General features: G+C 44.6%; 8 protein-coding genes, 5 long non-coding RNA genes and 3 other non-coding genes across 72 annotated transcripts in view; 8 read left to right on the top strand and 8 right to left on the bottom strand.

The window, feature by feature from the left end:
- Positions 1–4,580: 4,580 nt before the first annotated feature.
- On the bottom strand, positions 4,581–8,582 carry SS18L2 (SS18 like 2). Its single transcript, NM_001145186.2, is given in 3 exon segments — positions 4,581–5,128; positions 8,126–8,202; positions 8,460–8,582. Coding segments are annotated over 3 exon segments (234 nt in total). The 5' UTR covers positions 8,529–8,582; the 3' UTR covers positions 4,581–5,040.
- Positions 8,583–13,775: 5,193 nt separating this feature from the next.
- SEC22C (SEC22 homolog C, vesicle trafficking protein) lies at positions 13,776–39,337 on the top strand. 9 transcript variants are annotated; one of them, XR_009597353.1, is made up of 8 exons: positions 13,776–13,882; positions 20,628–20,836; positions 22,695–22,858; positions 25,195–25,374; positions 28,799–28,917; positions 30,336–30,401; positions 32,307–32,935; positions 37,917–39,337. XR_009597353.1 is itself a non-coding variant. In XM_042235888.1 (8 exons), exons 3-8 carry the CDS (start codon positions 20,655–20,657, stop codon positions 32,505–32,507), a joined length of 912 nt encoding a protein of 303 aa, XP_042091822.1. In that variant the 5' UTR covers positions 14,100–14,229; positions 14,702–14,755; positions 20,628–20,654; the 3' UTR covers positions 32,508–37,541. The 9 variants fall into 9 exon arrangements, 5 of the variants coding, with proteins under 5 accessions (XP_042091820.1, XP_042091821.1, XP_042091822.1 ...); XR_009597354.1 differs by having other exon boundaries at positions 13,776–14,018; XR_009597351.1 differs by lacking the exon at positions 13,776–13,882 and adding an exon at positions 14,100–14,229.
- An 8,298-nt stretch (positions 39,338–47,635) lies between these two features.
- Positions 47,636–78,913, bottom strand: VIPR1 (vasoactive intestinal peptide receptor 1). Of its 6 annotated transcripts, none has more exons than XM_042235879.1 (14): positions 78,743–78,913; positions 67,078–67,186; positions 66,892–66,993; positions 62,921–63,028; positions 58,960–59,066; positions 57,296–57,402; positions 56,752–56,884; positions 54,234–54,387; positions 53,635–53,695; positions 53,361–53,427; positions 52,899–52,990; positions 50,011–50,140; positions 49,740–49,781; positions 47,636–49,061 (listed from the first exon to the last, which is right to left on the bottom strand). In XM_042235879.1, the coding sequence occupies exons 1-14, from the start codon at positions 78,818–78,820 to the stop codon at positions 48,870–48,872; spliced, it is 1,482 nt and encodes a 493-aa protein (XP_042091813.1). In that variant the 5' UTR covers positions 78,821–78,913; the 3' UTR covers positions 47,636–48,869. The 6 variants fall into 6 exon arrangements, with proteins under 6 accessions (XP_042091813.1, XP_042091814.1, XP_042091815.1 ...); XM_042235880.1 differs by having other exon boundaries at positions 57,296–57,399; XM_042235881.1 differs by lacking the exon at positions 53,635–53,695 and having other exon boundaries at positions 54,254–54,387.
- A 23,675-nt stretch (positions 78,914–102,588) lies between these two features.
- TRNAG-CCC (transfer RNA glycine (anticodon CCC)) lies at positions 102,589–102,661 on the bottom strand. The gene has a single exon. It is a non-coding gene; the product is annotated as a tRNA-Gly (tRNA).
- Positions 102,662–108,889: 6,228 nt separating this feature from the next.
- On the top strand, positions 108,890–113,509 carry LYZL4 (lysozyme like 4). Its single transcript, NM_001246007.1, is given in 5 exon segments — positions 108,890–108,961; positions 109,950–110,106; positions 110,211–110,360; positions 111,022–111,100; positions 113,440–113,509. Coding segments are annotated over 4 exon segments (438 nt in total). The 5' UTR covers positions 108,890–108,961; positions 109,950–109,967.
- Positions 113,510–159,728: 46,219 nt separating this feature from the next.
- CCK (cholecystokinin) lies at positions 159,729–165,652 on the top strand. Its single transcript, XM_042235876.1, has 3 exons — positions 159,729–159,793; positions 160,847–161,062; positions 165,248–165,652. Exons 2-3 carry the CDS (start codon positions 160,849–160,851, stop codon positions 165,379–165,381), a joined length of 348 nt encoding a protein of 115 aa, XP_042091810.1. The 5' UTR covers positions 159,729–159,793; positions 160,847–160,848; the 3' UTR covers positions 165,382–165,652.
- Positions 165,653–176,581: 10,929 nt separating this feature from the next.
- TRAK1 (trafficking kinesin protein 1) lies at positions 176,582–331,619 on the bottom strand. 22 transcript variants are annotated; one of them, XM_060402105.1, is made up of 18 exons: positions 330,584–331,041; positions 326,314–326,393; positions 276,986–277,282; positions 249,703–249,897; positions 216,617–216,693; positions 210,217–210,333; positions 207,412–207,512; positions 206,484–206,592; positions 204,487–204,565; positions 203,381–203,511; positions 202,433–202,507; positions 201,746–201,883; positions 199,201–199,277; positions 197,455–197,691; positions 195,625–195,941; positions 189,845–190,189; positions 182,460–182,562; positions 176,582–179,441 (listed from the first exon to the last, which is right to left on the bottom strand). In XM_060402105.1, exons 5-18 carry the CDS (start codon positions 216,665–216,667, stop codon positions 178,643–178,645), a joined length of 2,679 nt encoding a protein of 892 aa, XP_060258088.1. In that variant the 5' UTR covers positions 216,668–216,693; positions 249,703–249,897; positions 276,986–277,282; positions 326,314–326,393; positions 330,584–331,041; the 3' UTR covers positions 176,582–178,642. The 22 variants fall into 22 exon arrangements, with proteins under 22 accessions (XP_060258088.1, XP_060258089.1, XP_060258090.1 ...); XM_060402106.1 differs by lacking the exon at positions 326,314–326,393 and adding an exon at positions 284,612–284,697; XM_060402107.1 differs by lacking the exons at positions 326,314–326,393; positions 330,584–331,041 and adding an exon at positions 331,308–331,619.
- On the top strand, positions 329,693–857,935 carry ULK4 (unc-51 like kinase 4). Of its 9 annotated transcripts, XM_060402096.1 has the most exons (38): positions 329,693–329,744; positions 330,113–330,266; positions 373,703–373,896; positions 377,738–377,837; positions 379,429–379,568; positions 382,199–382,358; positions 385,488–385,589; positions 386,144–386,227; positions 387,805–387,880; positions 390,120–390,212; positions 392,493–392,608; positions 392,758–392,827; positions 394,162–394,258; positions 398,752–398,856; positions 400,620–400,680; positions 402,023–402,204; positions 403,063–403,109; positions 410,457–410,535; positions 446,016–446,123; positions 454,707–454,790; positions 465,090–465,251; positions 474,372–474,554; positions 486,569–486,696; positions 513,022–513,155; positions 514,551–514,672; positions 514,792–514,848; positions 520,242–520,293; positions 520,395–520,489; positions 528,351–528,402; positions 528,500–528,644; positions 544,349–544,441; positions 577,859–577,907; positions 624,448–624,553; positions 687,826–687,992; positions 701,209–701,307; positions 739,493–739,678; positions 856,314–856,399; positions 857,765–857,935. In XM_060402096.1, exons 3-38 carry the CDS (start codon positions 373,759–373,761, stop codon positions 857,826–857,828), a joined length of 3,822 nt encoding a protein of 1,273 aa, XP_060258079.1. In that variant the 5' UTR covers positions 329,693–329,744; positions 330,113–330,266; positions 373,703–373,758; the 3' UTR covers positions 857,829–857,935. The 9 variants fall into 9 exon arrangements, with proteins under 9 accessions (XP_060258079.1, XP_060258078.1, XP_060258080.1 ...); XM_060402095.1 differs by lacking the exons at positions 329,693–329,744; positions 330,113–330,266 and adding an exon at positions 365,446–365,902 and having other exon boundaries at positions 373,740–373,896; XM_060402097.1 differs by lacking the exons at positions 329,693–329,744; positions 330,113–330,266 and adding an exon at positions 365,446–365,902 and having other exon boundaries at positions 392,493–392,551.
- Positions 793,326–803,400, bottom strand: LOC132658169 (uncharacterized). Its single transcript, XR_009597350.1, has 2 exons — positions 799,269–803,400; positions 793,326–798,225 (listed from the first exon to the last, which is right to left on the bottom strand). It is a non-coding gene; the product is annotated as an uncharacterized LOC132658169 (long non-coding RNA).
- Positions 857,936–861,022: 3,087 nt separating the features above from the next.
- CTNNB1 (catenin beta 1) lies at positions 861,023–909,587 on the bottom strand. Of its 13 annotated transcripts, none has more exons than XM_060402021.1 (17): positions 909,422–909,587; positions 891,558–891,673; positions 876,986–877,046; positions 876,319–876,546; positions 875,873–876,126; positions 875,503–875,741; positions 875,212–875,413; positions 873,935–874,079; positions 870,892–870,995; positions 870,439–870,777; positions 870,024–870,182; positions 867,716–867,835; positions 866,943–867,093; positions 866,735–866,856; positions 865,740–865,800; positions 864,645–864,865; positions 861,023–863,060 (listed from the first exon to the last, which is right to left on the bottom strand). In XM_060402021.1, the coding sequence occupies exons 3-16, from the start codon at positions 876,996–876,998 to the stop codon at positions 864,657–864,659; spliced, it is 2,346 nt and encodes a 781-aa protein (XP_060258004.1). In that variant the 5' UTR covers positions 876,999–877,046; positions 891,558–891,673; positions 909,422–909,587; the 3' UTR covers positions 861,023–863,060; positions 864,645–864,656.
- A 2,220-nt stretch (positions 909,588–911,807) lies between these two features.
- On the bottom strand, positions 911,808–938,070 carry LOC132658167 (uncharacterized). 2 transcript variants are annotated; one of them, XR_009597348.1, is made up of 4 exons: positions 937,939–938,070; positions 929,570–929,638; positions 929,235–929,399; positions 911,808–913,545 (listed from the first exon to the last, which is right to left on the bottom strand). It is a non-coding gene; the product is annotated as an uncharacterized LOC132658167 (long non-coding RNA). The 2 variants fall into 2 exon arrangements; XR_009597347.1 differs by having other exon boundaries at positions 911,808–913,542.
- Positions 938,071–942,633: 4,563 nt separating this feature from the next.
- LOC121817211 (uncharacterized) lies at positions 942,634–954,145 on the top strand. Of its 2 annotated transcripts, XR_006057003.2 has the most exons (3): positions 942,634–942,689; positions 951,785–952,855; positions 953,198–954,145. It is a non-coding gene; the product is annotated as an uncharacterized LOC121817211 (long non-coding RNA). The 2 variants fall into 2 exon arrangements; XR_009597346.1 differs by lacking the exon at positions 942,634–942,689 and having other exon boundaries at positions 946,045–952,855.
- Positions 954,146–963,084: 8,939 nt separating this feature from the next.
- On the top strand, positions 963,085–963,191 carry LOC114109463 (U6 spliceosomal RNA). Its single transcript, XR_003586149.1, has one exon. It is a non-coding gene; the product is annotated as a U6 spliceosomal RNA (small nuclear RNA).
- Positions 963,192–994,967: 31,776 nt separating this feature from the next.
- Positions 994,968–1,000,190, top strand: LOC105603386 (uncharacterized). Its single transcript, XR_003586007.3, has 5 exons — positions 994,968–995,079; positions 995,208–995,364; positions 995,883–996,319; positions 997,681–998,338; positions 998,844–1,000,190. It is a non-coding gene; the product is annotated as an uncharacterized LOC105603386 (long non-coding RNA).
- A 49,333-nt stretch (positions 1,000,191–1,049,523) lies between these two features.
- Positions 1,049,524–1,049,653, bottom strand: LOC114109446 (small nucleolar RNA SNORA11). The gene has a single exon (XR_003586135.1). It is a non-coding gene; the product is annotated as a small nucleolar RNA SNORA11 (small nucleolar RNA).
- Positions 1,049,654–1,078,288: 28,635 nt separating this feature from the next.
- LOC121817210 (uncharacterized) overlaps positions 1,078,289–1,083,923 on the top strand; it is a 13,562-nt gene continuing 7,927 nt past the window's right edge. The window contains exons 1-2 of the long non-coding RNA XR_006057002.2: positions 1,078,289–1,078,537; positions 1,078,775–1,078,945. This is a non-coding gene — a long non-coding RNA (uncharacterized LOC121817210). The remainder of the gene's footprint in view (positions 1,078,538–1,078,774; positions 1,078,946–1,083,923) is intronic.

Genomic DNA, 1,083,923 nt, shown 5'->3' with positions numbered 1-1,083,923 from the left:
CTGAATACAAATCCCTTGCTGCTGCTGCTGCTGCTAAGTCGTTTCAGTCGTGTCCGACTCTGTGCGACCCCATAGAGGGCAGCCCACTAGGCTCCCCTGTCTCTGGGATTCTCCAGGCAAGAATACTGGAGTGGGTTGCCATTTCCTTCTCCAATGCATGAAAGTGAAACGCGAAAGTGAAGTCGCTCAGTCGTGCCCGACTCTTAGCGACCCCATGGACTGCAGCCTACCAGGCTCCTCCGTCCGTGGGATTCTCCAGGCAAGTTGTGAATATTTTCTCCCAGTCTGTCTTGCCTTTTCATTGTTTTGATAGTGGCTTGTGGAAAGCAGTTTTTTAATTTTTTATGAAGTCATTTGATCAACTTTTTCTTTAATGGTTTGTGCTTCTCTGTGTAAGAAATCTCTGCCTACAGCAAGCTCATGATTTTCTCCTATGTTTCCTTTTAGAAATTTTATAACCCCGCCTTTTTGGTGTAAGTCTATAATGTCAGCATTTGTGGATATGGTGCCAGGTAGAAGCTGAAGTTCTTTTTTTTCTCGTAGGGATATACCGTAGTTCCACCACCATTTGTTGAAAAGACTGTCTTTTATACATTCAATTACCTTGGCTTTGTGACCACATGTGTGCCATTCTATTTCTGGGCTCAATTTACTACATTGATTTATCTTTACCATGGGGCCACACTGGTGGGTGGTTGTTGTTTTCCGTTATTTTCTTAAAATTGTAATATATACATTTAACTTTACATAAACTGGTCTTTTAACTTTTTTTAAGCTTACTGTTCAGAGGCACCAAGTAGATTTGCATTGCTGTGCCACCATCACTACCATCTAGCCACAGGACAATCTTCATCTTGTAAAACTAAAATTTTCTACCAATTAAACAATGACTTCTCCTTCTCCCCTCTATCCAGGATCTGGCAAGCACTCTGTTTTCTTTTTTACTTTATTGTGGTAGAAACACTTAACGTGAGATTACCCTCTTGACAGATTTTTAAGTGTTCAATTTGTCAATAATGTGAGTGGGGGGCAGCTGCCATCACACTCCAGCTGATGGTTTTCACTGTAGACCTGTAATCCAGCGTTGCTAGAAATCCAGGCTTTCATGGGAAATTCTCTTACCTTTAAATGTTAGCAACTAGTTCACAACTAAACACATTACACAGCACCTACCATATTTGCTGATCAGATCAGGCCCTTCAGCAGCCTACCTGGCATAGAGTACAAGCACAAACCACATGAATAGTTGAGGACAGAGAAGACCAATGATGGGATAGAACCCTACAGATGACAGAATGGGTGGGGGCCTCTGACAAGGGCCAGAGCCTTCAGCTAACACACTTGAATATTTACCATCCCCAGCTCCCAACCACGTAATCACCTCATAACCTCAAGAGGCAGATATTACTTTTACTATCTCCATTTTAGAGCTGAGGAAACAGAGCTTACAGAGGTTATGACAGATTTGGGATTCAAAATGAGGTTTCTCTTCACTGTTTACATATTACAGCCTTCCTGGGTTGAAACCCTTGACTCCCAACAAAAGGAGGTTTTAATTTGGGGTTCACTTAAGAAGCTCTTTGCCCCATTTAACAGATAAGTCTCAAAGGAAAGTTCTGACAGAACAAAGATAATAGAAGCAGAAAGAATGATAACATAGAAAAATCACCATTAGGTAATCCCTAATGAAGAAGAGGCGAAAAGCAAAGGAGAAACGGAAAGATATAAGCATCTGAATGCAGAGTTCCAAAGAATAGCAAGGAGAGATAAGAAAGTCTTCCTCAGTGATCAATGCAAAGAAATAGAGGAAAACAAGAGAATGGGAAAGACTAGAGATCTCTTCAAGAAAATTAGAGATACCAAGGGAACATTTCATGCAAAGATGGGCTTGATAAAGGACAGAAATGGTATGGACCTAACAGAAGCAGAAGATATTAAGAAGTGGCAAGAATACACAGAAGAACTGTACAAAAAAGAGCTTCACGACCCAGATAATCACGATGGTGTGATCACTCACCTAGAGCCAGACATCCTGGAATATGAAGTCAAGTGGGCCTTAGAAAGCATCACTATGAACAAAGCTAGTGGAGGTGATGGAATTCCAGTTGAGCTATTTCAAATCCTGAAAGATGATGCTGTGAAAGTGCTGCACTCAATATGCCAGCAAATTTGGAACACTCAGCAGTGGCCACAGGACTGGAAAAGGTCAGTTTTCATTCCAATACCAAAGAATGCTCATAAACTACTGTACAATTGCACTCATCTCACATGCTAGTAATGTAATGCTCAAAATTCTCTAAGCCAGGCTTCAGCAATATGTGAACCATGAACTTCCAGATGTTCAAACTGGTTTTAGAAAAGGCAGAACCACCAGAGATCAAATTGCCAACATCTGCTGGATCATTGAAAAAGCAAGAGTTCCAGAAAAACATCTATTTCTGCTTTATTGACTATGCCAAAGCCTTTGACTGTGTGGATCACAATAAACTGTAGAAAATTCTGAGAGAGATGGGAATACCAGACCACCTGACCTGCCTCTTGAGAAATCCGTATGCAGGTCAGGAAGCAACAGTTAGGACTGGAAAATGGAACAACAGACTGGTTCCAAATAGAAAAAGGAGTACGTCAAGGCTGTATGTCACCCTGCTTATTTAACTTCTATGCAGACTACATCATGAGAAACACTGGGCTGGAAGAAGCACAAGCTGGAATCAAGATTGCCAGGAGAAATATCAATCACCTCAGATATGCAGATGACACCACCCTTATGGCAGAAAGTGAAGAGGAACTAAAAAGCCTCTTGATGAAAGTGAGAGTGAAAAAGTTGGCTTAAATCTCAACATTCAGAAAACTAAGATCCTGGCATCTGGTCCCATCACTCCATGGGAAATGGGGAAACAGTGGGAACAGTGTCAGACTTTTATTTTTTGGGCTCCAAAATCACTGCAGATGATGACTGCAGCCATGAAATTAAAAGACATTTACTCCTTGGAAGGAAAGTTATGACCAACTTAGATAGCATATTAAAAAGCAGAGACATTATCTGCCAACAAAGGTCGGTTTAGTCAAGGCTATGGTTTTTCCAGTGGTCATGTATGGATGTGAGAGTTGGACTGTGAAGAAAGCTGAGTGCAGAACTGATGCTTTTGAACTGTGGTGTTGGAGAAGACTCTTGAGAGTCCCTTGGACTCCAACAAGGTCCAACCAGTCCATCCTAAAGGAGAACAGTCCTGCGTGTTCACTGGAAGGACTGATGCTAAAGCTGAAACTCCAGTACTCTGGCCACCTCATGCGAAGAGTTGACTCATTGGAAAAGACCCTGATGCTGGGAGGGATTGGGGGCAGGAGGAGAAGAGGACGACAGAAGATGAGATGGCTGGATGGCATCACCAACTCAATGGACATGAGTCTGAGTGAACTCCAGGAGTTGGTGATGGACAGGGAGGCCCAGCGTGCTGCGATTCATGGGGTCGCAGAGTTGGACATGACTGAGCAAACAAACTGAACTGAACTGGATGAAGTAACCTATCAAAGCTGGTTAGATCATAATTTAAGTGAAAGGCTATCAGGAGCTTGATAATAAGTCATTTTGGGTTATTTCCTGATATAATGGAAAAGCAAGCACCTATCACTTCCTATGATATATTCTTGCCAGATACTAGAGTCAGTCTGAACGAGTACCTAGATCTGCTAGTTTATAAGAAAAGTGGGCCAATAGTGGGACATATAATGACACCGCACCACAGGGATACAACAGAAATGTGAAAAATTTTAGAGCAAATGACGTAGTTTTTTTCAACAAATGGTAAAGAAAACAAAAAGGGAATTGTTAAGTATTTTTACAGACATAGCGATGTCAACAAAATGCACGGTGTGAATTTTGTTTGGATCCTGTTTCAGACACATCAACAAAATCACATTTTGTGGGAAGAGAAGAAAATTGAACATCACAGAATTCAGGACATGCCACTCCAAAATACGGCTCCTTGGCATATTAAATATTTTAAGGAAGGAATTTGAGAAATGGCAGATCCTAGAGGGACTCTCAGACCTTCTCCCATAAAGCAGGTCATGTGACTCTCAGATGAGAGGTGCCCTCCCACACGCAGAGGGACAGAGATTTTGAACCAAAAGGCCTTGCTAAGTTTCCCCCAGTTTCCTACACTTAGCTCATACCCTTATGTCCAATCACATTTTTCTACAACTTCATACTTTTCATCGAACTTCATATATAAAAATACTCAGGTTTAACTGTTTCTTTGGGTCTTTTGTTTCCTTATGAAGGCTCCCATGTCACGTAAAACTTATATTAAATAAATGCATATGCTTTTCTTCTGTTAATTTGTCTTTTGTTATAGAGGCCTGGCCAATAACCTTAAAAGGATACAAAAGAAAAAGATACTCTTCCTTCGGCATCACATCTTCTATTAGTAGATGATGTTAGATGATACTTAAGAATTACTATTAACTTTGTTAGCAATGACAGTGGTGGTGTTACATGTATTTTTAACTCCTTACACTTTTCCTCAAAAACCAAGTGGAAGACATTACATGAAAATTTCTATACCTTAATATCAGGCTTTTGTGGAAAGGCAAGCTTTATTTCAAAGCAACGTGAAAAGAGCAGTCAGGGGTCCACCACCACAAACTGGTAGGAGGGAGAAACAGTCACACGTCCATTTGGCAGTGTCTCAGTGGAAAGTCTCACAAATTCGTGCTGATCGCCCAATACCTGCTCAAGTTTCCTCTTCAGGGTGAAACTAAAAAGATTGACTTGAAGATGCCCATTATATCTCTGTTATCCAAACACACTTATTTCAGGATGGAAGACACTTGCAGTCAACTTAATTGAGGGAATCCACTTAATTATTAAATATTTATACTGAGAATATGGTTAAGTTAGTAGCTTTCTTCACATGTTCACATTTTTAGAAGAGCCACAGAGGTTCCATTCACATTTTAAGCAGTTGAGTTGGCAAAAATCCATTTCATAGGAAATAGATCACATTCAATTACTCCTCACAACAGCCAACTGGAAGACTATTCCATTGCTTTTGAAGCACTGGTTGGGTTGGCATCTGCGATGGTAGCCAAATAAATGAGATTTCTGTGTAACACATGCTGGTACCTATGGGTGAAAAACAGATAAAAATTAGAGGTGTGTTTTTATTGAACAAAAAACTGGAAAAGAATATCTAATGAATGGCTCATTTACTGACTAGATCACTCAGTTTTGTCTATGTATCTGTTAAACATATCAGAGGAAAACACATCCAGAATCTTACCTGTTCTCACTTCTCACTACATAGCTACATTTCTCGGCCAAGCCACTATCACTTCTTGCTTGGACTACTGTACTGGACCACTCTCCTAACCTGTCTCCCTGTTCTACCTCTGTACCCCTACTGCAATTATACTCATAGCAGCCTGAGTGATTTTACAGTTTAGGTTAAGATCATGTAATACCTCTGTTCAAAACTCTTCAGAGGTCCCCATCGCATTATGAGTAAAGCTCAGCTCTTCTCGTGGCCTTTAAGGACCTACATGATCAGGGCCTCTAGTCTCCCTCTCTGATCTCATCTGACACTTTCCCTTTACTCACTGAGTTCTGGCCAGGGTGGACTCCTTGCAGAGACTTGAAGATATCCAGCAAGCTCTAGCCTGGGGGACTTCACCCCATGCTCACTTTGATTCACACATCTGCATAGCTGCCTCCCTCACCAAAGGTGTCTACCCAAATGTCACATCAAAGATAACCTGTATAAACTAGCACTTCCTCCCATTTACTGTGCTTTATGCCTATTCAAAGCGCTTATTATTATGTGGCTAATTATATGATTCTACAGTCTAGAATGTAAGCACCATGAAAGCAGAGCTAGTATCTCTTGGTACTCATTCCCCAGTAGCTGAAGTAGTGCCTGGTACTCAGTATTACTTATAAAAATCTTGAACAGGGAATTCCCTGGAGGTCCAGGGTTAGGACTCCATACTTCCACTGCAGGGTCACAGGTCAGATCCCTAGTCAGGGAACTAAGGGTTTCCTTGGTGGCTCTGCAGTTAAAAGAATCCGCTTGCAATGTAGGAGACACAGGTTCAATCCCTGGGTTGGGAAGATCCCTTGGAGGAGGGCATGGCAACCCTCTCCAGTATTCTTGCCTGGAGAATCCCATAGACAGAGGAGCCTGGTCGGCTACAGTCTATAGGGTCACACAGCACAAGTGAGGTGATTAAGCACGCACAGAGGCAGGGAACTAAGATCCCATGTGGTACAAGGCCAAAAAAAAAGTCTTGAACAAAGTTAAAGAAGGGACGAGGCACTTCCATGATAAACGCACACTTACTATGATCACATTTCTCAGTCAAGGGGTCAAGCCCCAAATCAGACTAGGGGGCAGGAATCATGCACCATGCAATGTAAAAATGTCCATGAGGAGATTTTGGTAACTTGCTCATAATTTGAGAATCACTGCACCAAATAAGAGTGTTTTGCAACAGTTTTCCATATAGAAAAATGAGATGTTTACTATAAACTGTAAAAAAGCAAATCACCAAATGCCAGTGTCCAATGTAAAGACTTACCCAAGATGGATTTCTCCACTGAGCTGTTCAGTGAGCAATTGAGGATTACTTTTTTAGGGGGTGGGGAAAGCATGGCTTCAGTCACAATGAAATAAAACCTTTTTTGTTTCTGTAATAAATGGGGCATAACTCCTGGAACTACACTTAGAAAAGAGAGTGTTTTCTCTCATCTTGCATATGGCTAGAGAGCACCTTAAATTACTGTGCCAAATTTACCTCTGTCTTAACTGGGAACTTTTATTGGTCTTTGTATGTGCTACAAAAAAGTATGAGCCAGGGATCCACGACCAGAAGACAGCCACTGCTCTCATCATTTCGTGAGACATTTTCTGAATGCTAGAACTGGACATGGAACAACCAACTGGTTCCAAATAGGAAAAGGAGTATGTCAAGGCTGTATATTGTCACCCTGCTTATTAACTTCTATGCAGAGTACATCATGAGAAACTCTGGGCTGGAAGAAGCACAAGCTGGAATCAAGATTGCCGGGAGAAATATCAATAACCTCAGATATGCAGATGACACCACCCTTATGGCAGAAAGTGAAGAAGAACTAAAGAGCCTCTCGATGAAAACAAAAAATGAGAGTATAAAAGTTGGCTTAAAGCTCAACATTCAGAAAATGAAGATCATGGCATCCGGTCCCATCACTTCATGGCAAATAGATGGGGAAACAATGGAAACAGTGGCTGACTATTTTTTTGGGCCCCCAAATCACTGCAGATAGTGACTGCAGCCATGAAATTAAAAGATGCTTGCTCCTTGGAAGAAAGCTATGACATACCTAGACAGCATATTAAAAAGCAGAGATATTACTCTGCCAACAAAGGTCAGTCTAGTCAAGGCTATGGTTTTTCCAGTAGTCATGTATGGATGTGAGAGTTGGACTATAAAGAAACCTGAGCACAGAAGAATTGACACTTTTGAACTGTGGTGTTGGAGAAGACTCTTGAGAGTCCCTTGGACTGCAAGGAGATCCAACCAGTCCATCCTAAAGGAAATCAGTCCTGGGTGTTCATTGGCAGTACTGATGTTGAAGCTGAAACGCCAATTCTTTGGCTACCTCATGCGAAGAGTTGACTCATTTGAAAAACCCTGATGCTGGCAAAGATTGGGGGCAGGAGGAGAAGGGGACAACAGAGGATGAGATGGTTGGATGGCATCACCAACTCAATGGACATGAGTTTGGGTAGACTTCGGGAGTTGGTGATGGACAGAGAGGCCTAGCATACTGCGTTCATGGGGTCGCAAAGAGTCGGAAACGACTGAGCGACTGAACTGAACTGAACCGTCCCCATCCCTGTTGTCATCGGCCGGTATGGCTTTTCAAGGAATCTTTTCAATGAGCACAATTCTGGTTTTGAAGAGGAAGCCACGTCTGACTCCAGGCTTCACAATGTACTGTCCCTATTATCTTGGGCAGGTAAGTAATTCCTCAGATCCTTATCTGTGATCACTCAAGACTCCTAGTTCAGGTCAGCTGATGGATTCCAATACTAGCTTCCCCTTCACACTCACAAATTAAGGGAATAAAGAGGGGACTCACTGGACGCACTCATTCGCCCGGCCTTTGTTCTGATATTCCACGATACAGCGGATCAGCTGGTCATTCTCCTCCAGGAGCTGAAAGATCAGACAAAGGGTCAGTGCAGCGCGAAGTCAGGGCGGCGAGGACCACTGCCTCCTCTGCCTCCCCCGCCCCTCCACCTGCCCCCCAAGGCCGGGCTTTCCAGCCCCAGCACCTCTGCTGACTTCATTCTCATCTCACAGCAAGTCACCTACGCACATCACCAGGCTCAGCTGCTCACTCCAGGAAGCTTCCAGCACCCGCAGCGATTTAGGATCTCTACTAAGATCTCTCTGCTCGTGCTGGCGCTTACCCGCTGGATGGTCTCCTGATTGACTTCTGCCTTCCCTCTCAGCCAGTCCGGTACGAAAGCCACCGACATCCCGGGAAGCCAGGGTGGAACTCGGCCTCAGGCCCCGCAGATCCCCTCTGATCTAGACCGGAGAAGACCTGCAGCTCCAGACGCACTACGGCCGCAGCAGGAAACAAGATAGGTTGGCCTACACTCTCGACGTTGATTGGGTCCTCTCATCTAGGGGGCGGGGAACAGGCGGAACGTCATTTGTGATTGGGCGCGCTCTTAATAAGAGAGAATCTTGACGTCCTCCTCTGGCCCCACCCCTGAGAATCTTGAGCTGTTTGTGGATCTTCTACGTTTGCGCAAGCTAGCCTTGGGGGCGGGAACCGTGTTAGCGTCTCGGCTTTTAGGCTTTGGGTACTGCCAGTCTGTGGGAGGAGCTTGCCCACCCGGGTCCACATTCATGCCTCTTTAAACACCGCTCTGGTGCCTACAGGCTTGCATCTGGAGCCTGAACTTTGGGCATTGCCTCCTTTCAAGCCAAACCCTGCAAGGCCAAGGAAAACACCGGTGTCGGCTTTTGCTGAGGGAGAAACTCGCACATAGCCCTCTTTTTCCTTTGGGCCCTTAAAAAAAAATCAGATTTTCTACCCTAAAAAGCATTATTATTTTCTCCATTTTACAGATGAGAAAACAGAGATTAGGTAACTTGCCCAAGATCTAGCTACTAAGGGCAAAACCAGCATATGAACAGAAGCAGTCTGGCTTTCACTCGCTAAGTCGCTAAGTCGCTTCAGTCGTATGCGACTCTGTGCGACCCCATAGACGGCAGCCCACCAGGCTCTGCCGTCCCTGGGATTCTCCAGGCAAGAACACTGGAGAGTCTGGCTTTAGAATTCTTGTTTTTAACCACCTCCCTGTGCTGCCAGAAAAACATCGATTTCTGCTTTATTGACTATGCCAAAGCCTTTGACTGTGTGGATCACGATAAACTGTGGAAAATTCTTCAAGAGATGGGAATACCAGACCACCTGACCTGCTTCTTGAGAAACCTATATGCAGGTCAGGAAGCAACAGTTAGAACTGGACATGGAACAACAGACTGGTTCCAAATAGAAAAAGGAGTACGTCAAGGCTGTATATTGTCACCCTGCTTATTTAACTTCTATGCAGAGTACCTCATGAGAAACGCTGGGCTGGAAGAAGCACAAGCTGGAATCAAGATTGCCAGGAGAAATATCAGTCACCTCAGATATGCAGATGACACCACCCTTATGGCAGAAAGTGAAGAAGAACTAAAGAGCCTCTCGATGAAAATAAAAAATGAGAGTAAAAACGTTGGCTTAAATCTCAACATTCAGAAAACGAAGATCATGGCATCCGGTCCCATCACTTCATGGCAAATAGATGGAGAAACAGTGGAAACAGTGGCAGACTTTATTTGGGGCGGCTCCAAAATCACTGTAGATGGTGGTTGCAGCCATGAAATTAAAAGACGCTTACTCCTTGGAAGGAAATTTATGACCAACCTAGATAGCATATTCAAAAGCAGGGACATTGCTAACAAAGGTCCGTCTAGTCAAGGCTATGGTTTTTCCTGTGGTCATGTATGGATGTGAGAGTTGGGCTGTGAAGAAAGCTGAGCACCAAAGAATTGATGCTTTTGAACTGTGGTGTTGGAGAAGACGCTTGAGAGTCCCTTGGACTGCAAGGAGGTCCAACCAGTCCATTCTAAAGGAGATCAGTCCTGGGTGTTCTTTGGAAGGACTGATGCTGAAGCTGAAACTCCAATACTTGGGCTACCTCATGCGAAGAGTTGACTCATTGGAAAAGACCCTGATGCTGGGGAGGGATTAGGGGCAGGAGGAGAAGGGGACGAGAGGATGAGATGGCTGGATGGCATCACCGACTTGATGGACATGAGTTTGAGTGAACTCTGGGAGTTGGTGATGGACAGGGAGGCCTGGCGTGCTGTGATTCATGGGGTCACAGAGAGTCGGACATGATTGAGTGACTGAACTGAACTGAACTGAACTGTGCTGCCTATGCACCATAGTGCAGAGGTGGTTTGCTGCAACATACAGAGAGGAAGCTGGACCAACCTCTTGGGCCACACTTTTACCACTGTTCAGTTCCGTTCAGTCGCTCAGTCGTTTCCGACTCTTTGCGACCCCATGAACCGCAGTATGCTAGGCCTCCCTGTCCATCACCAACTCCCGAAGCCTACCCAAACTCATGTCCATTGAGTTGGTGATGCCATCCAGCCATCTCATCCTCTGTTGTCCCCTTCTCCTCCTGCCCCCAATCTTTGCCAGCATCAGGGTTTTTCAAATGAGTCAGCTCTTCGCATGAGGTAGCCAAAGTATTGGCGTTTCAGCTTCAACATCAGTACTGCCAATGAACACCCAGGACTGATTTCCTTTAGGATGGACTGGTTGGATCTCCTTGCAGTCCAAGGGACTCTCAAGAGTCTTCTCCAACACCACAGTTCAAAAGCGTCGATTCTTCTGTGCTCAGGTTTCTTTATAGTCCAACTCTCACATCCATACATGACTACTGGAAAAACCATAGCCTTGACTAGACTGACCTTTGTTGGCAGAGTAATGTCCCTACTTTTGAATATGCTATCTAGGTTGGTCATAACTTTCCTTCCAAGGAGTAAGCATCTTTTAATTTCATGGCTGCAGTCATCATCTACAATGATTCGGGAGCCCCCCAAAATTAAGTCTGACACTGTTTGCCCATCTATTTGCCATGAAGTGATAGGACTGGTTGCCATGATCTTAGTTTTCTGAATGTTGAGATTTAAGCCAACTTTTTCATTCCTCTTTCACTTTCATCAAGAGGCTCTTTAGTTCTTCACTTTCTGCCATAAGGGTGGTGTCATCTGCATATCTGAGGTGACTGATATTTCTCCTGGCAATCTTGATTCCAGCTTGTGCTTCTTCCAGCCCAGCGTTTCTCATGAGGTACTCTGCATAGAAGTTAAATAAGCAGGGTGACAATATACAGCCTTGACGTACTCCCTTTTCTATTTGGAACCAGTCTGTTGTTCCATTTTCCAGTTCTAACTGTTGCTTCCTGACCTGCATATAGGTTTCTCAAGAAGCAGGTCAGGTGGTCTGGTATTCCCATTTCTTTCAGAATTTTCCACAGTTTATTGTGATCCACACAGTTAAAGGCTTTGGCATAGTCAATAAAGCAGAAATAGATGTTTTTCTGGAACTCTCTTGCTTTTTCGGTGATCCAGCAGATGTTGGCAATTTGATCTTTAGTTCCCCCGCCTTTTCTAAAACCAGTTTGAACATCTGGAAGTTCACAGTTCACAGACTGTTGAAGCCTGGCTTGGAGAATTTTGAGCATTACTTTAATAGCATATGAGATGAGTGCAATTGTGTGGTAGTTTGAGCATTCTTTGGCATTGCCTTTCTTTGGGATTGGAATGAAAAGTGACCTTTTCCAGTCCTGTGGCCACTGCTGAGTGTTCCAAATTTGCTGGCATATTGAGTGCAGCACTTTCACAGCATCATCTTTTAGGATTTGAAATAGCTCAACTGGAATTCCATCGCCTCCACTAGCTTTGTTCATAGTGATGCTTCCTAAGGCCCACTTGACTTCACATTCCAGGATGTCTGGCCTAGGTGAGTTATCACACCATCGTGATTGTCTGGGTCACTGGCAAGCACTAAAACTCTGAAAAAAGGCCACTAAAACTGAAAAAAACCACTAAAACTCTGGCTGTCTTCTCTCTTGTGTAGTCCGTCCATGATGAACATGGGAGCAAGATTGGTTTTCTCTGCAGCACAGAGAAGCAGCCACTTCAGTGAGGATGCAGATCTTGGAAAGTTTTACTCCTCAAAAAGGGTATCTGGGCAATTCTGCCTTCTAGAGCTTCATTTCCCTGAGTGGTGGCCCTGATCCAGAGCAGGCTCATTTACTTTGCTGGGCTCTCTCTCCACAATTCCTTTATTCATCCCGTGGAGGAGGTTTTATCCCATTTCACAGAGGGCTAAGGGTAAGTGATAAATCAGCTCTGGATGTGTGCAGTTTGAGATGACCTCTAATGGAGATGTTGAAGTTTGTGGCTGGCTATTTGGTTGGAAATCAGGGCCAAGGGCTGGCAAGATAAACTTCACAAAGCATCACTTGTGGAAAATGGCATTATCCTTGAAGCTACTTTGTCACCTTTTCACATCCAATTCATCACCAAGTCCTATTGATTTTGCTTCTACATTTCTTTGCAGACTGCCCGGTTCTCTTCTGCTTCACACTGTTCCAGCCTAAAGTCTAGCTTCATCTTCTCTTGTCCAGACAACTGCATTGGCTTCCCAACTGGCCCTACCACAGTTTCCAAGAGCCTTCTCCATTTTGACCTTAATGTCAGCAGCCAAAGTGGTTTTTACAAAATATAAATCCCATCAGTTTTCACCTGTCCCAAATTCTACTATGGCCTCCAATATCTTACATGATCTTACCTCTGCTATTCTCTAGTGGCTTTCACTCTACTTGTTTACTCTCTAAACTCTGAGTTTATTTTCCTTTTTGGTGGCAAAATGTACATAACATAAAACTTACCATTTTCACCATTTTTAACTGTACAGTTCTGTGATATATAGTGCATTACTTTGTTGTGCAAACATCACCACTATCCATTTCCAGAACTTTTTCATTTTCCCCAAGTGAAAGGCTGTGCCTATTAAACAACTCCCCACCCACCTCCCCTCACCACTCCCCAACCCAGCGTTGGTTTTCATCTTTCAAGGAGCCCTGCTATAGTCCACACAGAGTTCTTTATACATCTCTCTGTCTGAAGCCCTCTTCCTCCCTTTGCCTAGTTAGCTACTACTCATCCAGTGTCAAGGAAGCCCCCCTAAACCATCAAATCCAGGCCAGAAGCCCCAGTAAATCCTTTCAAAATCCGTGCTCCTCTCCGATGAGTACATAGCTCAGTTTATACTTAAACATGTGTTGTATATTGCAGTACGGGTGCTGTCAGTCTTCTCTCCCCTCTTAATATAAGTTTTAGTGTTAGGAGTTACTCGTTTTGTCTGCAGTTGCTGGCACAGTGTCTGGTTCGCAGCAGGTGCTTACAATTCGTTAAATGAATAAATGGGTGAATAGTCGTTCCCCATCTCCCTTCAGTTGATCAATCACCAGTCTGTGAGTACGTCTGCCCCCCAGACTGGAGTGTGTCCCTTGGGGCCGGACTTTGGCACCTCATCCAGGCTGGCAGCAGGCTGTGATCTTTGGTTTGACTATATCGGGCCTCTCGCCCAGCACATACCCACGCCCCGGGCGTGTCGCGTCGTCACGCGGAACCTCCCTACTTCCACACATCAGAACCTTTCGCTACCCCGGCAGAAACTAAGCTTAAACTGAGAAGCCTCTTCGCACCTCCGGACGTGGGAATTACATACTTGGACCTCAGACCCACGCGGGTGAGAACCGGGAGACGCGAGGAAAGTTGGAAGGCGCGCCCCAGCCATGCCCAATCTACGTTTGGGTCGCAGCCCTTTAAGAAGTCCTTCATTCAAGACTCCTCCGGGACCCGGCAGTGGAGGCGCGCCAGGATTGGTCAGCTTGGGTGTGGGTGTTGCTCGGCACCAGCGAATAAGCGGGGGCAGGGGTATGTTGTGGTTCAAGACTCGCGCATGCGCAGGGTCATCTACCTGTGCCTGGGCTGCCTGTGACCCGGGACAGGTCTGCCGGGTGGGCTGATTGCAGAGGAGGCAGAGGGTGGCGCGGCGGGAGGCCGCCGACTCCCGGAGGCCGCTGTCGGGGCGAGGTGAGGGCTGGCGGGCTGAGGCGGGCGCTGCGGTCCGTTAGCCGAGAGCAGGCGGGGTCGGGTGTGGCGCAGGGCGGGCCTGGAAGTGGAGCCCCCTCCACCCCGGCCCGTCCGGCCCTCTGGCCGGGTTTAGCTCTCCAGGGCTTCTTGGGGCTTCCCGAAGTCTCGGCTCCCCTTTCTGCCGCCAGCTGCTCTCCTGACTCCAGGACGACCCAAGGTGCGAGCCTGTGGGAACCCTCAGTTGCCAGATGCCAGTGGAGCGCTGCCCATAGTGGGAGGAGACGGGGTGTGTCCGAATGGTGGGATGATTGTTTACTTAATTATCCACGAACCTCACGTCAGAGTATTTTAATAACAAACTTCCCTTAGTGTGCCGATCTTGTAAGACTTGGTTTACCAGATACTGGGTTTAGTAGACCAGCTTTTGTGAACACCAGATGTCGGAGGTGATGAGCATATGTGCCCGTTATAGGATTACGTCTCGATTCCAGTGCCAGAAGGATTAAGCGCTCCAGTGCTTAATTAGGTTTGTAGACATCAAAGCCACAAAAGAATATTCCCAATGGTGAAAAGTAATTGGTGAAATTTGTGACATGGTCAGAAAAGAAATAAAATTCAGACGGTGGATAGGGTCAATTTTCATTAAATGTACAAAGAAAGGAATTGATTCTGATAGAGATAATTTTAGTAAAATTAAAATGTAAATAATTGAATCCTTTGTTATTGCTAAATAGAATTAAATTGACATAATGGTTTGCCCTGGAAAGCACATTTTAGGCAATGTTGCTACAGCTCTAAGAGTTTGTGTTTACAACACAGATAACATTTTGGGGGGTCCCAAAGCTTTTTATCCTTAGAAAGAGCCTCAGAGATCAAAGGCATCCAAAGATGACTGCTGATCAGAGAGGAAAAGTGACTTATCCAAAGGAATACAATGAGTGAGGAGCAGTTGTAACTAGTGTAACCCTAGGTCTTGGCTTCTTTCATTAACAGATCCCTGATTCGTTCTAAGTATGAATGTTCCAGGGGAAGGAACTGTCTTAGCAAGATAGAGTTGCTGTAATCCCAAAGATTGGGTTTAGAGACACAGAGTGTACTGGAAAGATCACAGGCCTTCCAGTATTTCTGAGTAAGGAAATTTGGGATGGAATACTAGCTCTACCGCTTGAGCTTTAGAACTACCATTTCCCCATCTGTCCAGTATGGATTATGCCCGCCTCATAGATAATTATGAGCATTAAACATCAACAGTGTAAAAATTCATAGCATAGTGCCTGGCGTATAATATTGTGTGTGTGTGTGTGTGTGTGTGTGTGTGTGTGTGTGTGTGTGTGTGTATGCCCAACTCTTTACGACCCCATGGACTATAGCCCACCAGGCTCCCCTGTCCATGGGATTTCTCAAGTAAGAATACTGGAGTAGGTTGCTATTTTCTTCTCCAGGGGATCTCCCTGATCCAGGGATCGAACAGCAGATGTCTCCTGTGTTTCCAGCGTTGTCATGTGGATTCTTTACCACTGAGCCACCTGGGAAACCTGGCATATAATATTAGTTGGTATCAAATTCCATCCCCTACTCTTCTTAGCTCCTAAGGAATGGCAAACTTGACCTGTAACCTTCCTCCCTACCTCATCCCCAAGCAATGCAGAACCAAAGCACTCTCTTGAACTACAAATGAGGTATGCCCAGTTCTCAAGTCCTGTGGCTGAAAGTGATTTCAGTAAAGGAAACGTAATTTTCTCTATTTTGTCCTATGTATTGTGGTTTTGAGATGTGAGCAATGCCTTATGGTGAACCCTTGTGTTTGGATATATGTGTGCCAAGTCAAACTTGTTTTTCTTATTTAATTTCTGTTTGGTAAGGGCTGGTTGTTAAGTGCTGTTTGTCTTTTCCCCTTTCTCTCTTTGGAAAGAGGAGGAGAAGTGTAGTAGAGGTTTGGAAGAGGGTTAAGGATACAGAGATGCAAAGAAACCAGTGGGAACCAGGCTGCCCTCCAGCTAAGCACAGCCTTTTACCAGTAGAATAGGGACAGTTGATGACATGATCAGTTTATAAGTAGATGCTGAGAAAAGGATTTAGGAAATGGCAGAGGCAGATTAAAATATAATTTTTATAAACCCTAATAGTAACTAGGGTGCTATATTTGATTACTACTTCAGTTTCTTTTAAAATTTTTCGTTTATGTAAACCTCGTTCTCTTTTCCAAGTGGAGATTTATTGTAGGAAAGCTTTTTTATTAGTTCTGAAACTTAGTTTTTAGATAAGTTTTATTAGTTTAAAAGTTATATTGAGAGCTTCCTAATATGTGCCAGGCATGGTGCTAGGTTATAGGGTCCCTTGGCCTGTAGAAGGAGCTAGTAAGACGGATTTGTGTGTCTGTGTGAGCACTCTTCAGCTGCCTTTGTCCTTGTATAACTTTTTCTGTAACTGAGGCATGATTTTCCAGATTCATGCCACTGCTTTCCTTTTATAAACTGAATTCTGATTATCTGCAAGCAGCTTTTATTTTAATGAATTCAGAAATTATAGTACCTTCCAGTTTGGAAATGTTATTTAGTTGCAGAGCTGCTCCATATAAAACATACCCTTCAATATTCATGCATAAATCAGCAGAATTACATTTAATTAGCATAAAAGAATATTGTTCTACTAGAAGAGACATTTTTAAATGACATTTAAACATAAAAAACAAGTATGAGCTGAATTTAAGTAAGGGATATAAAAACTTTAAGTTAATACTTATTTCCATTTTTATGTTAAAGTAATTATACTGACTGATTCAGTGGACATGAACTTGGGCAAACTCCGGGAGACAGTGAGGGACGGGGAGGCCTGGCTGCAGTCCGTGGGGTCACAAGGAGTCGGACACGACTGTGCAACTGAACAACAGCAGTTATCCTGACAGGAATTTGCAGAGATAGCACAGAGTATGACTGATAGATTGTATGATAATCGCATGGTTAGTTTAAAAACACAACTGCCAAACTTATATTCCTTGCCAAACTTATTTTCCAGAGTGACTGTACTATGTTAAAGTCCTCTCAGCAGTGTGTGAGAGATCCTATTCTGTGCACGTTTGCCACTTAAAAATTGTCACTTAAAATTGTTTTATCTGTTCTAATCAATATGTAATATTATCTCACTGTGATCTTAAGTTGCATTTCCCTTAATAGCTAGAGATGCTAGATATCTTTTCACATTCCTTTTTGTCATCTCTGTATCCTCTGGTGAAATGTCTGTTCATGTGCTTTGTCCATTTTCTAACTGGATCTTTTGTTTTATCACTGTTGACTTTTGAGGGTGCTTTAAAAAAATTCTAAATATCTAGAGTCCTTTAGGAGGTGTGTGGTTTAAAAATATTGTCCCCACTCTCTTGCTTTTCTTTTCATCCTCTTCACATGGATTTTGGCAGTGCAAAAGTTTTAAACTTTGATGAAATCCAATTTATTAGAGTTTCTTTTATGGATTGTGCTGTTGGTCTCATACATGAGAAGCCTTCCACAAGTTCTCTTTGTTTTCTTCTTCTTTTATACTTTAAGTTTTTACATTTAAATTTATGATCTATTTTGATTTCCTTTTTATGTAAGGTGTGAGACTAGGTCAAGATTCTCTTTTTTTGTTTTCCTTCTGTCCATTCACACCTCCCTTTCCCCCTCTTTCTTTCCCTATAGATATTCATTGCTCCAGCACCATTTGTTAAAAAATCTGTCCTTCTTCCATTTAATTGCTTTTGTACCATTGCCAAAATCATTTGACTGTTCTTGTGTAGGTCTAATTTGTGGGTTCTGTATTCTGTTTCACTGATCTGTGCGCCTATCCCTCTGCTAATAACACACAGTCTTGATTACTGTAGCTATAAAACAAGTCTTGAAATAGGATAGTGAGGTATGGTCCCCTTTATTCTTTTTCAAAATTGTTTTAGCTATTTTAGCTTCCTTGCCTTTCCATATAAATTTTAGAATATTCTTATTTATATCTATAAACTATCTTGCTGATATTTTTATAGGAATTATATTGAACCTGTATATCACTTTGGGGGGAGATCTTTACTGTGTTGAGTCTTCTAGTTCATAACATGGTATATCTCCTCACTTACTTAGGACCTCTTTGATTTCTTTCAGCAGTGTTTTGTAGTTTTCAGCATACAAGTCCCATACATGTTTTGTCAGATTTGCACCTAAGTATTGCATTAAAAATGGGCTTCCATGGTGGCTCAGATGGTATAGAATCTGGTATAGAATCGGCCTGCAGTGCAGGAGACCTGGATTCGATCCCTGGGTCAGGAAGATTCCCTGCAGAAGAGAATGGCAACCCACTCCAGTATTCTTGCCTGGGAAATCCCATGGATAGTGGAGCCTGCTGGGCTACAGTCCATGGGATCACAAACAGTCAGACACATCTGAGCAACTAACATTGCATTAAAAAAAGTATAGCTTTATTGAGATCATTTTGGGGATGATGATAAATGGTATTTTTAATTTTTGTTTCTATGCATCCATTGCTGGTACATAGAAAAAGAATTGATTTTTGTATGTTGATCTTATATTCTGAAACCTTGTTGAACTCCTCCTTCATTTTAGGAGGTTTTTTTGTTTTTGTTTTTTTGTAGGTTCTCAGGGATCTTCCATGTAGACAATTATGTCATCTGCAGATAGGAGTCATTTTTATTTCTTGCTTATTTCTTCCTTTCCTAGTTCCTTAGATTTTTTACATTTTTACCCCTCAATGGAAAGTCTGAGGAGATAGGAGAAATGGGCTATGTATGGTCTGTTGCCTGGTAGACTAATTTTTATTTTGTAGTTGTTGTTGATTAGTTGGTAACTCATGTCTGACTCTTTTGTGTCCCCACAGACTGTAACCCACCAGACTCCTCTGTCCATGGGATTTCCCAGGCAAGAATACTCTTGGAGTGGGTTGCCATTCACTTCTCTAGGGGATTTTCCCGGCCTGGGGATTGAACCCCTGTCTCCTGCATTGCAGGCATATTCTTTACCATCTGAGGCACTGGGGAAGCCTTTAGCCTTCTCTTATTTTTATACTACTGCAGTTTCTTCCTGTTTAAACTGGGATTAATTATCCATTCATCCATTACAGAGATGGCCTTTATTCTTAGAACTTACCATTGGTAGTAGAAATGGTAAGTCAGTAACATAGGAAACAAAGACGTAGTTTTCTCTGCGAATGTAGAGAGAGGTAAAAGTACTTCTAGGAGGGTGTATTGGAGACAGTCCTTGGTGTGGATTTGAATGTGGGGAGATCTGAGGAGTGTGAACTCAGGTGAAGAATGCACGGAGCCACAGAGGTGAAAAGAGTAGCGTGTATCCTGGGGCTCCCGTTTCCTACTGCTCATGGGAATTGAGGTGCCAGATTACATCCCCAGTGTTCTTTAGCAGTGCACACACCTGCTAATATCCTATCCAGGTAGAGGACCTGACAACAGGGTCTGTGAAACAGGATGTGTGGAGGCATGGAAAGATGCATGAAAGCTGATAGAGCCAGCCCCCTAATCCCTGGTTGCAGCCGCATGCAGGTGTGAGCTGACGCCCCGTGCGAGTACAGAAGTCCGCAGAAGTCGCAGATGGGGGCTGGAACCCCTGCCAGGCTCTGCCTGCAGAACTAGTCCAGGGCTGTTTCCACCCTGAGAAGCACCTGGTTCCAGTTTGCCTCAGGCACCGCGAGGCCTCCAAATCTGTTTCCTAGTGTTTCTTAATGGTGCTCACCTATCATGGCTAAATATTTAGTATCTTACTGTAGTACCATTTGCTAAATGACTTACTTTAGCCATCTGGAGGAACTGTCATCATTCTGAAGATTGGCTCAGTGTCAGACGTGCAGAAATTCAGGAGGACACGCTATCCTCTCTGTTTTCTTTTCGCCTTCTGCCTTCCTTGCCACCAGCTTTAGGTTAAATGCGCAGAACCCCTCCACTGCAGGTGAGGCTATGGCAAGTGAACCACTCAGCACTTACCTCCATGGAGGACCTGAAATGCGCAGCTCCCTGGACCCCGTCCCTGCTGCATCAGTGTCAGGCTTTTCCTGTCCCTTTGGGGCCGGCTTGCGGCCTGTGTCCTGTTCCTCACTGTCCCTGCTGTGGCTCTCTTTTGGCCTGCTTCCTCACATCTCCATTCCCTCATCCCAGTTGGTTTAACTCTGGAAATGGAGACATTCATTAGAGAGAAGGAGAAGGAGGATTTCAAGTGAAGATGAGACAGGGAGGCTAATGGAGGGACGACAGTTGGGAGTGATCTAGCAACAGAGGGCAGGGAAATTATAATAAAAGCCACATTTGCGTTTATGGTAGAAGTGAGGGTGAGACAACCCAGAGTGAACATTTCCAGGGCGGGGTGCTGGCAGCTCATTGCCGGGCCCTCAGTAACAAGATGACCTTCCTTCCTCAGGTGTCCTCATGACTTCTCTTGCGGACCATGTCCTTGATCCTTTTTGCCTGCGTGGTAAGGGTGAGGGATGGACTGCCCCTCTCGGCCTCCACTGATTTCTACCACAGCCAAGACTTCCTGGAATGCAGGAGACGCCTCAAGACTTTAGCCTTGCGACTGGCCCAGTATCCAGGTCGAGGTTCCGCAGAAGGATGTGACTTCAGCATCCAGTAAGCAAGCCTGTTCCCTGTTCCAGAATATCAGCCCAATTTGGGTCACTCTGAACCATGTGCAGAGGTGGCCTTATGCTAATCACACCATATGAAGAGGAGGTCTCACGTCAGACAGCGGTTCGAGGTCGTGTGTATCCACAGTAGAATCAAAGGCGGTCGAGCTTTGCTGCCTCACTCCCACCTCACTGTGAGCGGAGAGGCCATGAGCACTGCGAGCACCAGGTCACCCGGTCTTCACGCTTTTAGTTTGGTAGTTTTTTCTGCATTAGGGTGCAGGCGTGGAGAAAAGGCAAGTCGGGAGGAAATACTGGATTAAATGTCAGGACAAGAAAAGGATGAGAGTGAGGACGCCAAGAAAATAAGGCTTGGCTTGGAGTTTTAGCCCTCAGTTTTTGCTTTTTAAATTTTTTTCACCTTTAAAACAAATTTCAAAGTAAAAAAAAAAATTTATGTGACAGGAGCAGGGAGTGAAAATGAGCATCGGTAGGTCCGTCTTCTCAAGGAACTCCAAGTCAAGTGAGAGGACACTGAGCATGATACAGTGAGGCCAGTGCTCCAGTGGAAGCAGGAATCAGGTGGTTACAGTAATCATGGTCATAAGAACTAATACTGTTTTCTGCGGTCTAGGCCCTATTCTAAGTGCTGTAGGTGGCTTATGAGGTAGATAATGGTATTAGACCTATTTTACAGGGAAGGAAACTGAGGTTAAACAACTTTTTAACCTAAGGTGGTAGAGCCAGGATTTGAGTGCAGCCCAACTAGGAGCCAGGTTCTGCTCCTTGTGTGTCATTTCTTATTTTAGGGCTTAGAGACGAAAGATGTCCTGTGGATGGATCAGGGGCAAGGCAGGTTTTGAAATCTCAAAATGGCCTGTTACAGATTTTACATCTCTCTTTTCCAGAATTTAGGTTTTCACTTCCCAGGTCCTTTTTTGCTCCCTTTAATAGTAAAATTTTGATTCACCCGATGAGGTGGGATCCATTAGAGTAGTCCAGTCTCAGAATCAGGAAAACGAAAGGGAAAGTCTAGGCCTGCCTCCAGACTAGGTGGTGCTGTCAGGCAAGAAGAGTTGTGGCTTGAAGAGGGACCCAGATGGCAGGCATGTGAAGCTGTCACCTGTTGGCCGAGCTCAGGTGCTCAGGAGCCAACGCTAAGCTGCATCTGCCAGTATCTGCAGCTCCCTTCTCTGGGTATCTGAAACCCCCTTCCTTGGGGGTCCCGTCCTCGTTAGGCTGGAATAATCTCACATTCTATCCACATTTTGTGCTGTACCTCAAAGAGGAAACCTTTTCTCAGTTAAAAAAGCAAAAACCTATGACTTCAAATGAAATTCTGGGCGATTCAGTCATTATTTGAAAAGTAGAATATGCAGTGTTTACTCCTTTGTCTTTTAAGTATTCACCATTATTTTCACAGAGGAAACTGAGACATTTTTTTCTTATAGGTGAGCAGTCCCATAGCTTGTTTAATGATCACTAAGTTAAAGTGATCCCTGGAGGAGGGCACGGCAATGCACTCTAGCATTCTTGCCTGGAGAATCCCATGGACGGAGGAGCCTGACAGTCTAGAGTCTAAGGGGTCACAAAAAGTCGGACATGACTGAGCAACTTAGCCTGGACGCAGGCAAGTTAGAGTAATCACACCTTGTCAGTGGCAAATGCTGCTATACATTTTCGAGGAAGTGTAAGAAAGGCACAGTCCCAGGCAGGTCCACCTAAAGAGACGATATGTATGCAACAGACAGCTCCAGACTGTTCAAGGCCCAGCAAATCCAGAGTGGAGGCAAGGTGATGGCTGGGTGCAGGATGTGAATATGTGGGTCCGTTCCCTGGTGACCTAGTCCCTTTCGTTCCAGCTTCTCTTCTTCGAGGGACGTGGCCTGCATGGCTATCTGCTCCCTCCAGTGTCCAGCAGCCATGGCCTTCTGCTTCCTGGAGACGCTGTGGTGGGAATTCACAGCTTCCTATGACACCACCTGCGTGGGCCTCGCCTCCAGGCCGTATGCCTTTCTTGAATTTGGTTTGTAATGCACTTTCTTAGCTGTTGTTCTCTCTTGCAGCATTGTATGTGTAGAATTTCCAGTTTGAGTTTTGCTTTGACCATCAGGGAAAACCACTGGAGGTTCAGGACCATGTCAATGAAGAATAGCCCCATGCCATGAAATTTCAGGGGGCTTCCCTGGTGGCTCAGAGGGTAAAGTGCCTGCCGTGCAAGAGACCTGGGTTTGATCCCTGGGTCAGGAAGATCCCCTGGAGAAGGAAATGGCAACCCACTCCAGTATTCTTGCCTGGAAAATCCCGTGGACAGAGAAGCCTGGTAGACTACAGTTCATGGGATCGCAAAGAGTCGGACACGACTGAGCGACTTCACTTCACTTTCATGAAATTTCACAGCAATGAAAGGGGCCTGCAAACTTGGAGCCAGGTCCAACACTCTGGCTTTTTACCTCTCCAGAGCCTGGAGCAGGGTGGAAGAGAGTGAATCCTGTATCTTATTCTGGAGCAGGGGGTCAGCAAACGGCGGGCCGAGAGTCTATTTTTGTAAATAAAGGGGAACATAGCCACGCTTTCTCTATTACAATAGGTTGTCTGTGGCTGCTTTTGCCCTTCCCTGGCAGAGGTAAGCTATTGTGACGGGCCATCTGGGGCTTGTGAGCTTAAAACATTGTCTGTCTGGCACTCTGGGAACACTGTGCTGACCCCTGCTCTAGAGCAGCACTGCTCAAGGGTGGTCGGGGACCTGTGCTTCCAGCGCGAGGCACATACAGGGAGTGCCAAGAAAAGGTTAGACATTCTTATGGTACTTGGACATTCCTGTGACATTTTCAATTGTATTTTATCCAAGTGTCTGTATGCAACCATTTGGAAATAAGGAAACACTGGTCCTCATGCAGAGGTTCGAGAAGCACAGCTCTGGAAGACAAGACTACTTTTCTAGGCTCTGCCAGAGAGGCCCTGTGGAGGCTCAAGGGTCTGGAACACAGCATTTGTGATAGCATAGGCCCTGTTTCTGTCAGGTGTGATTCAGGTCATTTTTGAGGGGGAGAAGAGGAGTGGAGGTGGGAGTTGGGGGGTTCTCCAGTCTCAGTGTAACCTGCCATGGTCCCCGTGATGCTCTTGAATGAGGGGCTGACCGCATTTGGTCCTCAGGGTCAGGTGCAGGGCTGGCACCTGGAAGTGTGGCCACTTAGGCTTTCTGGCAGCTACTGCTCACACCCCCTCATGTGGCCTGTGGCCAGTCCATCAGTAATAGGGCCAGCACTGTCTTTTGGTGTCACCCAGAGGTGCTAGGAACCTGCCTGGTACTCCAGCCTGCACCTGGTAGGCCTGTGACTTAGACCACAGTTCCTCTTGAGTCTCCCTGTGAGGACCGCCACTGTCAGCCCCACTTCTTCTGTGTCCCCAAGTAGCCCACAGCTGCAGCATCCCTTGGCTACCATTTGATTGGGAGCTGGCAGACCTGTGTTCTCCTCCGCCCTCTCATCTCTGCATGCCTCTTCCTTTGAAAGTGGTGGGCTTTGTCTCACAAGACCCCCTTCCTGGCATCACATTTGCTCATTATTGAGTGAGAGTAGGATGAAAGTAAAAGTACGTGGATATTAGAGCTTCCCAGGTAGCTCAGTGGTAAAGAATCCACCTGCCAATGCAGGAGATGCAAGAAACCTAGGTTCACTCCCTGAGTTGAGAAGATCCCCTGGAGGCAGCACACTCCAGTGTTCGTGCCTGGAGAATCTCATGGACAGAGGAGCCTGGCGGGCTGTAGTCCATGGGGTCACAAACAGTCAGATATGACTGAGCACGTGCACACACACCCCACACAGATATTAGAATTATACATGATTTTGTTTTGTCAATATATTTGAAACTTCACCTCAAGTACTTATTAAAAGTTGGTGATGGATTAATACTAAATGTAAATAAAATAATTAAAACCAATACCTTCCATCCTGGTTTGCACAACATATTCACATTCATTTGTAGTTTTTTTTCACATGCCTTTTCTTGAGATAATCAGGTCAAGAATGACTGTCCCCATTTTGCAATCTTAGAAATCCTTTGGGAATGGCCCAGGTTTGTACTATGAGTTGTGCTTGAGCTAAGACTCAAGCCTGTCCCCTGATTCCCTTGCCACTGAGGTCCTAATGGACAGACTGTCATATTTTAATTATTCTCCTTTGAGAGAATGATGAGACCAGTCCTGATATCTACAAATCATTCGACCCTCATGTGTAGTTGACACTCTTCAAAGTCTGGCTAACTTGTTAGCTTGCTTAGAAATGCAAATTTCATTGTGTACCTATTGTCTGATAACATCCATTGTGATGACATTCAGTTTGGACTGCTCTCCTTTCACAGACAATGTCATTCAGAAAGTGAAGTGGCATTTTAACTATGTAAGTTCCACCCAGATGGACAGCAGCTTCGGAAAAATTCAGGAGGAACTCAAGTTCCAGCCGCCAGTGGTTCTCACCCTGGAAGACACAGATGTGGCTAACGGGGTGATGAACGGACACACACTGATGCACCTGGAGCCAGGTAGGTGGCCTGCTTCTCTCTGGTATTGATGAAAATGAGGTGAGAGTGTGTATTTCAAATGGACATTGATTGTTCGACTAGGAAGGTGTTTGGGTGGGGGGCAGTATATAAAATATGTGGGGGAAAAGACATGGGCTGATATTGTTTCCAGGTGGCTTTTATTAAAAAAAAAGAAAGAAACTTGACCATTGTGACAAGTAAGTTGATCTGAAGGGAGGCAACTCCTCTGATGAAATTTAGAAGAGTGACTTAGCAGGTTGTTTTCTTAAGCAGGGTGAACCCTGCACATATAAACGGTTTTGTTGGGTCACACAAAAAGCAAGAGAATTCCAGAAAAACATCTGCTTCATTGACTATGCTAAAGCCTTTGACTGTGTGGATCACAACAACTGTGGAAAATTCTTAAAGAGATGGAAATAACAGACCGCCTTACCTGCCTCCTGAGAAATCTGTATGCAAGTCAAGAAGCAGCAGTTAGAAGCTGACGTGGAACAACAGACTGGTTCAAAATTGAGAAAGAAGTACGTCAAGGCTGTATATTGTCACCCTGCTTATTTAACTTCTATGCAGAGTACATCATATACAATGCTGGACTGGATGAAGCACAAGCCAGAGTCAAGATTTCGGGGAGAAATATCAATAACCTCAGATATGCAGATAATACCATCCTTATAGCAGAAAGCAAAGAGGAACTAAAGAGCCTCTTGAAAATGAAAGAGGAGAGTGAAAAAGCTGGCTTAAAACTCAACATTCAAAAAATGAAGATCATGGCATCTGGTCCCATCACTTCATGGAAAATAGATGGGGAAACAATGGAAACAGTGACAGACTTTATTTTCTTGGGCTCCAAAATCACTGCAGAAGGTGACTGCATCCATGAAATTAAAAGCTGCATGCTCCTTGGAAGAAAAGCTATGACCAACCTAGACAGCATATTTAAAAGCAGAGACATTACTTTACTGACAAAGGTCCGTTATAGTCAAAACTATGGTTTTTCCAGTGGTCATGTATGGATGTGAGAGACCATACATATGATGTGAGAGGACCATAAAGAAAGCTGAGCACCAAAGAATTGATGCTTTTGAACTGTGGTGTTAGAGAAGACTCTTGAGAGTCCACTGGACAGCAAGGAGATCAAGCCAGTCCATCCTAAAGGAAATTAGTCCTGAGTATTCATTGGAAGGACTGATGCTGAAGCTGAAGCTCCAATACTTTGGTCACCTGATGTGAAGAGCTGACTCATTAGAAAAGACCCTGATGCTGGGAAAGATGAAGGCAGGAGGAGAAGGGGACGACAGAGGATGAGATGGTTGGATGGCATCACTGTCTTAATGGACATGAGTTGGTGGACATGAGCAAGCTCCGGGAGTTGGTGATGGACAAGGAAGCCTGTGTGCTGTAGTTCGTGGGGTTAGAGTCAGACATGACTGAGCAACTGAACTGAACTGAAGGAGATGTTCATTCTCTTTTGCTGGAAGTCACTTGTTGAATAGTACAGATTTGTACATTCTCTCTCTCTTTGCTTTTTTCCTTTAACAGTGAGTCCTTATCTCATCACTACAATGGTGAAACATTGCAAATCTCCACCAAGAAACCCCCACTCCTTGATGGAGGGAGTGGAGAGCTGTGGGGATGAGAGTGGGCAGGGGTCAGGACCAGGCCTACTGGACCTCTCGCTTTTGGGTTCTCTGTGGGACCCAGAGACATCTCTCTATCCCTTCGGATTTCTGAGTCCTTGTCTGAGGAATGAAGTGTTGATGAACATATTCGCAGTGCCCTGGCATCCGTGACTTAGTCTGCCGCTAACAACATGAAGCATTCAATACCTGGCACATAGCAAAGCATGCTTTTTTGTATTGTTTGTTTACAGTTATATCCAGTTAAACCAACTTGGATATTTGCATTCTAAGAACTCTGTAATAGTATAATCCTTCCCTGGAAGATAGAACCATCTATGCTATAACAGTCTAGTCACTTTGTTAACAGTTTTATGCTAAACTCATTGCTTGAATTTTGAAAGTGGTGTTTTTAAAATGTTTGCATTTTTTGGCTTAACTTTGGTTTTTGATTTGAACTATTTCAACCAGTGAGTTCCTGGATTGACTCTTATGCCCTTCAGTCAGTTGTTGTAATTTACACTGGGATTGGACTTCACATTCATGGAAGGACGACTGGGGCATCAGACCCCAGGCTTCTCCTTTGCTGTACCTGAAGGCAGGGTCACTTTGTGATGTATGTTTTGTTTTTTAACCACGTAGACAAGAGGAGCAAATGCGGAAGGTGACAACTTGCCTATCTTTCTATGACGTTTTACTGTGGTTTGACTCCCCCACTATTGTCCCAAGTCTAGAGTCTTAACAGGTAGCTCTGTTCTGAGAGGAATTTTGATAGTTTAAACTAACACACTAACAGTAGGCTTCAGTTGGGTTGTTATTGTTGTTGTTGTGTATGTGTGTGTGTGTGTATGCATATGCGGGAAATGGGAGGACAAAAAAGGATGATTTAAAAGGAGGATAGCAAGGACTTCCCTTGTGGTCCAGTGGCTAAGACTCCACAGTTCCAATGCTGGGGACTGGAGGTTCACCCCTAGCCGGGGAACTAGGATCCCACGTGCCGAGTGGCACAGTGAAAAAATAAAATTAATAAAAGGAGCACAGCAAGAGAATGGGTGGGACCCTGCTTAATGGTGTGAACCAGAATCAGTTTCAGCAGTTATCTTTAAAGAGGGAATGATCATATTGTCTTGATTAGAGTTCTGGAAATAGCTTGTAGCTGAAGTAATACATGTGTCCCTCCTCTTCCCAATAACTTTGAAATTTTAAAAATCACATTTGCTATGAATTGCTCCAGAAGCACACAGGACATTGAATATTGTCCCTACCAGAAAAAGAATGGAACATTTTACATGCTGATGGTTGAAGTGTGTAATAGAAAAGCTTTAGGGTTTGACAGCCAATTTACAACTAAAGCCATAAATAGTTTTAAATCTGGATTTCTCAACCTAAGCCCTACTGACATTTTGTACTGGAAATTCTTTGTTATGGAAGCTGTCCTGTACATTGTAGCAACCTGTTCCCAGGGAGGACAACCCAAAATGTCCCTAGACATTGATTGAAGAGCCTTATCATCTCTGGCTGAGAACTGCTGGTTTAAATAGAAAGGAAATGAAGCAGTTAAGAAAATCTATCCTTGCTTAGAGAAGGGGCTCTTTCTCGAAGAAATTCACCTTGAATTCCCAGATCCTTTCTGTCCTTCATCCCTTGCCTTTTCCCACTCTAACTACAGCTGCTTTTTAAATTAATAGGTTTGCAATTGTGTGTTTAATTGAACTTTTTCATTAGCAGAGATCTAGTTCATGTTTTTACTTTTTTTTTTTCATATAGAAATTGTTTTCACTAAACACTTCCTTTTCTTCCTTATGAAGCTCCTAGTTTCCGAATGGAACCAGTGACAGCCCTGGGCATCCTCTCCCTTATTCTCAACATCATGTGCGCTGCCCTGAACCTCATTCGCGGAATTCACCTCGCAGAACATTCTTTACAGGTAACCTTTTCTGTACAGTTTAAATAGAAAGACACGCAATGGAAGGAGCAGATGTGGGTGCATATTATTTATAAGGTTATTATTCACTATGTTTTAAAAATTGAAGTAAAATTCTTACTTCTTGTTTTATTCTTCATAGTGAGTTGAGCAAATAAGAAACTTGCTCTTTTGTATTTGTTTTGCTGAGAAGCCAAAGGGGCTGCTGGAATACTGGTGAGAAATGGACAACTTGCTACAAGGACAGCCGGCCACCCTGTGGCCCTGGGGACACCGAGAGTCCCTGCAGGGGCTGGATTGTTCATCCCAGGCAAAGTTTGACTCTCAGAGTTTAAGATTCAGGCCCTTTTTCCCCTGGTAGAGTTGTCTCATAATCTGATTTATATCATTCAGATGGATACCAGCCTTCCCGTGTCTTTGTCAAAAGAACTGTATCACTATGAAGTTGATTTGCCAGCCTGCTCATCTCAAAGCAGCTTTTTATTCTAATGCTTTTTACTTATTATTTTTAAATTTTGAAGTATTTCAAGCACTTAAAAACAAGCATGGAACCATTATGAGCATGAACAGATAGATGTTAACTTTAAAAACAGAATTGGGGATAAGTAGATGCTAACTATTACATTTAGAATGGATAGACAAGATCCTACTGTTTAGCACGGGGAACTGTATCCAATCTCCCGAGATAAACCATAATGGAAAAGAAGATAAAAAAGAATATATGTGTGTGTGTAACTGAGTCACTTTGCTGTATAGCAGAAATTAACACAACACTGTAAATCAACTATCCTTCAATTTGAAAAAAAGCCAGAGTCACACCCAAGCCCATGGTAGCTAAAATCTGAAGTGCAGCTGAGGTTGAATCTCAGGGGCCTTACAGAGACCAAGGTGTTTGGGGAATGGCAGCATCCTGGGCCCTGAGTGGTGGCTGGCTATTTCCACACCCCATCTTTGGCCAACATGTGCTATGGTTCCCACTCTTATTGTTTATGATAACTCATAAGCAGATACTTACCAAATGTCTGTATGCACTGGAACAGGGGTTCGTTGCTCAAGACGTAGTGCCTCAGGGCACATAGCAGAGTATGGTGACATCACTAGGAGGTGGGAGGACCTGGGGAAAGTTAGTACTGACAGATGAGTTGGATTTTGAGAGGTTGGCGGGGCTGGGGGTGGGGACATTCCAGGTTGCGGGCTCAGCACACATGCATGGGAACTGGACGTGCTTGGTGTGTCCAGGCCATTCAGAAGGATTTTATGTCACCCCCTGGTCTGATACGTGAACAGGGGCTGGTTTCTCACCCAGGCGGGGATTTTGTACTGTTGGTTATACCAGACCCAATGCAGAGTAATGCACTTCATGTCACAGTGTTCATCCCCTCTAACTATTCCTTTTCTTGTGTTCCTCTTATTTGTCTTAGGTTGCACATGAAGAAATTGGAAATATTCTGGCTTTTCTGATTCCTTTTGTAGCCTGCATTTTCCAGGTAGGTGAAATGTTGATGTTTTAGTGAGTGGGTTAAACCCATTACCTTATTTTGCTCTGTTGGAACGATCAGTGAATTTCCAGATCCTGCTTTTGTTCCACCAAGACATTGGTTCACATCATGGACAGTCCCAGCCCTTAGCAGAACAACTTTCCACCCATCCTGTCCACTCCTCTCATTGTACAGAGAGAAGACTTTTGGGCCCAGACAGGGAAAGTCATTTGCCCTAGGTCTCAGGGACTTTGACAGTGCAGGACAGAAACTAGAAACTGGGACTGGGCTCCCAAGAAGTGAGGGATGAGACTGCAGTGGGGATTGGGTTGGGCCTGACCAGTGTGAGGCAGAGCCCTGCCTTGTGCTTATTGCTGGGCATCCAAGTCCAGAAATGTCTTTCTGCAGAACTGATGCCTAGGTATATATGTTTTTTTTTCAGTCACAGGACTGGGAAAAAAATTGTTGTTTCTAATAGAAATACCATCTGGGTCAAATCTGTCCTTAGGAAATGAAACAAAAATTATAATACTAACTAGAGTGCTTTGATTATTAGTTATTTTTGGGTAAGCTGTGTACTTAAGGGCTGGAGTAGGAAGGAGGTTTTGAATCCCCTATGAAAACGTAGCAGTGACAGTGTTAGTTGCTTGCTCGTGTCTGACTCTTTGTAACCCCATGGATTGTAGCCCACCAGGCTCCTCTGTCCATGGAATTCTCCAGGCAAGGATACTGGAGTTATCCATTCCCTTCTACAGGTGATCTTCTCAACCCAGGGATCGAACCTGGGTCTCCTGCATTGCACGCAGATTCTTTACCATCTGAGCCACCAGGCAAGACTTAAATCCCCTTTAAGCAGAGTTAATTCTAATAAAAAACCTGACTCTCTTTCCCCAACCTCTACAAAGTCTAGGATTTTAGTACCTTTCCTGCATATTTAAGCCTCTTCTTCTTTTAATTAAAAGTTCTTTTCTCAGGGCACTTCCTCTCTCTTCAGCGTACATCCTAGATGGCCTATTTTTATGAATTATCTGATTGTGCAAAGAGAATTTCAACCTAAGATTGAAAATACACTCATTCTTTGGAAAATCAAGTCTCCAAGATCACGGGTGTTGCCGAGAATAGTTTCCTGGACCTGCGTTTCAGGGCTGCAGGGATCTTACAGTTCCACCTTCATCCCCTCATCTGTGGTCTTACTCGATTAGCTCTTTCGATGGGGAACTCTCCCTCCCACTTCACTGTGAGCTTTTGTTAGACTGCCCTGTGGTTTCAGAATGTGCCATTTTTTTTTGAAACATTGAAACAAAAAATGGTTTCCACCTTTTGCAGAACAAGAGTGTCCTCTTTCTGTGTGATAGCCCTACAGGAAGCATCATTCTGGAAGACCTTTCCCTGAGTCAGAGATGCTTCTGAAGATGTAATAGGGAGGCTGTCTAGGGAACAGTGGTCCCCTATGTAGTTGTAACTCAGGAAAAACTAATATAGTAAAAGCACAGCTTCTCTCACCAACTTTCTCACCTGTCATGACTCCCCTGAAGGAAAAGTTCCTTTGGAGGCCAGTTGCACTTGTTAGGGTATCCCCGCCTGGCTGTCTGCCCCGACCCACATCTCTTCTTTCTGTATAGCACAGCCTGGACGTGTCTGTCTGTATTTCTTAAATTCTTTCAAGAGGGCTATGTTCTCATTCCTCCTGTGACCTTCTATTTCACTTTTCGTATCTCTTCCAAATCCCCACTTTCATCCACCAATTGACAACAACTGCTGTGGTGAGTCCAAGCTCCACTGTAACAAATTTCAGTTTACTAAGCCAACGTGTATGAAATGACATTGCAGGGCGGGTACTATCAATGGACCTGGCGTCTGTCCTTGGCCAACTTGTTATCTCTGATGGGCCTCCCTCTTCTGGTGTCATTTCAGTGTTATCTGTACCTGTTCTATAGTCCAGCCAGGACTATGAAGGTGGTGCTGATGCTGCTCTTCATTTGCCTGGGCAACGTGTACCTGCATGGGCTGAGGAACCTCTGGCAAATCCTCTTTCACATAGGAGTGGCTTTCCTGTCTTCGCATCAGATACTGACGAGGCAGCTTCAGGACAAGCAGTCTGACTGCGGAGTGTGAGGCTGAGGCCATGGGATGGACGGATCCTTTGATTTTCCTCCGAGGGTCATCGGCATTTCCCCTTTTACTTCTTGGCTTCACCTCAAGTTTCCATCCTCAAAGTTCCTTTCAACCAAAGCAGACTGATCCTGAGAACCAAGATTTTTTTCACCGGTGCAGTGGGAAGCATGAAGTTGCTGGACACCTGGTCTCAGTTTTGTGTGAGAGTTACTGCAGAATCTCCAGTTCAGCACTTTGGACAGCAGAATCTGGGAGCCCAGTCAGAAAGCGCATTACTGGAAGACCAACATGGAATGATTTTGGTCTTTTACGTTGAGTGATGCAATTAAACCACTAGATTCAGTATCAGTAGTTTTAAGTAATTGGCAGTTGTCTCCAAGGAACCGCTTAAACATCTGTATCAGCTTTTCAGTCTAAATGTGACTTTGGTGAGTTTTTTTTTAAAGAGGGTCAGCACAGGGTGAATTAACTTAAAAAGTGGTTTATAGGTATAACATAGAGAAATTTTGTTTACATTTTTGATAACTTAGGTCTGATATGATACCTTTAGAATATTTAAATATATTTTGGATATAAATTGAACTTCACTTAGGATTAAGAACAAACTGCAGCTGAGATAATGGTTGAGAAAAATGAATTTATTTAATTTATATATAACCTTTCATGGTAGTGGGACTGTAGGGATACAGAAGTGTTTTGTATTTATTTGCAGGGTATATCTGAATATTTTTAAAATTGAGTAACCAGTGCTGCTGGATCATAAACTTGTAAGCACGAGCAGAAATGAGAGTATCAGGACTCCTTGCAGCTGACCACAAACCAGAGTAGGTGGGTCACACACTCACACGGTGGCACTTTGCAGTTACAGGTGGGAGAGGCAGCTGTCATCAGCTTTGTATGCGGCAGCCGAGTGCCGGGCATTTTAATCACATCATTTAATACTTGACCCTGAGTACTTGTTCTCACAAATTAATTACTCCTCTACACCTTTTGTAATCATCTTAATTAGATTCAGTTCAGTTCAGTTGCTCAGTCGTGTCCGACTCTTTGTGACTCCATGGACTGCAGCATACCAGGCTTCGCTGTCTATCACCAGCTCCCTCATTTTTGTATGAACAAAGGTTATGTGTATGTTAACTTTTTTAGAGCTTTATAGCTTATAAAGCTTTATAATTAACCCTGTGCTCAGTTCCTGGGTTGGGAAGATCCCCTGGAGAAGGAAATGGCAACCCACTCTAGTATTCTTGCCTGGAGAAGCCCCATGGACAAAGGAGCCTGGTGGGCTACAGTCCATGGGGTCACAGAGTCGGACACGACTGAAGCAACTTAGCGCACATGCAGGTGCTCTGAAAAGTCACTTTTCTTTCTCTCATTGTCAAAATATTGACTGATCATAGTTTTCCAAAATTTAGATCTGAATATGATCCCTGAGGCCTCTAGAAACTTCAGCCTGGGTTGTCCAGTACTGCTCAGGAGGCCATTTGGGAAGTTTGGCTTTTGGATTGTTCTTTGTAGAAGTCTGGAATATGAATAGCTCCACCATATTGCATAGAATACTCTGGGTTGTATTGTGTGATATTGATAAATTACAGATTCCTATTTTGGTAGTTTTTAAGAGTTGAAAACTATCACAAGAGTTAACAAGCAGGTAAGGAAAGCAAGGATGTCATTTTAGGGAATTCAGTTGACCTTGGTCATTTCATTACTGGTGGTGTATTGTTACTGAGCCACCTTAGTGTCACTTAAAAGAAAAGTTCATGTGACTAGGAACTGTAATGGGAAAATGTTGCCATGGTAACTTTATTTTCTTATAATAGAATTTCCTATTTTTAATCAAAGTCTTTGGACATGAAAGTTACATTGGCAGCACCCTCAGATGTTAAACCTCAGAGTCATCTCCCCAGTGATTTCTCAATCTGCATAATTTTCTGCGGGGGCGTCCCTGGTGGCTCAGATGATAAGAGAATCTGCCTGCAGTGCAGGAGATATGGGTTAGATCCCTGGGTTGGGAAGATCCCCTGGAGAAGGGAATGGAAACTCACCCCAGTATTCTTGCCTGGAGAATCCCATGATAGAGGAGCCTAGAGGGCTACAGTCCATGGGGTTGCAAAGAGTCAGACACAACTGAGAGACTAACACTTTAATTTTCTGCATCCCTAGCAGATAAATTTTCAGGCTTTCTGGGACGTAACTTTGAAGAGATGGTGAAATAGAATGGGAAGCTAAGGAGGAGAGACAATTTTTTCATATTAGCAGCACACACAGAGCTTTAAAAGTTGATTAGAACAGCTTACCAATATATTGTTTTCATCTTGAGCTCGTGTTATTGGTGTTGCCATGTAGCCTGGTACCCAGATGCCCTGGGGGTCTGTGATCCACATTCAGCAAGCAGTGAAGGACAGTCCTTGCAGAGGAGACCCTCCTGGCCTAATGGAGCGGTGATCCACGAGCTGGTCGAATGTGGTCTGAATCTGTCAACACCTACATGGGGTTTGAGATTTACTTTTGCAAACCAAAGGGAAAAGATGCAGTTGGCAAACAGTACAGAGTAATGACCGCATAAACATTACGTAACTGAAATCCAGCTAAGAGCAGCCTCAGCTCAACTGGAGGAAGAGGCTGATGATAGGAAAGGCGTTCTGAAGATTTTGTCCAAGGGAAATCGCAGGCTCGGCGTTGACTTGGGTCAGGCGTAGAGTTTTTTAGCCCTGTGTCATCCTTGATGCCAGAAAGTTGACCCCACATGGCCCTCACTCCGCCATGGGCCTTTGTTTTGGTTGCTCTAGCATCTTTGGTTTCTCAGCCGTTAACTGATCTCACGGGGCTACTAATGTTGGAAAACCCTTAAAAGTGCCTTCTGGTGTCAGATGTGGCAAGATTTGACCATCACTGTGTGCAGTGTCCTGTCTGCTATGTGTGGGCGGGGGTGTGGCTCAGTGCTGTCTGGCAGGGGCTGAGCCCAAGGCTCCCCCGCGCGCAGGTGTGCTAGTGAGGGGACCACGTGGGCTCTGCTTTTCTTTCCCCAGGCCAGCTTGACTGTGACAGGGCCGTGCTTGGGTTTCCTGTCCTGGGCAGGGACACTTGGAGGTATGTTTGAGTGGGGTTTCCTCTCGGTACTAGAGGCCTCACTGCCCGCAGTGGGAGGATGACCATAGGCTCCCGGCTTTGCTTCTGCAGTTGGTATCCCTTTAATCTGTGAGTCAGTTTTAAATCTTCAAAGGGTAAGAAAAAGGATATTGGAAGGAAATGAGATTCCTATCACCCCCACCTTGAGTTCCCTGTTCTTTTCCTAGGTGCCCCCATTCAGGTCTCCTCTCCCTCTTTGCACCTCTGCCGCCTACATTCCAGTAGCGACAGAGGCTGAAATCAGAGGCTCTGGAGGGAGGGGGAAGCCACCTTTCACTGTAATCGACAGGGTGGGTCCAGGAGCTTCAGAGAGGGAGCAGATGACACTGAGGCCCAGCCCACTCCCCTGAGCACCCCAGGCGCACAGCAAGGCTGGCTCTTTGGGGTGCAGGAAGCAGGAGGCAGGTGAAGAGTGGAGCTGGGGCCTGGCTGGTTGCTGAAAGACAGCAGCTGTCCCCTTGGCATATTGGGGTTGCATGCCATACCTTCAACCAGGGCTGCTGTTCACTGTTCTTTGATGGAATCAGGCACTCGTCACACCGGGATGGGTGACCCTCAGAGAACAGCTCAGTGCAAGTGAGGACTGGCCAGGAGGGAGGGTTTATGGAGGCCAGATGAGCACACAGACACCTGCCCCGATGTTGCTCACATTCCAAGCGATTCTACACAGAATCCTGGTCAAATGCAGGGAAGCCTTACCTGTGCGCTCTGAGCATTAATACAGATGGAAGAAGGGAGAGTAGCTGTGCCCTGGAGAGGTAACGCGGGATGGAGCGCCCTGTCAGGCGGCCCAGGCCTGGAGGTTGGCACGGCTCTTCCACTTGGTCCCACCCCACAGTGGGCGAGTTGTGGCCCATGGGCTGGGGTCCTCTGGGAAATGGTGGTAATATCAGCCTGCTCCCCAGCGAGCTGTCGGCCGGGGAAAAGCAGTCATGGAGGGGATGGTGGGTGAATCCATCGTTCATGTGCAGGAGGAGAAAGGCTTTGCATTTGGTTCACTCAACATGCAGAGGTTCTGTATGCTTCAGGCAGCGCAGCTCAACACAGCCGTGTCTTCCGACCTTTACAAAAAAACGCCTCATGCTTTCACTGCAGAAAGGTAGTGGCCTCTCTTGCTGCCCCTGGACCTGCCTCCTGCCTTCCAGGCACAGCACCTTTAGTACCAGTGATGTTTGATCCTCCGGGATCCAGGGAGGCCAGGTCTGCTGGTTAGACCAGATCTCATGGCCTGTTTCTGACCCAGAAGAGGAGAGCTCTGGTTCTGCCACCTGGTTGCAGTAATGTCAAACTTGTATTGCTGGGGAAACGTGATTGGTAGAGAACCTGTGAAAAAAGACTGGTTGGTAAAATCTGGGAATGGAAGGGTGTAGGAACACCTGCCCGTATGTACTGTTGGCAAGGCTGTTGCCCTCAAGCATCTTTATATACTGTAAAATGATCAAATCCATTCTGCTCCTTTACCCTGTGCTGGGTACATATGACCTTCTTTAACCCTCACACTTAAGCGATTCTGGGTTGTTCTACAAGTATTATCCAATGAGTCATTCATACGATGTGGCCCCCAGGATTCCATTTTGTTTAACGGAGTTTTCTACTCCTTTGAAGATTGAGGGCAATAAAGATTGAGGCTTGTTTAGCCAGGGAAAACCATTTATTTCACATATTAATTCTGAATGCTTGCTACCCTTGTTATATGAGCTTATTACTGTTTTCATGTAATAACGAAGATCTATTTTGAGTAAATGATGAGTGCATTTTAACAAACTTTCACACAGTCATAAAGTCTGAACTTGTGTTGATATAGGTAAAGAATGTTGTATAACCGTTTATATACTATGTATATATATATATAAAATAAACGAGGTGGCTCCGGAAGTGGGAAGAGAATAAATCCAAGGTGCTCATTAACTTGTGTGTTTGTGTGAAAAATTCTGAGTTGTGGGTCTGTTTTCCTAGAGGGGGTGATGTGGGCCTGGCATAATGGAGGGGGTTGTGTTGAGAGAAATGAAATTCAAGTCCTCTTGTCTAGTGAGGTCTAGACAGGTGCACAGGCTCAAATAGTCTTCAGCACTAATCCCTAGAGTCTGGAATGCAATCATGGGTCCAGGAAGAACCTTGGAAAAACCAAAATAGCAATTGTGGCCCTGCCCTGGGGGCTGGGAGGGCTGCCTTCTATGCAGCCTCTGCTTCTGCCTGGCTGTGTGCCCCCAGCCAGTTAGTTACCTTTCCCTGCTCTGGGCTCTGAGCTCCTGTCATATCGTTTTTTCTTTTTTCATTTCCCAGGACCAGCCCTGTCAGGAAACGGCCACCAGAGGGCACACCACCAGGTTCCCAGCCCAGGGACGGGTGCTGTTTTGCAGGGTGATTCCTTCAGCAGCTGATAAAATTCCCAGAAAGAAAACAAATGTACCCAGCTTTCCTGACCATGCTTTAACCACATCGGGGGACGCGTGCTCCAAGTTTCTCGTCACCGTCAGTCCTGAGTGAAGATTTTCAGAGGAGGACAAAGACTTCCAAAATAAGTATCTGGATTATTGAGTTCTGGGATTTGGGAGTTGACAGAACCTTTAGGTAGCATCAGGTGCAACCCTATTGCTGCTCAGATGTAGGAGTTGAGGCCTGTCCTAGGTAGCCGGTGACAGTGTAGCCCAGAGCTCTGTCCTCTGGGCTGAGAACAAGGTGCATTTGGAATAAAAAGTGCCACAGAAAATAAAAAGGGATCTTGACCCATAAAGGGCACCCTTTCTGTGCCAGGAGGGCTATGTGCTAGTGTAGGCTGATGAAGTGCCTGCCTTTTTCTGGGACTCTAACACTGACTTAATGGACATGAGTTTGGGTGGACTCCGAGAGTTGGTGATGGACAAGGAGGCCTAGCGTGCTACGGTTCGTGGGGTTGCAGAGTCGGACATGACTGAGCAATTGAACTGAACTGAAACCTCTGTGGGGCCAGGTAGCAGGGCTGCTGCCTGACAGCATCCTTGGGCAGGGCCAGCAGAGGAGTGAGGCTCAGGAAGGGGCCCACCTGAGTGCTCCTGGCTCTGCTAAAGCAGCTCTAAGACATCCCCGGTTGAATGTACAGGATGAAAAACTATTATGTTCATTGAAGAACACCAGGGAGTGTTGTATTTGACCTGGGATGAAAGAGTGCTTCTTAAACAAAAGGCATCACAAGCACAACCCTCAAGGTGAAATGATCAGTGAATCTGATGACATACAAATAATGATTTCATGTGTAAAGTTTAAAGAATGAGAGAAGATATTTACAATGTCTGAAATCAGCAAGGGATTAATATACAAGCAAGTCCTGAAATCATTAATAAAGATAAGGGACTTGAACAGAAAAATGAGCAATTTGCCTAAGAGAAAACCCAGGAAGCTAATAAGCATATGAAGATGCTTAAAATCATTAGAAATACAGAGAAATACCTATTTAAACCATTGTAAGGTATCACCTTATGCCTATGACTTTGGCAAAACTCGGAAAGCTGGGTGGCAGCAAGTATTGGAGCAAGTTGAGGGGATATGGGACTCCATGTATGACCAGTCTGAAGAGCTGTGCTATTGGTATGGGCTGGACTGTGTTTTCCTCAAATTCAGTGTCAAAGTCCTAACCTCCAGTGCCTCAAAATGTGGCTGTATTTGGTGATATAGGGTCTTTTAAAAAATATGGATCATTTAAAAAATCTTTATTGAATTTGTTATAATATTGCTTCTGTTTTGTTTTGTTTTGTTTTTGGTCGGGGGGGAGAATCTTAGCTCCCTCACCAGTGATTGAACCCACACACCCTGCGTTGGAAAGGGAAGCCTTAACTACTGGACCACCAGGGAAGTGATATGGTCTTTACAAAGGTAATTAAGGTTAAAAAAAAAATACCATACGAAGAGGGCTCAAATCCTTAAGAGTAGAGATTAGGACACAAGAGATGTACAGAGGGGAGACCTCAGGAGAGCGCAGGGAGGAGGTGCTCGTCTGTAGGCCAAGAAGGAACCAGTCCTATGGATCACCTTGATCTCCAACTATTAGCCTTCACAAATGTGAAAAAATAAATTTCTGTCCTTTCATCCACCCAGCCTGTGGCACTTTGTTCTGGCAGTGCTAGAAAACTGATACAGCTGCCTCCCCAAATTTAGCCTACCTGCACCTGATGCTGTGGGAACTTCAATTCTAGTTCTGTGTCCCTGGGAAATTCTTACACAGATTCTTAAGGGGACACGTATGAGGAGAAATGTTTACTGAAGCATTACTTTTGTTGGCAGAAAGCAACCAGTATGTCTACTGTGACGGATAAATCATGCAGGCTTACTGTGGGGCAGTGAGCAGGAGGCAGAAGAGCCAGATTTAGATGGAGCCGCATGGATACATCTTCAGAATGTAGCACACAGCAAAAAAATGACATTTATACAAATTAGAAACATATGTGCACAAAATGATGACATATTTCCTAAGAATATACTCCGAAAGATACATGTCAATTTCATCTGAATGGTTGCCTATAGGGAGTCAGAAGTTTGGGAGTTAGGTAAATACAGAAAACGTAAGAGACACGGGTTCGATCCCTGGGTTGGGAAAATCCCTTGGAGGAGGGCACGGCAACCCACTCCAGTATTCTTGCCTGGAGAATCTCCATGGACAGAGGAGCCTGTCCCCTGACAGGAGGACTATAAAGGGCTATAGTCCCTGGGGTCGCAAAGAGTTGGACACAACTGAAGCGACTTAGCACGCATAGAGAAAATAAGGAATTAAAAAAAACCACCAACCAAACAACAACGGAAAAAAAGAGGACTGGCTAGAGTCAGCAGTTAGGTCTGAGAGCCCTGGAAGAACCAGGGGGACTGTGTTGCCCCTGGAGATCTTTCCAGGGTGCCCTGGCCTGACTGGACTTCACAGGTTGACAGGGCCTGCCTCTGGGTTCTCCGAAGGCCCATGTGCTCCTGGAGTGTTTCAGCCTCCTGGGCTCCACTGGGGAGCTTGAGCCAAGCCCAGGGGTTGTAATGGGTGGGGATGGTTTCTGGGACCCATGGGGGCAGGGGGAGGGGAGAGAACAGAGAGGAGGGGCTGGCAGAGAGGGAACGTAGGTGGGTGGGAGCTGACTCTGGCCACCAGGGACCCTCTCCTTCTTAGATTCAGGCCGTCTGACCAAGAGTTTCCTGGCGGAGGTTCTTTCCCACAGGAGGCACTCGCTAAAGGGCTCTCACGGGGACAGAGAGCACACAGCTGCAGGGAACAGAGGTGTGCCCCAGGCAAGTCTCCCTCCCACCCCATAAATAGCCTGTCCCGGCTCCAGGGCCAGCAGAGTGAGCCCTGGGGAAGCGAAACTGGAGGGGGCTGGAGCTGGGAGGCAAGAAGGGGACCAGGACCATGCCTGCCCTGAGGGGTTGTTCCAGGCACATTTTCTGAGGCCCCAGGGATGAGAGCGAGGGCTGAAAGTGAGGAACACAGGGCCAGAACAAGGATGCACTTTCTCACAGGGCTGTCCAACAGTGCCCAGGGAGGTCGTGAGCACCCCACCATGAAGGTGCGTAAGCAGAGGTGAGATGACAAGATGGGACTGTGGAACGTGCCGTCCCCATCTCAAAGACACTGTCTCGTTCGGGGCAGCTGGTGTCCGCGGAGACATCAGCCTGTCTCCCGGAACGCCTCTTGTCGTGTCCAGCCCATGGGGTGAGCCCGTCGCCAGTTGCAGGAAATAGCCTGTGCCAGCGCCCATTTGAAGAGTAAATATTAGTCTTTTCAAGAGCGATCTGTTCTCTGTCACTTGGCACAGAGGACACTGAACTGGTGTTGGGTGTTGGTGGGGGGGTTGCCTCTCGGCCCCCACACCCAGATGGAATCTCTGGACCGGGTTACTGCCACAGTGTAGCTCCAAGGAACAACTCTCCCCGTGTCCAAGCAGGTATCCCCTCCCAGTGACCATGCGAGCTGTGGGCACTGGAGCCCCTGCTTAGGGGAGGTTCCGATGGCATTGAGGCCCCAAGGCCAGGATGTAGCTCTCACATACTGTCAGGGCTGCTGCTGCACAGGCAGGGGACTGGATCTTTTGACCTGGACCTCAAAGTCTCCGGGCCCCAGCTCTGACATATATCATTTAAAATCCTCTGATGACCAGGAAAGGGAAACAGCCTGTCACTGTGCCACCCTTTGGGGTGACCTTGTCCAACCACCCCAACCAACGGAGCACCCCTTCCCCAAGCCCTTCTTGCCTTCTTTATTCGATAATTTTCCTCTCTTATTTATTGACTCCTCCATCGGAGGCTCAGCTCTATGAGCACAGGACCTCTGCCTTGGTCTCTGTTTAGAACAGTGCACACAGCAAGAGCTCAGTCACTATTTGCTGAGTGAACAGAATGACGTTAATACTGTGAAAATAATAAACCGGTATCATTCTCATGCCCTAAGCCTTGAAATCCCACTCCTTTGAAGCCCTTCTACCATGACAACCAGGGAAGGGGTGGGGAGGGGTGAAGCCATCTCTGGGAGCAGGGAGGATGTGGGGAGGGGAGGATGGAAGGAAGGAGGATGAGGGGCTGAGGATCAGGGGAGGACAGGGGGAGAATGGGGGCAGGATGGAGGTGGGGAGGAAAACCCAGCTTCGGTGAGTGATGGGAAGGGGAGGGGACACATCTCTCAGATCCTGGTTTAGGTTTCATTCTCTGGGACAAAACCTTGAAGGGAAAGGAATTGAAAACCGAAGCTAGAGGCGGGTGTGTCCCCCTCTGCGTTGGAAGACAGCCTCCCCTGCCCCGCACCAGGCAGCCTGTGGCTCTCAGGGGGCCCTGCTGGGTAAAAACAGTGGAGCTACAGATTTGAAGGCAAGAAGGTCAGAGTAGGCACCTTCTCCCAAACCTCCTTCCACTCCCAGAGGCCTGGAAGCTTCCAGAAGTTCCTCTGCTCCATGGGGCACGGGGAAGGTGGCTGAGTGGGGACCTGTGGACCTGTCTCAGCACTGCTGGGCCCAGTGCGGAGGTAAGAGCAGCTCATCCCCAGGGTGGGAATGGAGAGATGGCTGGGGCTGGAGGGGTCTGAGGAGCCAGAGTGAATTGAGATGGGGCCTAGAGCAGAGAGAACAGGCTGGGAGCCCGTGAGTACCTGGCCACCGTGAATGTCCACTGAGACCTGAGAAGACTCTAGCCTAGCTTTGTGCCAGGCTTCTTTCTCTCCTGCCACAAGGCCACCTGTATTGGGCTCTGCCTCGTGTCTTCTTCACCTACCTCTGCCGCTCCTGCAGAAAAGACGGGACTGACCCCACCTCAGCTGTCCCACACAGCTCTTGCTTTCTGCCCCAGGGCCTCCAGAGTCAGTGCGGGACAACGGCAGGCATCTGCTTACACTCGGTCCTGCCCTGCCCAGCAGTGTGAGGCACTCCTTGGAGGGTCCCCATGGACACGAGTTCCCACTGGCAGAGCGGCGACCAGCTCGATAACCCACCTGGAGCTTTGGTGCTCTAGGTTTCCCTGTGTCATATTTCTCTGTTCCCTGTTCCTGGTTCCTGGTCATGGGCTCTGATTTCTGGGGACTCAGGCAAAGTCACCTGAGCCTCTGTGCTAGAAACGGCCCAGTGGCCCTTGGTGTCCCCTCCCTGGCCCCCTCCATATTTCCCTGGGTTGCAGAAGCTAGAAGGCCCAGACACCCTGATGGCTGAGAATTCAGATGCAACTTAGAGGGAAGCTCTTTGGGAGAAAGTGGAAGGCAGAAGGGGAGTGGGGGCCTCTCTTCCTGTGGCGTGGCAGCTGCTGGGTGGGATCTGGCAGATGTGTCTTTTTGCCACAGCAGCACGCTACGCTCCTCTTCCTTGTCACCAGTTTAATGGATGTGCAACTCGGACACTGACAATAATTTCCTTCAAGGTAGCAGCTGGGGTGGTGTGCCCATGAAGCCAGGTTTCCATTCTTCCAGACTTTCATACACGTTTACTTTCCTACTTTCAATCTCTGTCTGGGACTTCCCTTGTGGTCAGGTGGCTAAGACTGTGCTCCTAATGCAGGGGAATCTGGGTTCAGTCCCAGGGAACAAGATCCCAAATGCTGCAACCTGGTACAACCAAGTATATAAATAAATGATAAATGTCTAAAATCTCTTTTTGCACAGAGACTTGGAATGTTCTATAGGTCTGACCACTGACCCGTCACTGGTTTGGCTTCCTCTCCTCTGCCATCTACCACACCCCCAGGCTCAGATGGAGGGAATACAGAGGGCCATACACTTACCCAAAGAGGCATCGCAAAGAAGACTGAGAGTCAGACTCTGTTGGTTGCCTACTCAATAGCTATCTTCCTCTATCAGATTCATCCTTCTTCCTTATTAGATGAACTTGCCTCTGGAAGCCTGGTCTCTCTTACAGCCAGGGCTTGCGTGTGTGACCTAGTCCTAGCCAAGGAGCCTGAAGAGAGTATATAGAAAGTAGGTTCTGGGATACCTTATTTTCCTGACAGAAAGAGACACACAGGAAGCACTCTCCTCCCTGCCAGTGAATGAGGTCCTGTGAGAATGTGATGCTTGGAGCAACAGCAACCATCTTGCAATCAAGAGACAATAAATCTGAGGACAAAAGTCAACACATTGAGGATGGTAGAGTGGACAGGTAGGAAACACCCAGGTCTAAATTGACATTTATCGAGCTTCTGAATTAATCTTGGAGCTCCCTACTTCTAGTGGGCATCACCCTGGCAGGACCCCTTCCCTCTAGGCCACATAGGGGCTGGCTCAGAACCCTTCAAAGTTTTTTCCATGTCAATATGCTGAGCTCAGAGACACTGGGACCTCTGGGAATTGGGCTGGGTGAAGCAAGTGAGGCACTGTTTTTGGATGCAAAACTTAAGGGGGTTGCAAAAAACTCAGTGGTAATCAGGATAAGTATTTTAATGTAATATTTTTTAAAAATCAAAACTAATGTCAAAGCACAAAATGAACAAAAAAATCAATCAAGATTTTGAAATAAAGACAATAAAGATTCAGGCTCACCAATTAGGTCTGCGTTTAGGTTTCTGTACAGGGCAGCCACATGAATCTGACCTATGACAGTTCATATAATCAGGCAGGGTTCTGGGGCTGTGAGAACTGAGTTCAAGGCTGGGCTGCACTGATGACTTACTGGCGATCCCAAGTCCCTTCCCTCCTCTCTGGATTTCATCTGTCCTGCCTGGGGTCTGGGGCATTGCCTGGATGGCCTCCTAACCCATCTTCCTCATCCCCCCATGGCCTGCAGAGGGTTCTGTCCCTTTTTCTGGGAGGCTGCGTCTCCCAGGCCATCGACTCCTGGCTATTAATATCTCAGCCATCCCTGGCCTGATCAGGGTGTTTAATGACTGCCAGCTGTGGCTCCGGCCCCCTCCCCCGGGAGAGATAAGAGCAGTTCCTGTTCCCACATGGAGGGAACAGCAAGGAGCGGGGGGTGGGGTGGGGTGTCATTGCCTAAAACAGGCCCTGGGCAAGTGATGGGAACTGAGGCACTGATACCAGCTCTTCACTCCAACCACCCCTGCCTGCCCCCCAGGCGGAGGTGCCTGGGGATATAAATTCCCTGAGCCCACCCCCGGGGGCTGCTCTGCTCTCCCTGCCTCCTGCCTGGGCTCTGGCCCCTTAGATCGGGTTCCAGCAGTCTTGGGTCTTCTCCCAGGTACCCCACAGACCTTACTTCAGCATGTTCCAAACCAGGTCCTCCCCATCTGGATGATGGACTGGCAGCTTTTCCTTGGCCCGCCCCTGGGGTTCTTCTCAGCAGCCAGAGTGGTCTGCCCCAACCCACCCTCATCCCTTTGGCTTCATTTAAGAAGCCCCCACTGAATTCCTGCTGCCAAGAGCCCTCTGTCCTTGCTTGCTTGGATTCAGGTGATTCTGGCACCTCTTCTGCTCCCTTGGGATCTGGCGACTCCTCCCTAGTTCTCAGGAAGTACCCCTCACCTGGAAGATGCTCCTTATCCATTCTACTGGCAGACTGGTCACCCTCCTTGGGCATCCTGCCCCCTGGAGTGGCAGGAGTCGTCCACATGATGGCAGTCTGTGCCAGGATGGTGGGGGGGGTGCGGCGCTACTTGTCTTTGTCTTCCCAGAATGAGTCCACCTGAGTTAACTGGGCTTTGCCCTTAGGGTCTGGGGTCAGATGTGGTCAAGGGCCAGGGCCTCGCCTGCAGGCTACCAGAGGTCTGGTTCTACCTGGGGTCACAGCTGGGTCTGGGGCTGGAAACACTGTCACAAGGGCTTGGTTGGAGGGCCCATCCTGGGTCTCCTTCATCCCAAGCTGTCTCTGGGATCATCAGCCCTGTGTCCTCACCACCTCCTCTCTCTCTTGAATCTCATTCTGAAATGGATCTGAGGAGTGAGGCCTGACCTCTCTGTCACCTGGCCTTCTGGGGAGGGCCCTCCACTCAGGTATTTGGGTCCCTAAGGCCAAAATTACTGCAGATGGTGACTGCAGCCATGAAATTAAAAGACGCTTACTCTTTGGAAGAAAACTTATGACCAACCTAGATAGCATATTCAAAAGCAGAGACAGTACTTTGCCGACTAAGGTCCGTCTAGTCAAGGCTATGGTTTTTCCTGTGGTCATGTATGGATGTGAGAGTTGGACTGTGAAGAAGGCTGAGCACCGAAGAATTGATGTGTTTGAACTGTGGTGTTGGAGAAGACTCCTGAGAGTCCCTTGGACTCCAAGGAGATCCAACCAGTCCATTCTGAAGGAGATCAGCCCTGGGGTTTCTTTGGAAGGAATGATGCTAAAGCTGAAACTCCAATACTTTGGCCACCTCATGCGAAGAGTTGACTCACTGGAAAAGACTCTGATGCTGGGAGGGATTGGGGGCAGGAGGAGAAGGGGACGACAGAGGATGAGATGGCTGGATGGCATCACTGACTCGATGGACGTGAGTCTGAGTGAACTCCGGGGGTTGGTGATGGACAGGGAGGCCTGGCGTGCTGCGATTCATGGATTCATGGGGTCGCAAAGAGTCTGACAGGACTGAGCCACTGAACTGACCTGAACTGAACTGAAGGCCAACCTTGGTGAAGTCCTCGAGGCACCCACCAGGTGGCGATAGAGATGAGCTGGTCTGGTCTGACAGTGCCCAGAAAGGCAGGAAAGGTACTGGCGAGCTGGAGGAAAGAGGGGGTGCAGGAGAAATTCTGCTCGTGGTCACCCCTATTCTACTCCCAGTTCATACACAAACTAGGATGTCTGCTCATGACCTCTGCTGGCCAGGAACTCAACTTCTTGAGAGAAGTGTCTCAACTTCTCTCCATTCCTGGATGCCCCTCAACCCCTGGCAGGAGGGGGGAGTTGTGGGTGTGGCAGGGCCCCACCTCTGTCCTTTTTTATTTGTCCCTGTCTTGGGTCTCTCTCTCTCTTTCCATCCTCCTGGATGATAACTCTGCTTCTCTTCCCAGATATGACTCACTAATGGAGGGATTTTAGGCAGAGTGGTGACTGGGCCAGGACCAGGCAGAAAGTTTGCAGGAAGAGGAACACAAGGAGGTCAACTGGAGCAATGGCTTTGAATCCATCCCTTTCTGACCAGCATCATCTTCTTCACCCTGCAGCCTCTGTGTTTAAACCTATTAGAGGTATTGTCTGTTTTTGGTGACATTTATTCTGTCCTCTGCCACCTGGACAACGGCAACATGGTCATCTCATGACCTGTGTGCTCCTTGGGCGTTGGTGCCCAGACGTAACCATTTCTGGGACTGCGGACAGCTCTGTCAGCTGTTTTGTATAGTTCCAAGAATAGAACTGTCTCTTCTTGGTTGGATTTAGGGGGCAGGGGGACACAACAAGGACGGGATATAACGTCACCACCCTCAGAGGAGAGAGGGTACCCTGAGCAATATGTGAGTTGAAAGCCCTTAGAACTGTGTGTTCCTCACATGGAAGCCAGAGGGGTGGTGGCGTCTGACTTTGGTGACGATTTTGACCAGCCCTCCTTGGAATGGGGGGTGTGGGGGTTGGCCACGAGTTGGAAGCTGGTCCCCATTTTATCCCACATGGGAACACCAACCACCAGGAAAACCAGGATAATCCAACCCGGTGTTTATTGTTGCACAAGCCTGTTTGCAGTCCCGAGGGGATCTTCTGGCTGGGGCGTGGGTAGCAAGCCGTGTGGCCACAGGGGTGCAGGGAAGATACAGGCTGTGACAACCCCCAGGCTCTTGTTCAGAGGATACACGGGCCAGAGGACTCCTCAGCCACACTCTGGGGAGAATGGGAATGGGGTTTGGGGATGGTGCTAATAATAATATCAATGGTGATACAAATAAGCAAGAGGATCCAGCTGGTTACAATATATAAAAGGCAGCATAAAAGTCGGTGCTTTCACTTTCCCATCAGCAAGATCTGAGTTCAAATCCTGTCTGTGTGACAAGGTGAGGTACCTGCTCTGTGTGAGGCTCACTGTGATCTAGTGCCCACCTTGCTGGGTTGCTGTGAGGATGAAGGGGCCTGTGAGCGTCCATCATCTCTGAGCCTGGTGCTAATAGTTGGCACATTGGTGGGCAGCTCTCAAAGCCCATGAGGATCGGTAGGGCTGGAGGTAATCTTCTGGAACTGGTCCAGCCACCCCGGGGCAACTCCACCTTAGCAGGGACTATGGAGACAGCTGCCCTCCCCAAACTAAAAACTCCTTGTTTACAACCGCACCTGCTGGAGGCAGAAAAACTCATTCACTGCGAAGAGCTGGCAGCTATGAGGAGGCACTGAGGGAGGGGACTGCATGTTTGGAGAGATGCCTGAATGGTGTTGCTTAACCCAAAAGAACCTGATGTCAGCGGTGGCACTGTTCAGGCACTGTCTAGGTGGTGGTGGCAGGTGGCCTTTCAGGGCTGTACCCTTGTCGCCTGAGATAACAGCACACTCCCAAATGCACTGTCTGGGGATAGGCGGTGGCCTTTCTCCGATGGGTCGGATGGGTCGCGAGAGCTACCGGGGGTGGAATCAGGAGAGAGTAGGCAGATTTCTTGCCCTCAATTGGCGGAGGGAGTCTTTGGGGGCGGAGTCTGAAGACTGAGCTTCACCCCACGTCTTCCAGGTAGGAGCTTCCAGCGTTCCTCCACCTATGTACCCTCGTCTCTCCAGGCAGGCGCAAAGGCAGCGTTCTCCAGGGGCTTCCGGACAGTGATCTGGGGGCCCTGGGAAGCCTCCTGAGCTCAGGGCTGGGGCTGACCTCGCCCGAGAGGTCTCTGCCCTCGGTGCCACGCGGGGTGGCGGGCGGTGCCGGCGAGAGGGGCCGCCCACCCGCCTGGGCACCTGGCGGTCAGACCAGGGAGACTTCGGCCTGGAAGCTGGAGGAGCGGCCCGCACCGGGGCTGACGCGGGTCAGCATGGAGACCTGCGTGCTGCACGTGGCCCCGTTGCTGCCTGCGGACGGGTGCTGGTATTTGGGGTCCCAACCCAAGACGCCCTGCAGGTGCCAGCGCCGCCACTTCCGCCGCAGCTCTGCCTGCACCTGGGAGAAGGGAGAGTGGTCAGGCCCGCCCCAAGGAAGCCTCCTGCCATGCTGACTGGGCTATACTCCATCTAGGATGCGGAGCCAGTCAGTCATATCCTCTTGAGGAGTCTAATGTGAGGGGCCAGATGCTGCTTTGGGCGCTGCAGAGATGGGACCTCCTTGGTGAAGCCAGGTCAAATCAAGCGATTGGAGTTGAGGGAGGTAGGAGCCAGAGAGGATCAGAGAACGCAGTCTAGGGAGGGAGGGGGATGCTGCTCGGGGTGGCTGTACGCTAGTCTCCTGATCCTTGCCTTCTAAATCACTTGAACTCATCCAAGTGGATTTTTTGCTTTGTAACCAGGCTCCACAGTGACTCAACCTTCTCTTGCTGCCTCCAACCATCCTCGCTCACACTGCACATAGCCACCCAACACAGCACTTCTCACACTCTTCTCTCACGAATCACATGAATCCCCGGAGATTTTCTTAAAAGCAGATTCAAAGTCAGCAAGTCCGGGGTCGTCCCAGAAATCAGCATTTTAAGCAAGGTCCTAGGTGCCATCACTGACGTACTAGTCGGAGGACCACCTTTGGCATAGCAAGGTTTGACCCTTCTCTGCTCTGCACATCAGGGTTTTTGGACCCTGGGGCTACAAGACTCTGTTCCCTGGCCCCCAAGGTCTGAGAGGGGCTTACCTCGCCATTCAGGAAGCAGTAGAGGATGGCCACCACGAAACCCTGGGGAGGAAGGGAGCAGGAGAAGTGAGGTAGACAGACTCGGAGAGCCCCAAGCCCTGCCCCACCTGTGTTCCCTTGGTTAATCAAAGGGCTAAACATAGAGTAGGTGCTTAATAGATACTTATTACAATGGAAAGACTGGCACCTAGGGGCAAGAGGCTAAGGCCCCAGGAGAATCCCCTCCCTTAAAGCCCAGAGAAGAATGCAGCCTTACGTCCACAGTTCCTACCTGGAAAGACCCCACGACGAGCTCAAAGACCATTTTCACTTCAGCCTTAAAGTTGTCGGGGAAGAAGGCGAACATGATGTAGTGCACGCCAAACAGGGGGATCAGCAGAAGGGTGGACTTGGCCAATCTCCTGGGGACAGGGGAGGGGCAGGAGTGGGCACGCATGTCCACACACGAGGGCACAGAAGACAGGGACACGGAGCGGGATGTGTGAGGATGGGCTGTGGGTTCTCACCAGCCCTACGTCCACAGGTTTCTGTTCCGTATCTGCAGTGCCTATATCCTCATGCCCCCTGGCCCTCCTCTCCTGAACAGGCTCATGAGAGAGAGAGCGTAACCCCTCTATTTCACTTCCTGGAGGAGAGCACAGAAAGGAAGGCCACTGCTGAAAAACCCGAGGATGATGATAATAGTGGTTATTTCAGGCTCCATGGCCACTAATAGGGACATTAAGCAACGGGACATCGTGGTTTCTCTTTCCCTGGTCTCAATTTCTCCAATCTGTATAATGGGGTGAGTGTATGTCAACATGGTCAAATAAGAGAAGTGGTTTTTCAGTCTCTACGTTGTGTCCAACTCTTTGGGATCCCATGGACTGCAGCACACCAGGCTTCCCTGTCCTTCACTATCTCCTGGAGTTTGCTCAAACTCATCTCCATTGAGTTGGTGATGCCATCCAACCACTGTAAACTCAGAAGTGCTTTGGGTGCTACGAAGTACAATGTTTTCATGAGAGCCCAATGTTTTACTGGAATTTGAGGGCCTTTGGGAAGAAGGCTTTGTCATTGCGTTGCTGAGCACATCTGTCCAAGGTCACTTGGGAGGATGGTGGGTGCTCAAGTTTATGCTTGGTCACCAGGGGTGACTTGGGGTCAACTAGCAAAGGCCTGTCTTTGGCTTTTGTGCTGTGTCCACTTCCCCAGGAGTTGCTACCCTTTCTGGGATCACACCCCTCCCCCCCACCTCTCCCTGACCAATACACGCAACCCCAGCATTCTCTGAAAGACCAGCTCTTCCTTTACCACCCTTGCGTGCTCAGCAGGGTCCACAGTCACTTGAAATGACTCGCTGCTTTCTGTGGAACAGGGCTCATCCTGGTTCAGGCCTCCCAGCCCCCTGACCTCATAGTTGGTCCAGGCAGCATGAACCCACAGTCCTCTGGCTGCGAGAGGTCTGAGGGGTGGATATGTCTCTGCCTTTATCTCTCCTGCCCTGGCAGTCAGTCCAGGGGAGCCTAGCCCTGAGCCTAAGGACCCACAGCAAACTGTGGGCAGAAGAGCTGGCCTGGCCCTACCCACTCCTTCCTGGACCTGGCTCCCCACCACACACCAATATCCCCAGCCCTGCCCACCACTCTGGCTGCAAACCTATCCCACGCACCCGCGACTGACAGATGGAGGCTTCCTTTAAATTGAAGGCTTGTGGGGAGGTGGAGAGTGGGAGCTGACAGTCCCTCCACAGGGAGCTCCATCTTCCACTCCCCCCACCTCTTCTGCCTGCCGACAGCTGTTCAGTTTCCACCTCGCCCACGTGGACCTGGCGATGACCGGCTCGCTCTGCCTCAGATCCAAGCCCTTTTGAGCAGTTGTATGTTTGGGGGAAACAAGGCCCCGCAGGCAAAGTAGAGGAAGAGGGGGCACAGGCCTGCCATGCTAGCCCTCCGGCCCGCTGAGCCCCTGCAGGGCCTTCCTTTCTCAAACTGGAAGGGAAGCCCCGCCTCCACACCCGGCAGGAGGGAGAGCTGTCACACCAGGAACCCAAGTCGTCTTAGTCTCATCAGAGAGAATCGCAGGATTCCAGAATAGAATCCTAAATCCAGCAGCTCGTGACATTTTTTCTAGCCAGATTAGAACCACAGCACAGATTCCCCAGAGAGAAGCCGGGCCCAGGAGAACATTCTAGAATCCCAGGACTGAAAGGCCCTGGTGGCACGCCCCAGGTTTGCCTTGTCTGTGCGGTACAGATAATCAATCTCCTGTTCCCATCTGTGGGTGTATAGACTGACTCACCTTCCCACAGCCACCCGCTTTGTGTTTCTCTAGTTCTGTCTTCCAGCCTAGTTGTTCTCATGAAACCTGCAGGTTCTCTCATCCCCACAAGCACAGGAATGCCCCTCACACCTTTCAAGCAAAGCTATGACCTCTGTCTCCACGGGCACTGTGCCCTCCCCCCACCATGAGGATGTGCTCCCAAACCTTTGAGGAGGAGGAGGGAGTATGGGTCAGTTTCCTCATCTGTGAAATGGGTACAATTTGGAGGAGACTTGGAGAAGGAAGTGGCAACCCACTACAGTATTCTTGCCTGGAGAATCCCATGGACAGAGGAGCCTGGCAGGCTACAGTCCATGGGGTCACAGAGAGTCACACATGACTGAGCGACTAACACTTGGAGGAGACAATATGGATGGAATGAGATGGAGCCTGGAAACCCCACTGCACACGCCCGGCGTGTATCCTGCGGGTGCTGTTACTACTCTCAGGGGCTACTGAGTCCCGAATATGGCTGTCTCCTTGGTAGACCTGGGGCTTCTCCTAGGCATCCAGCTACCACATCCCATTTTTGTGCCAGGCATGAGTCAGGCCCTGGGTGCATGGTGTGAACAGGACACAGGTTATCCACTATCTTCTCGAGCTCCCTAGTTTAGCAGCAGATACACAGCAGGGCAGATCCCCTTCTAGGCAAGTCGTGAAGAGAAGTAGGCCTGGGACTCATGGGCCAGGTGAGTGTGGGGGTGGGGATGTGTGGACTGAGCCAGGCCATGGGGTGGAGCTGGGCAGAGCATGCTGGCTATTTGGTGACTTTGGAGGGGAGCTTCTAGGGAATGGGGAATGATCTAAGGACTGGAGCTGGGGATATTGGGAGGGCCAGGGCCCTGGGCCCGTACTCACGAGTACGGGCTGCTGTCACTCTTCCCGACATCTGGGGGCCGCAGTTTCTGAACCAGGATTCCAATGATGCGAATGAACAGGATGAAATTCACCTGGTGGGTGGGGGTCCAAGGTTAGGTGGGAGAGGGGAGGCAGGGTGTCTAGTCCCCTGGACTGATGGCCTTTTCCCCCAGGGCCCAGTTACCTGTCTATTGTACCTTTTCCCCAGCTCTTCCCTCTTCGGGAGAGTCGTCCAGGAACCCTCTTTCACACCCTCAAGGGCTGGACCTCCCCATTTGCTTTCTCTACTCTAGAGGAAGAACTTCTGGGGAAAGAGTTGGGGACAGTCCTGCCTCAGGCATCGATCAGGAAGTCTAGATTTCAGTTCTGACCTAGACGTGAATGTCCAGTGGGGCCTTGGTCAATTGCCTACCCTCTCTGGGCCCAGTCTCCCCATCCCTAAGTGGTGGGAGGAGGCCTTACCAAGATGGAGGCGAGGATGGGGGCCTTTATGATCCACCACAGTGAGGAGTTGATTGTGTCCCAGCATCTGGGGCAGGGGACGGTGGGAGAGAATGAGGGAGCTTGTACTCAGCCCGAGAGAGTCAGTCCTCCTCCCACCATCCCCAGCTCTGCCCCGGAGCCCTTTAAAAACCACTGGCCCCGAGGCTGTTACTCCCCAGCCCCTCCTGATCCCACCCAGGGGATCTGCCCTGAGTGTCGGGAGCCAGGAGGAGGGGGCCGGCTGACAGCTCACCCATAATCCTCCAAGTGGATCCTGATGATGGTCCACGCCAGGGTGAATGTGCTGGGCACCCCTGTCAGGACCGAAGGAGAGAGAAAGAGGAGAGGGCATGGGAGAAAGAGGGAGAGATCAGGAGGAAGGACCAAGGAGGGACAAGGAGAGAAAAGGGAGCGTTTCCAATGCGGTCACTCATAGTGGCATACATAGACAGTTCACTCTGCAGAGATACTCTGCTGAGGGGGCGAAGCTTTAAGACTGAGGGACTGTGCCTGTCTACATAAAGGGGGAGTCTTTCTCTCCTTTTGGCAGAGGTGCTTTATAGATTAGCAGCATCCCTGTGTGTTTCGCGGGGTGAAGGGGAAGTAGAAGGATGTTCAGAGAGCCTGTCTGTCCCACAGGTCAGCCTGAGGTGCAGCTGGAGCCAGAGGGCGCCTGTTCAGGGGTCAGACAATTGGAGGACTTTTCTCGATCCTTGGCCGAGTGTCCTGCAGGCAGGACTTGCAGCCCAGCAAGACCTAAGGGTGCAGGCTGGGTTGGTACCCGCCCCTCTAAAGAACTCCCTGAGCTTTGTCCCCTTGTTCCCATCCTGGCAGCCCTCCCTGGTACCATACCCCAGCCGATGAATATGTACCCCCAGAAGTACTTCCGCTCGGAGAAGAAGGAGACGGCGAGCAGGGTGTGCAGGTAGAGGCCCTCCACCAGCAGCCAGAAGAAGTTGGCCATGACACAGTACTGGAACAAGACCACGGCCGCCTTGCAGCCCACCTGCAGGGGAGGAGCAGGGGGCGGGCTCACCGGAGCAAGCAGGGGTCCCTGCCTGCCCACATTTCTGTCAGGTGAAGAACTGCAGTACAGCCAACTTCCCCGTTAGCTCTAATTTTAGACCATCAGATGCTTTGGAATAAGCTCACAATTTTAATTATCCACCCATGAATTTATTATCTATTTATCTTCCTATTATATATCTATTAACTCATCTACCCACCCAGTCATCCATCTACCTGCCTATCCACTTATCCATACCCTTACCCACCTACCCCCAGCATCCACTGTCTAGTCACCCATCTTTCTACCTACCATCCATGCATCTACACATCATCTATCGGCAACCAGCATCTTCCATCTGCCAAGCCATCGACACACTCACCCAGCAATCTCTCCATTCATCTATTATCTACGTACCAGACATCCACTACAGACTCAGACCCCTGGGCATCTCTTCATCCATTCATTTATCTGCTTGTCCATCCCCCCACCAATATACCCCACCCCGCTACCCATCATCTATCCAATTTTTCTTACTTCATCCTTCCATCCTTCCACCTACTCAAGTCATCCACACATTATTTACTCAGCCATCCAGCTACCAGTCCATCCACTTACCACCTCTGCTACTCAATCACCTTATTCCAGTTACTATGGAAAGTAGCTGGAAGAGGTATAAGGGAGAATTCTTGCTTTTATTAGCAAGAGTCCCTTGAGCGTGTAGGGAGAGGAGCTGTGGACTGTCTCAGGAGCCTCAAGGCCAGGGGAGGGGAGGGGAGACAGACTGCCTATAGCAGGGGGGTGCTGTGAGCTGTAAAGCAAATGGGGGCGGTGAGATGGAATTGTTGGGGAAAGAGAAGGGACAGAGAAGAAGAGAAGGAAGATGAAGAAATTAGGAAAAAGAGGAGATGGGAGGGGTGCTCATTCCTCTTGGGGGCTGAAGAAGATAGGTGAAGAATGGGTTCCCTAGACAGGTGGGTGAGGATGAGGGAGAAGTCAGGGACACCCCTGGGGAGGGCAATCAGGGGCTCTGGGAGGCCCAGCTGGCATGATCAGAAGGTCTTCTGGACCCTCTGTCCTCTCCCAGAAACAATCTTCCATTTCAAAGTGAGCCCAGATACATGTAAGCCAGAGCTTAGAGACACCGTCCTCCAGATGTCTTCTGTTTTCACTCCTCCCTGTACCGACCTCAGGTTCCCACCATTCTCTCCTGTGCTCTTGGCTTTGAAGCGTCCTCAGAGAGCAGACTTCACTCCTCTCCTGGCTGGAAAGTCCTTCCTCAGGTCCCTCCTGCTATAGGTAGTCTGTTTCCCCTGCCCTCCCCCATTTGCTTGACAGCAAGAATAACTCAGATCTTTAACAGGACAACTATCTGTGCTGCTTCTTGCCTTAGAAAAGCTTCACAGAGCTGCTAATGAATAGGGAAGCCACAGTTATTCTCAGCAAGTGTGCTGGAGGCTGCAGGCTGCTCCCTAGGCTCTGGGGCTCATGTCCCACGGGTCTGAGCCCAGCTCCTAGGCAGGGTCATCTGAGGCACTCTGGGAATGGCCAGGGGGTTCCTCTTGGTGTTCCCTCCCCCTGAGACACTGAGATTCTACCATCACTCTCTGCAGAGATTCACTTTCAATCTCACTCTTTGGGGAGAAGGTACTGCTGACCCCTGAAGTAACACACTACCTCTGAGGTCACTCATGAGGCAGTGAGTCACTGACCACAAGGGGTAGACGGGAGCCAGGACTGGTCTCAAGCTCTCTGTCTCTGCTCAGGGCTGCAGGGCACTCAGGGAGGCGCTCAGAATCACCTGGAGATGGACTCCTTAGTGATGGGCAATAACTTCTTTAAATGCTCTCGATCTCCCTTCCCTAGGCAGGTCCAGAGTGACTGACGGCAGGGGAAGAAACGAAGAAAAGCAGGGCAGTGTGGGGTGGGACTGGCTCCAGGTGGCCGTGGGGGGAGGAGAAAGGGGGGCACAGTGAGCAGAGCGCTGGGGATGCAGATGGCAGGGAGGAGCGTTGGAAGGAAGCTCAAATGTCCTTGCATGATGGGGAAACTGAGGCAGGGAGTTCCCTAAGGTCTCACCATGGGAAGTTAGCAGCAGAGGCGGGAAGGGGGTTATGGGCTGTGGCACCGAGTGTCCCCTTTCCCACCTAGGAGAGGTGTTTCTCATCGGCAGGAGGAGGTGTGTGAACCCCCAGATAGCCAAGCACCCCCGCCTGCTGTGGGAGGGAGGGTCAGACAGGAGTTTGGCCGTCTTTGGAGAGAGAGAAAAAGAGAGAGGGAGAGAGAGGGGAAGGAGAAGACGGGAGGGAGGAGAGAGAGAAGAGGAGAGAGGGCAGAGGGCGGCAGGCCTGGACGGGTCCTCACCGAGCCCTTGGAGCAATGGTCCGTCTCCCCACTGCTGAAGAGGGCCAAGTCTTTGGTGAAGACGGCGGCGGCCCTCAGGATGAAGGATATGAAGAGGTTCATGTGGATGTAGTTCCGTGTGCAGCGGAGCTTCCTGTGGGAGGCGGCCAGATCCGGGAGGCCGAAGAGGGCCTCAGACCCCCACCCCATCCAACACATCCAGCTGAGAGAGGCGAGGACTCGAAGCCTCTGAATGCGGACCCTACCCTCAAGGGGGACCCTGTCCCCCGGCATCCTATCCACATGTGCAGCCTGGCTTGCCATACCTCCTTCCAGGGCACAAGCCCCTGGTGACCTATCCCCCGGTGACTGGCACCCTCTGAGGGGCGAGGCTGACGCAGGGGAACACTCTGAGTGACCTGCTGTCTCGGGGGGCGGGTGCTGGCCTGGCAGGGGAGCTGGGGCAGGACTGACTGGGGGCTGACCGTGGAGCGAGGAACAGCATGCCTGGGTGCGGGGTGGCCTGGCCGGTGCTCTGAGGCCTGTGGCTCGGGCTGGTCCTCACCTGAACAGGCTCAGGATGGCCGTGGCGACCAGGAGAGTGGCGAGGGACAGGCTGTAGCCGACGGTGTAGCCGGTCTTCACGGAGCTGTAGAACACTGTCTGCTGCTGCTGGGGGGAGGGCCGTGAGGAGCTTGGGTGGGGTGAGGGGCGCTCACCTAGGGGCGGGGTGCCCTGTATATCCTGCCTCCCTCCCCTGCCCTGGCAGACGAGGAGGCTGAGGCCTGGGGCTCCCAGTCCCCAGACCCCCTGACTCCCTGGTTTCCACAGACGAGTCAGGGCTGCTTCCCAGGGTGGGGGTGGGGATTGATCTCAACTCTGCTCTGCTCCCTCACAGGAGAAATGTCAGTGGAGGGAGGAGGAAAAATGCCACACGTTCCACTGGCCCACCCATTCATCCTTCAGTCACGTGTCCAGCAGAACTTCTGGGCCAACTCTGGGCTTGGTATCCTCGGGCATAAGACTGCTCACCCTTCAGACCCTCACACGAAGCCCTCCGTCCCCAATGAAGACAATGGTAAAGAAGACACTGTTGCTGTTTAGTCACTAAGTCTTTTCTGACTCTTTGTGACCCCATGGACTGTAGCCCTCCAGGCTCCTCTGTCCATGGGATTTCCCAGGCAAGAGTACTGGAGTGGGTTGCCATTTCCTTCTCCAGGGGATCCTCCCGACCCAGGGATCAAACCCAAGTCTCCTTCACTGACAGGCAGATTCTTTACCACTGAGCCTCCAGGGAAGCCCAAAGAAGACACTAGGGGTGGGCAGTGTCACAAATGTGTGATTTGTCGGGGCTGGGGTTAGCAGGAGGAGGGCATTCTGGCCTTTCTGGGGAGGTGGGACAAAGCTGGATGCTGAGGGCTTCCTGCTGCCCCCTCCCCTAGGATGCACACACAAAGCCATGGTCACTTCCTTCCTCCCCACTTCCCACTCCCTGCTGGAATAGAGGCCAGTGGTTAGAAAGGATTTAGTGGATTTAGATCCTGCCTGAGGATCTGGTGGGCTTTGAAGGCCTCTGAGAAAATTGCTGCCCTCTTGGGAGGAGTAAAAGTCCCTATCTGTGAAGGGCATCGGGACTGGGACAGAAGTCATCTCAGACAGCCAGACTGTTCACACATCAAAGCTGTGAGGGGCTCCTAGCTCGGGACTTCAGTCATATTCCAGCCTCCTCATCAGTATCTCTCCCTGGCTTCTGGCTCCACATCCTTAGATAGACCACTGACGGTCTGCTCCAGGGCAGCTCCCTGCCCTGGCACTGAGGACAATGGCCCTGGCCCTGTCTCTGACTGGCTGCTGGGTATCTGAGGCCAGTTCCTTCCAGGATCCGTACCTCGGTTTCCCCTCTGTGTGAGACAGAGGGAGGGGTTCTGTAGGCCCTGCCATGTCCAGGGCTGGAGCAAGGTTCTTGTGAGGGAATGGGGTGGGCTGGCCTCAGGGTGATGCTTCAGCTTTGCTGCTGTGTGTCATCCTCCTGGACCCTTCAGGGGAGCCAGGGGAATGTGTGCCTGGAGAGGGAGGAAGCTTGGGGAGGGCAGATGCCAGGAGTCCTGGCTCCTACACAGAGGGCAACCATGCCCCTTGGTGGGAGAGAGTGGAAGGAGGCAGCAGGCCCGGGCACTCGTGTGTGTGTGTGTGTGTGTGTGTGTGTGTGTGTGGTGCATGGAGGCCCACCTCATCCACACTCGATGAATTGTCATCCAAGCCACAGGCAACAGGGTAGGGGCCAGGCTCCAGGGGCGTCCAGCCCGCTTCAGTGCAGCTGCGGCTCACGTTGCGGCCTGGGTGGAGGGTGGGGCGGAGAGGAGAGAGGTTGAGGTGGGAGCTGGCAGGTTGGAGGAGCAGGCATGGAGGCTGTCTATCTGTGGGCTCAGCCCTACTCTTACCACCCGCTGCAGCATCAGGTGCCAGCTGTGCTGACCTAGATGCCCAGGACATCACGGGGCAGCCTGGGGCAGGGAGAAGCCCCTCCAGGGCCACCAGCGGACCCTCCCACACAGATGACAGGGCAGACATTCCCGCCCCTTGCTGTGTATAAACCTGACCTCAGGGCGATTTAAACCCTGATCCTCATCACAGGCAGCCTGGATCCTTGGCACAGACTGACCCCTGACCCTTGGCATGAGCTGAATGCTGACCCTGTCACAGGGCCATGGATGCTACTGTGTCGTTTGGTTTCTTGGTCCCGTGTGTACAGACAGCAGCCTTCTGGCTGGGGTAAGGGGCCCAGGCCTGCCCAGTTGTCCTGCGTCAGTCTGCCTGGGCCTATGGGTCTGGGTTTCCTCCCACACCCTGGGGCCAGGGTTCAGATGTGCTGCTGGGGAGGGACCAGAGTAAGGCAGGAGGTGGGTGAGAGCTGGAGGACATCTTGTAAAGGCACAGATGTGAAGTCCTGACACATGGAGAAGTGGGAGTTCCTGGCAGGAGCACCTGCCCAGGCAGAAGCAAGCATGAGAAGAATTGAGCCGCACAGGATTGCAGAATCTCGGGGCGGAAGCGCTGAGGCTGGGTTCCAGGGCAGTGCACTGTCCTCTGTCCCTGGAGGCCCGGTGCTGCAGCCAGGGGACAGGACCATTAATGGGCCATGTGAGGCGAGGGGTACCCCCTAGGGTCCCCCTCTTCAGGGCAGGGAGGGGCTGGATAGGAAATGAGCGAGACAAAGAGAAGCCCCCTCGCCTCTATCCCAGGACTCCTTACAGAGACACCGAGTCCAGGAGAGAGCCCGAGAGCCTGCCTGCCAGGCTTGTTGTGGGGAAGGGAGGGAGAAGGAGGAGGGAGACGAGGAGGAGGAGGGAGAAAGGAGAGGCAGAGAGGATGAGAGGAGAGAGAACAGGTAGGAGGAGGAGGTAAGAAGTTGAGTAAGAAGGTGGGAGGAGAAAAGATTAGGGAAAGAGATGAAGCGAGTTGATGAGGAGGAACTGAGAAAGAAGATGGCTCCTGACATCCTTGCCCTCTAGCTGCTTCCTCACCTGAACCACCACCGTCAGCACCACCGTCAACATCATCGCCATCACCATCATCACAACGGATGTTTTGAGAACTTTCCCCAGGTATACTGGATAGAGCACTTTAGGCACATTATCTTTCTGGAGCCCCTCAATTATCACAGTTGGGAAGACCAAGAGGCTGGTCACTTTTCCAAAACCACATAGGAGATACAGGGTAGAGCAGGTGTGGTCCCCACAGTCTTCCCAGGTAACTTTGACCCTCATCTGCACTGAGGCGACTGAGGACTTAGTTCAGGTGTCCAGGTGCAGAGCTGTAGGAGGCGGGAGGCGTCAAGCTTTCCTGAGCTCGGGGAGGGTCACTGCACATGTCTAATGTTTCGAAACTTTGCTGTGTGCTCAGAGCATCCCAGGTAACTCCCTATTCACTATTTCCGTGAATCCTCCTGGCTGCCATTTGAAGGAGGTGCTTGTCACCCTACTTTCTGGATAGGGAACTGAGGGATGGCTATGGGTGGGGGGATCTCCAGGAAGGAGCGGTCGGCTGGGTCTCTTTCCACTGTGAGGTTCCTTCCTGCCACTGCGGCAGAAAGGACTTTGCAGAGGAAGGGGCACTGGGCTAGGCCAGTTTCCTGGCTTACACTTTTTTCATCTAGTTGCCCAGGAAAACACACCCTCTTTCCCCTACAGATTCAGCCCCTAACCCAGTCTCCTATTCCTCACCATCATTTTCAGAGACTCAGGCCACCAAGGATAGCTGTGCAGATTGCTCACTGCACAAGGGCATCTGGCTGATGGACACGGAGGGGTAAAGTGTACTTCCTATTCAGCTTGTCACAAGGTGGGCTCAGTGAGCAGTTGACTCCACCTGAGGAAGAGCTGCCTTCTCTCATCAGCCTGAGGGCTCGGTGGGGGCCCCAGTGAGGCTGGTGGCCTCCGCGTTAGCCAGATGGTGGGCTAGAGTTCCGGTTCTCAAGTGAAGGAGCTGCCTTCTCAATTCCAGCAGGGACAGAAGGAGGAGCCTCAGGAGGGTTGCAATTAGCATAGTGTCAGAGTGGAATGCAATTAGCAGGCGCTTCCAGGGATCTGAAGGAAGGCTGGTTGCCAGGCTCTGCTGAAGGGAGCATGATGAGAGCTGCCCCAGGGAGCTCAGTTCCTACTTGCCCAGGTGCTGGGTGCCCCTGGAAGAGGGCTGGGCTAGGTGGGTGCTGACCTGGACTGTGACATGCCTGTGGCTGAGGCATGTCACAGAGGCCACCCTCAAGGACAGCACCCAGATCTGCTTGACTGCTGAGCACGCATCCCTGAGCACTGGGGAGCAAAACATGACTGCCTCACAGAGACCATTAGATCCCCCTCCCATTCTCACTTTACAAATAGGGAAATAGGCCCAGAGGGGGAAAGGTCACCTGGAGAGAGAGACTTTTTGCTCATCCTCTCAATTCTTATCTAGGTCCTGTCCATCACCACCCCTTCCCACCCCAGCCCTGCTCCTCCTGTCCTCCCCCAGCTCATCAAACCCATACCTGAGCGGGGCACGCTTGATCTCTCCCTCCCTCTTCCCCCACCTTCCTGCTTCCCTCCCCTGACTTGCCCTCCACCCAGGTCCAAACCGTCATCATCTCTCCTCTGCCCTGGGGTTGGGTTTTCCCATTTGTACTCCCAGAATCCTCTCTTCTCACAGAAACCAGTTACCAGTTAAAAATCCCCACCTGGACTGTGTCCATCTCCTGCGTAACCTCCGTCATGGCTTCTGAGTGAACTCAGGAGAGCCCACATCCTGTCAGTCCTCCAGGCCTCTGCCCGCCTGCTCCCTGTTCCCTCCTCCCTCTCCCGAGCTCTCGTGGCCTCCACTGAGTTTCCTCAGGGCTCATACCACAGGCTGTGGATCCTCTCAGCGACCCCCCGGCCAGGATCTTTGAGACTCTTTCCCAGCCCAGGTCTTCAGACAGTAGTCCCAGTATCATCTCCTTGTGGAGGCCACCAGGACAGCTGCCTTAGGTTGCTTCTGCCTCTTCTCTCTCCCAGCACTGCTTACTACTTATATTTGCATATGTTTTCTTGCTAAATGTCTCTCCAACTAGAACATGAGCTCCCTGAACACAGAGCATTTTATCCTTCTGACCCATGCTGCGTTTGTCCAGCCCAGTGCCAGTCAAGCTAGTAGGTGTTTAATAAACATTCTCTGAATGAAAACATGACTGACTATGTGCCCTAAGCCCCTTTAATTATTCAGTAGCAAGACCGCCCATTTCCTGAAGAGGTTCCCCCTTTTCTTTTCTGCCTTATATGCGCACATTCACTTAAGCAGGACCTGACAAGTTGTGTAAGAAAGGCCAGTTTCGCAGAGTCTGAAAGGTCACTGCCTCCAGGTAGTGAAAGAATGAACCAAGACCAGCCCCCTAAAATGGGAACATGGGAGCCATAACTGTCTATCAGTTATCAATCGCTAAACAAATATTTAGTGAGCCCTTCCCACATGCTTATCTTTCTGGGAAGAGCTAATCAGATCCCATGAGCCCTTCAGAGAACTAATAGTGCAGCCTCTTCCAGGAAATACCCCCACACCCCGACTGCTCTAGCCCCTTGAGCACCCCCTTTGCCTTCTCACTTCCTTGAGAGGTGATTCCTCATTCCAGCCACCTCTACTCCTGCCACCCAGCTCCCGCCCTTCAACCTGAGGTTCTTACCTTGAATGGGGGAGAAGAGCTTAAAGATGAGGGGACAGGCCAAGACAACCACCTGGCCCCTAGGGGTGGCTGGCCAGCAGGTGAGGTTGTCCCACATCTTGCCGCAGCCTGTGGGGTGAAGGCAGAGGACACACGGGTCAGCGTAGTCACCAGGGGCCTCCAGCCTTGGTCCTGAGCCCACAGGCACCCACTCTTTTCCTCCTTGTCTAGGCTCCCACCTTGAGGAGAGGGGAGACAGGGAGGGAGGGGAAGGAAGCATAACTATAAGTCCACGGTTTTTGGTGAGAGACAGAGCTCCCCTTGTGTGTTTCGAACAGTGGAGGGGGTTTGTTCGTTGCAGAGATTGTGAGGAAGAGCTTCCCCAGCATTCGACGCACAGGCGACAGGGATACCAGGCCAGCATTTTGCGCAGTCCTGCACAACGGTGAGTTGTGTAGCATCTGGGACTCTCAAATGAGTTGCTGGGCGTTTGCACAGACGAAAACATTTTGTAATGACAAGAGGCTAGACTCTTACTCCATCTTACAGATAAACACAAGGCGCTTATTGTACGGGTTTGACAGTACAAGTTTTCCAGGAAAGAAGCAGCCAAGTAAAGAGAGAGAAGGCTGGGCTTTGCTGTGCTCTGAACTTTACTAAGAGTTGTTCAGTGTTTTGGAAAATCACGTTACTTATGGCAATGCTGCCCATGAACCTGGGTCAGTGATGCAACCAGCATATATATCAATCTACATTTAAAGCTCTCACATTCCCAGAATTTATATTTATAGGTACAACCTTTAGACTCTGTCTTCTTATCTTTTGGTGTGATTGTGCTGGAATGTGTACACAGTATTTTATTATACATGTCTTTATTCTATTTTTGTTTTACGTTATAATTAGGACATCATTAAAAAAAAAAAAAAGGTGCATGTCCTAAGTTTCATTTTAGAATAGTAAAGGAGGCAGTAGAAAACAGTTGTTATAAAAAGGAGCTGTTGTGTACGATAGGATGATGAATATACTGGGGTTTATCTAGTTCTTGAGGAGCCTTCATAAAACTCATAAAACAACACCAAATTACCATATGGACTGTAGCCCACCAGGCTCTTCTATCCATGGGATTCTCCAGGCAAGAATACTGGCTGGAGTGGATAGCCCTTTCCTTCTCCACGGGATCTTCCCGACTCAGGGATCAAAGCCAGGGCTCCTGCATTGCAGGCATATTACTTACCATCTGAGCCACCAGAGAAGCTCACCATAAAACAAATGCCTCCAACCCAATAAAATTGTGAACCGTGACAGGGGCTGGTGATTAGGGAGTGAATTCGGATAAAACCCTGTATCACAGGCTGTGTTCTCCACTGCGCACCTGTTCACCTCGGCTGATGAAGCCTGCACAGTGGGGTCTCTAGGGGTCCACTTGAATAGGCAGATGCCAGTGCTGTGGTCTTGCCTGTTCAGGGCCTGGGTGCCCCTGAGGAACAAGGACTCCTCTGGATGCCCTCCCCCGAGGGAGGTTTAATTGTCTCTTTGCAACACTGCCAGTCCCATAGATTTACTCAGGAAACCCAACCCCTGAGCCAAAGTCAACGCCAGCTGGGCCAAACCCAGCCCAGCCCAGGTCCGAAGGTTCATGAGTTCCCAAGAACAGGGCCTGGGAAGAGGAGGCGGAAGGACATCCCCACTCGGGGAAGAGCCTTGAGCCTCTGGATACTAAGGTGGGCCAGCAGTGGGAGGGTAGGGGTACCTTCTGGGGCTGCGGGAGCCAGGGGGCACCTGCAGCTGAAGGCTGAGAACACCTGGACCTCCGGAGCCTGGCCAGAGAGCATAGGCTCCCTGCCTCGGGGACCCCATCTGCTACCACCCGTCCTATCCCGAGTGGCCTCACTAGGGCTCCCGTCTCTCTTCCATCCCTGTGCCCACATCTCTGGAGGCCATGTAGCTGCCAGCCAAATCTTGCTAGATGCTGTTAATGGTATCATCAGCAAACACTTATGCAGCCTTTATATGTGGGAGACATTGTTCTACCCTCTTTACGCTAAGAACTTATCTAACCCTCCCATTCTACAGACAAGCAGCTGAGGGACAGAGCCATTGCACAGCTAGCTCCAGGTCTCCAGCAAACTGCCCGCCCTCTGCCTGGTCTGAAGGCCTCGAGACCCTCTCTCTGGGAGCTCTGCTTGGCTGGTCTGTGGACAGCCCTAACAATGCTGGGCATGCCCTGGTTTGCAGGCCAGCTATTGTGTCTGGGTTCTTGCCAGGCTTCGGGCTCTCTAGATTTCCAGTGGCCACCCGGATCAGGAGTGGATTCAGAACTGGGTGTCCTGAGCTCAACTTCACCGGAAGCGGCACAGAAAGGAGGGAGCCTGGGCTCTGTGCCCCCGGGGCGGCCACACTTGGCCTCAAGGGATCTCAGTACCACCGGGGCTGGGCTGTGAACTGCTGGGGCACAGGCTGGTGGACAGGGTGGGGCTGGGGGGAGCCAAGGAAGAGGGGCCGGTACCTAGTCATAGAGGCTTACTGCAGGGTCGGGAAGCTGAGAGGGGTTGACAGCCAAGAAAATGCTGGGCATCGGGAGCACCTGTGGTTGTGAGCTGGGTCCGGGAGTACTCTCTGTGTGTCTGCCCCAGGGAGGCCACACAGGTCCCACCGCACATGTCACCAGGCCCACAGAGACCCAGGGCCCAGGCTGGCTATGCGTGTCCACAGTGGGGCTGCAACCTCAATGGGAAAGAAAGCTCAGCCTGGGTGGGGGATGGCAAGGCAGGGTGGGGGCCTCTGCTGTGTCATTTTATAGATGTGTGTGCACAGACACACACACTGACAAGCATTCCCTGGCACATAGAATCACAGACGCACATGTAAACATGCATACAGGCAGGCTTACTTGAACATGGAAGAACCAGACATAAGCAAACAGAGGCACAGAGAGACACACACAACTCATGGACACACATGTGTAGACACGACTGAGCATACCACAGACATTCACACACACACACAGCACACACCAGGCAGACATATCCAGGCAGGTCCCGGCTTACACAGACATATGCCTCAAACATACAAAGACACTCAGAGTCAAACACAGGCTCCAGAGGCACAGAGGCAGCCCTAGACAGACATGGGCCAGGAGTGCACAGCCAGATGTGCACATACACACAGAGTCCTGCACAAGATCATGGGCAGACTCACCGCCCACAGACCCTTCATGGCCTCCTCTGCATCTCAGGCCTACTGCCTGGTGACAGAGTGTTGGCTTCCTACAGGCACCTTGCGCCAGCAATGACCTCATTCGGATCACAAGGGTGGCCTGCCCTCAGGGCCTGGGAGGTGCTCTAGTGGGGCCTAGAGTCTGGTGTCTGGGCCTCTCCGGGCTGCCCATGATCCTGGATCTCACTGTTGAGACTTTCCAAGGCTGTGTGCAGCCTGGTCTTGACTTCCTGCTGCAGAGGCAGGGGCGGAGGGGCGTACAAAGTGTAGGCAGGTCTGGCTGACCCTCCCCCAGGCCATAGTTTCAGGGGCCTGGGAGACAGAGGGCCATCCTTCCTTGAGAGCTGGGAGAGGCAAAGGCCATCTGTGATGCTGCACACACTCAGTGCTGCAGGAGGTGGGAATCAGAGCCCAGAAGGAGGGACTTAGGCTGGAGTTCATGACTGTCAGCCTCAGTGAGATGGGGGGACAGGGGAGCCAGGAGGAACAAATGCTCCCTGCTCTTGAGCCAGGCTGCTATGTAGCTGTAATCCCAGCTTCAGGGAGGTGACCTCTGGGAGAGAGGCCCAGAGCTGGCCCAGGCACCCCACTGCTTCAGCCCTTCCCCCTCCCAGAGAGGCATGAACTCTACACCCACTCCCCACCCGCCAAAGGCAGTCGGCCTTGGCACCTTCTGACTTCCCAGACTCTCTGCTTCTCCACATCCTGCCCTCCCTTGTGAGTCTGGCTCCAGCAACAGCTCTTAAAGGAAGCCCTCTATTTCCTTCCATTCTCACCCAACAGTTGCTGAGCCAAACGTGGGGAGCACAAGATTGGGGAGTGAAGATCAGAGGGTGATACCAGGTGATCCGATGGCCCTGTCGCCAGGCAGCCTCGACCTGAGGGTGGAGCAGGGCTCACAGTGAGAGGGAGGTGGGCTATGTGGAGGGAGGAGGGTTCTCTCTTGCCACCAGGGGCCTCACCTGCTGTTTCATTCTCCAGCTGCGCCTCCTCCAGGCACTGCTCGTGCTGTACCGCGATCATCCGCAGATAGTCACACTCTTCCTGCTGCAGCCCCACCGCCCAGCCGCCCTGGGGGAGCGAGACAGGGAGGGGGACCCATCAGCCTCATTCATCCACAGCCTACCTGTCCGTCCGGGGCTCCAGGAGCACGGGGCTAAGCAAGGCCCAGTCACCGGACTGATCCAAGTTCCAGACTGAACCCCAGCCCCAGTCCGAACTCGACCTTAGACTGAAGTCTGCCCTTGACCTAGATCTGACCCCAAACTCTTATCCAGTGTCCCCCGCAAAGCCCTCTGCTGTGACAGCCCTGTCATGGCTTCCTGCTGGTTCCAGCAGTACTGTGGCTGTAATAACACCGTCTCTGTGGGTGGCACAACTCTGGACAGAGGTCAGAGGGCCTCTCCTTGGAGCCCAGAGCCGGCCCACTGGATCCTCCAGCGTAGGCTGGGAGCCCTGGGTCCCTGTTTCAGTCTCTGTGGATGAGTGGGGCCCGGCAGGTGCTACTTTGTTTTGAGTTGGACCCTGGCTTCTGGTTCTCGGAGCCAGGTCTGGGAGGAGTCCAGGAGTCTGGCTCCATCTTTCATCCTCTGTCCCCATTCCTGGAGCCTGTGCTTCTTCCCCTGGGTCACCAGTCTGGGAAGGGAATGCTGGTCCTCCTTGACCAGACCCTCCACCCTGCTTCTTAGCCTCTGAATAATTCAAGCTCTAGCAGATCTAGTGAGGGTGAGGGAAGTCTCAAGAAGTAAGAGAGGACCCTCTAGAATGGCTCATGATCCAACCAGGCCTCCTCTCGCAGGGGTCACTGAGAAGCCCAGGCTTTTCCCCTCCCTCCGCTGTGCCCTGGCCAGGGATTAAGGGTAAAACTTGTGTGCCAGGGAGATATTGGCATTGGGGCGGACATGTGAGTAGGGATGACAGCTGCCCAAGTATAGCCGGAAAAAACAGGTCTTGGGAGTCAGGTCTTGTGGAGAAAGGTGTGGTAAAGGCCTCAGTAAAGGAACCACTGGGCTGGTGGCAGTTTCTGCCAGTCTCTTTGGCATTAGGGAAGTGGCTACCACCCCACTTCCTCATCTCTGCCCAGGGAGAAGAATGTCACAGTCCCCAACAGGGCTGTGGGGAGAGTCCCGCAAGATTGCTCCAGAATCAGAATTTCTTAGTGTCTCTTCCAGCTTGTCCCCCTCACCCTGGGACAAGGTCTTGGCCCTCAGTTTCCCTATGGGCCAAATGGACTTTGGCCCCCTCCCCTGATGACTGTAAGGTTTCTTGCAATAGGGTTTTGGGGAGACCACAAATGTGTTGGGGGGTTCCCCTTATTTCCTTCTTTTAAGGAGATTCCTGTCTGGCCCCTAGGCACCAAGGGTGTGACTTTAAACATTGCTCTAGACAAGTCAATCCCACTGTAAGCACGTGACTCCAAAGAGGGACCACAATCTTAAATCTCATACCTTTTCTTTTAAACAGTTATATGAACAACTGTATCATGCTCCATAATAGATCTGTGTTACTTTCCATATGTCAGCTTTTAAATGACTTGTGCTTAGTCACTCAGTTGTGCCTGACTCTTTGTGACCCCATGGACTATAGCCTGCCAGGCTCCTCTGTCCATGGGGATTTTCCAGGCAAAAATACTGGAGTGAGTTGCCATGCCCTCCTCTAAGGGATCTTCCCATCCGAAGGATGAAACTTGGGTCTCCTGCATTGCAGGTGGATTCTTCACCATCCGTGCCACAAGGGAAGCCCAAGAATACTGGAGTGGCTAGCCTATCCCTTCTCCAGGGGATCTTTCTGAACCAGGAACTGAACTGAGGTCTCCTGCATTGCAGGCGGATTATTTACCAGCTGAGATACCAGAGAAGTCCTTTAAATGACTTACCAGCTCATATTTTTTACCCTAGCTGACTGGTAGAGTTAACATTCCAAGATGGAACCCACATTTCTCTGTGTGGCCTTCATGCTAATGGCTCATGGGTGAGTGAGGTCTGGGTGCTGGGTCACATGCTTCCCCTCTTGCCCCAAAGTGTCAAAAATTCTCATGGTGCTTTGTCTTAAGGGATTTGTGTTTGTTTCATCCTGCTGGGGCATAGGAACAAGGGTGGCCAGAGGGATCCCGCAGGTGGACTCTGGAAGAGGAATCCGGGGTTTGGCCACCCAGCTTGTGCCCCACCGCTGGTCTTTCTTGCTTTGTTGGAGCACACTAGTCCCAAGAGGACCTTCCCAGCTTGTTGTCCTCAGTCACAGGGTGTGTTCTGCCTTCTGGTGCTTCCCCAGCCTTGCCTGCCTCTTCTGCCCATTTTCAGCTGCCATCACCCCCTCAACCAATTTTAGTTAAACCCAATGGCTCAGCAAGTAAAGAATCTGCCTGCAAAGCAGGAGACGCAGGAGACGCGGGTTCAACTCCAGGGTTTGGAAGATCCCCTGGAGAAGGGCATGGCAACCCACTTCAGTTTTCTTGCCAGGAAAATCTCATGGACAGAGGAGCCTGGCAGGCTAAGGCCACAGGGTTGCAAAGAGTCGGACATGACTGAGGCGAATGAGCATGCACTCCTCAATGTGAAAGCAGAGTGGATAGTGAGTAGTAGACATCAGAGTTACTGCCTTCTATCATTCTTTACAACTCCTCCGGTGGCATATCCTCGTCCTGTCTGGGAAATCATGTCCTTCCCCACTCCTAGTCCATAGGTTCTGATGAACCTTCTCTCAGGGGATCAACATGTAACCAGACTTAAGCCAGTTAGAGTGTTCCTGGCCATAGTGCCTGGCACATGGTCCAATTCACACTCCTCAGAGCCAGGAAGCTCATTCCTGGGACCTCGGATTAAGCAATTAGGTAAGTGGATTTGTCTTGCCCACTGGACTGGAAACCTCAGAGGATGCAGGGGCTAGAACTACCTGGTTGCCAAGTAGAACCCAGTGATGACAGCTGCATGTTAAGGCAGGAAAAAGAGATGGAGAAAAATGGGATCTTCTTGACATTATCTGAGCCCTTGAATGTAGCCATGCCTGAAACCAACCCTGCTTCCAGCTACATGACTCAATACCCTTCTGTATGGCTGAAGCCAGTTGAGTTTTCTGTCCCTGTAACCAAGAGTCCAGACTTGTGCTCTGAGACTAGGACCAAGGATGCCCTCATTTGCTGAGCCTTCTTCTTCTTCTTCTTCTTTTTTTTTAAAATAATATTTATTTACTTAGTTGGTTGCACTGGGTCTTAGTTCCGGCACACAGGATCTTTATCTGCAGCATGTGAACTCTTAGTTGCAGCATGTGGGATCTAGTTCCCTGAGCAGGGATCAATCGCAGGCCCCCTCCATTGGGAATGGAGTCTTAACCACTGGACCACTAGGGAAGTCCCTGCTGAGCCCTCATAAGCCTGGGCTATGGCCTTGCTGTTTGCCAGGACACCTTTGTTTTCCGATCACTGAGGGCATCCCTGGGCTCCTGGCAGTTTCCGCTTGCTACTCTCTGAGGGTGCAGACTGCGGGGTTAACTTCTCTAGGCAACTCTGCTCCCCCAGAAGCACAGTAACAGAGTCTCTCCTCAGAGCACTATGTGGAAGCAGGGCAGGAGCCCTTGGGGTCGCCTGGGATATCTCTGAGTAAAGTGGAGGTGGTCTAGAAGAGGAGTTCTGCTTTCACCACGGCCAAGTACTGGGCCCCATCTGGAGAATGGCAGAGGAAATAGAGACCCAGAGAGGGACCAGAGGTCAGTCAGCAACGCACATTCCCCAAGGGACCCAAGTCTCCGGCCACTGGTCTGGACAGCATCAATCCCTCTCTGTGGCCTTGCCTCGGGCCATCTGGTCAACCATCGCCCTTTGGAGGACAGGGCCAGGGCAGCTCCCTCTAGTCTTATCACTGAGGAATTCGGGCAGACTTTGAACTTCCTCTTCTATATACTTCCCTATTCTAAACATCCTCATTATCCCGCTGGACTCCAGACACACAAAATTAGAAAATTCCCAGCCAGATACAGCCAAGTCTACTGGCCCCAGGGAAGGGATATAGCCAGTGTGTGGGATTCACAGAGAATGGACAGTAGTGGTGGGCCTTTGAGGTTGTGTAAGAGTCTGATAATTAGAGGTGGAGTAAGGACATTCCAGGAAGTAGGAACAGTGTGTGCAGAAGCACAGATGCAGGAAAATGCCTAACACAGTCAACTTTGCAAGAAGTCTGATGTGGCTTCAGTAAGGGGTGCTGGAAGCATCAGGAAATGAGTTTGGAGATGTGGACAGGGGCCAGGCCTCATCAGTTCCTGCTTGGACTAGTGCAGAAGCTTTCAGCCCCACCACCTACAACCTGAGGGATCTTTGTAAACCATGTGTCTTCATTCTCATTCTCCTGCATCAAATCTCTGATGGTCCTAGGAGTCAAAGCCCATACATCAAAATGGCATCCCAACCCTCCCAAACCCCACCACTGCCTACGTCTCCTAACTTGTCTCCTCTACTTCACGTGGAGTGGAGAAAGTGGGGCTCAAAGGCAGTCCTACCTTGTTGTTTAGTTGTTCAGTCATGTCCGACTCTTTTGCAACCCCATGGACTGTAGCCCACCAGGCTCTTCTGTCCATGGAATTCTCTAGGCAAGAATACTGGAGTGAGTTGCCATTTCCTTCTCCAGAGGATCTTCCTAGACTAAGAATCAAACCTGTATCTCCTGCTTGGAAGGTGGATTCTTTATCAGTGAGCCACCTGGGAAGCCTTCACTTTGCAGTTGGGTTAAGATGAGAGTTTCAGGCCAGTCTAGTTCCCCAATACCTTCTCTGTGACAGGCATTCCTGAGCCCAGAAGAAGGGACTCAGGCAAGAATGGAGCAGTCCCTAGCATCCTTTCAGTTCTGATCCTGTGTCTCCTGCCATCTTGCTGGCTGCATGTGGGAGGTAACTGCCTGGGGATTTGCAGTATAGTCCTGAGTGTCTGGCTGGGGGTCTGGATTAGCCATGTTTTGTTAATTCCACCTGCTCAGGATGCCCCTTCCTATCTATTCCCACTGTAAGGGGCTTGGGAGAGAGCCTTGCTTTCTCCTCCTAATGGGGGCCCCCTGAGATCTGGGGTAAAGGCTGAGATGGTGGGGCAAAGGGTGAAGATGCTGGGAGTTCTAGCTGTTAGGTGCTGGGGGCTCAGCAAGAGAGGGGTGAGCCCACCTCAGGTGTTGGGGGCCATACCCAACTCCCCTCAAGGGAAGCTTGAGACCACAGTCACTGGCCTGGATGAGAAGAAGCCCCCGCTTCACCCAGGGCCAGAAAACTATGGCAGAAGAAGCCAAGGGAGGCAGAAGCAGGGTGGTGGGGGCACGTGAGTCCCTCCGAGGAGCAGCTAGTCTCCGAGAGCATCTAAAATGCAACAGGCTGGAATCAATGACACAAGAGAAAGAAATTCCTGCCTCTAAGGTACCGAGCACTGGGGGCCACCGTGGATGATCTGCGTTTCTGAGGTTTGTCAAAGGAGGGCTCTCTCTCTCTCTCTCTCTCTCTCTCTTTTTTTTTCCTGCTAGGGATAGTTGGAAAAAGCCATGGAAAGGGAGCAGAGAGAGCAGGGGCTCCCATTATCATGTTACATCCCATGATTTACTTAAGCCCCTCCCTACTGCCACTGAAATAACGGAGCATCAAAGGGTCATGAGGGGAAACTGAGGACTCAGAGAGAAAGCAGTGTGATCAAAGGTACATAAGACCACAAACCAGCTTCCCGGATGTCCCCTTCATTTTGGTTTCTGTGTTTGAATTGGTGAGGAGTTGCAGATCTTGTAGTCAAGGAAGAAGTGAGGGTGGAGAGGAGAGGAGGAGGAGGAGGAAAGAGTCGGGATGGGCACAGGAAGTGAGGTAAACCATGGGATCCAGAGGTCACAGAAAAGAGGAGAAATAGGCTCCCACTTTTTCAGAGGGCACTAAAGGAAGTAGAGATGATTCTCTTAGTGGGAAGAGAAACAGGGGCATCTGCTGGGCTGATGGGAAGGTATAATAGCTTGATCTGGGTGGTGTCTACACAGGTGCACATGTGTGAGACAGTTCCCTGATATCACTTCTGATGTGTATATCTCATGAATTAAAACCTGTCTCTAAAGTCCCAGGGCAGCGTGCGGCATGCCATAGCCACTTTGGAAGAAGGAGTTACTCTTATAAGATGGCATAGCCTAGATAAGTCCACGAGTTCTGGAAGCAGACTCTTGGCCAATTCCTGGCTGGGCAAACTTGGGCAAGTCACCTCAGTTCACCTGTAGAATTGGCAACCATGACAGCACCACTTACATCAAGGTTGTGTTGAGAGTTACATGCAAAGGACACAGGGGGATTGACAAGGGTTACCAGTTGTTGCCAAAGCCCCAGCCCAGCCCCACATGCCCAGACGCCAGCCTAGTTCCAGCATGATAGGCCTGCAGAATCCCAGGCAGCCTGAATGTCCTTCCCACTCACAAGTGGCAGCAGTGTCCACCAGAGGAGAGGTCTCAAGCCTGGTTCTCCTTTGCCCCCTATTGCTGTCTGATTTCTCTTACCCTACCTGTATTTTCACGTTCTTTGGCCAATAGTCCAAAGCCTCCCATCTCTGCAAGTCCTGGGAAGACTGGACATTTCTGATGGTCCAGTGCTTAAGACTCTGTGCTTCCAATCCAAGGGGCAAAGGTTTGACCCCTAGTCCGGAAACTAAGATCCCACATGCCACATTTTTGGCGGCACAGCCAAAAAATAAATAAAAATCCTGGGGAAGGTTGAACTCTAGGGAGTAGTAGGAGGATGGAGTGAGAAATTGTGTTGGGGGGTTGAAGGTAAGAAAAAGAGGGAGACATAGGGACACAGGCTTGGGTCTCAGGCAAGAAAGAACTTTCCGCAGTTCAAGGTGATACCAGGATAAGGGCTCTCATTATTAGGAGAATGCAAAGGGGTTCAGCTTGGTGTTAAGCCTGGACCCATTAAAAGGCCCTTCTTGTGAGGCTTACTGAGGGCCACGAAGCCTTTCAGGTTTTTTTGCAGAGGATCACCATGAAGAGGGCCTTTACTACCTTTGTTACCATGAGGTCACTTTGCTAAGCAGGGGCAGTAGGGACTCAGGCTTCAATCCTCTGTCTTTCGAAAGTCATCCTGGTTACCACTGCAGAAATAACACTCAGCTTCAAATATGGTGTCTGTAGGTGATGTTGGTGTCTGATCAACCGCAGAAAGCAGGGCACCAGCACCTGGAGCCGTGAGTCCTTGACATGTTGGCTGGTGACCTCTTCCTCTCCCCTCACCCCTCCTACCCTCCCCTGGGCAGGAAGAACTTGTTTTCAAGATGGCCGGAGGCACTTCCTGGGCGACACAGACCTTCACATCATGAACCACATGAGAGGGGGTGCAGATAAGATTGAGCCCTGTCTGGTGAAATCTAGCCTGCTGCCCACCCACCTGCTCAAGGCCCCCTGCTCTTCCTGTCACCCGCCTGCCAGCTCGCTGTTCAGTCCCATCATGGCAAGGCAGGAAAGTTCCTTGCAGTAAATGCAGCACCCCTCCTCCCCCTGACAATATCACCACACATCTTGTGATGCTTGATTAAATGCTATTAGGGGACATCAGCTATTGAATATCAGCTATTAAGGAATCCCTGTTAATTTTGTTAGGAGTGATGATGGCATACAGGAAAACACCCTTGATTTTAGAGATGCATCTTAAAATAACTTGCTCTATGATATCTATAACATAATTTCAAATACTTCAACCAAGAGAGCAAATGGTGCAAATATTAATGGTTAATGACTTTCAAATCTAGAAATTTGGAGTGGACAAACACTGGAAATTCCTATACTGCTGTTTTGGTGACATCGCTCCCGGAAATGGGCATTTCCATGTTCATGATACTACTTGCTCTATGTGTTTTTATATGCTTGAAAATGTTCACAATAAAAGTTTTAAAAAACCCATAATGTGGCAGAGAGATTAGATTGTATTTCTTTTTCTTCTGAAATACATCTAAGGCATGTGAGAGAGTTCACACACACTGCATTTTCCTTGGTACAGTGAGAACAGCTTTGTGTTGGGGAGATCAGACAGGAAAGGGAGGAGTCTAGGAGGTTGAGAAGATGGAGCAAGGAGGAAGGGATGAGGCTTTGTCTAGTCCCCAGACCCCATTCCTGCATCCACAGCCAGAGGGGCACAGTGAGGAGCCCCTGTAAGTGGCTCCTCAGGCTGGATTGCCATGAGGCTGCCACCATGCAGAAGGGCCCATCATCCAATCCTCCCTAAGAGGATCTGTCACATGCCTGGGCCTGGAACCTCATGCCCCATATTGTCTGGCCACCCAAGAGGACATACCACCCCCTGTGCCCAGGATTCCTGCCTTCGCTGGAAACCCCTGGGCAAGGGGGACAGAAAGAGCTGAAGAAGGGTCCACAAGGCTCCCAGGCTGGGGATCCAGAGGAAGAACAATCTGCCACACAGTTCACACAGCACTTTCATATCCTTCAACCACAGAAGTCCTGACTGGAAGGCCAAGCCCTTTTCATAGTCAGTTGTGAGGCTGGGGTGAGATGGGGTGGGGTGGGGAAGACGTGGCTCCAGCCAAGGTGGAGCTGGCCTCTTTTCCCATTTCTCCTGCATGTTGGGCCAAGGGTTCTCACTCTCCTTTTTTTGATGAGGAAACAGAGCCCATTCCACAGAGAGGAAACATGTTCTCCACGTCAACTGGCCATAGAGTGCGCTGAGGACACAGCTCAGGCTACTCATGTTGGAAGCTCTAGAAATGTCTGGAAAGACAGATGTCAGGGCAGCATGGGATGGTGGAAACTTCAGAAGGGAGCTCAATCTTCCAGCACAGCCCTGCCCACCCCTCACCCCTGGGAGCCTTGGGCAGGCCTAACTGACACGCTCACTTGACTTGAGGAGACTTGACCCCTCTGTAGCTGTGTTTCCTAAACACTACAGGTGGCCGGCTAGGGGCCAGGACTGCTGGGTAGCCATGGAAGCTCCTGGAGAAGCTGGAAGCAGATGGCTGGGGCAGGATGCCTATGGCAAGGTAAAGCTTTCAGGAGATGGCCAGTAAGGCTCACAGTGAAGTCAGAGGAACCAGGCCTCTCTGAATCCCTGGGCCAACCCAGCCTCTGGGAGATGGGGTAGGGGGAGCTGAGGGCTTCCTCCTCCTTCTGGGGACAGGCCCATTTGTCCTGCCAATAGAGGCTGTCTCATAGGCTCAGGTGGAAGACTGGATCATTTGGCCAAACTCTTTAGGGACTGCCCTGTCTCCTCCAGGGAGCTTTCCCTGACTGCTCCTGTGAGTGACCATTGCCCCAGTTCTGGAAGGCTGCAGCCCACATCTGGCTGGGCTGGTTCTCCTGGGTCACTGGCTCTGCTCTCTGCTACCAGCTGGAGAATCTTCCCAGGGCAGGGCATGGGTCTGCCCCTTCTCTATGACACCTCTTGTCTCCGCCCTTGGGCTGGGCACTGGCCTGAGCAGTTCTGCTACCAATGAGGAGCTCCTGTGCCTACTCTCCAGGGGGTAGGGGCAGTGGAAAGCTTGAAAGGTGGCCTTGGAGAAGACTTCCTCTTCTGAGACACTGGAGGTTTTCTTTCCTTTTTTTGCTTCCCTGTTCAGAAATTTCCTCTTCCCAGGCTGAGGTCAGGGCTCCATAAACAGGAGTGATACGGCCTTGGGTCTTCAAACTGAACTTTGCAGCTGCCATTTTATGACTCTGATAACACACTACCCCCCTTCCCCGAGTCTGGCTGAAGCAGGATTGCCTGGTGTCTATTTGGTGTGGGAGCAAGTGGTGGCTTGTGTGGAGAAGGGAGAAGTAGAGAGGGAAATAGGGGCCCCTCACTCCAGCCTGCTCTCACCGACTCCTGGGTGAGTCCCTTCTCCTCCCTCTGCAGGCCCAGCCCTGCACTGGGCTGCAGGGGACATGGGAGGGTGAGAGACCTTAGGCCTTGATCCCATGGGGTGGTCAAAAGGGCCCAGGCTAGGGTTGAAGAGTGAGGTCAGAGTGGGAAGGGCTCAGTGGGTTGGAACAATCAGGGAAGGCTGTCTGGAGGAGGAGCTGGAGTTGGGAACTAACCAAATAAGATGTGGAAAGACAGGGGAGGGTAGGCATGGCAAGGGCCAGGCTTGAACTGTCTCAGGAGGTGGGGGGCAGATGTTGCTGGAAACGGGACCCCACTGAAACCAGCCTGCCCCTAGACTGAGAAGCCTCCAGCAATGGGAGAATGTGGTGCCAGTGGTGGTCCCAAGATCCCTGGTTCATCCATGGAAAATTTGAGTGGTCAGAGCTCAGGGGTGGGAGAGCCAGAGGGTTGCTGGTGAGGCCTGGAAGCTCTGTTACCTTGAGAGGCTGTGTTTCCAGAGTGTGCCTTCAGGGCCAGAACTTGGTGGGGCTTTGAGAGCTCAGGAGGTGGGTCTCACCATAGCTATCAGTGAGAGAAGAATTATGCCAATTGTCATAATGTCTGCTCCCAGGACAAGCAATGAGCATTCCAGCCCATGTGTGCAGCACGTTAGCGAGATGGAAACAGAGATTCCTGCCCTGGTGGAGGTGATCGTCAGGGAGATACTCATGGGACAGAAGAGACTATAGATGACCCATATACTCCATCCACCCACCAGCCAACCTGGAGCTGGTGCCAGACCTGGAACCCACAGGTTTAGGCTCTGCCCAAGCAACAACCACAGATTCCTCAAGTTCCAGGGGAGGGATAGAAAGAAATCAGCTTCAGTCCAGGTCTGATGGGTGGGGGACAGGTGTGGCTCTGATATCTTTGGGCCTCACTTTGCCCATCTGTAAAACGGGCTTGGGTAGTCTTCAGGTCTTCCCTGATCTTACAGGAAGTTGACCCATGCATCTCCTGCCTCAGCCAGAATCTGCCCTGCAACCCAAGTGAGTGTCCCCCACTCCACTAGGCACACACATGGGCACATCCACACATGGGGCACATGGGTACCAGGGGCACACACACACATACCCATGCGGAGATGAAGCAGAAGTGCAAGGAAGAGGGTGGCCTCTGCTTCTTGGTTGTTTGCTCCCTTCCCATGCACATGTCTGGCCTTCTCCAATAAACACCACCCCAACTCCTCATTGCCCACCACCTTCCACCTTGGGCTCCATATCTTTCAACTCTGCTCAGTGGGAGGGCACAGGAAGGGTCTGCCTGCCAGTCACTTGATCCCCAAGGCCCCTTCCGGGGTGGGGGGCGGGTGCTCAGTGCTTGGTCTGCTGCTGAATGTCACTCTTACAAGTAACTTAATGCCCCACAGACACCTCCCGGCGGGCAGAGCACACAACGACGGCCCTCACAGCCTCCCCCTAACCTACTGTCTACCAGACCTTTCATTTCAGTTGGCCCGCAGTCCGCGACCCTGCATTCACTGACTTCGCCAACCCACAGCCGTTACACGCAAGGCAAGTTTGGAGCTAGCTCTTTCCCGCCGCCCCTCAACGAGTGTCCCAGATTCTGACGCAGAACGGGCTCCAGGCTGCGCGGGAAGGGACTAGGCGCGAGGGAGACCCTACGCCGCCCTCGGGTCTTAGATCCAGTCTCAGGCGCAGCGAAGACGAGACCGCATGCTCCGCGCCCCTTATCCCCTCCACACAGACGTGAGCACACGGCCGGGCTCCCGTCACCCCAGCTCCACCCCCAGCTGCCGGGACTCCGGGCTGCCCGGCGGACACTCACCGCGGGGCCGAGGACGCAGACGAGGGCGCCGGTCAGCACGCAGAACCAGCGGGCGGGCGGCGGGCTTGTCGGGCGCATGGTCCGCCCCGAGCCGGCGGCGGGCGGCCCCGCGCCGGTAACTGACAGGCGGGCGGCGCACCACGCGGCCGACGGCGGGGAGCCTGACACAGTGGCGCTGCCTAGGTGGTCCTGGCGCTATGAGGCGCCGCTCTGGGCGGGGGCGTGGGCGGGCCCTGGGGGCTCGTCTGACGGGCGGCGGGTCTAGCCAATGGCTCGGCAGAGGCGGGGCGGCCGCGCAGGTGTGGGGCGGGGCTGGGGGGCGCCCTGGCTAGTAGGGAGTCTGCGCGCTCCCCCCACCAGTCTCACACTTCAATCCTCAACCGCGAGGTGTGGGTAGACTTTCGTCCCTTGGGACCGCATCTCCGGGAATCCCGAGAGCCCAACTGCCCCATTTTTCTGTGCGTGGCTCACGACGTTTCCAAGAGCCTGACTGCGATCTCCCATTCCCGCACGCCCCTTGAGCCCCACCCCAGGGCGCTCTGCTGTTTCACCTTTAGAGCCACCTGCTCTAGGAGGCCTCCCAATCTCCCCATTTTTCACTTCTGCACCTCGGAGGGTAGGTGCAGGCGGGCCGGACTACAAGACAAATCGTGACTTCTAATCCCTCAGGCTGAAGGCCGAGACTTTCTTAAGGTTCTGGGCTGCAAGTGCCCCAGAAAAGTGGGGCTCACTGTTTGATCCATTTCCAATCTCCCCAACTCATCCCTCGCGCGGGAGAGGCCACACGAAGGGAAGTTACGGTGCAAGTGAGGCCCGATTATTTGATCCCTGGTGCCTTCCTCGAGCCCTGGCGACCTAGTAGGGCGCGCTAGATACCGGCTGTGCTCTCGGATCATTCATGACCAGTCGAGGGTAGTGCTTCAGGAAGGATGGCATGTCCGCGCCCTCGCGCATCTCGGGCCGGAGCACCTCCGAAAGAAGGCAGAACCTAAGTTCTAGCGCCATCGCGCGGAAAAGGAAGGTCTGTTTCCCAGCGCGCGAGTCCAGAACCCGCGCATCCGACCTGAAACAACCGGAGTCCTCCTCTTCCCGCCTTCCCTATATTACAGCTTGGGAAACCGAGGTACAGAGAAACCCCCGGACCTGGGCCGCCTGCCTCCGATGCCTCGCTTCCAAGGTTCAGCGGCTGACATCGGACCATCCAGTCTCCACCGTTCATCCTCAGGGCTTGGTTTATTCGTCCTTAGAATGAGGCGCAGGTTCTTGGCGCGGCGCCCTGAAAGGTCTCCTTCTTGTGGACCAAATGCAGGTGGCTGCCTTGCCCTCTTTCCAAGGGTTCTAGAAGGTGAGATCGAGGCTGGAGGTGGCGGTGGTGGCAGTGGGATAGGGTGTCTGGTGAGTGACTGTGATAGGAGTTAGGGGAGGGCGGTTTTTTCTGGAGAGGCGGAGAGGGCTGCGCATCCCTGGGCGCTTGCGGGATATGCTGCAGCTTGAAGGAGATGCTATTCCAGGCGCTGGGTGACCCGCAGGTGCGACGGAATTCCCTGCGGACCCACTGGGGTTTTCCTCCCTACAGCGCGGGGAACTCTGGCCACTGATGGAGCAGGATATAGTTATAGAGAGACAAGGGAAAGCCAGGAAAGGATGAGCGTCCAGCCCCTTCTTGATTTGGGCTTATTTGGATACTAGCATTTGCTTTCTCTCTCCCGTCCTCCCTTTCCTTCTTCCCTTCCATGTCTACTCATCTTCTACTCTCTCTTCTCCCTCTCTCTCTACACTTCTTCCTTCCCATCCTCCCTTCGTCTCACATTCATTAATAGTTTGCTATGTGCCAGACTCTGTGCTGTGCAGCAGGGCACAGAGATGAAGTCAGCAGCATCTCTTGCCTGGGAAGGACCTGGGGAGCTATTATACTCCCCCTAGATTTCCACCTCCTTCCAGTGGAAATATAATCAGTTATATTTAATATAACTATTAAACATAAACCATTATAAATATATAAACTATTAAACTATGGAAATATAATCAGTTAGCCTGGACAGAAGCGCTTCCCCAGACTAGAGAACTGTGGAGATGCCTTTGCCCTGGCCATTCTGAGGCTTGGACTCAATTCCTCCAGGGAGGAAGTGTTTGAAGAGTGAGTCACCAACCATCTCCTCAGCCATTCTCACTTCTGGAGGCCAGATTAGGCTCAGGGGTCAGAGGTCCTTGCCACTCCTTGTGCCCAGCCAGCACCCCCACTGAGGCCTCAGTTCTCTAGCAAGGCAGTGGAATTGTGTCCTCATTCTGGAGTGTCACCTCTGCTGGCACAGTGCCCCAGGAGTCCTAGATGGGAACGGCAAATCCATGAGCTTTGGCTCTCATAAACCCTTTCCCATTCTACACACACACACACACACACACACACACACACACACACACCTGATCACCTGCAGAATAATGCTGATGAGGTCCCACAGTTAAGGCATGTCCTTTGGCCTGCTGAAGTTCTGCTCTCTCTGAGGACAGATGGCTTGGGTACTTGAGAATGCATTTGAGGAGGCTGAGCATTGGGGAATACGAGGGAGTCAGCCAGACCCCACTTGGGGCTTCCCTGGTGGCTCAGTGGTAAAGAATCCACCTGCAATGCAGGAGACAGCTTCAGGAGACGTGGATTTGATTCCTGGGTTGGGAAGATCCTCAGGAGAAGGAAATGGCAAACCATTCCAGTATTCTTGCCTGGAAAATCCCATGGACAGAGGAGCCTGGTGGGCTACACAGTCCATGGGGTGGCAGAAGAGTCACATGTGACTTAGCAACTAAACAATAACAACAAAAAACAAAGACCCCACTTAGCCAAGTGACTCTTGGTGAGGCCCAGAATGGGGGCAGAAGTGGGAGGGGGGAAATGGAAGTGAAAGTGAAGTCACTCAGTCGTGTCCGACTCTTTGCGACCCTGTGGACTATAGCCTACCACTCTCCTCCATCCATGGGATTTTCCAGGCAAGAGTACTAGAGTAGGTTGCCATTTGCTTCTCCAGAGGGTCTTCCCAACCCAGGGATCAAACCCAGGTCTCCCGCATTGTAAGCAGATGCTTTACCATCAGAGCCACCAGGGAAGTCCTGGGAAAATGGAGGAAGGGTGGAAATCTGACGGCTCCCAGTTGGGGGTGGCTGCTCTCCTCTCTCCTGGAGGGTGTCCACACCACACCCCCTCCTTAGCTGGAGGGCTATGTGGGCAGGCTGGTGGCAGTAAGAGTGACTGGCAGGGCCCCTGGATGCCCTTGCAGTCCTCAAACTCCCAGGAAGGAAGCGGGTGACTAAGGAATAATAGTTCTTGTGTAGATTCTTTACAATGAAAATTACTTCTTTGTTTTTTCAGAATTGTTCTCCTGGGAGACCCACCCTTCCTTACCTAGCAAAAGGCACAAAACAACTTCAGAAGTGAAAGAAGGCGCAGGAAAAGGAAAATAGCAAAACCAAACAAAACCCTGAAAAATTCAACCACGAGTCAGTTTGACCTTGTTTTGATCAGTTATGTTCCTGCATGTCCAGTTCTATGTCCTGAGGCACTGAGAGGTCTCCCAGGGGCCTACTCCTGGGGAGTCCTTGGGATCTGATGAAACCATCCTTTCACCTGCCTAATGGTCTGGGGAAGCTTCTTGGGCTGGGGAGGGATATCAGAACTGAGCAGGGAGACAGACTACTTGAGGGTGTGGGAAGGAGAGACTCGAATCTCCACTCCCCATCCCCCACCCTATCTGAAGCCCAAGTGCCTCTGGAGTTGGCCTTTGCCAGGTTTGGGAAGGGGGCTGCAGCCACCTCCTGCCCTTTGCTCCCTCCTGTCCTCTTGAATGGATTTCTCCAGGAGTATTCTGTTCTGAGGTTTCTCCTCCTGGATCCCTGGAACCAGTCTCCAGTCTCTGGCCCAAGCCCCAGCTCCCTTCTGGATGCAGGAATCCAAGGAGTGCAAGGGTGTAGGGGGAAAGAGAGAGAGAGTCACTTGCCTTTCCCTGTGATGACAGGCAAGGCAGGAAAGAATCTGCAGTTACTCATTTGGAGCCTGCCTGGCTTCCTGGCTGCCTGCCACATCCTAGCAGCGGGTGCCACTCTTGCCTCCCCCAGTCTTCTCCCACCTCCTGGAGTCGAGTCGTGCATGCACTACTTGAAGGCTCCCTGCTCAGGCACTCACAGCACTGTCTGGCCTTCATGGTAGGAACCAGGAACTGGCCTGGGGAGTCACTGCTCAGGATGCCCCTTCCAGAGCCGTTCACATTGTTGGGTGGATGCAAGCAAGCTTTGCCCTTTCTGAGTTTCTGAGTTGAAGACACCTCCATCGAGAGGGACTGCCCACCACTTCCCCAGCAGATACTTATTAACTCCAAGCTGTGCTTTGGTGGAAGGCAGGAGAGGCCCGTTGCTTAAAGAAGCAATAATCCCTTCATCTTGTCTGTAACAGCTTGCAGGGAATAGTATTCCTTCATCCCTCTTGTATCACCACCTCCACTGACCTGGCCCTGTGATAAGTACTGGGGATGTCACAGTGACTTAAGACACTGGCGACCCCTCTAGGGCAAACTAGCCTTGCTTGAGTGGGAGACTGGAGGGACGTTCTCATGATGCTGCAGCTGCACTAGGAAAATAAACAAAGTCCATAGAGTATAGATGATGGAGACAGAGCTGTCCTGACTTCTGAGATCGGGAAATGAAAAAGACCAGGGACAGCTTCTGAAATGGACTATACCATCCCTTGATCCTGGAGTCTGGGGTTTAGAGCTCAGAAATGGTTGGGGGCCGAGAGGAGGTGATGTTGCCAACTCTAGGTGCGTGAGTTCAGGCCCTCCAGTGATCAGATGCTGGATGGATTCAGGATTATTGGATGTTAGGAGATGACAAAGGAGGAGATCCCTGTGAATGGCAAGGCAGGAACCAGCAGGGAGAACCGCAAATTGAGATGCAGTTCTGACAGAGCCTCTGCCAGCCTGACCATGAACTGCAGAGCTAAGGTGGCACACAGATGCCTTAGTAACCCTACTGTGTGCACTCAGTGTCTGGGGGCCATCTGGGAAGAGCAGGCCTTCACCTCAAATGCTGTGGTGGATCCAGAAGGCACTATTCCTAGAGGCTGTCAGCTCACTGAATTCAGCTGAAATGGCAAGTTCTTTCTTGACAGGAGATCCAGGTGATGCATGTCTGCAGCTACCACAGAGGGGAGGCTGAGTCATGGAAAATGAAGGCAGGGGAGAGCTCCTGCTTCAGGAGACAGAGGAAGCAGAGACCATGGTCCTATCCTTAGGGAATGCCTATTCTGGGCACAGACAAGGATGACTCCAGAAGGAACTCCTCTGTGACCTCACCCCAACCATGATTATTTTAAATCATCATCGATCTATCATTTTATCTGTAAATATCTTAGTAAAAGTGTAAGTGAAGTTGTGTCCAACTCTTTGCAACTTCATGGACTGTATAGTCCATGGAATTCTCCAGGCCAGAATACTGGGGTGGGTAGCCTTTCCCTTTTCCAGGGGATCTTCCCAATCCAGGGATCGAACCCAGGTCTCCTGCATTGCAGGCAGATTCTTTACCAGCTGAGACACAAGGCAAGCCCAAGAATACTGGAGTGGGTAGCCTCTCCCTTCTCCAGCGGATCTTTCTGACCCAGGAACCGAACCAGGGTCTCCTGCATTGCAGGTGGATTCTTTACCAACTCAGCTATCATGGAAGCCCAAATATCTCCGTAGGTAGATATTCTAAAGAATAAGAACTAAAGAAAAAAAAGACCCACAAAACCATTGTCACACAATACCATTTTTATGCTAACCACCCCAACCTACCCAAATTCCTAAACAGCATTAAATAGTCATTATTTAATTTTCCCTCTTTGCCTCACAAATGCCTTTATTTTCTACCAGTTCTTTGTTTAAATAAGGCTCACACGTTATAATTCAAGACAGTCTCCCTCCATCTCTCTGCCTCTCTTCCTTGCAAGTTCTCCTTGGAAGAAATTGGGATGGGGTCCTGTCTACTGGCTTTCCACAGTCGGAGTTCTGGTGACTGCATTCTGTGGTGTTATTTAACTATTTCGCTAAGACGGATTACTTTAAAACAGATCTTAAAAACATAAGTACGGTGATTTGCTCATGAGTTCAAATTGCCCACAGATCCTGAGTGAGATCCCTCTTTACCTTTCCTTTACCTCTACTTCTCCCACTCTTGTCTCCAGCCATAATGGTCTCCCTGCTAGTTCAAAAACTCCTTCTTGGTCCACTCTTTTTTTTTTTTTTAATTGAAGTGTAGTTGATTTACAATATTGTGTTAGTTTCTGCTATAAAGCAAAGTGATACATGTACATATATTCTATTTCATATTCCTTTCTACTATAGGTTATACAAGATGGAGAAATAGTGAAAATAGTGAGAGACTCTATTTTTGGGGGCTCCAAAATCACTCCAGATGGTGACTGCAGCCATGAAATTAAAAGATGCTTGCTCCTTGGAAGAAAAGTTATGACCAACCTAGACAGCATATTAAAAAGCAGAGACATCACTTTGCCAACAAAGGTCTGTCTCATCAGAGCTACGGTTTTTCCAGTGGTCATGTATGGATGTAAGAGTTGGACTATAAAGAAAGCTGAGTGCTAAAGAATTGATGCTTTTGAACTGTGGTGTTGGAGAAGACTCTTGAGAGTCCCTTGGACTGCAAGGAGATCCAACCAGTCCATCCTAAGGGAAATCAGTCATGAATATTCATTGGAAGGACTGACACTGAACCTGAAACTCCAATACTTTGGCCCCCTGATGTGAAAGAACTGACTCATTAGAAAAGACCCTGTTGCTGGGAAAGATTGAAGGCAAGAGGCGAAGGGGATGACAGAGGATGAGATGGTTGGATGGCATCACCAACTCAATGGACATGGGTTTGAGTAAACTCCAGGAGTTGGTGATGGACAGGGAGGCCAGGTGTGCTGCAGTCCATGGGGTTGCAAATAGGTGGACACGACTGAGCGACTGAACTGAACTAAACTGATACAAGATGTAGTTCCTGGGCTATATAGTAGGTCCTTGTTGGTTATCTATTTTATATATAGTAGGTGTATATGTTAACCACAAGCTCTTATTTCATCCCCCTTTCCTTCCCCCTTAGTAACCGTAAGTTGGTTTTCAGTTTCCTAGCCTACTCTTGCTCTTAGGTGTTAGATGCTTCTGCTTGGAATGCTCTTGCCCAGGTATCACTATGGCTCCTGACCTTTCTCTTTAAGGCTGATTCCCCTACTTCATACTGTAAACTGCTTCCCCCCAGGTTGGGGCCCCTCACTTTCTGTAGACTTTTTCCCCACTGTGCTTATCACCTCCTAAGGCACAATGTCCTTTCAGTTCAGTTCAGTTCAGTTCAGTTCAGTTGCTCAGTCGTGTCCGACTCTTTGCGACCCCATGAATCGCAGCACACCAGGCCTCCCTGTCCATCATCAACTCCCGGAGTTCACCCAAACTCATGTGTATCGAGTCGGTGATGCCATCCAGCCATCTCATCCTCTGTCGTCCCCTTCTCCTCCTGCCCCCCATCCCTCCCGGCATCAGGGTTTTTTCCAATGAGTCAACTCTTCGCGTGAGGCGGCCAAAGTATTGGAGTTTCAACCTCAGCATCAGTCTTTCCAATGAACACTCAGGACTGATCTCCTTTAGGATGGACTGGTTGGATCTCCTTGCAGTCCAAGGGACTCACAGAGTATTCTCCAACACCACAGTTCAAAAGCATCAATTCTTTGGCGCTCAGCTTTCTTCTCAGTCCAGCTCTCACATCCATACACAACCACTGGAAAAACCACAGCCTTGACTAGACTATCTGTTAATTCACTTTATTACACTTATTGTCTTTTTCTCCCTGCTAGCAGAGAAGTTCCACGAGGGAAGGGATTTTCAGGTATTTTGCTCCCAAATGTATGTCAAGTCCTTGGAATGGTGCCTGGCAAGCAGCCTTCTATCATGTTTATTGAATGAACAAATAAGTGAATGATTCTTCCTAAAATCCATAGCTGATGCCGCCTTCCCTCTGTCCCAGGATTCTAACCCTGCTCTCAGGCTCTGAGGGAACCTCCTCCCTGCCCCTCTTTAGTCTGGCTTCAGCTGTTCTTCCCTGCCCCAGCCCAAGCCTGGGCTCTGCCATGTAGAACACCAAGCTCTTTCATGCCTCCGTGGCATTGCCTAGGCTGTTCCTTCTGCCAGGAATGCCTTTCTCCACACATCTCTTAAGGAAGATTTTGTCATGCTTTAGGGCCTTAGTCCCTGTCAGTCACCCCCTCTGGGAAGACTTCTGGGGTCTCTCCTGGGATGACAGGCCCAGCGTGGTGATGACTGGATAAGCAAGAGAGATGGAGGTCCTCCAGCAAGCCTACTCTGCTTAGACCTGTCTTAGACTCTAGTCCAAATCTGACCCTTGATCACAGGTTGCTCCCTAACCATGATCTAAGGCCTCCACCCCGAGTTACATGTGACCCTAGACTTATTCCTGACTCTAGCCTGACTGTTAACCCTTATCATGGGTCTCAAATAAGACTAACCTTTGATCCTGATCATGGGCCCCAATCCAGGGTGACCCATGACCCCAGAATGATACCTATCTTCTTAATATGGGCATCAGCCTAGTGTGACTTCTGACACCAATCCACATTGCCTGTCATCGGGAGTGACAATGTGTGACTGGCTCCTGGAGGCACTCCCTGAGTCTCCTGAGTCCACAGTCCCTAGAGAGGAGCCACAGTCTCTAGAGAGGGGCCAGGACGTCAAGGCTGGGAGTCTCCAGGGAACTTGGGGGAAGTTCTCGCATCTGCCCATCAGCTACCCAAACCTCCCTCTGGCCCTCAATCCAGTGGATTCTGCACCAGTCTGAGGGGAGACACAGCTCTTCCTCAGAAAGTCCTATTCTGAGGAGAAACAAAGCCATGTCCTTGAGGAGACACAGGAGGGGAGATACAGTGCTCTCTTGGGGACCCAGAATCTGAGGGGAGACAGAGCCCTGCCTTAGGGAGGGTGAATCTGAGGGTCCAAACAGCATTGTCTTCAGGGAGCCCTAGTCTGAGGGGAGATACTTTCTTACCTCAGGGAGCACCATTATGAGGAAACACAGCCCTGCTTCCTAAGAACCACAGTCTGAGGGAGAGATACAGTCCTTGCTCAGGGAGCCCCACACTGAGGAGAAACACAATCCTGATTTCAGGGAGCCCAAATCTGAGGGCAGACACATCCCTGACCTCAGGGAGTCCCACTGTGAGAAAACACAGGCCTGATTGCAAGAAGCCCAAGTCTGATGGGAGATACTTCCCTACTTCAGGGAGCCCTACTATAAGAAAACACAGCCCAGCTCTTGAAGAACCATAGTGTGAGGGGGAGATACAGCCCTGGGCAAAGGGAGGCCCCTCTGAGGGGAAACACAGCACCAACATCAGGGAGCGCCAGTCTGTGGAGAGTCACTCTGAGGAAACACAGACCTGCCCTTGAGGACCAACAGTGAAGGGGAGACACAGAGCTCCCGCAAGGACCTGGAATCTGAGGTGAGACACAGCCCTGTCCTCAAAGAACTCCAGTCAGAGGGGACCTTGCAGTCCTGACAGGGAAGCCCAGTCTGAGGGGAAAACAGCCTTGTCTTCAGGAAGGCCCATTCTGAGGGGAGACACTGCTCTATATTAGGAAGCCACACTGTGAGATAACACAGCCCTGCTCTTGAAGAACTACAGCCCGAGGGAGAGATATAGCCCTCATTCAGGGAGCCCCAGTCTGTATAGACACAACTCTTCCCTTGAGGGTCACAGTGAGGGAGAGATACAGTGCTCCCTCAGGGACCCAAAATCTGAGGGGAGACACAGCCCTGCCTCAGAGAGGGTAAATCTGAGGGAAAACCAGACTTGTCTTTAGGGAGCCCCAGTCTGAGGGGAGACACCTTCCTACCTTGGGGAGCCCCACTATGAGAAAACACAGCCCTGTTCTCAAAAGAACCACAGTCTGGGGGGAAGATAAAACCCTCCCTCAGGGAACAGGAATCTGAGGTGAGACATCACCCTGTCTTCAAAGAGCTGCAGTTAAAGGGTAGACACAGCTCTGCCTTCAGGGACCCCAAGCCTGAGGGGATGCACAAATCTGCCTGAGGGAACTAGAATCTGAGGGGAGATATAGCCTTACCTTCAGGAAACCCCATTCTGAAGGGAGATACAGCACTTCCTCAGAGAGTCTGAATCTGAGGGCAACACAACTCTTCCCTCAGGAAGCCACGAACTGAGAGGAGAGACCACTTTGACTCAGGGAGCTTCACTGTGAGGAAAACTCAGCCCTGTTCTCCAAGAACCATAGTCTGAAGGGAGATACAGTTCTGCCTCAGGGACCCCCAATCTGAGGGCAGCACAGCCCTGACTTCAGGGAGCCCAAGTCTCAGGGGAGACATAGACCTGCCTCAGGGAGCCCACTCTGAAGAAACCTAGTCCTGCCCTTGAGGATCCACAGTGAGGGGGAGATACAGAGCTCCTTCAGGGAACCTGAATCTGAGGGGAGACACAGTCCTGTTCTCAAGGGGCTTCAGTTAGAGAGGGACACAGCCCTCCCTTAGGGAGCCCCGTTCTGAGGGAGAACACTGCCCCAAATCAGGGAGCCCTGAGAAAACACAGCCCTTCCCTCAAAGAGCCCCAGTCTGAGGAGGAGAGAAGCCTGGCCTCATGGAGCCTTATAATAAGATCTGAAACTGTCCTGCCTCAGAGAGCCCCACTGAGGGGAGATACAGCCTTGCCTTCAGGTCACTTGACTTTGTGGCCAGGTACCAGAGGATGGGATGCGCTGGCCAGACCAGCCCATGCCTCTTTTTGCTCAGATCTGGGTAAAAATAACCTCAGCTACACATGCCTCCCATTCCCCCTTTATCCTGGACCCTGCTCAGACCCAAGTCACTTGTCAGCTCTTCCTACTTCTCAGCCTCTTCTTGCTTGGGATAGGATATGGCCCAGAAAGATGGGGCTAGAGGCTCAGGCAAGTTTTGCAGCTTTGCTGCAGCCCAAGTGAATCCTGACACATGTTGCCGCTTTCAGGTAGCCACCCTGGATTGGCTGTTGGCTCTCTTGCCTTGTGATATGAAATAACTTGCTCCAATTTGTCCTTCCTTGAGGTGTGTAGACATTTCTGTCCTCTGCCTTGAAGATGGTGATGAGGTAAGGAGGCCACTGCTCCTGTCCTGGGAGCCGTCAGGGTTGTTGGAAGACCAGAATCCTCTGGAAGGATGAGTTAGGGTATGAGTGGGGGCTACTGGCTGGGCTTGGCCTCTCTGGGTGGTATAGCCCACAGGAGGGGCTCAGTGGGAAACATACTCTGGAGAGGATGGAGCGTCAGGGAAGGGAGGTCTTGAACTGGTGGTGGCAGTGGAGTATGTGTGTAGAGAGCCTATAACTGAAGAGCAGGAAGGGAGTACTACTCAGCTGAGGGTAGAGGACTTGTAGGCAGAGGGCCTTTAGGGGCAATTGGGTATCAGCCAGACGACCAGGAGAAGAGGTCCTCCCCAGGAAGTATGCAGCTATGTGCATTAAAGAAATATCCCATCCCTCATCTTGGAGAAGCACCAATTCATGGGAAAACTTGGGCCCGAGGATCCCTTAATCTGCAGCCAGAGTAGGGTTGGGGTTGTAGCCTTCCCTCCAGGGGCTGGATGCATTTTATTATGGCAAGGCTGCTCTAGCCTGGCACATGCTGGCCTTTCAGCAACTGGAGTCTTTTCCTTAGTCCTCCTGATGTCACTGTGAAAAATACATCCATGCAGAACTTGTGCCTTCTGGTAACACATTGCTGATTATTGGGTGGAAATCACTGCTCCCCTACTCTTCGTCCATGTGGTTCAGTGGTTGAATCAGGTTCAGCCTTCCTCTGGCTTCGGTAGTAGGTATGTGCTCTAAGTCTGACCAGTGAGAGCCTTGCTGATGGTCACATGTCTCAAGCTGAGCCAGTGAACATCAGCCCTGGAACTTTCGCTGGAACTCTGAGAAACAAGTGTTTCTCTGCTAGTAAGCCAGGAAAAGATAAGCCTGCTGCTGTTGTGGCCATATTGGCCTGCCTGAGATTTGAGCCAATACACAGGAAATCAGACTCAAGAGATGGTGAGAGACATATCTGATGACATTTATTAGAGTCCCTGGATTCAGCTGTACTAAAACTAGTTTACTCATGGACTTTTCAGTTTTGAGATATAACTCCCCTTTTTGCTTAAGCTAGTGTATGCTGGCCTTCTGTCACATCAAACAGAAGGAGGTCTCATACTACTAGAGCTCAAGCTGTTCAGGGAGGCCACCCTCAGATCGTCCTAGGCACCTCCATTGTGAATATATAGAAACCCAAATCTGACCTTGTTATATAAGTCCTGTGCTTTAACTCTTTCTGAATTACATCTTCTCCATCAAAATTTACCTGTCCCATGTCCCACCCTCTTGACTTTTCTCCTGCCTAAGAGTTGGCTAATCTGATAAACAACTAACACATTAAAGTGTTAATTGCACATGCATTAATTAACACATTAATTCCATGGACAAAGGAGTCTGGCAGGCTACAGTCCATGGGGTTGCAGAGTCAGATATGACTGAGCGACTTAGCACACAGTGCACACACATGTAAACCTTGGCAAGCATTTGTCTCAAAGAACCTTTTCCAGAAGGAGAGATTCTAATCTTGATAATCTTGAGCCCTCTGTGTACAAGGTTTTCAGAGAGGCTTTGGGGACCTGTCTCATTTCACTAGTCACGTAGCCCGGTGGGAGTTTTTAGTTCTGAGGGCTGAATAGCTTCACCTCTGGTTGCCTTCAGTGAGTCCTAGCCACATGCCATGTGGCAGCATCACCACCAGATGGCAGTGGCGCCAAGTTCCTATGGCCTCAGACGCCTGCTCAGCCCTGCCATTAATCTGGGAGAAATAGCTTCCACCACCCCTGCACATTCTCTGCCTCAGATCAGAGAGGTCTCTGTGTCCTGGCTTAGAGAATATGGGGATTTGTGTGGGAGACATTGCTGGTTCTCTTCTGGGGCCATCACTCCTTTTCTGTGCCCAATTCTCAGAGTTTAAAACTCATCTCTTAATTGTCCTTTCTCTATCCTGGAATATCTCTGCATTCCCAGCATGCCAGGGCTGACAGGAGGGATGGCTAGAGACCATGAGCATCTTCTGGGCAGGGCCAGCCCTCTCCATGGTCCTGGGAGTGTCATTGCCCCATTCTGCCCTCAGTCATAGGCTTGCGACAGTGACCTCTCACTCCAGAATTCCTTAGCCCAAGCCCATGGAGGATAAGAGTACAAGTTCTGGAACCAAATAGCCAGCCTCACAGCTCGGTTCTGCCCTCCGCCAGCAAGGTGACTCTGGGATACTCAGCTCACTTCTTTGCCTATACTGCCTCCTCAGGAAAATGGAAATAAAAATACCCACTTTATAGGGTTTTTGCAAGGGCAGAGGAGCTGACAAAGAAAAGACTAATGCATTTAGAGAGTATTAAGCATAAAAGTATGCAAACAATCACTGGCACATTTCTCCATCGGTGTGGGTTTTTACTGTTTTTGCACAGAGACACATGTACTCTGTGTGTGTGTGTGTTTGTGTGTGTGAACATCTGCTGAGTGACACTATCAATCGCTATGTAAAGGGAGTGTACCTTGCAGGTGGCAGCTGTGTCCTCCTCATCTGACTTTGGAAACCATACCTCAGGCTGGCTCTGGGGCTCCCTGGAAGCAGAGCAAACATTTTCCTTCCCCTGCTGGCCTCAGAGTGGTGATACAACCCAGGTCACTATGTCCTGTGGCCCTTCCTTGCCTCTCTCTCCCTCTTCAAGCTTGAAGTGAGGGGTCTTTCAGATTCCCCTAGGAAGTGAGGTGCAGAAATGGGGCTGCAAGATTTAGCAAGTAAAAATACAGGTCACCCAGTAAAATCCGAGTTTCAGGTAAACATGAAGTGATCTTTTGCTCTGTCCCCAGTATTGTATTTTATCTGCAACCTTAGGCATGGGCCCTCTCTGTTGGGACCCCCTCCCCCAGCACACACACCTGTCTGAGGTCCCTGTCCTATTCTCCATCCTCTGCAGGGTCCATCTGGTGGGTGGTGGAGGAGCAGGGCTGTTTCCAGGGACGCCCCCAGGGTCCACCTCCCTTGCTGCCCATGTGACTCCTCTCGAAGTGCTCCCTTCCTTGATCTTGGCACCCTCCTCTCCTCTGAAGCAGGGAAAACTAGGCCTGCCCTATCACAGGTCTTCAAAGTTTTTAGACTGTCTGTAAATTTCATACCAAGTCCTTCAGTTTCCTATGACTCAGAGTTGACTTCGGACATTTAAAAGGCAAGCTAAGGTTTTGACTCTCTGGTTCTCCTGTCCTGCCCCTCAGGAGGTCTTAGGTATTGGGCTGAAGAAGAACCAGGATACATGATGAAGTGCAGATAATATTTCCATGTGTTCCCCAGCAACACACAGAGGCTCTCATTGAAATCTCCCCATAGTCTCATCGTGATTCCCATTCCAACCCTGTTCGTTGTTTCCATGGTCCCTGGGGTGCTGGTTGTTACCGGTGTCAGGCTATTAAAGGACAGGTGTACCTGGTTCATTCACATCCTCCTCCCTTGTCACCTGTCAGAGCGGATGGCAGTTGACTCTTGGAGCTGCTTCCCAGAGGGGACTATCATTGCGTCTGTTCTGTCAGCCAGATGCATCACATCAGAGAATCTTTCTGCCGTGCGCTCAAGAGGGAGAGAAGACAGAGGAGGCGGCAGAGACTTCTGCAACTGTGAAGGGCTTTATCACAGCCAAGGACACCCTCCAGCAGATACTGTCTCAATGTCCCCTTGTCATTCGAGCGTCACTGCCGAATGCACTGGGAACCCGCACAATCAGGCTCAGGAGACTGAGGGGACCCGGGCATGACATCCCCACATGGCACAGTGAAACTGCAAGACAAAGGGAAATGGGAATTCAGCTCTGGAAAGAATTCTTCCTCAGCCATCAGGCTAAAAATGCACCCATTTGTGTAAGACACAGGACTTAGTCACTGAAGCAAGTGAATGTGTGACCAAAGGAAGCGTCCCACACTTGGCAAACTTGTTGAGAATTCACACTTCCTGAGTCAAAGCCACTGACATTTCAGAAGAGCCAAATTTAATCAAGGCGTTTTTGAAAGATCCAAACTGAATCAGAGAGACATGAGGCCCTATTATCAGCATGAATCTCGATGACTATGCGGAATTGCATTTGCTGGGAAGCACAGCTTTCTCTGAAAGTGATGGGAAAATCAGTTTTGCAAGACTTGGGAAGAGGGCTTGTTTTAAGTCAGGATATTAGGATCAAGGGGGAAGCCCGGTGGCTCAGCGGTAAAGAATCTGCCTGCAATTCAGGAGACGTGGGTTTGATCCCTGGGTCAGGAAGATCCCCTGGAGGAGGAAAGGGCAACCTACTTCAGTATTCTTGCCTGGGAAATCCCATGGACAGAGGAGCCTGGAGGGCTACAGTCCATGGGGTCGCAAAACATTTGGATGCTATTGAGTAAATAAACAACAACATCAGGATCAACTATGGAAAGAACTGTAATTGCTGTTTCCCCTCAGATGCTCTATTTCCCCTGGAATGCAACTCAGAATGTCTTGGGCATACAGTGTGCAGTTTTGCAGACTTGAGGATGGTAGCCTTGAGGATTAGGGGTTAAAGGGAAGCCTCATTTAAAGGCTAAAATGCAAAACCTGAAAGGGAGCTGCTCTGAGGAGAACACTTGGCAGCCTCTGTCCGTCCCTGTCTGATATTTGCCACATCTGGCTATCTGTCTGTGTATAGTATTTCTCCCCGTACTAGAATGTAAGCACTACGAGAGCAGGATTAAAATTTTTTTCCCTCTGTTTATTATTTTATCTCTGGTTAGTAGTCATTTTATTTATTTTAAAAAATTTTAATTGAACTATAGTTGAATTACAATGCTGTGTTAATTACTGTTTTACAGTAAAGTGACTTAGTTATTCACATATATACATTCTTTTTCATATTTTTTTCCAATATGGTTTATCACAGAATATTGAATATAGTTCCTTGTGCTATACAATAAGAACTTGTTGTTTATCCATTCCATATATACCAGTTTGCATCAAGAACAGGATTTTTAAAAATATAATTCTTAAAGTTTACACTCCATTTACAGTTATTACGGAATATTGGCTGTATTCCCTGGGTTGTATAAATACATCCTTGTACTTATCTTACACCCAGTTGTTGGTACCTCCCACTCCTTCCCCCTATATTGCCCCTCCTTTCTTCCCTCTCTTCACTGATAACCACCAGCTTATTCTCTATATCACTGAGTCTGCTCTTTTTTGTTAAATGAATTAGCTTGTTGTATTTTTAGAGTCCTCATATAACTGATGCCAAGTGGCATTTGTCTTTCTTTCTTTGACTTATTTCATTTTGAATAATGCCCTCCAAGTCCATCCATGTTGCTGTAAATGGCAAAATTTCGTTCTTTTTAATGGCTGAATAGTATTTCATTTTTCCACCCTGATTTGTTCACTACCATATCACGAGTGCGGTGAACACTGTCAGGTACAAGGTAGACCTTAGTACGTATTCATTCAATGAATGAATGAATGGATAAATGAATGAGTGAATGAATGAATGAAAAGAACTCTGAGGCCATGCACATCACATCCTATATACTATTGGTAGTATTTATTAGCATCCACTTACATCTTGTGTCCTAATGGCGTATTAAGCAGCTCATACATCTGATGCTGGCTTCCTTGGTGGCTCAGTGGTAAAGAATCCACCCGTCAATGCAGGAGACACAGATTTGATCCCTGGGTCAGGAAGATCCCCTGGAGGAGGAAATGGCAACCCACTCCAGTATTCTTGCCCAGGAAATCCCATGGACAGAGGAGCCTGGCGGGCTATAGTCCATGGGGTTGCAAAGAGCTGGACACAGCTAAGCAACTAAACAATAAAGAATTACAAGTAGCAAGATGCTGTTTTCCTTGAACCTATGGAGAGATATTATTTTCAGTTCCTGTTAACATTTATGTCTTCCCAGAGCTAACTGATAGTCAACAAAAGAGTCTGAAATGCAGTACTTGGATGCAATCTCAAAAACGACAGAATGATCTCTGTTTGTTTCCAAGGCAAACCATTCAATATCACAGTAATCCAAGTCTATGCCCTGACAAGTAACACTGAAGAAGGTGAAGTTGAATGGTTCTATAAAGACCTTTAAGACCTTTAAGAACTAACATCCAAAAAAGATGTCTTTTTCATTATAGGGGACTGGAATGCAAAAGCAGGAAGTCAAGAAACACCTGGAGTAATGGGCAAATTTGGCTTTGAAGTAAGAAATGAAACAGGGCAAAGGCTAATAGAGTTTTGCCAAGAGAACGCACTGGTCATAGCAAACATCCTCTTCCAACAACACAAGAGAAGACTCTACACATGGACATCACCAGATGGCCAACACTGAAATCAGATTTATTATATTCTTTGCAGCCAAAGATGGAGAAGCTCTATAGAGTCAGCAAAAACAAGACTGGGAGCTGACTGGCTCAGATCATGAACTCCTTATTGCCAAATTCAGACTTAAATTGAAGAAAGTGGGGAAAACCAATAGATCATTCAGGTATGACCTAAATCAAATCCCTTATGATTATACAGTGGAAGTGAGAAATAGATTTAAGGGACTAGATCTGATAGACAGAGTGCCTGATGAACTATGGACAGAGGTTCATGACATTGTATAGGAGACAAGGATCAAGAACATCCCCAAGAAAAAGAAATGCAAAAATCCAAAATGGCTGTCTGAGGAGGCTTTACAAATAGCTGTGAAAAGAAGAGATGCGAGAAGCAAAGAAGAAAAGGAAAGCTATACCCATTTGAATGCAGAGTTCCAAAGAACAGCAAGGAGAGATAAGAAAGCCTTCCTCAGTGATCAATGCAAAGAAATAGAGGAAAATAATAGACTGGGAAAGACTATAGATCTCTTCAAGAAAATTAGAGATACCAAGGGAACATTTCATGCAAAGATGGGCTCAATATAGGACAGATATGATATGGACCTAACAGAAGCAGAAGATATTAAGAGGAGTGGCAAGAAGACACAGAAAAACTGTACAAAAAAGATCTTTATGACCCAGATAATCACGATGGTGTGATCACTCACCTAGAGCCAGACATCCTGGAATGTGAAGTCAAGTGGGCCTTAGAAAGCATCACTACAAACAAAGCTAGTGGAGGTGATGGAATTCCAGTTAACCTATTTCAAATCCTAAAAGATGATGCTGTGAAAGTGCTGCACTCGATATGCCAGCAAATTTGAAAAACTCAGCAGTGGCCACAGGACTGGAAAAGGTCAGTTTTCATTCCAATCCCAAAGAAAGGCAATGCCAAAAAATGCTCAAACTACTGCACAATTGCACTCATCTCACATGCTAGTAAAGTAATTCTCAAAATTCTCCAAGCCAGGCTTCAGTAACACATGAACCGTGAACTTCCACATGTTCAAGCTGGTTTTAGAAGAGGCAGAGGAACCAGAGATCAAATTGCCAACATCAGCTGGATCATCGAAAAAGCAAGAGAATTCCGGAAAAACATCTACTTCTGCTTTATTGACTATGCCAAAGCCTTTGACTGTGTGGATCACAAGTGTGGAAAATTCTGAAATAAATGGGAATACCAGACCACCTGACCTGCCTCTTGAAAAATCTGTATGCAGGTCAGGAAGCAACAAGAAGAACTGGACATGGAACAACAGACTGGTTCCAAATTGGGAAGGGAGTACGTCAAGGCTGTATATTGTCACCCTGCTTATTTAACTTCTATGCAGAGTACATCATGAGAAATGCTAGACTGGAAGAAACACAAGCTGGAATCAAGATTGCTGGGAGACATATCAATAACCTCAGATATGCAGATGACACCACCCTTATGGCAGAAAGCGAAGAAGAACTAAAGAGCCTGTTGATAAAAGTGAAAGAGGAGAGTGAAAAAGTTGGCTTAAAGCTCACCATTCAGAAAACTAAGGTCATGGCGTTTGGTCCCATCACTTCATGGCAAATAGATGGGGAAACAGTGGCTGACTTTATTGTTTTGGGCTCCAAAATTGCTGCAGATGGTGATTGTAGCCATGAAATTAAAAGATACTTACTCCTTGGAAGGAAAGTTATGACCAATCTAGACAGAATATTAAAAAGCAGACATTGCTTTTCCAACAAAGGTCCATCTAGTCAAAGCTATGGTTTTTCCAGTGGTCATATATGGATGTGAGAATTGGACTATAAAGAAAGCTGAGTGCTGAAGAATTGACGCTTTTCAACTGTAGTTTTGGAGGAGACTCTTGAGAGTCCCTTGGACTGCAAGAAGATCCAATCAGTCCTTCCTAAAGGAGATCAGTCCTGAGTGTTCATTGGAAGGACTGATGCTGAAGCTGAAGCTCCAATACTTTGGTCGCCTGATGTGAAGAGCTGACTCATTTGAAAAGACCCTGATGCTAGGAAAGATTAAGGGCAGGAGGAGAAGGGGACAACAGAGGATGAGATGGCTGGATGGCATCACCGAGTCAATGGACATGAGTTTGGGTAGACTCTGGGAGTTGGTGATGGACAGGGAGGCCTGGCATGCTGCACTCCATGGGGTTGCAAAGAGTTGGACACAACTGAGCGACTGAACTGAACTGAGAGCTAACTGAAGAGGATCCACAGATGCTCAGATGATTATCCCCTCCACTTGACTTTCTTATTCCTCTTCCCTCAACTTATTTATTGAAAATACTTCCTACATTGAAGGAAAGATTGGAAGTGGTGACAACCGGTAGCTGGTAGATGGTGGGAGACATCTCTGGAATCATGAATCTTGGGTGGAACTGAGGGTTTTACTCAGAGATTTCATCTCTTATCCTTAAGAATCACTAATGTTCACTTGATTTCTAGATTGGAAGCCTGTATTTAAATTCACAAAAGCAGGTCTTCTGTGTCTTTCTACCCAGGAGTTATATGGAGGGAAAATGAGTGGGGATTTGGAGTAGATATTTCAAAGACTTGCAGTCCCTGATGAGATATATTTTCAAATAGTTCTCTAGTTTTCCAAAGCTTTTATGACTATTCTTATCTACACACACACAGACACACACACACACACACACTTTCCGGCATTTGATGTTTCTGAAACTCAGCCTGAGGCAGAACCTTAAACACATCTCGAGTTGTGATCACAGAAGCAACTGGCTCCCACTGGGTCTGAGGTTCTGTAGAGCATTTTATGATAAATTTATCAAAGCTACAGGAGCCAGATCTTTATAAATAATTCTGACATCCTTCATTACTCTCTTTTTTTTTGCTGCTAGCCCGTGGGGGGCAATTAATCTTCATAGGAAAGAGAAGCTTCTTGTTTACACATTTGCATTCACAGCACTTTCGTTTTTATGAACACCTCATTTCCTCAGTCTCCAGATTTTTTGCAATATTGGAAATTTTTGATTTATGAAAACCCTGTAAAACTGCGGTGCTTCAGTTGAACCTAAGGTTGTCTATCCATTTGGAGGTCATGTCCTGACAAACTGCTGACCCTCTGTTTGCTGGGCAATATTGGAAGGGGAGGTAAAACCTTGCAGATGTATCTCTGGACATGAGCTGGACACATTCACAGAGTCAGAAACAGACAGAGTTCAGTGGGAAGAATTCCCAGAGGCCATGCATGGGAAGCAGATAAAGGGAAGGGGGAGGATACCAAGGAGAATGGTTAGGTTTTCGAAGGATGTAGGGAAGTCAGACAGATGAAAAAAGAAGGAAGGGTTTTCCAGGCACAGGGAACAGCATGTGTGAAGGCACAGAGGTCTGAGATAAGAGATCACTTCCGGTGCATCCAGGAAGGGAGGCAAGGTATCAGAAGGAGGAAGGTTATGCTGTGTGCTTGGGCAGAATGAACTTGATCCCTGGCATTTTAAGACTAGTACTCTATGACTCCTGATGAGTCAGCTGTTTAGAAAATATTTAAAGCTTAAAATATGCTTTTGCCAACCATAGAGTAACATGGTAAAATCCCTGATTTAAAGATAAGAAAAGGAGACTGATTTTGAGGAAAACAAAAGTTTAAACTGTGCCAGGAGTAAAAGAAAAGTAGTCAAAAGAAAAACTCCTTGATTAGATTTAGAAATGATAACATATATGAATCTATAATATATACATTTGTAAAATACACACACATGCATAAATATTATATATGATGCATGCATATATATTATATATGTGTGTGTATATAGTGTGCATAGGGTAAGTGCATACTGCTGCTGCTGCTAAGTCACTTCAGTCATGTCGACTCTGTGCAACCCCATAGACGGCAGCCTACCAGGCTCCCCCGTCCCTGGGATTCTCCAGGCAAGAACACTGGAGTGGGTTGCCATTTCCTTCTCCAATGCATGAAAGTGAAAAGTGAAAGGGAAGTCGCTCAGTCATGTCTGACTCTTAGCAACCCCATGGACTGCAGCCTACCAGGCTCCTCCATCCATGGGATTTTCCAGGCAAGAGTACTGGAGTGGGGTGCCGTACATATGCATGTATATACCTACATATATGTATATATCAGTCCATGTTTTAAAAAATTGAGGTATAAGTTACCACAGTGCAATTTTAAAATCTTAAGCTTGAGGGATAATTTTTTAAATTGAAGTATGATTGATTTACAATTTTTTAAAATTTTATTTATTTATTTTTGGCTACACCCCAAGGCATGCAAAACTTCCCCAACCAGGGATCTAACTTGCACCCCTTGCATTGGAAGGTGGAGTCTTAACCACTGGACCACAATGTTGTATTAGTTTCAGATGTATATTAAAGTGATTCAGTTACACATATACACATATATTGATTCTTTTTCATATTTCTTTCCATTATCAATTAAAGAGAGATATTGAATTTAGTTTTCTGTGCTATACAGTAGGTCCTTGTTCCTTATCTATTTTATATATAGTACTAAATACATTCATTTTTATATGGGGAACTGGAGACTCAGAGGTGACATGAGTTGGTAATTAGAGGAGCCAAATTTTATCTCAAGTCTGCCTGGCTTTATCACATGTCACAACCTTTTCACAGGACTGTAGAGAATTCACTGAAATCCAGAATCTGGCTGGCTGAAGCCTCTTCCCACCCTTGCTGGCTAGAAATCAACACTCTGTAGTCTGAAAAAATGGCATGTGTATCATTGAGATCTAAGAATAATCTTACTTAAAGTTATGTTTAATGACAATTACAGCATTGAATTGATTTCAGAATATTTGTGTTCTTAAGTATTGAGATCTAAAATTTGGAACTCAGCCACTAGGCTGCTTTAATCAGATTTATATAATTCACCTATTGCAATAAGATATAATACGACAATTTGGAATTCTGTGGTACATGATAAATATCATGGTACAGGTAAGTGAAGGAAACTTGTAACAGAAGAGCTTTATTTATAAAGGTGTTTGGGATAAGCAGAGGATTAACTCTAGGGATGAAGAGATTTAGTGAAATTGAAAAGCCAAAACAGGTCATAAAGAACACTTGTAGAGTGACATTATTTGTTTAATTGGTAGCTGCGTGAAGGGCCATAAGACTAGCCAATGAATTAATAAAGATTATCCATCTGAGCACTTTCTGTTACATGTGATTCAAACTACTTAATGCATGGACTTGTGGTTTTATTTACTAAACCATCCAAAGATAGATCTGACAGGACTTCAAGGCTCAAAGGCTGTGTTCAGGACATGGTTTCTCTCTTCATTTCTGGGCTCTGCTTACTTTGTGTTGAGTCCATTAATACAAAGACTCTTCCGTGTGATCCCAAGATGGCAACTTCCAGCTTCTCACTGCTGTGGCCACAGCCTTCAGGTTTGACATCAACAGAAAAGAGTCAAGGACCTTCCTTTAATTTTCACTGAGCCTTCAGATCCCCATGCTACAACTAAGACCCAGAGCAGCCAAATAAATAAATAAAAATTTTAAAAAAATTATAATAATTTTCACTGAGCCTTATGGGTCCTGAATGGGTCCACGTATCTATCCCTGAACCAGTGGGGTATGGGATGCACTGCGTGGCTCAGCCTCGGGTCACATGCTCCAAACTTGAGTATTGACACTGAAAGTAGGTAGACCCTGAAAGAAATGTGTGGCATTATCAGAAGTGCTAATGGATGGTGGGAAGCAAGCAAACAGAATTTTATTTTAGTCTGCTTCAGTTCAGTTCAGTCGTTCAGTCGTGTCCAACTCTTTGTGACCCCAAGAATCGCAGCACGCCAGGCCTCCCGGCCCATCACCAACTCTCAGAGTTCACCCAGACTCATGTCCATCAAGTCAGTGATGCCATCCAGCCATCTCATCCTCGGTCATCCCCTTCGCCTCCTGCCCCCAATCCCTCCCAGCATCAAAGTCTTTTCCAATGAGTCAACTCTGCATGAGGTGGCCAAAGTACTGGAGTTTCAGCTTTAGCATCATTCCTTCCAAAGAAATCCCAGGGCTGATCTCCCTCAGAATGGACTGGTTGGATCTCTTTGCAGACCAAGGGACTCTCAAGTCAAGGGACTTCTCCAACACCACAGTTCAAAAGCATCAATTCTTCGGCGCTCAGCCTTCTTCACAGTCCAACTCTCACATCTATACATGACTACTGGAAAAACCATAGCCTTGAGTAGACGGACCTTAGTCAGCAAAGTAATGTCTCTGCTTTTGAATACGCTATCTAGGTTACTCTAAAACAGATTCAAGGAAGTGATTCAGGTGACTGCTCAGGGGTTCCCCGAAGTTGTCTGTACTTGTGTGTGTGTGTGTTTTAATATTTATTTTTATTTATTTGGCTACATTGGGTCTTAGTTGCAGCATGTGGGATCTAAGGTCCTTGACCAGGGATCGAACCTGGGCCCCCTGCATTGGGAATGCAGAGTCTTAGCCACTGGACCACCAGGGAAGTCCTGGTAGTGTGCATTTATGTTCATTTTATAGGGGCAGGGTCCATAGCTTTGATAAGATTATCAAGGCAAACCCAAAGAGTTGGCTCTGCTAAGATAATGGTAAATATTGAGCCAGACAGAAGTGCTTTGTAAAAACTGAGCCTTTGTGCTTGTACTGTCTTCTTGAGTGCTTTCGATTTAAGATGTAGAATCTGCTTTCCAGCTGCCTGTTATGACATGATGATGAACCTATTGGGATTATCAGAGATAGTAAACACTGATTAAAATATCATTTCTTCAGGTTCCAGAAGTTGGGGACCCTCTTTCTCTCCCAAGAAAGTCCTGTTTCTGGGGCCACAACAGAGGGTCCCTCACACTCTGTCACAGACACTGAGCTCACAGCCCAGCTGGGAACCCAGCCACCACCTGCTTCCCTTAGAACTGGCCTCAGCAGCCCGCTTGCCCAGGGATGGAGAGCTGCTCATTCTGGGTGAGGAAAAGGCCCTTTGGGAATTACTTCCCTGTCATAATCCCAAGGCCTCATGCAGGCTGATATTCTCCTGCTAATCCCAGGCCAGGTGCATTTTTGACACCAGATAATGTTAGTCTTCTGACTGATACAGTAGCAGGTGGGCAAACACTGGGCGGCCGGCAGAATCCCAGACTTCCTGAGCATCCGCGATCTGGATTCATTGAAGTTTAAACATATAGAGACCTGCCACACCCTTGCCCTTTGCATTTGCCAGATTAGGTTATCCATGAGTGACTGCTGTAAACAGCTGCCCCTCATTTCCCCCTCTCACTTGTACTTTGGCTTTTAAACGGGTTCAAAGCCTGGCATTTTGCTGATTTTTTCCCCATCTATGACCCACAGACTAGCCCAGGGATGCTTAGAGTTTAACGTACACATGAGAATTCCCTGGTGATCCAGCGGTTAGGACTCCATGCTTCCACTGCAGGAGGCTTGGGTTTGATCCCTGGTTGGAGAGCTAACATGCTGCTTGCCCTGTGGCACAACCCAATACGGCAATTTAATGTTAATTAAATTAATTAATTAAATTTAAAAAATAATGTGCACAGGAATCACCCAGGGATCTTGCTCAAATGCAGATCCGACTCAGCAGATCTGAGGTGGGCCTGAGATTCTGTATTTCTAACATGCTTCCAATGACACTCCTGTTTCTCCAAGGGCCTCATGTTTAAGAGCAAAGGTCTAGGCCAAAGGCTTTCAACTCTGGCACCACACCGGTGTCTCCTGGGGAGTTGTAGAAATACCAGTGCTTGGGTCCTACTTTCAGATTATAGGACCCAAGCACTGGTCCTACTCCATAGTTTGAAGTGTGACACCCCAGATGCTTCTGATGTGCAGCCAGGGTAGACGTCCACTGGTCTCACCCCTCAGCCTACAGCCTCGCCGGCCAGCTCTCCTCACTGCCAATCTGGCTCACTCATACTACCTTTGCACTCCCCTCCTGGAGTCCCTTCTCCTTCATCCTTGGAACTCATAGAGGGCTTATTATGGACTAGAACTTGCCACACAACCTGATCTGATGAAATCAGCACTACTTCTATCCCCATCTTGCAGATAGAGAAACTGAGGTTTGGAGAGCGAAACATCTTGTTTTAGGTCAGACAGCTATTAAGCAGCAATGTCAGGACTCACCCAGGGCTTCTATTCCTGGAGCACAGCAGCAGCAGAGTGAGTGTTTAAGAGGATGCTGGCCTTGGGAGTCAGACAGACCTGGGGTCCACCACTCACTGTTGGTGGGACCTTGGGCAGGCTACGCAGATCCTGAAGCGTTGGGTCCTCCTCTGTAAAATGGAGCCATTTCTCAGGGCTGTCGGGAACATAAAATGACGTGACCTGAATAAGCCATGCCCCAAGGGCTTCCCAGGTGGCCCTAGTGGTAAAGAACCTGCCTGTCAATGCAGGAGACATAAGAGACGAGAGTTTGATTCCTGGGTCAGGATAATCCCCTGGAGGAGGAAGTGGCAACCCACTCCAGCACTCTTGCCTGGGAAATCCCATGGACAGAGAAGCCTGGTGGGCTACAGTCCATAGGGTTACAAAGAGTTGGACATGACTGAAGCGACTTAGCACGCCTGCACAGCACACACCAGAGCCTGGGCTGCAGGAGAGGTTCTGGCCGTCTCTACATTGCAGTACTTCCCGTGGGCCCATCTTCTTTGGCACTGGGCGCAGATGTCTAGATTGTAAGTCATCTTTTCTGTGCTCTCGTCAACTCTTCAAATGGAAAGCAATTTCCTCCAAGGCAGAAAAATGCAAGTATGAGTATGAAATGTCTGTGGATGTGATTTTTTGGATTCGTGGCTTCAAATTGGTTTTCTTTGCTCCAAGAGGCCTTGCTGTAAGAGGCAGTGGATTCACTAGTGCTTGTCAATGGATGGAATTATGTGTCAATCAATGGAAAATGATAGTGCTCAAAGCATGAATAAGTAGTTACCCCACTGAAGTCATTCATTCATTCACCTACTCATTCATTCACCTACTCATTCATTCATTCACTGCCTCTGTTCCCTCTGACCTTATGGGATTACTGAAGACAACTCAGCCTGAACCCCCCAACAACAGGCCAGGCTGTCTCTGTGGCTTATTTCCCATCATGCTTGGGGCTAGAGAGACGAGAAGGTCGGGGCTTAATCTCATGTGTATCTCATGTACACAAGGAACTCCTTTTTAGAAGCTCCACACCCAGGACTTTCCAATTTTAACTCTAAAAGTCCCACATCCCTAGAAATCCCTGCATCCCAGACAAATGGGGACAGTTGGTCACCCTACCCCAACCACATGGGTCTGGGGGATGTCCTTTCTTTTACAACCTGGCAGCTCTGTGCCTTTCTGCCTCTCTTTTCCACGGAGGACCCTTAAGTGTGAGGTGGTTCCTGCTGGTTTTTCTCATCTTCTTTGTGTCCCAAGCCTCTGGGATGGGAACGGTGGCTGCCTCCCCCTCATGCCAAGACGCAAGGTCATGATGGGTCTCCTGCTGGCTCCCTGCTCAACGTCTCTCTTGGCTCACCATGAGGTCTTTCTCCTTCCATTTCAGTAGCTGAGGGAGGCTTTGTCCTCCGGGCGAAACTAGAAGACTGTTCATAAAAGAGAACACCTCCTCTTCCTTCCCCCTTTCTGCAAACACACTGCCTCAGACAAGCACTCAGTGAGTAGACAAAAGTGGGGCTGTTTTCTTTCTGATGCCATTTCAGATAAAGTTTTAAAATATTCTTTGAAACTAGGCAAGCAACACCACAGCTAAAAATGCTTGGCTTTGAAAATAAACCTGTGGCAGATTTACACAGATCCTTTGAATCTGTCAGAGATGCTTTCAGCAGCAAGTACAAGTGTGACGAAGTGGGGGCTCACGCCGCACAGCTTTGTTTTTCTTGCATAAGAAGTCTAGAGATGGGCGGCTGCTGATAGTGATTCAGGAATCAGGGGTGTCAGGCTGTGATTTGGTATCTGTGTCATTTTCTATGTTTTCTCATGTCAAATAACAGCATCATGCCTTGGGTGGCTAAGTTCAAGAGGGAAGCAGGGTGGCCTTGAATGGGACACTCTCTTTCCTTGTCTCTGTTGCCAAAGGGAAATCATTGCCAGAAGCTCTCTCCCCAGTGGGTTTCCCCTTACATCCTACTGATCAGAACTGGGTCATACATCTGTCTGTAGGCCAGGGACAGGGGCCACCTCCTTTGCAGTTCAGGGGTCTCTGCCAGTGCGTAAACACTACTGAGGTTCTTTTAGGGAGGAATGGTTTTGGCTGGATGACCAAAAATGGATTCCCAGACTTCTTTAGGCTCATAAGCCCTGAGTTCTAGTCCTGGTCCTATTTGTCTTGCTCAGATATGAATAACGTGGTGAACTGGATGCTCGTTCCCCAAGCCCTGATATGGCCTCTATGGGCCACTTGCAAAGACAGCAAGGAAGGTGAGCAGGCAGCGAAGGTTTCTGCATGAGATTGGCTCCAAGGCAAGAAACACTTGTGAAAATAGGTAAACTAGATCATTCCAAAGTGAACTTCTACCTGGAATGTTCTTCAGTGTTTATAGGATTGACTGGCCAGCATCTGTTCTTATCTCCAGGCATTTTGTATGTTTGTGTGCAGACACTGTATAGATATAGATGCAGATACTGACACAGATACAAGGGTAATTTTAGATTGTGTTATTGGGTGATGTCTGAAGAGCAGATGGATCTCCATCTGCTGGGGAAAGCTCAGGAGAAGTTCAGCTCGGGCCCAGGGCTGGGGAAAACTCAGAGACCACAGCCCTGTGAGAGCAGGTGAGACTCAGGGACTCAGGGCTGAGTCAGGCTGAAGAGGCTGAGCCTGGCCCCATTTCAGGGACCCTGGCTCCTGTAAGGGACTTGGAACTTGAGGCCGCCAGATCTATCTTACTGTTGGATTATAGGTGACAAATGATTTTTACAGAAACCAAAGCTGTGATGGAACAGCTGGCATGATCCCACTTACGTGCACACCTCTGTATTTTGGAGCTAAAGGTGGCCTTCCCGTACACACAGGTATTCTCCACTTGTCGGAGGAGGGATTTCAGCAGATTTGCTGGAAGACTTGGGACCAAAAACCAATGACTGATGCCTGGGTCACCAAGCCTGGGGAAAAGAAGATGAGCGGCCAGTGTGCTGGTGTGTAGCTTTCCCTGTAGGGCATGAGTGGCGTATAAGATCATGCCATCTCACTGCTGTCAGGGCTGAGCCTAATGCCTTGGTTAGAGTGCTACCATCCAGATTTCTCCACATTAAATAAAGCACATTCTCTGCGCCCCCTCCCCTCACCACCTTTATAATGAATACAAACCAAGGAGGGAAGGAAACCACATCCAGTTCCAGGACTGCAGAAGAGGATGGTCTCACAGTGCACCTTCCTCAAAGCAAGCACATCTCTGTCCACTCCCAGAACCCAGAGAGTGTCTGGATAACAATAAGCTCATATAATATCCACTCCCAAGGCTACAACTTTCTCCCCTGATACAAATTCCGTTCAGGTCATGGCTACTGAAGAATGAGTGATGATGCATTATCCCTTGGAGAGGGATTATAGCATCAGAGCTTCCAGGGATCCCAGGGACCAGCTAGGGCTGCTTCCTTGGAAACACTCCCAGAAGCAGAGTGTGGATGTCTCATAGTAGAAATGACCATAACCCTCATGCCTCCAGTCCAGGCCCCCTGGCAGAAGTTTGTTTGTGGGTAACTCCAAATGATGTAAATGGAGAGATTATCCTGAAGAGTCTGGGTGAATCAATGCAATCACATGTAGCCTTAAAAGTGGACGCAGCAGGGGAAGGACAGGCTAAAAGAAATTGAGAAACTAGCATTGACATTTACCTGCATCTCCAACGTCACCTACACTGGCAGGCAGATTCTTTACCACTGCGCTATCTAGGAAGCCCTTAAGAGTATATCTACACACACTAGCACATATAGAATGGATAGCTAGTGGGAAGCTGCTGTACAACTCAGGGAGCCCAGCCTGCTACTCTGTGATGACCTAGAGGGGTGGGGGATCTCAAGAGGGAGGGGATATATATAAATAATTATGACTGATTCATGTTGATGGACAGCAGAGACCATCACAGCATTGTAAAGGAAGTATCCTCACAAAAAAAAAAAAAAAAAAAAGTGGGAGAGGAAGCAGAAAGTGGTCCATGAGATTCAACAGTGGAAGGGGAGATAAGTGAGACTCAACGTGAAAGAGGGTTTTTAAGCACCCTTGCCATCTTTGAAGATAGAAGAAAGAGGTAGAGCCTAGAAAGGCAGATGGCCCCTAGCAGCTGGAAATGACCCTCAGCTGATAGCCAGCAAGGAAACAGAGATCTCAGTGCTACGGCTACAGGGACTGTAGTCTGCCAACCACCCAAATGACCCCTTTAGGTCCCCTAGGAAGGAGAACAATGCTGCCAACACTTTGCTTTTAGCCTGGTGAGCCCTGTTAGATTTCTGACCTATAGAACTTCAAGATGATACATTTGTGTTATTTAAGCTGCTCAGCTGAAGGTAACTTGTTATAGCAGCAACAGAAAACTAATACAAATGCGTTGGTGACCAACTGATCCCTGTGTCGGAATATTCTGGTGCATAGCAACTGATGTCATAGAAAAGATTCCAGAAAAGCAGGTCAGGAAGAAGGACTTACAGTTTGGAAGCTCTTGAGTGAAGGCAAATGGGTTATCAAGACAGTGAAATGTCCAGAGTGTAGATAGAGCAACTTTCCTGCAATAAAGGAAAGGCTGCCAGAGTGGCTGCTCTCCCTTTCCTCTGAGGAGGCACCAAGGGCCTCGGAAGAAGGGTGAGTGGGTGTATCCTGGGCAGGAACTGGGACAGGCAGGATGATCCCTGGCTGCAGGAGACGCTTATCAGCAAATTCGCTTACTGCTCATCCGATGACAGTTCTGTTGGGAAGAGGAGGTTTTGTTTATTCATTCATTTATTCACTCATCAAAGATTCACTGAGGACCTACTGTGTCCCAAGGTCTGTTCTGAGTTCTGAGGATGAAGCAGAGAACAAGGCAGGCCAAGTTCCTGCATGCCTGCTGCTTACACTCTGACAGGGGAGGTAGACAAATGAATGAAAAATGAACAAGGACCTTTCTGAAATTTACATGTATTATGAAGAAAACAAAAGCTATTTTCTGTGATAGGGCAGTGGGAAAGTGATCCTATTTGAGTTGGTGAGCTTGTTAGCTGAGACTGTGAACAGGAAAGGGCAGGCTCTATGGTGGTTGGAGAAAATCATGTTCTAGGCAGAAGGAAGAGCAGGTGCAAAGGACCTGTGGTAGAGATGAGATGCGCATGTACAAAGAAAGGAAACGTGCAAGGTGAATGTGACGGCGTGAAGGTGAACGAAGGGAAAATAGGTGTGAAAGGAGAGGCTCTGTGAGGCGAAGGGACTGCTCTGCCATTTCCAATGAGTCAGTGGCACATCTGGACTGGACCAGGTCTCCCTGTGAGGACAAGAGACAAGGTCCCTGGAGTCTCGTTTGTAGAAAATCTGGGGTCAAGACAGCGTAAAGGTTAAGGCCACAGCTCAGAATGTGTATTCCAGGAGAAAAAGCAGTGGTGGAATAATCCAATATGACAGTGGCCGTTGTGTTAGTCGTGGCAGGACTCTGATGAACTAAGCATTGTGGTTAAGTCAGGAAGGCCTCTCCGTTTTCTGAACATACCGAGTCGTATACCCACAGACCCACAGACCCACAGCACCCTTCTCTTCTGCCAGGGTCCCTGTGATCTCAGTGGGGATTGCTTGTGACTCCATCCTCTCCCCTACCAGCCAGCACCCTGAGCTCAGGAGGATGAAGGCATCCATGGTGCTGTCTCTCATTGGGTACCTGGTGGTTCCAAGTGACACTGCGGTTCTGGGGCGCTGCGTGGTGGCTAAGAAGCTCCATGAAGGAGGCCTGAGTGATTTTGAGGGCTACAGCCTTGAAAACTGTGAGTGGCCCCTCTCAACCCTCCTCCTCACCTCTTTAACCACTAGCTCCTTTCCAGGCTTCCCCAGTGCTCCTCTGAGCCATACCCTGTCTGTTCCGTCTTAGGGGTGTGCCTGGCTTATTTTGAGAGCAAGTTCAACCCTATGGCTGTCTATGAAAACTCGCGCGGTGACTTCATCGGCTATGGCCTCTTTCAGATCCGCAACCACGACTGGTGTGACCACGGCAGGAACCGCTGCCACATGTCTTGCTCTGGTAGGTCCCTCCTTCCATGCTGGGGGCTGTGGAGGGTGGAGGGCAGCCACGTTGAGCTCAGGGGGCTGCTTTCCCAGTGACCAGAGTTTATAAGTTTGGAGCTGAGAGGAGGAGGGCCTGGCGGAGGCTGGGCTGAGCCAAATCCAGAATGGGGTCACAGGAGGCTATGCCGCACTGTCCAGAGTCCACAGGGAGAGAGAGCTGTGGGCTTGGTGGCCTGGGATGCAGCGAGGGAGACTCATGTCCAGATGGGCAGAGGAGGAGGCAAGGAAGAGCATGAGGGGTGAGACCAGGCAGCTCTGGTTAGGCCTAGTATAACTGATACTCTTCCTCAAGGGGAGCAGAGGCTGCTACTTTGACAGGTGGAAGTGATCACTGGGAGAAGACAGGCCTGTACCGTATACCTCATAAGAAGATGATGTGTATTTATCTCCAGAATCCAATGGGAGAAATATGCAACTATCTGTAGTAGAGGTGGTATGGGGTGTTGTGATGAAACTATAGTAGAACAAATACCCTGAAAAAACCCTCCTACTAGATAAAACGTAAAAAAAGGAATTAAAACCCTCTCTAACGTGAGCTCCTGGTAGCTCCCTTGACATCACTCTGACTTAGCTGCTGAGTGGTGACATGGTATCATTCCACTTCGTTTTCTTCACAGCTTTACTGAATCCAGATTTAAAGAGGACAATCGAATGTGCCAAGATAATTGTAAAAGGAAAAAGAGGGATGGGAGCATGGTAAGTAGCCTGTGTTCCTGACTTTCACCCACACGTCAGGTCCCATTAGTGTGTGACTTTAGATGGGTGGTGGTGGTGGTAGTGGTTTAGTTGCTAAGTTGTGTCCAGCTCTTTGTGGCACCATGGACCGTAGCCCACTAGGTTCCTCTGTCCATGGGATTTCCCATGTGAGAATACTGGAGTGGGTTGCCATTTCCTTCTTCAGGGGAATCTTCCCAACCCAGGTATCGAACCCACATATCCAGCAGTGCAGGTGGTCTCCTGCATTGCAGGCGGATTCTTTACCACTGAGCCACCAGGGAAACTCATCATGTTGCTTATGTCCTAGAGAACGCATGGAGAAGGAAATGGCAATCCACTCCAGTGTTCTTGCCTGGAGAATCCTAGGGACAGAGCAGCCTGGTAGGCTGCCATCTATGGGGTCACACAGAGTCAGACACGACTGAAGTGGCTTAGCAGCAGCAGCATCCTATGCAGGAGAAAGGCAATGGCACCCCACTCCAGTACTCTTGCCTGGAAAATCCCATGGACGGAGAAGCCCGGTAGGCTACAGTCCATGGGGTCGCTAAGAGTTGGACACGACTGAGCGACTTCACTTTCACTTTTCACTTTCCTGCATTAGAGAAGGAAATGGCAGCCCACTCCAGTGTTCTTGCCTGGAGAATCCCAGTGATGGGGGAGCCTGGTGGGCTGCCATCTATGGGGTCCCACAGAGTCGGACACGACTGAAGCAACTTAGCAGCAGCAGCAGCAGCAGCAGCAGCATCCCATGCAAAGCACTAAGCCAGCTTGTAGGTTATACCTGAGCAAATAAAACCCAGTCCCCACCTTTACAGGGTTTATAGGGCAGTGTTGCTTTTACGTGTCTCATACATCTCCTAGTTAGATGTGTAGCAACCAAGATGGAGCCAAGATTAAGATGAAAGATTGTAAAGAAATCAAACCATGTTTCTCTCTCTGCTGGAACAGTGCCCGGCACAAAATAACCTATATTAAGTTTTTGTTAAATAAATCATAAAATAGAGTTGTCATTTTAAATATACTTAACTGTTAGTCCTTCTTGAAACTTACGTTGATATGAAAAGTGAGATAGGGAATCCAGCTTCGTATTTTTCAAATGCTAGTCGGTAGTCTTGACATCACTTATGCCTTAACCCATTTTCTCACTAATAGATTGCATTTTAAAGAGGGAATCCTCTTGTTAATGTTAACTGTCTTCTGAGTGTTTGAAATATCTTTCATACATAGTCTTGACTTTCCAGTTAATTTGGAAGCTTGGCTGGCCCCTAGGGTAAGCACTAATGAGATAAAATCATCTTTGTTGTGTGGCACTAAGTAGAAATGTGTTGGGCCAGGCTGATCAAGGCTTCTCACTTCCTCAGAATTCCCAGTGGAGTGAGCTCTTATTAAGTTAATAAGCTGCAGTGGCTTTTCCAAAGCTCAGATCAGGCTGCTCTGTGAAGCTGGTGTGGACAGGATGGGAGAAGACCCAGGCCACCCCTCCTTCCTCCTCGACGTCCTCAGGAGTCCCATCTGCAATGCCTGCTCAGGGCTAAGGAGGGTGCTGTGATTTCCGCAAATATGTCTCTGCATGCTCTCCCTGCTGCTTTGCAGCCATGAGGGGCCAGGGGACCCCAGCCCCTGTTTCAACTGTGGGACGACCTCACATGGAACCTCATACCTGACCAAGGGATGAGATGAACTAACAGGATGTCTAATGGTCTGCAGCTGGCCTGGTGATTCCAACAGCTTCTGGGATAAGAGAGGAGGACGTGGGGTCTGGAAGCTGGCCAAGGGGCTGGGAATAGGCAGGGTCATGTTTACAGGCATCAGGAGGAAAGGGTAGAGAAACTCAGTCCAGCTGAACTAGGGTTGAGGATTGAGGAGCTGGAAGGAATTTTGGAAGGTGAAGGGTGAAACAGGTGCATGGAAGGGGCCCTGGCTCAGGGACAGGGGTTCCCATTTCAGAACTAGAGTCTGCCGAGTACTCATCACATATGTCACAGAACTTCTCCGATGCTCCCTTCAGGGAGGTTAAAAATGCCTTGCAGGACTGGAGAAGGATTTCACAGTTCACAGCTCAGCCTCCCCATCTCCCAGTGTGGGGTTTATGAGAAAGGGGGTGTTGTATAGCAGATGGAGGGAGCACTCTTGCTCACGCCTGCGAGGGTTGGAGGAACCATGGAGAGAGACGTACTTGGGATGCACAAAAGCCTTCAGAACTGTGCCCACTCAAATGCTCCAGGCATCAGGCAAGGGGTGTAAATGGGCCAGTGAGGGTTGAGCTGCAATATAGGGAGCCCTCTCTGGTTCACACTCCCCGGCCTTCTTCCCTGTAGGCCCTCTTGGACTCTCAACTGCCAGCACTCTGACACTCTGGCACGGTGGCTGGATGGATGCAAGCTGTAGCTGCTGGGAAAGCCCTCGCCATACTTGCTGCTGGCATCTTCCTAGTGGAGATGCTTTCCTGCTTCACTGCCTGTACTTATCCTGTTGATTATCCCACTGCTGGATGCTCTAGAGGGAAGACGGCAAAAGTTTGTTTCATTTGGGGATGCAGGATGCAGAATAAACTGCTAGTTATTCAACCTGGCCCAAAGGGCTCTGCTTGTCCTATTGTACTGTGATTGTTATGGTGGACACTATTATTCACCATTATCATGCTTCCTTATTGTTCCTTATTCCTTAATTTCAGGTGAAGGACTTCCCCCCCCTCCCGCCCCCAAACACTAACTGCTGCTTCCCAAGTAGGGAGATGATGGTACAATTTTTTATTTAAAACAAGTTTTATTAATTTTGACCACACCCTGTGGCATGTGGGATCTTAGTTTCCTGACCGGGGATCGAATTTGGCCCCCGGTATGGGAAGCGTGGACTCTTAGCCACAGGGAAGTCCCTTCTTGCACTTTTAAAATTAAACAATATACATTTAATAGGTAAAACTTGGAGAGTACAAAGTCATAAAGAAGGAAATTTAAAACGCTCGTCATCCCCCCACTGGAAGCAGAAGTTTTCATTACTATTATGCAGACACAGTTGAGGGTACCGTGCAATAGGGATGGTTAGTGTTAGTCCGTTCATATCCCTTTCCTGCTTCAGGGTGGGTGTGGACATATTTTTCTTCCAAAAAGCTTGAACTCCTACTGTGTACACAGTTCTGTATCTTGCTTTTTTTTTTTTCACTTCATATTTTATGGTCTAACATTTCCAAAATTGAAGGCAGGAAGATAAGGGAATGACAGAGGATAGTTGGATGACGTCACCAACTCAACGAACATGAGTTTGAGCAAACTCCAGGAGCTGGTGAAGGACAGGCAAGCCTGGCGTGCTGCAGTTCATGGAGTAGCAAAGAGTTGGACACGACTGAGTGACTGAACAACTACAACATTTCCATGACTTAGACGGGGATCCCAGCACCGTTTTTAACAACCACATGATCTCCATTTAGTGGACAAACTATAACGTAGTTTACACACAACTGTTTATACCCGCTCTTGCTACTCCATTTGATCTCTACAAGGACAAAACAAAATGATGTGACGAAATGAATCACAGCTGCCTGACAGTCAGGCAGCACTGAGAGCAAGTCAGCCCTGGGTTTCGTGTGCATCCCGGTCTCTTTCAGAAAGCCGAAGAAAGAGCTGCAAGTGAGAATTTCAGAGGCAGAACTTCTCCTCACTCTCAGCTCTGACTGATCAGCTTAATCAGTTGGTTTTATATGGCTTCCCCACCTCCAGGGAAAAGGGTGTTTGATAGCTCCTGCCCACACAGCACGAATCATACAGTGAAATTCCTGCTGGCAGCCTCCCTTGCTGCTGAGGTCACTGAGACACTTTGGAGACCGTGAGAGCTCCTCATTGAGCTGGGGACACACACCATCTCCAAGGGTGGGGCTGCATGCGATAATGCACCTGATTTCAACCCAACTTTATCCCAGACATTAATGACCACCTACAATTGATTAAAACTATCTCCTCAAGAGCCACATCCATTGGGCTGCCACCTCCTTCCAGCCCATTACTTCTGCCACGGCTCGTCATGATCCTCTAATGGCCACTTGTGTCAACATGGGCGTGAGGCTTGAGGACAAAGCAAATGTTAATGTATTGATCAGACTGCCCTCTCTAGGGTTTCCCAGCGCCGTCTCCTGGTGTGATGCTCTCAAAGCCACTGATAACGGGCATTACAATGAGCTCTCATCCTGGGGCCAGATCTCGCTGTCTGGTTTATTTATTTATTTATGGTTGTGCTGGGTCTTCATTGCTGCACAGGTTTTTCTCTAGTTGTGGCGAGCCAGGGCTACTCTTCATTGCAGTGCACAGGCTTCTCATAGCCGTGGCTTCTCTTGTGGAGCACAGGCTGAGCACAGGCTGCAGGGCATGGGGGCTTCAGAAGCTGTGGCTCCCAGGTCCTAGAGAACCGGCTCAATAGTTGTGGTACACAGGCTTAGCTGCTCTGCGGCATGTGGGATCTTTCCAGAGCAGGGATTGAACCCATATCTCCTGCATTGGCAGGTGGATTCTACACCACTGAGCCAACCAGGAAAGCCGCCCTCCCTGTCTGGTTGATCAAAAGCTAGATTTTAAAAATCTCGTGAACAATGACTCCTGGGGTCTCCCTGCTGTGGTCAGTGGCTAAGACTCTGCACTTCCAATGTAAGGGGGCCTGGGTTCCATTCCTGATCAGGGAACTAGATTCTGCTGCAACTAAGACCCAGCATGGCCAAATAAATAAATAAAAATAAATACTAACCAAACAAAAAAAAATGACTCCTGTTACTGTTACTTCTATCACTAGCAGCTACCATATTAACTCCAGTTTTACAAAATAATATACTGAGGCCTTTACTTGCAATATTTTCAAACCTTGCAAAACCTTACAAGGCAAATATGAATCATAACTATATCACAAGTGGGGAAATTGGGGTTTGGAGGGGCTAAAAAACTTGACTTTACTCCAGCCTGGTAGGTGATGGGGATGTAATGGGTATCCTCTCAAAACCTATCACTTTCTCACACAGCCCCTCCAAACTCTGGTACTGTATCAGTGTTAATTTTCCATCCCATTAATTAGCTGGAAAATCAAGTCTCCAGTTTTTGAATGAAAGACTTGGTACTGAAGAAGCTTTCGGCAACTGACACAAAACAATGGGTCACTGTCAGAGTGCTCAGAGGCTTGAAATCGAGGCCCCAGGAGATGAAGTAACTTTCTCAACTACAGAAAAATCAGTAAAGAAGGCAGTGTGGTGACTTGTAATGTTTCCACACTTGTGTCACCATGAAGATCACCTGCACTGGCTGTTAAAATGCTGATTCCCGGGCCATGCCCTTTCTGGCCTGTGAAGTATCGATGTGCACCAGTTATGAGATGGGGAATGTCTATTACCTCCATTCTGCCTTCTAAATGTCTGCAAATGTAGCTCAGTGGAGAAGCCAAACCTGCATCTGAAACCCTATTGGTACAGGTACCTCCCAGGCCCCCAGCTCCTCCAACTTCAGGAAGAACGAAGAAGCAGGGGTGTTGCTCATGATGCCTCAATGGGAGATTTATTTACTACAACAAGGGGGAAGTGGGAGGGTGGGATGGATTGGGAGATTGGGACTGACATATATACACTGTTATGTGTAAAGCAGATAACTAATGAGAACCTACTATATAGCACAGGGAACTACTCAATGCTCTGCGGTGACCCACACGGGAAGGAAACCCAAAAAAGACGGGATATGTGTATACAGATGACTGATTCACTTTGCTGTACGGTAGAAACCAACACAGCATTGTAAAGCAACTATACTCCAATAAAAGTTAATAAGAAAAGAGACAAAAAGGACTGTACAAGTCCTCAGAGGTCTGATTTAATTTGGTTAATTTGTTAAGTACTTATTGTAGCAAAAAATTTTAATGTACTTTGTTTCTTCTATTTATTTATTTATTTTTGGCTGTACTGCATCTTTGTTTTTTTTTTATTTATTTGTTTTTAAATGAAGGATAATTGCTTTACAGAATTGTGTTCGTGTGTCTTTGTTGCTTTGCGCAGACTTTCTCTAGTTGCAGCGAGTGGGGCTACTCTCTAGTTGTGGTGTGCAGGCTTCTCATTGCAGTGGCTTCTTGATGTGGAACACAGGCTCTAGGCACGCAGGTTCAAAAGTTGTGGTGCATGGGCTTAGCTGTTTTGTGATACGTGGGTTCATCCCAGACCAGGGATTGAACCCATGTCGGCTGAATTGGCAGGCAAATTCTTATCCACTGCGCCATCAGGGAAGTCCACTTTGTTTCTTTTGATTATTTTTACATCGCTCTGTAAGCTCATAATATAAAGAGCAAAATAGAAATTACTGTGAAAGAGATGACTCCTCGTTGTCAGTGGCTTTGAGAGCACCATGCCAGGAGCTGGTGTTGGGAGACCTTGCACTACTGCATCTCCGGGAACAACAGCTCACAAAGCTGGCACAGATGAGCCTTCATAGGTTCTGTCTACACCACATGTCCTCATCCTCTTCGCCATCCCTGAGAGATATAGGGGAGAGTCCAATTTTGACTACGTCCATCACATTCTCTGTCCTTGAACTGAGGGGCTGGACCTTGGGTTGCTGAGTCATGGACAAGTCAGTTCACTAAAGAGGTCATCAGCAAACCTACTGCTGAGTCCACACACCTGCCCCTGGCTCCTGTCCATCTCCAGCCTTTGGTTGGCTGTTCCTTTTTACTCTGTGGGATCCAGCAGTACTTACACAGTATGTACTCCATCACTCAATTGTGTTCAACTCTTCGTGACCCTTTGGTCTGTAGCCCACCAGGCTCCTCTATCCACAGGTTTTTTCAGGCAAGAATACTGGAGTGGGTGGCCATTTCCTCCTCCAGGGGATCTTCCTGACCCAGGGATCGAATCAATCTTTTGTGTCTCCTGCACTGCAGGCAGATTCTTTACCACACTGGGGAAGCATTTATATAGTACGTACTGCTTTTTGTTTAAGATAGCCAGAATAGGCTTGTCTCACATGCCATCCTAAGAAACTTAATCCAGTGGAGAATTAAGAAAAAAAAAAACAAACCAAAAACAAAAACCAAGAAACAAAACAGCAGATGATTTACACCAGTGAAGGTTCTAAGAGATGCTATTATATAATCAAGGTTCCCAGCTCTGTGTCTGCACAAAGTAGGTCATCAATAAACGCGATACGTACCTCATCTCCCTTCCTGGTTTCCTTCTCTTGGGTGGCTACTCAAGAGATATACTTATTACCTCAAGAGGCCAGAAGGCTCTGGAGTGTTGTCCTACTGTTCCAGGAGCCCACAGTCCTCTGCCCATCTCATCTCCATACTAATGCAATTTCTGAGCATGATATATTGTAATTGTGGCAAAAAATTCTGGAAGATTTATTAAGTTCCCTAGTTCTTATAGGTCAGGGACAATTTCTTATAAATTCTTGCTTTTGCTAAACACTTTAATATGCCATTGTCTAGGCAACAGAATTTTCCTCAATTAGATTTTAAGGCTAATAGGGGGAAGAACTTTCCCCCTTCCTCTCCAACACTAACAGGAAAGGCCATAAGTCCTGATCAAGAGCAAAATTTGCTGGTGCCTTGTAGGGGAACTTCAAACGTGATTCTGTTTTGCAGCAGAACTGAGTCCTACCTCCTGCCCCAGACCTGATGTCTTGCTGAGGCAGTGGGGGCTGCCAGTGGGAAGAGCCCTCAGTCACAGTGGACCCCACAGTGGAGTCCCAGTACTGCCCAAACAGAGAGTCTCCCACCAGGGCACACTGACCCCTGAGAATGAGGCACTCATCCGGTTCTGATCATCAGCCCCATAAGCTCAGAAATTCCATCTTTTAAGTCCCAGAAGTTACTATTGCTTGAATAAACATGACCAGTGAGGAAGCTGAGAACAAACCAGAAAGAAATTTACTAGTTTCAAGCAGCCTAGAGGTTGACAGCCGTGAGGGGAAACGTTCTCTGGAGGCATTGCTCCTCAGGAAGCCAGTTTATTCACTGGTGCCTGGGTGAACATGAACTCAGAAAGTGAGATATTAATGGTTCCAGTGTCTTTCTTGGGCAGAGGTTGGGCAGGCCCCACGAACATGCAACTTCTGCCTCTCCTTCAGGCTTCCCTGGTCTATCAACCTTCACTGAGGGACCCACTGTCCCCACAAAGGGGTGACGCTGCTGTGGGCCTGGGGCCTCTGCACTTCTGTTTACCGCGTCTCGAGCTGATTTTCTGGCGTAACTCTCAGGACATCCTTAATTCCTTCCTTTCTACACCCTCGGGTCTCTCTCTCTTTTTTTTGGCTGCACTATGAAGCATGTGGGGTCAGTAAAGAATCTGCCTGCAGTGCAGGAGACCTGGGTTCAGTCCCTGGGTGGGGAAGATCCCCTGGAGAAGAAAAAGGCAACACACTCCAGTATCCTTACCTGGAAAATCCCATGGGCAGAGGAGCTTTGTGGGCTTCAGCTCATGGGGTCGCAAAGAGTCAGGCGCAGCTGAGCAACTAACACTTGCTGAGGCATGTGGGAACTTCGTTCCCTGACCAGGGATTGAAACGCGTGCCCCACTGCAGTGGAAGCCTGCAGTCTAAGCCACTGGACCCCCAGGGAGGTCCCTAGGGGGTCTCTTTTAGTCATCTGCAGATAGAAGTTGGTTTGGATGGGACTTGAGAATGGGCAGGAGGGAGGAATTAAGGTTGACTCAGGTTAGAGATTTGGTGGCAGGCTGGGCAGTGGCACCATTCTGAGTAGCGTGACAACAGTCCCCGTGTATGGAGGCCTGTGCTATGGACCTCAGAATCCTCACCTCATTTAATTTCCCAGTGTTCCTATGAGGAAAGTACCAGTATATTTCCCAATAGGCTGAATGGCAACTTTGATAAATTTGCTTGTTTTGTTTAATCATTTCATTTTAATTGAAGTTTTCATTTTGTCTTTGTAGCAGCATTTAAAAGGAGCATGCAGCGCGTCCTTGCTCCCATTTCCTGCTGCTGCTGCTGTGGGAGCCTAAGGGTGGAGAGAGAGAAGATGGAGGGAAGGGAGAGTAATACATTCTTTAATAAGGAGAATTCTTATGAGCATATTCTTCATTCATGCTTTCTTATTCATACGGATAACGTATTTATGAGAGTCTTCATAATAAAGAGCACAGTCTCATAAACGTATTCTCCTTATGTATCCCCCAGCCCTCACCCCAGCCTGCCTCTCTTTACTCCTCTTTCTCCCCTTAATCTCCTCCCCCCTTGGTGCTTCAATCTCCAGTTGCAGCAGCAGAGAGCCTGGAAGACAAGAGCTAAATATCCCATAAAATCCTGTTATGGGGACCAGATGAGAGTTGATCAACAAAAACAGGATCCTTCAAAGAATCAAGTGATTTGGTGAATCACTTATTTGGCAGACCAGCTCTTAGTATTTTGCACAAACTGAACATTTTGCTTGGGTTTTGGCAAACTGCCCAGGTTAAGTGACCTGAAGTCCTTTTCCAGATAAGGAAGCAGAGGCTGGGGAAGTCGAGGAAGTTGTCTGAGGTCACAGTAACAAATGTGAGATTCACAACATTAAAAAGGCTGGTTAGAGCATAAATTGGTGTCTTTGTGTTATTCGGCAGGATAAGACCACAGGGGAGAGGACAGTAAACCCAAGGAGGGTTTCCAGAACTGAACTGGGGAAATTGATTTTCTTCTTTTTAAGAACAGTTAAAGATAAATTTGTATTTTAATTTTTAAATGGATAAGTGAAGTGAAGTGAAAGTGAAGTTGCTCAGTCGTGTCCGACTCTTTGTGACCCGTGGACTGTAGCCCACCAAACTCCTCCGTCCATGGGATTCTCCAGGCAAGAATACTGGAGTGGGTTGCCATTTACTTCTCCAGGGAAATGGATAAGAGACAGTATCAAATAACAATTCCATTGAATTCATCTAAAAAAGGTGATTTTTAAATGTCAAAACCTGAAATGCCTACAAAGACTGGGAAGGTGAGAAAACAATTGAGGGGGTAAAGGGATTCAAAAAATCTAACTTACTCTAAGAAAAAACAGTGCAAAGTGTGTTGCTGCCTGGCTCCTGTCACTTGGCATCAAGGACAGGAAGGCATTAGAGATGGGGGAGGTACTGCGGTAAATAGAAAGGGGAGCTGCCATCAGTACTGTAGATCCTCTGATTATTCAGAAGGAGCTGGAAACCTTGATTTTGATATCAAATCTCCCTAGCATAAGTGTAATTTCAAATTACTTTTAAATACCATGTAGAGCAATGTAAGGCTTTCCTGGTGGCTTAGATGGTAAAGAATCTGCCTGCAGTGCAGGAGACCCAGGTTCGATCCCTGGGTAGGGAAGATCTCCTGGAAAAGGGAATGGCAACCCACTCCAGTATTCTTGCCTGGAGAATTCCATAGACAGAGGAGCCTGGTGGGTTATAATCCATAGGGTCGCAAAAAGTCAGACGTGACTGACTAACACACACGCACACACCACACACACACACACACACACACACGTGTGCACCAGTGTAAGCAAACCTGCATGGTGGATCTAGTCTCTAAACTTGTAGTCTTATCAGTTAGTGGGCATGGAACCATCACCACGTCTGGAATTGGAGTCAAAACAATGGTTTCCATGTGGCTGTGGGGATTCTGCAAATTCTGATTATTCTGAAGAGTAGATAAAGAGGTCAAGAAATGACCTCAATTGTCACAAGAACATAATTTTACTACTAAAAGGAAATCCATTTCAAATATACCACCTTGTACATGGAGTGAAGAATTTAAAGGCTTTGGAACCTGAGAAATCAGGTGCTGAATCCCAGACCTCTCTCTTAATGCTCTGTGCAGCCTTGAGCAAGTCAATTAACGTCTTGGTGTCTTTACTTCCTTATATCTGAATTCTTATGAGGCTTCATTCAACACAATAGAATACAAAAATCAAGGTAACTGGCACATGGGAGATTCTCAAGAAATGATGCTTGCTAAAATAGCAATAGAGATCATTATCACTGATGATAATGATCATGATTATTATCAGTACATATATTTATAAACTCTGAGGAAAGTTCTAATTAAACTTGTGTTCTAAAAGCTCTTTTCCTGGGTGATTTTCCCATGATACTGGAGAGCCATTTTAATGTTACTTTCTCATTTCATTATACGTATATATGGAAGTCACAAAGCCTAGCACTTTTTGGTAATTCTATCTGCAAGGCACTCAGGGAACTCAAGTAATCCATTCAAATCCAAGCTCAGTGGGAATTTCTGACATTTGACTTATACGGCATAAGACATCTCCAAATACTGATATCCACTGGCCTTTCAGCAAGGCTGTTCCTTGGGAGGATTTACACAGAATTCAGCCCCTTTCTCAGGCATCAGTTCAGTTCAGTTCAGTTCAGTCGCTCAGTCGTGTCCGACTCTTTGCGACTGCATGAATCACAGCACAGGCCTCCCTGTCCATCACCAACTCCTGGAGTTCACTCAGACTCACATCCATCGAGTCAGTGATGCCATCCAGCCATCTTATCTTCTGTCGTCCCCTTCTCCTCCTGCCCCCAACCCCTCCCAGCATCAAAGTCTTTTCCAATGAGTCAACTCTTCGCATGAGATGGCCAAGGTACTGGAATTTCAGCTTTAGCATCAGTCCTTCCAAAGAAATCCCAGGGTTGATCTCCTTCAGAATGGACTGGTTGGATCTCCTTGCAGTCCAAGGGACTCTCAAGAGTCTTCTCCAACACCACAGTTCAAAAGCATCAATTCTTTGGCTCTCAGCTTTCTTCACAGTCCAACTCTCACATCCATACATGACCACTGGAGAAACCATAGCCTTGACTAGATGGACCTTTGTTGGCAAAGTAATGTCTCTGCTTTTGAATGTGCTATCTAGGTTGGTCATAAGTTTTCTTCCAAGGAGTAAGCGTCTTTTAATTTCATGGCTGCAGGCATAGGGCTCCTTAAATCTGTTATCCACCCCTCCCATGTTGCCCATCTCTTATTGTGCTATTCAGCTCAGCTCAGTCTGCAATCACTGCATATTATAAGTGGTAATCTTTCAGGCAGTCCTCCCAGGACCTGCGCGTGCACACTCACACATGTATGTGCGCTATCTCCCGCTTCCACGCTTGGGGTGGATCTAAAGAGCTGGTACTGAGTGCTGAATGAGGGCATGTGTGGGAAACAGGGACCCTTATGTTTTGAAAAGAGTGAGGAAATCACCATAGTCCCAAGTCATTCCTGCAGAGAGAAAGCTGACCTGCCTCACACCCTGGCCAGTGCCCAGGAACACAAGACTTGGGGCTCCAGAACACTTGATGACAAGTGTCCACGATCTATCACCTCACTCCTGACTCATTCCTCACCTCCCAGGGCCATCTGTACCAGTTTCTGCTTTTTAAGTTAAAAAAAAAAAATTCTTTTTGGCTGCACTGTGCGGCATGTGGGATCTCAGTTTCCCGAACAGGAATCAAACCCTCGCCCCCTGCGCTGAAAGCATGGGGCCTTACCCGCTTGACTGCCAGGGGAGTGCTGACTTTTAGGTTTTGCACCCTAATTCTAGACCAAGCTCAGACCGGGTATGCTGACTTCTCCTGATGAGTTGTGTGCCCTTAATGCAGATACTGTGGGTGTCTTGCCTTAACCATTCCCATCCATGATGTCCCCAGCAGCTGCAACGTGCTGCTTTAAGAAGCCTTTTTCTGACTGCTTAAACCTACTTGACACAAGGAGCAAGTAATGCTGGGAAATTAAGCCCTGCTCCCCAGCAGCCCTCAGCGAGTGGTGGATGGTCACCTGGGTAGATGACTACTCCATCTTGCCAAGGTGTGTTCCACCTGCTTTCCAGAGGTCCCAAAGGGGCTGAACTCTAATTGCTCACAGGGGTAGCCCACACATTAAACACTCCCTTTTCTGATTCACTTCCCCACTCTCACACTGATGTTTCCCAAGACCACCTCACAAATAGTCTCCTTGGCTCTGAAGGAGCCCAGCCTGAGACAGCCCTCTGTCTCAGGATGATACAGAGAAACATCATCCTCACTGACCACCTTTATGTGTCAGACACAAAATTCACCTCATGTCAGCTCCCTGGGGTGGATGCTGTTAAAACTCCCACTTTACAAGTGAGAAAATGAGGCCACAGGGTCAGTAAGTGGCAGAGCTGCGATTTGAACTCACATCTTTCTGGCTCCAAAAGTCCCGTGGGTCCCATCACAAGACACTCACCTGATTCCTTCTGTCTCTCCTGCCTATTTAAACCTCGCTATCAGGACAGAAGTGGGCATGGTTGACCAGTTACTGTGAGACCAATTATCACCACAAATAAAGAGCAGGGAATTATAAATTGGGAACCAAGTGTACCAAGACAGCTGGCTCCAGCCCACAGAGGCAGGCAGGCAGCACCATTATTTTGAGAATCCTCCTGGGCACAGAAAAACAGCCTTCGTGTCTGTGGAGGTTGGCACAGGGATGCTGATGTCTTCCCCAGCAACAGGCTGTGTAGGAAGACCCAGTGGAAAAACCCAGCCTGGACCCTCTCTGGTCTGTCACTTCTTATAAGAAACAGGGGACTAACAATTTGGAGTCTGGGCTTCTAATTCCCACCCTTCCCTTAATCGTCTGTGTGAATTTTGGCTTCTTGCTTCTCCACTCGGGACCTTGGTTCATGGGTTACATGTCCTGAAGCTACAAGCACAGACCAACACAGTCCCCTCAACTGCTGCAGGAAGGGTTGAGTGAATTTTAAGAGTGGTGCTTCATTTGAAATGTTTCTCCCATAATGCTTAGCCCGTGGCTGACCCCAGACCCAATTTCATCCTTGGACAGGGTAAATAAACTGGTGTCCCACTTAGGCTCTCTCTGCTCCCCCTTGAGTGATGGCCTCAATGAGGGCCCCCTGGTAGGGGAATAAGTCATAGCAGCTCATAGAAAAAGGTAAATCTCCTCCAGACTAGAGGCAACTGCTTCCAGTATTGCAGAGGGGAAGGGCATGCCCAGAGAACCAAGAAGGGCTTTATAGAAAGACATGCTGCTTGGCTGAAGTCCTGAAAGGTATATAAGACTTTTTTTTTTTTTTTTAAGCCAAACCACAGAAGGACATTTAAGACCTCTGCTCCTGTCGTGTTCAGGAATACTCCATTGGCCAAAGCAAGTCCCGTGGAGAAAGAGAAGGAAAAATAAGAAGGTGGAAATTCATGAGGGATATGGGTACGTATGTGTGGGAGAAGAGGGTGGTTTTTCAAGGAAAGATACTATAACTACTAAATAAGAGCAATTTGTCAGCAGAATTACAACATGGGGAAGGACAGCCAGGCAGAGCCCCCCACTCTCCTCAGAACCTCAGTGACCCCAGCTTTTTCCAACTTCCTGGGGAATGCCCTGAAAGTGTTAATATCCCCTAAGCCTCACGGTATGGGAGACCCTCTGGTGGTTTTACATTTTCCTGCTCAGACCCAAGTGAAAAGGCTGAACCCCCAGGAAGCAGCCTTCATGTTCAAATTCTTGAGTGAAGTATTGAGTCCCATGGCTTCCCAGTATTGATCACTGGGGAGCACCAGGAGTTGTCTCAGATCATTCAGGGGTTGTGGCACCCAAGTTGAAAGCACTGAGCTTCTAGTCACTCATCAGGATGGGGAGCAAAGCTCCCCGAGGTTGTCCCTGAAGCCATTCCCCCACCCCAGCTCTGCATCAGGACTCTGCGAATCTGAGGTTCTCCTGGGAAAACAACCTTGGCTCTTCTTTCTCACTCAGTGCTGTGCCTCTGGCTGCTCTCAAGCTCAAAGCTAAAACTTTTCATTCCCCTGGGTGATTTTCCTCTCTCGGCCAGGCCACAACTTAGGTTTCTAAAAGCAGAGCGCTGGTTGCTAGGTGACAGCCTCGCTCTGGGTTCCAGAGGCAGCCATAGCAGATAGGGACTTAAGAATCTGAAGCCTCCTCTTTCAAGACAAAATATGAAGGTTAAAAAAGGAAATAAGACCCTAAATTAATTGGAGGGTTATATAACAACCAGACACAGTCCACATGCCCTTCCCACCACCCTGCCAAGACCAACGGGATATATTTAAATGTATTTTTCAAAATAGGGGGGAAAAGTAGGAAGTTGAATTGATAAATATAGTTGGCTCTTTTGACTGGAAGAGGAAACTTCTAATTACATCGCTTTTCTAAGCTCTGTCAATCAGATCTACACCTTCATTAGCCTCTGAGTCATTAGTGGGACTTATTAAAACAATTAGAGCCGCAGAGAACTGCAGCCATAAGCAGTTCTGACAGCTGTGTTGGAGATTTAAACTTTTCATTAAAACTGGATCGAGGTTCTTACAAATCAATACAGAATAGGCAAGCATTCCAAGTGATAAATGAGCAAAGAACATGAATAGGCAATTCATAAAAGAACCACAAATGGCCAATAAACAAATGAAAAAAGTTTCAATTCATTGGCAGCTAAGGAAAATATATTAACTATAATGAGAAAGTATTTCTCAAATTTATTAAATGACAAAGCATTTTTAAAATGATAGTATACAGGATGGGCAAATATACAGAATATCTGCTAATTTTGACACATTGTTGGAATATGGATAGAGCAGATCTTTCTGGAAAGTAATTTGGCCACATACTGAAAGTGGTAAACACATAAGCATCTTTTGAATGAGCAATGTGGCATCCTTATTTACAAAGATGTTCACACTGCAATGTTTATAAAAAGGGAAATTTTGAAAAAATATCTAACAGTGGGATGATAGTTAAGTCAAAAGAAAGCATTTAATCCTACAAACCTTCTTCCTCTGGAAGTGGTAGGAAAGTGGGCAGGGAAGAGGAGCTAGTTCTCATGAGTTGAGCACACATTCTCATGAGTTGAGCACACATTCTCATGAGTTGAGCACCAGGTAGATTCCATGCAGAATCAGGGCGGGGCTTCTTGCCCCCTGGGTGATGGCTGCTTTAGCAGTTGCTTTTCTCTTTTGCTAAGAAACCCAGGGGATTGTAGAATGCGAGGTGATAACCCAGGGTGGAGTTCCTACCTTCAGCCTCACCCTTGGACCTAAAGCCCTGAAGATAAGGCTGCCTCTTATCACGGATTCATTTTTACTGTCTTTCAAGCCCTGGACAACAGGTGTTTATAGGTGGTGGTGGAGCTGAGTGCTGGTTTTGCTTTGGAGGAGTCACATCCGTGCAGCCTGCACATTGACAGCCTTCATCTATAATGCATGAGGCTGGAGACCCAAACAAAGAGCACATTCATGCGATGGCCTGTGGGAGTTGATTATCCATACAGAAAAATGAGGAACATTTTCTCCTGGAAGAGTTAGCATTTATCATCACTCTGTTTTTGTCATCATCCTAGGCTTTTATTCTTGTGCAATTTTGTACCTTTCAGCGCTTCATGGTTAGAAATGAATCAAACTCAACTCACCACATCAACCAGGAACAGCGCAACCCAAGGACACAGAGGATGGGCCTGTGGTGTGGTGGGGAGAGCACTGATCAGGAAACCGGAAGATGAGAACTGCCTCCAGTTTTCTGTTCCTTACTAGCTTTGGGTCTCAGCTTGCTTTTGTTTGTAATCTATAAAATAAGACATCTGAATGATATTATAATAATCAAGTGTAGTGTCTGGTATATAATTTGTGTCAAATGTAGCTGCACCAATATTTACCCACCAAAACTCAGATAGGCATGAAATGTAATTTTCTTTGTGTATGCTTATTTCTCTATGTGAATGTATGTTGTATATGGGATATATGACCATATATAATGACCACACACACACATACACACACATACATATGACCATATCTTGCTTTAAAGTCAGTTCCCTCTGAGGGCAGAAAACATCTACATCTATCAGTGAAAGGTAAAACTCTCTCCTGATTTCAGTGCCCCTTTTGTGTAAATATTTAGTTAATTCTAAGTTCAAACTTCACGTCTGGAATGACAATGCTCATCTGTCATGGAGTCTCCTTAACGCCTTTCTTTTCCAAGGAAAATGCAAATCAAAACTATAATAAGATATCAATTCACACTCACTAGTGAGGCTGTAACCAAAATGCCAAATATCAAGTGTTGGTGAGTATGTAAAGAAGTAAACCCTCAAGCAATGCTGGCGGGAATGTAGAACTATTGCAGCCACTTAGGAAAACAGTCTAGCAGTTCCTCAGAAGGAATTAATATGACCCAGTAATTCCGCTGTTGGGTATATACCCAAGAGAAATGAGAGCATGTGTCCACACAAACACTTGTGCATAAATGGTCATAACATCATTGCTAATAATAGCTCCAAAGTAGAAACAACTCAAATGCTCATTGACTAATGAATGGATACATTAAATGTATATCCATACAGTGGACTATTTAACAAGAAAAGGGATATAATACTGATATATGCTACAATGTGGATGAGCCTTGAAAGCCTTATGCTAAGGGAAATAAAACATCACAAAGGACACAGATCATATGATTTCATTTATATGAACTGTTCCAAACAGGCAAGCAGTAGAAATAGAAAGTAGATTGATTGTTGTCTAGGGTTGAAGGTGATGGTTAGGGGACATGGAGAATGACTGCTAAAGGATATACAGCTTTGTTTCGGGATGATGAAATGCTCCTAACTGATTGTGATGGTTGCATAATTCTGTGAATAAATATCCTAAAACCCATTGATTTATCAAGAGTGTGAACTTAAAGCGGATAACCTGTTTAATACATGAATTCTATCTCAAGAAAACTCTTACAAAGAGTGAAGAGATGGTCTCTTTCCTGTGATGTTAAACTGGTAGAATAAAAACTTGAAACCACAAATGACCGTTTTTGCCCATTTCTGAAGGAAGCCAACACAAAAGAAGGCAAAGACAAGGGTCGAGAAAATCTCCTGTTGGTATTATCTGGGTCCCTGATTCAGCCATGCCTGAAGCCATATTCTCTGGTGACTTCTTTGGTTATGCGAATCAGTTAATTCTTTCGTTTTAAAACATTTTGTTTTGAGTGTCTCTATCTTATAATTGAAAATATCCTCACTTGTATAGCAAGATAGGCAATCTGGCTTTGTAGCATTTACCTTGGTTACAATTCCAACTCTAATTTGGAACAAAACATCCAGAACTTTCTCAGCTACATAAATCTCAGTGTGGGTAAGAGGTGCCAGACTCTGCACACAGGTGTACCGGGCTCTGAGAAACACCTGCCCTGAGCCCACTCCTCACCAGGGATGAGCATGGCTGGGACCCAATGACCTGAGGCCCATAGCCACAGGCCAGCCTGTAACATGAGGCTGATTTTGCTGCAGGGGTAACTATTTCAATCGCTATAGCTTCTTACTTGAAAATATCTCAGATGCTCAGACATAAAGTACGTAAACTCATTAAAGCCACGGAACACTTGAACCGGAGATAAAAAGTTACACAAACCTCAGTTTGTTTCTAAAAAGCCATGTGAAATATATTCAAGTTATTCAATTTAGCAAAAGCAAGACCTTAAAAACAGATGTTTAAGCTGGAAGAAATCTAAGGCATTATCTGGCTCAGAGGTTTCTGTTTTCCAAACTGAGTTAATGAAAAAAGAAAAAGAAAAGTACTTTCCTTCCTGTACATTTGAAGTAACAGTCTTAAACTCAGATTTCACTCCGAAGAAGCATAGGGTGGCTTCCTTGTGGTTCCAAAAGTGTTGGCCATGCAGGGACCACTCAATAAACCCATTTTCTTACTCAGACCAAACACCGTCATCTTATTAAAATTCATTTTAAGAGCAGATTTCATGTTAAAATTTAATTGCACAGTTTGAGTTCATCAGGAAGTGAGAATGAAGTAGATGTAGGGCTAGAGACTGATGGGCAGCAGTCAGGCTCACGGTGGGTGGTGGGGGAAATGGAGAGAAAAGGCAATGTGTCCGAAGCTCAGGAGGCAAGAGAAGGAGTTTAAATCAGTCAAAGATGGAGAAGAGAAAAAAAAAAAAAAAGAGGGAGGAGAGGGAAGATCCAAATCAATCAGGTCTCCATCCAGGGCTCCAGTGAGAGCTGGGACCAGATGGGTTAGATGGGAGACTGGAGAGCAAGAACCTAGGAGTTTGGACAAAGATCTGGGTCAGCAGAAGTCAGAGAAGGGACGAGTCTGGGAACCCAGTGGAGCTCAAGGCCAGCAGGAAGGGCTCGCAAAGCCCCAACTCTGGGCTGAGGGCCACCTGTTGGGACAGATGGCTGGGTGGGAAGTCAGGGGCCACTTCTTCCTGCCCCTGAAACTGGCTTTACCAAGGGCTCTCTTCCCACCTTGACCCAGCCCCCTGACTCCTAGTGCCCGGCTGTGCATGCTGAGGATTTGGACCTGGCTCCCGTGTTCAGAAGTTGGCATCTGATTTCCAGATAGTCACCCTGCCTGCCAGAGGTCTGGTCTCCACCATAACTCACCCCACAGCTTGGAGCCTGAAACCTTCCACTCACTCCCAGTCTCATGGTCACTGTCCTGTGGTGTCCATTATCCTTTCCCTCCCCCCATGTCACCTCTGCTCCCACCAGACTGTCCCAGTCTTCTGGGCACAATTCCCTCCTCCATAAACCTGCCCTGTCCCCTGCAGCTTGAGGGAACAACACACAGACCATGATCTGAGCTGCGCCTTTGGCCCTTACATTGCCCGTGGGTGTCAGTCATCTGATTTGTGAGCCGTCTTAACCTCTCAGCTAGAGTGGCAAGTCACAGAAAACACTTTCCTTGCAGCCTTTATATCACTGACACCCAATAAAAGTTTCAGTTGAGTGAACGAGGCCATTGCGTAGAGTTTTCTTTTCCAGCTGGCTTCTCAGCCTGATTGCAGGAGACTTTCGTTAACAAGCTGTTCTAAATAACATTGGTTTGGTATTTCAGCATTTGGAACTGCTTATTGGGCTATCGGGAGAAACCGAACCCAAGGGTGCCTTTCAAGTAAAGGACCCAATGTTTAAAGCTCACAGTGAAAATAAAATAATGAATACCCAGGAGGAATCTTGAAGTCAGGGCTGGAAAATCAAATTCGTTATAATTAATTTTTGTCCAGTTTGAGAGCTATGAAAGCAACTCGGAATTTCCCTCAAATCTAATCAACAACCTCCAGGAAAGGAATAAAAAACTGTCCCTGGACCAGAGTCATTTGGGGAGGGATGTCAATGAAGACATCCAGGCTGGCTGGGTCAGGTGATTTACCTGAGCATCAGGGGGCTGTTCCTGGGGCAGGAGAGGAAAGAGAAAGGTGGAAATGCAATGCTTGTTTTCATAGAAAAATGCCAGTGAGTAAAATAAACATAAATAAAATGTGATGATATTAGATCATTATTGAGCATCTTTTTGGTGTTGATAATGGTATTGTGGTTATGCTTCTAATAAGAGACTCTTTGTATTTTAGAGATAGCTTCTAAATGATTTACTAATGAAGTGATAAGTGCCCTGGGATTTGCCTAAAAATAAAAGACATGCAAGTCATGGGTAAGTGAAAATTTGTTATATTGTTTACTCTACTTTTATATGTGTTTGAAATTTTCCATGATTTGTTGTTGTTGTTTAGTAGCTAAGTCGTGTCCGACTCTGTGTGACCCCATGGACTGTAGCCTGACAGGCTCCTCTGTCCATAGGACTTCCCAGGCAAGAATACTGGAATGGGTTGCCATTTCCTCCTTCAGAGGATCTTTCCCACCCAGGGATGGAATCCAAGTCTCCTGTGTCTCCTCTGGAGCCACCAGGGAAGTCCCTACCTTAATATAAAGTGAAAATGAGTAAAACACTCCTGAGCCATCCCTGCTGTCTGATTCTTGCCATTCCTGGCTATGGCTTCAGAATATCTTCACAAGCTGACTGACAGTGGTTGGGGGTGGGAGGATCAGCTAAGGAAATTCTATGAAGTATATTTGCATAACAAGGGCATTCCTTTCACGCAGATGGTTTATTTGGAATGATCTGGTCATTCCAAGGTCCTGTGGCAGTTATGGGGGAGGGGATGGTAAAGCAACCCAAAGACTGGCTAATCCTGGGGAACTCCTGGTGAGTTTTTCTTCAAGTCAGACTCCTTCTGGAACATTTGACCTGTTCCTGCAGTTTTGGGGACTTAGAGGAGGAAGAGAATCAGCCAAGCCACAACTACTGCTTTATCTGGCTATAAAGGGACTTGGTCTACTCCTGTGACCTAGGCTGGCCTTGCTCTTATGGCCAAGCACTGGACTCAAAGTTCAAAGAGTATTTGCAAGTTGATTAATTGACCCATCAATTGATGATTCCCCATAGTCAGGTTGTTGAGAGCATGCACTTGGCCCAAACCTAGGCACACTCCACAAGCAGTCATCCCCTCCCTCGGATCCCACATATTATCTACCCTTTGCATATATCAAGGCTGCGTAGAACAGGTAAGCAGTTAGCTCAGGGTCCTGAAGGTACAGAGTGAGCATTATTCACTTACAATGAATATGGGAAATGCACACGAAAAAGCCCACCAAGTCATTTACTTATCCACGAGAGGACCTGTAATTTTAACTTGCATGTGCTTATGATTCTCGAATCTGTTGTGGTCAGGGTGCGGGTTGGAAAAGAATTTCCAGACATGAGACAGAATGAGAGGGAAATAAAGTACTAGAGTGGGAGACTGTTAGAACAGCAGGCCAGCTCAAGGGAGAACCAACACTGAACAGGAGTCCTTCGTCCACTTTTATACCCAGGGTACAAGGAGTGGGAGAGGGGTCTTGTGGGTCATTTGCTGACTGGATGAGGCATGATTACTGAGTCGGGGAAGAGTAGGACAAATACCTTATCTCTATGGAGTAGGAGGAGAGACAGGTTATACTGTTCCATTAATAGCTACAACATGGGGGAGGGAAGGACCATAAGGGTCTGGTTTTTCCATTCCAAGACCTTCCTTGGTTTTATCTGCTCTTTCGTCCTTGGGTCACCACAGAATCCACTTCCCAAGAACAAGTAACTTCCCCAAATTCTGGGGACTTACACTAGGGAGATTTGATATCAAAATCAAGATTTCCAGCTCCTTTTGAATAATCAGAGGATCTGCAGTACTGATAGCGGCTCCCTCTTCCATTCACCAGTCTTCACCCATCTCTAATGCCTCCCTGTCCTTGGTCCCAAGTGACAGGAGCCAGATAGCAGCACACTTTGCACTGTGTTTTTTCTTAGAGTAAGTTAGATTTTTCTAATTCCTTTACCCACTCAAATGTTTTCTTATCTTCCCAGTCTCTGTAGGCATTTCAGGTTTTGACATTTAAAAATCAACTTCTTTCGATGAATTCAATGGAATTTTTATTTGATACTCTTATCCAGTTCAAAATTAAAATACAAATTTCTCTTTAACTGTTTTTAAAAAGAAGAATATCAATTTCCCCAGTTCGGTTCTGGAAACCCTCCTTGGGTCTGCTGTCCTCTCTCCTGTGGTCTTATCCTGCAATAGATATGAGGTCCTTAGCCAAGAGAAGGGCACCGTGGCACTGTCCTAGACATCATAGACAAATTGCCTTGGTCCTTGGTTTCAGACAGTCTCAAATGGATACATTAGCTGCACACATCTTAGGAACTCTTACTAGAAAGGAGTCTGGGAAATGTAGTTTTTAGTTTTCTAGAGGCTGCAGAGTACATCATGAGAAATGCTGGGCTGGAAGAATCACAAGCTGGGATCAAGATTGCCGGGAGAAATATCAATCACCTCAGATATGCAGATGACACCACCCTTATAGCAGAAAGTGAAGAGGAACTAAAAGCCTCTTGATGAAAGTAAACGAGGAGAGTGAAAAAGTTGGCTTAAAGCTCAACATTCAGAAAACAAAGATCATGGCATCTGGTCCCGTCACTTCATGGGAAATAGATGGGGAAACAGTAAAAACAGTGTCAGATTTTATTTTTGGGGGCTCCAAAATCACTGCAGATGGGGAATGCAGCCATGATATTAAAAGACGCTTACTCCTTGGAAGAAAAGTTATGACCAACCTAGATAGCATATTGAAAAGCAGAGATATTACTTTGCCAACAAAGGTCCACCTAATCAAGGCTATGGTTTTTCAAGTCATGTATGGATGTGAGAGTTGGACTGTGAAGAAAGCTGAGGGCCGAAGAATTGGTGCTTTTGAACTGTGGTGTTGGAGAAGACTCTTGAGAGTCCCTTGGACTGCAAGGAGATCCAACCAGTCCATTCTAAAGGAGATCAACCCTGGGTGTTCTTTGGAAGGAATGGTGCTAAAACTGAAACTCCAGTACTTTGGCCACCTCATGCGCAGAGTTGACTCATTGGAAAAGACTCCGATGCTGGGAGGGATTGGGGGCAGGAGGAGAAGGGGACGACAGAGGATGAGATGGCTGGATGGCATCACAGACTCGATGGACGTGAGTCTGAGTGAACTCCGGGAGTTGGTGATGGACAGGGAGGCCTGGCGTGCTGTGATTCATGGGGTCACAAAGAGTCAGACACGACTGAGTGACTGAACTGAACTGAGAGGCTGCAGGACCAGAAGGCAAGCAGAAGAGGAAAGTGTGTGGTGGGTATTGAGAGAGTCTGTCTACAGTATTTGCCCCAGTGACTCCCCAAACTCTTCCAGTGAAAGTTTCAAGTAAGAAGGTAAGAAGAGAATCAAATAAATACTATGAAAGCCGTGAAGACAAAGAGCCTACACCCAGACTCCACAGTTCTAACATTTCTTTGTATCTCATATTTTATCTTAAAAATTATTAGTGAAATTGCCTTCTATTCCATCATATGCCTATATTTGGTTGTTTAAATACAATAATGATTTTCCACAGAAGCTTTCTGGAAAAATTGATGTTCTAGGTAAAAGCAACACTTTTATGAAACAACTGTTCATACTCCTGGGATGCTGAGAAGCTCTACTGGGGTAGGTCCATCTGCCCTGGCCTGACAGGTTTGGGATGAAGCCAGTGTGATAACATTTAGATACATGCGGATCCCCGGGCCTCACCCAGGCCCCAGTACCACCAGAAGACAAAGTCAAGAATTCCTCAGTGTTGAGGTTTGGACTTTTAACTGTAGGGTCAGGAACCAGGCAAGAGAAGCCCATGGAGGGTGGGGGATGCTGTTCTTGTTCCTTCTCAGAGGAGCTGGGGAAGATGGAATAATGTGAGTATTCTTACTACCTCTATTGCTCTCATGGGCAATTTCTCCTGTATCACACAACTCCCTATCAGTTTGCAAATAAATTCAACCTCTTTCCGCCATGATGACTGCTTCCCATTTGTAATTCTCAAGCTCTTAACTGCAAAACCTTTAACATTCTTATTAAAGCCTGTTTAAAGATGTCTTCCTTTGATAAAGTGGCAATTACCGGGTATATGGGTTGTACCCCGGGATCTTTTATCATCTGGCGATCAATGGGATTGATTTAGCTTCTGAGCAGTATGGATCTGAATGTTTTCCAGCCAACAGTAGCACAACCAAATGGTAATCAGGTCATCGTTATTACAATGGATAATAGATAAATCCCTGACAGGAATGGGATTCGAGAATACCATGATTCCCTCGGGTCCTTTCTTTGCAGTCTTAGGATCATTAATGGGAAATAGTCCAGATTCTAATTTTGCTGTTTCCATTCTGGCTCTGAGGACCCAAGGACATTCTTGTCAATGCTGCCTAATTGCCTGGTTATACTTTTTAAAAAGTACACCTCTTGGATAAATAAAATTATGTGTGTTCATTGCAGTCTCATTTAAATCCCTAGAAATTTGAGAAAATGTGTTTTTAACAATTTATAACTATTTTGGAAAACAAGAGATGGTACTATTAGTGGAAATTGTAAAGTTTGCCAGAAAGTCAGAAGGCAAATGAAATTGATTTGAAGCAGGAAAGCTAATTCCAAAATATGAGAAGGAGAAGGAAAGGACTCTGAAAAAGCAGAAAGGGATTCTAGGGGGAGCTCAGAGCTGGAAGAGGTGGGTACAGAGATCTGAAGGGGTGCTGGTATGAGAGTAGAAGCAGACAGGTGGTGCTAAACCTCTCCGCCCTCCCACTGCTTATGCCGGTATTAGGTGACAGGAGTGTCAGTGTTCAGGTGGGAGCAGTGAGTGTAGATGCTTAGGTCACCAAGTAGGCAGGATCTTTCATGCCCAGTGACTCGAAAAGAAACCAGTGGTCCCCACGTCCAGAAAGCTGGACTCTTCCCGGGCAGCTGCATGTGACCCGTTGCCTGCGTCCATGATGATGCGTGTGTGCGTGCTGAGTCACTCTGAAGTGAAGTCGCTCAGTCGTGTCCAACTCTTTGTGACCCCATGGACTGTAGCCTTCCAGGCTCCTCTGTCCATGGGATTTTCCAGGCAATATACTGGAGTGGATTGCCATTTCCTTCTCCAGGGGATGGCGGGTCCAATTCTTTGCAACCCCTTGGACTGTAGCCTTCCAGGCTCCTCAGTCCATGGGATTTCCCAGGCAAGAGTACTGGAGTGGGTTGAGATTTCCTCTTCCAGAGGACCTTCCTGAATCAGGTATCAAACCACCAGTGATGATAAACTGGTAAATGATAGTACACACACAGTCTTTCAGGACAACTCCATCGCAAAGTTGAACCCACAGCCAAAAGTTATTAAATACCTGAAGAAAATCAAAATCACACAAGAGAGGCACTAACGAAGCAGACAGAAGCATGAGCGCCTGAGGAGGCATAGTTAATCAAGAGAATAAAATCTCAGAAGCATGAGAGAGAATCTTACACTAAGCAAGAATAAGTTAGCTTAAAAACCAGCTTCAGGTTTTTTTTTTTTCTTTTAAGAAATCTGTTCCTATTTTCTTTTAGTTTTAATACTTATGATTTCATTTTTTACATGTAGATCTCTGATCTATCTTAAGTTTACCCTACTGTATATGTAAAGTATTGGTCCAGTGTGGTCTTTTCCCAAGTGACTGGCCAGTTATCTGAAACCAGTGATTACCCATCCCATTTTCCCCAGTAATCTGAGATACTGTCTTTATCGAATACTGGATTGATATATATTCTTTGGTCCTGCTTCAGGTCTTTCTATGGTGCTCCATTGATCTGTCTGTCTCTTCAGCCACCAATTAGTTTAAATATTGAGGATTTCTAGAATGTTTTAATATATGATAAGGCTATACCCTATTCTCCACTATTTTTCTCTTTTTTTGTGGTTTTCCTGGCCAATTTTGTCTTTTTATTTCTCTATAGGAACTTCATATTTATCTTTGCAAGTTCCAAGGTGGTGGTGGTGGTGGGGGGAGGCTTTTTGTTTCTGTAGAGATCACAAATTCTTTAAATAATATGAGCAAGATCAAAATCTTTATGATGTTGTCCTTCTACACAACAATACGTTTTATCTTTCATTGATCAAGATCTGCCTTTTTTACTTTCAGGAGTATTTTAGAGTTTTGCATAAAAGGTTTATACATTTCCCATTCAATTTATTTCTACATATTTTATCTTTCTGATGCTAAAGGGTAGTGACAATAGGTTCTGTTTTGCCTTGTTCTTAACTTTAACAGGAATGTCTTTGGTAGTTCTCCATTAAATAAGAAGCTGGCCTTTGAGTTGAAACATATTTATTTTGCCAAAACTCAACCTAATTTTTAAAGTATTCTTTGGCCAGCTGGAGAATTTAGGGGAAATTGTGTTCCAGGATTGGTAAGAGAAAGGCACATTTAGAGAACAGTAAGTCATTTAAAATAACTGCAAGTGGCAGGAGGCTAGGTTGCCTGTTGTGGGAAAGGCAGGAAATGAGGATGAAGACCGTAACAGGAAGATCATGAAGACCTCACAGCCTGGACTTTCTTCCATAGTATTAAAAACCACCAACAGTTTTAAAGCAGGGGAATGGCATGATTAGTTGTATTTTAGTAAGATTCTTCTGGAGGCCATGGCTGTTTGGTTCCACTGGCAAAACATTTCCAACATGACTGCAAGTCAGACCAGCTACGATTCCACTGACTAAGCAAGGATGAAGAGTAAGCGCTGAATAAGCCAGAAGATGAACAAGTTAGGTCCAGAAAAATCACTGCAGCTATCTCACTTTTTTTTCTTTCATGACTTAAAAATTACAGAGTAAGTAAATCTATTCAGAGCTACACTGAAGGATATTTTCTCTTTTTTCTATAGTTTCAGGACATTTTCAGGTTTTTCCCTTCAAATCTGAAAGTCTAGCTAAGGAGATTCAGTTCCAGGAGACTGCCAAGTCTTCACTCACCTCGGTGTGAGCTCGAGTGGGCAGACCTAGTCAGGAAGTGGCCCCCAGAAATGGGGCAGGGCCTGAGGGACACTTAACAGATAGTCCCAGATGTACTTCCTTTGGCTGAGGACATGACTTTCTTCTCTCCCTCTCTGTTATCCTGAATGGAGGTGCTGGATATAATCAAGCACAAAGCACAGCACAGTGGACAAAGAATATGATGTTTGTATTCATGAAAAATTCAACCCTAATTACACCTCTGGGAGCCAGTGGGAGTTATTGAAACAGTGTGTCCAGAGTGTCCATCTTGTTAATAGATGCTGGCCCTGTGGGTGCTTATTTTCCATGCCATTTATAAAGCCTTTGATGGCAGAAAGAAGCTACTTGTGTCAGTCCATAAAATAATAAGATATGAAGGAGATTATGATAACTCTTTGGGATGGTTCTCATTTAGTGTCTGGTCTAGGAGAATGTCTTTCCCCCCTTTAGTGCAATATTCCAATAACTGCAATAGTCAGCTTAGCAGGAGTTCTGAAAAGCAGACATACTAACTTTGGCTCAGACACCAGGGAGGCATTTTGCTGCCATTAAAAAGAAATTATTTTCAGTATGTCTGTGAAAGAAATAGTCTTTCAATTTTATCTCTGACTCTCAGTTTAGTAGTGATAGCTCCTAGGTTTCAATCACATGGACTGACATATAGAAACCATTTACTCAAATGGTTTTTGACCCAACTGAGATGGGGAAAACTCAAAGAAAGTTTTCTAAGGACTAAGGCAGACCAGACATGACACTTATTCCAGCATGCCAGCCAGCTTTCTGAAAACTAATGAGCAGTCAGTTAAGGTAAACACAAAAAACTGTAAAGGGAAATCGAGCTGGTCCTTTTGTTAGAAGACAGAGACTCTAATAACAGAAACAGAGGTCTTCAACCTGAAACTCTAGTGACTTCCACCAAGCTTGTGTAGGTTAAACCATATGAAACTTCTGATATTCTACTGCTTTTGACCTACAAACCCAGTCATTTCATATAGTTCAATCTATGCTTTAGGAATAACATTGTGTTCACCATCCTAGAACTTGGCACAAACTGCCATTTCTTTAACTCTAAAGCCTCAAGCTCCCTGAATGTAGCCTCCTTTCCTAAACCTCTCAGGTCCTCTCTTCCATCACAAACGCATGTCTGTAGCCCAGACCAGTCTGCTAGTCTTCATGCCCATGGAACCAAAAGTCCCTGGGTGTCTCCACAAGGAACTCAGTTTGATAGTTTAAGAAATATGTCCACAAACTCTTTGAAATGCTTCCCTTTAAGAGGTGGAGTCCAATTCCTCTCCTCTTGGATGTGGACTGAATTTGGTGACTTGCTGTTAATGAACAGAATGAAGGAGATATGTGTAGCTTCTGAGACTGGACCATGAAAAGCACTGCAGCTCCGGCCTTGGTCCCTTCCTTTCATCACTCACTCTGGAAGATTCCACAGTGCTGTGAGCAGCCCTATGGAGAGGTCCACATGGTAACAAACTGATTCCCTCAGCCAAAAGGCATGTGAGAGAACTATTTTGAAAGCGAAAAGCGGATCCTTTAGTTTCAGTCAAGCTTTCAAAACCCTGCATCTCTGGCCAACATCTTGACTGCAGTCTCATCAGAGACTCTAGACAGAATCACCCAGCTAAGAATGTCTCCAATTCCTCACCCACAGAGACTGTGAGATAATAAATATTTGTTGCTGTAATCCAGTAAGTTCACTGTAATTTGTTACACAGCAATAGATAATGAATACATCCAAGAATAAGAAGCCCAACTCTTCATTCACTGTTGTATTAGTTTCCCAGGATTACTGTACAAAATTACCACAAATTTGTTGGTAAAGAATCTGCCTGCAATTCAGGAGACCCTGGTTCGATTTCTAGGTTGGGAAGATCCGCTGGAGAAGGGATAGGATATCCACTCCAGTATTGTTGGGTTTTCCTTGTGGCTCAGCTGGTAAAGAATCCTATTGCAATGTGGAAGACCTGGGTTTGATCCCTGGGTTGGGAAGATTCCCCTGGAAAAAGGAAAGGCTACCCACTCCAGTATTCTGGCCTAGAGAATTCCATGGACTATACAGTCCATGGAGTCACAAAGAGTTGGACACGACTAAGCAACTTTCACTTTCACCTTTCAACTCAGCCAGTCATTCCAGGAATCCAGAAACATTTTAGACTCTTCTATTTCACTCATCCTGAACATCAACTGATCACTGAGTTTTATAGCCTCTACTTGTTAGACACCTCGGATCTGTCCCATTCCATCCAGCCCCACCATCACTGCCTCAGTTGGCTTCCTCATTTCCTTGTAGCCAGATGGCTCGAATTGCTTCCTGAGTGGTCTCCTTCACTTCCAACTACTCCTCATTTCTTTGCAACCAGAGAGGTTTTTCTAATGTTCACCATGTCACTCTTCTGCCTGCAAGCCTTTAATAACTGCTTGTTCCCTAAGGAGTCTTTGGGTTAACCCCCAAATTCCCATGATCTAGATTCCCCTCCCTCACCTCCTGCCATTTTGCACAAGCATCTTTGGCTTTAGTAATACCAAATATCACAATAAACTGTGGAAAATTCTGAAAGAGATGGGAATACCAGACCACCTAACCTGCCTCTTGAGAAATCTGTATGCAGGTCAGGAAGCAACAGTTAGAACTGAACATGGAACAACAGACTGGTTCCAAATAGGAAAAGGAGTACGTCAAGGCTGTATATTGTCACCCTGCTTATTAAACTTATATGCAGAGTACATGATGAGAAATGCTAGACTGGAAGAAACACAAGCTGGAATCAAGATTGCTGGGAGAAATATCAATAACCATAGATATGCAGATGACACCACCCTTATGGCAGAAAGTGAAGAGGAACTAAAAAGCCTTTTGATGAAAGTGAAAGAGGAGAGTGAAAAAATTGGCTTAAAGCTCAACATTCAGAAAATGAAGATCATCGCATCCAGTCCCATCACTTCATGGGAAATAGTTGGGGAAACAGTGGAAACCGTGTCAGACTTTATTTTTCTGGGCTCCAAAATCACTGCAGATGGTGACTGCAGCCATGAAATTAAAAGATGCTTACTCCTTGGAAAAAAAGTTATGACCAACCTAGATAGTATATTCAAAAGCAGAGACATTACTTTGCCGACTAAGGTTCGTCTAGTCAAGGCTATGGTTTTTCCTGTGGTCTTGCATGGATGTAAGAGTTGGACTGTGAAGAAGGCTGAGCACTGAAGAATTGATGCTTTTGAACTGTGGTGTTGGAGAAGACTCTTGAGAGTCCCTTGGACTGCAAGGAGATCCAACCAGTCCATTCTGAAGGAGATCAGTCCTGGGATTTCTTTGGAAGGAATGATGCTAAAGCTGAAACTCCAGTACTTTGGCCACCTCATGCGAAGAGTTGACTCACTGGTAAAGACTTTGATGCTGGGAGGGATTAGGGGCAGGAGGAGAAGGGGACGACAGAGGATGAGATGGCTGGATGGCATCACGAACTCAATGGATGTGAGTCTGAGTGAACTCCGGGAGTTGTTGATGGACAGGGAGGCCTGGCGTGCTGCGATTGATGGGGTCGCAAAGAGTCAGACATGACTGAGCAACTGAACTGAACTGAATACCAAATTTGCCTTCGGACATGACATTAGGAAAGCCAAGTCGTTTCATGCAGGTGCTGGTTATTCTCTCCATCTGAAATGCCCGTAACTTTTTCTTTTCCCACCTTTATCTAGGTATATTCAAATGTGTTTAAAATTCAGCTTACATTTCATATCTTCCTAGAAGCCTTCTCCAAGTCCCCAGAGGGATTCCACTGCTTTGCCTACAGCCTCCCCATGCAGTAGGATAATTCTGAAACCATCTTTCACTTAAAAAATGTGCTTCTGTGAAATCTCATGCCCATTCACCTTTTATCCCTAACGCCTGGCACAATTGTTGCATGTGGTAAGTAACCAGCAAAAGTTTGCTGCCTAATAAACAAGTGAATAAAAGAGTCAGGAAAAGCAGCATTTATGGCATGATTACTGAACCTTGATTGAAAAAAAATCTTTTTCTTGATAGTGTCGCTTTGCCCCTTTATTTATTTCACAATATCCAGAATTCTAGATTAACATGGTGATGCCTTCTAAAAATTCACCAGCATGGTAACTGGGACCTGCTCACACACCTCTGACCACGGAGGAAAGGGACAAAACAACAGGGGAAAGTCACAGTCATCATCACCTCCATGCCTGTCATCCAGGAAGGATGGGGTTAAGCTTCCTCATTCATGAAACAACCTAGGGTAAACAGACTGAGCTTGAAGGAGTCCAAAAATCATCCTTTTCTTCCAAAAGACACGCCAGTCAAATTAAATGGAGGCCTGAAGAGTGTTGACAGATCTCTGTTTTGGAAAAGGAGGCGGCAGCTCCTCTTCCAGCAGATGGAAGGCCTCCGTGGCCTGAGGGGGAGGGAGTATTTCTAGTATTTGGGCTTCCCCCAGGTGCGTCTCCATGGCTACCTTTTCAATATCTCTAGAAACAAGGGCCAAGCTGATGGAGACATCTGCCAGAGGGCAACTTGGATTTTCCACATGGAGCCACGACAGCCTTGATGGAGAATGCCCAGGAAGAGAGGAAAGGGGGACAGGGCTAGTTGAAGAGGCAACCTAAGGGCTTCATGGAACAGCAGAGGGAACCCACCAACTAGCTTGAGTGAATGGTCCGGGACACCAGCCCTGGGGAAACCCTGGAGAAATGGGAAGACGGCTTGAGTAACAGGAGAGGTCGGCAAGGCTCATGCAGCAGGCTCAGCAGTGGCCTAACACATCAGGAAGAGAGGCCAAGAAGGCGACAAGAGGCTGTCAGGGAAAGGCTGGGCAAGGCAGGGCTGCATGCTCCCAGGATCTTTGTACCTGTCCCTGGGCCTCACAGAGGTGAACACTGTCTGTTGGTCCTGATAAAGATGGTCACAAAGAATGCCCCTAAGTCTGAGCAGAGAGATAGGGATATTTCCTGAGTAGATGGAGCAGAAGTTAGAGCCTACAGGAAGGTCTGCCGGGATGACCTCCAAGAATGGAGGTGGAAGAACCCTGAAGGTCAAGGGCATTTGCCAGTTTCCTAAGTGTTCTTGCCTGCCTACTCTCATGTGTGGTGCAGTATGTGATTCTTGAGTGAAAGAACTAAAACCTGCATGACAGGGATCCCAAATTTCCTCTTGCCTTCTAATTTTGTCCCTTATTCTTATTTCTTTGCTATAGAGCTCCCTCACGTTGGAATCCTTGACTCAAAGATAAGCCACAGGGCTTACAAAAATGCATCTTGGAATATACTATGCTGACAATGGTGTTGGGATTGTATCAACGACCTGAGCAAAAGGCAGAAAACCGGGAAAGTGAAAGTGAAAGTCACTCAGTCCCGTCCGACTCTTTGAGACCCCACGGACTGTATAGTCCATGGAATTCTCTAGGCCAGAATACTGGAGTGGGTAGATGTTCCCTTCTCCAGGGGATCTTCCCAACCCAGGGATCAAACCCAGGTGTCCTGCATTGCAAGCAGATGCTTTACCAGCTGAGCCACCAGGGAAGCCCAAAGTGTGAAAATGTTAGTCATTCAGTCATGTCTGAATCTGTGACCCCATGGACTGTAACCTTACCTTCTTTAAGAAAAAAGCTAGAAATACGAATGTTTAACAGTAGTAACTCTGGTTCATTCATTCCTTCATTTCATAGACGTTTACTATGTGCTAACCATTAGGTTAGGAAAAAAACAAATTTGGCATTTGTTTAGGGATCTGCTGGAGGGAATGTGCAAACACATTTAGTTCACAATGTGAGAAGAAACACAATGAGGATGATTTCCCATCTTTAAATGATTTCAGTGTACTTTCCCCGGTGCCCCACCACCTCCCCAGATGAATTGATTTCCAATTCATTTGACATTAATTTCTAATGTAATTGCAATGTGCTCTTATAAAAGATAAACAAAATGACTTTTCAGGTAGCACATATTGATCACCCATAGCACTGAAATATTGAAGAGTTGCAAGATAGGGGAGATGATATTTGTTCAACAATAGAATTGTATCCATCAAGTTTTAATGGCCTGAGAGAAGATACGTGGGGGGAAATGAGCATGATTCATTTGTAAGTGCAAATCTTATCAGTTTTTAATGATGACTTTTTACTCTCTCTGAGCCTAAAATGATACACCAAAGGTAGCTTACTTCAGGATAGTAGGAGATCATGTTACTTACTTACTTACTCTCTTGCCGGGCCCAAGTTAGCAGCCAGGTAGGCACATGGGAACAGGTGTGTAAAAAGACCTAAGTTTACATCAGAGGATCGGCCTAAGTCTACATCAGAGGATCAGCCTAAGTCTACATCAGAGGATAGGCCTAAGTCTACATCAGAGAATCAGCTTGTTGCTGATCTTTCTTAACACAAAGGCTTTCTGTTCATAATCTCAAAGAGGAGCTTAGGCTCAGATATTTAAATGTTCACTTGATAAGCTACTCTTCAAAGTATGTTTATGTAAAACACTAAATTTTTTTTAATATAAATTTATTTATTTTAATTGGAGGTTAATTACTTTACAATATCAGACCTGGATGACAATTTAGGATGTCTGTAGTCCATTTCTCTGCCTTTAAATGGGACCATGGCTACTTCGACTTTGAGAGATGAGAATGTATCTTTTAAAAAAAGCTTGCTAAAATGCATGTTTTCTAAATCCAACAAGATACATAATTCAGTATCTCTGGAACTTGGACATATGCATTTATTATTTGACCCCAGGTGATTGTGGGAAGCAGATGAATTTCTAATCAGATTTTAAGGAAAATAGTTCTATAGGAAATGATTTAAGAAATATTAGTTCATCAGCTCTCTATAGAATTTAAAAGTATAAAGAATAGCAATAATCATTTGATGTTTTTCAACATTCTATATAGCATTTATTAAAATTATAAATATTTTAAAATTATTTTAAAATTTCAAATAAATAATCAGTGATAATGATTTATTATCAGAGCTAGTTAGCCATTTCTGCTAGTTTGCTCCATTGTTTTGAGATATTAGCATTTCTTATGCTTCAGTATAAACTTAGTTACCAGGATCATAAACTTTTTTACCTTGGCCATCCCACACCCTTCCCCCTGCCCCCATTCTCCTCTCCACCTACTCAATACCCCTGGCTCTACTTGGATACTCTTATTATTAATAGCAAGTCTAGAAAACGGAAACAAATCTATAGTGACAAGAAGAGATCACTGGTTTCCTGGGGATTGGGAGGGAAGCTGAGAAGAGATATCAGGAAACTCTGGCCCGGGGGGAAGGGATAGAAATATTTGTTATCTTGATTGTCATGATGGCTTCAAGTGTGTAAACACATGTCAAAAGTGACCAAATGGTACGCTCCATGTTCTTAGCGATCTGAACTTCTTTCAGATCCAGCCTAATTTAAAAGCTTTGGTTTGCTCATTTGCAAAGCCAGACCCCTCAGTCAATAGCTTGTCTCCCTAGTCCCCAGATCTGGAAACCACAGCAGTAACATAATCAAGCTCCACTTCATAAGGCAGCCTTAGTTTCCTGTAATGATGTAACCACTTCACTATCAATGAAGCTCAGAGAAATTAAATCAGTTGCAATTTGTTCTTGTCAGAGAGCCCTACATTTGCAGTTCTGCTGGTTGTGGGCGACTCTGTGACATTGAAGAGGCAGTACAGTGGACATTTCATAGATGAATATTCTGAGGAGGACATTCAACTTCACGTATATGGACCACCACCTCCACCAAGATCTCCCCGAGGCCGTGTCTAAATGTCTCTCTTTCTGAGTGTGCTTGTTGAGGTGGACTGGGGTCCACCCAGTGGCTCCTTCCCAGCAGCAGCCCAGTGGTGTTATGGGGAAGAGAATCTAGGGCTTCTTCCCCATCAGTCCCCATCAGTCCCTTATCTCCATTCCCTTCCTGAGGGAGCAGTGAAGAGCGAACATGAGAACACTGAGCGTCTTAGAACCTCCAGAGCCCTCCAGAGTAAAGGCTCCAATTGCATTTCACTCCAAGGCAGAGGCAGAGGGGATTGATGATGAAGACATGTACCTATATCTTAGCTGCCTGTTTTCCAGGCGTGGTGTGAGTCTGTGATTCTAAGCACAAATACCCTTCCTTCCCCAAGGAAAAAAAAATGTTTCTTCCTCCATTCACAAGGTGGGACAGAGTTGATAGAAGCCAAGCTTCAGATTGAGTTGAATGTGACAAAAGCCTGGCTCAAACAAAATGACACAGAATTGGAATGTGTCGACTATTATACTAGGAAATCCAGGTGTAGGTGTTCTGAGGCACAGATGGATACAGGTGTTAAAAGGCTTCGTCCTACCTCTGTCTCTCTCTTTCCCAGCTCTCTTGCCCTCAGTCCTCTGTACAGGCTGAATTCTCAATCAGATTCTTGCATTTTTGTGACCACCCATGGCTCTTGATTACAAAGATCCTGCTGCATCCTAGATAAAAATAGGCCGGCTCCCTTAAAGTAATATATCTATGTTTTGTAAGATTTTTTTGATGTGGGTCATTTTTAAAATCTTTATTGAGTTTGTTACAATATTGATTCTGTTTTATGTTTTGTTTTTTCTTGGCCACGAGGCATGTGGGATTCTAGCTCCCAGACCACGGACCTAACTTGACCCCATATATTGGAAAGTGAAGTCTTAACCACTGGACCACCAGGGAAGTCCTCAATCAAGTCTCATAGAGGAACTCTGATTAGCTCTGCTTGGGTTAAGTGCTGATTTGGGGACCAATCACTGCAGCCAAGAGAATGGCCATACCTACTGCCAAGCCCTGCCCATGAGGGAAAATAGGTGAGAAGGGGAATTATAGACCCATCCAAACCACATGGGTTGGCTTCCTGCAGTAAAGAGGAGCTCTGCCTGCAGAATAGGAGAGGACATGGCATTATGGGAAGCTATCACAGTCCCTTAGAAGGAGGAAGAGAAATTGCTGACATCCCAACCAGAAAGGCTGTTGCCTAAAGGGAAAAACTCTCTATACTTGCCACCTCCTGGCGAGTCATAGAACTCATCATCTCTCTTGTGAACCTCCATGGCTCTCAGTCATCTGGGGGAACAGGAGACTCTTCAGCTTTGCTAGAAAGGCAAGGGCCCTGCCTCCGCCTGTGCTATCTTGCTGCTGCAGCAGGAGGAAAGGCTATTGGGCTGCCTTCTCCATTCACAGGAAAATAAGGATGCCAGCTTGTGATTTATTCAGAGCAGAGAGAAACTTGACCTTCACAGAGAAGAAAATAGCTCAGAGGAGCAGAAGTGTTGATGAATAAAATGTCACCATTCTTGGCCTTGACCTGGAAGACTTAGGCATATGGTGATGACATTCAGGGAGGAAAGGGGTATCTGTAATCATCTTCTATTATGTGCCTGAGGTTTCGGTTCTCAGAAAGTCTAGCATTTAAGATTCTTTCTCTCCTGCCCTTGTTCAGTGTTATTCCACATAAGAGAAAGGAAATTTTAGCTGATATTCCTGTGATTCAAAGCCAAGCTTAGCTTGCGTTAAAGCTTCTACTTTTACACTGAGCCTCCCCTCGCCAGTTCCCTGATCCCTGCTTTGCCATTTGTTGGCTACATGGCCCCAGTCTCTCCAAGCCTATTCCCTAAAGGGCAGGTAGAAATAATCAGACCATTTCAGTAGGAAGACACACCAGAAAATGTTCCCAAACTTGCTTTCCCCAAAACCTAGGACAGCTTGTTAGAACCACATTTTAAAATAGATCACACTAGTATTATGGCATGTGTGCTATGTACCAACGGAAGTTATTATCCAAACCTCCTGAAATGTGAATTTATACACATTTTCTCTTTGTTCCATGCTAAGAATTGTGTTTTTATCAAACGCTTTTCTTAAATCCATCCACAATTGCATCCCCTTTCCCCTGATTCTGAAGTATGAGCCTACTTTCTCATCAGCACAAGTAGGACAACAACAGGGGAAGGGAAAGAGAAAGAAAAGAAAAGAGAGAGTGTGTGTATGCGTTTGTGTATCCCCATGTGTGCATACACAACTATGTGATGAGGTGGGCACCTTGATTATCTGACCTGTGCATTCCTGCTTAGGAAGGAAGTATTCCCACATGGATCCTTTGTGAGAACCCAGTGTCTTCATGATGTGAGAGGGCATTCAACCAGCCCCAACCTCATACCTAATGGAAGGGACATGCTTTCTGCAAAGTTATTCCACTCAGGAAAGAACAGAAAAGAAAAAACCCTCCATTCCTGTATTCTTCCCTTGCCTTTTTTGTATACTAATTGCCAAGTACAGAAAAAAATAATAGCTCAGGCTTGCTTAGAGTAATGTATGAGGGCAGGGATTTCAGGATGACTTTAACTATTTGACTATTGTCTGCTGAGAAAATATGGAATTGCAATCATTTCTCCAACCATGAATATTTGCTTCACTGATGATATCTCTATGTTTTACTGCTGTTTCTGTGTCCTTCCATGCACAGAACAACCTTTTATTTTGATGCCAAATTGTAGTGCAATGTTTTAAAAGACATTTAAAATAGTGTTTAAACTCACCATATAACAATGCCATTACTTAGGTGAAGCCTTATCAATAAGAGCAACCAGGGTCATCTACTCTTGAGCAAATTGTAAAACGCCTGATTTCAAATGCTAAAATGTAAAAAAATGTCTATATCTTAGAATTGATAAAATATAGTAAATATAAATGATTTATGCACACAGACACTTCCATGACATAAAACCATGTTCAATAGGAAATAATTTGCTCACAAAGGGTCTTCTAATTGCTGTTTTCATTTTGACATCTTCAAGTGCTCTTCAAAGTTGTATCACTATTGACCCATTAGTTAGCCTAGTTTTGCAAACTGGATTACAATGTAAGCACACTTCCCATAAAATAAAACTAATTACAGTGTGGGCATTCTGAAGGACATCCCTTGTTCTCACCACACACCCAGCTGGGAGACTGTAAACCATCCTTTGCTGCATGAACTGACTTTAGATGAGGCTTAACAGGAGCAAAGCAGGGATTCAAACTCAAGATCATCTGACACTGAAGTCTAACGACTCAAAGAATGTCCTCCCCAAACTCCCCAGCCTCTCCATTCAAACCCCTTCTGAGAATAGCCTGCCATCTCAATGAAATACTTTGCTCCCTCCAAGGGCCTGTCTGAGAAGGTGAGGGATTAATGCTAAACTCATACCTCTGATTGCACAGCAATCCTACAGCTGGCAGTAAGCGTCCTATTCCAGAGGACGGGGAGAAGCCCAGCTCGTAACCCATTTCCCAAATACAACAGGCTTGGTCCATACCTAGTTTGCCACCATCCCCTAGAGTGAAGATGGCCCGCTTTCCAGTACTCATAAGGCCTTACACTTACATTAGCCTTAAAGAGGGTATGAGAATATGCCCCCAGGTATTCTTGGGCCACATTTGGCTCCAAGTGGGAAAGGCATTTGAAAATTTCAGTTAACCAAGGAGAGAATTCAGGCTTAAAATGGGGGACTCCTGGCCAGACAAATATTTTTCTTTAGATGCCCTTATTCTGGTTTGACCTCAGATCTTATCCAGACAGAGGATAGATGCAGGTGGGGAAACTGTGGAGTTAAGGGGATGGGGAGGTCATTGTCAGAAAAAGCTAGTTTGGGGTGATTTGTTATGTAGCAATTGACTTCAGAAGGAAGGGAAGGAGTAGGGAGGAGGGTTAGACTCAGAGGCTATGAGAATGGCCCAGGTATAAGCCCATGAGAACCTGAGAGAGAAAAACAATCACCTTTGATTTGACCCAGAAAGCTCAGAGCCTCTAAATTACCCTGACAGACATGCAAATAATCCAGCAGCCAGAAATTCTACCACCAAAATCTTCCAGATTCGGAACTTCCCCCGTGCTCCCAGTGCAGGTGACCTGGATTCGATCCCTGACCAGGGAACTAGATCCCACATGTTGCAACTAAGAGTTCTCAGGCTGCAACTAAAGACCCCCATTGTGGTTGTTTAGTCATGTCCATCTCTTTGCAACCCATCTATAGCCCTCCAGACTCCTCTGTCCATGGGATTTCCCAGGCAAGAATATTGGAATGGGTTGTCATTTCCTTCTCCAGGGGCTCTTCCCCACCTAGGGATCAAACTAGCATCTCCTGAGGCTCCTATATTGGCAGGTGGGTTCTTTACTGCTACGCCACCTGGGAAACCCTACAGATGTAGTCCCAAAGCAAAGGTTTTGAGGGCCAGTAGTTAATTTTGGGAGATGACCCCACGAATCACAAGGATGGAAATAAGGAAGTGAGACAGGGCAGGGAAGACACCCAGTAAAGGTTGCATTACTGAGCATGACACCACCAAAGGCCATTACGACTGAACTGTGCTGGGAACCTATGAAGCCGGCGTGAAACACGGCTCAGTATCAGAGAGCTGGGGAATATGGTCACCACTTCCTGCCAGTCGCTGGTTGAGGGCTGTTCCTCCGGGCAGTCATTCCTCAGCCCTTGAAGCAGGCTCCCCTCAATCAGAGAGGACATTCTGGCAAAAAGTCACAAGGGCTGGGAGCTGGAAGTCAGAACAACCCACATAGGAAAAGTAAGTGCTAAACAGACTCGGGCAAGGCACCCTTGGCATCTGATAAAGTAGCTACAGTAACACGTGAGAGCCTGGTCCATGAAGGCAAGTTCTTTCCAATCACAGTGCCGATCGCCTGGGCCTTTTTAAAGCAAGAAAGCAAATTTTTATGGGCAGAAGAAAAAAAAAACACTACCATTGCCAAGAAACCAGCAGCATTTCTCTAGGCAAATCCTTGAGACCCATCTGTACCTTTCCAAGGAGAGCAGATTGCTTTGTGAGTTCTAGGGTTTTGGCTGGTAACAAACCCAGCTCCTCGCCTCTGATTTCCCAGCTGTGTGTACAGCACGGGCGAATGCCTTTAGCAGCCTGGCAACGCTTGTAGCAATTAGGATCGCCAAGAAATAGCTACACGCTCACTCCTGCTCTCTGAATCCATGATTTTCCAGTAAAATTAGCATATTGTTATGCAAGGGGTCGTCCCCAGGGAGCCCCAAACAAGCCTCCTAAAACTTGAAGGTTTCAGTGGACTTGAGCCTTGAATGCTGTTCTCTGTCTGCTTTGACATCAGTGGAGCCACTGTTCTCAGAAAAGAGAGTGAGTGATAAAACTCCAGAGCCTTGGATCTGGAAAAACCCCAAGAAATCTTTCACCTCTGCTCTCTCCATCCCCAAAGGCTATCTCCTCCCCAGTTTCCCATTCTGAGATCAATATTTTTGTTCCAAGAATTGCTGATTGTGGAAAAGGGCTGGAGATGCCAGTCTTCTCATCCCCAAGCCCTCACCTCACACAACTAAGGTTTATCCCATTGAGGGTTTACATCCTTCTAAGAAGTGGTTCTTGGCCAACTTGGATGGTTGTGCAAATGTGGGGTCATGAGACTGAAGTGGCTTGCTTTGCACGATACAAACAGTGGGTATGAGACCTGAGACTGAGATCTAATATTATTTTCACTACAAAGTTCCCAGGGTCAGAGAAGAAAGGAAAAAGTGCCTGCCATGACAAAGAGGACAGGTTGCTTGAACATTTCTCCAGGTCAAAGTATTTGTACCTATAGGTGCCTATGTTCCCCAAAGAACAAGAACAAAATAGGGAGATTTGTGTGTCTTTACAGTTTGAAAAGGTAACAGGGTCTTTCCTGAGATTTCCACTTAGGGGCTGCAAGAGCTGCTGTTAATGCTTCACCTGATATAGCCTCCACTCCCCCAACCCCCGAAATTCACCTGCAGCTACGGGGGGCATTTCCTGTATCCACTGATGGCTTCTCAGGCTGAATACCTGCATCTCTCTTCTCTGCCTGTTAGGGCCTCCTCTTTCCCACCTGCCAGAGTAACCCTCAAACAGGATATGGGAGTCATGGATAAATGGTCCAGTGGAAAATTCTGAAGTGTTTCTGGTACAGTTCTCTGAACCCCAGCTGCCTGCCCCCAGCAGTAGCCTGTTCTTTAACCCACCTTGTAATCAGCTACTCTCTCTTTCTCCTCTTCTCAGTTTGGTTGCCTGGAATGGTCCAGCCCAAACACACCACCTGCATCTGGATTTGGTCCCAGGGTCTGTTCGGGGGGAGACCCAAACTAAAGGACCCCAAATATAAGGCAACATTCTTGACTGAAGATTGAGCTTCATTTCCCTCCCCGCTCCAAGCTCTGGAAACTTACATAAGAAACCCAACCTGGCAGCTACCGTCATATTCTCACTCCTCTGTACGTCCTCAGTGCCCCTGGGCCCAGCACCCTGATGCTCCCCACTCAGCTGGAGGCCTGTCTGTTGCCAGCATCTCTGGGGAAGTCTCAGAATCTGGTAAACAAACTCCTTCCTTCACTCGACATCATGGGTGCTAGGAAAATCTAGGCATGAATCCTTCATTTCCGGGCTGCCAATTTCTGCATATGCTGCAGCTTTGTGTCATTCCTTAAGGACTGGATGTTGTGAAAAATCTAAGCAGAAATTTTACTTTCATGGTGAAAAAAAAAAACCTGCTGCTTTTTAGCACACAATGATTTTCTCTCTTCTTTTTGGCTCCCTTTCTTATCAACATGTCCTTCACACATTGCTCAGCATCATCCCTAGGCAAAGTAGCCCCAAACTTGCTGTTCCCAAAACCCTGAACCTCAAGAGCACCTCAGCTGGCTCTGCCCACCTCTGTACTGAAACTTGGCAGCTCCCTTTCCACCCTCAGGTCTCAGGCTTGTCAGAGAGAAGCTAGTGCAGATGCAATGGTATCGTCAGGCCCCAGGGTCAGCAGCATGGTGAGATGGAAGCAGAACTGTGTATTCAGTGCTGTTCGTGCATCATCTCTTTTTTTGGCAACCATATCCTCACTCTCTGCCCTCTACACAGTCCACCCCATCTTTCTGGAGTCCCTGCCTTCAATCCCTGCTCCCAGTGTTTCCCCAGATTCAGTTAGGAGAGTAAGAAACAAGTGGAGCAGGATTAAGCCTGAAACATCCATGTTCTGAAGACTTGGATTCCCAACCCCATCTGACCTGCTCTGAAATCATAGATATTTCACATTCTCCCTTTATTGGCCTAATATACTATGAATAGGGCTTCCCTGTGGCTCAGATGGTACAGCGTCTACCTGCAATGCAGGAGACCCAGGTTCGATTCCTGGGTTGGGAATATTCCCTGGAGAAGGAAATGGCAACCCACTCCAGTACTCTTGCCTGAAAAACCCCATGGACTGTCGCCTGAGGAGCCTGGTAGGAGCCTGCAAAGAGTCGGACATGACTGAGAGACTTCACTTCACCATGTATAACTCTTATAATATACCTCTATGTGTATGCATGCATGCTCAGGTGCTTAGTCGGCTCTTTGGGACCCCATAGACTGTAGCCCATCAGGTTCCTCTGTCCATGGGATTCCCCCAGCAAGAATACTGGAATGTGTTGCCGTGTCCTCCTCTAGGGGATCTTCCCGACCCAGGGATCGAACCTGCTTTGACAGGTGAATTCTTTACCACTAAGCCACCTGGGAATTCCATAATACACTTCTACACACAATATTTTTAAATCAATATAATGTTCTGTATATAAGATAATATAAAGTATATTTTCTAATATAAAAAGAAAGCCATTTAGAATACAATGATATGTATCTCAATATGTAAACAGTTAGGCACAGCTAACTAGAAGACAGTTGTCAGATGTTTATGCTTACTTAGAATGAATAAGTGCGGATTTAAAATAAGCAACCCAGGATGCAACTGAATTTTACATTTTCCCTTTACATTTGATAACTTGAAATAAAATTTAAATAATATAAACATAGGATTTTGTGGGCCAATAGAGGTGTGAACTCAAACATCACAAGCAACACTGGGGCTGGCAACATGAGTTTTCAGAATGGTGGCCATTTACTCTTAAAATCACATCAAAACAAAGTATGATCCTTAGTGGATTTAACATTCTTGGAAAGTTAAGTTATGTTAAAACTGTCCCAAAATGCTCCCTACTTAAGTTACATGAAATTAGCTTCTAGTCTTGAATAACTAGAGACGATCTTTTCACACATGTGAATACCCAGGGGGTCATCCAACATTATGTACTTATCCGTCTAGCAGGTGGCCAGACACTCTGCCTTCTGGCACCCTCCCACCAAATGCCAGCAGGCATCACTTGTTATTTTGCTCACCCCCAAATTCTTCATAAATGTCCAAAATGTCACCTAGAGAGCAGTGTCAGTCACACTGAGAAGGATCTCCCACCCTTTGCCCTCTACACACACAGGCCACAGATTTAATCTTTGGTGACCCAAAGATTAAACTCAGTGGTTTAGTAGGGTCAGCTCTCTACCACCTGAGAACTAATGTTCTCTGGTAGTGAGCTTAGCTGGGGAGCTGGCCAAGCATCTAGAGTCAAAGCATTAATAAACAAGAAAAGATATATACGCTGTCTTTGACAGCTTGGAACAATTGCCTGAAGGGTAACTTGGCAATATTTACCAAAATTTTAAGTGTACATACTCTTTCAGCAACTCCACTTCTAGGAACCTGTGCATGAGCAGTATGATATATATTCAAGGAGCCTCAGTTATAATTAGAACATATTGGAAACTATTTAACTTTTTATCAGTAGGGCACTGGCTAGATGAATTAAGGCACATCCATCCATTGGAGTGTTCTATAGACACTGAGGTAGAATTATGCCAATAGTACAAAGTGACCTCTAATACAAATCTTAAATGAAAAAAGCAAAGCAGAGAACATTGTATATTATGTGCTTCCAAGTGGAAATGATTTGTGTGTGTGTGTGACACATTTGATTTGCTTGTATGTTCATGGATTCTCTATGGAAGAATTCGCTAGAAACTAGAAGCACTCCTTGCCTCTGGGGAAGAACAGGGGTGAACAGGAGACTTCATTTTAACGACATACCCTTTTCTATCTTTAAATTAATAAAATTTTGAATTATGTGTACTTAGGCCTATTATTGAATTTAATAACCACTTGAGTTGGCAAAACTAAGAACCTTTCCTGATGAGGCTGACCAGCGACAGCCGTGTCCTCTGGCATTAATTTAGAGGAGGGGAAGTGCAGCAACCATGGTGGTAGGCAGGACATGTCTCCGCTGGAGGCTGGGATGTTGCAGGGACGTGTGCTTGTCCCTTGCTGTGAGAGGCCCCTCTTCAGAGGGAATCTGTATCAGCAGGACCACAAAAACTTCAGACTTCCCCTGAAAGAATTTAAGTCTCCCTGTTTGTTAACTTTTCCCGGTTATAGACAATAGAGGCTGCTCTTACTACTCCTACAAAGGAACATGACACTAAAGACAAACCTGAAGACACTGGTGGATGGTCTCCCTGACAACTGCCATTCCTGCTGGCTTTTCAGGATTGGTTTGAAAAGCACAGGCTCATTCTGCCTGTGAGGATCAGTGGGCTGGCCGCGGACCTCTCCTCTTTCCCACCACTTATTCAGGAGATGACCTTTCATTTCTGGTGGCTCTTACTGCTGCTGCTGCTAAGTCACTTCAGTCATGTCTGACTCTGTGCTACCCCATAGACGGCAGCCCACCAGGCTCCCCCGTCCCTGGGATTCTCCAGGCAAGAACACTGGAGTGGGTTGCCATTTCTTTCTCCAATGTATGAAAGTGAAAACTGAAAGTGAAGTCACTGAGCCGTGTCCAACTCTCAGCGACCCCATGGACTGCAGCCCACCAGGCTCCTCTGTCCATGGGATTTTCCAGGCAAGAGTACCAGAGTGGGGTGGTGGCTTTTACATCCCTGGCTAAAAGAGATTGTGTTAAAAACAATTCCTGTGGTTATTTGGGAGCCCAAAACCCAGGCAGAGGCCAACAAATGGGTTTTTCACTTACTACTATACACCTAGTCAATCCAGTCAACTGAACTAAAAGTTGTTTCCTTGGTGGACATGTATTGATCACTTAGCATGTGTCCAGGATAATCCTTGTATTGGATGAGTAAATCATGGTTCCTATCCTCTGGCATGTTAGCAGATAAGATGTTCAGAGAGATAAAAAGTTCAGTCAACAAATATTTATTCAAGAGCTGTTGTCCTTCTAGGTTTGGGGGTGCTGGTTATGAGATGTGTCCCTTGGGTTATCTCAGAGAGACCTCAGTGGGATTGAGTCCACAACAGTATCCCCCTCGTTAACATGCACTTGATTTCCTTCTCTCTCTTCCCTGCTCCCTTACTCCTACTTCCTTGAGATCACTCCCAAGTAATCTCCCTGCACCCAGGTTGTCTCAGCCTTGCTTTTGTGAGCACCTCATCTTAAGAGATTCTGAGGGAACTCATCATTAGTAAGAGGAAATAGTTCACCACCGCAGCTCCTTCTTTCTTTTCTGCTAAATTGCTCCATATAATGGCAGATGACATTGGCTATGTGGGCCTCTGGAAAATTACAAGACAAATAATGGCATTTCCAATACAAGTTCAAGAGAAAAAAAAAAAAATTCAAGATCCCAAACATAAGACTTCAAGCACATTTCTAATCACAGTAAACAATCTCCTAACGAAGATCATGGCATCCGGTCCTATCACTTCATGGGAAATAGATGGGGAAACAGTGGAAACAGTGTCAGACTTTATTTTTGGGGGGCTCCAAAATCACTGCAGATGGGGAAAGCAGCCATGATATTAAAAGACGCTTACTCCTTGGAAGAAAAGTTATGACCAACCTAGGTAGCATATTCAAAAGCAGAGACATCACTTTGCTGACTAAGGTCTATCTAGTCAAGGCTATGGTTTCTCCAGTGGTCATGTATGGATGTGAGAGTTGGACTGTGAAGAAGGCTGAGCGACAAAGGATTGATGCTTTTGAACTGCGGTGTTGGAGAAGACTCTTTGAGAGTCCCATGGACTGCAAGGAGATCCAACCAGTCCATTCTGAAGGAGATCAACCCTGGGATTTCTTTGGAAGGAATGATGCTAAAGCTGAAACTCCAGTACTTTGGCCACCTCATGCGAAGTGTTGACTCCTTGGAAAAGACTCTGATGCTGGGAGGGATTGGGGGCAGGAGGAGAAGGGGACGACAGAGGATGAGATGGCTGGATGGCATCACTGACTCAATGGGCGTGAGTCTGAGTGAACTCCGGGAGTTGGTGATGGACAGGGAGGCCTGGTGTTCTGCAATTCATGGGGTCGCAAAGAGTCGGACACGACTAAGCGACTGAACTGAACTGAACTGAACCTCCTTTAAACGGAGATCACTGTAACAAGTTTAAATTCCGTGAAAAATAAAGTAGGAGGCTCTAGTGTGTCCCTGGAAATTCCACTCAGTTTTCTACAAAAGAGAAATGGACATATGTCTTTGAGATACTTCCCATGGCTTAAAAAAAATCCTGCATGGAAACTATCACATCCCTGATTTCAAGGGCTGAGTTGGGGATGCCTCTCCAACTCTGAATGGGATCTCAGCTAAATTATTTTCAGCACAGTTAGATGGAAATTTCTAGATTCCAAATCAGAAAACAGTTACAAGTTTTCACTCACCTCTGCTGTCCACAGTGACACATCTGAATGTGGTTCCCACCCTTTCCATTTCTTGGATGAAAGCAGAGACCTTTCACATCACGTGGCATTTATTTTCTGTCTCCCTGGCTAGAATGGAAGCACCACGAACACAGGCATTTTGCCTGTTTTGCTCCCTATTGTGTCCCAACAGTGTCTGATAGACAGTTGATGTCCTCAGGAGGATTATGCTGAAATTAGACAAAACCTTGGGGGCACATGATTTATTAGGGAGATGATCCTAGATACCAGGCATGAGAAAATGAGAATACAGGAGGAAACATGTTCAATAAATATTAACTAAATGGATGGAGGGGAGGGAGTTCAGTAACTGGCTTACCCTAAGGAAATTCTGTAGCTGTGGTTCTCAAAGTGTGGTCAGGGGACCATCACCACCAGCAGTAGCCTTAGGGAAATCGTTAGAAAGGCAAGTTTCTGGGCCCCACCTCAGACCTACTGAATCAGAAACTCTGGGAGGTGTTTGAGCAAGCCCCTTAGGTGATTATGCTCCATAACAACTTCATGTTCTCAGACATGCCTTGACCACAGTCACAAATAAAACTAGTTTCACCAAGTGAACTTACACAGTAGCCTCCTTGGGAAAACCACTGGGAAGCATCTAATCTGCAACTCTGTTTCAAAAATGTTGCCTTTAGATTGCAGAAATGCAGCAGCCTCTAGAGTTTAAAAAGGGGGACAGCAACCACAGGCATCTCCCCACCAAGTGTCAGGCTCCCCACCCACTTCAACACCACAGTCTCACCATCCCAGGAGCTGAGTACAGATTCTGATTTGAAAGAATCAGGTCCAAATCTTTCTCCAGGAAGGGAAAAGGCGGGAGGGGCGGGTGGCTACCCTCAAGTCTCAGCCTGCTGAGACTCCAGGAAACTGTGGAGAAGCCTTGGCCAGTTGCTGCTTCTGTTGGCTCCCCGGTTGCTGAAATGGGGTTGTCAGTAATTTTGCAGCACCGGGAGAACTGGAGCACTAACTAGATGACTCTAACCCAAAGGGCTTCAGGGCGGAGGTGAGTGTAGACCCCTATGGCGCACTGGCCGGGGGCGCGACCCCGCAGGGAAGGGCGCACAGCTGCCGCGGCGCCTCCCTTGTCCCCACTAGGGGGGTGAGTGACAAGAGCGAGGTCTTTATTTCAAAGACGGCGGGGACCGGCCCAAGTGTAAAAGCTGGGAAAGATGGAACTGGCGGATGCCGATGCCAGAGGGGAACGGCGATTGAGCGGCTTTTGAGGACACTCTCTGGTGCCGCTTGGCGACAGGAGCTGCGGGCGCCGCGGGCAGGAGGTAGCTCCGCTTGGAAGAAAACACAGCCCTTTCCCAAACTCCGGGCAAAGCCCAATAGCCTCATCCTCGTTTCACAGCTACGTAAAGCAGAGTCCGCGACACCCGCAGCCAGCCGTGGAGGAGCCCTTTCGCTGACCCAGGGACCCTTGCCCTCGGGATCCTGGGATCAAGGGGCTGAGAACAAAGTTTAAAAACCAGAGCAGCCTGGGATGCTCCAAGAGGGGCCGACATTTCCACCATCTCAGAATTACACTTTGCTGACACCCAGCGCTGTCTAGTGCCACCCCATCCTATCCCGGGTTTCCTTTCCCGCGCCTCTGGTCCCCAAAGCGAACTGTAGGCGCGCGGCGGCTTCTCCATCCCGCAGGAGAGTCCCATTCCTAGGTCTCCCACCCTGAAGACGGGGAGCTTCGCGCTGGAATGGGCAAGGCAGAGGGGGTGCACGGAGCTGGGGGAGGAAGTCCCCCCGACCGAGACGCGGCTGACGCCACCCACCCCGCCACCCACCCGGCTCCACAGGGCCATTGCCCCCCCCCCCCCCCCCCCCAGGCAGCCACCTCAATCTATTGTCGCCCCGGCGGCCGCCCTCGGAGCACGTGCCGCTACCCTCTGCGTCAGTACTGGGTAAACAGATGACTGGCCAACGACTCAGGCGGGGCTATTTAAGAGGCAGCCTCCTGCCCGCCTACCTTGAACTTGGCTCAGCTCCCCCGCTGCTCTGGCTGGACCGCGAAGCCGGCTGCGTCCTATTCCGAAGGTAGGTTCCCGGCTCTCGGGGATCCAAGTGTCCTCGAAGAATGATTCTTCACTTCTGTTCCCCTTCCATTTCATTTTACTGTTTACGGTGTCTTCTTTCCGACAGCTCGAAAGACATTTCTCCAAGTCACAAAGGACAGTGCGGGCTGGGTGGATAGAGCTGGTTTACAGACTTCTACTCGCTTGATTTGTTCTCCAGCGCAGGCAACGCTGGAGCATCTATTTGCTCGGGTTAGCCGGCAAATTGCGATTCGCTAGGTGTTACACAGCGGTCCAGTGTACTTTGCAATCTTTTCAAATATACTACCGAGAGGTTTTAAATTTAAATTCATTTTCTGAATGCTGCGGGAAAACTCAAGGTTTGAGGGATAGAACTATCCCAGTGTTTCATCTGCGCGGATCTAAAACGCAGCGGTGCTTGGCGGACGCCGGAGGACTGAGCGCAGATTTCTGATTTTTTTAAAAGCCTGCCTGTGTTTCACATAGTTGTTCTTGCCAATTCCCATTTGCACCTTGAGGAAACTTGAAAAATACGGCTTTTATGTATTGGTCTCATATTTCAAGCCGTGCTTCTCAGTGTTTCACCATTTATTTCCCTGGTTGAAGCGTCTTAGCTCTCTGGTAAGGTGCCTCTTTTCTAAAACCAAGGCTCTTATTTTTCCTACAGAGTCGTCCCTTTCGGATAATTTTCACCTGTCTTTAATCTCTTGTTTTTCCAGTTAGGAGAAGAGAGACGACGCTGTAACACTTCCTCAAACTAAAGGAAAACCGAAGACATTCCTTCTGCTAAACAGGGCAGAGGACAGGGTCTCTCTCCGTCCCCCACACCACTCCCGGGCCCCGGATTGCGGTTCACCCCAAAGAGGAACGCGGTGCGCCCGGACGCGCATGCTGGGGTCACCGGCTCCCTAGTGCTGGCACCTGCCTGGCGGATCCGGAGCCCCGCGCCTTTGGGCTGAGCCCCCTTCTCTGTACCTTGGGTGTCCGACCCTCCTCAAGAGCCCGCGGATGCCCCACCTTTTCGTTCACGTCCCCTTCCCTCTGCTCCCCGCAGCCATGAACCGCGGCGCGCGCCTGTGCTTGCTGATGGCGGTCCTGGCGGCGGGCGCCCTGGCGCAGCCGATGCCTCACGCGGACCCCACGGGCCCTCCGGCGCAGCAGGAGGAGGAGGCGCCCCGGAGGCAGCTGAGGGCGGTGCCGAGGGTGGACGACGAGTCCAGAGCACACCTGGGCGCGCTGCTGGCCAGGTACATCCAGCAGGCTCGGAAAGGTACGCAGGCCGCCTCTCTGTCCCTCCCTTCTGCCTCCAGGCCTGACCCTCTTCTCTGCCATCGGGCTGGTGAAGGTGGGTGACTCCTGGGGAGTGAAGGGTTACTTGGGCAACACGATAAGGTGAAAGGTCTTTAACTTTCTTTTCTCTGATTCTGCTTGCCCCAGACAGTGCAGTTTTCTGTACCTCCTTTGTAGCAAGCTGAGAGGGAAGGGGGCAGGACTTAACTTATTAAGAGAAGGCTTTCTTTAAACTTTTTGGCACTGTGTTGCTGTTTAGGTTCAACATATTGTAAAGATATTAAAAGATGATTACTGAGCGAATTACTAACTCAGAAAGAGTTTGCAGATCCAATAAACACCCTCTGCTGTAAATATAAAGGACCCAGGAGCTGCCCAGCTACTGCATTTGGAAACCCTCTAGCAGGCAATGGTCAGTTGCAAGAATACTTGAGAGCTGACAGCAACAGTCCAAGAAGTGACTGTGTGTTAATTTTCATGGAAGTATGTAGCAGGAAGAAAGAATCAGGAGCAGTTTTGAGTCCTCTTTGAGCAGCGGCTTAAGATGATGACCCAGCAAGAGATGTGTTTATTTTTACTTTGCTGTTGGAGACACAGACCCAAATGCGGCAAGAGCTAAACAAGTCACACTTTCCTCAGCATCAAAATCTTTCTCTAGGAATAAAGTAATTCAGCAACTCAGTAGCTGAGTGGCATACAGACAGCCCTGTCCCTGTCCTGGGCCTGACTGTCTCATCTGTAAAGAGGGTATGAGGTGGGGTTCCCCTTGGCTCCTTCTAGCTCTTCATGAGACTCAGGGGGAGGCTCATTCAACTCTGGGGTCCTTAGAAATCATGATTTGAACTGGGACAGATTTTTTTTTTCCTATCAACTTTATCTAAAGTGACACTAATGGTGAAGCTGTGTTTTAAATTGGACCAATATGGCTGGATGATAAACCAGCAAATACTGCTGGGAGAGGTGGGAGGTGGGCTCCTTTCCCACAAGGCTCTCTTAACATTAATTGCTGGGGTTCTGGGGCCTGGATTTGAACTTTAACTTGTGGCTTGATGAAATGGGGAGAAAATAGAGGGTTTGGCTCTCCAGAGTCTCCTACAATTCCATAGGAAAGTGAGAAGGGACATTTTTGACCAGGACAATTCAGAAGGGAAAAAAATAGAAGACGATGCATTACATTTCATCCTCTTATTGGGGGATTGTCCCAACTACCATCTTCTATTTTGCTTTCCTCCTAATTATATTGAAAGATGTGGAAATATTAGACAGACGACAGAGAATGTCTGAAAATTTGGAGGTTCCTGCTGACTGTCTGTGTGAAAGTAGTTTAAAATCTGTCCTTGGATATGGGTTGAATATCCTAGGTTTTTCATTGACCATAATCTGGAAGCCCCTTCCTACCTTCAGGAAAGATCCTCCAGAAACTGTTCTGGGAAAGAAGCCAGTTACCAAATGATTTCCCCAGAACTGACACTTCACAGTGACTTCATACCACAACTCTTAGCTGGAAGGGCCTTCCTGCTGTCTTTTCTCAGCCCTTTGCCTTCAGCCTGCAGTGACAAACAAACCCATATGGGAAGAATCATCACTTGAAACTTTAGCTGCCAACACCAAGGATCAGTGCTAGCTGGAAAAAAAAAATAATTCTCTTCTATTTGACAAATATGAACTAGAAATAAGTATCTCCATCTATACAGTTTCTTTGTTTTATACATTTTGAGATCACAGTGAATATTTAATCAACTGTAGTATATGCCGTGCTTAAAGATTCTAAACAAGATAGTGCACCCTTTGGGGAGAGCTCAAGAGTTTATCATTAAGAACTGTCTATGGAGATGTCAGTGATCTGAAGAGAAGGAATTCTATTAGTGTACACCTGCCCCAAGCCCAGCGCAGTCCGGTGCTCCATCTGTGTTTTCTCTCTTTGTCCTCACACCAACCCTGTGCAGTAGGGTCTATTACCTCATTGTGTCAGTGTGGAAGCTGGGATTCTGGAAGACTGAGTCCCCAGATGGGTAGCACATCTCGGCAGCATAAGGGCTGGGAATTTACTCAAGTCCTGCCCTCCCCAAAGGGTCTGGAAGCCATTCAGCTTCCCAGCTGTACTGCTCATTACAAGTTTTAAAGTTTCAAGGAGCCAGGCCCTTCAGTTGTGTGAGTTGGTTGTAAGTGCCTGCTCTGTGTACGCAGTGGGGAAGTGAGTGAGGACTCTGGTAAATACACAGAACCATGTGTGGAATGGGGAAATTCTGGGTGATACAGGCACAGCTTCCATACTGTACACGATGCCCCCGACCGCAACCACGGAGGCTGCTGCTCACACTGAAGCTGCTATGTTGCTTCCATTAGATGGCATTTCCAGTGGTGCTCATCCCTTGGAGGGGGCATTCAGCAGCAACAAGCAGGAGGATGAGGCATATTTTGGTGTGACTGTGTACAGATAACTGGGTCTGAGAGTTTTGCTGAATGCAGGGACTAATAGTTCATCTGAAATGTGTTGAACAAATAAACAGCAAAGGCTGATTTCCTCTGCATAGACTGGCAACCCCTGCAAAAGAGCTGGAATGTGCTGGGGTGATGCTTAGTCCCAAGGCTGAGAAGTAATGGGGAGGGGAAAGAGAGGGCACAGGAAGAAAGGGTGGGGACATTGCTCCATAGGGTTGTTTCTGATTTTTAATTTAGCTAGCTTTATTTGATTATCAGGATACCTACTTCTGCAGTGTCATCAATAAATAAGCTGTGGTTCAACTTGATGCAGCTTGGGCAGCAGTTGGCAAGGTCAGCCTTGTACAGAAGGGCTCAATGCCAGCATTGTGAGCAGTGGGGACACAGTGGCCCCCAATAAAATAAGAACCATCGAGTGAGCCTCTGCTCTTGAAGCCACTTGGGCTTTGCCCAGTGAGATCCCTGAGGGACTGTTCTTGCCCCTTGGTTTGTACAACAGAAGGTATGATACTGATTTTATCCCCAGGATGCCAGGGCCTATGATCTGTGGGCCAGAACAGTCACATGCCCTCATCATGGCACTGCCCACTCAACATGAATCATACCCGGACTCATCCTGTTCCAAAGGACTCAACTCCTATCCCTGTGGGCCCATTTCAGGTTCAATGATTGCATGTTGGTCAAAATGGCTGAACTAAACTACCTCTGTTCTGCCCACCCTTCTTTGAGTGCTGCTGCTGCTAAGTTGCTTCAGTCCTGCCCGACTCTGTGCAACCCCATAGATGGCAGCCCACTAGGCTCCTCTGTCTCTGGGATTCTCCAGGCAAGAATACTAGGGTGGGTTGCCACTTCCTTCTCCAATGCATGAAAGTGAAGAGCGAAAGTGAAGTTGCTCAGTCGTGCCCAACTCTTAGCGACCCCATGGACTGCAGCCTACCAGGCTCCTCCATCCATGGGATTTTCCAGGCAAGAGTACTGGAGTGGGGTGCCATTGCCTTCTCCTCTTTGAGTGTTACTGAGATGCTAAGATTTTAATCTGCCAGTGTGCCTTTTTCTCAATATCATTTTTCCTTTTTTTTTTTTTTTAGAAAAAGAAGGTAGCTTTCAAATTAATAATTTTAAAACAGCATTTATCTAGCAGTGAGATTGGATTCCATTTTAGAAAAGCCATTCTAACATCAAAATATTGTCATCACATTACCTTGACAAGAGTTAGGTAGGCTCAGGGATATTAAGGGGTAAATTTTATTTTTTTACCATGTAGGATCTTAGTTCCCCAACCAGAGAATGAACCATGCCCCCTACCTTGAGGGCATGGAGCCTGAACCACTTGACCACCAGGAAAGGCTCTTAAGGGGTAAACTTTAGAGATGGGTTCTACTGAGGAAATCCTGCTATATAAGGGAAAACACCCTGAGCAGTAGGAAAACTTAGGCAGGTCTCAGCTATGAAAGGCGAGAATAAATTAATTTACCTAAATTCTTACAGATTGCAAACTACACCCACAGGTAGAAAATACTACCCTCTCTCCATTTACACAGACATGGGTCTTTCTTTTCTCTTAGGTTTTGGCCCAGCAATCTCACTCTTTTGATACCTCTTTTATACCTTTAAGAGGGTGTATGTTACATATTGCCTGGTCTTTTCTATTATTTGCCTTTACAATAGGAACTAGTGATGCTCTTAGATATAATTATCCTGTTTCCTTCCTCTCTGCCCCTAGCTCCTTCTGGCCGAATGTCTGTGATCAAGAACCTGCAGAGCCTGGACCCCAGCCACAGGATAAGTGACCGGGACTACATGGGCTGGATGGATTTTGGCCGGCGCAGCGCTGAGGAGTTTGAATACACCTCCTAGAAGACCTGGCCTTCAGCAGTGTGATAGGAAGCAACCTCCTGACTCAAAGGAGGCAGAATAAGAAAACAATCACACTCATAACTCACCTCTGATGTCTGACATTTAAAGTATCTATTTATTAAGTTTTCAATGTGAAAAATATGTCTGTATCATTGTCCAACACAACCTCACACCTTGGCAGAAATGTACAATAGGACGACAAAATGTTTTCCTTATCTGTGATCCCCAGTCCTAATGTGTTACAATGCTATTAAAGTGATTTTCTTCTGTTCCTCGTTCTCTGTGTCTACAAATGGCAAAAGGTCCTTTAGTCTTCAGAAAGTTCAAGGAGAGATTCCTGATGTATGGGACCGAAGGATGAATCCCTGCAGTCGATGATCAGAGAAAAGGGACCTGGGTGGCCTGATGCAATAGGACATGAAGCCCCAAAGGAGACAGACACTGAAAAGAAAGTGGTTAATTCACTTTACAAGGAGCACTGCATTTTGGTTCCATATCAGTTGGACACTGCCCAGTGACGGTCTGGGGAGTAGATGGTAGTCTACGTGTTACTTTAGTTCTCAGTCTTTGATATGCCAATTAGGACCAGATCCAAGCATGCATGGCTTGGGGTCGAGGCCTGTAGTTCATGAAGGAACAACTATATGGGGTTGCCTTCCTGAGCTATTCTCTCCCTCTCTACAATCTCCCCAGAACTTTCCAGTTTCCTGGGACTCTCCTTTTTGGTCCTCCACCCAAAAACTTGGCTCTGGTTATACTGTTCTGCCACACACTCTCATATTTGGGCCCATGTTCAAGTCTGAGTAACAGAAGAACGGTGAGTGAAAAAAAGCAATAGGGGTTGATGAGACCCTCTTGAGATCATAACTACTCCTATCCAAGAGCCAGTTGCCTCTTCCTCAGTTTTGGCCGTGGCCAGGCTCATGACTGACTGTTACCACTGTGCCTATGTGTTTGCCAGGGGGCTGTGGCATGAAAGAGAAGAAAAGAAGAACAAGAAATATTTATACTCTCTGGCCATTAGGAATTCCCTTTTTTATTCCTTGAGCCAGAACTAAGGGATATCTCCTGGAGATGGGTTTGCTGTGCCCCAGACTGCACTTTTAGTCCTAGGTTATGTTAAGTTCAAGAAAAGTCCCCCACACAGTCTTCCAGGCCTGCTCCTGCATCCTCTTTGACCACCAGGATCTGGTAGTTTCTAATGGAACTCTAGGAGCTTGATGAAATATTGTCTCAAGATGTGATGAAATTGAAAAACCCAGTCACTCATGCCATCAGGGTATTCTCTAAGATTGGGTGGCTTATTTTATTTTATTATCTTAATTCTGAATACTTTACTATAACTCCTAAGAGCCTTCTGGTTTGGAAAAATCTCAAGACAGCACAAGAAGTTTCTGACAAGTGGAATATTATATCTAATCAAGCTCCAAGACTAGCAACTTTTCTACCTTTTCATTCCCATGGCTCACATGCTGATCTGGGCACATAGAAACAGGCAGAATTGGCAAGAGTTCAAGCCTTTCCTGCCCTAACACTTTGGGACTGTAGCCAGAGTGACTCACATTGTTTGATCTTTTTCCAAGTTCCATTCTGAAAAGGATTCAACTGCTCTCTTTATCACCTTGTGTGTACTGTTATAAGCCCTTCGCTGGCCCAACAATATGTATGGAAGCACACTTTTGTGTCAGGCACTATGCTGATGTGGCAGGTACAGCAACCAAGAGCTCCAGTGGGAGATTCACAAAATCACAGTACAGTGCTTCAGGAATTATGGCAGATACTAATAATAATCAAAGGATGGGATAGAACAGAGCAGCAGAGCTGGCTGAATTAAGGCGCAGGACAGCTGGGCAGCTGCCCTTGGAGCCAGTCTCAAAGGGACATCTAATCACCACAGCAGCAAATCAGGTATCAGTGAATTTCTTTATACTTAGTAACTTAGTGAACTGAAGAACTGGGCATCCATTCCTCCCCTACAGAAGATTACAATGCCCTCAAGTGGACAGTTTTTTTTTTAAAAAACCACTCCTGCGGTTGCCAGCTCCTCTCTGTAGAAAGTCACACTGAAATCTGCAGAATTCAGGCCCATTTCTTTGCCAACCTGCTAGTTAACCCTCCCAGTCAGCTGAAGTTTCAAAACTAGATAATTCAGGGCCCCGGACTGTTTATTCTAAGAATGGGTGATTTTTTAAAAATCTTAATATTGGAACTTTTAATATGACTGCCAAAAGGCTCAAGGGTTTGGAAAATCACTCAATGAAACTGAAAAGGGAACAAGAGCCACTGACAAATTATTTTTGTAGAATTAAACTCAAGGAAAAAAAGGAACTCTTAAATGTATTTTGAAGACAAGTTGGTAACCATGGTTACCTCTAATTAGTGAGCAGCTCATGCTTTCCAGATTTGAGTGGAGGAAAACTGAAATGAAAAACAATTCCAAATTAGTAAAAATGCTAAGTTCCATTGAGTGCATGTAATGTACTTTAGAAATGTAATTTAATGTCTGTTGAGTCTAGTAATTAAGAAGTTGGTCTTGCATTTTGGGTTATTTAATTTTATTTTTTTCTGTAACTTATCATTGTTGCACGTTACAAAAATACTGGCCCATGACAGATCAATTTGAAAAATAAAAGCAACCAACTGATCCTTCACCATTAAGTGTTGAGAAGTACCACAATACATGTTCTTAAAGTCCCAGGGATTTGACACCTGGGTAAGCCCCTTGTCTTCACCCCTGTGTAATGTGCTGGTCAGAACTCTGGCCTTGACAGCAGCCTCAGAGGGGGGCCAGAGATTGGGCATCAGCTGATGCAAATGAAAGGATCTTCCAACCCAGTTCCCGAGCCAAACAACCATTTCTGTGGTGGGTCAGCCACTCATACAGCTGAGCACACAAGGCAATAGCTTCTCACAGACTAGGGACCCAAGGGTGATGAACACCACCGGTGGCTGGAAGTTAGGTAACCGGGAGAGTGAGGAGTCACGTGCATGCTGTTGCTGTTATTCTGCTAGTCTACTTGGTGTCACAGGTGACAAACAGAAGTCCCTGGGAAGACCAAGGATTTATGTACTGGGGGGCTTGGGAGAAAATACCTCTCTGGCTTTTCTCTTCTGAATAAGGTCGTTAGACATTGGCCTGCACTTGTGGGTCTCTGCTACCAATGGCCCCCAGTACTGCAGTTGCCTGCCCCTAGAAAACCCTGTTGAATTCTGCCTTGCCCTGTGCCTTCCCTCAGACTGGGGCTCCCTAAGGAGGGCTGTGTCTCCCTTTATTTTCTGGTTTTGTGAAGGAAGGCTGTTATCTCCTGCCTACTGTGGTTCTCAAGGACAGGGTTGTGTTTCTTCAGTGTGAGCTCTCTGAGGCAGGGCTGTATCTTGCCCTCAGACAGTGGCTCTTCAAGAACAGGGCTGGGTTTCTGTTCTCCTCATAGGAAGCACCCTGAAACAAGGCTGTGTCTCTCCTCAGACTGTGCTGGGTTTTTTTCTTCTTTTTTTTTAAAAATAACTAATCTATTTATTATTATTATGTTGGCTGCACTGGGTCTTTGTTGCCGGGGCTTTCTCTAGCTGCAGAGAGCGGGGGTGCTACTCACTGTTGCGGACATGAGGCTTCCCATAGCCGCGCCGTGATTCTGGGGTAGGGAGGGGGCTGATGCTCAGTACTTGTGGCACCTGACAGTGAGATGTTCCTGTGTCTCCTGAATTGGCAGGTGGATTCTTAACCATTGGACCATCAGGAAGTCCAAGAGCTGTGTGACTGAGAGTGGTTTCCAGAGGCAGGGCTGTTTCTGTTATCACACTGGGATCCCAGCAGTCTTGGCGTTTTTTTTTTTTTTTTTTTCTTTTGACCATGCCCCTCGCATCTTGCGGGATCTTAGTTCCAGCACTACCGGTTGAACACCTGTGAGGGCACTGAAAGAGTGAAAGCAGCGAGCGACCCTGAGGGAATGCTGTATCTCCCCCCTTCCTATGTCTCCTCAAGGGCAGAGCTGTGTTTCCTCAGACTGAAGCTTTCTAAGGCAGGGCTGTATCTTCCCTCAGACCGGGGCTTCCTGACAAACAGCTGCTCCCCTCAGACTTGGAGTTTCTGAGGCAGGGCTGTATCTCTTCAGACTGGCTCTTCAAAAGTGGGGCTGTTTTTCCTCATAGTGAGGCACCCTGAAACAGGGTTATGTCTCTCCCTCAGACTGTCCTGTGTTCTTGTCTTAATTAACTAATTTATTTATTATTACTATTTTGGCTGTGTTAGGTCTTCGTTGCTGCGCTCAGGCTTTCTCTAGCTGCAGAGAGCCGACCTGCTACTCTCCCTTGAGGAGCACCTGGCTTCTCATCACCGAGCGGCGGCTCTAGTGGGAGGCACCCTGGCCGGGGCGCTCAGTACCTGTACACTGGCACAGGAGATCTTCCCGTGTCCCATGCACTGGCAGGTGGATTCTTAACCACTGGACCACCAGGGAAGTCCAAGTGCTGTGTGACTGAGAGTGGTTTCCTGAGGCAGGGCTCTTTCTGTGATCACACTGGGCTGGAAGAAGTCTTGGTGGTATTTTCTCTTGGCCAAGTGCCTCGCGACTGGCGTGATGAGTTCCCGTACTGATGGTTGAACCCCTGTGAAGGCAGTGAGAGAATGAAACCAGCAAGTGACCCCTGTGGGGGAACGCTGTATCTCCCCCTCCCTGTGTCTCCTCAAGGGCAGAGCTGTGTTTCCTCAGACTGAAGCTCCCCGAGGCACTATTGCATCTTCCCTCAGACTGGGGCTTCCTGAAGAAGAGCCTCTTCCCTCAGACTTAAGATTTTGGAAGCAGGGCTGTATCTCCCTGTAAGACTGTGGCTCCTTGAAAGCAGGGCTGTGTTTCCTCAGCTTGGGGATCCCTGAGGGTAGGTGTGTGTTTCCCTCAATTTTGGGCTCTCTGAGGAAGAGCTGTATCTCCACTCAGAATGGGGCGCCCTGAAGGCAAGGCTGTTTTAACCCTCAGATTTGCCCTCCCTGAGGCAGAGCTATATATTCCACTAGACTGTGACTCTTGGAAAGCAGGGCTGAGTTTACCTCACAGTGAAGCTCCCTGAGGTATAGCGGTCTCTCCTCTCAGCTTGGGGCTCCCTGAAGGAAGAGCTGTATTTCCCTCAGATTTGGGCTCTTTGAGGAAGAGTTTTATCTCCCTTCAGAATAGGGATTTCTGAAGGCAAGACTGTATCTCCCCTCAGATTCAAGTTCCCTCATGCAGAGCTGTGTCTCCCCTCAGACTGCGTGTCCCTGAAGGCACACTCACTCCTCTTACTCCTCAAGCTCAGGGCTGTGTTTGGTCAGAGTGGGCTCCCTGAGGCAGGGCTGTTTCTGATCTCAGTATTGAGGTGTGTGGCAGGTCTGTGTCTCCCTCCCAGATTTGCGTCTCTTTGAAAGCAGGACTATCTTTCACAACGGTTAGGCTCCTTGAGGTATGGCAGTATCTCCCTTTCCAGTTTGCTGAAGGATCATTATATCTTCCCTCACTGTAGCTTCTCAAGGGCAGGGCTGAGTTTCCTCAGAGTGAGCTCCCTGAAGCAGGACTGTATCTCACTCAGACTCTGTCTCTTGGAGAGGAGGGTGGAGATTTCCTCACAGTGAAACTCCCTGAGGTAAAGCAGTCTCTCCTCTCAGCGCTTGGAACTCCCTGAAGGAAGAGCTGTGTTTCTCTCAGATTTGGGCTCTCTGAGGAAGGGCTTGAATTCCCTTCAGAATGGGGCTCCCTGAAGACAGGATGTATCTCCCCTCAGATTCGAGTTCCCACAGGCAGATCTGTTTCTCCTCTCAGACTGGGGCTCCCTGAAGTCAAGGCTGTGTTTCCCTTAGATTCATCCTCCCTGAGGCGGGGCTGTATTTCCCCTCAGATTCCAGGTCCCTGAGGGAATTCTATTTTCCCCCCTCACTGTGGCTCCTCAAGCTCAGGGCTCGGAGTGGGCTCCCTGGGGCAGGGCTGTTTCTGATCTCAGTATTGGGCTGTGTGTGGCCTATCTGTCTCTCTCCCAGACTGGGTCTCTTTGAGAGCAGGACTATCTTTTCTGCTCATCAGTGGGGCTCCCTGAGGTAGGGCATGTATTCCCTTCCAGTTTCCTGAAGGATTGCTATATCTCCCCTCACTGTGGCTTCTCAAGGATTGAGTTCTCCCCTCAGATGAGAACTCCCTGAGGGTAGGGCTGTTTCACTTAGATTCCAATTGTGGAAGGGCTATATCCCCCCTCTTAATGGTGCTCCCTGAAAGCAAGGCTGTGTCTCCCCTCATTCTGGGGCTCCTTGAAGACAAGGTTGTGTCTCCCCTCATATTTGCGTTCCCTGATGGAGCTCAGTATCTCCTCCTCACTGTGATCCTTAAGGGCAGAGCTGTATCTCTCCACGGATTGGAGCTCCTTGAAATCAGTGCTGTTTCCCCTTAGAGTGGGGCACCCTGAGGGAGGGCCGTATCTTCCTCTCAGGCTGTGGTTCTTCCAAGAGCAGGGCTGTGTTTCCCCATAGTGAGGATCCCTGGGTAGGGAGGTGTCTCCCTTTGGACTGGGACTCCCTGAAGACAGAAATGTCTCCCTTCTCAGACTCGGGTTCTCTAAAGGAGCTCTGTGTCTCCCCTTCTTTGTGGATTCTCAAGGGCAGGGTCTCCATCTCTCTTGAGGCTTGTGCTCCCTAAAGTCAGGGCTGTATTTTCCTTAAGACTGGGGCTCCCTGAGGCAGAGCTCTATCTCACTGAGGCTGTAACTTTTGGAGAGCAAGGCTGAGTTTTCCTCACAGTGAAGCTCCCTGAGGTAAAGCTGTCTCTCCTCTCAGCTTGGGGCTCCCTGAGAAAGGGCTGTATCTCCCTTCAGAATGGGGGTCCCTAAAGGTAAAGCTGTACTCCCCTTAGATTCAAGTTCACTCAGGCAGGGCTGTGTCTCCCCTCAGACTAGGGGGTCCCTGAAGGCAGAGCTGTGTCTACACTCTAACTGCAGCTCCTTGAAGACAGGGTGATGTCTCACCTCAGAATCCTATTCACAGAGGGAGGACTGTGTCTCCCCCTCACTAAGGGCAGGGCTGTGTTTCCTCAGAGTGGGATCCCTGAGGCAGAACTGTTTCTAACCTCAGTATTAGGCTCTGCGTCTCCCTCTCAGACTGGGTTTCTTTGAGGTCAAGACTGCTTTTTCAGGGTGGGGCTCCTGAGGGCTGTATCTCCCCCCGGACTATGGCCCTTTGAGAGCAGGACTGTATTTCAAAACAGTGGGGTTCCCTGAGGTAGGGCATGCATTCCCTTCCAGTTTCCTGAAGGATTGCTAGATTTCCCCTTACTGTGGCTTCTCAAGGACAGAGTTGTCTCCCCTCAGATGTGGACTTCCTGAGGGTAGGGGTGTTTCACTCAGATTCTGGCTGTGGAAGGGCTATATCCCCTCCTCTTAATGGGGCTCCCTGAAGGCAAGGCTGTGTCTCCCCTCAGATTTGAATTCCCTGATGGAAATCTATATCTTCCCCTCACTGTGATCCTCAAGGGCAGGGCTGTATCTCTCCACAGACTGGGTCTCCCTGAAGTTGGTGTTGTGTTTTCCCTCAGAGTGGGGCTCCCTGAGCCAGACTCTCCTCAGACTATGGTTCTTTGAGAGCAGGGCTGTGTTTCCTTATAGTAGTGCTCCCTGCAGGTAGGACTGTGTCTGCCCTCAGATTTAGGCTCCCTGAAATCAGGATTGCATTTCCCCTTAGTATGGAGCTCCCTGAGCAAGACTGTATCTCCTCCTCGGACTGTGGTTCTTAGAGAGCAGGACTGTGTTTCCCCTCAGATTCTGGGTCCCTGAGGGAGTGCCGTGTCTCCCACTCACTGTAGATTCTCAAGGGCAGGATGTATTTCCTTGTGGTGGGGCTCCCTGAGGAACAACTGCATCTTAGAATGGGGCTCCATTCTTAGAATGGGACTTCCTGAAGGCAAGACTATTTTCCCCCTGCTTCACACTCCTTGCTGCAGGGCTGTCTCCCCTCAGATTTGGGTTCCCTGAAGGAGCTCTCTATCTCCCCCTCTCTGTGGGTCCTCAAGGGCAAGGCTGGGTTTCCTCAATGTGGTCTCCTTGAGGCAGATCTGTGTCTCCCCTCAAACTTAGGCTCTTCGATTCAGGGTTGTGTCTCCTTTCATTTTCGGTCTCCTCGAAGGAGTACTGTACTCCCCCTCACTGAGGTTCCTCAAGGGCAGGGCTCTGTTTCCTCAGTTTGGGGTTCCTACGTGTGGGTTCAGTTGCTCAGTTGTGTCCAGCTCTTTGTGACACCAGCAGGCTCCTCTGTTCTTGGAATTTTCCAGGCAAGAATACTGGTGTGGGTTACCATCATCCACTCCACAGGATCTTCCCGACCCAGAGATTAATCCTGTGTCTCCCTCATTAGCAGGTGGATTCTTCACCACTATGCCACCCGGGAAGCCCCTGATGAAGGTATATCCTCCTATCAGACTTGACCTCCTGAAGTCAGGGCTGCCTTTTCCCTCAGAGTGGGTCTCCCTGAGGTGGGGCTGTGTCTCATCTCAAATTCAGGCTCCTTAAGGTAGCACAGTGTGTCCTCTCAGACTAGGCTTTCTCAGGTAATCATCTTGCTTTCTTTCCCGAGATCTTTCACGTCTGCTCAAGGCACTGCTGAGTCTCCATGTTGCTGGTTTAAGCTGAAGGCCCTGCTTTCCCTCTCTGGTTTTCAGTTCTTTGGAACTTCAGAGTTTGCTCAGCCTGAACCTTGGGATTTCATGTGGTGAGATCCTAAGTACCACTGAACAAGTACTTACCCCAACCCTGGATTCAGTAACAAAGAATAAAAAATTATTTTAAAAGAAAGATATATTAAAAGGGGGTGGGTTCATTTCAAAAGATGGAAATATCCTAATATAGAATAGTTTTTTGTAAACTGCTTTTTAAAAAATGCGTTCCTGTGTCTCCTGGGAGTGGCAAGAGGCTATTTGGGGTGGTTTCTTCCTCATCCTGTGCTCAATTTTTTCACTAATACCCTAAACCTGTGTGTATGCCATCCCCTGGTTTATGAATGCCTCCCTTCAGTTCACCTGGCCTCATGACTTTCGTCAATATTTCTACTAGGACAGTTGCCTGCCTTGAATTATCGATACTTTTCAGGGAAACGCAGACCCATCTGGTTTTAGGATTGGACCATCAGGGCAGGTTCCTTCAGGTTCTGCTGTCTCCAAGTGCCCTCTACAGGCCAAAGAAAAGAAATCCTCCTAGGATATACTGTTTTCCAGCCAGGAGCCCAAATGTGCAAAAATTTAATTAAAAAAAAATTTTTTTTTTAACTTAATCCCTATTATGATCTCCCAGTCAGTTCAGGTAATTCATAACTTTCTACCTCCACCAACTTCTCCTCAGAAAGCATCTAAGTTCTGTGACCAGCTTTCATTCCAGCTTGTGGGAGGCATATACCCACTTTATTTATCCTGTCTTACCCAATGGTTTTAACATCCACTGTTGTCTAAATAAATTAGTTTCACAAAATAGTGGTTTCTCTAACTCTATTGTCCTTCTATTCACCTTTCTACTTAGAAGTATGCATTCTAGGTTCCTTTTCCCATCCCTCCTCCATACCTTTACTCTCTGTTTGGAATGCCTTCCCCACTTGGCAAATCCTACTCATCCTGGAAACCCAGATGCAGGGTCACCTTGTCTCAGAGGCTTCCTGCACCAGTCGGTAGATTAACTCATTCCCTCTCTCTCCCCTTCAAGCATGGTGGCTATAGCTACAGCTGCCTGGCCTCCCTGGGCCTCTGAGACAGAGGCCCCTTCATGGCAGGACACCCAATCAAACTCTGCCTGATCTGGCACAGTGGTTCTCAGAGCTTAGTGAGCCCCAGGATCACCTGGAGGGCTTAGTGAAACATACCTGGGCCCTAGCTCCAAGGTTTCTGATGAAGCACCTTAAAACCTCACTGGCTTGACAACGAAAGTTGGTTTCTCCTTCAGAGCATATGTCAAACGTGGGAGGGCAGGTCTCATGGGTCCTTGGAGACCCAGGATGATGATAGCTCCACCAACTTGTGACACTACCATTTCAATGCTTGAATTTAGAGCAAGAGAGGAAAAATCATGAGTGGCCTTTTCTCTGCTCACAGCCCACTGGCCAGAAATAATCCGGTGCCCTGACCACTGCAAAGTGGCTGGGAAACATTGGCATCACATGGGACAATTTGATGAACACTGGTTTCTCTATCATAACCACTCACCCCTTATTTACTGGCACACAGACACACAGATCCACTCTCTAATCCTCAAACACACCAAGTGCATTCCTACCTTTGAGCCTTTGTAGCAGCTGTTCTCTCTGCACTAATGCTCCTGTGCCAGAGCTCACATGGTCAATTCAAATACCACCTCCTTGGACAGGCCTTACCCGACTGCCCAAAGCAGCCACCTAGTCCCTCAGATCAGCCTATTTCAGTTCTCTCTACAGCCCTTATTATGCCATGTTTGGTCATCTCTTTGCTGTTAAAAGATTGTATGTATGCTCCATGAGAGAGGTCGACCACTTATCACCATGTCCCCACTACCTTGAACAGTGTCTGGTCCATCATAGATGTTCAAAATATATTTCCTCAGCTCAGTAACCTAAGGGATTTCCCATTTACAGGTTAAAAAAATGGAGGACCCAAACAGAAGTGGCTTACCAAGTTCACAGGACTACTAAATGGCAGCACTTGATTGAAATCCATGCCACTGAAACCACCAACACTATGCTTGCTTGGGTTACTTCACTGCTTCCACACATTAAAATGACAGTAAGTTTTTTGACATTTTCTTCTCCGTCTAGTGATCCTCCACTGTCCTTGGTTTTTAAATCCCAACCAAGTCCTATGGAAGGCAATTTGACAACATCTATTTGGGAATTTATCCTATAGGTAAGTTCATGCATGTGGAAAATTACATATATGCAATATTTTTTCATTTCAGTGTTGTGATAGTGAAAGTTTAGAATTAACTTAAAGGTTCATGGGGGTGTGTATGTATTCACAGTGGGCACGGACCCACGGTAGAGTAGTATACAGCCCTGAAAAGTGAGAGAGCGCTTCCAGCTCTGACTAGAAGTTTATCTAGTGGAAAGTATTACATTAAAAGAAAGGTGGGATACAACAGAAGTATATGTCTTTCATTTAAGTTCCCCCAAGAGCTGAATCCCTCCCGTCTTTCAGATATCAACTCCTTGATGAAAAGAACAAAATACAAATCAATAACAGTGTGGTTTCCATCATTTGAACTTATTTTATTGGTATTCATCAGCAAATAAAATTTTATTGTTGATTTTGGATGCATTACGATACACTTTTTGGTAGTGGTTGCACAATGTTGATCATTTATTAACTATACTAAATACTGCAACCTCTGAATTGCTGAATTTTACACGGGTATTTCCTTTGTGATGATGAGTAGCTCCTCTCTCTGAATACATAAAATGGTCCATTCCGTCCATGGTTTTCATATTCCTTTGTTATTCTACCTACCGCTTTAAAATACATTCAAATAAAAAGATATAAGTTCCGTGCAGTGAGTGCACACATACCACAGAGAGGAGAGTTGAAAACATAATTAACAAACACCCTCGTGGTCAGAGAATAAATAGTCTGAAATCATGGGACTGAAGCTTGCTCCTGGGAACTTTCTCAAAGTATCTTCTGTGGACAAAAGTTCACACTCACTCAGTTGAAGGATACATCTTTGCCAAGGAGGTGGGAGAAAAAGGGAATGGGGGCTGCAAAATGATGATTTTACTTGCATAAGATGTTATCCTTCCATAAACATCTGGAACAAATGGCCACAGAGCACCATGATGTACAGTCCCCAGCTGAGAATAAATAAATGATCTGCTTGGACTGGAAAGCCACAGACACACTGTGACCAAGCTGGATAGGACAGAGAACGTTTGTTTAAAATATAGCACACACAAATAATAAATAAAAGTTTGAAACTTAGTGGATGACAGGGATGGGACCAGGCTCCCTGTTTGTTCATGGTTCTTCTCACAACACCTCTACCTTTTCCTAAGGATGGAAAGTGGCACAAGGACATGAAGGGCTTTTCTAGGACCACTCTTCTGAAACAAGAGGGCGAAACACATGGGTATCGAATGGCTGCAGCAGAAGACCACAGGTGGGAGAATATGCTCAAGGGTGTCGGGTCTAGAGTAAAGACCAGAACCAACGGACCACCAAAGCCTTGTTTCACCGTGAACTGGTTTGGTGTTACCTTTGGCTGTGTTTCTACTCTTTCACTGTTGACAAGGTTCATTTACCACCTCTCTCCCGATCCCTTTTCCTTAAGGTCCTATTGTTAAAGTCACATTGGGTCTGGTCTTAATCAACTGGTTGTGACACTGGGTCCCAGAAATAAGCTGCTATCTCACTAGCTGCTTGGTGTGTCTGAAACTTGTATTTTGGTGTCACAGAACCATAGAGAGAACATTTTACTGCGACTTCCCATCTAGTACCATTACTCCCCTGCATATATTAAAAAAAAAAAAAAAAACGGAAAAAGTAAATCACACAGAACACACAGGGGCTGCCAAATGGTGCAGGAGTGTAAATACATTCTCTTTCAGGTCAGACATCTGGCCTGACAGTGGATTACAAAACATGGAAGGATGACTTCGCATTGAAGGCATAAGAAGAAAAAGTCACAGGTCAAAAAAAAGAAGCAACCGTCCGTTGGGGCCGAGCAGTGAAGGTCTTAAAGAAGCTGGGACCCCAGAAAGAAAGAACAACTAACTCTTCCATCGTGAAAGCTACGGCAACTGCACGTGGCTGCGGACGGAGGCCCCTTACGCTCTTACGGGGCGGGAGAGGTGAGGTGCCCAGTGACGCCGGCGTGGCAGAACCACTGTGCCACCTGACAGCTCACGATGTGTGGCTCTGGCAGGCAGCCACAAATTCACTGGTTTCCTATCCATGGGATAAGAAAGAACACACTTGGGGGTTTCAGTGCTTCTCAAAGGAAAGAAGAAGGAAAGACACCCGGCTGCTCCTGCCCTCGCCCACCAGCATAGGCTAGGTCCTCAAGAGAGTGATGTCCCTGCTGGGGCGTTTCCTGCAGGATCTGAAGAAAGGGCAGGGCGGATACAGGTCTCCAAGTCCTATGTACACATTTTACAGAGTCTCCACTCTGCCCCCATTAGGCACGAGGTTGATTTGTCTAGCTCAGGAGGGGATGGACAGAGGAGGGCAGAGGGAGTGTGCTCAGGGCACGGGGAGGAGAGGGAGGCGGGAGCCAGCCTGGTCTCCTCTAGGGGAAGGGCCTCTTCCCAGCCTCACCGTAAGCTAGTTTGTTTGGGGAGCTTAGCACCCATCAAGATGCCCGAGGTGAGCGTCACAGGGGCTTTCATCTGCATGCTGGACCCCACCATGGTGGGGAAGCTGCGGTTCCGTCGGATGCCGCTGTTGAGCTGGAGCCCACCGATGGCACTGGTGACGGTGGGGCATCCGAGGGGCAGGCCTTCGGGTACCAGGCCTCTTGGGACAAGGGCCTGCGCAGGGCCTGGGGGCCCACAGAGGAGAGGTCCTTGGTCCTCAGTCAAGGTGGGGACGTGGGCTCGCCCTGAGTTCACCACTTTGGCCACGCCAAACCTCCTGACTTTGTCCACAAGGTTGAGGTTGGAGACAGACACGTCGGTCTGGCTTTCACTGCTCCGGACCGCCTTCTTCTCCCTCACCTCCCTCAGGATGGAGCTGGCTGGCTTGGAAGCCAGGAAGTTGTCGTAGGGAGGGCTTGTGCACTTGAACTCAAAGGAAGGTGGAGAAGATGTGGGCGTCTGCATAGGTGAGTTTGGTGGTGTGGAGGGGATCACGGCCATCCTGGGGGTATAGGAGTGCAGGAGGGTGCCCCGACCGGCCCTGTCCCAGCTCTGGGGGTCATACACAGCCGCAGAAATGCCCCGCTCCTTCAGCAGCCACACCAGCCCCAGGGACGTGCTCATGGTGGTCGTGGACTCACGGACATTAGTGAAGGATTCGGCCAGGCTCAGTCTCCGGGGAGTGCATGGCGTGGCCACTGGTGTGGATTTCAAGTGGCTGGCGCTGCCACAAGCCGGAGTTGGGGCCGAGTTAAGGCTGATAAGAAAACACAACAGGTCGTTGATCAGAAAATGCCCAGGAGAACCAAGGAAAGGGTCTGGGCCAGCCTCCTGAAGGGACGAAGGGCAGGCCTGGGACATACTGAGGGGACTCCTCCAACCCAGGCTCCCTGGATGCCTCTTTTCATGTCTGATCCTCCCTCTCATCTGTAGAGGCCGTGGAGTCTCTGAATCAGGGTGGTTGGGCGGGGGAGGTTTACATCAACAAGAAGCTACACGTGATTCCCTTCTCTCAGCCCTAGAGGGTGAATACAACTGTTGCCTTTGCAAGTGAGGAAATTAGGCTCAGATTAGGTGATTTACTCAACGTCACACTCAGCTACTCAGTGGAAGATCCTGGATTTGAACCCAAGTCTGAATGACCCCAAAGATAAGACAGAAAGCCCTGCAGCAGAGAGGCGCTCTGTCTCTACCAATTCCCTCAAATTCCTGCACTCCTTCCAGGTACCCATGTTAACCAGGGCTCTGGGGTATGAGAGTTGATTCTGGGTGTGGCTGAAGCAAGTGGGACACGTTGGTAGAGGGCCCCTGGGTAATGGGGAGACTGAGGCTGGAAGGTGCACATCAAGTCAGCAGCAGATCCCAGGCTCCTAACTCCCACTACAGGACTGTTTCCTCTGCTCCCTGCTGCCCTTCAGTACTCTTCCCATGGGTGCTACGTCCACCTTGATGAGTGGAGACAGGGGAACAGATGGAGCCATGTCATGTATCATCAGACCTTCATCTAAAGAGCCACCTAGAAAAAGGCCCACTGGGTGGTGCAACCTAGTTACTATAGGAAAGTAGAGAGATTCCTCTGTCCACTTATATATGACTGAGGGCCCACTATATTGTAGAAGCTGGGATTCAGCAGTCAGGAGAGTCAGGGCAGAAAGTATAAAAAAAGGGCAGCTGTGGGAAATGCATTGCTGTCTGCCTGGAAACCAGAAGAGTCCCTCTTCACACAACTGCTACAGGGATGGAGTGAGGCACCCCCCGACCCCAGGCACGGAGGCCCTAAGCTGTTGCTGGATGAGCAGCTGAGGGGCACAGAAACATCCCTCCTGACAGTCTCATAAGATCTGCCCTGGCACCTACCTAAGGATACAGCAGGGGCTTCGAGTGCCCCTGGGAACAGGCAGCTGGGTGGTCCCCAGGAACAGGGGGATAGAGCCCTCTCTCCCCAGCCGGGCAAGGGACGGGCCACATACCTTGGACAAAGCACCAACTTAGGGAAAGGGGAGGAAGGGGACAGGCTCTGGGGCAGATCCCCAGAATGAGTGGAGCAGGGACCCCTCCTGTGGGAGGACAGGTCAAAAGCCAAGTACAAGCTGCGGCGCCACTTGGCTCCACACTCAGGTGACCTCACCGCTGGTCGGTCTATACATGGTGAGGAACCCAGAATAGGCCCGTCTCACACAAGCTCGGGAGAGGGGATGCTGGTGGGTGGGGACCACTCAGAGGAACACAGGATTAGAAACCACAGCAGATCCTGAAGCCTAAAAAGTGGGTCTTCAAAAGGCACAGGCGGATTTCTACAAAACTGATCTACAAGCAATCGAGGGCAAAAAAAAAAAAAAAAAAAAAATCTGTACTTGGTCACAGAATCACTTCTAGAGAGATTTTCCATTTTTGTTTCAGGCTGCCATTCTTTCAAACTCAGGCAAAAAGCCTTCTCCTGCTACTTACTTCTCAGGCTTTTTCATCCCTGATGAGGCCGTAAGGACTTAGAGAAGAAGGCCGGGGTGCAGTGTTGAGTCCTACAGCTACCATCAGAAGAGTGCCAGGGCACCAGCCTCTCCCAAGGGGAAGCTCTGTCCATTGCTTTTCAACACAATCTCTTCAAACATAAAGCTGGGGGATGGGGAAGCCAGGTTCTCCAGAGACAGGAAGGGAGATGGAGACAAGCTAAAATTTAGAGATCCCCTTCCGGTAAGAACTTTGGTTAGACCTGTATTAGTGTTGGCACTTGGCTTGACTGGGGTGTTTAGACAGGTTAGGGGTATCTGCTGTCAAGGCCGAATTAGCCAGGCACAACCACAGAGAGACGTCCACACCCACGTCACGGGTTAGCGGCGGCCACACGTGCACACACAGCTCCTGCACAGGGCCCTGCCAGGCAGGCCCTGCTGGCGGCGTGCTCACCCCCTGCCTTGCCCGTGGGCTCACTCTCTGCCCTACATCTGCTCTCAGCTCAACAGGGCCTGGGGCTGCCTCGTCGTCCTCCTCACATGACCTGTGGAGAATTATTCATAGTTGAAGGTGCTCCTTGGGGTGGCTGCTCCCTCTGAGCTGGCCCAATTCGCCTCCCTCTTGTGAGATACTTTCCACTCACCCTGGCACCTCGCACCACAGAGAAAATGGCTGAGGGGGGTCATACCACCATGTTGCGGGAGACCGTTTTCCCTTTCACCAGAAGCTCTGGGAGGCCTGAAATCCAGTCAAGCAGACCCTTCCCCCGACCCTGCCAAGGCCATACAAGTCCTCTCGTCAGATGGTGCCAACTTCTTGGAGGCACCCAAGGGAAATGGACCACACCAAGCATGTGACTCTGTTCAAGTTTCATCATTTCAGTTGTTACAGTGTGGCTGTGATGCATGCATGGTTCCTGGGGCCATTTCCAGAGGCATAAGGGCTACCACAGGGTTCAGTAACTCCATTCTGTGAAAGAACGTGTTCTACTGGCAAATTTGGGGGCAAAAAGCCAACAGACTTGGCCTTAGAGCCTGCGGTAGTGCCCTGAACTTCAGCTGGTTGAGGCAGGGCCTAAGAATCTTTCATGGCCAAGAAGGCAACTTAAAGTGGGTCCAGGTCTCTCTATTCTGTGCTGGATATGAATCAATAGGGGTCTTGATTTGAAAAAAGAGATGGGACTTGAACAGGTGAGAGATGCTTCCACTGGCTGGAGTTGGTTTTGAACAACCCTCTTTCTGCTTCAGCTTTCCTTGACATTAAGTCTGGCAGGGAGTGTTCCCATCTCACCCCACCCTGCCCACCCCGCAGCTGGGTCCCTTACCTTGGTGTGACCCGCGTGAGCTCGTCTGAAGGATGCAGGATGCGGCAGGTGGTGAAGGTGAAGGTGGAGTTGGTCTGTGACATGCACTTCCCAGGGTGGTGGGCTAAAGGGGAGGGGAGGAACAAAATATAGTCCTTGCATCCAAGTACTCCCACGAGAAAAGTCAGAGTCCCGCATGGCCCTCGACAGATGCAAGAAGCGATGAGCTACCTTGTAAACTGGATCTGGGCGAGGAAGGTGAAACGTGAATGTTCTGGGTCGAAGGTGGTCCCTCAAAAACAACCACACTTTTGAGCACTGGCATGCAGAGCATCGAATTCCAGCTTCCAACCCAATCCAGACAGGGTTTCCCATCAGCGTTCTTTGGCCAGTAGTGGATCCAGTTTGCAGGGCCAAAGAGCCTTTGGGGGTAAATTTGGGTTCCCTCCTCAGAGATTTGAACCGGCTTCCTTCTTTTGTTGCTTTACTTTTTTCATTGGCAGATAGGTGCCAAGCTCTGCCAAGGGGAGGGGAGAGGTGCAGAGCAGGGAGGGGCACTTGCACCTAGAAACAGGGCAAGGCTCATGGGCTCCCTTTTCAGTTTACACAAAAAGGGGCTGGAGGAAGCTGGCTCCACTACTGCCTATCTGTGGTCGGCAGGGAGGGAGATGGGGCCTCAGCTGCCTCAGCAACAACGTTGCTGGCAAGAGTCCCAGGGCCCAGACTCTCTGCCAGGGCTGGGCTGGCACACAGCACTATAAGCAGCATCAGTGCCCCTGAGCTGCTTTCTTGCCATTTCTAGGATGGCTGGTTTATGATGAAAATGAGTAAGTTGTCCTCAACTTATTTCCTTTGAAAGCTCCAAAGAGTTGTTAAGGCAGCTGAAGACCAGGATCCGGAGCAAAGTAAATCACAGAAGCTTTAGGACCATGCATCAGAAAACCGCAGGTGAGAAGTAGGAATAGAGTCTACAGGAGACATCATGATTGTAGAGGTCATCCTCATTCATAACTCAAATGTAAAAGGAAAAAATGAAAGGAAAAAAAAGATGCTGCTCCCAATAGCATGCATGGTGAGGTCTACGATCATCCCCCCTCCTCCCCACCAGCTCTACCCCTGCAGCCTCTCAGCCCCCAGAGACCTCCTGGGAGAAAAATGATAGGGTATTGGAGGCCATGAGCACGCTGAAGATTCAAAAGTCTGGAACAAGAATCTTCTAGCTCTTTATGGCAAGTTTTCTCTTGGATTTGACAAAAAGGAAATCAAACCAGAATAGATCGGTGCCCCAAACCTACAGATCCACACACAGGTGACTGTGTCTTTAAAAAAGAAAAAAGAAAAACAAGAAACTAGATGAAATTAAAAAAAATATTGGAGACACACAAATTGAAGGCAGGCAGGACAAAGCCAAAGCACAAAAATGGTGGCAGTGACTCAGGAGCTGTGCAAGACTGGTTTGCCCTGATGGCTGTGGTCCAAGTCGTCTCTGTGTGTCAAGGAAGGCTCCGGTAGCCCCTGGCATGGCAGCCAGCTCCACAGCCACAAGAGCAAACTCTCAGCCTCAAGGAGCTCCAGGCAAAGCAGGAGGGGTGTGGGAAACACATGTAAAAATAGCCTTTATGCATCTTTGCTTCTCAATCAAAAAAGTAATGGTTTAGGAACTCAGATAACTGAGAAATGACTGTGAGCAAAACAAAAACGGAAGAAGCTATGAAGAAAAGGCAACCAAACAATCACGATTCTCTAACTGCAATAAAGTCTAGAAACAAAAGCAACAGAAAACCTGAGAAAAGCATCCCAAATATCAGGCATGATGGGTTATTTGGGAGGGAGGGAAAAAAATGCAGTAAGTAGAAGTAATTAGGACAGAACAGTTATAAGAGAGAGAACATCTTTAAAAAAAAATTAAACAAAAGCGAGGCTGGATTTAAACTTAGAAGCATACTCCATTTAAAAGCATGGCCAGAGTATCAAATCAAAAGGTCACACACATTCACCTCCTCCTCCACCCCATTACGTATTGGATCTTCAATCGCAACAGCTAGTGTGAGATGGATATTTTAGACACCGTTGCATCAGCGGAAGCAAAACCCATCTTATGCAAATGGGTTTTGGGAATAGGAAAAGGCTGCTAAAATTCAGAGGTCATCATTCCCCCGAAGCGATGGACAGCTTGAGAAGACTGAGGTAAATCAATAAGAATCAAAAGTGCCAAAGCCAGAGGTTCAGCCCCTCTGCAATACCACTGGGACGCCTGGACCCGCCAGCTCTCTGAGTCACCACTGCCCGCCGGGCCGCTGCAGCATCTCCCTTCCTTGGGACACAACACAGAGAGAGTGAGTCGCCACAGAGCCGTTAGGGGCTGATTCCTACAGTTCTGTGTACGGGATAGAGCATATTCCCAAAGCAGGAGGCGCTAACAGAGTCTTCAGGGCAGGGAGCAGGGGCTCAGGGAGAGGGCCCAGGCCCTATTGCACCCCAAAGCCCTGCCTTAGGTGCTGTGAGTTCACCTTGTGCTGTTCACATGAGGCCTCCAAGGACAGGGTTTCCTGGATTTAATGCTCTGACTTCCTACTTAAATCCTCCTTCTTTTTCTCAGTCTGATTGGAGGACCGCAGTGTTGTGAGCTAGAAGTACAAACACTGACAAATACTTTCATCAAGTATTTTATTTAGGAATGAACTTGCATTTCTCCCCCTCTCCTCCCCCAAGCCCCTAATCCTTTATTATTTTTATTTGTTCTTCCTCCTCCAGGTTCTGAAACTGGTACAAAATCCTAATCTATCAAAGGGAACTTTTACACTTAGTTAACCCTTGATTATTCAAGATTGTCTCTGCATGAATTTTTCTGGGGGAAAAGAATCCTGTGATGAGTCCATGTGGGAAAAACTCCATAAACTTTTGTTTGCCCTGTGTTTCATCATGAACATAAACGCTGTTTGGGACTAACGTAGCTTTAACTGGTGTTTTTCTCTGAGGAGTAGGGAAACAAAGGCAGTTTTAAATAGAGCAGAACCGCTTTTTATCTTTTCCTTTTTTAAAAAAAAGATAAAAGTGATTTAAAACCACACAGTGTTACAAGATGGTATTTGAAAGCCGTTAGTACCAGGCTTAACATGGGCCTGTAACTCTTTTTCTCTGCTTCTTATGCATTTCTTCTACACAGCCCCCATCTACAGTTTGAAAGACCCAGGAGTCCCCAGTGGAGACATTCAGCCCATCGGTTCCGGGAAGGTTTCTAGCACAGAGACTGAAAACCACATCACAAGATCTTATTCTGGCTTCTGTACAACTTTTGGTTCCTGCAAAACTTAAACAAATGAAAAGTTTAGTTGACCCGCCGTACCACATTGTCTACTCTGTTTTATCTAAAGAGTGACTTAACAGAGGAATAATCTCATGGCGCGGCAGACAGAACCAGAAATTCTTTCAAGTGGCTTCTGGGCTATCTTCAGAAGATAAAGTGACTTTTTGGAAAAAAAGTCAAAAGTGCAAATGTAAAAATCTCTTTGGAGTCTTAAGATGCCAGCAGAGCTGGATCCTGTGCCCTCTTGCCTTCTTGTTTGTCCTGTGGCAACCACCGACATGTGTGGGGAGCTGGCCTGGCTAAGTTGGCCCCAGTTCATCCAGCTGGTGCTCCTGGAGCCAGTCCAAAGGTGCACTTCTCCAGGGCATCGCTAGGTGGTACAACTGGACAGCAAACCTGAAACTCGGTTCCCAACTCCCTCAAGGCCCCTTCACTTTAGAAAAGGCTGAGTGCAAATACCCACTCAGCAGGCCACGTGGGTGCCCTTCCCAGCACTAGAGCACTCTCCTGTGGTTTTCAGAGATGAGGTTCCTAGAGAAAGCGCTTCCAGAAAGCAGGCTTATTCTGGAAATTTTAAGTAGGGTTGACTCCATGCTGTTTGAGACAAGTCAATAAAGCAGTTCTTCATTCATTTTTCCACTTCAGGCTGCACTGGCCTGTTTTGCTGTGGTGTAGTATACACTTTGATGCAAGAGCACAGGACTTCCTTAACATCTCCTAACACAGGGGTGCGAGCAGATCCTGGTTCTGTCCACCGTGACCAAGCTCCTCTAACTGCTACACACCAGGGCAAGGTTGGAAAGGCTGGCCATCTGAGTGGGAACTCCCTCAGCTCTCTAGGCAGAGACAAGAAGGAACATTCCCAGACCCAGTGGTCTGTGAATTGAATGTACCAGACTTTTCCTTCCAGATTCTCCAGGTCCCCATGGCCAGCGTTCCCTCACAAGCCCCTTTGGGTCCTGCTTCCCCAGTGGGACTGACAAGTGTGACAGAATGCCCACTGGAGGCTTTGTTCACACCAGCCCGGCCCCAGAGGAGGCTGGAGTGACACCCAGTTCCTTAACCGTCTGCTTCTTTCAGCTGTTCCCTTCCCTTCCAGGAACTCGCCTGAGCAGAGCGCATGCCTGTGTGACAAATAAGAAAGCTACAAAGGAAGCTAGTTCTTGGCTTTTGCTTCTGAGGGGCTGAAGACCTGCACCTTCAGGGATTTCCAAGGGTACTTTTGACCAAATGAGCTGTTTACTTTCAACACTAACTTTAGGACCTCAGCCCCAAAGATAATACAGCTCTACTGCAGAACCACTGCCAAGTAGGCTGCCATGATGTGTAGGAGTCTGTTTTAGGACATTTCTCCCACTGGAAATGGTCTCCATGTGTATGAGTATTAAGTAAGCTGACCTTTACTTTCTTCCATGTTGCTTTAATTCCTCCTCTGTCTTCCCTTTAAGAATCAAGGCATCCAGGTAATTCAATTGGACTGTCCATCCAAACTACCATCTGCTGACCTAACTGTGTGATTTTATCCTCTAATCTTTAACCTTTACCACATGCAGGCTCTTCGCTACACATAAATACCTAAAATTCGAAACACTGACAGTATGAGATTATTTCTGATAAAAGTACACTTTATGAATTAAAACAAAATATGTTACTGAAATAAAGTAAAACTAATAATCTAAAAGTTGTTTATCATAATCCATTTTAATCATCTAAATTATTTACAAATATAACAAGGATTCATCCTTTTTAAAGACATGAGATTATAAAAATCAAATAATGATACAATAATACATTAAAATATATTAATAAATATTTTTCAGCACTCAAAATGTTTTCTCCATGAGAGAGCAGGCTCTAGACAAAACTGCCTAATATACAAGTTTTCCCAATTTCCTCCCATAATACCAGTTGTTAGAAAAGAAAGGTTAATCACCTTCTGTCTTCAAAGGTTCTCCCTACTAAGTCTTCCCAGGGAGATGGCAGCTCCTGGAATTGTGCTGTTTGGCAACAGCAAAGGGGAGACCAAGGCAGAGAGCAGGCCAGCCTGAGGACAAATCTCAAGACAGAGGATGCCCCAGGCCTCCCCATTGAAGCTTATCTGTCTGCCCATGACTCCACGATTATGTGCATAATGTCACTCAGGGCCCCTGGGATGATTTACATTGAGTGATGTGCTTCTTACATTCCAAGAATCAAAATGGTCCCATAATTCCCCACCAAGGAAAAAGAGCCAAATTATTAGCCATGCCTTTCCCTCCTGCACAGAACTTTTGACACACCTTACTCAGAAAACAATCTCATGAGAACGCTTGTCTAGATGATCAGACCTTCTCTAAATTCCCTGCAGCAATCTAACTCATTTTGGCCGCACACTTCCAATGTGACCCCTCTACAGTTTCCACTGGAGGTTTGTGTGGTCTTCTCAAGAGTTGTTGGGTTGGATTTGTTCCAGGTTTGAGGAAGGAGGGAAGAAGCAACAGATATGCCTTTGTGTGTGGTGAGGAAAGTGGTCAGGACTTAGCTCCTCACACCTGGTCCCCTTGCCCTTGCTATCTTCAGAGGGATATTCTTAGCTGACTTGGTAAGCTTTATTCCTTCTCTACAATTTTTCAAAGATGAACCTAATGGTGCTTCTTTAAACTCACAGCATTCACTTCTACTTCACCTGTCAGGCTGCAGGGAAGGGTCACCACATTTGACATAATGCCTGCTGCTTCAGTCACAAAATCAGCAGACACAGTGTCTCCTGCCCCACTGTCTGCCTTCCAGAAGGGCACCAATGCTGATGACAAAAGGAGGTAACAATACCTAAGCTGGTTTCCTCTTTGTGAGAAGATCCTAAATTTTTATTCCATTGCAAGTTTAATCTGGTAACCTAATGGCTAAAAAATAAAAATAAACCTAGGTGTTAAACAATCTTTTTTACTTGATGATACCTAGTTTATGTCAAAGGAAAAAAAATTAAAAACATTTTTGGCCACAGGGGTGTGAACTCACCCAGGGGATGGGAGACACTACCATGAACCTCAGCTCTCACCTGCTCTGTACTATATGTGGAGTGTTGTACCGTCCATGAATGAAAATTGTCAGTCACAAAGATGAATGTGCTCTTCTGAAACCTGGTGACTTGGAAATGTCATTAGGATGATGACATTGGGTTAATTCCTCTTTGTCTGGGTCTCTCCCCCTCAGCCCAAGAAATGAGGAAGTCCAGGAAGTCTTGGTAAATAGTAACCCATGTGATCCTGTGATCCCAGGGCCCCGAGCACAAAGCTTTGCATCCCAGTGACACCTAGGATATGTAATTCTGCAAACTCATGGTCATAACTTTAATACTGGGGGAGGGGGAGTGGGCGGGGAGGACACAGAGATCAGGCAGGGCTCTTTTCCAGATTCATCTAGAATTCTCTCTCTAAAAAAGCTTACTAACATCCTCTTAGGGTTTGCTGGATTAAGAAGAATTGCTAAAGCACTTTTAAAAAATCCACTTTGAACACATGTATAAATTGGAACGAAAACACACATATCTTCACTACAGTTAGGAAATGAACAGGCTGATCTCTGAAGTGCTGTCTGAAATCCTGAACACTTTCTGGGCTTCTTCCAATTTTAATGTATCATGCAGGTAACACATTCTCTCATTAACCTTCTGAACATTCCAGCACTCAAAATTTCCCCTAAAATTGCCCAGCTCAGCTCAGTTTGGAGGTCATCAGGGAACTTGAGAAGCTGCCCCTTAGATGTGGGAAGCAACCCAGAACAGAAATGGGGAGCTGATGCTCAGGATTAGGCGGGAATGACGGGGCAATAATCCACTTCTTTTTTAGCAGCCTTTCCTGCTCCCCTTCAAGAGCCTGCTGGGCCATGCACCTCCAAGATGGGCAAGGAGCCGCACCCATTTGTTACAAAAGGAGGCATCAGACTCTATTAAAAAACGGAACCCCATGATGGGAATGCTTTCATCATCACCCACACAGACGAGCAGAAGCTACAGACAGAGAGCCACTACGGATGGTGCTCGGAACGGAAGTGAGAATGGCCTGGAACTCTGCCTCTGGTAGAGGTGCCAGGTTTACAGGACTGATGGCGGTGCCCTCACCAGACCCCTCCTCCTCCTCCTCCTCCTCGGCCGCTGGCGGCTCCTGCATCTCCTCTGGGAAAGCCTGAGGCCGGCTTGGGTAACTTCTGCTGCCTGAGACAGTCACACGTGCTCGGGACCTCTCACCTGAGGTCTCTGGGTGCTGAACTGGCGTGGAGGTAGCTAGGCCTGGGAGGGAAATGTGGTCACCTGTGTCGTCTTCTTCAAAGTCGTTAAGGCAGTATACTTCGTCCAGGTCAACATCCAGTGTCCTGAAGCCCTTGGTGACCACACCAGGCCGGGGGTCCAGAATGCCCCCAAGGTGAGGCTGGGCCAACTGCTGCCAGTGGTGAAGGGTGGCAGAACCTTGCAAGGAGAAAGGGCGGGGGGGAAGGGGGTGACAGGGAGAAGAGAGGGTTAGGACGGGAGTCTAAGCTGATGGCTCTTCACCACCCTCCAGCGCGGAGTGCGAACCCCGCGGGCCCTGGGCGCCACAGGTGGACTCAGGGAGGGACACCCACGGAATTGCCTTGCCCCCCTCCTGCTGTATGTCAGGCACCAACCCCCTTCCATGCCCAGAAGGAGCACCAATCTCAGGGCAAAAATCCATTTTTTTAACAAAATAAAATCAACATCATACTATGTGTCAAGGATGTTGGGTGACAAACTCTTTATTTTAAGCAACTGATGTCAACCCCCAAATTCAACACAGAATCACTTTAGACATAGAAGAGGAAAAAATAAGCACGACAAGCACAGAAAGAGGGGTAGGGAGCAGGGGTGGATATGTGGATTCTATGCCAAGCACATAATGCTGGGAATAGGGAAGACAGCAGAAACAGAATCAGATGATGTCAAACCAATCCTAGGCACCCACAACAAGAGAAAGGCAAAAACATATGATCATAGCACACGGATAAATGGTGGGCATGGCCGTTACCTCCTTTACCTAAGTTTCCTGTATGCTGGCAGCAACCTTGACAGGCTGCAGGTTTGGGGAGTGGGAACTGGCTTAAAGAGATGTGATTTAAGAACATGTAAGTCCACCCAGAGGTCTGAAGCAGAGGAGCTGATCTCCTCAATGACACCAGACCCCGGGACTCAGATGACATGGTGTAAGGTCTGTAATAACACCAGAGCGTGTCTCTGAGGACCTGGAGGGTGTACCAGGTACTCACAGAGAGAGGTATTCCAAGACCAAGCCTTCTTAGGAAGCCTGGGCTAAGAAGCGTATGTACTGAAGAACAACATCTCAGATCCTTTAGCACGTTGCTCTGTGCCAGGATTCTGCCCAACCCATCTGCCAGAGCAACTCTTTCCCCCTTAGGACATTATTACCCCTCACATGGCTCTGGTATTGGGGGTGTGCGGCCCGTGAGGCTGGGCATTCTATACCCATTCCACAGATGAAGAAGCTGGCTACACTGAAAACATGCCAAACTCAACAGAGAGACTTTGAAAGTGGTTCTCAAGCATGAAAATGCAAGAGCCTTCCTGCACAAATAACTCTCAGACTGTCACTGCTGGCTTGCTGAGGGCATCCTCTGTGAGGAGAGCCGGGATCCCTCCAGGCTGCCCTGGGGGAACGTCAGAAAGGGGAACTAGGGAAGCCAGGAGCCAGCAGCTCAGGAGTCCAGATAAAAGAAAAGGGAAAGGGAGGCAGGCAGTGGGGCCAGGAAGTGGTCCAGGAATGTAACTGAGCCCCCAGTCCTCTGCCGTGTGCAGTTGAGTGCACTGCCTCCAAAACACTGCTGGAAAATAATTTCTCATCGGATAGTCTCAGCCAAAGAGTCTTAAAAGGGTTTTATAGATGGACGATTTCAAATCCACTTAAAACAGAAAAAAGTCATACACACTTTGGAGTTTATCCGGGCATTAAGTGTCACAAGTACAATAGCAACCTACTTAACTGGAATGTACTGAATAAAAATAGAAAATAGTCTAAATGCAACAAGAAAAGAAAAAAGACCAAAGATGCATATAATGAAACAAACCTGTCCATGGGATCCTAAGTCCTAGGTTCCATGGCACTATTTCTTAAAAAGCTACCCTGTACAGAGACATGTCATCAGGGCAGCTTGTTTTATATGTATCACCTCAACTCATTCCTCAAAACCATCCGTCATGGTTAAGTATTATGACACGCACTTTCACAGACAGAGGTTTACTGAAGTTACCTAACTTCCAAAGTCACTGAGTTAGTTGTAGCACAGCCAATGTTCAGTGCCAAAGGCCTAGTTCTTTCCATAAACTCACCCCACTTCCCTCCCCAAACCACAGATCTGAAAACAAGCAAGGCCATCAGCATTCCAGCCAGGAACCTGGGCTCAATGAGAATCTGGAGGAATACCCAGCAGGCAGTGGAACTTCCTCATGGGTGTCCAGGGCCTGCCAGGGGATGCAATGGGGTTTCCGGCCACTGGGGTTCTCCTGCCACTCCTGGGGACCTCCATGCATAGTAATCCAAAATGGGCACACTGTTTGTGTTCACTATTCACACACCCACATCCCTGGTAACAAAACTGTACTGGGGAGAAATTTTAAAGAATTTTGATACCCAGCTTGGAGCAGCACAACCAGGGCTTAGAAGGAAGATGAGAAATCCCCAGGTGCAATGTGGCCACATCACCTCTACCTTTGGAAGGGGACTAAAGCCAAAGCAAACACACTGGAAAGTGAAGAACTGTGTCAAGGAAGTGCCAGGTCTCCCCATCCATCTGAAGGGGGTTCTAGACATTTACAATGCACCAGGAGGCTGGAGGCCTAGGCCCAGAAAAGAGTCCGGTGGGCCTCCGTCTTCCATCTGTTTAACAGGCTGCCCCATTTTCCCCACCCTATGCATGAGTCCAAGACACAAATGAGGCTACAGAGAGTTGCTATTTGGAGTTAAATAGCCTACAAAGTACACCAAGTTATTTGCATTCCCTGAAAATGCAGAGCAAGGAAATCTAGTGAGACTACAATGGAAAGATTATGCTGAAAGATGCATAATACTTGGCTTTTTACCCCACCTCCCGTCAACATCACCTTCTCCCGCCCACATGTGAATGACGCTGGGGTCAGGCAGGCAAAGAGAGGAAATGTTGTGTTCCCAGTCAGCACCAAGATGAAGGCCTATGGAGCAGGGTGTGGATAGGGCAAAAACATAATTACAGTCACTACCCTTTTCCTTCTGTTTGTTTTCTTTCCACACCCCACTGTTTTAACTAAAAGGTTTTCATGTCACCAAAAGAGAAGAAGACTCAATCCATTTATGTCAGCAGGGCACCTGAGACTTAAAAGTTAGAACTAAACTTGCTGGATAATGGACAGCTTGGAAGTGTGTGCTTTTCCCTAATTACATATTAACTTGTTTATTTGGAAATACTATCTGGTTATAATTAGAAAGGAAGAGCAAAATAGAGGGAAAAAAATACTGTCTGATTCATCTTTTTAATGCAGATATATCTCTTTCTAGTTTGAATGTTTTGTTTGTTCTTCACCTACTTAAAACGTGTAAGGTAAGGTGAAGAGACAAAACACCTAGCCCATCTATTTTGGCTGGCACCAATGAGCAGACAGCAAGATTAATTAAACAGGTAAGGAAGACAGATGGAAGGCATAGATTGGCTATCTGCTATGATCCCAGCCAACATTCTCCAGGGGCCTCACCCCAGGTACATTTACCTGGGTCACTGGAGAACACGGGAATCCTATCAGCTTCTTGGCGGTCCATTGAAAAAGGAGGTAAGAACATGGCACCACCACAATGCTGGTCCAGGTCTCAACACTGGTGAGGCTAGCCTTTTTACCTGAGTTACCGGAACAGGAATAAGTTCAAGGAGCCTACAAGTTAATAAGTACCTAATAGATGCTGAGCATAATACAAAACACATCACATTTATTCCTTGCCACAATCTTGTGTGGCAGATGTGAGCCCTATTTTACAATATGGGAAACAGGGCTCAAAAAGGTGAAGTAACTTAGCCAGCATCACAGTTAGAGCTATAATGAACACAGCATCAGGCATACTTCTATGTCAGCACTCTATCATATCAAATTAAACACAGTAACACAAAAAGGTAATTGCAGAGGAAGAAAAAAAGTTGATTGTATTTTAAACTGTTAAGAAGTCAAAGGACTATAAAATGGAGCCAGAAGGCTAGATTCTATCGTGAGAATACCTTATAGCCCATATTGATAAGACATGACTTTTTAATGGTAGTGTAAAGGTTCCTGGTGAACAGAGTTCTATAGATGAAGTTTATCTTGCAAATCTAATGGGATTTGTTCTTATTCTATTAAATTATCACAGAAATACTGCTATCTATGTCACAAGATTAAAAGAGAAAAAGATGACTTGGTCAAAATAATTTCTTTAAAAAAATCTCTTCTAAAATATGCTTGGAAAACCAGTCAAAAATATATCCTTAGATGATCAATGAAACACAAAGTAAAATGTAGAAAGCAGACAAGATAGAGATGATAAATTCCAATGACCTTTGAGAGACAAAGGAGAAAAAAGAAAAGAAAGGCAAAAAGTAAAATTGCAGAAATGAAAAATTTTATTGAAAGAAAAACAGACATAATAGTGAATCAGAAAACAATCACCAAGCTTACAACTGAATAAATTAAAAAAAGGATGAGCTATCCCTCTTCTGAAATCTAAGGACTACATTATACAATTTAGAAGTAATCATGAAAAAGAATGTTTGTCCACCCTCTTCCTTCCCAAGCTCATCTTACAGCATGCATCCTAACAGAGGTGATACTCCAGCCCCCACTCCAGGGCCGAAAACTGGTTCTTTTGGGGTGAATAACTGTACTCTTTTTAGGCACAGATACACATGTAATACGTAAACAGTATATCTATCACATTACATTTTCTGAGGGGATAGATTAGGAATTAATGTCTAAAATGGGTTCTTAAAGAAGTTGAGAAATACTGCCTCTACAGAAATTCTGATTTGGCTTTGCATTAGATGTATAATATAGAATTAAAATATCTTCTAAAACTCTCATGGGTTTTCAAACTAAAGAAGGTGAAAAAAATGCATATTACAAACACCTGATGGTTCTTAGCAGGGCAGTGATAAGTAAAGGGAACATACTTTATAATGCTGAAAGCAGAAAGAGAGAAAGAAAAGTGTTTCCATGAGTTTAATCATCTAGGGTGTTCCTGATACCTAAACCTGAATGGCCCCTGGAAAAGGTAGGCTTAAGGAGGTACAGAGCTCACTCTCCTTCACAGCCACCCTCTTCCCGGCCCCCCAACTGTGGAGCACACTGCATCTGAAGAAAGCCACACCCTTTTTGTTTGAAGATCAAAGTAGAACATGTGAGTCAACAAACAGGAAACTGCTTTCTCATGGTTACTGAATAAACAACTTAAAACAAGGTTTGCTTTGCAGCCCCTCCCTGACACCAAATTTTCTGAAAAGTCAAAGCATCAATTCTCTGCACTCCTCAGAGCCCTCTGACCTGACCTAATTGACTCCTGAGGATGTCAGGAGCGCCTCTGCCTTCCCTAACCATTTGTATTTAAAAGATTCTGAATGCAAGAGAATTAGGAAACCAGCGCCAAACACGTTTTCTTTTCTTTGGCTTAGCTGATGGAGGTTAGTCTGGGCTGTATTTCCAAACCTGCACCGGGAGAGGTGGAGGTTGGGGCACTCAGAGGAACTCAAACCAGCAGCGGGGGTGGCTATCCCGGAAGAAAAAGGAGTAGGCGTTACAGAGGTTGCCCGCTTTCCGGTGGTGGATCAGGGACCACAGGGAGTCGCTGAGGAGGGCAGAGAGGGGCCGAGGCCCCTTGTGATCACCTTCCAGCGGCTTGACGATCTGAAGCTTCTCCGGCAGGTAGGAGCGGCTGCTGAACGACATGCCGGAGAAGCCGGTGAACTCGGAGAAGCGCGAGTGCGTGCCCAGGGACATGATGCTCTCAGTGGGCGTCAGGGAGCCGCTGAGCAGCTCGCCCTTCTCCGCCAGCTCCCTGAGCTTCCGCTCCTGCTCCTCCTCGAAGAACCTCCTCTCCGAGAGGTAGTTCTCCCGGCGGAGGGACAGCCGCCGCAGCGCCGTCTCCAGGTCGTGGGAGCCCGGGGTGCCTGGCGTGCCAGGCTTCTTACTCCGCTCCTCGTTTCTAGAAGGAGGGGAAACGGGGGGTGAGCGCGGAGCAGCCAGCAGGGGGCGCTGGACAGCACTGTCCTTACTACTAGTTTCCGGGTGGCAGCTGGAACTTCTAAGGAAACCAAGGCAAGCGGCGGCTGCTGCTGCTGCTAAGTCGCTTCAGTTGTGTCTGACTCTGTGCGACCCCATAGACGGCAGCCCACCAGGCTCCTCCATCCCTGGGATTCTCCAGGCAAGAACACTGGAGTGGGTCGCCATTTCCTTCAATGCATGAAAGTGAAAAGTGAAAGTGAAGTCGCTTAGTCGTGTCCAACTCCTAGCGACGCCATGGACTGCAGCCTACCAGGTTCTTCCGTCCATGGGATTTTCCGGGCAAGAGTACTGGAGTGGGTTGCCAATGCCTTCTCCAAGGCAAACGGCTAAATGTAGGCAAAAATGGGGAAACGAATGCCTGTCCAGAAGAACAATTCCCTCTGTTGGTTTTTTCTTCCTCAGGCAGGTGAGGAGGGGGCTACTAAAGTGAAAGGAAAACTTGCAAACACGACATAATAAACCCAGCCCCTACAAATATCTCCCTCGTGACACCTAGGGAAGAAACCTTGTTCAGGCTGCAAGTCCTGGTCTCCAACAGGACAGTTGGCTCCAGGGATGCACCTTTTTCCTCTTGAATTTAGGGAACTGAGATCTCTAAGAGAGTTCTGATACAAGCTAGTGGTTATCAGCGGCAGGGGATTAAGAGGTACAAGTACTTCGTATAAAATAAATAAGCTACAAGGATATACTATACAATACAGGGAATATAGCCAATATTTTATAGTAACTATTAATGGATTATAGTCTTTACAATTGTGAATCACTATATCGTACACCTATAACTTACATAACATTGTTCTGCAACTATACTTCAGTAAGAAAAATAATAATAATTAAGTCCAAAAAACCCTCAGAGTTCTGATTAAGCATTTTCCAACTATCTGACTCATCGGTCAGAAAAACTAATTTTGTTAAGTCATAGGAAAAGGATGGACAATGAGGGTGGAGGTGGGGTTCCTGCAGGGCTTCAGGAGGAGAGGGAGAGACCACTAACAAGGAGGACCCACCCCAGGCATGCAGAGTGTGGTGGGCACTTGCCAGACATGCTGCACCCCAATTTCTGAAGCAAACCAGATTCTGGTCATGAGACAGAGCCTGAGTCCTCCTCAGCCTTTCAGAATCCAAGCTACAAAGGGATTCATGAAATAAATGCCTAACAGATAGAGATTAACAGAAAAAAAAATATTCATTTATCCTCCCCTCCAACATTTTACAGAAAAGCTGACTTCTGGTGTGTCCTGTTACACCCCTTTAAACTGGTTAACATACCAGCATCAAGATAAGCATTAGCTCAGCCGTTTGGCACAACAAATTTGAGAACTGAAAGGTAAGTCTACACTTTTCAGGCCTCCCTCTTCTGATGACTGGACCTGTGTTCACTCACCCCCTACCTATCCCCCAAACAGAAAGATAAAAGTCCCCGGCTGGCTCACCCCAGCTCGGCTGACTCTGTTTCCAGGATGATGCTGTTGGTCTTGTTGTCCAGGACCACGTTGCTGACGTCGCTGCCGTAGAAGCTGGACCGGGGGGTGCTGACGCAGCTGGAGAGGAGGGAGTTCATGGCTGAGGACTGGTTGGAGCCAGGGATGTTCATGGGGGACGGGGTCAGAGACCTCTGCTTGACGACCTGGTTGATGTTTCTCACGGTCTCAAAGACTCGTTTCTGGTGACTGGGGAGAATGCACAACATCATCCAAGACTAAGCAGATGCAGGAATGACCCTGGAATTCAACCCTCCCAACACTATTCACTGAGGACCCAACAGGCAGCAGGTCCACTGTGACCCCCAAGCAACCCGCCACCCTGTACCTTCCATGTTTCTTAGGGGGTTGGTTGGAATTCAAGAGATTCAACGCCCACAGAATTCAAGGCTCCACTACATGGTTGTGTCCTAAAGGTGATGCTAGCTAGAGTGATACTGCTTCCTACTTCCCCTAAGCTTGACCTATAAACGTATTTAATACTAACTTTTGTCTCCCACCTACTATTCTTCTCGATAGTCTCTAGAATGCAAACTTCAGGAGGGCAGTGTTTACTGCTAAGCATATAGCAGGGCTCAAAATATTTTCATAGAATGAGTCTATGTCAACCATTCATATTTTTTTAAAAAGTAAGATTTCAAGTTAGTCTTAAACATCTATAATGAGATGATAAACACCGGCCCCCTCACCCCCGCCACCGGAAACTGCCATCTTTAAGAGCAGAACTGCACTGATGTTCATTTGTTCCCTTCTAAGGAGAAAATGGTAGGTGTGTTTCTGTAATGGCTGCTTCTTTCTGGGTTGCAAACGGCTTCACACGTGCACTGAGGTTTAGGGACACTGGTCGATCCCGGGGTTCCAAGTTCTGTCTATGGCATTTGGATACAGAGAAAACTTGATTAAATCAAACTCCAGGTTTATTACGCCTCTAAGCAGGTCAAGCGCAAGGTTTCAAGTTAGCAAGAGAGATGATAAAGGCTGACACCCCTAAATGTATGCAGAAGGGAAGTGGAAGCCTTGCTCACACCTTCCCAAAGAGCCCTCTGAACCTCACACATACATGTGTGCTCAGTTGTGCCTGACTCTTTGTGACCCCACGGACTGTAACCCACCAGACTCCTCTGTCCATGGGATCTTCCAGGCAAGAACACTGGAGTGGGTTGTCATTCCCTTTTCCAAGAGATCTTCCTGACCCAGGGATCAAATCCGAGTTTCCTGCATCTCCTGCCTTGGCAGGTGAATTCTTTACCACTGAGCCACCTGGGAAGCCCTTCTCTGTATCTCATACTGCATCCTATTTTTCTTTCCTTAACAGATGTTAAAAATACTTTATTTATTTAATTTTTATTTTTACTTTATTTTGCTTTACAATACTGTATTGGTTTTGCCATACATTGACATGAATCCGCCACGGTAAAAATACTCTAATGTTTTCCATCAAAAAGAAAGATAAAAGTGAGTGGGGGGTGTCAAGACAGAGCTTGTGTGACAAGAGATGGGAAATACATCTGTCCTTCCCCAACTTTCCACAAGTTCACAATATGTATTTAAAACCCAACCAGAGGAGCCATTTGGAAGGAGGATGTTGTTGTTGGCTTCATTCTCTAATTTCCCTTAATCTGGATCATCTGTGGAAGGACCACAGTGCACTTTGGTGCCCACCCCACAGCCCCTGGGAGCTGAGAACCAAGGCCTTACGCGATGTCTGGCGACTCCGACTCTTCCAGCTGCAGCTCCTTGCGCATGGTTCCCTCGATCTCCGCCGCCAGGGAGTCCTGGGAAAAGCCAGGAGACACACAGCGAGTGAGCAATTCAATTGCTCTATCTCTGGAGTAGAATATGAGTGTGTGGCCCCTGCGAGGGTGGCCAGAGAAGAGACAGGAGCCAGGTGCTCCAGGGGAAGGGAGACGAGAGCAGGTAAGCACATGGGGAGCTCCATCCAGTGGGCAGCCCTTCAAAAATGGACTTCAGAGTATAGATTCAGGAGATGAAGGAGGAAAAAAAAGACAAGCTAGTGGGAAGTAAGGTCCGAGGGTGGAGACAAGGAGGGGAGTGCTGGACCCTATGGATTAGGTGATGAAGCATCAGAATGATGTTTATAAATGAATGACATAATTAGGATTAAAGAGGAAGCCAGATATATCGAGTTAATTACTAAAATGTTAATAACAGCAAGTGTGATAGAGTAACTGGTAACAACTGTCACTCTGAGCAGGAGATTAGCACAGGTGGTATTTTGGGACATCTGTGGCAACTGACAAGTGCTATTATGATAGGACCTGTGATTTTGATGGATGACAAAGTCCCAGAGATGACTGTGCTGCTGTGCTTGTTACCGCAGCTGCTGTGGTTTGTTACCTACCTTCACAAGGGAAGGAAACACCAAGTGCAATTAGGGATTATTGAAGATAAAAGATAAAATCTTCCTCTGAAGTTCACGGGCCCCCTAAATCCTGTCTGTAGATCCCAGATTAAGAACTATTGCCATAAGATGAGAGAACTGGGAACATACTTGAGAAAAACTGCTACTCACTGTTTTATTCAGCAGTTAGAAGGGGCTGGGAGCAAGGGAAGCAGATCCGGGCGTTCTGCTCCAGAAGCATGGGCATGATGCAAGCTTTAGATTGCCTTAAATACCTTTCATGCATAATGCACTTTATAAATAGCCATCTTCAAAAACTGAGCTCTGCCAACAGCAGAAAAAGGCAAACAAAAGCTCCACCTCAGCAAATAATAAAAGCTGAAACTCAATCTCTCAAAAAGAAATTCATGTAGACCTTCAATTCAGCTTTTCTTTTGGCATGGTTTAGTTTTAAAAAACGTCTGTCCTTGAGAGCGGGGAACGCAGGAAACAAGATGGCCCCAGGAGACGAGAAGCCGGGAAGAAGGGGAAGCGAGGCAGGGGATGTGCAAAGCTGCACGGGTCGCCTGTGGGCCGAGCGTAGTGAGCTCGAGATCAGTGAATTCGGGGGCCAGAATGTCCTTGTCTGCCTTCATTGGGATCACTGAATCACCCACGTGCTCCTGGGAAAGTTGACTGTTGATGTTGTGTCTTTCTTTTTGGTTTTCCTTAGATTTCAGTCAGGCTGAGAGAGAGTTCCAGCCTGACTTTATATGTGAAATCAAAGGAGAAAAGGAGACTATGATTTAGGAAAAGTGGGCCAGACAGCAAGGGGTTGGGGTAACAACGTAAGCAATGAGGTGGAGGCTAGGGAGGAATAAGAGCCCCGAGTAAAGGCCAATTCTAAAGGGACCAAGTTTCACAAATATTTATACAGCCCTCCATGCCTATCTCATTTAGGGGGCTTTTCCTCAAGAGTTATTCTCTTCTCAGAGAGAACTGGTATTTCATCAAACCATTGAAACAGAGCCTGAAAACTCCTTGGTGGTTGGTTTTTCAGTCTGTTGATTCAGCCACCCGGATCTAATGTCTAGTGAGGACCTGTGACTCTACCACATGCCAAGCACTGCACCGGTGCAGAGTATCAGGGAAGGAGGAAATAGCAAGTAAGACATGGGCCCCCACCTTCAAGGGGCCCTAGTTTGACAGAAGAAGATAAAATGAGAAAGTTCCCCAACCAAATATTACTGGGAAATGACCAGCAGAGGGGCTCCACCCTATGCCACCCAACCACCCCGACCCTGGGAGAGGTCAGCCTCCTGGAAAGCCCTCTTCTCAACCACATTCCCCTAAGGTATAAACACGAAACAGATTAGGCCAGAGCTAAAAAAATAAGACTGTGGGGGAAATAATACAACAAATATAAAAATACAGCACAAAGCACAAAGGGAAATGTTTTTTCATATTACAGATACCAGAACCAGTGGGGAAGTTGTTAATAAGCATATAAAGAACTAATAGAACCATAAGGCAACTTAAGAATTCTGGAATGCACTTGTGAGGCCCAAATAGCACATACTCTACAGAAAAAAATAACATAGAAATAGCATCTTCCAAATATCTGAGGTGCCTACAAAATCCAGTTCCTACTACATTTATCTTCTAAGGGCAGGGGTAAAAAAGATAGATTCAGAGGGATGGAAAATAAAGAACCAACTTGTCTCGTGTGGTTAAGAAGCTACTGGCTGGGCTCACAAGCCCTCAGTTTGGATCCAGATCCAAGCTGTTAAAGGGAGAAGCCAGCCACCCATAGAGACTCAGCTCCAGACCTGCCCTCCTCCCAGGAGCACCTGCTAGCCTGAGGGTGGGAGGCGGGTGGCCAGGCGGCAGGCGGGCACTCACCATGGGAAATAGGCCCAGCGAGTGGTAGCGCCGAGACGTGGTGTTGGGCATGGTCTTGTTCCGGAGGTTCTTGAGCTCCTCCTGTGCCTCGTGGAGCATCTCCATGCACTCCGCGTACTTGTCCTCCAGCTCGCGTAGCTGCGGGAGACCAGGAAAGAGCAGAGAGGGCTCAGATGGTGAGACCAGGCACTTCCCAAGAGCCTGGAAGACCCAGGATTACTAACAGATGTCCTGGCCCCCCACCAGGACCAGCTGTCCTGTGTCCTGAGGCCAAACAGTCCTCAAGGCATGGTTTCTCTAGAACTTGGGGGAAGCTCGCAGACTCAGAAATCTCCTAAAAGACTAACAACTGAGACAAAACAAATGAGAGGGCAAATCATCACTCCCTCATTTCCTGCCACATCTTTGAATGGGGTTCCTTCTGCACACCATGTTGGGTGTCCTCTCCCTTATTGGAATATTTGTCAGGAGCCCGTGCACGCCAGGCTCCAGGCTGGTGAAGAGCCCAGCCTCCCAGGTGCTCAGGACCAGCGTCAGTGGAACTGGGAGCTGCCTTAGGAGTAAGAATGACATTCAATTCATAATCAAAACGGTTGCTAAGAAGGATGGGACCCACAGCCTGTCAGAGGGAGGCTGATGTGCCCCAGCTGGGAAGGGGGCCTTATGAAATGAGGGAGAGCCACTTACCTCGGCCGTGAGCTGCCGCTGAGCATCCTTGGCCGCCCCCAGGTGTTGGACGAGTTCTTCATTTTCCACTGCACACTAGAGCGTGGGAAAGGGAAGTCAGCTTCTCTTTTACGACACTTAGCAAAGTCTAACATTTTCCCTCTTATTAACCGATCCATTATGATCTTATCACACACCCACAAGGAGATTTTCATCTTATCCTGGAGTAAAAGTCTGTCCTTTAGTTTTGAAGGCAAAGTCCTTCCTGTGTCTGCATTCATTCCCTATTGCCCACCTCCACATCCATAGTTGGGCTTCCCTTGTGGCCCTGGGAAGAATTCTGTAAAGAGTTGGCCTGCCAAGCAGGAGATGCGGGTTTGATCCCTGGGTCGGGAAGATCCTCTGGAGAAGGTATGGCAACCCACTCCAGTATTCCTGCCTGGGAAATCCCCTGGATAGAGGCGCCTTGGTGAGCTACAATCCCTGGGGTTGCAAAGAGTCAGAGACGACTTAGCGACTAAGCAAGAACTTCCATAATCACAGCTGCTTTCTGGAAGTCTTTCACCTTGGGCTTCTAGCAAAGGCCTGACATGGGAAACAACTGGTTTTTTGCTGCTTCATCTTAAGGGGACATTGTTCTGTGCACAACCTACACGTGCCCTGTGTAAGGAGAAATGCTAACCTAGATGATTTATACCTTAAATTCCCAAACTCTCTATTTATAGCACCTTTACGTGTCTTAATGAATTCCATTCATTTGCAGATTTTTCTTAGGAAAATAGATAGTGATAAATATGATCCCCTTGCCAATTCAGGGTAACCAGTTTTATGCTATTGAATCTGCTAAGCTTTAGCAAAAGTTCTCAATGGACAGCACAATTTCCTAAAATATGAATCCAAAGGGCACTGTCTTTGGGGTAAATGGCCCCCTTCTTGATCTCAGAACTGTCAGAGAAACAGAAGCCTTACAGCTTTCGCCTTCTTCTGCAAATCAACTATTTGGGAGAGGAGGTGTGTGATCTCTTCCTGCTGGCGAGCAGCATCCTCTGTCTTCTTGGCCAGTTCCTCAGAGATGCTGGCAATCTGCACGTTGGCGTCCCCTTTGACCAAGAAACAACAATTACAAGAACCAGAGACAATGGTTTCTTTGTGGTTTGTACAAGGAAAAAAAAAAAAAGTCGTTATTACAAGACAGGGGAAGAAGTGGAGAGGGCACATGACGATGAGCTTGGGGGGAGAGTCCCCATCTTCCTCTATGGGCTTGGTCTGTCCTGAGGAGGAACCAACCCCTAGCTGTGGCTCCCAGGGTCAGTATGGGAGCCTCACCTCACTGCCTAGAGTCGCCTCCCCAGAAATGAGGCAGGCTTTGGCGGTCAGCCAGGAGGCACCACACCAAACAGAAGGCGACTCTCACCAGTTCCACATGTTCCATACAAACACATCACCAGTGACAGGAACTCCTGCTGCACTCTGTTCTAGAAGGGAACTATTGCGTGCACAACACAACTCCCCTGGGTGTTTGCAGCCCATATTCAGAGCCATAACTCATTCTACTAGATTTAAACATAGGGTGTGTTTCACTGATATTTTGCTGACACTCAAAATATTCTGTTTGCCCTTTTGTCTGATCTTAATGTGTAAACTTCTCATGGAGAGGGTGGGGGAAGGCACATAATATTTGCAAAGCTGAGAACTCTGGCCTCAAGGTTCACACATCAAATGACTAGAAAGTTATTTTTCCACACCTTCAGTTCAGGACTCTAAAGCTGGACCTAATTTAGCCATTAGATAACCAATATTCCTGCAGAAAGCCAAAATGAAAATTAAATAGCCATTTTGGTGAGAGACTGAGAATGTATGGCTGACAACCTCCCACCTAGTTTGTCATAAATGAGGGTGAGGGGTGTCACACAAGATCAGGGGAGGCCTCTAGTGTTCAGGAAAAAAATGCTAATGAGCCCAGGCTGGCAGGAAGACCACATTCTATCAAGTGATGCAAATCCATCCAGTCTTAAGGATGGCCAATGAGAAAAGTAAAAGGTGGGAGGACAGGAGTGGCAGGGGGCGGGCCATACTCAGCTCCTTCACACAGTCGTTGACCAGCTGCTGCTCTTTTTCTTCGTAGGTGATGGTCTCCGTCTTTAGCTGGCAGGCCTGTGGACAGGGCTCAGGTCAGAGGCCCCACAGCCACACCTGGTCAGGCCAGGTGATGCAGCAAGGGCTAACCTGGGTCTGGAATGCTGCCCTTCAGCATCTCCCCAGCTGTCACCCATTGCGCCCTCAGATACAGAAAGTCAATCCCAACCACTAGAGGGCATCATGCAAAGCAGTTGCTGAAACTGCGAGCCCCTCTATTAGTCCGCCTGTCTGTCCATGTGTGTCTGTCCGGGCTCACAGTCACGGATCCCTTTGTGACCCAAAACAGCCTATGACACATCCTTGCCTACAGTGGGCATTCTAAGGATAAGCCCCACAATAAGAAGAGTTAACAATTACCACACTTGCTATGTGCTAGGTATGGTCCTCTGAGGTTCACAAGTGGGAATCTGTCCTGCTGTTTTCAGGTGAGCCAAAACAAGATACAATATGAAAGCATTGAGGTTCAGAGACCTAGGAGCTATGCTTGGACTCTGGATGGCTTTGCTCTGGGTGTAAAGGTGGGAAGACAGAGATCTGAAGGCTCCAAGAAAATGCCCCAGGTAGAGAGGTATCTCTGAGCTCTCAGGTCCCGGCCCCAGACATATCACCGTACTGAAAGCTAGGTGGAGGAGTCAGAATCTATGGCTGGGATCAGATTCCCTCTGCTTGCTTCATGTGATGACTCCAACAGAGGGACCGGTCACCATGTGCCTGGGGCCAGAGCATTTACTTAGGGTGGCTGCTGGAACTCAGAATGGGGAAAACTGGGCTAGACTCTTTGTTCGGCTCTTCGCTGGCAGAGAAAGCTTGGGTAACCCTCTTGATCACTCTGGGTTTATGTCTCTTATGAGGGGCTGAAAGAGGTGAGGGCTAAGAGACATGACCGTTTTCTTTTTTTTTTTTTAGTTTTTTATTTTTTAAATTTTAAAATCTTTAATTCTTACATGCGTTCCCAAACATGACCGTTTTCTCAGGCATAGGAGCATCTTGCTAAGCCCAGACATGAGGCTCTTTGCAACAAGGGAGGCAAGTTCAAGGTGACAGATGGTCTGCCATATTGAGGGACTTTGGGGAGCCCTGGGCCTGCCCAGGTGAGCTTGCAGCTCAAACTTGACAATCCAAGGGCCTGATAAACAGGGCTGAACCAAACCTCTGGCTGGAGAGCAAAAGCTCACTGATAAATAAACAAAAAACACTAAATCCCTATGTATCTGTGTTTCTGGATAGGGGCAGTGGGTAAAGGGAAATTATGTGGGTTTGGAGTCACAGAGACTTATAAACCCTGGCTTTGTTGTTCACTAATTTGGAAAATCTTGGGCAATCAAAATACCTAGCAGCCTGGGTCCTGGTTTTCCCAGGGTTTTTCCACCCTTGTTATCAAGACTTTTTTTTTTTTTTTTTTAAAGAAAGCAGGCAAAGTACCCACCACAGTGACTAGCCAACCAGAAATACTCAAAAGCATGAGTTCCCAAGTTGCTTCAGCTCAACCTTTTAAAGTTAGTTGTCTAAGAAATATGTCTCCAAGTACTATTTCCTTTGAGCACATCTGACCTGCAGTAGCATGAGAACAAGGCTCTCACACCCGGCCTCCGAGCTGTTTCTACATCCGAGCTGGAGACCACCAGAGTAAGGCCCCACCTTCCAGAAGCTTTTGCCCTAACCGTGAAGGAGGAGGGTCTGCCACTGTTACCCATCCTCACACTGCACAATTCACCTGTCCATCTGCTGCAACCAAGATGGTGTGTGCTGCCTGGCTTATAAATGAGGCATGCCCGCTGGGCACTTAGTGTGGCCGTGACCCAGGGCCAGGTGGCCCTTCCGCAGACCGCCACCCTTGAGAACGGCAGGGCTGTAATCACGGCTGTACTCGCCAGATAAGCACGCTGGGCCACCACCCTTGCAGAGAGGGGACAGGGCAGGGACTGCACTTCACCTCGGATCGAAGTACAACGTTCTCCTCTTCAAGGTCCTTCAGCTTCTTCTGCAGAGAATCCAGATGGAAGTAATTCTGGACGGAGGAGGACGACTCATTCCTCTTCAACCTGGGGGAGAAAGTCCGCTTCCTAGGGAGGGAGACACTTCCTCCCACCACTTGGCAAACCACACTGCGGCACACAGATGGGGCTTTCAAGGAAAGCTCGCGAGGGTGAGGGTGTGACAATGATCCATCAGGCCTCTCCCCCGCCCCCAGGAAAACAGCACAGGCTCGCATCCCTTCAGTCCCGCATCCCAACCCTTGGCTGCCACTTTGCCTCAGATTTCTGGGGAACCAACTCTATTTCAAGCCTGCACAACTCTGGGATGCCTTCTATCTGTCAGGAACTATTTTAAGTACTCTATATGTATGAACTCATTCAGTGCTCACAGCCCTAAGAACTAAGTTACTATTATTACCCCCATTTTACCAATGAGGGAACAAGCACAGAAAGGTTAAGTAACTTGGCCATGAGCACACAGCAGTGAGCCCCAGAGCCAAGATCTGAACTCGGGTCACTGGGCTCTAGAGTTCACGTTCCTTATAGGAGACTCTGCTGACAGAGAAGAGGACCCCAAGAAGCCCCCACAGATCTGCTGGCTCCTGTATTCCCTCCAACAGCAGAGCCAGCTGTTACTCATTCACAACCAGGCCTGATCAATCTACACTGACAACTAAGCTGTGAAAGACCCAGGAAGAGGCTAACTAAAATCCCATCAGAAAAGCAAGATCAATCTGTCTGAGGCACTCAGATGCTTGGCCTGGAGAAGGCCGAGGGCAGCTGGCTTGTGCTGCCAGTGAAGGTGACCGTGTCTGGGCAACTCCAAGGTCATGGACCACAGCCAGCGGTGCTCTGGCCTCTGGAGACAGGCCCTCGGTGACTTACGGGGTGGAGCACACAGATTCCGGCTCGCTCTCCTCCGCGGCGCTGGTGTAGAACTGAAGCAACTCATCCTTCATGGACAGTTCATGCCGGAGCTGTGACACCTGCGCAGACCCAGTTGAGGCCCATCACGCACTCTCCAAACAAGACATCATCCCCATTCATGCTTAAACACTGCCTGCCCAGGGACAATATTTTAAAATTCCTCATTCAAAGTGAAGGCACATCACTGATTTTGTGCTATTCAAGGAAAACAAAGGGTTGCGTTTGATCCTATCTAAGAAACATACGATCAATTACTTTGTGGCAAAGAAACCCTCCACTTAAATTTGTAGTTTTTACTCTAGTATGGAGAAGAAGTGAGAGGGGACAAGCAGATGATAGAATGATGGATGGGGTGGGGGTGGGGGGACAAGACAGCATATGGGCTTTGCCAGTAAACAGATGACAACTGGGAAGACACCCGGAGAGGTGGACCATGTTGTCAAATGAAGGAAGTCATTTACTCCTCCCCAAACCAAATTCCACCTCAGATCAGGAACCTGGCGAGGCCAGCTCTAGGTGGGCAGCAAGCTGGTCAGCCCTTGTTCTTCCACCTGGAAAATCTCACAGCCCCATGTTGTGACCGCTACACCCTCATGGGAATTCTGGCCACACATGGCCAGATCTTGCTTTGCGCTCAAGGCTTACAAGATAGGAATTCTAGATACAGGGATAAAAGAGGCAACCATCAGGAGCTGGCCATACCAACTACTGCAGGCACGGTTCTACAAATCACTTATTTACACTTCAGGTTTAAAGTAAACAAACCTGAGTCATAAAACTGTTCGCCTGCCCTTTCACTATTCCGCACTGATGAACAGGCAACCAGCAGGAGAACTGTAACTGTTTTCATTCTCTCTTGTTTCAAATTTGATTTGGGTTCTCTAGTTTATTCCAACTTTTCCTACATAACACAAGTAAATATATTTTATCTTCTGTGGTAAAGCCAGTTTTAGGTGCTTAAAGGCTTCGGCTTCAACACCTCGGCATCATTTAATGATGTGCCAAAGGAAATCAGTTTTCAAAGTCCAGGGTTCCCCAAAGGAAAGAAAGGCACTTCCACCCTCATAGGGCAGGATGTACTCTGTGGAAGGTGAGGGAGCCCCAAGCAAGGGCAGCAAAGTGGAGAAACAGCACGTGAGGGCAATGGGGAACCATTTCCTAGTTCCTGATGGCATGTCTCTCTGCTCAGAAGGGGCCAAGGAGGGGGGCAGGCTAACCTTCTCTCACACGTGGAAGAAGGGGGATTCAGATCAAGATGCTAGAGGCCGGGAAAGCAAGGGTTAACTTTATTTCTTATACCTTATCAGTATCCTACCTCACCATCTTTTTTTTCCATTTGTTCTATTTTTAAGAAAATTTTCATTGGGGGATAATTGCTTTCCAACGTGGTGTTGGTCTCTGCCGTACAACAACATGAACCAGCTATGTGTTTACATATATCCCCTCCCTCCTGAGCCTTCCTTCCACCCCACTCCCCACCCCACCCCTTTAGGTCACCACAGAGCACTGAACTGAGCTCCCTGTGCCACACAGCAGCTTCTCACTAGCTATCTGGTTTACACACGGTAGTGGATACATTTCAGTGCGACTCTCTCAGTTCATCCCAGCCTCTCCTTCCCCCACTGTGTCCGCAAGTTCAGTTTCTAAGTCTGCGTCTCTATTCCTACCCTGCAAATAACCTACTTCATCATCTTTTAAAGAGAACCCAGGATTAAAACTTGTCTTTATACAATGCTGTATGTCAACTGTATCTCAATAAAACTGGAAGAAGAAAGATCAATAAAAATGACAGTAAACCCTTAAAAAACTTTTTCTTACCTAGTGGCTACTCTATTTCATCATATGAAATGATGATTAAACCGAGGCAATAGCTGGGAACAGCTTTAATGAGCAATAGGTCTCAGTACATCTTAGGGACATGCATGAGGGCATCCCCTCCCACTAAGAAAGTTTCTGATAGAAAATAAGGGAAAATAAATGAGAAGAAGGAAAGCAAAGAGTCCTCACAGTTCAAATGCCCTGTTCAAAGGATAGTCAAGACGATGGCAAAGATGCTACCAAGTGGGACCTGGTTCTAAGTTTCTAACTCTTGCTGCAGCAACCCCACCTGACCCTGCAGCCTTCCTCCTCCATCGACACCACATTCCTGCTGGAAAACCAGGGCTGCTCTGCTGTGACCTCAGCCCCCAAGTTCCACATAAACTGTTCACAATGATGGGGGCTGACGACAACAGCCGAGATTTGTATCATTGAAATGGTAGGGTTTCTACCATGAAAACGATGGGCTACTTTTGGTTTTGTTTTACAAACACAAAATTATATGACTGTACTGACTAAAGGCCATCACTGCCTCGCTCTGCAGCATGGCTGGCCTCCGGCTGTGGTTCCTTCTCCACCCATCCACACCCACCCACCCAGGCTCAGGGAGCCCCACGCCTTGCTGGAGTAGCCTGTGTACACTTTCACCGAAGCTCTGAGTGCCTTTCTCAGCCCACAGGGTGATCTGGACTCTTGGAGGATGGGGACTGTGACTGGTCCAGACTGTGGGCCTACTGACCACACAAGGGCAGGTCCAACTTGGGCCATCCCGTCCTCATTGTCAAAAGGGGTAAATGATCAGAAGAGGTGGCAGAAAGTCAGCCCTCTGTGTCTGGGCTGGGCTTTTCCCAACAGGACCCTGTTCCATCATCACTTTCTTCGGCTGTACCCACGGCACCCAAGACCCTGCAGACGGCTGTCCTGCAGAGGCTGCCAGCACCTCACCTCCTCCCTGATATGCTCCACCTGCTCCTCCAGCAGCTCGTTCCTCTCGGTTAGTGTCTTGTTCTTCTTCAACAACGACTGGCCAATCCGAGCAGCCAACTCTAGATCCCGCTCTTTCTGTGAGAGACAGAAGTGAGAACAGACATTGAGAAAACCCATGCATCCAGCAGGAGCCCATAGGACTCCGTGTCAATGAAAGAAAACAAGGGCGTTTAGCAATAACAATGGATTACTGAGTCACCATCCATGCATTGGCCTCTGATACATGTTCAAAGAGCAGCTTACTCAGTGACACGGACCCCAAACAATGAAAAGGAACCTTCCATCTGATGAAAACAAGTCTCTCCCTGCAGGTAAAAAACATGCTTTCCAAAACCTTTCTATGCAACTGCTTTTGGTCTTTGTGTAGTCATTTGATAACCTGTCTTCCTACCTGTGGGCTGGGCTCTAGTCACCATGAGTGCCCAGCAGAAGGAAACACTCAGAAACTGTTTACAGGATGAAGGAGTGAATCCAGAAATTCCAAGTGTGCTAAAATAGCCAAGGCAGCCTCTTTGGCATACTTCAATTAAGATGGGATTTACTGAGTTCCTTAGATTCACTGCGTATGCAACAAAAATATTTAAAGTGACTCTAAAATAGAATACAGTTTTTTTTTTTTTCAACTTACGGTTACTTAGACTTTATTTTTTAAAGAAACAGTTCTAAGAATGGAGAAATAATGCATAAAATCACCCTACTTCAGAAACAAAGACTGTTGCAGACACAGAATTTTCTGTTAGCTCAGCAGCTGACATTTAGGGCACAGCAAGGTACAGAGGAAAATCTTTAGCGGCATATAAAGGTCCAGCTGGGTTTATGGGAGGAAAGCTGGACCCTGACAGTGGAGACAGTGGGGTGGATGCCATCACCAAATGCAGACTTACTGATCCTTGCTGATGAAGCCACTGGCCACCAAGTGTACATTCACATGCTCACTTATAGGTTGGCATGGGGAGGAGAACTCTGGAAAGTGAAATCCTCTTAGACGTCTATGCTAATTATTCTGCTCATTTGGTGTAAAAAAGCAGAAGACCAGGGACATGCAGTTTGAGCAGAAGAAAGCTGGGGAGGGGTCCCACCTTCCGATAACCAAGTGACCTTATGGTTTACACTTAACAAGGACCCTCTAGATCCATTCTTTCCAAACACAGATTATAAATCATCAGTAGGTTGAGACTCATTCTAGTCATGGCAACTGACATTTTGTTTTAAACGACATTCAACAGCACAGAACTGACATACCAAGGTGCATTCCACGAAGGAAGGTTATTATCTCATGTTTAAATTTCATTTGTCACATATTTACCTACAACCTAAGAGGCATTTCTTAGAGTAGGTACCTGTCCAAAGTTTAACTGCTTCATGTGAACTGTTCCACCCTATAATTTGAGAGTGTGGGTTCTGGTTGAACAATCCCTGGGGCCTGGTTCCCTTGTCTGTGAGAAGAGGTAGGGTCAAAGAATCTTCCAGCTTTACAATTCATTGAGTTGTAAGACTTTTCAAAGAGCAGCTTTTATTTCCAACTTTTTTCATACCCACCAAATGATTTCATGCAACGGAATAGGAACACACCTTCCTTCGCTCATCATGGGAGTTTCAATGAATTATGACCAAAGCATAGGGTGGGGGGACTGGATCCAATCGTGATTTAACTCTCTGGAGCTCTTACATGAACGATGGTCTCTCCCCCCTAAGTCTTCCATGGTCCTGAAGCCTGTAACTGCTGCCACTACTGTCCCAGAAGACAGCTGGGGGTCATGTCAAGTGAGCCATAAATTCTTCCAACTCCTTCCCCATCTGTGCCTCCCCGTCATTCCCTCCCAGGGAACAAAGGGGACCACTGAGTTTGCCCAACCAACCGAGACGCCCCTCTCTGTGCATTCATCTGCACTGGCTTCCACGTCAAAGCAGAGTCCTTATCTCAGTGGCCCTTTATCATTTCTCAGACGCCAACAGTTGTGCATAGTTGGTACTGGGAGGAAATGACCCACAGGGATTGTGTGAGGGAGCCCACTTCTCCAGAGGCTGTCCCCAAATTACCAACCAGTGCAAGTGGTTTCCACTGGCTGCTATTGTTTAGATGCCAAGTCACATCTGACTCTTTTGCGACCCCATGGACTGTAGCATGACAGGCTCCTCTGTCCATGAGATTTCCCAGGCAAGAATACTGGAGTGGGTTCCCATTTCCTTCTCCAGATAATCTTCCTGATCCAGGGATCAAACCCGTGTCTCCTGCTTGGCAGATGGATTCTTTACTGCTGAGCCACCTGGGAAGCCCTTTAGCTGGCTACGTCTCAGTGAAAACTGCAGCCCCACTGTCCAAAAAAGCATGGTCTCCATAACTCTCACTCCAGCCTATTAAATCTCTCTACTAGAACACGCCCTCAGACTGAATGCCCAGCAGGTGTTTTATGCTCTTCGGCTCACTGACTACTGTTCTGTGTTGTTGCCATCATGCATACATGCTGCTAAGATCCTGTGCACAAAGATGTTTCATACACAGATTTCAGTGCGAACAAATCAAGCCAAAATCATAATGGATAAAGACAAGCTCAGCAAGGCACTGCTGAGCAAATGAAGGATGCTGAAGGCTTCCCATGGCACACAGGAGCCAGAACCCAAGAGGAATGGGGAGCAGGCAGGGGAAGGAAATAAGTGGCGGTGGGCTCAACCACAAAGCCCTCCAGCCCTCCCAACCTATGCTGATACACCCCAAACCTCAGACCCAAGGCCTCCTTGCTCTACTAAAGGGACGACTCTCACCTTGTCTACACCCCAAATCTAATCTTCATAGTAACATACATAAAATGCTCTGCTGGGGAAAAAAAGGAAGTTACAACAAAAATATTCAGAGATGAAACAAAAACCTTAAACAAAAAGGTTGTGAGAAGGTCTCTGGTTTTTCTCAGGCAAAAGGCTGGCTGGGTTTCTCCTTAAGAATTTCAGGAACGAAAAGAGTCTTATTTCTTACAACCAGCCAAAACATGATAAATATTTACTTCTAAAACCAGGAAAATGGGTAGGAAATGACCACTGTCCAAACTTCAGTGAGAAAAATGGGACCGTAACACATTGTGACCTTGGAAACAAGATATTAAAACAACTGGTTCTTTGATTCCCCAGGAGATGGCAGCCAGGTGGGGCTCAATCTGGCTCTCCCTACTCCCTATCTACATCAAAGTTTTCCTGAAAATTTAAAAGACTGTGACTTGCGTCTCGGCCTCTTTTACCAATGAGCACTCGAGCTGCCTGGCATGGCCTCGGAGATGGAGAACAGCCTGCCTCCCACACTGAGCAGTTGACTCATCTCATTCACCCATTTAAGGATGAAAAGCATGACTAAGAGGCCCCCAGAATAACCCTCTCCGTAACTGGGGAGGAGGTAGCTTTGCCCAAAGGTAAATTCCTAGCAGCAGCAAGCCAGGGCAAGCCACAGAATCCTCTTCCCCTTCAATGAGAAGCAAACTCTTCGGGCCAGCTGAGGGCTGTGCGTGGCATCCGTGCAGATCCTGCTGGTACCCCATCTGCACGTGGCAGGCATGCAAAACCAAAAGAAACAGAACCAAAGCCAGGAAGAGTACAGCATGGGACAGCTGTCACGTGCCTGGGACAATCAGACTTTAACCAGGAAACCCTGCCCAGTTCCAAAGAAAGGCGGCAACTCAGACATGATTCTTATCAAGAGGGAGAGGAATGCCGTATATAGTGTATACAATGCTGTTATATACAAAACACACAGATGCACCTAGACCGTGGCCATGGGGAACTGCTAAAAATAAAACAAAGAGGGCAGAGCAAAGAGTCACCTGAAGAAACTGCCCCACAAATACTCTTTTCAACAATCCAAACAATTTTTTCAAAAACACAACAACATACTTTTTATAAATGAGTGACACTCATTTAGGAAATTAGCTGTGAATTGTTGATGACCAGAATCTAAATACTGGGCTGGAGTCCCAGTCTCCTCTGAACACGATCCTCAAACATCCAAGAAGAGATGGGTCTGGTCCTGTGAAAGCCTCGCCCAGCCCTGCCAGCTCACACTCACCAGCCGCCAGGACCCATGGGCCCTGGACACTCACTGAAGCAGCATCCCGTTAAAAACAAAAGTCAGCCAGTTCATGTTTTTAAAGTAAGAATGTCTCATTGACAATCAACTAATCATACTCTCCAGAACTAAATAAACAGGGCAATAAACAACTACAGTCAAAAGCAACAGGGCCACAGTGGTTAAGGGCCCGGGCTAGAAAACAGCTGTACTACGTGGGCATCCTCTGTTCTCTCAAGAGTAGGTCCCTTCTCTGTAGGATGGAGCAGCAATGGCATCTACGTCTGAGAACTAGCATAGAATTAATGAGATGATGCACGACAGCAGCTAATTCTCAGTCAAAGTTTACCCTTATGAATCAGCATGACCACAGAGGCAGGCATTTATCTAAGGCCTGTCATTTCCAAGATTAAAATGGAGAAGGAAATCATCCAACAGGGTTCCCGCCTTGGAGAAACTTCTAACAACCCAGCTGGAAGAACAAAGCTAACAGAACAATAGGATGGCCGCCGGGGGCACGGACTACCTGTGGCTGGGGGTGTGTGGCAGCTGCAGAGGTCCCCAGTGAGCCCTGCAGTACGACATCCAGAGGCAGGAAGAGACAGAGGGGCCAAACGGTGCAAAAGGTCCCATGTAGGAGAGCAGGAGGAAGGCACCAGGGAAGGGTAAAGAAGAGGATTTAGGAATGTGGTTAAGTGGATGGCCTTGAATGCCATGCCAAGGAGTGCTGAGTCTCGGGTTTGGGGGTGGGCCAGGTGATTACAGAGGGTTTGGGAGGGTGGCAGTTGCAGAGAAGAAAGGGAGAAAACTCAAAATCTCATGCCAGGGCTCCAGGAGCCGTGACAGTAGTCTTGGGAAAAAAATAATAAAGGCACAGACACAGGACCACCTTCAGAAGACTAACTGGGTATGGGGTGAGGAGTGGATTCAGAAACAGGGCACTGTTGGGGGAAATGGACACAGCAGAAAGGGGTCTGTAAAAACCATTTTCGAAAGTTGGTGATGTTAGCCGAGCTAGCCTACGAGGTGGCTAATGCCAGCTGCCCAGACGGATGCAACTGGAGAACCACCCAGAGGCCAGTGCTCCTAAAATGCCTCAGCAAGGGCCCTGTCACACAGCCAGAAAATCTAATCTCACTTATTTGGGGCTGAGGAATTTGGGACTTTCCTGACATGCAGATGGTTAAGTGGGTCTCAGCTCCTGCCCTGTGTCTGCTCCAGTGGACCTGCCAGGGGGTGGCCTTCAGGAGAATGAGAGGGAAGCGGGTAGCCGGGGAGGTGAGCCCTCAGGAATGGGGCATGGGGGTGGATCAGAGGGGTCCTGTCCTCAGAACAGGTAGGAGAAGACTGGGTGTACAGAAGGGAGAGCACAGGCAAAGAGAGACATGAAAATGGGCTGAAGACCCTCCCCAACCCAAGAACAAAACCTCGGGTCCCACACTTCTGCTTTGTCCTGCCACTGGCTGAAAATGAGGATTTCTGTGTCCCTCGTATCTTTCTACTCTGTTCCTCAAGAAGGGCTACTGAATAGTCACATGACTCATATCGTGCTAGATTCTAGAGCACAAACCTGGATCTAAAAGTTAACACCTCTGCATTTGAGGCCTGATTTTGTGGGGAGAGTGGAAGAAGTTTTAAAGACGGGCATTTATTCAGCAAATGCTGAGAACCTACCATGTTCTGGCCTGTTCTAGGCATGGGGATACACACAGTATACTCATCTGCTTCTAGAGACCATCAGAACACCTTAATTCTCAAATGTCAATAGGATGCTGAGAAGAAATTGAGAAAACCATAGTCTCTAGAATGCCTGCAGCTGTTCCTAAGCAAGTTTCCTAAATTTTTCTTGCCTCGCTTGTTTTGGTTATTTCCATGCTGACACTGCATAGTAACATTCTCTTAACCTGACTAAGTAAAAACATAACACAACAAAACAAAAACATTACAAAGATATGGATAATGATGTCTTTTTTCTGACATTTTTCTATACATTTAATATATATCAGTAGTATATATTTTAAGAGTTTATAAAGCTTCAACTGGCTATTCTATAGCAAGTATTTAAATGTTACCCTATTCTGTTATTAATAGATTCCTTTTAAAACCCAAAATTTCTTGTACAAAATTACAGCAACTAAAGCCAACATAGCTACCAGCTCAAAAAATAAATAAAAAGCCACTGAATAATACTCTGAGAGGGCTCAATTTCTGACATTCTTCACCAAGAAAAATAGTAATGTCTGCTTTAATCGATATAAATTATAATCAGTCAATTATAAACGACTCTTTGCCTTTCCCCGAATCACTTACCTCCTCAAGAAGCCGAGTTACAGCATCTATGTCATTATATGTTTTAGTCATCTGGCCAACTCGTTCAGCACATAAAACTGCAAGAAATAAAAATGACCATGTAACTACCGATGCTACAAGTCTGCCAAACAAAGTCTGGCCAGGTTCAGCGTTACTGGGTTTGATTCCAGAGAAAAGCCCCAAGCTGTGTGGGGTAAGGGGACAGGGGTCGACTAATCACTGCAAAGTCTTGACACTGCATATGTGTGTGTGTGCGTGTGTGCGTGCACATCCGCACGTGCACACTCGGGGGTGTTGCTGAGGGCAAGGCGCTGGAGTGGAAAGGGGTCTGGCCTCATATCCGGTCATCAAACCAAAGTGGGTCAGCAGCACAGTGAGTGATATATAAACCGCCAGAAGGAGCCCTAGGATCTAGACCCCACTTTCTGTACAGACCCAGTGGGTCCTTTCCAAAGCAGTTCTTGGTATTAATTATTAAACAATCTTAACTGATAATTCCATAATGGCCCAGCCTCCTCTTCCCCAAATGGCCTAAAACCTAAGTCTCTGCAACTAGTTTCCAAACCATGAAAACTGGGGTGATAGATCTTTTTTTTATTTAATCCACACACACACAGTCATACACATGGTATTTCATAACATACGCCATTTGCTTAAGAGGTCTTAAGAGGATGCCTCCAGGCCACTTCAGGACTATGTCTTTGTTTTTCCATTGGAGAAAAAGGGTGTGCACCGAAAGAAGGCTTTCATCTCCAGAAAAATCTCAGGGTTGTTTTATTTTAAATCAGTGGCAAGGAAATGATTTGTAGTCCAAACACCGTGAAGGTAGCTTGGGTTTTATTCTGAGAAGGAAGGAGTGAAAGCAAATGGATTTAGAGCCAAAGCATAAAATTTTTTGACACCAGCCACTTAGGGGCCAAATAATAACTTGTTATTAATTCCTCATAACTAAGACTCTAACAAACAATTCTTTTAAGAGTAAAAGACTTAGTTCAGCTTTCGCAACAACCCACTTGCAGTCACAGCCCAGGCAAGGCCTTTGGGAATTGAAGTGTATTTCTAACCAAACTCAGTAGCATCACTAATGGCTAATTGCAGCTGGAAAGCAATAGGTCGCTAAATATTTTATAAATGCAAGCAGAGATCATCCTAGTGGGTGAGCTCAGAGAAATTGGATCTGTTGGAATGATTTTCTCGTTTAAGGAAGAGACCTGAAATCTGGTTCCAAATCTGAAACCCTCCCAAAACAGGGCCCTCTGAGCCAGGATGGGGGATGGTTCTTCTGCTGGCCTCTCCGCCCAGAGCTTTACGGCAGAAACCCTCTGGCCGCTGGCTGGAGAAAAAGCAAGGGAAATGTACAGGGTTGGTGAAAACCAGAATTTAACTTGATGGAGATGGAGTCCAGCTCAAATTGCTCTAAGCAGTTCACCAGCTTGAGGTCACAAGAAACCTTAAGTGCAGAGTCCAAGGGTGCAGACAGGAGTTGGTTTTCCTGCTGCACGGCTGTGATGCTCTGCAACGGTGCACACAAGACCCAGAGGCCTCCAGCCAGCTCCCTCTAGAAGAGTATGGCGAGCCGGGGCATCAACGGGCAAAAGGCCGCTATGCTGAAACCTGTGCCATGCTGCCTCCAGAGCCTCTAACGCCCACCCTAGCTCTCCTCAAAGGACCGGGTCCTTGGCTTTCCTGGAGAGAAAGACAACCAGGCTACATTTTAAACTCATCTTGGCTCTGTGCTACCCTAACGTAAGAGAATAAGACTCAGAGCACCTTTTTTGCTCTGGGATTGAATTAATTGAAAATTATATTTACATTTTAAAGCTGTATTTTTGAATTGAGATCACTGTAGTTAATTGTGTAGATAATCATATGCAGACGTAAGAAATAACACAGAGATTCCATATACCCTTTACCAAAGTTTTACCCGATAGTAACATTTTGTAAAATAATATCACAACCAGGGTACTGACATTGCTACAATCTAGGAATCTTACTCAGATTTCTCCGTTTTACTTGAACTTGTGTGTGTGTGTGTGTGTGCACGCGCACGTGCAGGTGCGTGAGCGTGTGCACCTGCACATGTGAATATTAAGCTTTATATGATTTTATCACTGGTGTAGATTCATTATCTACCATCACAAGGACCTGTTGTATTGCCCTTTTATAAAGCTATTTTTTTTAAAGATTTAACATGCCTTAACAACTGAACCCAATAAAACCTACACCTGGACCAGGGTTTTTTCCAGCATGAACCAGTCAGGCATATGTCATCACCATACATGGTGACAGGAGGCGAGGGGTACGGAACGATGCAGAGACTTCAGGAGGCTCTGAGGTCCCTGACAGCCCAGCCACAGAAGTCAGAGGCAGAAATGAAAAACTACTATGGAAGTATGTGCTCTGTTATTCCAGCTAAGTTTTCAAAAACACATATAATCCCAATGGTGATGGGGTAAGGGAGTAGATTTATAATAAACGGAAAAAAATAGAATAGCCAATCAGTTCAGTTCAGTCGCTCAGTCGTGTCCGACTCTTTGCGATCCCATGAACCGCAGCATGCCAGGCATCCCTGTCTATCACCAACTCCTACAGTCCACCCAAACCCATGTCCATCGAGTTGGTGATGCCATCCAACCGTCTCATCCTCTGTCGTCCCCTTCTCCTCCTGCCCCCAATCCCTCCCAGCATCAGGGTCTTTTCAAATGAGTCAGCTCTTCACATGAGGTGGCCAAAGTATTGGAGTTCCAGCTTCAGCATCAGTCCTTCCAATGAACACCCAGGACTGATCTCCTTTAGGATGGACTGATTGGATCTCCTTGCAGTCCAAGGGACTCTCAAGAGTCTTCTCCAACATCACAGTTCAAAAGCATCAATTCTTCAGCACTCAGCTTTCTTTATATTCCAACTCTCACATCCATACGTGACTATTGGAAAAACCATAGCCTTGACTAGACAGACCTTTGTTGACAAAGTAATGTCTCTGCTTTTTAATATGCTGTCTAGGTTGGTCATAGCTTTTCTTCCAAGGAGTAAGCGTCTTTTAATTTCATGGCTGCAATCATTATCTGCAGCGATTTTGGAGCCCCCCAAAATAAAGTCAGTCACTATTTCCACTGTTTCCCCATCTACTTGCTGTGAAGTGATGGGACTGGATGCCATGATCTTCATTTTCTGAATGTTGAGCTTTAAGCCAACTTTTTCACTCTCCTCTTTCACTTTCATCAAGAGGCTGTTTATTTCTTCTTCACTTTCTGCCATTTGGAGAGAACTGCAATTTTTAATTTTCTTTTTTTGTATTTTATTTTTTTGTAATGACCATGCCCTGATGAGAAAAACATTACTTAAAATATTTTCCAGGAAATATTTGACTACAATATAGGGTACTCCCTGAGGTAACTTTTAAGAGTAATTCATAATAGCACCATCTTACATTTACCAAGCACGCTAACTACAGCCTGGCCTTGTTCCTAGCCCTCTAGATGGATTATCTCATTTACTCCTCAGAGTAAAAACTACTATAGGGTAGCTGCTAAGTCGCTTCAGTCGTGTCCAACTCTGTGCGACCCCATAGATGGCAGCCCACAGGCTCCCCCGTCCCTGAGATTCTCCAGGCAAGAACACTGGAGTGGGTTGCCATTTCCTTCTCCAATGCAGGAAAGTGAAAAGTGAAAGTGAAGTCGCTCAGTCATGTCCGACTCTTCGCGACCCCATGGACTGCAGCCTACCAGGCTCCTCCATCCATGGGATTTTCCAGGCAAGAGTACTGGAGTGGGGTGCCATTGCCTTCTCCACTACAGGGTAGGTACTCACCTTAACCCCATTTTACCAAAGAGAAACTGAGGCCTAGAGAGGTTAACTAACTCACCCAATGTCACACAGCTAGCAAATGGTGAACTTCAAAGTAAGAGGAGGCTCCTAGCAGAGGCAGCAGCTAACACTTAAGGAGTCCCTGCTATATCCAGGAATTTAATCTGCTTTTCTTGTTTACCTCTCAGAACAATCTTGCAGGGTAGGCACTATTTTGATGAGTATTCTATGGATGAGGAAACTGAGGCTCAGAGAAGTTAAGGACCCGACCCAAGGTCACAGCAAACGAAGCTGCATGTGCTGGGGACTGAGCAAAGGCCAGCCTGGCTCCTGTACCGAACTAGGGAACCAGAGAAGATTCCAGGGCACGGCTGAGGTCAGCACAGATCAACAATGTTTAAGAAGCATAAAGAAAGCAAAAAGCGCCCGTACTTTAGGTCAGATCTGTGACACTGGTGCCATGAGGCTCAGGTTTTCATAGGAGAATCTACCACGGCCATGAGGCCCTGGGCAAACCCCGTAATTACGTCTTGGGCTTCCTCTTCCAAGAAATGAGGACTAACAAATGACGCTTTAAACAGTACGACAAGCACAGTCTGCACCTTTCAAGCACCAATTTTCCAGATACTCAATCTACAATAAACCATCTCAAGTTTCTCTCTCCATGAGAACAGTATTTCAAACAGAAGTTCCACTTCTGAACAAGGAAGCTCTACCAAATAAATCTACTTCCACCTGAAAGGTACTGAAAACAAATGAGAACTTTATGCTCAGTAGGAGCCAGACATAAAAGACCATATATTGTATGACTCCATTCATACTAAGTATCCAGTATAGGCAACTTATAGAGACAGGCAGCAGATCCGTGGTTCCCTGGGATGAGGAGTGGTGATGCTTTAGTCAATGAGTCATGTCTAACTGTTTGTGACCCCATGGATAGTAGCCAGGCTACAGTCTGAGTCATGGGATTCTCTAGGCAAGAATACTGGAGTGAGTTGCCATTTCCTTTTCCAGGGGATCTTCCCGACCGAGGGATTAAACCAGGGTCTTCTGCAATACAGGCAAATTCTTTGCCAGCTGAGCCACCAGGGAAATCCAAGATGAGAAGTAGAGAAATGGAATTAATTGTAAATAGACATGAAGGATCTTACGAGGAGAGATGGGGGAGGGCAAGATGTGAATGTTCTAAAACTGAATTATGGTGACTGTTGCCAACTCTGGAAATTTACTAAAACACACTATAAATTCTTCACTTAAAATGGGTGAATTTTACAGTATGTAAATTATACCTCAATATTTTATCATCAAATTATATGCAAACAAGCATCCCCAGGCTACATATGTCACAGCCAGTCATTTCAACAGAATATGACAAACGCATTCTTTCTTGATCTCATGATGGAGCCTTTCTCCAGCCACAAGAATGTTCTCAGACAGCAAAAGTGTTTAGGAGTAGCAAATCGGTGATTAGAAAATCAGCACTGATAAATGGCACATAAATGAACTAATCCACATGGACTAGACTATTTTCAATTAGATAATTGTCATAGCATTTGCTTAGATGGCAGAAGTTCATGATACATCCATAACGCCGGCTCTTTCCAATTTTCACTTTTATACTTTCCTCAAGTTACAGCCACTTCTTGGAGATTCAGCCATGCCCTTCCCTTGGCTGTTGCCCTTTATTATCTATTTTCAAAATAATTTAGACTTGGCCCAAAAGCCCAAGTGTATTAACTACTAAGACCTATAAGACACAGATGATTTGGCTTTAAAAAAAACACACAAAACCTAACTATTTTCATGCAGCCCTTGATGTATGTATAGGAATAGAATGAGGTCCACAGTACTATAGTATCTGGTAATAAAAAACAATGCTCATTTGTCCACAGTTAGCATTGGAGAAGGAAATGGCAACCCACTCCAGTGTTCTTGCCTGGAGAATCTCAGGGACGGGGGAGCCTGGTGGGCTGCCGTCTATGCGGTCACACAGAGTCAGACACGACTCAAGTGACTTAGCAGCAGCAGCAGCAGCAGAACAAAATGAAAAAAGAACAAATTGCTTGTTATTTCTGTTTAAATGGCTCCATGTCCAAAATGACAGAAGCAAAATGAACCTAATTCTTACAAACGTCCTATGTCCCTTCCCACCTATAGAAGTCACATGATAGCCCGACACATAGTTGATGCTCAAAAAAATGGAAGAGTTTGTTTTACTCCCAGACGAGTGTTTGCAAACAAAGGCTCATTTCTAACCAACCAGAGGGCCCAGAGAGGGATGAAAACATAAAAGCTTGGTGTATATCTCATCACCTCCAGATGAACATGTATCTTCGGAAGAAATCCCCTCTCTGCCAGGCTTCCTACATAAAAAAAGACGTCTGGAAACAGGCCAAGTTCAAGTCCAGTGTGATATGATGAGGCACAAAGCTGCTAAGAAAGAAGCTGCATTAACAGAAAGGCATCAACTTATAAGCAGTTGTGGTCCTAAGCCAGAAGCAAACGGGCAGACGGCCAGCCACGAGTCCTCACAGGTGAAAGGTGCTGGCTGATCACGAGAGCTTTAGGGACAGTCTCCGAGATGGCGTGGTGGCAGAGGCCAACCCAGAGCCCAGTTCATTGCTAACGGCTGTGTGTTTGGTCATGACCAGAGACTGCACGGTGCTGGGCCTATGCACTGGGAGGTGGGAGCGGGGTGTCACTTGCCAAGAGTAGAGACCTGACAGGGAAGCTCTGGCTACATTTGCCTGCTCATCAGCATCACTGTCAGTTGCGATTAGGGTGTGATGATTGTACTGTTTGTTTGATAGTATCTATGATACTATCCTTTGCCAGGGTTGTTTGAGAGCAGGGCACCAGAGCAACTTACTGAAGAGACTGGGAAGAAAAAAGAAAATTACTATCAAGTATTTACAACAGGCTAACAGCTACCAGGCGGAGAAGGCAATGGTACCTCACTCCAGTACTCTTGCCTGGAGAATCCCAGGGACGGGGGAGCCTGGTGGGCTGCCATCTATGTGGTTGCACAGGGTCGGGCACAACTGAGGCGAATTAGCAGCAGCAGCAACAGCTACCAGGAACAGTTTACAAATACTATTTCACTTAAAACCAGTACAACACAGTGACACAGATATAACCTCCATGAGACACTGTGAGGCAGAGAGGGGGCCAAGTGACTTGTCCAAAGTCAGACAGGACATAACTATGGACTTGAACCCGGTATGTTGGACATTACAATCATCCACCCCACCCTAGACTGAAACACTCAGAGTTGACCTATGGGGGCCATTCATCACCAGGGTATTTAATGAAGGCCTCCTTGGTGATAACCAAATGGCTCACTCATCGACTGCTCACCACGTGCCCAGCAGTCTGCTAAAGTGCTGGATGTCTACCACCTCCTTCAGTGTCTACATTTATCCTAGGAGGGAAGTACTACCACAGCCCACATTTTAGACATGAAATTACACAAGGTCACAAAGCTATGAGAGGGTCTGATTCTATTTGACACCCAAACTGGGCCTCTTGGCAATGGCACCCCACTCCAGTACTCTTGCCTGGAAAATCCCATGGACGGAGGAGCCTGGTAGGCTGCAGCCCATGGGGTCACGAAGAGTTGGACACGACTGAGCGACTTCACTTTCACTTTTCACTTGGAAAAGGGAATGGCAACCCACTCCAGTATTCTTGCCTGGAGAATCCCAGGGAAGGGAGAGCCTGGTGGGCTGCCATCTATGGGGTCGCACAGAGTGGGACACGACTGAAGTGACTTAGCAGCAAGCACAGCTGAGTAAACAAAATAAATCCTACCCTTGGGGAATTTAAGACCTAATTGAGAAGGTAAGACAAATTAGCATAATACAGAGGAATCAGCAGGAAGCGCCAAGGGAGAAAAGCTCTTAGGGAGTTCAGATGGCTAGAGACTTCGGAACAGGTACCACAAAATGCACAGCTTTGCCCATTGCCAGCCCTGGGGTGCTGCTGGTACCGCCACCCTAGAAAGAGCCCTGAGCAAGGGACATGCGTGGTGTCGCCATGGATACTATCAAACAAACCCAGGCTGAAACCAAGGTGACGAAACCAATGGGCAGAGAGACCTTTGTAACAGAGGTGAGGTCAGTGCTGATAAGCTAGGCCAGCTCCTTTCTCTAATGTGACCCTACAGGGCAGAGGCCTACAAGGCACCCTGTATCAGCACAGACCCCAGGGCCAAGGCCTGATGGCGCTTTCTCCCTGGGGTGGACATTCCCACCCCACAAGACATCACAACCACCAGCAGGCCACAGCACCATCCCCCACGTGGCCCAGCCCTCCTCCTCTAGCCCCAGAGATCCCTGGGGCTCTGAGAAATGAGGAATCCCTCTCAGACTGGGGGAATGAGCTCCACTGGTGCTGCTCCTCTGCTTCACCTTGGAATTCTTCACTAAAGAATCTGGACACCTGCCCGAGGCACTCCATCAAGCGCTGGGTTCCCACTGTCTAACAGCATCATTTGCCTCTCAGCTTTTTGCAGATGATAATTACTGGGTAGTGCTCAGCCCCTGAAAACTGGCCTGTGTCCAAAAGACTGCCTACTGACTGGCAGGAGCCACCTCTGATGAGGGGACGTGCACTCTCTCACAGTCTCAGGGCTCAGTAAACCCCAGACCACGCCACATGCTCTTTTCAAATCCTGCTAAACGAAGGCCATCCTGAAGATACCTGCCAGGAAATCAGTGACCGATCTGGCAATCAGGTGACAGCCTCAGAAACGTCCAGGTGAGAAAACATGACAAAGACCCCTCCTCAAGAAAGCGGGAGGAAACTGCCCCACAACAAACCACAAGGATGTGATGAGAAAACTCCACTGTTCACCAGTATCCTCCTGGAGCTGGTATCACAGCTCGGGGACAGAGGGGTGTAACCACTGCACGATCGCTCAGCAGCACTGTGACTCCCCCTGCTCCATCTCAGGGATGGGGGGAAACAAGAAAGCCCACCTCAGAATACCACTCAGCAAGAAATCGCTTGAGATCAACTCAGTTTCTGCACCACACAAGCCTCCAGGGACCAGAAGGACACAGAATCTAGACACTTTCTCTCCTGAAGACAAAAAGAGGCATGCTGCCTCTGACAGCTGTGTGATCCAAGCAAGCTGCTTCTCTGGGTGCCTCGTGGGTTAGGAAGATGATGTGAGATAATGCAAGGCACTACAGCTCTACTAGCTGAGAGCCCAGGTGTGGTGGAGGGCAGACCCCACAGCAGGGTGAGGGCCCTGTTCTGTGCTTACAGTCCTGGGACTCTGGATAACCTATCTGCGTCTCAGTTGCTTTGAATACAAAATGGAAATAATGCTTATTTTAAAGGCCGCTTTGAAGATGAAATGGGTGACATCAGGAAGTGCCTATCACTCCCACAAGGCGACCTGGGAGGGACCAACATATGTCTCCTGTATCCTTGGCTACCAATATTAGTGTTGCTGTTCAGTCACTAAATCGTGTCCGACTTCTTGTGACCCCCTGGATTGCAGCATGCCAAGCTTCCCTGAGCTTCTCTATCTCCTGGAGTTGCTCAAACTCATGTCCATTGAGACAGTGATGCCATCAACCATCTCATCCTCTGTCGCCCCTTCTCCTCCCGCCTTCAATCTTTCTCAGCATCACGGTCTTCTCCAATGGGCTGGCTCTTTGCATCAGGTGCCCAAAGCACTGGAGCTTCAGCTTCAGCATCGGTCCTTCCAATGAATATTCAGGGTTGATTTTACTTTAGGATTGACTGGTTTGATCTGTTACCCCAAACTAATTTTATCTTTCAGTTTTCAATCAAAAGCACCTCTTTAGGAACTCTTAACAGTGTAGGAAACCACCTCAGAATCCAGGGAACACAGTTACATCTACATCAAGCCCGTATTTTCACTATTCACAGAGACTTCTCTTGCACATGTGGTAGTGTGGCAGGATCAGAAGAAAACAGAGTCCTGCCCAGTGAACTCCTTGCTTCCAGCAAAAGTGGACACAGAGACCAAGCATTCCAAACCAAATCCCTGTCATCTTGATCTACACCACAGACTTCTTTCAGGCTGGGAGCAAGTCTTGTGAAATTTATTTTCCAAAGAAAACTGGGCGCATTGATAATGAAGTGTGCCTTCCATATCCATGGGCTCTACATATGCAGATTCAACTAACCCCAGACTGAAAATATTCAGAAACAAAGAAAATTCCAAAAAGTTACAAAAAGCAAAACTTGAATTTGCCACCGCTGGCACCTATTTGCATAGCATTTACAAAGTATTAGTCATTGTATCAATAAGCAACCCAGAGATTTAATATATACGGAAGGATATGTGTAGGTTCTATGCAAATATTGTGCCGTTTTATATGAGGGACTTTAGTATCCATGGGTTTTGGTATCTACAGTGGTCCTGGAACCAATCCCCTGTGGATACCGAGGATCAACTGTATCTTTCTTTTGCAGTTACTTTCTTTTGCATATTATTTTCACCTTCTAGACAGCTTTTTTATTAGAGAAAGGAGGGAAATTGGATGGGAACAAATAAGAGCAGGAAGAGAACTGTAACAGACTACCTTAAGAGGGCAAATACAGAGCAGGTCCCCAATCCTCCCCTCCGTCAAAGATGATCATGAAGTAGAGACCCTGGCATCTGTGAGGCATGGACCAGCACAGGGCAAGCTGCACCAGAATCATGCAGAGGGTGCGTTAGAACCCAGACGCTGGGCCCCAGCCCAGCATGTCTGATTCAGCAGGTCTGGGGCTGGGCCCAAGAATGTGCATTTGTAACACGTTCCTGGGTGACACTGATGCTGCTAGATGGGACCCCACCTTGAGAACTGCGAGCGCAGTATTTAAAACCAGCCTATGTAGGGTCCTAGAGCCAGTTTACATAGGTTGAAATCACCTACGAGCTGTGTTACTTCAGATGAGTTGCTTACGTTTCTTCTTAGAAACCTATGAAATGGAAAATCATAACAGTCTTTAAACTCCTATGCTTATTTTAAAGATTAAATGCATGAATCTACTTAAAAGTACTTGGAATAGCGCCTGGAACACAGTAAGTACATGATAAACAGAGGCTATCATCATCATTATCATCTGGCTGTCAGTTTTTTTTAAGGTTCAAAATATATAGATAGATATATGAAATATATAGAAAATACGTGCAATATATTTTTACTTCTCTTGACAAGGATATACGCTACTTTTCTAAAACCTACTATAACCTCCCATTCAGAACCATATGGCTCAATAATTGATTTGAAAAATTATCTTACTATGGTGTAAAACAGCAGCTCATCTCATACTTTAATGTGCACAGGAATTTCCTGAAGGTATTGCTAAAATGTTGATCCTGACCCAGCAGGTCTGCGGTGCTGCCTGAGAGTGTGCATTTCTAACAAGCTCCCAGTCCACATGCCGAGTGGCCTGGCTTTGAGGGACACAAGCTGATCTAGTGAGGTCTGGGCCAGCCCTGGTTGTGCTAGAACAGAGAGATGCCTTTCTCCTGATCACCTCCAGGAACCCAATAAATGCACAGTCCCCCCTGGGCTGTCACTCCTCTCTCCTTTCACCTCCATCATCTCCTTCAGGGAAGGACTGGGTGGGGCTCCGGGCTTCAGCCCTGCTCCCACCTAGTAGTAGTACTGAAAGCCGCTCAGTCGTGTCTGACACTTTGCGACCACGTGGACTTTACAGTCCATGGAATTCTCCAGGCCAGAATACTGGAGTGGGTAGCCGTTCCCTTCTCCAGGGGATCTTACCAACCCAAGGATCGAACCCAGGTCTCCCACACTGCAGGTGGATTCTTTACCAGCTGAGCCACAAGGGAAGCCCCTGCTCCCTGCTCCCCTTTGCCAGTTAAACACTTTTAACTGTCCTATAGGTGAAGTGTTAACATTTTCAGGGTAGTAACCTCAAAAGATAAACACGTTCAGTATTCAGCCAATTATAAACCGTTTAAAAAACAAAAGTCATTTTAAGACATGGAAACAGGCCATCAGAGAGCAGAATTTTGAAAAAAAATCTTTTGATTGCTTTTACTCAAAACCTAAAGAACTTCCCACAGTCGCTCTTTAAACATTCTGTTTTACCCCATTTCCCCCCTCCCCTGCAAAATCTCTTTTTCTAGGCTCTGAGTAAAAACCCCAAAAGCCCAACTAAGAAGCTCACACTCAGCATTTGGGTATATCCTTATTTAATACTCTCCCTCTTCTCAAAAAGCAGCACCTCTTTGATATAGCTTGGTGGTAGGTTCCCAGGTAATTCCAATGTCAGCTCATATTTTTTTGTTAGAAATATTTCTCTCTCTATATATATTTTTAAAACCCCTATTTCAAATTGGTGATTAATAATTTTTTAAAATAAACAATTTCCTAAAATAAAAACATTTAATAATGACTTAAGTTTCTATTAACCCACCAAAACTCGTTCTGTCAAAAGAAAACAATGAAAACTCTTAAAACAGAGTGCTAAGATGCCACAAAGAGGGAAGGCACTACTGATATTTGCAACAGGTATGAATTTCAAAGATATTAGTTAAGCAACAGAAGCTAGACAAAATAATACACACTGTTGATTCCATTTACATAGTCGAGAACAGGCAAAACAAATCAAAGGGGATACAAGTTAAGACGGTGAGCAGTCTTCCAGGAGGGAGGTATAAACTACAAACAAAAAAGGGGACAAGGGGACGTCCCAGGATGCTGGAAACACAGCTTCTCTCCTGGTGGCTTTACAGTCACCATGTAAGACGTGTACTTGACCTTATACTCCACTGAGGAAATAAAAGACTGCTGTGAGACCAGTAAAACAGCCAGTTCTATATAGATGCTAACAGGGAAAGGATCAGACTGGAGCAAAGAGCAGAATTTACCCTCCTCCGAGAGGTCCAGGGTTTCCTGCTGCTCCCGGGTGGGCTTCCTCTCTTCCTTCTGGCAGTCATACTCAAAACATTCTTCTTCTCCCACATCTCTTAGGGACATTGCTGAAGTCACCCCAAAGCCAAAACATCACCCTAAGGAGCTGTCCTTGAGGGAGCTCCTGGCTGCCTTCCTGGAGGAGGCATTGGGGCCGGAGCCCCTGGGGCGCACGCAGGGGCCCGGTGGGGGCCACAGACATGCCCGGGCTCAGCTGAAATGGAGGGTGTGCACAGGGCCACTGGCCCATCGTCACCCAGGTGGACCCGGAAAGGGGTGGCTCCCAGAGCCAGGAGGCGGGGCGGAGGGGGTGAAGCACCTATCAGGAGCGGGAAAGCCCCGCCCAGTCCTGGGGAGAGGCTAGACGGAGGTAGGGGGCGGGGTGGTTCTGACAGGTGCTATGGAGTCAGACCGGAGGGGAGTAGGCAGGTGCATGGTGTCAAGCCAGCTATCTGCATCCAGATTCTTCTCCCACTTTCCTCCCCCAGAAGCAATGAGGATTGGTGACTTCCTGGAAGTTTGACGGAGAGACTGCAAAGGGTAATTTGCCAATTATGCCTCAAGCAGATACATACACCTGTCTGAAGTTCGGGCTCTGGCAGAGGAGGTGCCCTGGTGACTGACTGCCCAATACTCTCCATGAGAGAGTTTCTGTGGGTGTGCCTCAAAAGGGAGACAAATCTTGAGTGTGACAACAGTATGACATGGTGCTGAACAGGGAAGGAAAAGACCATTTGGGTTTCCAGCAAGAGGAAAAGGGAAAATTGCAGGAAACATTACTCGTGTTAAGCCTAATTCATCCCAGTCTTTCTTTGGCAATAATATATTACATTTGCTCTTTTTAAACTGCATTTTATAAATTCCACTCTTATTCTACATCCACGGTTTCACAGCCAAATTTATAAATATTCTTTTTCTAATTGCAGGATAAGGAGGGTAAAATCTATTGCCTAAAAGTTTGCAAAGTTGCCTGAAAAAAAGAATCCAGTTTTATTGCGTATCTCATGATCAATTCCTTTGCACTGTTTGATTTTGCCTGTAATGGTGAAATGGCAGGTCCTTCCATCAAATCCTCTGAAAGGTAGCCTGAAGCACTGGTGTCTCAGAGAATCACAGGATAGTCTACAATTCCTGGGCTTTAGCCACCTCCCCGCTACACTGGCAGTTCTCTCTGCTCCTAAAAGCTATAGCAGGAGGCCTAAGATACCTCTCTGCCCAGTCACCTCCCTCAAGTAACCAAGAAGGCCTTGAGCAGAGGCAAGATGCTCAGCAAGAATTCTCTGCACAAGTTCAGGAACTTGGTCTTGTCCATCTTTGAATCTTTAAGGCTGCAGATCCTTCTTAGGCAGCTAAAAATGTACTCTACACTGAATCACTACCTCCATAAAAATGAATAGAAGACCATAGACCAGTGCCTATAGACAGAAAATGAAATAGAATAAAGACTTTATTAAAATTAGTACCTAAAGACATATGCCTTGACAGGTTAATTTTCTGGAACCTGAAAAGAACTGCTACATTTTACAATGGTAAAAATGTGTTGTTTATAAAAAGTCAGGTCAGTAGGAATTCAGTGGCAGGAAGCACAAAATCACATTTGAAAATCTTCATAAGTTAAATATAATGTTTATAAAGGCATACACTCTGGGAGCAGGGATACATTCTTTAATCTCATTGATGTTATCAAATTGGGGCTTGTTAATTCAACTCAAAGGACAGTGAGTCTTAAGGCCTGGGAAGGGAGGGAGGGAGAAATCTCCACTTTGTACATAATTAATTCATGAGTATCAGATGGACTATGAGATGTGCAGGTTACTGGGCGGGGCTGCAGTATATACAAATGAAAACAAGAGCTGATTTCATATATTTGAAAATACTATTAAGTGATTTTACTCATTACCAGTTGGTTATACTCAGCTCTTAACTCAATCCTAGGCTACCCTTAGTAAATGATGTCCAAGTCTCTTTGTATTATATAATTTAAAATATATACATGCAAATTAAAAATAAATTTAGGACATGGTGTCATGAACATAAGACCACTCTAGCCTGCCCATGTCAGCCCTATTCTCTCAGTTCCCTCATTCTTCAGGGTCCTCCCCACCCCCACCTCAAACCCCTTCCCCTTCCTTTGCCCCACTTCCTCTGCAGGAATGTGAGGGAATTCTCCAACCTCATCCACCTCTGCATTCGCTTCAGGGTTAAAGGCAGAGATGGGCCAAAGTGCATCTCCTCTGAGAGAACAGTTTTTCCAAAAGTCAAAGCAGAATATGACACTTAAAGGCCAGCAAGAAGGCCTGGCCGTCCTTACGCCAGGTGACAGATGGACCATGGGACATGGACGTGGGGTGTGGAGCTGAGGGTGGCCCGGCCCTCCCTCGAGAAGCTGCTCACCCCAACAGTCAAGCAGCTACAGTGTGTGCTGTCCAGCAGAGGGGACCAATGGAATGCAAGGGCTCGGAGCAAGAAGGAAGGGAGTAGGTTCTGACCCAGGTCCAGGGAAGTTCAAGGCTATGGGAGGGAAGTGTCACTTGCCTCCCAGTGGGCAGAGGGACCTCTTCCTGTGAGGGTCCTCTCCAGCTCTGTTTCACATAACCTCCCACGGACGCATCTCCCCGAAGCTCCATCCTCCTCTGTCCAAAGAGTGGTTGCAAGCCACTAGAGCTACCTACTTACATTGAAATCTCAACTGATTAAAATGAAATGAAATCCAAAATTCAGTGACAGTAGCCACATTCCAGACACTCCACAGCCACAAGGGGCTAGTCACTACCAAACTAGACAGCACAGAATGCTTCCATCATCACAAAAAGTCCCACAGCACAGGCACGCCCGAGGCTGCCCCTCGTCTTTAGACAGGAGTTGGGCACTCCTAGACCTGCAACTCCCATGTAGCCTGCTCCTGCTATACCTCCTCCACAGTCAAGAGTCTCCTGCCCCTCTATATGCCATGCACTTTGCTCCACTTTCATGAGCCTCGCTGTCCTTTTACTTCCCTGACCATACAGAGCAAGGTGGCCCGTCGCTGAAGGTCACTTCCCCAAGGCCCTTGCTTATGCTATTTAAAACACAGAGACAGAAACACAAAGCTCTAAAAACTTGGTCTCTATGCTCCCTCTGGCCCTCTCTCAGCTCTTGAGCCCTTTGCTTCTACCTCTGCTTTACCAAAGTTGCTGATAAAAATGTACAGCTACATCATATATTTACATTTAACTCTTAAAAAAAAAAATATCCTCTTAGCAGTCATTCAGAAGAGTGCTATGTCTGGAAAGGGAAGGTCAGTGTCTACCTCCAGGGGCACATTCCACAAGAAACATGATGGGGCCTGCTTACCTACGTTTGACACAGTGCAGGAAAGTCAGAAAACCATCTCAAAAGCCTAGTAACAGTTTCCCAGTGAATGCTTAAAATATCTGACAAAACTTCACTCACAAACCAGTCACCCTGACCCTGGGCGACATTTTAGAGGTCACTGCAAATCAGGGAACAGCGTGTGTGCCACCTAAATGTAACACCGTGGATTTCCATCATGGCTAAGAAGTTGTAAGAATAATCACTGTGTAATCTGCCTGAGTGTTTCCATTTATAAAATCAATATGAACTACCCCATCTCCCACCCTGACATTCAAATCTGTAACGCTGCAAAAGGGGACATAAGGGTGGATGATTACAAAAGAGATTACAGCAAGAAACAGGGTAGATACAGCAAGATACTATACTTTGCTCAACAAACCAGTTACCTTTTCAGAGGAATTTTTTAAAAGAACTTAGTAACTAGTACTGTTTCTGAAAAGATAATATTAAGTACTGGCCTAGCACTTCGCTGATCACAAAGAGCTTTTACTTTATTTACATGCTTTTACCTTCCTACGAGATGGTTCTGCCCAGTGGGGTTGTCCCCATTTACCAGATGGGAGAGTTGGGTTTGCTGGAGGCTTATGGGGTCCCAGGATGTGCCTAACTGCTGGTAAACAGAGACAACAGGCCTCCAATGGAGTCGCTTGTGCTAAGCCCCGGGGGCAGTCAACCAAGACTTAATACCTGACCTAATTGCAGCTTCAGCCTCTCCTAGGAATGAGGTCTTAGCCAGACAGTCTGGAATTTCCTGGTCAGCAGTAATGAGGTAATCGGCCTGAGAGACCCCACTCGTCCCCCAAAGAAAGATGAGATAATCCTTTTTCTTGTCCCTGCTGCCTTCTGTCTACAAAAGCCTTCCATTTCATACAACTCCTCCGAGTTGCTTTCTACTTGCTAGATGGGATGAGGCTCAAATCCTGAAATGGTGAAGAACACCAGTTTTATCTTTATCAGTTGAGTTTTGTTTTTAAATACCACACAGCCACAGAGAATGCAAAATGGGCCTCAAAGGCAGACTCCGGGCCCATGCTTTTCCGGCCATTCTGCCTATTTCTAGAATAATTATGAAAGTGCACTCCGTTTCTTTAACTCAGGGACATATACTTGAACCCAAACCTTTCTGAAAATTAAAAAGGCCTCACACTCTTTCTAAGCATATTTTTCTTAAGTGACCAGTGGAGCCAAGAAACAACCTAAGATTTCATGACAGACAGAAAGAATCATCTTCCAGAGCCCTGGGCCCCGGGATGGTCTCCATGGCACTGTTCTCCAAGCATACCTGCTGCAAAGAATCACCTACAGCAGGCACTAAAGACTCCGATTTCTCAGGGCCTCTCCTGGTCTGCAGTTAGTCTGGGAATATGCTTTTTAAATAATGGGGTGACTCATGATTTGCCAGGTTTTAGAAGTTCCTGCAGTTAAGAGATGGGACACAGTTAATGTGGGTAACCAGGAACCTGTTTGATGCTAGAATTTTAAGCTATAAACGCTGAGTGCACGTGTGCAAATTCTGCACAGGCCACTGCTGTACTACTGGGTTGATCACTGGCTATTTCAAACCTCTAAAAATCACTTGAAGGTACTGGGCAATCAGCCTCTCCAACTGCTTCCTATTCTAAGCGTCTGCTCCATGCCCCTGTTATACCCTCTGGAGTCTGATTGTGTTTGGGGGGCTGAGGGGTTGAGACAGAGTATTAAGACTCCACAAGTAAAACTCATTACGGGGGAAGGATACAGTCAGTAGACTAAATAAACCTCAAAAGAGAACAGCAGCCATTTCTTAAGTCCACATTTAACAGAGCGATCCCTAATTGTCCTGCAGTCTATATTTCCACCCTTATGTACTACTTTTTCGGTGCTAACCTTGCAACTTAAGTGCCAGTCAGTAACTATGACATAAATGATGATTTTGCATCTTTTAAAAAAACATTTGACTCATCTTTTGTTATTACTATGGAAAGCTCCCTGGAAGTTTCCCACATTAAAGATTCCAATGACAAATAAATAAGAGAGACAAAGCAACACTCTGTGTGTCTAACTCCTACCTGGCCTCCTCACCAGGAAGTTCAGAACCAGGAGATGAAAGGGCTATTCAAAGACTGCTTTGCAGTTTTAAAGCTGCATAAAAACAAAGGCACACTGCCTCCATTTCCAGACTAACCTGGCGAGTTCAGGAAAGAACCCAACTAGTCAGACGTGTATAAACAAGCACTGTCAATATTAGCATATTCCTGAATTCCCCAATCCCTTTTGTGGGCTTTCCTAAACCACATTAGTTCTGAGCTTCCATTCCTTTGATTCCCTGTTTTGCTAATTATCTTTAAAATGGGATTATGAAAATGTCAGTTGTCCCAGCAAATTCTGTCCCAGTGGCCTTTCTACTTCACCCAAATTGGTTTGGAGGAGAAAAGCAACTATTTCACTCAGCATACACTCAGACAGTAACTGCTATCAACATTTATTTACCCTTGGACAGAGGAGCTGCCTCTTTTTCTGCTTTCCTTTTCTGCTGGAAGAAGAAAGATCTGGCTGCTTGGGGCCAAAAGACTCAACCAAGAAAGGGCTGGGTAAGAAAATCCTTCTGAGAGACACCCAGACAAGAGCAGGCCTCTTCTCACCCTTCAGATTAAGCACTGCGAGTGACTGCCTTCATTTCCTCAGACAAGGGTGTAAATAAAGCTGGACGGTGTCACAATCAGGGCAAGATAGTAAGAAACCTTCCCCCGCCACTTCCGTCCCTTCTGGGCACACCCAACACCTCCACTGGGCGGTGGAGGTGGGACAGGCCCTCTGCCGTAACCAATGTGCCGTGCTCCAGTGGTCCACCCTCTAAAAAGTCATGGAGGGTTCAGCGAGTCACAAATCACCAAGGAAAATTCAAGAGGTCAATGATGAAATCTGAAAAGAAGCACCCTTATAATTGCCGCCTAGAATAGGACAGGAACTTGCTTTAAGAATAATATACCCCAAAGAAAACAACTGAGTCATCTTTCCCCCTCACGACCCTGGGAACTGCCCACCATCATCATCACTCACGACGTTTACAGATGCACAGGGACTCGACACGGCAGTGTCTGCACCTAACGCTCGGGGAAGGTGGGGCTCAGCTGGGGAAGTTTCTCAGCACGTTTAAATACCCACCCACCCCCTCCAACAAAGGCTCTTGGCCTTTCTTCTGTGGCTCACAGTCAAGGCCGAAATTAGCAAATACAGAGATAATTATGCAGTTCTTCAGCTTATTAATGAGGCCAGGTCCCAGCCAGTTGCATCATTCAGGTTAATCAAATGTAGTAATGTTAGAGTGATCTGAAACTCCCGATTCAATTAAAAAGCAGTTACTTTACCTATTACTGGCTCGTGTGGGCTGAGAACATTATGATCACCAGGGAATGGACCCTTCAAGTATATAGATATTGGGTCCTCCTGTGTGCGTGGGTTTATGTAAAGGCATGTGATAGAGGGTCACTTTAAAGAAGAAATTAAAGACGACAGGTTAACTGTGTCATATACAATTTGATGCCACCCCCACAGGCGCCCGAGGCCCCTCCCCTGTGGCCTGAGAATGCACCTGAGAGCCATTTCCTGGTGTCTGGAACCTCCCGAGGCTGCTCCACCAGCCACAGAAACTCCGCCTAGTCTCCTCTGGAATGCACCACACCCTCCCTGCCCAAATGGGAAGGATACAGACTCTTACAGCCCCTCCCAACATCTCCCACCTCCATCTCTGTGGGATCCCGCAAGATAATTCGTTTGACTTGACTGCCAGGTGGGAAGCTGCTTCTGCCTTTTTTTCCAGCCTCCCCTGGGCTCCCAGGTCTGGGCCCAGGAAAGCTGGATTCGCCAAGGCCAGAGGACCACTTCCTGAAGACACTAGTCCCTGGACCATAGATGATGACATCTCCACTTGCACACACAAATGCACACACACACGCATCACCCCAGAGAGAATTCAGTCTCACTGAAGTGCAATGCTCACAAGCCCAGCATGCCAACACCATCTCCAGACTGCCAAGGAGCCTCCCCCCACCACGAGCCCTGCCCACCTGCTGTCCCCCCTTCACCACGCCTTCGCAACCGTCATAGCCATGTGGTGCTGCTCCCGTGCCCCTCCCTCCTCCTGTCTCCCCAGGAAGGTTCCAGGACACCCCCTCCCCCGCAGGGAGACAATGGCCCTACACATCCCCGCTCTGTTTTATAGGAGCCATAATTACCGTCTGAGCATTCTTCATAATACCAGTCTAGTTCATAGTAATCCGCTTCGATAAATTTCTGCATAGTCAGTATTCTGGCAGAGGAAAGAATGGACTTCACGGCACCATCGACGTCAGGTGAAACGCTGCCATGCCCCCCTGCCCTTCCAGAATGCTGGGCAGAACAGCATCCCCAAACACGCCAGAATTAAGCTGAGCATCCTTAATGACAGTCTGGAGCCAGGACGGAAAAGGGGCAGTGAAAAGGAAAACCATGGAGGGGGAAGAGGAGGAGCACAGCTATCAGAGACCCTGGCAGTCCTGCTAATAAAGCGGCAGTGGCCAGCAGCCCTGAATGGGAGTAGCCAGAGCCGTCCTATCCGCGAGCACAGAGGGTGACGTCAGGGACACACACCACCACCCCGAGGTCTCACTCCAGCCTCGCTGCCCCACTCCCGCTCATCTTTCAATCTAACGGTTGTCATAGAAACAGGCCAGCTCAGAAAAAAAAATGATGCAGAGATGGAGGAAATGTCTTCCAAGGATGCTGGGAGCAGGGGCTGAGAGGTGCCACGCTGGGAGAAAGGAGGGCGTGCAGGCAGGGAAGGGGGTGGCGCCAGGAACATTATCACCATCATCTCTTCCAATAAATGTCAGGACAAGTTTATCTATCTGCTTAATTCTGGGTCACTATGGACTCTGCATTTGAAAAACAACCTCTTTAAAAATCTGCAACTTCTTTCCTCAACCTGATTTTAAACATTAAACATCTTTCCTTTAAAATTTCGACTGCTGCCTAAAGGAAATGTAAATTTCTCAGAAAAGGGAACCATTTTCATACAGATACAGTCCTGTTCTCTGTTCATGCCTTGGCTGAAACTCCTGGAAAAACAGCCTGCAGCATACAAATAGAGGAGAAAGCCATCACAGAGGGGCTTGTGCAATAAGATAGACTGCTTTCATGGACACTAAAATGTGTTATCAAAGTACAAAAATATATACCAGAAGGAAACAGTCCACCTTCAGGAAGGTGGTTCCCTCCAGGAAAGGAGTGAGGGGATAGGACTTTGAAACTGTCCTTATAAATGCATTGTGAACGTTTTTCTTGGGCTGCCCTGGTGGCTCAGTGGTAAAGAATCCGTCTGTCAAGCAGGAGACAAGGGTTCTATCTCTGGGTTGGGAAGATCCCCTGGAGGAGGAAATGGCAACCCACTTCAGTATTCTTACCTGGAGAATCCCATGGATAGAGGAGCCTGGTTGGGCTACAGTCCATGGAGTAGCAGAGTCAGATACAACTCAGCGACTAAACAACAACATTTTATTTCTTACAAAAAAAAAAAAAAAGGAAAGTGAAGCTAACATTTATTAGTCCTAATTATTTAGCATGTTTGAAATGTTTCATTTAAATGGGTAATGGATAATTAAATAGATTTTAGACTTGCTATATGTTAAACTCATCTGCTAAACAGGGTTGCTCAACCTCAGCACTACAAACACACAATTAGGATCAGATTGTTCTCTGTTGCAGGCGCTGTCCTGGGCATGGCCTCCACCCATTTAGGTGCTAGAAGAACTGCCCTGTCTCTCTGTTGATGTGACATCCAAAAGCGTCTCCAGATGGTGCCAAATGACCCGTGGGAGCAAAATCTCCCTTGAAAACTGCTGCCCTCGAGCAAAACTACCTATGGAACCTCACCAGCCTGTTAGCCGGGTACTGTAACCATCTGTTGGCGTCAATGGCAACAAATGTGCCAGCTTGGTCCAGCTTTCCTCTTAATTTTCTACTCAAGACTGTATAATGTGGGAATGAGTAATAGTAAAAGGACTTTTTTCCACTACTGGGAGGGCAAGCTTCTTTCCTTCCACAGTGATCAAACAGGGAGGCTTTCCCTCTTTCCTTCCACAGGCACATGATGCCCTAGTTAATGAACTTGGAGGCAAAGGCATCCCTCTAGGGCAGGGCTGCCCAGGCTTTAATGTGCATGTGAATTATTCGGAGCAGATTCTAATGCCTCAAGTCTGCAACTGCACACAATCTTCTGCATTTCGAACAAGCTCTCCCATGCTCACGAGGCTGCTGGCCCCCAGACGGCACTTCATGGCAAGGCTCTTCAGTAGGAAAAAAAGACTTGGGGGTAGACTTTATAGTGTGTGTGTATGTATGTATATGCGTGTATCTGCCTAACTGTATGTATGAGTAGTAGGTAATTCAGAGGAAAACTATTTGCGTGTGTATGTTGAGGGGGCGGTGGTTTATATATGCCCTTCCCTCTCCCTGACCCCAACTTGGATACACATTTAAAATTTTCTAGGACATTCACCTATTTAAAGTCAGCAGCCAACAGTTTTAATTCCTGCTGTAATTGCTCCCATTATCTGAACACATCTCTCCCTTTGGTCCTTATCCTGTCTCTCTGCCATCGATGGCAGCTCTCAAGAACACCACAGCAAACCACCAGGCAGCGTCTCGGATGTCACTCCTCATGACAGATGAGCTGAGGCTGGTGTCCTAAGGTTTTCTGAGGTTTCTGTTTGTTTAAAGTTCCCTAAGGTGGTTCTGAAAGATGATTACAGGGCTCATAAATAAACTGATGGACAGTTAACAGTTTCCTCAAAATCAGCATGTTTAACAGGTTCAATCCAGTACAGGGGGTGAGGTCTAGTATGAACTTTCAAAATGAAGACAGGATAAAGGTGCAAAGAATGGAAACTCCACAAAGCATCACAGAAAAGTCAGGTGCAGTTAGAAACCTCTTCAACAAAGGCTTAAGCAGGAGACTTGGGTTTGATCCCTGGGTTGTAAAGATCCTCTGGAGAAGGGAATGGCAATCCACTCCAGTATTCTTGCCTGGAAAATTCCACGGACAGAGGAACCTGGAGGGCTACAGTCTATGGGGTCGCAAACAGTTGCACGTGACTGAGCGACTAACACTCTTCAACAAAGGCTTGGCACAGTTACCTCACAGTGCTATGAATTTTTAAAATATTTTATTTATATACCATATCACCACAGAAACAAAAAATAATGGATAGATAGATGGATGGATACATAGATGGATAGACTACTAATGGCAGGCAGTTTAATATCATAGCTCAGAACAAGGGCTTTTGGAGTTGGACGGCCTGAAGTTTGGTTCAGGCTCCTCATTTGCCATCTGTGACCTTCTTAGACACCTGAGTCTTACCTGCTAAATGGCGTGACTATAATATCTGTCGCACAGACAGGGTGAGGCATTAATTAATGCACGGGAGACCACTCAGCAGTGCCTGGGACAAAGTGAGTCTGCAACCAATGTTAGTTGCAATCATCTTCATCACTCTAATTCTTTAAAAAAGGAAACAAGCCAGTACGAGCAATTAAAAAGATAGCACAATTTTCTAAGCTATAATTAGGGAAATGAGGTAGAAATGTCATTTATTAGCTTTGTTCTAGCATAATAAAAGGTCTGGAGTTCACAGTAATGAGCAGGATTGGTAATCTAGGGGTGGGAAGGTGCCATTTCTAAATAGCAACATATCACTGAACGTGACTTTTATCAAATCCAAAGATTGTATACATCTAATTTACTTTTTAAGAAAATGCAAAAGAAAGAAATGAGTAAAGAAACAGTATCATTTATGGGTGAATTTTATGGGCCTTGAGCAAGTTTTTTTTTGTTTTGAACAAGTTTTAAATTGAACATCTATATCAAAATTGCCGTGTGATAGGCTCCAAAGGATAAAGTAATTCATTCACAACTCTGCAGAGATGGTCCCAAGATTAAAATCCAGGTGTGCGTGCATGCTCAGTGGCGTCCGACTCTTTGTGACTCTGGACTGTAGACTGGCAGGCACCTCTGTCCATGGGATTTCTCATGCACTAACACTGGAGTGGGTTGTCATTTCCTTCTCCAGGGATCTTCCTGACCCACCCCCGGATCAGGAATCGGGACAGGTCCCAGAAGCAGCCTGAGAGAAGCCCCTGTCCACTCACTCAACACTATTTAAGGAGTGCTGACTGCACATCAGGCCTCAGGCCCTCACCGCTCACTCACTTAAGACCCCCCTCGCTGGGCAGACGAGGGAAGGGGGCTCAGAGAGCTGAAGTCATTTGACCAGGATCACTCAGCAAAAACCAAGAACAACTGAATACAAACCAGGCACCAACCACCTCCAAAACTTTTTCTGTCAATAACTGAGAAAACACTGAAGGAGTATTTACAAATAAAATTTGAAAGAAAAAAGGGGGTTGGAATTAAAGGGATATTTCTCTACCCATCCTCAGCAGAGCAGCCTTCTGATGCCAACTTTAACAGGGCTTCTTGGAGAGTTGTTGATCCCATGTCTTGGAGCAGGAAAAATCAAGATAGGCCCGCAATAGCATGTTGCACAAAAGTAAACAACCGCTCCAAAAGGTCTGGGGTAGGAGTGATCAGGCGTCAGAGCCCACTTGAAAGGACATCACATTGCCAGCTTGTGATAATTCTAACATCAAAAAGAAAATACAATCAATAACAGTTAAAGGTTGTCAAGACCATGAATATCAATGAACATGAAAACAAAAAGGGCAACCAAGTGAATCAGGCAACTGACATAAAAAGGAAAGTGGAATATAATAGGGAGGTTTTTTTAATTTATCTTGAGCAAGGGAGGGTAGGTGTGTGTGACTGTTCTATTTCTGTCACTAATATTTTTCATAAAGCACTGCATGAACATCATTCCAAGTAGGGTGGCTATGAATAAGCCAACCGGATATGGAATGAGGAGGCAGGTAACAGAATAGGAAAACTTGATGCTGTGGCCATGACTACCCCCAGGTAGGAGGAGGATCAGCTCCTGAGCTGCAAAGTTAGTTATGTATCCTCTTTCGTAAGCATTTAGGAGAATCTAATGGACTAGGCACGCCAAATTAAGAAGACTCTAATTATGAGAGAAGTCCTAATCGAACAAATGTTTGCTGTTCAGTTGCAAAGTCTAGTCTGACTCTTTGTGACCCCGTGGACTGTAGCATGCCAGGCTTCCATGCCCTTCACCATCTCCTGGAATTTGCTCAAATTCATATCCACTGAGTCAGTGATGCTATCCAACCATCTCATCCTTTGTTGCCCCCTTCTCCTCCTGGCCTCAATCCTTCCCAGCATCTGGGTCTTTTCCAATGAGTTGACTCTTCCTATCAGGCGGCCAACTTAAATGATTAAAAGAATATAATAAAATTTCTGAGTTTTAAACTATTAGCTGTGTAGTAATTCACATACACATACATAATTTTATATACTCATATGCATACATATGTATGCAATAAGAATTGAAAATAAATTATTCACACATTTAAAAAATGAATACGTGCTAACAATTTTGGATTAAATTACAACTGATGCAGTTATGAGTTTGCTTTGAAGTGTCTCAGATGTTACATGCCACATGCCACCTTCCTCCACACCCCAGATGATGAGCACAGGCCACACCAGGGCCCCCGAATGGCCAGCCGGACAAGCAGGTGGGAGAAGGGTGGCTCCCTGTGCTCCTCCCTCTGGCTGGAAGCAGAACCACTCAGGGCCCCAATCCTCCTCTGCAACATGCCCCTGGTCTCCAGAGCTTTCCTCCCTTCAGGAAGTACTACAAGCCTTCTACCTGCATCCCAGGGCAGCCAGGACAAAAGAGGGGAGGGCTTCCTAATCCTCCATTCTTGACGGCGTCAGGGGCACTCGCATGAAATACAGGCTGACAAGCAGGCCTTCCCTCCACCGGCTGCGGAAAATTAACTAACAGGATGCTTTTGCAGAGTTTTCTTTCTGATCTTTATTTTTTTAAAACACTGCCATTGCCAGTCACCGAGCTCCCACGGCAGAAGGCAGGCTGCTAACGAACAGCTTGCTGTCAACTACCCCCTCCCAAACCATCTCCACCTCATTTCAGACACAGGAAAAGCAGGCACCCATGCCACCTCCACGGAGAAGATGGGGACAGAACAGAGGCGGCAGACAGCACCCAACAAAGCTCTACAGAGACAAAGAGTACCCCAGCTTGGAAGCCCTCATTAAAATCACTCACGCACCTGAGGAGGGCACAGAGAAGAAACAGAGTTCTGATGTGTTGCTGGGGTTCCCAGTTTGCTTCCTGCACCCTGGGAGGGCTGCATGGAGCATCTCATTCCTGGACCAGCAGGTCACGTCGCAGATGTTCCAGGGTTCAAAACATAAATCAGAAGCGCAGAACACAAACCATAACCCAGAATCACTAGGCCTGAGCCCATCACTGGTGGGGAGGGGGGTGCAGATGGGCTAACAAGCTGAGCTGTCATGTCAATTTCCCACCTGAGTCTGTTCCAGCTTTGTGTTAGACATGCTGGATTCCCTTGCAAAGGAAAACAGTCAATCCGTACAGGATTGCTTGCCAACCATTTTTGTTCTTAAAAAAAAAAAAGCAAAGACCCACCAACACTGGAATCTGGATTGGTGAGAAAGAGTGGAAGCTGGCAGTTGCCAGGTGACAAAGCAGGCCTAAGGTCACAGTCATCTGTCTCCTGGTATGAGCACCCAGCTGCCTTGCTCGCCAGATCCTGGGGTTCCTGGTACCGTCGGCACCTGGTGTGGTATGGGTGTGGCTGCTCTGGACCTTCAGAGATAAGCATTTTCTATTCCCCCTCTGCACCAATGCCTGACACCCTGGCCCACACCTGGGGATGAGGATGGCAGGGGGTGGTGGGGGGCCTTGACTGTGTGTCGCTGACACATGGGAAGTGACTGTGCAGCCAGAGCTTCTCTGTCTGCAGAAGTCCACCTGCAGACTTCTGCGAAAAAGCGATGAAAATGGGCCCAAGGAAGAACCTGCCTCACATGAGGAGTGAGCGTAAGAGGGGAGAAGGCACAATTCCAGGGCTCCCTCAGGTCCTCACCTGCAAACAAAATGGCCTGAGGTCTTGAGAATGACAGAAAGGACACAACTAGTATGATAGCATTTACATGAGAAAACTCAAGGCAAGTGTTTATAAGTATACTATAACGTATACATTTTAGTGTTATTTGTTAGCAAAGGATAATGAAACGTTTCCCCAGCCATTAGATCCCTTCTGCATCCTCTGTACAGCCTTCCCCGACACCCATCATTCATCTTTCCTTCCTTCTCTCAACCCCACCCACCACAAGGTCAGTGCTCCCCACGCACCCCTCCTACACACACAAACACAAACGCACCATGTTGTCTCTTAGGCCACACCTCATATAACTTGTGATCCCTGCCTTTAGAAGGTCAGCATTGTGTGTAATCTAATTCAGTTTGCACAGGCTCAGTGCATACTGTAGAGTCTTTTCTTTTGCTTCACTGATCATTTTGGGCTTCCCTGGTGGCTCAGATGGTAAAGAATCCACCTGCAATGTGGGAGACCTGGGTTCGATCCCTAGGTTGGGAAGATCCCTGGGTTGAGAAGGGAATGGCTACTCACTCCAGTATTCTTGCCTGGAGAATCCCACAGACAGAGGAGCCTGGTGGGCTACAGTCCATGGAGTCGCAAAGAGTCGTATAGGACTGAGCAACTTTCCTGTCTTTCACTTCACTTCATTTAGGATTTGAGTTAGATGAAGGCAGTCTCTGGAAAGTGGCAACAAAGTGATCTTGCTATACTATACATTGTTTGTAATTTTGCTTTGTCTTTGCAAAAAAAAAAAGAGGGAGAAAAACTTGTTTTTTAACTTAAAAGATACTTTTGCATGTTCTTATTTAATTAGCACTTGTTAAGTACCTATAGCATGCAAGGTGCTAGGCGGACTTCAGCCTTTTTAAACATGAAGCAAACAAAAAAAAAAGCAAAAAAATAAATAAATAAATAAACGTGAAGCAGACATGGCTGTACAGTAACAGCTGGTCTAGACGAATGGCCTTTGATTCTTTGTTGTTGTTGTTTAAATTAAATTTTACAAAATTAAAATGGGATGGGGAGCTGGATTAACTGCAGTTGCCCAGATCCCATCCACTCCTTCCACACAAGCAAGGTAGACAACTCAGTACAGGATGCCAGCCAAGGGCCTTGAGAGCATCCTGTGTCGGCCCCACCCGGTGCAAAGTCCTAGGTTAGGCAGTGAAAGAAAATCAGTAATCAGATGTTTTCACTTCCCTAGCCAGAAAACATCAACTTGAACTCAAACAAAGTCAAGCTCACAAAAGATTATAGGTATATACTAGTCATTCAATAAATACTTGTTGACTGATTCATTAATAGTACTTTATGGCAAAAGCATAAAATGAGGTGATGTCTTGAAACTCTCATCTGCTTTACAACCTCTTCTTGGCACTTCCCTGGTTGCTCAGATGGTAAAGAATCTGCCTGAAATGCAGGAGACCTGGGATCAATCCCTGGATCAAGAAAATCCCCTGGAAAAGGGAATGGCTACCCACTCCAGTGTTCTTGTCTGGAGAATCCCATGGACAGAGGAACTTGGTGGGCTACAGTCCATGGGGTTGCCAAGAGTTGGACACGACCGAGCTACTAACAATACTTCTCTTCTTAGGGAAAGGACTGTTCTGTTGAAGTCGTCAGCAGATCATTTGCACTTGAGACACAGACAGATTTCGTTTCTGACAAATGCTCTTTAACCAAAAAGTTACCAAAAACATGGACCTAGGGAAAGGAAGCAGAAGGAGCCACAGCTATCCACACACCAACACAGCAGTCCTCATGGCGGGTGTCCACTGATTACTTTGTGACTAGAAAAATCTATAGCACACAGTCATTTCCACCTGAATTCAGGAAGCATGACCTACAGACCACAGGATGCAGGGGAGAAAACTGCAGGCAAGTAGGAAACCTCATCTTGAAACTAAGCTACATCAGGCTAAGTGTCACTTGGGACAATGACCTTTTGAAAAAAAAAATCAATTTTGAATATATCAGACACATTTTTATGAACAAAATAAGCTACTGACATATTCTAAAACAGGGTTCGCATTTTTCATGTTTACTAAATGAACTTTATTCTTAAACTGAATTTTTTTCTTACTTAGCTTCTCTGAGAGAATCATTAATTAAGACATAAAGTTAGACCAGACAATCCAGGTTGGAAACTCAGAATCCCATCATGACACATGTATACCTGTGACTGATTCCTGTTGATATTTGACAGAAAACAACAAAATTCTGTAAAGCAATTATCCTTTGATTAAAAAATAAATAAAATGGGGGAAAAAGGACCCCACCTTACTAGCTATGTGATTTGGAGCAAACTTAACTTCCCTGAGCCTCAGTGTCCTCATCAGTAGCATGAGGGACAGCGGGAGTTTTTTATTGTGGTCACTGTGGGAAGTAACTGAGATATCTGTAAAGCATTAAAAAACTGTGCGTGGCACACTAGTAAGACTATCCTTTCTTCTTGCTGGACCATCAAATCTTAACTGTCCCACATTTATGGGTTCATTTGCTATGTAGGTCGTTTTCACTTTGTGTGTCTCTCAGACTCTGCACGGGTAAACATCCAATGGACTGTTGAAATCTATCTGAAAAGATCATTCTACCACCAGGTAAAGGTGGATACCCAAAGCCTTCTTGCCCCTCCTTAACAAGCCAGGCAAGGGCCAGATTTAAAACATGAAGCACTGCTTGTCTCCTTTGAGGGATGACATGTGGGCAAAGGAGATCAGTGTTAGCCCACCTTCAGACACCCAAGGTGTCCACTCTGATCTCTGAAGCAGTGGTGTAGGTGAGCCTATTACCCAGGGAGTCTCACCTGGGGAGTGTATCAGAACCCCCTGGAGAACCCCTTACCCCGATTCCCACCCACTGCCCTGACTGATGCAGAAAATAAATCTAAAATGACAGGACATCTCTACTTTCAAAAAAATTTAAAAAAAAAATAAAATGAAGGGATGGTTTATGTTGTCTTTCCACACACCTCACAGTTGATTTCACACACTGGTGATGGTAGAAACCATCACAATATTGTAAAGTAATTATCCTCCAATTAAAAATAAAATAAAATTAAAAAAAAAAAAACAAAACAAAGAAAAACACATGGGTGAGTCACAGTGGTGTGAACCATGGCATCTCCTGGGTTACACATGTAAACACACAGATGAAATCCAGAAAGGACGCCAAGTACAGAGCAGGGCTCTTAACCTGTGCTTCCACGGACCTCTGGCTCAGCAAGGCTCACAGACCCCTCCTCAGCAGAAAGATTTGAAGACAAAAGATACAAAGGACTATAAAGAAGCGACTGTATTATAATGCAGTTATTAAAACTTCAAGAAAAGGTCTGTGATGAAAGTGCTTCTTTATCAATGCACATTAAATAACAAGATCAGCACATCTAATAACGAAAGTAATTTCAAAGCAGAGATGAGTAAAGATCTTATCTCTTCCATATCTGCTTCTTCTGTAGCATGACATGAAAATATCCGTGATTTCTACTGGTGACTAAGTCACAGGTCTTAGTAATACCACTGTGCTTTGTTTTCCATGTTTATAATGAAAGTAAATGCTGCATTTCAGTTAGACGTTTACGAAATTAAGGATGCAATTTTTTTTTCCCTTTACAAGTGAAAAGAATCCCCAATTTCTCTCTATAGATCCCTTGGAGGGTAGTTCTAGGACCTTGGGCTTCCCTGGTGGCTCAGACAGTAAAGAATCTGCCAGCAATGCAAGAGACCTGGGTTCGATCCCTGGGTTGGGAAGATCTAGGACCTCAGTTTGAAAGCCCTGCTCTATTGGCGCTGTATTTAAAAGTTAATGCTTTTTGGGAATGCATGTAAGAATTAAAGATTTTAAAATTAAAAATAAATAAAAAATAAAAAAATAAAAGTTAATGCTTGATCATTCAATTAACTGATATTTAGCAAAGACCCACTTTACCCTCATCACATGTACCACAGAAGAAAATGTAGAGTTAAAGTAAGACTTAGATGCAACCATGCTCTAAAAATTTTCAGAATATCTGGTTAACATATATTTTCAGTTCTTGTAGTTTTATTATAATTTGTGTTATGTACTGCCAGACTCCACCAGGATGCTTTTTCCTCTCTCTCCTTTACATATATCACTAGAAGTAAAACAAATAATAACAAGTCACAATGTCTGTTCAAGTCTACTGAAAAGAATTTTAGAAGCTATAGATCAGTGCTATTGAATAAATACAATGAGCCTTTCACACTTGAATTTCCTTGATAATAAAATCAGCCTGGCCCAAACAAACTATAGCCATTTTACAGGGATGAGAAGAGGCCATTCCTATGAAAGGTCTCTGACAACAGTGAAGTGTTACCCTTGGGTGGTGTTCCAACCACACTGTGATTGTAAGTGATTAATCAGTGTGTATGTGAGGGACCTAGGAGCCTCCCTCAGCAGAAATGGCCAAGTAGGATCCTAGAAAATCATAGGAGAGTCTGTTAAAGAACAGTAAGTAACAAGCAGGGATTTCTAGAAAAATAATTCTACTGTGAAGCAGAATGAAGGAAACAAATACGAAACCTACCTGAGAGGTCACCCAGGACAAGGTTTTCCATACAATACCACGTCTCCTTGGGTGTACACGTACTATGAGTAAACAAAAGTGACTTGTAACGGGCCTCCTCTAGGCTACAAGATATACTAGAAGTTCTAAAGCATCAACTTGGACATTAGTTCAAGTCTAATGTACTTCATACTGCCCTGGTGTGGATTATTCTATTTTTACTCCTATCGAAACTGATTATCTGCAGTGCTCACAAAGAGACTGCAGGATTTACACTAAGTATTAAAACACAGGCCAATTTAAACAAAATTCCTTTCTTATTAATATCTAATAGATAAACATGAAAACAGCCCAGATACATGCTAAAGGAGAAACTTACAAGTTCTCACTTGTTAATTATTAATGACTTCAGGAGTTCAAGAACATTGGAAATTGGTTTGTATTAGAGAAAATAATTACAGAAAACTTTACAGAAGCACAATAAGCTGCTTGTGAACCTAGTTATTGCTAAATAGAAACAGGATTGTTGTATGTGTGTGTTTTTTTTTTTAAAGGTGATATGATGATACATGGATACGTAAGTAATGTCACACTAATTTAGACTAGGTTCAAATCAACTTGAGTTTTAAGTCAAGAGTGTCAAAACAAAAGAGAACTGGTCTTACCAATCTTACAAAGCTGCCATGAATTTCTAAAGAGAAAAATTACATCAAAACTACCTCTTGAATGAACACTAGAAATATTACTGGTACATTGTAAATCAACTATACATCAGTTTAAAAAGAAAAAAAATATCATTGGTGTGAATTTTTTAAATCACTGTATATTCTTCAAGTCTGCAAAATCAGGTTTCACGCCCTTGTTATCACAAACACACCGAAAGAAGTCCCACCTAGTATACTGCTCACCCTACCAGGTGTCAGCTCTGTAGCCCCCGCAGGACCAGTCTGCTGCTGCAGCAACATCTTGCCTCTCCCAACTAACCAGCTGAGTGGACTTTCACGCGCAAATCAGGAGCCTTGGCATGTCGTGTTATATCTTATAAACACTGAGCAGTCTTGAGGTTTCCAATACTTTGGGGTTTAAGTGCAGATAAACTCCTCCCCAATACAAGCTGCTAAGGACTCACATGGTACTTCTGGAGGGAAATGGGAGCATCTTCTAACCTTCTGCATGGTTAAGAGAAAGCTGGTTCAAATGAAAACTCATACTTGTTCCCACTACTCCTTTCTCTCCAGAAGACTCAACGTCAAGTGAGGCCTTTTATGGGGCTAAATCCCACAGCCACATTTCTTCACGTACTTTCCACATAGAGCAGGCTAGAAGACACAGCAGCCGGGACACGCACACGTGTGCGCCCGTGGCTAAGCGCGGAGGACAGGGCCTTCCAGGAAAGGGGAGTCACTCACGGAAGTACTTCAGCGTCTCCTCAATCTGCTCGGTCGTGAGGTCAATGTTGACATCTGGAGAAATGAGGGGGGTGTGAAGCCAGTCGTCGTGGTCATAACCGTAGATGGTGTCGGCTCTTAGCTTGTAATGGGGCAGCTGCTCCTCCAGCAGGCTGATGATCTCGACTTCCGGAAGGTCGGTGCTGTTGCACACGTCTGGAGGGAAGAAGATGGACAGATGAGAGCCAGGATCTGGTGGTGGCCTTGCTGCCGCTAGTGACCTAACCCTGGCACTTGTAGCCAGAGTCTTGCGCTACTTACGGGCAGCATGGAGAGGCCAGATCGGGCCATGTCAGAGACCTTTTTCCAATTTAAATGCTACTCTTGAAACTTAGAGTAAGGCATGTTTGTTGCCAGACCTACCTGAAATAGCTCCTGCTGTTTAGCTGCCCACTTTCTGTGAAGTAAAGCCAAAATTCTCGTGCCTTCGTCATTTGGGCTTTCTTCCCAACCCTTTCTCTGGTCATTCTCTCTCAATCACCCTATACTTAGGTCAAACCAGTTATAAGTTCAGGAACATGCCAGATTCCCTCCTGCCACTATTTTACCATTCAAGCCATGTTCCCACATAGGTAAGATTTTGGCCTTCATTTAATTCATTCATTCACCTGTTTATCCTCCGACATTTCCTTCCTTCCATCCATCCATCATCATCCAACTATATCCTGAGTCCCACAGTCACAGGAGACACGACATAAACACAACATCCACAGTCTTGCCTCTGTAATTCTTATATTCTCATGGGGATTCCAGCCACTAAACCAACAGGCACCCCTCCGTCAAGGCCCAGTTTGAATACCACCTCCTCCTCGACAGGATGGTGTTTTGAGCTCACCAAGCTGAATTAATCTGTCTTCTTCAGGAAGAATGTGGACACCTGTGCCCAGAAGAAAGGTTACACCACAGACATAGCATCTTCTTGTTTAACAGGAAGGCCACGTAAGAAAAAAGGCATAGGTAAACAAAGAGTGTTCAGTGGGCAACTTCACCCCTTCTTGGGCAGAATCCCATGGAAGGCGCTTGCTAGCCCCTCAAATCTCCCACCGTCCCCTGCTTACCCCTTCTTACTAAAGTCAACATGCAAAGCTTCACTGTAGAAGGACATTATGACTCGAAAAGTCAGCATGGTGTTTCAAGTGCTGAGGAAAGAGTTATAAGTGGAAAGTAAAGACATTTCGAATTTCACTTGGAGCTCTGGGGACTGGAGAGGGAACACTTGAATGTTCTGGATTCTCTGCCTCATGTGGGAAATGTCACGGCTAGCACACTTGGCATTTCAGCCAGCCCCCAACCAGGCCGGAGCTGCTCCGCCACCCTGCAAAGGTCTGCGGAGAACTGAGTGATGTTCCTTCCCTTCCCCCCACAGTCAACAGCCCACCCTCAAGGCAGATGTCTCATATTTCTTTACCATCTCCCACTAGTGACAAAACACCCTCTAAAAGCCCCAGATGGGCTCCTAACTAAGGAAATACTTCTCTGTCTTGCAATCAAGTGGGGATTAAGTTCCCACCAACCTCATCTCCAGGGGAGGCCTCAGAACCATAAAATGACCACCATCTAGCTGAGGGGATTCAGGGTCAAGGAGGGCTGACACCTGACCGATGGCAGCTCTTGACTAAACACAGACCTGCTGCACAAATGTTGAGCCAGCCTGGCCGCAGGAGGATGGGCAAGGTACCAACACATTCCTGCACGATGTCCCCACACAAGGGGCTAGAATCTTCTGGTGTCACTGCCACTTGGTGGTGGGCAAGGCAACGGACTCCAAGAAATAAAAATAAAATCCCTTCTAAGAATGCGGGGTCACTTGTGAGCACACTGGCAGCTGCTCGGACACTGAGACTCCCCTGTCCTTCCACGTTCTCAGGGCTGAAGGTCAACATATTTACAGTGTGGGTCCTCATGCCCAAGAGGTATCATTTTCCTTAAAGCATATGATGACCAGGAGATAAAGTATCAGAGGTGAGGCTGTGCCAAAAAGCCTTTTGAAAAACATTCTGTATATTTGACTTTTCCGTAATGTGACTTGCCACATAAACTTCAGCAAGTCTCATAGCTGCCCGGCAGGCCCAGAGAATTAGGAAGGGATGATAAAGACCACCCAGGGAGATCTCTATGACCTTGGGTGCAGGGCCAGGTGCCCCAAGAACCTCCCAAGAAGGGAGACACCACCTCTGCCACGTGGAAAAGACACATCTGAGGCCCCAGGTTGTGTAAACATGAGAGCCTTCGAGAATTCCCCAGGAATGCTTTCACAGTGCCAAGCACCCAGCCAGGAGCCTTCAGCGCGTCCTCCCAGCAACCTGAGATGTAGGTAATACTGCTTTGACTTATATGTGAGAAAGCAGATTCACAGACGCTGTGGAGTACCTTGTAGGTCAAGGTCGCACAGTTAAATAAGCAGCAGATCGTGTGTGAGAAGCCTCAGCCATCTGACTGTAAACTATATCCTTCCCTCTCCCATCTGCCTCCCCTCTCCCAGCAGGTGCACTACAAATGCTGGAGGGTTCCCAGGCTCTTCTCAACAGGAAGTTTTTGTTCTAAACAGGTAAAGATTTCACAAGCATGTTAGGTAGAGGTGTTCAGCTCGACACACTGACAAATCAGGGAAGTGTCAGGATGATTTTCCCGAACACAGTGCAGGAAGGAGAGCCAGGAATTGAAGCAGCTTGTCAACAGGACTGCCCTCTCTCTTGGTGCTGGTGTGACTGTGTGCTTAGTCACACAGTCGTGTACAGTTCTTCAAGACCCTTTGGGTTGCAGCCCACCAGGCTCCTCTGTCCAAGGGATTTTTCAGGCAAGGATACTGGAGCGGGTTGCCATTTCCTCCTCCAGGGGATCTTCCCGGCCCAGGGATTGAGCCCGCATCTCCTGAACTGAAGGCAGATTCTTTATCATTGAGCTACCAGGGGAGCCCCATGAGGAAGCCCCGTGGTGCTGACTAAAGGTCAATGTGCGAAAGGGTGCTGCTGGCCCCGCCTGGAGGAAAGGAAACATCAAGCTCTCTACAGTCCTCATTTCTCCGCAGCTCCAACCACACTATTAACCAGCGATAAGAAGGGTGGGAGGGACACTCAGCAGGGAGGGGATATACATATACACATGTCTGATTCACGCTGTTGTAGAGCAGAAACGAACACGACATTGTAAAGCAATTATACTCCAATTAAAAATAAATGATAAAAAAACGAGCTACAATATGCAGTCCTGGGGAAGTCTCAGATGGAGGACATCCACTTCCTGATTGAATCCAGACCCTGGCAGGTCCATCTGTGGATTCTGGAAGATCTACAGGAACAGCAGCCTGGCAGCCACTGACCCTCAGCTGGTCAAACCATCCAAAGGCCAGGTTTATCCAGGCAGTCGAGTGGACTCACCCTCAACATCCTTCCCTTCATCAGTCACAGCAGCCCTATGCTTGCTGGCCCCATCTGTGACAGACACATTTTCTCTTTTTTTTTTTTTTGGCCATGTCGTGTGGCAGGTGGGATCTAGTTCCCTGACCAGGGATCGAACCTGCGTCCCCTGCATTGGAAGTGTGGACTCTTAACTACTGGACCGACAGGGAAGTCCTATGAAAGATACTTTTTAAATCACAGTACTGCTCTGCTTTAAAAACCTCCCCCCTCCCTACAAAGTACTGCATGATTCAGCCCATACCTTCCGAGGGCAGAGGCTACTGACTCCTTCCCAGTATCAGATTTCTGCTTTTTTCTTGCAGGAATGTAACCTCCAAGGTATGGATGGGCACACAGCCACACAGCTAAAAACTACAGTTTCCAGCTTTCCTTTCAGTGCTGCTGCTGCTGCTGCTAAGTCGCTTCAGTCGTGTCCGACTCTGTGCGACCCCAGAGACAGCAGCCCACCAGGCTCTCCTGTCCCTGGGATTCTCCAGGCAAGAACACTGGAGTGGGTTGCCATTGCCTTTTCCAATGCATGAAAGTGAAAAGTGAAAGTGAATTTACTCAGTTGTGTCCGACTCTTCCCAACCCCATAGACTGCAGCCTATCAGGTTCCTCCGCCCATGGGATTTTCCATGCAAGAGTACTGGAGTGGGTTGCCATTGCCTTCTCCTCCTTGCAGTGAGGTCTGCCTATATGCCTGGTTAACAGAATGTAAACAGCACTTCCAAGTCAGACCCTATCCAACTGCCCAAATGCAGAGATGGGGCCGGTACTGGAGTCACCTTCAACTGTGAAAGTAAAGGCAGAACCTAGGGGGTCACCAGGGCAACCCTGGGCGCCAGGGACAAGCTGGAGGGGAGCACTCCTGGGCCATCTTCCATCTGGATTTTCAAGAGAGAAAGAAACACACATCTACCTTATTAATGTCACTTCTCCAGTATCCCTTGTGAAGCCACATTGACTTTTCACCATTCTCCAAACACATTTTTACACAAATATTGGTTTTGACACCAGCTGCTCTAGCTATCTGGAAGGCCCGTCCCTGCCAGCAAACTCCATCCCAAAATATCACTCAAATGTCACCTCATATCAGGCTTCCCTTGACCTCTCGCCTCTGGCTATGTATTTAGATTATTTCAGGACAATGTTACACGCATTTTCTAAGTCTCTCCTCGACTATCAGTGAGGCCCTCAGGAGGAGCTCTGAATTACCCCCTTAACATCCAATCCAACCCTCAGCATCAGCATCGCAGTTGGCAACAGGAAGTACTCAGGAAGCGCTGCATGAATCATGGAACAAAGGGAGGAGAATCGGCAATGGGTGGCATGTCTAGCCTTCAGCATGGGGGAGGTGGAGCCCTGTAGCGCCAAGGTCTTTTTAAGCTCACTCTGTATCACCCAAGGTCTTAATCAGCAAGGAGTAAAGTCCCATGGGGAAACGAATGTCCCCTCAACCACTCAGCAGACACTGATCTGATCTAACGCCCACCATTCTTAGAGCACCACCTGCCTGGTGCGCTACACTCCAAGGGGTCCTAAAGAGTCAGACCCGACTGAGTGACTAACTCTTTTTCTGGGAGCAGAACGTGAGAGTGCTCTTCACCTCTTCAGAACTATGACCCTTCCTAGGTTTCTCCACAGCATAAGGTTTGAAGTGGATCCTCCTGCCCAAGGATGAGGGCTGTGGAAGGTGGGAGAGGGTCCTGACGGCAGGGGCTACACGTTCAGCTGTGTCCACTCTACACCTGGCTTGGGTTAGATCCATACCCTCAGAGAGGGGCTAGAAGGAGGCACCTCCTTCTAAGCACTTGTACTGATGCAAAGCTTCCCTGGTGGCTCATGGCAACAAATCCGCCTGCCAATGCTGGAGGTGCAGAGGACATGGGTTTGATCCCTGGGTTGGGAAGATCCCCTGGATGAGGAAATGGCAACCCACTCCAGTATCCTTGTGTGGAAAATCCCATGGACAGAGAAGCCTGGTGGGCTACAGTTCACAGGGTCTCAAAGAATCAGACACAACTTAGCGACTAAGCCACCATCACCATGGGTCACATGCCAAGTTCATGAAACCCACTAGGGACCCCAGGGGATGCCAATATTTTACAGGACAGATTGTGGCTCTAAATTAGTGTCCAATGTTTAAAAATCAGAGAATCTCATGCAAAAATACAGATCTCTGGCCTGAGAAAAAGTCAGCATGTCTAAAAGCACACCAGCTATAGACTCTGAGTGGTGGCTGCCCCCAAATGGGAGGGGAAGGGAAGGTCCAGAGGGGTTTCTGGGCCTTCTGCCCATACCCTGGAGCAGAAGGCATTGGGGCCAGAACAGAAAGCTGCAAGGAAGTGGAAGACAGCCTCCTAAACACTCCCCCAGGCTCCAGAGAGCCTAAAGAAAACAGCGGTGTGCGGGAGAGGCAAGGATAAAATGGGGCAGAGAGGACAGTGCTGGACAAAGAGGAAAGGCCTGGCCGGAGAAAAGTCTGGCAAAATCAAAGCAAGAGAGGAACAGAAGGGCACAGGATGGGAGGAAGGAGGAAAGCCAGGACCCGAGGCAGGCCAGCCAGCAGGCCCACGGCTGCCACCTGCTGGCCGCACCGGAGGCCCCGGGTGCAGCAGGCGCTGCTCCAAGAGTGTGGAAACCAGGCTCCCGGCCACGGCCCTGTCCCCAGCTGCGCCATGACACCCAAAAGTCACCTCGTGGTTTATCTGGGTCTTTGTCCCTCCATCTGCAGAACAAAGGCATCAGGTCTCACAAAAGCTCTCTTTCTACCCAAAAGGTCTCTGGGCCACCACACCCAGCGCATCCCTCCTCCACGGTGGAGGCCTCTTAGCACCTGGAAATGCCAAGTTCTTCTGAGAGGCCAGGGATCTGCTTTTTCACATGAGATGCCCTGATTACCAAATGTGGGACGATAGTTTAGAATTCTGTAAGCTGCCTGAGAGTCAGACCAAACGTGTGAGTGCCTCCAGTTTGCATGCAGGTACTTCCCATCCTGGTGCCTCACGATGGGCCTCGGGAGAAAGTTCTAGGCTACGCTAAAGGTGACAGTCAAAAAACATGACCCCAGGTTGTGTTTGAGGAGGTTCTGGAAGGGGCAGTAAGCCCCTCTCATCACCCATTAATCTCAGCAGTGATGGCAAACCCACAGCCGTGTTTTAAAGTTTTCCCGAGACCGCTGACCCAGTGAGCTGCTCACAAGTCATTCTGTACAGACTTGGAAACAAAGCCTTCTCCTTGAGTTATTGGGAATAAAGGGCATGGGCTCAGAGACTCACACACAGGCCATACTGGTGTTGGGGACATACGTGACACTTTGCAACTGGTACCTGTCATATATCCTTCTGGAAAGTTCTTCTCTATCGTGGGGTCACATAGTTTAGAGCCTTACCTAAGGAACTCAGTGTTAGTAATTACTCCCTAGACTGCCATGAAAGATGTGGTTTCACTAACTACAGAGGGACCTTTAGAACTAAAAATTACTGGCTCAACCACTTCATTTAATAGAAGAGGACGCTGCACACAGGGAGGCTGAGGAGGCGGCTGAACATCCTAGAGCTGCCTGTAACAGACGTGAGACCCGGTGTGCATGGCCCCCACACCAGGAGCCACCCCGGGGGCTGACATGCTCCACTGTTGACCCAGAACCCTGCCTGGTAACCAGCAAGGGCTCAGAAAACATTTTGCTGAACGATGCAAACCACTGGTATCTAATCCTACATTTCACTTACTTTCAGAAACCAGCGGGCAGTGCAGGGTAAAGATCAGGAACACATTTGCAAACCAGGAAACCAGGGTCCGAAGGTTGTAAGAGGAATTCAAGAGGCTAGGAAGGGGCCGAGCCCACTGCACACGGCATCAGCTGGTCCCTCCAACTCTAATCCACACGCGACTCGCTGCCGCTCTCTGTGGCCCCCTGAGAGGATCCCCTAAGGAAGGAACCTGCACGGGAGCATTTCTCCTGCCTTCCCTTATTTGTGGGCATTCCGGCAGAACTGGGGGACCCTCCTGAGAACTGAGCCCGGGGTGCCCTGGGGCAGGCAGTGGCACACTGCACACCCTGCGCTTCTGTACTGGGCTCTGTAGATGCTTCTGTGGCTCCACCTCAGACTCCTGCGCCAGGAGCTACAAGGCTGGGACCCAGGAGCTGGCTTCCACAGCAAGTCCTTCAAGAGGGTCTTGCCCATCAACATTTGAGGTTGACAGTCCCTTGTGATTATAGTTAACTAAATTTGCTTTCTTAAAAAAACATGGATAAATGTGGCTCAACATTCAAACAGTCCAAAAGGGCAAGGTTCTTCCCCTGCCCTAGTCCCTCGCACACACCTGCCCTCTCCCTGCTTTCACCAGACACATCTCAGACTCCGCCCCGGAGCTGATCCAGCTGCTGCCATCTTTTCTGCTTATAGAAGGGGACATTGAGGCCCTGCCGGAAGTGCGGGAAACGGGGCGAGGTCTCGTGGCTGAGCAGTATTGGGACTGGATGCCAGGACCCCCGATCCTCTCCTGGGCCCCCATCCTGCGTTCACCTCCTGAGACACACCCCTGCTCACATTCCAGCCCACAGGGACAGGGACAAGTGCCAGACTTCTCTTCTCATCCTTGCTGCCTCTCTGTGGGCAGTAACCTGGGTCTCCAGGAGTGGGGAAGGACAAGCAGAGACACCCGCACAGGAGCAGAAAGAAACGGGCAAAGAAACCAGGACTTGGAGACTGAAACACCTCCTGACACTGGAAGGCCCATGGCCTTACCTGCCACCAGAAGCAGCTCTTTCTGAGAAAAGGGATAAACAATGACCCCGGCTCAGTTCCGTGCAGATGGGGTTTTAGGTTCTGAGCTGTTGCCTGATCACACAGGACACCAGCTCCTGTGAGAAGAGCACAGCAGAGATGGCTGAGCAGCCCGGCGGCCGCCTTGACAGGCAGGGTCTCCGATTCGAGGTTAAAGTGCCGCCTTGCGCAACTGAATGTGGCCCCGTCCACTCAGACACGCCAGAGCCTTGTGCAAGCAGAGGGCGGGAAGAGGCGGGACAGCGCGAAGCCAGAAGCACCCTGCTATGGAGGCCCCAGGACGTCAAAACTAACTGCAGTGTGCTGCAGAAATAGTGACTCCGACGGGCTTGGCATAGAAATCCACAAAAACAGACGACAGCACATCCCAGGTTAGACTAATTCTAACACAAAGACATATAGCTAGAACTGCACAGAAATTTTATCTTACAAGAAAAAATTAATTTTAAGAGATAAACCTCCAGGAAAATGCTCAAAAAATAGGAAGGGGTTAGGGGGGATGGATTACTATTCATTTGAATTTGTTTTCACTAGGTTTCCCAGGTGGCACCAGTGGTAAAGAATCTGCTGTCAATGCAGGAGACCCAAGAGACACAGGTTCAGTCCCTGGTTGGGAAGATTCCCTGGAGCAGGAAATGGCAACTACTCCAGCATACTGTGCCTGGAAAATTTCCACGGACAGAGGAGCCTGGCAGGCTACAGTCCACGGGGCTGCAAAGAGTCGAACACAACTGAGTGACTGAGCACGTATTAAGAAATTAAAAAAAAAAAAACTTTGGTATTCCAATTTTCCAGATATTTCCTCTTAAAAGTGTATATATTACATATAATTATTAAATCGTGAGAGGAAAATTTTTTACATGAAAATAGCCAGTGTCACTGTGATTGTAATTAATGTGCTCACAGCTGAATTAGTATTTAGACAGATGGAGCTGGTGGAAATTGGAACAACACTTGGAGTAAATAGTTTGACAGCATGCTTGGAGAAGCAAAATTCTGTCATGACCCTCAAACCAGTAACCTCCCACAGGGGATTAAATATGAGAGGAATCCAAAAAATCTGGAATGCAAAATACATAAGCGTGTTTATAGTACATATCTGATAAAGCTAAAAACATGCATAGCCAGGTTCTTTGAAAAGTTAAACAAAATGACTACGTGTGTGTTAGTTGCTCAGTCGTGTTCAACTCTTTGGGATTCCATGGACTGTAGCCCACCAGGTTCCTCTACCCATGGAATTTTCCAGGCAAGAAAACTGGAGTGGGTTGCCATTTCCTCCTCCAGGGGGTCTTCCTGACCCAGGGATCGAACCAGGTCTCCTGAATTGCAGGCAGATTCTTTACCACCTGAGCTACCAGGGAAACTGGATCAAATTACCATATGATCCAGCAATTCCATTTCTGGGTATATACCCAAAAGAAGCGAAAGCAGGGACTTGACCAGATATTTGTACATCATGTTCACAGTGGCATTATTAAAACAGCCAGAAAGTAGAAGCGGCCCAAGTGTCCACCAGCGGATAAACAGGTAACAAAACGCGGAGTTCCAATAACACTGGAATATTATTCAGCCTTAAAAACAAGAAGAAAATTCTGACATGCATTAGAGTATGGATGATATGCCAACCAAAATAAGCCAGTCACAAAAGAGCTGAAACTATGAATCCTGTTATGTGGCTGTTAGATTCAGATTCACAGAGACAGACTGTAGTAAGCTAATTGGCAGGGGATGGAGGGAGCAGGGAACAGGGAATGGGTGTTTAATGGGTGTTTAATGGGTACAGACTTCCCTGGTGGCTCAGATGGTAAAGTGTCTGTCTACAGTGCGAGAGACCCAGGTTCAATCCCTGGGTTGGGAAGATCCCCTGGAAAAGGAAATGTCAATTCACTCCTGTATATTGCCTGGAAAATCCCATGGACAGAGGAGCCTAGAAGGCTACAGTCCATGGGTTCGCAAAGAATCGGACACAACTGAGTGACTTCACTTTACTTTCATTTGCAGAAGATGATAAAGTTGAGGTAATTTATGGAGGTGATGTGTGTGCAACAAAGTAAACATACCTAACACCAAAGAACTGTACACTTAATGATGGCTAAAATGGTAAACTTTATGTTATGCGTATTTCACTCTTTTTTTTTTTTTTTTTTTTTTGGCTACATGGCATGTGGGATCTTAGTTCCCCAACCAGGAATCAAACCTGCATCCCCTGCAGTGAAATCACGAAGTCCTAACCACTGGACTGCCAGGGAGCGCTTACCTTTTTTTTTTTAATAAAAAGATGACCACCCTACCATTGTTATCTCCCAATGCATGGCTTTCATTAGTGTTCCGGTACAAAGCGGCATAACTCCTGTTATTTTTAGTGTCCAATTTTGCAGAACAGGAAGTTTTTTAGAGGCAAGTATTTTCGTGTTATAGCAAGAATGCCTATATAAAGTTTAATTTTTGGGTAGTCAAGTTTTTTTCCACCAGGATTGCTGCTGCTAAGTCACTTCAGTCGTGTCCGACTCTGTGTGACCCCACAGACGGCAGCCCACCAGGCTCCCCTGTCCCTGGGATTCTCCAGGCAAGAACACTGGAGTGGGTTGCCGTTTCCTTCTCCAATGCATTAAAGTGAAAAGTGAAAGTGAAGTCGCTCAGTCATGTCTGACTCTTAGCGACCCCATGGACTGCAGCCTACCAGGCTCCTCCGTCCATGGGATTTTCCAGGCAGGAGTACTGGAGTGGGGTGCCATTGCCTTCTCCACCAGGATTACTAAGATATAACTGACTTATAGCACTGTATGCATTTAAAGTGTACAGCATATTGATTTGACCTACATACACCACTGAAATGATGATCACAATAAGTGTAGTGAACACTCATCATCTCACATTGACAAAAAATTAAAGAAAGAGAAAAATTGTTTTCATGTGATGAAAACTCTTAGGACTTGCTCTCTTAACAACTTCCATATATAACACACAGCAGGGTTAATTATATTCACCATGTTGTACAACATTTATGTATTTATACACATCATTCATGTTGTACATAAATAAGTACAGTACTTATTTATAACTGGAAGGCAGTTTTAACAGCCTTCATCCAGCTCCCTGCTCCCTTGACCCCCACCCCCACCTTTAGTAACCACAAATCTGATCTCTTGTTCTATGCGTTTGTTTTTTAAATATAACTGAACTGTGACACTATGTTAGTTCCTGTTACACAACAGAGTAATTCAATATTTCTATATATTTCAAAATGACCACCAGGATAGATCTAGTTAGAATCTGTAACCAACCAAAGAAACTACGTAATTATTTACTATACTGCCCACATCGTACATTTCATACCGTGACTCATTTGTTTTGCAACTAGAAGTCTGTACCACTTACTCTCCCCCTTGATAATTTTCTTTATAATCTTAAGTCTTTGTGTCATGCTTAGGATGGCCTTCCCATCTCAAGATTATTAATATAACCAGCAAAATTTACTTCCAGCACTTTATGGCTTCATTCTTAACATTCTGTCTTTGAACCACCTGGATTTTATTGGGTTTGAAGGAGCTGCTTCCCTGGTGGATCAGATGGTAAAGAATCTGCCTGCAACATAGGAAATGCAGGTTCAGTTCCTGGGTTGGGAAGATCCTCTGGAAAAAGGAAGGGCTACCCACTCCAGTATTCTTGCCTGGAGAATTCCATGGACAGAGGAGCCTGGCGGGCTATAGTCCATAGGGTTGCAAAGAGTCGGACATGATTGAGTGACTAACACATACACACTTTTTATAATGTATCCAGCTGTACTTTTTATAATGATAAGAAACAGAAGCGATAATAATGGCAAATATTTACACATGCTACCATCTTCAGTATTTATTTCCACTGATGCATTTAAACCTCCCAACAGCCCTAAGAGTAGAAATTATTATCATCCCCATTTTACAGAAGGGGAAACCTAAGGCACAGAGAGGTTAAATAACTGAACCTACATCACACAGTAAGTATTAGACCTGGTTTTCTAACACAGAGTCTGGACCCAGCGGCCACAGCCACCACCCATGCTGCCTCTGCCCCTCTGGTCTCACTGATTAAATAATTCCTCTGTATAACTCTCTTTTCTCTAAATTGTCCTCCTCTTCCCAACTTCCACTCCCTTGAGTACTTTGCTTTGAAACTTCCTGAGACAGAGAACATCACTAAAGCTTTACTTCTGACCCATTCAGAGACTTTGTCTTCAAACAGGAGCACGTCAGACATGACTGATCTTACTTTTGTCCTGCCTCCTGGTGGTTCTACTCTCTTGAGGTTTCATTACTTATCTGTCTTTTGTTTTATAGACTATGTGCCTCCAGACTCTTTTTTTTTTTTTTGTAATGATTTAGGGCAGAATTTTCTTCAAGTGTTGGAAATAGATGGTGCCAAGCAACGTGAAGGGTAGCCTCCAACTCTGAGTTACCATCTCCATTCATCCTTTGAGCTACGCAAACACTATGATTTTCTTGTGGGGGTTCATGATGTGAAAGAGAAGGAAACACTGATTTGAAAGGTTCACATTCTATCGCTAAAATATGGCATCTTATGATGCTAGTGGCTTCCCAGACATCCACAATCTCCCGCTCTCCTTAGTATCGAAGACCTGGGAAGGCTCATTTCTTAGCCTCCCTTATAGCAAGGTGTGACCAAGAGTGTTAAGTTCTGGTCACTGAGATTTAAGTAGTGGTGTGGTGAGGCTTTTCTAAAGGTGTCTTTCTAGAGCCTGGAATTTGGACGTGACAGCTGGAACTTCAGTAGCCTTCTGAGAACATGAGGTGACTTTGAGGATTAAAAGCATGAGTATGGTGGAACTGAAGGACAGGAGAAGCCTGGACCTTTGAGGACAGAAGGGTTATACCAGCACTGCAGAGCCTCCCTCTGAACTGCTTTTACGTGAAAGAAAAATAAATCCTGTGAAGTGAAGGCACTGTTCTCTACAGCAAAGCCTAAGCCTTACTGATGAAGGTAGTTTCCATTAAATTATTAATACTAGGAGATAAATGTGTATTTCTCTCATTATCTGTAGCAAAAATAGAATAATTTGCTTGTACTTCATCTCACTATTCTCGCTCCTACCTCGGGTTTTGTTGCTCTAATCTGGGGGTTCAGATCCAATTTCCTGTTTTCAGATTAACTCTTTACACTTACATTTGCTTTCTGATTTCCAAATATGTTTACAAACCTGGTATTTATGGTTAGACTCTCCCAGACCCTCACCCTGAGCAGCTGCCAGAGTTCACAGCCCAGTCCTCTGTCTCTCTTCTCCCTCCCAAAGTCAGCCCTTTACCAGGCGACAATGGAAGTCAGTTAGCATAGGCGATAAACTTTGAGAGAAAGAATTCTGTGCCAGATCACAGAGACTTTATTAATAGAACAAATTTTGTGATCCCAAAATACCTACGGTGCCTCTACCATTCAATGCAGTCAACTGTTTTATTGTTAATCTAAATTAACTTCCTGAACAGGAAATTCTGTTTATAAATGAACAATGGTTAGTTTTTCAAAACACCACATGAGATCATGTGGATATTAAAAGACTTCAAACTCATCCCTAAACAGTTCACTACAGCCTGATAATAAACAGTTAAAACAGATAAAACAATAAAACCTGGGCATGAAACAATTCTGTGTTACTTGAACCAGGGTTCAAACCAACACAAACATAAATCCAAAATGTATTAATAGAAAATTACAAAAGATAACTTTTTACAAAGCAGAATACAAATAAAGAAATATAAAGCTTTATTAAATATAATAAAGGAAAAAAATCTTAAGTTATCAGGTGACGTTGGTACGATACACAGGTGTCACGAGCAGTTAAAAGTTTCTGTTAAGTGTGCACTTGAATAGCACAGACGACTACTCAAGAAGATCTCTTGCTCTGCTCTCCAAAGCCAGGGATGAGCAAAGAAAAACAAGGACAGCAGAAACCAAGAAGTGACCTCCTGAAAGCTCATTAGAAACGCAGCCCCACTGGGGGCACGTGAGTGCATTGGGGGGAGGACAGCTGTAGGGCATGGACTGTTTTTCAGGGTGATGAAAATGTTCCAAAATTGACTGTGGTGATGACTGCACAACCCTGTGAACATACTAGAAACCATCAAATTATATGCTATAAATGGGTGAATTATATGGTATGTGAATTCTATCTCAATGAAGCGGTTACTCACACAAAAAATGTAACCACAAAGAATGTTTAAAAAGGTCACTAGGCACACCTAGCATCTTTGGACACATCTCCAAATCTCCCACCAAACACTGTTCATAAAAGATGCATCTGAATCTCCCTAAAAGGTTAATCACCTTTCCCACCATTCTAGGAAAGTCCAAGGGATTTCTAACACCCTTCTAGCCATTTCTACTGAAAATGGGTCAAGTGAAATAAGAGCTCATGCTTAAAAACAATAATCTCTGGCTGCCCAGAGAATCCAACAATATGGACCAACTCTTCATGGCTTAACAATGCTGAGTGGGTGGGCTATTACTGGACCCACCAGAAGCCCTTTGAATTTATTTATTTATTTGGCTTCTCAACTAAAAAGGGATATTTCTCTCTTGTTAAGTTGGCATCCTGATACAGATCAGGGCATGAAGGTGTAGACCAGAAGTCCACCAACTACAGTCCACTACAAAATTCAGTCCCCTGTCTGTTTTTATAAATAAAACTTCCATTGGAACAGAGCTACACCCATTCCTTAAGGTACTGTCTGTGGCTGCTGTCAACTACAACAGCAGAGACCACAGAATCAACAAGCCTGAAACATTTACCCTCTGGCCCTTCAGGGAGAAGCATGCCAACCCCTGGCTCTAGGCCATCGGAGTCTACCGCCTTCCCCTACCCACACCCACCCAGTTCCCTAGCCCAGTGGAGACTACGCCAAGAGCTTGAAGGTCACTGATACCATGGGGTGTTCCTGAAGACCACCTACAAGTCTCTGACATTCAAGGCCACTCTAGCTACCTGAGGATCTCCTAAAATCCAGGCTGATCTCCCCTCACTTCCCACCCTTGCTGTGGCTCATTGTGAATAAAGTATCATTTCACAACTCTGTGACCTTGAGCTGGGCCATGGAACTCCCCTTGGCCAGTGGAATGTGAGTGGACATCACTTATATCATATCCAACCAGAGGCTCTGAATATCCCTGTGTAGTTATATTTGTCCCCTTGAGCTCCTGTCCTCTGCCAGGAGAAGAACATGGCCCTAGACAGCTGCCGCCCTAGGGCCAGACACGTGGAACAGCCCTGAACTGAAGCCCAGGCGTGGAAACTTAAGACCAGGAGCAAGGAATAAGTGTTGCAGGAGCCACTGTAGAATCGGGAGTTGTTTGTTACCTAGCATTTCTACAGCAAAACCTAACTAATACATACCCAATTTAAAATCATGTAAAGTATGGCCACTGATAACTAGGAGGATGACGTTTACTGCATAGGGCTGAAATTCCATCACCATCAAGATTTCCTACCAAGAAGTCTAAGCAAGAAAGATGTGGCCATATTTGGCTTTTATAATACCCTCTTGTACAAAAACGACTTCTGGAACTAACTCAAGCAAAGAGCAGATGGGAAGAGAATAAAGGTGGGACAGACCAAGGCAGGAGAAGGGATGGGGCAGATTTCTTCTGTTCTACACATCTAAAGTTGCCAGCCCTAGCTGTCAGACGCTCGAGACAATTAACTCCTCTTTCTTCCGATCCCTTTCAAAAGTTGCAAACCCCGGGCTGCTGCAGGTGGCTGGTCTCAAGATTAAGGCCGCCACTCCTGCAGCCAGTGCTTCCCTGGCCCACTAGGTGGCGCTGCATCCGCTCCCAGGCAGGCCTGCACCCTCCCTCAGGTCCCAGACGAAGGAAGGAGAGACCAGAATACTCTCAGGCTTTCTTCAAACTCAGACTTGACCCTCCCCGCTTTTACTCACCACAAACCCCTACTTAAACAGAAATGAAATAGCATTGAGCAATGGAGTTCAAACCTGAAGTTATGACAACCTGAATTGTCTGTTGTGAGCTTTCTTTAATACAGGGAAAAAAAAATGGAGTAATATTTATCAGATACACTGAAATCTAACACATCGGATTGGGCGTGAGAACAGAATTTCTACCAAAAGAGAAGGGAGGTCAGGGTCCTCCTACCCATTGGCTTTGCCTCCTCCTCATCTTTCTAACCATTAATCCGCAAGAACTTCCCTCTCTCCCACCAAGAACATGACCCAGGTGCATGGTCCACCACACAGATTAAAATCCAGCCAGGGCTGAGAACCGCCTGGAAGACGACCATTTGAGTCTCACCCTGAGCTGACTCTCCGGGGGCCTGGGCTTTGTGTCGGCAACCTCTGGCTGCTCTAGCCACACTAGTTCATTTCCTTCCATCTGCCTTTCAAAGCCCTTGCTCATTTGCGACTCACACTACGCCTGGCGTGTGCTCACTTGTCTACTGTCCAGCCCCTCCACCCGTGGCATCAGGTCCGCAGTCACCTTCCCCACCGTGCCCATCACCTCCCAGTCAGTCAGACACCATCCAACTCCCCGCCTCTCCACTCCTGGACCATCGCCCTCCTGGATCACACCCCGGTCCTCCCAGCTCTCAAGCCCTCCACTCTGACCCCTCCACCACACTACCTCCATCGCCTCTGCCCATCAGCTTGACTCTCACAGCCCTTCCTCCCTCTGTGCTAAGTTCATGGCATCCACAGGACAAAACCCAATTCTGCACAAAAACAAATGGTCCACCTTACTCTGCCCTGCAGCTGGGCTGGGCGGGCCGGGGGGAGGAATCACAAAGCATGCTGGACAGACAGAGAGCCCTAGAATGCCGTGGGCCCCCAGGCTCACCACCCCGTGTCCCCCTCCAGCATGGTGCCCACAGAGGCCTTCGGGCACCAGGGACAGAAGTGAGATGGGCTGGATAGGGTCTGAACAGCCTCTCCCTGGACAGCGAACTAGGGTAATAGCCTCTGCACAGCTTCCAGGTGCCCAGCGCAGGAGCTGGCTGGTCCTCTCTCTCTCCTCCTCTCCCAGAGGTTGGTCGTTCCCTCCTGAGGACACCCCGAACTCCCAGTTCACAGGCCTCTTCTTCACTCCATTTCCCTCTCTACCCAATTTACCTCCATCCAAGAATTCAGAAGGCTTCCTTGGTAGCTCAGCTGGTAAAGAATTCTCCTGCAATGCAGCAGACCCTGGTTCGATTCCCGGGTCAGGAAGATCCCCTGGGGAAGGGATAGGCTACCCATTCCAGTATTCTTGGGCTTCCTTTGTGGCTCAGATGGTAAAGAATCCTCCTGCAATGCAGGAGACCTGGGTTTGGTCCTTGGGTTGGGAAGATCCCCTGGAGGAGGGCACAGCAACCCACTCTGGAGAATCCCCAAGGATAGAGAAGCCTGGTGGGCTACGGTCCATGGGGTCACAAACAGTCAGATATAACCCAGCAACTAAGCACAGCACAGCACAAGAATTCAGAAAATGCCCTGCACCGGCACTGCAGGCAGGGTGAACGGAGGCCCTCTCTGCTCCATCTTCACCTCCAAGGTGCTTCTAGCTAAATCTCGGCGTTTCCCAATGAGCAGTCCAAAGCCCCTCATTATCACAGGAAGTGTGTTGCCCGACACAATAGGGAAAGGGGCCAGCTTTACAACAGGCCAACTTCACCCCCTCCACATGCTGGAAAATACCAAAGAACATTAACCCAGCATGGCCTATAACCTGTTGTCTCTACCTAAGAGGTCCTGAGTCTTGGCCGACCTAGATCTATCTTGGTTGTAAAAACTTTCTACAAAGGGGGAAAAAAAAAGAACTGTGTTTCTTTTTATGAAGTGGAGGATGGGAAGAACTGGGAAAGGAGAGGAAAGGAGAGGACGAGAAGGGAGGAGAAACAGGTGGCAAGGAGGAGAGAAGAGGGGTTGGAGGAAAAAGAGATGGAGGGAGGGAAGGGGACAAAGTGGAGAGAGGAAGAGAGAAGAAAAGGGAGTAGAAAAAGAAAACGGAAAATGAAAGTTCTCCAAGAGCACCGTCTGGAACCAGAGAGCCCACTGGCCCCAGTCTCTATGGCGGTCCCTGTTCTGCAGATGAGACCTTTTCTATCCGGCTTCTTTCACCTCGCACGCTGCTTCCAAGTGCTATCCATGCTATATAGCATATATCAGTATTTCATCCCTTTTTATCCCTGAATCATATCCCATGGTATGAATATACTGCATTTTGTTTATCCAATCATCAACTGATAGACATCTGGGTCTCCTTTCTGGCTATTGTGAATAATGCTGCTTGGAACACACATATAAAGTTTTGTGCGGAATTATGTTTTCATTTCTGTTGGGTACATAACTTGGAGAAAAACTGTTAAGTCATACAGCAGCTACTATGTTTAACCTGAAGAACCACCAGACTGCTTTCCATGGTGCAAGCTTTGGGGAAGTTTGTTACACAGTGACAGAAGACTAATACAAGAGAATTAAACAAGAGGCACTGAGGACAGCATGAAGCACACAGCACTCTGTCGGTGTCAGCTACTATCATCAGAGCACCTTCCCACCACAGGGCCTTTGCTCACGCTATCGTCAATGTGTGGATCGCTCCTTCCCTCTCTCCCTCTCTGCTGACACCTACACAGCCTTCAGATTTCTGCCTAAATATGGCTTTCCTACAGGAGCCTTCTTAGAAATGCTACTTCAGAAATCCCCTTTACATAATCTCTAAGCACCCTGTACTTCTGTGAATTGTGGACATAGTCATAGTTTTGTGTAACTATTTTCAAGACATTTTTTCCTCTTCTGAAATATAAAAGAATCTCACCCTGGCACACCACCCTACCCTCTGTATACACAACAGAATCTCCAGAATACCTCTTAAAGGCCAACAACCCACTAGAAAAATGAGCAAAGACAAAAAGCAGGCTGTTTGCAGAAAATGAGACAAAAGAGAAAGGAGGAACAGACTTGTTCATAATTAAGAAGAAACAAAATGAGATGAAATACCATTTTGTATGACTATCTGATTAACCATGATGAAAATGGTCAATTAAGCCCAAAGACCCCTGCCTCCCCACATGGACGCTGGGCATTTAACAGGTGCAGGCTCTTTGGAGGGCTGTGCTGCGATGCACAGCAAATCCTAAATGCATATTCCCTGGTAGCCCACAGACATGTGAAACAAGTGACCCAAAAGACATACATGCAAGAATGTTGTTCCTTGGGGCACTGTTAAAAAGCAAACACTGGAGACAAAGCATCTGTCAAGAGGGGACTCACAAAAACAGTGGCTCATTCTTGGCCGCTGAGAGGCCAGTATGGTTAACTGCCCTTAGAGCTAATACCTGCACAGCAACCCTATCCACAGGGGCAGCGCCCGCCTGCTCACTATACACTCTAAGGAGGCCAGGTCCGTGAAGCTACAACCAGAACTCAGGCTCCATCATTCCACTTTAGTTTCTCCTTTACATTACTATAAGGCATTCCATCGTTATTTCTAAGATGATGTATTTAGAAGGATTCATTACCTATTAACCTGGTTAATAAAGGAGGAAGTGCACAATGCTTGTTACAAAAAAAAAACCATAATGTCTGAGAACATAAGCAAATGGAAGATGATAATGATAAAGCCAAACCATGAACAACTATGAAGCCATTTCAAAGCATAAGGCACCATAATGTACTGCAATGACGCAATCATAATATTGTTAATGTTTAAAATGCAGATTTGGGTATACGGTATGGTCCCATTAGTGTATTTTCAGAAAAAAAGAATTAGTTGCATAAAAACTTACTGGAACGATTTTTTAATGGTTAAACTGTACCGATGGAAGGGTGATTGCTACTCTACATTGACTACGCTTTGGTACAATTTTGAGTTTTACTATCTGCATCTGTAATTTTTATCATTAAAAGTCTACTTCAATGAACTTAATAGAAGAGAAAAACACACAATGAAGGAGGTTAAATAGGGTCAGAAAGCAACACTGTTGGGTCCAAACCCCAAGGATGCCTGGTCTACAGGAGAGGACAGGTCTCCCCACTCTGCACCTCCTTAAAGATGAGGGGGTATCAGTCCCTACCCAGCAGGGTTGTGCTGAGAACCAAGTGAGTTTCCAGAGCAATGCCTGGAAGCCCGCCAGGCACAGAGCAACTACCCAGTAAGTGTCAGCCTTTGTTAGGATCTGTGATGGCTAATTGTCAACCAGACTGAGCCGGGGGGTACCCAGATATTTGGCCGAACATTATTCTGGGTTGTTTCTGTGAGGGTGTTTTTGGATAAGATTAAGATTTAAATCAGTAGACCGAGTGGAGCAGATTCCCCCTCCATGATGTGGGCGGGCCTCATCTAATCCACAGCAAGGTCTGAATAGAACAAAAAGGCTGACTCTCCCTAGGGTAAGACAGAATTCCTCCTGCCTGACTGCCCTCCAGCTGACATCAGCTTTTTCCTACCTTTGGACTCAAACTGAAACACTGGCTCTTTCTAGGCTGTTAGTGTTCATTGCTCAGTCATATCTGACTTTTTGTGACCCCCACAGACTGTAGCCCACCAGGCTCCTTTGTTCATGGAATTCTCCAGGCAAGAATACTTGAGTGGGTACCATTCCCTTCTCCAGGGGATCTCCCTAACCCAGGGATCGAACCCAGGTCTGCTGCTTTGCAGGCAGATTCTTACGTCTGAGCCACTGAGCCTGCTCATCTCCAGACTGGAATTACACCACTGCCTCTCCTGGGTCTCCAGCTTGCCAACTATATATCTTGGGACGTGTCAGCTTCCATAATTGCATAAGGCAATTCCTTAGAATATGATATGTAAACATATATAATATAATATAATAAAAATAGCCTGTTGGTTCTGTTTCTCAGAAAAGCCCTAACACAAGATCTATGAAATCTGATTTGTTCCAAGTCCAATTACAGCCATAAAGTTCCTGCTCATGATAGTTTCTGCTTGATTTGCTCAAGTTTGTCTGAGGTCAAGAGAAGAAAGTCAAGGTTCTCGGGGCCATGAGTCCCAGAATCACCAGTGAACTGTGTGGCTGGGAGAACATTCAAACCCACCTGCAAGCCACACCCAGCACTCTCTCTTACTGAATCACTTTCAAGTCCCTACAACAAACCTCAGCAGAGGGGGCACAAAAGGATGCTGAGGACAGAGGTGCACGTCTGGCCCTTCCAGTCCCCCTAAAGAGCAGCTTGAACACAGCGTGTGTGAAGCGACAACTGCTCTGATACTTGCAAAGCAAATCAAAGCAAATCCATTATGAAAACCCGGTGCCTAAAGGAACACCCTTAGGAATGCTATTTACAGCTGGGGGACTCAATGTACTGAAGCCCTTGCAAAGCACCCCTGATCAAATCTTTAATGACACTACTCTTTATTTTTTATTTTATTTTTTAATTTGGCCATGCCACGCAGCATGTGGGATCTTCATTACACCACAACTAGGGGTCAGACCCGTGGGCCCTGCATTGGAAGTGCAGAGTCTTACCCAGGGGAATGCCAGGGAAGTCCCTTTATTTTTTTATTTTAATTTATTATTTGCCAGTTTCCTAAAACAGTTTGAAAGAGGCAAAGACTAACACCAATACATCAGATACATTAAAACTTGTCTCAAATTCAGAACAAAAATAAATTATGAAGATAAGAATATATCAGGCATCCGTAACTATAGCCTGTCAATCATATGTCAGGACTCTTACTAATAATTGTAACTAAAATTTACAGTACCTGTCAAAACCCTGTCTAATAAATATTCTACCCACTCACCTAAGGATGAGGAGTGGAGGAGAAGCAAGGTCAGCATGTTTAAAAGACAAAAGTGAGTGTTTTTGTGTTTTGCTGAAGATTAAGTGTTAGCTCTAAAACCAGCATAACAGGGCCCTCCTCCTGCACTGCATTTGCAAAAACAGACCAATTGCTAAACCGGGGCCATTCAACTGAGAGAAGCAAAGATCATTTCTAAGTTATAAATTCAGCAAAGCATGTGCAGTTCCCTAGACTCTAATTCACATTTTCTCACTCTGTAAAAGAAGGGGTGTTTCATCGTCCATTTTTTTCTGTTTCATTTAGCTAAGTAAGGACCATTAACATCATACATTTTCAATGGAAAACACAATAAAAATTTTATACTAGACAGGAATTGATAAGCAAGACTTCACATTTAATTCATAAAAGATGTCCATAATATTTTATTTGAGCATGTTTTCAGAGGATAAGTCACCAAGTCTGATGGCTTAAATTGGTGACAGAAAAGGAACAAATCTGAAATGGTGGCCCTACAATGACAAGGACACCCAGATAGGACAGTTCACATGAGCATGGGGGGAGCAATCCTGGCCGGTTCACAGTGAGTCACTTCCACCTCTGCCCACCTCCAGGGCTCTGAGGGGGAGACCAGATCTCACCTGTGGACACCATCAAAAAGCTGGCCTCAGATAGATGCTAGTTGAACAGAATTACTGACCAAGCCTGAAGATATTTTAAATACACACACACCACAGCATCTCTATAATCTCCCATCCAGAGTTCTCACATGTCTTGAAACCTACAACTGAATGGAATAAGAAGAGCTCAGGCTTCCGAGAAACTCACGGGTGTGTGGTCCCAGACAGACCATGAGTAACAGCATACAGACAAGACAGAAACTAGATGCACCAACTGTCGGACTCTGATCAGCTTAGAGGAAGTGAGCAGAAACATTAGCCCCACAACATGAGACAAGCCAGAGCAGAACCGATTAGCAAGCTCACCATCACCGGGGTGTGGACGGGAGGGACAGGACCAAGCACATTTAATACCGAGGGAAAAAAGAGAAAACTGAGGGTAGAAAAAGAGGAAAGGATGGGGGGAGACACTGTCTGACTGTGTTCCTCACCTTCTGAAAAATCCCTTGCTGACCCAGACACCAGATGAGGCTTTAAAAAACCAGGATAAGACACAGGATCAGGAAAATCATAGAGGAGGAGAGGTCAGAGGTGACCTTGGAGACCTTGCTCAGCCGCTTCAGAGAATTTTGGAGGGCAAGGTGGTGGGCGTCCTGAAGCCTGGTCCCAACTCAGACACGCTGCTCACGGCCCAGCGGGGGTCACCCACCCCTCCTGAGCCTGGATGAGGGACTAAGAGGGGGGTGAGCGGCTTCCAAGGTCCCTCCACTCTGCATGTCAGCAAGTCAATACTGCAGTTTCCCATCCCAGGTCCAAGGACAACCTGCCAAGCTGAACAGAACAGGAGAGAAACGACTTCTCCTGCGGCCTTTCGCCTCTCTGGCCCCAGTCTTCCCAAAGGAAAGCACAGTGGACATGCCGGGCAAACACACTCACCATCTGGCCCCAATCTTCACAAAGGAAAGCACAGTGGACATGCTGGGCAAACACACTCACCACATGAGCTTGTCCGAACGAGCCTGCCTGGGCAGAGTCCTGGCAGAGGCTGGGCCCTCACGGGCTGCCCGAACTGAAACACCAAGGCCATGTGCAGAAAGAGACTCCAGCGGCAGCTCAGAGCGAAGAGCGATCCTCCATTAGCACCCAGCCTGGGCAGCACCTCGGCCCAGCCACCTTCTGCACCTACTCAGCATTTCTCTGAGTTTGCTTGTTGGGGCAAATCCTAAGACTGTGCACTGCCCTGGAAGCACAATGGGTTACGTAACTCCAGGCAGCCTGGGCACCCTATCAGCTCATCTCGTTAAACCACCCCAAACCAAAAAATGACGCACCCCAAAATGTGATATCCCTGGGGAGGAGGAAGGGGAGGGGGAGCGGGGCTTTGTGCTGGGCAATTTGGCTTTGCCTAAAAATTAGAGGGGAACAAAAAGCCTGTTGTTCATCTCAGCGCTCCCTGGGAACCGGGGGTGGCATGGATTTATCTGAGGCTGGATGCCAAGCGGTCTCCCAGGACTGCGCTTGGCAAAGCCCTTGGAGTCCACATACATGTTGTTGGGGATACTCAAGAGGGTTTTCTGGTTTGTGTCTTCCTCCCAAAGACCAACATATAAAGCTTTAACCTGAGTGTGTTCTGCACTGTCTGGCTGCCTTAAGCACGTAACAGTGGCTGTGTTTACACTCTTGCTTACCAAGCCACTGCCAAACGTGACAGCGCTGAGCTGTTTCTCAGCTGTCCCATGGTGCCTGCTTCGGGTGTTCCAGCAGAGAACCGCCAGCTACCACGCCCCATAGGGCTTGACGTCTCAGCACTGCCATTCTGCCATTACTCTGCCCTCGTTTGTCACGTTCTAACTGAAACTACTTTAACAAGTGAAACACTTCCTGGATTTCACTGGCAAAATGCCACTAGAATCCCAGCGGTGAGCTTATGTGTTCAGACAAATGAAAATGCAGTTGGGACACTGCCTCCTCTGGGAAGGCCCCCTGGTCTCCCCCATCCTTTCCTCTTCAAGGCTCAGCCAGGTCCCCTCCTTGGTGTTCTTCCATGTGCCTAACCATTGGTCTAACCATGCTGCATAGCCTATTTCTACTCACTTATTTGTCTCCCCACCTGGACTGTATTCCTGGCGGAGGTGGGGCGGGAACATGTATCTTAGGGTCAGGATCTACATCAAGCCCCACACCTTAGAGCTCAGGGATCTGAAGGCAGGATGCTGAGCTTTTCCTGATTTAATCAACATTCCCCACTTCATGGGAATGCAGTAATAATTAATCGACACATTTCATTCACTCAGCAAATAGTTACTGAGTAACGGCCACATGCAGGTGCTCTTACAGTCACGAGACTCAAGGGTGCACAAAATCCGCGCCCTTGCCTTTGTGATTGCCCTAGCAGCAGCTTTTATTTACCTGCAAGTTTGGTCAACAGAATGCCACCATGGTAGTGCATGGCTAAATCTGGGGAAGAAGCTAAAGCAGGTAAGGGAGATGGGGAAAGGGGTAGACCATTCTCTCTGCAGGGGACTCACTAAAGGCCTCCAAGGAAATGCCATCTGGAGAAAGTACAGTAGGAATCAGGAGGCCACCTGCGGTTAAGGCCACCCAGGAGCTGGGCAGCAGCGAGAACAAAGGCCCTGAGGTGGGATGTTCTGGGTCTGTCCAAAAATTAGTGAGGAGGCCAGTGTATCTGGAATGGAGTGAGCTGAAGAGGAGATGGGTCAAAGGGGCACAGGAAGCTCTATCACTTAAGCCATGGACAGAAGGGAGCCTAGGGGAGGTGTGGAGCAGAAGAGTTAAGCCATCCAACTTTGTATTTAGAAAGTCACTCCTTTAGATAGGCAGAGACTGGACTGCACAGAGGCAAGCAAGGAAGCAGGAAGCCCAGTCAGGAGGCCACTGCAACAATCTGAGCATGAGATGAAGGTGGCTTCAACCAGTTACTGTTGGGGCTGGCGAGAACCAGTCAAACTCTGGACACAGTGTGAACCATGAGTCACTAGACTTCCTAGAGAACCAAGATAGGAAAGAGATACAGAGGTCACGAGTGCCTCCAAGGCTTCTGGCCTGGGCAGCTGAAAGGGCAAAAGGACCATTTAGAAAGACTGCAAAGAAAGCAGGTGGAGGAGGAAACCAGGAGTTCAGGGAAGGCCAGGGTGGTGAGAGAAACCGGTCAGGCATCCACGTCAAATGCTGTGCTGTGGAGCCAGACCCTCACATCTGGCCTTCAGGGAGAAAGTCCAGCATGAGGGCAGGCGCTGGTAGCAGTCAGCACAGAGGCAGGTTCCAACTCCTGGAGCCTGGGGGAGACCACTTAGGGAGTCGCAGACCCAGGAGAGAGAAGAGCTGAGCCCCGGGGCCTCCCAGTTCCTGGAGAGGAGCAGCCAGCCAGGTCAAGACCCAAAGCCAAGGGAGGACCACATTTTCAGGAGAAGGGGGTGGCTGGAAGTGTCAACTCCTGCCGAGAAGGCTGAGGATGGACAGCCGAACTGCACGAGGCCATCAGTACTGGGGGTACGGTGAGGTCTAAGCCTGTGTGTAGTAGACACACGAGAGAACAGGAGAAAAACCAGAATCGGCAAACCAAAGAGCAGAGACAGGGATGCTGGCTGTGGGGAAAAGAGCAAAGAAGCATTCCTTTTAAGCAGGAGGGTGTGGTTACCTGTTTTTGTGCTAATAGGAGAGACACAGGAGCAAGGAGAAACGGATGGTATGGTAGAGACAGGACAGGTGCTGGACGCGTGTCCTTAGGGGGCCAGGCAAGTAGCAGGAGGATTCAGCACACAAGTGGAGGAAGTGCTCAGCACCCAGGGGTTCGGCTGGGATCCCCGGCATCTCCATGCCCCTCCTGGCCAGGAAGCTTTTGACATGGGGTGGGGTAGGGTGGGGTCCTCTATGCTTAACTGGTGAGAAAACGGTGAAAACCAACTGGAAGCAAATCTGCATATCCGAAACTGTCAACAAACATAATTTCCAACAAGAGTGTGAAAGCAAGCAGTGCAGACAAAGTGAGACCTGGGCAGAAACTTCGATAAAAACGCAACTGGATGTATCACAATGATCCTCACGGCTGTTCCGCACACCAGCCCTCATTGTTCCCACTCACAGCCCCTCCGGTGCTGGCTCCAAACACTTGTCACAAGGATCCCTCAGGGAGAGAAACAAGCCAGAGCTCCATTACAATGTGCCTGAATAGCAGGTGCTGCCAGTGCACTGGGTGGGTGGGGGGTGGATCCCCCTGTTCCCAGGACACTGGGAAGGTGCGACTGACACAGGCGTCCATGAGAACTTGAACTTGACAGTGTGCACAGGGCCCTGTGGGGAGTTCCCCGCTGCTGCAGCCCACAGCACCATGGCGTGTTATTTTCATTACACCTGTTTTATGTCGGAAGAAACAGAGCCTCAGGGAGAGGGGCAAGGGACCAAACCACCCTGAGCACCGCTACGGGCCGGGCGCACTGCTCAAGACTCAGTGCTCCCATCTTTAACCTTCAGGACAATTCTATTACACAGTGTCTTCATCTCAGACAGTTCAGTTCTGGACAGCAGGTCCCACGATCCCAAAGCTGTGACTCCTTGCCCTTTGGTGGTCTCTCCTCAACCTCCAGGTCCCTTCTCAGACCCCCTCCTGCGGCCCCACCATTACCCAGTCCTCACTGACTCCCCCATCCCTGCCAGGGAGAGGCCCCCTTACCGGTGATGGTGCAGGCATCTCGGTACCCTCTACAGCTGGGCGCATCTTCCACGGCCTCGCTCACATAGTGCTCCTCGGGGATGCCCAGGCCACAGGCTAGGACTGCATGGTTACACGCCTCCGAAGGGGGCACAGAGTTGGCCAAAGTGTCGTCGTGCAGAGCTGTGGCGTCCAGCTTGGCAGGCTTCACAGGGAGGTGCCTACTGCCATCGGTGGCCCCGCTGCTGGAGTCTGGGGCAGTCGGGCAGACAGCCCCCAGGAGGTCTGGCACACTGGCAGCGGCTCCTCACGGGGAACCTAAGGGACAAGTCAGAGACAGGAGCACAGTGACTTAGAATCTCTGAAAAAAATGAACAAAATCTTCAGAAAATAAGAGCCCTCAGATGATGAGTGATCACGTTGCAAATTTTGTTTCCTTTGAGCCAAGGTATTTCAACTGAATTCTTCAGTTTCAATAAAGAATTGCAGGTGAAGTTCTATTCAACCACTCAGGGACCAGTACAGACTGAAATACAGGGCATGTGACTTCATTTACTAACTGAAACCTGTCTGAAAGAAGCTCTAAGCAAATAGACAGACTGGACCACAGCTAAGATGAGGGCACCTACCCTGATATGGGGCTCTCCAGGTTGCTCAGCTGTAGAGAAATGCCTGGCAGTGCAGGAGACGTGGGTTTATCCCTGGGTCAGGAAGATCCCCTGGAGAAGGAAATGGCAACCCACTCCAGTATTCTTGCCTGGAAAAGCCCATGGGGAGAGGGGCCTGGTGGGCTACAGTCCATGGGGTCACAAAAGAGTTGAACACGACTTCGCAGCTACACAACAACAACCCTGAAATGACCATACCCAGGCCACTTAGCAGCCACACAGAGTGTGGGAAGCGCGGTGTGTGAGCATTCTGTACAAGACACAGACCCATCTATCTGTTTGCTCAGTCACCCAGTGAGTGTCTGACTCTTAGTCCAGCTCTTACCAGTCTGATTTTTACAGCTGAAGGACAGGGGTCCTCAGAGAGGTTCAGAAGTTTCCAAAGGTCACAGAGCCAGGTGTGAACTAAGAAAAGGGATAGGAACTCCGTGGGGAAATGATCCTAGGCACCTGGCCACTGCCCCTCACTCTAGTGTATGCAGACATTTCCAAGACTTCACACGGGGTTCAGGAACAAAGCAGGCGCAGCCCTGGACGCTCTCTGGCTCCGGCCAACCCTGGCACACCAAGCAAAAGACTTCTTTCAGGCAAAGGAAACAAACGAGGCTTAAGGAAAGTGAGGGTGGACGGCCCTGAGAGATGAAAGCGCCTCTGTCTTACTCAGTTCTACTTGGGGAGCTTGCGGGAAGGAGAGATTTTTCTTAGCAGAGGAGTGAGAAATCCTGCATCCGGGTCAAGCTGTCAGCAAAAGAGGGGCCAGGAAAGGAAGCAGGAAAAAAGAACACAAGCAGACCAGTGGTTTTGCATTTGAGCTGAGGGGATTATCTTGCCTCTCGCTGGGGTCCTTGGCCCAGGTGCCCTGCCTCACTCTTCTCCTCCACTCGTGGTCCACGATTCCAGCCCCCAGGCTATCAAGCCTAATCCAGTTTGCTGCCAACAGAAAACATGTATGCATGCTCCTACAATTTCCTTCTTCTCCAGCATGGGATTGTTTTTGCAGCTCAGAACTTGAGCTAAAACCCCCCAGAGCTGTGTGACACTGGGGGGACAGTGTTGCTCCCCCAGGCCTCAGCCACACCATCATGAACAAAGAAGGGACTGAATGAGCATCAGAAAACCAGTCGCCTTGCAGCTGAGCCACGCCAGGAACCCCAAATGCAGGTAGGCGGAGCTGCAGGAGGGCGTCTGTGTCCTCCTCAGCCCTTCCCCCACTCCCCCAGTGATATTAGCATGAACCCTCTGCCACCCATGTGGAGGTGACCTCTGGCAGGAGAGTCAAGTGACACTGTGCAGACAGAGCTGCCCTCTGTGAACACGAATCACTCATTTCCCAAGAGATAAAGGAAGAGGTTCCTCGAGGACAAACTTCCTCCAGGCTGTCAGAAGGAAACCAGAACAGAACTTTGGGGCTGGAGGTCCAAAAGGTGACAAGGAGAAACCCATGCTGGGGGATGGGGGAACCTCTCTAGGATCAGCCAGGTGCCTGAGCTTTCAAGGTTTATGTTCTGGGGGGGCAGAGGCAGCCAATATATCCAGGGACTAACTTACAGTCACAGTTCAGCAATTCTGAACCAACAGGTCCCAGAACAGCAAAAGTTTTCATCAAGGGACAAATTGTTTACCAGGACCATATAGCCCTCTACTTCTACTGTGACAAACTGCCACAAATTTAGTGTTCTGAAATAGTCATTCGTCAAGGCAAGACTGCTATAGGTTATAGCAGTCCAACAGGAGCCTTGCCAGGTGGGCTCCAGCCAAGGCATCAGCAAGGCTGAGCTCCTTCCTGGAGCTACAGGGAAGAACTCATATCCAGGCTTATTCAGAGTTGTTGGCAAAAATCAGCTACCTGTGGCTGCAGGACTGATGACCGTACTTCCATGTTGGCTGTCAGCCTGGGGCTGGTCTTTGTTGCTCGGGACTGCCCGTGTTCCTTCTCATGCTTTTCATGGGCTCCGAAAGGCTTCTCTCCAGTTCCTGCACGTGACCCCTAGGTCTCAGAGCCAGCAAAGGCATGTGGAGTCCACATGCTCTATCTGCTTCTGCTGCATCTTTCTCGCCTCCTCTCCTGTTCTTTTCTGTTTTCAAAGGCTCATAATCCAGGACAATCTCCCTGTCTTAAAGTCATGTGATCAATAACCTATTTCCATCTGCAAAGTCCTCTCTTAGCAGTACCTAGATCACTGCTTGACTGATTAACCAGGGGATAGGAATCTTGATAGAACAACTTGAGATTTTGCCTCCCTCAAGGGCCTTTGGTTCTAAAAGAAACAGGATGCATTAGAAGGCCCCACATTTCCCCAAGCCTAGTGAGAAGGCAAACCAGTCAGCCCACAGCCATCCAGACCCTTTTGGTTCTACAGGAAGATTTAGATCCAACGATGGGTATCACACAGGACTGGGTTTAGTCCCAGCTCAACCATTCCCTACAGACTGCAGGGGTCAGGTCCCAGATAGACTCATCTATAAAACATGGGTACCACCAACCAGTTGTCAAGTTGCTGGAAGAAGATAGTCTGCCAGGCCTAGGACAGCAGGCCTGAAACTGAATTAAAAGTTAGGAGACCTGCCCTAAGGATCATAAGCATTTAAGTACCTGAATGTGCAGTGAGGGATTTTTTCAATACTTATTTTTATCTTAGGAACAATAACATTAGGCCAGGGAACTTGCAGGCTGTGGATGGTCCTAAAGGAAAAGGACCATTTGAAATCAGGGTGAACACTCCAGAACCTTGACACCTGCTTCAGGATGACTTGCTTACAACCTATTAATATCTTGACTATGGCATGACTGGCACCAGAGCTCCCCCGTCTCTGGCCAGGGCCATGTGCTTTGTTGCCATCTTCAACTACTTCTCTGAGCAAACTGCTGCCTGCTTAACAGGTGGTAAGATGAACATGTGCTTTTTGAAAGTGCAGAGAGCCCCAGCATTCCTTGCAAAATGAGCTGCAGGTCTGGCACTGGGCTTGGTCTTTTAAATACATGACCTTGTTCAAGGTTCACAACCTATAAAGTAATATCAGTAGCTGCTTTTTACAGGAGAGAAAACGGGCTCAGAGAGATTAAATAACTTATCCAGGATTTGAACCTAGATTTTTTTTTCCCTTTATCATATTTTTTCATTGAAGTTTAGTTGATTTACAATGTTGTATTAATTTCTGCTATACAGCAAAGTGATTCAGTTATACATATATCCATTCTTTTTCATATTCTTCTCCCATATCTCCAAAGGATATTGAATATAGTTCCCCGTGCTACACAGTAGGACCCTGTTGTTTATCCACTCTAAATATAAACGCTTATATCTGCTAACCCCAATGTCCCACTCCATTCCTCCCCCAACACCTTCCCCCCTTCGGCAACCATAAGTCTGTCCTCTATGTCTGTGAGTCCGTTTCGCAGACATTTGTGTCACATTTGAGAGTCCACATGTATGAACCTAGATTTAAATGGCTCCAAAGATGCTGCACTATCAGAGTTGTGAATATACTGTGCTTATGTGTTTAAAGTTGTTCTATGTCCAATGGAGAATCAGACGTTTCATGGGATCTTGACCAATGATCATTCTCCTGCATCTGTCCACTGTCTTTTCTTTCTAGTTCTACCAGTTTATTGCTACCAACCCGTCACACTCCACCCTCATGCGCACGTGCTCAGTCATGTGACCCCATGGACTGCAGCCCGCCAGGCTCCTCTGTCCACGGACTTTCCCAGGCAAGAATACTGGAGTGGGTTGCCATGTCCACTGTCTTTGAAAACAAGGCTCTTGCCATAACAGAGGCAAAGGAACTCAAAACCCCATTGAGACCACTCAATTCCTTGCAAGAAATATACCTCAGATAGCCCAGAGATGGGGTCTGGCCTCCAGGGCCATGCCGAGCTGGCTCACAGCTGATGGGCGACCGTACTGGTTTGCTCCTCTTCTACCACCTCAACTGACCTTTCTGGCCAGCTCCTTAAATAACAGGACAAGGGGCTAAAGAGCGGAAAATATGATGTAAGAGCTGAACAGCTGGAGAGGGAGGAGATGAGCTGCAGTTTTGCAGCAATAGTGCAGAACTGCCAAAAGCAGCCACTGGTCGTACAGGAGGATACTGCTCACTGAGGGCTTTCACATGGGCGTAATGCCCTTTGTCCTGTAAAATAAATCTACAGCACAGCTTGGTAGATCTCCTTATTTTGTGAGGTAGCGGGTAGGGAATTTAAGCGACTTGCTCAAAGTTTTCTTCATACAACTGGCAAGAAGCAGGACTGGAAGTATTTCTTATTTACTCAAAAATTTCAGCTACTGCTACACCACAACACTGCACAAGGAGGGAGCAGTTTGGGAGAGGGCATATGTGGCTACCCACAGAACAAGTAAGAAGACTTGGAACAGCTAATATCAGCAACTATAGCTTCCCTGGTGGCTCAGACAGTAAAGCGTCTGTCTGCAACGCAGGAGACCTGGGTTCAATCCCTGGGGTTGGGATGATCCCCTGGAGAAGGAAATGGTAGCCCACTCCCGTACTCTTGCCTGGAAAATCCCATGGACGGAGGAGCCTGGTAGGCTACAGTCCATGGGGTCGCAAAGAGTCGGACACGCCTGAGCGACTTCACTTTCACAGCCAGAAAGTCAGAGCCATGCTGGGAACCAAGGCCACAGGAAAGGCGATGCCCTATGGTCTCCAGGAGGGCTATCATGGCCTTCTGTGAAGTCCTATGAGACCCCTGAGGGTCCCTGGCGAACGAGAGGCTGGGACACCTGGGGACTAATACTGGGGTGACTGAAGGAAGAACTTGAGCATGGGATGGGGGCTGCACACTTGTGCCCATCACGCGTGACCAACACCTGTGCCGTCACACGCATACAGCACTTGCACCTCACGCATGAACCCGACAGGCGTGCCTGACACGTGGGCAGCTGCCGTCACGTGCCCTTGTCATGTGTCCCCGCCACGTGTCGCTGACCCATGCAGCAGAGATGTGCGCCCGTCACATGCCCCTGACCCGTGCACCGGAGAGGTGCACCCATCACATGAGTGGCTCCTATACATGCACCTAGTATGTGTGGGACGCCTCTGTGTCTTTCCTCCCTTGCTCTGTCTCTCTCTTCCACACGTTCTCATGCCTAGGCACCCACATACACATGTGAAATAAATTTCATTCTTCAGGCTATACTCTTCTCCAGCTCTGAAGGTGAATCTCACCCCACCCCAACCACCCCACTATTTTTTTAAAATCAAGAATCACTCAAAGAAAACTTCCATCACTCAAGGCAATGACTCTGACCAAGCTTAGTCCCATAACTCAACCTTCTCTTTCTAAACTGTGCTAAGGACAGAAACAAATCCACCAACAAAGCCACTGTCCCCTACAGATCCCTAAGAAGTAAGGAGAAATCTATTTCATCCATCAGGTCTCACTGAATGAAAACTGTCATGTGACCAAATTCCTTGGTTTCCAAAAATAATTCTGCTGCAACCCACAGAACAGAAGTGCCCAGCTACCCTGCCTTCTGCAAGCCCTGCCGCATCTCCTGAAAGAAGGAGAATAAAAAGGCAGCACGCTCTAACAGTCTTACGTAACAGTCCCGGTCTATCCGGCTGGCGGCAGCAGATTTATAACGCACCATAAATAGCTCCCTCTCTGGGGAAAAGAGACCGAGTAGGGAGGCTGTGCTGGGGAGCCTCTCCTCTTTCGTCCCCAACAGAACCTTCATGTGTCTTCCAGCACAAAGCAAGTTCAGGGAGACCAGCTGGCCCACGTCCAGGGTAGATATGTTACCTAAGAGACCCTAAAAGCTGAGCAAGGTGTTAAGGGAGCACTGTCTCCCAAGTTAGCATAGGAACCACATGCTCCCCTGCAGACAGGCTCCCCAGTATGCCTACAGGGCTGCTCTGTGCTTCCAAGCCAAACTGGGGGGAAGCAGTGTTCTCTGGACATTTCATTCTGCCAGCCAGGGAATGTAAGGCCAGCCTGATGGGTGGCAGGTAGGCTGGAGATGGTTCTTGGTGGAGCATCCCCGCCTGTATGCTCCCTGCCCCAATTCTAACCCCCTATCAGAAAATTCAGATCTGCAGTGGAGTCCCCTCCATATCTCCAAGTCCAGGGAGGAGTCCAGCCTTTGACTAGAAGCTGGTCAAAGTCAGACAGGGTGGCAAGAACAAGAACTTCATCCCAAGCGCCTGTGGGGTGGCTTGCTGGAAATCTCTGTGATTCCAGAATAGAAAGATGTTGCTATGAAGAAAGAAAACGTCCCCTGAGAAAACCTACATGTCCCAAACAAGGAAGCCCTGCCGTCCACATTGTGTGCGCTGCCACTTCGAAGGGGTGTGGGATGTCTGGGGAGCAAGAAATGGGGAGAGAGAGAGTTGTGATCCACGGGCAAGGCAAGTGCACGAGGCCAGAGTCAGTAATAAACCATGTACAGCCAGAACAGCAGCTGCAGTGCTGTCACGCTTGAGGATAAAGTTAATATAATAACCAGAGTGAGAAAGAGGCCCAGGAGTGTGGCGCCAGGGTGGGAGAGGAAGAGGGAAGAGAACAGGTCTCTGTACATGACCCCTTCTTGGGTCCTGGCTCTCACTGCACTCACTCCCCAGGTGGAGTCTGGAGTTTAAAAACTCATAATAACTCCAGCAAGGAAAAGAGCACGAACGGTTCCCATTTATCGCAGTGACTGTGACTGTGAGCCCGGCCAGGCCTGGGTGCATTACCCCAGGGAATGCTGATCTAAAACTCATAAGACCTGTAGGCCGGCATCATGCCCCTCCTCTAGTTGTTGGCAGGGAAACTGGGGCTGGAGGTTTCTCCCCACAGTCCCAAGAACCCAGAGGTGGGGCTGGTGTTGAACCCAAGAGTGTTTATGTTTAATGCCTTAGCACATGCAAACATACCAATAAATGCAAACATCAGTTTAGTTCATGGTATCCTTCTCTTGGGCTTCCATGGTGGCGCTAGTGGTAAAAAAAAAAAAAAAAAAAAAAAAAAAAAACCCACCTGCCAATGCAGGAGACAGGGGTTCAATCCCTGGGTCGGGAAGATCCCTTGGAGGAGGGCATGGCAATCCCTTCCAGTTTTCTTGCCTGGAAAATACCGCGGACAGAGGAGCCTAGTGGGCCATGGTCCACAGGGTCACAAAGAGTCAGACACGACTAAAGCAACAGCACACACAGCACATCCTCTCTTACCACTTATGTAGATCTGAAATATTTCAAAAACCAGGTGGGATATAAAAAAGCAATCCTACATGAAAAAGAAAAATTCAAGATTATAAGAGAATGTCCATTATAAGACAAACGCTTTCAAAGAAAGTATGAAAATTATTTTATACTGAAAAAAATGTTAACTTCTCCAATAAAAAGGCGCATGTAGGGAATCATTATGAGAAAAAATTCAAATAGTAGTTTTCAGGAGAAAAATCACAAGTAATCAGAGAAACAAAAATGAAAACAAGTATGGGACACTCTTTTGCCATCTATCCCACTTCACACTTTTTCCCCTACTTATAATCTGTGCTGCTGATCATGCAGGTTATGAGGTGGTTCATGCTCAGAAGCGTGCATCAAAAGCAGTTCCAAATGCCTTCTTTTTAATGGCTGAGTAATACTCCATTGTGTATATGTACCACAGCTTTCTTATCCATTCGTCTGCTGATGGACATCTAAGTTGCTTCCATGTCCTGGCTATTATAAACAGTGCTGCGATGATCATTGGGGTTCACGTGTCTCTTTCAATTCTGGTTTCCTCAGTGTGTATGCCCAGCAATGGGACTGCTGGTTCGTACAGCAGTTCTATTTTCCAGTTTTTTAAGGAATCCCCACATTGTTCTCCATAATGGCTGGACTAGTTTGCATTTCCACCAACAGTGTAAGAGGGTTCCCTTTTCTCCACACCCTCTCCAGCATTTATTGTTTCTGACTGGCATGAGATGGTACCTCATTGTGGTTTTGATTTGCATTTCTCTGATAATGAGTAACGTTGAGCATCTTTTCATGTGTTTGTTACCCATCTGTATGTCTTCTTAGGAGAAATGTCTGTTTAGTTCTTTGGTCCATTTTTTGATTGGGTCATTTATTTTTCTGGTATTGAGCTGCATGAGCCGCTTGTATATTTTTGAGATTAATTCTTTGTATACCCATGGATGATTCATGTGAATGTATAGCAAAAACCACTATAATATTATAAGGTAATTAGCCTCCAATTAAAATGAATAAATTAATTTACAAAAAAAAAGCAATTCCACTTCTGCAATAATTTCCTAAGGAAAAACTATAAGTGTGTGCAGAGACTGACCTTTCCCCCTTCAGCACTAAGTCACAATAAGAAACCAGAAAACAAAGTTGTCTAATAATACAGATTTCAATAAAAATAAAGCATGGTCCAACCATATAAGAGGCCTGCACATGTCCCATTTCTAATGATACTGCAGAGAAACCCATGCAAGCCAAGAAGAGAGGCTCGGGATAAAATGAATGGGGAAAAAGGCAAGTCACAAAACAGTGTTTAGAATATAGTGTCTCTGTCTTAATAAAAACAAGATGCATAAAATATAATTGAAGAGTACTTCCAGTAGAATTTCATCTCTGCAAGCATCCTTTCCCCATCCACAGAACTACACCCAAACAGTCTTGTTACCCCTCCTTATTAGGTCCTTGGCTGTCCTCCAGCACGACAGTCCAGCCCCGACCTCTCCATGCTTCAGCACTGACTGCGGCATCATCTGACCAGCCCACACATTTAAACAGCCTGGATATGAGCACATTTCCTCACCCCGGCCACACAGGCGCAATGACATTTCCTAAAGCACACCCACTATAAGCTCAACCCCTCTGGGGACAGAAAGACACAGTCGCCATGAGTCACCATGGGATGCTGGGAAAGTGAAAGTCAATTAAGCCTCAGTTTTCTCATCTACAAAATGGGAAGTAATATTAATACCTAACAGTGCAAGGCTCTCATGGGGATGAAAGGAGCTAATACACTACAGTCAAAATGTCCTCTAGTGAAAGTGCAAGTTGCTCAGTCGTGTGCAACTGTTTGCAACCCCATGAACTATACAGTCCATGGAACTCTCCAGGCCAGAATACTGGAGTGGGTAGCCGTTCCCTTCTCCAGGGGATCTTCTCAACCCAGGGATCGAACCCAGGTAGCCCTTAATAAATGTTCAATAAATAATAGCTCTGCTCAGAAACCCTCTGAAAGTAGGGGTGAACCTGTTGAGGAAATGGGGGCTCTATGTCAATAGGCATTTTCCACAATCAGGCTTTTTATAAAAAGTCCAAGGACACACAATTTGTATTCCATGCCTTGTATGGTTTGGGAAGAAATGAGTAAAATAAAGACTTATTTCTGATTTTCCACTGTTGTGTCCCCAATGCCTGGGAAACATAGTAAAAGCTGGGGTGTGGACTTAATTAAATGATGTGGCCGTTATGCTCAAACCTACTGAACATAACCAACCCAACTGTTCTGTCTTAGCCACAATTACACGACCGGCTACTCACAATGGTGGTGACCAAAAGTATAATGGCTTTCCACTGAGTCAGCCATTATATCAGGAAATGAGAAGGAAATGTTTGAGGGGCTTCCTGAGTGACAGAAGTACCATCAACCAGGACTATCTCACAGTCAACCTCTGAAATTAACCCGTAAAACTTAAAGGGGGAAATTGCATCTAAACATCAGAGGAAGACAGGAAGTTTTTGTTTTAAATTGTGTCTCGAAGAAAGATTCTTTCCATTTCCATATCGGCTTCTCCATGTGTGCTGACCTACAGTGAAATCACAGCCTTCTGTTTTTGAAAACAGATTCCGCAGCTATGGAAACAGAAGTTGTCGCTTACGCTGACTTCACTGTAGGATCAAGTAAGAAGAAACATCTCAGCTTGGACACGGCTACTTAGCTACAAATATTGTTCTTTGCAATAAAATGTGCTTAACTGTAATCAATAAATAAAGCCCTTAAATTCCTAATCCTCTAAATAAACTGTACCACATAAAAGTTCATTTGGCTAACAATTCAGGCACATGTGTAGTCAAAAGGTGTCCCATTTCTGATTTTATTAATTCTAAATAATCCCCAAGAGGCAATTGGGCCCCACTTGGTCCACACTCAAAGTCAGATTCTAGACTCAAACCAGCTTGATGGCAAAGAACAAATTCTCCACATAGCACTGATGCAGGCATGTGGAAATGGCAAGAGAGGAATGGGGCATCTTAGCTCAATTTTCACCATCTTAGCTCAATTTTTATCATCCACTTTCAGTAAGTAACCCAAGCAGACCTTGCTATTACTCATGAAGTAGCAAAAATAATTAGGAATGCATGGTATTGGGAGCAGAAGCCAAAAGTCTCTATATAAGAACATCCCAGGAAGCAATGAGGTCAGAGATCAGAGCCACCAAGGGGCTGAATCAGGAAGCACACTCTCCCCTCCCAGAAAAAGGCACCCAATTAAGTCTTTCTGACTGAAATTAACAAGGCTGTTACTAGGAAACTGGTCAAAACAGCCAAGCACTCACTGAGTGAATTTGACAGTTGCGCCTTCAGTCACAGAGCTTCGTGGGATGGCGGGAGGTCCCTAGGGTGAGGGACCATGATAAGCACAACGTATAAGTGCAGCAGCAAGACAGGAAGTGAAAGGAGGAAAGGGATGGTGGGGGGTGGGGGGATGGGGCAGGAGGTGGGAGGGGAGTGGGAGGGGCGGGAGCAGGGAGAACTGAGTCATCCCTAAGCAGAAGAGGGCTGGCGCCTCACTAGTCCCCACCAGACACCACCTTCCAAGGGTGCCAACTGCAGGAGGCCGCACAGAGGCACCGCTTCTGCCTGCCCGTGACCTTGCTCAGAGGGACCAATACCCACCATGCAACTTTATTTATCAAGTCGGGTTCTCTCTCTCTCCCCATCACCTTTCCAACACAGAGCACACAGCACCTCTCGATAGCTGTGGCGGGTCTAACACAGCTTCTTCACAAGTCAAAGTTGAACAGCAGACCCAGCTAAGATGTTTGATGCTCAACATCAAAACGACACTGCCTGCATGACCTCAGAAGAACTGATAAGGTCACACTTTTACAACTGTGTTATGTTTTGCCTACACTGTGCTTTCAATTTTTGAACTAATTGCCAAATCTTAAAACTCATTAAGTGTTAACAGCAAAAAACAGTCTGGATTTCTCAGCTCCTCTTGATAAATCTGGAGAGCTGGCAACTTCAGGCTCACGTTCTTGAGATTTTACTGAGAAGTAACACTTGGTTAGGAGCTGCTGCTGCTGCTGCTGCTGCTGCTAAGTCGCTTCAGTCGTGTCCGACTCTGTGCGACCCCATGGACTGCAGCCCACCAGGTTCCTCCGTCCACGGGATTTTCCAGGCAAGAGTACTGGAGTGGGGTGCCATTAAGTACCATGTACTGCTCCCTAGTACTTGGTACCCAGTTGGTCTCATTCCTTTGTGTTATCTACCTGGCCTGTATTAGCATGTTCTATAGAAAAAAAGAGGGGCAGTGTCCTGGAATCTTTGCTTCCACTAAGACAGAATGATTTCCCTCTTTTATACATAATTTTGCAAAATTCCAGGTATCTCTGGAATATAGATAGGTTTTAGATAAAGTTGCAATTAGCTTATTGTTTATACTTACAATTGTGACATACAACCCAACATATAAGATTTTTTTAAAGAAATCCTTAAGCTTCACATAATGAGCCTTTTCTCCAACTAATTTTACTGTTCAATTTACAGTCAGAGTTTTACAGGAGAATTGTGTTAGACCTTCAAAGACTAGATAATCCCAATTATAGTTAAATTGTTTCAGAGTATAGGAAATGAAAAAAAAATCAATTTCTTATTAAGCAAATATAACACTGACATCTAAGCCAGATAAATATAGCACAAAACAGTGTTGCTATGGAACATGGGGCATGTGTCCGTTTCAATTATGGTTTTATCTGGGTATATGCACAGTAGTGGGATTGCTGGATCATGGTAATTTTATTCCTAGTTTTCTAACAAATCTCCATACTGTCTCAATAGTGGCTCTGTCAATTTACATTCCCATCAACAGGGCAAGAAAGTCCCTTTTCTCCACGCCCTTTCCAGCACTTATTGTTTGTAGATTTTTTGAGGATGGCCATTCTGACCGGTGCCAAGAGATACCTCATTGTTGTTTTGATCTGTATTTCTCTAATAATGAGCGACGTTGAGCATCTTCTATGTTTGTTGGCCATCTGTATATCTTCTCTGGAGAAATGTTTGTTTAGACCTTCCTCCCACTTTTAGAAGATGCAATGGAAGATAAAATGCCAAGTAAGACAGAAAAGTATAATACTCGAAAGTAAATGGAGCAAGGTATAGGCAAAACATAGGGAAACATTTTAAAAATAACACAGTTATTCATTATGACACAAATTAATTATAAGAGTCAAACACTGGAAGTAATCTCAGTGTTTCTATATAGGAGTTTGTTTGACCAAACAATGGAATACCACGCAGCAGGAAGTAAAGAAAAAATATAGCGGGAAAGTAGAAGTGAAGTCGCTCAGTTGTGTCCAACTCTTTGGGATCCCAGGCTTCTCCGTCCATGGGATTGTCCAGGCAAGAGTACTGAAGTGGGTTGCCATTTCCTTCTCCTGGGGATCTTCCTGACCTAAGGATCAAACCCAGGTCTCCTGCATTGCAGGCAGACGATTTACCCTCTGAGCCGCCAGGGAAGCCCAGAAAAAATATAGCAGGAAGAGCTCCATAAACACATTCTAGAACAGTCTCTGGAATATACTGTTAAGTGAAAAAGAAAAACATGAAAACATTATTACTTTTCTCTACATGGAAAAAGGGAAACAAAATATTCACACATAAGTAGCTATTTATTTTTACAAAAAGAAACACGGGATAAACTAACAACTGGAAATGGATTCCCTTTGGGAGTGGGTAGGAATACGGTCAAAGAATTAAGAATGTAATGAGCCACCTTTGGGTATAGCTTTTCCTATACTTTGGACTTTGGAGCATGTTAATGTTTTACATAATCTAAAATTTTAATTAAGTCAGTGAAGATGGAGGGTCTAATATCGCATGCAAACAGAAAGAGGTAAACAACCATAGAGGAAACAGTAACAACCTTAGCAACCTTAGCACACAGAAGAAAAGAAAGCATCAATCAAAAAAAAAAAATCAGAAAAAAAAGTGTCAATGGCACTCTTGCACACAATCCTCTATGCTGGCCTGATGAGATACATTGTTTATGGGTAACAAAGAACGGCAAGTAGTAAAATTTGAATTTGATTTAGTAGGTGTGGTGACGGTAGTGGTACCGTTGTTCTGTTTCGCTCAGTTATCTCCAACCCCATGGACGGTAGCACACCAGGCCTCCCTGTCCTTCACTGTCTCCCACAGTTTGCTCAACCTCATGTCCACTGACTCAATGAAGCCATTCAACCATCTCATCCTCTATCTCCCCCTTCTCCTCCTGCCTTCAATCTTTCCCAGCATCAGGGTCTTTTCCAATGATTCTGCTCTTTGCATCAGGTGGCCACTGTATTGGAGCTTCAGCATCAGTCCTTCCAATAAATATTCATATAGTAGTATGAGGACAGCCAATTTTTATATTATTTGGGAGTACAATGTGCAAATATATTGGTGTTGTTTAGAACAAGATTTGAGGGTTGTTAGTTTAGTTGGAAGGGCAGGGAAGGCATTTTTGGCAGAAGTCACAAGAAAACCCTAAAAAAGTTCAACATGGGTGGAACTTAAGATTCAGGGGGAGGAGGGGGCAGACGCAGGCTACTTGAGCATACAGCTCCACACTGTTACTATTCACACTGTAATCTATGTAATTGGACACTAAGGTGGCCCTGGGCTCATACCTCGTGCTAAAAAGAGCTCGGCCTTCATCCACGAGGCAAATAATCCAGCATGGCAGACGTTGTTGTCTCAGCTGCAAAGTCCACCCTGAGATACTCAATGAGTTAAAGGAAACCATGGGCTCTGATATGAGCGCTTCATGGCCCGGAGGCCAGGAATTCTCAGTATAAACCAGCACCACCAATTGAGATCTGCAGAAAGGCATGTGTTTTAAAATCTACTCCAGAACTTCCATAGTTCTGTGACCTCTGATTAGAATCAAACAGCGGTAAAATAAACAGCCTTTACCCAAAAGAACTACTGAAAAAAAATGTGGCTACTTAACCCACTGAAAATGTACCCTTGGGGACTTCCCTGGTGGTCCAGTGGCTAAGACGCCATGCTCCCAATGAAGGGGGCCTGAGTTCGATCCCCGGTCTGGGAACTAGACCCCACATGCCTCAACTAAGACATGGTGCAGCCAAATAAATAAATAAAAATAAACAGGCATTTAAAAAAAAAAAAGAAAAGGTACCCTTAATATTCTAAGGTAAAATCAATTCATAGATCATTTTCAGAACAGCATTTTCATTTCTAAGCAGTCTAGCACAAATATTTTAATTTCAGTATTTTAGGAAACATTCTGAAAGCTTAAACTGTTTATTTTTTGCTTTTGCATGATGAGTCCGTAATAAAGCAAGATACATCCTGCCCTTATTAGTCTAGAATCACATGGTAGCTTCCCAGATTCCAGTTGACAACATCCTAAGAGTTCTTAGGAACTACATTCGAGTAATTCAGCAAGTTCAGTGTTACAACTAAAAGTCTTCCTGCACTGACTTGGGTCTGACTGTGAGAGAATTCATTTTTTTCTGATGTTTCACTACCCAGTCCAGAAGGGTTCTGTGACATGTCCCCCAGGTCCTATCTCACCTTGGTCTTGGGGTATTTCCGTTATCTATCATCAAACAGCAAACCAGTGCCAAACGTAGGTGCTAAACAAACAAACAGTGGCTCTCACATTTCTGTGGGTGTGGCAGAGGCTCAACTGGACGGTCCTTCTGCTGGTCTCACTCGGGGTCCCTCATGAAGTCGATCAGGTGATAACAAGGGTCAGAACATTTTAAATGAGTTCCCTCACGTGTCCAGTAATGTGGCAGGGATGCCTACAAGACTGGGACCTCTCTCAGGTGGAAACGTGTCATTTCCATCACTGGGCTTCTCAAGTGGAGGCGGGAGTGTTCAAAGCATGAGGCAGAATTTGCAGATCTCTTTAAACTTGGTCTTGAGAGTTATACTGTGTCACTTCTGCTACAATCTATTGGTAACAGTAAGTCCCAAAGCCATCCCATATTCAAAGGGAAAAGATACAGACTCCACTTCACCACCAGAGAACAATCTGTAGCCCAGCAAGACACCAACCTTCCCCTTAGACAATAAGGCACAGCTGTGCGGCTCCTGTCTGCCTTCTCTGTGTTCACCACATGGCTCACACTCTTTCCAAAGAGCAAGAACTCACATCATCACAAAGGCTTTCCTAGAAGAAAAATCTGATAGCACAGAGAATGTGAATGCTTCTTCAGCTCACGGTTAAGGACAAGGGTTGACAAACACTTTTTTGTAAAAGGAAAGGAAGTGAGTATCTCAGATTTTGAAAGCAGTACAATCTCTGCACAACTACTCAACTCTGTCACAGCAGCAGAAAAGAGGCCAGCTGCTGCTGCTGCTAAGTCACTTCAGTTGTGTCTGACTCTGTGCAACCCCATCGATGGCAGCCCACCAGGCTCCTTTGACCCTGGGATTCTCAAGGCAAGAATACTGGAGTGGGTTGCCATTTCTTTCTCCAATGCATGCACGCATGTTAAATTGCTTCAGTCATGTCCAACTCTGTGCGACCCCATGGACAGCAGCCCACCAGGCTCCTCTGTCCACAGGATTCTCTAGGCAAGAATACTGGAGAGGGTTGCCATTTCCTTCTCCAAAAGAAGCCAGAGATAATATGCAAACAAATGGGTATGGCTGTGTTCCAATAAAACTTTATTTACAACAGCAGATCAGAGGGATGGAGTTGGCTTACGGAACGTGATTTGTTGAGCCCTGGTCTAAGAGAATGAGTGCTGGATGTGAAATTGGAAAATCAGGCCTGGAATTCTGACTTCACTACTCACTACCCATGTGACCTCAGTTGAGTTTCTTCAACTTTCTGAGGTTACATTCTACATCTAAAATGTAGAGATAATGCCATTTATCTTTCCAAGGTGTTTGTAGGCAGGGATACACAAGAAAGTGCAGAGCCCCCTCCCTCAGTAAGACAACTATGCCTTAGTTCTAGCCCACAGAGCCTGGAGAACAATTCCTTTGGAGCGGGTGGGTCCCAGGGAAACCTAGCTAGCAGGACAGAATGACCATCCACCACTATTCTCCAACGAAATGGAACCTTCACTGATGAAAATTATATTTCACGGAAGACTGAACAGTCTTTGTTAGAGACCTGGCCCTGTTCTGCCCTTTCTCAATAGCAAACTCTCTTTTTTTGAGGCATACAGACAGTATGCACACAAATGGTTTTTCAGAAACAAGGAGCATACGTGGTCAGTGAAAAAAACCCAAAAACAAAATAAACAAGCCTCAAAATGTGATGACTCAAACAGAAAGTTTGTTCAGTGGCACAGCAGTAAAATCGTACTATATTTAAGCTGGTTTTGTAGCTTCCAAAAGCTTAGACAAAAAACAGTCTCTGAGACAAGTGTATATATATATATATATATACACACACACACACACACACATATTTTTTTAATGCTAAAGGTATAACTGGAATTTTTTTTAACATGGGAATGCATGTTTACCTTTTTAAAATTGACCCTGATGGGGGGAAATATATTCAAAAATTCAAAAAAAAAAACAAACAAACAAATCTATCCTTAGCCCAAAGGAATTTAAAGCATTAAAGTATTTTGTTTGCATCTCCCCTAATGGGGCAGCACTTTGTAATACCCATAGTCCTATAAGAAAGTAAGAGATTTCTACATCAATAGCTGGCAGCGGTCTACTCCCACTTTTGGGAAATTCCATTCACCCAGAGGAAAGTGGATATATCAGAAGGCAGGTGATTTCATCCACTGTCAAAACCTTGTCTGCCGTAGGGTTCTCCTGCAGCACCCACGTGAGCAGGATCCTGGCCACAGCTCCTCTTGCAACTTCAACGCCCTCTTCTCCCACAGCAGGGTGGCCCTCACCAGGAGCAGCTGTCCCTAGTCTCCAGGAGAGACAGCTGCGCCCTGGAGGGATGGTGTTAGAAGGGTGTGGGTTCCCTCCTAAGCCCCAGAGTGAGTGCCAACGGCTGTCATCATCTGGATTGAATGTCCCCTTCCAAAGCAGCCTGGACCACTTCCAGAGCGAAATGAATAAAGCTAAAATCCAGGCAAACGGATGGAAGGGTGGTGGATTGACGGATCGATGAACATGTTGCTTCTGATTCATAAATCAATAAATGGATACAGACTGTGGGTCTCCTAACTCAGATATCAGAAGGGAAAGGAATAAGATGACTTAGCCTGAGACAAGCAGAAGCAAACATTCCCAAATTCCCTTGTACTTGTACTAGAGCAGATTGGAATTCTCACATGATAGCTGGGATGTCTATATTAAGGATCTCAGGCCAGGCCTCTACTAAATAAAGTTCAAGTGGCGCTGAGTTCACATGCTACCCAGAGCGCTCCAGACAGCTGATTGTTCTCCCCGTATCTCCTGCTTTGGAACTTGAGCTTCAAAGTAGCTCCTCGCCTGCTCTTGCCATGGCCAGAGTCCACAATGTACCCGGGAGGTGTGACTGTGATGAGCTATCAAAGGACCAACAGATAACAGAGCTGCCTCCCTCATACCCCATATGTGTACGTGTGCAGGCGTCTCTCTCTGCCTGCATATGTACACATAAACCCATCACTGGAGGTCAATGGTTATGTAAGATGCTATCATCAGCGGAGGCTGGATCAAGGGTGTGTGGGAACTCTCTGAACTCTCTTTGCAATTTTTTTGTAAATCTAAAATTAAAGAGATTTTAAAAAATAAATAAATAAACTTTAGGTCAACTTGAAGGCCTGAAGCATATCATTCTAGCTTCCAAAGTCGCCTCCTGCATAAGCCATCAACTCCTTCAGAGAGTCAGTGTATTTAGCCCTGAAATGAAGCTAATCAGGTTCCCAAAGGACTGCAAGACATACTCGACATTCTGTGACTATTTAACATCAAGGTGCTTTCTCCTTCCAGGGTGCACACTGGTGAGACTGTGAAGTGGAGCCAGGCAGGACAGGCAGGCAGCTGCTGATTCTGCTCCGAAGCCTTCCCACATTGCCACTGCGTCCCTGCCTCCACGCTCCCAATGCAATGGGACAACAAACAGAGAGACGTGACAGTGCCCGGGGGAAGGAGAGGGGCAGTCTCCACAAGTCTCCTTCTTACCCACAAGAGAAGAACCTTCCTCAGGAGACAGCAGCAGACTGGTCCTACCTGCAACAGCAGTGTCAAAATCAAGGCCCAGGTGGTAGGGAGTGAGTGGGGGGATGGGAAGTGGGAGGGTGATGGTCAGTGGGGATGGTGGGGAGAGGGTGTGGGGGGGGTGATGATCATTGGGGGTGGGAGATGAGATAAAGAGGTAGGGCTGGGGGGCTGGGGTGGGGTGAAGAGGTGGGGGATAGGGGTGGGGTGGTGATGGTCAATGGGCGTGGGAGATGGGATGAAGAAGCAGGGCTGGGGGCTGTGGGTGAAGAGGTGGGGGATAGGGGTGGGGTGGTGATGGTCAATGGGCGTGGGAGATGGGATGAAGAGGTAGGGATGGAGAGTCAGGGTGGGGTGAAGAGGTGGGGGGTTGGGGTGGGAGATGGGGGAATGGCAGTGAAGAGGTGAGGAGTGGGGTAGGGGGAGCAGGGTGAAGAGGTAGGGAGGGATGGGACCATAGTGATGGTCCTGGACCAACCAATGCCAGCCCATGACTTCCCCTCCCATAGCCCCACACGTGGCTAAAGAGGAAGCTGAAGAGTGGAACAAAATCCGGATTCCATTAGGAAAAGGTAGAAGATGCATATGTGAGTCGGCAATCAGCTTTTGCTACTCCCATTCACTCATTCATTTGTTCATTCACTCACATTCATCCAAGTAGTGAGTCTGCTGACAGTCCCTGTACAGAAAACCCTTGCCCAGAACTGGATTCTAGCCGTCTTGGAACTTAGGGTACAGCCATATTTACAGAAGAATATTCCATTTCCCTGATACTTCAAAGTAGCACCGGATATCCCAGTCTAAATACCAGAGAGTAAATTACAGTTTCAGAGTGATTTCAAAGTGCACCAGTACCCCAGTTCCCTGGTCACTGCTGACAAGGAAGCTGCTCCATCTGAATGGGTTGAGGCAGCAGAAGGTGCCCTTCACCAGCCCGGTCCTAATAATAGCAGCTGTGCGTGACTCAGGCTACAGGTTGGTTCAAATCCATATAAAACTTGCTCCTCTGACTGCATCCTAAGCAATTTTGGTACTTAACTTTGTCTCTTACATGAGATACTTATTTTTAAAACCTGAGTAGGGGAACAGAAAAGTCGATGTTGAAGTATGTTAGAAGGGATACAAAGCAGTCTATTATTATAATCAATGCCAGAAAAGATTAAGGACTTGTGATTTTTGGAAAAAAGAAATCCCAGGTACTCAATGTCATATCCTCACGTGGCACACATTTAAAGCTTAAGGTAATAGTGTGAAAAACGCATACACTATTATGTTGCAACTGGAACATTAAAAAGCAGGATTTCTTACCTCGTTTCTAGACGATTTCTGAGTGAATAGAACAAAAAAGAATGCTTTTGACTTTACAACTTCTAATACTCACCTGGGTGAAATACTCTATTTAATGTCAGTAATGAGTATACTAACTTTTAAAATCAATAATATGAGATACAAGGGTATATTTCTACTTATCTTGAAATACTGTAAGCATGGATTACAGAATACTTAGCCCAAGATATATTTCAATTAAATAAAATAATTTCAGAAGTTTGCGTGACACAAATGGCCAAGAGGTGCATGGAAAAATGTCCAACATCAGCAGTCATCAGGGAAAGCAAATCAAACCGATAGTGAGACACCAATTCACACCCACTATGATAATGTAGATAAACATAATAACAAGTGTTGGTAAGGACATGGACAGATTGAAACCCTCATACAGTGCTTGTTGAAAAAAGTAAATGGGGACTGCCCTGGTGGTCCAGTGGCTAAGACTTCACACTCCCAATGCAGGGTGGCCAGGTTCAATCCCTGGTCAGGGAACTAGACTCCACATACTCCAACTAAAGATTCCACATGCTGCAACTGAAGGACCCACACACTGCAGTGAAGATCAAAGACCCTGCATGCTGCAGCTAAGATGCAGCACAGCCAGAAAAATACATATGAAAAAAAAAAAAAAAGGAGTGCAGCCACTTTGGAAAGCAGTGCGGCATTTCCTCAAAAGGTCATCATGTTATCTAGCAAATCCAGTCCTTCCAATCTAACCAAGAGAAATGAAAACCTATGTTTACTCAAAACCTTGTCTATGAACGGTCACAGCAGCATTATTTATAGGAGCCCCAAAGTGGAAACTATCCAAACGTTCATTAGCTTATAAATGGACAAACTGTGGTGTACATCCACAGGTGGAATATGATATGGCAATAGAAAAGGAATGAAGTGCTGATCCAGGCTAGGACACGGACGAACTCTGAAAATGTCATGCCACGTGAAAGGAGCCAGACACAAAGGACCATCTGTTCTACCATGCCATCTACATAAAAATGTCCAGAACAGGCAAACCCAAGGAAACAAAGTAGATCACTGGTTGCCTGGGGCTGGGGGGTCTGGAGGAAATGTAGAGGTATGGGGTTTCTTTTGGGGGTGATGAAAGCCGTTCAAAATTGATTATGGTGATGGCCACACAACTCTACAAATACACTAAAACCCAGTGAATTCTATACTTTAAAGGGGTGAATTGTATGGCATATGAGTGACTTCTATACTTTAAAGGCGAGAATTGTATGGTATATGAGTTATATCTCAATAGAACCCTTTTTAAAAAGCTTTTTAAACAGTCTATGGGAGGGACTTCCCTGGTGATCCAGTGGTTAAGATTTCAAGTTTCAATGCAGGGGGTGTACATTCGATCCCTGGTCAGGAAGATCCACATGCCTTCTGGCCAAACCCCCCCAACCCCCCAAACATAAAACAGAAACGATACTGTAACAAATTCAATAAAGATTTTTTTTTAATCTATGTGAAGGGGGTAACAGTAAAGAGACAGGCACAAGGATGTTTCTTAGGAGTGACAGAACTATTATATTGGTGGTGGTCACACAACTCTATACATAAATGGATGCCAAAAAAAAAAATAGCCTGCTACTCTGTATGAAAATATGAAAAATAAACATTTTCCCATAAGTCTATGGCTTTGGGTATCCGCAGCTGACGTGTGATGGATGAATGTTCAAAGATAATCACATCAACGATTAATCTATGAGACAGGGAACAACTGACCTCTTGCTGACTTGGCTGTATTTGCTTCAGTAAATAAAATAACCACGTCACCTCCACCTAGCACCATGCACAAACTGTAACATCCTTTCAAATATTTTACCCATGCCAGGAACAGGTATGATGGTGATAAAGCAGCAGAAGGCCATTTTGATGGGGGGTAATGGAGTCCTCCGGATAACGATGCTCTTCTCCCAGCCACTAGCTGAGTAGTGGGACTTGCTAATACGACTGGTGAGCAGGTGACCCGGGGCGAGTTATTTCAGACCCTCCTGCTGAAATCTTCCCACAGCTCCCCATCATTGCTAAAATAAAACCCAGACTCCTGATTCTGTCCTGCAAGGCTCTCCCTTGTGAGCATGTATGTTATCTGGCTGTACCAGGCTGGGGACCAGGACACAGCAGGGTGGGCTATGAAACCAGCAGGCCTGCCACTTCAGACAAAAGGCCAAGGAGGCCATTCACTCCAAGGGATTCACTGATGACACTGCCTTGGTACTCAGGACAGTAACTGGCACATACAAGCCCTCGATAAACAGCAGCTACTGCTACTGTTACAGACACACAAGTTCTATACACACACACAGACATGCACACACACGTCAATGTCAGCTTCCTAAGGACAGGTCGTGGCTGCCGCTGTGTCCTCAACACCCACAAAACCAGTCTTAGAGGACAGAGGGAAGATTCAGGAAGAGCCTGAGTGTTCCGAGAAAATTCTAAGGAAATGGAAAGCAGACCTTTCTGTGTCCCAGTAACTTTCATCACATCTTACCTAAGTGTCAGGGGAGGGCAGGCTGTCTGCAGGGAGAGAGATTTTGGTTCCTGCCTAGAGTGAGATGAGCGGTAAGTCCATCACTGGTCCTTAAAAAAGCAAAGGGGACCCTCAGCAGAGTTTCATTTCACTCAGGGAAGACAATGAGGGAGGGAAGGCAGTGTCCTTCTCTGCTCGGGCTCGTTCAGGCCTGCTTACCTGACCAGCCGGATCAAGCCTGGTCAGTGTGAACCTGGCTCAGAGCAGGCCCTTGGCAGGGGCTCGTCTGGGCCTGGATCCTGGGGGTGGTGGTAGGGAGGCAGCGGCTCCTCTGACAAGGATTTCTTCAGTTTTCCCCTGGGCCCAGGAAGAAAGGAGACTATACCACAGAATGGGAGCCTAAGCACCGTACACCCAGCTCCCTCACGAAGAGGAGAAACTCCCTAGCTCCTCCCAAAGCAGCCAGTAGCCTCAAGGGTCCTCTTTTACCCTCTTCCTTTGCCACCAACAGAGTGATCCCTAGTTCTGAATGGAACTGTGATATTTCCTGTCTCACAGAGTGTTTGGAGTTTTCTGGGTTTTTTTTCCCCGGGAATGGTGAGCAGGGGGGGTCATCAACCACTCTTTCTTTCTCTACATGCAAAGGATGAGTTCAGTTATCACACTACACGAACTGTAAACATTCACTAAAAGTCAATCAGACAGGGTCCATAAGGTCCACCAGCTTAAACAAATGGAAAAGAAAAGACTTCATTGTGTGGGGCATTGCCTGGGAGAAGCAAGAACTCATAAAAACTGCCATTGTTGGGGAGGAAAGAATCTGACAGCTTTATTCCAGGCAGCACAAGAAAAAGCAACATTCAGCCCGGCTTGCAGAGTCAGGGAATCTAAATGGCAGTGGAGTGGCCGGTCAGCCGGCTCCCCCTGCCTTTCCCGGTTCACAGAAGGCTTGAAGGGAGCCAGGCCCACCGACAACTCCAAATGCCAAGGGAAAATGACTCCTTGAGGGCCAAGGAGTGCACCCAGCCCCCAATTTTCTCACGGCGCAGGGATTTCTGATAACTGGAACTTAAATCCTGGGCTTCTGGCCACCCCAGTCCTTAGCACACTGGTGTCTGGGGCTCTTTTGTGATGGGGGGAGGGTCGGAGGAAGACAATGGAGAACAATGCATACAGTGTGAACTCAGCTAGGTTAAACACACATCCCGTACCCGTATGCACACGGAATAAAGACTGGAAGGAACCCCCAGAATGCCAGCTGCTGTTATCGCTAGTATCCACACGCACAGGCCTTGTTAGTTCTTCACATAATGTACAATAAGACAAGTTATTTTTTCCTTCAAGATTTAATCATGCTTTGGGTCCACTTGGCTCCTTTCCTAAATCAGAGGCTGAAGTTGCTCAACAATGGCATAAGAAGCCTTGGGCAGTGATGTTCCAGGGCCATTTCCCTCATGAGTCCTCAGATGAGATTATGGCTTCCTGGGGGGACAGCTTGACAGGTTTTCTGGGACTAAACCCCAAACCAACAACAGCTGACTTCTCCGTGTGTCTACAAGATCATCTGAACCAGTTAGCATGCATTAGAAGCTTCTGGGGCGTGCGTGTGTGTGTGTGCGCAAACTCAGTCATGTCCGACTCTTTACAACCCTGCGGACTGAAGCCTGCCGTGTGTGTGTGTGTGTGTGTGTGTGTGTGTGTGTGTGTGTGTGTGTGTGTGAAACTGTGTCTCTTGTGTCTCCTGCATCAGCAGCCAGGTTCTTTACTATTAGTGCCACGTGGGAAGCCCAAGAAGCTTCTGAAGGGCGTGTGAAAATACAGTCTGCTGGGCCCCAAGCCTGAGCTTCTGTGGTCTGGAGTAAGGCCCAAGAAAGTACATTTTAGACAAGCTCCCAGGGGAGGCTGCTGCTGCTAGTTAGGGACCATAATGAAGCCATCGTGCGAAACCAACAGGTCATTTCAGGCCTGAACTCCAGCACATGGCTGATGCCATGCCCCCTGGAGCCCTACCTGAGATAGGTGCTTTTGATTTGGAGCCTCCTTTTAATTCTTGTGAGTCTGGACGTCACTGATTATTCATTGCTTCTGATGGAACCTACAGATTTAATCGTTCAAAAACTGGGCACATCCTAAGTGGGCTATCATAACAGAGGCCACAGGGCAGCTGCAAATCACAAAAGGCTTCCAAATGAGCCACCGGGGTGTCACCAGGCAGTAGAGAACACAGGATTAGAAGGGGAAAAGGCAATCCTAATGAGCAAGAAACACTTATTTTAAGGTCCTCGGAAAATACCAGAATTGATCACCAAAAAGCATACATTTACTGGAAAGGAGGAAAAAAATGAATCAATTAGTGCTAGAAATATGACTTAGTGTTTTATGGATTTATGATGGGAAGTTAGTCTTTGGGCAATACATTTTTATTTCTTCTTCCTGAAACAAGTACTGAAATTACAGCAGACACTGTACCTTTTAGCCTAAATCCAAAGGTAACAAGTCTGAACACATTGCTCCATCTTCCCCCGTCAGACGGGCTCCAAGCATGCAGCAGACATCCCCTGAAGTCCATCTTCCTAGGAGTGGGAACTCCAGCAAGAGCTGGTTTATCCTCTGGGCCTGTTAGATGAGCCACAAACTCCTCTAAAGGAGGAAAGTCTTGTACAAGCAGCCGGACAAGGTAGCAGAGAGGGCACCGACCAGAACCTGCATCAGCTGGTGGAGCTGGCTCACTCCACCCTGCCTTCCCAAGTTACAGCCTTCTGAGGGGCTCTCTCAGGAGTTCTGGATTGGTGCAAAATTATGTGTGTTTTTCTCTTTTTTTCCAAATGTGCTCTATGGCAGATCTGAATCTATAAAAAGAAACACAACTGTAATAGTTGCTCAATCAAACCACAATGCTTCCCTTGTCAAATCTGGCATCTGCTACCCAACTGAGGCCCCAGTTTTTTACCTGTTTGCCATTCAGTTTGGAGACCGCTGCCCCAGAACACACATTACTGGCTTAGGTACTGGCCTGGCACAGAAGGGAGGTTGGCAGGGAAAGGGGACTAGTCTCTGCAGGCTCGGAGATGGGGAAGCACAGCGCTCCACTTACAGGATACACTAAACTGTTCAATTACCTGAAGTTCACACAACTGAAAAGCTCCAATGAACAGATTTTTAAAAATTACCTTTCTACGTAATGGGCAATGACAACAATGGCCCTGGAACATGGGGCTGATTCTGAAGAATGTCTGAATAAAGAGTATACTATGCAGTGTTTCAATTTATTAAACACAAAGGCCTGGAAATTCCCTGGAGGCCCAGTGGATAGGATTCAGCGCTTTCACTGCAGTGGACCAGGGTTCAAACCCCAGTCAGGGAAACTAAGATCCCGCAAGTCGAGTGGTGCAGCCAAACAATAAAAATAAAAAAACATAATGGCCTGATTTCTAACCCTCCCAGGTGAAGGAGTCTTGACTAAGGGTGGAAGACCCATGCCAAGGCCTTAGGATCACAAGACAACCATAGGCTGGGCTGAGATGTGGGGCCTAGTGGGGCACTGAACCAACCAAGGCAGTGAACTGAGAGTTCCAGGGGCCTCGGAGGCCATCTCCACTTTAAGCAATAACATTAGGCAAAGGGTGTCTGGTGTCCCTTATCCCAGATTAGGCCCACGGCTATCCTTAACCTCACAGAGAACCTTCAGATTTTGTTGAAATGAATTAAATGTGATTCCACCTTTAAAACTTCTACCCTGGAACAGTTTCCATGGTGGGTTTCCTGTAAACAAGCATGAGTCTGGCTTCCAAATAAGGTTATAAAATGAAAAGGTATACATTTAGAGAGAGAAAATATACTATAAAATGTGTCCTCATAAGCAGAGGGTTTATGGTAGCAATAGGTTTCTGCTTCGAGAAATTCAATCATCCTATTTCAAAACTGCTACCTCTTACAAGATTTTTTTTTTTTTTAACAGAAATACACAGGTATCAGCTGGTAAAGATTTTATTTTCTCCATGGAAAGTGGCTTTAGAACTCTTAATTTCTTAAACTAGACCAACTTAAAAATCCAGAGAAACCACGTTATTCAAGTGAAAAAACAGAGGCCCCAAAACACTGGCAGCAGGCTCGTAGCTGCTTCGCTGGCTGACCTTCGCTACTAAGTATGTTTAATAGCCAATAAATAATATTTATTAATAAACACTTGGGCTTCCCAGGTGGCAGCAGTGATACACAACCGCCTGCCAATGCAGGAGACCTAAGAGATGCGGGTTTGATTCTTGGGTCACGAAGATCCCCTGGAGGAAGGCATGGCAACCCATACTGGTATTCTTGCCTGGAGAATCTCATGGACAGAGGAGCCTGGCAGGCTAGAGTCCGCAGGGTCATAAAGACTGAAGCGATTTAGCATGTGGCATGTCCCCTCACCCTCACCACCTGATGAAGGCAGCACCCCATCTCACTCCTACCAAGGAGGAGCCTGCAACTTTAGAAGCTTAGGAAATGGCTGCACAGCTGGCAAGGGGCACAGAGGGGCAAGAATCTGGGCGGTCTGGCTGCAAAGCCCGAGCTCTTGGCATCACAAGACCAAATCTGTACTGGCAAATCCAATTTATTGACTCCACTTTCTAGGAAAGCTGCCCTCTTACACAGAGAAAACTCCTTCCACATAACACAAATGATATCCAAAGAGCTTTAAAAAAACAAACAAAAAAACCTGAAGAGATGAGAATGAGGTAGGAATATACTGTAGTACTGAAAAAACCAGTACTTTAAAATACCAACATCAGTTTTATTATAGTCCCCAACCTAAGACAATCCAGCATGCGGGGTCACCTAAAAAGTGGGTTTGTACTTAGGCCAGGGGACAGGGGCATCTGGGCTCCAGCAAGTGAAGAGAACTAGCTGATCACGGGCCACTCTTTCCATCCCAAAGCAATCCACTTGTGGAGATCAGGACAAGGAACCACAATCGGAGGGCAATGAACATTCAAAATTCCATTTTCAAAATATTGAACTATGATCACAATCATCCTTTTGCTTTATTTAAACTATACTGCCTCCTGCTAACCAAAGATATTTTAAAGGGCCAGGAAGAAGGCTGTCCATCAGGAGCCCTAAGAGGTCAAAGCATTGTCCTCTTCCACATCCCAGTCCGCTGGGGACAGAGGGGGCAGGGCTCCTTCTCCCTAAAAAGGCCACCGTGAGAACCGGGGACAGCAAGGAGCAAAGCCAGGGACTAACTCAGAAATGGCCACATCCTGCAGACACAGCCTATCTGAGCTTATGAATGCTGGGATCCCCTTAACTCCCCACCTCCACGGAGAAAATAGGACACGGGGTCTCGAGTTGGAGAAATCTACAGGCAAAAAGCCAAAGACAACATCCCCCTAAAGCTGGATTCGCTCACAGGGCTGGGGGCTTGGGGCAGACGAGGGGGGCTGGGTCCCTGGAGGACAGAGGATTTTCAAGCCAAGGGGGAAGGGGGAGGGCAGGGGTCGGGAGGAAAGGACTAGGGAGAGAAAAGAAGGGGCCAGGAGAGAAGTGGGGAGGGAAGGGGGGATGAGGGAGGGACCCACCGGAGAGGCCATGGGGACGGGACAAGAGAGAGAGAAATCGGAGGAAAACAGGAGAGGGGCGAGGCGGAAGATGGGGGATGGGGTACGGGAGAGAGAAGACAGGCCGGAGGAGCACCAGGAGATAAGAGCAAACAAGACAGCCGAGAGACATGAAACGGTTGCTAAGCTGCTGCCCATAAACCCAAAAATAATGGTCACGGATACACTAATCCTTGCCCCAAAAGGGGGAGGAAAGGTCAGAAAGAACTCTAAAGCAGGGTTCCCAGGATCAAATTCCACCTAAGCATCCTTCCTAACATATTCTTCACAAAGGAGACCACATCCTCTGGTAACAAGAACCCAGGATCATCATTCTTTTTAAAAGATGAGACAAAGAGATCAGTATAATGAGCAGCACTTCCAGAACATGACAGGTCAGGGTCTACTTCAGTATCACAGATAGTCATCACAGCAGTAGCAATGATACATACTCAGCCCTAGAGAGTGGAACAGCCCTTTCGCCAGCAAAATTAAGAATTGTATTCCTTGTCTGGGATGTATTCGGTGAAGCGATCACTTTCATGGGTTCACTTTCCAAAAGAAAAAAAAAAAGTCAAAGGGCTGTAGTTCAATGAAAACCAATTTGCAAGCACAAGCAATTGTTACTAAGTCTGCTTCACTGAAAAGAAAAGGTGTTTTTACTTCATGGCAGTTCTGAAAAGTATGAGAAAGTAATGAAGTAATTTCTGAAAATCATGTATTATAATATATCATATTAATCAAATAAAGGACTTAAGACTAGCTGATCAGCTCAAGAGATGCACAAAATTCGTCTCACAGGATTTCAACCAACTTTCATGACAAAACTTTCAACAAATGAGAAATAAAAAGAAACTTCCTCAAGCTGATAAATAGCACCTATGAAAAACTTACAGACTTAATTGGGAAAGTGACTGTTTTCCCATATGATCAGGAACAAGACAAGGGACATCCACTCTAGCTACCTCCACTGAACATTATCCTGCAGGTTCTAGTCAAAGAAAGTAGGCAAGAAACCTACTTGCCAGCTGGGCAACCTCTAACTGGTTTCCATAGTATACCTCCGCTGGTATACTATATACTAGACTAGACTAGACTATACACCTCCTGCAGGTATACCCATCACTGGGAGGATAAAATGCAAAAATCCACATAAACGCTTGATAAATATTATCCACTGTTATCATTAAGATAGAAGAGAAAGGTTAGTCCAGATCAGTTCAGTGGCTCAGTTGTGTCTGACTCTTTGGGACCCCGTGGACTGCAGCAGGCCAGGATTCCCCGTCCATCACCAACACCCGGAGCTTGCTCAAACTCACGTCCATTGAGACAGTGATGCCATCCAACCATCTCATTCTCTGTCATCGCCTTCTCCTCCTGCCTTCAATCTTTCCCAGCATCAGGATCTTTTCTAATGAGTCAGCTCTCCACATCAGGTGGCCAAAGTATTGGAGTTTCAGCTTCAGCAACAGTCCTTTCAGTGAATATTCAGAATTGATTTCCTTTAGGATTGACTGGTTTGATCTCCTTGGTGTCCAAGGGACTCTCAAATGTCTTCTCCACCACAGTTCAAAGGCATCAATTCTTCTGTGCTCAGTTTTTTTTTATTGTCCAGCTCTCACATCCATACATGACTACTGGAAAAAACACAGCTTTGACTATAGAGACCTTTGTAGGCAAAGTAATGTCTCTGCTTTTTAATATGCTATCTAGGTTTGTCATAACTTTTCTTCCAAAGAGCAAGTATCTTTTAATTTCATGGCTGCAGTCACCATCTGCAGTGATTTTAGAGCCCAAGAAAATAAATTCTGTCACTGCTAGAGCCCAATTTTGGAGACTGAGAGATTATCTAGATCTTGCTTGGGTTGGTTCCTCTTGGACACTCTCCCAACACAGATCATGCTTCCTCCGCCTGAAGGGCCTTGCCCCCTCCATTTGGCTGGGTACTTCTCTTTTAGCCTTCCCAAACTCCCTAAGTCAAAAGATCGTACGACAGCCTTCCAAGCACAGTGGCCTCTAGGTCACAGTTACATCTTTACATTTGTTTGTGAAATTGTATTATGTTCATCCACAAAACCATACTATAAATTCCAGGGGGCAGGACTATGTGCCCACTCACTGCCCCCAGCAATCTGCCTGCCATTCACTCAACAAAAGCACTGTGCCAGTTATCTAGAATAAAATTTACTTAAAACCAACTGAGTATGGAATTTAATCACATTTACAAAACACCTTCAGAATAACAGCTAGATGACTGATTGCATAACTGAGGACTACAGCCTGGCCAAGTTGACACATTGAACTGTCTGTGTTACTGGAAAAATAGTCACAACCTAAAAGTTCATTTGGTGGGAATTTTTAGGACTTCAAGCCCAGGAGACCGCATTTCAAGTGATGCTTCAAGAACTGCTCTGAGGAGGCAAGGGGAGGAGTCAGGTTGCATAGAAGTTTGTAACAAAGGGCAGGTAGTCTGAACATCCAAAGTATTTTTGTGAATTAAAGAAAACAAGATAGCTCAAGTTACGAAATTTGGTGCCTTTCTATGTATGGGAAGATGCAAGAGTCTGGGGTCACTGAAATCAGTTCTTTAATAAGCATCTGAGCTCTCTGGGGCTGGTTATCCCGTGTTGTCCGTCAATGCTCACTGAAGGGAGTGGCTGCAGCCTAATGGCTGCTGGATTGCAGGTGTTCGTCTCCTTCCTGGTTGCCCTGGAGGGCTGGAATTGGTGATGACATTGACATCTTTGTTTATTTATATTGCAGGAAATACTCCATTTCTCAGAACTAACTATCACATCCCCTAAGATCAGAAACAAGGCAAGTAAGTCCCATTGAACAGTGCTGGAAATTCTAGCCAGGGCAATAAGGCAAGAAATGGAAATGAAAGGCCTATGGATAGAAAAGGAAAAATAAAACTGTCTCTATTTGAAAAAATAAACACAAAACACTGTGCCAGGCACTCTGCTAGGCAGGTCCTCAGCATTCCCAGCGCACATCATATATGATGTCCCTGACTTCCAGCAGCTTCCATTCTATTTAGGGGAAAGGCTGAAAACAGAACCCATAAACCAGTAAGACTGTAAAAGAGAATCAGCCCCCAAAATGGGCAAGCTGTAAGTATTTGTTCAACAAAAGAAAGACAAAGAACCTTCTTTAATTAGTTACTTGACTCTGAAAACTATCAAAGCAGCCTCCACTCGTATCAGAGCACAACAGCAGAGCTCTGCTCCACAGTTCCGCAGGGCTATCAACTGTGCTCTGCCAGGCTCACTTCAAAGGCGCTTAAACTCCCCGGGAAGGTTAAAAGTCACTTCAATAGCCAGAGATAGATCTGGTCTGAAAGTGAGGAGACACTGCTTCTAATTCTCAGAACCAGAAACACATCCATTTTTCCCAGTGGTGCCATGAGTCAGAGCAGCCTCAGCTATCTCATGACCCAGGAATTCTGTTACACAGCTCAGGTGATTACAACTTGTGATTTTAAAAGGTTCATGAATGTGCAATAAAAGAAAGCACAGGGAGGCTCTTTGGCTCCTTTAAGGAGTTGGCTCCTTTAAGGCTGGCTCCTATTTCCAAGCCCACGCCCTTCTATCACCTGGCAGAGGGGCAGAGCACCCTGAAAACTGACCAAGCTAAGACTGAAAAGCCCACTTTTGCTCTGCAGGCATTCAGTAATATTTACTGAGCACTTATTTTCTGCCAGGCTCCTGTGTGCTCACTCAGTCATGTCCAACTCTTTGGGACCCCATGGACTGTAGCCCACCAGGCTCCTCTGTCCATGGGATTTCCCAGCCAAGAATACTGGAGTGGGTTGCCAATTCCTTCTCCAAGGGATCTTCCCGACCCAGGGATTGAACCCAAGTCTCCTGCATTGGCAGGCAGATTCTTTACCACTGTGTCACCCGGAAGCCCCTCTATGCCTCCCTAGTACCAGGAATATAGCAGAAAATGAATCCAACAAAAAGCCCTGCCCTCATGGAACTGGCGATCTGTGGGGAGTAATTATCTCAACAAGCTCTCTCCCCTACACTACACAGACAAGAACGGCCCTTTGGGTCAAGAGCTGAATGCCAAGTTAGATGTCTGTATGCCCTCCACTGTCCAAGTGAAGCCTCTCAACAATCCTCTTTACCCTCACAGGGCCACAGACAAAAATATCAGCAGTGAGAGGCCACTAGGGGAAAAAAACACTGCTGATACAGATGGGTAACGTGGTGTCAAGAAAGGTTTCCGAGGCCAACCTCAGGCCAGAATGAAAAGGTGAGTGGAATCAGCCAGGCTGCCAGATCAGGGTGTGTAGGGATGGGGGAGGGGTGCTCTACAGGGGGTGTAACAAGGGAGGCAAAGTCTTGGAGGAGAAAGAAAGCAGAGCTCAATTAGGGAGCTGAAAAAGCTCTGAGTGGCTTCAGCAAGGGAAGGAGGGGCAGCAGTCGCTTTGGCCCCATGGGGAGTTCCTGAATGGTTGTAAGCAGGGGAATGATGGTATTCGATTTGCACTTTGGAAAGGTCACTTTAGCAGCAGAAAATATTGGAGCAGTGGAGCCCAGCAGGGTGTTCAGGGAAATCTGGGAGGCGACTGCCTGGAAGGGGGGGAATGACAGAAATGGTGAGTCAGGAAAAGGTCCAAGTTCCTGCCAGAGTAGCTGGAAACAGCAGCCCATATGACTAGTAAGACCCTTTCTTTGCTGGGAGGAGGAGAGGGCGAGGGGGAGTATGTCGTGGTGTTCATGCATCTTGAAACGGAGGTGTGCAGGGGGCAAGCAGGTAGGTAAAAGGGCACAGAACTCAGGAGAAAAGATTTGGGCAGTGGCAGCAACCAAGGCCATAGGCATGGTGGCGTTCGGGGCAGAGCATAAGGCAAGGTGCTCACCTGAGGTGACACCCCACCACTCAAAGGCTACTCAGGGACAGAGGCTGCAGGCTGCCAAGGCGGGGTGGTGGAAGGAGGAGGAGGGAGGCCACGCGGGTGTAGCCTTCCAGAAGACAAGGGGAAAGAGAATTTCAGATGCAGGTAATTTTAGTCTGTGCTGTCAAAGGTCAAGGACGCCAGGACTGGAAGGTGTGCGCTGGACTTGGCACCAAATTCACTGTGCTGGGGGTGGAATCACGGGCTTGGGTGCCCGAGAGCAGTAGGGCCAGGGACGGGGGAAAGGACAGTTCAGTGAGGCTGGCAGCAAAGGAGAGGAAAGAACTAAGGCTGGAGGGAGAAGCGGGCTTTAGAAAGAGAGCAGAGAAGCGAGTATGGTACAGGATAGTGGGTGGGGTCCACAGAGAAGATTAAGCTCTCCAAGAAACAGAAAGGAGGGCCAATCATCAAGAACCAGCCCTGAGTAGGCGGGAGAGGATGGGGTCCAACAATAGGGTACAGATCAGCCTCGGGGATAAAGAGGGTCCTTCCCTCACTTGACAGAACAGAGGACAAGATGGGCACTCCCACAGCTGGGCATGTGAAGGCTGGGAGGCAGTCAGTCTGCCGGCTTCAGCTCACTCTATTAAGAGGACCTACTAAAAGCAAGCAGTCAGGTGTTTGAGAAAGACATGGGAAGTCCAGAATAGTCACTGCGGCAAAAGACAGAGCAAGAAGCCCAAGGAAACACAAGGGAACCACTGAGCAGAGCCCATGCCCCATCTGAAGGTGCTTTACAGAGTGGCAGGTGGTTATATAATTTCTCCAGCCATCCCCAAAAGAGACGGGCAGAGTTCTGCCAGGCGACACCAAGGAAGGGCAGCAGGTACTCAGTGATGACGAGCTGGGGTGGAAGAGGAGAGGCCAGGACCATGGACGGGGCAAGGAATGCAGGCAAAAGACTGGAAGGGCTGAAGTTCAGAGAGCAGAGAGGTCACACTTAGGATATCAGAGGTGGAACACGTCACCCCAGGAGATGCCATAGCCTAGCTGTGACCGGGAAAGTGGGTGAAGCAGGGTGGAGAAGCCACTGCTGGAGGGGAGATGGGCCAGGTGCTAGGTGAGTCATCAGAACCCAGAATGATTCAGAAGTCAGCCAGGCCAAGGTGCGTGTGTGCGTGCGTGAGTGTGTGCGTGAGTGTGTGCATGCTCATTCGCCAACTACAGCCCGCCAGGCTGGTCTGTCCATGGGATTTCCCAGACAAGAATACTGGAGTGGGTTGCCATTTCCTCCTCCAGGGGATCTTCCCAACCTAGGGATCGAACCCATGTCCCTGGTGTCTCCTGCACTGCAGGAGGATTCTTTACCTCTGAGCCACCTGTTCACCACTGGGGGAAAATGACCTTATGTCAAATGCTTAAGTCTTCCCGGGTAGGGGCAGAGAGGCTTGGAGCAGAAGGAGGAAAAGGGGATAATACACTGAAATTCAGCAGCCCCAAAGGAACAGGCTCAGGGCTCCTTCACTAAACGCCTACCACATGCTGCTAAACCAGCAAGAATAAGGCAAACAAACCTTTCTAGGCATCACCTTCTTTACCCCACAATCACACTACACAGTCTTATTCTACAGATGGAAAAATAGAGGCTCACAGGCTAAGAATTTGCCTAAGGTCACAGAGCCTGAACATGCTGGATCCAGAATATGAGGTTCTGACTTCTGAACATCAAATCAGCTAGGCTTCATCACATTCACAGACAGACAGGGTAGATTGCATTATTTATGCCCCAGCAACCACTTATGCCCCTTCCAGGGCTCTCTAATTGTGCCTCACACCATCTTCAAGGAGGAGGGGTCAGGGGCCACCCGCTGGTGGCTAATAAGCGACCAGCTGTCTTCCTCAACGGCTCAGTGTACTGGCTGAGATGGGAGGCCCCAGTAATTACCCAGAGCCCATTAAAAAGAGCCCAGAATGGGATGTGCTAACAGTTCCAGTATAAATACATCAAAATATCAGTTTTTAAGGAAACACTAGTCTGGAATTTATATTCCTAAAAGAGCTAACTTGATCCTACTCAACAAGAAAAATCCCTTCCTTCTCACATTTCCAAACAAAGCAGCGAGTGTTTTAATTCCATGACAGTGGAGTTTCATTTTTAGGACAGCAGCCTACTACACTTGGTTTAGGGAGGTAAAAAATATTGGTGTCATAGTCTCAGAGTGATTTAAAACAAAAAACTCTTCCAGAAGGCAGCATGCCTTTCTGTCCTCAAATACTTCAGATTCTAAGAGAATGCGCCCTCCAAATTCTTTACCCATAACCTCAGCCTCTGACCCACTTGAAGTGTCAGCACCTGCTCTACAAGGGAACCTAAGTATTCTTAGCTCAGACCCGGCAAGGCTGCACGTGGACTAGCCAAGTCCCCTCGCTTCTCAGGAGCTACGGTCGGGTTTGGTTACTCTCCCACGCCACGCCTGAAGGCCAGTCTTGTGGGGGGGGAAATAATCTCAGACTGCTGAGGCGACCGACAGTGATAATGATAAGCCCTGGATCAGCTGTTTAACCTTTTTAATCTCCCTGGTCCCTGAAATCCTGATCCTCCCTGGGGGGAAAGTGCCATCATCCACATCCATCATAAGGAAATTGGAAAGGCACCTCAGCCATCTTCACTCTAATAATGTATGAGAGAAACATTTCCAGAGCCAATGGCAGCAACATGTCTGGACCTAGAGATTAGCATACTAAGTGAAGTAAGTCAGACAGACAAAGATGAATGCCAGAGGTATCACTTATCTGCAGAATCTAAAAATGACCCAAACTTATTTTAAAAAACAGAAACAGACTCATAGACACAGGGAGCAAACTTAAGGTTACCCCAGAGGAAAGGGTCGGGGAAGGGATAAATTAGTTTGGGATTAGCAGATACATACTACTAGATAGAAAATGTATAAATAGCAAGGCCCTACTGCATAGCAGAGGGAGCTGTATTCAGTATCTTGATAAAGACTGAAATGGAAAAGAATTTGAAAAAGAATCTATATATTACATATATATATAATTGAGTCACTTTGTTGGACTTCAGAAACTAACACAACATTATAAATCAACTACACGTCAATTAAAAAAAAACATGAAAAATAAAATAGCAATTTCCAGGAGGGCACAGCTTCGAGACACAGGTTAAACAAAGGTGCATAGTGTACTGAGACAAAACTATCAAACCTTTAAAGAATCGTTGGAACCTTTTCGATCTTGAAAATCCGAACTCCTAAGGTTAACTGTCATCAGCTGTTACTGATACTGTGCTCTGAGGGAAATTGCTCCTCTTTCTCTGTCATCTGTTCATGTGGTTTCTTCACGCTCAGTGGTCTGGGATGAAGTTTGAGATGTACCTTCTGACTCCTGCCACGAAAACTCATTTCCCAGCCAGAAAAGAAAACAGCACTCTGGTCCTTCTCCCTCTTCAGCTCACACTTGCGATGAGGACGCCTCTGCTCACTTCTGTGGTGTTGGGAAAGCTTATACCCTGGTGTCCCTACCAAATACTTGACTAACAAATTACATACAACGATTTTCAACACCAGGATTTTTCAATTGTGTAAATGCTTTAAGACGTTAAAAAATCCCACTTAGAATACATGTAAGATGGAAGGCATCACACTAAGACCTTCCTCGCTCACGGCTCCCCTCACCCATGGCCCACTATCCCAAACTGCCAGCCCCAGCGCCACATCACATCTCTCCACTTCTCCGGAGCTGCCACCTCTCTCCCTGGGCCTGTACCAACCTCTCCCCTCTCCCTGCTGTCACTCCTGCCCCCAAGCCCTGGCTCTCTACACAACAGCTGGGGGATCCGTGAAAGAAGTCCATCAATTCATGCGTGCATGCTAAGTTGCTTCAGCTGTGTCCAACTCTTTGTGACCCTATGGACTGTAGCCCATCAGGCTCCTCTGTCCATGGGATTCTCCAGGCAAGAATACTGGAGTGGGCTGCCATGCCCTCCTCCAGAGGATCTTCCCCACCCAGGGATTGAACCCGTGTCTCCTTTGTCTCCTGCATCAGCAGGCAGGTTCTTTACCACTAGCGCCACCCCAGCAGCTCCTTCCAATCAAATTCGGATTAAAATTTCAATTCCTGACCAGGGACCAGAAGGGCAATGGAATGCAGGCCTGCCCTGACCATCCTCTTATCTGTGTCCACTCGCCCCAAGGAGCCCCTACCCTCCAGTCACACTGGCCTTTTTGCAGAGGCCTGAGCAGTTGCATTCTGCCCTGCCTGGGACTGACTCTGTGTCTCTGTATTTTCCCATGGTTCAACCCCCTCCCTGCACTCTTCCTGGGTCTCTGCTCATCACCTCTACTCCCTACCTGGCATTATATCATGCATCTGTTTCTCCTTTATGTCTCTCTCCTCTCTCATCTGCCCCCAGGCGTACAGTGTCTCATTTACTGTCAAATCTCAATTCCTGGTCCAGGGAAACCAGTCAACACACACTTACCAATCATTGTTCTAAGTAGACCACCAGCTCCCTACTCTGCCAAGAATGCCCTCATTCCAACCGAAGGTGATGTTTACCTGCTAAAGACGGATGAAATCGCAACCAACCACCTTCCTGGAATAACCATAAACCGCTCAGCAAAGACATGGGATGCAGGCACGCACACATCTCTGCCCACAGTCCAGAGCTCCAGCACCTGTACCCACCAGTCTGTAAGATTCCTCTTCTCCAGATAAGGTTAGGAAAATGAAATAAGGCTGCTCCTGTTTTTCTTTCCCAATCTCTCAATTAGCAGAGAAAACAATATGAATAATTACTCACCCAGTTCAGTACCACTTTTCTTGTGATCTCACTCTATAGTTTGGGTTTGGGGTGGGGGTTTTAAAACTTCTTTTTATAACTAAGTAATTTTTTAAATTAAAAAGAAGTACTTTTTCCAAAATAGTTATACTTATTTTCACTCAAAGAAAAATGCCCAGGTTACAGAAGGTTTTTCTTAAGATATACTTCTGAAAGTTACAGCCGTCATGAGAGTAAGAAATGATGCTCATGTATGTATGTATTATCTCATTATTTTTGAAATAAGAATATGATATTGTGCCATAGCTACAAAATTAATGTAAATATTTCAAAATATCAGCATACAAACAGGAAGAAGCTTCTGTAATGAAGCTTGCATGACTCTGAGCTTTAAAGAATATGCACTGAAGTCATATCATACAACAGCACGTTTCCTATTGGAAATTCAGGTTCCTAGAATAATAATTCAACTCAATTTGATATTGATTCTACCTTGTGATTCCAAGCTGAGATGTAGGTTACTCTAAAGAGAAGGGGAGAGGGGAGGACCACATGGAAGCCGACCGATAAAAGTTGGTCAGTGAGAGGCATGAGAGGTCCATCAGCAGAGCCAACAAGGCACAAACTGTGTGCCAAAGAAAACAAAAGCTACCAGTGCTCCGGGCTGGCTGATCGATCTGTTCGGGTTTAGAGCGGCCCTGCAGCTACCACTGTGCCACAGGAGTGAAGATGGCATTAAGCCAAACAAGTTCCAATGGAACATCACCCTTGGCCTCAACTATACTTTCTAGAAATGCCAAGGTTCACTTTAAACCTAAAACGGGCAAATTTTCTTCCTATCCTACTGTGTCTTTTTAAAGTCCACACAGGGTTAAATAAAAGGGCCTAGAAGGAGCAAAGAAGGAAGTATGGGAGGGAGGGACGGAGGGAGCACCAGGGAAAACAACACAGAAATACAAAGAGAGAGACAGGGGGAGGGGAGAAGACACAGAGAGGGAACACACAGAGAAAACAGAGACCGGAGGAGTAACAGAGAAAATGACACCGAGAGGGTAACAGAGAGAAAAGGAAAAGGTTCATGGGAAAAGGGAGTAATGTGTTTCATGGAAAAGTTATTTCTTTCCAAGTCGCTCTTTTTCCATGTACTGTATTATGCCATATGTGGGAAGTGAGGGCGGCTGGAACTCGGCCCAAGAACATCTGCCACAGACCTTAAAAGCCCTAATAATAGCACAGCTGGTGTCCCCAGCCTAATGAGCTCATTGCCCACGTGACCCTCCCTCCTCCCAGCTACCTCCAGGGAAACGAGGGGCCAAGGGCAGGCCCAGGCACGCCCCCTACCCTCCCCCACGTCCAGGCTCTCCTACCTCCTCTGCCTCTGTCCTCCCTTTCCTGAAACCACTCCCACCCATTTTCCTGAGCTAACTTACTCTGATCCAGCAGTTCCTCAGGACAAGACACGTTCTCAACATGAAAGGAAGGTATCAGAAATAGACGATGGGGACATCGCTACAGATCTTCTGGACGCTGAGTGGGCAACGGTTATGCCAAGAAATAATTCAACAGCTTAAATGAAATGGACACACTCTCTGAAATATGCAACTTGTCAAAACTAACACCAGAGGAAAATAAAAAGATCTGAAAAGCCTACTAAAGAAATGGAACTCCTAAAAACCATTCCACATCCAAGGAACAACCAGGATGCCACCAAGTGGGCTTTCCTGCCAGGGTACAGGCCCCTTAAGGAGCCCTGGCAAGTCACTCTCTGGGACAGGGAGACTCTAAGCCAGCTTGACTTTCCCGCTGAGCACTGCCTGTTACCAGGAGGAAACCATGAACAGCAAAATCAGAAAGGGGGGTGCTGGGGGTGAGCAAAGAAGTGAGGCTTTACAAGTTCAGCAAGTTTTAACCCTCTCTGGTATAATTTTTTGAAACTACTTTTCATCACGGTACACTTTCAAAAGCCCTCTCGCACTTGAACAAAAGGCCCCTTAATATCAGGATGGACGTGGATTTCAGCGTCCAAGGGGAAGCCTGTCTGAAACTGACAAGAGGGACCCCAACAGCACTGACATGGTATCCATAGCAATTGGAAGAGAAGCTGAAAAATCTGGTATCTCTCTCAGTCCAAGCAACACATCCTGACCGTAACAAAGAGCCAAGTGAACATGATACATGGGGCTTCTTCAGCAGAAAAAGACAAAGAGGGCCACATTTCAGAAACCTCGCTCGGTGACACACAACAGCACAAACGTTTGTAAGCATGCAGCACCAGGCTAGTAAATTACATGATTCTATCCCTGCCTACCAGGTAATTATATCAACAGCAATCGCATGATTAGCTGAAAGGTGGGCAATCATTAACTTTTCCTACTGTTCAACACTGTTACACACCAAATTATACCTTGTAAATGCCATGAATAAGTTCTCTAAGCCTTGACAGCTTCCTGTTTCGATTTAAAACACCAACACCACGCCTGCTGTAAGTTAATACGGCAAAATTCACGAAACTTTAAATAATAATTGTGGTATTTTAAGGACTATCATAAGTACTTTTATACATGATTCCCTTTCGTTGAAATGTTTAATATACTGAGGATCCTTTCCAAAAATAAAGAGTTCTTTCCATTCACAAAGCACTAAAAGCATTAACAGAATCAATTTACTCTTTATCAGCCTTGTTCTTTCACTTTCATACTTTTTATGTCATACAGCCAAGGTCAAGCCTATGGTTCTCAAGTCTTAAGAGACTCCCCCGGCTCATCTTCAGGCCCACAACGGTACACCTGGCCAAACCATATTGGGGCGTCAGGCAAAACAAAACTCAGTAATACCAATTCCGTCTTTATTTAAATTTTTGATTTTTTAAAAAGATTTCTTTGCAGTATTTTACCTTTTTTTTTTTTTTAAGAAATACTCCACTAAAATACTATTGATCTTGATTACTTAGATTCTTGGCAACTGCCTCATCCTTAAATGTGCTACCTGAGGCAAGCATCTCAGTGACCTCCCCTTAGCCCAGGTCCAAGCCCACAAGAATAATAATATACCCTGGGTGTACCAACGAAGAAGAATAAACACTCAGGTTTCCCAACTACCTCACAGACTGGACAACAGCTGCCTGATGGTCCACCTACTAGGGTATGTGTGTATATGTTCTTCAAGGTGGTGGGGACGGGTGGTGGGTAGAATGGGGAATGGTATAAAACCCACAAGTTTGAGCACAGTTAAATTCTATGGAGCAAATATTTTATATCATGTTGCATTAAAATCTAACAGTTGCCAAATCACCTAGAACCTTTAATTATCTTATACATTTGCCTCCATTAATTTTTACTCATATATATTTTATACAGTCAATACCTCCTCAAAAGTAACCACCACTATTCAGATCCCTGTTACAGGATACTCAGAGGTTAAAGCGTCTGCCTGAAATGCGGGACACCTGGGTTTGATTCCTGGGTCAGGAAGATCCCCTGGAGAAGGGAATGGCAACCCACTCCAGTACTCTTGCCTGGAAAATCCCATGGAGGGAGCAGCCTGGTAGGCTACAGTCCATGGGGTCACTAAGAGTCGGACACGACTGAGCGACTTCACTTCACTTCACTTTTGAAAATGGAATCCTACAGTGTACACTTTTGTGTCTGGTCTCTTTGACTCCACTGTGTTGTTTTCTTTTGTGTTTTTTGGCCTCACCAAGTGGCATGTGTGATCTCAGGTCCCCAACCAGGGAAAGAATCGGTACCCCTGCAGCAGAAGTGTGTGGTCTTAACCACTGGACCGCCAGAAAGTCTCTCTTTGGCTCAACATTTGCCTGTAACTTTCATCCATTTGTTGCATGGATTAGTATTTCATTCCTTCGTATTGCTGAGTAGCATGCAGTTACATGGACATACCAATCTGTGTATACAGTCAATGGACATTTGGGAGTTTTTCTACTTTGGAGCTATTGTTAACAAAGCTGCTATGAACTAAGTCAAGAATATTGGTTTCTGTTGCGCACATATGGAGAAGTGAATCACTGGGTTGCAATGGATATGCTCAGCTTTAGTAAATATTGCCAGGGTTCCCAGTGTTTGTTCTTCTTCAAATGTGATGCATGAGGCTTCCAGCTCGTCCATGTTTTCACCAGTGGTTGATATTGTCAAATTTCTTATTTTGTCCATTCTGATGGGGCTGCAGAAACATCTCTGCTAAAACAAGCAATTTCTAATTCCTTCCAATTGTATCACAATCCTATAGCTCCAATATCACAAACTGTAAAATTTCAAATAAGGTGTACGAAGATCACAAAGTACAGAAAAATCTCTGAACTCAGAGCTTACTGTTTCAGGAATTCATAAAAATACAGACACAAACAATATGTGACACAAACCCACACGATGTCTGGCAAGGAAACCTGCAAATGTTCACAAATACCAGAAGAATTCTTACAGTCGATGTGTCACTATAAGAGTACAAGGCTAAGCCAGCATCTCTTCTGAACCATAGAGTGATACAACTCTACAAATAAATGCACACCTATTATGTCTAAACAAACACAAAGAACATTTTAGCCCTTAGCCTACTTGGCCTCTCACAGAAGGACTCATGAACCCCACCTATTGCCACAAGAACACTTTTGCCCAGCACTTCCGGTCTCCTGGCCAACCTGTGTGAGTGCTTCCACACTTGGTATCATCACTGTCCACACAGGGATGGCCACCAGACCCTTTGCTCATACTCAGATGTCTCTTCCAAGCATCAGCCCCAGATGTCCCCCATCCCAAAAGCTTCCCTCGTAGCTCAGGGGGTAAAGACTCTGCCTGCAATACAGGAGACCTGGGTTCATTCCCCAGGTCGGGAAGATCCCCTGGAGAAGGAAATGGCAACCCACTCCAGTATTCCTGCCTGGAGGATCCCATGGACAGAGGAGCCTGGTGGGCTACAGTCCACAGGGTCGCAAGAGTCAGACCCGACTTGATAACTAAACCACCAATCTCACAAGCACATCACACACAGCACCTTCACAATAGCATCCTCCAGGTCTTCACCCCTGCATAACTGAGAGATGTTAATACAATTTGGAAATCTCAGCCCCATCCTTGACTCTGCCCCCTCCAACCCTACCGCCATCTCCTCAAAGTGAGAACAGGGCTCATCCTCCCAACATCACTCAAAGGAATCCACTTCTTTCCACCCACAATATCATTTACAACCCCAGGTGAAGTCCCCTCTCTCTCTCCTTGCGTAAAGCCAGAGTTTCACAGGTCTCAGTCAACCCAGAGGTGGATGGGGCCTTGGACCACAGACTGCCCTGGGCACGTTCACCAAGGGAAAGCCAGTCGCCTCCCCCTAACTCACCCCTGCCCTGCCACAGCCTTCTCTTAGGAGAGTCTACAAACTGCATCCCCTTGCCGTTCTTGTGAACAAATGTTGCTGCAACTTCTGAGTTTGTGAGACTTGAATTTCTGAGACTTGATTATCCTGACCATTCTCTATCACGCTGTCTTTTGCCAAACAGAGAATTCAGTATGTCATAAATGATAAAGGTCTGACTAATAAAAAGACCAAACTCCCAGGAATATTGACTTTATTCCCTTCCACATGAGTATCGTTTCTCTTTTAGTATCAAGAGATTTAGCCCATCTAAAATTCTTTCATGATAACATTTAATAGCTGCTATGACATTCCTCTTGTACCTCATAAAAAGTAGATCCTTCATCTAATAATATGATCTATTTCCCTACCTTGCAAGTACAGTATAGCTACATCCACTGCATTAGTCCACACTTCAGTCTACTTTGCCAATGATGCGCTTGTCATTCTTTATCTACTATGGTAGTAGAAACAATATTCTGCTTATTTTCTCAAATAGAAAGCTATTTCCTCAGAATTTTAACACCAAACTACACTTCTCCCTTTAAGAGACCTTTGAAATGTCTTGATATTTGTTTCCAAATATCACGTCCAAAGGGATTTCTCTGCGATCCTTGCAAAGTTAACCCCTCCTCCTCAAAGCCAAAGGAGGGAAGACAAGCTGTCATTTGAACAAAATCCATAGCCTCATCACTGCCTTAGGTCACCGGGGCCATTCCTTTTAGTATCACAGAAATGAAGGCCAGCATATCCCCCTAGGGCATGGTACAGACATGTGTTCCAGAAGTATCTGTGGATGAATGGATCACGAGGAGTTCGATAACAGCAACAATAATAATGGCTAACACAGAACGCTTACTGAGTCAGGCATACATATTAATCTATGTGATCTTCTTAATAACTATATGAGATTGTCACATAAGGTAATGATTCAGGAACCAGCTGTCACAAACAAGAGTTCTCTGCTGGGTTTAACATATCTGTCCCTGACAAAGCACCAACCTGAAAGGATGCGGGGAGGGGACATGGCTTCAAACACATTAACAGTACTCTAGGGAGTTCCTTGGTGGTGCGGTGGTTAGGACTCCCCTTTCCAATGCAGGGGGCACAGGTCTGATTCCCGGTCAGGGAACTGAGATCTTGCATGCTGCATGGCGTGGCAAAAAAAGAAAAGGAAAAAAAAAAGAGCGCTGGATGCCTATCTAGTGTTCATAAAAATAGACAAACAACATAGCATGCTAGTTTATCCAGACAGATTGTTACATCTGGACGTTTTTATTTTTTAACAAGTGAAAAAAACAAGGCGACGTCCTACTTAGGTCCATAAAGCAGAACTGTATAATCCCCATAGCGCTCAGCATTTTATTTAAAACATTCTAGATTTAAAGGTTGGAATGAAATACTCGTCTGGATAGGACTCTTCTCCACAATGAAAGCCTGCATCCGGATGTACCACTCACAGAGCGCCAGTGAGTCATACATGTAACAAATTGCTCATTTTCCTGCTCCCCATCTTTCCTCTAAATCATTATGCTGCTATTCCAGAATCATAGGTTTGGATTTCTATTTGTTTGTTGATGTTTTTAATCCCCCAGCATAAAGCTTACCAACTCCAACTTTGGTCCAACATTATAACTTGACAAGAATCTGCCTGTCCCTTTAAGTAAACCTCCAATTTTCTTCCCAGGCTTGAAATTCTCCCATGTAAGCAAGGCAGACGTCTTTGGACTCTTGTTTTAACTAGGGAAAAAAATGCCCTTAACATTCTAACTGTGTTGCCAGACCACCAACCCCCACCCCCACCCCCCACCACCACTCAAAGTCAAACCAAATTAACTGTTGGAACCCTGTATTCAGAATCACAAAATGTAACAGCCTGTCTTACTGAGCTACCCTTCTATTTTCATCCTCTTTGGTCCCCAGCTCACACACTTCAATTTCCATTCAAAATAAAAAAACGTGAGGGAGGGATAGAAACAAAGATCATGAAGACCCAGATGCTAAAGACTAACAGCTTCTAGAAACCTTATTAACCTGAATCCCTCTACACTCACTAAGTAAATTAAATGTGATGCCCCTCGAGTTAAACAGCAACTAGCAGCAAGGGTTGAAGCAAGAGCTCCTATTATCAACCACTTTTCAGGAATTCCCTGATCAAAGCAAGGCAAAGACCCTGGTTAGTGCTGGGAGGATAACAGAATGCAGGAAGAGCGACTTGAAATCACCATGTTGTGCCCAGTAAGATAGCGAATATTTAAAAAAAAAAAAAAAAAACAGAAAACTGGACTTCCCTGGTGGTTCAGCGGTTAAGACTCTGCGCTTTCAATGCAGGGGTCTCAGGTTCAATCTCTGGTTGGGGAACTAAGATCCCACATGCTATGTGGCCAAAAATAATAATAATTAATTTAATTAAATACACAGAGCATAAAACTGTAAGAAACACAGAAAATCACAAGTGTTGGTGCGGATGCTGAAAAATTGGAACCCTTGTGCATTGCTGATGGGAATACAAGATGCTGTACTCACTGAGAATAATGGTATGGTGATTCCTCAGAAATTAAACACAGAACTACCACCGGATCCAGCAACTCCCCCTCTGGATACATACTCAAAAAGAAATCAAACCAGGGGCTCAAACAGTTGTTTATACGCCCACATTCATAGTGGCCTTATTCACAACAGTCAAAAGATGCAAGCAACGTGAGTGTCCAAAGAGAGACGAATGGATAAACAAAATATTTACGTACATAGCAATGGAATAATATTCAGTTTCAAAAAGGAATGAAATTCTGGTATGTGATGTAACATACCAAACCTTGAAGATATCAGGCCAAGTGAAACAAGCCAGATACAAAAAGATAAATACTGTATGAGTCCATTCATATGAGATTCTTAGATATTCAAACCGATAAGAGACAGAAAGTAGAACGGTGTTTGCCACCAGCTGAGAGGAGTGGGAGGGTGGGGAGTTAGTGTTTACTCAATACAGGGCTTCTCCGGGGTAATATATGAAAGTTCTGGAGATAGACGATCATGATATTTGCACAACAATATGAATGTACTTAACGCTACTGAACTGTGCATTTTCAAATGGCTAAAATGGTCAATTTTATGCGACATTTACTTTACCAAAGTTTTTTTAAAGAACTAAAAATGGTCATTGCATTAGGGATTTCCCTTCATCTCTCAGACTGGGGGACTTGGGCACCTCTGGGGAAAAAACAGAATTTGGCAAAGATAGGTAACTCGCTCCCATCCCCGAAGGAGGTTATGAAAGGAGCATGGCAGCCCTACAGCCCTGTACCTGCTGGGGAAGCAGCAGGGAAGAAGGGAGGGTGGAGAAAGTTATACTTCCTGGGGTCAGATCCATTTACCTTCCATCTGGCTCCCACTCTGTCATTTTTGAAGTCTCCCGTGCACATGACCCAACACTGAAGACTTACTCTTCACGGGGTAGGTGTATGATAGATGGATGGGTACCTGGACCTTCTACTACTTGGCTAGTTTTGGGGAGAAGACCCAATTGACCACTCTGGCATATTTTTAAGAGCTCAAAACACCTCTCAATGTGAGGGTAGGGAGGGTAAATCATTGGCTAGGTTTTGGGCTGCTTTTCCTCACCTCTGATTAGAATGCTAGTTTGTCCCTTTCCTCTTGGGTCCTCCAAGTTGAGGGCTCCCTGCATACAAATGAAGGAAGGGGAGAGGAGGGCACTGGGAAGGGAATGGGTTCAGCAGTCTTCCGGCTTGGAGCACCAATCCTCCCCAGCAACACAGGGAGCAAGGCTGTGCTGGCCACTTACTCTTCCCAACATACTTGAAATCTGGCCTTGTGCTTCTAAAAAGAACACTCTGTGTAACCATGAAAGAATGTCTGACAAGTAACACCATCTCGGGATGTGTTTACGAAGCAAATTCGGATTTAGCAGGTCTGGGCAGGGTCTCCCACTTTGAGGGTTTCACAAGCTCCCAGGTAATGCAGATGCTGCAGGCTGGCCCACCACATGTTGAATAATAAGGCTTTACACTCCTGCAAGTACATCATGAGTGGTTCATATGAAATGCCAGGATGGATGAAACACAAGCTGGAATCAAGATTGCCGGGAGAAATATCAATAACCTCAGATGTGCAGATGACACCACCCTTATGGCAGAAAGTGAAGAGGAACTGAAGAGTCTCTTGATGAAAGTGAAAGAGGAGAGTGAAAAAGCTTAAAACTCAACATTCAAAAAACTAAAATCATGGCATCCGGTCCAATCACCTCACGGCAAATAGATGGGGAAACAATGGAAACAGTAACAGACTTTATTTTCTTGGGCTCCAAAATCACTGCAGATGGTGACTGCAGCCATGAAATTAAAAGATGCTTGCTCCTTGGAAGAAAAGCTATGACCAACCTAGACAGGAGAAGGCAATGGCACCCCACTCCAGTACTCTTGCCTGGAAAATCCCATGGACGGAGGAGCCTGGTAGGCTGCAGTCCATGGGGTCACGAAGAGTAAGACATGACTGAGCGACTTCACTTTCACTTTTCACTTTCATGCATAGGAGAAGAAAATGGCAACCCACTCCAGTATTCTTGCCTAGAGAATCCCAGGGATGGGGGAGCCTGGTGGGCTGCCGTCTATGGGGTTGCACAGAGTTGGACACGACTGAAGCAACTTAGCAGTAGCAGCAGCAACATAGACGGCATATTAAAAAGCAGAGACATTACTTTGCCAACAAAGGTCCATCTAGTCAAAGCTATGGTCTTTCCAGTGGTCATGTATGGATGTGAGAGTTGGACCATAAAGAAAGCTGAGCACCAAAGAATTGATGCTTTTGAACTGTGGCGTTGGAGAAGACTCTTGAGAGTCCTCTGCACTGCAAGGAGACCAAACCAGTCAACTATATAGGAAATCAGTCCTGAATACTCACTGGAAGGACTGATGCTGAAGCTCCAATACTCTGGCCAATTGATGCAAAGAACTGACTCATTAGAAAAGACCCTGATGCTGGGCAAGACTGAAGGCAGAAGGGGATGACAGAGGATGAGATGTTTGGATGGCGTCACCAACTCGATGGACATGAGTCTGAGCAAGCTCTGGGAGTTGGTGAAGGACAGGGAAGCCTGGCATGCTGCAGTCCATGGGGTTGCAAAGAGTCAGACACGACTGAGCGACTGAACTGAACACAACACTCCTGCAGTCAGCTGGGGTCATGACAGCAGTGACCAAGATCGGGCAGAAACAACAGCAGTCAAGATCGCCCTCCCATGAGCATCCCTCTCCTCCCACTGCCGTTCTCCTTCCAAGCCACAACCACTCTGCTCCACCATGAATCTGGACCCTTAGCCACTTCGGCATAATTAGCCAAGGCATCTACGGTGACTCACTCCCAGCTGTTCTCATTACACTGACGACAATCAATGCTCCTGAAAGTCAAAGAAATTTGTCCTCCCCAAGAAAAGTGCGCCTGTGGTCCTCAAACAGTAACTTGGAGACAGTCTCTGCACTCATCGCTCACCTGCTTCTCCTAGTTAAAATGCATGATTCAGTGCTACAAGTGAAGCCAAACCATTTCCAGCACCCTCGAGAGGCATTTTAGCTTTGGCCACATCTCAAACTGGAAACTATTTGTTAAGGACCATAATGAAAGGGCTTCCCTTGTGGCTCAGCTGGTAAAGAATCCGCCGGCAAGGCGGGAGACCTGTTGGGAAGATCCCCTTGAGAAGGGAAAGGCTACCCACTCCAGTATTCTGGTCTGGAGAATTCTGTACAGTCCATGGGGCCGCAGAGACGGAGGGGCTGAGTGACTTTCACTTTCACTTCCATAATAAAAGGAGGTGAGCCGACACTCCACTAGATCACGCCTCCTCTACTTTTTGTGAAACTGACAGCTTGCAGAACACTACTATCAAAAAAAAAAAAAAATCCAGGCCCACCCAGAGCATATGCTGCTGATAATAAAGAACTGCCTGGAAGGACTTTGATTTTACCAGAACATCAGAGGAACTGATGGAGATCTTATCTAAGTCCTTCAGTTCTCCAAATGCATGGATGTTTCTTCTCTGCAAACCTGGAGAGAGAAAAATAAAATCTCATACCCTATTCTAATTAGTATCTATTTTAAGAGCTGCAAATACACCTGCATCTATGTTATCAAATGTAGAATTTACCAATAGCTAATCTGTGTAAACACAAGTCAGGAGACAGCGGCATTTTTTTCACTCAACATATTCACTCTATCTACTAACTAAGCCCAGGCATTAGGAGGAGCACAATGAAGAGGGGAGAGCTCTGAATGGTATGCTGAGGATGGGACGTCCCTGGTGGCTCAGTCGGTATAAAGGATCAGCCTGCAATGCAGGAGACCACCTGTAACACTCATCAGAAAGACAAACAACTTACTCCACGTGTTTGAAGTGATTTTCAACTAATTATTTTAAAAACATTTTTTTTCAAAGTCCTCTGAACACCCAGAGCAGCGTCTTCTTTAACATTCAAATGCAGATAATTCATATTCTAGCGGTTCTTTAATTTACTCATGTACCTATTTCCCCCCCAAAATGGAGCATCCTTTTCAGATATCAGTACAAAATCCATTTCCTCTAGGAAGATTACCTTCTGCTTTTAAATGTCCTGGCATAACATAAAACCTACAACTTGAAAAGAGCCTAGAAATAATTCAGCTCCAAGACTGCCACACTGGGGACTTCTCTTGTGGTCCAGCAGTTAGGATTACTTACTTCCACTGAAAGGGGCACAGATTTGATCTGGTGGGGGAAATAAGTCCCACAAACCATGCAGCAGGCCCAAGGGGAAAGAAACCATCAAACTGGGGTACAAATGCTTACCCTGCAGGGAGCCCCCAAAACCCCAAGGAAAATAAGGTGCATCTTTTTGAGCACTTTTTGACTCCAGGAAGCAATTTAAAGTCTTTTTATACTAAAACAAATAGGATGAATTCTGCATTCTATTCTTCATCAAAGGAATAATGGAAGTAACACTGAAAATTCACTGGGAAGTGCTGGAAGCCTCAGGCTGAGCCCCCCAATTCCCCTTCCAGGGTTCCTTCAGCCCTGAGGGCTATGAGGGTAAGTTTCAGACTCTTTGGGACTCTATGGACTGTAGCCTACCAAGTTCCTCTGTCCATGGGATTCTGCGGGCAAGAATACTGGATGAAGGTTGCCATTTCCTTCTCAGGGGACCTTCCTGACCCAGACAGTGAACCCATGTCTCCTCTGTCAGCAGTTAGATGCTCTACCACTGAGCCACCTGGCAAAGTCCGGCTTCAGAAGTATCAGTAGAATCCTTTTCCTATTGAGACCCAGAAGCCATAAGACATTCCCAAGGCTGTGAGTGGCTGCCTGAGAGGTCACTGCCCCTGTTAGTCTTCAAGGAGATTTACAGTGCTTCTCACCATCACCCAGGCGAGGCTGGGAGCAGCCTTTCCTAGAGCACTGGACCAGAAGCCCACACAGAGATTTTAAGAGCTCACCTTCCACCGTGTTCCACCCTCTTCTATTTCAGGTGCACTATTAACAAATACATAATTAAAAATGCTTCTCCATGAATAATGAAGCCACACAGTCCTTCATAAAATCCATGTCAAATCCTTTAACCAGCTGCACATCATTTGGTATTGTATGTAGTTCAGAAGCACCCAGATTGACACATATGTGATTACTTTCTGTCTCTTCACTAAAACTTTGAACTTTTCAACAGAGCAGGTGGCCTCCATTTGGATACACCTAATAAAAAGGCAAGTCAAACTAGGGAATATTTATTCAAATAGAAGGGAAAAGAGCAGGGGAGGAACCAGAAGACCCATTCAACAGTGTTTTTGTATACAACAGACACTCACCCAGGTTAAAAATTTAAGAACCCACAGGAGCCCTGGCGTTGGTGGAAATAGTTGTCCCCTAACATCTTAATCTCCTAAAAGGACCATCCCTTTGTCCTCTCACAGAAATCCAAATACATACCAAATAGAGGTGAATTAAATAGATCAGGGTTCATTGTCAAAACCAAAGGTCATGTGATCATATATTTGAAGAGGCTGGCTGTTGTAACATTATCCTCAAGTTTACTAAACTGAAAGACAGGTGAAAGACTTGATTTAATATCAGCAACCCTCAGTAAGTTTAAATGAACTCTTCACCCTCCAATGTCTTTCCTACTGGAGCCCTACAAGAGAAAAGAAGAGCCTCTTTTGGAAAAGCAGCCACCTGCCTGCCTGCCTTTCTCAGCTGTTTTCTAGGCTATATGGTATAACAGAATAATCAAGTCTAGGAAAACACCAACAGCTGCTGGGCAGAGAAAGCCCAAGGTCGGCTCTCCACCTTGGGAGCAGACGGTCACGAGGGGAACCCAGAGGGTTAATTCCAGCCTCATCAAACAATTACAGAGACCTACTATGTGCAAGGTCAGGGATAGGAGCTCAGAAGAAAGTCCATATCACATGGCAAACGGTAAAATGCTGCTAAGTCTGGAAACAAAGTTTAGAAACTCCTCTCAGTGTGAGCAATGCTGTTTCATTTTCAAAGTCCTTTTACAAAATCTGATTCAACCCTCCCAATAAACCTATAAGAAGGAAAATAACTTCTATTATGTTTGCTATCTCATACCCATTAGGGCTCAAAAACGGTCTTACCAAGTCACAAATCTAGTCATGTGGGAAGAAGACCTGAAAACCCTCCCAGGTCACTCAAACTTTTACAGACACTTTCATTCACAGCACTCTTTAATCTTTACAACAGTCCAGGGAAGTTTGTTTGTTTTGCAGGGGGTGGGGGGCTCACAATCCTGAAGAGGGGAAAGAGCCTGGTCAAAGAGGTTAAATAAGCACCCAAGGTCACATAGCCAGCAAAGAGAGGAGCTGTAATCTGAATCCAGGTTCCCCTCTTCAAGTCCTTCTCTAACACGCCAGAGAGAAGGATTACGAGCAACACAGCTAGTGTGGAGACACCCTCCACCGAGAGCTGGGGGTGAGAAACCAAATCCCACAGGTCCCTGGGGCATCGAACAGGAAACAGTTGGTGCTGGGACCAAGCTGAAACCCAGCTACGCTCTAACCTGCTGCCCATGGACATGCACTTTCTACCCAGCTCAGCATCGTCCCCAAGCCTGGGTCAGCGTGCCAGGTGGCTCGGTGCACAACTGTCTGCGCACCTCTGTGATAAAGATGGGGCCAGAGATCGAAGGGCACACACACGTGATCTTTCCAAACCAAGAGGCAGGAGCCATCTGTCACTCCAGGTCCAACTCCGAACCTGCCAGCGGACCTATCATCGTCCATCGGAACTTTGGACACCCTCCCTGGTGCAGACAGCCCAGAGCCCCCACGGCTCAGTCTGGCGCCCTCCCTCTCTGCTTCTCTTGCAGTTGGGAACCGGAAAGGACACTGTTCCTAGCTTGTTTGCCTGGGGTGTGTATCTCCACCCTACCCCATAACCAAAAGATGCTCCACTGGAAAGGGTACCCATCCTGCCTACCCAACCGCAGACACTGACAACATTCACCAATTTGCTTGAAACAAAGTCCTAGTGAGGCATATGGGGGAAAAATATTTTTTAATCAGAGGCCTAGACATACTTAGAAAGGGCCCAAAGTGGACGGCCGATTTGAGTTTCTGAACAGGCGCAGCGAAGGGGTCTAAACACGTAGACTTAAAGGGTAGGGGGTACCCAGGGACAACCCGGGAAGCAGGGAAGCGGCCTTTAGATTTGTGTTTTCCTGAACACAACTTTACAAAAGAGGAAGCAATATATTTTATGAAGTTTCTTTTAACTGCAGGAGGCTGACCTTGGAGATTCGAAAAGAACTGAAAAACTCGGGTCCAAAAAGTGACAAAGTGAACTTGTTAACTCTCGGGATGGAAAGGGGGCCTAAAAGCCATTTGCCCCGTGCCAAACACTCTGAGAAGATGGAGTTTACATTCGTTTGGCGGGTAAGTAGGAATGGGGCGCCGCTCGCGCTCCGGCCTGGCTCAGCTCGGGGCTCTTTGAAGGTCGCCTCATTGTCACTTCGAAGCGCCGGAGCCGGGAAGCCAGGCCACGCGGCGTGACCGACACGATGCACTGTGGGCACCTTTCTGTGCCCCATGGCCCTCCCGCAGGTGCGGCCGATGCCGGAGGGGGCCGCCCCCGCAGGGTCCCGGCCTCTCACCTTTATCACAGCATGCACCCACACTCCCGAAACACCTTCCCCACCCATCCCCGAGGGCCAGATGCGCTGAAGTCACCGGTCAGCGGTCCCCGGGCTTACCCTCGAGAGGCGCACCGAGCGCGGCCCCGGAGCAGGCGCGATCCCGGGGGCCTCCGGCGCCGGGCTGCCCAAGCGATCGGCTCTCCTGGCCGCCTCCTCCTCGTTGTCCTCGGCCCAGTCCCTGCCGCCCGGCGGCTCCGGTTCCCTCCACAGCAGCCTGCCGGGCGGCACCGGGGCGCACGCGGCAGTCTCGGCTGGGGCGCCTCCTCCTCTTTCGGCTGCCCTCCCACTGACTCGGCGCTCCCGGGCTCCGGGTCCGGGGTTCTGGGACGCGGGGTTAGTCGGGGCGCTCCGGCTCCCCCGCGCTCCTTCCTGCGCCGCCCTCCCGCGCGCGGCCCCTCTCCCGGGGCGCCTTACTCGTAGCGCGCGTCCGTCAGAGGCTCGGGGCACGCGGAGGCGGCGGCCTGGTGGGCCCCGGGGCGGCGGGCGGGGGCGCTGCTGCGGACCGGGGCACTGATGCGGGCGCCGCGGCGCGGCCTCTCGCCATGGCTCTCGGCGGGCGGGCGCTTCGCACCTCCCCTCCGCGCTGCCGTCACTGCCCGACGCGCGCCGAGCCCTCCCCTTCCCCCGCCCCGCCTGCAGGCCCGCGCCGCCACCTCCAGGACGCCCGCCGGGCGGAGCGCGCCGCTGCTGCGCGGTGCCGCGCCCCTCTAACCTCTCCGGCAGGTGGCCGGCTCCTGCGCCTATGCCGGCGTCTGGCCTGGAGAAGTCCCGGCGAAAATACCTGGATCGGGAAAGGTATCCCACGCTCCTAGTACCACCGCCTCTGCCCCGAGCACTTCTAGCACTTCTCGATGTCAGTCCGACCAGTCTATGGGGAGGATGAAACTCACCCTGACTGCCGTGAACGCAGGGGAAATCCAGACGCTCGGTTCGTGAAGGCCAAGCCGTCCCCTAGGACAGCAATCCTTAGGCTTAAATGGGGGTGGGACAGAGCCAGGAGGTGGGGGAAATATGAATGAACAAAATGCCATCAAAGGGTAAGGGAGGGAGACAGGGGTGTGGAGAATCAGGAAACCATCCAGGAAGTAAGTGCACACAGGCTACTCTATTATGCAAATCACCAGTGGACAGTTTAACGGGAACGACACGCATGACCTCATTTCCAGTTGAGGCTGCTGAGTCTACAGCAGCGGCCTCATCCCTGCCCAAAGGTCATGGAGGACACTGGGAGGACATGGAGAAGACTCAGACCAGATCCGAAGACCCAAGGAAACTAAACCAGAGAAAAACCTGGTTTCCATTACTGGAAGGGGACTTGAAGAGATGGTGCATAGTAAACACTGGTTCAAGCAGGAATCATCCAGGAATGCTGGCTCTAGGGGGTTGTGGTGTTTTGTGGGGCAGATATTTGCCTGGGTCAGTGTGTCTCCCCCATAGGTGGTTTAGGCTTATTAGTAGCAAGAGAAAAGTATTCAGTATAAAAAGGGGCAGGGAGACAGCACCTTTACCAGGATCAAAACTGACATCACCGATGAAAGCAGACGGATAACATTTCTTCAGAACACATCACGTAGACAGTATTTCCAGAGAGAATGCAGAGCCTGAATCTAATGATGATGAAACCCCAGACAAACCAAAATGAGGAATATCTATTTTAAAAGGAGGTAGGGACTGTATTCTTCAAACATGTCAATGTCTCAAAGGAAAGCTTGGGGAATGTTCTAGATTAAAGAGTGCTAAAAAGTTTTGACAACTAAATGTGATGCCTGGTCCTAGACTGGATGTTTGGGGGAGGGGAGATGCTATAAAGAGCATTCCAATGGACAAAATTGGAATCCTGATAGTAAGTAGTGGCTCAATGTTAAATGTGCTGCTGTTGATACTTGTATTGTGGTCATGTACAAGGATATCCCTCTTCTTAGAAATACACTCTGAAGTATTGCGTAGAGGTAAAGAGGCACTATGTATGAAATTTATCTTCAAATGATTCACACACACACACAAAAAACTGTTGATAGAAAAAAATGCTAAAGTAAACGGGCAAAAAATTAACCATCAGTGAATCTGGGTTCAGGGTGTATTGGAACGTTTCTGTAAGTTTGAAATTATTTTCAAATAAAAAGATTTTGAAAAGCCATCACGTGGGGGATGAGGTGAGATGGGAAGAAGGCAAGAAGTGGTCATAAAAAGACAACCCAAGGGATCCTGGTGGTTTTAGGACTTGTGGCTTTAGAATAGGTGATAAAATTTGTGTAGAACTCACACACACATACATAAGTACAAGTAAAACTAGGGAAATTGAGGAAGACAGGTGGACTGTATGAATGTCAATATCATAGTTGTGATACTATATTAAAGTTTTCCAAATGTTATCATTGGGGAAATTAGGCAAAGGGTATTATTTCTTATGACTGAACGTGACTCTACAATTATCTCATTAAAAATTTCAATTACAAGGAGTTCCCTGTTGGCCTCGTGGTTAGGATTGCGGGCTTTCATTGCCATGGCCTGGGTTCAGTCACTGGTTGGGGAACTGAGATCCCCACAAGCCACCCAGCACAGCCGAAAAAAGAATTTTTTTTAGTTACCCCCCTCCCAAAAGAAAAACGATCATGTATGTGCCAGGTTATGGCTGCCTGGGAGTTCAAAGAGCAAATGTGCGGAGCTCCTAGTGGGTTTAGAGCCGACATGGAGCTGTTACCAATAGCGAGGGGTTTTTTTTAAGGACGAAAAGAATATGTGAAGTATAACTGACAGATCAGGTTCCTTCCAGTTCTGTAATTTAAGAATCCAAGAGCTGGGGGATCTTTGAGATCATCTAGTCCAACCTTCTCATTTTCAGGAAACTGCGGGCAGAAAAGTGGTACAAGAGCAGAGGAGCATCAAATTAGTGGTAGACCCGTAACTACAACTCTTGTCTGCTGAAATATGGCCAGTGCTCTTTGCACCTTTACCAGCTGCCTGTCACTCTCCATATCCATGAGAGAGAGACAAGGTTGGTACAGAATTTTGAAGTCGTTCATTCAGCCATTTTGAGCCCTTGCCTGTGGCCTTGTGGGAGCAGGGTCCTGACGGTTGGTTCCCGGCACCAGATAACAGACGTGTGGATTCCGCTCCTGAGGAGGAGGGGCCAGTCTCCCTCTTACACTCACAGCTTGGAGGAAGCAGGTGGCAGATGGAACCCCTGGAGGGAGTCAGCCCCGCACGCCCACTGTCCCCAGCTAAGGGCCCTGAGCTACTTGAAGCTGCTGGTAGCCTGCTGCTGCTGCAAGTCAAGAGTGCAGGGCCCTGGGAAGGAGGCAGGATGGATACATGGAAGAGAAAGCAGTCATTGCCCTGGCAGGTCCCAGCCTCAATATCAGGCAGAGGTGTCTGCACCAGAAGTGACTCTGGCCTCCCTTGGGTCATGGAAAGTCACTATTCTTTCCTTTCGTCAAATCGAATCAAAAGCAAAATCAACACATGTTTATAGATATTTGTCGGGCTCTGAATTAGTTACTGTGGTAAAATGCATACAAACAAACAAACAAAAAAAATCTGATCCTTGGCCTTTAGGAACCCAAAATATAACAAGGGACCCAGGATGGAAATGTAGGAAATGACCTGACCAAAGAATTAAGATGCTAGCTTTGTTGGGTCAGGTTCTCCTCAAAAGCAGTGTTAGAGAAGGGCTTGAGGGGAGTGATCCCATGGAATAGAGGTGGGAAAAGGAATCAGGACCACACAGAAGAGGGAAGGAGAGAAAGCCCATCCAAGAGTGCTTGGTCTAGCTGGTAACCACTATGATCAACTGAGCTCAGTCCCACTGTGGTGGCCCTCTGAGGAACTGCAAAGAATGCAAGACAAAAGGAGGGTGCATCTATCCACCAGTTCCTGCCTCCCATTGGTCAAGTGGATGCTGAGCAAAAAAGTAAACCAAGCAGGTATGACCCAGGACGTACATACGTAAAATGATGCCTGACATACCAGCAAAAAAGCAGCCTGAGGGCAGGGATTTTTGTCTGCTTTTATCACAGTGTTGCTTTCCCAGCACCCAAACCAGTGCCTAATTCATAATAGATGTCTAATCAATAGATACAGAATGGATGAAATACTAGCTTAGGTTGAGGATAGAAGGAATTATAGAAAATAGATGCATAAGTCATTTTTCAACAATTTGTATTTGTATGTGCCTATTTGTGCCAGGTATTGGATGGATAGTCCAGGTATTGGATATGGTGACAGTATAGTGAATAAATCAGGTATCAGTTCAGTTCAGTTCAGTTGCTCAGTGTCCGACTCTTTGCGACCCCATGAACTGCAGCATGCCAGGCCTCCCTGTCCATCACTAACTCCCAGAGTTCACTCAAACTCATTGAGTTGGTGATGCCATCCAGCCATCTCATCCTCTGTGTCCCCTTCTCCTCCTGCCCCCAATCCCTCCCAGCATCAGGGTCTTTTCCAATGAGTCAACTCTTCGCATGAGGTGGCCAAAGTACTGGAGTTTCAGCTTCAGCATCAGTCCTTCCAATGATTCTGGCCTTATTGGACATTGCAGTGTAGGAGATGAATCAGGTAATATGATACATGAACACATATTCAGTTAGCTTGTGACAAAGAGAAGGATGCAGGCACTAGAAGTAGGTAATATACACATTTATGATAGTTGGTCTGGGAGGACCTGTCTAAGGAGATGACCCTTAAGGTGAGATCCAGAGGGAGAATAGGAGCCAACCAAGCAAAGGGGAAGGGGACAGCATGAGATAAACAGAGGCAGCAAAGACCCTCTATGGCTGGAGTCGTGGGGAAGAGCCAGACCATGGGTTTGTGATGGTTTTGATAAGAAGAAGAGAATTTTAGGTAAGAGAGTGATGTCATCAAGTGTAGATTTTTAAAAAGTTCCCTTCCCCCAGCTGCTGTATGGAAGATGGACTCAAGTGGACAACCATGAAGGTCTCATGGCTTTGGAAGGTGTAGAGAGGACCAGATCACTTCAGGGCCAGCCTGGGAGGCATGGCTTCCACGGCATCTGTCTCCACCGTCTCTGCTGCCTGCCAGTCACACTTCAGTGATGTGCCAACACCCCACTGTAACATATGTGGGCACCCCCCCTAAATTGAACTAGTAGAGTGTAGGTTTGCATAACTGAAGTTCCATTAAAATCAGTATTTCTCAGACAATCTTACAGTTACTTTTTTTTAAAAAAAAGGAAAAAATGTTTTCTCTTCATTTCATAGATACATAGGAAGTAGGTCAATTATTACAAATAAAGCTTAAACTGACATGGAGCACCCTAAATGATTGTGGGGGGTACTCATCTATAACCACCTCCCACACATACATCTTCCAAGAAAAGAACTTGAACCTGCCACCATTCTAGACCAAGAGCAAAAGTCCAACTACATTATACCCACTCTCACGTTATCACTGACTGTCTTATCCTAAGGTTTTAATCTAACATTTATTGAGCACATATATGTGCCAAGCACAGTACTAAGTACTTTAATTATAATAGCTCAGTGAATCCTCCCAGCAACTCTGTAGGATAGCTATTAATATCTATAGTTTATAGATAAGAAAACTGAGCATCAGATAAGTTAATTAACTTACCCAAAGTCACATACTATGGACAAGGTCAGAATCCAATCCAGGCTTCTAGCCTCATATGACTAATTAAGTACATTGCTTTCATTCTCCTGCAAATAAAGTAGAATCACTCAGTCTTGGAAGATGGGAAGGATAGACAGGTGAGGATTGGGGTGGGAAAGTAATCTTATCATTAAGACATGTAGCCTTTATGTTTATAATGCTGACCCATTGCTCACAGATTCCTCAGAAGGGAAAAAACATGGATTAATACCCAAAATCTCTTTATTGCATCTGATATTAATCTTGAGATGTTAAGCACCATCTTTGCATGGATAACTTCCAAATTTCTACTTTTGGCCTTGACTTTCCCTCCTGAACTCCAGACTCATCAACAAACTTCCTACTTGATGCTGCCATTTGGATGTCTAATAGACATTTCTACCTTCTATGTCCTAACCTGAACTGCTGGTATTTCCCCAGTTTCTACTCTTCCAGGCACCCAGATTTCAGAGGCTCAGGCCAAAAACCTTATAATTGTTTTTCTCTTTTCTCTATTTTTTTTGCAATGATGATATTTATATTTTAAATTAATTTTTATTGAAGTACACTTGCTTTATAATGTTGTGTTAGTTTCTACCACACAGCAAAGTGAATCAGTTATATGTATACATATATCCCCTCATTTTGGGATTTCCTTCCCATTTAGGCTACCACAGAGCACTGAGAACAGTCTCCTGTGCTATACAGTAGGCTCTAGTTAGTTGTCTATTTTATACATAGTATCAATAATGTACATAGCCAATCCCAGTCTCCCAACTCAGCAACCCTCCCCTGTCCCCCTTGGGGTCGACACGTTTGCTCTCTTTGTCTGTGTCTCTATTTCTGTTTTGCAAATAACATCATCTATACCACTTTTCTCAATGCCACATACGCACACTGATATATGACGTTTATTTTTCTCTTTCTGATTTACTTCACTCTGCATGAAAATCTCTAGGTCCATCCACGCTTCTACAAATGTCCCAATTCATTCCTTTTTATGACTGAGTAATATTCTGTTGTGGGCGTCCGTGGTAGTTCAGTGGTAAAGAATCTGCCTGCCAGTGCAGGAGACCCAGGTTCAGTCATTGGGTTGGGAAAATCCCCTGGAGAAGGAAATGGCAACTGACTCCAATATTCTTGTCTGTGAAATCCCATGGACAGAGGAGCCTGGTGGGCTACAGTCATGGGATTTCAAAAGAGTTAGACACCACTTAGAGACTAAATAACAACACCATTCCATTATATATACGCACCCTCTTTATTCACTCTTCTGTTGGTGGACGTTTAGGGGCTTTCATGTCTTGGCTATTGTAAGCAGTGCTGCGGTGAACATCAGGTTGCATGTGTCTTTCTGAATTATGGTTTTCTCTGGGTATATGCCCAAGACTGGGATTTTTCTCAACCCCACATCCAATCTGTCAGCAAGCCTGCTGCTTCTACCTTCAGAATAAAGCCAGAATCTACTTACCACTGTCACTATCTACAACTTGCTCCAAACCACCATCATTTCTTCCAGATTCCTATGAGAACCTCCTAATTTTCTGACTGCTCCCCTGGCCCCCATCTCCCCTATAGTCCATTGTCAGCACAGGAGCCAATGTCCTGGAAAATGGGAGTCACATCATGGCCTTCCTCTCTTAAAGCTCTCTAATGTCTCCCCAGGTCTCCCAGAATATAAGCAAGAGTCTCCCCAGTGGCCTACTGGACCTACACTATCTGCCCCCGACCTTCTTTTCCTCTTTTCGCCAACTCCCTCACTCACCGCACAGGCACGACGGTCTCCTTGCTGTTCCTAGAACATGCCGGGGGCACTCTCACCTCAGCACGCTTGCTCTGTTTCCCTTTGCCTGGAATGTCCTTCCCCTCACCTTCTCAGTGAGGCCTCCTTGAACCATCTCATTCAATGATGCCACTGCTTTCCCCCTGGCGTCCCAGTCTCCTTGCCTGCTCTATTTTTTCCTTATATAGCACATTTTAAAATATTACAAAATGTATTTATTATTGTTGATTTTCATTTCCTGTTTCTGGACTCATGAGAGAGACATGCCCAGATTTATGTTCAGCACAATGTCTAGAACATAATAATTGCTCAATAAATATATGTTGAATGATCAAGCCTTCAGAATCTAACCAAAGATCAACATTTTATTGTTTAGGGTCTAAAAAAGGTAGTAATTATTGTTTTTTATAGCAAAGTTAAAAGATCTTGAGAATATGACCTGAACATTCTAATCTGCCTTTTCACAGCCCATTGTAAAGTGAACATCTATCAAAAACCTGCTGGATCCTGTTTGTTTTCACAGTCTACCTTATTATCCTTGGGGTAATGAGTATTCCATATTACTTTCTGATTATGGTATGAAAAGACTTCTTATCTCCAAGTTCTACACTTGGATGACTCTAAAGTGGACTCCAGCTAAACCTCAGGCATGGACTTTGAGTTCATCTAATCCTCTTTCTCGGAGAAGGCAATGGCACCCCACTCCAGTACTCTTTCCTGGAAAATCCCACGGATGGAGGAGCCTGGTGGACTGCAGTCCATGGGGTCGCTAAGAGTCAGACACGACTGAGCGACTTCACTTTCACTTTTTATTTTCCTGCACAGGAGAAGGAAATGGCAACCCACTCCAGTGTTCTTGCCTGGAGAATCCCAGGGACGGGGGAGCCTGGTGGGCTGCACAGAGTCGGACACAACTGAAGGGACTGACTTAGCAGCAGCAGCAGCAGCAGCAGTCCTCTTTCTAATCTAAAGATTCCTTATCGCAGTTTAACCTGATAGAGAACTACCTCTGCTATTTTCATTCCCTAGTTGCTCCTATCTAAATCTTTTCAAATTTATATGCCTTTCTGAGTTTCTGGTGCATATTTTAAGTGTGGTTAATATTATCCTGGGCTTCCCTGGTGGCTCAGAGGTTAAAGCGTCTGCCTGCAATGCGGGAGACCCGTGTTCAAACCCTGGGTCGGAAGATCCCCTGGAGAAGGAAATGGCAACTCACTCCAGTATTCTTGCCTGGAGAATCCCATGGAGGGAGGAGCCTGGTGGGCTGCAGTCCATGGGGTCGCGAAGAGTCGGACACGACTGAGTGACTGTCAAAACATTATCCTGGAGAAGAAAATGGCAACCCATTCCAGTACTCTTGCCTGGGAAATCCCATGGACAGAGGAGCCTGGAGGGCTACAGTCCCTGGGTGGCAACAGTCGGACATGACTGAGTGACTGTCACAATATTGTCCTAGCCGCCTGTTTCCTGGTGTTGTCTGTACATGGTTTTTTTTTTTTTACTTTCCCCTCAGCAAGGGATTCTTCATCCAGGGTCCATGGGAGTCCCAGGATAGGTGTCGGGGTTTATTAATAAGAGTGGACTAAAGTGATGTAAGGGCTTCCCTGGTGGCTCACGTGGTAATGCAGGAGACCTGAGTTCGATCCCTGGGTCAGAAAGATCCCTGGAGAAGGAAATGGAAATCCCACTCCAGCATTCTTGCCTGGAGAATCCCATGAACAGAGGAGCCTGGCGGGCTACAGTCCATGAGGTGGCAAGAGTTGGACACGACTTAATGACTAAACCACCACCAACAAAGTGATGTAAACAGCAACTCTAAGATATAATGGCTGAATACAATGGCTTTTTGTTTGCTCAAGTAACAGCCTAGAGTAATTCCAAATTGTTTCACCCACTTACAAAAGAACTTGAGCTAATTTTGACTCTGCCATCTTAGGTCACCCTGGGCCTGGCCATCTCAATTAGGGGCTGCGGTAAACAGCATGGAAGAGGTTTTATGAATCAGGCCTGGCGGGAACACACATATCACTTCCGCTCAAATTTTACTGACCAGAGGTCCTAGTGACATGACCACACTTAACTGCAAGGGAGGCTGGGAAATATAGGCTAGCTGGACAACCAAGAACGGCAAAACAGATTTTTGTGCTCAGCTAGCATTTTCTGCCTAAAAGGGTCTGGGAAACAGACACAAGAAAATGTGCTTCATCAGTAAAAACTATACACTTACGGCTTTACTATATTTTATTATTCGCCAGCATGTATGACGTTATATGATTGGCTCAGTTGGGTCACATGACTGTAAGGACTTAGGGTTACAGTCTGTTACTAATGAAAGATACCAGTACATACGGTCTGGTAGGGTGCAAGGCATTGTCATGCCATCGTACCAGGTTCTGACATGTGTTAGTAAGCGTTGAGCAAAACCTATTGTGAGGGGTACTCCATCCACATCCCCCATGTAGTTGAATGCAGCCCGTGCCAGCTGCCAGCCCTGCGTCACTCTCACTGACAGCCTCTCCTGGTCACTGAAGGCTGTTCTGCTTACTGCAGTGGCCTGAAATTCCTGGGGAATCGATGGCTTTGTACCAGAAGTTCCTGTGTCCCTTAGGGCGATGTTATGTTTTATGCTGGCTGCCAGACTCCCTTCATGTGACTGTGAAAGTGAAAGTCGTTCAGTTGTGTCCAGCTCTTTGCGACTCCATGCATTATACAGTCCATGGAATTCTCTAGGCCAGAATACTAGAATGGGGAGCCTTTCCCTTCTCCAGGGTATCTTCCCAACCCAAGGATCAAACCCAGGTCTCCTGCATTGCAGGCAGATTCTTTACCAGCTGAGCCACAGGGGAAGACCTCGTGATTAAGTTCCAGTTATTTTTGCTTGATTAAACATTCGTCACTGGCCATCTTCCTTCCTGTCTCACTTCTCTGCTCTTCTGCCTGTGTTTCCTTGTTGTTGTTTAGTCACTAAGTCGGGTCCATCTCTTTGTGACCCCATGGAGTATAGCCTGCTAAGCTCCTCTGTCCATAGACTTTTCCCAGGTAAGAATACCAGAGTGGGTTGCCATTTGCCACTCCAGGGGATCTTCCTGCTCAGGGATCAAACCCGGGTCTTCTGCGTTGCAGGTGGATTCTTTACCGCTGAGCCACCGGGGAAGCCCTCTGTTTCCTGGGATCACCAAATAAATTGCTTGCATAGTTATGGTCTTCTTTTGGAGGAATCCAAACGAAGACACCTATCCTCCCATGAGTATTACACTTATTAGTCAGTGTTTATGCTCAGTACAGACTCTACTGGAAGCCATCAAGGCAAAGAACCGCAGAGAAAAATTCTCTAGACATCCTGTGATTATGTCACAATAGGAGAGCGGTAAGGAGACATAGGGTCAGCTGTTTCTGAACTACAAGGACTCTGAGAACAAAAGTAACTATCTGGCCCTGCTCAGCTCCAGCAAGTAGAACGTTCTTCTCCTGGTGTTACTAAATTTATCGCCTTTAGCAGAATAAAGCAGTTGACCAGTATGAATAGATTCCTGTTTCTTTGACTGGAGCCCAGGGATAAAAAAAAAAACCAATAAGAAACAAACTCCATGTAGGGTATAATAACTTGGTAAACACGAAGCTGTTTTAGTTGACGGAATAAGGTGAGGAGACACAGCATACATTATTCCTCCCAAGCCCACCCCACGTGAACCAATTAAATGGAGGATGTACCAGCGGCCTCTTAAAGGAAGATGCTAAGCCTATCTGTTAGCTGAGTAGACAAAGAAGGACTTTCAGGAATGGGAACAAAGTGCTCATTCCTTCCATTTTACTTAAATCACCCCATGGGACAGGACACAAAAGCCACCTCATCCCACGTGAGATGACCTTATTGCCAACAAAATCACAAAGCACAGGGCAAAGCGCCAGAGCACCTATGTCTGACCATCTTGGGCATTCTGAAAAAAGGGTGGATCTTCTTCCTGAAAAGAATTCCAATGTGAGTCAGCTGCCACTCAGAAGCCTTATCTGAAGCAGGCTTCAAGGTCATACATTCCAGTGCCAAGCAGGAAAAAAAGGACACACACTACAAGAAATGTAAGTCATTGTCTTCCTTCTCCCCTCGATTTCAAAAGTTTGTTGAGCAGAACACATCTTATTGCTTCTTTTCCTCCCCATCTCAATTAATTGGAAAGATTGGCACACTGTTTCTGTTCCTTTAATATTTACCCTTAAAGTTCTAACAAATTTCTATTTCTTTAAGCAAAAGACATTGATCTTACTTGAGGATGTATTCTAGGAAAACAAGAATAAACTCACATAAAGAACATAATCCCTCACATGCAAAACATAATGGTAAAATACAATATGTGCCTGGAGCATCTGAGAGTACTAGGCAGTAAGAAGTGCTCAAAACACAAAAGCAAACCCAACCCCAAATGATGGGGTATGTCATAGGGCACAGGAAAGAGTTGCCGACTGCCAAAGCTGAGAGAGCTTCCAATGGTCAAAGAGGTTCCAATGATCAAAGCTCAAATAATTTGAACAACAAAATAAAGCTGTACTGGATTTTAATGCCAAATTCAAAATAAATAGCCATGAATCCACACTGATATAAATCACTGATTGAATGAATAAATACATGGTGGACTTTCCTGACGGTCCAGTGGCTAAGACTCCACTCTCTCAATACAGGGGCCCTGGGTTCAATCTCTGGTCAGGGAATTAGATCCCAAATGCCACAAGTATAAGATCATGCAAGCAGCAACTAAGACCCAGTACAGCCAAAGAGATAGATAAAATATGGACTTCCTTGGTGGTTCAGTGGCTAGGAATCCACCTGCAAATGCAGGGGACATGGTTCGATCCCTGTTTGGGGAAGATTCCGCATGCCACACAGCATCTAAGCCCAGGCACTGCAACTACTGAAGTTCATGCGCCTAGAGCTCATGCTCTGCAACAAGAGAAGACACTGCAGTGAGAAGCCCGCACACCGCAACTTAGACCCTGCTTGCCACAACTAGAGAAAGCCCGCGCAGAGCAAAGAAGACCCGGTGCTGTCAAAAGCAAAGAAAGAAATATAAAAAAGTCACCATGTAAATAAATGAATACATGGGGAAGCAGAGACGAATCTCTCATATAGAGGAATTTCAATTAAAATGTGTAGATCTCTACGCTCAAGTGGGTAGAGAATAACTCTGTACTCCACAAGTGTGGACTGCACCTAGTCACTTTATTCCAAACAGTATAGTACAGAAAGGGAGAAGAAATCACTTGACAGTGGAGAAATGTGCTAAACACCAGTTCAGCAAGGCAATCAAGGTTTTCAGTAGTGACAAGTCAGGTTGATGGTATGTACTTTCGAAATGATATGATGAGGATAGCAGTTTGCCACTGTGGGCAACCTCTCCCAAACCCACAACCCCAATCTCATCATGAGAAATATATCAGGAAAATCTCAGTTGAGGGACATTCTAAAAATATCTGACCGGTACTCTTCAAAACTATCACGTTCATCAAAAACAAGGAAAATCTGAGAAACTATCACAAGCCAGAAGAGCCTTAAGGAGACACACTTAAGTGTCATGCGGTATTCTAGATGAGATTCTGGAACGAAAAAAGAGCATTCAGAAACTTAGGATATCTGAATGAAATATGGACTTTAGTTAATAAGGTATCAATATTTTTTCATCATCAATATTTGCAACAAATGTACCACATTAATGTAAGATATTAATAATAGAGGAAATTGAGCATTGGGCATATGGGAACTCTTCTACTATCTTTGCAATTTCTCAATAAATCTAAAACTATTCTAAGAAAGTTTATTTCAAAAATAGTGGTGAACATTGAAATTGGTATAATTTAAGGTCTAAATAACTTTCAATAATATGATAAGAATGTTTAATGCATTGGTTATTAAAGAAAGTGAAAGTGTTAGTCAAGCTCCTCTGTCCATGAAATTCACCATACTGGGGTGGGTTGCCATTCCCTTCTCCAAGGGATCTTCCCGACCGAGGATCGAACCCAGGTCTCCTGCATTTCAGGAGAGCCACCGTCTGAGCCACCAGGAAAGCCCTGCTAAAGTAAAGTACTGTTTAAATGTTAACAAAATGAATGACTTGAAATTAAAACATAATTTCTACTAAATCTGGACTGTTACGGGAGAGGGAAGAAGATGCAGAAAGGAGATCAGGCTAATGGCTTCATCCTGTGTAGTGTATGATGTTGATGAAGAAATTTTTTTTTCTTTTAGATATTAGGGGTTATTGCTAGAGAAACTGAATAAGCTGTTGAACATCCAAATCAATGGAGCGGAACACTGATAAAGTATAATAACGTCAAAACAAAATATGGTAAGAATAAGGGTCAGAGGAAACACTGAGAGGTAAATTTTCCTTTAGAAAGAAAAGACTCAGGGTGAAAAAACGAAGTCTAGCTTTCTGGTGTTTGCAAAAGACAATGATTTCTTTTTAAAAGTTGGAAGTAATGGGAAGGGCAAGAATACAATAAAACAATGCACAATAAGTTAAAAGAAAAAGTAAAAAGAAAGCATAATAAGGCAGCAATGTCCTCAACTTCTGTACACCTGCCTTTCCTCAGTCAGCTCACATACAGCCTGAGTCCATAACACGCAGGGAGTTCTGCCCTTTTCCCCAGTAAACCTGGGGATCCTAAGAAATATTTACATGTTGCAAAAATTCCTCCTATTATTCTTGTCACTTCTGTGCTTGCCTCCAAATGACTATGGCAGACCCCTCACCTCTGCAGAGCTCATCAGCCAATACCACTCAGAGGTCCTCCAGCTGTCCGCCTGAGCACAGCTAATATAAGGCTGTCATGTTTAATTAGATAGGACTAAAACCTATGGATAGTAATTACACGTTAGCCCAGTTAATCAGATGGAAAGACTTGATGTTGTGATATGTCATTTATCCCCAAATGAATCTGTGAATTTTATGTAATTCCAATCAAATACCAAAGACATACATATGACAATATATCCTAAAGTTCACATGGGAGAAAAATACATAAGAAAATATAAGACAATTTAAAAAAAATCAAGGGGTATTAATTTTGACCACAAAGTGACATATAACATAAAGTGACAGTAATTAAGGGGTTATTACTGTCATAGGAATTGCACAGAACTGAGAGTTGAAAAGCAGAATTATGTATCTGTGAGATTTTAATTTCATGGCTGCTGCTGCTGCTGCTGCTGCTAAGTCACTTCAGTCGTGTCCGACTCTGTGCGACCCCACAGACGGCAGCCCACTAGGCTCCCCTGTCCCTGGGATTCTCCAGGCAAGAACACTGGAGTGGGTTGCCATTTCCTTCTCCAATGCATGAAAGTGAAAAGTGAAAGTGAAGTCGCTTAGTCGTGTCCAACTCTTCACCACCCCATGGACTGCAGCCTTCCAGGCTCCTCCGTCCATGGGATTTTCCAGGCAAGAGTACTGGAGTGGGGTGCCATCACCTCCAAATTTTATGGCTAACAACACACTATTTTCCTCTTGTTATAATAACCTAGATTCTTCCCTTGGGCTTCCCTTGTGGCTCAGCTGGTAAAGAATCCGCCTGCAATGCAGGAGACCTAGTTCACTCTCTGGGTTGGGAAGATCCCCTGGAGAAGGGAAAGGCTACCCACTCCAGTATTCTGGCCTGGAGAATTCCATGGACTATAGAGTCCATGAGCTTGCAAAGAGTCAGACACGACTGAGTGACTTTCACATTTCAGATTCTTTGTTGTTGTTCAATCACTAAGCCGTGTCTGACTCTGGAACCCCATGGACTGCAGCACATCAGGCTTCCTTGTCCTTCTCTGTCTCCTGCAGGTTGCTCAAACTCATGTCCATTGATTTAGTGATGCCATCCAACCATCTCATCCTCTCTTGGCTCCTTCTCTTCCTGCCCTCAATCTTTCCCAGTATCAGGGTCCTTTTTGGCTCTTCTCATCATGTGGCCAAAGTATTGGATCTTCGGCTTCAGCATCAGTCTTTCCAATGAATATTCAGGGTTGATTTCCTTTGGGATTGACTGGTTTGATCTCCTTGCTGTCTAAGAGACTCTCAAGAGTCTTCTCTCCAGCACTACAGTTTGAAAGCTTCAGTTCTTCAGGACTCTGCCTTCTTTATGGTTCATCTCTCACACACGGGTATGATTACTGAAAAAACCATAGGTTGACTACTGGAAAAACCATAGGTTTGATGATACAGACCTTTGTTAGCAAAGTGATGTCTCTGCTTTTAAACACAGTGTCTAGGTTTGTCATAGCTTTCCTTCCAAGGAGCAAGTGTCTTTTAATTTCATGGCTGCAGTCACCATCTGCAGTGATTTTGGAGCCCAAGAAAATAAAATCTGCTACTGTTTCCACTTTTTCCTAATCTATTTGCCATGAAGTGATGGGACCAGAAGCCATGATCCTAGTTTTTGAATGTTGAGTTTTAAGCCAGCTTTTCACTCTTCTCTTTTCATCCTGGATAATCAAATAGAAATTGGGTTAGTGGAAGAAAACTGTAATAAGTTTTATTAACTCTATGTTGTCCATTGTGACACGGGTTTTAGGCAAAATCCTGGGACAAATCAGAGAAAGCACTTTTCAAAAAATCACTTTTCTCTAAGGGTTCCAGTCACTCTTCTCTAATTTCTTTTTAGTTCTCCATTTTTAAAGAGATGGTCCTGATAATATATCCTTATGGGCCTTCCCTCATCCCTAGAAATTTCAAAATTCACAGCTACCACTAAAACATTCAGCAGGTTTTTTTTAAGTTATGAAAAATTTAAAATGTAAAAATAGAATTGTATGATGAGCTCTGTGTATTCACTGCCAGCTTCAACAGTTATCAATGCAGAACCAGTTCATCTCTAGACTCACCCAATCCCCTCTTCTCTTGAATAACTTTGAAGCAAATCCCAATGCCAAACATCATATGATTTCAACCATAAACATCAGGGTTACAACTGGGACTAAGATTAGAGTCAGGGCTAAGGTTAGGTCTAGGGTTGCAACAGAGTGAGTTTTAGGGTTATGGCTTGGGCTTGGTTCAGGGCATTTGTTAACCTTAGGACAAAGAGAGCCCTAGGGCAGAGTTGGCTACATCCACATCCATGGTTATAATGAGGATTAGGGTTAAGGCCAGTGGAATTCTCATATGATGAATGTAGCACGTGTTCTTGATTTCACATTCAGGTTTTCTTTATCTGGCTATAGCTCATCCTCCATTCACTTCCTTCTCCTGAAATTTACTCTTAGCTGTTATAACCCTAGTGCTGGAAATCAGGTTGCCCATCCCTTGTAGCCTGCAGTCACAGTTTGACTGCTGTAGGCATTCTCAAGTGACACCTTGCCTCGAAGTGGGACCAAAATCTGTGTGCAAGTTATGATTCCAGCTCCCAGCACGTACAGGCCAAACATAGTCTCCACTGCCTTGCCCTTCCCATGTCCTGTGCCGTTGCCTTCAGTGCCCTTGCCTACAAGCACTTTCCCAATAAATCACATGCACAGAAATTCCCTTCTCAGCTTCATTTTCTAGGCAACGCAACCTAAGGCAGTGATCAACAACCCAAACATGGGAAGAAAGGAGATGAATGTTCTGAGCTGTCAAAAATTGACTATCACCTGCTTATCTTAATAAGAAAAGGAAACAAGACGCATAACTTCCACTGACTACATTTTCCTACTCCAGGGACAGTCTTTTTTTGTCTCTTCTTCCAGTAAGCTCAAGAAGTCAGAATCCTATTCTTTTGTTCACTGCTTTAGCCTCAGGAGCTAATGTAGTGCCTACCATATGGGGGCTCTCAATATACATCTGTTGGTGTGTGGACAGATGATATGCACGATTCCTGTGTCTTGCTCATAGATTACTGCCCACTCCAGACAGTCATAATGCCAGACTTTTTTCTCATCATTTGAGGGTCTACAGTGCAGAGAGTTGGACATGACTTAGTGAACAACAGCAGCAACAAGCCACAGCCAGACCACGAGAGAGTTCAGTATCTTGATTCTGAGTGACTCACAGTAACACACTGTCCTGTCTTAACCATTTCCCCTATCTTTTCGTTGTCATCCCTGCCCCTTCGTTCTCAGCCTATAATTTTTCTTTCTTCTGTATTAGAAAAATTTAATACCCAAATGATTAAGAACCATCTTTAACTTGTTCAAAACATGGAGAACTCAATGGAGCAACATTAATAAGCTAGCAACAAACCTCTATGTGCATATTAAAAAACTGGTCTGTATTGAAGGAGGCACCTCAAATTCATGAGGAAATGGAGAATTTTAGTGCTAGGATAATTGGTTAATTATTCTGAAGAATAAGAAAATTATAACCTAGTTTACCAATATTCAGCAAAACAGATTACTGATGGACTAAGTAATCTGATACTGAAAACTGGGACAACTAGAAAGATACGTGAATAGCTAATCTCCCTGTGGGAAATGCTTAAGATTGAAAATATTTTCTTTTTAATCACAAAAGAAGTGTTAAGCCTTTGACACTACCCTCCCACATATAAAATTTATCCTCAGGCAAAAAACCAGAGATACTCGCCAAGATGGGTGTATAAGAATGTTCATTTCATTGTTAACTGTATCATGAAAGAGGAAAAGAAGGACTTCCCTCGTGGCCCAGTGGTTAAGACTCAGTTCTCCCAATGCAGGGGGCATAGGTTTGATACTGGGTCGGGGAACTAAGATCCAGCATGGTGTAGTGGGAAAAGAAAATAAGAGGAAAAGAAACTGACTTTTACTCTGGACAAGGAGAATTTGCTTCTCCTCTCCCCTGTCACAGACTCTTAGGGAGGCTGACTTAATCTGAGAAAATCTGAATAAAGAGAAATATCTGAATTCAAATAATCTGCAGATTCTTTGCACTGCTAAAGGTAAAAGCCAGGAGTGGGTGATATTTGTCTAGGCAAGCTCCTTAATGAATTTGCTGATGATGAAAGGTTAGATTAGATAAGTTCTGTCTAGAGGTGAGTAATGGCTACAGAGTTCTGATGCTCCATCAGATCACATGCTAAGACTTACAGTTTTCCCCAGAGGACAAGGAAGAATGGAGGGTAAAGTCCTGAATGAATAGAAGAGGTAATAAGAGAAAACAGGCAGAGTCCAGGGAGGAGGGTGGTGCATGGTGTGTGGTTACTGGTGGGAGGACTTGCAGGCTATCACTGGGCCACATTCCATTTTGTCTACTTAAATTATAGACATATAAATAAAGTATACATGTATATAACATATAAACGTATTCATTTAAATTACACAAAGTACAAATAGAATACGTGGAACAGTTACAAGCTTCCACATTTGAACTGTACAAAATGCGTCTCTCATACCCAGTCCTGCACCCACCTACCCACTTCCCCTCCACCCAGTCAGTAGTTACCCATTTCCTCTCCATCATTCAGGAGATGCTGAATCTGTTTATTTTTTACATATGAGCAAATAGTGACATATATTCTTGCCCCTCTTTTTTTCTGTCCACAAATGGTAGTCTACTATGCTCAGTGTTATACACCTTGCTTTTTCCCTTTACTCATTAATCTTGGAGACATTTTCATATCTATACACAAAGAACATGCTATAACATCCATAACATCTCATGTGCTAGTAAAGTAATGCTCAAAATTCTCTAAGCCAGGCTTCAGCAATACATGAACCATGAATTCTCTGATGTTCAAGCTGGTTTTAGAAAAGGCAGAGGAACCAGAGATCAAATTGCCAACATCCGCTGGATCATGGAAAAGCAAGAGAGTCCCAGAAAAACATCTCTTTCTGCTTTATTGACTATGCCAAAGCCTTTGACTGTGTGGATCACAATGAACTGTGGAAAATTCTGAAAGAGATGGGAATCCCAGACCACTTGACCTGCCTCTTGAGAAATCTGTATGCAGGTCAGGAGGCAACAGTTAGAACTGGACATGGAACAACAGACTGGTTCCAAATAGGAAAAGGAGTACATCAAGGCTGTATATTGTCAGCCTGCTTGTTTAACTTCTATGTAGAGTACATCATGTGAAATGCTGGACTGGAAGAAACACAAGCTGGAATCAAGATTTCTGGGAGAAAAATCAATAACCTCAGATATGCAGATGACACCACCCTTATGGCAGACAGTGAAGAGGACCTAAAAAGCCTCTTGATGAAAGTGAAAGAGGAGAGCAAAAAAGTTGGCTTAAAGCTCAACATTCAGAAAACGAAGATCATGGCATCTGGTCCCATCAGTTCATGGGAAATAGATGGGGAAACAGTGGAAACAGTGTCAGACTTTATTTTTTGGGGCTCCAAAATCACTGTAGATGGTGATTGCAGCCATGAAATTAAAAGATGCTTACTCCTTGGAAGAAAAGTTATGACCAACCTAGATAGCATATGCAAAAGAAGAGACATTCCTTTGCCGACTAAGGTCCGTCTAATCAAGGCTATGGTTTTTCCTGTGGTCACGTATGGATGTGAGAGTTGGACTGTGAAGAAGGCTAAGAGCCAAAGAATTGATGCTTTTGAACTGTGGTGTCGGAGAAGGCTCTTGAGAGTCCCTTGGACTCCAAGGAGATCCAACCAGTCCATTCTGAAGGAGCTCGACCCTGGGATTTCTTTGGAAGGAATGATGCTAAAGCTGAAACTCCAGTACTTTGGCCACCTCATGAGAAGAGATGACTCATTGGAAAAGACTCTGATGCTGGGAGGGATTGAGGGCAGGAGGAGAAGGGATGACAGAGGATGAGATGGCTGGACGGCATCACGGACTCGATGGACGTGAGTCTGAGTGAACTCCGGGAGATGGTGATGAACAGGAAGGCCTGGCGTGCTGCAATTCATGGGATCGCAGAGAGTCAGACACGACTGAGCGACTGAACTGAACTGAACTGAACTGAACACAAAGAACAAAGTCATTTCTAATTTAATCAGTCTTCTGTTGATAGAAATTTGAGCTGATATCAATTTTCAAAAAATTACAAAGGCTGTAACGAACACTTTTGTGCATATGTCATCTTGCAAGTGTAAAGAATATATCTACTAGATAAATTTTTAGAATTAGAATTTCTGGGTCAATGGGGATGTGCATTTATTATTTTCACAGTTATTGACAAATAAGTGACCCACCCATCATCAATGTGAAAGTGCCTGCTTTCTAACACTCTTACCAGCATTACATCTAACACTCACTTAAAATTTTTTTTATTAAGATTAGTTGATTTACAATGTTAGTTAGTATTAATTTCAGGTGTACAGCAAAGCGGTTCAGTGATTCACACATATATTGTTTTTTAGGTTCTTTTCCGTTATAGTTTGTTTCAAGGTGTTGAGCGTAGTTACCTCTGCTATTATGGTAGGTCCTTGTAGGTTTTCTCTTTTATTTATACTAGTGTATATATATATAAATATCAGACTCCTCATTTATCCCTCTCCCACTCTCCCCTTTGGTTATCAGAAGTTTGTTTTCTATATCTGTGTCTAACACTCAGTTTTCGGTTGTGTTGTAACCTTTCTCTGCTATTGCCACACCTTCAGTAAAATTTGTTTCACACAGTAAAATGAGCTTTGAGGAAAGAAGAAGAAGATAGCAGCGTCAGGTAAAGCGGAGTGAGGGCCAGAGGTAAAGAGGATCTGGAAAGGGAGCAACGGTTAAGAAATGTGTCACACAAAGTAGCCGAAAAACATACCTATTTTCACTGGAAATCTAGTTCATCCTGGAGTTGCCACAGTACGTGTGATGCATGTTAGAAGGAATAATTTTGTTATTAAAGGAGGAAGGCCAGAAATTTTATGGGCTATGAGTTATTAATAATATTATAAGGTTGAAAATCCCCCATCTAAGAGGGAGGTGGTGTCTGGTTCTTCATTAATGAGTTGGTGCTGGAAGAATGATCATGCTTTCTCCCAGGCCTTCCAGAGTGACGAGGTGCAGCAATCCTGGCCTCCAGCGTCCAGCTTCCGTCTCCAGCAGGGTCTGTCCCCTGAGCTGGCCACCTGAGTGCAGAGCATGTCTCATCTTAGGGAGGGCTAGAGACCCCGTGACACCATGGCCAACCTCCTTGTCCAGTTCTCTGGGGAAATGACAACCCGGAAGAGCGTCGTGGAAACCATCTCCTGCCCTCTCAAGTTCACACCCCCGTTGAGAGGATTCCTACCCACTCTCCCTTCTGTTTCATTCATTTCTGTGTTTATCTTTACTTAAAGCCTTTCATTTCCATCAGCACATTTTGTTGTTATTTTCCTAAGCTTGAACTAAATCTAATGACAAAGAATCAGCAAATCCACAACCTTAATGAGTAACTTCCAAAAACAGTTCTCAGGAACTGGCAGAGCAAGCAGGATAAAGCACCAGAAAAAGAGGATTTAAAAGATTTGAACATGTCAGTTACTAAGCTTGAAAATATGCATATGAAATTTTGAACCCAACAAATAAAACTATATCTTCTTTCCAAACACCCATGCAACATTTAACAACATTAACCACTTATTAGAGCACAAAGGAAATTTCCAAAAACCCCTCAAATCAAGTAGCTCTACAAGCCAACAACAACAGCAAAAATCTATCCAGTTGTTAATTAAAAATGAACAGAACCTAATTCTTAAATATCTCTTAAAGAGAAAATAAAGTGGAAACTATGGATGCCAGAGATCAAATTTCCAACATCCACTGGATCATGGAAAAGCAAGAGAGTTCCAGAAAACATCTCTTTCTGCTTTATTGACTTTGCCAAAGCCTTTGACTGTGTGGATCACAATAAACTGTGGACAATTCTGAAAGAGATGGGAATCCCAGACCACTTGACCTGCCTCTTGAGAAATCTGTATGCAGGCCAGGAAGCAACAGTTAGATCTGTACATGGAACAACAGACTGGTTCCAAATAGGAAAAGGAGTACATCAAGGCTGTATATTGTCAGCCTGCTTGTTTAACTTCTATGTAGAGTACATCATGTGAAATGCTGGACTGGAAGAAACACAAGCTGGAATCAAGATTTCTGGGAGAAAAATCAATAACCTCAGATATGCAGATGACACCACCCTTATGGCAGACAGTGAAGAGGAGCTAAAAGCCTCTTGATGAAAGTAAAAGAGAAGAATGAAAAAGTTGGCTTAAAGCTCAACATTCAGAAAACGAAGATCATGGCATCCGGTCCCATCACTTCATGGGAAATAGATGGGGAAACAGTGGAAACAGTGTCAGACTTTATTTTTTTGGGCTCCAAAATCACTGTAGATGGTGATTGCAGCCATGAAATTAAAAGACGCTTACTCCTTGGAAGAAAAGCCATGAGCAACCTAGATAGTCTATTCAAAAGAAGAGACATTACTTTGCCGACTAAGGTCCGTCTAGTCAAGGCTATGGTTTTTCCTGCGGTCGTGTATGGATGTGAGAGTGGGACTGTAAAGAAGGCTGAGCACCGAAGAATTGATGCTTTTGAACTGAGGTGTCGGAGAAGACTCTTGAGAGTCCCTTGGACTGCAAGGAGATCCAACCAGTCCATTCTGAAGGAGCTCGACCCTGGGATTTCTTTGGAAGGAATGACGCTAAAGCTGAAACTCCAGTGCTTTGGCCACCTCATGTGAAGAGTTGACTCATTGGAAAAAACTCTGATGCTGGGAGGGACTAGGTGGGGGCAGGAGGAGAAAGGGACGACAGAGGATGAGATGGCTGGATGGCATCACTGACTCGATGGACATGAGTCTGAGTGAACTCCGGGAGTTGGTGATGGACAGGGAGGCCTGGCGTGCTGCGATTCATGGGGTCACAAAGAGTTGGACACGACTGAGCGACTGAACTGAACTGAACTGATGGATGCTATAAAGCTTTATTTATAAAACTTTATAGCATTTGTAAAGATACTAAATATAGTTTTGAAATTTCAGTTTTCTGCATTGTCTTTGTTTCCTCTGTTACTTTTATTCATTTGCTTAATTTAATCTTTGTCTTTAATGATAGAGTCTTTTCTTGTTTATCTTGATATTTCTATGTGTTCACATACAAGTTAAGTGAAAGTCGCTCAGTCATGTCTGACTTTTTGTGACCCCATGGACTATACAGTCCATGGAATTCTCCAGGCCAGAATACTGGAGCGGGTAGCCTTTCCCTTCTCCAGGGGATCTTCCCAAACCAGGGATCAAACCCAGGTCTCCCACATTGCAGGTAGATTCTTTACCAGCTGAGCCACAAGGGAAGCCCTCACATGCAAGAGTAAGACACTAAAAGGCTCATTCAGTGTTTATTGCATATTTTGAAGGTTTATTGATTAATAAACTTCATTTTGGGTCAAGGCACTGAGATAGGCTCTTTCACTGGGAGACCTTCCCTAAGCTAGATGTCAATATTTTCTCTTGGGCCAATCTCTTTCCCCAACAAGGAAACTTCCAATCTTTGCATCAAATATAAAAACACTAGCCATGCCATCTTTCTGGGCAGGAAGGGACACAAGGTTCAGAAGGCATTCCCCATCCTCAGTGCTCCAGGTCCTTTGCTCATGTCACTAACAAAGCGATTCAAAGTTTTCATCTTGGAAGCAAAAGCCAGGGCAGACAGATGCTGCCCAGAGTGTCAAGCCAGCTGGTAGGGGAGGTAGAATTCCTTTCATCTATTACCAAGATGAGGATTACATGCCTGGAGACTCAAATGCTAGTGGCTGAGTTGGGGTTACTTCTGCTGTAGAGCCTCTGCTTTTCCGAGTGTTTTCTGTGTTCCAGACGGAAAGGCCTTAGATTTTCCATCTGATGATGCTTTCCTTCCTTGTTCTTTTTAAATTAATTTTTATTGAAGTATAGTTGCTTTACAAAGTTTTGTTACTTTCTGCTGTACAGCAAAAACTGAATCAACCGCACGTATACATATATCTTCTCTTTTTTGGGTTTCCCTCCCATTTAAATCACTACAGGGCATTGTGGAGAGTTCCCTGTGCTATACAGTAGGTTATCACTAGTTATCTATTTTATATATAGTAGTCTATCTATGGAGAAGGCAATGGCACCCCACTGCAGTACTCTTGCCTGGAAAATCCCATGGACGGAGGGGCTTGGTGGGCTGCAGTCCAGGGGGTCGTGAAGTCAGACGACTGAGCAGCGACTTCATTTTAACTTTCATGCATTGGAAAAGGAAATGGCAACCCCCTCCAGTATTCTTGCCTGGAGAATCCCAGGGATAGAGAAGCCTGGTGGGCTGCGGTCTCTGTGGTCGCACAGAGTCAGACACGACTAATGCGACTTAGCAGCAGCAGCAACAGCAGTGTATCTATGTTAGTCCCAACCTCCACTTCACATCACCCTCCCCTTTCCTTCTTGGTATCCTTAAGTTTGCTCTTTATATCCGTGTCTTGATTTCTGTTTTGCAAATAAGTCCATCTGTACTACTTTTTCAGGCTTTCCTGATAGCTCAGTTGGTAATGAATCTGCCTGCAATATAGGAGACTCTGGTTTGATTCCTGGTCGGGAAGATCTGCTGGAGAAGGGATAGGCTACCCACTCCAGAATTTTTGGGCTTCCCTTGTGGCTCAGATGGTAAAGACTCTGCCTGCAATGTGACCTGAGTTTGATCCCTGGGTTGGGAAGATCCGCTGGAGAAGGGAAAGGCTATCCACTCCAGTACTCTGGCCTAGAGAATTCCATGGACAGAGGAGCCTGGCGGGGTTCCATGGGGTCACAAAGAGTCAGACACGACTGAGCGAATTTCACTTCTCACTATTTTTTCTAGATTCCACATATAAGAGGTGTTATATGATATTTTTCTCCTTCTGACTTCACTGTATATGACAATCTCTAGATGTATCTACATCTCAGCAAATGGAACTATTTTCTTTCCTTTTATGACGAATAGTCCATTTTACATATGTGCCACATCTTTATTCATTTCTCTGTTGATGGACATTTAGGTTGTTCCCCACATCCTGGCTATTGTAAATAGTGCTGCAACAAACACTGGGTTGCTTGTATCTTTTTAAATTAGTATGGTTTTCTCTAGATATATTATGCACAGGAGTGGGATTGCTAGGTCATATGGCAGTTCTATTTTTAGTTTTTTGAGGATTCTCCATACTGTTCTTCACAGTGGCTGTACCAATTTACATTTCCACCAACAGTGTAGGAGGGTTCCCTTTTCTGCATATCCTGCTGCAGCTGCTGAATCCCTTCAGTCATGTCTGACTCTGTGCGACCCCATAGACGGCAGCCCAACAGGCTTCCCCGTCCCTGGGATTCTCCAGGCAAGAACATTGGAGTGGGTTGCCATTTCCTTCTCCAAAGCATGAAAGGGAAAAGTGAAAGTGAAGTCGCTCAGTCGTGTCTGACTCTTCTAGCCAGTATTTATTGTTTGTAGCTATTTTGATGATGGCCATTCTGACTGGTGTGAGGTGATAACTCAATGAAGTTTTGATTTACATTTCTCTGTAAGTAGTGATGTTGAGTAGCTTTTCATGTGCTTTTTGGCCATCTTTATGTCTTCTTTGGAGAAATGTCTACTTAGATCTTTAGCTCATATTTTGATTTGCTTGATACTGAGCTGCATGAGCTGTTTATATATTTTGGAGATTGCTTGTGGGTTGCCTCATTTGCAAATATTTTCTCCCATTCCGAGGGTTATCTTTTCATTTTGTTTATGGTTTACTTTGATATGCAAAAGTTTTTAAGGTTAGTTGGGTCCCATTTATTTTTGTTTTTATTTTCATTACTCTAGGTCGTGGGTCAAAAAAGATCTTGCTGAGATTTATGCCAAAGAATGTTCTGCCTATGTTTTCCTCTCAGGGTTTTATAGTGTCTAGCTTTACATTTGGAGAAGGCAATGGCACCCCACTCCAGTACTCTTGCCTGGAAAACCCCATGGATGGAGGAGCCTGGTGGGCTGCAGTCCATGGGATCACTGAGGGTCAGACATGACTGAGCGACTTCCCTTTCACTTTTCACTTTCATGCCTTGGAGAAGGACATGGCAACCCACTCCAGTGTTCTTGCCTCGAGAATCCCAGGACGGGGGAGCCTGGTGGACTGCCGTCTATGGGGTTGCACAGAGTCGGACACGACTGAAGTGACTTAGCAGCAGCAGCTTTACATTTAGGTCTTAAATCCATTTTATTTTTTTGTGTATGGAATTAGGGTGGAGAAGGAAATGGCAACCTACTCCAGTATCCTTGCCTGGAGAATCCCCATGGACAGGGAACCTTGGGGCTACCGTCCATGGGGTTGCAAAAGAGTTGGACAGGACTGAGTGACTCAACAACAAATGGTATTAGGGAGTGCTCTAATTTCATTCTTCCTTCCTCGTTGTTAAGTGCCATTAGGGTTTAAGTCTTAGAATTTGGGAGGCTTTTTGGTAAATTGATGTGTTCAGGTCCTCGAATCATGAATCCAGATATTTTGTGAGGACAGTTATAGACTTTCCCAAATGACCTGGTTTGGTTCCTAAGTAGAAGTGGAACATCTTTCTTAGGTTCCCTAGTTGTTCCAAGAATATGGGAACTTCTTCAACACAGGTGATGTGTATTTAACCAGTTTTAAGGAATAACTACATTCCAGATACTTATTTCTGACATTAAGGATGAGGCTGTCAAAACTCAGAATAAATTAGCTGATATTTCATTGTATGTCTTGAGTAATTAGGAAGTGATATATAAGGAATTTTTTTTCCACATCAAATCTCCTAAATACAAAAAACTGACAATCAAGGCTAATTTAAGACTCTTGGGAAGGCAAGAAGGGTTAGAGGTCAAAGAACAGGAGACACGATTAACCTGAGATGAGAGACAGACACAGTTCCTACCCGTAAAGGTTTGCAAAGCGTGGTCCGTTATTCGCAACATTCACATCACCTTAATAGATATGAGAACTTTGGGGGCTCACCAGATTTACAGAATCAGAAATTCTGTGGGTGGGCGGGCCCTGTTTTAACCAGAGCTTCAGATAATTCTGATGCCAAAGGTACTTATCTGTGAGCTAACTCCGTGTGGAAGAGAGAAGCTTGTGCTTACGTTTCTGGTGGTTGGAATTTGAGAGTTTGGAGCTTCGAAAGTCATAATTGTTAAGAAACGCCGCGGGAAGAAAGAGCCACCTCTATGGACCGCTGATGAAGGCCTTTATTGGGCGGTCGCTCTCGGGCAGAACTCCCGGGGGCGGGTGAGCAAGGAGACAAAGGGAGTCTGCGAAGTATGAAGGGTGGGGAAAGGTTTTATAGCCAGGGCCGGTGTCCAAGCCAGGCTCTTCCATATAAGGTAGAAAGCACGGGCTACAGCGGCGGTTGGTGTCCAAGGGCTCCGTGTCAGCACCTGATTGGACCAGGCTGCAGGGGTCCACTCCTGGTGCCTGCTTGGTTGTTGGCCAGCCTCCGGGACTCATCTGCGGCACTTTTCCGGGGCATTCCTCAACATGCCTGACCTTTTTGATATAGGACAAGGGGCGCCGGTCCTCTCTGGCTACTTCCTGCTGAACGGGGGCGGCGAGGGGTAGGGTGCGGCCGGGATGACAGGGGGCATCTGCCGTTAATTTTGTCACGGAGTGTTTGTTGGAAGCTCTTGGTACTGCTGTTGCAGCACCATCAGCTGGACCGTGTTGAGCCGTTGTTTGATAAAGGCCAAAAGCTAATTTAGGATACAGGGCCTGAAAGTCAGGAGCAGCAGGAGAATGATGAGTGGTCCCATTAGGGAGGATAGCAAAGTTGTCAGCCAAGGGGAGCTCTGGAACCAGGACTCAAATCAGCCCTGCTGGGCCTCCCTCTCTCTCTTCCTGCATTCTAATCCCTCTTACTTTAGCCATGGACTCTCGAACCACTCCAGTATGATCAGCGTAGAAACAGCATTCTTTGAGGGCTGCACAGAGGCCCCCCTGCTGCAAAAAGACCAGGTCTAGTCCTCTGCGGTTTTGTAATACCACTTCGGAAAGGGAAGTCAGGGACTTTTCTAGGGCCATCATGGACTTCTCTATGCAGGCGATGTCAATTGCGGCCCTCAGGCTGATCAGGCCCTGATGTTGTGTGGTCAGGGAAGCAATGCCCGTGCCCGTTCCAGCTGCCCCCAGGGCGAACAGCGTTGCCAGAGTAATAGCTGTAACGGGCTCCCTCTTATGTCTAGGAGCTGGGGTGTCTCGGTCCCAAAAGTTGTAGAGGACCTCTTCTGGATGGTATGTAATCTTGGGCACTACCGCTACCATGACACAGAATTCCCTGCTCTGGTTGAAGACAGCCAAGTGGAGACAGTGCGTTAGCCCAGTCTGTGAGCATACCCACCACCCGGTTTCGGGTATGACGTAGGTCTTATTGGTGAAGTTGGTATCACCGCCAGTCTGGGCGCACAAGGTTTGTTTATCTATAGGAACTGTGCCTAAGCAGGTCCCCAAACCCCACACTTCTTTGAAGGCCCACCTTGCAGTCTCCCCAAGAGCACTGCAGTGGGTTGGAGAGAATGGATAAGTTGTAGGTAGCATTTAAGCCCACGGCCTTGTAGTAAGGTGGATGTAGGGTGTAGCAAAGCCAGCAGGATTGGGTCGGATTAGGATTGGAGTGGTTGAGGGCCCCGTAGGTTTCTTTGACCAAGGCCCACAGGGGTTCTTGGGTCTCTGGTGGGTCAATCTGGGTCAGCTGAAGAGGGGGTGAGGGTAGGCGAGGTCACAACATTTGTGGCGTTTGTCCCCCGTGGTGAGGGGCGGGGAGGTGCAGTAACCTGGTTGGGCCCCACAGCATGGGTCTGAGCGGGTTGCAGGACTTGCTGGACATATAGCGTTGCGCTTGGGGCCCCCCAGCCATCATAGACCTGTATTCCCCAGGCTAGCCCGGAGATCCATCTGTTTTCAGTCCGTCCTTGCTGTGTGAATGATAGTCTGACTAAGTCACAGTCGGGGCAGTACTTTGTGAATCTGTGGTTCCACATGTCCTGGGTGATGGGATTTACGAAGGACATATTGATCAGGTCTGGCTTGGTCACCGACCATTTCCAGTACCCATCGTTGGAAGTGACACAGTCCCAGGATTTACAGTAGCGGCTCACCATTCCCCCACAGGTCTTTATGTTTTCCCGCTGATGTCCCGGGCAGGCATAAAACCCGACCTTTCTGAGATATGCCCGGGCCCATGAGGTCTTGGTTAGCTGTTGGAGGTGAAAGTATAGGTCAGGCCACCACTTATCTTTCGGTTGGGTGGCTGTGGTCCGGTTTAGCTCTTCGTAGGTCTCTCCATTTTTTAAGATCCAGGTGACCTGAAAGGGCTGGTGGGGGTTTTGGTTGGTGTGCCCCCCTTTTTCTAGGACCCCCAGTACCCCCAGAGTAACCCAGAGTAGAGAGCCCCGCATTGTTCTGAGGTTGGGGTGAAAGGGGTGCGGCGGACAACCAGCCTCGGGGGTCCCGTAAGGATGGAGCTTACGGTAACCAGGTCAGGGTGTCCCAAGGGAATAGCACCCCAGGAGTAGGAAGCAGGTGGCTAGGTATGTGAGGGCCAGGGACCGTCGAAGAGTGAGGGACCAATCGCGAGGGCCGCGGCCACTAATCCAATGGCAAAAAGTATGGCCAGAGCTGTAATTGTCAGCAGCCACAGCGGGTGATGCCAGGCCAGCATCGGATCAAATTGGACTGTGGTCTCTCAGTCATTCAGGAATCGACGACAGAGGGGTTTGGGTGATGGTCAGTTTGGTCGGCCCCGTGAGGGTGGAGCGGTAGGAGTGATCGGGAGAAGGGGTCGGGGCCGGGGCCACCCCTGTCTCTGAGAGACCCGGGGGAGCTCGTTTGAGTCGGGCCAGGTGGTACCAGGGCTCGTGTCCCAGGAGTTTGGCTGCTGTAGGAGTGGTGAGGATTACAGTATGGGGTCGCGTCCAGCGAGGCTGTAGTGGGTGGGGACTCAGGGTTTTTAGCAGTACCTGATCTCCTGGTGCTAGAGGCCGGGTGGGCCCCTCGTCGTCTGTCGGTTGTGGCAGGACCCGGTCTGCGTGTTCCCTCAGCAAGGATCGCAGGAGGGAGAAGAGGGGGAGGTACCCCGCGAGTCGGGGAGCCTCTCCCTCGGGGAGGTGAGTCAGGAGATAGGGCCTGCCGTAGAGCAGTTCAAAAGGGGTCAAACCTGTTTTGGAGTGTGGTGTGGTGCGAATGCGAGTGAGAGCCAGAGGAAGGAGGTCGACCCAAGACAGCCGCAGTTCTGAGGCAAGCTTGGTCAGATGCGTCTTGATGATGCTGTTCACCCGCTCTACCTTGCCTGACGATTGGGGCCGATAGGGGATGTGGAGATGCCAGTCGATACCCAGGGCTGCAGCCACCTGCTGAGAGATCTGCGAGATAAATGCAGGCCCATTGTCAGACTGGAGAGAGTTTGGCAACCCAAATCTGGGAATGAGATGGGCCGTCAAGACCTCCACCACCGCCGCTGCCGTCTCTCGGGCGGTGGGGAAGGCCTCGACCCATCCTGAAAAGGTGTCCACCAAGACCAGCAGATAGTGGTAGGTTTGATGTCTGGGCATGTGGGTGAAGTCTATCTGCCAATCCTGCCCGGGCATATGTCCCCTCAACTGGTGAGTCTCTCTGTGGGGGTCCTTGAGGAGAGGTGGAGGCACATGTTAGGCAGGAGCGGTGGACGGCATATATGGTCTATCTGAGATGTAGGGGAGAAAAGACAGGGCTGAGAAAGGAAAAGAGAGCCCTTGGTCCGATGTGGAGGGTATTGTTGATTTGGGATATTATGGCCTTAGCCTGGCGCTCAGGAAGCACTGGTTTATTATGGAGTAGTATCCATCCCGATGGGTGCCTCTGAGCCCCTTCTTGCGCCAGCAAGGCTCTGGCTTCCTCGCTGGAATAATCTGGGTTGAGGGTGGATCTCAAAGTCAGCAGGGGCTCGGGGTCTTGTTGTAAGGTAATTTGTCAAGCCACTTGATCTGCCGTATTATTACCCAGAGCGACAATGTCATGGGTATTTTGGTGTCCCTTGCAGTGTATGATAGCGACCTCTTTGGGCAGGGATAAGGCATCCAACAGTCAAGTAATGTGGGGGGCATTACAGATGGGGGATCCTTTAGTGGTCAGGAAGCCCCATTCTTTCCAGATTGCCGCGTGAGAATGGGCAATCAAGAAGGCATACTTGGAGTTTGTGTAAATATTGGCCCTCTTTCCTTCTGCTAGGTGTAAGGCTCTAGTTAGGGCTGTTAGTTCAGCCTTCTGAGAAGTCGTCCCGGGTGGCAAGGGCTGAGCTTCTAGGACTTCCCAGGTGGTTACCACAGCATAAGCCGCCCTTCGGTTTCCATTGGGGTCTCGCTTTGAGCTCCCATCGACGCGAACAAAGTTAGCTCTGTGTTTGGTAGAGGTTTGGAGAACAGGCTGTGGGGTGGTTGCATAAGGGACTCAAGGATCTCTGAGCATGAGTGGGCTGGGGGTTCTGAGGAGAGAGGGAGTGAGGGTAGTGAGGAAAGCGGGTTTAATTGTGGGGAGCGGCCCACGGAAACCTGAGGATTGTCCAGAAATATCAGGTGAAATTGTTGGAGCCTGGACTCGCTGAGTTCAGAAAGAAATCTAGAGGCTAAAAGGTCACCAAGACGGTGAGGCGAGAAGATGGTCAGGGGTTGGCCATGAATCAGCTTTTTAGTATCGGCGTACAACGTTGTCGCTGCCGCTAGTGCCCGCAGGCAGGGGAACCATCCCCTGGCTGTGGGGTCAAGTTGTTTGGATATGTAAGCAATAGGCAGCAATTCGGGGCCAATTGGTTGCACCAAGGCTCCAAAGGCTATCCCTCCCTTTTCATCAGAGTATAGATGGTGCGGATAGTTGGGATTTGGGAGAAAGTGAGGGGGTGCAGCCAATAGGGTTGAGCGTAAAGCGTGGAAGGCCTGAGTCACTTCGGTGGGGGAAGACAGCGGCCCTGTGGGAGTCTCTTTAGCTGCCGCATATAGAGGTTTGGGCAGGGTAGCATAATTTGGGACCCAGTGTCGGAAGAATCCCGTCAGGCCTAAGAAGGACAATATCTGGTCTCCATCGGCCAGAGGGCAGATGGACCGGAGGAGGCTACACCGGTCTGCTGTCAGGGCTTTAGTGGTCGGAGTGATTTGGAGGCCCAGATAGACGACAGAAGTCTGAGTCAGTTGGGCTTTGGATTGTGAGGCTCTGTAACCCTAGGAACCAAGGAAATTGAGGAGAGTTGTAGTATGTTGTTGGGAGGTCTCTTCTGAGGGGCTGCAAAGGAGCAAGTCGTCTACGTATTGGAGGAGGGTGCTAGGGCAAAGCGGGCATCTGGCCAGGTCCCGGGACAGAGCCTGCCCGAAGTAGTGGGGACTGTTTCTGAACCCCTGAGGGAGTACGGTCCACGTGAGTTGTGTGGTCAGCTGGGTGTCAGGGTCAGTCCAGGTGAAGGCAAAGAGGAATTGGCAGTCAGGGTGGAGTGGGATGGTAAAAAAGGCGTCCTTGAGGTCAATAACGGTGAAATGAGAGGTCTGAGGAGGTATGGAAGAAAGGAGGGTGTAGGGGTTAGGGACAAGTGGATGGGCAGGGATCACCGCTGCGTTGATCAGGCGGAGATCCTGCACTAGCCGTAGTCTCCTGAAGCCTTTCGAACAGGGAGGATGGGCGTGTTACAGGGGGAGGTCGTGGGGATCAGGAGACCCTGTCCCATGAGACGGTCGATGATGGGCTTTAGCCCCCTGAGGTTGGGAGTAGACAAAGGAAACTGGGGCTGGGCTGGGAAACAGGTGGGGTCCCTTAGCCGGATGAGGACTGGAGGGTGGTGACGAGCCACCACCGGGACTCGGGTGTCCCAGACCTCACGATTAACAGAAGAGGTTGGGGGGTCAACAAGTAGCATTAGGAAGGCCCCTGACGTGGGAGCCGATCCTGGAGTTAGCTGAAGAGTGGCCTTCAGCTTAGCAAGTATATCTCTTCCCAAGAGAGGAGTAGGGCAGGAGGGGATGACCAAAAAGGAGTGGGTAAATAGACAAGAATCTAATTGACAGGATAGTGGTTGGGTTTGGAGCGGACACGAGGGTCGGCCGTCAATGCCCATACCCGAAACCTGGTAAGGATGTAGAGTGCCTCGGAAAGAGGGAAGGACCGAATAGGTAGCCCCCGTATCAACCAGAAAATTGATGGACTTACCCGCTACCTGGAGTGTTACCCTGGGCTCGGCTTGGGTTATTGGGGTCCCCGAGTCTGGGCGGCGTCAGTCACCGTCGAAGCTCGGCAGCTCCAAAGCCGGAGGAGGGCAGGAGGTCTCCCTGGGGCGCTCTGGTCCCCGGCCCCTAGAGGTCGAGGCCCGAGAGGCCTGGGGACAGTCACTAGCCCAGTGTCCTCGTCGTTTGCACAACGGGCACGGCTTGGAAGGAGGCCACGGATTGGGGCACATCTTGGCCCAGTGCCCTTCTTGCCTGCACTTGAAGCAGGCCCCCGGAGAGGGGTTTTGGGGCCCCGAGCCCGCCGCCGGCCGCTACCAAGACCTGGGTTTGCTGGTTTAGGAGGCTTGCCTGAAATTCGGCCTTTTGCTTGAGCCTTGCCTTTCGGCTGGCCTCAGCAGTTTCTTCGCGGGCGTTGTAGACCTTAAAAGCCATTTTTACCAGGTCTCGGATAGGGGTCTGAGGGCCGTCCTCAGCCTTGGCCAACTTTTTTCGGATATCGGGGGCAGACTGGGAGATAAAACGATTGGCCAACGTGGCTGCCCTGATGGGGGACTCAGGGGACAGCCTGGTGTATTGGATGAGGGCCTCGGTCAGCCGATTAAGGAACATGGCTGGGTTTTCGTCGGGCCCCTGGGTCACCTCATCTAGTTTGAGGAGGTTTACAACCTTATGAGAGGACGTTTCCATCCCATCGAGGATACACTCTATCATATAGCGTACTCGCAGCTGGCCGCCACCCCCTTCCTGGTAGTTCCAATCAGGGTCAGTGTCAGGAACCGCCTGAGCCCCCGGGGGGCGCTCGGGGGAGGGGTTGGCATAGTGCCTCTGGTCGGCCTGAGCCTTGGCTGCCGGCCTGAGCCTTGGCTGCCGTCCAGATGGCCTGCCTCTCTTCGGGGGTGGTGGTAGACCCCAGGATGACATATATGTCCTGCCATGTCAAGGCGTAGGCGCGGGTCAGACCAGTAAACTGCTTAATGTACTGAGTGGGGTTGGAGGAGAAGGAACGCAGTTTGGCCTCAATCTGTGCTAAGTCTTGGAGGGAGAAAGGGACATGGACTTGGGCTAGACCCTCAGCTCCGGCTACTTGTCGAAGAGGGAGTAGCGGGGCTGGGGGAGGGGGAGGGGAGGCTCCCAGAGGGTTGCTGTGGGAGCAAGTGTGGGAGCTAACTGGAGAAGGGGAGGGAGTGATGGGGGGAAGAGAAGGATACAAGATAGGGTTAAGGGCCGGAGGATCCCGGGCCGGTGGTGGAGTCTCAGGGGCGGGAGCGAAGGTAGGAGGGGCTGGAGTGGAGAGGGAGGGGGCAGGAACCGGAGTGGAAGGGGTGGGGGCTGTGGGAGAGGTATAGGGAGGAGGGGCTCCCAGATCTCCCGGGGGAACAGAGAAAGCAGAGGACTCAGAGAGGGGAGGAGCTGGCTTGGCCCGGGAGGGTGGAGTCGGGGGAGCCATGGTGAGTAGGATTTGGCTGGGAGTGCACGTGGTGCACAGGGCAGGCCGAGAGCGCAACGCCCAAAAGGCCTGAACGTAGGGGACCTCAGACCATGTTCCCGTTCTCCGGCAGTAATTATCTCAATCACGGAGGACGTCAAAGTCTAATGTCCCTGTGGTTGGCCACTGTGAGCCATTATCTAGGGGATACTGAGGCCAGGCCTGTGAACACAGAAAAGTGAGCTGCTTGGGGCGGATATATCCCTTTAGTCTTAGAGTCCGCAGGTTAGCCAGCAGGCACTCTAAGGGGGGTGGAGTATTGGGGATCGGGTTTGGAGGCTGTCAATCCCTTGGCGACCACAAAGCGTGGAGGCAACCCCCGCTGCCGGAACGTCTTCGGACGTGTCAAGGGAAGCCGGAGGTCCGTGCAGCCGTTCGGAACGTCTTCCTCACGAGCTGGGGACCGGGAAAGGCCGAAGCCGGAGGTCTACTCAGCCGCTGGGGATGTCTCCCCCACAAGCTGGTGACCGGGAGGGCCCAGTAAGTGCGCACCCGTTACCGGGCCCTAGGAGGTGGTCGCCAGGGAGGGCAGGCCCCAAAGCCAAAGGGACTTACCCCGTATCCTGCCGTCCGGGGGGTTGGTCAGCCGCCTGGGTCCGGGGCTACTGCGGTGGTGGAGCTCGAGGGGGGCCTCAACGGCGAGTGCCGGGGGCCCTCACCTTGAGCCCCATGTTGGGCGCCAGATGTAAGAAACGCCGCGGGAAGAAAGAGCCACCTCTATGGACCGCTGATGAAGGCCTTTATTGGGCGGTAGCTCTCGGGCAGAACTCCTGGGGGCGGGTGAGCAAGGAGTCTGCGAGGTACGAGGGGTGGGGAAAGGTTTTATAGCCAGGGCCAGCGTCCAAGCCAGGCTCTCCCATATAAGGTAGAAAGCGCGGGCTACAGCGGTGGTTGGTGTCCAAGGGCTCCGTGATGGCACCTGATTGGACCAGGGGGTCGGTCCCCGGAAGTTTGGTCCGCTCCCGGTGCCTGCTTGGTTGTTGGCCAGCCTCCAGGACTCGTCTGCGGCACTTTTCCGGGGCATGCCTCAACATGCCCGACCTTTCAGATACAGGACAAGGGGCACCAGTCCTCTCTGGCTACTTCCTGCTGAACGGGGGTGGCGAGGGGTAGGGTGTGGCCGGAGTGGAGGGGGAGCGGGCAGGAACCGGAGTGGAAACCAACTCGAGATTAGGTTTCTGGTCTTTTCTCATGTACAAAAGGGAGATAATCCGTAACCTTTTCTAAAGGGGAGGGAAACTGAGGAGCGATTGTTACAGATTAAATTGCCCCTTCCACCAAGGATTGAAGAAAACTGGACAGTGGAGGAAGGAAGAAACGATGAGGGCACAAGGCTGCACTGCCACCAGCTGTTCAATTACTACCCAGGAAGGGCCCCGACGACCAGCCCCGAGCCCCGACTCCCCCACCCACTGTTAGGATGGATCAACGCCGTAATACGGGCACCCCACTTCCAGACCCCAGCCAATAGCAACACAACTTCTCAGCCAATCAGAGCCCTGCGCTTTTTCCGGCGTTCTGCGTGCTGCCCTGGAGACGGGTTGGACCGATCCAAACGCGGAGCGGTGCGGAATTCGCAAGGCCGGTCACTGACGCTCTGAGCCTCGCCAAGCACGTTCTACCCCGGTTTGGGATCGATCGGTGGTCTCGTCCTAACGCTAGGCGCGGGGCCATTGAAGTTGACGCGGGGCTATTGAAGTTGACCCTAGCGGCTCCACTTCCCGGCCCCAGCCAATGGGAACCGAAACTGCTCAGCCAATCAGCGCGGGGCGCTCAAAGCGGCGTTCTGCGTGCTGCCTTGGAGACCGGCTGGCCGAATCCAAACCCGGAGGGGTGCTTCACCTACACGCCCTCACTGTGTTCCTTTTGCGTCCCGCCTTGCTCCATTGCTTCGCCCCTGGCCTTTAGCCAGTGGACTCGTCTTCAGGCGTGGGGGCCGAGACGCGAGCACTCCCGCTAGGTATCCCATGGACCTGCGGATTCTCAACAGCGAGCGAGCAGGTGAGCGGCAGTGGCGGTTTTAGGGGCCAGGAATTTGTGTCCCTGTCTCTCTCAGCGTTCGCCGGTCTGCAGGGGGGCCGCCCACCACTCTCTCTCCCTCCGCGAACCCTTTGCCCCCAGCGCCCCCTCTCTCTCCGGGCTCCGTTTTTTTGTGCTTGTGTTCAACTCTACAGAACTTTTGATTTAGGGTACACGAAGCACCTCTTCTGGGACCTGGGTTCTGGAGATGCGCTTTATAGACACCTCATATTCGGAGTTTTATTTCTTAAAACTCTGGTTGAGCTTCCTGGGTTCTAAGCTGGCCTCGCTGACTGATGTCGTTGGACGTGGGGAGGCAGTGAAAGCCTCCAGTTTGGGGCGGGTGGCGTGCGGGAAGAGAGGGTGTTAACGTAGCGGCTTAGAGCCTATGCTTTCGAGGTCATTCGAAGCTCAAAGCCTGCAATTGATTTGGTCCGAAAAGTGCAGCGAGGAGGAGCAGCAGTTTAGGGCTCAGTGTAGTGCCCGACGTCTCTTGTGCTATCGGGAATGGTTAACTTGGTTTCTAAGGTAGCGTGCCACCGGAGGGCTAGTTAAAACGCAAATTGCTGGATCCCGCTTCCAGAGTTTTTGATTCAGTACCGTCTGGGCCCCATGTTGGGGAATTTGCACTTCTCAGTTCCCGGGTGTTGCTAATGCTGCTGGAGAGCGAGTTTAAAGATTTGAAGGTGTGGATGATTAAGAGGAGGTTCTTGCCTTCACCTGCGTGCCCCTGCTGCCTGCTCTTGTTTCAGAGTTTGAGTATAGGCCCAGCCCGCTGAAATCATAAAAGCTTCAACTGCTGATAGGTGTGAGTTGCTCTGATGATACCTGGGTGAACTTACAGATTAAAAGAGACTTAAAAGACGCACAGTGCTTTTTAGAAAATGTGCATGACTAAACTGAGGTGTCTGGGAATGCGCACTTGAATGAGAAAACTATAAAGAAACGCATGGGAGTCAGGAGAGTGATGACTTTTGGGGGGAGTATTGAGGAGTTGTGATTGTTGGAGGCTCAGGGAAGGACTTCTTGGCAAAGTGCTGTGGCTGGTCTGGGTGGTGATTACAAGGATGGCCTTCTTGTAATAATTCTTCAAGCTATACGTTTATTTTGTGGGTTTTTCTGTATTTGTGCTTTGTTTTACAATTTAAGAAATTACAACATTTAAAAAATGTGCATTAGGAAGTCTGAGGTGAGGAACATCCTTGGACTGAGTAAAAAAAGAATCTTAAAGACAGTGGTTTTCAAATCTGAAAGATAACTTATAAAATAGTCTGATTGAATTCTTATTTTGCTCTAAGGAAGTTGAGCCCATAGAGAGAGGAAATACCGCAGGTAATAAACCACCCTTGTCTAAGCCTATGCTGTAACTGATATGTTTTGTTAATTTCAGGCTGAGTGCCCTGCTCAGATGCCTCTATTCAGTGAAAGATTGAGGAAATGAACTTGGCCCGACTCAAATTCAAAATTTTAGGATTTTTTTTTTCTTGTGGACTAAAAACTTGTTCTGAAGGAATCACTCATCTTATAATAACTTATTTTAACATCTTATGCTGATGTATCATAATATAACCAGTTTGTGAACATTTAAGATCTCAGGTTATTATTTTTTCTTTTTGACACATAATTTTTCCTGTTAAGGCTGCATTTTGGTGGCTTACGAGTCAGGACTGGTTCTCTTTACCATAACCAAAAGACTGCCAGATATTTCTCCAGGAAAGATGGCCTTATTTGACATCAGCAGGGAATTCCAATTTGGCGTGTGTAACCACGACAAGACATGGTGCAGTTCCCCAGCTTGGCAGGGAAGGAGAAAGATTTTATAAAGGGGAAGAGTAAGTTGGGAAGGCTGTGGTAAACAAAGACTCCATTGACGGAGTCCTTGCCAGGAAAGAAGAGGATTCTTCTTCCAGTTGAGCTCGGCTATCATCACAGGGTTATGAGAGCACCCCACTTCTTGTCTCCCAACTCTATTTAATCGAAATTTTTGTTTAATATGTATATACATATTTTACGTTTCTCTCTTTTGATCAAGATCTTTCTCTGAAAGCATCGCTGATCAAGAGTCAGGTTTTGTAGTTTGCAGAGGCTTTTTGTCCCTCTATGTCGGAAAGTATCTTTCCTGGGTGTAGTGTCTCCGGTGGGGGGGAAGTGCAAAGTGGAAACCTATTAAGGTAACAGTTACAAAGGAGGGGTAGGAGAGAGATCTTCCAGGCACTTTTAATCTAAAATCTATATGTTATCAAGATCATAGACATTGGTGATCATCTGAAGTCTTAGGCCATAATCTAAGGTTTGGCGTTGGCGACCGAATGGTTAGCCCATTCAGGATGGCTGTTTTCTTGGTTTCTGTACATGCCTTGCTTGACCTCGCCCTACTTCACTCACAGGACTATCCAGTCCTCCTCATTAGTCTCTGGTTCCTGATGAGCCCACCTGGCATCAGTTCCCCTGTAAATGGTAGACCCCTCCTCCCTCAAGTAGTGCAGATTGCTGCCATGTCTTGTTCTGCCTGCTGTCTGCCACGCACAGTGGGTTGTCTCTCCAGCACCTTGCTTCAGGCATTTAAGACCCCTGTCCAGTAAGTCATTTACGTCTCTGTCGCTGACTCCAGGCTCTCTCTCTGAGACTGAGCAGTTACAAGGCTCGTGGGCCTGCAGGGTGCAGCCCCTCAGTGACAACCTTCCAGCAGGCCAGACCTGCATACCTTGGGAAAGCTGTCTCATTGGCTGTTGTCTGCTTTAATTCGAAGAATCTTTACTTTCAGATCACCAGTTGCTGTGCAGGTCCAGTCAGAGTTCTCCATTTTCTTTAGATGTGGCACATGAATCCAAAAGTTGTGTTCCTTGGAGTTCGGTGGCACAAGGGTTGGTTAGTAATTACTCAGTAGGGACCTGTCTAGTGATGCTGAAGATGGTTCTTCCAGAAGTGTCTTTTCCAGCAAACGACCTCTCCAGATTGCAAGGTATGATGCTGGAGGTCTTTGTTTCCTGAGGGTGCCCTATAAGAAGACTGCCCTGCCAAAACATGCTTATTTTTCATAGAAGGAATTAGGCCTTTCAATACTGGAGTAACCCTCCATTTATTAGTTGTGGATTGTGAGAAGCAGGAGCCCAGTGCATTGGATGTCCTGTGACTATCTCAAGAGGTTGAGAGTTTCTGAATTACAGAAGGGGTGGATCTGAGATTTAGAAGGACCAACAGCAATGCTTTTGGTTGAGATATTTGGAGGGCTTCTGTATTTTGCCAGTTGAATCTTAAAAATGCTGGTCCTTTAGCCCCATAAGAGGCAGTAGACTGTCTGCAAGCAAAGGTTCAGTCCAGTGTGACAACACACAGGTCATGACTAAATCATACTTTATCTGTTAGATGGGACAGTATGTAACTCATTTGCCACTAGGTGATGTTTCCCCAGCGGTATTGATTCATGAAGGCCGTCATTTTGTTAGTAGACTGACAAAATGCATGTACAGGGATAAGGAGTGGGGATTTTAGTCTCTCATAGGGCAGGGCTGTTTCTTAGTCCAAACTAAAGCTTCTTCTTTTATCAAACCAACAGTTGTTGAATTTCTAATCTTGTTTTTCTTTTTCTGAGGCCAACTGTTGGCCCTTTGTGCCAGTTTTTCTAAATTATCATTTTGGGAAATAGCTTTTTGGACCATGACAGAGGTTTGGTTGCTGTTGGTCCCTTTAAGGGCAGCATTTCTTGCAGCAGTATTAATAGCAGCCAGGTGATTTTGTTCTGCTTCTGCAGAGTCAAGCTTTGAATGCCCCAGAAACTTAATAATAGCTCATCTGGCAGGTAAAAGTATTGCTTGTAATAATTTCTGAACATAGGAGCCAGTTACAATTTTATTTCTCTTGGAAGTAAGGAAACCACGTTACTGAAAGCACATCATGAGAAAAAATTGACTTAAAGATCAACATTCAGAAAACGAAGATCATGGCATCTGGTCCCATCACTTCATGGCAGATAGATGGGAGAACAGTGGAAACAGTGGCTGACTTTATTTTTCTGGGCTCCAAAATCACTGCAGATGGTGATTGCAGCCATGAAATTAAAAGATGCTTACTCCTTGGAAGGAAAGTTATGACCAACCTAGATAGTATATTCAAAAGCAGAGACATTACTTTGCCGACAAAGGTCCATCTAGTCAGGCTATGGTTTTTCCAGTCGTCATGTATGGATGTGAGAGTTGGACTCTAAAGAAAGCTGAACACCGAAGAATTGATGCTTTTGAACGGTGGTGTTGGAGAAGACTCTTGGGAGTCCCTTGGACTGCAAGGAAATCCAACCAGTCCATCCTAAAGGAGATCAGTCCTGGGTGTTCATTGGAAGGACTGATGTTGAGGCTGAAACTCCAGTACTTTGGCCACCTGATGTGAAGAGCTGACTCATTGGAAAAGACCCTGATGCTGGGAAGGATTGAGGGCAGGAAGAGAAGGGATGACAGAGGATGAGATTGTTGGATGGTATCATTGACTCGATGGACATGGGTTTGAGTGGACTCCGGCAGTTGGTGATGGACAGGGAGGCCTGGCATGCTGCAATTCATGGGATCGCAAAGAGTCTGACATGGCTGAGCAACTGAACTGAAAGCATATCTACTATCAGTATAAATATTGACACTTCTGTTCTTGGTTGAAGTATAAGCCCCTGTTGTTTCGTTGCTAAGTTGTGTCTGACTCTTTGCAACTGCATGGCCTTGTAAAAGACTACATCAGATTGTTATTCACTCATGAATATAAGATGAATTTGTTGGCCAAGAAAATGAAGTTGTTATAATGGGTGGTTAAAAAAAAAATGATTTGAAAGAGTTGGCCAACTTTCTCCAGTAAAAGGCCAGATAGTAAATATTTTAGAGGGTGTGCAGGTCATAGGGTCACTCTTACTACTACTCAACATTGCTGTCATAGCTGGAAAGCATCCTTAGACAGCATATAAGTGACTGGACATGGCAGTGTTCCACTTATTTACAAAGGAGTCAGCAGGCTGGATATGGCCCAGGAACCAGTAGTTTGCTGACCACTGACTTCGAATAATATTTGAATTGACTCTTAAAATCTCTTTGGATTAGATAGAAATACTGTCATTCTATATTTATTTACATAGTGTTTTCACATGCATTGTCTCATTTCAGTCACTCAGTCATGTCTGACTCTTTGCGACCCCATGAATTGCAGCACGCCAGGCCTCCCTGTCCATCACCAACTCCCAGAGTTCACTCAGATTCACATCCATCAAGTCAGTGATGCCATCCAGCCATCTCATCCTCTGTCGTCCCCTTCTCCTCCTGCTCCCAATCCCTCCCAGCATCAAAGTCTTTTCCAATGAGTCAACTCTTCGCATGAGGTGGCCAAAGTACTGGAGTTTCAGCTTTAGCATCATTCCTTCCAAAGGAGTCCCAGGGCTGATCTCCTTCAGAATGGACTGGTTGGATTTCCTTGCAGTCCAAGGGACTCTCAAGAGTCTTCTCCAACACCACAGTTCAAAAGCATCAATTCTTCGGTGTTCAGCCTTCTTCACAGTCCAACTCTCACATCCATACATGACTACTGGAAAAACCATAGCCTGACTGGATGGACCTTGGTCGGCAAAGTAATGTCTCTGCTTTTGAATATGCTATCTAGGTTGGTCATAACTTTTCTTCTAAGGAGTAAGCGTCTTTTAATTTCATGGCTACAATCGCTATCTGCAGTGATTTTGGAGCCCCCCAAAATAAAGTCTGACACTGTTTCCACTGTTTCCGCATCTATTTACCATGAAGTGATGGGACCAGATGCCATGATCTTCGTTTTCTGTATGTTGAGCTCTAAGCCAACATTTTCACTCTCCTCTTTCACTTTCATCAAGAGGCTTTTTAGTTCCTCTTCACTTAGATGGGGCTTATTACCCCATTCATTACACAGTTACTGACACAAAGTGCTTTCCCGTGTAACAGAGTAAGAGCTGTATCAAGATACATTGACTGAAATCTCATTCATTCCCTGGTTTTGTTCCATGTGTTCAAAATAGCTGTCATTTTCATTATGTTTGTTATGGTCTTGTCGCTAGGGAGTTGAATATTGGTTTGTGAATTGTGTTATTTTTTTCTTAGTTTTTTTTTTTAATTTTACGAAAACAAAGACACTTGTATCAACATTTATAGGTGGAATTTGAATTTATAGAATTATTAGATTTATTGATTACATATTAAATAGCATAGGCTAATCAATCATCCAGCTAGTTTGGGGTTTGAAGTGTCATATTTGTTTACTTTTTAGGGGTTAGAGATGCTATTAGACTGTCATTTTATCGAAGGTGAGAAGTCAACCCAGAGATGGAAAACTTCATCCTGTATGAGGAGATTGGCCGAGGAAGCAAGACTGTGGTCTACAAAGGGCGACGGAAGGGGACCATCAGTTTTGTAGCTGTTCTTTGTAGTGATAAGTGCAGGAGGCCTGAAATAACCAACTGGGTAAGTCAAGTATGTTTCTCTCTCTTTGGGAAAAGATGATCAGATGGAGTAAGTAGTATGTAAACAGAAGTCACTGAACTCACGGTAGCAGACAGTCCATTTTCAGACTGGAATGGGTGACCTTCTCTCTTTAGTGCCAATAGTCCTGAATAATGGCTCCTAAACATACTCAAGTATCAATAACTAGCAACTTAGATTTCTGTTTTTTTTTTTTTTTTATGAGTCAGGGAATATACAGTCTATATCTGATCACTTAAAAATAAATTTATTTGACTGTGACAGGACTTAGTTGCAGTGGGTGGGATCCAATTCCCTGACCAGGGATCAAACCCTGGCTCTCTGCATTGGGAGCTAGGAGTCTTAGCTACTGGACCATCAGGGAAGTCCCCAGATCATTTACTTTCACATTTACTACATGATTATGAAGCTTTCCAAAGGAAGAATATTAGGTGAGAGTAACTTGGGTTTAATATAGTTGTACCACTTTGCAGCCCAGACTCCTTGGACCAAACCTAGCTATTTTTTTTAATTGTGGAAAAAATACACATAACAATGGAGAAGGCAGTGGTACCCCACTTCAGTACTCTTGCCTGGAAAATCCCATGGATGGAGGAGCCTGGTGGGGTGCAGTCCATGGGGTCGCTAAGAGTCGGAGATGACTGAGCGACTTCACTTTCACTTTTCACTTTCATGCATTGGAGAAGGACATGGCAACCCACTCCAGTGTTCTTGCCTGGAGGATCCCAGGGATGGCGGAGCCTGGTGGGCTGCCGTCTATGGGGTCGCACAGAGTCGGACATGACTGAAGTGACGCAGCAGCAGCAGCAGCACACGTAACAGTTTATCATCTTAACCATTTTTAAGTGTGTAGTTTGACATTGTCAGTAAGTATATGCCTATTCCTGTGCAGCCATCACCATCTTATATGAGGTACCTTTCAGAAACAAAGTACAATACAATGGTGATTACCAGGGAAAGGGGAAACGGGGAGTTATTGTTTAATGTGTAGAAATTTTCATTCTTGCATGATGAAAAGAGTTCTGAGTGAATAATCACACTCTTGGTACTTAGCCAAAAGAGTTGAAAACTTAGGTCCACACAAAAACCTGCACACAGATGTTTACAGCAGCTCTATTTGTAATCAAAACAATCAGGATGCCCTGCAGTGAGTAAATAAACAAACTGGAACATATATACACTGGAATACTGTTCATTAATAAAAGGAAATGGGCAGTCAAGCCACAAGTAGACAGAGGAACCTTAAATGGACATTGTTTGGTAAGAGAAGCCAGTCTGAAAAGGCTGTATAGTGTATGATTCCAACCATGTGACATTCTGGAAAAGGCAAAACTATGGAAACAGTAAAATGATCAGTAGTTGCCAGAGTTTGGGGGGTGGTGGGAGAGTGGGAGGGATGAATAGGCAGAGCACAGAGGATTTTAGGGCAGTGAAACTCTTGTATATGGTAGATGCTATAATAATACAAGTCATTACAGATTTGTCCAAACCCATGAAATATTTGGTTTTCCCCAGAGGCTCTACTATTATACATTCCCACAACAGTGTGCAAGGGATCTCATTTCTCCACACTGTGGCCAACACTTGTTATTTTTGTCATTGTTGTTATTTATTATTATTTTAAACAGCCATCCTCACCTTCGTGAGGAGGTGTTGGCTTTTGAAAGGCGTGTGGACAGTTGAAGGAAGACAGATGTATGGGACAAGATGCTCTCTAGCTGGTTGATTTGGAACTGGGAACAGGAGGAATTTCTCTTCTGATTACCTTTTCACTGAGGTGAGAATCTTAAGTCTTCAGTTATGGGAGACCGGCAGGCAGTGTTCTAGAGAAGAGGAAAGAAAGGGTGTGAGTAGGTCACCTGGAGGGCAGACTGGCTGGGGCCCTTTAGAGTGGGGGTCGTCAGTGGAAGGCAGAGCAGTCAGCGTGGTTTGTGTCGGCTTCAGTGCCTTAGATGTGTGCAGACTGTGGGGAGGGTTAGATTGAACCAGAATTGCAGTCCTGGAGCGAGTGAGCTGGAAAGTGAGTGAGTGGTGGACATGGATTAGGATGTGTGGAAGAGATTTGGGAGAGAATAATGTTACCAGTTTAAAAAAAAATCTGGCAATGCTGTCCAACAGACATATAATGGGGGTTATAAATCTAACTGTAAAGTTCGTAGTATCTACATTGTAAAAGGATAATAAATAGGTGAAATTCATCTTATTAATATATATTAATCTCTGCTGCTGCTAAGTCGCTTCAGTCGTGTCCGACTCTGTGTTACCCCATAGACGGCAACCCACCAGGCTCCCCCGTCACTGGAGTGGGTTGCCATGTCCTTCTCCAATGCATGAAAATGAAAAGTGAAAGGGAAGTCGCTCAGTTGTGTCCGACTCTTCGCGACCCCATGGACCGCAGACTACCAGGCTCCTCCGTCCATGGGATCCTCCAGGCAAGAGTACTGGAGTGGGGTGCCATTGCCTTCTCCATATTAATCTCATATGAGATTAATAATACCATGTGTTATTTTTTCAGTGTGCAACCAGCGAGATATTTTTCTAATTTTGATGTTGATTGTTGGGTGTCTGGTGTGTGTTTTACACTTGAAGCTCATCCCGGCTGCTGCTCCAGAGCACAGTAGCCCTCTGTGGCGAGTACTGGCCACAGAATCTCCTGCACTGGCCAGTGGAGGCTGCACATGGGTGATGGAGGTCCAGGTGGAGGCTGAGATGGGCAGAGCGGTGTGTGGAAGAGTGGGTCCTTGGCAAGTATTGAGTGATGGGGAGGGTCAGGAGGAGTGTGCTGTGGCTTGATTTCTTTTGGGATTTCTGTATCTCCTTTATTTTTTCACTAGGACCTCCCCTTCCCGAGTCAGAATTAGCGAGGATCCCTTTAAACTTATTTGCCCAGGGTTCTCCCCGTTCTCTAGTGGCCTTATATTGGGGATTTATTACAAGATGCTTCTCAAATTCTCCCTTGGACACTCTGGTCTTCTAAGTCATGTAGATTAGTTTTCCTTTATTTTTGTTACAATATGAGCCGACCAAGTTGTTCCTGGAGCATGCCAAATTCTGTTTCTTAAACAGGGAGCTCTGTATTTCTACAAATTATGGGCTCATTAGCCTGTGTTGAGTGACAGTAGATTTTCTGGGTTTTTTTGGTTAATTTTTTTTATTTTTAAGAAAATCAGAAAACAAGGATCCAGTGCACCTTGATAGTCAGTCATCAGCAATTCTGAGTCTTGATGTTCTATACACATTTTTGTAGTTTTAGTTCCTATATTTAATGGGATTTTTAAAGGGGGAAAGCCAAAAATCCCCAAAGCAACTTAATATTTTTTAATGGACATGCTTTTGCATCTTTATTACTGAGTTTTTGAATTCACTCTTGTTTTTGGTATATAAATATTCTTATAATCCATTGGAAATGTACATTTTAAGATCAGCATGTTCACAATAGGGCTTCCCTGGAGGCTCAGATGATAAAGAATCCACCTGCAATGCAGAAGATATGAGTTTGATCACTGGGTCAGGAAGATCCCCTGGGGAAGGAAATGGCAACCCACTCCAGTATTCTTGTCTGGAGAATTCCATGGACAGAGAAGCTTGACAGGCTGTACAGTCCATGGGTTTGCAAAGAGTCAGACACGACTGAGTAAGCACATAACCATCATTCTTAATGTCTATATTTTAAATTATTTATTATTTTATTCCACTGAATAAGTTCCATTGTTTTCTTATCTATTTCCCAGGTCTTGATGTGTGTGATATTTAGGTGTTTCTTAATAGATTCAAAGGTTTTAAGAACTTTTTTTCTTAGTGTGAATGCTGTGTGTTTTTATAGGTCCGTCTCACCCATGAAATTAAACACAAGAACATTGTAACTTTTCATGAATGGTATGAAACCAGCAATCATCTCTGGCTAGTTGTGGAACTCTGCACAGGTAGGAGTAAAGAGGTGCTACGATTATAGTCACTGTATATTGCTTTGAAAAAACATGATGTAGATTTTGTTATTTTTCACTTTTTCTTCTATTATGAATATAAGCATACTGTTGACTACATTAACTTGAACATCTGTTGTTTGATATATTAGGGACAGGAAAAAAGCAAAGCTGTTTGGTAAGAGGAAGAGATGCAGTTTAGGGTTAACTTTGCTTTGGTATAAAATACTAAATCATCTTCATAAATTTAGAGATAATTTTTAGTGACTGATCAAACAAGTTTTTCCATTCAATAAAAATAAAAGATTTGAGGTAAACTACCTATTACCTAATTAGTTCTTATTTTTTAATTCTTATGCAAAGGATACTTGCATTAGTAAAACTTAAGCAATATAGAAAAATAGATGAATCAACAGATTCCACCACCTGGCAATAATTAGAGATAATATAGCTCTTGCTTAATAAAATTTTCCAAGACTGTATATAGAGAGCAAGGTGACTAAATACATAGGTATTGTCTGGACTTTTAGTTTCAGTGTCTTTAGGAAAAAATGTAAGAAGAACCATAGTTATACATTGAGTAATAATAAAGAATTATTAAATATGAAGATGAAATGTAATAATTTCTAGCTATATGAGTCTCTTACCTATTGACCCTTATAATTTATAAAGCAATTATCAAAGAGCTTATTTGGAATAGTAAATTATTTGCATTTTGCATTTTATTTTTTGAATCAATGGGAGGAGACGGTGGTTTAGTTTCTTTCATAAGATGTACACGCTGCTGAGGTGATCAGGGGACTCCACCTGTGTTACTTTTTGATTCAGCAGTTATTTCTGACCCCTGGCTGTTGTGACAACCTAACTCATTTATACCTGTGTTTGGAATGGTTCCTCACCCACCAAACAAAATGAACAGAATGCCTCCTACCTTCATCACAGGAATTCTGATTGAACTTTCAGCTGCCAGCTAAGACTTCTTTTTCTGTGAACTTGACTTCTAATTATAATCTTGATCCTAAAAAAAAAAAAAGTTTGTTTCTGACACTTAGGTGGTAGAGTTATGACAGGGACCTTGGAAGGATATAGACGTGGAATTCACAGTGTGTGTGCCACTAACCTATTATTTCATCAGTGGTGTACATCAGAGTTTGTAATTTTCTAACACTTAAGGAAGAGCACCTTTTTGTGTCAGGCAGTACTTGCGGAATGTGACCTAACTTTGCATGGGGGTAAAGATGACTATCCTCTGCGCAGCGTGATTAAAGTGTACCATTCTGTAGCTGTTTCTTTCCCTAGGGGTCTGGAGTGAGAGATCACAGTGCCAGAGTGATTCTTCCTTCACCCCACTGGCATATTTATAGACTATCCTTCCAGGCCGAGCAGCTATTCGCCCTTAGCTGGCTCTGGAGTGTGGAGCTTCCTGTTGGGGTTCCTGGACTGGTGTTGATTCACGAATATGTTTCCCCGTCAGATGGTCCAGATGGACTGATTTGATCGTGTTTTAATGCTCAGGTCCCAGCATGGAACCTTTCTAGAGGCATTGTGTAATGCTGGTGGGTTAAAGTGGGTGATTTTAATCAACTTGCAGGTGGTTCTTTAGAAATGGTTATTGCTCAAGATGAAAATCTCCCAGAAGATGTAGTGAGAGAGTTTGGGATTGACCTGCTGACTGGATTACATCATCTTCATCAACTTGGCATTCTCTTCTGTGACATTTCTCCTGGGAAGGTAATTCATGAAAGTTTTGATTCCCTGACTGTTTGTGTCTCAATCTATAATGCTTCCTCAAAGATGTTTTTATTTTTAGATACAACTTTGATATATTTAGAGCATCTTGAAATTTGTTAGTCAACATTTTTTTTTTTTTAACAAAAGGGAGTACATAGTATTATATTTTAGGTTCCTATTTAGCAGCCTGTTGAAGTACCTTTTAGAAAGTGAAATCTCCCCTCCTTTCAGGATTCTCAGAGTAAGTATCATTGCTCTTGAGGTACGTTGTGAATGATGAGCTCAATAGACCTATAGAATAAGACTCTTCGTTCCTAAATTATAGTTCACACTTATGAGACATTATTATAGTTTGATAATGACATTCTTGACAATGTGTGTTTGATTCCTGCTATTTTATATCAAACATTTTTCTTTTCTGGTAGAACTAATTACGCATTGCTAAATGTGTTTCACTGTTGCAGAGTCACAAACCTGCTTAGTGTCTGAGTCACATCAACACTGATACTGAGATGCTGTGTGTCCTGGACCAGTTACCCTTTCTCTTTGTACCTTAGGTTTCTTGCCTGTGATGGGGCGGGGGCGGGGCGGGGTGGGGGGGATGCCGGTAGATATTTCAAGGAGATAGTGAGAATTACATATTATGTTTAAGTGAAATTCATAGGACGTTTTCTGGTAGATAGTGTGCTTGCAGCCAGTGGCACCTGTTGCCTTTATAAGTTCATGCTCTTAGGGATTGTATGTGTTACTGGTCCTAGTTGCTACTTCTTTTCCTTTGTTAATGAAATGAAAAGTTGAATATGTTCTTGTTAAATGTTACTTTAGGCCATCTGTAGAAGAACATAATGAAACCTACAAAAAGCAAAAACAAAAACAAAACCCCTTAAAAACTCTCTGTAACAGCCATTCTCATTTGAAATATTCATATCCTTGTTTGAAGACTGTAGCCGCTTAATTGTGTTACAGCTCTGAAAGCAGCTGTGGACAATATATAAATGGATGGGTGTAACTTTGTTTCCAAAAAACCTCTATTTGTGGACATGGAAATGTCAGTTTCATGTAATTTTCACCTGTCAAGAAGTAATATTTTCATTTTTTTCAACCATTTAGAACCATAAAAACTGTGCTTAGCTCATGCTTGTACAAACATAGGCAGTAGCAATATATGGCCCAGAGGCTATAATGTGCCTGCCAGCTCCTATATGTGAGCTCTTTTATGAGGTCTCATATCAGCTGTTCATAATCTTGGAGCTTCAGGCTGATTTATAAGTTAACTTTTATTCTAGAGCTGGGTTTGGAGGAGTTCCAGCAGGATGCCTATTTCTGTGAATGGAGTTCTGTTGAAACAGCCACACCCTTTCATTTATATATTGTCAGTGGTTGCAGACTTGAGAAGTCAGGGCAGAAACCGTATGTATGGCTTACAAAGTCTAAAATATTTACTAACTTAAAAAATTATCTGCCGCCTGCTGTTGGTTCTGCAAGTGTGTTCCCTGGACCAGCAGCATCAACATTACTTGGGACTTGTTACAAATGCAGGTTCTTGGGCCTCACCCCAGACCTGTTGAATCAGAAACTCTCAGGGTAGGGACTAGTTGTCGTCTTAACAAGGCCTTCAGGTGCTCAAAAAAAAAAAAAAGTTTAAAGTCACTGTGGTAGACTAACTGACATCCTTAGTATCTGTGACTAGAAGTAAAGAGTAAACTTTAAACTGCTTTTGAGGATCAAAAAGCCCCTTGCAAGGGAGGGAAAAGATAAAGGTAAGAGAACGCTGGTTCCTGGTATAGTTTCAATAATCAACAGATAACTTATCATCACAAATTATATTAGCAGACTTGAGCACTTTTCGTATGGCAGTCACGGTCAGAAGCCCTTGGCATCATGTATAACCTCAGTCCTTAAAACTATCTGAAGTATCACTTTCCCCATTTTATAGGTGAAGAGACTGAGATTTACAAAGGGTAAGTAATTTCTGTAGGTTAGACTGCCAGTAAGTGGTGAACCTAGGGGTCAAATCTGGGTCTCTAACTTCAGAACCCTTAGTCTGAACCCTGCAACCCCTAGGACTGGTGGCTTTCCAAATCCTCTTTCAGCTGTTACTGAGGGTTCGTGAGTAGATTGTTTTATGTACATTCTTCATCTTTCCCAAAAGACTGCTGTTTCCCTCTGTGGTTTTATGGCACATTTTTCATCTGCATCTGAGAAGGGAGAATTTAATATTTGATTCTGTTAGTGTTGGAGTTAACATTTCCTAAGCTTCTTTTTGGGGCTTCCCCAGTGGCTCAGCAGTAAAGAATCCTGCAGTGCAGAAGACCTGGGTTGGATCCTTGGGTCGGGAAGATCCCTTGGAGGAGGGCATGGCAACCCACTCCAGTAATTCTTGCCTGGGGAATCCCATGGACAGAGGAGCCTGGCGGGCTACAGTCCATAGGATTGCAAAGAGTTGGACACGACTGAAGCGACTGAGCATAGCATTTTCTTTAAAAAAAAATTCTGTTTAATTTTCTGAGTTGTGATGAAGTAAGAAAGCCAATACTCAGGGTTCTGTAGTGAGATTATAAGAGGTACGGATGGAAATGCAAATAACACTGAATTTGTGTTTGAACCCATTTGTTTCTTCACCTTTATAGATACTCTTGGAAGGGCCTGGAACACTGAAGTTTAGTAATTTTTCCTTGGCCAAAGTGGAAGGTGAAAATTTGGAAGAGTTCTTCACCCTGGTGGCAGCAGAAGAAGGAGGAGGTGACAGCGGGGAAAGTGTGAAGAAAACCATGAAAAGTAGAGTGAAAGGTATGAGGCGAGCTTCGAGGTCAGAAGTCTAGTGGTGGGCCACCCAAGTCCCGTGGGGAGAAAATGTCCGCCTTGCATGTTGCCAGCCAAATGATGTATTGAAAATAAATGATAAGGACCCAGGAGAAGCCTGGATTTATGGATGGCTTTGTCTAGGACCTAAGGTTTTCCATGTGGATCTAATGCCGTTTAAAGCACAGGGAACCTCTGCCAAAGCCTTCTCCTTCACTTCATCACTGACCGCTCGTTAGAACGTAAGGAAGGGGATTTTGTCTCCCTTCCTGCTGTATCCTCAGCACTTATCCCCGGTGTCTGGCACACACCAGCAGCTCGGTACATATTCAGCATTGTTAAGTAGCTAATATTCTGCAACAGTGGAAGATTTTTAGGGGTACATCCTTGGGAGGTGGTTTTGACAGTGAGATGGGGCCTAGGCTGTTAGCTCGCTGTGCTTGAGGGGAGAGTGTGAAGTCAAATTTCTTTTTTCTTTCCTACTTTTCTTTTTCCCTTTTGACCGTGCCTTGTGGAATGCGGGATCCTAGTTCCCTGACCAGGAAGTCATATTTCTTATATGAGAACTTTTGATAGAAGTGATAAAGATCTTTTTTCCTAAGTTCCTGGTGCAGTACTTGAGACTTTGGACCAGTGAGACTCACCAGGAAGCAAAAGGCACTGGGGGAGAGGGCGGCATCCGTGGGCCTGGTGGTCACATGGCCTTGATGAGAATGAGATAACGTGATAGGGAGCAGCAGGTTAACCAGAGGCCCATAAATATGAGGAAAGAAATTTAACTTTCAGAGTTAGTGTTGAAGTAAAATTTCATGCCCAGGAAGAAGGCTCTTTAAATCCCCAAATATTCCATGGGATGACTGGCATCCTGTGAAAATGAGTATTGTATACTATGCTTTTATTATAGAAAACAAGGAATGTACCTTTTGAAATAGTCCCTTCAAAAGGGGAAGAGGGCTGTGTTATAGAGAAATGTCAGTTTTTAGCAGTGATGCCTGGTCACTTCTGAGCTTAATCCAAGAACAATCCCTTGGGGGGGCCACGTTAACCTCTTTTCTAGTGACTGGTGATTACTCACATGTGGGAAGGACATCTTCATTGGAAGATGGGAAACCCTGGGTTTTGGCAACTCTGTGGCTTAGAGGATGTGAGGATACTTTCCAGGCCTCAGCTGTTCATGTCCGTAAGCAGGGGTGCTTTCTAACTCTGGAATTTGGTATTTCTGGGTAATACTAAACCCTGTCCCGTGTACATGGTAAACACTAGTACTGTTAACCAGTGGCTGCCCGTTCCTTTTCTGGATGCGTGGTAGATTTGCATCGTCCCTGCCACAGCTCACCAGGTGTGGACAGAGGTCTCTTCGAGTTGGGAGTTTTAAGAGCCGGTGTTAAGTTAACCACATTCTTTGCCCCCACCTTGCTGACTGAGGAAGCATGTACTGAAATGTAGCCTGGGTCTTGGATGGACTGACTGTGAGGGTTGAAGCCTATTGGCTGACCTGTAGGGGATGTGTAGTTTCATGACGAAGAAACTTGTGTAGTTAAGCCAGTGAGAATTTGGAGTGCTGACTTCTATATAACTTAATCTATCCTAATCAAGATATTGTTGATAACAATCAAAGGTTCTTTTCTTACAACTATTTGAATTGTTAATTTAAAAGAATATACACTTCAGTGTGCCACACCTCTTACTCAGGTGATTATTCAAAAGCTTTATATTTCAATACATTCTCACATATGCAGATGATACCACTTTAATGGTAGAAAGTGAAGAGAAAATAAAGAGCCTCTTAGTGAGGTGAAAGAGGAGAGTGAAAAAGCTGGCATAAAACTCAGCATTCAAAAAACTAGGATCGTGGCATCCAGTCCCATCAATTCATGGCAAATAGAAGAGGAAAGAATGGAAGCAGGGACAGATTTTATTTTCTTAGGCTCCAAAGTCATGGCGGATGATGACTGCAGCCATGGAATTAAAAGATGCTTACTTCTTGGAAGGAAAGCTATGATAAACTTAGGCAGCATGTTAAAAAGCAGAGACATCACTTTGCCTACAAAGGTCTGTCTAGTCAAAGCTACGGTTTTTCCAGTAGTTGTGTATGGATGTGAGAGTTGGACCATAAAGAAGGCTGAGCGCCAAAGAATTGATGCTTTTGAACTGTAGTGCTGGAGAAGACTCTTGAGAGTCCCTTGGACAGCAAGGAGATCAAACCAGTCAATCCTAAAGGGAAATCAGTTCTGAATATTCATTGGAAGGACTGTTGCTGAAGGTGAAACTCTAATACTTTGGACTCTTATGTAAAGAGCCGATTTGTTGGAAAAAACCCTGATGCTGGGAAAGATTGAAGGTGAAAGGAGAAGGGGGCAGCAGAGGATGAGATGGTTAGGTAGTATCACTGACTCAGTGGACTTGAATTTGAGCAAACTCTGGGAGATTGTGGAGGACAGAGGAGCCTGGTGTGCTGCAGTCTGTGGGGTTTCAGAGTCAGACACGACTTAGGGACTGAAAGCACATGTTCTCAGCAAGTGCTATACTTAGTCGCTCAGTTGTGTCTGCCTCTTTGCAATCCTGTGGACTGCAGCCTGTTAGGCTCCTCTGTCTATGGAGATTCTCTAGGCAAAAGTACTGGGGTGGGTTGCCAAGATCTTCTCCAAGGGATCTTCCCAACCCAGGGATGGAACCCAGGTCTCCTGCATTGCAGGTGAATTCTTTATCGACTGAGCCAAGGGAAGCCCTCTTGGCAAGTGGGACGTTAAAATTAGAAAACATGTAAAAATGTGAAATATGCATGAAGACCTGTTCATGTGCATGTTCTCCGATGTCTTTTCACTTCACCTAGTTGGGCTTCCCTGGTGGCTCAAACGGTAGAGAGTCTGCCCACAGTGCAGGCGACCTGAGTTCGATCCCTGGGTTGGGAAGATCCCCCGGAGAAGGAAATGGCAGCCCACTCCAGTGTTCTTGCCTGGGAAATCCCATGGACAGAGGAGCCTGGCGGGCTACAGTCCATGGGGTCACAAAGAGTTGGACACGGCTGAGAGACTACCACGCAGTCTTTCCTAGGTGTATTTGTGTTGGCAGTGGTATGAATGCCTAACAAAACTGTCCTTTCACCTTTATTTTTAGGATCTCTTATCTATACAGCTCCAGAAATTGTGAGGGGTACCGACTTCTCCATCACCAGTGACCTCTGGTCCTTGGGCTGCCTGCTCTATGAAATGTTTTCAGGTGATTACATTCTGGTTCAGTTTAAAATCAGAGCTGGACACATATACATAATGGTTACCTATGTAGTTTGAGAAGAGTTTGCCTGTAAGAGGTGAAAAAGCTGATTTTTCTAGATTTTTGTATATACTAATTTTTGCTGGCTTGCTTGGTTGTCTCAGGACGTGCAGGTTTTTAGGAACTTTTGACAAGGAGGTATTTTTCATGGTAATCGTTTGGAATGTTGAAATATGCCTAGCTGTTGAAAACTGATTATTAGTAGAACATCTTGGAAAGGTACCTTTGACTATGAATTTTCAGATGTGTCCAGTGGCCCGTGCAACTCTTGGAGTATGGTTATCCATAAGTGAATTTTGTATTTTTAGGATGATAAATTTTCAATTGCAGAAATATAGACAGTGTGCCTGGTGTGTACTCAGCATTCAGTAATCAATTATGCTATATATGTATATTTTTTCTATAAATTATGTAGTCTTGAACTGTCTGTAGTTGAGATTCATTAAGAATTATTGGTGGTAGCAAACTGTTTAATTTTGCAAGTTTTCGTTTGATTTAAGGAAAGCCTCCGTTCTTCTCAGAATGTGTCTCAGAACTAATTGAGAAGATTTGTTATGAAGATCCTTTGCCACCTATTCCAAAAGGTAGGATTTCTTTTTTGCTATAAATGTAGTCGATTTACTACACGGACCAACGGTGCACTTTTATCCCAAAGTGTTTCTGTTGATTCATAACCCCTCAAATTTGTGTTTACTGAATGATCACAAATTGGTATTTTTAGAAGTGTTAGTATTCCCTTTGCCATTTTAAAAAAGATGCTGAAATAGAAAGCAGAGTACTATTAAGTTCCCTCATTTAAAAATACAGATTATTTTGTCCTCCTGTATCAAAAGAAGTCTGGTTTAAAGATTTAAAACTCAAACTTTTGTGTCGTTTTGGTGTGTTCATATGTCTATACCATTTACTTAATATGTACTCATGTCCCATGTAGTGTTTGAATAGGAACAAATCAAGTGTTTCTCAGTCTCGTATCTTGAGAAATCAGAATGCTACCCTGATAAGTTCAAGCGTTTAAGCTCGATTTGGTTGCAGTATTTTAAAAGTATTGAAAATTTAATCATACAAATTGTAATTAATGTGTTTACCGTTAACAATCTTAAGGAAAGAAAAAGAAGGTACAAACATAATAAGACACTTTGCTACATTCCTCAAAAGATGTGACTCTTAAGACCCCAAAATGAATATAAGACTTTATGAAAAATAAGGTTGTGAGTTTTAAAAGAAAAAAGAATCCTCAGCAATTGATGGGAGAAATAGGAATGCAGAATATTTTCAGTATCCTAGGTGAAAAAACCCCCCAAATCTTGATATTTTGAAAGGGGTCTATATTTCTTAAAAAGTATTTCTTTCTTTTTTTAAATTCAATTTTCATAGAAATCAGTCATTCCTATTTCTTATAATGATGACTTCTGATTTTTTACTTGTTTAAGTACTCACAGCTTTGAGTATTATTTTCTTGTATAAGTTAAAGATGTTTATGCAGGGTAAAGTAATCTGAGAATGAAGGTATCAAAGGTCTCGTCAAGAAAACCACTGGCGGCCCGAGGGTGATTATCTCACAGGAATCTTGTTCAGACTGTGGCCACAGTGCCTAATAGCACCATCTGTTTTGATGGGTTTGGTCATCATCTTCTGGGCCACTTCTTTTAATTATAGACTGATAATTTGAACAAGGTGTGCATCTGGCCAATATAAAAAGATAGAACACTTGGAGATGAATGGAATTTGACAGTATCATAATATTGTGATGTGTATTCTTTTCCTGTTAAAAATCTTTGAAATAAAGTGAGATTACAACTACTGTAGTCACAGTACATTATCAAGCAAAGCTGGTTAAGAATGCCTCAGAAAATGAAACATAATTAATAGTTGAAGACAAGGGTGTGAGCTCATGATCCTTACTGGGATTGTAAAGAGAAAGTTTAGAGGTTAGTTAGGACTTAGTTTTTGAGATACATGTCTTATCGTGGTACAGGGACAAAGTTTAAAATTTTTGCTCCCCCCCTCCATTAAGTGGAGGCTTTATTGTTACTCATGTATTCCGTGTTCTCTTAAAAATAATTAATGTGCTTAAAATGCTATTATTATAATGTTGATGCAGGGTGTGTTTTCAGTTACTTAACCACTTTTCTTTCTTTTTTGGGTATTATTTTGTGTCTAGATTCTTCTTGTCCTAAAGCTTCTTCCGATTTTATTAATTTGCTTGATGGTTTGCTTCAAAAAGACCCTCAGAAAAGGTATGTATGGGTAATATTTTAACATGATTGAGCAGTGGAATCTTTTTTTTTCCTTTAGTGTACTTGTAAAATTGTACTGTTTATTATAGAAAGAACTGTTCAAATGATCTCTCTTTTTTTTGGGGAAAAAAAAAATCTGAGTCTGCATTGAGTGGCTGCTCTGTTTCTAGGTGTTTTTAATCAGACATTTAAAAGTCCGTTTTTCTTCTAGTGTAGCACGTAGTTGCCTCATAGGTTGACAGATTTTCTTGTAACTCCCCAAATCCAAGGAGTACACTTTTTTGTTTCCATTGTGAATTTCAGGCTAAAGCTGTCTTAGACTACCCCACTGTGGATGTGCTGTCAAGATACTTAATGTAATAATGACTAACAGAGCCCTGTTTTAATGTGATGTGATTTAGCAATATGATATTCCTGTCATACTGGGAATGTCAAGTGACAGGTCACAGGCACAGTGTGAATCTTCTGTGTGGCAGGGATGGCAGAAAGTTAGAAATCCTTATGATACAGAGTAGGGGAGGGCAGAAGGGAGTAGGGAATGAAGGTGGGGGGTCTCCCTGGCCTGGAAGACAAGGGAAACTAGATTCTGGTTCTCCCACTAGTTCTCTTGAGGTTTTTGACAAATGTTTGGGGTCTCTACTTCAGGGTGTAAAATGAATAAATTTAGTAAAGCATGTAGTGTATCAGCATTAAGTATGAGAGAAAGTATACAGAAGAAAATGTTTATACTTGGATAAGTTGTAAGACACTGCTGTACTTGCAATAGAATGCTTTTAGGATAAGTGTTACTTTGGATAATCGCCCAGATTTTTTGGGTAAGATATAAATATGCTTAATTTTAAGACCTTATTTAGGATACATTTTTATGTATTTATATTCCATATGAAATACTTTTTTGCATAAATGGGACCACCCCATAACCTAGTTTCTTTATATATCTGCTTGGTCATTTTATTTTTTCACTTGGTCATTTTAAGTGGCTGTTGAATGTACATGCAATAATGTATGACAACAACATTCAGAGTGCCTTTTTTTTTTTTTTTTTTTTTTGAGAGTGCTCCTTGATTTAGGGTATCATATATACTGACTGCTTTAGTAAATATATATGTATATATATATATATATTTTTTTTTTTTTTAGTAAATATGTTTTTGTCTCTCTTTGTTTTTGTTCACTTAAGTAAGAAGTTATCTCCTTTGAATAAGTTTCTCAAGATGGGGTTGCTGGCCAAAGAGTAATAAGAACATTAAAAATGTGGACACATTTGCTGATCCCAGGAACATGGGAAGGTTTATACTTCCAGCAATTTTAGAAAGCTCCTTCCCTCCTATTGTTAAATACGGTGGGCTTTGTTGATCTTATACATTTTTTGCTACTTTGGTAGATGAAAAAGAAATTCCATTTTATTGGCAATTTTAATGGTTAGTGAATTTTAGGAGCCGTTTGTATAAAAGGGATATATACTTGCGGCTGCCAATTCTTTATCGCTTGTATTTTAATTTCAGCCAAAGTAGTTTGAATTTCATTTCCTAAATTTTGAATAATTAGATATAAATTAGTTTCTTTTTTGAATTTTAGGCTTAATCATTTTGAGTCTGAGTATACCGCAGGTATAATTGATCAGTAGTAAAACTTAATGCTTTGAAAGTGAGTCTAATTTTCAGATATAGCCTGAAGTCATCTTAATGTGGGTGATCTAGTTAAATAATGTTTTGACTCCTAAACAGAAGAGTGACTGTGTGTAGTCATGAGGTTGATAATCTTGTTTGTTTCTGAATGAACTTCTAAAAGTGAAGTTACGAAATTGGCAGGGCAGGAATAGAGATGCAGATATAGAGAACAGACTTTGGATCCAGCTAGGGAAGGAGAGGGTGGATGCATTGAGTAGCACTGAAACGTGTGCATTACCATGTGTATAATAGATGGCTAATGGGAAGCTGCTGTATAACACAGGGAGTTCAATGGAGTACTCTCTGACAGCCTATAGGGGTGGGTTAGGGGATAGGGATTTCAGGAGGGAGGGGACGTGTGTACTTACGACTGATTCACATTGTTACATGGCAGAAGCCATCACAATATTATAAAGCAGTTATCCTCCAGCTAAAAATTAAGAATAAAAAAACAGATAATAAAAAGGAATATGTGAAACAGATCTGATATGTGTAACTAGGACATGTCCTGGGAATTCTCCATGGTAAATCATATTAAAGCAGATTTGAAACATTTCTGTTTTATAAAGACTGACTTGGGCAGACCTGCTGCAGCATTCGTTTTGGAAGGATGCTTTTGCTAGAAATGATCAGGACTCAAGCACTGAGGATTCCAGCGTCAGGTAAGTACAAGCTGATCTTTGTGTGTGGGGCATGGTTACTAAACGCTTGGCCCATTACTATGATTGCAGCCTCAGTGATGTGAATGTCTGTGCTTTTCATAATAGAAACTCAGGCATTTGGTTAATTAAGGGTTGCTTAAAGAGTTTAGTCATGACGTTTGTGTGCTTGACTTTGCTCATTTTCTGGTCAGTTGTTTATTCTGCAGACAGGGTTTTAGTCCTCTAGTCGTTAGCTCGGTTCACCTGGACGCCCACCTGGTCAGCACATGGTAGGATATCGTCTCCCTCTTTGAAATCAGGTGCAGTCCTGAGACTTGCTGTGGCTAATGAAACATGAGCAGAAGTGATGTGTTATTTCTGGGTAGAAACTCAAAGAGCCAGTGTGTGATCTGCTACCTTTCTTTCTCCTGATGAGGTGATCAGGAAGAAAATGTCCAGATGGAGTTGCCTTCAGGCTGGGTCTTTAGTGACCACGATGAGCATAGCTTTCCTGCCTGCCTGTGGTGGCTGTGTGCACGAGTGAGACGTAAAGCTAGGAGATTCTAAGTCACCAGCATTTGTGAATCATGTTACCACAGCATAACCTAGCTCATCCTGATTAATACACTTCATTTTTATTATTAAGTCTTCTTAGCCCAGGACGCTTACAAAAGTGATGGGGTTTTGAAAAGAACAAGGTTAAAAGTAGATGGGGCAAAGTCCAGATAATCAACTCCTGCTGTCTCCTCTTCATTCAGTGATAATGGTTGTTTGATTCTTAATTTTAATCTTGTCAGTTTAGTGTACTGGATAGAGAAATCTGAATTCTATATAAGGTCTCTCTCAAACTTTGGTTTCTGTGATCCACTGAGCTTCAGCTGTTTTCACACTTCAGGCTCTATGAAGAGTACAGAAACAGGGCTTGGGTCCTTGTCTATCAGTGTCAGCAAGTCCTAGGATACCTTGCACCTTAGTATGCCATCTTCCTTTTGATCTGTATGCCTTTTATTTCTTATTGGCCTTGCAAGGACTCTTTTTTAAGCATGGTAATGAATGAGGTAGTGAAAGAATGGGACACGACTGAGCAACTGAACTGAGTGTATGAGGGGTGATGAGATGAACACCGTTGCCTGGTTTCTGATTTTGGAATGCATTCAGCCTTTCTGCATTAAGTACGATGGGCTTCCCTGATGGTGCTAGTGGTAAAGAACCTGCCTGCCAGTGCAGGAGATGCAAGAGCCACGGGTTTGATCCCTGGATCAGGAAGATCCCTTGGAGAAGGAAAATGGCAACCCACTCCAGTATTCTTGGCTGGAGAATCCCCATGGACAGAGTAGCCTGGTGGGCTACAGATCTCAGGGTCGCAAGAGTTGGGTACAACAGAGCATGCACACACACACACACACACTCACACACACTCACACACACACTCACACTCACACTCTGAGCTGGAGGGTTTTGTAACTTCCCCTTTTCAGTTGGAAACGAATGTTATTAATAAATGTCAAATGCCTTTTTGTATCAATAGATACGATCATGTGGTTTCTCTCCTTTAGATTCTCTTTATGGACTCTTAACATAAATTGGTTTTCAAATATTGAGGCAACCTTGCCTTCCCCCTGTGAACCACACTTACTCATGGTGCATGCTTCTATGTCTTGATGGATGTCTTTGGGACCAAGTGACAGGAGGATGATGAGAGAGGAGAAGTAAGAGAACAGAGAGATCTGCCTCACCTTCTTGGGATCATAGCTCTCTGCGTAGAAAAGAGGATGTTCCTCCCGCAGGATTTTAGGCGTGGGCCAGAAGTGTGTGCTGCAAGGTTACCTGGAGGCTGGGGCAGGACAAAAGGGAATAAGAAAAACCAAAAACCAAACAAAAAACTAGGGTATTTTCCCTGCTCTGACCCTTAGGGATTCCCTTTCCTGCTCCTTGGAACAGAAATAGAGGACTTCTTGTGGTGCTTCTTTGAGCCCAGGGCTGGCAACACCGGAAGGGCAGAAATGAAAGGGAAGCTCATTACTGGCTCACTGATCCTTCAAGTGCTGGTTTACTTCTCCTGTTGGCCTGCTGCTATTTATTTTTCAGGGGTAAATTTTATAGGCTTCTTAGTACAGTGCCTTGCACACAGTGAGTGCTCATTTTAGTTACTCAATGAAAAATACTACCTTTCTAATTCCATAGTTTGGCCAAATGTCCTGTGCAACTTAAGTATCTTTGCCAGCCTCTTGTTCGACATAGAAAACTAGAGAAAGCTCAGTAGTAAGCTTGATTGAGTTGAGTTTCTCTTGTTAAAAACAGCAGAAACATGGAATATTCTGGGTCCCAAGATGCCGCGGAACTTCTGAAGAGCCCTCAAGGTGAACAAGCAAAGGGGGAGAAGAGTGGGCAGCGACTCAGTCACCCCTTCAGGCTGGGTGAGCTTGCGTTTGACCGTGTTCCTGCTCCGAACGCTGTTTCTGACAGTCTCTAATTTGTGTTGTCTGTCTCTTCAAATCTCTGTCTACGTCATGCCCTGCTCATATTTTTGTTCACTTGTGGATATTGTTTTACCTTCCTGCCACAGAAAACCCATCTGACTTGCGGCCTAAGAGTACTCTTGGGGGTCAGTTGAATGAGTGCATGTTTCTTCTCAGGTATGTAAAATACCAGACTGTAAGGACTCTGTGGGGGATGAAAGCTAAATCTTCTTAAAGTGTCTTGTCCTGGTGGCGTACCATGTTGCACAGAAATAAAGGGCAGGGATAAATGCCACATTCCCATTTTGCTCTCCTTGCAAGTTCCTATTCAGTGTTGGCCAGTGGAATGTAGACTTCCCTTTGTATTTTTAAAATTTCTAACCAAGCCACGTTATCTTTTCTGTTTATAAGGGTTAAAACTTCTTTATTTTGTACTTCTACTACAGTAAAATTGAATTTAAAATTTCAGAAGCCTGGCTCCTTTATTTGGATAAAGACTTACAGGAAAAAACAGGTTGTGTTTTTCTTTAAATGTAGTTTTATCTGAGAGGGAGGCTTAAACAATATTTGCAGTCATTGAAATAATAAAATCAGAATGGTATTTAAAGTGATTAGGCCAATGTATTTAAAATTTTAATAATGTATAAATATTAAGTGTTTATAGGTTCAGCCTCATAGTTTAATTTCATGACATAGGAGTTATAGTAATAAACTAAAATTTCCTGATTTGTTTTACCCATATTTAAATATAAAGTATGTTAAATTTGTCTATACATCTTAGGCCTTTTAAGTTCAGTTAAAAAAAAATTTGTATAATCTCTGGTAAATTTTGTGACCTAAGTAAATATTTGTTTAATGAATGAATACAAAGGCAGGTAAGTGGAGGAGAGGTGATATTTGGAAATTTGAAGGAATTCGTCACCAAAATACCATAATGATTTAAATGGAAGAATTTCTTAAAATGCCAAAAAACTCAAACTCAGAGACCCGGATGTAATGGAGTGGCCCCCAGAGTATGGCATCCATTGATAAGTGTGGGAGGAAAATAATTAAAAACAGATGAGGATTATAACTTGTTGCTTAAGTAGGTACCCAAGTAATTTACCAGTTCAAACATTTTATGAAATAAAGTTATAAACATTTTCCATGCTCTGTAGAATATCTGAGCTATTTTATTAATGTAAATCCTGCCTAGATCAGCAGACATTAAAGAAATATTTTTTAAGCTTCTAGTTAAAATACTGTATATAGCATGCCATGCCATGCCCAGCTGATCAGCTGTGTCCAGCTCTTTGTGTCCCCATGAACTATAGCCCACCAGGCTCCTCTGTCCTTGGGATTTCCCAGGCAAGAATACTGGAGCAGGTTGCCATTTCCTACTCCAGAGGATCTTCCCAACCCAGGGGTCGAGCCAGGGTCTCTTGTGTCTCCTGCATCGGCAGGCGGACTCTTTACCGCTGGTGCCACCTGGGAAGCCCCTTGAATAACGTTAACTGGTGTGCATTTTTCAGTTCCCGTCCCACTCCAAGAACCAGCACCGCAGTGGCGTTAAGTCCTGGTGATGCTGTGACTCAGAGTTCACCACAGAAGACTTCTCCCGTGACCAAAGTAAGCAAAGATAGAATGTTTACTTGTTTTCCTTATGCAAGATAACAGAGACTCACAAGAATAGTTGCAAGTTAATCTGTGAACTATGTTTGTAATTGCAAGACTTACACTTAAGTCATCTTCCTTGATTATCACTGGTTTTTCTAGTAAGTACTCTTAAGAGAGAGGTGTTTCATAGGTGTTTTCTTGATAGCAGCTTTATTGAGATGTAATTGACACACCATGCAATTCACCCATTTAAAGTGTATAATTCAGAGGCTTTTAGCATACTCACAGAGTTATGCAGTCATCACCACAGTTAATCTCATCATCCCGCGGAGAAGCCCTGTGTAGCCATTAGCAGTCACTGCTGTTTTCTTCCAGTTTCTCTAACATTTTGCTCTAGGCAACCACTAATCTGCTTTCTGTCTTTATAAGTATGCCTGTCCTGGATATTTCCTTTAAATGGATCATGCAATTTGGGATCGTTTGTGACTGTCTTTTTTTACTGAATGAAGTGTTTTTTAAGATTCATCCAAGTTGTAGCATGTTATCAGTACTGTATTCCTTGTTATTGCCTGATAATATTCTGTCATATATACCACATTTTATGTTTCCATTCATCAGTCTGTGGACATGTGGGTGGTTTTCTTTTGGCTCTTCTGGGCGACGCTGCTGTGAACAGTTGTGTACATTTTTGTGTGGGTATGTATTCTATGCTACATCACATGGTAACTCTTTTTAACCTTTTGAAGAACCACTGAATTGTTTTCCAAAGCAGCTGCACCATTTTACATTTTCAGCACCAGTGTGTGAGTGGTTCCAGTTTTCACATACTTACCAAAACTTGTTACTGCCTGCGAGTCAGTAGATTTTAAAATTGTGGTAAAAAAAATACATTACATAAAATTGACCGTTTTAACCACTTTTTAGTGTGAGTTCAGTGGCGGATAGTGTTGATACAGTCACATTGTTGTGTAACTGTCAGTACTACGAATTCCCCACATTCCCCCAGACCCTGACAACAACTCTTCTACTTTCTGCCTCTGTGAATTTGCCTAGTAAACTTACATTAAGTGGAATCACACAATATTTGTCCTTTAGTATCTGGACTGTTTCATTTAGCATAATGTCTTCATGGTCCATCTATCTTGTAGCATGTATCAGAATTTCATTCCTTTTTCAGGCTGAGAAATATTCCATTGTGTGTTTGTACCAGTTTATTCATTCATCCTTCAATAGACACTTGGGTTGCTTCAACCTTTTGGCTATTGTAAACAGTGCTACAATTGTCTCTCTTTTATTATAGCCACTCTATCGGGTATCAAATTAGATCTCATTGTAGTTTTGATTTCATTTCTTCATTGGCTAATAATACTGAGCATCTGTTTGAGTGCTTATTGGGAATTTATGTCTTCTTTGGAAGAATGTTTATGTAATCTTTTTGCCCATTATTGAGTTGTAGGAATTCTTTGTATATTTTAGATATATGATTATAAACATTTTCTTCCATTCTGTGAATTGTTCTTTCACTTTCTTGATGGTGTCCTTTGAACCACAAATGTTTTTAATTTTGCTATAGACCAAATTATCTTTTTTTGTGTCTGTTGTGGCCTGTACCCTTGGTGTCGTAACTAAGAAACAGTTACCAGCTCTCAGGTCATGAAGGTTTATTTCTGTGCTTGTCAGTCTGCAATCCATTTTGAGTTAGTTTTTGTATATGGCATGAAGTAAGGCGGTCCATCCAACTTTGATTTACATGTGGATATCCAGTTGCCTCAGCACCATTTGTTTAGAAGGCTCTTCCTTCCCCATTTAAATGTCTTGGAATTCTTGTTGAATATTGTGCTTAGTCACTCAGTCGTATCCGACTCTTTCCAACCCCATGGATTGCAGCTTACCATATTCTTCTGTCCAAGGAATTCTCCAGGCAAGAATACTGGAGTGGGTAGTCATTCCCTTCTCCAGGGGAACTTCTGACCCAGGAATAGAACCAAGATCTCGTGAATTGCAGGCAGATTCTTTACCAGCTGAGCTACCAGGAAAGCCCAAGAATACTAGTGTGGGTAGCCTATCCCTTCTCCAGGGGACCTTCGTGACCCAGGAACTGAACCGGAGTCTCCTGCATTGTAGGAGGATTGTTCACCAGCTGATCTATCAGGGAAGCCCTGTTGAATATTAATTAACTTAAAGGTTTATTTTTGGACTCTCAGTTCTATTCCACCGACTCTTTCCTCTTGCTAGTAGCACAGTGTCTTGGGCACTGTGACTTTTTAGTAAGTTTGGAAATTAGGAAGTATGATTCTTGACTTTGTTCTTTTTCAAGGTTTTTTTTTTTTTTTTTTCCCTTGGTCTATTCTGGGTCTCCTAAATTTCCATCGGAATTTTAGGATCAGTTCACCAGGTTTTGAAAAGAAGCCATCTGGGATTGTGAGAACAATTGTGTTGAATGTCTAGGTCAGTTTGGGGAGGATTGCCATGTTAGCAGTATGAAGTTCACTTCCACGGATACGGGATCTCTTTCTACTTATTCAGGCCTTCTTTAGTTTCTTTCCATAGTTGTTTTGAATGCAGACATATTCTGAATTAACTATTTTTCCATGTTATCTCTTATTGTACTTTTTGCTTGGTAGATATAACTGCTTTTAATTCTTACCGTAATTTTTATGTAATGGGAAATGCATTTGAACCGTGTGAACCTTAATTTTGCATTGAAATGAAAAGGTAAAAGGTTATAATAGAATCTCCCTGGGCTAATACGTGTTCTGTTAAATGTGAGCTATGGAATCAGTGTAAAAGTAAAAGATGCACTCTGAAATGTGATAAATGTTGAATTTCTTTTGCCAGATGTTTCTTGTAGAGGAGTGTATGTAATCATCTTATTGAGACTAGTCAAGCACTGATTATAGAATTACTATAAGGGAGCTTAGATTTTTTTAATTCTTTAAATGCTACCTGATGCTTTTTATTCAATTACAAAAATTTTAGAAACCTTGGAAAATGTAGAAGAGGACAAAGAGAATAAAAAACTGCTTGTAATTTAATTACTACCTAGAGTAACCAATGATTACATTTTGATATACTACTTTTGATTCTGTACATGTATGTTCATTTTTAAACAAAGGGACATAATTTTATAAAAGATTTTTGCATTTAATAAGTAAGACCTGATTGTACCTTTTGATTAATTTAGTCCTGAGCATTTTATTTAAGTTTATTTTTTGCTACTGTCATTGATATATGGTATTTTTATAACCTGTTTTTGTACATACATTCACTGTATATGTATGAAATTAATTTTTACATATATAGTTCTCTAATTGGTCTACTTTACTAATTCTTAGATTATTTTAAAAGTTTTTCAGTTGATTTCATCTTGGGTTTTCCTTTGAGTTTTTCTGTTTTGAAAGTCTGTGTTCTTAGATTTTTTTTAAACATTTTTTATAATAGTTCCTTCAAATTCGTTATGAGTCTCTAATGTACTGTCTTCTCAGTTGCAAAGTGGTGGTTGTGGTTTCCAGGAACTTTATTAGCTAATTATTCTGTCCTTTACCTTAGTTTTGAATAGTTTATTTTTCTTCTTATTTTTCACTTTACTGATTTGATTTCCTGGTTATCAGTTTGTTGGTCAGAGTTTCAGTGGACATTCTTAATACATAAATCCAATTTTTTTTTTTTTCTGATGTGAAATACTTAAGGGAAAAGCACTAGGAATAAAAATTGAATTTAAGAAGAGCACAAAGAAGCATCTCGAATAACTGAAGGGGAACATCTGGTTATTCGTTTCTATTACGTATCCATTCCACTTTGGGATTTATAAAGATACAAGCGTTTAAAACCTACTTCAGCCTGGAATTTTTTTACACTGTAATTTAAGCTTTATATTGACTATTTGGTAAAGCAGAAATAAATTAATTTTTGGTGGGTGAAAGATAAAAAACATGCTGATAATTGTAAGATCAGTTTGCCTCTTCATAGTTGAGCACATCAGACTATAGAAGAGCTGTTTCGTAGTTCTAACCAACCTTTGTGGTGAACACAAGCAAGTCAGCTACTTGCTCTGAGCTTTGTTTTTTTACCTGTAAAAACAGGAGTAATAATACAGTAGATATAGGGTTTTTGTGAAGATCAGATGAGACTGTGGAAGTGTTTTGAAGAGCAGTGGAGATCCATCAATACAAGTGACCTTTTTCAGTGGAGTCTACTTAGCATGTTACCGACTGCCTCTTAAAGCTCTTCACTAGTCACAGAAATATGGGCTTCCCAGGTGGCGCTAGTGGGAAGGAATCTGCTTGCCAGTGTAGGAGATGCAAGAGAGGGGGGTTCAATCCTTGGGTTGGGAAGATTGCTTGGAGGGGAGGGCACAGCAACCCACTCCAGTGTTCTTGTCTCAGAAATCCCATGGACAGAGGAGCCTGGCAGGCTGCAGTGCATAGGGTTGCAGAGTCAGACACGACAGAAGCGACTGAGCACGCACAGTCACAGAAACAGCCTAATTCTTGCTACTCTTCCAGATTGCAAGTGGCCACCTGAGTCAGCAGGATCTGGAGTCCCGGATGAGAGAGCTTATCTACACAGACTCAGATCTCGTCATCACCCCGATCATTGACAATCCGAAGGTGTGGAAAGACCCCAAAGGCACCCAAACACCCTGGGGCTGGAATCTGGGTGACGTTTTCATTCCCCAGTCTTATCTTCTCCCCTGATTCTTGTGGTTGTCTGCTTTTCTTTCTGTCTTGCCACGTGCCCGTGCTTAGATGAACGACTGCAGACCTTCTCCCTGACGGTGTGTGGTGAAGGCACGTGTCAATGAGCAGCGCTCCCCGGCTGGGGTGACGGGCTGATCACAGAGAGACCATAGCTCTCATAGGTGGTCAGGATTGCAGGGCAGGTGATGGCGAGAGACGGGGAGCTGTGTGCAGCTTCTCTTAGTGTTAATATTGTACAGGAACACGGCATGGCTAGTAGAGCTAGGGGCCGGCATTCATACAGTGCTAGTAACTGCTGAACTTACTCGAATTTTATCACTTGTACCACTGGTGTCCCTTTTCTGTGCTGGGATCCCACATTACATTCGGGATCTTTTGCCTCCAGTTGGTCCCTGGACCACATGGTCTGGGGTAATTGCTCACTCTTTCCTTGTCTGGTATGATCTTGGGCTTCTCTGGTGGCTCAGATGGTAGAGCATCTGTCTGTAGTGCGGGAGATCTGGCTTCCATCCCTGGGTCAGGAAGATCCCCTGGAGGAGGAAATGGCAACCCACTCCAGTACTCTTGCCTGGAAAATCCCATGGATGGAGGAGCCTGGTGGGCTACAGTCCATGGGGCCTCAAAGAGTCGGATACAACTGGGCGACTTCACTTACGATCTTGATACTTTGAAGAGTACTGGGTAGGTATTTTGTAGAATGTCCCTCAGTTTGGGTTTGCCTAAGCATTTCTCATGATTGGAAATGATGTTATGCATTTTTTGGTGAGAATACTACCAGCAAAAGTTTTAAAAATGCTCCCTAGGGAGTTTTTGGAAAAGTTAGACATAGAAACGAGGGTTGAATTTTTAAATTAAAAGTGTCACAATGAAGTCCCCCAGCTAACCCAAACTCATGGATCCAACTGCTACATGTGGTCTTCATTTTGCTTGAGAAAACTATATGGTCTTCTGTTCAAGACCTTAGCCCACCTTCCAGCTCTTCCGTAAATCCTGACCTCATCAAACCTGAAGTCCTTATTGATTCTCTAGTTTCTTAGAAACATTTCCCTGAAGTCTGTAATTGTGTCCTGCCATTTTTGCATTCTAAGATAAATATCTCCTGATTTTTCTGCTGTTTAACAGAGGTTTGTCTTATCTTTCCAAGCACAGTGCCAGCTCTCTGGCAGTTGGCTCAAGGCTTCTGTGTGTTTCTCTCCCACTTCGCACTTAGCACAGTGCTTTGCTTTGACAGGTAGCCGGTAAATAGTTATTGAATAATTAAATTTCTAACCTAGAAGTAAATTAGCTTAAGAGTAAGCCAAGATAGGGTGGACTGACTCTCTGCCATGAAGTTTTATTTTATTGCAGACGTCAATTGAAATGATTTTATTTTATGCCTTATCACTTGTTATTTGTGTATTAATCTGAAAGGGCTCTGTTGAATGCTTGTTCTTTTTGGTGTTGCGTTTTATGTTATTCTTCTCTGTCCTCATTGATTTGTAATGGCGTCACCGACTCGATGGACAAGAGTTTGAGTAAGCTCCGGGAGTTGGTGATGGACAGGGAAGCCTGGCGTGCCGCAGTCCATGGGGTCACAAAGGTTGGACACGACTGAGAGACTGAATGGGACTGAATAGGAGATACATCGGGAGACAGATACCCATCTCAAAAGTTTTTTTTTGTTTTAACCACAGATCATGAAACAACCACCAATTAAATATGATCCAAAAATATTGCATCTACCAGCACATTCAGGTAGGATCCTGAAGGGCTTATCAAACACACAGATTCATGGCAGGCAGATACAAGTATAAAATTTAATTGTAGATGGAATATTTTATTTATGAATAGCTAAATTTTTATTTTCCTGCCAACTGGCTATTTTCTTGAGGCATTGTTGTATAAACCAGCTATAATCCTCTTGTGCCAGCGTTTGCCTTACTCAGCTGGGTCCAGGCTGCCATGGATTCTTCTGGGCAGGAAAGTTTCTGTAAAGCTGGATGGGTTTCCCTGTTGTGTGTGTGGGCCCTTCTCCCGCCCTGGAGCTTAAAAGCCCGTTGAATTTCCAACTTTAACCGTGCTGTTGTGGGTACAGAGAGTTGGAAACCGTAAGGAAGAATCGAGATTTCTACTTGAAGGAGTGAGGCAGTTGAGATTGGAGTCAGATGGCTCATTTTTGTGGGGATGATGTAGGCCTGGAGAGACTTGAAGGGTGATTGTTACTTTTCTTTTTTTCCTAATGGAAAGTCTTATTTAGGGTGAGTTTAAGAATTTTTCTAATACCTTGAATTGATGTATTTTGTTTGATAAATTATATTTTAAACTAGACCTGGAAAGATTCTTCATCATAGCTGGAGTAGAATCTAAAAATTGAAATCAAAGTAAATGTAAAATAAAATATGTTCACGTTTTAAGTATTCCAAGTAGAAGCACAATTTATGAAAACTTAAGAGGGGTTTATCTCGAAATATTCCTTCCCTTTTCCACTTTAGTTTGAATTATTTTAAGAAATTATTGTTAAAGCTTATTTGTTTAAATATAGAGATTAGGTGAAATTAATTTTAGCTGGCGTTTCATTTCCCAGTTTTTGCCTTTTGTTTGTAGGCATTTAGAGGTGGTACTCCCAGATGGTTTCAGCTCTGTATTAACCTAGTTACATTTACTAGTCATTTCAGTGGGACTTCATAACAACTATAGAAATTTTGGCTTTCCCGATGTTTTAAGGCTAGGTTGCTTTATTTATGCAAAGGCCATCTTGTGTTTTTTTTTCATAGTACAGTTTTATTAACTTTGCATTTTGTTATGCTCTTGGTTGCAAGAAAATTCTACTAAATGTAGGCATCTGCCTTGTTTTTTTAAGCATAGTTTTCCATTGACATGGTTTAAAACATCTCCATGGGTAGAAAAATAGAAGACTGTAGAAGAGTAACTGAAAGCAGTGGCCTCTTTAGAGTGTTTTTGGTTTTGATAGTGTAAAGTTAGGGTTTTCTTTGCCCTCACTTTCGCTATTGAATTCTGTGTTCTTCTTTCTCTTGCAACATTTTTAGCAATCTTTTTTCACGTAATCCCCACTTTTACTATTTTCTTTCTTCTGCAGTGGATAAATTAGTATTTCTAGAAGACCAGGACTGGAATGATTTTCTGCAACAAGTGTGCTCGCAGATCGACTCCGCTGAGAAGAGTACGGGGGCCTCGCGAGCCAAGCTGAATCTCCTCTGCTACCTGTGTGTGGTAGCTGGGCACAGGGAGGTGGCCACCAGGCTCCTCCACTCCCCCTTGGTGGGTTCCTAAATATTGGGAAGCAAATAACTCCTTTCACGTCCTTGCAGCCTGCCTTCTGCGCTTAACTTTTTTATTTCTATAGAGAGAAAAGCAAGCACTGAAATACTAATTCAATGTAATTAAAATGAAAAAAGTGATTTATTAGGATGACAGGTTTGCCAGTATTGTCCTCTGTTTAATGCTTGCATCTAAAAGCATTTGAATCGACATTGACTTTGAAGAGCTTCTTTGGTAACATTCTGCTTGCATTTTATGTTAACTTGTAGTAATTGTAAGATTTATTTCATCCATGAAATCATAAGAGAGTGATCTTTTCATCAGCTGCTGGAGTGAGCTGCCCGTGTGGAATAGGGGCTCTTTTCTTGGGTCTTCCTGGTGAATTCCAAGGTTTCTGATGTGACACTGAATGGGGAATCGAGTCTCTAAGCATTTTTCCTTCTTCCTCTGATAATATTGTTTCTTGGGCTATCTTGGCTCATCAATGAAACCGTGGGAATTTGGCAGAGCTTTTGAAGTCATCCTCAGAAAGGAGCATTTTCCTTTCTGGGCCTTCACTGGGGAACTACCTTGAAAAAATTCAAGTCCATTTTCTTGCAGAGTAGTGTTACAGTTCCTTATTTGGTACTTATGTTTGTGGGGTGAGGGGCAGTGGCATGTTTAGAGAATAGAATTGAGGTGGAGAAACTGGACGTACTTGTTTCTTAGTTTTTATCCAGTGCTTTTGCATCTTTGTAAGTAATTACTTCGTTGGTGCGGAATTTGCATTTCATTTGTACATAGGTTTGATTTGTTAATTTAGTGGTCAACTGCTGTCTCATTTCATGATTGAAATACATTTTAATTTTTGTATTCTAGTTCCAGTTGCTAATCCAGCATTTGCGAATAGCTCCAAATTGGGATATGTAAGTAATATTTATATTTTAATAAATTATTCTTATTTTATTAAGTAGTTAAAACATGCATATTTATTAAAAGCACATACTCTTAAATACTTATTACAAAATATTCTAAAGTAATGATAACTCTGAATCATAGTCCTTTCTGTACCATTCCAATTGTAAGTTTAAAAATGAAAGTGAAATTGAAAGTCGTTTGGTCGTGTCTCACTCTTTGGGACCCCATGGACTATGCAGTCCATGGAATTCTCCAGGCCAGAATACTGGAGTGGGTAGCCTTTCCCTTCTCCAGGAGATCTTCCAAACCCAGGGATCAAACCCAGGTCTCCTGCATTACAGCGGATGCTTTACCAGCTGAGCCACAAGGAAAGCCCAAGAATACTGGAGTGGGTAGCCTATCCTTTCTTCAGGGAATCTTCCCTGACCCAGGAATTGAACCAGGGTTTCCTGCATTGCAGGTGGATTCTTTACCAACTGAGCTATCCTTATCCTAATATTATAAATACAATTCTAAGGTTATATAAACTACTTTAAAACTTTATTCATGTTACTTTTTAGAATATTCTTTTAAAAATAATTTTAATTACTATATGTACTTTTGGCTGTGCTGGATCCTGATTGTGGCGGGCGGGCTTCTCATTGCAGAGGGTCTTGTTGCAGAGCGTAGGCTCTAGGCCCGTGGGCTTCAGTAGTTGCCCACATGGTATCAGTAGTTGAGGCTCTGAGGTTTTAGAGCACAGCCTCAACAGTTGTGGTGCACAGGCTTAGTTGCTCTGAAGTATGTGGGATCTTCCCTGATAAGGGATCAAACCTGTGTCTCCTGCATTGGCAGGCCACAAGGGAAGCCCTTGAACATTCTGAATCAAATACTTGACACCTATCCCTGTGTTTTAATTTAGTTACACTAAGGTGTTTTCCTTTGCCACTTTATCTTGCCTTAAGGTGGTTCACAAAATCTAATGAGATTATGGTCTGTAAACTCGTGATGGAAGGATGTGTACTTGATTATATGGAGGCAGCATACTTGGTGAAAAGCACATTAGATACAGTGTTAGCAGGCTTTGTGCTCTGGTCAAACAGTGAGACTCGATCAGATGATTGGCTATTTCTTTCAGAGACTCTCAGCTTCTGAGGGAATCTGTGAGGGATGATGAAAGTGCTTTGGATTCAGACAGATGTGGGAGTGGATCACAGGTCTGCCCCTGGGCAAATTATGACAACAGCTGAGTGTCAGTTTCCTTATCTATAAAATGAGGATAGTGTACCAAGTTCATAGATTTTTGGTAACAATTACAATTTAAAAAAAATTGAAGTCTGGTTGATTTGCAATGTTGTATTGGTTTCAGGTGTACAGCAAAGTCATTCATTTATACACGTATAAATTCTTTACAATTAAATATTGAATGAAGTAGGTGTATGAAATATCTTGGACGGTGCCTGTTCTTAGTGGGTGCTTAGTATATTTTGGGGGTGTGGAAGCTGTAGTTGGTGCTATCAAGCTTAGTTTACTGTTGCGAAGCACATGAAAACACGAAGGTGAAGCCGTTTTGTAAAATGGGCCAGTGGTAGGAGAGGAGTTCTTCCAGGCTGGTGAAATACGGGGGAAGCAACAGGTGTCCACAGAATGCTTTCTTGAATAATTACTCTTACATATCTTCTAATATTACTCTCCCAAGGTAAATTCTGGCATTACAAAATAGGATTTTTATGTCATTTTTGAGCCTGCTAAACTTTGAGAAGGATTGTGGTATGCTCAGTGAAAAGAAAACAACATCTAACCCTTTAGCTGAGACTCAAATTACAGCTTTGAATGGGGTGCCCCCTGCTGACTTTTAAAAACAGACACTCTTAATCCTTTCCAGGTACTATTGGTTTTTTTCTGTTTTTTTAGATTGAAGTTTACTTGTAAAATGGGCTTCCCTGATAGCTCAGTTGGTCAAGAATCCTGCAATGCAGGAGACCCCAGTTCGATCTCTGGGTGGGGAAGATCTGCTGGAAAAGGGAAAGGCTACCCACTCCAGTATTCTTGGGCTTCCCTTGTGGCTCAGCTGGTAAAGCATCCACCTATAATGCGGGAGACCTGGGTTTGATCTGTGGGTTGGGAAGATCTCCTGGAGAAGGGAAAGGCTACCCACTCCAGTATTCTGGCCTAGAGAATTCCATGGACTGTACAGTCCATGGAGTTGCAAAGAGCCGGACATAACTGAGCGACTTTCAGTTACTTGTAAAACAGTTTTAATTTGAGGAAAATGATGGCTAGATGAGCCCTCTGCTCGGAGTCTTATTTTACTCTCATTGTCCATTCAAATACTACTTCTTCCAGTGAGGCTTTTTCTGATCCAGGTCTTATCACCTTGACAGCATATGATCAGGGTCTTTAACTCAGCTAGGGGATAATCACTGTTGAAGTAGGTATACTTGCTCCTTGGTGGTGTTCTGCGTATAGGAAAACAAAGTGAAAAATAGTGTGGTGTAATTTTGTAAGTTTCTCTTCCCTTTATATAACATATTATATGTTTTTCATGTCATTAATTTTTTTGCCCAGGATTTTTTTTTTTTTTTGTGGTATGCCTCTTGTTATAGGCTATGAATATTTGATCATTTTATTTACCCTACCCCTATTTTTGGATAGTATTATAATATTGTAAATAATACATTGGTGAACATTTTTGTGCTTAAATCTTTGTGCCTGTCTGTTTTTTCTTTTTGCTTTCAGGGCAGATTTGTAGAATTAGAATGAACGGGTAGAGAGCAATAGATAATTTTTGTGACTTCTGATAAATTGCTGAAATGCTCTGTAGAAACATACCAGCCTGCGTTCCCAGTCACTTTGTATAAAAATGCCCTTTTGTTAGAACTCATAATAGTGAACATTTATAAAATCTTATTGTTTGTTGTTCAGTTGCTAAGTCATGTTCCACTCTTTATGACCAGGTGAACTGCAGCATGCCAGGCTTCCTTGCCTTTCACTGTCTCCCTAAGTTTGTTCAAAGTCTGGTCTGTTGAGTCGATAATGCCATCCAGTTGTCTCATCCTCTGTTGCCCCCTTCTCCTCCTGCTCTCAGTCTTTCCCAGCATAACCTTTGTCAATCAACTTTACGGAGGTATACTTCACAGATAGTGCATAATATTGTAAGAAATTTTATTTATAAAACAGAATTTATCATTTAGCCATTTTAAGTGTGTAACTCAATGGCATTACATATATTATAGTACTGATGTTATGCAACCATAATCACTGTCGATTTCCAGAACTTTTTCAGTTCCAAACAGAAGCTCTTATCCAGTAACCATTAAATCCTGATCCCTCCTCTTCCAAGACCCTGATAATCTCAGTTCTTTTGTTTCTATGAATTTCCATCTTCTTGGTACTTAATAGAAGTGAGATCATACATTTGTGCTTTGGTGTCTGCATTATTTCACTTACCTTAATGCTTTCAAAGTTCATCTGTCTTGCAGCATGGATCAGAAAGTCTTTTTAAGGGCTGAATAATATTCCACGTATGTGTATGCCACAGTTGATCTTTTCGTCTGTTGATGGACACTGGGGTTGCTTCTAATTTTGACTATTGCAGATAGTGTGGCTGTGAGCCCTGGTGTGCAGATACCTGTCTGAGTCCCTGCTTTCAGTTCTTTTGGGTAATATACCTGGGAGTAGAATTGCTGGATTATTGGGTAATGTTTTGTTCAGTTTCTTGAGACTGCCGTCATTATCTTACACAATGTCTGCACTATTTTGCATTCCCACCACCAGTGCGTGAGGGTTCTAGTTTGTCCTCATCCTCTTCAACCCTTAGTTTTTCCCGTTTTTCTTTTCTTTTTGGTAGTAGCTCTTCTAATGGGTATGAAGTTACATACAGTGTGGATTTGATTTGCATTCCACTCATAACTAGTAATGTCAAGCATCTTTTCATGTCCTTCTTGGTCAGTTGTTTATCTTCTTTGGAGAGATGTCTTTTCAGGTCCTTTGCCCACTTTTGGTTGCCTTATGTTTATTTATTAAGACTTCTGTGTGTATTCTGGACATTAACCCTGTGTTAGGGACATGACTTAACATGCACTTTCTCCCATTCTATGAGTTGCCTTTTTGTTCTGTTGTTAGTCTTCTTTGATGCATACATTTAAAAATTTTGATGCAACCAGGTTTTTCATTTTTTTCTTTTGTTGTCTGTGATTTTAGTGTCATAGTCGAGAAATCATTGCCAGATCCAATGCATAAAGATTTTACATTCATGTTTTTTTCTACACTGCACTCTTTACTGGAATGTTTGTAAGTCTGAACAGGACTACCAGCCTCCATATTTGGTGGGAAACCCCATTTCAAATTCCTCTGACCTCAGGGGTCACCACTGCCCAAAGTCACCCCCCTGTTTCAGAGACAAGCCCCCCAGGACTCTGGTCTTCTCCAGGACAGGCTTCTGTTCTGCCTGTACAGTGTGCATCAGTAGTGTGAGTATTTAAAAGATTTTTATATAAAAGGTCCATACCCAGACACAAACTCATTTGCAAGCGTACCAGAACCTTTATTCCACTCCAGTCAGAATGTCTTCATTTGCTAAGAAAAATATGATGCAGGGCTTGAAAATCATGACCATAAAAATTGAAGGCAGGAGGAGAAGGGGACGACAGAGGACGAGATGGCTGGATGGCATTACCGCCTGAATGGATGTGAGTTTGAGCAAACTCCAGGAGATGGTGAAGGACAGGGAAGCCTGGCGTGCTCTAGTCCATGGGGTCACAAGGAGTTGGACATGACTGAGCGACTGAACTGAATTACGAGTTTTATAGTTTTAGCTCTTACATTTAGGTTTTTGATCTATTTTGAGTTTTTTGTTTTTTAACACAGTGTTAGGTAAGGTCCAGGTTTTTTTTTTTTTTTCAATTGTTTACTTTTGGCTGTTGCCACCTGGGCGTTGTCTGGTTGCAGCGAGCGGGGGCTCCTGTCTAGTTGTGCACAAGCTCCTCACTGCGGTGGCGTCTCTCGCTGCAGAGCATGGGCTCCAGGCTGTGAGGGCTTCCATAGTTGCAGCTGGCAGGCTCTAGAGCTCAGGAGTGGTAGTTGTGGCGCACAGGCTTAGTTGCCCTGAGGCATGTGGGATCTTCCCGAAAGCAGGGATCAAACTCCTGTCATCTGCATTGGCAGGTGGATTCTTTACCAGGGAAGCCCCAGGTTCATTCTTTTGTATATGTTTCTCCAGTTTCGCCAGCACTATCTTTTGAAAGGACTGTCCTCTCCCCATTAAATGGTGTTGGCAGCCTTGTTGATGGTTGTGTTGACCGCATACGGTGAGGGGTTGTTTCTGGGCTCTCTGTTGTTTCATGGGTCTATAAATCTATCTTCCTGTGAGTATTGCAGTGTCTCAATTACCATAGTTTTGTAGTAAGTTTTGAAATCACAAAATGTGACTTCAGCTTTGTTCTTGTTTTTCAAGATTGTTTTCGGTTCCCTTGATATTCATATTCTAGGAAGAAGTTTTCTAGTTTTTGATACAGTTTGACACTTTAATGAAGTAAATGCTCATTGTCAGTTTTTTTTTTTTTTTTAATGCAGTTTCTCCATTTGTGAGTTACTTCACTTCTTGATGGATTGGATTTCACTTGGTCGGTTTCTTTCAGAATTAAAAAAAATTTTTTTTTAAGAAGAGTCTCAAAAAAACAAACAAACAAACAAAAACAAAAACAAAAACAAAACAAAACAAAACAAAACAACAAAAAAAGAAGAGTCTCTCTCAGAGGCTGTGGTTCTGGAGTTACTCCTTCCTTTGAAACTTTCTGGCTGCGGTTTTGGGGCTCAGGCCCAGCAGGCTGAATGAGGCCTCCCAGGACCTTCAGCCCACACCCATCCTTGGGCCCTGGCGCGTGTGTTCTCATGCTCTCATGCGCTGACTGCAGTTTCGGAAGACTCAGGGCCCAGCCCGCTCTTTTTTCTTCCTCTTACATGTGACCAGTTTAATTCTGTTTTTCAGTGAAAAAAAGAAGTTTTCTGTATATTGCAGGGCTGCAACATTTTGCTAGGATATATCTTTTTACAAATTTCCCTTGCCAGTTGGTCTCTTAAAGGCTTTAGCCTTTCTTTTGCTTTTCTCTGTCCTTATGATTTCTTCATCTCTGTTTCATCCCGTTTCTGCTCCTGAAACTCCTGTAGGATGGATGTGGGATTTTGTATCTCTTGACTCTGCATTTTCTTGTGCTTTCTTACTCGTTTATTGAGATAAAATCCACTCCTTCTTGGTTTTTTTATCGAATCTATTTTTTAGAGCAGTCGTGGGCTCACTGCAAATTGAGGGTGCGGTAAAGAGATTTCCCACATGCCTCTGCTCCCCATGCGTGTTGCCTCTCCAGTTATCAGTATCTCCCACCTGAACGGCACATTTGTTGCAAATGAGGCTCCTACGCTGACATGTCAAAATCATCCGAACTCTGTACTTTGACAGTACAATTCACTCTTGGTGTTGCACAGTCTGTGGGTTTGGATACTATTTAATGATGTGTTGTATCATTATGGTATCATACAGTATTTATTGGATAATAAGCAAATCTGTGTTCTGCCTGTTCATACCTCTGACTTTTATTTAACTGCTGAACTTTTTATTGCCTCCATAGTTTTGCCTTTTCCAGGGTGTTGTGTAGCTGGGATCATAAAGTATGTAGTTCTTCCCGATTGGCTTTTTTTTCCCTTAGTAACACACATTTAAGGTTCCTCCATGTCTTTTCATGGCTGATAGCTCATCCTTTTTATTCCATTGTCAACTATTCCAGATATTCCATTGTCTGCATGTATGACAGTTTATTTAACCATTCACATACTGAAAGGGATAATTACTATTTCTTTCCTCTCTCTGGCGAAGACCTTTGAAAAATTTTTACTTTCCATTTCACTATTAAAGCACAACTTCAGTTTTTGTCACCATTACAAATGGACTTTCCAGGTAGCTCAGTGGTAAAGAATCCACTGCCAGTGCAGGAGACGCCAGATATGCAGGTTTGATCTGTGTGTTGGGAAGGTCCCCTCGAGGTGGACATGGCAACCCACTGCAGTTTTCTTGCCTGGAGAATCCCACGGACAGAGGAGCCTGGTGGGCTACAGTCCCTGGGGTCGCACAGAGTCGGACGCGGCTGAGCGACGGAGCGTGCGTGCACAGAGATGGTGCTGCAGGGGGCGTGTGCTCATGTCTCCTTGTGTACACAAGGGAACGTTCCTGTGGGTCATACGCGTGGGGGAATGTACGCTCACCCCATCCCATTCCACTTCTCTCTCATGCTGATGCTTACAGTTGTGTAATATAACTAAATGGGGTTGATTTCCTTGATCCTAACTCTCCACTGCAGAACCCATTTTCTGTCTGTTTACAGAAGGGCCAAGGTCGCTCGGGTGATTGGTTTACTGGCCTCGCACACAACTGAGCTCCAGGAAAACGCGCCTGTTATTGAGGTAATTTGTTTCATTACTGAAATGTTACGAATGGCAGAGAATGTTCTCAATTTTAGAACATACAGCTGTCGTGGGTTTTCACTTAAGTGTTTTTCGTGGAATGAGGTAGCTGCTATAAAGTAACCTCAGTAGACCTTCACACTTCAGCAGCCTCTCATTTTCAGCACTGGCAGCTATTGAGGGTGGTGTGGTGGAGTTCATCGTGATTTCAACAATTTTTGGATAAAGCTTGTTTCATTAACTAGATTTCTTGGATGTCTGCCGATGTTACTTTGAAAAAGTAGTAGTGTGTATTTAGCTATCTAGGAAATTTTTGAATTAAGATATACTATATTGTGAATTGTTTTCTGTTGGATAAGGAGGGATTTTGAAAATAACTTGAAATTGTGTCAGGTGCTCCTTTGTAATGCCATCTTTTTAAAAATTCTGTTATTGCTTACAAGATTTTTGTGTTGTGTTGTCCAGTCACTGAGTCGTGTCCGACTCTTTGAAATCCCTTGGACTGCAGCTCCCCAAGCCTCCCTGCCTCTCAGTATCTCCTGAAATTTGCCCAAGTTCATGTCCATGGAATCCAACAAAATTTTTAGTTCTGTAACAATTGAAAACAACCACTAGATGGCACTCAAACACAGGAAAGAAAGTTTTACAAGGTACACCACCATTAAAACCACTTGACTGTAGCAATTGAGACAACCCCTAGAGGACGCTCAAACACTGGAAGCAAAGTTTTACAAGATAGACCTTCAGGAAGAAATAAGCTTGGCAGGTACGTGGCACTTTGTTCATCGTTTCCCTGTTGTTTTGGTTTCTGCTGCATGAGATGTGATTCCAGTTCATTTTAGATTAAGGAAAGCCATAACAGCCTCTTGAGAACAGTGCAGTCATTTCAGGAGATGCGGATTCCTGTGAGGCCCATCTATGAGCCTTAGGTTCAGAACTCTTGAGACGAGGTTTCTGTAGCACAGTTGTGTGTTCATATGTAGTTTTTCAGTAAATCATTAATAAAATTTCAAGGGTGAGATGTGCCCTGATTTCTCCAGGACGTTTCAGTAAAACTCGTGGTTGAAGATCCTGTAGGCTTTCATGCATTGGAGAAAGAAATGGCAGCCCACTCCAGTGTTCTTGCCTGGAGAATCCCAGGGACGGCGGAGCCTGATGGGCTGCCGTCTGTGTGGTCGCACAGAGTCGGACACGACTGAAGTGACTTAGCAGCAGCAGCGGCAGGCATTTTAAAGGCATAGACCTCATTTTATTTTATTAATTAAAAGAATTTTTTATTGGAATATAATTGGTTTTCAGTGTGTCACTCTCAGATGTCCAGCAAAGTGATTCAGTTATGTGTGTATCTGCTTATGTCTCTTCTTTTTTCAGACTCTTTTCCCTTATTAGTTATTATGAAATACTAGGTATGGTGTTCTGTGCTATACAAGTAGGCCCGTGTTTGTTACCTATTTTATATATATTAGTATGTATATTGGAGAAGGCGATGGCACCCCACTCCAGTACTCTTGCCTGGAAAATCTCATGGATGGAGGAGCCTGGAAGGCTGCAGTCCATGGGGTCGCTGAGGGTTGGACACAGCTGAGCGACTTGACTTTCACTTTTCACTTTAATGCATTGGAGAAGGCAATGGCAACCCACTCCAGTGTTCTTGCCTGGAGAATCCCAGGGAGCGGGGAGCCTGGTAGGCTGCCGTCTATGGGGTCGCACAGAGTCGGACATGACTGAAGTGACTTAGCAGCAGTGTATATATGTTAATCCAAAACTCTTAATTTATCCTCCTCCCCTTTCCCCTTTGGTAGCTATAAGGTTTTTTTTTTTTTCTTTGTCTGTTGTCTGTTTCTGTTTTGTATATAGGTGGTGTGTATTATCTTTCTTTTTAAAAGATTCCAGCTATAAGTGATATCATATGATGCTTGTCTTTCTCTGTCTTACTTCACTTAGTACCATAATCTCTGTCTATCCATGTTGCTGCAAATGGCACCATTTCATTCTCTTTTTATAGAACCTCATTATTCATCACTGTAATCCATGGTGCCTAGCCAGGCAAGTAACGTGTGTACATCTGGTATTCAGTCCATGTTAAAAGATTTAATAAACGATTACAAGAATGGCAGGAAAGTGTGGCAGTATAATTTGTTACAAGGAGACTGAAGAGATGGATGGAGAAAAGTCTATTTTACTTTTCTTATGATACAGTTTAAGTCCCTTCCATCTTATTCTGCCATCACTGGCTACAGAAAAGAGCTAGTTGTGGTCTCTGGTATATATTTAGAAGCATCTATTAAATTCTTCCTTATGTTTTCTACAGAAAAATATAGCCAGCTTCTTATACTTTTCCTCCTAGGCAACACATTTATCACCCTGAGTTTGTTGTGGTTCTTATGTGTAGTAATACAAATACATATTATATTATGTTACGTATATTTAAGTCTTAAACATGCGGTGGATATATTTTAGGAAATGGAATATAAAACCTTAAGATTCAGAACTGGAAGGAATATTTACAGTACTCTAGTTTGATCTCTTCATTAAATATTTTCATTATGGAAAATCTCAATATACATACAAGTAGAGAGACTGAAATACTGAGATCACTTCCAACAGTTACTGAGATTTTATGAATACCGTCTGTCTGTCGTCTTACCCTCTCACTCCCCCTCCCTGTTTCCTCCCTCTGTCTTCCCCCTCCGCTGTTACAGTTGGTTTTTTTTTTTGTTTCCTTTTTTGCGGTGCTATGTGGCCTGCTTGCAGGATCTTAGTTTCCTGACCAGGGATTGAACTCCAGCCCCCAGGAGAAAGTGTGGAATCCTAACCACTGGACTGCCAGGGAAATTCCCACGCCCTAACCCCCGATATAGTATTAAAAAAAAAAAAAATCCTAGACCTCATAGTGTGCTCATAAATGCTCTGGTATATATATCTAACAGAAAAGGCTTTAAGAAAATACAAGCACCATGCTGTTACCACAGCTAACACAATCGACAGTGGTTGCCTAATATTTAGTACCAGTCAGTGTTCAGATTTCCCTGATGTCTCACACATGTCATTGTGTATTTTTTCATTGAACCAGGACTGAAACAAGGCAGTACTACATTTAGAGAACATTGACTATTAAGTCCCTGAATTTCAAACCTTTTCCTGTTATCTTTTAGTGCCATTTATTTATCAAAGACAAATTGGCACTTGTTTTAACCAGAGCTGAATTTCATTAAGTTTTATTCTGTCCTTTGTGGTCTTCTCTCACCCGTGTTTCCCATGAACTGCTTGTTAGATCCGTAGACTTGCTGAGATTCAAGTTGTTTTATGGAGAAAGGGTTGGAATCCTTCCTAGTTGGTGCTCTGTGTTTCCTGAAGGAAAATGCATATAATATGCATTATAAGCATCACAGGAAGATGCATATAATAATGTCTGGTTGGTGATAGTGTGATTGGTCACTAGCTTCGAGTGCTGTCAACGCTATGATTTTGAACTTCTCCATCACTCTTAAGAGTTCTAGCCTCTATCGATGATCGGTGCCTAGTGGCATAGTCCTTTAGTGTTCCCAAAATGATACTTTTCTTTCTATAATTCCTTTCTCATTTACAGCTGGTATTAGAACTTTCCCATCTCAGCTAATTGGTTATCCAAAAATACAGAGTGTTTAGCAAAGGCAGGATGAATGATTATCCACCTTTGTAGACCAATATTCAGAGTAACACATTGTGCATTAGTAGTCCTAATTCTGTCCAGTGAGATTTTTTTTTTTTTTTGTATGAAGAAATTACGGATCTACATATGTATGTTTGGATATTTCAGGCTTCTGTAGGCATTAGTCTTTCGGACTGAGATGGAACTCAAGAGCCCGTTCGAGTTTGCTCCTTTCTCCACTCTGCGTGAGCCGATTATTGTCTCTGATAACTTAGTTGCTTTCTGTCAATAAGATTTCACTATTCTTGGGAATAGTCAGCCTTTAGTTCTGAAGTCAGTTCTACAGGAAACCGTATTTAGTTTTAGCTGACCGTGGTGCTTAGAGAGCACAGTCCGGGTCTGGGTGTCACTGATGTTGGGATTGTCATTTTTTCTAGCTAGGAATTGTTCGTAAAGAGAAAAATCGCAAGTTCACTCGTACCTGTACTTTCAGTTCACAACTTTTCTGTTTAAAAATTCCAGTGCTCTTGTTAGAGGCTGAAAACCTTAATTGCTCATGACATCAATACACTTATCTTCTTTAACGGATAGTTGAGAATAAATGGTTTAAAAGTAATAACCATATTATTACTAACAGTAAAATTAAAAAGTGCTGTTTAAGTTACTATTATTTTTTGGTCCATGGGATACAATCTACAGACAGAAACTATGTTTTCAGATCAATTCAAATAATCTTATCACCAATTTGATATATAATTATATATTTTTTCCTTTTGTGTTACATATTTTGGGATTATAGACTCAGGGATTGCTTTGTGCGTGCTTTTTGGATTAAAGATGGTAATACTCTTTTTACTGAAGTGTTACAAATATACAGAAATGTGCACAAAACATACATTTCACGCTCAGTGAATTGTTCCAAAGCGGAAACCCAGGAAACGGCCCCTGGTTCAAGAAACAGAACCTTGCCAGCGTGCCAGGAGGTCCTTCGGGCCTGATCTTGATCACTAATCTCTCCCTTGGCTCTGAAGGTACTGCTGCCGTACCTTCTGATGCTGTGATTACGTTGCCTGTTACTGAGTTATATTCAAATCGAATCACACGGCACGTGGCCTCTGGCTTCTTCTGTTTCATGTCATGTTTGTGAGATTCACCCTCCTTTTGGGTGTCTGTGATTCCCTTCCATTACACCGTCACACCACTGGTGATGGACATTCGGGTTGTTTGCCATGTTTGGCTATTACAGGTAAATCTTGTAAAAACATTCTAAGGCACTTATGTGAGCCTTCTGTTGCATAAACCTAGGCGTTAGAATTGCTAGGTCATAGGATATGTGTATGGTCAACTTCACAGGGTCATCTAAACTGGTTTCCGAAACAGTTGTACAGCCTTAAAATCCTTCCACCAGTGAGAGAGGCTTTTCAGTGCTCTGTGTTCTCAGTAATACTTGGCTGTGGTATAAAATCATGGTAAATTAGCATCTAACAAGTTCTTTATTTTTAGCATATTTTTTAACACGAATGAGTGTTGAATTTGATTCTGTGATGTCTATAGAGGTGATTGTATGGGTTTTATTCCTATCTCTATTAATAGGTAGGTTATGTCAATGGCAGTCCTAAAATTAAACCCCCCTAGCATCTTTAGAAGGCCTTCCACTTGCGATGTATTAACATCTTTATAATGCTCTGTTGCATTCTTCTTGCTCGTAGTTTTTCTGGATTTCTCTCCCCATGGTTCCCCCCCACCATGACACTAAGTTCTTGAAAAGTCTCATAAGTGAGTTGCCTTGTGCAGTATTCAAATTTGTCTATTTGCTTTCTCGTGTTCTCACTAAATTTGATTCTCTAGTCCCAACGTTTCCTATAAATTTTAAGTTAGGTCTAGAGACTTGATGGATTCCAGTTAAATTCTTTTTAGAAATACTAGATCATAGATGATGTTGGGTCCTTCGTAGTTCATCGTGTCAGGAAACATATGGTGTTTGAACTTACTAGGATCATTTGATTAAAGAGGTGATGCCAGACATCTCCTTTGCAGGGTCACTTTCACTGCCAAGTTGAGTGTACAGTAAGAAAATAACTTAGAGACTCACATGAATTGTAACTCTCTTGTGTTAACCTTTTTCTAACTTAAAACTCATGATTTTAGTTCATGACATGCTAATCAATGTATTAACTGTCACTGATTCCCATTGTGTTTTTCTCTCATTTTCAACAGACTCATTCACTTAATTCATTGTGTATGCAACTGTATTATTGCTGTTACTGTTTGAAAATTCATCCAGTTTTCAAATTTATTTTACTTATTATGTCCTAATTTTTTTTGGTAGGATAATCACTATCTTATGAATTCTTAACTTGAGGGTATTGATTCTCTGTTATACGGCCTTCTATTGAATTGGTTTTAGACTTTTTTTTTTAAGCTTTTTGTTTTGTATTAGAGTATAGCTAATTAACAATGTTGTGATATCTTGAGGCGGACAGCAGAGGGACTCAGCCAGACATATACATGTATCCATTCTCCCCCAAAATGCTCTCCCATGCAGGCTGCCACATAACATAGAGCCGAATTCCCTGTGGTTTTAGATTTGAATTTTATGTGAAGCGGTAGATACACAGTGCTATGAAGCATTATCCAGCTTCGTTCTCTCTGAACGTTGTGTGCCTGTGGGACTCTAAACGCAGGACATGATGAACTGTATTTACGGACAGTTGACTGTTCCGGCACCTATCTTGCAGGTTGTGGTACACTGTGTCTGCTTGAGGCTCTTGCTCTCTGTTACGCTGCACAGTTGCCCCGCTCCCCTGGTGCCTTGCATGCTGTAGCTTTTCATCACTGAAACAGCTGCGCACAGTGAGCTCTGTCATGGTCCTTATTTCCCACAATCCTCATTTCCAACGTATCACTTTTTGGAAGAACAAATGATACTTGTTCCACTGTGCAGGCTGTTCATGTTTCATGTTACATAAATGAAGTTATTTTTACCTAGAGTTTTCCCCGTGTACTGTCTATTATACTTTTTTTTTCTACTTATAAAATAACATGTTTTTCGAACTATAACAACTTAGCTACTTAGATTACTTGGAAATCCTCCCACAGCAGCAAAACAAAAAAAAATCTAGAAATCCAGGATAAAATGTAACAAAGACTTTTAAAATACTTAGTTGGATGTCTGGGAAAGTAAGGGAAATTCACACAAGTCAGAAACAGGGAGCTGAAATGTGAAATGGTAAGACTGAGGCTCTCCGAGGCAGGGTTGGGTGGCGGTTACTGTTGTTGAGTTTTGAGATCTGTGGAACTTGATAATAGAAGTTGAGGCCGTAGGTTGCCCAGCAGCAGTTAGTTGGAACTAAGGCTCTTGAAGAGCTACACCTTTAGGAAGAAGGGGAATTTGCAGGAAGAATAAGAAAAGGAGATATCTCCCGGGAGATATCTACACTGGGAGATATCAGGGAAGCTTGTTGATTTTATCTTTAGCTCTAGAAAAGTTTAAAGTTTTTATATAAGTTTGTAACCAGAGTTTTTTTGGTTTTATTACTGTTCGGAGTATGCATTTACACTTCTTCCCAGGTGAGAAACTGACATAAAAATCAGACCTGGGTTGGGGTTGTGGTTCTGGTAATGGATGAGAAGCTTCTGCCAATAATGATAAGGAATCTAGACAGAATATAAAACAGAAGTAGGTAAAAGGTGGAGGGGACGCCCAGCTTGGAAGAAAGGAAGCTGACTGTGTGACCTATGTTTTCAACTGGCTTATCCTCGGGCCTTTGCTCCAAGGAGAACCCAGCAGTCTTCCTAGGTCAAGGGACTGAACCCCAGTTCCTAACTTGGTGGGACTTGATCGCCAAACTGTTATATCCCCAGCTCTGGGCAAGTGTTGAAATTTCTGACCTCTCACCCTACTGCTTTCTGCTGGGCTCTAGGGAGTGTAACTCAAAACACAAACACACAGTCTCCAAGTTAGCTGGAGACTTCAGAAAATTTTGGAAAATTTCCAACAATTATCTCATCAAACATTTCTTTCTAGCTCATTCTATAGTTTATGTATATATTATGTTGTATGTATACATTGTATGTGTTTTGTATGTGAAATAGGGTAATGCTGATGTAAGGTGAAATGTGATTACTTAACAGATGCTATCATAATCTCAAGAGTATCTAGTAAAAAAGTAAGCAAACAGCTATAGCTAATTTGGTCAGTAGAAGAAATGCAATGCAGTTCTGAACTCAGTCACAAGTAAGTTGGGAAAGGAGGATTAAAGGGAGAAAGATCAAATGGGACAAATAGAAGGTGAATGGCAAGATGATAGACTTAAACCACATCACATTAACAATCACATTAAAGTTCAGTGGCCTAGATACTTCATTTAAAAGGCACAAGTTGTCATACTGGATTAAAAGGAGAAACCTAGCTATATGAAGCTTACATAAGACATACTTTAAATATGAAGATAGACTAAAACATGGGAAAAGATATACCATAGAAACACTACCAATAAGAAAGCTGCATGGCTATGTTAATAAAAAGATAGATACTGAGGGAGTAACACTAGAGATAGAGATAGGTGTTTCATAATTAAAGTTTCAATGCGTTTTGTTGTTGTTTGAGTTGCAAAGTCGTGTCCCACTCTTTTGAGACGCCATGGACTGTAGCCTGCCAGGCTCCTCTGTCCATGGCATTTTCCTGGCAAAAATACTGGAGTAGGTTGCCATTTCCTTCTCCAGAGGATCTTCCTGACTCAGGGATTGAACCTGTGTCTCCTACATTGGCAGGCAGATTCTTTTTTTAAAAAAAATTTTAGAAATTTTGAATCGGAGGATAGTTACTTGACAATATTGTGATGGTTTCTGCCATACAGCAGCATGAATCAGCCATAGGTATGCATCTGTCCCCTCCTTCTTAAACCTCCTTCCCCACCCCATCCCTCTTGGTTGTCGCAGAGCACTAACTTTGGGTTCCCTCTGTCATACAGAAAATCCCCACTGTCTGTGTACTTTACGCATGGTAATGTGTATGATTCAGGGCTGCTCTCTCAAATCATCCCACCTTCTCTCCCCCTCACTGTGTCCATGAGTCTGTTCTCGGTGTCTGCATCTCCACTGCTGCCCTGTAGATGGGTTCATCAGTACTATCTTTCTAGACTCCATATATATCTGTTAATATACAATCTTTGTCTTTCTCTTTCTGACTTACTGCACTTTGTATAATAGGCTCTAGGTTTGTCCACTTCATTAGAACCGACTCAAATGCATTCCTTTTTATACCTGAGTAATATTCCGTGGTGTATGTGACTGCAACTTCTTTACCCATTCATCTGTTGATGGACGTCTAGGTTGCTTCTGTGTCCCAGCTATTGTAAAGAGTGCTGCAGTGAACACTGGAGTACGTTTCTTTTTCAGTTATGATTTCCTCAGGGTGTATGCCTAGTACTGGGATTGCTGGGTCATATGGTAAGTTTTATTCCTAGGTTTCTAAGGAACCTCCATACTGTTCTCCATAGTGGCTGTATCAATTTACATCCCCACCAACAGTGTAAGAGGGTTCTGTCTTCTCCACATCCTCTCCAACATTTACTGTTTGTAGATTTTTTGATGATGGCCATTCTGATCCATGTGAGGTGATATCTCATTGTCGTTTTGATTTGCATTTCTCTAATAACACAACAGAGGATGAGATGGCTGGATGGCATCACCAACTCGATGGACGTGAGTTTGAGTGAACTCCGGGAGTTGGTGATGGACAGGGAGGCCTGGCGTGCTGCAGTCCGTGGGGTCGCAAAGAGTCGGACACGACTGAGCAACTGAACTGAATAACAAGCGATGTTGGTTGTCTTTTCATGTGTTTATTAGCCATCCATATGTCTTCTTTGGAGAAATGTCTGTTTAAGTCTTCTGCCCAGTTTCTGATTGGGTGGTTTGTTTTTCTGGTATTGACCTTGTGTATTTTGGAGATTAGTTCTTTGTCAGTTGTTTCATTTGCCATTTTGCCTCTTATTCTGAGGGTTGTCTTTTCACTTTGCTTATGGTTTCCTTAGTTGTGCAAAAGCTTTTAATTAGGTCCCATTTGTTTGTTTTTGTTTTTATTTCCATTACTCTAGGAGGTGGGTCATAGAGGATCTTGTTGTGGTTTATGACAAAGAGGGTTCTGCCTATGTTTTCCTGTTAAGTTTTATAGTTTCTGATCTTACATTTAGGTCTTTAATCCATTTTGAGGGTTGTGTGTGTGTGTGTGTGTGTGTGTGTGTGGTGTTAGGAAGTGTTCTAATTTTATTCTTTCACACGTAGTTGCCCAGTTTTCCCAGCATCACTTATTGAAGAGATTGTCTTTTCTCCGTTGTGTATCTTTGCCTCCTTTGTCAAAGGCAAGGTGACCATAAGTGCGTGGATTTATCTCCAGGCTTGCTCTCTTGTTCCATTGGTCTATATTTCTGTTTTTGTGCAAGTACCATACTGTCTTAATAACTGTAGCTTTGTAATAAAGTCTGAAGTCAGAAAGGTTGATTCCTCCAGCTCCATTCTTTCTCAGAATTGCTTTGGCTATTTGGGGTCTTTTGTGTTTCTATACAAATTGTGAAATTATTTGTTCTAGGTCTGTGAAAAATACCGTTGGTAGTTTGATGGGGATTGCATTGAATCTACTGATTGCTTTGGATAGTGTAGTCATTTTCATAGTATTCATTCTTCCAATCCAAGAACATGGTATATCTCTTCATCTATTTGTGTCATCTCTAATTTCTTTCATCAGTGTCTTATAAAAATCCTCAACAAAATCTAGCAAACAGAATCCAACAACACATTAAAAAGATCATACATCATGATCAACCGGGCTTTATCTCAGGGATGCAAGGATTCTTCAATACATGCAAATCAGTCAGTGTGACATACCATATCAACAAACTGAAAAATAAAGACTATATGGTCACCTTTATAATAAAAAGTTTGTCCAGAAAGTAGGCATAGAAGGAACATGTGTCAACATAATAGAGGCCGTATATGACAAAGCCATTTCAAACATTATTCTTAATCGTGAAAAATTGAAAGCATTTCCTCTAAAATCAGGGCCAAGACAAGGGTGCCTACTCTCGCCACTGTTATTCAGCATAGTTTTCGAAGTTCTAGCCACAGCAATCAGATAAGAAAAAGAAAGAAATGGAATCCAGTTTGGAAAAGAAGTAAAACTCTCACAGTTTGAAGATGACATGATTCTTTACATAGAAAACCCTAAAGATGCCACCAGAAAATTATTAGAGCTAATCAGTGAATATAGTAAAATTGCAGGATATAAAATTTAATACACAGAAATCCCTTGCATTCCTATACATTAACAGTGAAAAGTCAGAGAAACTAAGGAAACAGTTCCTTTCACCACTGCAACAAAATTGAATACTCAGGAATGAACTAACCTATGGAGACAAAGGACCTCTGTGGGAGCTGCATTCTTTACCACTGAGCCACCAGGGAGGATCCTTCAGTGCATTAGGAATTTATATGTACAACCCTGAATTTGTATGTACCAACTGTGAGCACTTTGAAATAAAGGGAAAATTGACAGAACTAAGAGGAGAAGTAGACAAATATGTTACTAAATATGTTAAAAATTGAATATTTTTTAAACAGGCAAGAAAAAAAGAACATATTGATAGAAGATTTGAATGATATGAATGAAATTGAATTAACTGACATTTATAGAATACTAATTCAAACAACTGTAAAATACAGTTATTTAAAATGCACACTGAATATTCACTAAGACAGTATTGTCAGCCATAAAACATATCTTAACAAAAGATTAACATCACTTAGGATATATTCTCTTACAGTGATGGGATGAAATTAGAAGTTAATAAGAGGAAATCTAGAAAATTTCTCAAATGTTTAGAAATTAAGCAAATTACTTTTAAGTATCTGATGTTTGTTTTCTTTATTCATCAGTTTCATGAATTATTTAATTGAAGTATTGTTGGCTCAAAATGTTGTGCTAGTTTCAGATGTTCAGGGCAGTGATTTAGTTACACGAGATAATGATGCTGAAGCTGAAACTCCAGTACTTTGGCCACCTCATGCGAAGAGTTGACTCATTGGAAAAAACTGTGATGCTGGGAGGGACTGGGGGCAGGAGGAGAAGGGGATGACCGAGGATGAGATGGCTGGATGGCATCACTGACTCGATGGATGTGAGTCTGAGTGAACTCCGGGAGTTGGTGATGGACAGGGAGGCCTGGCGTGCTGCGATTCATGGGGTCACGAAGAGTTGGGCACAACTAAGTGACTGAACTGATATAGATCTATTCTTTGTCACATTCTTTTCTCTTATACAAGATATTGAGTATAGCTTCCTATGCTGTATACTAGGTCTTTGTTGCTTATCTATTTTTATAGGAGTGTATATATGCTAGTCCCAGATTCCTAAATTATCCCCTGCTCCTTTCCCCTTTGGTAACCATAAGTTTGTTTTCTATTTCTGTGGATCTATTTCTGTTTTGCAAGTAAGTTCATTTGTATCTTCTTTAAAAAAGTTCCACACAGAAGTGGTATCGTATTTGTCTTTGTCTGGCTTACTTCATGTAGTATGATATTCTCTAGGTTCATCCATGTTGCTGCAAATGCCATTATTTCATTCTTTTTTTATGGCTGAGTAGGTTCCATTGCGTATATATTTAACCTACTGCATTTTCTTTATCCATTCATCTGTCGATGGGCGTTTAGATTGTCTTCATGTCTTGACTATTGTAAATAGTGTTGCAGTGAACACTATCGGTGTATGTCTTCTCAAATTAGACTTTTCTCCAGATACATGCCCAGGAGTGGATCTTACTGGTGACTCTAATTTTAGTTTTTTAAGGAACCTTCGTACTGTTCTTCATAGCGCCTGTACCAGTTTACATTCCCACCAACAGTAACTCATGTGTTAAGGAAGATCTCCCAAGAGGATTTATGTAACATTCAAACTTAATGATGAAGGACACCTAACACATCGAGGTTTCTGTGATGCTGTTCAGGTGGTACTAACAGGGGAGTAATCCACAGCTTTTAAGTGCTTGTATGGCGAACATTAGCTGTGAACAGCCTCATGCATATCAGAATCACTGGGAAGGTTTGTTAAAATGTGGATTGTTGGACCTCCCCTCCAGCGTTTCTCATTCAGTAGGTCTGGAGGAGGGCATGAGCATTTGTGTCTCAGTAAGTTCCCAGATGACTTTTTAATGTTGTTGGTTCTGGGACTATAGTTTGAAAACCACTATATTGTAAATCAAAAATGTTTTAAGTTCCATTTTAAGAAACTTAGAGGAAATTCAACCCAACTCTATTAAAGGAAATAATAAAAAGTAAGAGCTGAAATCAATGAACTGGAAAAATAAGTATATAAAACCCAGTAAAAACCAATAGTTCATATTTTGTCAACTTAAAATTATTAAAACTTATAGCCAAAGGAAAATAAAGAGAAAATGCAAATAAACAATATCAGGACTGAAAGGAAGACAGCAGGGAGAAAACCAAACATTCAAGGGACTGAGTAACTTCATGCCTGCTTACCTGATGACTTAAATGGTCAGGTTGCCCGAATAACACAACTTTCTGGAACTGATGGAAGAAGACACAAATTTGGAAAACTCTGTGTCTGTGAATACATTAGTAAAAAGCCTTCTGCCCAAAACAGCTCTGGGCTTGTATGAGTTCACTGGTGAATTCAACCCACACCCCCCCATACAGTGTAATGTCCACACACACACATATGTGTATAAGAGTACATACATCGATATTTGTTTGTTTATATTTATACAACATCAGGTTCATGTAGCTTTATGAAAAGGTGCAGGGCAGGCAACACAGCATGAATGATAACAGGCTGATTGCCTTAAAGGAGAGAATGGATACAGTTCACTGTCACAGCAAGAAAGGATTAATCAATGTAGATGGAGTGGGGGTAAGATTTGGTGGTGGAGAATGAGGGATCTTGTATCCAATGGCTTCTGATGATGGAGTACATCAAGGTCACCACTGCAGAAAGGCAGAGAAGATTCGGAGCTGTCATCTCAGAATGGTAAGAAAAGAGGGCTCCATAGAAACCAAGTTTGATTTATTTCACCTTAAATTCTTCATCACAGTCTGCCTAGTGGTTGTGTGATGTTCTGTGGAAGACAGTTGGGTTTTAATCAAGGGAAGGGTTGAGTCTGTTGAGGGGAGGGAGTAGTCACTCCCAAGCCCTCTTGCCTGAGGCCTTGCTCTTTTGTCTTTCTCCCCAGAACCCCGTCTGTAAAGCATGTAAAGACTGTGAGAAGGTGGTGGGCTCATGGGCTTGGCTGTTTAAAGAAATATTGCTGAAGGGCTTTGGATAAGGAAGCTTGAGAGAAGCTCTGAGTGGCGGTGAGGGAGCGTTTGAATTGGAGAAGTATTGGGGATACGATGAGGGCTCCAGGTGTGATGGTGGGTCAGCGGCTGATTCAGGGTAGAGGTTCAGGAAGTGAGTGATGAGCTCAAGCGACTGTTGTATGGTCAGGGTTCCGGTGTGCCCTTCACGGAGATGGCCACTTGGCTGAAGATGGGGGCAGGAGTACAGGTGGAGAGGACGGTGGTGAGCCAGGAGCCCGTGGCCTCAGTGGACAGGAAGTGTGAGCCAGGGGTCAGTAGCTGAGGGTGCTGAGCTCAAGTCATCATCATGACAGCGTGACGTCATGATGCAAGACTCAGAACCACAGGTCCTTGGTCAAGACCAAGGGTTTGAGATGGTCAGCCAGAGTGAGGAGGACACCAGCCTCACCTCGCCTCAAAGGACACACTTCGATTCCGGCTCAAGATGCTTGCTGCTCAGCAGGGCCACGTGAAGCACAGAGACATCGATTTTCCACCAAAATCTCAGGGAGAATGATCTCTGTCTCAATAAAGTGCTATTGAAAGCTGTCCCACAGGAAGGACTCCCTTAAGATCAGTGCTGTGTACGTGAGGGTTTGTGTTACAGCCCAGGACAGAGCCCTCAACAAAGTATTGCCCGTGGGGAGAACTCTTGATACATTAACCATGTTTTTGTGAACTTTTTTCTCTCTAAAAGCTGCATTGGAGCAGGATTTTCTTGGTGATGGCCATCTGTAGAAATGGTGCTGTGTGTTTCCCTGAGAAACTACCCCTGCCTTGTAGAGTCCGTTCCCCTTCTTGTCAGAGTTACTCAGTGGCCCCGCAGGGCTGTGTCCCTCACTTCGGCCTCCTCGGTGGTTCCTGTGCTGGAGGGCTGGAGGACACCATCTTTCACACCAGACACTGTGTGACCACTTCTGGCTTGTGCAAGGCCCTGAGCTGGGACTGGTGTCATGTATAACCCTTCCCCTTATGAGTTTCAGTGAATTTGCCCTTACACCTCCCTGCTAAACAAACTTCTTCTCTTACCTTTTGGACATCATGAGAGATAAAATGTGTTGAAATTCACACAGCAGGAGTTGAATCATGTTCATGCCTTTGTGTAGAATGATGTGAAATGTTCTGGGTTTGTTGTATTAAGCCATGATGTTGAAGTTCGTATCATTTGGGGAATTGGCATATTTGAATCAACTTCTGCATACAAATTAAACATCTTACATCAAAGCATATTTAAAAGGCGTGTTTCCTAATTTCTTATAATGATAGAATTCATTTATAATTTCTTACCTGACATCTTGTAGAATGATTTTTAGCTTCTGTGTTTTCTGTCTGACTAATTTTTATGCTCATTTTACCTGGGCTTAATATTTTTAGAGCAGCCATTGTGAGGCTTATATATTTGAATGTGATGTAATTTAGTAATCCTTGGGAACTAGCAAACCATCACATTTAATTTTCTGTTAGATGAAAGAAACATGGGAAGAGAATTGGTGATGGAAAGAATTGTCGAGAATACAACTCATCAGAGCTGATCCCTGAAGCAGAGAAATGCAATTTAAAAATGAGCTTCTGTTGTATTTCTATCTGAGGAGTGTTGGAAAGATGATGTTAAGAATATAGTAACAAATAATACTAGTTGTGTGTATATATATATATATATAGATGTGAGCTTGTTTTATATATATATATATATGTATATATATATATATAAACTATATGTAGCCAGCTCCAAACTACGGTATTGGAGTTATGTCTCTGTGCCATAGCTTTTAAATTATTATATATCAAAAAGATTCAATTTTATTATCAGATAATGGTAACTTGAGTTCTTAGGAAAACATTTATATAGTGAGCATGCATAATTGTGTTCTGCTGTTCCCCAGAAGAAAACAGTCATTTTAACCCTCAACACATGTATATTTGCCAGTTGCACCACAGAAGATGCTTGCATCAGGTGCAGAAGAGGGGACCTGCCACGGTGTGGCTGTGCCTGTGATAGACATCTGGCTTGGTTTCCTCTGCCTGGAGTGGCCCCTTCCCCCATCTGTGGCAGGATTAGTCTGTGGTCACCAGAGGAAGGTGAAGAAGAGTGGAAAGGAGGAGTATGCATCTTTTTCTGTTGTGATTGCTAGGAGTCGTGACAATACCCCACACTGGTAAAAAGACATGTCTTGGGACAGCATTCCTGTTCTTGTCATGGTGGGCAGGTTCTCGGTGTGGACTTGGCGCCGCCCCCCTTAGCTGCTGCCACATCGTTGCCATCTGTGTATGTCATTGCTTGAGCGAGAAAGTAGGCTGCAGGGGCCCTGATGCTGAGATGACATATGGATCCAATGTCCCTGGTGACTCAAATAGTTTTTCCTTTTTTAAAAAAATGAGTATAACTAACTGAAAATTATAACCAGTAGTTTGTGAAGACCTAAAAGGCTGTTGCTCAAAGTGAAACCTGACAACCTATTCATTGGTCTAAGTGTACAATATTGCTGTTCTGGTGTTCTTTTCCAAGGAGGAGAGGATGAATCCAGCTGTTGGGGTGGACCTGTCACTTTTTCAAAAATTATTTATTTGGCTTCTGGGTCTTGGTTGCGTCCTGTGGGATCTACTTCCCTGACCAGAGATCAAGCCCAGGCCCCCTGCATTGGGAGCATAGAGCCTTAGCTGCTGGACCACCAGGGAAGTCTCTGATGTTTTCCATATTAATTGGTTTCACAAAGCAGTATAAAAAACTAGGAAGCAAAGATTTTCAAAGGTAACTGCCACTCATTCTCTAACTGGTGGCTCACTCAAATTGGGATAATTCAATCATGGTTTATTTACAAAAGGATGATGAGTACAATGGATGACACCATTTCCAGGGTTGATAATAGAATTGTCCTCACCTTTTGGCCCTGAAGCTGGATTTAGAAAAGGCAGAGGAACCAGAGATCAAATTGCCAACATCCATTGGATCATCAAAAAAGCAAGAGAGTTCCAGAAAAACATCTACTTCTGCTTTATTGACTATGCCAAAGCCTTTGACTGTGTGGATCACAACAGACTGTGGAAAATTCTGAAAGAGATAGGAATACCAGACCACCTGACCTACCTCTTGAGAAACCTGTATGCAGGTCAGGAAGCAACAGTTAGAACTGGACATGGAACAACAGACTGGTTCCAAATAGGAAAAGGAGTACATCAAGGCTGTATATTGTCACCCTGCTTATTTAACTTATATGCAGAGTACATCATGTGAAATACCGGGTTGGATGAAACAAGCTGGAATCAAGATTGCCAGGAGAAATATCAATAACCTCAGATATGCAGATGACACCACCCTTATAGCAGAAAGTGAAGAACTAAAGAGCCTCTTGATGAAAGTGAGAGGAGAGTGAAAAAGTTGGCTTAAAACCCAACATTCAGAAAACTAAGGTCATGACATCCGGCGTCCCATCACTTCATGGCAAATAGATGGAGAAACAATGAAAACAGTGAGAGACTTTATTTTTTTGGGCTCCAGAATCACTGCAGATGGTGACTGCAGCCATGAAATTAAAAGACACTTGCTTCTTGGAAGAAAAGCTATGCCCAGCCTAGATAGCATATTAAAAAGCAGAGATGTTTCTTTGCCAACAAAGGTCCATCTAGTCAAGGCTATGGTTTTTCCTGTGGTCATGTATGGATGTGAGAGTTGGACCATAAAGAAAGCTGAGTGCTGAAGAATTAATGCTTTTGAACTGTGGTGTTGGAGAAGACTTGAGAGTCCCTTGGACTGCAAGGAGATCCAACCAGTCCATTCTAAAGGAAATCAGTCCTGAATATTCATTGGAAGGATTGATGCTGAAGCTGAAATTCCAATGCTTTGGCCACCTGATGTGAAGAACTGACTTATTGGAAAAGACCCTGATGCTGGGAAAGACCGAAAAGCAGGAGGAGAAGGGGACAACAGAGGATGAGATGGTTGGATGGCATCACCGACTCAATGGACATGAGTTTGAGTAAGCTCTGTGAGAAGGTGCTATACAGGAAGCCTGGCATGCTGCTGTCCATGGGGTTGCAAAGAGGCGGACGTGACTGAGCAACTGAACTGAACTTTGGCCCCCAGAATAAAAAAAAAAAAAAAAAAAGAGTAAGTGGGTTGGGATGGATGTGGTTCCTGGAACCCTGAAGGAGCTGTGATTGGGAGACTGGTGGAAAGGGGCAGGACCATCGACAGTAGAGTGGGCGCAAGTGCTGGGGTGGGAATGACTCACCCCTCCCTGCAGGGGCCTCTCTCCCAGTGAGGGCGCAGTGTGGTCCCTCCATGGTCAGAGGCTCCCAGTGTAATCAGTCTGCTGCTGGCTTGCAGGCTGGGCCCTCCAGGGACCAGAGCTTTCTCATGGCTGTGTTGGCCTCTGTTCATGGCAAATGGCCCCTCAACCATGGCAGCAGTCAAGTTAGCCTTGGTGAGCGAAAGTCCGTGCTGTTGAGCCCCTGTGCTGCCTCCATCCTTGCCTCCATGTTCTTTGTACACAGCCTTGTTGAGTGAGGACCCGTGCTAGTGAAGGATGCTGCCTGGCGTCCCCAGGATAGGTCTGATCCTCCAGCTGTTGGGTAAGGCCCTCTTGCGGCCATTTATGTGAATGGGTCATGAATGTCTCCACTCTGTTCCCATTCCAGGAGCCTGTCTGTACCTGTTTCTCCTCCAGACTTTTTTTTAAAATTTATTTTTGGTACAGTGGTTTTCTTTTCAAGTTTTTGACCCCCTGGCAAGCCTGTTGAAAGTTGCTCAGTTGTGTCTGACTCTGTGAGACCCCATAAACCATAGTCCATGGAATTCTCCAGGCCAGAAAACTGGAATGGGTAGCGTTTCCCTTCTCCAGTGGATCTTCCCAACCTAGGGATCAAACCCAGGTCTCCCACATTGCGGGTGGATTCTTTACTAGCTGAGCCACAAGGGAAGCCCAGGAATACTGGAGTAGGTAGCCTGTCCCTTCTGTGGATCTTTCCGACCCAGGAATCGAACCAGGGTCTCTTGCATTACAGGTGAATTTGTTACCAGCTGAGCTATCAGGCAAGCCCTGATAGCTCAGCTGCTCCTGGGTCCGTGTCGATGCATCGCTGCGTCTCTCTCCTGGCAGTGCATGTGGATTTACCATAAACAGTCCTGCCCACTGTGGGTGGGGTTGCAGCGAAGTGGCCTTCTGCTCTCTGCTGGTGCTGGCGGGCCATGGAGACCCATGTGTGCACCAGGTCTGTCTGTGCTTCTCCTCCTGGAAAGAAGGAGACATAAAGCTTGATAGGGAGTCATGGGGGCGGGCTGAGGGAGGGAGAGGCGCTGAGTGGTGACAGCAGGTACTAGGGAGTCGGAGCCGCCTGCATATCGAACGTGAGTAAGGGAGTCTGCATGGGTTTGAGTCATGCATACCATTTCAGTTTTAAAACGCTATTGTGCATAACCAATTTTATGGTGGCCTCTGATTCATGATGGCCGGCTCAGGTACCATAGTCTTCCAGAGATGGGCGTTAAGTCTCAGCCAGGGCCCAGTAAGGAGCCAGATGCTGCTTTTCAAATGGAGATTGGCAGAGGGTAGGGTAAGACAGTATTCCAAAATCTGAGGGGTCTGGGTTCTGACTCTGCCACAGGCTTTTTGTAGTGTTCCTTTCTGCCACAGACTGTTCTGACAGCCTGTGCTGCATCTGGCAGACCAGCTTGGACCTGCTGCAGAATTCTTTCTTGGGCCCCTCTCAAAACTGGCAGCCTTGTCAGTGATCACTAAATGGGTTGGCACCCCTAAATCCAGGCAGGCCCACTAGTCGTGGGACCTCGTAATCTTGGTGGGTAGTGCCAGGGACAGCAAATTCCCTCTCACTTTAGAAGGAACGTGATCATATGCTCCAGGAGGGCTCCTGGGAACTTGAGCGGTGTTAATAGACCGTGAACTTTTTGAAGGCTTTATCTCCTACCCTCTGGCATGCAAATTCAGAGTGCTGCTCACCAGATCCAGTTAGCATCAGGTCCTTAGTGTAACAGAGCAGCATGGTATCCTGCAGAGTATCAAGATGGTCAGAGTCTGTATTGTGACAGAAGGGGTGACTTGACTTATGCAGGGGCAATTCAGCAAGTAGCAACTACTTCTGATTTTTTTTTTTAAACTGATTGGAATAAAAAAGAGAGCCATACAAGGTGCCGGGAACTGTGTTGATTTGCTTCTATAAAGATGCCACATTTGAAACCGACTCTGCAGCTACAATTGGCATCATCATCTGATTAAATCTGTAAAACCAGTAGTCACTGTCCACGATCCATGTGGCTTCTGCACTGGCCCGACAGGCAAGTTCAGTGGGCACGTTGGTAGAAATCCCTGCCTCGGCTCCTTCCTTGCCTTCTGTGGCAGTGATCCCTAATCGCCAATCTCCATGGACATGATTTGCTTTGGGTTTACTGTCATTGAGTGGACAGGCGGTGTAGGTGTTCTTCTGCTTTGATCCTGCCTACTCTAAATAGGGATCTGCTGTGAGCATCCTACTAATTACTTGGTATCTGTGGTCACTGTATGTTCCCGGGCTGGGAAGGTAACCAGAGCTGGGTGTCTGGGATCACGGGACAGATGTAAGGTGGATTTGGCTAAGACTCCATGTTAGCCCCTGACCCTTAATGAGCTCTTGCTCTGACTCCTGGACTGTGGTGGCAGCTTAGGTGTCCGGAGATCAGCCCTCATTCAGAAACAGTACCTAGTGCTTTCAGAGAGTCTGGGTGTTTTCCTTTCTCCAGTGCTCGGTCACATGGTCAAGGGCTGTGGACCCTCTCGGGGATGAAAGTGTTGGGACAGGTTGACATCATTTACCTGTGGCCAGTTTGTAGGGGTCTCTTTCAAGGGGACCTTCAGCTTAGTCAAGGAGCTCTGGGTCTGTGACCCAGCTTGGCTGTGGGATCTGTATAAGAGGCTGTGAGTCCTTGATACGGGGACTTCTGTTGGGTCTCTGCCCAGTAGGCCTAGAAATGTTCTTATTCTGTGTCAGGCATCAGTTTTTGTTGTTCACTTGCTAAGTTGTGCCTGACTCTTGTGCAACCCCATGGACTGTAGCCCACCAGGGATTCCCCAGGCAAGAAAACTGGAGGAGGTTGCCATTTCCTCAAGGGGATCTTCCTGACTCGGGGATTGAACCTGTGTCTCCTGCATTGGCAGGCAGTTTTTTTTTTTTTTTTTTTTTTTTTTTTTTAACTGCTGGGCCGCCTGGGAAGCCCTAGCTTAGTAGGCTGATTTGATGGTCAGTTTACCACTGTTCTTAGACTCTAGTGGGTCAGAATACTCTGATCACCAAAATGCCATGACTCGCTGGCATTTGTGTAGTTAAGAGCTGCCATTGGTCTTTGCTGTCCCTAAATCCCGTTGCTCCCTCTGTGATCAGAGAACTGAGCTCCACGGTCAGTGTTTCTCACTGTCGGCTCTGACCTGTCAAGAGTTCCACTGCAAGGCTGCTCAGGGGTGCTGGTGCAACAAACCAAGGCTTGTTTCTCGGATCCTCCCTGGAGGGGTGGTTTAGCGGGTGGCTGGGCAGGTTAGGTTGCCCTTTGCAGAACCACTCCAGCATTTCCAGTTCCCTGCGCTTCTCCTGACCCCGTCCTCTGCAGCAGTGGTTCTCAGCTTGGGTAGCACGTTAGAATTCCAAGGGGCTTTAAAAATTCTGATGTCCAGGCCATGCCCCAGACCAGTTAAACCAGAATCTCTGGAGTTGGATGCAGAAAGCTGTAGTTTTTAAAGCTTCACAGGTGATTTCAGTGTGCAGGCACTAGAGTTCCACAGTAGTCATTCTCAAAGCATGGTTTAGCCATCAGCATCTCTTGGCAACTTGTTGGAGCTGCAGATTCTTAGGGTATGGCCCAGCATTCTGTGTTTTTATAGACTCTTAGTGATTCTGATGCACACTCAAATTTGAGAGCCACCACTCTGGTGGTGAAGAAAACGCCTGCCATGCAGGAGGCCTGGGTCTGATTCCTGGGTCAGGAAGATCCCCTGGAGAAGGGTTAGGCTACCCACTCCAGTATTCTTGGGCTTCCCTGGTAGCTCAGATGGTAAAGAATCCACCTGCAGTGTGGGAAACCTGGGTTTGATCCCTGGGTTGGGAATATCCCCTGGAGAAGGGAATGGCAACCCACTCCAGTCTTCTTGCCTGAAGAATTCCATGGACAGAGAAGGCTGGTGGGCTATAGTCCATGGGGTTGCAAAGAGTCAGACATGACTGAGCAAATTTACTTGCTGTATGCTGGCAAAATCCTAGTATTTTGACCTCATTAATTACAGGCCATCGTTAAGGCCATGTTTTAATTGTCAGGCTAGCAAACTCCTAAGTGTTTGAATCTCTGGACTCCCTGGCAAGAAGCATTGTCAATGTGACCTGGATATCTGCTTTCGAGGCCTGGTTTGATTCTCAGGGAAGATTATTTTTTCCCTTTGCTTCATTCAGTGCCAAGGTCTCAAGGTTCCTTACTGCCCTCTCTTGCAGGTTGGTTCATTTCTCACTCATACATCATTGGGATCCCAACTTAATGTGAATGGTCTCCTAAGTGATACCACACTCTGGGCAAGCCCTGGAGTTTGTCACTTGTTCCATTTCATAAGGTCATTTCAAGGTCACAATGATTGATCGCATGCCTGCAGGGTTAAAGTATCTTGAATGCTTACCTGTTTTCTTATTTTCCTGTTTTCTCTCTGCTGGCATATTTTCCAAGTTTCAGTCTTTGACATTCCCATAGCTGCCAGTTCAGCTGTGCAGTTTATAAAGACATTAAAAAATATTTTATCTAGCATTTTAAAATTATTTTCAGTGGGAGGAATATTTAGGACATCTTGTCTGCCATCTGCCAGAGACGGGCAAAAGAATTTTAATGATTAATCTGGTTTCAAACTGCAGATTTATTACAGATTTATGGCAATTTGACACCCAATTTCCTAACCTGCAGGGCAGGATTTATCAGTATACTTTCATTCACAGCTTTTCGGGTGATTGGTGCTTCACAACTCTGGTGTCAGATCCATGATACGAGTGTTGATGGCAGATCTTAGCTGCGACACAGATGATCTTCTTCTCCCTAAGATATGGGTGCAGTTGTTTACTGACTGTCTTGTTCTGTCAGTAATTATTTTAAGGTACAAAAACTTTGTCATTACTAGGTATGACTAAAGTGGTCTGTCTGAATTGGATGATAAGAATTCTGCCTTAGTTGGGGTGTGACTAGCTGATACTGTTGGTAATGGCAACCATCAAAACCTCCGAGGCTTTATTTTTTTTATTTTTGTTTTGTTTTGTTTTTATTTTTTTTTATTTTTTTATTTTTTAAATTTTAAAATCTTTAATTCTTACATGCGTTCCCAAACATGAAACCCCTCCCACCTCCCTCCCCATAACATCTCTCTGGGTCATCCCCATGCACCAGCCCCAAGCATGCTGTATCCTGCGTCAGACATAGACTGGCGATTCAATTCTTACATGATAGTATACATGTTAGAATGCCATTCTCCCAAATCATCCCACCCTCTTCCTCTCCCTCTGAGTCCAAAAGTCCGTTATACACATCTGTGTCTTTTTTCCTGTCTTGCATACAGGGTCGTCCTTGCCATCTTCCTAAATTCCATATATATGTGTTAGTATACTGTATTGGTGTTTTTCTTTCTGGCTTGCTTCACTCTGTATAATCGGCTCCAGTTTCATCCATCTCATCAGAACTGATTCAAATGAATTCTTTTTAACAGCTGAGTAATACTCCATTGTGTATATGTACCACAGCTTTCTTATCCATTCATCTGCTGATGGACATCCGAGGCTTTAGAACTCTCTTGCTGTTGGCCTGGGTGCCCTGAGGGCAGCTGACTTCGGAGCCCCAGCTGCTTGCAGTTCATCTCCATCCAGCAGGTGTGCTCACGTTTCCTGGGACATGGGAATAGAGTAGAGGAAGTTGCCTATGGATTCCTGGGTCGGAAAGATCCCCTGGAGGAGGGCATGGCAACCCACTCCAGTATTCTTGCCTAGAGAATTCCATGGACCGAGGATCCTGGCAGGCTACAGTCCCCAGGGTCGCAAAAAGTTGGACACAACTGAAACGATTTAGTACACAAACGTACACACCTCATTTCTACTTACAGCCAATTGGTTAGAGTTAGTCACATGGTCCCATCCAACTTCAGGGCAGCTGGGAAATATTTTCATGTGTCCAGGAAGGGAGAGGAACTGTACGGCACAAGTGCTGTTTACCGCTTCTGCAGATTGACTGCCTAACTTGATCATAAAGGGTATTGATTAGGGGAAACGAGCAAGGTCAGAGACTCCAAGAGAAGGATTAGAGCAGTCAGTTCCTAGTCAGGGCCTTTGGAGCAGGGCCCTCTTGGAGTCTTGCTTGGAGCCACTGCTAGTAACCTTCAGCTCTTGGTGTATTCTGTGTCACTCCACTCAAGGTTCAGGTTTCTGAGCAGGAGCCTTGCTGGCTGTTTAGGTTGTGGCCTCGTCTTTTTTTTTTTTTTTTTTGAATAAAACTCTGATTTATTTTTTTATTTTTAAAAGACCTCTGATTTTGAGGTAATTAACACAAAATTTTATTCTCTGATAAGATATAAAGAACAAAAAGAAATCCGCTAGTGATGTAGTTTATTTTTTAAACATTTTTATTGGAGTATAGTTGATTTACAGTGTTGTGTTTTCAGGTGTATAGCAAAGTGAATCAGTTACACGTATATCCACTTTTTTAAAGATTCTTTTTCCATACGGGTCATTACAGAGTATTGAGTAGAGTTTCTTGTGCTATACAATAGTTTCTTATTAGTTATCGGTTTTATGTATCAGTTCAGTTCAGTCGCTCAGTCGTGTCTGACTCTTTGCGACCCCATGAATCGCTGCACGCCAGGCCTCCCTGTCCATCACCATCTCCCGGAGTTCACTCAGACTCACGTCCATCGAGTCGGTGATGCCATCCAGCCATCTCATCCTCTGTCGTACCCTTCTCCTCCTGCCCCCAATCCCTCCCAGCATCAGAGTCTTTTCCAATGAGTCAACTCTTCGCATGAGGTGGCCACAGTACTGGAGCTTCAGCTTCAGCATCATTCCTTCCAAAGAACAGCCAGGACCTATCTTCTTTAGAATGGACTGGTTGGATCTCCTTGCAGTCCAAGGGACTCTCAAGAGTCTTCTCCAGCACCACAGTTCAAAAGCATCAATTCTTCGGCACTCAGCCTTCTTCACAGTCCAACTTTCACATCCACACACAACCACTGGAAAAACCATAGCCTTGACTAGACGGACCTTAGTCGGCAAAGTAATGTCACTGCTTTTGAGTTTGCTATCTAGGTAGGTCATAACTTTCCTTCCAAGGAGTAAGCGTCTTTTAATTTCATGACTGCAGTCACCATCTGCAATGATTTTGGAGCCCCCCAAAATAAAGTCAGCCACTGTTTCCACTGTTTCGCCATCTATTTGCCATGAAGTGATGGGACCAGATGCCATGATCTTCGTTTTCTGAATGTTGAGCTTTAAGCCAACTTTTTCACTCTCCACTTTCACTTTCATCAAGAGACTCTCTAGCTCCTCTTCACTTTCTGCCATAAGGGTGGTGTAGTGTGTATATGTCAATCCCAGTCTGCCAATTTATAACTTTCCCTACCCCTGATCCCCTGGTAACCATAAGCTTGTTTCCTACATCCGTGTCTGTATTTCTGATTTAGCTTTAATGGAACCAGACTAGGAGGGAAGATGTTTCTGAAGGGAGCCAGGGCCCTTGCAGTTTCCATGTTCGGAGGGCCTGCTTTGTCATCGCACAGACAAGCACAGTACAGGAGTGGTATTTTCTTCAAAAGGAACTTGCGTGGTGTTAGGAAGAGGGATTGGATGACTGGTGGCCAAAAAGTGACACATTCTTTTGCAGTTTTGAAGTTTGTTGACATCTAATTAAAAAAAAAAAATCAGGGAACTTGATAAAGTTTGTGTACCAGGTGCTTCTAAACTTTTTTGATGGCTGTTAAAGAAATCTACTTATGCATTTATTTGCTTTTCCTGACAGTGCGTAATCTTTAAGAGAAAAAATTCCACCAGTTCCAGGTTGTTTATTTACATTTCGGCCTCCGCAGGGTAGTGAGAAGATAGCAGTACTGACTTTTTCTCCCTGATTATTTACTTTTAGAAGTTGGATGCCAATTTGAAAGCAGTAACCCAATTACCAATAATATGCAGAGTATTAGAGATTAAAGATTGTATCCACTTAGATATCCAGAAGTCACGAAGGAGAACTTCTTACAGTGTTGCAACATTGCAGTAATATTTCCAGTCATTAGATACAGCACAGATTTTTTTTCTTTTCAAATAACTTTACCGTCTTTCTGTTTCTGCCTCTTCAGCCTTCTCTTATCTGTTTCTAGTGTGTTTTCTCTCTCTCACACTTTTTAAACCAACACTTTTGAAAATGAGAACTTGGTTTCAAGTCTACAGATCGGAAATGCAGTTCCCAGCGGAGTCTGAGATTTAACACAAATAAAATTAAAGACAGGATTATGAGGTTCATGTTTTATGTGAGCAAGCTGTGTTTGGGACATTGAAAATGGTGTTCTAAGAAAGGAAAAGTTTGGGCAGAGTGGTATCCATTGGAATTCTGTTCCTTTGAGATTGTGAAATGCTCTTGCTTGAGAGGCTGGGACTTCCGCAGGGAAGAATACTGAACAGTATCTAATTTAAAAGGTTATGTTGTTGTGATGTCTGCTGCTGGTATCTCCCATTGGGAACAGGTATACAGGGCTTAAAAAAATGTCCCTTTGGCCTAATAAAGCACTCTAGTCTCTTTGGTCTGGAGTTTATTTCAATTTCTATTTGTAGCTGTTAATTGTATACCTGTTAACATGGACATTTAAAAACTATGTTTTGAGAGTCAGGAGCAAGCAAACTCTGCGAGTTCAGAATATTAGTTTTATAACTACAGAACTTCTTCATCTGTCTCTCTGCCTAAGAGACTCAGTTCGGGTATGTGAAATTGAAGCACATCCGACCTAATGTCAATCTGATAGTTTCGGATAAAGCTGAAAGAGGCCTGGCTTTCCCTTGTCAAAGTTGTTGTAAAATGAGTTTTGAGTTTAAGACCTCACAGTAGTTTAAGATAAAGGATTTTGTTGTTCGGTTGCTCAGTTGTATCCTACTCTTTGCAACCCCATGGACTGCAGCATGCAAGACTTCCCTGTCCTTCCCCATCTCCTGGAGCTTGCCAAACTCATGTGCATTGAGTCAGCGATGCCATCCAACCGTCTCATCCTCTGTCTTCTCTTTCTCCTCCTACTGTCAATCTTACCCAGCTTCAGGGTCTTTTCCAGTGAGCAAGCTCTTCGAATCAGGTGGCCAAAGTATTGGAACTTCAGCTACAGCATCAGTCCTTCCAATGAATATTCAGGACTGTTTTCTTTTAGGATTGACTGGTTGGATCTCCTTGGCAGTCCAAGGGACTCTCAAGAGTCTTCTCCAGCACCATAGTTCAACAATTCTTTGGCACTTAGCCTGTTTTTATTGTCCAGCTCTCACATTTATACAGTTTCATACCACATACATGACTACTGGAAAAACCATAGCTTTGACTATACAGGCCTAAGAAATAGGATTACAATCCTATTATTGTATTTGGTTGTTGTTATAATAATTATTATTATTTATAATTATAAATGATTATTGTTATTGGAAGCAATCAAGCAGCCAGTCATGCCTATGGTTGCAGAAGCGTAGTTTCTTTTAGGGTCATAGAATCAGTGATTGTGTAGATATGCCTTAAAGCGTAATAATTCTAGAAGTAAGACACCCTCCATTCTCCTCATTTTCCTTAGATATTCCAAAAAATACACACCCTAGTAGCATAATACATGAATATCCATCCCATTAAAAAAAATTTATTTTAGTTTCATTGTTAAAAGGCCAGGTAAATTTTTATACACCATAGGAGAAACATGCCTAAGAACAATATCCACCTATTACTTGGATTTCTGAGTTGGAAGAAGAACTATACAATCTCGTTTACGGTTCTTGTTCTGTTTAGTATTGGCATATTTTAGTGTCATACTTACGTCAATAAAGTTATTTTTTCCCGCTTGGTGTTTGTCATTTATGTGGTTATTCTTATAGTTTTCCTTTTTAATATTAATGTTTCTTGAAATTTTTACAGAATGAGGGGAAAATCTGCACGTTAATATTGCAGGGAAACTTATCTGTTGTGCATTGTAAAATGCTATCCAAAGTTAAGTTTTGCAAGTGAGATGATGGCCAGCTGTGACTTTTCTCGCATAGATCATATGATGTTTGTCTGTCTACAAGGCACCTAGTTTCAAAGCAGTTTCTGTTATGCTGGAGGCAGTTCAGACAGTTTTATATCTTTAAGGGTCTGCAGCATTAAAATGTTTTAATTTCCTGTGATGTTTACTGATACCAAATGGCCAGTGGATGATAAAATGGAACAGCTATATGTCCCTGCTATGAATTTTGTGAAACAGAAAGTTGGATCTGGGTTTTGAATTTAGAATGAGGTTAACTTGAAAAAATTAAGATTTTATTTTGGGGTAATTGTAGATTCACATGCAGTTGTAAGAAATAGTGCAGAGAGGTGCTGGGTATATATATGGTACTTCATCTAATTTTCCCTGATGGTGACATCTTGGAGAACTATCAGGCAATATGACAGTCAGAATGTCAATGTTGAGATAGTTAATGAACAGAACAGTTTCATCACAAGGATCACCCTTATTGCCCTTTATAGCCGTACCCACTTCCCTCTATCTCATGCTCTTCCTTCCCACCCCTGGCGACTGACTAATCTGTTCTCCATTTCTGTACTTCTTTCATTTTGAAGATGTATATAACCTTTCAGAGCTGGCTTTTTCGTTTAACTTAATTCTCTGACTCTTCATTCTGGTTGTTAACGTGTGTTCACATTTTGTTACTTTTTATTGCTTAATAGTATTCTGTATTCATTTACCTGCTGAAAGATAACCTGGATCGTTTCCAGTTTTGACAGTTACAAATAAAGCTGCTGTAAAATTGAATAACAGGTTTTGTGTGGATGGAGGTGCTCATTTCTCTGGGTTAAATGCTGATGAGTGCAGTTTCTAGGTCCTGTGGCAGCTGCGTGTTTAGTGGTTCATTTGTTGTGTTTTTATTGAGAAACGGCCAAACTATTTTCCAGCATGGCTGTACCATTTTACATTCCCACCAGAGATGGTGTGAGCCATCCGGTTTCTCTCCATCCTTAGCAGCAATTGCCGTTGTCGCTCTGTTTTTGATAGAGGTGTAGTGATAGCTCATTGTGGTTTTAATTTGCTTTTTCCTAATCGTCAGTATTGGTGAACATCTTTTCATATGCTTATTTGCCAGTTGTATAGCTTCTCTGCTACAATGTCTCTGTGCTTTTGGTATCAGATCTATTCTTTACCTAGTTTCTGAAGACTATCATATATATATATATGTATATTTCTTTTTTTAAATTTCTGTTTTTCTGTTTTACGTTTAAGTCCATGATCCATTTTGAGTTAATACTTCATATAAAGCGTCAGACTTAGGCTGAGGTTTGCTTGTTTCTCCAGTGGAAAGCCAGTTGCTCCAGCAACCTTTGTTGAAAAGATGGACTTTCCTCCATTATACTGCCTTTGCACATTTGTCAAAAATCTACTAGTGTGGCGCTAGTTCTGAATTCTGTGTTCTGGTTCCTTGACCTGAGAGCCTGTCTCTCTGACGTTGACTCACAGTCTTGATTACTGTAACTGTATACTGTCTTGAAACCAGATAGAACAGTTTTCAACCACTTTATTCTTCTTTTTCAAAATCGTTTTGGCAATTCTGATACTTCTGTTTTTCCGCATGAATTGTAGGATAATCTTGTCAATATCTATAAAAAAGTCTTGGTAGGATTTTGATAGGAATTTCGGTAAGCCAGGCTATCAGTTAGGGGGAAATTGACATCTTCACTGTGAGTCTTACTATCTGTGAACCTAGTGTATCTCCTTTTCATATTGATTTATGAGATGGTCAGTCAGGATTGGCCACACGAGGAGAAAGAGCAGAGGTTCAGGAAAGTAGAGTTTTTTATGCTTTGTGCTTCTCGAGACAGGTGGTGTACACAGCGACGTGGAAAACACCAAGGTGGTCAGGAGGCGAAGATCAGGAGTGCTTAGGCTGTGGCCTTTGTTGGGGTTTCCGCGGGAAAGGCAGGGCAGGATAAATAGCTTAGAATTGGTTGGTCTGAATACTTTCAGCAGCCTGTGGGAATAATGACAGTCTCTAGTTGCCTGGTACCTGGCCTAGGATGATGAAGATGGAAGAGTCTTGCCTTCTGAGGTATAAGGACCAGATAGAGGAGGTATGGTTCTGGGTTTGCTGGTTAGCATTTTGAAGAAATGCTTCCCTGGGGACTCACACTGTAAAGTATCTGCCTGCAATGTGGGAGACCCATGTTCGATCCCTGGGTCAGGAAGGTCCCCTGGAAAAGGGAATGGCTACCCACTCCAGTATTCTTGTCTGGAGAATTCCACGGACAGGGGAGCCTATGGGCTATAGTCCATGGGGTTGCAAAGAGTTGGACGTGACAGAGTGACCAACAGTTTCATTTTTCACTTTCCTGGGCCTTAGCTACCTCTAAGAATTGGCTGGCCCTAGGAAGGACATTCTCTCCCGGGCCAGAATGGTTTGTTTAAGATGTCAAAACATCATATTGTATAGAAAATAAAATACACACACACATACATAAAAATACACCTCTTCTTTTATTTAGATCATCTTTGGGTTTTTTAAAGAACATTGTTTATGTTTATATTATATATAATTTAATCACAGTCTAGTGGTATCATCATTTCTCCCGTTCAAGTGAAGTATAGAAAACCTCCTTTTTCAACCATTTAACCTCCCTCGGTTTTATGTAGTTAGCATGTTATTGACCAGAGATGTATTGATATGTCTTTTCTTACCTTAGCGTTATTGACCAGAGATGTCTCTGTGTTCACTTACATAGCACATTACTGGCCATAGGGATTAGTTTATGCAAAAATCCCCTGGTCAGTAATGAGTGAAATATATCCTCTAAATACATTTAGAACCAAATCAAGCATTTTTATAATGTTTGCTTCAAACATCAAAGATAATTTAGAAGACTTAATAGGAGAAGCAAAGACTATTGAATTCACCTGTATTTTTGCCTATCATGCTCTTGTTTCTTTCCTCATATTCCAAGGTTCCTTTAAAAAAATCGCTTCCTTTCTTTTTAGAAAACTTGCCTTTATCCACTCTTTTATGGTAAGAGTGTGGTTTTCATAGGGTAAAAAAATGGCTGAGCATTGTTAATTTCAGATGGTTCAACGTAATATTAACGAATGATCAATGGATGATCAATACAGGATAAAGGAAAAGACATGCTGTGTGTGGAAATGACCTGCAAAGGCTAATGTGTTGTATATGATTGCTTTTTCCTCCTCAACCATTCTATATAGGGGACTCACTGTGTGTAAGGCCGTAAGTGGTGGGGTTACTTAAGATGTTATGTCTATATGGAGGAAGAGTACTCAGCAATAAAAAAGAGTGCATTGTATGTAAATAAAATAGCATGCTTTAATCTCAAATGCATTATGCTAAGTGAAAGAAGCCAGATAAATAAGAATACATGATACGTGATCCAACTGATATAAATTGTAGAAAATGCAAACTAATGACAGAAAGTAAATTGGTAGGAGAAAAAGGTAGTGGGATGGGGGGATATACCAAGGGAACTTGGGGAAACACTTGAGGCTGTTGTTCTCTCGATTGTGGTGGTGATTTCACATGGGATGTGTGTATGTCAAATGTATCTAATTATACACTTTAAACATATACAACTGGGGGAATCCCATGGCGGTCCAGTGGTTACAACTTGGAGCTTTCACTGCAGTGGCCCCAGGATCAATCCCTGTTTGGGGAACTAAGATCCTGCAAGCCACACGGCACGGCCGAAAAGCAGCAACAAGAAAATGTAGCTCACTGTAGGGCAGTTATGACTCAAAACTGTCCCCACCTCAAGTGTTCCTCCCGTGCATGACTGTCGTGCAGCTGCTTGATGTCCAGCTCCAGCCTGTCCACACTCTTGTTTACAAAGTGGAACCGGTGATCACATGCTGGGATGTTGTATCATTACACTGTGAAATTGTTCTGAAAATTTTAAATTGCTCACTTTCAGTTTTTAAACTTTTAGATGAATAAAGCGAGATGTAATCGACATACAACACTGTACTAGTTTTAGGTGTGCGACGTAGTGTTCCGATGTATGTTCAGTTTAAAAACCTAGGTCTTAATCACCATGGGAAACAGTCTTGTTTGTGCCCCGTGTTTTCAGTTGCACTGTTTCACAGCAATGTTTCCATACTCCTTACGTACATCTCCTCCCCATCTCATTCTATATGTATCATTCTGAAACCATTCAACCCTAGTTTATGGTCACAGTGTGATTTGATTAACCTTGTGTTCTGGGGTATAAATTCTGGCATGGAACATGGGATTTTCTCTGCATGAGTCCTAGGAAATTAACTAGATCTGATAAAAATATGCTGCAGAATTTCAAAGTGAATTATACTGAAATGTTGTTATAATATTGCCCCTCTCATATTTTTGAAGGAATCACTTAAAAGTTTAATGCAGTATAAGAATTGAATGCAGTATTTAATGCAATATAAGCCTCCAAGTGGCATGGATGGTGTGTGGAGCAAGTTGCTTCCACTCTCTCTGCCTAGGTTTTCTGGCTTTGAAGACAGAGCCACAGTTGCCTGGCAGAAGATTATCGATATAGTGAAAGTGCTTGGTAACTGATAAATGCTGTAACTGTTGTTTCTGTTCAGTTGCTCAGCTGTGTCTGACTCTTTGCAACCTCGTGGACTGCAGCATGCCAGGCTTCCCTGTCCTTCACCATCTCCTGGAGCTTGCTCAAGTTCATGTCCATTGAATTAGTGATTCCATCCAACTATCTCGGCCTCTGTAATCCCTTTCTCTTCCTGCCTTCAATCTTTTAAAGCATCCGGGTCTATTCCAGTGAGCCAGTTCTTGGCATCAGGTGGCCAAAGTATTAGAGCTTCAGCTTCAGCATCAGTCCTTCCAATGAATGTTCAGGGTTGATTTCCTTTAGGATTGACTGGTTTGATATCCTTGGTGTCCAAGGGACTGTCAAGGGTCTTCTCCAACAGTTCGAAGGTGTCAATTCTTCCACACTAAGCCTTCTTTGTCCAGCTCTCACATCCATACATGACTACTGGAAAAATCATACCTTTGACTATACGGACCTTTGAAGACAAAGTAATGTCTCTGCTTTTTAATATGCTGTCTAGGTTGGGCATAGCTTTTCTTTCAAGCAGCAAGCGTCTTTTAATTTCATGGCTGTAGTCACCAACTGCAGTGATTTTAGAGCCCCCCAAAATAAAGTCTGTGACTGTTTCCATTGTTTCCCCATCTATTTGCCATGAAGTGATGGGACTGGATGCCATGATCTTTGTTTTTTGAATGTTGAATTTTAAACCAGCTTTTTCACTCTACTCTTTTTTCTTCATCAAATGGTCCTTTAGTTTTTCGCTATCTGCCATAAGGGTGGTATCATCTGCATACCTGAGGTTATTCATATTTCTCCCGGCAATCTTGATTCCAGCTTGTGCTTCCTCCAGCCCAGTATTTCTCATGATATACTCTGCATAAAAGTTAAACAAGCAGGGTGACAATATACAGACTTGACGTACTCCTTTCCCAATTTGGGACCATTCTGTTGTTCCATGTCCAGTTCTAACTGTTGCTTCCTGACCTGCATACAGTTTTCTTAGGAAGCAGATAAGGTGGTCTGGTATTCCCATCTCTTTCAGAATTTTCCACAGTTTGTTGTGATCCACACAGTCAAAGGTTTTAGTATAGTCAGTGAAGCAGAAGTAGATGTTTTTCTGGAATTCTCCTGTATTTTCTATGATCCAACAGATGTTGGCAATTTGATCTCTGGTTCCTCTGCCTTTTGTAGATCCAGCTTTTACATCTGGAAGTTCTCAGTTCACATACTGCTGAAGCCTAGCTTGAAGGATTTTGAGCATTACTTTGCTAGCGTGTGAGATGAGTACAATTGTGTGGTAGTTTGAACATTCTTTGGCATTGCCCATCTTTGGGATTGAAATGAAAACTGACCTTTTCCAGTCCTGTGGCCATTGCTGAGTTTTCCAAATTTGCTGGCATATTGAGTGTAGCACTTTCACAGCATCATCTTTTAGGATTTGAAATAGCTCAGCTGAAATTCCATCACCTCCACTAGCTTTGTTTGTAGTGATGCTTTCTAAGGCCCACTTGACTTCACATTCCAGGATGTCTGGCTCTAGGTGAGTGATCACACAATCATGGTTATCTGGGTCATTAAGATCTTTTTTGTATAGTTCTTCCGTGTATTCTTGCCACCTCTTCTTAATATCTTTTGCTTCTGTTAGGTCCATCCCATTTCTGTCCTTTATTCTTCCCATCTTTGCATGAAATGTTGCCCTGGTATCTCTAATTTTCTTGAAGACATCTCTAGTCTTTCCCATTCTATTGTTTTCCTCTACTTCTTTGCACTGGTCACTGAGGAAGGCTTTCTTATCTCTCCTTGCTATTCTTTGGAACTCTGCATTCAAATGGGTATATCTTTCCTTTTCTCCTTTGCCTTTTGCTTCTCTTCTTTTCTCAGCTATTTGTAAGGCCTCCTCAGACAACCATTTGCCTTTTTGCATTTCTTTTCCATGGGGATGGTCTTGATCCCTGCCGCCTGTACAGTGTCAAAAACGTCTGTCCATAGTTCTTCAGGCACTCTGTCTATCAGATCTAATCCCTTGAAACTATTTGTTACTTCCAGTGTATAATCATAAGAGATTTGATTCACATCATACCTGAATGGCCTCATGGTTTTCCCTATGTTCTTCAGTTTAAGTCTGAATTTTGCAATAAGGAGTTCATGATCTGAGCCACAGTCAGCTCCCAGTCTTGTTTTTGCTGACTGTATAGAGCTTTTCCATCTTTGGCTGCAAAGAGTATAATCAGTCTGATTTCAGTACTGACCAGCTGGTGACACCCTGTTTAGGGTCGTCTCTTGTGTTGTTGGAAGAGGGTGTTTGTTATGACCAGTGCATTCTCTTTGCAAAACTCTGTTAGCCTTTGCCCTGCTTCATTTTGTACTCCAAGGCCAAACTTGGTGCTGTAAGTAGGTAAGTTTATGTCACTGGGTATGTTTGTATCTGCTTTGGCAAACTCCAGGAGATGGTGAGGGACAGGGAAGCCTGGCATGCTACAGTCCATAGGATTGTGAAGAGTCGGACGTGACTTGGTGCCTGAACAACAAAAACAAATTTACATCCTCATCTAGGAGAGTTCCTATTTTTTCTTCAGGAATAAGGCCCATATATTGAAAATCATTTGTAGACCAGTTGTTAAAAATGTCAGATGAATTTTGTGGAATGTCTTTCCTGTTACATATAGGGTAAGGAACTGAGAGGTATGCATGAAATAATATACATTTTTCCCTTCTTTTCAGGCAATCAGTCTTTTAACTGAATTAATCAGGGAAAATTTCAGGAACAGCAAATTAAAACAGTGCCTTTTACCAACCCTGGGAGAGCTGATCTACCTTATAGCCACTGAGGTAAGACTATCTGGTTAACTCTCTTGCTCTCTGATGTGTTCAGACATTTGCTGGCTGATAAGTGTTAACATCAAAGTGTTTTGATTTTGCCTCTTTGGGCATATGTAAGGAAATCAGTGAACATTTTGCCTGTGGAGGGGAGACGCTCTTGGTGTCTTTCTGACTCTTCTCTCTCTCCTGGTCAGTCTTCCCTCTTTCCCAGTGCCTCTTTCTCTTTAAAGTGTAGGAGAGTCTAGCTGTATTTTAAAGCCAATGGACCAGAGCCCCTCCCGCACCCTTCCCCGCAACATTGTCTCCAGGTTGCTGCCATCTTTGACTCCTTTAGGCAAGAAGATTTCATTGATTCTTCCAGTGTAAAAACACCATCGATATTTTAAACACTCTGTGTAAATATACACACAGTAGGGTGTGTGTTTAGCATGCCAGGCTTCCCTGTTCCTCACCATCTCCTGGAGTTTGCCAAAGCAGATACAAACATACCCAGTGACATAAACTTACCTATTTATAGCACCAAGTTTGGCCTTGGAGTACAAAATGAAGCAGGTCAAAGGCTCACAGAGTTTAGCAAAGAAAACGCGCTGGTCATAGCAAACACCCTCTTCCAACAAGACAAGAGATGACCTTTTAACATGTGCGTGCATGCGTGCTAAGTTGCTTCAGTCGTGTCTGACTCTTTACGATCCTGTGGACCATAGTCCACCAGACTCCTCTGTCCATGGGATTCTCCAGGCAAGAATACTGGAGTGGGCTGCCATACGCCCCTCCAGGGACTCTTCCCAACCCAGAGATCGAACCTGAGTCTCTTCCTTCCACCTGCACTGACAGGCGAGTTCTTTACCACTAGTGCCACCTGGAAGCGTCCCTGATGGCTCACATGGTAAAGACTGTGAAATGCAGGAGACCCGGGTTCAGTCCCTGGGTCAGGAAGATCCCCTGGAGAAGGAAATGGCAAGCCACTCCAGAATTCTTGCCTGGAGAATACCATGGACAGAGGAGCCATGGAGTCGCGAAGAGTTGGACACAACTGAGTGACTAACACACATGCTGCTATTAACAACGTGATGGTGAGAGTGTGTGACTGCGATTTCGACCGCTTTTTGGGGGAATATCTTAAATAGATATAGATTCATTATGAGTCATTCATCTCATGTGATGCTCCGTTTCAAATGAGTGCCAGTACATTATAAATTAATCATAACTTCTTTGTTTCTACTTGTTTTGTTTCTAGAAGTTGCTTAAATGTTGTATAACCTAAGTATCCTTAGTATCTAAGTTGACTCTCTGGATAATCATCATTTTAAGGCAATTAGAGTAATTGTTAGAAAACATCAGTATTTAAAATCACTTAGTTCCATATTTACTATTGATAGCTGGTACAGCAAATCTCTCCTCCTTATTCCTCCTTTTCGTAAATGTCTTGGCTCTTCCTGGTCACTTGCATGTCAGAATAAATTTTAGAATCAGATTGTCCAGTTATGAAATCATCTTCTGAAACAGCATCGACTATGCAGAAGTCCTGATATCTTAATGATTTTGAGTCTTCCAATACGTGTTTGGAATTGTGCTGAGTCTATTAGAGTATTAGTACATTTATGCTATGTTTCCCTTTGATGCACAAAAACATGATGTTTCTGTATATTTATATTACAAGTTTTTTTTTCATGTAAGTTATTTAACTCATAAAGCTTTTTCTGTATTTCACTTAGTTGAGTTTATTCTCAGATAATTTTATATTTTGAAGAGATATCACATTCATAAAACTACAGACCTTGGAAGTATAGAAAGGTACACAGCCTGTGGGCTCTTTTCCTTTTCTGTCCCCTTCTGTGTAGTTCCCCAGTAAATAACCATTGCAGTTGCTTTCTTACTTATACTTACAGAGTTATTTTTGCCCAAATGAGAAAGTAGACATGTAGATTTTTTTGGTCTCATTTTATAAAGCAAGTAGAACAACAATTTTCATTTAATAGTTACACAGTATTAAAAAGTATATGGAGGTATATACACTGGAGCTAATTCTTAATAATTAATATGGATATCTTCTTCAATTAGTATTTAGAGCTCCCTCCCTCCCTCTTCTTGAACTGGAACATTCTCTTGTGTGCTAAGTTTTGGGAAAGACAGCTCTCCTTGTGGTTCTTTGGGGGTGGGACTGGAGAGTTTATAGCAACTTTACTCTTACCTTGGGCCCCTGAGGCCTTGACATCAAAGCTCGAAGTTACCAAGTTCTGCAGGCTTGGAGAATGAAAGCAAACTTCAGTACTCTGTTTATCCCTTCATCTTGCAGCTGATTTTTGGCTTGATTTTTATTTGTTTTTTTTTGGCTTAAAGCTCTCTGAGTCATTTTAAGGATGTAGAGTAAAACTGCTTTCCTTGGAAGAGTGATCAGGTATCTTGTCTGCCATCTGATCAGGGATGGGAGTCTCGTCCAGTTCTTTTTGTGTGTGTGTCTTTTTTTTTAACCTTTTCTCTCTTGAGGTATAGTTGGCATACCATAATTGCACATGTTTAAAACTGGCAATTTGGTCAGTGCTAATAGAAAATATTAAGAAGAGGTGGCAAGAATACACAGAAGAACTGTACAAAAAGATCTTCACCACCAAGATAATCATGATGGTGTGATCACTCACGCTCAACTAGAGCCAGACATCCTGGAATGTGAAGTCAAGTGGGCTTTATTTAGGAAGCATCACTACGAACAAAGCTAGTGGAGGTGATGGAATTCCAGTTGAGCTATTTCAGATCCTGAAAGATGATGCTGTGAAAGTGTTGCACTCAGTATGTCAGCAAATTTGGAAAACTCAGCAGTGGCCATAGGACTGGAAAAGGTCAGTTTTCATTCCAATCCCAAAGAAAGGCAATGCCAAAGAATGCTCAAACTACCGCACAGTTGCACTCATTTCACATGCTAGTAAGTAATGCTCAAAATTCTCCAAGCCAGGCTTCAGCAACACGTGAACCGTGAACTTCCAAAAGCTCAAGCTGGTTTTAGAAAAGGCAGAGGAACCAGAGATCAAATTGCCAACATCCGCTGGATCATCAAAAAAGCAAGAGAGTTCCAGCAGGGAATTCCCTGGTGGTCCAGTGGCTAAGCCTCTGTGCTCCCGATACAGGGGGGCTGGGTTCGATCCCTGGTCAGGGAACTAGTTCCCACGTGCCACAACTACAACTAAGACTTTATGCAGCCACATAAATAAAAATAAATATTTAAAAAAAAAAGAGAGTTCCAGCAAAACATCTCTTTCTGCTTTATTGACTATGCCAAAACCTTTGACTGTGTGGATCACAATAAACTGTGGAAAATTCTGAGAGAAATGGGAATACCAGACCACCTGACCTGCCTCTTGAGAAACCTCTATGCAGATCAGGAAGCAACAGTTAGAACTGGACATGAAACAATAGACTGGTTCCAAATAGGAAAAGGAGTACGTCAAGGCTGTATATTGTCACCCTGCTTATTTAACTTCTATGCAGAGTACATCATGAGGAACGCTGGACTGGAAGAAACACAGGCTGGAATAAAGATTGCTAGGAGAAATATCAATAACCTCAGATATGCAGATGATACCACCCTATGGCAGAAAGTGAAGAAGAACTAAAGAGCCTCTTGATGAAAGTGAAAGAGGAGAGTGAAAAAGTTGGCTTAAAGCTCAACATTCAGAAAACGAAGATCATGGCATCTGGTCCCATGACTTCATGGGAAATAGATGGGGAAACAGTGTCAGACTTTATTTTTTTGGGCTCCAAAATCACTGCAGATGGTGACTGCAGCCATGAAATTAAAAGATGCTTACTCCTTGGAAGGAAAGTTATGACCAACCTAGACAGCATATTAAAAAGCAGACACATTACTTTGCCAACAAAGGTCCGTGTAGTCAAGGCTATGGTTTCTCCAGTAGTCATGTATGGATGTGAGAGTTGGACTCTAAAGAAGGCTGAGTGCCGAAGAATTGATGCTTTTGAAGTGTGGTGTTGGAGAAGACTCTTGAGAGTCCCTTGGACTGCACGGAGATCCAACCAGTCCATCCTAAAGAAGATCAGTCCTGGGTGTTCATTGGAAGGACTGATGTTGAAGCTGAAACTCTAATACTTTGGCCATCTGATGCGAAGAGCTGACTCATTTGAGGAAACTCTGATATTGGGAAAGATTGAGGGCACGAGGAGAATGGATGACAGGATGAAATGGTTGAATGGCACCACCGACTCAATGAACATGGGTTTGGGTAGACTCTGGGAGTTGGTGATGGACAGGGAGGCCTGGTGTGCTGCTGTTCATGGGGTCGCAAAGACTCAGACGTGACTGAGCAACTGAACTGAATATATGTATACATCTGTGTAACCATTACCACAGTTAAGATAATGAAAATCTCCATCACCTCCAAAAGGTTTCCTAGCACCCTTGGTAATCCCTTCATCCTTCCCCTCTCCCTATCCCAAGGCAACCACTTATTTGCCTTCTGTCACAAAGACTAGTTTGCGCTTTTTAGTCTTCTATAAAGGGAATGATACAGAATCACATTTTTATTTATTTCTGAGAGTAGTTCTGAAGAATCATTTATCTTGCTACTTACTTTAATTTGATATAAGCTAGGTTATTTTATTATAAGGATGATTCTGTGGCCATGACATTTGACCACATCTTAATGATATGGCAGAAAGCAAAGAAGAACTAAAGACCCTCTTGATAAAAGTGAATGAGGAGGGTCAAAAAGTTGGCTTAAAATTCAACATTCAGAAAACTAAGATCATGGCATCCACTCCCATCACTTCATGGCAAATAGATGGGGAAACAGTGGAAACAGTGACAGACTTTATTTTTCTGGGCTCCAAAATCATTGCAGATGGTGACTGCAGCCATGAAATTAAAAGACACTTGCTCCTTGGAAGCAAAGCTACGATCAATCTAGGCAGCATATTAAAAAGCAGAGACATTACTTTGCCAACAAAGGTCCATCTCTCCAAAGCTATGGTTTTTCCAGTAGTCATGTATGGATGTGAGAGTTGGACCATAAAGAAAGCTGAGCACCGAAGAATTGATGCTTTTGAACTGTGGTGTTGGAGAAGACTCTTGAGAGTCCCTTGGACTGCAAGGAGATCCAACCAGTCCATTCTGAAGGAAATCAGTCTTGAATACTCATTGCAGGGACTGATGGTGAAGCTGAAATTCCAATACTTTGACTACCTGATGTGAAGAACTAATTCACTGGAAAAGACCCTGATGCTGAGAAAAATTGAAGGTGGGAGGAGAAGGGGATGATAGAGGATGAGATGGTTGGATGACATCACTGACTCAATGGACATGAGTTTGAGTGAGCTCCGGGAATTGGTAATGGTAGGGAAGCCTGGTGTGCTGCAGTCCATGGGGTTGTAAAGAGTTGGACATGACTGAGCAACTGAACTGAACTAATGAGAGGAAGTTATATCCACAAAAATCTCTAATGTTTCATGAGATGAGGGTGTTTTGTGGCCTTATAACTTTGAATGTAGATAAACCTTAACATCTCAGGGCAGCGAGGACCTACTGGGACTGACCTCAGGTGATCAATAGCTGTACACACACACACACAAACACATACACGTACATAAATACATATGTGCATACATGCATATCGTGTATAACATAGGGACTGGCATCCTGACCTTTTGGCTCTCTGGAAGCACCCCAAGGTTCCAAGCTTGAGGACAGCAGTCCCGACTGCGATTCTGTAGAGGAATGTGTGAGACAGCACATTTTGGTTTGTATCTTTTTCTTCCTTTTGTCAAGGATGCATAATGAGCTAGAGTCAGGTGTCCCCCTGTTCTGTCTGTTGCGGTCCAGCACATCACCATCTGTCACCTGGCCTGTTGTAAGAACTCCCAGATGGTCTCCTTGCGTCACGCTGGCGTGCACCGCAGTCTTTCCGCAGAGCTAAGCTGGAGAGAGCCTGTGGAAACACAGGCGACGCCACCGTTATAACTCCTGGGGCTCTCCCTGCTCCCTGTCTTCTTCTTGTCACGTCTAAAGCCCTCCAGTCACCCCTGGGCCTTGGGGTCTCAGCCGCTTCCTCCTTCCAGCCTCGCTGGCCTCCCCGTGGGGCCTCGAACCCCCCACACCCTGATCCTGGTGCCACACTTGTGCATTCGCTGTCCTTCCTGCTCACAGTGTTCACCTGCACATGTCTGCCGTTCATCTTCTCTTGCATGGATTTCTGCAGAGAGCCGCCTCCTGAACCTGAGAACTGTGAGATGAAGCTCTCTGTGTACAGACTTCCTCTAGCCCCTTGGCCATCTGTGCTTTTCTTTATAGCTTGCATGACTGTCTTGCTTTGTTTATTTTGTTTGAGTAAAAAAAAAACCTTTTTTGTGCCCCCCCGCCCCCTCCCGCCCCACTGAACACCATTGAGACAGAACATTTGTCTGTCCTGCTCATCGCTGCATGACTGTTGTTTAGAAGAGGTCTTGGCACACAGTAGGTGCTCGTTTCCAGTCATGAGCTGCAGCATGACCAGTGGGACAGGAGGGAAGTGAGCAGGAGGCAGGGCTGCAGGAGACAGGGATGTGACCGTGGAAGGCTCCTCAGCCAAGTTGGGGGCCTGGGTTTTGATCCTAAGAGCAAGAGGAAGCTGGTTAAGAGTTATAAGAAAGGTACGGATGTCATCTGACTTAAGTGCCACACGAGTGATTCTGGTTTCAATGTGGAGAATAGATGGGAGGATTGTAAGAGAAGCTTCTGGACCCTAACTGCAGGTAAGTGAAGGAGGAGCAAAATCAGGAGAGGAGTGGGTATTTCAGAAAAGAGTTTATAGGGCTGAATGTGGAAGTTAAGGTCTAAGAAAAAGGGCTACAAAGAGTCCCCTGAGTTGAGTGGGTACAAAAGTCAACCAGGAACCCAACAAGAGCTGTTTTGTGTATTTATTTAACATGGAGTGGGAGGCAGAAGTCAGACTGCTGTGTGTTGAGGATTTAGAGGGATGTGGGATCCTGAGGAAGTCAGCGTAAAGTGAGCATCACCCTGGGAAAGAGCAGAGGGGTGTGGGGGCGGAGGGCAGTTTTGAAAATGGGAGATGGCAGTGAGTCTGGTGGAAATAGGAAGGATCCCATGGAGACACGATGGTGAACACTTAGGAGCAGTACGGGGTGGTCCAGGAGCTGGTGACCCTGAAGGGAGAAGAGTGGGCGGGGACTTGTGCGCCGCATGGAAGGGGGGGAGGAGCCTGTCCTGCTGTGACCCAGGGTGTGAGCAGCTGCAGGTGGAGGTGAGCGCATGGTTCCTCTCTCGTGACTTTCATGATCTTTGTGAAGAAGAAAAGCGAAGTTTTGGGAGGCGGTGGTTGAAATGCTGTAGTTTTTCAGGAGAGGGACTCGATCAGAGAGAGAAGCAGGCCTGGTGAGTGACATGGAAGGTCCCTGGGCTTCCCCATCCTTCGGCACTCTGGAGTCTGTGTTTTTGGTGTCCCCTCCTCCCAGATCCCAGCTGTCTGACCACAGGCCTAGAGAAAACAAGCTACTGCCTTCAGGTAAGGCTGCGTTTCCCCAGACCTGAGACAGTGGAACTCCAAAGGATGAGGTCCTTCAGGCCTTTGTCAGGAGTGATTAAATTGTAGGCCAGAAATCTCAGTGATAGATGTGGGTAAAGAAAAAGGGCGAGGAACATGGGGCGTAGGGTCCAGGGATGTTCAGAAAAGCCTGTGGTGAATGTCATGAATAAATGAGCTGAAAGGAGGCACATTGTGTTTGAAAGTTAAATTTGGTGCTGGACTAGGGATTTTTGAGCTGAAGCAGCTCTGGTTGATAACGGCTAGATTATGACCATGTGTGGCATTTCATGATTAAGGGTACAGTGTTAACGAGTCACAATTCTCATCATGGGTATTAAGTACTTTTGGATCAGTAAGGTACCACTTCTAACATTTGGACAATCTTAAAACAGAAATATTCTGTCTAAGCAGAGCCTACTCTCTTCTGCTATAACCAGTGGTTTTTTTCCCACCTTTCTCTGTGGCCCCTGATTGATTCTGTGACTTTATTTGTTAGGTTCCAGGAGAGTTCTTGTGGTTATTTTTTTAACTTAGTTCTGTGAAAGAATCATCCCTGATATCCCCCCAGTCCGTGTACTCGCTGATCCTAGTTGCGTGCTTTTGTTAAGCTGCCTCTTGCTAGGCAGCATACTGTGCTTTCCTTGTTCCTGTGGATTATCCAGAGATACTGCTCCAAACTGCAGGTCCTGTGCTTTCAAGTCATTCCAGATGACGTCATACCGTTACGTAGAAGTATGTGTATGGTAATCTGTGGTTATCAGTGGAGTGGTTTCTCTATCAGCCAGAGCATGCTGTCATCCCTTGGTTCTTTCCATCTAGCTGTTGCTGAGGGGAGCTTATCAGCATCATATATGACATAGTGGGAAACGGAAGAAGTGCTTTGTATGTACACTGCAGTAAAGGACCCCTCATCAGGTCATAATTGGCAGGTTGTAAGTAGTACTTGCGGTAGGATGTTAAGAAGTTCTACGTCATTTGTCTGTGTGAAACTGGGCCTTTTCTCTTGAAAGGGTTAACACCTTCTGTGCCGTTAGCCTCACTGCCTTTCCTTTTGCTTCATTTTTAGGAAGAAAAAAAAAAGCACCCCCGAGAATGCTGGGCTGTTCCCTTGGCTGCATACACGGTGCTAATGAGGTGCCTCCGGGAAGGGGTAAGGCTGCTTTGTTGTCCTCTGTAGACGCCTGCAATTGTAATAACCCTTCAGGCACTGTGTGAGGATTGTAGCCTGCAGCGGTGCATGGGCCTGTCAGCCAAGTGCTATACCGCTCCTGAATTTAAATAATCCCGACAAGCCACTGTGAGCCCGTGACCTACAGTGGAGCAAGTGAAAAAACCAACTCACATTCACTTGTTTAAATGTCTTGCTTTTTAAGAGACGATAGCAAATAATAAACAACCTAAGTAGCTCTCAGTGACATATCCTTAATCCCCCGCTTCCAGTTACCAGTAACTCAGTTTAGTAAGACCGGTGTATGCAGGGAATTTTCTGCCAGCCTCGGTAGCCCAGTGATTATCTTGTCATATTGCCATTTTGTGGTTCAGAAACAAGGAAACTGCCACCAGCATCCACTGATTTTAATATTAAGTAGTCGTTATTATCTGATGTGGTTTCTTCAGCTTATGCACATCCCTTCTCTTGCTACTGTTAATGGCTGAAAACCAGCCAGCTGGCCAACCAGCCAACTTGCATAAGTAGCTCCTGTGTGTGACCATGAGGAGGATTTATAGCTGACCTCAAAGGCTGGCATTTTTGTTTGCTTTAAACCTTGACATTGTTTCACCCAAGGCAAAGCCATAGGCTAAAAGCATTCCTTAAGGAATGAAAAAAAAAAATGTCAAAACAAACATCTTCCTTTTGAGTTCATTACTTCATGCATGTTATGGTAATGGCGTGATGTTCCAAGTACAGAAAAATCTCTGCAGTTTTCCCCTAATGATCCAGAAAGGCATCGAGAGCACGTCTCAGCCTGTAGGGTGAATGTGTAGCCAGTTGTCCCTGTGGGGTGTGCATGAAGCCAGTGAACTGCGCTGTATCAACAATATGAGAATTAAGTTATCTTTATCTGTAGTCAAAAGACATGTTTGGGTTTATCATTCAAGGCCTCAAGCTAGGCACACCCAGGGGGCACACGGATGAAGAAGGCGGGCTTTATGTTCGTGCACACATCTACCTGTTGTGGGAGATGAGATAAAACTATAAAGTGGAATCTGTCGAGTGCTTTCACGCCGAAGAACAAAATACAGGAGCTCAAAGGAGACAGGAGTCTTCCAGGGATTTTTTAAACGGTGTAAAGAAAGTTTTAAAACTTTGTATCTTTAATTTATAAAACTTAGACGAACGCTGAGTAAAAGGTGGTCGGTTCTAACCCATGAGGTGGTGTCCTTTATTAGACATGTCCTGCCCACCCGCTCCTGTATTTCTCAGTGAGTGCATACTGTGAAGAGTGTTTGCTATGCATGTGTGTTGTTAACGGTAACATGATGATACAGCTAATGATGTAATGACAGAGTTCACAGTGAACAGACACACTTGTCTTTTATTCTCTCTTGGTATGTGTGTCAGGTCTTGTATATTTTTCACGAAGAGGGAAGAAAGTCTAGAACTCTCTAATTTGTGAAAATTTTATATATTTGGAAGACGTTTTAGTGTATGCTTTGGCAGCACGTACACCAACACTGTCCGTATAAAGTGACAAATTCAGAGGTGAACATTCCCCCTAAAAAAGGACTGTCTTTTCAAAAATAATTCGATTGTAGCAGTTCTTGAGCAAATTTGTCTATTGTAGTCAGGACATAGTTGAAGGTAAAATAATTTTTAAGCCACTTGTCTTTGATGATTTAATTTTTTTAATGTAGAAAACTGTTTTCCCAGCTCCTACGGGTATTTCTGAGTGTAGGTTCTTTTCTTACAGAAGAGTATATGAATTGTGCGGATATGGTTAAAAGCGCATACTCTGACTCACTCTGTTAAAAAGCAAAAGACTGGTTGCTTAGAGACTTCTGTCTCTTCTGGATTGAAATTTGTACTTTCTTTCAAGGAGTATTCTAACTTTGGTGATAAACTTCACCAGGGTTTTCTTGTTTTGCTTAAATTTTTTTTTCTTTTCACAGATTTTTGTTTCCCTTTTTGAGTGTATTGCTAAATACTAGATTGATTCTAAATGTTGAACTCTGTATAAATGGATTGGCACCATGTTCTTTTGAGACTTAGTTTTTTTTTCTTTTGCTTAAAGTTAGGTTGAGGTTGATACATGTTGATTGTGTAAAGTGCAGCTCATCAGTACCACTGACTAGTGTGTTGGTGTATGCCTCAATACAGAAACACAGGCACACGTGTATCAGTTTATATAGGAGTATCCACTGACCCACATCTTCTTGAACATTTGATAGAGTCACAGTTTAAATTTTTGACAATCTCATGAGCATTAAATTGTTTCCTCAGTGTCTTTTTAATATGCATTTTCTTGATTACTAATGAGGATGACCATCTTTTTCTGTTTATCTTGGTTTTTGGAATTTCCTGTTTTGAAAATGATTATCAAGTCTTAAGCCAGTTTCTTCTGTTGCTTTGTAGAAATTCTGCATACCATCATCCCCCTGCCCTGCCTCTACCAGCTTTTGCTATAAAATGTTTCAAGTATTAGAAAAGGAAAACTAATGGCCTTTATTTCCATCAGCTGTTAATATATTTGCCTTTTTTGCTTTGTTGTAATATGTGTGTATGTATATATATCCATATATGTGTATTTACTATTTATTCACTTGTTTATTTTCTGAGATGTCTGAAAAAATTCAGATGTCATGGTACTCTACCCACAGGAATTTCTTTTATGTGTTCTGGATATGATATTAATCTTTTGTTGTTTACACGAGTCCCAGATACTTTTCTATTTTGTGTTTGATCTTTTCGTTTCCTTTACAGTGTCTGTTGCTAAGCAGAAGTTCTTAATTTTAATAGATACTTATCAATCTATAAGATGTTTGGTCTTTTCATTTTGTTTATAGTATCTGTGGCTAAGCAGAAGTTCTTAACTTTAATAGAAATTTATCAATCCATAAGATGTTTGGTCTTCTCATTTATAGTATCTGTGGCTAAGCAGAAGTTAACTTTAATAGAAATTTATCAATCCATGTTAATCTAACACTAAGATGTGCTGTTACATATTCTTTTTTGTGTGTATCCGTTTAGTTCAGTCGGTCAGTCGTGTCCGACTCTTTGCGACCCTACAAACCACAGCACGCCAGGCCTCCCTGTCCATCACCAACTCCCGGAGTCCACCCAAATCCATGTCTGTTGAGTCAGTGATGCTATCAGTGAAGCCCCAAAAATAAATAAAAGTTTTTGTGTATACTTTTATTTATTTTGGGGCTTCTCTGATAGCTCAGTTGATAAAGAATCTGCCTGCAATGCAGGAGACCCCGGTTTGATTCCTGGGTCAGGAGGATCCGCTGGAGAAGGGAAAGGCTACCCACTGTAGTATTCTTGGGCTGCCCTTGTGGCTCAGCTGGTGAAGAATCTGCCTGCAATGCAGGAGACCTGGGTTTGATCCCTGGGTTGGGAAGATGCCCTGGAGAAGGGAAAGGCTACCCACTGTAGTATTCTGGCCTGGAGAATTTGCAGAGTCGGACATGACTGAGCGACTTTCACTTAAACTTCATAAATTTTTGGCTGTGCTGGCTCTTCACTGCTGCACAGGCTTTCTCCAGCTGTAGCGAGCGGGGCCGACTCTCTAGCTGCGGTGTGCAGGCTTCTCACTGTGCGGGCTTCTCTTGTTGTGGAGCACGGGCTCTCGAGCATGTGGGCTCAGTTGTTGCGGCTCCTGGGCTTAGAGAACAGGCTCGGTAGTTGTGGCGCGTGGTCTTAGTTGCTCTGAGGCATGTGGGTGGGATCTTCCCTGGTCAGGGATCCAACCTGTGTCTCCTGCATTGGCAGACGGATTCTTTACCATTGAGCCACGAGGAACGCCCATGTTACATGTTCTTCTAAAAGTTACTTTTTATTTTTTCCTTTTTTCTGTTAAGAAGTTTAATTTGTTTGTAATTGTTTTGTGTGTCTGTGTGTGGTGATACGTGTGGGTCCAGTTCTGTTTTTGAAATAAATGTAATCAGTTATTCCAGCATCATTTAATGAAAAGTCTTCTTCCCACGACTCTTTGGTGTCACCTCTGTCATTTCTGTGTGCATGTCTCTTCCTGGGCTCTAATTAGTTCTGTTGGGCTGTTATCTGTGCTGTGCTATTTAAATTAATAGTCCTTATTTTTTAATAATCTTGAAAATATACAGTGACATTTTTTTGTTACCATTGTAATCTTTTTCCTGAGTTTCTGAGCTCCTTTTAAATTTTCTTTTTACTTGAAAAGTTGATTCTAAAAATTACATGCAAGTTCACCTGTTGGTACTTTGATTGAGAGTATACGTCTATGAATAAATTTAAGGAGGATTGATAGTAGTGATAATGGAAGGCATACTCAGTGAGAAGACTAACGAGAGAATGTCATATTTGGTTTAAAAAACACTGAAATAAGATGATTGTAGTTCCTTTGAATTCTCCATGACATTCCGCTAATGTATTTAATTCACTGCTTAAGTCAACTCTCTCAGATACAGCTCCCATTCTTTAGAGGTAGCATTTATGAAACACATTATGTACCAGCTGGATACAGGAGAGGCAAAGATGATTAAGATACTGCCCTATCTTCATTTATTAGGGAAGTGATTAAAAAAAAAATTTCTGGTTTAGTATGCCATTTCTTGCTGTTTTGTAACTATATTTGCATTTTCTTCCCTTCTCTCATGTAGTGACTAAGACACTTAAGACTGTCAACTTTTGTCTCAACCTAGTGTTAGCTGTGTCCCATTATTTTGACATGTAGTGTTTCCATTATTGTTCTTTTATAGATAATCCCTAGTTTAAATTTTTTTCTGGGTCCGGGGTTTTTTTATGGGATGGTTTAAACTTTTTCAGGTGGGTGGAATTTTATTGCCTCTTTTTTCTTTTGTTACAATAACAAAGTTGCATTACTGTATAGATTAAGACTGTCTATTCTATTTCTCTTGTATGTTTTTAAATTGTGGTAAAATATATATATTATTTGTGCTGTTTCTGTTGTTCTTAAATATATTGATATTTTCTGCCTAACTTATTGACCTTTTTATACTTTCAAAACTTAGTAATGTGCCTTATTGAAAATGGGCCATCGATTCTGATTTTTACCCCTTATCTTTCTAATCTGTGCATTGAAAAAAATGTGGTATGGGAATTGTACTTTTTTGTTTTAACTCATATGTAAATTTCTTAGAAGACAATTTTAGTTTTAAATTATAAATTTTGTTCATGTTTCTGATGCATATAGATAACTAACTTTGCCAAGGGATTTTCCTACGTATTCTATGATAAGGGTTTTCTAGTCAGATACATTGGGACATATCGGGTTAAACAAAGTTGAATGGTTTCGTTTGTATTTAGTACTTTTCAGAACTTGTAATTATGAATCCACATGGGAGCATATTGTATATGATGTTTGCAAATTTATTTGCCCACAGACATATCTCATCCTGTGGCAAATTGTAGGATGCACTTTGAGAGAGAAATGTAGTCTTATTCTGGGACTGTTATGAGTTTATTTAAATAGTGTTCAGTAAACTTTCTCTTCTTCAAAAGATCACCTAAGAGATTATGACCTCATTTTCCAAGCAGGTCAACCTGTTATGACTTCTGTAATTTTAACAATGATAGTAGAAATGTGAGTCAAGTGGTTTTGATCTTGTTACAGACGTAAATGCTCAGGTGGAAAGAGGGAAATATTTAGAGTGAGAGACTTAGCGTGGAACATGCCAAAAAAAAAAAATCTGGTATAACATTCTATTTTCGAAAAATTTTGTTTTTATTTTGGCTGTGCCGGACCTAGGTTGCGGCACTTGGACTTGGTTGCCCCCTGGGACGTGAGATCTTAGTTCCATAACCATGGATCGAATCCTTGTTCTCTGCATTGGAAGGCGGATTGTTTGTTAAGAATCCTGGACCACCAAGGAAGTCTGGTATAACTGTTTTAAAGAGAGTGTGGCAGTGTAGAAGAAAAGGTGTCCATGATGACGCTGAGTCGTCGTTTCGACTTGGCGTTGGCGTTTTGGAGACTTTGAGCTGGGAGTCAGAGGATGTGGATTTGAGTCCCGGGTGTGCCACTCTAGAGTAGTTTGATAGTTGGAGCCCCACCTGATGTTTTGTATGAAGAAAGGTACCTTGCTGGTTGATCCTCCACGTGCTTCTGACTTGGGCTCTCTTTGACAGCTTCCCATTCCATTGCCTTGACTCTTATGTTTGTTGTTTTACAGTTGCTAAGTTGTGTCCAGCTCTTTGCAACCCCATGAACTGCAGCACGCCAGGCTTCCCTGTCCTTCACTGTCTCCCTGAATTTGCTCAGACTCATTGTCCATTGAATCAGTGATGCCATCCAACCATCTCATCCTCTGTCTTCCCTTCTCCTCTTGCAATCAGTCTTTTCCAGCATCAGGGTCTTCTCGAGTGAAGGCCACCAGCTCTTCATATCAGGTGGCCAAGGTATTGGAGCTTTAGCATCAGTCCTTCCAATGATTATGCTAGCAAAGACAGATTATGTACTTGGTATCATCACTGTACTGATCCTGGGAACATTTGGCATTGAACTTACATGGCATGTGTTCAATATGTGCATGAAATAGGGAGGCTGAGGAAGCTGACTTTCCTTGAAGGCAGTGATTTTTATCTGGGTAGGTAGCAACCTATTCTACAGTGCACACAGAAGCTGAAAATAGCACCTAGAGTCTTTCCACATGTTTAGAGGAGATTCATTTTATGCATTTGTATCTAATCAACCTCCTCTTTTTAAAATAACTTGCATAATAGTCTGTAAGTCTGTATATAATTATGGGTGCTGAACTGAACACCTGCCATATGTTAAAATGTGAGGCTCAAATAATAAATCCTTGGCCTAATTATTCATTTCTGAACAATAGCTTATTAGACAATTTTGATGTAACAAATTTCTTTTAAGAGGAAATTGAATTTCCAATTTATAATTGGTGCTTTAAAAAAAGAAAGCTAGTGGTAAATTGCTTATGTATTTAATTAGAAAAAGATAGGACTTGAATTAGAAAGTATAGAGGTATTAGTCATTATGTGTATTATCTTTGAAGTGTTTTTGGACACTAGTTATGTAGAATGAGGACGGAGAAGTTAAATTCTCTTGATATTGGATAAAAGTGAAAATGTACAGCTACGTTTTCTGTTTTTGTTACTGTCACAGTTTTAAGTTTAATTTTCCTGATAAAGAACGCGTGTGCCATTAACATCGGGTTCTCCTTGCCTTTATATAGTGAAAGTGGGCAGTGTGTATGGGGAATAGGAATGGTGCAGCCTTTTTGTGTGTGGTTTTCTTTTTAATATCACTGTTCATAATATTTGGAATGCTAATGTTAGTAGAAGGCAGTAGGGCTTACCAAGTATGGAGTTGCCTACTGTGTCTTAAAGCGAACCTTTGAGAATGGCATAAGGAAGCAGTCCTGAGTGTTTTTCTGAGCACGGGGCGTAGATGAGTTTCCTGACTCTTGGTGAGGTCAGAGGCACGAAGTGTGGTGTGCTCACTGCCAGAGGGAGGTTTGCACCTCCTCTTCTCCTGTGGCAGATAATCTTGGGGGGAAGCTCCACAGGGCTGTACAGTTTACACTGGTTGGACTTCTGTGTAAATTTTCATGTTCCTTTAACTGTTTTATCCCATTATATGCTTTGTAGACTGAACAAATTCTATAGCTCTTCTGTGTCTTTCTCATTTAAGACCTATCTTAAAAAAAATCTTTTTATTATTATGTTTAACTTCATGGTATTGTGGATAGAGGGAATGGTGTGTGTATGATTTGAAGTCTTTGGAATTTGTTGAGGCTTCTCTCATGACTCAGTATGTGTGTATAATTAGGGGGAAAATGTTCAGTTCTGCCATTGTTGGGTGATGTGCTTTTTTTCTCGAAGTATGTCAGGCTTGTTAATCTGATCGATACATACAGATATAAATCTATGTTCATGCTGATTGTTTTTTGTCTGTTTTATCAGAGATAGATATTTAAATTGTTTTCAGTTTTACTGCAGTGTAGTTGACATGAAATTGTAAGATATTTAAAGTGTACAATTGGCAAAACCAATACAGTATTGTAAAGTAAAATAAAGGGAAAAAAAATAAAGTGTACAAAGTGATTTGATACGTGCATACACTGTGATAGATGCATACATTCCCCTATCGAGTTAACACATCAATCATCTCATATTTTATCCTGCTACCTTTTTTGGGTGGTAGAAGTGAGAACATTTAAATTCTCCTCTTTTAGCAAATTTCAATTATACAGTATAGTGTTATCAACTAGAGTCACATTGTTTTACATTAGACCTCCAGACCTTATTCACTTATAGGTGAAAGTTTGTACCTTTTACCAACCTGTTTTGAAGGGTGTTATTGTTGGGTACACATTTATAGGTTGACAGTTACTTCTTTTTCTTTTGGTGCTTTAAAGGCATTGTTCCTCTGTGTTCTGGTTTGCGTGGTTTCTGATGAGAAGTCTCCCATCAGCCTTATCTTTGTTAGGTAGTGTGTTAGACAGTCTCCATATGTCCTTTTACTGTCACTGTTTCTACAAGTTTCTCTTTATTATTGCTTTTTAGCAGTCTGATTATGACGTTCAGTTCAGTCGCTCAGTCGTGTCGGACTCTCTGACCCTGTGGACTGCACGCCAGGCTTCCCTGTCGATCACCAACTCCCAGAGCTTACTCAAACTCATGTCCATCGAGTCGGTGATGCCATCCAACTGTCTCATCCTCTGTTGTCCCCTTCTCCTCCCGCCTTCAGTCTTTTCCAGAATCAGGGTCTTTTCCAATGAGTCAGTTCTTTGCATCAGGTGGCCAAAGTATTGGAGCCTCAGCATCAGTCCTTCCAATGAATATTCAGGACTGATTTCCTTTAGGATTGACTGGTTTGATCTCCTTATAGTCCAAGGGACTCTCAAATCTTCTCCAACAACCACAGTTTAAAAGCATCAGTTCTTCGGCGTTCAGCTTTCTTATTATGATGTACCTTGATGTTATTCTTCTTTCTTCCTCTTGAGGTTCATTGAGTTTCTTAGATTGGGCTTCCTAGGTGGCACCAAGGGGTAAAGCACCTGTCTGCTAATGCAGGGGGCCATAGGAGACACGGTTTTGATCTTTGGGTTGGGAAGATGGGCTGGAGGAGGGCGTGGCAACCCACTCCTGTATTCTAGCTTTTTCTTTTTTCTTTTTTTGCTAATTGCTATGTCTTCACTAATCTTCTCTAGTCATTGAGTCTGCAGAGTCTGATGTTATTCCAATTCAGTGTATTTTTCATATTAAACATTATAATCTCTACTCTTCTGACTTGGGTCATTTTTAAATCTATTTCTTTCATTCTTAACGTGCTTCTTTCTTCTTCAGTATATGGACTGTATTTATAATAGCCATTTAAATGCTTTTTTCTTATTCTATCACTGAATTTTATCTTATGAGTCATATTTTCCTGCTCTGTGTGTATGAATTTAATCAGATGTCAAATATTGTGATTTTTATGTTGTTGGGCATTTTAAGTCTTTTAAGTGCTTTTGTACTTTTTTTTTTTTTTTTAGTCTTTTAAGTGCTTTTGTGCTTTTTCTTGGATTCATTTAAGTTACCTGGAAATAGCTTGATCCTTTTTGAGACTTTTAAGCATTATTAGGACAATATAGTACAGCCTTTAGTTGAGGTGAATTTGGTCACACCACTGGAGCAATTTCTTTCTTAGGACTTTCCTTGATGCCCTGAATATAGGTGGTCTTTAGCTAATTATTTCCAGCCCAGAGTAACTTCTGATGATTGTTCTGCATACTCCTTATAATTTTGAAATCGTCAAGTTTTTGTTATACTATAAGTTATTACGTGTATTTTCTAGATTATTTCAGCCTTTTTATGGAAATATGTGGAAAATTAGGGTCTTCACTAGTGGCTCAGCAGTAAAGAATCTACCTGCAATGTAGGAGGTGTGGGTTCGATCCCTGGGTCAGGAATATCCCCTGGGGAAGAAAATGGCAAGCCACTCCAGTATTCTTGCCTGGGAAATCCCATGGACAGACAGGGGAACCTGGCAAGCTACAGTCTGTGGGGTCACAAAAGAGTCGGACACAACTTAGCAACTAAACAACAGCAGCAACAACAATATATGTAGAATTATTTTTAAGTATGTTTAACGCTCAACCAAATGTAATGGTTCTATAGTAGCCTGAAAAAATGACCGCACCTCCAGAAACACCTAAAGGTGATGGTCTTGGTGTCAGGTCTTTATTTATAGAGCAATGGTTATGAAGAAATGATGTGTATATGTTTGTCATCCTAAATATTAATAATATCTATTTAATTTTCTCCTTGTGTTCTCTCTGTCTATAGGAGGAACGTGTTGTGAATCACATGGCAGCAAAGATTATTGAAAATGTCTGCACTACGTTTTCTGCTCAGGCCCAGGGCTTTATTACTGGGGAAATTGGGCCTGTTTTATGGTACCTATTCAAACATTCCACAGTTGATTCTCTTAGGATAACCGCAATATCGGTAAGATGGAGCGTCTTTGGGGGATATATTTGCATGTATTTAAATACCAAATTTGAAGAACTGTGCTAGACATAGAGTGAATTTAATTGAATAGGTGGAAATCTCAAGAGTGGCAGTTGGTGAGAACAGTAATTTGATTTTTCTCCTGAGGCAAGAGGACTGTGGGGACATTCCGAAAGGGTCTTGTATGATCCTGACATTAGGATTCCAAAAACTATTTGGAGGTGATAGTGGAAAGCTGCAGTACTGGGTTGGGTATAGCCTTTGGTCTGGCATATTTTTAGTGTTCCTTGACTGTTTTTGTTAGCTCCCTCTTTCAGATTTTATGTACAGTGGGTTTGTCATATGGTTCAAATGAATTCATGTTAAAGCTCAGGCATCTATGATTTTGTAGTTTTTGTATCCTGATTGTCTATTACTTCACTTCCATGGTTATAACGACTTGGTGTAAAAGGTAATTATGTATGCAGATGTGTTAACCTGGTTGTATCAATATAAGGGTCAGTGAAAATACTTCGAGCCTTTCTCAGGATTTATTTAAATGCTCTTTTTGATCACTAGTCTTATCTGGGCTCTCAGTGTTATCTGGTACCCTCCCTCTATTTCTCAAGCTGACTCATCCTTGTGCTTCTTGCTGTGCCAAGTTTCAGACCTCATCTTTATTCCTTAAGCCTCCATTTAGACATTTTTCCCTCCATTCTCAGTAAGTGACTTCCCCCATACTTCCCAGATAACCACAGAGACGTCCAATGGGAATTATCCCTGGGTCCGTCTTCCGCGTCTGTGGACCTGATTGCCTCCATCCCTGTCCTGCCTCAATTCTTCCCTTCCTACTACAACTGATGAGCTGCCCCTTCTCCTCTCAGAGAAACTTCGCCATGATTCTTCTATCTTTTCTTGAGAATCTTCAGTCAAATGGTTATTTTTGCTCTTTCCTAAATCTTTAACCTCTCCTTGTCTACTAAATCTTATTAATTAGCGCTCATGTATTCTTTACCCCAATTAAACAAAAAATCCCACATAAAAACATATCCAAAGTTTTCTAGGGTGTACCTCCATCTGTTCCCCTATCACCCCAGCCATACTTCTTGGAAAGGTTTTTTTTTTGCCACAAATGCTCCTTTTGGGCCTGCTTTATCTGTCCTGAAAATGTGAATGAACCTAGTCTTGCTGACATCTTGAATGACTTGCATATCGCTAAATCCTGTGGCTATTGATGGCCAAATGTATTTTTATAATTGTATTTCTTTTTGGCTGTTGTCCAGGCTGGCTTTCCCTCACTGCGGTGAGCAGGGGCTCCTCTCTAGTTGTGGTGCCCAGGCTTCTCACTGCAGCAGTTTCTCTTGCTGTGCAGCACAGGCTCTGGGGCGTGGGCTCCAGGAGCTGCAGTTCTTGGGCTCAGTGGTTGCAGCACACGGGCTTAGTTGCTCCATGGGATGTGGGATCGCCCCGGATCAGGGATCGCACCCTTGTCTCCTGCGTGGGCAAGCGAACTCTTTACCACTGAGCCATCAGCGCAGCCTCTGATGGATATTTTTGAGTTCTTTTATTTACCATGTTATTTTGAAGATCAAGGGCTAACAATTCTGCTTGCTGAATGTCTTTAAACAAAGGACACCTGCTTCACGAGCTTCACATTGTTAGAATCCCCTCCCCAAGTTGTGATATTAGTAATTACGAAGAAACTGTCAGAGTTACAGAGTATACCAGTGAACTTTCTCAAGGCATCTTTGAGTCATATCTTACTTAAGGCCTTCATTTTAATCCTGGACTCAAAAAAAAAAACCCACCAACCTGTCTTGCTTTAATTGGGTTTATGTTATCATTTTTATCTTTATGCTCAGCATGGTTTCTTTTCTTGGCAAAGTTCTTTGCAGTTGTTTCCACCAAAGTCCCACACCTTCTAGCACTTTCTTCATCTGACACGGTAAGCTTCACTCTTTCATCTTGGGCTTCTTATATTTTGTTGTCAACATTCATCTAAATTATTAATTTTTCACTGAAATTTTTCCGGTTTCCCCCGAAATGTTTCTTTCTTCTTTTGTGCCCCAGGATCATATTCAGTAATGTGTTAATATATTGTTTTCATATTTCTTTAGTCTCCTTTAATTTGAAACAGTTTCTCAGCCTTTCTGGGAACTTCTTGTCATTTATGAGTTTAAAGGGTGTGGGGCTTGTATTTTTTTAGGGTAAGGCTCAACCTGGGTCTGTCTAGTGTTCTCCCATTGAACCTCCTTAGCACCGTTGAGGATCCCTACCTGGACCGGATGCCTCTGTGACGGTTGCCATATGATGGTTATCTAGTTGTTTCATTCCTTGTATATTAGAAGTTGGCGAATATTTTCTATAACGGGCCAGATAGTATGTACCTTGGGTTTTGGTGGCCACATACAGTCTCTGTTCCATATTCTTTCTTTTTTTAACTTTGTTATTATTGGAGTATAATTGCTTTATAATGTTGTGTTAGTTTCTGATGTATGACAAACTGAGCTGTATGTATACATATATCCTCTCCCTCCTGGGCCTCCTTTCTACCCAACCCGATCCCACCTCCCTAGGTCCCATATTCTGTTTTATTTTTCTGTTTGTTTTCTATAACCCGTTAAAAATGTAAAAACTGTTGCACATTGTACTTAAGAGCAGTGCAAAAATAGGCCTTTGGTATTGGTTGGAATTCTATCGTAAGGATGCGCTGTCCCTTCTCTCTCATATATGCATGTATTTGTATCATTATGGTCAGGGATGCCCGTTTTATTTGATGAAGTGCAATGTCATATTACTGTTACCACTGTTACTATGTGTTGTTTGAATGCTCGGATCATGCTAGAAGCCCTCCAAGCTGGCTTTTGTGTCCTGTTGATCTATTTGTCATTGTTTGATCACTTAATTCCTTTCTGAAACCATGCAGTTTTTGGACTACTGTTGTATTTTCACTTTGCCAACCCTGGAACCAATCATTTCTCCAAGGAAGCTTTGATGTTTAGAACCCACAGTCTGGGTGATGTGCTTACTGCTTTGGGGTTTTATTGTTTTCAGGCCTTCTAAGTATTCAGAGATAGAAAAAAAGTGTATGTACCCATATATACATATGGAGCTTCCCAAGTGGCGCAGTAGTAAAGAACCTGCCTGCCGATGCAGGAGACATGGGCTTGATCCCTGGGTCAGGAAGATCCCCTGGAGAAGGCAATGGCTACCCACTCCAGTATTCTAGCCTGGAAAGTTCCATGGACAGAGGAGGCTGGCGGACTACAATCCATGGGGTCTCCAAGAGTCAGACACAACTGAGCGACTAAACACACGCGCGTGCACATATTCACACATACATAGAATTATTCCTACACTTATCATTGTAGGTATTTGGAACAAAACTCGTGCATTCATGCTGATGCTTCCAATTTTAATCCAACATATTAGAATTCTTTCTGGACCTCCCATTTTCTGTATCTGTAAATCCCTTCTTGAACAGAAACCTGGTTCCCATTATTCTCAGTGTATTTATTGACCTGTTCAGCTCATTTATTCAGCGTAGCAGACTCCATCCCCTCTGGCCTCCTCCTCTGTATCGTCATCCTCCTGCCTTGCCACTGCCGCTCCACTTCCTGGGCTCCGTGAGCGGATGCCCCCATTCCCCTGTCTGCCCCCTTTCCTCAGAATCTGATGTATTGTCTTTGGGAAGGGAAGGAAAGGGAAGATAGATGAAGGAAAACAAAGGGCTAGATGTCATTTTTGCTGCTTCGTCTTCCTTATTTCCTTCCCCTTTGCTGTTTACATCCAGCTAGTCAACCTGTCCTTTGACTGTGATTCACAAATACAGCCCAGGACTGTGTGCCTCTCTCTGCAGCTCTGTGGTTACCCCTGAAATCCAGGCCACCACCGTCTTTCACCCAGACTGACCTATCATCTCTTGGCCCCATAGAGTCCCCTGTGCCAGTGTGGTCCTCAGATGAGCAGCATTAAATAACCTAGAAATTTGTAAGAAACATGGGTTTCTGGACCCTGACCCAGAGCTGCTGTCTCAGAGTCTCTGAAGGAAGAGGCCCAGTAATCTGCATTCTAACAAACACTTCTAATGCCTATTGAAGTTTGAGAACCGCTGCCCTAGGCCTCGAAGCTCTTGGAAAACACTGCCCTGGGTGTAGCGTGAAAGATGGCTAATTAATCCTTTCCCCCTCAGGAATGGCATCCATTGCTTAGGGATTGGTGGTTGAAGGGAGTGGGCCTGACTTGGGAAATGTGTTGAATGGATAAGAGGATTTCTGGATTTATTAAGTTTGTAGGGAATCTCTATATGAACCACAGTGGGAACCAGAGAAACCTTTAGAGTTAGATTGAATAGAATGGCTCCAGTGAGGGAGGTGATTGGGCTATTTATAATTCCTGGCATGCTGAGAGGAAGAGTGACAAAGCAGAGTGTTTCAGGGTGGTGGTTCAGGAGAACTTTCCAACAACATAGACTGCTTCCTCCTCTCTCTCCACCCGCTGCCCGTTTCCCATGTAGTTTAAGGTCTCAGAGGTCAGATGAGAGTGTGTAGAGTTTGAAGAGGTCCCCAAGGTAATTTTGATATGACATAGAAAAAAATCATTCACGAGACAGAAAAGAAATGGTTCTTAAACTTATTCCACAGGGATTCTGTTCATGTTTCTAATAGGTATGCAGCCTGCACTTCCAAATTAGTCTCTTTCTTAGACATTGCTTTAATAAATAGATGGTTAAAAATTCTGGAAAACATGGGTAAATCTGTGGCTGATTTGTGTTGATGTTTGGTAGAAACCAATGCAATACTATAAAGCAATTATCCTTAAATTAAAAAAAAGTTAATGAAAAAACTGGAGATAACATAATGTCCTTTTTGAGGTAAATTTTGTAGTGAATTTTGAACTGAAAATGTTCTTTACAGCTATAAAATGTAATTTCAAACTCTGTTTCAATAAGCAAAGATTTTAAACAACAGATTACTGAAAATCAAAACTGAGATTTAATTTTTTTTAATTTGAGGAATACAAGTACTTATATGATCTTAAGCCTCTGTGAACTCTCAACTGTGTTTTATATCCAGAAGTGACAAATTAAAGGTTATTTCTTGCATGAGTTTTTCCATATGGGAGATAAGTTAGGCATTTGAGTGGCTTTCTGAAGACAGGACCTTACAGTCGCCCTCATATTACTTTGAATACACGTAGGAGTAATTTGGACAAATCTTGCATCAAGAAATAACCCATATTGTTGGGTAGATATTTTATATCAATAACAAGTCAGTATTAGTTTGAAAGCCTCTCCCAGGAATTGTTACAGTGCTAATGATAATTACTGTTCACTGTCTTTAAGTCACTTTAAGGGAGATCTCTAAATTTCCTTAAAAAATTCAAATTGTAGCATGATCTTTAGGGACTCCATTTAGAATGCTTTTTTTTTTAAAATCCAAGAATTAAATAATATTTGAGATGATACTGAAGTAATGGAACAATTCTGTTTTCTTAATTGAAGTATAGTTGATTTACAATGTTATATCAGTTTTATGCGTACAGCATAGTGGGGCTTCCCAGGTGGCGCTAGTGGTTAAGAATCTGCCTGTCAGTACAGGAAGTGTAAGAGATATGAGTTCCATCCCTGGGTTGGGAAGGTTCCCTGGAGGAGGGCATGGCAACCCACTCCAGTATTCTTGCCTGGAGAATCCCATGGACAAAAGAACCGGGCGGGCTGTAATCCATAGGGTTGCAAAGAGTTGGACACAACAGAAGCGATTTACCATGCAGACATGCACATATAGCATAGTGATTCAGTACTTTTACACATTCAGTTCAGTTCAGTTCAGTCGCTCAGTTGTGTCCGACTCTTTGCGACCCCGCGAATCGCAGCATACTTCATTAAATGCTATTACAAGATAATGGCTATCATTTCCTGTGCTCTAAGTGTGTCCTTATTGCTTATCTGTTTTATACGTGACTTTGTGTCTCTTAATCTCATACCCCTAACTTACCCCTCACTTCTCTGTCCTCTCTGGTAACCAGTAGTTTGTTTTCAATATCTGTGAGTCTGTTTCTATTTTCCTGTACACAGTTGTTCGTATTACTGTAAAAAATTCTACATATAAGTGGTATCATACAGTATTTGTCAAATATATTTCACTAGGCGTAATATTCTCTAGATCCATCTACATTGCTGCAAATGTCAGAATTTCCTCCTTTTGTATGGCTGAGTAATACTCCATCCTTGTGTGTGTGTGTGTGTGTGTGTGTGTGTGTGTGTGTGTGTGTGTGTACACTACATCTTCTTTATCCACTTATCTTTTTGGGAGGTTGCTTGCATATCTTTGGTGTTTTAAATAGTGCTGTTACAAACACTGGGGCTCATCTGTCTTTTCAAATTAATGTACTTATTTTTTTTTCTAGATATATACCCAGGAGTGGAATTGCAGGGCCAAATAGTAGTTCTGTTTTTAGAATTTTGAGGAACTTCCATACTGTTTTCCATAGTGAATGCCCCAATTTACATTTATACCACCAGTGTACAAGGGTTCCTTTTTCGCCACATTTTCTCCAGCACTTATTATTTGTAGACTTTTTGATGATAGACATTCTGATAGGTGTGAGGTGATACCTCATTCTACAAGTCCACTTAAGCCTGATTCCAAAACCAGTCAAAGACACTACAGAAATAAAAATGCCAGGTCAATACCTTTGATGAACCATTGATGCAGAAATTTTCAACACAATATTTGCAAAACAAATTCAACAATATATAAAAAGGATCACACACCATAATCAAGTTAGATTTATTCTAGGGATCCAAGGATGGTTCAACATTTGCAAATCAGTCAGTCAGGTACATCATATTAACAAAAGGAATAATAAAAATCATGTGATTATCTCAATAGATGCAGAAAAAGCACTTGACAAAATTTAGCATCCATTCATGCTAAAAGCTTTCATTAAAGTGGTTATAGGGGGTACATATCTCAACATTATAAAGGCTATTTTTGACATATCCACACTAACATACTCAGTGGTGAAAAGCTGAAAGCTTTTCCTTTAAATTCAGAAACCAGACAAGGATGCTCACTCTCATCACTTCTACTTAACATTGTATTGGAAGTCCTAGCCACAGCAGTCGGACAAGGAAAATAAAAGGCATCCAAACTGGAAAGGAAAAAGTAAACTGTCACTATTTGCAGATGACACGATGCTTCATATAGAAAAACCTAAAGTCTCCGCACACACACACAAAACAAAACATTAGAACTGATAAATGAATTCAGCAAAGATGCAGGATGCAAGATTAATAGGCAGAACTTTGTTGCTTTTCTATACACTAATGGTGAACTGTCAGAAACAGAAATTTTAAAAAATCCTGTTTTAAATCACATCAAAAAGACTAAAATACCTTGGAATAAATTTAATTATAGAGGTGAAAGACCTCCACTCTGAAAACTATAAAACACTGGTGAAGGAAATTGAAGAGGATTGGAAGACATGGAAAAGCTATCCCATGCTCTTGGATTAGAAGAATTAATATTGTTAAAATGGCCATACTGCTCAAAGCAATCCATAAATCTAATGTAATTCCTATCAAAATACCCATGACATTTTTCATAGAAGTTGAACAAATAATCCTAAAATTTGTGTGGAACTACAGAAGAGCCCTCATTGCCAAAGCAATCTTGAGAAAAAAATAATGAAGCTGGAGGTATCACCCTCCTAGGCTTCAGACTGTATTAGAGAGCTACATTAATCAAAACAGTGTGGTATTGGCACAAAAACAAGACATACAGATCAAGTGGAACACAGAGCCTGAAATTAAACCTATGCATCTGTGGTCAGTTAATCTTCAGCAAAGGAGGCAAGAATGGGAAAAGATAATCTCTTCAGCATGTGAGTCGTCATTTTTCCCTCTTTCCCGCTCTCTCTGTCTCTTCTTCCCCTGAAAGTTGCATCAGACAGCTTGCCCTTCCTAGAACCTGCTCTGCGTCTTCATGTCTCCATGTGAATACTTGTTCTCTTCTCTCTGGCTAGAATTTTCTCATCTACTTTTCCACCTGTCCATTTCCCACTGACCTTCAAAAACTGACTCAGTTATCATCCTCCTCCTGTAGCTTTTTTTGACTTAACTTTTCGTGCTTTTCCAAGCGTAATTGAGCCCACTTCCATTACAATACTTATTAAATTCTTCCAGTTTGTTAATTGTAAATTTCATCTTTAATAGTCTATGAGAACTTGAGAACTAGCTCAAGGGTCTTGATTACTTTGGTTTGACTTCTGCCTTTGCCACTTGCTAGCAAATTATGCCTTTGAGCAAATTGCTTAAATACTCTGTCCCTTAGTTTTATGATCTATAAAATGGGGCTAATAATAATACCTTTAAAATGTTATTTGGGAGAATTAAGTGAAATAGTCTTTAAATATTCTCAGATTGTGTTCTTCACTTACTAAACAATAAATGTTAAATATTTACTTTTATGACAATTTCTTCAGCCTTTAATTTAGTGTCTACATATGGAAAGCTTATCTTAATGTTTTCATTGCTTAAAATAATTTATGAGTCTATACAGAAAAACCTTTATCATTTTAGTTAACTTATAATGTACATAGGAGAAGGAAATGGGAGCCCACTCCAGTATTCTTGCCTGGAGAATCCCAGGGATGGGGGAGCCTGAAGGGCTGCCATCTGTGGGGTTACACAGAGTCAGACATGACTGAAGTGACTTAGCAGCAGCAGCAGCATAACGTACATGATACTTGTAAGATCTTCTAATGTTTTATAACTTAAATTTTAAAATTTATTAATTTTCTATTTTAATTGAAAGATAAGTACCTTTCAATTGTGATGGTTTTTGCCATGCATCAGTATGAATCAGCCATAGGTATACACATGTCCTCTCCATCCTAAACCCCCTTCCCACTTCCCTCTCTGCTCTGTTTCCCAACTTAAATTTTTATTGGAAGTTGGATTATTGTTTTAATTTCAAGTGTGTCTAAATTGTTCAGATTACTTATGCCAAGATAAGTGATGAAGGAGCAAGTTGAGCACCTTTTTCTCCTTTTCACAGAAGTATTTGCTCTCTTTCTGGGGGTTGGTTCGTGCCCTTGGAGTCTCCTAACGTGTCTGTTCTCCTCTCTCTGCAGGCCTTGTGTAGAATCACTCGCCATTCTCCTACTGCCTTCCAGAATGTGATTGAGAAGGTGGGACTGACCTCGGTAATAAACTCCCTGGCCTCTGCCATCTGCAAAGTCCAGCAGTACATGCTGACCTTATTCAGTGCAATGCTGTCCTGTGGGATTCATCTTCAGAGGCTAATCCAAGAAAAGGTTTGACCTGTGATTCCACTTAAAAAATGGGTGTTTTCTTCTGCGATTTTAGTGGCCCCATAAGCAATATATCTCTGTGGAATTTATTTTTCATCTCGAGGGGGCCCTTTTGAATTTGCCAAACCTCTGTACCACAGGCCATTCATCTGAAGATGTTATAAAAGTCTTTTAGTGATTAAAATAGAAATCCGGTAAATGGCTGTGCCGACTTGTCCCATTTTAGTAATGAAAAGTTAGAAAATTTATGGATCCTTCCCCCATGCTAATATTTCTCATGGTTCTTTGTCCTCAGCCCCCGTCTCTCTTCCCATGTCCTTTGCCTGCCTTTTGGAGGGGTCCCTTTATATTCTCTGCTCACCCTGACTCATTTTTTATTCCTTTCCTTGTCCTGATGCTCCGCCAGCACACTGAACCTTCAGAGCACCCCTTCTCTTGTTTTTAACTTTGTCTCCTTCTAATCCTTTGATATACCTGTATTTTATGCACTGTAGAGTCTGTAAGTGTTCAGTTCACATCACAAAACCACACAGCTACAAAGAACTCTCTGCTGTAACTGTCCTCAGTGTCTTCTCTAGCCGCCTACTCAGGAGCGATCCCTGAGCCAGAAACGTTGGCATCACCTGTGAGCGTTTCGGAACCGCAGACCCTCAGGCCGAATCAGAGCCGAATCAGGCGGAATCAGACCCTGACCTGCCGAATCAGAGCTGACATTTTAATGAGGTCTCTAGAGGATTGGATGGAAGGTTATGGTTGGAGAAGTCCTGCCCTTGAACATTAGTGTCCAGTGAGGTGTTAGTGGATGAAAATTGTGGACCATGGCTACATACACACATTTGGAAAGCAGTGAGTCAGAGAGAGTTTCACTTGTACAACCTTTCCCAGTTTTTCAGTTGCTCATGTGTGTTATGAATCTTCCTAAGGGTGATGTAGTATGCAATGTTCTTTGCACTTATTGGACCAATTATCTAACTTTTTCTGAGGGATAATAGCTGTCAAATTAGAGTGTTCTGAAACATTCTCAGCAGGTAACACGGCTAAGAAGTGTGGAATGGGGCCACTTAAATATAGTGTTTGCCATGGTTCTTCTGCATGAAATGCAATGTGTTAAATTTGATTTTTTATAAAGCTAAAAATTTCTATGATTAATAATTGTCATGTTTACATAGTAAACTTGATCTTAAAAGTCAAAATAGAGAGCAAACCAGTTCTTGGCTTTTATTAGTCTGATTTCGATTCTGCTAAGAAATTTGAGCCTCACAGAAAGTATAGTTTGTGTATCTAATTTTTTGGTATTTAATTTACCAAGTCATTGAAGGTTGTTATCATTGTATTAGAGAGAGTACCATTTGAGTAGTTTTGCTGTGTAAATTGTGTTAAGAGAGGCTGAGTGTTTTGTAGTTTATTTTTCTTCACACAGGCATGGGTTGATTGAGTTTAAAATACGGTATTTCACAAAGGTAGTGAAATAATACGCATTAATTAAATGATTTTATATTTATTTTATAATGTTTAACTAATATTCCATGTATCTTAATGATTGAATAATAACCTGTGTTAATTGAGAAACAATCTTTTGAATTTAATTAGTATTGTTACTTAAATTTTTAAAATTGCGGTAAAAAACAAAATTTACTCTCTTAACTATTCTTAGGTGTAGTTGGTAGTGTTAAGTATATTTGCATTGTTGTGAAACAGAGCTCCAGAACTCTGTCATCTTGTTAAATGGAAGCTCTGTATCAACTGTACATTTTGGCTGTTGGGTTTTATTGAAATCTCTGCTTCGGTGGGTCTCCTCTGACACTGAACTGGCAGAGGAAGGGTGGCGTTGCTTTGTTCCTCCCCTGTTGGTGTGGAAGCCCAGATTACCCTGTGGGCTTCTGCTGACACCCCAGTGACGTGGCAGAGCTCCTCCTTCCTGATGGGCAGGGGTGGGAACCCAGGCTTCCCACCGCCTTCTCTGATGCCTTCCTGGCTGGTGGGGGGAAGAGCTCCTCATTGCTCTTCCACTGACACTGGTTGGGTACAGGTGGGCGCCCCATTCCTAGCAGAAGGTGGCAAAGGCGGAGGCCTCTCACCAGCCTCTCATGATGCCATCTCAGCAGGAGTGGGGAGAGGAACATGGGTGTGAATATGGGTGGAGGTCTGGGCATCCCATCAGTATCTCTGCTGATACCATGGTTGGGGCCAGGGGGGCTTGTTATTGCTGGCTTGGGATGAAAGTCCCAGCTCTCCTTGTTGTCCTTTCTGTTTCCCTGGCAGGGAGGAGTGTTGGATGCCTTGTTAGAGTCACGTGAGGGTGGGAGCCTAGGCTCCCCTCTTGCCCTTTGCTGAAAGGGCCGTGGTTTTGTCATGGTGCTTGGCTGAAGTAAAGTAGCTCTTGTCTGGGTGCTGTTGGGCTTTCCAGGCTGTCCCTCTCCCGGTCTTCCGGCTTGAGAGAGCCGATGTTTCCCGTGCGTGTGTGTGTGTGCGCGTGTGCATGTGCGGTTGAGAGAGCTGATGTTTCCCCTGTATTTGTGTGTGTGTCTGTCTGTCTGGTTGAGAGAGCTGAGTGTGTGTGTGTGTGCGCGCACGCTGATGTTTCCCCTGTATTTGTGTGTGTGTCTGTCTGTCTGGTATTTGTGTGTGTGTCTGTCTGTCTGGTCGAGAGAGCTGATGTTTCCCCTGTATTTGTGTCTGTGTGTGTCTCTGTGTGTGTGTTTGGTTGAGAGAGCTGATGTTTCCCCTGTATTTGTGTGTGTGTGTGTGTGTTCACACCTGCACATGCGCTAGTGGTGTTTCTGGACTGCTGCGTTATCCAGCACCCAGTATGGGATGTATGAGGTGGAGTAAAACCCCAGCAAACTCATTGACATACTCATCTTCAGGTGCCGAGGCCTCTAACCGTTGTATATGTTGTCTGTCTTGTCCTGTAGTCTTTAAAATGTATCTGTGTCCATTTAAATACGGTGAATTGTCATTTAAAAGATAAGGTTCTATTTTTCATTAATTAAAACAATCTACCATTATATTGAACATTTATCACAGACTAGACACTTAATGACTTGTAACTCTGGGTTATTCTCAACTGAGACTTAGCGCCTTGAGTGATTTTTGTCAAGTTGATGGAGGTTATAAATGCTAAAGCTGATGCTCAGGCCAGACAGTAAGCCAAGAAACAGAATAATTTCGGATAGTGTTAGTGCCCTGAAGAACATTGAACAGGATGATGTTGATAAGGTGTCTTGCAGGGGGTGGAGCCAGACACCATTTGCTGGGGGAGGGCAGGGGGAAGTCATGGAGAACCTCTCTGAGGAGGTGATGTTCCAGCTGAGCCCTCAATGACAAGAAAGAGTGTGCTGTGTGAACATGTGCAGGAAGGACTCTGTACTTAGTTCAGCCTCCCTGAAATGTGAAAATTCCTGGAGAAACCCTGGAAGAGAAGGAGGAGCAGCAGTGCTATCCGCAGTGAGCAGTGGGGAAGGGATGCAGAAAGAGGCAGGGAAGTAGGAAGAAGATCCAGCTCATGTAGGGCTGTGATGCTGGCTTCCCTTAGGGGTTTGACACAGTGGCCATAGTTTCATTTTTACTTAAAAAAGAAAAATACAAATACTTGCATGTAGGTGTGTGTTTTAGGGGTTATTATTGGTAATTGTGTTTTTTCCAGGCGTTGCTTGTTAATAGGCTAGAATGAGTGGAAGAGGAAGAGGCCCAGGAACAGATACCAGGCTTACCACTTCCAGCTGGATATGGGAAGAAAGAACCACACCTGTCTATTTGGGGGACTGTTGCCTATGTATTGTGGTAGATTTTTGTGTTGAAATTCAGCCCCAAAAGAGGCCCCTGCCATTCTTTTTAAGTGAGAGAAATTACTGTTTACTGCAGAAAATTTAGAAGAACCAAAAGAAGAAAACAAAATAGACTATAATCTCACTGCCCAGAGCTAATTACTGTTGCCATGTAGGTTTATCTCTTTTAGTCTTCGGTTCATATGTCTATGTATTTTATGCACACATTTATAAAATTATGATTGAAGTGTGTTGATTTATCATAGTTAGGCATCTGTCTTTAAATACACCCTAAGAACATTTTAAAAATAAGTTTTCATTTTGTGGTGTATGGTAATTGAACCCTTCTCCCGCTGTTGAGCTATGTGCCTCTGACTTTGTGGTTTGTACTCAGGCTGATGCCGTGAGCATCCTATTTCCATGCATCTTTGTGTCCACTGCTAATCAGTTACCACAGGTGTTACGCATACTTCGAAGCCTGTGCATAAATAATGCTAAATTATTCTCTAGAAAGGTAGACGATGACAGTACTGTTTACTTGTAATTTAACCAGCAGTCATTAAGACACATGCTATATTTATCATACAATAAAACCTAGCATTTAGGATTGCTTGATTAGCAGCATAATTTATGATTTATAGTTACTTGCAGTTTGTCGGGATTCCCAGGTGGCTCAGTGGTAAAGAATCTGCCTGCCAGTGCAGGAGATGCAGGTTTGATCCCTGGGTCGGGAAGATCCCCTGAAGGAGGAAATGGCTACCCACTCCAGTATTCTTGCCTGGAAAGGAGGAGGAGCCTGGCAGGCTACAGTCCATGGGGTCACAAAGAGTTGGACATGACCGAACACGCACATGTATGGTTTGTAATTAATCTCTCTGATTCTCCATTTGAAATATGTAATTGTAGCCATGTTTTCATGTTACAGTAGATTCATTAGGTCGTATAATTATTACCTTCTGAATAATGTTTATGTTCTTGAATGGACATTGGTGTGTTGAAAGAATTTAACTTTACAGTATCACCTGCATTAGCTACCTGGATATCATTGTCCTTAAACGATTGTTATTCAGCAGCCATGTGCATCACAGAGCTTGATTTATTTTGTCGTCATCTTCAAAAGGATCTGCTTGCCAATAATGTGCTAAATGCAGAAGATTCCTTTATCGAAATGAGTGTTAGTTCTAGACTCTGTGGTGTGAAAGTGAGTGTTCACAGCCATGGTACGAGGGGGCTCTCTCTGTTACAAATCATGCATTCCGCATATTCTAGTAATTAGAAAAATTGGGCAAAACAAAAAATGAAAACTGTTTTTCTGCCCTGTTTCCAAAAAAAGAGAAAAAGGACAGATTAAACTCTTCATAGGATACTTTCAGAATCCTTGGTAGACAGTATTTTATATGTAATTCTTGAATCATCACTAGATGTAGGGAACTGATAACCTTTTCACAGTTCATTTGAACTGCTTGAGTGACTCTGGAAGAGTACCTTCCAGAAGGCATGCCCAGGCATAAGAGAAAACCTTGAGAGTTATGTGTGAGGTTGTTTACCAGTCTTGTGCCATATAAACTGATTTTTTAAATACCTGGTATATTTTCTGGTTTTATTTTTTGGTCTCTTCCAAGCTCTTATGGCGTACAAATGTTTGATCTTAAAGATCTGGGGCTGGAGGAGTTTGAGGGTGCTGTAAACACGTTTCCTGATGTTTTACCAGGGAGAGAGATACTGGATGAGGGCATTGCGATTCTCCTTAATCATAGTATCTAGAAACTAAAAGTAGCTAATGTCACTTAGATTTATTTGTATTCAGTTCAGTTCAGTCGCTCAGTCGTGTCCGACTCTTTGCGCCCCCATGAATCGCAGCACGCCAGGCCTCCCTGTCCATCACCAGCTCCTGGAGTTCACTCGGAATCAAGTCCATCGAGTCCGTGATGCCATCCAGCCATCTCATCCTCTGTCATCCCCTTCTCCTCCTGCCCCCAATCCCTCCCAGCATCAAAGTCTTTTCCAATGAGTTAACTCTTTGCATGAGGTGGCCAAAGTACTGGAGTTTCAGCTTTAGCATCATTCCTTCCAAAGAAATCCTAGGGTTTATCTCCTTCAGAATGGACTGGTTGGATCTGCTTGCAGTCCAAGGGACTCTCAACAGTCTTCTCCAACACCACAGTTCAAAAGCATCAATTGTTCGGCACTCAGCCTTCTTCACAGTCCAACTCTCACATCCATACATGACCACAGGAAAAACCATAGCCTTGACTAGACGGACCTTAGTCATGTTTATAACTCTTACGAATTTTAGGATTTAGTATTGAAAATCCAGAATATATGGAATATAGAGTACAGAAGAGTAAAATGCTTAATATTCCCAAAATAATCTCATCAAAATTTTTGTACTTTTCAAATTGATATTGTGTGTTTGTATGTATATTAATACATTAACATATTTCCTTTTCCCTGCTGCCACATGCACGTGCTATTTTATTATCTTTTTACAGAAATTAGATCAATCTATTGAAATTAGATCGATTGTTTGTTCATACTTTTCTCTTTAGTGATGTGAGGAATGTGTGTGTAGCTCAGTGTAACTCTTCAGTATTGTTTCTAAAGAGTTCTGGTGGTCCATGATGTGAAGGTGCCCCAGTGCTTTCCCACAGTTAACTACTGCACATTTTAGAATCCTCCCCCTGCTTTTATTTTGGCAAGAGAGAGCATTCTTATGGCTCAGCTCTTTTGTGTGGACTTCTGTAATTATTGCTCTAGGAGAAACTCTTCAGTAAAATTAAGCACTGTCTTAGCTGCTCCTCTGAGAGTCTGTCACCACGGATTTTATATTCAGTATCTTGGGTGTTCTGTTACAGGGACCACAGGTAGAGGTATGAGCATGGAAGGGGTCAGTTCCCATGAGCTCTTCCTGAAGAATCTGTTGGAGAATGAGCTTCAGACAACTGAGCAATGTTTGAATCAGCCAAGAAGACCAAGCAATGTGAATCAGGATGATTGTTTGATGCTAGATGTCATTGCAGGTTTAGAATGGCAGACTGCTTTCTTTCCCTCCTTTCCTCTTTCCTTCTTCCCTCCTTCCCCCTCTGCTTTCATGTGCTTATCTATGTATATACACATATATGCATACATACATACATATGCATGTCTATAAATGCATACAGGGAGAAGGGGGAAAGCATATGAAAATTGTAGTAAACTGGTGTACTGCTTTGTAAAAAACAAAGTCACCCATGTGACTTAAAAAAAAAAAAAGCGGATGTTAAAAATCCAGTGCCTCATTCTTGATGTTAGAAAACTGAAAGTATATAAAACTCTGGGAACCCTGCTCTCCTCTATTTCAATTAATTGAGCTTAGTACACTCACATCAACTTGTTTACACGTTATGTGGATCCAAACATCTGCCTCAGTGATGTGTTTTTTTCCCGTGAGGTGTGTGACCTTGAATGTGCTTCTTAGCTGCACGATCAGTGATGCATACTTTGGCACTTCATATGCTTTGGGGTCACTTAGCAATTTAAACATTACTTTTTAAGAGTCATACCATGTTTCAAGGTGCATTTGTTCATGCTCATTGGTAAGATGATTTCCTTTTGGGTGTTACTGCCTACGGATACCTTTGTAATTTGTGCCTGATTTGTTAATTTTAACAGGAGCTGCTGTCCATTTTTATTTCAGCAATCCAGTTTGACTGAAGCTGTTTCAGGTTTCATATTTTGACCAAGTAGTCCAACAGTGATTAATAATAAACCAGAAGGTGCTTATGATGTTTGGAGGTCCTATGGAAGATCACTATGAAATTTCGATGCTTATAAAACTTTGAAAAATCTGAAAGCCAGTCAGCTCCGGTTTTTTTTTTTTTTTTTTTTGTTTTGTTTGTTTGTTTGTTCTCACAAAGACGCTAAGCATCCTGACTCAAAGGTTGCACATTTAAAATATGGTAATTAGTTAATGCATATTAATAACATGAGTTTGTATTCACATTTTTCATCTGTCTACGTTAATAAATGTGTTGTATAAGAGACATTTTACTTAGATACTTGGTCAAACTTCAAGGAAAGTGTAATCCAAAAACAATTCTAGTATATTTTTCACTTCCATCAACATTAAATGGGAAAACTATGTCAGTGTAGTTATTCACACACATGATTTCTCTCTCTCTCTTTTTTTTTTTTTTTGAGGCTACTGTCATTTGATGGCCAGGCTGTACTAAATGATTTTTACCTATGACAGTTGATTGAAACAAATCGATTTTACCTTTGGAGATTTGCAGGAAATAAATAACTTTGATGTTCTCTACATCAGTGTTATTTTTTTATATTCATCTCATAATTTTGTCTTTATGATATGTACTGGAGGAATTTTTATCCTTTTGCTTAATTTTGATCAAGATACCACTTTGTGATGTAAACTTCATATCTTTCAACCAATTCCTCACATGGTGAACATTTCATAACATCATCTTTATGTTATGTAGATATGTCTGTTCTGAAATCACTGCCAAGAACCATTTGACTGTTGGACAGAAGCTCTTCAATCTGTGATTTGGGCTATAGACCTCAACAGCTTCTGCTTTTTTTCCTCCATGTGTAAAATTTAGTTGTGTTGAGCCAAATGGTGAGATGAATTTAAATCAAAGATGAATACATAGTGGATTGCAACCTACAGTGACCCGGGGTTATTTTGACTCTCTGAAGGTGGTTTTGATTATTCATCCTTGGCACTAGTCTTCGCCTGCAGCCTGTAATCTTGTTGTAAGATTAATACTGTTCTAGGAGTCTGGTGCACGTTGCTTAAGATTAACTATGGTGCCCTGGGCAGTTAGTTTTAGGGAGTCAGTCAGTACTGTTCATTTAGTTTTTCTGAAATGACAAGATGAGAATTTATTTGGGGCATAATGTGCTTTTAGGTATATATCCAAAATTAGAGCCTGTAATATATTGCATCTTGTAAGGGACTGGGAGTTATGGTGTTACAAACAAATCTGGTATGCAATTTTTTATCTTTGTTACTTGCCATAGTTTTTCTAGTTTGTTTCACTCAAAATCATAAGCATTATTTTAGTTTTCCAAGATTGTTAGTAATGGCTGCCCAACAGTCCATCAATAAGACATAGAGTAGACCTTATCATGACTTCTTAGTGACATTTCTGTGTTTTAAAATTATAACTGTTGCTGTACAAAACTTTCATTGCACCTGGAAAAATTTCCTCTTTCACTGTATACTTAAGCTATATTTCACTTATCTCTTGCTGTGTAACTACTCAAAATGTAGTGGCTTAAACAAGACCAGTAATTTATTTATCTCACCAATCGGTAATTTAGGCAAAGCTGGGAAAGACTGAGAATAAACTTTCCAGAAGGCTCACTCAGACGACTGGCAAGCTGGTGCTTGCCATTCCCTGGGAACCCAACTGGGCTGTGCCTTGGGATCCTCAGTCGCTTTCCGCATAGGGCCCTTGAGGGCTAGTAGGGCTTCCTCACAGCATAGCAGCTGGGTTCCAAGAAAGAGAATGTCTCAATACAACCAGACAGGAGCTGCATGGCCTTTGCAAACCTGGCTTTGGAAATCATGCAATGTCTCTTCTGTGATGTCTCTTTCCTACTCCACCTGCCCTCCTCAGATGATCATTACTTGATATTATGTTGCTATTCAATCGCCCAACTCTTTGTGACCCCATGGACTGCAGCAGGCCAAGTTTTACTATCCTTCACTGTCTCCTGGAGTTTGTTCAAATTCATGTCCGTTGAGTTGGTGATGCTATCCAACCATCTCATCTTCTGCTGCCCTCTTCTCCTTTTGCCTTCCATCTTTCCCAGAATCTTATGATTTAACAAATTCCCTATTTTGGGATGTTAAGTTTGTTTCCTATTTTTGTCTATCTTGTGAACTCTACATGAGCATTCTTGTACTTAAAGCTCTTTTGATTATCACTTTGTTACACTAAAATTCTTGAGATACAACAACTGGGTCAGAAGAAAATAACATTTTTTTAAGGCTTTGGAGAAATGACAGCTCACTTTCCTACCAGCTAGAGGAAAGATTAAACACTTAAACTTTCGTGTTTTTCTTAACTATGTATTAATTTGTCAGTCAGTCTGTCTAACTGTTCACCTGCCTGCCTGTGCCAGGTCTTACTTGTGGCACATGGGATCTTCACTTGTGGCCTTCTTAGCTGGGGCATGTGGGAGCTAGTTCCTTGACCAGGGATCGAACCCAGACCCCCTGCATTGGGAGTGTGCTGTCCTATCCACTGAACCACCAGGGAAGTCCCACAAAGCTGACATTTATTTAACGCAGCTAATTTAGACCTTTGCAGATTTTGCAGTTGTCCCTGTAATGTTCTTTGCTGTGAAGCAGAACTTCCAGATGCTGAATTGGCAGTCAGGCATCGTGTCTCTCTCGTCTCCAGTAATCGGAATCGTTTTTCAGTGTATGGCTAGTGGATGTTTTCATGGTCCTGCAGTTATGCACGGGTATGTGTGAGAGTGGTGTCAGTGTGGGCAACAGTTGGTTGTTTTGATCTATGGACTTCACTGTATAAATCAGAACTGAGAGTTGACTGTGGGGAAATGGGCTTTCTATTGTCAACTGGAAAGGTGAAAACCGGTCCATTACTCAAGGCCACCTTGGTGTTGATTCTGTTTTTCACCCCAGTTGATGAATCAGTTGGATTATTCGGTCCAGGATCTAGGTGGGACTGATGGACTTGTTGTTGTTCAGTCGCTCAGTTGTTTCTGACTGTTTGCAGCCCTATGGCAGCAGGCCAGGTTTCCCTGTTCTTCACCGTCTTGAGTTTCAGCAAGCTCAAACTCTGGTCCATTGAGTCAGTGATGCCATCCAATCACCTCGTCCTCTGTCACCCGCTTTTCCTCCTGCCTTCAATCTTTCCCAGAATGGGGGTCTTTTCCAATGAGTCAGCTCTTTGCATCAGGTGGCCAAAGTATTGGAGCATCAGCATCAGTCCTCCTAATGACTATTGAGAGTTTATTTCCTTTAGGATTGACTGGTTTGATCTCCTTGCAGTTCAAGGGACTGCCATGCCCTGTAGGCATGCTTTGTAGGGCCACTCAAGATGGATGGGTCTTAGTGGAGAGTTCTGACGAAATGTGGTCCACTGGAGAAGGGGATGGCAAACTACTTCAGCATTCTTGCCTTCAGAACCCCATGAACAGTATGAAAAGGCAAAAAGACTGATGTATAGATATAGATATATCTCCATTTAAAATAGAAGCCTGTACATGGCTGTGTAAGCACTTCCTGTCTTCCAGTATAGCACCCAAAGTAAAAGCACTTTGGCAAAAAAAAAAAAAAAAAAATTGAGCTGCTTACATCTGCCTGGACACATAATGTCACTCCTAGGTGCTTGCCTCTGCCCAGGACTCTCAGGAACTTAAAGTCCTGCTCTCTGTTACCATCTTTGTAACAATCCAATTCCATATTTCTGCCTATTTATATCCATTAACCCTGTGTGTATGTGTATTCCATTTTTTTTGCATATCCATAGGCTCCCAGAGTGATGCAGTCTTTTTGCTATAAGAGAATATGACACTAACACTTGTCAACACTTATTCCTCTGTGTTGTGTTAAACCTTTAAAGAATGTTATAGAAATAGTAGAGTAGGAAGTGGCAACCCACTCCAGTATTCTTGCCGGGAAATCCCATGGACAGAGGAGCCTGATGAACTGCAGTCCATGGGATTGCAGATGTGACTGAGCATGTGTATATATGCCCACATATATGTAGAAATTGAGGTTTTTCCCTGTGTCCCATATTGGCTGCTGTTTTTACTTTATGTCTGTAGGACCTCAGTTGTGTAGGCTAGAGGTGTGACCTTTGTGTGTGCAGGTTTGCTCAGAAGTTCATGCGGACGTGCAGTCGTGACTTTGAGTTCTAGTTATTGCCTCACTCCCAGTCATGTGATGGGTGGTTAAGAATCAGGCTTTGTTGTCTGTCTGACCTGGATTTGAATCCAGTTTTGCGGTTTGGGGCAAAGTGCTTAACGTTTTGAGATTTCCTTTTTTAAAACAGAGATAATATTGGTACCCTTTCCAGCTACTTTTCAGGTTTGAATGAGATCATACATTTTAATAACTTGGTATAGGGTATAGCACTAAAATAGAATTTCAAAACTGACAGGTGATGTTGTTTTATTTTCTATTTGGTTATTGTAATCTATTGACCTTCAGAGTTGCCTATTCTGTTTATTTGTTTCATGCTTTCTCAAAAAATATTTTCATGTCTCACACAGGACTTTGTCTCTACAATTATCCGTTTACTGGACAGCCCCTCCACTTCCATCAGAGCCAAAGCCTTTCTGGTTGTTTTATATATTTTGATTCATAACCATGAGATGCTGCTGCTCAGCTGCCAAGCAAGGTAAGATTTTTTCTGATTTTGCCAATGACTCAGTTTGGTGCCTGTTTGATTAGTAGTGTTTCTTGGCCCCTATGTACCTGATTATTGAAAATTATTTTCCTAGATTTTTCCAAGGGTTTAGTTTTTCACTTATCACCCTTGCTTAGAAACACTGACGTCGGCTGGTGGTTAAGTATTAGGAATTTCCTAGGTCTGAGTACAGTGTGTTAAGGTGTTAAAGGTAGGGTGTTAAAGGTGGTTCTGGTTTGCATCTTTGTAAGTGAAGAGGAACTAAAAAGCCTCTTGGTGAAAGTAAAAGAGGAGAGTGGAAAAGTTGGCTTAAAGCTCAACATTCAGAAAATGAAGATCTTGGCATCCGGTCCCATCACTCCATGGGAAATAGATGGAGAAACAGTGGAAACAGTGTCAGACTTTATTTTTTGGGGCTCCAAAATCACTGCAGATGGTGAGTGCAGCCATGAAATTAAAAGATGCTTACGCATTGGAAGAAAAGTTATGACCAACCTATATAGCATATTCTTTTTTTTTAATTTTTATTTTTACTTTATTTTACTTTATAATACTGTATTGGTTTTGCCATACATTGATATGAATCCACCACGAGTGTACATGAGTTCCCAAACATGAACCCCCCTCCCACCTCCCCTCCATATCATCTCTCTGGGTCATCCCAGTGCACCAGCCCCAAGCATCCTGTATCCTGCATCGAACATAGACTGGCGATTTGTTTCTTACATGATAGTATACATGTTTCAATGTCATTCTCCCAAATCATCCCACCCTCTCCCTCTGCCTCAGAGTCCAAAAGTCCGCTCTACACATCTGTGTCTCTTTTGCTGTCTCGCATACAGGGTCATCATTGCCATCTTTCTAAATTCCATATATGTGTGTTAGTATACTGTATTGGTGTTTTTCTTTCTGGCTTACTTCACTCTGTATAATATATTCAAAAGCAGAGACATTACTTTGCCGACTAAGGTCCATCTAGTCAAGGCTATGGTTTTTCCTGTGGTCATGTATGGATGCGAGAGTTGGACTGTGAAGAAGGCTGAGCGCCGAAGAATTGATGCTTTTGAACTGTGGTGTTGGAGAAGACTGTTGAGAGTCCCTTGGACTGCAAAGAGATCCAACCAGTCCATTCTGAAGGAGATCAGCCCTGGGATTTCTTTGGAAGGAATGATGCTAAAGCTGAAACTCCAGTACTTTGGCCACCTCATGCGAAGAGTTGTCTCATTGGAAAAGACTTTGATGCTGGGAGGGATTGAGGGCAGGAGGAGAAGGGGACGACAGAGGATGAGATGGCTGGATGGCATCACCGACTCGATGGATGTGAGTCTGAGTGAACTGCGGGAGTTGGTGATGGACAGGAGGCCTGGCATGCTGCGATTCATGGGGTCGCAAAGAGTCGGACACGACTGAGCAACTGAACTGAACTGAAGGCCTTGTTGATGGGTGGTTTGGTCATAGTTCTCATTACTGTGAGGTTCTGGACCGAGTCGCTGAAAGCCCAGAGGACCAGTGTACTGCAGCAGGGGAGGAGGGGCATCTGGGGTATGTGGACTGGTCATCCACTGGGCGGATCTCTCGTGGTTACTGAGTCTCACCTCTTCTCTCCAAAAAGAGAAGCGTCTGATGCTTCTCAATTAATGTCTTTGAAACTGTCTGGCCATTTGTTACATCCCAGAGGAACCTTGAACACATGGTTTACTGTCTATTTCTTGACCTGGCTTTTTACTTAAGGTAGAGTACTGGGAAGATTCTAGAATTGCTGAGATGGATGTTGATTAGGGATTGGAACATTTTATCCTGCAAACAAAGAGTACATGTTTTAGGATTTACAAATCAAGAAGCAAAATTGTGAATATTATGCATGTACTTCTATTACAAGAGAGAAGACAAATTGTCACAAATTTTTTGTTGACATAATTAAAAATACACTACTCGCAATCTGTCCCTGGGGTGGATTGGCAGATGCAAACTATGATATATAGAATGGATAAACAGGGTCCTACTCTATGGCACAGAGAGCTGTGTTCAGTAACCTGTGATAAACTGCAATGGAAAGAATATGAAAAATAATGTGTGAATCACTTTGCTGTACAGCACAAATTAACACAATATTGTAAATCAACTATTTCACTGAAGTTAAAGAAAAAATATATACTGCTAATAATTGAGTACATACTTTTTGTAACATAGGTCTAATAATGGGAAAGATAGATTTCTTTTGGGGAGAAGAGTTAACATTTTGCTTAATTAGGGGTCAAAGTGAGAGCCCTTATTATCAAATCTGATTGCCAATGTTCCTGTTGGTGCTGACCCCTAATGCAGTTTTATGTTTCTTATCTTTGAAAATGTCTTTTCACACAGATGGGTTCTACCACATGTCAATATCAGTTCATGGGCACATGACTTTCATTGAGCATATTCATCACTTCGAAGGCATTCGTAGTTTTCTGTTAGATTCTTCCTTATATCTGTCTTTAGCCTGTCGTCACATCGCAGGTGAACCACTTCTTGGTGTGGGTCTTATGCAGGATGCTAAGAAATTTCCATTGATTCTTATCTCTCGGGGATCAACCCTTTGGTGTCTTATGTCCAGTTGAGGACTGACGTCTCATATGTTTTGTCTGTTTGTTAGTGGTTATAGACGAGAGGATGTGCCCTGATCCTGTGAGCCCATCACGGCTGGAAGCAGTAGTTGCTCTTACCTGTCAGAAAAGACCTCATCACTGTCTTTGCTGCCTCTCCTCTCTCCTTGTATCTACCATCATTTTCCTCCAGGACAGGTAATACAGTTCTCAACAGGTGTTCTTCATCATTTCTTAGACTCGTAGTCTGGTCTCAGGGTCTCTTACACAGTGTGAATCAGCTTTTGTTTCTTGCCTGTTCACATTCTCCTCATAACATCCTGTTGAGCTGAAATAACACCCCCGACTCTGTGGGCTGCTCTGTCTGAGTTCATCTCACGCCCGCCCGCCTCTCAGCCCTTGTGTTCCACGGCTCCTTCTCGCGCCCCCTCCAGCCAGCCAGCTGCACAGTTCTTGCTGCTTCCTGTGCACACTTGCTCGTTACACTCCCCTCTGGTGTTCCCTATGCCCATCGTGCTCTCCCTGCAGCTGGGTGCTTGGCTGATTTCCTCAGCTCATTCAGGTTTCTGTTCAATCTAGTGGTTACTGCTTCTGAGAGCCACTCTAATCATCCTATCTCAAATTCCGCTCCTCACCCCAACTCAGAGACTCTCTAACTGGAAAGAACTGTGAGAGCCTGAGTGGGACAGGCTTGGTCCTCCTAGAAGTGACTGTGATTTCTGTGCCCCTGAGTGAATATTTAGGAACTTTGGCCATGGTGGACAGATGGTGGCCTGAATGCACACCCTAACCCTGACCCCTGCTCTGCCCTCTCTGGAGAGAGAAGGGGCAGGGTGCCTGGAGGGTGAGGCTTAGCCTTGCGGGAGAGGTAAGTGTGAGCCCCGTTCTTCCTGTGCTGTGGGCAGAGACATGAACACTCTGTCCTCTAGGCCTGGGGGAATAGCAGACCTCAGGTCTTCTGTTGGGTGCAGAATGCAGGTGCTATTGGTGTCCTGTCCCCAGGGGATCCACAGTGGAGCTGCCTTGGGGGCCAGTCTGCCCCTGACTGAGGCTGCAGGGGGGTGATTTCATTTTCCAGCACTGGGAGAGAACACGTCCCCTCCCCACCTGTATCTTTGCCACAACCTGGCCTGATCAGGTGCCGAGCCGGGGGAGGAAGTCTTGAGCAAGCAGAGCTTGGTCACAGTCGGCTGACGGAGATGCTGGAAGTACTTCAAGGAGGAAGAACAAGGGCAGGCAGCCCTCACAGAGGCAGAACTAATGGAAACGACAGAATGTTAACAAACAAGGAATGAGGACTCCGTGGAGAAGCAGTTTCCTGAAATTCAGCAGAAGAACCAAAAGCAAACGGCCTCTGCTGGGGACAGCATTACTTTGAAAGGACACATTGACCCACGCAGAGCCAATGACAAAGACATGGAGATTCATGTGGAAACATCAGGAAAGTTGGAGTGTTGGTCCAGGAGACCTCACATGCAGAGCATGGGGAATGCCAGGAGGAGGGAGGGAACAGATGCAGGAGGGTTTCTAATGGAAATCTTCTTTGAGCAGTCATCTTCTGCTCAAACGTGCTGTCTCCTGATGCGGTATTAAACTGAGGGTAAAGGAATCAAAAAGTCACAAAACCGCTAAGGGAAAGGTGACTGAGGCAGAGGGATGCTGTCACCTGTCCTGGTTTTTTGGAAGCTGGAAGGGTGAGAGATGAATGTTCACTGAGATCCATAAATGTCTGCAGAGGGAGAAGCTGGGAGGAGACCTGATCATCACCTGGCAGAACTCAGGACAGGTTGGGAAAGGCAGGTGTAGTAGAGGTACCTTTGAAGTCCGTGGTGAGAGGGAGGTGAGACTCAGCATAGGAGGATTGATGGCAATTTGCATGCGGACTTGATTCCCAGGCCTGAGCATCCGGCACGCTCCGCCTCTTCTGTTGTACCAGGAGACTTGAGATATATTCTGGGTGGTTTGAACTGGTAAGGCTTCAAATGTGGGGTTTGAGACATATCAGAGGGCGATGAGGTGCTTTGTGAGACCTTATAATGAGGATCGTAGAACAGCTGCTTACTCTCAAAGGTGAGGACATCTGCCTTCTACCCATCCTTGACTTGCAGGCTGTTGGCAGCCTGATTTCCATGCTCTTGACCAGAGTTTGGAGATTAACCTCGGGGAAGCTGATCCTATCCCCACAGGGGCTGGCCATTTGCCTGTCTCCTACTGTAGCTCAAGAAACCTTGCCCCATATTCCTGTATTGGAGCCCATCCATCATGAGCCCCGCTCCTGCATGCAGACCTTCCAACAACACTTCATTGCATCCTCTTAAAATATAAATGGAGAACCAAGAATCACCAGATACATAAGGAAACATAGAACTCAGAAGTCAAGACTCGCCAAGAGACAAGAGACCGCTCAGCAGACACAGAGACTTAATTAGAAACAGACAGTTCATGGAAAAAGGAGTGAGGATGACTCCTCAACCTGTGAGTAAATGCCGAATCTTCCTTATTATTAGAGGAGAGCACCACATACTCCTTTTTACAAGAGAAACTACACTGAGTGTTCTTTCTCACTCAGCACACTGACAGGATCTGAAATATGTTCTGTGGGTGAGGCTGTGGGGCAGCTGGCACTGTCCTGTGCTGCTGGTGGGAATGGCAGAGTGCTGTGACTGCTATAAAGAAGAATTTGGCTGTATCTAGAGAAATTCCGTGTTTTTACCCTTTGTCCCAGCCATCTCAATTCTTGGATACACTGTTCAAAGATCTGTTATTGGTAAAGACGTGAGATGACACGTGCGTGAGACATCATTTGTTGACGGTAAACTATATACAGCAGACTAGCTGGAGAATTGTGGTCACCCTTGTGTTTTTCCTTCCTGCCGTAACATTACAGCAAACTCAGTGGTTTAGGACAACACGCATGTATTCATCTGACAGGTCATATGGGTCAGGAGGTCAGGCTCTTCGTAGCTGGAGCCCCTGCTCATGTCTAACAGGGTCGAAGTGCAGTTACTGGCTGGTGCTGCAGTCCTTGTCTGAGGCTGAGGTCGTCTCCAAGAGCGCTGATTGTTGGTAGAGTTCATTTCCTTGCAGCTGTAAGACTGAGGTCCCCACTTTGTTGCTGGTTTATGGCTGGGGCTTGCTTTTGGCTTCTAGGGGTTGTCCTTCCTCTCCATTGGCAATTCACAGCAGAGCCATTTGCTTTTTTCCTGGAGGCAGGTAGTTGCCCTTTTTATACCTTGAATCCCCTCCACCCTCTCAAATGTCTTTGGCCTCACCCTTCTGCCTCCAGGAGTAGAAAGCCCCATTTTTAAAGGTTTCAGCTGATTGGGTTGGGCTCATGCAGATAACCTACATAGTTTAAGGATGATCGAATTGGGACTTTATTTTTTAAAATTTTTTATTGGAGTATAGTTGCTTTACAATAATTGTGTTAGTTTCTGCTGTACAGCAAAATGAATCAGCCGTACATGTACACATATTCCCTCCTTTTTGCATTTCCTTCCCGTTTAGACCACCGTAGAGCACCGAGTAGAGCTCCCTATGCTCTACAGCAGGCTCTCATTAGTTACCTGTTTGACTCGTAGTGGCGGATATATGTCAACCCCAGTCTCCCAGTTCGTTCCCACTGCTTTCCCCCCTTAGTGTTTATATGTTTGTTCTCTACATCTGTGTCTCTTTCTGCTTTGCAGATAGGTTCACCTCCATTATTTTTCTAGATTTCACATATGCGGGCTAATTTATGATCCTTGTTTTTCTCTGTCTGACTTGCTTCATTCTGTCTTTCAGTCTCTAAGCTCATCCGCGTCTCTGCAAATGAAATAATTTTGTTCCTTTTTATCTTGAAAGTCCCTTTACTGTTGTACTCAGATTAGTGTTTTGAATAGTCAAGGGGTAGGAATGATGGGAGAGACGTTTTTAGAATTCTTCGTAGCCATGGTCCCCATGATGGAGGACTCTGCAGCTGTGAGAACGGACAAGTGGGATCTCCGTACACGGCCATGGACTGATCACAGGACATATTATCCTGAGAGAAGCAAGGTGCAGAAGGGTACTTATTATATACTCACTTCTGTGTAAGAACGAGGGAGAAAACAGGAAAGGCATATGCACTTAGTACTATTTTCAAAAAGAACAGAAGGATAAATTAAGAATGAACCAAATGGCATTTTATATGGAGCGAAAGGCAGTGGGGGACAGGGGTAGGGGTGGCAGCTCTACTTTGCATATACCTGCTTTATGATTTGGATTTAAGTGTCAGGTGGATGTTTAATTAAAAATGAAATGAAATAAAGCAGTCTCTAAAACTTGAAAAATGATTTGGCAGTGTGTGATGTAACTCCAAAGAAGAGATATTGAAGTGTATAGAGAACACCAATTGTTTGGCAGTGCAGTTGATTCTTGAACAACACAGGACTGAACTTGGCAGGTTTACGTACGTGCAGGTATTTTCCCGATAAATATAGACAGAACTGCAATCTGTGGTTGGTTGACTCCTCAGACGTGAAACTATGTGAACACTGAGAGCAGACTAGAGCATCCACGGATTTTGGTATCAGCAGTGGGTCCTGGAACCAAACTGGTGGTTCCATATGAGACATCTTTCCTTTCAGTTGCTGTTCCTCCAGTAGCCATGGATCATTTTTCTCTGTTGTCTTAAAGGCATTTTCTTTGGCTTTAGGATTTAAAAAAGTTTAATTGTTATGTATCTTTAGTGTGAATTTCTTTGGGTTTCTCCTGTTTTGAGTTTGTTCATTTAAGTCTTCTGCTAAATTTGGGTATTTTTCAGGCATTATTTCTTCAGAGACTTTTTCAGTCCCATTGTTTCTCTCCTCCCTTTCTGGATCCTGATGGTGCAAATAGAAGGCATTTTGTTATTGTCTGGTAGATCCCTGAGATGCTTTCTTTAATACGCCTCTTTGTATCTGCTTTTCAGATATTGTGAATTCAGTTAATCTGTCCTTAAGTTTGCTGATCATGTTTTCTGTTACCTGTGCTCTATTCTTGAGCTGGTCCATTGACTGTTCAGTTTTGGTTTTTGTAGTTTTCAAAAGTTCTGTAGCTTACATTGGTTATTTTAAAAACTTTTTTCTCCTGAAATTTTCAGTTCTTTCATCAGTCTTTCAGATCATTTGAAACATTTTTATGATGCCTGCTTAGAAATTCTTATTAGATCCTTCTCGCACCTGGTTCATATTGGTGTTAGCATCTGTTGACTGTGGTTTTTGATTCGTATTGTGATTTTCCTGGTTCTTGCTATGGTTTGTGATTTTTAAGATTATATCCTGGACATTTTGCCTGTTACCTTGTGTAATAGGATGTATCTTCATCTTGCTTGGTGTTAAGTCTTGTCACTGCCAGGGGAGGGACGAAAGTCCCGCTCATCACTGGGCCCCATTGATAACTAACCTGCTGGGGAAATCAGATTGCTGTTTGCTTCTCCTGGCTGGGGAAGGGAAGATCAGCTTCTTGCTCAGACACGCTGTCACTGCCCCTGCAGGGAGACTGGAGAGCGGCTTGCTTGGCTGGGCAGGGAATGGAGGGCCCACTGCCTGCTGTCTTATAGGTATTATTCCTACAGGGGAATCAGGTCACTGTTGCCTGCTTCCACCAGGCAGAGGATGGAAGGTTAGCGCCCTGTTTGGCCTTGCCTACACCTCCCAGCTGGGAGGTTGGTATGTGTCCCTTTTTGCTTTGATGCCCAGGAATTACACCAGTGTGCATATGAAATGCAACGTTGAATATAAATGTTTGCAAAAGGGAGGCAGGCTTCAGGTTAGAGAGATGTTAAAATTCTCTGTGATGAGTTCATAGAGAAAATTGTTCTGTCTTCCATACCTGTGCCTTGGAATTCTGTTAGCAGCTGGATGTTTGAGCTAACGGCAATGCTACCCGTCTGCCTGAGAACTGAAACCTCACATCAAGAGCCCACGATAACCTTTGCTACATTAGGTAGATATTTTTCCTGCTTACCATCATCACCGTCAGCCTTTTATGGATTAAATTTCAGGACATTTTCTATGATGTCAGCTCTCAAATCTATCTTGCATGACAGGTAGTGAAATTGAGCTGTCAGGATTAGATAAAAAGGATATGATAGCCCCCAGATGTCCACCTATTTCTCCAAATGGCTTCATACTCATATTGAAAATGACGGGAGATAAAATAGGGTCTTATGTTTCTCTAGAAATGATAACCCTTTTAGGGGATGAAGAGCCTTGTAAGTTCATTGTGTAGTTTGTTATGAGCCTGAAATGTCAATGCCTCCTGATGGATCAGGTTTTCCTAGACTCTTTTTTCCCCCTTCCCCATAGCATTGCTATTAATATGGTAATCAGTGGGGGAAAAATCTGCTTTGATCTTAAAAGGAAGATTTAAAAAAAAATTTTAGTCTGTATAATTGGTTAACTGTGTGGGAAAAATTATTTTCTCAGCCTTACACCATACAAAAGTCAATTCCAGATGGATTAAAGAATTATATATGAGAAAGAAACTCTAAACAGCTGGAAGAAAATATGTTTAAATATGGGCAAGGAAAGCTTTTCTGAGCAGAAAAGCAATGAAATAAACCATAAAAGGAAATAATGATAGTTTGGCTATATATAGTTTAGAAACTTTTATATGCCCCACAAATCAGAAGTAAAATTTCATGCTAAGAAATTCTGTGAAGTTTTGCATCGTATGTAATAGAGTTAATCTATGTAAAGAGATTCATAAAGATAGTCTCGAGTAATAAGTGCAAATTAAAATGATAAATACTTTTTCTATCCATTATAATGTCAAATTGAGGAAAAAAACACCTACCACTATCTTATATCCTAAGTACAGTTAGAGGGGCAACTTTTGACTAGTTGGTGAAATTACCTTTTTGAGGGCATCTGAGCACGATGACAAATGTGTATCATGAATCCTGATGATTCAGAAGTTCCATCATTATAAATAAACTTGAATCACAGAATTGTACTTTTGTCAAGTACTTGAAGGATATGACCCAGGTTTTTGTTGGCTGCTTAGAGTTTCCTTAACTTTAGCTATTAGATACAGAAGTATCTGGGCTTCCCAAGCAGTGCTAGTGGTAGAGAGTACGCCTGCCAATGCAGGAAGAGACAGAGATGCGAATTTGATCCTTGGGTTAGGAAGATCACCTGGAGAAGGAAATGGTAACTCACACCAGTATTCTTGCCTTGGGAAATCCCATAGACAGAGGAGCTTGCGGGGCTATGGTCCGTGGAGTCTCAAAGAGTCGGACACGACTGAGCGGCTGTGCATGTGGAAATCCTGCAGGTTCTTCAGAGACTCTCCAAGGTCCTTGTTGACCCTGTCCACACTGCAACGTAATATTTCCTTGGTGATTGTGATCACTCACTCTTCATCAGTAGAGTGATCCTCTCCATCCCCCAGATGGAACTATCTTGTCCTCTGGTGGAAACCATTCTTGCTCGGAACCATTCCAGCAGAGCTCAGCGTCGTGGAAACTGTAGGTAAAAAAAGCAGTGAGTGGGCTGTTAGGTGTAACAGTGAGAGGTAGTCAGTCCCACTTCTGCCTCTCAGTTACCACCAGACCCGTGTGTTTTGCTGATGGGGAATGCTAAAGCCTGTGTTTTGTTTGCTGATTGAAGACATTGCTCCTCATTGTTACAAGACCCGGTGTTGCGTTGTGTTGTTTCCCAGCTGGCAGCACCACTGAGCTTGCAGTGGCCATTCTTCTCAGTCACGCCAGATGTCTCTGGCTGATGGGCTGCTGCTGAGTAGTGAATTCAGTGGACCTGAGCCTGTTCCCACACTTCTTTTGCTGTTAATAAGCTTCTTGATCAGATAGAGTGTTACTTTGATTATCATGATGATAAATAAGGCATTTCTTTGTCTGTGCTTAAAGGAGAGTTTACCGCCCCTTTCATGCACCATTCTGTTGCTAGCTGACTGGCTGGTCTCCCCAGGTTATGTCCTAGACTGAGGGCACAGTGTTGGTTCCTCGTGTTGGCTGGATGGTCAGGATCTCGGTCATAATTGAAGAGGAGCATTCTTTTTGCTGAGCGCATATATGTCCTCTAATACTGCCACCAAGGCCCCTCTGGATGAGGGCCCATGAGCAAGCCCTGGGGTGACTAGAGAAATAGTGTTGACTGACATTTGCAGGTTGTGTCATCTTCTCTACCTGAGTGTAGAGAGGCTTCTCTAAAGTAGTTGTCCTTTAGTGGGCATCCATGTGGTGCACAAATGTCATTATGCTTTGTGCCCATTCTGAGATGTCCACTCACATAGACTTTACCCAGAACTTCTGGTCACCAGTTTTTAACTCTTTTTATATTTTTTTAAGTCCCTGGCCATTAATAGAAGATTCAAGCTGATAGCCAGTGCCCATGAATCAGCAGGCATCAGTACCTTTAGCCGTGTCTCAGTTTGAACATAAAGTAAAACAAAATGTGTTGGGTTTCCTTTTCAGGGACTCATTTGATTTCTTTTGTCCTGCTGGCAGCAGTCTACCTTGATTGGCTGCGAGCGTATTGTAGTGAACCATTCACTAACCAGGCTCAGTGATTTTCTTGTTGGGTCAACTGCTTATAAATAAATCTTTATCAGGATCGAGAGAGGAGAGACAGTGCTAAAGAGAATGTGTCAAAGGACTCTGCCCCACCTGCTCATTCAGCTTAGTAGTTCTTACTGGACCTGTTCAAGCTTCGCTCTTATATCAGTGCACTTGATGATGGGTCACTGCTGTGTGTGCCCAGCCGTAGTGGCTTGGTGTGTCCGGTTAATGATACAGCTAGTGATGGGTTACTCATATCATGTGATCGTTTGATGTCACTCATCATGTTCATCCTCTATCAGGGGCTGTTTCTCAAAAGAACAGTGATCTGCAGATGAGAATATGACTTAACTCTAAAACTTGGCAGCTAAAACTGTTAGCTGCTCTAACAAAATATCAAAGATTGGTGGCTTATAAAGGGGCTTCCTTGGTGGCTCAGATGAGTGGCTTATAAATGGCATATATTTCTCATAGTTCCAGAGGCTGGAAGTCTGAGATTAGGATGCCGTTGTGGATTGGATGAAGGCCGTCCTCTAGGTTGCAGGCTTATCCTTGTGTCTATACATGGAGGAAGGGACTAGGGCCCTCTGCGGGCTCTCGTTTATAAAGGCAATGATTCCTTCATGACCACTCTACCCCCATGACCTAATCACCTCCTAACATCATAACACTGGGCATTAGGATTCTAGTTAAATTTGGGGGTGAACACAAACCTTCAGACGATAGCAACCCAAAGACCTGTGTTGTGATTCATTTATTGGTGTTTTCCTGGGGCCCCATGTAAATATCACGTGAATATTCCTACAGGATAACCCACAAGACACTGCGAGTATCAGTAGATGAGCTGGGTCCTATGGCCCCCGTGGCAGAACTGCTTACACTGCGGATGGGGATTGCAACAGAGCCTTCATTCATTTCAGCTGCATTAAAAGCTAGGAGGTGTATGGGTCTCTCAGAAAAGGAGTCAGAGGGACACAGTCTGCTGTGGTGTATGTTGCCGCCTAGGTTCACAAAGCCCGCTTTTCGGTCATAATCTGTAGAAGATGCAATAACTTGTCTTTGCTCTGGAGGGATAGCTCAACATGTTCTAGATTGTCGAGCCCTAGAAACTTCACTGGGGCCTAGTAGACAATGGATTTTTATGGAGTTTATCTCTGTCTTAAATGTCTTACTAAGCCAACTGAAGTTGCTCAGGTCCAATAGCCTAATGTCTTAACGTCATCAAAGTGCTAGTGTACAAGGGTGATGTTGGTGGGACATCAAGACAGTGCAGATCTTTGCTGACTGATAACCAAGAGCAGGCTTATTGGCAGAGCTCAAAGGCAAGGCCCTGAACATTTGCTGTTTGCCGTGATGAGTAACAAGCAAACATGTGCTGATGGTTCTTCCATATTTACATGTAGAGAAAAGCCTTAGCCAGGTCAATAGCAACTATAAGATCCCGGGGCAGTGCTAATTTGCTGCAATAGAGGTACCAAGCTGAAATCACAGCTGTATTTGGAGTCACGACCTGTTTCTATTTCGGGTAATCCACAGTCAAAGTCCATCATAGTCTTTTTCTGAAATTCTGCACAGACCAAATAGACAAATGGACATATAATAGATTTTTATCATCCCTGTGCCTCTCAGTTTTTTTTTTTGTTGTTGTTGTTGCTATCAATTTCTGTGATTTGGTTTTCTATGGATATGAGTTAATATCTTTTTAGAGAGGGGACATGTCAGGAACTGCTGTTTGTCCCTTTTTTTTTTTTTTTTTAAATCATAGTGGCCCTGGCTGCAGAGATCGTGTAGCCCGTGTGTGGATTCTGCTGATTGCTAAGTATGTCTTTTCCTAAATGTCTGTTACATTTTGAAACTGAAGAAATAAACACAGAATATATCTGTATATATGGTGTGTCCCTGTAATTTAAATTTAGATCAAACCTATCACCTGAGCATCATAGCCCAAGAGGCAGCAGCTTTCATTACAAAGAAAAGTATTGGATGATGAGCTTGCTGAAGATCCCTTATTTTTCCTAATATATATATTTTATTGAAGTATAGTTGACTTGCAGTGTTTCAGATGTGAAGCAAGGTGATTCAGTTCTACATATAAATGTATATTATTTTTGAAACTATTTTCCATTATAGGTTATTACAAGATATTGACTGTAGTCCCTGTGCTATACCTTTGTTGCTTGTTGCATATCTGTTTTTTAATAATTAGAAATCTAGCATTTTATTCATACTAAGTCAAACAAGTGGAATCAAAATGTCATAAATTTTTTTGTTAGGCAAAAATTCACAAGTTTTCTAAAAGGATCCCTTATTTATTTATTGAAGCATAGTTGATTTACAGTGTTTCAGGTGTACAACAAGTAATTCAGGGATATATATACACATGTCTTTTTTTCAGGTTCTTTTCCATTATAGGTTTTTATAAGATATTGAATATACTCATGTGCTATATAATAGGTCATTGTTGTTTATTTTATACATAGTAATCTGTATCTGTTAATTTTAAATTCCAAATTTATTCCTCCCCCCAAAATTCCATATTTAAAATACACATTTTCTCTGAAGGGAGAAAAGTCAGTTATAAAAAATGTGCAGTAGATAGATACTGATGGGTTTAGATTGAAGTGAAGCAAGGAAAAGTGTGGTGGTTTGATTTTCTGGAAGAGTATATGGTCTCAACAAGGAACCATTTGTGAGGTGGTCCAAGGCGAATCCAAATGGGATGGGGTAGCCACAGTTTGCATCGTGCACAGCATCCAGCTGCACACGGGAAGATCTGCAGCAGAAGTCAACAGTGGAGTGGTCTGTTGGTGGGCACAGTGGGTCCAGGAGGACCGGAACGGGGTAGGAATGGGGGTGGGGCAGGGGTGATGGCATCCTGGAGGATCCCGGACTAGGTTAAAGGAGCATGACTTCTCTGTTTAAAAAATCCGTATGATTGATTTCTCAGAACGTGGATGTGCCATCTCTCTGAAAAAGACTATTGGCGTCTCATCTCCTGTTCACACCATTTCCAGGCAGTTTGTTCTTGTCTCTCCAGTTCCTTCCTGTTTCTCCTCTTCACCTGCACACTCTTAACTGCTAAAGGCCTATCTGGCTTCCTTCCTCTCTCATCATTTATCTGTGCCATACCAGATTCATGTTCTTCAAATGCCACTTGCATCAAGTCATTGCTTTGCTTTAAAAATTTTCCCTCCTGCAGTCTTCCTGGGATCCCTCTCCTTGTAGTTACCATGGTCTTTGTGCCGGGTTTGCTGGCACTAGTTTCTTCAAAAACTGTCCTTAGGTTTGAGGAACTCGCCTCTTATCAGTTCCAGCGCCTAAGCTTGTCTCCCTGCCGTTTGGAGCTGAGGGTGCTGCTGGGGTTCTCCTTGCTTCCCGGGCAGGTTTCTCCTTCATATGTGCTTGCTTCTCTCCCCTTACATCTGCACCGTCATCTTGACAAAATTCTTGGAAGGTTCTCGCTGTGAATGGTGTAGCTTCCTCTTTTTAGGGATAATGTGGATTTCCTAAGGGGATGTGGAAAAAAGAGAAGTAAAATGCTTGGGTTCAGCTGGTCAGCTTGAACCAGAATTTTCCTTTGCAGTGAAAGGGCTCATGGTAGGAGTTAACATGCATTCTTTGCTTTCTTCCCACCTCAGTCTTTGCTTCGTTGGTTCTCCCTCTTCATCTTCCTGGGCCCTCTTTGTTTCTCTTTCACCACTCTCTTAGGGTGATTTCGTCCAATCCAGTGGCTTCAAATAGGTTGGTATGCATCTGTGTGACCTCTCCAAACTCCAGGTTTGTATCATCTTTACATATTCAGTGGCATGCCCAAGATGAATCTTCAAGTTGCCCCAAAGGAACCCAGTCCACTGCCTATGTCTATCTCCACTCCCAGGCTTCCTCATCTCAGTAACACTTGGATTATTGTTCAGCTTGTCGATCTTTTTAGCTTGATACCCTTGTAGACCACTAAGAAATAACATTTGCAGTTTGGTTGTAGAGAAATTGTAAAGTGTTTATGGATACTATACTCGGACGTCTCCACATTTTATTTCCTTCATAGGATGTGAGTTCTTTTAGTAGCTCATGTTCCCTTGTCTGTGGAGTCAATTTATTCTCCTGTAGCCTGTGTAAACACATCCTCAATGGGAAGGCATTGGAGAGGGCATGAAGAAATGGAGCATCATTCTAGAGTGAGTTTTATATTGTTATGGATCCCATCAGTCTTTTATTTCTCCCAGCAGAGGTAATGGATATTTTCTTATGTTTTAACAGTCTATACTAGTGGCTGAAAGTGAATAGTTTTTCCCTTTAAGAAAGGGTATGTCATACTATGGTAATTAAGGAGCACAGTATTAAATTTTGTAATAGATAATGTAGATTTTAGAAAAAATTGACTCCTCAGACACAAGAATAAATTTACTTTTTCTACTCTATAAATTTTGATGGGAGTTCTTTTGCATTCTTCAATGTCCAAAAGATAAACATTTCCATTTGCTCTGCCCCTTGTTTCTGTTATTTATCTGGAGGATTTATTTATATGGATCCCTGTTACTTATTTGGAGGATTTCCTGGAACAGGGAAAGAAGCCCACTTTTGAATCATCATCATCTCTGGGTGGATTAAGGTGGTCCAGAGTTACATGTAAATCCAGTCTGGAGGAGTTTAACCCTCGGTCTCAAAGTAATCCTTCCACTTCTTACAGACTGTATATATAGAGTCTAACGCTCATCAGAAAGCAATTGGGCCTGTAAGAGGATAAGATGATATGATACAAAGAACAAGCGAGATAAATTACAATATCCACAGAGGTTCCAGAGAATGGAATTAATCACAAAGTTACCTTAAAATAACCATGATCAGTATATTCAGGAATTTGGAAAATGGAGAATTTCAGTAGAGAACTAGAACTATAAAAACAGGGTGGATATTCTATAACTGAAATGCAGAACTTGCAGGATTGGGTTAACTGCATATTAGAGCTGAATAATTAATATACTGTTATATTGATAGCAGTATTAATAACAATATTAATAAGTAATGACAATTAATATATGGTTCTGAATTCCTCTGGGACCAATGAGGAGAGAGAGAAGGATGGAAAATATGGAGAAGAGCAGAGGAGACATAGGAGAAAACAGTGAGGAAGTGATGGTTTTTACAGTAAGTGGTAAATGGGTCATTTTGATATCAGTATAAGGAAAAAAGCTCTAAATTACTCTGTGCATAGAAGTTAATTCATGTCAATTTACTTCATGTAAAAAGAGAAAACAAGTTTCCAGTAGCTAACACATGAAAATGTCTTTATTACCTTGGGATAGACCAAGTTGTTTTTTTTTTTTTTTTTAAGCAGGACACAACAGCACTGTCATAAAATATTGATAAACTGGATTACTTTAAAAGTAAGATCTTCGGTTCACCACAGGGATCACTGAGAAAGTAACAAGTCCATAGCATAGTGGAAAGTATTTGCTACACATCTAATTGATGTGGTCCCTTAGCTAAAATGTATAAAGCACCGAAGAGCAGATAATACAAGAGAAAAATGAGCATAGACTTGAACAGGAAGTTTACAAAACCGGTTATCTTCAAATGGCCAATTAACACATGAAAAAATTGTGGCAAGAATGCAGAGCAATTGAAATTCTTACACCTACCTGTTGGAATGTAAATTTTCATCACTTTGGAAAACTGAACATCAGCAGTGCCTATTAATCTAAAGCCACACATACCTTATGATCCAGCGGTCTCACTTCCAAGTATATATCCAACAGAAATGTTTCCATGGATCCAGCCTAAGTTATGCTTGGTAGTATGCATGAGCTGAAACAGCCTCAATGTCCATCAACACTGAAACGAATAAATTGTGGTATATTTACACCCTTGAATACTACTCAACATTGGGCATTTGGACATGAACTTTAGCATCACTATCTCTAGGATGTTTCTCTTAAGCCAGTTAGTTTCACCAAAGAGCATTCCTGCTGTCCGCCTGGGACGCAGGGACCTGGCTGCCTGGGTGTGGGGAACCCCCTGGGGAAGGGGACTAGAAGTCCTGGTATTTGTTCAGAAATTCACCTGGACTCCCTGTTTTGTTTGGTGGCCCCTGCTTTGACTTGGTTTGCTTTCGCTTAGTCTACAACCTTTCTGCTTTACTTCCTATAGAGAATAAACCTTCAAACTTCTGCCTGTGTACAAGTCTGATACCCATCACTTAGATTCATTGGGTAGAAAAGGTAATCTACAAATGAAACTGCTTTTTAGTCGGACTTTTCCAAAAATTTGTACTTTTGCTCCTTTTCTTCCACCCTTAGTTTTAGAAGTACCTTTTCAATGCATAGTACCAGGGCAAGTATGTCTGCCTGGAAAGGCAATGGGATTCGATTCCTTTTAAAATCCTTAGGATAAAGCAGTTTCCAGTGGATTGAAGACTTCATTGTGAAAGACAAAAGGAGAAGAAAGAAGAAGAGGGACAGTTCTAGACCATATAAATAATGCCTGCAAATCGATAACAAAAGACCAGCAACCCATGGGTGAATCAGCAGAAGACCTGAACAGGTATTGCACAAATAAGAAAATATGAACAACAGAGGAATACCAGAATATGCCTACCATGATAATTACTAAAGTTTGCATTAACACCACAAGACAGTTCAGTCAGTCAGTCATGTCCGACTCTGCGACCCCATGAACCGCAGCACACCAGGCCTTCCTGTCCATCACCAACTCTGGGAGTTTACTCAAACTCATGTCCAATGAGTTGGTGATGCCATCCAACCATCTCATCCTCTGTCGTCCCCTTCTCCTCCTGCCTTCGATCTTTCCCAACATCAGGGTCTTTTCAAATGAGTCAGCTCTTCGCATAAGGTGGCCAAAATATTGGAGTTTCAGCTTCAACGTCAGTCCTTCCAATGAACACACAGGACTGATTTCCTTTAGGATGGACTAGTTGAATCTTCTTGCAGTCCAAGGGACTCTCAAGAGTCTTCTCCAAAACCACAGTTCAAAGGCATCAGTTCTTTTGTGCTCAGCTTTCTTTATAGTCCAACTCTCACATCCATACATGACTACTAGAAAAACCACAGCCTTGACTAGATGGACCTTGGTTGGCAAAGTAATGTGTCTGCTTTTTAATATGCTGTCTAGGTTGGTCATAGGTTTTCTTTCAAGGAGTAAGCGTCTTATAATTTCATGGCTGCAATCACCATCTGCAGTGATTTTGGAGCCCAAAAAGATAAAGTCAGCCACTGTTTCCCCATCTATTTCCCATGAAGTGATGGGACTAGATGCCATGATGTTTGTTTTCTGAATGTTGAGCTTTAAGCCAACCTTTTCACTCTCCTCTTTCACTTTCATCAGAGGCTTTTTAGTTCCTCTTCTCCTATCATAAGAGTGGTGTCATCTGCATATCTGAGGTTATTGATATTTCTCCCAGCAATCTTGATTCCAGCTTGTGCTTCCTCCAGCTCAGAATTTCTCATGATGTACTCTGCATAGAAGTTAAATAAGCAGGGTGACAATATACATCCTTGACGTACTCCTTTTCCTATTTGGAACCAGTCTATTGTTCCATGTCCAGGTCTAACAGTTGCTTCCTGACCTGCATACAGGTTTCTCAAGAGGCAGGTCAGGTGGTCAGGTATTCCCATCTCTTTCAGAATTTCCCACAGTTTATTGTGATCCACACAGTCAAAGGTTTTGGCATAGTCAATAAAGCAGAAAGAGATGTTTTTCTGGAACTCTCTTGCTTTTTCCATGATTCAGTGGATGTTGGTAATTTGATCTCTGGTTCCTCTGCCTTTTCTAAAACCAGCTTGAACATCTGGAAGTTCACAGTTCACATATTTCTCAAGCCTGGCTTGGAGAATTTTGAGCATTACTTACTAGCAGGTGAGATGAGTGCAACTGTGCTGTAGTTGAGCATTCTTTGGCATTGCCTTTCTTTGGGATTAGAATGAAAACTGACCTTTCCAGTCCTCTGGCCACTTTTGAGTTTCCAAATTTGCAGCACTTTCACAGCATCATCTTTAGGATTTGAAATAGCTCAACTGGAATTCCATCACCTCCACCAGCTTTGTTCGTAGTGATACTTCCTAAGGCCCACTTGACTTCACATTCCAGGATGTCTGGCTCTAGGTGAGTGATCACACCATCATGATTATCTGGAGAGGTCTGACAGAATGTGGTCCACTGGAGAAGGGAATGGCAAACCACTTCAGTATTTTTGCATTGAGAACTCCATGAACAGTATGAAAAGTCAAAATGATAGAATACTGAAAGAGAAACTCCCCAGGTCGGTAGGTGCCTAATATGCTACTGGAGATCACTGGAGAAATAACTTCAGAAAGAATGAAAGGATGGAACCAAAGCAAAAACAACACCCAGTTGTGGATGTGACTGGTGGTAGAAGCAAGGTCCAATGCTGTAAAAAGCAGTATTGCATAGGAACCTGGAATGTCGGGTCCATGAATCGAGGCAAATTGGAAGTGGTCAGACAGGAGATGGCAAGAGTGAACATTGACATTGTAGCAATCAGCGAACTAAGATGGACTGGAATGGGTGAATTTAACTCAGATGACCATTATATCTACTACTGTGGGCAGGAACCCCTTAGAAGAAATGGAGTAACCATCATAGTCAGCAAAAGAGTCCGAAATGCAGTACTTGGATGCAATCTCAAAATGACAGAATGATCTCTGTTCATTTCCAAGGCAAACCATTCAATATCACAGTAATCCAAGTCTATGCCCCGACAAGTAACGCTGAAGAAGCTGAAGTTGAACAGTTCCATGAAGACCTACAAGACCTTTTAGAAATAACACCCAAAAAAGATGTCCTTTTCATTATAGAGGACTGGAATGCAAAAGTAGGAAGTCAAGAAATACCTGGAGTAACAGGCAGATTTGGCCTTGGAGTACAGAATGAAGTAGGGCAAAGTCTAATAGAGTTTTGCCAAGAGAACACCAGAAGATAGAAATGAGCAAGAATTTGATGCTACTAAATACTGATGAGGTGTAATTCAGGGGGAACTTGTGCGCCACTGGGACAACCATTTTGGGAAACCATTAGGCAGTGCTGTGAGGTGGAACATTTGAGGTTCCATTTCTTTATTTTTGAAAAAAAACTGAACGATAGTTGATTTACTATATTATGTTTCATGTGTACAGCAAAGTGACTTGATTATATACATGAGTATATATGTCTATGTTTTCTAATTCTTTTCCATTATAGATTGTTGTAAGATACTGAATTATGTTTCCTTCTTGTGCTATATGGTAAATCATTGTTGTTGATCTGTTTTGTATATAGTAGTGTGTATCTGTTAATCCTTCCAGTTCAGTTCAGTCACTCAGTCGTGTCTGACTCTTTGCGACCCCATGAACGCCAGGCCTCCCTGTCCATCACCATCTCCCGGAGTTAACTCAGACTCACGTCCATCGAGTCAGTGATGCCATCCAGCCATCTCTTCCTCTGTCGTCCACTTCTCCTCCTGCCCTCAATCCCTCCCAGCATTAGAGTCTTTTCCAATGAGTCAGCTCTTCGCATGAGGTGGCCAAAGTACTAGAGCTTCAGCCTTAGCATCATTCCTTCCAAAGAAATCCCAGGGCTGATCTCCTTCAGAATGGACTAGTTGGATCTCCTTGCAGTCCAAGGGACTCTCAAGAGTCTTCTCCAACACCACAGTTCAAAAGCATCAATTCTTTGGCGCTCAGCTTTCTTCACAGTCCAACTCTCACATCCATACATGACCATAGGAAAAACCATAGCCTTGACTAGACGGACCTTAGTCGGCAAAGTAATGTCTCTGCTTTTGAATATACTATCTAGGTTGGTCATAACTTTTCTTCCAAGGAGTAAGTGTCTTTTAATTTCATGGCTGCAGTCACCATCTGCAGTGATTTTGGAGCCCCCAAAATAAAAGTCTGACACTGTTTCCACTGTTTCCCTATCTATTTGTCATGAAGTGATGGGACCGGATGCCATGATCTTCGTTTTCTGAATGTTGAGCTTTAAGCCAACTTTTTCGCTCTCCTCTTTCACTTTCATCAAGAGGCTTTTTAGTTCCTCTTCACTTTCTGCCGTAAGGATGGTGTAATCCGCATATCTGAGGTTATTGATATTTTCCTGGAAATCTTGATTCCAGCTTGTGTTTCTTCCAGTCCAGCGTTTCTCATGATGTACTCTGCATAGAAGTTAAATAAGCAGGGTGACAATATACAGCCTTGACATACTCCTTTTCCTATTTGGAACCAGTCTATTGTTCCATGTCCGGTTCTAACTGTTGCTTCCTGACCTGCATACAGAATTCTCAAGAGGCAGGTTAGGTGGTCTGGTATTCCCATCACTTTCAGAATTTTCCACAGTTTATTGTGATCCACACAGTCAAAGGTTTTGGCATAGTCAATAAAGCAGAAAGAGATGTTTTTCTGGAACTCTCTTGCTTTTTCCATGATCCAGCGGATGTTGGCAATTTGATCTCTGGTTCCTCTGCCTTTTCTAAAATCAGCTTGAATATCAGGGAGTTCACGGTTCATGTGTTGCTGAAGCCTGGCTTGGAGAATTTTGAGCATTACTTACTAGCATCTGAGATGAGTGCAATTGTGTGGTAGTTTGAACATTCTTTGGCATTGCCTTTCTTTGGGATTGGAGTGAATACTGACCTTTTCCAGTCCTGTGGCCACTGCTGAGTTTTCCAAATTTGCTGGCATATTGAGTGCAGCACTTTCACAGCATCATCTTTCAGGATTTGAAATAGCTCAACTGGAATTCCATCACCTCCACTAGCTTTGTTCATAGTGATGCTTTCTAAGGCCCACTTGACTTCACGTTCCAGGATGTCTAGCTCTGTATAGTGATCACATCATCATGATTACCTGGGTCATGAAGTTCTCTTTTTGTACAGTTCTTCCGTGTATTCTTGCCACCTCTTCTTAATATCTTCTGCTTCTGTTAGGTCCAGACCATTTCTGTCCTTTATCGATCCCATCTTTGCATGAAATGTTCCCTTGATATCTCTAATTTTCTTGAAGAGATCTCTAGTCTTTTCCATTCTGTTGTTTTCTTCTATTTCTTTGCATTGATCGCTGAAGGAGGCTTTCTTATCTCTCCTTGCTATTCTTTGGAACTCTGCATTCAGATGCTTATATCTTTCCTTTTCTCCTTTGCTTTTCGCCTCTCTTCTTTTCACAGCTATTTGTAAGGCCTCCCCAGACAGCCTTGTTGTTTTTTTGCATTTCTTTTCCATGAGGATGGTCTTGATCCCTGTCTCCTATACAGTGTCACGAACCGCATTCCATAGTTCATCAGGCACTCTATCTATCAGATCTAGGCCCTTAAATTTATTTCTCACTTCCACTGTATAATCATAAGGGATTTGATTTAGGTCATACCTGAATGGTCTAGTGGTTTTCCCTACTTTCTTCAATTTGAGTCTGAATTTGGTAATAAGGAGTTCATGATCTGAGCCACAGTCAGCTCCTGGTCTTGTTTTTGTTGACTGTATAGAGCTTCTCCATCTTTGGCTGCAAAGAATATAATCAGTCTGATTTCGGTGTTGACCATCTGGTGATGTACTCCCAATTTATCCCTTCCTACCCTTCTGCCTTTGGTAACTGTAAATTTGTTTTGTAAATAAGTTCGTGTGTACTGTCTTTTAGATTCCATAGATAAGTGATACTGTATTTGTCTCTCTGTGTTTGACTTTGTGAGTTAGAGAATAGGATGAACAGCAGAGGTGGCCTTCCCTGGGAATGTTCTCTTCAGATCTGTTCACTCCAGAAAACAGTGTCTTCATTTTGGTGGTGGTATTTAATTTTAATAATTCTTAGAAGCAACAATTTTTAGTGATAAAAGCAGCTACCATTTCTTGAGTATGTACCTTGTGTTAGACCCCAGACGATTTTCTCATTCAGTCTTCACAGCAGTCCTGCAAGGTAGGAATTGTTAACCCATTATAATGAGAAAACTGAAGGTATAAAGAAATAAGGTATTAAGGTATTAACTGAAGGTATTAAGAAATTTGTTCAAGATCATGCTGTTAGAAGGTGGTAGGGCAGGGAATTAGAGCCAGATTTATTGAAATCTCTGTCAGTATTGTCAAGTTGAAAGAGTGACCCTACTGAAGGAAAGGAGAAAAACAATTTAGAAATCATAATGTGCCACGGGTCATAATAAAGTTTTGGGATACTTCTGTGGTGTTGCTATTGATTTACCTCTTGTTTAAAGTCACCATGACTTGGCATAGTAAGAAAATGGAGGTCTATAGGTCTTACGAAAAGGAGGTAATATTTTTGCGAACACTCACCATTTATTATCTGGTAGGGTATGTTGTGTAACTGAGTGTTACATCACCTAAATTTTTTTTTTTAATTGGCTGTGTAGAGCAATGATACTACTTCATGTTTTCAAAACACTTAAGTTTTGAATAAATGACTCCTACTCATGGTTCATAAACCAGAAAAACTCAAAAAGTAAGGTTGTCATGTATGGATGTGAGAGTTGGACCATAAGAAGGCTGAGCGCTGAAAGACTGATGCATTTGAACTGTGGTGTTAGAAAAGATTCTTGAGAGTCCCTTGGACTGCAAGGAGATCAAACCAGTTAATCCTAAGGGAAGTCAGTCCTGAATACTCATTGAAAGGACTGATGCTGAAGCTGAAGCTCCAGTACTTTGACCATCTGATGCAAAGAGCCGACTCACTGGAAAAGTGATGGGAGTGAGAGCAGATTGTGGTGGGTGGAAGAAGTTACAAGGAGCAAAGGAGATATTGGATATAGATTGGTTTCTTAAGAGGTTTGACTGAGGAAGGGAGGAGAGAGGCAGTGGGGCAGTTGCTAGACAGACAGGAAAAGCATTTTGTTAAATGGGAGAGAGTGAGTATACAAAATGGAAAAGAAGGAATTGGCTGTTTCAGGATTCTGAGAAAAGGGAACTGAATGTGATCCAGACAGAGTTGCAAGGAGAGAGAGGTCAGTGGTTGTGATGGGAGGAAAGGAGGCCAGGATAGGACACACAGTACGTTTAGATTTAGGAAGAATTTCTTCATGATGCTGTCTATTTTCTCTGTATAGTAGGAGGCAGAATCACTCACTGAGAATCTCATAAGAGGATGGACATTTCAGGGTTTAAAGAGAAGAAAGTTTTGGAGATGGGCGAGGTGCTGGTGCTGTTTTGTGCCCTTGAGTATTGGTGTCATGCTTTTACAGTGGAGCAACTCTTCTCCATGTTTAACTTAGGCAGCCTCTCTGCAGACACACAGGATGTGTACAGATCGCTAGATTCATCCAGATAATTTGACTACACGGATGCGGGAAAAAAAAAAGTGTAATGACACGATAGATGGTGGGATGCAATCGAAGCAGGAAGTAAGTGAGGAAAAGAAAGTGCTTTTTGGGAGATGTCATGGATTGGGAGATGATGTCATGGATTGGGAGATGATGTCATGGATTTTGAAAGACGACGTCATGGGTTGGGAGGCAATGTCATGGATTCAATCAGTGGAAGTTCCCTGGAGTCTGAGGAACTGTCACAGTGGAAGAGTGTGCAAGCAGGAATAAGAGCAGATTATAGTCAGTATAGTCAGGGCATATTTGAAACACTTAGCTTGGAGGGGCTACAGTTAAATGCCGGAATCTTTTTGGAGAAAGCTTTTCAGCAGGTGGCAAGACTGGGCAGGGAGATAGCAGGCAACGCATCTTGGGGAACCAAGAAGGAAGATGGTGTTTTCTGGTCCTGCTCCTTAGTTAGGCTGATGGGGCAGGTGTCAGCTGATCAAGAGGTTCCTGGAGTGGCTGCTGTTTGCTTGGAAGCTCCAGGCCACAGCGATAGTGTGTCCTGCTGTGGGTTCCCGGGAACTCCAGGCTGCCTGGCTCCCCAGGCTGATCTCATTCATTTTATCACGTCTTCTATCATATCCCATTTTATGGGAAGCTTTTGGATTCCACTTACCATGAAATAATCAGGTTCTCATTTCTTCAGTTTGCTTATCCTCATGGAGCTCTGTGCTCTCTGTTTTTTAAGTCATAGTGATATATTTCTATGGATTCATCAGGATTTACTCTACATTTTGAGCAGTGTCTTGTATTTGTTAGAGTGTGACTAGGGCTTTAATCAGCAACTGAGACAGAGATGCCAGCTGGCTTATATGGATCTTAAACTTTTGATTTGGTTTTATTCCCAGGTCTTTACTAATAGCGCTGCAAATAATGACCAGCAAGAAGGCAAAAGGATGCGTAAATCTACTGAGAGAAGCACATAAATGCTGAGTGTTAAGATTTCAGTGTATGTTATGTATGTGTATGGTGTCCAGAACCACCCTTTTCTGGTTTCCAGTGGGAGTTTTGGGAAGCAGAAGTTGGGTGGAATGATGATTGCAGCAGAGCTGGAGAGATGGTTGATGATGGCAAGGGGAGTCCAGCAGGGGGGACTGCAGTCAAGGGGCCTTTGAAGTCAGGGAACTCATAAGAGTTGCAGGGACTGGGAACTTGGGTAGTGGGTCTAGCAAAGGGAAGGAAGGGTGGGCCCAACAGTTTTCAACAGTACCCTTGGTACCCAGAGTGATGGTTCAGCAAGTCCCCTGGTTCTGGATCGGAGGCTCTTGGTTCAGAGACAAATGATAACAAATGCCACTGGTTTGAAGAAGAAGTAAGTTTATTAAGAGACAGATATCATTAAACCAGAGGACAAAAGGGCATGTGAAATCCAAATGTTCAGATGGTATCTGCTCTCTGTATTATATCCAGTGCTGAAATGAATCATTTTCTTTGGATTTATATACACAGTTTAGTGAAAGAACTGGAATTTTTATGTCTTGCCTGGGATTCAGAGCAAGTTTAGGACTAATGTCCAGCGAAGGTGCAGACAATTGGTGGTTCTACTTTGAATCTTCAAAATGCCAAAGCCCTCTTCTTTCCAGATGCTTTTGTTTGCCTTTCATCTGTCATCTGAAGAACATGGGGTTTCTTTTAATGGGCCAAAGGCAAATGAAGTCAGGGCATCGTTTTGTAATAACACTGGCAGAGATATTCAGAGTTGCCTTATTTTCTCTCCGCATAAATATCTCCATTTTTCTAAGGCAGAAATATACTGTGCCCGACAAGTCGCTCCATATCTAAATGTCAGCATGATGGGGACGGTGCCCCCTGGAAACACTTGCCATGGTGGTATTTTCGGGCAGATGCTATCAACTATTTTATCATGAGAGGTAATCGTTGGCACTTCTCTGTGTGTAGACTGGTGATGTACATCGAGAGAGACAGCAGAAAGACCACTCCAGGCAAGGAGCAGCAAAGCGGCAATGAATACCTGTCCCGGTGCCTTGACCTGCTCATCCGTCACATGGTGCAGGAGCTGCCACGTATCCTGGGTAAATTGGAGTCTCGTCCATCCTTAGGCCCCTTTTGCTTACCTTTTGCGACTTGGCTTTTGGGCATCTCTTCTCTTTTTGTTCTTGATGGTCTATTTTTTGCAGGCGAGTGCAGTGACACTTCTTGAATGTGTAGTTTCAAAATTTCAATGTTCCCTTTCTGTTATCATAAATATTTTGTATCAGTGACATGATTGAGGCAATGAGTAGGCTAAAGGGCTAAATTAGGTTACATTGAGGTGTCATCTTGCAGTCCTGGAAAAGAAAAGGAAAGCATTTTAATTGGGGAAAATTGGACTTAGGCTATCATTTTAGGAACTTTCTCAAAATTTCTCTTTGCACAGTTCGGAAGAAAAACATTTTTCCTTCAGGTTGTAACCACAAATTTATTTTTTCTTATAATAATTTAAAAATACATAGGCACCAAAATTTAATATTAAAGAATTTTGTTATTGAAGTTTGAAAATTTCGTTGGTTTGAAAAATTTAAGATGAAAGTAATAATGATCTACAAAGGGTGTTTATTATAGCTAACAAAATCTGTTATTCCACTGTTATTTACAGATGCAAAAGTCATCTAAGGAACGTGTACATTAAGTTTAAAATCACATTCCATGCTTTCCCAGCAGATGTGGCTATAAACCAGAAATGTTTAAAATGTTAAATTTGATCCAGACTGTTATGGTAAAAGATATTTAGACTCAGAAATTCAGACTATTAAAGTAATGAAAATATCTTCATGGCTGATTGACAATAACTTTTTGCTCCTTACTAATAATGTGGGAGATTTTTGCCTGTTCATGACTGAAAATAGAGCTTTTCAAAATTTATTTGGATTGTAACCCTTTTAAAATCTCCAGACCAAAGGCCACAATCTGGTCAGTTGGTAGCTGACTTTCTTTTTACATGACCCATTTTGTCTTAGGAGATAATGATGACATTCATGTGTCTAGCAAGGCGAGGTTTATTATTGGACTTGGCTATCCAATAGGAAGTTTTGGGAATTGATCTCTTACTTCTACCATCCTATTCTATTACCAGAGAAATCGAATCTATGACCTGTTAGCTTATAATTCTTAAAATAACTTTTTCCTGTTTACAAAAGTAATGGATACTCATGGTTGATATTTGTAAAGTACAAAAAAAGAAAAATCATTTTTATATTCTATTTTAAATTTCCAGATGAGAGATCAATCTTATATCCATCTTGTCCCCAGAGGCCACAGCTTCCTGTTGTAATGTCAAGAGTTGGGAATAAAACAATGCAGCTACTACCCACTTCTTTTATTTGGAGATTATTTCCCTTAGCAATCCCATTAGTATTCAGCCCACAGCTGGTGGTCCCTAAGCATTTGTGGTCTCTAACCTCATGTGTGCTCTGGGATGTGCTTTGCAGGTGACATTCTTAACGCCCTGGCTAACGTTTCTGGTCGTAAACACCCATCCACAGTTCAAGCCAAGCAGCTGAAGATGTGTCTCCCCCTCATGCCTATAGTGCTTCACCTGGTAACGTCTCAGGTATCATCTTTTTTGGGGAAAAAAGTGGAGCTGAGAAACGTCAACTCAGACAAAACATGATCATTTCTTTCTTACACATGGCTTTCAGGATTTAATCTATGGAAACTCTCATCACACAGGTATTTCGACCTCAAGTTGTAACAGAAGAGTTCCTTTTCAGTTATGGAACTATTCTTGTGAGTACTGCTGAATTTTTCATGTTCCTAATAAAAATGTGGCTCTCCCTACTGTTTGTGGGATTTGGTGTCAGAATGAAGTAATTTTAAAATCTTAGTGGTATTTATTTGTCTCTAGGGAAGTGACCTTTTTGTATTTTTATCTGTTGACTGTAATAAAATTTGACATTTGGGGAAAAATACATTCTCTTCTGATAATGCATTTTGTTTAGAGACAGACCCAGGTAGGGTAAATAAGTCCATAGAAAAGATTTTCATAGTGTTTGGTATTAAACATCATGAAAACATTTAAAATAATGAAATTGGTAAAAATGGAATTCTGGAAACAGTATTATAATTTCCTTTGGCTAACATCGTCCAGCTATGTGCAGTGTCTCTTTCTGTGATGACATTTCTCTAAGTGGAGCTCAATTTAACCTTATCTTTAATTTTAATGAGATGAGTAGCAGTGAAAAACAAATCACTGTATTATCTTTCACTTCGATTTTTGCTCACACAAAAAAAATAGTCTGTTTGTTAAGGTTGTGGCTCGTGAATTATGTTATCTTCTCCCCTTGCCTGGAACACTTACAGTATATACTGTTGATAAAACAGCGAGCTGTACAAAGGGAAAACGAAAACATTTGTCACGCAGCCTATTCTGTCTTCCTTTGATGTTAATAATAAACACTGAGCTGAGATTTTAAAAATGCCATATCAGATAGGTGTCTCGTTAAAATGAAGTAAATATCTCAATTTTATTGCTGGTTTGGAGTAAAAAAAAAAAATGATTACCATCCACAAGTGAGGATATAGTTTTCTAGAAGGTTCATCATACGGTAACGTATGATGTTTTGAAGTATGACTGTTGAGTAGAGAGGTCACTGACTTTTGTAAGCAGTGTGTTTAGTCAATGCAATATAGGTTCTTTTGTACTCAACTTCAGATCATTATCATCCTTGAATCTTGAATTCTACAAAGCATATAATTTTTGTAGCACATTCATGAATTTGCAAATTGTGAGAATTTTGTCTACCTCCTCCCTTAATATGCTTTCTAATCTTTTTAAGGACAATGTGGTATCATTTTGAGCAGCACTATAGTTCTATGTTTATACCTCCACTGAGCTGACATGTTGAGCCTGATCATAGTAATTTTGCCCTTGCAGCCCTCCTTGGAATATTTCGGCCCAGTGTTTGTTTGTTTGGGCTAGGTAGAATTGTCCTGTGTTCATTCTCTTTATTTTTTCCTCATGTGTAGTACTTTGCTGTGCTTACCTTAACTGAGTACAGTTTAGATTTTCAAGGAACTCCAATATAAAAGTCTTTGTGGACTTTCAGGGAGACCTCCTCTACTTCATGTAACCCATCTGCTCCCCCCCAGGAAGGGCCTTCTCACCTTCTCCCAGGAGGGAGTGCACCCTTTGAGGGGTAGGGGTGTTCAGCAGGGCTTTGTATGGCTTCGCTTCACATAGGCACTTTCAGGGAATGGAAGATAACTTGCTTGGTTCAAAGGTAACTGTGATACTGAAAATTCTTTAGCAGTCTTTCCCTTGATAATGTTGCTCAAGTAAAAGGAGTTTACACACACCGTGGAAGAGGTCTCTTGGTTCTGTTTGGGCCATTTTCCTAGTTTGAGTCACGGCCAGTTCCAGAGCTCTTCTTTTGTTATTTTCCTTACCGCGTCTGTTATTTGGCCTTAGCTGTGCGTCCATCTTTCTTGACTTAGTGTTGGCTGCACTGATGAAACGCTAGTCCACGGAGAGGAAGCGTTGACTGAAGTCATGGACCTGGCGGTAGTTACCCACCCAGATCTGGTGCGTGTTTCTGTGAGCTGTTGCGAGTTGGCTGTTGCTTCTGTGAGTTGATCCGCAGTCTGTCCAGAAGATGCCACGAACACCGTTGTTAGTTACAGTGTGCCCCCAGTGCCAGAGGCACAGTCTACTCCTTCCTTGGAAGGAGTAGAAGGCCCTTGGAAGTTCAAGGTGCAGAATCTGCACATTGAAATCCTGGAGTTTTCTGCTTGAGAACGGTTACTTTAAATTTTGTCTAGGCGAAGCTTCCCTGGAGTTAAGAGGGTTGGTTGGTTTATTTGTGTGGGTTTTTTCTTTTGGGCAGAAGGTGGGGTGTGGGCCCGTTCTCCGGCGGATCTTCCTGACCTGGGAATTGAACTGGGGACTCCTGCATTGCAGGCGGATTCTTACCTACTGAGCTATCAGGGAAACCCTTTATATTTTAAAAGTGCACATTGATTTGGGGTATTTAGACTTTGGGTCCACCATTAGTAGCTGTATCTAAGAACTTCTTGGGCTTCTGCTAAAGGACCTCTCCAGGGGCTGCTGACCTGCCTCATGTGGGTGGAGACAGCAGCCGTACTCCGTGTGATCTTCGCTCATTAGAAGGGTCCTGAAGGCACAGGCTGGAGGGGCTGTTGGACTTTTGCTTCCCATTGGTTTCTGTTTTCATACCGGTACCAGGCATGGTTTGCCTTTTGACCTATAGGTATCATTTTTTAAAAATTTATTTTGGTAGAAAAGTTCAGGATACTTTTTATATTTGGAGCCCTAGGCTTTAGCTTTTTTTCCCCCCAAGCAAAAGGAAGTTTTGGTCTCTTTATGATTTAAAGAGGCACGTGTTTGGAAACAATTTAGTAGGAAACTTTTAAACCATTATTAAGCTTTCGAAGAGCCCAGGCCAAAGAGGACTACACAGCTGATGATTGCTGTTTTTACTTCTTATTGGCAGAAGCAATGTGTCATCGTACCTGCCTCCCTCTCCAGTAAGAGGGGGGAAAAAAGGTACCCAGGGACACTTACGCAGTAAAACATCTGGGGAGGTGCTGTGGGGAAGTTCCAAGGTGAACTTCACCTTAGTTCTTTCGTACCTTCATTGAATTAGGCTGGGAAACAGGAAGCAATGATATTAAGGAAATCTGTTTGAAAACTCGTGATGTTCACTGTGTTTCTTGTGTCCTTCTGAAAATGCTCTTGACTAATGAGCTGAGGAAGAGGACTTAGTTGTGTTTATTCTTAAGTTCTGGCCTCATTAGTTTATGAAAGTTCAGTGGTTATGTGGTGGTTATAGTTTTTTACAAAAAGAAAAATTCAGATCTTCAAATGAAAGAAATGATTAAATGATTCTGGTTTTCACACAAGAATGTGATTATAATATCCATCATCAATAAATCAATAAATCTTTGCTAATCTTGAGCTTTGAGAAAGTCAGAAAAGACCCTCTCCAGGTTTTTATTTTAAGTGAGTGTTGGTCTGTTGATAGATTTTGACTTCAGCTGTAGAAGATAAAGCAGAGAGAGGGTCCTCTTATATTTTTATTTATTATTTTTTGGCTGTGTCACACAGCTTGTGGGATCTTAGCTTCTGGCAATGAAAGTGCCAAATCTTAACCACTGGACTGCCAAAGAATTCCCTTATATTAAAAAAAAATGTGATATTATATATTTATTCATTGCCACATGAGTGTTCTTGTTAGGAAGATTTTTCCTTTTCTTAAAAATTATTTATTTAAAAAGAATTTAACACACCCTGAAGTTATATACCCGCCTTGCTTAGAGAACTTAATCTCAGCCTCTCAGAAGTACTGAACACTAATGAGGGGCACTGGGCTACCCTGGAGTCACAGCTTTCCTTCTTTTTTTCCCCTAGATGGGGCCGTACTTTTGCCCCACAGTCCTCCACCTAGTGAGCCTAGTTGTGGAGTAGGTGTCCATCCTTTTTGCTCCCCTGCTGTACTCCCAGCTTTGAAGCTCACAGCATCAGAAGATGCCTGGTGTAGTGTGGTCATCTACAGATTTTTCTGGGTCATTCCCCCTCACTCCCATGGTCTCTCAGCACTGGATTCGCAGTCATTGTTAGAGAATCATGTATTTCTGCGGAGGTTCCTTCTAGCACCTCATCCTCTCACCTCCTCGACCATCTCTCTTCCCATGGGTGTGTCTTTCCCTCCCTCGGCTGCCTCCACCCATAGCCTTATTTTCAGCATCATACTGTCTGGCTACGACACCTAATTTTCAGCTCACTACCCCTGCTCCTCATCTCCAACAGTCCTTTAATTCCTCTGGGACTTAAATTCGCCTTACCGCTTTGCACTCACCAGCCTGCCCTCCCTGGGCCCAGTGACTTGACGATTCTCTTTCCTCAGCTTCGAGTCCCTGGTTCAACCCCTATCCCTACCTAGCGTGTACCCGTGATCCCTTTCCTGTCCCTTCCTCCATTGTCCTCCTCTGGCAAACCCAAGTGCTGGTTCACTTTAATTCTCTACCTCCCTCACCCCTGCTTTGAGTGACTAAGTGTGGCTCGAGGAAAACAGCTGGTCTCACTTTAAATTCATGACTGCTCACTTCAAGCGAGTCCTCTCTGCAGACTGGGGCATCAGGTTCCTCTTCCTAATTTATATACCTTCATGCTCACCTGGATGGTTGTTCATACTTGCCCTCCTCTCCCTGAATCTCCAGTGTCTCCTGCCCTGTCCTCACTCTCACTTGATTAATTCCTGTTACACCGAGAAGGAAGAGAAAGAAATCGACCTAGAGAGATTTAAATTGGCAAATCAATGAAACGTCCAATAGGGATTTTTAAAAAATTAAAGAGGCGAAGTATAAGGAAGAAAATAAAAGAACCCTATAGTTTCACAATCTAGAAAACCCTTGTTGCTGTTAAAAAAAGAAAAAATAATAATACATGTGCATAGTTAGAAAATTCTAACAGTGCAGAAAGGCAGAAAATGAATAGGGAAAGTATGCTTCCTGGTCGAGTGTTCTTCCTCACAGGGAGCCTCTGAATGGTTCCTGTGATTTGTCCCTCAAAATTTTTTGTCCATATCTCTGTTCATGTGTTATCTACATATTCTTTAAATATTATACAGAAAAATTATAGTATAAACACTATTTTGTCTCTTCGTTCTTAAGCTGTAGACATTTAAGTAGATTTATTGAAATCAAAAGATACCTTTCTTTGAATTTTTTTTTACATCAAATTGTGAAATTATTTCAGCCAAATGGTTGTAAAAATGCCTCTTTTTCTTATTTATTACGCATATAATTTGGCTGAAATAATTTCACCTGATTTCAAAATAGGGCCATGACTTCTGCTGAATAAATAGAGATTTGATGTTGAAAAAAATTTCTAATGACTTTTGTGTGTTAACTCTATCAGAGACTTTCTAAGAATGTTATCTTTCCCCTTCTGGATAAAGAAATTAGTGCCTACTTATCACACGAAATTTAGAAACTGTAGAAAAATGTAAAAAGAATATAAAAATCGCTTGATTCCTACCACTGGAAGTAAATCATGGTGAACAGACATAGGATCATACATTCAGGTTTTTTTTTTTCCCCTCTGCATAGTTTTTACATCAGTTATTTTAAAATCTCTATTAACATTTTAATATTTTTTTCAGAGTCATATTAAATCAATAGACTCAGGAGAAACTAACATAGATGGAGCTGTAGGTGAGTAGATCATGGGACATTTTACATCTTTGCTTGACGATTTTGATACTATGATTTTGGACATGTAAATAAATATCCGTAATAATTAACTGTATTTCTAGGACTGATGGCATCAGAAGAATTTATCAAGATCACGCTATCGGCTTTTGAAGCAGTGATACAGTACCCTGTTTTATTGAAAGACTATTGCTCTACGGTCAGTTCTGGCTGCTTTTGAAAAAGATATTTTTTGGCTTACTTGGTAACTCTGTCTATAAAGAGATCAGTTTACATATACTTGGTCATACATGTTCCTCACATGAAATAACTGTTGAGAAAAGCTGCCCCCCGGACAGGATGAACCTAAGAAACCTCTCCCTACCTTGTTGACTTGTTTGGGGTTTTTCTTTTGCTTATTATTTTCTTTCCCTTCTGGTCCACCCCTTACTCACAGTGTACCCCTTGTTGTTTCTGGCCTAGAGTTTCTCAGCGTTGGCACTGGGCTTCCATAGTGGCTCAGATGGTAAAGAGTCTGCCTGTAATGCAGGAGACCCAGGTTTGATCCCTGGATTGGGAAGATCCCCTGGAGAAGTGAATGGCTCCCCACTCCACTATTCTTGCCTGGAGAACTCCATGGACAGAGGAGCCTGGTGGGCTACAGTCCATGGGAATCACAAACATGACCGAGTGACTAACACTCTCACTTTCAACCTTGCCACTCTGGATGTTTGGAGATGGGCAGTTCCTTGTTGTGGAGGCTGTCTGGGCATTGAGAGATGTTGAGGAGCATCTCTGGCCTCTACATAGTAGATTTGGAGGCTCCCCTCAGTTGCAGCAATCAAAAAGGTCTCTCCACATTGCCAGATGCTTTCTGGGCATGTTTTTCCACAACTGGGAGTAGTCCATCTGCCGTTTACACATCTGCCTTATGTGTCTGTTTCTAGGCTATATGTTCTGTTTCATGAATCTCTTTGTCTAGCCCTTACCTTGTACCAGCTTATTTCTTCCTATCATAGTAAACCTGGAAACCATGTCTGCTTCATGCTTTTTGACATTTTTTGTTATTCTTTCCAAATACTTTATAGGATCAGTATGAGAAATTCACACAACCTCATTGGAATATTTATGTGTTTTATATTGGAATTATAGATTAATTTTGCGACAAGGAGATCATGATCTGAGCCACAGTTAGCTCCCAGTCTTGTTTTTGCTGACTATGTAGAGCTTCTCCATCTTCGGCCGCAAAGAATATAAACAGTCTGACTTCGGTATTGACCATCTGGTGATGTCCATGTGTAGAGTCTTCTCTTGTGTTGTTGGAAGAGGGTGTTTGCTATGACCAGTGTGATCTCTTGGCCAAACTCTATTAGCCTTTGCCCTGCTTCATTCTGTACTCCAAGGCCAAATTTGCCTATTACTCCAATATCTCTTGACTTCCTACTTTTGCATTCCAGTCGCCTGTGATGAAAAGGACATCTTTTTTGGGTGTTAGTTCTAGAAGGTCTTGTAGGTCTTTGTAGAACTGTTCAGCTTCTTCAGTATTACTGGTCAGGGAATAGACTTGAATTACTGTGATATTGAATGGTTTGCCTTGGAAACGAACAGAGATCATTCTGTCGTTTTTGAGATTGCATCCAAGTACTGCATTTCAGACTCTTGTTGACTGTGATGGCTATTCGATTTCTTCTAAGGGATTCCTGCCCACAGTAGTAGATATAATGGTCATCTGAGTTAAATTCACCCATTCCAGTCCATTTTATTTCACTGATTCCTAAAATGTCAATGTTGACTCTTGCCATCTCCTGTTTGACAACTTCCAATTTGCCCTGATTCATGGACCTAACATTCCAGGTTCCTATGCAATATTGTTCTTTATAGCATCAGACTTTACTTCCATCACCAGTCACATCCACAACTGTGTGTTGTTTGGTGGCTCAGATGGTAAAGCGTCTGCCTACAATGTGGGAGACCTGGGTTCAATCCCTGGGTCAGGAAGATCTCCTGGAGAAGGAAATGGCAACCCACTCCAGTATTCTTGCCTGGAAAATCCCATGGATGGAGGAGCTTGGTGGGTTATAGTCCATGGGGTCACAAAGAGTTGGACACGACTGAGTGACTTCACTTTCCTTTTCTTTGTTTTTTTCTGGAGTTATTTCTCCACTGATCTCCAGTAGCATATTCGGCACCTATCTACCTGGGGAGTTCATCTTTCAGTATCCTATCTTTTTGCCTTTTCATACTGTTCATGGGGTTCTCAAGGCAAGAATACTGAAGTGGTTTGCCAGGCCCTTCTCCAGTGGACCACATTTTGTCAGAACTCTCCACCATGACCCGTCTGTCTTGGGTAGCCATACACGGCATGGCTCATAGTTTCATTGAGTTAGACAAGCTCTATACAGTCAGCAAAAACAAGACCAGGAGCTGACTGTGGCTCAGATCCTGAACTCCTTATTGCAAAATTCAGGCTTAAATTGAAGAAAGTAGGGGAAACAACTAGACCATTCAGGTATGATCTAAATGAAACCCCTTACAATTATACAGTGGAAGTGACACATAGACTCAAGGGATTAGACCTGATAGAGCGCCTGAAGAGCTGTAGACAGACGTTCGTGATATTGTATAGGAGGCAGGGATCAAGACCATCTCCAAGAAAAACAAATGCAGAAAGGCAAAATGGTTGTCTGAGGAGGCCTTAACTGGGAAAAGAAGAGATGCTAAAAGCAAAGGAGAGAAGGAAAAATACACCCATTTGAATGCAGAGTTCCAAAGACTAGCAAAGAGAGATAAGAAAACCTTCCTCAGTGGTCAATGCAAAGAAATAGAGGAAAACAATAGAATAGGAAAGACTAGAGATCTCTTCAAGAAATTTTAGAGATATCAAGGGGACATTTCACGCAAAGATGGGCACAGTAAATGACAGAAATGGGATGGACCTAACAGAAGCAGGAGATAAGAGGTGGCAGGAATACACAGAAGAACTATACAGAAAAGATCTTCATGGCCCAGATAACCATGATGGTGTGATCACTCACCTAGAGCCAGACATCCTGGAATGAGAAGTCAAGTGGACCTTAGGAAGCATTACTATGAACAAAACTAGTGGAGGTGATGGAATTCCAGCTGAGCTATTTCAAATCCTAAAAGATGAGGCTGTTAAAGTGCTGTGCTCAATATGCTGCAAATTTGGAAAACTCAGCAGTGGCCACAGGACTGGAACAGGTCAGGATTCATTCCAATCCCAAATAATGGCAATGCCAAGGAATGTTCAAACTACCACACAATTGCACTCATCTCTCACGGCAGCAAAGTAACACTCAAAATTCTCCAAGCCAAGCTTCAATAGTATGTGAACCGTGAACGTCCATATGTTCAAGCTGGTTTTAGAAAAGACAGAGGAACCAGAAATCAAATTGCCATTGGATCTGTTGGATTATAGAAAAAGCAAGAAAAACGTCTACTTCTGCTTTATTGACTATACCAAAGCCTTGGACTGTGTAGATGACAACAAACTGTGAAAAATTGTTCAAGAGATGGGAATACCAGATCATTTGACCTGCCTCCTGAGAAATCTGTTTGTGGGTCAAGAAGCAACAATTAGAACTGGACATGGAACAATAGACTGGTTCCGAATTGGGAAAGGAGTATGTTAGGGCTATATATTGTCACCCCAGTTGTTTAACTTATATGCAGAGTACATCTTGAGAAATGCTGTGCTGTATGAAGCACAAGCTGGAATCAAGATTGCCGGGAGAAATATCAATAACCTCATATGTGCAGATGACACCATCCTTATGGCAGAAAGTGAAGAAGAACTAAAGAGCCTCTTGATGAAAGTGAAAGAGGAGAGTGAAAAAGCTGGCTTGAAACTCAGCATTCAAAAAATGAAGATCATGTCATCTGGTCCTATCACTTCATGGCAAATAGTGGACAAACGATGGAAAGAGTGAGGGACTTTAGTTTTTGGGGCTCAAAAATCACTGCAGATGGTGACTGCAGCCATGAAATTAAAAGACAATTGTTCCTTGGAAGAAAAGCTATGACCAATGTAGATAGCATATTAAAAAGCAGAGACATTACTTGGCCAACAAAGGTCCATCTAGTCAGAGCTATGGTTTTTCCAGTAGTCATGTATGGATGTGAGAGTTGGACCATAAAGAAAGCTGAGCACCGAAGAATTGATGCTTTTGAACTCTGGTGTTGGTGAAGACTCTCAAGAGTCCCTTGGACTGCAGAGAGATCCAACCAGTCATTCCTAAAGGAAATCAATCCTGAATATTCACTGGAAGGACTGATGCTGAAGCTGAAACTCCAGTATTTTGGCTACCTGATGTGAAGAAGTGACTCATCGGAAGAGACCCTAACGCTGGAAAAGATTGAAGGTGGGAGGAGAAGGGGATGATAGAGGACGAGGTGGTTGGATGGCATCACTGACTTGATGGGCATGAGTTTGAGGAAGCTCCAGGAGTTGGTAATAGACAGGGAAGCCTGGCTTGCTGCTATCCACGGGGTCGCAAAGAATAGGACTTGACTGAGATACTGAACTGATGGATTAATTTGCACAGTTGACTGCTTTTAGGCTTCTTATCAATGACTGTATTTTTACCTTCATTTATTTTTTTTTCTAACATATAGGTGGGTGTCTGACCCATGTCATTTTCCTTTTTTCTAAGAAACTTAACATTTCTTACAAGGCAAGTCTACTGGCAAAACATTTCTTCAGTTACTGTTTGTGTGAGAAATTCTTTATTTTTCCTTTTATTCCCGAGGGATAATTTCAGTCAGAATTCTAGGTTGGTGTTGTTTTTTCCTTCTCAACACTATAGATATTTCATTCCAGCCTGATATATCAGATAAAATGACCTGAGATCAATGAGCTGGCTGTTAGTATGAACTTTATGTTTCTTTGGCTAGGAGCCAGGCTGTGTTTACTGTTTGCTGTAACTGTAGGTTTCAGAGCCTAAAATTACGTGTAACATCCTTGTTTTGTCTATCCTGTCGTCTTTGGGTTTCCCTAACAGTGCCTTCTGGAATAAAGCCTTTGCAGCTCTCTCAGTTGTAATCCTGGGTTATCACACAGGAGCCCTGTTGATGCTGTGGTGTGGTGTGACGGAGTGGGTAGAGATCCATAGCCCCTCGGTTTAGGTCACATTCCTTTTCTGAGCCTGTGAGCCTGGGCTGTGACCCTCACACATACTTCTCAGCACCCCCACCCCCATACCCCCGTTGGTGAGATGGGAAGGCTTGCAGGGTGTTAGAATTGGATATTTTCCCCCCTAGCTCAGGGTTTGGTAAAACCTGAGTAGGTTCAGCTTTTGGTAGAATAGTCCCTTGAGCCCATCCTTTGTTAAGGAGAAAAGAATGCTCTAAACATATGTCAGAATGGTTAGTTTTTCCTTTCCTCTGCCAGAAACATGAGACTTCTCTGATCTTCAATCTGAGAATCTGGTGGGGCTCTGGGAGGTAAAACTTTTGGGAGGTGGGTGGCTGCACTAAGGCTGGGCCTCCAGGAGGTTTTATCATCTCAGACTCCAACTCTAGTCAATTACTGTTTAAGTTTTTGTACCAGTTGCTGGCTCCAGTGGCAGTTTCTGCTCCTGTTAAGCTACGATTTTCTGCCTTTGCCTTTGTCTTCAGTTCTAGTGGACAGTTGGTTTTCTTTGTGACTTTAATTCTCTGATTTATCTGAGATGAGTTGTTGATTTTCAGTTTGTTTAGCTCTTTTCTTCTTGTGAGCATGATTATAATAGCTTTCCAGCTTTTTTTTTTTTTAAACCAGTTAAATTTTATATATATGTGTGTATTTGTATTTGGTAAAAGTCATGATATCATAGACCCTTAGAATTTTATCATTGTTGTAAATGGTGTCTTTCTAAAATTATGTTGTTTGATTGGTTGTTGTAGAGACATTGGGAAGAGAATTGATTTTTGGCTGTTCATCTTCTAATAGTTTTGCTTTTTGGACCATACTTAATCGTCAAACCTATAGAGTTGGACATGTAGATAATTTTAGTCCCACTCCTGTCTTAATGTGCTCTCTTAAACCTTCAAGATGGGTGTTGAGCATGTTGACAGGGGTTGATGATGAGATGTATTTCTCTTCTTTACATAGTTTTTGCTTTTGACATAACTGGGAGTTTAGAGTTTTCAAAATTCCTTTGTGAAATTTGAGGTGTATGCTTTAAGCGATGCGACATCACTCAATGAAAAAGGGTAAAAAAAAAAACCCAAAACCAAATGCCCTAGTCCTTACGGTTCTTGTACAACTGTCTAGATATATTGTCATGTGTAAATTTATTTTGTGAAGTTGCGTAGAACAGGGTGATACTGATGGGCCACTACCCATGTGTGGAGATCCTGGCCTGTGTAGGGCATTCTTTCACTGGTTTGGACAACAGGAGGGTGGTTTTGGGCTGTGGCCACTTCTGCCTTTTGTCTGTGGTGAGAACGAATACGTATCTTAGGATCAGGAATCAATGCAGGTGTAAACGATAGGAGTTTTATTTATTGTCACCAAAATAGTTCACCAGGTGAGACCGTTGTTTTGAGAATTAGACAGTGGGAGTGATTTGTCCTTTCTTCATCATCTGTTTTCATCCCACGGGTAAATTGTTATTGTGGAGTCGATTTCAAACCATATTTGATAGTGCTCTGATATAACAAGAAAATCATAGAGGTGGTATGTGTAATGGATTCAGATCTTTGGAATCTGCATCTCAAAACCACCAAGATTAACTTGTCAGAGCACTTTGATGTATTTGTGAAAACATGAGGATTATGTATCTCCTTTTTTCCCAACATTTTGATGATTGTTTAAACTTGATTAATGATCACCAACTTAAATGTATATTAATTTGACAGTTCAATGTCAATGCATGCCAGGCAGATTTTGTATTACATACTAACGTTCCTTTCATCAACTCTGAAGGTTTTGATAAACTACTGTCTTGATGATCACAGTGTTATCTTGACCTGAAGACTTTTCCAGGTTGAAATGAGCTTGGTTGTTAATTAAGTGTCATGCAGAGTTTAGATGCTGGGCAAATTTAGCTGTTGATGTTTTTCACCCCTCTGACTAGTGATTTGTCAGTGAAAAATGGCGTGGGTAGTGGTTGATATTGTAACAGGGGCAGGGCAGGTTTGACGGACACTTAGCATGTGAGCATGTGACCCTGGGGGGTGGGCAAGGACTGTGGCTAGAGGCCCACTTTGCCTATGGTCAGCGGGGCAGTGGTCCTCGTGGCAGAAAGTGCAGTGAGAGGTGGGTCGTGGCCTTCTTTCCCAGGACCTCCAGGCCCTCAGGCTAGTGGGTGAGGTGGGGGCCCGGGGACAAGCAGGGGGCTGTGCCCTGCAGGCTCCAGAGCTCTTGCCAGGCCCTCCACTGGCCAGCCCTAGGCTTTGAGGAGATGCAGACCTCTCCCCCATCCCCACCTCCATGACCTAAAGGTGACGGTGGTCATCTTGGATGTTGGTCCACAAAACCATGCCCCTGTTAGGGCAGCCTGAGGGCCACAGGCTGCTGGGCGCCTGGCTCCCTCAGTGATGACAGCTGGGCAGAGTGTGGAGACCTGGCCCTGAAGATGCTGCCAGCTGAGATCCACCTCCTCAGCTGGACAGGGCACTGGTGGGAGGACCAGGCTGGGGGCTGTGCCAGCATTCAGGGGGACTGATCTGCAGGGGGCCCCTTCCTCTTAGCCAGGCCTGGGCCTCAGAGGGTGAAAGTTGAGCCTGGTGACCTTGTCCCTTCTTATCAGAACAGAGAATAACATTTGGCGAAGGTTTATGGGAACATTGTAAACAGCTACAAGAACACAGGATCTGACACCTAGAAGTCTGCAACAGCTAACCACGCCCCTCCCTCACCTTTCCGATGAAAGGCTTTAGCTGAAAGCTTTCAGGGAGTTTGGGGTTTTTAGGGTATGAACCACTCATCCCCTTGCAGGGCCCTGCACTAAACCTTTCTCTGCTCCAAACTCCGACCTTCGAGTGTTGTTTGACCCCGCTGTGCATCGGGCACACAGACAGTATTAGTTTTTTGTTTGTTGGGATTTGAACGGAGTCTTTTACGTCTTGTTTTTTAGGTGGTTGATTATATCCTGCCCCCCTTGGTGTCATTGGTTCAGAGCCAGAATGGTAAGTGTGACCACATCAACAAGCACCAGCAGGTACACGTTCTGTTTTCCTTCCGACTCCATGTGGTCACGTTCTTGGCATCTCTCTGTCTTTCCAGTGGAGTGGAGACTCTTCAGCTTGCGGCTACTCTCAGAAACCACATCCCTGCTTGTGAACCAGGAGCCTGATGAAGGCAAGGAGGTGGTGAATGTCGACTCTGACAACAATCTTCTGGCTCTAATCAGAGATGGCTTACTTCCCCAGTAAGCTTCACATGCTGCACTCAGGCAGGGAAGGGTGGGGTGCCCAGGATGCCGCCACCAGACCAGGTCCAGTGATGGGCCTGGGGTCTCAGGGAGGGTCCTGATATTTCTGTGTGTGTGCTCAGGCACTCACTGTCGGAGGTCTAGAAAGAGAGGCAGTAACTACTACACTGCTTGGGGCCCAGGAGAGTCTCAGTCCATCTTCAGAAACATCCATTCAGAGCTTTATCTGTTTTTTTATGAGGCATGTGACTGAACTTTTGCATATTCAAAGGTGTTTGTGGCCAGAAGGATAAGGTTTATTATTCAAGGTCAGCATGATGAGACTTCTGAACTTGAAACTGGGACTTTTCCTGGACCTTACTCAGAAATAATGGAGAAGGAAGGACATCTTCCTTCACTCCTCGCCAAACTCTTGCAGTGGAAATTGTTTAACTAAAAATAATATATTTGGGGCAGCTGAATTGGGGAATAGTACCAGAACAGTTAATGAGTATTAATTAACAGAAGGGATGTATTCTTTCCTTTTACTCCATTGCTTATGTAGCAGACACATGATGTGATAACTGCTGAGAGTGCCCAGTGCAAATATGTTAAGCTCTAAAATGACATAATTCAAGCAACTCTGCAAATTTTATCAAACAAAAGAAATTGAAATTAAATAAGTGCATGCCATATATCACTGTTAAATATTTTTTTTCCAAAATTAACTGTTGGAAGGTGTGTCAGGCATTGATGAGCACGCCTGATCCTGCTTTCTCAGGGCCTAGGCTGCGGTCTGAGTCAGGCCAGCAAGTTTCCAAGGATGGCAGTTGCACCAGCTGCTCCCTGATATTTGTTAAACCGCTCAAGATCTTTCTCATTTAAAAAAAGACATTTTTTTTTCATGATATAGAAATGAGATCTAATTATATTCTAAAGAGCTCAACCACTGCTTGTTGACTCAGGAAGATACATTTTACGAAATGTGTAGCCAGTGTGTGACAACCCTACTCCCTCTGAGAGAGCCTGTCTTGACTCTTGGGAGCTTGACCCCTGATGGCTTGATGTATGAGGCCAGCCCCTTGGTTCTTGCTGCTCCCCATGCTTCTGCAGTTAGGTTCAGGGAGAGCCCTGGTAACATACAATAAGAATACTTTTGATACCCCCATGTAAGAAAATGATTATATGAAAAAAAATTAAACTTTCTTATTGGTGCTTTTTCAGTGATAAACTATCAATGAATATATTTTTGGTTGCATTTGTTATGTATGCATATGTGCATATATGGTTTGTACTTAATGTGGATGATTATAAGATTCAAATCTTTTAAAAAAAAAATGATGGATTGCTTGCCATGCATTGTGGGATCTTAGTTCACTGCTGCTGCTGCTGCTAAGTCGCTTCAGTCGTGTCTGACTCTGTGCGACCCCATAGAAGGCAGCCCACGAGGCTCCCCCGTCTCTGGGATTCTCCAGGCAAGAATACTGGAGTGGGTTGCCATTTCCTTCTCCAATGCATAAAGTGAAAAGTCAAAGTGAAGTCGTTCAGTCGTGTCCAACTCTTAGCGACCTCATGGACTGCAGCCCACCAGGCTCCTCCGTCCATGGGATTTTCCAGGCAAGAGTACTGAGCAGGGATCAAATCCATGACCCCCTGTGTTGGAAGCATGGAGTCTTAACCACTGGACTGCCAGAGAAGTCCAAAGATTCAGATTTGTCTCATGGAACTGATAAATGCTTTCACTGCCATCTTACATTTCCGAACTACTTACATACAACCATATGTATCTTTCTGACAACTAAGTGCTTCAGTGTAGTTTTGTACAAAATATGTGTTTTTAAAAAATGTTATGTATGTATTTACTTTTGGTTGCTTTGGGTCTTTGTTGCTGTGCGTGGGCTCTCCTTAGTTGCCGCTTGCCGGCTGTAGGGCACGTGGGGTCAGTATTGTGGCACACAGGCTTTGTTGCCCCGAGGCATGTGGGATATTCCCAGATTTGGGATTAAACCTGTGTCTACTGCAGGGGCAAGCGGATCCTTAACCACTGGACCCCCAGGGCAGTCCCAAGGATTTTAAAAGATATACATTGATTGTCTGTTACCTGACAACTTGTACTGAAATTGTACTAAGCATTTTCCAGGACCTGAGATGTCCCCCAAGTATTTCCCCCAATAAAACTTCTTGGCTTCATGTTAGTTTGTTAACACCTATGCATATTTATCTAATTTCATTTCTACAGTCTGCCCACTTTTGGAACAGTTTTTAGTGTAGAAAGTATTGATTGTATAACTTAGTGCTCGTATTTTATTCATCTGAGCTGTAATGAATAATATGTATTTCCTTTCATGTGCATCTGTACCTTTTCCAGAGGTGAGAAATTAAAGAGGAAAACACACATGTCAATCACATGGCAATTCAAGAACAAATGTAACGTAGATGAGCTCAGGTCTTTGTTCAGCAATTTGAAACGTACTTTGGATAATGGTGTGGGCTTTACTGGGATGTAGTGTAGAAGGTTTTCAAAGCTTGTGGACTGATTCTGCTGTGGAGCACAGGTCTTGGCTCTGCATTTCATTCTCTAAGCCTCAGTTTCCTCATCTATAAAAGGAGGATAATAGTATCTAATTCAGAAGATTCAAAAATGAGGGTTAGATGGGATGCTTCTCTTAGGCACTTAGTGCAGTATGTGGGACATAATACACTCTAGACAAATATGGAGCTCCCCGACTCTTACTATTAGGAAGATTATTATACTCTCTCATATTAAACTCTAAAAGGAAGATTGTGATATGTACGGTGGGTGTTAGTCACTCAGTTGTGTCCGACTCTTTGTGACTCCATGGACTATAGCCCACCAGGCTCCTCTGTCCAGGGAATTCTCCAGCAAGAATACTGTAATGGGTTTCCATTTCCCTCTCCAGTGGTACAGTAAGAGTACATATTTCATAGTAGTGGCCATTAAATAGTTAATAATAATTGTGCCCACTTGTCATATATAGTAAGGGCTCAATAAGTAATCTGTACAAATTTTAAAAACTGAAATATAAGTGATGCATTCATTTAACTTACATAATGGAAAACTAGAAACCTTAACAAGGTTTGGTTTCTGAAGATAGCTCTTGGTAATTGTAAGTTTAGAAATGCTCATAATGGTATGTACATATGATGGCTTAAGAATAATGAAGTTTCTAGAGTTTATAGGAGCTATATAGCACCTGCTTCAGTGTGCAAATAGACATATTAATGTTGATCCTTTTAATTTTGTTAAAGTTTTAATTATCTTTGATTGTAAACAGTACTTTAGATAAAGCCACAGTGACAATCTTTTCAGTCTTTTCACCTGAAAATGTTGTATTAGTTAGGACAGTTTTATTTGCAAACAGTAATACTTAACTCAGACTAACTTGCTAAGTAATTATTTTCTTACATAACTAAGAAGTCAGACTTGTGCTGGTGTCAAATATAGCTGAGTTCAGGGGTTTCAATTATGTCCACAGTACTGTGTGGACGTGTCCCCCTCACCGTCTCTACTCTGCCTGCGTCTGTGCGGCTTTGTTCTCAGAGAGGCTCTTTCTGCTCGGTTAAGTGGCCCGTGGGTGATGATCCTAGGGGAAGAGTGGATGTCTTCTTCTAAGAGCTGTTGTAAAATTTTCAGGAAGCACAGTAATTTAATCTTGTTAAGTACCATGTAATACCTGTGTTCCAGGTGCTTCTGAGAATTGTGGTATGATTAGAGTGAAAACTCAGTTGTAAGAATAAATACCATATTAAAATAAATATTAGTTATGATTCTCAGAGAAACGGAAGGAATAGGATGTATGTGAGTGTGTGTGTGTGTGTGTGTGTATATATATATATATATAGAGAGAGAGAGAGAGCGCGCGCGAGAACACAAAAGGGCTTTGTTATAAGAAATTGGCTCACTTGATTATGGAGGCCAAGAAGTCCTGAGATTGGCAGGCTGTAAACGAGGACCCAGGCGAACCAATGGTATAGTTCCAGTTTAAGTCTGCAGGCCTGAGAACCAGGAGAGCTGAAAGTGTAAGTGCCAGTCTGGAAGCTGACAGGCTGGAGACTCAGGAAGCGTCAGTGTCTCCATTTAAGTTCAGAAACAGTAGAAGACCCCATGTCCCAGAGCAGGGAAGCGGGGCAGGGGGCGTTCCTTCTGATTCAGTCTTTTTGTTCTCTTTCGGCCGATGAGACGAGGCCCACCCACATCAGGGAGGGTCATCTGTGTTACTCAGTCTGTTGAGGTAATCTCATCTTGAAATACTCTCACTGATGCGCTGAGAATAATTGGTGATGCATCAGTAATGAAACCATCATAGATATCATGAGTAAATCACTTACTGTGTGAGCTGTAAATATCAGAAAACTGTCACCTCTTGTTACTGTCCATGCTTTGCTTTCTAGAAAGATGAACTTTGGTTTCTTTATTTCTTTTTTTTAAAGTCACTTCATCACACTGATTTTATTTTTTTTTAATGATCTCAGCCCTTTTTCTAACAGATTTATTTGTTTATTTTTGGCTGTATGAGGCCTTTGTTCCTGCATGCGTGCTTTCTCTAGTTGTAGGGAGTGGGGGTTACTCTCTAGCTGCAATGAGCAGGCTTCTCATCGCTGTGGCTTCTCTTGTGGCGCACAGGCTCAGTTGTCACGTGGCACGTGGGGTCTTCCCAAAGCAGCGGTCGAACCTGTGTCCCCCGCATTGACAGGCAGACTCTCAACCACTCGGCCACCAGGGAAGTCCTGAACTTTGGTTTGAAGTGTTTGTTTAGTGCCTTTTGTATATGGAAGATTATATAATATGACTTATAGAGAGTTGGTATTTGAGTTAGACTTTGAAACCTGAGAATGATTAGATAGAAGAGGAGTGGATACCCTAGGCTGGAATGGAGGCAAGCCCAGGCCTGGAAGAGGCAGAGCAGTGGGCAGTAAGCAGACCAGGGATTGAACCCGAGTCTCCTGTGTGTCTTGCATTGGCGGGTAGGTTGTTTACCACTGTGCTGGGAAGCCCCTCACATAAGTATACATTAAATAAATATGGAAGCCACCTTTCTTAAACTGTGGGTGTGCACATGTTTATAAACGTGCTCTGGAACATGTGTTCTTCCTGGAATATTCTGTGTGCTTTTGATTTTTACCCGTTTAACTTTTTTAAGCTTAGGATTTCTCAACATTATATGCCACAATGACACTACTTCCTACAGCTTATCTGTTAACATGGCCCAGAACACTGGATTCCTTTGATCACAGTCTAAATAGTATTCTGTTATGGACATTTCCATGTCAGGAGCAAGAAAGGGATGTTTCCATCACAACTTAAATTTTGTATATAAGTATTAACTAACAATACAAGAAAATTAAACTCTAAACATTCTATTAGCTTTTCTATCGATAAATAACATGTTAATGGTATCCCTCGTAGCTCAGTCGATAAAGAATCTGCCTGCAATGCAGGAGGCCTGGGTTCAATTCCTGGGTTGGAAAGATCCCAGCCACTATAATTCAGGACTTCCCTGCTGGCTCAGACAAGTAAAGAACCTGCCGACCTGTGCAGGAGACTCAGGTTCGATCCCAGGGTTGGGAAGATCCCCTGGAGAAGGAAAAGGCAACCTACTCCAGTGTTCTTGCCTGGGAAATTTCATGGACAGAGGAGCCTGGCAGGCTATAGTCCATGGGGTCACAAAGAGTTGGACACAACTGAGTGAGTAACACACACAGTACAATACTGGGCTTAGTCCTTGTCTGAAGACTCCAGGAAAATTCTGCCTCCGGGCTCGTTCAGGCTACTGGCAGGATTGTTTCTTGTGGTCTGTATTAGTTTTTCAGGGCTGCTGTAACAGATTACCATACAGAGACCGGCTTAAAACAACAGGACTGTTCTCTTCCATGATTTAGGAGGCCAGAGGTCTGCCATCAAAGTGTCAGCAGGGTTCTTTCTTTTAGGGAGACTCTGAGGGAGAATTGAGCTATGGGCATTGTGGGTTTACGGCAGTATCCCTCCAGTCTGTCTGTATTCATGTGGCCTTCTCGCCTCCCAGCTTCACATTTTCCTCTGCCTCTCTCTCGTAAGGACGTCAGTCATTATATTTAGGGCCTGAGCCTGGTGGGCTGCCGTCTCTGGTTGCACAGAGTCGGACACGACTGAAGCGACTTAGCAGCAGCAGCAGCAGTACCCTCCATTCAGGCCCATCTTACCTGGAAATCCTCAACTACATCTGCAAAGACCCAAATAAGGTCACCTTCACAGGGTTAGGGGTCAGGACTTGAACATATCTTCTGGGGGCCATTATTTATACAGCTGTACACAGTTGCAGGGCCAAAGCACCTATTTCTCTGCCACCTCCTGGTATTTTAGTTGCCCAGAACTCCTTTCACGTGGCCCCTCCATCTTCGAATCAGCAGCAGTTTGTCAAATCCCTTCATGCTTGCCATTTCCCTGACTTCCTCCTTGGCCACCAGCTGGAGAAAACTCTCTGCTTATTGAGCTTGGTAATGTCAGTCATTGGCAGTCTGGATCTTGTGATTAGAATATATTTGTACTCAGGTCTCCGTCCTGCCGTTGACTTGGTGTGTATACCCTTACTTCCTCCTCCCTCCCACCTCTTCTCTCCATTTCCCCCCTTTTTTCAAGACAGTTGGAATGCCAACTGTTACCTGTATGATTAATGGGAAAAAGTTTTTTTTTTCCTCTGAGAAGAAAGATAAACCACATATACTTAGAAAATTGGCATGATTTTTTTTCAGCAGAGACAAGATTTAATTTTGAAGGTTGTTGCAGAAGAAAAAGAGGCAATATTTAATGGAGCTTAAGCCCAGACTGACCTTATTAATTAAAATCATTACTGCTCAGAAGTTTTATATCAAAGTTCTTATCGGTGAAATCTTAACACTGAAAGTAGTCTTCTGACTGAAAATTTTTGTCTGTCGCTTGTTACATAAGGGGAGGGCATTGCTGTGTAAATGGGACTACGTCATTCGTTCAGGGAATACATCATTACTCTTCTTAGGGAAGAGGAAATTCTAATATTCATACAAACATAAATAGTGTAATTTGAACTCCCTTGTGTGATCATTCATAGGAGGTTTAAAACCCTTCCTTCTCTTCTCTCTCTTTCTTTCTTAATTCATTCAATAAATGATATCAAGAGACGTCTGTGTCAGCCACTCAGGATATTATGGTGAGAAAGACTGAATCCCTGCCTCCTGGTGCCCTTACGGTCTAGTGGGTGAGACTAAACAAATGAACACGTAAGGTGATTTCAGTTCGTTGTGGGCGCTGTGAAGAAAAACCAGAATGGTGTAAGTAGATGGAGAATGACACCTGCCGTATCAACAAAGGGCAGTGTGGCCACCAAGCTGTCAGCTACTGCAGCCTCCCCAGACTCTGTACCCTGGGGGGATTCAGGGTGCAGGAAAGAATAGGTCCTTGATAGCTAAGGTGTGTTTCAAAGGGATAATTTCAGTAATCCCAGACTCTTGCATCTTCCCATACAGAGAAAAGTGCTAGATTCATTAACGTGAGATGTCTAGTTTTTCTTTAATTAACGGTAATCCTTTGTTCCAACTGTCTACCTATTTTTTGTTGTGAAAGTGCCTATATATCATGGCTCCTCTCTTTCCTCTCTGTGCAGTCCCTCAGAGCTATCTGAGTCCCCAGCAAGTCTGCCAAATAAAAGGTGTCTCAAGTTTTAGTTTATGCTTTTTTTTTTCACCTCAGTTGACGAGGGGAATGGAGGGAGAGCTTATTTTATTTAGGTAGCATATCAAGGAAGGGCTTTATGCCAGGTAGAAAGCCATGGGGGAAAATGTGCTATGAAATTTGCCTTTGGTAGATTGGAACCACTTTGCCAACACGTTTTTGTTCTATTTTCATATTTTCTTTTAGCTTTGAGTGTTTTGTATGGAAAGGAGATCATGCTGATGTAAATGTGTTGACAGTGTTTTTTTGACAGTAGAACATTCAGCCTTTCTCTCCTGGGGAAAGTGAGTACTGTCTGTGTTTTTTTTTTTTTTTTTTTTTACTTCTGTTTTCTAATTCTCTTGTGACCTGTACAATCATCAGGGCTATAATGACTTCATCAATTATTAAGACTTTGTTTTTCAGAATTTCAGAAAGGACTGTATCCTTGACAACGTAGAATTGTATTTCCTTTTAGAAATATGAATTTATAAGTGGGTTTTGTTGTGGCAACACACTGTAGAGTTTGTCTCTGAAATAATATCCAGCAAAGTCTTGAATTTCACTACCAAATTTCTGTGTTGGTGACTCAAAAGACATCCAGATGGTTCTCTGTGTTGCATCTTTGTCTTCCTTAACTACTTATTCTGTGTTAAAATAGGCATGAACTTGACCATCTTTGATGGGAATCAGAGTATTTAGGAGTATTTCATTTTCAGCCTTTCCTTAGATAAGCTTTTTTTTTTTTTTTTGCAGATAATATTTAAATATTTTTGTACCAGATGAAAGTTCTACTTTTTTCCTTCTACTTAAATTCTTTTATGTTTCTGAGTGTTAACCTAAGTCAGTGCATTTAGGTACATAGGTACAGTGATTTTTTTTCCTCCCTGGGGGAACCACCTGTGAGAATCTAAATTGGGATAATTTGAGGAGTAAGGATAAATACTCTTTCATTCCTCTGAATCAGAATAATTCTAGTGCTCCAGTTTTTTCACATAGTATTTTGTAAACCTTGAGTATTACTTTATTGAAGTCATTTTTAGTTTTTTTTGGAGCCTTTTGGGCCTTTATAATTAAAATTTGTTGTTGATTTTATCCAAGAAGCCAGACATTAGGGCTTACTATCTGAAATTATATTTAATACTTATTTTGAAGTCTTACCTTTCTCTCACTTAAAAAAAAAATATATATATATATATAAATATATATATGTATCTTCCCACCATTTGTTTCTTTCTCCATCCACTTATATGTCCAGGTTACTGCTGATACACTTGAGTATCTATGCATTCATACAAGACAAGAGAGTATTGCATAGAACTCAGGTCACGTAAAAACACAAGACTGGAAAGTCTTAGGATATAAACGTCAGTTCATAAAATTTTTTGACTCAGTTCATAAAATTTTGGAGTTGACTCAGGATATCACCTAGTACAAAATTTGGAAGCGCCTGTACAGAAAATGCCAAGAAGAGTTGGTTATCTACCCCTTTCTCACAGCAATCCAGAGTAAGTACCCAGCCTTCTCTCAGGGTAGATTTCAGCTCCATGTTTTGATGTTTGACAGTCTTCTTTTTATCTAATCCTACACATCTCTTTCCTTTAAGCTGTTTAAGCCTGGAATTCACCCTGCATTGTTACAAATGCATTTTAACATACTGCCTTCCTCATAGCTTTCCCTTGCTCAGAGACCTTGAAACCTTCAGAATGAAGAAAATAATATTAACAGTTCTTACCCAGCCATTCAAGATTCTCAGTGATTTGCCTCTTGCCTTCCATTTTATGTTAACATCTGCCCCCTCTACTAATGGTTTCTTCATTTCTAATGAGATTTACTTAGTACTTTCTGAAATTTCCTCCTTGCAGCCTGTCTCTTCCTCCAGACATGATACTGTGAATATCTGAGGAGAAGGAAATGGCAGTATTCTTGCCTGGAGAATCCCATAGACAGAGGAGCCTGGTGGGCTACAGTCCATGGGGTCGCAAGAGTCGGACATGACTTAGTGCACTGTCTCTGTGTCACATACTTATTTAACGCTAATTTATTGAATGTCTACACCTACATTTATAAATGTTTTGAAATCACTGAACAGTTTCTGGTTAGTAAGTATCTAGGAGGTCCCCAGTGTTCCACTGTTACATTTACTGCAAGGCCATTTTCAGGGCTACATCTTTGGGTGCATGGTGATTTCTTTTTGTTGAATCTCCAGAGGTGGAACCACTGTGTTAAAAATTACATTCATCATGTTTGGGCAGTTTTTTCCAAAGATAGCAAACGGTGTATACGACCAGTTTCCCTTTACGAAACTGCCTGTTTTTCTGTGCTCTTCCTAGCTTCAGCTTGCATTCCTTCTGATATTCGTGATGTTGGCCATTTATGTTCCTCTTAGGTGGATTTCTTCCTCCCCTCCACCACTGTGGGATTGTTGTTATTGGTTTGCAAATAGCTCGTTATATATAAAGACAGTATAAAATATATAAAATTCTGTAAATAAACTTTGCCTACTTGATTTGTTTATGGTGATTTTGTCATTGAGAAATACTTACTACTTTAAAACTTGAAAGCTGTGAAATTTGGGGGTTCACTTCTCATTTGTTGTCATGCTGTGGAGGCCTTCTCACTCATGAATATGTGAATGTTTACTCATTTTAGTACTTCAACAAACTTAAACATTTTTTTCCTTGAATTTTTAATTTATTGATGATATATTTTCATAAGATACGGCCTGACTGTTCTGTCTTCCTTTCTGTGATGACTCTTTCTTGTCCAGTGTTGGATCACCTTTCTTTCCTTTTAATTTGTGTCTATTCTTGATCCCACCCTACTAGAACTTAACAGTTCTGGTGGCTTTGTAAAGTGCTTCAGCTTTTCATTTAGCAGGCTCTTCCTCATTGTATCCCTTAAAGTCCCTTGGATATTCTGGAACCACTGTTTTCTCCCAAATTCTCCACTGACACGTGAAATGTGAGTTCGGGGTTTAATTCCAGCATAGTGGACTTCTTTATGACATTGTGCCTCCCCTTTGCCTCAATCAGATGGGCCCTTCTTTCCATTTGGCTGGTTCTTTGGTCACACTCCCAGAATGACTTCTCACAATAATCCGTAGTGGTTTAACTAGTCTGTTTAAATGTTCTGCCAGACTGTCTCATTGGACACTGGTTTCTCCAGACACTTAACAAGATAGGGAAGAGTCTGTCCCTTAAATCCCCAAATGTGATTTTAAAAGCTTTCTCTCCTCTCAGAGAATTTAGTATGAATGGCTTTCCCCGCCTGGTTTCTAACTGTTTGGGACCTAGCAAAGACTCCTTATCTGGGGAGGATCCTAGAAGTAAAAGAGTGGGCCCTGTCTTGGGTTCCTGTATGGACAGCATGCTTTTATGTTGATAACAATCTCCATCTCTGGCTCATGGCACTCAGAGTGCTCCTCTCCAGCCCCGGCCATCCAGATGGGCCACTCCTCACTGGTCACTCTGCTTTATAGCCATTTCTGGAGTCTGGATTATCATTGTGTTTTGTTTGTTTGTTTTTGTTTTTTTCCTATAAGTGTCATTCAAAGAAGTGTAAAATCCATTTACTATCAGCTCAGTTGCTTTCTCGAGAAGACAAGCTTAATATATCTCAGCATTTTTGGGGCCAATTTTTGCTGGCTATTACAAACCTATCTTTGATTAAAATATATTCAGCATATCAATATTTCTGTTCTGAACAGATCCATTATTTGTTTTACCCTTCTTTTACAAGGGGAGAAAAACAGCAACATTCTTGGGGAAAATTGTCATGCATAGGCTGGTACAAGCTTCATCCTTCTCTCCTGTTTCAAGGTTAGATAACCTCAGACAACCTCAACACATTTGTATTGTATTTCAGACAGTGAAAGTTTCATTGGTGTTTTATTTTTAAATGTAGGCTTTGCATGTTCTTGTTCAGTCCATTCAAAAATATTTCATATTTTTCAGTCCTCTTGAGATTGTTTTCTCTGTTATATTTCTAACTATTTGTCTGTTTATCCTCCTGTACATTCTGTGCAAGCACATGAGTTCCATCACATGGGAAGCTTTTTAAAATTCATAAGTTTGTAGTCCTTTCCTCAGTCATTCCAATAAGTCTGGAAGTGGGGATGGGGAGGCTGTCCAGAGTGAGTGACTCATAAGAAGTTTCTCACCCCCCTCGTCAGCTGAAAGTCTCTGGCCGACGATTTCCAAATACTAGTAACCAGTGGAAGCGCGCATTCTTCTCTTCCCTCTGATTCTATTGCCACTCTCTAAACTCAGCAGTGCCTCTATTTCCCTGTTAAGTATATGTGCTGTGGAGGCTTTGCTTAGCAGGTGGGGCATGGTTCAAATCCTGCACATGATGAAGAAACTGGCGCTTGACTGCCTTGTGGAAGAATAGTTCTGAGGCTTTGGAATATTCGTGCCAGATAAAAGAGTCTCTGTATCCCTGGGGCCTTGAGCCATGCCAGATATTTCTGGATAACAGTGTGAATTACAGTGGGGCATTTTGACTCTGACTCCCAAAGGGGCTGAAGACAGGTCAGTCACTAAGGTACCCTATGCCTAGGGAACTGGCCCCTAGTAGAACCCTGCATGCCTGTGCCTTCCTGGCTGGGAGTACCTTACACATGCTACCACACATTGCTGCTGGGAGGACTGAGCCCTGTCCACACAGCTCCACTGGGAGAGGACAACGAGAAGCTTGGGCCCGGTCCCCCTGGACTCTACCCTGTGTCTTTCACCTTTGCTGATTTTAACCAGTTATCCTTTCTCTAAGAAACCATACTTAGGAATACAACAAGTATTCTGAGTTCTGTGAGCCCACCTAGCAAATCACTGAACCTGAAGGCAGGCTTGGGTGTCACCAATTTAGGGTAAGAGCTTTTTATTTCATAAAACTATTAGAGAAAGGGATAATGCTGTGTTGTTCCTGTTTTGAAAAAATTCTGAATTGTAAGCTTTACAAATACATTTTTTTCACCTCCAAAAATGTTCCTTGATTTTTTTTTTCATATGATAGAATGTCTTACTCTCATCAATTTGATTTTTTTTTCATTCTTAAAATTACTTACATGTGGTTTTGCAGTTTTTTTTTTTAACATTCTCTTTATTACTGTTTTATTTATGGTTTATCATGAATGATTGCTGTTTTTTCTTCTGTCTTTATCATACACAGGCAAATCTCTAACTGCTACAATTTAAAAATATTTCATAAGAAACATTACTAAAATATGGTAGTTTCTGACTCCTTAAACAGAGCAGTCTATCCAACTTAACATTTCCTTGATTCACTGCCCCCATGTTGAACATTATGGTGCATAATGGGCTCTCAGGTCCCACTGGGGACTGAGCGCCTGCTTCCTCTGTGTTAAATGCTCCCTGAACTGCTCTCTGCTAGGAGTTCTTGGGTTTGCTTTCTTTCGTGTTTCCTATGCTTTCAAGCTGCACTTTTTAAAATTCTCGGGTTGCCTTTCTGTAATAGTCCCTTTCCTCCCTTTACTTGGCTCTTTTTTTTTTTTTTAAATCATTGTGGGCTCAGAGGCTGCATAATTAAGCTTATTATGCAATGATTTCCAAAATGAGAGTAAATAGGCTCTGAGTAAGAGCCTGGGGCCCTGTTCTCTAGATGATAAAGCTTTCGCTCCACATCATGGAATTTTAAATACACATTTTGGACTTTTGGGGACGTTTTGCCTCCTTGTTAGTTGTTTCAGAGAGTTAAGTTGTAAAGTTGATGGGTTAGTCTGTTTGTTCATTCATTCATTCAGTGCTTATTAACTGAGCATCTGCACGGGGCTGTTTACTGCATAGCTTAATCTAAGTAGGTCAGACACAGTGTTTAGTCCAACTCTTTTTGTATTAATAGCAAATAACATGAGAGCACAGCCTGGCTTTGTTGTGAAAACTTCTGATGATGGCATTTTGAGTTATATGATCTGTGGTCATACTTTTCATTTCAGGTTCTAAGGTATAAATAAGCACGCAGTGCAGAAAACAGTTGACATAGCAGGCCTGAGACTGCTCTTCTGAGAAAGGTCTACTTGCAAGGTGGGCCCTTGGCTGCCATCTTGGAGCTGGGCTCCCAGAGAGCTGCCAGTCAGTGTTTAGCTAATGAGGGTATGTAGCCCACTGTGTCTCAGCTGTCTGTGCAGATGGTATGGTTTATGCCAGATGCCTGCTTCCATTTGGAAAGTCCAGGACTTTGATACATGTTTGATTGCCTATGTAGTCCAAGTCTATGCCCCAACCACTAATGCTGAAGAGGCTGAAGTTGAACAGTTTTATGATGACCTGCAAGACCTTGTAGAACTAACATCCAAAAAAGATGTTGTTTTCATCATGGGGGACTGGAATGCAAAAAGTAGGAAGTCAACCGATACCTGGAGTAACAGGAGATTTGGCCTTGGAGTACAGAATGAGGCAGGGCAAAGGCTATCACAGTTTTGCCAAGAGAATGCATTGGTCAAAGCAAACACCCTCTTCCAGAAACACAAGAGATGACTCTACACATGGACATCACCAGATGGTCAATACTGAAATCAGATTGATTATATTCTTTGCAGCCAAAGGTGGAGAAGCTCTATACAGTCAGCAAAAACAAGACTGGGAGCTGACTGTGGCTCAGATCATGAACTCCTTATTGCCAAATTCAGACTTAAATTGAAGAACATAGGGAAAACCATTAGGCCATTTAGGTATGACCTAAATCAAATCCCTTATGATTATACAGTGGAAGTGACAGACAGATTCAAGGGGTTAGATCTGATAGAGTGCCTGAAGAACTATGGATGGAGGTTCATGACGCTGTACAGGAGGCAGTGATCAAGACCATCCGGGGAAACAAGGGAAACAGTGAGAGGCTTTATTTTCTTGGGCTCCAAAATCACTGCAGATGGTGACTGCAGCCATGAAATTAAAAGACAGTTGTTCCTTGGAAGAAAAGCTATGACTAACATAGACAGCATATTAAAAAGCAGAGATATTACTTTGCCAACAAAGGTCTGTCTTGTCAAAGCTATGGTTTTTCCAGTAGTCATGTGTGAATGTGGGTGTTGGACTGTAAAGAAAGTTGAGCACCGAAGAATTGATTTTTTTGAACTGTGGTGTTGGAGAAAACTCTTGAGAGTCCCTTGGATGCAAGGAGATCAAACCAGTCATTCCTAAAGAAAATCAGTCCTGAATATTCATTGGAAAGACTGATGCTGGATCTCCAATACTTTGGCCACCTGATGCGAAGAACTGACTTACTGGAAAAGACCCTGCTGCTGGAAAAGATTGAAGGCACGAGGAGAAGGGGACGACCGAGGTTGCGATGGTTGAAAGGCATCACTGACTCGATGGACATGAGTTTGAGCAAGCTCCAGGAGTCGGTGATGGACAGGAAAGCCTGATGTGCTGCAGTCTGTGGGGTTACAAAGAGTCGGATACAACTAAGCGACTGAACTGAGGTTGCCTGTGTGACCAGCCCCACTCAATAAACACCTTGGTCCCATGAGTCTGTAATGGACTTCCTTGGGTGGTAACATCACACATATATGCTGCAGTTTCATGGCTGGGAGAAACAGCATGCTGTGTGACCCTTTGTGACAGGGAGAGAGGATAAGCAAGCTTGCACAGGGAATCTTCCAGCTCCGCCTGTGTCTGTCTCCCTTAAGATTCAGCTCTGTGCCTTTGTTGTACTGTCTGTACCAAGAGTACAACCATACACGGATCTCATGAGTCCTCTAGAATATCTGAATGTGAGGTAGTTTTGCAACACCCAACACAAATGCTAAAATTTCTGAGTCTCTTACTGTGTCGGTAGACTGTACTGATCATTTTAGCTGAATTGTCCAGTTGAATCTTCCCAGCCCCCATGCTCTGAGTGGTAGGTCTGTGTCATCACTGACCACCACTGGGAAATGCAGGTATGGCTCATACATTTATTTCAGTATCTGCTTTTTTTGGAAACATGTTAGAAACTCTTGGAATATTGTTTCTGTTGATCAGAGGAAACTTACGATGAGAAAAGCTCTGAGTGCTTTTTAATCATGTTGTCCTTTCAGGTATGAACACATCCTCACGGAGCCGGACCCTGTACCAGCATATGCTCTGAAGCTACTGGTTGTCATGACTGAGCACAACCCAACTTTTACCAGGTGCTGTCACTTCAGACTTCCATTTCTTTGTTTCTCATCTATAAAGTGAATTTTATGTGTTCTGAAAAATGTTAAAGATGATGAGATTATACAAGAATTGAGTTTAAGTTACCAAAGTGATAAATTTTCATGTTTTATGGCTTGTAGTATCTGTGATCTATGGTGTTTTGGATTCTGTGCTTATATTTTTATTCTTTGCTGGAGTTTGCATATCGTGGAATCCATAATGCTCCAAGATTATAAATTCTTTGAAGAGAAAATACTAACACATGTACTTTTTCAAAAGTCAGTTGTTACCTCATTGTACTGAACAGTTATTTATTAAGTCCCTGTCATATTTATTGACTGTAATTTTTCAACTATTTCAAGTTGACATACTTTCATTGAGTAGTTGAAAGCTTTTTGCCTTTATCGAAGACACCACCTGTGATGACACCAAATTAGTTGCTAGAGCAGCGGCAACTGCTTCAGTCTTGCAAGCAAGAACTGGTCACAGAGGACGCAGGTCTGCAGAAGGGCGGGAGAAGAGTTGTCGCTTTCAAAGAAGAACACTGATTTTGGTTGTGTGGGTTGTGTGGGTGACGTCTGGCCCTGTGGGTTTGGATCCTGAAGAGGTGCCCTCAAGTCTTTCTTAAAGAACTAAACCACACAGTTGCAGCCACCTGGATTTCAGCCAGTCTGCTGTTTACCCGTCCTGCATAGTGGTGGCGGTGTTTTCGTTCAGTCACTCAGTCTTGTCTGCCTCGCTGTGACTCCATGGACTGTAGCACACCAGGCTTCCCTTTCCTTTACCATCTCCCCAAATTTGCTCAAACTCATGTCCATTGAGTCAGTGGTGCCATCCAACCATTTCGTCCTCTGTTGCCCCCTTCTCCTGCCCTCGTCTTTCTCAGCGTCAGGGTCTTTTCTGATGAGTCGGCTCTTCTCATCAGGTGGCCAGAGTATTGGAGCTTTAGCATCTGTCCTTCCAATGAGTATTCAGGGTTGATTTCCTTTAGGATTGACTTGTTTGATCTCATTGTTGTCCAAGGGACTCTCAAGAGTCTTCTCCAACACTACAGTTCAAAAGCATCAGTTCTTTGGTGCCTTCTTTATGGTCCAGCTCTCACATCTGTACTTAGTGATGAACTACCATTAATGCTGGACAAGAAAGGCTCTTTGTAAAGTATCTGTATTGAGTGGCAGTCTGAACTAAGACAACCTTTGCAGGGGTGTGCCATGCCTGGCCTGTACCTTGACCCAGTCACAGGTCAGCCACAGTGCTGGGGCTATTGCAGCTCTCAGGCCTGTGTCCTGTGGGTGGCCATGTTCATTTCCAGAGAGTGACCTGTAAATGTGACCATGTAGCCTGGGCGTCACATTGCAAAAGAACTTGGAGAACACTTAAGTAACCCTTTTATATCCTCGGCAGTTTTTAACCCTGTGTTTCTGTAGCCTTTCAAATCTCTGTCCAGTGAGTCTTCCAAAATTTCTGATTTAGAAGGCACCATAGGAGAAGGCAATGGCACCCCACTCCAGCACTCTTGCCTGGAAAATCCCATGGATGGAGGAGCCTGGTGGGCCACAGTCCGTGGGGTCGCTAGGAGTCGGACACGACTGAGCGACTTCCCTTTCACTTTTCACTTTCATGCACTGGAGAAGGAAATGGCAACCCACTCCAGTGTTCTTGCCTGGAGAATCCCAGGGATGGGGGAGTCTCACAGGCTGCCATCTATGGGGTCTCACAGAGTCGAACACGACTGAAGCGACTTAGCAGCAGCAGCAGCAGCATTCTCTCTTCCTACAAAAGAAATTTAAGTCTGAAGAGTGAATTTGTGTTAGAAATTAAAGCCAAATTCAGACAGTTGTTTGTTTCCTGGACCTTCCATACCAAGTGGTAAAATTATGTACTAATTTTATCCCTTCATTAGATTGAATGGATTGTATTTCTTTTTTTTTAAGTTGACTCTTGCTCATTCATGAGACATGTTTTCGAGACTACTTTCTCTTCTTGTTAATTCTTTATTAAATGCATATAAATTTTTCATATTGAGGGGAAAAAGTCTGGTGAGGTAGAAACAGATAATTGATGATCTAAAATCTTTTTATTTTAAAATGATTAGACCCTAGGTTTAGAATTCAGTTTATTCTTTTGAAAAAAGATTTACAAGCAGAATTCAGTGGATTAATTTTTATAAACTTTTTCGTTTTCCTTGCATAATTAATATTTGAATATCTTGTCTTTATATTAAATTCCAATAATATAACCAAGAGGTACCCTGGGCTTCCTTATTCCCCACCACTGATATATAAATCTTTGCCAGGGCTAATTTGTATTATTATTTTGGAGGGTGTCCTTCTGGAACTTTTGAGGGTCTAATTAAATTCAATGTGAATATACTGAAATAGCTTCTCTTTGTAGTGGTCAAATTTTAAACCATCATAGATAGTATCATTGGGTATGTGTTTTACTGAAATTTGCTTTTTCATATATCAAAATTATTTGAAGATCTTTTTATATCAGTATTTATTCACACTTCGACAATCTTTGCCAACTTTCGGATGGAAATGGGATTTTATTTTATTTTGCTTTTACTTATCTACTGATAATCTGGAACCTCTTAATATTTATTCACTATAATTAAATTGTGAAAAGTGCATAGCTTTCAACCTTCAGTTCTACTTCTAAATATTCTAGAGAAAAATGCATATATGTGCAAAGATTTCAGCTTAAGCAAGTAAGTTTTAAAATGAGAACAGTGATTTTAAAATTAAATTATGTTACAGCTGTAATAATCACTGCTGTGTAACAGTTTGACAGGGCAAGATTCATTTTGAATATTGTTCTACAAAAATATCCTAAAAATTTTGTAAACTGAAATTATTTATCACCCCCAAACCTCATTTAATAATCACTTTTGCCTTTTGTAGGGTCTCTTTCTATGTTCACTATTCTCTTCTGTTGGCCCTTTCTCTTGAAACAGGATATAAAAATAAGAGCTGTCCCATGTTGATTTTGACTAAGAGAGATCAAGAACAAAGCATTAAAGGCCTATTACCACCCGCCTGCTCTCTCCCTCTCCCCCTATCTTTCTAAATGGAGGTCCTAGATTCTGTGGGTCCCAGCACCCTTTGTGCATCTTGCAAAAATCCGTTCATACGCCTTGAAGTGGGGGTGGGGGAAAGAAGTTTTTATTTCCATTTCCCTAACTTGATTTTCTCCCCCCCCGCAAAATGATTTTTCAGTCCAACATTTTGAAATGGGTAATAAATTTCTATTTGGGGAAAAGATACAATATGCTGAGAAGAGCAGTTCCTTCCTCTGTCCTCCGTGTCCTTTCCTCATCTTTCTATTATATCCTGTGTGGTTTGACTACTTTTATTCATTTTATGTCTGAAGGCAAACTAATAGCACTGTGTATTTTCTCATTTCTCCCTTCGACACACAAATAGCATCTTATGCATGTTTTTCTACCCTATGACTTTCCCCCCCAATTTTGTTTCTTTATAGATACATAGAGAGCTTCCACATTGTGTTTGACAGTTATGAAGCCTTCCATTGTATGGATGTAGCATGCTTCATCTCATTGATGTCTAATAGATATGGGTTGTTGCACGTTGTTTACTCTATCAAAGGATTGATAGAATAATAATGAACAATGAATAATCTTATTCATGCATCAGTTTTTAGTATGCATGTACATCTTACAGGATAAATCTGTAGCTATGGTATTTGTGTATCAAAAAATAAATGCACTTAAAATATTTTTTTCCTTTATTTTGCCCTATATGTATCCTGTGCATGTACATTTTAGTCATATCCAACTCTTTGCTACCCCATGGACTGTAGCCCACCAGGCTTCTCTGTCTGTGGGATTTTCCAGGCAAGAATACTGGAGTGAGTTGTCATTTCCTCCTCCAGTAGATCTTCCTGACCCAGAGATTGAACTCGTGTCTCTTGCATCTCCTGCATTGGCAGGCGGATTCTTTACCAGCTGAGCCACTGCGGAAGCCCCTGCCCTATGTGGAGATTTTACCATTTTGCATCTTCAAAAGATATATTTGAGGCTGCCTGGTTCCCTACCCTGCCAACAGAATTCATTGTTAAATTTTGGAATGTGTCATTGTGATGAGATAGATTATCCCCTTGTAATTTTTATTTGCATTTTCCTTTTCATGAGTGAAGTTGAATATTTCTTTATATGGTTAAGGGCCATTTGCATTTTGCTTTTTGCTCATGCTCTTAGCCATCAGTTCTTGGTCTTGGCACTGCCACTTTTCAAAGGGAAACTTCCTGCCTGGCTGTCCATTGCACAAATACACTACAGTCTGCTAATCCAGTTTTACTTTTAACAATGTCTGCACTGTTCCAATTTTCTTTTATTTTTGCTGTCGTGAGTAGCATGACCATGAGTATTACTTTATGTGCTCCTTGGTGGATCTGTGTATGTGTCTCCGTTGAGTATTCATTCTAGAGTGGAAGTACTGGCTCACAGAACTTGTGCTTGCACAGATCCAGTAGATATTAACAAGCAGTTTTCCTTATTGGTTGTACCAATTTACATTCCTGCTAGCATGGGTCAGGAGGTCTGGTTGTCACATAAGCTTTAAAAAATATTTTTAACATCAGGTTTTATTGAAGGATAAGTCTCTTTGCAGTAAAATGCATGCATTTTAGGTATGCAGGTCTCTGAGTTTTGAGAAACATACTCAACTGTGGAATTACTATCATGATCAAAATAGCGTATTTCCATCATTCCAAAATTTCCCCTTATGCCCCGTGGACTGTTAGCCGATGAAGATTCTGTTTGTGTGGGGAATAATATGACCAGACTGATTTTATGTTTCATTTTAATTTTTAAAGTTATTTTAAGAAGTAATACAGAATGCATTTCAAATTTCAGTATTTGAAAGAATTGACATAGAAAAGCATATTTTTACCCCAGGAGACAGCCACTTCTTGACCAGTGTGTGTGTCTTTCACATAGATGATAGTATGCTGGCTGCACCATTCGTCACTTCTTTCCAAAAATAAGTGTAACAGCTTTGTTGAGATATAATTCTCATACCATCTGTACTAAAAAAAAAACCAGATACATAATATTACATGTCATGCATATTCCATATTTTGTCATCTTTTGGTGAACATTTATGTATTCCTAATGTATTGGTATTATAAAACAAAGCTGCAGTTGATGAGGTAGGTTATTTATCATATTTGTGAACATATATGCATAAGACAAATACTGAGAGATGTAATTTTTTCACTGCAGGGCACATAATATCATCTGGGGATGTTTTAAAAAGTCTAAAACCCAGGCCTTATTCCAGGCCAATTAAATTACAGTCTCTGAGACTGGACACAGGCAACAGTAGCTTTGAAGCCCACCAGGTGATGACGGTGTGCAAACAAATTCAGGAACCCCTGGTCTAAGCATCTGTAATTTTAGAGGTGTTGCCAAATTAGCCCCAGTCTCGGCTGTACCAAAGGTGTGTGAGAGTGCCTATTTTTGCTAAAATTTTATTGAATTAGTGTATATAAGTGTTTGATCTTTGCCAGTCTGATATGTGAAATTTGTCCATTATTTATTTCTAGTTTGCATTGTGACCAGATTGTATGAAGTGTTCTATTTCTAATTTTTATTATTTGATTTTATTTGCGATCTAATAGGTGATTAATTTTTGTGATTGGTCTATGTTTAATTGCTTACCGTCACCAAAACAAAGTTAGGGCTAGGCCTGAAACAAGTTCACCCTCCCATAATTTGGACAAGTGCCTAAAACAGTAATTCATTAACCTATAAAGTGAAAATGAAGTCACTCAGTCATATCTGACTCTTTGCGACCCTGTGGACTGTAGCCCACCAGGCTCCTCCATCCATGGGATTCTCCAGGCAAGAGTACTGGAGTGGGTTGCCATTTCCTTCTCCAGGGGATCTTCCCAACCCAGGGGCTAAACCTGGGTCTCCCGCATTGCAGGCAGACGCTTTACCTTCTGAACCACCAGGGAAGTATTAACCTATAAAATCTTCCCCAATGACTTGGTAGTAGTGGTTTTTTTAGGCAAAATGCTTCATTGAAAGTGCATATCAAAAGTAGATGCCTTAATTTTTAAAAAAAATATCTGTTTAAAAAATTTATTTATTTTAATTGGAGGCTAATTATAATATTATAGTGGTTTATGTGTAAGTAGGTTTCTACTAATATAAAAATAAGTGTGAACCATTTTTTATAAATTTGTTAGATCCATTAGCATCATGTTCTTAAAAGGATAGCCAATTTAGATTGTACATATTAAGAGTTTAGAGAACCAAGCAATAAGTATTGGAACATGAAACCATTTTATGTCAAGTGCAACATTTATTTTTAAATTGTTCTTATTTTATGATATTCTTAGAAGATGAAGAAGTCTTCAAAAGCTTAGCTGTAGTACAATTCAGAATTTATTGTTCCCCTTCAAATAAGGGCCAAGAGCATGATCCAAAAAAAAAAACAACCCACAGGGCCCTGGTGAATCTAGCTTATTCCTGGGTTTATAGCAGAAAGGTAAATTGTTTGCGTGAGTGTTGGTTCAGTTTTCCTGTCTGACGGAAGGTGTGAACTCCCCAGAGCTCTGCCCTCTTCTCTCACCTTAATTTTACAGTAGGGTGCGCCAAGCCATTGCTCTCAGAGAGAGTAACACCCTAGAAGCATGTTTCCATTAAGAGCTAATCAGCTTTCAGCAAACCTTCCGTAGCAGACAAATTAAATTTTAACTTCTTGAGTTCTTTCGGAGCAACATTTAACTCTTTCCCTAAATTAGAAAAAACATGCTGTGCAAGAATTATCATTTTAGTTTGCTTAAAAATTGTTAGAGCCCTTTGTGTTATGGCAAGATTTTTTTAAAATGCCCCTTTTTTTTTTTTTTTTTTAGTTTTTTATTTTTTAAATTTTAAAATCTTTAATTCTTACATGCGTTCCCAAACATGAACCCCCTCCCACCTCCCTCCCCATAACATCTCTCTAGAAGAAAGGAACTTTAGTGGCCTCTTGGAGGAAGTTCTTGGTGACTTCTTACCATATGGCACCAATCTTCTGACTTCCCTCATTGGTTTTTGGTTGTTTTGTTCGTTCATTCACTCACTCATCAAATACCTACTCAGCAACCACCGTGTGATGCTAGGGCAAGTGATAATGAAGGTAAAGTTCTTAGCACCCTCTAGGCGCTTAGGGTTTAGTGGAGGAAACAGATTTTTCAATAGACTTTCTTTTTTTTTTTAATTTAAAAAATATTTTTTTAAATTGAAGGATAATTGCTGTACAGAATTTTGTGATTTCTGTCATAGATCAACAAGAATCAGCCATAGGTACACCCATATTCTTTCTTTCTTAAGATTTTTTTTTTTTTGATGTGGACCATTTTAAAATTCTTTATTGAATTTTTACACTACAACTTCTGCTTTGTGTTTCAATTTTTTGATGGTGAGTCATGTGGGATCTTAGCTTCCTGACCAGGGATCAAACCCTCACCCCCTTCATTGGAAGGCAAATTCTTAACCACTAGCTGCCAGGGCGGTCCCTAGCCATGGGCTTTCATAAGACAGTGTAACAATTTCAGGGTACAGTCATATCCAGGAGGTTATGGGAGCACCTAAAGGAATTTAACCTAACTAGCCGTCTATGGGGTCACACAGAGTCGGACATGACTGAAGTGACTTAGCAGCAGCAGCTGTATAATTTTGACACAGTTTCTTAACCTGACTGAACCTAAGTTCCCTCATCTGGAAGATGGGGGTAGTGTCAGTATCTGGTCAACAGAAAATGCAATGTAAGTCTCCCTCTCTTCCCCTCCCCATCTTTAATTTTTGCCATTTTAATTATGATATGTCTTTGTTTGGGTCTGTTTGGGTTCATCTTGCTTGGGACCCTCCTTGCTTCCTGTACCTGTATATCTCTTTTCTTCAGGTTTAATTCCTCAAATACATTTTTGATCACCTTTTCTCTTTGTGAGACCTCTATAATGTGAATATCAGTGTGTTTAATGTTCTACAAATCTCTTCAGCTGTTCCTTTTTTTGTTTGTTTGTTTGTTTTGCCTTTCTGAGGTGATTTCCATCATTCTGTATTTCAGATTACTTCTTGCCTTCTTTTGTATCAGACTGCTATTCACACCTGGTGCTTTTTATTTCACTTATTTAATTCTTCATTTCTGGTTGCATAATTCTTATATTTTCTAATTCTTTATTAAAATTCTCACTGTGTTCATCTATTCTTTTCCTTAATCTGGTTAACAGTTTTATTATTCGTTGAAAAAAATTCATTGCTTTGAATTTTTATCTGGTAAAGTATTTTTTTCAGGGGTGTCTTTGGATGTTTCTTTTGAGACTTGTTCCTTTGCCTTTTCATTTTGCTTACCTTATTCTGCCTCTATAAATTTAGGCGCAACATTTACAAATTGCCATCTTGAAGTGCTGTCCTTATGTGGGAGCCTCCCTAGGCAGACTGTGTGCGCCCAGGGCCTGTCGTGGGAGATCTGAATTTGACATGGACAGAAACTTTGCTGTGCTCACACCTCTGTCCTTGGCAGGGCTTGGGGCTGGAGATGGAGAGGCTAGAGCTGGAGCCAGGTGTGAGGTGGGATTTCCTCGCTGCTCAGTGGCCGCGGCCACCCTAACAGGGGCAGGATCTGATCCCACGTTGTAGAGCTGAAGCCCTGACGGTCAGGTCAGAACTAGCTCTTTCCCTTGAAGTGTGTGCCTTCCGGGCTCTTGGCACTGGGACCCTTGTGCCAGAGGGGCAGTGCTGAAGCTGGGGGTCCTGTGGGGGCTCTTGGCTCCTGTCAGCTACGGACAAAGGTCTGACCTTGAAGCACCGCCTGTGGAGACTCCAGCAGTTGTTTCTCTTGCTGCTTCTCGGAAGCAGCCTCAAGTCCAGGTCCCCTCTGTCCTTAGTCTGCTCTCTTCATCCTGCTTCCAGGGCAGGCCAGCCCGTGCTCGTGCACGCTTGGAGGCCAGGCTTCCCACAGCCCTCCTGTTCATCCCGGTGATCCTCCACCTGGCCAGAGTCTTGTCTCCCCTGGGTAGGACCTCAGGGTTGGGGCACTCAGCGGCTTAGAGCCCCTCTTCCCCAGGGTGGGTCTCCACCTGTGGATCCTCCCCTTTACTCTGCGTCCCTCCCTCGGCACGGGTCCCTCCCTGATCACTTTTCTTCCCTCCCTACCCAATTGCATGTGGATCTTTATTGCAGCCTTGGTTGTACAGGAGTCTTTTTGCCAGTTTCCAGTTACCTTCCAGTGAGAATTGTTCCCCATGTAGATGTATTTTTGGTGTGTTTGTAAGGGAAGGCGAGCACCACACTCTCCTGCTCTGCCGTCTTGAGTCCATCTCCCACTGCTGTTAGCTATTTTTTGAAAGTGAAACATACCTTCCATTCTTACGAAAGATTTTGAACTTGAATGTGTTCATTTTATATTGTTTGGTTCTAGAGAAATCCACAGAGTATAAGTGTATTAGAATGTCTCTCTGCTTTCCTTGTAAATGATTTTTTCCTTTTGTGACCCTGTGAAGTTTGTGACTCCTGGACTTTAGCCAGGATGGTTCTTTCTACACAGGAATCTTTTCTTTCAACGCAAATGTGAATTCAGGGTTACGTGACTACTAGCAGCTATTTCATGATCAGAAGTGGATGGTTTCAGCTTACTTTTTTGGCGTGACATTTACAAGTCAGCCACTTCTAAGTGGTTCTAAACTCTAGTTTATTGTACATCTATAAAAGTGTGGTTCTCCAGTTGTGTACAATATAGGGTGGTGGTAAAACTGAGTAGGGGTTCAGTAAAACTTTCTGGGTCTCACAAGATATCCTTATCCGCAGGCTTCCCCTTGTCTAAGGCAGAGACTCACAAGCTATGGCCCACAGGGCCAGAACCTGCGAAGTAAGAGTGGCGATTGCATTTTTAAAGATTCGTGCAACTTACCAACACAGAAGAATAAGAGGCCCAGAGACCTTGTGTCTGGCAAAGCCTAAAATATATACTTTCTAGCCCTTTTCAGAAAATGTTTCCTGACCCCTGAACTGAGGGAATAGAACTTTTTTTGTCTTTATTCATGTGAACCCTAACCTCTAGAAAGAAATATTAGAACATTATTGCTGTATGGGACTTTGGGGAGATCATCTGAATGTTTTAAAATGTATTACATTTTTTTTTAACCTGGATTTTTTTTTTTTATTATTATTGATGATATACTTTTTGAGGTGCCTAAAATTATCCTTGATTGGTGAGATCAACAGGCGAGGAGATGGCTGCCCTCAAAAAGTAAATGTTTTATACTCACAGATTCCAAGAGGAGGGGGTACCCCACGCCACGGGCAGCCACGTGGGGAAGCAGCAGAGGCAGTCAGGAGGCAGAGGAGGGGAGAGGAAAACATGGGCAAGAGCCTGTGTTGTAGTTCACAAGGGAGGGAGTGGGTGAGCTGGCTTTGGTTTGGCTGCTTGACTAATTTCTCTGGGCTCTGAGGTGAGGGGTTTGCCTCTCCTTACCTGGTACCTGGCCCTGGGATGATAAGGGCAGGGAAGCAGTGGCCTGGAGTTTAAGAGCTTTGTATGAGGGGGGCCGGTGGGGGTTTGGTTGGTTTGCTGGGGAAAGGCAAGCCCTGGGAGGGGCCTTCCCTCCAGAGCTAGCGCAATCTTGGGCTTCCCTGGGGGCTCAATCGGTAAAGAATCTGCCTGCTAGGCGGGAAACCTGGGTTAATCCCTGGCTCAGGAAGATTCCCTGGAGAAGGGAGTGACCATCCACTCCAGTATTCTTGCCTGGAGAAGCCCGTGGACAAAGGAGCCTGGAGAGCTACAGTCCATGGGTGGCAAAGAGTCTCGAAAATTCAGAATAAAAAGACGTGATTAGCATCCTGATGTCTTCATTTTACACACGAGGAAAGTGAGGCCCTCAGAGGGATTTGGATGCCCCAGAGCCCATAGTCAGTTCAGAGATGAGATTTTGGATCTAGACCTCCTGGTCCACTGTCCCTTGTACTGTCCAGCAGAACCACTTTCCAAAAGATACCCAAGTGAATACAGCAGTGCCCTTTGAAGGCAGCTTGTCTCAGGCTTCTTTGTGTCTCATCACTGGCGATGGGCCCGTCCCTCAGCACGGCTGTCTCTGGTGTTGTGCGGGTCTCGCCGTGGCACCTGCAGGCTTTTCCTTTGTTTCCCTCTGCCGTTGTTGCTAGGTCCTGGTTCTCCTCTCTGTCTGTTTTTATCATTGAGGCAGCTCCTGGCACAGTTCTGGTTAGTAATTTCCGATTCCTGGCCTCTTCCTTTCCTCTGCCTCCTGGATTGTCAACTCTCTTCTGCTTGTGACTTAAACCACTGCTGCAGGGTTAGAATCCTTCCTCATGTTGATTATGAGATAGCTGATCATCCTGTCTCCTACAGGAACTGATGTCAGTCTTTATGTAAACCCTCATGGTCCGTCCATCCCAGTATTCTGATAGAAGTATGGAAGGATGTGTGAAGTGTGTGTGTGTGAGTGAGAGAATTATAGAAGAATTATGATGGGCTTATGGAAGGATTGTGTGTGTCTGTGTGTGTGCTGAGTCATGTCCAACTCTTTGTGACCCCATGGACTGTAACCCACCAGCCTCCTCTATCCATGGAATTTTCCAGGATATTAGAGCAGGTTGCCACTTCTCCAAGGGATCTTCCCTACTTGGGGATTGAACCTGCCTCTCTTGCATCTCCTGCGTTGGCAGGCGGATTCTTTACCCAGCTGAGCCACCAGGGAAAGATACCAGCCTAAAACTTCAGGAGTTTGATCTGCGGCCATCTATTTTCCTTAGTGATTTGTGAGGAAGATCAATCGTAATTGATTCAAATCTGTTTTGACCTTGTAAAAACATCTTCCCTTTTCCTAGTGTAGGTAGTGGTCACACTTTATGTTCTTCCACTGTTCCTCATCCCAGAGATTTTCCCTGAGTTCCTGCTGACTTGGTGCACGTACCATTGCCTAACTTTATTGTATGGGGGTCAGCTGGGTCCACTGAGACTGTTGATCTCTGTCCTTAGAAACAGCTTAACCCTTTGACTCCATATTCCCATAGCAGCCCTGCGTGCTGGAGACTTGTGTTTTGTGCGCCCTCTATCGCTCAGTGGTGTTTGACTCTTTTGCGACCCCATGGACCCGCCAGGCTTCTCTGTCCGTGGTATTTCCCAGGCAATAATACTGAAGTGGGTAGCCACTTCCTCCTCCAGGGAATCTGCCTGACCCAGGAATCGAACCTGGGTCTCCAGCATTGGCAGATGGTTTCTTACGACTTGCACCACCTGGGAAGCCACGCTGGAGGCATACTCAACTTCAGTTATCCTCCCCTGGCTTGCACGGGTTCAGTGACAGCTTTCCTTACAGAGTGGCAACTGGCTCCTGACCAAGAACCCAACAGGCCAATGTGTCTGGTCACATGGTGTCTGAGCTTAAACTACACTTGTCATATTGGAAGCCAGCGTTTAGTTGAAGTCTCTGATCAGGGCAATGCCTGAGGTTTTGTGGTCTGCAATCAACAATAACACACAGCTCCTTCCTTCTTTATTAAAACAGATGTTCAGAGAGCTTTAACTAAAAGCTACCTAACATTTTCTCCTGAAGTAGTTCCTTACTTGCCCGCAACAGAATTCATTTGTATCTTTTCTCTTCTTCACAAAGTCTCTTGAAGTTTTGCAGTTTATTTCCATTGTAGAATTATGGAACTTCGGGGCAGAATCTGCTCTGATATTTTTCTGTGTACAGGAATAGTTAATATTTTTTCATTCACTGAGTTACCCTGCAAATAGCTGGGTTCTCTGAGTTGGGTGAAACATACACGCTTCTGATTTTCATGGAGCTTATGAATGCCTGGAGGGTAACAGAATAAACAAGGAAATCAACTTAAAAACCCCATGTACAGAATAATAAAAAGCAAGGTTAGAGAGTGGAGAGTGATGGGTGGGGTCAGCTGTTTTTGAGAGGGTGGTCAGGGCTTCTTGGGAAGGTGACAGCATGTGAGTGAGGTGAGGGAGTTAAATAGCTGTGTTAATGCTAGCGTCTTAAGGAAGTGAGCCTCTGTTTTTCTCAGACTTTCAGGTGAAGGGAAAAACAACAGCGTCAATGCTGCTGCAAGTGTCCATAAGATGAGGATGAGCTGGCAGTGGGAGTAATATTGTAGGGCTTATTTTTAGTGGCATTCAAGGGCAAAAGCCTGGCAGGGGGCGGTTCACTGAGGAGGGAATGATGGTGGAAGCAGGGAGCATCAGTAATTCTAAAAAGAGTTTTGCTATAGAGCAGAGCTGAAAAATGGGGAGCTGGAGGGAAATTTGGTGTCAAAGCAGTTTGGGGCTTGTTCTGAATATTTTAGTGATGTTTCTCTGTTGATGAGGATGATCTAAGTGTAGGAGTTGATAAACTGCAGTTTAGGGGCCAAATCCAGCCCACCTGCTTTTGTAAATAAAGTATTATTAATAAAGACCCTGATGCTGCAAAAGATTGAGGGCAGGAGAATAAGGAGGCGACAGAGGATGAGATGGTTGGATGACATCACCGACTCCATGAACATGAGTTTGAGCAAACTCCCAGAGATGGTGAAGGGACAGGGAGGCCTGGCTTGCTGCAGTCCATGACGGTGTGATTGAACAGTAACAACACATGGCAGAAACACAGGCCGCACTTATCCGTTTGCTTATTGTTTGTGGCTGCTTTTGTGCTACAGTGGCCGAGCTGGTAGTTTTGAAAGTATTTGCTTGTGTCCCTTTACTAGAACAGTTTTCTGACCCTCGATCTCATAGTAAGGGTAAAGTGGGTGAAGCAACAGAGTGAGCATTGCCTTGCTAGACTGATACCTTGCCTCCTAGGGGTAGCCCCTGGAGTGGCCCCTCAGGGACAGGGGTTAGAATCTCGTGCACAGGGTAATTGAGCTGGGCAGTTGGGCAGTGATGCTCTGTCTTTGGGATGCTTAAAAATGAGACTTGAAGTGGTGCAGTTATCTGTCTAGAAACTGGGTACCTTAGGTGGGGAGATTAGAAAAGAGTTTGGAAGTGTTGAGACCAGTGAATTGAGAGGTGAAGGTATTGAATTTTTATTTGGATAACTGGAAACTATGTTCTGTATTCCTATTTTTAGAATATTTATAAAAACAATAGTAACACTGTACTAAACCTCCATGCTGTTTACATATATCTCTTTGAGGCTTTTGTCATTTGTAGCTATCCCTTTTCCCCCTGATTTAAGGTAGAGAGTAAAATGGTAAATATTACTGTGATTATTGCAATTTTCATTTTTATGAGTTCCTCTTTTTATTCTTGCTTGATTCCCAGGGATGCACTGGTAAAGAATCCACCTACTAATGCAGGAGATGTGGGTTCAGTCCTTGGGTCGGGAAGATCCCCTGCAGAAGGAAAGAGCCCCTCACTCTAGTATTCTTGCCTGGAGAATCCTCATGGACAGAGGAGCCTGGCAGACTACAGCCCATGGGGTCACAGAGAGTTGGATATGACTGAACACACACACACACACACACACACACACACACACACACACACACACTTTTCACACTTGCCTTTGAAAAATTAAGACATTATTTTCCCTGTGAAAAATGTGTTACGTTCCCCATAATAGACTGTTGAAGCATGTTCAGAATTACTCTTTATTCTTAGCTCCTTCAGATAGAACGGAGCTCAGTCCTCTCTTGAACCCTGCTGAGAAGTATTTTTTAGTCTGGCCCTTCTATCTAGAACAGACATCTTCTGTCTAGAAACATATCTTACCATAGAAAGTTGATTGAATCTCAGGTGTACTGTGCCCTTGGCCATGTTTTATCACCTGCTTATGACTTGCTCAGACCTAAGCACTTGAGACCAGTTTGGACCTGTGATTCTCCGTGTCTTTTCTGGTGCAGCTTGATGCAATCCTTTGGTGGTGGACGGTGCACGCAGCCCGTGGGTCGCTGGTCATCTCCGCCTCAGCTCTGCACTGTCAAGAGCCCTAGGCTTCCTCGGCCCCTAGACACAGCCAGAGACTGTTCTGCAGACTCTGGCCATTGTGGAGATGACGCGACAGCGCTGTGAAGAGAGCTCTGCTCACATACCGTAGTTCTTTTAGCACAAGAGTCTAGCCTGGGCTATCAGAGCATAATGCAAGCTCTAGGACTGCATTCCGAGCCTCCCGAGCAGTTCAACCTTGGTTCAGCGCAGCCTCCTCAGGTCGTCAGTCATTATTACGGAGTAACTCAGTTGCATGGGGAAACTTTTCTGTGGGGTTTGTGCAGACCCTTGTGTATCTGTGAGTCCACAGTGACCTATTCCAGCCCATTCTGTGAGGAGGCGAAAGCGTGAAGTGGCCTGTGTGCCAGTGAAATGAGACCTTCCCTGTGGGTGGTTCCAGGGTGAGTGCGTCAGTGCCCGTGACTAGACGGCAGTCGTGGGCGTGGGTACGACCTACGTCTCCAGTACCTTTCATGAGCCGTTGCTACCTAAACATTGATGTTCTTTGGTGGAACACTTGATTTTTTATGTAGATACAGGGTGTGCTGTCAAAGTAGTCTAAGCAGTCTACTGTATTCTTTACCATAATCAACAATTTTCCATTTCTTTATCCAGCCACCACAGGCTGGGAATATTCTTTAAATGATTTGTTTATTTAACATCTTCATTTTAACTGGTTTGTTCAGGAATGTGTCAAGATGACAGTTGAATCAGTTGCCTCAGACAAGAATATTAATGTGTGGCACATTTATTTTGACTGATGCATTTATTTATCTTGGCTTGGTGGGAGTTTCCAACTCTTCTTATTGGTGTCTTTGAGTTTTAACTTATCAATTTAATGCCTTTTTGTCATTTTGCACTTGTAGAGCAAATTTGTCTTGCTTTAGATGGTGTTAAAATATGAGCACAGAAAACAATGCCAGAAGGAGAAGATAACGTGGTCTGGCAACGAAGCACCCTGTGGGGCCCTTGTATTGATAGTTCGTGTTTATACAGTTACTCCTTGTGTTTACAAATCACAGTTCATTTAGAAACCTTTACCTGGTTCTTACAGCCAGCAAACCTTCATGGCATCCTAACCGTAGAAATAACAGCTAATAAATAAAGTCTCTTGATATGATCAGTGTACCTTCTAAAGTCTGAGTCAGGCCCTTGATGATTTGGGGCAAGCTTTAGCCGCGTGTTTCTGCTATCGCGTTTGTGCTTTCTTTTGATGACTTCCCTAGGCAGTGGGCCGTTTTAGAATTAACAGCATACTTGGGCTGCACGCTCCTCGTCGTTGTTGTTAATCTGCTCTGGATGAAGCCAGGCGTTGTCTGTGATTCCGTCGCATACACCTGTCAGTGTCAGTCAACTCTGTAGGACAAAGTGATACCCCGCCGAATGGAATATGACTTGAGGCACAAAACAGACTCCCAGTTCAGTTTTCTTGTCTCCACACCAAACTCTCATGTCAAGCCTTCTGATTTTATATGATGACAGTTGTTGGTCAGAATGTATTACAGTGTTTGCTGTACAGACGGGGCCTTTGTCATATAATTGAAGAGCACAAGAGCTGCCAGACTAAACAGTGGTCTGGGTTTCAAATCATGTTCTGTGACTTCCTTGGCATGTTTTTATCACCATCTCAAGCATGTGTTATTACTTAGCAGTCTCTGCCACAGTAGATTACAGAGGAAACAAGCCCATGCAGTGAAGGGGACTAACACTGGTTCTTTAAAGAGATAAATGCCTTCTACCCTCAGAGCACAGTTTTTGTGTGTGCATCTCTCTTCTCTGCTTGGACTCATAAATCCCGCTGAAGCCAGCTGTTTACAGAGTCAACATAATGGTCAGCTTTTAGGGACAGATATCATTAGGTATCTCGAAATTCTAAAGAAGGGTGGGTCCAAAGGGCAAATGGACAAAGAACTTGAAAAGGCCATTTCTAACAATAAACATGAAAAAGAGTTGCCCTCATTAGTAGTCAAAGAAAATTCCACCAAAATAATAAAAACATCGTATTGATAGAGTTTTTAAAAATGTTAATAGCCCCTGTTCACAGACTAGTGAAACACGGACTGTCAAAAAATGGGCACATCTTTTGTGGCAGGCAAACTGCCAGTATGTGTTAAACCTTAAATATAGCCTTTGATTCCACTTCTAAGAATTCATCCTAGCAGAAAATAGTAAGAGATACACATAAATTCTTACATATAAGAATGTCTATTAAAGCATGATTTAAAACAGCAGCAACACTAATAGTAAGGACAGTTGGTATCTATTTTGACAGAGAGCTTTCCATGTACCAGACAGTGCTGGGTACTTCACAGGCACAACCTTATTTGCTTCTCAGCATCAGGAAGGGAAGCAGGCAGTGGTATCACTTGGGAGAAAAGTAATGTTTGGAGTTTCGCACTTTCCTGGGAGTGCAGAGCTAGGAGGATTGAATGAGAAGTTGAACTCATTTGACACAATCCTTTAACCACATTTTTCCCCCTAATGAATACTACCAAAAAGTGGAAAACAGGGGTCCATCAATAGAAGAATTCTAACAAGTAGGTTAGAAGAATATACAGTAGAAGATTGCTCAGCTATTAAAAAGAATGAAATAATGCCATTTGCAGGAACATGGATGGACCTAGAGATCAATATGGGGCTTCCCAGGTGGCTCAATGGAAAAGAATCTGCCTGCCAATGCAGGAGATGCAGGTTTGATCCCTGGGTCAGGAAGATCTCCTGGCGGAGGAAATGGCAACCCACTCCAGTATTCTTGCCTGGGAAATCCCGTGGACAAAGGAGCCTGGCAGGCTACAGTACATGGGATTGCAAAGAGTTGGACACGACTGAGCGACTAAATGACAGCAGCAGAGATGATCATACCAAGTAAGCCAGACAAAGATAAATATCGTATGATATCACTTAGACATCACTTACATGTGAAATCTAAAAAGCGGATTCAAATTAACTTACTTACAAAACAGAAATACCCACAGGCATAGAAAAAACTTATGGTTACCAAAGGGGAAAGCACGAAGGATAAATTAGGAGTTTGGGATTTATAAAAACACACAATTTTATGTAAAATAGATAACTAGCAAGGACCTACTGTGTAGCATAGGGAACTATCCTCAGTATTTTGTAATAGCCTGTAAGCGAAAAGAGTCTAAAAAGAATATGTTTATATATGTATGTGAAATGAAATGAAGTCGCTCAGTTGGGTCCGACTTTTTGCGACCCCATAGACTGTAGCCTACCAGGCTCCTCTGTCCATGAGATTTTCCAGGCAATAGTACTGGAGTGGATTGCCATTTCCTTCTCCAGGGGATCTTGCCAACCCAGGGCTCGAACCCGGGTCTCCCATATTGTAGACAGACGCTTTACCGTCTGAGCCACCAGGGAAGTATGTATGTATGTATGTATATATATGTAACTGAGTCACTTTGCTATACACCGGCAATTAACACAACATTGTAAATCAACTGTAATTTCAGTTCAGTTGCTCAGTCGTGTCCGACTCTTTGCAGCCGCATGAATTGCAGCACACCAGGCCTCCCTGTCCATCACCATCTCCTGGCGTTCACTCAAACTCACGTCCATCGAGTCGGTGATGCCATCCAGCCATCTCATCCTCTGTCGTCCCCTTCTCCTCCTGCCCCCAATCCCTCCCAGCACCAGAGTCTTTTCCAGTGAGTCTGCTTTTCACATGAGGTGGCCAAAGTATTGGAGTTTCAGCTTTAGCACCGTTCCTTCCAAAGAAATCCCAGGGCTGATCTCCTTTAGAATGGACTGGTTGGATCTCCTTGCAGTCCAAGGGACTCTCAAGAGTCTTCTCCAACACCACAGTTCAAAAGCATCAATTCTTCAGCGCTCAGCTTTCTTCACAGTCCAACTCTTACATCCATACATGACCACAGGAAAAACCATAGCCTTGACTAGACGGACCTTAGTCAGCAAAGTAATGTCTCTGCTTTTGAATATGCTATCTAGGTTGGTCATAACTTTTCTTCCAAGGAGTAAGTGTCTTTTAATTTCATGGCTGCAGTCACCATCTGCAGTGATTTTGGAGCCCCCCAAAATAAAGTCTGACACTGTTTCCACTGTTTCCCCATCTATTTGCCATGAAGTGATGGGACCGGATGCCATGATCTTCGTTTTCTGAATGTTGAGCTTTAAGCCAACTTTTTCACTCTCCTCTTTCACTTTCATCAAGAGGCTTTTAGTTCCTCTTCACTTTCTGCCATAAGGGTGGTGTCATCTGCGTATCTGAGGTTCTTGATATTTCTCCTGGTAATCTTGATTCCAGCTTGTGTTTCTTCCAGCTCAGCATTTCTCATGATGTACTCTGTATAAAAGTTAAATAAGCAGGGTGACAATATACAGCCTTGACGTACTCCTTTTCCTATTTGGAACCAGTCTGTTGTTCCATGTCCAGTTCTAATGGTTGCTTCCTGACCTGCATGTAGGTTTCTCAAGAGGCAGGTCAGGTGGACTGGTATTCCCATGTCTTTCAGAATTTTCTACAGTTTATTATGATCCACACAGAGACTTTGGCATAGTCAATAAAGCAGAAACAGATGTTTTTTGGAACTCTCTTGCTTTTCGATGATTCAGTGGATGTTGGCAATTTGATCTCTGGTTCCTCTGCCTTTTCTAAAACCAGCTTGAACATCTGGAAGTTCACAGTTCACTTATTGCTGAAGCCTGGCTTGGATAATTTTGAGCATTACTAGCATGTGAGATGAGTGCAATTGTGCGGTAGTTTGAGCATTCTTTGGCATTGCTTTTCTTTGAGATTGGAATGAAAACTGACCTTTTCCAGTCCTGTGGCCACTGCTGAGTTTTCCAAATTTGCTGGCATATTGAGTGCAGCACTTTCACAGCATCATCTTTCAGGATTTGAAATAGCTCAACTGGAGTTCCATCACCTCCACTAGCGTTGTTCGTAGTGATGGTTTCTAAGGCCCACTTGACTTCACATTCCAGGATGTCTGGCTCTAGGTGAGTGATCATACCATCGTGATTATCTTGGTTGTGAAGCTCTTTTTTGTACAGTTCTTCCATGTATTCTTGCCACCTCTTCTTAATATCTTCTGCTTCTGTTAGGTCCATACCATTTCTGTCCTTTATCGAGCCCATCTTTGCATGAAATGTTCCCTTGGTATCTCTGATTTTCTTGAAGAGATCTCTAGTCTTTCCCATTCTGTTGTTTTCCTCTATTTCTTTGCATTGATCGCTGAAGAAGGCTTTCTTATCTCTTCTTGCTATTCTTTGGAACTCTGCATTCAGATGCTTATATCTTTCCTTTTCTCCTCTGTTTTTTGCTTCTTTTCTTTTCACAGCTATTTGTAAGGCCTCCCCAGACAGCCATTTTGCTTTTTTGCATTTCTTTTCCACTCTACTTCAAGAAAAAAGGAAAAGTTGACTCTAATAACAAACAAAAAAGAAAGGTATGTAGATATGAGAACTAATATTTAATTGAATATGTGTTGACATGGGTAATGTTTTTAATACTTAAAAAAACCCAATGTATGTAGTATGACTTGACTTTTTCTCTTACCGTATTATGATGTAATACACCTAATGGTTTGTCAGAATAGGCAGATTCCATTTCTCATCCCAGATCCATCATTGGCTTTGTGAATGACTGTGGGCAGACTGTCTCACTAGCCTAAGTGTCAATGTTTTCTTGTGTAAAATGGAGTCAGCCATGGTTATTAGACATCGAACCAGCCATGGCTGTCCAAGCAGCACAAAGAACATGCACAAGAAATGGTAAGTATTATCTTAAAGATGACGTTGGTCCCATGTCTTATGTGAATCCCAAAACAAGGAAATAATACATGAAAACTTATTAATGATTTTCTGATAGTGCTAACATTAGAATATTTTATTTGTAATGCTTTGCTATTCTCCCCAGTAGAACATGCAGTGGATACATTTTATGCCCGTGTTTTTAATATATTTTATGGAATTAATTTAATATGAATAGGTATTATTATTAAAGCTTTTGGTCATTTTGTATCAGGAAAAAGCATACAGTTCTTAAGTACATACACAGACACAGACTGGTGGTTCTTATCGAAAGATAGAATATGAGTGACAATCTGTAACCCATCTTACAGTTTCCGTGGTCAGCAGGATAGCCTTTGGGTCAGTGGTTTCAGCTTCTCTCTATTTTTGTCTGTTAGCACCCATATCATGGGTTGATCTTCGAAGTAGCTCCTGAAATGAGCTTGGGGATCCTAAAATTACTCTGTAATGAAAGTACAACTTACAGGAACTGAGACTGAACTGAAAATCTAAACACCAAGAAGACGAAGCTATTCTTTTTTACTCTTTTCCATTTTACTCCCTTTGACGTCCTTACTTCCTACATCTGGTGAACTTTGGAGATTTCCAGGTTTTCTTTTTTTTTTTTTGCCAGCTCTTTACATATTGACATATTGGTGTTCCCTGGGTGTCTGTCCTCACTTGTCCTCCCTCTTTCCAAATTTAACTCATCATCTTGTCCAGACTAGCCTTTCCCTGAAACATTGTCTCAATATTATATGTTAGAGCAGCTGAAAATCGTGAACTCTGAAATTAATTAGCTGTGTACCTTGGATAAGGTTCAATTCTAATGTCCTCCTCTGTAAAGTTAGTCATGCCTGTCTCAAAGTGAGAAGTAAGAGGTGAAGCCCTAAGCTCAGTGAGTTGTTGTATAGGAGCTTCCACAGATGAGGTTGCTTGCTGTGATATTTGTTGTTCTGGTGGCGGTCATGGCGGTGGCCGCCAGGAGAAATGAAGTACTGGAGTCATTCTGAACTTCTTTCCTCTTCTCTCTCTCCTGCATCAGATAGGTTTTCTTTTCTTTTTTTTAAAAAATATTTATTTCTGAGTCTTTGTTGTGACATGGGGGATCTAGTTTCGTGATTAGGGCTCAAACCTGGACCCCCTGCATTGGGAGCATGGCGTCTTAGCCCGTGGACCACCAGGGAAGTCCCTGAATTTGACAGATTTTCAGGTCATGCTGATACAGCCTTGTTAATCTTCTCCTGTTTACTCCTGCTTTGGTTCTTATCAGCTCTTGCGAGTCATCACTGGCAGCTGGCTGCTCTTCCTGTTCCCCGTTCTTTTTGTGCTCCGCCCATCCTCTTGCTGTAGCCTGAATGATCATCGTAAAAATGTAAAGTTGGTGATGGCAACCTGTTGCCTAGTCCTCCTTTTAGTGGCACCCAGTCACCTAGAGCAGGGACACGTCTAACTCATCAAATGTCTTCTGCGAAAGGCCAGATAGTAAACATTCAGGCATCACTCGCCGTATGGTCTCTGCTGCAGCCACTCAGCTCCGTCACTGTAGTGTAAAAGCAGCTGCAGACAGTGTGTAAGGGGATGAGCACAGCTGTGTTCCAATAAAACTTTATGGAAGTTGAAATTTGAATTTCATGCAGTTGTCATATGTCATAAAATATTCTTCTTTTGATTTTTTCCAACCATTTCGAAACCTGATGAGTATTGTTAGCTCGTGGGCCACACAGATACTGGCAGGTGGCAGGGTTTGGTCTGCAGGCTGGAGTTTATCAAATAAGTTGAGCTCACCAGCACAGATAACAAGATCTTCTGCAGTAAGCCCTGGTTTATTCCTCCAGCCTGATCTTGCGCTGCCTTCTCTTTACTTCTTCCGCTTATGCGATAAACTTGCCTTTTCTGTGTCCTTAAGGAGCCATCCTGTTTTTACTTTCTCTATTCCCTTTGCCCAGGGCGCAGCTCATTCTTGTCTGTCCTGTCTCCCCTTCTGCTGCATCCTTCATTTGCTGCTGATCAATAACCTACTCCTCTTTCAGAGTTCAGCTGAAGCAGTCCTTATTCTGTGCTGTGTGGACACTGATCTAAGCTGCCGAGGTTTGTGTCTCAGCCCCACTTCTTGTCACTAGACCATTTCTTTGTGCCTCAGTTTCTCATTAAAAAAAAAAAAGGAATTAGTCATCACCATCATCCCTATGGTTTCTCTTTGTTAGAATCCACTGAGCTAGCACATGGGCAGCACTGGAAATCTTGGTTATTGAGCCATCCACAGTTACTCTGCATCTCAGACGAGACGATTTCTGTGATCCCTTCTGTACTCTTTATAGCCATCTCTCATAGCACTTCTAACACTTGACGTAGCTCTTAGTGTGTTGTATTCAGTAATGATAGGTACTCAGTACTGTTTATTGAGTGAGAGCAAAAAAAGGGAGAAATCTTAGCCTGACTTCAAGTGGATTCGAAAAAGATCTCTTGTTACTGAGTAACAGGACAAAAAGGAGCCGTAGAAAATAAGCAGGTTTATGGAATTGAAAATAAAATTTAAAATATCTCATCTACAATTGGTGTTTTTAAAAAAAAATATTTATTTGACTGTACCAGGTCTTAGTATTCACATGCGGAATCTTTCATTGTGACATGTGGGATCTAATTTCCTGACCAGGGATCTAATTTCCTGACCAGGGATCAAACCCAGGTCCCCTGTGTTGGGAGCACAGAGTCTTAGCTACTGGACCACCAGGGAAGTCCCTATAAGTGTTACTTTTAGTGTTGAGCTCTTGTCCGTAAGAGGAAAGAAATGCTGTTCACATAATATACAGTCTAGTGATTTCTTAGGAACCTGTGTCACATCCTGACCTTTCTCTTACTGACTGCATTTCTTTCTGCTCGTTGTCTTTGCCAGTTTGGTGCAAGGATGAACATGCTTCTTACCCGTAGCTTTAGTATATGTGGAGCTGTGGGACCAATACAGAACTGTGTCTTGAGGAGCGAAGGATGCAGTGAATTATTAGATCAGGGAGGCCAGCTGCAGAGCCACGGAGTTCAGAAAGAAAGAGGGTGAGGCCTCAGGACCCAGCACAGGAAGCTCGGGGCTGTTTGTGGGGAGGCGGGGCCAAAGCCCTTGGCTGGGTAACAAGCGCATCATCGCCTGTGTAGGGATGGTTCCTGTAAGGCCATAGACGAAACGGGACTATGGCTAGAGTTAGAAGGAGTTAGAGATGTCTTGTCAGTCATTCCATATGCTGCATGGAGAGCCTCTTGACCGCTGCTTTTCCTTTTCGCCTTTCGTACTGCCTGTTATAGAAGCATTCTGTTGCCTAGGTTCATTCAGTAGGTGTGGATTTTCGCAGGGCTGTATTGGGCATCTATTGACATAATAGAAAAGCATTTTGCACACTTGCTAATGTAATGTTCTTCTTTTTCCACCTAAAATCTCCTTTCCGTTGGAAAACATTTGCTTTTTTACATAACCAAAGTGTCTCTCTCTTTTTTTTTTTTTTTTTTCCAAAGTGTCTCTTAACTGAACGTTGTGTCTTTCTCATGCTATTTTAGGCAATGGGAGATTTTGGTACTTCAGAGGCACATTCTGGTATGGCTCGTGTGCTTGTTTAATTCTCACACTTTCTCAGCAAATGAAGCAGTCAGCTTTATAACTGGGATTAAATGGTTTTTATATTGTATATGTTTTGGGACCGCTGAGGTGCAGATTTCCTCTGGGAAGAAGTGTGATGCCTGTTCCATGGAGGATTCTGTAGATCTTTGTAAGATGACCAGGTCTGAAATTCTCTGTGCTAAAGCTGCTAAAATCTTAACCCTGCCTTTTTGGGTTGCTGGGGAAATAAGTCTTTATATGTGTCCTTTTATTGGGAAGGCTTCTGCAGTTCTCTGTAAGACAATTAGCAAGCATTGCAAGCAAGGGCAAACATTTCAAGGAGAAACATCATAAATTTTCTTGCTTTCAAGATAGACATAATATTATGCCATAACTAAACATTATGAAACCATTTCCTTTTGAAGCTGATTCACTGAACTGATAATTTGAAATTCAGCTAATGTTAGAGACTTTTTATTTAAAATGACTGTTGTTGGCCCACTTAGCTGGTAAATTATGTAAGCCATAAGAAACAAAAAAAGCTTTGTTTGTAGTCTAGTGCTCAGTTGTGAACAAATATGAAATCTAAAGCTCATACCCAGTGTTGCTGGAAAGCTAACCAATGTCCAGCATCTGTTTTGGGGTTTGTACCCAAGTTGGTCAGAAGCAGCTTATTCAAAGAATCAAATCTGAATTATATTTTTTAAAAAAAGGAGGTGGGGTAAGATGGAATTGAGGTGGAGGCAGGGTCAGGTCTGTAATGGGCAGAATTCTAAGATAACCTTCAAGACTCCAAGCCCATCTTCTCCCAGTTATTCAGTTAAAAGACTAATTTGTTGCTGCTGTGAGGGGATATTGCAGATGTCATTAAGGTCCCAAACTAGTTGACCTTAAAATACGGAGATCATTTCTGGTAGGCCCGACTAATCACATGAGCCATTTAAATCTGATCTAGAGGTCAAAGACCTATCAGTTAGAGAGATCTAAAGCTTGAGAAGGATTTTACATGGAAGAGAGTCTCCATTGGTGGTTTTGGAGATGGAAGGGGCCACATGACAAGGAATGAGAATGGCCTCAGGAACCTGAGAGGGATCCCTGGCTGACGGCCAACAAGGAAATAGGGACTTGGGTCCAACAACTGTAAGGAACTGAATTCTGACAGTAGTAAGATTGAAATTGGACCCCTTCCACCCTCCAAATGAGAACTTAAGCCAGCTGGCATCTTGATTCTAGACCTTGGATACTCTAAGTAGATAACCCAGCCATGCTGAACTAGACTTCTGACCTACAGACCTTTGAGCTAGTCAGTGGGTGTGTTTTAAGCCATGAATTTTATGGTAATATGTTACGCACCAACAGACAGCTAGTACGAGGCCTCAATCATGTCTCCGTTGCATCATTGCAGTAGCGTATTAACTGGTCTCTCTGGTTCTGTATTGGTGTTACTCAAACTATCTGGTGAAGAAACAGATTTGGAGATTTCAACATGTTGCAGCCCCACACCATGCCCATGGCAGGCTGTGTTTTATCAGGTGGCTGCAAAAGCATCTCCCGCCCCATGCTCCTCTGTTATGTGACAGTGCCTCTCCTCCTTCAGATGGCGCTGGTTCCCTCCGCCTGAATCTGGGCTGGACTGTGAACCTCTTACTGTTTTCAAGTGATGCTCTATGTTCCAAGGTTCAGTTACAAAAGGTCATGCAGTTTCAGCCTGGTTCTCTCGGAAGGCTCCTGCTTGGCACTCAGCTGCCATGCTATTGAGAGGCCACGCCACGTGGACAGGGAAGTACTGGGTGATCCAGTCAACAGAATTAACAGCCTTACTTGAGTCATCCCAGCCCAGATACCAGACATGTGAATAGAGAAGCCTTCAGATAATTACAGTCTCTAAGCTGGTCTAGTCAGCCCCAGCCTTTGTGTCTCCCCGGCTGAGGCCTCAAACACTGGGGACAAAGGTCATCCCCAGTGTGCCCTGTCCAGATTTCACCACCCACAGAAGCCATGGACGTGACAAAGTAGTTATTGCTTTCTGATGCTGCATTTGGGGGTGGTTTGTTAAGCAGCAGCAGATAGCTGGAATAAACATTTTTCTAAAATGCCATGAAAGTGAAATTAAAAAAATAAACCCAGGATATGAGCAGAAATCACATAGTGTCAATTCTATGCTACTCTGTTGGTCTAAGCACTTTCAAACCTGCCAAGATTCAAAAAGAGAGGACGCAGACCCCACTTTTAAAAGAGAGGAAACTCGAAGACTTCAGGAACCATTGAAAAAGAAAAGCCTTTATATTTTGAGATAAATTTAGCCTTGTGGAAAAGTTACAAACATATTACAGAAAATTTCCAAATATCCTTCACCCAGCCTCCCCTAGTGGTAACATCTTATGGAGCCATAGTACAACTTTCAAGACCAGGAAATGAGCATTGATAGACTTCGTTGTTCAGTTGCTCAGGCGTGTCCGACTCTTTGCGACCCCATGGACTGCAGCATGCCAGGCTTCCCTGTCCTTCACCATCTCCTGGAGCTTGCTCATGCTTACGTCCATCGAGTCGGTGATGCCATCCAACCATCTTGTCCTCTGTCGTCCCCTTCTCCTTCGGCCTTCATTCTTTCCCAGCAGCAGGGTCTTTTAAATGAGTTGGCTCTTCCCATCAGGAGGCCAAAGTATTGGAGCTTCAGCATCAGTCCTTGCAATGAATATTCAGGGTTGATTTCCTTTAGAATTGACAGGTTTGGTCTCCTTGTAGTCCGAGGGACTGTCAAGAGTCTTCTCCAACACCACAGCTCAAAAATATCAATTCTTCAGTGCTCAGCCTTCCTTATTGTCCAACTCTCACATCCATACATGACTATTGGAAAAGCTACTGGAAAAACCAATAGTGTTTTTGACTATACGGACATTTGTTGGCAAAGTGATGTCTCTGCTTTTTAATACACTGTCTGGATTTGTCACAGCTTTTCTTCCAAGGAGAAACATCTTTCGCTGTCAACTAATCTGCAGATCCTACTGCAGTTTGGCCAGTCTTCCCAGTACTGTCCTTTCTCTGGTCCCAGGTCCAGTCTAGGAGCCCACACTGCATCGAGTTTTCACAACTTCTTAGTCTGCTCCAATCTGGGACAGTTCTCACCCTTCTGTTGTTTTTTTTTTTAAAGAATTTTTTTTGGTTTTAATTGTAGGACAATTACAACATTCTAATGGTTTTTATCAGATATCAGTATGAATCGGCCATAGGTATGCTTTTTCCTCTCCCTCCTGAACCCCCCTCCCATCTCCCTCCCCCACCGTCCGTCCTGGTTGTCACAGAGCACTGGGTTTGGGTGCCCTCCGTCATACAGCAGACACGCACTGGTTATCTATTTTACACCGGGTAATGCATTTGTTTCTGTGCTATTCTCTCAAACCATCCCATCGTCTCCTTCACACAGACGTAAAGAGCACACCTTCTGTTGTCTTTCATGACTAACACTTTCGGCATACGTGAGTGGTTATTTTGTAAGACGCCTCTCACATTTGCTTGAATATTTCATGGTTAGATTAGTGTGGTGCATTTTTCGCAAGCATACCCCAGAAGTGAGGATGTGCCCTCCTTGACGTGTGATATCAGGGTGTATGTGACGTCAGTATGTCTGACTCCTGGTGATGTGAAAGGTGCTCCCTGGGGAAGGTGGTTTCTGCCAGGATGCCCCGCTGTAAACATCTCATGGACAGGTCCTTTGATGCAGATGTTGTGTTTGTCATCTTGTGTTGGTGGGGCCATGTTCTGAAACTGCCATAACGTTTAAATTTATCGTCAGGTCTAACATAAAAATCTGATCTTTCTAGTTTCTGTCACTATAGTGTCATAGATCTGTGGCTGTTGGCCGGCTGGCTCTGGCCTGCAGACCACTCTTTGAGGAGCGATGCTCTAGCCTGCACTTCTTCACCGGTTCCTTTTTCCTGTAACTGTCAGATTGGAGTTTGAATAACAAATCCAACTGCCTCCTTCTTCGGCTTAAAATCTGTTGGAGGCGTCCCATCCTTTCAGGGTGAAAGCCACACTTGCGAGCCTGACAGTTATGTTGTTTCTTTACTAATTAGCCTTCTCTGATTCTCTTCACCACCATCTCCAGGTAGGCACAGCAGTCTCCACACTGGAACTGGCCACTCCCCTGTCTTTCAAGGCTCATGACCACCTCCTTTCAGTCGTCTGGGCTCCTCGCTAAGTTCTCCCCATGTCTAGTCACCTATACCCTGTGCATATATCGCTGATGGAAGTTGAGTTTTGTTTTCTTGTTTGGTTATGTATCTGTCAAGCCATTTAAAATGTTTTCATTGAGATACAGTTGATTCACGATGTTGTGTTGCAGGTGTACAGCAAAGTGACTCAGTTTTACATATGCATATAGTCACGCTTTTTAAGATTCTTTTCCCTCATAGGCCAGTGCAGAGTACTGAGTATAGTTCCCTGTGCCATACAGTAGGTCTTTATTAGTGGTGTGTATATGTCAAACCCAATTCCCAGTTTATCCCTCCCATTCCCCCTGTTAATCGTAAGATTGTTTTTTACGTCTGTAACTCAATTTCTGTCTCGTAAATAAGTGCATTTGTACCATTCTTGCAGATTCCACGTTTAAGTGCTATTATACGATATCTGTTTGTCAGATATTTGTCAAGCCATTGGACTTGACTGAGCTTGAAGGCATTGATTTTGAGCTGTAAGATTAGCTCATGACAAGGGTTCAAAAGTGTTAATCATAACCTGACATAGTATCCAGGAAGAAGCAACGTCCCCAGTACTAAGTAAGAGCTTTATGACTAGACGGATTCCAGAATTGCAGAGACGGCGGAGAAGCCTTTGGGGAGGACATTGTTCCTGAAGGGTAGGATTGACTGGTGGGGACGGTGGCTCTAGGCTCGTGGCCCTTCTTCACGTGTGTGGTCTCTGCCTTAGGAGCAGATTAAAGCCTTCAAGTGAGGACGCAAACTCAAGACAGTGTAGCTCGATGGATAGACCCCCATGTTTCTGTAGACATGTTGTAACACTTTTGGAGGCCATTTTTCTTGCCTATATAACTGAGCAAAAAGCAGGTGGAGATCCTCTGCCTGCTTTTTTCTTAAAAAAAAAAAAAAAAAAAAGCTAATAATAGTTGGAAATTCAACCCAACCTACTGCTGTATGTCTCTGAACAGAACTAGAGTGATCTCCCTGCACCAAGTTTCCCTACCTAAGTTGCACCTAGTCTTTTGTATCTAAATATTGCTAGTTTATATTTAGCCCTCTTTTCAAAGTATATGAAAAGTAGTTGTGCCAGAAAAGAGAGAAAATCAAGGCCACCTTGACTCCATAGGTCACTCAATAACTTTACCTCAAAAGCCATTGTTTTTTCTTACATCAAAAGTGTTGCCCTATTATTTAAAGTATACGTTAAATAATAATGAATCCTTTTGGTTATCATTTAGCATGGTTTCTGATAAAATTTTCTTGTAATTTGTGCTTACGGCTTCCATGGTTAGATCTCAACCATAGTATTTATCATAATTTAAATATATGGTATTTTAAATGAGTTATCAAACATCATAAATACTTTAAAGTTTTTATTGATACATAATTTATCAATTAATAAAATAATTCATCAATTAAAAATTAAACAAATTTCCCAACACCAATGGCAACATTTGCTTTAAGAACGAGGGGAGTTAGAATTCCAAATAATATAGCCTAAAGATTTTCATAAGTTCATTTAAAATTTTCTAATGCAAACAGTACCTGTTTTGGTAATAACATAAACCACAGATATACAAAAATCCCAGTGAATCTCCTGAAACAAACTTTGTAAGGAAAATTCTTTCATCACACATACTCTTATCATTAATTACACCATTAAGGGGAAAAAGAATCCCTTCCCCAAACCCCCCAAAAAACCCAATGTAAAGTGGTCCCAGGATTGGAATTTAGAAACGGCAGTATATTCAACTTAATCATCTGGAGTTACTTAAACACAGTGTGCTTAGATAGCTAACATAAAGGAGAAAAGTTTACTACAGTAAATAACTTCACAATCCTTTGAAGATGTGGGATAATTTCAAAAAGATCTCTACTTTGTTTTTGGTTTAGAAGATTCAGATAAATCTTGCCCTTCCTGTCCTCAGGCTGTCCATAAGCCATAGCAGTTTCATTCTTTTCAATTTTAGGAAATAACAGACTCATGTAGTAAAACGATACTGGTCATTTAAGTCATGGGGGCCAACCACAACAGAGGCCCCGAACAAGGTTGCCTTTTGCATCCTGATTTTCCAAAGTCTAGTGTAATGATTTAAGACTTTCTGCCTGAATAATCCCCTGAGAATCAGCCACATCCGTGTTGTTCAGAGGTAAGCCTCGTTCTCCCTGGTCTACAGAGGCCCGAGCCCCGGAGCTGCTCCCCGGAATACCAAGTCAGAGGAGGAGCACTCCATTATTCAGAGCACATGAAGGGTTTGGTCATTTGGGAACTGAGCTACTAATTGGACCTGTGGCGATATGAAAGGAGATGTGTTAAGTAAGCAGACCCAGCTTTTAAAATCAAAATTTAAGAGCATATTAAAAACTAAGCTCTCTGAAGCAGCCTGGAATCTGTGGATTTCAGATGTTTTTTATACAACTCACAATAAAACAAACTATATTTTAGGTCACTACCCAGTACACACATAAGTGAAATAAAAATGTCGCAGAAGCAATAGTATATGTGACACCTTTAGGTATCTATTTTCATTATTTTAAATTTAAGAAAATGCTAGTGAGTACTCATCGCCCACTTACCAGTCACTTCCCACAGTCTGGAAAACTGATGCATTTTAGATAGTTGTAAGAGTTTGTGGCCGCCCCTCTCCCACACCTCTTTCAGCATTCTTTTGGGATTACATGTGAGGTTAGTTCATGGGTCACAGAAGATGTCATAGAAAAAAAATTTTTTTTCACTAAAAGCGATTTTTTTTTTTTAACCTTGAATTCGCTTTTAGTTTTCCAGACGTGGCTCTAAATGATGTGTTACTCAGATCAAAGAACACAATTGTTCTGGTTGATTGTGTTCAGAAGAATGTAAGAATCGAACTGCTGGAACTTAAAAGAGTCTTAAGAGGTGGTGCAGAGAAGCCAGTTTGTCATGCAGAGACCTGAAGATGAACTAGGTGCAGTTTTTAAGACTGAATTAAGGTCATTTGTGTAGTCATATGACACTAGTGGTTAAGAACCTACCTGCTAATGTAGGAGACACAAGAGACAGGAATTTGATCCCTGGGTCAGGAAGGTCCCCTGGGGGAGAGCATGGAAACCCACTCCAGTATTCTTGCTTGGCGAACACCATGGACAGAGGAGCCTGGAGGGCTACATAGGGTCCATAGGGTTGCAAAGAGTCGGACACGACTGAAGCAACTTAGCATGCACACGTGTTGGTAATAGAACGTATTTTAAAATACCATCATAAAAAGTCTGGCATTGTGAGTGTCTGCTTCTGGATCCGAATGTTAGAGTAGGGCTGTGATACAGGGAACTGTCATTCCTTGGTACCACTGAGGAAGCAGTGGTACCTGTGTCCCTGTGACATTCTTGGCTTTTGGTTGCTACGGCAACCAAACTCAGAGATGTCTGTGCTTGGCTCTTTTAGGCCTGGGCCTGATAAGAGTATATATCACGAAAATTTCAGAAGTCCAGTTTAGGAAATGATGAGGTTAATATCCAGGAAACAAAGGAAGAGGAATAAGGATGTGTTGACCTAAAGTTGCATTTGGTCCTGAGTTTGTGCATTTCCTGTCCTACCCACTCATGGTATAAGGAGGTCCATCTTCATTCCTGAGCCTGCAGTTGTCCAGGAAAGTGAGAGAATGTCAATGAATTTAATACTTGTAGTCAAAACTTTTCCCCTCTGATCTATTAAGACTATAGAAAATGATCATGTTTATTTTTGCTAGATACTGAGCTAGGGCTTTCTAAGTGCGTCTTGTCTTTGGGGATTCACTCTGTAGCTCGCTTTTCCTTAACAGATATTTGTAAAACACTGTGATCTTTTTTTTTTTTTTTGCTAGTCTCATAGGCTTTTCTTTTATCAATGCAGTATTATAGACAAACAAGCTCCGGGGAGGCCAGATGATAAATTCCCTTTCTATCCACCTGACATCCTCTGTGAAATAGACAAAGAGCCAACAAAAGGAATATGCTTGTCTTGAGCACTGTGGATTATCCTACAAAGTAAATTCTAGTCAAGTTAAGGAATTTTATTTTCTTTTTAAACTGAAGGAGGATCAACAAATTATAGTTTATGGGCCTAATATGGGAAACTGCCTCTTTTCGAAAATAAAATTTTATTGGAACACAGCCATGCTTATTAATTTATAGATTATTTATACCTAGTTTTATACTATTGCGACAGAGGTAATTGTTGCTATAGAGACTGTGTGGCCTGCAAAGCCTAGAATATTTACTATTTGGCCCTTTACAGAGAAAGTTCTCTGACCCTTGGACTAAAGGAATATTTAGAGATTGAAGTATTGTTCTTAAAAAAAACTATCCCTTTTGAATAAAGGCTGTTTTCCCTTAAATTGCTTGGAGAAAGTCTTCTGTTACAAATAGATAACAACTTATAACTAGGTTTGATGAAAGTGCCTAGAAGCTATTGTGTGATTGGTGTCTACTTTTTTTAAAGTTAAAGATCATTAAAAATCATTGTGCATTGAATCATTAATGTTGAGAAAATAACTAATGAGATATATATGAAAGATTATAGTGTGGCAAGCTTATAACTTAACTACATGAAGGATAGGTTACATTATTTCAGCTGGCATTGCTTATTTTGATAGTCTTTATAATAATTATGAATTTTTAATACTTTTTTTACATTTGTATATATCTGTTTGAGGTTTTGCCTGCTGCAGATCAATGAGGCAAAGCTAATAGTGATTCGCAAAGAAGCCTCACATTTCTTGTGTTTAAATGTAATTCACTGTATTAAAATGAATATTTAATCATACTATTCCTCAGTCACAGAATTTCAGCATAAAGCATGGGGCTGCAGTGCTCCATGTCAGGGCAGCAGTTTAAATAATTTTAAAAATCACTATTAATAAATTATCTTTGCATTTTTTTTAACAGACTTGTGGAAGACAGCAAACTGATCCCACACATTTTTGAAGTAATTCTGGTAAGAGAAGAAATATGTGTTTGAAATTCAAGTGACAAATTTAAACATTTTTAAAGTTTTGGCCACGTTGTTTGGTTGGGTGGCCTGCACAGCAGGATTATGTGTCCATGGTGTCACTTAGCCTTATTGGGCCCCAGTTTCCTTGTCTGAGCTCTTGTCTAGCTCTGAGATTGTACAGGGATATTATTTAATGATCTGCCATCTTTCTGTAAATCCTTTACATTTTATTTCTATTAAGTTAAAAATTACGTTATCTACTATAGAAAGATATATATAGAAGTGTGCTGGGAAGGATTGAAGGCAGGAAAAGGGGATGACAGAGGATGAGATGGTTGGATAGCATCACTGACTCAATGAACACGCGTTTGAGCAAGCTCCAGGCAATGGTGAAGAACAGGGGAGCCTGGCGTGCTGCAGTCCGTGGAGTTGCAAAGAGTCAGACACGACTTAGCGACTGAGCAACACCAAAATATACAAAGAATACTGTATCTGAGGTTGGTTTGTGGATGAAAGGGCAGAATGATGATCGCTGTGCTTCAGTCTGCATGTTCTCATGTTCAGCATGAAGCTCTCTGTCATGACTGAGTCAGGTCAGCAGTTTGATGCCTTTGGGCAGGAAGTTGTCCTCTTCAGAATGTAGAGTAGCTCAGCTTCTGTACACCATTTTTCTCTCCCTATTCATAGAACGCAGCTTGATTGAAAACTGCCGGTTAAAGAAAACCTTTCCTCTCTGGTTACTGTGTGTAGAGAATAAAACGGGATGTAGGGTTGGCTTTTCTCACTTTTGCTAAATCTCTATTTATACTAAACTTAAATCTGAGAATTACACCGAAAACCGAGTTGGCACTTATAGCAAGGGCGTGCCCTTAGACAAAGAAGTGTTCTCTTGTACCTCGGTGGGTTGTCCCCCTTTACCAAAAACTTTCCCTCCGTGGCTGCCAGTGCAAGCAGCAGAGGAGGGGACCCGTCCCTAGTCAGATCAGTGGAACCTGACTCGGGTGTCCATAGAGCAATAGCTTATACCGTCAGATAACCCTACATATGGAAAATTAGCTCTCTCTAATCATCTTAAAACGTTAATCTGCATGTTACTTGTGCTCTGATAGGCCTGTATGGTTCAAACATTCTTTTTCTTGGCCACAGATTGCTCTTGGAGGAGAGCTATGGAGTTTGCTGAGCTATTTGATTTAGGTCGGGAATAGATGTGGGCATGGGTGGTATTCCCAAAGCATGCGCAAGTGACATCAAGATGACCTAGAGCGTCATCCGAAGAGGATTGAACTGCTTCCAGTGGTCAAAGGGGATTTTAAAGTGTCAGGAGACGATAGTGGCAACCTCCTTCAAAAGGTCCCATGCACGCACTGCTGCACTCCATGCCCCTGACCCTGTAGCAAGCCATCGCTGACCCACACCTCCGCCAGAGACTCCTGGACACTCACAGGCAAGTCTAGGTCAGTCTCTTATGGGGATGCAAATGAGATGCAAAGCAGCACGCAGATGAAGGCAGTGTTTTTTGGCACTCCGCTTGGGTCCTAAGCCCAGCGGAGCCATGCTCCCAATCCTCTGGCCCTGCTTCATGACGGGGCCTGAGAGCTGCACCCAGAGGGGCAGATCTGGGCTGTGGGAGCTACAGTTATACAAGGCAGTTCGCCAGCTGGGTCAGGCACTTGAGGGAGCCAAGGGTTGCTGGGAAAGAAGGGGCAGTGAAGGCGGTCCAGGCCCGGGGCATCCTCCCCTCTGCTCCATCCCCACGTGATACCAAAGGGCCTCTGTCCTCGTTACAGGCAGCAGGGAAGGGATCAGTGAGGTGGCTCCCCTACATTCCCTGGTTTTGTCTGCAAGGGAAACATACTTGCTCGGTGGCTTTCCTCTCTGTCCTGGTCTCAGCAGAGCCCAAGAACATAGCCAGAGGAACCATGAGAATCTGCCCCCAGTCCCCAGGCCTTGCTCTAGTGCCCACTTGTTTCGCTTCCAGCAGAGCAACCTTCAGGCCTTCAGGAGAAGAAATAGAGAAAACAGAGAAACGGCTGTCTGGTGGGGATTGTTAAGCTTCGCCCGGCAGTATATGCATCTCCCACCTTCCGCAGGACGTACATCACTTGCTAATTTGTTGTGGAGTCGGATTTGTGTTTGGAGGGCCATGGGTGCCGTAAACTGCTGGGTAGAGCTACATGGTTGGGCAGGGGCCAGGAGCCAAGGCTGTCCACTCTCAGCCACATCTGGCTTGTGCTTGAAGAGAGACTTGGTGTTGCAGACACAGAGAGCTGGAGCTTGACAAGACCTGAAACTCTTGGTGTGACTCACCCCCTTGCTGTGCCCAGGGGGCTTCTGACCTGCTAAGATCACTACAGCTCCTTATGGCTGATGGAAAGTTCTCATCCCGCCTTTGGCAGTCATCTCAAGGTCTGAAATCCCACATGTGGAAAATTCCCCCTTGTGGCCTACTGACCCCTGCCTCCCTCCCTGCAATAACATGCTGAATCTCTGTATCACAGACAACTAGCAGGGCTTCATATTGTGCAAATGTTTAATTGATCAGTGCCACCGTTTAAACCCTTGTCGTTGGGTTGTAGCTGTCACAGGGAGTGGGTGGAGGTTACACACACTCTCCAGGTCAGGATTCCAGCTGGTCACATGTTGTGTGACTTCAGAGGCATTTTTAGGTGAGACCCTTCCTCCAGATAGAACAGCTCCATACTCAAGTTTCTTGTAGGCTCTCTCTCTTTTTTTTTTAATGTATTTAAAAGTATATTTTTTAAAAAAATGTAAAGAAAAAACAGTTGGAAATCACTTTTTGGGGACAGGACTTTTGATGTCCTTGAAGAATATTCTCGAATCCTTATTGTGTTTTCATCTTTCTTGAGTTGACTAATCTGAACTTTTTTCTCTGTATAAATACATTTTTAATCAATGCAGTGTCTTTTTTAGCAGTTATCCTATGAACTACTGCCTTGTCCTTTTTACATTTTTGTCACTGAACTAGGAATAATAGAGGGTTTTATTGATCTGTGCTGTACATTTTTTTTTTTAAATTTTAACATTTCTGGAACTAGACTGTACTTCCCAAACCAGTGACATTTACCAGTTGCCTTCAGCCAGGTGACCTGGTTGTCATTGCCTTAACCGATGCGTTTCAGTTTTCCTTTTCTTTTTATTAGTGCCCAAGAATAATGTGTTATAAAAAAATATGTCTAAGTTTAAAAGAACTCTTTCAATAAAAATGAAATGAAAATTCTGTAGTAGTAAGAAATCATGCCGTAGTTTAATTGGCAGCATTTTTCTTCTGTAGCGCTTGATAAAATAACGGTGCACCTTACAACTGACGGATTCCTAGATTCAAGGAAACACAGTGTACACTTTAGTTGGTTTGGTTTCTAAGTTCAAGGGCCTAGGTGGTGTCTGGTGTATATAAAGCAGCTTCTCGTGGTGGTTTGATGAATCAGAACAAGACATACGGAAAAGATTGGACTGAGACCCCTCGGCTACCGCTCGCGTCTTCTGGCCACTCATTAAAAAACAAAGCAGCATTTGACCTGTTTGGCTGGTGGTCCACCGTGATCTCTTGATGATTTTTCTCTTTACTCTCAGCCCAAAACTGTTTTCCATCTTTGGTTTGATGTACCTAAAGCTTGATAATGGAGTTTATAAGTTCCTTCTTGTCTTGAGTTTCCCATATGATATGCACTTTTACCCACCATGTAAGACACCCTGAGATGTTTTCCTTTAAGAAAGCAAAACTGTCTCATCTGGTGGGCAGGGATTGTAGTCAGCATCTGTGTCTTTCCTGCAGGCCTAGAGGAAGGTGAAGATGAAGGCAGCAGAATTCTGCATGTGTTGTCCTGTTTGGTAGGAGCTTTACCAAGAGAGAAAGAGAGTACTGTGATTTCCAAGGGAGGGAGTGATGGGCTCTGCTCCATGTAGGGAGAGGAGTCTCACAGAAGTAACCTTTTAACAGGGGGTTGTCGTGAGGAGAAGGGCCTTGCAGCTAGGATATGGTGAGTACTTAAATGTGCCTACACCAGTGCCAGGGAGAGATGGTAGGGAGTGAGTACTTTGGGACCAGATCCTGCAGGTCTTTATGCTGTGGTTCTTCCTTATTTGTTGACTTTGCAAATAATTTATACTCTTCAAAATCAGGATCCTCTAAACAAAGTAGTAGTTACCAGTGCAGAGAGGGAAGGGAGGAGGGGGCAATACAGGAGTTAGAGGACTGAGGACATTTGTGTATAAAATAAGCTACAAGGCTATATTGTACATGGGGAATATAGCCAGTATTTTATAAAAACTATTAATGTAGTGTAACCTTTAAAAGAGGTGAATCAATATATTCTGCACCTATAACATATATTATTGTACATAAACTATACTTCCACTTAAAAATTAAAAAGTCAGGATTCTCTACTTTAAAAAAATCTTTTTGAGCCCCTTTGCAGCCGGGGCAGTATGCAGTGAGGATGTTGACTGCCTGGCCAAGGGGTTGTGTTGGGGGGAGAATCAGGCTTAATTAGGGTCATGAGCTTATAGTGGAAATGTGAAACAGGTTGAAAGCTGGATTTTGGGAGCTGCCTGCAATTTCCATCAGTGAGGCTTTTGAGATCAGCCAGAGGGACTCTGGGAAGGAAGCTTAAAAGACAGAACTGGTCTTAGAGGTTTGATCTAAGGGCCCAGGAGTTGTAGCATCGCATTCAGGCCAGGGAGCAGGCAGGATATTTTTAATCCTGGGTTCCACCTGTAAGTGTCCCCACTCTTGGCAGGTCAGGTGGTGGGTAGAGCCAAGTAGCTGATGGCTTACAAAAAGGAGCTGCCGCAGCAGCTGGGTGCTGCTTCCCTGGTAGGGCCCACCTGCGTGAGACGCTGCATTTTCCCTGACAGCACAAGGCCAGTGCTGGACAGAGCGGAGCCTCAGGCAGCATGCCCTGAATTAAGCCAGACTCCCATACACAGGCCGCAGGGTCTACGACCCTTAGGCAGTCTGGATCTGCTTAATAAACGGGGACTCCTCGGGAAAGTCAATCACAGGAGGGCCTGATGGCTTGGGTTTTGAGTGTCAAGTTGCTGAATGAGCAGGATGGAAAGCCTTCTACCTTTCTGCTTCTTTCCTCTTTCCTCATTGGAAAGTGTTCCAAAGAGTAAACGTTGTGTTTAAATGAGTCTTAAGTATGAATTTGGATGGATCAGCCTTTGGATTTTGCTATAACTCTGATCTCTTCTCATTTTATTTCAGTGGTTTTTTCTTTCGGCCTACTTCCGTAAATCATTTTAACACCGAGTAATATGGGCAACCTGTATTTTATTGGAAAAAATCTATATTCATAGCAGATTTTCCAATATGTGCCAAAATATCACTGTCATGATATTTTATGTCTATTCCAGAGCAAACAATTAAAGAGCAATTTCATTGGCAAATGTTAACAATAAAAATGGGATTAGCAATACACTAGTTTGACAATTATATTGTTTTAGCAGTTCTCAATGATAGCAGTTGAAGCAAGCTTGAGTAAATCTTCCAAGTCAATGGTACCTTTAGGAAAGAATCTCTTTATGGACTTTTGGTGGTGCGTTGCTTCAGTCCTGTTTAACCCCCAGTGGATGCCTGAAAACACAGGGTGTGATCAAACCCTGCATGCATGTGTGCTAAGTCTTCAGTCACGTCCAACTCTTTCGAACCCTATCGACCGTAGCCCACCAGGCTCCTCTATCCATATCATTCCCCAGGCAAGAATACTGGCATAGGTTGCCATTCCCTTCTCCAGGGAATCTTCCCAACCCAGGGATCGGACCACATCTCTTAAGTCTCCTGCGTTGGCAGGCAGGTTTTTTTTTTTTTTTTTTTTTTTACCACCAGGGCCACCTGGAAAGCCCTGTGGACCTTTGGAGCATAAAGGATTTAATCACTGAGATACTAAGGTAGTACACACTGGTAGCCACATCACACTGAAGAAATGTTTCTAATCCCGAGTATTCATCAGACTTTTACAGTTACTTTGATTCATTCTAGTTGCAGCCCATCTAATGTGAGTTGGTTCTTAGGGTTAAAACGACAAGTTCCTTATAGGCTAAGACTCTGTTTGTGTTCCGTATGCCATTGATAAGCTTCTGCTGTGCACTTGAGCATGAATTTCTAAAACAGCAAACATGGTTTGATTCCAATTTCAAAATGCTTGGCCTAGGAAAGTACTTTAAAAGTTACACAAAGAGCACTTACTGGATGCAGGGAGTGAATCTGATTCTTCAACCTACATGAATGCCAGTCGGGGATTCTGTGGATTATAGGATGGACTGATAACCAATTCATGTTGTATATGAGGATGAATTTATACACTGCTAACATACTGCCATTAAAGTGTGTACTTTGAAGTGTTTTATTTGGTGGGGATTGGGAAGGAGGTTGATTTGCACAGATCTATTCCTAGTAGCTTGTGTCATAAATGTATATTTGCAGGATAATTCTTTCGGGCAGAGGTGCAATGTATTGATACTGGCTTGAATGAAGTGAATTTGTTCACATAGCAACGGAACCAGTGGCTTTGATCTGATCAATACCATGTTACCTAGTTAGATGAAAAAATGGGTTGAAGCTTAGTAAAATAAACGTATCAATAACTTGGGTAAAGCATGATTGCTTTCTGCATAACCAGCCCAATTGGGCTTTGAGAGAATGTGGACTTTATTAAGTTAAAAGCTACAAGTTATACTCATTGAAAAAAATGCTGAAATAAGGCTTAGGGTACCTTTGGCCAATCTCAGGGCACATAGTGAGAGTGTCACATAGGGCTTCTCCCAAGCCAACGGGATCTTGAGTTTTATCATCATCATTCTTATTTCTCGGGCTTTCCTGGTGTCTCAGACAGTAAAGAATCTGCCTGCAGTGGAGGAGACCTGGGTTCAATCCCTGGGTTGGGAAGGTCCCCTGGAAGGAGGGTATGGCCACCCACTCCAGTATTCTTGCCTGGAGAAGCCCCATGGACAGAGGAGTCCGGTGGGCCACAGTCCTTGGGGTCCCAAAGAATCGGACACAGCTGAGCGACTAAGCACAAGTACATTCTTGCTTCTAGTTCTGCTCCAATTCCTGCGCTTCACATTGAGGAAACATACTAACTCTTCCTTCTTTCTTCTCTACAAGGAGGTGGCCTAGTTACAGAGCATAGAAGGAGAAGGTGATAAGTACTTACTTCCGTAGAGTGTAAGCTTTTGTGTGTTTTTTTTTTTTTTTTTTTTAATTCTTAGTTGATGGTGGAATGAGACTTGTGAAGTAAGGGTAAAATTAGGGCACAGCAAGCGAGTGAAACGTCCTTGAGAATAAGTTACAGACACGTGAAGAAAGGTGTGGTCTAATAAAGTGTCATGAGAGGGAATCGAGAGGAAATAAACACTGGGTTAAATTTTGAAAAGCGAAAGCGTCAGTGTAATGCTGGGAGGAGAGGAAGGACTCCTGGTTGACGGTCTGTGAATCTTAGGTACTTGCGTGCGCCTCTGCCCCTGCACTCATCTCTTTGCCTGGGCTGCTGATTAAATTTCTCGTGCAGACCTGCCCTTTTCAGCATGGTAGCCAGCAGCCACATAGAGCACAACAAACAACACGTGAAACATGGCTGGTCTGAATTGAGATGCAGTCTAAGTGTCAAATACATACCAAATTTCCAAGGGAAAAATGAATGTAAAGTAGTTGAGTAATTTTCTTGTGTTGATTACATGTTTAAATGGCAGTATTTGGAGTATATTGGGCTAAATGGACAATTATTAAAATTTTGTTTCTTTCCCCTTTTTTTTTTTACTTCGACTTTCAGAATGTTAAAAATACGTTGCTTGCATTCTATTTCTGTTGGATTGTGCTGCAGTAGGTGATTTCCTATCTATTTCCTCCATCGCATTGTGAATTTCTCTTCAGGAGGGAGTCACTCTAAACACAGCCACATTTGTCTCCTGCACATTGTCCTCCCTGCTTTTTGCTTTTCAATACTTGTATGGGATGGTTAAATAGCATCACTGACTCAGTGGACATGAGTTTGAGCAAACTCTGGGAGACAGTGAGGGACAGGGAAGCCTGGGATGCTGCAGTCCATGGGGTCACAAAGAGTCAGACAGGATTTAGCGGCTGAACAACGTGTTATTAGTGAAGAAGTGAGGGAGGCAAGGTGTGGCTGTTCAGTTTAGACCCTTTCCTCCTAGAGTGCAATCACAGTTGACCTTTCTCCCTTGATGGTGGATTGGAAGGTGAAACAGTAGGAAGGGCCACCATTCTTTAGTATAATATATTCACAAAAGGCAGTGTGGTGGTAGCGCCCCTGAATTTTGGCCTTGACTAGTGATATCACTCACTTTTACTTCTTTCCTAATGCTGCTTTATCTGACGATGCCCAGCCATTGGTCAACCTTGGGTTCAGGCTTGTGTTAAAATGCCCACTGTGGTCATCAGGCCTTGCCCATTCTCATAGCTCCAGAGTCCCATGTGTTTGGGGCTCTTTGATAGATGGAACCAAGTAAAATAGCTTGTGGTAAGTATAAAAAGTTACTGAAAGAGTCAAGTTTAAAAGCGATGATCATTCTTTCTCAATATATGGCCAGCGAATGGTACATTTCCTTGAAATTCTTTGGTAATGTAGGACCCCATGAGTTTATTCATGTGCTAACCTACTGAGAATACCAACTAAGGAATGTGGGAATACCACTAAAAAGTCTCTAGTTTTGAAGAAAGCAGCAAACATCTACTAGCATTTGCTTTTCATGTTCTTTGCATTTGTTTTCTTGGATGAGTAAGAGAAAGCAGAATTTATGTGCTTACCCAGCACCGCAGAGGGTTTTCAGGCTGAGCCAGGAAATCTGATGCACTAAAGTAGTTTACAGATTTATGGGAAAAGGAGAGCTTTTTAAATAGTTATAGCAAGTGAAATTGCATTTTGGATTTATTAGAGGTACCAAGTTGGAGGAGGACTGTGATGAGCCAGTGAGGGCAAGTTATTACAAAGGATTTTTTGGTTTATTTTTGCTGATAACGAAAACAGTACATGCTTGTAAAAAGTTCAAACAGTACAGAAATGTCAAAGATAGAATGTGAAAGTCTTCCTAATAGTTTGATGCTTATTTTCTTCACTAATTTGCGTGTATGTATGTATTATCTCTCTTTTTTCTTTTTTAAAAAAAGGGACCTCTCCTTTCTTTTAAAATTTTTTAAAAATAATATATTTTGCATCTATCTTACATTGTAATGTTCACGGCAGCAGGGTGTGTGTGTGTACACCCATGTGCTGTGCTGTGCCTAATTGCTCAGTCATATCCAACTCTTTGGAGCCCCATGGACTGTACCCGCCAGGCTCCTCTGTCCATGGGGATTCTCCAAGCAGGAATACTGGAGTGGGTTGCCATGTCCTTCTCCAGGGTATCATCCCAATCCACAGATTGAACCCGGGTTGCATTGAAGGCAAATTCTTTACTGTCTGAGCCACGAGGGAAGCCCGTGAATACTGGAGTGGGTAGCCTATCCCTTCGCCAGGGGATCTTCCTAAGCCAGGGGATCTTCCTAACCCAGGAATCAAACCGAGCCTCCTGCATTGCAGGCGCATTCTTTTACCAGCGGAGCTACCAGGGAAGCCCCATGTACACCTGTAGGCATTATTTATTTCTATAAGGTGTTAAATGTATAATTTGATGCGTTCTCACATATGTGTATTCCATCGAAATAATGAACACAACCGTCATCCTCCAAAGTTTCCTTGTGCTTATTTTTAATCTATCCCCCCATCTCCACTCCTGTCCCAGGCAGCTATTAATTCACTTACAGTCTCTGTAGATTAGGTTGCATTTCCTAGAATTTTATATAAATGAGTAGTAAGGGGTGGACTCTTTCATTTTTTAATGAATCCCTGGCTTCTTTTATTGAACATACTTTTTCCTAGGGAGAAAGCATTAGGTCTGATGTGACCCATGGGGTTTTGTTAGAATCCTTGAGAAGGTTGAGAAGTTCTCTTTCATTCCTAGTTTGCTGAGAGATTTCACTATAATGGACTATTTCTCTTCATCTATTAAAATGATCGTGTGATTCTTTATTTTAAAAAAAAAATATGGTGAAATTACTGATTTGTGTGTGTGTGTGTGTGTGTGAAACCAGTCTGGCTACCTGGAGTTAAAACCTGTCATGCTCTGTTTTTTTTTTTTTAATATATAACATTGAGTTTGATTTAGTAGAAGTTCTAAGTATTTTTGTGACTGTGTCCGTGAAGGATGTTATTCTGTAGTTTTCTTAGAATCTTTTTCTGGTTTTTGTATCAGGGGAATGTTGGCCCCAGGGAATGAGTTGGAATATGTTCCCTTCACTTTAGTTTTTTGGAAAAAATGTCTTTCAGAGGTGGTATTTATTTTCTCCTTTAAATGTTTGGTAAAAATAACCAGTGAAGCCACTTGGACTTGAAGTTATCTTTGTGGGAAAGTTTTAAAGTATAAATTTATTTTTATGAATGGATGTACAGTTAATTCAGTTTATTTCTTCTTGATATCTTCAAGGAATTTGTATATTTCATTTAAGTTGTCAAATTTATTGGCATGAGGTTGTTATGATACCGCCTTATTATCCTTTTAGTGTTTGAGAATCTATAGTGATGCCTCCCTCTCATTTCTCATACTGCTTATTTGAATAGTAATGAGAAATTGACTATTTGCTCTCTTTTTTTTCCTCCTCTGATTTAGTTAGCTAGAGGTTTACTTTATTTGCCTTTATTTGCCTTCTGAAAGAAGAACTTGCTTTTTGTTTTATTTTTCCCCCTGATTTGTTTTCCATTAATTTCTGCTCTTTATTATACCCTTTTCTCTATTTTCTTGGGGTTAGCTTTTCGCTTTTATTCTAATTTTTAAAGAAATGCTGAGGTCATGAGTTTATGACTTCCGTCTTACTAATATGATCATTTAGTACTATAAATGTCCATCTAAGCACTGTCCTAGTTCCATCCTACAAAATTTAGATGTTTCAGTTTCATCCAGTTCAGCATAATTTGTAATTTCCGTTGTGATTTCTTTTTCGAGTCACGGATTATTTAGAAGTCTGTTATTTAGTTTTCCCGTATTTGAGGCTCACATGTATATTTTAGTTGATTTCAGTTTAATTACACTGTGGTTAGAGAACATCCTTTGTATGTTTTACATCCTATACAGTTTCTTCAGACTTGCTTTATCACCCAGTCTGTGGTCTGTTTTGGTAAATGGTAAATGTTTCCCCTATGCTTGTGGAGAAAGTGTAACTGCTGTTGTTGGTTGGAATGCCCTGCGAATGTCAGTGAAGTCAAGGTGGCTGTTACTGTCTGTTCAGATCTGTGTCTTTACGGGTATTCTGTCAACCTGTCTGTCACTTTTGAGAGAAGGGTAATGGTGGCTCTGACGATACTTGTGTCTTTGGCTATTTCTGTTTTGGTTATACCATTTTTGTTTTCTGCTTTGTAGCTCTGTTAGTCCATGTAAAAATTAAACTTGGGATTATGTGTTACCTTGAGGAGTGGAACTGTTGATCATAATGAGATTCTCCTCTTTCTCCCTGGTCATGTTTTTTGTCCTAAAATCCACTTTATCTGATGTTACTATCACCACTGCAGCTTTCTTTGATTAGTAGTGCTAGTAGATACATATTTTCCCATCACTTAAATTTTAGCCTATCTATGTGTTTATATTTAAAGGTGCTTTCCTGCCAATAGATGTAGTTGAGTTTTACCTTTTTATTCAGTCTTACACAATTAGTCTTCTATCTGAGGTGCTTAGAACATTTTCATTAAATGTAAATATTGATTTTAGTGTATTCAAATCTGTTGTACCATCTCACTGCTGGTTTTATATCACATCTCCTGTTCTTTCTCCTTTATTTCTGTCTTTTCCAGTGGTCTTTTTTTTATCAGTAGAGTACTTTGCCTTTCAGTGATTGGTGGAGGGTTTACAATATGCATCTTTAATTTACCTCTGTCTGCCCACTGTCATGTAGTTAATTACCCTGTATGCAGGTCAGAAAGCAGCAGTTAGAACTGGACTTGAAACAACAGACTGGTTCCGAATAGGAAAAGGAGTACGTCAAGGCTGTATATTGTCACCCTGCTTATTTAACTTCTATGCAGAGTACATCATGAGAAACGCTGGGCTGGAAGAAGCACAAGCTGGAATCAAGATTGCCGGGAGAAAGATCAATAACCTCAGATATGCAGATGACACCACCCTTATGGCAGAAAGTGAAGAGGAACTAAAAAGCCTCTTGATGGAAGTGAAAGAGGAGAGTGAAAAAGTTGGCTTAAAGCTCAACATTCAGAAAACGAAGATCATGGCATCTGGTCCCATCACTTCATGGGAAATAGATGGGGAAACAGTGGAAACAGTGTCAGACTTTATTTTTTTGGGCTCCAAAATCACTGCAGATGGAGATTGCCGCCATGAAATTAAAAGACGCTTACTCCTTGGAAGAAAAGTTATAACCAACCTAGATAAGCATATTCAAAAGCAGAGACATTACTTTGCTAACAAAGGTTCATCTAGTCAAGGCTATGGTTTTTCCAGTAGTCACGTATGGATGTGAGAATTGGACTGTAAAGAAAGCTGAGTGCTGAAGAATTGATGCTTTTGAAGTGTGGTGTTGGAGAAGACTCTTGAGAGTCCCATGAACTGCAAGGAGATCCAACCAGTCCATTCTAAAGGAGATCAGTCCTGGGTGTTCTTTGGAAGGAATGATGCTAAAGCTGAAACTCCAATACTTTGGCCACCTCATGCGAAGAGTTGACTCATTGGAAAAAGGCAGGAGGAGAAGGGGACAACAGAGGATAAGATGGCTGGATGGCATCACGGACTCGATGGACATGAGTTTGAGTGAACTCCAGGAGTTGGTGATGGACAGGGAGGCCTGGCGTGCTGCAACTCATGGGGTCGCAAAGAGTTGGACACGACTGAGCGACTAAACTGAACTGAACTGATGATCACCTCCGCATAAACTCCCAGACAGAGCATCCAAGGGCTCCCTGAGCACAAAGGATCACAAATCAAAAACAAAAACAAAAACTCACATCACGTGTTTTATTGAATCATTTAAGTATGTACAGTGAGAAGCAAGGTATAGGGTAGATTAACACATTTTAAATAGGGTCCAAGCAGAGTGGAGTACACTCCTTCTGAATCCGGGGTAACAGTATGTTAATATGCCCCCGCCTTCATGAACCTTCCTCTGAGTTGAGTCTGAGGAGCACAGCCCATCACTGGAAAGTATCTCACACCAATAACACATACTTGGAGAGACATGTATATTTGGCCCTGTTTGTACTTGGTAGTGAACTGGCTCACCATCCATGGGTTTTATTTGTGTTTTTTAAGCAAAGAACACACCAGACCTGGATAGATGTCACTGATGTGTGAGTTAGTGAAAACTTCGTGTATACTGAATGAATGTTTTTGGTACTTGCTGTTGTAGTATTCAGTTTATTTATTTATTTATTTTTAAATATAAATTTATTTTAATTGGAGGTTAATTACTTTACAGTATTGTGTTGGTTTTGCCATACATCAGTTTAATATTTAGTGCATCATGAGTATTTAGGGTCCAGCCGTCTTACGTGTGTTTAATGACTCATGAACACTAGGTTTCCTCCAGTTCTGTTCACATCTAGCATATACTCTAGAATATACTCTAGCATATACTCTTATACTCTGTATGCCATGTCATATAGGCATCACGCGTTCCATTTTTTCTTCCATCTCGGAATTAAATCCTCCTTGTAATATGGAAGTGTAGTTGACACCACCTCCTATTTCACGCGAGGATCTCTCAGCAGCATACTTCTATTTTTAGTGCCTTCTCATCACATGCATCCTGAAATCGAATTCCTGCCAAGCCCTGTGTGAGCCGACTGTGGCTCCTGCCCCACGTCCTCCTCACTCTGTCTTCCCAGCTGTGCTGTCAGCATGCTACCAGCTCAGTTTACGGAATAGACAGTGCGTAGACCTACCTTTCTCCTTCTCAGGACCTTTGCTTCTGCCAGTCCCTCTCCCCAGAGTATTCTTCTCCCATCTCCTTGCATGACTGAGTGCATCTCATCCTTCAGATTTCAGGGAGACCTTTCTACCTCATCCAAACTGTGAGGACATGGGCCTGTCTCTCTAGCCTCACCTGCCGTCTGGCACAGAGTACCGTTAAGTGGCCCCCCGTTACATATTGAGTAGCCAAGGGGTCATGCGTTATTACTTCTAATGTAGCGAGTAGCTAAGGGGTCATGCGTTATTACTTCTAGTGTAGTGCTATATTTAACATGCACGCTTCTGAAAGGACTTAGTTACAAACAAGTCCTTTCACTTTTACAACACATCATTGGCCACAGGCTTTAGTCTCTGCAAAAATCCCTCAGTTGGTAGTGTGTTAACTCGAGTGCATTATCAGAAGCAGAAAATCTACATTGGTATACCTTGTCTGCATCATTCAATTTATGTGTATTTTTTGAGATTTGTTTTATAGCCAAGAATATGGCCTTTTGGTGTATGTTCTGTGGATGCTTGAAAGGAATGTGTATTCTGCAGTTATTGGTTGAAGTGACTCTGTTGGATGGTGGTGCTGTTTAGTTCTATATTGCTGATTTTCTTCCTAGTTATTTTATTAGTTGAGGAAAGAGAGGTGTTTAAGTCTTTAATTGTAATTATCAATTTGTTTCTTTCTCTTGTTTCCCAGTTTGTAGTTCCATGTGTTTGCATCTCTATTCTTGGTTCATACATATTTAGGATTGTTATGTCTCCTTAGTTATTTTAAGTCATTTTATCATTATTTTGTCATTATGTAATACCTGTGTTCCTTTTAATTTTCTTTTCTCTAGAGTGTTATGTTTTCTGATACCAATATAGCCACACCTGCTTTGTTTTGACTAATGTTTGAAACGTGTGTCTCTTTCTATCCTTTTAATGTTTGGCCTCCCTTTATCATTATAGTTTATATGAGTTTCTTGTAGGCAGCATGTAGTTGGGTCATTTTTACTTCTTAATCCAGTCTTCAAATCTGTCTTTTCAGTGGTTCATTTAGACCTTTTATATTTAATGTAATTATTGATATGTTGTATATTAAATTTGCCATTTTTTAAATTTTCCCCTTTTTCCCCCCAGTTCTCTGTTTTCTTTTTCCTGTGAATTACTGCAGTATTTAATTATCATATCTCCTTAATCTCCTCTAGGCTGTGGCATTTCTTCAGACGTTACATGTTTTGAATGACCTTGGTAGTTTGGAATATTACTGGTGTTTTGAAGAATATTACGTAATTTGAATATGTCCATTTTTTCTCTCCTGATGAGCTCGTTTCGGGTTTGGGGGAGGAACACCACAGAGGTGAAGTACTGTTTTCATCACATGGTATCAAAGGTGTCTGCAGTCAACACGACCTGTCACCGAGAGTGTTAAGCTCGATTAAGTGGCTGGCGTTTGTCAGTTTTCTCTGCTCAAAGGTTACTCCCCACCCAGCCCCCTCCATTTCTGTGCTTTACTTTAGGAAGCAAGTCATTAGGCAAGTCTGGCACTCAGAGGGTGAGGATTAAGTTCTAGCTTCTTGAGGACAGAATATCTATACCAATTATTTGGAATTCTCTATACAGATTTTCTCTTTTCCCCATTTAGTTACTCTTTGACAACTTTAAAACTTCTCCCCTAGTTACTGACTCTTCAAGGTTTCTTTTCTTCTTTAATTTACATTGGAAATTTGAATTTTTCTAGACTACTCCACTATTAAAGGACATTATGTAAATATTTATTTTCATATATGGACATTTACCCTTCTTCCTAGTTTGGGGTATCTGTGACTTCTCTCATTTTGTCTGCATTAAGATAACTAGTGTTGGTTCCCCCCTCCCCCTCCCCAGTCACTAACTAGCTCTTGGGTATTTACCAGTCGAACTGATTGTATTCTATTACATTAATTTAAAAAGTCATTAATCGTTGCTTTTTCTCTTTTCACTAGAATTGTTTTCTTCTTGTCTTGGTCTCTTGATGTCGGTGCTTTTAGCCATTCATCAGTTTTCCTTCTGAGAAATAACAGGCATCAGCCAGAACAACATGCATTTTCCTAGTGTGTGTCAGAGAGACAGTGGAGAGCATTACTGTGTGGGAGTGTGGGCTGCGGCCTGTGGCGATGCGACTGTGGTTGTTCAGCCCGTTGGCTGTCGGGCACTTCTGGGCATAGGGAAATGGAGCACGGGTCTGGGCCTGAGCGAGCTCACAGTTCACTGTGGAGGCGGACAGAGCTCGATCGCTCTGTCTCATGGAATGGTGTAAATTGTAACAGAGATACAGCGGGGCAACTCCCTGCTGAGGGAGATCAGCGCCCCTTCCGGGAGGGAAGCACCTTTGTGCCGGGGAGTGCGTTGGACCATGTTCACCAGCAGAAGCGTGTGCTTGCTCTGCTCCACCCCCCAGAGGGTGGCTGGCAGGCCTCTCCTTCCTGTGCTCAGGTGGCTTTCTGCTCACCTGCCAACATCAGCTGCCAGTGGGTCCTCGTTTCTCTTCCCAGCTGTCTCTTTCAAGGGTTATCTGAGATGCCTCTGTCCCAGGTACTCATAGCACCCTGTCCTCCTTAATAACACATATCAGTTGCAGTTTTATGGTTGTTTTGGGTGATTAGTTGATTAAAAAAGTCTACCGCTACATTACTGACTTTGTGAAGTAGGAGTGACGTCATATTTGTTTGCCATTGTTTCCCTGCAGTTGGGTCGCTGACTGGCACATAGTAGGTGCTCAGAGAGTGAGTGAGTAAGGGGATGAGTGAATGAGTAAGGGGATGAGTGGATGTGTAAGGGGATGAGTGGGTGTGTAAGGGGTGGTGGTGGACGATAAGGGAAGGTATTTGGGGTCCACACTGTGAAGGGTTTTATGTCCCTGCCGGGGAGTTCAGACTCTGCTTCCTGTCCTCTGTGAGCCTTGGAAGAATGTTAACCAAGGATTTGACATGGTCAGCTTTATTTGAGAAAGATCTGCCTGGGAACCGTGTGGAAAGTACATTTTCAAACATGTGAGTGAAACAAGCAATATTAAGTAAATAACTTTTTATTTTGTAGGTAGTAACCAGTAGTTGTTATTCACTGACATTCCCATTTTAAAAATGCCTTCTCTAAGCAAGCTTTTTATGTGTTAATGTAGATTCTCTCCTATGCTGTGGGTAGGATGGTGTTGAGAGAGTTTGCACTCATGGTGGGAAAAATATTGCCTCTCCACTGAGATGTCCACATTCTAATTCCTAACACCTGTACACATGCTGTGGGAATCTAAGGTTGTAGATGGAATTAAAGTTGACATTTTCTTGGCTTATCCAGCTGGGCCCAGTATAATCACGGGATTCTTATCTGTTCAAGCAGGAGGCAGGAGGAGTTTTCAGAGTAACCAGATGAGATGTGTAGGACCTGGGTAGCCCCTGCTGGCCCTGGGGCCCCAGGCCAAGGGATACTGCAGCCTCCCAAAACTGGAAAATGGAAGGAGATGGCTTCCAGGAAGAAATGGAGCTCTGCTGACATCTTGACATCAGTTCAGGGAGACCTGCCTTGGAGTTCCGACCTCCAGAACTGTGAAATAACACTTCTGTGTTAACCTACTAAATGTGTGGTCCTACTAAGGGAATACCATTCACTATAGTTTATAGTAAGCCTGCCAGGTAAATGGTCATGAGGAACACCACAGAGCAGTCTTGGTAGAAGCAGCAGCTGAGACTGACTTGGGAATCTGCCTGGATCTTTCTGTGTTTGTGTATTTGGTAGGTGATGCAGATATCCACAGATGCTTGATGTTTTCTTACATTAAAATTCACATTGTGATTCTTGATCTAAGTCGGCTGCAGCAGAAAGCATGGTCTTGTTATCCTGACCGCTGGCCCTCATGACTCACAGGTTAGTACTTCCTGTCGTGCCATCATTACCCGCCATTTCTAGGTTTCGCCGTAAAGATGATTCATTTTGCTCTCCACGACAGGCTTCTGTTAGAAATACATTACTCATGTGCTCCGGGAGATTGATCACATACGTCTCCCTCCCCCTGTCTGGTCTCCTCAGATGCTCTGTATCTGTTGAGTCACTGGGGTTTTCTTTTACTTCACTATAAAATGTGTTACAGTTTTCCATAGCTCCAGTTGAGCTACAATTAATATTTTAGAGGGTTAGTGTAGAAAGTGTGCAGTGCTGTGAAACTGTTGAGATGGACGGTGGGGGTTGCAGCTGAAGCGAGGCCAGGCCTTTCTCCCTGTGATGGAGGCAGCTCAGGGTGGGAGTGAGGTCACCTGGGACCCGGGTGAATCTCGGTGGGTTTTGCATACCGAGGATTCCCGTCATGTTCAGTGGGTCCACTCAGCCCTCAGAGGCCTTGGGATTTTTAAGGTTCATTAACCTGAGTTCTTTGGAGAGTCAGGGATTGCCAGTAATGAAAATCATGCTTAGAAATGAGTTTTTTTTTTTTTTTTTTAAGGAAGTTGTCATTATTTTTTTAATTTAGGGGACTACATTTCAAGAGGCAGGTTTTTGTTTTTCCCTTTTTGCCACTCACCACATTATGAATTGTAGCCTTTACCTCTGTGGAGATCCTCCGCTCCCCTCCCCACAAATCTCTTCAGTTTGTGTTTTGAGGAGTGTGTTTCTTTCTCTGGCCCCTTTTCAGTGGTCTAGTGGTAAACTGGTGATCTAGGGAAGGTCACCAGAGTGGAGTGTTTGCCTACGGGTGGTGCTGTTTTCTTACCTGCCCAGAAACCTGCCCCTCTGAACCTCGATGTCCATGGCCTGGGTAGTGAAGGCAGAGGACGACACAAGTTGGCCGTGCGCTGAGCTCGGTGGTGGTGTCGCCAGGACTTGTCTATACGGGAGACTGGACTGTCTGTCTAAAGAACCCAGCCTGGGGTATGCCATGGAAGGAAGGGCAGGGAAAGGGAATTAAGTCTAGAAAACTACACTTTTCTTAAGCTATAAAAGATAGATGTACAATTTGCCATGTTGACTGGAGCAAAACCCTGCAGGTTTTGATCCTAAGGAGGAAAAGCCCCCCTCTGTGGTCCACATGGAGAAAAGAAGCCCTGAACCATGTTGAGTGGTCCCCAGGAATCCTTCAGGATGGTCCAGCTGCAGAAGAGTGAGGTCTTGGGTTGTCTGTGGATGGTGTGGGGGTCGTTAGTCCCTTGACTTTGCCCTGGTGCCCTACCACCGGGTGGGGGAGAGAGCAGAGCCTCTGGGTGGGACATCCCTTCCCAGTGCCGCCTGAGAACAGGGCGCTCAGTGGATTTCACCCCCAAATCCTAATGGAGCAGTATGCTTCGCTTAAGTCTGGCCGCCAACCTGAGGGGCTGTGAGGAGGACCCGGGTGAGCTGCTGCCTCTGTCTTGAGGTGGAGTTCAGGGATGCTACTAGTAAGACGCAGGACAGGCCCCGCAACACGGGGTTCCTTGGCTCCAAACGTCAGCAGTGCCCACCCTGAGCAAGCTTGCCCTGGGATCTAGCTCACTTACTTTCTTCCTGTGGCTACCGCTGTCACCGTTGTTGGTGACTTTTGTGGCTAGCCGCTCAGTACCTCGGCCGTCTTAGTTCTAACATGCTGTCCATCCCTTGCGCTCTCTCATGCGCCCAGCCTGTGGGCACCTGGTCCCCTTGGCTTCAGGCTTCTTTTGGGTTCTGCCAGTAGTCGGTGCTGGCCTGATGAGGGTGAAGGGGACGGGAGGAGAACAAGGTCAGGCACTCCCTTTCCTCATTGCCTCCCGCCTTAGTGGCTCTCCTGGCAGTGGCTGAATTCCATTATAACTTCGCTTCCTGTCCCGGGTCCCCTCCTCTGTGACTCCAGCTCCTCCTGGGCTGTGGCAACACGGTCCTTCCCCTTGTCACTCGGGGCCTAAGGGTGGTCTCTGCTGGCCCCTGGGTGCCTCACCGCCCTGCTGGCTGTCTCCAGCTTGCCTGCTTCACTCTGTGTTTCCTGCTAAGTCCTTTTGAGTGTGCCCCTTGTCCTCCCACCTGATCGGTGTATCATGCCTCATCTGATAGCGCTCTCAGTGTCTGCTGCAGACTCCAGATCGTATGTCCAGCTTTCATCTTTCCTTTGGAGTCAGAGTCTAGTGTTCAGCTGCACATTGGAAATCTCCATATAGGTGCCTTAGACGTATCTCCGACTTCATGCAGCCAAAGAGGCCTTTGGATTCTGTGCCCACTGCCCTTCCTTACCCACACCCAGACTCTTGCTTCTGTAGTTTGCTCCATCTCTGTACTGTTTACCTCTCTTCATCCATATCCAGTGATCCCAGATTGTATTTATTTTATTCTTCTCCCAAACACATCTCCATTTGCCTACTTATTCCATCTCTGTTACCACCACGGTATCCAGGTCACTGTCCTAGCTTACCTGGATGGCCAGTGTGTCCTGACTTATCTCTCTGCTTCAACGTTTCTTTTTTCTTACCATCTGTGCTCCAAATAGCAGCAGCTTTTACCTTCCTAAGATGAAAATGATATATATCCCTCTCTAGTTTAAAACATGCCAGGGGGTCATATCCAGCTGGAAATAAAAACAGACCTCTTTATTCAGACTCACCAAGGCCACATCGTCTCTTCCTTGCACCTCTCGCCACCCACCCCATCATCTACCAACCACGGTGGTTGTCTTGTTTGTACATTGTCAAGCTAATATCCACTTGGGACCATTTCCCTGAAATACTTTCCCCCCACCTTGGTATGGCTGGTAAACCCACGCATCATTCAAGTTTAAATCTAATTTCGTGGGAGGTTCTTCTTCCCACCAACCTGGTATTTACTTAGTCACTGTCTCTCAGATCACACGATTTTAGTTCTTAATATAGCCCTTAACACTTTTTGAAATGTTTCTTGGTTCTTTATCAGTTTTGTGTCTTCACTCAGAAACATTTAAGCTCCGTGAGAGTAGGAACACTCTCTCGTCTTCAGCACTGAAACCCCAGCACCTGGAAGAATGGGTGACATTACTAGACATTTTATTTATTTTTCTATTGATTGCCTATTCATGGTCTTTGCCCATTTTTGGATATACATACTTATCATTTTGTTAGTATACGAGCTCTTTATATGTCAGTTACATTAATTTTGTCACACATGACCTAAATATTTGCTTAGTTTGTCAGTTGATTTTCAGTTGTATTTGTTGATTTTTAGACAGATGTTTTAAATAATTTTGAAGTCATACCTATATATTTTAAGAGTTTGATTTTGATTTTAGACTTTAAAATAATTTCTCCATTTTTCTCTCTCTGTCTTATGGTTGTGATTTTATTTTTTTAACATTAGACTTTTGAATCTACTTAAAATTCTCTTAGGAGTGTGATTTGAAATAAAGATCTAAAATTGTTTTTCTCCAATATTGAATGATTTAACACATACTTAGGGTGTTTGGTATATACAAGGTACTTTATGCATGTTGATGTCTGATCCTCCTTACAACCTTATGAAGCAGCTTTCCTCCTCGCCGCTCCCTGACTGTAGCGGTGAAGAACGAGGAGGCACAGGGAGGTTAACTGCTTGCCCAGGATCACAGGCTCGTAAGACTTGGTTCCCTCTTGCTGCAGAGTCTATGTTGTTCACCCTTAGTCTGCTGTCTCTGTTACTATTGAATATTCATTTCTGCCCTGTTTTGTAAGTCGCCCGTCCATCTCCACGGTTTGGAAGAAGCCACTTTTAACATGATGTGAAGAGATACGCATATTCAGGTCTCCTCCCAAACTTTCTTGCCCACTTAACTTTATTCAACCTCTATTTTAGTGACAGTTCCGCACTTAAAAATTCAGACTTTCACTTCATCTTTTCCTCATTCTTCCTCTTCAGATGTTTTAGTACTGTGATATAGTTTTACTAAAACTCAACTTTATAGAAAAGTGAAAATGTGGACCTTCTCCATTAAGGTTGTTTAAGTTCGGTAAATTCTGGCTTTCTTAGGAAGAACAGTGAACAGACTTTTAACGGCATATGAGGAATTACTTTCTCACACTATGATGACTCAAGTCTACGGCCGCTGTAGGTCAGGGCTTCCCTGGACATGAGGTTATAGTATGAATATGGTTAGCTCAAGAATAGCATCTGGTGCCAGAGTAGATGCTCAGTAATTACGTTATGACTGTAGAAATGAGGATCAGGTGTCAGTCTCTGCATTCTTCTTCAAATTTTCGTTTGTATCCTTCCTGTCAGCCTTACGTATTTAATGAGTAATAATGGTTTTGCTCAAATGAGAGGAGGCATTGACATCTACCCTGTTGTGCCAGTTCCTGTTGGGGAGAGAAGAATGCCACATTTCCAGGATTGCCCTTTCCTCCTCCATGATTATTATTATCACCCCTGGAATGGATTAAGAGAGGCACCAAGATGTCTGATTTCTCTGCAGGGACTTTTCAGAGATGTCCTTTTCAGAAAACTTTCCTCATTAGAGCCTAGGCAGTTGGGGTCTACAAGAAAAAGTTCAGTGACACAAGCCTGTTGTTTCTTCTAAGGGATTATGTGACTCATTGTTTCTGAGAGAAACGGAAGCATCCATTATATGAGACCCTAGTCCGTGGAAATGAGGATGGGTAGGGAGACAGAAAGCGTATCATTGGGGAACCTTTTGTTGTACTGAGATTGGCATTACAAGTGGCCCCTTTCCAAAACCGATCTGTAAATAAAATTCCTTACCTTTTATTATGCCAGCATACTTTTCTTTAGGTCAGCCTAGCTGCAGAATGGTTTATGACCTAGAGATGAATGATGTCTTCCCAGGAAGAATTTAATCTGTTCAGTATCTTCATAGAATGTTCCCTATGTCAGTATTTGTAATGAATTCCTTATGATGAAGCCTTGGAATTGATGTGCTACCTAGAGGACCGCATTGTTTGCTAATAGACGAGACATTAAAATCCCACTTACATGGAGTCATTGTCAGTGCTAATGGTTAATTCTTGGGAAATGCCCCCCCCCCCAAATTAAAAATGTCAACTGACTCATGCAGTTCGGCTTACATCTTGCATGCATGACTTGGGTTCAGTTGAAAAGCGAAAACAAATTTGGGCTTTAGTGGCCTGTGGCAACATTCACGTTTTGCAGTGCACTGTATTACTCAGTGGCAACTGAATGTACTTTTTTGTGTATGGCTAGTTTGTCCATCGTTAATGAAATTTGTGATATTAGTTGCTTCAGAAAAATACACTCACCAAAAAACTAGGGTGGGCCTGTTAATGCATCTACCAGAAAACAATTGTGTAAGTAGTCAACTTAATGGTAACATTATTTTGTACAGTGTTATTTCTGCATGTATTTCCTCTTTTACATTTCAAATTGAGGGGCCATTCTAGGGTAAAACACTTGCCATGATCTATGGATAGAGTTTGATAAACTCCTAAGCCAAGCCAAGGGTAGTACGAGCTTCTGCTTCATTGTGTTGTTTTGTGCCTTGACCATGTGTGTACAAAGTACACGTTTGCATACTTGTTGACATGCACACAGCCACATTTTTCCTTTGATGTTTTCTCAGGCAAACTCACTGCACTTATATTATTGAGCAGAAATAATTTAAGCCAGATAATTTTTATGATGTAAATATGTAGAGCAATGACTTCCCCCCGCCTCGTTAAATGTTACAGTATATTTATGAAAGCCATCACTGCTTTAGGAGTCAAAGAACTTGGAAGAGGAAGTAAATGTGATAGACTGTTCACTGGAAAAGGAGATAAACTAGAACATATTTACTGGCATTAGATCAATTAGTCCCTGTGACATTTAATCAGTATTTACCTAAGGAAAATCATGAAAAAAATCGTCATGTTCTGATCTCTGCTGGTTTGTATGAGTTTAAAACTCAATGTGTTCTATACCAGAAAACGATAACACCCTAGATTACCAGTTGAAAAAACTTTCTGTGTGTGCTAAGTTGCTTCAGTCATGTTCTACTCTTTGCAGCCCCATGGACTGTAGCCTGCCAGGCTCCTCTGTCCATGAAATTTTCCAGGCAAGGATACTGGAGTAGATTGCTGTTCCCTTCTCCAGGGGGTCTTCTCCATGCAGGAATCAAACCTGTGTCTGTTACGTCATTGGCAGGCGGGTTCTTTACCACTAGCACCACTTAGTGTTGTCCTTTACATAAAATAATTGATTTTCCTTTTTGTACAAGTGTTACATTTAGGTCTTCATTGTATAAAAACTAAAATATACAGAAAAGCCCAAAGAATAGAAAATGGCTATAACCGTGTACCCAGAGATAATTGGACTTAACATTTAGTGTATTCTGTGTTTGTTTCTGGGCCTCCCTGGTGGCTCAGATGATAAGAATCCACCTGCAATGCGGGCGACCTGGCTTCAGTCCTTGAGTTGGGAAGATCCCCTGGAGGAGGCCAGGGTGTGTATCTCTCTGTATCATTTCTGTTTTAGATATGAAGTAAATTTCTTTGCATGTTTCCAGTATGCATGAATTTTAATTACCATGGTTTAGTTAAGTAACTCCAGTTTCCTAGCAACAACTGAGATTTCACTTATGGTGGTATATAAACTGAGCAATTGCGTTAAGTACACAGTTCTCTGCTGGCTCTTTAATCAGCGCTTCACTAAGTGAGTAACAGACGCTACCAGACGATGAGCGGCCTGTCGCAAAGTCTGTTGGTGATTTGTCGCTGTATGTCAGTTCAGGCTTAGACGGCAAAATGTGTAGTTGTGTATCCTCATCATCTCCCAGTGATAAACCCATGAGATGTCTTATTAATACAAAAGTGGATGATCAGAAAAGAGATTGAAAAAGTTCAGCAGGGAAACAAAAAGTGGTAATTGTGGAAATAAAATTTCAATCAAATGTAAATAGAGTTAGAGAATAAAAGCCTGGACTTGGTGAGGAGCAAGTCTATCAGCGCCATTTTTCCAGTAGCATTTATTTTTTCTTTTTGTTGACTTCACTGTCTTTGTGTGATATTTTGGTCATCCTCACACTATTTCAAACTTTTTTTGTTATTTTACTTGTTACAGTGATCAGTGATCTTTGCTGTTGCTGTTGTAATAGTTTTAGGATATCACCAACCATGCACATGGAAGATCATAAACTTGATTGGTAAAATTTTGTTTGTCTTCTGACTGCTCCAGTGACCAGTGGCTCCCCCATCTCTTTCCCTCTCTGTTCCCTGAGAAAACAATACTGAAGTTAGGTTAATAATCTTAACAGTGGCCTCTAAGTGTTCAGGTGACAGGATGAGTCACACATCTCTCAACTTTAAATCAAAAGCTAGACATGACTGAGCTTAGTGAGGAAAGCGTACTGAACCCTGTGATGGGTTGAAAGTTGGGCCTCTTGTCGAACAGCCAAGTTGTGAATGAAAGGAAAAGTTCCTAAAGAATATTAGAAGTGCTGCTCCACTGAACACATGAATGCCAAGAAAGCAAGCTGCTTAATTGCTGATGTGCAGAAGGTATGAATGGTCTGGATGGAAAATGAAACTAGCGACAACATTCCCTTAAGCCAGAGCCTAACCCAGAGTCATACCCGAATGCTCTTGACTTTGAGGAAGGCTGAGAGAGGTGAGAAAGCTGCAGAAGAAAAATTTGAAGCTAGCAGAGATGGTTTATGGGGTTTAACATCTTTGTAACATAGAAGTGCAAGATGAACCAGCAAGTGCTGATGTAGAAGCTGCAGCAAGTTACCCAGAAGAATCAACAGATTTTCAGCGTAGACAGAACAGCCTTCTCCTGGAAGAAGATGTCATCTAGGACTTTCATAACTAGAGAGAAGTCAGTGCCTGACTTGAAAGCTTCAAAGGACAGACAGACTGTCTTGTTAGGAGCTGATGAAGCTGGTGACTTTAAGTCAAAGCCAGTGCTCATTTAGCATTTCAGAAATCCTAGGGCCCTTAAGGATTAGGCTAAATCTTCCGCCTGTGTTCTATAAATGCAGCGGGAAAGCCTGGATGACAGCACATCTGTTTCCAATGTGATTTGCTAAATATTTTTGTGTCTGCTGTTGAGATCTCAGGAAAAAATGTTCATTTCAAAATACGTTACTGCTCATTGACAGTGCACCTAGTCACCCAAGAGCTTTTATGGAGATGTACAACCAGATTAACATTGTTGTCATGCCTGCGAACACAACATCGATTCTGCAGCCCATGGATCAAGGAGTAATTTCAACTTTTAAGTCTTTATTTACTTACTTTTGTTTTTGGAAGACAATCACTTTTTTCATAGTCAGATGCAAAGAAAGCGCTTGTTTTCCTTTCCTTGATGACACTTGTAGAGGGGAGGGAATGAACCTGATGAGTGGGAGGCGGGGGCGGGAATATGGATAGAGGATGGCAGACTCTGATGGTTGCTGACCCATAGCTATTCCTCCCCTTCTGCTCTGGTTGGCAGTCATATTCCCCAGCCCCAAGGCATCCGCTTCCTAGTCCTCAGGACCTGTGAATATGTTACCCTCTATGACAAGAGGGAACGCTTCCCAGGTGGCTCAGTGGTGAAGAATCTGCCTGCCAGTTTAGGAGACACAGGTTGGATCCCTGGGTGGGAGAGATCCACTGGGGGAGGACACGGCAACCCACTGCAGTATTCTTGCCTGGGAAAGCCCATGGACAGGGAAGCCTGGCGGGCTACAGTTCGTGGTGTTGCAAAGAGTTGGACACGACTCAGTGACCAAGCATGCGTGCATAATAAAAAGGGACTTTGCAGATGGGGTTAGGGCTCTTGAGATGGAGAGACTATTGCGGAGTGTCTGGGTGGTCCAGTGTAATCACAAAGGTTTTATAAGGGAAGAAGGGAGGCAGTAGAGTCAGAAAAGGAGGTGTGATGGTAAAAGCAGAGGTTGGAGTGATGTGAGAAAGGGAATATAAACCAAGAAATGCAGGAGGCCTTTAGAACCTGGTTGATACCAGGAGATTTTCCTCTTGAGCGTCCAGAAGGAACTTGGCCCTCTCAACACCTTGACGGTAGCCCTGCTGAGACCCCTTGTGAACATCATCTTAAGTCTTATTCTTTATAGAAGGCATTTCATAGGGGCTGTAACTGCCATAGATAGTGATCCTTCTGAAGGGTCTGGGCAAAAGCCATTTGAAAACCTGGAAAAGATTCACCACTCTGGATGCCATTAAGATCATTCATGATTCATGGGAAGAGGTCAAAATACCAATATGAACAGGAGTTTGAAAGAAGTTGGTTCCAGCCCTCATGGATGGTTCCCACTGAGCTCATGACTCAGTGGGAGAAGTAACTGCTGATGTAGAGGAAACAGCAAGAGAGCTAGAAGTGGAGCTTGGAGATGTGATAGAATTGCTGCAGTCTCATGATTAAGCTTCCACGGCTGAGAAGTTCTCCTTGTGGGTGAGCAGAGAAAGTGGTTTCTTGAGATGGAATCTACTGGTGAAGATGCTGAGACGATTCTTAAATGACAACAGAGGACTTAGTTGATAAAGGGGTAGCAGGGTTTGAGAAGACTGACTCCAGTTGTGGGCAAAATGCTCTCAAAACAGAATGGCAAGCTACAGAGAAATCATTTGTGAATGGGAGAATCCAATGATGCTGCAAAGCTTCATTGTCATTGTAAGAAATTATCACAGCCACCCCGACCTTCAGCAACCACAGTCATGACCAGTCAGCAGCAATCAACATCAAGGCCACGCCCTCCACCAGCAAAAAGATGATGACTTGCTGAAGGTTCAGATAGTGGTTAGCATTTTTTTGGTGACAACATATTTTAAAATTAAGGAAATGGATTGGCTTTTTTTTAGACGTAATGCTTTGCACAATAGACTGTAGCATGAATGATTTCCACATGCCCTGTTACACCAAAAAAATTTGTGTGACCTGATTCATTGTGGTATTTGTATTTTTGGGGGATAGTCAGAAACTGAACATGCAGTAGCTCTGAGTTATGCCTATACCACTGACTGTGGGAAATTTTGCTTGGTCTTTACAGACTTTCTGCTCAGCTTACTAGCCTTGTGCAGTTTCAGAAGCCATCAGATGTCTTCTGGGGATGGTGCTTTTGCATTTGAGGTCTCCCAAGTTTCCCATTTGTCATTCCAGCCGTGTACAACCTTTAAAATTGCTGCTGGTTTCTCATGCCCTTTGTAGGTACTGAACTAACTTTCAGCCAGCATCCAGAACCAGCAAAGCCCCTGGGAGGAAAGTATTTGGAAGCATCATTTCATCCTGGAAAAGTTTTCTACTTTCTGGAATTTTAGTTCACTTCTTGGTGCTCTTGCAGCTCTCCGTTATCTGTGCAAACTTGATTTTGTAATTTTTCTGGAGTTTTCTAGTTGTTTTCAGGTGATATTTTTGGTCTGTGTGACGTATTATATCCTACCTGAGACAGAAGTATCCTCATTCATTAAATTCTTTTATCTTTTTGAATTTCATCCTTTTGCTTTGCCCGGGTAACTTCATGTTTCCCGTAGCTTTTAAACATTGAGTATATGTGTATTTTTCTTTGTTGTAGCTATCTAATGCTGCATATTTCCCTCTGATAAATTGAGCAGTATTCCACAGATACTAATATTTTATGTTTTCTTTACCATTATTTTCATAAAACTTTGCAGTTTGGGTCTATATTTCCCTCAAGGGTTTAAAAATGGCATGTAAGAAAAACTTGTTTGGTTTTAAAGTTAATTAATAATATTGAATAATTGCACTGAAGAATTTTTATTTGGGGCAAAATTTATCGACATTGTCTTTCTGGCTGCTATGGTGAATTTTCATAAATTCTATGTGTATGCTTGAAAATTGTTCTCTCATTCTCTGTAGAGTTTAGCATTTGACATGACCGCTCTAAGATACAGCTTATGGAGCGTGGTGTTGTGCATGGCCACACGGTGTCCTAGCTCAGATGAAAGGAGGTGGCCTATAGTAATATATTATTAGCGTGTTTGTCGTCATCTCTCCTGATTTCTGGAAGTTGCTGCTATGTTATTGGGTATTTACATATTTTTGAAAATATTTATTTTTGTGTATTTGTTTGGCTTTGCTGGGTTTTCGTTAGGCATGTGGGAACTTCAGCTGTGGCGTGTGGGATCTAGTTCCCTGACCAGGGATCGAACCCGGCCCCCTTGCATTGGGAGTGTGGAGTAGTAGCCGCTGGACCACCAGGGCAGTCCCGTGGGTGTTTGCATATTAGTAATCATTATGAACTTATTACATTTGGTGATCTCTAGTTAAAATAGTTTCCTTGTTATCTTGTCTTTTATGTTTTTTGTTGTTTCTCTTCAGACCTTAATACAAAGTTAGAATAGAAAACTGGTATAAATTTATGTCTGGTGATCATATACTGTTCCCCCAACCTCTTCTTCCATGGATACCATTCTTTCTAAATAAGAATTTTTCCTCCCGAATTCTTTATTTCTTGATAGTGTCCATCAGGATTTGGCCCAGAGACTCATTTAATTAGCAAATTGTGATTCTAGTTAAGCTTTCTATCTTTTTCATCATGACACATTATGCAAATAAACATGTTTTGGAAAGAATAGTTGAAGCCCCACCTGCCTGTTTGGACAGGCACTTCTGTTCTCTGCAGAGTTCAGGATGAACAGCCTCTCCCATCTTCCTCTGCAGTGTCCCATGACAGGATGCGGGATTGTTGATAGTCATTTGCGTGCCCCTCGGCAGATCATGTGATTGTTCACAACTCATGCACTCGAGGACTCACAACTAGATGGCTGTGCAGGAGTGTTTCTCTGGAAGCAAACAGTCCTGCACGTCTGGTCATTAATAACACAAGACTCTGAATAGGATAGCAGCACATCACAGAGCGAGAGGGAGGGCAGGCGTGGGGGCTGAAGGCCTTAGAAGGTAAAGTGGCCAGTAGTGTGGGAGCCAGCAGCTCCTGATGGGGGGATGACTGTGGTTCCCTTTCAAGTCTGGTCTAGGAGGAGCTGCCTGGCTGAACGTTGTCTAAGCAGGTAATATATTACTGTTGAATATGACTCTAATTAGAGTGTAACATTTTCCTCCCAAATAAATATAAAACAAAGTATTCATCTCTCTGAATGGTTACTTCCTGATTGCTAGAATGGGTAAAATTTTAGATGATCCATCTCATCTTATTAATCCCACTGGGTTTCATAGTAGAAAAGAAACGAGACTTGTTTATGCTTGCAGATCAAATTACTGTAAAAGGTTGTTTCAATAGACAGAGGCGAAATCATAATAAAATAATTTGGTAAAAATGGGAGCTAAGAGTATGCTTAATGGAACATGATTAGATTTAATTTTCTTACTATTTCCATCATTAAAGCTCCATTATCTTTTCTGAGACCTCATTTAGGCTTCCAGCTACAGCGCAACTCTGAGGCATTTCAGGGGAGCACACAGAAGCGGGCAAGTTCCATTAAAAAACAAAAATAGCTAATAATATGTTCTTCTTTCATTTCTGCTATTTGATATCGGCATCTCACATCCAGAATATCATATATCCTCTTTCTAACCTCATCTCTTGAAAGCCGTATGTATCGTTATCTGAGAGTTTTCAGACAGAAGTTTGGTGTTATAGTTGAAAACAAAAACTCAGACATACTGATGACTGTCCCTGAAGTGCAGAGGCTCTGAGAATTCATAAGAATCCCTCTAGTTATCTCTGTACCATCAAGTGTATCCACAGCTAAATCATATTTGTAGATAGTAACAGAATCAATAGTAGTGTTAGCCTTCTGCTCATGGTCGAAGGACAGTTAGGAGTCCGTTTGCCTTAAAAAACCTCCAGAAGGAATTGCCCCCTCTGTTTCCTGTAACTAAAGGGTGAGAATTGACCTTTCCAGCCAGAGAGGTAGAATGTAGTGAACTTAGACTTGGTCTGAAGTCAGAGGTCCACAGGGTAGAGGCCAGGTGATGAAGGATGATCAGAGCTGAGCTGAGCTGGGGTGAGCCCTGTGAGCTGCGCATGAGGGTGACATGTCACCACTCCTCCCCACTGTGTGCAGAGATGATGTAACTTACATCCATGAGTCATCGTGACAGTGTATTTCTAGTTTGCTTTTAATTCCAGTGAATTCTCAAGAAATCAGTATCCTGGGCACTTAGTATAAAGCAAAATTTAGTGTGGATTGCGAAAGTCTAGGGGCTTCCCAGGCGGCTCAGTGGTAAAGAATGCGCCTGCCAACGCAGGAGACACGAAACACAGATTCAATCCCTGAGTCAGGAAGGTTGCCTGGAGGAGGAAATGGCAACCCACTCCAGTATTGTTGCCTGGAAACTTCCATGGGCAGTGGAGCCTGGCGGGCTGCAGTCCAGGGGGTTACAAAGAATCAGGCAGAGCTGAGCATGAGCGCATGCTACATGTGGCAGCACTCTGAGCTGAGTGTTGAGAGTGATCGGCCTGTGTGTGTGCTTGTAACATCTGATGTCTCTCAGCTGCACGTTCCTAAGTCACAGGGTCTCTGCTCTTCCTCAGATTCTAGACCTCCCCAAGGCTGCTGTTTCTTCCTGCCCAGCTCCGTTCTAAAATCTCCTTCGTAAAGTCTTCCCTCATCATCTCAGTTTTTCAGGGTCTCACTTCCTGGGGTGCTAAGAGCGGGACTTGCCTTTGACATGGCACACTGCCCCTTAGCCTGTTCTGTCTGCCCTGCCCACCCACTGGATGGGCAGCTACCCAGTGGCAGGTGTCTTGGGGCACGTTTGGGGCGCTTCATCAAGATCCAGGGTGGGCCTGGCATATACTGGTCTTCAGTACAGATTGTTGAAGGAGTGACATTCAATTGTGTGTGGAGGAGATTTTTCATTTTTTACCTTCTTAAAAATAATACACTCTATTTCTGTAATACAGGAGGTTATCAGTTGGGCAGACTACTCAAAATGATGAATAACCAACAGATGGTTCACGTAGTACTTGGTAAACATAGTTTTGTGTGTGTCTGTGTGAGTGTATGAATTTGTATGTTTTAAAATTTATGCAGTGTCACATTAAAACCTTTTTTTCTTCAGTGTGGTATCTTAGAATCATTCATTTATTCTCTTCAAGTTAGTTTTGTTTTCCGTGTTATAAAACCCTGTGATTAAGAGGACAGTAATTCATAAACGTACTCTTTTCTCCCTCCCTTCCAACATTTACGTGTCAAAGTTGGTCTTCATAGTAACTCAGCTGGGTTCTGCTCTGTGGGATCCTTTTAGGGGTCTAAAGAAAAGCAAGAGTCTGAGGACTTTTCTTTCCACCTTATATCACAACTTTGTATTGTTCTTGGGTTGATCAGTGAGCGTTCTGGGGATGGGTGGATGGGGGATGCCAGTCTAGCGCTAAAACTGATGGAGTGTCCTTTGCCATTTTTTGTTCAGTTGCTCAGTCATGCTGACTCTTTGCAACCCCATGGACTGCAGCACGCCAGGCTTCCCTGCCCTTCACCATCTCCCAGAGCTTTCTCAGACTCACGTCCATTGAGTTGGTGATGCCATCCAACCATCTTGTCCTCTGTTGTCCCCTTCTCCTCCTGCAGTCAATTTTTCCCAGCATCAAGGTCTTTTCTGACGAGTCGACTCTTCACATCAGGTGGCCAGAGTATTGGAGCTTCAGCCTCAGTCCTTCCAATGAATATTCAGAGTTGATTTCCTTTAGGATTGACTGGTTTGATCTTGGCCATAATTCACCGAGAAATATTTGAGATGGTGCAGAACGGTTTAGGATTATAATCACAAAGCTTAGAAATTGTTATCATTTGATGTTGTTTAACCTCTCATTCCTCTGTAAAGACATAGCATTGGGTGTGTTAGGGAATAGAAAGACCTTAGCTTGAGTCTCCACGCAGATCATTTCTTCCCGGGAATCTGTCTGCATCCGCAGAAGGCAGTGCTTGTCCCCCTTTCCCCGGCCCCTGCTGCTGCTGGCTTCCAGTGGAGCTCACAGCCCTGCACCTGATGAGGCAGCCACTGGGCACTCTGCCCCTCAGAGCCACCCTAGGGGAAAGGCTCCCTGTCATCTGTATGGCTTTAGACAGCGTGTTTCCAGCTGTCTGAGGTTTTGCCTCTTTCTCTGCCCTTGTTGGATCTGGTGACAGTGACTTGGACGACGTGGCTCAGAGTCATTGCTCTCGGCCTCTCTGGTGGAAGGCAGAGCCCTGCTGGAAGCAGGGCCCACGTTTTGTTGAACTCCAGAGCATAGTTAATGTGAAATGTTCAGAACTGGAGCTTCGTGAGTGATTTCTCCTGCCTCCTGAACAGTTGTGTTGGGCTGTTGGTTAGCTTAACCTGCTACTTGTGCTCTGAGAGATGAGATTCTGAGTTTAGCCAGTAAGCCTGGCAAATAATGAAATGCAGGCTTCCGAGAATGGGCTCCGTGTGCCTCTGAAGCCCAGGGGCATCTCCCAAAGATAAGCACCCCTTCCTTGTTCACCACACGCCGAGATAAGTCCATGCTGTGCATCCCAACAGGGGTAAAGGGTTCTTGCAGGGACAAGAGCTCTGTCTCTGTGCTCCTCTCTCTGAAACGCTGGTCAGGGTTTACTGGGAGGCACCCAGAGGCTGGGCTTGTGCTGGGCCTATGACTCACTTTTCATTCTGGCTGGAGGGGGGCAGCTGCCTGGTGACGCAGAGACTTCTCCATCTGACACTTGCAAACGAGGGCTTATACCCCCAGCTCAGCCCGCCTGGGTTCACTTTTCTTCTTGGGAAAATATTTTCTGACTCTCCTTTCTTCTTCCCATCCTCTCTCCCTCTCTAGTCTGTCTCCCTTCTATCTGCCCTCCCTCCCATCCTTCTACCCTCCCCTTGTTCTTAGGACTCATTCTGATTTTTTTTTTCCCTTAGACTTGCATGAGAAAAATTTAATGATGCCAATATGACATCTAAGCCCTTCAAGCTGAAGTTCGTTTATGGAGCTATAGGAGTTAAAAATATGAAAACACCATAGCTTTCCCTTTCCCCTCCTCCTCACTCCCTCATTCCTGAGCTCCAGAGACGTCTCCGGGAGTGGTGGGACTGTTGCACTCATGCAGAATCAATGCCATGACCAAATGGACACTCCGCATAGAACCAGGGCTGCCAAGGGGGTTTGTCCAGAATAGATAATAAAGGGGAGGGTCGGCTGATGTCTCAAGGCTCTTAGACCTCCAGTCTGGCTTGGCATATGGAATTAATTTAAGTTCTCATTCTCTTCGACTTCAGAAATGGACACTGACCAGTTTACCATCACTTTCTCCCCTGGTCAAGTTGGTCAGTCTCCTGGCACTTCCTGTTGCCCAGCCCATGCCGTGCTTATGTTCAGGGTCTGCTGCTTTATTGATCCTTTTTCTCAAACCTTTACCCAGCAAAAGACCCTTTGATCCCCCTATGGTGGTCCAGCATGACCCACACTAACATTGCCCAGTTTATGCTTGAATCTGGGGAATCTTCCAACTCTAGTTAATTTTTTAAAATGCCAATAAGGGCACAAAATCCCATTTAGAAGATGAAAAATTCCTGAAATGATTTCATCCCATTGCATGCTGCCAATTTATTCTCTAAGATGTTATAGTTTTTATCACTGTGTGGCCCAAAATGAGCTTATCGAATTTTCCAATGTGTTTATACAAGTATTGCTGTTATTAACTAGAGTTTAAGAAAAGGAAAACTGATTGCCCTCCATTATGGAGATTGATAACAGAAGTGTGAGCATGCATAAAATACCGAGTGCAGCAAATTCTGGGGTGAGTGACAGAGATCTGGACTGCCTTATGCTACTGATTTTGAACATCACATATATATGTTTGGAGTTTCCCTGGTGTCTGATTTGTTACATGCTCAGAATAACTTTTTGGGAAAAGATGTTCCTTGTTGAACATTTATGCTATGTGAAGTGGCTTGGTTCTTCTATCTTCTCTTTAGAGATGGCCCTCTGCAACAAAAACTGGTTGAAAAATCCTATCAGATCCAGGAAGTGTTTGCTTTGGGGGCCTTCGGGTCACTAGGCATTTTGCTAAGGTTTCTCATTTGCTCAGTGGTAGCCCACCTACCACTTGCTGTTCAAGGATAAGAGCTGACCTGTCAAAGAAGGTGTTAAGGACAGCTGAGTCTACAGCCCCTGGCAGCAGTGCTTCAGGTCTGACTTGTGCAGTGTGCACACAAATTTTATCTGTTTGGAAAGCTCCCTGCTTGATTCTCCATACCCTGATGTGATCTTTGTTATTTTTTTTAAAGTATAGTTGATTTACAATGTTGTGCCGATTTTTTGCTGTACAACAAAGTGATTCAGTTATATATACATTTCTTTTTTGTATTCTTTCCCATTATGATTTATCATAAGATATTGAATGTAGTTCCCTGTGCTATACCTACTGAGTGGGCCTTGTTGTTTCTCTAGTCTGTATAAATAGTTTGCGTATGCTAACCCCAGACTCTCCCTCGGTGCCTCCTCAGCCCCTGGCGGCCACGAGTCTGTCGTCTATGTCTGAGAGTCTGTTCCATAGATCGGCTCATTTGTGCCATAAGTAAGTGATACATTTGTCTTTCTCTGACTTCTTCACTTGGTATGGTGATCTCTGGTTGCATCCATGTTGTTGCAAATGACATTGTTTCATTCTTTTTTGTGGCTGAGTAGTATATGTACCTGGAGAAGGAAATGGCAACCCGCTCCAGTGTCCTTGCCTGGAGAATCCCAGGGACGGGGGAGCCTGGTGGGCTGCCGTCTCTGGGGTCGCGCAGAGTCGCACACGCCTGAAGCGACTTAGCAGCAGCAGCAGCAGCAGCAGCAGCAGTATATGGACCATATCTGCCTTATCCATTCCCTGGTTTGATTTTTCAAGTGGTGCGGGCAAAATGAGGTAATGGAAAAGGAAGACGCACTTCTGAGTCTAAGTCCAGGCTCTGTTCCTCTGTTCTTTTCTCAGGGCTTCTCTTTCTTTATATTTAAAATCAAATGATTGACCTAGAAAATTCTCTCAGATTCTTCCAAAGTCTGGTAGTATGATTCTTGCTTTGTTCCAGGTTTGCCAGCTGGTGAATAATGGGGCAGGCCAAGAAGCTCTTTTTTTTTTTTTTTTTTAAGCTCAGTTTTCTTTTTGCTTATTGCATTGTTCCTTTATGTGCCTCAAAACCATAGGTTTAAGTAAGCTTCCAGTTAATTCCCACTAATTTCTTTTTCCTGTAGGACTTACTAGTACTACTTTGAGATAGGATCTATGATACCAACACATGGAAAACTCCCATAGTCAAGAGATCTATAGTTGAAAACTGTCTTTTGATAATTCTGTGTGCTGATCTTTTCATTCATTTTTGCCTTATGTAATATTTTCTTTCTTTCGAATGGGACACTTATTTGTATTGGTGAGCAGCTACCTTTAATGGAGGGTCTTATTAAAACTGTGTTAAGGTCTTTCAGAGTTTCAGAGTGTACATTTTCCGTGTGGATGCAAGTGCTCCATGAGTACTTAATACATACGCAGCAGGTGAGAGATTCTTATGAATTTCATTTGAAGTCAAAAGACTGAATGTTTCCCTTATTGAAAACATTATTCAAAAGTAAATAAGATACTGATTGAAAACATTTTGAGAGAGATCATTTTTTATCCTTGTATAGTTCTGTTTCACACCATTAAATAGCAAATTTTAGGTGTTCCATAAATATGTATCAATTGCTTGATTGAAGGCGGTTTATAGTCGCTGACAAGTTCGTTTCTCAAAGGAGCATCCCACAAGCCATATATTGCTTCCCCAGCTGTGTTCATCATATAAGCAACATGGAGCATTTCCGTAATTTACCAGAGGCCGCTGCATACCAGCCACCACACCTTGGCTCTGGAGACCTGGCTAAAAGTCTCAATTCTGCCCCCAGAGGGCTCAGGGTTGAGCCAGGAATGGATGAACAACAGTCAAGGGGTTGTGGCAGGTGCTGTGATGAAGGCAGGCACAGGATGGTGGTGGAAACGTCAGGCGACACGAGAAAGGTGGCCTCCCCTGCTGGCCTGAATGTTTAAGAATAAATCTGTTTGCAAAACCTTTATTATTGTTTTTTATTACAATTATTGTTGTTTTCACTTTGGACTGTGGCAGGGATGCTAGAAGAAGGCAGGAAGGGTTTTGTGTCTGGATGCACACTTGTGTTTTTTCTTTCTCCTCCATCCCCCTGCTCCCAGCCTGTACTTAGCTCAGAGAGCATGTTGTGGGTCAGGAGGGGCCTGTCTGGCAACACTGCAGGCAGACACACAAAGGGGACACAATCCATCCCTGGGGCCGCGGTCCTGGCCGCTTGCCTTTGGCTCTGTGGCCAGGGTTCTCCCACCTGAACAGCATTGGCGCTGGCCTACTGCATCTGCCTTGAGGCCTTGGGCCCTCCTGGGAGCCCAGAGGATGGAATCTTCCTGCTGCAAGCCTAAATAACGTGAGAGGGCATGGCCGGGAAGCTAAGAGACGTGGTAACCTGCTGGAAGGGTGTCCGCAGCACACTGCCAGGGGTGTTACACAGACCAGGACCCTCGAGCTGCGTGAGCACACCGATTGACAGATGGCTCCAGTTGATCCAGACCCCCGTCTGCGCCAACCGGAACGCATTGCTAATAACTGTTATGTGCGGCTAGAGGGCCTCCACCGTACCTGTCAGTCACATTTAAAATCCATCTGAAACTCTTCTCTCTCATGTCCCTAACCAGAAAGATGGAGGGTGATCCAGCTAAAAGAAGGGAGTTGATTTCATGCCGCCAGGCTCTTGGTCTGAGAACATCATGTGGTTTTGTCTACAGATGGAAGAAGACCCTTTCCAGGTCCCCTCCCCCGACCCCGTCGAGTCTCCTCGGAGCCTGCTAAGTCCCACGAAACCCTGACCACAGGGCAGAGGAGCTGGGTGACTGCTTCGCAGCTGGCAAAGCAGAGGCCCAGCACCAGCTCCCTCACACCCCAGACAGGCCCACTTTGGACCCCCAAATTCTGTCCTTTCTTCCCAGGAAACCCCAGGTGTATATTTATGAGGGAAAATTCATGGACAGAGGAGCCTGGCACAGGCTATAGTCCATGCGGTCCCAAAGAGTCAGACACAGCTCAGCAGCTAACACTCATACATATTTATGAGGTACACGAGTGAGTTCATTTTAAATTACTCTGTGCCCAAGGCCTTGGATTTGCCTTGCTCTGTCATCTCCTGGTTCTTGTTCTCCCACTGTCAGGCCTTGGGATCCCGCCAGGACTTTGAACAAACTGGACTGTGGGAATCAGTGGCCCTCCCTCCCTCCTGGACCTACTGTAACCTCCAGCGCACTCACTCCCCAGACCCCGCGGCCCCAGATGTCAGCCCCAGGAGTGGAGACGAATCTCTCCCGCTTTCGAAAGCAGTAGCTGTCAGCCGTCAGGACGGTGAGGCCAGGGATAGAGACACATTAAGAGATGGCAGTGGGGATGGAAAGCAGATTGAAGAGGGGCTCGGGGAAACCCAGGGCCTGCTGTGGCTGGTTGGATATGGGAGACACGAGTGGAGGCAGTCGTCTCTGGTGATTGTAAGATGCTTGGCTGGGTAGCCGGGCAGCTTGGAGGGTTCGTTAAGATGGAAAACAGAAAAGAGGAAGAGCAAGGGCAAAGGAGCCGAGCTCAGTTTAGATTCCATCGAGTTAGCACTGCTGGTGAAACAACCTTGTGGAAAACTCAATAATATGAAGTGTCCTTCTCCCCACACGTGGACTCAGTGTTGTTTGGGTGCTCTGCAGGCTCCTTTTTCTTAAAAAAAATTTTAAAATTTTTCATTGGAGGACAATTGCATTGCAAATATTGTGTTGGTTTCTGCCACCCATCACCATGAATCAGCCACAGGTATATGTATGTCCCCTCCCTCTTGAATCTCCTCCCACCCCTCCAGGCTGTCACAGAGCTCCAGGTTTCAGCTGCCTGAGTCATACAGCGAATTCCCTCCGGCTATCTATGTTAAATGTGGTAGTGTATGCGGTTCCATGATGCAGGCTCCTTTCTGCAGGCTCCAGATCTCTAGGAGTCTGGCCATGCAGAAGATATGGAAAGGATCGTGGGTTGATGCCACCCTGTGTCCCGTGGCAATGCCTCTGGACCAAGTGCAAGTGCCTGCACAGTCCAGGGACAGGTGGCACAGCAACATAAGCCCGCCCCCCGCCGACCCCGAAATGTTATCTGACCATGTGCACTGTATGGGATATGCTGTGTGTTCATTTCCGAGAGAGCGTGGATGTCACGTGCCGGGTGTGCTTCTACTTCTCATTCTTTCGGTGGCTCCTCCCTAACCTCCCAAGATCGGTTCTTGTCTCCTGATACGTTGTCTTTTGAGTTCCAGCCCACACCAAGGGCGGAAGAGAGTGACCGTGGTTCATTGTTACTGTTGATCGTTAGAGGTATCTCCTACCTTGACTGTTGAGACCCCAGCCCAACATTTTCATCTGAAGTCTTCTGGCGCCACTTCCACCTTCATATGTTGGAAGGGAGTCTAACGCTGTGTTTACAAGTGAGAGCGCTTTAGGAAGGCTGATTGCTTTACAGCGGCATTTCCTTGCTGTGCCCTTGGTGTTGCAGAGCTGTCCTCTTTAAGCACTGAAGCAATTAGTTTCAAGAAGGCTGATTCTTCAGGGTCCAGTGCTCTCCTGCCTTTCATTTGCTGAAGCTGTACGTCTTAATGAAGTTGTTTCATCTATGTTGCCAAACGCTAGAATTTTGCGGCTTCAATTCTAATTATCTCTACTGGCAAATGCTATGTTTTATTAGAACTCTCAAGTGCCCTGTTTATTAAATGTCCGCACACTGTGGTGTTGGGCGCACAAATTAGGTCAGCTCTCCTTATTGGATTCTGGACGGAGGGGTTGAAGATTTTCATCATAATCCTCAGGTGCAGTAGGATCGTCTTGGGTGTCTTTGTGGGAGGGCAGTGCTGGCTTCTTCTCCCGTGAGCTCAGCTTCCATTCTTGCCCCTCCGCCAGTGCTGACACTTAGTGTCTTAGTCCTGTGACTGTTGACTGTGGGGCTACTGTGTAACTTCATTCTTGGGTGTGGTACGCTCATTCTTTTCTGTCCTATAGTTGCCAAATATACCTACATCTTGCTTCCTGGGTTGCATATCTCATGATAGGCCGTCCATATTAAGGGCTCTTTTGAAGCCAGGAGGTCCCAGTGGTCGTAACACAGTGCTGGGCATATTGTAGCCAGAGAAGTTAGAGGGCAGTGTTAGAACACAGCCTCAAATCAGTCTTTCTGTCCTCTCTCCACCCCCTGCTCCAGAGTCCTTTACGTCCCTGGCCCTCGTGTCGTGTTGGTTAACCTGGGACGGGCTGACTAGTGACCCTGAGGTCCTGCGCTCCGCCCTCCTGCTCCATCAGTGTTGTCACTAGGCAGCGTTGCTTGGTGATAAAGGGTCACCTTCCATCTCCTAGATTGAATCCCAGCCTCACAATCAGGAAGCTTGGTGATCTTTGGTGAGTGACACTTCACCTCCCTAACCTCAGAGCCCTTAGCTACGAGAAGGGGAGATTTGTAGCCACTTCGGAGTTTTGGTGAGGATTAAATGAGACGATACAGGTGGAGGGCTTGAGGTGCGGGCCATGGCATTCAGTCCCTTATCAGTGTATTTTCACCTCTGCCTTGTCCATGCTTGGGCTCACATGGCTGCTCTGCCGCCGTCAGCACAGAAGCTGCTGGTGTCCCGGCCCCTGATCCTGTGCCAGAGGCCCTGTTTTGGGTCATTAAATGTTTCCCTCCCTCCTTACACTGCTCTTACTGAATGTGTTGGAGCTCAGTGGTGTGGACCCCTTGTTTTGTTGGTGAGCCATGGGACTCTTTTTAGGGAAAGGTGCTGTCTTAGAGGAACATCTAATGAAGACACAGCCTTTAATCAGCGTTGTCCCTCCCCTCCATCTCTGGCCTGTGGTCTTTGAATCAAACTTGTGGTTCCTTTCCTCTTTACACTAATCTTCCAGGGTCCCTACGTATTTATCCTGATGTCTTCTCCCTTCATATAATTCTCTACTCTGCCTTTGAAAGAAATACGATGTTTTTCACAGCATAACTTATCCCCTGTGGGCTATGAATGTGGTTGTGAACTGCAGAAAGAAATCTTATTAAAGTTGCTAAGAGAAGTGAAATAGCTCAATTTGATAGAAATTAATAGAAGTGTGCTTAATTCACATTCACACCGTCTCACCTGCTCTTCTCATGTCTTGAGCACTGTTTTTTGGGGAAATTAACTTCCAGGCCACAGCAGTTACTGTCTGATTTCCCCTAGAGAACCACATCGTTTCCTTGAGCAGGTACAGTCACTAGGTTCTATGGTTTCTCTCTTTCAAACTAAGTAAGAAGCATTCTTGTAGGTACAAGAAGGAAGAAGTGAATAAAATTTTAGCAAATCCCCTGTTTTATATCGAACAAAGTTCATGGTCTGTGAATGGTTTAAAAATCAATAGCAAAGAAATTAAAACAAAGTGTTTTGAATAATGGCTGAAATAGAAAAGGAGCCATGTCTCCCAGTCTGGTTGTAGGATCTTTGGTCTCTATTCTCTGCATCAGATATTGTGCCCTGAGCATTTCCAGTGATAAGGTTGGTGGGGGCTCTTGATAGCCAGAGTGCACCTTTATGCCCTTCTACGGATGGAGCACTGTGGGGCTGACAGAGCCCCTCCTTCTCCAGTGACTGCAAACTCCAGGCCAAGAGTCTCAGGACTTAACTGGCTGGGGTATGGTCCTGGGCTCTTAGTATTCAGGGGTAATGGAGGTTTGAAAAGTTAGCTTTGTACTTAAAGAAAATGCCTTTATCAACAAGTGACGCTCACTTTTGAGCACCAGGAAAAACTGAAGTATTGACTTTACAACAAGCCAAAAATACCTCCAAGAACATAAAAATGTCATATATAGTCACAAAAATATGTTTATGAAAGGAACAGTGGATTTATCTCTAGTAAAACTGACCTATATTTTCCGACACACTGGCCTTTGAACAAGGACTGGTATAATTTTGCCAAATGGAAACAAGAGATTTATTACTATCTTTATTCTTCACAAGAATAAGTTTCCTTTGTATCGTTAGCTACTTTATCATGAGTAACATGTCATGTCATCTTGGTGCTTATTAATCACCCTTTCCCTCCAACCAGTTGTAAGAATAATTGGATGAAATTGGTGGTAGCCCACTGCTTCCACATTAATATTCTTAAGCTGGTGTCAGTGAAACAGTCAAACATGAACATCTACTTTAATACCTGTGTTTCCAAAGAATAGTACTTTCCAAGCATTGATATTTGGAGAGCTGACCTTTTGTAGATGATTAGGCTCAAGAAGTAGAGTGACTCCCATTGTTGGGGTGTACATGTCTGTTGACTGCAGTTTAGAGCCCGATGCTATGTCGATTTTTGTGTGTGTGTGTGTGTGTTTGTGAGCTTTTCAAAACTGTGTTCATCAAGGGACTCTGAGCAGCTCTGCTGAATGTCCTCATTCTGAGGCCTAGGCTATTGGCGCATCTTCCCTCCAGACTGGCCACGAGGCAGAGGAAGGATAGGACCGTGAAGCCATCTCTAGCCCTTAAAACTTCTGCCCAAATGAGTCCAATTTGCCAAAGCCAGTCTTTGGGGCAACTCTAAGTATGAGTGGGCAGGAAAGGGCCATCCTCCTATATATCTAGGTGGGGAAAGTGGGAATTGTGTACATTTGTAGTGACCAACTCAAAGTCACAAGTGCAGATTCTTGACTAAAATGGAAAGCTGGCTCCCTGAAAAGACCTGTAATATAGGGAAGGCTTTGGTGAGTCTGATCAAGAAGAGGGAGGAGATAATGTAAAAGGTGACGTCACTCAGCTCAGAGAAGATAGGTAAAGACAGGAGAGGTAGTTCTGTATGATTCTGTTACAGTATGTTTGAAAACTTGGGGCATTTTAGATGATTTTCTTAGAAAATGGACATAAAGTTGGATCAATATTGATGCTAAGATGTTTTTGAAAAAAATATTTGAAGATAAATACACTAAAATCAGTAAAAATACACTGATCCAGTTGCTTTTATTAAATACTAGGGAGTTCTACCATCTCGCCCAGAAATTGATATTAGATGCACAATAAATATTTGTGGAATAAAATGAAGGGACAAGGGATATCATCAAACTGATACTAAATTCAGGTGAGGATGTAACTCATAGGCCACTAACACTGGAGAATACTGATGTCAATTCAGTTCAGTCACTCAGTAGTGTCCAACTCTTTGTGACCCCATGGAGTGCAGCACATCAGGCTTCCCTGATAAGTAGCTTCAGTCGTGTCCAACTCTGTGCAACCCCATGGACGGCAGCCCACCAGGCTCCCCCATCCCTAGGATTCTCCAGGCAAAAACACTGGAGTGGGTTGCCATTTCCTTCCCATTACCAACTCCCGGAGCCTACTCAAACTCATGTCTATCGCGTCAATGATGCCATCCAACCATCTCATCCTTTGTCGTCCCCTTCTCCTCCCGACTTCAGTCTTTCCCAGCATAAGGGTCTTTTCCAGTGAGTTGGTCCTTTGCATCAGGTGGTCAAAGTACTGGAGTTTCAGCTTCAGCATCAGTCCTTCCAATGAATATTCAGGACTGATATCCTTTAGGATGGATTGGTTTCATCTCCTTGCAGTCCAAGGAACTTTCAAGAGTCTTCTCCGATACCACAGTTCAAAAGCACCAATTCTTTGTTGCTCAGCTTTCTTTATGATCCAACTCTCACATCCGTACATGACCACTGGAAAACCATAGCCTTAACTAGATGGACCTTTGTTGATAAAGTAATGTCTCTACTTTTTAATATGCTGTCTAGGGTGGTCATAGCTTTTCTTCTAAGAAGCAAGTGTCTTTTAATTTCATGGCTGCAGTCACCATCTGCAGTGATTTTGGAGCCCGAGAAAATAAAGTCTCTCACTGTTTCCATTGTTTCCCTGTCTATTTGCCATGAAGTGATGGGACTGGATGCCATGATCTTAGTTTTCTGAATGTTGAGTTTTAAGCCAACACTCTCATCTTTTCACTTTCATCAAGAGGCTCTTTAGTTCTTCTTCACTTTCTGCCATAAGGATGGTGTCATCTGCGTATCTGAGGTTATTGATGACCTGATGGTCAAAACCGAAATCAGATTGATTATAGTCTTTGAAGCCAAAGATGGAGAAGCTCTATACAGTCAGCAAAAACAAGACTAGGAGCTGACTGTGGCTCAGATCATGAATGCCTTATTGCCAAATTCAGACTTAAATTGAAGAAAGTAGGGAAAACCACTAGACCATTCAGATATGACCTAAATCAAATCCCTTACAATTATACAGTGGAAGTGACAAAGAGATTCAAGGGATTAGATCTGATAGAGTGCCTGAAGAACTATGGACGGAGGTTCGTGGCATTGTACAGGAGGCAGGGATCAAGACCATCCCCAAGAAAAAGATGCAAAAAGGCAAAATGGTTGTTTGACGAGGCTTTACAAAGAGCTGAGAAAAGAAGAGACACTACAGGCAAAGGAGGAAAGGAAAGGTATACCCATTTGAATGCCGAATTCCAAAGAATAGCAATGAGATGAAAAAGCCTTCCTCTGCAATCAATGCAGAGAAATAGAGGAAAACAATAGAGTGGGAAAGACTAGAGATCTCTTCAAGAAAATTAAAGATACCAAGGGAACATTTCATGCAAAGATGAGCACAATAAAGGACAGAAATGGTATGGACCTAACAGAAGCAGAAGATATTAAGAAGAGGTAGCAAGAATACACAGAAGAACTATACAAAAAAGATCTTCATGACCCAGATAATCACGGTGTGATCATTCACACAGAGCCAGACATCTTGGAATGCAAAGTCAACTGGGCCTTAGAAAGTATCACTATGAACAAAGCTAGTGGAGGTGATGGAATTCCAGTTGAGCTATTTCAAATCCTAAAGATGATGCTGTGAAAGTGCTGTGCTCAATATGCCAGCAAATTTGGAAAACTCAGGAGTGGAGTTTTCAGGACCGGAAAAGGTCAGTTTTCATTCCAATCCCAAAGAAAGGCAATGCCAGAGAATGTTCAAACTACCGCACAATTGTACTCATCTCACATGCTAGCAAAGTAATGCTCAAAATTCTCCAAGCCAGGCTTCAACAGTACATGAACCATGAACTTCCCATATGTTCAAGTTGGATTCAAAGAAGGCAGAGGAACCAGAGATCAACTTGCCAACATCCGCTGGATCATGGAAAAAGCAAGAGAGTTCCAGAAAAACATCTACTTCTGCTTTATTAACTATGCCAAAGCCTTTGACTGTGTGGATCACAACAAACTGTGGAAAATTCTTAAAAGAGATGGGAATACCAGACTACCTTATCTGCCTCCTGAGAAATCTGTATGCAGGTCAGGAAGCGACAGTTAGAACTGGACATGGAACCACAGACTGGTTACAGATCGGAAAAGGAGTACGTCAAGGCTGTATATTGTCACCCTGCTTATTTAACTTATATGCAGAGTACATCATGCAAAGTGCCAGGCTGCATGAACATTGATGTGACTATTCCAAAACAAACAAGCAAATAGAACCTGGCAATATAATAAAAGTACCAGTCCAGATGTGGTCAGATGCGGTCTTCTGAAGGAGGTATGCCTTACTTTGTTTAAAGTTGTAACCTTCCCCTGCAGCACCCCCAAACTGCTGTCCCCTGTCCTGTCTCCTCTTGCAGTGTGTTTCATCCTTTAACATAGAATGTATTTGTTGTCTTCTTCCACTGCTACATGTAAATTCCACAAGGGTGGAGCTGCTCTTTTGGAAATTAAAAAAAAATTTTGGTCTCTTTTATTCACTGATATAAGCCAAGTACCTAAAACAGTGGGCACTTTGTAAATAAAAGTTGTAAAAAAGACTTAATTCTCAATGCAACATGGGATCCTGGACTGGATCCTGGGACAGAAAAGGATGTTAGCAGAAAATGTGACATTTGAGTAGTCTTTAGTTTTGTTATTAGCACTGTACTGGTGGTACCTTCGTTTTGATCAATGTATGTTGGTTGGATAAGATGCTAACGGGGGAAGCTCGGTGAAGGGTGTATGGAGACTCTGTATGCTGTCTTTATAACTCTGCTGTGACTCTAAAAGTATTTGAAAAGAAAATCTTTGGGATCCCTTAAAAAGTTAGAAAGACGTTATCTTTTGTGTCTTGTCAATGAGAAATTGGACCAAAGTCACTCCCTGCTATGCGATGTGAAGCGTTAGGGGAGCAGAGTTCACTCCTCCAGGTCCCCGTATAGCTCATTACACTGAAGCAGTGCTGCAGTAAGGCATATTCAGCGTCACCAGCCAGGTGTAAGAGTGGGGAAGGAAGACAGCGGTAACAGTCGACTCTCAAAGCGGCAGAAATGTTCCTTTAAGAAGGTTTCCTTTTGTGATCTCAAAGTCCCTTTCAGGTGTGGTTTTGTAAGTTCCACGTGCTAGATCTCTAGTCACTCCGACTCCTTAGTTGCCCGTCAGAGGCCCCGAGGGCAGAGTGCTGTCCCTCAGCGCGTGGGCAGGGGACAGCACGCAACCATGCTGTGCCCTGTGTGGTTCACGCTGCCTCCCAGCTCACCTGACTCACCGATGGGACCTTAACACAGAGCAAACTGTGCCCCATTCGAGTGGAAAAAGATAATCACCCAGCCTTGTGCAAAGAATGAAGGGAGGTTGGCCGTGTGACCATTTGTCTTTTTTATGATGTAATGATGTTACTCTGTTTCTGTACAGTTATGATGAAAATGGTACTCTGTTGCAGGAACATCAGGAGAACATTCTGGGTAACACCATGCAAAGTGTGGTTGCATTGCTCAACAATCTGGTTGCCTGCAAAGGTTCGAATATGAAGCTACTTTATGAACAAGGTAAATGCTTCTTAGAATTCATCTTTGATTATGTTGAATTTTGCCTATTTGTAAGTTTCTTCATCTCACATAGTAGATAGTTAACAAGTACTACTTCGAGTTGATCCATCAAAATAGATGCTTAAAGGTCTACAAATAATGATAATATTACCAGCACAAATGGGAAGTCTGGTTGGATTGTGATAGTGTCTCAGAGTTAATTCATTCTCGTTCATGGCACAAAATCAATAGGCATCCACAGATGATCGATCAAGAAATGGAAATGTAAGCATCCTATGTAGACTTTTTGCTGCCAATCAAAATAAAAACATATATGGTCAAAATCACCTTGGAAAATGAGACTGGGTGAGTTGAGGGTGGCTTTACTTTACATCTTATGCATATCTGTAATACTGAAATGAAAAACTTTTAAAAGTTTTTAAAGAGCTCAATTGAAGAGTTCAATTTTTTTAAAAATTTGTTTTAGGTTTAAAACCAAATTGGGAGGGCAGTACAGAAATTTCCCATATAACCCCTGTCCCCACACATGCAGCACATACTCCGTTATCAATATCACTCACCAAAGTGGTATTTTTTTTTTTTTTTGCCAAAGATAAATGTACACTAATATCATAATCACCCAGAGTTCATAGTTTACATTCAGGGTCACTCTTGATGTTGTATTTTCTCTGTGTTTGGACAAATGTATAACGACGTTTGGGATTTCCCCAGTGACTCAACAATAAGGTACTCGCCTGCAATGCAGGGGGCGCAGGAGACACAGGTTCAGTCCCTTGGTCAGGAACATCTCCTGGAAGGGTGCATAGCAACCCACTCTAGTATTCTTGCCAGGAAAATCCCATGGACACGGGAGCGTAGCAGGCTTCTGTCCATGGGGTCACAAAGAGTCAGATGCAGCCGAAGTGCCTGAGCACGCATGCATAATAACATATATCCATCGTTATTACATGGTGCAGTGCATTTTCATCGCCCTAACAGTCCTCTGTGCTCTACCTGTTCATCCCCACTGCCTTCTGCAACCACTGATCTGTTTACTGTCTACATCGTTTTGCCCCTTCCAGAACATCATAAAGTTAGAATCATACAATATGTCACCTTTTCAGATTGGCTTCTTTCACTTAGTAATATTTATTTAAGGCTCTTCCATGTGTTTCCATGGTTTGATGGCTCATTTCATTTTAGTGTGAATAAAATTCTCTGTTGTCTGGAGGTACTGCAGTTTGTTAATCCATTCACCTAATGACATTTTGTTTGCTTCCAGACTTCAGCAATTATGAATAAAGCTGTTATAAATATATGTATTAAGATTTTTGTGTGGACATAAGTTTTAAACTCCTCTAGGTAAATACCAAGGAGTGCACTTGCTAATAGTATGCTGATTATTTCATTTTTTAAGGGATGCCAAACTGTCTTCCAGTGTAGCTATACCATTGTGCATTCCCAAAGTGAATGAGCGTTTCTGTTCCTCGATACCCTCGCCAGCACGGGGTGTTGTCAGTGTTCTGGATTTTGGACGTTCTGTGTCATGGTAGCTCCTTGTTTTAATTTCCCTTTCTCTGATGGTAGACGATGTGAAGCATTTTCTTATATTCTTGTTTCCCATTTGTATATCTTCTCTCAAGAGTTCTTTGCATATATTGGATAAAGTCCTTTATCAGACGTGTCCTTCTCAAATATTTTCTCCCAATCTGTGGCTTGTGTTTTAATTCTTTTGGAAAGCCACAGTTTTAGTTTTATCCAGTTTATCAATTTTTTTTAATGGATCGTGTCCATGGTGTTATAATCTCAAAAGTCCAGTTTATCAATTTTGTTTTTATGGATCGTGTTCGTGGTGTTATTATCTCAAAAGTCTTCACCATAATCTTCACCATACCCAATGTCGTCTAGGTTTTCTCCTACATTATTGTCTAGGAGTTTTGTAGTTTTGAATTTTTACAATTAGGCCTGTGATCCATTGTGACTTACTTTTTGTGAAGGGTACAAGGTAGATTTTTTTTTTTTTTTGGTATGTTGCTGTTCCAGCACTGTTTGTTGGGGAGACTGTCTTCGCTCCATTGTGTTGCCTTTGCTCCTTTGTCAAAGGTCATTTAACTGTATTTATCCAAGTCTGTTACTGGGCTCTCTATTCTCTTCCATTGACCTGTTTGCTTTATACTTTCACCAGTACCCACTGTCTTGATGACTGTAGCTTTAAGGTAAGTCTTGAAGTCAGGTAGAATCAGTCCTTCACTTTGGTTCTTCTCCTTAATATAAACTTAAGAATCAGCTTGTTGATACTCATAAAATAACTTGCTTGGACTTTGATTGGGATTGCACTGAATCTTGGAGAAGGCAATGGCACCCTACTCCAGTACTCTTGCCTGGAGAATCCCATGGATGGAGGAGCCTGGTAGGCTGCAGTCCATGGGGTTGCGAAGAGTTGGACACGACTGAGTGACTTCACTTTCACTTTTCACTTTCATACATTGGAGAAGGAAATGGCAACCCACTCCAGTGTTCTTGCTTGGAGAACCCCAGGGACTGGGGAGCCTGGTGGGCTGCTGTCTATGGGGTCACACAGAGTCAGACACAACTGAAGTGACTTAGCAGCAGCAGCATTGAATCTATGGATCAAGTTGGTAATATGGTTACATCTTAAACACAGTGTTTACTGCTTTTATATTAATAAAATCTCTCATTTGAATGTTCATGAAAATAAGACTTGGATAGGATCAATGAATAAAAAAATCCAAGATAAACGGATAAAATCTTTAAGGATCAGTGAATAAAAAAAACCCAAGATCGGTGGATAAAAATCTTTAAGTCACGGTTCTGATTCCCCCCTCCTCAACATTTAGAGTTGTGTTTCTATTGGTCACTATACCTAAATGTTGGAAATGTGTTTTTTTCTCCCTTAAGAAGAATGTGCATTTTCAACAATAATAAATATTGCCAAGAGTTGAGGGATTTTAGTACATTGAAACATTTATCGTTTTATACAGCAGCATCCTATTTTGTTTTATGGGTTCAGTTCAGTTCCTCAGTCATGTCTGACTGTGACCCCTTGAACTGCAGCACGCCAGGCCTGCCTGTCCATCACCAACTCCCAGAGTTTACCCAGACCTATGTCCATTGAGTCGGTGATGCCATCCAACCATATCATCCTCTGTTGTCCCTTTCTCCTCCCTCTTTCAGTCTTTCCTAGCCTCAGGCTCTTTTTAAGTGAGTCAGTTCTTTGCATCAGGTGGCCAAAATATTGGAGTTTCAGCTTCAGCATCAGTCCTTCCAGTGAACACCCAGGACTGATCTCCTTTAGGATGGACTGGTTGGATCTCTGTGTAGTCCAAGGGACTCGCAAGAGTCTTCTCCAACACCATGGTTCAAAAGCATCAATTCTTCTGTGCTCAGCTTTCTTTATAGTCCAACTCTCACATCCATACATAACTACTAGAAAAACCATAGCCTTGACTAGATGGACCTTTGTTGACAAAGTAATGTCTCTGCTTTCTAATATGCTGTCTACGTTGGTCATAGCTTTCTTCCAAGGAACAACTGTCTTTTAATTTCATGGCTGCAGTCACCATCTGCAGTGATTTTGGAGCCCAGAAAAATAAAGTCAGCCACTGTTTCCACCAGTAATCTAATGGGTATGGGTAATTTCCAATCTTTTGCTTTTGCAGACAGTTCTGTAATGAATAACCTTAAGCCCACATTCCTTCACATGGGAGCAGGACTATCTACAGAGTAAATTCCTGGGGTTAGAATCACTAGATCAAGGGGTATCTGCTGCTGCTAAGTCACGTCAGTCGTGTCCGACTCTGTGCAACTCCATAGACGGCCGCCCACCAGGCTCCCCCGTCCCTGTGATTCTCCAGGCAAGAACACTGGAGTGGGTTGCCATTTCCTTCTCAAGGGGTATATATGTTTGTAATTTCCATGGGTAGTGACAGGTTATTGTAAGCAGCCTGACAGTTTATATTTCCATCAGGGCACATGAGATTACTTGTCTCTGGATCTAAGAGCATATTATGTTTTCCCATTTGTTTGACTTACTGTCTTTATAGTTTTCTTTATATAGGCCATATGTATTTCTTCCTGTTTATCTCTCCCCAGGTATTTTATCCTTTTTTACTTGCTATCAGAAATAAGGAATTTTCTACCAGTATAGTTCTCAATTATTTTTTTTTTAAGTATGTGTTTGAAAGTTTTTTTTTTTTTCCTGTTTATTAACTTTGTCCCTAGGTTTATTCTCTTATTACTTTCCATAGTGATGGCTTAGATGATTCTCTTTACTTTCTGGTTATGTAATAATAACGAATGCAAATAGAGACAGTCTTTAATTTTTATAGTTCTACTTTTTCTCTCTAGTCCAATTACGAGATTCAAAGAGAATAATATAGAGGATATCTTGGTATTGCCTCAGAATCTTTTTTCTGGTTAAGGAAGTGTTTACATTTTCTCTTTTGCAATCAAGAATGAATAATAATAAATAAATAATGATGACTTTTGACCCCTCTGGAAATGATCAAATGATTTTTCCTTGGATCTATTCATGTCATGGATTATATTTAATAAGAGTATCTAATATGCAGCCACCCTAGTGTTTGTATCAGTAAGCACAGTTAATTGCGACATAATATTCTTTAATTGTACGCTTCAGGTTTTTGTTAGTCTTTTATTCAGGATTTTCCATTGCTGTTCATAAGTGTGATTGATCTGTAGTTTTGTTTCTTGTTTCTTTCTTTTTTGCTGGATTCTGGTGTTATTGCTATATTGCTTCTTTTTCTTTTTAAGGAAGTTTTCTTTCTTCCTTGGGCTTTGGAACAGTTTAGATATCTTGGATATTATCTTTTAAAAGTTTGATAGAATTCCCTTGTGAAGCCATATGGCTGGTTCTCTTTCTTGAAGGAACGGTAGCTGTGATAGCTCTCTGACACCATTCTGTATTTCTACAGTGATAATAAATCTCTTTTCATTTCCCATCTTTTATAGAGTCAGTTATAGGATATTATATTTTCCTAGGAGGTCTTCGTTTCACACACACTTTCAAATCTATAGACTTGGAGACAGAATAGCTTCTCATAATTCTTTTGTTTTCTTAGGTTTCAGAAGTTAACTTCCTGCTTTCATTTTTAATATATATTTTATATGTGTATTTAAATACATATATATATTTATATATAATACATATACTCCAAAAAATATATATATTATATATGTAATTGCACTTTTGTAATTTTATTGATTAGTTAAGATAATGGTTTTAACTATTATGTGTGCATAATACAAATGTGTACATATGCAAATGTGCATATAATTTTTAGGCCAGTTTGGAAATTTGCATATTAGTCCTAGTTTAAAAAAAAAATTCTTTTATCTACTGATTCACTCCTTGTGAATGAAGTTGTTTTTTCATTCTTTTTCTGTCTTTTTGAATAAGATGCTTAACTCGTTTATCTCCTTTTTGCTTACTTAATCACTAAAATATTTAAAGCTATGGATTTTCTTCCAGTGTTGGATTCTGATCTGTAGTGCGTCCATCCTTTTTGTTTTCTACATCTATTTCAGTTTTGGTTTACATTCCTTCATTAAGCCAATAATTGTTTAACAGTGAGGGTGTATTTTGTTTTATTAATTTTGTTCTCTCTAGTTTATTGCACTATGGTCAGCAAGTTTCAGCAGTACTATTTTGTCTTTTTAGAATTTATTAAGGTTTTCTTGTAGCTAATATATGGTCAATTTTCATGATTTGATATGTATACTTGGGAAAGTGCGTATAGGATTTCTGTCTTGACAGCACTGATACTAACATGCCCTCCCACCAAAACAACAGGAAAATTCAACAAAACATGTGAAGCAGTTTGTTTTCAGTCACTGGAAAACAAGCAACATTGGGTTCTGAGCCTTGAGAAGGGAAACACGAGGTGAACCTCGTAACACTCTGTTTTTGTTCTCTTTGCTTGTTTTTTGTCTGTTTATGGAAGCAGGGTCCAAGAAGAAAACCAAGGTCTTGCTGAGTTAGGGAGAAAGAGTTCAGTGTTCAGGGATGAGAACTAGTGAAGGTTCACAGGGCAGAGCATAAGAGAAGATGCAAAGAGGGATCGGGCCCAGAAGTCTGCGTGAGGTTTCACACAGGTCCTTTGTGAGGGCTGGGCTGCAGTGGACATGCGCAGAACAGGATTCTGTTAGGCCTAGAAAGAGGACAGAGCAGATGCCATAAGGTTGAGAGCTGGATTGATACAGCAGAGATTATGCTCATGGGGGATGTAAGAATTCCAGCCTAGCTACCGGATAGTACCTTACCTAAGTAAAGTTACATCAGCCTGAATCCAGATGCTAGTCTAGACCTTCCATAGCGTTTCAACCATGTCCTGTGCATGCTATGCTAAGTCACTTCAGTTGTGTCCAAATCTTTGCAACCCCATGAACTGTGGTCTGCCACGCTGCTCTGTCTATGGGATTTTTTTCAGGAGTGGATTGCCATTTCCTGCTCCAGGGGATCTTCCTGACCCAGAGATTGAACCCGTGTCTCTATGTCTCCTGCATTGGCAGACAGGTTCTTTACCACTAGCACCACCTGGGAAGCACTGGACTAATTCTTTGGGCTATGAATTAAACTACAGACCTGTCCTAACAAAGAATAAGACTAAGCCCTTCAAGGTCAAAAGATTCACAAGGAAGTTTACTGCCTGCTAGAACAAAATCATCAGGAGTCCAGGCGGTCTTAAGAAAGGTGGTTAGGCTGCAAGTGTGGTGGGGTGAGGAAGCGGGTAAGTGTGGGGTTCCAGGGGTACACTGAGGCTGGGATCACTTTCCTGGCCCTTGCTAGTGGTTAGGGGTAAGGAGAGCCGTGTGACTGCAGAAAGTCTGTTTCCATTCTCCAGAGATACACCAGGTCTGTCTTTTCATTATATCCTGTTGCTCTACAGACTTCTTGGCTACTCAGTGTGTGGCTGCTTTTTCCAAAGTTGGGTAAGAGATCTGTTGAGTGCTTGCCAGCCCAGAGTGTGTTCAGATTCAGTGGGGTGTGGCCACAGGAGGCGTCACTAATGATCTGCCACTGTATGGGCTTGAATGTTTGTGGCTGGTTTGAATAAAGTCTTGTTAGTTTTTATTTTGGATCAATTCTGGCTCAGTCATCGATGTATATATTCATTACATTTCATACAGAATTAAATTTCCTATTCCAAACATTACAGTTACTTGTAATGTTAATACTTTGAAAATCATTCTGTTATAAGTGAACTGTAGTGCAGATGAAGTGGAAATGATTATCCCTGCCTCTAAGTGCTTCAGTATGGTGCTGTGTTAGGCGAGTGTTTGACTGAATTTCATTGTCGGCCCACATACTAGCAGTTAGTGGAGGGATGAATTCTAAAGCATACGTTTTCCCACCTCACCTTTTAATATCTCTGAAATCAGTACATAACACTGCTATCCAGATGGCAGTCCCAGGGTAGTTTCTGCTGCTGGCATGTGTGTGTTGAACCTTGTGGAATGAGTATGAGTGTCCTGTAAGTGAACCCAGATACCTCGGAAGAGATGCATCATAGTACTGTCCTGCATCCATGTTCTGATGGAGCAAAACTTAAGAAACGGTACAGATGCTGGATGATTCCAGGTTGACGAATAAGAGGAGTCAGTCTCCAAATGGGAAGAACTTTTAAGAAAAACTCAACCAATTAAATGTACTTGGACATCCCTTTTTGTGTGTCATAAAGGCAATGTATGAGAAAATCCATATCAAGATATGTCTCAGAGCACTCGCATTGAGTGTGAGATGCAGTTCTAAGTGATAAAGTGTGTGCCGTGTAAGTGGCAGCATTTTTTCTTTGTTAGTGGTGCATAAAATGATGTGGTTCCTTACATCTCTGGCATCTTAGACTCAATGAGGTGTGGTAGGTAGTACAGGTGAGAACCTCAACACAGCATCTGCGCATCCCACAAGCACGCAGACTCTGAGAGGTAGGGTCATCAACATGTCACCAGTGTGTAGTTGTGTTGTATCATCAAGGTTTTTTGCTTTAACATTTTCATTTTTAAATGAAGTGTTTAGGGAAATAATTTTAAAAAAAAGTAAGACCTTTTGTTTATATTTGAAAAAATGTTACTGTTATTAACATTTAAAATTGGATGCCGGCTCATTCCTGTGCAATGACCTTTTGATAATGGATATTAATTCCAGCTCCAGTCTTAGCAGCAGAGCTGTCAGCATAATGGATTTACATGGCTCACTGCAGCAGCCAAAAAACTGTAGCACCTCCAAAGGACCGTTGAGGGAAATTGCGTTTGTCCTCATGGGTGTATGGTGTGTCAGAAATCAAAACACTCATTTCTTGCTAGGTATATTATAAAACCGCCTAAGTTGGTGTTTCCTCAAGAGACCAGAAAATTACTGTGAGAGTTGTTTGGGCTTTGACGGTGTACGTAATAGCTCTCTTCGATTCTTTTACGTTTAAGGATACTGTTCAGAATGATGTTAAAGAGGTGAAGTTGGCAAACTTTTTGTGTAAAGGACCAGAGAATAAATACTTTAGGCTTGTAGGGCCATGTAATCTTTGCCGCTACTGCTCAATACTGCCAGTATAGCAGGCAGCAGGACAGAGAATCCAGATGTGAGTGGTTATGGCCCTGTGTCCGTAAGTTTTCTTTACAAAATTAGGTGGCCGACCCCCTGGCCATGGGTTTCCAGCCCCTCTTGTACAGTACCTAATTCAGATTCTCCCAAAACTGCTCTCAAATCTTCACATCAACATATTTGTAAAATTTAGTTGTTAAATTATGATTCAACTCAAGAAAAACTGAAAATTAAATTTAAATGAATATATTCAGAAGATATTACTGCCTTCATAGTTGCATGAAGATGCATGAAGAAAAAATGGAATGTTTGCCCTAAGGGCTTAATCTAAAAATCATAATAAATACATACATCTTACTTAATTCTGCTCCTATAGCACAAAAATTGCCATAGAGAATAAATACATAAAGGGATGAGCATGACTGTGTCTCTAAGATGTAATTTATAAAACAGATAATTTCCCCCTCTTATCTAGTTCATTGAGTCTGTCAACAAATATTTATATACCAGGCCTTGTTCTTGGTGTGAGGAGTGAACAGTGAACAAAACCGGCACGGTTTCTGCCTGCATTGGTGCTTCCATTGTGATGGAAAAAATAAACCACAAACCAAAACAATGAACAAGAAAGTTTATGTTAGATAATGTTAGATGTCACGTGATGATAAACACTAATTTAAAAGAGATAAGAAAAAGGGGGCTAGAGGTGTCTGCATGGAGGTAGGGTTGAAATCTTATCCTGGGGAGCCAAGGAAGGCATCACTGTGAAGTAAAAGCTGGAAGGAAGTGAGGAAGCAGCCATGCAGATACCTGGGCGAAGGCGGGTGGAGAGGACAGTGGGTGTGAATCCAGGTGGGAGCCTGCCTGGTGGGAGAGGAACAGCAGGGAGGCCAGTGCAGCCACAGCGGAGACACTGAGCGGAGAGGAAAAACCAGTAGAACTGGCTGTGCGTTCGGGGAGCACAGGGTCACTGTTGTCCACAGGGATCTGGAAAACATGGCCGGACTGTAGTTCAGTTTGAACCAAAGATGAGGAAACTGGTTGGTAATTACTGACTACCTACTTACTCTGGGTCAGGAAGATGCCCTGGAGGAGGGCATGGCAACGCACTCCAGTATTCTTGTCTGGAGAATTCCACGGGCAGAGGAGCCTGGCAGGCTGCAGCCTGTTGGGTCTCAAGAGTTGAACACGACTGAGTGAGTAACACTTTCACTTTCATCACACATTTGAACTTTTCTTATTTCTCACTACCTTGGTATCACTAAAACTTTGCACTAACAAACTTCCCCTATTAGCTTCCTGTCTGTGTGAAGTTTTGAATCTGAAATAAATTCTTATGCGATGAGTAGGTTTAACTCAGCTATTACTTTTAGAAATTGTTCTTATTTTAAATGAATATAGTGGAAATATGTAAGATACAAATGCTGTCAAAAATATTGAACTTTAACTGAACAGAGAATGGGCATTGCTTAAATTTGACAAGATATAGTTCAATAAGGTAATGTTGTTGCTGTTGTTCATTTGCTAAGTCCTGTCCAACTGTTTGTGACCCCATGGACTGCAACACGCCAGGCTCCTCTGTCCTCCACTATTCTTCCAAAGTTTGCTGAAACTCATGTCCATTGAGTCAGTGAAGCCATCCAACCATCTCATTCTCTGTTGCCTCCTTCTCCTCTTGCCCTCAATCTTTCCCAGCATCAGGGTCTTTTCCAGTGAGTTGGCCCTTGGCATCAGGCGACCAAGGTACTAGAGCTTCAGCATCAGTCTTTCAAATGAATATTCAGAGTTGATTGCCTTTAGAATTAACTGGTTTGATCTCCTTGCTGTCCAAAGGACTCTCAAGAGTCTTCTCCAGCACCCCAATTGGAAAGTATCAGTTTTTCAGCATGCAGCCTTCTCTATGGTCCAACTCTCTTATTTGTACGTGACTACTAGAAGAGCCATAGCTTTGACTATATAAAATGGCAACCCACTCCAGTACTCTTGCCTGGAAAATTCCATGGACTGAGAGGCTCCTCAGAGCCTGGTAGGCTACAGTCCATGGCGTCACAAAGAGTCAGACACAACTGAGCAACTTCACTTTTCACTAGAAAAACCATAGCTTTGACTATATAGACATTTGTCAGCAAAGTGATGCCTCTGCTTTTTAACAGACTGTCTAGGATTATCATCCCACTCCAGTGTTCTTGCCTGGAGAATCCCAGGGACGGGGCAGCCTGGTGGGCTGCCGTCTATGGAGTCGCACAGAGTTGGACATGACTGAAGCGACTTAGCAGCAGCAGCAGCAGCAGGACTGTCAGAGTTGTCCTTCCAAGGAGTCTCCTCATGTCACGGCTACTGACACTGCCTGCAGTAACTTGGCAGCCCAGGAAGATAATCTCTGTCACTACTTCCACCTTTTCCCTTTCCATTTTCCCCATCACACTGTTTCCCAGAGTGGCTACACCACCGAAAATTTCCACCAGCAGTGTTATGAGGATTCCAGCTTCTCCATACCCTTTCCACTCTTTGTTATCTTGCCTCCTTTTTCATTCTGGCTGTCCTAATGGTGTGAGGTGATGGCACACATGGTGTTGATTAGCCGTTCCCCCAAAGTTAAGGACATTGAGCATCGTTTCATGATTTGTGTAGGACTAACCTTGGGACCAGGAGAGTCTTGGGGAAGATGACAAGCCTCTGATCTATTTTTCATGTAGCGACTGCCAGAATGATCACTTGAGGGTGCAGATCTTACCACATTACTCGCTCTGCTAGCTTTCTGCTGCTCCTAGGAGCAAGACTGGAATCGTCACCAGAACAGACAGCTCTTGCTTCACCAGCTGCCTCTCGCGCCACCGCCGCCTCTCCTGTCCGCGCTGTGGCCGCGGCCAGCTCGTCTCTGGGTCCGTCAGGCGCTGCGCTGCTCTCCGCTCTGTGCGGCCCCACCCACCGTTCCCCAGCCTTCTTCCCTTCTTCCGTCCATCAGTGCTCAGTCCAAACACCGTTTCCTCCAGAAAACCTTCCGTGACACCCCGTATTCTCCTTTGTTGCACACGTTTCACTCAATGAAAACATGAGCTAGAGAATTAGTTAATGCCCGTGCCATCTGCTAGGATGAAAGCCCCACCAGAGACCGGAACCTGCCCTTCCCGTTCACCGCGGTAACTGCGGCGCAGTCGCTGAGGCCGAGTAGTTGTTCAGTAGAGGTGCGCTGACACCCAGAGAGGTGCTCACGCTCGTGTCCTGAGTAAGTTCTCTGCGCCTCTGCACCTGCTGGCGGTCCCACCCAGAAGAAGCGGGGCCGCGTGTGTTGTCTGTGCTCCTCTGCAGTGCGGTTTCATAGGCCTCGTCCCTCCGTGTGTGTGTGGAGAACCTGATATCCATAAGGCAGTACTCGCTGGAGTCTTCTTAGGCCGCCAAAGGGGGTAAAATTTGAGCTGCTCACTGATTTTTTTTCATCAGTCCTTCTCCACTTCTTCTCCACTTCTGGAATCCTGCGAACTCATCTCCAAGGAGCAGATCCTGTTGCTTTGAAGCATGATGAAAGGCATGGGCAGAGATGAGAACGTAATCTGGGCTCTGCAGAGCCATTTTGGGGAGCTATGGACTTACAAGCAATGATTCTTTACTCGTTGCTTTTATTTTGTCTTACCTTAATCTTGAAATATAAAGAATTATGTGTTGGATAGATCGAACTGTCCACTTTTCCTTCTTTAGTATTCCATTGAGAGTGATTGGCCTGCATGTCTTCACTCCCCTTCCTAAGAGTCTACTGACCAGTGCTCACTTAGGCTTCTTAATCTGAAATACTTTGAGATATCCAAACCATATGATCACTTATCAGAAAAGTTTTTCAAGGAAAGAAAAGAAAAAGACATTTAACAAGCTCTTTGCAAGGTCAGATTAAAAACATGTTAAAAATAGGAAGAAGGGACACATAGCAGGTGTGAATCGATAATAGTGTCGGGAAATAGCATACAATGAGTTGAGCCTCCTATGCATTGTTATAGGGCTACTGAAAGACTTTTAAAGTTATCTTCCAAGAAAAAAGGAAGGATATGAATCCATTATTTAGGGAGAAAGTTAAGAAGTTAGCATGTGAGTGGAAGAAAGTAACATGGTGTGGTCCTTGAAATAGCTGGGTTTGAATCCTAGGTCTACAGTTTATTTGGTGAGATCTCTTTAGGATAATGGCACCCATTCCATAGCTTTGATTTGAGGATTAAATGATAATATATGCAGGTTTGTCATGTATAATTAGTAAACTTAGCATAAGTATTTGAAAATAAGTACTAAAAATACCTGAGCAGCCCTCTCATGGGGCCATGTAAACAGATCATTAGAGTAAGAAAAGTGAAGCCCAGGATAAGTTACTAAATCCTAACACAGCATCAGACATTTTAAATCATAACTTTCCCACTCCAGTAAGTTATAATACAGTGTACTGAAAAATTCACAAATATGATCTTAGAGCCCCCTTTTTAAAAAATGGAAGTATAGTTAATTTACAATGTTGTGTTAATTTCAGGTGTACAGCAAAGTGATTGTTATACACACTGGCTTGACCAAAATGTTCATTTGAATTTTCCCATACAGCACATGGGAAGCCTGAGCGAACCTAATGGCCAGTCCAGTATATACACACACATGTACTTTTTGGTATTCTTTTCCATTGTAGTTTATTATAAGATATTGACTATGTTCCTTGTGCCATGCAGTAGGCCCCCATTGTTTTTTATATACAATAGCTTGCATCTTCCAATCCCAGACTCCTAATTCATCCCCCTACCCCTTTCTCCTCTGGTATCCATAAGTTTGTTTCCTATGTCTGTGAATGTTTCTGTTTTGAACTTGAGTTCATTTGTATCATATTTCATATTCCACAGATAAGTGATGCCATATGTTTATCTTTTTCTGCCTGACTGACTTACTTAGTATGACAGTTTCTAGGTCATGTTGCTGCAGATGGCATTATTTCATTCTTTTGTTAACGACTGAGTAGTATTCGTGTGTATGTAAGTACCTGTGTGTGCTGTATCTATGTAACATACCGCCTCTTCTTTATTCATTTATATGTGGATGGTGTTTAGGTTGCTTCCATGTCTTGGCTGTTGTGAATAGTGTTGCTGTGAACTTTGGGGTGCATGTATCTGTTCAAATTAGAGTTTCCTCTGAATATATGACTGGGGCTTCTCAGATGGTGCAGTGGTGAAGAATCTGCCTGCCAGTGCAGGAGATACCAGAAACATGGGTTCAGTCCCTGGGTCAGGAAGATCCCCTGGAGGAGGAAGTGGCAACCCAGTCCAGTAATCCTGCCTGGAAAATTCTATGAACAGAGGGCCAGTGGACTACAGTCTATGGGGTCACAGAAGAGTCAGACACAACGGAGCGACCGAGCGCACACACGGGATATGTGCCTAAGAGTGGGATTGCTGGATGATGTGGTAACTCTGCTTTTAGTTTTTTAAAGAACCTCCATAGTGCTTTCCATAGTAGCTGTACCAGTCTACTTTGTCACCAACAGTTCAGCAGGCTTCCCTTATCTCCACACTCTTTCTATTCTTTATTTTTTGTAGACTTTTTAATAATGGCCATTCTGAATGGCCACTGTTCTCTTTATTTATAAATAGATATTTATTTTTAGAATCCTTTTTTCCTTCTTTCTGTGCTCCCTCCATCCCACTCTCTCTTTCCTTTCTCTTTCTGTTTTATTGAGATATAGTTTACATATATACTGTGTTGATTTGATACACAATTATATCACACGACATAATTACCATTTCCTTTTTGTGGCGAGAACATTTGACAGCAAAAAAACAAGCAGCCTAATTCAAAAGGAGGCAAAGGACCCATATAGATATTTCTAAAAACAACAACAAAAGAACCCCAACCACATAGTCAATAAACACATGAAAGGATGCACAACATTATTTGTCATTATGGATATACAAATCAAAACTATAATGAGATGATACTTCAAATTTATTAGGATCCCAACTTTTTTTTTTTTTTAAGAAAAAAAGGAAAATAATGAGTATTGGTGAGTTGTGGAGACATTGGAACCCTCACACGTTGCTGGTGGCCACGTGAAATAGTATGACTGCTATGGAAGACAATAGTGATTCCTCCAAAGTTAAGCTTAGAATTACCATATGATCTGGCAATTCCCCTCCTAGGTATATGCCCAAAAGAAATGGAATAGAGCCTTAAACAGATAAATTACACATGAATGTTCATTGCAGCATTATTCACAATAGCTAAAAGGCAGAAATAATTCGCAAGCACATCTGCAGATGAATGGATAGCAAATGTGAGATGGTCGTATAGCAGAGTACTGTTCAGTCATAAAAAGAAATAAAATTCTGATTCATGCTGCAATGTAGATGAACCTTGAAAATATTACACTAAATGTTAGAAGCCAGACACAAAAATGACGCATTGTGTATGATTTTACTTATACGCGGTACCTGGAATAGACAAATTCATAGGAGCAGAGAGTGAAATAGTGGTTAGCACAGGCTAGGAGAAGGAGGAAGTGAGGAATTTTATTTAATGGGTACAGGGATTCTGTTTGCGATGGCGAAGATGGTCTGGCAATTGTGCCATTGGTTACACAACACTATGAATGTATTTAGTGTCACTGAATTATATGGTTATAATAGTTTTATGTTAGATATGTATTTTTACCAAAATTAACAAAAAACCCCAGCTGAACATGATACATGTCCCTCTTGCTCACATTGATCAGTGACATCTGGTTTCTGGGCTATGTGAGGATGTAGTTTTGGACATTGGAAAGTCCAACTGGGCAGCCACTTTTCAGCAGAGATGCCACAGTTTTCAACAAAGACCATGAATATTTTGAGAGTAGCAGTTATTTTGGCAGCAAAGACTAAATTAAAAAAAAAAGTTTTTTTAATGTATGTATTTCATGAGATAGCAAATTCACTTTGGAAGTAACTTCCTTGAAGCTGGAGAATCAAAAGGTCCTGAAAATTTCCTATCAAACACAAGCCAGGGAAAAGAAATTAATATTAACATTCCCACTTTACTAATTTTAAATGTATGGAGTGTTGAAAATGAGTAGAATGTTCCCTGTATTTGTGTTTGTCCTGTGTCTTACTGTTGAGGTTTCCATGAATTTAGCCTGATTTTCTCGTCTGTTTTCCCTGTATGTTCATATGCACTTCAAGTTCTCGACCACAGCGCTTTCCGGAGGCAGGCTGCTCTCTGATGGCCCAACTCTGGGGCGTTGATGTCTCCTCTGTGTAAGGAGGGATGTTGAGTTCACTTCCGGGGGAAATGTTAAAGAAATGTTGCAGATAAAACTAGAAGCTCCTTCTCGTAGGCATCCAAGATGGAGAGGCCGACAGAAACCATTCCTTCTAAGGAGCAGCAGAGGATCCTGGGAAGTGCGACTTGTAAGCTAGATGACCAATGAGAGCTTCCAGCGCTGTCTTTGGATGTGTCATGGGAAACAGGAGGAGATTCATGCTTTGAGTTGTTCCAATAGGCAGGACCTTGGGTCTTAGGGAAAGTTCCACGGCAATCACTTCTTGTTCAGCATAGGACAGTTCTTTCCAACAGTTTGAAGACTTAAGTAGGGAGAGGTCAACTTCAGGACAAACTTAGTGCCATCAGTCTTAAAGGGAGACCAAGCAGAGAAGTGATTCCGGTGTGGATGGGAGGTTGGCTTATGGCCTCTAGAGATCCTAACAGCCCTAGAAATTTTGTGATTCTCTTTATGCTTGCCAATAGTTTGCAAATATTCCTGCAACCTCTAAGATGAACAGCAGAGGAGGAGTCGATGTAATGAAAGAAAGCTATTAAGATGTAAATTGTTTTCTCTGTTAAGTGCCTTCCCAATGTGCTGAAACGCACATTCACTTTTATTCCCTTCTGTCTAGGCTGCTGACACTCAGGAACTAAAGATGGAAATGTGAAACCAAGCAGGTTATACCCATACAGAGAGAAACAACTAACATCTGGCTCTTTCTGTTTTCTTTTAAATGATACAATCAGTGTTGCATAGTGTGTCTAACGCCTTCTCTTTCATATCCTTAGTTTTAGAGAAAAAATCTAACGCCAGGCAGCCATTATTGCAGCCCGCTGCTGGCATATTCTGCAAACAGTAGGACATTTAAAGTGAGGACAGTTATTAATGGGTTTAGAACAGTAATAAAACTTTATAGAGGAGTTTAATAAGTCATTTACAGACCATGAAACAAAGCTAATAGTCACCCTTCATGGGTGAAGTATTCTATTTGTCCTGTGGTCCACTGCTTTGACTTTTAGTAAAATGTCAAGAGATCGCTTAGATTTCAAATGTCTTTATATGCATTTTATTGTTAAAGCCTGTCGAATTTTGCCTGCTTAAAAAAAAATGAGTCCCCAAAGAGCAATGATATAGTGTTATCATTTTCAGTAAAATGTAAGCAATCAGCTCTTTCTGTCTTTCCATTTACAGATACATAAATCCACTACTGATTGGCAGACAATATGATCTTCTGTCTATATAAGTACCGAATTTTGGACTTAATCCAGTCTTTTTTTTCTAGATGTCTCTTGGATATTAGCTGTACCTAGCTGAATAAATAACAGGGCCTTTATTTTTCATTCTGATAACGTTTTCCACCACAGTTGAGTCTTCCTGGGCATTATAGTTTGTCCTCCCCTTCCTCCTAAGAGCTCTTCCCCTGCACCATGCCCAGAAGAGTTCCTTTCCTGTTGGAGACAGTTGTTCTGATTTAGGTGTAGTTTCTTTCCATGTCATTCAGTAATTTTTATATGAATCACAGAGGATTTAGAGTTGGACTGTTCCTAAAAATCATTTATTCAAACCTCTCGTACGTATGATGAAAGCAAGGCCAACAAGGTGCAGAAAGTTTCCCTGGGCCCCTCCAGCTGGAAAACAGCTGAACGACCCTGAGACGTGAGGTTGCTGGCTGAGGCCCTCTGCTCCCTGTTCTGGCTCAGTCCTGTCTTCAGAGCTGCAAGTGTTTGGTCAGAGCACTGTTGGGTGCTCTCTTCCACATTTCCTTTGGAGCCAAGCTTTTGCTTAAGTTTCACTTGCTGATGATGAAATTGACTGGAACACTGTCTCCTTCTTTGAGGGTAATATTCCTTACTGATGGCTCACGGTCCTCTTTTGTAAACATCAGTCAATATCTTCTCCTTTGATGTCCTTGGTAAACAGTGGCAGGGTATTTTATTTTTGAGACTTCCGGCCAGTGTTGAGGCAAAGTGTCTCTCTGTCCAGAGAATAAAGCCGTGGAGTCTTTTCTTTTCTAAAGATTAAAAAAATGCATGGCAGTGGTGAGTCTTCGTTGCTACATGTGGGCCTTCTCTGGTTGCAGCAGGTGTGGTTCATGGGCTTCTTACTTTGGTGGCGTCTTTCTTGTTTGGAGCACAGGCTCTATGCGCACAGGCTTCCGTATAGCTGCAGCTTGTGGGCTCGAGAGCACGAACTTGGTAGTTGTGACACATGGGCTTAGTTCCTCCACAGCATGTGGGATCTTCCCAGATCAGGGATCAAACCCATGTCCCCTGCATTGCAGGGTGGCTTCTTAACTACTGGACCTCCAGCCCAGCCAGGCGTTCTTTAATCCTGGGCTTCCACCAACTGAGCCCTCCACCTGGGGATGGCGTTCACCCTAGTGGTCTGATACATAACTGATATGGAAAACCTGATACTTACTTTAAAGATGTTTCAAATAATAAAAAGATGAGTTATTTTATTTGAAATAAAGTGTAATTTGGGATAGGTCCATGTTGCAAAATTAAAGCAGTAACCAGATTGGAGTGACCATACTATGCTTAGTCACCGTAGTCACGTCAAGGTTGACAGCATGGCCCATCCAAAAGGTTTTTACTCAGCTTGATCAGGTATTTGTTACTGAATAAAAGGATATTCATTCAGATTTCTCTAGCATGTCATCTTTACTCAATAAATATTTATTAAATGAATCAGTAAAGAATGAATGAGCAAATGCTCTTGAAAATTACATTAAAGATAATTGCATATGGTGTGTGCTCGTGAGAAGAGAGAGAATAGGTCTGAGAAATTGAGTATTTCCTGCCATATCAGTGAACAAGGAGGTCATCAGCAGTTCCAGCCCTCCACTGTGAGCTCCTGAGCCGTAGTGGCACTCAGGAAAGAAAAGAATATCTGTGATCTCACAGCATCAGACTGCAGCCACTCCATAGGGTGAGTCTCGAGGAAGCTCAGGATGTGAAAAACTCAGGATACTGGCTCCAGATAGCTGAGATGCATATGAAAGGAATAATTTCAGTGAGTCCAGAATCTTGCATCTTCCCATACGTAGAAAGTGCTAAACTCCTTAACTTGAAATACCTGGCCTCCTCTAATTAAGAATAATCTTTTGATATTCAGACTACTTGCCCTTTGTTGCAAAACTTCTGTATAACCTGGTTCCTCCCCTCAGGTCCTGGGAGCAGCTGTCTCAGGGTTACTTGAGATGGTGTCTCCAGGCTTGAAGTCCTAAAAATTCCCACCACATAAAACATAACTCTCAGGTTTTAAGTTGTAAATATTTTTTGTAAGTCGACAATTTCAGTAATGAAAATAATGGCATTAATTACAATAATAAGATATGAGACCCGAAGCGGCACATTTTCTGAGAACCATGCTGTCTAGCCTGGAACAATTCTGAATCAGGGTCTCTGCCTGAAAAGGTGAATGTCCCTTGAGGAAGATGAGTCATCCACATCCAGAGACCCCATAAAGAGAGCTTTCAGAATGGCAACATGGAAGTGGAACTTGTTTTTGTTTTTTTAATTTGTTTTTTATTTGGAGTATAATTGCCTTTCAGTGCTCTGTTGGTTTCTACCATACAACAACGTGAATCATCTTTAAGTATACATATTATCCCCTCCCTCTTCAGCCTTCCTTCCCTCTACCCCCATCCCGCCGCTCTAGGTCATCAGTTCAGTTCAATCACTCAGTCGTGTGCAACCCCATGGACAGCGGCACACCAGGCCTCTGTGTCTATCACCAACTGCCGGACTTTACTCAAACTCATGTCCATTGCGTTGGTGATGCCATCCAACCACCTCATCCTCTCTTGTCCCCTTCTCCTCCCACCTTCAATCTTTCCCAGCATCAGGGTCTTTTCTTTTCTTTTTTTTTTCAAGTTCTTTTTTTATATTATTATTATTTTTTTAAATATAAATTTATTTATTTTAATTGGAGGTTAATTACTTTACAATATTGTATCAGGTGGCCAAACTATTGGAGTTTCAGCTTCAGCATCAGTCCTTCCAACGGATATTCAGGACTGCTTTCCTTTAGGATGGACTGGTTGGATCTCCGTGCAGTCCAAGGGACTCTCAAGAGTCTTCCCCAACACCACAGTTCAGAAGCATCAGTTCTTCAGTCATCAGAGACCACCAAGCTGAGGTCCCTGTGCTATACTGAAACTCCCCGCTGGCTATCTGGTTTACGCATGGTAGTGTGTATATGGCCAATGCTTTCCCCGTTCGTCCCACCCTCTTCTCCTGCCCCCACCCCCCCCAACACAAGTCCATTCTCTACATCTCTGTCTCTGTTCCTGCTCTGCAAATAGGTTCATCAGAAGGCAATGGCACCCCACTCCAGTTCTCTTGCCTGGAAAATCCCATGGACGGAGGAGCCTGGTAGGCTGCAGTCCATGGGGTCGCTAAGAGTCGGACACGACTGAGTGACTTCACTTTCACTTTTCACTTTCATACATTGGAGAAGGAAATGGCAAGCCACTCCAGTGTTCTTGCCTGGAGATTCCCGGGGCTGGGGGAGCCTGGCGGGCTGCTGTCTATGGGGTCGCACAGAGTCGGACACGACTGAAGCAACTTAGCAGTAGCAGTACCATTTTTCTAGATTCTATGTACATGTGTTAATATGTGGTGTTTGTTTTTCTGACTTCACTCTGTATGACAGACTGTAGGCCCGTCCGCATCACTGCAAATGACCTAATTCCATTCCATTCATCTGTCAGTGGACATCTAGGTTGCTTCTGTGTCCCAGCTATTGTAAATAGTGCTGCAGTGAACACCGGGGTGCATGTACCTTTTCCAATTATGGTTTTCTTAGGGTGTATGCCAAATAGTGGGATCACTGGGCCATGTGGTGGTTTTACTCCTAGTTTCTTAAGGAACCTCCATATTGTTCTCCACAATGGTAGTATTAATTTACACTCACACCAACAGTGCAAGAGGGTTTCCTTTTCTCCACACTTTTTCCAGCAGTTATTGTAGATTTTTTGATGATGGCCATTCTGACTGGTGTGAGGTAAAACCTCTTTATAGTTTTGATTCACATTTCTCTAATAATGAACATTGTGGAGCATCTTTTAATGTGTTTTTTAGCTATCTGTATGTCTTCTTGGAGAAATGTCTGTTTAGGTCTTCCACCCATTTTTTGATGGAATTTTTTTTTTAATATTGAGCTACATGAACTGCTTATATATTTTGGAGATTAATCTTTGGTCAGTTGCTTTGTTTGTAAATGTTTTCTCCCATTCTAAGGGTTGTCTTTTCATTTTGTGGTTTCCTTTGCTGTGCAAAAGCTTTTAAGTTATATTAGGTCCCATTTGTTTGCTTTTGTTTTTATTTTCATTAGTCTAGGAGGTGGGTCATAAAGGATCTTGCTGTGATTTATGTCAGCGTGTTCTGCCTGTGTTTTCCTCTAAGAGTTTTATAGTGTCTGGCCTTGCACTCAGGTCTATCATCCATTTTGCGTCTATTTTTGTGTATGGTGCCAGCAAGTGTTCTAATCTGCCATCCGTTCAAAGTCTAGCTCCTTTAGAGGCAGTTTCTCCCCTCACGCTCCTCCCCAGAACAGTATGGATCTACAAGGGGTGCTTGTGTGTCCTGGGGTGGGGATTGGAGAAGGGAGAGCCTCTCCTTACAATGAGCTTCAAATGAAATAGACATTATTTTCAACTCATATTATTCATTTTAATGGTATGAAGTACCTTCTAGATTTTAATCAAATGTGCTGTATTATTTTTGAAAGTTTGATTTAGCCTTTTGCAGTAGAGCAGTTTACAGATTGTACTGTGCAGTTTCATGTACTTTGTGTTATACAGGTTTATGGGTTCTGCCAGGTACATGGCCATCGTGTGTCCACTGTTACAGCATCCTACAGAATAGTTTCACTGCTCTGAAAGTCATCTGCTCCACCTATTCACTTCCCCATCACTCCCACCCCAAGCCCTGACTTTGTAATATCTTCCAACTTTTACCTTTTCCAGAAAGAATGTCATCTGTTTGGAAGAATCCAAATGCAGCCTTTATACTGATTTGTTTCACCTAATGATGCACATTTTAAGGTTCCTCCATGTCTTTTTTTAGCGTGCTATAGCTCATTCCTTTTTACTGCTGAATAACGTTCCATTGTGTTTACCATATATTGCCTCTTAGTATTACCCTGGACTACCGCAGTTTGTTCATGCACTTAGTTATTGAAAAATATCTTTGTTTCTTCTCAGTTTTGGTTATTATGAATGAATGCTACAAATATCCATGTGCAGGTTTTTGTGTGGCCCTACATTTTCATTTCATTCTAGTAAACACTAAGGAGAAAAACTGGGTTATCTGGGAAGCTTGTGTTTAATTTTGTAAGAAAGTGTCGAACTGTTTTCCACAGTGGCCGGGCTACTTTGCATTCCCACCAGCCGTGCGGGAGAACTGTTGCTCCATGTTCTCACCAGCATTTGGTGTCAGTGTTCTGAATTTTCACTATCCCAGTAAGTTTTTGGTTGTGTCTTGCTGTTTTAATTTGCAATTCCCTAATGACATATGATGTGGAGCATCTTTTCATATGCTTATTTGGCATCTGTGTGTATTTTCTTTGATGAAGTATGCGTTTAGATCTTTTGCCTGTTTTTTAATTGGGTTGTTTGTTGTCTTATTGTTGAGCTCTAAGGAGTCTTTCTGTATTTTGGATACAAGTCTTTTCTCAGATATGTGTTTTGCAAATATTTTCTCCTGGTCTGTGGCTTATCTTTTTTTTTTTTTTTTCTTTTGGTTTGATTAGTTTTGATACTTGGTTTTAATGGCTGTTACAGCTGAAAAGTAAACCTCATCACAGTGCACAGATCTGCCTGGAGAAAATGCACCATTGACTCTGCTTCCTAAATTATACTTATTTTCAGAACCATATGCCAGTTATGCAAATATTTAAAAAAATAATTTGTCTAGTAAAATTTCATTTTCCCAGACCATTGCCTATTCTTACAAACTAATTGGAACCCATCATATTCTTCTATAAATTCAAGACCTACTGAGGTTTACTTGGAAAACATTTAAGTAGGTGTGAAAATAGTCTCCATTTGGGGGTCATATTTCATTTACGTTTTACTGAGCTTTACCAGGTAGTAATAAACTACACTGATTTTTAAACATACCACTTAATGAGTTTTTACATATGTATAAAGATATAAAACCAACACACAGATCCAGATACAGAGCATTTTTACTACATCAGGAAATTCCTTCACATCCCTTCCCAGCCCGTGCCCATATGCAGGGCTCATCAGCGTTCTTATTCCTATCACCATTGATTAGTTTAGTCTGTAGTCTCATCAGCATTCTTATTCCTATCACCATTGATTAGTTTAGTCTGCTCATGAACTTCATATAAAAGAAATACAGAGTATGTGCACTTCTGTGTCTGGCTACTTTCATGGCCAGATTTCAAACCAGTCAATCTTAAGGGAAATCCACCCTGAATACTCATGGGAAGGACCAGTGCTGAAGCTGAAGCTCCAGTATTCTGGTCATCCAGTGCGAAAAGCTGACTCACTGAAAAGTCCCTGATGCTGGGAAAGATTGAAGGCAGGAGGAGAAGGGGATGACAGAGGATGAGATGGTTGGATGGCATCACCGACTCGATGGACATGAGTTTGAGCAAACTCAGGGAGATGGACAAGGACAGGGAAGCCTGGCAAGCTACAGTCAGTGGGGTTGCAAAGAGTCAGACATGACTGGCCAACTGAACAACAGCTTTCATGACATAATTTCAGTGAGACTCCTCTGCATTGTGTCTTTCATAAGCTTTTTTTTTTTTCAACTTAAAAAATTTCTACTTAGTATCCCATTGTACTAATGCATTACAGAGTCTGTTCCTACTGGTGAACATTAGGCTTACTTTCAGTTCATGTCTGTTATGAATAAAGCTGCTGTGAACATTCTTGTATCTTTTTGTGGACATATCTTCTCATTTGTTTTGGATGCAACAGAACCATGCTTGCCCACACACAGGCGCATAGACGTACACACATCTGTCTAGAGTCATTTTCTCAAGTGTTATGCGAATTTGCATGCTAACTGGCCATGTAAGAGAACTCCAGCTGCTCCATGTATTTGGTCTCTGTCTTTTAATCTTAGTCTTTCTGTTGGTGTGTAGTAGTATGTGTTGATTTTGTAGTTGTGTTTGATTCTGTAATATTTTTATGTACCGATTGGCTGTTTGCATATCCGCTTTTCTGTCTTGCATTATCTTTCACTCAGTTCTAATGTTGATTTGTGTTTTTCTTATTGAGTTAGAGGTTTCTTTATATATTGTAAGTAAGAGTCCTTTGTTGGATGTATCCATTGCAAATAGTTTCTTTAGTTTTGTAGTGTACCTTTATACCCCTCCGTGATGAACTTAATGAGCAAATGTTCTTTTTTTTCTAATTTATTTATTTTTTATTGAAGGATAATTGCTTTACAGAATTTTGCTGTTTTCTGTCAAACCTCAACATGAATCAGCCACAGGTATACATATATCCCCTCCCTTTTGAAACCCCCTCCCATCTCCCTGCCCACCCCACCCCACCCCTCTAGGTTGAGAGAGAACCCTTGTTTGAGTTTCCTGAGCCATTCAGCAAAATACAGCTATCTGTTTTACATACGGTAATGTGAGTTTCCATGTTACTGTTTCCATGCACCTCACCCTCTCCTCCCATCTCCCCATGTCCATAAGTCTGTTCTCTCTGTCTGTTTCTCCACTGCTGCCCTGTAAATAAATTCTTCAGTACCGTTTTTCTAGATTTCCGTATATATGCATTAGAATCTTTCTTATCTTTCTTTTTCTGACTCACTTCACTGTGTATAATAGATTCTAGGTTCATCCACCTCATTAGAACTGACTCAAGTGCATTCCTTTCTATGGCTGAGTAACAGTCCACTGTGTATGTGTCCCACAGCTTCTTTATCCATTCATCTGTCGATGGGCATCTAGGTTGCTTCCATGTTCTAGCTGTTGTAAATAGTGCTGCAGTGAACAGTGGGATACACATGTCTCTTTCAGTTTTGGTTTCCTCAGGGTATATGCCTAGGAGTGGGATTGCTGGGTCATATGGTGGTTTTATTCCTAGTTTTTTAAGAAGTCTCCATACCATCTTCCTTAGTAGCTGTATCAATTTACATTCCCATCAACAGTGCAAGAGTGTTCCCTTTTCTCCACACCCTCTCCAGCATTTATTGTTTGTAGAATTTCTGATGATGGCCATTCTGACTAGTGTGACGTGACATCTCATTGTAGTTTTGATTGCATTTCTCTAATAATGAGTGGTGTTGAGCATCTTTTCATGAGTTTCTGAGCCATCTGTGTGTCTTTTTTGGAGAAATGTCTGTTTAGGTTTTTTTCCCACTTTTTTTATGGGGTTGTTTGCTTTTCTGGCATTGAGTTGTATGAGCTGCTTGTATATTTCGGAAATTAATCCTTTGTCAGTTGTTTCATTTGCTGGTATTTTCTCCCATTCTGAGGGTAGTCTTTTCACCTTGCTTATAGTTTCCTTTGCTGTGCAAAAGCTTTTAAGTTTAACCAGGCCCACTTGTTTACTTTTGTTTTTATTTCCCTTACTCTAGGAGGTGGGTCATAGAGGATCTTGCTTTGATTTATGTCATCGAGTGTTCTGCCTATGTTTTCCTCTAAGAGTTGTATAGTAAATGTTCTTAATAAAATATAGTTCATATTTTTATAGTTACTGCTTTTTGTTGAAGTTAATGCCTTGTTGAAGACATTTTCACCTGAGTCGTAGTCAGGAAGACTTTTTTCTGTGCTTTCTTCCAAGTTTTATTATTTTCCCTCTATATGTCGATCTCAATATTTGTGTATAGTGTGATAAAATGGTCATGGCTCATATTTTCTGCATTTTTCATTTAAAGACCTCCTCTCTTCATGTAATTTTTCTTCTGGTATAGATTTGAGCTTTTCTAGCAAATATTAGGACAAATTATGCATAGGAAAACTCCATCAGATGATGCTGGAGACTTTCTCAAACATCCTTTTTCGAAATGCTGTCTTTATAGTAGTTAATCTTTGTGCTCAGTTATACCTTCTCCTTGGGGAGTTTAGGATCAACCTGTATACACTGCTGTATTTAAAACAGATAGCAAACAAGGACCTGCTGTACAGCAGAGGGAACTCTGCTCCACGCTATGCGACAGCGTGGATGGGAGGGTGGTTCATGGGAGAATGGATACATGTATATGTATCGCTGAGTCCATTGCTCTCCACCTGAAATTATCACAACATTGTTAATCAGCTCATGTTGTTGTCCAGTCGCCAAGTTGTAGCACGCCAGGCTTCCCCGTCCCTTACCGTCTCCTAGAGTTTGCCCAAGTTCATGTCCGTTGCATCAGTGATGCCATCCAACCATCTCAATCTCTGTTGCCCTCTTCTACTGCCTGCAATCTTTCCCAATGTCGGGTCTTTTCCAGTGAGTCAGCTCTTCCCATGAGGTGGCCGGAGTATTGGAGCTTTAGTATCAGTCCTTCCAATGAGTATTCAGGGTTGATTTCCTTTAAGATTGACTGGTTTGATTTCCCTGCTGTCCAAGGGACTCTCAAGAGCCTTCTCTAGCACCACTGTTTGAAAGCATCAATTCTTCAGCACTCAGCCTTCCTTATGGTCCAGCTCTCACATCTGTACATGACTACTGGAAAGACCATAGTCTTGACTATATGGACCTTTGCTGGCAAAGTGGTGTCTTTGCTTTTCAATATACTGTCTAGGTTTGTCATAACTCTCCTTCCTAGAAGCAATCATCTTCCAATTTCATGGCTGCAGTTACCTTCCGCAGTGACTTTAGAGCCCAAGAAGAGGAACTCTGTCACTGCTGCCACCTTTTCCCTTTCTATTTGCCGTGAAGTGATGGAGCTGGATGCCTAATCTTAGTTTTTTTAAAATTGAGTTTTAAGTTCACTTTATTACTCTCCTTTTTCATCCTCATCTTTAGTTCCTCTTCACTTTAGCTCCTCTTTACTTAAAGTTCCACTTTTAGGCTCTTAAGTTCCTCTTCAGTTTCTGCCATTAAAGTGGTATTTTCTGCATATCCGAGGTTCTTGATATTTCTCCTGCCAGTCCTGATTCCAGCTTGTAACTCATCCATTCCAGCATTTCACATGATGTGCTCTGTGTATAAGTTAAATAAACAGAGTGACAATAGACAGCCTTGCCATACCCCTTTCTCAATTTTGAAACCAGTCAGTTGTTCCATAAGGTTCTAACTGTTGTCTCTTGACCTGAATACAGATTTCTCAGGAGACAGGTACAGTGGTCTGGTATTCCCATCTCTTTAAGAGCTTTCCACAGTTTGTTATGATCTGCACGTCAAAGACTTCAGCATAGTCAATGAAACAGAGGTAGCAGATTTTCTGTAATTCCCTTGCTTTCTCTATGATCTGTGGAATGTTGGCAATTTAATCTCTGGCTCCTCTGTCTTTTTTTAAACCTAGCTTGAACATCTGGAAGTTCTTGGTTTACATAATGCTGAAGCCTAGCTTGAAGGATTTTGAGCATAACCTTACTAGCATGGGAGATGGGTGCAATTGTCCGATAGTTTGAACACTATTTAGTACTGCCCTTCTTGGAAATTAGGATGAAGATTGAACTTTTCCAGTCCTGTGGCCACTGCTGGGTTTTCCAAATTTGCCGACATACTGAGTACAGCACTTTAATAACATCATCTTTTAGGATTTTAAATAGCTCTGCTGAAATTCCATCACCTTCACTATCTTTCATGCATCAGAGCTTCCTAAGGCCCACTTGATTTCACACTCTAGAATGTCTGGCTCTGAGTGAGTGATCACACCATCATGGTTATCTCGATCATTAAGATCTTTTTTTGTACAGTTCCTCTGTATATTCTTGCCATCTCTTCTTGCCTTGTCTTCTGCTTCTGTTAGGTCCATACCATTTCTGCTGCTTCTGTTAGGTCCATACCATTTCTGTCCTTCACTGTGCCCGTCTTTGGATGAAATGTTCCTTTGATTTTTTCAGTTTTCTTGAAGAGATCTTTAGTCTTTCCCTTTCTCTTGTTTTCCTCTATTTCTTTTCATTGTTTATTGAAGAAGGCCTTCTTGTCTCTCCTTGCTGTTCTCTGGAGCTCTGCATTTAGTTGGGTGTACCTTTCTCCATCTCCCTTGCTTTTTGCTCCTCTTCTTTGCTCAGCTATTGGCAAGGCCTCCTCAGACACTCACTCTGCCTTCTTGCGTTTCTTTTTCTTTGGGATGGCCTTGTTCGCTGCCTCCTGTACAGTGTTATGAACCTCTGTCCATAGTTCTTCAGGCACTCTGTTTACTAGATCTAATCCCTTGAATCTATTTGTCTCTTCCACTGTGTATTCAGAGGAGATTTGGTTTAAGTCGTACCTTACTGGCCTAATAGTTTTCTCTGCTTTCTTTAGTTTAAGCCTGAATTTTGCTATAAGGATCTGATGGTCTGAGCCACAGTCAGCTCCAGGTCTTGTTTTTGCTGACTTATACAGCTTTTCCATCTTCGGCTACAAAGAATGTAATCAAAAACGTGATCCACTGGAGGAGGGAATTTAATCTCTGGCTCTAGAGAACCCCATGGACTATATGAATAGGCAAAAAGTTCACGTAACTAGGGATAAATTTAATGGACAGACTGTCTACACTGAAAGCTCTTAAGACATGACTGAGAGGCATGTACAAGGATGTTCACAGTACCATACTTATAACAGAAAAATGAAAAGCTCCTCAAGTGCTCATCAGCTTTAGAATGCTTACATATACTTTGGCATATTCACACACTGTGGTGCTGCGCAGCAGTGAGAATAATGAACTCCAGCTACTCTTGGTGCAGAAGGGATGGGTCTCGTGTGATTCTAATTCTCTAGACTGCAAAACCAGGCAGGTAATCCTTGAGTTTGGGAGTCAGCACAGTAATGACTTCTGGGGAGGAGGATGACGTCTGAAGGGAGAACAGGAGGATTCTGGGTGATGGTGATTCCCCGTTCTCAGGCTGTTTACATGGGTATTTTCAGATTGGGAAAATTCATCGAGGTGTGCACTTACGATATTTATACACTTTTTTGTCTAAAGCAATAAAAAAGTTTTCTAAACTGTTTTTGTATACGCAGATGGTAGGTTAACATTGAGTATTGCGTGCCTTAGATTCAGTAAGTGAGATTGGTTTGTCATTTGATGGTACCACATAATAGCAGTGTGACCTTGAGCACCCAGCTAGGACACATGTGTGAATTGCTCCCTTATCTGTAAAATGTGGATAATATTATCATTTAGTTGTATCGAGAATTAATATGGCACATAAGCGTCACTGAGAAAATGCTCATTTGCCTCCCATTAAGGGCTGTGCGTGTGAATGTGTGTAAAAACTATATGTGTGTGTATATATAAATAGGTGTATATGTACACATACATCTATAATAGCAACAACTCAGTGGATTTTATATTATAACTTGTGATTCGATTATCTTTCTTCAAATAAAACAGAATCTCTAAATATATGTTTATAGTTTACATTTTGAGAGGAAAGTATAACTATATATTTAGCTATGTTAAAACATAGAGCAGAGTTCATTCAGAATTTTTACAGTGAGATTGTGGCCATATGTTTTTTTCCCTCTAAAAGCTTTTATATATAATAAAATGAATCATTAGTTGCATTTAGGTTGTTAGAGATGATAGGTTGGGATCTAATAATGATTCTTCTCTCTTTGTAGCTTGTCAGATTTAATCAGTGGGCAATCAGACATTGATGGAAAATGAAATTCAGGGTTATGCTCTACATTTTCATATTTGCATACATCAGTCTGAAGACCCGAGCCATTTTGTAGCCCAAAATAACAGAAATGTCTTTGATTTCCATCCATGTAGTCATTCACACATTCATTTATTTAAATATTGTTGAGAGTGGCTATTTCCAACTATTATTTTAGGCACCGGTCACATCATTGGTTAAAACAAAGGCTTCTGGCTTAACAGCACTTATATTCTAGAGGAGAGAGACAGTAAATAATTTGTGCATCAAGTATATGTCAGATCATGACAGAATAAGGGGATAGTACATGGGGGATGGGGGTTGCCTACCAGATTACTGAGGAGTGCTCCCCTTTTAAGATGATATTTGAGCAGAGATGTTAGGGAAGGAAGAGGAAATCATACTGTTGTGAGAGGGGTGAGCATTCTCTGCCCGACCAGTAGGATACCTGCTCAAATGACCCAGAATAAGAATTTTGAAAACATATCTCTACTCCAGTGGAGTGTTTTTCTTTTCTTTTGTTTGCCTTGTTTTTGCCTAGTTTGACTCACCCCAAATGGCCTTTCATATTGCGGAAACCATAGCAATGATTCAGATGACTAGTTCTGAGTGTTGAGGTTCTAGGTCAGTGTATCTAGTTCTGGCTCCTCTTTTTGGAATCCTTGCTTTTACAATGTATTTATATCATGAGCAAACTTCAGTTTTTTTTTCCCTCAGAAGAACATAGAGCTATTGTATGTCATTTTTAGAACTTTTCAGATGTCAGCTGTTAATCATCAAGTTTCTTGTTTTCTTAACAGACCAAAAACCCCAGATGATTCATAAAGCATGTGTGCTAATTACATTTATGTTATATTTTTAAGGTAAATATAATGTGAAAAGAGACATCATTATTTACGTTAATTGTCCAGCAATTCAGAACTCAGTGTCTTTAATCTTTTTCGACATTCTAACCTAAATAGATAATTTGTTAAAAAAAAAAAAAAGTTATCCTGTGAGATTAGCAGAAATTTTTGGAGAGAATTTTAGGGTGGACAGGACCGTTAGAGCTCTTCTAGACTGCTTCCTTAATGTTGGTGAGGAGGTCTTGAGAAAGGTGGGGTGCCTGGCAAAACTAGATCAGACAACCATGAACTGCAGGTTCTGAAACCAATGCCATCTTCCCTGTTTCTCAGGCCAGCTTTAGATCATGGTGTTCCCACAGTGTAAAGAAGAGCTGAAGTCATGATTATTTGTGCAGGTGATCTCTGAAATGTTTTATACATATGGAGTTTGTTCAAACAGCTAACCAGATTTATTGAGATATAATTTGCATGGGATAAAATGTACTAATTAAGCATGCAATATGATGAGTATACAGTTGTGAAACTGCCACTATAATCAGGATGTGGACCATTTTCATCACCCCGGTTTTGTTGTACTCCTTTGCAGTGAGTTTGCACACTCACCCTTCAGTTCAGTTCAGTTGCTCAGTCATGTCCGACTCTTTGCGACCCCATGAATTGCCACATGCCAGGCCTCCCTGTCCATCACCAACTCCTGGAGTTCACTCAGACTCACGTCCATCGAGTCCGTGATGCCATCCAGCCAACTCATCTCTGTCGTCCCCTTTTCCTCCTGCCCCCAATCCCTCCCAGCATCAGAGTCTTTTCCAATGAGTCAACTCTTCGCATGAGGTGGCCAAACACTCACTCACCCCTAGCCGCAGGCAATTGCTGATTTTTTATGTGTCTATATTTTTCTCTTAAAAAATATGCTAGATCGAGGGTTCTGGGCTATCACCAGCGCTTCTGGGAATTTCTCAGTTGGCCTGATCCTGGAAATTGGCTGCAGGATGCATGCAGGCTCTCTCTCTATCTCCCTGATTCCTGAAGAAATGTTTTCTACATTTGCTCAGCTTGTTCTCTTCTTGCCCTCTATACCCACCTCAACCCTCCTATCACCAGAAATAGATGATAGGAACTCAAATATGGAAGCTGATAACCCTGGCCCCACGTTAGACTAATGAAATTAGAGTTTTTGTATATTGGGACCCTGGCATTGATATTTTCTAGATATCAGGGTGTCAGCCAGGATTGAGAACCACTATTTTAAATGGTTTCAGTAGGAAAAAAAGAGATAAGAGGAAAATTAATGAGCTAGGGTCCAACTCAAGTTATAAAAAGGAAAGAAAAAAAAAAACCTAAGGGAAGGAGGTAATTAAAAGTAGCAGTTAATGGAGCAGGAAAGTTCATTAATAGTGTAGAGAACATCAGCCAAACCAACACATGGATCTTTGAAACGACTGATAAGATTGATCAAACTCAGGAAAGCCTCATCAGAGAAAAGAAGAGAAGGTATAAATAAATAGTATTAAGAATAAAAGAGAGCAGTCACTGAAGAAACAATAAAAGAATATTATGGAAATGTTATGCCAATAACTTTGAAAACAGAATAACTCTCAGAAGAAGATAACTTACCAAACTTGATTCAAGACATGGAAGGTCTGAATTGTATTATAACTAGCCTAAATATATAATTTATCATCCAAATCTAGTACTTTTGAAAAATTTACTCAATATATATAAATCAGTAGTGCTCCCTGTCTATAACTGTTTAAGAAATTAAAAAACCTTCCTAGAAAGGATACGTCAAGCTCAGATGGTTTTAAATGAGAGTTCTACAGAAGTTCAAGGCCAGATAATTTCAATCTTACAGTTTTCACCATTGAATAGAATAACAGTTAATAACCCCAACTCATTCTGTGAGGTCAGTATAACTTCATACTGAAACTAGCCCAGGACAGTACATTAACAAAAAATTACAGATCAATCTCATGTATGAATATAAATGGCAAACAGGATTCAGTGAAATATAAAAAGGAAACACAGTATAAACATACAGATTTTTACCTGGTAATCTGAGAATGGTTTTGCATTTGAAAAATCTGTGAAATGTCACTGACCATGTTCACAGACTAATGAGAAAAAAATACAACTTGTCGATGCAGAAAGCCATTTGGTAAAATTCAACATCCCTTTAGGATTAAAAGGAAAAAAACTCAAAGCTCTTAGCCAAATAAAAACTGAAGGAGGCTTCCTTAACTTTGATGGAGGGTATTTACTAAAAATATCCAGCATACCTAAATTTTAAGATAATGCCTAAGAGGCATTTCTTCTGAAAATCAGGAACAAGATCATTGCCCATATACAGAGTAAGCCCCTATTCAGCACAGAATGATGTTTAAAGAATATAAAAAGTATAACAGTTTTAAAGAAGCAAATTATTGCTATCTATAGATGATACAATTTTCTACATGGAAAGCCCACTATAAGAAAATTACTAGAAATGCAGGGAATTAGCAAATTGGCTCAATTTAAGATTTGTATAAAAAATTATTCTATATATACAAATAGAATTTTAAAAGATAACACTTTTAGAAGAGCAATAAAAAGTGAAGTCCAAATACTTGAAATAAATATGTACAAAACCTTTATGTGGATAATTATAAAACTTTAATGAATAACATTAGGAAAGATAAATGGAGAGATGTATGTTGTTCATGAATTAGAAGACCTGGTGATGATAGCAAAGATACCAGTAGTCTCCCAAACTGGTTTATGAACTCAGTACAATTAAAATAGGTGTGTTATTGTTGCAGGAAGGCGGACCCCTTCCAGGGCCCGAAACTGGGCTCTTATCTAACACTTGGAAATGAATCGTCCAAGGAGATACATGTGCTGACAAAGCAAGAGATTTTATTGGGAAAGGGCACCTGGGTGGAGAGCAGTAGGGTAAGGGAACCCAGGAGAACAGCTCTGCCATGTGGCTCGCAGTCTCGGGTTTTATGGTGATGGGATTAGTTTCTGGGTTGTCTTTAGCCAGTCATTCTGACTCAGAGTCCTTCCTGGTGGTGCACGCCTTGTTCAGGCAAGATGGGTGCCAGAGAGGAGGATTCTGGGAGGTGGTTGGACCTGTGGTGTCTCCTTTTGACCTTTCCTGAACTCTTCCGGTTGGTGGTGGCTTATTAGTTCCGTGTTCCTTACCAGGACCTCCTGTCGTGAAACAACTCATGCAAATAGTTACTATGGTGCCTGGCCAGGGTGGGTGGTATCAGTGTGCTTCCCCTGACACGATCAGGATTTTGGTTTTTGAAGGTTGGTTATCTGATTCCAGGATTTTATATCGAAGAAGAAAGGCCATATATAGTCAAATTCTACTAATTAAGACAGCAGAGTTTTAGTTCAGGTATGGTCAAATACACCCATGGAACAGACAGATTGCTCAGAAATAGAGCCCTGCTTGTTCTGTGGCAGAAGTGGCATTCTAAATCTTTGTAGAAATGATGTAAATATTCAATAAATGGTCCTGTAATAATAGCTTTTTAAGATGAGGGATGAAAAGAAATCGAGTCTCTACTTCATACCATTCGCAAAAATCAGGTCCATATGTTTTATATATTTAAATACAAAAGAATAAAACTTTCAGAAGAAATGTTGGGTGCTGTAATGTTTTACAAGTTTGTCCTTTGTAAGACACCATATACAAAGTGAAAAGACAAAGAATAAACCGAGGGGAGCTGTTTCTGACATGTGTAATTGACATAGGGTTAGTTTCCTGTGTATATGAAGAACTCCTCAGTTCAGTGAGAATCAAGAAAGACAAACAGCATACTGGGAAATTAAACAAAAGAACTGAATAAGTGCTTATTGAAGAGATAAATGGCAAATAAATGTGAAAATAGCAGTTTTTTTTTTTTTTAAATAATCATTGTTCAGTTGCTAAGTGATATCCAGCTCTTTGCGACTCCATGGACATGCTAGTCTCCTCTGTCCTTCACTATCTCCTAGAGTTTGCTCTAATTCATGTCCGTTGAGTCGGTGATGCTATCTAACCATCTCATCCTCTGTTGCCGCCTTCTCCTCCTGCCCTCAACCTGAAAGCCTCAGTCCTTTGGCAGTCAGCCTTCTTTAGGATCCAGCTGTCAAATAGGTACATGACTACTGAAAAAATCATAGCTTTGACCCTATAGGGGCTTCCCAGGTGGCTCAGCTGGTAAAGAATCCACGTGCAATGCAGATGTGGGTTCGATCCCTACGTTGGGAAGATCAGCTGGAGAAGAGAGTGGCTACCCACTCCAGTATTCTGGCCTGGAGAATTCCGTGGACCGTATAGTCCACGCCATCTTGTCAGACATGACTGAGCAACTTTCACTCACTTGACTATATGGACCTTGTCGACAAAGTGATGTCTCTGCTTTTTAATACACTGTCTAGGTTTGTCATAGCTTTCCTTCTAAGGAGTAAGCATCTTTAATTTCATGGCTGCAGTCACTGTCTGCAGTGATTTTGGAGACCAAGAAAATAAACTGTGTCACGGCTTCCACTTTTTCCTCATCTATTTGCCAAACAGTGATGGGATTGGATGCCATGATCTTAGTTTTGTGAATGTTGAATTTTAAGCTAGCTTTTTCACTCTCCTCTTTAACCCTCATTTACTTCCTGTTCACTTTCTGCCGTTAGATCTAGTATCATTTGCATATCTGAGGTTGCTGATATTTCTCCCAGCAATCTTGATTCCAGCTTATTTAATAATAAATTTAATATTATTTAATAATAAAGTTAAATTCTCAATGAGATACCATTTTTATGCTATTAGATTGACTCTAGGTTACTGCTAAAGTTATGGATCAAAATGAACACTGTGGATGACTGTGTACACTCCTAATTCCACTGTGAACAGTAGTTATACTATCTTATAAAGTTGAACATTTGTATATCCTTTGAGCAGTTTCTCTTCTGCAGATGTATCTTAGAGAAGTTCTTGCATATTTGAGTCAAAGGAAATGTACAGAAATATTCATAGCAAGGGAACAACCCAAATGAATCTCAATAGGTTAATGTGGTAAAACCATATACTGGAATATTTTCCAGCAATGAAGTGAATGTCTCATAGCTATTTGCACCAACCCATATTAAATGAGAAAAAAGCAGCCTGCACAATTCTATCTGTCATATAATAACCAATTTTATAAAGTTCAAAAACAAAAATAATACATTCAGGGATATGTATGTGTAATAGGATTGTGAAAGCAGAGCCGAAGGAATAAACCATTCAAAATCCAAAATACTGGGTATATCTAGCTAGGCTTATCAAGACAGATTAAATGGGAGTTAGTAATATCCTAATTTTTTAAGTTCAATATAATATTTATATGTATATTTTATTATAGTATTATGCTTCATAATTATATGCCAACATTCTTTTGATTACATCAAAATACAGCAAAATTTAATAATAAAATGTTGGAACTACAGCGGCAGGGTATTTAGAAAATAATGGTTCAGGGGAAACTCTGTTTACACCTTGTTTTTCAGTTAATCTCTTCTCAGATTGAAGATAAGGGATTTGAATTCTTCTCTTAATAAATAAGAAAAAGGAAGGTACATGGACTATGTATTCAACTCAGGGAGTTCAAATGAAAGCAGCACGGAATGGAAGAATTAATGTGTTCATAAAATTAGATGGCAGAGCACATTTCAGAGCTTAAACGTTTTTGCGGAGGCAGATGGAGCTATGCAACAAGATCAGGCAACTACAAAATGTCCAGAGGATCTGTGTCTGGAGGTATACTCCTGTGGGGATCTGAATCCCCATGTAGGAAACTTCTAGGCAGAGAGATGGGTGGAACCTCTGAGGAGACTCTGGGCCATGGCCTGTGGTCCACTGTGGTTACAGGGACTGGAGGGCTTGGTCCTTCAGCCTGCGCATAGGTGGGTAGCACTGGGGTGGTGGGTTCCTAGGCAGGGAGTCTCTTGTCGCAAACAACCTTATTCTTCATCCTTCAGTGCCGTGCAGGTGTTATTTTATTCTCCTCCATGAATGTGCCTTTGTCTTCAACATAAAACTGGCAAGATTTTGTTGAATTAGACCATTAATTAAAATGTCAGTACATTCTCTTTTGTGGACATCTAAAGCCAAAAGTGAAACTGGACAACTGAAAAGCTCAAGTTTTAACTACTTCATATAGAAGTTTAAATTTGAACTCCTACCCTTTGCATCTTGCAGTTTGTTGTATCCAGGCTATGAGCCCACTGCAAGAAAGTGAAAAATGAAAGTGTTAGTCGCTTAGTTGTATCTGACTCTCTGCGACCCCATGGACTGCAGCCCACCAGGCTCCTCTGTCCTTGGGGTTTTCCAGGCAATGATTCTGGCATGGGTTGCCATTTTCTTCTCCAGGGGAATCTTCCTGACCCAGGGATTGAACCCAGGTCTCCTGCACAGCAGGCAGATTCCTTACAGACCGAGCTACAAGGGAAGCCCACTGCATATTCTGTTCAAGTGAAGAAAAAATTGCCCAAGATGTCTTGCCTCAGCACCCTACACACAGGAAAAAAGCTGCCACTTGCCAAGAAGTATTAGTATTCTAAGTTATGGTGCTTCGAAGGTTTTGCAGGTAGTTATTTACTTTGGTCTTTGGTGTGGTCATCTTATGATTACCCAGACTACTGTAAGAGGAAGGTGCATGGTTGGAAGAGAGAATTTAAGGGTAGATCATAAGCGAGACATCTTTCTCTTCATTTCCATGGAGCACCTCTCTTCTCATCTGTTTTGTATATTGAGGCTCCTCATGCTACTTCCCAGCATTTTCATCAATTAAAAAAAATTTGAGGGAATTTCCTGGTGGCCCAGTGGTTCGGACTTTATGCTTTCATTGCCAAGGTCATGGATTCAATCCCTGGTCAGGGAACTAAGATTCTGCAAACCATGTGGCATGACCAAAAATCTTTTTTAGAAAACACAGAAAAACAGTGTTCAATTGCACTTTACTCATATTTATTGTGGAGAAGGCAATGGCACCCGACTCCAGTACTCTTGCCTGGAAAATCCCATGGGCGAAGGAGCCTGGTAGGCTGCAGGTCCATGAGGTCGCACAGAGTTGGGACACAACTGAAGCGACTTAGCAGCAGCAGCAGCAGCAGCATATTTATTGAGTTCTAACTTAATAAAGGGCCTTCTTGGTGGCTCAGATGGTAAAGAGTCTGCCTGCAGTGTGGGAGACCCAGGTTCGATCCCTGGGTCAGGAAGATCCCCTGGAGAAGGAAATGGCAACCCACCCCAGTCCATGGGGTCGCAAAGAGTCAGACATAACTGAGAGACCTCACGCAATAAAGCAAACTTAATAAAAGTATTGGCAAGAGAATATCAGAATGGATGAGTGAACTGATCCCATGGTAAGAACATGTAACACAGTCAGTTTTAATTAAGCTTGATATTTAAATTGTCATTAAATTTGATAATACAATATAATACAGAGGTGTGAAATTTAGGGCAAATTTTGTTGGGCTATATTTCCCATTTGAGCTTTTGATTTCTAGAGATTTTTTTTTTAACATTTCACATAAATGGTACCATCCAAGATAGTATAAAGTTAGCATAGAGTTCCCTAGTAGCTCAGATAGTAACCAATCTGCAGGAGTCACAGGTTCGATCCCTAGGTCAGGAAGATCCCCTGGAGAAGAGAATGAGTCACCCACTCCAGTATTCTTGCCTGGGAAATCCCATGGACAGAAGAGCATAGCAGGCTACAGTTCGTAGGATCACACAGAGTCGGACACAACCTGAAGCAACTTAGCTCGCTCTCATGCGTGCCACGATAGTATAGTTTTTTGCATCTGGCTGTTTTTTTAACTGAACACTTTTTGAGGCTTATCAGTGTTGCATTGTATGTCAGTATTTTGTTGCTTCTCATTAAAGAATAGTGTTCCATTGTGGTTTTAATTTGTGTTTTTTCCTTTCCTTCAGTTTTGTCGGGCTTTTAATCAATGACCTGGTCTTTAAGAGAAGAAACTCTCTAATGTTTGTCTGTCTTGTGTTTCATTCATTTCGGCTTAATTGATGTTTTCCCCCCAAGATTCCTAAGATGGGAATTTATAGAATTGATTTTTAAAGCTTTCTCCTTTACTTGCATTTAGAGCTACAGATCTTTTCTAAACACTGTTGTGTTCCTTGAATCATTTTGACATATTTTCTAATTTCCCCTCATTCCCTCTTTAATCCATGGGTATTTTAGAAGTATATTGTTTAATTTCCATATATTTGGGGGTTTTCTAAATGCATTATTATTGCTGATTTCTAGTTTATTTCCAATTGTGTTGAAAGAACACTGTGTAAGATTTCAGCTCTTTGAAATTTTTGAGGATTATTATTTTGAACTGGCACGTGGTCTGTCTTAAAGATTTCATGTGTACTGTTAAGGAATGCATTTTCTGTGGTTGTTGGATACAGTAGTCTGTAAAATCATTGACCTTAAGTTTAATTATGTTTTTTTCTTTTTTCAAACTGGATAATTTCTGTAGATCTATCTTATTGCTGACTGATGTTTTTTGGTGCCGTTTCTGGTTTGCTTTTATGAAAGAATAAATTTATTCATTTCTGACTGTGCTATGTTTCTGTTGCTTCACGGACTTTTCTCTAGTTGCAGTGCACAGGCTGCTCATTGTAGTGGCTTCTCTTTTTTCAGAGCATGAACTGTGGAGCACGCAGGCTTTAGTAGTTGCAGCTCCCGGGCTCTGGAGCACAGGCTCAAAAGTTGTGGTGCCTGACCTTAGTTGCCCTGCAGTATGTGGGATCTTCCCGGACCAGAGATCTTCTTCGACCCGTGTCTCCTGTTTTTGACAGGTGGATTTGTGACCTCTGAGCCACCAGGGAAGCACTACAGTCTACTTTTGGTTACACCTGATGAATGTTTCATTTCCAATAATGTACTTTTTAACTTCAGAATTTCTATCTTGTTTTTAGGTTTTATTTCTTGAAAAATTGTGATTCTTAATTCATTATGATCATACTTTCTTTTATGTCTTTCAGTATATTTTCATTTGCTGCTTTAAAACCCTGTATACTCTTGGTGTTTCTTTTCTTGGTTGTTGGTTACATTTACCAATGATCATATATGCAAAACAGCTACCATTGCCTGGTAGCTGTTCTGGAGGCTGTGTCATGAATCTGAATTTTGTTGTCTTCCTTTAGAGAATGTTGACTTCTTTATCGGCTATCATTGTACTTACTGCTGGTTCTGCTTGATTGTTTCCAGGCTTGTTTTACATTTTTGTTGCCAGAGGTTATCAGTAAGGTGTGGCTGTTCTGGGTCTCAGTAGAATACTCCATCTGTTTGACAAGGCCTGTCTTCTCTGAATTGTCAGAGTTCATGTTCTCCCAGCTCCATGCAATCTTCATACTCTCTATCAACCCCCAGCTTCCAAGGTGCTGTTCTCTATCACATTTCCTGGAATCTCATCTAGTGAACATGCCAGTATTTGGCAAAAAACTTCAGGGTACCATGATGCAGATTTCTGAAGCTTCTTTTCTGGGCAGCTCTACCCTCTTCAGTAGTCTGCCGGGCAAGCTCTGGTGGCCTCAGCAAACCCTAGCTTTATTCTCCTGCTCCTCAGCCAAGTGAGTCTGCCATGCTCGCCTGGGGCCCTACCACCCTGCACTTAGTTTGGAAAGTTTCTCTAGGTGGAATGCCAGGGTGACTGCAGAGCTCATTTCATGCATCTTCCCTCTCTTCAGGAACCAGAGTCCTGTACTACTTGTCTCACATCTGAAAAACGATTGTGTCATTCACTTTGTCTAGGCTTAACATTATTAATGGTTCAGTTCATTTCAGTCGCTCAGTTGTGTCCGACTCTTTGAGACCCCATGAATTGCAGCACGCCAGGCCTCCCTGTCCATCACCAACTCCCAGAGTTCACTCAGACTCACGTCCATTGAGTCGGTGATGCCATCCAGCCATCTCATCCTCTGTCGTCCCCTTCTCTTCCTGCCCCCAATCCCTCCCAGCATCAGGGTCTTTTCCAATGAGTCAACTCTTTGCATGAGGTGCCCAAAGTACTGGAGTTTCAGCTTTAGCATCATTCCTTCCAAAGAAATCCCAGGGCTGATCTCCCTCAGAATGGACTGGTTGGATCTCCTTGCAGTCCAAGGGACTCTCAACAGTCTTCTCCAACACCACAGTTCAAAAGCATCAATTCTTCGGCGCTCAGCCTTCTTCACAGTCCAACTCTCAAATCCATACATCACTACTGGAAAAACTGTAGCCTTGACTAGATGGACCTTAGTCGGCAAAGTAATGTCCCTGCTTTTGAATATACTATCTGGGTTGCTCATAGACTAATTTGATACCAGTTACAGTATCATGACTGGATGTCAGAGTCCTCTCTGTTTAAATTTAGGAGTTTAATTATTACAAGGACCTCTTCCTTTATTTAAGAGTCATTTGGGTTTCTGTTTGAAAAGTGTATCTGTTCATTTCCTTGGACCGCTTTTCTTCTATGATTTTAGCGTTTTCTTATTGGCTTGTCAGTGTTGTTTACAAATAAATGGAGACTGACCCAGTGATGTGTGATGCGGTATTTGCTACTTTGTTGTTTGACTTTTAATGTTGTTCGTTAATGTTATATTTTACTATGGAAATAAGAGATTTTTATATAGTTTATAGGCTTCCAAGTTTTGTGTTACATTAAATACTTTCTCAACTCTGAACTTAAAAGTTCTGTTTTATTCTGTTACTTTTATGGATTTACTTTTGGTTATTAAGTCATTGATTCACCTGGAATTTATTTGATTTTTAAAGTTCTCTTTTATTCTATTACTTTTATGGATTTAGATTTGATTATTAAGTCATTGATTCATCTGGAATTTATTTGATTTTTAAATGGTGAGAGTAGGATTTATGCCTACCCAGTAATGCCAGTACTATTAAGTGAATATTCCATCTTTTCTCCATTGATCTGAATTGATCTGAAATGAAGTCATATTGAATTTCTGTGTATTTTTGTGTTGATTTCAGGCCTCTTCATTTTTGCCTTTAGGTTTATTTACTCAAATGCCAATGCCAAACTTTTAATTTTTGTAGTATTGTTATGTATTTAAATGTTTGATTGGGATAATTCTTGCTTCTAGTTATTTTACCTTTTTTAAAAGGTTCCTTGCTATTTTGTTTATTTTTCTCCATGATAACTTTGTAATTAGCCTGTCTAGTTTCAAAAAGCACATTGATTGCTTATTCTTATTGCAGTTACTTTGAATTTATAGGCTAATTTAAGGAAAATCAACATTTTTATGATTTGAGCTTTCCTATCTAGAAACATGTTATGACTCATTTTGTCCATCTGTCAGATTCTGTGGCCTTTGATAGTGTTTTATGAGTTTGTTCATGTAGACCGTGCAAAGTCCTTATTCTGTTTATTCCTAAGTATCTCATCTTCTTCTGTTGCTGTTGTAAGTAGAATCGTGTCTTCAATTCCATCTTCTAAGTGGCTACTAGGCTCTTACACTGAACGTTTTCCTTTTCTCGACAAATTCTAGTCTGTTGATACTTGTAACCTTCACCTAAGCATTGTTCCTTTCCTCTGTTTACTTGCGTTTCTTACTGCCGTTCACACAGGTATTTATTAAGTGCTGGTAGGTGTTGGCCACCGAAGTGGACTCTGGGTAAAGTGATGCAGAAGATGTAGTCCATACCCTCAAGCGCAAGCGCTAGTGATTTTATTGTCCTCTCATCTAAATTAATTTACATATTCATTTATCTGTGCAGTTTCTGAACAAGTAAGTATTTACTGAAAACCTGTATTTCCAATGCCCTGGTAGACATTAAGCACAGAAAGCACCCTGTTCAATTCAACTATATCTATTCCAGTATTTTTAAATGTACTTTTCATTCCATTGTTCTTTGAGGAATGTGCTGTCTAGTTGGGGAGAAGCACCTTATGCAAATAGCTAAGTAGTACTACAAGATGATATTGGGGGGGGTTGACATAAATGGAAGCCCCCAAAGGGGAAGGAAGTGTGAGTGCAGATGTGCATGCTGAGAGAAGTGGAGGCTTTAATAGATGAGGATGGACCACCTGGGCTTGACAGAACAGTAGGAACAACGCTCAGAGGCAGGAGTGAAGGGTGAGGGTGCCTCTGCAAAGTGATGGGTGGCCACGGAGGACTGGGTAAGAGGTGTGTAAAGTAGCACTGCGCTGAAAACTATGAAGTGCTCAAGAAAAAATTACTCTTAAATGCCTATAGTATCTATACGATTATTCTATATTATTTACTAACTGGGTGTTCCATATAATATGCCATAGACATATTTCTATGTCAGTATATAGAATCCTACTGAATGGCTTTAAATCTCATTAGTCTCTTCCCTATGCAGGCTTTTAAAGAAGCCTGTTAACTACCAAAGTAATTAACTATTATTATTGTTACCTTGGCTAGATTATCCAATAGAGTTTTTATTTTTTAAATTGAAGTATAGTTTGTATACAATTTTGTCTTAGTTTCAGGTATAGCGCAAAATGATTCAGTTTTCTCTGTGTGTGTGTATATTGTGTATATACATATGTATTTATTCTTTTTAAGATTCTTTTCCATTATAAGTTGGTACAAGATATTAAATATAGTTCCCTGTGCTATACAGTAGGTCCTTGTTTTTTCCCAACAGAATTTTTAATTAAAATTGTGAGTGTAGGCATCCTCTTGTTCCTGACCTGAATCCACGTATCTCTACTATTGACTGGGCAGTGATCAGATCCTATCTGAACATAGACTTTTGACTCACAATCTCTCCACCATCCAGTCCCAAATGCCGAACCACCACCTCTGTATCCCAAGTCAGTCAGGACTTTGTTAATTTTTCCTCCTGCTTCCAACTCAGGACCAGTCATAGGAAGCCAAATATCCTCCCCCAAACAATAACAAGGGACCTTGCCATCCCCAGCCTCCCCATGCCAACAACCTCCAATCAGGGCACTCAGAAAGCCGTCCTGTCTTTTCATTATAAAGCTTTCCCTGACAGAGAGTTCATGTCAAAAATATACAAGCAGATCCTACAGCTCAGTTCCAGAAAAATAAGTGACCCAATCAAAAAATGGGCCAAAGAACTAAACAGACATTTCTTCAAAGAAGACATACAAATGGCTAACAAACACATGAAAAGATGCTCAACATCACTTATTATCAGAGAAATGCAATTTAAAACCACAATGAGGTACCATCTCATGCCAGTCAGAATGGCTGCTATCAAAAAGTCTACGAACAATAAATGCTGGAGAGGGTGCGGAGAAATTTGAACCCTCTTACACTGTTGGTGGGAATGCAAACTAGTACAGCCACTATGGAGAACCATAGTGGAAAAAGCTGGAAATAGAACTGCCATATGACCCAGCAATCCTACTGCTAGATATCACATCTAGGAAACCAGAATTGGAAGAGACATGTGCACGCCAATGTTCATCGCAGCACTGTTTATAATAGCCAGGACATGGAAGCAACCTAGATGTCCATCAGCAGACGAATGGATAAGAAAGCCGTGGTACATATACACAATGGAATATTACTCAGCCATTAAAAAGAATGCATTTGAATCAGTTCTAATGAGGTGGATGAAATTGGAGCCTATTATACAGAGCAAAGTAAGTCAGAAAGGAAAACATCAATACAGTATATTAATGCATATATATGGAATTTAGAAAGATGGTAACGATGACCCTATATGTGAGACAGCAAAAGAGACACATGTAAAGAAGAGACTGTTGGACTCTGTGGGAGAGGGCGAGGGTGGGATGATTTGAGAGAATAGCACTGAAACATGTATATTACCATATGTGAAGTAGATCGCCAGTCCAGGTTCAATGCATGAAATAGGGCGCTCAGGGCTGGTGCACTGGAATGACCCTGAGAGATGAGACAGGGAGGGTCAGGATGGGGAACACATGTACACCCATGGCTGATTTATGTGAATGTATGGCAGAACCACCACAATATTGTAAAGTAATTAGCCTCCAATTTAAATTTTTAAAAAAGAAACTCTTTAAAAAAATAATAAAGCTTTCCCTCTCTCCTGCCTGTCTTTGCATCTCTGCCAAATGCAAGTGATGGTTGCTGACTCCTTTGCTTCAGCAGCTTCTGAATAGCCTCTGCTTGTTCTCGTTGGGGTGGTATTTGTTTATTCCCCCACACTACTAACTGCATCTTTTATTAATGGGTTTTCTAATGATTGATCAGCTCTGAATTTCTAGAATGAATCCGTCATCATTCGATTTTATTGTAATGTCAGTTATTCAACACATGTTTGTTGAGTGCCAAGTGTGAGCCAGGGACTATGTGAGACTTAAGTGAGAGAGGAATAGCCCAAATGAATGTTTCCTGCTCTTGGAGAATATATGGGCCAGTAGGGAAGACAGACTTCTCATTGGATAGGTACACACCTTGATTGTGGGGAGAAGGAGAAAAATGCTTCAGGAAACTGAAAAGGAGTGGGTGGGGAGGAAACCCAGAAGAGCGGGTTGTCCTATAAACCAAGAAGAAGGCAGCTTTTTCAAAAGATGTGTCAAGAGCCATGAAGAGGTCAAGTGCAAGGGGGTAAAGAATGAGTAGTGTGTTCTGTTTCTAACATCTTTCTCATATTTTTTTTTCCTATGGTTATTTCTTCCAGCCTCATCTTTTACATTCATATTTGAGTCTTTACAAGTTCTCTTATATCTTGAATTGATTTCCAACATCACTTCAGATTTTTCAGAAATATGATCTATAAAAGCTGCATATCAGATTCTTCCCTAATGTTTATTTTCTCCACGAGAAAATGCAAAATGAAATGCTTTCCCTACTGATTGTTGTCATTTCCTTGACAGCACTGGTGCTGAATGCGTAATATTGCTCTGCATCTCTGGCACCGTCAGCTAGAATGGGCTGGCTCTGTGAGTGGCACCTGTTAATTAACTAATGCGGAAAGTTGTCACTGATGTGGAAGACTGTCATGGGATAATAGACCTGCTGTATACAAATGCTGAAATAACTTTCACAAAATAAGGTTTTAATGAAGCAAATTGATTTTCAAGGCAGAGTGTCTCGGTGCCATGGCGATTTTCTCTCCCTTCTTTTTGTTTACTTATGCTCTAGCCCTTTCTGTTTCTCTGTGGGAGAGATTCAACTTGGTATGTAAAACCCTCCCCATTAACTTTCTTAACCTTATCTGTTCCTTTTGAAATAAATCTGGGTGGTTTTTGTTTTTTTTTTTTGCATTCATTTATTAGACTGAATAGTTGTATTTTCCTCTTTTTCTCTTTCCAGTCATTTCAGTTACAGAATAGCATTCCTTTATAGTAGGTAGTAGTGCAGACTGTGGAACCAGATGGCCTTGGCAGGGGCACCTAACCTTTCTCATCCTCAGCTTCATCGTCTGTGAAATGGGGCTGTTAAGGAGCTTTTTGGTTAGATAACGTTTAAGGCACTAAGAATAGTTGCTGGCACATGATTAAGAGCCATATAGGATTTTGCTGTTATTATTGTTTCTCTAGCTAGTTCTAATACCTAAATGTTAGTTTAGAGTTTTGATGTATTAATTTATTTATTTTACTAATAGTCACAGTTTGTTATCATGAGTCTTTATTGAAATGTATGAAAATAATTTTTCATGTAGATTTTTAATAGGTTTAGAGAAAAACAGTATTCATTTGCTACATTTGTGACCAATGATTGCAAAGTATCAGAGCTAACAGAAACTTCAGATGTCACATAGTGCCCCCTTGTCATCATTTCCTAATAAGGAAATTAAGGCCCTGTGAGAAGGAGTGGGTTGAGCGCAGTCTGTTAAATTCTGGAGGGCTGGACCGGGATGCATGTCTCCAGGCTTCCAGTCAGTTGTGCTTTTTCTGCTATTACTTTCATGATAAGAGTTTTGCTCTCCATTCTTGACTAACCACAAATGAACCAATTCATGAGCTTTCCCCCAAAGAACGATGTATGGAATATAGAGTATCTCTAACGTTCTCAAATGGGGTTCTCTGAGGTTTTGGTCTGTTGATGTGAGCTCAAAAGGGCATCTCATTGGTAGGCACAGTGGCTGAGGGCTTCTTGGTAAAGATGAGACTAAGCCAAGAGAAAGGAACTTTTGTTCCCTCTGGGTATTGGTTTCCTGTTGCCATAGTAACAAAACTGCAGATTTTATGTCCTACAACAAGACAAAAATGTATTCTCTTATAGTTCTGGAGGCCAGAAGTCTAAAGTCATCTCTTGGCAGGGCTCTCCTCCTTCGGGAGGCTTCTGTTTCCCCTCCTTGAAAACCCAAGCTGAAGAGCTGCTGGAAGCTGCTGCATTCCTTGGCTTGCGGCCGCTCCCTTGTATCATTCCAGCCTCTTGCTTCTGTCATCACGTATCCTACTACTAGCTCCCATCTCCCTCCTGCTTCTTATGAAAACCGTTATGATTATGTTGGACCCGCTTGGATAATCCAGGATAATCTCCCCAATCTTGAGATCCTTAACGTAATCATGTCTACATAGTCCCTTTTGCCATTATAAGGTAACATTCACAGTTTGTGGGATTAGGGCGTGGGTATCTTTGGGGAGAGGGGGTACTATTTCTCCTTCCACATTCTCAGAATACCATCAAAATAGAAGTCAAATCTTTTAATTTATTAACCCCAGGGGAAATCAGATGTTGCCCAGAAAAGGAAAAATAATCATAGTTTTCTTTATGATCCAGTTAGGAATCGTGTTTACAGTCATAGCAGTGTAATCACAGAACATGGTTTGATTAAAAGTAAGAGACAGGGACTTCTGTGGTGGTCGAGTGGCTAAGATTCTGCACTCCCAATGCAGGCGGCCTGGGTTCAATCCCTGGTCAGGGAACTAGATTGCCACGTGCTGCAACTGAGAGATGCCACATGCTGATAAATAAATAATTTTTTATAAAAAAAAGTGAGAGATAATCATAGAGGGGGATGAGGGGAAGGAATTGTGTGCCCGTGAGGTGGGGGTGGGGAAAGACAGCTGCATTTATTTCATCACTGCATGGCAGGAAGTCATCAGATAATGTCTAAAATTAAAAAAAATACAAGTGTGTTATTTAGTAAGACAGAGATAAATAATAAAATGATCAAGTCAAAGCAAAGCTAGTTGCCTCTGAGGAGAGAAGGATGACCTGGGAGTACAATGAGACTCTGATAAAAATAAATAAATACGAACTGAAAGAAAGGGAAGCAGGACAGTGATAATGCATGGAGGCAAGAAAAGATGTTTTTGAACATCAAAAACCAGAGATCAAATTGCCAACATTAATTAATTCATAGAAAAAGCAAGAGAGTTCCAGAAAAACATCTACTTCTGCTTTATTGACTGTGCTAAAGCCTTTGACTGTGTGGATCAAAATAAACTGGAAAATTCTGAAAGAGATGGGCAGACCACCTCACCTGCCTCCTGAGAAATCTATATGCAGGTCAAGAAGCAGCAGTTAGAACTGGACATGAAACAACGGACTGGTTCCAAATTGGGAAAGGAGTACGTCAAGGCTGTATATTGTCACCCTGTTTATTTAACTCATATGCAGAATACATCATGTGAAATGCTGGGCTGGGTGAAGCACAAACTGGAATCAAGATTCCCAGGAGAAATCTCAATAACCTCAGATATGCAGATGACACTACCCTTATGGCAGAAAGTGAAGAGGAACGAAAAAGCCTCTTGATGAAGGCGAAAGAGGAGAGTGAAAACACTAGCTTAAAAGTCAACATTCAGAATCGAAGATCATGGCATCTGGTCCTGTCACTTCATGGCAAATAGATGGAGAAACAATGGAAACAGTGACATTTTATTTTCTGTCTCCAAAATAAGTGCAAGTGATGACTGCAGCCATGAAATTAAAAGATGCTTGCTTTTTGAAAGAAAAGCTTTGACAACCCTACAGAGCATATTAAAAAACAGAGACATTACTTTGCAGACAAAAGTCCGTCCAGTCAAAGCTATGATTTTTCTGGTAGTCATGTATGGATGTGAGAGTTGGACTACAAAGAAAGCTGAGCACTGAAGAACTGATGCTTTTGGAGTGTGATGTTGGAGAAGACTCTTGAGAGTCCCTTGGACTGCAAGAAGATCCAACCAGTCCACCCTAAAGGAAATCAGTCCTGAATGTTCATTGGAAGGACTGATGCTGAAGCTGAAACTCCAATACTTGACCACCTGATGCGAAGAACTGACTCACTGGGAAAGATCCTGATCCTGGGAAGGATTGAAGGCAGGAGGAGAAGGGGACAACAGAGGATGAGATGGTTGGATGACATCACCGACTCGATGGACATGAGTGAGCAAGCTCCAGGAGTTGGTGATGGACAGGGAAGCCTGGCATGCTGCAGTCCATGGGGTCCAAAGAGTCAGACACAACTGAGCGACTGAACTGAGTAATGTGAAGGTTGACAATTGCAAGACTTCTAATGTATCCCATTAAAAGAAGACTTAAAAACAAAAAGTCTTAGTCACTGTGATGGTTAGGACTCTTAACAGAGTATCAGAAACAACTCAGATTAGCCACAGGAAGAGTGAGAGGTCTGCAGGTGTGAGGGTGAGTGATGGAACTCAAGGCAGAATCATTCCTGGGCCCCAGAAACAGCTGGAACCAGCGGCCCACAGGTGGCACCGGAAGCCGTTCTCCTCCCCGTTTCTCTTTTCTGCCCATCGTTTTCCTTTCCTTTCTCGCTGTGGCCCTGCGTCCTTGGTCCCTGAGATGACCCATCACCGCTGCTGTTCTCCTGTTTCAGATGTTAAAGTGTGTTCCCCCGAGAGATGAAGCTCTCTCCTTCCTTGCCCGGCCTCTGGAACTCCAGGGGAAGAACACAGCGCTGGGACGCAGTCACCTGGTGCAGAGTGCTCAGCAGCCAGGCAATGGCCACACTTCTCAGCTCCTCCTCGGGATTGGCTTTATTATGGAATTTTATTTTAAAAATGAGGCACTGTCTGCATATTCTATTTAATAAAATAGGTTAGCACTTTGTATAATGTGGGGAGATGTCTCTTGTAGATTCTTCAGTGAAAACAAAGCAAGCTACAGAATCTATTCCATGCATGTATGTATGTGCGTGTTTATGTATATTTCACATGCCTAGAAAGACTCTATAACAAGCTCTTAAGAAACGTGAGTTTTGAGGAGATGGAATGTTTGGGAAGTTTTAATCGTCTATGTCATACATTTTAGATACAAATACATATAGTTGTATTATTTGAATATTTAAGAAAAACAAGGAAAATGCTAATTTGTCCATAATGAGTATATATTGCTTTTATAACAATGGCAGAAACCTGTGCCGCTTTGGATTGCCTATAGGATAGAATCTAGGGTCCTATATTCTAGCTTCATATAATCACTTGACTACAGCATGTTCAGATCCCAACTGGAAGTCTTTCTTGTCTTTGTTGGCTAAAACTAGTGAGGTCCACCTTCTCCCTCCTGCCTGTCCAAACCCTCCTGTCTTCCCAAGGTCACTTCCCATCCCTCCTTCCCTGTAAATGCTTACCCCATCCTTCCATTGATACTTGCTCTCTAACTGATAGCTACAAGCTAATGTTTTATTCTTTCATGTGTTTCACATGTGGTTATCTTTTTTCCCGTTATAAAGTGATTTTATTAAATTGATTTGGACATACTGTAGATCAAATAATATTTTCTGAAGATAACAATTATGAACTTTAAATCTCCACATAAAATTAGTAGCTTCAAAACTGTCAGTCATATTTTCCATAAACAGCATGATAAAATAATTCTACTCTGTAGAAATACAAAAGTCTAGGACTAGCTGAGGAGAAGGCAATGGCAACCCACTGCAGTACTCTTGCCTGGAAGATCCCATGGACAGAGGAGCCTGGTAGGCTGCAGTCCATGGGGGCGCTAAGGGTCGGACACGACTGAGTGACTTCACTTTCACTTTTCACTTTCATGCATTAGAGAAGGAAATGGCAACCTACTCCAGTGTTCTTGCCTGGAGAATCCCAGGGACGGGGGAGCCTGGTGGGCTGCCGTCTATGGGGCTGCACAGAGTCGGACACGACTGAAGCGACTTAGCAGCAGCAGCAGGACTAGCTGTAAACTCGGAAATCACATGTGGATGTCTTTTTAATGGGCCTTGAAGGGAAGGAGCTTTGAGTTTTTTCCCCTCATTGTCTGGCACAATGAAATTTACGTCACAAGTGCTCTAAGTATTGCAAATGACCCAGTGTTTGAGTGACTGATGCATGTCACTCTTACCAGCTCGGAGATGGATGGCAGGGGAAGGAGTCTTCTGGGCCCTCAAGAGCACATCTCTGGCTAAGGGTCCCGCTCATAAAAGCCCCTCCATATTTCTGCAAATGCTGTGTTGTTATTGAAGCTGAATTAGACAAAGCTCTCAGGCTTTGCAGGAGGACCTTAGAACTCCCTACTCCCTCCCTGCTCCTCCATCCCACTCTCTTCCAGTGCTTTCCTGCGACTTGCACCTGAATGATCCATTGTTCTTTTCCCATTAATTTCCTGATAAAACTTGGAAACTTTCTGCCCCTCTGAGTTAATAGAAGTTAGTATTAGTCATAAATGACATTGTATCATATGTTTCAGGTATGAAATTAGCATCTACTTCTGTATATTCTCACATTCTGAAATTGTTCCAGGTGTACTTGGCTTAAATTAATCCTAAACTCTTTTAGCTGTCTCTGAGTAATCAAAATTCTTCATGTGTCTTCGGTGCATAAATCCTTTGAGTGTGTTAAACTTCTCCTTTCAGTGGTTTTTATAATTGAGTTCGTTCTGCCCAAAACTTTTACCTTTCAAGTATGCAACTAGACCCTCATTTTTGGCCACACAGAAAAATAGGTTTACCTGTTGCTGAAATTCAGGGTCTCTGTTTAAATCAGAAAAGCACATTGTAGCCCATGAGACAGGTGGCCAGAATAAATCAGCAACTTGGAACAGTTCAGTGCAGTCTTGTTTATCTGTGGAACTAAGTGATTCTATTGCTAATCACAGGGGGATCCAGGAATCACTGTGGATTTAGGGGAATTGGAGTGAGTTTTGTTTTTAAGATAGACTCTGTAATATATAGAGTTTTCATAGGAAAGTAGTTTGGAATGAATGCCCTGAATACAGAGTCCCGTCAGGTTTTCAGAGGAAAAAATGTCATTTAAACATTAGTGTCCGTCATGTTTGAAGGTCCCAGCCTGTGAGGTACTTTGCGTTTCAAGTTCAGTGAGGCAGTAATTTCAGAGCACAGGGTTATGAATTGGCTAGTCGTCCTCACGAAGCAAGATGTATTCAGTGTCCCTCTCCTGACTGGGGAAAGCCAGGCCCTCAGGGGCCCTCAGTGTTTGGGAGTGACTGGTGTGGGGTGAGGGCTTAAGGGGAGAGTGGACTCCAGAGGAGAAAGTGAACTGAAGCTCCAGGACAGAGGAGTCAGAATTGAGAGGGCCAACGCAGGAGGGGGATGAAGGCCGGGACCAGGCGCTGGACTGGCCTTGGGCACAGTGTGGACACCCAGGGCCTTTTAGGAAGCCCCTCTGCCAGCCTGTGTAGGCACGTTGGACAAAGGTTCACAGACTAGAATAACAGAGGCAAAGGCCAGCTCTTAGATGGCTCAGCCATTCTTAACCTCAGAAAAGTTTGGACGTATTATCCTCTGGGGCTGTTTCTGTGTGTGGCTGGCAGCTCCTTCACTTTGGCCTAGAACCTGCTGTCCACAGACATCTCTGTTTATCCTTCATTGTGTTCAGAATGACATCACCACTTGCACCCTCAATGTTTAAAAGACGGCTTTTAATTCAGCTGACGTGGTGTGACTCTGGTGGTTTTGGTGGTTAAGCATTGGTCAACTTGGGAAAAACGAAACCATTTCCCCACATTGAATTGCACAGATGTTCTTACACTCCTCTTCCAGATTGTCTATTCAGGTTGACTCTGATGGACCCTGGTGGAAATGACCACATGTTTGTTTGAGGTAAACGTGGGATTATCTGCAAGGAAGCCTCTATCTGGGGAGGTTACCCTTGGATTTAGAGCATTGTTTTCAAATCATTAATGATAGAAAGGAAAAGTACTTTCAAAAGCTTGGTATTTCAAAGTGTACTCTCACATTTTTTCTCTGCTCCAACAGATTTTGAGAAAGTAATAGTATAATAAGGACAAAATGACCTTGGCTGGAGTGACCAAAGTTGGAAGCAGCTCATGCATGTTAATATTTCTGGAACATTAAATACTTGGAAATAACTAATGGGGATGGCTCCTTTAGAGATTTGCTTATACTTCAGTTCAGTTGCTCAGTCGTGTCCAAATCTGTGACTCCATGGATTGCAGCACGCCAGGCGTCCCTGTCCCATCACCAACTCCCAGAGCTTGCTGAAACTCATATCTATCGAGTTGGTGATGCCATCCAACCATCTCATCCTCTGTCATCCCCTTCTCCTCCCACCTTCAATCTTTCCCAGCATCAGGATCTTTTCCAATGAGTCAGTTCTTCACATCAGGTGGCCAAAGTATTTGCTTCAGCATCAGTCCTTCCAATGAATATTGAGGACTGATTTCCTTTAGGATGGACTGGTTGGATCTCCTTGGAGTCCAAGGGACTCTCAGGAGTCTTCTCCAGCACCACAGTTCAAAAGCATCAATTCTTCAGCACTCAGCTTTCTTTATAGTCCAATTCTCACATCCATACATGACTACTAGAAAAACCATAGCTTTGACTAGATGGACCTTTGTTGGCAAAGTACTGTCTCTGCTTTTTAATATGCTGTCTAGGTTGGTCATAGCTTTTCTTCCAAGGAACAATTGTCTTTTAATTTCATGGCTGCAATCACCATCTGCAGTGATTTTTGAGCCCAGGAAAATAAAGTCTGTCACTATTTCCATTGTTTCCCCCTCTATTTGCCATGAAGTGATGGGACCAGATGCCTTAATGCAGAATAATTCTTGGATTTTTTTTTTTCGAAGAGTTGGTTATGATCCATGTGAAATAGTTATTGCATTTTTTAACTTACTTTTTATTTATTTCAGAGATGTTGGGATGGAATATTATGATGTCATCTGGGAAATGATAGAGCACTATTTAAGTGTCTTTGTACTGGATCTCTAATGGAGATGATAGGCAGGCAAGGCACAGAAACCTTGCTCTTAGCCTCACCTCATACTAGGTCCATCTGGGGCTCGAGAAATAGAGCTGACTGCAAGAAACAGAGTTGTCTGCGAGAAACAGAGTTGGCTGTGGCTTTCCCTGTATATTTGCCTCTGTGTTGAAATTTCACTCTTGGATCTTAACCCCTTTGTGCAGGAGTACCTTCTCTTCCTTGCACGGAGATGGAAGCCATCTAGCCTGAGGGGGATGGTAGGGGATACAGCAGGGGCTGTGCATTTGCCCCAGGAGGTCTGAAGCAGAGCTGACCTAAGCCAGAGGTGGTGGTGGTTCTTGTTTAGTTGCTAGGTCTTGTCCAGCTCTTTGCAACCCCATGGACTGCAGCATGCCAGGCTTCCCTGTCCTTCTGTCTGCCAGAGTTTGCTCAGACTCATGTCCATTGAGTCAGTGATGCCCTCCAACCATCTCATCTTCTGCTGCCCCTTTCTCCTCTTGCCCTGTCTTTCCCAGCATCAGGGTCTTTTCCAGCATCAGGGTCTTTTCCAATGGGTCAGTTCTTTGCACCAGTGGGCCAGAGTGCTGAAGCTTCAGCATCAGTCCTTCCAATGAATTTTCAGGGTTGATTTCTTTTAGGATTGACTGGTTTGATCTTGCAGTCCAAGGGACTCTCAAGAGTCTTCTCCAGCACCACAATTGGAAAGCATCAATTCATTGGCACTCAGCCTTCTTTATGGTCCAACTCTCACATCCTTATATGACTGCTGGAAAAATTATAGCTTTGACTATATGGACCTTTGTCAGAGAAGTGATGTCTTTCCTTTTTAGTATCCTGTCTAGGTTTGTCATAAGTGTGACTCTCTCTGGGGCCTGAGTGAAAAGGAGAGGACACCTCCTCCCAAGACAACAACAAAAGGCATGGCTAGGCCACTCCCAGGGGCTCAGGCCTCTGCCTCCGCTGTATTGTCCTTGGCCTTCTTGGGGCAGAGGGAGGTAGACGAGAGTCAAACCCATGTGCCTGCTGATGGTGGTTCCCACCTCACTGGGGAGATCACAACTCTGGCAGTGTCCTGGGACTTCCTTCCATCTCTTTGGAGGTAGGGGGTCTTTCTCTTGACTGGAGAGAAGGAAAGTGTAGACACAGGGAATGTCACCTTCCTTTCCTTCCCTTCACCACCTCCTTGGACGTATTCCTTCACTTTAGGACAATGTGTCCTGTGTGAGGTCGTTCACAGCGCTCTGCCTGTACTAACAGTCTTATCCTTGGGTCCTGTGGCTCAGGCGAGGGGACTCAGGGGCTCCCTCCTCGGCCCCCGCAGTGGTTGGGCAACTGGTGTGGTCAGCATTATGCAAATGCCAGTCTACACTCCCCTTCCTTCCAAGAAGCTCTATTTCCTAACTCCCTCTATGGGGAAATTTTGGATAGCATGGAAGCAAAATGTCAGAACCTATGTGGTTTGTGGGACATGTAACACGGAAGCTTTGGCAACTTGCACACTGACTTCAGGGCATAGGACCCTACAGACTTTACCAGCGAGTCATCGGGGACCTGGAAGCGAGCCAGTCGGTGAACTTTTCTCAGGCTTCGACCTGTGTCATCTCTACACCCTTGGCACCATTTTTCTGACTGATGCAACTCATCCATTGATACCTGTGACATTATGTTATCGTGGTTCTTCTTCTGTTATGTTGGCGCCTTTGCCTCCATTTCTCCTATAAATCCCTTTCCTGTCTAGGGTCCACTCGCCCTTAGGAACTTTCCCACCCTCCCCAGTCATCTTCCACCTCTCTTTATCCAGTCTGACTGCTACCCGATTTCTATGCTTTCATTTCCAACTACCTTTGGACTCTGGCGTCTGGATGAAACTCAGTATATCTTGAAAACTAACTTATTGTTCCTAGAAAACTCACTTGCTCGCTTTTTCCGGTGAGAGTCTGGTTTTTCTCTTTCCAGGGCTTTTTGGCTGCACCTCACTGTTGCCACAAAGTCACAAATCACACTTGTTAAGTCACGTTTCCTCCTCCTCCTTGTTTCCCACCACACCAGTACTTGGTCATGGCCAAATTGCAAAGGCCCCCTCTTTGATTTTCTGGTCTCAGTTCCCCGCTGGCTGCTCCTAGAGGCTCCATGGTATTTCTAAAAGTCCGTGGACCTCAAGAGTTATAATATATGTAGGTCCAGATCACTTGGTGATTTCTGTTTGCTTGGTGACCTTGAACTGGTTACTTAAATGCTGTGAGGTTTTGTTTTCCCTTATACAAAGTGGAGACAACAGCATCTGGATAATAAGCTCCCCTGGAGCTGTTAGAGAATTCAGATGAAATATGACATGTAAAAAGCCCAGTAAAGGTTCATTGCCAGGCAGAAAGCCGGTGCTCAGTTAAACACTGCTCTCATCCTGGTGGAGGCCACACCCCCTGCTTCCCTTGACTTCCTCCACCCTGCCCAGTCTATCCCAATCAATTTTATTTTTAGCTGTTTTAACCTAGAGCCTGTTACACAGAGTGAAGCAAGTCAAAAAGATATTGATATTGTGTATCAATGCACATATACGTGTGCTTTGCCGCTCAGTCCTGTCTGACTCTTTGCAACCTAGTGGTCTGTAGCCTGTCTGGCTCCCCTGTCCATGGGGATTCTCCAGGCAGGAGTACTGGAGTGGGGTGCCAGGCCCTTCTCCGGGGATCTTCCCAATCCAGGGATCGAACCCAGGTCTCCCGCATTGGAGGCGGATTCTTTACCATCTGAGCCACCAGGGAGGGAAGCCCATGCATGTATATGGATCTAGAAGAGTGGTATTGACGAGCCTTTTGTGGGGTAGGAATAGAAACACAGATGCAGAGAATGGACTGTGGGCATAGCAGGGGAAAGAGAAGAGGCTGAACTAAGAGAGTTTGATGTATACACACACCGCCATGTGTAAAGGAGACCGCGAGGGGGCGCCCAGGCCAGTGCTCTGTGATGGCCCGGAGGGGTGGGATGTGGGTGGGGAGAGGGAGGCTTAAGACAGAACGGATGCATGTATACTTAAAGCTGACTCACACTGTTGTGCAGCAGAAACCAATACAGGCAATTATCCTCCAATTCAAAATAGATTATAAAAACGGTCAGGGACTTCCCTGGTGGCGCAGACGGTAACGCGTCTGTCTACATTGCAGGAGACCCAGGTTCGATCCCTGGGTTGGGAAGATCCCCTGGAGAAGGAAATGGCAATCCACTCCAGGACTATTGCCTGGAAAATCCCATGGACAGAGGAGCCTGGTAGGCTACAGTCTACCGGATCGTAAAGAGTCGGACACAACTGAGTGACTTCATTATACTATATGGTTTGTATACAGTGAAACAAACATCTTATATTTATACCTTATATATTATATATATCATATATATGCATTTCTGAGAAATGCATACATTTCTGTAACCAACACCTCATTAAAGTAGAGAACATTTCTGTCACCTTAGAAAGTTCTGTCCTGCCCTTCCCTCGGAAGCAACTACTATTCTCTCTTCAATCAATATAGATGAGTTTTTCTTGAAACGTATTCTTACAACTGAATTTATGCACCTCATTTTTTCTGGTGTCTGTCTCTCGGCCCTGTTGGTTTTTTGAGATTCAGCCATGTTGTGGGATTCAGTGGCTCATTCCTTTGCATTGCTGAGGAGTTCTCCGTTGTATGAATGGACCTCTGTTTGTTCATCTGTTCTCCTGGTGGTGGACAGCTGGGCTATTTCCAATGTGGGGCTATTTTGATTACAGGTCTAATGAGTCTTTTTTGTGAATATATGTTTTCATTTTACTTGGATAAACCCCTAAGAGTAGAATTGCTAGATAATATGGTAAAAAAAAAAAATTTGTTTTTTTAAAAAAACTGTCAACTGTTTCCCATTAGCCATGCCTGTGAGTTCTGGTCATTCTGCGTCTGCACCACCAGTTGGTGTTGTCGGGTTTTTTAATTTTGATTATTTCTGTTTGTGTGGTGGTATCTCACTGTGACTTTCATTTTCATTCTCCAGATGGCTAACGGTGTTGAACACTTTTCATGTGCTTTTTGATGTTATCTTTTGTAAACTAAGTGTTCAAGGCTTTTACCCATTTTAAAAATTGGATATTTCAGTTTGTTATTGTTGAGTTTAGGAATTGCTTATATGTTCTGAATATAAGTTCTTAGATGTGTAATTTATAAATTTTTCTGCTAGTCTTTGGCCTGTCTTTTTCCTAACTCTAGCGGTAAAGAACCCCCCCTCCCAATTCAGAAGACAGAAAATGCAGGTTTCATCCCTGAGTTGGGAAGATCCCCTGGAGGAGGGCAGGGCAACCCACTCCAGTAGTCTTGTGTAGAGGATCTCATGGACAGAGGAGCCCGGTGGGCTAAGGTCCATAGCATTGCAAAGAGTTGGACACAACTGAAGCGACGTAGCACGCATTTCTTAATAGTGTCTCTTAACTTGCACAAGTTTTAATTTTTGATGTAGTGTAATTTTTCCACTTTCAAATGATGAAAGGACTTTTTGAATCCTAAAAACTCTTGCCTACCTCTTAGTTACGAAGATCTTCTCTTACATTTTCTTCTGAAACTTTTATAATTCTAGCTTTTATGTTTAGATTTGAGGTTTGCCTGAGATTAATTTTTGAATATTATGTGAGATAGTGGTCAAGCACCTTTTTTTCTCTCAAACAGATAATCAGTTTTTCTATTCTCTTTCATTGAAAATAATTTCATTTTTCTAAAGAATTCCCTTGTTGCAAATCATTTAACCTCATAGATGAGGGTCCATTTCTGGAATCTGAAAGTTGAAATATCTGCATGAACTCATTAATTTTTTCTCTGTCTAAAAGGTATATACTTATCTCTGTCCACTTAATCAGTAGCCCAGTAGCAATGCGTGTGTCTCATGCTCAGACCATGGTCTCTGAATACCCTTCTCATTAAAAGAAACCAGGATTCCTTGGAGAAGTAGCTAATGCCCAGTCTTAGGCAGTAATTCATAAGGTGAACTTGGGACATAGTATCTTAGCAGAAGGTAGGACACTTTAAAGGGCTCTCAGTGACCAAAAATGGAACAAGTTTACCATAAAAGAATAATGATTGAAATCAATTAATATTCATAAGATATGTTATTTAAAAATCTATTACATTCACAAATATGCTCCATGCTGCTGCTACTGCTGCTAAGTCGCTTCAGTCGTGTCCCACTCTGTGCGACCCCATAGATGGCAGCCCAACAGGCTCCGCCATCCCTGGGATTCTCCAGGCAAGAACATTGGAGTGGGTTGCCATTTCCTTCTCCAAAGCATGAAAGGGAAAAGTGAAAGTGAAGTTGCTCAGTCGTGTCCGACTCTTAGTGACCCCATGGACTGCAGCCTACCAGGCTCCTCTGTCCATGGGATTTTCCAGGTAAGAGGACTGGAGTGGGGTGCCATTGCCTTCTCCGTAGTGAACTGATTAGTAACTTCAGTAATTGCTAGCCACTTTGCTCACATTTGGGACCTCCAAACACTACAAAATCACTTCTGGAAACAGGCAGATGATAACAAAGAGACATTGATCAAGCATCTACCTTGCCCTTCCCTTACAAACCACATTGACAAAGTTCTTTACAGAAGAAAACCAGCTCAAAAAATACAGAAGGACTGAGAGAATTTGAAAATTATGTATTGCCGTGTCTAACGGAATAATGGGACTGGACACAGGACATTAGTAGATAATGTTTGATGGGGAAGTTTATACTGGATAGGTTGGGCTAACAATCCCTGAACCCATAGGTCAATTTTAACATCGTTAAGGGTGGAATTCCAGTTGAGCTGTTTCAAATCCTGAAAGATGATGCCGTAAAAGTGCTGCACTCAGTATGCCAGCAGATTTGGAAAACTCAGCAGTGGCCACAGGACTGGAAAAGGTCAGTTTTCATTCCAATCCCAAGGAAGGGCAATGCCAAAGAATGCTCAAACTACCGCACAATTGCACTCATCTCACACGCTAGTAAAGTAATGCTCAAAATTGTCCAAGCCAGGCTTCAGCAATACGTGAACCATGAACTCCCTGATGTTCAAGCTGGTTTTAGAAAAGGCAGAGGAACCAGAGATCAAATTGCCAATATCTGCTGGATCATGGAAAAAGCAAGAGAGTTCCAGAAAAACATCTACTTCTGCTTTATTGACTGTGCCAAAGCCTTTGACTATGTGGATCACAATAAACTGTGGAAAATTTTGAAAGAGATGGGAATACCAGACCACCTGACCTGCCTCTTGAGAAATCTGTATGCAGGTCAGGAAGCAACAGTTAGAAGTGGACACGGAACAACAGACTGGTTCCAAATAGGAAAAGGAGTGTGTCAAGGCTGTATATTGTCACCCTGCTTATTTAACTTCTATGCAGAGTACATCATGAGAAACGCTGGACTGGAAGAAACACAAGCTGGAATCAAGATTGCCGGGAGAAATATCAATAACCTCAGATATGCAGATGACACCACCCTTATGGCAGAAAGTGAACAGGAACTAAAAAGCCTCTTGATGAAAGTGAAAGAGGAGAGTGAAAAGGTTGGCTTAAAGCTCAACATTCAGAAAACGAAGATCATGGCATCTGGTCCCATCACTTCACGGGAAATAGATGGGGAAACAGTGGAAACAGTGTCAGACTTTATTTTTGGGGGCTGCAAAATCACTGCAGATGGTGACTGCAGCCATGAAATTAAAAGACGCTTACTCCTTGGAAGAAAAGTTATGACCAACCTAGATAGTATATTCAAAAGCAGAGACATTACTTTGCCAGCAAAGGTTCATCTAGTCAAGGCTGTTTTTTCCTGTGGTCATGTATGGATGTGAGAGTTGGACTGTGATGAAAGCTGAGCGCCGAAGAATTGATGCTTTTGAACTGTGGTGTTGGAGAAGACTCTTGAGAGTCCCTTGGACTGCAAGGAGATCCAACCAGCCCATTCTGAAGGAGATCAGCCCTGGGATTTCTTTGGAGGGAAGAAAGAAATCTTTTGGAGGGAAATCTTTTGATACTGAAGCTGAAACTCCAGTACTTTGGCCACGTCATGCGAAGAGTTGACTCATTGGAAAAGACTGTAATGCTGGGAGGGATTGGGGGCAGGAGGAGAAGGGGACGACAGAGGATGAGATGGCTGGATGGCATCACGGACTCGATGGCCATGAGTCGGAGTGAACTCCGGGAGTTGGTGATGGACAGGGAGGCCTGGCGTGCTGTGATTCATGGGGTCGTAATGAGCCGGACACGACTGAGCGACTGAATTGAACTGAAGGTGGAACAGACAGTGTATCCCTCCAGATGGAATGCTACATGGAATACAGAATGCCCAGTTCTAAGTATTATTGCCAAAATAATCAAAACGGAAGTAAGTCTAGTGTCTGGGTCTAATTACCAGTTTATAGGAAATGCACGGTTACAGGAGCAGCACTCCAAGAACCTCCATAGGAGAAATATCCTCATCTCTCCAACAAATAAATGGCATGAAAAAGGTAGGGAAAGCACTGTTAGAGGTTCAAGGAGACTTAAGACAATGGCAAACCGTTGATAATTATTGAAGAAGGTGATAAGGATTCATTTTTCTAAAATTTCTCATGACTTTCTTTGTTTTCATAATATTTTAAACAAGAAAAATGTGTGTTTTCATCTTCGGTGAAAGTTCTGTGAAGAACACTGACTGAGATAGGCCTCTTACATCATATCAACGGGCTGTGCTGGCGTTATCACGGTTGTGAAGAAAGATTTAGGTCATACTTCATTTCTAATCTCATACGAGCACCTTCTGCGACAGGAGGTGACTTCTGTGTCTGTAGTCAGAGCTTGGCGTCTGTTGTCTTTTTTCCTTCACACAACAAGCTGGAGCGTCCAGCCCAGGAGGGATTTGATTGCATTCATGGTTTGCATTTCTTCCTTGAAGACTGATTGAAACTGAGGAAGAGCACCGTTGTTCATCATCTGTTTAGTCTGAGCGAAGCAGCACGCTGATGGGCATCCAGCGGTCAGTGCCTCCTTCTGACGGGCTGTGTCCTTCTCTGCTGTTCACATCGCTGGGCCCCCTGCTCCTCTGATCATCAGCACGCTGTGTCACAAAGTGATGGTGAACTCCACAGAGGAAGACATCTTCTCCTGCAGCCTGTGTTTACCGAATACTACTCTCTGAGTTCTCCCGATTAACAAACAGTGGTGTGATGGTTTCTGGTGAACAGTGAAGGGACTCAGCCATACTTATACATGGATCCATTCTGCCCCGAAACCCCGCCCCCATCCAGGCTGCCACATAACGGTGAGCAGAGCTCCCTGTGCTACACTGTAGGTCCTCCTTGGTCATCCATTTTAAATACAGGAGCAGGTACATGTCCATCCCAAACTCCCGAACTATCCCTTCCCCCCAGTCTTTCTCCCCACCCCACCCCAGCAACCTCTTTTTAAAGCCCTTCTACTCTCCCTGCAGCTCACAAACGCCAAGAGCTGATTCATAGCCTGCCCTTGAGCGATGCCTTGTAACTCACAGGAGAATGCCTGCCAGTGTGATGCACATATCTTAACAGTTGCTCTTCTTTACCACGTGTCCTTGGTGACTTGTACTGTCAAACCTTGTCTTTCAATAGAGAAATTTTGCTATTAATTCATTAGCAGATTGCTTTCCCTTCAAATATATTTATTTTCAATTTGTGATTGTGCCAGTTTTCACCACAAGGAGTACAACCTTGATTGATGCCCTGTAATTTTGGTTTCTCTCTGCCTTTAGTGACAGAATTAATTGCTTTGTAGTCTAATTACTTTGCACTTGTCTAGGAAAACCAGATTGGTTTACTGGAAATGACAGTGTGCAATGTTTGGGAAAGATAGCAGAGCTTGGATGGCTGTGCTTGGCAGAGCTTCCGTCCAGTTGATCATCTGAAAACTAGGGACAAATGGATTGCAGGCCCAATAAATAAATGGATTGCAGGTCCAGCTTACAACACATGTCATATTTCCTTACCCTGTTTTTTTCCCAGTTTGCTTGTGTAGAATAGCTATATTTGAAGATCCACTTTTTCTGGAACATTCAGACGATGATGATCTCTTCAGACTGAAGGACCCCCTCACCATTTCGATTTATGGCATTTCATGTTGTCTTTTCATCACTTTTGCATCTGAATCATTTGGGGAATTCAAAGCATAACTTTACATAACCAAAACAATACAGAACACCAGCTTAAATGTATTTGTTGTAACAAGTACATCAAACTGAAAGTTGATGAAGACCAACCACACAGTAAATATGAAGTTTGCAGAGACAAAATGATAGAACCTGGCAATTTCTCAATTTGACATTGCTTGAAATCATTATGTTACATTTCATAGTTTTTAGAATGCATGTGGAAAAAGCACTGCTTTGCTTTATCTTCTTGAGGTGACCCAGTTACTTGTCAATCCTGGTAGGTCCTTGGATTCACCTGTGGTCACCGAGCCATCCCATGAAGCACTGTGCCTTTGAACAGAACCTGGGGACAGAATGTTCACGCTCAGCACATTTTCCTCCAGTGTCAGCGACTCTTCTGTCCCTGTGAAACCGGTCCATGTAGGATAGTGTTTTTCAAAGCGTAATTTGGGGAACCCTCCCATCAGAATCACCTGGGGTGCTTTTTAGCCAGTGTATTCCTAGGCCTCAACCTCAGGCTCCTAGGCAGTCTCCCTGGGAGTGGGGGCTGGGGACCTGCATTTTCAAAACCTTTCCCAGGTATGTGGAAGGACTGTTCAGAGTTTACAGAATGTAGAATACATGTGCCTGTTCTGTTGGCTTCATGTGACACGTTATTCTTACGTTCTGTGATGACAGCTTTGCCCTTCTCCTATTTTACACTCAGGACTGGTCCGTCACGTCTGCAGCCTGTTCACTGAAACTGCCACGCTGTGTTTGGATGTGGACAACAAAAGCAACAACGAGACTGCAGCCGCCTTGCTGTCCTCCCTGCTGGACATTCTGCACAGCATGCTGACCTACACCTCCGGGGTTGTGCGGCTGGCTCTGCAGGTAGAGGACCCCTTCCCCCGCCTTTCCAACAACCCTGCACCACGTCCCACATTCTCATCATTCTTCTTTCCCTCATCATCCTCTAATGTGTCCTTTGGTTTGAGAAAGAGCATATGATTTGACAGTCATCTTTGGGTGACCAATGTCAGACAGCTAATTTGGATATGAAAAGAAAGCAGGAGGGGCCAAAGGCTTAGTGAGCACTTACTAGGGAACTGCCAGCAACTCAAGAGGTCATTCTCACTGTGGGGTTGGCCACGCGCTATGCAGTCTTCACTGTCCGGAGGTGGTGCTCCCGCCTCCTCCAGCAGTACAAGTTAGCTAGTGAGGAGTGATGGATTGAGTTATCAGGCGTGCACACACATGCACATACATGTAATATGAATATAGGTGCATAGATACACACACATGTGCATGCATATACCCTGCACTTGCTTCCTTTTATGAGCAATAATGTGAAATTGCAGGATGCTTTTGAGGACTAGAGGTGTGTATTTAGTGGCCATGGAAAAGTCAGGTTGCCCCAGACTGTAACCTGGCTTTGTGGTCTGAGACAGGAAGGGCATATGAGTTCATCAGGTACTTTCTGGGCCAGGGGTTAGCTCTCACCACATGCCTGTCTCCTCTCATGTTTTATCTAACCAGCTGAGTCAGCTGATACGTAGGTCACATGTTAGGACACGGCCAATAGGAATTCATTGTTGTATTTGGAGTCCCAGTTAAGTTGCAAGTGCTGTGTGTCACTGGTAGCATACCGGCCTGGATAGAGGCAGAAGCTGAGGTTGGAAGCAGACCGTCCTGATACCTTGCTGAGAGTCATAATTCAGTTTAGTTCAGTCGCTCAGTCGTGTCCGACTCTTTGCGACCCCGTGAATTGCAGCACGCCAGGCCTCCCTGTCCATCACCAACTCCCAGAGTTCACTCAGACTCACGTCCATCGAGTCAGTGATGCCATCCAGCCATCTCATCCTCCATCGTCCCCTTCTCCTCCTGCCCCCAATCCCTCCCAGCACCAGAGTCTTTTCCAATAAGTCAACTCTTCTCATGAGGTGGCCAAAGTACTGGAGCTTCAGCTTTAGCATCATTCCTTCCAAAGAAATCCCAGGGTTGATCTCCCTCAGAATGGACTGGTTGGATCTCCTTGCAGTCCAAGGGACTCTCAAGAGTCTTCTCCAACACCACAGTTCAAAAGCATCAATTCTTCAGCGCTCAGCCTTCTGCATAGTCCAACTCTCACTTCCATACAGGACTACTGGAAAAACCAAAGCCTTGACTAGACGGACCTTAGTCAGCGAAGTAATATCTCTGCATTTGAGTATACTATCTAGGTTGGTCATCACTTTTCTTCCAAGGAGTAAGCGTCTTTTAATTTCATGGCTACAGTCACCATCTGCAGCGATTTTGGAGCCCCCCAAAATAAAGTCTGACACTGTTTCTACTGTTTCCCATCTATTTCCCATGAAGTGATGGGACTGGATGCCATGATCTTCGTTTTCTGAATGTTGAGCTTTAAACCAACTTTTTTGCTCTCCTCTTTTACTTTCATCAAGAGGCTTTTTAGCTCCTCTTCACTTTCTGCCATAAGGGTGGTGTCATCTGCATATCTGAGGTTATTGATATTTCTCCCGGCAATCTTGATTCCATCTTGTGCTTCTTCCAGCCCAGCGTTTCTCATGATGTACTCTGCATAGAAGTTAAAGAAGCAGGGTGACAATATACAGCCTTGACATACTCCTTTTCCTATTTGGAACCAGTCTGTTTTTCCATGTCCAGTTTGAACTGTTGCTTCCTGACCTGCATACAGATTTCTCAAGAGGCAGGTCAGGTGGACTGGTATTCCCATCTCTTTCAGAATTTTCCACAGTTTATTGTGATCCACACAGTCAAAGGCTTTGGCATAGTCAATAAAACAGAAATAGATGTTTTTCTGGAACTCTCTTGCTTTTTCCATGATCCAGCGGATGTTGGCAATTTGATCTCTGGTTCCTCTGCCTTTTCTAAAACCAGCTTGAACATCAGGGAGTCCACGGTTTACGTATTGCTAAAGCCTGGCTTGGAGAATTTTGAGCATTACTTTACTAGCATGTGAGATGAGTACAATTGTGCAGTAGTTTGAGCATTCTTTGGCATTGCCTTTCTTTGGGATTGGAATGAAAACTGACCTTTTCCAGTCCTGTGGCCACTGCTGAGTTTTCCAAATCTGCTGGCATATTGAGTGCAGCACTTGCACAGCATCATCTTTCAGGATTTGAAACAGCTCAACTGGAATTCCATCACCTCCACTAGCTTTGTTCGTAGTGATGCTTTCTAAGGCCCACTTGACTTCACATTCCAAAATGTCTGGCTCTAGATTAATGATCACATCATCGTGATTATCTGGGTCATGAAGATCTTTTTTGTACAGTTCTTCTGTGTATTCTTGCCACCTCTTCTTAATATCTTCTGCTTCTGTTAGGTCCAGACCATTTCTGTCCTTTATCGAGCCCAGTGAAACCAAGCCATGCCTGCAGGGCAACGCAAGATGGGCAGGTCATGGTGGAGAGGTCTGACAGAATGTGGTCCACTGGAGAAGGGAATGGCAAGCCACTTCAGTATTCTTGCCTTGAGAACCCCATGAACAGTATGAAAAGGCAAAAAGATAGGATACCAAAAGAGGAACTCCCCAGATTATTAGGTGCCCAGTATGCTACTGGAGATCAGTAGAGAAATAACCCCAGAAAGAATGAAGGGATGGAGCCAAAGCAAAAACAATACCCATTTGTGCATGTGACTGGTGATAGAAGTAAGATCCGATGCTGTAAAGAGCAATATTGCATAGGAACCTGGAATGTCAGGTCCATGAATCAAGGCAAATTGGAAGTGGTCAAACAAGAGAGGGCAAGGGTGGACGTCGACATTCTAGGAATCAGCAAACTAAAATGGACTGGAATGGGTGAAGTTAACTCAGATGACCATTATATCTACTACTGCGGGCAGGAATCCCTCAGAAGAAATGGAGTAGCTATCATGGTCAACAAAAGAGTCCGAACTGCAGTACTTGGATGCAATCTCAAAAACGACAGAATGATCTCTGTTCGTCTCCAAGGCAAACCATTCAGTATCACAGTTATCCAAGTCTATGCCCCAACCAGTAACGCTGAAGAAACTGAAGTTGAACGGTTCTATGAAGACCTACAGGACCTTTTAGATCTAACACCCAAAAAAGATGTCCTTTTCATTATAGGGGACTGGAATGCAAAAGTAGGAAGTCAGGAAACACCTGGAGTAACAGGCAAATTTGGCCTTGGAATGTGGAATGAAGCAGGGCAAAGACTAATAGAGTTTTGCCAAGAAAATGCACTGGTCATAGCAAACACCCTCTTCCGACAACACAAGAGAAGACTCTACACATGGACATCACCAGATGGTTAACACCGAAATCAAATTGATTATATTCTTTGCAGCCAAAGATGGAGAAGCTCTATACAGTCAACAAAAACAAGACCAGGAGCTGACTGTGGCTCAGATCATGAACTCCTTATTACCAAATTCAGACTCAAATTGAAGAAAGTAGGGAAAACCACTAGACCATTCAGGTATGACCTAAATCAAATCCCTTATGATTATACAGTGGCAGTGAGAAATAGATTTAAGGGCCTAGATCTGATAGATAGAGCGCCTGATGAACTATGGAATGAGGTTCGTGACACTGTGCAGGAGACAGGGATCAAGACCATCCCGATGGAAAAGAAATGCAAAAAAGCAAAATGGCTGTCTGGGGAGGCCTTACAAATCACTGTGAAAAGAAGAGAGGCGAAAAGCCAAGGAGAAAAGGAAAGATATAAGCATCTGAATGCAGAGTTCCAAAGAATAGCAAGAAGAGATAAGAAATCCTGAACTATGGATTTCTCTTAGTTTCCCCTCTTTTTTTCTAATGAGTGTCTCATCAGAGAACATCATTTCTTATTTCAGTTTCCACAGTGGTAGCTTTATGTAATTCTTCAATGTGTGGATGTCTCTTAGAGGATACTTTGATGGTATCAATCTGTAAGAGATTGTGTATTGTGGATAAAAAGGAACAGACATTTAAAAAAATTTTTTTATATTCTAGAACAATAGAAAACACTTATTTCATGTCATCAGGTAGACATTCAAGGGTGTTTAAAACTCCTTAATGCAAATTATTTTCTAATTTTCTTTTTTCAATTTGCTAGTATACCAATACCTCACTAGTTGTTGGTTTTTTTTTTTAGCACCAGTCTATGTTTTATTGCTGTCATTGTTCTAAATCTTTCCCTGTAATAGCTGCCGCATATTGCTTTTGACCTTGACAACTGACTTTGATCTCCATGATACCTGGTATCTGTCTGAAAGCGGTAGACTCCTTGAAATTGAATTAGGAAAAGAATTGGGTAAAGAAATGGAGTTGGCATCAAAGAAAGGTACGTCCTCCTACATCACAAAGAGTTGGACATGACTAAGCAACTAAACTGAACTGAAAGGACATATACTTGGCCCAGGGAAAGTAAGCCATGATTGGTCGCTGTGTTATTAATAGCAACAAGAAGGAAGACACTGAGCTGTAGGTTCGTTCGAAGCATAAGTCACCTCTTCCACACCTGGGATTCTTCTGCATTCAAAACCCGTTTCTTCTCTTAATACTAACCTCTTAAAACTAGAACTTGACTGTTGTCAGTGTTTAAAATGATAATAGTGTTTAGATTTTGAGGCAGCTGTCTCCTTTTCAGGGAGGAGAAGGCTATGACATGGGCATGTGTGCCGGGGAGGTGAGGAGTTGGGAGGGAGGTATCAGAATGTCTCTTAGGAGCCCAGACTCTGCCCCCAGCTTGCCTTGAGGAGTACTATGCCAAAGATACAGAAGCAGAGACAAATATGTGTGCTCAGCTCACCGGGGTTGGGGGGTTCCCATGGGCTTTGCAGGTGAGGATACCTTGGATTCAGATCCTAGCCACACCACTTTGACCTGTGAGATGCTGGGCATGTTATTTCACCTGTCTGAGTGTCAGTTTCCTCATCTGTAAAGCAGACATGATGCCAACCACTCAGCAAGGGACTTAAATGAGAGAACACAAGATAGGTAAATATAAAGGACGTATTTATTGCCAGGAGGAATATCAATAACCTCAGATACGCAGATGACACCACCCTTAAGGCAGAACGTGAAGAAGAACTAAAGAGCCTCTTGATGAAAGTGAAAGAGGAGAGTGAAAAGTTGGCTTCAAACTCAACATTCAGAAAACTAAGATCATGGTATCTAGTCCCCTCACTTCATGGCAAATAGGCAGGGAAACAGTGGCAATAGTGAGAGACTTTTTTTCTTGGGCTCCAAATTCACTGCAGGTGGTGACTGCAGCCATGAAATTAAAAGACGCTTGCTCCTTGGAAGAAAAGCTATGACCAACCTAGACAGCATATTAAAAAGCAGAGACGTTACTTTGCCGACAAAGGTCCATCTAGTCAAAGCTATAGTTTTTCCAGTAGTCATGTATGGATGTGAGAGTTGGACTATAAAGAAATTGAGCACCGAAGATTGATACTTTTGAACTGTGATGTCGACGAAGAAACTTGAGACTCCCTTGGACTGCAAGGAGATCCAAGCAGTCCATCCTAAAGGAAATCAGTCCTGAATATTCATTGGAAGGACTGATGCTGAAGCTGAAACTCCAATACTTTGGCCACCTGATGTGAAGAACTGATTCAGTGGAAAAGACCCTGATGCTGGGAAAGACTGAAGACAGGAGGAGAAGGGGACAACAGAGGAGGAGATGGTTGAGTGGCATCATACAACTCGATGGACATGAGTTTGAGCAGTCTCCGGGAGTTGGTGATGGACAGGGAAGCCTGGTATGCTGCAAAGAGTCAGGGTCACAAAGAGTCGGACATGACTGAGCAACTAAACTGAACTGAAAGTATGTATACTTGGCCCAGGGAAAGTAAGCCATGATTGGTTGCTGTGTTATTAATAGCAACAAGAAGCAACACTCGGCTGCCCTTCCTGTTTACAGAGGGTTCGTGGGGGCTGTGATGTTCTCATGTCTGTGTCCCAACACTAGGGAAGGCACTCAGTTTGTATTTATGGAGTAAACCAACTCCTAGCAGGCTTATGAGGTATTAATGTATGGTTTTATTTTGCATTTGTGAGCCTAGCCCAGGGCTTGGCCCCTGTGATCTTGGCACAGGCATCAAGAGAGGAAGGTTGTTGAGTGTCAGGGAGGTTCATTTTGGTAAGACCATCAGCGTGCAGATAGTGGAGCAAATCATCACTTTGAACCATGTCCAGGGTCCTGCGGAGTAAACAGAGGGGCAGGGAGCTCACCAAGTTTGGGGGTTAAGGAAGGAAAATATTCAGCACCAGAATCCAGGTCACCTGACTTCCCAATCTCGCCCTTGTCTGTCATTTCTGGACTGATGGGAGAAACTTCACGCATTACTTGAGAGGAGGTTGGTTAAACTGCTTTCCATTAATAGATGTGTCAGTGTTGCCCAAAGACTGAGATGTGGCCCCCGAGTCCTCCTTCATCTCACACTCAAGTGAAGGCTGTTGGCATGGGGGCTTTACCCTATTTCAGTATCTCTCTCTCTTTAAGAAAGTCATTTTTATTTATTTTTGTTCATTCTGTGCTGCTTGTGGGATCTTAGTTTCCTGACCAAGAATCAAACCCGTGCCCTCTGCATGGAGTCTTAACCACTGGATCACCAGGGAAGTCCCTCTATTTCAGTATCTCTTGAAGTTACCAGTTCGACTCCTCCACGGCTTTCTCCCTGCTGTTTTCCCCATGAGCTTGCCCCTGTCTGCTTGTTGTTCAGTCACTAAGTCGTGTCCATCTCTTTGCAGCACATGAACTGCAGCATGCCAGGTTTCTCTGCCCTTCATTATCTCCTGGAGTTTGCTCAAACTCATGTCTATTGAGTCAGTGATGCCATCCAGCCATCTCATCCTCTGTCACCCCCTTCTCCTCCTGTCCTCAATCTTTCCCAGTATCAGGGTCTTTTCCAGTGAGTCAGCTCTTTGCATTAGGTGGCCAAAGTGTTGGAGCTTCAGCTTCAGCATCAGTCCTTCCAATGACTATTTAAGGTTGATTTCCTTTAGGATTAAGTGGTTTGATATCTTTGCTGTCCAAGGGCATCTCAAAAGTCTTCTCCAGCACCGCAATTCAAAAGCTTCAGTTCTTCAGTGCTCTGCCTTCTTTATGGTTCAACTCTCACATTTGCACATGACTTCTGGAAAAACCCATTGCTTTGACTATATGAATTTTTGTTGGCAAAGTGATGTCTCTTCTTTTTAATATGCTGTCTAGGTTTGTCATAGTTTTTCTTCCAAGGACCAAGCATCTTTTAATTTTGTGGCTGCAGTCACTGTCCGCGATGATTTTGAGAACTCAAGAAAATAAGATTTGTCGCTGCTTCCACTTTTCCCCCATCTATTTGTCAAGAAATGATGGGACTGGATGCCATGATCTTAGCTTTTTTAGTGTTGAGTTTTAAGCCAGCTTTTCACTCTCCTCTTTCACCCTCTTCAAGAGGCTCTTTAGTTCCTCTTTTCTTTCTGCCATTAGAGTGGTATCTGCATATCTGAGGTTCTTAATATTTCTCCCAGCGTTCTTGATTCCAGCTTAGGATTCATCCCACCTGACATTTTGCGTAATGTATTCTGCATAAAAGTTAAATAAGCAGAGTTACTTTATTATATAGCCTTGATGTACTTCTTTCCCACTTTTGAACCAGTCCATTGTTCCATGTCCAGTCCTAATTGTTACTTCTTGTCCTGCATACGCTTGTGTCCTGGAGATAGGTAAGGTGGTCTGGTAAATTCCCATCTCTTCAAGAATTTTCCACAGATTGTTATGATCCACCCAGTCGAAGGCTTTAGTATAGTCAATGAATGAGAGAGAGATGTCTTTTTTAAAAATTCCCTTGCTTTTCCTTCTTTGAAGAAATGTCTGTTTAGTTCAATGGCTCATTTTTCATTGGGTCATTTATTTTTCTGGAATTGTATATTTTTGAGTTTTCTATGATCTAGCATATATGTTGGCAGTTTGATCTCTGGTTCCTCTGCCTTTTCTAAATCCAGCTTGTACATCTGGAAGTTCTTGGTTCACATACTGTTGAAGCCTAGCTTGAAGAATTTTGAGCATTACCTTGCTAGCATGTGAAATGAGTGCAATTATACAGTAGTTTGAACAGTCTTTGGTGTTGCCTTTCTTTGGGGTTGGAATGAAAACTGACCTTTTCCAGCCCTGTGGTGGCCACTGCTGAGTTTTCCAAGTTTTCTGGCATATTGAATGCAGCACTTTCACAGCATCATCTTTTAGGATTTGAAATAGCTCAGCTGAATTCTATCACGTCCACTAGCTTTGTTCGCAGTAATGCTTCCTACGGCTCACTTGACCTCACGCTCCAGAATGTCTGGCTCTAGGTGAGTGCCCACCCCGTCATGGTTATCCGGGTCATTAAAACCTTTTCTGTACAGTTCTTTGTATTCTGGCCACCTCTTCTGTCTCATGGTTGAATGCAAGTGCCATTCGTCTGTTGTAGCCCGTGGTCCTCAGCATGTGTCTCCCTCCCTTCGTCTGTTGTAGCCCGTGGTCCTCAGCATGTGTCTCCCTCCCTTTGAAAACTGATGATATCTCTTTATCTCATCACAAGATCATTTTCTTGGCAAGACACTCCAGGCCTTGAATGAGCAGCCCCAGGGTGATTTTCCAGCCTCGACTGCCATTCCTTTGTGCTTCCTGTACCTACACCAAACAGTCACCTTGGCATTTTCCATGGGGCTCCTGCACCTTATCACTCCAGGCCTTTCCTCAGCAGATGCCAGCGCCTGCTGTGCGTGTCCTTCACTGTCGACCTCACCCCGCCATCCAGCGATGAGGTCCTGCCCCCTTTCCCCAGTCCCGCCTCAGCTTTGTTTCCATGGCTACTGTCGCAGTTTCCACATTCCGCCTTTGGTGCAGTGGAAAGCTTACCATTGTTTTTTTTTAAAATAAAGTGTAGTTAAGTTATAATACGGTGTTAATTTCTGCTGTGTAACAGTGACTCAGGTGCATATATTTACGTGACAGTTTATCACTGGATACTGAACATGGTTCCCTGCGCTATACACTCGGGCCTTGCTGTTTGCCCATTCTCTATGTAATAGTTTGCGTCTGCTGACCCCACACTCCCAATCCATAACCGCTCCCACGCTCCCCCATGGCAACCACCGGTCTGTTCTCTGTGTCCGTGATTCTGTTTCTATTTCACAGATGGGTTCACCTGTGTTGTAGTTTATATTTCAAATGCAAACAAGATCGTGATATGTATCTTTCTTTCTGTGACTTCACTCAGTATGATCATCTCTAGATCTGTTCGGGTTGCTGCAGATGGCGATTTTGATGGCTGAGTAGTATTCCATTGTATATACGCACCACATCTTCTTTAACCATTCGTCTGCTGGTGGTCACTTGGATTGCTTCCATGTCTTGGCTATTGTAAACAGTGCTGCTGTGAACATAGGGATGTGTGTATCCATAATTTTGTCTGGTATATGTGTAGGAGTGGGATTTCTGGATCGTGTGGCAACTCTCTTTTTAGTTTTTTGAAGAACCTTCATACTGTTTACCATAGTAAAGCCTGCCATTCTTTTAATGAAATTGTGAGGTACTACAGCCTGGGACTGAGCTGTATCATCTGTGCATGGCAAGCATGTGAGTGATGGTGTTTGGGAAGCACACTGAGGCCTGACTTGAATTGTTCTGGCCACACCCCTGCTGGTTATGCTTAAATTAAACCTGCTTAGGACATCAGACAGCAATTGCCTGAAGAACTGACTGTCTCTTGTTCTCTACAAATGCCTTGTTGTGGCTCTGATGCTCAGTTGTGTCTGACTCTTTGCAACACCATGGACTGTAGCCCACCAAGCTCCTCTGTCCATGAAATTCTCCAGGCAAGAATACTAGAGTGGGTTGCCATTGTCTCTTCCTGGGGATCTTCCCGACCCAGGGGTCAAGCCCGTGTCTCTTACATCTCCTGCATTGGCAGGTGGGTTCTTACCTGCCCCCTGTGTGCTAGACTCATGTAGTAATGTTAGATGTAATAAGTTTATATCCTCCCTGGCCTTTTTTAATGCCAAGAAGTTAGCTGAATCCCTTCATCTCATTTTAGGTAATGCTATTGATATATTCCCATTTAATATTACGTATGGCTCACGAGTTGTCATTACCACGTTTTATATGTTTACAACCTCTCATCTGAGATCCCTTCTTAATATATATCCAGTAGCTTCCTAAACGGGACCACTAGAATGCCCGATGGGCCCCTCAAATTCAGCATGTCCAAAGCAGAGTTCAGGACTCACCTCCCACACCATTCTGCTGCACCCAAGCCCCACCACTCTCATCCTGCCACGCTAGAAACCTGGGAGTTGTTAAAATTTCCCTCTTTCATATTCCTCCTCCAGTCCTTAACCAAATGCAATAGGTTTTACTGGTAGCACCTGGCTCAGTCTGCCATCTTCTCTTGTTCAGGCTGTGACAGCTGGGGGCACCAAGAACCCAGGATGGCCAGGAGTGGGGTCAGTTGCCACCCAGCAGGTCCTGGAGCAGTGAGTTGGGGACAGGGGTCAGGGGACCACAGGCAAAGGCAGAGCACTGCACGGAGAACAGCAGCGACATTGTGGCAGAGGCGGGGTGCTTCTTGCTCTTAAAAGAGCCCTCTGGGCGTCCTTGATAGCTCAGTTGGTAAAGAATCCGCCTGCAATGCAGGAGACCCTGGTTTGATTCCTAGGTCGAGAAGGTCCGCTGGAGAAGGGAGAGGCTACCCTCTCCAGTATTCTTGGGCTTGCTTTGTGGCTCAGCAGGTGAAGAATCCACCTGCAGTGCAGGAGACCTGGGTTCGATCCCTGGGTTGGGAAGATCTCCTAGAGAAGGGAAAGGCTACCACTCCGGTATTCTGGCCTGGAGAATTCCATGCACTGTGGAGAATTCCATAGTCCGTGGCATCACAAAGAGTCGGACATGACTGAGCGACTTAGACTTCTGGGGGCTCCTCTGATAGTCCAATGGCTAAGACTTTGCGCTCCCAATGCAGAGGGCCTGGATTCGATCCCTGGTCAGGGAAGTAGGTCCCACATGCCGCAACCAAGCGTTCACACGCTGCAAGTAAAGGTCCCACATGCCACAACTAAGACCCAGCATAGCCAAATATGTAAATAAATAGTAGGAAAACAGATCCCTCTGTAACATGCACACACAGGCCGTGGATCTGGGAATCGAAAGGCTGGCAGCGAGCGTGTGCTGTTGGGGAGCTAGAGAGACCCTGCGAGAGGCTGGCTGGGCCTTGAGGTTTGTTGCTCAGCTCCCCGCATGTGATGCACTTAGCACACAAACCTTCTGCTGTGGACCTGTACCTTGGGAGGAGAGTTGAATTTCAGGTGCATCTCTGATGTGCACCTCCCTCTGTGTAAAGCTGTAGCAATCCCTTTCTGGAGCCTTTGGCATCTCTGCAGGGAGTTGGTACCCAAATACTGGCAGGAGGGTTGGGATGTTTCTTGGTGACAGTAAGAAATGACTGTGGATTGTGGAGGGCCTAGAGGGCCACTGGCCGTGTGCGTGGGGAGAGTCCCACAGTGTGTGCCTGTGTTTGTGGACGTGTCTCCTTGCTTACATGTGTTTGGAAAGGAAGCGGTGGCACGGTGCCCTTCGCTGTCTAGGTGCTGGTCTGCAGGACTGCCTCATCTTTCCCAAGAGACAGTCATCTTCTCTAAAGGCTAATGTGCTAATGTGAAAAGGTCAGTATTCTGCCTTACATCATGCTTCAGAAGGCAAGATCAACAGCCAAGCCTCACAAAGGTTCAGACCTAGGGTAGTGCTACAAATCTGTTTTCTGGGAGAAAGTCCCACCTTTCTGGTAGAGGCCAGGGGTTGAGGTAGAGAAGGGGAGAGGTGAGACGAAACTCCGAGCTACTGATCACTGTCATCCCCCTTGGCTGTAGAGAGGTGCAAGCTGTTAAAAGGCAGATGTCTGATTTTCCATAATGTCCTTTTGAACCAAGGAAAGCAGGCAACCCAGATTCCATCCACAAGCCGGAAGCCAGAAGGAGCCTTGACATTTATGAGAGGGGCCCTAGGGTCCAGAGTAGGGACCTGAGGTGGGACAGCCTACTCTAAAGGCTCTGGCAAAGATCATCACCTAGTAGTTTTGTTCTGAGTAAAATTAAAAACAGAGAGGGTATACACAAATGAGATGTGTATGTACTATAGCAAACACAGTAATCAGTAACTTCTCTCAGTTTAAAATTACTCATCTCTCATAGAAATCTCCTCTAGAATGAGACAGTTTCTATAAAGCTCCTGGGGAAAGACATCCTTAAAGCCACTCCTTTCTCAATTCTTCTTTCCTTGCATTCTTCCTAAGCACTGTGGACCCGTATCTGAGCCTCTTCATGCAGTAGTCCAAAGTCTCATTGATGTTGCTTAGTCACTCAGTCATGTCCAACTCTGCGACCCCATGGGCTGTAGCCCACCAGGTTCCTCTCTCCATGGGATTTCCCAGGCCAGAATGTTGGAGTGGGTTGCCATTTCCTTCTGCTGGGGATCTTCCCAGCCCAGGGGTCGAACCAGCGGCTCCTGCCACGCCTCCTGCATTGCAGGTGGATTCTTTCCTACTGAGTCACCAGGGAAGCCCCAGTCCAAAGCCTATTCATTCGATAAACATTTTAGATGTTATTCAAGCAGATGTGTGCATATAGAGATGGAAACCACAGTAGAATGGATTTGGTTTGCATCATAAAATGTGCATAGAAGTGCCCAGAAGAAGCGAGCTTGTGTTATCTGGAGTCATTTAGCCTGGATTCATCCTCCAGCTAAGTCATCCGTTATCTGTGGGACTTCAGACACACTACTCAACCTCTCTGAACTTCAGTTATCTCCCCTGAAAAATGGGGATAACCTCACCATGTCTCAGGATGGTTCAGAAGAAAAAGTGCTTGCCCTCCAGGGTCGGTCAACATCATCCTGCCAGTGGCCGCCCTGGCTGTTGGTTTATCACGCCCACACCCCGCTCTGTGGCCTGAGATGGAGGCAGCGTGTGCTTTCCTTGCCGCGTGGTGACCGCGCATAACTTCTCCTGGGGGCCTGCGGTTAGAGACCTCCCTGGCCACCATCAGGTGTTGCCCTTGTCTCCCGTAGCCGAGCTGACTGATCTCCAAGACCCCTTCCCCTCTCCTCTACCTGTTCAGGCACAGAAATCCGGCGCAGGAGGGAGCACTCAGGCCGCGGAAGACCTGCTGCTGCTTGGCAAGCCTCTCACAGACCTCGTCAGCCTGCTCATCCCGCTGGTAAGAGCTCACACACCTGCTCGTGCGTCTCTTGGGTCATTGCTGAGGGTGTGATTGTGTTAGTCTCATGATATCTTTATTTTGCTTCCTTTCCAAACCAGAACCAAAAGAAATGTCAGAACAGTGTTTAGCCTAGAAATACTAAATTTCTGCTTTAACTCCCAGGTGACTTATGATTTGTTTAAGTGGATATCTAAGTAAGACTGGGTCTCAAATTCTTCATGGGTGTGAGGTTAAAAAAAAATCCATAAGTGAATTCCAAGAAGGAAGAAGAAAGCCACTGTGGGGATCAATTATCTTTCAGAAAGATATATTAGAGTTACTTGGCATGCAGGATTCCCCTAAAATGCAGAAGCGCAGGCAGACTGCTGTCTCCATAGAAATAGAATGAAATAAGTGAAATCACCCAAGAGACTGCACAAGAGTACATAGTATGTGAAAAGAACCTAATGGGGACTTGGAGTTTGGAGCAAATCAATCTCATTATCTGTTTGACTTGCATCTCCCTGATAATTAGCAATGTTGAGCATCTTTTCACGTGCCTATTGGCCATCTGTATGTCTTTGGAGAAATGTATATTGAGGTCTTCTGCCCATTTTTCGCTTGGGTTGTGTTTTGTTATTGAGTTGTGTGAGCTCTTTATATATTTTGGAAATACAAATGGGACTCCAGTGAACAGAGGGGAGGCTAACCCAAATCATGCTACTTTATGGATGTATAAAAGATTCAGAACATTCTCATTACATGTAACTGATGCGATATGTGATCTGTAGGATAATACTTACATCAATAGCATATGAGATTTAAACAATAAAAATAGCTCAAAGCAGATGAAGAATCTATTTCTGGGAAACTTCTAGGATTCTCTTTTTCACATATGTCTCTTATGGGTGGATTTTGACCTTTGCCACATTCTTAGACTTGCTTTCTTTTAACAGTTGAATTTATTCCAATTAGATTTATTCTTAAACTTATCTTTAGTCTTAATTTTATTGTCTTATTGGGTATTTTCTTTCTAAATGTTTTCCTAAATTAGATGTAGGGTGTAACGCAAAGCAAAGGAACCTTTATCAGGATGAAGAGAAGCACTCTACCATGGTAAAGAATAAAATGCACAGAAAACTGTAACTATGAACTTTTTCTGTCAAATACAGAGTGTAGAACTCTATAAATGGAGAAGAACCAGAATATACAGGGTAAAGTATTTTTAAAACACAGTAGTATTGAGAGATGTAACCTGTCTCTTGGAGAAGGCAATGGCAACCCACTCCAGTACTCTTGCCTGGAAAATCCCATGGACAGAGGAGCCTGGTAGGCTGCAGTCCATGGGGTCGCTAAGAATCGGACACGACTGGGCAACTTCACTTTCACACATTGGAGAAGGAAATGGCAAGCCACTCCAGTGTTCTTGCCTGGAGAATCCCAGGGATGAGGGGAGCCTGGTGGGCTGCCATCTATGTGGTCACACAGAGTCAAACATGACTGAAGCGACTTAGCAGCAGCAGCAGCAACCCATCTCTCTCATTGCTTGATGAATCAAGCAGATAAAAATGATAATGTAGATCAGGGGTTGATAGATGAGGCAGTGTGGGCTAATCTTTTTGTAAGTCAAGTTCTATTGAATATAGCCACACAAACAGTTCATTTATGAGTTGTCTGCAGCTGCTTTTGCATCTCAACGGTAGAGTTGGGGAGTTACAACCTGGACTCTGTAGCTCATAAGCCTGTGATGTTTACTGTCTGACTCTTTACAGAAAACGTTAATTGACCCCTGGTGGACTTCCCTGGTGGCTCAGATGGTAAAGCGTTGGTCTACAATGCGGGAGACCTGGGTTCGATCCCTGGGTGGAGAAGAATCCTTGGAGAAGGAAATGGCAACCCACTCCAGTACTCTTGCCTAGAAAATCCCACAGACGGAAGAGCCTGGTGTCCATGGGGTCACAAAGAATCGGACACGACTGAGCAACTTCACTTTCACTTTCATAGAGGATATGAAAACTTTAATAAGATTAATAGAAACATATCTGTCTCTCTATCCTGAAAATTGAGACTGTACCTCCTTTCGAATTTCTGGAAACACTTCACCATGCATTAGTTAAGAGAATATCAGTAAATATCAGAGGAATATCAATAAGTAGGAATTGTATACAAAACATATTTTAACCATAAGACACACTAGAAGGAAAAATGAGAACAATGAAGAATACACTGTTAACAAATATTCTCAATGAACACAAAGATCTTATGATTGTATCTCTCTGAATCCCACCAAAAGATAAAAAACACATAGTGATTTAAACAGGAGAATTTCAATATAAAGACTCATTAAACAGTAATTGGAGAGTAAATGAAAGATTTACAAAGAACCTTATAAGTTATTCAAAAGCTGAGGGAGAGTACCCAAGGAAGGACAGACTTGAAGGGTCAAGAAGCAACAGTTAGAACTGGACATGGAACAACAGACTGGTTCCAAATTGGGAAGGGAGTATGTCAAGGCTGTGTATTGTCACCCTGTTTATTTAATTCATATGCAGAGTACATTATGCGAAATGCCAGGCTGGATGAAGCTACAAGCTGGAATCTAGATTGCTAGGAGAAATATCAATAATCGCAGATACGTAGATGACACCACCCTTATGGCAGAAAGCGAAGAAGAACTAAAGAGCCTCTTGATGAATGTTAAAGACGAGAGTGAAAAATTTGGCTTTAAAATCAACATTCAGAAAACTAAGATCATGGCATCTGGTCCCATCACTTCATGGCAAATAGATGGGGAAACAATGGAAACAGTGAGAGACTTTATATTTTGGGGCTCCAAAATCACTGCAGGTGGTGACTGCAGCCATGTAATTAAAACACACTTGCTCCTTAGAAGGAAAGCTACAACCAACCTAGACAGTATATTAAAAAACAGAGATATTACTTTGTCAACAAAGTTCTGTTTGGTCAAAGCTATGGTTTTTTCCAGTAGTCATGTATGGATGTGAGAGTTGGACTGTGAAAAAAGCTGAGCACTGAAGAATTGATGCCTTTGAACTGTGGTGTTGGAGAAGACTCTTGAGAGTCCCTTGGACTACAAGGAGATCCAACTAGTCCATCCTAAAGGAAATCAGTCCTGAATATTCATTGGAAGGACTGATGCTGAAGCTGAAACTCCAATACTTTGGCTACCTGATACGAAGAACTGACTCACTGGAAAAGACCCTGATGCTGGGAAAGATTGATGACAGAAGGAGAAGGGGATGACAGAGGATGAGATGGTTGGATGGCATCACCAACTTGATGGACATGAGTGTGAGCAAGCTCTGAGAGTTGGTGACGGACAAGGAGGTGCTGCAGTCCATGGGGTTGCAAAGAGCTGGACGTGACTGAGTGACTGAACTGACTGGCCTCTCCCTGCAGGCTGTGGATCAGCCCTCATTGGAGATGGTGTGACTACAGCCCCCAGGACAGTGGACAGATCTGCTGGGTTGCCCCAGCCAGAGCTGGTTAACGGTCCCTGGGCAAGCAGGAGGCAACCCTTCACAGTGCAGGTGCATCGTAGCCAGTGGGTAACACACAGAGGGAGCAAGGTTCTGATGGTGGTGGGAGGCCTGGAGGGTGTGTAGGGAGGATCACAGGAGACAAACCCAGAGAAGAGGACAGACAGGGGAAGTGGGATGCCAGTGCCCTGGAAAGCCTGCAGTGCATGATATCCCTGGGGATGGGGGGTGCGGGGGAACAGTGGATTTGTGATCACAGGCCAGGCTAGGATGGGGGCCACAGAGGGGCCCATACTGTGGGCCCACGGAGAGGTCAGGTCACTGTCAGATGCTGTCACATTTCACACTTCTGGCCAGCAGTACAGCTGCCAGAAAAAAAACAGGAGAGCCCCTTCTTTTTGTTGTTGTTGTTGATTTGTTTTTTAAGATTAAAAAAAATTTTTTTTTAATCGGAGGATAATTGCTTTACAGTGCTGTGCCGGTTTCTGCCATACAGCCACGTGACTCAGTCATAAGTATACATACATCCTCTCTCACTGAGCCTCCGTTCTTCCCTCCCCAGCCACAGCCCTCGGTCCTCACAGAGCACGAAGCCGCGCTCCCTGTTTCATATAGCGACTCCCCTGTAGCTGTCTGTTTTACACATGGTGGGTATATGTTTCAGTGCCCCTGTCTCAGTTCTTCCCACCCTTTCCTTCCCCCAGCTTTGCCCACTGTTCCATTCTCTACGTCTGTGTCTCTGCTTCTGCCCTGCAAGTAGATTCATTGGTACCATTTTTTTTTTTAGATTCCATGTATATGCCTTAATATACAATATTTGTTTTTCTCTTTCTTACTTCACTCTTTGTAAGAGGTCTTAGGTTCATGCACCTTAGTTCAACTGACTCAAATTCATTCCTTTTTATGGTGGAGTAATATTCCATCATATATATGTATACATATATATATACACACACACATATACATATATGTGTGTGTGTATATATATACCACGACTGCTTTATCCATTCGGCTGTCAATGGACATCCAGGTCGTTTGCATGTCCTGGCTGTTGTAAATAGTGCTGCAGTGATCACTGGGGTACAGTTATGGTTTTCTTAGGGCATATTCCTAGTAGTGGGATTGCTGGGTTGTATGGTAGTTTTATTCCTACTTTTTGAGAGATCTCCATACTGCTCAATATCAGAAAAACAAACAACTAGATCAAAAAATGGGCAAAGACCTAAACAGACATTTCTCCAAAGAAGACATACTGGATGGCCAACAAACAGATGAAAATACACTCAGCATCTCTCATTGTTAGGGAACGGCAAGTCATAACTCATACCAGTCAGCATGGCGATTATCTGAAAATCTGTAAACAGTAAATGCTGGAGAGGATGAAGGGGAAAGGGAACCCTCTTGTGCAGTTGGTGGGAGTGTAAATGGATACAGTCCCTTCTTGCTGCAATGTGTCCTCTGAGGTATTTTCGCCAGGCTTTGGAACTCTGAACTCTTATTACTAGTAACTTAATCACACTTGAAGTGAAGTCGCTCAGTTGTGTCCGACTCTTTGTGACCCCATGGGCTGTAGCCTACCAGGCTCCTCTGTCCATGGGATTTTCCAGGCAATAGTCCTGGAGTGGATTGCCATTTCCTTCTCCAGGGGATCTTCCCAACCCAGGGATCGAACCTGGGTCTCCCGCATTGTAGACAGGCGCTTTACCGTCTGAGCCACCAGGAATACCACACTTAGGTTCTAGTACATTGGCCAAACATTTACCCAAGGTATGTGAACTCTGTTGTATACATACATATTTATCACTGAAGTCATTAGCTTTAAAAATAGCCTGCGGGAAACATTCAATTTATCTTCTCTGGAAAAGATAATACACATTTATATCTATGTATAATGTAAAGGAAAACAGACATAAAGCTGTTGGGGGCCTCAACTGAAGCACGTACAGACCAAAGATAAATTTTACAATGGTTGTTAAAAAATGTAATAACTTACAGAATGAGGTGTTGGAATTGCTTTCCCACAGGGAAAAATAAGCAGACTTTCAGTTTTCACTGGACTTGGGTGGTTGTAGAGGTATTTTGCCTAAAGGAAGGAGAATGAACTTGTTAGCTTTTGAGGTTCTTTTCAGATAGGGTCCTGTGAACGTAAGCATACTTATCCTTCAGGGAATATGAAACCTGTCAAACCATACTTATACTATACCCTATGGAATCATAATGAACTATAAGAATAAGACGATGATTTTAAGTCTGTCTTGAGTATGAACTGGTTAGAGAATATGATGACTCTAGACTCTCTTCCCAGAAAAATGCGTAGGCTTACCTATATTCTAAGTTCTCTGCATAATGCACAATTTCAAGGGGATCTTTGGACCCTCAGTTGGTAACTATAGTATAAGATATGGCCAATCAGAGATGTAACAATTTGACTGTGTCTCCTGAAAAAAAAAGTAATTGTTTGACCTGAATTTTTTTTGAAAAAATAGAAAGCCAGACGGTACTTCCAGGATGAATTTTGTAAATAGGTAATTAAGTGCTATTTAAAAATATATGCTACAGGTTCCTTTTCCCTATACTAACATAGGTATTTTCAAATTTATAAGAGATAACTGGTCTTAAATTTTTCTTTATTTTATGCCAAAGTTGCCAGTCTTTAGCCTGGCTTATCCTTTTCCTATTAGCCATGCCTTTCTCATCCACTGCAACACTGACTCTGCCGCTTGGGTAGGATTGCAGTCCTCATCTAATATCTCCACTATTGAGCTCCTAAAATATTTGCTGGATTAATTTTTTTTTTTTTAGTGAAATGTCTGGCAGTTCTTCTTGTAAACTTGTAGCCTCCTGACAAAAAATTTTTGAGTTACAGAGATCCAGCATATACTCTGCAGTTGATAATATACAGGATCCTCAACATCCCTTCATAAGCCTCCTGCATGAGACCAGGGAGCCGCCGCAAACATGCCAGTGTATCACACAGTGTTGTTGCTGTTCGCTTGCCAAGTCATACCCAACTCTTCGCGACCCTGTGGACTGCAGCATGCCAGGCTTCCCTGTCCTTCACTGTCTCCTGGAGTTTGCTCAAACTCACGTCCATTGAATCAGCGATGCCATCCAACCATCTCATCCTCTGTCGTCCTCTTCCCTTGCCCTCAATCTTTCCCAGCATCAGGGTCTTTTCCTATGAGATGGCCAAAGCATTAGAGCTTCAGCTTCAACATCAGCCCTTCCAATGAATATTCAGGGTTGATTTCCTTTAGGATTGACTGGTTTGATCTCCTTGCTGTCCAGGGGACTTTCAAAAGTCTTCTCCAATACCACAATTTGAAAGCATCAATTCTTTGGTGCTCAGCCTTCTTTAAGGTCCAGCTCCCACATTCACACATGATTACTGGAAAAACCATAGCTTTGACTATACAGACCTTTGTTGGCAAAGTGATGCCTCTGCTTTTTAGTATGCAGATGTTTGTCATAGCTTTTCTTCCAAAGAGCAAGTATCCTTTAATTTCATGGCTACAGTCATCGTCTGCGGCGATTTTGGAGCCCAAGAAAATAAAATCTGTCCCTGCTTCCACTTTTTCCTTATCTTTCATTAAGTGATGGGACTGCATGCTATGATATAGTTTTTTGAATGTTGAATCAGGGCAGTGTAGAAAATATTGTACTATACTTCTAAGTTCCATGGGGCCTGTGGAGGGAATAACTAACTATATAATTTGGGGCAAGGAAGAAGAGCAAAATTTACCCTCTCAATCATTTTAAGTGTATAGTTCACTGGAATTAAATGCATTCATAATGTTGTGCAGCCATAACCACCTCTGTAATTCTTCTCATCTTTTAAACTTAAATTCTACCTACTAAATAATAACCGTCCAATCCCCACTCCTCACAGCCCTTATCAACCACCATTCTATTTTCTGCCTCTGATTTTGACTATTTTAATCACCTCATATAAGTAGAGTCATATAACATTTGTCAGTTTGTGAATGGCTTATTTCTTTTGTCATAATATCCTTGAGGTTCATCAGTATTAGCATACGTCAGAATTTCCTCCCTTTTTAAGGTTGAATAATATTCTACTGTATGTCTAGGCCACATTTTGCTTATTCATCTGTTGCTGGACACACTTGGGTGGCTTTCCAGTTTTAGCTATCGTGAATAACGCTACTGCGAACATGGATGTACAAATATCTTTTGGAGACTCTGCACCAACTTTTTTGACTATAGTCAGAAATGAAATTACTAGATCCTATGGTTATTCTAATCAAGTTCTTTGCCCAGTTTTTAATTATGTTGTTTTTTTGTTGTTGAGTATAAGAAATTCCCTGTATATTCTGAATGTTAATCCATTATCAAACATGTTATGAAAATACTTTATGACATTCTGTGGATTGCCTTTTTACTCTGCTGATACTGTCTTTTGATGGACGGTTTTAAAAACTTTTCATAAATTTTCATGATTTGCCCAATTTCTCATTTGTTGCCTGTACGTTTTGTGTCATATCCAAGAAGTCATTGCCAAATCTGGTATCATGAATTTTTTCCCTGTGTTTCTTATGAGAATTTTACAGTTTTAGGTCTTACATTTAGGTGTTTCATTAACTTTGAGTTTATATTTGTGTGTGGTGTTAGATAAGGGTCCAACTTCATTCTTTTGACTGTGCATATCCAGTTTTCTCAGAACCATTTGTTGAAAAGATTGGGTTTTCCCATTAAATGGTCTTCATACCCTTGTTAAAAATTATTTAACTATATATAATAAACCCCCATATATGTAGTTAAATAATTTTTAACAAAGGTATGAAGACCATTTAATGGGAAAAAACAATCTTTTCAACAAATGGGGGCTTATTCGGAGAAGGCAATGGCACCCCACTCTAGTACTCTTGCCTGGAAAATCCCATGGATGGAGGAGCCTGGTGGGCTGTAGCCCATGGGGTCGCTGGGAGTCGGACACAACTGAATGACTTCACTTTCACTTTTCACTTTCATGCATTGGAGAAGGAAATGGCAACCCACTCCAGTGTTCTTGCCTGGAGAATCCCAGGGACGGCAGAGTCTGGTGGGCTGCGGTCTATGGGGTCGTACAGAGTCGGACACGACTGAAACGACTTAGCAGCAGCAGCATGGGGGTTTATTTCTGGAATCTCTATTTTGTTGGTCTGTATGTCATTCTTCATGCTGTTACCACATGTGTTTGATCATTGTGGAGTAAATTTCAAAATCTAGAAGTCTAGCTGTGTTCTCCCTTTTCAAGATTGTTTGGCTGTTTTGGGTCATTTGAAGTTACATATGGATTTTTGGATGGGGTTTTCTATTTCTGCAAAAAACTTTATTGGGATTTTGAGAAGGATTGCATCAAATCTGTAGATTGCTTTGGGTAATATTGCTGTGTATTATTTTGATTTTTTTCATATACCTAACCATCCTTGCGTTCCAGGAGTAAAGCCCGCTTGTTCATGGCATTTGATACTTTTAATATGCTGATGAGTTTGGTTTTCCAAAATTTTGTTGAAGAGTTTTGCATCAGGGATCATCAGGGTTATTCATCTGTAGTTCTATTTTTTATAATGTCTTTTTCTGGATTTAGAATTAGGATAATGCTGGACTCATGGAATATGTTAGATGTTCCCTTCTCTTTAAAATTTGGGAAAAGTTTGAGAAGAATTAGTATTAGTTCTTTTTAAAATGTTTGACATAATTCATTAGTGAAACCCTGAAGTGTTTGGGGCACTAAGATCCTGCAAGCTGCAGGGTGTGGCCAAAAATATAAATAAATAAAAGGAAAAATAGACTTTAAAAATCACATTATCTCAGTTGGCATCTGGCATGTGCAGCTGAATTGGTGTTTGAGGTGTAGCGGAGGACCCTGGTAACTCAGGCAGTAATGAATCTGCCTGCAATGCAGGCAAGCCAGGTTCAATCCCTGAGTCAGGAAGATCCCCTGGAGGAGGGAATGGCAACCCACTCCATTATTCTTGCCTGGAAAAATCCCATGGACAGAGGAGCCTGGTGAGCTATATTCCATGGGTCGCAGAGTCAGACACGATTGAGCAACTAACACTTTGACTTTGTGTAGCCAGGGAGCCGGCTTTGTCTGTCTGCCTCCCTTCCGCCTGGAGTGTCTCGGCTCTCTGCTGTGGTCTGCAGACACTTAATACTGATTCAGCCTCCTTGCTAGTTACAGTTCTGTTTACATTTTCTGCTTCTTCATGATTCAGTCTTAGAAGATTTTGTGTTTCTGGGAATTTTTTCAGGAGAATTGTTTTTGTAGAAATTGTTTACTTTGTTCTAAAATGTTCATGGAATACAAAGAATCTTAGTATAGCCAAGGCAACTATGGAAGAAAATTAAGTTGAAGGGTTTAACACTACCTCATGTCAAGATGTACATGAAGTTATTATAATCAAAATGGTGATATATTGGTGGAAAGATACTTTTGAGCTTTGTGGATATGTTTCTTATCTTGATTACTATATGTTGTAAATATGTACAGTTTTTTTTTGCCTGCCAATTATGCTTGAAAAAATAAAGTCCCTTTGAAGTTACTCTGTTATTATCATTTCTTTTTTTTTGTTTGTTTGATTAGTTTTTTTTTAAATTTTAATATCTTTAATTCTTACATGCATTCCCAAACATGAACCCCCCTCCCACCTCCCTCCCCATAATGAATTCTGGTAGTCACTGGTCTTCTTCATTTTAGGCTTCCTTCCCAGTCAGACTCATTAAGAGTAGAGTTATTTGCACTGTATGAGGCTGCTGTTTCTATTTTCTGTGCTAATGGTTTCTTGCTATGGTTACCTTGACTGCTCTGGGTCCCCAAATTCCCGTATTATGGTGATACTGGATGTATCACAAATCTAGACACCGGGCCTGTCGAGGGTTTGGCACAGGTTCTGTTGCTGCTGTTTTCACTAGAGCAGCTTCATGTATTCGTGGAAGCCCCAAGGCTGGAACAGCTATTTCAGCTTCCTTTTGTGGACAGGGAATGCCAGCCTCCGCTTCACATTCTGGGCCTGACTTTTGTCCTAGCCCCAACATGGGCTCTGGCCCCAATTATAGTGATGTTCCTAGTTGCTGCTTCTAAGAGCTTTTGAACCTCAAGCTTCTATGTGTTTGTTTCATTTGTGGCCCACAAAGATATTTCTCTGTATCTTAATTTTTTTTTTCTTCTTTCACTTTTTATGCAGTTGTTGGTGCAAAATTTGAAGTTACACACTGCCTTGACTAGAAGTCACTTGTCATTTCCCAGCTTCATTACCAGCACTTTCAAAATGCTTGGCCACCACAAGCTCTCAATAAATAATTGTGGCGTACATGGATAAGATATAACAAGTGCCAAAACCTAGTTATGAAACAAAATTGTAATACGAGCTGATTTATGTCATGATGTATGTATGTATATATAAAAGACACCAAAAGAAGGGGTGTAGGGTGATTTATACCAAAGATTTAACAGGGTATTTCTCAAAAGTTTTTTAATTAAAATTTTGGTTTAGGATGTGAGTCAAAAAACAGAAGGGTGTAGTGTAATGAGGTGGGACAATGATCCTTCCGAGGGGGCACAAAACAGCAGACGTTCAGCCTCGGCCTTGGAAGCATTCTCCACTCAAGAGTGTCCAGAAGGTGGCCTTGGAGGGAGCTGTCGCACTGCACCAGTGGGGACCAAAGGGTCTTCTTGCTCTGCCCAGAGTGTAGGGTGTGAGGCATGGAAGCTCAACAAGGGAGCTGCTTGGTCTGGCTCTTTCCTCTCTTGAGATAGCTGACATTCTCTCCATCAGATGGAGAATTGTACCTGGAGTGTAATTTTAGCTTCAGAATCTTGAGCATTTTTCCTAATACACTGTATCATTTTTAGTAAACAGTGAGTTCCCCCCCCCCTAAATTTAGGATTTGAAATCCGAGTCAGATATGACAGGTAACTCCACGCTTCTTGGATGATTCAGAAGCAGGTATCTCTCCATCCTCTTTCAGTGGCCAGCTCAGTAGGCAAACTTCATAAATATTCACCAGCTCTGCAGCTCTTGAGTTTCTCACAGTAGCTGCTACAACAGGATTCACTCTTTAATTCTGCCAGTAAAGGTCAACATACTGTTCTGTTCTGTGGAGAGGATGAGCAATTTGGTTGGATTTCCTGTGGCAATAAATTGATCCTGTAGTGCTATAATAAACTGTATTTCAGTCTTCCAAAATAAGCAGCTAGGTATGTCTCAACAGAGCGTAAAAGTTCGTTTTGAATTTTAAAATGCTGTTCTTCTACTTTGAGACTCAGTAAGTTACATGTCTTGGCATCTATGTTGCATCCGTGAATGATAAGAATAGTGATTTCTTTTAGGAAGAAAACAGGTGAAGTTTTTTTTTTTTTTGATGTACAGAAAGGTTATTTTGGGGGGGGAGCATGATTTGCTAATCAGTTAATTCTTTTTAAAGATATTGTTCCTTTTTTAATTGCAGTACAGTTGATTTGCAGCATTGTATCAGCTTCAGGTGTACAGCACAGTGATTCATATCTACATATATATATTCCTTTTTCAGATTCTTTTCATCTACAGGTTGTTACAAAGTACTGAGGATAGTTCCCTGTGCTCTACTGTAGGGCCTTGTTGTTTACCTGTTTAGTACTATGTACATGTTAGTTCCAAATTCCTAATTTATCCCTCCCCCCGCCCTCTTTTCCCTTTGCTAACTGTAACTTTGCTTTCTATGTCTGTGGATCGATTTCTGCTTTGTAAATAAGGTCATTTGTATCTTTTTCTTAGATTCCACATATGAGCAACAACCTGTGATATTTGTCTTTCTCTGTCTGACTTCACTTAGTAAGATAAGCTCTGGGTCTATCTAGTTGGCTACAAATGGCGATATTTCATTCTTTTTTTAGAGCTGAGTAATAATCCATTCTTGATGCCCTTTTGAGTAGACATGTCACGCGCAGCAGCCCCTGGGCCTGCTCTCTAATTACTGTCAAAGAGCATGCTACCTGGTCCCCCTTCCCAAGCAGGACATTTTGGGCAGACGGGCTCTAACATGTCCTTATACAGTGGCCCGCCGCAGCCATTTGACACAGTATGTAAAGGTACCTTTTTCATCCAGTTTGTTTGAAAGATTCACCAGGGAGTTGAAATGACCATTTGTCACCTACAAGTCAGTAGTTGGACCAGAGGAGTTCTTCTGGCCCTTTCCATCATTCTAAAATTCACTCAAGAGATGATGAAAAATACTTAGTATCCATAGCAGAAAAGGTAATATTTTTCCAAAAATATTTTCCAGGAATCTTTGTTGCATGCAGTTCCATGTTCCTACTTGTAAGGTATCAGTTGGGCCAGGAAGTAATGGTATTCATATTTAGGTCAAAGTTAGGATTTTTTCTCACTTGAATCCTAACAATTTTAGACTCATTTGGGGGCCATGTCTACATGATCTGGTAAGAGACTGAGATTGAGACTCATCAGCCTTGACTGATTTGAACTTGTTAGCATACTTCTTGGAGAAGGCAATGGCACCCCACTGCAGTACTCTTGCCTGGAAAATCCCATGGACGGAGGAGCCTGGTAGGCTGCAGTCCATGAGGTCGCTGGGAGTCGGACACGGCTGGGCGACTTCACTTTCACTTTTCACTTTCATGCATTGGAGAAGGAAATGGCAGCCCACTCCAGTGTTCTAGTCTGGAGAATCCCAGGGACGGGGGAGCCTGGTGGGCTGCCGTCTGTGGGGTCGCACAGAGTCGGACACGACTGAAGCGACTTAGCAGCAGCAGCAGCATACTTCTTAGGAGTGTGTTCTGTTGCGGATTGTGTGCCTGTGTGTGTACCTTCCATTTGTTATTTTTATTTTCATTTTGATTGGATTCCCTAGGGTCATTAGTAGTCAGGTTTCCATAATTTCTGTCTATCCTTGGAGCTGAACCATCTTCAGGAACAGTAGTGGGACATCACCAAAGGCTTGCCATGTAGAATTCACTTCCTATTATCGTCTGTCATCAAGAGCATGCCTGTTGGACTGTATGCTTTCAAGTGCAGTAGACAAACGCTCATTTTACAGAGAAGTAAATGTGAGTGTAAACTGTTCGGTTGAGCTTTTCCTGTCTTTCTTTTCTGTCAGTGTGAATTGAAGGGTTAAGTTTTCAGCTCATAACTTTTTTTTTTTTAAATAAGTGTGGTTTCGCACATAATTAAAGATAAACTTGAGGCAAAAATAGGAAACTCACATTTCATGTAAATGAAACCTCAAAGCTGTTTGGAATGTGGAGACCAAGATAATTACAAAATCCATCATGCAGAAACACTGCAAATACAGACAATTCAATGTGTTACCCAGTTATCAGTTTCTCTTCATTTATCACTGAGAGAAAAACAAATTGAATATTTGATAGCTAACCTCATTTTTCCTGTACTAGTAATTGTTTAAAAATCAAGTTCAAAACACTTTGAGCATTAACACTGGGAAAATATAAAGCACCAAAATGTAAAATAATAATAAAATAAAATAATATGTTTTTTATGCTGGAACCTCACATACATGATGCCAAAAAGTGGGAATGAAAAATTAAAAAAAAATTATTTGATAATCTTGATTTATGGACAGAAGGTGAAACATTGTTTCGAATGTGCCTTTGAGGGTGTTTCTGGAAGAGATTAGCATTTGAACAGTAAACTCAGTAAAGCAGATTGTCCTTACTGATGCAAGTAGGCATCACTCAACTGTTTGATGTCCTGCAAAGAACAAAAAGGCAGAGGAAGGCACATTTGCTGTGCACTTGAGCTGGGATGTCCATCTGCTGCCATCATACATTGGAACCCCTGGATCCTGGGTCTTCAGGCTCAGACCAGGGTTTGCACTGTTGCCTGCCTGGGATTTCAAGGCCTTTGGATTTGGATAAGAACTGTACCATCAGCTTTCCTGGGCTTCGAGCTCTTGGATGGCAAATCCATGGAACTTTTCAGCCTCTATAACTATGGGAGCCAGTCCTTCATAATGAATCTCTTTCTGCATAATTATGTATCTCCTGTTGGCTCTTTCTCTGGAGAAGCCTGTTTAATATACTAGTTGAAAAGGCTGTAAATTTAAAATTTTAATATGTATTGCCACATTGCCATCCTAAAAGGTAGACTGCCGTTTCATTCTCACTAAAAGAAAGGCTACCCATTTCCGCACAGCCTTGCTGATACTGAGTTTTATGAAATCCCATCATTTTGCTTTTCTTGTAGATGTCATTTTGTATGTCTTTGGTGTTTTGTATTTATTTAATTTTTAATGTAATTTAACATCTTTGGTGGGTTTGTTAGCCACTGGTGTATCTTTTTCTATAAATTCCTTTAGTGTATTCTTCGCTGATTTATTTTCTGTTTAGCTTACTCTTTTCTGTTGATTTTTAAGAATTCTTTGTCTAGTAAGATGCTTATTATTTTGTCATAACAAATATACCTTTTATTTTCTTTCTATATTTCTAATTTTTTTGGTACTTTAGCTCTAAAGGTAGTTTTCATTTAGTAGTCACTTTTATCAGTTTTTCTTTATGAGTTTTGGATTTTATGTCATCTTTTAAAAGGTCTTCCCATTCTAAGAATATAAATATATTCATCTGTATTTTCTTCTGGTACTTTCATGATTGATTGTTTTCTACCTTTTGGTATTTGGTTTAGTCAGGATTATTGGAGAAGGCCATGGCACCCCACTCCAGTACTCTTGCCTGGAAAATCCCATGGACGGAGGAGCCTGGTAGGCTGCAGTCCATGGGGTCGCAAAGAGTCAGACACGACTGAGCAACTTCACTTTCACTTTTCACTTTAATGTATTGGAGAAGGAAATGGCAACCCACTCCAGTGTTCTTGCCTGGAGAATCCCAGGGATGGGGGAGCCTGGTGGGCTGCCCTCTATGGGGTCGCACAGAGTCAGACACGACTGAAGCGACTTAGCAGCAGCAGCAGCAGGATTATTATTTTGTTGTTAGGAGTAGGGTGGACATCTGTGTGGTAGTATATTTGTAAAAGATTTCAAACATCACATACTATTAAGATTTTGTTTTTTAACCTTTGGCATATAATTGTTAGGTTAGTGGGGGTAGCACCTACATATATCCTATGAAAATACCATTTCTTTGAATACAGTTGGTTCTGTTTGTTCTTTGAACCACAATCATTGCATAATTGGGAGTAGTTTGTGTTCTAAGAGACAGTAGGAAAACATGTCCTGTGAAAAATAGCATCTCTTTGACCTAATTGGATATCTTCCTAATAAAACTAAAGGGGATGGAACCATACTGATTCTTTTATAGCACAGGAAAGAAGGCGAGTAGTAGCCGCCAAGCAGGAGAGCTGTTCTGATACGGCCAACCCCCCACCCACCCCGCCCACCCCGCCCAGGGATTGGCAGAAGAGCCTTCCTTTTTGCGTTGTGTGATCCTCCAGAGAAACTAGCATTTTCAGTGTGAAAAGACAGCTTTTCTCCACTGATTCATCAGACAGAAACAGTCATGATCAAGACATTTGGGGGGGATGATGAAAACTCCATTTAAAGTCAAGAGGTGTTATGGATAACATAACTTGACGTGTGTGCGTGCGTGCGTGCGTGCGTGCGTGCGTGCGTGCGTGCGTGCGTGTATGTACTTTATATCTACTTCAGTGTCATACTGGTTGCATTTTACTTTGTCAATGTTGGTCTTTAATGTCTAGGCCTCCTACAGTGTATGCTAGATTTTTAAACTGTGGAAACCACTATTGCTTTGTCTTCCACGGGGCTAATAGCCTAGTGATACTGAACTCTGTGTTAATAGATACTAGCAACAAAAAAGGAAATGGTTACATCTCTTAAAGGGAGAAACAGAACTGTATTAGCTGACTGATTCGACAGTTCATATGAGGCTGTCTGGGGTGGCACAGTGGAAAAGAATGTGCCCGCCAGTGCAGGAGAAGCAGGAGACCCGGGTTAGGTCCCTGAGTCAGGAAGATCTCCTGGAGGAGGAAATGGCAACCGACTCCAGGATTCTTGCCTGGAAAAATTCTATGGACAAAGGAGCCTGGTGGAATACAGTCCATAGGGTCCCAAAAGAGTTGGACACAGTGAACACACGTGCACATGAGGCTGTTTGGCAAGATACCTGGTATTTCCGTGATGCAGTTGGATCATCTCTGAACACCCATTCATTTAATTGTGGTTGACCTGGCTTCACTGGTTACCAGATGAAAGGCTTTGGGCAAGTTAGTAAGTCTCCATTTCCGTAAAAAAAAAAAAAAAAAGGAGGAAATTTTAACACCTCATGGGGTTTTAGGAAAACTAAAGGAACAATGTGTGAAGAACTCTTGTCACAGCACTTGGCACATAGTAACTGTCACCATCACTGTGTTCTTTTCTCTCTCTGTCATGTCCGTACTGGTGGTGGTCTTATCTTTATTACTCAGTAATGTTTTAACATGCAGTGAGAGACCATCATGGCTACCACCTCCAAATGTAATTCCCAAGTGCCTTTAGAAATGAACTGTATTTAAAAGATGAGCAGTAAACTCTCTGAGTTTGTTTTATTTTTGCCACCCCCCCAAAAAAAGAAAACTTTTGATTTTATACAAATTCAGAAAGCCTGTCTGCACATCATTTTTGAAACAGAAAAATAATGTTGATATTTAGTAGTATGGATATTTAGCCATGACTGTGATGCAGTGAAGTTAACAGTTTTGATAACAATGTTTGGCTTTTTTGTTTTGTTTAATGCCTGCAAAATTATCCTGCCTATGGCTCCCAGAGGCCCTTCCCATACAGCATGTTCTGTAATCGTACCACTGATCTAATAAACATCTATCTCTTACTGTAATAAACTCTCTTTGTGAACAGCCTCATTAATGTGCTGAAATAATGGACCCCAGGGTATTTCCAGCAATTTCACTGTAGCTCTAAAGTGAGCTGGCCTGATGGCGCTGTCGGTGGGAAACATGCCACTTCAGCGCCAACGAGTGAGTCTCCTGCAGCGTCATAGATCACAGACGTGCAAGGGGCAGAGCCTCCCAGGACAGCTGCTTTAGGGGCAACAGAATCCTACAGCGTAATACTTCAGACCAACAGTCTCATTTTAATTCTGGATCAGTCTCTTTGAATAAATGAACCATTAGTTTGTGAAGCTGAGACTTTGCCGTGTGGAATTTATGCACATTGTCTGGATAATAAAGCCATAACTATGATTAACCAGTTTTATGCAGAGAATTTTCTTCTTCCAGTTGTAAAAATTGCCTGGTTTGGTAAGTTTTTACTGTTAGGAAGTGGTTTTTAAATTTTATTAGCTTGGTAATTTTACTATAAAATATCCGTTCATTTATTGCAAATAAAATCCAGTTTTAGAGATGAATGTATTATCGCCTATGCCTTTTCCTTTGGAGTATATTCTCTACCTCAAACATCTCCTATTTAAATACAAGCTTTGCAGAAAGGGATTATTTTAGCATAAAGAGGACTCCAGGTATTTTTCAATATCCTGGATTCAGCAAACAGTCATTTTCGCAGAATTCTAAACTGGTAATTCTATAAAACATTTTTTAAAATTCAGGTCTCTTTCTGCATTATTTGATGGTCATAATAAATTACGATGGTCTGTTGCAGAAACTGTTATATGCTACCTTAGTCCCTCTTACCTTCTCCACCCATTGTCATTGGTTATAGTGAGTCTTGTATTTGCCTTTTGTGAGTTAGTGAGGGTCATTACAGAGGGTACCCAGGAAACTGCCCCTCTTTAAAATTTTAGGGATATTTATCTTTCTCTTTCTGACTTACTTCACTTACTTCACTTTGTATAAACAGTGTCTAGGTTCACCCGTGTCTGTACAGATGACCAGTTCCTTCATTTTTAGGGCTGAGCAGTGTGTACCGCATCTTTATCCATTCCTCGGCTGATGGACATTTAGGTTGCTTCCACGTCTTGACTGTTATAAATAGCGCTGCTATGAACATTGAGGTGCATGTATGTTTTTTGAAGTATGGTTTCTCTCAGTATATGCTCAGGATTAATGTATATATGTGAAATCTAGAAAAATGCATAGACAATCTTATTTGTAGAGCAGAAATAGAGACAACACAGATGTAGAGAACGGGTATGTGGATACCGAGAGGGAATGGGGGCAGTGAATTGGCAGACTGGAGTTGACACATATACACCATTGATACTATGTATAAAATAAAATTGATGAGAATACACTATATAGCACAGGGCACTCTGCAACAAGTGCCCTGTGTGTGTCCACTTAACACATCACTACTAACGCCCCAAATTAGATGTAATTGTTTTATATTGTTAGGTTAATTATGTTCCTATTATGGCTTGCAGTTGTAATTATCTTTTATTTCTTATCTGGCTATTCATTGTGAAAACTAATAAACATCTTTTACTATTGTGATTATGTAACGATTATTCATTTTAATACCATTGCATCATGATCAGTCAACCAGAATATAATAGAATTCTATAACATGAAACTACAATTTAATAGAACCTGTAATCACTTTTTAAAATTCAGATGCATGTTAGAATTATCTTGTAACTTTTCTGAAAAATATAAAATGCCCAGGTATTTTTTTTCCCTCCAAGTCTTCAGATGTGATTTAGTTTATGTTTTCCAACTTCTCTTTTTTCACTTGTTCTTTCTCAAGCCTTTATCTAGTATAGTAAGCAAAAAACCTTTTGTGTACATATATATAAATAATATGTATAGTATGTATATTTTAGAAAACTTATCTTTGACAAAGGAGGCAAGAATATACAATGGAGTAAAGACAATCTCTTTAACAAGTGGTGCTGGGAAACTGGTCAACCACTTGTAAAAGAATGAAACTAGATCACTTCATAACACCGCACACAAAAATAAACTCAAAATGGATTAAAGATCTAAATGTAAGATCAGAAACTATAAAACTCCTAGAGGAGAACATAGGCAAAACACTCTCAGACATAAATCACAGCAGGATCCTCTATGATCCACCTCCCAGAATTCTGGAAATAAAAGCAAAAATAAACAAATGGGATCTAATTAAAACTAAAAGCTTCTGCACAACAAAGGAAAATATAAGCAAGGTGAAAAGACAGCCTTCTGAATGGGGAGAAAATAATAGCAAATGAAGCAACTGACAAACAACTAATCTCAAAAATATACAAGCAACTTCTGCAGCTCAATTCCAGAAAAATAAACGACCCAATCAAAAAATGGGCCAAAGAACTAAATAGACATTTCTCCAAAGAAGACATACGGATGGCTAACAAACACATGAAAAGATGCTCAACATCACTCATTATTAGAGAAATGCAAATCAAAACCACAATGAGGTACCACCTCACACCAGTCAGAATGGCTGCGATCCAAAAATCTGCAAGCAATAAATGCTGGAGAGGGTGTGGAGAAAAGGGAACCCTCCTACACTGTTGGTGGGAATGCAAACTAGTACAGCCACTATGGAGAATAGTGTGGAGATTCCTTAAAAAATTGCAAATAGAACTACCTTATGACCCAGCAATCCCACTTCTGGGCATACACACTGAGGAAACCAGAATTGAAAGAGACACATGTACCCCAATGTTCATCGCAGCACTGTTTATAATAGCCAGGACATGGAAACAACCTAGATGTCCATCAGCAGATGAATGGATAAGAAAGCTGTGGTACATATTCACAATGGAGTATTACTCAGCCGTAAAAAAGAATTCATTTGAATCAGTTCTGATGAGATGGATGAAACTGGAGCCGATTATACAGAGTGAAGTAAGCCAGAAAGAAAAACACCAATACAGTATACTAACACATATATATGGAATTTAGGAAGATGGCAATGACGACCCTGTATGCAAGACAGGGAAAGAGACACAGATGTGTATAATGGACTTTTGGACTCAGAGGGAGAGGGTGGGATGATTTGGGAGAATGACATTCTAACATGTATACTATCATGTAAGAATTGAATCGCCAGTCTATGTCTGACGCAGGATACAGCATGCTTGGGGCTGGTGCATGGGGATGACCCGAGAGATGTTATGGGGAGGGAGGTGGGAGGGGGGTTCATGTTTGGGAACGCATGTAAGAATTAAAGATTTTAAAAATTTAAAAAAAAAAAGAATTTCAATAAAGCAAAAAAAAAAAACTTATGAATTTTTGCTCAGCTAAAAAATTTATGACATTTTGGTTCCACTTGTTTAACTAAGTATGACTAGAATGCTAGATTTCTAATTTGTATTCACTCAAAATTGTGATATAATTCCATTTATTCTGGCATCTAGTATTACTGCTAAAGTCTAGAAGGCTTATTATTTTAGGATTTTTAAAAAAATTTCAGTGAGGCTTGAAACTTCTAATTCTGAAAATAAAAGAAATATGTTGTGAAACAGCAACAAAATTAGCATGTGATACAGTATTAACTGAAGTACAGATTTTCTTCAAATTTAACAAAATTTTATGCTAGTGTCCATTATTTGTTTTCATCTTTATTTAAGATTCCACATTTCAGTTGGTTACATTGAGCAACTTTCAGTTCAGTTCAGTCGCGTCCAACTCTTTGCGACCCCATGAATCGCAGCATGCCAGGCCTCCCTGTCCCTCACCAACTCCCAGAGTTCACTCAGACTCACGTCTGTTTAGTCGGTGATGCCATCCAGCCATCTCATCCTCTGTCGTCCCCTTCTCCTCCTGCCCCCAATCCCTCCCAGCATCAGAGTCTTTTCCAGTGAGTCAACTCTTCGCACGAGGTGCCCAAAGTACTGGAGTTTCAGCTTTAGCATCAGTCGTTCCAGTGAATACCCAGAACTGATCTCCTTCAGAATGGACTGGTTGGATCTCCTTGCAGCCCAAGGGACTCTCAAGAGTCTTTTCCAACACCACAGTTCAAAAGCATCAATTCTTCAGCACTCGGCTTTCTTCATAGTCCAACTCTCACATCCATACATGACCACTGGAAAAACCATAGCCTTGAGCAACTTTAGCATGCAACAAATTCTGATAAATTCTCTCTTCATTTTTATTATGTTACACAGTATTTTCTACTTTTCCTTGTTATGGTTTCTTAGATACTCCCATCATTTAAAAGTAGACATTTAATTTCTAAATACATGGGGTTAAGTGTCTTTGATATTAATTGCTCATTTCAAAGCTTTCTTCTCTGTAGTTACCCTCTGAGTTTTTTCAGTTTTCTAACTTTATTGAGGCTTTTAATGGCCAAGTCAAGGATCTGTCTTGGTAAATGTCACATTGCACTTGAAAATATGTGGGTTACTTTCAAATATTGTTTGATACTGATTTCTCCATAATTCCACAGTGGTAAGAGAGCAGACTGTATAATTTCAATTCCTTTAGACTGTGAAATTTTTGCACCTTGTTTTATGTCCCTGGTTGTATTCCAGTGTCTCCTGGTTTATAATATATGAGAGTTTGAATAAAATTTGTATCCTACTGGGTGTGTAAAAATTGTATGCTGTGCTGTGCTTAGTTACTCAGCTGTGTCTGACTCCTTGCAACCCCATGGACTGTAGCCCGCCAGAGTCCTCTCTCTATGGGGATTCTCCAGGCAAGAATACTGGAGTGAGTTGCCATGCCTGCCTCCAGGGATCTTTTCCAACCCAGGGATCGAACCCAGGTCTCCCGCATTGCATGTGGATTCTTTACCATCTGAGCCACCAGGCAAGCCTGTGAAAATTGTATGTGAAGTGAAGTCACTCAGTCGTGTCCGACTCTTTGTGACCCCGTGGACTGTAGCCCACCAAGCCCCTCTGTCCATGGGATTCTCCAGGCAAGAGTACTGGAGTGGGTTGCCGTTTCCTTCTCCAGGGGATCTTCCCAACCCAGGGATCAAACCCAGATCTCTCGCATTGCATGTGGATTCTTTACCATCTGAGCCACCAGGCAAGCCTGTGAAAATTGTATAAGTCTTAATAATGTTGAATTGGTTCATTGCTCTTCAGGTCTACTCTGTCCTACTTTTCTGTCCATTAAGTTTTGAGAGTTTGATACTGAAACTTCAAATAAAAATCTGAATTTATCTACTTAAAAAATAATTGTAATATATAGTGGAACTATGTGTAACTTTGTTCTGTGTTTACCAAGTCTCCCACAAATGTGTTATAATAATCTTTCAATAATTTAAAAAATCAAAAAGAAATATAATTTAGAAAAACAAAAATTCAGTCAAGGGTCAAGGATTGTAAAAACACTCTAGGAGACATTCAAAGAACAAAAGTTCAAAAAATAAAACCATAATTATAGAATATAAAAATCCAATAAAAAGACAAAATAGCACGTTGAGCAAAGCTAAATGGATGACGAAGTCAAGAAAACTTTTTTTTACAAAAGTCAAAGAGAATAGGCAGATTGCCAAGCAACATTCTAATCATTCTGACGGTGTATCATTTAGGAGTATTAATAGAAACCAGAAGATGATGGAGTGCTTTATAAAAGGTCTGAGAAATAATGATGAACTTTGAAGTATCTGTTAAACTAAATAATCATTTTCACACACACACACACACACACACAAGACATTGTTACCAATAGACCTGCAACTTAAAAAACAGTTACTGATAAACTCAGTATACTGGATAAATCAGGATTTGGAGGAGAGTTAATCATGGTAAGCAAAAGAGTCCAAAATGCAGTACTTGGATGCAATCTCAAAAACAACAGAATGATCTCTGTTCGTTTCCAAGGCAAACCATCCAGTATCACCATAATCCAAGTCTATGCCCCAACCAGTAATGCTGTGAAGTTGAATGGTTCTATGAAGACCTACAAGACCTTGTAGAACTAATACCCGAAAAAGATGTCCTTTTCCTTATAGGGGACTGGAATGCAAAAGTAGGAAGTCAAGGAACACCTGGAGTAACAGGCAGATTTGGCCTTGGAATGCGGAATGAAGCAGGGCAAAGACTAATAGAGTTTTGCCAAGAAAATGCACTGGTCATAGCAAACACCCTCTTCCAACAGCACAAGAGAAGACTCTACACATGGACATCACCAGATGGTCAACACCAAAATCAGACTGATTATATTCTTTGCAGCCAAAGATGGAGAAGCTCTATACAGTCAGCAAAAACAAGACCAGGAGCTGACTGTGGCTCAGATCATGAACTCCTTATTACCAAATTCAGACTCAAATTGAAGAAAGTAGGGAAAACCACTAGACCATTCAGGTATGACCTACATCAAATCCCTTATGCTTATACAGTGGCAGTGAGAAATAGATTTAAGGGCCTGGATCTGATAGAGTGCCTGATGAACTATGGAATGAGGTTTGTGATATTGTACAGGAGACAGGGCTCAAAACCATCCCCATGGAAAAGAAATGCAAAAAGCAAAATGGCTGTCTGGGAGGCCTTACAAATAGCTGTGAAAAGAAGAGATGTGAAAAGCAAAGGAGAAAAGGAAAGATATAAGCATCTGAATGCAGAGTTCCAAAGAATAGCAAGAAGAGATAAGAAAGCCTTCTTCAGCAATCAATGCAAAGAAATAGAGGAAGACAGAATGGGAAAGACTAGAGATCTCTTCAAGAAAATTAGAGAGACCAAGGGAACGTTTCATGCAAAGATGGGCTCGATAAAGGTCAGAAATGGTCTGGACCTAACAGAAGCAGAAGATATTAAGAAGAGGTGGCAAGAATACACAGAAGAACTGTACAAAAAAGATCTTCATGACCTGGATAATCACAATGGTGTGATCACTCATCTAGAGCCAGACATCCTGGAATGTGAAGTCAAGTGGGCCTTAGAAAGCATCACTATGAACAAAGCTAGTGGAGGTGATGGAATTCCAGTGGAGCTGTTTCAAATCCTGAAACATGATGCTGTGAAAGTGCTGCACTCAATATGCCAGCAAATTTGGAAAACTCAGCAGTGGCCACAGGACTGGAAAAGGTCAGTTTTCATTCCAACCCCAAAGAAAGGCAGTGCCAAAGAATGCTCAAACTACCGCACAGTTGCACTCATCTCACATGCTAGTAAAGTCATGCTCAAAATTCTCCTAGCCAGGCTTCAGCAATACGTGAACCGAGAACTTCTGGCTGTTCAAGCTGGTTTTAGAAAAGGCAGAGGAACCAGAGATGAAATTGCCAACATCCGCTGGATCATGGAAAAAGCAAGAGAGTTCCAGAAAAACATCTCTTTCTGCTTTATTGACTATGCCAAAGCCTTTGACTGTGTGGATCACAATGAACTGTGGAAAATTCTGAAAGAGATGGGAATACCAGTCCACCTGACCTGCCTCTTGAGAAACCTGTATGCAGGTCAGGAAGCAACAGTTAGAACTGGACATGGAACAACAGACTGGTTCCAAATAGGAAAAGGAGTATGTCAAGGCTGTATATTGTCACCCTGCTTATTTAACTTCTATGCAGAGTACATCATGAGAAACGCTGGACTGGAAGAAACACAAGCTGGAATCAAGATTGCCGGGAGAAATATCAATAACCTCAGATATGCAGATGACACCACCCTTATGGCAGAAAGTGAAGAAGAACTAAAAGCCTCTTGATGATAGTGAAAGAGGAGAGTGAAAAAGTTGGCTTAAAGCTCAACATTCAGAAAACGAAGATCATGGCATCCAGTCCCATCACTTCATGGGAAATAGATAGGGAAACAGTGGAAACAGTGTCAGACTTTATTTTTTTGGGCTCCAAAATCACTGCAGATGGTGACTGCAGCCATGAAATTAAAAGACGCTTACTCCTTGGAAGGAAAGTTATGACCAACCTAGATAGCATATTCAAAAGCAGAGACATTACTTTGCCAACAAAGGTCTGTCTAGTCAAGGGTATGGTTTTTCCTGTGGTCGTATATGGATGTGAGAGTTGGACTGTGAAGAAGGCTGAGTGCCAAAGAATTGATGCTTTTGAACTGTGGTGTTGGAGAAGACTCTTGAGAGTCCCTTGGACTGCAAGGAGATCCAACCAGTCCATTCTGAAGGAGATCAGCCCTGGGATTTCTTTGGAAGGAATGATGCTAAAGCTGAAGCTCCAGTACTTTGGCCACCTCATGGGAAGAGCTGACTCATTGGAAAAGACTCTGATGCTGGGAGGGATTGGGGGCAGGAGGAGAAGGGGACGACAGAGGATGAGATGGCTGGATGGCATCACCGACTCAATGGATGTGAGTCTGAGTGAACTCTGGGAGTTGGTGATGGACAGGGAGGCCTGGCGTGCTGCGATTCATGGGGTCGCAAAGAGTCTTACAGGACTGAGCGACTGAACTAAGGGTATGCAGAGGAGCTTAAAACTGTATTTGTTGGATCATCAGTAATTATCTTGCAATACTCCATAGATCTTTATGTTTGACAGACTTCATCGCAATTTAAAAAGTGATTATAGTATGAGAAAATAGGTAATAAAAACACCACAGTGTTATTAATGACGATTTAAGAATACTGTCTAAGAATTTAAAGGAAGAAGAAAAGGAAGGAAAAGTAGATCAGGGACTTCCTTGGTGGTCCTGTGGCTAAGACTCCGCACTTCCAATGCAGGGCGCCTCGGTTCCATCCCTGCTTAGGGAACTGGACCCCACATGCTGCAACTGAGAGTCTGCATGCGACAGCTAGAGGGACAGTGGTAGTCACCCAGTCGTGTCCAACTCTTTGTGAATCCGTGGACCCCTGCCAGGCTTCTCTGTCCATTGCATTTCCCAGGGAAGCATATTGGAGTCAGTTGTCATTTCCTTATCCAGGGGATCGTCCCAACCCAGGGATCGAACCTGGGTCTCCTGCATTGAAGGCAGATTCTTTAGCATCTGAGCCACCAGGGAAGCCCACAACTAAAATATCCAGAAACTAAAAAGGTCCCACGTTCCACAACTCAGACCCAGCACAGCCAAAGTAATGAATTATTTTTTTGATAAAGAAGGGAAGACTAGAGCACTTACAAGGAAGGCAAGCTTGCACGTCTTAAGTGGGGAAAGTGTTTCCGTGGTTGGAGAGTATTAAAAACCATAAAGGGAAGACAAAACAAGAATGAAGAGAAAGTTCCAACTGATATATATGTATATAATAAAGAAGCTTAGAATCAATCTGTTGATTTGTACCAAAACAAACAAACAAAAAAACCCTATTGGGATTTCGACTGGGATTACGTTTAGTCTTAATATGGAGAGAATGGCATTTTAACAAAATTGCCTTCCCACTCATGAATGTGGTGTATCCCTTCACTTATTTGGGTCCTCTTTAGTTTATCTCAACAATATTTTGTATTTTCAAGTGTATAGGTCTTTCATCTTTAGTCAAACTTATCCCTGAATATTTCAGTTTTTTGGATGTTATGGTACATGATATTATTTGTTTTCTTGTGAGTACCTTTTATATTTGTTGATGGACATTTAGGTGGTTTATAGTTTTTTCAGTGACAGCAATGCAGTGAATAACTGTACATGCAAATATACTCACATCTGATTGTTTCCCTTAATTTTTTTTTATTGTAGTTGCTATGCAGTATTATATTGATATCATAGTATAGGTATACAATGTAGTGATTCATAATTTTTAAAGGTTGTATTCCATTTATATTTATTGTAAAATGTTGGTTATATTCCCCACATTGTATGATATATCCTTGTAACTTATTTCATACAGAATAGTTTGTACCTCTGAATTTCCCACTGATGTGTTGGCTCTCATCCCTACCCTTTCCCCATTGGTAAACACTAGTTTTTTCACTTGGTTTTCTCCATATTTGTGAGTCTGCTTCTTTTTGTTGTAGTGACTAGTCTGTTGTATTTTTAAGATTCTGCGTAAAAGTGATGTCATACTGTACTTCCTTTCTCTGACTTATTTCACTGGCATAATGCCCTCCAAGTCCATCCAGGTTGCTGCAAATGGCAAATTTCATTCTTTGTATGGCCAAGTAGTGTTCCATTGGCGAGTGTATGTGTATATATCTGTGTGTATATATATATGTGTGTGTGTGTGTATATAGTGCATCTTTTTTATCCATTCATCTGTTGATGAATGGATCTTTAGTACCTTGGCAATAGCAAATATTGCTGCTATGAGTTTCGGGTTGCATTTATCTTTTCCATTTACTGTTTTTGCTTGTAACCTTTAAACTCATTTTTGAACTCGAGTGGGTTGTTTGTGAATTCCACTGAATTTTCGACATCGAGAATCATGTCTTCTGCAAATAAGCAGTTAAGTCTTCTTTTCCAATCTGAATTTCTTATATTTATTTATTTGTTGGTTTATTCATTTTGGCCCAGCTGCACTGGCCAGAACCTCCCCTGTTGAGTGGAAGTGGTGAGAACTGATGTTCCTCTCTGTCTTCCTGATCAGGGTGAAGCATTCACTCTCTGAATGTTTTTATCACCTTCTATTCCTTGTTTGCCAAGTTTTTGTTAGAAACAGGTGTTGCATATTGTTAAATACTTTTTCTATTGAGATAATTGTGGTTTTTCTTTTTAAATTATTAATATGATATTATGGATTAACTGTATCCCTAAAAAAGATGTGTTAAACGCACCCCCCCAGTACCTCAGAATGTGACCTTAGTTGGAAGTAGGATCATGTGCTTAATTGGTTGAGATGAGGTCATCCTGGAATAGTGAGGGCTCCCGAGCCCACTACTACTGGTGTGCTAGTAAGAAGAGGAGCCTGGTGGGCTGCAGTCCATGGGGTCGCGGAGAGTTGGACACAACTGAGCAACTTCACTTTCACTTTTCACTTTCCTGCATTGGAGAAGGAAATGGCAACCCATTCCAGCGTTCTTGCCTGGAGAATCCCAGGGACTGGGGAGCCTGGTGGGCTGCCATCTATGGGGTCGCACAGAGTCAGACACGACTGAAGCGACTTAGCAGCAGCAGTAAGAAGCCAGCCATATGCAGCCAGAGACACAAGGGGGAATACATGTGATGATAGAAGCAGAGACTGGAGTTCTGCTGCCAAGGGCAAGGCACATCTGAGGCTCTCAGAGGCTGGAGGAGGCAGGAAGGAGTCATGCCTGGAGGCTTCAGAAGAGGCGCTGCTCTGTCCCCTCCTTGATATGAGACTTCTAGTTTCCAGAACCACAAGAAGATCAGTTTTTGTTTTTTTAGCTCTCTCAGTTTGTGGTCCTTCAATATGATGGCAACCCTTGGAAATTAATACATATGATATGCTACATTGACTGATTTTTTGGAGCATTAAACTGACCTGTATTCCTGGGATACACCCCATTTTGTCAAGAGGTATTATTTTATCATTATCCCTATTTTGTTGGCTTGGAGTTGCTATAATTTTGTTTAGAATTTGTGCATCTGTGTTCATGAGGTTTGTTGTTTTGTAGTTTACTTTTTTATATGGTTTTTGTCTCGTTTTGGTATCAGGGTAATGTTGATCTTAGCAGATGAATTGGAAAGTAAGTATTCCCTGCTCTTTGATATTCTTGAAGACTGTGCAGAGTTGTTACTGGTTTTTACAAAAAGATGTATCAAGACATAACGCATGCCTTTAACCCCTCTAAAGTATACAATTCACTGCTGTGCAGTGTATTTTCACAGTTGTGCATCATCACCGTTATCTGATGACAGAACATCTTTGTCACCCCAGCAAGGAATTTCATACTCATGAAAAGTCATTCCCCATACTCTCCCCTCCAAACCCTTGTCACTCACTGATTTGCTTTCTGTTTTTTTAGATTGGCCCGTTCTGGTTATTTCTTATACATGGATCTATATAATATGTGGCCTTTCTCTGAGTATGATGTTTTTCTGAGGTCCACTCATGTTTCTAGCTTGAAATATGCGTACTTCCTTCTTTGTGTTGGTGAATAGTCTTCCACTGTATAGATGTACATACAGTATTTGTGTATCCATTTATTGATGGACATTTGGGTTGTTTCCACTTTTTGGCAATTTTGAATTAAGGCTGCTATTTTAGCAATTGTGTGCACGCTTTCGTGTCAATATATGCTTTCTTTTTCTTGAGTATGTGTCTAGGAGTAGAACTGCTCAGTCCTGAGGTCAGCCTGTGTTTAACTTTTTGAGAAAATAGAGTGTTTTCCAAAGCTGCCATTAGCACCAGCAGTGTATGAAGGTTCTAGTTTCCCTACACCCTTGCCAACACTTGCATTATCTGTATTTTTAATTATAGCCATCGTAGTGGGTGTGAAGTGGTATCTCAAGGTGGTTTTGATTTGCATTTCCCCACTGAGGGCAGGAGGAAAAGGGGACGACAGAGGATGAGATGGCTGGATGGCATCACCGACTCAATGGACGTAAGTTTGGGTGAACTCCGGGAGATGGTGATGGACAGGGAGGCCTGGCATGCTGCCATTCATGGGGTCACAAAGAGTCGGACACGAGTGAGCAACTGAACTGAACTGATGGCTAATGATGTTGAATGTCTTTTCTTGTGCTTATTGCCCATTTGTATACCTTTTTGGGGAAAATGTCTTTTTTTCTTTGCCCTTTAAAAAATTAAGTTATTTGTCTTTTTATTATGGAGTTGTAAGATATTTTATATTTTGTGTGTATACACATCCCTTATTATGTATTAGATTTACAGTAATTTTCCCTTATTCTGTGGGTGATTTTTTCACTTTCTTCATATATGGAGATGAAGTCGTTTATCAATTTTGTTGTTGTTCTTGCGCTTCTGATGTCATACACAAGAAACATTGCCTAACCCAAAGTCACAAAGGTGTAATTACTTTTGTATTTTCTTCTAAAAGTTTTGTATGCTTTATTTCAGTTCAGTCGCTCAGTCGTGTCCAACTCTTTGCAACCCTATGGACTGCAGCCCACGAGGCTTCCCTGTCCATCACCAACTCCCAACACTTGCTCAAACTCATGTCCATCAAGTTGGTGATGCCATATGTTTGTATGTTTAGCTCTGATATTTAGATTGGATGAGGTGTGAGGAATGGGTCTAACTGCATTCTTCTGCGTGTGGATACCTACTTGTCTCAGCACAATTTGTTTAAAAAGGCCATTTTCCCCCCATTAAATTGTCTTGGTATGCTTGTCAAAAATCAGTTTACCATAAATGTTAAGTGTTGAATTTGGGACTCTAAATTCTATTCCACTGATCTTTTGTATATCCTTATGAAATTAAAAGACACTTACTCCTTGGAAGGAAAGTTATGACCAACCTAGATAGCATATTCAAAAGCAGTGACATTACTTTGCCAACAAAGGTCCATCTAGTCAAGGCTATGGTTTTTCCTGTGGTCATTTATGGATGTGAGAGTTGGACTGTGAAGAAGGCTGAGCACCGAAAAATTGATGCTTTTGAACTGTGGTGTTGGAGAAGACTCTTGAGAGTCCCTTGGACTGCAAGGAGATCCAACCAGTCCATTCTGAAGGAGATCAGCCCTGGGATTTCTTTGGAAGGAATGATGCTAAAGCTGAAACTCCAGTACTTTGGCCACCTCATGCCAAGAGTTGACTCACTGGAAAAGACTGATGCTGGGAGGGATTGGGGGCAGGAGGAAAAGGGGACGACAGAGGATGAGATGGCTGGATGGCATCACTGACTCGATGGATGTGAGTCTGAGTAAACTCCGGGAGCTGGTGATGGACAGGGAGGCCTGGCGTGCTGCAATTCATGGGGTTGCAAAGAGTCGGACACGACTGAGCGACTGAACTGAACTGAACTGAACTGATGCCAGTACTACGTTGACTGGATTATGGTAGCTTTGAAGCAGAATTTGAAACTGGGAAATGTGAGCCTTCCAAATTTATTCTTTTTTAAGATCGTTTTGGCTATTAGTCTCTTGCATTTCTATATGCATTTTAGGATCAGCTTATCAAATTTCTGCAAGAATAATCCAGCTGCAGCTCTGAATGCTTTTTATCTGCAGATCAGTTTGGGGCATATTGACAACCTAATAATATTAACTCTTCTGATCCTTGAACATGACATGTTTTGCTGTTTATGTACCTTCTTTCTCATTTTCCTAGAATGTTTCAGCTTTCAAGGCATGTACTTCTTTTAACTTCAGTTTTAAATATTCTTTTTGATGCTATTGTAATGCAGTTGTTTTCTTTGTTTCCTTTTTACATTCTTCATTGCTAGTGTGCAGGCATACAATTGATTTTTGAATATTGATCTTGTATTCTGCCCCTTTGGTGAACTTGTTTATTTTTGATAGTTCTTTAGTGGATTTGCTAGTATTTTCTGTATGTAATAGTATGTCATCTGCAAATAGAGTTTTCCTTTCTAGGTGATTTCTGCTTATTTTCCTTGCTTAATTGCCATAACTGAAACTTCCAATATAATGGTGAATATAAATGGCAAGAATGGACGTCTGTCTTGTTCATGATCTTAAACCATGGTAAATGTGGTGTCAGCTGTAAATTTTGCCCCAGATACCCTCTATCAATACGAGAAAGTTCTCTTCTATTTATAATTTGTTGAGTGTTTTTTAATACTAAAAGGGTTTTTAATTTTGTCAAATGCTTATTCTGTGACCATTGAAAGGCTCATATAATTTTTGTCTTTCATTCTATTCGTGTTGCACATAACATCTATTGATTTTTAGATGCTAAACTAGCCTTTCATTCCTATGATAAATTCCACTTGGTCATGATGCATAATCCTTTAATATGTTGCTGAATTTGGTTTGCGAACACTTTCTTGATGTTTTTGCATCTATATTCATAAGGGCTTTGATCAGAAAGTGTCTTTTCTTGGAATGTGTCTGATTGTTGCATCAGGGTAATACTGGCCACTAGACCATTCCAGTATGACCTAAATCAAATCCCTTACTATCATACAGTAGATATTCATTGACAAATAAATTCAAGGGATTAGATCTGATAGACAGAGTGCCTGAAGAACTATGGACAGACATTTGTGACATTGTACAGGAGGCAGTGATCAAGATCATCCCCCAAAAAAAGAAATGCAAAAAGGCAAAATGGTTGCCTGAGGAGGCCTTACAAATAGTTGAGAAAAGAAAAGAAGCAAAAGGCAAAGGAGAAAAGGAAAGATATAACCATTTGAATGCAGAGTTCCAAAGAATAGCAAGGAGAGATAATGCCTTCCTCAGTGACCAGTGCAACATTTCATACAAAGATGAGCACAATAAAGGACAGAAATCGTATGGACCTAAAAGAAGATATTAAGAAGAGGTGGCAAGAATACACAGAAGAACTATACAAAAAAGATCTTCCTGTCCCAGATAACGATGGTGGTGTGATCACCCACCTAGAGCCAGACATCCTGGAGTGCAAAGTCAAGTGGGCCTTAGGAAGCATCACACAAACAAAGCTAGTAGAGGTGATGGAATTCCAGTTGAGCTATTTCAAATCCTAAAAGATGATGCTATGAAAACACTGCACTCAATATGCCAGCAAATTTGGAAAACTCAGCAGTGGCCACAGGACTGGAAAGGGTCAGTTTTCATTCCAATCCAAAAGAAAGGCAATGCTGGAAAATGTTCAAACTACCACACAATTGCACTCGTCTCACATGCTAGCAAAGTAATACTCAAAATTCTCCAAGACAGGCTTCAACAGTATGTGAACTGTGGACTTCCATATGTTCAAGCTGGTTTTAGAAAAGGCAGAGGAACCAGAGATCAAATTGCCAACATCCACTGGGTCATCAAAAAAGCAAGAGAGTTCCAGAAAAACATCTACTTCTGTTTTATTAACTATGCCAAAGCCTTTGACTGTATGGACCACAACAAACTGTGGAAAATTCTTAAAAGAGATGAGAATACCAGACTACCTTATCTACCTCCTGAGAACTCTATATGCAGGTCAAGAAGCAACAGTTAGAACTGGACATGGAACAACAGACTGGTTCCAAATCAAGAAAGGAGTACGTCAAGGCTGTGTATTGTCACCCTGCTTATTTAACTTATATGCAGAGTACATCATGCGAAATGCCGGGCTCGATAAAGCACAAGCTGGAAACAGAATTACTGGGAGAAATATCAATAACCTCAGATACGCAGATGACACCACCCTTATGACAGAAAGCAAATAAGAACTAAACAGCCTCTTGATGAAAGTGAAAAAGGAGAGTGAAAAAGTTGGCTTAAAACTAAACATTCAAAAGACTAAGATCATGGCATCTGGTCCCATCACTTCATGGCAAATAGATGGGGAAACAATGGAAACAGTGAGAGACTTTATTTTGGGGGGCTCCAAAATCACTGCAGATGGTGACTGCAGCCATGAAATTAAAAGACACTTGCTTCCTTGGAAGGAAAACTATGCCAACCTAGACAGCGTATTAAAAAGCAGAGACATTTCTTTGCCGACAAAGGTCTGTCTAGTCAAAGCTATGGTTTTTCCAGTGGTCACGTATGGATGTGAGAGTTGGGCTACAAAGAAAGCTGAGAAATGTTGCTTTTGAAGTGTGGTATAGGAGAAGACTCTTGAGAGTCCCTTGGCCTGCAAGGAAATCCAACCAGTCCATCCTAAAGGAAATCAGTCCTGAATATTCCATTGGAAGGACTGATGTTGAAGCTGAAACTGCAATACTTCGGCCACCTGATGTGAAGAACTGACTCCTTGGAAAAGACCCTGCTGCTGGGAAGTATTGAATGCGGGAGGAGAAAGGGATGACAATATGAGATGGTTGAATGGTATCAATGCCTCGATGGATATGAGCCTGAGAAAGTTCCGGGAGTTGGTGCAGGACCGGGAAGCCTGGCAAGAGTAGGACACGACTGAGCGACTGAACTGAAATACTCCCCACACAGAATGAGTTTGGAACTGTCCATTTTCTTTAGCTTTCTGAAAAAATGTATATAGACTTGGTATTACATCTTCCTTGAATCTTTGGTAGGATTTGCCATCATTGCCATCTAAGCCTATAGTTGTCTTGTTAGAAAGGTTTTTAACCAGAAATTCATTTTCTCTAATAGATAAAATACCGTCCAGGCTACCAGTTTCTTCAGTGTGAGCTTTCCCGTGCTCTCTTCTCTCTAGTACTTTGGCCTATGAACTCTAGCTGCTTGGTTTTTCACTCTGTCTCCTCAGCTTAAAATATCTGCTGGTACCCACCTCAGTTGCTGTCTCTCTTAGGCCTGGAGACCTCTTAAGCCTCTAACCTGGGAGAGGAGTAGAGCTCACCTCAGTTATTTGGCATCACTGTCCTACCTTGCCTCGTGTCTGGTATCTTAAAAACCATTGTTTCATGTATTTTTCTAGTAGTTTGTTTCTTCAGACAATTGGGTATATCCTTATTCTGTTATTCCAGGGAGATTTTATACCGTCACCATCTTTTCTGTAGTGGTAGGGCAGGGCTCACACACACACAAACACAAACATCAATTTTACAAGAATCCAACAAATAAGCCATGTTGGGAGTTACTACTTATGATAAGCATCCTCCCATCATCTCAACAGTGAAGCTAAACTAACTCATACATGAAGAAATGTTGCAGTGGATTGAAGTAGAAGCATGAATACCTGTGCCTGCCTCACTGGCTGCTCAAAAGCTGTGAAAATAGAGAAAGCCTCAAATATCTTATAATCACGGGAGAGCAGAAGAAGAAGCTGTTAATGGAAAAGAAATCTCATGCAGTTACTCAGTGATAGAAAGCAGGTGGAACTGAATCAAAATCTAGTGAAGAAACCTATTACCCAGAACATACAGAGGAGAAAACTAACCAGAAGGCAGGAACAGATGCTGTGGATCTGTGAACTTCAAGTGGGAAACTGCTGGAGGCCCCAGACTCCTACCCGGCTATGGGAAGATGAGCGTTTAGAACTGGCAGGCCAGTCAGGCCCATCCCCTTATTCATTGTGCTCAGCTTTCTTCCAGCTTAATATGTCAAGGTCTGCACTGTGAAGAGGATGAGCCATCTATCTGGTGTGATTTCTAAGATGGGGTCATTACTTAGAAAGAAGCATTTCAGAGTTTGAAGAAATCACAGAGAAGATTTGAAGAAATCACAGGAAAGCAGCATGAAGAAACAGATATACACAAATGCAAAGGAAATTGGAGCCATCTGCCTGTACTAATCTGCGCACTCTTTCATTCATAAAATAGAATGCCAGGGACCACCAGACATTTGGGGAAGCCTGATAGCCTGAAGCAGAGAAACCAAGGTGAACAAACAGCTGAGCCCAAAAGAGACACAGTTGATAGGCAGTGTAACAGGTTGAATTGTGTCCCCCCACAAAAATGAGATGTTGAAGTCCTAACTCCCAGCACGTCAGAATATTAAACCTTGTTTGAAAACACTGACATTCCAGACGAGGTCAGACTCAAGTAAGAGTGCATCGCTACTCCAATATGACTAGCGTTTTATTAGAAGACAACCATGTGAAGACAAGAAACTCACAGAATTCCATGGGATGACGGAGGCAGAGAGAGGAGTTATGCAGCCACAAGCTAAGGAATGCCTGGGATTTCCAGAAAATCACCAGATGCCGGAAAGAAGCAAGGGAATATTCTACTTTGGGTTTCAGAGGCAGCAAGGTCCTGCTATTTGATTTTTAAGCTTCTAGGTTCCAGAGCTGTGAGGTGATACATTTCTGTTGTTTATGCCACCCAGTTTGTGGTACTTTTTATGTCAGCCCTAAGGAACTAATACTGGGAGAATTTAATAATTCTTATCAAAAACATAAAATGTTTAGATAATCCACAGGAAGGTTAAAAAAAAGGGATCAGGAAAGTAAATGGGGAATAAATAGAAGACAAGTAATAAAATTGTATGTTAGAGTTAAACCCTAGCATTTTTATGTTATTTATCTTAAAAATGTAAATATCTGAAGGCACCAATTAAAAGATAGAGATGACTAGAGGGGATAATAAAACACGATCCAACAGTATGTTGTCTACAAAAATCTCATTTCAAATATAATGATACAGGCAGGTTGAAAGTAAAAGGTTGCATACTATATATGTTGAAAATATTAATTTTTAAAACGCAGAAGTGGCTGTCTTAATGTATAGGATAATTTCCTGATTGTGATCTTGTACTAGAGTTATGCAAGATGTTTCCATTGGGGAGGTCAGATGAAGTGTGTATGGTATCTCTCTGTATTATTTCTTATAATGGCATATGAACCTGCCAATGTCTCAAAATAAGATTAATTCACATGCAAAAGAATGAAGTTGGTTCTCTACTTATATGCAAAGATTAAAATGGAAAGACCTAAATGTAAACGCTAAACTATAAAGTTCTTGGAAAAATGTAAGCGCTAAAACTATAAAAATTCTTAGAAGTGTAAAATCTCAGGATTTTGAAATAGGCAATGATTTCTTAGGTTTGACACCAAAATCACAAGCAATAAAATGAATAGGTAAATTGGACTTTATCAAAATGAAAAATATTTTGTGCTTCAAAGAACACTGTCAAGAAAGTGAAAAGACAATCCACAGAATGGGAAAACAGTTTTGAAATGTGTATCTGCTGAGGGAATTATATCTAAAATATATAAAGGGAATTGTATTTAAAAAATATAAAGTATGCTTAAACTTAATTATGATAAGACAAATGGCCTAGTTTTAAAAATGAGAAAAGACCTGAGTAAACATTTCTCCAAAGAAGATATACAAATGACCAAAATGTACATGGAAAGATGTTCAGCATCACTAACCATCAGGGAAATGCAAATGAAAGCCCACCATGGGTGACCACTCCACACATGCTAGGATGTCTGTAATTAAGAAGATAGGTGATGACAAGTGTTGGTGAGGATGTGGGGAACCTGAAACTCTCATGCTTTGCTGGTGCTAATGGCGGCTTTGAAAAACAGTCTGGCGATTCCTCGGGAAGTTAAACACAGAGTTACTTATTGTGTGACTCAGCAGTTTCACTTCCAAGTATATGCCCGAGAAACAAAGCCCGTGTGCACAAAAATGTGTACACGCTGTTCACAGCAGCACTCCTCATACTGGTCAAAGTGAGAACAACGCGAACGTCCATCAGCTGATGAATGGGTAAACAGAATGCGGCATATGCATTGCATGATGAAAGGAAATGAAATGCCGATACGTGCTGCAGCATGGGTGAGTCCTGAACACGTGCTGAGAGAAAGAAGCCAGGCACAGAGGATCGTGTTTTGTATGGTTTCACGTATCTGAAATGTCTAGAATGGGCCAATCCAAAGAAAGCAGGTTAGAACTGACTGAGTAGGGAGGAGGAGATGATACAGTGTTTCTTTTTCAGTTAAAATGAAAAAAATTCTAAAATTGGTTCTGGTGCTGTTTGCGCAACTCTGAATATACTAAAAACCATTCAATGATGGATACACATGAAATCACTAAATTGTATGACCTAGAAATTATATCTCAACAAAGCTATTAGAAATAAAACTTTCAAAGATCAAAATGCTTATGGTGTGATTATTATTTCATAATATACCTTGTAATATAGAAACAATACTTTCTCTCCCATCTGTTTAGTCAATAATGATTTGGAAACAGTTCAAACTGTTTCTTAATATCTTCTGGGAAGTAGATTTTCCTCAACAAGCTATGTCAACAGAATGTAAGGGTTGTGCCTTGGAAAAATCAGTGTTTCCACACCCACAGACACACACGCACCTATATGAACATATGCATATGTAAATATGTGTGTAATATGTAATTGGTCCTTTGCTTGTCACAGGTCATTCATCACTGTGGATTAAAGAAAAGACTGTAGGATTTCCTTCTGATTTTGTGCTGCTAGTCTTGTTTGAGTTACTTTTTACATTTTGAAAAAGATCCATTCATAAGAATATTCAATTAATTAAAGTTTGTACTCAGACTGACATTCTGTCTTTTAAGCTGTAGTTCTTGAGGAATACCAACATCATCTTCAATGAAGCTGATGAAGTCCTATTTGTTACTTTTCAGCTTCCTAACGAGGACCCTGAAATTTTTGAAGTTTCATCCAAGTGTCTGTCTATACTGGTTCAGTTGTATGGAGGGGAAAACCCAGAGAGCCTGTCTCCTGAAAATGCAGAAACCTTCGCTGATTTACTGACATCCAAAGAGGACCCAAAGGACCAGAAGCTTCTGTTGAGGATTCTCAGGAGAATGGTGAGTCCACACAGAAACTGGGTGGGTGGCCTCAGTGGTAGCCAGAAGATGGGGAGTGGTCAGGTTTTTTGACCTCCTTTCAAGAACTCATGATTACCTTTCCCTGTAGTTACCTACTGTTAACATTCATCGTATTCCACATATCTATTTGTATGCACACAGAATTTTTGCTGAACTATGAGAGTTAGACATATTATTTGTGCTTATCCCTTAATATGTGAGTATGTATTTCCTAATGAAATGGATGTTCTCTTAACTATAGTTATCAAAGTCAGGAAATTTAACATTGATACAAATCTTTTACTGGTCTGCCATCCATATTCCAACTTTGTCAGCTGTCCCCATAATGTCCTGTATAGCTTGTTTTCCAGTATAGATTCCAGTCCAGCATCATGTATTTTGGTTGACAGATGTACTTAATCCAGGATAGTTCTCTAGCCGTTCTTTGTCTTTCGTGAGGTTTCTGAAGAATGGGCCAGGTATTTTGTAGCATTTCCCCTCCATTTAGGTCTCTCTGCTGTGTCCTGGACAACTAGATTCAGGTAAGTCCCAGAAGAAATCCATCAGATCCAGAAGCTCATGATGTCTGTTTGCCGTTTACTGGTGATGTTAGTTTTGATCACTTTGTTAGATCAATGTGTGGTTATTATTTTTTAACAGCTGCAAAATGGAGATTTTCAACCTTACAGTATTTCTAACTTCCAGTACTGTACTTTATGGAAAAAATTCCCTTTTGCTCCTTTTATGTTTTGCTTTTAAAAATGTATATAGCTGATGTTTACCTGAAGGTCCTTTTGAATTCTTTTTACAACAGATCTTGTTCTGCTGGTTTTGAAGGCCATTGTTTACAGTAGCTATTGGTGAAGTTAGTTGAGGAGTAGAAGTCTCATTAGTTTGTGTCATGCTTTGGCTTGTCTGTGTGTGCTCACTTCTAGATCCAGTTATTGTGAGGGGTCCTTTGGCAGCAGAGGCTGTGGATGCTCCAGAGAGTTGTCCACAAGACAGTTTTTGTGTTCTTTTGATAAATAGCTGCAGTACAGGATGGAGCAGAATCTCCATGGCAGGTTATGGATGACAGAACCAAAGGAGAGATAGAGTTACCCTCCTTGCTGTGACATTTTACCTTTGTTTAGTAGGTAAGCCCTCCCAACCCCAGCAGTGCTTCCTGTCTAGTGGAGCGGCTCCCTGCATAACACAGTTTAGGTGAGATTCCCAACGTGTAGGATAAATATTTCTGGGCACAGTAGATCTTGGCATGGTAATCCAGCCTGGCACTAGATGACATTGAATCACATAGTAAGCAGGTATTTCCTCTTCCATTTCATTTTGCTCTTTCTGATGATTTAAAGGTGAAGCTCTCAGTTTGGGACTACTATGTCTTTAACACCTCTTGAATCTTCCTTTTTTAATGCAGAGTAAGCCTCTCAGATGACCAGCTTTTTCAGTAGAGAGATTTCTTTTTTAAAATAGTTTTATTCAGTTAAAAAAGGCATGTCAATGTGAAATCAAGTACTAGAAAATGTAATAACATGAGTGATACGTAGATGTGGCAAAATTGTGTATTTAGTGTTGAATTACAAAAGCTTGGGGAATATTGACCTCCTATCTGATACAGTTAATTTTATGGAGATCCACCATCTCTTATTTGAAAATCTTAGGATGAGGTTTAGCTTGGAATTTATAATTTTCAGATCTTTTTGGCATGGTTTCTTAGGCTATATATGGCATGATCCTATAGGGGTCACCAGGACAGTACTGTTGTCAAGCGTGGTAATATTTCTGTCTCAAAATGTATGAACATTCACACTAAGTGGGCAAATAAAAACTATACGTGATTCCATGGGAGTCAGGTTTTGCTACCAAATATGTTTTTTTAAAAAATTTTATTTTTTTTTTTTTCAGTTTTTTATTTTTTAAATTTTAAAATCTTTAATTCTTACATGCCTTCCCAACCATGAACCCCCCTCCCACCTCCCTCCCCACAACATCTCTCTGGGTCATCCCCATGCACCAGCCCCAAGCATGCTGCACCCTGCGTCAGACATAGACTGGCGATTCAACTCTTACATGACAGTATACATGTTAGAATGCCATTCTCCCAAATCATCCCACCCCCTCCCTCTCCCTCTGAGTCCAAAAGTCCGTTATACACATCTGTGTCTTTTTTCCTGTCTTGCATACAGGGTCGTCATTGCCATCTTCCCAAACTCCACATGTATGTGTTAGTATACTGTATTGGTGTTTTTCTTTCTGGCTTACTTCACTCTGTATAATTGGCTCCAGTTTCGTCCATCTCATCAGAACTGATTCAAATGAATTCTTTTTAACGGCTGAGTAATAATCCATTGTGTATATGTACCACAGCTTTCTTATCCATTCATCTGCTGATGGACATCTAGGTTGTTTCCATGTCCTAGCTATTATAAGCAACAAAACTTACCCCCGAAAAAAAAAGATTTTCAGAGCTTTCTAGATTTTAGATTTGCAGATAGGAGATTATGGACTTATCTCTGAAATAAATTACATCATTTTCTAAAACCAGATTAATTAAATCATGCAGAAAACAATTAGATACCAACTTAGTCAAAGTAACCAGACTATACCATCTTTTAGTTAATTTCACAGTCTGAAATGCTTTCCTTATAGTTTCTGACCTGCCCCCTATAGGACCAGGTAGGTTTTGTTTGTGGGAGAAAAGTTGAATCCTAGTGACTTTATCTGTGTATGTGAAATTAAAAGTAGTTTCTGGTGCTCCTCATCCCTTTTTTTTAAAGTTCTAGTAAACATAATATAAAGTTTGCCAGCCGTCTGTGATAAGTGCTTTATCATCTTCTGAAAACTTTCTAAGTTATCCCTGAATCAATCAGTGTTGGATTCAGGTGATGCAGAACACACAGTCAGGGATTCTGGGTCTTGAGCTTGCCTATCCTGAGGCTCAGTTCTGCTTAAACTTGGTACTGAGTTCAGTGTGTTTGGAGAGAAACAGTAGCAGATGATGCAAAGAGGTGTATGGTGCCAGCGCCCACTCCCCAACTGATGTGAGCCTTCCTGCCCTCTCTCTCTCTCACTGCTCCCTGTCTTCACCTCCGTGGCTGCTGCGGATTTGTACTCTCAACTTACTATTTATTCTCACCTTCACACCTTACCCTTGTTCAGGCTAGTGGTGCGGTCCTGTTCATTTCTGTATCTTCAGCATGTTGCAGTGGTCAGCTGATAATGTTTCTAACTGTGATAAGGACGTTTGGTGCATCACTTCATCTAATCTTCACAACACTCCTAGAGACCAGCTTCAGTGATTGTTCCCATTTGTAGGTTTAAAACTAAGGCTCAGAGAACTTATATAACACTCCCTAGGCCACCAACTGGGAATCGGCAGGGCTGGCATCAACCAAGTTCAACTGACCCTCACCTGTACCCTTGCCAAGTAGCTGACTGCTTTGCCACTGCTCTGCCCAGTACCAGTCTGAACTCTGAGGGCATTCGGTAAGCTGAGTCTGACTGAATTTCCATCAGGAAGACACCTAAGAGATTCATTCTTCATTATGGGAAAATAAGAGTTATTACTCTTTGCCAGCAGGACACTGGGGATACTAAGAGAGTAAAGCATGATCTTTCTGCTGCCTGTCCTCAAGGATCTCCAACTGGAGTGAAACAGAAACACGAGCTTCATTGTGAAGCAGAATCTGATTGGCGCTGTGGTGGAGGAGCCAGCAGAGCCCCACAGAAGCAGCCCCTTGTGGGAGGAGGTTGAGCAGGACATGGTGTTCGAGCTGAGCGTGGAGGATGTGTTGGTCATCCATGCGTGGACCAGGAGGAAGCACATCCTGAATGATGGCCCCGAAACCCACAGGGCTAGACCGACAGACATGAGAAAGAACCAAGACAGGCCAGAGGGGACCAGACATTCGGAGTTTGGACAAGTTGTTAGAATTAGGAAGCTCTAGTCTCTGAAACCAAAGGACACTGGTAGCATCTCAATTGAGTTCAAATTGTGTTTACTGTGAAATAAGGCTTTCTCATAGCACCTGGCCTGCGATTGGAATTTAATAAGCAGCCACTGAGCTGAATAAGAAATGTCTATAAAATAATCTCTACTTTTGTTGTGGGCGAGTCTTCATTTTTGCTCTTCATTGTATATTGCCTGCTCATTTGAGTGTTTTATAGATGCCCGGATGAGACTGAGCGGTACCTTGATAGGCCTTCAGTTGGTCCCCAGCCTGGCACTTCAGTCCCCAGGTTTCTAGAGCCTCCAGGTTTCTGAGGAGTGGGTGAGACTGGATAGGCAGATGCATGGAGGATGGGAACCTGGGAGAAAGAAGGAATGTGACAGATTTCCTGTACTTAAATCCTTAAATCTTAAGGGGGCCGGCTTCTCAGGCTCTCCTACTTGGACTGGAGGAACTAGATTTGATAGAGAGACAGGGACCAGTCAAGGTTTGTTACCTGATTCAGTAATTGGATCAAGGAGGCCTGTTAATTGCAGCTTTCTGTTTGTAAGAAGTTAAAAAGGAAAAGCTCCTTAAGGACCTACCTTAAAGGACATTAAGTGCACATTCCTTCCGAGAGCACTTCTTTTTTTGTTTTCCTTAATTGAGGCAAAACTGACATATAACATTAGATTAGTTCTAGGTATGTAAGATAGTGATTTGATACTTGTATATACCACAAAATGATCACCATAATAAGTAGAGTTAACATGTATCGCATACATAGTTACACATTTTTCTTGTGAGTAGAACTTTCAATGTTTACTGTCTTAGCAATTTTCCAATATACAGCATAATAGTGTTAACTATAGCCACTGTGCTGTACATCGCATCCTCAAGACTTACTTATTTCATAACTGGAAATTCGTCCCTTTTAATCTCCTCACCAGTTTTGACCCACTCCCCACCCCTCACCACTTACCTCTTCTCTGATTCTATGAGTTTGGCCTTTTCTTTCTTTTTTTCTTTTAAGATTCCACATGTAAGTGAGCTTATGTGGAATTTGTCTTTCAATGCTCAACTTACTTCATTTAGCGTAATTCCCTCAAGGTCGGTCCATCCATGTTGTCACAAATGGCAAGACTTCATTCTTTTTTATGGCAGTAATATTCCATTGGTAATGCGTACGCATCACATCCTCTTCTGTTATTGGACATTTAGATTGTCTCCATATCTTGGCTGTTGTAAATAATGCTGCAGTGAACACGGTGTATATATCTTTTTGAACTAGTGTTTTTGTTTTCTTTGGATGAATACCCAGAGGTAGAATTTCTGAATCCTAAGGAAGTTGTATTTTTAAATTTTTGACGAACTTCCTCACTGTTTCCCAAGATGGTTGCACTAAATTATATTCCCATCAACAGTGCACTAGTGTTCCCCATTTTCCACGTCTTTGCCAATACTTGTTATTTTTCTTTTTGATAATAACCATTCTGACGTGTGAGTTGATATCTCATTGTAGTTTTGAGATATCTCATTTCCTTGATTTTTAATAATGGTGAGTATATTTTCATGTACCTGTTGGTTATCTGTATGTCTTCGGTGGAAAACTGTCTATTCAGATCTTCTGCCCATTTTTTAATTGTTCAATTTGTAACTGCATTGTTACGTTTTTTTATTATTCACTTGTATAAATTCTTTCTATATTTTGGATATTAATCCCTTGTCAGACATGTGATTTGCAGGCATTTTTTTCCCACAAGGTAGGTTGCTCTTTCATTCTGTTGACGGCTCCTTCATTGTGCAGAAGCTTTTTCGTTTGCCATAGTCTCACTTGTTTGGTTTGCTTTTGTTGCCTTTACTTTCCATATCAGATCCAAACATCCTCTCTAAGACCAGAGTCAAGGAACTTAGTGCTTGTGTTTTCTTCCAAGAGTTTTATGGTTTTAGCTCTTACAGTCAAGTCTTCAGTCCATTCTGAGTGAATTTTTGTGTATGGTGTCAGATAGTGGTTCAGTTTCATTCTTTGATATGTGTCCAGTTTTCCCAGCACCATTTATTGAAGCGATTGATCTTTCTCGGACTTATACTCTTGGCTCCTATGTCAAAAACTAATTCAGCAGGTAGGCCTGGGTTTATTTCTGGGCTCTCTATTCTGTTCCATTAATGTGTGTTTTTCTGCGTGTACCGTACTGTCTTGATTGCTATATGCTTGTAATACAGTTTGAAACCAGGGAGTGTGATGCTTCTAGCTTTGTTGGTCTTTTTCAAGATTGCTGTGGCTGCTTGGGGTCTTTTGTGGTTTCATACAAATTTCAGAATTGTTTATATCTGTGAAAAATGCCATGGGAATTTTAATAGAGATTGCATTGAATCTGTAAATCACTTATGGAAAGTTCTACTCTGTGAGACCACCTCCTTTTAAGTCCGATTGAGGAGTGCCCACTTTTCCCCAAGCCTGAGTGAGCCTGGATGGTTTCAGAAAGGGTGACCCCAAATACACTTGGCCCTGCTGTTTCTAGGGCCCAGTAATGAGTGTGTCTCTGACAGGTACACTGTGGTTACTAGAGAGCTATCTTGGGAATATTATGGCAGTTTCTTCCCTATGAGTTACACAAAAGGCCCTTTCTTGAAATATCTGTGTAAACTCCCAGTCTTGTGACTAGTAACTTTGTAAAAGCAGACTTTTCACTAACAGATGAAAGAAATAGGATGTTTAATTTGTAGTGATGGCATTGAGATATGTTTTGGCCCTAGGGTATTAGTCTGTATTTAGAAGATTGAAAAAATGTTGAGGAAACCTAAGGATTTAATTATGTAACTGTCATTTAGCAGGAAGTTTGGTGGTTTTATAGTTATACTTTGCACTCCAGCTTTACTGTGATAGAAACCCTTCAGATCTCTTCCAAGTTTACCTGTCCCCTAAACTTGATAATCAGTGGGAGTTTTTTCAATGTAACAATTGCAAATTAAATACCTGCCTCTTAATTAAAGCTAGCCTACTCTAATGCTCAAAATGTTGACTACATACAAACCACCACAAGCTTCTTCTATAAAACTGGCTTAAATGTATGCTATTGACTACTCTATGAAAGAAGAGGATGGTCCACAACAGGGTGATGGTAACATGCTGGGGCTGCATTTACCTGCCCACCCACCCATCTACCTGGTGCAGTAGAGGTAGGAGGAGTGGGACTTGGGATCACTCTCTGAAGATGATTAACATTAAGTTCAGTTGCTCAGTCGTGTCCAACTCTCTGCGACTTCATGGACTGCAGTGTGCCAGGCCTCCCTGTCCATCACCAACTCCCGGAGTTCACTCAAACTCATGTCCATTGAGTTGGTGATGCCATCCAGCCATCTCATCCTCTGTCATCCCCTTCTCCTCCTACCTTCAATCTTTCCCAGCATCAGGGTCTTTTCAAATGAGTCAGCTCTGTGCATCAGGTGGCCAAAGTATTGGAGTTTCAGCTTCAGCATCAGTCCTTCAAATGAATATTCAGGACTGATTTCCTTTAGGATGGACTGGTTGGATCTCCTTGTAGTCCAACGGACTCTCAAGAGTCTTCTTCAGCACCACAGTTCAAAAGCATCAATTCTTTGGCACTCAGCCTTCTTTATGGTCCAGCTCTCACATCCACACATAACCACTGGAAATGACTAATCCATTCATACTAATCCAGTCGTGTGGTCATGAATGGATTAGCATTAAAGATTATTACAAATATCCACTCCTTGGGGACCCTTTACCCTGTGCCTTTCAGAATATCTTGCTATATGCTCACCATCATTTCTCTTCCAAATTCTCATGTGGGCCCCCTCGCCCTTTCATTTTCACCATAAGAACAGAGACGTTGTGTTGCTAAAATTCAGTGTAACAGTAGTATCTTCAAGTACAGAGTTTTCAAAGCTCTAAGGATACCAAATAAGAAAAGGAGGAATTCTGCAGCCATTCATTTTCTATTTCAGTAGCAGGATAAGTTGTAGATGTCGAATCAGAAGGGATCTAATTTCTATTAGAAAAGTGAAGAACTATTCCTTCAGGTGGAGCAAAAGGCAAAATGATACCTCTTTCTCTCTCCCTCTGCTGGCTAATTATTCTCATGGTAAATCCTTCTTTTCTTGGCTTATTTTCCTAAAGGAGGAAAACGTGGGGAGATTGTTGTGAAAATTTTTAGAGAAACACTATGTGCCCAAAGGCATAAAAAGCCATTGTAGTCCATTCTTGTGAAATCTCATCCCTTAGGACGTTTTCCTGAGGCTCTGAGAGGATTCTCTCGGGAGTTTCCAGGAGGGATCTTTCCCTGCATCCATGCACACCATTCATGTTGAGCATCTCTGCCCATGATTGCCATAAGACTCACAAGGTATTGAGAACTCTTTAACTTAGCTGCATCTTTCCAACAAAGAAACATCTTGCCTAAAAAGTTTTCCCTTAGTTTCCTGAGATTTTGAGCAACACAGATTCAGGAAGCTTACGGCCAGTGGAATAAGGTCATCATTTACTGCCAGTCATTCTTAGGACCCAAACTTCTGCGTTTCTGTGAGTGAAACCACATCCACCTCAAAGAGCCCGAGGAAGTGTGTGGATCTTTGCTGTAGGTTTCCTGAGGATGTGCAAGTAACAGAGAAGGCATCTGTAAAACCCACTTTGAGCAGGTCTCATTTTCCTCCTGTTTGCTACACTCATCTCGCCCCCATCCACTGCCCCCTTCCACTTGGAGGCTCCTCATGACCCGGCTGGGGTCCTTCCTGTCTTCTTTCTCCATCTGATGTCTGTGGGCCCTGGGCAGCATCACTTTCTTTCTGTTTTGACTTTTTTTTTAAAAAAATATCAGAAGATTCAGCTCTCTGCTCACCAGCTGAAATTCTTCTGTCAAATAAAATTCTTTCTCCAAGGGCCCTCTCCTCTTTCAAGTTCCGATTGCCACGGATGATATTTTTACTCACCTTTCTGTTATAAAAACCACACAAAAGTTGGGTGAGTAAGATGATGAACACCTGCGTGATCAAGAATGATCAGAATTGTCATTTTACCATATTTTTCAAGTTTCTGTGTATACTTTATTCACACAAAGTGGTGTCACCCTGATATTTCTGTGTGTGCCTTCCTCTGACTTTAATAAATGAACTCTGTCCAGTGGAAGAACGGTTAATGTCTGTGTTGGATTCATAGGAATACCTTCGTTTATTCTAAAGGGTTGTTTTCAAGTTGTTAAGCTGTACATAACAAAGAATCAGAATTGGGTTTTTGGTTTTCAGTTTTTAAATAATTAGAGAAAAAACTGAAGATACCATAATTTCAGTTGATATTTTAAATATTTATCTGAGAGAGTATCATCTTTTTTTAAACTCCTTATTTTGTACTGGGGTACAACTGATTAACAATATTGTGACAGTTTCAGGTGGACCGCAAAGGGACTCAGCCGTACACATCCAGGTATTCATTCTCCCCCAAACTCTCCTCCCATCCAGACTGCCGCATGACATTGAGCAGAGTTCCATGTGCTGTTGGTTATCCATTTGAAATACAGCAGTGTGTACATGTCCATCCCAAACTCCCTAACTACCCCTTCCACCTGGCAATCATAAGTTCATTTTATAAGTCTCTTTCTATTTTGTAAATAAATTCATTTTTGTATTGTTTCTTTGTAGAGTCCTCATATAAGGGATGTCATGTGATATTTCTCCTTCCCTGACTCATATCACTCAGTATGACACTCTCTAGGTCCACCCATGTTCTTTTTAATGGCTGAGTAATATTCCACTGCATATATGCCCCATTTCTCTGCCGATGGACATTTAGGCTGCTCCCACGTCTTAGCTATTGTGAACAGCGCTGCAGTGAACACTGGGGTGTGTGTATCCTTTCAGATCATGTTTTTCTTCAGATATATGCCCAGGAGTGGGGTTACAGCATCATACAGTAGTTCTGTTTTTATTTTTTTAAGGAACCTCCGTGCTGTTCTTCATAGTGGCTATACCAATTTACATTCCTAACAGTAGTGTAGAAGGGTTCCTTTGAGAGAGTATTTTCAATTCAGGCTGTTAGAAAAGTTGAATTTAAAGGTGAGTTATGAACTCTATTATTGTTTTGTATAAGCAAGTGTTTTAAAATTGATCACCAGAAATATTTGACTATGTTTAAGATAAATGATTTTGCAACACAGGAGTTCCTTTTTGTTCTGGAGTAAGTAGTTCTGGAAAACTAACCACTTCATGTAGATTCACTTAAACTGGCCACCTAACAACTGTGGTCAATAATGACAGAATGTTTGACTGGGGCTTGATCTCAGTAAATGAAACTGAAATTTATTTAAGTTAATTGATTTTGTCTTTTCACTACATTTTGAGGGCATTCTCATAAGGAGTTACATGGCCTTTTAATACCATATAGGAAACGTCTTCACTAAGAGTGACCAGTCAGTCGGCAACTAGTCCTGGGGATAGAACTGTGGCCAACACAGACTGGGAACACTGCCCTCCTGGAGGCTACTGGGGAGAGTGAGACGATAACTGCAATCGCAGAATAAACTGTCCATACTTTAGATAATAAAAGCACTGAGAAGGAGGTCACTGAAGGAAAGAACGTGCAGCGGGACACCCGCTGCTCTCGTCGGAGTGACGAGGGAAGGTCTCAGCGAGATGACACCTCAGTGATGACCTAAAGGAAGTCAGGGGGCTAGTGGAGCAGGACCCACTAGACAGGGGCCAGCATTGACTAGGTCTGCAAAGGAGCCTCCCCAGGGTGTGCTGGGAGCCCCAAAGCGGGCTGTGTGTCCAAAGCAAAACGAGCAAGGAATAGATTTACCAGGCAGGCGGGAGATGATGGGAAGGGCTTTGGTGGAGGGGGGACATTATCCTTGCAAAATCATGATGTATGCCCAGGAGTGGGATTCCAGGGTCGTACGGCAGTTCTGTTCTCACTCAAGCCTTGATCCTGAGTGAGCAGGGACCTGCGGAGCATTTGGGGCAGAGGGGTGCCACACCCAAGAGTAGTCGTTGAAGCAAGTGAAGGGTGAGAGATGCTAGCGGGTTAATGGCCCCCAGGAAATCCTAGTCAGGGCTGGGGCAGTTATATTTTGGATAAATCTTGAAAGTAGAACCAATAGAATTTGCAGAGGATTGGATATGAGCTGTGAGGCAGAGAGAAAAGCCAAAGGTGATTTCAGTTTTAGCTTTAACTCAAAACCTCAACGAGCAAAACCCAAGAGGAGCTTATCTAGGGGATGGAGGGAAATCGAGAGCAGAGTTTGGGACGTGTTATGGTTGGGAAGCCTACCAGACATCCAAGTGGGAATGTCTCACTGGCTGTGGGGGCTCCAGGCCTGGGATTCCAAGTGAGAGATGTTCGGACTTGGGGAGAAATGGTGAAAGGTGGTGATCAGAGCACGAGCTGCTTGTGTGTGGATTTTGGAGGACTGCCAGGTAACTGCAAGGGTCAAGTCTCAGGTAAAACCACACGAGCAAGTGCCTGAGACGTGAAGGAAACCAGGTCATGGGAGGGAAAGCCAGAGACCTGAGTGGTACTAGAAGGACCCTCTTTACAAACAAAATGTTGCCGAGCACTGTGACATGCGCGGTACTGGGGACGGAGTGATCTCCAGAGAGCTGCAACAGGGGAGAGTGGCAGGTGCCACGCTCTGGTGACATTAGATTTAAAGCTGGGGAATTCTGAAACGGGGATGGGAAATGGTCAGGAAGCAGCAGGGAGGATCACGGAGCCATCTCCAGGCTGGCGGTCAAGAGATGCCTGCAAGGAAAGTACTGTCATGGGGGAGAAGCTCGGTGTTTTCCTTAGAGCCAGCAAGTGAAGGGAACATCCTGGAAGAGGTTGAGGATATAGGAGATGGTGCTGGTGACTGTCCAAAGGGCACGGTGGGCAGAGGTCAAGAGGAGGGGTGAGCAGGGAGCTGGAGCAAGGGCTGCGGAGAGCCTTGTGAGTGTGAGGTCAGGGCAAGAGGGGTGACCAGGGCTCCACTTAGTGGTCAGCGTAAACTAGGATGAAGTGTGGGTGGTGAGATGGTGTGGACAGAGTGGGTGAGACTGTGGGCAAGAGGCAGGGGCTTTGCTGGCACCTTCAGAGCTCTGGGTCTTCTCCTGACTCCAGCCAGGACACAGAGGGAACCCCTCATCTCCCTGCCCATGGGAGTCAGCAGAGGGTTGGTCTTATCCTGAGTGTTCAGCTACCCACCCAGAACCTGTAGCTGGACCCTTTCACTCCATCACGTTGGGCTCTACCAGCAGCTGTAGACATTTTCGTGTGTCATCTTTCACATTATTGAATTGCATGATGGTGTAACAGCCTTCATATTTTTAACCTTCTCAGCATCAACATAAAATGGTGTCTTTATTTTTTTTTACACAACCGGTTAAGGTCTTCATTTATTTTCCATTGCTATTCAAATAAGTATTTCCCTTTGAAGCTCCTGCCCTTTTTTCTCTTTAGCTGGTGACCACCGAGTCTTGTTGATCTTTCAGACCTTCCCTCGTCCAAGGCTTTGGATGTGGTTCTTCCACCATTGCCAGGAATGATTTAATGAAATCCCATATATTTCTGCAAGATTTGAATTTTCACTTTGCAGTTGACTCGTATATCACACATATGCTAATAAAAAATTGTGCCTAAGCCTGGATGAAGTGTGTGTGTGTGTGTGTGTGTGTGTGTGTATACACACACATGAGAGAGAACCACTAAACCAGTCTATCAGTAAAGATACCCATACTCCAAGTTCCTGGGGGCTGGGTTTTGAAAATAAAAATTTGGGTCATAAGAACCCTAAGCCACTCTGTAACCACCAGTTTAACTTAGCAAATCTGAGGATCTCACATGCTGGCATAGTTTCTGCTTAAGAATTTGCCTTTAAAATCAACCATCACAGTAAATGACCCTTCTGATCTATGTCAGTACTTTGATCTTCCAATGTTTTGATTTGTGGGATGGATGAGTGAGACTGACCAAACCACACAGTCCCTTTCCACTAGATATTGTACGTAGAACTTCAGGAGATGGATGAGGAGGTTAGGTGGCCCCCCGTGTGGGGTGCAGAGACCAATTCTCATGAGCATCTTAGCGAGCTGAGCCACAAATCCTAGACCAGCATCCCAGGGACCGCACATGGGACTGTTACTGAGACCTGTCACAACTTTACCTGTTTCAGGGATTAGCTTTTTCCGACACCATTGCTGAAGAAAATGTATGAAAAGTGTTCCTGAGAATTATTTCCTGTAACGTCTTACATTCCTATTTCAGTTGCAAACATGCCACTGTCACGACCCTGCTAGAGGCAAATAATGATTGGGACTCTCATTTCCTATTAACCTTGCCTCCCTTCCTAATTTATACCCAGAACATATTTATCCTTTCTTCAAAGAAAGTCACTAAGTTCTACACAGTGTTTTCAGAATATGAACTACTTCATTCATTCTAAACTGATAGTGCTTTATTTCTGTGAACCCCCAAGAAACAATGTAGGTTTCATTAATTGGGCCTCCAAAATATTTGGTTTTAAGTCCCAGAAAAGTTTTGATGCCGTTGGCATTTGCATTTATTTCTTCATTATTATGTTAAGAAACTGAGTCTGTTTATAAACTCCACATGGACTTTCTGTATAATGGTTATGAGGTTTTAATGAAATTTGAGAGTGTCTCTAGAGATCACAGATACTAGGGCCTTTAACATCGAGGTGTTGCCTAGCAACCTGGAAGTCATTACATTTCTAGGCTCCGTAATAACATGATATACTTTTCTTTGCCAGTCCCTGATGAAAATGTAATGGAAATAATCCCTTTCTAAAGGTTGCACTCCATGAGTGGGCGGCAAAATAGATTTTTTTTCCCTCTTTTTCACAGTTTGGGCAGGTTTTTAATTCAGCACACAAATATTGTTTTCTGGATGTTGTACATGACAGAATGAAATATATTCTAAGATGATATTCTTAAAAGGAAGACCTGCTCTTCTGATCTAATGATGAGAAATACCATAGGAGTTGTTAACATACATCAGTGTACTCTTACCATGTTGAAATGAAGGTTAAATTTATTAGTTGACTACCAGTTAATGCAAGAATGTATGCTTACTTCTAGAAAATTTATTAAATCTAAGCATTTGCAGGTATTAGAAAGGTTTTAAATGTATGTGTGCATGCTAAGTCACTTCAGTAGGATCCAACTCTCTGTGACCGTATGGATTGTAGCCTGCCAGTCTCCTCTGTCCATGGGATTCTCCATAGTAAAACCAAATACTTTCCAGTAATAGGAGCAAAGCCAGTCTACATTAGTAAAAGGTTTGACTTATTGACTGTTTTGAAAAGATACTTTGTAATTTTTCTGAAGTAGTATTTTTCAAATTATAAAAGTAACACACAGTTTGCACATGAAGTTCATAGCAGCATTGTTGGTAATAGCCAAAAAGTGGGAGCAACCTGAGTGTCTATCCGCTGATGAATGGATAAATGAATGTGATAGATCCATGCAATGAAATATTATTCACCCATGAAAAGGAATGAAATACTAATACAAACTACCACGTAGATGAACCCTGAAAACATTTTGCCAAGTAAGAGAAGTTAGATGGAAAATGCCACACACTGTGTGATTTCCGTTTTTGTGGAATACCAGAATAGACTAATCCAAAGAGAGAGAAATGTTGGTGTTTGCCAGGGGCAGGAGAGAACAGAGAATGGAGAGTGACTGCTAATGGATATGGGGTTTCAAAGGGAATGATGAAGGTGTTCTAAAATCAATCATGGTGATGTTGATACACCTTTGTGACTGTACTAGAAACCACCGAGTTGTACACTTTAAAATGGTGAATTTTATGATATGTGAAACTGTTACAACAAATTACAGTATCAGAGAAAGGGACTATGACTTGGGAAATACATAACAGTAAAAAAGAAAATAAGGGCATCCTTAAACTTACCCATACATTACTGTAGTTGATGTTAAACATACATGTGTGTGTGTGTGTGCACATATGCACATAAACATACGTATATATGGACATACATTTCTAAACAAGCTGAGATTTTAAGTTACAACAGGGAGAAAATTCATGTGTTTACCTTGATTGCCTCTGCAAATCATTGAAATAATCAAAATAAATATAAAATTAAGTGAAAACACAATCAATCTCCCTGGAAACAAGGTAAGGTGTCAGTAATAGATGCCTAATTTGGGAAGTTTCTAGAAGACACAGTTAATTAACAGAAAAAGTATTCAGAATTTAGGAGACCACAGCCCACCATGGGGAAAGAAGCAGGAATACGGAGATGCTCTGGGAGAATTCCAGGCTCAGGAAAAGCAGCGGCGCAGAGGAAGGGCAGGGCCCAGACCCAAGCCCCGACTCGGAGCTGCTCATCACAGGATCTTCCCCAGGCTGCTCTGTGTTGTGTGCACACCAGCAACAGACTTCCAGGCTGGACTGCCCTGGCCTCTCTCTTTGGCTGCCCTCCACCAGAGTTGGATGCTCCTCTCAAGTTACGTCTTTCATTCCTGTCTCTCTCACCCACCCCAGGGCAAGGCTGCCCACAGCTTTCCACAGCATCCTTCAGGAGCAGATCTCCCAAGGAACTCAAAGTGAGCTCCTAAAAATTCCTGAGGGCCCAGCAGTCACTCATGAGGTCTTCATTTATGAAGACAGACAGACAAATAAGAGTCGCTGGACGCTTGAGGGGAGTCTTTGGCTCAAGAATGACCCCAGGTGAATCCGACGAGCCAGTGGCCACAGAGGGGAAAATATATATAAGAAAGAAGACTTTAAAAAAATTCTAATTGCTATTCTCACAAAGACTTCAAAGACTATTGCATCCATAAAACAAAAACATGACTTTCAAATTTTAAAACCCAGTAGAGGGATTGAATAACAGAATAAACTCTGACAAAAAGCCAAGTGAATTATTTATGAAACCAACTTTGTGCGCACAGAGTGAGGGAAATGTTCAGAATTGTGGACAGGTCCAGGAAGCCCCACAGCTCTTCATGGAAGTGGTTTGTAGTAGGTCTAAGGATCTACCCACCTTCAGTACCCTCCCTCCTGGCACAGAGGACAGGATGGGACACTCAGCCATAGTGTGGGGATGGTTTCCCCACACGTTTGAAGGACAGCAGTTTGCTTCTAGGGCCTATGCATAAGTGTATATTCATTTCCTTCTTTTCTCTCTTAAATGAGGCAAGTGTTATTGTTTGCTGTGAAGTGAAGATGTGTTCACTTGTGACAGGCCCTGATATAAGTCAAACAGATTTTCCAAAACAGATACTGAGATGACTCAGCCGAGGGCACTTTTTAAAAACTGAAGTGTAGTTGGTAAACAGTGTTATATAAGTATTGCACAGGTGTACAGTATAGTGATTCATCATTTTAAAGGTTATGCTCCATTTATAGTTATTTTAAAGTATTGGTTATATTCCCTGTAGTTGTAAGCACCTCCTTGTAGCTTGTTTTATATATCATGGGATGTACCCCTTACTCCCCTGCCCCTCCTCTCTCCCCACTGGCAACGGCTTTTCTTTCTCTATATCTGTGAGTCTTGTTTCTTTTTTGCTACATTCACTAGGTTGTTGTATTTTTTAGATTCCACATATAAGTGGTATCATACAGTATTTGTCTTTGACTTATTTCACAATGTAATATCCTACATATCCATCCATGTTGTTGCAAATGGCAAAATTTCATTCTTTTTTTTACAGCTGAGTGATATTCCATTGTGTGTGTGTGTGTATATGTATCACATCTTTGTCCATTTTTCTGTTGATGAACACTTAGATTGCTTCCATACCTTGGCAATTGTAAATAATGCTGCTGTGAACAATGGGGTGCATGTGTCTTTACCAATTAGTGTCTTGGAATTTTTTTAAATATATACCCCAGAGCAGAATTGCTGGATCCTGTGGTAGTTCTATTTTTAGCTCTTTTGAGAAAACTCCATACTGTTCTCCACAGTGACTGTACCAATTTGCATTCTCACCAACCGCGTATGAAGGTTTCCTTTTCTCTGTATCCTCAGCAACATTTGTTATTTGTGGTCTTTTTGATCTCCTTGTTTGGGTTTGCATTTCCCTGAAAATTGGAGGTTTTGAGCTGCTTTTCATGTGCCTCTTAGCCATCTGCATGTCCTCTTTGGAAAAATGTCTATTCAGGTCTTCTGCCCATTTTTAAAACCAGGTTGCTTGTGTTTCGGATGTTGAGATGTATGAACCGTTCATGTATTTTTGAGAATTAACACCTTATTGGTCATGTGTGTCCATGTGTTGAGTCGCCGAGTCATGTCTGACTCTTTGTGACCTCATGGACTGCGGCACGCCAGGCCTGCCTGTCCCTCACCATCTCCTGGAGTTTGCCCATGTTTGTATCCATTGAATCAGTGATGCTGTCCAACAACCATCTCATCCTCTGTTGCCCTCCTCTCCTCTTGCGCTCAATCTTTCCCAGCATCAGGGTCTTTTCCAGTGAGTTGGCTGTTCGAATCAGGTGGCCAAAGTCTTGAAGCTTCAGTGTCAGTCCTTCCAATGAGCTGATTTCCTTTAGGATGGACTGGTTTGATCTCCTTGCTGTTCAAGGGACTCTCAAGTCTCCTCCAGCACCACAGTTCAAAACATCAGTTATTCTCGGCTCTCTGCCTTCTTTATGGTCATGTCATCTGCAGCTATTTTCTCCTGTACAGTAGGCTGTCTTTTTATTTTGTCAATGGCTTTCTTTGCTGTGCAAAAAGCTTTTAAGTTTAATTGGGTCCCATTTGTTTATTTTGAAAAAGCACTTTGGGAATCAGAATTGTGTCTAGTGAAAACACTCAAGAAGTGCCGTCTTGGGGATAGCTTGCTGGTGTGTGGTGTTGACAGGATCTCCAGCCCATTGCTACTCAGAACATGATCCCAGACCTTCAGCAGTTCCATTACCTGGAAGCTTATTTGAAATGCAGAATCTCAGACCCCACCCTGTGCCTGTTAAATCCGAGTTTGCACTTTAACGTGGTCCCCAGGGAGTTTTAGAGGTGATACTTACATGGTCTAGACATGACTTCTGAAAATCCAGAATGGGTAGTTAACAGAACCATAAACACAATTTGAGTCTGAGAGACTCCCTTTTCAGAATCTGGTCTGTCTGTGCCAATTCCGAACTTTGGGTTATGCTTGCTGAGAAGGGGATTGGAACTCTTAATTCCTGCCTGTCAGTTTCTGGAAGACCTGCTGACAGATCTTTTAAATTTCTCTTATATTTGAAGGTGATAATGACATTCAAAACTGACTCAACTGTTTAGGGTTTCTGTCTCTAAACACTGTTTTATCTAGTAAAGAATTCACAAGGGAAGAGACTCTGAGCAGCACTAGAAGGAAATATCAGGAAGAGAATACTGGTTAAAGAGTGCTGTGAAACAGGCTAGCAGAAAGTAGGATAGTTGTTTTATCTGCTAACATGGCCGTATCTGCCTGCTCACCCATCAGTAATGCAGTAACAAGGACAGAGGGCCCAGCTTGGGGTCTGGCAGAGGTCAGGGGCTCAGCAGTCTTGCTGTGCCATCAGTTCAGGCGCAGAGACTGGCCTATGGGGATGGGGGAGTGTCGAGTGAGCCCTTTTAGACAGTCACACCCCAGTGGCTGGCTTAAGGGAAGACGCTGGAGCCTAGATAGCAGGTTCAGACCTTACTCTGACAATTATCTGCTGTGTGTCCTTGGACAAATCCTGTAACATCTCAAAGCCGAGTGCTGACTTACCTGTTACCGTCCTTAAATGAGGATTACCAGGGATCGTTTTGCATGAGGTTTATCGTAGTGCACTGAATCCCTTGTCACAGCCCAGAGAAAGCCGTGGATAAAAGACATACCTACAGGTGCACACACACACAATATATATTTTGGAAACAGCAAGTATCTTTGTAAATATCCAGCACCCAGACATACGTGCCTACCATATTCTACACTTACATCCTTCTTTGCTCAGTCAAGGCTGTGTCTGTCTGAGAACGCACATCCTTCTTGTCAGGGACCCACACCTTCTGCCAAGGTCTCCAGCGGCAGCCAAATCCGAACATACTCTGCAGGATGCCCGTGTTTTTATTGCCTGCCTCTGCAAGAGCCTGGGGCTCTGAAGTCAGTGTCCCTGCAGCCACAGTCAGATGCGAGGGGGCAGCCCAGGCCCCAGCAGACTCCCAGCCCTGGGTGGGGTGGGGCAGTCTCTGCTGCCTGCTTCCCCACCTCAGGGCCCGGCCTCTCTGTGTCTCGCCCCAGAGTGCATGGAGCAGTCAGCGGGGCCGCTCATGACTTATGCATGAAGCTGCTCCCATCTGGCCTCCCTCAAGGTCTTGACCCTTCCTGGGCCCCTCCCTGCCGCTGACACATAATCCCCGGCCCCTGGGGAAGCTGAGGCCCACGGCCAATTACTGTGAGCACCTCCGTGTGCCCCCCAAGGAGCTCCTTGTTCCTTGTTAGGCTTAATTGCGAGGCCACTGAGAGCTGGAGCCTCTGGTATCATCTCATCAGTGGCCCCAGGGCATCCTGAGGCCCGATCCTGAGGATGGGCAACAAGGCTCCCAGAGTCCACTGCGAGGTGGCACACGGGCTGGCAGCCTCTGTCACCGTGACAAAGGCCTGAGGGTGGCGACTAGTGTCAGGGCCACAGCTGCAGCACCCTCCACAGGAGGCCCATCACTGCCCAGAAACCTCAGCCAGAGTCAGGCTACGTCTTCCTGAGCTCCTGAGCCATAGTGAAGCTGGAGTGCTCACTGCTGCTAAGTGTGGGACCTTCTGGTTAGCGTCACTCTTAGGTGACTCCAAAGACTAGGAGACAGTTTTCTTCAAAGTTACTGTCTTGAAGAAAGTGAAAGTCAGTCAGTCATGCCCAACTCTTTGCAACCCCATGGACTATAGCCCGCCAGGCTCCTCTGTCCATGGAATTCTCCAGGCAAGAATACGGGAGTAGGTAACCATTCCCTTCCCCAGGGGATCTTCTCGACCCAGGGATTGAACCCAGGTCTCCTGCATTGCAGGCAGATTCTTTACCATCTGAGCCACCAGGGAAGCTCTTGTTACTGTCTTGACCACCCTCTGAATAATGATACAGAAGCCAGCGTTGTATTGGGTGTTTTCTCAGCTGACCTGGCCAAAGTTAGAGGGGAGGTAGGCATACTGTATTTTCCCCAGGTGAGAAAACAGGCACAGGAAGCCAGCTGAGTACATGGGACATCCAGGATTTGAATCCAGATTTAACTTAACATCTTAACTGTCATGAGTAGTGTCTATTGTATCATACTTATTCCAAATAAGGACGAGATTGTACACCTTAAATGATTAAGGTGGTAAATTGTATGTTATGTGTATTTTAATCACCATTTTTAAAAAGTAAAAAGGAAGATTTGGCAAAATCCTCCAGAAACCTTTTATAAATCTGTGGCTGATGTGAGTGTCTAACTGATCTCACTGTTTTATCAGTAGCCTGAATATGTCAGTCTCTAATTCAATCACAAATTCTAACTCTATTTTTTTCTCTTAAAATTGCCTTTTCTCAAAAAAAAAAAAAAAAAAAGTGCCCATCTCAGAGGAAAACCCCAGCCTTTCCCTCACCTGCGAGGCCCCCAAGATCTGGCTGCTCCACGCCTGACGCATCTCAGCACGTTCCGGGCTGCTTTTCTTCTTGCTCTTTCCAATCCCGACGCACCTGCTATTCTTCAGACAACCCAAACGCACATGGCCTTCTGCCTCCTTTTAGGTCTTGACTCAGGAATCACCTGGTCAGAGGGGCCTCCCCTGGGTAGCCTCAGTGAGCAAGATGCCCCTGAGCCCTCTGACGCCTGACCCAGCTTGCTTTCTGGCCGTTACACTCATCGTCTTCAAGTGCCTTGTCTGTATGCTTGTTTATTTTATACTGAGTGTCTCCCCCGCTAACATATATGGACTATACGGTCTGCTTTTCACACCTTTTCTGTGTCCCTAGGTGCATTGTGTGTGTGCACGATCAGTCGTGTCTGACTCTTTTTGACCCTGTGGACTGTAGCCCACCAGGCTCTGCTGTCCATGGGACTCTCCAGGCAAGAATACTGGGTTACCATTTTGTATTCCAGGGGATCTTCCCAACCCAGGGATTGAACCCGTGTCTCTTGTATCTCCTGCACTGGCAGGCAGATTCTTCACTACTGCACCCCCTGGGAAGCCCCTAGCACCCAGAATTACACTGGACCTGTGGTGTGTTTGGGTAAATGAATGGTTTTTGTAAACTTTGCACCTGTGCCTCCCTGGACGGACTCAAGCCACAAGCTGTCCTGCAGAGCCCACTCCTTCGTGGTAGATTTGGCCCTGTGGCTAGAGATTGTGTAAGAGGCAGTATGGTGTAATGACAAACATCACGGGCTCCAGAGCCAAAATAGCTCATTTGAAAACTGGCTCCACTTACTAACCCTGTGACCTCAGGTGGCTTAACCAGCAGTGTCCTGGTGCCTTCATCTATGATTTGGGATTCTAATAATACTTTCTCCTTGTGTAGAGTTACTGTGAAGATCAGGTGAGTTACTGCTGCAAAAGTAGTCAGAACAGTGCCCAGCACGTGGGAGGTACTCTCTACCTGTCAGCTTTCTGGTTTTTATTGATATTTATCTTTGGATCTACCGTGACACCTGCTATAGCAGCCTCAACTAAGTGGGCATTAATTAGATTGACATGTCCCCTGTTGGGGGGCCAGCCTAGGCGAGAGTGGGTAGCACATTGGATTGGCAGGCAGCAGACTGATTCCCAAGCCACTCCCATTTCCTGACCACGTTCAGCAAAGGTGCTGAGCCCTGCTTTGCGCCATTCTCTATGCTGGGCATTGGGCAAAGCCATTAGGAAGCATTCTAGTTTGTGCCCCACTTCCCAGCCTGCCCGCTTCTTTTTTGCTCCCCCTGGCTTGTCCCTTACTTAGGACTTGTACTCGCCACTTGAAGCTACTCCCAAGCTCTTGGTTCTCGTGGATTTTGCCTGGTGTCACCTTCTACCCTGACCCTGTGGGTCTTGTGGACCACCTAGACCAGAGGAACATTCTTTTTTCATAGCTAGCAAAATTAAATCTTTATTTTCCGATTGTACAAATAACATCTGACCTTTAGTCATAATCATTCAAACATTGCAAAAACACCTATGAAAGTTAAAAATCCCAGAAAGGGGAGTCCAGCTAAACTTATTATCCTACAACCGCCCTTTTGCACTGGCTGGTGTGGCATGGAGGTTTAAATCTGTTTCATCTACAATTAATAAATAAGAAGTATATGATTTCCGCTGCTGTGGTCTGGAATACCACTGCGTTCTTGGACTCTGGTGAGTGATTGTATCAGAAAAGAAAGGTCAGAATCACTAAGAATTCAAAAGAGAGTATCAAGATAATAGGGCAAACCTGACAATAACAGGTCAGATGCATTCCTGCCAGACAGCTTGAGGCCTGGTCTGTATGTCAGACACACCCCAGTGCCTGTCACAGCTTCATCTCCTGTTAACAAGGCCTGACGTGTTTAGAATGATCCTCTTTCCTTTAGCATAGAAATACTATGTGTAGAATCACAGTAGAACTCATAAACAGTTCAGCACAGAGAACACCAAGGGACAGGACCCCTCCATGGTGGCCTTCAGTAGGGACACAAATCTAATTCTGAGAGCCAGGTTAAGAGTGATTTTTAAATAGTACCTGTATAGAAAAATGACTAGATAGTAAATGCAGTATCCAAGTGTTTATCTAAAAGAGGCTGTGAGAGATCCTCCAGGCTTGATATCTGCCTTACCGAGAGTATTTGTTCATAAGTTTTCTGTTTTGAATTTGATGACATTTTTGTTTTTAATCTAGCAGCTTCATTTTAGCATACCCAGTAATGAAGTAAACAAAGTGTGAAATGTGAGACGCTGCTAGTTAAACATTTATACCAGCCCTTTCCTGTCGTTTCTGGAAACTATTAAAATGTAATGTTTTTATATGAAATCATTATAAATTTATAACAAGTCTAATCTGTGGCAACACACTGTTCCATGGTCTGTGAGTTACTGCTCTAAATTTTGGGTGGCAGATGCTTTCCCTAAGAGAGACAGGGCTGGGATGAGTAGGTCCTCTGGTGCAGTGTAGGAATATGTATTCTAATTTGCATAAAACATGAGTGCTGATTATGCAGTTTGATTTGAGACCTTCTAAAATATTTTTCCCAAACAACAGTCTTGACAATCAGCTCTCTTACAACAAGGAAGTGCTGATTGATTGTGAATATTTCCCTGAAGACTTTCTACCCTCAATATCTCTATTAAGGGTTTATCTGTAGAGATGATAACACATACACACATCACTGAATCTTCAAGATGGGTACAATAGTTGGGCTGTTCGCAGATGTCAGGTTCTGCAGGACTTTTGCTAAGCCTGAGGGCATTCTTGGGGTTGAAGATGGGGATTCAACTCAGGACTGGACTGGATCTCTCTTCCAGGGGTAGTATAGATATGGGTGGTCCAAAAACTACCATGTTTGGGGGTATTTGAAGCGTATTAAGAAGCCTTTTCACCTCACAATATCTCTGCCCTTCAGGGCCTCCCTGAAACTCATCATCATTTCCTAAATTCCACTATGGGTTTCACTAGAGATGTTTCTTTGGGAAATGAGCTCTCATTAATAGATGTGCAGTCTTGGAAAAGTGATGTCTTTACCCTTGTCACAGTTAGTTCCTTGGGGAAATAGGAGTTTTCTAGCGGCTTTCCAAGGTGACAGGGAGCTGAGAGCAACTCCTTGAAGAATGTGGAGCGTAATAGGAGCGTGGCAGAGCCTTGGTGCTATGGGGGAAAGGAAAGATGGTGACCCAGATCACCAGAGGTGAGGGATTCATGAGGGAGGGGTGGGGTCAGCGAGCCATTGTGGATTTATTTCCACAGTATAATGTACAGCAAGTGTTTACCTGAACAAGAGAGCACAGTAGCCCTGGCCTGCAACTGCATGTGTCTGCGATTAACACGTTATACTGCGGTAAACACAATTTCTTTGGTGAGCTGGCCTGAACCTGGCAGAGTTTTACTTCTCTGTCTCAAAGTGAGGCCCTTGTTTGCTGAGCTTCTAGGACCCTTTTACAGGCTGGCCTCTGTCACGCTCCTTTCTGGTTCCCTCCTTTTAAAAGCAGATGAAGTTTCAATAGAAGAGCACACGATAGATTGTGTCTTGACCTCAAAGAGCTCCCAGTCTTAACAGTCAGGAGGCCTGTTACCACACATTGTTTGTAATTAGACAGTAAAATCAAGAGGAAACTTGAACAGAAATGAGAATTACAAACATGACCCATAAATGGGAGAGCTGGCTGAAAACCATTCTCCACGCACATGCCTCAAATGGCCAGAGAGGCTGGTTTGTGGTGGATGCAGACCGTGAAGATGGCTGACGGTAAAGCTTGAGAAAGGAGAAGGCCCTGCCAGGTCCCTCAGGCCTTCAGTGAAAGGGGATTGGTCCTCTTGGTCTCAGAAGGCCCCTGCCCATGAGGTTGTGACCCCAGCACAGGCTGTGCTCATTCGCTGTGGACTGATGGGAGGAGGAGGGTTATGGGGTGCCTTTGAGGCGCCCACCATGGACTTGCTCTCACGTGCCTCACAGCTGGACTACATATCCCAGTGTGCCTTGCACTCAGGTTCTAGCCAGTGGGGTGTAGGTAGCACATGTTTGTGGTCTGTGAGTTGGGGCTGCCTAGGAGACAGAGGCGTCTTTTCCACGCTCTCTTTGTTAGCTGGATACCCAGGGCTGTGAGGCAGTTGAGCCACAAGATGGAAGGCGCATGTGCCTTGGAGGCATCAGGCCACCTTTGAAGCTGGCATTGAGCTCTCTGTTACAGAAGATGATTATGAACTTCCAGGGTGCTAAGCTCCTGAGATTTAGGTGGAGCCATGGTGGGGACTCTCTGAGAGTTCGTCTGGCATTATTTTCATTCATGTAGTAGGTGTTACTCTACAGAAGTAGGATGGAAAGTTGTTTTACTCTGGTTATGACTGGCTTCATGTTAACTCTCTGACTCCAAATTGTTAACCAAATACATCAGTACAGACGCGTGCCTATTTCATTGGCTCTCTGAGAGCCTTATCTGGTTTGTACTCAGTAAAGCAGATCAGTGCCTAGTGAGGCCAGACCCTGCTTGTTCAGTGGGAACCTGACGTCCAAAGAGGCTTCTGAGGTGGGGCGGTCCAGGAGCAATGGGTGCCCCAGTTGGAACTTCACAGAGTAAGCAGGAGACGGGAGGCCTGGGAGAGGTTGAAGTCAGACGGTGTCCGAGATTCTTTAAGCCCAGAGAAGGCTGCCGGATACTACGAGCCTGGAAGGCAAGTCCAGTTGAAGAAAGGCATAGGGAGGAAAGAGCAGGAGGCAGATCTCGAGGCCCATGGGCACCGTTCTGACTCATTGGGTGGCAGATGCTACAGATCTGTTTTGCTTGAGATTTGAAAACCATATGCCCGCTCTCTCTGGTTCCCTCCGTTAAAAGCAAATAAGGTACAATAAAAGAGCGCTTTATTGCGTCTTGACCTCAAAGAGCTCCCCAGTCTAACAGGCAGGAGGCCTTGTTAAGTGAGTGGGCCTTGTCTGATCTCAGGAGCTTTCTCATTCCCTGTCAAGTCACCTGCCTTCCTCCATGCCACACAGCTTCCTGTTTGGCTTTGGGGCTCTGCAGAGGCTGGGAACCTAATCTAAAGGAGGAGGTTAAACAAAGAGGAGCCAAGTTGCTCTGTTGGGCACATCAAAAGTATGCTTTTCTGGGAGGGCAGTTTACCATGGTGTTAAGTGCTTTTGGCTTCCTCTTTGTGTCTGGAGAGTCCTGAGCCTGGAATGAGAGCCTGAGGAGAGCGAGTTCAGTTCAGTTCAGTCGCTCAGTCGTGTCCAACTCTTTGCGACCCCATGAATCGCAGCACGCCAGGCCTCCCTGTCCATCACCATCTCCTGGAGTTCACTCAGACTCATGTCCATAGAGTCCGTGATGCCATCCAGCCATCCCATCCTCGGTCGTCTCCTTCTCCTCCTGCCTCCAATCCCTCCCAGCATCAGAGTCTTTTCCAATGAGTCAACTCTTCACATGAGGTGGCCAAAGTACTAGAGTTTCAGCTTCAGCATCATTCCCTCCAAAGAAATCCCAGGGTTGATCTCCTTCAGAATGGACTGATTGGATCTCCTTGCAGTCCAAGGGACTCTCAAGAGTATTCTCCAACACCACAGTTCAAAAGCATCAATTCTTTGGTGCTCAGCCTTCTTCACAGTCCAACTCTCACATCCATACATGACCACAGGAAAAACCATAGCCTTGACTAGACGGACCTTAGTCGGCAAAGTAATGTGTCTGCTTTTGAATATACTATCTAGGTTGGTCATAACTTTTCTTCCAAGGAGTAAGCGTCTTTTAATTTCATGGCTGCAGTCACCATCTGCAGTGATTTTGGAGCCCCCCAAAATAAAGTCTGACACTGTTTCCACTGTTTCCCATCTATTTCCCATGGAGTGATGGGACCAGATGCCATGATCTTCGTTTTCTGAATGTTGAGCTTTAAGCCAACTTTTTCACTCTCCTCTTTCACTTTCATCAAGAGGCTTTTTAGAGGAGAGCGAACTGCTGCCTAAAAGAGGTCGGGGAAGGGGGGTTGGGGGATGTCCCAGCAATGTGACGGGGATGGGAAGGCGCTAGTTGGCAGGGACCCACCAGCTAATTATGAGGTCTACGCTTGCCGGTCCATGGAGTCACAAAGAGTGGTGCCTGACTGAGAGCACGCCCACGCATGCATGTGCCGTCACTGACGCTCCTGAGAAGCCCTGAGTTCTCATGACTGGGCTTTCATCCTGGAAGAGCAGGATGGCGGCAAATACCTAGCGAACCTGCCTGCTCTGGAAGAAGAGGCCCTGCAGCTCAGTCTCCAAGAGGACAAAATCTCATTAACTTCTCTGCAGAAAGAAATCGCACACACCTGGCAACAGTACACAACACCTTTGAGAATTCAAATTGGAAATTCAAACTTCTGGATCTTTTCTGTGACAACAGAGGCACCTCCAGTGATGCAGACCTTGCCAAACACAAAGATACTTCTTGAAAGCCATAGTAAAGAGTGAGCCATGAACTTGTTGCAAAAGAATACTACACAGTTCTGGAGTTGCTTGATGCAGGCTTAGCTTTCATTACTGTTAAAACCTGACTACACACACACACAGAAGCTGTTTATAACAGTAAACCTCCAAACTGGAATTTATTCTGAAACAGGATTACTTTTTGGTTTATATGCACAATAAACATGTAAAAAATGAAGTGGGTTGACCAAAAAGCTTGTTTTTATTTTTTATTAACATCTTACAGAAAAACCCAAATGAGTTTCTTGGCCAACTGAATATATAATTCTTTATACCAATTATTTCTACATTGTATTCATCTTAAAGAAACAAAATTGCAGTGAAGTATAACTAGTTATATGGAAACTCTGATGTTTTTCTGGAGAATGGATCCATAACTTTTATTTTAGTCTTAAAAAGGTCCATGACTTAAAAAGAAGAAACAGAAGGTCAGGGACAAGCTGCCCCTCTGTAGGGGGAGAGAAATAGCTATGTTAGAATTTTATAAAATGAATCCTTCAGCTTACACTTTCATTATCTTCTTAGATTAAGTATGAGGGCACTAAATATGATGAATAGTAAGTTTGCATAAAATATGGACAAGACCTGTGTTTGTGAAGGAATGACTCTTACCAGTCACATTTATCATGATGTAATATGAAATTATAAAATATATATCATGTGCCTGGAAATATACTCATGAAATAGCATAGAGAATTTATGTCCATATTAATAATGGCATGATGGTCAAAATAATCGAGGACTTATTTTTCAGAAGGGTATCATGACCTTGACAGGGGCGCCTTGGTGATACTTCCTTTACTTCATGGAGGAAAACCTACATAAAGAAAAATTATTCTGTTTCATTGACAGTAGGAATGAGGTACCTTGGGCTCTACATTCCATAGAAGGCCCCATCTAAGGGAAAACTTACGTGCCTTGTATGCATGCCCAGCGCTCCAAGGGGAAATTGGCTTTATGTTTGTATTTGATAAATGGGGTGAGGATAGAAAAGGCCGCATTCCTGCTTGACTGTTCTGAAACCTGCTTTTGCCTTTCCTAGAAGAGGGCAGTGGCACCCCACTCCAGTACTCTTGTCTGGAAAATCCCATGGATGGAGGAGTCTGGTAGGCTGCAGTCCATGGGGTAGCTAAGAGTCAGACATGACTGAGCAATTTCACTTTCACTTTTCACTTTTCATGTACTGGAGAAGGAAATGGCAACCCACTCCAGTGTTCTTGCCTGGAGAATCCCCAGGAAGGGGGAGCCTGGTGGGCTGCCCTCTATGGGGTCGCACAGAGTCGGACACGACTGAAGCAACTTAGCAGCAGCAGGCTTCAGTTCTACCTGAGGGACAGGACTTTGAAGCTGATTTTTATCATTACAACTACTACTACTACAGTACTATTATAGGTCCCTCTCAGCTGTCCGCTCAAGAAATGTTGGTTGTTGGCAAACGGGGAAGTTCCATGCTGACCTCTGAAGAAGACTCAGAGTTTGGTTTAAATCATCCCAAGCTGAATGGACTTAGAGGCTGGCTGCCAGGAACCAACCTGCATAGCGAAGGCTTCTTTGAGGATGACCCCAGAGACCTGCAGTTTCTGAGCATGCATTGTTCTGCAGATGCTCCTTTTGCCCCTGGTCAAGTCACAAGAGCCTGTGACTGCCTTCCAGGAGCTGTATTAGGTATGGACAGAGAGACGGAAGGATGTTGTGGTGAGAAGACAAGGCTCTATAAATGATACAGTTGGAGTGGGGGCCGGGTATGTGGTCCTTTCAGTAGGAATTCAGCCTTCCATCTTCTGTTGCCTTTGGCATGGCCTGACCCCCGGAGATCCTCTGGTCTCCCAGACATGCCCCATCTTTTCCTTCCTTTCATCTCCTTTTGATCCATTTAGTTTATTGAATCAGCAAATCTGCCTGTTCATGACTTTCTAATACCGTACTGCTCATGTAGGGAACAGATTCTAATGCCTGTTATAAATCAGGCTCTACACTAGGGATTACCTTGTATCTGTGTTGCCCTCAGTGAGCCCAGAGTAGATGGCAGGAGCAGGGCAACATGTATGCACTGGGATGATTCCTTTGGGAGAAGGGCCTCCTTTTCTTCTTGGAGATACTAGACTGCTTAGAGAAGGTGGTATCTGAGATGAGTCTGAGGCATACGTGTATGGTGTAGACATGCAGCTATGGAGGGAGGGGCTTCCAGAGACAGGAAGAGCATGAGCAAGAGCGTGGAGGCAGAGAAGGGAGATCCATGTATAGGGAAGAGAAGGAAGTTTTAGATGGAGGTTTTCTTAATGTTTTTATTGACGTATAGTTGATTTACAATGTTTCTAGTGTATAGTAAAGTGACTCAATTATATATATATATATATATATATATATATACACACACACACACACACTTTTTCAGATTGTTTTCCATTCTATGTTATTACAAGATATTGAATAAGGTTCCCTGTGCTATCCAGTAGGCCCTTGTTTATCTGTTATATATATATGTGTGTGTGTGTGTGTGTGTGTGTGTGTGTGTGTGTGTGTGTGTGTGTGTGTTAGTATGTATCTGTTAATCCCAAATCCCTGATTTATCCCTCCTGCTCTCCCCGTCCCCTTTGGTAACCGTAAGTTTGTTTTCTGTGTCTGGGAGTCTATTTCTGGTTTGTAAATCAGTTTGAGTCATATCATTTGTATAAGTTTGTCTGTATCAGTTGCACATGGAATTGTTAGAGCCTGTGTGTATCTTATGATATTTGTCTTTGTCTGAATTACTTCACTTGGCATGATGATCTCCAGGTCCATCCGTGTTGCTGCAAATGGCATTAGTTCATTGTGTGTGTGTGTGTTTCTGTTGTGTGTGTGTGTGTATACATGCCCAGGAGCGGGGTTGCAGGATCATGTGGTTTTTAAGGAACCTCCATACTGTTTGGCATAGCAGCTACACCAATTTACATTTCCACCAACCGTGTAGGAGGGTTTCCCTTTCTAGATGAGTGTTAAATGCGTGAAAGAGAAGAGGAAGAATGAAGTTGGCAAGATGAATCAGAGCATCAGTTGGCAGCGGCTTGGCTGCCTCTCGACGTTTTGAGAGCCAGGGAAACTATCTGTGTTGTTTCCTGCAACATTATAGGCTTTCAAAGGATGTATGTTAGTCACTCAGTCATGTCCAACTCTTTGCGACCCCGTGGACTGTAGCCCGCCAAGCCTGCCAGGCTCCTCCATCCGTGGGATTTTCCAGGCAAGAATACTGGAGTGGGTTGCCATTTCCTTCTGCAGGGGATCTTCCTGACCCAGGGATCAAACCTGGGTCTCCTGCATTAGAGGCGGACTTTTTACCATCTGAGCTACCAGGGAAGCCAGTACAGGCTGTTAGGGTCTCCCTTTTTCTTAGACCATGAACTCTAAACTAGAAATATGCACAGTTAGAAATATTTTTATTTTATGATTTGTCCAAAACTGAAGAAGCATTTTGCATGCTAAAGACTTGAAACACGTGTTAGAACACTAGTTAGAACACGTGTAACTTTGCATCTATTCCTGGGATAAACTTTGAAGCTGGTACAGTGTGCCTTTGAACTCAGCTAGAGCTGCAGGGAATGGCACTTTTATTTAGCGCCTGTTCTATTTAAAAAAAAAAGTATAAATCTTGACTTGTGAATTCTATGATTTTTTTTTTTTGCCTAGATACTTGTTCTTATGTCTAAAAAGGGGGGGGGATTCCAGTGACTAAATTCTGTAATTGGAATTCTTTGAAGATAATCCTGAGTAATGACTCATGTATTATAGGTTATTTTTAAGCCATGAGAATAGTTGGAAGCTCATCAGAAAAGGCAAGAGTCTATACGTGACAGAGCCCCCGATTCACGCAGCTGACTCACACTGTTGTCATGTTCACGGCTGTGTACTCCAAAATCCTGGGGAAATGTCTTCTTAAGTGAATTATTTTAGAAGAAGAGAACTCAGGGATATAGCATCGCTGCTTGCCATATTTTACCTGAGATTTATTTGCCACAGCATACATGAAAATGTACTTATTCCTTATTCATTTTGCCGTTATTATGAAAAGTCATCCACAATGAAAATGAACATCAGCTTGAAAATACTAAACTAAGCTTGAAATCATTCAGTGGCAAGATTCAGGCTTAGTTTAATCCCATTTGGGGCACCCTTGCTCCCTCCGCATATCTGGTATAGAGGCACCTCCTGCCCTGATGCTGGGAAAGATGGAGGGAACGAGGAGAAGGGGATGATAGAGGATGAGATGGTTGGATAGCATCACCGACTCGATAGATATGAGTTTGAGCAAGCTCCGGGAGGTGGTGAAGGACTGGGAAGCCTGGCGTGCTGCAGTCGACGGGGTCTCAAAGAGTCGGAGAGTCGGACACGACTGAGCGACTAAAGAACAACAACTTGCTCTCCCCAGCACCATGTTCTGAGCACTCGTAGGAGCGCTGAGTGGGTGCTTGCAGAGCTCACCTCCTGGAGAGGAGGAGGACCAAGGACTTCAGTAGCCAGAAAGGATGGGATTAATGCTGTGAAAGAGGGAATCTAGTGTTAATTTTGTGACAAGTACAAGAAAGAGACAACAGGAGCTTTGGAGAGGCCAGTAAAATTAACTCCTGATGTCATACCGCGTCCAGACTTGAGTGGCGTGTCATGTTGAAGGTGACAAGGACCATCCCAGTGAAAGCATGTCCTCGGTGAATCAGATGATCCACTTGGTAAGCACTGGGTGATCGCCTCATGAAAACACCTTGGTCCCCTGCTGAAAGCCCATAAGCAGGTCCCCAGTGCGCTCAGGATAACCTGTGTGGAGTCTTGAACTTGGCTTGAGAAGTCCCTCTGACTTCTGCCCTAACCCTCCTTGTACTCTCACTGCAGCTCTTCCGGACACTGATAGCTCTCCTCGCTGGCCAGACTCTTCTCACCCTTGAGGTGCTCCCTATCCCTGCAGCTGCATCCCCTCCCAGCCCCTGCTCCCATGCGCAGCCTTTTCCCCTGGCAAATCTCTCCTGTCTCTGCAGACTCAGTTTGCAGTCTTTTCTAACCAAGATCAGGTAGCATCTTGGTCTTCCCCAGTGTAACATTTCGTGGCATGATTGTGCTTTGTTTTGGCACATAGACTGGATGGTCTTTGATGAACTGTGCTATTCACATCTGCTAGCAGTTATCAGAGTGCGTGGACTGTACATAGCAGACACTCAGCGATCAAGAGGGAGGGAGGGCGGAAGCATGGAGGAAGGAGTGAAGTGGGGAGGGAGGAGGAGAATTGAATGTCTGCAAGAGAGTGAGCCAGGCACTAGGAATAAAACATCATTTAAAAAAAAAAAAAAATCCCCTCACCCCCAAGGAGCTCACAGCCTGGTGGGGAAGAAAGTTTTGAACTGAGTTATGAAAACTACAGCGTGAGACAGCATATGGCAGGGGTGCAAGTCATATGCAGCCAAGTGCGCGAAACCCACTCAGGGCAGCTCCTGAGCACAGACCGCAGGGCCAGCGGGGAGCAGGGGCCTCCAGCAGGTGGGTCCAGGCGGTTGAGTGAGGAGGCTGCCCCGGGTCACACACGCCCTGGCTGAAGGGTTACTGTCTGTAGACACAGGTGCCCACGGGACCCTCCTTGCTTCCTCTTGAGATGGTTGGGTCAGGCCTGTGCTTTGTGTAGGGACACTGAGGGTCTCTGGGCTTCCCCAAATCACAGGAAAGCCCCTCGGGCTGCCCTCCTGTGATTCCTGCAGGTTCTTCCCCCACCCCCACTCTCATTGCTCTCTTGCATGAACAAGAAGAGGGATACTTTTAGCATTAATATTGTTCTGATGAGCTGCTTGAAGTAAGGTTTACCCTCTACCCGAGCTTGTCCAACCAACCTCAACAGTTGCTGCAGCGCTGTTACAATAAAGAATACATGTGGGAAAGTATATAGAAGCGTATCACACTTGGACATTAACCAATATTGTTTAAAGTCTAAAATATATATATATATATGTTTACATTCATGTACATATATAAGCTAACCTAAAGATGCCCAAAGTGCAGTCTGAGTCACTGTTTATCACGTAAACTGGGTAAAACTGAAGAAAAGGGCACATGAGCCCTGCTGCGGCTCCTCGTTTCCCTTTTCCGTCCCATCAGTAATCTTCTCATGGGGTTCCCAGTGGGGAAGGAAAAGATAATTAGCTCCTGGCTGTGGGAGAGGCTCCAAGGTGGCAGAAGCGTATTCACGGTTATAGATGACCACAGTGCGACCGGAACTCGTAGGATGCAAATTGAAACAAGACCACAGCTTGTCGGTGGTTTGCTTTTTGTTCCTCTGCCTCTTTATTAGGCTGCTTGCGTATTTCTTACATGGCTTTAGCTCTAATCACAGTAGCAACATTCTAATTATCAGGAGCCTCTGAATCAGTTTTGATGGCAGCACAAACAAGGAAGGTCTGTTAGAAGCCTCAGCTCAGCAGCAAGTCGAAATGGAAGCTTTAGATTGGTGTGCCAGTGTCCCGGGCAGCCTTTTCCTCTCCACGCCTGTCCCTTGCCCCTGGATGGTAGTGCCCTGTGGCTGTTTCTGATATAACTGGGTGCACTGGCCTGTCCCCATGCACGAAAATGCACATGGAAACTTGTCTGTGAACCTTCACCTGGTTAACATCCGCTCCCCATACGGTCCTGTACTCAGCACTGACCAAGAACCTAAACGGAGGCGGAAAAACATATTAAACCATCCTGGCAGTTTCTTCTGTTTCATCCATTTTAAAAACCAAGTTTGCATTTTTCCTCCAAAAACTACTTGATTTCACACATCTGCTCAATTTCTGTGCTTTCTGGGCTCTTAAGATAGTGAAACTTGTTTCTGAATGGCTTAGGGAATGTTCTTCTTTCAGATGATCTTATAGGTGCTTTAGGTCTTGTCCTTTTCCCGTTAGCCTCCACCTGAAGATGTAGCCCACTTCCTCCCATGACCCTCAGGAAGAGTAGCCTTGAGTTCGAGGGCAGATGTGGGAGGGGTGCCTGCCCCGCTGGGAGCAGGTCACGGAATGTAGGACCAGCGAGGAGGGTGACTCATGTCTGCGGCTCACACATGTCTGTTCTCCTGGGTCAGACACGACTTTGCACTTGTGATGCAATCCCTAGAATGTCTGATGGTAACATTGGTACAAGAGAAAAGAGGAAATGGGGATTTGAGGGATGAGGTTGTCTTCGAAGTTTCCCCTGCCCTCTCAGGTATAAAGCATCTATGGTAGAAGCATGGAGTGTGCTCAGTGAGGATGACCTAGGCTTGTGTTTTTGTGCAGTTGTGAGATCAGAGTCATGACACAGTGCTAGAGGTGTTTCCAGCATCAGGGTTTCTCTCTGTAGAGTGGTGTGCTGAGCTGGGCAGGTTTCCACGGTGGAGGTAAACTTGCGGTTATCCATATTTACCCCCCGTTTTCATCAGGGTTGCCACTAGGCCAGCTTCTCCGAAGAGTACAGTTTCAAAACAAAGTCACAGTGCTTTCTCTGTAGTGCTTTTCCTGAACCAGGCCTAGCCTTCTGGTCACCATCTGTAACAGACACCTATTAAGACAATGCCACACAGCGCAACAATGCAACAAACCGCTGCAGAACTCTATAGCATTGCATCAATAAGCATTTGTTTCTTGACCACGTGATTGCAAGTCATCTGGGTTTCTCTGATCTGGTTGAAACTCAGCTAGGTCTGGCCCAGCCCACAGTTTGGATCAGCCCCGCTCCATTCCTCACGGCCAGTGGACCGGTCTGAACAAGGCCTCCTCCTGGCAGCGGCAGAAGCGCAAAAGACCAAACACAACCATCTGAGTACCTTCCCGGCCTCTGCCTCTGTCGTGTGCCCTAACATCCCGTCGGCCAAGTCAAGTCACGTGGCCAAGGCCGAGTGAACAGTTGCTGAACGTAATGTAAACCGTCACCCCGTCACAGGGCCCGGTCACAGAAGGCAGTCACATATCAGCCTCCTCGGTCCCCTGCTGCTGCTTATTCTGAAACAGCTGCCAATGCTGAAGGATCCTAACGTCTTCAAGGTAGAAGCATGGCGCTCACGGGAGAATTAAGGGCTCACATGCTGGAGAAAGATAGGCTCTTAATCCGAAGGGAATGCCACTCGCGACACCAGTCTGGGATGTTCCCACGTAGGGTGACTCAGCAGCCAGACTTCCATCTGGAAATTTGAGGAGACTGGTCCTGTCCTCAGCTTGGGAACCACCCTCTCGCCCCCATCTGCAGTGTACTGTCTGTACCCGTGGGCGTCTCCGCTCCTGGCTCTGATGTCCTTCAAGAAGGGAAACTTGTCCCTCTGTCTCCCATTTCCCCCTCAACCCACCCAGTTCTATAAAAGACTCCAGTGAACACTAGGAAACAGCAGAAGCTCCAGTCTTGCACTGCAGGTGGTTACCACTATGAACTTGGGCTTATTTTCCCATCATTTTAATCAGAGAACATGTGAGATAAAAAGACATTGTCGAGTAGAATAATCTGCAGTTGGAAAAACTCTATATTATACTGCCCAATACAGTAGCCACTAGTCATACGTAGCTCTTGAGCACCTCAAATGTGTCTCGTGGAACTGAGTTTTAGGTGTGATTTAATTTTACTTAATTTAGATTTATACTTAAACAGCCACATGTGGCTAGTCACTGCTGTATCACAGTGTAGATCTAGTGAACCACTTGTTGATTCAGAGTACACATCAGTAGATTTTTTTTTTAATTTTTATTTTTGGCTGTGATGGGTGTTCGTTGCTGTGCACAGGCTCTCTCTAGTCGCAGGAAGCAGGGTCACTCTGTAGTTGCGGTGGTCAGGCTTCTTCTCGTGCTGGCTTCTCTTGTCTCAGAGCTTGGGCTCTAGGGCACAAAGCCTTCAGTGGTTGCAGTGCTCAGACTTAGGTTGGCCCATGGCATGTGGAATCTTCCTGGACCAGGGGTTGAACCGGAGTCCCCTGCGTTGCAAGGTGGATTCTCAGCCACTAGACCACCAGGGAAGTGCCCCGTAGATATTTCTTGAATGGATGCTTGGATGAATGAGAAAGAGAGAAATAACCCCCTACTCCAAGGTCATGCAGCTGACTCATGGCAAAACTAAAACAAGAGCCTGGGGAATGGACAGGCTGACCCAGGCACTGTCGTCCCCCGACCACCACACACACATACTCCATCACCTCCTTGAGGCCTGTTTGCGTTCCTTTGGCCTTACTTCTGTACTTGCAACTTTCTAGCAGTATCTGAATACCTCATGGTCAAATAGGTTGTGAAAAAAGAAAAAGAACAGAAGAACAAAACTATTTTTCTGCTTTTAGTAATTTGAAGAGTGAGCATTAAAAACTCACCCAAACATCAAATAATTTTTACACAGTAGAAATAATATATACTTTCCATCCAAATTAAAACACATGCTCCCAGCAATTTAATTATGCAAATATGATACAAGCAGCAGTGAAACAGTGTTAAAGGCGAGGAATGAAGATTGATAAGCTGAAATTTCTGGTGACATTTTCTTTTTTAATTTCCTCTTTTGGTTAATATTATGCTGATTTTCATGCACTGCTTAGGTGGAGACTTTGTGATAAGTGCCTCTACAAATTTATGCAAATAATATTAATCACCTTTGAGACAACAGCAGCCGTTCCCAGCCCCACTGCCCACAAGAATTAGGCAACCGCACTAGATGGATCTTGAGCTCTGAATGTGATTAAATTCACTAGTAAGCAAAGCTGCTGTGTCGACAAAGCTGTTTTCCTTTAGCTGCTCAGAGAATTTTAAATTCAAAATATAATTCCCACCTTTATTCTAAAGGCACTAGAGATAAAGGACCTGCCTGCCAGTGCGGGAGATGTAAGAGGTGTGGGTTGGATCCCTGGGTGGGGAAGATCCCCTGCAGGAGGGGGTGGCAACCCACTCCAGTGTTCTTGCCTGGAGAATCCCATGGACGGAGGAGCCTGGCGGGCTACAGTCCATGGGGTCACAAAGAGTCAGACACGACTGAGCAACTGAACACGTTTGCTCTCAGGGGCAACTGAACTGGTGCCCAATCAAAAATTGAAGAGTGGGGTTGGTTGTGTTGCCCTGTTGCATTAGTCCTTTGCAGTCAGGAACTCTGTCTTAGGGTGGGTCCTTCACAAGCTTTGAGGTGAGGATGCTGGTGCAAGGAGTTCATTGAGAGTGCTTCCTGGAGAAACCTGTAAGGGGTTGGGAGACCTGGGATGGGGAAGGGGAGAAAGGCGGACAACAGTGGGACCTCAGGCAGAGCTCTGGTGGGGGGGTGGTCCATCCTCATTTCACAGGGGACACTGGATGTTATTTATGCACCCTAATTGGTCCCCATTTGAGACTGGGGCACTGGGCTTTCATCCGTGGCCCTCCAGTCAGTCACTGGCAAGAGCCATCCTGTGGGACGTGACTCCTAGGCACTCGCCACTCTCTGGGAGTGCGGGCTGAGAGGGGCTCTGCAGAGCTGGGAAAAGCGCCCCAGGGGATTGGATAGAGCCCTGGCAGTGTCCCTTGGAGACATAGGCCAGCCGACCGCGGGCCCCCCAGCTTCTCCAGGGCACATGGTCTCTCTGCCCTGGAGTCCCCCTGTGCACTGCAGGGCTTCCTAATGTCCAGGCAACTGGGATTTCATTCATAATGGTCATTTATTATTCCATCAGGTCGCATTGGTATTTTAACAGCAGTCTGCAAGTTTTAAACAGAGAGGTGAGCTGTAGAGGGAATATATAGCCAAACTCATGAGGAACGTGTTCAGATCAAGGCAGCTAGCTCCTCGCGGGCAAGGCCAACTCCTGAGGAGCCCATGTAATCCAGGAATTAAGATCTGGTGGGGTTTTTTTTTTTCCAATGTATTTATTTTTAATTCAAGGATAATTGCTCTGCAGTATTGTGTTGGTTCTGCCAGACAAGATCTGGTGTTTTTATTCAAGCATGTGGGAATTTCCGTATACATCCTGGGGGTGCTATAATGGTCCTTTCCCCATCGTGGCCAGAATGTTCAAAGCTCGATCTCTGAGCAGCAGAATGTGTCCTGTGGGCCCTCCTGCCAACTCTGCAGCCCTGGATATAGTCAGGGGCAAGAAACTGGTATTCTGGGGGCAGGTACCCCTGATTCGAAGCACTCATATCCTATTGGAGGAAAACCGGGCCCCAGACACTCTCTCTCTTCTTGTTTATTTCCTCCCTTTCAAAGAAGGTGCTCCTCTGATGGGCTGTTTCTGGAAAAGCTGAAATGCTCTTTCGAAGGTGAACATAAAAGTTCTCTTGGGCAAAGAAACTGCTTTGTTCCATTTGAGAAACCTCTCTGCCTCTGAGAGGAGGGAGGGTGGGGGACTGTGAGCCCTCATCAGCTTTCCCCCAGGTTTTCAGAGATGAGGCTGGACAGAAAGATTCCCCTGTTCTCCCTATGGGTCTCCATGACCCCTAGTAATCAGGCTTTCAGAGCTGCTAGAGATCCTAGGGTTTCCTTTAGGATGGCAAACTCGGGAGGCTGGGCCCAGAGCCCAGACAGCGGGAGAGGAACCAGATTTGGGTTGGCTCTCTGGGTTGAGACAGACTAAGTGGCTTCGATAATTCCACCTTTATGAAATGAGGACATCGTGTGAAGGGGGACTTGTCAACTCTAAAGTGCAGTGCAGTTTTAGCTGTCGGTGGTGATAATGGTGAATTCTGGCTCTCAAGACCTCACAGTTCCATGCGTGTGCACAGATGTGCTTGCATCTGTGCATGTGAGTGTATGTGTGTACTTTTTCCTGTCCTGGCAAGGGTGGTTGGTGTTGCTCTGCCCTCAGATATCAGCCCTTCTCCCATCCCCACCCCCTGGGACAGGGAAAGTGAGGAGCCCCCTTCTTCACCCAGGCCCTACCAACAACAGAGCGGGGTGAACGCCATGCTTATTCCTGATCCCCTCCCCCAGCCTATACAGAGGGTCTGTCAAAGCAGTGTCAGTTTTATTTTTTATTATGGACATAACATACCTGAAAAATCAGAAATTTAAAGATGAAGAAAAAAAACCACAATATAACAGAGGATTAGATGGTTGGATGGCATCATCCACACAATGAACATGAGTTTGAGGAAACTCCAGGAGACAGTGTAGGACAGGGAAGCCTGGCGTACTTCAGTCCATGGGGTTGCAAAGAGTCAGACACGACTTAGCGACTGAACAACAGCAGCAGTTAGTTTGAAGGATCCTTTAGCAAGGGTCATTGTTCTTCAACCAATATATTTTCTCCTTGTTTCAAATTCTGTAATGTTGATAATAGTGGGAGAGCCTTTATCTAGCCATTATTGTTCAGTACATATCAGGGTGTAATTAATGCAGGACACCTTTTCATATGTAATAAAATGAGTAAGATCTTTAGAAGAAGCCCTCTAGTGGTCTGCCTGGAGACCCCACCCTGCCTGGTCCCACCCATCGCCAGGCTCTGTAAGTGTCAACGCTGGAAACCTACCTGGGGGAATTAGCAGCCTGGCCAAAGAAGGGGCAGACCACAGGCGTCTGTAAAGTGGCTTTGGGGTGCAATAGTTTCACCTCCAGCCCCACACCTGACTACCAGCAAGCTGACTTCTTAAACCTTCAGTGCATTGACTCCTTCTTGAGAGCTGGTGAGAAGTGGCTTCTTACTTGTTCCAAAGCAACAGGGGACCCACATCCATAGGACAAGCCCCTGACAGCTCTGTCAGCTGAACCCAAGGAACAGTGGAGAATGTTTCAGAGAGTTGAAGTTCTCTCACCTTCATTTTCTGGCATTTTCTTGCCAGCTTTAAGGAGGACCTTTCTTTAAACTTAAGGAGGACCCCTACAGCATGTTATTTTCCCAGAGCTCTTTTTCTTTGGGACAGAAAGTATCTTCCTCCAGAGGCAGTTTCCTTATTGTGGGGGCTTTCCTGGTACTGGGGTCCTGCTGGGAGTGCCTGAGGCTGGTACTCTGTGGGTTGCAGGGGAGGGAGCTGAGCCCTGATTCTCCCACTCACCTTCCCTGCTTGGCCTCCCTGGAGAGCTGAGGGAGTCTGGGTGGAGGACAGGCTCACCTTTTTTGTGGCAAACGCTCTGCAGTCAGCTGGCAGAAGTGGTTCCCTCTTGTCTCCTTATAGCATCTCTTTCCCTCCTTGGCCTCCCTACCTCTCTCTTCCCCTTCCTTTCTCTCTCTCTGCCTTCCTCTCTCTCTTTCTCTTTCTCTGTCTGCCTTGTTCTAGAACAGGCTTACAGGGTCCTTTCCCCCGCCCCCTATTTTCTGGTGAAATACTTCTTTACAAAAATTAGAGCATTTTTTATTTGGGTTCCTCCCCCCCCCATATTGCTTTAGAAGCTTTGAATGGACATTTTAAAAATATATAAAATGAGAAATAATTTCAGACAAGAAAGTTGTGTGCTGTTCAAAGACCAAATACATCCTTTCTTTCTGTCCTTACATGTATGCCATGCAGCTCTGTAGCTCAGCTGGTAAAGAATCCACCTGCAATGCAGGAGACCCCAGTTTGATTCCTGGATTGGGAAGTTCCCCTGGAGAAGGGATAGGCTACCCACTCCAGTATTCTTGGACTTCCCTGGTGGCTCACATGGCAGAGAGTCTTCCTACAATGTGGGAGACCTGGGTTCAATCCCTGGGTTGGGAAGATCCCCTGGAGAAGGGAATGGGTACCCATTCCAGTATTCTGGCCTGGAAAATTCCATGGAGCAACTTTCACTTCCCTCTGTCCTCACATGTGTGACATATAGCAGTCTTAGATGCCTTGAGCCTCCAGGACACACCTGGTTTGTCATCACTGACTTCTGAGATGTAGCCAGCATTATGCACAGTGCTCCTTAACAAAATGGTCCTTTGCTTATATACCTGTATATTTATATACCTACAGGCTGTAATTTTCTTACATTTTGTGTCATTAGTGGTTGTAACTTCTTTGCAGAAGGGAAAAAGTATTTCAGTTTATGATACTGTTTCTTGTATGTTTTAGCCTGTCCCCAAGAAACATGAGCTAACACTAAGAAATATTTTTGTAATTTCCAGTCCCATTAAACTTAGTGATAATACGAAGATGAAGGTATTCTCATCTAACTACATATTTATTTAATAAATAAAAGAAATTTATTAACTTTGTTAAATTATTTATTTATTAAATAAAATAGAGATTGACAAGTATTCGGAGTCACTGAAGACATCAGTCCTACTATGTTCCCGGTCATGAAATGTGACTCTTTACACTCAGATCATCTTACTGTGAAGGCAACCAGCATTTTATGCCCCAAGCCTTAGCTCCTAACTCAAATTCAGCTAATTTAAAACTCCCTCTTACTTTGTTTTCTTTGCTGTCTTAAAAAAAAAATTTTTTTACAAAGACATAATGTAATAATTGACCATATTCCCCCTCATTGTACATATCATGCCCCTGACTCATTTATCTTCCACCTGAAAGTTTGTACCTCTTAATTCCTAACCACCCTCCCCCCTAAACCCCCCTCCCCTCTGGAAACTACCTCTTTGTTCTGTTTACCTATAAGTCTCTTTCTATTTTGCTAAGTCATTTTTTCCTTAGATTTTACATATAGGTGAAATCATATGGTATTTTTCTTTCTCTGCCTGACTGACTTCGGTTGGAATGATAGCTTCTCGGTTCATATGTATTGCCACAAATGGCAAGATTTCATTCTTCTTTACAGCTGAGTAATATCCCACTGCATGTCTGTGTGTGAGCACACGTGGGTGTGTGTATACATATCACATCTTCTTGATTCATTTATCAGTAGGCATGTAGGGTGCTTGTGTATCTTGGCTGTTGTAAATAATGTGGTGGTGAACATAGGGATGCATAGTCTTTTGAAATTAGTACTTTGGTTTTCTTTGGATAAAGACCCAGTAGTGGAATTGCTGGATTGTATTGTCGTTCTGCTTTTAGTTTTATTGAGGAATCTCCATACTGTTTTTCATAGTGGATGCACCAATTTACATTCCCACCAATAATGCATGAGGGTTCTCTTTTCTCCACAGCCTTGTCAGCACTTGTTATGGCTATCTTTTTGATAATAACCATCCTAACAGGTGTGAGGTAGTATCTCATAGTTTTTATTCTCATTTCCCTGATGATGTCGATCTTTTCTTGTACCTGCTGGCCATCTACGTCTTTTTTGGAAAAATGTCTATTCAGATCTAAAATTCAGATCTGCCCATTTTTTATTGGAAGTGTTTTGGAGTGTTGAATAGTATGGGTTCTTTCTTTATTTTGGATATTAGCTCCCTATCAGATATATTCCTCACAAATATCTTCCTCCATTCACTAGGCTGCCTTTTCATTTGCTGATTGTTTCCTTTGCTGTGCAAAAGCTTTTCAGTTTGACGTAATCCTATTTGTCTATTTTTGCTTTTGTTTCCTTTGCCCAAGGAGACATTTCTAAAAAATATTGCTAAGACCAATGTCAGAGAGCATACTGCCTGTGTTTTTTTTCCTAGAAGTTTTGTGGTTTTAGGACTTATGTTTAAGTTTTTAATCCATTTTAAGTTTATTTTTGTATATAGTGCAGAAAAAATAGTCTAATTTGCTTCTTCTCATGTAGCTGTCCAGTTTTCTCAGCACTGTTTATTGAAGAGATTGTATTTTCCCCATTGTATATTCTTGCCTCCTTTGTTGTAGATTAATTGCCCATGTAAGTGCAGGCTTATTTCTGAGCTGTTATATTCCAATCATCTGTATATCTGTTTTTGTGCCAGTGCCATACTGATTTGATGACTGTAGCTTTGTAGTGTAGTTTGAAATCAGGGAGCATGATGCCTCCAGCTTTATTATCCTTTCTCAAGACTGTTTTGGCTCTTCTGGATCTTTTGTGTTTCCGTATGTATTTCAGAATTATTTGTTCTAGTCCTGTGGAAAATGTCATTGGTACTTTGATGGGGATGCCACTGAATCTGTAAATTACCTTGTATAGTACTGGCATTTCAACAATATTCTTCCAGTCAGTGATGGTGGCATACCTTTTCTTCTGTTTGTCTTTTTCAGTTTCTTTCAGTAATGTCTGTTTTCAGAGTATAGGTCTTTAACCTCTTTAGTTAGATTTATTCATGGGTATTGTATTCTATTTGATGTGGTTGTAAATGGGATTTTTTTTGGTTAATTTCTCTTTTTGATAGCTCCTCTTTAATGTAGAAATGCCACCGATTTATGTGTATTAATTTTGTACCCTGAAACTTTGCTGAATTCACTGATGACTTCTAGTATTTTTCTGGTAGGATCTTGAGGGTTGTCTGTATATACCCTCATATCATCTACAGGTAGGGACAGTTATACGTCTTCCTTTCTAATTTGGATTCTTTTTATTTCTTGTCTGATTGTTAAGGCTTCCAGTTCTGTGTTGAATAAAAGTGACAAGAGTGGGAATCCTTGTCTTGTTCCTGATCTGGGAGGAAATGCTTTCAGTTTCTCGCAGTGGAGTGTGATGTTAGCTGTGGGCTTAGCATTCATAGCCTGTATTAATTTGACATATGTTTCTTCTATACCCACTTTGTAGAGAGTCTTTATCATAAATGGACGTTGAGTTTTGTCAAATGCTTTTTCTGCATCTGTTGAGGTGACCATATGGTTTTTATTCTTTGATTTGTTAATGTGGATTCCCATTGATCAGTTTGCAGATTTTGAACTAGTATTGCATCCCTGGAATAAATCCCACTTGGTCATGGTGTGTTATCCTTTTAATGTATTGTTGAGTTTGTTTTTCTCAAATTTGTTTGAGAATTTTTGCATCTATGTTCATCAGTGATTTTGGCCTGTAATTTTATTTTTTGTGATATCTTTGTCTGGTTTTGGTGTCTGGGTGATGATGGCCTCGTAGGATGAGCTCAGAAGCATTCCTTCTTCCCAAATATTACACAATAGTTTGAGGAGGAGACGTGTTAACTCTTCTCTAAATGTTGTTAGAATGCACCTGTGAAGCCATCTGGTCCTGGACTTCCATTAGCTGGGAGTAAAACTCCACTCTTAATAAGTATACTAACTACTATTTTTTGGTAACTTACTTGTACCACTTGCCTTGCAAAGAACTCAGTTATAAAGAAAGAATCTTGTGCCATTGTTAAAAACATCTTTAAAGAAATCAGTTTAGAATTTATCAAAGTTTTGTTTCGCTCACATGTATAACCATCAGTTTCATGTAAATAACAATTTACCTTTGTAGACCTTTCTCTCCTTCACTATCAACTTTATAAATTTTTGTCCTGCTTTAAAATCTCTGTCCTTAGGAAATGAGCTGTCGTTTTGACTATCCCTTTCACCTACAGCTGTGCCATTCCAGAGCCCCATTCAGTGTTTACTTCCCCCTTTATTCAAATCTTCTCTCCTCATTCAAAGGGTGAATTAAAACAGAAGTTAAACATGAAACTTTAAAGAAACTATTTGTGGTTATTTCTCTTACACAAAATTCAAATCTATTCTGATACTAATATATCCATCTCACATATCTTTCTTCAAAGACCGAGGACTCTTTCTTTGTTTAAATGGCATGTAGCCACACAAGGGGACTTCCTGCCACCTATTTGGAGAGCGTGTGGAAGTTGAGGGAGGAAGAGTAGCAGAGAGAGGCACTCTCGGAGCCCATGTTAGTGTTGCTCTCCATAGCTCATGCTTACATGTATTTATAGACAAGCATGAAGCCTCCAAAGAGGCTTAAAGCAGGTGTACCAGGTAAAAAAGAATGTTTGTCTGCATTTATTTGTGCTTATATAAATATACAGTCCAAACAGAAAAACAGCCCATTAAAAAAAAAAAACCAAAACCCAGTCATCTTGGAAGTCCAAGACTTTAGAACTGAAGGAAGCTAGGATATCAAATAGGACACCGTTTCTTTGTAGCCAAGGCTTTGGGTCCCTCCACTGTGATGGGGGAAACGAAATGCAGAGGCTGATAGAATGTTTAGTGACTTGATAGACCTCCAAATGAGAGGAGAGCCCCTCAGCCCAATTCAGAGGGATCATTTCAACAAAGGTTTCTGTAGGTTAAGCCCTCTCCAATTTGCAACCCCTTTCACAAACCTCTAGTTCTGCCCTCTTCCCATCACCATAGCAACACTTCTAATAACCGACTAGAGGGGAAGAAGCAATTTTGCAAATGTGACCATCTCCTACTCTCAGTTTTGCCGCTTTGTGTGTGTTTTCTTCAGTCAGCCCATCCTGTGGACTTTTGTTCTCCTCTCAGGATCGTATTATGTTATAATAAATAGCACCTGGCCATTAAAATGGGAAAGCCAGGCCTGAAAACTTTAATAACTTGGCTCTAAGTATTTCACTCAGATCAGTGGTTCCCAAGTGCCAGTCTGTGGCCTAGCTGCTTTAGAGTCAATGAGACCCCAGTCCAGACCAGGTGGATCCCACTCTCGAGGCATGGTGCCCAGCCACCTGCATTCTTACTGTTCTCCACTGAGGTGCCACCAGGTATGCCACTTACGATCAAAGGACGGGTGTCCTGTTTGCTATCCTTGGTTCCTGCAGCTCTGAATTATTATACCTCCGTAATGACTTTGGGGGATTTTTTATGGGCTGTTTTTCTCTTTGGACCATATATTTATATAAGCACAAATAAATATAGACAAACACATATTTTTTACTTGGTACGCCTGTCCTGAATAACCAGCATCCTGACTCTTGTCTATATATCCTATATAGCAAATAGATGAAGAATAGATGCAGTTCAGTTCAAACTGCATGGATGATAAAAGGGAACTATAGGATCTGTTTTAGACAAAAAAAAAAAAAAGAAAAGGAAAATTTAATCGCAAGATGGCCCCACCCTTAGTTTTCGTTAGGTAAGATATGAAAGATTTCAGAATTTCAATCCCACTTCTAGGCATACACCTGAAGCAGAACATAATTCAAAAATGCACATGCACCCCACTGTTCTTGGCAGCACTGTTTACAGTAGCCAGGGTATGGGAACAACCTAAATGTCCATCAGCGGGTAAGTGGGTAAAGAAGATGCAGTGCATATATGTACAGTGGGATACTCAGCCATGAGAAGGAACAAAACCGGGTCATTTGTGGAGACATGGCTGGACCTAGAGACTGTCACACAGAGTGAAGTAAGTCAGAAAGAGAAAAACAGATATCGTATATTAATGCACATATGTGGCATCTGAAAACATTGGCACAGATCATCTTATTTACCAAGCAGCAGTAGGGACACAGCCATAGAGAAGGGGGACACAGCACAGATACCAAGGGGGAACAGAGGGGTGAACTGAGAGACTGAGATTTTTATACTATGTGTGAAATGCTAATGAGATCTTACTGGAAAGCGCAGGGAACTCTACTCAAAGCTCTGTGGTGACCTAAATGGGAAGAAAACCCAAAAGGTGGGGTGGGGGGAATATATGTGAGTGTATATAGCTGATTGACTTTGCTGTACAGTAGAAGCTAACACACTATTATAAAGCAACTATAATTTTTAAAAAAACTTCAGAATTTAAAAAATAGTAGACATTAAGGGAAAAAGAGAGTAACGCAGGCCAAGGTGGGTATGAATCATCTGCCGTTTTCAACTCTCTTTCCTTAGAGGCCCGGTATAGATCCCCCAATTCTGATTGGCTGTCCAACTTCCCAGCACTAATTTTTCCATGATTCATACTGTGTCTCAGCTGAAAAGGATGTGAAAGCTGTCACAGTCACAAATGGAAATGAGTGGTGACTGTGCATCACCAGTTCCCGTCTCTGAATGCAGGTCTGTTGCTGTGTGCACCATCGGGCTGTACTGTTATAACGTTAATTTCCATAGATGCCACTGGCAGCCAGTCTGCAGTTTGAAATTTTCCGGGTCACACTTGTCTGCTTGACTCAGTTTAGCGACTTGATCTGAAACGTTTCCAGGTGATATGCTCACCATTTATTCTGACTCTGAGACAGTCTGCAATGGGACTTTCAGGAAAGATTCTCTGTCGTGTTCTCTAGATTCATCACGGTCATGTGAAACTCATCCAGAAGTATGTTATCTGCCTGCCCTCTGGGTTTCAGTGCTTCAGTGCTTTGCTGAAGAAAGAAAAAAAAAAAGATTTGTTTCAGAAATTTCAGCGGAGATGACTAGCAAATGGTTTTGAAGATTGATTAAAGTTGGTTTAAAGATTGGTACCAACCTTCTTAAAGAAAGGATCTTAAACTGCTCTTACCTTGCTTGCTACACCATCTGGCCTCCTAAGCAGTGCAATGTAGGTTTGGTCCGTTGAGCAGCCGAGAGTTCTGGCTTCTGACCAGTACTGACATTGAAAAGGTGGGAAGTTCTTTATACAGTCCTTTTGTATCAGTGTTATTAATCATGATGAAATCAAGTGGATTCTTATCCAGAATTTTTCCTAAAACCACTTGAATATTTGATTGGAATAATTCATAAATGTTGATATGGCCCCCAGATACTCTTTGTCATTGGTGCTTCTGGAGTTGATCAGCTTTGAAATGGAAATGTTGGCTTGCTGGTTTGCATTTTATTTTTTCCCTCTTTGCCAGAGAATCTCTGCTTCCTAGAGGAATTGTCCCCATCCTCCAGGCCATACAGTGGTCCAGCTCAGATTTCCAGTAGGTGAGAAAGAAAGCCTCATGAGCTTTTAAGATCCAGCATCCCAAGATCTAAACCTGGACAGCATATTAAAAAGAGGAAGCTTCACTTTGCTGACAAAGGTCCATATAGTCAAAGCTATGGTTTTTCTAGTAGTCAGTGTACAGATGTGAGAGTTTGACTGTATAGAAGGCCAAAGAATTGATGCTTTCAAACCATGGTGCTGGAAAAGACTCTTGAGAGTCCTTTGGACAGCAGGGAGATGAAACTAGTCAATCCTAAAGGAAGTCAACCCTGAATATTCATTGGAAGGACTGATGCTGAAGCTGAAGCTCCAATACTTTGGCCACCTGATGCAAACAGCTGCCTCTTTGGGAAAGATGCTGATGCTGGGAAAGATTGAGGGCAGGAGGAGAAGGGGTGACAGAGGTTGAGATGGTTGGACGGCATCACTGACTCGATGGACATGAGTTTCGAACAAATTCTGGAAGATAAGGAAGGACAGGGAAGCCTGGCGTGCTGCAGTCCATGAAGTCACAGAGTCAGACAAGACTGAGCGACTAAACAGCAACAGAAATGATCTTGTATCGCTGCAGCATATTTATTTTTGCATTTCACTTTATCTTTAAAAGCTATTTATTTTAGCTTATAGAAAACTTGGAAAGATGCTTAAGAGGAAAGAAAAATTATACCATAGTCCCAGATAAATTGTTGGTTATAACCATGGTGTGTTTCCTTCTAATCATATATCTACCCATTCCATATTAACAAATCCTCACTGATCATAAGGTGCTAAAGAAGGCTCTGAAGTTATTTGACAGTTAACTAGAGACAGTTACATTATTAGGGAACTCTCATTAAATCCAAGGGCTAAGAAATTTGTCTCAAACAACTTTAGAGATCCTCTGGGTTTGGCAAAGGTATTAGTGATGAGGAAAGTGGGTTGCAGAGAAAAGGGTCATTTTCACCTTGATTCTATAAACTACGCAAAGTGTGTAAGTTAACATAGAAAAAGGAGAAACGGAGGCATCCTAGATGATGCAATGACACTTTTGTTAACCTTGGGTTAGGAATATGGAGAGCCAAGAGCGTGGAAATAACCTCAGGTAGACATTCTTCCCCACGTTTTTACCTTCTCCTCTGGATCTAAAGGCAAGGAACTAATATTAAACAGTCGAGTTTTATTCTATAATGGCACCCATTATTATCCCAAGAACACTCCATTTTCTTCAGATAATTGGAGTAGGTTAGCTGTCAACAACCCTGGAGTAGATGCCCAGTTTGAACTGACTCACCCAAATGTTCCTGCTCCCTTGGTGAGTCCCTTACATGCATCACTGCTGTGCCATTTTCTCAACTATTGGCCCAGAGGATCTCCCTGCCACCCTGGCACACAGTGTGGCTTGACACAGTCCAGGCTGGCTAGATTTCTTACCCTAATGAATGGTTGCAGGCCGGACCTGCAGAACTAACAGCTACCTAAGTCAGACTGGGGGCAGCTCCCTTCTTTCACACAAATGGCTGCTGTGTCTGAAAGAGTTCATTAGAGAGTTTAGTAATAGCCTGTGTGTGTGTGTCAGAGAAAACACTGTGTGTGTGTGTGTGTGTGTGTGTGTGTGTGTGTGTGTGTCCTTTGTAGCACTGTGAGCGTAACACGTGGCTTAATAAAAGCTCAGGAGCCCAGGCTACTTCCATGGCTGTGGCTGAACTGCTTTCGTAGGCTTAGCTCTCCTGAGAATGTAGAGACTATAATGCCTTGAGATTGTAATGGAGCCCAAGTGAAACTGTGGGCATGAAAGTCCTTTGAAGCCACACAGTGCTGGGGGGGGAAGGGTTCTTTGGGGGTTTTAGATGACTTAGGGGTGAATTGGATCTCCCAGCCTGTGACTTGGCTCTGAGCCTCTAAGTCTCCAGTCACCCCTCACCTTGATGACCCACTGCTTCTTACAGCATCATTGCTGGTCCATGCCCAGTTGGTTCCTTCATTCCTTGGATGGGTTTGTAGGACCAAGTAGGCAAATAGTTAGACCTCACCTTACTGGTTTTGCCTATAAAAACTGCCTAGGTAAGCATTCCCTGGGGAACTGGGGTCCTGTGTGAGCAGTGGCTAGCCTTGGGAAAGATCCGGATGTGTTCACTTGTCCGATAATTCATAAAACTCATTTTTTTAAAAGTCAGTATAGGTTCGATTTCCTTGGGAAGGCAAAATCAGTCCCAGGAGGGATGTGAGGAGAAGACAGAAATTGATTGAATGGAACAAGGAGGAAATAGGCACGCAAGGGTTCAAGAGATGCTGAGCATCCTTGGGCTGGCAAAGTCTAACCTCTGACATTGACTCTAACCCACCAAGTCCGGAAAGCTCAGTGACAGCAGGATTATAAAATCGGTGGCAGGAAGCAGCTCTTAGCTTCAGGGGAGAAGCGCATTTAACTGTCTAAAGAGGAACCTCTGGGTCTGTGGCGAGGAGGCTAATTAAGGTGATATTAATCTGAAACATCTTCATGCTCATACAAGTAGAGAACTTTAATTCTGGTGCTTATGTTTTAATAATCTTCTGTTTCTGTATTTTATTCCTTAATGAAATACCATTTTTCAAATCTAATGTGTTCTTCCAGTAAATACCCTTATGAAGAGCTTTATTTTTTCATCCAAACAGTTTTAAATCCTAAGATATATAAACAAAGGTGTTTATTGTTACATTGCATTAGTGAAAACTTCAAAAATGGTTGGCTCATCTGTATAATAGAATACCATGAAGTACATAGAAATAATGAGATGGAACTACTTATAGATAGGAAAAGATGTTGGTGGTGTTGAATTATACAACTGTATTTTTAGTAAGATCCCATTTTTATAAATATCAAGCATATATGACTAAATAAGCTTAGGAATGCATCTATAAAGAATGGTCATCAAACTGTTAATGGTGTGTTCCTCTAAAGGCAAAAGTTGTAGAGGGAAAATTTCATTTCCTTATCCGTGTGTGTATATATATATATATATATATATATGTACTGATCTGTAGCATATGGGTTTTTTTTTTACAGTTTTTTATTTTTCTAGAATTCAGTTTCCTTTAAAATTGAACACCAGCAGAAAGAAAAAGATTTCAGAAAGAAAAGATCACTAGAGGCACCAGGCACTATAATTTTCTTAAACCGGATTCACTGCTTCCCAGATTAAGGCAAGAACTTTGAAAAACCTGAAAAAACCCCAGAGATTTCAAAGTAGGCAAAATAGGCAATGGATGTTCCCCAACATTGTCTGCTTAAGAATTTGAACTGTAGATACACAGAACCTCTCACTTGGATGCATCTCAGAGGCATTGTCCTGAATGAAAGAAGCCAGTGTGTCTAAAGGTTCCACAGAGCAGGATTCTGTTTATCTGACACCCTCAATGTGGCAAAGCTATGGGGAAGCGATCAGTGGTTACCAGGGTTTGGGAAAAGGGCTGGCAAAAGGAAATTGCTTTTGGTGAGGGATTTGCTCTGTATCTTGATTGTGATGATGGTAAACATGCCACTTACATGCCAAAATTCATAGAACTAGTCACAGAAAAGTGCATTTTACTCTAAGCTAATTTTTAAAAAGTAAAGCAATAAAATAAAGAACAGGGAACCGAGGAAGATTGTGTGTCTGACCCCCACACAGAAGCATGGCTGTGGTCTTCCAGTTGTTCAGCACCATCTAGCCATCCACCCTGCAGGTCTCGCTCTCCTTGATGGAGCCCCAGAGGCAGCCTTACCCTCACCTCTGCCCACGATCAGTTCCTCCACCCACAAACTATAAGGGATTGTTCAGTTTCTGTCTGAGTAAATTCCATGTTTGGAAGCTTGGCATCTTTCAAGCCTTTATGTTGGATTTGCATATATACCTTCTGTGTAACTTCCCCTCTGTAACTTCCACCAGTGGAATCTAATCTAACTGGTAATAAGATAAACTACGTCCAACCTCTTAAAACAGCAGAAACTTCTGTATACTGCAGTAATGTCTCCGCTCTCTCAGCATGTCATGTCTCCTCCTCTGAGCTGCCTCTTTGCTCATACGGCTGCATGCTAGTTTCCAGACCCTCCACCTCTCCGGGCTCTTTTGTCTGCCGCCTCATTTACCAGCGTCCCTCTGGAGACACAGGGGCCAGAGTGAATGTGCTTCTCTGTCTATCTGTGGTCTGACAATAGAGCTGGCCCGGCTCTGTTGCTGATGCTAACGGTTTATCATTTAGTGACACTGATAGTTGCTTTTCCATCTCCAGAAACCATATCGCTCTGTGGACGTGAAGTGTGTAAACACTTCCTTTTACAATACGCTGCTGTGAAACCTCAACTCTCATCTGGTTCTGCAGGAACAGGATCTTTGTCTTTTTTTTTTTTTTTTTTTTTGCTTTACAACATTGTATTGGTTTTGCCATACATCAATATGAATCCGCCATGGGTGTACACGTGTTCCCAATCCTAAACCCCCCTCCCACCTCCCTCCCCATACCATCCCTCTGGGTCATCCCAGTGCACCAGCCCCAAGCATCCTGTATCCTGCATCGAACCTGGACTGGCGATTCATTTCTCATATTATACATGTTTCAGTGCCATTCTCCCAAATCATCCCACCCTCTCCCTCTCCCACAGAGTCCAAAAGACTGTTCTATACATCTATGTCTCTTTTGCTGTCTCGCATACAGGGTTATCGTTACCATCTTTCTAAATTCCATATATATGTGTTAGTATACTGTATTGGTGTTTTTCTTTCTGGCTTACTTCACTCTGTATAATCAGCTCCAGTTTCATCCACGTCATTAGAACTGATTCAAATGTATTCTTTTTAATGGCTGAGTAATACTCCATTGTGTATATGTACCACAGCTTTCTTACCCATTCATCTGCTGATGGACATCTAGGTTGCTTCCATGTCCTGGCTATTATAAACAGTGCTGCAATGAACATTGGAGTCCATGTGTCTCTTTCAATTCTGGTTTCCTCAGTGTGTGCGCCCAGCAGTGGGATTGCTGGGTCATAAGGCAGTTCTATTTCCAGTTTTGTAAGGAATCTCCACACTGTTCTCCATAGTGGCTATAGTAGTTTGCATTCCCGCCAACAGTGTAAGAGGGTTCCCTTTTCTCCACACCCTCTACAGCATTTATTGCTTGTAGACTTTTGGATAACAGCCATTCTGACTGGCGTGAAATGGTACCTCATTGTGGTTTTGATTTGCATTTCTCTGATAATGAGTGATGTTGAGCATCTTTTCATGTGTTTGTTAGCCATCTGTATGTCTTCTTTGGAGAAATGTCTATTTAGTTCTTTGGCCCATTTTTTGATTGGGTCGTTTATTTTTCTGGAGTTGAGCTGCAGGAGTTGCTTGTATATTTTTGAGATGAGTTGTTTGTCAGTTGCTTCATTTGCTATTATTTTCTCCCATTCAGAAGGCTGTCTTCTCACCTTGCTTATAGTTTCCTTTGTTGTGCAGAAGCTTTTAATTTTAATTAGGTCCCATTTGTTTATTTTTGCTTTTACCAGTATTCTGGGAGGTGGGTCATAGAGGATCCTGCTGTGATTTATGTCAGAGAGTGTTTTGCCTATGTTCTCCTCTAGGAGTTTTATAGTTTCTGGTCTTACGTTTAGATCTTTAATCCATTTTGAGTTTATTTTTGTGTATGGTGTTAGAAAGTGATCTAGTTTCATTCTTTTACAAGTGGTTGACCAGTTTTCCCAGCACCACTTGTTAAAGAGATTGTCTTTACTCCATTGTATATTCTTGCCTCCTTTGTCGAAGATAAGGTGTCCATATGTGTGTGGATTTATCTCTGGGCTTTCTATTTTGTTCCATTGATCTATATGTCTGTCTTTGTGCCAGTACCATACTGTCTTGATGACTGTGGCTTTGTAGTAGAGCCTGAAGTCAGGCAAGTTGATTCCTCCAGTTCTGCCGGGGTCCAGCCCCGGTGGATCTAGGGTGATTCGAAGGTGGGGGGACGGAGTCGGCGTCTTTGGAAAAATACATATTTAATCACAGATATAGAGAGATTAGAAATGGATAGTGTAGTAGGAAGATTAGTGGAGAAAAGGAGGCTGAATAACTTGGATTACGTGGAATAGCATGCATGCTCCAGATGGGAATTCAGCCAGAAAAACGGGAGCAAGAAAGAAGCGACATGAGGGAATCAGTCTTTCCAGAAACTGATCCGATTTCTTTATTTTGGGGTTTGCTTATATACCTTTTGTTACACACAGGGATGAATACAGAGTCACGTGGGGGTCAGCAGTCCTGACCCTTGTCAAAATCAGGTGCTTCACATAAATGTATTAAAAAAAAAAGGTCTTAGGGATATTACATCATCTTCTGGCCATGAGTGAGACCTGCTGACATTTTATGATCCTTTCTTTCTGATAACCAAAAAACTTATTTCTTCCAAGGGTGTTTTTTCTTAAACCAGGCACCATCCTCCAAATAAAGCTGCATTACTATAGGGTGAGGGTGTAGTGAGTTACAATCAAGAAAGGAATTTATTCAACCCAAGGTTAACATGATTAGTCTTAAAGGTTAATACTTATTTTTCCTATATGCTTAAAGGTTAATACTTATTTCTCCTATATGTTAGTTATATTCATTATAAGGGTAGGGAACATGGAGATTTAGCAGCAAACATCAGCCCAACAAATGAAAATCCTTTCACCAATGCTCCCCTTAAGATCTATTTAGTCTTAAGATATGATAAAGTTACACTTTTACATAGCAAGGACACAGTGATTTCTAACAAAGCACAGTGATCTATTACAAAAGAAAAAAATCCATTAACTCAAAAAGTCTAGTATTTCTAACATCAAAAACTACCATATTTCCTTTGCTATATTCCAAATACATTGATTAATATATTCCCAGGTACCTAAGGATATAGAGGCCTGGCGGCAATTATTGACTCAACAAGAAGAAAAAGTCCTATGCTAATTAAGACTCTCAAAATACTCCAAAACTCTCTGTGCTGTTTATGGTTGAGAGGTAGTAAACAATCATGTGCCTAGTGGCGGCAGTAAGGATAATCCTGTCACACAAGCTAGTCTGTCAGCAGAGAGGTTTGACCTGAGACATCCTTGTCCCACCCAGAGCAGGGAATTAGCAGCAATTATTGACACAACAAATGAAGAGACCCTTCACCAATATAATTCCTAACCGACTATACTAATAATTTCTAACTCCCCAAAAGAATTTGCCTTTAGTAAGTCTAAAACATCTCGTGCCTCTCAGATTCGGAGGCTGTAAACAATCACATGTGGCCGGACGAACCTATACAGGTGGGCTAGATAACCCTCAGAGGAGTCTGTAAGCTGAAACACTCTTGTCACACCCAGGAATTTTTATTGCCTTGGAGCTGCACGTTTACTCCTTCTCCGAGAGAAACGGTTATGGGGAGAGCCCCCCGTAAAGTCAGAGGTGTAGGTGAGAGCATAAAACAGACTCTGGTTTTGGGGTTAGATGCTCGGGAACAGGGGGTTTCCTGAGGCTTGATCACGCCTTTGCGTATGCCAAGCCTCCTTCCTCATGACCTTTGCCATGGGCGGAATTCCTCACGCTGGCCCCCGGCACAGTTCCATTCTTCTTTCTCAAGATTGCTTTGGCTATTCGAGGTTTTTTGTATTTCCATACAAATTGTGAAATTATTTGTTCTAGCTCTGTGAAAAATATGGCTGGTAGCTTGATAGGGATTGCATTGAATCTGTAGATTGCTTTGGGTAGTATACTCATTTTCACTATATTGATTCTTCCAATCCATGAACATGGTATATTTCTCCATCTATTAGTGTCCTCTTTGATTTCTTTCACCAGAGTTTTATAGTTTTCTATATATAGGTCTTTAGTTTCTTTAGGTAGATATATTCCTAAGTATTTTATTCTTTTCGTTGCAATGGTGAATGGAATTGTTTCCTTAATTTCTTTTTCTACTTTCTCATTATTAGTGTATAGGAATGTAAGGGGTTTCTGTATGTTGACTTTATATCCTGCAACTTTACTATATTCATTGGTTAGCTCTAGTAATTTTCTGGTGGAGTCTTTAGGGTTTTCTATGTAGAGGATCATGTCATCTGCAAACAGTGAGAGATTTACTTCTTACTTTCTAATTTGGATTCCTTTTATTTCTTTTTCTGCTCTGATTGCTGTGGCCAAAACTTCCAGAGCTATGTTAAATAGTAGTGGTGAAAGTGGGCACCCTTGTCTTGTTCCTGACTTTAGGGAAATGCTTTCAATTTTTCACCATTGAGGATAATGTTTGCTGTGGGTTTGTCATATATAGCTTTTATTATGTTGAGGTATGTTCCTTCTATTCCTGCTTTCTGGAGAGTTTTTATCATAAATGGATGTTGAATTTTGTCAAAGGCTTTCTCTGCATCTATTGAGAATATGGCTTTTATTTTTCAATTTGTTAATGTGGTGAATTATATTGATTGATTTGCGGATATTGAAGAATCCTTGCATCCCTGGGATAAAGTCCACTTGGTCATGGTGTATGACCTTTTTAATGTGTTGTTGGATTCTGCTTGCTATAATTTTGTTAAGGATTTTTGCATCTATGTTCATCAGTGATATTGGCCTGTAGTTTTCTTTTTTTGTGGCATCTTTGTCTTTTACTGCCGAATTCCATGTGTATTCTGTTCAGTTGTATCTTCCTAGAGTGACCATCCCAAATTATCCAGACCACTTTGCCTCCTGCAGGGTTCTGGCGTCTGGCATATCTACCTTTCCAGCCTCAGGCTTAGACATGCCAAGTCTTCATTTCTGCCATCTTCATCTCCTAAAATACTGAAAGAAGCGAGAAGTCTGAATTTCATGTCTGCCCCATCACTGCTGACTCTCCAGGGGAGTCTTCTCCCCAAGAAAAGAAATGCCAGCCTGTCCCCAAGCTTTCCTCTGCCTGTGTTCCTTTCTGAAAATATGGCTCTTGTGTTCTGAATGTTGTCACTCTTTATAGGTGACTGTTAATTGTACATAATTGTACACCAGTTTAGGTGGCTGGGGCAGAATGGCGCCGTCTAAATACAAGTTATCACACTAATTAGCATCACTGCATACTCAAGCAGCTTGGAACCCTCCCAGCCTCCTCCAGTATGCCATAGGTGCACAGTTACTATGAAATTGCCACACATCTGCGTGATTATTTCCATAATTGCTGCACTTGAAAGGTGACTGCCCGTCTCTTCCACAATGAAAAGGTGTTAATTATGTTAATGATCAGGAACTCTGAAGCAGCTTCTCTTAGTGGGTCCTGGAGGGGAGATGTGCTGGAGTAGACAGAGAAGGCAGGTGGCCGGGGACGTGATGCCAACATGAGGGCAAATGGGCATGAAAGGAAGTAGAAGTTTTACAGAGAAAAGTGAGAAAAGTATCTAAAGGAAGAGCAAATTAGAAATGGTCATTGAAGCAATTTGTTGGTGTGATTAGAAAGTGCCCTTGTTATAATGAGGTAAATAGGCCAGTCTGAACAAAGTCCCCTGTGGTCATCATCTTTTAGCAGGTTGCTCAGGATGTAAGGATGAAGATGGAAGGTGCTAGCTTGCCCTTTTTCTTCCTTTTCTAGAAACCAGGCATTTAATTCTAAAGTTCTTTTATTAATTCTCATTTCACCAAGTATAAATAAACTCTCCCAAAAGCAAAATTTCTGTGCTGGTCCACCTTATCAAATGCTTGAAAACACTAAGAGAGCCTGATATATAAATGCAATGTTAACAAACACTGGGTTGTTTTGTATAGTTATTCCTAAATTAGTTGATCAAGAGCCTGCATTCATTTCAGAGCCCTTACCTAAAACATTGGGCTTTCATGATGGCTCGGCAGGTAAAGAATCTGCCTGACAATTCAGGAGACACAGGAGATGCAGGCTCGATCCCTGGTCCGGGAAGATCCCCTAGAGGAAGAAATGGCAACCCACTTCAGTATTCTTGCCTGGAAAATCCCACAGACAGAGGAGCCTGGTGGGCTATAGTCCATGGGCTTGCAAAGGGACAAACAGGACTAAGTGGCTAAACAACAACAGCAACAACAGTTCCAAATATATAAAGGACTCATACAACTCATCAGCAAACAAACAGAAAGAACCCTATTAACAAATGAGTAAAGTATCAAAAGATTCAATTAGATATTTTCCCAAGGAAGATATACAAATGGCCAAAGATAGTAAAAAGATGCTCAGCATCACTAATCATCAGGAAAATACAAATCAAAACCACAATATCACCTCATGCTTGTTAGGAGAGCTATTATCCAGATGACATCAAATGCTGGCAAGGATGTGGACTAAAGGGAACCCTTGTGCACTGTTACGGGGGATGTAGATGGGTGCTGCCATCCTGGGGTATGTGCCCTGTGTTCCAAAGGCCTGGCTGTTGATCGGGTGAGCTGGGCAGGGTGGGGACATGGCCTCTGGGTTGGTGGTCCCTCTGGGTGCTAGTCTGGCTCACAGTGCCCCTGTCCGTGGCCTTCACTGTGTCCCTCCCAAAGCATCAGACGCTGTCACCATGTCTAAGTGACCTTGAAATAAACTGTCCAGCCTACCAGTCAGGGTGAAGCGACTTAGGGAGAAAGGAAAGAAGAAATGTCGTTAAAAACAGCCTAAAACTTGTCAAATGGATTTTGCACGTGACCACCAAAATGCAGATTGTCCGTGAGCTTTTCTTTTATTCCAGAGTCCCCAAAACTTGTACCCTATTGACTGTGAGCTTCTTTTGCCTGAAGAAGCCTAGTATGTTTCTTTTTACTTTTGTTTTCAACAGAGGAGGAAGGATATAGTAATCTACTATATGCATGTTCTTGTGTATATACAAGCGCACAAATGGAACTCTCTTTAACTTAAGGTTAATACATTCTCTAACAAATGCAGGGTAATCTAGTAGAAGACGAGAATTGGGAATTGTAGCCGGCAGGCGTTTCAATCACAGATTCTAAATTGCACTTCAGTTAATAATGAAATTCTTGCAGGAATTAGCTTCAAACTTGTATTCAAGGATCGAATTTGAGGAGTTGTCCATATTGATTTGTGAGGTGTAACGGTACCTCCCGTGATCCGAATGCTGTGAATTTGCTGCCTGCAGAGAGAAGGAGAGCACAGATCAGAGCAATCTATTACTGGGGAGCCCCAGCTGTGCTAGAGCAGACAGCCCCAACTAGTGAGGGGGTCCGGGAGCCTAGTCATTATGTACAGAGATTTTTATTGCAGTATGAGAAAGACTTGGCTTTATTTTATTACACACATAAAAGCATTATTTTATATGTCTATATAAGCTTGTGCGTGCATGCCAAGGTCGCTTCAGTTGTATCCGACTTTTTGCGACCTATCGACTGTAGCCCTCCAGGCTCCTCTGTCCATGGGATTCTCCAGGCAAGAATACTGGAGTGGGCTGCCATGACCTCCTCCAGGGTAATCTTCCCAACCCAGGGGTAGAACCCCCATCTCTTATGTCTCCTGCATTGGCAGGCAGGTTCTTACCACTAGTGCCACCTGGAAAGCCCTTATGTAAAGATATTGGACATGAATTTGAGCAAACTTCAGGAGATGGTGAAGGACAGGGAAACCTGGCGTGCTGCAGCCCATGGGGTCACAAAGAGTTGGACACAACTTAGCGACTGAACAACAGATATAAACATACACATTTATCTGTATAGATATGTACATACATGCATGTATACAAGGCAATTATGTGTATATACACTGTGTAAAATAAAATGTGTCATTTCATTAAAAACGCCTCCTTCAGTGCCAGGAACCACTCCTCACATGCAGTTTGTGTCTCTCAAAATCATTTGTAACCAAGACTGTGGCATAAATTCTAGAATTTGCTGAATGGATGAGTATTTGTATTGAAAGTGTCTGCTTTACATAACATAACATAAAATCTGATTCGTTTTTTATATTTAATTGGAGTTTAGCTCTTAACCTTTAAGAAATCAATGAATAATTTATATGTAAGTGTAAATATTTTTTGAAAATTTTCTGTCTCTGATCCACATATAGTCCATCTTAATTCTTGCAACTTCCCAGGACATCCCGACCTCCTGAGCTTCTTTTAGTTGTTCTCATTTTTCTGAGTGAACAAACGGATAGGGTCACTTTTTGGAAAGAGGGTTTTACCTTGGGCATTCTTGGGAAAATCCTGCCATGATATCCATCTTTCAGTCACCAGGGTCCAGCTGAGTGTACAGTGTCAACCTGTATTTTAATGAAAAACATATCATTTAAGCCATCAGAAGATTGTAGTTTATGCTGTGAAGAAATAAGGGACATTCTTGCCACTGTAACAAACCCTACTGGTCGTTCCCTTTCTTCCTGCTATTAGGTGATCTCATTTGGCTGATTACCTCCTTTGGAAGGATGATGGTTTGTTTTTATTCTCGTGGTGCTAATGTTTTCCCAGTCTGTAGTTTTAGCACAAGGTTTCCTTCACGCAAAAGGGAAACACACACAGTTTATCATGATATGCTGGTTGGAAAACAGGAAAACCAAAGGTGACTCCTCTAAGACCATGGTGCACGGGATAAAGAGGGAAGAGGCCCTTATATTGCTTTTGAGAAAGTGAAGAGAAAAATGCTACCCAGAGAGGGAGGGTACCTTTCACTTCAAGCCTTTGCTTGTATGTATTTCCTTATGTTTGTTTATTTGGCTGCACTGAGTCCTGGTTGCAGCATACAGGACCTTCAGTCCTCCTTGTAGCACGTGGATTCTTTAGTTGTGGATGTGGGAATCTAGTTCCCTGACTAGTGATCAGACCCGGGCCCCTTGCTTTGGGAACACAGAGTTTTAGCCACTGGACCACCAGGGAGGTCCCTCAAACCTTTGCTTTTGCTCACACTGTTCCCTCGTTGTTCTTTTCACTGGTCCAGTCTCATCCATCCTTCACGACCCATGGCCCTTTCTGCTCTCTCACTAACCATCAGCAGCCCTCTGCTGTCTCCACACTGCGTGGTTGGTCCCCTAAACCTAACCTGGTGGTAGTTCTCTGTGCCCTGTTGCCTCCAATTATTGAGTTCCTATTAAACTCAATAATCCACCCTGTACATCTCATGCCTTTGTGTAACTCTGTGTATGGAGTCTGCTTTCCTGGTGGCTCAGTGGTAGAGAATCTGCCTGCTAGTGCAGGAGACCCAGGTTTGATCTGTGGGTTGGGAAGATTCCCTGGAGGAGGAAACGGCAACCCACACCAGTATTCTTGTCTAGAGAATTCCATGGACAGAGGAGCCTGGCGGGATACAGTCCATGGGGTCACAAAGTGCATGGAGTAGATACTTCATAAATGCACTACATTTGGTGAAGGATCTCATAAGATGTTCTGTGGTACCCCCTGTTGCTCAGCTTAGCTTTCTGATTCTGCAGAGAACTGATGAGTGTTGAGTAACAGAGATACAGTGATGCTAACTAGACACCGCCTCCCCAGCAGCCATGCCCCCATCTTCTTTGTGTCCCCTTGTGTCTCCAGCACAGGCCACGTGCGCCAGAGGTTCTCGGAACCCGCTCACTGAATTGAAAGAAAGGGAAAGGGCTGCCTTCCTGATGCTGTGGCCCCAGATAAAATAGCTGCAGTCTCAGAACTCAGGTCTTTGGTCAACCTGGCTTCCTGTGGGGCCAAACCCACACTGATAGCTATCGTTCTGGAAGCATAAGAAGCAACATGCTGCCGGATCGTGGAACAGCTGGAGAGAAGCAGCCTCAGGCTTTGCTGTATCCCCCTCCTTAGGGACCCAGGACGTAACTAACCTGCACCATCCACCAGAAAGGGGAAACCTTTCAGATCTTCTCTTTTCCCCCCTATTTTTCTGTGTTTTAAATTCTGAAGTCTGTCCATTTTCTCTTGGAATTGCAGTTATTTTTCTTGTTACTTTTTTGGTGACTGAGTAAAAATAATCCTAACACAAAGTGCCTACATCATCATACCTGCCTTTCACAACATCTGCAAGTGCTCATGGGAGTGAAATTGGGGAAGAGGTATCAGGGGATCCTCGCACACCTGCTCCCAGCCCTGCCTGGTGGGTGGTGAGTAGGCAGGGCCACGGACACGGCTGCAGGATTCCAGCCAGCATCAGCCCCCCGCCAGTTGATGAAGGATTAACTTCCTGTAGTACAGGAGTGCTGAGACCACAAGAGTATTTTAGTCAGTACCGTAAATCCTGATTAACAGCAATGTTCATTTTTGTCTTGGAGCTGAATTTAAAGTTTCTCTCTTTAGATAGACTTACCTGGCCCATGTTTTGTTGTAGTTTGTTGTTATTCAGCTAGAAGTCAGGATTTAGTTTTCTCTTCTCCAATTTCTACTCACACACAGCTCTTTTGTGTATATTTTTAACTTAGACAAATGACACTGTACTGTTGATAGTACTCTTTTTTTATGCTTTTTCCCCCAACATTATAAAACATTATTTGTGTTACTGTATGTACATGTAGTTCTTTGCCTCTGGAGTATATTAATAGATCTCAGATGGACTTGCAGGACCACACTTAGGGCATGGGCAGGCTATCTTTCAAGATGTACTGAAAGATAGTTTGACTTGATTTGACAGAGTGGCTGCACCAGGTTAAACTCCCCCCAACAGTGTCTTTTAGGACCCTTGGCTTCTGCACGTCCTTGCAGGATTTGGTTTTACCCAACTTTCTGTTTGCCAGGCACTTATATCCATTTTAATGGGTGTCAAGTAATGACATGTAAATTTAATTTGTGTTTCTCTGAAAACAAGTGCTTTTGTGAATTTTCTATTCCTGTCCTTTGCTCACTGTTCTGTTGGCACCCTTGGTCTTTTCTGATTGATTTGCAGAGATCACTTATGTGTTCTAGATATTTAGATCTAAAGATGGCAAATATGATCTCTATACCTGTCATGCTTGTCAACTCTTCCTATGATGTGCTTCATTAACCAGGAAAGTATCTGTTGTTTGTTTTTGGTGTGTACCTTTGGAACCTTGCTTAAGAATTCTTCCCCTTATTCCAGTCGTATAGATAACCATCTACCATGTGTCCTTTTCACCTTAATTTTCAAAGTGTCATCCTGTAAGTCTTTGGTATACGTTGATTTCTGTTTCTTTTTGAGTGAAGTAAAAAAATCTCCACTCTGGTTTTCATATGGTTGCAATGTAGTTCAGCAGGTATGCTGAGCCCTGGGTGATATGGCCAGATGGAAGCATCTGCCGTGTCTTTCTCTGGTGGTTCCCAGACTTCAGTGTTTGTGAGGATCACCCAGGAGCCTTGAAGAAATGCACATTCTTGATCCCTACCAGAGATTCTGGCTTATTAGGTCTGTGATCAGGCTCTGCTTTTTATCCAGTTCAAAGTGGTTCTGATGCAGGTGGTCTGTAGCTAGTACCTTGGGACATAGGACCTTACAGTAGGCAGTTGTAGTGGGTTGCCAGTTGTAGCAGAGACCTCACTTTAAGAAACCCTGTCCACAAAAATTCAAATAAGGGACTTAGAGCAAAGGCAATGCCATGGAAAATTTACCTGCAACACCCCCAACCCAGCTTTTAGAGTGGGGGGGGGGGGGGCAGGTCTCACTGGCTGTGAGGGAGCTAGGCTTCTATATGCAAGAGTTGTTAAATATTTTATACCCAGCTCTCTGTACACGAATGCTGAATTTGTAAAAGCACAGGAGACTAGAAAAGGGGTTTTCAAGGCCGTTGTTGGTTTAGTCGCTAAGGCATGTCCAACTGTTGCGACCCCCATGGACCGTAGCCCATCAGGCTCCTCCATCCATGGGATTTTCCAGGCAAGAATACTGGAGTGGGTTGCCATTTCCTTCTCCAGAAGGCTGTTACCACCCTGTTAATACCTCTGTTATTATCTGTTGCATAATACCTGTAGCAGTAATACTGCTGTTAATACCTCTCATCTTATTGTAAAGAAGCCCCCTGAAGTAGTCATGGAAATGTGAAATCTCGGGAGGAAGAACCTTCTCAGGGTCCAAATTTGCTGTATTTTAAAGGGAAGAAGTGAGACCTGGCAGTTAAAGTTCATGGACTGTTTCCAGGCTTTTTTTTTTTTTTTAATGGCAGTAAGATATAATTGCATTAAATTACTGCATCTCCAAATGTGTTTTGAAGCAGCCTCAATGCCTTATTTGAAGGACAGGCTTCTTAGGACCAATTCAGTAGCCTGTTCAAAACTGAGGAGCATTTTGGTCCAGGACCATGGCAGGTGACAGCTATTTGCAGTGCCCAGGCTGGGTTGTGGGGCTGGGCAGGGTTAGTGGGGATCCCTTTGGTTCTACAGATGCAGAGGAATTTATGCTAGATGCATGAGGCTCCTGGGGACCCAACCACTCTCCTTGTTACTGAAAAATAAAAATGTGCTGTGATTCCAACAGTTGACATGTATTATCACATTCATCGTCATCATCAGGGTAATAATAGTGATACCTCTGGATTCATACAGCCCAGTTTACATAGGACTTTGCACTAGATTATCTCATAGTCATAATGGCTGCCTTTTGTTGAGTATCCATAATGAGATGGAGGTTTTATGTTTATTGCCCTTAGACCTCCCAAGAATGTCTCTGGGGCCATCTTTAACTAGTTTTAACATTGTGTTCAAGTTAAAAAGGGACCTGTTTCTAGAAATCACGCAATGAATATCTAAACTCATTTTCATAGAGCTGTTTCAGCTAAATATACCTTTTCAGACACAATCCTTTATTCCTCAGAATCCATCTTAATAGATCCAGTGGTACTGACCCCTTTATCGTTCTTTTTAGAACAAAATTAACACACTTGGAATTAAGTTTTCTAAATGAATCAGTCATCTTCTACCAGTTACAGGGACATCATTGATTAAGGCCTCTTCATTCCAAAGGCTGCCTGTTTTCTTTGAAAGCTGTGATTGGACACAGTGTCAATCAACAGTGTCCAAGTTGTTTTTTTAGATTGCTTCTGACCTTACAGACCATATTGCCAATTGCCTTCCGCCCCTCAGGGCCTATCACAAACCCTCCTCAACTTTTCTTTCTACCAACATCAAGCACAGTATCCTAACTAGTGTTAGGCAGCTACAAACACATCTTCATTTGTGGCATTTCTCCCAGTACTATTTATAATATAAAGTTTTGAACTAAAAGCTAGACAAAACTATGCATAGTTACAGCATACAAAACCAAACCCAAGTATTCATTTTTATGAAAATGTGCAAACAACCATTAAAAAAAAAAAAGAAACCTAACCTAACAATCCAGTTCAAACAGATGTGGACTTCTTAAATTATAGCATCAAACTGATACTACAAACTGAAACTACTTTTTGAGACCCACATTTTTAAAATACTCTCTCAAGTCTCTGCTCCAGGAAAGCAAAACCCCATCTACTACCAATTACCACTTACCCACTCATGGAATGGAAGAACAGAGGTTGTTTTTTCCTGTCTTATTTTTTTCCACCTGTGTTTTCCTTCATTAGCATTTTCTCAAGAGAGACGATAAAGAGCTGTGAGCCATTTTTGCCTTAAAACACATTAATAATTTACCTCCATCCCTGGGACATCAGCATAGGATATACCCATTAGTTAAAGGGTCAGTAAAACTGCACCCACAGGAGAAGGGAGGTCCAGTGACTCATTCCCTGCAGCATGTGTGAGTTAACAGCAAACAGGTATCAAAGGAAAGGAGTCGGCAGCAACTTTCCCAACCACAGGACCAGAAAGTAAGTTTTTCTCATCTGTCATCACGGGAAGTTATTCTAGCTGGGTGGCAGAGCCGCAGTCTGTGGTTTAGATGGCAGTGCGTGATAAATCAGAACAGCTTCTGGAGTATTTTGGTACGTTTCTTCATCAGAATTGCAATTCTGTTGCGAATCAGCCATTTATTCCTGAGGTTCCTACTGTGATAAAATCAGTAATTTTTTGTTTAGAAGAATGTATATTTGACCAGGAAAAAAAATGGTGGCGGTGTCTTTGTCAGTGGTGGGGTGGGGGGACACTGGGCTGGAGCTGGGCTCTGTCATCGTCTCTTCTGTCCAATCCTTTGTGTGAGATTATTTACCTGCAGAAATAACTAACTGGGCTTCCCTGGTAGCTCAGCTGGTAAAGAATCTGCCTGCAATGCGGGAGGCCTGGGTTCAATCCCTTGGTTGGGAAGATCCCTTGCAGAAGGGTTAGGCTACCCACTCCAGTACCCTGCCCTGGAGAATTCCATGGACTATAGTCCATGGGGTTGTAAAAAGTTGGACATGGCTGAGCGACTTTCACTAGCTCTAGGGGGATGGCTAAAAAGTGAAATGATAGTGTTCCAAAATCAGAAGTGAGTTTGGATTGCTGAGAGAGTAGATGTAATTGCCTATTATACATTAAAATATTCAGCCATATAAACATGCAAATATTTAAAGGGGAGTATTAATTTTTTAGAAAGTATGTTTTTTAAATTTCATAGAAAAACATATGGGCTAAAGAGCAAAAGAAAAGGGAAATATTCCAAGATGTTAACTTACTCAACAAAGATTTGAGTTGCCTGTTTTTGTATAAGATTCTGTTGTAAATGCTGGCATCTGGTGATAAACCAAAAAAAGAAAGGTTCCTGCCTTCATGGAACTTGTACATGCGTTGTGGGGAAAAGGCATACAATTCTAGCTTTTGTTTGTTTTATTGAAGTGTAGCTGGTTTCCAGTATTATGTTAGTTTTAGGTAGACTTATGTATGTTATTAGAAGGTGCTGACTATCATTTGCGGAGCTGTTCACTATGTGCTTCTTGTTCATCTGTTTTACGTTCATAATTTCTCTCTCCCCCTCTCCCTCTCCCGTTTGGTAACCTTAGTTTGCTTTCTGTATCTGTGAGTCTGATTCTGGTTTTTTCCCTTAATTGAAGTGTAGTTGATATACGATATATTTCAGGGGCACAACACATAGTGATTCACAGTTTTTAAAGGTTATACTCCGTTTATAGTTATTGTGAAAATATTGGCTGTATTCCTTGTGCCATCCAGTATATCCTGTAGCATGTTGCTTTTATACATAGTAGTTTATATCTCTTGATCCCCTCCCGCCTCTTTTGCCCTTCACCCCTTCCCTGTCTCCAGTGATATCCGCTAGTTTGTTCGCTGTATCCGAGTCTCTTTCTTTTTTGTCATATTCACTAGTTTGTTTTATTGTTTAGATCCCACATGTCCATATAGTATTTGTCTTTGTCTAACGATCCAACCAGTTCATTTTGAAGGAGATCAGCCCTGGGATTTCTTTGGAAGGAATGATGCTAAAGCTGAAGCTCTAGTACTTTGGCCACCTCACGCAAAGAGTTGACTCATCGGAAAAGACTGATGTGGGAGGGATTGGGGGCAGAAGGAGAAGGGGACGGCAGGGGATGAGATGGTTGGATGGCATCACTGACTCGATGGACATGAGTCTGAGTGAACTCCAGGAGTTGGTGATGGACAGGAAGGCCTGGCGTGCAGTGATTCATGGGGTCATAAAGAGTCGGACACGACTGAGTGACTGAACTGAATTGATTTCACTTAGCTTAATACCCTCCACGTTCATCCACATTGCTGAAAATGTCAAGGTTTTGGTTATTTTTTATGGCTGAGTAGTATTCCTGTGTGTGTGTGTGTGTGTGTGTGTGTGTCTTTGTGTGTGTGTCTGTGTGTGTGTGTGTGTGTGTGTGTGTATGTGTGTGTGTGTACCACATCTTCTTTATTCATTTACCTGGGGTCATATGGTAGTTCTATTTTCAGCGTTTTCAGAAACCTCCATACTGTTTATACAGTGGCTACACTAATTTACATTCCCACCAGCAGTGTGTAGGGTGCCCTTATCTCCTCATCCTTACCAATATTTGTTATTTATGGTCTTTTTGATGGTAGTCATTCATCATGGTGGTTTTGATTTGCATTTCTCTGATGATTAGTGGTGTTGAGCATCTTCTCATATGCCTATGGGCCATCTGGATGTCTTCTTTGGAAAAATGTCTTTTCAAATTTTCTGCCCATTTTTAATTGGGTTGGTTTTTTTTATGTTAACTTGTATGAGCTGTTTATATGTTTTAGATATTAATCTTTTATAGGCCTTACCATTTGCAAGTATTTTCTCCCATGTATTAGGTTGTCTTTTCCCTTTGCTGACGGTATCCTGTGCTTAATTAGGTCCCAGTTATTTATTTTTGCTTGTTTCCTTTGCCTTAGGAGACAGATTTTAAAAAATGTTGATTTGTGTCAGTGTTCTGCCTATGTTTTCTTCTAGGAGTTTTATGGGTTTGGGACTTATATTTAGGTGTTTAATCCATTTTGAGTTTATTTTTGTGTATGGTATTTAGAAAATACTATAATTTCATTTTTATATATAGCTGTCTAGTTTTCCCAGCACCACTTATTGAAGAGACTGTCTTTTTTTCCATTGTATATTCTTGCCTCCTTTGCCATAGATTAACTATAAGTATATGGATTTATTTCTGAGCTCTCTATTCTGTTTCATTAATCTATGTGTCTGTTTTTGTGCCCATACTATACTGTTTTGATTACTGTAGCTTTGTAGTATAATCTGAAGTCAGAGGGTGTGAAACCTCCAGCTCTGTTATTTTCTCAAGCTCATTTCAGCTATTTAGGGTCATTTGAGTTTTCATAGAAATTTTAACAGTATTTGTTCTAATTTTGTGGGAAATGTTCTGTGGAGCTGGGTTTGAGTCTCTGGCTGCAGGGTCCTGGGGGTCCTGGGTCTAGTGCCTTGCACTGGTTTGTGGGGTCCAGTCCTGGACCCTCTCATTGGGATGGCTAAGGAATTAGGGTGTCTTAAGGCAGGCTGCCTCCTGGTGAGCTGGGGCCCTGTCTTCACCCAGTTAGTTGTTTGGCCTGAGAGATACTGGTTCTGGTGCCTACAGACTGGGTGGAAGTAGCGCTGGGTCCTGAGGCTACTAAGCTAAAGGGAGGATTCCAAAATGCCACTTGTCAGCACCAGTGCCCGTGTGGTAGAATGAGCTCGCCAAATGGCTGCCACCAGTGTCTGTGTCCCAGGGTGAGCTCCGGTTGCCCCTTGCTTTTCCAGGAGACACTCCAAGATCAGCAGGTAGTTGTAACACAATCTCCTTTCATATGGCTGCCTCTGCCATGAGAGATTTTGTATGCATTCTTTAATAGTGGCGTCTTTATTTCTCACAACCCTCTGAGTCTCCTCAAAGTAAGTCCAGCTGGCCTTCAGAGCCAAACATTCTGGGGGCTTGCCCTCCGGATGCGGGACCCCCGGGCTGGGGAGCCTGCGGTGGGACTCAGGCCCTTTTCCTCCTTGGGGGGAAGTTCTGCAGCGGGAATTACTCATTCTCCCTCTCGTGGATCGCCCACCCAGGGTTATGGGTCTTGACTATACCACGCCAGTTCCCTTCCTGCCCATCTTGTCGCGATTCCTTCTTTATATCTGTGGTTGCGGAAGAGCGTTTCTTACAGGTTCCAGTCTGTTTTTGTTGACAGTTGTGCTGTAATTGTTCTGTTCTGTAATTTTGTGTGTGCCCATGAGAGGAGGCGAACTCGGGCTCTTCCTACTCTGGCATCTTACAACCACGTCCTCTGTTCATTTTCCTTCACTCTTTGTTGTTTGGATTGTAGAATCTCTATTGATATAACTTCATGTTTACAGAGTCTTTTTTTTCTGCCCTTTGAAATCTACTGCTGAGGGTCTCTAGTGAACTTGCTGTATCACTCTTGTACTTCTCGACGCCAGAATTTATTTTTTAAAAAATTTCTCCGTCTTGATATTCTCTATTTGATGAGACATTGTCATCACATTTTGCCTTACTTCTTTAATCATGATTTCTAAAACATCTTTGAGCATATTTATAACGCTGCTCTGAAGTTTATGTCTGTTAAATCTAATCTCTGAGTCCGGTCATGGTTTCTGTTGTCTGCTTTTTCTTCCTGTTTGGGTCATATTTATTTTTCTGTTTCCATATACATAATTTCTTGTTGGTAACTGGTATTTAAGATAAGTGAAAGTGTTAGTTGCTTAGTCGTGTTCTACTCTTTGCTACCCCACAGACTGTACCTGCCAGGCTCCTCTGTCCATGGAATTCTCCAGGCAAGAATACTGTAGTGGGTAGCCATTCTCTTCTCCAGCGGATCTTCCCGACCCATGGATCGAACTCAGTCTCCTGCATTTCAGGCGGATTCTTTACTGTCTAAACCACGGAAGCCCCATTTAAGATAACATATTGTAGCAACTCTGGTTACTGGTCCCCCTTCCCTCGGAGCTTGTCATTGTCACTCACTTGCTTATTTGTTCAGTGATTGGCAAGTTATGGTAGTGGAATCTGTTTCTCGTAACTCCAGAGTATGAAGCCTTTCTTGAAGCTTTCTCAGGAGTGCGGCCTTGGATACACTTCACAATCACCCTGGGGTGATCATGGTTTTAGCAGGCTCTCTTTTCCTAATCTTTCCAGTAAGCTGTCTCCATTTTTGGTATAATATCCAGCTATGATCTTTTATTAATAACTGATTATTGTCTCTGTTTTCAAGGTGCTCTGGGGGGAAAAAAATGGCTCCACAGAACAGTCCAAGTAAATGTGGGCCCCTTCGCAGGGGAGTTTTTGCGGCTAGTCTTGAGATTTGTTCTGCGCCTAGGAGGGCTTCTCTGAGCCATCTGTTTCCGTGATTCTCTCTGGCAAAGAAGCTGGCCTGCAGTTTAGCTTGTTGCTGCAATACAGCTACTTGCCTCCCCTTGCTTGCCCACTACCAAAGGCTCATTTGGTTTTGAGAGCATCCTCAGCCTTGTACTTTCTCAGTTCCAAATAAAGTCAGTTCATCTGGGAAGAGCTTTGGCGTGCTTTGTTCTTATATCCTGCCTCTTCTCTTGGGCAAACTCTCTTAAGTTACGGATCTGGACCTGGGAGAGGGGACGGTGACCAGTTTCTCTTAGAACGGCATCCTTGTTTTATGGCTAGTGTTGGGTGGGAGACTACAGCCCCTGGCCTTCTCAGCTTACATATTCTGGAATGGAACCTCTTATGAACAAACTGGGGCGAGGGCCTTCGGCGCACCAGTTATCCTAGCGACCTGACATAAATCATCTGCTCTCTGAGTGGGAGCTGGGTGGAGAAAGGGCACCTCTAACCTCTCAGCTCTGATTTGCCAGGAATTTAGCCTCTGCAACACATAGTTGGGTAAGATGAGAAGCACAGGTGGCTTGCTCCTGTTGGGGTGTATCACAGCCCTTAAAGTGAAAAAGAGCCCTGTATTCTTGATGTACCAGCCTAGAGCAGAGTCTCCATGATACTGAGCAGAAAGGGTGAGGGATGGATGGAGTAGTTGAAATGCCACATGGTTGAAATGTCACAGACTTTCACTGTTCTTGCTGAATGTCAGTAGGTTTTCTTGAATAACAGTTTCTTCATTTGCTGTAATCCCTTAAGACAATTTTAGACACTTTAAAATAATAATTTCTTCCAGTTATGCTTGTTTTGCTGGGAATGGCCCATGGAGCTCCTCGCACAGCCATTCCGGAAGTTGGAAGCACCATTTTTACTCAGAAGAGCAACTACTGACAAACTGGTGAGACCTGAGCATTTGGCAGTCATTTTCTCACAAAATGAATGAAGTTTGTCGTGTCTTTTTTCTTAATATTTTAAAGTTTTTTACTTATTTATTAGGTTGGTACAAAAGTAATTGTGGTTTTTGAATTGTGAATTTTAAATCATCATACTAGGCTCAAACACATCTTTATTAACCAAAATAGGAATCATTACAATCAACGCATTTTTGCCAATGAGAAATAAGTTTATTCTTGAAGTGTAAAAATCCATGCTTCAGGATTTGACAAACTCTGGGAAAACATTTTCTGCCTCCTGCTGGGTATAGAAGTGTTTTCCCTGCAAAAAAGTTGTTGAAATGCTTGAAGAAATGGTCGTTGGTTGGCGAGAGGTCAGGTGAATATGGCTGATGAGGCAAAACTTTGTAGCCCAGTGCGTTCTACTTTGGAATCACTGGTTGTGCGACGTGTGGTTGGGCGTTGTTGTGGAGAAGAATTGGGCCCTCCCTGTTGACCAATGCTGGCCGCAGGCCTCGCAGTTTTCAGAGCACCTCACTGATTTACTGAGCACGCTTCTCAGATGTAATGGTTTTGCTGGGATTCAGAAAGCTGTAGTGGATCAGATAGGCAGCCGACCACCAAACAGTGACTGTGGCCTTTTTTGGTGCAAGTTTGGCTTTGGGAAGTCCTTTAGAGTTTCTTCTCAGTCCATCTACTGAGCTGGTCACCTCTGGTTGTCATATACAATCCACTTTTTGTTGCATGTCACAATCCGATCAAGAAATGGTTTGTTGTGTAGAATGAGAGAAGATGATACCTCAGAATAATGATTTTTAACATTTTTGGTCAGCTCTGGAGGCACCCAGTTATCAAGCTTTTTCACCTTTCCAATTTGCTTCAAATGCCAAACAACTGTAGAACGGCCGACGTTGCATTCTTCGGCAACTTCTTATGTAGTTATAAGAAGATCAGCTCCGATGATGGCTCTTAATTGTCGTTGTCAACTCCCAGTGGCAGGCCACTACGCTTCTCATCTTCAGGGCTCTTGCCTCCTGTGCAGAGTCTCTTGAACCACCACTGCGCTGGACATTCTTTAGCAGTTCCTGGTCCAAATGTGTTGTTGATGCTGCAGGTAGTCGCCTCTGCTTTATGACCCATTTTGAACTCAAGAAAATCACTCAAATATGCTTTTTGTCTAACATCATTTCCGTAGTCTATAATAAATATAAAATACACAGAAAGTAATGTCATTAGCAAAAAAAAAAAAAAAGAAAGTGAGAAATGCATATTAAAGTAATGTATAACATAACCACATTTATTTAAGAATGTATTCCAGTATTAGATGGCAAATGTCAACAGTGCAAAAACCAAAATACTTGGGTACCAACCAGAAAAACGTCTATTTCTGTTTTATTGACTATGCCAAAGCCTTTGACTGTGTGGATCACAATAAACTGTGGAAAATTCTGAAAGAGATGGGAATACAGACCACCTGACCTGCCTCTTGAGAAATCTGTATGCAGGTCAGGAAGCAACAGTTAGAACTGGACATGGAGCAACAGGGAAAGAAGTATGTTCCAAATCAGGAAAGAAGTATGTCAAGACTCTATATTGTCATCCTGCTTATTCAACTTATCTGCAGAGTACATCATGAGAAACACTGGGCTGAGTGAAGCACAAGTTGGAATCAAGATTGCCAGGAGAAATATCAATCACCTCAGATATGCAGATGACACCACCCTTATGGCAGAAAGTGAAGAGAAACTAAAGAGCCTCTTGATGAAAGTGAAAGAGGAAAGTGAAAAAGTTGGCTTAAAGCTCAACATTCAGAAAACAAAGATCATGGCATCCTGTCCCATCACTTCATGGGAAATAGATGGGGAAACAGTGGCTGACTATTTTGGGGGGCTCCAAATTCCACTGCAGATGGTGACTGCAGCCATGAAGTTAAAAGACGCTTATTCCTTGGAAGGAAAGTTATGACCAACCTAGATAGCATATTCAAAAGTAGAGATATTACTTTGCCAACAAAGGTCCGTCTAGTCAAGGCTATGGTTTTTCCTGTGGTCACGTATGGATGTGAGAGTTGGACTATAAAGAAAGTTGAGTGCTGAAGAATTGATGCTTTTGAACTGTGGTGTTGGAGAAGACTCTTGAGAGTCCCTTGGACTGCAAGGAGATCCAGCCAGTCCATCCTAAAGGAGATCAGTCCTAAGTGTTCATTGGAAGGACTGATGCTGAGGCTGAAACTCCAGTACTTTAGCCCCCTGATGTGAAGAGCTGACTCATTTGAAAAGACCCTGATGCTGGGAGGGATTGGGGGCAGGAGGAGAAGGGGACGACAGTGGATGAGATGGTTGGATGGCATCACCAACTCAGTGGACATGAGTTTGTGTAAACTCCAGGAGTTGGTGATGGACACGGGAGGCCTGGCGTGCTGCAGTTCATGGGGTCTCAAAGAGTCGGACATGACTGAGCAGAGCTGAACTGGACTGAATATTTATGTGTTTTTGGCTGTACTGGGTCTTTGGTGATGCGTACAGACTTTCTCCAGTTGCGGTGTGCATGCTTCTCACTTCAGTGGCTTCTCTTATTGTGGAGCATGGAGTCTAGGGTGCATGGGGTTCAGTAGTTGGGGTGCACAGGTTTAGGTGCCCCACGGCATGGGGGATCTTCCTGGACCAGGGATTGTACCCCTGTCCTCTGCATTGGCAGGTGGATTCCTAACCACTGGACCATCAGGGAAGTCCCATGTCTGTCACTTTTGAAAAGATCATTGACATATTTATTGTCACAGATTGAGTTTTCAAGAAAAATTAGAATTTTAGAAATGAGGCATCACCATTGAAGAATTTGATAGCTTCCCAATACTTGAAGACTTTTCTGATGAGATCAGTTGTGGTATTCATGGATAAGACTTTTTCCTGGTATTAAATAATGAAATGTGTCAACACTTGGACACATCTTTTCAACTCAGTAGAACAATGTCTTCAAGATGACAAACACACGTTATTTCAAAACTTTATGTAGTAAAAGACATATTTAAAGTATGTGGTAACCCAAACAGTTTCAATGTAATAGAATATGAAAAGTTTACTGATATGATTTCCACTTCTTGTCACAGTTATCCTTAAGAAACTACCACCTGTTGTTTTTTGGGAAGGTGTTAAAAAAGAATATTGACGGTTCCTTGGAAAGACAACTATGATACTTCTCCATTTTCCAGTTTTGTGTCTGTGTGAGGCTAAATTTAATTCATGTTCTTCGACCAAAATAATATACCCAGCAGATTGAATGCAGAAGCAGATATCAAAGTCCAACGGTCTTTTTATACACCAGACATTAAAGAATTTTCAAAAGTGCAGAGCAGTGCCACTCTTGTTCCTAAACTTTCTTGTTTTGAAAAATGCGTTTTTTAAAAGTAAAACATTTGTAATATGCATGGTTTTATAATGATAATTTTTAATGAATTTTAAAATGTTTTTAAATGTCTCAGCTTTAATTTACAGTATCATAAATATTAGTAACTATTTTTTATTACAAAACATGGTCCACTGGAGAAGGGAATGGCAGACCACTTCAATATTCTTGCCTTGAGAACCCCTTGAACAGTATGAAAAGGCAAAAAAGATACGACATGAGAAGATGAGCCCCCCATGTCGGTAGTAATATGCTGCTGGGGAAGAGAAGAGAAATATCTCCTCCAGAAAGAATGAAGAGGCTGGACCAAAGCAGAAATGGCACCCAGTTGTGAATGGGTCCAGTGGTGAAAGCAAAGTCTGATGCTGTAAAGAATATTTCCTAGACACCTGAAATATTAGGTTCATGACTCAAGGTAAATTGGATGTGATCAAGCAGGAGGTGGCAAGTGGGACCATGGACATTTAGAAATCAGTGAACTAAAATGGACAAGAATGGGCAAATTTAATTCAGATGACTGTTGTATCTACTACTGTGGGGAGAGATCCCTGACAAGAAATGGAGTAGCCCTCCTAGTCAACAAGAGTCCAAAGTGGCAGTACTTGGGTGCAAGCTCAAAAATAACAGAATGATCTTGATTTGTTTCCAAGGCAAACCATTCAACATCACAGTAATCCAAGTCTATGCCCCAACCACTGATGCCAAAGAAACAGATGTTGAACAGTTCTCTGAAGATCTCCAAGACCTTCTAGAACTAACACACAAAAAAAGATGTCCTTTTCATCATAGGGGATTGGAATGCAAAAGTAGAAAGTTAAGAGATACTTGGAGTAACAGGCAAATTTGGGAGTACAAAATGAAGCAGGGCAAAGGCTAACAGTTTTGTCAAGAGGACACACTGGTCATTAATAAATATACCCCACACAAACAAAAAGTCTCCATTTTTAAAAATACTGTAAGGGGTCATGAGAACAAAAAGTTTGAAAACCATGTATCTAATGTTGACTTATATATAATTTCCATTAAATCTGTGTTTTCATATATGTGTGTGTGTATTTGTACATATGTGTGTGATACATATATATTCGTAATATATATGCACAAATACAGATATTTATGAAAGCTTGCACTGAACAAAGATGTATTCTTTACAAGGACACATGGGACAATCACACTTACAGATTATTACAAAATTTTTTCACAAATTTAAATTATATTCTTGGACCACATTTCTAACCACAGTCAGATTAAATCAGAAATGAATAATAACCCATCCTGTCACTGCTGCCACTGCTGCCGTGCTGTGTTTGTTTGGAAACTATGGAACACATATTCTTCAATAACTCATGGCTGTAAAATAATCTCATAATGTTAAAATTTAAAATGGAACAGTTCTGGTTGTCTGTTGCCACAAAGCAAACCACACTGAAACTTGGTGGCTTAAAAATATAACATTTATTTTGTTGACCAGTCTATAGTTTGGCTTGGAGTCTGTAGAGTCAACATGTCTCTGCCCCTCTGTCCACGGGTCATCAGCTGGCACATCTCCCAGGCTGGGACTGGAATCATCTGAAGGCCTGCTCTTGTGTCTGGCATTGGATAGGCACTGTCAGCAGCTGGAACACCTGTGCACAGCCTCTTCACATAGCTTGGGCTTCCCCCGTAGATGGCGGCTGATTCTAACAATGGTCGTCTCAGTAGGGCTTTGCAGTAACTGCACACCTGCTATGAGCTAGCTTTAGGAGTCACTCGCCATGACTTCTGTCCACGTGAGTTCAGTCAGTGAGGCTAAAGGAAGCAGGAAATCAGACACCATCTTGTGATAGGAGGATTATCAGAGGATTCCTGGGCTTGCTTTAAAACCACTGTAGAACTGAAGTAATAAAATTATATAGCTTAACCTAAGCAGCACTTTGGTACCTTAACTAGAAGCACATTTTTAGCATTAAGAACAAATTTTGAAAGCAAAAAGCACTGAAAACAAATGTGTTAAATGTTCAATTAAAGAAGCTTGTAAAAATAACAGAGTAAGCCTGCAGAAAGCAGAAGGAGGGAAATGCTAGATATAAGAGTAGAAGTTAATGAAATAGGAAATAGTGCCGTTAAATAAGATCAACAGAATCAAAAGATGTTCCTAGAAAGTACTAATAAAATAGTCCAACTGGCTAAAGGAAAATAACAAATAAGTGCCAACAGTGGGAGCAACTGCTAACACTTGGTGAGCACTGGATGTATTAGTTATGATCACATTTGTTGCCAAGGACTGATCTAAGCGTTTTACATACAGTAACCAGTTTAATTTTCACAACCATCATGTGCGATTGGTACTTTAGATAAGGCTAATTTACAGATGATGAAACCAAAGCATTATAGAGGTTGAATAATTTGCCCATGGGACGCATAGCCACTGAGTGCCTTACTGCTTTTCATCTTTGCTGTGTCTGTAATTATGGACCTCTTTTGATTCCTAATGGTGTTTTTTGTCTTCTCTCATTTTCTCCTGAGGTTTGTCTACTCAGTTGGTCTTTAAGAACTGTCTCTTGACTTTGTGGATATGTGTGTTTTTTTCGCACATCTTTGCTCCTACAGTTCTATTTTCTTTAGATTTATTATTTTTCTTCTTTATGTATTTGACTGTGTCAGGTCTTAGCTGCGGCATGCACTGTCTTTAGTAGCGGCACGGGAACTCTTAGCTGCGGCATGTGGGATCTAGTTTCCCGACCAGTAATCGAACTTGGGCCCCCTGCATTGGAAGTGCTGAGGCTTAGCCACGGACCACTGGGGAAGTCCCTCTTTTTCTAATTTATTAAGTTGTGTGATAAGCTCATTACTTTTCAGCCTTTCTTCTTTTCGAATATAATCATTTAGGGCTATAAATACCTCTCATAGGGCCGCTTGTACAATTCTGCAAGTTTTGATATATAACATTTTATTATCACTTGGATCTTCATGTTTTGAACAATTTTATTATTATCCCTTCTTTCTATCATGTATTATTTTTAAGTGAGGTTTTGGGGTTCCAGACCTCTGGGTTGTTTTATTGTTATTGGCTTCTAATTGAATTGTACTGTGGTCAGAGAACCTTACCTGTATGGATTCTTGAAATCTTTTGAGACTTGCTTCATAACCTAGTATATTATCACAATGGGCTTCCCTGGTGGCTCAGACAGTAAAGAATCTGCCTGCAGTGCAGGAGACCTGGGTTCGATCCTTGGGTTGAGAAGATCCCCTGGAGAAGGGAATGGCAATGCACACCAGTATTCTTGTCTGGAGAATTCCATGGACAGAGGAGCCTGGCGGGCTACAGTTACCACTAATGTTTTATGTGTGCATTAGAAGAATATACATCTTTCAGTTGTTGGGTGTAAAGCTCTCTATGTAGTCATTGGTGGTGTTGTGTCTGACTCTTGAGACCCCATGGACTATGTAGCCTGCCAGGCTCCTCTGTCCATGGGATTCTCCAGGTGAGAATACTAGAGTGAGTTTCCATTTCCTTCTCCAGAGGATCTTCTCGACCCAGGAATCAAACCCAGGTCTCCTGCATTGCAGTAGATTCTTTACTGACTTAGCTATATGTAGTCATTAAATTGAGCTTATTATTTTGTTGAAATATTCTGTCTACTTAAATTTTGTAAATCTGCCTGATTATCAGCCAGGTTGTAAGTTTGCACCTCTCTCCCTGTAGTTCTGTCAATTTTGCTGTCTACGTTTTGATACTATTTTACTGGTGCACTCAAGTTAAAATTGTTATATTAGTGATTTAAAATCTTTAATATTTTGTATAGCTTTTTCTTTCCATAATAATTGTTTTCATCTTTTTTTGTTTGTTTTTATCTTAAGGTCACTTTTTAAAATTAATTTAGTTACTCGATTTCTCTATTACTTTACTGGGAGGTCTTTTTCCACATTTTCCCTGCAGCCTTTCCATATCCATGTTTTAGAAATGTCTCTTATAAAGAGCATGAAGCTGGATTTTGTTTGCTATTATTTGTGTAACTGTTGCCCTTTTAACTCAAAGGTTTTCTTAGCTTAGCTCCTTTATTGTAAAATATCTTTTATACAGAAGGGAATATGAATAACTGCATGGTTTAAAGAGTAATAATACAAAACAGATGGGTAACTGTGATGCAGTGTAGGAAACCAACATTGTCATTCCCTCGTATACCCTTCCCAATACACTCTGCTCTCTTCCTAAATGTAACCTCTCTCCTCACCTAAAAAAATAAAAATTGCTTATCTGGCTTCATCGGGTCTTAGTTGGGACATACAGGTTCCTCACTGCACCATACGGCATCTTTTGTTGTGGTGTGTGGACTCTCTAGTTGCGGTGGGTGTGCAGGCTCAGCAGTTGTGGCGTGTAGGGTTTCAGTAGTTGCAGAATGTGGGCTTAGCTGCTCCATGATATGTGGGATCCTAGTTCCCTGACCAGGGATGAAACCCATGGTACCCTGCACTGCCAGCGGGATCCTTAACCACTGGGGAAGTCCCACTCTCCTCACTTTTGTGATAATCTTCCCCTTGCTTTGCTTTATAATTTCATCTTTCACATTAATTTTAAAATTTATTTTCTAGTAAAAGCACTGTGGTGGTTTAGCCGCTAAGTCATGTCCCACTCTTGCAATCCCATGGACTGTAGCCTCCTGGGCGCCTCTGTCCATGGGATTCTCCAGGCAAGAATACTGGAGTGAGTTGCCATTTCCTTCTCCAGGGGATCTTCCCAACCCAGGAATGTAACCCAGGTCTCCTGCATTGCAGGCAGATTCCTTACCAACTGAGCTACAAGGGAAGCCAATAAAAGCACTAAAGACTGTAAATTATCCTTTCAGTAGTCCTTTAGTTAAAATCTGTGAATTCCAAATGTAGTCTTTCTATCCTTTTTTGACACTAAATATGTTTCGTGTTCCATTAAATACACTTCTGTGTTCTCTGTAATCACCCTTGTGGCATTTAGCAGTATGTTCTAAGTATTCCAAATTTATGCATTTTAAAAGTATCTTTAAATTGTTTTTTTCTATTTTAATTGTTTCATAGGTCAGAAAATACCATCTAGCTGATAATAGTCATTAGCTATTCATTGAGACTACTTTTGTAGCCAATATGTGGTCAATTTTTTTTCCACATGTTTGAAAACCAACTGTACATTTTACCTATAGGGTACAGAATTTTATGGGCTTCTCTTGTGGCTCAGCTGGTAAAGAATCCGCCCACAATGAGAGAGACCTGAGTTCAATCCCTGGGTTGGGAAGCTTCCCTGGAGAAGGGAAAGGCTACCCACTCCAGTATTCTGGCCTAGAGAATTCCATGGACTGTATAGTCTGTGGGGTAGCAAAGAGTCACGACTGAGCGACTTTCACTTTCACTTTTCACAGAATTTTATAGAAATCTGTATGCAGGTCAAGAAGCAGCAGTTAGAACTGGACATGGAACAATGACTGGTTCCATACTGGGAAAGGAGTACATCAAGGCTGTATATTGTCACCCTGATTATTTAACTTATATGCAGAGTACATCATGCGAAATGCTGGGCTGGATGAAGCACTAGCTGGAATCAAGATTGTCAGGATAAATATCAATAACCTCAGATACACAGATGACACCACCCTTATGACAGAAAGTGAAGAGAAACTGAAGAGCCTCTTGATGAAAGTGAAAGAGGAGAGTGAAAACTGGCTTAAAGCTCAACATTCAAGAAACGAAGATCATGGCATCCTGTCCCATCACTTCATGGCAAATAGATGTGGAAACAAGGGAAACAGTGACAAACTTTATTTTCTTGGGTCCAAAATCACTGCAGATGGTGACTGCAGCCATGAAATTAAAAGATATTTGCTCCTTGAAAGAAAAGCTATGACCAACCTAGATAGCATATTAAAAAGCAGATACATTACTTTGCCAACAAAGGCCCATCTAGTCAAAGCTACGGTTTTTCCAGTGGTCATGTGTGGGTGTGAGAGTTGGGCTATATAGAAAGCTGAGCACTGAAGAATTGATGCTTTTGAACTGTGGTGTTGGAGAAGACTGTTGAGAGTCCCTTGGACTGTAAGGAGATCCAACCAGTCCATCCTAAAGGAGATCAGTCCTGAATATTCATTGGAAGGACTGAGGCTGAAACTCCAATACTTTGGCCACCTGATGTGAAGAACTGACTCACTGGAAAAGACCCTGATGCTGGAAAAGATTGAAGGTGGGAGAAGAAGGGGACAACAGAGGATGAGATGGTTGGATGGCATCACCAACTCAATGGACATGAGTTTGAGCAAGCTCTGGGAGTTGGTGATGGACAGGGAAGCCTGGTGTGCTGCAGTCCATGGGGTCACAAAGAGTCGGACATGACTGAGTGACTGTTTATCTTGTTAATTCTGTTACTTTCCTGTCTTTATCATCATTACAATGTTTTTGACTTCCCATTAAACATTTCTCACTGTGATTATAGATTTCAGTATCTTCTTATGGTTTAATCATTTCTACTTTGTATGTTTAGGGTCATAGTGTTCATGGGTATGCATATCCCAGTTGTTAAGTTCCTGGCAGATTTCCTAGAGAACTCTTTTTTTATCAGGATGTTCAGGCCTTCCTCATCTTCACTGCTTTTTTTTAAAAAGTTGTAGTTGCTATACAATACTACATAAGTTATAGACTTCCCTGGGGGCTCAGATGGTAAAGAATCCGCCTGCAATGCGGGAGACCTGGGTTTCATCCCTGGGTTGGGAAGATCCCCTGGAGGAGGGCATGGCAACCCACTCCCGTATTCTGGCCTGGAGAATCCCCATGGACAGAGGAGCCTAGCAGGCTACAGTCCTTGGGGTCGCAAAGAGCTGGACATGACTGAGCGACTAAGCACAGCACCCACAGCATAGGTATATAATATAGTGATTCACAGTTTTAAAGGTTATAATCAATGTATAGTTATTATAAATTATCAGCTAGATTCCCCATGTTGTACAATATAGCCTTCTAGCTTACTTTATACCTGATAGTTTGTCCGTCTACTCCCCTACCCTTATGTTGACCTTACGCTTTTTACCTTGAGGTCTGTTTTAGCCTTCTTTTGCTCATTGTATTCGTCAGGGTTCTCCAGAGGTACAGAACCAACAGTATGTGTATAGAGAGAGGTTTGTTTTTAGTGATTGGCTTATGCAGTTTTGGAGATGCGGTGAGTCCAGTGGGCAAGGAGGCGGGAGACCCAGGGAAGTTGCATTTTGAGTCCAGAGGCAGTCTGCTGGCAGAATTCTCTCTTCTTCTGGGGGACTCAGCCTTTTCCTTCTAAGGACTTCCGCTGGGGAGATGTGTCCTGCCCTCATTCTGAAAGGTAATCTGCTTTACTCACAGTCGACTAATTTAAATATTAACCTCATCTTTCCCGGAAACATCGAGAGTAGTGTTTGACAAAACATCTGGGTTTCTGTGATCTGGCCAGGTGGAAACATAGTGTTGGCCATCCCACTTGTCATTTCATTTTTCCTTTTAGTCTCCGCCTTATTCTGCTTTCTCTGCTCTTAGGTGAGTTTCATGTAAATAATTTAAAGTTAGATTTTGTTGTTAATTTTATCTGATCTGGCAATATCTGTCTGGTCCATTTATTCTATTTGCATTTATTGCAATCATGTTTGGAGTTAATTTTTTCTACCATTTTATTGAGTTGGCCAAAAAGTTCATATAAGATCTTACAGAAATACCTGAATGAACTTTTTAGCCAACCCAGCATTTTGTGGTTTTCGGATTCTTTCCCCCTCCCTTTTTTCCTAGCTTCTAATAAACTGAAAAGTAAGCATGTGTGACACACACACCTTTTTCTGCTGCTGGTTTGAAAGATAAATACATTCCGTTTGTTTTATTTAGTAATTATCTTTAAAAAGTTAGCAGGTGTAATTGATTTAATGGAATCTAAATGCAGTGTTCCTCAAAGCATGGACTACAGATTGGTGCCAATCCAAGAACTTTGTTGTACAGTGAGATTTAGTTCACGATGAGATTACTGTAAGGTTGAGTTTCCTCAGCACACAAGGACGGAAAGTGGGGCCTTGGCCTCGTATGACAAGGGATGTGGGAACTCAAGCCTTGGTACCCAGATGAGCATGTCTGAGGCAGCTGCCGCAGCTTCAGGTTCCGGTTCCTTCCTTGCGTTTTCCCACTGGGAATTTCCCTTACTTCCTTGCTTGTTCCGCTATGTAGTTAAGAAAATGTGGATTATATTACCAGCACGTTGAGGCTGTTATAGTGTGAGAATTTTCAGCCTAGGCTTTCATGTTAGAAATGGAAGTCTCTCCCAAGGCACCTTTATCATCAGGAAAAATATTAATATGTTTAAAAGAAACAAAGGAACCCACCTTTACAGAGGGCTGGTGTTTCCCTCCCCAAGGTGGAAATCTTCCCTCTCGGGGCCCAACCCTGTGGTTTTGGTGCCCCAGCCTGTGTACCCCTCTCCAGATTAGAGAGTGCTGGGCTTCCCAGGGGCTCTAGTGGTAAAGAACCCACCTGCCAGCGCAGGAGATGTAAGAGACACAGGTTCAGTCTCTGGGCCGGGAAGAGCCCCTGGAGGAGGGCATGGCACCCCACTCCAGTATTCCTGCCTGGACAGTGCCATGGACAGAGGAGCCTGGCGGGCTGCAGTCCCCGGGGTCACGGGTTTAAACAGAACTGAGCACACACACATCACCTCGTAACTCTTGGTGGGAAGCTGCCAAGACTGCCCCGAGTGGTGATAGCTTACACTTCCGTTCTGGAGTCCCTTGCAACTGGGCTGCAGGCAGGGGTTTCAGCTCTACCTCTCAGATTGCCTCATGGCACACAGTGACATGGGGGCTAGTGACATGCGAAGCAAGGGGTGGCGAGTGTGCTCTCGGTGGAGAAGTGACGGGCTCCCAGTGGGTGGGACTGACTCCCTGGCTCTGCCAGTCATGCCTGTGGGCTAGCGACCTTCCCGGTCAGCGGCGGCCCTGGTGCAGGCTGGGGTCCCTTGTAGCAGCGGTGGTAATCGGCATGGGCTTTGTCCCTGAAAGCTTCGCCTCACGGCTTTCAACTCCCCACAAGACTGTGAGTTCCTAGTATCTTTCTCTGCTCACGTCAGTCAGGGTTGATCTTGGCGGCTTGCTGCTAAACACTAAGAATCCAAGCGTCACATTTGTCCATGTTAAAGGTCCCTGTTTCTACTGAGCAAGCAAGTCCATGTTCTCTCTCTTTTTTAAAGATATTTATTTATGTGTTTGGCTACACCTGATCTTAGCTGCGACATGCGGAATCTTCCGTCTTCATTGTGGGCTCTTTAGTCGCAGCATTCGAACTCTTAGTTAAGGCATGTAGGACCTAGTTCCTGGACCAGGGATCGAACCTGGGCCCCTTGCATTGGGAGCGCAGTGTCTTAGCCTCTGGAGAAGTCCAGAGGACCACCAGAGAAGTCCCCAAGTCAGTGTTCTTTTGAAGAGGAAAACCCCGGGCAGATTGTTTACGATCTTATACATCATACTGGGTAACCCCTACTCACGTATTCCAGGCCTTCAAAGGTGTCCCTCTCTTCAGTGACAGATACGAGCAGTGCATCCACTGGACGTGCCTGCGGGATGCCCATCCCCCTTCCCAGTTCAGGGACGAGGGGGGTTCTTGGGGATTTTGAACACCTCTCAGCCACCACCTTTCACTGCATCCTCTGCCGTGCAGCTCCCAGATTCAGCCCCAGGTGCTTCAGTAGGCTGCCGCCCTCCCCAGCTCGACATATCTGAGGGCACAGGTGTAGCCGCAGAGCTTGCTACTCACGGCGACCCCGAGTTACAGACTCAAGCGCGTCCGTGGAAACTGCAGGGCAGGAAAGACGCCTTGGCCGCCGTGGTCGCGAAGGCCGTCGCCGCTCCCTGCCCGGAGAGCCCCGCATCTCCCAGGACACTGCTAGACACACGGGCAGAGACTCGCTTCTGTTTGTGAATTGCTGGAAGTTGCTTGTCTGGATTTGAAGAAATAAGTTAGGGAGAAATCAAGCCTGACACCTCCCTAACTTCACTACCTCACATTTGCATGTTGCTCCAAATGTGCTCTAACATAAAATGTGGTGGCATAATTCCACCATCACAGGATCTTAATTTGAATGACTACCACTTCTCTCGTTCTCTTTGGGAAGTGGAATTAACACTCCAGCATGAACTAGAAATGCTAAATTTTTAATAGCCTCCCTAGAGTTTTACTTCTTGGTATGCCATCTTCAATGATTTAATCTTGATTTAGGCAGAATGAAATATCACAGTTGTAGGCTCCTGAACTGGAAGTTCTTTAAATGTTTTTAAAGAATAGGAAAATCTTTTCTCTCAAACCCTGAAGACAGTGTCAGAACCAATTATGAGCCAAACAATGATTATCAGAGCCGATGCTATCACTTTTAAAGATTATGACATAACAATAATAACACTTGCTCGTTTGTATTTGAATGTTTGCTGTTTTTGCAAATTATGAGCATGATATTGATTTTGGTCTTCTGACATAAATGCATAATTCTATCTTCTAATCTTTTGCTATAGATTGTTCTAGTATATTTCATTTAAAGAAAATGAATTCTTTAATATGAAATTCTCTTACATCTATATAAAATCAGGTATAAATATTTACATTTTTTAATATTTAAATAAACTTGTTTATCTAAAATTTGACATAGAGAGAGCCACAGATAGCTGCTTTGTTAACAAAAATCACTGGAATGTTTGAGATTATCCACACTCCCCAACAGACATTCGTCATGAATTTTTTATTTGGAGTCATAGCTTTTTATTATTTGACTTCAGTTTAAAGACATTCTTCAGTTTAAGTAAGGATTTTATTTTGGCAATTTGGAATCTGAACTTTTAGGAGAATAATTAGGAAGAGAATAAATCTATATTACAGCAAAGCAGTATTCTAAGTATTTCAAGGACTTTGGAAATAGTTAAAGTACGTGGCTTATCACAACATGGAAAGTTTTCATAAAACAACCTCTTTCAACCACAGACTTGATTATCAGAGAACAACCTCACCGCGTCAGTCCCATCAGCCATCTGTTCTTTCGTATTTGTTGTTTAGAGGGCCACCGGACGTTGATAAGCCACAATGGCAGCATGGCCCCCACTGGCCTCCCTGTTCCCTCTCTTATTATGGATTCGAGACACACGCAAAGCCCTGTCTACTAGCTGGCTGAAACAGCTGAGCCCTGATTCAAATACCATTTGATTTCCACTCAACCATGAACTGGAGAAAACTCTGTTTATCTCTGAGAGAAAAGCTAAACATATTTTAAACTGATAGTCAAACTCTTAAAATAAGTCTGCTCACTTTTCCACTAGCCAAGCGTTCTTTATAGCACTTCTGTTCATAAAAGTAGCTTCTTGTGAGAACACGTGAAATGCCCACTTTCCTCATCCACGTATTTGAGTGATTATGAATTTCTCCTGTTCTTGCTGCGACTCTGACATCCTCCACTCGACCATCATTATGGTTAAGCCTGGGCTTCAGTGTGGATCTTAAATAGTGTTATTATTATAAAAATCTTAATATATATAATATATAATTATATATAATATAATAATAATATATTGATATTATATATTATATTATAATATACTATAATTAATTATAATTATATTTATATTGGTGTTGTGTTAATATTATAAAATCTTAATGTGTTAATATTATAAAACTACTTGTTAATCAAGAGGTCAAGATTGTTTTCGATTATTAAACTGAGATTCATTGTAGGTAATCAGCATCAAGTAGCTCTTAGATATAGAGTACCCCTGGTCAAGTGGTGTTCCATTCATCGTGAATTCAAGCTTAGTTTTCACAGACATGCTTTGTACTTGTACATATTTTGACTGTGAAATCATTCAGTGATAACATACCTGACAATGTCTACTAAATGGCAGCCCATCTCTTGATTTTATGTTTTTTTCACGTTTCTTCATTTGTGTTCAGTTCAGTCGCTCAGTCGTGTCCGACGCTTTGCGACCCCATGAATCGCAGCACGCCAGGCCTCCCTGTCCATCACCATCTCCCGGAGTTCACTCAGACTCACGTCCATCGAGTCCGTGATGCCATCCAGCCATCTCATCCTCTGTCGTCCCCTTCTTCTCCTGCCCCCAATCCCTCCCAGCATCAGAGTCTTTTCCAATGAGTCAGCTCTTCGCATGAGGTGGCCACAGTACTGGAGTTTCAGGTTTAGCATCATTCCTTCCAAAGAAATCCCAGGGCTGATCTCCTTCAGAATGGACTGGTTGGATCTCCTTGCAGTCCATGGGACTCTCAAGAGTCTTCTCCAACACCACAGTTCGAAAGCATCAATTCTTCGGTACTCAGCCTTCTTCGCAGTCCAACTCTCACATTCATACATGACCACAGGAAAAACCATAGCCTTGACTAGACGGACTTTAGTCGGCAAAGTAATGTGTCTGCTTTTGAATATACTATCTAGGTTGGTCATAACTTTTCTTCCAAGGAGTAAAGCATCTTTTAATTTCATGGCTGCAATCACCATCTGCAGTGATTTTGGAGCCCCCAAAAATATAAAGTCTGACACTGTTTCCAATGTTTCCCTATCTATTTCCCCTGTTTCCCTGTCTATTTCCCATGAAGTGATGGGACCGGATGCCATGATCTTCGTTTTCTGAATGTTGAGCTTTAAGCCAACTTTTTCACTCTCCTCTTTCTCTTTCATCAAGAGGCTTTTCAGTTCGTCTTCACTTTCTGCCATAAGGGTGGAGTCATCTGCATATCTGAGGTTATTGACATTTCTCCCAGCAATCTTGATTCCAGCTTGTGTATCTTCCAGTCCAGCGTTTCTCATGATGTACTCTGCATATAAATTAAATAAGCAGGGTGACAATATACATCCTTGATGTACTCCTGCTGGAACCAGTCTGTTGTTCATGTCCAGCTTTAACTGCTGCTTCCTGACCTGCATACAGATTTCTCAAGATGCAGGTCGTTTGTGTTAATAGACAGGTAAAGATGCATTTACCCAGACGCATTCCTTTGCAAGCACTCTAAAGATAGGACCCCTGTTTCTGCAGATCATGATCAACTACTCTAGCCAGAGCTTGAGCTGTTGTCTGGCTAAAACGTAAATAAGTTAGGGTTGGTGTCAAATCTTTTCAGCTGTCTCTGTGCCATTAATAAGTTAGTGATCACATGTTCCATCAGTTCCTGATGGATAACTCAGAGCTAATTAGGAGGTATCTTGGGTTTGGGAGAAAGATGCATTCCACTGTGTTCTGTCATTATGTTGAAATGCACATTTCCCCTCATCTTAAAAGACTGAATAGCGTTTCACTTGAGAATGAAATAAAATGCCAGTCGGTTAAGAGAGAGAAAAAAATCTACTCAATATAACATTCTGCACATCAGCGGCACCGTCCCTGTAGGTATTGATTTCTCCCCATTACACTCAGCTCAGTCTCAACTATCGAAGGTAGCCAGCAGTGCAGATGCAGTCCCTGAGCAATCAATGATTCCGAAATCACGCCTTTTCATTTTGGAGTGAAATACAGCCACCTTCTCGGACCCTTCCTGGGTCCTGTTCCATCCATATGGCGGCGTGACCTTAGACAAGTCCCTGAGGCCATCACACCAAACACTTCTATGACCCTCCTTTTCAGTCTGGATTCAGTTGCTTCCTTATTGTGACTTCAGATCCCTGCCATCCTAGGTCAGACAGAAGCCCCCCAAAATCCAGGAAATGGTCAAAATTTGATTATATTCAGTCCAGGACGTGTTCAGTCAGTCTTGTGAGATCTGAACGCCAGAACCTCGCTTGGACTGATGTTCAGTCAGAGGATCCTGGTGTTTCCAGCTTTTCTGTAGTCCAGCCGAGGGCATGAACACTCCACACCCAGCCCTGGGTTGTGGTGCTGTTAATACCATCTTTAATTGTTTTGCAGCTCCAAATCAACATGACCTTTTTTGAAGTTGAGGGTTTCATAATTCCTCTCTTTCTTATCCCTGATCCCAGGGTCTAAAATTAAAGGGTAGAAAAATAAGTCAATTCAACAAATACTTTTATCTACTGTGTATTTGACTTTGTTCCAAAACCTGGAAATGCATCAGTGAAACAGAATGGATATAAATTCGCACTCTTGCAGACTTTACATTGTAGCAGAGGGAAGCTGGCAGTCAGCAGCAAGTCCAGGGCATGACATTCTACAGTGTACTGTGAATTCTACAGTGTGGCAGAAACCACCCCGTGCTGGGGGAAATTAACAAAAGGGGATGGGAGTATAAGGTACGAAGCGGGTTCGCTGCAGTTGGGAAGGTGACGTTTGTGTAAAGAATTGAAGGAGGTGGGGGAGTGATCCGTCTTAGTGTCTGGGAGAAGAACTCTGGGCAGAGGAAATGGCAGGTGCAGAGACCCTGAGATGAGAGTATACTGGACTCACTCAAAAACCAGGAGGTTCAAGGAACAGCAGGGCCAGTGTGGGCAAAGGAGAGATGATGATGAGAACACTGGAGGTGAGGTCAGGTCGCTTATTACAGACTCGGGGACAAAGACACCTGTGGCGTGGCCCAGGGAGGTGACAACGGGGTGATGCAGTATGGTCAGATTTTCAGTATGTTTTGGAGACAGAAATGAATTTCCTAACAGATTGGATTTGGGGTGTGAGGAAAAGAAAGGAGTCAAAAATGACTGCAGCTAGGGTAAATCTGGAGGGCAACATGAGGTGCTCACTTGTTCAATATGTTGAAGCTGAGACGTCTGTTAGATACACAAGGAGGTGTCCACCTGCATATTTTTAAATTTTATTTTTAATTAGAGGATAATTATCTTATAATATTGTGATGGTTTTTGCCATATGTCAGCATGAATCTCACACCCCTCCCCATCCTGCCCCTCTAGGTTGTCACACAGCACTGGCTTCGGGTTCCCTGAGTCATACAGCAAACTCCCACTAGCTATCTGCTTTGCATAAGGAAACGTGTATGTTTTGGTGCTATTCTCCCAAATCAGCCCACCCTCTCCTTCCCCGACTGTGTCCAAAAGTCTGTTCTTTATGTCGGCGTCTCCTTTGCTGCCCTGCACATAGGATCATCAGTACCATCTTCCTAGATTCCGTGTATGTGTGTTAACATATGATACTTGTCTTTCTCTTTCTGACTTACTTCACTCTGTATAATAGGTTCTAGGTTCATCCACCTCATTAGAACTGACTCAGATGTGCTCCTTATTACAGCTGAGTATTATTCTGCTTTGTATATGTACCAAAACTTCCTTATCCATTCATCTGTCAGTGGGCATCTAGGTTGCTTCCATGTCCTAGCTATTGTAACCACCTTTGTATTTGACTTTTTCTTCCAGTCTTGATATAGACTTGGTCTTGGTGTGGCATGTACACAGGCTCAGAATCTTCTGGGATTTCCTTGTTCTTGTGTGGATGTGATCAGCTGAAAGTTATACTGAGTTCCTGGAGCATTAGCTATAACCCACCCCTTAATTTGCCACGCACAAGAGCCTGCCAGCATGCAAGAAAGTGAACGCAGTGTTTCTTGGTGGTAACCTTGGATCTCAAATTTGTTTTCTAAGAAGAGAAAATTAATTATTTTTATAAATGTCAGAGTTTTACGTACTATTAGCCACGAGTCACTTGTATCATGCCTGGGAAGATGTCACTGTAGCGTTCTCTGAGCCGAGACCTACATGCGGCTTTCGTGTCCCCCTCCGCGTGCACTGTGGAAATGATGTGGCCTCACTGTGCTATCTGGCGGCTGCGTGTGGACATCCTTAGTTTAAGACAAAGCTTCTCCCACCTGTGCTCCTGTTATTTGGGGAGTGTTCTGCAATCACTGGTTAACTTTAAAAAAGAAATCAGTGAAAAGTTATTGCTAGACTCTATATGATTATGTTAAATAATGCCCATTAAAAACATACATTTACATATACGTAGGAAAGTGATGCATACGTAGGCAAATATTATATCTGTAGTGATGAAGATTGCTCCTCTAAATATTCATTTAGAAAAGCCAATACCCACCAGTTTTCACAATTTAGAGCTGCTGTAAATGTCCGAGAAATAAATATCTGAGTAACATTTATCTGTTCCTTAATTCTCTGCATTTTCAAAGGTTGATGGCAGCCTCGTTCATCCAGTGATACATAAATCAGACAGCTCCATGGTTGCCCCTAGGCTTTCATCCAGTCAAAGCAATGTAACCAAAGCTCCCATTTTTTCAGTTTTTGATCTACTAAATTTGCACCTCCTAAAAATAAATCCGATGCTGGCAAGCCTGTGATGACCCTGGTGCTCAAACCCTGCTGCCGTCACTGAAAATTGGTTCAGTCCGCATGGAAAAAATCTGATGGCATGTTTCAAGGCCACATTATTGTTAATAACCTCGACTTGGTAATTCTGTTCCTAAGAATCTACCCTAAAGAAATCATCTGGAACATGGGAAGTGTTCTATATATAAAATCATTTCCAATTATCAGAAATTATAAGCAATCTAAAAGCCTATCAACATGGGTACAATTAGGTAAATGATATACTCCTTCAGTGGAATATTTTATCGTCAGAAATTATTATAGTAAATACAGATTCGCAGTGTGGGGAAAGTTGCAGGCTATGATGGTTGGAAGTGAAGCAGCACAAAAATAATACATTCACTATGACTCGAAACCATTCTTCCTGAGCAGAGACTCACAGAAGCTAAGAGCCTCCCCAACTAGGAGACCCTCCCAGTTACATCAGTTAAATATGGCTGGATTAATCAGTCACCCCGAAACCTGAGTTAAAGCAAGAGCTATAGCCACAGCTCATGACTCTGCAAGTCAGCCCTTTAGGCTGGGAGGTGCTGGCGATTTCTTCGCTGGCCTGGCTCGGGTGTCTCTGGCCTCGCCCTGCTCTGCTGCAGGTCGGGATGGTGGCACCACAGCACCGCTGAATGGACTCTCATATCTGGGGCCTTGGCTGGGACAGCTGGGCCCATTCGGCCCCGTGCGGCCTTTTCTCCAGCAAGCTCACCTGGGCTTACTCTCTTAGAGGGCCAAGGGATGTGTGCAAAACCCCTCCAAGCCATCGCTTGGAACTGGTGCAATATGGGTTCCTTCACATCTCATTGGCCAAAGCGAGTCACAGGGCCAGTCTGGAGTCACGAATGGAAAACAGACTCCACCTCTTGAGAGGAGCCGCAGGGCCACATAATCAGGGGTGTAGATACAGAAGGGAGAACCGTGGCAGCCATTTTTGTAAATGTGGGACCCTACCCACTCATTGAATTGTGGAGGTTCCTTGTACCCCACGGTGATTCTGTGAAGAGCCAGACTGATCCAAACCTGATGTTTCACCCCAGGCTGAGATCAAACCCAAACATCCAGACAAGCACCACTTGGCAGGTGCCGTGGTGTGCATTCTGGCTCCCATGCCCTGCCAGTTCTGAGATATCTTGAATATTTTTTCCACTGGACTCTCTCTGATTAGAGGACTCCCATATGCCTGAAAATTTCCCTCCTATAATGTACAGTTTGGAGAAGAAGAATCTGGTTGTTAAATGATTGAATCTTCAGTGACAGAGGGTATAACTATGGAAGATGGGACCTTTATTTCTTATTTCTAGACCAAAATCTTATTTTTTTTTTAATTTAAGAGGAGAAAATGAGAATAGGAAGATTCAGATATTTCTAAACAGCACTAATTCTGGAGAATTTATTTATGTTAAAGACAAGAAAATATGAGTGGACCAGGCATAACGTTGAAATTATCTCTCACTTCTGGAGACTGACCAGTGTGGGCATGAATTGTTGTTCAGTTGCCAGATCATGTCCGACTCTTTGCAGCCTCTTGGACTGCAGCACACCAGGCTTCCCTATCCTTCACTATCTCCCAGAATTTGTTCAAGCTCATGTCCATTAAGTCAGTGATGCCATCTAACCGTCTCATCCCCTGTCTCCCTCTTCTCCTCCTGCCATCAGTCTTTCCAAGCATCAGGGTCTTTTTCAGTGAGTCAGCTCTTTGCATCAGGTGGCCAAAGTATTGGATTCAGCTTCAGAATCAGATTTGATTTCCTTTAGGATTGACTGGTTTGATCTCCTTGCAGTCCAAGGGACTCTCAAGTGTCCTCTCCAGCACCACAGTTCAAAAGCATCAGTTCTTCAGCATTCAGCCTTCTTTATGGTCCAGCTCTCATATTCGTACATGACTACTGGAAAAACCATAGCTTTGACTATCTGGACCTTTGTCGGCAAAGTGACAGCTTTTTAATACACTGTCTAGGTTTGTCATAGGTTTCTTCCAAGGAGCAAGCTTGTTTTAATTTCCTGGCTGCAGCAAAAACTACTACTTTTGTCCTATGAGTCCCATTGTTCTCGCCCCTTACTGGTAGAAAAACTGAAATAGTTCATCCATCAGAAACCCAAAAGCTAAATTTTGAAAGTATCCCAGTAGCTTTCTGGTTTGAGTTTATGTATTAGCCATCTAAACCAAATATTATTTTTTAATCTCTTGCATTTTAAGCTGATTGCCAGCTGCTGTGCAAAGTCTGATACTGTTTGGGTGTCTGTTAGCAGAATCCAGTGTTAGATGTGATATCCTAAGTAGAGATGGGCAGATTTTTGCCTGCTGTAAACCCAGAAGGCAAAGTGCTGCCGAGTCAGTTGTTGACTGAGAGCGTATTGATTTGTCTTAGACCTTTGGCCCGTGTCTGCTACAGGCGTGGGCATTACATTGCCAGGAGAGCATCTTTCTTGTCCCTCACATCTGGGATAATGAGCTGAAGTTCATGCTCTTTTTCAGTATGATCATGCACTCTGCCATCCAAGGCTTCTCATGGCCTGACTATTGTCAGCCTCTTGCAGTGAGAGGCCATGCTTGGCAGGGCAGTTTGCTTTGGGAAGCAGCAGTGAATGGTCCATCAGAAAGCACCTCAGATATTGGAGAAAGCACATCAGTTCATAGTACAGGTTCATGCTTCAGCATCAGTCCTTCCAATGAGTATTCATGGTTGATTTCTTCTAGGATTGACTGGTTTGAGCTCCTTGCAGTCCAAGGGACTCTCAAGAGTCTTCTCCAACACCACAATTCAAAAGCATCAATTCTTCAGCACTCAGCCCTCTTTATGGTCCACCTCTCACATCCATACACGACTAGTGGAAAAACCATAGTTTAACTATATGGACCTTTGTCAGTGAAGTAATGTCTTTGCTTTTTAATACGCAGTGTTATTTGTGTACTGCCCCGCATTTCGGCGCATTTTCACAAAAGGTGGGACTTCTGCCATCACTGCTGCTGATCCTGTTACCCTGAAGTCACTTCCTTTCCCGTAATTCTCGTGATTCTCTGCTGCTCACAAGTCAGGTGCACACTCCTTTGCACGGTGCATGAGGCCTGTCAGAGCTGGCCACCCACAGTCTCCCCCCAAGGCCTCTCAGCACCCCCTCTGTAGACTCCACCATCAGTACCCTGACCCGTGCTGGGTCCTGGACTCACCACACCGTTCATGCCATCATGCCTTGGTTCCGCTGTCCTTTCTATAGGGAGCCGTTTTGCTTCCTCTCCAGCTCACAAACTCCATCTCACCCTTCAAGCTGCAGTCAGGTGTCACCTCCACCATGAAGGCTTCTCCACCTACCTCACACCTGCCAAATGCTAATCCCCAGGCATTAGCCTGAGCTGTTCCCAGTGAATCATGACTTCTTTCTACCCGACTGGTCTCACCAGCAAGATCGAATGCACCACCAGCTGGGAAGGGAGTCTGGGAATTGTAGTTCCTGGGTTCCTGCTGACAGGCAGGAGCTTAGAAGGGTATTGATAAGGTATGAAGAAATAGCTTGCATGTGCCACAGCCCTTACCCACAGGAGCCATGACCTCGAGGAGGTCAGATAGTCCTGGGCGGCACCCGGTTTGTATCATGTTGCCTCCCAGGCGCTCAGCACCTCAGCCGTAGCTCATGGTCCAATTACTGGGGCCGCCCCCAGCCCTTCCCAGTGCAAGCCCATCCGTCACTGATACCACTATCACCAATACCAGCAGAAGGGCTTGTTGAGAGGCGAGAGCCAGGGGAAGACGGCAAAGCCTAGGAGAGAGGCAGTGTCACCCGAAACCACACCGTGAGGGTTCACACCCCAGCCCCTCCACTTCCCAGCAGGGGGGAAGCACTGCACTCCTGCCTCCGTCTCCCCACCTGCTACACGGAGGTGATGCTCACGCCCTGTGTTAGGCTGTGGGCCGATGCAGTGAGTACACACGTTTCCCACGCCTGGTACAGAGTACCTCTGCCGTGAGCACAGCAGTCACTGTGGTGGTGGTCACTCCACCACCATCCTCATCACCGCCGTCGTCCCTGTGTTGGCACACAGCAGGGACTGTACCAGGTCTGGTTACTCAGTGAGGTTGCGCTAATGGAGAAGGCGAGGGTCAGGGACCTGTCCCAAGCGTTAGACCCACCCGCTCCCCTCCTTGGGCTTCTGCCTGCCCGTCCAAGCTCTGTTTCCTCTGAACAAGGGCGAGAGGTGGTTAAACATGCCCCCAGATTCCTCCTCTGTCTACTGTGGGCCCCGCCACCCCGTCAGCCTGAGGCTCTGAGAGAGGCTGGAGAGGTCGCACTCAGGCTCCCGTGCTTGCAAATGTTAACCCCAGCCTTAGCCTTTTGTCAGGGTTGAGTCACCAGGTCAAAGTCACTCTGTACTTTGTAGACATTTTCAATAATGCTAGATTTCTGCGGGGATTCTGTGGCCGTATTTATGATCATTGCTGTAGGTGTTAGGTACAGATGATTATAAAAGCTAACTAAGAATTCCTTGGGGATTTAATCACTGATTCCAGTCATTTTACTGTGTCTTCTCACATACCTGAAACAGTAGACTCAGTAAGCAGTAGCCATGACTTTTCAACGGTTCTTGCACTCAGGTAACGGGTGTTATTACAAAATTAAGACCATTTTAAGTGTGTGGTTTATAATCGCCATAACAGCAGCAGTAAAGAAGCAAAGCAATTTAAATAGGTTAACTAAAAGCGTGTGTAAATGCGTGGGTGATCACCTAGAATAGCGCAAGGTCAAGAGCCTTACAAGCGGCCTGGCTGCTGATGCCCCTGCCCTCACAGCAGTGCTCCCTGACGCGGAGCCCGCTCCACGCCCAGGGTGCTTGGTGCTGTGGGTCCCTGACAGTCAGATGGGGGCCCAGCTTGGGAGACCCTGCTCTCCCATGAACCAGAACAAAGGGGGACCCAAAGGTTCATCAGGTTTGACCATCACATTTCAAGACTAGGTTGGCAGTGGTGGCCATTCAGACAATTACTCTGATGAGGCTTCTTAACCGGGTAAACACAGCCACAAGCAGTTCAAGGAGTAGGGCTGGCACTTTTCTGACTACAGTTACACGGGGGCATGACAAGTTGAAGTCCTCAAAGCAGGCTCAGTGTCATATGCCAGGCGCTAGTAACTGTGTTACTGGCAAATCACAAAAAACCCAGAGCACACTGTGTAAGCAGGGGGAGGGGTGCTGAGCCTCATGGAAGGGAGCTCAGAGGTGCACGGGGTACTGAGGCTCTGCGTACTCCTCACGCAGCTGCCCTCCTTCCATGAGCTGCTTTCTTGGGCTGCAGACAGTGTGTTAAAAAGCAAAGACATTGCTTTGCCAATTAAGGTTCGGATAGTCAAAGCTATGGTATTTCCAGTAGTCACGTACAGGTGTGAGAGTTAGACCATAAAGAAGGCAGGGCTCAGAGTCGATGCTTTCAAACTCTGGTGCTGGAGGAGACTCTTGAGAGTCCCTTGGACTGCAAGGAGATCAAACCAGTCAATCCTAAAGGAAGTCAAAGCTGAATATTCACTGGAAGGACTGATGCTGAAGTGCCAATACTTTGGTCACCTGATGTGAAGAGCCGACACATTGGCAAAGACCCTGATGCTGGGAAAGATTGAGGGCAGGAGGAGAAGGGGACGACAGAGGATGAGATGGTTGGATGGCATCACCAAGGCAAGGGACATGAGTTTGAGATGGTGAGGGACAGGGAGGCCTGACGTGTTGCAGTCCACGAGGTCTCGAAGAGTCAGACATAGCTCAGCAACTGAACAGCAACAGATGAGAGCATTTTCTGCAGTACCGATCCTCCGTGGTATCTCCAAGTCCTTCTCGGGCTCTGAGAAGGGGCTTTTCCAAGGAGCTCCCAGCAGACTCGCCCTAAAGTCTCGGTGAGCAGACTCAAGCCACTGGCACAGCCAGCCAGAAACCCCCTCCTGTTCTCCAGGGGCTCAGTTAGGAAGGAAGGAAACCAAAAGGTGGGTTGTTTATGATCACACACGCTGCGTTTCTTTTCTTCTTTTTCTTTCATTTCGTGAAATCTCTTGAAGTTGAGTTTTCCCACAAAACTATGTGCAAAGAATAACCAGACTCAGACTGGATTTTAGTATGATTCTTATCTTTGTCGAGGAATTCGCTGTGTTCCCTATGGGTCTTTCCACACCCACTTCAGACTCAAGCACCCTGAAGGCAGTGGACCCTCAACTCAGTCACCTTACGTTACATAGGCTTATGGGACCAAGTGCCAAAAGAAGGTTCAGTTCAGTTTAAGAAAACAAGGCTCACACTCTCTGCCCTCAAGTGTTCCCACATGTAGCCCTAATAAATAATAAGATTCACTGAACCAAACTTTATGAGCAAACACAACTTTGGCTCCAGTGCAGGACTTTGCCGATGATGCTCCTTGTTCATATATTTGGACTCCAGCAAATGTCAGTATTATCTTACGAAGATTTTAGGCTCTTCCTGGGATGATTTGGTTAAGAGAAAAACTCTGATTTCACGAGATCCAGATCTCTAGCCTGAAGACCAGCTCTCTAAGTGGAGATGCTCAGACCCCGCAGAGAGCTTTGGCATCTGAGGGGTGAACGGAGAGTCTAAACTGTGCCCGCATCAGTCCCAGCTCTGTGCCCTGTTCTCTGCAGAGTGAAATTGCACAAGCAGCTGTCACCCCCAAGGGAGCCCGGGGATCTTATTTTGTTTCTGAATTTTGGACGGAGAAAAATCAGTAGGAAGATAAGCATCATGTACACAGCCAGTCACACCGCAGGGCAGAGAGTGGAGGAGGCTGAGCTGGCTTTTCTCTTCACGTCATTTTGATTCTCGAGCCAGCAGGGAGTCATAGCCCTCTCCTCACCACTTAGTCCCCCTTTCCTTCCTTCCAAGTGAAACGGGAACCTTCGCTTCCTACCTGATGGTCCCTAACCCCCTCCCTTAGGCCTTGCTCAGCTACCGGCCTCGCCTGGGCAGTGACCCTCCTCAGCTCCCCTCCCCGCTCCCCTCCTCACTCCCCTCTTCCGCTCCCCTCACTCCCCTCCTCACTCCCCTCCTCACTCCCCTCCCTGCCCCCCTTCTCAGCTCCCCACACTCCCCTCCTCGGCTCCCCTCCCCACTCCCCTCCTCAGCTCTCCCCGCTCCCCTCCCTGCTCCCCTCCCTGTTCCCCTCCTCAGCTCCTCTCATTCCCCTCCTCACTCCCCTCTGGTGCAGCCCCCACCCTGACCTTTTGGTGTCCCCTGGAGATTTTGACCAGGCTCCACTGTGAGCTCCTTGGATGTGCAGGGAGCGGCTTGCACCTTGGCCTCTGCCAGCTTCTGTGGGTGGTTGGCATCAACAGTGAATAGGGGCACCCTTCCCCAGAGACATACAGTCCAGGCCTTGCCGTCTTAGGCCCTAGACAGACGCAGCTGGATAAAGATGCTGAACATCCCTGGGGAGCAGTATGAACTCTGCCTCCCGGATACCTGACCCTCCCAGAGTGAAGGTCTTCAGAGGGGCTGAAGGCATGAGGCAGGGAGGGCTGGGGTGGAGAGAGACGGTGGCCCTGAGGGTGAGAGGGCCTCAGCATGGAGCAGAAGGAAGATGCTCTGCGGTTTGGGCGGGAAGCCATGCCCCACACCTGTGCTCCTGCCCTGCTGGGAGTGGGCACTCGGGACCCCCGCTCTGGATGTGGCCCAGCTGCCCTGCCTCGTTAACCATGGCTGAGGCCACAGCCTCAGGTCCTGCCGAGGCCCTGCCTCCTCTGCTGAAGGTCTGGACAGACCTTGGAGCTACACCCGAGTGGGGCCCTCCACTGCTCATCACAGCTCAGGCTGCCAGCTGCCCCTGCTCATTGTCCCGTCCGCTTCCCCCACGACTTAGGGCAGGCTCACAGGTAGAAATGCAACTTCCCTGAGGCTCGCATGTGGATTTCCGGCCACATCCAGGCTCGGGAACTTCCCTTTCTGAGCTGCTCTCGCTGCCTCCAGAAAGCCAAGATGAAAACAGTGCCCACGTTAGAGGGTTATTCAAGGACTCAGGAAGATAGTGTATGAAAGACCTTCACAAACACCCCGACCTGTTATCTTTCCAAAGGAAATTGTTCCACACCGGCCTCTGAAGACAGTCTCTGGTTCAGTGTGGCATGTCAGTCCAGCCATCAAAACGAGGTCCCAGATAAGCCCTCTTTCCCTAGTTATTGGCAAAACGAGTTCAGCTTTGAGGCCATTTCAGGTTCAAATGTCAGTTGATGAAAGGAGTATGGAGTGAACATTCTCTTCCAGTCCTGGTTTCCAATCTCCAAATTCTCCACTCTGGAGGCAGCCAGCTCAGTCACTGTTCTGACCATCCCTGCAGAGATGCTCTGGAGGAACGTGTTGGCTGTCCACCTTCTCCGCATTCTGCACAAATGGCAGTTGACTCCACACACCCCGCCTTTCTTGTCCGCTACCCCGACGGTTGTTTCATCTTTGCCAGAGGGGGTGGAAATGCTCTTTTGCCATAGTTTTCATTTGTATTCTGCTTCCTGTAAGTGAGACTAAGCATGGCTTCCTGTCCAGAAGCCATGTAGGTTTGCTTTCTTATGACCTACGTTTTCATATGCTTTGCCTGTTCTTTAGAAGTTGACCCTATTCTTCCTGATTTCTTGGAGCTCTTTATTAGGGAAGGGAACCCTTTGTGAAAGGTGTCACAACTTCTCCCAGTTTATCGGTTTTTACCTTTTGATTCTGTTCATATCAGTGGCTTCCGTGCAGAATTTGATTTTATGTAGTGAAGTTTGTGTCAAGATTGGATTAAAAAAAGGAGGACAAAGTGTTCTTCAGCTCTGACCTTTCAGGGAGTTTGTCTCAAGTCTTTATTCTTTCTCTGCCCCCTGATCTCCCCTGTCAGCCAAGGGAAGGTGCAGGGGCTGGGGCTTTGACCTGGGCTGGCCCACAGAAGCAAGGGAAAAGTCCAAAGCTTTGAGCCTTGCCTCGGGCCAGGTGGATAATGCAGCTGAGAACCTGAAGTGAAGGGCTGGCTCGCGGTCAGGTCCTTGGAACACAGGGATTCCTTGGAGTTGTAGGAAGGGCTTCTTGGGTTCTCTTGGGGTTGGTTAAGCATTCCAAGCCTGCTCCACGTTTATCATCACCAGACATCTGTAGGAATTTGAGAGGATGCAGCTACTCAGTGAGCTGGAATCCACACAGTATGGTCAGCCACTGCGGGAGGGTCTGCTGTTCACAGATAGCTTTTCTGGCTCACTTTCTCCCCCAGATGCTAAGCTGGGCCCTTTTTACATGTTCTGTCATTGTGGAATCCTGGACTCAGGGGCTGGGAAAGGGGCTGGTTCTCAGGCCTTTCTGCATTGGTGTTGCTTCCTGAATACAGCCTTGGCAAAGCCCACGGCCAACAAGGACAGCTCACTACCCACTTACTCTGCTTGTAGGCTGCTGACAGAGCAACTGGGTCAATCTTGGTCCGAGGACACCGCAGAGCCTCTTGTTTCCTAGGCAGATGGCGTCTCCACGGACCCCACCAACGTTACCAACAGTTCTGAGCAGGTTTGCCAGCAGCTTTCCAACAACTGATGGATGCGCCGACTTGTCCAAACTAGTAGCCGGAAGCGTTGCTCTCAGTGCCGTTCTGGCTCCTTCCCCACCCTTCCTCTCTCCGCCCCTTGGCCATCCGCTTAAACCCGGTTTCTAATCTTTCTTTGAAAAGAGTATTTCTCCAAAGAAACATCTTTTCCCTCCACTAGACACTCCTGCAGCAAGAGAAGATGAACAGGAGGCTTTGATCTTGTAGGCATTCTTTTTAAGTTTGATCTTTTGATCTCATGTTTTGTTTCTATGTACTTAATGGTTTGCTTCAAAATCACCTAAATATCAGGTCAAAGAAGACAAATGCTTTTCAAAGGCAGAAGCCATGCCCGTGCTTTACTGTCACCCCAGACAAAGAGCTATTAAATTGTCTTTTGCAACCGGTAGATTGTCTCTGCCCTGGCAGGAGGTGAAGGGAGAAGAGTCACCAGCCTCATGACCGCAAAGGCCAGATAGCAGATGCGGGGCAGGCACTCGGCTCTGTCACACCACTGTCCTGACAGCCTTCATAGGAAGTAGGAGATGAGTTCTTCTTGCAGGGCATTCACCAGGTGCCACATGCTGTGCCGTGGGCCCGTGTCTTTCTCGTGAAGGTCGTGGGATGACCTAATTCACCCTAGTTTGGCCCATTGGATGTGGGTATGGGCCTCTGAGCCAGTTTAGTGGGCAGCGCAGGGCACAGATGTCTCAGGCATTTCCACACAGAACTATTAGGAGCTTCCCATAAAGAATCCACCTGCCAATACAAGTTCGATCCCTAGATTGGGAAGATCCCCTGGAGGAGAGCATGGCAACCCACTCCAGTATTCTTGCCTGGAGAATCCCATGGACAGAGGAGCCTGGAGGGCTACAGTCCGTGGGGTCACAAAGAATCGGACACGACTGGGCAACTAACACTTCCACTTTCACATACATATGTACAGTTCGGCAAATTGTACAGCTTCTGTCTGTTTAGTTTATCATGCCAATCAAGCTTCAGTAAAGCTGTTAAAAATTAATATGTGCAGACAGAATGAAAGTGATAAAGATATAGAAAAAGGATGTAGAAAAGAACTTTTAAAAACAGTTGTAAAAGTCCTGTATCAATTAGGTAAAAGTTGCATGTGATATAGATGGTTAAAAAAATTAGAAAGATGGTTATTCCACAAACTAAGAATTATTACAATAATTTTTGCAGTTGTTTTAATCATATAAAATGAGTAAATAGACAAAAATGTACTCTATTCTCAAATTTTTGTCATTTTTATGGACTTGAATTTCAGTGCTCTAAGGTTTTTAATGGCTTCTTCAGAAATATAAGCTTTATGTGCCATAATCTCGTGGTGCATTAAATGGGAGCTTGAATAGCCTTCCATTCATAGAATGAGCTAATTTGTTTCTAAGCTCAGAGGACAGCAGTGCTGGGCATGGCGTAAATGCTCAGTGTTCGCGCCTGCCATGACCAACTTCAGAGCATTGATTCCTCCATCTCTGTATACACAGAGACAAACAACAAAAGCTAGAAAAGAGATGGTGGAGGGAAGGGAAAGGGCTCAAGATCTGTATTTGCACTTCCTGACTCCCAGGACTCAAGAGCTCACACAAGTGCGGAGCAGCTCTTTGGGTTTGGTGGGAAGAGGCGTGGACAGGTCGGGTTGTGGCGCCCTCATGGGCTTGCTCCAGGTCATGGGCCCTCGGCTGGGTGCAATATGATGAGGACAGTGAGTACCTCACCTGAATGTCCAGCCCCGGCCCTCAAACCCTCTCCTGGTTGCGGTTTGTATTCTCCCCCCCTGACTGCCTCATCCTCACCTCTTTCTCTGACCGCCACCCCCCCCAACACACACACTCACCTCTTTGAGGAGGTAGTTTTTTTGTGTATTACAGATCAGTTTTTCTCTGAATGACCTTCTGGCCTCTGCGTTTGCTAAGAACCTGGTCTCTGATTATCCTGGGCTGCTTACAGTGATGCATGAATGTGTGTTTATTCTAATGTTTCTTATATTCCCATGAGTTCAGAGAAATCTATAGTTTTCACACGTAACATTTCAAACTGGAGGTAGTGTCATCGCCTAGTAGTGAGGGTAGGAAAAAGATGGGTCCCTGAAGAGTCAAGGAATTTCTCAGACATCCTTTCAACTACAGCTATGTTGAAGAACTTGACTCCACACTTTTATTTATCAAGTCATTTAATGTTACAGGAAACTGTACCATCTAATGCTTCCCATCTGAATAACTTTAAGAGGCAGGGAGATTGTACTATTTAAAGGAATCCTATGAAGATCCAGTAGATAGGTATTCTGTGAAAGAATTTGTCAGAAAGTTGCATTTCCTTAAAACAGTCCCAGAATCCCCATTGTCTTAACTCATGTTTCATGATCATGAGCCAGAGCATCTCATCAAGGCAACAATGGATCATGGTGCCATTTTTGTCATGGAGTGAAACGGACTGTGGCTTCTTAATAGCCTTAAAGTAAGGGAGCTTACGTTCTCCTGAAGCTGTCTCATCCAGATGTTAGAAGACCAGACTTGCAAAGGACCATCAGTCCCTAGGATTTTCTGGAGAAGGACATGTTGAGTGACGTGTAAACTTCCTACAGCCCATGGTCTTTATTCATGAATTTGCTTTGAAATTATTAGTTAAGTTAATGGAGGAGGATGGACTTATCCATTTCTAAGTGACACCTTGGAATGATGGATCAAGTGATGATACTCTAAATACAGAGTAAAAACATCATGCCCATCACACCTTTTTTTCCAGAATCTCAAACTTTTCAAAAAATCATACAGAACTAATTTCAGAGGAATGTGATCAAGCTTGCTTAACTTAAATTCTCACTCACGTTGTTCTTATGGGTAAAAAAGAACTACCTATGACAGTCGAGTGCCAGCCTGGTCTGGATATAAAACCTCTCCCCTAGGTGGATGAATCAGTGTAACTGGTGATCAGTTTGGTCCAGAGAGCCGCTGAGGGGCTGGCCTCTGTGAGCTGCATACATGGTTTTGCTCCTGGGCTGGCAGCAGCTACAGGGAACCTCTTTACTTCCTGGGGCCACATTCAGGGATGGTGGCATGTGGGGCTTCGAGGATGCTCCACCGGCGCTGCCCTGCATTAGGAAGCCTTGCAGGGAGGGGCCTGCAGCACAAGTGCATCCTGGGTGGGATGCATCCCAGTGGTGTCCACAGACCTGGATACCACAGAAGGATGGGCATCATGTACTGCAACAAAGGCTGGTCCAGGACCCAGTTTTGTATGTTTTTTAATAAAGCACAGTAACCTCCTGAATTTCCTCAAGCATCCTAGTATAGCATGAGAAGGCAGCATGAGCTACCTCAGCCAGGACCCAAAAGCCGGGGTTTCTCAGCCCCAGTGCTGTTGACATTTGAGTCAGATGATTCTTTGTGGCAGGGCAGTCCTGTGCGCTGTGTTCCGGCCTCTACCCACTAGATGCCCAGCAGCCCCCCACCCCCATGGGCAACAACAAAAATGTCTCCCAACGTTGCCAGATGTCCTCTGGGGGACAGATCATCCCCCACGTAGACACACTGGTGTGAAGGAAGGGACGGCGCCAGGGAGCTGGTGAGCCAGTCGCAGCAGCGGCTGTGTGGCTCCTGCTTTCCAGCCTTTGGTGATCTTGTAGATGACTCGGCTCACAGCCCTGACCTGGCCCTGTCTTTCTCCCCCAGCGTCTCTTGATGACTGAAGTCAGGGGCTCTGAGTCAGGTAGACAGAGGCTAGCCACCTGGCCTCTTGGATGGGCAGTTTCCTCCTCTGTGGAATGAGAGGCGCCACAGGACCCCTGTTGCTCTGAGTCCGTCACGGTCATGCAGGTGAAGGACTTGTCACACCCACTGCTGTCAAGTTAAGACCTAAAAGTCGCGCAGAAGCGACGGTGTTAAGTACATGGACTCACCGCCATTTTGCCGTCTGTTGTGTTCACCAGTTCAGGATAAGGGACTCTATCTAAGATTAATTTATTTGGTTTTGTCTTTTAAAAAAAAAAAACCTTTTATTATAGTTTTACTTTTTACTGGAGCGTAGTTGCTCCACGCCATTCTGTTGTTTTCTGCTGTATAGCAGAGTGAATCAGTATACATGTATCCCCTCTTTTGGGGGTTTCCTTCCAGTTTAGGTCAATCACAGAGCATTGAGTAGGGTTCCCTGTGGTATACAGTAGGTCCTCACTAGTGAAGATCCGTTTTTAAAATCTTAACTGCCCCGCACGCCCCCCACCCCACCACACACACACACACACACACACACAGGAGCACACACACACACACACACACACACACACACAGGAGCACACACATTCACTAACACGCCTGGCACACCCTCCTCTCAGAAGGTGCCGAGGCAGCGCCACCCTCCCGCGGGCATCGCTGTGGCTCTGGAGAGAGTGGTTCAGGCAACCGGGGCGCAGGGCCGCGTTTGGGGGCAGGCGGGACAGCACTTCAGTTAGTGGGGCACGAGCACCTCTCCTCCCCTCCACGGCAGGTTTCCCCTTTCTCCGTCTCAGTTTATCTTCCTGCCTCTGCCCAGTGAAAACCTCCTTAGGATACTTCTCCCTCTGATCCAGGGTCCCTGAAGCACGTTCATGACTACCTCATGTGAGAGCGCCGAAAGGGTTCCTCTTGGGAGATGCTCTTCGGCTTCCGAGAGGCGTGACCTTGTCCTCGGTGCCCTTAAGCAAAATGGGGACAAAGGGTCCAGCCTGTGTCCAGCCACCTGCTCCTGAGAGTTGCCCTGTGGTCGCTCGCCTGGGTTGGGGGAGGGGGTCTCTCGGTCTCAGAGCTCGGGGACCTGAGTCGGCAAGGCCCTTTCTGTGTCCCCCGTCTGCTCTGCAGAGAAGCGTGGGAGAGGCGGAGGCTTTTCTGGACCGCCTCCCCGCACTGGAGACTCACGGGGACACAGGCTCTGACTCCCTGTGAAAGAGCCCAGGGAGGCCCAGAAGGAGGCCACGTGATGAGCGGTCAGCCCTCCCTGGAGTCCAGGACCCCGACCCTGCCCTGGCACCAGCCCCAGCTCTCCCACCTCCACTGGGGGCCCACGAGGATGAGGGCGGCGCCGGCCAGAGGTCAGCCTGCCAAAGCCTTTTGTAGCGGAACATCCCGGCTCTTTGATGTTGCCCCGGAAGCCTCTGAGACCCGGCTTCAGTTAATTTTATCCCAAGGCAAGTTGGACGCTTGTCCTGGAAGTTGTTCCGCACGTACCTTCTCCGCCTGGCTCTGTGTGGTCCCATGGGGTCGCCCAGAGTTGGGAGTGTTTGGGCCAGTGCACTTGTCCTGGGAGCTTTCCAAGCTCTCCCCTCCCACCACCACCACACACAGGCGCACACACACCCTCCCTTCCTATCACCACTCCACTGTGTAGAATCGACGCTTTGGGCTCAGCCGACAGCTGACCTCTCTCTCTAAGGTGGGAATCTAGAACTTCACCAGCTCTCCTCCCCACCCCCTCACCTTGTGGGGCCAGCTTTCTCAGAAGGCCTCACAGAGAACCACGGCGGTCTGGCCTGCCGGAGGGGAGGGTGAGATCTCAGCGGAGCGGTCATTAGCGGAATGCGTCCAAAGGGACTGTTTGATCACGGCCGTCCGCGAATGTAACCACCACAGGGGAGTTTTCAGCTGTCCCCCAGTCAGTGTCTGGCCTAAATTTGGACTAATTGGTGCCTGATGGTTTTAGTCATGTCAGCCAAATGTGCTGTAATTTTCCTTCCCATTTCATTTTCCTCCCAGTTTTCTCCACGTGAGGAAGTTTCAGCTGCCCCTGATGTTTCCTTAGAGAGTCCCAGAGCAGAAGGGAAATTTTGGAGGGCAAGGACACAGGAGAGGAAGTGAAGTGGACTCTTACTTAGCTCAGGTGTCTCCACAACTCAGCCTGACCACATCTGCCTTGTTCTGACGCCTGTCAAGGATGCTGCCGGGGTGACGGAGTCCCCCACAAAGCAGGGTGCTCCCCGAGGCCACACCCTTGCTGACTGCAGCTGCTGCTCTGCCCCCAGCCCTGAGCGCCGCCCCGCCACCTGCCTTCCAGGCTGCCTTCCCCTCGGGCCCTGAGGCCCTCTGTCCACCTCCACACAAACCCCAACTCGATGCCTCTGGAACTGTCACTCATAGCTGCCCTGAGGGCCTGGGGGGACAAGGTACTCAGCCCAACCCCATGACACCCCCAAGTCTCCTTTTATCCTTGTGCATGCGGTGGGTTCATGGGAGCCGAGGGGTTCCTGCTCAGCACAGCGTGTAACTGTAAGCAGAGCTTACAACCAGCGTGACCAACTGGCCCTCACCCGTTTGTGACATGTGTTTTAGGAAAAGGTCAAAGACGTCATGTATTTATGTGACAGTTTCAACCTGTGTTTAAAAAGTGCTCACTTAGCAAAAAAATAAAGCACTCATCTGCTAAGTCTGTTCACAAGCTGGCTAGTGACAGTAGTTTATCCCCCTCAGTGCTCTGAGAATTACTGTGTAGTTGGAGAAGACTCTTGAGAGTCCCTCGGACTGCAAGGAGATCCAACCAGTCCATTCTGAGGGAGATCAGCCCTGGGATGTCTTTGGAAGGAATGATGCTAAAGCTGAAACTCCAGTACTTTGGCCACCTCATGCGAAGAGTTGACTCATTGGAAAAGACTCTGATGCTGGGAGGGATTCGGGGCAGGAGGAGAAGGGGATGACAGAGAATGAGATGGCTGGATGGCATCACTGACTCGATGGACGCGAGTCTGGGTGAACTCCGGGAGTTGGTGATGGACAGGGAGGCCTGGTGTGCTGCGATTCATGGGGTCGCAAAGTGTCGGACATGACTGAGCGACTGAACTGAACTGAACTATGTTCCCCGTCTTCAGATCTAGCTCTTCAGGACTGCCCTGTCCTCCTCTTGGAAAACTCTCTGAATTGCTTTCATTTTAAAAAAATTTTTATTATTTTTTGGCTGCACTGGGTCTTTGTGGCTGCGCGTGGGCTTTCTCTAGCTGCAGCGAGCGGCGGGGGCTGCTCTCTAGTTGCGTTGCGTGAGCTTCTCATTGCGATGGCCTCTCTTGGTGGAGCGTGGGCTCCGGGGCACATCGGCTTGGCTGCCTCAGTGCCTGTGGGATCTTCCTGGACCAGGAATCGAACCCACGTCCTCTGCATTGGCAGGTGCATTCTTAACCACTGGACCACCAGGGAAGTCCCAAGAACGAATTCTTTTTTCTAAATATTTATTTATGACCGTAGCCTGCCAGGCTTCTCTGTCCATGGGATTCCCTAGGCAAGAATACTGGAGTGGGGTGCCATTTCTTTCTCCAGGGGATCTTCCCAACCCAGGGATTGAACCCAGGTCTCCCACATTGCAGGCAGATTCTTTACCATCTGAAACGCCAGGGAAGCCATGAATTGCTTTATTTCCGATAGAAGTCTCAAGGGCTCTGTTTCTCTAGCATGAAGTCCAAGGTGCAGACTTCCCTCTCATTTCCCTTAAAAGGGTCTGTGGGGTCACTGGTCCCCACCGCCTTCACCTGGACTGTTTTTGCAGCCCCTCCTCACTAGCTCCCTGCCTCCAGAGGGTCCCTGTTTCTAGCGGGCCCCTGTTTCTTCTGCCTCCAGGTCCCTACCAGGGTCCCTCCCACCTCGGGACCCGCGTGGCTGGTCTTCTTGCCCCTTGGCAGAATACGAGTCCCCAGATTACTGTGTCTGGCTCTTTCTTCTTGCTGCATCCTCAAGCGTTATCTCCTGTATCCTGCCCACCCAGCCACCCCCTGCCACACTTTCTCCTCTTCCCTTTCCCCTTCTTGACTCTCCTTAATACCCACCATGGTCTCAGAGTGTCCTATCTGCTTTTTTCATTGAAGTGTATTTGATTTACAGTGTTTCGGGTGTACAGCAAAGCGATTCAGTTATATGTGTACACATGCACACACACACACACGTATGTGAAAAGTCAAAGTGTTAGTTGCTCAGTCGTGTCCAACTCTGTGCGACCCTATGGACTGGAGCCTGCCACGCTTCTCTGTCCATGGGATTCTCCAGGCAAGAATACTTCTCCAGGGGATCTTTCTGACCCAGGAATCGAGCCTGGACCTTCCACACTGCAGGCAGCTTTTTTTTTTTTTTTTTTTTTTTTGTAGTCATCTGAGCCGTCAGCAAAGCCCATATACACACGCACATACTATTCTTTCCCAGCCTTTACCATCACTGGTCGTCACGCAGTAGTGAATATAGTTCCTTGTGCTGTGCAGACCCTTGCTGTTTGTCCGTGTATGGAACAGTGCGTGTCTCTCTCTGTTAAATTCCCCATTAATCCCTTCCTGCTCTTTCCCCTTTGGTAAGCATGAGTTTGTTTTCTGTGTCTGTGAATCTGTTTCTGTTTTATAAGTAAGTTCATTTGTATCGTTTTTTAGATTCCACGTGTAAGTGGCGCCATACGGTATTTGGCTTACTTCACTCTGCGATCAACCCTAGGTCCGTCCACGTTGCGGCAGATAGCGCCGTCTCACTCCTTTCCACGACGAACACTCGCTGCACGCGCCGCAGCTGCTCTGCCCATTCGTCTGCTGATGGACTTGGAGGTTGCTTCCGTGTCTTGGCTGCTGTGAACACTGGGGTGGATATAGGCCCGGGGTGGGACTGTAGGACCAAATGGTAACTCAAGCTTTAGTTTCTGAAGGGTATTGTTTACTCTTTCGTAGTGGCAGCTCTGCCTTGACGCACACCCCGCTGTGTCCCCAGAATCTCACCAGGGCTTAGGCGCGTGGCAGCGCTCAGGACACGTGGTCCGCCGAGCACAGAATCACACCCGTGCTCGTCGGGCCTGTCGCTGCTGCGGGAGGCCTCCTGTGTGCTCAGCTCAGGTCGGACTGTGCTGTCCGTCCTGCCAACCCCTCAGCAGACTTGAGGGCCTTGGGAGTGAGGTTTGTAGCACTGGAGACCTCGTGCTTACCACGGCCCCATGCTCCTTTTGTAGAATCGCAGTCACGTTCCACGCATTGTTTTCTATATTTTCTGCTTTTCTTACCTAACATTCCAGGGTGCACATTTTCCTGATTGTTCTTATTTATGATGGCTGGATCACAACAGAGCAGTTTAGCGGCTGACTGGGTCCTCACGTGGTGAAGTGAGGATTGGGGGAAGAAGCAAACTTGGGGGGGCCTATTAAGTCTTATTGATTTGCTATCATTCACTTTGCAACACTCCCCCACCCCCGCCTCCCATTTTCCCTGCTGTCCAATAGGAAGTTCAGAGAAAGGGCTGGAAACAGGCCCTCATTAAGTCACTTCTGCCTACTCCTTCCCCACCTCAAAGCCCTGCCATTAATGCACACACTCACACCACCCCATACTGTACACTCAGGGGTTACATCGTCAAATGGACTCCCTCAGTGTGACCCCATGGAACATTCCTAAGGATCAGCTGCAATTCATTTGGGTCAAGTACAAATAGTGTCTACTCAAACGGTTGCTCACTTCTTATGACCCTCGTTCTCACTCCTCGTAACCCAGTCACAGGACGGTTCCTACCTGGCGAGTTTTCTCTCATGAGGAACTGACTCCCGCCACGTCCCGTGGCTGACATCCCAGAGCCCCTGCTTCTGACACCTGTTCTCCCGGGGTCGTGTGGGGAAAATGGTGTGTCCTGATCCTGTGTCTCACCAGAACTTTCTTTGGGCCAACCTGTTTAGTTAATTCTTTTACCCACGAGAAGTCCACAATCTGGCCTATTTGCCAATTAAAACTGGCTTTTCCTCACTTGTTTTGGACCTAGGCTGTTGTAGTTAGTTGAATCGGGTCTGAAAGTTTTCCCAAACCAGCTATATTGCGTTCAGCATTTTAGACTTACTGGATTTAATGGCCAGAAACTGATGTAATTATGACCAGTTTCCCAGCAATAAGGGCATTTTTACTGCCCTGGAGAGAGCTGAGAGAATTGGCTGGTCCACAACGAAGGGGGTAGGTATGGATAATTTTCTTCGAGAAAAGTCATGTCTTAAGGGGTGAAAAAGAAAAGCAAGTCCTCAGCCTGCCATCCTCATGGACTCTGGGCTTAGCAGGGGCCCACAGGTCCAGACGGGAGTCTGGAGGGGAGAAGGGCGGTGTCAGGCCAGGTTGGGGAGCCCATGGATCCCAGAGGAGGAGTGCCCTCAACTTCCCTGAGATCGTCCCAACGACTAGTGCCACTCAGGAGCCTCACTTGCTTGCATTGAGGAATATGGTGTCGCATTTCTGAGCAGACTCCAGCAAAGACACAGAGGCCACGAGGCAGCCGGAGGCCATGTGTGAGAATCACTGCCCTATGCTCCAAGTGCCCTCCGCATCTCACGGAAGACACGAGGCACACAGGGGCCCAGGAACGGAGCAGCGAGTGTTCCCATAGTCTTGCTTTAAACGTGGATGTGCAGGGCAGGTCAAGAAACGTCTGGAGCAACCGAGAACGAGTGACCGACAGCAGGTGGAAAGCGGGAAGGGGCTGCCAGACTGCACCACACTGACCAGGGGCTCCTCGCAGACTCCACCCCGGCATCTGAAGGCCAGGGGGTAGCATGTTGCGATGCGCAAGGGGTGGACAGAAATGGCTTTGAAGTAACTTAAAAACCTTCGCGCTCCAAGAGGAGATAAAGTATATATTAAAAGTGCAGAATAAAGGGGCCGATGGAGAGGTTTATGTTTGAAATGGAAACCCTCTGAAGTAGAGTTGCAGTTTGCTGCTTGTCTGGGCTCGTGCCTGTGAGATCTGAAGGCCGCGGAATTAGAATAACCCTCCTGTGTGTGCAGTGTGCGGAGCACCTGGGCCGCGCGCTCGTCAGCTCCGTCTGCTGGTTTTTTTCTAGTCTGTCTGGGTTGCCTGGGCCTGTCTAGAGGAACTCAACAATAAGAAAATAGGGTTACCTTGGCTTCCCTTTGCCACACACATTCAGTCCCAGTGGAGAGACAGACATGCATTATTTCCCACTGGTAACGGAGGCCCGCAGCCTGCCCATACCTGCGTCCCTGGCGGCCACGGGGCTCCACACCTAAAACCACATCCAGGCAGAGAAGCCGCACCCGAGCTTTTACGGGCTGCACGTGTGAGTCAGGTCCAGGAGCGTCAGTTCACACTGTATCACCAGGATACAGCGTGAAGTACGTTCTTACTTCCACGTTTTTAAAGGACAGTGCTGAGGAAGGTTGTCAGCAGGCCGGGCTTTGTCACCTGGTGGCCACTCGGCCCGGTGAGCCACTGTCCCCTCAGCTGGCCCCGCACACTTCAGGCTCCTGCCGTTACCCGGGGCCAGAGATGGCTTCTTGTGTTGGTTTGCATTTGGGAAGCTGAAATCCAGAAAGGAGGCCAACACAAACACTGTCCTGGAGGGTGAGTGTGCCAAGAAAAGAAGGAAAAAAAAAAAAGCCCCTACCTTACAATTTGTGAACCTGGTGGGGAACATGAGGGATAATTCTGTGGGATATAAGCCTCTCCTTTTGGTGTTCTAGTTACACCAAGTGATTCCCGAATGCTCTCTGACACAACTCACGTTCCAGGGACTGAAGCAGAAGGTTGAATAAAGTAGGGTGTTTACCCAGAGTCCATCATCTGCTTGTTTATATACTCTCAATTAAACTGATGTGGGGAATTGTCTTTCCAAGTTGATCTTCATTCTGAACTCAGATTCCCCACTTTTTTATGATCTTTCCCTTTAAGATCCTATGTTTTGAATGGATGCCTGTCTGCCAGGTGAACTGCACGTGTTCAGTACATTCATGTTTCCACTTTGATGGATTTTAGCTGTCCAGCTACCAGTGAGACATCTTAGCAGCAGGAGACATGTGAGGCAGGCATCCTCTGTTTGCAGGGAATGAACACCAGCCATTCGATGTTTTGAAATAAAATCTACTCTCTGCTACGGAAAATTATTGCAAAATGAAATTGTTTCCTTGTCTTGGCTAATGGGCATTAACTGCCTTCTAATGAAAACACTAACTACAGGAGGAAGGCGTGTTGACACTCTTCATGGTGTCCTCTTGCATTATTGATTTCTTAGAGTCACTGCATTGCTTGCTCTTGACTGCAGTGATCAGACCCACGAGAAGTTGTCTAGCAGCTGCTCAGCCATGAACTCAGCATCTCCGTGGACAAGTATCACTTCCCCCCCGCCTTACTGAGTATGGGTCTCAGTGTGAAGCAGTCGAGCACAGCACAGCCCGTGTACTCTCTTATCGATCTTCTACAAAGAGCAGAGGCTTTTAAATTTTTATTAATTTTTTTAAACTGAACTATAGTTGATTTACCATATTGTGTTGGTTTCAGATATATAGCAAAGTGATTCAGTGATACATGTATAAATCTGTATTTATTCTTTTCCATTATAGTGTATTTCAAGATACTGAGGATATAGTTCCCTGTCCTATACAATAGGACCTAGTTGGTTACCCATTCTCTATATACCAGTTTGTATCTGCGAATCCCAAACTCCTAATTTATCCCACCCCCTACCCCTCCCATCCCCTTTGCTAACCATGTAAGTTTCTTTCATTTACATCATGTTTTCTAGATTCTACATATAAGCAACATCATATGATACTGTCTTTCTCTGTCTGGCTCACTTCACTTAGTAAGACCATCTCCAGGTCCATTCATTTCGTTGCAAATGGCAGTATTTCATTCTTTTCATGGCTAAATAAAATTCCATTGTAAATACATAAAGGGCAAAGTTGTAAACACTGATGAAGTCCAATTTGTCAGCGTTTTTCTTTCTGGGATTGTGATTTTGTGTTGTATTTGAAAACTCATCAGCAAACCTAAGGTCATATATGTATTCTCCTATATTTTCTTCAAGAAATTTTGTTTGTTTGTTTTAGATTTTACATTCAGATCCATGATCCGTTTTGAATCATTTCTCTTTTGGGACATGCCATCCCACTTCTGGAACTGTAGCTCCGATCAGGGATTGAACCCAGGCCCTCAGCAGTGAGAGTTTGGAGCCCTAACCACTGGGCAACCAGGGAAGCCCCTCGAGTGGCATTTTGTTTGAGGTGCAAGATAAGTGCTTAGGGCCAGGTTTTTACACAGAGGAGTCCGTCTGTTCCAGCACTGTTTGCTGAAAAATGTTCCCCCATTCAGGTTACCTTTGCACGCTTGTCAAAACTTTGATATTATTTGTGTGGGTCTGTAAAAAAAATCCTGCTGGGATTATGATAGGAATTGCATCAAACCTGTATTTTGGGGAGATCAATATATGTACTATATTGAGTCTTCTAATTCATGAACATAGTAATTATATCCATTTATTTCATTAAAAAATGTTTTATCGGCATTTTATAGGCTTTAACGTACAGATCCTGACATTTTGCTAGTTATACCTTTGAAATTTGTCAGAACGTGCTTTATGACAGTAAGTATGTTTTGAAGACTTTACATGTACATTTGAAAAGAACATATATTCTGCAGTTGTTAAATGAATTTTTCTTTATATGTCTATAAGATCAGGTTTGTTAATCTCGTGTAGAACATCCATATCCCTTCTGATTTCCGTGTGCGTGTTACTGGGAGAGATTGAAAAGTATGCCACCATAATTATGGATTTGTCTCATATCTTCCTGATCAGTTCATCTTTTTATAAATACATGTCTCTCTTTATTCTTAGTTGTAATTATTGGCTTAAAGCCAACTTTGATATTATTATAACTACACCAGCTTTCTTTGGTTATAACTTGTGTGACATATCTTTTTTCATTCTTAAAACTTCAGTTGTTCTTTGCCCTTGTATTTAAGGTATGTTGGTATGCATCACATGGTCACGTTTTATTTTGGTTATATCCAGTCTAAAAATGTTAGTCTTTTATTTGTAGCACTTCATAAATTACACTTAATATAGATGTTGATATATTTGGGCCTGCATTTACGACATTACTCTTGATTTCTGCTCTTTTTTTCCTTCCATCTTTGGGTTTATTTTGCTCTTTTTCTAGTTTCTTAACATGAATGCCTGGATTATTGACTTGAGACCTTTCTTTTTTTATGTTAAGTATTTAGTACCATAAAGTTCTCTTTAAGCACTGCTTTAGCTGCACCTCCCCCCGCCCCCGCCCCAACTTTGATACATTGTATAGACATCTTTCAGCTCAGAATACTTGATAATTTTCCTTGGGATGTATTCTTTGATCCTTGGATTATTTAAGAGTGTGTTGTTTATTTCCAAATGACTAGAAATACTTTAGTTATCTTTGTTATTTACCCTAACCCTAACCCTCTGTCACCTTAACCCTAATAAACTCATGTCCAGTGAGTCGATGATGCCACCCAACCCTCTGATCCTCTGTCACCCCCTTCTCCTCCTACCCTGAATCTTTCCCAGCATCAGGGTCTTTTCCAACAAGTTGGCTCTTTGCATCGGATGGCCAAAGTATTGGAGCTTCAGCTTTCTCAAGCTCTTCCTTGTCACCTCCCTAATACTTCCTGGTTCCCTGGGTCTCTTGTTTCCTGTCTGGCCACTGACTACTCCCTTTCACACTTGTCATGTCTGGGCCAAACACTGGGAGAACAGAGGGGAGTTTTGGATGATGGCTCCCGTTGCTGCCACCGCAGAACTGCCCGCTGCCTGGGGCGGAAGAGACCCAAGGGAAGGGAAAGGGGCTTTCATCTGCACTCTTGGAACTTTTGGACCTTTCCTCTCCCCTTCCTGAAGCCTGGCTTCTCCCACAGCCCTCCCCTCTGCTCCTCAGTGCTCACCTCCGGGGTTTGGGTGTGCTGAGGTCAAGGTGGGCTGCACCAGCGGGAAAGCAGTGGTGCTCTGGTCTCAGTCCCCACTGCCAGGGCTGCCAACTTTTCTGTGATCTCAGAGAGCTGCTCTGTGTATTCTGTTCCGGTTCTAAATGGACAGGAAGAGCGGCATGTGTTTTCTCTGTCTTTCCCAGAATTAGAACCTCTGACTGATATTATTTAAAATTTGGCTGACGGCCCATCTTTATAGGTGGGATAACAGTTGACGTGCTAGTAAGAGTTTAGGTGAGCAGCCAGAATGCATAGTTTTCAATCCTCTTGCCTTTATGTCAGCTGCACATGGTGCTATTTTGGCCTCTTCCTTTGATCACATAATTTCCACCGTAGGTTTCTATTTGCACTTTCCAAGTAGCGCTCGTGAGTGAACGTACCCTTGCTATTTCTTTGCGAGTGGGGCTCAGCCTCTTACACATGACGTGTGGCAGGGTTAATCAGGGCAGCAGGTTTAGGGCAGCGGGTTTGGATGTAGCTCACCTGAACCGTATGAGGCACAGCTTTGAGAAAAATTAGATGGGAATCCTTGCTGAAGATCCTTTCCGGCTAAGTTTGTGCTTGCTTCAGACCTACTGAACCCCACAGCAGCCTTCTGAACTCATCAAGCTGGGTGTAATTTCCGAACGGATTCGCATGCAGCTCTTTTACGATGCAAATCTTTGCAGAAATTACATCTGATGCAGCTGAGCTGACAGCTGGTGTCTACACACTCAGGAAGTGGGACAGGATCTCCGCGGAGGCTCAGATTCATTCACATGCAACTAAGAGGCCACAGAAAGGTCTAATTACCCCTGTGACCTTCCTGTCCGCATCTGTGATTGGTTAAGAAATGGAGAGATGATTCTCCAGCCCTGGTTGCTACAATCAGGTAGGAAGACAAAAGTACAATGGGAGCAGCCAAGGTCAGCCTGGTTCCAGCCTCAGGTGGGATTAGGGTCCAGCTCCCTGTGTGCTGCCATCGCGGCCCCTCATCTCACTAAGCCTCTGTTACCTCATCTATAAAGCACAGTACACGCTTACCTTGTGAGGTGAGGATACTGAGAGGGAGGCACGAGAAAATGTACAGGAAACTGCAGTCTGCTGAAATGTAAAGTGCCACCAAAGTGTTTACCAGAAAATATTTGAAGAATAATAGATAAAAATAGGACATGGATGATGAATCAAGAGAAACAAGTCTAATGCTAGAGCCTGGGTTCATTCCTAAAGCCTTCCCCTCTCTGTCCGTAGGACACGGACTCCAGGGTCTGGATCAGGAAGTCTCTGGGAGCGGGGCTGGGGTGGCCCCTCTCTGAGTCCCTTCCAGCCCTGAGGGTTTAGGGTGTGTCTCCTGTCTCTCCAGGAAGTTGGCAAGGGCACATTTCCCAGGGAACCTGGGCAGGGGTGTTGCCCTGGTCCTGCTGTTAGTGTCTCTTCCTTCTCCCAGCCCCCCGAGATCAACAGGAACCCAGAATCGCCCTTCTGGCTGTAGGAAAGAGGCTGGGTTGGGCTTGGGACACAAGGGCCAGCAGGGCCGTGGAACCAACAGCTGGCAAGTTTGTTCACCCATGATTTGCTTTCCCTGAAGGGTTCAGGCTCCCAGAATACACAGCCTCCTAAGGAGCTGACAGGAAGCACCCCATCCTGACCTGGCACTTGTCCAACTGCAGTGAACTCCCTCCTGCTCACCTCCAAGGATGCCTCTGTGATCAGCAGCACCTGGGGGCTCACTGCCCAGTAACATGGGCAGCCAGAGACTCAGGATGCCCAGCGAAAAGGCCTGTGGGTCAGGATGGAGCAGCTGACTGCTCTCCTCTCCTCCCTTGCAGATCACCTCCAACGAGAAGCACCTGGAGAGTCTCAAGAGCGCAGAGAGCCTCCTGCAGGCTCTGGAGGGGCTGGCCCCGGCCGGGGGGTGAGTAGGCTTGGCAAACACGCTCCCATTTCTTTTTCCTCTCCTCGTTTCCCCTACACACCAGGGACCACCACCCTCCCACCTGACACTGCCCACTGTGCGCCCTCCGTCCTGGTGGATGGGCCACCGAGGCCCCACCTGCTAAGGGGTGCCTAGCCTTTGCTGGTAGTTTTTCTTCAGAATCACGAGGGTCTATGGAATCTGCTCCCTGGTGTTTTGAGTATTGCATTCATTGGAGAACAACACGTGGTTGAGGTACTGGAGAGATGGTGATTGTGTGGAGCAGGCTCAGCTCCAACCAGCACTGCTGCATCAGCCCTGGGCTGGGTGGGGCAGCGCCTCCTGGCCTCCCCCGCCTCTCGTCCTTGTGCTTTCTGGGAACTGGGAGGGACAGGCTGGCCTTTATGGCGGCCCAACTTGCCTGGCGGCCCCTGTAGTGTAAAGTGTGGACAGTGGCTCCTGGGCCAGGTGGGTCCATCCCCAGGGACGGCAGCGTCCTCAGCCCTGACAGTGGGTGCGTCTCCTTGCTGGTCACTGGCACCCAGTGCCACTCTGGTGGGTGGGATGGGCTCATGGCTCCACTGGAGTAGCCTGGCCTGAGCCAAGAGCAGTTCAAGTGCATTCCTTCCTTCCAGAGAGACCCCTGACATGCAGAGCAGGAATACGTGGCCCCATCCCCTTGCACCCCACCTCTTCTTTGCAGCCCCCAGTCCCACTCCTAGGCAGCAGCTCGCCTACCATGTCGTCAGGGGTGTGCCACCAGCTAATTTTACACTTCAGGGGGCACTGCCATGCACCATTCTCTCCTTTGGTGACAGTTGTTAAGACCCAAGTGTGTGTCTCAGACAATTTGCTCCAGTAACAAAGATTCCACGTTAAGGCCTTAACTGCACATCCGCACCTATGAGAACGAGAAATCCAGAGTTGCTGGCTGAGTGGCCAGGAAGGGGCACCATGGAGCGTCTGGGATCTCTGCTGGCTGGCACAAGTCAGCTGCAGGCTGGCGCCAGGCAGGCTCCTTGTGGGCTCTGGGCTGTCAGGCCCTGGCTGCCGTCTGCCTGACTTGCCCTCACAGCTCAGCATCGGTGCATCTGTCCAAAGCAGCTCAACGCCAAGTGGTGGCAGGGCCAGGAGCGCAGGCGTCGCTTAGGGGGCTTGCTACGGTGGGACTGTGGGCTTTCAGGTCCTCACCTCCCACCCCTTGAGCCTGGGGATCCTGTCTGTGGTTTTCAAAATGATGCTTAGGGGAGCTCTGGGAAATAGCTGGTTCATCAGGTACTCAGGTGAAAAGGAGGCCAGCCCCTTTAGAAGATGGGGCATTTAACCCTGGAAATGCCTGAATGTTTACTTTGCTTTTTTTCACAGGTCATCAGCCAACAGCGCAGTGGCGTCCTTGGCCCTGGAGATCCTCCAGGCTGCTGGACACTAGGCAAGAAGGCACTCGGCACAGTCCTCTGCTGCCGCCACCCCTGGCTACACACACCACAGGTCACCCACAGCTCTGTGTGGACTCAATAAAGTCAACTGAATCCAGAACCTCTGGCTGAGGTGCTCTTGACTGCAGCCCTAGAAAACCCACTCAGAACGATGCCTGTTGGCTGCATCTGGGAACCCAGGTTTGCTCGATGTTCTCAGAATGCTCTCCCCGTGTGTGGGCTAGGTAGACCTCTGCTCAAGCCGGCACTGCCTGCACTCATCAAAGTGGAGGGAAGCTGCGGGCATCTCCCAGCCTCTGTCTCCTCCAGAGGTTTACCAGGCGGGACGATTCAGGAATGCTCTTCCAGCCACACCTCTAGAGCAAGCCTTTGGAAGCTTGTTTTATTTTACCTGCCTGGCTTTTTCATTTCAGGGATGAACTGATTCTGAGAATCCTGGGGAGAAATGGGAAAGACTCCACTCACAGGAGCAGGTAGTTAAAACTTTGCCTAAAGGAATGCAGCATGCTCATGGGATGCTGGCTTCCTTGCAGGTCTGTCTGCTCACCTAAGTGGGATGAAGGCATCAAGGTAGACTCCTTCCCCCCACCTTCTACCAGTGACCACCACCTCCCAGCCTCGAAACCTTTCCAGCTTATCCTCACACATACACCCTTAACACCCCGACACTGCGGAGGGGTGCTAGGACCGCGGCACTGTGGGGGGTGAGGATCTTGGGTGGCTGGAACCAGGTGAGCAAATTGAGAACATTCCTTGGCCTCCTCTCTGGGGTCTGTTTCCTCAAACTGCAGAATGAAAGGGCTAGACTAGATCAGCTGCAGCAGTGCTCCGGGCTTCTCAGACAGAGGAGCCCCGCCCCTGACAGGCTTCTGTCCTCGGCCAGAGCCCCTATGCAGGCAGGATGGGCAGGGCACGCAGGGGTAGGAGCTACACGGACATGGAATTCTCCAGGCAAGAAGACTGGAGTGGGTAGCCATTCCCTTCTCCAAGGGATCATTGCGACCCAGGGATTGAACCCAGGTCTCCCGCATTGCAGGAGGATTCTTTACCATCAGAGCCCCCAGGGAGGCCCCATCTACTGTGTCACGGGCAGCCGGCCACACTGTCGTCACCAACAGCCTCATCTGCCGCAGTGTGCCAGCTTCCCTGTGGCTTTGCAGTGAACAGCTGCTCTGCGCCCCCCTCCACAAAGGCATGGATGTAACTTACCGTATTTAAACCCCACCACCTGCCAAGCACACCACCTTATCTCCATCTCATAGCAGAGGAAACTGAAGCTCAGAGCCAGTCTACTTGCCCAAGGCCCCGCTGTCAGGTCGAACTTAGGACTCGGACTCCAGAGCCTGTTTGTCCACCGGTGGGATATCCAGAGCCGAGCTGTGAGTAGCTGAGGTGTAAGGGGGACCTGCACCCTGGAGCAGGCAGTTTCTTTTGTTCCAGCCTCCGTAGTGCCCACATAAGGAGGCCCCACAGAAGTCCTGCTGGGCAGCATGCCCATCACCCGGCTGTGCACCCCGGGGGCCCTGGCCTGCCTGGATGTGCCTGTGCTCCAAGGGTGAGGGAGTCGATGGAGGCCTGGCCTTCAGCTCCTGTTGCTTTGCCCCTCTGGTGCAGGCAACAGGCACAGTTCTGTCTGCCCAGGCAATCTGTTCTCTCCTTTCACTCAGATCTTGAGGGAACCACCCTGGAGTTCTGGGCCGAGTCCTCCCAGAAGGTATCTCAGAGCAATGGAATCTTCTTTACGCTTCTGCGTTGAGCAGGGACTCTCTGCTGCTTAAGGTGAAACAGGAAAGCTTTAACATTCCAAAACCATGCTAAGTGGACCACGCATGGCTGTGAGTCCCCAGCCTTGCTTCTTGGAGGAAAGGCCTATTGGAATAGGCACAGGGTGAGAAGGCAGTCCCTAGCAGGGCTTCTGTCCACCAAGGATGCTCAACCCAGGGTGTCAGGGGCTGAAGCTAGCCCATGCCACGTTTTGCACCCTGGCGTGAGGCTCTTCTGTCCTCCTGGAGTTAGGGGATCCTTTATGTCCTTCTCACAAAGGCACCTTATGGAAAGCAAGAGCCCCAATCCTGCTGAGCTGAGGTAGCGGACATGAACTGTCTGGGTGGGCAAGGAGGATGTTGAGGACGGTAACCCTTGCTGCCCTGCATGGGAGGCCCACACCCCTTTGTGGCTTCCCAGGCTCTGAAAAGAGCTGACTGAGCCCCTCAGGGAGGAGAGGCTGAGCCCCCCAGGGAGGAGCAGAAGCACGCCGTGCGTGGAGATGACTTGCGAGGCCACGGCAGGCTGCCTGCTCTCCACTCACGGCAGGCCCAAGCTTTGAGACCTCGCCTCAGCTTACAGTCTGAGTACACACCCAGTGAGCTGGCCCTCTGGGAAGATCTGTTTGGGGTGACTTTGGCCTGGGAGGTCTCCTGGGCAGAATCTGGCAGCCAAGCAGTAGCAGTGGGATTTACTTCTTAGGGTTCTTGGTACTTGTCTAGCTGTTCATGTCTCCGGTATTACTGTGAGGTCACCATGTCACCTCATGAGGTTCTCAAGTCAGTTCTGGGGTTGCAGGGCAGCTGTCAGCCCTGTGGCACAGGTCACAAAGTGGGGCCTCTGCTGGCCAAGGCTCTGGTCAAAGGTCTGGGCCTCTCCTGCCGCCACCTGAAGCAAAATGCCTTGTTTTCTCCTTACTCAAACCACAGAAAACTACATACAAGTCAGTCTCTCTGATACGGGGACTTTAGGCTGAGTGAGGCAGGAGCCTCAGGAAGCAACTGGAGGGAGGGGGAGGCTTGGTCCCTGGGGAGAGCTCTGGAGCTGGGGGACAAGACTCACCAAACATGAGGAGGCTTTGGCCCCAACAGCCTCAGCCCAGAACCAGGACCCGGGCAGAGTTGGGGTCTTGATGTGACCCGACCTCCACCCCCTCAGAGGCGGGATGCTGAGGTGGCAGAGGAGGCCTGCCACCCCACCCTCTAGCTTCCTCACCAGATGGGGAGGTGGCATGGACGCCACATCTGATGCTAAGAAAAGGAAACACTACCTTCAGTGCCCCGCACCCCCGCCGCCATTATTTTCTAATCGCATTTGCCAGGTGTTCACTCAAGCAAGGCAGTTAGGTTCTCACCTACTAGAACAGAACACCTGCAGTGGCGCAACTCAGCTTTCTGTTGGCGTACAAACTATGCAGCATGGGGCAGATCTTCTGTGTTTATTACACTAATCAAGACAAAAACACAAGAGCACATTTACCTCAAGATCTTTCACTATCAAGGAGTCAAATTTCCAGATCAAAGCCTCAGGTCTCAAATACCTCCTCCAACATGGAAAAAGCTTTATTTTTCAGCTCAGTGGTCATCACTGCAATGGGATCAAACATCCTACGCACCTCCATCTCCAGGTAATAAATCACTATTCTGATTTTTTTGGTAATTTTTCATTTTACCATCTGTGGATGGTTTGCTTAAGATAGTTGCCCCCTTTTTGCACCTATACAGTCCTACGGCATGCCTTGGCGACTTGTTTTTTGCTCAGTATCAATGTGAGACGCACCCATACCGTTGTGTTACACTGCGTTGTGGCTGCTCTCTTGCAGTTACTGGACACATGGGCGTCTGTGGGCTTTTATACTTTAATAATGGATTTTTTTTCCTGTATTAACTTCAGTTTTATCCAAATGGCTGCCTACCTGTTCCACACTTTACTGAAAAGTCCCTCTTTTTCACGCTGACCTCCTGTGCTACCTTGCAGGCATCTATTGTCTTCCTCTTATTCTGTTCCCTTAGTGTACACTTCCTCTTATTCTGTTCCCTTAGTGTACACTTCCTCTTATTCTGTTCCCTTTATTCTGCTCCCTTAGTGTACACTTCTATTCATGTGCCAATAGCACTATTAACTCATTACTGACCACGTGATTTTTTTTCAGCAACTAACACCACCCATGGCTGGCAATTTTTCTCTTGACTGGCTAAAATTCTGTTGTTTCACTAACATTTTGAAGGTTATTACATTCAGTAGTTCCACCTGACACACCTTTAGTTTTCTGATTTTTGTGAAATGTTGTCTTCAAACCATTTTTCTGCAGAAGCAAAGAAGCATTCTCCAGAATCGTGAGTTTTCTTTTTTCTTTCTTCTTTCTGTATCAGAATCAATCACTAAGGTTTTTTGCTGGTATATTTACATTGTCTGAATCAGAACTATATTCTGAAGAACTCTCATCTTCTGAGATACTAGTATATATTGCTCAAAATTTTGAAAATTTTATATTTATAATACACACAAAGTTGGAACAAAAAGCGAACAGAACAAAATGTGAATAGTGACAATCTTAAGTTGTATGCTCTAACAGTTTCTGACAGTGACGTTAATTCTATCCCTCTCTCAAAATGTGTTGCTATATCTCCGGTCAATAATGTGTTCGCTACCTCTAGCTTTACCTCAAGTTTCGCAGTCATGCCTTAACAGCTTATAGAACAAGTCCCCTTATCTCATTTTTCACAAGTGTCCTGGCTCTTCCTGTCCCTTTGTCCTTTTCGGTATACTGCAGAGCTACTTTGCTGAATCAGATTAACCTTCATACTAAGTTTTTACATGGAACTTCAAAACTATGATGATTTTAGGCAGAGCTCTGAAATATTTTCTGGTTTAAAAAAGTTCTTTAAATAGAACACCCTGCTGTGGTTCTTTCTGTTAGAAGCTGAGGTCACTACCAAGCTCTGCACTCTGACCTAACAGTTCTTGCCGTGCCGCCTCCGTTCTCTGCATCACGCACTGGGAGCAGAACTGCCCCTTCACCAAATACACAAATGTTTTCCCTCTCATCCCAATTAGACCACAGGGAAGAATTTATAAAGCTTTTATACAGGGTCCTCATCCAACAACATGAAACTAAGTACATGTTTAAATACACAGTCAATCAGAAACAGTTCTCTCTCAGTACAAACACTTTCACTCTTTTTAAAGCCCCAAAACACAAGTTCTAACAGGTATACTGATTCTGCCCTCAGGGATGAACTAAAAACTTGTCAGACCTACCACCAGGATGACAGGCTCACCTGGCAGAGAGCAATGGAAGAAGGCCCATTCTAGTTCGCTCTGATTATGTTCAGATAAACATCGACAGGTAAACCATCTTAATTATCAGTTCAAAGTGGAGTTGAAGGAATTCCCCGCTCCAAATGAATCACACTTCTGTGCTTGAAGTCCAAATCCAGGTGGTAATTCTTCATTATTACCTTAAAGGAATGAGACCATTTGATGGAGTTTGGGGGTGGGATGCTTATTTGGAGCTTAGAACCCTATGGACAGAGGAGCCTGGTGGGCTGCAGTCCACAGGGTTACAAAGAGTCAGACAGCTGACAAACTAACACACTTTGTTCTGTGTCGCCAAAGAACTAGATGCCTTTGAACCATGAGGCCTCTGGTCACTCGGACAGAATTATATACATACCTGCAGTCAGGCTGAAGGAGTCTTGGCCATAGGCTGTAAGCCCAGAGTCCTTCAGTTGGAGATGGTGGACTCTCCTCCTACACAGCTAAATGTGCAAAGCTAAAACATTTTGGTGCAGTTTAACCCAGGACCAAGTGTAAAGAAACTCGACAAAACAATTCCATCTATTAGCAGGAAGGTTCTTCCATCATTACAACTTAAATTATTTCACTATCGGTTTACTCAGTTCAACTTCATCCTGAGGAAAACTTATAACCCTCACACACCGCTTAGTGACAAGGAAAAAAAGCTGACACAATCGAATGAATTAAAAGTTTAATTCTGAACCATTTTTATAACCGAATTTTCTCTTGAAGCATTGTATCACAGCAGGTTACAACAACTTTGGGATAAAAGGCAACTGGTAAACTGTCCAAAACAAGGTTCCAAATAACACCTCTTACTGACTTACCTACCCATACATATCCCAAATAAAGTTTTTGATCAAAAACGTGAAATAGATCCACCTGCTTATTTTAAGCATATTAAAAAGGAAACTAATTGGACCATTTCTATTTGTCTATTTTATACAAAAAGGCTACACAATGTTACACTTTATCAGATTACAATTAGAGTGATTATGAATTAGTGTTTCTACACCATTACTCGATTCTTAAAAATCAGAAATTGCTGTAGCAGTATTCACTATAACTTAACACTACGAGAGACTTAAAAAACTAACAGTTACTGCAAAAAAAAAAAAAAAAAAAAGCTACTTCAAAGCAAGCAAAGTCAGTACCATTACAGATATTAAAAAAAAAAAAAATTTAACAAGCAAGGCTAGAGTTTGATAAATTCCATCTTGTGATCCATTCTTGTGCATTCTTCACTTCTTGAGTCACTCCCAAAATCCATTTGTATTGTAACTCCTCGACCAAAAAGGACCAGAACAAAAAGTTTACTTCAATTGTTCCCATAGGAAACTCAGCTTGGTTAGTGTGTCAGGCACTTTCTGAGATACCAGCCCACCCCTCGAGCCCTCTCAGCAACTCTACAGGCCAATCACAATGCAAGTTCAGACAATACAGCTGTATAAAGAGAGAAAGGCTGCTATTAATGTTTAAAACAGCAAATGTTACTCATCTGAGTATTAAGTTGCAAAAGCTGTGGCAAAAAACATTAAAGTTAATAACTTCCACACATGACCACCTAACAACCAGAAATCTGAGAACATTCAAATGTTCCAAGACATCTTTCAAAGTACGTATCTTTTTTTGTGGCAGATTTACAAATAGGCCTAAACCACTCCCACCCTACCAACCAAGTCTTTCTGAAGTTCTGTAGGCAGAGTAAAAGTATTTTACCCAAACTGGCTTGTTTAACTTCTTACCTAAAGGATGATTTACAGGTCAGTATCAAACCAGGCCAGCTGATTGCTGTCGCCCGGGGGCAGCCCATCCATGAGGTCCTGGGCATGCCCCAGATCTGGCAGCCCGTCAACTGGATAGTCAGCACCGGGGTGGTGGCCGCCCATCTCATGCTCCATCATGGGGTCCATCCCCAAGGCGTCCTGGCCGTACCCACCGGAGTGAAAAGAACGATAGCTGGGATCTGGGAGTTGGGGCAACGACACGGTGGGTGAGGGGGGAGAGAGCGTGAAGACATGACGTGAGCACAGTTAGGGGGATCCCAGGATAGCAAACATGTCAGAAAGCATTCCTTCTAACCTCTTCACCTGCTTGCTTTCTTAAGCTGAGTCACTCCCAGTGTCAGGCCACACAAGGAGCCACACGGTCTGTTTCCACCAAAGGCAGACCGCAGGTTCCAGTCCTGGACGTCTGGCCTTTCCCTGGGCAGAGACCGGCTGCTGAGCAGTGGCAACAGCTATGTGTTGGTTATAAAGTCTAGGCAATACCCACAGAAGTACTAAGAAAATGTGCCAGTTTCCTATGAAACCTTTGTATGTTTTTATCCAAAGGCTTAACATTTATATACCTGTCAAAGTAAGAAGCTTGTGAGCTTTAAGTGTTTATTAACTAGGAAAAAAACAGGTAAGATTATAAGTTTAAGATAAACAGTTATATACCCAAATTTGAATTACTTAGATTTTCAGAGTTTTCTGAAAAGCTACGTAAATACGCATCCCAGATCTGAGTCTAGAATTGTAGACACAGGTACTCTATAAGGGTTCTCTGAACAAAAAATGGAATAGAAGCCAGGCAGCTCGCGACACGGCACTGCAGAAGTCTGGCAGCAGCGGCACACGTTTATTGCCACGATCCAGTGCTTGCCTGGCGTGTGGCTCAGGACTCCCTGTGCACCAATGAAGATATTACTGCTGACTCTAGAATTTAAGAACTGCCTTTAATTGCTACCACTACTTTCCTGCCAACAGGTCCTCCCAAGACAAGCAAAACAGCTCTTCTGACAAAGCTCTGGACCTTTAGCTTGATCTGGAGATAATCAAGAAATATGAGATACATACCATCCTGGCGATATCCAAGAGGTTCTCCCTGGGCACCAATATCAAGTCCAAGATCAGCAGTCTAGATGAACAGGTACAGGCAAGGAAGCAAAATGGAAATTCTCAACTCAAAGGATACTCTCTGATATTTTGAAAACATACTTATTTTCAGATTACAAAAGGAATAAAGGACTCAAACATTGTAGAATCACTTACAAAGTGCAGAACTCCTTCAAAGTACAGATGTGCACAATCACAGAATACTTTGTAATTTATTCTTTCTGCAAATATGTATTACCAAGTACTTTTAGGTGCCAGAAATATAACAGGAAACAAAACAGGTGTTTTGTTTCTACCCCTAACAGGAGTTGCTGACAGAACGTGTTATGAAAAGATCCCCAGAGCCTGCACAACTACAAGAACTAAGTTGCCATTAACAGGTCTGGAGAAAGGGCTGGGTGAGGATGTTCAGAGCTCAAGTTGGAACGGCTGAGACTATCTATTAGCACGCACTTAATGCATCGCTGATATCACTGTCTAGCAGCTGGCCTCTCTCTCTCTAACCTACCTTATGATCATGTGCAACAACTGCGTCAGCTTTCAGGGTGGCTTGACTCTTTCAATTTGTATCAAGGACAAATTACTGAACAAATTAATAGAAATTCAAGTAGAGAAGTAGGGGGAAAACAGTATTTTTAAAAAAATACTGATAAACTGACCTCCAACTAACAGCGTTTAATCGACTGCCCCTTTCCTAACAACCTTTTGAAAAGTGTTTTTCAATCTGTTAACTTTTTCATCTATCTGCCTTACAAAATCTAACTTGTTTGTTCTAAGCAAGCTGCATAAAGCTGTAGTTTTTCCTTACAGCAATTGCTAAGATAATGTAAAGAATGAAGATTCAAGCCAAGGACACAGTCAATGCCAACAAATGTGCACCGAGTCGTTTGAGAGGAAACCACAAACTGCCTTGGTGCTCTAGCGAACCATCGAATAAACGTGCTCACACTGCCTACCTCATTCCAAGCCATTGGCTCCGTTCTGAAGAGAGAACTGGTCAGCTCAACTGAAAGCCGTTTCTTATAATCCTGTGGCTTGTCCTCAGACATTCGGAACAAAACAGCAGCTGCATATGTTGCTGAGAGAGGAAGGAGAAAGGTCCTTGAGGCAAAGCTGAGGCTTTGCGGTACCCAAGCTAAAGACTCTGATTCCTTCCCTACTTACCCACACCCTCATTCCTAGAATGAAGTAGTTCTGTCAGAGGAGCTGTGGCTCCCTCGGCTTCAATAGCTTCTGCAGCTTCCTTGTCCTGAGCAAGTTCACAGAGGACCCCTGCAGCTACTCTTTGGATATTTTCAATAGGAGAATAAAGCAGCTGAGGAGAAAATACACAGGAAACCTCATCAAATCCAAAGTTAAAACATGGCAAGCACCCCACGGTGGCATAAACAGTCCCAGTTCACAGTGTCAGTGGTGTCTGTACCACTTGTATTAAATAGGAAGCCTGCATTAAGTCACTCACTCTATGTTCTTGATGTCTGATGCGTGGCAGCAATGGTTTTCTGGAGCATTTTTAGCTACAAACCTCTTTTCCTGCCTATTATTCAAATTAAGATTTGGAAAACCCAGAGGTGACTAGGGGTTTGTGCTGCGGCAGCCCAGACCAGCTTTCATCCCTTCTAAGCTGAGCACACCAGAAAGCAGAGTGGAAAATCTCCTCCTCTTGAGGTTCTAGTCCCCGTGTTTCTCCTTCTAGACTGCCCGAGAAAAATGAAGGGTATTTTCATCAATGTATTCAACTAAAAGGACATGACATATTTCCTATGTTTTGTACTTGACAAAAAGCATGAGCAGCACAGCCATTTTATAAATGGTGATAGGAGATGAAATATTATTACTATTTTGGCCCCTAATTTCCTTATACTTTGCTTATCTTTAAAATCCTGAAATTTTACTGACACACAGAATCTAGAACACCTCAATTAAAACTAACATACCTGCACAAACAATGGAATGGTATTTAGTCCTCTGATAACAATTCGGTTGTGAACATCCCGAGCTAGGATGTGAAGGGCTCCAGTACAACCTTCAACTATTTCTTCCATGCGGACTCCCTCCTACCAAAAGAAATATCATTAATAAATATGGGATTGTGCTCTCTAAAGTATATATGCTTGAAAGGCTTTCTGTTCTGAGTAGTAGTCACCAGTTATTCACATTATAAATCCAAAGTTCCCCAGAATTTGCAAGTAAGTTCAGGAATGAAGATGGATCCACTAATTGAGTGTCACTTTGTGAAAGTGGCCTCTTGTCAGCACTAATTCCAAACAGCACCTCCAAAACTGCACAGCCAAGTACAGCTTCAATGTACCTCTGACTCCCAAAGATCACTCTTCCCAATAAGGCGCCCAGCACTCTGGGAAGAGGGAAGAAAGGAGTAAATGTGCAGGCACTGTGTCAGTGTTGCCCTTCAGGTGCTCCCTCGATTTTTGTACACCTATGTGTACCTGGTGAAAATTTAGCAAAGTTTTACCACCTACTGCTAAAAGTCTACTGAGTTGGCAGGAGAAAATCCACTCACCTCCTCCAAGACTTTTCAACTGATAGCCTATATGGGATAACGAAGTTAGCTTTTGCAAAACATAACTACAGTCTGCTTTCCCTCTTTCTGAGTTTTAAAAAAGGTTATAACTTTGCTACTGCTAATTTGCAGCTTTTATATCCAACTTTACTTTTATTATGACACAAAAGCTCCTTTCTTCCCAGAGAAGAGATTTTAAAAGGTACCCTTTGCATTCTGTTAAGCTACCTCATGGAGACCGGCCGATATCCAAAGTACTGAGTGGAGAAAGCCCAAGTGCCCTATGAGTGCATTCTAATCACAACTAGCGACATCTCAAGATCTATTCTGGAAAGTCTTGTTCTCTAACGTGATCAAGTAAGAGACTCTGAGTCTTAAAACACATGCTGGGGAATCATAAATCTTTACTTAATAATGAAGCTACTTTTAAGACTGAAAACTTGACATCAACGTTTCAGACTATTAGAAACAAAAATTTCAGGCTAAGATTACAAGTAAAGATCCCTGAAACACCATGACTTATTCTTGTTGATATTCTTGTAAGTCCATGGAAATAGTTTAAACCACTCTTGGAAGACAGTAAAAAATGTGTTAAATATTTATAGTTATCTACAAACAATAAATGCCGGAATCTTCCTACACAGTTTGTGGAAACATAAATTGATACAACCATTATGGAGACGAGTATGGAGATTCATTTTAAAAATATGAATATTACTACCGTTATGACCCAGGAATCCCACTACTGGGCATATACCCTGAAAAAACCATAATTCAAAAGGACACTTGTATCCCAATGTTCATAGAAGCACTATTTACAACAGCCTGGACATGCAAGCAACCTAGATGTCCATCAATAGATGAATGGATAAAACAGCTGTGGTAGACATATACGGTGAAACAGGAGCCTTGAAAAGGAACGAAACTGAATCAGCTGTAGTGAGGTGGATGAACCTAGGGTCTGTCATACAGAGTGAAAGAAGTCAGAAAGAGAAAAACATCGTAGATTAATGCATATATAGAATCTACATGATGAACGTCTCTGCAGAGCAAGAACAGAGGTAGAGAAGAACTGGTGGACCTAACGGGAAGGAGAAGGTGGGATGAACTGAGAAAGTAGCACTGACATATATACGCTACCACATGTAAAACAGCTCACTAGTGGGAGGATGCCTGAATACCCCAGGGAGCTCAGCCTGAGGGGTGGGGGTGGGGGGGCTCAAGAGGGAGGGGATGTAGGTAAACTCACAGCTGATCCATGCTACTGGACAGCGGAAATCACCACAACATGGTACAGAAGTTACACTCCCATTAAAAATAAACTTTTAACAATATATGTTTATAGGTAGAACTGCAGTGGGGAATAACAGGCTCCGAAATCAGACAGACTTGGATTCAAATTAATGCCTCTGCTACTTTGGACAGAGGTGAACCTTTTGTATGGACAAGATGAGACCCCATAGGAGTAAATCACACCCCACACTCCCTTTGTAAGATTGAGGAGGCAGCGATGTGAAGGATATGTCAAGGGAACTATCACCAGGGGCCATATTCCTCCTTTCATTCTCCGCAGCCACAGAGACATGGTGGTTCTTTAAGCCAATAGCAAGCAGCCCTTCAGGAAGCTGGAGAATGGAGGAAGCCAATGACCAAAGTAGTTCAGGAGCCTATGGATTTACGCATTCCTTTTAAAAGGCCAGGGGTCACTACTAAGATTGACCTACCACAAACTGCTGCTGTGTTCCACCCATAGATGTACGACGCTGGGTATCCTGATGTGCACGAACCAGCAACTGAACTAGTCGTGGAATGGCACCCTGCTCACGCAAAGGCGCGTGATTTGCTGGACAAAGGGCAAGGTTTCGAATCAACCCAACAGTAGCCTGCAGGTAAGAAGAAAGAGTGGAGAACTGGCATACAACAAAGTCATGTTTAGTCTAAAACGCCTACCACACTAAATCCATCCCTATCACCTGGATGAAACGGACGACACAAACACTTTAAACCCCTACCCTCATCCCACCCGTATTTCCTGGTTGCAGCTCCTCATCAGCCAGCCCCCAGCGCCGAGACAGGCTGCTAGTAATAGTCAGAAGTTGTCTGTTTTCAATTCTGCAACCTTCAACTTTGACAGTTTACCTTGATCAGAGGCCAGTGGGATGGTGGATGTAGGAGTTTAACCACCACAGGTAGTCCGTAGTGAAGGCGAACAGCGTTCTGGGCCATCTCAGCCTCCTGGTGCCGGCTGGTCAGATGACGAAGGGCACAGATGGCAGGCTCAGTGATGTCTTCCCTGTCCCCAGCACGGAGGACCGTGCGCACAAGGGCCTCTATGCCACCCACTTGGCACACCATCATCTTGTTCTTATAATTATTGCAAGTGAGATTAGAAAGAATTCCAGCTGCACAGGTGACCACATTGATATCATCTGAGCCTAGAAGCTGAACAAGAGTCCCAAGAAGACCTTCCATCCCTTCCTGTGGAGATGAAAACGGACACTAAGTACACATTCAGCTTGACATTTACCAATCTACTCTGAATGTACCTGTTTAGTTGCAGCATCTGAAAGATTCCTTAGAGTCCGAAAGTACCTGTTTAGTTGCAGCATCTGAAAGATTCCTTAGAGTCCAAAGGCAGTTCTGAACAAGGCGCTGACTTGGATCTGTCAGGTGAAGTCCTAAAGCTTGCATTCCACCTAAAAACATTAAAAAACATCTAAGGTGATGGCCATTAGCTCACAATTCCTATCAGTACTAAGTGTGTACTTTAGTCTCAGAGGATATCCTTCTTTGTTGCCAAAGCTTATCCCCTCCATCTAAGTCCTTTATTTTCTTTCATTTTCTGGAATGCTGCTCTGTTTCCCTCTCTTTTCTAATTCACCTCAGTTAGGGACAACTTGTTTTATGTATCTATTGTTTCTTCCCTGTGTGGAAAAGCCTTCACTATCTCCAGTCTCCCTGTAGGTAATACTCCTATTACTTATTTCCTTTCATCCAGTCATTTCAGGAATATTTAATACCAGGCCCTGTTTTGCACTGGAGCTGTGTCAGGGAGGCAAACAGTCTAAAAGTCATACCTTCATAGAGCTTGTGGTCTAGCTGGAAGCACAAAATAAACAAATACACTATTAGAAAGCTAAAACTATATGTCAAATGGTGTTAAGTGTACAAACAACAAAGACAAAGGAGGGGGCTATAGTTTAAAGTAGGGTAACCAGGATACCTGACTATGAAGGTGCCATCCGAGCAAATCCCTGAAGGAGTTCATGTAAACTCACAGGGTGGAAACACAGTCTAAAAAGACAGCACCAGAATGCTTACTCTCGGGGGCTGTATTAAAGGCAAAAGATGCTCTTCAAAGATTCACAACCTCCTCTTGTTCAGGACCCTAATGAAGGACATTTACACTGCAGAGGAGTCTAAACGGAAGCTCAATTCCCCACACACTGGCTAGCTTAACCTCACCATCTCTTTCTCACTTCTAAATGCAGTGGGATATACTTTCTCTTGTCTCCTTGTTTATCTTTTCAGATCTGTTTTATTTCCTCAATTAAGTTAGGTCAGCCATGCAATGCTATGCATGCTAAGTCACTTCAGTTGTGTCTCTTTGCAATCCTATCAACTGTAGCCTACCAGGCTCCTCTATCTATGGAATTCCCCAGGCAAGAATACTGGAGTAGGTTGCCATTTCCTTCTTCAGGGGATCTTCTCCACTCAGGAATCGAACCTGTGTCTCTTGCCTCCTGCATTGGCAGGCAGGTTCTTTACCCAAATGCAGCGGGATATACCCTTGTCTCCTTGTTTATCTTTTCAGGTCTGTTTTATTTCCTCAATTAGATTGGGTCAACTTGCTGTAATTCTCACGCACCTTGTACTTTTCTTTCACAGCACTTTTCACAGCTATAATGGAGCCCACCACTCAGACCAGACCCTCCCTATCTGGTGCCTTCCTCCTAGTAGCTCCAGCTGCTAACAGAGTGCTCAGGGCTGACGCTCAGTAGTTTCACAATGACTTGGTTCCTGTCTCCCTTCTCTCCCTCTACTAGAACCATCAACTCTACGAGAGGGGATTTTACTTCCAGATGCCTTTCCGAACAGCCTGCAGAGACTTACACACACACATTCTGATTGAGCATGCCTGGGGTGAAGATGGCTTTGAGACACCCCAATGACTTCCCAAAGCCCTTACCCACATCCACTAAGAAAGGAACTCCCTAATCTCTATCCCTACCCAGTCTTCCCTAGCATTCCAGAAGCAAACATTTCCAGCTACCTACTGACCTTTTAGTCACTTCACAGATATCAACTCCCTAAATAACATTCATCCTTTGCTACATATTTTTAATATCAAATGACTTCATTCCTAAAAGCCTATAACACATCCCATCAGCCTGGTCTGCTTGCCTCTGGTCAAACTGTCACATGATGCTAATATTAATATTCCAAACACCTCACTGTGATGCTGTAGCCGACAACAACTTCTCATTACAAGATAAAGACTGAATTCTTTAGCATAACCTTTAGGAACCCTTTAGGATTTGGACTTCATCTTAAATTGACCTAAGCATTCAACACCTGTGTTTCCAAAGCTGCAATAAAGTATGAATAAACATCATCCAGGGACCTAGAAAGTCCGGCACAACACAGCCTGCCTGGCTCTGGCCCATCACCCTCACCCTGAGCTATTCATCCCACTACTCACTAGGTTCTAGTTACACAGACTTCCTCTTCAGCACCTAGAATGCAACGATTTCTTTCCTACCTTTAGGACCATCTGGCTTGCACTTAATCCTTACTTCTCATATAGATGAAGCCCTCTCATTCTGTGATTTCATTTAACATCCCCCTCTGAGAGAAGGGCATTCCCGCCCCATTAACTCTGCATCACTATTTGCTGTTCATTTCTCTCGTGACACTCATTCCAATTTGTAATCACCCCATCATCTTGCAGATTTCTGTCTCCTTCACCAGCCTGTAAGAATAAATACGGGGACCATACCTATTTTGTTGCCCACTGCATACCAGCTTGAAACACAGGGGCTGAATATTTTCAGAATAAACAAATGAGCATCAGAATAACCTCGGAAATTTTTTTTAATTATTTTAATTGGAGGCTAATTAACTACAATATTGTAGTGGTTTTCGCCATATACTGACATGAATCAGCCATGGGTGTACATGTGCTCCCCATCCTGAAACCCCTCCCACCTCCCTCCCCAATGGGAAACTTCTTATAATCGAGATTCCTAGGCCTCCAGTCCCAGGCATTTCCAACTATTACTGACTCTCTTGTCACTTCAATACTCCAGGAATTCTGATTAAGTCAGTCTAAAAATCTGTATTTTTTTTTTAAACAAACATTTCAGGTATTTCTGGAATAGCTGTTATCAAGCCTATTATCAGCCATCGTTTCTGGTAATATGATCTCTGCCTGAACTAGGCTTGAACAGCACCAAAGAACGTGGCAAGCAGAACACATCCTTTGTCTGAATGCAACTTTGGCTTCAAACTGAATACAACCGTCTACTTTCAGCCTGTGAAGGTCAGTTTGATCACCCTTTTCCTAAGAAAGGCAACCTAATGAGAACTACATGTGCTGCACGCATGAGAACCCAGAATAGCCAAGTACACTTACCAGCTTCTACAATAGCCGGCTTGTTACTAGAGCACACAGACAGCACCTTCAGCACTCTGCTTGTGGTCCACAGTAGTTTCTCGTAAGTGTAGGTCCTCATTATATTCACTAGAGCTTGAGGTCCACCACTAGCCAGAATGATGAGCTAGAAAGATGTGTATGTATTGTTAATCATGGAACCTTGATCAAATGCCCGAGAAAAGCCTTTATTACCAACTGATTTTATCATATAAGAATTTCAGCAGCTTAGTGACATAAATGTATACCTGGTCATCATTAACTAGACCTCCAGACTGGGGTCATATTTAAGCTCTGCTTCTACAAAATTTCACTCACATTCATGTACCTCAGTCCTCCCCAAAATATATAAATTCTGGCCCAGTATTATTCTTCCCACACTGACCATAGTAAAAGGAAAAAAAAACCCCAAAATCCATGTTTGAACAGTAATGCCCAGATACGAAAGTTATGTCACGGCTGATTTGCTGCATGGAAATCTGAACCAGAATGGGCACTTATTAATGAAAACTCCTAATATATGCTTTGGCTCTTGGCCTTTCCTCATCATATCCACCTAAAAAAGAGACAGCATTAAATATTTATCCCCACCTTTCCTTCCCTGCATACCCCACCTCCTGACTTTTCCCCGATTTCCAAAGACAAATCTTTTCACTGCATGCTTCTGCTAAGAACTGTTTCCCATTATTCTTTTAACATGTTCCACTAAGCCCTGCAGGATCTGCCCTATCTCAACAGTCTTATCTCAAACCCTTTCTCTTCCTTACTCTCTGTATTTCTTGAATTTCCAAACCTCACCTGGTCCTCCCCTCCCTCAGGAGAACTGTCACAGATGCCATTTCCTCTCCCTAACCTTCATTCACCTTAGTCAATCCCTTCTTATCCATAAGAGCTGTGAACTCATCCATCACTTTCTCCAAGAAATATGCATAAACCCTCAAAAAAGGGTCTGGTTCATTTACATGCTCTCATATAGCCCTTCTACTTCCTCCTAAAACTTGAACTAAATAAATTAGCTTATTATTTCAGTGTCTCTCTTCCACCCAACAATGAAAGCTTTAAAAGCAGCTTGCATGCTATGTCCCTATCACCTAGTACAGTGTACACACCAACACAAACAGTTAAACAGAGATGTCCAACTTCTCTGAGATACATACGGAGTATAAGGCATACAATAAATTTGCAAAAATCTATAGAAGGACATGACACTGGGGGTCTCCAAGGCTCCATGACAACCACATTCAAAATAATTCTTTTACCTTGCTTTCCTGATTGCCGTAAGCTAAGATCTGAAGACAGTCTGTTGTAATAGCCAAGAATTTAACATTTGTTTTGTTGAGCAAGGCAACCATTTTCTGCAGCCCGCCAGCTAAACGCACTGCCATTTTAGCTCCTTCCTGATGCAGTAAAAGGTTGTGGAGAGTTGTAATAGCATAAAACAATACAGAATCCACTGGTGAACTGGGAAGAAGGAAAAAAGTCTCATCAGAAATGGTGTGACTGCACTCTTCTCCTCCTGAGCTTGGAGCATTCTGACCATGTTTTCTTACCCAAGCATCTTCACCAGGGCAGGAATGCCCCCGGATTTAAAGATGGCCAGCAAGCCCTCACGATGGTGGGAAAGATTGTGCAAGGTCCCAGCAGTACAGCGAGCTGTTTCCACGTCATTTGTGTTCTGCATGGTACGTACAATAGCAGACACCATCTGAGGAGAACGCATGATGGCGTGTCTGGAAGCTTCCTTTTTAGAAAGCTGATGGACCATAACTGCAGCCTTATTAACCACCACCTATAATATACAGGAATTAAGAAACATTAGTTTTCAATTTTCAAATACTGATGTAAGGTAGACATTTTAAGACTACTTCCTTGAGAGTTTCCTTCAAAGCAGATTAAAAAGTTGGCCATGTCTCTACTTACCTGGTCTTCGTCATTCAGCAGTTTTGTCAATTCAGGGATTGCACGTGTGGCAAGTTCTGCATCATCTTGGTAGTTAATTAAGTTTACAACGGCATGTTTCAGCATCTGTGATGGTTCAGCCAGACGCTGGACATTAGTGGGATGAGCAGCATCGAACTGTGTAGATGGGATCTGCATGCCCTCATCTAGCGTCTCAGGGAACATGGCAGCTCTCACCCTCTGAGCTCGAGTCATTGCATACTGTCCATCGATATCTGGAAAAGGTGAATTCGACAGTCAGATCTCCATGAGCTCAGCATCACCCCAACAGTCAAGCTGAGGCTGCAATCACTCCCTTTTCTTGACCACACTGTTTTACTTAAGCTGTTGTATGCTAACTTTTATAAGAGTAACTATGCAGTTCTCAAAACTGCACTCTAGCTTTGAGTAGGTAATAATATTCTTACCAGCTACTTGTTCTTGAGTGAAGGACTGAGAAAACCCCTGTTCCCACTCATACAGGACTTGGGTGGTATCCACATCCTCTTCCTCAGGATTGCCTTTACCGCTCAGAGAAGGCGCTGTGGTAGTGGCACCAGAATGGATTCCAGAGTCCAGGTAAGACTGCTGCTGCCAGTGACTGACAGCTGCTTTTCTGTCTGGCTCCATGGCCATGTCCAGCTCCATCAAATCAGCTATTAAAAAAAAAAAAAAAACCATCAATATTACTACCAGGAAAATGTTATCTTAATTTGAAAATAAAAATCTGTGATATTACCCACTGAAATCTTCAGAAATAAAGTCTGAAAGACAGCGAAGGATAACAGAATGATGGCCAGGATCAGCTCAGGGATGAAAAATCTATACTCTTAGGAGACCACCTAACAGTTACTCACTGAATCAGTGAAGAATGGTACTGCATCCAGGCTCCAGAAGCAGTCATCCAGACTAGATTCCTGCTGGTGGCTTGTTTGCTATTTCATCAAGCCATTAGGAGAAGTGGGCAGAAAATGGAGCAAAAGGTAGCCTGACAAGTAAGCAGGGAGAGAGGAAAGCAGGGGAATCTGAGCCAGACTGGGTTAATGGCAACGAAGCAGAGCCTCAATTTCAGTAACTAAAGTCTACAATACAAACCTTGGGTAGCCATTGTCCACGCAAGATTTTCAAAAAGGTAGTATGGTGTACTTCAGCGACCCTAAAAGAGTTAATCAAAGTCATTAGTATTTAAAATTTTTGATTTTAATACTTATAAGTCACTAGGATAGTCTGTCAAACATCACGGACTACATCCACAAAAAGCCCCAAATCCTCTTTTACCATGTGATACAGTGAAACACAGACCTTATGATCTCCTCTAAATACTTCAACCACAGCTCTATCACTGCCAGACTTTTAAGTTTTCACTTAAACTCTAATCAGCACCTCTTTGTATAAAGCCAGGGGAAAAAGGCTATTCAAAATCAACCCTTCTTTGGGTTTCAAAAGTCCTCTCCTTTCCCTTTTTAACTTCTTTCACTAAAAAAATCATAGGTCTTCTTTTGACAACAAACATCCAATGGGATTTTTAAAACGCCAAATTTCACTGAACAAGTCAACTGTTAAAACTGTCTTCTGATATTACAATGCCATCTAAAATATCATCATAAAGCAGGTATGGTGACTGGATCAGAACAGATTTCAGATGGTTTACTAAGAAGTAACATTACTTTTCCAATTAGTCTGTAACGCAAAATTAGAAGCACCATTTTTAAAACTTTCCTAAGTTCAAATTTATAGCAATGATTTATTATAAATACAAGTATTACTGTCTGGAATACTTTAATCAATATAAAAATCATTCACATATATATTAAAAATCTTAGCATCTAATTTTATGTCTCCATTTTGGCTTTTTTGTGTAATATTCAGGAAAATGCTGAATTATGCAGCTATTTGCAAATGACCAGTTTAAGAGCTCAGGGTCTCCAGATATTCCTAACAAAATTTCCTTCATTACAAAGTCTGTCCCTTAACAAGTTCACTTTGTACTACAAATTAAATATTAGATGTAAATTACCAATGTGGACTAGATATTTAAACGTGAAGTGTGTTTTTCATAAAACAATGTACAAAGAAGTTTAAATGTGTTTAATGCAGTTGGAAACTGTACTTTAAAGTCCTATTTTCTGTCCTATGTAAAGAAGTATGTGTTGATTATCCTGGAATTGCTCTTCCAAAACTGGATTTTTATAGCCACAAAGATCACTTGACACCTAAAGGTGACAAGAGCTGTGGATACAACTGTTTTATCATCCACAGTAGAAACAATTGACAGTTTACTTAGAAGGCAAAATGAAGGTCAGGATGTAACAAATGATTCCTGTCAATAAGAAACCTATATTTTAAAATCAAGTATTAAGCAGGATTATGTGTTCCATGTTTCCATTTAGTAGGATAGGACTGGGGTGTAGAAACTTGCATTTTTAATTAACACTCTAGTATGCAGAAAGCAATCTGTAAACCACATGGTAAGAAATATAATGACGGAAGAAACCTAGGTTCTTTGTCCACTTATGGCTGTATTTTAGCTCCTTATCTTTTGCCTATCTTTGAGACTGGTTATTTAACCCTTTCTTCCCCACCCCTTGGAAAAAATGGGTTCCCCATACCCCGTTCCAGCTAGGGAAGGGGACTTATATGTTCCACACTGAGCTCCTCCTCTGGCCAATGCCACAGGGCTCAGAAACCAACTACTCAAATCTACAGTTGCCACAGTTTAAGAAGTGCTTTGATGTATCTGGCATTAAGAAAAAAAAACATTTTATAGTGTTTTTTTCTTGATACAAAAGCAAAACATATTAGCCATGTTACTGGGTAAAATGTATGTGGGCTGACCTAGTAACCTGACCATGATTTACAGTGTCATTATGGAAAAGACATTTTCATGTCTTTGTTCCAAACTTACAATATATAAGTTTGTATGTTGGGGACTTCTTAATACAATTTTTTTCTAGCACTTTCAAACTTACACAACATTATGCAACACACATAAAAATTGGCAATCCTCTAGTGTGGGCGGCCAAGTGTCAGTCAGAAAGTAGAGAAGCAAAAAGTAGTAATGAAAATGAGTATAGACATAAGCAGCAGTATATACTAACTCACCCACACACTATTCTTCAGACAAATCTAGATTTACCTAAAATCTGAGAATCATTTACTAAACCACTGAATATACTGACCAGAAAACTAGGGCAGAATCTTGCCTCAACAAAAAGCTTTCCTTATTCTTCCTCTAGGCAGAGCTTTCAGCCAAGGGGTTGGCTTGCCTTCACTACACCCTGCCAATCATTAAGGGCCTAGAGTGCCTCATCAACTAAGGCTTAGCAAAGACTTCAGGAAAAAAGACTCCAGAGAAACAGAATGTTAAAACTGAGGTAAAGTGGGGAGGGAAACAATGTTTCACTTTATTACCCTCATAAAGAGAATAAGTAAGAATGAAAAGTTCAGGGAGAACGGATACATGTCCCTTTGCTGTCCACATGAAACTGTCACGACATTGTTAATAGGCTATATTCGAATATAAAATTTAAGAGAATTAAGTTCAGTAAAAAACTGAAATTGTGAAAAACTCCTAGAGCATAAAGGAAAAATACACAGAATATAAGGAAAGAAGCAAGAGAATCAACTCGGGATCAAGGCTTCAACTGACATGCACTTCAAAAAGAAATATGAGAAAATGGGGAAAAGCCCACTGTGTACCGATCAAGATAAAGGGAGTATGATACTTTTCAAAAAAAAAAAGCAAGTACTAAATGTTCCTAGATGCAAGTGACCTCTAACTACAGACTACATTTAGAACGCTTCATTTCCTACCAGCTTTATCACCACCAAGAGTGCTCTGACAAAGAAAGAGGGTGCCAGGGGATCACCAACTTACCCAGTCTAATGGTGCAGTGGACGCGTGCATCCTTTTTTAAATTCTTCTCTTTTTGCTTAACATATGCTCTTTTTCTAATGATACATTTTAAAAGAACATCTCAAAATTCATCTTATATCTAGTACATGTAATTTCAATCTAAGGATAAAGTTCATTCTGAACCATACCTCATTCAAAGTATTACTATTGAATACTTAGTAATTCAGTGAATTACTTATTGATTCAATACTTCAATTGAATTTTTCCTTCAGTTTTTCTAGCAAGGGTACCTAAACATGCTAGGTTTTTCTTTTCCTTATAATGAAGATTTTCAAATATGCACTAAGGCGGACACAACTTTATACTGCACACAACACCTATACTTAATGACTGTCAGTATCATGCCATACTGGTGTCTTCCTACAGAATGATTTTAAAGCAAATTACATACATCAGTACTTCATGAAACTATAAAAAGCAAGGATATTTTCTTATATATCACATTACAAAAATTAGCCTTAAAGCTTCACTTCAAAATGATGGTTGGAGGCTCTACTTCACCTTCTGTACAAAAAGTGGTCCTCGGTCAAAACCTACAATGGAAATTTTAACACAATATAGATTTCATCTGAATACAAAATTATCTTGATTACCTTGGATTTCAAAAAGTTTGAGTACTACTTAAAGTAACTTTGCTACGTAAAAATAAAACATCTATTATAGAATCAATTTATACTAAATTACTGGCAGTTCATGCTAACAATTCGCTTCTCCAATAATCTAGTAAGAAAGTTGATAAGCTTTTCATATACTTTCGGGGATTTAAAATATAGTTTGTAGTAAAGTCTAATTTTGTACATCTAAAAGCACATACATATGCATTCTTATTAACTGTCACCAATACCCTGCCATTTAAAAATTTACAGTCTCCTCAAATCTTCCTGTTTAAGCACTTTTTATTCAACGCTAAAATGTTTAAATCACAACTTACGCTAGTTTCCCTTCTGCTTTTACTCCCAGAAGTAGAGGGTGGTGGTCTGTGTCCATCCATCCACCCATGGGGGGGGGGGGGGGGTGTGCGCATGTGTGTGTCCTGGGAGGGGCCTTTTCAAAATGGGTAATAAAAAGCCTAACATTTAGTGAGACTTTCACTCCTTCCTCTGAAATACCTACATTATTGTCACGGTAAAAAATCCCTATTAGAAATCTGAACTGTGGCGAAGGGAAATCAGGATATTCCTGATCATTTTCCTGTCTTCTCTATCTCAGCCATAAAATAATACATGTGTGTGCGAAGTCACTTTAGTCGTGTCTAACTCTTTGTGACCCCATGGACTGTAGCCCACCAGGCTCCTCTGTCCATGGGATTCTCCAGGCAAGAATACTGGAGTGGGCTGCCATTCCCTTCTCCAGGGGGATGTTCCCGACCCAAGGATCAGTTGTGCGGCTCCTGCACTGCACATGCTGAGCCACCAAGGAAGCCAAATAGTATTTTTCTTTGGTGTTCCTATAATAATGACATTTTGTTATATTTGGTTTTCTATTAAATTTACTATTAGGTATTTTTAACAAAAATAGAAAAGTCAGTTCCTTTTGTTGTAGACTCTTTATTAAATATTATCCATACTTTATCGTAAGTCTATACTATAACCACACCTCCAGATTCTTGAATATTTAGTGTGTGTTTCCTATTTACCTTGCTATTCAAACAAAGTTTAAAAAAATGTCTTTGCATATCAATTCATTCTCTTATTTCCATTTCCCTTCCACCTAAGGATTGTTTCAACTACTGGATTAAATAAGAACTTTTAAGTTTCAAAGTTTTGATACATAGCTCGAAAATACTGATGCAGCATAAACTGATAGTCACCAAAGAAGGCACTGCACTAGTGACCAGCTTACCCCAAGGGCCTACCAAGCACTGGCTGCTTTCTCAGACAACTTTGATAGCTACATCCACCTATCTAATGTATACCCCACCCCCTGCCCTACAAGTTCTAAATTCTGAGAAGATTACAATTAAATGCTCCATTTCCCTCCCTACATGTAGCCGTTTGTCTCGCTAGACTTTAATGTTCTTCTGCATTTTTATGCACACACGTGTATGTTATTTCTGTTCTTCTGCATTTTTATACACTACACGTGTATGTTATGTGTAAGAAGTCACTGGCATAATCATTGATATACGAAGTTAAACCAACTATGTGTGTCTGAGAATATGAATTTACTACTTAAAACAATTCAGTTATGGCTTTTATCCTTTACATGTATATGTTGTTAGTCTCAGTGATGACTAACTTCACACAGAATCTTTGGTCAGTAACACAATCCTAATACAGTCCTGATCCTCTAGGGGGAAAAAAAAATGTTTTTCAAGACAAATTTTCACTTTATCTACTCTAAGAACAAATTACTACATAAAGTAGAAACTTTTTCTCCAGCTTATACTAAAATATAAGCTACCAAAAAGACTGATTTTTTCAGTTTTGTTTTTATTTTCATTTTTATTAATTTTATCTCAATTTTATTTCTCTTTTTGAATTTTAAATTTTTTTATTACACTTGATTTAAAATATGTTCATTTCAGGCATGCAGTTTCAGATTCTTTTGCATTATAGGTTATAAGATACTGAATATAACTGTACTATACAGTAAATTCTTGTTGTTTATCTAGTTTATATACAGCAGTGTATATATATGTTAATCTCATTATTTCTAACTATTCCCTCCCTCTCCCCTTCCCCTTTGGTAACCAGTTTTCTTTTCTATGCCTGTGAGTCTGCTTCTGTTTTAGAAATAAGTTGATTTGTATCATTTTTTTAGATTCCACATATAAATGATAATCATTTTTCTTTAACTTACTTAGTATGATAATCTCTAAATCTACCCATGTAGCAGCAAATGACATTATTTCATTCTTTTTTATGGTTAAGTAGTCCATGGGGTCGCTAGGAGTTGGACACAACTGAGCGACTTCATTTTCACTTTTCACTTTCATGCACTGGAGAAGGAAATGGCATCCCAAACCAGTGTTCTTGCCTGGAGGATCTCAGGGAAGGGGGAGCCTGGTGGGCTGCCAGCTATGGGGTCGCACAGAGTCAGACACGACTGAAGCAACTTAGCAGCAGCAGCAGCAGCAGCATCCCACTGTGTATGTGTGTGTCTTTATCCACTTATCTGTCAGTGGACACTTCCATGTCTTGCCTGTTGTGCGCAGTGCTGCTGCCAACACTGGTGTGCATTCAAGATTGGTATTTTAAAATATAGCTATTTCAAAATGCATACAGAATGGCTTTTATCTACAATAGTACATTTTATAATTTCCAAGTATAATTTTATGCAAGTTAAAATAACTGTTTATGTAGTAAAAGTATAAGGAATATACACCATTTTCTTAATACCCAGGGGTAAAAGGAATAGGAAAGGAAAGGATATTAAAAATGGCTTCAACTCATCAGCAGTGTGTGTGTGTTTAATCAAACACAGCAAAATTACATCTGTTAATCTGGGTAGTGAGTTCATGGTATTTACTATATTACTCTCTACACTTTACATGGCAAAAATAAGTAAACAAAACAAGAGCAAGCTATACATCAGCATTTCAGATGATATGATTTAAACTCCAAATATGATTTAAAAATAAGACTACCTTTGTTTATAAACAGAGTCTCACAGACATAGAGAATGAACTTATGGTTACTAGAGGGAAGGATCCCGGGGGGAAGGGATAGGGAGTTTGGGGTGGATATGTACACACTGCTGTATTTAAAATGGATAACTAACGAGGACCTAGTGCATAGCACAGGGAACTCTGCTCAATGTTATGCAGCAGCCTGGATGGGAGGGGACTTTAGGGGAGAATGGATACTTTTATGAATGGCTGAGTCCTTTTGCTGCTCACCTGAAACTATCACAGCATTGTTAATCAGCTGTACTCCAATATAAACCAAAACATTTTTTTTTAAAAAGAATAACTTTGTATGTTAACCTTTTAAAATTCATTAAAATGGAATTACCAAAGATAGGCACAATAAAGGACAAAAACGGTGAGGACCTAACAGAAGTAGAAGAGATTAAGAAGAAGTGGCAAGAATACACAGAAGACCTGTACAAAAAAGCTCTTAATGACCCAGATAATCAGGATGGTGCAGTGACTCACCTGGAGCCAGACATCCTGGAGTGTGAAATCAAGTGGGCATTATGAAGCATTGCTATGAAGAAAGCTAGTGGAGGTGATGGAATTCCAGGTAAGCTATTTCAAATCCTAAAAGATGATGCTGTTAAAGTGCTGCACTCAGTATACCAGCAAATTGGGACAACTCAGCAGTGGTCACAGAACTGGGAAAGGTCAGTTCTCATTCCAGTTTCCAAAGGAAAGCAATGTCAAAGAATGTTCAAACTACTGGATAATTGCACTCATTTCACATGCTAGCAAGATTATGTTCTAAATCCTTCAGGCTAGGCTTCAGCAGTATGTGAACTAAGAATTTACAGATGTTCAAGCTGGATTTAGAAAAGGCAGAGGAACCAGAGATCAAACTCTATGATCCAATGGATCATGGAAAAAGCAAGAGAATACCCCCCCCCCAAAAAAAATCTGCTTCATTGACTATGCTAAAGCCTTTGACTGGGTGGATCAAAACAAACTGGAATATTCTTCAAGAGATGGGAATACCAGACCACCTTACCTGCCTCCTGAGAAAGCTGTATGCAAGTCAAGAAGCAACAGTTAGAACTGGACATGGAACAACAGACTGGGAAAGGAGTACATCAAGGCTGTATACTGTCACTGTTTATTTCACTTATATGCAGAATACATCATACGAAATGCTGCCTGGATGACTCACAAGCTGGAATCAAGATTGCTGGGATAAATGTCAACAACCTTAGATATCCAGATGATAACCACTTTAAAGGCAGGAAGTGAAGAGGAACTAAAGAGCCTCTTGATGAGGCTGAAAGAGGAGAGTGAAAAAAGCCTGCTTGAAACTCAGAATTCAAAAAACTAAGATAACAGCATCTGGTCCTGTCACTTCATGGCAAATAGATGGGGAAAAAGAGGAAACAGTGTCAGACCTAATTTTCTTGGGCTCCAATATCACTGTGGACAGTGACTGCAGCCATGAAATTAAAAGACACTCACTCCTTGGAGGGAAAGCTATGACAAACATAGTGCATTAAAAAGCAGAGAAATCACTTTGCCAACACAGGTCCATAGCCAAAGCTATTTCTAGTAGGCATGTATGGATGTGAGAGCTGGACCATAAAAAGGCTGAGTGCCAAAGAACTAATGCTTTTGAACTGTGGTGCTGGAGAAGACTCTTGAAGAGTCCCTTGGACTGCAAGGAGAACAGTCAATCCTAAAGCAAATCAACCCTGAATACTCATTGGAAGGACTGGTGCTGAAGCTGAACCTCTAATACTTTGGCCACCTGATGTGGAAAGCCAACTCACTGAGAAAGACCCTGATGCTGGGAAAGACAGAGGGCAAGAGAAGAAGGGGGCAACAGAGGATGAGATGGTTGGATGGCATCACTGACATGAGTTTGAGCAAACTCAGGAAGATAGTGAAGGACAGGGAAGCCTGGCCTCCTGCAGCTCATGGGGCTGCAAAGAGTCAGACACGACTTAGTGACCGAAAAACACCCAAAAAGAGATACGAGTATTTTACAGAAACTCTTGTTAAATCAGCTGAGCTTTACAAACTCAAGTCTCAAATATAAGGATAAGATAAGTATGTCCATCTACCTGCAAAGGTAGCTGTCACAAAAGCTAAACAAGGCTATAAGTCATTTTAAAAGGCTAGAGATTGTAGGTATGTGGGAAAATCTGTTTGCATTACATCCTGAAACTGAAAATTCTGTTTCTCAAAGTTCACAAAATGACTGCCTAATAATTTTTTATACTAAGGACACTCTTTGCTAACATTCTAGAGACACTTTTATACCCATTTTAAGTGAATTTCAGAGTCTGATAAGCTGCACAGAAAACATAATTAAATTTTTAGTAAAAGTTACTAAATTATATACGAACTATTTTTCTATATACATTTAGGATAGTCAGAAAAACATATCACAGAAAGAGTTCACTCATAATTCCAACAATAAAAAACAAAAAAAGTACATAAAAATCAAATGGAAAGCTGTCTTATTCCTAACTAGAATTTTTTTTGTACTGTATAAACAGGCCAGTTTTCTCTTAGTTCATAAAGTCAGTGTATTTCCAACAAAATAATGATTTCTTTAGGAGTGAAAATGATTCCTAAATTCATCTGAAATGGAAGTATGAAGGTAATTTTAAAAAAGACTGAAATGATAAAAAAGAACCAATTCTATCAGATACTAAAACTCAATATAAATCAACAGCCACAGCAATTAAACAATTTATATTATTGGGGGCAGGAATGGTTAAGAGACTACAGTAATCAGAAAACATCCAGACATAATGTGGCAATTTAATAAATGTAAAAGGCAATATTTCAACTGTGGGAGACAGCTGGACTATTTGATTAATACTACTAGCAGAAAGGGACTTTTTTTCCTTGTAAAAAATACTATTTTTAAATCCTTACTTGGCTGTATTAAATCTACACAAGACAAATATTTACAGGCCAAAAAAAAACCAATGAGACAAAATACGGTATACATATGAAGGGTGGTATACATGGAAATAAAACTATGGTAAGAAGCCCAATATAAGCATGACTCTGAACTCTGAAATCAAAAAGTAAAGACAGGATTTTGTATGTGTTTGTGTGAAAAACTTAAAAAATTCCAAGCCAAAAAACAAAAACAAAAAAAAACAAACAACCATGCATAAAGTACTTTTAAAAATGACATATTGAACACCGTAAGTGAAACGTGATTATAGGCTAATACCCATAGCACACACAGAGAACTGAGGAGAAATCAGTAAACATAGCAGAGGAAGGGCAGGAACCACCACTGAAGGAAAAATAAACAGCGAAAAATATATGCAAAAGAGCTTAAATTCATTTTTTTCTGCTTATCAGATTGTTAAGAGCAAAAAGATTAATAATACTGATGATATGGATATATTTAAACTGCCACAAGGTTTTTGGACAGTAAGTTGGCACTATTCATTAAATATAAGTGTAAACACTCTTTCACATAAAAATACCACTTTATAACAGAAATGTATTCTGCAGAATATTCACAGAAGCATGCCAAAAGGTCTGCACAGTGAAGCATTCATAAAGCTGAAAATTAACCAAATGCTCACCAACAAGACAGTAAATAATGTATCCATTGGATAGAATGTATATTCATCTACTGAACAAATATTTAAGTACCTTTTATGTTACTAGCATTGCATAACGGTGAATAAGAGTCAGAGTCAAGGTCATAGTCTAGGAAAGCCTGCATTCTATTGGAGCATTAAGCAATAAAAACAGAACAATTTAAAGACTGAGAACTGCTGTGAAGAAAATAAACAAGATAAGAATAGAGTAACTAGTGAGTGGCTGGTGACTAGTTAAGAATGAGTGCTGAGAGGAAGCGACAGGAATACAGGAGGAGCTAGCCAGGTGAAGATGGGGCAGAACACTCCTGTGCAGAAAACCAGTGCAAAAAAAGTAAACAGCACTGAAAGGTACCCTGTGGAATCACAGGGCCAGATCGATGAAAGGTACACTGGGAAGCCAATGGAGTAACTAACACCTGTGATTCCAGATGTTTTTAAGTTCACTCTAGCGTCCGTATCGGAGAAGGCATTGGCGACCCACTCCAGTACTCTTGCCCGGAAAATCCCACGGACGGAGGAGCCTGGTAGGCTGCAGTCCATGGGGCCGCTAAGAGTAGGACACGACTTCACTTTCACTTTTCACTTTCATGTATTGGAGAAGGAAATGGCAACCCACTCCAGTGCTCTTGCCTGGAGAATCCCAGGGACGGTGGAGCCTGGTGGGCTGTGGTCTATGGGGTCGCACAGAGTTGGACACGACTGATGTGACTTAGCAGTAGCGCTGTCTATAGGGAAAAGAAAAGATCGTGAGGGGCAAAAGAAAAGCAGGGAGAAGAGTTAGGAGACTACCGTAAATCATCCAGGTGAGAGGGATAGAGGATTACTATGAAGCCATTAAAAAAACAGAAAAAATACAACATGTATCTAATACACAAACTATTTACATACTTTTTTTTTAGATAGACTTCTCACATACACTTGCAAAAGAAAATGTTTAGAAATAATATATTGGTATTAGAAATGATAATTTGTCCAAGAAAACAGCTATCATTTAGCACACTATGTTAGCCAAACACTAAGTATACGTTTCTAAACATAAAAACTAAGTGATCTATAAAATGGACTTTCTGCAAAAAAAAAAATGTGGAAACTACTCAGCCAATCATTAGCACCACAAAACACAAACTGTTTTTTAAAAAAGACATTATTGAGGTGGATAAACCTAGAACCTGTTATAGTGAAGTGAGTCATAAAGAGAAAGATAAATATCGTATTCTAACACACATATATGGAATCCAGAACAATGGTGCTGAAGAATTTATTTACAGGGCAGCAGTGGAGAAACAGACAGAGAATAGACTTATGGGCATGGGGAGAGGGGAGGAGAGAGTGAGATGTATGGAAGGAGTAACATGGAAACTTACACTACCATATGTAAGATAGACAGCTGACAGGAATTTGCTGTATGGCTCAGGAAATGCAAACAGGGGCTCTGTAGCAACCTAGAGGGGTGGGATGGGGGAGAGATGGGAGGTAGGTTCAAAACGAAGGGGATATATGTGTACCTATGGCTGATTCATGTTAAGGTCGATAGAAAACAAAATTCTGTAAAGCAATTGTCCTTCAATAAAAAAATTAATTTAATTTTTTAAAAAAGACTTTATCTTAGGAAAAATAAATGTTTTCTAAAACAAAGGAAATCAAACTTACAGCAATTTTTAAAATTATTTAGGCAAATGTCATTTTATTTTATCAATAAATTTCTATTTTTAGTAATTTAATCTAAGAGTTTTTCATTCAATTATTCTACTAAAGTGGAGATACTCCAAAAATCAACTTAATCACAAAATAATGTCAGATACCTGATTAAATTATTTTTATTACCTTTAAAAGTATCTTTTACAGCTTTAGTGTGTTTCCTTATAGTATCAGGTAAACACCTAACTCTGCCCTAGAAATATTTAATTAGGTAGCATAATTAAATGCCTAGCAACTTCAGTTCTGAGACAAGTGTCATCCCAGGAACTCTTCCCAGCAATCGCATAAAGTAGGTAACATCCCCCCAACCATCAGATGAAAAAAATGACTAGCAGCAGTTAATAAGAGTATAGCTAGTAAGCTGCTCAGTTAAAACTCAAATCCAGGGGCCTTCCCTAGCAGTCCAGTGGTTAAGAATCTGCCACACAAGGCAAGGGACATGGGTTCGATCCCTAGTTGGGGCACTAAGATCCCACATGCTGTGAAGCTACTAAGTCAGTGAGCCCATGAGTCTCAACTACTGAGCCTGAATTCTGGAGCCTGCACACTTCAACTAAGACCCAAGGAAGACCAATAAATAAATAAAACTATTAAGGAAAAAACAAACAAACCTCAAATTCAAGTCTGTTTAGCTCAGTCACATCCCTTTTCAATCAAATCATGTATCCCATCCCCACCCCCAAAGTTGTAACAGTTAGTAATTAACAATTACTGCTGCAGTTAAGAGCAAGGGTTAACAAATTTTAAATAAAAGTATCATAAGTAAGACTAAAGAACTACAATCTTTGCACAGTAACCACGGCATCACTACATACTCCATACTTTGACTCTGTGCCTAGAACAAATGCTGACAAGAAAAAAGCAGGATCATCAAACATGAGTATATTATACTAAGAAAATGGGAGATTTTACTTCAAGAAAATTTCCAGATGTTAATCTCTAAATTCAGGCTACCAGCAGAATTAATGGCAAGTACTCAATGGCTTCCATAAGCAATTTGATGCATTGCTTTATGATCCCATAACCTTCCTCTTCTCCAACTTGTTACAAGAGTTTCCCTTCCCCACCATACCAGCACACTGATCTTTAACAACAAATAAGAGTAAGTGAACTTCGAGAGGGCCTTCACCATGAGTTTCTCACGTTTCTAAAAGGCTTAGCACAGATCAAGCTCGCTCTTAATGGACTGAATGTTAAAAATAAGAAAAATGTTCTAAAAGTAGGCAGGGTAACAACTAAAATGTAAAATAGAGGCTCTAAGCCAACAACAATTATATATAATCTAAGAGACTTAATGCTTTTAGGAACATGAAGGATTCACTTGTGAAGAATCTTACCTAGAACAGAAGTCAGCAAACTTTCTGTTAAAGGCCAGACAGTGAATACATTAGAGTTCTGTAGGCCAGAAGCTCTCTGTAGCAACAATTAAACTCTGCTACTGCAGTAAGAAAGCAATCACAGACAATATGCACACTAACAAGCAAGGCTAGGTTCCAATACAACTTTATTCATGGAAAGTGCAAATTTGAATTTTGTAAATTTCATGTGTCATGAGATATTATCACCTGAGATATTACCTTTAGGCATTAAAAAGTGTAAAAATCATTCTTAGTTCGCAGGCCCTGAAAACCAGGTGAGGTGGCAGGCAATAACTGGCCAACCCCTGTTTATTACTTACTTTCACTGAGAACAAACCAAAGGGCAAGTGAGTTTACTTTCGAATTAAACCTAAATGTGAAGAACAGCAGCAGAAAGGGTTTCTAAGTGGGCTACTAAGAATAGTCACACACTTTTTTCCCAAAAGTATCTCCAAAAATAAGTGTTACTTTAAAAAATGAAACTGGACCAAATGATATGAAAGCCATATCAAGAGCATCTGTTTTGGAAAAACCATTGCAGGCCATTAAGTTCAGGTACATGCTAAAACAGAAATACAGTTCAACATATGCATGCATTTTTCTTCCCCCTGTAAAAAATGTTAGCCACTGTTATTGATTAATGATGGTCATTATTAATGTATCACTTAGACCCACATGTTTGGCCAGTGGTGACAGTGTCTGAAGAGGATGTGATGATAATACATAAATTATGTGTTACCTAGAATTATTTTTTAACTCTCTAGAAACAATTTCTAGTGCTATCAACACAGACAGAATGATTTATTTTTCATTTACTTTTCCCCCAATAGTGTGTATTTATTTCTCATTATAATAAATATCTTTATACAGAAGAATGTTAAGAATATTACTGTCTTAATAATTCCAACTTTCTCTCTATGTCATTTAGTTTAATTTTTCAACAGTTATGCACCTGGTACTTTCAGAAAATGTTCAATGAACATTTTTGGAAACATTAAGAGGTGGGGGTTAGGGAACCAATCTCCACATGATGGAAAATATGAATATTGCTATCTCTACACCTCAGAAACATAGGAACTGATAAATGACTCATCCAAGGATGAGACAGATTCAAACACTAGTCTTTCTTTTTAATTCCACATATTGTGATCTCTAATCTGACAGAAAGTTTTCCTCACATTTTATTCAAAAATCTGTAAAATCAAAATATAGGCACTATACTTACTGGTGGAAAAAAGTTTTTAAGTTGATGCATGTGATTCAAACCCATGTTCTTCGAAGTCAACTGTATTCTGTATATTCATACCAAATGTGTTTCCTAAAGCATTTTTAAACAATGTACCACAGAGATAGAAATGAATGTGGACATAATAACAAATTCTGTAAGAGCACACAGATCAAATAAATTCCTTATAGCGAACTGACCTTGATACAAATACTGTAACTTTTGTTTTTTATATATTGTTTGATATATTTTTGCTAATTCTTTTACCTTTTGACTCTTTTAATTAATTGCCTCATATATTGAATATTCACTGGACGGACTGATGCTGAAGCTGAAGCTCCAATACTTTGGCAAGAACCAAGCCATCAGAGAGGACCCTGATTCTGAGAAAGATTGAGGGCAAGAGGAGAAGGGGGCGACAGAGAATGAGATGGTGAGATGGCATCACTGACTTAATGGGCATGACTTTGAACAAACTCAGGGAGATAAGAGAAGGACAGGGAAGCCTTCACTATGAACTATGCTGCGGTTCATGAGGTCACAAAGAGTCAGGCACGACTTGGCGACTGAACGACATATACTGAATATGAAGCTGGATATTGTCCTTTTCTAACCCAGTTTGACAGTCTTTTTAAAAACATTTTATTTCATTTATAGCTATTACAAATTGTATGTTGGTCTTATTCCTCATCTTATTTTTGTCTGCAAATTCTAACATCTGGTTTATTTCAGCATTCTTTTTTCCTCTTGATCGTGGGTGATTTCTTTTTACTTAATTTTTCACATGTCTAGTAACTATTGATTGTATATTATATATCTGATATTGGATACTGGATATATTGTGGAAACTCTGGTTTCTGGAGTCTTCTTTTAAACACTCTTTAAGGCAGTTAAATCATCTTAATTTTATAGAGCTTGGTTTCACACATTATTAGAAGCAATCTACCTCAGATTTTACCCTTAGACTTAGGGTGAATTACCTTAATCCTGGGAAACATCTTTACTCCTCAAGTGTGACTGTTGTCTGGTTTCAAACGAAAAGCATGAAGTGTTTACCAAGACCCCCTAGTTTGGTAGGATTCAAACGCCAAACTCTTCTTCACAGTGAGGGTAGAAGCTGAAATCTCTGCTTATACACCTCAGTGTTCCATGTACTGCTTTAAAATGAGTTCCTTGGAATCGCCCCCGCTCCACACACACACAAGTTTACACACAGATTCTGAAGCTTCCCTCTGGGACTCCCTTCACTCTGAATCTACCTATCCTACCCTCAATTTCCAGCCATCCTGGCAACCCTGAGCTCCATCATCTGGTACTACATGAGTTCTCGATCTCACCAGAAACACTGGTCATAGTTCTCACTAGGGAAGCCTTAGAAATATGGATGTCACCAAGTGAACGTGTCCCTTCTTTCATGGGTCACATCTCCTCAAAATTCTGTCTTCTTTTGATCATTCTCTGGTACCTTCAAACAGCTATTTTTATATTTTCTCCCAAAGTTTCTAATTTTTTTTCTTCTAGTTTTATTGAGATATAACTGATACATACTGTGTAAGATACATAGTATGATTTCATTTACATACATCATGAAAGGATTATTACAGTATATTTAGCAAACATCCATCACCTCATATATAGATACAAAATTAATAGAAAAAAATTTCTTCTGGTGATGAGAACTTAGGATTTACTCTCTTAACAACTTCCACATGTAACATACAGCAGAGTTAATCATGTCATACATTACATCCCCAGCACTTATTTATAAATTTTGACGGCCTTCATCCAATTTCCCCCTTTAAAATTGTTTTTTTAACCAAAAAGATCTCCAATCTTGCTTGCAGAACCATTTAAACTGGTCCTCCCAAAGGTTCTAACCTGGAACTTTAAAGAAAACACAGACTACCTGACTCCACCCCCATGGTTTTCTATCAGCTGGGCTGGAGAGGACGCTGCACTGCACCACTTTTTATGCGCCATGTATGTTGCCAATGCAAAGGGCTACAGACAGAGACAAACTGATTCGACTCTATGCGTAACAGTAACCCAAGCTAAAAAACACAAACAAACAAACCTGACTCCACAGAGTAACCCTAGAACCAGTTCCTTGAGAACCATCTGTTCATTAAGACAGTACATATTCTGACTTAACCTTTAGCCAACTTTTGCCCCCCACCATGCACAGCAACAGCATGGCACTCTCCCAAGCAGAAGGACCTCCTGCTGCCTCCGACAGCCTTACCATAATATTAGGTCGCCTAACTATGAGGTTTTTGTACATTTAGAAAGAAGAGAATATTATATAAAAGAATAAGCTAAGAAGCATTTATTTTCAATATGTTACTCTGGCACCTCAATACAAAGAACGTCAAGGAACTCTAAACTGCTGTTCTATTGTGGGTCCAAAAACATACCAGTAAGTGACTCAAAACCTGGAGCTATGTACAAATGCCCAATTGGTATGTTATGTTCTTTGTCTTCTCAATTTGCCAAATTGTGACATTAAGAGATTTTCTGTCCCACAAGAAATCTTTTCCATAATTCTTTCATTTACTCAATAGTTCTAGCATACAGCAATACCAACAGCATAAATGCAATGAATGGAGAGATTTCATATATTCAACAGATTTGTTATGCAACTGCTATATGCCAAGAAGAGTAAGATTCTGAGGATACAGCGGTGATATAAAACAGACATGGTCCTTGCATTCTTGACAGACACAGGCAACAACTGACTAAACAATTACACGGAGTGTGTGGCTAAGCGACAAGTGGGAGAAGGCAGTGGAAACGGCATTAGGACAAGCGAAGGCCCTGCGTGAAGAGCAGCCACACGCTTCTGTGGCGGCCTTCAAGGGAGCCTGCAAGCTGAGACCTAAAGATGTGAAGGAGCCAGCACATAAGGAGCAGAGCAGGGACCTTCCAGAAATCAGAAACAACGTGCAGAATTCCAGAATCATTAGGACTGTCTTTTAAGACCACAGTAGTTTGATAGTAGTGGGAAAGAGTGATTACAATGAGATGAGGTTGAAAGTAGCCTGACCACGCAGAGGTTTCCAGCCCTTAAAAAAAAAAAAAAAAAGCATTTCTTATTCTAAATGCCACTGGAAATCCATGAAGGGTTATAAAGCAGGTGAATAACAAGGTCCTATTTGAGTTTTTCAAAACTGACCTTGGCTATAATGAAAAAAACTGAAAGGGTAAAATAAAGGTAAACCAGTAAAGCAATGTCCAGTGACAGATGGTGGCTTAGGCTAGGCTACCAGCACTGGGCACAAACAGTAGCTAGATTAGAGAAATACTTTGGAGACAGAAAAAAGAGGCTCTACTGATGGACTGACTGCAGTAGATGAGAGGAACTAAAGATGACTCCTAACAAACAGGATGAAAAGACAATCCTCAGAAAGGAAGAAAATATTTACAAAGCCAACTGACAAGGGTTTAATCTCCAAAATACACAAACAGGTCATGTAGCTCAATTAAAAAAAAAACAAAAACAGGGCTTCCTTGGTGGCTCAGTGGTAAAGAATCTGCCTGTAAATGCAAGAGACATGTGTCCAATCCCTAGCCCAGGAATATCTCATATGCCATGAAGCAACTAAGCCCATGTGTTACAACTATGCAGCCTGTTCTCAAGAGCCTGAGAGCCATGACTATGGAAGCCTCTGTGCCCTAGAGCCCGCGCTGAGCCAGCAAGAGAAACCGCAGCAACGAGAAGTCCACAGGCAGCAACAAACACCCAGCACAGGCAAAAATGAGCAAAAAGGCCTTTAAATTTTAAACTACATATATATATATATATAAAACCAATCAAAAAATGAGCAAAAGACCTCAATAGACATTTCTCCAAAGAAGACATACAGATGGCCAAGAGGTGAATGGAAAGATGCTTGACATCACTAATTATTAGAGAAGTGCAAATCAAAACTACAAGAAGGCATTCACCTCACACCAGTCAGAATGGCCATCATCAGAAAGTCTACCAACACTGAAGAGGGTGTGGCGAAAAGGGAACTGCGCTGCACCGTTGCTGGGAGTGTAAACTGACTCAGGCACTATGGAGAACAGTATGGTGGCTCCTTTAAAAGCTAAACGATGGGACCAACATGGCTCCAACAATCCCACTCCTGGGCATATACCCTGAAAAAAGACACATGTACCCCAATGTTCACTGCAGCATTATTTACACTAGTCAGGACATGCAAACAACCCAAATGGCCAATGACAGATTAATGGAGAAAGATGTGTTACATGTATACAGTGGGATATGACACAGCCACTGAAAGGAATGCAAGAGTCATTTGTAGAGATGGAGATGAACCTAGAGTCTGTCATACAGAGTGAAGTCAGAAAATCAATACTGTACATTAACACATAAATGTGTAATCTTCAAAAAAGGTACAGATGAACCTATTTCCAAGGCAGGAATAGAGCTGCAGACATAAGAGAACGGAAGTGTGAACACAGGGATGAAAGGGGAGAGTGAGACAAATTGGGAGGTTAGGACTGACATATATACAACACCATCTGTAAAACAGATGTTGCTGTTTAGTCGCTAAGCCGTGTCTCTTTGTGACCCCATGGACTGTAGCTCACCAGGCTCCTCTGTCCAAGGCATTTCCCAGGCAAAAATACTGGACTGGGTTGCTATTTTCTTCTCCAGGGAATCTTTCCAAACTGGGATTGAACTCACGTCTCCTACATTGGCAAGCAGATTCTTCCTATGTCACCAGGGAAGCCCGTAAAATAGCAAGCTAGTGGGACTCTGCTATAAAGCACAAGAAGCTTGGCCTGATGCTAGCTCTGTGATGACCTAGAAGGATGAGATGAGGGGTTTGAGGGAGTCGGGAGAGAGGGGATACACTCATACATATAGCTGATTCACTTCACTGTACAGGAGACACTAACACAACACTGTAAAGCAATTATATTCCAATAAAAAAGACACACGCACCCCACCATTCGCTGCAGCTCTGTTTACAACAGCCAAGACACGGAAACAACCAAAATGTCCACCGACAGATGAACGGATAAAGAAGTTGCGGTACATTTATACAGTAGAATATTACTCAGCCATAAAAATGAAAAAAGTTGGGAAATTTGTAGAGAAGAGGATGGACCTAGGAGTCTATCATACAGAGTGAAGCAAGTCAGGAAGAAAGAAACAAATGCTGTATTTTAACGCACACATATGGCACCTAGAAAAATGGTGCAGACGGACCTACCGCAGAGCAGGGACAGAGCCACAGACGCGGATAAGCAGCATGTGGACACAGGGGGTCGGGGGTGGGATGGAAAAAAATGACTCCTAGGCCTCTGCATCGAGCAATCAGGCTGTGATACTTCCTGAGCTTGGAGTATATGAGAAAAAATAGCCATTAGTCACATACCGCTATTTAAATTTTTATTAAAATTTAGCTCAGTCACATTACCACATTTCAAGTGCTCAAGAGTCACATGTAGCTGGTGGCTACCATATCAACCTCACAGATATAGAACATTTCCATTATCACAGAAAGTTCTACTGGACATTGCTATTCCAAAGGCAAGTTCAAAAACAAAAACGCACCAAATGCTAAAGTGACCCAGCAAGACTAAAGGTAAAAAGTATCCCTTTCATTGGTCAACATGGAGGTCCAATGATGAGTTCAGCAAAAGGAGGTTCACCGATAATAAAAGCCAAACACAAACTGAAATAGAGACGAAAAATGAAGACCATATCCATAGGATATGTCTTTCAGAGTGTGAAAGCGAGCAGAGAAATTAAAGGGGCATTAGCTGCAAAGAAACAAAAGTCATCCAATTCCAGAATATTCACCTACTCAACCAATACTTATTAGCATCTAGAACTTCCACACACTATTCTCAGTACCAGGCAAACAAATCAGAATAAGATCGTGAAAGGAGAAAAGCAGCAAGTAAACACAGGTTACTTCAGAATATGATTAAGTGCAACAAACCAAGTAAAAGAAGATGGTAAAGTGAAAATGGGTGAACAGGGAAGAACTCAGTCTAACGGGAGCCATAAATGACAGGAAGGAACCACCTCTGCAAAGATGGAATATACTTCTGTGCTATTGGGAAAGATCCAAAGTGAGCTGAAAAGATTTCAAAGTCATTCACTCAACACACATTCACTAATCAACTAGTGTACACTATGATTCTAGGCACTGGGAAGAAAGCAAAAAGTGAGGAAACAGACAATGATCCCTGTCTTTCTAGAGCTTATGTTCTAGGAGGTGAAAAAACAAGAGGAGAAAAAAATGGTAAAATATCTATTATGTTAGACAGTGTTGAAGGCTAAAGGAAAATGAGCAAGCAAGGAGACAGGAAGCCAGGGAAGAAGTGGGCTTGCGGAGCCTCGGCCTCCACTCTGGCTCCTCTGTGCCAGGCTACACCCTGACCGAAGCCACCGCCACTGTGTCACCAGCATGACTGCTGCAGTTATTTTCCTGGTTCCTCTCCTTTCTTAAATCCTTTCAGTTTTATTTCTTTGATGAGGGACAGGAGGAAAGAACTAGGTGATAAAGAGAATAGTCTAAACACACAGGAGAGTGTGCTTTTACAGAATGAGACCATAAGCCCATGGAGGTTTTTGAACAGAAAAATTCTATGATCATTGCTTTAAAAGGATTATTCTGGTCACTGTGTTGAGACTGCATTTAAAGGGAACAAATGTAAGCAGGAAGACCAGCTAGAAGACCTCTGCAGTAACCCTAGGATGGCATGGCTATGAAACGGCATAGTAAGAAATGACTGAATTTTGCATCTATATCAGAAGGAGAACAGACAATTTTCAGACAGGGTACGGTGACAGAAAGACAGTCAAGAACAGCAAGGTTTTTGGTGTAACTAAAAAGACAGGTGCATTTAGGACATACTAAGACAAGCAGCTTTAGGAGAAATTGGGAGCTCAGTTTTAGATATATTACATTTGAGATGCTTCTTAAGACATCCAAAATGTTGGGGGAAACGTTGGCTATCATGACTCAGGCTAAGGATATAAATCTGGAAGCCATCAGCAAACAGGTTAAATACTATGTTTAAAGCTATAAGACTCGAGTGTATTTCAACAATGAAAAAGGAGAGTTCCAAGTGCTCAAGATTCAGCCATTCCATGAGGACATAACAGAAAAAGCAAAGAAGAGTAAGGAGGAACCACCGGTAAAGCAGGGAGAAAACCTGCTAGCAGATGTGGTGGCCTAGAAGCCAAGCGAATCATGTCTCAAGCAACTGTGCCAAGCGCTACTGAGAGGTTAAGTGAGAGGAGGATTAGAGGTTTATAATGTGGTGGTCATCGGCAGAAGCTGAAAAGGGGTGAGAGTGTATCCAAGCAATTGTTTCAAGGTGTCTTATTCAAAAGAGAAGCAGACTGGGTGCATGAAAAGGGGAAACAAGAAGAAAAGATTTTTTAAAATGGGGACAAAGATCATGCAAACTCACAGAAGGAAAAATCAAGGATGCAAGAGAAGGTAGAAAGACAGAGTTATATTCTTGAGAGCAAGAGGGCATGGAAGCGGGTTGGCCTTATCTCTGAGCACTACAGTTTGTCATAATGACACAGAAGGTGAGTGGCACAGTCACAGATGTGAGAGCACACAGGCACTCTTCCAATGATTCGACATGCTGTGTGAAACAGAAAGCAAGGGAGACATACAGGGGAGGAAGTATCGCGAGGTTTAAGAGGGAAAAGACATGGTCATAAAGAAAGATGAACTAAGAGGCCAAGGACCACTGGGCATGAAGTCAGGGGGGACAAGGTTGTTGAGAGTTGAGCAGAAGTGAGGGTGAGGGATACTGAAAAGCTTTGACAGAGTGAAGTTATCGTGTCACTGAAGAGCTACTGGAATTGGGGTGGCTGAATCAGACAGAAAAATAAGGTTACTGGAGGAGAGGAAATCAAGGAACTAAGAGATGAGAATACTGGAGGCATCCTCTATATCAATGTTACTCAAAGTACCAGACCACAACACCCTATGGAGCGTGTGCCAGATTATACAAGCCAACATACTGCTTCTTTCATCAAAAAAATTTCAGTACCAAAAAAAAAAAAAGTCAGTTGAACTAAACACTGAACTTAGTGACATAGTTGAGTTACTTTCTGGCACAAACTACTTACTGCAACTCATACTGTGACAGTTCTCAGAGCATGGGACATTTTGAGTAGCACTTGTCTACACAAATATTGGTATCACCAAGAATTATAACAGAAGTAAAGATGACAGTGAGCCAGGAGACAAGTATTCAAGGAAGTAGGGGAATGAACCAGGAAAGCTGGTAATGGACTAAGATAATGAGGGCAGTTCAGTTCATTTCAGTCGCTCAGTCATGTCCAGCTCTCTGCGACCCCATGAATTGCAGCACGCCAGGCCTCCCTGTTCATCACCATCTCCCAGAGTTCACTCAAACTCACATCCATTCTTTATGTTAGATTTAACCAAATGGATTGCTAATGTGTGACCATTTCCTCACCTCTAAAAATGACAGTATTGTATTGTTCAACCTAATATTCTGGATAATTTTTGAGAACAAATATTTTATGCCAGTCCATAATTTATTTTCAAATTTCCTTTATAGCTTCTTTTGAGTAAGATGTATTAAATATGATGTAATCAAATTTATTAATACTGTTGTGTAAGATTTTGTAGTTCATGGGTTTTGTTGTAAGAGAGTTTTGCCTACATTTTCCCTACTGATCAGTAATAATGCAACTCTGTTTTCATATAGCATACTAGGATAATGTTTCTTAGCTTTTGTTCTTCCAGATATACTGGGTTGGCCAAAATATTTGTTCCAGTTTTTCTGTCACATCTTACAGAAAAACCTGAATGAACTTTTTGGTCAACCCAGTATTTTAAAATTAGCTTGTAAAGTCGGGTGGTAATAATTTGATGGCATGAGAGTCAAAGCTGAAAGTTTTGGAAAAGAATGGTCAAGAAGCAACAACGAGGAACAAAGAGGACACTTCCTCCACCTTCTGGTTCACCAATAAAAGGTGCACAGGAACAGGAAATATTTACCACTTGAGAGAGCTGCAAGGTCAGTAGCATTATGGGGAGAGGCTAGGTTATAGCTGGAGCAAGAAAAAGTAAACACTCCCAGAAAAGACTGACAATAAAAAGGATGTGCTAAAGACTATGAGTTCTAGAGGGGCAGTGAACGGATTTCAAGAGATGATGAAATGTGGGAAATGGAGAGCCAAATCAGCAATGGGATCCACATCTGGGAAGATAAGAGTAGTACACACAACAGCGGCATGACTAAAGGAACTAAGTCCTACAGAAGTCATGTGCCAGGACTGGCCTCTGACTAGAACATAATGCTTCACTATGAAGATGGGCCCTCCATGCAGACGGGTAACAGAAGGTGAAGGAACTCCTGCTTAGTTTCTCATGGGGGAACAGGGGTGAGTTTGAGGAGCAAAGAAAAGGTTAAACAGCCTTCCTGTCTTCGCACTTTGAAGAGAAATGTAATATGATCTGGTGTATAATGGCAATAAGGAGAAGCCTAAGGCCCTTCAGCATACAGTCAGGACATTCTTCAAGCATGATTCAAGAATGTTAAGTATTCTTACAAAAGAAAATATCTAATTTCAGTATTTTAATTATCATTACTCTGCCTTATGAATGACTCCCAGATTTCTCATCTCTTAATCTAGCCTCTTTTCATTCTATGGGGAATAGACTGGCTGGCACTCTGATTTAGGACCTATGAAAAAATGACAGCAGAATTAAGGCAGAAAATAGTGACCTAGAGGACAACTATCATATATAACATGAATTCTACCTTGTAAATGGATCACTGAGGACATTTATAACTAAAAGTCAGAACAATATACACCTCATTTCATATCATGTGGCTTTTCCAACCAAACGAACTTTAAATGAAACAACTTTAAAATAAAGTGAAGTACCAGAAAGACTAAATTTATGAATGAATCTAGAGAATGGTACATCGGCTTACTATGTTCCCTATGTAACATTTATTGTCTACTTTCCCTTGTGGCTCAGCTGGTAAAGAATCCACCTGCAATGTGGGAAATCTGGGTTCAATTCCTGGGTTGGGAAGATCCCCTGGAGAAGGGAAAGGCTACCCACCCAGTATTCTGGCCTGGAGAATTCCATGGACTGCATAGTCCATGGGGTCGCAAAAGAGTAGGACAGGACTGAGCGACTTCCACTTTGTATCTAAATGAACTGTTGAATATAAAGTAATGTTTGACATTGCTACATTCTTTCAGTGGCTCAGGAAAGATTCTAAGTGTCTACCTCAGTACTTCTACACAAGAGAAAGGACACCACTTAGAAACATCCAGAGTTAACTGGATTGAGAAATATTCCCAAGAAACCCATGTTCCTCCTGTATACATGTGTCATTCATCTAATACACAGATAACTCCAAAGACATACTCACTCTCTACACCCTTATCTGCAAACCACTGAGTTATACTTCAGGGTTGAGTGGAGGCTTTTACAAAAGCCACCCCTCCATGAAGCAAATTAGAATCATTAAGATCATCTTCAAACTGCATTTAAGAAAGTTTGCAGTAAATCTAACTTCCCACATTTCTATACAGATAATGTACAATAAAATATGTATAAACACATAAAAGTATTTCAGTCATCATAAACCTGTTCAGAGAAACTTAGCAGCCACCCTGTAGCACGTGCACCTCTTTTACTTCCAAGTCAGATCAGCTGCCGGCATGAAAGAACATTTACTACAGCTATCACCTATGTGCCATGTGGACTGATGAACTTCAAATTAAACAGGTTAAAAATATCTCCCCAACCCCCAGACTTTTTAACTAACACACCTGTTAAATCAGTTAAAAGGAAAATCAGTCCAGCAACATAAGAGTTATGAAATTACAAGCAAAACAATGGGAATATTAATGAAGAAATAGATGGAAGTAAATAGGGGAGCAGATTGGCATTGCTATGAAGCAGCCTCACCTTAACAGCATCCATCCATATATCACGCTTTACAAACTATCTGGGGGTTTGGGGGCTTTTCAACAAGTTCAAAAGAAATCAGAGGCCGGAATTTTCTGGACTGCTACAAGAGAAACTTTACAGTGGGGATTATGGTACAGGCCAAGGGGTGAGCACCTTGGGACGAACGTGTTCTGAAAAGCCCACCGCTCAGTTTGGTTTGCATTCTATACCATATCATATAAACACAATTGCAGTCAGCAGCACTATTTTCAGATGATACTTTTTAAAACCAATGTTGGCTTATGGTTTGTATTTTCAGTACAGATATAGTAGGCCACTTAAACATGTAATCTAAAGACTAAATATACAACTTTTCAAACTCTGCAAATGAAGAAACTTGCCCTAGCAGCAAAAGACTTTACCAACATCTATTTGACTGCCTGCCTAAATTTATTCTGACCAGGGGATGGAATGGATTGGGAGATTGGGACTGCACTGCTGCTGCTGCTAAGTCGCTTCAGTCGTGTCCAACTCTGTGCAACCCCATAGACAGCAGCCCACCAGGCTCCTCCATCCATGGGATTCTCCAAGCAAGAGTACTGGAGTGGGGTGCCACTGCCTTCTCCTACTATGTATAAAATAGATCCTACTACTATGTATAGAAGGGTAACCAATGAGAACAGACTACACAGCACAGGGAGCTCCTAATGCTCTGTGGTGGCCTAAATGGGAAGGAAATCCAAAACCAGAGGGGCCATACGTGAACGTGTGGCTTACTGACTCCACGGTACAACAGACACTAACACAACATTGTACGGCAACTATACTCGTAAGAAATTTTAAAATATATTCTGACCAAATAGGAGTAAGCCATTACTTTAAAAAAAAACCAAACCAACACTCAGTTAATTGTTCATTATCTAAACTTTGCTTTTCAGTTTTAAATCTAGTCTGATAAATAGATTATCACAGAAATACAGACTTTAGCTGAAAACCAGGATGTGACTTAAAGACATCAATAAAACTTCAGGCTGATATGATTGTGTATGCACAGCCAGAATTTGTCCAGCATTTTAAGCACCTTCAATGTTAAGTTTTAAGACCTCTTTTAAGAAAACTTTAAAAACTATACTTAAGATGATCAAGTGATGAACAAGTTTGTTCTTTCTCCTCTTTTTCCTTGATCCAATCCATCTTAATTCTTAAGCTTTTTAAGTGCAGGTTTCCCAGAGTTAATGATATGAACCTGCTTTAAGTTCCTAATCTGTTTATATAGTCATTGATACAAGGCATTCCTAAAATACCAAATATGAACCTAATGGTTTCTCAAATCTTATTTACTAAGTTATGAAAGTAAAAATGTTACTCAGTTGTGTCGATATGTATATAGAGAGACATAGATACAGAACTGTACTACCTTCAGTCACTTAATAGAATCATCATTTAAAAAAAAAAAAAAAAAACACTGTACTCCAAATGGTTTACTGCAGATGCCACAAACTGGCAGATCCTGCCAATAGGTGTATTTAATTTGTGTTAAAATGTCTTAAAACATGAATTTCACCTACCAACATGAGCAAATCATGTGTGTGCTACGTTGCTTCAGTAGTGTCCGACTCTTTGTGAGCCTATGGACTTTAGCCAACCAGGCTCCTCTGTCCATGGGATTCTTCAGGCAGGAATAATGGAGTGGGTCGCCATTTTTTCCTCCAGGGGACCTTCCCAACTCAGGGATCAAACCCACAGCTTGTGCAGCTCCTGCACCGCAGGCAGACTCTTCACCGCCGAGCCACCAAGCCCCACTGGTGCAAATCATGAGACGCACATTAATCCAGGTTCCCTGCTTCTCTTAGAAGACAGGAGAAATTCAGATGCTGTGGAAGCCTGAACTGCTTTCCACAGTGGCTGCAGCTGGAGACTGGCTTATATGGGACATATGTTCTCTCAATTCGTTGTAGTTCACAGGGGCCCCGTGAGCCCATACCTGCTTGGAGATACTGAGTAGCTACTCCCACTGGGATGCAAGATCAATCCTATGTGGTTTCTGACAGAGATCTTAGTCACCTATATTGTTTGTCAAATTGTTGCATGAAGACAAGTGGCCAATTTCAAGAGATAAATTAGATCCCTAATAGGCAGAATTTTTTTTTTTAAAGATATACACAGTTTTCAAGAGAACTTTCAAATCTACTCTCTTCTCATAAAAATCTTTGAAACTGGAACACAAGCTATTTGACCTTGAGGCAGTAAATTATGAAAGTAATAGTTACGGACTTGGACATTACTTATTCCATACATGATCCTTTATGAAGGATAACAACCCATTCTGAGATATAAATCAACTGAGGTATTCTTGCCTTATGTTTTTAAAAAGTGAAGTGAAGTCACTCAGTCGTGTCCGACTCTTTGTGACCCCGTGGACTGTAGCCTACCAAGCTCCTCTGTCCATGGGATTCTCCAGGCAAGAATACTGGAGTGGGTTGCCATTTCCTTCTCCAGGGGATCTTCCCGACGCAGAGATTGAACCCGGGTTTCCAGCATTAGAGGCAGACGCTTTAACCTCTGAGCCACCAGGGAAGCAATAATACATTTCTTAAATAGTCGAAAATCATTATCAATGTTTCCACAAAATTATACTAAATTTCAGAGCAAAATGGAGCAGTAAGTGATACAGTCATTTTCCCTCCCTACTCAATCAATTAACTTTTAAACTTCATTTCAACCACCTATTTATAGAAAACATACAAAGGTAAAAACATTTGTTCTAAGCTGAGCATTTTCCATAAAAATGACCATTTGACTTCTAAAAGCTATTTTTAAATGGGTTTTATTCCAGTTATTAATTAGAATCTGATTTGAAATCAGCATTTGCATAAAATAATGCTACTATAGAAACAGCAAGAACTGTAACATAGGAGTGCGGAGAAAGAGCTTTTATTGAAGAATTTAAAGGTCAAAATATGGGAATAGTGCATCAAAGCACTATACAAATGTATACTCTACACAAATGCCTGTAGTCACTAGGCATTATACTCTGGAGTTCACATAAGTTGACTCAACCAGCTTTGTTGATAAGTAGTTCTTAACAGACATAATAGTCCTTGAAAATATAACCAAGTTGAAGACTTACTTCAGTTTTATTGTATAAGAAATTTTAGACAAATTGATAATTCACTTTTTTGTTAACTTTATCTGAGAATCTTCATTTCTAGAACTCATTAATATGGCTTAATTTTAGGATCTAGGTTTAAGTGCGGTCGCTCAGTCGTGTCTGACTCTTTTTGACCCTATGGGTTGTAGCGCGCTAGGCTCCTCTGTCCATGGGATTCTCCAGGCGAGAGCACTGGAGTGGATAACCATTCTCTTCTACAGGGTATCTTTCCAACCCAAGGACTGAACCTGGGCCTCCTGCATCGCAGGTGGGTTCTTTACCATCTGGGCCATCAGGGAAGCCCAGATACCAGGATGTTTAGACTAAGATTTTGGTTTATAATTATATTTAAGCAGAACTTCCTACAAAAAGTGACAGAATTTAACTCCTGATTTAACTTTGACCTTTCTCCTGCAAATAATGGCTGAGATGACATGTTCTAAAGCCAATCTTTTAACTAGCAATAATAATATGGACACCCTATTCTAGAATTCAAAAGTTTTCTTGACGCTTTCTCATCGAAACTATCATAAATATATTTCACACAAATTTTATGGGGGAAAAAATCACCAGCATTAGATTATATCCACTGGAGGGCACTCAATGTGACCAAAGCATGCAATGAAAACATGCCCTGATGCTGTCACTCAGCTGCATCAGGTTTGAGGAGACTTTGAGGCTGGAAAATAGTATCTTTTAAAAGAAAAGATGCTCACAAATAGCAAGATAGTTAATCTCTAAAAAGGGTTCCTAACATGACGATTCTTTTATAAGAGCTTCTTTTTCCCTAGGGAGCAGATTTAAATACATGCTTCAGGGATACAGGGTTCAAGCCTCAACAGAAGTATCTAGATTTCAAACCTGGTCAAGCTCAGACTTGCATACAACACAAAAGCAGCATTCTTAAGTAAACAGAGGAAATAAAGAACTTTCTCCAGAGTTTAAGTGATCAAGAACTACACAAGGTAACTCCTACTCATTTTCAAGCAATACAAATCACATATTTTCCTTTCCTGGAACTTACAAAGTATATCTTTATTTTAGCCCATTAGCCTAGTTATCTATCAAGACACAATTAGAACAGTATTACATAAACAATAATCTGTTAAAAGAATGAAGACTGATTTTGCAACTCAGTTTTCTCTCAGTGAGGGTCCAAGAGGCAAAAGATACAAGCTCTGGAGTAACCAGAAGTAGCTACTAGTCTGTTTTACTACTTACTTTTAAGATATAAAAATGCTTTTACTCAAACTGTTTCAACAAAAGATACTCTATTCCCAACAAAAAGAGAGCTACAAGAATACAAAATACAACTAAGTCAATACAACTAGTGTTTTCACAACCAAAGTCACAAGTCAACATGCAGCACGAAAGAGCTGTTATACTTTTTATTACAAGTTTGTCCTGCTCTAAAAGTATTCATCCTTTCTGCCCTGGGCTGGCAATCAAGCATGCTTCCAACCAAGCTCAAAGTACATACTTAAAATTTACCACCTACTCCTCTGCAGTTATTATCAGCAACTAGTAAACCATAAAAGAGAAACAAAATCTCATTATAACTGGATGCTGTATTGTTTCATTTCAGTAACACAAAAGTTTCATTTGGCTAAAGATACTACAAACAACCTATCTCTGGGATTTTAATTTCACTGCTAAAGTATAAAAGAGTGAGATTCAAATTTTTGAATTCTCCACGTCCCTAGTTTCAACAATACTTATGCTCTTCCTTCCACTCCTTCCAACAATGAAACAGGCTGTGTGCATATAGCTTTCCCAAGAACCAAATCTCAAAACACTCTTAGAGAAATCAGCCTACTTCAAGTTTTCTCTTCCTATTTGGGGAGTGGAGGAGGGAAGTGTGTATGAAAAGAAAAATATACAACTTCATTTATATGGATAATTTTATTCCATTTATCATTAGCAACAGTAAGAAGCTCAATCTGATTTCAGTTTTAATATTGGAATCTACATAATCATCTACACGATTATCTTGGTAAAGGATATGTTTCGAAAGAAAAATGCTGGACACTGACACTTGAACACTACTAAATGTTTTACTTTTTTTAAGTCACCTTTTAAAATTTGGTTTTTCTTGAAAGCAATTTTAAATGGCTGCTCTAGCTTCTGGGAAAATCTCAAGCCTAGAACTCCTCAAGGACTCTAAGTTACATGCTATACTAAACTTTGTAGCACAGTTTTTTAATTTCCCCCTCAAGGACTTCAGACTTGAATAGCCTCAGCATTCCTTTAATCCTATAGAATAGGCTCCTGGAAGTTTTTCAAGTTACTGTTGCAATCACTTTAGGGCCTTGTACATGGCCTTCAGAACAAAGACTAGGTCAAAGTAATGAATACTGGACGCAAATTAATCAAATTTCGTGAAAAGATATTCGCAAACATTAATGGCACCTTTTTTTAAACTCAAGAGGTTCGTGCGCTTGAATGTAAAAATAAAATAAATGTAGCAGCCGCCTTAGTTCAGACCGAAAAAAATGCCTCCCAAACAAGTTTGTCACTAATCTAAGCAGATATTAAACAGAAACATTAACAAACAAAAGAGTCAAGCTATGTCCAGTATCTCTTAAGGAAACACGTTAACAGGAAGATAGCCGAAGGTACTGAATGTACACCAAGAGACAGAATGAAACGGCTTCCCAAGTTCCAGACAAAATACTTACAACTTAGCCATCTGAAAAACAGCAGCCCAGACTTTATCAAAGGCGAGCCGTCTCTTCAAGCTGCTGTCTAGTCTAAGCCACCACTATTCACGACACAAAGCTCTCGTTTCACTAAAACCACTCCTCGATTTCCTTTTGCCGACCTCTGCATACCAGCAGACCAGTCTCCCTTCATTCACCACTCACAAACCCGGAGTGGGGGTGGGGGGAGACCACAGATGTCTGGAAGATACAAAGTAGGAGACAATGCTCCCTCCACCACCGAAAAGAAAACGAAGCAAACAACTACACCCGACTGGCAAAGCTTTCAAGTTTAGTAGACTCAGAAGGAGGCTGTGAAAAGCGAACTTTGAAAGTCTCAGTTCCAAGTCCTCTCTCCAGACAAAACACGGAACGAAGTTGCAAAGCTTGAATTTCCTGCGGGCCATTTCGTAGCGAGGGGAAAATTCACCCCGCTGGAAAGCGCTCTCAAAATCAAGTTTAGTTGCCGTGAAACTATTTGAATAAAGAATCTCCAGGAACACACAATTCTCGAAGCAGTCGCAATCTGAGTCCTGTGGGTCACTTGCTAAGAGACAGTAAGCCAGACGCCCTCGCCCTTATTTTTCCCAGGACCTCCCTAGCACGCCCGCTTTCACTCACCTGCACCGTACAAAAAAATGTAGGTGCAAGATAGGGATTTTTATCTGTGCAAATCCTCCTGGCGCATCACACCGTCTGCACTAACAGTTTGGATCCTCTAAGGTTTAAAGTTGCTCCGATTTAAACGAGCGTACTCACACCGGCAGGCCATTAAAAATCACTAACCTCTTATTAACCCTCGAAAAAATTCGTCCTTAAGCACGAAAGATAGGACCTCACGTGGCGTCCCAGGCCCAGCGCCCGCACCCCAACTCCCCGCGGAGGCCGGGAAGGCGGAGTCCCCCGTCCCCACCCCGCCCCCCACCCCGGCCCCGGCGCATCCCGAGGCGCAGGGTCCCTCCCCCAAACTCAGCCGCGGCCTGAGCCCGGGACGGAAACCACAGCCCCCTCCACCCACCCGCCCACCCCGCTGGCCACCCGACCTCCCGGACGCGCCCTCGCGGCGCCCCCTCCCCGAAAGCGGCACCCCCGGGGCTCCCGAAGGAGCCGCGCGACCGGAACCGGGCCCGGCCGCCGCCCTCAGCCCCCCGGGCGCGGTCCGCCTCTGCCGCCTCCCCGGCGCCCCCAGCCCACACGCCCCTCCCCGCTCCCCACCCCGGGGCCTCGGGCTGCGCCGGGTCCGGCTCCCAGCCGCCGCCGGGACCGCGCGCCCGCGACGAAGTTTGGCTCCGAAGCGGGAAGGGGAGCAGCCCCAGACGGGTAAGGAAAGGAGCGCCCAAGCACCTCAGGGGAACAGGCTCCTCCCGCAGCGGGAGTCCGACCGTCCTCGGCCTGCGTTGGCGGCTCGACGGGGACCGGAGCTGCTCCTCGGACCTTGCTCCGTCTCCGCCTCCCCTCTCTCTTCGCTCCCGGGGCCGGGCTAGCGCGGCTGCCACAGACCGAGAGGCTTAAAATGGCGCCGCACAAGGAGCTCTTATAAGTCGCGCAGGATTCACTGTATCCTGCCGCCAGCGGCGCAGCGCGGAGCGTTCCGCCGCGCGGGGACAAGGGGCGGGGCGCGGGCGGGCGGCGGAAAGTAGTCCCCGCGCCGCGGAGCCGCCCGCCGCCGCCGCCGCCGCCGCCGCGGTCCGCCAGCCCGGGGCAGGGGCGGGGCGCCCGCGCGCTCTGCGGGCGCTCTCCCAGGTTGAGGCCGGCGCTGCCCCGCCGCGCGGGACTGGAGGGCGGCCCGCCAGGGCGCGGTAGTCCGAGTCAGGGAGGCGCGGGTCTCCGCGAGCCGGGGTGGGCTGGAGGGAGGGCGACACCGGTATTCTCCACTGTCCCGAGCCCGACGCCCCGGCCTCGCGCATGCCCCGGGCCATGAGAACAGATGCGAGGCTGGCTGCGCGCTGCCGGCTACCGGCGGGAGGCGGCATCGGGACCCCGGCCCTGCGGGGCAGGCGGCACACGTCCCTGGGGGGTGAAAGTTCAGGGCCGAGGTGGCGGCGGCAATGCCGGAGCTGAGGTCTGGGCCCACCCGCTCTGGACTCTGCCGGACGCCGCCGCCGCCCTGCTCCCGGTCAGGGGACCCCGGCGCGTTCGTGCTTCCGCTGCCGTTGCAGTCTGGGCCCCAAGCTCTCTGCAGGACTTGGCTCGCAGCCAAGCCGCACATCACCTCAGAGCCCCCCACGGTCCAGGTCGTGGATCTCGCATCCCTACCGGCTGTTCATCTTGAATCTGGGAATGAAGCACCCGGCCGAGCCGCCGGCTTTCCCCGCTCGTGAAGGCTGCGAACTCTCGTTAGGATAGGCGCCTAGCCCGCAATTCAACAAGTCCTTAGGAGTCCCTAACTGAACAAATGACTGATAGACATGGACTAGCTCCACAGCCCTGCCAATTAGGTTAATTCTTACAGTTTCCATTTTTAACTGGTTCCACTTTGCTACTAAGTATCAGTATATTGGGGGTGGTGGTGGATTTTTCTTTCATTCTAAGTTTATTTCTAGGGTATTACTTCTTTGAGAAATCCAAGTTCGTTGTTCATGGAAAGAGCTATCCATTAAGCAGCTTCTAATTTTTTAAAACTCATTTTCTATTCTTCAAAAAAATTTTTTAATTCGTTTGAATAGGCTGAAGTTGGGTCTTGTTTTCCCTTGGAAATGTCTCCATTGTAATCAGCAGGTTTGGTGTTTGTCAAAGCTGAAACAATTATGATCGATTCACTTTCTCTAGTCTATTGTTGGATGCTTATTTTTCCTCCAAAACAATGGAGAGAGTACAAAAAGCAACAGTGAAAGTTATCTTGAGGCTTTTATCTTTGTAATTAATGCATGCAAACAATAGGTCTTTATACATAGGTACGGCAGGAAACCCTCTCATTCAATTGTGGAGTAGCTTGTGCAGTTTTAGGTATAGCTAATGCTTCAGGGCCAACATGTTCTTTAAAAATTCAATTTTCCCCCTATCTTAATTATATTTTATTATATACCAGTGATAATGTTAACTGCTGGCTAGCACCATAGCTGTAGTGGGCCCCTGCAGTGGAAAAAGTCCACAGACTCAAATGATGTTCAGTGAGACCCATTGTCTACAATGACTTTCTCATTTGTGTCTTTGCCAGTAGTTCTGTAGAATTAAGAGTAGAGGATGGTTGTGATTAATCATCTGGTCATAATTTGAACTGATTGAGCAGAAAAAGATACTTTATCAAAGCAGTGTTTCTAATATAAACTTAAAAGTATCAATGGCATTTTTCAGGTACTGATCCCCAATTTTAATCTTCATATATGCAGTTGATTAAAGTCATATATGTAAAATCAGATGACTAATAAATATTAATTTTTTAACAGAGGTTTCCTTTTTCTGTGTTCAGTTTTTGCTTTTTGTTTTGCTGAACAAGGCACACCATTAAAACTGATTAAGAAATATTTACACCATTAGGACATCTAAAAGATAAAAACTCTCCTATATTCGTATTTCTCTTTTTAGATGACAAAATAATTGAAGCATTTCTCTATAATTTAGATGTCTTAATCTAAATTTATAATTAATATTTAAAATCCCTAGTAATACTTTAAGCAAACACATGTTAGTAAAGGAAATGTAAAATTTTGCAACAATGCAGCAAGCTATTTTCACATCACATTTAAGTGTACTGAAGAACTACTGGGTAACTAGCACTCAGACAAATTAGTTGAATTTAACAAATTGCTCTGAATTTTTATTTGCTTATTCCCCCCCAATAAAAATTGTTCCAATTGTCTCACCAAAAATATGAGATGAATAGCTTCTCTGAAGTGAAGACAAATATTATCATTAAACCAACAAGAAATACAAGCATCAAAATACCTGAGGAGTTGGTGAAATGATTTTGTAAAAATGATGTTTAACAACTGAACTTGGGTCATACATTCATTAAAAATACTTGGTTATCTTCTTACACATTTTCCTTCCAAAGCCAGCCACTTGAGTTTGACGTAAATTAATCCATTTTGTGAAACTGCAGAGGACAAATGGTCCTAAATTTCAGGCTGTGTTCCTAGAAACCAAAAGGGTCTCCAGCTGGTTTAGCAGAGAAAATATTGCTTGTCATGATATCAGACCGTTGGCACACCCAGCAGTGGCTCCATGGAAGCTGAAGGAAGGTACAGCGTCCCTTCACTAAAATATATGCCTTTGAATCACCTTTTAGGCGAAGAAATAAAAGCCCAGATTGTTTTTGCACTTCGGACGGAAACGATGATCAAGGCAACATTGTCAAGAAGGCCCGTTTACTTTTCAAGATGGTTAAATCTATCAGATCCACTAATTAAACATTTATTGAACGCTAAAACAATGAGCTTCCTTTAGACAGAAAGAAATGGATGCTTGGCTCCTTTTGATGAGGACCCCTAAATGAATGTATAATTGTGATTGTTAATAAGCCCTCCTTGAAAAGAAAGAGAAACAGTAGAAAACAGTGAAACGAGGGTGTGGTCTCTTCTGGACAATCTGAATCTCCTTGGGAAGAATCCTCCCCGCAGAAAGGTAAGACGAAATAATACTCCATACGTTTATAAACAATGAATGCCAACTCTCTAAGAAGGCTGGCTCAAAAATTTTTCTTTTCAGACAGCCTGCAAAGACTGGACAAAAATTAGAATCAGCCTTTTCATTTAGCAGTTCATCAAGTGGGCTCTTTATGGATGGGGGCTTTTGATTTGCAATCCATCATCTCAAGGTTCAGTGTTATCTTTTGATTTCTTTCCAGCTGAACAGGCTAAGTAGTTGTAAATACCTCATGTCAGACTATATGGTTGGCTATTCTCGCACACAGAAGTCATCTAGGAACCCACTGGGCAAATTCGGCAGAAAGTCACTGTGGAAAGCTTGTGCCTGGTGTGCACTGCGGAATGAGGGAGGGGCAGTGAAGGTGGTGGGAGGCGATGGTCATGGTGGTGGCGTGGCAGCGGCCGTGGTGGTTATGTTCATGGCCGCTTCAGATGTGCCAGGCACACTTTTCGTGCTTGGAGTTATGTGTTCTGCAGGCCTTCACTAGTTTGACACAACAGTCTTTACCATACTAAGGAAGTACTTTCTAATGCTACCATAGATAGAAAGTGTAAGGAGAAGTAATGGAGACATCATCCATGATATTCAAAGAGCACAAAGGTATGTTTCTTAGTGTTTCTAAGAACTAAGACAAATACCGCTGCATTGCTATAAAATCATGCTTTGGAGACATAAACTGCCCCCCCCCCAAACACACACATATACACACACCCTCCTCTATTAAAAATTTCAAAATGGTTGCAGATATTTCATTCACGAGAAGGTTAAAGGCGTTTCCCATCGAAAGAAGGATTAACTTACCGGAGGATTCTGGGACTGCAGATGTATACTGCGGCAAAATCCTAAATTCATCGAAAAAAATCATTTCTGGACTCCAGCTGCTAAAAATAATGGAATTATAGTAAATCATGGATAAGATTATAACATGCCATTTTCACATTCCAAACTGTTCAGGAAAAAGAAAATAATTCTTTTCTTTTAACTCATTTCTTAAACAATGCAAATTTTAAAGTAGCTTTTCCTTTCCAGAGCACGCAGCGCCATGAAATCGATAATTTTTGATCTTTCGGTTAGTAGGCAACATGGTGAGCTATTGCAGGGACTGCAGGCAGCAGACATGTTCTTGTCAGCTAAAAAAATTTTCATATTGTTTTTGAATCCATTGAGATTTGTAGATGTGATACCACCGGGTTTTTTGTTTTAGCTTGCACTTAGGCTACAGGGACGCAAACCCTCAGTTTATCGACATATCCAGGTCTATCGCTTTATATATATTAAAAACAGGGAGTCTTACTGGATCTTAAACAAAAAATTATGTAAAAGGAGTGGCTGGTGTGATTATAATCCCATCATGCAGGGTCCACGGTTCCCATTTAGTGAAATTTCGCAGAGGGCAACTTCTTAAGAACATCCCTGCTGTGCAGAGTGAAAAGCATGAACAAACCAAAGACAGAATTCATCTGTGTTTATATTTTACAAACAATGAAAAACCTACTCTTTGTATGCCTTTTTTTCCCCCACCTTATTATTTCATGAAAACTGCAGCATTTTCCCCGCCCCCATCCAAACACTCACCACCCCAGCACTGCGGTATTCCGCCCCTCTGTTGCTTCTCCTTCGTCTTCTTTTTCGCTTTCACAAATTCTGCACGCGCCATCTTTGTGTGGGGTGATCCTTTGCTAATTTCAGTTACCCATTCTCTCACAAATCAGTTCAGAAATAGAAAATTATAGTGTGCTGTGGGGCTTAATTTGCCTAAATTTCTTCCAGCCTTCCCTTCTGACACAGAAACAGGGAAACAACAGGGGTGGGGGGGGGGGAGTGGCAAAAAAAAATTTAAAGATTTCTATTATTGCCATAACCTGTTGTATACAGTGGTGATAAAAAATATTATGAACATAATAGCAACAGCTGCAGCCTAAATAGAAGCTATGAGATAATTAATGTGCTACAAGAAATTAATTTGCTGCAGGTGCCTCTGCTGTGAACTGAGTAACCCATGCCATAGAAAGTCTAAATAAAATGATTCCCCCCCCCCGATTAAAAAAAATACAGAGCAAAATGTCTTATTCGGTAAATATTATGCGTGCCTATTGTGGAAAAAAAAATGCTCCCCAGCCCCTTTTCCCCATCCCCTACCAACAAATCTCAAATGGTTTAGTTATCTGTGGGTAAGGGTGCAGTTGGATCAGTGTGTATGTTTATAAGTGTGTATGTATACAGGTATATATAGCTTTCTTAAACTTATGGAGGTTTGATGCTATGTCTTAGTTGGAAAATGTATGGACCAGCTATGGATTTCTTTTTAAAAATCAGCAATAGTTCATAATAGTTAAGAACTCTATTGGTTTCAAAACAAAAATTAGTGTATTCATGTGTATAGCCAGAAGGAAAATAACAGGGTTGAGCTGTACCCCATCTTTTAAAGATAATTAATCTCTTTTTTAAAAATCATCTTCCAAAAAAAAAAAAAGGAAATGTGTTTGTAGTGTGGCACTCTTCATTGATGAGAAAGAGAGACTGTTGTTTTTTTTTTAACTCTCATTTGCTGTCAAGTTGAGTGTTTGTGGAGAACGGTTGCTGGTTATATCAGAAGTGTGTTCCAGAAATACACTGAATCAGAGAGGGCAGTGTGGACAGGGCCTGGAGAAGGTCACAGTGCCAGAAGCAAATGTCCATTTTCCCTTTTGCACCATTCAGCAAAAAATAACTTTAAGCCTAGAAAAGTGGGAGAACATATAGATTGATTTTTTTAACCACTTGACCAAAAAAAAAAAAAAAATTCTCTTTGAGTAAGGATACAGTCATTTCTGAGTTTTCTCCCAATAATGCTACCGAAAGAAATGACATTTCTGTTTTCATTGCAGGCTTAGTTTGTTGTTTGTTTAAAAGCCAAAAAAAATATATATATATATATAAATGTTATCACTGATATAAATTTTCAAGGTTGTTGGTTATTCAAATTTATTTTATTGGATGATCTTAAATTTTAATTCTAAATCTTACAATAAAGTAGCTTCTTAAACAAGGCATAGATCTTTTAAATAGCATTTTGATTTAGCTTTGCAGAAATTTTATTTCTAGGAGAGGATATAAAATTATTGAAACAGAACATGGTTCCAGGTATATCCAGAAGGGACACAGCACTTGCATGGGTTTTTGTTTAAATATATTTCACTTTTCACATTCTTTCAGGTGGACCACGATACTCTGAGTCACCACCATTCTCTAGACAAAAGTACTGGGTATTTGTCACACCATTTCCCATGCAGTGACGGACATGCGTTTTACTCCATCTTCCTTTTGTTTATGCTAAAGCATTTTCTTCATAATCCATTTTCAAATCTGCCCATATTTTAAATTTACATTTATAGAATTTGAATGGGGGAGGGAGAAATAGAAACAAAGACTGTATTGTTTCTCTCTTAAAAAGAGGAGAAAGAAATAGCCAATTCTCATAAAAATGAGAAAAGTTGATAAGTATGAAAGAAATCCATCTCCTCTGGGATTTTCCAGTAATTTTTCTATTAGCCGACTGTGTCATTCCACACAAATGGACCACTCTGAAATCATAGAGTTCTGTATTTGTAAAATCAATTAGAGAAAGAAAAACATGCTTTAAATTCTGTTGCTTCAAGGGATCATCCATTCAAAATATTTTTCCTTCCACTATAAACTGTATTAGAATCTAAGCTATAAGAAATCAAGATTGTAAGTGTCTCACACATATATTCCTCTTTCCTGTGAAAGCTCTCTTTGCGTAGCATCACGATCCCGATTCTTTCAACCTTTGCTCATACGACTTAGTTTTCAGAACCCATATTCTTACATCAGAATGAGGAACGTTGTGCAGGTTCTAAAATTTTTTAAAAATGGTTGTTGTAAACCAACTCATTTGGGGGTAGTTTGTTAAGGAGAAAAGCTAACTAATATAGCTAAGATGATTCCATATTTGTCTTATTTTTAATAATCACATCATACTGCAGGTTAGCCTGAGCTTGTCTTCTAAAATAAAAATGTCTAAGTATTTTAAATTATGCCATCTGATTAGGGAAATAATTTGGGGGCATAAGCTTTCTAGATGTCTATTTATTTAAATTATATAATGTACTGCTGTCCATACATATATTAAATATCAATGAAGCTTGGTTTCTTTTTTAGGATAAAAAGTCAATATAGTATATGCAGGCAATGCAGTGATTTTATTTCCTCATCCCAGTAGATCCTCACAGGCACCATTTGGGTTATATTCACACAGTTGAGGGCCGCTCTTCTAAAACTCTGAAATCTTTCACAGAATCTGCCTTAAAGCTTTGCTTTACCTATTCTGAATGTGTGTGATTTGTTTTTTAAAACTAAACTCAGCTGTATTACTCATAGTTGCGGATTGTTACAGAATCCTTTCCGGAATTAGACATTGATCTTTTCTATTAACTGAGTTTAAATAAACCCCTTTTGGTCAAAACCACCATTCATGTGGTTTTTTCCTAGCAAATGTACCTGGAATATATACTGATTTATGAGGTCTCTTGCATCACTGTTTTCTCTAGACACTAGATTCTTTTGTGTGTATGTATCCCGTGTCTTTCTTTTCTTTATGTTTTAAGAAGCAGGTGCTAATGACATTTTCAACAAAGAGGATGAGGATGGCTTTTCAGTGTCAAAGAATTCTAAGATACCTCACATGAGAGTAACTGTACTTTTAGTATCTGTTGATTAAGAATCTACATAATAATAAAAAGCTATATAATATCAGTAATGGTTTTAAACAAATTTATGTTTCATTAACCACTGTGGAAGCTATGTGAATGTGAATACTAATTACAAACCTATGCAGAGGACTCATTTTTCAGTGGACAGATGATTCTTCCTGCCCTTCTGGGTTATTCAGGCCCTTGTTTACCTTGGTAATAAGAAAGGCCCTGCGGGAATGAAAATAGGAGACGCAAATCCCACTCTGTGGTTCACCAGTGCGGCAACCTGGACAGACCTTTCAACCTCTCTGAGTCCTGGCATCCTCTTAATAGTGGCAGTAAAAACAGTGGTGGTGAGAGTCAGTCATCCAAGTGGTAACTTCCATGTACTCAGTTTATAAGCTGGAAAAACAGAGCTGGAATTTGAACTCTGTACTGTCCAGTGCAGTAGCCATTCACTGTGGGTGGCTCTTTAGATTTAAGTGAATTAAAGTTAAATTAAAGTTTAATTCCTCAGTCTCGTTAGCACATTACAAGCACTCAGTAGCCATATGCAGCTACCATATTGCACAGCACAGATCAAGAGCCATCACCAGTTCCACTGGGCAGTGCTGAACCAGACTGACGACCGCAAAGGCTGTACTTTTGCCACAGTTTGGATTTAATTCTTCCTTCCCCATCCATTCCTTTACTCATCCATCCATTTAGCAAATGTTTATCGAATCCCTACTACATGCCAGCCACCACAGCGAACACTGGGGAGTTTTAACACGGTGCTGTTGTCAAGGGCAAATGTAATAGACATGAAAGAGCTTTTTAAGTGATTAAGTTTTAGATGAAAGATACTTTTAGGCTGTAGGTGCTATAATAGCAGGGCTCCACTTCACTGAGGGCAGGGTCTATGTTACTCTTCTTGGAATCCTCTCTTCTCACCCCCGCTCAGCAGGGTCTAGTACCCATCAGAAGTGAATGCAGAGCCTCCAGTCATAGTGCATATGTGTCCATTTTTGTCCATCACTTTCTGCGCCCTTTTCCTCAGTCAGGGGCAGTCATCAGGTAGTGTGTTGTGGGCAACATGAGCCATGGCAGCCCTATCATGTGCATGATGCCAGCACTCAGCCAGTCAGATTCTCTGCTTGGGAATCTGAAACTAGAGCAAATGACATGAAGCAGTAGGCTGAAATATTTTAGTGACTGCAGCAGTAAAGTCCACTTTCTACTCAACTCAGCTTAACTGGGTCTCCAGTGGTGAATCTTAAAGCAAACTTTTTTTGTCCACCCCACCCCGACACCCCCTTAAAGCCTCCTTCATGGGGTTGGTTCCACTGTTACCACTGGATCCCACATGAAATGAGTACCCATGACCCTCCTGGTCTTTGTCATCTTAACAAAGTCTTCTTGTCACTAAGTTGCAAAACATGGTCTCAATTTCTTCTATCTTCAGTCAAAGGCAAAAATTCTCCTCCTTGTCCCAGCTGGGGCGGCGAGGAGGGTGTCTTGATTCCTTCCTCGCACCGAAGGGGAATATGCTATTTCTTAACAGATTGGTTACCGTCATCACCTGGCTTTTGCTCTCCGGGTCCTGTCAATGATTAAAGGTGGCCCTGTTGTGGACGTCTCCGTGGGTTTTTGTAGCACCTCACCTGCCTGCCAGAGCGCTCTGCCTCTCCCTAGGGTATGGAGCAACTCCGGCCCCTCTGGCCTCCTCTCCAAGGATCTACCTCCAGTCTCAAGTTCTCATCCCTTTCATGTTCTCACCTGGCCCAGTTCTGGGTCATCTGCTTTGACATTTCTGCCTGGTGACCTGCCCCATATCTTACGATAACATCTAAACACTGTCCTGTCTTTGTGGTTCAGCTGAACTTTCTGGCCTGACTTCCGGCTCCCCCCAGGGACAGCAGGGGAAACCAGGTCCAGTGGGGGCGGTGGCAGGTGTCCTCATCAGATGGGTCTGTAAGTAATGGTTCCCCGCCTCCTTGGGCTTCAGCTTTTATTTTGAACCTATTGCTTCTGCCTTCTCCGTGATATTGAGAACTATCCAATAGCCTTCATATATGTTCTCTTTCTAGAGATGGAACAGGGGAACTTACTTACAAAACAGAAAGAGACTAACAGACTTAGAGAATGAATTTATGGTTGCTGGGGGAAAGGATGGGAGAAAGGGATAGTTAGGGAGTGGCTAACGGACAGTGACCTACTGTGTAGCCCAGGGAACTCTGCTCCACGTTATGTGGCAGCCCGGATGGGAGGGGAGTTTGGGGGAGAATGGATACATGTATATGTATGGCTGAGACCCTTTGCTGGCCACCTGAAACTCTCACAACACTGTCAATCGGCTATACCCAAGTACAAAATTAAAAGGTTTTTAAAAAATACGTTCTTTCTCTGCTTTAGCCAGCCAGTCATTTTCTGTTCCTTTTAGTTCAACACCTGCTCTGATCAATGTCGCCACTGGAGTGCGTCTTTGGCTGTTGTGTGTCTCCCCAGTTTGCACCTAGTCATTGTATCACTGCTGTCTTTCACATGGCAAAGCAATACATCCACCATGCACCACATTCAGACAAATCAGAACTCCGTAACACGTAATTATGCAAAAGTGCCGCATAATTCCATGCCCCTCAGGTATCTGTGTTCATCAGCATTGCTAAATTTAACTTTTGAATAATAGATGCATGGGTTTGAAATATATTTCACCCTGCCAACCAGTCACCATCACCACAACCCTCACCTTAACTCTCTTTTTAAAAATGTATTTATTTTTGGCCACACCAGGCAGTATGTGGGATCTTAGTTCCCTGACCAGGGATCAAACCTGTGCCCCCTGCAGCAGAAGCACAGAGTCTTAACCATGGTACCACCAGGAAAGTCCCTTAACTCTCTCATTAATCTCTGCTGAATCCTGCCAGTTTCTCTATGCATATATAAACAGATACAAGTCGGTGTTATTTGTCTTCTATCTCCCTTTTTACACAAAAGATATATCATCTTCTTGCACTTTCCTTTTGTCACTTAACAATCCATCTTGGAAATGTCACCACATCCACTACTCAGAGAACTGCCTCAATTGTTTTGAAAGCTACAGAAAGACACATACTGTAGGATATCACTTATATGTGGAATCTGAAAAGAGACGAGAAACTAGTGAATGTAACAAAAAAGAATCAGGTTCACAGATACAGAGGAGAAACTAGTGGTCACTAGAAGGGTGAGGGAAGAGGGGAGGGGCAACACAGAGTTGGGGGACTAAGAGGTTCACCTGTTACATATGAAATTAGCTACAGAATGCGCTGTACAACAGAGGGAGTATAGTCAGTATTTTATAATTACTATAAGTGGAGTATAACCTTTAAAAACTGTGAATCACTATTGTACACCTGTAACTTATATAATACTGTACAGCAACTGTGCTTGGAAAAAAAGCTGCATTTTAACTCTCCCCTTCCCAGTGATGGACATTCGATTGTGTCCAAGAGTCTGTCATTACAAATAGTGCTGCAGAAATCATCTTACACATGTGTCTTTCACGACAGCTGCAAAGCTAAACTGTCGGGTAAGTTCCTGGAAGTGGGGCTGCTGAGTCAAAGGGTACATGCAGCAGGAGAGCAGAGCATGCACGCATGCTCAGTCGTGTCTGACTCTTGCGACCCCAAGGACTATAGCCTGCAGGCTGCCCCTGTCCATGGGGTTCTCCAGGCTGGAATACTGGAGTGGGTTGCCATTTCCTTCTCCAGGGGCTCTTCCCAACCCAGGGATTGAACCCGCGTCTCCCGCATCTCCTGCATCGGCAGGCGGATTCTTTTATCACTGTGCCACCTAGGAAGCCTAAATATTGATAGGTTTCCAAGAACTAACTGGCACTCCCAGTGTTGGAACAGTGTCTAGTCTGTTCTCACCAGCAATGAGAATGCCCGTGACCTGGCAGCTTCACTGATGGATGGTCTGGGAAAGATGCTGCCGTGCCCCACCCATGCCCTCTGGGAGGTCTTCTCTAGACCTGCAGCTGCAACTCTGCCTCAGGGCTTTTTTCTGGCCTCAGGAAAGAGGCTTGACCTGTGTGCAAGCCTGGGGGGTGGACAGGGCAGAAATTCCTGAGAGTTCCTTTCCCAGTCATCAGCCAGTGACAGGGGGTTGATGAATAAACACCCCAGCTTCTCATTCTCAGGGCCTCCCTGATAGCTCAGTTGGTAAAGAATCCACCTGCAATGCAGGAGACCCTGGTTCAATTCCTGGGTTATACCCCGGTTCAATTCCTGGGTTGGGTAGATCCCCTGGAGAAGGGAGAGGCTACCCACTCCAGTATTCTTGGGCTTCCCTTGTGGCTCAACTGGTAAAGAATCCGCCTGCAATGTGGGAGACCAGGGTTCAATCCCTGGGCTGGGAAGATCCCCTGGAGAAGGGAAAGGCTACCTACTCCAGTATTGTGGCCTGGAGAATTCCAACAGCCCATGGAGTCACAAAGAGTCGGACACGACTGAGCGACTGCCACTTCACTTCACTTCTCATTCAGAGGGGACAAGTCTGGAGAGTGTTCTGCACCGTCTCCATGGTTCTCCAATTGAGCTCCGGGCTTGCCTTTAGGACACACCATTCATAACATCCTTCTCTTTCCTCCTCACCTCCCTACCGGTGTTTCCTGCCCTCACCTCCCAAATGAACTACCTACATTAAAATATTTGTCTTAGGGTCTGCTTCTGGGAGAAACCAATTGAACAGTCCGTCATCAGAATTTTGGAAATGTATAAACAATATCTCAATGTCATCTGGATTTGCATTTCACTTGTGAGTGAAGTTGAACATACAGTCATACATTTGAGCTATTTATATTTCTGTGAATTGATGGTCATATCTTTTGCCCATTAGTCTCAATTTCTACAAAAATCACTCCGTAATAGGAAGATCAGCTCTTTGTGATATGAATATTTTTCCAGTCGTCTTTTTCCCCCTGTTTTTGTGTTTTCTTCTTTCCATCTCTTCCTTCTCCTCTTTTTTATTTTTTTTGGGGGGGGGAGGGGCACCATTCAGAAGTTTTAATTTTTATGTAGACAAATTCATCAATCTTCTCGTTTGTCCTGTCTGAATTTTGAGTCATGGTGAGAAATGCTTTTCTCCATTCCAAGACATAGAAGAAGAATTACATGTTTTCTGATAATTCTTTTAAAAAAATCTTGGGGCTTTCCTGGTGGTCCGTTGGTTAAGAATCCACCTGCCAATGCTGAGGACATGGGTTCCATCCCTGACCAGGAAGATCCCACAAGTCTCAGAGCAACTAGACCCATGTGCCACAACTACTGTGCTCAGATGCTGCAACTACTGAGCCCAAGCACCTAGAGCCTGTGCTCTGGAACAAAAGAAGCCACCAAAATGAGACGCCACTGCAACAAAAAGTAGCCAGCCTGCACTTGCTGCAACTAGAGAAAGCCCTCTTGCAGCAACAAAGACCCAGGGCAGCCGTAAATAAATAAATCTTAAAAAAAAAAATCATTAGTTTGCATCTTTAACCCACTAGAATTTATCCTAGTGGATATACTTTTTTTGAAAAAAAATTATTTATCTGGTTGCACCAGGTCTCAGTTATAGTGCATGGGATCTTTAGTTAGGTTATTTAGTCACAGCATGTGGGATCTAGTTCCCTGACCAGGGATTGAACACAGACTCTCTGCCTCGGAAGTGCAGTCTTAGCCACTGGACCACCAGGGAAGTCCCTAGCCGAGTGGATAGTCATCAACTTTTACCTTTTACCTTCATTGTGCTTTTCCTGCACTGCGACCTCTCCCAGAATCACCCTGACACTGAAACTGCCCTCAGGTTACTCTGAGTGAGGTGTTGTGTTTCACTGACCCAACCTGTTTCCTCTTGGGAGGCGACAGGTCTCTTGGCTTCCCTCTTAACTTGGCCTTTACCTCCCTTATTAGAAGAAGAGCTTCCTGCTGCAGCATCTTTCAATCTGCAATAGCCGCCTGTATCTTTTTTCCTTACTGAGCCCATAGTTTATCTCAGCTCAGAGGGTACATTTTCTTCCTTTCTCACAGCTCTTCATGTTTTCCCTTTTGTTCTGTTCAAAATGGCAAAGGAACTTGTGTGCTCTTTTCATGTGGACTTCGACCCAATCTCTCAAGAGTGCGGTGAGTTTCTCACTGCAGCCTCAAAACGTAATGAAAAAGATCGAGAGTGCCACAAACATTTTCATAAATCTGTGGGGTCCTTCTGCAACTCAGCACATTGCAGTGTGCATTTTCAGTTTGTTTTTGTCTTGATAGTTGCTCACTCTCAGGGAGAAAAATACAAAGACAGATAGACAGGTGGATATATAGATAGGTGGAGATACAGTTATAAATATAGGCAGATAGATGGATAGAAACCTGATACATATAGATAGCTGGATAGATAGATATAAATATAGATAGACATGATCTATATTTATTTATAGAATGCTAAATAAGTCACAAAATTCGCATCTGCACATGAACTTGATTAAATTTTGTTGTCTTGGCCAAAGTAGACAAACTAGAAGAATTCGACCTTTTTTGATTTGTTGCTGTATTTGTTTGGCATCCCTCAGATTTGCTTCTAAAAATATTGCTCTTGCACTTCTGTTCTTTTTTATGATATTCTAGGCCCATTCTGTCCCCTAAATGCGGGTGAAGCATACTCCGTGATCTTTGACCTTCTTTTAATTAAGTAACAGCCACGGAGGGCCAGCCTCTTCTTGGAACGAAAGACACTCATCATGTTCCATCGGCCTGGTTAACTGTCCTGCCATTGAATCAGAGACTCTGTCCAGTGAGAGAAAAGGAAACCAGCTATCATTCTTTCCTCCCAGGGGCCTTTTGGGCTCCTTCTGCCCACATATGTCACAAAGAAAAGGCATCACCTCTGTTTACTCATCTGCCTCTGTGTACTCCAAACTCTGATGCTTCTACCTGAGAAGCAAATGTTACTGGCTGCTGCCACTAAAATCAGGCAGGGGCCGCTTTCACGGATCCTGTCCACGGCCTTGCTGTCTTTTTTCTTGCCTGAGACCAGGGGAGGGCAATCGGGTGGTGGGACACTCATCTCCCCGACGAGTCCTTCCTTCTTCCTGCCTGTCTGCCGAGTCGTCCCTGTGGAAGCTTCCATCACAGATGGCTCCTCCGGGCACCCCCACCCTCCTCATCAGAATACTCCTCCCCTGGGTGTCACTAGCTGTGGGATTGTAAGACTCCATTATAATAAAGGTGACGATGAGAGATCTCAAGGAAGTCGAGCTCCAAAGTGAGGGAGGGAGACACATCAGAGGGAACGGGCTCCCGGGAGCCTGGTAATGAGATGGAGACGACTTTTTCTGCTTATGGGTGAAAAAGACCGGGAAGTCTCTGAAGACAAAGCACATAATGTGATCACAGGGGCCTCCTAATGGGGCCGATGTGATGTGCAGAATACGTCTTCTTTTCGCTGCCTGACTCTCAGGTTCCAGGGGAAAGGGCTTCACGTGGGTGTTTACTCAGTGGACCTCGCTCGGTCACACCACACTCCAGTCAAGATCTTTATTACACCAGAGTTACATGCAGGTATATGATTAATTGACCTAATAAGCTTATGGGTAATTTTTAATAAATTCTTTGTCTCAGAAGGATGAAAAAAATGTTTGATCAGACGCACATTCCTCAGTATTGTTGTTTATTTCTCAAAGATTTGGTAACATGTTTAGCTGGATGCTCCTTTGCCCCTTTGCTTCTCCTAAAAGATGGCTTTTTTTTTTTCCTTTTCTTCTTTCTTTTAAATAGAAGTGTATAAATTGGTTCAGCGAGCATGGCCAGCTTCCTGTGTAAGCACTGCCTGGTTTTGTCCAAGCTGGAATTTGGAGATGCAGGACCTCATTAGGAGTGACCTGAGGTCCCCTTGGTGATGAGGAAGGAAACTGCCACACCTCTGCCCCGTGTGCTCTGGAGATAGCCAGGGATGCAAGTGCTCACATTTCTCTTGGACTGTGACCTGCGCCTGACTTACTGCCATGGCCTGACTGGGTTAATAGAGTCTTCCCCCCCCCCCCCCCCCGCTCCTTTTTTTTTTTTTCTGTTGATGTGCCTGTCACTGAGTCTGACGATCAGAAAGGCAATCAAGTGCACCTCCCTAGTAGCCCAGTGGCTAAGACTTCACACTCCCAATGCAGAGGGCCCACGTTCGATCCCTGGTCAGGGAACTAGCTCCCACATTCTCCAATTAGGAGTTCACATGCCACAGCTGAAGATCCCATGTGCAGCAACTAAGACCTGGCACAGCCAAATAAATAAATATTAAAAAAAAAAAAAAAGAAGAAAGAAAGGCACTCAAAGTCATGATTCTCCCAACAGCATGAAAATAATGGGGGACTTTCTAGAGCCATGCTTTCCCAGAGGGCTTTCTGGATGTTTCCTGAAATTAGGAACTAGAGGGATGGTCCACCAATCCTAAACATTTTTTGTTTCAGTTCAGTTCAGTCACTCAGTTGTGTCCGACTCTTTGCGACCCCATGAATCACAGCACGCCAGGCCTCCCTGTTCATCACCATCTCGCGGAGTTCACTCAGGCTCACGTCCATCGAGTCCATGATGCCATCCAGCCATCTCATCCTTTGTCGTCCCCTTCTCCTCCTGCCCCCAATCCCTCCCAGTGTCAGAGTTTTTTCCAATGAGTCAACTCTTCACATGAGGTGGCCAAAGTCCTGGAGTTTCAGCTTTAGCATCATTCCTTCCAAAGAAATCCCAGGGTTGATCTCCTTCAGAATGGACTGGTTGGATCTCCTTGCAGTCCAAGGGACTCTCAAGAGTCTTCTCCAACAGTTCAAAAGCATCAATTCTTCAGTGCTCAGCCTTCTTCACAGTCCAACTCTCACATCCATACATGACCACAGGAAAAACCATAGCCTTGACTAGACGGACCTTAGTCGGCAAACTAATGTCTCTGCTTTTGAATATGCTGTCTAGGTTGGTCATAACTTTTCTTCCAAGGAGTAAGCGTCTTTTAATTTCATGGCTGCAGTCACCATCTGCAATGATTTTGGAGCCCAAAAAAATAATGTCTGACACTGTTTCCACTGTTTCCCCATCTATTTCCCATCAAGTGATGGGACCGGATGCCATGATCTTAGTTTTCTGAATGTTGAGCTTTAGGCCAACTTTTTCACTCTCCTCTTTCACTTTCATCAAGAGGCTTTTTAGCTCCTCTTCACTTTCTGCCATAAAGGTGGTGTCATCTGCATATCTGAGGTTATTGATATTTCTCCCAGCAATCTTGATTCCAGCTTGTGTTTCTTCTAGTCCGTTTCTCATGATGTACTCTGCATAGAAGTTAAATAAGCAGGGTGACAATATACAGCCTTGACGGACTCCTTTTCCTATTTGGAACCAGTCTGTTGTTCCATGTCCAGTTCGAACTGTTGCTTCCTGACCTGCATACAGATTTCTCAAGAGGCAGGTCAGGTGGTCTGGTATTCCCATCTCTTGAAGAATTTTCCACAGTTTATTGTGATCCACACAGTCAAAGGCTTTGGCGTAGTCAATAATGCAGAAATAGATGTTTTTCTGGAACTCTCTTGCTTTTCCATGATCCAGTGGATGTTGGCAATTTGATCTCTGGTTCCTCTGCCTTTTCTAAAACCAGCCTGAACATCAGGGAGTTCACGGTTCACATATTGCTGAAGCCTGGCTTGGAGAATCTTGAGCATTACTTTACTAGCATGTGGGATGTGTGCAATTGTGCAGTAGTTTGAGCATTCTTTGGCATTGCCTTTCTTTGGAATTGGAATGAAAACTGACCTTTTTCAGTCCTGTGGCCACTGCTGAGTTTTCCAAATTTGCTGGCCTATTGAGTGCAGCACTTTCACAGCATCATCTTTCAGGATTTGAAACAGCTCAATTGGAATTCCATCACCTCCACTTAGGACTAAGGATTTCCAAATCCTTAACTGGGCATAAAGAATACTAATGGGTCTGGGGTTTCTTTTTTGACAGAAGTTTTATCTTTTTGATGCAAACTTTCTAAAGTTCACTGTGGCAGTCATTGCCCAATTTTACTAAATAGACTAAAAGTGACTGAATTCTACCTTTTACATAGGGAAAGTGTATGGTATGTGAATTGTACTTCAACAAGGCTGTTATTAAAATGTATTCATAAATCTCCCTGTTAATAATTAATCCTATTCTTCTAGGACCCTGTCCTTAATGAATCTAATGATATGCACCTCTCAAGACCAATCAGTAGTCACCTATGACTAACTGCAGGTGTCAAAAGAGAGGAGCAGAGTCTGTGCAAAGATTTTTCCTGTGACAGACTCAGAAGCTCTCAGAGTTCTTACAAAACACTGTTATGTAATTCATTCATTTCAAAGGAGGGAATCTGAGTTTTGCATTACTTAGGTAGGCTAAGATTAATTTTTGAAATGTTAGGGTAATATGCATGATCTTCTAGTCCCCACTGGCCCATCACCTGGTATTTCCTGACTCCCCGGCACGAACATTCCCAGTGGAAATGTGGGGTTTCTCACATCAGCATTTTCTCAGGGCCACTTCAGGTAGGGTCAGGACTCTGGAATGTTCTTAAATCCAGGGCTCTAGACTTCCTGTACCACTCCAGGACCTCTCTCTTCACTTCAGTGTTGACCTCCAGGAGTACGCCCCTGCGTGTCTTTTATAGAAGCTGTTCCTCAGTCTAGGGGGCCCACGTTGTCCATGTGCACAGAAAGTCTGAGAAGACAGGTGCCCACCCACACGGGGCGTGGCCCTTAATCAGTGCCTGCGGGGTGCACACAGGGAGTGTTGAAAAGCCAGCCTCCCTGTCTCAGGTGCAGGCAACTCTGAGGCATCACTCATGCTCTGGAGCCCCTCCGAGGGCCTCTGCTTCATTTCCTCCCTGTCCCTGCTTCCCCACAGGTCTCCCCTGGGAGCATGTCCTCTAGAAACCCCCCGCACACCCATCCTCCCTGCAGAGGCTGGGAGCCTGAGCTGAGACCACAGTCCGCATACCGGGCCCATCAGCGCAATGGTGGTGAGCGTGCCTGGACACGCTGCAGATGCAACTGGGCTCTTAACTGTGGGAAGCCAGCCTTCCCCTCTGTAACACTGGAGTGCGTGGGCAGGCAACGGGTCAGATGGGACTTGACAGAACCAAGCAGGAGGACGAGAAAGACACAGGCGTCCTGGAGCAGAGCCAGCACTGTGGGCATGCCGTCTGTGCCGTCACAAAGAGCTCTGCACTCAGAAGGACCCTGTACCTGGCTTCATGCTCTTGCACTGTCGTCTTGAAATTCTCAGCACTCTTTGGAAAAGGGTCTTGAACTTTCATTTTGTGCTGGGCCTCTCAAATTACCTGGGCTTCCCTGGTGGCTACAGTAAAGAAGTCACCTGCCAGTGCAGGAGATGTGAGAGGTGTGGGTTCAATCCTTGGGTCAAGAAGATCGCTAAGAGTAGGAAATGGCAACCCACTCCAGGATTCTTGCCTGGAGAATTCCATGGACAGAGAAGCCTGGCGGGCTACCGTCCATGGGGTCACAGTCGGACACGAATGAGCAACTAGCAGTTTTATTTTCTTTTGCAAATTATGCAGCTAGTCCTAGTCCCTGTCTGACCATATCTGAGACTACAGACTCCTGGGGGTTTTAGGTTTCACAAACCAACAAATGCCCTTTGGGCATCTGACATTTGCAGTGTATAGAGCTATGAGTACATGGGTTCCCAGATGCAAACATCAGAAACCCATTTGAGCCAGTTTCAGCAGAAAATGCATTTGTTCAGGTATATCAACAACCCAGAGATTCTGAGAGGTCCAGAGGAACAAGCCTGAATACCCAGTAGCAAAGAACAGTGACCAGATTCTATCACAAATAGAAGACAGCCCTGGACACAAACATCACATTCACGTACCTGAGTGTGGGGCTCGGATGCGATCTGGAATCTTGGTCACTGGGAGCTAGCTGGCTACTTGGCTGCTATGCTCAGCAGAATGGGTTCCATGTCTTTATGACATTAGTTTCCCAATCAAAGTCTCCAGCGGGTGTCCCATCAGTGAAGGCTGTCTCTTACCTGAGCCTGAGAAGCAAGAGGCATTCTAAATAGCTTCTCTCTTAAGGAGGCCTTGGTGGGGGCAGGAGGGGAGGGGTGGGAATGTGCGGTCATGAGCCAGGGAATTTGCCCAAACACAGGAAGGGAATTTAAAGATGTTAGGAGGCATCCAGGTGTATCCACCACCCACTACTTACATACATTGGAATTCTGCTGCTGACCGTGCACATAGGAAGTACTGGTGGCTCAGACGGTAAAGAATCCACCTGCAACGTGGGAAGATACAGATTCGATCCCTGGGTTGGGAAGATTCCCTGGAGAAGGAAATGGCAACCCACTCTAGTATTCTTGCCTGGAGAATTCCACGGACAGAGGGGCCTGGCAGGCTACAGTCCATAGGATCTTAAAGTGTCGGACACAACTGAGCAAATAACACTCTCGCCTAAACATAGAATGAATCGCACACACTCAGTAATTGGGTGGTTTCCCAGTGTGCTCCCCCTCAACTAGCTCTTAGGACATCCTATACCTTCTTGCCTTCTTGGGGATGCCCCAGGCCCACTTTAGAACCCCGTGTCCCTGGGACTCTACTATTTCCCACCCACCTGGAATCCCAGGGTACAACATGGGTACACTTCTGCAAAGCAAAACAGAACCCTTAGGTTATAACCCTCGGGTGATAAGATGTTTGTTTACCTGGAGGCAGGTGGAAAGGTGCTTGCTGAATGTTGCTGGCTGCCACAAAGCCAATCTCACACACTCACTTGCAGGTGGCAGGTAATAAACCTATTTCTATGCAAAAAAGGATCTCTTTGTTGCTAATAATTTTTATGCCGGTTCAGAGGGAGTATTTTTCAGAATCAGGTGTTAACAAAGTAATGAACCAAATAAAATGTACAGTTAGCAATTATCAGTTTCCTTTGATGCACCTGCCCTAGAGTTTGTTATTGCCGATGCGATGTAAAAATTAAACAGGAGAACAAAAGAGTGCCTTTGGGAGGGGCATGAAATCAGCATTTAAAAACAACTGTTTCATCCATTTTGTACCTTCAGATTGAATACATTTATTTCAAAGGAGAAACTGGAGTAGACAAAGTGGAAATGGGAGGAGGGCCTGCGGTGGACACCAAGCTCCTCAAGCCGGGGCTTTTCAGCTGTTCTGGAGGAGGTTCCAGGTGGCCTGAGGGCTTCCCTGGTGGCTCAGACAGTAAAGAATCTGACTGCAGTGTAGGAGACCTGGGTTCAATCCCTGGGTCAGAAGATCACCCGGAGAAGGGAATGGCAACCTGCCCTAGTGTTCTTGCCATGGACAGAGGAGCCTGGTGGGCTACAGTCTATGGGCTCGCAAGGACCGAGTGACTAAACTTTCATTTTCCAGGTGGCCTAAGGGGAGAACACCTTGGTGTCAGAGGGATAAGGTTGGGCAGCCATCAGCAGGGTCAGGATCATGTCTTACCCTTGAGGACACACAGGGTTTAGACAGGATAGAATAAAAGGGCTGTGCCTGGTCTCTCCCCACCCTGGGTTAGCTCACGGGCTGGTTTTTCTGAAGCTTTACTACTGGTCCGGGAGGGGTTGGCATGAACCGGAGCTCCTCTGAGATGCTACTCTCTGTCCCCCACTTGGAAGGACTGCTAACGTTCATCCTTCCAGGGAGGGCAGGCATTGCTAGAGCCTTCAGTGTCCTTTAAGGGGCTGTGGCTCTGACCTCTGCCTCCCTGGGAATAAGCAAGGAGGGCAAGGGCTTCCCAGGTAGTGCTGGTGGAAAAGAACCCACCTGCCAGTGCAGAAGACATAAGAACCACGGGTTTGATTCTTGGTCAGGAAGATCCCTTGCAGGAGAGCATGGAAACCCACTCCAGTATTCTTTCCTGGAGAATCCCACAGACAGAGGAGCCTGGAGGGTTCTAGTTCATAGGGTCGCCAAGAGTCAGACATGACTGAAGCGACTTAGCACGCACAGCACACAGGGTAGGTGCTCAGCAGACACTTGCTGATCAAGGGCTTCTTCCCTTTAAGCCTTCATCTGAGCTGTTTCCACCAGCGCATTCTGCCCCTCTCCGTGCTACCCATCCGTCACTGTGGCTTCTTAGAATTTTGGCAGAAAGCATTACAACAAAATGAAGTCATAAATCTTGAGGAAGAGGCGTTCTCTGGGATGTGAGGAACACATAGTCACCACGCACGGACTGCCCTGCAGTCGGGATCCCCTCCTGCACAGCCCCAGTCCTCAATCCCGACTCCTCTGGGCTGCCCAGGGTGGGAGAAGAACGCGGGTCAGATTCCATGTGTCCACTGTGAAGGAAGCAGCCTCGTCCGTAGAGGTAGTTTCTGAATAACCTGTGCTGTGTGTTTCCACTGACCTTAAATCTGAAGCCAGGCAGACAAAGAGGAGCCACAAGGGTGAGACAGGCAGCTGGAGAGGTTCACTTTTGAAGGCATCGCTTGCGTCTAGGAAATCTCATCTCTGCTCCCACATGCTGGTCTTCACGTCTAACACAGCGCTGCCTACTCGACCCTCCCACAGCTCTCGTTGTGCAGCGCCCTTTGGGCTCTGGTCCCACCTCCTATTGTCCTGAGGAGATGACGAGGCTTTCTTCACATTGAAGGGGAGACACAGGACCCCGCATCTCAGCTGCCATCCCTGAGATGTGGAACACACTCTTTCCCGCTCCTGGTGGAACCCTGGCAGTGGCCGTACATTCACAATGGAATTCATTTCTGGGCATGTGGGAGGTGATTTTCTGAACTGAGATTCCTTGCCTGCAGCCTCTGAGATCAGAATGACCAAACAGAGCAATTCTAAAGAGAAATCAACCCTGAATGTTCACTGGAAGGACTGATGCTGAAGCTGAAGCTCCAATACTTTGGCCACCCAATGAGCCAATTCATTAGGAAAGACTCTGATGCTGGGAAAGATTCAGGATAGGAGGAGAAGAGGGTGACAGAGGATGAGAGGGTTGGATGACATCACCAGCTTGATGGACATGAGTTTGAGCCAGCTCCAGGATTTGGTGATGGACAAGGAAGCCTGGCATGCTGCAGTCCATGGGGTCGCAGAGTCGGACACCACTGAGCAACTGAACAACAAGAAGTAGAGCTTCCTCTTTTTCTCCCCAGATTTGGTCAAGACAAGTTCTTCTAGTGGGCCAAGCTGCAGCTTATCACCACCAAGATATTTCTGAATCTTTTCTCTTCAATAGGATGCCTACATCCTCAAAAGGAGTAGTGAAGTGAAGTGAAGTCACTCAGTCGTGTCTGACTCTTTGTGACCCCATGGACTGTAGCCTACCAGGCTCCTCCATCCATGGGATTTTCCAGGTAAGAGTACTGAAGTGGGTTGCCATTTCCTTCTCCAGGCGAAATTCCCGACCCAGGGATCAAACCCAGGTCCCCCACACTGTAGGCAGATGCTTTACCATCTGAGCCACCAGGGAAGCGGAGGTGATGCCAAATCAGCTGCTCCTTACACGTGCTAGAAGTACACGCAGAAGAATAAGAGCCACACTGTGGAGTGCCCTCCTCGTGCAGCCCTTGGATCCTGAAACCTAAGACATATCACTGGCCCGGTGGTGTAGGGCACACCCACGGCTCCATATCCCAGCTCTGCCACTCTCTGTCTGTGTGACTTTGAGCAAGCAACTTGACTTCTGGGACTCCAGCAGGTCCATTGTAAAATGAGGATAATGATTGTACTGCCTTATAGGGGTGCTGCGAAGATCAAATGGGACAGGGCATAGCCTGGTACCTGGATCATACAGTAGGAGCTTAGTGAACATCAATCATTACTCCATTACTCAGATTGGGCAGAGGAGAGAGAGAGGACTTTCCTGTGAGCCTGGAATCCTGAAAGGTGCTCTCCTGAGGGGTGTATGAGCAGGGGCTTAGGGCACACGCTTTTGCCCTTTCTAGTGGCAGCGAGAAGCCTTCCACTCTGACTGGCCTCCCTGACACAGGTGGCAGCATCTGCCTCAGTTCAGTTCAGTTCAGTCACTCAGTCATGTCTGACTCTTTGCGACCCCATGAATCGCAGCACGCCAGGCCTCCCTGTCCATCACCAACTCCCGGAGTTCACTCAGACTCACGTCCATCGAGTCAGGGATGCCATCCAGCCATCTCATCCTCGGTCGTCCCCTTCTCCTGCCCCCAATCCCTCCCAGCATCAGAGTTTTTTCCAATGAGTCAACTCTTCGCATGAGGTGGCCAAAGTACTGGAGTCTCAGCTTTAGCATCATTCCTTCCAAAGAAATCCCAGGGCTGATCTCCTTTAGGATGGACTGGGTGGATCTCCTTGCAGTCCAGGGGACTCTCAAGAGTCTTCTCCAACACCACAGTTCAAAAGCATCAATTCTTTGGCACTCAGCCTTCTTCACAGTCCGACTCTCACATCCATACACGACCACAGGAAAAACCATAGCCTTGACTAGAGGGACCTTAGTCGGCAAAGTAATGTCTCTGCTTCTGGACGACCTTTAAAACGGGTGCAGCTGTGGGCCCAGAAGTTATTGCTCTCCCTGTGACTGCTCTGCCTAACTGCCCTTCTCCCTGGGATTTGACTGAACAGAGGTGAGCTTGAGAGAAAAGGAGAGACCAGATTTCAATAAGACCTTCTACCCAGCACAGAGGAACTTGTGGAGTTTTCAGAGAACTCGGGCAAACCTTCCAGAGACTTTAAGCAGGAGGGTGATAGGATCAAAACTACGCTTCTGGAAAATCACCAGGGAAAATGTTGCACACCGACAGGTAGACGTCTGGCCATCGAGTCAGGCAGGAGCCAGTGGGTGAGGGAGACCAGCAGCGGCCTCCCTAGCCAGATAAGAGGTGACCCATGTAGACAAAGAGGGCAATGGGGATGGAGGGAGTGGGGAGTGAGGCGAGGATGGGTCTGAGTGGGTCAAGAGGTAGCACCACAATGTTATGTGGCAGCCTGGATGGGAGGGGGTCTTGCGGGGAGTGGATAGATGTATACGTATGTCTGAGTCCCTTCACCATTCACCTGAAACTATCACACCATTGATAATTGGCTATACCCCAATAAAAAATAAAAAGTTTAAAGTTTGTTGGGGGTGGGGGGAAAGCATCAGCTGTGCTCTGTGAATGGCTGGGTGCACGGAACCAGTGGCCGTCCTGGTTCTGGCTGGAACACACCACTGCCCGAGGGAACGTGAAGACCAGGGGCGGGGGAAGAGAGCTTTGGGACAGACTAACTTTGGGGTGCTTGTGCGGGGCCTCCTGGGACAGCTCCTCCCTGAAGATGTAGGCTTGGAGCGAGGTAAGATCTGCACTGGGGATGAGCTGCCCAGGGAGAGAAAACTTAGGCGAGCCACAACCATGCCTCTGACATCAACCGAGCGGAGCTGCAAATCGGCACAGCATCAGCACGGCTGCACACGGCCTGCCCTGGGGTCCTCAGGGGAGAGGGGAGGGAACGCTGCTTTGAGAGAACTTGCAGGAGAAGCAAGGCGGAGATTCCGTGCAGGGCTGGCGGGCAGAGCAGTCTCGGGAGCCCTCCCCTGGGCTAACACTGGCATACTGCATACCACCCTCTCCCCATCCCCTGCTCAGAGCCACCAGCAAGTGGGAGGGAAGCCAGCCCAGAGACCATCCTCTGCCTGCCCTGCATCCCCGGGGATGCCTGCCAGGGAGCAGGGGCCTCGGGAGCTTTGCTTTCTCGCCGCTGAGGCTCTGCAGAGCTCTGGCTGTCAGCGGGAGACAGGGGGGCAGCGTTCCCCAAGGCTCGGCACTACTTCGGGGGCAGCACGCCAGCTCCAGGAGCCTCTGCTCTGGCAGAGGAGGGGGCGGGAGTGGCGGTCATGCCTGGTGGCAGCTCACAGGTGAGCACTGGGGGTGTGGTCCATGGCTGCCGAGGGAAGAGGCAGGGCCCTGTACAACCAAGTCAAGCAGAGATGGGCTAACACTGGCATCCCATGTGTGACTCAGGCTCCTTGAGAACCTACCTGAGGCTGACCATGGGGTCCTCTGTAGTCAGGGACATTATTTTCTCACTTATCATCATTTACTCACTTATTGTAAGTCTCATGGAAATGCCACATCCAAACGGCCTGAACTAGCACATCGTTAGGCTCCCATACTCGTGAATCACCTGCCCTCTCACCATCAAGACGAATTCCATCACCCATCCGTCCATCCTTCCATCCATCCACCCCAGAGACCACCACTGTGTCACACCCTCAGATGCATGTAGAGAACACAGAGGTGATTCAGACACAAACCTAAGCAACCCACAGCCTGGAAGGAAGGGAGAGATGAACAAACATGGCCCCATTACCCCTACCATGACAGTCTTCCTGTTATGACTGGTGGACTTCAGAACAATGGTAGGGAACATACGTGGACGTGATCAGTTCCACTTAGGTTGGAATGGGTGGCTAGTCAGAGAGAACACAGCTTTTGAGATCGGTCTTACAAAAGCAAGGGGGAAGTTTAGCAATATGCTATTCTGTACATCTCTAAAGTTCCTGAAGTTCTAGTAGTTAATCTTTGCTACCTTGAATGAACTCGAGGAGGAAATGGCAACCCACTCCAGTACTCTTGCCTGGAAAATCTCATGGACAGAGGAGGCTGGCTGGCTGAAGTCTGTGGGGTCATAAAGATTCGGACATGACTGAGGGACGGAGCATGCACACACCTTGAACTAAAGACCAAACCAGAGGTCTCTGGGGGGTATGGGACGGATTGAAGAGCAATTGATTGTTTTTACTGTCCTGGTTAGATATTGGAATATGACTTAAATTTAAAATTTCCAAATATTTTAAAATATGAATAACTGCAAAATTTCACTGAAAAAGAGAATTAGTCTTTTCTAAGAGTCCGCCTATTATCAAAAGAAAGAACAAGGTAAAAGGCAAGGGGAGTTTTTTTGTTTGTTTGTTTGTTTGTTTGTTTAACAAATGGGCCTTTATAACTTTTAGGGAAGAGGAAGCTAAAATGTGGACATTTCTATCACTAATTTTTATTTTGTTTCATAATTGCCTGATTCTGTTAAGTGAAGTTGCTTAGTCGTGTCCGACTCTTTGTGACCCCATGGACTATAGCCTACCAGGCTCCTCCGTCCATGGGATTTTCCAGGCAAGAAGGGGCTTTTAAAACTCTCATAAGATTTAAACTATCTTTTAAAAGTAAGTGGAGGGCTTCTCTGGTGGTACAGTGAATAACAACCTACCTTACAACGCAAGGGACACTGGTTCGATCCCTGGCCCCGGAAAGGCCCACATGCTGTGGAGCAGCTAAGCCCATGCGCCACAGCTCCTGAGCCCACGCGCTGCAACTACTGACGCCCTCGGGTCAAGAGCCTGTGCTTCACAACAAGAGAAGCCACTGCAATGAGAAGCCCGCACACCGCAAGGAAGAGTAGCCTCCGCTTGCCACAAAGAGAAAGCCCAAGCACAGCAGTGAACACCCAGCACAGCCAAAAGTAAGTAAGGAAATAAATCTGAAGTTCCAATACTTGGGCCACCTGATGCCAAGAGTTGACTCACTGGGAAAGATTGAGGGCAGGAGAAGAGGGTGGCAGAGGATGAGATGGTTGGATGGCATCACCGACTCAATGGACACGAGTTTGAGCAAACTCCAGGAGATAGCAAAGGACAGGGAAGCCGGGCGTGCTGCAGTCCATGGGGTCGCAAAGCGTTGGACGTGACTGAGCAACTGAATAACAACAATGACAAGAAAATAAATCTAAAACTAAGTAGAGAGACAGGAATTCCAAGACATCGGAAGAGTGGAAGCGGTGCTTACTGCAGATGCCCCTTAGCATCACGGGAGCCCGCTACAGTTCTTTGTTTCCAGCATGCCCAGCCTTACTCTGGGGACTTGCACAGCCCCAATCCAAACACACGACCTGGGAGGGGGTATGACAGTCACGAGACTCTGACCCCTTACTGGGGGATCATGTGACCCGAACAAGACCAATCAGGGTCCGTCTCAGATTTTTTTGGTTGGAGTTGGAGAAGGACCCTGTCCCAGGGGTTATGGATCAGAAAGGAGTTGAAGTTGAAGAAGGTGGTGGCCTAATTCTCAGCTGCCCAGAGAAAGTCTGTCTGCTGTAGAAAAGGATAAGCCAAGGAGATACAGGCAAAGCAGTGAGAGAAACCGAGAGCTCTGGTTTTGTTACTTGTCAGTAAAAGGATACAGAAAAATTAGCTTCGAATGACTCAAAAAGGATTAGGGAAAATAGGTCAACTAAGAGAATCCAAATGTAAGTGGTTCATTGGGAGCACTCAGTGTGGTAGACACAGAAAGATGAGACAGTTTTTTTGTTACTCATTGCTGTGCTCTGTGATATCTCCTTTTCTTGATCTTTAACCGATCTTAGCAGAGTCCATAACTTTCTGGCCACTTTCAAGGATTAAACACAGCTGGGTCCTGATAGAAACACCAGCAATGCCGTGATTTCTCCTCTGCCACTGCTGCCTAGACATGTGGCTCAAAGGACTTGAGTGGACAGAAAAGATGGTCTTCCTTTGCCTGACTCCCTCTCCCTCATGTTTCCAACTGGTCTACACTGGGGCAGTCAGGGAGGGATGGGAAGAAGGGATCAACTTACCTGAGTCTCATATGGTGAGGCAGCCTTGATTTCTCCTCTCTGGTTCAGAACAGTCTGCCGGGTGGCGCAAGTTCTAATGGCTCCCAATGTGCTTTGCTTAGATAAGTGACCGGTGGACCCTTCTGTCTCATCCAGTAGGCTGAAAGGAAATTGAGCTGCCAAGCCCTGTGAAGCCCTGGCTAGAGATTTGAAGGAAGATGAATGATGCTTAAGTAACAAGAAGACCGTGAAATCAAACCATTAAAAAACAATTTCAAGACCAGTCAACTTCCCTCACCTTCTTTTCAGTGTATAAAGCCCCCTAAAGTCATCTGAGGGCTCTTTTGATCTTGCGCAAGTTGGTGTGTTGACTGTCTCGCTACATTCCACCAGGGCACAGTGGTGCTCCCTGCTTTGGGGAGAGGCCGCCTCTAGAAGATGGAGAAAGGCGAGACTCCCACCTCCTTCCCCCACTTCTGCCCAGCTGAAGTCACTAAGGTTGCCTGCAGGCGCACCTCAGAGAGAGAGACTGAGAGAGACTCACTAGGGTTACCGTCCTCTTATTTTTAAAAACTTCTTTCATCCAATCTGGGCTCTCAGTCCCTCTGCACTCCCTCAAATGAGTTCAGTATTGAGATCTAAGGCTTCCTCGATGGTTTAGCAAAAAAGGATACCCTTGTAATGCAGGAGACTCAGGAGATTGAGGTTCAATCCCTGGGTCAGGAAGATCTCCTGGAGGAGAAAATGGCAATCCACTCCAATATTCTTGTCTGAAAAAATCCCACGGACAGAGGAGTCTGGAGGGCTACAGTCCAGAGGGTCGCAAAGAGTTGGACACGACTTAGTGGCTGAGCACATGAGCACGCATCAAGGTCTAGAGAAGACTGGTGTGGGGTTTTTGGCTCATGGAGCAAGATGCTCTAAATCTACTGGTGATGGTGGTGTGGGTGTCTCCTAGGAGGACATATATTTCTTCTTCTGTCTCAAAAACCCAACTTTCCATTTTTTTATTTTTTAGTTTAAAAGTAGAGACATGCATTCTCCTTTGAAACGTTAAATCAAAATACTTTGGATGAGATTAAAGTTCACTCTGACACACTGTGCTCCTTCCCACCGAAGAAGTAAAGAGTTGTTGCAGGAAAATGTATGCCCTCCCCAGTCTTTTTTTCTGCTCATTGACATGCTCAGTATGTATGTATGTCCTCATAGAAAATATAAAGAATGTATGTTCAAGTTTATCACAGGCATTCTCTTTGGCACACTATGCTACAACTTGTTTTTCCATTTGACGTGGTGTTTCAGGTTAGAGGGACTCAACTCAGAGCCATCTCTTTGGTTTCACAGCCCAGAAGGCAGGAGGGAGGCGGAAACTCAGTCCATCTCTGCTGACTTAGCACAAAGGAAGGGCTCCCTTTCTTTGACTGGTCTACCCAAAGGGGACTATCTTTTTCTAATTCATTCAAAGATGTGGTGTATCTGCTATATCTAAAATGGATAACCAACAAGGACCTACTGTATAGAGCATGCAACTCTGCTCAGTGTTATGTGGCAGCCTGGACGGGAGGGGAGTTTGGGGGAGAATGGATACCTGGATATATGACAGCTCAGTCCCTTCACTGTCCACCTGAAACTATCACAATATTATTAATCAGCTGTATCCCAATACAAAATAAAAACATTTTAAAAAACAAAGATATGGTGTGTGATGTGGTGGCCCTGCATGGATCATCTATGCTCTATTTAATTGCTTTGTAGTATTCCCCAATGTAGATATATTGCTTTTTGTTTGTTTGTTTGTTTTTATTGAAGGATAGTTGCTTTATGCTCTCGCCTGAAAAATCCCATGGACAGAGGAGCCTGGTGGGCTGCAGTCCGTGGGGTTGCTGAGTCAGACATGACTGAGTGACTTCACTTTCACTTTTCACTTTCATGCACTGGAGAAGGAAATGGCAACCCACTCCAGTGTTCTTGCCTGGAGAATCCCAGGGACGGGGGAGCCTGGTAGGCTGCTGTCTATGGGGTCGCAGAGTCGGACACGACTGAAGCGACTTAGCAGCAGCAGCAGCAGCAGCAGCAGCAGCAGCAGCAGTTGCTTTATAGAATTTTGCTGTTTTCTGTCAAACCTCAACATGAATCAGCCATAGGTATACATATATCCCCTCCCTTTTGAACCTCCCTCCCACCTCCCTCCCTGTCCCACCCCTCTAGATGGATACAGTTTGAGTTTCCTGAGCCATATAGCAAATTCCCATTGGCTGTCTATTTTACATATGGTAATGTGAGTTTCCATGTTACTCTTTCCATACGTCTCACCCTCTCCTCCCCTCTCCCCATGTCCATAAGTTTATTCTCTATGTCTGTTTCTCCATTGCTCCCCTGTAAATAAATTCTTGAGCACCATTTTTCTAGATTCCATATATGTGCATTAGAATATGATATTTATCTTTCTCTTTCTGACTCACCTCACTCTGTATAATGGGTTCCGGGTTCATCCACCTCATCAGAACTGACTCAAATGTGTTCCTTTTTATAGCTGAGTAATATTGCATTGTGTATATGTACCACAGCTTCTTTATCCATTCATCTGTTGATGGACATCTAGGTTCCTTCCATGTTCTAGCTATTGTAAATAGTGCTTCAGTGAACAATGGGATACATGTGTCTTTTTCAATTTTGGTTTCCTCAGGGTATATATCTTGGAGAAGGCAATGGCACCCCACTCCAGTACTCTTGCCTGGAAAATCCCATGGACGGAGGAGCCTAGTAGGCTGCAGTCCATGGGATCGCTAAGATTTGGACAGGACTGAGCAAGTTCACTTTCACTTTTCACCTTCCTGCACTGGAGAAGGAAATGGCAACCCACTCCAGTGTTCTTGCCTGGAGAATCCCAGGGACGGGGGAGCCTGGTGGGCTGCCGTCTATGGGGTCGCACAGAGTCGGACACGACTGAAGCGACTCAGCAGCAGCAGCAGCAGCAAGGTATAGATCTAGGCGTAGGATTGCTGGGTCATATGGTGGTTTTACTCCTAGTTTGATATACTGCTTTTGATGGATCTGTCTCTGTGGCTGGACATTTACGTTTTTGCTAGTTTCTCATGATAGTAGGAAATACTGCCATGAAGTTTTGTACGTGTCTCTGTGCACACGTGCAGATATTTCTCTAGAAAAGTAGTGAGATTTCTGAGTCATGAGGATGCTTATTTTAAATTCTGCTGCTAAGTTGCTTCAGTCATGTCCAATTCTTTGAGACTCCAGGGACTGTAACCCGCCAGGTTCTTGGGTCCATGGGATTCTCCAGGCAAGAATGCTGGAGTGGGTTGCCATTTCCCGACCCAGGGATCAAACACACATCTCCTACATCTCCTGCACTGGCTGGTGGGTTCTTTACCACCAGCACCACTAGACAATGTTAAGTTATCCTCTGAGCAATATGCACTCCCATCAGCAGTGTGCACAAGTGACTGTTCCCATTATCCTCTCCAACGGGGGAGGCTGCCAGACTTGGCTCTTCCTTCCAGTTGCCATCCCCTTCTTAACATGCACTGGTCGACCCTACTGCTCTGGGGTTGTCCCCAACTGACTGTCTTATTTTGTCCTTGATCTCTTCATCTTCTTGATCTCAACCTTGGCTCTTTAGCCACCTGAGCTCCTTGCTCCTTGGTCCTGACAAGGAGTGTCTGCTCTCATCCTGGCCTAAATTCCAGGTGCCAAGTGGGCAGGAGAATAGCCTTGCCTCGGCCTAGCTGTGCGACCACAGACCAAGCCCCAGGTTCCCCATCAGCACCATAAAGGAACTGAGTTTCAGGAACTCCGGGATCCTAGCTCTCACTTTAGCAGGTGCTTTTGCCTGCTTCAGAGCTAAGCACTCTTTGGTCCGGTTGAAAAGCTTTACTGCAAGTGCACATGGGCAGACACGAGTCATTGGAAGCGGCGATGGGTAGGTATGGACTTGATTGCTCCAATAAATTATATCACCATTCATTTCTGTGTTTTCATGGGTGGGGATGGGTGATGAAGGAAGGACCTTTCAGTCTGCCCAAGCTCTCCATCACGTAGTGAACATTTCTTGATTAAATCAGGCTTACTTTCACTACTGCAGCCACTTCCTTCTTGCTCCTTGGACCAGATCCTCATCATTTATTTCAGAAATATTTATTGAGTTCCTGTGACATCCTCTACTCCATGGCCACTTTTGGAAGGGATGAGAGCAGAAGATGCAGGGGGTGGAAAAGTGCTTTTATGAGCGGCCTGCTGCTCACTGCTTAGTTCACTGCTGTTTAATAGGGCTGTCTGAGATGATGGAAGTGTTCTCTAAAATCTGTGCTGTCCAGTATGGGCAAACAGAAGTGCTCTGGACCATGTGCTACAGAAGGCATGCTTGGGAGCCCTGTGCTAATGTTTAATGAATGCAAGGAAGCAAAGCAGTGCTGGGGGCCTCACGGCGGACACTTCAGAACTCAGTCCTCTCCACCCTCTCTTTAAAGCTCCGGTCTCTTAATCTGTAAAGAACAGTATTGAAGATCAAAGGACACTGCGTGTGTAGGCCTTGGCATAGGGCCTGGCCCGCTGTAGATGGTCAACAACTGGGGTGTTTCTGACCCCTCTCCTGGGCCGTCTGGGTTCTCAGGACTACTGCAGGCTTCCACCAAGTAAAAGCTTCGCCGTGAGGAGGCGGGACTCAGGGAGCAGAGCCTCCGCTTCGGGGAGGGGCAGGCTGGAGAGGCTGCTTCCCTCTTCCAAGGCTCCAGGTCCTCCGGTTCTGAGTCACCCAGGTGAGTTGCACAACTTTATGGACGCCACCAGTCAGACAGCACTCCCACTGGGGGGACTGTTAAGGGCAGGAATTTGCATCTCCCAATACTGCCTACCAAGACAGGTGCCGGAGCATAATAGATGCTTAGTGAAGAGGGGTGGGGGGTGGGTCACCCAAAGTCATGTGGTTTGAGCAGCAGCCAGAAACTAGGAGTTTTAGACACCTTTCTGCCCTACCTCCAGCTCTGTTCCAAAACGTGCAAGTTAGGGTTTGAGCCTCTGGCCTTGTCACAGGGCTCTCTGATCTCATCAAGTGCTGACTTTGCTTGGGGTCTTAGTTTCCCCATCTGGCCTCCAGTATCCTTCAATGCTAGGACCTGAACACGTACCGGCAGATTTTGCTGGGCAGGTCCTGAAGCTGGTATGGCTGTGGAGGGCACACTCTCCCCAGGCTGGGGTTTGTCCTTCCGCCCCCGCATCCCCACCCCCTCTCACCGCAGCTGGCTTCCTGCGGCTCCAACAACAGGCGGGCGGTGTTCTCCTTCCCTTCCCTTCCCTGACCTCACTGGGCAAACACTCCAGAGGCAGTCAAAGCAAACAGGACTTGTGAGACCCGGCCAGGAAGTCCAGAACAAAGGAGGACTTCTTTTATCAGCTGTTTCCTTTCGTCAGATGATAAATTGTGAGAGTAATTACATTAAAAAAAAAAAAAAAAAAACTAGAACAGAAGGGAAATAAGATCGGTTATACGCTACTTTGATAAATTTGAGCAATCCATTTATTTTTCATTCAATGAGAATGTGATTATTATGTGTCAGGTACGTGGAGCCGTGGCTGTTTCATGGTGTACAGACATGGAAGCATTCGGGCTCTGGTGGAGGAGATGAGCAATAAGAAACCGACAGGACTATAGTATACTATGACTAAGGGTCACTGACTTTGTCTTTACCATGTCCCTACTGCCTGGAATTCGGTGGGCATGTAATTGGTGCTTAATGATGATTTGTTGAGCGACTGAGTGAGTGAATGAGGACGGATGCTTGGGAAGCTCAGAGGAGGGGTGCTTAATTCAGAATCCAAAGCTTCTTGGAAGAAATGACAGACTGGAAGACTTGAAGAAAGGGCAGGAGTTATTTAGTAAGGCAGCAGGGGTGAGTCGAGGCAGGGAAAGATGGGAGTAGACAGCGGTTGGGTTTTGCAGGCCAAGGGGCAGCATCTGGTTGAGGATGAGGGTCCTAAGTGAACTCAAGCACATAAAGTTGCCCATAACGGACCATCTTCGACTACGAAAAACTGCACCGTCATATGGTTCAACCAAACATTTAAAATGTCACTAACTCGTCAGGGACAAGATCACATGGGGCCTCATGAACTGAGTAAAGAGACTGAATTTTTCTCCTGAGGGCAGGGAGAAGCAACAAAGTTTTATCTTCTCTTTTCCCTCCTAAAATAAAGCTAAATAAACTGTCAAATATATAATTTTTAAAATTCATGTTCTAAGAGTGTAAAGAAAAAAGATAGCAGTCATCTTTGATCTTACCACCCAGATAACAGTGGCCAGTTTGAACCAACCTAGTCCCAACAGCGTGCTGACTGTTGTTCCAGACTTTCCTCTCAAGTCCTATCTACGAAGAGGAGCAGAGCACGAAGCTGCCAGTTAGTTAAGAGTTGCCAGTGTGGCCTCTGTGTCTAACTGAGGCGGCTGGAGGTTACCATGGAAAAATTCATTTTTGTTTTGTGAGCAGTCAGCATGGGAGAAAGACACAGCAGGACTTTTTCAGACTCAACGGCTGTGCCTCCTCACACACGGTTGACATGAGGTTGCTTGGGACAAGGTGGGTATGTTTGTACAAGGTCAAGGAACCCCCTGAGAGACAGGACACTGAGATCTAACATCTTCTCTAAGAAAACTGAAACAAAACTCAGAACATTGGAAATTTGAGAAATTCACAAAAAGAAAAGGATTCCCTGTAGTCCAACCTTGCAGAATCCCATTAATGACATTTTGGGTATATTTGCTCCCAGTCCTTTTTCTCTATATACTGTGTTCACATATATAGTGATACATCAGACTGAATTAATGTTCAGCAAATATTCAATCTTTTGTATTTGCATATGCATGCATCCATACATGTACACCCATACCCCCATATATACGCACAGAAAAGAAGTAGGAATGTCTTGGGTCCCTTTCCCTTTTGCCATTTTATTTTAGAACTCTAGCTTGGAAGTTCATGAAGGCATTTTGTTAGCCTGAGCTAATCCTTCACAACTCTTTGATGATATGCCCTTAACCCCAAGAAGGTCTCTTGTTTCCTAAAATGGGCGGGTTGAAGCCACTGTTGGTATTTCTTCAGTCCCAGAGCCTCTGCCTTCTTGTGGCATTCTGTTTCTCACTGATTTTACCAAGGGTGGGCATAACTGGCATTTATAGAGCAGCAGGTCAAGTCCTGCAGCTTTGAAAACTGGTATGAATAAGTGGGCCACAGACACTTCTCTGCCTCTGTGGTTGGTTCCCATGGAGTGTGGGTGGAGGGCAAGGCTGTCCACACAGGGCCCAGAGCTGCCGCCCCGAGTACAGAATGCACAGCTGAGATTGATCAAGTGGATGCTTGTTCATTACACGACCCCTGTACCCTTCCTGCTTCAGACCCACCACCTGTGCCTCCCTCTTCCCTGAGCCCCCTCGCCAGGGTTCCAGCCTGACTGTCTCTCCATGATGCGGGGAAGCTTCAGACCATAGGCCCTTGCCCTCCCATCCCCAACCCTGGATGGGCTGGCCATGGAGAAGCAAAAATTATAGAGATGGTGACATCTCACTGACGCCCTCCATCTTTGCTTCTGCTTTTCTCTTGGGGAAAGTGCTAAGACCACCCCAGGGCAAGAGGCAGACACCTCAGGTCTCTGTTCCCCTTTAACACCTTTCAGTCTTCTGACTTCTTCTCAGTGCCTTTGAAGTTTTGCAGTTTTAAACAAAAATTCTCTTTCCAAACTTTTTCTTTCTGCATATGCTCTTCCCCTCTTAACGACTTGCCCTAAGCCACCAGCATGTCCCTGGGTCTACAGGCATGGGTTTCGCATCTGCAGGTTAAGGGCTCATTGCCCAGCCCTCCAGAGTCCTGGGCGGTGGGGGGTGGGGGGCGTCGGGAGGGTGGGGGTGGGTTTCCTTGCAGTCCCAGAGTTGCTGTGTATCTTGGGGCTCAGCCTCTTTCTCTGCATCATCTCATATTCACTTTATTAACCAGAAGAAGGGAGAGATTCTGTGTGGTCTGGCAATCAGAATTCCAGCCTTGACCCCTTCTTTGTTTCTTGTTCTCTCTACTGCTTCCCCTAGTGAGCTTTCGGGCTCCTGATCGAAGGCATGTTTATTCTTCATCTAGTATAATATTAATAACCATTCAAAGTAATAATAAAACAACAACAGCAGCAGCTTGCATTTACTGAGTGCTCACTACACAGTCAGCACTGTTTCCTGAACCTTACCCATACAATCTCTTTTGACCCTAATAACCATCTCCACTCTACAGATGAGAAAAGTATGGGAAATTTAAATAGCTTTGCTGAGTGCTAGAACCAAAGTATGAACCCAGTTAGTACCCCCAGATTAAGAGCCATGAAAAATACGCTGTTTTTAGAAATACCTGCATATCCTGTCGGTTCACTTCTCAAAGCCAGCTTCCGTGGTCTGGGGAGATCAGATACTGTTTGTCCTGAGGACATGGATGATTGCATATGTCTTCTGGAAGGCTCTGCATCAAGACTCTTTGTTGTTGCTGTTCCTGTCTACACTGGTGGCAGCTGCAGGTTCTCAGGGATGTGCATTATCAGGATTCAGATGGCCCTTCCCCAGGCCCAGGAGGCGCCTCTGGGACACATCCCCAGTGGCAGCCCCTGCACTTGTGTTCCCGATACCTCAGCCTAGCCTGCGGTAATTCCATGACGGGCTCAGGACTTGGGGGCAGAGATGGGAATTGGCATGCATCAGCCTGGGGCTGTTTCTCAGCTTCGAAGGTGTATGGGTGAGGCAGGCAAAGCCATCAGCTCTGAGACGCCCAAGGCAACAGTGACAGTCCATGGTCCTGGAGATCATGTTGCTACTGGCATCTCTTGTTCCCAGTACTCCCCACCCCCCAAGGACTCCCTGGAGTCAGTCTCCCAGGCTGCCTATAGCCTTCTTGACCCCAAGGATACCAGGTGCTGGGATCAATCTCCCTAAATGGCTCTATCGGCTTCCCTGGTGGCTCAGCTGGTAAAGAATCCACCTGCAACGTGGGAGACCTGGGTTCGATCCCTGGGTTGGGAAGATACCCGGGAGGAGGGCGTGGCAACCCACTCGAGTATTCTTGCCTGGAGAATCCCATGGACAGAGAAGCCTGGTGGGCTAAGTCCAGGGTTGCAAAGAGTCGGACACGACTGAGTGACTAAGCACATACGGCTCTATGTACAATTTCAAGGTCATTTTGACTGGTGTAAATGATGGTGGTAGAGAATATAACCCCACGGGCAGAATGACTCTGGTAAGGAGGGTTGGCCTCAATGGCAGAGGCATGGGTTATGATCACAGTGAGGCTTCACTAGAATCTACAGGGACCCAGCAACCCCATCAGAGACCTAGGCCTCCTGGAAACGAGGGATTTTCCTGGAGTAACCCTGGAGTTACCAGGGGCCGCATTTCTCTGCTGTAGGACCACTCCTCCAGCTGATGACTGGATGAGTTAGCTAAGAATGGTGTCCCTTCTTGCCTGCAGGAAGTAATACCCAGAGACCAGGAAGGAGGTTGAGGGTGAGGAAATTCCCATAAAGGCAGAGGAAGTGCTGACATGGGGCATTTGGGCCAGTGGTCCCTGAGAGGGTGTGGAGAGGTGTCAGCAGCATGGATAAACACAGGAAAACGATGCATAACACAAACCTAGAAGCAACCCTGGTTAGTGCATATGTCCTCTTCCAAGTTTCAGCACGCAAATAAGATGCTTAAATTTGCCTTAAAATAATATATCATGCACTTCTTTCCAAGTCACCAAACAAACATTATATACATAGTTTTTTAAATTATTCTATTTATTTGTGCTAGTTGTGGCCTGCAGGATCTTTTGTTGCAGCGCATGGGCTCTCTAGTTGCGGCTCTCAGACTTAGTTGCTCTGCCCCATGTGGGGTCTTTTCTCCCTGATCAGGGATAGAACCTGTGTCCCTGCATTGCATGGCAGATTCCTAACCACTGTACCACCATGTGTGTGTGTGTGCGCTAATTTGCTTCAGTTCAGTTCAGTCACTCAGTCGTGTCCGACTCTTTGCGACTCCATGAATCACAGCATGCCAGGCCTCCCCGTTCATCACCAACTCCCAGAGTTTACCCAAACTCATGTCCATCAAGTCAGTGATGCCATCCAGCCATCTCATCCTCTGTCATCCCCTTCTCCTCCTGCCCCCAATCCCTCCCAGCATCAGGGTCTTTTCCATTGAGTCAACTCTTTGCATGAGGTGGCCAAAGTACTGGAGTTTCAGCCTCAGCATCAGTCCTTCCAATGAACACCCAGGACTGATCTCCCTTAGAATGGACTGGTTAGATCTCCTTGCAGTCCAAGGGACTCTCAAGAGTCTTCTCCAACACCACAGTTCAAAAGCATCAATTCTTCGGCGCTCAGCTTTCTTCATGGTCCAACTCTCACATCCATACATGACCACTGGAAAAACCATAGCTTTGACTAGACGGACCTTTGTTGGCAAAGTAATGTCTCTGCTTTTGAATATGCTGTCTAGGTTGGTCATAACTTTCCTTCCAAGGAGTAAGCGTCTTTTAATTTCATGGCTGCAATCACCATCTGCAGTGATTTTGGAGCCCAAAAAATTTGCTTCAGTTGTGTCCAACTCTTTGCATCCCTATGGACTACAGCACACCAGGCTCCTCAGTCCATGGGATCCTCCAGGAAGGAATGTTGGGGTGGATTGCCATGCCCTCCTCTAGGGGATCTTCCCAACCCAGATCCCACGTCTCTCAGGTCTCCTGCATTGGCAGGCAGGTTCTTTATCACTGGTGCCACTTGGGAATTTCAGACCACCAAGGAAGTCCCTCAAACACTGTATTTTTAAGGTGCAGAGGCCTAAGGCCTCACCAAGGGGTGCTGGAGCCAATGTACTCAGAGCCATAGACAGCAGCTTATAGGCTAAGTGAGGAGGCGTTCAAATGGCCAGGTCACTTGGAAGAAGTGCCCTACCTCATTTATGTTTGTTAAAAATCAGGTTGGCAAAGATGAAAACAACTTGTAAAATTGAGTGTTGGTGAGCACATGAAGAAAATAGCATTGCCGGGGGAGCGTAAATTAACACCCGTCCATAATCCATTACCAGAAACCCTTGGGGACAGGAATGTGTTGGAATTTAGAATTTTCCAGATCTTTGAAAGGCAACACGATGTATAAATTGTACTTCATATACCACTCCCTGTAGGAATCAGGGCAATACACACATTTATGTGCCTGCATGAAATGTATAAATACTCATACTTCGTGGGATAAATGAAAGGCTTTAAATAGCCTTGTGTCCATGCCGGTCAGGGTCTGCCACCAAATGAGTTTAGTTGTTAAACTTATTAAAGCATTTTCAGTTTTCAGAGTTTTGTGGATAAGGGATTATAGACCTTGTGACCTTTCTGGAGGGTGATTTTGCCATAAGCGTTAAGAACCTTAAAATACACCTACCCTTTAACCCAATAATTTTACTTCTAGGAATTAGTTCTAGGGACATAACTGTGATTATGCGCAACGATCTAGTATTACGGATGCTCATTACTGCATTGTTTTTGTTTGAAAGAGAAAGAAAGAATAAATTAGAAGCAACCTAAATGCCTACTAATAAGAAATTGTTTAAAGAGGCAGTGGACCAGAAGGCGGTCCTTAAAAACACAATGTTTGCTTATTGACTTGGAAAGTAATGCATATTATTTTAAGGCAAATTTAAGCTATGAAGACAATCTTATTTGTGTAGTGAAACCTGGAAGAGGGCATGTATACTAAATAGGGTTATTTCTAGGTTTGTATTATACACAGTTTTTCTTTATTTATGTGGGTTTTCTCATTTTCTTTATTTTGAGTTAGAAAAGTAAGACTTCCAAAGAATTCAGATGTACATAAGTTAAAACAAAGGTCTCCGCTTCTCTCACCCTTCCCTAACTCCTCCTTGGGGGTAATACATATCCATTGAGTGGGTTTCTTTCCAGACTCTTTTTCTCTGTAAATGCATGAAACTTTGTAATTTTTCCATACATGGAGTTTTAAGCAGCTTTTCGGTGCCGTGTATATTGTCCTGTGTCTGACTCTAGCACTAAGCCGTTCTCCATGCTACAAAGGTGAACGTTTGTTTTCTCAACCCTTTCCACATTGCTGGACATTTAAGTAGCTTCTGTTTCCCTACTATCTCAAACAATGCTGCAGAGAACATTCTTGGGCATGTACCTTTGTGGACCCGTGTGTCACTTATGTGCAAGAGTTCTTATTTTTCATCTTCTTACCATGAACATGTGTTCCTTAGATTATTAAAAATCTTATTAAACACATTAAAAGATTCCATTAGATTGTTTCAAATCGCCTGAAGCCACTCAGTTGGCCTACTTTTTTCTCAGGATAAATGAGCTATTCAATAGCACCGCCTTGTAAATAAATAACCACATATTTTTGAGCCACATATATTTTTACAGATTCATCCTCCCCAAGGAGGTCCAGGGCCACAGACGGGAATCTTGGTTGCAGTTGCCAAATCCTCGGGCGGGGGGTGGCGTCGAATGTCCTTGGATGGCTGTCAGCTTTTCACCATCAGGTGACCCGGGGGCCTTTCCTTGGCAGTTGCTGGTTGCTGATCACTCCTGGGAAGGCATCATTGCTGATTCCAGAGGTTAATGGTCTCCCAGGGCATGGCCTGGCTCCTCTGGAGTGGGGCCTGAAGGGTTTTCTGGGGGGTACACAGGGTTCCTGGATCCAGAGAGGGGCTCCTAGGGTTGTGAGCCAGGCGGAATGGGTCGTCGTCCTGGGCCCAAGCTCTGAGTTTCCAAGCTCCCTAGCCTTTCTCTTCCTCGTGCGTGCAAAATAGATTTGCACACACATTTCCTTAGCTTTCAGATGGCCATTCCTCTTCTGTGCAGCAATGCACCCGTGATGGGAAGTGGACACTGAGTGTGGGGATGACCTTCCCTTGGCTCTTCCTGAAGCTGTTCTTAAAAAGGGGGTGCGTTGGACAGTTGGTGGGCCCTAGGGTCAGGAACACAGATGCTCTTTATGACAGGTGGCGCTAGTGGTAAAGATCATGTCTTGCAATGCAGAAAACTTAAAAGATGCAGGTTCGATCTCTAGGTTGGGAAGATCTCCTGGAGAAGGGAATAACAACCCACTCCAGTATTCTTGCCTGGAGAATCCCACGGACAGAGGAACCTGGCAGTCCGTGGGGTCGCAAAGAGTGGGACACGACTGAAGTAATCGAACACCATCCCCACCACATAAGCAGTTCAGCTGGCCCACCAGACCAGGGGCTGGACAGTCCCATCCCTTGCAGGTAGAGGATGGGGGAAAGTCTTTTCTGGAATTCAGACTGGACTCAAGTGCGAGGCAAAAGCCGATCTCATCATTCCTTTCTCCGGCTGCTCAGTTGCCCATCCCTTCCTATAATGCTGCCAGAACCCTCCTGTGTAATTACTAGGTGCATAATTAATACATGAGAGGCGTCTTCCTAACATATCTGAGCCAGTGCGCTGTCTTAAAATGGGATGGGAGGCAATACTTACAGGCTTCTACATGTCAACCGAAAATGTCCAGTCAGACAATCGCATCGTCAGCCCTGGCCATGCACATTTATATGCTTCTTGGACGCACTGGCCCCATGGAGGGAAGCCAAGAGGTGAGGAAGGGTTCTGAGCTAAGGACTGGAGAGGGTGGACTTAGAGAGGCGGGAAAACCGTGAGCTGGGCTTCCGGTAAGAGCATCTTCAGAAGGCAGAGGTCGAGTGGGTGGGGAGGCAGACTGGGGACGTCACAAAGCAGCCAACATTTGTGACGCACCTACTGTGTGCCAAGCATTGAGATGCTGTCCCATTTCACACCTGAGATAAATGTCAAGATCTCCCCTCTTACAGGTCGCAACGGGGAGTCCTGCAGTGGTGATGTGAGCTGCTGAAGGCCACGGTGAGGGACTCAGTTTCTTCTGACGCCCAAGGCTTAAAGGAAAATCACTCTTGCTGCCATCTTTCTTCAGTCTTTTTTTCCCATCAGGCCATCCAGCACACCGTTGCTAGGATGAGCATTCCAGATTCTTGGTTCAGCTGATTCCCTCCATAGCCTGGCTGGTCCCTACCTCTGCAACCTCATTACCTGTGGCTGGAAACATGTGCCAGTGAAGATACTGGCTGAGATGCTCTCTGAAGTCTCTTCCAGGCCTATGGGTGAGGATTTTATGGTTGCAACACATTTGTAAAATTCATAAATATTTTATTAATTTATTCTACAGGTTTCTGACTGCCAGTTGGCACAAGCAGTACTCTTGCCCTCAACCGTGACTTCCCACCACTTGGCTGACCAAGCAGGGCCTTCATGCTCCTTTCCCCCCTCATCAGCCTTAATCAGTCAATCACTAATCATTAACAAAGCCTAAATAGACTCTAACCCACCCCTATCTTTCCATTTCCCTTACCTCAAGACCTTTCCACCTGCTCGTCTTTCAGCCTTGAATCCTCTCTCTTCCCCTCTTGGTTGGTGGATTCCCACTCATCTTTCAGGATCTCAATTTGGAAGCCCCTCTTTCAAGATGCCTTGGAGCCATTTTCATCCCCAGGTTGGGGTTGGGAGCCCCTCTGATGTCTTCCTATGGCCGGATGACCTGGCCTCCCATGGCGTGCTGCTGCTGCTGCTGCTGCTGCTGCTGCTAAGTCGCTTCAGTCATGTCCGACTCTGTGCGACCCCATAGACGGCAGCCCACCAGGCTTCCCTGTCCCTGGGATTCTCCAGGCAAGAACACTGGAATGGGTTGCCATTTCTTTCTCCAGTGCAGGAAAGTGAAAAGTGAAAGTGAAGTTGCTCAGTCATGTCCGACTCTCTGCGACCCCATGGACTGCAGCCCACCAGGCTCCTCCGTCCATGGGATTTTCCAGGCAAGAGCACTGGAGCGGGGTGCCATTGCCCGTGGTGTGCACCAGTGAACATATGTGAAGGTGACTTTAAACTATAAAGTGCCATTCAAGCGTTTTCTTCTTCTCATCCTTTTTTCTTTCTTCTTCTTGTTCCTTCTTATTTCCACCCTTCTTCCTCTTCCTTGTTTAGCAGAGGTGCTTCGTCTGAGGGCTGGTGGAAAGGTGGGTGGCACTCCCCATGTTTGGGTAAATGTGTATGTTTCTGGGGATGAAGTCCAGAGCTTTCCTCAGCACCTCAGGTGTCCTTGACCTAAAAAAGGTTAAGCATTACCATACATTTTCTTGACACAAATGGGGAGCGAGATGAAGCAGGGTTATTCTTTAGCTCATTACCATTCTCTCTGTCCTGCTTTGTCTTTCTAGAATGTGGACACGGACTTCACATGGCAAGCCAAACTTTCAAATCTGGATTGAAGCAATACTGAAAACACTAAAGTTCAACCTCAAAGCAACTTCTTGCTTCAGTGCTGTTTATCCCCAGGAAGACAGTTCCAAGAAACAGTGCTTCCTTTAAAGGCCAGGGAGGGACTTCCCTGGTGGGCCAGTGGCTAAGATGCCTCACTCCCAATGCAGGGGGCAGGGTTCGATCCCGGGCCAGGGAACTAGATCCTGCATGCTGCGGCTCAGATCCCAATTGTTGCTGGGGCTTAGTTGTGTTCAGTCAGTAAGTTGTGTCTCTTTGCGACCCAAGGGACTGTAGCCCACCAGGCTCCTCTGTCCATGGGATTTCCCAGGCAAGAATACTGGAGTGGGTTCCCATTTCCTTCTCCAGGGGATCTTCCTGACTCAGGGATCGAACCCGAATCTCCTGAATTGGCAGGATTCTTTACCACTGAGCCACCAGGGAAGCCCCAAGGCCCCCCACACTGCCGTGAAGCTCAAAGACCTGGTGTGCCACAGCTAAGACCTGGAGCAGCCAAATAAATAAACAGTAAATAAAAGAAATATTTTTAAAAAATAAATAAATGCTGGGTAGAGTGAGACCTGAAAGGCCAGGTTCCCTGTGTGGCTTGATTTTCCAAGGGCTCAGTTGAGGCAAGCAGGTGATGAGCAGGACTGGCCCCAAGAAGGACCAGAGGCACGGCCCCCAGTTCCCCCAGGGAGAGCTGCCTTCCTGCCTCATGGGCCCAGCATTGCCAACTGCTTCCTCCCAACGAGACCTGAGGCTATTGTGAGAAGCGATCACTATCACTCAGTTTAATGCCCGTTTAATATATATTTCAAGATAAAGACTGAGGATTCATGGGTTCGGCCTGTGAAGGTGCAGCATAAATGTGTGAAAATAAAATATCTCCTGACCTCGCCATCAGAGACATAGATTATATTTATTTTCTTAGGAGTGTCTGGTGAAGTTTCCTTCTTTCTTCCTTTCCCTTTTTTCTTTTTTTCTTGGTGGTGGTGGTGGTTGTCGTAGCTCAGCAGGGCATTAAATTTAGGGAGCAGTCTGATCTGTCATAGCCAGAGCCGGCAGGAGCGGGGAAGATATGACCTGGAGATACAGGCCTCTGTGTTTCGTAATAAATCCCTTGATCTGCAGCTGGAGCCCTGTGGGAAGGCTCAGGCATTAGCCTGCCCTGAACAGAAGCATGGAGTCATAGAAACAGCGTCATCGTAACACCCGCAGGGCGCTCACAGAGGCTCTCTTAGTGGAGGGTCCCCCAAAGCGGATCGAGCTAGGAGAGGCTTGGGGAAGTGGGACAGGGGAGGGAAGGAAGCTCATCTAGGGTGAGTTCACTTGAGCAGGTTGCCTCTGTGAGCAAGGGGGATGCCACCCACTTGAGGAGGAAGTTGGGGGCATTTATTCATGGACTCCTGTCCCCACTGGTGAAGGCGCACTCTTCAGGGTGTTTTTTGGCTTCTGGAGGGCCCTGCTCCCTCCAATGGCTTTCAGTCTACTTTTTGGGGATCCTCTTACTGTTCCTGTTCAGTCCCTCAGTCATGTCCTGCTCTTTATGACCCCATGGACTGCAGCATGCCAGGCTTCCCGGTCCATCACCAACTCCCAGAGTTTGCACAAACTGAGTCAGTGATGCCATCCAACCACCTCTTCCTCTGCCACCCCCTTCTCCTTTTGCCTTGAATCTTTCCCAGCATCAAGGTCTTTTCTGATGAGTCAGCTCTTTGCATCAGGTGGCCGAAGTTTTGGAGCTTCAGCTTTAGCATCAGTCCTTCCAATGTATATTCAGGACCGATTTCCCTTAGGAATGACTGGTTTCATCTTCTTGCAGTCCAAGGGACTCTCAAAAGTCTTCTCCAACACCACAATTCAAAAGCATCAATTTCAGTGCTCAGCCTTTTTTATGGTCCAACTCTCACATCCATACTTTATGGTCCATTTCTCCGATCCTCTTACTCTGCCCATCATTAAATGTAGAAGTACCCGAGAACTTGGTCGCATCCCTGTTTCCTTGGTTGTCTACACAATCATCTTACACTATTTATCTCATCTGCTCCCTTGGCTTTGGTTCACCTATGTTCTCCTGACTCTGTCATTGCCAGCTTGCACAGACTCCGAGTTGTGCCCCTAAACATCACCTGCATCCCTAGATATTTGCCAAACACCACCCTCGGCTCTGGAGCCTGAGGAAGGGGGAGCGATCGCAACAGAGGATGAGCTCAGGGAAGGGTCTGCTTAAAATAGAGAAGACTGACAGTAAAGGAACCAGTGGCTCATCCTTTTCAGTTACTTCTTTGTAAACAGCGATGAGCACCTTGCCTTTTTTTTTGGCAGTCTAATCACTACGAACTCCCCTCTGGTGGGTACTTTTTTTAGAGCATAATAGAAGGTGTGATATCTTGTGAGAGGCGCCAGAATCACTCAGAGCACGGCAGCTCTGGGACTGAAGGAGGAGGTGACAAGTTCCTGGGAATATTAAAGATTAACACCAAATACTTTGTTACTATTTAACTCTCTGACGATTCTTGTTGCTGGCGCGGAAAGAGAACATTTCTTTCCCTCCCTTTTGTTTATGTCTTCCCTTCTCTGTTCTGGGGATCCAGAAGCTGTGGATGTCAGATGCCAACTCCTTAAGGGCTGAAATGGTTTTATATAATACCAGAGAGGGGGAGCCTACAAAATGAAGAAAGAATCTAATTCAGCGCTTGGCCTGCGATGGAACTGGAAGGGAGGGTGGGGGGAAGAGCGGTCTTAAAAATAGCTCATTCGGAGAGAAGAATGCGGCTTGTCTCCCAGCGGCAGGCAGGCGCAACCCTTGGGTGAATTATAGGAACCTACTGTAAGCCTGTGCAATCGCTTTTGAAATGTTGATCATGGCTAAAAGGAGATGCGTGAAGGGAAGGCTGCCGGTGTCTGAGTGCCTGACGCGGGGAGCAACCTTTGGCAATGGATGGGTCTCTCAGGCCCAGGTCCACTGCCTCCACAGGCAGCATGCCACTTGGATATGTACGCCTGGTGCCCTGAGGCCAGTTCTTTATGCAGCTCCCCGCATGGAAACTCCAAGCCTTCCCGCAGGGGTACCCAGGTCTCCTAAGGAGATGAGGGAGAGGTGAAGAGAGAGAAGGAAGAGAGAGAGTGGAGACAGGAGGTGATGGTGAGCATCTCAGACACACACAGGATCAATGGACAGAAGTCCACAGGGAGAAGCAGAGAGAAACCAGACAGACACAGAGACAGAGGGAAGAAGGACGATCGGCAGTGGCTTCGCTGCCCAGTGATGAGAAGGGATGTGACGCAGCACTGTCCCCTCCACGCCCCGCCCCGAGTCTGCAAGGATGCTGTCTTCCTTCCCGTGCTCCGGTGCCTCCCTGAGCTTGCAAGAGAAGCCACAGCTGATTGTGCCTCATGGTCATCTCCGCTTCTAGTGGCCCACTCCCACGAAGAGACTGCAGCCCCTAGGATCACTGCAGGCGTTCACTGCAGACCTCCCACTCTGCGGGGGGTCCTCCAAGGTCTTAGCTTCTGCGCCCAGTGCACTGAGGCATCTCTGGGTCAGTCCCCTTCGTTTTCCCTTCGATTGACGACGACCCCAAGGGCCTCATCTATACCTCCCTCTGGCTTCCCCAAACTGGGAAGTGACTCCTGATTCCTTCTTCCCTGGCCCAAGAAGGCATGTATGCAAACAGGCCAGGTGACCCAGCGCCCCTCCGATAGCATGGTGCCCATCTAAACCCATAAGGAAGGGGAGGGGGAGAGGCCAAGCGCCCTGGGCTGCATTCTGGGTGTCTGGCATGGCACCACCATGGCGGCCCCCTGCCCACACTCCCTCAGCGCTCATCAGTCAACAGCTGCACGTTCTGATCCCAGGCATGCCTGGCTCTGCCTGAGGACTTTGACCCCAAGTGCATTTGGCTTTGGGAGCAGAACCGAGCCAACGACTGTGGATAAATCCTGCACCCACCTCATCTCCTGGATGGCACAACTCTGAGGCCTGTCAACAGTTTCCCAGAGCACCCCAAGTGCCCACGTCAGTGCCCTGCCTGTCAGCACCCCCGTGTTGTTTTACCTATCCTGTCCCACTTCTCCTACTGCTCGCCTATAGCTTTCTAGGGGTGGCCTTCCAGTGACCGAGGTGGTCTCCGATTCCAATCCTTAGGGGAATGCCCACCCCCAAGAAAGGGTCTGTACAGTTACAGCCGTTTTCTCCCAGGGCTGGGAACAGGCTGGACTCCGTCACTGCCATGGAAGGCGTCACACCTCATTCTCGTCTGGGTTGCCCAGAGACCGCCCAGGGACCTTACTGGAGTCAAAGTGTGTGCCGAGCAGGAGCTGCCGTAATCGATAAATAGCAGCCCCCATCCTTCTCATTTGGGTCATCACGGGACCCTGAACTGAGTTCCCTGCACTGGGCAGAGGGCTCCCGCAAGTTATCTATTTTTATCAACAGATGAATGGATAAAAGACATGCGGTACATATATACAATGGGATATTATTCAGACAGAAAAAAGAACAAAATTGGATCATTTGTGGAGACGTGGATGGACCTAGCATCTGTCATGTAGAGTGAAGTGAGCCAGAAATAGAAAAACAAATACCGAGTATTAACGCATGTATGTGGAATCCGGGAAAACGGTACTGATGAACCCATCTGCAGGGCAGGAATAGAGACTCAGAGGTACAGCATGGACTTGTGGACACAGCAAGGGAAGGAGAAGGGGTGATGAACTGGGAGATTAGAACTGACATGTACACATTATTTTCTTTCTTTTTTTTCTTGCTAAAAGAGCAAATAAATATAAGCTTTGGAGTCAGAGCAAAGAAAAAAATAATAATCCAGTAGAGAAACAAGAAAATCATGGGAAAAGAGTAATCACAGTCATTTCTGTAGTCTGACAGACATACCGTGAGAACTAACAACCCAAATTAAGACAAACGCCCTTGAAGCAAACCCTGAACTTGGAGTGAGCAGACCTGGCCTATCTCGGTTCTTCTCAAACTCTGGATGCCAGTGGTCATGTGCGAGGCGGGCGCAGGCAGTAGAAATGTGAGGAGTGGCGGCTGCCACCTCCACATTTAAGGAGGCAGATTCTAGAAAGACCCATCCTCCTAAGAGACGTGGCGTGTCTGGGCAAAGCCTGGTTGCTGAGGGAGACGGGCTGGAGTCGAGTCTCTGCTCCACCATGCCCTGGCTGTGCTACTCTGTACCAAAGATGTAACCTCTCTGAACCTCAGTTTCCCCACCTGTAAAATGGGGGCCATAGCAGCTTGGGAAATTGTCATGAAGTTAAAAATAACTTCATGCAAAGTTCAGCAGCTGATATCAAGTATAGCCCACCCCACCCCCACTTTCGTCTTCTTTGTCCTCCCCCTGATGGAGGGCAGGTTGAAGGTAAAAGGAAGTGTGTCCAGACACACAGCCAGGGCTCGGGACCGCCGGACAGCATGGCTCCCACACACAACCTGTCTGCATCCGTGGGCGTGGGAAAGAGACGTAAACGCAGACGGGCATCAAACACCAGTCAGACATGCCATTCCGCGCCACCGACACATTTCAAAAGTGCACATCACAAGGCTCTTGTGGACGTCCTGGCGGGCGGCCAGGGTCAGACCACAGAAGGAAGCTGGTTCCCCGCCGGGAGCAGCCGGGTGGCCGGGCGTGGCCAGGGCCCCACGTCACCGCAGAGTGCGGGGCTCAGCTGGGCTTTCCTGCCCTCCCTTCCGCCCTTTCTCCCGTGGGCCCTGCCGCCAACAGCTCGGGTGCTGGTGCTCTGGCCAGCAATGAAAGTCAGCTTTCCCTGGACCCTTCCCCATGCCCCCAGGTTGGGGGTTTCCGAGCCCGGGCGGTGTACACAGGGCTCTCCATGAGGCCCTGCAGCCCTCGGGACACCAGCCTGGCGCCTCCTCCCCTCAGGGTACCAAGGAGAGGCTTCTTCTGTCCACAGTTGGTAGAAGTCACATCCTGTCTGTGGCCTCAAGGTCTGAGAGGCAGCCACAGGCCGAGAGGTGGCAGGAGGTCTCTTGAGGTGGTTGGCCTACGTCAAACCTCATTCCCGGCAGACAAGCTGCAAATATTTACCGAGGGGCTACTCTGTAGCCGCTCTGTGCCCCTGTCTGCAGGGCAGACAGAAATGCCCTGTAACAGACAAGGGGCTTGTGTTCCAACTGGGGAGGCCAGATTGACACTCGAAAACCAGGGGTCCTGTTGATCCCGAGCTATGCTTGTAACACTCCAGTGTGTGGGGAGGTGCAAACCAAACTCAGAGACGCTGGGCTTACTCTCGGAACCCCAAGGAGGCTGGAGAAGAGTCCTGGTTTGGCCCGAGGACTGTCTTCCATGCAGCACTAAACGCATGGAATTTACAGATGGGCCCCCGCAGTCTCCGGCTTCCTGCCTTACTCTCATTGGACATTTTACCCCATTTCTTCATCCCCACATAAGTTTGATCCTTTCCAAGCAAGCACAAAAATATCCTTGCAAGTGAGGTCCTGCTATTCTGGTTTTGTCGAGGAGAAAGCTGAGGCTTATGCAGTCTCAGGTATCGAACAGGATGCATGCGTGTGCGTTAGTCACTCAGTCACGTCTGCCTCTTTGCGACCCCATGAACTGTAGCCTGCCACGTTCCTCTGTCCCTGGGATTCTCCAGGCAAGTGGGTTGCCATGCCCTCCCCTCCAGGGGATTTTCCCCACCCAGGGGTCGAACCTGCATCTCCTATGTCTCCTGCATTGGCAGGCATGTACTAGCGCCACCTGGGAAGCCCCATCAAACAGGATACCTTCTTGTGCTTTCGTGGAGCACCTCAGCTCCATTTTCCTACGCGCCCAGTGACAGCCTGGCCCCCATCTAACTGTCCCTCATCCAGGGGCCCTGAACATGGTTGGCCACACAGCGGTTTCTGGGTGAATTAATTTCACCAGTGAGTTTCCTCCTGACTCAGAGCTGAGCTCCCTGTACTGAGGGATCGAGTATATGTACCAGGGAAACAGAAGGGGGTGGTCACTGTGAGACTGAGGCTCAGACGTGGGGGTGGGGAGAACCTGGGGCCTTGGAGGCTAGAAAAGGGGGTCCTAGGAGGTCGGAGATGGACATAGAAAAGGAGATGGAGGCGGTCAGAGACAGGCTTCTGCTGGGCCTCCTCTGTGTTCCATGCAGAGGGAACTCCTAAGATCTAGGGGACAGCAAACCCTGGCCATGTTGTGATGTTCTTTTTGACAAAACTGCCTTTTAGGTAAATACTTTTTTGGGCCAGTCTCACTGAATTAACTATCTGGGTCATTTGAATTTCTTCTCCAGGAAATAATTATGGCCTTTGGGAAATGTAAAGTGTACGGCAGCCCTGTGAGCGGATAGGAAGCACCAGCCTCTCTCTCTCTGCCTGCACCACCACCTTCCCTTACTGTGTGACCTAGGGAACCGAATTAGCCGTGGCTCCTGTCTCTGGGGTCCAGCGTGTCTTTGGATACCTCTGGGGGGAAGTTGCTGGGGCGTTCAAGGTAGCTCTGCACGTGAGGGAAAGGAGATGCATGTTCTTTTCTGTCTATGAGGGCAGTGACTACCTTCCAGGCAGCAATTTTTTTTATTTTTTGGGGAAAACAACATTCTATAGATACCCTCTCCAATTCTGGAAGGTGAAACAAAGCAGAGAGGAGTGTCGTTACCCTGCTAGGGCATTAGGGGGACTCAAGCTGCGGCTTCACTACGCAAGACAAGACAAAAGCTCTTAGGCCAGAGCTGGGGAGTGGGATGCTGGTGGGGGCAGCTGCGTAGCTTTGATTACGGTAATGAAATGTTGTAGGCAAGCAGCTGCCAGCTCCTTTTCTGGCTGGGGGATGTGGGAAGCCACTGCGAACATGTGAATGGTTCCTCTTCATCACGAAGTGTCAAATGAGGAGGCAGTGTTGTCCGAGGGGAAAAGTGACCACCTTTTGCATCAGAACAAGGCTGGCCCTTCCCCAAACCCCTGGGGAGGCAGAGAGGGGAGATGGTAGGAAAGTTTGCAAAGGGCTTTCTGTTCCTCTGCTGGAGCAGCCCTAACAAAGCACTGCAGGGTGGGTGGCCTGAGCAACATAAATTAATTAATTTCACAGTTTTCCTCACCATTCTGGAGGCCAAAAGTCCAAGAGAAAGGTGTCAGCTGGGTTGCCTTCTCTCTCACTGCGTTTGTAGTTGGCCACTCTCTCCCTACATTCTCACATGGCTTCTCATTGTCCAGGTCTCTGGTCTAACCACTTCCTGTTATAAGGATGCCACCAGTCAAGCTAAAGCCGGGTCCGCTATATGCCTTACTTTCACCTTCATTACATCTTTCAAGGCCCGATCTCCATAAAAGGTCGCAGCTGGGGCTTCCCTGGTGGTCCAGTAGCTAAAACTCTGAGCTCCCGATGCAGGGGGCCTGGGTTTGATCCCTGGACAGGGGACAGATCCCACATGTCGCAAATAAGTGTTTGCATGCCAGCAATTAAAGATCCCACGTGCTGCAAAGAAGATCAAAGATCCTGTGTGCCTCTCCTAGGACCAGGCACAGGCAAATAAATAAATATTTTAGAAACAAACAAAATCCCTCAAAAAGGTCAAAGTGTGGGGGACTAGAGATTACGATTTCAACATACAAATTCTGAGGAAGACAAAATTCAGTCTCAGGTTTCCTGAGCGCCGAAGAATTAATGCTTTTGAACTGACTGTGGTGTTGGAGAAGACTCTCGAGAGTCCCTTGGACTGCGAGGAGATGAAATCAGTCAACCCTAAAGGAAATCAGTCCTGAATATTCATTGAAAGGACTGATGCTGAAGCTGAAGCTCCAATATGATGGGAAGAACTGACTCATTGGGAAAGACCCTGATGCTGGAAAAACTGAAGGGAAAAGGGGGAGAAGGGGATGACAGAGGGTGAGATGGTTGGATAGCATTATCGACTTGATAGACATAAATTTGAGCAAGCTCCGGGAGGTGGTGAAGGACAGGGAAGCCTGACATGCTGCAGTCAATGGGGTCGCAAAGAGTCGGACATGACTGAGTGACTGAACAACAGGCTTCCTAGGTGGAAAAGTGGAAGCTAAGTGACTGGGGAGTCAAGGGGAGATGACTGCTGATGCTCAGAGAGGTTAGGACTTCCTGGGGGGTTGGGTCATCTTGACTGAGCTCCTTGACCAGAGGACACCCAGGGGCCCAAAGGTGAGCTCACGAGGAAGGGAGGCCTGAACTGGTGAGCCTGGCTCACGGGGGTTGAGGAGCAGGGGACGTAGTAAGGCAGGGTGGGAGCTGCGGTTGGATGTTCCTCCCACTGCACACACAGAGCAGGCTAAGCATATGTGAATGCGCATCAGAGAACTGCCACCCTGGAGCCCAAGTTGAGGCATCCCAGCTGTGGGGAGGTTTGTGTGAGCCAGGCTGCTGTGCACAGCTGAATCAGCTGCAGACGGCATGTTTGTATTCTTGGGCCACACAGCTGTGTGTGAGCACTGCGTTTCTGGAGCCGGGGGGCAGCCTGCACAGTGGCTCTGACCCCGAGTCTGCCCACCCCTTCAGGACCAGTCTTCCGTGATGATACCATGTGGCAGCCGCAGACGCGATTACCAGGAACAAGACTGGGCAGACTCTCGCTCGCTCTCCACCAGGCATTTCAAGGCAAGAGTCTGTAAGGCCCAAGGATACTGGGAGATGGGGACAGAGAACGTCCAGGGAAGGAATTTTCTTCTAGATGATGTGGGAAGGCGGGAGCTGGGTGATCAAAGAATAGAAGAGAGACGACTGGTTTGTATCCCAAGCTGGGTGAATGGGACGTACCAGTTGTGTTAAGATCCCTCTGGGAAGAGGGGACACCTTTTATGGGTGAGGTTTTAAAAATGTGCACTTTTGTGCTCGCTTTGGCAGCACATATACTAAAATTGGAACGATACAGAGAAGATCAGCATGGGCCCTGTGCAAAGATGACACGCAGATTCGTGAAGTCTTCCATATTTTTTGATATATGGCAGAAACCAACACAATATTGTAAACTAATTATCCTTCAATTAAAAATAAATGAATTTATTTTGAAAAATCTGCACTTCTGACACCATAGCTCCTAGAAGAGCTCATAGGCACAACATCCTCTGACATAAAACATACCAATGTTTTCTTAGGTCAGTCTCCCAAGGCAATAGAAATAAAAACACAAATAAACAAATGGGACCTAAGCAAACTTACAAGCTTTTGCACAGCAAAGGAAACCATAAACAAAACAAAAAGACAACCTAAGGAATGAAAGAAAATATTTGCGAAGATGTGACCGACAAGGGCTTAGTTTCCAAAATAAACAAGCAGTTCATAATACAACTCACCAACCACAAAAACTCAATTGAAAAACGAACAGAAGACGTAAACAGACATTTCTTCAAAGAAGACATACAGATGGCCAAAAGCATGTGAAAAGATGCTCAATATTGCTAATTATTAGAGAAATGCAGATAAAACCTAGAATGAGGAACTCCCTCACAGTGGTCAGAATGGCCATCAGTAGGAAGTCTACAGTGATAAAAGGTGGAGAGCGTATGGAGCACAGGGAACTCTCTTACACTGTAGGCTGGAATGTAACTTGGTATAGCCACTATGGAAAACAGTATGGCGTTTCCTCAAAAAACTAAAAGTAGAATTACCATATGACCCAGCAGTCCCACTCCTGTGCATACAGCCAGACAAAAGTAAAATTCCAAAAAGATACATGCACCTTCGGGTTCACTGCAGCACTGTTTACACCAGCCAAGACATGGAAACAACTAAATGTCCACCGACGGAGGAATGAGCAAAGAAGATGCCGCACATACATACAGAGGAATATTACTCGGCCATGAAAAGAGTGAAATAATGGCGTTTGCAGCAACCTGGATGGAACTGGAGATTATCATACTAAGTAAAGTCAGAAAGAGAAAGATGAATGCCATATGCTATTACTTGTATGTAGAATCTAAACTATCACACAAATGAACTTTGCTACAAAACAGAAACAGACTCACAGACATAGAGAGCAGACTTGCTGTTGCCAAGGGATGGACTGGGAATCTGAGATCACCAGATGCAAATTAGGATCGATAAACAACAAGATCCTACTGTATGGCACAGGGAACCAAATATCCTGTGATAAACCATATGGAGAAGAATGTGAATAAGAATGGATGCGCTGTGCTCAGTCACTTCAGTCGTGTCCGACTCTGCGACTCATGGACTGTAACCCACCAGGCTCCTCTGTCCACAGGATTCTCCAGGCGATGATACTGGAGTGGATTGCCATGCCCTCCTCCAGGGGATCTTCCTGACTCCAGGACTGCACTGCAGGTGGATTCTTTATCCACTGAGCCACCTGGGAAGCGCATATATATGTGTAACTGAGTCACTTTGCTGTACAGCAGAAATTAGCACATTATAAATCACCTATACTTCAATGAAAAAGAAAAAATCTGCATTTATGGACATTGGTTCAAATTATGACTCATCATACATCCAAAGGCACAGGTTTTTATCAGTGTGTACTCATCAACAGGCAAAGATTCTTGTGCAAGCACTGCGGTGGACATAGAGAAGTGCTGGCCCCCAGTGACTTATTAATGAAGGAGGAGAGACCTGAATCGTTCTGTCAACTCTGCCCCAGATCCGAGTCAGCTGTCTTCAGGGAGGAAACCCTCTGACTTAGGGTGAGTTCTCAGAAGCAGGCTCAGAGACAGGGATCGTGGGAAATGGATTTATTTGGGTGGTGCTCACAGAGGGAGAGGGCTGAGGGAGCAGGGCTGTGAACCCAGGCATATCTCTGCAAGGTCACACCTCAGAGTTTATGGGCTTTCCTTGTTCCCAGTCAGTCAGTCCTTGGCTAAGGGACTCCTGGGAGGTCAGAAACTTCCAGGCACGCAGAACCTTTTGCTCTTGTGGGCAGAGGGCTGCGGTAGCCTGTAGACAGTCCTCCCAAGTGAGCGGCGGCTGTGGAACCAGAGGAACTCACTGCTGGGGGGAGGCACGCACAGAAAGGGTCTGAGGACTGCCTCTGGGGGTGGGCAGAGCTCTGTCTACCATCCCTCTAAAGGCTGAACAGCTCCCATACCTCACGTTGACCCTTTCCTCAGAACTGTTTTAAGATCTGATTCCCTGGAGGAGGGTGACACTTGGGTCAGAACCACCCAGGCTGAGGGTGACTCCTTAATCCCCCAGTTTTGTGACCTTGAGCAAATGACTCTGACCTTCACTTTCCTCCTTGGCAAGAGGGGAACAGTAATTCCTGCCTCTCAGGGTGGCTGTAGAGATAAATGAGGCAGAGCCTGCTAGGCACCTTCCCTCTGCTTGGTGGACAGCAGGAACCTGGGAGATGCCAACTTCCTGCCGTCCCTTCCCCTCCCTTCTTTTGGTGAAGAACCTATTTCCCGGTGAGTGCCAGGTCTGCTGAAAAGTCCCGGCAACCTGCTCGTTTTGTTTATGTACCGCTCTGTGGAAGGTAACAATTTAGATGGCAAATTGCACTGCCAGACTCAGGGAGTTGGTGTATTAATTCCTGACTATTTACTGCGACAGGTTTAAAGCCCAATATGTCAGGGAGCGCTGGGGCTCCTGCACCACGGCACACGGAATTGCAAAGCCAGACAAACTTCCAGCTTCCCGCGAGCATCAAGCATCTCAGAGTGCTGCTCGTCTCCTCTGCTCAGGGGGCTGGGAGTGCCCAAGCGGGCGGATTTCATCCCGGTTCCTTTCCCAGCCACTCCCAGGCTTATGGGTGCGGCGGTAGGAGAAACCATCCTTTCTTTCTTGGAGGGGCACAGACAAGCCCCTCCCCAGGCTGGGCAGCTCTGTAGAGTCTGGGTGTGGAGTGAAAGTGCCACCTAGGTAGCTCTGTTGGTGCCTGTCTCAGTCAGGCCACAGGGGCAGTGGTGGCCTGGGAGATGGCACTGATGGAGATCCCCCCCTCTTCCTCTGTGCTGCCCTCAAGCAAACGTCTGTGTTAGCTGGCGCTGGCCCCATTCTGCAGGTCATAACACTGAGGCTTAAGCAACTTCTCACAGCCCACGAGAGGCAGAATCCAGCACTGAGCTGCTATCTTCCTGGCTTCCTTTCTGGGAGACCCCAGGCCACTCTGCAAGTCCTGTCTCCCTGCACTGCTGCCCCCAGGCCTGTACGTGAGGGTCCTTCCTACATCACATAGGTTTTCTAAAGAGATAGAGGAGGGACTTCCCTGGTGGTCCAGTGGTTAAGAACTCGCCTTGCAATGCAGGGGACACGGGTTCAATCCCTAGTTAGGGAAGTAAGATCCCACGTGCCACAGGGTGACTACGTTCACATGTTGCAATGAAGATCCCATGTGCCTCAACCAAGACCTGATGTAGCCAAAAACATAAATAAATATTAAAATAAAATAAAGAGATCGAGGAGCTCCATGTGCGCCTCATGCTTCCACCCTCCTGATGCTGCCTTTTTCTGTCCTCTGCCCGCTCTCCAGCAAGGGGGAAAAAAATCGTTATAGAGTAATTTGATGAATGCCTTTTATTCCTTGGGCATGAGCTTGGAGTGTCAGCCTTTACCCTGAGCAGCGTATTAAAGCATTTCTTCCCAACACATTACTTACTAATGAAGGAGAGAACATTCTCGTCACCAGAATTTCTCATTACGCGTAAAAGCGCGCCCACACCTTGGAATCATGGGGACGGGGCTGTGCGTAGGAGAGTACCGGGCACCTAGTCAATCCGCAGTTGCTGTTCATGACTATCGACTCTGTAGGGAGAGAGGGGTGCTCTTTGGTGTCTTCACTGACTTGGAGGATGTATTTCATGATAAACTGGGACTCACTTGTGGAAATGTAACAGCACACAAAGGTTCTCTCTGTCCAAAGAGGAGTAGTTTGGGAAACATCCACGAGAACTTTCTGCCATTATAGGAGATTTCTCTGACACACACTGACGTAGCAGCCACCAGACACGTGTGGCTACTGAGCCCTTGATGTGTGATGAGTAAAGACAAGAATCTGCATTTGTAACCTTAGTTCACTTAAGTTTAGATAGGCACACGTGGCAGGTGGCTACCGATTCACAGAGTACAGAGGTAGTCTCTTGTTGTGACTTATGGGTGGGTTTCCCTGGTGGCTCAGACGGTAAAGAATCGGCCTGCAATGTGGCAGATGGGAATGGAGAGAGGAATGGCTACTCACTCCACGCTTGGAGAATCCCATGGACAGAGGAGCCTGGTGGGCTACAGTCACTGGGGCTGAAAGAGTCAGACACGACTGAGTAACTAACACCTTCACAGCACACGTGGGTAGCGCACGTGAAGAACCATGAACAGCACACACGAATGTTCTACAGTGAGTTACTGCTAGAACATACGTCCTAGTGAAGCTCAGAAACACGGCGGGGGAGAGGGGTTCATAAAGACATTGTGGATCATTCCTCGGAGGCGACGTGCTTAAGACACAAATACTCCTAAGTGGCTCCTGCCTTCCAAGTTAAGGGAGGATTTCTGCCTGAAGGACCGTGATGGTTCACCTCTGTTTAAGTGAAGCTGGTGATCTCAGCCTCAAACCGAAACAGGAAATGAAGGCATTTTGGCCCCATGGAATCCAAGTGGGCAAGTCTCCACTGATATTCCTGGCTGCTTTCCAGAGATGAATTATTTCAAGAGAGGCAAATATCCTGGGGTAGATCGAATAGGCCAACTCCTATCTCTTTTCTTGAAGCTTCTGTGTCAAACCCTATTAAAATATGAAGAGAACCTTTCTGCCAGAAGGCCAGATGTCTATCCTGAAATAAACCTGCAAGAGGAGCCTTTCAGAAACGTGAATAGCCAGCGACACTTTTAGAAGCAAGCTCTCAGAATGTGGTGTGTTTGATAACACGGGGACAGATGACTCAGAAGAGCAACCTGCATCGTCGAAACTGCAGGTGCTGTGAACACTGTCCTTTATCATGTGGTCAGAGAGGGCAGACCAGCTGGCCCAGGGAGTGATCCTGCAGAGGAGAGTGAGGAGGTGCAGGGAGGGGAGAGGGGTGGAGTGCTACGGGAGCAGGGACTGAGGGCCGCACAAGGACAGCAGAGACCAGGGGAGACCAGCAGAGACCAGTCAAGGCCAGGGGACCCACGGGGGACCCAACCCAGCCAATTATATTTTCCAATTCTCCCAGTCTTTTGAATGAACAACTACTCTCTATGCTAAGAGGGGGCTGCCCCTGTGGATCATTTAGGGAAACTGTGACAGTTACAGTCTCCTTGGGAAGGGATTACAAGTACAAACTCAACCTTGTATGTAGGAACACAAGAATCAGGGCCAATGGAAGCCTTGATTTCAGAGCAGTCAGAGACAGTCCCCTGCATTCCAGGTACCACCACTCCAGATCATTTCATGGATCCCTGGTCCTTGAGTCACTTAGCACACAGCATTTTGTGCCTCACCTTCCAAAAATATCTACTGTCATCTAGCTTTCTAAAAACTTCCTCTTATTCATTACGTTACCTACAGATTTAAGACTCCTCCCCATATGATTACAGGGCTTGACTCAAGAGCCCTGAGGAAAGGAGGTAGGAAGGGGTCTGAGAGATAAGGATGAGAGAGGCGTGGCTGTCTTCCGGTTGCTCCTGCTAGAGTAAGGGAGACAGGGATGGCAACCAACAATTATAACATCATGCAGTGATAGTTTAAACAAAACTGAACACGGTGTATCCTGGAGCTCAAAGGAAAGGATGACTAACTGGGGAGCAGGAAGCAGAAGGTGAGATAAGAGAAGTGAGCTAGAGAGGTGTAGCAGCTTAATGCTGCTGCTGCTGCTAAGTCGCTTCAGTCGTTTCCGACTCTGCGACCCCGTAGACGGCAGCGCACCAGGCTCCCCCGTCCCTGGGATTCTCCAGGCAAGAGTCCTGGAGTGGGGTGCCATTGCCTTCTCCAATGCATGAAAGTGAAAAGTGAAAGTGAAGTCACTCAGTCGTGTCCGACTCCTGGCCACCCCATGGACTGCAGCCCACCAGGCTCCTCCATCCATGGGATTCTCCAGGCAAGAGTACTAGAGTGAGCAGCTTAATAGGTCTTAGAAAATAAGTAGTAGGCCAGAGAAAGGCAAAGCGGCCTTTCTGGTGAGGGTGCAGGGGGCACAAGCACAGAGGTGATGGCTAAACGGAGTACTGTGGCCTGTGGTGAGGGGGTGCAGTCCTCATGAGCTGAGGCTGGGGAAGGAGGAGCAGTCGGACCAGACAGGGCTCTGGGTGTGAAGTGGGAGAACCACAGCTTGATCTCCCAGTTACTGGGAAAGAGCAGAGGTCTTTGAACAGGAAATTTTATGATTGGTTTTGTTTTTTGGGGACTGAAACTGGGTATTCTTCCTTCCTTACCAGCCTGTGGTTATAAGTGTAAGTTACAGTGAAAGTGAGACCCGTGTATCACTCCCATAATTTCATATACCCCTTCCACCTGCTGAAGGGAAAGACTCCATCCCAAATGTAAGTTGGTACAGTCTCTATGGAAAACAGTTCCTCAGAAAACTAAAAACAGAGTAACCATACGATCCAGCTATCCCACACCTGGGCACATACCCAGACAAAACTATAATACAAAAAGACACACGCACCCCTATGTTCACGGCAGCAGTGTCCACAATACCCAAGATGTGGAAGCCACCTCAACGTCCACCAGCAAATTAATGGCTAAAGAAGATGTGTTACATACATACTTTGGAAAATACTCAGCTGTAGAAAAGAATGAAACAATGCCATTGGCAGCAACATGGATGCAACTAGAGATGATCACAGTAAGTGAAGTAAGTCAGAAAGAGAAAGAAAGAGAAATACCGCATGCTATCACTTTTATGCAGAATGTAAAACATGACACAAATGACCTATCTATGAAACAAAAACAGATTCACATATATAGAGCACAGACTTGCGGGTGCCAAGGGGGAGGAGGTTGGGGGAGGGATGGAGTGGGAGGTTGGGGTTGGCAGATGTGAAGTTTTTACACACAGAATGGATAAACAACAAAGTCCTGCTATATAGCACAGTGAACTGTATGCAATATCTATGATATAACAGGGGCTTCCCTGGTGGCTCAGACGGTAAAGCGTCTGTCTGCAGTGTAGGAGACCCGGGTTCGATCCCTGGGTTGGGAAGGTCCCCTAGAGAAGGAAATGGCAACCCACTCTAGTATTCTTGCCTGGAAAAGCCCATGGATGGCGGAGCCTGGTAGGCTACTGTCCATGGGGTCGCAAAGAGTCGGACACGACTGAGTGACTTCACTTCACTTCACGATATAACAGAACATTGTAAAGCAATTGTATTCCAGTAAGAAATATCCTATGATAAACGATAGTGGAAGAGAATATTTTTTAAAAATCTGCATATGTGTATAACTGAATCACTTTCCCATAGAGTAGAAATTAACACAACACTGTAAATCAGCTATACTCCAATAAAAATATTAAAACTGAAGGTCTTAATTTTTTAAAAGAAGTTTAAGGACTTGCCTGGTGGTCCAGTGGCTAAGACTCCAGGCTCCCAGTGCAGGGGGCCTGGGTTCGATCCCTGGCCAGGGAACCAGATCCCACCTGCTGCAGCTAAGACCCGGTGCAACCAAATACGTAGATAATAAAAAAGAAAGAAGTTTAATGTTCACAGCCAAACTTCTCTTTCAGTTTGAGAACCGCCCCCCTCCCCCCAAAAAACGTTCTTCTCAGAGCATGGGGCTAGATTTGAGACTCATTATTAACAAAAAACTTTGCTGAGCTGAGACATTGCTGGAAGCTGTTTAGCCTCCCCTGAAGCAGGCAGACCATCAGTGGGACTTAATGGTTGTGTTTAAGTGAATTCTCAATAACTCAGAAATACTTTAGAAGGCAAACTGAATCCTGGAGGCTCTTCTATCCTGAAAGCTGTGCTCTTCCTCTGGAGTGTCAGTAATTCTGTGGAGGAAGGCTGAGAAGTAGTGATGTGAGCAGTTCCCGGAAGGGAATCCAAGTGGTGCAAATTCCAGTTCTGCCAGTTGCAGTGTGACCTTGGCCCAGTTACTCAGTTGGCTCTGCCTCAGTTTTCTCATCTGTTAAATGGGGATCATAACAGTATGTCCTACATAGAACTGTTGTGAAGATTAAATGGGTGGGTGGAGTTTAAGGCAGTGCCTTGGAAAACACAGCAGCTCAGGCAATGGTGATACGTGATTACTTTCTGCTTCGGTTTACAGGAAGAATGGAAGGCTGGATGGTAAGACAGCAGTGTTGCAGAAAACCATTAACCTAGTAGGAACTGCAGGTGGCTCAAGCCGTGGGACACCACTTTGCTTTTCAGGTGAGCATGATTGCAGGAGGTCAGAGTATTTTTCTGTGGAGAAGATTTGGGCAAACGCTGACAGCTATTTTTATGGCTGCTGCTGCTGAGAAAGTCACTCAGTCATGTCCGACTCTTTGTGACTCCATGGACTATACAGTCCATGGAATTCTCCAGGCTAGAATACTGGAGTGGGTAGCCTTTTCCTTCTCCAGCGGATCTTTGACCAGGGATCAAATCCAGGTCTCTCGCGTTGCAGGCAGATTCTTTACCAGTTGAGCCAGCAGGGAAGTCAGTGTGGCTTTGCCCAGAGTCTAGGCAACAGATGGATCTGACCTGGACGAGTGTTGTCTCTGTGAGACAATGTGGCTCTCATCGCGGGGTGTGGAGGAGTCTGGAAAAGTGAGCTATTAAAGGAGACAAGTTGTAAAAGGCAGACAGGACGCCCCTTTGGCTCTTACACTACGGTCGAACTGAGAGCAAGGTGCCCGTGGGCTCGGAGACTAATTAAATGACTGCTAGAAGCCCCCAGCTCTCCTCTGGTGGCAGAAGGTTACTCAGCTGCTAACTCAGGAAGGCTGGGTCTTCCCCACCCTGGCCTTGAAGCCTGGGGCTGCTGCTCAGTGTTTAGCCCGGAAGGCAGGAAGCATCCTCGTGAAGTTCATGTCTCCAGCAGATCTCCTTGTTCACAGGCAGGAAATGCCGAACAACCACAGGAACCCCAAGCGGGCATCCAAACTCAGCATCCCAGTGGTTCTCTGCCCTAGACCCAGTTGGTAAGACAGGTCAAGTGCTCACTGTGGCCAGGCTGGACGGTGCTCTGGGCAGAAGGGCTGCCTCCCCATGTTCTTCAGTGACGCCTGGCTCTAGTGGATTCCACGGGACAGGAGTAGTTGGCTGGCCACCAAGAGAAGTGTCTTCCCTCCATTTTAATGTAAAACTGATTTTCTTTTATCAAAGCTTATTGGTATCAAATTATAGTAATTAAAGTCAGCTTTAGAGAAAGAATAAAATCCCCTTCCCGTACACACAATTATTTTTGCATATTCTCCTTCAGTCCTAGCCATGCGGTTCATACAGTTTCAAAGATCTGCAGCCAGCAGTCTGCAACTTGTAGTTTGGTTTTTATTCGACATTATGTCATGAGCATCATTAGCGTTGCTCTATGATTTCATAATTAATTTTTAGAGCTTTACGACAGATATTCCACCGAGTTACTAGACCATCATTTATTTAGTCATTCCCTCTTAATGAGCATTTGGATCATTTTCAGTGTTTGGCTATGATGGTGACTGCTGTGTGAATGTCTTTGTATTTATAGTTAGTTTCTTCTATTAAATTCTTCCTTAGGATAAAATACAGGAGATGAGTCTACTGGAATGAAAGGTATACACTTTTTTTTCCTTCTTAATACATATCATCTTCCAGAAGGACTGAACTAATTTATGTCACCAGCCGTATGTGATGGTACCACTGTCTTTCCAATTTCTCTCACACTGGCGACTGCAATGCAAATTTGTGTTATTCATTTTTACAGTACCCTAAATCTGCTTCAGTTACGTTTCTTGGGTTGTTACTGTCTTCCTCTCTGCGACCCTTCAGTCCAAGAAGCTCTAGCAATCCACCATGCCCTGTTGGCCTTAACCTTCTAAGACATCCCTACAGCCCCCAACTTAACCCTGAATCTGTTTTCACTGATTCTCTCTTTTTTTTATTGAATGATTTTATTTATTTATTTTTGGCTGTGCTGGGCTTTGCTGTGGCGAGGGCTTTTCTCTAGTTGCATGACGAGGGCCTGCTCGCTAGCAGCGGTGCGCGGGCGTCTCATCGTGGCAGCTTCTCTCGTTGCGGGGTGCAGGCTCTAGGGCGTGAGGGCCCAGCAGCTGCAGTTCCCTGGCTCTAGAGCTCAATAGTTGTGGCACATGGGCTTTGTTGCATGTGGAATCTTCCCCAATCAGGGATCAAACCCTTGTCTCCTGCACTGACAGGCAGATTCTTTACCACTGAGCCACCAGGGAAGCCCTTGTTTTCACTGACTCTTACAGCTGGGAAGAATCTTCTTGCCTGTCCCTGGCACCTGCCAGATTTGATTCTCTTCCAGAACCTCCTAGCATGGCACATTTTCTGTCTCGTCAACCCCTCCAATTGTTTCAATTAAGGAATCACTGTTCCATGCTGTCTGGACAGCATCCCACCCTCTCCTGATAGTAAGCACTGATGTAGACAATTAGTGCAAGTGGGAAGGAACATTCACCCATACGCTTGATTATGATGTGCTTTCTCTCGTGGGAGTTGTCTACATCTTTTGCCATTTCATTTATCTACCCATTCATTCCCCCCCAAGTTAGTGAGTGCTTAAGGTATTCTGGATAGTAGAGACATGACAGTGAAAATGTAACCTCTGCCCTCATCTCACTCACAGTTTACTGGGGCACACACACTATTAACAAGCAAGCGAGTAAACAGGTAAGATAGCAGGTAGTGATAAGAGCTAAAGAAACAAAAACTAAAGCACTGTAAAAAAAAAAAAAGAAAGTGAAATCGCTCAGTTGTGTCCAACTCTTTATGACCCCAGGGACTGTAGCAGGGTCCTGGACCAGCAGGACATGGACCAGCTCCTCCGTACATGGGATTCTCCAGGCAAGAATACTGGAGTGGGTTGCCATTTCCTTCTCCAGGGGATCTTCCCACCCCAGGGATCAAACCCGGGTCTCCAGCATTGCAGGCAGACGCTTCACCCTCTGAGCCACCAGGGAAGTAAAGGTAAAGCCACAGTAAAGGGCTAGATAAACTTTTCTCAGCACAAAACTGGATACGGTGTTGCCATTTTGCGTGGGTTAGTCAGGGGAAAATCTCACTGAGAAGGTGACATTGGTCCTGCAGGAGGTGAGGGAGGAGCCCAGTGTGCACCTGGGGGAAAGGCATACCAGGCAGAGGGAAGCCAAGTGCAAAGCCCCGACACAAGGTGTGGTCGGCCTGTTTTAGAAACAGCAAGGAAGCCAGTGAAGCTGAAACAGACCTGGAGGGTCTGGGCAGCAGCAGAAGGGTGGGGCAGGCTGGTGAGAGATAAGATCAGATGTTGGCCTTGTAGGTCACTATAAATATTTTGGCTTTTACTCCTGATTCGAGATGGGACTCACTGGGTAATTTTGAGCTGAGATGTGACATGTTCTGATTTGTTCCAAAAGGACCACTCTGGCTGCTATGTTGAGTGTATAAATGCAGAATTCCAATCATTAGTAGGCTCTATATATCATCCAGGAGAAAGCTGATGGCTGGATTGGTAGTGGAGGTGAAGGACGGTGTATTAGATTCCAAACGCACAGTCCAAGAAGAATCCACAGTATCTGCTGATGGTTCAGGTCTGCTGTATGTGAGAAAGAAGCCAAGGACGATCTCTTTCTACGACGGTCATGTCCTATGTTAACTTTAAAGAAAGTGTTTCAGTTTAGGAAGATTTGAGGCATGGTGGCAGAGACCACCGCTCAGCTCTTTGGTGTATACTTCTTTCTTTTTCATGTATCTTATTCCGAGGAAACGTTTTGTTTCAACCATGTTTGATTTGGGGCAACCATGTACAGACGTACGGGAGAGCGCTGGAGACACACAAGCGTTCACCGTCCCCCATTCTCACACACAGTAGCAGAATTCACAGTAGGTGTGGGGCAGCTCGATGCATCTCTGGGATGAGAATGGGAAGTGGGCAGGTGAGCAGAAGTATCCTCTTGAGGTGGCCAGTCACAAGAGACGACATCCCTCTTCTCCTAGCCCACAAGCTCAAACATTGATGTCAGATATGCCGATGACCTGGCTGTGCCCGCGAGCCAAGAACTGTGATGGAATAAGACGGAGGACGCTGAGGTTCTGAGGTGACTGGGGGAGCAGATCTGCCCCCTGCCACTTCCCCAGGACTGTTATTTGGGACAGAAAACAATCCTTTTTGGGCCACAGTTTCTTAGGAGTCTTTTTGGTACAATAGCTTAACCTTTACCCTAATATAAGAGCCAATTCCAGGGACTCCCCTGGTGGTCTAGTGGTTAAGAAACCACCTTCCAATGCAGGGAATGTGGGTTCGATCCCTGGTTGGGGAACTAAGATCCCACATGCCCTAGGGCAACTAAGGCTACATGTCGCAACTACTGCATCCACAAACCACAATTAAGACCTGACCGACAAACAAAATAATAATAATAAAAAGAGCTACTTCCAAAACAGATCAGTGAACCAGTGGAAAATGAGAAGGTAGAAAGTGACATCTTCCAACCGAGGGAGGAAGCCTGAAGGATCAGATCCTTTGGACGAGTACAGAAAGGAGGAAGACCAAGGGTGAAGCGTCATCCAGTAGCTGGGCACACCAACAGCAAAGAAAGCTAGCCACGGTTTCAGGTGAGCATGGTGGGAACAGGTTGGCAGTGGTTAACAGTGGGTGGACAGACACTGGGTGGAGGAGACAAAGAATTCTGGAGTTTTAAGGCAGGAAGATTTTCCCAGGATGAGGCCAATAGGTATTGGGAAGTGGGGCTTGAGGTCAAAAGACTGGAGGGTAAGTCACTCCACTGTGAAGAAGGCAAAACAAGAGAAACCATCCTGGGAGAACTCATTCTTGCAGTCACTGGGGAGGTGGGTAGAAAGGACCCAGTAGGTCTCTTGAAAAATATGTCTTTTATTAGCCACACACTAACCTTGATCTATGCTAAGGGAGGGGGAGAAGACATCCAACAACCTTTCCCATTAAAGTTAATGGGGAATCTCCTATAAAGTCTAAGGGCAGAATACGGCATGATGAATCTGTATGATTATTTCATGAAGCTTCCCAAAGATAAATAAGGCTCTTAAGAGACATGTTTATTGGTGAACAATTTATATCGCTGTATGTACCATCAGCTAGAATGCAATACACAATTGCTGAGGAAACGATGACCAAGTTTGGCTCCAGCTGGCGCTGCACCCGTGGGAATGCGGTAAATAACTCCTGAATCTCAATGAAGGGTGTGCTGGGTGAACGCTGCCAGGGAGCCAACGCGCACCTCCTTACTCTCTTTTACTGTGTTAGTCACTCAGTCATGTCTGACTCTCTGTGACCCTATGGACTGTAGCCTGCCAGGCTCCTCTGTCCATGGGATTCTCCAGGCAAGAATACTGGAGTGGGTTGCCATGCCCTCCTTCAGGGGATCTTTCCGACCCAGGGATCAAACCTGCATCTCCTGCATTGCAGGCAGATTACTCCCTGAACCATCATCGAAGCTCATATATATACATATATATATATATATACACGAGTATATACATAAGACTATATGTATATACATATATACATATATACATATGTTGGAGAAAGAAATGGCAACCCACTCCAGTATTCTCGCCTGGAGAAACCCATGGACAGAGGAACCTGGTGGGCTACAGTCCGTGGGGTCGCAAGAGTCAGACACAACTTAGCAACTGAACCACCACCACTATACATATTATAAATACAATATAAATAAATATTCAGATTATATTCCATTATAGGTTTTATAAGATTTTGAATATACCTCCCTGTGTTATACAGTAAATCCTCATTGCTTATTTATTTTACGTTCAGTAAATAAAAATACTATCTTTTGTGTCTGTTAATCCCTAACGTCTGATGGAAAAACCGGAATGAACTTTTCGGCCAAGCCAGTAGATTGAGATTCAACTGAGGTCAGGTCCTTCAAAGCAGAGGCAGTGGGTTGTCTGAGCCTAATCAGTTGGGTGTGTATGTAGAGGGCTAAAGTTTCTGGAAGAATTGAAGCAGCCAATTAGATACAGGGTGCAGAAAATGGGGTGAGGCCCGGCCGTCACCATCTCCCTGGTCGGGCTGTGTGTGGCAACCTGAGCTGGACGGGGAGGGCAGCGGTGAGAACCGTCTTGGGAAAGCATGACACGGATACTAACTGGGCTGGTGTTAAGCTGGCTGTGCTATATTATTTGCCCTAACAATCACTCCTCTCACTATAACCACATGCCTCTTTGCAATGATCCTGTAACTCTTGCCATCAGGAGATGAAGCCTTTCCCCCTACCTCCTGTATCTGGGTTGACCTCATGACCTGTTTTAGCCAACAGCAAGTGGCAGACGTGGCATCGCGCTAGGACTCAAGAGGCTGTGTAGATTTTTCTCTCTTGGAAACCGGTCCAGTCCTATGAGCAAGCCCAGGCTGGGCTGCCGGATGATGAGAGACCAAGTGGACTGGAGCAGAGGCAGACCAGTGGTCCAGGACAGGCTTCAGAAATGCGAGAGCACAGCGACCATCAGCATAGCCACTAGACACACACCCCTGTAGCCTCGGGCAGGGGGAAGTTTCTGCCTGATGTGTAGGTCAGTGGCACAGCTGATAAACTGGATGGTCAGTCTAGATCCTGTCTCAGAAGGATGACTTCCAAAGCCCCACTCACCTGTGGATATCGTCCCCAAGGAGAACCAGCAGCAATGGCTACACCACCCATCTCACCACCATCTGAGCTTCTTCTGGGAGGCGTGTGCCATGATGGGTGAGCATGGGAAGCTAAGGATCATGGCTCTGGCAAGTCTAGACCCGACACCTGACACGGGCTCACTGAGGGACTTAGCCTCCTTGGGCCTCAGTTTCTTCATCCGTAAAATGGGGCTCCAGGCCTGTGTTCAGATGATTTCACAGTCATCAGAGGATGCCTGAGGCAGGTGGGGCTTTCCCTCTGCCTCGGAAATCCTGTGCCTAGTCCTGATCTTAACTACTCAGCTGCTGTCCGGGTCAGGACAGGGCTGGGCTCTTGGCTCTTCTCCACTCCTGCGCTGGTGATGTTGTGTTTAGTGAATTTCTTCCTGTTTTGGAGCCCAGAAAGGACTGTCCTGGTGCCCCAAGCCATGCATGCCAGAAGAGCATGCGGGTGGGGAACGGTTTGCTCGTTTGCAGCCAGGTCGCCCCTGCTCCCCACCAGTCTTCAACCCACCACCCACAACATTGCTCCAATTCCTGTGGGCCAGGAGGCCATGCCCAGGGGTGTGGACTGACGTCTGTCAGAAGTCTGATTGAGGGTTAGGAAAAATCATTTGGGGCGTGATGACAATCACAGGCACAGACCCTACACTTGTGGCTGCTGTTTCTTTTCATAGACTATTCCTAGGGGACCTCTGTCCTAAGCAGTTGCCAATCTCTGTTAAAAAGCTCCAGATTTCCCCATAGCTCTAGAAAATCTTAAAGGGGAAAATCCTTAAGCTTTGAGTCATCTACTCCTTTTGTTACCCTCGATCTCGTTCCATACTCTTCCAGAAGTTTCGCACATGCACACATATATATGTATATGACATGCAAAAGTACCTCTCTGCATATATGTGTAGAGATAATACATGTATATGTGTGTACACACATACACATATATGTCTGTGTAAAATGAAATCATACTAATTAGCAGTCTTTTGTTTTCACTTAGTATATCATAAACAGCTTTTCTGATCATTGAGATTTTATTAAAAGGCCATAGTCTCAAGACCAAAAGCCAAATTCAGAGCCTGAACGGTCTTATTTGATGGTGTCTCTTAGAGCGGGACTTCCCTATAGATCAGATGGTAAAGAATCTGCCTGCAATGCAGGAGACCCAGGTTCGATCCCTGCGTCAGGAAGATCCCCTGGAGAAGGCAATGGCAACTCATTCCAGTATTCTCGCCTGGAGAATTCCATGGACAGAGGAGCCTGGTAGGCTCCAATCCATGAGGTTGCAAACAGTTGGACACAACTAAGCGACTAACACACACACACAGGAAGGGGCATAAATCCTTCACTGGCCCTGGAGGCATCTGAGACTGTCATCCTGAGTTTTCTATTATAATTTAAAATTATTATCATCCCACCATCAGTCCAGTTCAATCACTCAGTTGTGTCCAACCCTTTGTGACCCCATGGACTGCAGCATGCCAAGCTTCCCTGTCCATCACCAACTCTCAGAGCTTGCTCAAACTCATGTCTATAGAGCGGGTGATGCCATCCAACCATCTCATCCTCTGTCATCACCTTCTCCCCATGCCTTCAATCTTTCCCAGCATCAGGCTCTTTTCCAGTCAGTCAGTTCTTCGCATCAGGTGGCCAAAGTATTGGAGATTCAGCTTCAGCATCAGTCTTTCCATTGAATATTCAGGGCTGATTTCCTTTAGGATTGACTTGGTTTGATGGATTGACTTGATATGGTTTGACCTCACCATATCAATCAATATTTCTCAGTAGTAATTGGCATTTGGGGACCAGCCACTTTCTGTTTTCTGAGACTCGTTTGTACATTGGAGGCAGAGTAGCTCTGGTCCCACTCACTCAATGCCAGGATACCCCAGGTCAACATGATAACCAAAACTGACATGAATGGCCAACCTGGGCCACCTGTGAAGGGTGAATGAGAAAATTCAGAGAAAATCGCAGACTCTCTTCACTGATATGTCTCAGTAAGATGCCCTAGTCCACCTGGGGCAGTCCCAGGAACTCCGGGGTCCAGGTGTATTTATTAACAGCACCCACTCTCACTCTCTGAAGTAACCTGGATTGGATGATAAATGGCTACCCCCAAGTACAAGGCTCTACTTCAGAACTGGCTGGACTTGACAGACTTCTGCCTGGGAGAGTCATGAAGTCCTGTCCGACTCTTCGTGACCCCATGGACTGTAGCCCACCAGGCTCCTCCATCCATGGAATTTTCTAGGCAAGAGTACTGGAGTGGGTTGCCATTTTCTTCTCCAGGGGGATCTTCCCAACCCAGGGATTGAACCCGGGTCTCCCGCATTGTGGGCAGATGCCATCAGGGAATTGCCTGGGAGACACTAGACGCTAAAGGCACTTGGCGTGTCTTCTCAGAGTTAACCTGTCTGTCTGGTGGTGGACACTTCTGCTGGGCGCTGCCGTGGACAGCTTCAAGGCTAAAGTCATGGCGCTCAGTGACCTGGGCACATTTTTTTTTTTTTCTTAAGTGAGCAGAGGAATGGCTTAAGGATAAGGCTTGGCTGGAAAGTCTGAGTGTCTGGTGACCTCTTAAAGAAGACCTGGGGCTTTACAAAGAGGGAGAGCCTCTTTGATCCACCCTCTTAGGGACCCCAAGCAATGAGACAGGCTGCATGTGTGGTATTAACATTTATTCTACTTATTGCATATCTGTTTCCAGGCTGCGTGTAGAAACGGGCTTTATGTGTGTGCTTGGTCGCTTCAGTCGTGTCTGACTCTGCAACCCCATGGACTGTAGCCCGCCAGGCTCCTCTGTCCATGGAATTCTCCAGGCAAGAATACTAGAGTGGGTCACCATTTCCTCCTCCAGGGGATCTTCCTGACCCAGGGATGGAGCCTGTGTCTCTTAAGTCAGCCGGGTTCTTTAGCGCCACCTGGGAAGCCATCTGTGCTTCATATCTAAAGATTAATAATTTTTTCAAGACCCTCTTCAAGAACCATTTTTTGCCTGCTTAGGGGTAACAGCTCTCCTGTTGAGACTGTGTGACCAGGAGAGGTCTGCCTGGCTCCACATTTAATAGATGGAGCCCAGGGGAGAGAAGGGAAGCAGAAGCTCAGGGTATGAAGGGGTTATGGGTGATTTCACCCTCCCTACCTTGGAAACTTGCATTCCCTCTGAGCATACCCACAGGTGGAGGGTCAGCTTGGCTTCAAAACCCTAGCCCTAAGCTTCACCCTGACTGGCTGGTGGATGGTGGGTCATGGATATCACTATGGCAAGAGGCAGGACCAGGACTTGGGGCTCCCAGTCTTGGGTCAGAATGCTTTCTTGGGTCCTTTACGTCTCCTTTTGGATTTCCTCCTAAGATGTTTAAACCTTCACTCTTCCATTTACATGTAAAAGATGTAATAGGTTAGGAGGGACCAGATGTCTCACAGAGAAGGCTCCCCCAGGCTACAGGGGTGCAAGCTCAATAGTCACTTAGAAAACAAGCCCAATGGACTGAAACTCTTCTCTTCTGTGGGCTGGATGGAGAAGTGGGTTCCATCAAGAACCTTCTAGGTAACGCTTTCACATGCGGACATTTCATTCACTCAGGGCTGAGGAGAGGTTCTCCCCCAGGCAGCAGCTGGTTATCTGGGCCATGGAGGAAGATTCATCCCAAACCTCTGACTGCAAAGGGGCTGGGCTGAGGGTGACTTTAGCCTAATGCTTTTCAGGTGAACCCTAAGTGTTTACAGCAGGCCCTGTGCAGGAAATGCGTCCTCTGCTGAAAGCCATGGTTCTTGCTATAATTCATTCTCAGTTTATGGCCTTTTATGGATTGGCGCTCCTTTAAAGAGACCTCTCAACTATTCCTGTGGGCAGCTCTGTGTATCGACACAAGATTCTCTCTGTGTCAGTTATGCGTGAATCACAGGCATTACTACCATCTGGAAGACCACAGAAACGTTTCACGGGGTGCTATCTTTCCTGCCATCAGACTTCTGCAATGTCCTCCCTGATCTTGCTCATCTGACCTCAGCTCAGATTCATAGTTTCCACTAGGAATGATGTATTGCTGCTGCTGCTGCTGCTGCTAAGTCGCTTCAGTCGTGTCCGACTCTGTGCGACTCCATAGATGGCAGCCCACCAGGCTCCCCAGTCCCTGGGATTCTCCAGGCAAGAACGCTGGAATGGGTTGCCATTTCCTTCTCCAATGCATGAAAGTGAAAAGTGAAAGTGAAGTCGCTCAGTCATGTCCGACTCTTAGCAACCCCATGGACTGCAGCCTACCAGGCTCCTCCGTCCATGGGATTTTCCAGGCAAGAGTACTGGCGTGGGGTGCCATTGCCCTCTCTGTGATGGATTGCTACTGGATTTTAAAAATTAAAAATATTCAGAACCTATGTAGCAAGAAGCACTTTGTGGGAATCAGTATGTGCTAATATCAATAATAATTTAAACAGTAATATTATTTACTGGGTTCTGTGTACCAGGTCTGTGCTGAGCCCTTCAATGGACTAACTCATTTAATTCTCATGAATACATTGTGATATGTATGTTAGTCACCCAGTCCTGTTCAACTCTGTGACCCCATGGACTGTAGCCAGCCGGTTTCCTCTGTCCCTGGAATTCTCCAGGCAAGAATACTGGAGTGGGTAGTTATTCCCTTCTCCAGGAGATTTTTCTGACCCAGGGATCGAACCCGGGTCTCCCGCATTGCAGGGACATTCTCTATTGTCTGAGCCACCAGGGAAGTCCACATTGTGAATATATATATGTATTATTAATTTCCTCATGTCCCAGAGGATAAGACCCAGGCTCAGAAAGGTTACGTAACTTGATGTCACCAGTCAGAACAGCCATCATCAAAACGTCTACAAATAATAAGTGGTAGAGAAGATATGGTGAAAAAGGAACCCTCTACACACTGTTGGTGGGAATGTAAACTGGTGTGCCACTATGGAAAACAATACGGAGGTGCCTCACAAAACTAGAAACAGAACTACCATATGACCCTGCAATCCCATTCCTGGGCCTATATCCGGAGAAAACCATAATTTGAGAAGACACATGCACCTCGGTGTTTCGAGAACTATTTACAATAACCAGGACATGAAGCAACCTAAACATCCATTGACAGATGAATGGATAAAGAAGGCATGGTCCGTGTATACAATGGATTAGTACTCAGCTATAAACTGGAATGAAATAATGCCATTCGGAGCAACATGGGCGGATCTAGAGATGACCATATGGAGTGAAGTTAGTCAGGCAGAGAAAGACAAATAAGAATCACTTACAAGTGCAATCTAAAATATGACTGAGAGTTCCCTTGTGGTCCAGTGGCTGAGAATCTGCCTGCTGACGCAGAGGATACAGGTTCGATCCCTGGTCTGGGAAGATCGCACACACCGTGGGGTAACTAAGTGAAGGTCATGTGCTCTAGAGCCCATGCTCCACAATAAAGGAGGCCACAAAGGAGAGGCCTGAGTGTTGCAACTAGAAAGTGGCTCCTGCTCGCTGCAACTAGAGAAAGCCCGTGCACAGCAACAAAGACCCTGCACAGCCAAAAACAGTAAGTATTTTTCTTTAAGGATAAAAAATGACACAGTTAACTTATCTGCAAAACAGACTCTCCGACACAGGAAAAAACTTGTGGTTACCAAAGGGAAGGGGGCACAGAGGGATAAATTAGGAGTTTGGGATCAGCATATACATGGTGAAAGTGAAGTTGCTCAGTCGTGTCTGACTCTTTGAGACCCCAGCGACCCCAGGCTCCTCTGTCCATGGGATTTTCTAGGCAAGAGTACTAGAGTGGGTTGCCATTTCCTTCTCCAGGGAGTCTTCCTGACGCAGGGATCGAACCCAGGTCTCCTGCATTGTAGACAGACGCTTTATGGTCTGAGCCACCTGGGAAGTCCATAAACATGGTACTGTATATAAAATAGACAAACAAGGGCAAGGTAGAGCCCAGGGAACTACAGTCGCTCTCTTATAATAACCTATAAAGGGAAAGAATCTGAAAGGGATATGTGTATATACATAACTGAACCACTTTCCCATACCCCTGAAACTAACACAAAATTGTAAAACAACCACCGTTCAAATTAGAAAATAAGAGTACACAGCCACTGAATAGCCGAGCTAAGATGCAAATTCAGATCGATCTGATGCAGAGCCTGAGTTCTTAACCACAGGGATATATGGGCTCAGAGAACTTGTGGGAAGAGAACCCCATTACCTGTTCTCTGTGAGGCACACACACTCCCAGTGCCTCTGAATACCAGGCACGCAGTGTGGGGTCACAATGACATCACCGCCTCAATGTCAGAAGGTCAGGATGTGAGTAGCTACAACGGCCCACCTGTATTCAGTTTACCATAAAGACTGGATGCTACAATGTACATGACTAAAGTTTACATAATTGTAGGTTGTGAAGGCTTTCATAAAAGAGGGCTGTTACGCGTATGCACACACCTGTCTTTACACGCTTATTATATACAACACACACATAGACACGCATACAAGAGTAACCAGAAGGGGCCTAAGAGATCGTCTGTACTTTACAAGTGAGGATGGTGAGGTTTGGTAAGAGATTTCTTTGTACTTTTCCAGGGGCTGGCAAAATGACACCAAGGCTTAGAGAACAAATGACTGGAGGGTAGGCAAGGGACCACAGGACTGTAACACTGAAATGGAACATTGGAAAGCCTGGCTCACTGGGTGGTAGGAACCCTAGTCCAAACCGGGAGGGGAGCCGACTGGAACCAGAGAGACCATCCAGATGATGGGGTGACGATGGAGTGGGCAGGAAGGGGCGGTTCCAGGTGGCAGGACAATGCTATCCGCTTTTAGGGGAGAGTGTTCAGAAAAGCTTTACCCTGAGGTGACCTGATACTGTTTCTTCCTTATGTGTCCCCATACCGTTCATTCCCAAACTGGGAGTTTGGGTTTAACAGACACACTACTGTGCATAAAAGATCAAGAAAGACCTACCTACTACATGGCACTGGGAAACATATTCAACATCTTGCAATAATCTATAATGAAAAGAATCTGAAATATATACATACATATGAATATATATGTAAAATGGAATCACTTTGCTGTACACCTGAAACATTGTAAATCAACTATATTTCAATAATAAAAAGTAGATAGGATAATTTGAGACAGCGGTGGGCGTCAGGAAGAATCAAGCAGGAGAGAGGGGAGAGGAGAAAGTGCGGTGGGGGGAGGCCGAAGATGATGCCCGAGGATGCAGCGATAAGAAAGACCCAGGCGCCAGAGGAGTTTGGGGACGCGTATTCTGCCACTTTCCTCAGAGGTCCAGCTGACCCCACACTCATCAAGAGCAGCAGGGAAGGGTGTTCCACAGCTGCCCAGCGAGGGGTAACCAGGCTTCACTATGCTCAGGGAGGCTGGTCTGAGAGTATATATTTGACATCTGACCGGCAGGCTGGACTTGGCAGTGTCCTGAGGGCGGCCCCGCAGTCAAGTCAGCTCCCAAGACTAGGAAGTGGTTGAGGAGGGAGCCGGAATTGAGTCGACCGGTCTCAGGCTGGAAAGACCAAGGTGAGGGGTTTGATTACTAAAGGGGTTGGGATCTGGTCCTTACAGAAGTGACTCCTTGGCCACATTCCATACAAGGCCCATCCACGACGCCCCCAGACTCCACATCTGCCCATTCCTTCTTCAGCGGTCCAGTGGACCCCACGCTCATCCTACCCTACCTTCCTGCCGATGCCTGCTCCCAGACCAAACGAGATGAGAAGGCACCAACAAGCAATCCAAGTCCACAGCTGACAAAACAACCCACGGCACACGTCCTGTGCCCAGATGGATGGGGACCGGGGGTCAACTGTGTCATCTGTCCTCACGAAGAGAGCATGTTATTACAGTAATTACAGGGTCCTGGGCTTTACTGGGAACCAAAAATAGACATATGTGGCCTCTGGGGACAGGCACCAACATTCCTTTGGCTTCTTTTGCTATGTGATTTTTTTTTTTTTGACAAATCATTGCCATGATTAGTGAAAAAAAGTGTGTGTGTTGGCGTGGGTGGGGGAGGTGAGGGGGGGCAGGCTGCCAAAGGCTGTGCTGCCTCAGGGCGTTTCTGGAAGGGTGTGTGCATTTGACCTGAGCTACTGTTACATACATCCTGTTCACGGTGCTGTTCTCCATGGTCACGTGTGACTGCAAAGGACTCGGAAGAGGCAGCCCCGCTGTGTCCTCTGTGCCAGCTTTTTGGATTTCCAGGCTCTCTGCATCTCCTAATGAGGCACTGCACATGCCAGCCCAGCCTGGTGGGCCCACGAGACCTTTTCCCTGGAGAAGAAATTGGTGAGAGGTTCAGGCTGACTTGGCACCAGGAGGAGAGAAGGAATTAGCATTTACTGAGCTCCTGCGGTGTGCTCCCGGGAGCCAGATGCTTTGGCTGACACATGGCAAAATCTGTGGAAGGTAAATGAAAAACCGAGGGCGCTGCAGAAAGAAGTCAAGCGGGGAGCTGGAATCTGGGCTCAAGTCTTTTCATTCCAAACCCATGTTCTTCCAGCATCATCTCAGGATAAAATTAATCCAAGGCCAATCAAAGGATGCGTAGCACTTTGTGCTTGGCAGGTGCCTTGAGAGACAGTGGTGGGACACGGTGTGTCTGGTGGGACATGGTGGGACACGGGGCATTGTGTCTGTCTGGGCATTGAGAGTAGAGGGTGAGTGGTGGGAGGAGATGGAACAGAGAAGTGGTCAGAACAGTACTGGGTGCCGTCAGTGCTTGGAAGATTCAGAGGAGCTGGTGAGGAAGGGGCGGTGGGTCCAGATCTGTGTTCTACAAGCACTGCTCCGACTGTAGTGTGGGGGCTGGGCTGAGAGGAGAACTGTCTCAGTAACACCAGCAAGAAGTCATCAGGGCTTCGTGAGGTATGGCTTGTGTTGGCTTCGGGTTTAGAAATACAGGACTGCGGGTGACTCGATGAGGCATGGACAGGAACAGGCACTGTGAGCCCGGGCTGGGGCAATGGTTCCAAGTCACGTGCATCAGAGGCCAGCCTTCGTCAATGGAAGCAGAAGAGAGTTTGATGGAAAGAATCCTGAGCAGCTAGAAAATCAGCTGAAAGGCAGATGCCTGAGCTGGGGGATAAGCAGCCTGGAGCAACACCCAGAATCACGTGGGCAGAAGGAGGCTGGGGAAACTCCTGCTGCTCCCACTGAACCCTGGGTGGCATCGCTGCCACCTCTGCGTCACAAACCTCAACCTGCAGCAGAGAGGGAGAGGAGGAACTAAACCATTCCTGCTTCCAGCTCCGGAGTCAAGGCCCAGTGTGGGCACAGCACTGGGGGCTCCTGCAGGTGGCTTGTGCCCTGGCTGCAAAGGCTGCTGGAAACTCCAGTTTTTGTCATCCTCTACTATGGGTGCCAGGGAGCCAGGACAATGAGAGCTCAAAGCAGGGGACTCCTCAAATTAAAAAGGCAGTTGAGACGCTGGATGGCCAGATACCATGATCGGAATTCACTAACATAGCTTTAGCCGAGAATTGAGAAAACTGGGGATAAAATGGAGAAATTGGTGCCGATGATAAAATATTCTCTAACAGGTGATTGCTCTGTGTGCTAAGTGCTCTAAATGCAGAATCTCATTTAATCCTCATGACAAATCCCCTGGCAATCATGAATGTTATATCAATTTTACAAAAAAGCCAAATGTATTACAGAAACGTCCCTGCACATGCCTAGCAGGTGGCCAGACTGAGATTCTAGCTCAGGCCACCCATCTTCTGAAACTGTAGTCATACCTCCATCAAAGAGGGGTTCAGAGCATTGTAACCAGCTTGTCCCTATGCCTCACTAGTCACGGGGGAAATTATGCCACATAAATTGCTCACCGGAATTCCAGTCTTTTGCAAGCCCCATCTCAAGGTTCTCCTGAGAGTATCCAAGAACAGTTCAGTGGGCTTATGAGTCAGACCGGGATATTGGTGGTGACTGGGTTCTCAGCATCCTTTGCCAAGCTCGGACCTGCTGTGGGCACTGCTGGCCACGTGTAGAAATTCCAGTGCTCCCATCCAGGCTCATGATGAGTGGACACTCTCAGGAAGCCTCTCATTTTTTTAAAAAAAATTGAAGTGTACTTGCTATACAACCTGTGTTACTTTCAGGTGTTCAGCAAAGTGATTCAGTTATACATACATTGCTGTTTAATCGCTAAGTCGTATCTGACTCTTTGTGACCCCATGGACTGCAGGATGCCAGGCCTCCCTGTCCATCACCAACTCCCAGAGCTTGCTCAAACTCATGTCTGTCGAGTTGGTGATGCCACCCAGCCATCTCATCCTCTGTCATCCCCTTCTCCTCCCACCGTCAGTCTTTCCCAGGATCAGGGTCTTTGCCAGTGAGTCGGCTCTTGGCATCATGTGGCCAAAGTATTGGCGCTTTGGTTTTACCATCAGTTCTTCCAATGAATAATCAGGGTTGATTTCCTTTAGGATGGACTGATTTGATCTTCTTGCTGTCCAAGGGACTCTCACACATATATATGTGTGTCTATTCTTTTTCAGATTCTTTTCTATTACAGGTTATTACAAGGTATTGAATGGACTTCCCTGGTGGCTCAGACGGTAACGCGTCTGTCTACAATGCGGGAGACCTGGATTCGATCCCTGGGTTGGGAAGATCCCCTGGAGAAGGAAATGGCAATCCACTCCAGGACTCTTGCCTGGAAAATCCCATGGACAGAGGAGCCTGGTAGGCTACAGCCCATGGGGTCGCAAAGAGTCGGACACGACTGAGCGACTTCACTTCACTTCAGCAGTGCTCTACACAGCCCAGGAAAGGACTTCAGAAGCAGATGTCTGCAGCTCACCCCAGCCCCTGCAGCCCCAGACTGTGTGAAGAGAGAAGAGGATCAGCTCCCTGGGCTGCCCCCTGTGACAAAGGCTACTTGCTCTAATTTTAGTGGTGGTGGTGGCGGGGGTTTGGCAAGTTTAGTTACTCCTCCGTCACAGCCACCTCAAGTCATTCTCCTCCCCTCCCAACCTCACGTTCATTCATTCAGTCAGTCAGCAACAAATATTCATTGTGGACTGATTATCTATAAAATAGTCATATCTATGGAATCTCTTTATCTTGGTTTGGGTCTCCCTGCAAGCAGCGTTGAGACAGGGCCTTAGGTGTGGGTAGTTAATTTGGAAAGTGACCCCAGGAAGTCACCTTTGGCCACCTGATGCCAAGAGCTGATTCATTGGAAAAGACCCTGATGCCGGGAAAGACTGAAGGCAGGAGGAGAAGAGGGCGACAGAGGATGAGATGGTTGGATGGCATCATCAACTCAATGAACCTGAGTTTGAGCAACCCCGTCTCCCCTTATTGGAGAGCTTCCCATGGTGAAGGACAGGGAAGCCTGGCACGCTGCAGTCCATGGGGTTGCAAAGAGTCAGATACAACTGAGCAACGGAACATCCAAAACAATCCAGGAGGCAGGGGTGAAGGGGCAGGAAGATGAGCTGGGAAGGAGGGAGGGCCCAACACGAGGGTATGTTATCAGGGTCTGAGAGGTGTGCGGAACACCCCACCCCTCCAGAACTGCCTTCCTAATGGGGTGGGGGCAGGAGCATTTATCCACAGCTGCAACCGCGCCCCCCACCCCCGCCCCCGCCACTGGAGACCTGCCCAGAGTGGGAGCCAGGTACTAGGGGCCACCTGCCCTGCCCTGCCCTTCAGAAGGCTGAGTTGGCTCCTGCAGCTTCAGTGGGTCTCAGGGGCAGAGAGGGTCAAATCTGGACACACAGCTGAAGGGTCTCATCCAAGGAGAAAGCCCCCCACTACCGTGGACTGAAATCCGGGGTGAGACAAGGGGCCTTGATGTGGCACCCGAAACATATGCTACACTTCCCTATGAGATTGTTACTGGTTAACTTGAGTTGACTTATGCATGATGCCTAGAACAATACCTGGTCCCAGTAAGGCTGTGTATGGGATTATTCTTTTGTGTGATAATTGCAACGTGCTTGGCACTTCTCTGGCCTCTATGGATAAGCCTTATGGGACTTACCTTCAAGTCGCAAAACATGCCTTGTTTATGTATCAGAACTCTGGCATTGTTCAAATTCCTTTACCAGGAGGTTCTTAGCCCCCAGGTAAACGGGTCACCTGAGGATGGTGGGATGGCATGGCCCCACCTGCCTGTTTGTCTTATGTATCTATGTTCTATCTTCCCCTGCCACCCGCCCCAGCTTTACGGAGGCCGGTGCTTCATGCCCTGCTGCTCATGCTCAGGATCTGAACAAGGATTTGAGAGCTAAAAGTTTGAATCCCGGATGTAAAACAATCAAACCCAAGTTGTCCACCTTCTGAAATATATCCTGATGGGAAGAGAAGACAGCTGGAGATGAAAGTCACTTAGCTTTTTAATAATTGATGGATAAGAGATTGTAGTGTGTGTAAAAACATACTAAGAGTGGTTCAGGCAGAAGAAACCACTTCCTGACCCCTGAGGCTGGCCTGCCCTTAGCTAATCCTTTCACTAAGGGCTTCCCAGGAGGCGCCAGTGGTAAATAACCCACCTGCCAACACAGGAGACATAAGAGATGGGGGTTCGATCCCTGGGTCAGGAAGATCCTCTGGAGGAGGGTATGGCAGCCCACAACAGTGTTCTTGCCTAGAGAATCCCATGGACAGAGGAGCCTGGTGGGCTACAGTCCATAGGGTAACGAAGAGTCAGACCCGACTGAAGTGACTTAGCATACACATACAATCCTTTCACACAGGGGAGGCCCAGAGACTACCAGGCCAACAAATGCATCATTTCACTGGAGCCTTCTGAAGGCCAATCCGGTTTAGCCAGTGCTCACCCGCCCAAGCGAGCTGACCTGCCTCCAGACCCAAATAGGAACGTCCAGTCCCCCTCCTCCTGCTTGTTTCCCTCCTGAAAAGTTCAAGTGAAGTCACTCAGTCGTGTCCGACTCTTTGCAACCCCATGGGCTGGAGCCGACCAGGCTCCTCCATCCATGGGATTTTCCAGGCAAGAGTACTGGAGTGGGGTGTCATCACCTTCTCCAGGGGATCTTCCCGACCCAGGGATCAAACGCGGGTCTCCCACATTGCAGGCAGATGCTTTTACGGTCTGAGCCACCCCATCCGAGTCCCTAAGATACAGCCCTCAATATGGCTCCTTGAGGACTGTCTTGGCCACCTTCCTGCTGGCTGCCTCCTCGGGTAGCAGCAGTTTCTGGCTTTGCAGGGCTCCCCCCTTCCCCTGAGCCCTGTAACAACACAGCCAGTCATGATTCCTGCAGTCCTGGCTGCAGCCTTCTCTAGCTCCATCTCAGCTGGTGAGGGCTCGTCCATGGCAAGAGCCAGAATTCACTTACTTTCCCAGTGTTAATATACAGCTATGAAAGCTTGCTTCTATCCGTCTACAATTTTCTAGTCACACTCTCAAGATCCAGAAAGCTCTGTAAAGCAAAAGCTGAGTATAATCCCTGGATGGGGAGATGCATGTCTTCAAGGATAAGGCCCCAGCTACGTACTGATAAGAAAGTGGCCAAGTCTCCTAGTTCACATCCAGGCTGTTTATAATGTCCTTCTCCAGACATGGTCAAACTCAATGGGCTGGGCGCTAGGAATTCACTATAGCTCCAGGGTACTTCTGTAGTGGCCCAGTGGGTAAAACTCTGTGCTCCCAATGCACAGGGCCCAGGTTCAATTCCTGGTCAGGGAACTAGATCTCACATGCCTCCACTAAAGGCCCCACAAGCCGCAATGAAGATCAAGGAGCCCTCGAGCCTCAAATAAGACGTGGTCAGCCAAATAGATAAATAAATATTTAAGAAAAATAATAAGTATACTTCAATTCAATGGTGAACTAGTAAATGTTTAACACATCTCTCAGGAAAAAAAAAAAGTCCTGATATGTAGCGTTTGCCAAGGTCCACAGCAACAGACTGACTTCAAGCTAGCAGCAGGCAGAGCTATGCACAGAGGTCCTCCTGACCCCCCAGAGGGGGTCTCCTGAACTCAGTACCATCAAGCCACATCCTGCCTCTCCGAGACTACGTGCAGATGTCCTGATGGGAGCTGTGAGCTGTTCCCAGACTTCTTAGTAGCACATTTACCACGTTAGTCACTGCCATCGAACATGAACTTTCCCAGTTAAATTCTTGGGGAAAGGACTTATTTTCGATTTCTTAAAGAACACTTCATTTTTACTGCCAGCCACCACCAACAAGGGGCTTCCAGATGCCACTAGTGGTAAAGAACCTGCGTGCCAGTGCAGACAGACTAAGAGATGTGGGTTCGATCCCTGGGTCGGGAAGATCCCCTGGAGGAGAGCATGGCAACCCACTCCATTATTCTTGCCTGGAGAATCCCCATGGACAGAGGAGCTGGCGGGCTATGGTCCATAGGGTTGCAAAGAGTTGGACATGACTGAAGTGACTTAGCAGGTACGTAGCACCACCAACTAACACAGAAGTCAGGTGCCCATTACAGCAACTAGGAATCTGATGGGCTCAAGAAACCAAAAATGAATTTTCTTTTCATAGTGTCTTAAGTCTGGAGTTTTGCGGGAAAAAAAAAAAAAAATTATAGAGTGAGTTATAGGGTCTGCGGTGGACTGAGAAACACCATGGAGAGCAACCAATGTATTAGTACAGAAGAATCTTCTGGAACACTCTCCTCCCCTCCCCCTGCGTCAATTCGCTGTCTTGCCCAATATAAAATGACAGGGGAAAGGGAAAAAAAAAGTCTGTGTTGCTTAGCTGTTACTAAGCATTCCCCCCAGGACGCCGGGGGAGGTAGGTCAATACAACTCTGAATTAGGGCAACAACAACCCACAGAAACTCCATCTTGAGGATTTATAGGAAAACCAAGCACACTTATAGTCCCACTGGCTAGTGGGGGAGACCCATTAGTTCCCAGCACTGGGCTGTTTAAGATGAAATGTCTGGGATATGGATGTTGTTTTCTGGGAAGAATAATCTACTCTGAGGTCGTCAAAATCAATAGGGCACTTTGAAGGCTGGCTCAAGCCATTATTGGTAATGCTTTGGTTGTGTTTGTGAATCAACCGTTCAACAGAAATAGGACCATTTAGCAGTTCCCATGGAGGGCCCTGTCAGTCTCGCAGTGAAGCCTCTCCATTCACTGAAAGTACTGGCGTCTCCCAGGGGCTTGGGGAGCCTGGTAGGCGAAACCAGCACAAAAGATGGAGCCTGAAGCTTCCAGGGTGAGTTTGCCTGGGATTGAGGAGTTTCCTGGGATGCTGAACTTGTAGTGCGAAAACCAGGACGAGGAGAAGATGGGACAAATGGAGAGAGTAGCATAGAGACACACACATGAAATAGACAGTGGGCACTTGTCGTATGTGAAATAGACAGTCAGTGGACACCTGCAGTACGGCACAGGGAGCCCAGGCTGATGCTCCGCGACATCCTAGAGGAGGATACGGTGGGAGACCGGAGGGAGGCTCAGGAGGGAGGGGGCGTGTGTATACCTGAGGCTGAATCACGCTGATGTATGGCAGAAACCAACACAATACTGTAAAACAAGTATCCTCCAATTAAAAACAAATTTAAAAAACCCACAATATTGTAAAGCAATTATCCTCTAATTAAAAATAAAAAGGACAGTCCTGGTCAAACCCTAAGCAGTAGTTCTCAACTGGACCTGATGCTGCCCCCGACACAGGGTTCCCAGATAAAATCCAGGATTCCCCATTACGTCTGGACTTCACATCAACAACGAACACTTTTGTAAAGACACATGTATCCCAGTGTTCACTGCAGCACTATTTACAATAGCCAGGACACGGAAGCAACTTAAGAGTCCCTCGACAGGTGAGTGGATAAAGCTGTGGTACATACATACAATGGAATATTACTCGGCCATAAAAAGGAAAGAAATTGATACTACTCATTCATAAGAAGGAAAGAAATTGGGTCATTTTCAGTGATGTGGACAAACCCAGAGTCTGTCACACAGAGTGAAGAAAGTCAGAAAGCGAAAAACAATATCGTATATTAACACATGCATGCGGAATCCAGAAAAATGGTACAGATGAATCTAGTTGCAGGGTAGGAACAGAGAACAGACTTGTGGAGCCCGTGGGGGAAGGAGAGGGTCGGATGAACTGAGAGGGTAGCCTGGACATATATACGCCACCATGTGCTAAACGGGTAGCTAGTGGGAAGCTGCTGCAGCACCGGGCACGCAGCTTGGACGGAGCTCTGTGATGACCTAGAGGGCTGGGGTGGGGTGAGTGGAAAGGGGGCTCAAAAGGGAGGGGTTATGTGCATATGCATAGCCGATTCACCTCATTGTACAGCGGAAGCTAACACTACGTTATAAAGCAACTACGCTCCAGTTGTAAAGACTACACTCCAATTTGTAAAAAATTTTACTGAATACCTTTTTAGTATAAGTATGTCCCAAATATTAAAATAAAATGAGTCCTTGCTTATCTGAAATTCACATATAACTAGGCATCCTTTTTGTTTCTTTCCTTCTCTTGTCCCTCCTTCCTCCCTTCTTCCCATCCTCTTTCCTAAAGCTGGCAAGCCTGCTCACAGGGGACATGTGGCAACCACTGGAGATGTTTTTGGTTGTGATAAGCACAAGTTGTGGGACGGGGGGCACTGCCACCAGTATCGAGTAGTGAGGGGTGCTGCTACCCTTCCTACAGCGCAGGTGGCAGCTCCTGGTTACAAGGAATTATCTGGCTCCACGCGTGAGGAGTGCAGAAACTGAGAAAGGCACCCTGGCTTCAGCCGAGCACCCACGTCTTCTTGGGCGAATACTGAAGGAAGGATACAGGCGCCTCTGCTTCACGCACACAGGAAAATGGAATGAAAGTTCCTGACTTTGAACGCTTTTAGTCCAACAGTCACACAGCCACTGACGGCTAAGAAGTGACCAGAAAAAGGCTCTTCCCTTGCAAGAGACCCCCCCTTCCTCAAGGAGAGCCAGGCAGGGTGCGCGGGACACAGCCGCGCCGATAAAAGCTCTGTCGGTGTGGTCTCCAGGACGCTTCCATCTCCCCGGACTTTTACGGTGACATTTCCTGGCACTCCTGAAGCTTGTTCTTGGCTTTGAAAACAAGGCTTCAGAATGTCTTCATTGTTTTACCTACACCGGTACTGGCAGCGCCTGGAGTTTTCCTGAAGGAAACTGTAGCAGCGGGAATTTTCTGTAACACTGTAATAAGGGGGCTTTATCCTTTCAAAAATACATCCTTTCTCCTTGTTGCCAGCTCTCCCACAGCCCTGTGAAAAATGTAGCTGAGGAGTTACTGAGGCGTTTTTATGTTTCTCCTGTCTCCCTGTAGTTCCTAGCAAGCAACAGAAGGCAATTATTCTGGAGTGCGCGCTTAGGCTCGCTGGCTTGAAGGAAGGAAGGAATGAACCGAAATGGCACCTGTGTGCTCATTTCCCGATTGTGTGAGACGTGAAACGGAAACAGTGACATCTGCTCGAGGGGAGCTGGTGAGTCTGACCACCCCCGGGACCTCAAGTGAGTGACATCACTGTTTTATGGGTGCAGAACTTGGGGAGGATGAAGAGGTTCTGAAGATGGATGGTTGTACAGTAGTATGATTGTACTTAATGCCACAAAACTGTACGCTCCCAAGTGGTGAAAATGCTGAACTCTGTGTTATATACGGTGGTGGTTGTGGATTAGCCGTTCAGGCGTGTCCAACTCTTTTGTGACGCCTGGCTCCTCTGTCCGTGGGATTTCCCAGGCAAGCACACTGGAGTGGGTTGCCATTCCCTTCTCCAGGGGATCTTCCTGACCCTGCTTCTCCTGCATTGCTGGTAGATTCTTTACCACGGAGCCACCCAGGAAGCCTTGTGTTATGTACATCCAACCACAGTTTTATAAAAGGAATTGTTGGTATGGTATTCAGCTAAGCATAGAGTAAGTCTTTAGTAACGCTTACTGATTGACTATTAGTCTAAGGTTGATCTGGGTGTAACCTAACTGCATGTTTTCTCCCAATAAGCTTGTCAGGTGCCTCGTCATCCGGCATCATTATCCTTAAAGGAAAGTGGATATGGCCTACTCTTCACTTCAGCAATCATATGAAGATAAGTCTCTACCCTCTTGGAGGAGCGTGCTAAGTCAATTCAGTCATGTCCGACTCTTTGCAACCCTATGGACTGTAGATCACCAGGCTCCTCTGTCCAAGGAATTCTCCAAGGCAAGGACACTGGAGTGGGTTACCACGCCCTCCTCCAGGGGATCTTCCTAACCCAGGGATCGAACCTGCATCTCTTATGTTTCCCTTCATTGGCAGGTGGGTTCTCTACCACTAGCGCCACCTGAGAAGCCCATTGGAAGAGCAGCAACCAAATTTAAGGCCTTGACTCGACTCCAGGGGCAGACTAGATTGGACTAGAAGGAATCCCAGTGGCCTCGCCTGTGATCCGCTTTGGACTGGTGAGTGATCTATTCTGGACCAGTGATACCCAAGGAGAAGGTGGCTGCAGGTTCTGTGAAAGTCCTTAGAGAAGGTGGACAGCCACATGGCTCCTGACAGCCACCTCCAGAACAGAGGGGGTCCAAGCATAGCATGGAGCTGATCTGTAGCGGGTAGGGAGCAAAGGCACACAGAGCCTGGGCCCGCTCCTCCCCCACAGGTACTGCTGTCTCCACTCCTCAAGCCACTCACCTCTGACTTCCAGTTTGCACGCAGGGGAGGTTTCTTGAATTCTGTAGCCAATCGGAGCTGGCTTTTCTGTCACCTGCAGCTGGAAGCAGGGCTGATCCCCGTGAAGCTAAATAAACATAAGCTTTCTCTCTCTCTGCTTACGCGGGCCCTTCCAATGTCCCCAGAGGGCCCAACGAAGCATCCCCATGCTTTTGTAAAATTTTGCAAAGGTCAGATATTTCAAGAAAAAAAGTGTAAGAAAGTGTTAGTTGCTCAGTCATGTCTGACTGTTTGTGACCCCGTGGCCTGTAGCCTGCCAGACTCCCCTGTCCATGGGGATTCTCCAGGCAAGAATACTGGAGTGGGTTGCTATGCCTTTTTCCTCCAGGGGATCTTCCCAACTCAGGGATCGAACCCAGGTCTCCCGCATTGTGGGCAGATTCTTTACCAACTGAGTCACAAGGGAAGCCCAAGAATACTGGAGTGGGTTGCCATTCCCTTCTCCAGGGGATCTTCCTGACCCAGGGATCCAACCCAGGTCTCCTGCATGACAGGAAGATTCTTTTCCAACTGAGCTGCCAGGAAAGTCTTTTTCTATTTTAACTGCAATGTTTGAGACCACTGCCTCTCTGCCTGGATGTCCGTGTGTCAGGTTGCTTGGGACGGTTGGTGCTATTGAGGCAGCCTAGGGAGTTCAGGGATCTGAGAAGAGGGGATGGAAGGCCTTGGTTCAGGGTTACTTTGTGGCTAAGCCAAGAATTCTCTTACCTTCCCCCGAGCTGACTCACCTGGTTTAACACCTTGCAACCCTCTATGTGCACCTATGTGAAGCTGAGCCTACAGCCAAGGGCTTAGGAACCACGGGGTCTTCCGGATGCACCTTTATGTCCTGGCTCTGCGCTCTGTGTGGTTTGGGGCCACAGATACACCCCTTTTCTCATCCATAAAAACGGGACTCACTTCACAGAACCATGGTAAGGATAAAATCATGCAAAGACCTTGGCATAAACTAAGGGCTCACATAGTGAGAGACATTAAGGTACTGGATCTGGCCCTTAAAAGGATGACTCAGTGTATTCAAAGCCTCATTCCATGGATTACAGAGTCAAAGTCTTTCTCAAATACCCTACTGTCTTCTGTTTTTTTCCAGGTATCAGTTAAGGAGAGGCCAGGAAGATAATGGTTGAGGCCAAACAAGGACATGTGTGGGTGAAGCGTGACCGCAGGGGAGGGTGTGGTCTGTGACAAAGCAGTGACGGGCGGCCCTGCCAGGGAGCAGCCATCTCTGCTCCAGCCAAGCGTTGCCAGGCAGTGGAGGTTGCGGGATGCCAGTATTTTTAAGAAAAGCCAGAAAATCAGATTTTTTCCCCCTGAAATTCTCCAGATTTTTTAAACTCTTCAAGTAATTAAAAAAAAAAAAAAGTTAAACCCTGTCCAGCCCAAACGAAATAGAAGTCAGGGCTGAATTTGGCACAGCTCCCCGGTTGCTACACTTGCTTTGAAGTCTGGAGGTCAGCCTGTGAGTTCCAAATGCCAAGGCCACCTGGCCTCTGTCCCTGCTCTCTGTCCGTTTATGTCTCCACCCAGCCTCTTGACCCTCGAAAGGCAGGGAAAAATACTTTTACGTGTGGATAGCTGAAGATTTGATGTGAAAACCATCAGAGGGAAGAAGTGGACATTTCTGCAACTCCCTCCCCCTCGTGCAGACATTCTGTTTCCTTGGAGGCCAAAAGTCAACCTGCTTCAGCTGAATTCATTTCAACCAAATTTCCTAAATACTGCAAGCTAAGCACTAAGCTAGGCCTTGGGTATGTCTTTTTTTTTTTTTTTTTTTTTGCATGCCTACTGTGTGCTTGGCATGGAATTAGAAGTTTTAACTACTTCATCTCACAACAACCTTGTGAGGCAGAAAGGATTGTTGCAGCCAAAATCTTGGCTGTCTCTGCTCACCGAAGTTGAATAAAAAAGGACAGAGACAGAATTTGGAGGCAATAGAAAGGTGGCTTTAACCCTCAGCGGGTGGAAGGGGGGAACATAGTACTCCCATGTCTCAAGGGGCTTCCCTGCTGGCGCGAGTGGGAAAGAACTCATCTGCCAATGCAGAAAACACGTGAGACACGGGTTCGATCCCTAGGTCGGGAAGATCCCCTGCAGGAGGGCATGGTAACCCACTCTGGTATTCTTGCCTCAAGAACTGTGCCCCCGCCCCTTTTTCACGAGGAATCTGGTGGATTACATAGATGAGGGCTCACAGTCAGGGGTCGGTGATGCGGAACGAAAGCCTAAGGATCTTGTATTCTTTTTCCTCTTCAGTTCAGCTGCTCAGTTGTGTCTGACTCTTCGTGACCCCATGGACTGGAGCACGCCAGGCTTCCCTGTCCATCACTCCCAGAGCTTGCTCAAACTCACGTCCATCGAGTCAGTGATGCCATCCAACCATCTCATCCTCTGTCATCCCCTTCTCCTCCTGCCTTCAATCTTTCCCAGCATCAGGGTCTTTTCCAATGAGTCAGTTCTTCCCATCAGGTGGCCAAAGTATTGGAGTTTCAGCTTCAACATCAGTCCTTCCGATGAATATTCAGGACATATTTCCTTTAGGTTGGACTGGTTGGATCTCTGCAGTCCAAGGGACTCTCAAGAGTCTTCTCCAACACCACAGTTCAAAAGCATCAATTCTTCAGTGCTCAGTTTTCTTTATAGTCCAGCTCTCACATCCATACATGACTATCAGAAAAATGATACCTTTGACTAGACAGACCTTCATTTCCTCTTGCATTGTTTCAAAAACAGTTATCGGCTGGTGTCAGGTAGCCTATTTGAATTTGTACTGGGGTCTCCATTCTGTGATACAAAAAGGAGAACTTCAAGAGGTGGTCTGCAAAGAGAGTGCTGTAATTTCGAGCACCAAACACGGGATGTGAGTAGCATAGAGTTAAAAGATAATAGGTGCAGAAGTAGTTCATGCTACTTTGAGGGTGATAGGTACAGGATGTAATTTACATATCAGGTTAGTCTTGATTACCGACTAGTGAGCAGCAACAGCTGAAGTAAGAAAGAACTCTGGAACGGGCAAGAGAAAAAAGACAACTTGTCCCTCTTTTTTTACTGCAGCAGGATCCTTTTCATTGCGGAAAAATAAAGACTCAAGATTGGTGAAGCTCAGACATAAAGAACAGACCTGCGGTTGCCAAGGGGGAGGCGGCTGAGGGAGAGTTGGAGCGGGAGGCTGGGGTGAGCAGACGTGAGCTTTTCTATATAGAGCAGATAAACAACAAGGCCCTAATGCAGAGCACAGGGAACTATGGCCAATATCCTGTAATGAACCATAATGGAAAAGATGAAAAAGGACGTATATATTATGTATAATTGATCACTTTGCTGTACAGTGAAAATTAACACAACATTGTAAATCAACTAAACTTCAAAAAAAAAATAAATTAAAAAAAAAGAGTGGTGAAGCTACTTGCCTAAGGTCCCCTTACTAGTCAGTGACACAGCTGGTCTCAAGCCCTGTCTGTGAGCTGTGCTCCTCCAGGTCCCTTGCAGGCTTCAGGCTCCCATTCTTTTCTTTTCTTAGATGCAAACAAGTGAAGTGTAAAACTTGCAGCCAATGTGCTAAGCATTCCAATGTGCTAAAGCATTCCAGTGAACGTGCTAGAGGAAGACAGGAAGGGGAAGGGCCTCCCCCAGCGATTCTCCTGCACAGGGATCGCATGGAGCTTTTCAGACCCGGGGGGTTCTGAGTCAGAGGTCAGGGGCGGGGCTCCGGAGTCTGCAAACCTAAGAAGTGCCCAGGTGAAGTCCTGCCTGTTGTTCTGTCTGCCACACCTTGAGAAGCAAGGCTCTATCCCATTGATAGGGACAGAATGAAGGGGCACAATAGGTGATTCAACAGTTAATCTCACTAGGGATTGTAAGTAGAAAACTTTGGGAGACCCCTGTAAGTTAATGATTACTTGAGAAAGCAGGTTTGCTTAACCACAACACCAAGCAGGCTTGCTTAGCAACAGAACCACATAACAGAAGCATGAGAAGGCCCCCAAACAATAAGACAGCAGAGGCATGGGACCCACACCCTGCCCAGTGGGCTCAGTGAGTTAGTAACCCTCAAAACATCTTCTTTGGCCCCTAAGACACGTTCTTTGCACAACGCCCCCCAAATAATAAAACAATAGAAGAAAATAAGGCCTACAACCTGCCCAGTGGTGTCATCAAGTTAATAACCCCTCAAACAAGCTCTGTGTACAGAAAAAAACAATAATTTATGTAAGGGTGATTCAAAATGAAAGACTCTCACTGTACTGAGACCTGAAAGTATTTTTCCAAAGTGCTATGACAATCCTTGTGTAGAGTCGTCTCTCGTGCTGTTGAAAGAGGGTGTTTGCTATAACCAGTGTGTTCTCTTGGCAAAACTCTGTTAGCCTTTGCCCTGTTTCATTTTTGTACTCCAAGGCCAAACTTGCCTCTTACTCCAGAGATCTCTTGGCTCTACAACATGGATATCACCAGGCGGTCAATACCGAAATCTGATTATATTCTTTGCAGCCGAAGATGGAGAAGCTCTATACAGTCAGCAAAAACAAGACCTGGAGCTGACTGGAGCTCAGATCATAAGCTCCTTATTGCCGAATTCAGACTTAAGTTGAAGAAATTAGGGAAAGCCACTAGGCCATTCAGGTATGACCTAAATCAAATCCTTTATGATTATACAGTGGAGGTGACAAATAGATTCAAGGAATTAGATCTGGTAGACACAGTGCCTGAAGTACTATGGATGGAGGTTCATAACACTGTACAGGAGGCAATGACCAAAACCATCCCCAAGAAAAAGAAATGCAAGAAGGCAAAGCGGTTGTCTGAGGAAGCTTTACAAATAGCTGAGAAAAGAAGAGAAGTGAACGGCAAGGGAGAAATGCAAAGATATACCCAAATGAATGCAGAATTGCAGAGAATAGCAAGGAGAGATTAAAAAAAAAGAAAGCCTTCTTAAGTAACCAATGCAAAGAAATAGAGGAAAACAATAGAATGGGAAAAACTAGAGACCTCTTCAAGAAAATTGGGAATATCAAGGGAGTATTTCATGCAAGGATGGACATGATAAAGGACAGAAATGGTAAGGACCTAACAGAAGCAGAAGAGATTAAGAAGAGGTGGCAAGAATACAAACAGGAACTATGCAAAAAACGTCTTAATGACCTGGATAACCACAATGGTGTGATCACTCACCTAGAGCCAGGGATCCTGGAGTGTGAAGTTGAGGGGGCCTTAGGAAGCAATACAACAAACGAAGCTAGTGAAGGTGATGGAATTCCAGCTGAGCTATTTCAAATCCTAAAAGATGCTGCTGCTCAAGTGCTGCATACACAGCAGTGGCCCCAGGACTAGAAAAGGTCAGTTTTCATTCCAATCCCAAAGATTTTCATTCCAATGCCAAAGAATTCACACGCTAGCAAGGTAATGCTCAAAATTCTCCAAGCAAGTCTGCAGCAGTACATGAACCGAGGCCTTCCAGATGTTCAAGCTTGGGTTTAGAAAAGGCAAAGGAATCAGAGATCAAATTTCCAACATTCATTTGATCATAAAGAAAGCAAGATAATTCCAGAAAAACATCTATTTCTGGTTCATTGACTACACAAAAGCCTCTGACCGTGTGGATCACAACAAACTGTGGAAAATTCTTAAAGAGATGGGAATACCAGACCACCTTACCTGTCTCCTGAGAAACATGTGGGTCAAAAAGCAACAGTTAGAATCGGACATGGAACAATGGATTGGTTCAAAATTGGGAAAGGAGTATGTCAAGGTTGTATATTGTCACCCTACTTATTTAACTTATATGCAGAGTACATCATACAAAATTCTGGGCTGGATGAATCACAAGCTGGAACCAAGATTGCTGGGAGAAATAGCAACAACCTCAGCCAGGCAGATGATACCACTCTAATGGCAGAAAGTGAAGAGGAAATAAAGAGCCTCTTGAGGAGGGTGAAAGAGAAGAGTGAAAAAGCTGACTTGAAACTCAACATTCAAAAAATTAAGAGCATGGCAACTGGTCCTATCATTTCATGGCAAATAGAAGGGGAAAAAGTGGAAATAGTGACAGGTTTTATTTTCTTGGACTCCAAAATTACTGCAGACGGTGCCTGCAGCCATGAAATTTAAAGACATTCGGCTCTTGGCAGGAAAGCTATGACAAACTTTGACAGCATATTAAAAAGGAGAGACATCCCTTTGCTGACAAAGGTCAGTATAGTCAAACCTATAGGTTTTCCAGTAGTCATGTGAGAGTTGGACCGTAAAGAAGGCAGAGCACTGAAGAATTGATGCTCTTGAATTGGAGTGCTAGAGAAGACTGTTGAGAGTCCCTGGGAAAGCAAGGAGATCAAACCAGTCAATCCTGAAGGAAATCAACCCTGAAAATTCATTGGAAGGACCGATGCTGAAACTGAAGCTCCAGTACTTTGGTCGCCTGATGCAGAGTCGACTCACCGGAAAAGACCCTGATGCTGGGAAAGACTGAGGGTAGGAAGAGAAAGGAGTGACCGAGGAGGAGATGGTTGGATAGCTTCTCAGATCACTCACCATGTCCACCCACTCAAGTGGACTCAATTTGAGAAACCCTGGGAGACAGTGAACGACAGAGAAGCCTGGTGTGACGCAGTCCATGGGGTTGCAAAGAGTCCGACACGACTCAGAGCCTGACTAACAGCAACGACAGTCCTGGACCGTCCATACCGGGAGGGACAAGTAAAGCTCCCTGCCCTACCCGGGGGAGGAGCTGATGCTAGAAACACGATGCCTGCTCAAGAAAGACAAAGAAGGTCTTCTCCCCTCCCTACTTTTTCTTTGATTATAAAACTGCAGCCCACTAAGTACTCAGGGCATGGCATTTCTCACCCACCAGCTTATAAACCTCACAAGCGTCCTATTCTAATAAATCACTTCTTACTGGCCACTTCACTCTTGCTGAAATCTTCTCTGCACTGAGACATAAAGGCTACGGTGCCAGAGCTCATAACACTGTACAGGAGGCAATGAGCACCCATGAAACACCACCAGTCGGTTGCACCACAATCTCAGACCCTTTGAGGAGACCGACTTTCATGGTGTGGTGACACGGCAAGGACACAGGCGGTCACTGTGGACCCATCATGGGTCTTTTGACATGTAGCTGTCCGGCTTGCCAAGGACTTTGAGGCCACTGTCCAATTTAATCCTGAGTTATCACTGTACACATGTTACAGATGGGGCTCGGGTCTCTGAACAGTTCTAACAAATCCAGTCTTCCCGATTTCAGGCAGGGGAAGTGAGCTTGCAGGAAGGATTCAGCACAGTAAATAATGGCGCAAACCCACCCACCCCCAGAACCCATGTGAAAGGGGCTAAGACCTAACGAAGCCCAGAGGGACTGGTGGAGGGGTGAGATATGGTGAGTGATTTGAGAAGCCTGGGCACTGGCCAGGCTGCCAAAAGTGGTATCTCAGCAGGGCCGTGCTTTTTTCCTGGGGCAGATGAAGTTCCATGCCAGGAACCACCCTCTTCACTTAAAGGAACTGAGTCTGAGCTTTCTTGAGAGGCCCAGCCTTGTGGCCACCATATTTATGGTTGCTAATGCTCGCCTGCCCTGTGACATCCCACCCCACAGGGTGGTTTTTTTCAGATGCCAGTGATGTGCATGGCAGTCCTAAGAGTTGTCTGCCAGCCTTCCATTTTTATGACTTACTGGTGAAGACACATTGAGAGATTCCAAGGACAAGACACACAGGAATTGGGATGAGAAAGAGGGCATTAGGAACTTGGGGGATTAAGCTCTGAGGTCCCTCATCATGAGAAGTGCACTGGGCTGTCACCTTGGAGCCCCAGCAGTAGATCTCTTAGGACAGCAGATGCCCACAGCTCAAGTTTTCTGGGCCACTGTATAATCTCCGTCTTCAGGCATCTCTGCGCCTCTCTGTGGAAACTGGAGGAAGGAGGGCTATCGCCTGCTAGTCAGGGCTTGTGATGGACAGAAGATCGGGTCAGCTCTGTGATGCTGGGTTTCAAAAGACTCAAGTCACACGGGAAATCCTGGATAAGTACAGTCCTCTCGGAGCAATAAACATGTGCTGCTTCTTCAAACCCTCCTGAGTTACCAGAAATGTGCTCTCATGCCCTAATGAGAACCTCACTGGTTTCTAAATTTCCCCTGGTCTAGCTGGAACTGATTCTCTGAAGGCAGAAGAGGTTAAAAACGTGTTTTGAGCTCCAGGCAATTAGTGCAACCTTGCAGAACCCCTGACACCAAAAGGACTTATATTGGATTTTATTTAGTATTAATAATGATCAAATGCAGTTTCATCATAGCCCTTAAGATTCTACAGGAGAACATCTTCTGGTTTGAGACTCAAGGGAAGACAAAGTTATGCTTCAGGCATAGACTTTGCCAGGAAAATATAATCAGGAAATGAAAGGCCTTCCAAACTAGAGCCTTGTGCTCCTATTTTTAAAATATGCCATGAATGTACATCGGTGCAGGTGCTACGGAAAACAGGATGGAGGTTCCTCAAAAACTGAAAAACAGAGCTGTCATGTGACCCAACAACCCCACTCCTGGGCATATACCCAGAGAAAACCATAATCCAAAAAGATACTCCTATGTTCATAGCAGCTCTGTTCAATTAGCCAAGATGTGGAAATAACCTGAATGTTTATCAACAGATAAATGGATAAAGAAGACATAGTCTATATACTCAATGGACTACTACACAACCACAAAAAAGAATGAAATAATGCCATTTGCAGCAACATGGATGGACCTAGAGATGATCAGACTAACTGAAACAAGCCAGAAATAGAAAAACAAACGCTATGGGATATCACTTATATGTGGACTCTAAAGTAAGCCACAAATGAACGTATCTACAAAACAAAAACACACAGACATAGAGGACAGACTCACAGCTAGGGGAGGGGCAGGAAGGGATGGGAAGGGTTGTTGTTATTTTTAGTTGCTAAGTTGTATCCTACTCTTGCGATCCCAGAAACGGTAGCCCACGGAAGCCTCTGTTCATGGGATTTCCCAGGTAAGAATACTGGAGTGGGTTGCCATTTCCTCCTGCCAGGGGACCCCAGTCTTCTGCTTGGCAGGCAGATTCTTTACCACTGAGCCACCAGGGAAACCCATGGGAAGGATTAGGAGTTCGGAATTAGCAGATACAAACTATTATTATATATAGGAGGGATAAACAACAAGGTTCTAGTATAGCACAGGGAACTATATTCAGTATCCTGTGATAAACCACAATGAAAAAGAATATAAATATGCATGTATATATATATATGTATGTGTGTATATATATATATTTGTATAACTGAGTTTGCTTTGCAGTACAGAGGAAATCAACACATTATAAATCAACTACACTTCAATAAAATTAAAAAAATAAAGTAAATTAAAATAAAAACACACCCTGAAGGCAGGCCCCTTCTGGCAACCCTGGTTACCAACAACAGCAGGGGACCTCACAGTGTGGTCCCAGGACCAGGCACATCAGCATTTCATGGAATCTTGTTAGGAAAGCAACTTTCAGGCTCTGGTCCAGAACTGCTGACTCAGAGAGTCTGGTGGTGGAGCCCAGCGAGCTCTGTGTTTCACCACGTGCTGTGACAGACTGTAATGCTTACTTAAGCTGGAGAACCACCGTTCTGCATCGGACGACAGCAGTGGATCCACCAGCAGATACATTTGTAATTGACCGGCATGGTGTCTGAAATTTTCTAATTTCCAGTGTTTCAAAACAGGCATTTCTATATGAAAATTTATGTTCCTGGCTTTTCTTGGGAAAAAAAATCAGAAGTTCTAGCCACAGGGGACTCTCACAACTGCTTGGCAATAATTGCCTGGTGCTGAGAAGAGGCAGCCGCTCTTAGAAAGGGCGTGAGCCCTCCTGGGAATGGCGGCCCTCATTACCCGCCTCACCGGCTGGCTGCTCTCACTTCCACTGCGGGCCTTTGGCCTATGTAATGCCTAGTGTCACCTTGAATTGAAGTTGATTCATAAATGCCTGTTTGCTGAACACGTGCGAGAGAGCATGGGCTTTCTGCTCCCCTCGCAGGTTTCTTTTCTCCCTGACGCGTATCATTCATATCCTCAACTCCTTCCACTTTTGGCTAAGATGGGAAAAAAAGGACAGTCTTGGTTAGGGCAATACCCAGAGTTTAGGCATGGAAGTCGTTCAGTAACCAGAAGAAAGAGGTTCATTTGTTTTGCCTACATTCCCCTCTGACCTCTCAGTCTTGAGAAAGTGAATTATTATCACGTTCAGAGGGAAGGGTCACTGCCCTTCTTTCACGCTTGGGCAGGCTTTTATCCTGCCCAAGGTTTGAGGGTGCTCAGGGTGGACAAGTTCGTTCAGCAGCTCGTGCCCCCCGAGCCCGGGATGGTCTGGGACAGTCACTCTGCTCTGTGTGACACTGGGCTGGGCTGCAAGGACACAGAAGGTGATAGAGATCCTTCTCTTCCTTTTGGGGATGGTTGGCAGGGTCAGCAGGTAAAAGTCACTTTGCATTGTTAACGCTCAACACACAGTCCTAAACATTCCCTTGCTGGCGGCAGACACTCTACCCCATCCTCTCTAACGTCATTCCGTCAGTCCCTTTCTGTGCCCCTTTTTACAGAAGTGAAAAATCCCTCTTTATAGAGGAAGGGTCTCCCATGGTGCTTTCATCCATTAGGTCAACTGGTCAGCAAGCGAGGGGAAGATTCTGGGGAAGGAATTAAAAGCTTGGGAATGAGAGTGATGAGAGGATGGTTGTGTGTGGAAAGGGAAGGGATGCTGACAAAGATACACCTGGCTTTTCTAGAGCATCTGGGACCTGCCCCCCCGAGGCACCCTCAACTGAAGATAAACTTTCTCGTTTCTGAACATACATCCATGGAGGCAGCTGGTGTGCCCGCTGGGGCCTCACTCTCCACTGGGACCCAGCGGCGCTGGGTGGGAATCAGCCACCAAAATAGGGTTTCTCTGATGGGTACACACAGATGCTGACTACTTCCTGGGGCCTGCTGGCTCAGGGACGTCGGGCCGAAAGAGGGCATGTGGGTCCTGGGGATCAAGTCAGCGACAGGGAATGGTGAGTGTTAACGGGAGGCTCAGTGAGGATCTTTTGGTGGGAGGCTGAAGTAAGAGCCGAGGTCAGGCAGCAGAGGGGCGGAGGCGGGAATAGATGGATAAGAAGTTTGTTCAAGAGAAATGGAGCGGAATGGGGAACTGGGGAATGAGGCAGAGCGGCTGGAGGCTCACTCCCGCGGCCACCGCGGTAAACCTGGGGCTCATCTTGACTTCACTGGCTTGGGGCAGGTCTTGAGTAATGCTTACTGTCAGTAGGACCCATCTTCAAAAAGAATGCGAGGTGGGAGGAGGGAAGGGGGCAGTTAGACTCAGGAAATGTAGTCGTCAAACATAAGCCTCACCGTAACCCAGCCAAGGATGGAGTTTCATTCCCATGGAGCACAGCTATCAGCTGTCCTGTTTATCCTTTGACATCTGGACGGAGACGGTTCTGCCCCTGAGACAGGACACAGCCCACTCTGAGATGTCTATGATGCCCCCTCATGTGACTTCTCAACCACCGTTTTCACACCCACTTGCCTTCCAGGGCCACATCCTCTCTGCTCTGGCCTCACCTTCCTCCTTGTCCCACACCTGGCCTCTCTCCTTAAACCACCTTTCGTCTGAGTGGCAGACGTTATCCAAGTTTGGAAGCGGCAGAAAGCTTTTTATTACAAACAGCATAGGATGATACTAGATTTTCTTGACCTTAACCACCTTGTCTTCACCAGCCCAGCCCTGACATTGCTCTCTTCCCCTCCAGATCCCATCTCCATTGCTCACACAGCTCTCTCCCATCCCCACACATCTCTGATGCCCTTTCAGTTCAGGGTGTGTTAGCTGCCACCTTGCCTCACTATCTCCACGCAGACCACTTTCTGGGGTTCTCTCTCTCCCTACCGAGGGTGACCCATCACAATGTTTCCTGGAAAAAAAAAAACATAATAGGGATGCTGTGTGTGCTAAGTCACTTATAATGTCCTACACTTTGCAACCCCATGGACTGTAACCCCCCAGGCTCCTCTGTCCCTGAGATTCTCCAGGCAAGAATACTAGAGTGGGGTGTCATGCCCTTCTTTGGAAGATCTTCCCGACCCAGGGCTTGAACCCATGTCTCTTACGTCTCCTGTATTAGCAGCCAGGTTCTTTACCACCAACCACCACTTCAGAAGCCCAAAAGGGATGCTAGAGAGGTCAGAATAACTTTTTTCACTCTGCTACAACCATTTTACAGCTGAAGACTCTGAGGCTCCAAGAAATTAAGCAGCCTGGCCAGGACACATGGCTTCTGAGCCACCTGGGGAGATATCTGAAGGAGCTTCCTGCCCCACCACCCCCAAGCTGCTGGACACTCAGAGGGCTTCAGCTGGTGGGGAGGCTTGTCCTGCTGTTTCCTCTCTGTGTCGTGAGCCTCCTGTACTCCCAGGGCACCGGCACCATCTTTTACAGCAAGGTCGTGGAGAGAAGGCTGTGACGGGGCCAGCATTCCATCATCCCCTCTCCAAGGGGGAAGAGCCGTGGGTGCTGGGGCAGGCCAAAGTGCTATGCTGTCAGCAAGCTCCATCCTCCAGCTGTAGCCAGCCTAGCACACTTGTCTCAGTTTAACACACCGCCAGGTACATTGTACCTCGTAGCTCAGAATCAATAAAGTCAAGGCAATTTCCTTAACATGCCATCAATAAGAGATTATGGGAGGGGGAGGGTTTTCTTTAGAAGCTAATGCCTTACTAAAGTTCAAATGAGGCAATATATAGTAAAATAAATTCAATCTCTATTTTCACTCCTTGCAATTTTAGTGGAGACTAAATGAAATGGAACTGTGTTGATCCTAACCCGTTCAATATATCTTCACTTCCTAAGAACCAAGGTCATTTTTACCTTCACGGGAAGGGAGGCAAAATATAAAATACTCACCCATACCGAACAGAAATGCATTTGCAGGGTTTTGAAAGCTAGGTAGATGGCTGATATATTATGTAATTCATTTCAAGGCATAGCTGAATGTGTTTTATAGATAGTGTTTAACCTTGCCAATTCTGCTCTGAGATAATCCCCCTTCTGAGGATAAAAATCGTATATTTAACATAAAAGGAAAGGCTGGCAGAGAAAAGTAGCATAATGTGTTCTGTACAACAGATAACCAGAAGTCGCTTACACAGAAAGACGATCAGAGCAAGTTCTTTGCTATTTTGCCTTATTAGCTAATCAGCATGTTCATATTAATCAGAAGTGAGGTGATAACCACTTGAGTGGCTGTGTGCTGCTGAATGACAAAATATACCCAGCACCGTGTGGCAGGGTGGCGTGTGGGCCGTGACACAGACCCCACATGGATCCTCTGTTCTATCATGTAACTGTTCTGTGACCTTGAGAAATTTACTTAACTCCGTTGAGGTTCAGTTTTCTTGTTTTTGTTTTTGTCTGTGAGTGGCCATTGCTACAATCACTGTGGCAGCTAATACTCGTTATTTATTTATCATTCATTCCTCTTCTTCCTCTTTTCAAACAAATCCCCAATTTTGCTCAAGTTTTCCCAACCCCTAATTCCATAGAGGAATGTTGATTCATCTCAAGCAGTACATACAGCCTCTGGCATCTATTATTGATCCAGGGAAGGGCATGTGGTCCCAGTTGGTCTAATCAGATTAGAAGAAGTATTTTATTGTCAAAATGACTATACTACCCAAGGTCATCAACAGATTCAAATGAAATTTATCAAATTACGAATGGCATTTTTCACAGAACTAGAACCAAAAAAATTTCTTTTTAAATTTGTATGGAAACACAAAAGACCCTTACTAGCCAAAGAAATCTTAAGAAAGAAAAAGGAAGGTGGAGGAATTGGGTTCCCTGACTTCAGACTACACTACAAAGCAACGGTAATCAAAACAGTATGGTTCTGGCACAAAACCAGATAGATCAGTGGAACAGGAGACAAAGTCCAGAAAAAAATCCATACACACTTATGGGCAATTAATCTATGACAAAGGAGGCAAGGCTCTACAATGGAGGACAGTCTCTTCAGTAAGTGGTGCTGGGAAAGTTACATGTGAAAAATGAAATTAGAACATTTTCTAACACCATACACAAAAATAAACTCAAAATAGATTAAAGACCTAAATATAAGACCAGATACTATAAAGCTCCTAGAGGAAAACATAGGCAGGACACTTTGATATAAATCACAGCAATACCTTTTTGGATCTGTCATCCAGAGCAATGGAAATAAGAACAAAAATAAACCAAATAAGATCTAACTAAACTTTACAGGCTTTTGCACAGCAAAGCAAACCTAAACAAAATGAAAAGACAACCCAGAGAATCGAAGAAAATATTTGCACAGGATGCAACTTGGATAAGGGATTAATCTCCAACATATACAGCTTAGGAGAAGGAAATGGCAAGCTACTCCAGTATTCCTGCCTGGAGAATTCTGTGGGCAGAGGAGCCTGGTGGGCTGCTGTCCATGGGGTTGCACAGAGTTGGACATAATTGAAGCGACTTAATAGCAGCAGCAGCAGCAGCAGCATATACAGCTTATACAACTCAATACCAAAAAAACAACCAACCCAATTAAAAAAAAAAAAAGGGACAGAAGAGCTAAATAGACATTTCTCCAAAGAAGATATACAGATGACCAAACACATGAAAAGATACACAGCATGACTAACTATTAAAGAAACGCAAATCAAAATTACAATGAAGTATCATCTCTTACTAGTCAGAACAGCCATCATCAAAAAGTCCATAAATAATAAATATTGGAGAGGGTGTGGAGAAAAAGGAACCTACACTATTGGTGGTAATGTACGTTGGTACAGCCACTATGGAGAACAGTATGGAGGTTCGTGAAAAAACTACAAATAGAGCCACTGTGTGATCTGGAAATCTCATTCCTGGGCATATATCTGGAGAAAATCATGCTGTGAAAAGATACACGCACTACTATTTACAACAGGTAAGACATGGAAGCAACCTAAATGTCCATCCACAGACAGATGGATCAGGAAGATGTGGAATATTACTCGGCCATAAAATCAATGAAATAATGCCATTCGCAGCAACATGAATGAGCCTGGAGATGATCACATTAAGTGAGCCAGACAGAAGAAGACAAATATCATATGATACAGTTTGTATATGGAATCTAAAAAGATTATACAAATGAATTTATTTACAGAACAGAAAGAGACTCACAGAGATAAAAAATAAACCTATGGTTTCCAAAGGGGAAAGGTGTTAGGGGGATAAATTAGGAGGTTGGGATTAACATACACATACTACTGTATATAAAATATACAACCAATAAGGACTTATTGCATAGTATAGGGCACCATCCTCAATATTTTGTAATAAGGTATAAGGGAAAATAATCTGAAATATATGTGTATATATATATATATATATATATACATATATATAAAAAACACATGCAGCTCTTATACAGCATTCATCTTCTGTGATACAGTGATATCCACACCCTTGGTATGAAGGAAGATTTACTTAGTTAGTGCATTTAAATAATGTAAATTTTTATAACCAATCAGGCTGGTGATACATGTCATCTCTACAAGATTTTGATAAGTTACACCCTTGCTTTAAGGAAACTTCCATATACACATGAAATGATTTATCCCAGTTTTGGATGGCATCATTTATAGCTGTAAAATCAATAAATTCACCCTAATTTTACTAAATAAAAATATACATTCGTGTATATATATCTATGTATGTATGTATCAGTTCAGTTCAGTTGCTCAGTCGTGTCCGACTCTTTGCGACCCCATGAATCGCAGCACACCAGGCCTCCCTGTCCATCACCAACTCCTGGAGTTCACTCAGACTCACGTCCATCGAGTCCTTGATGCCATCCAGCCATCTCATCCTCTGTCATCCCCTTCTCCTCCTGCCCCCACTCCCTCCCAGCATCAGAATCTTTTCCAGTGAGTCAACTCTTCACGTGAGGTGGCCAAAGTACTGGAGTTTCAGCTTTAGCATCATTCCCTCCAAAGAAATCCCAGGGTTGATCTCCTTCAGAATGGACTGGTTGGATCTCCTTGCAGTCCAAGGGACTCTGAAGAGTCTTCTCCAACACCACAGTTCAAAAACATCAATTCTTCAGTGCTCAGCCTTCTTCACAGTCCAACTCTCACATCCATACATGACCACAGGAAAAACCATAGCCTTGACTAGATGGACCTTAGTCGGCAAAGTAATGTCTCTGCTTTTGAATATGCTATCTGGGTTGGTCATAACTTTTCTTCATATATACATAGATATATGAGTCACTGTGCTGTATGCCTGAAACTAACACAGTTCTATAAATCAACAATACTTCAATTAAAAAGTTATAAAAATAAATAAATTTTGAAGCCAAAAAGAAACACCAGATGTTTTCACTTTCTCCTGGTGGTTATGAACAGGAAGCAGATCGTCTCCAAGGTCAGCAGTCGTCATCTTGCAGCCACGTGGGGAGCTAGACTTGATGTGAAGGCAGTAGTGAGCATGACAAAGCACACGACCCAGAAGATTACCTAACAGCTCTACAGGATAGTTCTAAAGAAGTCAGGGAATTTGATAAAGATAAAAGGAGAAATTAAAGGCTAGAAAATGAAAGAGTAACCAATAAACCTTAGACTTGAAAAGACCAACAAAATGATCAACCTCTGGCAAATCTGATCAAGGAAAAAAATGGACAAGATAAAAATCTGAAAGACACAATTACAAACTTTTTCCTGCCATCTTATTTTAGTTTTATATTTTAACATTGTATGTGTTCTCTTTCCCCCTGAGTCTGGTTTTTAGTGGACTGACTGCATTTTATTTGATCCTTTTCCAATTTAATGACTTGAGAACTTATATATTACTTCTCATCTTCTAGTAGTTACCTTTACTTTGCAAGTAAAAATATTCCATCATATTTTTTTCTATCCATATTTAAAGTTAATAACTGTTTATATCCTCTTTCCAAATAAGAACATAACTTTGGCATATGTTTATTTCTCTAGTCTCTGTGCTATCCCCCTTCCATCCCACTGCAGTAACCTCCCATGCTGAGATCATTTAGCATTTTATCTTGAATTTTTATTGTTTCTATTAAGTCCATGCCTTTTCGGACAGCTGTGAATTTTGTTGATTTCTTTGTCACTAAACCTCAGCCACACAACTCACATGGTCTTTTTCTAGTCTAGAATTTGTATTCTATAACAAAAGAATCAGGACCAAATTCTCCACGGTGAACACCCTGTCTGATCAGCATCACTTTTCCTTCTGTCTCATTGTCCTGGTTCTCTCATGGCAGAAAATATCTGACTTTCCTGAAACTTCTAAGTCTTTGCCTTCTGTCACCATCCTTTGCTCCTGACCCACTCAGGTGACACAGAAAGCATGGTATGATCACCCCCTGTAAACTCTTTGTCCCTCTCTCCCTTCATAATGACTCCTGGAAAAACAATCTGGTGAAGCCCAGTTTTCTGCTTACACTATGTTTGTGCCCAAGAAGCTCAATATTACTGGAGAAAATCATATCACTTTAAATTTATGACCTTAGACCTCACAAGGGCACGCCACCCTTCCAGACACTTCTACTACTCTTCCCCAGTAAAGGTACATTTCCACCCCCACAAACAGATGCTTTACTTCTCGAGACTCCAGAAGCTATTCACCCCTAAGCCTCAGGCAGAACCTCAATTCCGACTTCATAGAGAAAAGCTTTAATTAGCGCTAGAGGACCTTGTCTTTCCACCTTTTGGTCTCCCATATGGTCTGTATTTGTACCTCATTGTGATGTCGGAAAACTTGTGTCCCTTTCTAAGTCCTGAATTTAACCTTGCATCCCATCCCTCTCTGGGGTTTTGCTGATAGCTCAGTTGGTAAAGAACCCACCTGCAATGCAGGGGACTCCAGTTCGATTCCTGGGTTGGGAAGATCCACTGGAGAAGGATAGGCTACCCACTCCAGTATTCTGGCCTGGAGAATTCCATGGACTGTACGGTCAGTCCATGGGGTTGCAAAGAGTCGGATGCAACTGAGCAACTTTCCCTTTCACACCTCCCTCTAAACTCGAGGATTTGCATACTGGGATTATCCCCTTTCTGTCCTGCGCTGACACTCTCTCCCTTTCAATTAGGCATCACATGTATTCTATCTTAAAATCTCCCTCCTTGAATAAAACCCTCTTGATCTGGCATGTTTTTTCAGCTTTCCTATCTCTCTGTTCCCAGTCACAGCTAAAGTCACTGAAATATTTGAGTATAAACAAATCTTTCAAATTCCTTGCCTCCCATTTTTACCTCAGTCGCTCCAGCCACATTTTAGTGTCATCTGCCCTCACCAACAGCACTTTTACTAAGGCTGCCTTTGACCTACATCTTGCCAAACTGAAGGTCAATTTTCTGTCCTCACCCAACCTCTTGGTGGCACCTGATCCAATTCACTGCTCCCCTGTCTGACAGTGGACTTCTGATACTGAGATAACACTCTCTTTTCTTATTCTCCCACCCACACTTTCCCAGTCTCCTTAATTGGCTGCCAGCTTCTTTCCTGATCTCTAAAAGTTGGAGTGACCAAGGCTGTTTCTTTGATCCCTCTCTATTGGTGGTCTCCTCCAGCTTCAAGCATGCAAATAAAATGCATGTGTTGACAACATGCACATTTTAATCAACAGACCTGATATTTCCTCTGAGTTTTAGACTCATATACTCAACCATCACCTCAGCACCTTCACATCCTTGTCTATTAGACATCTCAAACTTCACGTGTTCAAAGACAACCAGAGGTGAGCCCCCCCCCCCCAATCCTACTCACAACTGTCCCCTCTAAGTCATAGCCATGGTGAGACCATTTACCTCAGATTGAGACTTGAACCCACATGCTGGGACTCAAACCCAGCCACAACCCAGTTTGGGACTCAAACCCATGTGGCTGGGACTCAAACCCGGCCAAAACCCTGCTTGGGACTCAAACCCACATGGCTGGGACTCAAACCCACATGGCTAGGACTCAAACCCAGCCAAAACCCAGTTTGCGACTTGAACCCACAATCTTTAATTAGAATCACTCACCTGATGTCTGGACTTACTGAGGCTCAGGTTCTTTGTGTCTCAGAGCAGAAGGGATTCAGCAAGAGGCAAGGTGATAGGCAAGAAGTAGATTTGTTAACAGAGGGTGCTTGTAAGAGATGCAAATGGGCAGGCAAGGCAGCTCTGCCCTGAAGACTGAGTGGGCTACAATTTATAACGGGAAAAGGGGAGGGGAAAAGACCGCCTTCTTCAGGTAGAGATAGATGCAGACACTAAGGCACACAGCATTAGCACCGCCTTCACTAGCTCCTGCTTTATACTAGGCAGGAAATAGACCTGGGTTCGATCCCTGGGTAGGGAAGATACCCTGGAGAAGGAAATGGCAACCCACTCCAGTACTCTTGCCTGGAAAATCCCATGGACGGAGGAGCCTGGTAGGCTATACAGTCCATGGGGTCACAAAGAGTCAGACACGATTGAGTGACTTCACTTTTCACTTTCATGAGGTCAAACTAGGATTATCATATTAGTAGAAGGGTGGTGACTTTTCCTCCATCTAGTGGCCCGGGCATATCTTGTGGTTTTGTTTATAGTTTTATAATTAAGCAAGACTGCTTCATTGAATAATGTTCCAATAGCTTTCTTGAGCTATCATTGACTTACAAAGGCCTCCTGAAGTTTCCTAGGTTTCCTTCTCTATCCATAGTGCCCTACTGGGATTTCTACAACTATGTATATAATTATTCTATTCTATCTCTCTCCATGGTACTCCATGTCACCACCCTCCATGGGGTTTATGATGCCAAGAACGTGGTTAATTTCAGTTCTTCTTTTTCCCTCATACCCTGCACACAATTCATTGGCAGGTCTCACTGGCTTTCCCTCAAGTTCATAACTCAAATCTGTCCACTTCCTTTATAACAACACTATCTTCAATTTAGTTCAGTTTTCCTTTGACCTCAGATATCTGGATCCCAATCCATGCAATTTGCATAGGGTCTATCAGCTGCAATGGACCTTTGGACTCTCACTGTGTGCACTGACCCACCTGCGGGTACTTCTGATTTCTCCCTTTGTCTCACTGACGTGATTTGAAATCATGTATATATTTATGTAAGTTGCTGCAAAACATTTTCTTATAACTGGGCAAGGCTCAGGTCAATAAATAAATATGTGAATTTGACACCTCCTAAAAGAAAGAGGAGAGTTTGATATAGATCCTTGGATCTTTTTTAATTATTTATTTTTATGCATTCAGGATTCTGTGCTACAACTGACCAGGTCACCTTGTACTGTCCCAGAGGCTAATCTGATGTTTTAATAACATTTTAGGATTAGCTGCATTATTCAAAACTGTACCATAAAGGACCATGAACTATAAACCAGCTCCACAGACACCTAACCACACAATGTCATCAAAATGATATCCCACGTCTCCATTTGCATTGGAGTGTAGCGGTGGAATAAGGACATAGGAAGTCCTCTCTGAATTCATATTTATGATATAATATATTTAAGATCACCTTCATTAAACCGTCTATTTCTTTGAGACAATTCTAGCATTGAATTTCAAGGAGAGGTTGGTACCGTGGTAGGTTATTGTGTCTTTAGAAGAAAGTAAGTCTAGAATAACAAAAGAACACAGCAGTTGCCATCAGACATGAAAAAGGCTACCAAAGGGCTGGGGTTTTCCTGTGTAGCCCCAAGAGTTAGAACCAGGTCAAAGGGTTTAGTTCAGAAACAGAAAGAAACTTTCTCATGGTCGAAGCTGGCAGAAGATGGAGTAGTTTAAGCTGGCTGTTGTTATTTTAGGTCTTGAGACAGGTGAAAAATGAGAAGAGTGGATAAGGTCAGCTGTGCCCTCTGGTTGACAAAAGTGAAGTCTCCATTAGCTGTGAAACAAAAGGACACTGCTCATCCCTAAAAAGTTTACAGATATTCCTATGATACAACCGTGAGTTGAAGATGATAAATTCTGAGTGTTTAAGAATGTCACCCAATCATGATAAAAATGTGGGTGTTTGAGGGAAAGGCTTGTGACTTCTCTAAGGGAGTTTCATTTTTGTTTATTCTGTGTAGACGTTTCCCAAGGTGACGGTGAGAGAGGATCCTTAACCCAATGAGGAGGGCTAGGAGCTGAGAAAGTTGGAGGGCTTGCGGAACTCTGCTGCGGCTCACTTGGGCTATCGGCCCCGTACCCTGAGTGATCAGTGAAAAGAATGACAAAGGGACTTCCCTGGTGGTCCAATGGTTGAGCATCTGCTTGCCAATACAGGGGACACAGGTTGAATGGAAGATTCCACATGCTGCCGAGTAACTGAGCCTCTGGACCGAGACTGCTGACCCTATGCTCTAGAGTCTCCGCTCCACAATAACGAGAAGCCTGCACACCACAGCTAGAGCATAGCCCCCACTCGCTGCAACTGGAGAAGGCCCGCATGCAGCAAATAAGACCCAGCACAGCCAAAATAAAGAAAAAACTAGCAGCTCCAGGGCATTCGAATCGTTTTTTAAAAAATAAGACAGAGAGAGAAAGAACAAAAAAGGATTGCTCTGTCTTGGCATGTGAAGTGTTAACCCTGGGCAGTGTGCCCAGCAAGTGAGCAGCGGTGAGTAGCTGTATATGTGAGATACTGAGTGAGTGAGGGCTGAAACTGTCCATTTTGACTTTCTCGTGTATTGTTACATGCGTATTCTGTCTTTCCATAGTCTGGAATTCTGGCAGTCCTATTTGAAAAGCAGTATTTCACAACAAGCATTAATACTTGTGCATTTGAATTCCATATTCTAAGCTGCCTTTCACCCTATGCTCACGGCCAGTGGCCACGGCTTCCTCATCGGTCAGTGATAGTCAGAAACGCTGGGGCACCTCACCATCAGGACAGCAATGGGTCCATCCCACCTGCCTGTCCTGGGTCAGCTGCTCTGCTGCCCACAGCCAGGAGTACAGGGAGTGAGCCTCCCACGGTGAAAGCCTTGACCACTAGGGACAGAAGCTGACGTCCTTTCCTTCTCGCCTTCCCTTTTCCCGGCACTCCACTCCTGTTCCTTAGGACCAATCTCCCAAATCATGCAGCTGCCAAGCAAGCCCAGGCCCCAGGTTCTGCTTCAGGGAGTACACTTGGCCGAGACAGACACCAATTTGTTTCACTTTGTGCACGCTCCTTTCTCTCCCTGGGCTTCTGTTTCCTCTTCCTTGAAATGAAAGAAGCAAGCTTGTTCGTTCCTCCCAGAACTAACAGTCTATACAATAGAGGAAGATTGTCAAGAATTCCAGGAAATCCCATCTTTCTCACTAGTTCCTTTATCAACATTCAAGTGAGTTAACTACAGTTCAGATAAGGCTTCCATAGCTTGAAACACTTCCATTCCCCCTTGCTGGGCTTCCCCAGTGGCTGAGGAGTAAAGAATCTGCCTGCAGAGCGGGAGACAAGGGTTGAATTCCTGGGTTGGGAAGATCACCTGGAGGAGGAACCCATTCTAGTATTCTTGCCTGGGAAATCCCACGGACAGAGGAGCTTAGAGGGCTATGGTCCACGTGGTCGCAAAGTGTCTGACATGACTGAGTGACTAAACAGCCACAAAAACTCCCCCTTGTGTGGGCGCAACAATTCTGTTTTAGAGTTTCTGTTATCTCCCTGGCCCTTTAGAATTCATCCTGAAGTAGCAAGAGAAAAAGCTATCAGAGAATGCAGGAATACAAGCGGTCCCAGGCCCACTCCCTTACAACTTTCTTACATTCATGATGAATACCTCACCCAGAGAAACCTGGAGTGGGGTTTGGTCTCTGTAAATGACAGTGGCATCGCTGAGCCCAGTGGTCACAAAGGGCAGGGACACAGATGACGTGCTGTCAGCAAACACTGGTTTCGGTCACACGGCGCAATAAAGGGATAAAGACAGTCAAGCAGCTCTCCACTCAGAAACTTCACCTTGAGGGTCCAGACCTGAAACACTGGACTGAATACATTTTAGGAAGTAGCAGGCTCCCATTCAGCTACACACTTTAGGCAGTTGAAGATGGAGACAAAATATTTAGTGAAAATGAAAGTGCTAGTTGCTCAGGTGTGTCCGATTCTGCGACCCCATGGACTGAAGCCCACCTGGCTCCTCTGTCCATGGAATTCTCTAGCCAAGAATACTGGGCTGGGTAGCCATTCCCTTCTCCAGGGGATCTCCCACCCAGGGACTGAACCCGCATCTCCTGCACTGCAGGCGGATTCTTTACCGTCTGAGTTACCAGGGAAGTCCCACAAATAAAGCACATTGAGGCTTATTTATTGGCTGTTCCTGATCTAAGTAGCAGAAGTCAGTAGAAAGGTGCCTTATGGCCAGAGGTTGGAATTTTTGCACTCAGATGGTGGGGGACAGTCTCATGGAGCCAGAGTGCCAGGAGGAGCTTCCAGCTTCTAGGGTGCCTGGGACTAGGGCCGATAACTTCCCGCACTTGGGCATCTTTGCAGAGTTTGTAGGGGGTAGGGTGGTAAAGCTGCCACCCAGTGGAGGTTTCAGTGAGGTTCTTTGTCTACATTTCTAACTCCAGCCACTGCCCTTTTTTCAAGCCACCATCAGATCTCCTGGGAATGGCCCTCTGATTGGTTTTTGTGCCCCACCGGCTCTGTTCTTTCTGCACAAGGCAACCAGTGTGTTCTTTAAAACATTAAGTCCCATCATGTTTCTCCCAACCTAAATACCCCTGGGGATTCTCACTGCATTAGAGAAGACCACAAGGTCCTACTTGATGTGTTGTTCCTGCCTCTTCAGACCCACCTCCCTCACTCCCATGCTCCAACCCTCCTGTTCTTCTCTCTCATCCTGGAGGATTCAAAGTGTCTTCCTGCCTCTTCCTTCCCTTGGTTGGTGACACGCTCTGTTTTGCATCCAGGGCTCCGCGTGGCTGGCTCCTCATTGTTTGGGTACTGATTCAAAGGTCACCTCTTTGTGAAGGTGTCTCCTGACCCCCTGAAGTCCCTGTGTTGCGTCTCCTTGTTTGTCTCTGCAGCTCTGTCACTATCTGAAAATATATTGATTATTTACTGACTTGTTTGTTTCCTCTCCTGGCCCAGGAGAACATCTGCTCTAGGACCACAGGGGCGCCTGTGTCGTTGGCCACGTCACCTCAGCAGTGTGGCTGTCCTTGGGACTTGTGTTGTTGTCCAGCTGCTAAGCTGTGTCTGACTCTTTGTGACCCCCTGGACTGTAGCCCATCAGGCTTCCCCTGTCTTTCACTGTCTCCCATAACTTGCCCAAATTCATGTCCACTGAGTTGTGATGCTGTCTGACGGTCTCATCCTCTGCCACCCGCTTCTCCTTTCCCCTTCAATCTTTTCCAGCATCAGGGTCTTTTCAAACGAGTTATTAGATGCCCAATAAATATGAGTCGAATTGCTGATTCCAAATGTCCTCAGGAATTCTCAGTTGTGTTCAGAGGGCACCAAAGTCTTCCAGAAAGAGAGCACTCCCCATACCCAGGAGAATGCAGCAGAGGGAACTTGGAAGGTAAAACCCCAGCCCATGGGGTCGCAAAGACTAGGACATGACTGAGCGACTAAGCTCAGCACAGCACGACTCACAGGTAACAAATCCCATCTCCCAGGGACTGGGAACAGAACGTGTGCCAGGAGGCCGCCCTGAGACCGACCACCTGGCAGGCAGGCAGTGGGCTGCCCAGCACACCTGAGGACACACAGGGTCCTCCCCCTCCCATTCCCAGACACACCCCATGCAGCGCCAGGGGTCTCAGGAAGGGAACGCCAGTCGCCTAGACACTGAGTGGCCCCCAGAGGGAAGAAGTGACCACTGGGCTGGTCCTACCACCTTTCCTTGGGACAGCAGAGCTGGCCACGGGGTCAGCTGTGAACCAGAATTTGTTGCAGTGAGAGCTGGGTTTGAAAGCCTGGCTTTTAATCTGGATCGATGAGAGGGTGGGAGTGATTGATGTTGAGGAAGTGGAGCTGGAGGAGTGGGGCCGTCACCCAGGTGTGCCGGGCCTTTCATCTTCACATCAAATGCTACCTGGTGAGTTATGGGGCACAGGCCGGGGGGTGGGGGGAGCCAGGGGCAGGCCACTGCTGCCCAGAAGCAGAGATGGGACCACGAGGCTGAAGACACAGATCCTGGCTTCCGGTCGGACAGCTGGCTGTAAGTAACAACGGCAATTTCCTGGGAGGGGCAGACAGGTAAGAGTCTCCTAGCAGAGGAAAGACCTGGGGCTGATGATGGACACAACAGAAATCTGATAAATTATGCTCGTCACATATTCTTTCATTAATTTAACAAGGATCTGTAGCCTTGATCACCAAAGTCGGGGCCATGACCCAGCAGTCTCATCAGTCTCTGGGGAGCTTGTCAGAAATGCCTGATCTCAGGCCCTGCCCCAACCCTCTGAACCAGGATCTGCCTTTCGACAAAACTGCTAGGGAACTCTTACCCACGGCCACGTTAGGAGGCCTGATGTGCAGGGTAATGTAATGGCCTGCTACTGGGGAGGGGGGCGGCTACTGCAGAGATGCTGAGGGGGTACATCTGGCAAACATCACACCCGCCCTCAGTAGTGGGGTGCTCAGAGGAGGGGCCCAGGTATGCTTCTTGCAGGGTTACTTCTGAGAAGACACGTTTCACACCTGGGGTGTGTACATGTTCAGTTGTTTCAGTCGTGTCCGATTCTTTGTGACCCAGTGGACTGCAGCCCACGAGGCTCCCCTGTCCATGGAATTCTCCAGGCAAGAATACTGGAGTGAGTTGCCACGTCCTACTCCAGGGGATCTTTCCGACCCAGGGATCAAACCCACGTCTCCTGAGTCTCCTGCATTGCAGGCAGATTCCTTACCCATTGAGCCACCTAGTGTATTCCTCTCCAAAGTTCAGGTAACACCTGCCCACTTCAAGGAGACAGGAACACACACGACAACCACCTGCAGCAGTGACAGTTCAACAAAGGAGGCACGAGTGTCCTTTTTGGCGGGTCTGACACAAAGCCACTGGAGGCTCCCGTCCCTTTCCTGTGTCCGCTCTCTACCCCACTGAAAATCCCAGCGTCCTCCCACCAAAGAAAGCCTGTTCTCTTTGTAGGAACTGAGGGTGTCCTGAATCACTTACCCCTCCACATGCATTTAAATCTATGACCATTTGCACGTTGACACTCTTGATGAAGGTTACAGCTACGCCAGAGCCAACAAACAGATGGGAGAGGCATTCAAGGACAGAGAATTTATACCATTCAGGTTAGCTGTGTCATCTGAGAATGGAAGTCCTGAAAATGACCCTCCCAACAAAGAAAGCTGAAAAAGCACTTGACAGTTAATAAGTGTATGTCTTTCCTCAGGCATCTTTTCTGTAGATAAGGAAACCGAAGTCCAAAGAAGGTGCGACTTGTCCATGGTTGCATAAATAGTGCTAAGTGGTAAAACTGAGATTTTAACCTAGCTCTCAACTGGAGAATGCGTTCTTCATATGTACTGTTCATCTGCTTCTACAGTAGGAGTGTGCATGCTAAGTTGCTAAGTTGTAGCCTGCAACCCCATGGACGGTAGCCCTCCAGGCTCCTCTGTCCACGGGATTTCCCAGGCAAGAATACTGGAGTGGGTTGTCCTGCCCTCCTTTGGGGATCTTCCCCACCCAGGGATCAAACCTGCGTCTTCTGCATTGGCAGGCAGATTCTTTACCACCAACGCCACCTGCGAAGAGCTCTGGGTTATCCAAGAAATCCCAAGTCCCACATCTTTTTCAATTTTCCATTAATTCATGCAAAGAGAAATTTATTGAGTATCTTCTTCATGCTGAGAATTGAGGAAATAGAGGGCATTACAAGGATAACTGATCTATCTGCCCATCCATCTTTCCATCTATCCATACTCCAAACATCCATCCATCCAGTGATCTATACATCCAGTTGCTGCCTTCAACCTCAAGAAACTGGTAGAACAATAAAGGAGAAAAGGCCTACTGAGACAACTGTATTATGCCCAGGCCCCAGTGGTAGGAACCAAACTTGCTTCTACACCCAAATTCGTGGCCGCATACAGTCGGCACCCTCCCAGTGACGAACGCTCAATCTAGAATTCACTCTCTCTCGGATCTCTTTACTGCCAGCTCCTGAACCATGAGTGCCCATCACATTTCATCCCGTCAGTAGACACCTGGAACTTTACACTTTACAGTTTGCAGTTACAGTTTACAGCCACTTTACAGGTACAGTTCAGTCGCTCAGTCGTGTCCGACTCTTTGCGACCCCATGAATCACAGCCCCCCAAAATACCCACTCCTGCACCCTCCAGCTCAGGTAATGCATTGAGATCTGGAGTTGCTGGGTAGCAGTGACATCGTGGGGTTAGAGCTGCTCCCCAGCCAGCCTTCCATCTCTCCTCCTCACCATGGCCTCTCCACTCAAGGAAGCACCAGCACTCTTCTTCCTCTTTCAAGGCGAACCAGTCACCCATCTCCTAACCCCAAAGTTGTACAAAGAAATGTATCCTAGTCCTTGGCAGAAAAAAGCTTTCCCTTTGCCAGAAGGACTTTGGACTTTTGATATTTTATCTTTATACACACTCTCTTGTTGACATACAGCATACAGGCAGAGAGTGTACACCTTGGAAGCCTACTGTAAGGTTCACAAAGTGAACACAGGTGAGGAACTGGTACCCAAACCAAGAAACAAAGGCAGAGCAGCCCCCCAAAGCCTCTGTCTAACACAGCTGGTAACTGAGTGAGCAGATATTTCTTCCTGTTACAAATGTGAGAGGGACACGGAAAGGGTCATGAAGGAGGAAGAATATCCTACACAGAAAAGTGGAGGAGACTTTAGAGCAGCAAGAGGGACAAAGGAGGCTTCAGAACAGAGCCCTGCAGGATGGCCGGTGTTTGGTCAAACAGGGGAGGGAGTGGTGCGCCGAGCTGGTGGGGATGGCTTTAGCTTTCGCAAGGACAAAAAGGACTTTTGTGACTGGGGGCTGGAGAGAACGCTGCAGAACCTAAAACTGCATTGTGAAAGATCTGGAATGTTCACTGGCTGTTGTAGGACTTAAGCTATATCTATTAGACTCAGTGTTACAACGGACGCACACGCAAAATTAGATTTGTTTAAGCAAAACATAAAATATAAAACTACACATCGCCCCAGGCACCGCTTGATGGAGAGTTCAAAGGATGATGAAGAATAAGTTTTCCCCCACTCTGTCATTATATGTCTATTTTTGGAGTTGTCACCTTTTAATCTGGGCTCTCCGAAAGCAGACCCCAAGGCAGGGATCTGAATGCCATTTGGGAAGTGCAGGGAGTACCAGTAGGGGCGTGGGGAAGCGAGCAGAGAAGCGAGGACAGCAAGACCAGGGTGGGGCCTGGAACCGCTCTCCCTGAGGGCATCTGTCTGGAACCGTAGGGGGCACACACTTCAGTGCTATCCTGCTCGAGGGGCGGGGCGAGGGCACAATTCCACTGTCTTTGGAGGAAGCATTAATTCTCTGGCACTCAGGGAACGTAGCCTGCGGAGATTTTTGAGAAAGCCCCTAGGCAGAGATGCAGTGGTGAGTGGCTGGTGCCCATGAAGAGGTGACACCCACACATAACAGTGGGGCCCCAGTGGCATCATTCTTAGCAGGACCCGCCTTTATATCTACAAAAGGCAGCCAGCATTTCTTGCAGCTGGAAAGGAAAGCTCTTTCTCCTTCAATACATGAGTAAAAGGCCCGATTCTGGTTTTCATTTTATCCAAACTGGGTCACTGGAGTTAAGCACTCAGGACGAGGTGATAGTCTAGAAAAGACCCTCCATGCCATTTATTTGACTTGGCAGATGGAGAAGGAGAAGTTCGTTCCTACAGTAAGATGTGGAGTCTGGTCGGGGTGTGATGGGGTGTCGTGGGGGTACCTGGTGTGTGGAATGGAAGCTTGAGAGAGGGCCTGGACTGAAAATGTTGACACACATGCCTGTCATCATTTGGGTCTCCCCAGATCGGATCCCAAGGCAAAAACCTGGGTGCTGGTGGCTTATGTGGGCAGGGATCCCCGGAAGCAGGAAAGAGCGATGAGGGAAGTGAGACAGAGAAGGAAAAGAAGACAATTCAGGAGGTGTTGACTACACGTCGCCTCTGTGAGTGAGTGGGACTCAATCACGTTGGGACCTCTGGGAACCAGTACAGAACACACCTCAGAATTTCTCACTGAGGCAGAGAACACTGAGGTTTCTGTTCACTAGCTCCCATCCCTCCCGGGCTGAGAGACTTTCTGGGGTATTTTCTACTCCCCAGTTCCTTCCTGCCTGATCTCTGGAGTCAGCCTATGCCCGTGGACAGAGGGTGCCCTCAGGCCGAGAGGCACCGGAAGCCGTCAGCAGCATGGAGCCATCAGCAGCATGGTGATCCGGTGGCTGCAGGAATCCTCCAGGGCAGACAGATGAGCCATGACTGGATCACCATCACCATCTGCTGCGGGTCCTTCTGTCCTCTCGTCACTGAGGCAGAGCCTCTCCCCAACCCAGTTCACACCTTTTCCAGTCTTTAAATGCTTCCCTTTCTGTCCCCGAGTGACCCCAGAGCCCCCCTGTCTCCTCTTATCCCACCGTCTATACCTCCACTGGCCCTGGATCCTGGTGTACTAAATGAAAAGTGTAGTCCTTTGATAAAATTCCACATTAAAAGGAATCAAGGAATAAAAGTTTGCAGAGGGGAGGGCCTGGTGTTAATCCAAAATTGTCCCTGGGAAGGGAAATGGCAGTTATGTAGGTAGAAATTATGCCACCCTGGCTACTGGCTTAACTGAATCAGTGCTTCTCAAGTGGCTTGGAGGACAGTTGAGAATTTCAGGGGAGCTTCAACGAGGCATGCATCCCCTCCTAACTCTGACAGGTGGGCCTCCCTGCAGAGGGGTGCAGAGGTGGGGACACGGCTCCCTCTTGGCCTCTCGGGGGAGGAATCCTCGTGTGAAATCTGGGGAGTTTCTGATGGGCTAGCCTTGGAATGCAGACAATGCGGGAGCACGGGCAAGGCTGAGAACCGCCGCTCTGAAATCTAACACTGCAGTCCGTGTGCGCAGTAGAGTGGGAGGAACTTGTGGAGGGAGGATGTGGATCTGAATTCAAAACTTAGCCTCTGAGCTTCTCTGCACCCCAGTTTCATCATCTGTAAAATGGAGGCAATATTACAAACTTCAGGGGGCTGCTGTGGAATTTACAGAGTTTCTGCACAGCGTTAGGATCTCACACTTATGTATTGTTGTTAACTTTTGTGACCTTTAATGCAGAGCCCTACCCAGCCTGGTCATGAAACAGCCGTCTCCTGGGCCCCTCCCTTCCACCCATATCACTGACTCCCCTGCGGAGCTCCTGATCTGTGTCTGTCTCACAGCTCAGGCTCCCTCCATTGATGCCAGAGGGGTCCTGGAAGCAAGGGGTCAGGGCGATGTCCCTTCACCTCATGATCACCTCTCTCTGTCTTGTAGGCTTGGAGAGTGGGGGCTCTGTGATGGGTTCAGATGTTCCAAGGGCTATGGCAGAGTGCAGATGAGGTCTGCTAGGCAGTCTTGCAACAAAGGGTGAAATTTACCAGGAAAGGGTTTGCTCAAGCAGGAAATGGAGGGTGAGCACCTCCCTGGCAGGGACAGCGGAAGTGAGAACCATGACCAGATCACCTCTCCAGAGCCCCCTTCCTGACCTCACCTCTCTCCTCCTCCTGATGTGAATTGGAAGATGTTTGCTCCCTCCCCCTTGGGGCCCTACAGGACACATTTTCACGGAAGCACAACCAGTCTCATCAATTACACGCATTTGTCTGCGAGACTATTTCTCCTTTCCTTATATATCTGCAGTTAGTACTGAGTCATGGCTCTCAAATCTTCAACATGGTTATTTTTTTAAAATACAACAATAAAACAGCACACACACACACACAAATAGCACATACAAGGAAATTTCACTTGCATTCCTAAAAAGATGCTGATGGCTGTGGATTCTCCAAGAAGCCTGGGTAACTTAACTATCCTAAACCCAAATGCAAACACAGATGCCATCAGAGTGAAAAGCCTCTTGCAGCCATTTGGAGGAGAGGAAGTGGGTGGAAATTCCCAGGAATTCCCTGGGTGAATCCTGCAGAGGCACTGCCTCCAGGAGACTGACCCCAAATATAGCAGGTGCAGCTAGCCCCCGGGCAGGAAGGCATTCCCGGGCTGTTCTCTGCCCTCGGTTGGGAGGGGCTCTGCCTCACTCTGTGCTCTTTTTCTTTTCTGCCTCCTGGATCCGTGTGACATGCTCTGAGCTTTTCTGCCTCCTTAAAGCCCCATGTGGCAAAATGAAAAGGAAACTGCTGGGCCCCTCTCTCCTCCCCCTACTTGCTTCACCCAATGACAGTCAAGGACATATTTTCACTCTTTTCCTGTGACTTTTTCCATGCTCTCACTGCATACTCCAGGGAGCCAAGCAGAGAGCCCTGCAATGAGAGCCTGTCCAGGTCAAGTCCCCCCAAGGCAGGACCTGACACACAAGAGTTCAGTTGAGGGACTGAGGTAATGCAAGCTAAGCCCAGCTAGCACTCTACTGCACTGGCCACTTCTAATGCAAACCCTGCACACAATCCTTTCTGGAACAAGGTGGGAAACAGGTAAAGAAATAACTACATAAACTTTGTTACATATCAATATATTTAGCTTTGTATAGGGAGTGCATTTTCAGAATAGTCTGCAAGGGACTACAGTCTACATTCAGGGACTCACTGTGTGTAGTGTCTACTCATATTTGAATCTTTCTGTGACAACGTTTGCTGAAAAGTGGAGAAAAGACTGGACCATTCAGTAAAGGTGTTGGAATGAAACAATATTACACTCCAACACCACACCATGCACAGAAACATAAGTGAAGAGGATTAAGAACTTAAATCTTAGCAACAGAAACGTAATGGTATTAGAATAAGGCACAGGTCCATTCATCTTCAGAAAAAACAGTGGTTGGATGAAGGCCTTCATAAGCAAGAAACAAACTCCAAAGAGCCACAGTGATGGGAAATTAAGAAATTTCATCTGATAAAAATGGAAACTTTCTGAACAATAAAAAATACCATAAACAAAATTAGATGGCAAAAATTACAGGCAGAAGAAATATTTGCAATATATTGAACACAAAAGGGATCATTAGCCAGAGTAGATATGTGTGTGTGTTTTATATCAATAAGAAATAGTTGTTGTTATAGAAAAGTGGACAAGATACCTAAATGGGCATGTAGGATTTTGCTGGAATCTGGGGGGAATCAAATTAAGACAACTGGGTCCTGCCAGAAGGAAGGAATTGGTGGCGCCACCCTTAAGTGACTTCCTGATCAGTGAGCATCAACAAAGGGACCAGACAAGAGGAAAGGACAGCCATCCCAGAGCATATGTATGACCCCGGAGCATACGTATGCAGCCGGGAGGAGCAGGGTGTGGACATATATTTGGCTTCCCAGGTGGCGCTAGTGGTAAAGAACCCACGTTGGAGTAAAGAACTCCAATGCAGGAGACCTAAGAAACGTGGGTTCAATCCCTGGGTCAGAAAGATCGTCTGGAGGAGGGTATGGCAATCCACTCCAGTATTTTTGCCTGGAGAATCCCATGGACAAAGGAGCCTGGCGGGCTACAGTCCATGGGGTCACAAAGAATCGGACACGACTGCACGCTTGAGCATGCACACACGCAGGCTTGTGCCACTGAGATGTAATTGCTGGTGTTGGGATCCCTACTTTGCTTACATTGCCCTCAGGGGGACAAAACAGATGCCATGTTAGAGTTTCTCACAGTCCCTGCTGTAAATAAGACGGGGACAGCTGGACTTGTGGGATTACCGAAGGCGCACTTTTCCCAGCGCCAGCAGTCGCTGCTCAGAGATTTAAATTTCACACATGGAATCTGTAGCCTGTGAACGGCTGCTCCTTAAGTTGGACATTAATAATTTGTGCTCCTCCTACTGCCAAGAAAAAGCTTTGAGAAATTACTGCTTATGTCATGAATTTTAGAACATCCTGAGTCAATTCATCTTCGAAAGTTAACTGGTTGAAACAGCTACTGTTCACAATTATCAAAGATTAAATTTTCACAATCCACTGTGGGCTGGCTCCAAAGACAAGGCACGAATGTCCAGCCTTCCTGGGGGTGTTCGGTTTGACTATTTTTCTTCCACACACAGCAATCATTGTTGAATCAGTTCAAGCCAACTGGACTTATTATGAAGATCATCCTTTCTGGAAGGTGATATAAAGTCAAAATAGCCTTAAAGGTACTTCTGAGTCTCTGCAAATGCATTGCACTGTTGGTGTTGTTCAGTTGCTAAGTCAGCTCCAACTCTTTGAAACGCCATGGAATGCAGTACGCCAGGCTTCCCTGTCCTTCACTATGTCCCTGAGTTTGCTCACTCATGTCCATTGAGTCAATGATGTTATCCCACCATCTCATCCTCTGCCACCCCCTTCTCCTGCCCTCAATCTTTTCCAGCATCAGGGTCTTTTCCAATGAGTCAGTTCGCATCAGATGACCAAAATACTGGAGCTTCAGCTCCAGCATCAGTCCTTCCAATGAATTTTCAGGGTTGATTTCTTTTCGGATTGACTGGTTTGATCTCCCTACTGTCCAAGGGACTGTCAAGAGTCTTCTGTAGCACCCGTTGTGTTACTACTACTGGCTATATCAGACCTCTACTGAGGTCAACGAGGTCAACAAGCTCAAGCCAGCTCGATGTGCCTGAGCCACCTGCCATCCTGCTCTCACATTACATTGGGCTTAGCTTCTCCAAGACACAGCCTACGGAATGATCAATTAATACCGCTAACTGTGTGGCTTGACAGTATAGACTGTGCTGGTTGACAGGTGCCTGTATAGGTGCAGGTGAGTGGCAAGTAACAAACGTTTTAGCAATTCAGTTTATTCATAAGCCACAGAAATACCTTGTCTTCTTAAAAATGACATGTAAGAGAAAACTCTGTATTACTGTAGAAGATAATTTTTGTGATATGTTGACCCTATAACTCATTCAGGTATTGCTCATTTGATAAAATGCCAGGTGGTTTGGAAAAGAGTTTAACATTTAGCACGACTGGTCAAAAGATTTTGACGAGAAATCCATATAGATTTTGGCAAAATGAGTACAAAGGAAAAATTTCTTGACATAAATCTATCTTGATGGAAATCAATAGCTATTTATCCATCTATTTAGTCTGAGTAAAGATGTGCTTGTCAACAGTAGTCTCAAGCAAATATTGGAGTTATAAAATTTCAAGGTTAGGGTTACGTTTATGAATTACATAAACCAAACTTTCAGAAAGACCCAGACCTTTAAGAAAGGTTTCATTCAGTGGCTGGGTCTCCTGGGACAGAGGGAGGCACATGACTGCCCAATCTTAGTAACATGTCTTTGAAAAAATAACCTTATGTTTCCACCTAATTACAAGTTTCTTTGCTTATAAAAGATCTGGATGTGATTTTGTCCCCTTTTATCACCCAGCCTGGATGCACAGCAGGGTGAGGGGTGGGTTGTAAAAACACAGACGGGCTTGGAGTGGGACACAATGAGACCTCAGAAACACAGGCTTAAGGGAGACAGAGAAGGCAGGGGAAGAATGGGAGAATGAGGGCTGTGGTGAAGGACAGGACTCTAGATCAGAGGACTACCGGGATGACCCAGACTCTGGTAGCCCTTAGAAGAGTCCAGAGCAGCAGAGGCCGTAGGTGGTGCTCTAAGCTGGAGAGGGTGCAACGGGGAGATGAGTCCACTAACCAGGCTACCTAGCCCCTGCTGCAGCCACAATGCACAGGATCATGTGGGCCCACAAGGGGGTGGTGGGCCCTGAGCAGTTTCAGGGCTCAGGCCAAGAAGGCTGAAGCTCAGCATGAGGCTATGGACAACAGAAGGTGGGCGGCTGGCCCAACACAATGCTATGAGTGGAAGGCTGACATGGGGGCCAGGAAGCCCTTTGGGAGCCAGAGGATTTATCACTGGCTTGTAGCTCAGCAGGAGTAATTCCAACCCCACATGCTGGGGCCGGGCTGCTGAGATGCGATTTCCTAGAAGGCATGTTGGAAGGACTGATGCTGAAGCTCCAATACTTTGGCCACCTGATGTGAAGAGCTGACTCACCGGAAAAGACCCTGATGCTGGGAAAGACTGAGGGCAGAAGGAGAAGGGGATGACAAAGGATGAGATAGTTGGATGACATCATTGACTCAATAGACATGAGTCTGAACAAATCCCAGGAGATGGTGAAGGACAGGGAAGCCTGGTGTGCTGCAGTCCATGGGGCTGCAAAGAGTCAGGCACAACTGAGTGACTGAACAGCAACAAATGCCCCTGATTGGTCAAGAGATATGCCGCGCATCTTGAAGGATGCAGCTGTCTCACGAGAAGCCCAAGTATGGTCCAGATGCATGCAGGACTGTCTAATAGAGCAAGCACCACGCAGCACGCTGACCGCACCGCTCGTCCCTGCCCTGCTGCGTTCCCACATGCAGTCTCGGCCACACTGGTCTCTTTGTTTTCCTCTAGGAAGCCCCATGGGCCTCCTGCCTCAGGGCCTTTGCACCTGCTGTCCCCTCCACCTGGACCCGGAGAAGGCAATGGCAACCCACTCCAGTACTCTTGCCGGGAAGGTCCCATGGATGGAGGAGCCTGGTAGGCTGCAGTCCACGGGATCGCTAGGAGTCGGACACGACTTCACTTTCACTTTTCACTTTCCTGCATTGGAGAAGGAAATGGCAACCCACTCCAGTGTTCTTGCCTGGAGAATCCCAGGGCCAGGGGAGCCTGGTGGGCTGCCGTCTATGGGGTCGCACAGAGTCGGACATGACTGAAGCAACTTAGCAGCAGCAGCAGCCACCTGGACCACTCCCCCAGACATCCTCTGGACTCGCTTCCTCACTTTATTCCAGTTGCTGCTCAAGGATGATCTTTCCAGATCATCCTCACTAAAACAGTACTTTTTCTTTCTCAAGATGTTTACTCTTGGATTTCTTTTTTCATAGTATTTATAATTCTTTGCTATTTTATTGTTTTATTTATATTTTCATAAATATAGTCATATAAATTAATAAATATTAGAATGCTATAATTTATTTAGTTTATATAATACATATAATTTATATTTTATTAATATATAGCTAATATATTATAAAAATATACATTATATATTTATATATGTATATTTATTTATATACATTTATAGTTAAGTGTTAGTGTTAGTCACTCAGTAGTGTCCAACTCTTTGTGAGCCCATGGACTGTAGCCTGCCAGGCTCCTCTGTCCATGTGGATTCTCCAGGCAAGACGACTGGAGCAGGTTGCCCTGGAGCAGGGCAGAAGATGCCTTTCTCCAGGGGATCTTCCCAACCCAGGGATCAAACTCAGGTCTTCTGCATTGCAGGCAGATTTGTTACTGTCTGAGCCACTAAGAAATAGAAATATATATTATATATGTTTATGTATAAATATATATTTATATATATTTATACATATTTATATATTAAATATATATTATACTATTATATTTCTTGTACAGTCTACCACCCTACTCTAATAAAAGCACTGTGGGCAGAAAACCAATTTTGCCATCATATTTTCAGTGTGTAGAACCAGACCTGGTACAAAGAGGTGCTCAATGAATATTTACTGAATGAATGAATGACTGAGTAAACTACCAGTGCTCATCACCCAAAGCGAGTGGCTGTGGTGTGCACCACCTGCCCTCGTGTGCTTTGATCGGCAGAGTTAAGTAAACAGGATTGCCTAGGTTCTAGTGATCCTAAGAGGAGACTGGAGGACGCTGGGAAACTTGGGGTTGCTGGGTATTGTGAAGAGAAGCTTCACAATTGGCCTTCCCCATTTCCTGGGCAGTGGCAGCCACGACTTACACAAGCATCTCCAGACCTCCTGCAGGGGCTAGAGACACAGACGTGCAGACAAGTCACAGCCTTGAGGACAGCCTGAGAACAGCCTCTCCAGGAGATAAACCCTCTAATTTGTATTCTCAGTAAGAGTCAAGAGGACACTGCACTGTGGAAAGCTGGGAAACCTGAAATCAGGATAGATTACTTTCTGATGAAAAACACGAGTTCCTTAGAAAGCCATCCCAGATAGCATGAACAGCGTAGTGGATAAGGCAGAAAAGAGACTCATTGATTCTGAAAGATGGTTTGATAAATCATCTGATTACTCAGAAAGGTAAAAAGATTTCCTGTAGAAAGATTGAGATGGTGAGCAAAAAGATAAATGTCATGAAAAATTGATTCAGGATGTATAATAAAAGCTATTTTCCTGAGCTGGAAAGACTAGAATCTTCAGAATAAAAGAGCTTACCAAGTGTCAGAGAAATTAATATAAAGAAGCAATACACACTTAGAAATATCTTGGAACATTTTTTAAAAAGATTTAAGAGTAAGAAAAATAATCTTACAAGGAACCATGCAGCAAAAACAAAACGATCACATTGACGACTCATTTCCGTTCGCTTTTTTGATCAGAAGCAAATGAAGTAATGTGACAGGTGGCAGTTACACAATTCTGGGGGCAAGGCAAAGGGAAGAGGAATTCCCACACAGACAAGGTCTCAGGAGGGATGCAACTCACTTCTTTTTCTTCGTTCTGTTTTCTCAAAAAAGTAGTCCAGTGATTTTAGAAGCAAATCATAATACAGAACTCAAGCATGAGAAAATAAACACAAAAGACATGGGGTGAACACTGACAGAGTTAAAAGGTGTGGTGGTTGTTGCTCAGTCGCTAAGTCATGTCCAAATATTTTATATATCATTATTCAACCATGAAAAGAATGAAATAATGCCATTTGCAGCAACATGGATGGACCTGGATATGATCATACTAAGTGAAGTAAATCAAAGACAAGTATCATATGATGTCACTTATATGTGGGATCTAAAAGAAAATGATTCAAATGAATTTATTTATAAGACAGAAATAGACTTACAAACAAAGAAAAGAAACTTATGGATACCAAAGGGGGAGAGGGATAAATTAGGAGTTTGGGATTAGCAGATACACATTACTCTATAGAAAATAGATAAGCAACACAGTAGAGCATAGGGAACTATATTCAATATCTTGTAATAGCCTATAATGGAAAAAAAGAAAAAGCTTGTGGGACTTCCTTGGTAGTCCAGTGGTTAAGAATCTGCCTACCAATGCGGGGGACACGAGTTCAGTCCCAGGTCTGGAAAGATCCCTTATGCTGCAGAGCAACTAAGCCTGTGCGCCACAACAAGAGAAGCCGCTGCAATGAGAAACCCACACATCACAAGAGAGGTGCTCACTGCACCTAGAGAAAGCCCACGTGCAGCAACAAAGACCCAGTGCAGCCAAAAATAAACATAAATTTTAAAAAGAAGCTTGCTTAATAGAAGAAAGCTAAATTATTGTTTTTAAATACAACATTAAATACAATTAAATCAATATTTAATTTTGCAAGGAAGCTATGCAAATATGAAAATAATTGTAAAAAGAAAAAGATTGATAATTAAATAGTATCATTAGCTTGGATTTGAAAGCTAAAATTGTATCAAAAAATCTTGGGAATTGGGAGGTGGACATGAGTGGGAAGGATCAGTTCAGTTCAGTTGCTCAGTCGTGTTGGACTCTTTGCGAACCCATGAATTGCAGTATGCCAGGCCTCCCTGTCCATCACCAACTCCTGGAGTTCACTCAGACTCACGTCCATCGAGTCAGTGATGCCATCCAGCCATCTCATCCTCTGTCGTCCCCTTCTCCTCCTGCCCCCAATCCCTCCCAGCATCAGAGTCTTTTCCAATGAGTCAGCTCTTCGCATAGGCAAGGGTATTAGGTCTGTCACTTTCCCTGGAGAGGGTCATCAGGGCTGGTAGCATTCTTGACACTGATGTAAGGACATAGGAGCGATCACTTTTTGAAATATAACGATAACCATTAACTCAGTAAAACCAGAATTCACAGCTTTTCAAATCACTTGGGTAAAAAGAACAAATACACAAAACATTTGGCCAAAGGTTGGAAGGAAAAAAGGGCTTCCCAATGCAAGAGACCTAAGAGATGCGGGTTTGATCCCTGGGTCGGGAAGATCCCCTGGAGGAGGGCAGGGCAACCCACTCCAGTATTCTTGCCTGGAGAATCCCTATGGACAGAGAGGAGCCTGGAGGGCTACAGTCCATGGGGTCGCACAGAGTCCAACATGACTGAAGCGACTTAGCATGCATGCACACAGGAAGAAAAAAAGCCAAGAGGCCTAAAAATGCCAAATGGATTGCATAAACTAAGATGAAAGAAATAAGACCCACAATGTCCATCTTCATAACAAATACAATAACAAATAAAAGCAAAGAACCCACATTGAATCCAAACATAAGTGATTTATAAGAGACACATCTAGAACAATGACAGAGAAATAAAGATACGTTAGTAAGTAAATAAACACATTCATACATAATGTTGATGGGGCAAGAACCTACAGGGTAAGATAACACAATGGAGATCAAACTAGTCAATCCTAAAGGAAATCGACCCTGAATATTCATCGCAAGGGCTGATGCTGCAGCTGAAGCTCCAATACTTTGGCCACCCTGATGCGAAGAGCTGACTCATTGGAAAAAAACCCTGTTGCTGGGAAAGACTGAAGGCAGAAGGAGAAGGGGGAGACAGAGGATGAGATGGTTGGAGGGCATCACTGACTCAGTGGACATGAGTTTGAGCAAATTCAGGGAGACAGTGAAGGACAGGGAAGCCTGGCGTGCTGCAGTTCGTGGGGTTGCAAAGAGTCAGACATGACTGAGTGACTGAACCGCAAAGACACACAAAGGAGAAAAAAGGAATCTGTTTAAAAAGCAGGCTTGTGGAAGGGAGCTTGATATTGCCCATAATTCTCCTAGCAGGAGCATCATATTTATGTGGAAGAGCTATCCTGATGGGCCACTGGAGTAGTGTTGGGAGCCCAGGGGCGAGCTTAAGCCTCAGGACATGCGGTGCAAGGCCCAAGAGAGGACTTAACCGTCATCCCCAGAGGGAAGCAGAGAAAGAAGAAAAGGAAGTGGCCGGATGCTAATGGGCTGCGCTCTGCACCATAGCATCAGCTAGGTCGGCCGAACCCCAGCTGAGCCCTGAGTATCAGTGGGCTCTTTGTGGAAATGGGCAAAGGATCTGGGCTCGCCATCCAAACTGATGAAGGTGGAAATATTTCAAGCAGACTCCAGAGGCAGTAGGACCCTAAGGAAGTCCTCAGCGGTGGCAGCAACACAGAGGAGGCCTGCCGAGCTTTTCTGGGGCTGCGGGTTCAGGGTCTGAAGCTGATTTGCTGACAGTGAGGTCACACCTGTAAACACACTCTGATGAAGACTGGGGGAACACACAAACCAGAGCAGAGGCTGAGTGCTGGAATGTAACAGAGGCAGGCGCTGAGCTCGCTTACAACATCCACACCAGGGCTGGGGGAAAGAGCCCAAGGTGAGGAGCTTGTGTCCCCAGCATCTGTGCTTGGTCAGGGGAGACCGTCCGTAAGTCTGAACCTGCGTCCTCTGCTGAAATAAGTGCACGTGGACCACGTCAATGCTCGGTCCACACACCCTGAACTCCTGTCCACCACCCTCGTGTGCTCCCCGTCTGCCTCGTATTCGCACGGCCAACAGCCAGCGCCCCCAGCGTTCTTCTGGAGGGCTCCTAGGGCTGCTGGAGCCCACGAGGCCTGACAGAAGGAAAGGCTGGGAGTTCCTGGGAGCTCGCTTCTCCACCACAGTCCTTCGCTGATGATTACTGAAACGAGCGGGTCGATTCGAGCCTATGTCCTTTTCTGAGGCAGTCCTTCCACTCTGGGCTTCCCAGGTGATGCCTTGGTAAGCAATCCACCTGCCAATGCAGGAGCCATAAGATTCTTGGGTTTGGTCCCTGGGTGAGGAAGATCCCCTGGAGAAGGAAACGGCAACCCCCTCCAGCATTCTTGCCTGGAGAATCCCATGGACAGAGGAGCCTGGTGGGCTACAGTCCACAGGGTCACAAACAGCTGGACGTGACTGAGTACATGCACACACACACACGCACGCACACACAAGCCCCTACTCCCATGCCAGACTCTCATCTCTGGGGGGATCCAACTACAACAGGTGCCAGCCTCACGCGGTTCTATTTCTACCATCTACGCTCTTCCCTTTGCTCTGGCCTCCGGCCAAAAGCAGTCTCATGGCTCGTTTCTCTTTCACAAGGAACGAGTGAGTTGAACTACAAACACCAGCCTTGGGGCGTGCTCTCACTTTACACCTTGCTCTCGGAGGACCTGTCAAAGAATATCCCCACCCAGCTTTTGGAAAACCTGTAAAGTGGCCGTGGAAACTTTTAGTTGTTGGAGGCCCTCTCTGTTTATACCAGGTCTCTTCTCTCTGAGACATCAGGTCTGGGATGCCGGAAAAACAAAGATATATGGAAGACAGTCCGGATGGGAACACTAACTTAAGCAGGGAGTGTAGAGAGTCAAGCTCTACCTAGGAAAGAAATCAGGACTGGATAGAACACATCAATGCCGGATGTCACCTGCAATGTAGGTGACGTGGGTTCAATCTCAGGAAGATCCCCCTGAGGAAGGAAATGGCAACCCACTCCCGTGTTTTTGCCTGGGAAATCCCTTTGGTTGCCTGGGGACAATCAGCCTTAGCAGCTAAACTAGGTCAGCTGAGTCACTTCAGGTGGGCAACAGCGACAGCCCCACCAGGGGCAAGAACACTGTCAGCCATGCATGGAAGTGAGAAAGTGAGTCAGCTAAATGGACTGCACCACCACCACCACCACAACAGGTCATGGGTAGAGTCAAATCAAATACCAGGAGATGGACAATGACAAAGGAGGGGTTACGATAGGAAAGACAAGAGCTAAAGTGAGCATCCAGGGCTGGAAAAGAGCTAGAGACGTCTGAGCAGGCAAGAAAACCTGCTCTCACAACTTTTACTCAACACTGTACTAGAGGTCTCAGTCAATGTAAAAATGCAAAAAGGAGGAAGAAAAGAGATAAAAATTGGAACGAAAAAAGAAATTATCTTTACTCATAATGATATGATTGTCTCCATAGGTTACCCAAAACAATGCAAGAAAAAGCTACTTGAACTAGTAAATGGATTTAGCAAATTTGCACTGTATAACATCAAAGTAAAAAATCAACTGTAAATCTATATACTAGCAACAAATAATTGGAAACTGAAGCAAAAATGCCATGTACAACAGCACCAAAAAGTACAACATACTTAGGGACAACTCTGACAAAAGATATGAAAGGTCCGTATGCTGAAAACTATAAATAACATTGCTAAAGAAATCAAAGAATTTCCAAATAAATGGAGAGCTGAACTTTATTCATGGGTTGGAAGACTCCACATTGTCAAGATTAATATTATTCCTAGACTGATCTACAGATTTAACATAATCTCTATCAATATGCTAGCAGACTTTTTATAGAAAATGACATCCTGATTCAAAATTCTTGTGGAAATGCAGAAAACCTAGAATAGCCAAAAAATCTTTGGAAAAGAACAAAATAGATGTGCTTTCCTGGAGGCTCAATGGTAAAGAACCTGCCTGCCAGTGTAGGAAACGTGGGTTTGATCCCCGGGCAGGGAAAATCCCCTGACGAAGAAAATGGCATCCCACTTCCATATTGTTGCCTGGGAGATCCCATGGATAGAGGAGCCTGGCAGGCTACAGTCCATGGGATTGCAAAAGAGTTGGACATGCCTTAGCAACTAAACAACAGCACAAAGGTGGTAAGCACTACCAGACTTCAAGACTTAATAGAGCTAGTTATCAAGATAATGTGGTACTGGTCTCAAATTAGACAAATAAATCAACGAAACAGAAGAGAGAGCCCAGAAACTGACCCAAACATATGTGGATCACGGATTTTTAACTCAAGTTACATGCAGTGTGGAGAAAGGTTAGTCTTTTCAATGGAAGGTACTTAACAATTGGAAAACACACACACACACACACACACACACACACACAAATGATGAACCTGAATCCATACCTCCTTTCATACAAATATGAATGGATGATAGATATAAATGCAAAACTTAAAAATATTAAAGTTCTAGAAGAAAACATCAACTATTTTTTGATCGTGAGTTAGATATGTCTTAGATATGACGCTAAAAAATAAAATTTAATAAAATTAACATCTAAATCAAAAATTTCTTCTCTTAGAAGGACACTATTGGAAGAATAAAAATACAATCCAAAGACTGATATAAAGTACCTGCAAAACATTTTTTCTAATAAGTAACCTATATGCCATATATATGTATAAGTCATAATTTAATAAGAAGACAAAGTGGGTAAAAGATATTAAAGTGGGTAACAGATCTGAATTGGGCTTCCCTGGTGGCTTAGACAGCAAAGAATCTGCCTGCAATGCAAGAGACCCAGGTTGATCTAAATAGGGACTTCATGAAAGACAGATACATCAATCTCAAATGAGCACCTCAGAGGATTCTCAGCATCATTAGTCACTACGGATATTCAAATGAAACCATAATGACATATAAGTACACATCTATTAAAACGCATCCAATTAAATAAACCTACCCTATGAAGTGTTGGTGAGGGTGTGAAGGAACTCGGACCCTGCTGTTGGATATGTTAAGTGGTCCAATCCCTTTTGAATACAGTTGGGCTACTCCATTTCTAGGCATTTATCCAAGAGAAAAGAAGTGTATATTCATACAAAACCTTGTACATGAATGTGTCCTTTATTTGTAATAGTCAAATCCTGGAAAAAACTCAAACGTCTATTAACTGGTAAATGGATAAACAAGTTGTGGCATATCCACACAATGGAACACTATTCAGCAATCAAAAGGAATGAACTATTTATACAACAACAAGAAATTCTAGAATAATTATGCTGAGAGAAACAAGTCAAAGAAGAATATATATAAATTCCATTCGTGTAAAACTCTAGAAAATGCAACCTTATCTTCAGTGAGAGCTTGCTCAGGGAGGGAGTGTAGAGATGTGGGAGAAGAGGTGATGGGGGTCAGCAGGGAACTTCCAGGAGTGGTTGCCACATTCACTGTCTTGATTGTGGGATGGTTTCAGTGCAGGATCTAGGTATCAGAATGTATCAACCTGCCTTTTTGATACATGCTGTTTACTGTGCCTCAATCATACTTTAATAAAGGAGCATCACTTTCCATTTTCTTTTCACTGGGGGAAGGAGCTGGATAAAATCTGAGTGAGCCCACTGGCCTCATGTTCAGCCTCTGGCTCTCCATTGCAAATCCAGAGGTGGCCTGCCCATTGCTCCTCTCAGTGATCGGGCTTGATGGGTAGCATTGCAAAGCACGGCTGGGGCCCTGCTGGAAGATGAGCACCATTTTCAGGGGAGAGGAATTTAATCTCATTACCACCAGCGGTCCGGTTAGGGAGGATGGCCTTGCCTTAAGACTGCAGACCCAATCAACAAGATAAGGTGCATCAATTCTGGGAGATGTAGGATTGCCACTGCAAGATTATTTTTAGGAAGCCGCTTTTCTGTCCAGAACATCCACCTGAAAATAGCTCTGAGCACTGGGGAGGCAGCACTCTGCAGCATCCTGAGCTGAAAGCTGAAACCTAAAGATTTATGGAGCGGATTTCACCTCTAATTCCAGATTTTGTAACGATACAGAACGTATTGATAATAAGTAGCTGCTCTAAGAAGCTTGAGAATATGATCCAAATTCAATTTACTCCTTGCCTTTTAGCCAGGAATAACTGAACTATTATGTTTCTAGAGGCAGGGGGAAACAATTAATATTTCACTCTCTTGCAGATAATAAAGGGTTGTAGCTGTGGTTTAGCTGCTCATCGTGTCCGACTCTTTGCAAACCCATGGACTGTAGCCTGCCAGGCTCTGGCCATGGGACTCTCCAGGCAAGAAAACTAGAGTGGGTTGCCATTTCCTTCTACAGGTGATCTTCCTGACCCAGGGATGGAACCTGTGTCTCCTGCATTGGCAGGCAGATTCTTCACCACTGAGCTACCTGGAAAGCTCCAATAGTGGGTTGATCTAATGCATTTCCACTCGCAACTCGTTTCCTTTTTCTTCCCTGCCAGCGGGGCCCTAATTTTGTTCAGATAGCAAGTCATGTGATCCAATCACGGCAATCCTGTTTCATTCTGCTGGTGACCAATCAGGTGGGCCTGAAAACCAGGACAAAGGAGATGGCAGGGGAAGCTTCTAGGAACTTCTGGTGAAATACTAGATGGCCCCCAAAAGTTCCTTCAGGTTTTTCCATAACATCTGATGGAATGAACTTTTTGGCCAACCCAATACAAGAACTCCGCCACAGGAAGGAAGCCCTCTCCACCAGCTCTCCCCTCCTATCTTTGGGGCTGGGTATAAAGGATCTGCAGCAGCCGACTGGTCACCAGAAGAACAAATCCAGAGGTGGTCTGCCCTCTGCTCTTCTCAGTTATTGGGCCTGGTGGGTAGTAAAGCCAGGGGAAGTAAACCCAGCACACTGCAGAGGCAGAATCTGGCTTCGTGGGTGCTTCGTGACATGGTGAACTACTGGGGCAAACCGAAAACTAGCTACCTCTGGATTTCTTGACAATTAAAGAATTAAAGTCTTAGCAGCTTCAACCACTGAAGACTGGGCTTTGGCTATTTACAGCTCAAGCTATCCTAAGGGACTCACATCCACTTGTTTTCCTCCAGTATCTGTTCTCTCCATTCTCCTTAGCAAAAAGAACCCCTCAGTTTTCATCTGGCCATACAGCCACATGGATCAATGTTCCACCTCCCAACCTCCCTTACAACTAAACGTGCCTGTGTGACCAACCAGAGCAACTGTGTCCAGGGGTAGCTGCTGGGAACTGTCCTTAAAAAGAATGGTTGCATACACTTTGCTCCTTTTCCTTTCTTCTGTTCTTTGTCCAGCTACTTGGAATGAGAATGTGATGGCTGGAATTTTGGCCACCATCTTGGACTGTGAGAAAGAAGGTCTCCTTGTAGGGAAAGTGGCAAGGTTAAGAGAGCCCAGGTCCATGAGTCTTTTGAATCTAGGTTCAAACAGCCCTGGATTGCCTATCTTCAGACTTTTATATGAGAGATAAATCAACTTCTACCATGTTTAAGCCATTATAATTTTTTTAATGTAGCAGAATTTAATCCCAACTGATACATTAAATAAGCAGCTGCTGGTGGTACCCCATAACCATCATGGCTATAATGCCCTGGGTCTACAACAGCCCTCTAGCCTCTAGATGAAAACAAAGGAATTGACAGGAAGGTGCAGCCACTGAACTCTGCTGCTATGGCATGAAAGCAGCCAACGGAGAATATGTAAATGCATGGGTGTATCTGTGTCCTAATAAAACTTTATTCATAAAAACAGGTAGGACCTCCCTAGTGGAGCAGTGGGTAAGAATCTACCTGCCAATGCAGGGGTCACGGGTTGGATCCCTTGGCTGGGAAGGTTCCGCATGCCGTGGAGCGACGGAGCCCGTGTACCACAACTACTGAGCTTGTGCTCTCGAGTCTGCAAGCCACAACTATTGAGCCTGCGTGCTGCAACTACTGAAGCCCGAGCACCTAGAGCCCATGCTCCGCAACCAGAGAAGCCACCGCGATGAGAAGCCTGTGCACCCCCGCAAGACAGCAGCCCCCGCTGGCTGCAGCCAGAGAAAGCCCTCAAAAAGCAACACAGACCCAGCACAGACAAAAATACATATATACAATTTAATTTTTAAAGAATTAATGGTGGGCTAGATTGGACCTGTGGGCTAGGTGTTTCCAATGCCAAGTGCTAGGTTAGATGCTCATTTATCAAGCATTTTCAACGTTGACTGACCTTGCAGTATTTCAAAACCTCTCTCTCGTTATTCTAATAAGAATCCTGAAAGTCTTCTGGATGAGGACACTAGATGATGGTACAGAACATGGTCAGAGCTCGCAGGCAGTAACATTGCTGGGAAGTGGACCCAGACTTGCACCTCTGAAATCCATGCGCATTTGAATATACCACTCATGCTGTTTTCTGCCAATGAAATTTATCTTCTAACAACTGTGTGAGCTGTGCCTGTAACACGGTCAGCAGGCGCACCTGACCACATTTCTGATACTCCCCAAGGACCAGAAGAGGAGAGCATGCTAGCAAAGCCCTGGAATGAGGCGTGAACACAAACATTGTCTCATTTAACACACTTCCTGCAGACAGAACAGTCAGCTTCAAACCGTGGGTGGGAAAGGAAGGGAGAGACAATGGAAGGAAAAAAGAGAGGCACGAGGCGCTGAGGAATTCCACAGCAGAATAGCCTAATTATAGTGTCTCCTCTCCGGGGCCTGAGAACCCAGTGGGCAGGATGTTAGAAATACCAAGCCTCCCGACAGGGATCTTCCACGTGCTGACCCTTGAATGATGGGCTTTCTTTCTGTGATTTTACTTAATCTCCACAAAATCCCCATGAAGTGGACACCAGGACCCCTGTTCTTAGTGGCACCAGAGACTCAGAGAGTTGGGTAGACTGCACAAGGCCACCCCTCGTGAGGGGCAGAGCTGGGAATTAAAGGACAGCTTTCTCACTTAGAAGCCCAAATCCTCTCTCTATCCCCTGGCTTTCCAGGGTCACTTTTTTTTTTTTTTTTAACTGTTTATTTTATATTGGAATTTAGCTGATCAGGTGGCACTAGTGGTTAAGAACCCATCTGCCAATGCAGGAGACATAAGAGACATGGGTTTAATCCCTGGGTCGGGAAGATCCCCTGCAGGAGGGCATGGTAACCCACTCCAGCATTCTTGCCTGGAGAATGCCACGGATAGAGGGGCCTGGTGGGGTACAGTCCATGGGGTCGCACAGAGTCAGACACGACAAAGTAATTTAGTTGATCAACAATGTTGAGACGGTTTCAGGTAGACAGCAAAGGGACTCAGCCATACATATATATGTATCCATTCTCCCCCAAACTCCCCTCCAAGCTGCCACATAACAAGGAGCAGAGCTCCCTGTGCTGCACAGTAGGTCCTTGCTGGTTCTCCATTTTAAATATAGCAGTGTGTACATGTCCATCCCCAACTCCCTAACTGCCCTTCCCCTCCAGGGTCACTCTTGAGATGCAGGAGCCATGAAGGCTTCTTTGGGAATGGTTTATCCCAAAGGCAACATCCACCGATCAGACTGTTTGCCTGTCCAGTCCTGGTCTTCCCTACTCACTTCCCTGTGGCGGAGGCAACAAAATACGCAGGGACAGAGGGCACTCTGGCCTCAGGGTCGTGCCAGCTGCTCTGTGAGGCGTCGATGATCCGAGTAGGAGCTTGGACCACGGATGTGGCCTTGGAGGTGGAAAGAAACAAATAGATTTGGGAGCGCAATAGGACAAGGTCATGGACTCCGTGTGGGAGCCAGGAGGAGAGAGAAACCCAGGGATAATGTTCCGAGTCTGGTTTGAGTCAGCAATTTGAGACAAACGGGTTACGAGTTCCATTCTAAATCAATTAAGTTTGAGATTTCGATGACATATCTAAGTGCATGATGTCAATTAGTAAGCCTAAACTAGGAAGTGAGGTCTGGGCTGAAAATAAGACATTCGAGAGGCGTTGGCACTCGCCTGTGTGGAGCCAGGGCCCTGCTCAGTGTCCCAGGCTCTAAGACACCTCATACTTACGCTCTTCCCTCTGCTGACTGGCCCAGCATCTAGGGAGAGCGCTGCTGACCCCAGCGGCACACCTTCACACCGCCTCTGCAGTGGCCTTGGAGCACATGGGGCCTTCTCTTCTCCAGAACAGTCCTGTGTGAGCAGGGGCGGTCCCACCTGGGGCACCGGGTCCTGAGCACTCTGTCCTCCTTCCATGCCCCACGGTACCCACACTCTCCAGGACTGGGAGGCCAGGCGCCGCGTACCCAGCGCAGCACATGGAGCTTTTTGTTAAGATGTCTTCGGGCTTCCTGGTTCCTGGATCCTTGCATCTTTGGTCCTGGTTTCTTCCTAGCCTGGAAAGAGCCCCCATCTCCCTTGTTAAGCTGTCTTCTCCCAATTTTAGTACTATGTGCTCCATGAACTTTAAGTCATGCTCACCCACTCCAAAGTTCTTTCTAGAGTCTTTTATATATTCACTTAACATGTTCACTCTCTTTGCTCTAGATGTTAACAGAATTATCAGAACCAGGCTCTCTTAGTGGCTGCAAAGGGTGTTTCTCCAAGTTTCATATTACCTGCTACCACCATGGATGTGCTGGGATTCAGGTATAAACACCAGCGCTCAGGAGGCCGAGGTGAGGTAAGGGAGGCTATTGCAGGTAAACGGCATCCCAGGTGACGCTATTGGTAAAGAATCCACCTGCCAATATAGGAGACGTAAGAGATGCAGGTTGGATCCCTAGGTCAGGAAGATCCCCTGGAGGCGGGCATGGCAACCCACTCCAGTATTCTTGCCTGGGAAATCCCATGGACAGAGGGAGCCTGGTGGGCTACAGTCCATAGGGTAGCTGGTGGGAATCTGCGGCAGGGTCCAGAGAACAGTTCTTGTGATGGGCCCAGACAACCTGAGTTCAATGCCAGGATCCACCTGGTGATAGCTGTGTGAATGAGGGCATGTCACTTAACCTCTCTGTGTCTCAGTCTCTGCATCTTAAACAGTAGTAACTTCAGGCTTGTTAGACTACAAGGTATGTGGGGAAATTGCTTTGTACCCTGTGTACAGAATTACAAAGGTAATGTGTTACTTCCTATGCACAACATTCAGCAATACATGTCATCAGAGTCCCTTAGGTTTCTGCTCTCCCGCTTGCGTTAGACGGTGTACATCTGGCGGCTACAGCTCACACGAGCCCAGACGGCTGCTGGGGGCCCAGTGAGCAGGGGACCAGCCTTATGGCAGCTTCTTCTGTTCAAAGTTGCCCTTTGTCTTTGTGCCCTTGCACTTGGGCCGACTTTTTCTTTCTCTCCCTTCACACAGTGATGTCAACCGGTTCACATTCGGCAAATATCAGGATCATCAAGAGAAAGGGCACAGGAGTAGGAGGGAGAATCCAGAGATTATGAAGCTATCGGGGCTCATGTCATGTTTTTTTCTCTTTACCTGGACAAATAAACGGGAAGCAGCCCACCGGAAGTGGGCATAACCCCAGGACCTTTATAACCGTCCTCCTGGGCAGCTACCTGAGAGGAATCTTCCGGCCGAAGGGGTCACAGCCACACCTCCTGGTCCGTGAGTGTCTAGGGGCTCCCTGTGTGCCCTCCAGCCCGGGAGAGCTGCCGGAAGCCTCCTCGACGTCTGTTTTGACCCTGCTTCTCTGGCTTTTCTTGGCCTGTTTCCTGTTCACCTCTGTCCTCGACTGTCGGGTAAGTCTGACTCATAAGAAACCACAGCCAAGTCACCTGGAGGTCTGAGTCACTGGCTGTTGGAGTATCTCTTTCTCAAAAAACTAATAGAGGCAAAATCAAGTGCCTAAGTCAGGACTGTATTTTGCAATAGACTCCAGCCAAGTATTGCTTTAAATGGTTAGTTCTGGGAATTCCCCGCATGGTCAGATGACTTAACTCTGGCAACTGGGACACAAGTGAATCATTTCATTTCGTCTCCTAGCAACGGGCTTCCCTCCTCCTCCCCACCCGCTGTCTCTCCTTTGCCTCCACAAAGGTTTGCAGAGAACCCCTGTGTCCTGATCTTAGGTGCAGAAATGAGACACATTGTGATGCTAAAGGTGCACACGAGGGGTGGCCTTGTGAACACACGGAGACACACGGGACAAGCTCGCCAGTCAGGGCAGCACAGGGACACTGAGCTCAGCCTGCACGTGTCCTGACCCAGGGTCAGGTGTGACCCAGCCCGGGGAGGGGAGCAGTGGAGCTTTCCTAGGAGGGTTGCCGGAAATGCTCTCTTACACAGCAGCTCTCTTCTACTCCTGGGGCCGAGTGAGCTTGACAACTCACCTCCATCACATGGCAGCGCTCTGCAGGAGGGGGATATGACAAAGACCGAGGTCAGAAGGAAGATGACCTTTTCTCAAAGCCCCAAGAAAGGCAGTACCTTCCAAGCCAGGGTCCTTTGTGCTAGACTCATTAATCAATCTTCTGGAGGACCCATCTGTAGGCAGCGAGCCTGCAGGGGAATGGCAGACGCAGAGCAACAGGGTGGTGGTTGATGCCTGTGGTACCCCACGACACATCCTCTCAGCCCACCTACATTTCCACCCACAGCTCTGATGGAAACTCGTGGCGACGTCTACCTCAAACTAGAGGCGAATCTTCCTGCTTCCCTGCCACAGAGCTAGCTCCCTCCGAAGCAGGGGGCCTCACACAAGCACAGCCTGGAAGTGAGAAGAGGAAACAGCCCAGGAGCCACCACCAGCCCACGGAGCATGAAAGCCAGTAGACAGAGTCTCATCCTCTGGCTGGGACGTTCCTGGGGCATGTTTACAGTCCAACAAGAATCCAGAGGAGGGAAGGTGTGACTGCCAACAACTTCTCCAAGTGGCCACGGGTGTGGCTTTCTACCCTCTGGCTACATCCCACCCCCTGCTCTGGGGAACCATCTCATAGGTGCAGCTTGTTCCGGGCACTAGGGCACCAGGCTTCTCCCGCAGCCCCGGGGAGCCACACCCTCTCATTTGGGAGGTCTGCGGCCTTGGCTGACTGATCAGTTGATCGAGCCACGTGGGTTAAAGGGTATGATTGAAGACCTTTGACTGGAAAGGAGAAGAGGTTGAGATTCGTGGAGCTGGTGCTCTTAATGGGCTTCCCTGATGTCTCAGCGGAAAAGGACCTGCCTGCAATACAGGAGACGTGGGTTCGATCCCTGGGTTGGGAAAATCCCTCTGGAGAAGGAAATGACAACCCCCTCCTGTATTCTTGCCTGGAGAATCCCATGGAGGGAGGAGTCTAGCGGGCTACAGTCCACAGGGTCGCAAAGAGTCAGGCGGGACTAAGCACACACACCCGGACGGTGCTCTTGATATCTAAGATGTTCTCCTTCCCTCAGCCCCACGCCAGCGGGCCCTGTGCTGGGCACGGGGGTTACAGCGGCAAACAAAGCGCATGCTGTCCCTGCTCTCATGGAGCCTGCCGGGGAAAACAGACGTGGAACAGATCAGCACTGAACTCCCTGCCAAGAGACCGGGAGCCGGAAAATAAAGCCGGGAAGTCCCAAGGAGATCAGGACAAGCTCCTCTGGGGTGTTCCTTCAGCTGAGTGAGGCGGGGTGGGGGCAGGAGGCTGGCAGGGCGCTCCAGCAGAAGCAAAGAGTGCCAAACAAGGGGCACAGAGCCGCTTGAGGCTGTTCGAAATCGGAAGGGGGCTGGTCCAGCCGGAGAGTGGGCTGCCGACAGGCTGTGGTGAGATCCATCCACGGCCAGCGATGAACAACGACGGCACAGCCTCCACTCCTTCCAGCGGTCAGCCTGGGAGCGAGCATTTGCTGAGACCCCACGGGCTGAGGTACACTTTGTGGGGTACAGAATAATGTCTGGGCCCTGCCCTTAATGAAAAGCCACAAATGAAAAGAGATGTGTACTTCAAGGAGATGTGTTGTTTTTCAGTCTACGAGAGGGTGAGCTGGCATTGGCGGCCTGAAAATATCACCAAAAGGTCTGACCAGCCTCTGCAGCTGTTATACATTACTGAGGTCCAAAGGTCTGGCCTTGAATGTCTGATTTTTTCTCTCCCAATATGCTTGCTTTAAAATAGGAAAAAAAAAAAAAAAAACCCAACCAACTTAAAAACAGTCTTGTTTACTTTATCCAAGATTAAAGAGCTTGAACCGACTTGGATGGTCTAAATGGATTTTTAAGTGCTTTATGGACAAGTACCCCTAATTGCTGAAATGCTAGACTGGGCTTCCGAGACTCTCTGCACCGCTTGTTTTGTCTGGGTTTGCTTATTTACTCTCCTTGTTAGAGGTCAAAAGCTAAGTCTCAGATTAGAAGATTTTAATTTTTTTTTTTTTTTTTTTACACGTGTTGGGTTTCTGTTCATAGGAAGGCCACACGTTTTATGCCCCTTGTTACAGTGAACCCAGATTCCTGTCGGGTGTGTTATAAACAGACGAGCCATTTCTTCAGGCCCCCTGCTCTGAGCACACCCCAGAAGATTTTAATTTTTGAAGCTGAGGACTGAGACAAGTTCGGTGGAGCCATGTCATACAGTGGGCAGCGGCCTTCAATTTTCTTCCCTGGGTAGGACTGTCCAAGGTCTAACAGCGCCTCTAATCCAATGGTCTGCAGATGAGAAACCAGTGAAGTGGTGAAGCACCCTGGGGGTGCATGTCGCAATCCATGTGTTCTGGAAATTCAGAACCACCAGAAAGAAGGGTAGGGAGGGCAGAATCAGAGTCTCTGGCCTCTCCCTCCTCTTCTTTTCACTCGTCAGGGAAGCAGCCCGGGATGGTAGAAACAGCCCAGAATAGGGAGCCCCAGGTTCTGAACGCCAACCCTCAGTCCCTGGGAGGCAACACCTGCCCTCCCTGAGTCTCCGGTTCTTTATCTGTCAAGTGGGGATGGTAATACCTGCCTCGGGGATTGGTTACTGGATCTAAATCATGAAGCACAAGCTCAGGCATCCCCAAAGTCGTGAGACTCCACAGAGTTCTTCTGCGAGAGTCCCTCCCCAAGAGAGACAAGCCCTAAAAGTTTTCCAGAACCCATCCTCCTGGCATCAAATGAGATTATATACTTAACGAGATTTTTCCGGGGACTGGGGAACATTTCTTAGATACTTTGTAAAGCTCTATTGTAATATTCATGGGAGAGGCCAAGTGGGGCAGGGCAGTGTTTATATAATTTTTTTGGAATTGATTATCTAACTGAGTTTATTATTAGTCAAAGGTGTGGCCCTTCTCTTTCTGCTGCATCACCTCAGCCCTTGCTTTTCTCATGATCTCTGAGGGACGGTGGGCAAGAGGTGAGCTTTGCACTGTGGACTCATTGAGCTGGTACAGGAGACCCAGTCTGGTTTTTACAGGCCAATAATATGAGTCTGTGGGCCTCCAGACCCCCAATGTCTGAGACCTGGGGGCCCCTGGCTCTGTGGGATGCTGGAGGCCCCTGCAGGGTGGGGCGGCATTCCTCAGCAGTTTTCACGGCCAGATGACTGAATGTCCCTGTGTCCCTTATGCTCTGGAGAACAGGGCCAAGACCCATACTAGAAACCTGCTCAGGAAACAAAGGGAGATAAAGGCCAACCTATGAAGCAAGCCCGGCTTTGTCAGGCACCAGCTAGTGGGTGTGCGTTTCGGCTGGGCCGTGCTTCCTGCCCAGAGGAGACAGTCCCAGTCCAGCAAGGAGGTGGAGGCAGCACTAATCACAGCGCGGGGTGCAGCGAGGGGAGGGGGACCAGCAAGAGGCTGATCTCAATAAGGGGAAGAGAAAAGGGGCTCGCTGAAGGTATAGTCTGAGCCAGGCCTTTAAGGAGAAGATTAGAAGAGGGGTGGGGAGGAGGTGTAAGCCGAGGCAGCTGAAGTTTCAGACCTACAGAGGTGTGAACACAGGTATGATGTCAGGAGCTGCGACTTCAGTGTACACCAGCTGTCGAGTACCGCAGGGAGACCCGGATGAACAGGGGGCTCACCAGCCTGGATTCTCGGCCGAGGCTCTGGCCAGATGTTTGCTGTCATGCAGGTAACTCAGATAAGTTGACAAGTTGCATGTTAGTATGAGTCTCTTTCCAATCATCTACCATGTCGTGTGGGAAGCTCTTTCAGTATCCTATCTAAGAAAAATTCATGATTATACAGAGTGAAGTAAGCCAGAAAGAAAAACACCAATACAGTATACTAACGCACATATACGGAATTTAGAAAGATGGTAATGATAACCCTGTATGCGAGACAACAAAAGAGACACAGATGTATAGAACAGTCTTTTGGACTCTGTGGTAGAGGGCGAGGGTGAGATGAATTTGCGAGAATGGCATTGAAACATGTATAATATCATATATGAAACGAATTGCCAGTCCAGGTTTGATACAGGATGCTTGGGGCTGGTGCACTGGGATGACCCAGAGGGATGGTACGGGGAGGGAGGTGGGAGGGGGTTCAGGATGAGGAACACGTGTACACCCGTGGCGGATTCATGTTGATGTATGGCAAAACCAATACAATATTGTAAAGTAATTAGCCTCCAATTAAAATAAATAAATTTATATTAAAAAAAGAGAAGAATTCATGGTGGAAACCATTAAAGAAACTCAAGTGAGTGGAATCTTTAAAAAATGGTACAAATGAATCTATTCACAAAACAGAAATAAAGTCACAGATGTAGAAAACAAACTTATGGTTACCGAGGGAGAAGCAGGGTGGTCACCTGGGAGACTGGACTGACATATACACCACTTTATATAAAATAGATAAGTAATAAGGGCCTACTGGATAGCACAGGGAATTCTACTCAGTGCTCTGTAATGACCTGCATGGGAAAATAACCTGAAAAAGGGTGGATACATGTTTGTGCATAACTGATCCACTTTGCTATATACCTGAAACTAACATAACATTGTAAATCAACCACGCTCCAATAAAGACTAATTTTTAAAAAGAGAAGGGAAATGAGATCAATGATCTGAAGAGAGAGTTACAAAGAAGAGCGAATGAATTTAAAAAAGGGAAGAAAAAAAAACCCCACAAGGTCAAAGAAACAGGGGAGGAAACACCAACCGATGAAAGGACTGCAATAGAGGCTTGGAAACCAAAATGTGGGTGAAGCATGGGAGAGCCAATTCATTCTACAGAGCCAGGACTCAAAAGCACCAACGGCAGGGACTTCCCTGGTGTTCCACTGGCTCAGACTCCGCGCCCCCGATGCAAGCGGCCGGGGTTCGATTCCTGATCAGGGAACTAAAGCCCACACGCTGCAACTAAAGACTCCACACGCCACAGTGAAGCTCCCACGCGCTAAAATACATTTTTGTTTTTTCAAAGCACCAAGGACAGCAAAGGGCAGGGCGGCCCTAGAGGGGGCCAGGGAGCCAGTTAAGGATGGCTGCACCTTTGCTATACTTTTCTGCAGGCCAGTGCCAGGGAACCTCCCCCTCAGAGGGAATCTGCCTCCTCCTGTGTAGGGTGACTGAGAAGGACTCAGAATGCAGAGGACACAAGACACAGTCAAGGATGGTAGGGGAATTCAGGGAGAGTGCGTGTGCTGAGCAGGGCAAGCGCTCCAGGATGCTCTTCTCCCAACCCTCCCCAGGAGGCTGGCAGTCAGGCGTGGACAGCAGCCAGGGAAGACTGAAGCCATAACCTCTGGAGAGGAAGAATATCTCTGGACGAAACCCTGATGTGAGAGTGAGCAGGACAGAACACATTGTCTGTTGAACCCCATTACTCACTGCTATCATGTTGGTTATTGTTGGCTCATTTACTGTACCAATAAAGAATACAGAAATTGCGCATACGCTGAAGTTAGAAGGTATCGTTTGACCCTTGGTGAGGGGATATCGAAAGTCCAATGACCTCCTAAAAAGTGACTTTCTAAAGATGGCTCAAGATCACTCACACTCAAACCAAGAGTGTGACCTGGAGAATTAGGTAACAAGAGCTATAACGATGCTGCTTGTGTTTTGAAGCCCACAGTATAAATGTTTTCATTAAGTTGTACTAATATCCAAATATCTTTGACACCTTGCCAATCGCACATGGTTCAAACCAATAAAGCAGGATTCTGTATGGCAGGTGGAGAGGGATTGCTCTGGGTTTTGTGGCTCCGGGTATCATGTCCTAGCAAAAAATCTCTAATAAGAAATCTCTAATAAGAAATTACCTGGAGCAGAATTTAACTTCTTTAACAGGTAGGCATCTTTAAACCACAGTAAGATTTAGAATTAAGGATACAAAGGTATAAGAAATAAAAATCATTCTACTGATTTTTTTTTGTTAACAGGGAATCATTTTATATTTGGTATTTTAGGTATATATAAGGATTTAGCTAATTATAATTGAAAACCTTGAATTCAAATTTAAAATGTGTATTAACATTTTCTGTTTATATATATCCATGTATATATCTCTATCTCTAATTATCTATCTGTCTGTCTATCTGTCTGGTTCACTACTTGTCTTTGTAAATAAAGTTTTATTGGAACTCAACAATAAAATTAGATAAAATGTGCATTAAATATTTCTTTCAAATTTGTGATTTTAGGTTGAATTAGAACATTTAAGATAACATTAGATTCAGCATAATTATGAATATAATAATTTAGATGTAAAATTATTTACATTGTTAGACTTCTGTTTGTTCATAAAAATGAAGTATTTAAAAAGAAAGTTGAAAATACATAGAACAAAAATGCCTAGAAATATAGGGAAAACTTAAAAAAATCACAATGAGAGTAAATTTTATTACATCTCTGTCATTATTTGGTATATCAAAGACCTAGAAATAAGCAATGTAAAAAGGATTTAAATATCACAACCAACAATTTAATAGCTCTATATGATTTTTTTTTAATCCTATGTTTAAAACCTAGCATTTACTTGACCATGAAGAAAATATCAATCCTCTTCAATAAGAGATTTTCCTAGGACTTCCCTGATGGTCCAGTGGCTAAGCCTCAGTGTTCCTGATGCAGGGGGCCCGGGTTCAATTCCTGGTTAGGGAACTAGCCCCCGCATGCTGCAACTAAGTGTCTGTATGCCTCACGTAAAGACCCTGCATGCCCCAACTAAGCCCTGGAGCAGCCAAATAAATAAATACATAAATACTGAAAAAAAACAAGGGATTTTTCATGTCTCATTTTCAGAACACACACATCACAGAAGCAGGCTATTTTGGCATCCCCTTTCCACAGCCCACTCCAAGCGAGATTAAATCAAGCTTCCTCAGGGTAGTAATGAGAGGGGCAGAGAGTGGGGGGTGGAGCAGAGGGAACTGGGGCTGTCAGTGCCTGCTGTATGCTGAAGCGTCTGGGTACCATGCGTCTTTGCTGTATTTTCTCAGTTGCCAACATAGTCCTGTCAAGGCAGCACCCCCTGTTTCACAGGTGATGGAGAGTTATTCTCACTGCTCACTGTTTGGACCATCGGATCCCCATCATCTCCATCCAACAAAGTTCCTGCCTCTCACTGGCAGAAGGCGCTGTCCCCTCGGCCCCAGCTTCCACTTTCCCATCTCTGGGTGGCTCCCCTCCACCCCTGAGGAACCGGGGACTGCCACACCGACCCACTTCCCAGCAGGCGTGTGAAATGTAACAGCTAATTACGAAGGCTAATAAAATATTCACAGAGCCTATAGCACACTCTGGAAGTGCAAGGGCTAACTTAATAAAAACACAATGACAGCACTGGACAAACAGCACACGGAGCCTAGTGCCACTCTGGAGGATAAACAACTTGCCGGGGTAATTTCAGGCTCTATTAGATGCTTGCAGCAAATATCACTATTATCCAAGAGGAGAGAAAAGCTGCCGCACAGGAAATCCTGACCGAAGGCCACAGCCTAGCCATGCAGATCAACGCGCGCTGATTAAAATGAGCAGTGACCTTTCACGCAAGTGCTGGTGTCTCTGGGCTTTTTCAGAATTCAGGAAGGTAGATGTCAGCTGGTTCCCTGTAACCTTGGGCTCAAGCTCCAGGGCCTTGCCTGCTTGGGAAAGAAACCCGTCTCCAGGAATCTGAAGCAGAGGCAGCTCTGGGCTGGCCAGGCTTGAGAAAGGAGGGATGGTCTTGATGAAAAGTGGAGTGAATTTGGATCTTTGCAGGGGACAATAGAAGGAGCGAGGAGCATGGCCATTCAAGAAATAAAAAGAAGGCCAGTGTATCAGAAGGGTCCAGCCAGGAAGACAGGTCCTGTGGCAGGAGTTTGGTGCAGGGACTAGAGCGAAGGGAAAAGCTGAGAGGACACGAGGCAGACACTGAGGCCACCCAAGGACCATGTGCAGAGGGAAGCCGCTCTCACCCCAGGGGCTGGAGGAACAAGGGTTGGGGAGGTGTGGCCAAAGCAAAGATGTGAGTGGAGCCGTGGAGGAGATGCAGTTGATGCAGAGACATGCCTCAAAGCAGAGCAAAGAGGGGACAAATCCTACTTACCCATCGATTGCATGATGGGTTCTTGTGACACTGAGCAGGGCAGGGGAGAGCTGTCAGGGCCAAGGTCATATGTTCAGCTCACAGCAAGACAGTGGAAGGCAGGGCTGAGCAAGTTCGGCTAAGAAACAGGATGTCAGGCTCCTACTGAAGCACAATGGGAAATAGCCTTTGGTTTTTTTGGGGGGTGGAAGTTAATACTCAGCTCTTAATTCTTCTCTTCTGCTCCCCCACACCCCTAACCATTCCCTTTGGAAGCCATTGTTTGTCTTCTATGTCTGTGAATCTATTTCTGTTTTGTAAATAAGTACCATTTCTTTAGATTCCACATGTAAGTGATACCATATGATGTTTGAACACATACAGGTTTTTAAGCTAGGGGTGACCTTCCCATCCCATGGGCTAGATCGAGAGAAGGTCAGGAGCGGTGCTCTGGACACCTAGTTCAGCTCCTGAGCCACCTCCTGGGCAGCTGTTACCCGCTGTACACACTGCCCATCAGAACAAGCCTTTGGGTGAAGGAAGATGATTTTGGTCATTTAACAGGAGTTGTGAGAACTGCGAGGCTGGCAGTCCCCTGGAGTGTGTGAGCTCTCTTTCCCTGAATTTGAGTTCCAGTCTTTCACTGCTTCAAAGACCCAGTGCAAGGGGCAACCTCATTCTAACTGGGTCACCAAATTCTCATACCACATAGGCGTGGAATTCCAGTTATAGAAAGTCACCTTCACTTTCACCACGAGTTACTAAGCCTGACAACAGGGTCAGTGAACGGAGCAATGTGTGAGAGACATCAGAGTATGTGCACCAATCAGGTGACCCCAGAAAGCAATCTAGAAAGTTCCAGACAAGCCCTGCTTTAGTTTCCCTCCCCAAGAATGGTGTTCAAAATTGTAAACTGTCTCATGCATCAAGTGAAGAGTGTAAGCTCATGGGGTGTTAATTTAACGGCTCACTTGGGCATTGACTAATTTTATTCTTGTGACAGTGTGATAATTTTGAAAACTCCAGACTGGGAGGCGACACTAATTCACTTCCACTCACTCACTGTTCACATAACTGAACTGCTGGGCGTGGAATTGTTGTGTTCCTGTAAGTGGGCAAGGAGATGAGAGGCATCTCATAAACCCACAGAGTCAGGGAAATAATTGGCTGAAAGTTGTCTAATTTGTTAGGGGCAGAACTGGAGCCTCGAATTCAGGACTCCAGGCCAGGGGCTGTGTCAGTGACATGAAGAGAGCCATTTGGTTAATACCATCCCCCCACATCCCATATTCTGTTCAGAGGCACCTTTATCTTTCAAACAGCTGCACAAGAATATGCATTCCCACCTCCCATGGACATGGGGCCTCCCTGGTGGCTCACTGTTAAGAATTCACCCGCAATGCAGGAGCCGCAGGCAACGTGGGTTTGATCCCTGGGTCAGGAGGATCGCATGGAGGAGGGCATGGCAACCTACTCCAGCATTCTTGCCTGGAGAATCCCATAGACAGAGGAGCCGGGTGGGCTGCAGTCTATAGAATCACCAAGAATCAGACACGACTGAAGTGACTTAGCACACACAAGTACATCCATGGACATAACACTTTGCTCTGGAGCTCCAAGACTTATAAGAGCTGATCCTTACTCATGAGCTGTGAGGAGAAGCCCACGGGACTCAAGCATTGGATCAGAGAATAAAATGAGGAAATGCATTTTCTGGTGCCTCGCACAGAGCCAGGCAGGCTGCAAGAACTCCAGCAAGGCAAGCGTCTTCCGTGACGGTGCTGTTTATCAGCGTGTGTGTCTCACTGCCCTTCCCAGCAGCCCAACCCTGAGAACAGGATCTCTGTCACCCCATCTTCTGTTCAGTGTTGTGTGGGAGGCACAGGAAGATGAAGGGAGGGTGCATCCGAGGACCGCACTCCTGGTCCAAGGCTATGTCTCTCATGCAGGCCACCCTTCCCTGCCCCACCTCAGGACTAGGGATGCAAAGGCCCCCATGGGTGCTAGCCTCAACCAGCCCTTGCTGGCTTCCTAATCCTGTCCATATCCTCGAAATTCATCCTTCCTTACGCTCTCCTCAGCTACTCCATTTGTGTGTGCCCTCCTTTCCTTTTCTAGATTCTATTTAATCTTGCAGTTGTTGTCACTCCGTCGCTAAGTCATGTCCGACTCTGCAACCCCATGGACTACAACACACCAGGCTCCCTTGTCCTTCACCAAATCTTGGAGTTTGCACAAATCCATGTCCATTAAGGTGGTGATGTTAGCTAACCATCTCACCCTCTGCTGCCCCCTTTTCCTTTTGCCTTCAATCTTACCCAGCATCAGGGTCTTTTCCAATGAGTCGACTCTTCACATCAGGTGGCCAAAGTACTGGAGCTTTAGCATCAGTCCTTCCAATGAATATTCAGGGTTGATTTCCTTTAGGATTGATTGGTTTGATCTCCTTGCAGCCCAAGGGACTCTCAAGAGTCTTCTCCAGCACTCCAATTAGAAAGCATCACTTCTCCAGCACTCAGCCTTCTATATGGTCCACCTCTCACATCTGTACATGACTACCGGAAAAACCATAGCTTTGATGATACAACCTTTTGTCAGCAAAGTGATGTCTCTGCTTTTTAATATGCTGTCTAGGTTTGTCATGGCTTTCTTTCCAAGGAGCAAGTGTCTTTTAATTTCATGGCTGCAGGCACCATCCACAGTGATTTTGGAGCCCAAGAAAAAAATACCTGTCACTGTTTCCATTTTTCCCCATCTATTTGTCATGAAGTGATGGGTCCAGATGCCATGACCTTAGGGTTTTGAATGCTGGGTTTTAAGCCAGCTTTTTCACTCTTCTTTCACCCTCAAGAGGCGCTTTATGTCCTCTTCACTTTCTGCCATTAGAGTGGTACCATCTGTGTATCTGAGGTTGTTGATATTTCTCCTGGCAATCTTGGTTCCAGCTTGTGACTCATCCAGCCCGAATTTTGCATGATGTACTCTGCACAGAAGTTAAATAAGCAGGATGGCAGTATACAGCCTTGTCATACTCCTTTCCCAATTTGGAAGCAGTCCATTGTTCCATGTAAAATTCTAACTGTTGCTTCTTGGCCCGCATATAGGTTTCTCAGGAGACAGGTGAGGTGATCTTATTCCCATCTATTTAAGAATTTTCCAGTTTCTTGTGATCCATACACTCACAGGCTTTCTCACAGTCAATGAAGCTGAAATAGATGTTTCTCTGCAATTTCCTTGCTTTCTCTATGATCCAACAAATGTTGGCAATTTGACCTCTGGTTCCTCTGCCTTTTAACCTAGTAGTAAACTATATTTCACAGCAAAAAAAAAAAAAAATCAGTTTGAAAACTCTCAGGGCCTGTTGTAGGCTCTTTGCCTGGCTGTGATCTGGGTACACCTGTGTCTTTGTTACTTTATCCTTTCAAAACTCCTCATTGGGCAGGTTATGGGAGAGGAAATTAAGGGAACTTGGACCGACATGACTGAGCGACTGAACTGAACTGAACTGGACCTAAGAGGTCGGTCGGACATTTGACATATGGCCTGTGCATACAGATTTCTGAATCATGGCAATCAAAAGTACTCTGTCCCACTGTAAGCACGAGCAGGATTGGGTACCAGTGCCAAGCTCATGAGTCCTATACGCCTTTCTTCTGTACGGCCTAGAGATTCTTTATTTTTAGCTGATTTTTTAATTGTAGGGTAACTGCTTTACAATGTTGTGTCCAGTTTCTGCCATACAACAACCCAAATCAGCCACAGTTCTAAAAAACACATGTACCCCAAGGTTCACTGCAGCACTATTTACAACAGCCAGGACATGGAACAGAGATTCGTAAGAGAAGCACGGTATCTAGACCATTTAGTGGGATCCAGGTAAAACTGAGTGTCGAATTCTAGCACCCAGAGAGGTTTTAGGCACACCACAGGGAATTCAACGCCTGTTTGTGGACTAACAAATGAATTCTGACATCTACCACATCCTACCACGGTTGGCATATGGGGTAAAGTCATAGAAGTGTGACTTCTTGAGTGGTATTATGCCCCTGTGTCTCCATGCCTACATGTTCAGGCAATATCTGTAGAATGCAATCAAAGGAGCATTGCTAGGTACCAGCAGAAGCCTGCAACAGGGTCCCTGATTTTCAGCTGTCTTTTCTAAGGGAATACACCTTGCTTCTTGAGGCTGGCATTTCATCGCAAGCCACTGATTTTAGCTTCTTAATGGACTAAAAGAAAAAAAAGGAGGAAAGTGATGCTGGGAGATAACCAAGAGCAGAGCTTGCCTATGTGAACATTTCTGAAAATAAGAGCGTCAGCTCCCAGAATGCAATTGCCAGAAACTGCAGGTATGATTCCCTAACCCTTTGCAATGCAGATTGCCAGTGTCTGCTAAGAACAACACAAGGGGGAAAATGCAACCTGTCCCATAAATAGAGCATGAATAAATGCTATGGAAGAGAAAATAATGGGAAAAAAACGAAGACGAAGAACAAAGGATGAGAGGAGTAAATCTCTGCAGCTACCTCTACCAACTCAAGGCTGCAGAACCTGGAGCTCAAGTTGCCAGCAGGAAGCGAGAGGGTTTAGTCATTCAGCTGTGTCTGCCCGCCAGGCTCCTCTGTCCCTGGGATTCTCCAGGCAAGAATACTGGAGTGGGTTGCCATGCCCTCCTCCAGGGGGTCTCCCCGACCTAGGGATCGAACCCGAGTCTCCTCCATTGGCAGGTGGGTTCTTCATTGCTGAGCCACCTGGTAAAGACTCAGACTAAAATACTGCTCGTAGGCCGCAGGTCCTTCTCTCTGTGGTTTGGTAATATTTTTCTGCCCCTGAGTCAGTGCCTCTTTTCTTCACTAACCCTAGGGCTCCAGGGAAATCTTGATAGAGAATCGGATTTGTTTGGCCTCCTAGCCCTCAGGCCTCAGTGGCTAAGCCTGTACTTGTTTATCAGTTGCTTTTCTGAATGGTCACACTTCATAGAAAAAGATCCTGTTAGAACGTGTACTTCCTGGAATATGAAAGATATGGATGGGAGAGTTTTTGTGGGTGAGGGGGTGGGAATATAGAAATACTTAAATTTGACTAGAACATATTTAAATATGAAGAGAAAAAAGAAACTCACATTACAGCACCTGTCTACACAGAAAGAAAGAAAACAGAGCTGAGAGGTCAGGAAGTGGGCTAGGAGCTCAGGGCCTAGAGCAGTGTGCTTGATCTGAACTTCCTACTGGTCAAATTTTTCTTCCAGGCACTCTCTCTAAAACCCTAGAGAGCCTTCTGCTTTAAGACCTGGTAGTGTGGGCAGGAACTCAGCCTTTACCACATGTTGGCTATTGGAACTGCAGCAAAACGCTTAGGAACTATGAGCTTCAGATTCTTCATAGAGAAATTAGTTAGAGACACTTATCTTTAAAAGTTGGTCTGAGGATGAAATTAGATAACGTGAGTAAGGATTTCAGATTAGCTAAGGGATGGTATATGATCAATGCTAAACAAATACATGATTACTCTGCCTTCTTTTTTTTTTTTTTTTATTAATAATATGTATTATATCTTCTGCTGCACCAGGGCTTGGTTGCAGCATGTGGGATCTAGTTCCCTGGCCAGGGATCAAATCTGGGCCCCCTGCATTGGAAGTGCTGAATCTTAGCTACTGGCCCCCCAGGAAAGTCTCTACCCCGTCTTTTGAACTTAATTATTTTAATTTCGTATTTCTGAAAACAAGGCAATGTACTCACTCATTCATACATCCATTCATTCAACAGTTATCGCAGGGACTTGGGTCTTGGGAACATGACCCAAGCATAACCTAACTGATGAACAAATCGAACAGGTTCTTACTCTGAGGGAGTCCCACAGGAGAAAATAAGCATTAATGAAGCTCCACACAAAGAAAGTCTTAGCTACATGTGCTTTAGAAAGAAAAAGAATATGGCCCATGAAACACTATTTTAGACAGATATAAGTTTGTATGTGGAGGAGGTCAGAAAATGCCTCTCTGAAGAAGATATATTTACATTGAAACTAAAGGAATTGTGAAGAGTTTGTTCAGCAAAATCAGAAGGGTGGATGTAGAAGGAAGAGGAGAACTCTGCAATAGATCAGGATGTATGAAGACCCTAAGGCAGGAAGAAGATGGTGTGCTCAAGAAACTGCAAAGAGGGTGTCATGGGGGCAGAGCTTTGAGGGACCTAGAGACGGGGGTCCATGACAAAGGAAAAGAGCAGCCACTGACTGCGAGGCATGCTGGCGGCCTCAAACGCAGTCGGAAAAGCAGACCAGGGCATTCGTGGCCCTGTGTGCCCCACACTTAGAGATGGCCAGCTCCCACCAAAGACCATGCTTCCAGAGTACACACTTGTTCCTAGGAAAAGTCCAGTCCAGACACCACTGGATTCCCATGTGACTATAAGAGATGTGGCCATGTGACTATAAGAGCTTCCCTGGTGGCTCGGTGGTAAAGAATCTGCCTGCAAAGCAGGAGACATAAGTTCGATCATTGGGCTGGGAAGATCCCCTGGAGGAGGGCATGGCACCCCACTCCCATATTCTTGCCTGGAGAATCCCCAGGGACAGGGGAGCCTGGAGGGCTACAGTCCATGGCATCTCAAAGAGTAGGACACAACTTAGCAACTACACAACAACAACAGGACTATAAATGAGAGTGATGCACATTAACTCTAGGCCAAGACTTTGAAGCAGGTCCACCTTCTTCTCCATATGCCCTCCTTTCCACCCTTCCAGCTAGAAGCAGATCTCTATGACAGGAAGATGCTGGAGTGCAAACCAGAAGAAACTTTGGTCCCTAAATCCTGGGGGGATAGCTGCTGGCTGACTAGGGCCATTCCCATGGACTGTTCCGGTGCCGTGATGTAAATTTCTCTTGTGTTTCAACTGTTACATAATCTTTTGTTCCACTTATTATGGCAGTTAAGCATTACTCTAACTTAGACATTGTACTAAGGAGTTTTTATTTTATCCTCAAAATGTTATCTTAAGTTCTAAGTGTAATGGGAAGTCACTGAAGGATTCTCAGCAAGGAGCAGGCATGACCCGCTTCCACCACAAAATGATTACTCTGGTTGAACAAGTGGGGAGGGGGTTGAGAGGTTAGAACCATATAATGAACAAGACAAGAGATGATGATGGCTAAGATAGTGGTAGCAGCTGAGAGAGAGAAGTTCTGGTGTGCCGGGCTACTCGGACTCAATGATGGGGAGTAGGTGGGTGAATATAACCATCATGTTCTGATGGAAGCATCTGGCTTCCATGATAGATGGTGGACTCAGGGAAAGAGTCCTGGCTCGGGGGGAATGCAGTGAGGGTCAGAATGAGCAGGGCAGAAGCAGGGCCCTTCTGCATCACACTTCTCTGCCAGTCTTTGTGATGGAGCTCACCTCCGTGGGATCCTGCAGTCATGTGACCAAACAGTCTTCGGTCTGGTTAGCATGGGATGCCTTTCCCATGCTAAGCAGCAAACCCATCTTCCATTCATTCATTTGCTCATTCGTTCACTCAACCAGGCACTGGGCTAGGGACTGGGAGTCGGGGTGGCGGTGGTCAGCACACAGTCCTGCTCTTGAGGAGCTCACGGCCCTCATCCTCTCCACCTTGAACTGTTCACGTCAATCTATCCCAGAGGGATCAGTAACCACAAATGTGGCCAGAGGAATCGACAATTCATGAAAATGGTTTCCGACACAGAGAGGGTATTATGAGGGGCAAGGGTGGAAAGGGAGGAGGTTGAGAAATAGAGAGGGCAAAGAAGGACTGTTTTCTGTAAAAATTTACAGTGTTTCTTCCCATACAACTTTCTAGGACACTTAACACGTGCTGGAAAAAAATCAGGCCCCAGATGCTATGGGACCTCCCCGAGGAGTGACAACTAGAATAGCCTTGGACTCAAGGTCCGCACCTCCGTCACTGCACACCATGGGATGCCTCCCTGGAGGGGGAAAGTGCTGTTTGTAAATGAATCTGGGGGAAAACGGGTGCATGCGGGGACTAAGGATGCATGCTGGGCTGCAGAGGGGCAGAGTGATGTGCCACACCCGGCCAGGTGCCCAGGGCTGCCTGGCTATCCACCCTGGCTGAGGTCCCAGGGCTTGGAACTGCTCTGATTGGATTTCCAGTATGGAGGCAGAGGGAAACTACAGGCTGCGACCTGCGGAGCCTGGGGGGAATTCTGTCTCCTGGTCAGGTAGGAGGGTGCTGGGCTGGAAATGAGGACATGCTGACATGGTCAGTGTGTGCAGGCAGTGGACCATCGGGTCTAGACCTCAGGGCCCCAATGGATGTATTCCTGGGGGTGCTGTTTAAATCTAGTCAGAAACAATGTCATTTCCTAGAGCCAGGAGAGTTTAGACGGATAACCCTGGCATACGTGTGTGTGTGTGTGCACACCCACAAGCATATGTGCATGCTCACATACGTCTACATATACATGCTCAGGGCGTGCTCCATGCTGGTGTGGAGTTGGATATGGGTAGAGTGGGGCTTCCCAGGTAAAGAACCTGCCTGTCAATGCGGGAGATATAATGAGATGCAGATTTGATCCCTGGGTCAGGAAGATCCCTTGGAGGAGGGCATGGCAACCCGCTCAAGTATTCTTGCTTGGAGAATCCCATGGACAGAGAAGCCTGGAGGGATACAGTCCATGGGGTCACAAAGTGAAGGACAGGATTGAAGCAGAAATGTACAGTCTAGAGTTGGAAGCAGGGGAACTTTAGGACAGGAAGCTGGCTACCTGGAAGCTGAGAATGCCAGCCTGGAAGGGCACTGGTTTCTGCCCATGTGGACTCTCTCTGCAACACTGAGTCTCCCAGTTTTGTTGCCAAGAATCACCACACACAGTTCTTTCTTACATGATTCTTACTTATAACTAGGGAGGTATGCTGCAGATCCGCAGGTGCATCTAGCTCTCCCGAAGATGGAAGAGTCTTTGCTAGAAAGAATCAAGGGCAAAACAGACGCTGTGCTATTATTAAGCACTTGGATTCCATCTGTGAAAGGTGATCTGTCAAATACAAACACACTTTAACGCTTCCACCTTCTGTAGGACTTTTCGAGAATATATGCTTATAAATTGTGAAAGCTCTGCCTTGATTTTCAGCTTGGAAAGAGTGGTTTCTGTCTCAGCCTATAATGACCGTGGATTCCCTGAGGATTATAGCCAAGTTAACACCAAAGTGCTTACGTGATGTGCCAAACACTCTAAAAATACTCTTTTAATCCTCTAACAATCCCACGAAGTAGGTACTCTTATTGTCCTCATTTTACAGATGCACGCCACTGAGGCTCTGTAAGGTCAGATAAGTTGTCCAAGGTCACACGACTAGGAAGTGGTCCTGGCAGGATTTGGATCCAGGCTGCCAGGCTCCAGAGGCCATGCTCTTTTTTTTTTTTTTCTTAATTTATTTTTAATTGAAGGATAATTGCAATATTGTGTTGATTTCTGCCATACATCAACATGGATCAGCCATAGGTATGCATAAGTCCCCTCGCTCTTGAGTCTCCCTCCACTTCCCACCCCATGTCACCCCTCTGTTGTCACAGAGCCCCGATTTGAGGTCCCCGAATCGCACAGCAAATTCCCACTGGCTCTCTATCTGGTATATGTTAGCGCATATGGTTCCACGCTTTCTCCGTTTGTCTCACCCTCTCCGTCTGACCCCTCCACCCCATGTCCGAAAGTCTGTTCTCTATGTCTGTGGTCTCCATGCTGCCCAGCGAACAGGATCATCAGAGCCATCTTTCTAGATTCCATAGATGTGCGTTAATACGTGATATTTGTTTTTCTCTTTCTGACTGACTTCCCTCTGTATAACAGGGTTGAGGTTCATCCAGAGAAGCCCTGCTCTTGACCATGCGCTTCTGCTTCCGTGGACAAGAGCGGCCTCTGCTCTGCCGTGCTGCATTGAATGGTTTCCAGGCTGTGTCCTGCGCTAAGTAGAAACCTTCTGGGAGGCGCTGATTCCAGTTTCTCGTCACTCCTCCAGCTGGAGGCCCAGCAGCTGGCACGTGGGAGAGCCCACGAGGGCTTGTTACATGTCTGCTGTTGGGACTGGTGAGGCCGGCCAAGGTGACCTGTCCCTTCTGCCCCAGCAGCAGCACTTGGGACTCTGTGCACAGCGACCTCATCCACAGTGCCTCGCCCCATGACGGCTCTCCCTCCACAGTCTAATCCCTTCTCCACAAGCTCCGCTGGCAGACCAAATCCTGGTGCACCACCGTGGGCATCTGTCACCGCTCTGCCGGGCCAACAGGAAGTGTGCCCACAGCATCGAACAGTAAACACATTATCTGGGCTGGGCACCAGAGCCGGCTGTGGGCGCTCGTTACTGCCACCACAAAACTCCCTCCAGTTCTAACGAGGGGTTTAGCCAGCGAGCCTGCGGCCAGTTTCACTGTGTTCTTTCGTTCCAGGAGCACAGGGGGTAAAACCCATCGGTGTGGCAGATACCGGATTCAATTTAGAGATTCAGACGCAGACACTTTCCTGAGTGGGGAAGAAAGAGTCCACGTGGCTTGGATTTGCTCCAGAATGTTGCCCTGAGGCCAAACAGGAATGAGAGAAATAGACAGGCCTTTTCCATTTTGCTAGTAGACTTGGGAGAGAAGGGAATTCAATTTTAGAGATTTTAAAGTCCTAACCACATTTTCAAAATGGTGAATCTTTCCCTTCAATTTTAATTTTTTTAATTGAAGTTGAGTTCATTTACAATGTTGTGCTAGCTTCAAGTATACAGCAAAGTGATTCAGTGATACACATATATTCAGTTACACACATAGATACGTGTTCTTTTCCAGATTCTTTTCCATTATAGGTTAAGAGCTCCCTGTGCCACACAGTAGCCCCTGCTGCTCACCTATTGTATATATATAGTCACGTGTATCCGTTGGGCTTCCCAGGTGGTGCTAATGGTAAAGAACCCACCTGTCAACTCAGGAGATGTAAGAGCCCTGGGTTTGATCCCTGGGTTGGGAAGATCCCCTGGAGGAGGGCATGCCAACCCACTTCAGTATTCTTGCCTACAAAATCCCATGGACAGAGGAGCCTTGCGGGCTAGAGTCCACAGGGTCGCAAAGAGTCAGACATGACTGAGTGACTCAGCACGCACACAGGCATGAGTGTACCTGTTAATCCCAAACTCCTACAGAAATGGTGGCTCCTGACGCAACAAGAAAGCCGAAAGAGGAAGAAGGGTGAGTTACATCTGCTGATTTGCTCCGTATCAGGTTTTTGCATAGGTTCCTTTAAAGGTCCTAGTACGTTTACAAAGTGACTATTTGGAGGTGCACACAGAGGAGCATGAGATTCAGAGGTTATGTGACCCACCCAGTGCTATATGACCAGCGGGTCACAGAACAAGAATATAAACCAAAGTGCGTGCGACCCCAAGGCTCACAGCACTCCCAGCACACAGCACAGCCACAGACCTCTTCTTCACTGAGCTACCTACAAAGAATGACTGAAATTAGTTTCAAAAAAATTTTTTTCTATATCGCTGCAAGAGATGTCTCTGACCTTTCAAAACACCACAAGCATATAAAGAAAAGTCTTCTATTTTGAACACATAACACCTGTTCTGAGATTTATATGGTAAACAGCATAGTGGTATGTTATATTATTTGGAAATAGCATAATTTTGAAAAGCTCTCCTGAACTAATTTAACAGAAATTAACCGTACCAAGTAAAAGTAAAGGAAGTTACAGCTGTTCCATTTGGTGCTTCACAATTTTTCTTTCTGACCGAAGCTAACAAGCCACAGAGTCAAACAAGGAGACGTTAACTATTAACTTCGGGGTGAAAAGTCAATGGTTAGCACATTCTCAGTACTACCCTGCCCACACTCCAGCAAATATTAACATACACGGGCAAGGACACTTTCCTGTAACTGGACAAGGGGGTTGTATACATTTGAAAAACACCAGCAGTGAAGGCTAGGCTCTTGTGCCAGAGAGGCCCAGCAAAGTGGCTTGCTTAAAGGCAGGGGGCCAGTTAGGACTGGGATCCCAGAGGAAAGCGGTCCCTGGCACCCTGCTTTTGTGTGATGGTTGGGTGGTTTTGTCCTGCTTGGACAGAACTACAGTACCTGGCATGACTGTGCCCAAAACAATGATGAGCTCATTATCCTCTTAGAACTAATATCCCATCTGAAAGGAAAAACAAATTCACAGCCCCATTCTGATCTTTTGCCTCAGTAGTATGTACAGTCTGGGGCTAACGTGACTACTGATACCATAACTTTCTCGCTTGAGTTTGTGGATTGATCTTCTAGAAGGAGATTGCTACTTAGTAGAGAACGCAAGGAATGGTGTCAGACTGAGCTGAGTCCACAACTTAGCACTGCCCGTGGGCCGCTGAGTGCCAGGGCAAGTAGTGTATCTCCTTTCCGATCTCAGCTTTCCTACTAATGAAAAAATAATGATGTGTAATAACCCCCATGTGTAGAGGGTTGAGCACTGTCCCTCCCTAATTCATGTCCACTGGGACCCTCAGGATGTAACTAATCTCAGCTTGGACACAGGACCTTCGCAGAAGCAATTAACTAACACTCAACATGAAACATGGGATTCAGGTGGACCCTAAATCCAATGACGGATAGGCTTACAAGAAGAGGACAGGATGCAGAGAGAGATGGCCGTGTGAAGACAGAGGCAGTGACTGGAATTATACTGCCACGAGCAAAGGAATGCCAAGAACCATCAGAAGCTGAAAGAATCGCGGGAGGATCCTCCCCAGAGCCTTCAGAGGGAGCTTGCCCCAACAACACCCTCATCTTGGACCTCTGGCCTCCTCTATTGTGAGAGGAGAACATTCTGTCGTTGAAACCATCACTTTGTGATAATTTGTTCTGGATCCCAAGGAGACTCAGACACTATGCCAAGGGCTTAGTAGGGTGCCCATTATGGGGAGAATAATGGATAAATAATGGATAAATGCCTGTGCTAAGTTGGAAGATAGAAGATGTTGCAGGTGAGGTTTGGGGCAAGCCCAAAAGGAGCTCTAGGCAGAATGTTCAAAGTGTCCACTGGTTCTTAGTGGCTACACATGGTTAAGTTACCCCAAGAAAGAAATGGACTCAAAAGAGAACTGGCCGGTCTGGAAGTCCATTTTAGAGGGAATATAGAAAGGCTTGACTTGGAAAAATTAAAATTCTCTAGGCCCTTGAGAAAGGAAAAGATGATCAAATTAATACACCACCTCAAGGTCAGATCAAATCAAGGATGTGATTATGAAACACTGAAAGAATTAAGATATTCCTGGTAAGTCCACTCAGCCAGACAGAAGGGCTCTCAGAAATTTTAAGGACGATGTCCCACAGTGGATCACGTATTCAAAATGGCAGTGATTAAGTCTGCTGAGAGAGACTTGTTTTACAAAGGATCGTGGATTTGACCTTGTCTGTTCAGATAAACAAAATGGGGTCTGGAACACAATCCATATTTGTTCAGTGAATGGGTGTATGAATGAATGGGCTAGAAGGAAAACAAGTCTAGAATAAAAGGATGTATCTGGAGGTTGCATTCTAAATGGGGGACACAGACATATACAAGTAAACAGAAAGAACAAAACAAAAAAGGATTTCTTATAGTTGCAGATGCTACGAAGAAAACAGATAAAGGGACAGAGAGTGGCCAGATCTCGGGGGCTGATGAGAGGCTGTATTAGACTGGCTAGTCAGGAAAGGCTTCTCTGAGGAGCTGATACTTTGTGACCTGAATAACGAGAAGGAACAAGGCTCTCCGAGGGGAGAATCTCCCAGGCAGACGGACTGACAGGTGTAAGCGTCTGAGGTGGGATGAAGGGTGGGTTTTATAGTTTATGTTGGCAGCGGAGGAAAACTCAGTTCTAGATGATGACATTTCTTGGAATTTGATGGGGACCGGCCTGTTATCTGAATACCCTTGGAGGCATTTGGTGGCCTCTGACAGTAGTGGAGGCGGTGCTAGGATAAGGAGGGAATTTAGGGGGACAGAGGAACAGAGAAAGGCAGTGCATGCATTTGAATTTGCAATTCCAATATGAATAGCTGAGTTGTTGTTAGATTATCCACTTGGTTTTTAGATTACTCGAGCTTCAAGCCCTCCCACTACAGCAGACATTTGAGAGTGGTTGGTTCACATCTTCAAAAATCTGTTCTTCCCTGTTGGGCCGAGCAGCCTCCCTGTGGACCTATTCTCTCTCTACCCAGGCTCCTCCTTCCCTGTCTGTGTGGTCAGGGTTGACCTCTGCTGGCCAGGGTTGACCTCTGCTGGCCACTCTTTGCAGGGTGGAAGAGAGAGCGAGCCAGAGTGTGTGTGTGTGTGTGTGTTTCCTGGGCACCTGCCCTCCTCAGTACAAGCAGGCTCCTGAGCAGCTATGTGACCCATCGCTGTTCCTTCTACTTTGGGAGAGATCTCTGGGGCTCAGAATGGTGACCAGCTTTGTTAAGGTCAAGGCATGACCAATGGTAGCTGCTTAGCTCTCAACACCTCCCTTTTGTGTCTGCAGTGACCCAAGAGTACTGGGTCTCTTCCTTCCCTGGGAGGCGCCTCTCCACCCAGAACCAAGCCCCACCCCCTAAACCCTGCCCTCAAGCTGTTCCAGGTACTTCTGCTGTGGATTCTCCAGCCCTCAAGCCACCACCATCGGCCTTCCTGGAGCTGAGACCCCCTACTCCAGAACTTCATCTTGGGGTGTGTGGCCATGTCAGTCAGGCAAATGGCTGTGACTCAGAGTCTGTTCGAGGGTCCCTTATGGGGCCTCACATGGCTTTAGCCACAGGTGGGAACAAAGGCAGAGGAGCGGGGTCTCCTCTCCTTCCACCAAAGCCAGAGCCTCAGCAGGAGGCGTGGAAAGCCCTGTCTTTGGTGGATTGAAACAATTCCTCTGTAATCACTGTGGCGAACAGCCTTGGCTCTATTTTTACAATGCTTGTTTTGGATCTCTTCGGGGCAAGACTTCCCTGGGAGCCTGTTAAGACAGACAGCCCCTAAGAGAATCCGGGGGAAGCCTACCAGGCAGAGCCACCAGGATGGGACCTTCCCAGTGAGCCCTGCAACACCCACTCCTCCTCCTCACCTCTCAGAGTCCTGGGGAGTGCAGCTGTGGGACCCAGCATTGCGATGGTAAAAAAACTCGGACCCTCCAGAGACCATGGATTTGGCTAACTCTACATGTCGAAGGTTTCCCAGGTGGTAAAGAACCCACCTGCTGATACAGGAGACATAAGAGACACAGGTTTGATCCCTAGGTCAGGAAGATCCCCTGGAGGAAGGCATGGCCACACACTCTGGTATTCTTGCCTGGAGAATCCCACCAACAGAGGAGCCTGCCAGCTACAGTCCATGGGGTTGAAGAGTCGAACATGACCAAAGCGACTTAGCATGCCAGCACGCACATGTTAAAGCCTGGAGCATCTCCTGTGGGCCAGGACTTTGAGGAGCTGGTACAAGCCCTGCGGTGACAGGTGAGGACACTGAGCTGGACGGAGGCCAGCTCTCTGCTGGAAGAACTTTCCTTCCTGCCTCACAGCATCCCTGCCCGAGGCCCATGGTTCTTCCTGAACCAGCTCCTTCCTCTCTTCCTCCGTTTCAACCTCCCTTTGTTGTTTTTTGGTAAAGAGAAGACGTGGCGCCAAACTCCACTGGCCTCGTTTAATCTGTGATCTGTTCATGTGGAAAGGTGCCGTGGCTATGGAACCTAGAGAAGAATTCTGGCTCTGGCCCTTCTCAGGACCCACTCCTATTAGCAGCCACTTGCGCTTTCTGCCTGAGGAGCAGGGAGCTACGGTACCAGACGTGCTGGGGTGAGTGGGCCTCGGGTGTTGACTGAATTCTCTGAGGCTCAAGGGTCCATGGATTAAACCAAGCACAGGTTTTGGGGATGGTCTCAGAACAGGGAGACACCACTCCCAGGTCACCAGGCACCCATCCCATCGCATCCTATAGGGCATGACTGCTGCTGCCTGGCGCAGAGTGTTAGATGCTCAGTCATTCTGACCCCATGGACTCTCTGTTAGATGCTCAACTCTTTGTGACCCCATTGATGTAGCCCTCCAGGCTCCTCTGTTCATGGGATTCTCCAGGCAAGAATACTGGAGTGGGTTGCCTTGCCCTCCTCCAGAGGATCTTTCCAACCCAGTGATTAAACCCATGTCTCCTGCATTGCAGGCAGATTCTTTACCGTCCAAGCCTTTGCCCTGGTGCAAAGGGCAGTGTTCACTGAAGCAAACCATCAGGTTGGTATGTACAGCTCACAAACCACAACAGGAAGTGCCTCACACCACTGGGAACAAACACTGGACATTTCCTTGATAGAAAAGGAAGGGAGAGTGTTAACATTGCACCAGACATTTGCACCAAATGGCTAGATGTGAAAATAAGAAGCGCAGTTATTTCTTTCAAGTTTAGTTGTTTGCTTTCCATTTACTCTGATGTAATTCTCCTCAGTATAACGGCGCAGTGCACACATATACACATGTCCGCAGGCCTGCAGTTGAGGAGGAGACCCACCCTCAGCGGTTTTCGTTTGGTTGTGCACCTGGCCGGCAGCATTGTGACCACTGTCCCCTGTGACTATCTGGCCTCACTCCAGGATCTCATCAGGCCCCTCACTGCTGAAAGAGCACGGACCCAGTGCCTGGCATAGGGACCTGCTTGGACAATCTTGATGCCATTTTCACAGCCAAGCACATTGAATTTACATTTCTTTTTTTTGTTGTTTTTGCATAAGGTTGTTTCATTTAGCATATTCGAAAATCGGGGTTAAAAAGCCCGGGTCGGTGGGGGTGGTGGTGGTAGTGGTGATGGTTAATTTATTTATCTCTGAGTTTGGGTTCTCCGAAGAACAAAGTCTGACACAAAGTGTTACATGCTCAGTTCAGTTCAGTCGCTCAGTCGTGTCCGACTCTTTGCGACCCCATGAATCGCAGCACGCCAGGCCTCCCTGTCCATCACCAACTCCCGGAGTTCACTCAGACTCACGTCCATCGAGTCAGGGATGCCATCCAGCCATCTCATCCTCGGTCGTCCCCTTCTCCTCCTGCCCCCAATCCCTCCCAGCATCAGAGTCTTTTCCAATGAGTCAACTCTTCGCATGAGGTGCCCAAAGTACTGGAGTTTCAGCTTTAGCATCATTCCTTCCAAAGAAATCCCAGGGCTGATTTCCTTCAGAATGGACTGGTTGGATCTCCTTGCAGTCCAAGGGACTCTCAAGAGTCTTCTCCAACACCACAGTTCAAAAGCATCAATTCTTCGGCGCTCAGCTTTCTTCACAGTTCAACTCTCACATCCATACATGACCGCAGGAAAAACCACAGCCTTGACTTACATACTAGCAGCTTTCAAAAGGTGGTTTCAGGAAGTAGAAAGAAACAGGGAGGCTGAGACATGAGGAAGAAAAAGATAAGGGACTAGGACTTCCTTGGTAGCTCAGTGGAAAAGAATCTGCTTCCCAGTGCAGGAGACATGGGTTTGATCCCAGGTCCGGGAAGATTCCACACACAGTGGAACAACTAAGCCTGTGCGCCACAACTACTGGGCCCACGTGTCACAAATACTGAAGCCCACACACCTTACAGGTCATGCTCTGCAACAGGAGAAGCCACTTAGATGAGAAGGCTGAACCAGCCGCAACTAGAGAAAAGCCCAAGCAGCAACCAAGACCCAGCACAGCCAAAACATATATATATATTTTAAAGATGAGGGACTGAAGCAAATGAAAACTGGTTATTTCATGGGTACTTGGAGCAGTCTTTCTGGGGACCATCTATAGAATCATGAAGAATGCACCTTAGAACTGGCCACTTGACCAACAGGGTGTTGGGACATTTTTGTACCAATTCCCACCCTCCTTTGATTAAAGGTTTCTCCTGGGAATGTCTACCCATGCCCCCCACCCTATCTGGGCTGTGCTTACGTGGACTGCATAAACTCTGGTGGCTCTTGGAGAAACTCTAAGATAGAAAAACCAAGAGAAGCTCAGGAGGTTGGGATGTTCTTGCCTGCAAAGAACAGTCCATTATAGCCTCAAGATGAAGCGGGAGAGTGCAAATGCATCCACTTTTCTCATTCAAAAGAAAAATAAAGGAAAAAAACCAATAGATTTGCTGTGGTGTACACGAATACCTACAGTACAGGGCATCAAAGATGTGAAGAAAATGGGCACTGAAGGGGAAATAAGGGAAAACAGGACAAAATCTCCCTCTGGTCTTCCTACCAGCCAATGCAAGGAGAATGGGACTCTGTTTGGGCATGGGGCCTTTAAATAGGTAATTAAATTACAGTGTGGACCATCAGGGCGGGCCCTAAGCCAATGTAACTGGTGTCCTCACAGCAAGAGGGGACTGGGACACAGACAGAGGGACGACCGCGTGAGAACACGGTGAGAAGGCAGCCAAGTGCAAGCCAAGGGGAGAGGCTTCAGGGAAACAAACCTGCAGGCCTGGGCGTCTAGTCTCCAAAACTGTAAGAAACCAGATTTTAGACGTTCAAGCCACTGAGTCTATGTGACGTTGTTATGTGTTACTGGGCTGACTCATACATAGTATGCGCTATGGAGTGCGCTGGGTCATGGGATCTTAGCCTCCCTGTCTGAGCTGTCGGCGGGAGGCCAATAAGGGCACCTGACCCTACTGAGGCCTGACTCCAGGTTCACCATCGACCCACGCAGCTGAGTCATCAAAGCCTCTACTCTGGGGATGTGGACCAAAAGACATGGAGGGGTGAACACTGTTTATGCGTGCTGGGTGCTAGGGAGTTCCAACAGACTTAGGGCTAGAGTGGATATTTGGGGGCCATGAGAAAGTTAATCTGTTGGTAAAAGAAGCTGAGGTGCAGAGAGAAGAGGGAGAAGATGGGTAGAAGCAGAGATGAAACACAGTCCCTAAGATATGGAGAGAGATAAGATAGAGGATATCCCTGACTCCTACAGTGGGGAGAGGTTGGTGATGGGGGGACGGACTGAGAGTTTGGGATTAGCAGATGCAAACTATTATATGCAGAATAACAAGGTCCTACTGTACAGCACACGGAACTATATTCAATATTTTGTAATAAACCATAATGGAAAAGAATATGAAAAAGAATGTATATATATGTATAATGGACTCACTTTGCTATACAGCAGAAATTAACACAACACTGTAAATCAACTACACGTCAATAAACTAAATTTTTAAAGAAGATATTCATGACTCCTAAAGACTTCACTTCCCACATGCCTAGATTCGTTTCCTGTTTCTGGAATACCCCTGATGTACAGATTTTTGTTTGCAAGTTTTAAAGTCCATTTTAGTATAAGCTTTCAAACTCTTAACTCCATCATGGCTGGTTAATTTTGTGGAGAAATTAGAAACTACAACCATACACGTCTTTTTAGTGCATTATACAATATGACACAAGTCTATCTTCTGTTTTTCATATAAAACTTTGAATAAAATATTTTACAGCAAATTTAAAAAAAAATCTCTCTGTAATTTTATAGTAAACTGCCGGGGACGGAGCACCTAATCCTTAAGCTGACTGAGAAGGATATGCAGGAAAAGGATGATTTAGCAAGAAAATGGAGGAATCAATGACCTAAAGTTCAGGATGAGGTTGGGAAGGGGAGGAGTGGGAGTGGCTGAGCGACACTCCTACCAGCCCAGCCGGCTCTGTACATCTAGGCATGATAGTGTTCCCTTAGCCCACGATCGATCCAATATGCTAATAACCCTTCAGTTCAGTTCAGTTCAGTTCAGTCGCTCAGTCGTGTCCGACTCTTTGCGACCCCATGAATCGCAGCACGCCAGGCCTCCCTGTCCATCACCAACTCCCAGAGTTCACTCAGACTCACGTCCATCGAGTCAGGGATGCCATCCAGCCATCTCATCCTCGGTCGTCCCCTTCTCCTCCTGCCCCCAATCCCTCCCAGCATCAGAGCCTTTTCCAATGAGTCAACTCTTTGCATGAGGTGGCCAAAGTACTGGAGCTTCAGCTTTAGCATCATTCCTTCCAAAGAAATCCCAGGGCTGATCTCCTTCAGAATGGACTGGTTGGATCTCCTTGCAGTCCAAGGGACTCTCAAGAGTCTTCTCCAACACCACAGTTCAAAAGCATCAATTCTTTGGTGCTCAGCCTTCACAGTCCAACTCTCACATCCATACATGACCACTGGAAAAACCATAGCCTTGACTAGACAGACCTTAGTCAGCAAAGTAATGTCTCTGCTTTTGAATATGTCTTACAGGACAAATCTTTTACTTCAAAAAAGACAAATCAGAAAGATATTTTGGAATTAAGTGTTTATTCAGTCTCAAAATCAGGCCACTGACACTGTCCTTTCTTCTAACAGTGGTATTCATCTTGTCTACACTTCCTGGAGCTGGTAATCCCCTATCTGGCTGGTCTGTATGGGTCCCTCCAATGTCCACTGGGCCATATCTTCCGTCCTGCATGGCTGTTAATTACCTGGAAGGGGCTGAAGTATTACCAGCCTTGTGTGCACATGTGTGTGCAGTCGCTCAGTCGTGTCCGACTCTATGTGACCTCACGGACTGTAGCCCGCCAGGCTCCTCTGTCCATGGGACTCTCCAGGCAAGAATACTGGAGTGGGCTGCCATTTCATTCTCCATACCTGTGCTGCAAGTCAAATGTAGGGGTACAGCGGCTGGTTCACACCCTCCAGTCTAGACGCAGGGTGGGGTGCCATCCTCAGCACTCGTCTAATGCATGGATCATTTCCCCCCACGGCATTAACAGCTTCCTTGTGTTTTATATTGTATAGCTTGCTGAATAGGACCGGCTCTATGAGCAGACTGCAAGCTCAGTGAGGACAGGACTTGGCCTGAAGTCTGTGCTCCCTAAACATCTGTTGACTTAAAACAGAGCTCTGTCCCCAGCTGTGAGCCAGAAGATAAGGCTGTCTGATTCCTCACTGGGAATACCACAGTTATCAGAATGTCATTTCTGGGGCTTCCCTGGTGGCTCAATGGTAAAGAATCTGCCTGCCAATGCAGGAGACACAGGTTCAATCCCCGATCTGGGAAGATCCCACATGCCGTGGCGCAACTAAGCCCATGCCCCACAGCTATTGAGCCCAGGTGCCACAACTACAGAAGCCCGGGCACCCTAGAGCCCTCTGCAACAAGAGAAGCCGTCGCAATGAGGAACCCTCACACGGCAACTGGAGAGTAGTCCCTGCTCATGGCGACTAGAGAAAAACCCACACAGCAACGAAGACTCAGCACTGCCTAACATAAGTACATACAATTGGAAAAGAATGCCGTGTCCGTATCCCTACACCGCGTCCTCTCCTCCATTCAAGGCATTCGCCTCAAGTCTCAAAGAATCCACAGAAAGAGACGGCAGCAACCACAGTTTATCGGCTCTGAAACGTGCAGTTATGAGGCAGTAACTCTGCCATCGCTCTGATGGGAAATGGTGACAAGAAGGCAGCGATCAGTTCTCCTTGCTGCCCCAGGGTTTCCTTCATGATCAGTGGTGTGGCCACTGTCCCTGTCACTCTCAAATGTCGTGTGGCCCTTTTGCTGTGGGAGTTGTTCCAGTAGGAAGTGGAAGAGGGGCATACTTGAGCCCACCTCGATTTATCCACCTGGACTTCCAGTAGAAAACAGGTCAGGTTTCATGCCATTGAGAGACTATTTTCCCTGTAGCCCCTGCTGTGTGCAGGTGGCTTCTTGCGGTCTATCCTTGACCTGGGCAGGCACGGTGAGCCACCAGGGCATGCCGTAATGGAAAGCGGCCTGATCGGTGGTACTGAACATCCACTTGGGGATAAAGATGGACTACAGAAAATGTAATCATCTTTAAATTCCCCAGTTCTGTAATTATGCAGAGGACTGCACAAAGTCACACAGGACTGGGCTGGTTTGTCTTCTTGAGAGCTATAGAGGAAAGGTTTGCTAACAAAACAAATAGATTAAACAAAAACGCAGGCGGCATGTTCAGACATCTTACGGAAACCTTTTTTAGGCCTTTTAGCAAAGGCTGTATGTAAGTCAACAATGAGTTAGAATATTTACCTACTGAACTTCGTATTGTTAGACAAGGAAAAAAATATTTTTTGGTCTTAGTCGTAGCAGAAGAAAAGGGAGTTCTTTTAGGTGAAGGTGGGCTGTGGGACTCTGCAAGCTCAAATGTCCTCTTGCCACTCTACTCTCTTCAGGGCCAGTGTTGGCCCTTCAAGCATGTGTGCAGAGACCCAGGAGACCAGTCTGAAAGCCATCAGTCTGACAGGGGTGAGCTCTGTTTGGAGCGATTGGATGAGAAGGTGGAGGTACTGTGCACGCTTTGCAGGAACAAGATTGTTTCTGAACGAAACATATTCTCTAACCAAGGCTTTTCTTTCACCAGAGACTTATCCTCTTTCAAATATCCTTTGCAATTAGACCAAACAATCGCTTGGAGCACTTCAAATAAACCAATTACAGAGAACGTGTCGTAGAGACAGTGCTAAGCTGGGCTGCAAGTGATCGCAAGTTCTTGGAAGTGCAGCAAACGGAAGGATGGAGTTTACCCGGGTCTGTGCCCCGGTCAGGAAAGTAGGCCAGAGTTAGGAGGTTTGAAATGGTTATTCCCGGGAGCCAACATGAATCCATTTTCAAAGGCACTCCGCCAACCAGGAGTATGGAGCAACGTCACAAGGGACAGCTGCTGCCAGCATGCCTGTGCTGCGTGCCCCCTGGAGGTTTTTCCAGATGACACGGCCCCAGGACTGGAGGCTAAAGTCCAGCAAAGCAGTGCCTCTAGCCAAGAAGCTCACGCGCACGCATGCCTGGATCAGCCACCCAGGCTGGAGTGCCCGGCAGCACAGACCAGGGACCCTGGTCTGGTTGCTCTGACTCTGGCTTAAGGGTCAGAAGCAGCACTGAGAGGGACAGCCTGGCCAGCATTCCCAAGCAGCTGCTGTGGTCAATGACCCTTCCATCCTCCCGTCTCCACGCGATCACCAGGAGTTACCATTAATCTGCTCTGGAAGATCGGTGGGTTTCAGTGGGCAAGGATGCTCAGGGGTTGGGATTATTTAGCTAACTCTCCCATTCTCTGTGTATTGGGGTGTCTGCTCCTTAAAAGCAGGGCATGTGCCTTCTTCCTTCTGTTTTCCCAGGAAACACTGTGTTGGGTGTTCGACGTATGTCTGAGGATAAGTGGAAGGGTGGGTGAGAAGTAGGACAGGAATGTGGGCAGGGACACCAATGACTCTCGATTCGTGATTTCAGTCCTTCAGCAGAGATCAGCCTTTCGGGCCACCTTCGGAAGCGGATGGCCCAGTGTCTCAGGAGCCAGCAGCCCTCATCTGCCTTGGTCTTCGTGCTCACACTGCTGTTTCGCACACCCACTGCTCCCATCGCAAAGAAAGGCAGCAGCAAGCCTTCCAGATTCCCGTGCTGGTGAGCTGCAGCTCCTGCGGCCCTTCCTTTCTGTTTATAAATAAGCCCATTCGTGTCGTGTTTTAGATCTCACCCATAATTGATATCATATGACATCTGTCTTTCTCTGTCTGATTTATCTCACTTAGCAATAATCTCTAGCTCTATCCATGTCGCTGCAAGTGGCACTATTTCATTCTGTTTTTTATGACTAATATTCCATGGACCACTTTTTTATCCATTCCTCTGTCGATGGACACGTAGGTTTTCTCCATGTCTTGGCTATTGTGTATAGCGCTGTTATGAACACTGAGGTGCATGTATCTTTTCTAATTAGAGTTTTCTCCAGATATACACCCAGAAGCAGAATTGCTGGATCATAAATATGTTTCTTAAGTTTCTGTTAAGCTATTGAAGTTTCTCATCTCTCATGTTCTGAATGTCATTTATAGGTTGGAAAAATCCACTCCTTTGTCCCATAGAATTTCCCATTTTTAAACAAAAAATTGGGCCTCTTTCTTCTTTATTAATGTCATTTCATTCATCTGTGCTCGGTCCCTCGGTTGTGTTGGAGTCTTTGCGACCCCATGGACTGCAGCCCACTAGGCTTCTCTGTCCATGGGATTTTCCAGGCAAGAATATTGGAATGGGTTGCCATTTCCTCCTCCAGGGGATCTTCCCAACCCAGGGACTGACTCCACGTCTTCTGCATCGGCAGGCAGGCTCTTTACCTCTGAGTCACCTGGGAAGTCCCAAATGTTGTTTAGTATGTTCATCCATCTCTTGAATTTCCTGTAAACTGGTAGTTATGTCCAGATGCTTGATTAAATCCAGGTTTAATCATTTCTGACAGTAATACTTCTACAGGAATGTTCCTGTATATTTCCAACTGCATTATACGAGGAAACACACCACGCCATGGCAACTTCTTAGCTCACATCCTTACAAAATAAATAAAGTTTCTTCAACTTTATATACTTTTCTTGAATCATCATCTGGCCCTACTTGTAGGTTCTTACCGTTGACTTTAAGTTTTTACCCCAGACCCGTGATAAACCACTGGGGACTCCCAGCAGCTGAACCACCTTGAGATCAGCAGGTATAACTCAGGACTTGTCCTTAAGTTTCATTTACTGTCCATGTCGTTGCTATTCAGTCGCCCACTTGTGTCCGATTCTTAGCAACCCCATGGACAGCAACACACCAGGCCTCCCTGTCCCTCACCATCTCCTGAGGTTTGCCCAAGCTCATGTCCATTGCATCAGTGATGCCATCCAGCCATCTCATCCTCTAATGCTCTCTTCTCCTTCTGCCCTCAATCTTTCCCAGCATCAGGGACTTTTCCAATGAGTCCAGTGAAGCTCCAAAATACTGGAGCTTCAGCTTTAGCATCAATCCTTCCAATGAATATTCAGGGTTGATTTCCTTTAGGATTGACTGACTTGATCTCCTTGCTGTCCAAGGGACTCTCAAGAGTCTTCTCCAGCACCACAGTTTAAGGGCATCAATTCTTTGGCTCTGTGCTTTCTTTAAGGTCCAGCTCTCACAACCATACAACACCATGGCCTGGACTATATGCACTCTTTTTGGCAGAGTGATTTCTCTGCTTTTCAACACACCATCTAGAGTCCATATTTATCACTATAACCATGCTTTGATTTTTAACCTCTAGAGCCACGACAGAGTCCTGCTTGGAATGAAATAGTGGCATTGAACCAGGTGCTTATGTTACACACTTGTCCTCAGAGCAGTCAGGAGTCAGCCACATTCTTATAAACAAAGCAAAGCACATGCATTCACAAATGTAAGTTACTGATACCAATAAATGACTTGTAAGCCTGCATGCTTTGTTTAAAAATTCCCTGCTATATCTACACAAGTTTGCTTAACTTGATTAACAGAATTCCTAGCTGCACTTGCTGTTGTTGTCCAGTTGTTCAGTCACGTCTCTTTGTGACCCCATGAACTGTAACACACCAGGCTTCCTGGTTCCTCACCATCTCCAGGAGTTTGCTCAAATTTATGTCCATTGAATCAGTGATGCCATCCAACCATCTCATCCTTTGTCTTCCCCTGCTCCTCTTGCCCTCAATCCTTCGCGGCATCAGGATATTTTCCAATGAGTCGGCTCTTCACATCAGGTGGCCAAAATATTGGAGTTTCAGCTTCAGCATCAGTCCTTCCAATGAATATTCAGGGTTGATTTCCTTTAGGATTGACTAGTTTGATCTCTTCTCTGTCCATGGGACTCTGAATAATCTTCTTTAACACATTTGCACTAAGAAATACTTACTGTCCTGGAACTCACAACTATAGTTTTGGGAACTAGATCCAAAACTGTCGTCCGTCCTGCTAAGACTTTGGCTGGAGTCTCCAGAAATTCAGGCAGATCCTTGAGGACTTGGGCTTCCCTTGTAGATCAACTGGTAAAGAATCCACCCGCAATGAAGGAGCGGAGAAGGCAATGGCACCCCACTCCAGTGCTCTTGCCTGGAAAATCCCATGGACGGAGGAGCCTGGTGGGCTGCAGTCCATGGGGTCACGAAGAGTCGGACACGACCGAGCGACTTCACTTTCACTTTTCACTTTCATGCATTGGAGAAGGTGATGGCACCCACTCCAGTGTTCTTGCCTGAAGAATCCCAGGGACGGGGGAGCCTGGTGGGCTGCCGTCTATAGGGTCGCACAGAGTCGGACACAACTGAAGTGACTTAGCAGCAGCAGCAGCAATGAAGGAGACCCTGATTTGACTCCTGGGTTGCGAAGATCCCCTGGAGAAGGGATAGGCTACCCACTCCAGTGTTCTTGGGCTTCCCTGGTGGCTTAGCTGGAAAAGAATTTGCCTGCAATGAGGGAGAATTGGGTTCAATCCCTGGGTTGGGAAGATCCCCTGCAGAAGGGAATGGCTACCCAGTCCAGTATTCTGGTCTGGAGAATTCCATGGCCTGTATATCCACAGGGTCACAAAGAGTCAGACACGACTGAGTGACTAACACTTTCACTTTCAAGGACTCCGTTGGGAATCTGGAGTCCCCAAGGGAATGGGCTACCAGGCACTGGAAGGGAATGCTTGCCAATAACTCCCAAGTCAGATCACTTTTGCAGAAGAAACTGGTGCTGTTTATCATACTGAGATTGGCACTCCTACAGTCATCCCTGATCTGGGCCCTGGACTTGGCTCCAGGGGCTAAGCAGGAGGTTGAATCCAGAGCAAACTTCTGGAGCAGGGCCACGCTGTCACAATCCACTGATGAATCCACCAGCAGGTTTCCAGGGCCCTGCCCCAGGTCCTGGGGCAAGTAATTTCCACGTCTCAGTTTTTCCATTATCACGGGGATAACAGCAGCCCACACTGGAGAAGAAAACGATTTTAAGAGCAGCACCAGAGTGTTTACCAACACAGTACTCACAATTCCCTGAGCCCAGATGCTCCCGTCCACCGTGGAGAAGTTTTATCTCCTGATTTCAGGTCAGGAAAACACTCACTCCTCAGTGGCTTCATCGGCTCCCCCAGCTTCCAGACTGAGAGAAATGGAGACGATGGGAAACTGCTGGGGAGGCCAGCTGTGCAACAGTGAGCAACTGTCTTTGTGAGAGAGGAAGGCTGTGCTGGGCAGTGGCTGATGGGCTTGTGCGGTGGAATTCTCCTCTTTTGAACCAGACTGAGCCTTGCTCCTTTCTGGCAGGCGGACGGCCCCCCTCTTCCAAGTACGCAGGAAAGTTCTGTTTGGACAAGCACACACATTCTTTTTTCAAAAGCCACAGAGGCAAACGCCTTTGTTGCAGACAGACCAACTCCCTTCCAGCCTGGGAGGTGAAAACCCTTTCATGAGCCACACAATGGGAGCAGCCCTGAGCTGGCTGATACAGGCCCCCGAAAAGTACATAACTTCCATTCTGTGGCTTCCACATACAGAATGTCCTTCCCCTCCCCAATCCAAAGGCTGGAGGGGCTGTTTGTCCGGCACTGGGCCTGGAGGGAGCCAGGGGGTTGGCAGGAGTCATGAGGCATTTTTCTGTGGGCTTTGGTTTCCTGGCCAGTTGAACTCGGTCCAGTGATTGTCCCGAGGTTCTGCCAGATAAAACAAGGAGAGCGCTTTTCTAGATGCGGGTGACTGGGGGAGGCAGGGGGAGGGGAGGGAAGACACAAGCAGAATGGGGAAAAGGGAAGCCAAGTCCCTACCAGGGCTCAGGAGACCCCTCACTGAGCAAGGGCTCTGGCTCTGCCCCCTGGAATGGCCTCCAGAGACCTTGCCCTCCAGACGAATGCCTGGCACTCTGGCCATACTTCACCCTGGCACAGGGCCCTAATCTTAGCACCGCTTGTGACCGAAAGTCCAACTAGCCTTTTCAGTGAATAATCCTGCTTGTGATACTCAGTACTCTGAGCAGTCGGCCCTCCGCAGGTGCAGTCTGGAAGGTGGCTGCTTCCCTGAGAGGGTATCAGGGATGGTGTGAGACACTACTCACTCCCAGAGTATCTCTCTGAACTGCCCATCCACTGTGCTTGAACTTCCTATACATGGAACCACTGATCAGAAGTCACTGAAGCATCATCATGGGGTAAGGAGCAGAGGATGGGATGAATGGAGAGAGTAGCATGGAAACATATACACTAACATACATAAAATAGGGAGCCAGTGGGAATTTGCTCTATGATGCAGGGAACTCAAACCAGGGCTCTGTGACAGCCTAGAGGGGTGAAGTGGGGTGGGAGGTGGGAGAGAGGCTCAAGAGGGAGGGGACATACTATACCTATGGCTGATTCGTGTTGATGCATGGCAGAGACCAACACAATACTGCAATTATCCTTCAATTAAAAATAAATGAATTTTAAAAATCATCTTCAAAAATTCTATGTAATATTTGCAAACAATGCAACTGACAAGGGTTTAACCTCCAAAATATACAAACAGCTCAAGCAACTCAATAACAAAGAAACAAACAACCCAATCAAAAAATAGGCAGAAGATTTCTGAAGAAGACATATACATAGCCA

Source organism: Ovis aries, chromosome 19 (genome assembly GCF_016772045.2).
Source record: "Ovis aries strain OAR_USU_Benz2616 breed Rambouillet chromosome 19, ARS-UI_Ramb_v3.0, whole genome shotgun sequence".
In the NCBI taxonomy this organism is placed as follows: domain Eukaryota; kingdom Metazoa; phylum Chordata; class Mammalia; order Artiodactyla; family Bovidae; genus Ovis; species Ovis aries.
The sequence above is the reverse complement of the archived record's forward strand: the minus strand, read 5'-3'. Positions and strand labels throughout refer to the sequence as shown.

Excerpts from the sequence above, each read along its gene's own strand:
- ULK4 (XM_060402096.1), top strand. The coding sequence starts at position 373,759 with ATGGAAAACTTCATCCTGTATGAGGAGATTGGCCGAGGAAGCAAGACT. Across the intron at positions 528,645-544,348 it reads AGAGATGGCTTACTTCCCCA|GTATGAACACATCCTCACGG; the intron begins GTAAGCTTCACA and ends TTGTCCTTTCAG. Across the intron at positions 544,442-577,858 it reads CACAACCCAACTTTTACCAG|ACTTGTGGAAGACAGCAAAC; the intron begins GTGCTGTCACTT and ends TTTTTTTAACAG.
- VIPR1 (XM_042235879.1), bottom strand. The coding sequence starts at position 78,820 with ATGCGCCCGACAAGCCCGCCGCCCGCCCGCTGGTTCTGCGTGCTGACC. Across the intron at positions 53,428-53,634 it reads ATCCACTTGGAGGATTATGG|ATGCTGGGACACAATCAACT; the intron begins GTGAGCTGTCAG and ends CCCCTGCCCCAG. Across the intron at positions 52,991-53,360 it reads CCATCCTCGCCTCCATCTTG|GTGAATTTCATCCTGTTCAT; the intron begins GTAAGGCCTCCT and ends CCCACCCACCAG.
- TRAK1 (XM_027958047.2), bottom strand. The coding sequence starts at position 273,382 with ATGGCCTTGGTGTTTCAGTTCGGGCAGCCCGTGAGGGCCCAGCCTCTG. Across the intron at positions 210,334-216,616 it reads TAACTCGGCTTCTTGAGGAG|AAAGAGCGGGATCTAGAGTT; the intron begins GTAAGTGATTCG and ends TGTCTCTCACAG. Across the intron at positions 204,566-206,483 it reads ACGTTGTACTTCGATCCGAG|GCCTGCCAGCTAAAGACGGA; the intron begins GTGAAGTGCAGT and ends CCCTGTCCACAG.
- CCK (XM_042235876.1), top strand. The coding sequence starts at position 160,849 with ATGAACCGCGGCGCGCGCCTGTGCTTGCTGATGGCGGTCCTGGCGGCG. Across the intron at positions 161,063-165,247 it reads CATCCAGCAGGCTCGGAAAG|CTCCTTCTGGCCGAATGTCT; the intron begins GTACGCAGGCCG and ends CTCTGCCCCTAG.
- SEC22C (XM_042235886.1), top strand. The coding sequence starts at position 20,655 with ATGTCCTTGATCCTTTTTGCCTGCGTGGTAAGGGTGAGGGATGGACTG. Across the intron at positions 22,859-25,194 it reads GTATGCCTTTCTTGAATTTG|ACAATGTCATTCAGAAAGTG; the intron begins GTTTGTAATGCA and ends CTCCTTTCACAG. Across the intron at positions 25,375-28,798 it reads ACTGATGCACCTGGAGCCAG|CTCCTAGTTTCCGAATGGAA; the intron begins GTAGGTGGCCTG and ends TTCCTTATGAAG.
- CTNNB1 (XM_060402021.1), bottom strand. Across the intron at positions 867,094-867,715 it reads CCATTCCATTGTTTGTGCAG|CTGCTTTATTCTCCTATTGA; the intron begins GTATGTTAGTTT and ends TTTTCTCCTCAG. Across the intron at positions 865,801-866,734 it reads AGCCAATGGCTTGGAATGAG|ACTGCTGATCTTGGACTTGA; the intron begins GTAGGCAGTGTG and ends CTGTTCATCTAG.